Source organism: Homo sapiens, chromosome 2 (genome assembly GCF_000001405.40).
Source record: "Homo sapiens chromosome 2, GRCh38.p14 Primary Assembly".
NCBI lineage: Eukaryota > Metazoa > Chordata > Mammalia > Primates > Hominidae > Homo > Homo sapiens.
Genome location: NC_000002.12, coordinates 60,933,196 through 61,787,125, shown reverse-complemented (window position 1 = coordinate 61,787,125; position 853,930 = coordinate 60,933,196). Strand labels below are relative to the sequence as shown.

Here is an 853,930-nt window from a genome sequence, read left to right as displayed (position 1 = left end):
CTAGTCTCAGAAGTGGCACACTGTCACTTCTGCCTCATTCTATTTGCTAGTAGTGAGTTGCCACATTCAGCCCACATTCCAAGGAGCAGAATTCATCACTGCCTCTTAAAGACAGGAATTTAAAAAAAATTTGTGGACATATTTTTAAGCCACCATATGTCTCAAATAAACCATCTTTCAAGGCGGCTATTCCTTCAAGCTATTTCTCCATTCTCTTCCTCCTTTCAGGGCCACTCTTCTCAATGTACTGATCTATTTCCTTCCCTTACTTTTTCATCATTTAATATTCAACTTCTGACAGTCCAGATTATAATCCCCTAATAGAACAATACTGCTCTTGAGCATAGTGTCCAAATTAGCGTGGCATTCAAGGCCTAGCCACAGGCCTTGAATTTTCATCTTCTCTCCCACAGTGTCCTTTACACATCAGCCAGTTGGATTTCTCAGCATTCCGCAAATATGCCTTCGGTTTTCCCACCTCCATGCCTTTGCTCAGATGGTTTCCCTCACCAGGAAGCATCTTCTACTCAAGCTCTCTCTCTTTTTTTTTTTTTTTTTTGAGACAGAGTCTCACTCAGATGTCCAGGCTAGAGTGCAGTGGGGCGATCACGGTTCACTGTAGCTGCCACCTCCTGGGTTCAAGCAATTCTTGTACCTCAGCCTCCCAAGTGGCTGGGATTATAGGTGTGTGCCACTATGCCTGGCTAATTTTTGTATTTTTAAAAGAGATGAGGTTTCGCCATTTTGGCCAGGCTGGTCTTGAACTCCTGACCTCAAGTGATCCGCCTGCCTCAGCCTTCCAAAGTGCTAGGATTATAGGCGTGAGCCACCATGCCCAGCCTCACGTTCTCATTTTCAAGACCCAGTTCAAATGTCATGTCATGCAAGAAGACTTCCTTTATCTCCCACCCTCCTTCACACTCCCAGAGAACATTGATCATCAGCTTTACCATAGTCATCTCATTTTACACCATTATGGTATTGGTATATGGCTCTGTGTTCTTTTTAGTACCCAGAACAACACCTTGTTTAGACTAAGTTCTTAATCTTTTTTAGATGAAAAAATTTACCTAAATCATTAAGATTTAATTTTACTCTCACCAAAAGGCAAATTAAAGTCTCTATAATCTCCAATGCTATTAGATTAACATATGGGGCTAAGGGAAATTGCAGAAGGGTCTCTGCTGAAGAAAAATACAGTTTTATTTTCTATTGTTTGAACAGTTTCAATGGAGTGACTCAAAGTAAATCACAATTATTCTCTAAAAAGGTCTGCTTCTAAGATATGTTTGCATATAGTATTTTTACAATTCCTGGTCAACATGTAATTTCCATGGAAACAGATCACACACTGGAGAACAAAGGAATTGAATTGTGTTTGAGCTGGATTTTGTCATCTCCATGGAGCTATCTGTGCTAAGTATTTGAGTATTCAGGGAAACTATAATTTAAAATCACCAAAGGCATAATATTTGATGCTTTTACAAATTGCAATATCTGCTATTAATTTTAAAGATTTTTATTAATATGTAGAGATAGTATAAAGGGAAGTTTGAATATGTCTTGAATCATACTTCAACATCAACAAATAAAATAACTTTTTTGGCCAGGCACAGTGGCTCACGCCTGCAATCCCAGCACTTTGGGAGGCCGAGGCGGGCGGATCACAAGGTCAGGAGATCGAGACCATCCTGGCTAACATGGTGAAACCTCGTCTCTACTTAAAAAAAAAAAAAAAAAATTAGCGAGGCGTGGTGGCAGGCGTCTGTAGTCCCAGCTACTCGGGAGGCTGAGGCAGGAGAATGGCGTGAACCCGGGAGGTGGAGTTTGCAGTGACCCGAGATCGCGCCACTGCACTCCAGCCTGAGCGACAGAGCGAGACTCCGTCTCAAAAACAAGCAAACAAACAAAAAACAATCTTTTTTGCCTCTTTGCTAGTGCAGAAAAGGGAAAGAATTAAAAGCTCAGCCTGGGCCAGGCGCAGTGGCTCACGCCTGTAATCCCAGCTACTCGGGAGCCTGAGGCAGGAGAATCGCTTGAACCCGGGAGGCGGAGGATGCAGTGAGCCGAGATGGTGCCACTGCACTCCAGCCTGGGCGACAGAGCGAGACCCTGTCACAAACAAACAAACTCAGCCTGCTAAGAGTGGTGTTGCTGTTTTTGGTCTATAGATAAAATAATCTGCTCTGATGTCATTCAATTGTACAAAAAAGGTCTCCGGTCTACATTTGCTGTCTAGCAATGAGCTGTCTAAATTTTGATTCCAAATATGACTAATCAAATAAGGACAGTTTGTTTAAAACACATGCATAGAAGCAATAAGGTGAAGATGCTTTCACTTGCTTGCTAATGCTGTAAACCTTTATGACTCGTGTAATGTATTCTTTCCTCAAGCACTGTAAAAACTCACCCAGAAACTTCAAATCACTAGAAATACTGTATTTTGAAAATACAATATTTCTCTAATCTATTCTTGGAATAATAATCTAATCTATTTTTGGAATAATAATCTAACTTTGTAAATGGAAATTCAGACATCTATCCAAACATCTCGAAATGCTCAAGAGGCATCAGAAACACCACAAGATTTTCCTTTGATTCTCATGTATTGTACATCAGTTGCTGATTTTATTTTTACATTTCAATAAATATAATCAGAACAAATATAGAAAAAAGGAAAATAATTATAGAAGCCATACATACTTTTCATTTAAAATGTGCACATAGGCTATTATTATAAAGAAGTTACATCTCACTTCCACTGCATGTTCCACAATCATAACAACTGTTGTTGTTTTTTTTTTTTTTTGAGACGGAGTTTCCCTCTTGTCGCCCAGGCTGGAGTGCAGTGGTTCTATCTGGGATCACTGCAAGCTCTGCCTCCCAAGTTCAAGCGATTCTCCTGCCTCAGCCTCCTGAGTAGCTGGGATTACAGGCATGTGCCACCATGCCCGGCTAATTTTTTGTATGTTTAGTAGAGATGGGGTTTCTCTATGTTGGCCAGGCTGGTCTCGAGTACCCAGAGATTTGCTTGTTTCCCATTGTCTTTCAGCGTCTGGCTGCTCCCTGTGTCACCCAGATGGACGTCCTTGTCATTAGGTCTCTGACCTACTCCTAAACCTAAAAACTATCTGTCTCAAAGTCTCTTCTATTATATTACCTAGTCCCTCAGATTGGAATCATATTCACTGATTCTCCTGGAATGTTCTTTTTTTAAAATTTTTTTAATTTTTAATTTTTTGTAGAGACAGTCTTGCTGTGTTGCCCAGGCTGGTCTTGAACCCCTGGCCTCAAGCTCACGCCTGTAATACCGGCACTTTGGGAGGCCGAGGTGGTAGAAGCACATGAGACCAGGAGTTTGAAACAAGCCTGGGCAATATAGCCAGATCCTGCCTTTACAAAAAATAAAAAAATTATCCAGACATGGTGGTGGATGCCTGTAGTCCCAGCTCCTTGGGAGTCTGAGGTGGGAGGATCACTTGAGCTCAGGAGTTGGAGACTGCAGTGAGCTATAATTGCACCACTGCACTCCATCCTGGGCGACAGAGTGAGACCCTGGCTTTAGAAAATAACTAAACACTTAAACATTTTAAATTAAAAAAATTTAATAAAAAAATACAATTGATTTTTGTACGTTGAACTTGTATCCTGCAACCTTGCTAAACTCACTTATTTGTCCTAGATTTTTTTTGACAGATTATTTTGGATTTTCTTTGTAAACAACCATGTCATCTGCAAATAAAGAAAGGTTTTGTTGTTGTTGTTTTCCTTCTTTCTAATCTGTGTGCCTTTTCTTTCTTTATCTTGCTAACTGGCTAGGACTTCCATAACCATGTTGAGTAGGAGTGGTGAGAGTAGACAGCTGTGCCTTGTTCCTAATCTTAGGGGGAAAGCATTCAGCCTTTCATCACTAAGGATAATGTTAGCTGTAGGTTTTTTTTGAAGATACCCTCTATCATGTTGAGGGAAGTCCCTTCTATCCCTAGTCTGCTGAGTGGTTTTATTTTCTTTCAATCATAAATTGGCATTTACCTTTTTCTATTTTTCTCAATTGATACACAATTGGTAATTATGTATCAATTAACGATCATGTAGTTTTCCTTCCTTAGGCTGTTAAGAAGGTAGATGACATTGATTTTCTTTTCTCTCTCTCTCTTTTTTTTTTTTTGAGAGGGAGTTTTGCTCTTGTTTCCCAGGCTGGAGTGCAATGACAAGATCTCGGCTCACTGCAACCTCTTCCTCCCGGGTTCAAGCGATTCTCCTACCTCAGCCTCTTGAGTAGCTGGGATTACAGGTGCCCAACACCACGCCTGGCTAATGTTTGTATTTTTAGTAAAGACGGCGTTTCGCCATATTGGCCAGGCTGATCTCAAACTCCTGACCTCAGGTGATCCACCCACCTCAGCCTTCCAAAGTGCTGGGATTACAGGCGTGAGCCACTGCGCCCGGCCGACACAGATTTTCAAATATGGAACCAGCTTACATTCCCAAAATAATCCTTGCTTGGTCATGATGTGGTCAATTTTTTGTTACTGAATTAAATTTTATTGAAGATTTTTCTGTCATTAAGGTACATTAATGCGTAGCTTTCTTTTCTGTAATGTATTTGATTTTAATATCAGCCTAATGATGGCATCATAAAATGAGGTGGGGTTCGTTCCCTCTTCATCCCTTCCTATTTCATTTTGGGTGAATTTTAGTAGTTTGTGGTATTAAATCAAGTTTAGCCTAAAGCTGCCTCCTTGAATATTTAAGTTCGACCTAAAGGTTTTTCTATACATCGTGAAGTATAACAAGTGGAGGTATAAACTGACCATAGCCCGCACCTGTGCCAGTCACTGAGTTTTGGCCAATCAAATGTAGCCAACTGTTCAAACCGTGTTCCAATAAGGCAAATGCTGAACTGTAACCAATCCAGCTGTTTCTGTACCTCGCTTCCGTTTTCTGTACTTTCTTTCCTTTTTCTGTCCATAAATCTTCTTCCACTACATGGCTGCGCTGGAGTCTCTCTTAATCTGCTGTGATTTTGAGGGCTGCCCAATTCGCGAATCATTCTTTGCTCAATTAAACACCTTTAAATTTAATTTGGCTGAAGTTTTTCTTTTAACAGTGGTTGGTGAGGAATTGGTCCACTCCTTCTAAGTTGTTGAGTTTATGTGTATACGGTTTGTGTGTATAAAGTTGTTTATATTGTTCTCTTATTATCCTTTTAATGTCTGTAGAGTTTGTAGTGATATGGCCTCTTTCAGTCTGGGTATGGGTAATTTGTATTATCTCTTTGTCAGTCTTGCTAAAAGTTTGTCAATTTTATTGATCATTTCAAAAAACCAACTTTTGGATTTTTAATTTTTCTCTATTTTTCTGTTTCCAATTTAATTGATTTTTATGCTCTTAGTTTTATTATTTCCTTTCTTCAGCTTGCTTTGGGGTTATTTTGCTCTTCCTTTTCCTAGTTTTCATAAGATGAAAACTGAGGTAATTGACTTGAGAGCTTTCTTTTCTAATATAAGCATTTACTATTATTATTATTATTATTATTACTTTTGAGACAGAGTCTTGCTCTGTCCCCCAGGCTGGAGTGCAGTGGCACAATCTCAGCTCACTGCAACCTCTGCCTCCTGGGCTCAAGGCATCCTACCACCTCAGCTTCTTGAGTAGCTGGGACCACAGGCATGCACCACCACGCCTGGCTAATTTTTGTATTTCTTGTAGAGATGGGGTTTTGCCATGTTGCCCAGGCTGGTCTCAAACTCATGAGGTCAAGCGATCCGCTCATCTGGGCCTCCCCAAAGTGCTAGGATTATAGGCATGAGCCACCCTGCCTGGCCTAATTATAAGCATTTAATGCTATAAAATTTCCTCTAAACACTGCTTTAGCTGCATCTCATAGTTTTGATATGTTGTATTTTCTTTTTTAAAAAAACTTCAAAACATTTCCTAATTTTCTTTTAGACTTCCTCTTTGATCCATGGATTATTTAAAATTGCATTGTATAATATCCAACTGTTTGGAGATTTTCTTGTTATCTTGTTTGTTATTGATTTCTAATTTCATTATGGTTAGACAACAGTTTGTATTATTTTCTGTTCTTTTTAATTGGTTATTGTTTGTTTTATGATCCAGTACATCGTCTATCGTTTTTAATCCTCCTTGTGCCCTTAAAATAATATGTATTCTGCTGTTGTTGGGTGAAGTGTTATATTGTATTAGACCTTGAAGTTTAATTCTTCCATATATATTTCTTCTACGTTTTTGTTGATTTTCTGTCTGTTTTATCTATTTGCAAGACTGGAGTGTGGAATTCTCCAACAATAATTGTGGATTTGTCTATTCTTTTACTTCTTACAGGCTTTGCTTAATGTATTTTGAAGCTCTATTGTTAGGTGCATAAACAATTGGAATTCTTATGTCCTCTTAATGAACGGACTCCTTTATTGCTATGAAATGACTTTCTTTATCCCTGGTCACTTTTTTGCTCTGAAGTTTATCTTGTCCTATATCCATATAGCCATCCAAGTTTCCTTTTGATTAGTTTGCATGTTATATCTTTTTCCATTCCTTTACATTTAATCTCTATATCATATGTGACATAAGTTTCTTTTAACAGTGCATATTGTGTCATGGGTTTTTTGAGGTTCATTTAGACAATCTCTGTTTTTAGTTGGTGCACTGAGGTAATTTACATTTAATATAACTACTGATATATGGGTTTCAGTCAACCATTTTATTATTTGTTTTCTGTTTGGTTCCTCTGTTTTCCATTCCTTTGTTTCCCCTGTCCTGAATTCTTCTGTGTTTTATTTGAGCATTTTTTAGTATTCCTTTTTTTTGAGAAGGAGTTTTACTCTTTTTGCCCAGGCTGGAGTGCAATGGCGTGGTCTCAGTTCACTGCAACCTCTGCCTCCTGGGTTCAAGTGATTCTCCTGCCTCAGCCTCCAGAGTAGCTGGGATTACAAGTGTGTGTCACCACGCCCGGCTAATTTTGTATTTTTAATAGAGATGGAGTTTCACCATATTGGCCAGGCTGGTCTTGAACTCCTGACCTCAGGTGATCTGCCCACCTTGGCCTCTGAAAGTGCTGGAATTAAAGGCGTGAGCCACCGTGCCTGGCCTAGTATTCCATTTTAATCTGTGTATTGACATTTTTACTATATGTCTTTGTCCAATTTTTAAATGATTGCTCAAGGGATTGCAACATATATAACTTTTCAATATCTACTTAAAATTAATATATTACCACTATAAGTGAGATTTAAAAACATTACCACTGTATAGTTCCCCTCCATATTTTATTGCTGTCTTATGTATGACATCTGTAATCACTGAAAACCCTATCAGACATTGTTATAATTTTTGCTTTTAACCATCAAACATATTTTAAAGAACTACAAGCGTAGAAGAATAATTCATTATATTTACCTATATATTTACCATTTCTGCTGCTCTTCATTTTTTTTTTTTTTTTTGAGACAGGGTCTCACTCTGATGCCCCAGCTGAAGTGCAGTGGTGTGATCTTGGCTCACTGCAACCTTGGCCTCCTGGGTTCAAGTGATTCTCCCACGTCAGCCTCCGAGTAGCATGCACCACCATGCCCAGCTAATTTTTGTATTTTTAGTAAAGATGGGGTTTCACCATGTTGGACAAGCTGGTCTTGAACTGCTGATCTCAAGTGATCTGTCCGCCTAAGCTTCCCAAAGTGCTGGGATTATAGGTGTGGGCCACCGCGCCCAGCCTCTTTATTCCTAATGTTCTAAGTTCCCTTTTAGTATAATTTCCCTTTTGCCTGAAAACTTCCTTTAGCACTTATTTTTTTTAAGCATAGGTCTTCTTGCCACAAATCCTCTTAATTTTCTTTCATCTGAGATTGTTTTATTTCACCTCAATTCTGAAGGATTTTTGTTGGCTATAAAATTGAGGGGAATATTAAAATCTTTCAGCACTTTATAAATTCTCTGCCTCTCCTGGTCTTCATGATTTTTTATTAAAAAAATCCATCTTCATTTTTCCCCTATGTAATGCATTTTTTCCCCTCTAGATTCCTGGAAAAAATCTCCTTCAAGAGTTTTTTTGGCTGGGTGCAGTAGCTCACACCTGTAATTCCAGCACTTTAGGAGACTGAGGTGGGAGGATTACTTGAGGTCAGGAGTTGGAGACCAGCCTGTGCAGAATAGTGAGACCCTCCCTCTACAAAAAAAAAAAAAAAAAAAGTACAAAATCATGCAGGCATGATGGCATCCACCTGTAGTCCTAGCTGCTCAAGAGGCTTTGGCTGGAAGATCTCTTCAGACCAGGAGGTTGAGGCTATGAGCCTGGGCAACAGAGTGAGACCTTGTCTCTTAAAAAAAATTTTTTTTCATGTGTGTTTATTTATCCAGCAGTTTGATTATGACGTGTCTGAGGATGGATTTCTTTGGGTTTATCCTTTTGGGATTTGTTGGGATTCTTGAATCTGTATGTTTGTCTTTCAACAAATTTGAGAAGTTTTCAAGCATTATTTCTTCAAACGCCTTTTTCTTTTTTCTTTTTTTTTGAGACGGAGTCTCACTGTCGCCTAGGCTGGAGAGCAGTGGCATTGTAACCGATCTCAATCCGTGGTGGACTGAACAAAGGCAGGCGAACGTGGGAATAAAGACGAAGACAAAAGATTATATTTGGAAGAAGGGGTCAGAGGGCACCTTGCCTGTAGTGGACAAGGGTCCTGAACAGCCCTCCGTATTTATTTGGCAAAAGAGATAGAGACAAGTGGGGGTGTGGAAGAAGAGGTCAGCTGCTCGGTCTAGAGTAGGCTTGCAAGACCACATTCCTTGAACAGTAGGCTCTAGTTGTCCCAGTAGATAACTTCAAGGAGCCCGGTGCCAGGGAGTGATTGCCCTCAGCAAACCTCCTGGCAGCAGGCACAGTCGTGAGTTTGCTCACATCCTGCATTCATGATAAACAGTTTGCTGTTTGATCATATAGCCTCCAGTGGTCACGATCTCTTTGTCCTTTTCAGCTCCCAACAGGCATGATCGTGGCTCACTGTAAACTCTGCTTCCCAGGTTCAAGTGATTCTCCTGCCTCAGCCTCCCAAGTAGCTGGTATCACAGACACGTGTCATCACACCTAGCTAATTTTTGTGTTTTTAGTAGAGATGGGGTTTCACCATGTTGGCCAGGCTGGTCTCAAACTCCTGACCTCAGGTGATCCTTCCACCTCGGCCTCCCAAAGTGCTGGGATTACAGGCGTAAGCCACCGTGCCTGGCCAAAAACCTTTTTCTACATCACAGTCTTTCTCCTCTCTGGGACTCTAATAATTTACGTGAGGCATTTTAGTACTATCCTACAGATCCCCAAGGCTCTGTTCTTCCTATTTTTTAAGTAATTTTTTCTCTCAGTTGTTCAGATCAGTAATTCTATTATGTACCTTCTAGGTCACTGACTCTTTCCTCTGCCATCTCCATTCTGTTCTGAGCCCATCCAGTGGGTTTTAAATTTTGGCTATTGTATTTTTCAGTTCTCAAATGGAAAAACTGAATACAATAGAAATAGGAAATCATGGCCAGGTGTGGTGGCTCACGCCTGTAATCCCAGCACTTTGGGAGGCTGAAGTGGGCAGCCTCACCTGAGGTCTGGAGTTTGAGACTAACCTGACAAACATGGTGAAACCCCATCTCTACTAAAAATACAAAAATTAGCTGGGCTTGGTGGCAGGTGCCTGTAATCCCAACTACTTAGGAGGCTGAGGCAGGAGTATTGCTTGAATCCAGGAGGCGGAGGTTGCAGTGAGCTGAGACTGCCCCATTGCACTCCAGCCTGGGCAACAAGAGTAAAACTCTGTCCTAAAAAAAAAAAAAAAAAAAAAAAAAAAGGGAAATCTTTGCCAAGACTTTCTTTTTTTTATGTTTTCATTTATTTCAAGGATGTTTTGGAATATTTTTATAACACCTACTTTAATGTCTTTGTCAGATAATGCCAACATCTGTGTCATCTTAGTGTTAGTGTCTATCAATTATCTTTTCCCAGTTTAGATTTTTCTGGTTTCTCAAATGCTGAGTAATTTTAGATTGTATCCTGGATATTTTGAATATTATGCTACGAGACTAGAGGTTTTGTTTAAATCCTGGAGTGAATGTTGACATTTTTGTGTTAGCCATAATCAGTCAGGTTGGGATTAGACTGTAAACTCCAATTAGACTTCTCTAGGTTGTAATTTTAATATCAGTTCTGTTTTTAAAGGCTTTGCAGTGTTATTTGGATCAGTCCTGAATGTTCTTGACCCAGTGGTCAGTCAAGGTCTGAGGCAGGAACTGTGTAGTTCAGTTCTCACAGCCTGTGGTACAGTGTTGAGGATCAGATCCACACATGTACAGCTTGGGAGTTACCTCAGAAATCATAAACTTTTGCTCCTTCCTCTACTCAATTTCCTAGTTTTATCCCAATTCCTTGGGGCTCCCTTTTATAGTTCTCTGATCAGAAAACTTGGGTTTTGTTTTTCATTTTATTTTTGAGACAGAGTCTCTCTCTGTTGCCCAGGCTGAGGTGTGCAATCTCAGCTCACTGCAGCCTTGACCTCCGGGCTCCAGAGATCCTCTCACCTCAGCCTCCTGAGTAGCTGGGACTACAGGCACGCACCACCACACCCAACGGATTTTTGTATTTTTTGTAGAGACAGTGTCTCACTGTGTTGCCCAGGCTGGTCTCGAACTCATGGGCTCAAGTGATCCTCCCACCTCGGCCTCCCAAAGTGCTGGGATTATAGGAATGAGCTGCTGTGCCCAGCCAAGTACATACGCTACTTTTCTGTTCACTTTCCGTAACTACGCTTATGTCTGGAGCGAGGCAGTGGGAGGACAGAGATGAAAAAAGAAAGCAGTGGGGGTTTGCCATTTACCCTACTCTGATTTTTGGGAACACAGCACCTCTGATCAGAGAGGAAAGTTCTCTTTTCTCAAAGTTTTAGGCACCTGCCTGCTCCTCTTACCATTAATGTCATTTTCACTTCTGCTTTTATAGGATTACTTGAGGTTTGGGTGCTAGAGAATGGAGAAAAGAAAAACAAAACAAAACAAAAAACAAAGCACATGAGATTTCCCCCACTTTGTCTGTATATTAGGAAACTCTTTTTCCACCCCTCAAGCCAGATCTAGAAGCCTTCTCCTGGAGCTCTTTCTGTCCACACTGATTTGGACTTCAGGCTTTTGGGCTGCACAAGTCCAGACTAGGGATATCAGAGGGGAAAAAATGGTAAGCTCTCTGCATGTTCAGTGGTACTTCATATTCATGCCTTCTTCTCCAACCTTTCTGTTTCGATTTACTTTTCAGTCCTCAAGTTTGGGAGCCATGCATTCTTTCCAGGTTAATAGCTACATTCAGTAGGAGAGATAGGTTGGGATTTGCTCACTCCATCTTACTTGGAACTAGAAACTTCCTAAAGCAGTGATGTTACAAGAAGATAATTTGAATTACAGTTTTCTAGTTTTACAATATTTTAAAGCTGATTGAATATAAATAATTTAAAAATATATTTCCAGGCCCAAATATTAACATTATAATTTAAACTACTGGATCCATCATTGACCCTTTTAATAATTGGAAGGTTTAAGACTCCCACACTCAATATATTAGAAAAATAATACATTCATGTTCATTCTCCCATTTTTTGTGTTTCTCTTTCAATATAGCACATTTACTACTAATGCTCATTTATCCCATCAAAAATGTCACATAAAAACTGGAATAATTCAGAAATTTGGAGTGGGATTCATTTACGATTTATAAGTTACCTGGTAGAGTTTGACTTATAAGAAAGCACATTGTGAGGGCCGGGTGTGGTGGCTCACGCCTGTAATCCCAGCAATTTGGGAGGCCAAGGCGGGCGGATCACCTGAGGTTGGGAGTTCGAGACCAGCCTGACCAACATGGAGAAACCCTGTCTCTACTAAAAATACAAAATTAGCCGGGCATGGTGGCACACGCCTGTAATTCCAACTACCCGGGAGGCTGAGGCTGGAGAATTGCTTGAACTTGGGAGGCAGAGGTTGCAGTGAGCCAAGATCACACCATTGCACTCCAGCCTGGGTGATAAGAGTGAAACTCTGTCTCAAACAACAACAACAACAGCAAACAGTACATGGTGAGGCTAGGTGCAGTAGCTCATGTCTGTAATCCTATCCCTTTGGGAGGCTGAGGCAGGCAGATTGCTTGAGCTCGGGAGTTCGAGACCAGCTGGATAACATGGTGAAACCCTGTCTCTACAAAAAAAAAAGAAAATTAACTGGGCATGGTGGTGTGCACTTGTAGTCCCAGCTACTTAGGAGACTGAGGCAGGAGGATCACTTGAGCCTGGGAGGTCGAGGCTGCAGTGAGCCATGATGGTGCCACTGCACTCCAGCCAGGGTGACAGACTGAAACCCTGTCTAAAAAAAATTTTTTTAAATAAAGTACATAATGAAACATATATAAGGTTTAGTGTTAGCTAGGATTTGGCTCAGCTTTGAATGATGAAAAAAGAAAAACCCAGAATAACTGTAGCTTACATCATATATGTCTATTTTTCTCTTACATAAAGTAGGAAGTAAGTGCCCCAAGTTGGATATGGTGCTTCATTGTGTCAGAAACCCAGGTTCCTTCTTTCTGATGTTCTGCCATGAGTGACCTTGATTTCTTCCTATTTCTCTCATGATCTAAAATGGTTGTAACATAGCTCCAGCCATCTCAGGAAGAAGGAAGGGTAAAGGAGAAAGCACACAGTTCTTCTGTGTGCTTTTAAGGACACGTCCTGAAAGCTGTACATAATATTTCTGCTTATATCTTTTTGGCCAGAACATACTCACAAGGCTACACCTTGCCACAAGAAAGACTTGGAGATGTATTTATATTCTGGGCAGTTATATCCACTTAAAAGTTGAGGATGCTGTTACCATTGAAAGAGGAAGAATGATTTTGAGGGTCAACTAGTAATTTCTGCCACAAGACTGTGTCCCTAAGAAATCCTTATGTTGTAAATAGCGGAAACTAAATTCAAATTAGCATAAACAAAAAAGAAGATATATATATGCTTATTTAACTGAAAAGACAGAGGTAAAGGAAGCTTTAGAGCTAATTTGATTCAGGGGAATTTTTTCTTTTTTGAGACGGAGTCTTGCTCTGTTGCCCAGGCTGGAGTGCAATGGCTCGATCTCGGCTCACTGCAAGCTCCGCCTCCCAGGTTCAGGCGATTCTCCTGCCTCAGCCTCCCGAGTAGCTGGGATTACAGATGCCCGCCACCATGCCCGGCTAATTTTTGTATTTTTAGTAGAGACAAGGTTTCACCGTGTTAGCCAGGATGGTCTCGATCTCCTGACCTCAGATGATCGCCTGCCTCAGCCTCCCAAAGTGCTGGGATTACAGGCGTGAGCCACCGCACCCGGCCTGATTCAGGGCATTTTTAAGATCTTAATGTACCTGATATAGTTTGGGTATTTGTCCCCGTGCAAATCTCATGTTGAGAAGTAACCCACATGTTGGAGATGGGGCCTGGTGGGAGGGGAGGTGTTTGGTCATGGAAGTGGATTCCTCATGGCTTGGTGCTATCTTTGCAATAGTGAGTGAGAACTCACAAGATCTGGTTGTTTGAGTGTGTAGAACTCCCCACCCTGCCACTCCCTCTTGTTCCTGCTTTTGACGTGTGACATGCTTGCTCCCTCTTTGCTTTTCACCATGGGTAAAAGCTCCCTGAGGCCTCCCCAGAAGCTGAGCAGATACTGGCACCATGCATCCTGTGAAACCTGCAGAACCGTGAGCCAATTAAACTTCTTTTCTTCATAAATTACCCAGTCTCAAGTATTTCTTTATAGCAACACAAGAATGGCCTAATACTGTACCCAATTTCATTTTTCTAGTAGCTTACTGCTCTGTGAACTTCATTATAAGGCTAGCTTCCTTCTTTATGGCAAAATGTCCTCAGAAGTCACAAGCTTCACATCTGCACATAACAGTGCCCAGAAGGAAAGAAAGCGTTCAGTTCCGGTAGCTATTGTGACAAATTATCACAGTATGCCCAGACTGTCCTGGATTTTGCACTGAAATTTCTATGTTCAGGGAAATGTTGCAGTCCCAGGCAAACCACGATGGGTGGTTATCTACCTGGTAGTTCTCTCACAAGGATTCAGGACCTTCTTTTTCAGAGTCCCCCAGGTAACCTCTCATATCTCACTGGCTCAATTTGGGCATATTCCCCTTTAGCCCGGGGAATAGTAGGCACCGATTTGCTTAGACCTGGCAATTATTGTGAAAAGAGCCATAGAACTGCCTGATTAAATAAGCAAATCAGAGGTAATCTCTGAAAATAAGAACTCAATCATCCCCTACCCTATAATCACATGGCTGCAACACAAGTTGGGAGACACAGCTACAATGTCCATAAGACTGAACTAACATCATACTAGAAATGTTTAGCATTTATAAAGCAGAAGCCCCACATGACACCACATGACTTCCTATCTGAAAAGTCAATGAAATTCTATCAAGGGGAAATTGTTCTAGCTGTAGAAAAATGTGTTCATAGAGATTTTTGCTCATTTGTCTAAGCAAATCAGTGCCTAATATTCCCCTCAGTAAAGGGAACACGCTTCAAGTTGAGCCAATGAGATAAGAGAGAATATCTCGAGGACAGGTTGGCACAAAACTACGCTCATATTCATACAACAGTGGCCGCAGTAGCACTTGATATTATTTCACTTTCTTATGTCCTATGCTGAAGCTGGGGACAGCAAATAATTTGGTCAAAGTAGTCATGCTGAAATAAGGTTAAATGTAATTTTAAATAATCCCATATAAGACTGTGGTCTTTATGAGGTATTCTGTCTACTACTGACTCATATTTGGTACCCTTTATGTGGTGCTTCTCCTAAACGGGGATTATATATCCCCTTCCTGAGGAAATCAGTCATGTAATTTGCTTTGACCAGTAAAATGTGAGTGAACAGGACGTGTGTGAACTCCCTGGCAGGAGTTTGGAGAGCCAGTGGTTCGCTATGTTCTGCTTTCTCTCTGCCATGATGACCAAGTGTCCCAGTGTAGCATAAGTGGAAAAGAAATCTCTGTTCTAAGTCCTTGAGAATTGGAGGGCATTTCTTACTACAGAATCATTAGCCTACCCTGCACATGGTTTGCTTCCTTCAACATTCCTTTCTAGCCTCTTCTCTCTCCTGCTTTTGCTTTTTGTGTGTTTAGTTTCTCCCTTTGTATTTTACCACAGTCTTGCTCTTAGAATTTGAGTCAATGCAAAGCAGAGAAACAGTTAACTAGCCTGGAGCCTTGAAAGATTGTCTTGTTGTCCTACACTGGCCAGATACTTTCAAAAAGAATCTTGGGCATATTACCTCCTAGACAGAAAACTAGAAACCGAAGCATTAAACAAATGCTTACATTTAACTAGCTTTTAATTATTGACTTCACAGTAAACTCTTCAAATAAATTTATAAATGTAATTTTTTTAAAAAAACTATACATTTATAAATTTAAAACAATTTAAATTTATATTAGTCCAGCAACTTTTTTTTCTGTTCTCTATAACAATAATACTAACATAAAATAGGAAATGAAGGCTTTTAAAAATATTTAACACTCTGGTCCCTTGAAGAGAGAATATCAACAAGGCCGGGCACGGTGGCTCAGGCCTGTAACCCCAGCACTTTGGGAGGCTGAGGCGGGTGGACTGCCTGAGGTCAGGATTTCAAGACCAGCCTGGCCAACATGGCAAAACCCTGTCTCTAAAAAAAAAAAAAAAATTGGTTTGGTGTGGTGGCACATGCCTGTAGTCCCAGCTACTCAGGAGGCTTAGGCAAGAGAATTGCTTGAACCAGGGAGGCGGAGGTTGCAGTAAGCCGAGATAGTGCTACTGGACTCCAGCCTGGATGACAGAGCAAGACACTGTCTCAAAAATAAAAATAAAAAAAGAAAGAGAATGTCAACAACAACAAAAACCCTTCAATTATCTTCCAAGCTCACATGGAAAATGATTCTATCACTTCATGATTTTAAAGATTCCTAGATACCTGCCCTAGATATTCTGATTCAGTAGGTATTTTGGAAATTACTGTGTTCAATAACTAAATCACTAGCATCACTGGCACAAAGATGATTAGCCCTCAACCCTCAGGTTGTATCTTTCTCTTTCAAGTATTAGTCAGGAAACATTGGAATGCCTGCCACACCCTCAAATCTATGAGAAACTGCCCTGGCCACACTTCCAGCCAAGCAGAGTGACTGGGCTATTTCTTGAGTATGGAAGTTTTATTCCATATTACCTTGTATTCCTCTTCTGCTTTGCAGTGGACCAAAGGCAGCTAAGCTGCCCAAGCAGGAGGTGACAAATGATGACAAAGAAATAGGATTCTTTCTGAGTTTGGCCATCAGAACTGGGAAATGTGAAGAAAATTTAGTTGGCAATGACAGAAGTAGGGGAAAATGCCCCCAAGGGAAGTAGAGATCAAGAGAATAGCCGAATCATGTTAAGGGTGGAATACCACTCTTAAAGAGTCTCCAAACTGCAACTGAGGGATTACCAAAATAATCTGGTTTTAGAGATGGATCCTGTGATTTCTGTCTGCATGGGACTTGTCTGTGCTTTGATTACTGCTCTAGGATTTCTGTGGGATTCTTCTGTCTCTTATTGACTCACACAGCCTTGTAATAAATCTCCATTACTTGAGACAGCCTGAATAAGTCATTATTGCTAACATACTCATATTGTCATTCATTAGGACCTCCAATTTCTGTGGAACCTTACATTACTCTAAATCTGCAGTATTTCTCAAAGTGTTGTGTGAATTCCCTACCTCATACAATAATTTAGAGTTCCAGTCATCTCTGAATTATTGAATCCAGGGGTGGAGCACAAGAATACACATACTTTTAAATCAATAAACTTTATTTTTTTAATTTTAAATTAATTTTTTTTTAAGAGACAGGTTTTCACTATGTTGCCCAGGCTGGCCTCAAACTCTTGGGCTCAAGAGATCCTCCCACCTCAGCCTCCCAAGTAGCTGGGATGATAGGTGGGCACCACTATGCCTGGCTAGTAAATGTTATTATTTATTATTATTTTTTGAGATGGAGTCTCACTCTGTCACCTAGGCTGTAATGGAGTGGTGCGATCTCACCTCACTACAACCTCCACCTCCTGAATTCAAGCGATCCTCCTGCCTTAGCCTTCTGAGTAGCTGGGATTAAAGGTGCCTGCCCCCTCGCCCCACTAATTTTTGTATTTTTAGTAGGTACAGGGTTTCACCATGTTGGCCAGGCTGGTCTCAAATTCCTGACCTTAGGTGATCTGCCCAACTTGGCCTCCCAAAGTCCTGGGATTACAGGTGTGAGCTACCGTACCCAGCCAAACTTTATTTTTTAGAACAATTTTAGAATTATAGAAAAATTGAGCAGAGAGTATAGTTCCCAAATCCTTCCCTACCCACTACAGTTTCCCTTACTATTAACATCTTACATTCATGGAACATTCATTACAATTAATGCACCAATATTGATAAATTATTATTAACTAAAGTTCATAGTTTATTCAGATTGCCTTTTTACCTAGTCTCCTTTTTATGTTCCAGGATCCTGTCCAGGGTACCATGTTTACATTTAGGTGGCATGTTGTCTTAGGCTCCTTTGGATGATGTCATTATCTCAAACCTTCCTTGTTTTTGATGATATTGACAGTTTTGAGAAGCCCTGGTCAGGTAGGATTCTCCTTTATTGGAATTTGTCTTTTTCTTGTGATTAGATATGGGTTTTAGGGAGGAGGTTCACAGAAGTAAAGTGGGAATAAGTATTTTTACAGGCACCCAGGTGACTCATACGTATACACTGTAGTTGGTGGCCCTGTTGTTAACATGTCCATATGTAGTCATTGTGTCTTTGAGCAGCTTTGAGAATTATACTGCTATAGTGAAATTTTTCAAGAGCAGGAACCATGTGTTACTCATCTTTGAATCCTGAGGGTTTAGAACAGGGCTCATCATTTAGTACATATTTCATAATGTTTAATCAAATGAAAGAAAGGTACAAAGCTAGAAGTTTATCCTATGAATTTACTCCTATATCCAAGTACACATATATCTATGAGAGTTTGTACCCTGGGAGTTTGGAAAAATAGTGGAGCAATAGAAGCTCACTTTAGAGGCCACTTATCTAACCCTGGATTAATCAATCTTGCTCATTCCCTCTGTAAAGCAAATTCACATAGAACGTGCAGCACATTGCAGGCTATAGGAAATTTGTAGGCTACTTCTTAATAGGCCCATGCACTTCTCCTCTCACCAGTTGAGTTTTTTGCTTACCAGGAAAGTTTGTGTTTCTTCCTAAATCTGTGTATGTCACTCTTACTCTTATTACAAATATGCAATTTTATTCATATCAGAAAATTTAGCTAAGTATAAGTGAAAAAGAATTGTTTCTCTAAAAATGAAAATGGTAGCTCACCAAAAATAACTGCTGTGGATTGAATGTCTGTGCCCCCACCCCCCAATTCACCTGCTGAATCCCAATATAGTTTGGATATTTCTCCTCACCAAATCTGATGTTGAAACTTGATTCCCAACACTGGAGGTGAGGCCTAGTGGGAGGTATTTGAGTAATGGGGGCAGATCTCTCGTGAATGGCTTGGTGCTACCCTTGCAGTAGTGAGTTCTCACTCTTAATCTCTGTGAGAACTGATTGTTAAAAAGAGCCTGGCACCTCCTTTCCTCTTGTTCCCCCTCTTGCCATGTGACACACTGGCTTCCCTTCACCTTCTACCAAGAGTGGAAGCTTCCTGAGGTTCTCACCAGAAGCAGATGCCAGTGCTGCTGATGAATATACAGCCTGCAGGCCAGGCATGGTGGCTTGGTGGCTCATGCCTGTAACCCCAGCACTTTGGGAGGCCGAGGCGGGTGGATCACTTGTGGTCAAGAGTTCAAGACAGCCTGGTCAACATGATGGAGCCCTGTCTCTACTAAAAATACAAAAACATTTCGCTAGGCTTGGTGGCAGGTGCTAGTGATCCTAGCTACTCGGGAGGCTGAGGCAGGACAATCACTTGAATCCAGGAGGTGGAGGTTGCAGTGAGCCGACATAGCGCCATTGCACTCCAGCCTGGGCAACAAGAGCTAAACTCCGTCTCAAAAAAAAAAAATGCCGGGTGCGGTGGCTCACGCCTGTAATCCCAGCACTCTGGGAGTCCGAGGTGGGTGGATCACAAGATCAGGAGATCGAGACCATCCTAGCTGACATGGTGAAACCCCGTCTCTACTGAAAATACAAAAAAATTAGCTGGGTGTGGTGGCAGGCGCCTGTAGTTCCAGCTACTCGGGAGGCTGAGGCAGGAGAATGGTGCGAACCCGGGAGGTGGAGCTTGCAGTGAGCCGAAATCGCGCCACTGCACTCCAGCCTGGGCAACAGAGCAACACTCCATCTCAAAAAAAAAATAAATAAATAAAAATAAAAAAATAAATAAAAATAATAAATAAATTTAAAAATTACAAGAAAAGAATACACAGTCTGCAGAAACATGAGCTAAATAAAATCTAAGACAACACCCAGCCCCCAATGTGACTGTATTTGGAAATAGGGTCTTTGTAGTAGGTTAAATGAAGTCATAAGGTTGGGGCCTTGATCCAATAGAATTAGCATCTTTCTTTTTTTTTTTTTTTTTTTTTTTTAAGATGGAGTCTCACTCTGTCGCCCAGGCTAGAGTGCAGTGGCATGATTTCAGCTCACTGCAAGCTCTGCCTCCCGGGTTCACGCCATTCTCCTGCCTCAGCCTCCTGAGCAGCTGGGACTACAGGCCCACCAAGCCTGGTTAATTTTTTGTATTTTTAGTAGAGATGGTGTTTCATCGTGTTAGCCAGGATGGTCTCGATCTCCTGACCTTGTGATCCTCCTGCCTCGGCCTCCAAAAGTGCTGGGATTACAGGCGTGACCCACTGCGCCCAGCCAGGATTAGTATCTTTATAAAAAGGGACACCAGAGAGCTCACTCTGTCTCCACCAAGTGAAGACACAGTGAGAAGGTGGATGTCTGCAAGGCAGGAAAACAGCCTTCACCAGAAACCATCCATGCTGGCACTCTGATTCAGATTTATAGCCTACAGAACTGTGAAAAAATACAATATATATATATATATATTTGAGACAGAGTCTCACTCTGTCATCCAGGCTGGAGTACAATGGTGCAATTTTGGCTCACCACAACCTCCACCTCCCGAGTTCAGGCGATTTTCATGCCTCAGCCTCCTGAGCAGCTGGGACTACAGGAGCACGCCACCAAACCCGGCTATTTATATTTTTAGTAGAGACAGGGTTTCACCATGTTGGTCAGGCTGGTATTGAACTCCTGACCTCAGGTGATCCACCCGCCTCAGCCTCCCAAGTGCTGGGATTACAAGCGTGAGCCATCGCGACCAGCCAGATTTTCAATCAACCCCCTGATCCTCCCTTACACACCCTCCCACTGATATGGTACCTCTGTGAGCCTTTTTGGAGTTCTGAAATATAAATTGCTTTACTTTTTTTTTTTTTTTTTTTTTGAGGTGGGGTCTCGCTTTGTCACCCAGGCTGGAGTGCAGCGTCACAATCTCAGCTCACTGCAACCTCCACCTCCCAGCTCAAGCGATCCTCCCACCTCAGCCTCCCGGAGCAACTGGGACTATAGGCACACACCACCATGCCCAGCTAATTTTTTTGTATTTTTGGTAGAGACAGGGTTTCGCCATGTTGCCCAGGCTGGTCTCAAACTCCTGAGCTCAAGCAATCCGCCTGCCTCGGGCTCCCAAAATGCTGGGATTATAGGTGTGATCCACTGCACCCAGCCATAAATTGCTTTACTTCTAATTGACATTCCCCTCTGCAGTCAGCCTTCTTGGATTCCCTTTCCTTCCTCCGCTAAGTAGATGCCAATTTTTCCCATCCACTATTGTCTCTTTCTCATTCTCTTAGTCCTTGCTGGTGTTTACATTTTCTTATTTCAATGGGGTTTCATAGAGAACCAAGATAAGCACATATATAAAATCTCATGTTAAATCAAAAGCTACTTTGTAGAATATTAGTTTTCAAAGTCATGAATTCTTTTAAAATCAATGATGCAGTTATAAAATACTCAGTGATACGAAAAAAATGTTCATAATGTGCTCCTTTGTATCTTTTCAATATCTTTAGATTTTCGGCTGGGCGCGGTGGCTCACGCCTATAATCCCAGCACTTTGGGAGGCTGAGGCAGGCGGATCACGAGGTCAGGACTTTGAGACCAACATGGCCAACATGGTGAATCCCCGTTTCTACTAGAGATACAAAAAATTAGCTGGACGTGGTGGCGCACACCTGTAATCCCAGCTACTTAGGAGGCTGGGGCAGGAGAATCGCTTGAACCCAGGAGGCAGGGGTTGCAGTGACCTGAGATCCTGCCATTGCACTCCAGCCTGGGCGACAGGGTGAGACTCCGTCTCAAAACAAAAACAAAAACACTTTAGATTTTCTGGTTAGAAAAGGAATGCATGTACATTTTATAATACTCCAAATGATACAGAAATATCTAACAAAGTGAAAGTCTCCCATAGTCCTACTCCACAGATAAAGCCACAGGGTGGTTTATGTTCGTCTAACAAATGCATTGTTTAGTGATTCAGTATTTGTAAGATAGGAAAAAACAACAGAAGGAAAACACTAAAATGTTAACAGCAGTTAACTTTGACCAGTGGTTTAGTGCTGAGTTTTTGCTCCTTTTTATGTTTTCTAATGTGCCTGCCTAAACATTTATTTTAAATATTTAGAAAAAAGTGTACATTTTCAATTTCTCTTCCGTAAAATATAGTCTGTAATTATATTCAAACTTTCCTTTTTACAATTTTGCCTCTCATCTAAAAATTCCCTCTAAGAATAAAATAAGACTCTAGTATTTACGATTAAGAGGCTTTAAAAACTATAATAATAGTGGCCAGAGGGGGGCCGGGCGCGGTGGCTCACGCCTGTAATCCCAGCACTTTGGGAGGCCGAGGTGGGCGGATCACCTGAGGTCAGGAGTTCCAGAACAGCCTGGCCAACACGGTGAAACCCCGTCTCTGCTAAAAATACAAAAATCAACCGGGCGTGGTGGCGTGCGCCTGTAGTCCCAGCTACTCGGGAGGCTGAGGCAGGAGAATCGCTTGAACCCGGGAGGCGGAGGTTGTTGTAAGCCGAGATCCTGCCACTACACTGCAGCCTGGGAGACAGCGAGACTCCATCTCAAAAAAAAAAAAAAAAAGAAGAAAATCTTGCATCAACACTCCTACGCAAATGTCTCTGCGATTCATTCAATAACTGGTCATCAACCTCCACCCCCAAACACAACTGTCAGGTCTATGTCGTTCCCAAGTAGGCAGGTCGGTGACCCTCACGAGGAAAGGGAGTGTGTGGGCCTGTCTGTCTCCAAGGCCTCGCCACACAACAGTCCCTCAGCGGTTTCGCTGTTATGCGAGGTCTTTACCCCGGGATGTTCCGGGGAGTCAATCCCTCCCCGCCCTAGGCTACGCCGGGAACGGCCGGCAGCTGATCCGAACTTTCTGCCGGGCCTCCTTTCTCATTCCTCGGGTTCGGCAGTACCACACCCGCCACGCGATTGGTATCGTAGGAGGGCCTTGTTTGACCACGGCGACTCGTTACTTATGGGTGAGGATTTACGCGCGTCCTTCCGGAGGCCACACATCACTTCCCTTGCTCCGCCCAGTTTAGAGACCTGCGCACCCGCCAGGGCGTGAGAGAGACTACCCGGCGCGCGGTGACGCCCCAGCTCGCCCACACTTCTGCCCCGTCCCGCCCATCGTTGCGCGGCCGCGGGCCAATCAGATCGTGCCTTTACTCTACGCCCCCGGCTCCCCCGAACTTCTGTCCTCATTTCAGGGCGACTTTGGGAACACAATAGTCGACTCGCCGACGTTCCCTTAGACGCGTTGCCATACGTCGTCACCCATAGAAACGGCTTTCCGCGGGGCAGACTCCAAGTCTCGCCTGTGTGAGCGGGCAGGGGTAGCAGGAAAGGCTGTTTTTCATTTCCAAGAGAAAACCGTCACCCCGCCCACCTCGAACCTCCTCCCAACATCTCAGGATAGAAACGCCGCGCTCAGGTGAATGAGAAATGTTCTGATACAGGAAAGAGGAGTTCGTGTTTCTTTCAGAAGGTGACCGTTTTCCTCCTTCTGAGGTCACGAGCTGTCCGTCCGATGCCCAGAATTCCGAGGCCTGATGTGGCGTGTTTCCGGTAGCTGGGCTCCTCGGAGAGCTGTGGGAAGAGGCGCGGGCGACCGGGGGCGTCAGCGAGCCCTGTCTTCGCCTGCCTTCGCCGGCGTGGACTCTTCCCAGTGCCCGTCTTCCCCCGCGAAGTAATAGTGTCCTGTATTTCCTGACTGTAAGAAGAATAGTGCTTTTAAAAAATGCCTGCTCCCTGTAATAGCAGCAGTAGTTCGAGAGTACATACATGTTTATAAAAGAAACTTAAACTCTCATTCTTGCCACAGTGGATAATACTATTAACATATTGCTACATAAATTTAGAATTTTCATACATACACGTAAAGGTGTTTGGTTTTTTAAAACAGAAAAACGTAAGCGCGTTATCTCCCAGTAATGTCTTTGCAGGTAAATTAAAATAATTACATATATATTTATATTTATATATATATATTTTTTCTAAGAGATGGGGTTGTTGCCCAGGCTGGTCTTGACCTCCCGGGCTCAAGTGATACTCCCACCTCAGGCTCCCAAAGTGCTGGGACTGTGGGCATGAACCACCGGGTCCAGCCTACAGAATCATTTTTAATGGCTGTATGGATATCATAATTTGTTCAACCAGTCCCTAAGTTGTTGGACTTTTCAGGTATTGACAGCTTTTCAGGTCTACAATCCTAGATGAATATTCTTATATGTAAATCTGTACATGTCCCTGATTATTTTTTTACAATAAAGTCATAGAAATAAAATTACTGGATCAAGGAAAATGCACGTTTGTAAGACTCTAAATGATATTACCAGACCCTCCCCTAGAAACCTATTTACTACTTTTCCATTAACAGTATGAGAAGGAATATGCTCTCTGCATCTCCTTGCTAATCTTAGATATTGTCAGTCTTCGTGATCTTTATCATCTCTTTAAAAAAGACTCGTTTTAATTTGCATTTTGTTGCCTAAGTGTAAAACTGAACATCTTTCATATAATTATTGGCTCTATTTTTGTGAATTACTAGTTCATGACTTCTGCCTATTTTTAAAATGAAATATTCACATTTTAGAAATTACAAGTGCTTTTTGTATGTTAGAAATATTTTTAAAATGAAATATTCACATTTTAGAAATTACAAGTGCTTTTTGTATATTAGAAATATTAACCTATGATTGAGATATTTACAGATATTTTTCCTGTTTTTCAAATTCATCTTTTAATATCACCTATGGTTTTTCGTTTTTTTTTTTTACTGAAGGAAGTTTTTAATTTTTATGTAGATATGTCTAATGAGTCATTTCCTTTGTTTCTAGCTTTGATGTCATGGTTACCTGTATTTTCTTCTAGCATTTTTAGAGTTTTAAAAAAATAATTTGTCGGGTGCAGTGGCTCACGCCTGTAATCCCAGCACAAATGCTATGCATTTACATTGCATTAGGTATTATAAGTAATCTAGAGTGATTTAAAGTATACAGGAGGACGGATGTGGGTAGGTTATATGCAAATACTACATTTTATGTAATGGACTTGTTATCCGCGGGGGTTCCTGGAAACAGTCGCACACAGATATCACGGGATGACTGTACTAAATGTCCGTATGTACTTTTTCTGCCTCATTGATTTATCTGTTGCTGGGCAGTAATACTGTTTTAACATACCTTTAGATGATTTAAAAATTTCTGATGGGATAAATCTCTGCTTACTAGTCTTTAAGAATTGTCCTTAAAAATATATTTAATACACATAAAATAGAATTTTGTAATATATGTAAGTTTAAAAGCGTAATAATATGAAGCCAACCTCAACCTAACCTAGAACATTACCAATAGTGTATAAATCTGTGCTCTTCCCAGGATGGCAGAGGCTATCCCTGCCATCCTCTCCAGAGATATATTATTTCTTCCATGGTAACTTTAAACTTTGTCAAATTAAAAAACAATTGTGGCCGGGTGTGGTGGCTCATGCCTGTAATCCCAGCACTTTGGGAGGCTGAGGCGGGCGGATTACCTGAGGTCGGGAGTTCGAGACCAGCCTGACCAGCATGGAGAAACGCCCCCCCATCTCTACTAAAAATACAAAATTAGTCTGCTGTGGTGGCGCATGCCCGTAATCCCAACTACTCGGGAGGCTGAGGCAAGAGAATCACTTGAACCCGGGAGATGGAGGTTGCGGTGAGCCGAGATCACACCATTGCACTCCAGCCTGGGCAACAAGAGCGAAACTCTGTCTTAAAAAAAAAAAAAAATTGTAATTTTGATTGCGATTGCAGTACTTTTATTGACTAATTTAGGGGAAACAGACATCTTTATAAAAGTAATACATACTTATGTAGTTTCTACAAAGTGTTATTTGTGTTATTTAATCCACACAACTATTATCACCCTCATGTTACAGATGGGGTAACCGAGGCATAAAGAAATTGAATAATTTGGCCAGGCGCGGTGGCTCACGCCTGTAATCCCAGCACTTTGGGAGGCTGAGGCGGGCAGATCACGAGGTCAGGAGATCAAAACCTCCTGGCTAACACGGTGCAACCCCATCTCTACTAAAAATACAAAATATTAGCCGGGCATGGTGGCACGGACCTGTAGTCCCAGCTACTCGGGAGGCTGAGGCAGGAGAATTGCTTGAACCTGGGAGGTGGAGGTTGCAGTGAGCCGAGATCACGCCACTGCACTCCCACCTGGGTGACAGAGCGAGACTCCATCTCAAAAAAGAAAAAGAAATTGAATAATTTGTCCAAAGTGAAGCTGCTAATAAGTGGCAAGGTCAAAAGTCAAAGCCAGGCAATTTGACCCCAGAGCCTGTCCTCTTGTCCTGTTGCCTTTCCACAATATGGACGTGCTCATCTATTTATAATGCACATGCCAGGCAGTTTGCTCCAGCACTTCCCCACATCCCAGTTGGCATCCTTATCCTTTATTAACCCGCTTCTCCCTTGCCATAGCTGATTGGAATAGAGGCGGGTAGAAAACTGATTCAAGCTGGTCCAATCAGATTCTCTTTCCTGGAAATGTGCAGTTACATGGTTTTAACTTGTCTCTTGACCTAGAAAGTAAGGGAAAAGGAGGGAGAGATGTTTGATCTACATGTATGCAGTACAGAGAAAGCAAGGCTGCAGAAAGAAGCAGATTCACAGAGAAGCAGTTATGAAGTCCTGTGGCCCCAGAGGGGTATGATGGATTACCTGCCCATGGTTCTGGGGCTTTCCAGGTCCTAGCTTGCCACTACTAAGGCTCTACTGCCCTGTCCACTCTTAGGGATCTCCACAAGGTACCCCCTCTCCTCCTTCAAATAGACCCCTTTTTGGCCAGACGTGGTGGTTCATGCCTATAATCCCAGCACTTCGAGAGGCAGAGGCAGGGGGATCACCTCAGGTCAGGAGTTCGAGACCAGCCTGACCAACATGGCGAAACCCTGTCTCTACTAAAAATACAAAAATTAGCCGGGCATGGTGGCACGCGCCTGTAATCCCAGCTACTCGAGAGGCTGAGGCGGAAGAGTCGCTTGAACCTGGGAGGCGGAGGTTGCAGTCAGCCGAGATCGCACCACTGTACTCCTGCCTGGGTGACAGAGCACGACTCCATCTCAAAAAATAAATAAAATAAAATAAAATAAAATAAAATAAAATAAAATAAAATAAAATAAAATAAAATAAACCCCTTTCAATTTAAGCTCACCTGACTGACTTTTCTTTGTTTTGAAACTAAATATGCCACCTGAAAACATGTGGTCCTCCATTTACCCAAGTTTTCTTTTAAAGTTTCCCAGTAGCATTTTCTTCACATAGATCCATACATTTCTTGTTCAGTTCATTCCTAAATATATTTTAGGTGGATTTTTTTTTTTTGCTCTTTGCAATAATTTCAGTTTGTCATTCCCCCTTCACATCTTAATCTGCAAAAATTTGGCTTTCATCTGTTGAGACTACCAAATGTCAATGGCTTTTAAATGTGACATTAATCTTCCAAATGCATTCCAAAATAATGTTATCCACTAGATATATTTTATAGTTCTATGCTTTGAAATTGTTCTGGCGATGATTCATATGAGGATGACGATGATTCATCTGATGTAAGTGAGCCACAAGGATCCCAAAGAAGTATAGAATTTCCTATAACCTGATTTAAAAAGAAAGTCTAACATATGAATAGGAACATTGAATTTCCAACACATTCAACTGATATTAAAATAGATAAAATGAAGAAAACTACTTTCAAGACTGATTTTCACATACAAAACAATAAGATAACAGAGGGTATAATTTGGATAAATATTTAGAGTAGACTAGATAACAGAGATTAAGAGAAATTCATATCTCATTCTTAGCATAGGGACATAATCCTGTATCCAAATTCTTTCTTGCCAGATGTGTTTCAGAACTGAGAGTTATCAGGATTTTAGACAGGAATATAATGCATATCCCATATATTCTGTAACAGCCCAGCAGGATCTGGAGCAGAATCTTGTAATCAAACCAAAATATGCATGCAAAAAATGCATTAGTATTAACCATAAGTAGGATAAACAAAGGCTAGAAACAGATACACATCTGTTCAGGTCAGATTTTGCTGCTAAATGAGTTTGCCACGAACTTATGAAAAACTTCAGGTTTCTACAGTTTTTTTCTTTGTTTTGAAATTTTAGACTATGATTTGTAGACCTCTACAAGCAAATATGTTCAGATTTCAACATCTGGCCAGATGTGAGTCAAAGAGTTGTTTTCAAGGCTTGGCTGTGTTAGATAGTCTTGTGGTTTGGGGTGTTTAGTCTGAAGGCAAAGAGTGCCCTTTTTTTTTTTGATACAGAATATTGCTCCATTGCACAGGCTGGAGTGCAATGGTGCAATCTCAGCTCACTGCAACCTCTGCCTCCCTAGTTTAAGTGATTCGCCTGCCTCAGCCTCCCAAGTAGCTGGGATTACAAGCGCCCGCCACCACGCCTGACAAATTTTTGTATTTTTAGTAGAGATGGGGATTCACAAAGTTGGCCAGGCTGGTCTCGAACTCCTGACCTCAGGTGATCCACCTGCCTTGGCCTTCCAAAGTGCTGGGATTACAGGTGTGAGCCATCACGCCCAGCAAGAGTGCACTTTTAGAAGAACAAAATACAGACTTTGAAGCAATTATTAAAAAAAAAAAAGGTCAAGTTTTCTGTTTGTTTGTTTGTTTGTTTGTTTTTAATCAACTTGAATTCTTGACCTTTGTTGTCCATCATTATTTCAGTGTGGTGTTTTGGTTGAAATGAACTGCAATAAACACAAAAACTTCCGAGTAAATCTTAACTAAAAAAACCTTAATGTATTTTTCCTTAAACCTATCAATCAAGAGATCCTTGCCTTGATGTTTTCATTTCTTATTTCTAGTACATAGGAGCATTTCCTTCTAAATATCCTATGGCTGTACAGATATTGCTTCAGTTGAATCTATTAAAGTGTCAAAATTAAGGAATTTATTCAGTCATCATATAAATTGAGTGCCTATTCTGTGCCAGACTCTGTGCTAGGTGTTGAGGATACAGTCTGGTGAGCAAGAAACATTTAAATAAGATTTTACAGTAGAGTATGATAGGTGATGAGGTAAGTACAGTGTGTCATGGAACACCATGTATTGAGATGAGGGAAGGACTAAAGGTTAAGTAATAAATCAGGCAGGTGAAGATGAGGAGGGAAATTTTAAAATGTTCTAAGACAGTTATTTTCAAAGTGTGGTCCATGAATCAGCAGCATCAGCATCATCAGGGAACTAGTCAGAAATTCAGATTCTTGACCCATACCCCAGACCTACTGAATCAATAACTCTGGAGATGGACCCCAGGAATCTGTGTTGTTGTGGTTTTGTTTTTTGTTTTTTGTTTTGTTTTTTGTTTTTTTGAGACGGATCTCCCTCTGTTGCCCAGGCAGGAGTGCAGCAGTGTGATCTCTGCTCACTGCAACCTCTGCCTCCTGGGTTCGGGAGATTCTCCTGCCTCAACCTCTCGAGTAGCTGGGATTACAGGCACGTGCCACCATGCCCTGCTAAGTTTTGTATTTTTAGTAGAGATGGGGTTTCACCATGTTGGCCAGGCTGGTCTTGAATTCCTGACCTCAAGTGATCCGTCCACCTCCGCCTCCCAAAGTGCTGGGATTACAAAAGTGAGCCACTGTGCCTGTGCTATATAACATTCTTGAAGTAACAAAACGATAGAAATAGAGAACGGATTAGTGGTTGTCAGGGGTTAAGGAGGGGGTGGGGGTTGAAGGGAAGTGGGTGTGGCTATAAAAGGGCAGCATGAAGGATTCTGGGGTAGTGGAACTGTGGAAATACTCTGTATCTTGACTGTAGCAATGTCAATTTCTTTTTTTTTTTTTTTTTTTTTTTTTTTTGAGACGGAGTCTCGCTCTGTCGCCCAAGGCTGGAGTGCAGTGGCGCGATCTTGGTTCACTGCAAGCCCCGCCTCCCGGGTTCACGCCATTCTGCCTCAGCCTCCCGAGTAGCTGAGACTACAGGCGCACGCCACCACGCCCAGCTAATTTCTTTTTGTATTTTTAGTAGAGACTGGGTTTCACCGTGTTAGCCAGCATGGTCTCGATCTCCTGACCTCGTGATCTGCCCGCCTCGGCCTCCCAAAGTGCTGGGATTACAGGTGTGAGCAACCGCGCCCGGCCAGCAATGTCAATTTCTTAGTCGTGATAGTTTACTACAGTTTTGTAAAATGTGACCATTGTGGGAAACTGAGTAAAGGGCACACAGAATCTTTGTATAATTTCTTACAACTACGTATGACTCTATAATTATTTAAAAATGAAATATTATAAAATAATGCTATGAAGAATAATAAATCAAGGTATTCGAAGATGTCCTGAGGCAGCTAATTAAAAAAAAAATCAGGGTAAGGGGACAGAGAGAGATGAGAAAATTTATTTTATACGGGGGTAGTTAGGAAAGGCCTAGCTATTAAGGAAGTTAGGGTATTACCTATGAATGTCTGGAGAATATTAGAAGTACAAAGATTCTGAGACGGGGTGTGCTTGGCATAACTGAGGAATGGCAAGGATACCATTGTGGACAGACTAGGGTGAACAATGGAAAGCTATAGGAAATGAGATAAGAGTGGGTGGAGATCGTGGTGGTATAGACACATCGTAGAAGAGCTTATTTCATCCTGAGTAGAATGGGAAACCACAGGAGAGTTTTAAACAGAAAACGAACATGATCTAACTTGAATATTAAAAGTATCACTTCACTGGGTAAAAAATCGAGTGAGGGGGCCATGGATAGAAGTGGAGCATCAATTGTGAGGCTATCGCAATGATTCAGGCAAGCAATGATGGTGATTTGGACTAAACTGGCAGAGCAGGAGGTAGTGAGAAGCAGTCCGACTATGAATAGGTTTTGCAGGAATGGAACACTGGGTGTTCTAATGGAGTGCATGTGGGACGTGAGAGGAGGAGTAAGAGTCAAGAATGATTCCCAGATTTGGGCCTGAGCAAGTGGAAGAATGGAGTTACTATTATGAAATGGTGAGCTGAATGAAGAGCAATATGAAGCTCTTCAGATCAGTTTTGTTTTTGGCTTGTTTAGATGCCTGTAGACATCCAAATGGGGATGTCACATAGCCTGCTGGATAAATGCATATTTCTAGAATTTGGGTAAGAAGTTGGGCTAGTGCTATTGTTTGAATGTGTGTGTCCCTCCAAAATTCATATGTGTGGAACTTAAACCCCAAGGAGATGGCATTAAGAGGTGGGGTCTTTGGGAGGTGATTAGGCCATGAGGGCCCTGACCTCCTGAATGGGATTAATGCCCTTGTAAAAGCTGCCTGGCCCTTTCATTTCTTCTGCCATGTAAGGACACAGCATTTGTCTCTTGTAAAGGACGCAGCAACAAGACAGCATCTTGGGAGCAGAGATAGAGCCCTTTATCATACACTGAATCTTTCAGCACCTTGATCTTGGACTTCCCAGCTCCCAAAATTGTGAGAAATAAATTTCTATTATTTATAAATTACCCAGTCAGTGATATTTTGTTATAGCAGCAAAAACAGACTAAGACAACTAGATAATATGAATTTGGGAGGCAATAACATATAAATGGTATTTAAAGTCATGGACTGGTTGAGAACAGCGAGGAGTGAGGATATGTAGATAGAGAAGAGAAAAGGTCTATGCAATGTGACCCAGGTACACCAGTTTTTAAAGCTTAGGAAAATAAAGGAGGCCTCAACAAAGAATGCAGAGAACGAATGCAATTGAGCTATGAGGAGAACCATGGAGGGTGGTGTCTTGGAGACAAGGTGAAGAAAGGGTCTCAGGCTGGACACGGTGGCTCACACCTGTAATCCCAGCACTTTGGGAAGCCGAGGCGGGCAGGTCACCTGAGGTCAGGAGACTGAGATCATCCTGACTAACACGGTGAAACCTCATCTCTACTAAAAATACAAAAAAACCAAAAATACAAAAAAACCCACAAAAATTAGCCCGGCGTGGTGGCGGGTGCCTGTAGTCTCAGCTACTTGAGAGGCTGAGGCAGGAGAATGGCATGAAACTGGGAGGTGGAGCTTGCAGTGAGTCGAGATCATGCCACTGCACTCCAGCCTGGACGAGAGAGTGAGACTCTGTCTCATAAAAGAAAAAGAGACCAACCAATAAGACAAATGCTACTGATAGGCAGAACAAGACAAGAATTGAGATTTGTCCTTTAGATTTGACCGCATGGAGGTCATTGGTCATTTTCATAAGTGCAGTTTCAGTGAAACAGTGGAAGGAAGTCTTGATTAGAGTGGGTTCGAGAGAGGAGAGAAAATAGAAATTAAGTATAGACAAGGCTGGGTGCAGTGGTCACGCCTATAGTTCCAGCACCTTGGGAGGCTGAGGCGGGCAGATCACTTAAGGCTAGGAGTTCAAGACCAGCCTGGCCAACATGGTGAAACCCTGTCTCTACTGAAAATAAAAAATTAGCTGGGCCTGGTGGCAGGCACCTGTAATCCCAGCTACTTGGGAGGCTGAGGCAAGAGAATCACTTGAACCCAGGAGGCGGAGGTTGCAGTGAGCCAAGATGGTGCCACTGTACTCCAGCCTGGGCAACAGAGCAAGACTCTGTCTCAAAAAAAAAAAAATCTGAATATTAAAACAAAAGATTCTCCTAGTGTCCCTATTGACAAGGGTTTTAAGAACTCTGTCAGGATCCAGGGGTAGAGACCAATATACATATTTCGTGTTATTTCATAGTTATTTATACCTTGATAAAGCTGTTTAGAATGTTTATGGAGTGACATAACTCTATATGGGCTCTCAGCACTGGGCTAGGCATCTGGGTCACAAATAGGACATAGGCAGGACCAGCCCTCAAAGAGCTTCTAGCCCAGTGTGGGGCCCTGACGTAGACACACGCAACTCACAGCACAACAGAGATTCCTCAACATAGAGATGAGAGCTGTGAGAATCCAACTTGGCCTTACCCTGGGGCAGTGACTGCCTCTCTCAGCACCTCAATTTCCTATTCTATAACATCCACCTGCCTACCTCAGAGGATGTGTTAAAGATCCAATGAAAACACTTTGTGACAAATGCTATACAAACGTAATAGGATGGTTTTCAAAACAAGATGGTTGCTGTTAAGCATCTGATTTAGAGCCCTTGATGAGCTGTCTAATTTCAGATAAAGGTGATGTAAAATAATTATTGAGGGTGTTATGTCTATTTATAAAATGATGAAAAATTGTCAGCTTGGGTTTGAATCTGACTTTGCCATTATTATTATAACGGTATCATTTGTGTGACTTTGGGTAAATAACCTCTCTAAGACTCCTTTACAAAATGGAAATATTAAAACTGACCTCAAGGGTTGCTGTGAGGATAACATGATATAATGTATTTTAAGTGTTTGTTACAGAGTAATACCAGAAGGTGCAATTGATTTGAATTTTTTAAAAGCAAAAACTATTAATTCCTTTTGAATGAACTAGTTCGCATCTGGTATTTCCTCTTATCCCTTGTGCTGTGGTTTGAATAGGTCCCCCAAAGTTCATGTGCTGGAAACTTAATTGCCATTATGATATTATTAAATAAGAGGTGGGGCCTTTAAGAGGTGATTAAAGAGCCCTCATGAATGGATTAGTGCCATTATTGTAAGAGTAGGTTCATTGTTGTGGGAGTGGGCTCCTGCTAAAAGGATAAGTTTGGCCCCCATCTTGTCTCTCTGTCTAATGTGCTTGCTTCCACCTTCCACTCTTCTCCATGGGATGACCCTTGTCAGATGCTTGTGCTATGCTCTTGGACTTCCCAGTCTCTAGAACCATGAGTCAAATAAATTTCTTTTCTTTATAAATTGCCCAGTCTATGGTATTCTGTTATAGAAACCGAAAATGAACTAAGACATCCTGTTTAAGCTATTTTTACACATAGGAAGTTTTCAATTAAAATGTTAATCTCTATAACAATTGTCACAGTAATTCCAAATGGTGTTCCTATTTTATTGCAGTTATATGTTTAGATTTTTATGATCTGGAGGATGGAAAAAGATGAAGGGTCAGATCAGATTGGTTGTCACCTTCCAGTCAGAGTAATTCAACCTGCTTTTATGGTCCCAAATCATTCTGGGCTAACAGTCTTACCTATCATAGAAGGGCTTTATTTATTCCCTTTGTTTGTTGCCTTTGATAGTGGAAGAAATACAGATAGGGTCAATAGAGGTGAAGGAAAAAATGTATATTCAACCTATTCCAGTTTGTTCTTTTTCCTGTTTCAGTTTATATGTCCATAAACTGAGGTAGGGAATGCAATTTGGGGATATTTATGGGTTATCTAAGTAGGTGGCTCTATGAAGTGCCCCTAAAGACAATTAAAGAGAGAGTACTATTATTATTATTTTTGAGACGGAGTCTCACTTTGTCACCAGGCTGAGTGCAGTGGCGCGATATTGGCTCACTGCAACCTCCACCTCCCGGGTTGAAGCGATTCTTCTGCCTGAGCCTCCCGAGTAGCTGGGACTACAGGCATATGCCACCACACCCAGCTAATTTTTGTATTTTTAGTAGAGATAGGGTTTCATCATGTTGGCCAGGATGGTCTTGATCTCTTCACCTTGTGATCTGCTCACCTTGGCCTCCCAAAGTACTGGGATTACAGACATAAACCACCGCATCTAGCCTAGTTTTTTTTTTTTTTTTTTTCCTCAGACAGAGTCTCTCGCTCTGTTGCCTAGGCTGGAGTTCAGTGGTGTGATCTCGGCTCACTGCAACCTCTGCCTCCCGGGTTCCAGTGATTCTCCTGCCTCAGCCTCCTGAGTAGCTGGAATTACAGGCACTCACCACCATGCCAGGCTGATTTTTGTATTTTTAGTAGAGACGGGGTTTCACCCTGTTGGTCAGGCTGGTCTTGAACTCCTGACCTCCTGATCCACCTGCCTTGGCCTCCCAAAGTGCTGGGATTACAGGCATGAGCCACCGTACCTGCCCAAGAGAGAGTATTATTAATACTTTATTTCCACAACCCAAATCCTAAGGATCTTATCATACCTCCTTTTTGAATTGGATTAAAAGTTGTTTAAATCTATGCAGATATTGTGTACTTTTCTAGTGCTGATGTGAATTTAACAAAGAGGCTTGAAGAAATTCTCAGAATAAAGCCTTGAGTTTTATTTCCATTTTAAGACCTACTAAGAACTATGCTAACATGCCTGGAATTCCATCAAGTACATCTTCATGATCCTTCTCTTGTCAACTTCAGTCACAAGTCATAGAAATATACAGACAGTCCTCAACTTATAATGGTTCAACTTACCATTTTTTGACTTTCCAATGGTGCAAAAGCAATATGCATGCAGTTGAAACCATACTTCAAGTGCCAATACAGCCATTCTGTTTTTCACTTTCAGTGCATTATTCAGTAAGTTATATGAGATATCCAACACTTTATTATAAAATAGGCTTTGTGTTAGATGATTTTACCCAGCTAATGTAACGTTGGACTAATGTAAGTGTTCTGAGCATGTTTAAGGTAGGCTAAGCTAAGCTATGATGTTTGGTAGGTTAAGTGTATTAAATGCATTTTTGACTTACAATATTTCCAAATTAAGATGGTTTTTTTTTTTTTGTTTTTTTTTTTTTGTTTTTTTTTTTGAGATGGAGTTTCACTCTGTCGCCCAGGCTGGAGTGCAGTGGCACGATCTCAGCTCACTGCAAGCTCTGCCTCCCGGGTTCATGCCGTTCTCCTTCCTCAGCCTCCCGAGTAGCTGGGACTACAGGTGCCTGCCACCATGCCCGGCTAATTTTTTTTTTTTTTTGTAGTTTTAGTAGAGATGGGGTTTCACTGTATTAGCCAGGATGGTCTCGATTTCCTGACCTCGTGATCTGCCCACCTTGGCCTCCCAAAGTGCTGGGATTACAGGCATGAGCCACCGCGCCTGGCCCCAAATTAAGATGGTTTTATTGGGACTTACGTCCATTCTAAATCAAGGAGCACCTGTATGAGAACACATGGACACATAGAGGGGAACAACACACACTGGGGCCTATCAGAGGGTGGAGGGTGGGAGGAGGAAGAGGATCAGGAAAAATAACTAATGGGTACTAGGGTTAATACCTGGGTGATGAAATAACCTGTACAACAAACCCCCATGACACAAGCTTACCTATGTAACAAACCTGCACATGTACCCCTGAACTTAAAATAAAACTTAAAAAAAAGAAATGCCAAACCTGAGCCAGAAGTGAAAGACAAAGATTTTTATTTATTTTGCCCTGTCTTCAAATAAAGAGGTTGATTAACTTGAAAAAAAAAAATAAAAGCATCCGTAGTGTCTGGGTTAGTGAATATATTTCCCTTTAGTTATACCCATGTTACTAGAATTATTCTGTTTATTTTTTAAAAAATTATATAAACTACAAACTCCTTACCATTGCTTCTGAGGCCCGGCATAATCTGGCTGGTCCTTGTCAGTTTTTCCAACCTCATCTTTTCCTACTCTTGTCCCTCCTTGATCACTTTGCTCCAGCCACACTGATCTCTTTCAAGTCCTCAAACATTCCAAGTTCTCCACTTCAGAGATTTTGTACGTGCTGTTTTCTCTGGCTGGAATGCTCTTCTCCTTGAATGGTTGCCAATCTTGGGTTTCAGCTTATGTGTTATCTCCTTACTCATTTATTGAGTGCCTAGTGTTCCAGGCATGTTCTACGTGCCCCTCATAGCAGTGAACCAGGATCATCCCTGCCCTTGAGACCTTCCCTAAGCACCCTGATGGAATATTCCTTGCTCCCTCCCCTGCTATTGTACATCTTTCTTCCTTTTTTGTGTCCCTTCTTGTACTCATGGCAGTTTGTAATTATTTTACTTCTTTTCCTTCCCTTCCCTCAGTGGAAATGTAAGCTCCATGGTGGCTGGGGCCTTATCTGTCTGTTTGCTATTATGTCCCCGGCATCTAGCAGAGTGACTGGGATAGAACAGATCTCAATGTATATTGAATGAATGAATGAGTAATCAGCATCTGAAGAAATTTGAACATGTCATCTGTTAAGAACTAAAGCTAAAGAAGATGCAAATTATGTTCATTGCAGATTCAACATAGAAAATGCGTAGTTAATCTCTAGCAAAGTGCCTAGCTCATAATAGATGCTCATCAAAATAGATTTTGAATGTATAAAGAAGTGAATATATTTGAATTTATTTTCCTATGCCCTGTAAGGAAGATTTTTAATAACTAGTATACCAACCAGTATCTCAGCTGATTCTATCTCATTTAAAGTTAAAAGTCCTGGCCAAGGATTCAGAAAGTGAAATCATTTCCCTAAAAAGTCATACATTTATGTTTTATGTATTTTCTTTTTGAGATGGAGTCTCGCTCTGTCGCCCAGGCTGGAGTGCAGTGGTGTGACCTTGGCTCACGGCAACCTCCGCCTCCTGGGTTCAAGTGATTCTCCTGCCTCAGCTTACCGAGTAGCTGAGACTACAGGCATGCACCACCACACCTGGCTAATTTTTTGTATTTTTAGTAGAGACGGGGTTTCACAATGTTGGTCAGGCTGGTCTTGAACTCCTGGCCTCAGGTGATCCGCCTGCCTCGGCTTCCTAAAGTGCTGGGATTATAGGCATGAGCCACCACGCCCAGCCTTTTATGTATTTTCTTAAAGCATTATTGTCATGATGCTAACAGCTGACCTTATAAGCGCAGCAAAGGTATTTTGTCATAGAATGCTTAAATGAATATATGCTCCTTTATTTGAATAATATGAAAAATATTTATATAACTATAAACTTTAACATTGGAAGGAAACCCATACTGATTGAACATGTACTACATCCCAGATACTTCCCTAAATTATTATCTTCTTTCATCCTCACAATAATTGAGAGAGGTATTCTTATTCTCATTTTACTGCTGCTGCAGGAAATGAGGGTCAGGGAGGTTAACCAAATTGTTCTAGGAAAAACACTGGGCGGTATAGTGAAGATTCAACCCCTATCTTTGGATTTCACGAACAGGGTACTTTCTGTCTCTTTGGGCCTATCAAGTCCCAGGCATTAGAAACATAAAGATGAGTATGGCACCTTCCTGTCCTCTAGAAGTTTAGAATTCAGCCCATCACTTAGAAATGTAAGCCAATAATTGAAAGAGGTTCTAAACTTCTTCGTGTATTAGAGAGGCAGTCATTCAGTCTCCCTGGAGTGGATACCACATTCCAGGTCTCTTCCTCACCTTAGTATATTTATTTTATTTTTTCAAGTACTTATACAGTATTTACTATGTTTTAATTCCTTCATAGGTATTAATGCATATAATTCTCATTTAACAACCCTATGAGGTAGTTACTATTATAGTCCCATTTTATCAATGAGAAAATGAGGAACAGATAGGTTAAAAAACTCAACCCAAGTTACACAGCTAGTAGCAGAGCTGTGAGTCAACTCCAGGCAGTCTGGTGCTAGAATCTATATTTTAACCACTAGATTATGTTGGTTTGAGGCCTTTCTAGGTTCAGAAAATTCAATATTAGCATTCACCAAAGTGATCTGATTTTAGAGCATTGACAACTTATTGCTTAAAAATGAACGAAACAAGTATTGAGTATACTGGATATTCTTGTTGATTGCTTACTGTCTTTCTAGGCAATTCTACCTGGGTAGGCAATTTATAATCAGAGGCTTCTTGGTGCCCTGGGAATTAGATCAAGGGAAATTAGCTGGCTGATCTTAAAGACTTAGTGATTCCATTTCCACTACAGGATTATGTCTGTGACAGCCATTCTCCTGGACAATACTGAAGGTATACTGCTTTTCAGAGCTGTGAGATTACAGTGCTTACCAATCCTCCTCAAAGTTGAAATAGTCTTTCTTTAGACATTGTATTAGTCAGGACTCTTCTAGTTGTACGTTAGAGAGTCCCAGCTCAAATAAGCTTAAACACAAAAGGCAATTGTTTGACCTATGTCCCTGGAAAGTTAAAAGGTGAACTTGGCTGCCATATCTAGTGGCTCAAATGCAATTGCCCTCCAGGTTTCTCTTTGTCTATCTACATCCCTCATCCTCCACAACTCTGGCTCAGCCTATCTGTGTGTTGACTTCATTCACTCTCCTACAGAAGGAGACTTATTGGACCATGTCGGGTTACCTATTCTGTTTTGTATTGGTAAATATGGCCATGAAAATAAGATATTCCCATTTGGTTAGGATTGGGTCACCGGTGCATACATGTGGTCTCGGGGCCTGGGTTTATTTGATAACCCCACCAGAAGCACATGTTGGGGGAAAGGAGGATACATTCTTCAAAAGACATAGGAATGGGCTAGGTACAGTAGCTCATGCCTGTAATCCCAGCACTTTGAGAGGCCAAGGTGGGTGGATTGCTTGAGCCCAGGAGTTCAGGACCAGCCTGGGTAGCACAGTGAGACTTTGTCTCTACAAATAATTAAAAAACCAGCTGGGCATAGTGGCATGCACCTGTGGTCCCAGCTACTCTGGATGCTGAGGCAGGAGGATCGCCTGAGCCCAGGAGGTAGAGGCTACAGTGAGCCATGATCACGTCACTGTGTTCCACCCTGGGTAAAAGAGTGAGACCTTGTCTCAAATAAATAAATAAATAAATAAATAAATAAGAAGAAGAAGTATAAATAGGAATGATGTACAGACAAGAAGAACAACAGAAAAAACACACATAACACGTATACTCATTCATTCTTTTTTTTTCTTTTACCATTTATTTATTTTTAACTTGTAAGTTCAGGGTTACATGTGCAGGTTTGTTACGTAGATAAACTTGTGTCATGAGTTGTGTGTGTGTGTGTGTGTGTGTGTGTGTTTTGAGACGGTTTTACTCTGTCACCCAGGCTGGAGTGCAGTGGCGCCATCTCGGCTCACTGTAAACTCTGCCTCCTGGATTCAAGCAATTCTTGTGCCTCAGCCTCCCTAGCACCTGGCACTACAAGGGTGCGCCAACATGCTCAGCTAATTTTTTGTATTTTTAGTAGAGAGGGGTTTTGCTGTGTTGGCCAGGCTGGTCTTGAACTCCTGGCCCCAAGTGATCCTCCCACCTCGGTCTCCCAAAGTGCTGGGATTACCCCACTCCTGCCCCCATGGAGATTTGTTGTGTGGATTATTTCATCAGTCAGGTATTAAGCCTATTTATTACCCATTAGTTACTTTTCCTGATCTTCTTCCTCTTCCCACCTCCACCCTTGGATAAGCCCCAGTGTGTGATGTTACCCTCTATGTGTCCATGTATTCTCATCATTTAGCTCCCACTTATAAGTGAGAACATGCAGTATTTGGTTTTCTGTTCCTGCATTAGTTTGGTAAGGATAATAGCTTCCAGCTCCATCTATGTTCCTGCAAAGTACATAATCTCATTCTTTGTTATGGCTGCATAGTATTGCAGGGTGTATATGTGCCACATTTTCTTTATCCAGTCTACCACTGATGGGCATTTAGGTTGATTCCGTGTCTTTGCTATTGTGAATATTGCTGCAATGAACATATGCGTGCATGTGTCTTTATAATAGAACAATTTATGTTCCTTTGGGTATATACTCAGTAATGGGATTGCTGGGTTGAATGGTATTTCTGTTTTTACATCTTTGAGGAATTACCACACTGTCTTCCACAATGGTTGAACTAATTTACACTCCTACCAACAGTGTATAAGTGTTCCTTTTTCTTTTTAATCTCACCAGCATCAGTTATTTTTAACTTTTTTTCGTGACAGATTCTTGCTCTGTCGCCCAGGCTGGAGTGCAATGGCACGATCTCAGCTCACTGCAACACTGTCTTCCACAATGGTTGAACTAATTTACACTCCCACCAACAGTGTATAAGTGTCCCTTTTTCTTTTTAATCTCACCAGCATCAGTTATTTTTAACTTTTTTTTTTTGACAGATTCTTGCTCTGTCACCCAGGCTGGAGTGCAATGGCACGATCTCAGCTCACTGCAACCTCCACCTCCCCGGTTCAAGCAGTTCTCCTGCCTCAGCCTCCCAAATAGCTGAGATTACAGGGGCCTGCCACCACACCCAGCTAATTTTTCTATTTTTAGTAGAGAGGGGGTTTCACCATGTTGGCCAGGCTGGTCTCGAACTCCTGACCTCAGGTGATCCACCCGCCTTGGCCTCCCAAAGTGCTGGGATTAGAGGCATGAACCACTGCACCTGGCCCGTTTTTTGACTTTTTGGTAATAGCCATTCTGACTGGGGAGAGATGGTATCTCATTATGGTTTTGATTTGCATTTCTCTAATGATCAGTGACGTTGAGCTTTTTTTGTGTGATTGTTTAATTGTTGGCTGTCTGTATGTCTTCTTTTGAAAAGTGTTCATGTCCTTTGCCCACTTTTTAATGTTTTTTTCTTGTAAATTTCTTTATAAGTTCCTTATAGATACCTTTTTTCCCTTCATTCCTTTCTTCTTCTCCTTCTTCTTCTTCCTCTTCTTCTTCTTCTTCATCTTCAACATCTCCTTTTTTTTTTTTTTAATAAAATAAAGGTGGGGAAGTCTCACTATGTTGCCTAGGCTGGTCTCAAACTCCTGGGCTTGAGTGATCCTCCTGCTTCAGCCTCCCAAAGTGCTGAGATTATAGGTGTGAGCCACTGTGTCCAGCCCATACATTCATTTTTTATGAATTCAAAATATACAGTACTTATTAAATACCTACTATATTTCCCAGGACTGTTGATATTTCTACATGCTACACACACACACACACACACACACACACACACACACACACACACACACAGATCCCAATTTATAACAGCTTAAAAAGCAAGAAAGGGCTTTACCAGAAATGTTGCAACGTGCCTGAGAGATAGATATCTAACAGGATCAGATATATAGGAACAGTACTGAAAGAAACCACAGTCCAAAACACTTGCAGAAGACAGCAATCCAGATAGGAGCTCAGTGTCATCCCAACTCTAGAATCAACTGGTAAGAAAAGTGAGCGGGACGAACCCTGGACATTCCTCATAGAGATTCACTGAGGGGTTAGATAAGTAAAAATGGGCCGGGCTCAATGGCTCATGCCTATAATCCCAGCACTTTGGGAGGCTGAGGAGGGAGGATCACTTGAGGTCAGGAGTTTGAGGCCTGCCTGGCCAACATGGTGAAAGCCCGTCTCTACAAAGATACAAAAATTAGCCAGGCATGGTGGCACATGCCTGTAATCCCAGCTACTTGGGAGGCTGAGGCACAAGAATTGCTTGAACCTGGGAGGCGGAGTTTGCAGTGAGCCGAGTTTGCGCCACTGGGCTCCAGCCTGAGCGACAGAGCGAGACTCTGTCTCAAAAAACAAAAAAAGAAAGAAAGGAGAGAATGTAGAGGAGAAATCATTAAAGCAATATTTCTCCAAATTTCAGAAAGATACAAGTCTTCTCATTGGAAATGTTAACCAAGATGAATGAAATGGAAACCAACACCTGGACATGTCATGGTGAAATGTTAGAACACTGGGCACGAAGGTAAAATCCTAAAAGCTTCCAAAGAGATAAACAGGTTAAGCTCAAAGGAATGGGAATCAGTGTGGCATCAGGTTTCTCATTGGCATCATTGCTGGAAGACAACAATCTGAGGAAAAATCAGACTGAGAAAAACTATCTTTCAAGTGAGAGTGCAAAATATGGTTATTTTTGTATATCCAAAGATTCTGAAATTGTACCATCCACAGATCTTTACTGAAATAATCATGTGGGGTTGAACTCTAGCAATGTGAACAATGAATCCAAGAAAAAAGGAGACATGGGATTCAGGAACTAATGTGAGGGGCACATGAGGTAGGCTTGAGGCCCTGTATTCTGTGTGACTTCTAATTACCCGGTATCCAGGAGATCTGAGGCTGTATCCCACCAGGACCCATTCCAATCCCAGATGGTACTTAGGAGTTTCATCAACAACAAGCTTCTCTTCAATAAAGATTATCAGAAGTTTTGTTGGCTACAAAGGACTCATCCAACTTAGAACTAAACTCTGGAATATGGCTTTATTCTATTGTTTCTCTCTTTTTTATTTTTTAGTTTATTATTTTTTTTGAAACAGGGTCCCACTCCTGTCATCCAGGCTGGAGTGCAGTGGCGCCATCATGGCTCACTGCAGGCTGGAATTCCCAGGCTCAGGTGATCCTCCCACCTCAGCCTCCCAAGTAGCTGTGACTACAGGCCTGTGCCACCACGCCCAGCTAATTTTTTTGTGTTTGTTGTGGAGACATAGAGATGGCGTTTTGCCATGTTGCCCAGGCTGGTCTCAAACTCCTAGACTCAGGTGAAGTGTGAGCCGCCTCTCCTGGCCTATTCTTTTGTCTCTTAAAGGATTAAAATTAAGGAGGTCACATTTGCCATGAAAAGTTCATGATATTTTGTTCATCACTGCATTTTGCCTTTGAATGAAAAAGTTTGTTCTTTCTCAGAGAGGCACATAAAGATCGGAACTGGTATAGCAAAGCAGCCTGTGAAGTCAAACTAGTGTGGGTTTGAATTATGACTCTGTGATTTCCTCTTGAGTAAAATATTTAACCTCCCTGAGCCTCAGTTTATTCATATACTTGAATACGGATAAGAGGACCTATTTTCCAGGTTTGTGTAAGGCGTTAAGAAGCTAACATGTAAAGTAGCATTGTGCGCTGAGAGTTTCAACTCCGGTTGCACGTTAGAATCATCTGGGGGCTCTTAAAAACTACAGATACTGAAGCCCCACCCCTAGAGATTTGGCTTTAATTGGTCTTAGGTTGGTGTATTTTTTAAAGCTTTCCATGTGTTTCTAATGTTGAGAAAAACTAACATGCATATATGTGGCTGGCACAAAGCAGGACCCAATAAATAGTAATTTCAAAAAATGTAAAAAAATTATAATAGAAGGCTTCCAGACAGAGGCAGATATGACTTGAAGCAAACAAGGCATAAGTTTCAGGGCCCTCACTTGCATACGCTCCTTCGAAGGCTCAGTGAGTTCTCCTCCAGCCTGAGCAGAGGGCACCAGTGGCCACTCCACCTGGGGTCCCCTGCCCGTGCTATCTAATCCTCTTTCACTTCACTATTTCTCCAGCTGCAAAAGGAACTTTAGATAATGGAAGAGATCAGCCAAATTTCAGAACAAGGATTCAAATTATTTCCATGGAAAATAATTACCCACAAATAGGTAATTCTTGTGATTCTCATTTTACTAGTGTTGAAACCAACACCTAGAGATTATATGATCTGCCTCAAGTCACAAATCAGCAAATAGTAGCCACAGCAGCACAGTAATAGAATCTGTGCGTCTTGTCTTACCCTCCTTGCCTGAGCACATGAGCCCATCTCCTGAGCGACGGGGCAGGTCTGTGTTGGTGATCATGCATAAACTGCAGAGGATGGTGCCACTGACCTTTCAAAACTTGCCGCATTCCTTGTGTAATGGATACATCCTAGGGCCTCACTAGCTTGTGACCTCAGAACAAGGCCATGCAGCTTAATGTCCAAACTACAGCTCTGAGCCTATGGAGCTGAGAAGTCCATTCCACTGCGGGGTCTATATCCTCGTTCTTCCCTCCTCCAAACCCAGGGAGTGCTTAGGAGGTCATCTGCATTGGTCTCGCACTCACATAGGCCTCCTCCAAGACCCTGGAAAAAGCCCTTGCCATGTATCCAAATGAGCGTATGTTTTTGTAAAATTTGTAAATATTTTCTCTTTTTATCTTTCTTTCTCAGTTTAGAGACTGGGTCTTGCTCTGTCATCCAGGCTGGAGTGCAGTGGTATAATCAAAGCTCACAGAAGCCTGGAACTCTTGGGCTCAAGTGATCCTCCTGCCTCAACCTCCCAAGCAGCTGAGACTACAGGCGCATCTGCACCTGCACTCGATTAATTTTGTTAAATTATTTTTTATAAAGATAGAGCCTCTTTGTGTTGCCCAGGCTGGCCTCGAACTCCTGGGCTAAGGGATCCTCTGGACTTGGCTTCCCCCCCAAATTTTAATACTTAAAGAGCAATCAGTTAAGACTTTTGCTACTTCTACTTCTTTCTACTCTCCCTGTCTGTGAAGGCACTGGAGTGGCTGTGGGCCTTTTATAGGATCTGGTTAAGAGGAAACCGAATACTATATATGTTAGACCTAAAAAAACAAAAAAAGAAAACCTTAAAAAATTAAAAATATATATATTTTGTAGAGACAAGGTTTTATTATGTTGTCCAGTCTAGTCTCAAACTCCTGGCCCTAACTGATCCTCCTGCCTCAGCCTCCTAAAGTGCTGGGATTACAGGAATGAGCCACCATGCCAGGCCAAAAAAAATTTTTTTAAGAGAAAGTAAAGTTGCAAAATTCTACATAGTTTTGTTTTGTTTTTTTGTTTTGTTTTTTTTGTTTTGTTTTGTTTTGTTTTTTTTGAGATGGAGTCTCGCTCTGTCACCAAGGCTGGAGTACAGTGGTGCGATCTCAGCTCACTGCAACCTCGACCTCCCAGGTTCAAGCGATTCTCCTGCCTCAGCCTGCCGAGTAGCTGGGATTACAGGCACCTGCCATGACGCCCGGCTAATTTTCCTATTTTTTGTAGAGACGGGGTTTTGCCTTGTTGGTCAGGCTGATCATGAACTCCTGACCTCAGGTGATCCACCTGCCTCGACCTCCTAAAGGGAAATATGCTATTTTTAACAGCTTTACTCGGATATTCTTTTTTTATTTTATTTATTTATTTATGAGTCCCCAGGTCTTTTCTGTCCAAACCCTGCTGAAGTAAGAGACAGATCTGTAGGACCACTGAAACGCTGTCTACTCAGGTATTATTGATATATAATAAACAGCACTTTTTTTTTTTTGAAACAGGCTCTTGCTCTGTCACCCAGGCAGGAGTGCAGTGGCATGAACATGGCTCACTGCAGGCACCACCTCCGGGGCTCAAGTGATCCTCCTCCCTCAGTCTCTCGTGTAGCTGGGACCATAGGTATGCAGCAGGGTGACTGGCTAATTGTTTGATGTTTTTGTAGAGACAGAGTCTCATTTTGTTGCCTAGGCTGGTCTTCAACTCCTGGGCCCAAGCAATTCTCCTACCTCAGCCTCCCAAAGTGCTAGGATTAGAGGTGTGAGCCAGCCAGGCGCGGTGGCTCACGCCTGTAATCCCAGCACTTTGGGAGGCCGAGGCGGGCGGATCACGATGTCAGGAGATCAAGACCATCCTGGCTAACACGGTGAAACCTCGTCTCTACTAAAAATACAAAAAATTAGTCGGACGTGGTTGTGGGTGCCTGTAGTCCCAGCTACTCAGGAGGCTGAGGCAGGAGAATGGCATGAACCCGGGAGGCGGAGCTTGCAGTGAGCCCAGATCGTGCCACTGCACTCCAGCCTGGGCGACAGAGCGAGACTCAGTCTCAAAAAAAAAAAAAAAAAAGTTTTTTGAAATCTTTTGCCCATTTTTAAAAAAAATTTGGGTTGCTTGTCTTCTTCTTATTGGGTTTTGAGAGTTCTTTATGTATTCAGGATACTCTCAAACACAGTCTGGCTCCATATGGCCAAGATAATATTTCCAAAGCCAATTGTTCAGTCTCAAATAATACCACGTGTGGGATGCCGCACTCTCACCCCACGCTGCAATATATTCCATACAGTACCTGACCAAACCAGTCTAAGTCTTCTTGGCTAGCATAGGAGGAAGGAGCTTTTCTCTTAGCGCAGGAGGAAGACTAGTTCAGACCTACACATAATCCTGCCTATGGTCTAGTCTTACAATCTCCCATGAGCAAATGCTTTAACAAAAATACACCTACATCTTCCAAGAACCGTCACTTTCAGAGACACTCCAGCCTACACTGGCAATTAGAAAAGCGAAAAAAACTTGTTAAAGTCTCTCACTCTAAAAGCGCATAGTCCTGCTAATGATACTTCTAACTTACATCCCTGAATGGAAGGCTGAACATTTTAAACCTTCAGATACTTTACAACTGCCTGCAGTTGTCTTCACAGTTGTCTCCAAGAACAATTGATGGATTCCTGTGTGTCATTTGCATTTTGTGGGTTTTGTTTTGGCAACTTTTCTCCAAAGCAAAGATTTTCATCTGTGCTTCTAGAAACAGAACATTAATAGTAAATGTCACTTCTTCAGCTTCTCAAAACAGTAAATTTATTTATCTGCTGGACACTGAAATATATATACCACATATATAATAATTTGTAGTCTATAAATAAAATTTTTATAATATAATATTATATATTTATAATAAATTATATATATATATCAATAAGGAACATCTACAACTCTCCTTTCTAAAAAACTTTTTGGGACAGTGCTCGAAGTATCTGGACCAATGAGCAGGCAATCGGGGGCTGCTAGCATTCCAAGATGCCTAAGTGTAGCATCTGGCCACTTCCAAACACGAGCAAAACTCTGATAGGGAAGTGAGGAAGCCACTCTACACAGAGCCAAGAAGTGGTGGTAGAATGTTTCTCCCATCCTAAGCTTTTCCTGCTACCATACCTTTTGGTGATGCAAAACAAAGGAAGGTTTTACAAAGGGACATAGAATAGGAAAATTCATGGAAATTAGAGCTAACATTGTGCAAAGGACTCCAGTTAATACAAGATGGATAGGAGGCCACAGAGCAGAGAGCAAGCTAAGGGAAATCACAGCCATTGGAATTAATTGACAATAGCATGAAACTTACAGTTGGCTCTTGAACAGCACAGGTTGGACCTGTGCTGGTCTACTTAGATGCCTATTTGTTTCAATCAATATATTGGAAAATTTTTTAAAGATTTGCAACAATTTGAAAAAACTCACAAAATTGCCACCCCGAGACAGCAAGACCAACTCCTCCTCTTCCTCCTCCTCTCAGCCCACTCAACGTGAAAATGACAAGGACGAAGACCTTTGTGAAGATCCTCTTCCACTTAATGAATAGTAAACTTTCTCTTCCTTGTGGTTTTTTCTTTTCTTTTTTTTTTTTTTTTTTTTTGAGACAGACTCTCACTCTGTTGCCCAGGCTGGAGTGCAGTGGCAAGATCTCAGCTCAGTGCAACCTCCGCCTGCCGGGTTCAAGTGATTCTCATGCCTCAGCCACCCAAGTAGCTGGGATTACAGGTGTGCACCACCATGCCCAGCTAATTTTTGTATTTTTAGTAGAGACGGGGTTTCACCACGTTGACCAGACTGGTCTCGAACACCTGCTCTCAAGTGATCCACCCACTTCGGCCTACAGGCGTGAGCCACTGCGCCCAGCCACCTTATGATTTTCTTAGTAACATTTTCTTTTCACTAGCTTACTTTATTGTAAGAAGACAGTATATAATGCATATAACATACAAAATTTGTGTTAATCAACTATGTTATAGATAAGGCTTCTGGTTAACAGTTGTCTATTATTAATAGTTAAATTTTGGGAGAGTCAAAAGTTATACACAGATTATCAGCCGTGCTGGGGGTTGGTGTCTGAAGTCTCTCATTGCTCAAGGGTCAACTGTATAGTTGTATCACTGGATCCTGGGAATATGAAAATATTTTCTTAAGTTTTGCCATTTTTTTCTGCCTTGACTACTTGTTTGTTTGTGGTACTTCTCTGCTCAAAATAGAATATTTTTTTAATGGGGGGGATGGGCAGGGCAGGCAGGGTCTCGCTCTGTTGCCCAGGCTGGAGTGTAGTGGTGTGATCGTGGCTCCCTGCAGCCTCAGCTTCCTGGGCTGAGGTGATTCTCTCACCTCAGCCTCCAGAATAGCTGGGACTATAGGTGCATACCACCATACCTGGCTTTTTTTTTTTTTTAATTTTTAATAGGGACAAGGTCTTGCTATGTTGCCCAAGGCTGTTCTCAAACTCCTGGCCTCAAATGATCCTCCTGCCTTGGCCTCCCAAAGTGCTGGGACTACAGATGTGAGCCACTGTACCCAGCCTAGAAACTTCTTTAAGTCATTTTTCTGCCAGATTTTATTGCAGAATCTTGAAAATTTTGGAAACAAAAACCAAGTCAAAGGAACTCAAAAGTCACAGTTGTTTGAGAATATTTATTATAGCATCAAAAACTATTCAACCCCTCAACAGCCCTTGAGAATTTATCATATTTGATACAGCATAGTCATCATCATCATCTCCACATAAGTATTGCTCTTATTTTTAACACACTTTATATATTACATCTTTTAATAATTCAGAACAGCCCTATGTGATAAATATTATTATCCCCTTTTCACAGATTGAAAACTGAGGCACAGAGAAAATAATTTGCTAACAGCTAGTAAATGGTGGAATTAAAAATAAAAACACAGACTCATTTAGCTCTGGAGCCATGCTCATGATTGCCTCACCATACTCACTCCTTCATTCCATAAATGATATGTGTAGGAGCAGATTTACCATGAAGCTAGTAAAGCAAGGGCCCCTTGACTTGTCCAAGCTCCTTCCAAAGCTTGAGAGTGGGGCTCCCTCATGATGTGTTCATGCAGCCGTGTGTCTCTGTAAAACTGGCAATCAGTTAAGACTGTGGTCTCATCACCCTGGCTCCTCCTCCATCACACATACCCTCTTATCAAGTGGCACTGGAGTGGCTGTGGACATTTTTGCGATAATGCTGAATTGGGGATTGGGGGCTACATCTGATTTGGGTTTTGTGTGATAGTTTACGTAGTTCACAATCTTTCTTGTGTAAAGTTAAATCATCACTGCCTGTGTTGCTGTAGGAATGGCTTTTAGTAATATTCTTACCATTTACTGCGAGAACTCATCTGGTGGTGTTACAGTTCAACCAAAGGAGTTAACAAATGGTGGAGAAGAAAAGAAAATATTTGGGAGGCTGAGGCGAGTGAATCACCTGAGGTCAGGAGTTTGAGACCAGCCTGGCCAATATGGCAAATCCCTGTCTCTACTAAAAACACAAGAATTAGCTGGGCGAGGTGGTACATGCCCATAATCCCAGCTACTCAGGAGGCTGAAGCATGAGAATTGCTTGAACCCAGGAGGCAGAGGTTGCAGTGAGCCAAGATCACACCACTGCACTCCAGCCTGGGCGACAGAGCAAGACTCTGTCCGTCCCCCACCCCGCCCCCACCACGCAAAAAAGTAGAACAATTAGAGCAAAAATTACATTTTGGACATTTAAAATTAAACTTCCATAAGAATTCATAAAATTTAAATAAAAGTAGGCTCCCGTTAGAATTAATTAAACCATTAATGAAATTAGATACAATATAGTATTTAAACATCTTAGAGAGATTTTTATTAAATGGTTTATATAAATGAACATAATTTTTCTGGGTAATGCACTTATAGGAAGCAGCTTATTCCCCTGTGGTGAATGATGAATCATGAATTTGATGAAGAACCTGGGCATATGATGACATACAATGGGTGATAAATTTGGGGCTCTCTCAGCTTGAATTGTCAGATGAGCCGTGACGGCCAGGTCTCTACCTTCCTGGTACGTAGTTACTGAAGCATTTGTCAAATGAATGATCAAATCAATGAGTGAATGAATCATCATCAGATTTATATACAATCCTCTAGATCGAGACTCCTTGGTTCAGAGAGGCTGGGTGATTTATCTCCCATTGATGAGTGGCAGGATGAGACAAGGACCTGGGTTGCCTCACTTTCAATCCTGCGTTCTTTAATAAGATTTCAAATTGCGAATATTTTCTAGAAGGCTTTAAATAAGTCTCCACCATTTCCAACAACAATAGTACTGAAAGTATATCTTTTACACCCTGGGGACTGTTGTCCTATAGTTAAGGATGCCTCCTTAGAAAATCCAGGAAACAAGGCAGTGATTGCTTTAGATATGCTTTCATATATCTGACCTGGTTCTGATCAACAATATACCAACAAAGTGTTGGGGGGAGGGAGGAGTCTCTCTAGATCAAGTGTTTTTAAACTGAGGGTCTGGACCCCTTAGTGGTTAATGAAATCAATTTAGTAGCTGACTTTTAAAAATAGAATAAAAAAGAAAATAATCAGATTGCATTGCCACATGGTAAGGGATTAAGTATTATTTAGGGAAAACTTTATACCTTGTCACAATGTAAAAAATATATATATTTTTTTAACCGTGGATCATAGTCAAAACTTTAAAAAAAAAAAAAAAACTAGAGTTGGTGGGGCCGGGCGTGGTGGCTCACGCCTGTAATCCCAGCGCTTTGGGAGGCTGAGGGGGGCGGATCACGAGGTCAGGAGATCGAGACCATCCTGGCTAACACAGTGAAACCCTGTCTCTACTAAAAATACAAAGAATTAGCTGGGCATGGTGGCAGGCGCCTGTAGTCCCAGCTACTCGGGAGGCTCAGCCAGGAGAATGGCGTGAAACTGGGAGGCGGAGCTTGTAGTGAGCCGAGACTGCGCCACTGCACTCCAGCCTGGGCGACAGTGTGAGACTCCGTCTCAAAAAAAAAAAAAAAAACACCAACTACAGTTGGTGATTGAGTGCTTACCACAGAATAAGAGGGTAACATTCAGCATAATATGTATTTAGGAAAAGTAAGCCTGGGTATACATGTAATTGGAGTTGAGGGGGAAAGGAGGAAGAACCACCACAGTTGGGTGGGCTCTTAAATCATGCACAGAGGAGAAAAAGCTCAGAGCCCAGGTGCTGAGGCCAGAGTTCAGGGTTGGAGGTCTCAACAGACTGTTGAGATCCAGGATCCTGAGAAGCCTCTCACTAGATGGAGATTCAGCCTGAGTTCAGGTCTGTGATGGAATCCACCTGGAGTTCATGTGGGTAGGCTTGCGAGGGGCCAAGGCCAAGCTGAGGTATCACTGGGCATGGGCGAAGATTAAGGTATTGACTTTAAGGTGCGTTGAGCCCAAGTTGCAGGTGTAGTTGGTTTTATTCAGTGCTGGATTTTGAAGGAAAGACTTGAAGAATGGACTCTGGATGTGTCCAGCGTCTATTGGAAGTGTATGTAAAAGTACTGGGGAAACTGGAAGTGAGAGCCTATTGAATTGTGCAGGATGCAATAGCCAATGGGGTAGGAATAAGGCAAGGGTCATAGAGTGGGCTTAGAAAATCCTCTCTATTACCTGTTTTTTTTTTCTCGGATTACTTAGTCCATAAAACAGCTATCTATGGGTGATACTGTAATGCTGCTATATTGAATATTATCCAAATAGACTAATAAGTATAAAAGTGCTATATCTGCCTTTTCGTTAGTATTTTCCTACTGAATCTTTTTCCATCCCTTTATTTTTAACTTTTTCCTTGATTTTTTTTTCTTTTTTTTGAAACCGACTCTCGCTTTGTCACCCAGGCTACAGTGCAATGGCACGATCGGCTCACTGCAACCTCCGCCTCCCGGGTTCAAGTGATTCTTCTGCCTCAGCCTCCCGAGTAGCTGGGATTTGGGGTGCCCGCTACCACGCCCGGCTAATTTTTTGTTTGTTTGTTTGTTTGTTTTGTTTTGTTTTGTTTTTGAGACAGAGTCTTGGTCTGTCACTCCGGCTGGAGTGCAATTGCACTATCTCAGCCCACTGCAACCTCTGCTTCCAGAGTTCAAGCAATTCTCCTGCCTCAGCCCCCTGAGTAGCTGGGATTTTGGGCGCCCACCACCACGCCTGGCTAATTTTTGTTTTTTCTTGTTGTTTTTTTTTGTTTTGTTTTTGAGACAGAGTCTCGGTCTGTCACCCACGCTGGAGTGCAATGGCGCTATCTCAGCCCACTGCAACCTCCGCTTCCAGAGTTCAAGCAATTCTCCTGCCTCAGCCTGTCAAGTAGCTGGGATTATAGGCATGTGCCACCACGCCGGGCTAAAATTTTTGTATTTTTAGTAGAGACAGGGTTTCACCACGTTATCCAGGCTGGTCTCAAACTCCTGACCTCAAGTGATCCGCCCGGCTTGGCCTCCCAAAATGCTGGGATTACAGGCGTGAGCCACCGCCCCCAGCCGACATTTTGTTTTATTTGTGTCTCTTATAAATAGGATATAGGTATTTTTAATTAAAATATATCAAAATGTGAAACAGTTTTTTGCTAGGAAGGTGAATAACTGTCAAGATCCAAAAAGTTTGAAGTAGCAATTACAAAAAAAAAAAATACTTTAAAATGCGAATTATCTAACTAGATGAATTAAAACGAATAATTTGCCAGCTGGCTCAAAATACAACTCAGTAAATCTTAATCTGTGAAATTATCCTACTTTAGAGTAAGTGACCACAAAAAAAGTATTGTGGGGAGCAAATAGTGCAATCAGATCATATTAAATCAATTCCAGAGTACTGGTGACTTGACATCCACCAACTATAACCAGGAGGAAAAAATGATAAAAACATATATTTTATTTTATTTTATTTTATTTTATTTTATTTTATTTTATTTTATTTTATTTATTTTTCAAGACAGAGTCTTGTTCTGTTGCCCAGGCCAGAGTGCACTTGCAACCTCTATCTCCGGGGCTCAAGCGATTCTCCTGCCTCAGCCTCCCGAGTAGCTGGGATCACATGTGCCCACTACCACGCCTGGTTAATTTTTATATTTTTAGTAGAGATGGGGTTTCATCATGTTGGCCAGGCTGGTCTTGAACTCCTGACCTCAGGTGATCCACGCACCTCAGTCTCCCGAAGTGCTGGGATTACAGGCATGAGCCACCATACCTGGCCAAAACATACATTTTAAAATCCTATCTACTTTTAAAATCCTTTGAGACTTTAGAAAAGGGTCAGAATTTAACTTGAAATGTTTTATTTATTTTTTGAAGGAGTGTATAGACTGTAATTGATGGATAGACTGTGGAATTAAACTGGGTACAGCCTCAAACCCCATTTTGACCTGGTGCGGTGACTCATGCCTGTAATCTCAGTACTTTGGGAGGCTGAGGTGGGCGGATTGTCTGAGCCAGGAATTTGAGAACAGCCAGGGCAAAATAGTGAGACTCCTGTCTCTACAAAAAGTAAAAAAAGAAGAAGTAAAGAAGCAATTTGGGTTTTTCCACTCTTTTAACTTTAAATTTTATTTCTTTATTTTTTCCACAAAACTGGTTCAGAAGGAATTTTTATTATATATATTACATATAGCATATAATAAAATATATAATATATAAAATATGTATTTTGTATATGTATCATTATATATATGATTGTATCATACATATATATTTGAGACAGGGTCTTCCTCTGTCTCCCAGGCTGGAATGTAGTGATGCAATCACGGTTCACTGAAGTTTTGACCTCCCCAGCTCAAACAATCCTCCCACCTCAACCTCCCAAATAGGTGGGACTACAGGCACACACCACCATACCCAGCTAATTTTTTTTTTTTTTTTTTTTTTAGAGATGGGGGACTCAGTATGTTGCCTGGGCTGGTTTCAAATTTCTGGACTCAAGCAATCCTCCTGCCTTGGCCTCCCAAAATGTGGGGATTACAGGCATAAGCCACTACACCCAGCCACTCTTTTACTTCTCTAGAAGAAAAATTATGTTTTTAAAAGACAGGTTATAGAAGAAGTGACTGATACTACCACAAATTAGGTTCATATTTTTGTATCAATTTTTGTGTATACATGTGTGGGCTACAATGTTTATGATATACAATGACAGGTGACTGCAGTCATTGAAGCTGATAGAGGGCAGCATGGTCTTGTCATTCTAGCAACAGATTCTGAGAAATGGGCTGCAATCCCAGTTTTGCTAACTAAAAGCAGCAGACCAGCTCAGCCATTATTTAAGTGACAGTCATTAAGAGTTCAACACCTTACTGGAACAATGTGACATAATGGCAGGAATCCTGACTTTGTTATTTATCAACTATGTGACTTTGGGCAAATATTACTGAGCCAGGCTCAGTTTCCTCTTCTGTAAATGCAAAGAAGAATACCTAGTTGAAAGAGCTGTTGTAAGGATAAAATAAGATATAGTTCGTTAAGTATCTAGGATGAAATACATTTCATTAAGTATCTAGAACAGGCCGGGCGCGGTGGCTCACGCCTGTAATCGCAGCACTTTGGGAGGCCGAGGCGGGCGGATCACGGTCAGGAGACTGACACCATCCTGCCTAACATGGTGAAACCCCGCCTCTACTAAAAATACAAAAAATTAGCCGGGCATGGTGGCGGGCGCCTATAGTTCCAGCTACTCGGGAGGCTGAGGCAGGAGAATGGCGTGAACCCGGGAGGCGGGGCTTGCAGTGAGCCAAGATTGTGCCACTGCACTCCAGCCTGGGTGACAGAGCAAGACTCCATCTCAAAAAAAAAAAAAAAAAGTATCTGGAACAATATGTGGCATGTGGTATGGTGCAATAAATGGTAGTGTTATTATTACTGCCTGCCCCAGTAAGCATAATAATACTGTCTCCAAAGTGGTAAGTAGACAATAGAAATATTCATAGCAATAAGTAGAACATAGAAATATTCACGGTGGTAAGTAAAATATAGAAATTGAATTTTTATCTTGCACTAGGCATCCCAAGCTAGACATAAGCAAGATAACCTAACTCTTGACATGGGCAGCATTATCCAGACACAGTTTCCTTGGGCAGCATGTCAGGGTCCTTGACTTTTGAAGATCTAACATCTAAGATTCCCTTTGCCTCCGGGAGCTGGCATTTTGAGGACTTGACCCAGTAGGAAGCTGGCCTGCCGAAGCTTGTGCTGTCCTCTCACCTGGCATCTCCACTGCTGGACTCCTCTTCCAGGTGCCCTTACTTCCAATTTGTCAGACTCCAGGGAGACCCCTGTTACCATGACAATTGCCCAGAGTTCCCAAAGTCAGATGCTACCACCCGCATCCTTTGTGTGCCATTGCCTGTGTGGAGTTTGGCCACTCTCCCTAGGACTGGGTGTGAAGACTTCTAGTCTTTCCAGCTAAGAGAGAGTCCGCCTTTTCCAATGATGGCTCTCCCACTGCAGCCTTCTCCCAGGCTCTATGTCCTACCCATCCCCAACCTATCCTAGCATGCTGCATGACAAGTGTAAGTATCTAGCATATAGAGGATATTCTGTACATTTTGTTCAATAAATGATATTTATGTTCATGATGATGAGGGTGGGAGGATATTCAGTTGGAAGGAACATGGCTGTGGGTATGGAAACCAACTAGTCAGAATGGACACCAGCCACAGGGCTGGAGAAAGGTCCTGAATGCCCCCCTACAGTACTACGTATTAATGTTTTAATGTGTGGGTTTCTTGAGGATCTCTAGAGAAGGGCTGGGCAGTAGCAGGGCCCTTAGGGGATCAGGTTAGAGGCCATTTCCCAACCAGTATGAGAGATGGTATTTCAAGACAACGATCTAGGTGCTAGGGATGCTTATTGCTTCTAGGGCGATCAATGCTTTTAGGCCTTTTCAGTACACAGGCCTTGGAAATGTATATCTAGTTTTTAAAGATAAAGCATCTCAAAAATTCGTGCAGACACACACTTCCAATTCAAATTCAGGACTCAGCATTTTTACTTACCCTCTTCTATATTACATTTGTATCTTCTTTCTTTTACACCAAGAATCCTGATTCTCAAGAACACAAGGAATGATAGAATAACTCATAGTTTCAATGCTGTTAGCAACACTAACAGTACCATCACTGATGTGTTTCCTGAAAAAAGCTACATCTTTTTGCCTATGCTATCTCCATTTCCCCCACTTAAAATCATCTGTTCTTTAACTTCACTAAACAGAGCATGTAGCCATTACACGCTATACTCTCTCTTTCCATGCTCATTTGTCTTAGTTCTATAAGTAATTGTATATTTAATGTTCACCCCCACCCCCCAGTCGTTATGTTGATGTCTTTCTAGTCATTTTGATGGCCTGAAACCCATTCTTTAATATATTCCTGAGGAAAGGCACAGGACAACATATTTCCTGATAGCAGTTTGTCTGTGTCCTTTATATTTGAGTCCATTTTGCTAGATATAAAATCCTTGGCTTCACTCTCAAGCAGGTTTTCTATAGGTAGAGGCAAGATGTCTACCAGTGGCCCCAGAATTATACCTTTCTAGCTTAATAACCCGAGAAGACAGAGAGTTTTGCTTTTTAAATAATTCCAGCAAGTCTCGGGATGAGTTCTGATTGGACTCTCTTGAGTCATGTTCTCATCTTGAAGCCAATCACTATTGCCAAGTGGATGAAATGCAAAGATGAGCCAGGCATGAATTGCACGCTCATTCTGGATCTAAGGAGTGGGATAGCCCCACCCAAGCCAAATGGACCAAGAGTGGGAAGGGATGGATTCCTAAAGGACTATCAGTGCGCTGTCAGTGGAAGAGGCAGGAATCAAGGTTAGACAGGCAAAAGCAATAGGTTGATGCCCACTATAGTTTCACATGTATGGATTGATTTTCCTCAAATTATTTGCCAGTTGTTTCAGGGATTTATCTTTCATCTGTCCAACTAGGAATGGAACTTCCATAAAGGCCTACTTTTGTGATTGTAACAACACCTAACAAGAGGCTAGATATTTACTTAGTTGGGCAAAGCTACCCCAACACCCCAATACTTAGACGAATCTGGTCTAACATTGTAGTAGTATGAATCCTGTGGCCAGATGTATTGTCATGATCAGTTATTAGGATAAATACTTAACTGAAAAGACATTCAGACATATCAGTTGACAACAAATATGTGAAAAAAAAGAGACCAGCAAACAGAAAAACACATTAAGAGAAGGCTCTGACCTTTTGAAATATAATCAGAAATAGAATTTGCTTTTAATGCTGCAAATGGAAACTTCTAATGACAGAATTGGTTAAAATTACAAATTAAATCTAGATAAAATTCCATTTCTAATAGCAGAAGAAGAGAATGTTATGTGTCACTATCAAATGCAACTAATTAATTTGGCAAAAGAATTTTTTGAAGTCGGGGGCTTGAAAAAGTCCAGTTTCATGGACTGGGTTCCAATTGGGTATCAATATTTTAGATGAAAGAAATGAAGTAGAAATTACTCCATTAGACAGGGAGGGTGTAGGTCTTTTGTAGATAAAGCATTTTAAATAGCACAATACAAAGTCATTTTAAAAAATTCTAGTGTTTGTCACACCCATTTTCCCTTCTGATTTTCCATGTTGCTTGGACTTGAGCTATGGAATGATTGAACCCTGCCTTTTTCCAGTGATTTCTTACTGCATCTGCCTTAGCAGCAATGGGGAGCAGTTACATTAAAATTTAAACATTCTTTTAAAAAAATCTCCCAAATACAGTTTAACTATATTGGTATCTCCTTTCATAACTGCTTTGGCTATAAGATGTGTACTTATAAAATAATTAATGTAGCACAAGAAAAAGTGACCTAAGATTACTTCTGAAAAAATAATTAAATGAAACAAGTTCATTATTGATAATGGTTTGGATTTATATACCCGCCCAAATCTCAGGTCAAATTGTAATCCCCAGTGTTGAAGGAGGGGGCTCCTGGGAGGTGATCGGATCATGGGGGCAGATTTCCTCCTTGCTGTTCTCATGATAGTGAGTGAGTTCTTATGAGATCTGGTTGTTCTTCATTTTTTTTTTTTAATAGAGATGGGTTTTGCCATCTTGCCTAGGATGGTCTTGAATTCCTGGCCTCAAGCAATCCACCTGCCTGGGCCTCCCAAAGTGCTGGGATTACAGGCATGAGCCACCACGCCTGAGATCTGGTTGTTTATAAGTGTGTAGTACCTCCCTCTGCTCTCTCTCCTGCTCCAGCCATGTAAGATGTGCCTGCTTCCCCTTCGCCTTCTACCATGATTGTAAGTTTCCTGAAGCCTCCCCAGCCATGCTTCCTGTACAGCCTGAAGAACTGTGAGCCAAGTAAACCTCTTTTCTTTATAAATTACCCAGTCTCAGGTAGTTCTTTATGCAATGCGAGAACAAACTAATGCAATCATCTTTTATATTGTCAGTAAAAGCTAAATATTGATTCTGTTTTTCTCTTTATCCCTTTTTAATCTTCAATACACTCATTTAAAAACAATCAGATAATTGGATTTCTCAATTTAAGAAACACGGTAGATTTTGTCAAGGGGACATAACTCCCCACAAACTCAGATAATGTATCTCCTCAAGACACAGTTGAATATGCCTAGAGCTTTAATTATAAGGTACTTTCAGACTTCTCATCTCAAGTTCAGGTTGAATTGGAATTTGTTAGGATGTAAGAAGATGCAGTAATTTATATACACACACACCAATTTAGACATTCCAGATCCATTCCTGATGGACTAAAAAAGTACTGAAAGATAATTTTGGCTTTACAAAAGTATTCCAGAATATATGATTATTATAATTTTGCTCTATTCCAACTTGTCCTTACGTTTGTGCCCTTCACACACAAATACACACTTCTTCAATTTTTTCCCCGTTTCTCAAAAATCCAAAGATTCTGTACATGTGGTACAGCTTGTTCCTGGATTTTCTGACTTTTCATTTTTGCATAATACTTTAGTCTCCATGAATACATTTCTCTAGCAGTTAAAGATTACTAAACTGTTCTTCCCTGAGCAGTATAGAGAAAAAACTCTTTTGTTCAACAGGAACATGGACAATTAGGCTTTTATTAGGTAGAACATGGAAAATTCATTATGTTCAGTAAGTGTTTGATTCCATCAATTAGGTACTTTTAAAGACCTTTCATGACAGTCACTGGTCCACTAGGGAAATATGACAGTTCATATCATTATCATCATAGAAATGTCTGCTGCTAAATGTCTCAGTTCAAATGACTCATCACTCTCCACGCCAGTGATTTCCAACTTTAACTTCTCAAATCTCTGACCACCCCCTCTTACCCTCTCACTGGCAAGAGCTAACCTCACCTCCTACATTGTAGAGGAAATAGAAGCCCATCTTCTCAATATAAAACATATAAGCCTACCTTTCCTCCTTCCTGTTGTTACAATAGAGAATTTATACTGATTGCTCTTTAATGTTAATCCTTTCTTCCTGATTTAGAGTCCATTCCCTCCCTGCTTCTAAGGAGCACTACTTTATCAGTTATCCTTTTCTGCTCTTTTACTTTCAATCTCTCTCCACCCACCTTGATTAGATCCTCCTAATTGAGCTCTAAATACATTTAAGTCATTCCCATTTTTATTTATTTATTTATTTAATTTTTTTTGAGACAGAGTTTTGCTCTTGTCGCCCAGGCTGGAGTGCAATGGCACAATCTCGGCTCACTGCAACCTCCATCTCCTGGGTTCAAGTGATTCTCCTACCTCAGCCTCCTGAGTAGCTGGGATTACAGGTGCCACCACCATGCCAGCTAATTTTGGATTTATAGTAGAGATGGGGTTTCACCATGTTGGCCAGGCTGGTCTGAAACTCCTGACCTCAGGTGATCTGCCCACCTCAGCCTCCCAAAGTGCTGGGATTACAGGCATGAGGCACCACGCCGGCCTCATTCCCATTTTTAAAGAAGTCATTCAGTCCCACATCCCCTTCCAACTATCATCTCATCTCTCTCCTTCCCTTTATGGACACACTTTTTGAATGTGTGATTTGTACTTGCTGTTTAGCTGCTGTATTTACTTTCCCCAAATCCACTTCCCCTTCTTTCTAACAAAAACTGATTTGTGGGAGGGGAGCAGCAATGGGTCCAGCTAAAGAACTACATTTCCTGGCCTCCCTTGCAGCTAGGAGTGGCCATGTGACACAGTTCTGGCCAATGATGTGTGAGCTGAAGTCAGCTGGGAATTTATAGCAAATGTTTGCTTTCCTGATATAGCACCAGACCTTTCCCCCTTGATGTTTCTTCCTTCTTCCTATCTGAAACACTGATTTGAGAATTAGCAGCCTTCTTGCTTTCACAATGGAAAAAAAAAAAAGCCACATACTGAGGATGACAGTGCAGAAAGACAGAAGGATTCTAGAACAGTGATGACATTGTGGAGTCACTGCACCAGCCTGAACTGTCAACCTCTGTCATTCTTGTTATGTGAGAGAAATAACCCAATATAGTAAGGCTATCATCAGCAGATTCCATTACATGTGGCCAAGTGCAATTCCTAATCAATGCTCTTGATCTCTACATTTCCTCATCTTCCACTCACTCTCAAGCCATGTCATTCTGGCTTCTGGCCTGTCATTCCACTGAGCTCACTGATGATCTACATGTTGTGAAATCCAGGAGACATTTTTAGGTTCTCGTATTAACCTCTCAGCAGCATTTGCCTCTGCTGTCCATGACCTCCTTTTTGAAACCATCTCCTCCCATGGCCTCCATGTCCAGTCCTCTCTGGGTTTGCTTGTTCACCTCCGGCTGCTCCCTCTCTGTCTCCTCCATGGGTTCATCTTCCTCTTGCAGCCACACTAACCATCTTGCAGCCTCTAGGACATACCATGGCCTTTGCCACATGCTGTTCCCTCTGTTTAGAATGGTCTCTTCTCCCTCCCTTTGCCTAGCTAACTCTTCCTCATCCTTCAGTTCTCCATTGATTCTCAATGTCTTCAGGGAAGCCTCCCTTGACCTCCTTGTGAGATCGCATTTCCTTGTTATATACTCCTTCATAGCTCTTAGCCTAGGTGCAACTTCACCTTCTCTAGTGTGGCTCCTTGAGTAAGGCATCTCTTCCCTCAGACAGTAAACACTATGAAGAGAGGGGCCAGTGTATTTTTGCTCTTTATTGTATTCCAAAACGCACATAATAAGTGCTCAATAATTATTTCGTGAATGAGTAAATGGATCAATGTGTAATTATACAGTGATCTACTTGCTTACTTTTTTATTATCTGTCATTCTCCATGACAGCAGGAAACAAAACGGTTTAGTACATACAGTTCCTAACACATCGCACATGGCACACAGCAGGAAACATTTTAATTTTTTGAATATATGAATAAGGAGGATTCCAAAGGAGACATTCTAGTAGTTCTACTCATAGTATGTCAGTGTTTTGAGGTTTTTATTTTTACTTTTTTACTGTCTTTTGATATAGTTTCTGGTTACAGTAGAGCATCAAATACCTTTATTGCCTGTAGAGAAGAGTTATTTGGAAAATGTTACCAAATAGCTTGTTCTCACAATATGTTATGTATAAAATAGACTGTCTATGAAGATCTTGAATCTATACACTTCTCCCTCTCTTCATTGCCACCACCTTACTTGAAATTACGATCATATTTCCCCTGGACTACATTGAACCACACACCTTTCCTTAAGTATGATTTATTAAACTATATATAAACTTGGATGGCTGAGTTTTTACTGATCTTAAAGCCAAGAATCATATCTAATTATATTATCCCCAAAGAAAACTAGGCACATATAGGTGCATAAATAGTTTTTTATTTTGTTGTGGCAGATTATTTCCATTCTGCACTTGACAAAGTATTTAGTTCAGTTAAAGAAAATAAGTATTTTTAAACTAGCAACAAATTTTTATTTTCAAATGACCAAACTGAAAATATTCAGTTAAGGTAAAACATCAGTCGCCAGGTGTGGTGGCTAATGCCTATAATCCCAGCACTTTGGGAGGGTGAGTGGGAGGATCGTTTGAGACCAGGAGTTCAAGACCAGCCTGGGCAATATAGTGAGACCCTGTCTCTACAAAAAAAAAAAAAATTTTTAAATTGCCATTGTGGTGGCCCATGTTTGCAGTCCTAGCTACTCAGGAGACTGATACGAGAGAATTGCTTGAACCCAGGAAGTTGAGGCTGCAGTGAGCCATGATCACACCACTGCACTCCAGCCTGGGTGACCGAGTGAGATGGTATCTCAAAAAAATAATAATAAGCCAGGCAGAGTGGCTCACACCTGTAATCCCAGCAATTTGGGAGGCCAAGGCGGACGGATCACTTGAGGTCAGGAGTTTGAGACCAGCCTGGCCAACATGGTAAACCCAGTCTCTACTAAAAAACACAAAAAATTAGCAGGGCTTGGTGACATGTGCCTGTAATCCCAGCTATTTGGGAGGCTGAGGCATGAGAATCACTTGAACCTGGGAGGCAGAGGTTGCGGTGAGCTGAGATCGCACCACTGCACTCCAGGCTGAGCAAAAGAGCGAGACTCCATCTCAAAATAAATAAATTAATTAAAGAAGACTTTCTATGACAGCCCTGAGCATGCCCTCTGCCTGTGGTCAGCTCATCTGGCTCCTGCTTCTCCTCTAAGGCCAAGCTCCTGTCTGTCTCCTTGACAGGACTTCCTTGACTCCTCGTCCTCTCACACATGTGCCACATCACTTATTATATATGTTTACATAAACATACGTGTGGATATATCCTTTCTCCCCAGCCAGCCAGGGAAGAGTGAAACAAGTATTTTATACGTTGTTTTAGCCACCAGGCCTACTTCAGAAAATGTTCCACTGCTGCCAATGCTTGTTTTCTTTTTAGCTAATAAGATTTAACAATCATTTACTATCTGCTGGGCACTGTTACACTCAATAGGTGCTGCTGTTGTTCCCTTCCCACAGATGAGAGTCTAACCAACTTGCCCAAGTCTCACAGTTAGTGAGTAGTGTGCCCCAGACCCAAAACCCACCTCACCAGATTCCAGAGCTAAGGCTCTAACCATCAGACTACCCTGCCCCTCATCGATATTCCAAGATGCCAAACTCCAACCAGGCTGCACTTGCCCTTGACTAACTTTGAAGGCATCAGGTGACCAGCTTTGCTCACAACTAGTCAGAGGCATTTCACATTGTTCTCAAATGAAATCCTAAGTCTGCAAACTAAGAAAGAAACCATTTTGGAAACAGCAGGAAGGGGTGATCTATAGAAACCCACTTTGACGTTGGGATATTCATTTAGACACACAGCTCAGGGCTATAAAAAGCCACTACACTAAGATTGCAAAAGCATTAAAAATCAAATTCCCTTATAATTTTTTAGAGAGCTGTAAATGGCACCCTATCATCTCTGGGGAAATCTTTCCCTAAAGCTCCAATCCTCTTGGTCACTCGGATGAATAAATTGGCCTCCTTCCTTTTCATTTCTCCATTATCTGCCCTATCAGGTCAAAAGGAAACCATCTCAGTTTAAGACTTAAGCTTTGTTGAAGTTTCTAGCTAGTTAAGCTGAAAGCAAGAAAAGTCACTTCGACCAGGTGCAGTGGCTTCTGCCTGCAATCCCAGCACTTTGGGAGGCCGAGGTGGGCGGACCATCTGCGGTCGGGAGTTCGAGACCAGCTTGACTAACGTGGAGAAGCCCTGTCTCTACTAAAAATACAAAATTAGCTGGACGTGGTGGTGCATGCCTGTAATCCCAGCTACTCAAGAGGCTGAGGCAGGAGAATCGCTTGAACCCGGGAGGCGGAGGTTGTGGTGAACCAAGATCACGCCATTGCACTCCAGCCTGGGCAACAAGAGCGAAACTCCGTCTCAAACCAAAAAAAAAAAAAAAGAAAAAGAAAAGTCATTTCATGTTGGCATGATAGTAGAAAGCATTTGGCCACATTTTAGTTTAATAATGGAAGATTATTAAGATTTAGCCTCCCCATTTAATTAATAAGGTCGATTAATACCGTTCCTGTTAAGAAGAAGAAAAAAAAGCTTTGCAATGTCTTGATTATAGATGTTTTAACCAGCTTACCCTTTTGTATTTTGAGTGTAAGGCACTATATCATGAACCACTGAGTTCCTCGAAAGCTCAAGAGACTTAAACAGTTGGAGAAAAGTCCAGGGGTAAGATAAGTCAGAAACGTAAACCTGCAGCAAAACGAAATTTCTTCAAATTAGGCTTCAGGAGAAGCAACAGATAAAAGCAACTGGCAACTGGAGATATCGTTTTTATTCTCTGGGCTAGAAGCATGCTGGCAGAGGCTTTAACTAACTAAATTTACTTGCAAGTTCTCCGAAGGGAGCGATCATATTGCACCAGGGTAACTTTTCAGAACACTTTACTTTGCAAACAAGTTCCCAGGGCCTTGTAAAATACTGAATTCCGAACCTCAATGTAAGTATAAAAATGCCAGCATGTGTATTGCATATCCCAACTACAAAAAATAGAGTTTAACTATTCGCTGAAAATGGAAACTTCAATAATATTTATGATTTACTAGAGCATGCAATCTTCATTTTGAAAGACTTAAAGCATCAAGGAGGTATTTATCCAAAATTAGCATCCAGTAATAGCACCTTGGGATATCCCTGTTTTGGCAGCATCTGTACCCAGATCTGGTTACAGCTCAATCCAATGCTGGAGCCACTGACCTCAGGAAGACAGGTGTCCTCTCCAATAGCAGGTCCACATTCTGGGCAATGAGAAATGTACTTGATCTAATTGCCTGGAGGCCTGGCCTGTTTGCTCAGGTATCTGACCAGCACAGTGACCCCTTCACAAAGAATGAAGTTTTCATCTCTTCCTCAAATTAATTGCTCTGCAATTAATTTAGCATTACATCCCCCCGCCCCACAAAAAAAAGGTTTGCTTGGCTGAATACAATACAATACAATACAATACAATACAATACAATACAATACAATACAATACAATACTATTTGCTGACTTATTTACTAATGAATCCAAAGTTTATTGAATGCCCACTATGTACCAAGCACTTGGCAGCCCATGGAGATAAAAATATTAAATGACAAGGAATCGCTTTCATTAATAAATTCAACATAGTAGCTCAATAATTGTTCAAAGGACCCAGAATAGATTTTCTATCTATATTTTATCCTTCCAGCTCAATCTCTTTTTTTTTTTTTGAGATGGAGTCTCGCTCTGTCACTCAGGCTGGAGTGCAATGGCGCCATCTCGGCTCACTGCAACCTCTGCCCCCCGGGTTCAAACAGTTCTCCTGCCTCAGCCTCCTGAGTAGCTGGGATTATAGGTGCGCACCATCACACCTGGCTAATTTTTGTATTTTAGTAGAGACGGAGTTTCACCATGGTTTCACCATTTTGGTCGCACCATCAAGTTTGCTGTTTAAAATATTTGCCTGAAACTCATGAAAGAGGTAAGGATTCATGGATCATCACCTTGTAAATGGCAGCTGAAACATGATTGCAAATGACGTTGCCAATTCTGTAGCCAGCCCATACTACTCCCTGGTTCCAAATACCTTGTACTCATCCCCACTGTGTAACAGGAGCCCTGCCTCCACCTGCTGATCAGGGACAATGACCTCTGCCAAGATGGTGACTCCTCTGTTTGTCTCCTGGCTCCTGGACACAAGGACTCCAAAGTATCCATAGGACACTCCAAGGACTCCAAAGGTGACAGCCATATTTGTAGTTCACTGTGTCCCCTGGCAAGAGTGCACTCCCTTACCAGGCCCTTCAGCTGTGCGGAGCCCAGAGTTGCAAGGGTGGAAAGAAAATCCTTCAGTGGGGTTTTCAGAGTGATGATAAGTCGAGGAAAAAAAATATTTTACAAAGTCTTGACTATTGATATTTTAACCAGCTTACCCTTTGGATTTTAAGTGAAAGGCACTATATTACTTAAATACAAAAGGGTAAGCTGGTTAAAATATCAATAGTCATATCAATGACTCACCTAGCATTCATTTTTTCATTCATTTATTATTCATGAATTAATTCCTTTTTGGCCAACTAATACAAATGGAACTTCTATCTCATATCCTAGGTAATGTGAAAGACAATGGGTGGACATGGATGAGTAAGCTTTAATTCCCTACCCTAAAATATCGCATAACCTGGTTTATAATGTTTAGGAGGTTAGGTGTCTTTTTTTTCTTTTCTTTTCTTTTTTTTGAGACAGAGTTTCACTCTGTCGCCCAGTCTGGAGTACAGTGGCCTGATCTCAACTCACTGCAACCTCCACCTCCCGTGTTCAAGTGATTCTCATGCCTCAGCCTCCCAAGTAGTTGGGACTACAGGCGCCCACCACCACACCTGGCTAATTTCTGTACTTTTAATAGTACAGAATAGAGACAGGGTTTCACTATGTTGGCCAGGCTGCTCCCAAACTCCTGACCTCATGATCCACCTCCCTCGGCCTCCCCAAGTGCTGGGATTACAGGTGTCACCCACTGCGCCCAGCCTAGGTTAGGTGTCTTAACTGCATTTTTGACTTATTTTCAACATATGATGGGTTCATCAGGATATGACCCCATCATAAGTCAGGGAGCAACTGAATTAAATTTTCATCATAAAAAACAGAAACATTAAACATTAAAAGGATACAGAAAATAATAATCATTTTTAAGATACTGTCCAAAGATAAGCACTATTCATGTTTTATGTAGAATACTCAGTCTTTCTTCTAACTATAAAAACATGCTTTTGAAACATTTTTAGTAAAATGGATCATATTAAGCATATATTTGTGCTTTCTTTTCATTTATTCATGTTATATCATGAACATACTCCCATGCCATGAAATATAGATTCTCATCATTATTTTCAACTGTTTCATGGTATCCCACTGTATTGCATCCCATGATTTATTCAGTAGTTTCTGTACTGATGGAAACTTATGATATTTCCAAGTGTTCACGACTATAAGCAATGTAATAATGAACATCTTTGTACTTAAGACGTTATACATTGTGTGGTTTATTCCAGATAATAAATTCACAGAAATTGGCTTATATATTTCTAAGATCCTTTGGGTATATCACCAGTTTGTTTTGTTGTTGTTGTTTTGAGACGGAGTCTTGTTGTGTCGCCCAGGCTGGAGTGCAGTGGTGTGATCTTGGCTCACTGCAACCTCCACCTCCTGGGTTCAACCGATTCTCCTGCCTCAGCCTCTCCAGTAGCTGGGAATACAGGCATATGCCACCATGGCCAGCTAATTTTTGTATTTTTAGTAGAAACAGGGTTTCACCATGTTGGCCAGGTGGGTCTTGAACTCCTGACCTCAGGTGATCCACCCTCCTCAGCCTCCCAGAGTGCTGGGATTACAGGAGTGAGCCACCACGCCTGGCCACAAATTTGTTTTTTCAGTATGAGACTATCCCCACCTAGGGTTTGGGTTTCAAAATCCTAATTAAGTTTCTTTATTAAGGCTATTTGGAAGCCAAAGGCAGAGACTCATGACTTTTAGAAAATTGAAATATAGCATATGTAAAGTTCACATGTCAAAAATGAGCTTGATAAAAATTTATAAAATGAACACACACATAAAACCCAGATTAAGAAACAGATCATTACCAAAACCATCTCCTGCCTCCTTCTAGTCCCTACACACCACATCCATTTTCTTCCCAGAAAGCTCCCAGCCAGTGTCTGAGCACAGCCCAGCATGGCACTCCTCTAGGATTTTCTCAGAGCTACACCTCGACCTGAGGCTCTTCCTGCTCAACCCTCCTTCCTTTCTCCTCTGCGTTTACAGGTGTCAGACCTGCACCATGGCCTAGAGACTTTCTCCGACTACTCCCACTCCTTTTCCCTCGTCCTTTACCAGATACTACCCACAACGAATCTCTTGCCCTTCTAACTTTGCCTTGATGTCTGCCTCCCTAAGAACCCATCAGCACAGTTGGTCCTGAAGGCAGTCAGAAACAACAAGCTCTGTTTGGGGACTGGACCGCGTGCTCCCAGCTGGCAAGGAGAACCGCATCCCAAGTGGTATGTGGGCAGGGATAGTCCCAGTCACAAGGGCTATCCCAGTTGCTAAAAATACTATCAGTAGTGACTTGAGAGTGACATCCCAGTGGAGAATACACTGGCTAGTGATAGGATTCAAGCCCTGGAAAGCATGGGGGCCTGGGGGAGGGGAGGCACCTCACACAGGAAAGATGGAGTGAGCTGATTGCTCAAAAGCTGCATTGACATCCTACAGAACAGCAGTCCCCCACCTTTTTGGCACCAGTGACCAGTTTTGTGAAAGACCGTTTCTCCACAGACTGGGGTGGGGTAGGGGAAGGTTTCAGGATGATTCAAGTGCATTACATTTATTGGGCACTTGATTTCTATTATTATTACATTGTAATATATAATGAAATAATTATACAACTCTCCATAATGTAGAATCAGTGGGAGCCCTGAGCTTGTTTTCCTACAACTAGCTGTCCCATCTGGGGTGATGGGAGACAGTGACAGATCATCAGGAGTTAGATTCTCATAAGGACTGTGCAACCTAGATCCCTCACATGCACGGTTCACAATAGGGTTTGCACTACTATGAGTATCTAATGCCGCTGACCTGACAGGAGGCAGAGCTGGCGGTAATAACTCGCCTGCCTTCACCTCCTTCTGTGCAGCCCACGGGTCCGTGGCCCGGGAGTTGGGGATCCCTGCTACAGAGGAAGCATTGCAAACAGAGGGCAGTCAACAAACAGTTATGGCTAAGTGTGAGAAACAGACGGTCTCTTCAGCAGTTTACAGGGTGAAAGAGCTAGCACAACTAAGGAACAAACTCAGGATCTGAGAGTCAGGGTCAAAGTTCCCCAAAATGGCTGAATGTCTTTCTGAGCATTCAGGTCTGTTGTGCCCCGGATGGGAACATCTGGGGCCCTGAAACATAGGATGGGAAAATCTGGGTGGATGCCCTGAAAGATGGTGTATCTGCAGACTCCCCAGTACCCCCAGAATCTGCATAGGTGGCCCACCCCTCCCTGTGCAAAAATACACTGCAGAGGCCTCTTCCCTCCAGGCAACTGGTGTCCCTCTGAGAAGCTGTGCCCACTTTCTCTCCTGGCTGCCAGCTCGATAATTCGGGGTAATCCCAGCATAACTTTACTGGGGACATTTGGGCCTGATAAGGGCACTAGTGTCCCTACCTCAGCTCACACCCGTGGCCCTGGGGAACATCATGACCAACTGACGGAGGAAGAAACTCCTATGCTTCGTGTACTGGTGGGTCAGCTCAATGTACAAATACAAGCTTTGTCATTGGAATGGGGACAATGGGCAGGTGAAGGGGGTGGCCGCAGTGGCAGAGACAGAGGCTACGTGTGGACCCAAAAGCATGGACTTCACTGACCAAATCTGACCTTGCCATTGCTGCCTTTGAATATCCAACCTCGCAGCAACAGAGAGCAACGTTCAGCCCTGACGCAGCTCCATTCCTGGAGGAGACTCACTAGCAATACGTTGACTAATTGGGCCCCTTCTGTCCTGGAGAGGCAGAGTGTCATTCTCAGATAAACAGACACTGATTCGAGTATGGATTTGCTGTCTCTGTCCTCAGAGCTGCAGCCATTACCACTATCCAGGGGTTTATAGAGTGCTTGATCCACAGGCATGGAATCTCATACAATATAGCATCTGACCAGGGGATCCAGGTGCTATAGGCTGAATGTTTGTGTTCTCCTAAATTCCTATGTTGAAACCCCAACCCCCAGGGTGATGGTGTTAGGGGGTATGGTCTTTGGGAGGTGGTTAGATCATGAAGGCAGAGCTCTCATGAATGGGCACAAGGGGTGGCTCATGGCAACCACAGATAGGTGCACTGTTTGCATTTCCCTTCAAGAAAGAACTGAATGATCAGCTGCAAGGAGAGTGGTCAGCTGACAGCCTCCAGTTGCAGCACCTTTGGGACCCGCTGCAGTATTTGAGCTGAGGCCATGCTTTTCCCCACTCCTGCAGTCCCAGCCAATGACTGAGTACGGCAAGCGGCCACTCAGCACCCTCCCTTATGTTTGGGAACTTGTTACCCAAATCCCCAACCGCAACCACGGGATTCCAACAGGAGCAATCATGCTCTTATATGTCCTGATTCCCATGGTCAAAGTTGAACTTGTATAAGGATGAATGCCCAGGCTGGGCCACTCATAGTCCTTCCCCTGGCTGTTGTTGTTGTTGTTGTTGTTGTTGTTGTTTAAACTATAGTCGAGAAGAACATCTCTCTAGTGCAGGAAGTTGCAAGAGATAGCCTTGGTAGTTGTTGGTTTCTGGCCATATGAGGACTCCCATCTGCAGTGAATGAGAAAGAAACCAACACACACAGATGCACAGAGAGGAGACAGAAAGTGCCTGTAGTGGCTGGGCATGGTGGTTCACGCCTGTAATCCCAGTATTTTGGGAGGCCAAGGCAGGCGGATCACCTAAGGTTGGGAGTTCGAGACCAGCCTGACCAACATGGAGAAACCCTGTCTCTACTAAAAATACAAAATTAGCTGGGCATGGTGGCGGGCGCCTGTAATCTCAGCTACTTGGGAGGCTGAGGCAGGAGAATCACTTGAACCTGAGGGGTGGAGGTTGCGATAAGCCCAGGTGGCACCATTGCACTCCAGCCTGGGCAACAAGAGCAAAACTCTGTCTCAAAAAAAAAAAGTGCCTGCAGTATCAGAGCTCTAAGGTCCAGCTGTACCCAGCTCTCCTGGGTTTGATTTTTCTAATCTTTTCTAATATTGGGTAAGAAGTCCGGTATGTTTCCAATAAACATTTTAATTGGAATCAGCTGTCTATCACGTGTGACCAAATAAGTTCTGACACACATTTAGAAGTATCCTACACCTATTTTATATTGATAGTTAATATAGAGTGAGTTGATGGTTTATTATGTTCTAAATAATGGGCTAAGCACTTTACATATATGAATTCATTTAGTCCTCCAAGCAACAATATGAGTCTCTTCTCTCTCTGTTATTTCTCCCAATTTACATATAAAGAGACTGAGGCTAATTTGCTCTAGAATCAAGGCTACTACATAAGGTATTTTAGCACATGACCTTATAATGTGGGCTTCAGAAAGCAGAAACTTTGGAAAGTGCCATCTTCAGTGTTTTAGTTTCTCACCCGGTGATGACATCTCTGTTTTGCAGCATGAGCAAGACAGGTTTGCAGCTGCAGGCATCCTGCAACCTCTGCTGAGGGTTGAAGGACCATTTTCAGGAATAAGGAGAGCAGCATAATACAGAAGCAGAACTGATCATTCCCTACATATGCGCATTTTGGAAGCTTAAAATGGGATTCAAGATTGGACAAGCATGAGTACTTACATGGTCAGAACATATACATTGGGACAATCCTAGATATCTAAGAAGTAAGGGTATCAGGGGTACCTACCAATAGATAGCTCTCAATACAGATTCCTGGAAGGCCAAATCCTTCCCTCCCAGAGGCCTGGAATCCAATGTCAGTGAGTCACTCCTTTATGTGAAGCATCCACATGACCTCTGCTCTCTTTTAAAATTAATCTCTGAGGCCAGTCAGGGTGGCTTATACCTGTAATCCCAGCATTTTGGGAGGCCAAGGTGGGAGGATCACTTGAGGCCAGGAGTTCGAGGCCAGGAGTTCAAGACCCGCCTGAGAAACATGGTGAAACTCCATCTCTACAAAAACTACAAAAATTGGCCAGGCATGGTGGGTCACGCCTGTGGTCCCAGTTACTGGGGAGGCTGAGGTGAGAGGACTGCTAGAGCCCCAGAGGTGGAGGTTGCAGTGAGCCAAGATTACACCACTTTACTCTAGCCTGGGTGACAGAAGTGGAGTAAAAAACAGACAATGTCTCAAAAAAAAAAAAAAAAAAAAAAGGAGTAGTAAAAGGTGGGGAAAGGCCTCTCCAACCCCACCACTAAGTGGAACTTCTGTTAATACCAGAACTCGGCCTTCAGATCAAGACCATCCAAAAGAATATAATGTGAGCCACGTATTTCATTAAATTGTTTCTGATAGCCATATTTGAACATTTTTTTCTAAAAACAAGGGAAACTAATTTTAATAATATGTTTACTTAATGCAGTATATCAAAAATATTATTTCAACAGGTGGTCAATTAAAAATTATTAGTGAGCTATTTGATGTTTTTTTTTCATCTAAGTCTTTGAACACTAGTTATTTTACACTTATGGCAAATCTCAATTCAGATGCTAAATTCTCATCAGAAATACTTGATCTGGCTGGGTGCAGTGGCTCACGCCCGTAATCTCAGCACTTTGGAAGGCTGAGGCGGGCGGATCACTTGAGGTCAGGAGTTCAAGACCAGCCTGGCCAACAGGGTGAAACCCCATCTCTACTAAAAATACAAAAATTAGCCAGGTGAGGTGGCGGGCCTATAATCCCAGCTACTTGAGAGGCTGAGGCAGGAGAATCACTTGAACCTGGGAGGCAGAGTTTGCAGTGAGCCAAGATCATGCTACTGCACTCCAGCCTGGGTGACATGGTGAGACTGTCTCAAAAAAAAAGAAAAGAAATACTTTATCTGTATTTAGACTTCATAAAATTGAAAATTGAAAAATTAGTTTTATACAGCAAGTTGTTCAAAATATACTTAAAATTTTCCAATAACTGAATCCAGTATCAGTTTTCAAATTTAAATTTAAACTAATTATAATGCACACAATTAAAAATTCCATTCCTTGGTCACAGCAGACACATTTCAAGTTCTCAGTGGCCCCAGTAGCTAGTGGCACCACGTCAGACAGCACAGAGAACATTCCATCGGCACAAAAAGTGCTCTGGGACTGTGCCACACTAGATGGTTCCAGCCTTGGCCCTGCAAGGTCGGAAGTGAGTTACGTAAACAAATAGGTTCCTCAACTTCCCAGAGGCCTTCCCATGCCTCTGCCTGGACTCCCAGACTAAGGCTTCTGAACCCCTTCTTCCACCCACTCCCCAACGACCTCCCCAGCAAAGTAGTTAAGAGCAGGGCTCTGAAGTCACAGAGATCCCAGGTTCATCTCAGCTCATCATGTACCAGTTATTTGACTTCCAACAGGCTAATTAACTTTTCTGAGACTTGGGTTTCTCATTAGTAAACAGAAGACAGTATTTTAAAGGAATGTTGTGAGGAGTGCATGAGGTAATGAGTACAAGGCATTAGCACAATGCCTCACACAGAAAATAATGAAAGGTAGTTATTATCAGACAAAAACCCCAAACTCTTTTGTATATGTTTTGTAGATCCCTCCCCAGCATCCTCCTGCCACCCAGGCCAGGTTATTCCTTGGTATCCTTTGGAGGGATCGGGAGTCAGTGGGGATGGGGAGGGACAGGGGAGGGCCTGGTGTGTGGGTGCCGGGGTGCCCCTGTGAGCCGTGTGGTTGTTAATTTACAGGGCATTTGTGCTGCTGCTCTCTTCAGCTCTTCCTTCCCTGCTTATCAGTTCAGGTGGCTTTTGCTCTGGAACTCTCAGTCCCACACGGTCCCCCTCTTTTTTTTGTGACCTAGAACAAATGATTAAGCATACAAAACTATCAGCAACACCCTCTTTCTAAGGACATCAATGACCTCATTCACTCCAAACCCACGGGTACTTTCTGCTCCACCTCTTGGCAGTGTGTGAGCTGTTATTTCTTCCCCTCCTCATCCTGGCTGCCTCTGCCACCCTACAGACCCTTCCTCCTCCTGCCTTTTCGAAGGCCGATCTTTTTACTGCTCCCTAGGCCTGAGCCTTCCCCAAGCCACAGTCTCACTTGGGCAATCTCATTTACTCCAAGGCCTCAGCTCAGAGCCCCTAAACTGTTAGCTTACAAACCTGCACCTCCAGCTCCCACATCAGGTTCAATTCACAGCTCCCAACTGGTCTCACCGCCTGCATGACCCACCTCTGAATTCATCCTTATTCCCTTCAAACCATTCAGGTTCTCACTTGCTGTGAGTTGGGGAAGAGAATACACAAGTAGCTACAAGCGCCCATGTGCCCTTCCTGTGCCAAGAACTTCATTTAACCTTCACAATGACTCTGAGGGGAAGGAATAACAGTCTCCAGTTTATACCTGGAAAAGACAAGGCTCAGAAGAGGAAGAAACCCAAATCCAGGGCCAAGGGTAGTGGCTCACAGCTGTAATCCCAGCACTTTGGGAGGCCAAGGTGGGTGGATCACTTGAGGTCAGGAGTTCGAGACCAGCCTGGCGAACATGGTGAAACCCCATCTCTACTAAAAATAAAATAAATTAGCTGGGCATGGTGGTGCAGGCCTGTAATCCCAGCTACTCAGGAGGCTGAGGCCGGAGAATCACTTGAACCCAGGAGGCGGAGGTTGCAGTGAGCCAAGATCATGCCACTGCACTCCAGCCTGGGCAACAGAGTGAGACTCCATCTCAAAAAATAAATACATAAATAAAAAAGAAACCCAAATCCAGGTCTATCTGAATTCAGACTCCGTGCTCTTCCCAATCCACATGTCTGCCTCCCATGATTCATTCAACAGATTGAAGCTCTCTGCCAGGATGGATTACATACTGTCTGTCTTTGAAAGGTTCGCAGTTCAGTGACAGACAGAGAAGATATGGATAAATACAGTAGTGTGGAAGTGCTGGGATAGGGTCTTGGGTCAGGAAAAACTCCTCCAGAGAAGTGACATCTATACTGAATCAAGAAGGACCAGTAGGAATTATACAGGAAGATACAGGGTAGGAGGAAGTGGTGAGCAGTGAGTGTAAATGCCTGAAAGCTGGGGAGAGAGAGTTGGGACGCTGCAAGTGGTTTCAGCATGGCAGGAGCCAGTGCCGAAGGAGCCTGAGAAAGAGGTAAGCAGAGGCCAGCTAGAATCTAGGTTGAAGGTGCAAGAAACCATTCAATGCTCTTAAGCAGAGGAGGGGCAGGTGCAGATTTGCATATGAGAAATAATCACTCTGGCTGCAGTGTGGAGAACAGACTGGAGGGGCTCCTTGGCGTTGGGGAGACACTGAACAAGTCACTGGCTTAGTTCAGAGGAGAGAGGATGATGATGGTGCAAAAGAAGGGAGAGGCCCCCTCAATGAAGAGGACTAGAGAGTTATGCGGGTTGGTGATGGCACAGGACTTGTTGGTTGACTAGATATGCAGGGCAGCTAAGCACTTGCAGGCTGGACAATTGTGTGGATGGTAGTGGAGTCACTGAGAAAGGGACACAGGAGAAAGGGCAGGTGTCAGGGGATGAGGATGCATTTCACTGGGGACCTGTTGAGTTGAGGCACCAGTGGGACACCCAGATCAGGATGTCAGGTGGACAGTGGTATGTGGGTTCGCAGTCAGGAGAAAACTGTTTGGGATAGACACAGAGGTCTGAGTGTCATCCGTGATAACTTGAGCAAGGGGAATATATAAATGATCCTAAGAGACATAAAATGAGAGGAAATGCAGGCTAGAGCAGGAAATCTGAGGAACACCAACATTTAGGAGGTGGGCAGCAGAAGAAAGACCTTAGAGGAGAACTGTGAAGAAGCCAGGAGGTAGATTTAAAAAAACAAACAAACAAACAAACAAAAAAAACGCAAGTGTAACCAAAGCCATGGCAAGTGTAACCAGTTTCAACAATAGGGAGGTCATTGGTGCCCTTGTTGGGAGAGTCTAAGTGGAGTTTAGATGGCAAAAGCCAGTTTGTGGTGGGTTGAGAAGAGATTGGATGGTGAGCAAATGAGGACAGTAAGAATAGACAATTCATTAAAGATGTCTAGTTGCAATAAGCTCACTTCAAAGATTAAATAAGATGATGAATGAATGTTATGTGCCAATGCCTGGCATATAACAATACCTCAGTCAGTGTTAGCTACTACTATTATTATTATATTAAAGAATATATTTATCCTGGCTAACACGGTGAAACCCTGTCTCTACTAAAAATACAAAAAATTAGCGGGGTGTGGTGGCGGGCGCCTGTAGTCCCAGCTATTTGGAAGGCTGAGGCAGGAGAATGGTGTGAACCCGGGAGGCGGAGTTTGCAGCAAGCCAAGATCGAGCCACTGCAATCCAGCCTGGGCAACAGAACAAGACTCCATCTCAAAAACAAACAAACAAACAAACAAACAACAACAAAAAAGAATATATTTCAAGGAAGAAGAGAAAAAAATGGTAGCCATAAGGAGATGTGAATTTAGGGAGGCTTTTTAAAGGCTTCTCTCCCCATTATACCAAAAAAAGAAAGAACTTCCTTCTTGCCAAACGCTGCCGACATGATGTTCAAGCACTTCCTGGAGGTTTGCCAGGTGGCCTATGTCTCCTTTGGACCTTATGCTGGAAAGCTGGTCGCAGTTGTAGATGTTACTGATGAAAACAGGGCTCTGGCTGATGGACTTTGCACTCAGGTAATGGGACAGGCCGTGTCTTTCAAATGCATGCAGCTCACTGACTTCATCCTCAAGTTCCCACATAGCACCCACCAAAGGTATGTCCAACAAGCCTGGCAGCAGGTAGACCTCAATGCAAAATGGGCAGCCACACTAAGCCAAGAAGATTGAAGCCAAAGAGAGGAAAGCCAAGATGACAGATTTTGATTGTTTTAAAGCCATGAAGGCAAAGAAAATGAGGAAAAGAATAATTAAGAATGAAGTTAGAGGCTCACGCCTGTAATCCCAGCACTTTGGGAGTCCAAGGCAGGCAGATCACCTGAGGTCAGGAGTTTGAGACCAACCTGGCCAACATGGTGAAACCCTGTCTCTACTAAAAATACAAAAATTTGCTGGGCGTGGTGGCGCGTGCCTGTAATCCCAGCTACTTGGGAGACTGAGGCAGGAGAATCACTTGAACCCAGGAGGCAGAGGTTGCAGTGAGCCGAGATTGTGCCATTGCACTTCAGCCTGGGCGACAAGAGCGAGACTCTGTCTCAAAAAACAAACAAACAAAAAATGAGTTTAGGAAGCTTCGAAAGGCAGCTCTCCTGAAAGCTTCTACCAGAAAAGCACCTGCTGCTAAAGTCCCAGCAAAAAAGATGATCACTGCGGGCAAGAAGGCTCCAGCCCGGAAGATTCCTGCCCAGAAAGCCACAGGCCAGAAGGCAGCACTTCTTCAGAAAGCTCAGAAGGGTCAAAAAGTGTTGGCCCAGGGAGCACCTTCTCCAAAAGTGTCTGGCAAGGAAGCATAAGAGGCTACTACTAAAGTAATAAAGGCTCTTTTTGACATGTTAAAAAACAGGGAAAAAACGCTTTAAAAATTTCATCAAAGAAATACACGCAAATGGTTCAAAAAAGCAACAGTCCCGAGCCACCCTGAAGAGGCAAGCACTTTGAACTGCTTCTGTGTTGTAGTAACCTCCAGATCACTAATTCACCTCCTGGCCTAACTATTTCTTGATTTATCCGCCTTAGACATTCTCTATTAACTTCCTGATATGCTGGATGAGAATTTAGTTCACTTACACTCCTCTCGTTCCCCTCTCCTCCAAAGTGGTTGCATCACCATTCTCAATCTCTCCACTGGCCCTCTTTGCAACCTACTTAAGCTCCCTTCTTCGTTCTATTAATCATGGATAGTGTCTCTTGACTCCCTACTTCTACGATAAGGACATTAGTAGTCTATTCTTCCTCTCAAGAGGGAAGGTTTGTTTTGGTATGGTTTGGTTTGGTTTATTTTGTTCTAAAATGTGGAGATTCTTAAATAGGCCTCATGGGAAGGAATCAATGGCAGTAAATAATTGAAGATAGATGACAAAACAGTTGTTGGCATGAGATCCCCGAAGAGGCATAAGAGGACGAGGTAGAGCCCAGTGTGTGACATCTCCACAGCAGCACTACAATTTCCAGCACACATCTAGGAGTCTTCTGGGACCTACGGAACTCCTTTGTATCCTGGATCCAATCAGCTGTACAATTTCATAGATTTGCTTCTTCAATTTATCTCTTTCTATTCCCTTCTCTCCTGCTCGTGGCTTTAGCTCAGGCTTTCATTGTTTCTGACTTGGACAACAGGCTTCTTTTTTTTTTTTTTTTAAGTGAAGGCAAGTTTATTAGGAAAGTAAAGGAATAAAAGAATGGCTACTCCATAGGCAGAGCAGCTGACAAAAGACTTCTTTTTTTTTTTTTTTTTTTTTTTTTGAGACGGAGTCTTCCTCCAGCCCAGGCTGGAATGCAATGGCATGATCTTGGCTCACTGCAACCTTTGCCTTCTGGGTTCAAGTGATTCTCCTGCCTCAGCCTCCCAAGTAGCTGGGATTACAGACGCCCGCCACCTCAACCACAGACGCCTGCCACCTCACCCCGCTAATTTTTGTATTTTTAGTAGAGACGGGGTTCCACCATGTTGGCCAGGATGGTCTTGAACTCCTGACCTCAGGTGATCCGCCCGCCTTGGCCTCCCAAAGTGCTGGGATTACAGGTGTGAGCCATCATGCCCAGCCAATAAAAGACTTCTAACTGATCTCTTTCTCTACCCATTCTTCCCTCTCAAGTCTCTTACACTGATGCTGGGTTAATCTCTTACAGCAGAACTCTCATCATCCTACTCCCTTGTTCAACCTCCGCAGGCTGGCTTTCGAGGCCTTCCATAATGAGGTCCCAGCCCAGCATGGGATAATAAAGGTTCAATCTGGGAAGAGTGAGGCAGACGTCAGGGGCAAATGGAGAGTGTTCTTCACGCATAAACGCAGTTCCTCAGGCGCACCTGTTTTAACAAGAGCTTCGGGGCCAAAGGAGGTAGTGAAAAGGCATCCAAATGTGTCTACTGCAAAGTCAAATAGCCATAGCATGGGCTCTGGTTCAGAAATTCTCCTAATATTTCCTTTGGAAACTTACAAAGAAGAAATACAAAAAGCCAATAAACATATTTAAAAGTTCAACATCACTGATCTAGAAAGGCAGCCATGAGTGTGTCCCATTTTGTAAAGGGCTTCCTCTGCATCTGCTCTTAAATCAGTCACTAGACATCTTAGCTGGCAGCTGCCTTCCCCTCCTTCTCTGATCTGAGTCATTTGGGAACTAGATATGCCTGGCTTAGCGCACTAACTGTGGAGAGCATGTGAGGTATGTACCTCTGTGTCACAGAAACTCTAACACCGAGCAAGATTATTTTTAGAGGTGACCTTCTAGGTTCCACGGAAAAGTAAACAGACAGATGCACATGATTTCCTCTGAGAGACTCACAGTAAACAAACCAGCACACATGCACTCGCTATTATCCTGCGTCAGGTGAAAAGCTTTATTGAAAGCTGGAAATCAACCAGGATGAAGAGGGGGTAACTGAGTGAAAGATCACAGCATCCAGCTACTCAATCAGAAAGCTGCAGGTGGAACAACTTTTCCATTCTAAATTCTTGGAAAACATGTTGTTTTCAATAAATTTTCAATAGTTCCCCATGAAAATATTTGTAAAATGTATTACTTAATTTCTTGCCTTTCATTTTGTATTATTCTTTTTGTTGTTACGTTTGTTATTTTTCTTGTGTAATGTGTTTATTACTTTTAAATGAACATTTAACAAAACAGAAAAGTCTCCATAATCCTGCCCCTTGTTAATAGTTTGTTGGCCACCGGGGTGGCTCACACCTGTCATCCCAGTACTTTGAGAGGCTGAGGCAGAGGGATTGTTTGAGTCCAGGGGTTCGAGACCAGCCTGGGCAACATGGTAAAACCCCATCTCTACTAAAAATGCAAAAATTAGCCAGGCATGATAGCATTCACCTGTAATCCCAGCTACTCAGGAGACTCAGATGGGAGGATTGCTTGAGCCCAGGAGGTAAGAGGTTGCAGTGAGCTAAGATCGTACCACTGCACTCCAGCCTGGGCAACAAAGCCAGACCCTTTCTCAAAAAAAAAAAAGAAAAAGAAAAAGAAAAAAAATTATTGTATATGTCTCCAGATATTGTATACAAATACTCATATCTATATATCAACAAAATAAAAGATACAGTCTTACAACTTTCTTTTGTCATGTAGCAGTATATGTTGGGCAGCTTTTCATATTGGTATATATAGGTCTCACTCTATGTTGGATGTTTAGGTCATTTCCAGTGTTTCACTCTTACAAATAACGCAGAAGTAAGCATCTTTGAAAGATATCTTTGGGCACTTGCAATTGTCCAGCAAAAACTTGGACAACTTCTGGGAGTAAGAATTCTGGATCAAAATATTTACATATTTTAAAAGTTTTAATGTAGTTACTGCCAAATTGCTTTCCACCTGTCTCCCGAGACATATAAGAATAAATTTATTTCCCATGAAGACTTAGCACCTGACACAGTGCCTGGCACACAAGAGCTGTTTATTAATTGCTGTTTAGGTTAAATCATCATAAATATTCGTTATTGTTCTGGTTATGAAAACGATGCCTCTGACATGATTGAAATGCTTACCCTGTCTGCCTCACTCCTAATTGTCCCAGACATTGGAGGTATTTAAGTGCTGGTAAAGCACTGGAGTAGTAGTCATGGTAGTAGCAAATATAATTTTTAAGAAATAGGACAAAGGCCAGACTCAGTGGCTCAGGCCTATAATCCCAACATTGTGAGAGAACCAGGCGGGAGGATCACTTGAGCCCAGGAGTTCGAGACTAGCCTGGGCAACATGGCAAGATCCTGTCTCTACAAAAAATTTTAAAAATTAGCCAGGCATTTTAAAAATGGGACCTGCAGTCCCATCTACCCAGGATGCTGAGGTGGGAGGATCGTCACCTGAGCCCAGGAGGTTGAGGCTGCAGTGAGCCATGATCGCACCGCTGCACTCCATCCTGGGCAGCAGAATGAGACCCTGTCTCAAAAAAAACAAAAAGTACATATCACAATACTCCTGATTGACTCCTTGCTGGCAAGCTATTTGTTGTCACCTAAAATCATAGAATTCTACAGTAAACAGGAGCCTAGACATTAAATTATTTAAATGTTTCTTTTTTTATATGAATAAGTAAAAGCCCAGAGAGGTAGTGGTTGGTCAAAGGTTTGAGAATTTTACTTAAAGCACCTCTTCTTTCCCACCTTCCTTTTTTTGACTTAAATGCACAGGTTTAGTATATGTTTATTGCACTTGACTATATCATATAAATGAGGCACATTATTAACTAGAATATGTTTCCTCAAGTCTTTTTAGGTCTGTCAGTTTATCTGCCTAGAGCTTCCCTTCTTGGCTTCCTAATTTTCTACTGCAAGTCAGCCAAGGATTGAAAATCAGATTACCAAGCTTATTAGAACTATAAGTCAAGCATGAAACTATTAGAACTACATGTGAAGAGGTGGAATCACTGTGTGGTCTAAGGTTTTCCTACGTGTGAAACACAGGATCTCAATACCTTTCTGTCAGCTGTTTTGGCTACTCAGGACAGCTCATGTGTGTGTGTGCAGGCACAGCCAAGGCTTTAGCAGTGTTGCCATGTTCTGGATTGTAGGGTGGATGCACCTGACAGCAATAATTTAACTTAAGCATACCCTGAATGGCAGATGCACCTGGCAGCAGCAATAACTTAAGAAATGAGTGTTGCCGGCTGGGTGCAATGGCTCACGCCTGTAATCCTGGCACTTTGGGAGGCCGAGGTGGGTGGATCACTTGAGGTCAAAAGTTCAAGACCAGCCTAACCAATATGGTGAAACCGCAGCTCTACTAAAAGTACAAAAATTAGCCGGGTGTGGTGGCAGGTGCCTGTAATCCCAGCTACTTGGGAGGCTAAGGCAGGAGAATCGCTTGAACCCAGGAAGCAGAGGTTGTAGTGAGCTGAGATCATGACACTGCACGCCGGCCTAGGCAACAGAGCGAGACTCCATCTCCAAAAAAAAAAAGGAAAGAAAGAAATGAGGTTTGCCATGTGAGGTTTGCCGGGGGGGATCCTGCTGAGTGAGGGTGCTACATACACTGCATGCCTTTTGCAAGTGGTTGCAGTTCTTCTGTCCAGCCGGCCACCACTGGACTGTCCCTGTATGTAAGTTCCCCCAAACAAAACCCTATGTCTTGTTTGCTGGCTCTGGGTCTCTTCTTCAGCCCCTTGAACCTGGTGTGATCCTGGTTAAAGTTAATAGGGATCTAGCATAGCATAGATAGATATTATGTATTATATAGAGTGAAATCTTAGAAGGTATTCAAAACCCTTTAGATTTCAAAACTTCCCAAATTCTAAGAAAACAAGTAGCTAAAGAGTTTGTCTTCAAATGCTGTTAGCTTTTGGCCAAGGTCTAAAGTACGGTGAAATAAGAATGCTTTCTCCATCCCTTTGCAGAGATATAATGCCAACTTTGGTTTCATTATTAGAAATTTCAGAAATAGGGTCCACAACAGACAGAATAATGACTGTTTGAAGATGTTCATGTTCTAATTCCTGAAATCTGTGAATATGTTACCTTACATGGCAAAAGGGAGTTTGCAGATGGGAAAGTTAAAGATCTTGAGATGGGGAAATGACCCTGGATCTTCCAGGTGGGACCAATGTAATAACAAGCGTTCTTATAAGAGAAAGAGGGAGGCAGGAGAGTCAGAGTCTGGGGAGATGTGACAACAAAAGCAGGGGTCAGGGTGGAGAAGAATGCCAGAGGAAGAGACCCTGAGCCAAGGAATGCAGGCAGCCTCTGGAACCTGGGAAATGCAAGGAAATGGATTCACCCCCAGAGCCTCTTGAAAGGCATGCAGCCCTCTACTGACAACCTGATCTTAGCTTAGCAAGACAGCTTTGGGTTTCTGACTCCAGAACGGTAAGATGATATGTCTGTGTTGTGTTTAAGTCACTAAGTTTCTGGTAATTTGTTCTAGCAGCGACAGGAAACTAACACAGTGTTTTACCATAAAGCAGTTCAAATCTGCATTTTGACTGAAGGACAACTGTTCTTTTGCATATTAATCAGGGCAAATATCTCTTAAATGTAAGTGGCAATTTAGGCCAACATATTTAAACAGTATCCAGTGAGAATTTACTAGAATCCCCTGGTTTTATTTTTTTTTTCCAAAGAATTGCTGCTTACATATCTGGTAAGTGTAAATTACCTGTAGAAATACAAAGCAGTGCTTTTTTTTTTTTTTTAGCGACAGGGTTTCACTATGTTGCCTAGGCTGCTCTTGAACTCCTGGCCTCAAGCAATCCTCCTCCCTAAGCCTCCCAAGTAGCTGGGATGACAGGCATGACACCATACCCAGCAGTGCTTATTATTTTGAAGAACATGATCATGATTATTAATATCTGCACCCCAAAAGTAATAATAAATAAAATTGGCTGTGCGCAGTGGCTCACGCCTGTAATCCCAGCACTTTGGGAGACCGAGGCAGGTGGATCACCTGAGGTCAGGAGTTCAAGACCAGCCTGACCAACATGGTGAAACCCTGTCTCTACTAAAAATACAAAAATTGGCATGGTGGTGGGCACCTGTAGTCCCAACTACTCAAGAGGGTGAGACAGGAGAATTGCTTGAACCCAGGAGGCGGAGGTTGCAGTGAGCCAAGATCATGCCACTGTACTCCAGCCTGGGTGACACAGCGAGACTCCCTCTTAAAAAAAACAAATGAAATAAAATGTATATAACTTATTTTTATCATGTTTCACATTTTAATATACATTATGCCAAAAAACTATTAAATATGATTTTTATCATTTCAATTATGATGAGCTTTATGACAAACTATCTCCATTTATTTATTTATAGCCTGTCACCCAGGCTGGAGTGCCATGGTGCAATCATAGCTCACAGCTTCCAACTCCTTGGCTTAAGCAATCCTCTGGCATCAGCCTACCAAGTAGCTAAAACTACAGGTGTGCACCACCACACCCAGCTAATTTTTTGTAGAGATGGCATCTCACTTTGTGCTCCAGGCTTGTCTTGAGACAAACCATCTCAGGAGAGCAGAAAAATATTAAGCAACTAGCAAATTCACATAATTCTGTGCCTTAGTTGAAGCTGGAAATGCTTTGATAAACTATTTTTTTTCAGGATGCTCCACCTAACTGAACATAGCAGAAGCCTCATAACTTGCATGGACTTGGGTGTAAAGCATTCTGGGGCCTCAGGCAGGAACAGGACTAGAGTGAGGTGAGAAAAGCACAAAATTTAAGGTGACACCCAAAATTTTAGTAATCAAGATAAATGTTTCTTTTTTTTTTTTTTTTTTTTTGGAGACAGAGTCATGTTCTGTCACCTAGGGTGGGGTGCAGTGGCACAATCTCAGCTCACTGCAGCCTCCGCCTCCTGGGCTCAGGCAATCCTCCCACCTCAGCCTCCTGAGTAGCTGGTCTACAGGCTCACACCACCACACCCAGCTAATTTTTGTATTTTTTGTACAGATGTGGTCTTGCCATGTTGTCCAGGCTGGTCTTGAACCAAGTGATCCTCCCATCTTAGCCTCCTAAAGTGCTGAGCTTACAGGCGTGAGCCACTGATCCCGGCCAAGATCAATGGTATGTTAATGTAATATTTTGAAAAATCAAATCAACAAACTATGGCCTATGGGCCAGCTGCCTGATTTTATTGTAAATAAAGTTTTATCAGCAATTCTAAGTGGGACAGGAGAGGAGAAATAGGGGCTAAGAAAACTGAAGTTAGCTACAGTATCACCTAAAAGACAACAAAGAAAACAAATGCACATGCTGAAAAATGCATAGTAATAGGCCAGAAAGCAGCAGGAAAAGAGAACAATGACCAAAACAACCTAGGAAAACATATCTGTCACAAATATGTCAAAAGGGTAATATTCTTAATGTGTACATAGTTAACAGTCAATAAGAAAAATAGTATTACACAACTATAAAACAGAGCTAAGAACAAATAGATAAAACGAAAAACAAATTGGCAATAAAGGCACCAAAAATGTCCAACCTCATTAGTAAATAATACTTGTAAATAAAATAGAGGTGACTTTCAACTATCAAATTAATTTGCTTTTAAAAGATAGTGCAGGCAGACAAATCTCAAGGAAAGTATAAACGGTATAACTTTTTGGAGGGAAATTTGGCAATCTGTATTAAGAGCCCAAAATGTTTTGTACTTTTAGACACACTAATATCATCTCTGGGAATCCATTCTGAGAAAATATTGCACAATGTTGTGAAGGAGTTCCATACAAAGTTGTTCCCCAAAGCATTAAACCTTCATTTATTAATTAAATATTTATTGATTTCTTATTTACTAGAAAAAAACCTATTTACTTTGGAGACCGAAATGAACTCAGTTATGAAAACATCTGTCTCTGACAAGCTGCAAGTCAAGACATTAATTTTCCCTATGGTTCTGTTATGCAGTTTCCTTTTAACATTCATAATGATTGGTTTTGAATGTTTGATCAAAGGATAGTAAATAGATTAGACTCATTTGCTGAAAGTCCTACCATTCCTTGAAAGAAATGGAATTTGACATATGTTTCCAATTGAGTTTAACTTAATTACAAACTCACAGGGGAAATATGTATTCATACACTCTAGGCAGAAATGTACAATGGTAAAACTGTATTAGAAGGCTTTTTAGTATCTATTAAATTTAAAAATATTCCTTCCCTTTGACCTACTAATTCTACTTCTAGGAATACATTCTATGAGAACACTCACATAAGTATAAAAAAATACATGCACAAAGATGTTCATTGAAGTACCGTTTGTAATTTTAGGCCAGCTGCGGTGGCTCAAGCCTGTAATCCCAGCACTTTGAGGCGGGCGTATCACTGGAGGTCAGGAGTTTGAGAACAGCCTGGCAAACGTGGTGAAACCCTGTCCTACTAAAAATAAAAAAAATTAGCTAGGTGTGGTGGCACATGCCTGTAATCCCAGCTACTTGAGAGGCTGAGGCAGGAGAATCTCTTGAACCCAGGAGATGGAAGTTGCAGTGAGCTGAGATTGTGCCACTACACTCCAGCCTAGGCAATAGAATGAGACTGTTTCAAAAAAAAGATACTATTTATAATTTAAAAAAATTAGAGACAATTCAATTTTCCAATATAGGGGCTGGATAAATAAATTATGGTACTTCTATTCAACAGAATAGTATTAATATTAACAATTAGCCAGCTGGGCATGGTGGCTCACACCTGTAATTCCTGCACTTTGGGAGGCCAAGGCGGGTGGATCACTGAGGTCAGGAGTTCAAGACCAGCCTGGCCAACATGATGAAACCACGTGTCTACCAAAAATACAAAAAATTAGCCAGGCGTGGTGGCGGGCGCCTGTAAACCCAGCTACTCAGAGACTCACTGAAGCCCGGGAGGCGGAGGTTGCAGTGAGCTGAGATCATGCCACTGCCCTCCATCCTGGGTGACAAGAGCGAAACTCCGTCTCAAAATAAATAAATAATAATAATTAGCCACTGTGAGTGCTGGTAAGTTGTCCAAAAACAAAACTTTGATTTGTAGTGTTTGACAATTTTCAGGGTACATGTTCTCTCACCACAGCCCTATTTATTTACTTAAGAGACCATGTCTCACTATGCCCAGGTTGTTTCAAGTGATCCTCCCACTTCAGCCTCCCAAAGTGTTGAGATTACAGGCATGAGCCATCATGCCTGGTGCCATGGTCCATTTTGAGCTACCAAGGTAAGATGATGTTACTTAACTTGAAGTTGTAAAGAGATGTGCGTATTTGGCGCTCTCAAGCCTGTACAAGAAGGTCCCGGCATACCGCTGACTCAGCAGAAAGATAGTAGGGAGGAAGGAAGGAGAAAAAAAATGAGACAGTTCTAATTATACTGACATAAAAAGATGTCCAAGATGTATGTTTAATTGAAAAAAAAAAGTTACAAAGTATTAGCATATGGTTTTATAAATATTTTTATTTTTCTTAATTTATATATTTTTTGAGACAGTGTCTTACTCTGCCACCTGGGCTACAGTGCAGTGGGACAATCACAGCTTACTGTAGCCTCGACCTACCAGGCTCAAGCAATCCTCCCACCTCAGCCTCCCAAGTGTCTAGGACTACAGGCTCACACCGCCATGCCCAGCTATTTTTTTTTGCAGAAACTGGAATCTCGCTATATGTCACAGGCTGTTCTCAAACTCCTAGGCTCAAGCGATCCTCCTGCCTTGGCTTCCCAAAGTGCTAGGATTACAGGTGTGAGCCACCATGCCTAGCCATATATTTGTTAATATTTGAATTTGTATAATCCATGTGTTATTACTGTAATCAGAAAAATAAATACAGTATTTAAAAATAAAATCTACAGCCAAAGGCCTTAAACTGTGAACAAGAGGACCATTTTTAAAAAGCACAAATAGTGCTTTCTTACACTCTGTTGCTGGCAGTATAAATTGGAGCAATCTGGCCAGGCGCGCAGTGGCTCACACCTGTAATCCCAGCACTTTGGGACACTGAGGCAGGCGGATCACCTGAGGTCAGGAGTTCAAGACCAGCCTGCCCAACATGGTGAAACCCTGTCTCTACTAAAAATACAAAAAGTAGCCAGGCATGGTGGCAGGTGCCTGTAATCCCAGCTACTAGGGAGGCTGAGACAGGAGAATTGCTTGAACCCGGGAGGCGAAGGTTGCAGTGAGCCAGAATCATTCCATTTCACTCCAGCCTGAGCAACAAAAGTGAAACTCCATCTCAAAAAAAAGAAAAGAAAAAAAGTGGAGCAATCTTTCTGGAGAGTAATTTGTAGTATGAACCTAAGCTCTAAAAATGTATTTATCTGTTGACCCAGTGATTCCACTTCTGGGGATTTATCCTGGAAAAATGATTAAGGATGCAAGCAAAAATTCAGCTACAGGAATATTCTTTGTGTTTTCTGTCAAATAATCTAAATGTTCAATAATAAGGAACATTATTAAATGTTCCTTTTAAAAAAGGAAAAAATTGTTGTAGATTCATATAAAGTATTCTGCAGCTATTAACAATATAGAAGTCTACTCATGTAAAAAGTGCTTACTTGTTTTAAAATGTATAAAAATAAAAACAGATTACAGGTCAGGCATGGTGGCTCACCCCTGTAATCCTAACATTTCAGGAGGCCTAGGTGGGCAGATCACTTGAGGTCAGGATTTCGAGACCAGCCTGGCCAACATGTTGAAACCCATCTCTACCAAAAATACATAAAATTAGCCGGGCGTGGTGGCACACGCCTATAGTCCCAGCTACTAGGGAGGCTAAGGCAGGAGAATTGTTTTAACCCAGGAGGCGGAGGTTGCAGTGATCTGAGATTATGCCACTGCACTCCAGCCTGAGTGACAGAGCAAGACCCTGTCTCAAAAAACAAATAATAAAAGCAGATCACAAAACCATACATACGGTATATTCTCCACTTTTATAAATCTAAAGCTACAGATCTTATGACTTCACTAAGTCCCTGGCTCACATTCAGTTACATGATTTGAGAGGGGAATGAGGCTAGATGTAAACTGTGACTTTTCCCAAACAATTTAGTAACTTGGGTTGTATGATATTCACTGCCTGGAATGCCCTTCTCTGCCCTGTATGAGGAATTCTATTCAGGCTCTTCATCACCTCTTTATTTATTATTTATTATGCTCCTAACCAATGCCCTTTCAGTGCTCAGGAGGACTCCTACAGGAATATTCAGTCTATAAGTGCTCAGGACGGGGCTGAGAATGGGTCAAGGTGATTTACAGAGTACAGTATCAGTTTGCCTTGGTGGGGGAATGAAGCACCTGGGACCATCAGTTACAGCAATGTGTGGATTTGGCATCTTTAAGGGAATTTAATAAATGAAGTTTATAAACAGTGTTTAAATATGTAAGAGAATTTGATTTGTTAAATCTGTATGCTTTTATAAATTTACAATGCTTAAGAAAATTCTATTACCTTTATAAATAGTGTTTAAATGGGAAATTTAATATGTCAAATTAATAAGCTCACTGAACATTAATCAAAGTACAAGTGAAAGTGTTCTATTTTAAAATAAATTGATAGGCCGGGCGCCCTGGCTCATGCCTGTAATCCTAGTACTTTGGGAGCCAAGGCGGGTGGATCACCTGAAGCCAGGAGTTCGAGACCAGCCTGGCCAACATGGTGAAACCCCGCCTCTAAAATTAGCCAGGCATGGTGGTCGGCACCTGCAATCCCAGCTACTCAAGAGGCTGAGGCAGGAGAATCGCTTGAACCCTGGGGGCAGAGGTTGCGACGAACTAAGATCACGCCACTTCACTCCAGCCTGGACAAAAGAGCAAAACTCCATCTCAAAAAAATAAATAAACAAATAAATTGATAGATTTATACATAAATTTGAGAAATGTGGTTAAATGCTTAATAACAACTAGGCTTAAAATTTACTGCCATAATAAATTAAATATCAACAGAGATGCAAGCAGCTTTATGAGTTCCTTCCCATGTACAAAAATTACTCTTGGCCATTTAAAATCTCAATTGACAATTGGTACAGATATGGTGCCATTTTGCAGAGGGGAAACTGAGGTGAAGATAACCTCCCAAGGTGATGGAACTAGGAAGAGGTGGACCCTGCATTCCAGCTCAGGTGACACCAGATTGCTAGAGTCAGAACACTCCACCACTTTCCTCTACTACCTCCAGCATATGAGAGAGATTCCATTTCTATAGAAAACAATGTTAGTTATGAATACATAACCTGGAAGAATATATGCCAATATGACAACATTGGTCTTTCCTGGAGTGGGAATTATAAAGGACCGGGTTTTTTTTATTTCTGTAATGTTTATGATTTGAGTAAAAGGAATTCTCTACCCCTTCACCCCATCTTTCAACTAATCTCTTTGCTGCCAATTTAAAATTAAGGGAATGGCCAGGCACAGCAGCTCATGCCTGTAATCCCAGCACTTTGGGAAGCAGGAGGACCGCTTGAGCCCAGAAGTTGCAGACTAGCTTGGGTAACATATCCAGACCCCTCTCTAGAAATTTTTTTTTTTTCAGAGGGAGTCTTGCTCTGTCTCCCAGGCTGAAGTGCAGTGGCGCAATCTCGGCTCACCGCAACCTCTACCTCCCGGGTTCAAGCGATTATCTTGCCTCAGCCTCCCCAGTAGCTGGGATTACAGGCGCGTGCCACCATGCCCAGCTGATTTTTTGTATTTTTAGTAGAGACGGGGTTTCACCGTGTTAGCCAGGATGGTCATGATCTCCTGACCTTGTGATCCGCCCGCCTCAGCCTCCCAAAGTGCTAGGATTACAGGCGTGAGCCATCGCGCCCGGCCTCATTTTTATTTTTGTTTTGTTTTGTTTTGAGACGGAGTCTGGCTCTGTCACCCAGGCTGGAGTGCAATGGCACGATCTGGGCTCACTACAAGTTCCGCCTCCTGGGTTCATCCATTCTCCTGCCTCAGCCTCCGGAGTAGCTGGGACTACAGGCGCCCGCCACCACGCCAGGCTAATTTTTTGTATTTTTAGTAGAGATGGCGTTTCACCGTGTTAGCGAGGATGATCTCGATCTCCTGACCTCGTGATCCACCCGCCTCGGCCTCCCAAAGTGCTGGGATTACAGGCATGAGCCACTGTGCCCGCCCAGAAAAAATTTTTTAAATTAGCCAGATGTGGTGCCGCACGCCTGTACACGCAGCTCCTTGGAAGGCTGAGGCGGGAAGATTGCTTGAGCCCTGGAGTTTGAGGCAGCAGGGAACTAAATGATACGGCCACTACTCTCCAGCCTGGGTGATACTACAAGACCTGTGGAAAGAGAAAGAAAGGGAGAAAAAGAAGAAAGATGAGAGAAAAAGAAACACAGAGAAAGAAAGAAAAAGGGAATTCTGTACCTCCTCGTTTCTTTTCTGTGTTGTCAATCAGCATTCTGTAGTCACTTAGTATCTACTTCATGGGCTGTCTTTTCTTTTCTTTTCTTTTCTTTTTTTTTTTGAGATGGAGTCTCGCTCTGTCACCCAGGCTGGAGTGCAGTGAAGCGATCTCGGCTCACTGCAAGCTCCGCCTCCCGGGTTCACGCCATTCTCCTGCCTCAGCCTCCCGAGTAGCTGGGACTACAGGCATGCGCCACCATGCCAAGCTAATTTTTGTATTTTTAGTAGAGACGGGGTTTCACCGTATTGGCCAGGATGGTCTCAATCTCCTGACCTCGCGATCCACCTGCTTCTGCCTCCCAAAGTACTGTGATTACAGACGTGAGCCACCGCGCCCGGCCAAGGGCTTTCTTTTCTTACACTCCTGTTGATGCTTCAAATGCCCCCTCAGATGGGCCTCACTCCGGGTTGAAACTGTTTGTTTGCTTGCTTGTATTTTTGTTTGTTTGAGACAGTCTCGCTTTTTTGCCCAGGCTGGAGTGCAATGGCTCGATCTTGGCTCACTGCAACCTCCGCCTCCTGGGTTCAAGCAATTCTCCCGCCTCAGCCTCCCCAGTAGCTGGGACTACAGGCACGCGCCACCACGCTCGGCTAATTTTTGTATTTTTAGTAGAGACGAGGTTTCACCATGTTGGCCAGCCTGGTCTTGAACTTCTGACCTCAAGTGATCTGCCCGCCTCGGCCTCCCGAAGTGCTGGGATTACAGACGCGAGCCACCGCGCCCGGCCAAAACTTTTTCTTAGGCTCCCATTCCCCATATCTCATGAAATTAGTCACCCCCTCACCTATTCTACCTTTGTGTCTACCATATGTTTTTGTTATTAAATGTATAATGCTGGAGTATAGTTACTTTTCTGTGTCATATATGTCTTTGTTTTCCCACCGTGTAGCACAGAAGTTGGCTGGTTAAACCGAATACATAAAAAGCAATTATATAGTTTTCTTTCTTTCCTCGAAAGGCTTACTCTCTTTAGTCCTTTAGACTAGCATTGGGGTAGGTGACACAATCAAGACTTAAGCTAAAGTGAAGGAATTCAGTGAAGAGGGTGTCACAAAACTAGAGAAATGGAATAGCCTCTCTGAAAAAAGAATCCTGTGCAGGGAGCCGCTGAGAGAGGACCCATGTCACATATGAGCAATTGGGAGGGAGGGAGAACCTTGTCTTCGCTTCCCAGGGTGTGCCATGTCCTGCTGCTCACAGGTTAGCCTGGCCGTACGTATTTCTCAGGGTCCAGTTTTCTACTTAAAGGAAAAAACAAAATACAAAAAAAAAAAAAAAAAAGGCAACTAACCCGTTAAGCTGGAAGAATATTTTTAGATAGCTGGGGCCTGGGAATACTTCTGTTACTTAACATGACCCCAGCCAGTGTGCATTTCATCCTGGATTGCCTCAGGGGTGGGAATCTTGGCTTAGGGTGGCACTGCGGAGGGGCAGCCCTGAAGACCCCCTACCCACACAGCGCAGACCCCCTGACTGCGCCCCCGCGTGGCAGCCAGCCTGAGGGCGGGGGGGCGAAACCAGGGTTTGCCCCGCCCCTTTCTCCCCTCCAAGTCGGCAGCGGCACTGGAAAGTGAAAATGAGAGTAGAAACCACCTGAGCACCCTCGCTCAGGCTGGCGACCCACACTGGTCATGTAGGCTGTGGGAGAGGAAGGGGAGCGCAGGTGGCTTGCAGGCAGGTGACCCTGTCAAGGGAAACCGGGAGGGGCTTCCTCTGGCCGCGGCCCCGCCCCACCCCGCCTCCCTTGGGCCCCGCCCCCACGAGTCTCCTCCCCCCACGAGGCCCCTCCCGGTTCCTACACCTCGGCCCCGCCCTGCGCTTTCGCCTCCGAGGCCACGCCCCCTAGGACCTGGCCAAGCCCCGCACTGAGGCTCCACAAGGCTTCGGCCTGTACGGCCACTTCCTCTTCCTCCTGCCTCTCCTCCTTTTTGGGGGACAGGGCCGCGCCGTGCCGCTGGCCCACAGACCTCGTGGATGCCGCATAGAATGGCCTGAAGCAAACACGGGGTTTTTCCCATAAGGGCCCCATCCAGGTCCGGGGGTTGGGTCACCTCTCCTGTACGTCTCTGCTGTGAGACCTTTTGCGGGGCGCGGACCCTGAAGATCCCTTTGGGTTTCTTCCTCCTTGCTCACCGGCCGGACCCAAGTGATGAGAAGGGGAGTAGGGAGATAAATTGTGGAAAGAAAAGAATGCTGCTGAATTACGGAGTGCCTAACTGAAGAAAAATCAGGGAGCAAGGACATGAGGGGGCAGTAAAATTTTTGAGGAAGATTCGTTGTCAGAAAATAGAAATGGCTAGAATCACCATCAAAGTGTCAGTCATTTCAAACTGCCTTTTAATTACAGTCCCCAGGATGCCTGGTAATTACAGTAGACATCTGACCTAATACTCGCAGACAAAGTTCAGATGGAAATATTTAGAGAAATGCAGGCACAAAGCAGGAAATTGGGGTATTGGTGTTTTCAGAGTTCTCTTTGGGTATCTCTTTGGGTATTGGGGGGGAAAAGCTCCAATGAAATATATCAGACATGATTTAAAAAATGACATGAAGCCACTGTCTGGTTTTCCTCAGGCCCGACATTGGGCAGCATTCACAGCAAGTATTCATTGGCTGGTGGAAGCCCTTGTGATCAAAATGAAGTCAGATGATTTAGCACATACAGTTGTTTGCCTGTGTTCTCCAAAACTGAAGAGCATTGCATTCACATTTCTTGTAGGGAGTGTAAAGGAAACAAACCACTCACCTGCTGCAAGTGCTTAGCATTGTGCTAGAATAATTACAGAAGCTATCTCAGGCTGGGCATGGTGGTGCACGCCTGTAATCCCAGCTACTTGGGAGGCTGAGACGGGAGGATCGCTTGAGCCCAGGAGAGATCACAACACTGCACTCCAGCCTGGGTGACAGGGTGAGACTGTCCAAAAAAAGGAAAAGAATAATTCAGCAGTAGTTGGTTACAGAGTGAAAAGTACTCCCACTTGATTTTTATTTTATTATCCTGGACTCGATTTTATTATCAAGTGGGATTTTTACCAGGGCTTTCAGAAGTTAAGGTAATTTGCCCAAGGTCACATGATTAGTAAATTATCAGTTTAGGATTGAACTCAGGTCACCTGTCTCCCCCAAATCATACAGAATGCAGGTGTGTACATTTATCTAAGTGTATCAAACTGTACAGGTAAATGGGTACATTTAATGTAAATCATAACCCAGTAAAGCTGATTTTTTAAAATCATGCAGAATGAGTGATGTTATAAAACTCGTCAAAGAAACCACATTATGATTTCATACATGAAAGTTTATATATAAAGGCTGGGCGTGGTGGCTCATGCCCGTAATCCCAGCACTTTGGGAAGTCAAGGCAGGTGGATCACCTGAGTTCAGGAGTTCGAGACCAGCCTGGCCAACATGGTGAAACCCCATCTCTACAAAAAATACAAAAATTAGCTGGGCGTGGTGGCACATGCCTGTAGTTCTACTTACTTGGGAGGCTGAGGCATAAGAATCGCTTGAACCCGGGTGGTAGAGTTTGCAGTGAGCTGAGATCGTACCACTGCACTCTACCTTGGCAATAGAGCAAGACTCTGCCTCAAAAAGTTTATGTATAAAGATATGCCTTTATTTATAATTAACATACATATTGAAAGGTTGGTGACACCACTGTCAAGCATTGTTCATTCAAGTGACCTTTCCAAACTTCAGTACAGATGTATATAAATATCAAGCAGGAAGCTACCATGGGTTAGGGTCATGAAAGTCTGTCTTGGAACAAGCATACACAGAATTGGAAACAACATTGGAAGTATGTGATACCACACCTATCTAACAAAAATATCTTCAAAGTGCAGGGCACTGAACGGATCAGACACTTTTGCTATTGGGTATGCACAAAAGTCACCTTTGTATGTATAATATACTATGTGTGGTACTAAGGATTGTATAATATACTATGTGTGGTACTAAGGATAGTGATTACCAGCTGCGCAGCAGAACTTACAAGTTTTTATTTTCAATTATACCAAGGCTGTGTTTGACTGTTTAAAGACAGTATACTGACAACTGTTTCATTTTATAATGTTCCATTTTGAAGTTTTACCAGTTTCAGAAACATCTTGAATTTAAGGCTTTAATGAAATTTTGTGAATCAAAAATTCATAAAATTGGTATTCTGAACAATCATGATTGTCCATACATATGTAGAAACAGGATACAGCATAACTCAGTTTTTCTCACAAGTGGCAAACTGGCTTTCATAGAATGGTTAAACTGATGATAGTTGCCACCCTGGCCCGATACACATATGTTTCTGTCGGTCAATTTAACAGCCCCCCTTATAACGATAAACTCCACAAGGCCTCAAAATAGGATGTTACTAATTGAATTTCACTGTTAGGAATTCTGCACAACCTTATGTTTTCCTAAAAAATATTTTCTTGGCCAGGCACAGTGGTTCATGCCTGTAATCATTCTCTACGATTAGCCTCCCAGCACTTTGGGAGGCTAAGGCAGGAGGATGACTTGAGCCCAGGAGTTTGAGATCAGCCTGGGCAACATGGCAAAACCCTGTCTCTACCAAAAACACAAAAAATTGGCCAGATTTGGTAGCATGTGCCTATGGTCCAAGCTACTCGGGAGGTTGAGGTGGGAGGATCGCTTGAACCTGGGAAGCAGAGGTTGCAGTGAGTGGAGATCGCACCACCGCACTCCAGCCTGGGCAACAGAGAGACCTCATCTGAAAAATAAAAAAAAATTTAAAATTTAAAAAGTTTAACCAAGGCCAGGTGTGGTGTCTCACGCCTGTAATCCCAGCATTTTGGGAGGCCAAGGCAGGAAAATCACTTGAGGTCATGAGTTTGAGACCAGCCTGGCCAGCATGGCGAAACCCCCTCTCCACTAAAAATACAAAAATTAGCTGGGTGTGGTGGCAGGCACCTGTATTCTCAGCTACTTGGGAGACTGAGAAAGGAGAAACACTTGAACCCGGGAGGTGGAGGGTGCAGTGAGCCGAGATCACGCCACTGCACTCCAGCCTGGGCAATAGAGTCTGGGCAAGAGACTCAGTCTCAAAAAAAAAAAAAAAAAAAATTCAACCTTATGTATATATAAAAGATATTCACTGCAGTGGCATATATAATGACAAAATTGGAAAACCTAATATAAATCAACAACAGTAACATATATAGCATAGATAAGAGACTATAAACAACTACATCAAAATGTTAATTGTGGTTATTGCTGAATAGTAGGATTATGGGCCACTTAAATTTTCTTTATACTTCAACATTTTTTCACATTGTCTATGATTAGCATTTTTTAATAATCAGGTAAATAAATACTAATTTTTAAAAAAGAAAATCCTTGGAGGGCTTAAGAAACACTTAACTTCTTGATCATAGCTAATGGAATAAAATATTAGTGCTTATACATGGTAAATAGCCAAGAAATAATCCTAAGCAATGACTACTTTAGAAATCAGTCTCACTCTGCCACCTCCTTTCATTCGTATCCTCAACTAGTTGTCAGAACTGTTTCCTGTGGTTGAAAGCCTATTTCTCCCAAAGTACAATAGTACAAAATGAATATAGTCTAAAAGCTTACACCTACATAGATCTAAAATGTTAACATTATTAAAAAACAATTAATAACACAAACTCAGAAAGTAATCTCATGTTTAATAATGCTTCCTTCTTCCCAAAAAGCCTAAGAGCCCCAGATCCTGTGCTAAATACTGTTAAAGTGCACAAAGTGAGGGTCTTTTCAACTAAAACACTCATCTACATACATAATATGATTCATATGTCCTAGAAAAAGGTCTGGAAAACTGTACATCAAGTTATTAAGTCTCCAATGGTGAAATTATAAATGTTTTCAGAACATTTTTGCTTGTCAGTATTTTCAGATTGTTGTATAATGTGTGACTATGGTCTTTTGTCAAAAGAAAAAGGTGTTTTAATGTCATTTTGACAAAAATAAATGCTACCTAGAGCTGTTAGAATTTGTGCCTTTTAAAAGACCTTTTTAACTTGCAAGTAGGAAAACAAGTTAGTAATTACAGCATGGAGTTTTGACACACTAAGCAATATAGCTTTATATTTGGTATCTGCCTAATACTTGAGAAGAAAAAAAATAAGTCCTTTGAACATGTTTATGAAGCAATTTAGGAAATCCTCTCAGACAACTCAGTTGTGTTCCAACTATTTAAATAAGTTAAATGAACACCTTCCATTGGCAGTTGTATCAGTGGAGTCATACATCAATGAAGGATTTAAAACAAGGCAAATACTCTAGTAGAAAATTGAAGAAACAAAACACCATGTAGAAACAGACAAGTTTCCCAATAGAACAGCATCAAGTTAATAATTAGTCTTTAAATAAAAACAACTGGGACATTTTTGCCTGTCACAGATTTCTAAGATGGAACATTACCTGTGGGTTGGTAACATGGTCCATTTTACAAAGTATACTGGCCCTTTGTTTTACATAAAGTAGATGTTCAATACCTTTTTATTTAAAAATTTTTTGATTCAAACTTATGCAATTGAAAAATGATTCTTAAGTTTAATTTACAAATGAAGATTAATTGCTCACTGGACAAAATTTAATACTAATTTTTTTCTTAAATTTGAGCATCTGGAGGAAAGTCTCAATTAATTTGAGTTCACATCTAATAAAATGAAACAAAACCATCTGATTGAGGCAACATGATGTACTGAAAAGAGCTTTGAACACTGGAATCTCCCAATATTGCAACTATTTTGTAACTTTGGTTTCATTTTCTCCCACTCTAAAAGGAAATGATTAAGCCCATCATCTCCAAGATCTTTTTACGTTTTAAGAGTCTGTGACTTGGGCTGAGAGCCGTGGTTCATGACTGTAATCCCAGCCCTTTGGGAAGCCGAGGCGGAGAAGATAACTTGAGCCCAGGAGTTTGAGACCAGCCTGGACAATATCGTGAGACTCTCTCAATTTTTAAATAAATATAAATAAAAAAGAGTCTACGACTTGAAAACAAACATGAAGATTCTAAAAGGTGGAGAGAAGGCAGACTGGCTAGGAAACTCAGGGCCCAAGGAACAGCGATGCATCTTCTAGATTGTCTTTCTATCTCATCTATACTGCACTTGGAGCTGAAGAAGCTGGCGGCTCCAACAGAAGCCTGCTCTCCTTAGCCAAAGGACCTGAAAAAGAGAAGCCTAGTAAGACAGAAAACCTTTAGACAGTAACTTCTACACTCGAGCCAAACATGGCAGAAAAAAACTGTGGCCGCAACCCATCCCCCTGAGTGGAAGCCAAGTAGGAAACTTAGATTTCCACCTTTGCCAGACTATAACGAGGTGCCCCAGTGCCACCCACCACCACCCTGCCACCACCAGTGTGGTGCCAGAGGAAGCCTAGTGGAGACGCAGGACTTTCACAACCACTCAGAAAGTCATGAGGTGGAGGCGACACACCCTAACCCTGTGATGTCAGAGGGGTCCCCCTCAGGAGCAGAGTGAGGCCCTCCCTGTCAGGGAGACATCAGTGGAGGCTTAGTGAAGACCTGGAATGCCCATCTCCACCCAGAAGTAATGAAGAGCACCTCCAACAGAGGCCAAGTAGGCCCGAAGAGTACAGCACCCAACTGGACTTCTACCCCCAGCCAGCAGTAACGTGCTGTCCAGCCCCATGCCCCCACCCTCCTCCTGGAGCATTATCAAAGAAACCAGCTGAAAAAGAATGTTTCAATAAGATCCACGTGCTGCCCTTTAAAGCACAAAAGTTTTTTTATTTTGGCCAGGTGTGGTGGCTCATGCCTGTAGTCCCAGCACTTTGAGAGGCCAGGGTGGGAGGATTGCTTAAGCCCAGGAGTTTGAGACCAGCCTAGGCAACACGGTGAAAACCTATCTCTACAAAAAAAATAGAAAAATTACCTGGGTGCAGTGGTGCGGGCCTGTAGTCCCAGCTACTCGGGAGGCTGAGGCGGAGCATCACTTGAGCCCTGGAGGCGGAGGCTGTGGTGAACCGAGATTGCGCCACTCTACTCTAGCCTGGGCAAGAGAGTGAGACCCGGTCTGAAAAGAAAAAAAAAAAGTTTTTTATTTTGAAGTCCAATTTGTCCATTTTTTCTTTTGTTGTTCATATTTTTGTTCTCATATCTAAGAACTCTGCCAAATCCAAGATCATGAAGATCCCTGTTTCCTTGTTTTCTTCGAAGAATTTTATAATTTTAGCTCTTACATTTAGGTTTTTCATCCTTTTTGAGTTAATTTTTGTATATGGTATGAAATAAGGGTTCAACTTTATTGTTTTGCCTGTAGCTATCCAGTCATCCCAGCACTATTTGTTGAAAAGAATATTCCTTCCCACTGAATGGTCTTGGTATCCTGTCAAAATCAATTGAATATCGGCCAGGCACTGTGTCTCACGCCTGTAACCCCAGCACTTTGGGAGGCTGAGGAGAGCAGATCACCTGAGGTCAGGAGTTCGAGACCAGCCTAGCCAACATGACAAAACCCGTCTCTACTAAAAATACAAAAATTAGCAGGGCATAGTGGTGGGCACCTGTAATCCCAGCTACCTGGGAGGCTGAGGCAGGAGAAAGCATGAACCCGGGAGGCAGAGGTTGCAGTGAGCAGAGATTGAGCCACTACACCCTAGCCTGGGCGACAGAGTTGACTATAGATGTAAGGGTTTATTTCTGGACAGTTAATTCCATTCCCATCCATCTATATGTCTGTCCTTGTGCCAGTACCACACTGTTTTGATAACTACTGATTTGTAGTAAATTTGAGATCAAGAATTGTGAGTTTCAAACTTTATTCTCCTTTTTCAGGATTGATTCGAATATTCTGGGTCCCTTGCAATCCATATGAATTTTAGAATAAACTTGTCAATTTCTAGGAAGAAGTCAGTGGGGATTCTGATAGGAATTGCATTAAATCTTTAGATCAGTTTCAAGAGCGTTGCCTTCTTAACAATGTTAAATCTTGTAATCCAAGAACATGGAATTTTTTTTCATTTCTGTAGATCTCCTTTAATTCTGTTCAACAATGTTTTGTAGTTTTCAGAGCATAAGTTTTGTACTTCTATTTTTTTTTAAATTTCAACCTTTATTTTAGGTTCAGGATGTACCTGTGCAGGTTTGTTACATGGGTATATTACATGATGTTGAGGTTTGGGGTACAACTGATCCCATCACCCAGATAGTGAGCATAGTACCCAGTGGGTAGTTTTTCAACCCTTGCCCCCTCTCTTCTTCCCCTTTCTAGTCATCCCCAGTGCTTACTATTCCTATCTTTGTGTCGATGGGTACCCATGCTATGGGTGATTATTGATGAGAACAATAAGCACCAGGAACTACTAGGGGAGAGGAGGGTGAGTGCAAGGGATGAAAAAATGGGAGCTAAACTATTTTTTTTTTTTTTTGAGATGGAGTCTCACTCTTGTCGCCCAGGCTGGAATGCAATGGTGCGATCTTGGCTCACCGCAACCTCCACCTCCCGGGTTCAAGTGATTCTCCTGCCTCAGCCTCCCAAGTAGCTGGGATTACAGGCACCCACCACCACACCGGCTAACTTTTATATTTTTAGTAGAGATTTTGGGCAGGCTGGTCTTGAACTCCTGACCTCAAGGGATCTGCCCGCCTCAGCCTCCCAAAGTGCTGGGATGACAGGCCTGAGCTACTGTGCCCACCTGGGAGCCAGAGTCTTAAAAGCGAGAACATATGGTATTTGGTTTTCGGTTTCTGTGTTAATTCACTTAGCATAATGGCCTCCAGCTGCCTCTATGTTGCTGCAAAGGACACGATTTCATTCTTTTTATGGCTGCATAGTATTCCATTGTGTATATGTACCGCATTTTCTTTCTTCGATCCACCATTGATGGGCACCTAGGTTGATTCCATGTCTTTGCTATTGTGAATAGTGCTGTGATTAACATGAGTTGCACTTCTTTTGTTAAATTTATCCCTAAGTATTTTATTCTTTTTAATGCTATTGTGAATGAAATTGTCTTCTTGATTTCATTTTTGGATTTTTCATTGCAAAACTGCAAATGATTTTTGTATATCAATTACATATTCTGCAACCTCACTGAAATGGTTTTCTATTTCTAGTAGACTTTTAGTGTATTCCTTAGGATTTTCTATATATAGGATCGTGTCATCTGTGAATAGAGATAGTTTCATTTCTTCCTTTACAATGTGGATGCGTTTTATTTTTCTTTACTAATTGCCTTAGCCAGAATCTCTAGTACAAAACTGAATAGAATATTCAAGTGGGGCTTATTCCAGGGATGCAAGGCTGGTTTAATATTCAAAAATCAATCAACATAATCCACCATATAAACAGCCCAAAGAATAAAAATTACATGATCATATCAATTAATGTAGAAAGTGCATTAGAAAAAATTCAACATCCATTTATGATAAGAACTGTCAGAAAACTACAAATAAAGGGGAACTTCCTCAACTTGAAAAAAAAATCACAAAAACCCCACCAGTAACATTATACTTCATAGTGAAAAACAATGTTTCTCCCCTAATATCATGAGCAAGGCAAGGTTGTTCGGTCTCATCACTGTCATTCAACATAGTGCTGGAAGTCCTAGCCAATGCAATAAGCAAGGAAAGGAAAGAAAGCATACAGATTGGAATGGAAGAAATAAAACTGTTCCTATTTGCAGATGACATGACTGTCTACATAGAAAATCCTAAGGACTCTACAGAAAAAAAACAAAAACCCTCCTAGAAGTAATAAGTATGTTCAGCAAGATTATAGAATATAAGATAAACACAAAAATCAATTGCATTTCTATATGCTGGCAATAAACGTGTGAACACCAAAATTAAAAATGATTTATGGCCTAGCGCAGTGGCTCAAATCTGTAATCCTAACACTTTGGGAGGCCAAGGTGGGCAGATCACCTGAGGTCAGAAGTTTGAGACCAGCCTGGCCAACATGGTGAAACCCAATCTGTACTAAAAATACAAAAATTAGCCAGGCATGGTGGTGCGCGCCTGTAAGCCCAGCTACTCAGGAGGCTGAGGCAGGAGAATTGCTTGAACCCAGGAGGCAGAAGTTGCAGTGAGCTGAGATCATGCCACTGCACTCCAGCCTGGGCAAGAAGAGTGAAACTCTGTCTGAAAAAAAAAAAATTATGATTATCCTCCACAAAAATGAAATACTTAGGTGTAAGTCTACAAAACGTATAGGAGACTTGTATGATGAAGACTTCAAAATGCTGATGAAAGAAATCAAGAAGATCAAAATCAATGGAGAAATGTACTGTGTTTCTAGGTTGGAAGACTCAGCTTAGTAAAGATGTCAATTCTCACCCAAATTGATATACAAGTTTAATGCAAATCCTATCAAAATTCTAGTAAGATTTCCTGTAGATAGACAAGATTGTTTTAAAATTTAGATGGAAATGCAAAGGACCTAGAATAGCTAAAACAATTTTGTAAAAGAAAAATAAAGTGGGAAGAATCAGTCTACCCAATTTCAAGATTTAATTATATAGCTACAGCAATCAATACCATGTGGCACTGGCAGAGGGATAGAGATACAGACGAATAGAATAGAATAGAATAGAATAGAATAGAATAGAATAAAATAGAATAGAATAGAATAGAATAGAATAGAATAGAAAGAATAGAATAGAATAGAATAGAATAGAATAGAATAGAATAGAATAGAATAGAATAGGAGGGAACCCAGAAATAGGCACACACAATATACCCATCTGAATTTTGACAAATATGCAAAAGCAATTCAATGGAGAAAAGACAGCATTTTCAACCAATGGTCCTGGAGTAAATTGGACATTCAAAGACAAAATAATGAACCTGAGTCTCACACCTTATACAATATACAAAAATTAAAATGGACCATGGACTTAAATGTAAGGCATAAAACAGTAAAACTTTTTAGGAAAAATAATTAGGAGAAAATCTGCAAGATCTAAGGTGAGGGCCGGGCACAGTGGCTCATGCATGTCATGTCAGCACTTTGGGAGGCCAGAGGGTAGATGACATGGGCCCAGGAGTTCAAGACCAGCCTGGGCAACATGGTGAAACCCAGTCTTTATTAAAAATACAAAAATTAGCCAGGCATGGTGTCATGTGCCTGTAGTCCCAGCTACTGGGGAGGCTGAAGTGGGAGGATTGCCTGAGCCCAGGAGGTCAAGGCTGCAGTGAGCCAAGATTGTGTCACTGCACTCCAACCTGGGCAACAGAGGAGACTCTGTCTCAAAAATAAATAAATAAAAATTAAAAAATTGAAAGTGAGGTAAAGATTCTTTTGTTTTTTGTTTTTTTCTTTGTAAGATAGGGTCTTTCTCCGTTGCCCAGGCTGGAGTGCCTTGACCTCCTGAAGTGCTGGGATTACAGGCATGAGCCACTGTGCCCAGCCTAGCTTTCTAAAGCCAATCTATAAAATGAAAAATTGGTAAATTGGACTTTATTAAAATTTAAAACTTTTGCTCTGCAAAAAAACTTCGTAAAGAAGATGGAAAGACAAGTTACAGACTGGGAGAAAATATTTGCAAACTACATATTCAACAAAGTACTAGTATCTCGACTATATAAAGAACTCTCACATCACTGTACTCCAGCCTAGGTGACAGAGCAAAACTCTGTCTCTTAAAGAATAAAGAAAAAAAAACTACAAAGAGATATCACTACACACACATAATAGAATGGCTAAAATTTAAAAAATAGTGACAAGACAATACCAATGCTGACAAGGATGTAGAGAAAATATATCACTCATACATGCTGCCACAAATGTAAAATGGTACAGCCACTTTGGAAAAACAGTTTAGCAGTTTCTTAAAAAACTGAACATGCAACTACCATAGGACACAGCAATAGCACTCCTAAGCATTCATGTCAGAGAAATGAAAACGGAATGTCCACCCTAAACCCTGTACACAAACGTTTATAGCAGCTTTATGCATTGTCTTAGTCATTTGGGTTGCTATAACAAAATACCTTAGACTGGGTAATTTATAAACAACAAATATTCATTGTCCACCGTTCTGGAGGCTGGGAAGTCCAAAATCAAGGCACCAGCAGATTAGGTATCTGGTGAGGGCTCATTTTTCATTAATGGTGCCTTTGTGTGTCCTCACATAGTGGCAGGGGAGAGGGGCTAGCAAGCTCCCTAATACCCCTCCTTTTTTTTCTTTTTTTTCTCTTTTTGAGACAGTTCTTGCTCTGTCACCCAGGCTGGAGTGCAGCAGTGTGATCTCGGCTCACTGCAACCTCTTCCTCCCGGGCTCAAGCCTACTAAAGTGGGCGTGGCTATAAAAGGGCAACGTGAGGGATCCTTGTGGTGATGGAAATATTCTGTATCAATGTCAGTATCCTGGTTGTGATACTATAGTTTAACTTTGCAAGATGTTAACACTTGGGGAAACTGGGTAAAATGTACATAGGATTTATCTGAATTATTTTTTACAACATATGAATCTACAATGATCTCAAAATTAAAAGTTTATTTATTTATTTATTTTTTTAAAACAAGGTCTTGGCCGGGCGCAGTGGCTTACACCTGTAATCCCAACACTCTGGGAGGCCAAGGCAGGCAGATCATTTGAGGTAAGGAGTTCAAAACCAGCCTGGTCAACATGGTGAAACCCTGTCTCTACTAAAAATACAAAAATTAGCCAGGAGGCATGGTAGCATGCGCCTGTAATCCCAGCTACTTGGGAGGCTGAGGCAGGAGAATCGCTTGAACCCAGGAGATGGAGGTTGCAGTGAGCACAGATCGTGCCATTGCACTCTAGCCTGCGTGACAGAGCAAGACTCTGTGTCAAAAAACAAAACAAAACAAAACCAACCAACCAAAACAAAAACAAAAAAACAAAAAAAAACAGCCGGGCGCAGTGGCTCATGCCTGTAATCCAAGCACTTTGAGAGGCTGAGTCGGGTAGATCACCTGAGGTCAGGAGTTTGAGACCAGCCTGGCCAACCTGGTGAAACCCTGTCTCTACTAAAAATACAAAAATTAGCTGGGTGTGAGGGCGTCGCCTGTAATCCCAGCTACTCTGGAGGCCAAGGCTGGAAAATCACTTGAATCCAGGAGGTGGAGGTTGCAGTGAGCTGAGATCACACCATTGCACTCCAGCCTGGGCAACAAGAGTGAAACTCTGTCTCAAAAAAAAAAAAGAAAAGAAAAAAAAGGAAACAAAGTCTCACTATGTTGCCCAGTCTGGAACTCCTGGGCTCTAGTGGTGTTCCTGCCTCAGCCTCCCAAGCAGCTGAGACTACAGGTGTGCACCACCAAGCCCAGCAAAAGTTTAATTTTTTTAAAGAATCTAAAATTTGCTATCTAGATAAGTGAGAGAAGCTGACAATATGATATCACTATTGTTAAAAAAAAAATAGTAACTGCAACTGTCTGGCCCTCAAAGGTCTCATTTCCTAATACCAGCACCTTAGGGGTTAGGATTCAACATATGAATTTGGGGGGTTGGAGACACAAATATTCAGATGATAGCACCCACCTTTCCTCCAACCTTATCTCCTACTAGGCACCCCTGGTATATTGAGCTGCATTCTGGCTTCCTTTTTTTTTTCATACCTGAAGCACATTCACATCTCAGAGTCTTTGTACCTGTGGTTCCCTCTGTCCAGAACAACCCTCCCCTACATATCTGTGAAGTTTCCTCTTGCTTTCAGGTTTTTAATAAAATGTGATGGCTTCTGAGAAACCTGGTTGCCTAGCCACCCTATCTAAAGTAGCAGCGCTACCACTCTCTAGCCCTTGACTCTTTTTCTACAAAGCATCTACCACCGCTATTACATATCTATTTGCTCATTATCTGTCTCCTTCTCTAGAACATAGGTTCCATGAGGGCAGGACTTTGTTTACTGCTCAATCCCCAGAGCCTAGGTCAGCATTTGGAGCATAGAAAATGATCAATAGCCCAGGCATGGTGGCTCATGCCTGCAATCTCAGCACTTTGGGAGGCCGCAGGCAGATTACCTGAGGTCAGGAGTTTGAGACCAGCCTGCCCAACATGGTGGAACCCCGTCTCTACTAAAAGTACAAAAAAATTAGCTAGGCATGGTGGTGTGTGCCTGTAATCCCAACTCCTCAGGAGGCTGGGGCAGGAGAATTGCTTGAACCCAGGAGACGGAGATTGCAGTGAGCCAAGATCACGCCACTGCTCTCTAGCCTGGGTGACAGAGCAGGACTCCATCTCAAAAAAAAAAAAAAGAAAGAAAGAAAAGAAAAAAAGAAAATGATCAATAAACATTTGGCAAATGAATGAATTCAGATAGTAAGGGAAATGAAACATTATATTTGCCACAGAGATTGCCAAACAGAAAGATAGTAGTGAGAAGAACATGAAAGAAAAGTCATACTGATATTCATTGAATGCCTCAAAGTAAGCCGGCTCAGTATCAGAGGTCACATTCCTGTTTTACTGAAGATCAGGAATTAACATACAAACAGTGATAATATATTGAATAGAAGTCAGACAATGTGCAGAAGATATTTTGTGAGACAAAGTATCTGTGTTCATATTTAATCAATATTCCTATAGTATTAAAAATGGAGGCTGGGCACGGTGGCTCATGCCTGTAATCCCAGCACTTTGGGAGGCTGAGGCAGATGGATCACGAGGTCAAGAGTTCGAGACCAGTCTGGGAAACATAGTGAAACCCCGTATTGACTAACAATACAAAAAATTAGCTGTGTGTGGTGGTATGCACCTGTAGTCCCAGCTACTCGGGAGGCTGAGGCAGGAGAATCACGTGAACCCAGGAGGCAGAGGTTGCAGTGAGCCGAGATGACGCCGCTGCACCTTCAGCCTGGGCAACCGAAGTGAAACTGTCTCAAAAAACAAGCAAACAAACAAACAAACAAACAAAAAAGGAGAGGTATAGGGAGAAAGCTCATTTGGGAATTTTGTAATATTTAAGACAATTTTGGGTGATGTTTATGGCTATAGTTTGAGATGAGCTTTGGTCACATTTTTCTGAGAAGCTTTGATTCCTTAGTAAAAATTATGAAAGCAAGCCTGTCCTGATTTAGCCAAAGTAACATCAGTTTCCTGAAGCAACAGGTAGCTGCCCACTTCATACCAGCATAACCTACTTTCAGACTAATTTCTAGACCAGTGGGTGGTATTAAGGCCCTGTTGCTGGCGATTTGGGGATTTAGGATATTTATGACTATTTCTGATACCACATTCCTGCTCAGAACGATGAGACTACCTCACAGCCTTGAATTTCATGTCTGATCAAACAGTGCATGTCACAGAACCTGTGTCCAGTACATCCAGAACCAATCTGGCCCAGCCCAGTTTAGGAGTGTCGATGATCCAGGCAGGTCAGCAGCATCTCTGTTTGGAAAGAGGAATTTGGCCTGCCCTGACTGTGTCATTCTCCTCTTCTAACCTTTAGCAGTCCATTACTGATGGGTAAAGTTCCCATTCGTCCATCCACAGGCTTGATGGTACCTACTGTACCTTTATTTGTTATAATTCAGTGGTGAAGCCATCTGGGCCCAGGATTTTCTTGGTGATTGGCTTTTTTTATTATTAATTAAATGTATTTACTTGTTATGACCTATTCAAATTGTTTATTTCTTCTTGAGTTAATTTTTGTTAGCTTGTATCTTTCTATGAATAAATTATCTAATTTGTTGGTACATAATTGTTTATAGGATTTCTCCTCATCATTTATTGCCCCACTAAATCAAGTGTTCCTAAATATGACCCCTGCTTTCCTGCCCTTTCACTTTTGTACCTGGAATCCCTTCAACTTAGTCTGTACTTATTGAAGTGTATTGAATACCTACTAGAACCAAAATATTCTTTGGAGTTCTCTAGGGAATATATGAACAAATAGATATAGTAAGGTCTTGGCTCTCAAAGAGCTTATTGTCTAGCATAGTGTCTTCTGAAGTGTGTTCTTCAGAAGTCCTGCAAAATACAACTCAAAAATAAGGTTCTATGATCAAAGACATGAGGGAACATGGTACCATATATCATTTCTTCTGTAGGTGGTTCATAATTCTCACGAGCATGTTTATTACTCTAAGAAGTTCTGCCATAGAGAAGCTCAGAGTTTCCCAAAAGAATGTGATCACCAAACCCGTTTGTTATATAGCATCTATTAACAATCTAAAGAACTTCTGTTCAATGGAAAATACTTCAGGAAACCATGGACTAGATAAAACACACAACCGAGTAGCTACAGTGCAAGTCAAATGTCCTGAGAGCTAGTCCTGTAGCCCTAATAGGTCCATTGCTCAATGTGCACCGAAAGTCAACACACCGAGACACAGTGTTGCAGCAGAGACAGGTGTTTACTTGTAGCGCTGTCTAACAAGGAAACAGGACAAAACCTCAAATCTATCTTCCTGAGGAGTCTGAGGCTAGGAATTTTAAGGGCTTTTGAGTGGGCTGAAGTGTGGAGATTGTTGATTGGCTGACAAGTGCAGGGAAAGTCATGGGAGAGAAAGATGAGGAAATGATATTCTAATGCCGATTTGTTTTTTCTGTGGGGGGGTCTTTAAACTGATTGGCATCAGCTGGTCTACTGGAATTCAGGATTCACTTACGCAATTCTTAAATAAAATCTTACGATTCTAACATCAGAGATCTTATCTAACTTCAGAAATCCTGTCTATAGGAACAGTGGGAATGCAAACAGTATCTAGTGTCATCCGTGTCTAGAGACTCACTTACAAGGAAGTCAGTCAAAGTGCAGGCTGATTAGTGCTTAATAATAACTATATTTCTGTCCAGAATTCTTGTTAACCCTGTGAGCATGGCTTCGGTCCTTGAAACATGAGTAGGAAGATGGGGGAAACAAATGAAGGAAAGGCAGAGAAGGAAACATAAATAAAGCATCCAGGGAATAGAAAGAAGAGCAGAAGAGGTGGAGACAAGAGTTAAAGAAGCTAAAGGAAAAGAGAGTGGGTCAACACAAAGAGACCAAGAAATGACTCTTGGATTTAATGATCTTGAAGTCAGCATCAACCTTCAGAATAAAAATTCCAGGAAAATGGTGGAAGTACATAAAAGGAAATAAGGAGTAAGTAGAACAGTATGTGAATTCCAAGAAAGCAGAGATTGTTGCCTCTTTTATTTGCTGGTGCTCCCCAAACCCTAGAACCATAACTAGTGTTAAAAGAAAAACCTTCAACACTTAAATTTAACAGAATTTAATTGAGCAAAGAACAATTCATGAATTGGGAAGCCCCCAAACCAGAACAGGTTCAGAGAGGGTTTGGTGCTACTGCTTGGACAAAGAAGTTTTATGGACAGAAAAAGAAAGGTCAGGTACAGATGAGGTGCAAAAACAGATTGGTTACAGCTTGGCATTTGCCCTATTTGAACCCAGTTTGAACAGCTGGCCACCTTTGATTAGCCAACACTTGGTGATTGGCACCAGAGTAGGTTATGTAATCACTTGATGGATTCTCCCTGCCCATCACACAGGCAAAACCAGTTCACTGAGGCCATGTATTGCAGTAGAGAAAGAGTTTAATTAATGCCAGGCCAGCCACATGGCAGATAGAGTTACTACTCAAATCAGTCTCCACAAAGGCTTGGAGATTAGGGTTTTTCAAGGATAGGTTGGTGGGCAAAGGACTAGGGAATGGGTGCTGCTGACTGGTTAGGAATGCAATCACAGGGTTGTGGAAAAGAGTCCTTGTGTGCCGAGTCCACCTCAGGGTAGGGGGCCACAGGACCAGCTGGGTCAACAGTCACAAGTCTGGGTGGGGTCAGTCAGTTGCCATAATGCAAAAGTCTGAAATACATCTCAAAAGACCAATCTTAGGTTCACAATAGTGATGTTATCTCTAGAAGCAACTGGGGAAGTCACACTCCAGCCTAAGCAACAGAGTAAGACCCTATCTCAAACATAAATAAGTAAATAAATATACTAAATTATTCCCATGGTTAGCTTGCCGTATGTCCAGGAATGAGCAGACATAGCCAGCCTGAGGATAGAAGCAAGATCAAGTCAGCCATGTCAGATTTCTCTGTCATAATCTTTGCAAAGACAGTTTCAGTTATGGTCTGTTTACACATCCAGTTAGATTACAGTTCACTATGTACAGAGAAACCTTTAATGTATGTAAATATGGCTGAGTGTGCCAGCTCATGCCTATAATCCCAGCATTTTGGGAGGCTGAGGTGGGTGGATCCCTTGAGCCCAGGAATGTGAGACCAGCCTGGGCAACATGGCAAAACCCCATCTCTACAAAAAATTAGCCAGGTGCAGTGGCATGCACCTGTGGTCCTAGCTACCTGGGAGGCCGAGGTGGGAGGATTACCTGAGCCTGGGAGGTCAAAACTGCAGTAAGCCATGTTGCCGCTACTGTACTCCAGCCTGGGTGACAGAGTGAGACCCTGTTTCAAAAAATAAATAAAATAAAATATGTAAAGAGACAGCTTTAGGCTAAACTTAATTTAACACTAGCACATCGAAAGCTCTCCATAAATATTCATAAATAAGTGGATGAATTAATGTATGATGAGTGGTGGTTTAAAAAAAGTGAGGTAGGGGCCAGGCACAGTGGCTCACGCCTGTAATCCCAGCATTTTGGGAGGCAGAGGCAGGCAGATCACGAGGTCAGCAGATCCAGACCATCCTGGCTAACACAGTGAAACACCATCTCTACTAAAAATACAAAAAATTAGCCAGGCATGGTGGCGGGCGCCTGTAGTCCCAGCTACTTGGGAGGCTGAGGCAGGAGAATGGCGTGAACCCAGGATGCGGAGCTTGCAGTGAGCCAAGATTGTGCCACTGCACTCCAGCCTGGGCCACAGAGCGAGACTCCATCTCAAAAAAAAAAAAAAAAAGTGAGGCAATGGAGGTAATAAAGAAAAGACTACAATAATAGTGTAGTTGAGGAAAGGGGCAACTTGAACACACTTCCAGGCAGAGGACTCCGGTGGAAAAGTATACATCAGAGATGCAAAATAAGGAAACTGATGGGACACTATCATAATTAAAGCAAGAGGAAATGAGAACAACATCACAAGCAGTAGGATAGGAGAAGGTAGGTCTCATTATGGGTTCCATATTTCCATTAACTATATCAAAATTCACTCAACTGGCCAGGTGCAGTGGCTCACGCCTGTAATCCCAACACTTTGGGAGGCCGAGGCAGGCGGATCACGAGGTCAGGAGATCAAGACCATCCTGGCTAACACGGTGAAACCTCATCTCTACTAAAAATACAAAAAATTAGCCAGGCATGGTGGCAGGCACCTGAGGTTCCAGCTACTCGGGAGGCTGAGGCAGGAGAATGGCTGAACCTGGGAGGTGGAGCTTGCAGTGAGCCAAGATCGTGCCACTGCACTCCAGCCTGGGTGACAGAGCAAGACTCCATCTCAAAAAAAAAAAAAAAAAAAAAACACTCAACCACCCAAGCTAGTAGAAATAAAAATTATTGGAAGCCATTGTTTTGGACTAAGCTCCTGTACTAGGCCCCAACAGACAAGGCTAAAAAAAATGGAGTCACCCATGCTAAAGTTCTAAGTCATCAAACCCACACTAAGTTTTTATCTCACCTTCCTAGAAGGCAGGAGAAAGAGATAACAGCCAATTTCCTCGAACAGGCCAGTTTCAATCTTCAATCCACATGATAATGAAGTTCCCTCTGCTTTAATCCTTATACAAAAGAAATAGCCTGATGTAATCTGACATTAATAAGCTGTTTTTCTGTTGTTTTAGCCTCCTGTTCCCACCTTATAAGAAGAGTTGCTTTGAAATAACTAATATTCTGTGTTCTTTGCTTCTGCTCTCTTCCGCTTTCTTCAGCCTTTCTCTGTCTATAAAGCCAATCTCTTCTGCTCAGCTTATCATGCATGCTACTAAAACGCCAAGGGTTTGGTCTAGGTGCTGCTGCTTGGTGCACAGACAGCCAATCATTGAGGCATTGAGTATTGCCAGGGAAGAAGGCTTTGAATCAAGTCCTGCATCTGAGGAGATGGGAGATCAGTCTTCAATCCATCTCCCTGACCAACTAAAATCAGAGGTTTCTGTAGCAGGGAAGAAATGTAACTATATGCAAAACACAGGAATTAGGCAGAGGTAAGGAAAATAAGTTGGTCAACAGGAAGCAGGTTGTCATTTAGGCAATCATGATGGGTAAAAAGTCTTGAGTCTCTTTGTCCAGATGCAATGATCTGGTAACTTTCAGCTCCTTGGTACTATATGGGAGGCCTGATGGTTGGTTTCCTGAGAAAGGAACTCAGATAAGACAAATGTAACTTTCTCAAGTTTTAAGACTGTGAGTGTCAGTTTCTATGTTTATTCAAAAGAAATCATAAACATCAGTTTTATGGGACAATTAGGCCAGTTTCAATCCAAACACCTACTATATTTTATGGAATAAAATATTGCCTGATTCTAGAATCTCAAACAAAGCCAACTGAGATCTTTAAATTTGTAATTTTGTTCCTTGATGCTAGAAACCCCAGTCTTCTTTAACACATCTTTGACTTTCATCCTCTTGCCTGCTTAAATGGGCACCAAGCTTTCTCAATTCCACACCTCTCATGCTCCATAGCCATTCCCATTTTTTATCCCCATGGCACTACCCTAAGTAAGGCACTTGCCATTTCTTTCCTGAAAAAATTTAATGATTTTCTGACTATGGTATGATAGATTAAATTTAACTAAAGCTTCTTAAGTATTTTAAGTTTGGCCAAAAGCTTACACCATACAGTGAACTTAAACCTAACTAGATGTGTAAATAGACTGTAAACTACACTTGTAACAAAGAGCTGAGTCTCAACCAATCACAGAACCATACTTCAGCCAATCACAGGTGGCCAGCTGTTCAAACAGCGCTCAAGTAAGACAACCATCAGGGCTATAACCAATCCAGCTGTTTCTGTACCTCACTTCCATTTTCTGTGTCACATTCCTCTTTCTGTCCATAAATCCCGTCAGAACACGTGGCACCCCAGAAGTCTCTCTAAACCTATCATAGTTGGGGGTGGGATGTGCTGCCCAATTTGTGAATCATTTTTTGCTCAATTATACTCTATTAAATTGACTTTGCCTAAAGTTTTTCTTTCAACATTAAACCATGAATTCAATGGTTTTCTGTTCTCAGCCCTTTCTCTATACTGTCATCAGCACAGTGGTCTAAAACACAGACGTGATCATGCCATTTTTTTCTTCAAAAGCGCAGCAATAGATCATTCCTTGATTTATTGAGAGCTTCCTATGTGCTAGCTGCTGGGGATGCACTGGTGAGTTATGATAAAGGGAACATTTCAAACTAGGGGCAAAGAAATCAAATGGTCATCACAAAATGAAAAGATGCTCAATGTTATTTTTCTCCCATGAGATTGGCAAAGATTTTTCTTTTTTGAGACAGCCTTGCTCTGTCGCCCAGACTGGAGTGCAATGATGTGATCTCAGCTCATTGCAACCTCCATCTCCCAGATTCAAGCGATTCTCCTGCCTTAGCCTCCTGAGTAGTTGGGACTATGGGCGTGAGCCACCATGCCCAGCTAATTTTTGTATTTTTAGTATAGATGGGGTTTCACTATGTTGGTCAGGCTGGTCTTGAACACCTGACCTCAGGTGATCCACCCGCCTCGGCCTCCCAAAGTGCTGGGAGTACAGGCATGAGCCACTGCACCTGGCCAGCAAAGATTTAAAAGAATGAAAATATCCAATGTTGGCAAATATGTGGGAAAACAAGCAACCTCATCCACTATTGGTGAGGGTATTAATAGATACAAACTTTTTAGAGGGAAATGTAGCAATAATTATTAAAATTCCAAGGCCAGGCACAGTGGCTCACGCCTGTAATCCCAGCACTTTGGGAGGCTGAGGCAGGCAGATCACTTGAAGCCAGGAGTTAGAGACCAGCCTGGCCAACATGGCAAAACCCCATCTCTACAAAAAATACAAAAATTAGCTGGGTGTGGTGGTATGTGCCTGTAGGCCCAGCTACTTGGGAGGATGAGATGGGAGAATGGCTTGAGCCCAGGAGGTAGAGGTTGCAGTGAGCCAATATAGGGGCACTGCACTCCAGCCTCAATGACAGAACCAGGCTTTGACTCAAAAAATAAAATAAAATAAAATAAATTTTAGTAATACTCATTTGCCCTAACAATGGTTATCTCTGGAATTGTGGAATTCATTATATATATATATATATATATATACACACACACACGTGTATATATATATATATATATGTGTACACGTATATATATATATACATGTATATACATATATATTTATATATATATATATAATGTGTGTATATATATATATATATATATACACATTTTTTTTTGAGACAGTCTCACTCTGTCATCCAGGCAGGGGTGCAGTGGCGCAATCTCAGCTCACTGTAACCCCCGCCTCCCAGGCTCAAGCAATTCTTGTGCCTCAGCCTCCCAAGTAGCTGGGATTATAGGTGTGTGCCACCATGCCCGGCTAATTTTTGTATTTTTTGTAAGTTCAAGCAATTCTCCTGCCTCAGCCTCCCGAGTAGCTGGGTTTACAGGCGCCTGCCACCATGCCTGGCTAATTTTTGTATTTTTAGTAGAGACAGAGTTTCCCCATGTTGGCCAGGCTGGTCTTGAACTCCTGACCTCAGCCTCCCAAAGTGCTAGGATTACAGGCATGAGCCACTGCGCCGGGCCTGGAATTATTATATAAAAAACTTTTTTATATTCCTAGAAATCTGTAAGGCAAAAATAAAAAATAAAGACAGAAAAAGAAAAAAAAACTAACTTTTTACTTCTCCGAGTATTTTTCACTACTTTTCATAGTATTTAAATGTTTATGTTTATGATTATTCTTATCATCATTATTATTATTATTATTTTGAGACGGAGTCTCACTCTGTCGCCCATTCTGGAGTGCAGTGGCAAGATCTCGTCTCACTGCAACCTCTGCCTCCCAGGCTCAAGTTAGTCTCCTGCCTCAGCCTCCCGAGTAGCTGGGATTACAGGTGTGTGCCACCATGTCTGGCTAATTTTTTTGCATTTTTGGTAGAGATGGGGTTTCGCTATGTTGCCCAGGCTGGTCTTGAACTCCTGGCCTCAAATGATCTGCCCGCCTCGGCCTCCCAAAGTGCTGGGATTGCAGGCATGAGCCACTGCACCCAGCCTTATTTATTTTTCAATTTAAAAAATGATACAAAAATGTCATCAAGAAAATTTTTTTTCTTTAATGGATTCATGCTTTTTAGGACAACATTCAAGGCTCTTCAAAATGAGCCCCTAGCCCCACAATTTCACCTCTACCATTCCCATCCACCCTTCCCTCACCCAGAATTATCCTAGGTGATGCTTTTCGTTCTATTTCACTCCCTCCACCATTCCTCTCACTGGAATGTCTTCCCTCCTCCTGTATTAATCAAAATAATACTCATCTTCCCGGGAAGCCCAGGCATGACTTCCCTTTCTCTGGGATGCTTGTGCTCCCATCTGAATTAAATTGTCCCTCCTTGGTGCTGAGGCGGTAGTTTGTTTACACCTCTAGCAGAGCACAGTTTGGCTTGCACTATTGTCACTTGTGTCTAGTGTCTCCCTTGCCAGCATTTATTCTCCACTTTCCTTGCCTCTTCTGTGAAATAAATGTTCATTTCAAAATATTTATTCAGAGCATTGCATGTTCCATACATAAATCCACGCTTAAATTATTCAGCTCCTGGAGATACACAGCTCAGCCATGTGGGCAATTACTTCAAGTCACAAAATGCTATTTTGTATTAATTTGTATTTGAAGAGAGTGCAGGAATGCATTAAACATGTCTATAGCTGTCTGGTGTTTATTCACTGACAATGAGCCGGAATTATTACTTCACTTTAAGCCTTTCTCTGGTGATTTGTTTACAGAGAGTTGTGCTAAATAGCTGAATTGTTGTCATGACCCTTTGCCTAGATCTTTTCAAAACAGTCATTAGATTTGTGTTTTACATAACACATACACACACAAAATCTCATAACCAGGAGGAAAACTGAAAACAATTTAGAATTTTAAACTTCAGCATGAGTTAAGATTAGGTTTACGGTAATGGGGATAGCCCATGATTTTGTAACTCAACAATAATATAATTTTTGCCACTTGAAAGTACTAAGTTTCTGTGGTTGCCAAAAGTAAACTGTGACAGTGTGTAGAATGAACTAATAACTGTAAATGAACTTGATCAGTAGGGCTCCTCCCGGTAAATCAAATAATTAGTCAATTTTTGCTGTGTTGGAGACTACAGTTTCAGGTCCCCAAGTGGGAGTAGCTCTTAAAGCAAAAGTGGCAGCGCATTATCATTTGTAAATTTCCACTAACAAGCAAGCCTGACTGTGTCTTTTGGCAGCCAGGGCTGTGACCTTTCTAACAGCCCAGTGTTTGTCATTGTTTTGTTTATGAGCATCTATATATGCCAGGGAAGATCTGGGGAGAGAGATTCAGAAAAAGAAAACTGAAACTAAGAAGGAAATCAAAAGCAAAAAGCCAGAAACTACTTCTTTAGCCTTTTCTTTATGATCTTAGGACTTCAGGGACCTTGAAAGATTGATTTCCTTTCACTCAAGTTTCTCATAAAATTAGCTTTGGCTCATACATCTGTTACACAGTAGTTAATTTTACAAGATAAGCAGTACAGGGGAAATGTATCTGAGGGAAAAATCGAGTGCTGGAAGCTCAAGAGACACTTATAAGGTCACAGAACAAAGCTAGTAAGTAAAATGGTCCTACTATAGACCTGCAAATAGCAAAGGGTCTGCCTTGGGTTAATTTCAGTATATCTTTCATGACATTTCACTTTTCTTCTCCAGCAGCATTAAATATAAGTGGGCTTTACTGAACCTGTTCTGAGAGAGCCTTTTGAATTGCTCAGCCAAAGAGCAATCATGATTCAAGTTCATGAAATGTGAACTTTGTATTTTAGCATCCACTTCCCTGTAATGATCTCAAGACTGTACTAGCCACAGCAATGAATGTATTAACCAGTTCTTCATGTTCACAGCTACTTATGCCATTCTTAGATACTAAATGTGCTTTCACAAAAGCACCACTGGCTATCCCACTAGTAGCAATTATTAGTAGTCTTTTAAATTCAATCTTCTCGCCCAATATAAGGAGTCCCAGAGGTTGGCTGGGCGTGGTGGCTCACACCTGTAATCCCAATAGTTTGAGAGGCCGAGGCAGGTGGATCACCTGAGGTCAGGAGTTCGAGACAAGCCTGGCCAACATGGTGAAACCCTGTCTCTACTAAAAATACAAAAAAATTATCCAGGCATGGTGGTGAGAGCCTGTAATCACAGCTACTCAGGAGGCTGAGGCAGGAGAATCACTTGAACCTGGTAGTTGGAGGTTGCAGTGAGCCAAGATGGCGCCACTGCACTCCAGCCTGGGCGACAAAAGCAAAACTCCATCTCAAAAAAAAAAAAGAAGTCCCAGAGGCTCAGAAAGGCTCCTAACGATCTAGCAGGTTGTTTGAGAGCAGCGCTGGAATAAGAACTAGGTATCTCAGCTAATCTAGACTCCTAATCTAGAGCTCTTTCTAATCTGGCTGACTAAACGCCAGAATAATTTCTCACTTACACAGTCAGAAAAAGTCTCTGTGAATTAATCTTTTTATTTGGATATGTTAGTCTTTTATTATAAAATATGCAAAAGGCTGATTTAACATCAATATATATCAGCATTGGGGAAATGCTCACAAATAAACTTCCTTAAGAATTTTAAGGCCGGGCGTGGTGGCTCACACCTGTAATCCCAGCACTTTGAGAGGCTGAGGTGGGCAGATCGCTTGAACTCAGGAGTTTGAGACCAACCTGGGCAACATGGTAAAACCCCATCTCTACTAAAAATACAAAAACTAGCCAGGCATGGTGGTGTGTGCCTGTGGTCCCAGCTACTAATAGTTAATCTCATTCCTTTTATTATGTTAATTCACTTATTTCTTCATTCCAACAAATATTTGTTCAGTGCCTACTATGTATCGAGCCCTTTTTAGGTACTTTGGATGCAGGGGTGAACAAAAAGGACACGAATCCCTGCTCTCAGGGAGCTTACAGACAATATAATGTGGATAGCTTTTGCCTTCTGCTGAAGTAATCCTTAAATTAACACCCTCTTAAGAATTCATTATTGGCCGGGCGCGGTGGCTCATGCCTGTAATCCCAGCACTTTGGGAGGCCGAGGCGGGTGGATCACGAGGTCAGGAGATTGGGACCATTATGACTAACACGATGAAACTCAGTCTGTACTAAAAATACCAAAAAAAAATTAGCTGGGCACGGTGGCGGACGCCTGTAGTCCCAGCTACTTGGGAGGCTGAGGCAGGAGAATGGCATGAACCGGGGAGGCAGAGCTTACAGTGAGCCAAGATCGTGCCACTGCACTCCAGCCTGGGTGACAGAGCGAGACTCCGTCTCAAAAAAAAAAAAAATAAAAAAATAATTTGCAATAATAAGTGCTATGAAGGAAAAATCCAAGGTGTGATGGGAAGCTATAATAAGAGTTATTAGAGACTTGTTACCACAATCCCTTGTGGAGGGGTTACTCACCTTCATGAGATTCTGAGTCTGGCTGTGGATAGGGAGAACTTGGTATTTTGAAACCCCCTTCTGGTGCATCTGGCCCCTCCCTACCTCCCTTTCCTTTGTGAAAGCCCGACACCAAACTCTGGATCTCCACTCCTGAGCAAAGCAAAAATTCAGTACAGCAGTTACCATGGCCCTCAGATGCTTCTTCTCACCTGGATGCATGTTCTGGATGAGCAACAGCAGCAATTACTCCAGGGCTGAAAGCAGGGCAGGAGGGCATGACCCAAGGCTCTCAACTTTAAACGCAGAGTTCTGGCCAGGCACGATGGCTCATGCCTATAATCCCAGCACTTTGGGAGGCTAAGGTGGGAGGATTCCTTAAGACCAAGAGTTCAAGGCCAACCTGGCCAACATAGCAAGACTCTGTCTTACAAATAATTTAAAACAAAAACAAAAACAAAAACAAGCCTGGTGTGATGGCACGCATCTGTTGTCCCAGCTACTTGGGAGGCTGCACCAGGAGGATCCCCTGAGCCCAGCAGTTCAAGACTGCAGCAAGCTATCATCACATCACTGCACTCCAGCCTAGGTGACAGAGCAAGACCTGTTAAAACAAACAAACAAACACTGAGAGTTTCTCTACACTTGACATCTAAACAAACTTTTTCCAAATGTTCAAATGTAAAAATTATTCACTTTTCTGTCAAAAACCATGAAAGTGTTTATACGCTTGAACTCAGCAATCCTACTCTTGGATATTTAAGAATTAATTCAACAGAAGAATGAAACTATGTACACCGATTTGGTCATTGTAGTGTTAAGTATAATAAGGATAAAAAGCAAAAAGCCTAAATATTCCATAGTTGGGAGGCAGTTAAGTAGATTGTGGTATATTAACTTGTCAGGATTACTAATTTATGGCCATCGTGTCATCTGTGGGAAAATATGAATGAAGTAAATGCACATGAAAAAGCAGAATACAAAATTCTATGTTAATGAATGCAAGCTATATAAAAAGGAGTATGCAGAACACAGATGACAAGGCAAAAAGGAAAATTGGGATCAATTTGCTAAGGTGGTAGGACAACAGGACAGAAATCCAGATTGAAAGATTGAACTGGCTTAAGCAAAAAGGAGAAAATTCATTTGCTCAGATAATTAAGTTCTTAGGTAGGGTGAGAGAGGCACTGGCCTTAGGGATGTCTGAAAGAGGGACACATTGCTATCAGGACTTCCCATCCCTCTCTCTCTTCACTTCCCTCTCCAGGGAAGTCTCTTTCAACCCAACTTATTCCCAAGGTGACAATTTATCCACTAACCTCACATTCTCCTATCTTCCCACCAGGATGACAGTGCCTACTTAAGTTTTGGCTGTAGTTTAAGAATAACTCTGGGAAAGGTACTGATTGACCTGGTTTGGGTCATGTGCCCATCTCTGGACCATCAATGGTCAGGTTACTAGGATTGGCACCCACCTCGCAACCAACCCTTGTGGTCAATGGATCTGGGCTATTTAAGAAGAAAGTTGGCTGGCTGCAGAGGCTCACGTCTGTAATCCCACTTTGAGAGGCTGAGGCGGGCAGATCTCTTGAGCTCACAAGTTCAAGACCAGCCTGGGCAACATGGCAAAACCCTGTCTTGGCTAATTTACAAAAATTAGCCAAGCATAGTTGTGCGTGCCTGTAGTCTCAGCTACTCAGGAGGCTGAAGTGGGAGGATCTTCCAGAGCTTAGGAGAATGTGGCTGCAGTGAGCTGTGATCGTGCCACTGCACTCCAGCCTGAGTAGCAGAGACCCTATTAAAAAAAAAAAAAGGTATTTAGATTTTTTTTATTTTAAAAATATAAGAAAAGAGAAACTTCCCTGAGGATCCTGTGTTTAGAGGAGGAGGGAAGCATTTCCCTAAAAGGAGAGAAAGAGAGAAGTGCTGCTCCCAGTGGAGTCAATTTGTCTATTGCCCAACTTAACATTTTAGAAAGATATCTTATTCCCTTAATACAGGTTCCAAGGGCAGATTGAGATTTCCTGGTGCAATGTGCTTTATTAATAAGGCCACATGGTACAGTAGGAAGAGCGCTACACCGAATGCCAGGAAAATGGATTCTGGTCCTGACTGCCATGAATAAGCGGCCTGACATTGGGCTAGTCCTTAAACTTCTCTGGATTTCAATTTCTGCACCCCTGCCAGAACAGTATAATTTCCTTGAGGGTTGGAATCAGGTCTGTCTGTAATGGAGATGTGGATTTGGGAATAACTCTAGGGGCTTGGATGGGCAAAGGGACAAGTTGAAAATATAGTTGCAACAAAGGCCTCGGCCATCCCATGGGGAGCTCTGGGCCTGGAATGGCCTATCAGGGTTGTCACAAATTTCAGCAAGTGGGTCTGGCTTTTATATCCCTGCTATGGTTTGGATGTTTGTCCCCTTCAAACCTCATGTTGAGATATGATCCCCATAGTTGGAGGTGTTAGGATCAATACACCCAGCTGCGGGGAGAATGAGTGCCTTCCTCCTGATGGAGGATATCTGGGCAGCGTACTACAGCATCCATTACAGTCAATAGACACAGTGGCTGGGAGTGTAGCTTCTCATTAAATATTTGTTACATTAATATGTTATGTAAGATGGAAAGTGTGGATTAGACCCTTTCAGGAGTTGCTCAGAACCTCTCCTCATTCTGGGGGCTGCCAGATTTGCAGATTGTTAAATAGATAAATAGTCCTTTTCAGCACTATTGCATACACCTATTTGTCTCCTGGAGGATTTATGGAAAAGGGAAAACAAAAATCTTTAGTTTTTTTGTTTTTTGTTTTTGGGGGGTTGGGTGGTTTTTTAAATATAGGAGTTGGAATAGGAATAGGAGAAGAATGTCTACTAAAATTAATGTTGACTGACCTGTTCAGCTAACAGGAATAAGGCATTCTTTGTGGTGGAGTTAACAACAGAAAGTATTAAGGAAGCAATTACTATATATATTACATACAGTCAAACTGTGCTCTCCAGTACCGTAGCCACTAGCCACAGGAGACTTTGACTTAAAATAGTTAAAATTAAATAAAATTTAAAATTCAGTTTCTTAATCACACTAGTCATATTTTAAGTCCTCAGTAGCCATATGTGGCTACCATATTACAGTGCAGATAAAACTTTTCCATCATCATTGAAAGTTCTACTGGAGAGCTCTGGTCTACATTGAATAGTTGTGTTCTTTACTTTCATTCAATAAAAATCCAGTTTACTCTCATGAATTGTGCTGCTCATTATTGTGAGAGCGCTGGAACGAGAGCCAAAAATTAAAAAGGCTTGGGCAAAAAGGATTGCCCTGAATCCAAGTTTCTTCTTGGAAATCCAAGTACTACAGGACAATACTCAAATGGAATAAGTCTTTGTTGTCATTACTTCCTGTCCCTGCTGTCTGGATCGTCTGGATGCAACCAGGACAAAACGCCCTGAGCTTCTAAAGTCAGCTCTGCCTGTGGCTCCCCACCGTCCATGAGGAACAACTGCTCCTTCAAGCCTCAAACTGTCAAGATGTAGACATTCAACACCAGATTTGTGTTGCTTTTAAAAATGCTTCTTGGAATTTTGGCATTAGCTCTGAGTCTGATATATTGAAGGCCAGGAGCAATGCTGTCTTTCTCTTTTCTATTAATTTTGTCAGCAGGTGAGTTGTTACACAGTCCTTAGTGGATTCTGATGTCCGTGGCCACCGTCCTGCTTCTATTAATTTTTTAAATTTTGACTTGTTGTACTTATGTAAAAGAAGCAGATTGATAGGGTCAATCTCCAAGAACTCATCAAGCAGCCTTAACAATTTTCAATTCATAGGCTATCTTGGTGTCTTTGTCTCCCCTACCCACATTCTCCACCCAGGATTAACTAGACTCAAATTCCAGATATCACATAATTTCATTTGTAAATATTTCCCTATGTATCTCTAAAAGATAGGGATGCTCTTTTAAAATAATGTTAAGCATAATACCATAATAACAAATTAAAAATCCAATAACTCCTTAGTGTCTTCAAAAATCCAGGCATCCAAATAAGGTCCATACATGCTGGGCACAGTGGCTTGCACATGTAATCCCAGATGCTGGGGAGGCTGAGGCAAAAGGATCACTGGAGCCCAGGAGTTCAAGACCACACTGGGGAATGTAGTGAAATCTCGTCTCAAAAAAAAAAAAAAAATTAGCAGGGAATGGTGGCCCGGATGTGTAGTCCCAGCTAGTTGGGAGGATCACTTGAGCCCTGGAGTTTGAGGCTAGCTACATTGATCTATGATAGTGCCTCTGTACTCCAGCCTGGGTGACAGTGAGAGAGACCCCCCATCCCTAAGAAATACAAATTTTTGAAATGTATAAATTAAAAAACTAGGTCCATACAACACACATGGTTGATACATCTTTTTAAGTCTTTAAATCTTTACATCCTCTTCTATATCTCCTTTTACTCCTCACAGCTTTTTGTAGAAGAAACCAAGTCTTCTGTCTTGTAATTTCTCAGAGTCTAGACTTTGCTCATTGCATCCCTGTGGTATAAAACAACATGTTCCTCTGTCTCCTTTATTTTCTGTAAATGGGAGTTAGACCTAGAGTCTTGATCAGATTCAGGTTTCACTTTTTCTTTTCTTACAAGACATTTTATACATTGTATCGTATACTTCTATTCAGTTAAAGTACCAGATAATGATGTCATCAGTTATTGATAATCATTGGCTAGATCTGTTAATGCAATCTAGGTTGCAAAACTGTGCTGATTTAATTCTATCATTTTTCTTCATTTATTACCTGGAATGCATCCTTTAAAAAGTCAATTTCCCTCATTAACTATTCAGTTACATGGAGGTAAAGTTAATGTAGGAAAGGCAAAATAAATGCTTGATTTTTTCTCTTTTTTGCCAGTTTTCAAAAGAATAAGCTAGTTCCCCACCATCCTCCAGAAGGTTAACTCTGAGTTTGAATTTGCTTGATATCATTGTAAGATAAACATACTTGATATGTCTCTATCTATTGCACTTATTATACAGCTTGTTCCATCTTTGGCCAATGGGAGCATCTTCAGGTTAGCTCTGGAGTCCTTTTGACATGACCTCAGTAGATAATGTCAAATACTTTATTATCTGATGTAATAATATGTGCCCATTTTCTAATCTGTTTGCTTTGGTATCATTTCATATTTCCCCTGCAAAGACACCACTCACTCATGATTGTGCAGTCACAGAACTTGAGATTTTTTATATAAAAACTCAAGAATGTGGCTGGGTGCAGTGGCTCATGCCTGTAATCCCAGCACTTTGGGAGGCCAAGGTAGGTGGATCACTTAAGGTAAGGAGTTCAAGACCAGCCTGGCCAACATGGAGAAACCCCATCTCTAATAAAAATTCAAAAATTAGCCGGGCATGGTGGCACGTGCCCGTAATCCCAGCTACTCAGGAGGCTGAAGCAAGAGAATCGCTTGAACCCAGAAGGCGGAGCTTGCAGTAAGCCAAGCTCACGCCACTGCACTCCAGCCTGGGCCACAGAGCAAGACTCCTTTTAAAAAAAATAAATAAATAAAACAAACAAAAAACACCCCAGGAATGCAGTTCTTCTGTCCTCAATATATTATAATACTTTATATTAATGTATTTAATGAATAGTTCTTGAGAATTGACTATGTACCAGGTACTAGACCAATTCACAATCCAGCAGGACAGGCAATTTTAAAAAATGGTATAAATGGTTATATTTAAGCATGCCGTGGTGAAAAGGACTATAAAAGAAAAGAAGAAGGTGCAATGAGAATATATAACACCTTGTCTGAGGTGTTAGGGAAGGTCTTCCTGAGGAAGTGAGTAAGAAGCTGAAATGCAAAGGTTAAGTAGGATGAGGTTAGCTAAGCAGAGAGATAGAGAAAGAACTTTTGCGCGTGCCAAGTCTGGAGGTGGGAGAAACTTATCACGCTCAAGGAACTGAAAGGCCTTTGTGAGCTGGACTGTGGGAAGTGAGCAAGAGAGGGTACACAATGAAGCTGGAAATGCACGTGGAGGTCAAATCATGCAGGGCCTGTGGATCGCATTAAGGATTTTAGACTTTCTCCGACAAGAAATGAGAAGCCACTGGAAAGTTGTAAGAGAGAAACAACATGATCACATTTTCATTTTTATGAAAACTCCAGCTGTTATGTGGAGAATAAACTGGAAAGAACAAGAATGAAAATGAGGCCAGGCACAGTGGCAAACGCCTGTAATCCCAGATGTTTGGGAGGCCAAGGTGGGCGGATCATGAAGTCAAGAGATCGAGCCCATCCTGGCCAACATGGTGAAACCCCATCTCTACTAAAACTACAAAAATTAGCTGGGTGTGGTGGCACTTGCCTGTAATCCCAGCCACTCGGGAGGCTGAAGCAGGAGAACTGCTTGAACCCGGGAGGCGGAGGTTGCAGTGAGCTGAGATCACACCACTGCCCTGCAGCCTGGGCAACAGAGCGAGACTCCGTCTCAAAAAAAAAAAAAAAGAAAAGAAAAGAAAAGAAAATGAAAACTAGGGAGCTATTACAGTAGTCCAGGTGAAAGATCATGGTGTCTTGAACTAAGATGACAGCAGTGAAGATAGATATGGACAGACTCAACATATTAATGCACAACCAAAAACTCAGCTTTATGCCTAAGGGGGAAGCAAGGGAAGCATTCTCACTAAACTTAGGAACAAGACAGGATGCCCACTATCACCATGTTATTTAACATCTTTCTAGATGTGTTAGTCAATGCAGTTAGACAAGAGAAGAGAACTCATGGTATCAAAACTGGAAAAAAGTTATAAAGTATCGCTATTTACATAGATTCTATTATTATATATCTAGAAAACCCAACAGAATCAAATATAAAATCCACTATAAACAAAACAAATATTCTATTAATGTCTATAAACCAATTATCTTTTATGTATGCAAATAGCAATCAATTAGATATAGTGGGGGAAAGACACTATTTTTAATAGCAACAAAAAACGTAAATTCCCAGACCAGGCATGGTGGCTCATGACTATAATCCCAGCATTTTGTAAGGTTGAGGTGGGCAGATCACTTGAGCCCAGAGTTCAAGACCAGCCTGGGCAACATAGTGAAACCCCGTCTCTACAAAAAAAAATACAAAAATTAGCGGGTCGTGGTGGTGCATCCCTATAGTCCCAGCTACTCAGGAGGCTGAGGTGGGAGGATCGCTTGAGTCCAGGAGGTTGAGGCTGCAGTGAGCCATGATCATGCCACTGCTCCAGCTTGGGCAACACAGTGAGACCCTGTCTCAAAAATAAAAATTTAAAAATTCCTAGGAATAGACTTGCCAAGAATTGTACAAGGTCTATATGATGAAAACTTTAAAATTTTCCTCAGGAACACAGCAAAAACTTGGAACAAATGGGAAGGTCTCCCATGCTCTTGGATAGGATAACATTCACAAAACATCAGTTCTCCCTACACGCATCCACACATTTAGAAACAGATACACCTTTGATTCATTGGCAAATGCAGTTTGGGTTGCTTAACAGGTGAAAACAGAAGCCACAAGGTGGTAGAACAATGTTAATTGAGGAGAAGTGCCTTTTTATGGAGGTAGAGGCAGAACAGTGTGTGCAAAAACACGGGAAATATTTATTCCATCCAAAGTGTGCAAAGACCTGGGGTGGGAAGTACTTACCCCATCCAACGAACTCAAAAGTGGATTGCAGTAAGTGAGGAAGAGAGAGTATGCATTGAATTTGGAAAGGTAGTGAGTTTAGAAGAAGTGAACAGAAAGTGAAGCAGTGGAGACTGGAGGCTGCAGGCCATAATCCCAGCAAGACTGGCTGCTCTGGAGGCAGGGATAGGATGCTGACTGATAGCTCCTTAGCAAGGGAAGTATTCAGCCCCACCCCTCCCTCTAAGAGGGCAGGGATTCTTCATTGCTATGTTTAGAGTAGTACTGCATATGAACTGGACCTTCATGGATGTCTCCCAAAGTCCCTGAGCTCAGTGACCTTGGTTCTTCCTAGGTCCCATGGCTCTCACTGGAAATTGGTTCTCAACAGTCCATTTTCAGCCCTTCACAGGAGACATATGGTTCTTTTCACAAGACATCCACTCTTGACTTAATACCAGCAGGGCATGATGAACTTGGCATTGTTTATCCAGAAGCAGGGAAGGATGAGTGAGGGAAGCTCCACTCGCCCCAGGGCCACCCTGCTGCAGTGATCTGTGGCACAAAGGCCAGAGAACCGGCTCCTTACAGAGGTGCAGTTGTGGTTAGGAATGGAGGAGAGCTAACAGAACTATGACCTCTTACCCAGAGTTAACCAAAGATATGGCGGTGTAGACTTAGGAAGCCCCAACTTTATGTACCTAATCAATGCCTGATTTCCTGTCCCAAAGAAGCTTGGGCCCTGGGAAGGTGACTTGAAGTCCATTTCCTGGAACAAAGGCACACAGCAGTCCTGCTTCATGAGCTGCCAAGTAAAACTGTCAGAATCTATTTAAGAAAACCAGGCCAGTCTGGCCGTCTGGCTGCATTTACTGAGAATGGCCACTGAGACAAAGAGGGAAAGAGTGTTCATTCAATTCATTCACTGATATTTACTGAGGGCCTACCACATGCCAAGTCTCTTCTAGGTGGTAGGGATACAGAAATGAGCCAAATAGACACAACCCCTGTCCTCACAAGGCTTACTTTCTGGTGGAGGGAGATAGACCAATAAAGATGTAGACAAAATAGTATTAGTTAGAAGGGGTTAAGTGCTTCAGTTTCAGTTAGCATAGAAAAATGTCAATAGGACATTTTTAGGATACAACAAGGTATTGGCAGAGCATATAGATTAGGTGCAGGACCCTGTATTAATGTGGTAGAGCAGTCGATGAGGGGCTTTCTAAAAAGGTGACATTTAAGCTGAATCCTGAAAGATAAAGAGCCAGGCATGTGAAGAGTAAAGGAGAAGGAGAAATATTACAAAGGCCTGAGTTAGGCAAGAACTTGGAATGTTCAAAAAACAGAAAGAACATCAATTTCTGCAGTGCACAGAGTTGGGAAAGATCCTGAAGGTGAGGCTGGGGAGGCCAACATGTCTTGAGAATGTGGGTCTTTCCTAACATGTTGTGCCCGTTACAGCACGATTATCGATTCGAACATAACACTGCCCACTCACAGCTCACTGCCTAACTCAGCTACCTGGCCTCAGCTCAGAGACAGGCCATCTTAAGAAAGTCCCAAGAATGGCCAAAGCAGAAGTCAAGTTTATGCTCCAAAGCTCATATACAACACTCATCGGGGAGCTTCTGGGATTTTCATTCAGATAATTTTCTTTCATCTTAAATACTCTTTTAATAAATTTCCTTATTGGGTTTCCAAGCCAACAGCAAATTACAAGCAACAGATTAGAAGGGGAGGGAAGGGCAGGCACTCTGTTCAAATGACATTTTAATTCAGTGACTCATTTTGCTTGGACACCACACTCCTCTGATACTGGCTTCATGTGACTGCAAGGACTCCCAGGATCACTCGAGCACCAGTCTGACATTTATGTTTACTGTACCATGGTACAGTGAGGACACTGATACACATTAGCAGTCCAAGATACAAGTCCTGATTGCCCCATTCATAGTTTTGTGTCCCCATTAGATTGTGAATGACATAAGGACATGTGTCTTAGTCATCTTTCAGTTCACCCATAACCCATGCCCCTTCTTCAAGCCTAGAATAATGCCAGTCATGTAATAGTGCCTGATAAATGGATCTGGAATAAATAAATGGAAATATGATCTTGGATAAATTACTCTCTGTGTTCCTCAAATGCCTCATCTATAACAGGAAAGAGCATGTGCATCTTAAGGGCTTGCTTGGAATATTAGATAACACAATATATATAGAAAGAGTAATGTTAAGTAAACGTACAATATAAATATGAGATATTTTGCTCCTTGTGGCTGAATCACACAGAGGTGTCCTTCAAAGGGTCAAGGGACCATTTAGGTCTTTATGCCTATGTCTTGAGTAGTTGCCACTAGATGGCAATATTTTCTTAAGGCATGGTTAGCCATTTTTGAGTCTACCCCAGTGGTCTTCAAACTGGGGATTCCCATGCTGTTGGGAGTACAAAATGCTTTCCAAGAGGTGCTCAATTATAGATAGCTTTGTGGAAATCTGATCCTCAACTTCAATGTATTCTCTTTCCTAAAATCAGCCTGCTTGGGAAAGCACCCATGTTCACAATAGCTCTTCTCCAACTTTTCAAAAACGAAAGCATACCCGTTCTTCACCTGAAATCTTATTTTATGGCACCATCAGATAAATACCCACCAAGACATCAGACGAAGGTGAAATCTTCAACAATCAAAAAGGAACCAGTCTTTTTCTATCTTTCACATACTTCTGTTAAGAGTGAAGGCCGGGCGCGGTGGCTCACGCCTCTAATCCCAGCACTGTGGGAGGCCGAGGTGGGCGGATCACGAGGTCAGGAGATCGAGACCATCCTGGCTAACACGGTGAAACCCCGTCTCTACTAAAAATATAAAAAATTAGCCGGGCGTGGTGGCGGGCGCCTGTAGTCCCAGCTACTCGGGAGGCTGAGGCAGGAGAATGGCGTGAACCCGGGAGGCGGAGCTTGCAGTGAGCTGAGATAGCGCCACTGCACTCCAGCCTGGGCTACACAACGAGACTCCATCTAAAAAAAAAAAAAAAAAAAAAAAAAGAGTGAAACTTGGCTTTAGGAATGGGGTATTTTGGCTCTTGTTGTTATGGTCTTCATGAATAAAATATATGGTAAGTGGGGTGGTGGGAGTAAGACCTTTTCCATCCTCTAAGAATTATTGGCAAATGCCTTGATCTTAAGAAAGCAAAGCAAAGAGAGCATCTGTTTAAAAAATGCTAAAAAATAGCTCTTTTACATATATAAATATAGTAAATTTTCAGCCAGGTGCAGTGGCTCACACCTGTAATCCCAGCATTTTGGGAGAGCAAGGCAGGCAGATCATGACGTCAAGAGATTGAGACCATCCTGGCCAACATAGTGAAACCCTGCCTCTACTAAAAATACAAAAATTAGCTGGGCGTGGTGGCGGGCACTTGTAATCCCAGCTACTCGGGAGGCTGAGGCAGGAGAATCGCTTGAATCCGGGAGGCGGAGGTTGCAGTGAGCTGAGATTGTGCCACTGCACTCCAGCCTGGCAACAGAGCAAGACTCTGTTTCAAAAAAAAAAAAAAAACACAAAAACACTGTATATACATAGTAATTTTCAGCTATTCTCAATACTCATCTCAAACTCACATCATTAGCAGGAATGAAATATGTTGGAATGGCCAAAGCAGTTAATTATTTTAATTTATTTATTTACTTTTATTTATTTATTTTTAAAGATGAGGTTTCACCATGTTGGCCAGGCTGGTCTGGAACTCCTGGCCTCAGGTGATCTACACACCTTGGCCTCCCAAAGTGCCGGGATTACTGGTGTGAGCCACCACACCTGGCCTACTTACTTATTTTTGAAACAGGATCTCACTGTGACCCAGGCTGGAGTGGAGTGGCATGATCAAAGCTCACTGCAGCATTGACCTCCCAGCTCAAGCAATTCTCCCACTTCAGCCTCCCTAGTTGGTGAGACTACAGGCACGCCCCACCATGCCAGGCTAATTTTTCTATTTTTTGTAGAGATGAGGTTTCACCAGTTGTCCAAGCTGATCTCGAACTTCTGGGGTCAAGCCATCCTCCCACCTTGGTCTCCCAAAGTGCTGTGATTACAGGCGTGAGCCACCACAACCAGCTGATTATCTTAAATGTAACTAAAATATGTTTTTAGGATCACCAAACTTTTCATGACACACTAGCTAAAAGAAACCAATAAAACTTTTACATGATTTCTTTCAAATGTGGTGTGTGTTTTTCAACAAGGTAGTTATAAAATATTTGTATCAAATCATATGATAAACTATTCATACTCCATTTGCAGAACAAAATAAAATTTTAAAACATTCCAATATTTGTCAATTCTTATCTTTATTATCTCATTTTATTTAATATTGTCTATTTCCCACTAACGAAAACACAATTCTATGTTACTTGCCAGATCAATTCATTTTTGCAGCTTATTTATATGTTTTCATTAAATCCGTAAGAAAAGTTTTCTCATGATATCTAATGAAACTGGCTGGGCGAGGTGGCTCATGCCTATAATCCTACCACTTTGGGGAGACAAGGCAGGAGGATTGTTTGAGCTGAGGACAACATAGTGATATCATGCATGTCTCTACAAAAAACATTTAGAAATTAGTTGAGCATGGTGGCACTCACCTGTAGACCCAGCTACTTGGGAAGCTGAGGCAGGAGGATCACTGGAGGCCAGGAAATTGAGGCTGCAGTGAGCTATGATCACACCACTGCACTCCAACCTGGGTGACAGAGCAAGGTCTTATCTCAAGATAAAATTAAATTAAATTAAAGTAATGGTTCTATGTCTGATTTCCTCAGAGTTTGATACTTGCATATAGATACATTTTACCAAAGGAATGTCATTATTTGTACTATATTCCTTGCTCTATAAATAGTTTATAATTTGGCTACTCATGACATTGCATTACTGTAAATTAGATAATAAAGAACAGTATATTGATTTGTTAACTTGTTTTTATAACTTTAAAAACTAATAAATGGAAAAAATACATAACTGAATTATACTAAATCTACCTCAACTTAATCTTTCCCACTTTTAATCCTTACAACAACCCTTAATATAGGTACTATTATTTCCCACACAGAGTTAGGTAATTTATCCATAGTTACAAAAGAAAAAAAAAGCCCTTTGCACAGGCCAATAATAGATGTCACAAGAACCACGACATATATAAAGTGTATAAGCAAGTCTTAAGTTACACTTTATATATTCCAACTGAAGTGGTTAAAATACGCTATTCAGTGCGGTGCTGCACGCTAGTAATCCCAGCACTTTGGGAGGCCGAGGTGGGTGGATCACTTGAGGTCAGGAGTTCGAGACCAGACTGACCAACATGGTGAAACCTTGTCTCTACTAAACACAAAAAATTAGCCAGGTGTGGTGGTGCATGCCTGTAATCTCAGCTACTTGGGAGGCTGAGGCAGGAGAATTGCTTGAACCTGGGAGGCAGAGGTTGCAGTGAGCCGAGACTGCACCATTGCACTCCAGCCTGGGCAACAAGAGCAAAACTCCATCTCAAAAAAAAAGAAAACAAAAAAAAACCACGCTATTCTAGGCCTGGCACAATGGCTCAGGCCTGTAATTCCAGCACTTTGGGAGGCTAAGGCAGGTGAATCACTTGAGGTCAGGAGTTTGAGGCCAGCCTGGCCAACATGGTGAAACCCCATCTCTACTAAAAATACAAAAATTAGCCAGGCGTGGTGGCGGGCGCCCATAATCCCAGCTACTCAGGAGGCTGAGGCAGGAGAATCTCTTGAACCCAGGAGGTAGAAGTTGCAGTGAGCCAAGATTGCACCACTGCACTCCAGCCTGGGTGACAGAGCGAGACTCCATCTCAAAACAAACAAACAAAAACCACGCTATTCTGGCATATTGATTATATAAGTTAAAGACACTTAAAAAACAACAGGTGTAAGAAGGTCATCTTGACCTTTGTGATCTTAAAAGCAGAAAATGAAATTCCGTGTGGAAGACATCCTCTCTATTCTAGAAAGATACAACAGCCTCATCATCAATGACAACAAAGTTGAGGCTGAAGGAATTCCACACAAACAAAACTTGTTAAGCTAACTCTTAACTTCCTAACTCCTTCTCTACCCAATTAACTACCCTAGCTGAAACCCCTGTGTCTTATGACATTTTCACAGTTTATTACTCTTTGTTGAATTCAGTATGTAAGTAACTGGCTGTTTCTTTTTCTTTTTTATTATTTATTTTTGTGACAGGCTCTCACTCTGTCACCCAGGCTGGAGTGCAGTGGCACAAATACAGCTCACTGCAGCCTTGACCTCCTGGGCACAAGCAATCCTTCCACCTCAGCCTCTCTAGTAGCTGGGACTACAGGCATGCACCACCACACCTGGCTAATTTTTGCTTTTTTTTTTTTTTTTTTTTTTGTAGAGACGGGGGTTTCAGCATGTTGCCCAGGATGGTCTCAAACTCCTGGGCTCAAGTGATCCACCTGACTTGGCCTCCCAAAGTGCTGGGATTACAGGTGTGAGCCACCACGCCTGGCCTGTAACTGACTGTTTCTTTAGGTCTTTATTTCTTTATGAGGGCTCCCATGCCATGTAAGAGTACAATATTATGTTTTTCTTCTGTTAATCTATGTTACGTCAATTTAATTCTTGGACCCAGCTGGAACCCTAAGAAGATGGAGGTGGAATTTTTCCACTCCTATACTTTCAGGCAATGAGGATGTAATCCTCAAATGTTGGGGGCCACCCTACTCACTCTGGAGCCTGCAGATGAGATCCCAAGACACCTGACAAAAGCTGAAAGAGGTAGGAATTCTTATCAAAGTCAGCTCTCCTGGATCTCTGTAGTGCGCAGTTGAGAGAGAAAGGTAAAAGTTTTCCTTGTCCCTTCTTTTCTAAATCTGGATTGGCAGGAGAAAACCGTTTGTAAGAATTGGCTCTTTGAAGTGTGACTCTTGTGAATTTAGTTCTGGCTACCCATTGGTTATTGATCCACAGCCTCCCTGGAATAGTCCTTGTTTTCCTTGTCTGTATCTTTTGTGTGTTTCTTTTGAATTGTTTTATGCCTTGAGAGCTTGGCTTTGTGACCAGTGAGGATATTCTCTCTAATCTCTGCCAGCCAGGAGACACAAATTGTTAGGCTTGCACCTGGCGGCTAGCAAGCTGGCCAGGAGCACGTAACACGAAGTGTCTCTTTGTCCCATCATGCGGTCTCTCAGGGAAGTTTGTATTAATTGTCTCAACTTTCATCACCTTGTTAACAGCGAGGGTCTGGCCAGTCACAGTGGCTCATGTCTGTAATTCCAGCACTTTGGGAGGCCAGGGCAGGAGAATCCCTAGAGGTCAGGAGTTTGAGATCAGCCTGGGCCACATAGCAAGACCCAATCTCCATAAAAAAATTTAAAAATTAGCCAGGGTGATGGTGCACACCTGTGATCCCAGCTAATCAGGAGGCTGAAGTGGGAGGATCACTTGAGCCCAGGAGATTGAGGCTGTAGTGAGCTGTACTTGTACTGCTGCACTCCAGCCTGGGTGACAGAATGAGACTGTCTCAAAAGAAAAAATTATAAAGAAAATAAACAATGAAGGTCTTTGCTTTCTTTGGGAGGCTGAGGCAAGTGGATCACCTGAGGTCAGGAGTTCAAGACCAGCCTGGCCAACATGGTGAAACCCTATCTCTACTGAAAATACAAAAATTAGCAGGGCATTATGGCAGCCTCCTGTAATCCCAGCTAGTCAGGAGGCCGAGGCAGGAGAATCACTTGAACCCAGGAGGCGGAAGTTGCAGTGAGCTGAGATCATGCCACTGCACTCCAGCCCGGATGACAAGAGCAAGACTCTGTCTCAAAATAAAATAAGTGTTCCAAGCCAGGCACGGTGGCTCACACCTGTAATCTCAGCACTTTGGGAGGCTGAGGCGGGTGGATCACCTGAGGTCAGGAGTTCAAGACCAGCCTGGCCAACATAGAGAAACCCTGTCTCTACTAAAAATACAAAAATTAGCTGGGCCTGGTGACACGTTCCTGTAGTCCCAGCTACTCAGGAGACTGAGGCAGGAGAATTGCTTGAATCCGGGAGGTGGAGGTTGCAGTGAGCCGAGATCACGCCACTGCACTGCAGCTTGGGGGACAGAGCAAGATTCCATCTCGAAAACAAATAAATAAATAAATAAATTGTTCCAGAAGTTGTATGAAATTCCTAAAAAGTGATATGTCCTAATATAACACTATCAGTCATAATTCTAGTTATAATCTTAAAATGTTGTATGACACAGAATATAGGCAAATTTCCCTGCAAGTTGAATTATTATTATAGAAAACTCTCATCAGATATTTAACTATGGCTACTTTAAGTCTTTCGTCATTTGCAGATGGCAATTGTTTACTTTGATTCTTCCTGAAAGCACTTACAATCAATAGTCCAAAATTATTTATCTTCATTTTTTTCTTGTCTTTTTTTTTTTTTAGTTGTAAAGACAGGGTCTCATCATGTTGTCTAGGCCATTCTCAAACTCCTGGCTTCAAGCAATTCTCCCATCTTGACCTCCCAAAATGCTGGGATTACAGGCACAAGTCATCGTGCCCAGCCTAAAATTGTTTATCTCCAAAAATATTTATGGAAAAGACTCAGACAAGTCCACTGGAATATAGGTTTGTGATAACTTTAAGATCATACCATTGGACTGGATAAGAACTTTCAGAATTCTAATGGAAAAACTGGATTCATAAAACTTCTCATTCAAGATCAAGCAAAACAAGAATTAATTACATGGGATTGAATGAATTGATTTAAAAAATTATGATTTTTTTAAAGAAAATTACTTATCTGAAACATTGCTGATTCCTTTAACATTTTGTTTTCCAGATTTAAGAAATCTTTTTTCATTTCTCTTAAACTATATATAGCTTGCAGCAATTTGCCAAAATACACCATTGTAAGCAGAATTGAAACATGTATTTTTTTCTCCCTGCTTGATATCTCCAGAATTTAGAAACTATCAGTGAGTATTCTTACTTTCATGGCAAAATGGTTATTTGCATAAGTTCAACAAGAATCTATTTTCTTTATAAAAGGACATGATTTAAAACATTAGTTATATTACCAAAGCTTTGACTGGAATGTCACTTTTTTTTTTTTTTTTTTTTTTTTGAGACAGGGCCTTGCTCTGTCACCTAGGCTGGAGTACAGTGGTGGCATCACAGCTTACTGCAGACTTGAGTTCCCCAGCTTAAGTGATTCTCCCACCTCAGCCTCCCAAGTAGCTGGGGCCACAGGACCACTTCTAGGGAAGTTCCAAATTGGGGAACTGAGGGGATTGAGATATGCTATCTAGGAATATTGATTATGTAAGTTAAAGGCTCTTGAAAAACAACAGGTGACTCTCACTCCTGCTTCCCCATCTGATGACACTGCTCCCCCTTGGCCTTCCATCATGACTATAAGCTGCCTGAGGCTTCCCCAGAAGCTGAGCAGATGTCAGCACCATGCTTCCTGTAAAACCTGCAGAACTGTGAGCCAAGAACTGTTTTCCTTATTGAAAACAAAAAAAGAAAAACAACAGGTGTAAGAAGATAACCTTGACCTTTGTGCTCTTTCTTAAAAGCAGAAGATAAAATTCCCATGGGAAAGACACCCTCCCTGTACTAGAAAGATGCAACAGCTTTATCATCAGGGATAAGAAAGTTGAGTCTGAAGGAATTCCATACAAACAAGACTTGTTAAACTAACCCTTATCTTCCTGGCTACTTCTCTACCCAATTAACTACCCTAGCCCAAGCTCCTTTGCCTTATCACATTTTCATAGTTCACTACACTTTGTCCAACTCATCATGTAAGTAACTGACTTGTTTCTTTGGGTCTTTATTTCTTTTTTCTTTTCTTTTTTTTTTTTGAGACGGAGTCTCGCTCTGTCGCCCAGGCTGGAGTGCAGTGGCGCAATCTCGGCTCACTGCAAGCTCCGCCTCCCGGGTTCACACCATTCTCCTGCCTCAGCCTGAGCAGCTGGGACTACAGGCGCCCGCCACCACACTCAGCTAATTTTTTGTATTTTTAGTAGAGACGGGGTTTCACTGTGTTAGCCAGGATGGTCTTGATCTCCTGGCCTCATGATCCACCCTCCTCGGCCTCCCAAAGCGCTGGGATTACAGGTGTGAGCCACTGCGCCTGGCCAGGTCTTTATTTCTTTATGAGGGCCCCTATGCCATGTAAAACTTATACAGTGTTATGCTTTTCTCCTGTTCATCTATGTTAGATCAGTTTAATTCTTGGGCCCAGGCCAGGCATGGTGGCTCACACCTGGAATCCCAGCACTTTGGGAGGGCAAGGCAGGAGGATCACTTGCGCTCAGGAGTTCAAGACCAGCCTGGGCAACAAAACAAGACATTGTCTCTACAAAAAAATTAAAAAATTATCTAGGTGTGGTGGTATATGCCTGTGGTCCCAGCTACTCTAGAGGCTGAGGTGAGAAGATCTCTTCAGCCCAGGAGGTTGAGATTGCGGTGAGCTGTGATCGCACCACTACACTCCAGCCTGAGTGACAGAGCAAGAACCTGTCTCAAAAATAAAATAAACACAAAAATATTTATTGGGCCCAGCTGGGACCCAGAGGATGGAGGTGGAATTTTTCCACCTCTACACAATTTTAAACAATAAAATAATGTTGATCATCTGGTTTCCATGTTCATAGCAGAATAGAAGGAGAAAACAACATGGGAAGGAGGATACTTCCACCATGGACAAACACACTGATGCTACTAATAATTAATAACCAACAACCTAATAGAAATGAAGAACCACAAATCTACATAAAGCAGTCCTAAAGATAAAAAATGGAACTGTTTTAGGCAAAGTGCTAAAATCTCTGCCCTATATTACTGTTTTTAATTAAATTAATATTTAATGCCTACTTTGTGGGGGGACAAGATTATCCTCTGTCACCCAGACTGGAGTATACTGGTGTGATCCCAGTTCACTGCAGCCTCAACCTCCAGGCTCAAGTGATTCCCCCATTTCAGCCTCCCAAGCAGCTGGGACCACAGACATGCTACCATGCCTGGCTATTTTTTTTGCTATTTTGCCCAGGTTGGTCTCAAACTCCTGGGCTCCAGCGATCCTTGCACCTCACCTCGGCCTCCCAAAATGTTGGGAGGTATGAGCCACCACACTTGGCCTTTTTTTGTTTTGTTTTGTTTTGTTTTGTTTTGTTTTGTTTTTGAGACAGGGTCTCACTCTGTCACCCAGGCTGGAGTGCAATGGCTTGATCATGACTCACTACAGCCTCAACCTCCTAGGCTCAAGCAATACTCCCATCTCAGCTTCCTGAGTAGCTGGGACCACAGGCATGCATCACCATGCCTGGCTAATTTTTGTATTTTTTGTAGAGACAGGGTCCCACTGTGTTGCCCAGGCTGATGTCGAACTCCTGACCTCAAGGGATTCTCCTGCCTCAGCCTCCCAGAGTGCTGGGATCAAGGCCTAAGCCACCATGCCCAGCCAAAAGTTTTTAGTGTTTGATGAAGTCTGTGTAGTGATTTGAATAGTGTCCCCACGAGGTTCATGTCCATCCTGAACCTCAGAAAGTGACCTTATTTGGAAATAGGGCATTTGCAGGTGTAATTAAGGTAAGGATTGAAATGAGATCATTGGTCTGGGCACAGTGGCTCATGCCTGTAATCCCAGTACTTTAGGAGGCCAGGGCAGGAGGATTGCTTAAAACCAAGAGTTCAAGACCAGCCTGAGCAACACAGCTAGACTCTGTCTCTACAAAAAAATTTAAATAAAAAGAGAGGGGCTGCTCTGTCCATAGAGTAGCCATTCTTTTATTCCTTTACTTTCTTAATAAATTTGCTTTCACTTTAAAAGAGAGAGAGAGACAGACACGGGGTCTCCTCAGGAAACCGACCCTCAGGCAAGGGACTGAAACCCACCAGATCACCACATCCAGACTGTGAGACACCAGACCCCTCATTCATCATGATTGCTTCCTTACCTACCCCCAGCAACAATTCCTTTCCACAATTAGCTACATCCCCACCCTTCTTTGAAAACCTCCCAATTTTAGTCAGTTGGGAGATGAAGTTGAGACTGATCCCCTATTCTCAGCTGTAGCACCCAATTAAAGCCTTCTTCCCTGGCAATAACCCATCTCAGTGATGGGCTGTCTGTGCTTTAAGCAATGAGACATAGACCAAACCCGTGACATTTCAGTAACACTTATAAGAGTCAGAAAAGGACACACAGAAACACAGGGCAAAGGATCATGTGAATGTTGCCAGAAAGGGGTCCTGATCCAGACCCCAAGAGAGGGTTCTTGGATCTCACCCAAGAAAGAATTCAGGGCAAGTCCACAGAGTCAAGTGAAAGCAAGTTTATTGCAGAAGTAAAGGAACAAAAGAATGCCTACGCCATAGGCAGAACAGCAGGATGGTCTGCTTGATTGAGTATACTTACAGTTATTTCTTGACTATGTGCTAAACAAGGGGTGGATTATTCATGCGTTTTTTGGGAAAGGGGTGGGGAGTTTCCAAGACTGAGAGTTTCTCCCTTTTTTTAGACCATATAGGGTAACTTCCCAAAGTTGCCATGGCATTTGTAAACCGTTATGGTGCTGGTGGGATTGTCTTTTAGCATGTTAATGTATTATAATTAGCATATAATGAGCAGTGAAAATGACCAGAGATCACTATCATGGCCATCTTGGTTTTGGTGGGTTTGAGTGGCTTCTTTACTGCATTTCATTTAATCAGTGAGGTCTTTGTGTCCTGTACCTTGCAAAACCAATCCTGACGATTCCTGGCTCACCTATTCAAGATGGAGTCACTCTGGTTCTAATGCCTGTAACATGAAGACAGTCAGAGATTGCAATTGTGCTGTCACAAGCCAAGGAAAACCAGGAGCCAACAGAAGTTGGAAGAAGCAAGGAAGGATTCTCTCGTAGAGCCTTCAAAGGGGATGTGGCCTTGCCCACACCTTGATTTTGGACTTCTGGCCTCTGTAACTCTGAGAGAGCACATATCTGTTGCTTTAAGGCACCCTATGTTTTAGAATAATTTGTTGCAGTAGCCCTAGGAAACTAATAAAGTTCAATTAATCTTTTTTCTTTTATAATTCTTGCTTTTTGCATTTTATTTAAGAAACTTTTGCCTTATACAAAGTCACTAGGGATTTCTTTTCTCTTGAAGTTTTGCAGATTTTGCTTTTTTTTTTTTTTTTTTTTCCTTTTTCTTTTGGGATACTGTCTTTCTCTGTTGCCCAGGCTGGAGTGCAGTGGCACAATCATGGCTCATGGCAGCCTCAAACTCCTGGGCTCAAGCAATCCTCCTGCCTCAGCCTCCAAAGTAGCTGGGACTACAGGCACATGCCACCACTCATGGTTAATTTTTGTATTTTTTGTAGAGACAGGGTTTCACCATGTTGACCAGGCTAGTCTTGAACTCGTGAACTCAAGAGATCAACCTGCCTTAGCCTCCCAAAGTGCTGGGATTACAGGTGTGCACCACCAGCCCAGCCTAAACCAGTAGTTTTTAACTAAGCATAATGTTATGCCTAAGAAGATATTAGGCAATATATGGAGAAATTTTTAGTTTTCACAACCAGGGGTTGCTACTGGCATCCAGTGGGTAGAGGCCACAGATGCTGCCCAACATCCTACAATGCACAGGATAGCCTTTCACAACAAAGAAGAGAACCATCCATCCCAAAATGTCACTTGTGCTGCTGCTGAGAAATCTTACATTGAATATACAGATCATTTTGAGGAGAAATGATGTCTTAAATATGTGAAGCCTTTTGATACATATGTATGGTGTAACTCTCTGTTAAGTTCTTTAATTTCTCTCAGCAGTATTTTATAGGTTTCAGTATATAAGCCTTGCACATTTTATGTTAAGTATATCCCTATCAACCATGGTCACTATCTAGTCCCAGAACATTTTTTTTTCATTTTTAATTTGTATTTATTTATTTGTTTTTGCTGTACTTCATGCCAAACAGAACATTTTCATTATCCCCAAAGCTGCTGGATGTTGGGAGCCAAAAGCCTGAGGGTCGTGACCAACTCAGCATTCCACTGGAGGCTATATGATCAAAGAGCAAACTGTTTATCATGAATACAGGATGTGAGCAAACTCACATCTGCGCTTGCTGCCAGAAGGTATGCTGAGGGCAATCACTCCCTGGCGCTGAGCTCCTTGAGAGTATCTAATGGAACATCTGGAGCCTACTGTTCTAAGAAAGCAGTCATGCGGGCCTGCACTAAATCAAGCAGCTGACCTACAACCACCCCCTCCTCCCAGTTTCTTTTACTCAATAAATACGAAGGGCTATAGAAGCTCAAGGTCCTTGTTCACAAGAAGCAAGGAGCCCCCTCACCCCTTCTTTTAAAATAGATCTTTTTGTCTTTGTCTTTATTCCTGCATTCATCCTCCTTTGTTTAGTCCACCAGGGTCTGTGGCAAAGTGGTGCCTGAACAGGGATATGAACCCTGGACCCTCAGATTGAAAGCCTGAGGGTCGTGACCAGCTGCTGTCCAAAGTCATTCCTCATACCCATTCCCTCCTCCTTCTGGCAACCAATAATCTGCTTTCTGTTGTTATAGATTTGCCTATTCTGGGTATTTTTATTATTTATTTATTTATTTATTTATTGAGACAGAGTCTCACTCTGTCACCCAGGCTGGACTACAGTGGTGCAATCATGGCTCACTGCAGCCTCGACTTCCTGGGCTCCGGTGATTCTCCCACCTCAGCCTCCCAAGAAGCTGGGACTACAGGTACATGCTACCATAGCTAATGTTTTCTATTTTTTTGTAGAGACAGGGGTTTGCCATGTTGCCCAGGCTGGTCTTGAACTCCTAGGCTCAAGTGATCCTCCTGCCTTGGCCTCCCAGATTGCTGGGATTACAGGCATGAGTCACCACACACAATTTGGGTATTTTATATAAGTGGAATCATATAATATGTGGCCTTTTGTGTCTGGTCGCTTTCACTTAGCATAATGTTTTCAAGGTTTATCCATGTTGTAGTATGCATTAGTACTTCATTCCTTTTATGGCAGAATAACATCCCATTATGTGTGTGTGTGTGTGTGTGTGTGTATGTGTGTCACACACCACATTTTATTTACCCGTTCATTAGATACTTTACATTTGGGTTGTTTCCACCTTTTGGCTATTGTGGATGGTGCTGCTATAAATATTCATCTGTAAGTTTTTGCTTGGACAGCTGTTTTCAATACTTTGGGGTGTATACCAGGAGTGGAACTGCTGGGTCATATGGTAATTCTATTTTTAACTTTTTGAGGAACTGGCTGTGCCATTTTATATTTCTTGTACTTTTGTACAAGCAATGTACAAAAGTTCCATCTTTTCCACATCCTCACCAACATTTGTAAATTTTCATTTCATTTTGCTTTGTTTTAAATTATAGTCATCCTATTGGTATGAAGTGGTACCTCGTCATTGTGGTTTTGGTTTGCACTTGCCTAGTGACTAATAATGTTGAACATCTTTTCAAGTGCTTTTTGGCCATTTGTATACTTTTTCTGGAAAAATATCTATTCAAATCCTTTGCCCATTTTTTTCACCCACAAAAGATATAAAATAACTTTGCCCATTTTTATTTATTTTATTTTATTTTATTTATTTTGAGACAAGGTCTCACTGTGGTGCTCAGGCTGGAGTGCAATGGTGTGATCTCAGCTCACTGCAACCTCTGCCTCCTGGGTTCAAGCAGTTCTCATGCCTCAACCTCCCAAGTAGTTGGGATTACAGGCGTGCGCCACCACACACAGCTAATTTTTGTATTTTTTGTAGAGACAGGGTTTCACCATGTTGGCCAGGCTGGTCTCGAACTCCTGGCCTCAAGTGATCCACCTGCCTCAGCCTCCCAAAGTGCTGGGACTACAGAAGTGAGCCACCATGCCCAGCCCCATTTTAAAATTGAGCTGTTTTATCAGCCGCGGTGGCTCACGCCTGTAATCCCAGCACTTTGGGAGGCTGAGGCGGGCAGATCATGAGGTCAAGAAATCGAGACCATCCTGGCCAACATGGTGAAACCCCATCTCTACTAAAAATATAAAAATTAGCTGGGCTTGGTGGTGCGCACCTGTAGTCCTAGCTACTCGGGAGTTGGTTCTTTGGACTCCCTTGCAATTCCATGATATGATTTTTAGAATTAGCTTTCTATTTTTTAAAAAAGGCCATTGGGATTTAATAGAGATTACATAGATTCTGTAGATTTCTTTGGGTAGTATTGCCATCTTAATATTAAGTCTTCCAATACAAGATGTCTTTCTATTTCTTTGTGTCTACTTTACTTTCTCTAAGCAATGTATTGTAGTTTTCAATGTACAAGTCTTGAACATACATTAAATTTATAACTAAATAGTTCATGTTTTTATGCTATTGTATATATTTTTTCAATTTTAATTTCTTACTGTTTATTGTTAGTATGTAGAAATACAATAGCTTATTGGATTAGCCGGGTGTGGTGGCACACGCCTGTAATCCCAGCTACCTGGGAGGCTGAGGCAAGAGAATTGCTTGAACCCGGGAGGTGGAGGTTGCAGTGAGCCAAGATTGCACCACTACACTCAAGCTGGGTGACAGAGTGAGACTTCGTCTCAAAAAAAAAAAAAGCTTACTGGCCTTATAACCTGTGAACTTACTTACTAAACCCATTTATTCTAGTATTCAACTACTTCTGGGCTCAAGGAATCCTCCCAACTCAGCCTCCCAAAGTGCTGAGATTACAGACATGAGCCACAGTGCCTGGCTTGTTTCTCTTTAATTTTTAATTTTTTGCCTTACTAGACTATGTAGGACCTCTAGTGCAATATTCAGTAGAAGTGGTTAGAGTGGGCATTCTTGCCTTGTTCTTCAACTTAGGGGAAAAGCATTCAATCTTACACCATTAAGTATGATGTTAGCTGTAGGTTTATCATCTATGATAAACCTTTATCAGGTTGAGAAGGCTCTCTCCTATTTTTAGCTTAAGTTGATTGGCAAAAATTTGTTATAATACTACCTTATGATCATTTTAATGTCTACAGGATGTGTGATGATGTCTTCTCTACTTCCTGATATGTTTTCTCTCCATCTCCCTCCCTGTCTCTCCCCTGATGAATTTGGCTAGAGGTTTATCAATTTTATTGATCCCCTCAAAGAACCAACTTTTTATTTTATTTTACTTTTTTAATTAATTAATTTATTTATTTATTTTGAGACAGAGTCACCCTCTGTCACCCAGGCTGGAGTGCAGTGGCATGATCTCTGCTTACTACAACCTTGGCCTTCTGGGTTCAAGCAATTCTCCTGCCTCAGTCTCCCAAGTAGCTGGGATTACAGGCACACACCACCACGCCTGACTAATTTTTGTATTTTTAGTGGAGACAGGGTTTCACCATGTTGACCAGGCTGATCTTGAACTCCTGACCTCAAGTGATCCACCCAAAGTGCTGGGATTATAGGCATGAGCCACCGCGCCAGCCAGAACCAACTTTTTAAATTGAAACAGGGTTTTTTCTGTGTTGTCCAGGTTGGTCTCAAATTGCTCACCTCAAGTGATGCTTCCACCTCAGCCAAAAAGTGCTGGGATTTGAGGTGTGAGCCACTGCACTAGCCCAGAAAACACTTTGTATGACTTTCTTACTTTTAAATTTATGACGACTTAGGCCAGGCACGGTGGCTCATGCCTATAATCCCAGCACTTTGGAAGGCCGAGGAGGGTGGATCATGTGAGGTCAGGAGTTCGAGACCAGCCTGGCCAACATGGTGAAACCCCGTCTCCTCTAAAAATACAAAAATTAGCGTGGTGGCGCATGCCTGTAGTTCTAGCTACTCAGGAGGTTGAGGCAGGAGAATCGCTTGAGCCCGGGAAGCTGAGGTTACAGTAAGCTGAGATCACACCACTGCACTTCAGCCTGGGCGACAGAGTGAAACACTGTCTCTAAATAAATAAATAAATAAATTCATGTGGACTTGTGTTATGGCCCAGAAGATGGCTAGAAATATAATTCACCGGCCAGGTGTGGTGACTCACGCCTGTAATCCCAGCACTTTGGGAGGTCAAGGTCAGCGGATCACTTGAGGTCAGGAGTTCAAGATCAGCCTTGCCAATATGGTGAAACCCTGTCTCCACTAAAAATACAAAAATTAGCCAGGCGTGGTCCCACATGCCTGTACTCCCAGCTACTGGGGAAGCTGAGGCAGGAGAATCACTTGAACCTGGGAGGCGGAGGTTGCAGTGAGCTGAGATTGTGCCATTGCACTCCAGCCTGGGTGAAAAAGTGGCACTCTATCTCAAAAAAATAAAATAAAATAAAAAATAAAAAAATATATATATATAATTCATCTACTGAGAGAAAATGCAGTCATCATTATGCTAATACATGGACTCAGGTCTGAGCAACAATACATTTCTCACCATAGATCCGTATATTGGAGTTTGGATTTTATACACCAGTCTGATGAGCTGAGTGAATGTGAGTTCCCTCCTGAGAGAACAAGCTGTCTCTTTTATTTTTTTTGAAACGGAGTCTCGATCTGTCACCCAGGCTGGAGTGCAGTGGCACAATCTCGGCTCACTGCAACCTCCGCCTCCCGGGTTCAAGCGATTCTCCTGCCTCAGCCTACTGAGTAGCTGGGATTACAGGCGCCCGCCACCATGCCTGACTAATTTTTGTATTTTTAGTAGAGACGTAGAGACAGGGTTTCACCACGTTGGCCAGGCTTGTCTTGAACTTCTGACGTCGTGATCCACCCGCCTCAGCCTTCCAAAGTGCTGCAATTATAGACATGAACCACCGCGCCTGGCCACAAGCTGTCTCTTCATGTTCTCTACATACAATGGCAAAGATCTTAATTGGAAATCGAACCTTCTAATCTTCCAGGTATTTTCAAATATCCATATGTTTGTATTCATATATTTGTTTTAGCTTTAGAACATGAATGAAGATCCTAGGTCTCTGAATAAATTGTCCTTTCTTGGGTTAGTTTCCCATCTGAAAATTAAAAATTAACTCAAGGAAATGTAACTTACTATATTTATACAAGAATGTATTTTGAGGGGAAATATGGTCCATATTGCTCAATATCGCGGAATTTAACAGTTTCAATGACTGCTTAATGTGTAGAATTTGAGCCTTATTTGAATCAGCCCCAAAGTGTTATTTATGAAGAAACTGAAATTAAAGGTGAGGCACAGTAGCTCATGCCTGTAATCCCAGCCACTTTGGAAGGCTGAAGCGGGTGGATCACCTGAGGTCAAAAGTTCAAGACCAGCCTGGCCAACATGGTGAAACCCCTTCTCTACTAAAAATACAAAAATTAGCCAGGTGTGGTGGCACATTCCTGTAATCCCAGCTACTCGGGAAGCTGAGGCACAAGAATTGCTTAAACCTGGGAGGCAGAGGTTGCCGTGAGCCAAGATCATGCCACTGCCCTCCAGCCTGGGTGGTAGAGGGAGACTCTGTCTCAAAAAAAAAAAAAAAAAAAAAAAAGAACAGGGCCGGGCACAGTGGCTCACGCCTATAAATCCCAGCACTTTGGGAGGCCGAGGCAGGCGGATCACGAGGTCAGGAGATCGAGACCATCCTGGCTAACACGGTGAAACCCCGTCTCTACTAAAAATACAAAAAACTAGCTGGGCGTAGTGGCAGGCGCCTGTAGTCCCAGCTACTTGGGAGGCCGAGGAAGGAGAATGGCGTGAACCCGGGAGGTACAGCTTGCAGTGAGCCCAGATAGCGCCACTGCACTCCAGCCTGGGCGACAGAGCAAGGCTCCGTCTCAAAAAAAAAAAAAAGATGAAAGAAAGAAATTTAATAGTTTTAGGACCGTTAGATGGTGCACAAATATATTGTTGATCCAGAATATATATACATATACATATGTGTGTGTGTGTATGTGTGTGTGTGTATATATATATGCATGTATATATATATACACATGCATATATATATATATATATATATATATATATATATATATATATATGTATTTTTTTAGACAGGGTCTTATTCTGTTACCCAGTCTGGAGTGCAGTGGCATGATCACAGCTCACTACCGCCTCAACCTCCCCAGCTCAAGTGATCCTCCTACCTCAGCCTCCAAGAATACCTGGGATTACAGGAGCACGTCACCACACCTGGTGTTTTTTTATTTTTTGTAGAAACAGGGTCTCACTATGTTGCCTAGCCTGGTCTCAAACTCCTGGGCTCAAGCAATCCTCCCTGGTTGGCTTCCCAAAGTGCTGGGATTACAAGCATGAGCCCGGCCCAGAATAATTTTTAGTATGCTACTAGGGAGCGTAACTGCAATATTGTTACCAGAAAGGGGTCCCAGTCTAGACCCCAAGAGAGGGTTCTTGGATCTCACACAAGAAAGAATTCGGGGCAAGTCCATAGAGTAAAGTGAAAGCAAGTTTATTAGAGTAGTAAAGAAACAGAAGAATGCTACTCCATAGGCAGAGCAGTGGCATGGGCTGCTTGCCTGAGTATACTTATGGTTATTTCTTGATTATATGCTAAAGAAAGAGTGAATTATTCATGAGTTTTCTGGGATAGGAGTGCGGAGTGCCTAGAACTGAGAGTTTCTCCCCCTTTTTAGGCCGTTTAGGGTAACATCCTGATGTTGCCATGGCAGTTGTAAACTGTCATGGCGCTGGTGGGAGTGTCTTCTAGCATGCTAATGCATTATAATTGGCATATAAGCAGCAGTGAGGACAACCAAAGGTCACTTTTGTCGCCATCTTGGATTTGGTGGGTTTTGGCCAGCTTCTTTACTGCATCCTGTTTAGCTGGTAGGGTCCTTATGACCTGTATCTTGATACCAGCTCTGCTGACCTCCTGTGTCATCCTGTGACTAGGAATGCCTAACATCCTGGGAATGCAGCCCAGCAGGCCTCAGCCTTATTTTACCCAGCCCCTATTCAAAATGGAGTTTCTCTGGTTTGAATGCCTCAGATAGTATCTGAATAAAAATTATTGGCCTATTAAAGTAAGTTGTTGCCAGAGTCAAAAAGCAAAACAAAACAAATGAAAAAGTGACCCTGTGCCTCCCCACAAAGCATAGGGGAGTAGCTGGAGGAAGAAAAGCCTTATACTTCCTGTGTTCTCTCCCCAGTCAGTATTTAGTGTCTTTATGGTGCCCAACACCTTCTGTTTTTACACAACTCTTAAGTGTGTGTAAGTGTGACACTAACTCTTAAGTGAGGTAAGATGGGTACAATGACAATAGTGAAGCAGTTGCATTGTCTGGGGTATATACCCTGGGGTTTTTCACTGCACACCAGGAAAATTTAGAACACAAACACACAGGAGTAGTTTAGGAGCAGAGGTTTAATAGGCAGAAGGGAAGAGAAAGGGAAACAGCTCTCTATAGAAAAAGGGGTCTCCGAGCAGAAAAGACCAGCCCGTGCCCGATGCCCCGGACTTTATAGTCAGATTGAGAAGGCAGTGTCTGATTTACACAGGGCTCACAGATTGGCAGGTATGACGTTTACATAGCACCTGGGGAAGGCTGGTCACGCCACCCTAATCTTATTATGCAAATGAACTTTTCTTGGCCAACGCCATCTTTTCTGCTCTTTATTGTACACGTGGCTGGCAGAGAAGGGAAGATGGAGCCCGCCATCTTGAACATGTCTAGTCCCTGGTTACTGCAGGTATTCACCCATGCAAGCTCCCAGCTTGCTTGTCTATGTCTACAGCTGGACTTTACAGGCTGCTCTGTTAAGAAAATGACTTGGGGCTGCTTTTCATTAAAAAGAAAAGCCTAACCGAGGACTGCCATACCCTTACTATCTGCCTAAGTAGTTTCTTCTTGACTCCTGTATCAATAGGATCTGTTTAAGTCATTAGGCCCTTGGGAAAACTGTTTTTTTCCCACAAGGATATCTGGGAATTTCAAGCCCTAATTTTCAATATTGTCTTAATGTGTGTCTGTAGGGCCCACATGCCCTAACCTAGGCAGGGGGTCTCTCAATCACAAATTCTAAAGCTATATCTAAAACTGGGTGTTAACAGTACCAGATCTCGGAAACCAATCCCACTACCAATCACCAATTTTTTTTTTCCAGGAAATTTTATTCTAAAATAACCACGAATCTGGAGGCACGAGACTAAATTAACTGTTGCAATTTATAACATTTCAATGATAGTTCAACCCTTCTTATCTTGTGTTTTTCAACTAAACATTCTTGGCATACCATGATAAGTTTTATTTAAAAAAGAGAAAAAGAAGCATTACTAAGTTCGGCCTTATATTTAAAGCAGGGAAATGAAAGAAACATCCCTTGTTTCTCTTATAAGTCTATGACAAGGTAGGCAGCCAGTCTGCTCAAAAGAAAATTTTTTTGTGGAATTACTCAAAAGCTTTAAAAATAAAATCTATACACTTGTTAGTAACTCCCTTCATATTCACTGATGTCACCTTGTGGACATTATTCAAAGCGAAAAGAAAAACTAACATAATAATAAATATAATTTAAGAATTTTTTGGTGAGAGTTAATGAAGTTAGGAAGCAAACTCCCACAAACAGAATACTTCAGAGTTTTTCTAATTTAACTTTTCCTCGCTCCGAGGGAAATAAGAAAGAGATCACCTACACAATATGTAAGAGAGAAACAGAGTTAAGAATATTGGATGAAGGGTCAGAAAACATGAATGTTAGTCTGGGCTTTGTTACTGACTTACTGGGTGACTTGGAATTAAGCCCCTTAGCCTTTCTGCTCTGGAATTCCTCATCTTTAAAGTTAGGAGATTTAGCTAGGCACGGTGGCTCACTCCTGTAATCCCAGCACCTTGGGAGGCTGAGGTGGGCAGATCACTTGAGATCAGGAGTTGGAGACCAGCCTGGGCAACATGGTGAAACCCCGTTTCTACTAAAAATACAAAAATTAGCTGGGTGTGGTGGAGCACGCCTGTAGTCCCAGCTACTCAGGAGGCTGAGGCATGAGAATCACTTGAACCTGGGAGGCAGAGGTTGCAGTGAGTCGAGATTTGCGCCACTGCACTCCAGCCTGGGCAACAAAGTGAGACTCTCTTAATAAAAAATAAAAATAAAATAAAGCTAGGAGACTGGATTAAGAAACTCCAAGCTTCCTGTGGACTTCTCCCATCAGCTTCCTTGTGTCCCAAGGCTGTCTGCTCACTTTGTTCTCTCTCTGGCATCTCTTTTTCTGGCAATTCTTCTTCCTATTGTGATGTACATGCAGGAGTTTCTCCAGTGAACTGTCTTTGATCCCTTTTCTCACTAATCCTTTATTGAATTTTACTTATAATCTCTGAGGTGGACATTGGAGCATCACCCAGGCCCCTGCTTCAGCACTGAGGCTTTCCTCACCTCAGCTGCTGAGAAGGTTGGAGGATGACATCTCTAAGCTGAGTTCTTTCAGGAAATTGCCCCCTGCAAATACAGCCACCTCAGCCAAGGTCAGTCACAGCCCCTCCTGGGGACAGCCCACATCCAGCCATCCTTCAGTGTAGGATGACAGGGGTCAGCTCCCTTGCCTCAGGGTGGTATAGGGGCAAAGGGAATTTATCCCTCCGGCTCTGAAGGTTTGAGTCTTTTTAAACTTATTGTTATTATTTTTAAAAATCTTTTGTAGCCACGGGTTCTCCGTATGTTGCCAAGGCTGGTCTCAAACTCCTGGGCTCAAATGATCCTCCTGCCTCGGCCTCTCAAAGTGCTGGGATTATAAGCATGAGCCACCACACCCAGACTTTTATCTATTTATTTATGTATTTTAATTAATTAATTTATTTTTTTGAGACAAGGTCTCACTCTGTCACCCAGGCTGGACTCAGCTCACTGCAGCCTCTGCCTCCTGGCTCAAGTGATCTTCCCACCTCAACCCACCAAGCATCTGGTACTCCAGGCATGTGCCACCACACCCAGCTAAGTTTTATATTTTTGGTAAAGAGGGGATTTCACCATGTTGGCCAGGCTGGTCTCGAACTCCTGAGCTCAAGTGATCCACTTGCCTCAACCAAAGTGCTGGGATTACAGGTGTGAGCCACCATGCCTGGCAATTTTTTAAATTTTTTAGTTCGAGTCTTAAAATCTACTGAAATAAACTGGCAACAGGCAGATTAACAGGAGAAAAGACATACAAATGTATCATATGCATAGGAGCCACACAAAATGTGAAACTAAAAGAAGGACCAAATGACTGATGTTTTTATACTACACAGAAAGGAAGAGAGGCTTGGAGCTCCTGGTGGGAGGTGGCAACAGGTTTACTGGGGGAGAAAAGGAGGAAACTCATGGGTGAGCAAAGGCTGTCTTATTAAATGGATGAATTCTCTCGAGTAGCAGCCCTCAGAGAGAATAGATGGACCTGTGGTAAAGTTTTGCTGTCAGACCTTTAAAAACGCCAGAGATTTAGTCTCCTTTTCCTGTGAGTTAATCTTTCCTAGATCCTGATAAGGGCACCTCAGAGAGAGCCTTTGTTTGCATCTCTTGCTAATAATGATTTCCTCCAGAGGTGCAAATCTCTCCCCCAAAAAGACAGCTTTACAGAGCTATTCCTGTGTCTGCAGCCCCTCTGAAGAGCCACCTTCAAATATGCCAAAGAAAGATATTTGGGGATGGCATACTTTGATTTCCCACAGTGGGATAACACTGAAGGGTCACAGCTGCTCCAGAATGACTCTGGTGTTTGCTGTGACTGCATTGCCTCCTTCTGCCCAGTTCTACAGGTAGCTGTTTGTTTGTTTGTTTGTTTGTTTTTGAGATGGAGTCGCACTCTTATCGCCCCGGCTGGAGTGCAGTGATGCAATCTCGGCTCACTGCAACTTCTGCCTCCTGGGTTCAAGCTATTCTCCTGCCTCAGCCTCTTGAGTAACTGGGACTACAGGTGTGCGCCACCATGCCCAGCTAATTTTTGTATTTTTAGTAGAGATGGGGTTTCACCATGTTGGCCAGGCTGGTCTCGAACTCCTGACCTCGGGTGATCTGCCTGCCTCGATCTCCCAAAGTGAGGTGTTGACTCTAAGAACATTCCTCAATAAACCACCTGCACAAAAACCTTCATCTCAGAGTCTGTTTCCTGGAGAACCCAACCTAAGCCAGGGCCGGGAGTGGTTTGTGGAAACAGACTCTACAGTGATTACCCATCTGCCAGTTGGCAATGAAGACCCCATTGCTGATGGTAGGAGTCGCACTGCCAGCTCCTGGCATGCAGTGCAGTTGTTAAACTTTCACTAGTGGTGATCTTGGATGGAATACTCCTGGAAGAGAATGTACCAGCCACTGCAATATCTAAGGTTTTGAGAGATTGGAAAAAGTACTAACCACGAAGGACAATGAACCACATGGCTCTTTCTGAGGATCCTTGATGCATTTTTAAAAGACATCAAAAGAGGGAAGGTGATGAATCACCAACTGAAGGCCCAGTGTGAAAACAAAGAGGGATTCCTTGGCAGCTTATCCAGGGACTCTCATCTCCCACAGCCAGAGGGCAGAAAAAGCTTGAGATGGGGCCCTGCATTTACTTCTAAGGGTGGCAGAACTCCAGAGAAATTTGAGTTCTTAGTCTTAGCAAGTCTGCTACATCAAGGTGAAGGTCTTGACTAGGAAGAAGTGAAATCCTGAGACTTGGGACAGGGGTATTTGGATTGATGCACTTAAAAACCTTGAGACTATAGATCCCTCTAAACCATATGGGCCTGCAGAAATGGCCCACTGCTCCTGTTAAGGGTGAGTGTTCCCTACTTGCTTAAAATAATGCAGAGGCCTCTCGGTCTAGACAAGAAATCAAAGAAGGATGATCAAGAGCAGCCCTGCTTCTTGGGTAACATGAACCAGCAAACAGTATGGTATTAAAAATATCAGTGCTAGCCGGGCATGGCGGTGGCTCACACCTATAATCCCAGCATTTTGAGAGGCCGAGGCGGGTGGATCACTTGCGGTCAGGAGTTTGAGACCAGCCTGGCCAACATGGTGAAACCCCATCTCTACTAAAAATACAAAAATTAGCCCGGGTGGCGCATGCCTGTAATCCCAGCTACTCAGAAAGCTGAGGCAGAATCGCTTGAACCCCAGGAGGCAGAAGTTGCAGGGAGCCGAGATCGTGCCACTACACTCTGGCCTCCAGTGTGGGTGACAGAGTGAGACTCTGTCTCAAAAAAAGAAAAAAAAAAAACTTGAGAAGGACACTCAAAGATTAATGAATTGCTGCCCCAGATAGGACACCTAGGGGACAAGGTGGCAGAGAAACTAACTTCCTGCTGTTTACCTGTTTGAATCTTTGATTTGTGTACTATCTGCAAAGGGCTGCCACTGTGTAATCCAAAGTGGGCTCTTCATATTCTTATCTGCAAATGGCACCCCTGGAGTTGTGCTGTATGTGTCAGGTGCAGCTGTATATTTCAATCCTGGTATGTGTGTTTTACATACTCAAAAATGTTTAGGAAATTATATATACTCTTTGCTCTTTGGTTTGGACAGAATAGCTATTCTCTGAAACCATCTCAGTTAAAATATCCTAGGATTTCAACAAACCTCTGTCTGAATTGTTATTTACATCTCTTGTTACCAGCCATCGATTTTACATAAGCTTTTTTAATTATTATTATTTTAAAAGATTCCCCACTTTTTTCAGGAAATTCCTTTAGTGCTGAAATTACTCGCAGCTTTTTCCCCTAAGAACTCCACAGGGAGATTGGAGTAGGGGCAACACTAAAACCAGCCCAAGGGCTTAACCCCCGCAGCTGACCTTCTCCTGGGCGTAGTTATTAGTTGTTTGACTGGGAGAGGTGGCTCATGCCTGTAATCCCAGCACTTTGGGATACCAAGGCGGGAGGATCACTGAAGCCAAGAGTTCCAGATCCAAGAGTTTGAGATCATCCTGGCAACATAGTGAGACCCTGTCTCTATTTTATTTATTTAAAATTGTTAAAAAGAAAAAAAAAAAGGCCTGTGCAGTGGCTCACGCCTGTAATCCCAGCACTTTGGGAGGCTGAGGTGGGTGGATCACCTGAGGTCAGGAGTTCGAGACCAGCCTGGCCAACATGGTGAAACCCTGTCTCTTACTAAAAATACAAAAATTAGCCAGGCATGGTGGCAGGCGCCTGTAATCCCAGCTACTCGGGAGGCTGAGGCACGAGAATCGCTTAAATCTGGGAGACGGAGGTTGCAGTGAGCCGAGATCACAACATTGCACTCCAGCCTGGGTGACAGAATGAGACTCTGTCTCAAAAAAATAAATAAATAAAAATAAATAAAATAAAATGTTAATACTGCCTATGTAGAGCTTGCTATGGATTATTTTTATTTTTCTTCGTACTTGCCTGCATTTTCCAAAATTACTACAATTAACATGTTTTCTTTTATAATTAAAAAAAAAATGTTACCCTCACGCAAAATTCAATTTGGAGAGTTCTAGCAGCACATCGATTTGCTCCTCATTAGTCTCCTATAGTACTCTGAGGCATATATATGAATTAATCGGGAAACATCAATCATGGGTTACCTAAAACATTCTTCCAACCTGACTATGTACTAGAAGGAGGCAGGTAGGAATAGAGGGATGGCAGATGGCAAAGGGGACACAAAACAGTTGCAATGACTTTGTTACCTTTGTTAGTTTTTTCTTGGAGGAAGAGTCATTTAATGAATTTCTAGCTAAATGAGCTATTTTACATTTGTAGAGATGACAAACTTCACTATTCAGCAGGATCATGTACCTTCTTTGATATTCATAAAGGCTTTGAAGTCCAAAATACACACTGTTTAGCAATCTTAGTCTATACTACAGAATAATTGCTCTCCCCTAAATAATATATAAATATCTTTTTAAATTAGTCTTGGACGGGGAAATTTTAAAAATAGATGGTATGGGTCAGAATCAAGTTCTGTAACTCAGTACCTTCCTTATAAAACATTTATGGGTTTGATTGAAGGATTATTCTAGACACATTTGTGTATAGCATAAATACAAGTTAAATGTAAAAAAAATTAATAATGAAAAAGTGAGACCTAAGAAGACCAGCAGATGGCATAAATAATTTATTTAATCAAAACTGCCAATATGTATATTGTAAAAGATACTTTCCCTGAAGTTTCTCCGATGAAATCTTTTGAATATTTAGGCCAAAATTCCCAATTAAAGCATCATTAAAGAAGACTTAGTTATAAGCACAAAAATTAAAATTGCAGGAGATTGATCTCATGGATGACAACCCAAGGCTAGATTGTAAACTATATGCCTAGAAACCCAAAAGACAAGGTGTAATGAGAGACAGCTAATCTAGACGCTCCACCCAGCACACTTCCACGAGCATCTCTGACATGGGAGATGTGCATGATATCAGAGATTTAGGAACAATGTCCTCAAAACTATGTGGGTGTGTACCTGCTCCAGTAATTTCCTCCTAAGAGCAACATGAAACCGCCTCTCTCTTCAAATATAACTGGAATGTTCATCTCAACATTTAATCTTTCCTGGACTAAGGCTCCAAGATGCTAAGTCAGCAGTCCCCAACCTTTTTGGCACCAGGGACAGATTTCGTGGAAGACAATTTTTCCTGGATGGGGTGGGAAGTGGTTTCGGTATGAAACTATTCTCACGCATTAAATTCTTAAAAGGAATGCACAGAGATCCCTCGCATGCACAGTTCACAATAGGGTTAGCGGTCCTATGAGAATCGAATGCCATGCTGACCTGACAGGAAGAGGAGCTCAGGCGGTAATGCTTACTTGCCCAGCACTTGCCCACCTCTCACCTCCTGCTGTGCAGCCGGTTCCTAACAGGCTACTCACGGGTACCGGTCTGCAGTGGTGGTTGGGGACCCCTGAAGTAAGTGATCAAATACCTGTTGGCTGCCCTGGATCTGAAACAGGATATTTTCCCCATTCTCCACCATCTGATTAAAGGGACAGCAGGAAACATTTGTCCTCCCTTGCTTTTGTACGGCCTCTTACGAAGACGGCTCCCATCAGGAAGAGGCGTGGTGCCAAAGTCTGTTGTGGCATGGCCTTGAATTCCACTGCAAGAGACTTTTCTCAAGGGTAGTCATGCAGATTCTTTTGCTGTTGTTTTTCTTTTGAGACAGGGTCTCGCTCTGTTGCCCAGGCTGGAATACAGTGGTGTGATTAGAGCTCACTGCAGCCTCAAACTCCTGAGCTCAAGCAACCCTTCCACCTTAGCCTTCCAAGTAGCTAGGACTACAAGCACATTTCACCATGTGAATTATTAAAAAATTAGTGGGGCGAATTTTTTGTAGAGACAGAGTCTCACTATCTTGCCCAGGCTGGTCTCCAACTCCTGGACTCAAGCCATCCTCCTACCTCGGCCTCCCAAAGTGCTGGGATTACAGACATGAGCCACTGCACCTGGCCTCATGGAGGTTCTTGACTATCAGTGACATGTAGTGCAGAGGCAGAAGTCTGTGAAGCCAAACATTTCATCTAACACCTCTAGAGCAGTGGTTCCTATCTTAGGACCCTCAGAAGGAGGGTCAGGGCCACAGACTTATCATCCTGAATTAGAATCCAGACATGTGCAAGGTCTAGAACAAACTTCACCAGACTATTAATAATGCTTTTTCCAGAAGGTGAGCTTATAGGAGATTATCTATTTTATGCTCACTATTACATCTCTAGGGCTTAGTCCAGGGTCTTATAGGTAGTAGGTGCTAAATAAATAGTTACTGAATGAATGAATACTTTTCTATAATGTTTAAATTTTTTTAATGAACATTATTACTTTTGAAATCATAAAGATCTGGAATTCTCATACTCAAAAAGGTAAAGAATCACTCTTGTATAGAGTTTTTTCCCACTGGATGAAAACCTAATTATTTTTTCTTCCATGGTCTTTATTTGAATGAATTTAATTTTGAGTGCAAGTATTACTCAATATATGTAAGTCTGACAAAACCTACCTAACTTAAAGAGTGTGTAAAGCAGATAACTGATTCAATGTTATGAATCACCAATGCCTGGACTGGACATGATGGCTCACACCTGTAATCCCAGCACTTTTTGAGGCCCAGGTGGGAGAATCTCTTGAGCCCAAGTGTTCAAGACCAGCCTGAGCAACATGGAGAAAACCCTGTCTCTACAAAAAAACAGAAGAGTTAGCCAGGCGTGGTGGTGCACGCCTGTAGTCACAGCTATTCCCGAGACTGAAGCAGGAGGATCACTTGAGCCTGGGAGGTGGAGGATGCAGTGAATGAGCCGTGATCCTGCCACTGCACTCCAGCCTAGGCAACAGAGCAAGACCTTGTCTCAAAAAATATATATCAAAGAAATAAAATATAAATTACCAATGACTCATTTCAGAGACTTTCCAGGTGTCTCTGCCACCTGTTTCAGTAAACATACTCCACTAGTACTGCACTGTTTACTTTCCTGTGGATGCCTTACATACAGCTGCATTTTAAAACATCACCTCTCACGTTCTTGGTCCCTTCCCCGACTTTGTTCAGGAAGCAATAATGAAAGTCAGCAGCTTTTTCTCAAGTGAGATACACACTGTGCTACCTGCGTTCCCCGCAAGCAATCTTTAGCTTGCATACCAGCTAGGCCAAATATTAATTGGAAGACAATTTGGGCAGAGAGATGTAAAACAAATTTTTCTGTAAAATCATGGTTATAGGCCAGGCACGGTGGCTCACGCCTGTAATCCCAGCACTTTGGGAGGCTGAGGTGGGTGGATCACGAGGTCAGGAGATTGAGACCATCCTGGCCAACATGGTGAAACCCTGTCTCTACTAAAAATACAAAGATTAGTTGGGTATGGTTGTGCACGCCTGTAATCCCAGCTACTTGGGAGGCTAAGGCAGGAGAACCGCTTAACCCCAGGAGGCAGAGGTTGCAGTGAGCGGAGATCGCGCCACTGCATTCCAGCCTGGAGACAGAGGGAGACTCTGTCTCAAAAAAAAAAAATTTTTTTATAAATAATGATTGGAGGCTATAGCCACCCCCACAAATTTGGACTCACACATATAGTTGAAACTACTCTAATTTTGGTATATAGATATAGTAGGCATTCAATAGGTATTTGTTAGATGAATGGATATTGACAGTGCTTTTTTTGTTTGCCTGTAGCTTTTGGTGGTGTTCATACCTTCAAGTGGGGCAGTTCTCAGAGAAGGAAGTTGCGGGCTGGAAACATAAAATGTGTCCATTATATTTGGTGTTTTAGAACTTATAGACCATTTTACTCTAGACTCTTTTGGTTGTAAGGAATTGAGGTTCACTGCAGTTAGCTAACATAAAGAAGTTTTATTGTAAGGCATAATAAAGAGGCTCTCAAATTAATCCAAGAGGAGCTGTCCCTGAGCTTCCTATGGCTGGAGTAGGGGGTGGTGTTGGGCTCAAAGCTGCTGAGGGGCTTTCAACTGCAGGGCTCTGTGGGCTTTCCTCCTGATGCTCTTCCATTAATATGCCATGAATACACATCTGCATCATTCTCCCCTACTCCTCACCCCGCCTCCACTTCAAACTGGCAGAAGCTATTGCACCAGGCACAGGGCAAAGGTCATTGGTTAGCCTAAAGATTGACAACATGCCCTGGTGAGTCAGCTGTGACTTAAAAGGACAGGGAGCTCACCAGGAACAGATCATTACTGTCTAGCAAAAAGTACCATGAGAGACTGGGCGCGGTGGCTCACGCCTGTAATCCCAGAACTTTGGGCGGCCAAGGCGGGCGGATCACTTGAGGTCAGGAGTTCAAGACCAGCCTGACCAACATGGTGAAACCCATCTCTACTAAAAATACAAAAATTAGCCATCGAGGTGGCACGCACTTGTAATCCTAGCTACTCAGGAGGCTGAGGCACTAGAATTTCTTGAACCCAGGAGGCGGAGGTTGCAGTGAGCCAAGATGGAGCCACTGCACTCCAGCCTGGGCAACAAAGCAAGACTCCGTCTCAAAAAAAAAAAAAAAAGTACTGTGGGAGACCATTAAATATGTTTAGTATATTTTGACATCTCTTTTAAAAGCTGGGTTCAGGCTGGGTGTGGTGGCACATGCCTATAATCCCAGATACTCATGAAGCTGGGGTGGGAGGATAGCTTGAGCCCAGGACGTCCAGGCTGTAGTGAACTGTGATAGTGTCACTCTTCTCCAACCTGGGTGACAGAGCAAGACCCTGTCGAAAAAAAAAGAAAAAGTGGGGGAAAGAGAGCAAGAAAGAAAAAGAAAAGGAAGGAGGGAAAGAAGGATGGAAGAAAAGAAAGAAGGAGCGAAGAAAGGAAGCTGGGTGCTATTGCAGGCTACTATGGTTGGCCTGAATAAATAACAAGTTTGGGCACAGGAAGGGAGGCAGGGGGTGGAGAGAAAGTGAGGAGGGGCCTCATATCAGATCATCAACAACTCCCGACCAGAAGGCTGGCTTCTTTGCCCTCTTCATTCAACTAGCTTTGCCACTGGGCACGGTGGCTCACGCCTGTAATCCCAACACATTGAAAGGCCAAAGCAAGAAGATTGCTTGTGGCCGGGCGCGGTGGCTCACGCCTGTAATCCCAGCACACTGGGAGGTCGAGGCGGGTGGGTCACCTGAGGTTGGGAGTTCGCGACCAGCCTGACCAATACAGAGAAACCCCATCTCTATTAAAAATACAAAATTAGTCGGGCGTGGTGGCACATGTCTGTAATCCCAGCTACTTGGGAGGCTGAGGCAGGAGAATTGCTCGAACCCAGGAGGCGGAGTCTGTGGTGAGCTGAGTCCACGCCATTGTACTCCAGCCTGGGCAACAAGAGCGAAATTCCATCTAAAAAAAAAAAAAGATTGCTTGAGCCCAGGTGTTGGAGACCAGCCTGGGAAACATGGTGAGATCTCATCTCTACAAAAAAAAAAGAAAAAAGAAAAATTAACTGAGTGTGGTGGCATGCACCTGCAGTCCCAGCTACTCAGGAGGCTGAGATGGGAGGATTGCTTGAGCCCAGGAGATCAAGGCTGCAGTGAGCCATGATTGCACCACTACACTTCAGACTGGGCAAGAGTCTCACAAAACAAAAACAAAACTAGCCTTCCCTTTTCTGTGAGTCTTTATTTTTAATTTTTTTTTTTTGAGATGAAGTCTTGCTCTGTCTCCCAGGCTGGAGTGGAGTGGCGCAATGTCGACTGACTGCAACCTCCACCTCCCTGGTTCAAGTGATTCTGCTGCCTCAGCCTCCCGAGTAGTGGGGATTACAGGTGTGCGCCACCACACCTGGCTACTTTTTGTATTTTAGTAGAGACAGGATTTCACCACGTTGGCCAGGCAGGTCTCAAACTCCTGACCTCAGGTGATCCGCCCACCTCAGCTTCCCAAAGTGCTGGGATTAAAGGTGTGAGGCACCGCGCCCAGTGAATCTTTATTATTATTAACATTAAAAAGCCTTATGTTCATTCAATGGACACACCTTAACCTACTGTGAGTGTTATCAGCAATATTAAAATTCATAATTCAAAAAAAAAGAAAAGAAGCCAAGCAACAACAACAAACTCATAATTCAGCTTTTTCCTGTGATTTTTACAGGGAGTTGCTGCATTCCGAAGTAGGACTGAAGGCGCTTGCCCTGGTCCCAGCTGTTTTCATGGAGTTCCAAATATGTGCTGAACTTCCTGCCAGTGGAGGGGTAGGAGGTCAGAAGAGGAAGGGCCAACCACATCCCATGTCCAACACAAGCTTTAAAAGTCACACTGGGCCGGGCATGGTGGCTCATGCCTGTAATCCTAGCACTTTGGGAAGCTGAGGCAGGCGGATCAGGCAGACAAGTTCGGACAAGGCGGGCAGACAAGGTCAGGAGATCGAGACCATCCTGGCTAACACAGTGAAACCCCGTCTCTACTAAAAGTACAAAAAATTAGCCGGGAGTGGTGGTGGGCGCCTGTAATCCCAGCTACTCGGGAGGCTGAGGCAGGAGAATGGTGTGAACCCGGGAGGCGGAGCTTGCAGTGAGCTGAGATCGCACCACTGCACTCCAGCCTGGGGGAGAGAGCGAGACTCTGTCTCAAAAAAAAAAAAAAGTCATACTGGCCAGGTGCATGGTGGCTTACACCTGTAATCCCAGCAGTTTGGGAGGCCGAGGCAGGCAGATCACCTGAGGTCAGGAGTTCGAGACCAGCCTGGCCAACATAGGAAACCCTATCTCTACTAAAAATAGAAAAATTAGCCTGGCGTGGTGGTGTGCACCTGTAATCCCAGCTACTTGGGAAGCTGAGGCAGGAGAATTGCTTGAATCCAGGAAGCAGAGGTTGCAGTGAGCTGAAATTTTGCCACTGCACTCCAGCCTGGGCAAGAGAGCAAGACTCGGTCTCAGAAAAAAAAAAAAAAAAAAGAAAGAAAGAAAAAGAAAAAAAAAGAAAAGAAAGAAAATAAAAGAAAGAAAAGTCATATTGCACTTCTATTTATTCAGCAAAAGTCCTGGAATGCTTGCTACTGCCATGAACCATGCCAGGTGCTGGGGATACTGCAATGAGTCAATTAAACAGGGTTCCTGCCCCCAGGGAGCCTGCAGTCTGGTAGGGAGATAGACATCAAGCAATCACATGAAAAGTTACTTCATACAAATTGTGCAGAGAGTTATGGAGAATAAATATGTGCTGTGGTGGGCAAGAATAACAGAAAAATCAAATTCAGATGGGTAGTGAGTGGGACACTGGTCAGGAAGAGCTCTGAGGAAGCAACTCCTCAGCCAAAACTGAAGGCTACGCTGGAGTTCGCTGGGGGAGAATAAAAGGGGAGAACATTCTGGGTGTGGGGGACAGCAGGTGCCCATGCCCTGGGGCAGCAAAGAGCTGGACACAGTTAAGGAACTGAAAGAAGACCCTGTGTGGTGTAGTGAGCAAGAGCAAAGGTGGTTCAGGATGAGAGAGTGACTCGATCCTTGTCTTTTATCTGAAAGTTTATCATAAGGGATCTATTCTGTTGGTTTCCAAGGGAAACCAAGGGGAGGGGTATTAAATGGCTCTAAAGCTACTCTGTCTAATATAGGTGGCTACGTGCCACATGTGGCTGTTAAGCACTTGAAATGTGGCTGGTCCAAGCTGAGATGAACTGCAAGTATAAAATACACACTGGATTTCAAAAAGTTCGTGTTAATAACTTTTTACTTTTTTGTTTTTAATTTTTTCTTAGAGATGGAGTCTTGCTCTATGGCCCAGGCTGGGATGCAGTGATACAATCACAGCTTACTGTAGCCTCGACCTCCTCAACTCAAGTAATCCTCCCACCTTAGTCCCTGGAGTAGCTGGGGCCACAGAGGTGCACCACCACACCTGGCTAATTTATTTTTTAGTTTTGCAGAGATGGGGTCTTGCTGTTTCGCCAGACTGATCTTGAACTCCTGGCTTCAAGCGATCCTCCCTGCTCAGACTCCCAAAGTGCTGGGATTACGGTGAGCTGCCGCACCCATCCTACTTTTTTTTTTTTTTTTTTTTTTTTTTTTGAGGCAGAGTCTGGCTCTGTCGCCCAGGCTGGAGTGCAGTGGCACAATCTCGGCTCACTGCAAGCTCTGCCTCCCGGGTACATGCCATTCTCCTGCCTCAGCCTCCGAGTAGCTGGGACTATAGGCGCCTGCCACCACGCCCAGCTAATTTTTTGTGTTTTTAGTAGAGACAGGGTTTCACTGTGTTAGCCAGGATGGTCTCGATCTCCTGACCTCGTGATCCGCCCATCTCGGCCTCCCAAAGTGCTAGGATTACAAGCGTGAGCCACTGTGCCCGGCCCAGCCTGCTTTTTATATTGATTACTTGTTGACACAATAAAATTTGGGGCATATTGGGTTAAATAAAATATATCGTTAAAATTAATTTCACTAATTTCCTTTCTACTTTTTAAATATGGCTACTGGAAAATCTGGAATTCCCTATGTGGCCTGGATCCTATTTCTATTGAACAGCACTGCTCTAAAGTGTTTGCTTTGATATGAAGAAAAGCTACTTGACTGTGAGGGAGACCTTGTAACTTAGGACAGGGGATTTCAAGATTTCAAGATTTCAGTCTCTGGAGATCTTTTAAAACAGAACAACTAGCTAGTCACCGATTTTTTTTTTTTTTTTTTTTTGAGACAGAGTCTCACTCTTTCACCCAGGCTGGACTGCAGTGACGTGATCTCAGCTCACTGCAACCTCCACCTCACAGGTTCAAGAAATTCTAGTGCCTCTGCCTCCCAAGTAGCTGGGATTACAGGTATGCGCCACCACGCCTGACTAATTTTTGTATTTTCAGTAGAGACGGGGTTTCACCATGTTGGCCAGGCTGGTCTCGAACTCCTGACCTCAAGTGATCCACCCACCTTGACCACCCAAAGTGCTGGGATTATAGGCGTGAGCCACCATGCTTGGCCCAGTCACCGATCTTGAATGACAAGAATTTCATTTCGTTGGAGTTCGGGAAGAGAACAAACCACAGAGGCTCTTAAAGTCTCTTCCAAGGACAATAAAATGCACTTATGATCAGATATTAGCAGGTGTACAAAATTAACATTTGATGAGCTGGAGAAGCAGGTTTGAGGTGGAGCTTCTAGGAACAATCATCAACCCCAGAATCCTACAGCTTCTTCTGTGGGTGAACATCATAGCTGCCCCACAGGAAGTTGCTGACCAGGAGCACATTGCCTCCTCTTCTACAATTCATGCCGATGATGCAGATGACTCCTCTACCCAATTTTACTCAATTGTGAATTCAAATCTCAAATGGGAGCATCTGCTTGGCAGAACTTATGTTCTATTTTTCATCTAGCTGAAAGGAGCTCTGGGAAATGTCTGGTTAGTGTTCCAGTTTTGGCCATAGCGCAGGACATACTAGAAGAAGGTTGCAATGAATATTGGCTGAGCCAATCAACAGTGCCTGTGGGGAGAACATTTCCAAAGATGCTGATGTGAGAAAAAGAGCATGGCTGCTTCAGTAAGGCTGGAGCATAATAACTTGATGAGAGAAATGGAGGTATCTAGACTCAACATGGATGAACCTTGAAAACCTGATGCTAAGTGAAGCCATCACAAAGGACTACATAGTGTGTGATTCCCTTCATATGAAATGTTCAGAATAGGCAAATCTATAGCGACAGAAAGTAGATTAATGGTTGCCTAGGGCTGAGGGAATGATCAGTAGATTGGTGGATAGTGGATAAGGGTTTCTCTTTGGGATAATAAAATGTTATAAAATTGATGGTGGCAATGGGTGCATAACTCTGCAAATATTCTAAAAGCTATTGAATTGTGTGCTTTATTTTTTATTCCATTTATTTATTTATTTATTTAGGACAGGGTCCTGCTCTGTCATCCAGGCTGGAGAGCAGTGGTGCAATCTAAGCTCACTTCAGCCTCAATCTCCCAGGCTCAAGGGATCTTCCCACTTCAGCTTCCTGAGTGGCTGGGACTACAGGCACATGCCACCATGTCTGGCTAATTTTTTTTATTTTTAATAGAGACAAAGTTTCACCATCTCGCCCAAGCTGGTCTCAAACTCCTGGGCTGTCAAAGTGCTAGAATTACAGGAATGAGCCACTGCACCCAGCCAAATTGCATACTTTATTATCTTATTTTATTTTATTTTATTTTATTTTATTTTATTTTATTTTATTTTATTTTATTTTATTTTATTACTTTTTGAGACAGCGTCTTGCTCTGTCACCCAGGCCAGAATGCAGTGGTAAGATCTTGCAACCTCCACCTCCCGGCTTCAAGGTATTCTCCTGCCTCAGCCTCCCGAGTAACTGGGATTATAGGTGCATACCACCACGCCCAGCTAATTTTTTTTTTTTTTAGATGGAGTTTTACCCTTGTCGCCCAGGCTGGAGTGCAATGGCATGATCTCGGCTCACTGAAACCTCTACCTTCAGGGTTCAAGTGATTCTCCTGCCTCAGCCTCCCAAGTAGCTGGGATTACAGGTGCCTGCTGCCACCACGCCCAGCTAATTTTTGTATTTTTAGTAGAGACGGGGTCTTACCATGTTGGCCAGGCTGGTCTCAAACTCCTGACCTCAAGTGACCCACCTGCCTAGGCCTCCCAAAGTGCTGGGATTACAGGCATGAGCCACCGTGCCCCGCCAAATTGCGTACTTTAAATGGGTGAACTGTATGGTATGTTAATTTATTTTGGGAGGTTTTATTTATTTATTTATTTTGTGTTTTTTTGTTTTTTTTTTTTTGGTGTGTGTGTGTGTGTGTGTGAGAGAGAGAGAGAGAGATGGAGTCTCACTCTGTCGCACAGGCTGGTGTGCTATGGCACCATCTCGGCTCACTGCAACCTCTGCCTCCCAGGTTCGAGCAATTCTCCCACCTCAGCCTCCGGAGTAGCTGGGATTATAGGCACGCACCACCACACTCAGCCAATTTTTATATTTTTTAGTAGAGAGGGGGTTTCACCATGTTGGCCAGACTGGTCTTGAATTCCTGACCTCAAGTGATCCGCCCACCTTGGCCTCCCAAATGCTGATATTACAGGCGTAAGCCACTGTGCCTGGCGTATATTTTGTTTTTGTTTTTGTTTCGAACCAAGGTCTCATTCTGTTGCCCAGGTTGGAGTGTAGTGGCATGATCACAGCTCGCTGTAGCCTCGACCTCCTGGACTCAATCAGTCCTCATCCTTCTAAGTAGCTAGGACTACAGACACATGCCACTACACCTGGCTAATTTTTGTAATTTTTTTTTTTGTAAAGATCAATTTTCACCATATTGCCCAGGCTGGTCTTCAGCTCCTGAGCTCAAGCAATCCTCCTGCCTGGGCTGCCCAAAATGTTGGTCACCATGCCGGGCCTGAATTATACTTCAAAAAGCTGTTTTTTTTAAAAAAAAAAAAAAAGACTCTGCTGCCTGAGCAACATAATGAGACCTCATCTCTAAAAAAATAAGCAAAATTATCTGGGCATGGTGGCACATACCTGTAGTCCCAGCTACTTGGGAAAGTGAAATGGAAGGATCGCTTCGGCCCAGGAGATCAAGGCTGCAGTGAGCTATAATCACACCACTGCACTCCAGCCTGGGCAACAGAGTGAGACCCCTGTCTCAAAAAAAACAAAAACAAAAACAAAACAAAACAAAAAACGGACTCCGATGTTCCTGAAGCGAACAACCAAGTGATTGAAGGTACAATTTATTGAGATAAGGACTTCTATTTCCAGTAATACAGCAAGCTACACTGACCCTCTTGTTGAAAACAACAACTAATTACTGTTTTAAATATCAAAAGCATCTTTTTTAAAAAGCAGTTTGCAATATAGTAAGGAAAGCATCATGCTAAAATCTAAGAGAAGGCATGAACCCTAAGTGGAGTATTGAAGCTACTTTCCAAACTTGGCAAACTTGAACTTCAGTTTTCATGGAAGACAAAGTTCAGGACCCATCCAATATGGGAGACTAATAGGAGATGCTGCCCTCATAAAGACTGGACCATGGCCGGGAGCGGCAGCTCACACCTGTAATCCCAGCACTTTGGGAAGCTGAGGCGGGTGGAGCACCTGAGGTGAGGAGTTCAAGACCATCCTGGCATGCCTGGCCAACATGGTGAAATCCCCATCTCTACTAAAAATACAAAAATTAGCTGGGCATGGTGGCAGGCACCTGTAATCCCAGCTACTTGGGAGACTGAGGCAGGAGAATCACTTGAACCCAGGAGATGGAGGTTGCAGCAACCCAAGATCACACCATTGCATTCCGTCTCCAGCCTGGGTAACAAGAGTGAGACTCCAACTCAAAGAAAACAAAAAAAAAGACTGGACCCAAAGTAAACCCATCCCCACCCCTGCCCACCGTGGACAGTAAGGAAAGTTGCTGAGCTGAGCAGTAGGGGGAACTGTCCCAAAAGTTGTAACTGCAAAGCATTCCTAGTGTAGATTTGCATACCAAATTTATATTAGTTGGGTAATTCTACAGCCCTCAGGATATGGATTAAGTTTAAAGCAGAAAGTGGTGAATGATGCTGCGTGCCTTTGTGTGTGTGTGTTTTTGTGTGTGTGAGATGAAATCTTGCTCTGTAGCCCAGGCTGGAGTGCAGTGACGAGATCTCAGCTCACTGCAACCTCCACCCCCAGAGTTCAAGCAATTCTCCTGCTTCAGCCTCCCAAATAGCCAGAACTACAGGTGTGCACCACCACACCTGGCTAATTTTTGTATTGTATTTTTAGTAGAGACAGGGTTTCACCGTGTTGGCCAGGCTGGTCTCGAACTCCTGACCTCAGGTGATCCACCTGCCTCGGCCTCCCAAAGTGCTGGGATTACAGATGTGAGCCACTGCGCCCAGCCAGATGCTGCATGACTTCTGGCAATAGGTCAGAAAAGGCCAGGAAGCTTCTAGCTCGTTCTATTGGAAAGCTTGCTCTCAAGAGGCTCCATCTCAGACCAGCAGCCTTTCTGTGAGAAGCCCAAACCACATGTGGGTGCTCCAATTACAGACCAAGCTGAGCCTATTGTCTGAGACATTCTGGTCCAGGCACTGGATACATAATGGAGAAGCCTCCAGATGACTTCATCCCCCAGCCAAATGACTCATTCTTTGTGTTCGAGTCTTCTCCTCTGAGGACTCAAACACTGTGGAGCAGTGACAAACCCTCCCTGTTGCACTCTATTCATATAAGTTAAATAGAATGGGTATTGCTTTATACTACTAACTTTGAGGTGGTTTGTGATGCACCAATCATAATGTTACTACCTGGAAATGGGACGTTGCTGTAAGAAAAGCCTAAAACATGTGGCATTAGCTTTGGGACTAGGTGGCAGGTGGAAGCTGGAAGAACCATGTTGTAAAGAAGCCCTCAGGCCACATGGAGAAGCTGTAAGTAGGTGCTCTGGTAACAGTTCCAGCTGAGGTCAGCCTGTGTGCAGATGAGTCATGAAACTTTCAGACTATCACAACTCCCAGCCAGTCAAGTCACCTCCAGCGTTTGAGTCTTTCCAGCTGAGGCCCCAGACACGACACCATGGAGCGGAGGCAAGATATCTCCTCTGTGCCCTGCGCAAATTCCTAACCCACATGGTTTGAGTATAAAAAGAGAGTTATTTTTTTACACCACTAAATTTGAAGTCATTTCATATACAGCAATAGAAACCAGAATAGGAATCATGACACATTGAAATAACCAAAAAAAGGTGATATGGCAGATAAAAGTATGCTACTACTGTATACTTGAGGTAACAACCATCTCTGTGGTATTCTACCATCAAATCAAATTTAAGATAAAGAAGGAAAAAAACAAGATCATCTGAGACAGGTGGGGTTGGGAAAATTATGAAGATATGGCTTACACCTCTGTATAATCCCTAAACCAAGCAGAGTACATAACTGGCTTTCTGTCTTTTGTATGCACTGTAGAGGTCAATACAGAGGTCTCTGGTCCTTCCCAGGTTTGCTTTATGTCAGGCTTCCTTACACAGCACACCCAATCAGGACAACTCTCGCTTCACCTTGAATAACAATCCAGGAGACATTGAGACTGGCCCTCCACATATCCTGTTATGCTTCATTTTATTTTATTTTATTTTATCTATTTATTTTTTGAGACAAGGTCTTGCTCTGTCGCCCAAGCTGGAGTGAAGTGGTGCAATCTAGGCTCACTGCAACCCCCACCTCCCAGGTTCAAGCAATTCTCATGCTTCAGCCCCCAAAGTAACTGGGATTACAGGCACACAGCACCACGCCTGGCTAATTTTTGTATTTTTATAGAGATGGGGTTTCACCATGTTGCCCAGGCTGCTCTTGAACGCCTGGACTCAACTGATCTGCCTGTCTTGGGCTCCCAAAGCACTGGGATTACAGGCGCAAACCACAGCACCTGCCCCGTTATGCTTCTTGTCAAAGCCAGGCAACTGTTGCAAACCCTGGGACCTGCTGTTTCATCCCACCTACAGCAAAACCATCTGTCTTCTAGTGGCCCGAATGGTTTGATCATTGGAAATGAAGAAGTAGGAAATTTTATATAGTTTTCTTTTGGCCAAAATGTGATTCCCCTATCTCCTGAGCCTTCTCTCACATGGGCATCAATTTCAAGGACACACTGCCATGGCCCCCTCTACCCTATGTTATTGCATAACTATTAATTTGAAATCAGGAGGCATTAGATCTTTAGGTCATTTGCACATGGTTCTCACTTTGGAATGCACTCCGGGTGCAGGGCAAATGCCTGCTGACCCTGTGTTTATTTTTTCAGCTGGTGATTGAAGTTCTGGTCCAGTTATAATAGATGGGAATGCCAATGTCTTGTCCATTTTCAGCTTTAGGGAAAATCTTGCATTGCACAGGGGTCATATTTCTACTCTCAGCATGTACAATAAAAGTAATTTTCATGTCTGTGTTTCCAAAGTAAATATCATTGTGTTTACCGCCCCCCCACCTCCACCCCATAGAACTATTTAAAAATGAAAAGACATGAATATGGAAAAATAATAGTCCAAGCTTTTTGGGGAATGTTATTTATATAACAGCCATTTTGTAATTGTAAAGTCTTTTTAAAAAATGTTCTATTTTATAATCTGTCACCACTGTTCTGCCTGTAGTATCTAACACTTCCCTTACTGTACTTTTTCTATGTATTTTTTCAATCATTTAATAAATATTGAGTGCCTATTGTCAGCCAAATACTGGGGATACAAGAGTGATTGAGATATGCTTGAGCCTGTGAGGTCGAGGCTGCAGTGTGTCATAATCACGCCACTGTACTCCAGCCTGGGCAACAAAGCAAGACCCTCTCTCAAATTAAAAAAAAAAAAATAGTGATCAAGATAGATAAAAGGAGGTTCTTGCTTTCCTGTCACCTATATTAAATTTTAGGGACACAGATAATAAACAAGTAAATAAATAGATACGGAAATGTCACACTGAGAGACATGCTTTGAGAAAAATAAGCAGAAGTAATGAGCAACTAAGTGATGTCACGGTAGGCTGGGTGTTTGATTTGTGCCTAGACCTGAATTAATTTTTAGAGACAGGGTCTCAGTATGTTGTCCAGGCTAGAGTGCAGTCACTATTCACAGGAGCAATCATAGCACACTACAGCCTTGAACTCCTGGGCTCATGCAATCCTCTTGCCTCAACCTCCCAAGTAGCTGGGATTACAAGATGCATGCCACCATGCCCGACCCAGATCTTTATTTAGTGTGTGTGTGTGTGTGTGTGTGTGTGTGTGTGTGTGCGCGTGTGTGTGTATGGGGTCTTGCTGTGTTGCCCAGGCTGGTCTTGAATTCAGGCATCAAGTGATCCTCCCTTCAGCTTCCCAAAGTGCTGAGACTACAAGTGTGAGGCACTGCACTTGGCCCTCATGTCTTAATTTATAAAGGTGACTGGTGACAACATGGGGGACAGGCTAATGCCACTGAAAGAAGAATTTATTACTAACAGTTCCTGAGAGAAGGGGACATGCCACCATGCAGAGCCACATGGGGAAGCACTAGGTTTTGTCGGGAGAGAGAAACAGAAAGGAGGGGAGAGACTTTATCATGTTTTCCAAGGCAAGGCAAGGCAGGGAAGACTAAACAGCTTAGCATTGTTTAGTTTGAATAATGTCAATGAGCTCTGAGCTACAGGGGTGGTCTCTAGTTGTCTAGAACCTGGCCCTGGGCTGGTTTAGGGAGTGGAAAATATTTGCCTGGTGTCCGAGAGTTAGAGAAAGAAGGTGGTTGGGGATTTGGATTGGTTGAAGTGTTTGTTTGTTTGTTAGAGAGAGGGTCTTGCTGTGTTGTCCAGGCTGGTCTTGAACCCTTGGTTTTAAATGATCTCAAGTTAATCCTCCTGCCTCAGCCTCCCAAAGTGTTAGTATCACAGGTGTGAGCCCCCACACCTGGCCTGGGTGGAGGGTTTGTTATGTAATTTGTGTGTGTGTGTGTCTGTGTGTGTCTGTGAAAGCGGATTACAGAGAAGATGTAAACCACTTTGTTTGGCCCTGTGATTAATGGATGCCAAATAGATAAAAACACAATCTAAGAAAACACAGAACAGTATTATGGGAAGGCCTTTCTGAGGAGCAACATTTAAGCAGAGACCTAGAAGCTATAAAGGAGCCAGCCATGCAAATAGCCTGGAGTAGGAGATACAAGTAGAGGGAACAGCAATTGCAGAAGCCCTAGGACAGAATGGAGCTGGAGAGGTGGCAAAGGACAGATCACACAGGCCTTATGGGCTTCCCAGCTATGAAGATTTTTGCCAAGGGAGTGATATAATCAGGTTTGTATTTTTCTTCTTCTTCCTTTTTTTTTTTTTTTTGAGACAGGGTCTTTCTTTGTCACCCAGGTTGGAGTGCACAGCCCAATCTTGGCTCACTGCAACCTCCGCCTCCTAGGCTCAGGTGATCCTCCCACCTCAGCCTCCCAAGTAGCTGGGACTACAGCTGTGAGCCACAACACCTGGCTAATTTTTGTATTTTTTGTAGAGACAAGGTTTCACTATATTGCCCAGGCTGGTCTCAAACTGCTGAACTCAAGCAGCCCACCCGCTTCGGCCCCCCAAAATGCTGCGATTACAGGCATGAGCCACTATGCCTAGCCCAGATTTATATTTTTATTTATTTCTCTTTTTTACCTGAGACTTAATCAGGTTTATATTTTTAAAGTATCATAGCTTACTTTGGCCAAGAGAGTAGATGGATGTAGGGTTGGAGGATAAGACTGGAAGCTGGAGAGCAGTTAGAAGACTGTGACAGTTCATGAAAAGTAGTTGCTTCTCTTGTGCCATCAGCAAGATGTAGGTTTTGAGTGTTTTTTTTTTTTTCAGGCAATGGTCACAGACTTGCATTAATTCCCATCCATTGTAACATAGTTGTCTAAAAGGTACTGAACAGTTTTTTTTTTTGAACAAATGTTATATCCTTCCGTTGACATCTTTGATTCTGTGTTACACCAGCTGAATGAATCACTGCCTTCAAACTTTGAAAATGCAATAAATGCATCAATTCAATGCAATAAATATTTTTGAGCACCTGACATGTGTAAGGCCCTGTGTTAAGTTTTGGATATTCGGGCCGGGCACGGTGGCTCACGCCTGTAATCCCAGCACTTTGGGAGGCCAAGCGGGTGGCTCACCTGAGGTCAGGAGCTCGAGACCAGCCTGGTCAACATGGCGAAACCTTGTCTCTACTAAAAATACAAAAATTAGCTGGGCATGGTGGCGTATGCCTGTAGTCCCAGCTACTCAGGAGGCTGAGGCGGAATTGCCTGAACACGGGAAACAGAGGTTGCAGTGAGCAGAGATTGCACCACTGCCTTCCAGCCTGGGCAACAGAGTGAGACTCCATCTCAAAAAAAAAAAAAAAAAAGATTTGGATATTCAAAAATAAGTCATACTTGGTTCCAGCTATCTAGGAAATCACAGTCTGAGTAACAAGCAAGCAGCCTGCCAGGGGTGAGATCAGTTCCAAGATGGTCCTTTGCTTTCCTTGTGGAAGTGGAATAACCCTGCAGAGCCCTGGAAGTAGAATGGTTCCATAGACCCTATATGGGTTGCAGAGAGAAGAAAAATCAGAAAGATTCAATGTCAGACATGAAAAGAGAATTTTTATCTTCAGCTTCATTTAAGCCATGCAGCCCTGCCCCAGGAGTTAGGGCCCTGGTAACTGATTTGCTAGTGGGATGTTGTTTTTACTTCCTGATAGCTGGAATGGGAGAAGCCAGTTAAAAAAAAGAAAAGAAAAGAAAAGAAAAGAAAAGAAAGAGGTCCTCTAGCTTCGAGGAGGGTTTAGAGTCAGCTCATTCATTAAAAACTGGTTTCTGGGGCTGGGCGCCGTGGCTCACGCCTGTGATCCCAACACTTTGGGAGGCCGACGCGGGCAGATCACGAGGTCAGGAGATCGAAACCATCCTGGCTAACACGGTGAAACCCCGCCTCTACTAAAAATACAAAAAATTAGCCGGGCGAGGTGGCGGGCGCCTGTAGTCCCGGCTACTCGGGAGGCTGAGGCAGGAGAATGGCGGGAACCCGGGAGGCGGAGCTTGCAGTGAGCCGAGATCGCGCCACTGCACTCCAGCTTGGGCGACAGAGCGAGACTCCGTATCCGAAAAAAAAAAAAATTGGCTTCTATACCAGATGCAGTGGTTCACACCTGTAATCCCAGCACTTTGGGAGGCCAAGCTGAAAGAATTGCTTGAGGCCAGGAGATAGAGACCAGCCTAGGCAACAGAGCGGGACCCGATCCCTACCAAAAAACAAAATATTTCCCACAATGGAATACCACTACCCTTCCCTTGTCAAATAAAAACAACTTCCACAAATCATGACATTTAAAATTACTTTAAATGGCTGGGCACAATGGCTTATGCCTGTAATCCCAGCACTTTGGGAGGTTGAAGTGGGAGGATCACTTGAGCCCAGGAGTTCAAGACCAGCCTGGGCAACATAATGGGGCCCTCTCTGCAAAAAATATGAAAATTAGCCAAGTGTGGTGGCATGCACCTGTAGTCTTAGCTACTCGGGAGACTAAGGTGGGAGGATTGCTTGAGCCCAGGAGTTCCAGGCTAGGATGGTGCCAGGCAGTAGGCTAGGATGGTGCCACTGCACTCCAACCTGGGTGACAGAGCCAGACCCTGTTTAAAAAAAAAAAAGATGCTGTTTAATTGCTCTGAGGTATGTCCTGGGCACTGGTATTTTTTTTAAAGCTGTTTTCCAGATGATTCTAATGCACAGTCAAGATTGGAAACTACTGGTCTTGCTAGCCCCTTAAAGAGCTGCACTTGGAGCCATGGAGTAAACCATAGGGTCAAAATATAGCAACTTGTTTCCACAGATTAGATCTGGTTTCCTAACCATGCACTCCCATAGTTGCCTTTACTTTTCCTTCATAGAATTTAAAGAGTTTGGCCTGGCACGGTGGCTCATGCCTGTAATCCCAACACTTTGGAAGGCTGAGGTGAGCGGATCACTTGAGGTCAGGAGTTCGAGGCCAGCCTGGTCAACATGTTGGAACCTCGTCTCTACTAAAAATATAAAAATTAGCTGGGTGTGGTGGCGCGTGCCTGTAGTCCCAACTACTTGGGAGACTGAGACAGGAGAATCGCTTGAACCCAGGAGGTGAAGGGTGCAGTGAGCCAAGATCATGCCACTGCACTCCAGCCTGAGCAAGAGAACAAGGCTTCGTCTCAATAAAAAATAAAAATAAAAAGAGTTTGTGGCAGGGCATGGTGTATCACGCCTGTAATCCCAGCACTTTAGGAGGCCAAGGCAGGAGGATCGCTTGAACCCAGGAGTTTGAGACCAATCTGGGCAACGTAGTGAGACTCCATCTCTAAAAAAAAAAGTTTGTAATTTGTATGTTTGTGTGTGTGTGTGTGTGTGTGTGTGTGTGTAAGGTTGCTTACTAATGTAATTCTCCCCACTGGAGTAGAAGCTTCACAACTGCCAGGCATCTGAGTACCAGTGCATAGCACTGTGGTTAAAAACACAACTTCTAGGGTCAGTCTGCATTTGGAATCTCAATTTCATCACTTGCTAGCTATGAGATATTGGATAAATTTTGTAACCATTATAGGGAGGGGAACATCACACACCAGGGCCTGTCGGGGGGATGTGGGGAAAGGGGAGGGAGAGCATTAGGACACATACCTAATGCATGCAGGGTTTAAAACCTAGATGACAGGTTGATAGATGCAGCAAACCAGCATGGCACATGTATACCTATGTAACAAGCCTGCATGTTCTGCACATGTATCCCGGAACTTAAAATAAAAAATAAAAGGTCATAAAAAAATTTGTAACCATCTGTTTCTCCGTTTCCTCAACTGCAAAATGGGGATTGTTGCAAAATTAGGGTGGTTGTAAGAATTATATGAGATGTGATGATTCTAAAATATGTCTGCAAATTCTTCAGTGCTTTTCCCCCCAAAATATGGACCTGAATTTGTGGACTTAGTGACTAATAAATAGAATATTACAGAAGTGATAATGTCTTTGAGATTAGGATAGAAAAGTCACTGTGGCTTTGGAATACTTGCTGTGGGGAAGTCAGCTGCCTTTCTGTGAAGACAGTCAATCAGCCTATGGAGAGGCCCATGTGGTGAGGAGCTGAGGCCTCCTGCCAATAGCCCTTTGAGGGGGTCCCTCTTAGAAGTGGACCTTCCAGGCTGGGTGCAGTGGCTCACACCTGTAATCCCAGCCGTTTGGGAGGCCAAGGCACGCAGATCATCTGAGGTCGGGAGTTCCAGACCTGACCAACATGAAGAAACCCCGTCTCTACTAAAAATGCAAAATTAGCCAGGCCTGGTGGCGCATACCTGTAATCCCAGCTACTCAGGAGGCTGAGGCAGGAGAACCGCTTGAACCCGGGAGGCAGAGGTTTCGGTGAGCCAAGATCACCCCATTGCACTCCAGCCTGGGCAACAAGAGCAAAATTCCATCTCAAAAAAAAAAAGGTCGGCGGGGACCCTCCAGTCCCAGCCAGGCATTCAGATGCCAGCAATCCCTGCCGACATCCTGACGGCAACCTCCTGAGAGACCCTGAACCAGAACCAACCTGCTAAAGCACTCCAGAATTCCTTACACATAGAAGCTGAGGTAATAAATGCTTGTCATTAAACCATTACATTTTAGGGTAATTTGTTACTCGGAAATCGATAACTAATACAAGATGATAACGTAAAAGTACTTAAAACATAAACAGTAAGCACTCAGTAAATGTTGATCACTGTTGTTACTGCAATGTTCCGCTTTGTATCCTTAGCACCTAACACTTGCTACCTGGTAGGAGCCCAATATACAGCATGCAAGAAAGAATAAATGAATGTACACACAAAGTAAAAGTGAAGGATTGAGGCAATTGTCCATGGTAGTTGTTTCTGAAGTTATCTGAGCAAGGACATTTTCTTTCTTTTTTTTTTTTTTTTGAGACGGAATCTCCCTCTGTCGCCCAGGCTGGAGTGCAGCGGCATAATCTCGGCTCACTGCAACCTCTACCTCCTGGGTTCAAGTGATTCTTCTGCCTCAGCCTCCCGAGTAGCTGGGACTACAGGCGCATGCCACCATGCCCAGCTAACTTTTGATTCTTTAGTAGAGACGGGATTTCACCATATTGGCCAGGCTGGTCTCAAACTCCTGACCTCGTGATCCGCCCGCCTCAGCCTCCCAAAGTGCTGGGATTACAGGCATGAGCCACTGTGCCCAGCCGAGCAAGAACATTTTCAAAGAAAATCTAACCTCTATTTTTGGCCAGAGTTGACTCAAGAAAACAAAAACCTGGCATTTCAAATGGATGGAATTTAATACTGGGAATTGGTTACATAGACAATGGAAGTCCTGGGAAGCCAAATAGAGAAGGATGAGGAAATCCAGAGATTAGGGCCAGGCACAGTGGCTCATGGCTGTAATCCCAACACTTTGGGAGGCCGGCGTGGGAAAATTGCCTGAGCCCAGGATCTTGAAACCAGCCTGGGCAACACAGTGAGACCCCATCTGTGTATAAAAAGAAATTTTTTTGGCCAGGTGTGGTGGCTCATGCCAGTAATCCAGAACTTTTTGGAAGGCCAAGGAGGGTACACAACTTGAGGTCAGGAGTTTAAGACCAGCCTGGTCAACATGGCAAAACCCCATCTCTACTAAAAATACAAAAATTAGCTGGGAGTGGTGGCACACACCTGTAGTCCCAGCTACTCGGGAGGCTGAGGCATGAGAATCACTTGAACCCAGGAGGCAGAGGTTGCAGTACACAGAGATTGCACCACTGCACTCTAGCCTGGGCAACACAGACAGATTCTGTCTCAAAAAATAGAAAAAGAAAAAAAGGAAAAGAAAATTAATTTAAAAAAAAAAAGGAGGGCCAGGAGCAGTGGGCTCACGCCTGTAATCCCAGCACTTTGGGAGGCCAAGGCAAGCAGATCACCTGAGGTCAGGAGTTCGAGACCAGCCTGACCAACATGGAGAAACCCCATCTTTACTAAAAATACAAAATTAGTCTGCTGTGGTGGCACGTGCCCGTAATCCCAGCTACTCAGGAGGCTGAGGCAGGAGAATTGCTTGAATCCGGGAGGCGGAGGTTGCAGTGAGCCGAGACTGCGCCTCTGCACACCAGCCTGGGCAACAAGAGTGAAACTCCATCTCAAAAAAAAAAAAAAAAAAAAAAGAAAAAAAAGGAAATCTAGAGATTAGCTATAGCAAGATGCTGAATTATTCCTAGAGCTGGAGGAGCAATGAGAAGAGATTGAACTACCAGGGTTCAGAAGCTGGCCATGCCTACCAGAAGACGGTTGTTGGGCCAGAGCCATGAAAGAGAAGCCATCTGAGGCAGAGATAGAAACATCTTGCCTTCTTCCTTTCTCTTACCCTTTCTCTTCCACCAGTGCATCCCATTGGGCAAATCTCCCTAGAAGCCAGCTAGCAAGGGAGCCTGGGAAATGAGTGAAACACGTGAAATATGAAATAGAGAACAGGAGAAGGGTGAGGAATGGGTCTGAGTGGAAAATATATGTACATAATTAATATATGTAATTAGATACATATGTCCATGTATATGCATATATGGATATAGAAATATACATAGAAAATGATAAAAGCAGATATGGAAAATGAACAGCACACACCAATAACAAAAACAGATAAAAGCATTATTTATTTTATAAGTTTCAATGGAAAGCATTTATACTTGTGGTACATATGACAAGTGCACAAGTCAATATGTTAGTAGTCTCCAGTATGAATTTAATATGTTGCATATTTGAATGTGTATATTGTTTTTATTTTGTTTTGTTTTGTTTGTTTGTTTTTGAAGCAGAGGCTCGCTCTGAGACCCAGGCTGGAGTGCAGTAGCGTGATCTTGGCTCACTGCTAGCTTCACCTCCCAGGCCCAAGCAATTCTCGAGCATCAGCCTCCCAAGTAGCTGGGTTTACAGGTGTGCACCACCACATCCAGCTAATTTTTGTATTTTTTAGTAAAGATGGGGTTTCACCACGTTGGCCAGGCCGGTCTCAAACTCCTGACGTCTAGTGATTTGCCCACTTCAGCCTTTGTTTTTATTTTTAATTTGTAAATAAAATCTTTCCTTTGGGTAACTGTAAATCTATGTGATCAAACAAAACATCTTATTTTATTTTATTTCTTTTTTAAGGCTAGTTAAGTGAAGCAGTGAGGATAAACACTTTTACTCCCAAAAGATGTTTTGTGGTTTTTTTAAGTATTTTTTTTTTTTGAGACAAGAGTCTCATTCTGTCACCCAGGCTGGAGTGCAGTGGTGCTCTCTCAGGTCACTGCAACCTCCTCTTCCTGGGCTCAAGTGATCCTCCCACGTCAGCCTCCCAAGTAGCTGAGAATACAAGTGTGTGCCGCCACACTCAGCTGATTTTTGTTTTTTTTGTAGAGACGGGGATCTCGCCATATTGGCCAGACTGGTCTTCAACTCTTTGACTCCAGCCATCTGCCCGCCTAGGCCTCCCAAAGTCCTGGGATTATAGGTGTGAGCCACTGTATCCAACCCAAAAATGTTATTTTTCTTTGGCCATAAATGACTATATTAAGATCCTTGGCTGGGCCTGGTGGCTCACACCTGTAATCCCAGCACTTTGGGAGGCCAAGGTGGGCAGATCTCCTGAGGTCAGGAGTTCGAGACCAGCCTGCCCAAAGTGGTGAAACCCCATCTCTACTGAAAATACAAAAATAATCCAGGCATGGTGGTGGGTGCCTGTAGTCTCAGCTACGTGGGAGGTTGAGACAGGAGAATCGCTTGAACCTGGGAGGTGGAGGTTGCAGTGAGCTGAGACCACTCCATTACACTCCAGCATGGGAAACAAGAACAAAACTCTGTCTCAAAAAAAAAAAAAAAAAAAAAGTCCTTGATGAAATTTTAAGAAAATAATATTATTGTATAAAAGTTAAATTTCGTTTTTTAAAATACTACTGTGATTGTGTAAGAGAACAACCTTGCTTTTTAGGCACTACATACTGAAGTGGTTAGGGGTAAAGGGACATCATTTATTATACGTGTCAAATTGTTCAAAAAAGAATTATATATACATATATGAAGAGAGAAAAAACAATACAGCAAATATGGTAAATATTAACTTTTGGAGAATCTGGGTGAAGAGAATTTTTTTTCTTTTTCTGAGACAGGGTCTCACTCTGTCACCCAGACTGGAGCACAGTGGCACAATCACGGCTCATTGCAGGCTCAACCTCCCAGGCTCAAGTTACCCTCCCACCTTAGCCTCTCAGGTAGCTGGGACCACAGGTCCACGCCACCATGCTCAGCAAACTTTTTATATTTTATAGAGATAAGGACTCCCTATGTTGTCCAGGCTGGTCTCAAACTCCTGGGTTCAAGCGATCCTCCCACCTCAACCTCCCAAAGTTCTGGGGTTACAGGTGTGAGCCACCACACCTGGCTGGGAATTCTTTATACTATTCTTGCAACATTGATCTAAGTCTGAAATTCTTTCAAAATTGAGAGGCCAGGCTTGGTGGCTTATCCTTTAATCCCAGCACTTTGGAAGGCCAAAGCAGGCGTATCACTTGAGGTCAGGAGTTCAAGACCAGCCTGGACAACATGGCGAAACCCTATCTCTATTAAAAATGCAAAAATTAGCTGGGCATGGTGGCATGCCCCTGTGATCCCAGCTACTTGGGAGGCTGAGGTGGGAGAATTGCTTGAGGCTACAGTGAAACTACATCTCAAAAAAAAAAAAAAAAGACGATGAGGTTTCGCCCTGTTGGCAAGGCTGTTCTCGAATTCCTGGTCTCAAGTGATCTGCCCACCTCGGCCTCCCAAAGTGCTAGGATTACAGGTGTGAGCTACCATGCCTGGCCAAATCTAAATTTCTTTCTTTCTTTTTTTTTTTTTTTTTTTTAGACGGAGTCTTGCTCTGTCACCCAGGCTGGAGTGCAGTGGCGTGATCTCGGCTCACTGCAACCTCCGCCTCCCAGGTTCATTATTTTTAGAATAAACTAAAAAGTTATCTCTCATCCATGTCTTCAATCACCAATAACTCATCACCAATAACTAGTCTTTATTACTTATTCTTATGTAACTTTCCAGAGTTTCTTTATGCCTGTGCTTATCAGCAAATACATATTTTTTTATTTTTTATTTTATGTTTGTTTAGAGATAGGGTCTTGCTCTGTCATCCAGGCTGAAGTGCAATGGGGCAATCATAGCTCATTGAAACCTTGAACTTCTGGGCTCAAGCAATCCTGCCTTAGCCTAGGAGTACAGGCACGCACCACCACGCCTGGCTAATTTTTTTTTTGTTTGTTTCTTTGTTTAGAGATGGAGATCTCCCTATGTTAGGCTGAATTTTATTTTTTTTAAATCCCCACATAAGGACACGTTTAGGATCTGCCTTTTTTTTTTTTTTTTTTTTTGAGACGGAATCTGGCTCTGTCACCCAGGTTAGAGCGCAGTGGTGCAATCTCAGCTCACTGCAACTTCTGCCTCCCTGGTTCAAGCGATTCTCCTGCCTCAGCCTCCCAAGTAGCTGGAGTTACAGGTGTGCACCACCAGGCCTGGCTAATTTTTGTATTTTTAGTAGAGACAGGGGTTTCACCATGTTGGCCAGGCTGGTCTCAAACTCCTGACCTCAAGTAATCCGCCTGCCTCAGCCTCCCAAAGTGCTAGGATTACAGGCATGAACCACCGCGCCCAGCCTAATTTTCTTTTTTTCAATAGAGACAGCATCTCATCATGTGGGCCAGGTTGGTCTTGAACTCTTGCCTCAAGCATTCCTCCCATCTCTGCCCCACAAAGTGCTAGGATTACAGGTATGAGCCATCTCGCCCAGGCTGCTTCTATTTTTTCAGGCTAAATAACATTCCATTGCATGTATATACCACATTTTGTTTATCCATTCATCCACAGATGGACATTTTGGTTTGCTTCCATTTCTTTCTTGACTATTGTGAATAGTCAAGAACTTGACAACTCTATGAGGTTAGGTAAAAACTAAACCTGAGAGAATTAAAGTAATACCCAAGAGTACACACAGCTGGTCATCATCAGATCTAGGATTAGATTCCAGAAGCTGTGTCTCTTCTTCTCTGCTATATCACCTCCTAGTTATCACAGGTGCTCTACTTTTCAATACTATCTACATGAGGGGCCGTCTCTCATATGATGTTAGTAAACAGATAAATAGGTACAGTCACCATGGAGGGCAATTTGGCATTGTTTGTCAAAATGATATATGTACATTTGCAATAATAGTGCACTTAATACTAACTGTACGTGTAAAAAAAGTTAAGATAGTAAATTTTATGATATGTGTTTTTTTACCACAATGTAAAACAAATCATTTTTTAAATGACATATAGACATACCCTTTGACTCAACATTGTAACTAGATATTTATCCTATTCATATATACATATGTGGAAAATTATGTGTCTTCAAGAATATTAATAGCAATCTTTTTTGTATTAACAAAAGGTTAGACTCACATGTCCATCAGAAGGAGGCCCGTGAAATAAATTATGCTCCACTGTACAATGGAATACTAGTCAGTCCTTTAAAAGGAAGATATTTATACTGACAGGGAAAATTGCCATGATACATTGGAAAGTGTAAAAGGCAAGCAACTGTGTAAAAAACAGGTGGGAGGTAGGGGGTAAGAGGAGAGGGAAAGAAAAAAATATATATTTGCTTGTATATTGATAGGCTATCTCTGAAAAGAAACCCAAGAAATTCATAACATTAGGCTGGGCTCAGTGGCTCACACCTTTAATCCCAGCAAAAACTTTGGAAGGCTAAGGCAGAAGGATTGCTTGGGCCCAGGAATTTGGGGCTATGCTCTATGACCATGCCTGTGAATAGCCACTGCATTCCAGCCTGGGCAACACAGTGAAACCCTGTCTCTAAAAAACAAACAAAAAGCGGTTAGGGGCCTTATTTTAACCTTCCAAATGCTTGAAGTCATTTGTGACCACCACCCGCTCCCCCGCCACCCCCCCGGCTCCCAGCCTTCCCTTTTACCAGTGGAATAACCCCAACCTTTAACCTTCTCTCATATACCAATATAGCACCTGTTCAATCATTCTGGCTTCTCTGAGCTCTCCAAATCTTTCTTAAAATGTAGATTTACAATTGGTTCATGATATTTTAGTAAGGATTAGACATATCAAATATTGTGGAAGGATTATTGATTGACTATGTTTACACATGTCCTCCCATTAACACTTTCTCATGTTAGCTTTTCCAAGACTTCTTTTTTTTTTTTTTTTCTGAGACAAGGTCTCACTCTGTCACCCAGGCTGGAGTGCAGTGGCATGATCTCAGCTCACTGCAACCTCCGCCTCCTCAAGATCAAGTGATCCTCCCACTTCAGCTTCCCAAGTATTTGGGAATACAGGCACACACCACTACACCCGGCTAATTTTTTGTATTTTTATTAGAGACGGGGTTTTGCCATGTTGCCCGGCTGTTCTTGAACTCCTGGGCTCAAGTCATCTACCTGCCTTGGCCCCACAAAGTGATAGGATTACAGGCATATGCCACCATGCCTGGCCAATATCTCTGTTCTGAACCATCTTTCTGGGAACAAAATCATGTGGCTGATGTCAATTAAGGTGTGGCCCACATCCCAGAGTTAATATGGTTTGTTTGTTTTAATTTTTTTTTTTTTTAGATGGAGTCTCCTTCTGTTGCCCAGGCTGGAGTGCAGTGGTGTGATCCTCCTGCTTCAGCCTCCCAAGTAGCTGGGATTACAGGCACCCACCACCACGACTGGCTAATTTTTTTTTTTTTTTTTTGTATTTTTAGTAAAGATGGGGTTTCACCATGTTGGCCAGGCTAGTCTTGAACTCCTGGCCTCAAGTGATCTGCCCATCTTGGCCTTCAAAAGTGTTAGGATTATAGGCATGAGCCACCGCGCCCAGCCGGTTGTTTTTAATTGGAAAAATATGGAATGCTTCATGAATTTGCATGTCATCCTTGTGCAGGGGCCATGCTAATCTTCTTTGTATCGTTCCAATTTTAGTATATGTGCTGCCAAAGCAAGCACCAGAGCTGATGTTTTTTACGTCAAAAAGAGATCCATGGATTGCAAACCCACCCATCTGTGGCATGGGGAATGATGCCAGAATACCCTCCTTTAACAGAACCCAAAGGCAAAGAGGTGAGAGAGGAACGGTGGCCCCACGTCACTGGGGAATGACACAGACCAATTTAGTCAATTCAGCAGAATATTCAGTCAATCCATATATCTGATACACTAATTATCTGCAATGCATACTAAACACCATATCTAAGACCAGAGTTTTCACACTACAGTACTTCTTAACTAAAAAGGGGTTTTCTCTGCCAGTCTATTAATTTACTGAGAGTTCAAGACTTTAGTTAAAGATAAGGGATGGAGGCAACCCAATCCATCAGCAGCCAATCAAGAGACATTTTTCTGAGAACAAAGGTGAAAGAAGGTCAATGGAGGAGCTGGTACCCAATTCCAGATTCTAGAGGTCACAACCACTTTCAATCGTTTCCTCCCAGAAGTCTTTGCTTTCTAACCCCTGGATGGCCTTGTTGTTTTACCAACAGATAGAAACCTAGGTGGATTGAATTAATTTTGCTAGCATCAATCCATCAATCACAGGCTTGTTAAATATTAATGCATCAGGCCAAAATGACCTCAGGTTCTCCAAGAGGTATCCAGGTAACATAATTCAACTGCATTAGCAACTAGAGCTAACCTAAATACACACACACACACACACACACACACACACACACACACACAGAGAGAGAGAGAGAGAGAGAGAGAGAGAGAGAGAGCTACATTGCCAGAGAATTGTGTTAGGGCAATAAGATTATTTTATCCTATTTTTCAAAATACTGCTTTTGAAATTTTTTAAATGGGATTTTAGTAAATATAGATCACCTCTAAGTATTGTGTGATTAATTTGTATCTTAAAACTCCACGAAGAAGAAACAACTATTCTATAAGGGAGATTTTTTTTATTTCAGTGCATCAATGTAACATGTAGCCATTAAGATATGAGTAGACTGGTGAGTAACCCAGAAAATATTCAGGATATATTGTAAAATGAAAAAACAATGGGTACCATACAATGCCATTAAATACATAATATTTTCTTCTTTTTTTTTTCCAAGATGAAATTTCGCTCCTGTCACCCAGGCTGGAGTGCAATGGCTCAATCTCAGCTCACTGCTACCTCCACCTCCCAGGTTCAAGTGATTCTCCTGCCTCAGCCTCCCCAGTAGCTGTGGTTACAGGCGCTTGCCACCATGCCCAGCTAATTTTTGTATGTTTAGTAGAGACAGAGTTTCACTATGTTGGCCAGGCTGGTCTCAAACTCCTTTCCTCAGGTGATTTACCCACCTTAGCCTCCCAAAGTTGCTGGGATTACAGGCATGAGCCACTGCACCCAGCCTAAGAAAAAATTTGTTGTTTACCTAGAATTAAAATATAACCAAGTGTCTTGTATTTTAGGCAACCCTATATGTGCAGATTCTCAGCTGTCTTTCATTCTAAGAAAATACCAAAATCCACCTTCATTCCCACCTCCATCTATTCATCACTCAGATACCCAGAAGGTATCTATCATGCCTGCCATACCATATCTCCTGTTGCCCTTGACAGCCCTGTTTGGGCCTGGCATGATCTGGCCTCCTTTTCTCCCCACCACCTTCACAGCTGACTGGAGGCTGGCCTAGGGGATTACTAGAACCTCCATCTCAGAACTCAGCGCCTATTCACTAGTCAGCCAAATTCCGGCTGAAACTGAGTTGCAGCAGTGTCAGTGCAATAGGAGACCCCTGGTCGTAGGAGATTTGGCACCCATCACCCTTGGTTACCCTCCAGAAGTGTCAAATGCAGCCTCTGCCTAACAGTGCCAGTGCTCCTCCCCATAGCCTTGATGCTCACAGCCCCCTGGGAAAGGAACCTAGTCCCGGGCTCACTGCCATTGTCAGTGAGGTGGGGAATGTGTAATCTCTCAGGAAGAACTGGAGCATGGTAGATATTCCTGGAACACTGAGGTTCATCTTGATTATATATAACTGTACTATACTTGTTTTCCACATCTGTCTCTCCTAGACTATATATTCCTTGACAGCAAGAGCTATAACTTATGTCCACATGCTGAGAATGAGCACAAAGCCTGGGTAGTTTTACCACTAATGAATGAATGAACCAACAAACAAAATGGCCTACAATAAGGGATAACTAAGCAAACTGTGGTGCCTCAGATCTGTGGGACAGTACATATCTATTTTTTTTAAGTACATGTATTATCTTAATACATAGAAATTTTGGTCGGGCACGGTGGCTTATGCCTGTAATCCCAACACTTTGGGAGGCAGAGGTGGTGGATCACCTGAGGTCAGGAGTTCGAGACCAGCCTGGCCAACATGGTGAAATCCTGTCTCTACTAATAATACAAAAATTAGCTGACCGGGTGCGGTGGCTCACGCCTGTAATCCCAGCACTTTGGGAGGCCGAGGCAGATCAGGAGGTCAAGAGATCGAGACCATCCTGCCCAAAACCCCGTCTCTACTAAAAATACAAAAATTAGCTGGGTGTGGTGGTGTGCCCTGTAGTCCCAGATACTCGGGAGGCTGAGGCAGGAGAATCACTTGAACCCGGGAGGCAGAGGTTGCAGTAAGCCAAGATCGTGCCACTGCACTCCAGCCTGGTTAAAGAGTGAGACTCTGTCTCAAAAAAAAAAAAAAAAAAATTGGCCAGATGCGGTGGCTCACGCCTGTAATCCCAGCACTTTGAGAGGCTGAGGCAGGCAAATCACGAGGTCAGGAGATCGAGACCATCCTGGCTAACACGATGAAACCCCGTCTCTACTAAAAATACAAAAAAAAATTAGCTGGGCATGGTGGCGGGTGCCTGTAGTCCCAGCTACTTGGGAGGCTAAGGCAGGAGAATGGCGTGAACCCGGGAGAAGGAGCTTGCAGTGAGCTGAGATCATGCCACAGCACTCCAGCCTGGGTGACAGAGCGAGACTCTGTCTCAAAAAAAAAAAAAAAAAAAAAAAAAATTAGCTAGGTGTGGTGGCACATGCCTATAATCCCAGCTACTCGGGAGGCTGAGGCAGGAGAATCACTTAAACCTGGGAGGTAGAGGTTGCAGTGAGCCGAGATTGCACCATTGCACTCCAACCTGGGCAACAAGAGCGAAACTCTGTCTCCAAAAAATAAATAAATAAATAACGAGTAAATAAAATAAAATCTATGGTCAGACCACAGTCAAGACTGGCAGAAAATTTGGAGTCATAAATAATTTAGAGACTAGTACTCGGCACAAGATTTTTCTACAAATTTGCTCAATTTCAAAATAAATATTTGTATGCAGCTAAGAATCCAGAGGGACTTTAGCCTCTGAAGCACTGGAATAAGTAAACCTGCAGGCCTCAGAATTTGAGCTCCTTTTAAAATTGGCTCAGCACAGGTCATCAGGACCTCCTGAGACTATGTCACGGTGCATCCTTAACCTTTAAATTAAAAAAAAAATTCTGGGTGTGGTGGCTCACATCTGTAATCCCAGCATTTTGGGAGGCCGAGGTGGGTGGATCACCTGAGGTCAGGAGTTCGAGACCAGCCTGGCCAACATGGCAAAATCCTGTCTCTACTAAAAATACGAAAATTAGCCAGACATGGTAGTGCACTTCAGTAGTCCCAGCTACTCGGGAGGCTGAGGCAGGGGAATGGCTTGAACCTGGGAGGCAGCGGTTGTAGTGAGCTGAGATCATGCCATCGCACTCCAGCCTGGGTGGCAAAGTGAGACTCTGTCTCAAAAAATAAATAAATAATAAAAATAAATTTGCTCAAGCTAAAAGATTTTCCTTTTCAGAGGGCACTGTTTACTCTCATGCTCTTCATACTCTAATGTGACAGAAATCCTATCTATTCAACACAAATTGAGAGGAACATCTAGCCATGACATGGTTTGAGCAATAAAGACCAAAAGCATGTCCTTCATTCTCCCAGATAATCCCTGTTGTCTTTTTGCATTTCATGTTTGAATTCAGACTGTATTTAAGTGCTAGCCTAGTTCACAGAACCCACAGATCTAGGTGAATATCTCCCCAAACTTTTCATCGTGATCCTTCCCTAAAACCTTTGTTAGCTCCTGGTTGCCCAATCCAAATTCCTCAACCATCACATTCCCACAGAAGATAATTTCAATCTGCCCTTTCAATCTTTTATTAATCTCTTCTGCCTTAACTGCATTTGCCTCTGGTGTTTTACTCGTATAAATGCCTAATTTAAGTCCTCCTTCCCTTGCAATCTTCTCAGGTCCTCCCTATCAGAAGACTTTGAGAGCTCTCCTTCAAATTTTTCTGAATAGCTTTTACTCTGCACTTTTTTTGGCCCTTATTATTTTTCTGGCTTGTATTGTTAACATCCTTTACATGTGTTCATCTGGCATTTGGTATTTGCAAGTAGAAAATGTCATCGCTGAAGGTGGAACGAACCAGCTAGCTGATCTTCACAAGATGGGTCAATGTACCACCAGGTAGGGTCAGAAATTCAATTTGGTACATTCCCATTACCTGAGTGGCATCTTAAAATTTCCAGAAATGACACCATGCTCAGACTTAAGGGACTGAATCATGTTAACCAAAACCTCCCAAGGATGATTTACAAACCAGAATGTGTTCTTATTTTGCAGTGGGAGTGGCCATTTATATACGCTACTATCCTTCTAATGAAAACCAAATTACGGATAAAGACATTTCTAGTGAGCAGAGACAAGAAGATAGAAAGGAATTGGCTCCATAACCATGTGCTCATGATCTATTGCTGCTGTAACAAATTACTATAACCTTAGTGGCTAACAACGAACAAATTTACTTTTTTTTCTTCTTGTTTTCCTCAGACCTCGCAAGCCTGGGTAAATTTACTCTTTTACAGCCATGTAGGTTAGAAGTCTGATTTTATTCTCACTGGACTAAAATCAAGATGTTGGTAGGGTTGTGTTCCTTTCTGGAGGCTCTCAGCTTCTTTCATTTCCCAGCTTCTCAGGCCCTCACACTCCCTAGCTCATGGCCTCTTCCCCTATCTTCAAAGCCAGCCTTGAGTCCTTCTTATTATATATCACATCTGTCCGATCTCCACTTTTCCTTAATTCATCTGCTTTTAAAAACCCTTGTTATGGCCAGGTGCGGTGGCTCACACCTGCAATCCCAGCATTTTGGGAGGCCGAGGCGGGTGGATTACTTGAGTTCAGGAGTTCAAGACCATCCTGGCCAACATGGTGAAACCACGTCTCTACTAAAAATACAAAAATTAGCTGGGTGTGGTGGCACACGCCTGTAGTCCCAGCTACTTGGGAGGCTGAGGTAGGAGAATTGCTTGAACCCGGGAGGCAGAGGTTTCAGTGAGCCAAGATCATGCCACTGAACTCCAGCCTGGGCGACAGAACAAGACCCTGTCTTAAAACAAACAGACAAACAAAACCCTTGTTATTAAATTATTCTTATTGGAATGATATAGGATAACCCCCTACCCATCTTGAATTCATATATATATGTGTGTGTGTATATATATATAGATAGATAGATAGATAGATAGATATACATATATATGAATCCACACATATATGAATCATATATATATGAATACACACACACACACTTGCCTTTATTTATTAATTTTAATTTTTTTTTTTTTAGAGACAGTCTCATTACGTTGCCCAGGCCAGTCTCAAACTCCTGGCCTCAAGGGATCCTTCTGCTTCAACCTCCCAAGTAGCTGGAACTACAGGCTTAAGCCACTGCTCTTACTTATTATTTTGCTTTGTTTTTGTTTCTTGAGACGGAGTCTCACTTTGTTACCCAGACTGGCATGCAATGGCACGATCTCAGCCCACTGCAACCTCCACCTCCTGGGTTCAAGCAATTCTCATGCCTCAGCCTCCCGAGTAGGTGGGATTACAGGTGCGCATCACTGCACCCAGCTAACTTTTTTGTATTTTTAGTAGAGTCGGGGTTTCACCATGTTGGCCAGGCTGGTCTTGAACTCCTGACGTCAGATGATCCACTCACCTCTGCCTCCCAAAGCGCTGGGATTATGGGCATAAGCTACCGTACCTAGCCTGTTTTTGTTTGTATATACATTTTGCAGGGGAGGGGGAGGGGGCGGAAAGGCAGAGTCTGGCTCTGTTGTCTAGGCTGGAGTGTAATGGCATCATCATAGTTCACTGCAACCTCGATTTCCTGGGCTCTCAAGCATTCCTTCCTCCTCAACCTTCAGAATAGCTGGGACTACAGGCACACATCAACACACTCAGCTAATTTTAAAAATGTTTAGTAGAGACAAGATTTCACTATGTTGCCCAGACTGGTCTTGAACTTCCTGAGCTCAAGTGATCCTGCCCACTCAGCCTCCCAAAGTGCTGGGATGAGCCACCACACCCGGCCGTTAATATTTATTTTTGTTGTATGTATTTATGATGTACAACATGATGTTTCAATATACATATACATAATAAAGTGATAACAATAGTCAAGCTGATGAACATATTCGTCATCTCACATACTTACCTTTTTTTTTGTGGTAAGGTCACCTAAAATCTATTGCTTACCAGCCTTCCAGTATACAATATTATTTATTACAGTCTTCATGCTGTATATTAGATCTCTAGATTTATCATCCCACATAACTGTAGCTTTGTACCCTTTGAACTATATCTCCCCATTAAGACCATGAAGGTTCTTAATGCCATCTGTAAAGTCTCTTTACCATTGTTAGATATGAGTTCTAAATTTCTCTTCAAAGAATTAATATGTCAGTATGTTCAATTCTTTGCCTTCTACTTTTAAACTTAACTTCCTTGTGAAGCAACCTTTTTCGATTACCTGCTCCACCCTGACTCTTCTGATTACCTGCTCCGCCCTGACTCATTCTCCACCCTGACTCATTCTCCACCCTGACTCATTCCAATTTCCTGCTCTGCCATAACAATTTTTCCCACCAAACCACTCAACCTGTCACTCTCTTTAAATTAGCCAATCGGAATTAGTTTAGCCTGTGCAGTCTAACCCTGGCGAATAGGGGAATGACGCAGCAGCAGGGGCCACATGCGTCAGGGATAAGAACCCCTTCCCCTCCCTTGTCCAAGTGTGCACTCACCATTGCTCCATCTGTAAGGGCGCACCCTTCTATAGAAGTACATTGCCTTGCTAAGAATTAAAAATAAAATTTTATATTCGAGTGCTATTTCTTTTGTGGCACCGAAACTTTATTTATAACACCATGTAAAGCAGCATATCTACAGATTCTAGGAACATCTTTGGGAGGCCATTATTCTGCCTACTACAATCAAATTTCCAAAAAGATATTCATAGGAAGCTAATATATTGAGTATGAATATTAGCACATATGTAAAATAAGAAAATATTACTTTTATTCCCAAATTTGGGCTTCCATTCAACTAAAGTGATAGGAATGTAATAATCAATCACTGTTGAGGGCAGCCTATGTGGTACCTGGGATACCAGAAGAGCTCACATTTCTAGCCTGTAATGCCCAAAAATCCCGGCCTTAGGCCATGTGGTCCCCTACCATGCAATAGTACTCTATTCCATGGGGTGTGGGCATTTTTGCCCAAGCAGAACACCTTGAGGTCCTAAACACCAGCATCCACTCTAAAGTCTTTACCCCTCCCTGGGTCCCCAAAATAGTAATAAAGTTCATGAGACTCCAGGACCCTTCCTTGTCTTCCCCACTCCCACTTCATTCCTCTCCCAGGCAGATAGCTCTCTCTTTCTTCCCTCCCTTTCTCCACTGGTTTTAACACTTTTACAAAAGACCGGAAGAGCGTTTGGCTTTAAGCGGCTATTGGCTTTCCCTCTTGCAAAATTCCTAGGAAGGGAATTACAAAAGACCTAGACACAAAGGACCTGTGTAGAGTGGGGCGAGCGGGGTTGTGTGGGGGCTGAGAAATACTGTAGTGAGCAAAACACACTGCTACAATTAATAAATTAACATCACAAAAAACTGTCCTGTCACATAAATATAGCCTACTATTTTATCTTTTTCTACCAGGATCTATTTTTGTTTTTTTAATTTTTAGTAGAGACAAGATTTCGCCATGTTGGCCAACATGGTCTCAAACTCCTGGCCTCAAGTCATCCACCTGCCTTAGCCTCCCAAAGTACTGAGATTACAGGTGTGAGCTACCAGACCCAGCCATGATCTATTTCCATTTCGATGACTTCTTTCCTCTTCTGTACAAATAGAACTGGTAAATTCTGACTCTTTCGTAGTCTTTTCTTTTTTTTAAGGTTCTTTATAAACCTTGAAACTTCTGTTTGCATTTGTCATATACCTGTGGATTTTTTTTTTTTTTCCTTTTGTGGGGGTTGGGGAGTGGCGGATAAAGCAGGCTCTCCATTTATTGCCCAGGCTAGAGTGCAGTGGCTCACTGCAGCCTCAGACCTCCTGGGCTTAAGCCATTTGCTTGCCTCAGCCTCCCAAAGTGCTGGGATTATAGGTGTCAGCCACCATGCCCAGCCCTTGTGAATGTTTCTAATACTAAGTTTTATCTATACTAGCTAATTTAACCTGTCTGCTCGCTTAAGAGATTTGTGGACACACCTTAATCTATTAGTGAGATATTTACAAAATAATAGATTAGGCTAGGATGGATTCTTTCTGTCTGAAGATAACAAATCTATATTTGTGTATGTGTATGTATGTTTGGTGCTCTTATTTTTATTATTATTTTTTATCGTTTTTTGAGGCAGCGTGTCCCTCTGTCGCCCAAGCTGGAGTCAATGGCGTGATCTCTGCTCGCTGCAACCTCTGCCTCCCAAGCTCAAGTGATTCTCATGCCTCAGCCTCCCACGTAGCTGGGATCACAAGCATGCACCACCAGGCCTGGCTAATTTTTTGTATTTTTAGCAGAGACAGTGTTTCACCATGTTGGCCAGCCTGGTATTGAGCTCCTGGCCTCAGGTGATCTGCCTGCCTTGGCCTCTAAAAGTGCTGGAATTACAGGTATGAACCACCGTTCCCGGCCCTTTGTGCACTTATTTTTAGTTATTATTTTTATTATTATTATTGTGGCAAAATGTACATAAAATACAGATTACCATTTTAAAGTGTACAGCTCAGTGGCTTTAAATACAATGTTGTCCAACCATCACTATCTAGTTCCAGAAATTTTTTTATCACCCCAACTGGAATCCTGGTACTCATTTTTTTTGTTGCTTATTTTTATTTATTTATTTATTTATTTTATTTTATTTTTTTTTTTTTTGAGACGGAGTCTCGCTCGCTCTGTCACCCAGGCTGGAGTGCAGTGGCATGATCTAGGCTCACTGCAAGATCTGCCTCCCGGGTTCATGACATTTTCCTCCCTCAGCCTCCAGAATAGCTGGGACTACAGGTGCCCGCCACCAAGCCTGGCTAATTTTTTGTATTTTTAGTAGAGATGGGGTTTTACCATGTTAGCAGGATGGTCTCGATCTCCTGACCTCGTGATCTGCCCGCCTCGGCCTCCCAGAGTGCTGGGATTACAGGCGTGAGCCACCGCGCCTGGCCTATTTTTTTTTTTTTTTTTTTAAGAAATGAGGTCCCGCTCTGTCAACCAGGCTGGAGTGCAGAGGCACTATCATAGCTCACTGCAGCGTCAAACTCATTGGCTCAAGCGATCCTCCTGCCTCAGCCTCCCAAGTAGCTGGAATTACAGGTGTGTACCACGATGCTCAGCTATTTTTTAAGCAGTCATTCCTTGATGTCCCCCTCAATCTTGTATTTGTAGAGTTTCTCTAGTAATTTTTTTCATCCAGTATAATACATTCACAATCTAAAATACATAAGGCCAGGCATGGTGGCTCATGCCTGTAATCCCAGCACTGTGGCAGGCCGAGGAGGGTGGATCACTTGAGGTCAGGAGTTCGAGACCAGCCTGGCCAACATGGTAAAACCCCGTCTCTACTAAAAATACAAAAATTAGCTGGGTGTGGTGGCGCATGCCTGTAATCCTAGCTACTGGGGAGGCTGAGACCCAAGAATTGCTTGAACCTGGGAGGCGGAGGTTGCAGTGAGCCGAGATCATGCCACTGCACTCCAGCCTGGGCAACAGAGCAAGACTCCATCTTAAAAAGTAAAAATAGAATACATAAATTTCCAGCCAGGCCTATAATCCCAGCACTTTGGGAGGCCAAGATGTTCAGATCGCTTGAGCTCAGGAGTTTGAGACCAGCCCGGCCAACATGGTGAGACCCTGTGTCTACTAAAATACAAAAAATTAGCCCGGCATGGTGGCAGGCACCTGTAGTCCCAGCTACTCAGGAGGCTGAGGCAGGAGAATCACTTGAACCCCGGAAGAAGACGTTGCAGTGAGCCAAGATCGTGCCACTGCACTCCTGCCTGGGTGACAGAGGGTGACTCTGTCTCAAAAAAGAAAAAAAAAAACAACATAAGATTTCCCACTATTTCGCACTCTACCTTGTTTCTCTGGAGTGTGCTTCCGCAGTTCCTTATGCAGATGTAAGCAAAATTCTCCTCATTTTTACACAGAACGTACCATCTTAAAAAGTTTTGAACTTTGCATCTTTTTTCACTTAAAAATACATCCTTGGCCAGGTACAGTGGCTCAAGCTTGTAATCCCAGTACTTTGGGAAGCTGAGGCAGGGGGATTGCTTAAGCCTGGGAGTTAGAGATCAGCCCACACAACATGGCAAGACCCTGTCTCTACAAAAGCAAGAAAAATTATCCAGGCGTAGTGGTGCACACCTGTAGTCCCATTTACTCAGGAGACTCAGGTGGGGGGATCACTTGAGCCCAAGAGGTGGAGGTTGCAGTAAGCTCTGATTGTGCCACTGCACTCCAGTCTGGGTGACAGAACAAGTCCCTATCTCTAAAAAGAAAAAAAAAATGGCATTTTACATATAAGGTAACCGTAAGTCCTGTTTTGTTTGGGAAAGACCCTGTTATGTGTTATGCCTGCTTTTTAAATGTTTGAGAAATTATATGATCACTCTTTTTTTTCTTTATTTTACTCTTAGTTCTGGGATACAAGTGCAGAATGTACAGGTTTGTTACATAAGTATACATGTGCCATCGTGGTTTGCCGCACCTATCAAGCCATCCTCTAGGTGTTAAGCCCCGCATGCATTAGGTATTTGTCTTAATGCTCTCCCTCCCCTTGCCCCCTACCCCCGACCTATGTGTGATGTTCCCCTTCCTGTGACCACGTGTTCTCATTGTTCAACTCCCACTTATGAGTGAGAACATGCGGTGTTTGGTTTTCTGTTCCTGTATTTGCTGAGAATGATGGTTTCCAGTTTCATCCATGTCCCTGCAACGGACATGAGCTCATTGTTTTTTATGGCTGTATAATATTCTATGGTGTACATGTGCCACATTATCTTTATCCAGCCTATCATTGATGGGCATTTGAGTTGGTTCCAAGTCTTTGCTATTGTAAATAGTGCTGCAATAAACATATGTGTGCATGCGTCTTTATAGTAGAACGATTCATAATCCTTTGGGTATATACCCAGTAATAGGGCTGCTGGGTCAAATGGTATTTCTGGTTCTAGATCCTTGAGGAATCGCCACATTGTCTCCCACAATGGTTGAACTAATTTACACTCCCATCAACAGTGTAAAAGCTTTCCTATTTCTCCACAGCCTTGCCAGCATCTGTTGTTTCCTGACTTTTTAATAATCACCATTCTAACTGGCATGAGATGGTATCTCATTGTGGTTTTGATTTGCATTTATCTAATGACCAGTGATGATGAGCTTTTTTTCACGTTTGTTGGCTGCATAAATGTCTTCTGTTGAGAAGTGTCTGTTCATATCCTTCGCCCACTTTTTGATAAGGTTGTTTGTTTTTTTCCTTGTAAATTTGTTAAAGTTCCTTGTAGAGTCTGGATATTGGACTTTTGTCAGATAGGTAGATTGCAAAACTTTTCTTCCATTCTTAGGTTGCCTGTTCACTCTGATGATAGTTTCTTCGTTGTGCAGAAGCTCTTTAGTTTAATTAGATCCCCTTTGTCAATTTTGGCTTTTCTTGCAATTGCTTTTGATGTTTTAGTCATGAAGCCTTTGCCCATGCCTATGTCCTGAATGGGATTGCCTAGGTTTTCTTCTAGGGTTTTTATGGTTTTGGGTTTTACATTTAAGTCTTTAATCCATCTTGAGTTAATTTTTGTATAAGGTGTAAGGAAGAGGTCCAGTTTCTGTTTTCTGCAAGTGGCTAGCCAGTTTTCCCAGCATCATTTCTTAAATACGGACTCCTTTCCCCCATTGCTTATTTTTGTTAGGTTTGCCAAAGATCAGATGGTTGCAGATGTGTGGTGTTATTTCTGAGGTCTCTGTTTTGCTCCATTGTTCTATATATCTGTTTTGGTATCAGTACCATTCTGTTTTGGTTACTGTAGCCTTGTAGTATAGTTTGAAGTCAGATACGTGATGCCTCCAGCTTTGTGCTTTTTGCTTAGAATTGTCTTGGCTATACAGGTTCTTTTTTGGTCCCATATGAAATTTAAAGTAGTTTTTTCTAACTCTACAAAGAAAGTCAAAGGTAGCTTGATGGGAATAGCATTGAATCTTTAAATTACTTTGGGCAGTATAGCCATTTTTTTGTATCTTTAGTAGAGAAGGGGTTTCACCATCTTGGCCAGGCTGGTCTCAAACTCATGACCTCATAATCCACCCGCCTCGACCTCCCAAAGTGCTGGGATTACAGACATGAGCCACCACGCCCAGCCTGAAAATTCTTTTCTTTAAGAATGTTGAATATTGGCCCCCACTCTCTTCTGGCGTGTAGGGTTTCTGCAGACAGATCTGCTGTTAGTCTGATGGGCTTCCCTTTGTAGGTAACCTGACCTTCCTCTCTGGCTGCCCTTAACATTTTTTCCTTCATTTCAACCTTGGAGAATCTGACTATTATGTGTCTTGGGGTTGCTCTTCTTCAGGAGTATCTTAGTGGTGTTTCTGTATTTCCTGAATTCGAATGTTGGCCTGTCTTGTTAGGTTGGGGAAGTTCTCCTGGATAATATCCTGAAGTGTGTTTTTCAGCTTGGCTCCATTCTCCCCGTCAGTTTCAGGTACCCTAGTCAATCGTAGGTTTGGTTTTTTCACATAGTCCCATATTGCTTGGAGGCTTTGTTCGTTCTTTTTCATTCTTTTTTCTCTAATCTTGTCTTCACACCTTATTTCAGTGAGGTGATCTTCAATCTCTGATATCCTTTCTTCCGCTTGATCGATTTGGCTATTGATATTTGTGTATGCTTTATGAAGTTCTCATGCTGTGTTTTTCAGCTCCATCAGGTCATTTATGTTCTTCTCTAAACTGGTTATTCTAGTTAGCAGTTCCTATAACCTTTCATCAAGGTTCTTAGCTTCCTTGCATTGGGTTAGAACATGCTCCTTTAGCTCAGAGGAGTTTGTTATTACCCACCTTCTGAAGCCTACTTCTGTCAATTTGTCAATCTCATTCTCGGTCCAGTTTTGTGCCCTTGCTAGAGAGGAAAGGAGTTGCAATCATTTGGAGAAGAGGCATTCTGGTTTTTGGAATTTTCAGTGTTTTGGGGCTGGTTTTTCCTCATCTTCGTGGATTTATCTACCTTTGATTTTTGAGGCTGATGACCTTTGGATGGGGATTTTTTGTGAGGGTCTTTTTTGTTGATGTTGGTGTTGTGCTTTCTGTCTGTTAGTTTTTCTTCTAATAGTCAGGCCCCTGTTCTGCAGGTCTGCTACAGTTTGCTGGAGGTCTATTCCAGACCCTATTCACGTGGGTATCACCAGTGGAGGCTGCAGAACAGCAAAGATTGCTGACTGCTCCTTCCTCTGGAAGTAGTTTCTTCCTAGAGGGGCACTGGCCTGAGGCCAGACGGAGCTCTTCTTTATGAAATGTCTGTCGACCCCTGTTGGGAGGTGTCTCCCAGTCAGGAGGCACCAGGGCCAGGGACCCACTTGAGGAAGCAGTCTGTCCCTTAGCAGAGCTGGAGCACTGTCCTTTTCTTTTTGTTTTTTTTTTTTGTGACACAGTCTGACTCTGTCACCCAGGCTAGAGTGCAGTAGAACAATCTTGGCTCACTGCAACCTCTGCCTCCTGGGTTCAAGCAATTCTCCTACCTCAGCCTCCTGAGTAGCTGGGATTACAGGCATGTGCCACCATACCTGGCTAATTTTTGTATTTTTAGTAGAGATGGGTTTTTGCCATGTTGGCTAGGCTGGTCTCAAACTCCTGACTGCAGGTGATCCACCTGCCTCAGCCTCCCAAAGTGCTGGGATTACAGGTGTGCACCACTGCACCCAGCCAATTATATGATCACTCTACATGGGGTTTGCAGCCCACTTTTTTTTTTTTTCACACACGGTTACACTCTGTTTCCTGGGCTGGCGTGCAATGGTGTGATATCTGTTGCCCCCCTTCCTTTTTTTTTTTTTTTTTTTTGAGATGGAGTCTCGCTGTGTCGCCCAGGCTGGAGTGCAGTCGTGCGATCTCCGCTCACTGCAAGCTCCGCCTCCCAGGTTCACGCCATTCTCCTGCCTCCTGAGTAGCTGGGACTACAGGCGCCTGCCACCACACCCAGCTAATTTTTTGTATTTTTAGTAGAGACGGGGTTTCACCATGTTAGCCAGTATGGTCTCGATCTCCTGACCTCGTGATCTGCCCACCTCAGCCTCCCAAAGTGCTGGGATTACATGCGTGAGCCACCGCGCCCAGCACACTTTTTATTGAATACAAATTATAGGAAGTTTTAGAAGCTGTGTCCATAGTTGACTAGTTAATAAATATTTCTTGATTGAGCCACTATGGGTCTCAGGTTATAGTGAAATATATAATAATGTACAAGTGATCTCTAGCCTATTGTTAATCTTGAAAATTAACTGGAATGTGTTATTTATCCACCTCACAGAAGTGCTCAGAAATAAATAATAAATTATCAATTATATTTGAAGGTGCTACTTTGTTTTGGAAAACAAGTTGGCTACAACAATTTATTTTTTGTTTTTTTAGAGACAAGGTCTCACATTCACAGGCTGGTGTGTGGGGCATGTGGAATGAGTATAACTCACTACAGTCTGGAACTCCTGAGCTCAAACCATTCTCCTGCCTCAGCCTCTGGAGTAGCTGGTACTAGAGCATACATCATCATGCTCAGCTAATTTTTCTTCTTCCTCTTCTTCCTCTTCTTCTTCTTCCTTCTTCTTCCTTCTTCTTTCCTCTTTCTCTTCCTTTTCTTCTTCCTCTTTTATTATCCCCATTGTTAAGCACACTCAGCTAATTTAAAATATTTTTTTGTAAAGAGAGGGTCTGGCTACTATGCTCAGACTACTCTTGAATTCCTGGCCTCAAGCAACCCTCCTGCCTTTGACTCCCAAGGTGCTGGAATTACAGGCGTGAGCCACTTCACGGGGCCAAGAAATTTATTTCACACACATATGTACACAGATATTCAAATGTGATTACTAGAAACTATCCATTGTAACATTTAATAGCAAAAACTGGAAAAAAACAACATAAATGTTCATTAAGAGGGGACTAGTTAAATAAGGCACCCAATGAAATGCTATGCACCCATTAAAAAGATGGGGCATCAAGAGAACAAGAAGATGAGCCGGGCGGAGTGGCTCACGCCTGTAATCCCAACACTTTGGGAGGCCGAGGCAGGCAGATCACGAGGTCAGGAGATCGAGACCACAGTGAAACCCCGTCTCTACTAAAAATACAAAAAATTAGCCGGGCGCGGTGGCGGGCCGCCTGCAGTCCCAGCTACTGCGGAGGCTGAGGCAGGAGAATGGCGTGAACCCGGGAGGCGGAGCTTGCAGTCAGCCGAGATCGTGCCACTGCACTCCAGCCTGGGCGACAGAGCGAGACTCCGTCTCAGAAAAAAAAAAAAAAAAAAAGAAAAAAAAATGGAGAGAACAAGATAAGCCACAGACTGGGAGAGAATATTTGCAAAAGACATGTTTCATGGCTTTCCTTTTACGTCGTTGCATTCCTGAGAGCAAGATGGGTCACCCGCAGCTGTACTGGAGCCACCTGCAAAAATTCGGCCAGGGTTCTCGCTCTCATGGCATCTGCTCAGACCTGCACAGTCTGATCCAGAAATATGGCCACAATATGTGCCTCCAGTGTTTCCATCGGTATGCGAAGGATATAGGTTTCATTAAGTTGGACTAAGTGATCTTCCTTGAATGGATTATCCAAGGCATCCACCCAATAAAAAACCATGATTGCTCTTTGTACATAAAATAAACATTTAAAAACTACAACTACAAAACAAAACAAAACAAAAAAACGCGTTTCATAAAGGACCGTTATCCAAGCTATACAAAGAACCCTGAAAACTCAACAATGAGAAAATGAACAACTGGATTTTAAAAGCGGGCAAAAAAACCTGAACAAACGTCTCACCTAGGAAGAAATACGATGACAAGTAAGCATATTAAAAGATGTCCAGGCCAGGTGTGGTGGCTCACGCCTGTAATCCCAGCACTCTGGGAGGCGGGCGGATCACGAGGTCAGAAGTTCGTGACCAGCCTGACCAACATGGTGAAACCCAGTCTCTACTAAAAACACAAAAATTAGCTGGGTGTGGTGGCAGGCGCCTGTAATCCCAGCTACTCAGGAGGCTGAGGCAGAAGTTGCAGTTAGCAGAGATCACGCCACTGCCCTCCAGCCTGGGTGACAGAGTGAGACTCCGTCTCAAAAAAATAAAATAAAATAAAATAAAATAAAATAAATTAAAGATGTCCAACATCCTAAGTCATTAGGGTATTGCAAATGAAAACAAGATACCTCCACACACCTATTAGCAGGGCCAAAATCCAGAACACCGACAGCACCAAATGCTAGCAGGGAAGTGAAACAATAAGAGCTCTCATTCACTGCTGGTGGGATGCAAAATGGCACAGCCTCTTCGGAAGACAGTTGGCAGTTTCTCACAAAATGAGCATACTCTGTCCTGAGTTCCCAGGAGTAAAAATGAAAAAATAAATAAATAAATAACTCTAACCATATGATCCACCAATCACACTCCTTTATATTTACCCAAATTAATTGAGAACTTATGTCTATATGAAAACTTGTTTATATTTATAGCAGCTCTATTCATAATTGCCAAAACTCGGAAGTAATCAAGATGCCCTGAAGTAGATGAATGGATAAACTGTGGTACATCAGACAATGTAATATTATTCAGCACTGAAAGGAAATGAGCTATTGAGCCATGAAAAGCCAGGGAGGACCTTTAAACACAGACTACCAAGTGAAAGAAGCCAACGTGAAAAGTCTACATACTGTATAATTCCAGCTATATGACATTCTACAGAATGCGAAACTATGGAGACAGTGAAAAGATTAGTGGTTGCCAAGGGCTAAGCGGAAGTAGGGTTGAATAGGCAGAGCACAGGGGATCATTAGGGCAGTCAACTACTCTGAATGATACTACAATGATGGACAAATGTGGGTTTTTTGTTTTTGGCTTTGGTTTTTTTTGAGACAGAGTCTCGCTCTGTTGCCCAGGCTGGAGGACAGTGGTGCAATCTCAGCTCACTGCAACCTCAAGCTTCCAGGTTCAAGCAATTCTCCTGTCTCAGCCTCCCAAGTAGCTGGGACTTAGAGGCGCACATCACCACACCCAGCTAATTTTTGTATTTTTAGTAGAGATGAGGTTTCACCATATTGGTCAGACTAGTCTCGAACTCCTGACCTCAGGTGATCCACCCACCTTGACTTCCCAGAGTCCTGGGATTACAGGCGTGAGCCACTGCACCCGGCCAAATGTGTTTATTATACGTATAGAAGGCACAACACCAAGAGTGAACCCTAATGTAAAGTACAGACTTTGGATGACAATGATGTGTCAATGTAGGTTCATCAATTGTAACAAATATACCACTATGCTGGGGGATATTAATACTGGAGAAGGTTGTGCATGTTTGGGGATAGAGGTTATAATATTAATAGGAACTCTGTACTTTTTGCTGTGAACCTAAAATTGCTCTAAAAAATAAAAGTTTATGGCCAGGTGTGGTGGCTCGCGCCTGTAATCCCAACACTTTGGGAGGCTGAGGAGGGTGGATCCCTTGATGACAGGAGTTTGAGACGAGCCTGGCCAACATGGCAAAACCCTTTCTCTACTAAAAACACAAAAATTAGCCAGGCATGGTGGCACATTCCTGCAACCCCAGTTACTTGGGAGGCTGAGGCAGGAGAATCACTTGAACCCGGGAGACGAAGTTTGCAGTGATCCGAGATCGTGCCATTGCACTCCAGCCTGGGCAATAGCGACTCTGTCTCAAAAAAAAAAAAAAAAAAAGAAGGCCAGCCTGGCCAACATGGTGAAACTCCATCTCCACTAAAAAATACAAAAATTAGCTGGGCGTGGTGGCACATCCCTGTAATCCCAGCTACTCAGGAAGCTGAGGCAGGAGAATCGCTTGAATCCAGGAGGTGGAGGTTGCAGTGAACCAAGATTGTGCCACTGCACTCCAGCCTGGGCAACAGAGCAAGACTCCGTATCAAAAATAAATAAATAAATAAATAAATAAATAAATAAATAAAAGTGTATTCTATTATTATTTTTTGAGACAGGGTCTTGCTCTGTCACCCAAGCTGGAGTGCAGTGGCACAATCAGGGCTCACTGCAGCCTCGACCCCCTGGGTTCAAGTGATCCTCCTGCCTCAGCCTTCCAAGTAGCTGGGACTACAGGTGTGCCACCATGCCCGGTTAGTTTTTAATTTTTTTTTTGTAGAAACGGGGTCTTCTATGTTAACCAGCCTGGAAAATTAGAATTAAAATTAAAGTCAAAAATTTTATTTTTAAAAAGAGAGCACATTGCTAAGAGCCATCCCACCCAAGACATAGTAAATGTTGGGTAGATAAAGGAAACTCAAAACCATGCTTTGTGATTCTACTTTATAGAAAGAGAGAGAGAGAAAAAGAATTGGGTATGTGTAAATATGCTTAGAACATTAATGGAAGGGCATAAAAACACCTCCCAACAGAGGCTTCTTCTGGAGAGTGGCTTAGAGAATGAGGAGTGGGCAACTTTTACTTCCTTTGCTGTATAGATTAAAACTTTAATATGAGCATGTAGTTCTTCCATTTTTTTCATGATTCCTTGCTTTAATTAAGTAATACATTGATATATTTTCTTTTTTTTATTGTTGTTTTTTTGTTTTTTTGTTTTTTTGAGACGGAGTCTCCCTCTGTCGCCCAGGCTGGAGTGCAGTGGCGCCATCTCGGCTGACTGCAAGCTCCGCCTCCCGGGTTCACGCCATTCTCCTGCCTCAGCCTCTCGAGTAGCTGGGACTACAGGCGCCCGCCATTGCGCCCGGCTTATTTGTTTGTATTTTTAGTACAGACGGGGTTTCACCGTGTTAGCCAGGATGCTCTCGATTTCTTGACCTCGTGATCCCCCCGCCTTGGCCTCCCAAAGTGCTGGGATTACAGGCGTGAGCCACCGCGCTCGGCCCATTGATATATTTTATTTGCTAAATATTCTTTTTTCCTTTTTTTGAGACAAGAGTCTCGCTCTGTTGCCCAGGCTGGAGTGCAGTGGCGCGATCACAGCTCACTGCAGACTTGATCTCCTGGGATCAGGAGGTCCTCATGCCTCAGCCTCCCAAGTAGCTTGGACCACTGCAGGTCTGTGCCACCATGCCTGGCTAAATTTGTAGGTTTGTTTGTTGTACAGATGAGGTCTCGCCATGTTGCCCAAGGCAACTCCTGGGCTCAAGCGACCCTCCTGCCGCCGCCTCCCAAAGTGCTGGGATTACAGGCGTGAGCCACCATGCCTGCCTCTGCAAAACATTCTAACAATTCAGATAAGATTAAATTGCCCTTGACCTCCCTCCACCCCGTCCCACTCCCCTCCCAGGAGATGACCACTTCTGGCCGTTTATTTGTATCTTTCTTTCATCATTGTTAAAAAGTGTATGTGAATCCCTTTGAGCTTCTTGAATCTGCGTTTATTATTAGTTGTAAAAGTCCCCAGTGACCACAGAAATGCTTCTTATGGGGAAAGGGAAGTTTTAAAATAGGGGAGCAACAATATTTGTCATAAACTTGCCCAGTGGCAGGGAAAACCCCAGGTCTTTTTTAGATCTCAAAGAGCAGGAGAAGGATAGCTTAATGTGACTGTTCAGAGGCTGGGAGTGGACAAAGAAAGGAAGCCCAGAACAATAGGGTCCTTCCATGACTGCCCTTCTGGAGGTGGGGCTGCGGCAGTAAGTGTGGAATTAGTTTAAGTCAGTATAATTTAGGGATTAGGAAGTCACCAGGGTTAAACTTTTAAATCTTTACTTTGAACTCTTTTATTTTATTTTTACTTTTTTTTTTTTTGAGATGGGGTCTCGTTCTGTCACCCAGGCTGGAGTGCACTGGTGAGATCACAGCTCACTGCAGCCTTGACTTCTTGGGCTCAGGCAGTCCTCCTGCCTCAGCCTCCCAAGTAGCTACAGAGGTGTGCCACCATGCCCTGTTGCACAAGACTGGTCTCCAGCTCCTGGGCTCAAGGGATCCTTCCGCCTTGGCCTCCCAAAGTGCTAAGATTACAGGCATGAGCCACCACGCCCAGCATTTTACTCCTCTTACTACCATCCCCAATTTTTTGTATTATGTATTTATTTATTGTTTTTACTGTTTTTTTGTTTTTTTTTTTTTTTTGAGATGGAGTTTCACTCTTGTTGCCCAGGCTGGAGTGCAATGGTGCGATCTCGGCTCACTGCAATCCTGCCTCCTGGGTTCAAGAAATTCTCCTGCCTCAGCCTCCCAAGTAGCTGGAATTACAGGCATGCGCCACCATGCCCAGCTAATTTGTTGTATGTATATATATATATATATATATATTTTTTTTTTTTTTTTTTTTTTTAGTAGAGACGGGGTTTCATCTTATTGGTCAGGCTGGTCTCGAACTCCTGACCTCAGGTAATCCACCCACTTCGGCCACCTAAAGTGCTGGGATTACAGGTGTGAGCCACCGTGCCCGGCCTATTTTTACTTTTAATTATAGGATAGGATACGGTAAGAAGAGCAGAGAAGTCTGAGTGTCAGATGCTTCTTTATTTTATTTTATTTTATTTTATTTTATTTTATTTTATTTTATTTTATTTTATTTTATTTTATTTTTAGACAGAGTCTCACTGTGTCACCAGGCTGGAGTGCAGTGGCACAATCTTGGCTCACTACAACCTCTGCCTTCCGGGTTCGAGCGATTCTCCTGCCTCAGCTTCCTGAGTAGCTGGGACTACAGGCCCACGCCACCATGCCCAGCTAATTTTTTGTATTTTCAGTGAAGACGTGGTTTCACCATGTTGGCCAGAATGGCCTTGATATCTTGACCTCATGATAAGCCCGCCTCAGCCTCCCAAAGTGCTGGGATTACAGGCATGAGCCCCTGCATCTGGCCTATTTATTTATTTATTGAGATAGAGTCTTACTCTGTCACCCAGGCTGGAGTGGAATGGCGTGATCTTGGCTCACTGCAGCCTCCTCCTCCCAGGTTCAAGCAATTCTCCTGCCTCAGCCTCCCAAGTAGCTGGAACTACAGGCATGCACCACCATCTCCGGCTAATTTTTTTTTTTTAATTTTGCATTTTTAGTAGAGACAGGATTTCGCCATGTTGGCCAGGCTGGTCTTGAACTCCTGGCCTCAAGTGATCCAGCCCCTACTCTTGGCCTCCCAACGTGCTGGGCTTACTGGCATGAGCTACCACGCCTGGCCTATGAGATGCTGCTTTTTTTTTTTTTTTTTTTTGAGACTGAGTCTTGCTCTGTCGCGCAGGCTGGAGTGCAATGGCAAGATCTCGGCTCACTGCAACCTCTGCCTCCTGGGTTCAAGCAATTCTCCTGCCTCAGCCTCCTGAGTACCTGGAATTACAGGTGCGTGCCACCACGCCCAGCTAATTTTTGTATTTTTAGTAGAAACGGGGTTTTACCATGTTGGTCAGGCTGGTCTTGAACTCCTGACCTCGTGATCCGCCCCCTTCGGCCTCCCAAAGTGCTGGGAATACAGGCGTGAGCCACCGTGCCCGGCCTCAGATGTTTCTTTAGATCCAAACTTTCTAACTGCACTGGAGCTAGAAAGGAGCCCTGAAGATGGTGGCATTTAAGTTATTTTGCTACTTAACAATTGCTATTGGGTGAATGTTATAGAATCTTTTTTTGTCTGTTCGTTTGTAGAGACAGGGTCTCACTATGTTCTGGATACTCCAGCCTGGATACTCCAGGCTGATCTGGAACTCCTGGCCTCAAGCTATCCTCCCACTTCGGGCTCCTCAAGTCCTGGGATTACGGGTGTAAACCACCACACCTGGCCTGTTATAGAATATTTTCACTAAGAAAGTTGCTTTATGCCAGGCACAGTGGCCCATGCCTGTAATCCCAGCACCTTGGGAGGCCAAGGTGGGCAGATTACTCAAGCCCAGGAGTTCAAGACCAGCCGGACAACATAGCAAAACCCTGCCTTTACAAAAAAATACAAAAATTAGCTGGGTGTGGTGTTGCACACCTGTAGTCCAAGCTACTGGGAAGGCTGAAGTGGGAGGATGGCTTGAGCTGAGGAGGTTGAGGCTGCAGCGGATTGTGATAGTGCCACTGCATTCCAGCCTGGGTGACAGCAAGACCCTGTCTCAAAAAAAAAAAAAAAAGTTGCTTTTTATGTCGTTTTTACATTACCAGGCTATTTTCACAAGATATTAATTCATTCCTTTAATTATATAAAAAAAAATACTGAGTTTACCCACCTCGGGCCAGATGTATCTAGAGAATTGGGAAATTCCTAATCTGGGCCTCTGATTAAATGGCAAAAGCCCAAGACTGGGACTGTCATCCTGCCACTGAATGCTGTGTGATCTCTCCCTTAATTGCATGATGCTTCATTTGCCTCATCTGTAAAATGGAAGTGTTGGTACAAACGATTTCTAAGGTTCTGAGGTTCAAAAATCTATTAGTCAAACCCATCTAGTTAATGTAAGACTGTCAGACTGAATCATACACTCAAAATGAAGTGAAGAGTTGGATCAATTGTATAGATCATTCTAGAAAAAAAATAAAAAATTAGTTAGACCTCAATTAGATATATTTCAGGCCACATTGTTTAGTCTATTTTATTTTTCTGGGGCTGTAAGACCAGAAACTACCTGACAGATCCAAGTAACTTGCGTGTTCTCAGCTCCATTTCACCTAGATGGGCCCCCCAGAGATTCAAGCACTTACACCTAACAATGTCAGGCTCCAAATACACTGAAAAAACAAAGACATTCCTTCAGCCCCAGTCCCAACCAGATCCTACATGTAGTGTCTACCACCGTTTAGCTAACCAGCCCTTTTCAAATTGAAAAGTACCAGTGAGTCACCTGGAGACCTTTTTAAAATGTACATTCTGATTCAGTAGATCTAGGGTGAGGCTCAAGATTCTACATTTCTAACAAGTTCCGGGTGGATGGTGATGCTGCTGGTCTCTGTTTCACACTTAAAGTGGCAAGGGGGCTAAACTACTAGCAGCTCACTGTCTTCTTTTTCAAATGCACGCTATTTTTGATTTAAAAAAACTCTTTAACTGATAAAGCTAATGCTGCTTTCAAATAACATTTGTGAAATAGAGTCAGAATTAAGGTCTTTCCTAAAATAAATGTGTTGAGTGTGGAGGCATTACACTTTGCTAAAGGTTAGGAAACTTAGAAGTGTTTCTTTTTCTTTAAATCTGTAGACAGATACCTTATACAGTAGCAAAGACTCATTAACATGTATAAATATCTTGCTCTAAAAAAGGACTCAAGGCAGTAGATTGTAAGGATTCATAACATAACCTATGCAAAACCCTTTAGCCCCCATGCCTAGCAGTTACGAAAGGCTTAAACAAGAGATTTATAACCAAGTAAGGCAAAAGATATAAAGAGGCATTTCATAGAAGGGACTTGAATGGTCAATAAACATATGAAAAAATGCACACAACTTTATTAGTAATCAGAGAACTGAAAATTTAAACCAAAAGGAAACACCACTTTATAACCTTCAGATAGTCAAAAAGGAAAAAAAATCATATAACAACACATGCTGGTAAGGATATGTTATACACTGCTGGTGGGATTTAAGTTGGTGCAATTTATTTATATTTTATTTTAAGTTTTTTTTTTTTTTTTTTTTGAGACGGAGTCTCGCTCTGTCACCCAGGCTGGAGTGCAGTGGCGCGATCTTGGCTCACTGCAAGCTCCACCCCCCGGGTTCACGCCATTCTCCTGCCTCAGCCTCCCGAGTAGCTGAGACTACAGGCACCTGCCACCTCGCCCGGCTAATTTTTTGTATTTTTAGTAGAGACGGGGTTTCACCGTGTTAGCCAGGATGATCTCGATCCCCTGACCTCATGATCCGCCCGCCTCGGCCTCCCAAAGTGCTGGGATTACAGGTGTGAGCCACCGTGCCCGGCTATTTATTTATTTATTTATTTATTATTTTTTCTTTGAGACAGGGCCTCACTTTGTCATCCAGGCTAAAGTGCAGTGGTGCAATCACAGCTCGCTGCAACCTCTACCTCTAGGGCTCAATTGATCCTCCCACCTCAACTTCCTGAGTAGCTGAGACTACAGGCGCATGCCACAATGCCTGGCTAATTTTTTTTTTTTTTTTTTTTTTGAGATGGAGTTTTGCTCCTGTTGCCCAGGCTGGAGTGCAATGACACAATCTCACCTCACTACAACCCCTGCCTCCCGGGTTCAAGCGATGCTCCTGCCTCAGCCTCCTGAGTAGCTGGGATTATAGGCATATGCCACCACACCAGGCTAATTTTGTATTTTTAGTGGCGGGGGGGGGGCGGTGGGCGGGGTTTCTCCATGTTGGTCAGGCTGGTATCGAACTCCCGACCTCAGGTGATCCACCTGCCTCGGCCTCCCAAAGTGCTGGGATTACAGGCATGAGCCGCCACGCCCAGCTGCCTGGCTAATTTTGTATCTTTTTGTAGAGATGGGGTTTTGCTATGTTGCCCAGGCTGGTCTCGAATTTCTGGCCTCAAGTGATCCACCCTCCTTGGCCTCCCAGATTTAGCCAAGGGCTGGGATTTGCAAAGAGCTGGGATTACGGGCATGAGCCACTGCACCTAGCCCATAACTATATTTTGATAGTTACATAATAATCTATTATATCAAGCAGATAATTTACTTAGCTGTATTCATATTATTGACAATTAGATTGTTTCCTTTTTTATTATTCTGCTTTTCCAGTTTTCCTTCTCTTTTGGGTCATTTCCATATGAAAAACTTCTAACAGAATAATTATAAGGTCAAAGGGTTGGAACATGTATACAAGTCTTCAGACATGTACATAAAATAATTTCTGCAGCCAAAAATATATCTCCATTCAGATGTATTTCCATCACTTCAAATTCTGACTTCCTAAAATAGAAGTAGGCGCTGCACTCCAGCCTAGGCAACAGAGTGAGACCCTGTCTCAAAAATAGAATAAAATAGAACAGCTCCCTATTATCACCCTTTCTAAACTGTTTTCCTTCTCCCCTTAACTCTATTACAGGCGATAGAAATATCTGGAACCCAGGTTGGCCAAATTCCTGCTCCTAATTCCTAGAAATACCCTCCTAGAAGAAAGACTGTCCTAGAGGAGACAGGTCTCCCTCAAGGGCCTAAATGTTCTGTGAAGTGCTTTTGGAAACTCTACTAATATATTTAAGGATTTGTTCATCTGTGATGACTGTGCTAAAAACCATGTTAGCCAGGATGGTCTTGATCTCCTGACCTCGTGATCCATCCACCTCGGCCTCCCAAAGTGCTGGGATTACAGGCGTGAACCACCGCGCCTGGCCTCAAGATGCTTTTTATTTATTAACTTGTCCTCCCAACAACCCTATAAAGTGGCATTATTATCATTATGTGCTTGGCCCATAGTAGATGCTCAATGAATACTATTAAATGAGAGCATTCCTCTTTTAGAGTTGGGAAATGTGGCTTAGGACATTAAGTTACCCAGTGTTTCATAGCTAGTAAATGGTAAAGAAGTTACACAGAACAGTCTGTCTCCAGGGCCTACAAGCATTTTCCATGAAACCTCAAGGCTCTTTAAGATCATATCATACCCTAACCTACTTTTCTTTTATTTTTTCTTTTTTTCTGAGACAGGATCTCACTCTGTCACCCAGGCTGGAGTGCAGTGGTGCCATCATGGCTCACTGCAACCTTGACCTTGAACTCCTGGTCTCAAGCTATCCTCCTGCCTCAGCCTCCCAAGCAGCTGGGACTACAGGCGCACACCACCCCTCCTGGCTAATTTTTTTTTTTCTTTTTTTTTGAGATGGAGTCTTACTCTGTCACCCAGGCTGGAGTGCAGTGGTGTGATCTCGACTCACTGCAACCTCCACCTCCCAGGTTTGAGTGATTCTCCTGCCTCAGCCTCCCGAGTAGCTGGGATTACAGGCATGTGCCACCACACCCAGCTAATTTTTGTATTTTTGTAGAGACGGGGTTTCACCATGTTGTCCAGGGTAGTCTTGAACTCTTGACCTCAGATGATCCGCCCACCTTAGCTTCCCAAAGTACTGGGATTACAGGCGTGAGCCACCTTACCTGGCCCTAACCTACTTCTCTGGCCTCATGTCTGGATACTTTTGTCCATTTTCTATCCTAGTGACTGTTCTCTGAATTTACCAATCTAGTTCATACTTGTTCATCTTTATTCTGGCTCTCAGGCCTGGAATGCCTTTCTCTCCTTCCCTCTTGGTTAGGTAACTTCTTCTCAATCTTCAGTATCCAGGCTGGAGTGCAGTGGCTTGATCTCGGCTCACTACAGCCTCTGCCTCCCGGGTTCAAGCAACTCTTCTGCCTCAGCCTCCCGAGTAGCTAGAACTACAGGCGCATGCCAACACACCCAGCTAATTTTTGTATTTTTGTAGAGACGGGGTTTCGCTATTTGGTCAGGCTGGTCTCGAGTTCCTGACCACAAGTGATCCGCCCCCACCTCGGCCTCCCAAAGTGCTGGGATTACAGACGCTAGCCACCACTCCTGGCCTGTTTTTTATTTTTATTTTTATTATTTTTTTAAGAAGGAGTCTCGCTCTGTCGCCCAGGCTGGAGCGCAGTGGTGCAATCTTGGCTCACTGCAACCTCTGCCTCCCGGGTTCAAGTGATTATCTTGCCTCAGTCTCCTGAGTAGCTGAGATTACAGGTGTGTGCCACCATGCCCGACTAATTTTTGTATTTTTAGTAGAGATGAGGTTTCACCATATTGGCCAGGCTGGTCTTGAACTCCTGACCTCAGGTGATCCCCTGACATGGGCTTCCCAAAGTGCTGGGATTACAGGCATGAGCTATGGTGCCCGGCCTGTTTTGATTATTATTATTATTATTATTACTATTTTTGAAACCCACTTTCGCTCTTGTTGCCCAGGCTGAAGTGCAATGGTGCAATCTTGGCTCACTGCAACATCCACATCCCAGGTTCAAGTGATTCTCTTGCCTCAGCCTCCTGAGTAGCTGGGATTACAGGTGTGCACCACCACACCTGGCTAATTTTTGTATTTTTAGTGGAGACAGGGTTACACCATATTGGCCAGGCTGGTCTTGAACGCCTGACCTCAAGTGATCCACCTGCCTCGGCCTCCCATAGTGCTGGGATTACAGGCGTGAGCCACCAGGCCCGGCCATCAACCTTTTTATGAGGCCTATGAGAAGCGTCCTCTACCCTGAGGCGGAACTACTCATTCTCTCTTCTTTGCTCCCATAGCACTTTATTTATGCGTCTAATTATAGACATTCTAACACTATATCATGATTTATTTAGGTGTCTGCTTCTCACTAGGTTGTGTTCTCCTTTGGGGCAAGAGCTAAGTTTCATTCATGTTTGTATCCCCAGCCTGGCATGTAATCAGGATTCAATAAGTATTTGTTAAGTGAATGAATAAATGGATGTCTTTGATTTGACTTTGCAAAAGATAGAGGAAACAGGGCCGGGGGCGGTGGCTCACGCCTATAATCCCAGCACTTTGGGAGGCCGAGGCGGATGATCACCAGGTCAGGAGATCGAGACCATCCTGGCTAACATGGTGAAACCCTGTCTCTACTAAAAATAAAAAATAAAAAAAATTAGCCGGGCGTGGTGGCGGGCGCCTGTAGTCCCAGCTACTCGGGAGGCTGAGGCAGGAGAAAGTGAGCTGAGATCGCGCCACTGCAGTCCAGCCTGGGCGACAGAGCGAGACTCCGTCTCAAAAAAAAAAAAAAAAAAAGAGGAAACATTTATTTCAAAGACCTTTTTTTTTTTGAGACGGAGTTTTGCTCTTGTTGCCCAGGCTGGAGTGCAATGGCGAGATCTTGGCTCACTGCAACCTCCACCTCCAGGGTTCAAGTGATTCTCCTGCCTCAGCCCCCTAGTCGCTGGGATTACCGGTGCCTGCCATCACACCCAGCTAATTTTTGTTACTTTTAGTAGAGACTTTTAGTAGAGACGGGGTTTTGCCATGTTGGCCGGGCTGGTCTTGAACTCCTGACCTCAGGTGATCCACCACCTCCCAAAGTGCTGGTGAGCCTCCCAAAGGCATGAGCCATGGGGCCTGGCTGAAAGGACATGTTTTATAATCACCTTTGTATGGAAGCTAAGGGCATAAGATTAAATCTTAACTTAGCAAAGGCCTTTGGCAGGAGACTAGTTCAATATCAACAAGGTATCTTGCTTTCCAACATTTCTTATTACAAGGGTGTCAAGGAATAGTTACAAAGACAAATCTTAAGTGCACTTAAATGGAGGAAACAGCAAGTGAATATGAATGGTTTGCTAATATGAGCAATCTAGGGAATGAAACCTAGGGAACTTAAAGGCCAGAAAGGCCTTAAATATTTTCATTCATCGGCCGGGCACAGTGGCTTACGCCTGTAATCCCAGCACTTTGGAAGGCCAAGGCAGGTGGATCACCTGAGGCAGAATTCAAGACCAGCCCGGCCAACATAGTGAAACCCTGTCTCTACTAAAAATACAAAAATTAGCCGGACATGGTGGCATGCGCCTGTAGTCCCAGCTACTCAGGAGGCCGAGGCAGGAGAATCACTTGAACTTCGGAGGCAGAGATTGCGATGAGCTGCAATCACGCCACTGCACTCCAGCCTGGGCAACAGAGCGAGACTCTGTCTCAAAAAAAAAAAAATCATGTATCTTTTAAATTTTGGACAAAGGAGTTGAGAATAGAGGGAAAAAATTACCAGGCACCCGTGCTAAGTCGATTTTTATGGATTCTAGTTTGAATGCCGTCTCAAAAAGATTAAGGACATCAAGGTCCTCATTGTAGATGATGTATCATCTCTTCTTTGTCTATAAGATGTCGATGACTGCACGTTCAGTTTCTGAGCCCTGTCATTTGGTAGGTTCTTTGGATCCTTGGGTCTCTGGAAATTGTTCATTCTTGCCGACTAGTCTTAATAATTACAAGCTTCGAGAGATGCATCTGACTCATCAACAAATCCAGAAAGTGAAGCCATCCTCTCCATTGTCGTCCTGGTATAATACTTGATAATGATTCCAATATTATTTTCAGTGACTTGATTAAGTCTTTCTACCTTTTCCTTCCACGCCTTTCTCTGTGTAACCAAAAACATCAGTTGAAAAATTCTCAAAACATCAGTTGAAAAATTCTCAAAACATCAGTTGAAAAATTCTCAAGAATCTTTTCTTACTTCCATTCCACAAATATGGCCCAAAGCATCAACTCCATGGTGATTAAAAAAAAAAAAAAAGCTTGCAAAGAACTATATGCCTAGAAACTTCTTCTAGCTTTTTATCACTGCTTATTCAGTAAACTTAATCTTCTTGCCAAAGAGGAGCCAGGATGACAAGAAAAACAGCTGGGTCATGAGTACAGGAGCATCACAGAAGTGCTTGGGTATAGACAGATAGGAGCCTTTGTGCAGACCCGATCGAACTGCTGAGTTATAAACTGACTATTTAAAGACTAGTGAGCCAGAGAGGTTCAAGATTCTGAGAGACAGAATGATTAATTGCACAGAGCCCAAGAGGACGGGGGTGGAGAGAGTGTGATCCACAGCATAGGTAGAAAAAATAGCCTTAATAGGTGAAAGGAAGGGTGTTATTTTGGAGGCAGGAAGTTGGGGGAGTTCCTTTCAAAGACTTCTGTTTTCTCTAAAGTTGGAGGTGAGGTCATTCTTGGAGGGAGGGGTGGGTGGGTCAGAGGTTTGTGGAGATTTGAAATGGCTGTGGTGGATAATGGGAAGCACTGGCTTAGCCTGGGCCTCTTTACAGGTGAAAAGGCAAAGGAATGAGCAAGGTGATGGGCCAAGAGGTATAGGATGAAGAAGGAAGAGATGAAGGCAGAAGGGACTCCAAAGGGAGAAAGGAGAAGGGCCCAAATACCCGAGTACAAAGAGCAATTGAGGAAAGGGCAGAGTGGGAGAAAGTTTGGGCAAAGGGTGGGGTGTCCAAATTCTGCTTGTCATTTTAAGTTCAACAAACAGTATCACCTTAAAACAAAATTAAATATAATGCAATTTTTTTTGAGACAGGGTCTCTCATTGTTGGCCAGGCTGGAGTACAGTGACATAATCACTGCTCACTGCAGCTTTGACCTCCCCAGGCTCAAGTGATCCTCCCACCTCAGCCTCCTAAGTAGCCGGGAATGCAGGCCTACCTATGCCACCATGCTCGGCTAATTTTTGTATTTTTCGTTTTCTGTGGGGTTGTTGTTGTTGTTGTTGTTTTTCTGAGATAGGGTCTTACTCTGTCACCCAGGCTAGAGTGCAGTGGCACAATCTCGGCTCACCGCAACCTCTGCCTCCCATGTTCAAGCGATTCTCCTGCCTCAGCCTTCTGAGTAGCTAGGACTACAGGCGTGTGCCACCATGCCCAGCTAATTTTTGTATTTTTAATAGAGACGGGGCTTCGCCATGTTGGCCAGGCTGGTCTCGAACTCCTGACCTCAAGTGATCTGCCTGCCTCAGCCTCCCAAAATGTTGGGATTACAGATGTGAGCCACCATGCCTGACCCAATTTTTGTATTTTTTTGTAGAGACAGGGTCTTACTACGTTGCCCAAGGCTGGTCTCAAACTCCTGGGCTCAAGTGATCCTCCTGCCTCAGCCTCCCAAAGTGTTGGGATCACAGGTGTGAACCACCATGCCCAGCCATAGTTTTGTTTGTCTTTAATTTTTCTTTCTTTTTTTTGAGATGGAGTCTCGTTTTGTCGCCCAGGCTGGAGTGCAGTGGCACAATTGGCTCACTGCAACCTCTGCCTCCCTGGTTCAAGGGATTCTTATGCCTCAGCCACCCTAGTAACTGGGATTACAGGCATGCGCCACCACACCCAGCTAATTTTTTGTATTTTTAGTAGATATGGGGTTTTGCCATGTTGGCCAGGCTGGTCTCGAACTCCTGGCCTCAAGAGATCCACCTGCTTCAGCCTCCCAAAGTGCTGGGATTACAGGCGTGAGCCACCGCACCTGGCCCCAGCTGCAGTTTTGTAATCTTGCATTTAAACATTGGTTTTATTTACAGATTGTAGTTTCAAGCCTTTTTATTTTTAATTTATATATATATATATACACACACACATACATATATATACACATACATACGTGTGTGTATATATATACATATATATATTATATATATATTTGTTGTTGTTGTTAAAAAGAAGCATGATAGTCAGCAGTGGCTCACACCTGTAATCCCAGCACTTTGGGAGGCCAAGGCGGGATTGCTTGAGCCCAGGAGTTTGAGACCAGCCTGGGAAAGATAGCAAGACCCCCATCTCTACAAAACATAAAGAAAATTAGGCCAAGCACGGCGGCTCATGCCTGTAATCCCAGCTACTCAGGAGACTGAAGCAGAGGATCACTTGAGCCTAAAACTTCCAGGTTGCAGTGAGCCGTGACTGTGCCACTGCACTCCAGTCTGGGTGTCAGAACAAGATGCTGTCTCAAAAAAAAAAAAAAAAAAAGAAGAAGAAGAAAGAAAGAAATGGGGTCTCAGTCTGTTGCCCAGGCTGGGCTTGAACTCTTAGCCTGAAGCAATCCTCACCCCTCACCCTCACAAAGTGCTAGGGTTACAGGCAAAAAATTTTTATATCAATTTATGGTTAGAGAAACCTAAGCAGCTGCCCAACTCAGAAGTCCAAGAAGAAAAAGAATGCTGGGTGTGGTGGTATACAGTCCCAGAACTAAAGTAAGTTTTCTGTCTTCTCTCTTTATATTATATTAAGAGTACAATACTACAATAGTTGGTGTCCCACCTACTTGGGAGTCTGAGGCAGGAAGACTGCTTTAGGCCAGGAGTTGGAGGGCAATGTAACAAGACTCCATCTCTTAAAAAAATTTTTTTTAAGATTTAATTGGGATGGGCGCTGTGGCTCACGTCTGTAATCCCTGCACTTTGGGAGGCCGAGATGGGCGGATCACTTGAGGTCAGGAGTTCGAGACCAGCCTTCAACATGGTGAAACCCCATCTCTACTAAAATACAAAAATTAGCTGGGCATGGTGGCGTGGTGGCGGGCACCTATAATCCCAGCTATTTGGGAGGCTGAGGGAAGAGAATTGAACCCGGGAGGCAGAGGTTGCAGTGAGCCAAGATTGCACCATTGCACTCCAGCTTGGGCTACAAGAGCGAAACTTCGTCTTAAAAAAAAAAAGAAAAGAAAAGAAAAAGATTTATTGGCAGGGCATGGTGGCTCACGCCTGTAATGCCAGCATTCTGGGAGGCCAAGACGGGTGGATCACAAGGTCAGGAGATTGAGACCATCCTGGCCAACATGATGAAATCCCATCTCTACTAAAAATACAAAAGTTAGCTGTGCATGGTGGCACGTGCCTATAATCCCAGCTAGTTAGGAGTCTGAGACAGGAGAATCACTTAAACCTGGGAGGCAGAGGTTGCAGTGAGGCGAGATCAAGCCACTGCACTCCAGCCTGGCGACAGAGCGAGACTCTGCCTCAAAAAAAAAAAAAAAAAAAAAAGACAAGTAAAGCAAGAGAAGGAGGCAAAGAATATGAACAGAAGAGGAAACATACCCACAAAAGAGGAAATCCAAGTGATCAGCAAATATATGAAAATAGTAGTCAGGAAAATAAAAATAAAAATAACAACCCATGCTGGAGGGAGAATTGTGGAAATGGTCATTCTAAATTTTTTTTTCGGAGTTTCGCTCTTGTCGCCCAGGCTGGAGTGCAGTGGCGCGATCTCAGCTCACTGCAACCTCCACCTCCTGGGTTCAAGTGATTCTCCTGCCTCAGCCTCCCAAGTAGCTGGAATTACAGGTGCTCACCACCACACCCAGCTATTTTTTGTATTTTTTAGTAGAGATGGGGTTTCACCACGTTGGCTAGGCTGGTCTTGAACTCCTGACCTCAGGTAATTTACCTGCCTTGGCCTACCAATGTGCTGGGATTACAGGTGTGAGCCACCTTGACCAGCCCGGGCACTGTAAAATTTATTGTGTGTGTGTGTGTGTGTGTGTGTGTGTATGCGTCTATGTGTGTATTACTAGAGCCTTCTAAAAATAATGTAACAATATCTATAAAATAGAAAAGTTAGTAAGATTAAAATAAAAATACACATATGCTTTGTCTTTTTTTTTTTCTGAGACGGAGTCTCGCTCTGTCACCCAGGCTGGAGTGCAGTGGTGCAATCTCGGCTCACTGCAAGCTCCGCCTCCCGGGTTCACGCCATTCTCCTGCTTCAGCCTCCCCGGTAGCTACAGGCGCCCGCCACCACGCCCAGCTAATTTTTTGTATTTTTAGTAGAGACAAAATGTTAGCCAGGATGGTCTCGATCTCCTGACCTCGTGATCCGCCCGCCTCGGCCTCCCAAAGTGCTGGGATTACAGGCGTGAGCCACCGCGCCCGGCCTGCTTTGTCTTTTGAAGTTGTTTTGAGACAGGGACTCCTTTGTTGCCCAGGCTGGAGTGCAGTGGTGAGATTATAGTTGACTGTAGCCTGGAACTGTTGGGCTCAGGCAATCTTCCTGCCTCACATTCCCAGGTAGTTAGCATTACAAATTAGCCACACCTGGCTAATTTTTAAATTTTTTTTTTTTTTGTACAGATGGAGTCTCACTAGTTTGCCCAGGCTAGTCGAAAACTCCTGGCCTCAAGTGATCCTCACACCTGCCCCTCCCAAAGCCACCATGCTGGGCATATCTTTTATTTATTTATTTATTTATTTATTTTTGAGACAGAGTCGCACTCTGTCGCCCAGGCTGGAGTGCAGTGGCGTGATCTCAGCTCACTGCAACCTCCGCCTCCCGGTTTCAAGCGATTCTCCTTCCTCAGCCTTCCGAGTAGCTGGGATTACAGGCACCCGCCACCATGCCTGGCTAATTTTTGTATTTTTAGTAGAGGTGGGGTTTTACCATCTTGGCCAGGCTTGTCGTGAACTCCAGACCTAGTGATCCGGCCTCCCAAAGTGCTGGGATTACAGGTGTGAGCCACCACGCCCGGCATATCTTTTAACTTTAAAAAATTTTCACCAGGTACGGTGGCTCACGCCTGTAATCCCAGCACTTTGGGAGGCCAAGGTGGGCGGATCACCCGAGGTCGGGAGTTCGAGACCAGCCTGACCAAAATGGCGAAACCCCCTCTCTACTAAAAATACAAAAAAATTAGCCGGGCATGGTGGCACATGCCTGTAATCCCAGCTACTCTGAAGGCTGAGGCAGGAGAATTGCTTGAACCCAGGAGGCAGAGGTTGCAGTGAGCCGAGACTGTGCCACACTCCAGCCTGGGCAAGAAGAGTGAAACTGTCTCAAAAAAAAAAAAAAAAAAGTTCAAATCTATAGAAAAGTTGCAAGAATAATACAATGAATAATCATATACCTTTCACAGATAGTCACCAGTCACTGATAGGCTACGGTGTGCTATGATCTTGCTGCTGTACTCCTGCCGAGACCAGCTCGGTGGGGTAGACCCTAACCCAGTGGCGCTGGAGGAATTGAAGACACACACACAGAAATATAGAGGTGTGAAGTGGGAAACCAGGGGTCTCACAGCCTTCAGAGCTGAGAGCCCCGAACAGAGATTTACCCACGTATTTATTAACAGCAAGCCAGTCATTAGCATTGTTGCTATAGATATTCGATTAACTAAAAGTATCCCTTATGGGAAACGAAGGGATGGGCTGAATTAAAGCAATAGGTTGGGTTAGTTAACTGCTGGAGGAGCATGTCCTTAAGGCGCAGATCTCTCATGCTATTGTTTGTGGCTTAAGAATGCCTTTAGGCCTGGGCACGGTGGCTCATGCCTGTAATCCCAGCACTTTGGGAGGCTGAGGTGGGCGGATCACAAGGTCAAGAGATAGAGACCATCCTGGCCAACATGGTGAAACCCCATCTCTATTAAAAGTATAAAAATTAGCTGGGCGTGGTGGTGGGCGCCCGTAGTCCCAGCTACTCAGGAGGCTGAGGCAGGAGAATCGCTTGAACCCGGGAGGTGGAGGTTGCAGTGAGCCGAGATCACGCCATTGCACTCCAGCCTGGGCGACAGAGTGAGATGCCATCTCAAGAAAATAAATAAATAAATAAATAAAAATAAAATAAAGAATGCCTTTAAGCGGTTTTCTGCCCTGCGCGGGCCAGGTGTTCCTTGCCCTCATTCCAGTAAACCCACAACCTTCCAGCGTGGGTGTTATGGCCATCATGAACATGTCACAGTGCTGCAGAGATTTTGTTTATGGCCAGTTTTGGGGCCAGTTTATGGCCAGATTTTGGGGGGCTTGTTCCCAACATACTCCAGCTGGGGTGACCAAGCCGATCTTGTCTCTAAACATTAAAAAAGAAAAAATTGGGGCTGGGCATGGTGGCTCATGCCAGTAATCCCAGCACTTTGGGAGGCTGAGGCAGGCAGATTACAAGGTCAGGAGTTTGAGACCAGCCTGGCCAACACGGCAAAACCCCATCTCTACTAAAAATACAAAAATTAGCCAGGCATGGTGCCACGCACCTATAATCCCAGCTACTCGAGAGGCTGAGGCAGGAGAATCGCTTGAACCCAGGAGGCAGAGGTTGCAGTGAGCTGAGTTAGTGCCATTGCACTCCAGCCTGGGCAACAAGAGCAAGACTCCATCTCAAAAAAAAAAAAGAGAGAGAAGAAAAGAAAAAATTGGCCAGGTGTGGTGGCTCATGCCTGTAATCCCAGCACTTTGGGAGACCAAGTCAGGTGGGTCACTCGAGCCCAGGAGTTTGAGACCAGCCTGACCAAAATGGCGAAACCTCCTCTCTACTAAAAATACAAAAAAATTAGCCGGGCATGGTGGCATATGCCTGTAATCCCAGCTACTCGGGAGACTGAGACAGGAGAATCGCTTGAACCCGGGAGGCGGAAGTTGCAGTGAGCTGAGATTGCACCACTGCACTCCAGCCTGGGAGACAGAGTGAGACTCCATTTCAAAAAAAACAATTAGCCAGGCGTGGTGGTGTGCACCTGTAGTCCCAGCTACTCAGGAGGCTGAGGCAGGAGAATCGCTTGAGCCCAGCAGGTGGAGGTCACAGTGAGCCAAGATTATGCCGCTGCACTCCAGCCTGGGTGACAGAGTGAGACTCTCTCAAAAAACAAAAAAAAAGGAAAAATTAAAACAAAAAATAATTTAAGAGACATTTCTATCCCACAACCGAACATGTAATGTATGGGGTATCGTTTTCATTTCAGATTTTAATTTTAACTATAACTACTGTACTGTCCAGACCCATGCCGGAGGTTTTTTGTTTTTGTTTTTGTTTCTTTATTTTGAGACAGGATCTGACTCTGTGTCCCAGGCTGGAGTGCACTGGCACGATCTCAGCTCACTGCAACCTCTGCCTACTGCGCTCAAGCTGTCCTCCTACCTCAGCCTTCAGAGTAGCTGGGATTACAGACCTACGCCACCATGCCCAGATAATTTTTGTATTTATTTTATTTATTTATTCATTTATTTATTTATTTTTGTAGAGACAGGGAAGTAACAGAGTAGGACTTAAAATAAACCACTGGGTCTGTAGTCTTAACGATTTGTAATTAGAACAACTAGTTACTAATTTGTAGAAAGGAAAAAAATATGAATATAGGAAAAAAATACTATAATGATGCATATTTGTTTTTTGTTTTTTCCAGACAGTGTCTTGCTCTGTCACCCAGGCTGGAGTGCAGTGGCATGATCTCAGCTCACTGCAGCCTCCACCTCCCAGGTTCGAGCGATTCTCCCTGCCTCAGCCTCCCGAGTAGCTGGGGTTACAGGCATGCACCACTACACCCGGCTAATTTTGTATTTTTTGTAGAGACAGGGTTTTGCCACGTTGGCCGGGCTGATCTCAAATTCCTAACCTCAACTGATGCACCTGCCTCGGCCTCCCAAAGTGCTGGGATTACAGTTGTGAGCCACCACGCCTCCCCATTTTTCATCATATGTTCTAATTGCTAATATCAAATTGGTCTTAAAGAGTGTATTATCTTGCATCTTCTTATTGGACTCAGCAGTATCTTTCATTTGTCTGGAGGCATTCAATTAATTCTATTAATTTGAATCAATTTTAAAGTAATTAGCTATATAATCAGGTTCGAATAATGATATTATGGCCTTCTCCTTTTTACTTTAATTTTTTAAATTAAATTAAATTTTTTTCTTTTAAAAAAAAATAGAGACAGGGTTTCACCATGTTGCCCAGGCTGGCCTCTAACTCCTGAGCTCAAGCGATCTCACCTCAGCCTCCCAAAGTGTTAGGATGACAGGTGTGAGCCACAGCACCCAGCCTGGGTTGGTTTTGTTTTGTTTTGTTCTGTTTTTTGAGATAGAGTCTCACTCTGTCGCCCAGGCTGGAGTGCATTGGCGCGATCTGGGCTCACTGCAAGCTGCGCCTCCCGGATTCATGCCACTATCCTGCCTCCCGAGTAGCTGGGACTACAGGGGCCCACCACCAAGCCCGGCTAATTTTTTTGTGTTTTTAGTAGAGACAGGGTTTCACTGTATTAGCCAGGATGGTCTCGATCTCCTGACCTCGTGATCTGCCCGCCTCGGCCTCAAAGTGCTGGGATTACAGGCGTGAGCCACCGCGCCCAGGCTGTTTTGTTTTGTTTTTTGCCTTTCACCCTGTTGACCAGGAACTTTCTCCATTTGTGTATTTTTCATCATATTTAATACATGTTTTGTTGTGTTGATCAGCATTTCTAAAACAGTATTATAGGAAAGTAGCTGCTGCTTACTTTACAAGCAAAAGCTAATCTTCCTGATATAGAAAAAGCTTCTACCAAACCCAGGGAAAAAGACCAACAAGAGAAAAATGAACAAAGGATATGAATAGACAGTTCAGACAGAAGAAAATATAAACTCTTAAACATGAAAAAAAGTGTTCAACCTGACTAATAATGTAAAAATGCTGTGGTGCCATTTTTCACTCATCAGATTGGCAAATAACTAGATGTTTGTTAACCCTGTGTTGAGAGGCTGTGGAAAAACAGATGCTGTCATCCACTGCTGGTAGGAATGTACATTGAGTTAATCCCTAGGGAGAACAATTTGGCACTGTCTGTCAAAATTACAAATGTGGCAGGATGTGGTGGTTCACACCTGTAATCTCAGCACTTTGGGAGGCCAAGGTGGGTGGATCACCTGAGGTCAAGAGTTCGAGACCAGCCTGGCCAACATGGTAAAACCCCCATCTCTACTAAACACACAAAAATTAGCTGGGCGTGGTGGCACCTGCTTGTAATCCCAGCTACTCAGGAGGCTGAAGCAGGAGAATCACTTGAACCTGGGAGGTGGAGGTTGCAATGAGCCAAGACTGCGCCACTGCACTCCAGCCTGGGGGACAGAGCAAGACTTCATCTCAAAAAAAAAAAAAAATTACAAATGCATATACCCCTTGACCCAGCACTACCACTCCTAGAAATGTATCCCATGGATTTATTGCACACGTGTTAATTGACCTACGTACGAGACTATTCATTGCAGCATTGTTTGTAATAGCAAAAAATTGGAAACAACCCAAACATTCCTCAATAGGGAACTGGTTAAATAAACTGTAGTATATCCATCAAATGAAATACTGTGCCACCAAAAAGAATGATGTGGTCCGGGCACAGTGGCTCACCCCTGTAATCCAGCACTTTGGGAGGCCAAGGTGGGCGGATCACCTGAAGTCCGGAGTTCAAGACCAGTCTGGCCAACATGGTGAAAACCAGTCTCTACTAAAAATATAAAAATTGGCCGGGCGTGGTGGCTCACGCCTGTAATCTCTGCACTTTGGGAGGCTGAGGTGGGTGGATCACGAGGTCAGGAGATCAAGACCATCCTGGCTAACACGGTGACCGACTCTACTAAAAATACAAAAAAATTAGCCGGGCGTGGTGGCGGGCGCCTGTAGTCCCAGCTACTAGGGAGGCTGAGGCAGGAGAATGGCATGAACCCAGGAGACGGAGCTTGCAGTGAGCTGAGATCTCGCCACTGCACTGCAGCCTGGGAAACAGAGCGAGACTCAATCCGAAACAAACAAACAAAAAATATATATATATATAAAAATTAGGCTGGGCACGGTGGCTCATGCCACCACGGATCACGAGGTCAGGAGGTCATGACCATACTGGCTAACACAGTGAAACCTCATCTCTACTAAAAATACAAAAAGTTAGCCGGGCGTGGTGGCACATGCCTGTAATCTCAGCTACTGGGAGGCTGAGGGAAGATAATCACTTGAACCTGGGAGGCAGAGGTTGCGGTGAGCCGAGATCGCGCCACTGCACTCCAGCCTGGGCGATAGAGCAAGACTCTGTCTCAAAAAGAAATAAATAATATAATATAATATAATATAAAAATTAGTCAGATGCTGTCTGGGCATGGTGGCTCACGCCTGTAATCCCAGCACTTTGGTAGACCGAGGTGGGCAAATCACCTGAGGTCGGGAGTTCGAGACCAGCCTGGCCAACACGGAGAAACCCCATCTCTACTAAAAATAAAAAATTAGCCGGGTATGGTGGCGCGCGTCTGTAATCCCAGCTACTTGGGAGGCTGAGGCAGGAGAATAGCTTGAACCCGGGAGGCAGAGGTTGCAGTGAGCCAAGATGGCCCCATTGCACTCCAGCCTGGGCAACAAGAGCAAAACTCCATCTCAAAAAAAAAAAAAAAAAAAAAATTAGCTGGGCGTAATGGCGGGCGCCTGTAATCCCAGCTGCTCGGGAGGCTGAGGCAGGGAGAAATTCTTGAACCTGGGAGGCAGAGGTTGCAGTCTGAAACAAAAAAAAATGATGTGCTGATAAACAAAGATCTTCAAGATGTATCACTAACTGGAAAAAACAAGATGCAGAACATTGTGTATGGTATGCTAACTTTTGTGTGAAAAAAATGAGGCAAAATAAGAATATAGAGTGATAGATAGACAGATTTTGTTTGTATGTTAGTTTCTAAAATTGAGACAGGGTCTCACTCTGTCACCCAGGCACTTTGGGAGGTGGAGGTGGGAGGATTGCTTGAGCCCAGGACTTTGAGATCAGCCTAGGTAACAGTGAGACTCTGTCTCTACAAAGACATTTTTAAAAACTTAGCTGGACATGGTGATGCACACCTGTTGTCCCAGCTCCTGGGGCAGGGGGCCAGGTAGGATGGTGAGGTAGGAGGATCACTTGAGCTGGAGAAATTGAGGCTGCAGTGAGCTGAAATTGTGCCACTGCACTCCAGCCTGGGTGAGAGTGAGACCCTGTCTCAAAAAAAAAAAAAAACCCGGCAGAAATAAAGTCCTTAAAATGACCTATTAAAAAAAGAACTTGGGGCTGCGCTCGGTGGTTCAAGCCTGTAATCCCAGCACTTTGGGAGGCCAAGGCAGGCAGATCATGAGGTCAAGAGTTCGAGACCAGCCTGGCCAACATGGTGAAACCCCATCTCTACTAAAAATACAAAAGTTAGCTGGGCATGCTGGCACCCACCTGTAATCCTAGCTGCTCAGGAGGCTGAGGCAGGAGAATTGCTTGAACCGGGGAGGCAGAGGTTGCAGTGAGCTGAGATCAAACCACTGCACTCCAGCCTGGGGGACAGAGTGAAACTCCGTCTCAGAAAAAAAAGTTAAAAAAAGAAGTGGGAAAAACATTTTTTGGCCATTTTGGTCTCCCCTGAAATTGTTAACAGAGCATGACAAAGTGTGTGTCTGCTTTCTGCTTTGGAGCTTGAAGACCTGGATAAAATGGATTCAGATACTGCCTGTGGCCTTGGGCAAGTTCCTTTACCATCCCTAAAAGAATACCAACCACTAGAGATGGTCAGGAGGATGGAATAAGGAAGATAATGTTAGACAGGTTGTGTTTCAGAGACTGATACATGGTAAGTGGAAATGCTTGTTTTTGTGTTTTCTGAGACTTGGCACTTTGCTCCTACCTCTTCCCGAGGCACCTCGTGACCACTTCCCTTCTTTTGTTTTCTTTTTTGGTTGTTTTTTCGTTTTGTTTTGTTTTGGAGACAGAGTCTCACTCTGTCGTCCAGGCTGGAGTGCAGTGGTGTGATTTCGGCTCACTGCAAGCTCCACCTCCCGGGTTCACGCCATTGTCCTGCCTCAGCCTCCCGAGTAGCTGGGACTGCAGGCACCCGCCACCACGCCCGGCTAATTTTTTGTATTTTCGGTAGAGATGGGGTTTCACCATGTTAGCCAGGATGGTCGTGATCTCCTGACCTCATGATCTGCCCGCCTTGGCCTCCCAAAGTGCTGGGATTACAGGCATGAGCCACCACGCCCGGCCTATGCCCACTTCCCTTCTAAGCCCTTCTGCTCGTGGTAGTAGCATGCAAGTCTGATCCTTGCGAAGGCAAACACTCTGTCTGGCTCCTCTCCGTCCCCTGCCCATGATGCCCAGCACAGATGCCTTGGCATGTAGCAGGCTGCAGTGGATGCGTAATAAATGTGTTCATTCATTCCACAAAAGATTCACTGAGCACCTACTATTTGGCCAGGTACTCTGCTTGGGGTTGCACATTGAATAGACACATGGCCGTTGTTAACGGTCTAGGAGAAGAGACAGACATTGACCCGATACTTGACTGCAGTGGGATGAGTGAAGAAATAGTAAAGTATAAGACTCTGCAGAGGTGCTAATCTGGGAAAATCTCCCTTAGGAAGTGGCTTTTAAAGTGAGAATTGGGCCAGGCACGGTGGCTCACCCCTGTTATCCCAGCACTTTGGGAGACCGAGGTGGGCAGATCACCTGAGGTCAGGAGTTCAAGACCAGCCTGGCCAACATGGTGAAACCCCGTCTCTACTGAAAATACAAAAATTAGCTGGGTGTGGTGGCAGGCACCTGTAATCCCAGCTACGCGGGAGGCTGAGGCAAGAGAATCGCTTGAACCCAGGAGGTAGGGTTTGCTGTGAGCTGAGATCGCACCATTGCACTCCAGCCTGGGGGACAAGAGCGACACTTCATCTCAAAAGAAATAAAATAAAATAAATAAAGTGAGAATTGAAGGTAAACAAAATGACTGTAGCCAAGATTATGAAGAAAGTGTTGCAGGCAGAGGCAACTGCCTACCCAAACAACAGGCTTCATACCTTTGGGGAGCCACAAGGCTCACATGGCTGACCGCTAGGAATGAGGGGACAAATGTCTGCAGTTTGAAGGCTGACCGGACAAAACTTGTTAACATGGGTGGGCTGATAAGAACAACGGATTTCCACTAAAGGGTTTTAGGTAGGAGAAATTATTGACTAGATTTGGATTTCTTAAAATCTTTCTGAGTCTGGCGTGTTGGCTCATGCCTGTAATCCCAGCACTTTGGGAGGCTAAGGAGAGAGGATCCCTTCATTTCAAGAGTTTGAGACCATCCTGGGCAATATAGTGAGATCCCATCTCTACCAACAAAAAAAAAAAGTTAGCCAGGTGTGGTGGCATGTGCCTTGTAGTCCTAGATACTTAGGAGGCTGAGGTGGGAGAACCTGGGAGGTTGAGGCTGCAGTTGAGCCGTGATGGTGCCATTGCACTCCAGCCTGGGCAATAGAGCAAGACCCTATCTCAAAAAGAAGAGAAGAGAAAAGAAAAGAGGCTTTCTAGTTGCTCTAGAAAGGTTAGGAGACTTTTGCAATAGTTTCAGATAATGATGGTGAATAGATAAACCCCAAATAATTCATCACCAATTGTCTTCAAGTAGTCTATAATACTTACTTATTTACTTAGTTGGCACATTCCTTTATATTTCCCTGAGACTATATCCTCTTTACTTTAGATCTAGGAATTTTTGCTTTAGATCTAGGAATTCACAGCTCTCTTCAGCTACAGATTATTAACTATTTTTAGGATGATTACATCCAATTACCTGTAGATATCATTATGCTGTAGAAGATAATCAGATCTTGAAGCTCTGGAGAGACTTCTCCATCATACACATGCAGGTAGACCACACAGTCTTCATTCCACCCTACCCCAAGTGCCACAACATGGCTCACTGCTCAAACATCACATAATTACTCTACTTAGGAGAAGCATCGAAGAACTTTACCAAAAATTATGCAACTGTGTGATTCTGGCAGGGGAGCAAAAGCAAATATGGAAACTGGGGAATACCAGAATAAAGCTAGTTTTTATCTTTGTTTTTATTTATTTATTTTTTTATTCCTGGGATGAAGACTGACAGAGTTTTTTGTTGTTTGTTTGTTTTTTTCTTGAGACAGAGTCTCACTCTGTCGCCCAGTTGTAGTGCAGTGGCGTGATTTCGGCTCACTGCAACCTCTGCCTCCCAGGTTCAAGCAATTCTCCTGCCTCAGCCTCCCGAGTAGCTGGGATTACAGGCACCTGCCACCACGCCCAGCTAATTTTTTGTATTTTTAGTAGAGACGGGGTTTCACCATGTTGGTCAGGCTGGTCTTGAACTCCTGACCTCAAGTGATCTGCCCACCTTGACCTCCCAAAGTGCTGGGATTATAGGCGTGAGCCACCACACCTGGCCAAGACTGACATAGTTTTTATCTTAATTAGTATGATTACAACAGTAACTCCTTGCCTGCTTTAAGCCTCTAGAAATCAATTTGAGTAACAGTTCAGAAAGTGGTACTCTTGGAATTATCATATCATTAGGGAGTTTCTAGTCCATCAACAGCTATCTAATATTGTTGGCCAAAGTTAAGAGAATTAAAATGATAGGGCAGGCTTGATGGCTCACACAGGTAATCCCAACGCTTTCGGAGATCGAGGAGGGAGGATTGCTTGAGGCCAGGAGTTTGAGACTAGCCTGGGCAACATAGGGAGACCTCATCTCTACAAAAATAAATAAATAAATGAAATGATATAGCAACAGATTTTATTGTCTTACCAAAATAAAAATAGCAATACAAATACACAACTTAAAACTCTGGAATTACTTTTAGTCTGTTCTTCATCTTGTAAAGAATTTAACATTATTGCTGATACAGGTGCTGAGTAATAAAGTTCTGAATCTCTGAATAGAAGGTTATGACTTTACAGGAAAAATACTTTTTTCTTCCTGTGACATTCTAAAAAAAGGAAAGAAGCCATTGTTTAATAATATAATTAGTGCTGTAGATATCAAATGTGGTGCTTCAAGCTGTGTAAATCTGAATCAATAAAAATTCTAAAGACAATGATCAAGATTTTAAATGTCTTCTTAAAACACATTTCCTCACCAGAGGGAGAGACTGTAAACACCATCTGAAAATGAATCTCAAATACTAGGATCTCCTTTCAGAGTGACTTGATGAGAGTGAAAAGCACTCCCAATGACAAAATTATTCTTTGACCTTGAGGGGTAATTATTTGGTAATCTTTTTTGAAAAAAAATTTTTTTTTTTGAGACAGAGTCTCACTATCATTGAGGTGGGAATGCAGTGGCACAATCATGGTTCACCGCAGCCTCAACCTCCTGGACTCAGGAGATAATCCTCCCACCTCAGCCTCCTGAATAGCTAGGACTACAGGCACCCACCACCATGGGTGTATTTTTGTAGAGACAAGGTTTTGCCATGTTGCCCAGGCTGGTCTTGAACTTCTGGGCTCAAGCAATGCACCTGCCTCAGCCTCCCAAAGTGCTGAGATTACAGGCGTGAGCCACGGTGCCCCACCTATTTGGTAATCATGTAGAACTTCATTTTCTTGTTTTGTTTGTTTGTTTTTTTGTTTTGCTACCTTATTTTCACAGGTTTTTAGATTTTTTTGTTGTTGTTTTTAAACCAAGGAAAACACTGTGCATATTGGTCAAGTGACAAATATAATATCTTGTTAATATCTGAATAGTGTATGTCATGGTTATTATTTATCAGTCAAATAAAAGCCGAATCATGAAAGCAGCGTATCTTCAGAATGCCTGAGAGTGCCTGGCACTATGGACATAGACATAGACAACCAAAAAACACTTAGTGACTGATAGTGTTAATAACAATGCTTAATATTGGGTGCTTACCAAGTAGTAGGCAGTTTCATATAAGCAATACCAGTATTACGTGTATTAACTAACAATCCTCACAACAATACTATGAAATAGGTCATGTTGTTATCCTCATTTTACAGATGGGGAGGCTGGGCCACAGAGAGGGTGGATAATTTGCACAAGGTCATAGAGGAAGGAATAGGGGAGGTGGGACTCAAAATCACACACTGACCTCCAGAGGTTGTTTTTTTTTTTTTTTTTTTTTAAGACAGAGTCTTGCTCTGTCGCCCAGGCTGGAGTGCAGTGGCACGATCTTGGCTCACTGCAAGCTGCACCTCCCAGGTTCACGCCATCGTCCTGCCTCAGCCTCCCAAGTAACTGGGACAACAGGCACATGCCCACCATGCCCGGCTAATTTTTTGTAGTTTTAGTAGAGATGGGGTTTCACCGTGTTAGCCAGGATGGTCTTGATCTCCTGACCTTGTGATCTGCCCACCTGGGCCTCCCAAAGTGCTGGGATTACAGGTGTGAGCCACCACGCTCAGCCTGTTTGTTTGTTTTTTTGAGAGGGAGTCTTGCTCTGTCGCCCAGGCTGGAGTACAGTGGCACAATCTCAGCTCACTGCAACCTCCACCTCCCGGGTTCAAGCGATTCTCCTGCCTCAGCCTCCCGAGTAGCTGGGATTACAGGCACCCGCCATCACACCCGGATAATTTTTTGTATTTTTAGTACAGACAGGATTTCACCATGTTAGCCAGGATGGTCTGGACTCCTGACTTCATGATCTGCCCACCTCGGCTTCCCAAAGTGCTGGGATTACAGGTGTGAGCCATCGTGCCCGGCCCGATCTCCAGAGTTTTAAATCACGATGCTGCTGCTGCTGCTGCTTGAAATGTTATCTTGCCCAACCTGGGTGACATAGGGAGATCCTGTCTCTACAAAAAATAAAAAATAAATTAGCCAGGTGTGGCGGTACATGCCTGTGGTCCCAGCTTCTTAGGAGGCTGAGGTGGGAGGATAGCTGGAGCCCAGGAGATCAAGGCTGCAGTGAGCTCTGATCGAGCCACTATACTCCAGACTGGGCAATAGAGCACTACCCTGTCTCAAAAAAATAAAAAAATGTTATCTCACTATGTTGCTCATATTCCTGGGCTGTTCTCAAATTCCTGGGCTAAAGTGATCCTCCCACCTTAGCCTCCCAAGTACTTGGGAGGATTTTGAATGTTCTCACCACAAAGAAACAATAAATGTTTGAGGTGAGAGATATGCTAATTACCCTGATTTGATCATCATACAATGATATATGTATTAAAACATCACATTGTTCTCCATAAATATGTATAATTATGCGTCAATTAAAAATCAAATAAAATTGGCCGGTCATGGTGGCTCACACCTGTAATCCCAGCACTTTGGGAGGCTGAGGCTGGTGGATCACCTGAGGTCAGGAGTTCAAGACCAGCCTGGCCAACACGGTGAAACCCCGTCTCTACTAAAAATACAAAAATTAGCCAGGTGTGGTGGCACACGCCTGTAATCCCAGCTACTCAGAAGACTGAGGCAGGAGAATTGCTTGAACCCAGGAGGCAGAGGTTGCAGTGAGCCGAGATTGCCCCATTGCACTCCAGCCTGGGCAACAGAGTGAGACTCTGTCTCAGAAAAAAAAATAAATAAAATTTAAGTTTCATAGTTTAAAATTGTTTCCATCTTTGGTTCTTCTTGTGCCTTTCAATATTTTCAAGAAAGCACAAGCCAAGAGCAGTGGCTCACACCTGCAATTAAGCTCCGTGAGAGGCTGAGGTGGGAGGACCAAGACCGGGAGACTGAGACCAGCCTGGGATACAAAGTGAGACCCCATGTCTACAAAAATTAAAAATTAGCTAGGCGTGGTGGCTTGTATCTGTGGTCCTAGCTACACGGGAGGCTGAGGCAGGAGGATCCCTTGACCCCAGAAGGTCAAGGCTGCAGTGAGCCGCCATGTTTGTGCCACTGCACTCCAACCAGGGCAACAGAGCAAGACCCTGTCTCAAAAAAAAAAATAATAATGGCCAGACATGGTGGTGCATGCATGTAGTTCCAGCTACTTGAGAGGCTGAGGTGGGAGAATCGCTTGCTCCCAGGAGTTCAAGGTTACAGTGAATTGTGATTGAGCCACTGCACTCCAGCTCAAGACCCTGTCTCCAAACAACAACAAAAATAATAATAATCATAATGATACTCATTTTCCAGTTTACTACCAAGAGTTCTGCAAATGGAAGATGAATTAGTCTTCATGATTTTGTTTCTTTTTTGTGTATATGATTAATCATGACCTTGTTTGAAGATGTTTTGACAGGATATTGAAATTCAAAATTTAAAATTTTGCCATCACTTCTTTGATTGTGGAAATAATTAAGTAAAAGTTGAAGAATGAATCAAAGCATTCATTATGTAGGCTAACTGTGTTTATTAGGTTAACTGTTAAGATTATTGCTGATTTCCACTAATGGGTTATTGATTAACTATAATGACCTCCTCCACCATACCTGGCACATCTTTTTGTGGGTTGGTTTGCCCTATAACTTCAGGAATCACAGTTCAATATTTTATGAGTTACAATATTTGCAGAGGGAATCTGAAAAACATACAGAATTTTTCTGTACAGAAAGCACAGAACACTGCTTCTGACATTTCTGACATATCTAAGTGACAAGATTTCTCAAAACATATGTACCATATAATATACTTTTATATTGCAGGCCAGGCATGGTGACTCACGCCTGTAACCCCAGCACTTTGGGAAGCCCCGGGTGGGTGGATCACTTGAGGCCAGGAGATTGAGACCAGCCTGGCCAACATAGTGAAACACAGTCTCTACTAAAAATAGAAAAAATTTGCCAGGCGTGGCGGTACATGCCTGTAATCCCAGCTACTTGGGAAGCTGAGGCATGAGCATGGCTTGAACCCGGGAGACGGGGGTTGCAGTGAGCCAAGATCATGCCACTGAACTCCAGCCAGGGTGACAGAGTGAGACTCTGTCTCCAAATATATATTATATGTATGTATTTTAATATATATACTTGTAAATACATATACTTTTCTATATTTATAATATATAATATATTTTAAAACATATTTTTAAAATATATATACTTTTATATTGAATTGGACAAGGGATCTCTACATAACATAATTCTAAGTGGCTGGTTGTACAGACTTTTCTCTTTGTACAAACTGAGTGAAATAGGATCCGTTTAAGCATTTACTTTATAATAAAAGTCTCCTTTCCTCCAAAGATGGAGCCTTGCTCTGTTCCCCAGGCTGGAGTGCAGTGGCACAATCTCGGCTCACTGTAACCTTCTCCTCCCGGGTTCAAGTGATTCTCCTGACTCAGCCTCATGAGTAGATGGGACTACAGGCACGTGCCACCATGCCCAGCTAATTTTTGTATTTTTAGCAGAGACAGGGTTTCACCATGTTGGCCAGGCTAGTCTCGAACTCCTGACCTCAAGTGATCTGCCTGCCTCGGCCTCCCAAAGTGCTAGGATTACAGGCATGAGCCACCCTGCCTAACCTGGAAAAAAAAGTTTTTTAAGTTGCTTTTCTTTTAGAGACAGGGTCTTGCTCTGTTGTCCAGGCTGGAGTGCAATGACATGATTATAGCTCATTGTAACCTCACATTCCTAGGCTCAAAGGATCCTCCTGCCTCAGCCTCCCAAGTAGCCAGGAATACAGGTGCACACCACCATGGATGGCTAATTTTTTTTATGTTTTGGTAGAGATGGGGGTCTCACTATGTTGCCAGGCTGGTCTTGAACTCCTAGGTTCAAGTGATCCTCCTTCCTTGGCCTCCGAAAGTGCTGGGATTACAGGCATGAACCACTGCATCTGGTTTTATTTATTTATTTATTTATTTATTTATTTATTTATTTTGGAGACAGTCTTGCTCTGTTGCCCAGGCTGGAGTGCAGATTTCTGCTCACGCAACCTCTGCTTCCCGGGTTCAAGTGATTCTCCTGCCTCAGCCTCCCAAGTAGCTAGGACTACAGGCATGCACCACCATGCCCGGCTAATTTTTGTATTTTTAGCAGAGACAGGGTTTCACCATGTTGGCCAGGCTGGTCTTGAACCCCTGGCCTCAAGTGATCCACCCGCCTTGGCCTCCCAAAGTGCTTGGATTACAGGCATGAGCCACTGTGCCCGGCCAGTTTTATTTTTAAGAGTAAGAATTTATCAGGTGTCTTGCATGCAGCCATAAAGTTTCATTCATTCAGTAATTCAACAAATATTTATTGAATACCTCATCTATAGGTAGGCACTATAGGTAACTCAATAGGATACAAAGACATAAACTGCAGAATTTCTGCTCTTCAGAAGTTTATCACTCAACTGGGGAGGGAAGGGCTGGGCGTGGTGGCTCATGCCTGTAATCCTAGCACTTTGGGAGGCCGAGGCGGGTGGATCACAAGGTCAGGAGATCGAGACCATCCTGGCTAACACGGTGAAACCCCATCTCTACTAAAAATACAAAAAATTAGCCGGGCATGGTGGCGGGCACCTGTAGTCCCTGCTACTTGTGGGGCTGAGGCAGGAGAATCGTTTGAAGCCGGCAGGCAGAGGTTGCAGTGAGCCGAGATCGTGCCACTGCACTCCAGCCTGGGAGACAGAGCGAGACTCAATCTAAAAAAAAAAAAAAAACTGGGAGGGAAGATGCACAGCAAATGAACCACCAAGTTCTGACAATTCTGATCCCTTAACATTTCTTGAATCTTTCCACTTCCTGCCATCCTCAAGGCTGCTCCATTACTTCAAGGCAGCCCCAGCTCTCCCTTGGTTTTCTGTAATAGTTGCTATAACATATCTCCTTGTCCTCAGTCTTATTTTCTTCAAATCTATTCTTCAGAATGTTTTTTCCCCCCTAACACGAGACAGGGTCTTGCTCTGTCACCCAGGCTGGAGTGCAGTGGTATGGTCACATCTCACTGCACCCTTGACCTCCCAGACTCAAGCAATCCTCCCACCTCAGCCTGCCGATTAGCAGGGACTACAGCTGCACACCACCACACCTGGCCCAGAATGTTTTTTCTAAAATGCTAATCTAATTTCTCGCTTTTTTAAAGCCCTTTAATAAATCACCATTGAACTCAGGATGAAGTCTAAGTTGTCTAACTGGCTGAAAGTATCCTTGCTTCTCCTTTTTGTCGCATCTCTGAATGTTCCCAGCCATTCTGAAATCCTTTTAGAGTCCCCAGTTCGCCTTGCTTGCCTTCCCTCATGCTGTTCACCCTGCTTGGAGTGTTATCTGAAGAAATATATTCATTACTTCATTTATTTCCTCAAAATATCTTTTATTAAAGACATCTTCATGTTAGGGCCTATGCACCACCCTGTAGTCAGGGGATGGATGCTTAAGTGGGCCATTGCACTGCAGCAGGCAAGTCCCAGGATGGATGTAGGCACAATAACGGTGGGGGTCATGGATGGATGAATCAAGTCCAGGGAATCAGCAAAGACACTGGAGGGATGGGGTGAAGAACATCCTGGATTGAGGGAGCAGAATGCTTAAAGGCCCAGAGCTGGAGAGCATGTTACTCTGGGAAACAGCAATCAGTGTGGCCTAAGTGGACAGCATGAGCAGGACTGAGGGAACCAGTGCCCAGTCACCAAGCACCTTGTCTGATTTGTTAGGGAGTTGGGGTTTCTTTTCTTTTAAGGTAATGAGTAGCCACTGAAGGATTTTTTTTTGTTTTTGTTTTTGTTTTTGTTTTTTTGAGACAGTTTCATTCTGTCTCCAGGCTGGAGTGCAGTCTTGTGATCTCAGCTCACTGCAACCTCCGCCTCCTGGTTCAAGCGATTCTCCTGACTCAGCCTCCGGAATAGCTGGGACTACAGGCACGCGCCGCCAAACCCAGCTAATTTTTTGTATTTTTAGTAGAGGTGGTGTTTCACCACGTTGGCCAGAATGGTCTCAATCTCTTGACCTCATGATCCGCCTGCCTCGGCCTCCCAAAGTGCTGGGATTACAGGTGTGAGCCACCATGCCTGGCTGGGATTATTTTTTAAGATGGGGTCTCACTCTGTTGCCCAGGCTGGAGTGCAGTGGCAAAATCATAGCTCACTGCTGCCTCCTGGGATTCCAGGGCTCAAGTGATCCTCCTGCCTCAGCCTCTCCAGTAGCTGGCTACAGGCACACCATTACACCCAGCTAATTTTTGTATTTTTTGTAGAAATGGGAGTCTTGCTATGCTGCCCAGGCTGGTCTTGAACTCTTGGCCTCAAGTAATCCATTCACCTCAGCCTCCAAAAGTGACAGGATTACAGGCATGAGCCACCATGCCTGGAAGAAGGATTTTTTTTTTTTTTGGCAGGGCAGGGGTTAGTGGGAGGGAGGGATGAATTGCTGGGGAAGGGAAGAGAAAATGGCATGGTCACATTGATTTTCTTAAAATGAACACTCTAACAGCAGTGCTAGAAAAAGTGGCGATTTGTCACAAATTGTTTAAATAAAAAAACAGTCTTAAATTATTTTTAAAAATCACTTTTAAAATTTCAGGCCCTTCTAATGAAGCTTGGGCAATTGACTAGCATGCTACAGAATTTTAATTGCATAAATGCATATTAGTTTAAAATTATAATTTTTTTTTTTTTTTTTTTTTTTGAGACAGAGTCTCGCTCTGTCGCCCAGGCTGGAGTACAGTGGCGCAATCTCGGCTTACTGCAAGCTCCGCCTCCCGGGTTCGTGCCATTCTCCTGCCTTAGCCTACCCAGCAGGTGGGACTACTGGCGCCCACCACCACACCTGGCTAATTTTTTGTATTTTTAGTAGAGATGGGGTTTCACTGTGTTAGCCAGGATGGTCTCAATCTCCTGACCTTGTGATCCTCCCGCCTCAGCCTCCCAAAGTGCTGGGATTACAGGCGTGAGCCACCACACCCGGCCTTAAAATTATCTTTTTTTTTTTTTTTTTTTTTTTTTGAGACAGAGTTTCCCTCTTATTGCCCAGGCTGGAGTGCAATGGCACGATCTCAGCTCACCACAACCTCCACCTCCCAGGTTCAAGCAATGCTCCCTCCTCAGCCTCCCAAGTAGCTGAGATTACAGGTGCACACCACCACGCCTGGCTAATTTTTGTATTTTTAGTAGAGACGGGGTTTCACCATGTTGGTTAGGCTGGTCTCAAACTCCTGACCTCGTGATCTGCCGGCCTCAGCCTCCCAAAGTGCTGGGATTATAGGCATGAGCCACCATGCCCCGCCAAAATTATCATATTTTAATGGACCCAAAAGTATGAGTTCTTGGAGGGCAGGGGCTCTGCCTGACTTATTTCCTACCCTATCCTCACCACCTACAACAGAGCATGGCACGGAGTGGATTATCAATACATATTTTTAACCAAGTGATTCTGAACTCTCTTCGAAGACTTCTTTCAAGATTATTCAATGAAAAAACTCCCTGGTGGCTAGGCATGGTGGCTCATGCCTGCAATCCCAGCACTTTGGGAGGTCAAGGTGGAAAGATCCTTTAAGCTCAGAAGTTCAAGACCAACCTGGGTAATGCGATGAGACCTCATCTCTACACATAATTTTTTAAATTAGCCAGGCGTGGTGGTGCATGTTTGTGATCCTAGCTACTTGGGAGGCTGAGGCTGGAAGATGGCTTGAGCCCAGATGGTCAAGGCTGCAGTGTGTCATGATCATACCACTGCACTCCAGCCTGGGAGACCAAGCAAGACCTTGTCCCCCTACTCACCACCCAAAAAAAAAAAAAAAACAAAAAAAACAAAACAGGCCAGGTGTGGTGGCTCATGCCTGTAATCCCAGCACTTTGGGAGGCCAAGGTGGGTGGATCAATTGAGGTCAAGAGTTTGAGACCAGCCTTGCCAAGGCCGATGGATCACTTGAGGTAAGGAGTTCGAGACCAACCTGGCCAACATGGTGAGACCCTGTCTCTACTAAAAATTAAAACATTTGGCTGGGTGTGGTGGCACAAACCTGTAATCCCAGCACTTTGGGAGGCCGAGGCAAGTGGATCACCTGAGGTCAGGTGTTCGAGACCAGCCTGTCCAACATGGCAAAACCTCATTTCTAAATTACATACAAAAATTAGCCGGGTGTGGTGGCATGTGCCTGTAATCCCAGCTACTCAGGAGGCTGAGGCAGGAGAATCACTGGAACCCTGAGGGCAGAGGCTGCAGTGAGCCAAGATGGCACCACTGCACTCCAGCCTGGGAGACAGAGCAAGACTCCATCTCAAAAAAAAAAAAAAAAAATTAGCCAGGTGTGGTGGTGCACACCTGCAATCCCAGCTACTTGGGAAGCTGAGGTATGAGAATCCCTTGGACCCAGGAGGCAGAGAATGCGGTGAGCCAAGATCATGCTACTGCACTCCAGCTGGGAGACAGAGTAAGACCCTGTCTCAAAGAATAAATCAATCAATAAATACATAAATAACAACTCCCAGGTATTTAACAACAAAAAATCCAACAATACAAGTAAATGAACCCCCCAGTTGTTAAGGATAAAACTTTAAAATTTAAAGAATTAAATTTTAACAAATCTAAACATTAAATTTATGAAACGATGTGTGATTACTTTATTATAGATCCAAGTATTGAAAAAACATTGTTATTGTTTGGTCCTTTTCTGCCTATGGAAATAATCATTGTCTTCCCAGCCCCAGCACAGCACATAAAACATCGTGGGACTCAAAAAAATATTATTTAAGTGAATAATTGACTGAATTAGTATGGAGAATGCTTCCTTAAACTTCCTTAAGCTTCACATTCACAAAATTCCTAGTGAAAAAAATATGTCTGCACTTCTCTGTATACGCTTTCATCTTCAAGAAGAAAAGAATACACAGAAGTACTATCATTGAGCCAGAAAAGATCTTAGGAACCTTCTAGTAGTTTGATCATAATGGCAAAGAGCTCTAATAAGGGCAGAACTGGGAGGAGAATCCACATCTTCTGATTCCAAACATTTTTCTCTGTCCCATTTTACTACTCCAATTTTTTAAAAATGTGGCAGCATTTATACAAATATTGTTTGGTCCTGTGAAATTCACTTTTTTTGGTACAGCTCAAACCTGTCTCTCCACATGTGGAGTTATTGCAGAGTCATATGTCCCCTGTAGGAGCAGAATTTGAAATATAGATGTGGAATTCATAAATAAAGGTGTTCTTGTCCCCTGAGTAAATCTTGTGTGTTTTTCTGTATGCCAGTTATTTCCACAGTATAAGTTGTTTGCTTGAGCCTTCAACAACCAATGAAGTTACGTTATGCATAAGACCTTGGGGGTTTCATGTTTGCTGGGGCCAATAAAAGCAAATTCTCTCATGCTCTCCTACCGAGAACCTCATTATGACGTCCGGCTGGTTGCCTTTTTAGATCTGCATGTGATTCTACTTCTTTCTCTAGATTCCAGGACAGGCAGAGTTTGTCCTGGAAGCTCCATTTACTCTGTCTTCCTTACTGGCTCTCTTTTTGACCCTTTAGGGTCCTTTAGTGGTCCTCTTTTCCTCCCTTAGCTACCCTTCCCCCTAACCCCCACCCTCACCTGGCAATGTATCTTTCACTTGCAAATCTTTCAGTCCCACTAAAGCTTAAATGCCTGAAAGCACTCTTCTTACCCACACCATTCATCTATTAGAAAAACTATAAGGGAGAAAAAACACTGGCTTCATCCTCAGTTTTGCTTCCCTAAAGGAAGAGACCAGAAGATAATTCTTCTAGGAGTTGCCCCTGATGGCCTTAGGGCTGCCTACAGTCCTCTGGGTCCTCTCTGGAGAGAACTGCTTTGGAGTGTGAAAAGACCATGGCAGAAAGGAAAGGGAAGGCTTGTTCTTCCCTTCTTGGTTCCAGTTCATGGAAGGGCACTCACATCTCTCATGACGAGGATTCAGCCAGAGCATCCAGATAGCTGTGCTGAGCTCTGTAACAGGATAATAGGAAGCTGGAAGCCCCAACAGGCCACATTCTACATTTTCAATGGGGTATTAGGAACAAGTAAACTCTTTTGATGGAAAGGTGATGAAGAGCTGTTTAAACGTTCAACGACCCCTTGCTGGTCTTTCCCAGGCTTACTTATTTCAAGGACTACCTTTTGTCTCTTTGTATCTTTCTCTAGCATCAGAGCTGACCCTACTAGAAAAGACTGTACATGACTGGGTGAAGAACTCCATTGACTTGCCTCCAGTCTTTTCTAGCCATGGAGCGGAAGCATGAACTTAGAAGACAGGCCATTGTGGACCATCCTGGATTTTGAAAATGCTAGAAAGAGTCAGTGGATGGGAGCTCTCTAAACCTTTGGACTCATCTGTGTATAGCATGGGTTTCTTGGCCTCCTGGCCCACTCTATTTTCAATTGGAAATCTGAAAAGTTTGCATGTGATAGGGAGGTTTGTATCCCGGTAAGGGAGGAAGAGGCTGAAACTGTTTATACTGGTGTCATTCATAAAATCTTCTTAGTTCTTCTCCATAGCTTCCTTGAGTTGAGCCTACTGGTCTATCACAACAATGATGCTTCTGCCTGGAGGAATGCAAATACCACCTGGGTAATTAAGTCTGTGATCTTAATTGTCTCCCACTTAATTGCCTCTGAAGGCCAACCCTGCAGTGTTTTCTATTTCCTCAGCCTGGCATGTCTGCTTGTTTTGACTCAGCCTTCTGGATAGCATATGGCTTCCACTAAGCCTGAGCCACCCAGCCTGCAACTACACAGCCCCTCCAGCCGCAGAGGTGGCCCAGTTGTTTCAGTGCTGCCATTCTGCCTCAGCCTCAGCTTCATGCGCCCTTACCCATCTTATGTGCTCATTTTGTGCTCTCCTTTTCCCAAATTCACTGTCAAACTCTTTTTTTTTTTTTTTTTTTTTGAGACGGATTATCTGTCACCCAGGCTGGAGTACGGTGGCGCGATCTCGGTTCACTACAACCTCCACCTCCCGGGTTCAAGCGATTCTCCTGCCTTAGCCTCCCGAGTAGCTGGGACTACAGGCGCCCGCCAACACGCCTGGCCAATTTTTTTTTAGCAGAGGCGGGGTTTGGGGTTTCACCATGTTAGCCAGGATGGTCTCGATCTCCACACCTCGTGATCCGCCTGCCTCGGCCTCCCAAAGTGCTGGGATTACAGGCGTGAGCCACCGAGCCCGGCCCACTGTCAAACTCTTGTTGGGGAATTCTACTGTTACCTTGTAAAGAGAAAGAAGCGCTGCTTGTCATGGTGTAAACACAATCTGGAAAGAAAAGACTGTGCAGTGCATTAGCAATTATATTTAGGTTCTACGGAAAACTTATAGTTAAATTATTAGGCAAATTACTTTCAATGTGTTCTTTGGTATAATTTGGTATATGCAGGAAAGACTTATGAAATATTTTCAAATACTTCAGCCTTCATCAATCTCAGAGTAGGTTTAAAAATAATTAAAATATATTAAAATACTTTTTTTAAGGGTCCAATGAACTGGATCTTGGTAGGCAAAGAAAAGTGTCATGAGCCCGGGGATGGTGGCTCTTACCTGTAATCCCACCACTTTGGGAGGCTGAGGCGGACAGATTGGTTGAGCTCAGGAGTTCTAGACCAGTCTGGACAACACGGTTTCTAACAAGAAGAAGTTTGAGACTAGCCTGGGCAATATAGTGAAACCCCATCTCTACAAGAAATACAAAAATTAGCCAGGCATGGTGATGCATACCTGCAGTCCCAGCTACTTGGGAGACTGAGGTGGGAGGATTACCTGAGCCCAGAGAGGTTGAGGCTGCAGTGAGCCATGTTCGCACCACTGCACTCCAGCCTGAGCGACAATGCAAGACACTGTCTCAAAACAAACAAACAAACAAAAACAAAAAACAAAAAGGCCGGGCGCCAGTGGCTCATGCCTGTAATCCCAGCACTTTGGGAGGCCAAGGCAGGTGGACCACCTGAGGTCAGGAGTTCAAGACCAGCCTGGCCAACATGGTGAAACCCTGTCTCCACTAAAAATACAAAAACTAGCCGGGCGTGGCCGGGCGCGGTGGCTCACGCCTGTAATCCCAACACTTTGGGAGGCTGAGGCAGGCAGATCACGAGGTCAGGAGATCGAGACCATCCTAGCTAACACAGTGAAACCCTGTCTCTACTAAAAATACTAAAAAACTAGCCGGGAGTGGTGGCGGGCACCTGTAGTCCCAGCTACTCGGGAGGCTGAGGCAGGAAAATGGCCTGAACCCGGGAGGTGGAGCTTGCAGTGAGCCGATGTCACACCACTGCACTCCAGCCTGGGCAACAGAGCGAGACGCCATCTCAAAAACAAATAAATAAATAATAAAAACTAGCCAGGCGTGGTGGCGCACACCTGTAATCTCAGCTACCTGGGAGGCTAAGGGCAGAAGAATGGCTTGAACCTGGGAGGCAGAGGTCGCAGTGAGTCGAGACCGCGCCATTATACTCCAGCCTGGGCAACAGAGTGAGTCTCTGCCTCAAAAAAAAAAAAAAAAAAAAAAAAGTGTCATGAAATACTTATCTGGATAAATCAGGAAAATATTTTAGTTTAAATTTATAAAATCATACATTCTCTGGATTCATGGTGTTATGGCATAAGCAAGATTTCACTGTACACAAGACTTTTTTGTTGTTGTTGTTGTTTTTTGAGACGGAGTCTCACTCAGTCACCCAGGCTGGAGTGCAGTGGCGCGATCTCGGCTCACTGCAAGCTTCGCTTCCCGGGTTCACACCATTCTCCTGCCTCAGCCTCCCGAGTAGCTGGGATTACAGGCGCCTGCCACCACGCCCGGCTAATTTTTTGTACTTTTAGTAGAGACGGGGTTTCACCGTGTTAGCCAGGATGGTCTCGATCTCCTGACCTCGTGATCCACCTGCCTTGGCCTCCCAAAGTGCTGGGATTACAGGTGTGAGCCACTGTGCCTGGCTGTACACAAGATTTTTTAAATCTCACTTTTAATTTTATTAGACATTCAAACATTTAGAAATTTAAAATGACTTTGGCCCTATTTCTTAGTTATTTATGACTCTCTCTCTCTCTCTCTCTTTATATATATATAGCATCTGGAAAGTAGTAGATACTGATAAATGGTAAATTCAGTTGTTTTCTTATAAGCAACAACAACTACTACTTGATATCCAGCAGATTATTGTATCCATCTAGAAAAGAGTAAGTATCCAAGATTCAGAGCCTAGTTTTAAAAAAGCCCCTTTGACAACCTTCACAATGTTTTTTGGGGGAAAGTGTTGAGTGAGAAGAGAATTTTCCTTGATTTCTTCAATTCCAAGAGCCCTCCTTTTTTCTTTTTAATATTCCCAAAGTCAAAAGAAAAAGTGAAGCTGGGCATGGTGGCTTACACCTGTAATTCCAGCACTTCGGGAAGCTGAGATGAGTGGATCACTTGAGGCCAGGAGTTCAAGACCAGCCTGGGTAACATGGCGAAACCCCATCTCTACCAAAAACACAAAAATTAGCCAGGTGTGGTGGTGGGCACTTGTAATCCCAGTTACTCAGGAGGCTAAGGCACGAGAATCAGGACCTTGAACCCAGGAGGCAGAGGTTGTAGTGAGCCAAGATCATACCACTGCACTCCAGCCTGGGTGACAGAATAAGACTCTGTATTAAAAAAAAAAATTAAAAAGAAAAAAAAAAAAGAAAAAGAAAAAGGGAGAAGAGGAATGAATGTATGTATAAACAAAAAATGTTTTACATACCCATGGAATTGAATAATTATTATAAAAAGAGCTGGTAAAGAAGGATATTATGATCTTATACAGATGCTCCTGGACTTAAACAATGGATTACATCCCAATAAACCCATTTCAACTTAGGAGCTGAAAATTTTATTTTTTTTTTGAGATGGAGTTTCACTCTGTCACCCAGGCTGGAGTGTAGTGGCGCATTCTCGGCTCACTGCAACCTCCGCCTCCGTGCTTCAAGCGATTCTCCTGCCTCAGCTTCCTGAGTAGCTGGGATTACAGGCATGCACCACCAAGCCTGGCTAATTTTTGTATTTTCAGTACAGACAGGGTTTTACCATGTTGGCCAGGCTGGTCTCGAACTCCTGACCTTGTGATCCGCCCACATCAGCCTCCCAAAATGCAGGAATTACAGGCGTGAGCCACCGCGCCCAACCAAGTAAGTCGAAAATGTATTTAACACACATAACCAGGCTGGGCGCGGTGGCTCACATCTATAATCCCAGCACTTTGGAAGGCTGAGGCGGGCAGATCACCTGAGGTCAGGAGTTCGAGACCAGCCGCCCAAAGTGGCGAAAACCTGTCTCTACTAAAAATACAAAAAATTAGCCGGGCATGGTGGCAGGTGCCTGTAATCCCAGCTACTTGGGAGGCTGAGGCAGGAGAATTTCTCGAACCCAGGGGGCGGAGGTTGCAGTGGGCCAAGACCCCACCACTGCACTCCAGCTTGGACTACAAGAGCAAAACTCCATCTCAAAAAACAAACAAACAAACAAAAAACACATAACCTACCGAACATCATAGCTTAGGCCAGCCTATAGTAAAGGCACTCAGAACACTTACAATAGCCTATAGTTGGGCAAGATCAAGATCATCTAACACAAAGCCTATCTTATAATAAAGTGTTGAATATATCGGCCAGCTGTGGTGGCTAACGCCTGTAATCCCAGCACGTTGGGAGGCCAAGGCAGGTGGATCACGAGGTCAGGAGTTCAAGACCAGCATGACCAATATGGTGAAACCCCGTCTCTACTAAAAATACAAAAATTAGCCAGGCAGTAGTGGCGCTTGCCTGTAATTCCAGCTACTCGGGAGGCTGAGGCAGGAGAGTCACTTGAACCCGGGAGGTGGAGGTTTCAGTGAGCCAAGATCGTGCCACTGCACTCCAGCCTGGGCGACAGAGGGAGACTCCGTCTGAAAAAAATAAAAATAAAAAACTGTTGAATATGTCATGTAATTTATTGAATACTGTATGGGGACTCAAAGTACAGTTTCTACTGAATGGAAATTACTTCTATACCCCATCATAGAGGTGAAAAATTGTGTCACACCTTCCAAAGTTAGGGTCAGGGATCCTTTGTACGTATATATAATTTCACATTTTTTTAGCTAAATGACATGCACTTTCATCTACAGGGATTAGAACTGCTGAAATTATGACTGTAATGGCTCATATATTTATGTAATATTTTTCACTTCACTTTTCATATTAAAAGTGTTTTAAATATTATTCACTTGAAAATCTTCAGATTCTGGTTACATCATGAAAAAAGAGTTGTACTGCCAAATCATGCTAGACCACTCTTAAGAAAATATTTCACGAGCTGTGGCAATTTTCAGTGCCTGGGCAAATGTTATACCGGTTATTGAAATAAATGTTTTACTTTTACATTTCTCTAGGTAAAGATAATAGGATTGAGCACAATGACTCATGCCTGTAATCCCAGCACTTTGGGAGGCCCAAGTGGGGGGACTCCTTGAGCCCAGGAGTTTGAGACCAGTCTGGGCAACATGGCAAAACCCTATCTGTACAAAAAATACAAAAATTAACTGAGTGTGATGGCATGCACCTGTAGTCCCAGCTACTTGGGAGGCTGAGGTGGGAGGATTGCTTGAGCCTGGGAGTTGAGGCTGCAGTGAGCTGCGGTTGTGTCACAGCATTCCCAGCCTGGTCGACAGAGTGAGACCCCCATCTCAAAAAAAAAAAAAAAAGAAAGAAAATAGAATGGTTAAATATTAAATAAATAAGTAGTAGGGGATAGTCTTTCTTTCTTTTACTCAATATTCTGGAATTTATATTCGAATAAAAAGGAAGGGAAAGAAATAAAAACTAAAAGAGTTTATTCCTTCTAGGAAACTTCTTCACATTTCATTCATTCAATTAAGTTATTAATTATTTTTTGGGATATCCTTGAATTCTTTTCATTTTATTTTCAAATACCTTAACTTTCTGTATTTATTTCCCCATCTTAAAATGGCAATAATAATGACCACCTCATTGGACTGTTGTGAAAATTAAATGACTAGATATCATAACATGTTTAGAAAAGTTCCCGGCACAGGCTGGGCACAGTGGCTCACGCCTCTAATCCCAGCATTTTGGGAGGCTGAGGTGGGTGGATCACGAGGTCAGGAGATCAAGACCATCCTGGCTAACGCAGTGAAACCCTGTCTCTACTAAAAAATACAAAAAATTAGCTAGGCGTGGTGGCGGGTGCCTGTAGTCCCAGCTACTCAGGAGGCTGAGGCAGGAGAATGGTGTGAACCCAGGAAGCGGAACTTGCAGTGAGCTGAGATTGCGCCACTGCACTCCAGCCTGGGCGACATGGCAAGACCCCAACTCAAAAAAAAAAAAAAAAAGAAAACTTCCTGGCACATAATAAGTGCTCAGTAAATGTTAGCTATTATAATTACCTTCACCTCTTCTGTCTGGGCTTATGGTTTATCTGCTGTTTGTTCTGACATTCTCAATAAGCATGCAGAAACCAGCTTGAAATGGTTTAAACATGATACCACCTGAAAGCAGGGGAAGTACTGAGAATTTGCTATTAATGCACTTAAGATGATAATTTGATCTCTTCAGAGAGGAATTTCTTCTGCTCTAAAAATACATTTTAAAACATCTCCCAGGGCTGGGCACTGGGGCTTGTGCCTATAATCCCAGCACTTTGGGAGGCCAAGGCTGGAGGACTGCTTGAACTCAAGAGTTTGAGACCAGCCTCAGCAACATGGTGAGACCCTGTTGCTACAGAAAATAAAACAAAGTAGCTGGGTGCAGTGACGCACACCTGTAGTCTCAGCTACTCAGGAGGCTGAAGCAGTAGGACCACTTGGAGCCAGGGAGGTTGAGGCTTCAGCGAATTGTGATTGTGCCACTGTACTCCAGCCTGGGTGACAGAACGAGCCCCTGTCTCAAAAATAAATATATAAAAATAAAAATAAAAGAAGCACTGACCTTGTTGAGGTACAGTATACTTGCTCATGTACTCGTTTTCTCTCGCTCTCTCTTCTCCCCTTTATTGGGCTAGGATAATTTAAAATATTTATAAGTAGATCAGGGTTTCTCAATCTCTGTATATTGACATTGTGGGCTTCTCATTCTTTGATATAGGGGGCTATCCTGTGCATTGCAAGATGTTTCATGGCACTCCTGGCCTCTGCCACTAGATGTCTATGGCACCCCCTCCCCAACCAGTTGCAACAACCAAAAGTGTTTCCATTATCATACTTCTGATATACTTCACCTTCTGATTTACCTGTAATGTGCTCTGATTCTGACATTAGCTGACAGTGTTGTTTTGATAGCCAACACTTAATTGCTAAATGTCTTGTTGGGGAAGTGCCCTCAGTTTGAGAACTACTGAAATAGATTCACTGACTTTGCTAGGTTCTTCATTTTTTTCTAGTCAGAGCACCTGATAAAATAGGTTTTTTGGTTTTTTTTCTGATTTTTCTTTTTTTTTAAATTTTCGTTTATTTTTCACATTTTTCCATGACTCCATATATAATTTTTCTTTTTTTTAAAGACAGTCTTGCTCTGCTGCCCAGGCTGGAGTGCAGTGGCTTGATCACAGCTCATTGTAGCCTGAATCCTGGGCTCACGGGATCCTCCTGCCTAAGCCTCTTGAGTAGCTAAGACACAGATATGTGTCATCATGCCTGGGTTAATTTTTTTAGTTTTGTAGAGCCAAACTCTCATTTATGTTGCCCAGGCTGGTCTTGAACTCCTGGCCTCAAGTGATTCTCCCACAGTAGTCTCCCAAAGCACTGGTATTCCAGGCGTGCACTACCACGTCTGGCTAATTTTTTGTATTTTTGTAGAGATGGGATTTCGCCATGTTGGCCAGGCTGGTCTCAAACTCCTGACCTCAAGTAATCTGCCCGCCTCAGCCTCCCAAAGTGCTAGGATTACAGGCATGAGCCACCTCGCCCAGCTCATTTTATTTTTATTTATTTATTTATTTTGAGATGGAGTCTCACTCTGTCACCAGGCTGGAGTGCAGTGGCATGATCTCGGCTCACTGCATCCTCTGACTCCCTGGTTCAAGCGATTCTCCTGCCTCAGCGTCCCGAGTAGCTGGGATTACAGGCATGTACCATCACGCCCAGCTAATTTTTGTATTTTTAGTAGAGATGGGGTTTCACCATGTTGGCCCAGATGGTCTCGATCTCCTGACCTTGTGATCCACCTGCTTTGACCTCCCAAAGGCTGGGATTACAGGCATCAGCCACCACCATGCCTGGCCCATAATGAGATGTTTTTGTGCAAGAAAGAAATGGCATATCTTTTCAATCCACAGATACCAACTTTAGTTTCCCTACTCTATTTTGCTTCTTATATATTGCAACGGACAGAATATTTGTGTCCCCTGAAAATCAGTATGTTGAAATCCTAAACCCTAATGTGATGGTATGAGGAGATAAGGCCTTTGGGAGTCAGTAGATAACGAGGGTAGGGTCCTCATGAATGAAATTAGCGTTCTTATAAAAGACACCCCAGAAAGCTCTCTAGCCTTTTTTCCCCCTTCACAAGAGAGTACAGGAAGAAGTCACCGGTCTGCAACCCGAAGAGGGCCTTTGCCAGAACCTAAACCATGCTGACGCCCTGGCCTCAGACTTCCAGCCTCCAGTACTGTGAGAAATAAATGTTGTTTAAGCCACCCAGACTATGGTACTTTGTTACAGCAGCCTAAACTGACTGTTACAGCAGACCTATAACCCTATCTCATTATTTTTATTTTTGGCCTAGAAGTACTTCAACCAAAACAGCTATAGCTTCCTCTGTCCTGTCTGAGAATGGTCCAAGTTAAGTGATACACTTCTCTCATTTCTCCATGAGTAAGAGATTCTTGGGACCCATTGTTCAATGTCACCTCATAGAAGAACTGTACAGATTTCTCAGACTATCAAACTGTAACTCCTAGATTTAGCAGCCTTGTCACCTACTTTTTCACTATGTTCTCAAAAGGTAGCAACTCACCTGCAGGCAACTGCTGATTCTGCTCCTGATTGATTTGAGGCTTCACAGACTCTACGTAGATTATTCACTGGGGTCTTAACATCACAGACAGAATACTCATAATTTTCCATAAATATTCTCCACACTAAATTGAGCTTGATGGAAATAGGGGTGCAACCCATACTTTATCTTCCCAGGTCAATTTTTTCTTGAAATGAGTATCCTGACTGGGCAAGGTGGCTCAGGCCTATAATCCCAGCACTTTGGGAGGCTGAGGCAGGAGGATCACTCGCCTACAGGAGTTTGAGATCAGCCTGGGTAACATGGCAAAACCCCTTTCTACAAAAAAAAAAAAAAAATATATATATATATATATATATATACACACACACATATATTTACATTTATATGTATATATTTACATATATATGTATTACATATATGTATATATTTATAATGTATAATATATATTATATATATATATATTTATTTACAAAAAACTAGCTAGGCATGGTGGCATGCATCTACAGTTCCAGCTGCTCAGATGGCTGAGTCAGGGAGGATCCTTTCAGCCTGGGAGAGACACAGTGAGATACTTTTTCCAAAAAAAAAAAAAAAAAAAGATCCTTTCTCTCTCACCCTGTTTTAGCATCATACACAATCACACTTTTGTCAGAGTTAGATTGGTAATTTTTTTTGAGACAGTGTCTCACTCTGTCACCCAGGCTGGAGTGTACAGTCTGCATGATGGCATCATCACAGCTCATGCAGCCTCAACCTCTCAGGCTCAAGTGATCCTTTCACCTCAGCCTCCCGAGTAGTTGGGACTACAGGCGCATGCCACCATGCCCAGCTAATTATTGTATTTTTGGTAGAGACCAGGTTTTGCCATGTTGCCCAGGCTGGTCTTGAACTTCTGGGCTCAAGTGATCCTCCCACCTTTGCCTCCCAAAATGCTGGGATTACAGGCCTATGGTAAAATTGATTTTGTTATATGTCCTTGTAGGTTTTTTTTATTGTTGTTTGTTTGTTTTGAGAACGAGTCCCGTTCTGTTGCCCAGGCTGGACTGCAGTAGCGTGATCTCCGCTCACTGCAGCCTCTGCCTCCCGGGTTCCAGCCATTCTCCCCGCTTAGCCTCCCGAGTAGCTGGGATTACAAGTGCCCACCACCACGCCAGGTTAATTTTTGTATCTTCAGTAGAGAGGGGTTTCACCATGTGGCCAGGCTGGTCTCGAACTCCTGACCTCAAGTGATCTGCCTGCCTCGGCCTCCCAAAGTGCTGGGATTAAAGGCATGAACCACCATGCCTGGCCTATCCTTGTGTTTAAAGTCGCAGTTTCCAAGATCCTCTCCATGACCATGTTAAGTGAGGATTTACTGTATTTGCATATACTGTATTTGTAAACTTCCCGTTACTTTCATCTCTAGATTGCTTATAATACCTTATACGATGTAAACTTTAAATCATCTCTACATTGCTTATAATGCCTTATACAATGTAAATGCTATGTAAATATACTGCATTGCGTTTTATTTTGTATTATTTTTATTGTTGTTGTTGTTTTTTAATGTTTTCCACCCAGGGCTGGTTGAAACTGAGGATGGGGAACCCAGGATACAGAGGGCCCACTGCACATCATATATCATACATAGTACATTATATATGTATTATATATGTATATAAAATGGCTTGATATTATTCATTTATGTAATGAATAAAAACTTAGGTCTGAAAATCATCCAAAATAATTCTGGTACATCTAAACATTGAGTTGTTGCGTTTTTCTTTATTGGAGGGGGAGTTAGAATAAGTGGTGCTTTGAGGTTAGCCATAGTCCATCGTGGATGAACATTTGCTAAAGAAAATTGTTATTAATTCAATAAATCATTTATCTACCTCTTGGTGGCACAAAGGGCCTAGTAAATTTTGGTGGGCTATTTGCTCTTAAGCAAAGAACAATCTGTAAAGCTGATTTGGAGGACGCTTGGGAACAAACGAGAGGCAACCACGTGAAAGGCAACGTGCATGTGACTTTCACAGAAAATACTATTTGATGATGATTTAGTACGTGAAGTGCAGCTAGGGTAAAAGGAAAATCTGAGTGTTGCAGATCAAGGGCACCAGGTGGGACGCAGTTGGCATGCAAGCTCAGCCAGCCAAAACATGCGCTGTCAAACCAATCACTTGGGATTACAATGTTTTGGTTTTCAGGAAAGGTTGCTTGTTGAAGCAGCCAAATTCCAGCCTGGAGAGACAGAGTTGAAATTTTAAGGAGACTTTCCCAAGAAGTATTTCGATATCTTTTCCGACACCCTGAGAAGATCACGAGGCGCCAAGAATGCACGCCCTGCGCCTCACCCCAACCCCTCTCTCAGCTACCTGGCCCCAAAACCAGGCCTCTAAAATGGATTAGAGAGGTCTGGGGCCTAAAATTGGCCTCGGAAGCGTTCTTTTTCCCTCTTTTCTCCACCCCTTCCAGAGTTCAAAACTGGGTGTGCCCTCCCTTTTCCGAACGCAGCCCCCATCCGAAGGGCGGATCCTGATTCCCGCGGGCTCAGGCCCCCGCAGGTTGGCGGGAGCCGGTGGGGGCGGGCCGGCCGAGTCCGGGGGAAGCAAAGAGAACGCTGCCGCGCGCCCCGATCAAACTCGCGCCGCCACCAGCTCACGAGCTGCGCCCCACCCTCTCCGTCACCGAAGAGGCCCAGCCAATGAGCGGGCGAGAAAGGCCGGGCCTGCGAACTAGGCACCGGGAGGGAGAGGGCCGCAGGGGGAAGGGAAGTCGAGAGCTCGAGGGCGGGCTGCTCTTGATTGACAGCTCGTTCGAACGAATCCTCCACGCGGCTTTCCTTCGCTCTCTTTTCTACTCATCCCTGCTCTTCGTCCCACCTCCTCCTCCTCCACCCCTCTCCTCTTGCCTTTCGACCCTCCCCACTTCCCCTCCCCCACTCTGCGGGCAAATCGCTGCTGAAAAGAGGTAGGGGCCGAAGCGGCGGGCTCGTGTGGAGCCGTGAGGCGGGATTGACTGGCGCTCGGGCCAATGAGAGATAGGCTCATGGCGCGGCTGTAGCTGGAACTGACCAATAGGAGGGCGGGCTGGGGGCGGAGGCCCAGGTTCCAAACGCTCCGCGGCGCCATGGGCTGAAAACTCAACCGAGATGGAATCTCCCAGTCTGAACCGGTTTCAACCGGTTCCGAGTTTGAGGCACTAGGAGGAGGGGGAGAAGCGGCTGCAGCGGCCGCGGCAGGAGCAGCGGGAGCTACAGCATCAGCAAGAGCAACAGTAGCTACAGCCCCGGCGGCGGTGCCTGTTCCAGTCTTTGCTGCTGCAGTCCGTGCAACCACCCAGAGGGGGAGGGGGGAACCACCAGTCGCTGAGGAACAAGAGAAGGGGGGAAAGTTTAGGCGAGCCTTGGGGGGGGGGGGGCCAGCGCCGGAGCCGCGTGAGAGAGGGAGCCGTGTTTTGGTAGGGGGGAGTCGGACTGCAACTGGCAGCAGAGCGTCTCCCCGGCCGTGTGGACTCTACACCCCCTACTCCTGCCGCTTCTGCTGCTGCCTGTGGCTGGAGGGTCCCCCTGGGGCTGAATCTTTGGGACTTGACCCCGTTCCCTCCCCCTTCCCTCACTCCCCAGCCGGGCGGGAGCATTTATTCCCCAGATTAATTCCCCTTTTGGGGGGGGGCGGGTGTGTGTGTGTGTGTGTGTGTGTGTGTGTGTTGGGGGAAGCGTCCCTGAAATAGTAAATATTATTGAGCTCTTTTTGCCCTTTTCCTGTCCGTTTTTTTAATTTCCTTTTTTGAGGTGGGAAAACTGAAACCCACCTTGATTCGTCCCCTCTCCCCCCTCCCCACCTTCCCTCGCCCTAATCCCCCAACGAGGAAGGAAGGAGCAGTTGGTTCAATCTCTGGGTAAGTCGACTGTGTCTTCGGGGCCGAGGGTCGGGCGGCGGCGCGGCCGGGCGGGCGGGAGGAGGCCGGCGTGGGGCGCGGCGGCGGCGGCCGCGGGAAGCGAGCCCGGGAGGCGGCGGGCGGGCCGGGGGCGCGGCGGGCCCACAGCGGAGCCTGCGATTGAATGGAGCCGCTTTTGCCGCTGGGGGATGGAGGCGGGGAGGCGGCCTCGGGAGGGGAGCGCTTGCTGGGTCATTCGCGTGTGCGGGTGGCGGTGGAGGAAGGCGAGGAGTGTGATAGTGAAGCGGGGCCCCGCGCGGGGTGGGAGGGGTTCCCCAGCCCCTGGGGCTGGGGAGAAGTTGGGGTGATTTCAGGAACATCTCTGTAAATTATTAGGAGTGGAAGTTTCCAGAAATATTTAGTGCAGCAGCATTGAAACGTCCGCCTGCATCACGTGGCCCCCTCGGTGGAGAGCTTGGGATGGGGGAGGGAGGGGCTGCCGACTCCCTGTTCCTCCAGCAAGGAAACTCGAAAGCTCTCCGGTTTTGCAGAGTGGCATGTGAAGTAGGAAAGATCAGTTTTTCAGGGGCCTGCACATGGGATTCCGTCTTGTAGTTCCTTTTCAGGGGTTTGAATGTGATAAGTTGGTTAAACCATTTACTGTTGGCCTTGTACAGTGGAGGATGCCCTGATTCTCCTTCATTCCGATGTCTGTGAGTTTGGGTTGGGTGGGAGGAAGTGGTGTAGTAGAGGAAGCATTCAGTACTGGCTCAGCCCGGACCTCCTCTGATCACGCCGAGGCCATGCTGCATAGAGAAAGGGGCGGTGAACTTAAGGCGCCTGGTCTAAATGCCTCCTCCGAGTAAGGGCGGGGTGAGTGCGTGCTCCTGTGTGCTATAGTTAGAAGGGCTGCAAATCGGTTCGGGTGGGAAGCGAGGGGAGGGCGGGCCCTAATGAGGTGTGTTTTTCCTGAATGAAGCGGGCGATTGCCCACACAACCTAAGGAGCAGTCTTTCGCCTTGTAGCGACTTGTTTTTCACCTAGTGTGAAGTTATTAAGCAACGGTTATGATTTTCTGGGTTTTGTTTAGGAATTGGCATTGGGTGTCACTTGTAGAGTCACATTATCCATTAAGCTGGATAATCCCTAGTGTATGTTATCCAGTGAGTGGATTTTAGGATTGAAGAGCCCAATGGGAATGAGCGTTCGTGGTTACACCTCTCGCACTATGGCTTGTTTGCTGTCTGATTGTATATCTTAAGTGTGGGACACTGCTGTTAGTGGAAAGAATGTTTTGGAAGCGGTTTGATTTGGGGGACTAAATGTGCTTGGCATTGACCACAAAGCCGCCATTTCTGTACTATGTACAGTTCAGGAATAGGTAGGTGATTTCGAAGATAGCCGCTAGTTCTAAGGATGGCAAACTACTGTATTTAAATCCTTCTATTCTAAATCTCGTTTTTCACATCAGTCTAGTTCGGAGAATTTTATAAGAACAGTGTATTTGAAAATGAAACTTGTAAGAGTCATTTTCTTAATCCTTTTTTGTTTTAGCATTCAACTATGGTAGTAAATAGGTGAAAAGTTTGTTCAATATTTAACCGAAATATTTGAAAACTTTTGATACATGGATCTTGGTGCTTTGTGGACATTGCTTTTAAGCCTCAAATAATTAAGATTGTTCTGATCTTTTAAATTTTATGGTACTTGAAGGTGGAGGAGAGTTTACACATTCATTTGTGGAATATATATTTCCTCTCAGTATTTAGATCTTAAGGTTTTTTTGTGGTGTGTAACAAGTATTCTGCTGTTTAAAAACGTTTGTTTAATGCCTACTACGAAACGTTTTGAAGTCTCATCAGTTTTGTCAATAATGGACCAATTCTTGAACTCCTAATTTCTTGAGTTTTACATTATTTTTACATCATATCAATCATAGGTGACTCATCTTTTGGAGTTCTAATCTGTTGTAACAGACGTTATATTTAAATAAGACAATTGCATTAAAATAGAATTTGCTGCCATTATTGTTATGGACATTTTTAAGCTGTTATAAAATAGCCAGGAATTAATGACTTTTTTTCCGCCCTGCCAAGCTAGTTTGTCTAAATATAATGTAAAGAAATTAGCTACTCATTTTCTGGTCCACGAAAGTTCCTAAAATGGGAAGAAGTGGAGATCTGACCTTGTTAGTTCTAAATACACTAAACTGGGAGTGCCATGGATGGCTTTCAGGATGTCCTGAATCCTCTATAATTGTATACAAAATCGTGAGTTTTTAAAAACTGGGTTAGAGCTATTGGTTCCTCAGAGTCTCAGGCATCTTAGACCCCCAAAAAGGTTAAGGACTACTGACTTAACCAATTAGGTTTGAGTGGCATTGGCTTTGAAGAAAAGCAGAGGAAAGATATATTTTATAATTCTGGGCAACAAAAAAGTGGATGTGTGCCAGCATCTTAGAGTAGAATCCTCTTAAAAGGATAGCACTGCATATGAACTAGTAGGTTTTAACCAGTGCATATTTAGGCGAAGTAGCTCATTTTTCTGTTAGAATTCTTTTTTATTTGGGAATGGGCAAGCTTTTACAGCTTTTACCTTGCCAATGAATACCTGGAATTTAAAAAATCTTGTTAGGCATATTGCCCATAAAGTTTTTTTTCCTAGATCATATATTCAGTAAATATGTTTGTAGCTTTATTTCAATCCCCCAATTCATTGAGGGTTGAAACAATTTGAATGGTTTGAGTGTAGAAGCTAAGTTATTTCTGTAGAGGCTAAGGGCATTTATACCAAGATATGTTAGACTTGTGGTTCCTGCTAACCATTGCTGTAGACAATAGGAATTACTGTATATCCACATTTTAATTTTTAACATCATTCTGTCTTTGTTTGTTTGTTTTTGAGATGGAGTCTCATTCTCTTGCCCAGGCTAGAGTGTGGTGGTGCATCTCGGCTTACTGCAAACTCCGTCTCCTGGGTTCAAGCAGTTCTCCTGCCTCAGCTTCCCAAGTAGCTGGGATTACAGGTGCCCGCCTCCATGCCTGGCTGATTTTTGTATTTTTAGTAGAGACGGGGTTTTGCCATGTTGGCCAGGCTGGTCTGGAACTCCTGACCTCAAGTGATTCGCCCACCTCGGCCTCCCAAAGTGCTGGGATTACAGGTGTGAGCCACCACGCTCGGCCCATTCTGTCTTTATAGCATTATTTTTATAAAGTTAAGATAATGTGAAGTGAGCTTTTACTGAGTTATTCAGAAGACCCTACTTGGGAAGAAAAGAAAATCACATTCACTTGAACTTAATCCTACTTGCTTAAAAAGTTTTGACATCAAGATACTGAACTGTATCACGTTTTAGGACCATAAAATCCTAATAGTGGATGCGTTTAAATAATAGGTTAGCATACTTTATAAATGTTAGTAGAATAGGAAAGTCTTCCTGGTGTATAAACTAAACACTAGAAAAGTTGAATGGACCATAATAATTTATGTAATTATCAAATAGCTAAGTAATTTCAGCTTTTGTTACTTGCTTTTACTATCTCAGTTTTCTGTAATTAAAGTCTCTAAAGTATTCATTAAAATATTTGTAATAACATGGTTGAAGTAAAATAACTTGTAGGAAGTTTTTGATAATACCAAAACTTGATAGGCAGCTTCAATTTTTTTTCTTTATTTTCAGTAATCTATGCCAGCAATTATGACAATGTTAGCAGACCATGCAGCTCGTCAGCTGCTTGATTTCAGCCAAAAACTGGATATCAACTTATTAGATAATGTGGTGAATTGCTTATACCATGGAGAAGGAGCCCAGGTAAAGTAGCCAACCAAAACTTTATAACATTATGACAGTGTAACAGAGTTGTTGGGTTTAGAATAAAATTTTAAATTATCACCTTTAAAAAAGATATTCCATAGTTTGCATTAATTTGGAATTCTGTATTAACCATAATGAAAATTGGTTTGGAGAAAGAAATTGCATGTTTGACATGGTTAGAGTGGGTTGTTTTGGAATATTATACTTGTTTTGTCCTTAAGAGCCAAATGTTATTAAATACTTTGTAGGTATTAAAGGTTCTCTGTACTTTTATATATACTTAATATGTTTGGCACTAATACGATTCTTCTACTTTTAAAACATTTACAGAAGTACTTCACAGATATGTTTGTTTAAATAAAAACAGGAATACCAAGTATTTTTATGTTAGTTGAATTTTGTGCACTTTTCAAAGTGGTACTGTTAATGTAGGGAATTATCTTAAACATAAACCAAATTTTGATCAGTTTAAGATTTTTGGTTTTTTTGAACCCAACTAAAAGGTGAAACAGAAATGTGTGTACAATTTTAAATTGTATATGTCACAAGAAAAAAAACTTGATTTTTTACCTGTGGGGCCAAACTTTTTTTTGAGACAGTCTCGCTCTGTGGTCCAGGCAGGAGTGCAGTGGCGCTATCTCAGCTCACTGCAACCCCTGCCTCCTGGGTTCAAGCGATTGTCTTGCCTCAGCCTCCCTGGTAGCTGGGATTACAGGCACACGCCACCATGCCTGGCTAATTTTTGTATTTTTAGTAGAGATGGGGTTTCACCGTGTTGGCCAGGCTGGTCTTGGAACTCCTGACCTCAGGTGATCCACCTGACTCGGCCTCCCAAAGTGCTGGGATTACAGGCATGAGCCACCGCGTGCTGGCCCAAACATGTTTTTGAATGAGTAAAAAGTTTTGCAGTTGGGTCAGAAATCTTTTTTTTTTTTCAGATGGAGTCTTGCTCTGTCACCAGGCCTGAGTGCAGTGGCACAGTCTCGGCTCACTGCAACCTCTGCCTCCCAGGTTTTCAAGCAATTCACCTGCCTTAGCCTCCCGAGTAGCTGGGACTACAGACGCGCCACCATGCCCAGCTAATTTTTTGTATTTTAGTAGAGATGGGTTTCATCATATTGGCCAGGATGGTCTCCATCTCCTGACCTCGTGATCCGCCTGCCTTGGCCTCCCAAAGTGTGGAGATGACAGGCATGAGCCACCGCGCCTGGCCAGAAATCTTTTATGGTAGTTTTGTTGCCAGAACAGTAGATTTCTGGTTAGATAAATGTTCAGCTAGTAGATGGGAGGTTACTTATATTGTCAAGATATTTATATTTGCATAATTAAGAAACTGAGTGCCGGCCGGGCGCGGTGGCTCACGCCTGTAATCCCAGCACTTTGAGAGGCCGACGCCGGCGGATGACGAGGTCAGGAGATCGAGACCATCCTGGCTAACACGGTGAAACCCCGTCTCTACTAAAAACACAAAAAATTAGCCAGGCGTGGTGGCGGGCGCCTGTAGTCCCAGCTACTCGGGAGGCTGAGGCAGGAGAATGGCGTGAACCCGGGAGGCGGAGCTTGCAGTGAGCCGAGGTTGCGCCACTGCACTCCAGCCTGGGCAACGGCATGAGACTTCGTCTCAAAAATAAAAATAAATAAATAAAATAAAATAAAAAAACCTAAACCTGAGTGCCATTACACTTTCTGAAAATATATAAGGTGGATACAGTACTATCTTTTATAGTAGTCCAAAAAGCATCATGTATAAATGTTTCCATTCCCTTATGAAATGCAACAGTACTGCTTTTACTATAGTAGAAACTTGAAAAAGGTCCATGGAAACGCTAAAAGTAGAAAAAATTACTCTTGCAGTGATTCTGTAAGCTTGTTAGCCCAGGTTTATACTTTTAGGGCGTTTTGATCAGTATATTATCTCCTAAAGCATTCTTGAAAAAATTAACCATCCGTATTTATTATCCCTGTCATTTAGTTGTTACTCATGCTATACATTCAACATGAAGCTTTAAGCTTCATTTCTTCTAGCATGGATGCATAGAAAGCAGCTGCTTTTGGAGGAAGCTATGAAAGTAAGGTTGGGTTCAACTCTGAATGTAATATTGGAAGCACAGGTCTGTAGCCATTGGGAAAAAGGGCATTTAATTTTTTCCGCATAGATTCAGCTACTAATACTGTTTAATCTTCACACTAAACTAGTTCACTACATCTAAAGGTATGATAAATAAACCAACATAGAGCAGTGTTCTTCATGGCTTGTAACAGAATTAGTGGCAATTTTTGTAATTGAGAATATATTACAGCAATACTGCTTTTAATAATGTTTCATAGTATTAAGAAATTTAATGGTTTGTTTTAAAATTGACTTGTTAATAAAAAGTAGATTAAGAAAAGTGTTTCTAAATTTTTTTGTTTGTAAGGACAATAGGTTAACTTTCCCAAAGTAAAAGGATTTTGTCTGCAGTAGTTAATAGATCATGTGACAAAATCAGTTGCGTAGAAATAACTAGCAAACTTATTTTGTATTATAAATGAAGAAACAAGATTTAGAGCTTAAAGCTGGTTAAGGAGTCCTTTTGGTCTCTAAAAGTCCTATGTCGTTAGTTCAGTCTACTTTTCGTTTACCACCTCCTTGGGGGTCTTATTTCAAAGGAAAAGGAGTAGTAGTAGCAGCGAGCTGCTATAGTGGAAAACATGATTTTTAGTGTTAGACGTCTTAATTTGATTCTTGGAAGCTCTCTCTAGTCATTGCTTAAGTCCCATGTACAAATATGACCTGTCCTACAAGAGATTGGAGGGTTAGTTATGAGGTTTAAAAGCACCTATTACAGTGCTTGATAGGTAGAAGGCACTCAGCTTAAAGGGTACATTTAGCAGTATAATGAAAATGATTTAGCATATGTGATACTCATTGCTTAAAATTAAAAAAATTTTTTTTTTGCTACTCATAAAATATGCACTAATGACAAGAAAAATTTATTATGCTAATTAAGCTTTTAAAGTCAACTGGGAAAAAAAGCTGTAGGTAGGTTTTTTTTTTTTTAAAGGAATGTGTAACTTGGGGGAGGGGAAGAAATTATTTACAAGGGTGACTTTTAATCTGTAGACAGAACTTCTGCATACATGGTTAGTATAGTAGGATATTTAGCAGTGTAACATTAGGACTACCCTCTACCCTCTGTTATCAGCATTTTTCTATTTTTAGCCAAGTAGACAGCTAGAAAAAAGATGCGGGAAGAGTTGGATGTTTTCTCCAATATTGTGTTCTGTTAAAGATCTTGAACTCTATTGCTTAGCAACTAAAATGCTTTCACCATTCAGTTAGTAGTACAAGGGAGATGCTAGGTTTTCTCTCTTTAGTTTGCTTTTGTGTCTTTTTTTTTTAAACCCCTGCTGGGGTTTTAAGTTTATAAAGAACATTATGTAAGAATGGTGGGATTAGAATAAATCAGAATGCAAATACTAGAAGTAGCATCAGAGAGTAAAATTACAACTAACAGGAAAGAATATTATTTATGTAGCGATTGATGTGAGTGGTGATAGTGTGGGAAGTATTTGATTCTGTGTAGAATGCTTATCACTTCAAAGCATCTGACAAAATGGTAACTTGACCAAGTAACTTTTACTGTGTGAGGATCTTTGATACAACTTTTCCTCTAGTTAGATAAGGTTATCTAGCTAGATATTCTCAGGGAGAAGACCAAAACACTGCTAAAATGTGCTTTGGCCCTAGATAAGCCACATCATTATTCTTTCGGCCTTCTGTCATTTCTCATATGACACATTATGCCCATCAGTCCTTTAATGAAATCAAATAGAAATGTGTATGATTGTATTTTAAAGTATACACATTAACTCTTGTAACCACAGACTCACAATGGAAGCAGGCGTCTGATCTTTTCAGGCAACCACAGTGGTTCTGGTGGGTTTCTGGGTAGAGAACAACCATATAAGTTATTGAGTGTGTAGCAGTGTGTTTTCCTGATTGATGTATGGGATAGTCATGAATGTGGTATTGTATTTCCTACCTGAGGAAAAGGTCATGATTAAAATAAAGCATCAAAGCCAGGATAAGCATATAATTTCTTTCTTTTTTTTTTTTTTTGTAATGAGACAGAGTCTCACTCTGTAGCCCAGGCTGGAGTGCAGTGGTGTGATCTCAAATCACTGCAACCTCCGCCTTCCGGGTCCTGGTTCAAGCAATTCTCCTGCCTCAGCCTCCTGAGTAACTGGGATTACAAGTACGCCCCACCATGCCCAGCTAATTTTTGAATTTTTAGTAGAGACGGGGTTTCACCATGTTGGCCAGGCTGGTCTTGAACTTCTGACCTCGTGATCCACCCACCTTGGCCACCCAAAGTGTTGGGATTACAGGCGTGAGCCACGGTGCCCACCCGAGCATACGATTGTTTTAAAAAAGACTAGAATAAAAGCCAAGCTAAAGATTATAAGGTATCTTTGTCAGAAATGGTTGTGAGAGTGCTTCCTACCCTGTTTTTGATGCTTTATTGTTTATAACCATAGAATTAAACCCATGATAAAGTAAAGTATAAGAGAAAGATAACTGACAGATTTTAAAGTCATCAAACTTTTTTCTTGCTCTGTCACACAGGCTGGAGCACAATGGCTTGATCACAGCTCACTGCAGCCTTGACTTCCCAGGCTCAATCTTCCCACCTCAGCCTCCTGAGTAGCTGGGACCATAAGTGCGTGTCCCACCACACCTGGCTCATTATTAATTTTTCTTTGTTGCCCAGGCTGGTCTTGAACTCCTGGGATTACAGACATGAGCCACCACACCTGGTCCAAACTTTTTGCTTACAACTTTTAATAGAAATAGGTAAAAGAAATAGGAAGGATCTAATTGAGTTATAAAACAACCTTTAAAGATACAAAAGTGAAAAAGATTAAGCCATTGCTTTTTGTCAATAGAATTAAAAGCTGTTGGTAAAAATATTAATGTATGAAAAACTTATTGAAATGAAAAAACTATATATATATATATATATATATATATATATATATATATATATATATAAATAAAATGTCGACATGGCTGGATCTTAAAAACTGTCAAATGAAAAAAACTAATTGCAGGAAAGATTTTTTTTTTTTTTTTGAGAGGGAGTCTCACGCAGTCAACCCAGGTTGGAGTGCACTGGGGCAATCTTCCTGATTCTTGGGGAATCTTGGCTCACTGCAACCTCCGCTCCTGGATTCAAGCGATTCTCCTGCCTCAGCCTCCCGAGTAGCTGGGACTATAGGCGCACGCCACCATTCCCGGCTAGTTTTTGTATTTTTAGTAGAGATGGGGTTTCGCCATATTGGTCAGGATGGTCTTGAACTCCTGACCTTGTGATCTGCTCACCTCGGCCTCCCATAGTGCCAGGATTACAGGCGTAAGCCACCGTGCCCAGCCTAAAAGATTTTTAAGTATACTATTAACATAAAATTTGGTAGCCGTACAACCCTATTCATGAAATTTACACACATGCCGTGAAAATGTGGACAGGAAAAGACACACTAAGTTCATGATGAAAGCCATTACTTTTTAAAGAAGGAACAAAGGTGTAATCCCAGCACTTTGGGGAGGCTGAGGCAGGCGGGTCACGAGGTCAGGAGTTCAAGACCAGCCTGGCCAATACAGTGAAACCCTGTCTCTACTGAAAATACAAAAATTAGCCAGGCGTGGTGGCAGGTGCCTGTAGTCCCAGCTACTTGGGAGGCTGAGGCAGGAGAATTGCTTGAACCCGGGAGGTGAAGGTTGCAGTGAGTCGAGATCCTGCCATTGCACTCCAGCCTGGGTGACAGAGCAAGACTCCAACTTTAAAAAAAAAAAAGAGAGAAAAAAGGAATAAAGGAAGGAAATGGCACTAGGGAAAGGCACAAAGATGACTTCCATAAACTTTAGTTATTTTATGCTAAAAGAAAATCTGATACAAGCACAAGATGATGACTACGTAGATTAGTATTTCTGGGTTGCATGTTAAAAATATGAAAATAAAAACGGAAATAGTTTCCAAAACAAAGATTTTATATATGAAATTAGTGAAATTTCAGAATGGAGAAAGGATGGTTACAATAAATGTTAGGAGCCCTCTTTAAAGAGCTCAAATGGTATGTAAGTATTTGGGATTTGTGGTTTAATTAGACCTAGTTTTCAGCAGTCTTTCCATGAAATGTATTTTTGTATTTAGAGAGATCTTGGTAACTCTTGTAAAGCAGAGTGTCCTGCTACATTACATAACTTACCTAAGTAGGTGTGCTTTTTTTTGTTTTTCTAGAGACAGGGTCTCTGCTCTTTCACCCAGGCTGAAGTGTAGTGGCACCATCATAGCTCGGTGCAACCTTGATTTCCAGGGCTCAAGTGATCCTCCCATCTCGGTCTCCTGAGTAGTTAGGACTATAGGTGCAAGCCACCATGTGCAGCTTTCTTTTTTTTTTTTTTTTGGAGAGTCATGGCCTCGTTACATTGCCTGTCACCTAGACTGGCCAGCTGGTCTTGAACCCCTGGCCTCAAGTGGTCCTCCTGCCTCAGTCTCCCAAAGTATTGGGATTACAGGCATGAAACACTGCTACTGGCCTAGATAAGAATTTTTATATTGTTTTTGGTTGATTTAAGTGCTGAGAACTTATTTGCTTCAGAATAGATCTTTGGTTGAAATGCAGTTCAGTTTTGAGACTAAAAAATAAACCAGATTTACTCCCAAAAATGTTACTGTTTCAAATAAGTAAAATATTTGCACCTTTAAAGATTAGGAGTTGGCTGGGCATGGTGGCTCACTCCTATAATCTCAGCACTTTGGGAGGCCAAGGCAGGCAGATCACCTGAGGTCAGGAGTTCAAGACCAGCCTGGCCAACATGGTGAAACCCCATCTCTACTAAAAATACAAAAATTAGCTGGCTGTGGTGGCACCTGCCTATAATCCCAGCTACTCAGGAGGCTGAGGCGGGAGAATCGCTTGAACCCAGGAGGCAGAGGTTGCAGGGTGCTGAGATCGCACCACTGCAGTCCAGCCTGGGTGATAGAGCCAAGACTCTGTCTCAAAAAAAAAAAAAAAAAATTGGGAGTCATATTTATATAATTTTATTTCTATTTCTGTAAGGTCTAATTTTTGAGTATTTCTGAACATCAATAATAGAATCTCTGTCCAATTAGAATTTGTGCCTTGCTCAGTAGTTTTCATTTTAATGAATGATTCAAAAGAATACATTAGCTTAAGTTTTGTTTTTTTTAATAATATTTTAGCAAAGAATGGCTCAAGAAGTACTGACACATTTAAAGGAGCATCCTGATGCTTGGACAAGAGTCGACACAATTTTGGAATTTTCTCAGAATATGAATACGAAAGTAAGCAAGTGGTGGTTTTAAAATCTGTTATTTCTTTTCTTCCAGTCATAAACTTTGAGGAAGGTATCTCATTTTTAGTATTAGCATTTGTTATCTCAAATTATTTTATATTGTTAATTTGTTTCAAAATTTAGTCTTAAGCATATAATTAATTCTTGCAAATAGTCCTAAGAATTATGAATGAAGTTTTGTAATGGGACTAGTATGCAAGGTGGCTTTTTTGGTTGTCTGATTTTGTTTTTTTCTTTTTAGTATATGTATACAGGTCTAAGTAGCATAAATTCTGAATGTTATTCAGAGATTAAACATAACATTAAGGAATTATTTTGGGCAAGTAATCAATATAATACAGGCCAGGCACCTCTGACACCAAGTTGTGTGGACAGCTTAAAACCCTACTCCATGGCATTGGGCTTCTAATGGGACAGCACTCAGTTTTTATTTACAATGGAAAATGTTATAATTCTGGTCCTTTTTTAAGTTTGAACAGAAGGGTTGATCAAAATGTGTTTTGTCTGTTTTAGGCTTGATGATTCACGCTTCTCTTTAAACTGCCTTAAAGTAATAAATACTATGGCATTCTGTTTAATACACGAAAGGTTTCCACTTGATATACATTGTGTTAAAACAGAAGATAGCCATATTCACATCTGTTTCTGAAACCAGACTTTGTTAATTAACAGTTTTAAAATATTAATTAGTTTTGACATCTTGTAAATTTTAGGTCAAAAATACAGTCCAGAACTTCCTCAAAGTGCTAACCTTAAGTAACATAACAGTGTTTGCCTGTTTGCTTGCCTGGTAAATTTTGCTTTTTATACTGACAGACATTACTAATGTTTAAGTTGATTTATCAACAGTATTTTTAAAAACTCAAATTTGTCTTGTGAAAAATGAGATGATTAGAGGAACAGAAAGAAAGCAACAGGTAAAGAATTCTTCAATTTACATAAATTACAAATGATTTGGTGCTAAATTTATGCACTATGACATTTGGCTTTTATGCAATCATTTTTTTTTCTTTAAAGATGTTAACACTACCTGATATTAATCATAATGTTCCATTATGTTGATTGCTTGTAATAGGAAGAAAAGGGGTGTCTTCCTGTGCAACTGACACAGCTAGGCTTTGACGGCAGGCCTCCACAAGGTCTACCCTTTTGATTCCCTTTAACTGAATTCTGTTCATCAATTGTTTTTGTTTCATGGGCGGTGGGAGGGGAAAGGGGAATTCAATGCATAAAATAAGTATTTCTAAGGGCTCAGTAGAAATTTCTACCATAGGGATCATTTCATGCATTTATTTTTTCATTTAGTCTTTGCTGTTATCTGTCCCTCATCTTCATAACTCAGCAGTGGATTTCTCAAGTTTGGAGATGTAAGGCAAAAGTATAATTCTTCAGAATGTTTGGATTGTAGTGATTTATCATTGGCTTTCAGATTTGACTGTCACTTCAGATTTTTGAGCAAAAATACTAAAAAAAAAAAGAAAAAAAATTCTTTGAAGAGACAGGACCTCTGTTGCCCAGGCTGGAGTGCAGTGGTGTGATTATAGCTCACTGTAACCTCAAACTCCTGGGCTTAAGTGACATTTCTGCCTCAACTTTCTGAGTAGCTAGGGCTACAGGTGCGTGTCACCATGCCTCGCTAACTTACCAATTTTTTTATAGAAGTGGGGTCTCCCTGTGTTGCTCAGGCTGATCTTGAACTCCTGGCCCTCCCGCCTTGGCCTCCCCAAAATGTTGGGATTACAGGCGAGGGCCACTTTGCCTGGCCCCAAATAACATTTTTTCAAAGGAATGTAAATTTTTTTTGTTTTAGTTTCATAGGCAAAGTCTTTATGTCTGGGAGAGATTGGATTTTAGGATATTATAGTAACAGATGTATTCCTTTGACCTAACCTGGGCAAAGCATTTATTGGGCTCCCTGCTTCAACCCCCTTGGCAGAAAGATGAAATATGAATTGTATCTTCATCAAGCTTATGCTACCTTTATACAGTTGTAGAAAATACAGGTTAGTAAATAGTAATTTTAGGTAACAGTATCAAATAGGAAGAAGTAAATAAAAAAGAAAGGACAGTGTCTTTCCATTAAAAATGTAAAAAAGTTTGGTTAAATAAGATGAAGTTATCTTTAAGATTTTTATTTGTAACTATATTTATGGTGGGTTTTGTTTCTTAGTGTTTTAAAGGCTTTTTAATTGATTTTTGGCAAGAGGATATATTGTAAGCAGTGCATTGCTTTGACTTACTGAGTCTTGACAATCTGATTTTGTGCCTATAAAATTAAAGAAAATGCTTAGGGTAGTATGTTTTTAAAAGCTAATTAAGAACTTCAGGCATTTGGACAACTCTCTTTTTTTTACATATTTCTCAGACCTAGACATAATAAATAGATATGTTTTTAAAAGTGAACAGGTTAGAAAGCATCACTATTTACTGCTGATTATGAAACATTTTAATAGCATCAAATTTGTAATTTTAGAATTTTGCTTTGGCCTTGTTTTTATTTTGAAAGTTTTTAAGGAATGTTCTGCAAATGTAGTACTTTAGTTGAAATGGCAAAATTTTCTTGAAGAGTGTGAAATGTTAAAATGAAAGAAAACAGCAAAAACATTCACTGTTTGAGCACAATGTAGTTTGGGACAGTCTATATTGTGCTTTGGATAAAATGAGCATTCACATGATCCCTTTGGTTGAAATACTAATGCTCCTATTTTATTGTGTAATGACTAACCATTTTAAAGATGAACTCTTATTCTCAGCCAAAACTTGCAATCTGAGGTTATATGTCTATATATGAATGAGCTTACCTTTCAGATATTATAGCTGATTCTTCCCTAATTCTCTCAGTTGAAATGTACCACAACGGTTTTGTCCCTTTTCTTCCTCCTGCCTATCCACACTAATTGGTCATAGTAATTCAGGTAGTAACTCCTGGGGCTTTATAAATTATTATAAATATTGTTGACTATTTAGAGTGAGTAATCAGCAGGAGGGACAAAATGGCTTGAAAGTGGTATCTCTGTTTTTTAATTTTTTATACTTTTAGTTATAACTTTCAGTATTTAGGAAGAAATACCTGAAAGGTAGATACAGATTGCAACATGCGTTTGTGATTATTTTGACTGTGCACAAAAGTTTATCTTTAAATTAGTAGAAATAGCAACTATAAGGGTGGGGTTAAAATATAAAATAAACCCATGGGTTGTCTTGCTGCTCCTTAAGTAACACACCAGTGATGCTTGTAAACACTTTCTATAGAAAGTATCTGTGACAATACTTTAATATTTGGCCAAAAGCTTATAACTCCTAGAGGATGGTAGGAAGCTTGATAGCATCCAAGCTGCTAAATTCTTAGGAGCCTGTTCGTGTTAAAGTACGTGAGCCTATGAGCAGTCATTTATGCTGTGAATTCATATCTGGCTGCTACTTTTCCTTCGACAGATAAGCCTATTTGGCTGCTAAAGGGCTTTTTATTTGGTTCTTCCTCCTGGTGTGAGCATGTATAAACAGCAGGACGTTATATAGAGTAGCAAACAATAAAATGAGGAAAATGCATGAAAACTCAGTATATGGGTGAATAGATACTTGTTTAATATGTGTAATTAAACTTGGTAGCATAATGTTTTTGAAACTTTAGATGTAAATGTGTGAATGTCTGTCCATTTGTGAATCCTGAGAGTTGCCAGTCCTATAAGCAATATATTCACATGCTTCTATTCTCCAATTTTCAGTACTATGGACTACAAATTTTGGAAAATGTGATAAAAACAAGGTGGAAGATTCTTCCAAGGAACCAGTGCGAAGGTAGGAAAATAAAGAATTATAAATTCAGAGTTTTGTTTTTCCTGGCATTTTTATTGTAGTTGACTGTTTGAGGGGGCATGTAATGAATCTTTAGTATATTTTGCTCTAATGGAGCTTATTGCTTTTATCATGAAGCAAACAGGTCTGTTTGTATTGGTGGGTACAGGAAGGCCACTTACAGGTTATCTTTTGGGAGAAAGAGGAGACTGGACTGTTGAAAACTCTGACAATAAATATTCTAGTTAAAAATATGGGCTATGGCACAGTGGCCCACGCCTGTAATCCTAACACTTCAGGAGGCCGAGGCAAGTAGATCGCTTGAGTCTGGGAGTTCTATACCAGCCTAGGCAGTATAGCAAGACCTCATCTGGACAAAAATTTAAAAAATTAGCTGGGTATGGTGGTTCATGTCTGTGGTCCCAGCTATGTGGGAGCATTGCTTGAGCTCAAAAGGTCGAGACTGCAGTGAGCCATGATCCTGCCACTGCACTTCAGCCTGGGTGACAAGAGTGAGACCCCATCTCCAAAAAAACATATATATAAATAAAATATGGGCCGGGCACAGTGGCTCAAGCCTGTAATCCCAGGACTTCGTGAGGCTGAAGTGGGAGGGTCATTTAAGGCCAGAAGTTTGAGACCATCCTGGGTAACATAGCGAGACCCTGTGTTTACAAAAAATTTAAAAATTAGCCAGGTATTTTGGTGCAGGTGGCGGCGGGGACAGGGGTATCAGTGGGGTGAGGTAGGAGGATCCCTTGAGCCAAGAGGTTGAGACTGCAGTGAGCCATCATTGTGCCACTGTACTCTAGCCTGGGCAACGAGCGAAACTCCGTCTCAAAAAACAAGAACAACAACAACAAAAAAAACCATATGTAAGGTTAACTCGGGAATGGAAAAGCCAAGTACTAAAGATCACAAAGCTGTTTTGCCTTTTGTGGTTCTGGGAATGCCTTGGAAGAGGTTGGCTTCTGAAATGAAGAAAGATCAGAAAATGAAGGTGTAGTGATACCTGTTAATGAGTAATTTAACTTTTCTGTCTGTGCTACCTTGAGGAATGTAGTCATATTTTGAGAAACCTGAGGCAACATTAGTTTCTTGGGATTCTTTGATTTAGCTAATTTCAGTTATGATACACTGCCTTTTTACCTACTATATTTCATTTATCTCTGAAAAATAGAAATTTTTTTCTTGACTTTATTATGGGGCACATGATACTTCTAGTAGTATTTTCATTTAAAATATGTCTAATTTCTTTGATTATTTGTCTTTTAAGTATTGTCCTTCACCTGCATTCTCTTATCATCATTATGGTAGAATAGTGACATGGATTTACTTAGCTAATCTGACTTAAACCTTGACAAAGTTTGAGCACATTTAGAGTTGAATGTGATGAGATTTTAATGCCAGTGTCTTTTTTTAAGAATATTAAGTATATTCAGTGGCAATATCTTTAATACATCATAAATCATAGATTAAGAGTGATAGTGCAGGAGCAAATAATGTGCCCTAAAAGAGGTTCTCATTTCTTTAAATGTTTTATTATGGTTTGAAACTATTTTAGATCACGTTCTGTGATGGACTGAGAAATTAATAAGCACAATTTGACTATGTGGTCCAAGTAGGTCCTTCATACTTTATTCTTCAGGGATCTTTAGTGTAGTCATTCCTTGTTTCTTTACTACTATTGTTTTACTCATGTGTTATGAGCCCCAGATTTAATTTTGGCCATGGTCTGCCGTACCAAGAAAAGGTGATTTACTTCTGTCCCATTTTACTGTTGTATAATTTTAAATCCTCCTTTTGTTCTTAAATCTGCATCTCTGTTTTTTATCACATTTGATGGTTCTGGAAGATGTTTTCCAGGTTGAAAATAGATATGATTATACTAGTTTATCAACACTGTAGTTACATTTGTTACAGACAAAATTAATTTAAAAAATTTTTGTTTCTTTCTTTCTTCTTTGTTGAGACAGATTCTCACTCTGTTCCTCAGGCTGGAGTGCATTGGCACCATCACTGCAGCTTCAAATAGCTGCGGTCAAGCAATCCTCCCACCTCAGCCTCCCGAGTAGCTGGGAACATAGGCATGCCCCACCATGCCCTACTAAATTTTTTTTTTTTTTAATGTTTTGTAGGGATGGTGTCTCGCTGTGTTGCCCATGCTGCTGGCTGCTGGGCTTGAGCAATCCTCCCACCTTGGCCTGCCAGAGTGCTGGGATTGTAAGCATGAGCCACCATACTTAGTCAACATGATTACCTTTTTAATTTTAACTGGGAGGCTTCTCTAACCTAAAGATTTATTTCACAAAATACACTAGAACTTCTGAACATTAATTTTCCTTCATCTTTAAGTAACTTTGGTATTGGAAATTACATAAATTAATTTAAAACATTTTATTTCCTTTTTCTGTAAGTGTCCTGTCTTTTAAAGGTATTCGCTTTGCTTTTTGCTGTAGCTATACCCTTTGTCCAACTACCATAGCATATATATTTGTTCACCTGGGGTGCATATTGTGCGTTTCCTTTGTACCGATTACTACTAAATATTAAGGTTATAAAAATATACATGTACATCAAAGTGCTGTATGTCACAGTGTTATAGTTGGGAAGACAAAACACATGTAAAAGAGGAATCATAAATCAGCAAATTAGGTGTATATAATGAGTGCTTCACAAGCTAAAAGAACAGAATGATGTCTAAGTCCGGCCCTTTAGCTAAGTTTCATTCACATAATTGGAAAGAAATGCCTGGTATATTTTAAAGGAAGGAAAGGTTTCACTGCATAAGAGTATGCCAAAATTAGATTCCTGCATTTTTTTTCTGATGTAGAATTTGTTTTATCTGCTTTTAGGTTCTTGTCCACAGCATGTTAATTTTTACGTGGTGTTTTTTTTTTTTTTTTTTTTTTTTTGAGACGGAGTCTTGCTCTGTTGCCCAGGCTGGAGTGCAGTGGCGCAGTCTTGGCTCACTGCAAGCTCCACCTCCTGGGTTCATGCCATTCTCCTGTCTCAGCCTCCTGAGTAGCTGGGACTACAGGCACCCGCCACCACACCCAGCTAATTTTTTTTTTTTTTTTTTAGTAGAGATGGTTTCACTATGTTAGCCAGGAAGGTCTCGATTTCCTGACCTTTTGGTCCTCCCGCCTCGGCCTCCATGCCTGTTGAGATTACAGGCATGAGCCACTGCCTGGCTAACATGTTCTTTTAAATTAATGACATTTTCAATTTAGGCCTCTTGTATAAATACTGTCAGGAAAATCTCATGATTCTTGAGTGGGTTAGATGTCTCTTGCTGTGTTATACGTTACTGTATCCTGTACCAGTGGGTCACAGGAGAATAAAATTTTAAAGAGCAAAAGATAGGCTCAGCACGGTGGCTCACGCCTGTAATCCCAGCACTTTGGGAGGCCAAGGCAGGCAGATAACGAGGTCAGGAGTTTGAGACCAGTCTTACCAACATGGAGAAACCCTATCTCTACTAAAAATACAAAAATTAGCCGGGCGTGGTGGCACATGCCTGTAATCCCAGCTACTCAGGAGGCTGAGGCAAGAGAATTGCTTGAACCCGGGAGGCGGAGGTTGCAGTGAGCTGAGATCACGCCATTGCACTCCAACAGAGCGAGACTTCATCTCAAAAAAAAAGAGCAAAAGATAGACATAATTAGAAAGTAAGGATGTTTAAAAGAACATTTAATTTTCCAAAAGATATTTTTATAGCAAGAGAAATGGCGAGATAATAAAACATTTAAATAAGTTGAGATTTGTTATATAAAATTTATTACATTTCTCTGGATTTTCATTTAGCTTTAGGCCGTAAGTGTGTGTCTATTTGTTTGTGTTTTATGTGTTTTGTCCCTCACACCCCACATTACACTTGGCTGTTTTAGTCACTTTATTCCCCATCCTTCAAACTATAAGCTCCTTGATATTGGGGCTCAGAGTGTCTTTTTTTCTTTGGTTTTTTTTTGGTCTGTTTTTGTGTTTGTTTTTGTTTAAGACAGAGTCTCGCTCTGTTGCCCAGGCTGGAGTGCAGTGGCGTGATCTCGGCTCAGTGCAAGCTCTGCCTCCCGGTTTCACACCATTCTCCTGCCTCAGCCTCCTGAGTATCTGGGACTGCAGGCGCCTGCCACCACGCCCGGCTAACTTTGTGTGTGTGTGTGTGTGTGTGTGTGTGTGTGTGTGTGTGTGTGTGTTTTGTTTTTTGTTTTTTGTTTTTTTTTTTAGTAGAGACGGGGTTTCACCGTGTTAGCCAGGATGGTCTCGATCTCCTGACCTCGTCATCCGCCTGCCTCGGCCTCCCAAAGTGCTGGGATTACAGGTGCGAACCACCGCGCCTGGCTTTTTCTTTGTTTTTTAAAGATGTAGGGTTTCACTCTGTTGCTCAGGCTGGAGTACAGTGGTGCAATCATGGTTCACTGCAGCCTGGAACTCCTGGGCTCCAGTGATCCTCTTGCCTCAGGCTTTTTTTCTTTTTTTTTTGTGAGACAGAGTCCCTCTCTGTCACCCAGGCTGGAGTGCAGTGGCGCAGTCTTGGCTCACTGCACCCTCTGCCTCCTGGGCTCAAGTGATTCTCATGTGTCAGTCTCCCAAGTAGCTGGGATTACAGATGCACACCACCATGCCTGGCTAATTTTTGTATTTGTTTTAGTAAGGACAGGGTTTCGCCATGTTGACCAGGCTGGTCTCGAACTCCTGACTTCAGGTGATCCTCACCCTCCCAGAGTGCTGGGATTATAGGCGTGAGCCATTGCATCCTGCCCTCTTGCCTCAGCCTTGAGAGTAGCTAGCACTGTAGGTCCGCACCACCATGCCCAGCTAATTAAAAAAAATTTTTTTTTTTAGAGATAGAGTCTCACTGTGAAGCCCAGGCTGGTTTTAAACTCCTGGGTTTAAAGCAGTCTTCCTACTTTGCCGTCCCAAATTGCTACCAAGCCTGGCTGGGAAATTTTAATATGTCAAATGGAAGAATTCCCTAATAAAGAGTGGTTGCTATTCATGGTAGTCTTTTATTTATTCATTTGTTTTGAGACAAGATCTCACTGTATCACCCATGCTGGAGTACAGTGGCACAATCATAGCACACTGCAGCCTTAAACTCCTGAGCTCAGGCAGTTACCACGCCTTAGCCTGCCAAAATAGCTAGGACTACAGGCATGTGCCACCACACCCAGCTAAGTTTTTCTAATTTTGATAGAGACACAGTTTGCCTATGTTGTCCAGGCTTGTCTTGAACTCCTGGCCTCAAGTGATGCTCCAACCTCAGCATCCCAAAGTGCTGGGGTTACAGGTATATCACCACTCCTAGCCATCACTGAAGTCTTAAAGGTCCTCTAGGACTGCCAGTGGTGTTGATTCTTTATCAGAGTCATGATTCAGATAATTCCCCATCCCTTTTTAAAAATGGCATTTAGGCTGGGTGTGGTGGCTTACACCTGTAATCCCAGCACTTTGGGAGGCTGAGGTGGGCAGATCACCTGAGGTCAGTTCGAGACTAGCCTGGCCAGTGTGGTGAAACCCGGTCTCTACTAAAAATACCAAAATTAGCTGAGTGTGGTGGCAGATGCCTTTAATCCCAGCTAATTGAGAGGCTGAGGCAAGAGAATCGGTTGAACCTGGGAGGTGGAGCTTACAGTGAGCCAAGACAGCACGACTGCACTCCAGCCTGGGCAACAAGAGTGAAACTCTGAAATTAAAAAATAATTAATTAATTAATTAAAAATGGCATTTAGATAATTCAAATAAAAAAAAAGAGGAAGCCTCCTTTGTTCCTGTTGGGGGGAAAGATGATGCTATATAAAGGTATTTCTGTACTTTTTATTTAAACCAAGGGATTGTTTTAATCAGTTAATGTGTATGGCTTATAGATCATTTCATTGATTGATAAAAACTTACTCACAGGCGGGGCATGGTGGCTCATGCCTGTAATCCCAGCACTTTGGGAGGCTGAGGCGGGCAGATCACCTGAGGTCCGGAGTTCGAGACCAGCCTGACCAACATGGAGAAACCCCATCTCTACTACAAATACAAAATTAGCCAGGCGTGGTGGCGCATGCCTGTAATCCCAGCTATTGGGGAGGCTGAGGCAGGAGAATCGCTTGAACCCGGGAGGCAGAGGTCGCGGTGAGCTGAGATCGCGCCATTGCACTACGGCCTGGGCACCAAGAGCGAAACTCAGTCTCAAAAAAAAACCCACACTTGGCTCACATTGAATAGAGAAGAAGCGAATTTATGAAAAAAGTAATCCAAAGTGGAAAGATCGTAATTACAAGGTTTGATTTTTTTTTTTTGTTTGGTTTGGTTTTTTCGAGGCGGAGTTTCGCTGTTGTTGCCCAGGCTGGAGTGCAGTGGCTCAATCTCCACTCACTGCAGCCTCCGCCTCCTGGGTTCAAGCTATTCTCCTGCCTCAGCCTCCCGAGTAGCTGGGATTACAGGCATGTGCCACCATGCAAGGTTGGTTTTGTTTTGTTTTGTTTTTTTTTAATTTTGCGACGGAGTTTCGCTCTGTCGCCCAGGCTGGAGTGTAGTGGCGAGATCTTGGGTCACTGGATGCTCAGCCTCCTGGGTTCACACCATTCTTCTGCCTCAGCCTCCTGAGTAGCTGGGACTACAGGTGCCTGCTACCACGTCTGGCTAATTTTGTGTGTGTGTGTGTGTGTGTGTGTGTGTGTGTGTGGTTTTTTTTTTTTTTTTTAGTAGAGATGGGGTTTCACCGTGTTAGCCAGGATGGTCTCGATCTCCTGACCTCGTGATCCACCCTCCTCGGCCTCCCAAAGTGCTGGGATTACAGGCGTGAGCCACCGTGCCCGGCCAGGTTGGATTTTATAAGTAGTTGGGCCACTAAAATTTCTGAGTTGTACAGTTTCATGTCTTTAGTTGGCAGACCAAAGCTGATCCACTCATAAAATTTTATTTAGTGCTCTCCTTTGACGTGAGACACGTGGTATATTTATTGGCACCGTAATACTGGCTACATTATTTGACCTCATATTTCAGTTTGTGTTGCAAGGTTTTGGGCATTAGAGCTAATGTATAGGAAGCCCTGTGCTTACATATGCTGAGTATGAGTAAGTAGTGGGTTACCAACTGTTTTTGATGAAATATCTGCATTTCACCAAATTGCCATATACCAGTCTCAAAATATCCTGAACCTTCTGAAATACCTTCCTAAGTGAGCTCACTAACACCTACTTTTCTGTGTCCTTTACAATTTTTTCACCACAAAGTCTCAAAGTTTCAGAAACGGAACTAATAGGGTCACTTCTGCTGAAGATCTCCTGTAGTATTGAAGATATTTAACATGTTTCCTTTAATTGATATTGGCCTTTGAGAATTTTTGTATTTGCCTTATTTATTAGGTTTAAAGTGTACAGTTGGATAAGTTTTATCTTGTGCATGCTCCTGTGAAACTACCTCTGTATAATCAAGATCTGCCTCTATCCGATTACTTTCACCTTCACTGCCCCTCTTCACATGTGCTTGTTGTCACTTGCTTGGTAAGAGTGGAATGGCTGGATTGTGTGGATTTTTTTTTTTTTTTTTTTAAGACAGTCACACTACTCTGTCGCCCAGGCTGGAGTGCAGTGTCATGATCTTGGCTCATTGCAACCTCTGGCTCTCGGGTTCAAGCGATTCTTGTGCCTCAGCCTCCCAAGTAGGTGGGATTACAAGCATGCACCACCACACCAGCATAATTTTTGTTTTTGTAATAGAGTTTCGCCATATTGGCCTGGCTGGTCTCAAACTCCCGACCTCAGGTGATCTGTCCACTTCGGCCTCTCACAGTGCTGAGATTATACTCATAAGCCACTGCGCCCAGCCCATATGGATGTTTTGGTGTATGTTTAAGCATCCAACTGTATTCCAAAGTGGTCATGTCAGTCTCACCAGCAGTGTATAAGTATGTTTCACATCTCGGCTGACATTTGGTATAGACAATGTTTTTAGTTTGGCTATTGTAGTGCATATACAATAGCATCTCATGGTGGTTTTAATTTCTTTCTTTTTTTTTTTTTTTTTTAAAGACAGAGTCTTGCTCTGTCGCCCAGGCTGGAGTGCAGTGGCCTGATCTCGGCTGACTGCAACCTCTGTTTCCCGGGTTCAAGCGATTCTCCTGCCTCAGCCTCCTGAGTAGCTGAGACTACAGGCATGTGCCACCACACCCAGCTAATTATTTTGTATTTTTAGTAGAGACGAGCTTTCACCATGTTGGCCAGGATGGTCTCGAACTCCTGACCTGGTAATCAGCCCACCTCAGCCTCCCAAAGTGCTGGGATTACAGGCATGAGCCACCACGCCCAGCCTTAATTTCCATGTGGAGTAGTGTTGTTCTGTGTTCCATCACATATCCTTACATGTTCTTTGCCATGCCAGTATGTTTTTGGTGAAATGTCTGTTCAAAAATTTTGCTCAGTTTTTTTTTTTTTTGAGACGGAGCCTGGCTCTATTGCCCCAGCTGGAGTGTGGTGGCACAATCTCAGCTCACTGCAACCTCTGCCTCCTGGGTTCAAGCGATTCTCCTGTCTCAGTCTCCTGAGTAGCTGGGATTACAGGTATGCACCACCACGCCCTGCTACTTTTTCGTATTTTTAGTAGTAGAGATGGGGTTTCACCATGTTAGCCACGCTGGTCTCTATCTCCTGACCTCGTGATCCACCTGCCTCAGCCTCCCAAAGCGCTAGGATTACAGGCGTGTAAGCCCACCATGCCCCGCCAATTTTGCCCAGTTTTTATTGGGCTATTCCCTTATTGAGATCTAAGGGCTCTTTGTATTCTAGTCAGGAGTATTTTGTTAACTGTATATTTTGCAAGTGTTTTGTCTGTGGCTTCCTGTTTAATTTTTGTAATGGTGTCTTTTGCAGAGCAAAAATTTCAGATTTTGATTAAAATCAGTGTTGATTTTTTTTTCTTTATATAGTTGATGTTTTTTGTGTTGTATTCAAGAAATCTTTGTCATGCAAAGGTCACTTAAGATTTTCTGTAAGTTTTTGGCTGGGCACAGTGGCTCACGCCTGTAATTCCAGCAATTTGGGAGGCCGAGGCAGGCAGATCTCTTGAGGTCAGCAGTTCGAGACGAGCCTGGTCAACAGGGTGAAACCGCATGTCTACTAAAGATACAAAAATTAGCTGGGTGTGTTGGTGAATTGCTTGAACTGGGGAGGCAGAGACTGCAGTAAGCCTAGATCACACCACTGCCCTCCAGCCTGGGTGACAGAGCAAGACTCTCTCTCAAAAAAAAAAAAAAAAAAAAGATATTCTGTACGTTTTCTTATAGAACCTTTATAGTTTTAGCTTTTGCATTAAGATCTGTGATTTGGCTGGGCACAGTAGCTCACAATTGTAATCCCAGCACTGGGAGGCCAAGGCAGGCGGAAACAATACAAACAAATTAGCCAGGCGTGGTGGCATGCACCTGTAATCCCGACTGCCAGGAAGCTGAGGTGGGAGGAATGCTTGAGTTGAGTTCGGGAGGTGGAGGTTGCAGTGAGCCGAGATCATGCCACTGCACTCCAGCCTGGGCGACAAAGACCCTGTCTGAAAAAAGCATCATGTGATTCATTTTACTCAATTTTTGTATATGAGGTGAGGTAAGGGTCAAGGTTTATATATTTATTTGAGACAGAGTCATGCTCTGTCTCCTGGCCAGAGTACAGTGGCGCGATCTTGGCTCACTGCAAACTCCACCTGCCAGATTACAGGTGCACACCACCACACCCGGCTAATTTTTGTATTTTTAGTAGAGATGGGGTTGCCCCATGTTGGCCAGGCTGGTCTGGAACTCCAGACCTCAAGTGATCCGCCAGTCTCAGCCTCCCAAAGTGCTGGGATTATGTGTGAGCTACCGCACCCAGCTCCCCAACTTTGTTTCTAAAAGGTTTGGCTATTGTTGGTTTTTTGCTGTTCCATAAAAATTTTAGAGTGAAATCTGGCAAATTTCAACAAAAGCTGTCCTGAAATTTTTATTGAGATTGCCTTGGATCTGTGGATGCATTTGGAGAGAATGAACATCTTTAATGTCAATTCCTGATTATTTCTTGCTAATATAGAGAATTGCCATTGTTCACTTATCTCTTGAACGTGTAGTTTAATCCAGCTAGTCAAAGCCCAGTTCAAACTCACTTTCCCTTCCTGTTGTGAGAAAACACCTCAATTTTGCAAAAGCTCTTGGAATTTAACATTTCTGCTGCTTTTCCCTGTATGTGTGGTGTTTAGTCTTTTCATAGTTCGTTGACTATGGAATTCAGAGCAGAAACCCTATTTCCTAATTTCCTTGGGAAGTTTTCAGAACTAGATGATAATGTAAGTTTCTAATAAGTTGATAGTGTTACTCAGAGGTGATTGTTTCATTTATGATTTTGAAAAGAAAATGTAAATATTAGACTTAAGTCCTTGCATCTAAAACAAATTCATGAGAAATCCCACAGAATACAATGTTAGAGATGGGAGCAAAAATTATCAGTCTAATCTCAGAGAGTTGACAGGCATTCCAAATCGTTTTTTGTCAGTATTTAAACCATGGTAGGATAATGTAAGAAATATACTTAATGCCTGGTGCGATGTCTCACGCCTGTAATCCCAGCACTTTGGGAGGCCTAGGCAGGCAATTGTCTGAGGTCAGGAGTTCGAGACCAGTCTGGCCAACATGGTGAAACCCCGTCTCTACTAAAAATACAAAAAAAATTAGCCGGGCATGGTGGCGTGTGCCTGTAATCCCAGAATCCCAGCTACTCGGTAGGTTGCAGCAGGGGAGTTGCTTGGACCAGGGAGGTGGAGGCTGCAGTGAGCTGTGATCATGCCACTGCATTCCAGCCTGGGCGACAGAGCAAGGCTCCGTCTCAAAAAGAAAAAAAAGAAAAGAAAAAGAAATATCTGTAAGCTATAAATTATGTTTTTCATTTCTAAAAAAAACAAGGCAGGCCAGGCACAGTGATTGAGGCCTGCAATCCCAGCAGTTTGGGAGGCTCTCTTGAGCCCAGAAATTTGAGATCAGCCAGGACAAGATAGTTAGACTTCTCTCTACTAAAAATACAGAAAACTAGCAGTGTATGGTCGAGTGCCCCTGTAGTTTCAGCCACTCAGGAGGCTGAGGCGGGAGAATCATTTGAGTCCAGGCAGGAGGTCGAGCCCTGATTGATTGCACCACTGCACTCCAGCCTGGGCAACAGAGTGATAATATCTGAAAAGATAGGCTGGGCACAGTGGCTCTTGCCTGTAATCCCAGGACTTTGGGAGGCTGAGGCAGGCAGATCACCTGAGGTTGGGAGTTCGAGATCAGCCTGACCAACATGGTGAAACCCCATCTCTACTAAAAATAACAAAAAAATTAGCTGGGCGTGGTGGCGCATTCCTGTAATCCCTGCTACTCTGAAGGCTGAGGCCGGAGAATTGCTTAAACCTGGGAGGTGGAGGTTGCAGTGAGCCGAGATTGCGCCATTGCATTCCAGCCTGGGCAACAAGAACGAAACTCTGTCTAAAAAATAAAGAAAAGAAAGCAGTATTTTCAGGCACATTGTATATGATTGATAGGAATAGTATTTCCATTTCTGGTTAATGTAACAATTTGCCCCATTCCAAGTATTTTGATTACAGGCCTCCATGAAAGGCCTATACTTGATACCTAACAGTGTTTGATCCCTAGCTTACATCCATGTAACTTTTTTTTTTTTTTTTTTTTTTGAGATAAGGTCTCACGCTGTCGCCCAAGCTGGAGTGCAGTGGCGGGATCATGGCTTAACTCTAGCCTCAACTTCCGGGGCTCTAGCAATCCTCCTGCGTCAGTCTCCTGCATAACTGGGACTACGTGCGCATGAATCATACCTGGCTCACTGTTTCTATTTTTTGTAGAGATGGGGTCTCGCTATGTTGCCTAGGCTGGTCCTGAACTCCTGGGCTCAAGCGATCCTCTGCCTCAGCCTCCCAAAGTGTTTAGATTACAGTCAAGAGCTACTGTGCTCGACCTGCTTTCACCTTTTGGCTATCATGAGTGATGCTCCTGTCAATTTTAATAAAATTTTAATCTTTTAGATTTTTTGTCCAGTGTGTTTGAGGCCATAAACATCCATTTAAGAATGGCGGATGTGCATATAGATCCATTTCTCTTAACATTATCAAAGCAGGTTAAATTATAGATTATCTGTGGGAACCCTAACTTAACTCCTGCTTTAGAATTATTGTTAGCTGTTTGTCTTCCATGTGGCATTGTTCTTATTAATATTTCATTGAGAGAACAGTAGTAACAATATCCTGTATACCCTTGTGTAAGTAAAGAGAGCAGATCACTATTTTATTGACCATCTTTCAAAAGATCGATTTTGTGTGTTTTTTTGTTTTGTTTTGAGATAGTCTCACATTGTCGCCCAGGCTGCTTGGATTGCAGTAGTACAATCTTGGCTCACTGCAACCTCTGCCTTCCGGGTTGAAGCGATTCTTGTGCCTCAGCCTCCAGAGTAGCTGGTACTACAGGTGTGCACCACCATGCCTGGCTATTTTTTTGTATTTTAATAGACAGGTTTCACCATGTTGGCCTGGCTGGTCTCAAACTCCTGGCCTCAAGTGATCCACCCACCTCGGCCTCCCACAGCGCTAGGATTACAGGCTTGAGCCACCACATCCAGCCAATTTTGATGTTTTCATGGACTGATACTTGTAATAAACATTTCAATTATATATAGCATTGATGTAGAAATGTACCAAATTTACATTTTTTTAGCTTATGGAATAAATAAATGTTTAAACTGAAATTGATTCGAAACTAGATTGAACTTGCCTTTTTCCTATTTGTAATTTACATTTTTAATAGTGTATCAAAAGCCTTAAACCATTTTCTGTGGTGCAGGTTGACTGCCTCTTGCTGGAAATGCTTGGGATGAGAAGTGTTCCAGACTTTGGGCTTTTTCAGATTTTGGAATATTTGCATTATGCTCACGAGTTAAGCATTCCAAAACTGAAATAGCCCAATGAGCATTTCCTTTTTTTTTCCTTTTTTTTGAGACAGAGTTTCGCTCTTGTTGCCCAGGCTGGAGTGCGACGGCATGATCTCGACTCACTGCAACCTCTGCCTCCTGGGTTGAAGTGATTCTCCTGCCTCATCCTCCTGTGTAGTTGGGATTACAGTCATGCGGCACCATGCCTGGCTAATTTTGTAGTTTTAGTAGAGACAGGGTTTCTTCATGTTGGTCAGGCTGGTCTCAAACTCCAAACCTCAGGTGAGCCGCCCGCCTTGTGTTGGGATTACAGGCGTGAGCTATCTCACCCAACCTGAGCATTTCCTTTTAGTGCCATGTTGGTGCTTTAAAACTTGCAGATTTGGGGTTGGGCGTGGTGGCTCATGCCTGTAATCCCAGCACTTTGGGAGGCTGAGGCAGGTGGGTTGCCTGAGGTCAGGAGTTGGAGAACAGCCTGGCCAACATAGTGAAACCTTGTCTTTACCTAAAAAAAAAAAAAAATCAGCTGGGCGTGGTGACGGGCACCTGTAATCCCAGCTACTCTGGGAGGCTGAGGCAGGAGAATCGCTTGAACTCGGGAGGTGGAGGTTGCAGTGAGCGGAGATAGCACCATTGCACTCCAGCCTGGGCCACAAGAATGAAACTCCATCTCAATCAGTCAGTCAATCTTGCAGATATTGGAGTGTTTCAGATTTCAGATTTGGGGTACTTAAACTGTACGTGAAAATTAGCTGCTGGGGAGGAGAGGAATTGGAATATGTAACATGGACTCCCACATTTTAAGGATTTTTCTAGGACTGCATCTTTCTCTTAATAAGTCAGATCCTTATTTGGTTGAAAATGTTTACTGCATGACTATCACTGACTATGTAAGATGCTGATGTACAACTCTATGACTTGAAGATTGAGTTGCTTCTATGGGAATATGACACCATTTGAATTAATTTGTTCTCAATATTTTAAAGAGTTTTAGTGAATTCTGTTCATATAAAAATCAGGTTCAATAATGCGTGCTTTTTACGCTATCATTGAGTATCCAGTGTTTACAAGGTGTTTCTGAGGGATAAGATTATTATTGCTGTGTAAAGAATTTGGCAGATGGTGTGTACCTTCTAAGTTAGCTTGAGGTTTATTTAAATCTCATCTTTTTAGCTTGCTGAAGTTGATACTATGCAGTTGCAAGTTTATATTGACTATTTGATATTGCTGTGTTTTTATTTGAAATGGGACTGTTAGACACATTTTTCTTTATATTGAGCAATAGAGCTGGAATATTAAAGATGTATGCATTAACCCTTGCATTTGGAACATTTACATGTCATAAGCTGCCTTTCAGTAAGTGGTTAGGCATTTCTACGGGTGTGTATTATATTTTGAATAAATTTTATATGGCTTTCCAAGAAACAATTAGAGCATTTGACCCACCGACTTTGTTGTTTATTTTTATTTTTTTGAGATGGAGCCTCCCGCAGTAGAGATAGAGTTTCACTATGTTGGCCAGGCTGGTCTTGAATTCCGCCTCAGGTGATCCACGTGCCTTGGCCTCCCAAAGTGCTGGGATTACAGGTGTGAGCCACCATGCCCAACCTGACCTACCAACTTTGGATGTGAATTTTTTTCATTTATATTGAGAAGAATAGGGTCTTGGGCCACTAGATTGTACCAGTGCTAAGTCAGTATCTGAATCCATTGAAGATCCTGTTGGCAACGTCAGGACTTATCAAAGACACACAACTTCAATGAGAACCTTTCTTTGGAATTAATTAATTAATGATATGGAGCCTTGATCTGTCACTCAGGCTGGAGTGCAGTGGCACTATTTCAGCTCACTAGGAATGCATCTTTCTCTTCTCTTTCTCCACCTCCCAGGTTTAAGCACTTCTCCTGCCTCAGCCTCCCGAGTAGCTGGGACTGCAGGCACAAGCCACCATGCTGAGCTAATTTTTGTATTTTTAGCAGAGACAAGGTTTTGCCATGTTGGCCAGGCTGGTCTCGAACTCCTGGCCTCACGTGATCTGCCCACCTCAGCCTCCCAAAGTACTGGGATTACAGGCTTGAGCCACTGTGCCCGGCTGCCTTGTTTGATTTTTTTTTTTAAAGAGACAGAGATCCCCTCTGTTGCCCAGGCTGAAGTGCAGTGACACAATCATAGCTCGTTGTAACTTCAGTCTCCTGGGTGATGGGTAGAATTCTGCCACAGCCCAAGTAGCTAGGAGTATAGGCACGAACGACTGTGCCTAGCTAATTTTTTTATTTTTTGTGGAAATGGGGCCTTGCTGTGTTGCCCAAGCTGGTCTCAAGCTCGTTTCCTCAAACCCTCCTCCCATGTCAGCCTTCCAAAGCTCCAGGATTACAGGTGTGAGCCATCGTGCGTGACTTGTTTTTGATTTTTGTATCGTTTTCTTCACTCTTTTTTTTTTTTTTTTGAGATGGAGTCTCCCGCTGTCACCCAAGCTGGAGTGCAGTGGCACAATCTTGGCTCACTGCAACTGCATCTTGGGTTCAAGTGATTCTCCTGCCTCAGTCTCCCCAAGTAGCTGGGACTACAGGCGCATGCCACCACGCCCAGCTAAATTTTTTTGTTTTTATTTTTTGCATTTTTAGTAGAGACGAGGTTTCACCACGTTGGCCAGGCTGGTCTTGAACTCTTGACCTCAGATGATCTGCCCGTCTCGGCCTCCCAAAGTGCTGGGATTACAGGTGTGAGCCACCGCGCCCGGCCTTCTTCACCTTTTGTATCAAGCTTTTTAAGGAAGAGCTTAGAAAGCCAGTTTAAAGGAATTGAAATGTGTTATGTAAATGTCTGTTTTGCAACTGAGACCCACTAATTTATTTAGAACAAAAAGTCAGAGACCAGTAATGGGTCCTTTTCTGTCAAATTTCAAGCTGAGCTGTTTCTGCTACTTAGAAACATTTCGATTTTCTACCTAGATATGTATTATATCATTGCTAATTATTTATTTATTTATTTATTTATTTATTTGAGGTGGAGTCTCACTCTGTCGCCCAGGCTTGAGTGTACTAATTTATTTTTAAGTGCAGTTTAACATTGGATTTTTTTTTTTTTTTTTGAGACGGAATCTTGCTCTGTCGCCCAGACTGGAGTGCAGTGGCACGATCTTGGCTCAGAGCAACCTCTGGCTCCTGGGTTCAAGCGTTTCTCCTGCCTCAGCTTCCCAGGTAGCTGGGATTACAGGCATGAGCCACTGCTCCTGGCCTACAGTTGGAATTTTTTGTTGTTGTTTTTGAGACGGAGTCTTGCTCTGTCACCCAGGCTTGAGTGCAGTGGCGCGATCTCAGCTCACTGCATTGTCCATTTCCTGGGTTCAAATGATTCTCATGCCTCAGCCTCCTGAGTAGCTGGGATTATAGGCGCGTGCCACCATGCCTGGCTAATTTTGTTGTATTTTTATTAGAGACAGGGTTTCACCATGTTGGCCAGGCTGGTCTGGAACTCCTGACCTCAAGTGATCTGCCTGCCTCGGCCTTCCAGAGTGTTGGGATTACAGGCGTGAGCCATCCGTCCGGCTGGAATGCTATTCTTAATTGACCTGCATTTATTTATTTATTTATTTATTTGGCAAGCCTTGAGGAAGGGATTTGGGGAATGAACAATGGTACTTGATCAAATAATCCTTGTACTAGGCAATCACAGTTTCTAGGGCCACTGTACCTGGCCATGGGGGTTTTATTGATAATAATCTGTAAGGAACAAAAGGGTTAGTACTATCGGAATTTTTGATTAGATGTAGTGAGCATTAAGGACATATGGAAAGTAGTTTGAAGTAAAATATATACAGTATAAGAGTCAGAATCAGCCAGGCGCGGTGGCTCATGTAATCCCAGCACTTCGGGAGGCCGAGGTGGGCGGATCACCTGAAGTCAGGAGTTCGAGATGGCCTGGCCAAAATGGTGAAACCCCATCTCTAGTGAAAATACAAAAAAAAGCCAGGTGCGGTGGCTCACGTCTGTAATCTCAGCACTTTGGGATGCTGAGGCAGGATAATCGCTTAAACCTGGAAGGCAGAGGTTGCAGTGAGCTGAGATCACGCCACTGCACACCAATCTGGGGTACAGTGAGGCTCTGTCTCAAAAAAAAAATACAAAAAAAGTAGCCAGACATAGTGGCATCTACTTGTAGTCCAGGGTACTCAGGAGGCTGAGGCAGGAGAATCACTTGAACCCAGGAGGCGGCCGTGTCAGTGAGCCTAGATCACACCACTGCACTCCAGCCTGGAAGACAGAGGAAGACTCCATCTCAAAAAAAAAAAAAAAAAGTGAGAATGTTGCATAGATTACCCAAGTTAATTCTTATAATTTAGTGTTCATTTAAAAGGAAAATTGATTTCCTACTTTTTGTTTTTAAAAATAGTATTAGGCTGGGTATGGTGGGTCAGGCCTGTAATCCCAACATAAAATGTGGCCAAGGCAGGAGGATTGCTTGAGGTTTGGAGTTCAAGGCCAGCCCCAGCAACAATGAGACCAGGAAAAATCAGCCAGGCACGGTGCTAAGCACCTGTGGTCCCAGCTAGTCAGCTAGCTGAGGCAGGAGGATCGCTTGAGTCCAGAAGTTCAAGGCTGCAGTGAGCTGTGATGGCACCACTGCATTCTAGTGTGGGCAACAGACCAAGACCCTGCCTCTAAAACAAAATGTAAAAAATATATTTTCCATTTCCCTATTCATTTTATGTATTTGTAGCATAAATGTTACTATGCATATTGACACTTAACACCATTAGATTTCTCTTACATGTATTACGTTGCTTTACTGCATTAGTAATATTTTTTTCGTAATTAGGAAAGTCCATAATTACTGTTACAGAAATTTTTTATTTGGGATATTGTGGGAAATGGCTAGTGTTGTCATAGTTAATAAAAATTATATAATTAAGTGCCATTGAAGAACCATAGTTTGAAAGTGAATTTAATACATTAGCTCATAGTTATACAATCTCACAAGCATTTTGCTGCCTTCAGGTTGTCAGTTTCCTGCTAATGCTAATGACTAAATTTTTTATTTTTCTTTTCAACGAAAATTTCACTCAGTTCTATATATGCCAGATGAGGCTTGGAACATACAGCTCTACAACCTTTAACTGCTTTTCCAAAAATCTGAACGCTATGAAAATGAAAAATCTTCATAATTTAACTGATTTGGTGACAAAGCGTAAAGTGAACAGATGTGAGAGTATTTGTAATTGTTAATTTTACGTAGTAGGAAATAGTAATTTGTTCAATTAGGGTTGCTACTTCATATCCTTTTAGTGTTTCAATATAGGTGTACCACACTACTTTTCCTTTAAAAATGTTCTCAGAATTTAACATTCTGCAACACTCTTGAACCCTGTGATTTTGGAGAATGGAACCTATAGTAGATGCTCAGCAAATTCTACATGATGCAAATTAAAATCAAGGATATGAGTATCATGTCTTAACTGTTTAAAGAGTAGGTTTTACTATGAAGAGATCCATAAGTAAAGAGCATTTGAAATGAAAACTTTTTCCTAAACTTCCCTCTTTTTTTTAACATTGTGTGTGTGAAGTTAATGTTGTATTTCTAATATGAGCTTAATGTTGCAATTAATGTATAGTGGAAAATAATAACACGTATATTAATTCATTTTTGAGACAAGAGTTCGCTCTGTTGCCCAGGCTGGAGTGCAGTGGCATGATCTCCGTTCACTGCAGCCTCCGCCTCTAGGCCTCAAGCGATCCACCGGCTTCATCCTTCCAAAGTGCTGGGATTACAGGAGTAAGCCACTGTGCCCAAGCCATCAATAAATTTTTATGGGTTAGAAGTTTGGGCCAGGCCTGGTGGCTCATGCCTATAATCCCAGCAGTCTGGGAGGCCAAGGCAGGTGGATTACTTGAGGTCAGGAGTTTCAGACCAGCCTAGCCAACATGGTGAAAACATGTCTCTATAAAAATACAAAAAGTAGCTGGGTGTGCTGGGCGCAGTGGCTCACGCCTGTAATCCCAGCACTTTGGGAGGCCGAGGCAGGCAGATCACGAGGTCAGGAGATCGAGACCATCCTGGCTAACACGGTGAAACCCCATCTCTACTAAAAATACAAAAAAATAGCCGAGCATGGTGGCGGGCGCCTGTAGTCCCAGCTACTTGGGAGGCTGAGGCATGAGAATGGCGTGAACCCAGGAGGTGGAGCTTGCAGTGAGGCGAGATCGCGCCACTGCACTCCAGCCTGGGCGACAGAGCGAGATTCTGTCTCAAAAAAAAAAAAATAGTAGCTGGATGTGGTGGTGCGTGCCTGTAATCCCAGCTGCTCAGGATGCTGAGGCAGGACAATTGCTTGAACCCAGGAGGTGGAGGCGGAGGTTGCAGTGAACCAAGATTGCACCTCTGCACTCCAGCCTGGGCAACAGAGCAAGACTGTCTCCAAAAAAAAGAAAGAAAAGGCCGGGTGCAGTAGCTCACACCTATAATCCCAGCACTTTGGGAGGCCGAGGAGGGCGGATCACTTGAGGTCAGGAGTTCAAGATCAGCCTGGCCAACATGGTGAAACCTTGTCTCTTATTGAAAATACAAAAATTAGCCAGGCATGGTGGTTGATGCCTGTACTCGGGAGCCTGAGGCAGGAGAATCACTTGAACCTGGGAGGCAGAGGTTGCAGGGAGCCAAGATTGTGCCACTGCACTCCAGTGTGTGTGACATAACAGGACTCCGTCTCAAAAAAAAAAAAAAAAAAGAAAAGAAACACATGGAACCAAATCAGGATGAAAGAAACTGGAATAGCAGTTTGTTATAGGCTGGGCTTGTTGGCTTGTTCCTGTAATTCCAGCACTTTGGGAGGCCCAGGCAGGAGGATCACTTGAGTCTATGAGTTTAAGACCAACCTGGGCAACAATGCCAGATCCCATCTTTAAAAATATGAATAGCACATTAAATTCATTGATTTTTTTTTTTTAAGTCTTGCTCTGTTGCCCAGGCTGGAGTGCAATGACGTGATGTCTGCTCACTGCAACCTCCACCTCCCGGATTCAAGTGATTCCCCTGCCTCAGCCTCCCGAGTAGCTGGGATTACAGGCACCCGCCACCACGCCCAGTTAATTTTTGTATTTTTAGTAGAGACAGGGTTTCACCATGTTGGTCATGCTGGTCTCGAATTCCTGGCCTCAGGTGATCCACCCACCTCAGCCTCCCAAAGAATTGCTGGGATTACAAGCGTGAGCCACCGCACCGGGCCGGAATTTTTTTAAAATGCCAATACTGGTGACAGGATTAGAGTATATTAACTGATTTTACTTAGTCTTTCCATTCCCACATTAATTAGTTCTCAAAATTTATTTGCATGCTACAAAAGAGCTCAACAATTTTTTTATTACGTGCAATTTTTTTAATAGGAATAAAAAAATACGTTGTTGGCCTCATTATCAAGACGTCATCTGACCCAACTTGTGTAGAGGTAAGAGTTTATTTTGGAGCTTATTGGGAGAGCATAAAATCATTTAGATATTGAGTCTGACTACAACCTAATTCTGTCAAGACACATAGTCACACATATGCACAGTCAGTCATTTACAGTAGAGCTGTAATCATTTGTTAGGATTGTCTGGTTATATTCTTATTTATACTTACCTCAGGCTCTCATTTAATCTTTTACTTTTCCTTAGAAAGAAAAGGTGTATATCGGAAAATTAAATATGATCCTTGTTCAGGTAAGCTTTAACTTAACTGTTTTCCTTAGAAGAATTATGCTTATTATTTGAACAAAATGTTCGACCTACTTAGGAAATAAAGTATACTAATATTTTGCAGAAGTAGTGATAGTATTCTTATAATAATAGGTAACCTACTGTCTAGTACTTGAATGTTAATTTGCTGTGGCAGTAATCATCAAATAACGTTAAAGCCATCATTTATGTGGCTGCAGTGTGGACTGGACTCTGTTGGATTCTTATTTATCTTTTCTTTTCTTTTTTTTTTTTTTTTGGAGACAGTCTCCCTCTGTTGCCCAGGCTGGAGTGCAGTGGCATGATCTCGGCTCACTGCAGCCTCTGCTACCCGGGTTCAAGCGATTGTTCTGCCTCAGCCTCCTGAGTGGCTGGAATTACGGGTGCTTACCACCACGTTTGGCTAATTTTTTGTATTTTTAGTAGAGACAGGGTTTCACCATGTTGGCCAGGCTGGTCTCAAACTCTTGACCTCAGGTGATCCACCCACCTCGACCTCCCAAAGTGCTGGGATTATAGGTGTGAGCCGCTGCACCTGGCCGGATTGTTTTTTAATTTTCTGATATGCCTGTGCATATTTCCTTTGCATGTATGTCTCTGAGTCCTTTGATTTCCTCGTCCTTCTAATTGATTTCCATGCTTAGTCCTTAAACTGTCTATGTAGACTAAATTTATAATTTTTATGTTTATCTGTTTTCTATAGTAATATCATAAAATTTTTTCCAGAGAACCCTGGTATGTGTGGGGGAAAAAACAGTAATTTCTATTTAAATAAGACTTAGAAACATCCAAGCTTCCAAAAATTTTAGTGTATTCAGTAATTAACTCCAGCTTTTATTATACTTTAGAGCTTTCTGTTAGCCCTTCTCTGAGTGGTGAGAGAGAGGAGAGAATATAAAGAAGGTTAACATGTATTTTTATAATCTGAAAAATCCCTTGTGTGTGCCATAAATAGTCCAGACTTGCATACAAATATAATGCAGTTCATGAGGCTTTTGGTTAAAAGTTTATTCAGGCCCCGATTGCAGTGCGTCCTCTCTTTTAAATTCATATATCCAAACCCTACTACATTTCAAGGCTCAAATTGCATCCAATAATAAGCTGTCTTAACCGGTCACTTTTTATCACCAATGGTTAATTAAATCCTTGAGTCTCCTAGGATAATTTCTTCTTTTCTTGTTTGAAATGGAGTGTCGCTCTGTCGCCCATGCTGGAGTGCAGTGGCACCGTCTTAGTTCACTGAAACCTCCACCTCCCAGGTTCAAGCAATTCTCCTGCCTTGGCCTCCCCAGTAGCTGAGACTACTGGCCCGCGCCACCACCCCTGGCTAATTTTTGTATTTTTAGTAGAGACGGGGTTTCACCATGTTGGCCAGGCTGCTCTTTTTTTTTTTTTTTTTTTTGAGATGGAGTCTCATCCTGTTGCCCAGCCTTGAGTGCAGTGGCCTGGTCTCGGCTCACTGCAACCTCTGCCTCCCAGGTTCAAGAGATTCTCCTGCCTCAGCCTCCCGAGCAGCTGGGATCACAGGCACACGTCACCATGCCTCGCTAATTTTTGTATTTTTAGTAGAGACAGGGTTTCACCATGTTGGCCAGGCTGGTCTTGAACTCCTGACCTCGTGATCCTCCTACCTCGGCCTCCCAAAGTGCTGGGATTACAGGCACGAGCTACCACGCCCAGCCTGGCCAGGCTGTTCTCAGACTCCTGGCCTCAAGTGATCTGCCCACCCTGGCTCCCCACAAAGTGCTGGGATTACAGGCATGAGCAACCGCGCAAGGCCTCCTAGAATAATTTCTACATATCTATCAGGCAGATACTAATACACAGACAGACCCATTAGACGGATTGGACCTTTCATTAGGATAATTGAAAAGGGTCCTGCGGTGATTAAGATAAAAGACTTTGTGTTTTGTTTTCTACCCAGTAGGGTGAAGAGGGTGGCACATTTCTTCCTTTAATAAAGGAGGAGAAAATGAAAAGTGATTTATCCTTACTCCTGCCTTTATCCATTACATAATTTCTTTGAAGTTTGTTTTATTTGCCTTTGAGAAATGAAGTGCGATTAACATTTCATGTCTTGTTTTAGATACTGAAACAAGAATGGCCCAAACATTGGCCAACTTTTATCAGTGATATTGTTGGAGCAAGTAGGACCAGCGAAAGTCTCTGTCAAAATAATATGGTGATTCTTAAACTCTTGAGTGAAGAAGTATTTGATTTCTCTAGTGGACAGATAACCCAAGTCAAATCTAAGCATTTAAAAGACAGGCAAGTAATAATTATGTTTTAGAATTTTAAAGTGATTTCTCAAACAATTTCAAGCAGTTTGGATGTAAATTGTAGATATTTTAAGGAACTATGATCAGTAATATGTTAAATTGCTTGTAGTGGTTTTCAACTGCAGATTAAGAAATAGTCCTAGACGGGGCCTAATAATTTACCTCTGAAGGTTGAAAAATGAATTGTTCAAGACACACTTCAGGAATTGTTTTGTATGGTAACTAGTTTAATAGGTTCTAAGCAAATGATTTGTGTCCAAACATACGTATTAGTTATTTTATTTTATTTTGAGACAAGTCTTGCTCTATTGCCTGGGGTGGAGTGCAGCAGCGCAATCTTGGCTCACCACAACCCCCACCTCCTGGATTGAGGTGATTTTCTTGCCTCAGTTTCCCAAATAGCTGTGACTGCAGGTGCATGCCACAGAGCCTGGCCTCAAATCAGTTATTGTCTCTGCTTCTTTTCAGTTCCCCAATTGTTAACAATAGTGTTCTTTTTAAAACAAAACAGAAAACTAGATTTGCCTCTAATAGTAAGCAACTGGTATAAACTATAGTTATACTTCCATTAAGTTTTAAACATTTGTTGTAGTCATTAGGAAATCTTTTTCCCCTTGGGTTGCCCAGGCTGGTCTCAAACAATCCTTCTGCCATGGCCTCCCAAAGTTCTGCGATTACAGGCATGAGCCACTGTACTGGGCTTTAATCATTTTTATTAGTATTATAGATAACTGATACTTATTTCTGTGTCTTCTAAATCTGATATTTTTGTGTGTTTTTTTTTTTAGCATGTGCAATGAATTCTCACAGATATTTCAACTGTGTCAGTTTGTAATGGTAAGTGTTTTTAATTTCATTTTTAAAAACAATAATAGGAAAGCAATTATTTACAAGTGTGTTTTGTTATAGGAAAATTCTCAAAATGCTCCACTTGTACATGCAACCTTGGAAACATTGCTCAGATTTCTGAACTGGATTCCCCTGGGATATATTTTTGAGACCAAATTAATCAGCACATTGATTTATAAGGTACAGTGAATACATTTCAGTTATTTGTCACCGGATAGCCACATATATTCTTTTCACATGTAAAGCTCTCATCTCTGCATTCTAAACCTTATTCAACCTTGTTTCTAACACGAGGACGCTGCTCAGGAGAAATTTCCCATATTCACACCTAGTAAATTATTTAAAGTGAGTTTCAAATCTGATTCTGCCACTTAGACCATGTAATTTTATGAATTCATTTTGAACAATGGATTTGATTATATTGCTTTTAGTTTGAGTAAGTTACAGTGAGGTAAGTCAAGTGCTATTTCTGAAAAATGAAAAGTTCATCTTTTAACTGATAATTTAAAATTGATACCATGTTATGGCTTAAGTTCTATAATGGTTTAGCCTGGGCAAGTTGGTGAAACCGGTCTCTACTAAAAATACAAAACAGCCAGGCGTGGTGGTGTATGCCTGTAGTCCCAGCTACTCGGGAGGCTGTGGCAGGAGAATCTCAAACTCAGGAGGCAGAAGGTGCAGTGAGCCAAGATCGTGCCACTGCACTCCAGCCTGGGCAACAGAGCGAGACCCTGTCTCAAAATAAGTAAAGTTCTACAGTGGTTTATCCAGAGATAATCACTGTTACCAGTTGGTTGTATTATATTTTCAGATGTTTTCTTGACTGATATAATGAATAAATTAAGTATCTAATTGGAACATTATAACTTGACCTCTTCAACTTCGTAGTTTAGTTTGGTAAGATAATATGGATTTATAGTATTTGAATGATCAGTTTATTGCTTAATTATGTAAAAACCTTTCTATTGTCAACAGTCCTACAGAGAACATTCTCAGACATAAGATATTATGCAATTGTCCAAACATTAATTTATTTAAATATTTTAATGTTTAATCACCAGATTATTAGGTATGTTTAATTTTAAGGTTTTAATGCCCCCTGATTTCCAACCCCAGACGATAACTGTTTATCTTCTCAACAATAGAATATATAAGCCAATTTTCCCATATTCTTATTACTCTTAGATACATTGACCATTTCCCAAAATTCTAAGCAATCACAAGTTTTAGGTCCTGTGTAATTACACAGAAAGTATAACATTCCTAAAAGTCATATCACAGATTCTAGGAAAGTTGTTAAGGAGCCTTGTTATTTTAGGACACATCAAAAGAAAGCAGTTTAGGCCGGGCGCTGTGGCTCACGCCTGTAATCCCAGCACTTTGGGAGGTCGAGGTGAGCGGATCACGAGGTCAGGAGATCGAGACCAGCCTGGCCCAACGTGGCAAAACCCTGTCTCTACTAAAAATACAAAAATTAGCCGGGCGTGGTGGCATGCATGTGTAGTCCCAGCTATTTGAGAGGCTGAGGCAGGAGAATCGCTTGAATCCAAGAGGTGAGGTTGCAGTGAGCCGAGATCAAGCCCCTGCATTTCAGCCTGGGCGAGCGAGACTCTGTCTCAAAAAAACAAAAAAAGTTTGCTCCTAAAGCATTTACTGTATACTAGGTAGGCAATAAAATTCCCTCTCAGTATATCTGCATGATAAAATATGTTCATTCACTTGGCCTGTTTTTGACATCTACCCCTATATTTAATTGTTAAAGCCTTTTTCCTTTTAATTGTGAATTTTAAGTAAAGTGTGTATCAGGCCAATTAATTTTATGGTTCCCTCCCCCCTTTTAAATAGTTCCTGAATGTTCCAATGTTTCGAAATGTCTCTCTGAAGTGCCTCACTGAGATTGCTGGTGTGAGTGTAAGCCAATATGAAGAACAATTTGTAACACTATTTACTCTGACAATGATGCAACTAAAGCAGGTAATATAATACTATCTTGAAAATTGGCTGAATAATTTTAGTGCCTTAGAAAATACCAAATTCCAAATGAGTTATTTTAGAACGACGTATCAAAGATAAGCCATAATCTTTTGTTTATTACATAAAATTTGTAGTAAGCTACAAATTTTTATGATGTTTCCAAAAATTTCTTAAAATTCAGGTTTGGGGTGTGTTGTGGTAATTTATTTCTGCACACTTTAGGAGCTTGGTCTTTTGGGAGATACCTGACCAGACAGTGGGAAACCTGGGACTTGTTCCTAACATTGTGTCTGAAGGAATTCTTTTCAGCCCTAGTTTGATTGGTTATCTATTAAATGATCTAGAAGGTTATTCATAATACTGTGTTCATGGCCAGGCATGGTGGTTAATACTGTAATCCCAGAACTTTGGGAGGCCAGAATGGGAGGACCAGTTGATGCCAGGAGTTCGAGACCAGCCAGGACAACATAACCAGACCATACCTACGAAAGATTTAAAAAATAGCTAGCTGTGGTGTTGCACACCTGTAGTTCCAGCTACTCTGGAGGCTGAGGCAATAGGATCGCTTGAGCCTATTAATACAAAGTTAAAATGAGCTATGGTCACACTATTGCACTCCAGCCTGGATGACAGGGTAAATCCCTGTCTCTTTTAAAAAACAAGGAAAGATAGATTACTATGTATGTTTGTGATCTGAATGAATGAATTGATTATTTTTACATTTTTCAATGTCAGTGAGAAATACTAGAAAAATTTAAAGGCTGTGATAGCGGCCTTTAATTTATTTGAGAAGAGTCAAAATCTAAGTCCTAGAGATATAAGAATAGGTATACTGGACCTAGGAGTTCTGTATGTGGTTTAATATTAGCAAAAGGGTGTTGGGATATTAGGGCTTAAAAATAATAGTGTTGGCTGAGTGCAATAGCTCAGACCTTTAATCCCAGCACTTTGGGAGGCTAAGGTGGGAGGATTGCTTGAGCCAGGAGTTTGAGACCAGCCTGGACAACATAACAAGATACCGTCTCTACAAAAATGTTAAAAATAAGCTTAGTGCGATGGCACATACCTGTGGTTCCAGCTACTCGGGAGGGGCTGAGGAGGACTGATTGGGCCTAGGAGGTGGAGGCTGCAGTGAGCTTTGGTCATACCACTGCACTCCAGCCTGGACAGAGTGATACCTTGTCTCAAAAAAATAATAATAAAATATTAAGTGTCTTTAGTTGTTTTATAAAATGCGAACTGATCGTCCCTTTTAAAATTTGCAGATGCTTCCTTTAAATACCAATATTCGACTTGCGTACTCAAATGGAAAAGATGATGAACAGAACTTCATTCAAAATCTCAGTTTGTTTCTCTGCACCTTTCTTAAGGAACATGATCAACTTATAGAAAAAAGATTAAATCTCAGGGAAACTCTTATGGAGGTAAGATATGTGGAGCTTTTGCTCCTAAAATTCTGCTCTGCCTACTAATAACTCTTAAAAGTGCCTTTTTCTAAAATGTATGTACCTTTTGAGATTTCTTATTACTTAATATTTGATCAGTACATTATATATATTCTCAATTCTGAATTACAGTTATAAGCCCAGTTTTCTGATTTTATGTTCTCCATAAAGCTAGGACTAAAAATTTATAATCAAAATTAAATTACTAATTATTATATCATTTCTAAGGTTAAAATTTCAAAGACCTTATTTTAAAATTTCAGTTTTAATTCAAATAACATGCATTTGTTCATTTAAAGATATACAATTCATCGTGTAATCCCAGCACTTTGGGAGGCGGAGGTGGGTGGATCACTTGAGGCAGGAGTTCGAGACCAGCCTGGCCTACATCGTGAATCTCTGTCTCTATTAAAAATACAAAAAAATTAGCTGTGCGTGGTGTCACATGACTGTAATCCCAGCTCCTCAGGAGGCTGAAGCACAGGAATTGCTTTAGCCCAGTAGGCTGAGGTTGCAGTGAGCCAAGATCACAGTACTGCACTCCAGCCTGAGTGACAGAGCAAGACTCTGTCTGAAGGAAGAAAATGTCTCTCTCTCTCTCTTTATATATATATATAAACTTAAGTATATATATATATAAACATAAGTATATATATATATACACACACACACACAATTCAGTGGCATATTAGTATATATACAATGTTATACAACCATTAATACCTAGATCCAAAACATTTTCATCACCCGAAGGTGACCCTTTACCCCTAAAACAGTCACTTTCTCCTTTGTTCTCTCCCCAACTTCTGGCAACCATTATTTTGGTTTCTGTCTCTGTAGATATATCTATTCTGATTATACCATATAAAGGGAATCATGCATGTGACCTTTTGTGTCTGGTTTCTTTTATTTGGTGTTGTGTTTTCAATGTTCTTCCATGTTGTAACCTGTATCAATACCTCACTTTTTATCATGTCTGAAGAATATTCTCATTGTATGAATATTCAGTATTTTGTTTGTTCTCTCCTCTGTGATGGTACATTTGGGTTGTGATACCACTTATTGGCACCCAAGGCCTTTTAAATAAATGTCGTTCCATTAGGAGACATGATAAAAATACATATTGATCAACTACTATGTGAGAGATTTTTGAAGTGCTTTAGGGCATGTCAGAAGAAGCAGAGTTACTCCAGAGTTTGCTGTCTATTTGATAAGTATTGAAATCTGAGTTGTGATGAATAAAACATGAATTTTTATTTTCCCTTAAGGTGTAACAAGTGAAAAGCAATTTGAAGTTGGTAATGTTTAAGAATTATTTTAACAGTTTTGGTCTTCTGTGTAGGCCCTTCATTATATGTTGTTGGTATCTGAAGTAGAAGAAACTGAAATCTTTAAAATTTGTCTTGAATACTGGAATCATTTGGCTGCTGAACTCTATAGAGAGAGTCCATTCTCTACATCTGCCTCTCCGTTGCTTTCTGGAAGTCAACATTTTGATGTTCCTCCCAGGAGACAGCTATATTTGCCCATGTTATTCAAGGTAACAGAGCGGTTGGTTGAGTGTTCTTCCTGTTGCATACTGTGGTTTTGAGGTCTGAATCCAAATACTTCTAATCTGTGTAAATAAATTAGCTATAAAAAGAGAACCCAACAACTTCTCCATGAGTGTGGAAAACTAGAACATGAAAGGAGTTGAGTCTAGAACCTTGATTCTCAAGAGTGTGGTCCTTCTCTCAGTATCAACATTGGTTGTGATTTCGTTAGGCAAATTCATTGGCCACCTGCCAATCTACTAAACCAGAGTCTAGGAATGAGACACAGGAAACTCCTGTAACAGAAGTTGGTTAAAAAAATCACATTAAAACACACTTAAATAATTATAAAGCCATTTTTGTAGAATTACAGTGAAAAAAAATTTTTTCTTTTGGAGACAGGGTCTTGCTCTGTGGCTCAGGTTGGAGTGCAGTGGCGTGGTCATAGCTCACTACAATCTTGAACTCCTAGACTAAAGCAATTCTCTTGTGTCAGCCTCCCAAGTAATTGGTTGCAGGCACACACCACCATGCCTAGCAAATTTTAAATTTTTTAGTTTTACTTCATTTATATTTACATAGTTTTTTCTGTTGTGCTTTAAGCCCCAGTATTTTTATTGTTTTAGAGATTGGGTGTCATTTTGTGTTGCTCAAGCTGCTCTCAAATTCCTGGCCACAACAGTTCTTTTTGCCTCGGCCCTCCGGAATAGTTGGAATTATAGGCATGAATCCCTACACATGGCTGGCTTGTGGTTTTTTTGGTTTTGTTTGTTTTTAACTAAGCTTCTACACTAATGATTTCAGTGATCTAACGATTTTTTTCTTGATTGATATATTGTTGAGTATAGGTCCGTTTATTAATGGTTAGTCGAATGGCTAAACCAGAGGAAGTATTGGTTGTAGAGAATGATCAAGGAGAAGTTGTGAGAGAATTCATGAAGGATACAGATTCCATAAATTTGTATAAGAATATGAGGGAAACATTGGGTAAGTTAATAAATACTGTTAATCTTTACCTTTATAAATCTATTCTGGGGTGGAAATACATTTTAGGAAATGTACTTGTAGTTTCTAAATATTTTCTAAATGTATTGTTACTCATCAATAAAATTCTGCTCATTATTTGCATTTGAAACCATGTTTTTCTTTGTAGTTTATCTTACTCATCTGGATTATGTAGATACAGAAAGAATAATGACAGAGAAGCTTCACAATCAAGTGAATGGTACAGAGTGGTCATGGAAAAATTTGAATACATTGTGTTGGGCAATAGGCTCCATTAGTGGAGCAATGCATGAAGAGGACGAAAAACGATTTCTTGTTACTGTTATAAAGGTATGCAAGGGATAGGTATGAATTAGAATTGCTAAATAAGTATTATGTTGTTACAATAAATAATACAAATTTGTCTTATTTACAGGATCTATTAGGATTATGTGAACAGAAAAGAGGCAAAGATAATAAAGCTATTATTGCATCAAATATCATGTACATAGTAGGTCAATACCCACGTTTTTTGAGAGCTCACTGGAAATTTCTGAAGACTGTAGTTAACAAGCTGTTCGAATTCATGCATGGTAAATCTCTTTCTTTACTATATTTTGCTTTTATTTTTATTGAAGAAAATAAATGAATGTTTTTGTCTTGTTAGAGACCCATGATGGAGTCCAGGACAAAATAAATGAATATTTTTGTCTTGTTAGAGACCCATGATGGAGTCCAGGATATGGCTTGTGATACTTTCATTAAAATAGCCCAAAAATGCCGCAGGCATTTCGTTCAGGTTCAGGTTGGAGAAGTGATGCCATTTATTGATGAAATTTTGAACAACATTAACACTATTATTTGTGATCTTCAGCCTCAACAGGTATGTTAAGCACTGAGCATATGTTATTTTTAGAAAGTAACACTTGTATCAATCTGTATGTATCAATGGAAATAGGAGGGCAACTATTGGATCCAATAGAAGTGTTTCTGATTAAATTTTCTTTCTTTTTTCCTTGAGACAGGGTCTTACTCTGTTGCCCAGGCTTGAGTGCAGTGGCACAATTACGGCTCACTGCAGCCTTGAACTCCCAGGCTCAGGTGATCCTCCCACCTTGGCCTCGTGGGTAGCTGGGACTACAGGCATGCACTGCCATCACACTCAGCTAACCTTTTTCCCCCCCTTGGTAGAGATGGGGTTTTGCCAAGTGGCCCAGGCTGGTCTTGAACTCCTAGCTTCAAGCGATACGCTTGCCTCAGCCTCCCAAAATGATTTTATATGTGTGAGCCACCACGCCCAGCCTGGTTAAATTTTCATAGTGAGACAGATTCTTGACCAGAAGATTGTTAGGCTGTTGTCCTATGTAAAATTATTCCGAACAAACAAAATCAGGTGTTTTTTGTTTTGTTTTGTTTTGGGGTGTGTGTGTGTGTGTGTGTGTGTGTGTGTGTGTGTGTTTGTTTTTTGAGATGGAGTTTCACTCTGTCGTCCATGCTGGAGTGCAGTGGCGCAATCTCGGCTCACTGCAGCCTTGCCTCCTGGGGTCAAACGATTCTCTTCCTCAGTGGCTATGATTAACAGGTGCTTGCCACCACGCCCAGCTAATTTTTTTATTTTTAGTAGAGACGGGGTTTCTCCATGTTGGTCAGGCTCATCTCCAACTCCTGACCTCATGATCCGCCCGCCTCGGCCTCCCAAAGTGCTGGGATTACAGGCGTGAGCCACCACCATGCCTGGCCAGTTTGGGTTGTTTGTTTGTTTGTTTTTTGAGGTGGAGTCTTCCTCTGTCACCCAGGCTCGAGTGCAGTATTGCAATCTCGGCTCACTGCAACCTCTGCCTCCCAGGTTCAAGCAATTCAAACCTCCCAAGTAACTGGAATTATAGGCACCTGCCACCACGCTTGGCTAATTTCTTTGTATTTGTAGAAGAGATGGGGTTTCACCACGTTGGTCAGGCTGGTCTGCAACTCCTGACCACAAGTGATTGGCCTGCCTTGGCTTCTCAAAGTATTGGGATTACAGGAGTGATCCACTGCACCTGGGCCAAAATCAGTTTCAAGACGTTTGTGAATTGCTTGTGTGTGGTTTTCCTTATTAGGGTGTATAACATAAACGTTAAAATGTCTGCTTTTTAAAATAGGTTCATACGTTTTATGAAGCTGTGGGGTACATGATTGGTGCACAAACAGATCAAACAGTACAAGAACACTTGATAGAAAAGTACATGTTACTCCCTAATCAAGTGTGGGATAGTATAATCCAGCAGGCAACCAAAGTAAGTATTTCTACCTTTTCTTAAAAGTTTTCATGGGATTTAACAAGACGTGTTCTTTACAAATGTATTGAATTCAAGCCTTTTAACATGTATGTGTGATCCATAAGTGCTTTTATGTGTGTCTTTCTATAATTTATTATCTGGGCGAGGTGTGGTGGCTCACGCCTGTAATCCTGGCACATTGGAAGGCCGAGGCGGGCGGATCACCTGAGGCCAGAAGTTCGAGATCAGCCTGGCCAACATGGCAAAACCCCGTCTCTACTAAAAATACAAAAATTAGCTGGGCGTGGTTGCACATGCCTGTAATCCCAGCTACTGAGGAGGCTTAGGCAGGAGAATCACTTGAACCCAAGAGGCAGAGGTTGCAGTGAGCCGAGATTGAGCTACTGTTCTCTAGCCGAGACGACAGAGCAAGACTCTGTCTCAAAAAAAAAAAAATAAATGAAAAATCTGGGCCGGGCTCGGTGGCTCACGCCTGTAATCCCAGCACTTTGGGAGACCGAGACGGGTGGATCACTAGGTCAGGAGATTGAGACCATCCTGGCCAACGTGGTGAAACCCCGTCTCTACTAAAAATACAAAAATTAGCCAGGCATGGTGGTGGGCGCCTGTAATCCCAGCTACTCGGGAGGCTGAGCCAGGAGAATGGCTTGAACCCAGGAGGCGGAGCTTGCAGTGAGTCAAGAGCATGCCACTGCACTCCAGCCTGGTGACAGAGGAAGACTCTGTCTCAAAAAAAAAAAAAAATACTGTAATTTCCATTCTCATTTGATATTAAAATAGGAATAGGCTGGGTGTGGTGGCTCATGCCTGTAATCCCAGCACTTTGGGAGGCCGAGGCAGGCGGATCACCAGGTCAGGGGATCGAGACCATCATGGCTAACGCAGTGAAACCCTGTCTCTACTAAAAATACAAAAATTAGCTGAGTGTGGCGGCGGGCGCCTGTAAGTCCCAGCTACTCAGGAGGCTGAGGCAGGAGAATGGCGTGAACCTGGGAGGCAGAGCTTGCAGTGAGCCGAGATCACGCCGCTGCACTCTAGCCTGGGCAACAGAACGAGACTCCGTCCCAAAAAAAAAAAAATAGAACTATATTACTTCATTCTTAAGTAGATGTAGACAAAAAGGCGTTTGTGTTCGTTTTTACCATTTGGGATTATAAATATGGTTTAGGGTAAGGGAAGCGTAATGGCTTTTGCTTTGGTAATTATGTGGATTTTTTTTTTTTTTGAGATGGAGTTTCACTCTTGGTGCCCGGGCTGGAGTGCAATGGCGTGATCTCGGCTCACTGCAACCTCTGCCTCCCGAGCTCAAGCAGTTCTCCTGCCTCAGCCTCCCAAGTGGCTGGGATTACAAGCAAGCACCATTGTGCCTGGCTAATTTTGTATTTTTAGTAGAGACAGGGTTTCTCCATGTTGGTCAGGCTGGTCTTGAACTCCCGACCTCAGGTGATGCACCCGACTCAGCCTCCCAAAGTGCTGGGATTATAGGTGTGAGCCACCTCGCCTGGCCATTATGATGGATAATTCTTTTTTTTTTTTTGAGACGGAGTCTTGCTCTTTCGCCCAGGCTGGAGTGCAGTGGTGCGATCTCGGCTCACTGCAAACTCCATCTCTAGCGTTCACGCCGTTCTCCTGCCTCAACCTCCCGAGTAGGTGGGACTACAGGCGGCTGCCACCACGCCTGGCTATTTTTTTTGTATTTTTAGTAGAGACGGGGTTTCACCGTGTTATCCAGGATGGTCCCGATCTCCTGAACTCATCATCCGCCCGCCTCGGCCTCTCAGAGTGCTGGGATTACAGGCGTGAGCCACTGTTCCCAGCCGTGGATAATTCTTATATGATAAATGGAATTTGCTTTTTTTCCTCCAAGAATGTGGATATACTGAAAGATCCTGAAACAGTCAAGCAGCTTGGTAGCATTTTGAAAACAAATGTGAGAGCCTGCAAAGCTGTTGGACACCCCTTTGTAATTCAGCTTGGAAGAATTTATTTAGATATGCTTAATGTATACAAGTGCCTCAGTGAAAATATTTCTGCAGCTATCCAAGCTAATGGTAGGTGATTCTGATTTCTTACACAATGCAGTATAAACAAACCACTTCTCTTCTACTGCCTTAAGTCAAACATTTGATGTTTTTTACAGATTTAAATCAGACCTCCCATTTCCCAAATGACCCTAGACATATTTAAAACAGTTAAGTGTACCTTTCCCTTTTAAAATTAGTCTTAAAGCTTATTTTCCCAATAAATTTTGTGAACTTTTGGCTTTAAACTTTTTAATGGTAAAATGGAATTGCATCTAATGTACACCTGAGTACCACTGTATAAGTTTAGTGGTAAAATTAGATTCCATTTGATTCTGTTTTGTAGGTGAAATGGTTACAAAGCAACCATTGATTAGAAGTATGCGAACTGTAAAAAGGGAAACTTTAAAGTTAATATCTGGTTGGGTGAGCCGATCCAATGATCCACAGATGGTAAGTGAGAGATGCTTTGCTTTTGATTTCTAGTGTTGATGCTGTGTTTTATGGAATATGCTATACTCTATTATGTGCATTTTGCTAATTTAAAGCATATCAACTTTGTGGTTATTTTATGGCATTTTATTTATTGTAGTCCTTACGTTAATATACTAATAGCTGTATTCCATCTTCAAAAGAAACTGCTGTTAATCAGTAGCGAAGGGTGGTGATATGTAACAAGATAGCTAAGAAAATTGGGTCATTTTATGTTTCCATAGATAGGTTAGGAGGATTTAATTAATGGAGTACCGGTGCAGTTTTTGCATTCCTCTTGATTTTTAGAACAATTGCTAGAGCTACAAAGTTGTCATTACTTTACCTCTTTAGCAAAGTGATTGCTTCCCAGATTAAAGGCCTGAAAGTCTTTTTTACACCCTTTTTCCTAAATGATTTGCAGAAAAGGAAATCATTTTCAGTAATAAAAACCAGCTGCGTATGCCTCAACTTGTAAAATTGTGAATTAGTTTTAGGTTTTAACTGTATCGTTTCATTCTTGTTATTCAATTGAGCCTTGGGAGAGTCCAAAAAATTCTAATACTACTATTACTTGGAATAGTGTTGGTTTTTTGTTTTTTGGTTTTTTTTTTTACAAGTGTGCTAGTTATTTTCATAGTTTTGAAATTTCAGTATTGTTTCTTGTTAAGGAAATACTTTTCAGTAAACTTGTTCTGAATATAATTCTTGTGGAATACTTAAGTTGGCTAACCTAAATATCGAAAGGTTCTGAACATGCGTATTATGTGAACAGAACTGTATTTAAAATTTGAAAGCAGAAAGTAAGATGTATTGAAGGAATTGTGATGTTTGTAATTTACAAGAAGCTTGAGCACGTGTCGGGAGCACAGTGGGAATAATACAAAGGGTATCATCTTTTGTAACATTAATGTTAAAGTTTGGGATATTTGTTCACATGAAACATTGTGTTTATTTTCCTTGTCTTGGCTTTTCACGGTGGCTCATGCCTGTAATCCCAGCACTTTGGGAGGCCGAGGCGGGTGGATCACTTGAAGTCAGGAGGCTGAGGCAGGAGAATCACTTGAACCCCAGAGGTGGAGGTGACAGTGAGCCAAGATTGCGCCATTGCACCCCAGTCTGGGCCACAAGTGGGAAACTTCGTCTCAAAAAAAAAAAAAGAACAAGAAGTTACTCTTTAAGTATAACTCAGTTTACTTAGAATCATGAAAATCTTACTGGGCATTGTAGCATGCACCTGTAATCCCAACCACCAGGGAGGGTAAGGCAGGCGAATCACCCCAGCTCAAGTCCAGTTTAGGCAACATGGCAAGATTCAGTTTCAAAAAAATAATAGAAATCCATAGTCTTTCTTATTTTCTGAGAGTAATTGATTGATGTTATTTCTGCTTGTGAAAATACTCACCAGTTAGCATTCATTAGATTAAAACATTAGTCTGAGTTGGGTGGATCACGAGGTCAGGAAATCAAGACCATCCTGGCTAACACGGTGAAACACCCCGTCTCTACTAAAAATATAAAAAATTAGCTGGGCGTGGTGGCAGGTGCCTGTACTCCCAGCTACTCGATAGGCTGAGGCAGGAGAATGGCGTGAACCTGGAGGCGGAGCTTGCAGTGAGCCAAGATGGCACCACTGCACTCCAGCCTGGGCGACAGAGCAAGACTCCGTCTCAAAAATAAAAAGACAGTATTGAGGGCTCGCTTGCTGCCATCTTACATATACAGTATACGTAGAATCCTGATTCTGCCACCTAAGTTGGAGACACCCACTGAATTTTGAGCCTCACTTTTCTTATTGTGAGAGTTTTGTAGCTGGGCATGGTGCTATACCTATAGTCCCAGCTACTCAGGAGACTGAGGCACAAGAATTGCTTGAACCTGGGAGGTGGAGGTTGCAGTGAGCAGAGATTTGCCACTGCACTCTGGTCTGAGTGACAGTGAGACTGTCTCAAAAAAAAAAAGTCTTGAATGACAGTGTGTCCATGAGACTTCCCAACCCATTGTGATTTCCTGCTTTCTTTTGCTAAAAACTGTTTTGACGTAGGAAACCCTAATACAAACACAAGATTTTCCTGTTTTCAGTAGATGATCATGCTACATCTCATAGACAGGAATAACCTTGTTGTTTAAAATAGTCACCATGTACCTAAATTAAAACATAACTTTTTTTTCCCTCCCCAACAGGTCGCTGAAAATTTTGTTCCCCCTCTGTTGGATGCAGTTCTCATTGATTATCAGAGAAATGTCCCAGCTGCTAGAGAACCAGAAGTGCTTAGTACTATGGCCATAATTGTCAACAAGTTAGGGGGACATATAACAGCTGAAATACCTCAAATATTTGATGCTGTTTTTGAATGCACATTGAATATGATAAATAAGGTGTGTAATATTTCAGTTATGTAAGGGGGAAATTCTGCAGGATAGCCTTAATTCTTGAAAGCTAAAGTATGTCTGTGGATATAACATAATTTTAATGCCATGGAGTTTAAATATTTAAACTTGTATATTAGGGAAATACTTTCTTGGTTTTCAAGAACTTACTTCCCAGGAGTTTGAAACCAACCTGGGCAATATAGTGAGACTTCATCTCTACAAAAAGTTCAAAAAGTAACCAGTCATGGTGGCATGTGCCGGTAGTCCCAACTACTCGAAAGGCTGAAGTGGGGGGGGGGGTCACTTGAGCCTGGGAGTTCAAGATGGCAGTGAGCTGAGATTGCGCCACTGCACTCCAAGAAGAAGAATTTACTACACAGAATCTTGATTGGTAAAAAGTAAATATGGAAAACAGATTTTAGCATTCACATGGTATGTAGCATTTATTGAAACCTCATAGGTCGGGGCATCCTTTTATGAACGTAGTTGTATTAATTGGTTTGAATAAATGAGAAAGTAAGTCTGCATGTTTCAATTATAAAAGTGTAGTATATGCTTATAAGAAACTGAAAAATGTGTTAACAAGAGAAAATAGGCTGGCCATGGTGGCTTACACCTGTAATCCCAGCACTTCAGAAGGCCAAGGCGGGCGGATGACCTGAGGTCGGGAGTTCAAGACCAGCCTGCCTAACGTGGCAAAACCCCATCTCTATTAAAAATACAAAAATGGCCAGGCGTGGTGGCTCAACACCTGTAATCCCAACACTTTGAGAGGCCGAGGCCGGTGGATCACCTGAGGTCAGGATTTCAAGACCAGCCTGACCAACATGGTGAAACCCCATCTCTACTCAAAGATTAGGCTGGGTGCCGTGGCTCACGCTTGTAATCCCAGCACTTTGGGAGGCCGAGGTGGGCAGATCACGAGGTCAGGAGATGGAGACCATGGTGAAACCCTGTCTCTACTAAAAATACAAAAAATTATCCGGGTGTGGTGGTGGGCGCCTGTAGTCCCAGCTACTCGGAGAGGCTGAGGCAGGAGAATGGCATGAACCCGGGAGGCGGAGCTTGCAGTGAGCCAAGATCGCGCCACGCACTCCAGCCTGGGTGACAGAGCAAGACTCTGTCTAAAGAAAAAAAATTAGCTGGGCATGGTGCCGCATGCCTGTAGTCCCAGCTACTCGGGAGGCTGAGGCAGGAGAATCTCTTGAACCCAGGAGGCGGAGGTTGCAGTCAGCTGAGATTGCGCCACTGCACTACAGCCTGGGTGACAGAGTGAGACTGTTTAAAAAGAAAAAAGAGATAAAAGATACGTTAAGTGGACACATTTACACGGTAACTTAAATTTTTTTGTAATCTGTAGTGGTGATTTCAAATTAAAAACAAAAGTGATAGTAGTAGTCTTATGGTAATAATGGTTTAGATGAGTTCTCTATTAAAAAGGTTGTCTTTCTCCTTCAATTTGATAACTCATGTGCGTAACGGGACAGTTTCATTTTCCGTGAGAGGTGGATTGTATTTTACTTGGGTTTACCTTTCAGGAGGCATTCTATCTTCTGTGGTTTATTGAAAACTCCAAATATTTATACTGGATTAAGCCTTGCTTTTCCCCTCCTGTCTAGCACAACAAAGACACTGAAACATTATTTTGTTTCCACCACTTATTTTTAGGACTTTGAAGAATATCCTGAACATAGAACGAACTTTTTCTTACTACTTCAGGCTGTCAATTCTCATTGTTTCCCAGCATTCCTTGCTATTCCACCTACACAGTTTAAACTTGTTTTGGATTCCATCATTTGGGCTTTCAAACATACTATGAGGAATGTCGCAGATACGGGTAAATAAAAGATGTTCTTTTATTCATTTGCCTGCCAATCCAAAAATACAAATATAGTTAATTGTACATAGGAAGGTATTACTTGTTCAGAGTTTTGAGTGTGTGAATTACATATATGAACATCTGAGAAAATCCTATAAGCAGTTTAATCAACTGTTCCACTCCACTCCAAGTGAGTCCATAGGCAGAATTGAGTTATGGGGAGAGCGGCCTAGTAATAATTGGTTTGCGTAATACAAAGTTCTACTGGGTAGTGATGTTGTAGAAGTTCATATAGAATCAGCTGAGCTTTCAGAAATGGTGAAAGGGTGGTAATAGTCATAACTTAGATTGTAATTTTTTTCCCATAGGCTTTTAAAAAATATTCATGAGGTTCTTTTTTTATTTCAATAGTTTTTGGGGAACAGGTGGTTTTTGGTTACATGAATAAGTTCTTCAGTGGTGATTTCTGAGATTTTGGTGCACCTGTCATGTGAGCAGTATGAACTCTACTTTATGTGTAGTCTTATCCCTCATGTGTATGAACTCCACCTTATGTGTAGTCTTATCCCTCACCCACTCCTGCCCTTCCCCACAAGTCCCCAAAGTCCATTATATGATCTTTATGCCTTTACATCTTCACAGTTTAGCTCTCACACAACTTATTATAATTTATAAGTAAGCCAGCATTGGATATAGTTGTATTCCATTATTAATTTAAGAAACCTTATGCAAGTAATTATTAGTCATCATCCCAAAAAAAAGGGAGAACAGGGTTAGATTCAGAATACTTTGATAAGAGCTAAATACTATCATGAGTGCTGTCAGTCTGTAGTAACTTTCCATTGGTATTCTATGTCTTTTAGGCTTACAGATACTTTTTACACTCTTACAAAATGTTGCACAAGAAGAAGCTGCAGCTCAGAGTTTTTATCAAACTTATTTTTGTGATATTCTCCAGCATATCTTTTCTGTTGTGACAGACACTTCACATACTGCTGGTAAGAATTTAATACGATTTAAATGTTAAGTGCCAGCTGGGCACAGGGCCTCACGCCTATAATCCCAGCACTTTGGGAGGTCGAGGCGGGGAGATTATGAGGTCAGGAGTTCGAGAACAGCCTGGCCACCATGGTGAAACTGTCTGTACTAAAAATACCATAAAAAAATAAAAGATACAATAAAAATACTGGGCATGGTGGCATGTGATTGCAATCCCACCTATTCGGGAGGCTGAGGCAGGAGAATGGCTTGGACCGAGGAGGCAGAGGTTGCAGTGAACTAAGATTGCGCCACGGCATTCCAGCTTGGGTGACAGAGCGAGACTCCGTCTAAAAAAAAAAAACAAAACAAAAAAAAACGCTAAGATCTATAGTTATATTACATTTTGGAGTTAATAATTTTCTTCTTATCAACAGGTTTAACAATGCATGCATCAATTCTTGCATATATGTTTAATTTGGTTGAAGAAGGAAAAATAAGTACATCATTAAATCCTGGAAATCCAGTTAACAACCAAATCTTTCTTCAGGAATATGTGGCTAATCTCCTTAAGTCGGCCTTCCCTCACCTACAAGAGTAAATATACCTTTTAATAAACGTAGAATGTTCCTGGTCGGGCACAGTGGCTCACACCTGTAATCCCAGCACTTTGGGAAGCCTAAGGTGGGAGGATTGCTTGGGCCCAAAAGTTGGAGACCAACCTAGACAACAAAACAAGATCCCGTCTCTACAAAAAAAAAAGTAGTCAGAAGTGGTATGCATCTGTAGGACCAGCTGTTGGAGAGGCTGAGGCGAGAGGGTTGTTTGCATCCTGGAGTTTAAGACTGCAGTGAGCTATGATCGCACCACTGTACACCAGCCTGGGTGATAGAGTGAGACCCTGCCTCTTTAAAAAAGCAAAAAAAAAAAAAAAAAAAAAAAGGCCACGCACGGTGGCTCATGACTGTAATCCCAACACTTTGGGAGGCTGAGGTGGGTGAATCACAAGGTCAGGAGTTCAAGACCAGCCTGGCCAAGATGGTGAAACCCCGTTTCTACTAAAAATACAAAAAATTAGTTGGGCATGGTGGTGGGTGCCTGAAATCCCAGCTACTTGGGAGGCTGAGGGGGAGAACTGCTTGAACCCAGGAGGCAGAGGTTGCAGTGAGCCGAGATTGTGCCACTGCACTCCAGTGTGGGTGACAGAGCAAGACTGTCTCAAAAAATAAAAAGGCTGGGCACGGTGGCAAACGCCTGTAATCCAAGCACTTTGGGAGGCCTAGGCGGGCAGATTACCTGAGGTCAGGAGTTTGAGATTTGCCTGACCAACATGGAGAAACCCTGTCTCTACTAAAAATACAAATTAGCCGGGCATGGTGGTGCATGCCTGTAATCCCAGCTACTTGGGAGGCTGAGGCAGGAGAATAGCTTCAGAGGTTGCGGTGAGCCGCGATTGTGCGATTGTACTCCAACCTGGTAAACGAGCAAAACTTTGTCTCAAAAATTAAAAAAAAATTCTTGATTAAAAAAAAAAAACATTATTGGGACGCTGAGGCAGGAGAATGTCTTGAACCCGGGAGGCAGAGATTACAGTGAGCAGAGATCATGCCACTGTACTCCAGCCTGGTGACAGAGCAATACTCTGTCTCGGGGGAAAAATAAATCATTATTTAATCATTGTGTTTTGATTTGCAGTGCTCAAGTAAAGCTCTTTGTGACAGGGCTTTTCAGCTTAAATCAAGATATTCCTGCTTTCAAGGAACATTTAAGAGATTTCCTAGTTCAAATAAAGGTATGTATTTATTTGCTCTTGCAGAAATATTAGGGGTAGATGTGACCACTTTTATGTTACATTGTAGAATTTTTATCACTTGATTTGTCATGCCAAATAAATGGGGTTTCAAGATAATACGTTTACACAATCTCTGTAATCAAAAAACCTGAGACTGGTAATACAGTGAAAAACTAAAGTCCAATAAGGATAGATATGTTTGAGATGTTATTCGGATAAACTTATTACTAATGTAATTCATTTTAGGTAGTCTTAAATGTATAATGGAATATTGGGTAAGAAAAACGTTGGTAGTTCTTTTTATAATTTTATACCAATTTTGTTAGTTGAGGGAACTTGTGAAAGTTACTAGATAGAATGTCTTTCTTCTGCTGTTATACAGTGCTTTATTCATACTTTTGGGAAGGGTTTTTCTTTGAACATCTTGCTTTAAAGAAATTTGGAAGTACTGTGAAACCCTAAGTAGTTGATGAATAGTTTATCCATGATTGTTGAATAAGAATTAGTCTCTTAGCTCTTAAATATTTTCTCCAAAATACAAAGGTTTTTTTTTTTTACTGTAAAAATATTAGCCAATTTTTAAAAAACTAATGAAAGTTACCTAGGCTGGGCGCAGTTGCTCATGCCTGTAATCCCAGCACTTTGGGAGGCCAAGGTGGGTGGGTCACCTGATGTCGGGAGTTTGAGACTAGCACGGCCAACATGGTGAAACCCCCGTCTCTACTAATAATACAAAAATTAGCCAGGCGTGGTGGCGCACAGCTGTATTCGCAGCTACTTGAGAGGCTGAGGCAAGAGAATTGCTTGAACCCACGAGGCAAAGGTTGCGGTGAGCCGAGATCACGTCATTGCACTCCAACCTGGGTGACAAGAGTGAAACTTCATCTCAAAAAAAAAAAAAAAAAGTTAACTGATAGCTACGAAGTCAATGATAATATAACTAAACTTAATTTAATGACAGTTATTAATTAGCCTTAGGAGAAACATCTTTCTTGGTATCTTGGCATATGAAGAATTTTTAGCTGGGCACAGTGGCTCACACCTGTAATCCCAGCACTTTGGGAGGCCGAGGCAGACAGATCAGTTGAGGTCAGGAGTTCAGGATCAGCCCGGCCAACATGGTGAAACCTCATCTCTACTAAAAATACAAAAATTAGCCAGGTCTGGTGGCAGGTGCCTGTAGTCCCAGCTACTCGGGAGGCAGAGGCAGGAGAATCACTTGAACCCAGGAGGCAGAGGTTTCAGTGAGCTGAGATCATAACACTGCACGCCAGCCTGGGCGACAGAGCAAGACTGCCTCTCAAAAGAAAAGAGAAAAAAGTGTCTGGGTGCAGTGGCTCATGCCTGTAATCCTAGCACTTTGGGAGGCCGAGACAGGTGGATTGTCTGAGCTTGGGAGTTTGAGATCAGCCTGGGCAACATGGTGAAACTACGTCTCTAGTAAAAATACAAAAAATGAGCCAGATGTGGTGGTGCCTGTAATCCCAGCTGCTGGGGAGGCTGAGGCAGGAGAATTGCTTGCATCTTGGAGGAAGAGGTTGAGATAATGTGCTGGGGCTACAGAACAAGACTCTATCACAAAGAGAACAAAATTTGTGTGAATACATAGTAGGTGTATATACTTAGGGGATGGGATGCATGAGATACTTCGGTAGAAGCATACAATGCATAATAATCACATTGAAGACTATTTACTGTAAGGTATCACACCATTTTTTTTGTTTTTTTTGGGGGGGCACAGTCTCGCTTTTATCACCCAGGCTGGAGAGCAGTGGCGTGATCTTGGCTCACTGCAACCTCCGCCATGCAGGTTCAAGTGATTCTCCTGCCTCAGCCTCCCAAGTAGCTGGGATTACAGGCGCCTGTGCCACCATGCATGGCTAATTTTAGTAATGACAGGGTTTCACCATGTTGGCCAGGGTGGTCTCCTGACATCAAGTATTCTTCCCGTCTCTGCCTCCCAAAGTTGGGATTACAGGCGTGAGCCACCATGCCGGGGCCCATGATTCTTTTGTAATCTTCCCCCCCACCAGTTAACAGGTTTGCAGTTCATTCAGCTATGTAGTATACTGTGTCACTATCCTATAATTTAAAACCCAGCCACTTTATGGATAATTTATATTCCTTCCTTCTCTAAAAAGGAAATTGCTCATCTATGATTTCTTTCTTTGCAAGTTGAAGTTTATTGCGTTGACATTTCAACTATCTGTTTTCACAGGAATTTGCAGGTGAAGACACTTCTGATTTGTTTTTGGAAGAGAGAGAAATAGCCCTACGGCAGGCTGATGAAGAGAAACATAAACGTCAAATGTCTGTCCCTGGCATCTTTAATCCACATGAGATTCCAGAAGAAATGTGTGATTAAAATCCAAATTCATGCTGTTTTTTTTCTCTGCAACTCGTTAGCAGAGGAAAACAGCATGTGGGTATTTGTCGACCAAAATGATGCCAATTTGTAAATTAAAATGTCACCTAGTGGCCCTTTTTCTTATGTGTTTTTTTGTATAAGAAATTTTCTGTGAAATATCCTTCCATTGTTTAAGCTTTTGTTTTGGTCATCTTTATTTAGTTTGCATGAAGTTGAAAATTAAGGCATTTTTAAAAATTTTACTTCATGCCCATTTTTGTGGCTGGGCTGGGGGGAGGAGGCAAATTCGATTTGAACATATACTTGTAATTCTAATGCAAAATTATACAATTTTTCCTGTAAACAATACCAATTTTTAATTAGGGAGCATTTTCCTTCTAGTCTATTTCAGCCTAGAAGAAAAGATAATGAGTAAAACAAATTGCGTTGTTTAAAGGATTATAGTGCTGCATTGTCTGAAGTTAGCACCTCTTGGACTGAATCGTTTGTCTAGACTACATGTATTACAAAGTCTCTTTGGCAAGATTGCAGCAAGATCATGTGCATATCATCCCATTGTAAAGCGACTTCAAAAATATGGGAACACAGTTAGTTATTTTTACACAGTTCTTTTTGTTTTTGTGTGTGTGTGCTGTCGCTTGTCGACAACAGCTTTTTGTTTTCCTCAATGAGGAGTGTTGCTCATTTGTGAGCCTTCATTAACTCGAAGTGAAATGGTTAAAAATATTTATCCTGTTAGAATAGGCTGCATCTTTTTAACAACTCATTAAAAAACAAAACAACTCTGGCTTTTGAGATGACTTATACTAATTTACATTGTTTACCAAGCTGTAGTGCTTTAAGAACACTACTTAAAAAGCAAAATAAACTTGGTTTACATTTATTTTTCCTTTATTGACTCATTTATTCCTATATTAATGATAGTGGGTATTTGTGTTTAAGCATCAAGTAACATTTTAAATGAAGTTGGACCCCTTGATTTACAAACAAGATTTCTAAGGTTATTGTTCCTAGTAAATGCAGCAGTTGTGTAAAATGAACATGTTCCTAAGATACCTTTTGTTCTCAAGAAACAAATTCCTCCTGTGGCATTTTGACTCATTTTACCTTTATTTGGGATTAGAGGGCACTTCTTGTCTAACTCTACTTAGCATCTAAATGTAACAAAGAATAAACATTAGCCTTGGAATGAGAACACAGATGTAACCTGGTACAAATACTAATTGTATTCTTAAAAAATGTAAGTAAACTAAGTAGCCATGAGCCTTCTCAAAAGGGTGAGTGGAGCCAGGCTTGGTAGCTCACACCTGTAATCCCTGCCCTTTGGGAGGCCAAGGTGGGCGGATCACTTGAGGCCAAGAGTCCCAGACCTGCCTGGCCAACACAGTGAAACCCTGTCTCTACAAAAAAATACAAAAATTAGCCAAGTGTGGTGGCACGTGCCTGTAGTTCCAGCTGCTTGGGAGGCTGAGCCAGGAGAATCTCTTGAATTTGGGAAGGAGAGGTTGCTGTGAGCTGAGATTGTGCCACTGCACTCCAGCCAGAGTGAGACACTCTCTCTCAGATATAGATTGATTTTTTTTTTTGCGGGGTGGGGGGTGGGGGTGATAGAATCTTGCTCTGTTGCTCAGGCTGGAGTGCAGTGGCGTGATCTCGGCTCACTACTACCTCCGCCTCCCGGATTCAAGCGATTCTCCAGCCTCAGCCTCCAGAGAAGCTGGGGCTGCAGGCACGCATCAACGCAACCAGCTGTTTGTGCTTTTACTAAAGATGGGGTTTTGCCATGTTTAGACAGGCTGGTCTCAAACTCCTGACCTCAGGTGATCCACCCACCTCAGCCTCCCAAAGTGCTGGGATTATAGGCGTGAGCCACCGTGCCTGGCCTTCCCTATACATTTTATATAATGGGTGTGTAAATGGACAACTAAGGATTATCAGACATCTAAGGGCAGTCTCAATATGAATTTTAAAATGGAAACGGGCAAGTTGAAAACAGACTGCACAGGCAAAAGTAAACAAAAATATCAATCACCAGTACCCTTAGAAAAGTTGAGAGCTTTCTGCAACCAAGAAAAACAATACCACAGTAAAGGTATATCAAGAGAACAGAATTTTGGAAATTAGAGAATAGCAGAAATAAAAAATGAGTTGCAGAGGCAGGTGCGGTGGCTCACGTGTGTAATCCCAGCGCTTTGGGAGGCCAAGGCGGGCGGATCACGAGGTCAGGAGATGGAGACCATCCTGGCTAACACTGTGAAACCCTGTCTCTACTAAAAATACAAAGAAATTAGCCGGGCATGGTGGTGGGCACCTGTAGTCCCAGCTACTTGGGAGGCTGACGCAGGAGAATGGCGTGAACCCGGGAGGCGGAGCTTGCAGTGAGCTGAGACGGCGCCACTGCACTCCAGCCTGGGCGACAGCGAGACTCCTCAAAAAGAAAAAAAAAGAAATTTAAATCTCCCAAAAATAGAGGGAAAAGAGAAAAAGATGCAAAATATAAACTTTTAAAAATTTGAGGACCACTCCATAAGTAAACATGAGTTCCAAACAGAAGAAAATGGAGTGTATGGAAAAAAGGATTCAAGAGAATCTCCACAAACAGAAGGGTATCAATTTGCTCATAACAAATCACCAAATATCCATCCCATAAGATACAAATACACCCCCAGTTGTCCAGGTGTGGTGACACACACTTGTCCTCCCAGCTACCCAGGAGGCTGAGGCAGGAGGATTCCTTGAGCCAGGAAAGTGGTGGAATATGCCTGTAGTCCCAGCTACTTGGGAGGCTGAGGCAGGAGGATCACCTCAAAGCATGCCGTTCAAAGCATGCTGGGCCTATGAATTGTCACTGCACTGCAGCCTGGGCAACACAGTGAGATCTCTGTGGGGTGCAGTGGCTCAACTGTAATCCTAGCACTTTGGCAGGTGGGAGGATTGCTGGAGCTCAGGAGTTCGAGACCAGTCTGGGCAACATAGGAATACCCTTTTTTTTAAATTTAGGCCAGGGCTGGTGGCTCATACCTGTAATCCCATCACTTTGGGAGGCTGAGGTGGGTGGATCACTTGAGACCGAGTTCAAGAACAGCCTGGGCAACATAGTAAGATCCCTGTCTCTACTAAAAATATAAATATTAGCCCAATGTGATGGCACACATCTGTAATCCCAGCTATTTAGGAGGCTGAGGCAGGTGAATCGCTTGAACCCAGGAGGCAGAGCTTGCAGTGAGCCGAGATTGCGCCACTGCACTCCACCCTGGGCAGCAGAGCAAGACTCCATCTCAAAAAAAAATTAAAATAAAATAAAAAGATGAAAGGCATAGGAATGGAGAGATGGAAGGAGACAGAATAGGTTGACTGTACAGTACATTCCAGGGTGAATGTTAGTTTGTGATAAAGTGCTCTGCTGTTCATTTGAGTTGTGGCAAATAATTTAACTGTCATAACTGGTCTTCAAAATGTTGATCAACAGTTATACACACTTGGCCGGGCGCGGTGGCTCACGCCTGTAATCACAGCACTTTAGGAGGCCGAGGCGGGCGGATCACCTGAGGGTGGGAGTTCGAGACCAGCCTGACCAACATGGAGAAACCCCATCTCTACTAAAAATACAAAAAAGTAGACAGGTGTGGTGGTGGCACCTGTAGTCCCAGCTACTCAGGAGGCTGAGGCAGGAGAATGGCCTGAACCCGGGAGGCGGAGCTGGCAGTGAGCGGAGATCACTCCACTGCACTCCAGCCTGGGCAAAAAAAGCGAGACTCAAAAAAAAAAAAAAAAAAAAAAAAGAGTATCTGTAATCAGTAGTTAGAAATGTGTTTGGTTACAAGTAACGAAAATCTGAAGAATGGCTTAAAGAAAAAGAACTTTTTTGAGGAGTCTTGCTCTGTCATCCAGGCTGGAGTGCAGTGGCAACTGCAGCTCACTGCAACCTCTGCCTCCCGGGTTCAAGGGATTCTCCTGCCTCAGCCTTCTGAGTGGCTGGGATTACAGGTGCCCTCCACCACAACCGGCTTTTTTTTTTTTTTGAGACGGAGTCTTGCTCTGTCGCCGAGGCTGGAGTGCACTGGTGCGATCTTGGCTCACTGCAACTTCTGCCTCCTGGGTTCAAGCAATTCTCTTGCCTCAGCCTCCCAAGTAGTTGGGACTATAGGCATGCGCCATCAAACCCGGCTAATTTTTGTATTTTTAGTAGAGACGAGGCTTCACTACGTTGGCCAGGCTGGTCTTGAACTCCTGACCTTGTGTTCTGCCCACCTCCCCCTCCCAAAGTGCTGGGAGTACAGGCGTGAGCCATTGCGCCCAGCCTAATTTTTGTATTTTTAGTAGAGATGGGTTTCATTACGTTGGCCAGGCCGGTCTCTAACTCCTGTCCTCAAGTGATCTGCCCTCCTTAGCCTCTCAAAGTTCTGGGAATACAGGTGTAGGCCACCATGCCCAGCCAAGAAAAATACATTTTATTTTTCTCACATAAGCAGTCTGAGCATAGACTGTTGTTCAAAGATGCATCAGGGATCCACACTTTATGATTCTGTTTTATCATTTTTTTTCGAGATGGAATTTTTTTTGCTCTTGTTGCCCAGGCTGGAGTGCAATGGCAGAATCTCGGCTCACTGCAACCTCCACCCCCGGGTTCAAGCAATTCTCCAGCCTCAGCCTCCCGAGTAGCTGGGATTACAAAGTGCCCGCCACCACACCCGGCTCATTTTTTATATTTTTAGAAGAGATGGGGTTTCAGCATGTAGGTAAGGCTGGTCTTGAACTCTGACCTCAGGTGATCCACCTGCCTCAGCCTCCCAAAGTGTTGGGATTACAGGCGTGAGCCACTGTGCCCGGCCTGTTTAATCAAATTTTTTAAACAATGAAATCGCAAATGGGGTAAAAGTTTTCATTGTTAAAAAAATTACAAGATGGGTATTACTTTGTGCATCAAGACCATGTTTCAGGCAGAAAGGGTTAAATGGTATGTTAGCTGAATTTGTCCCTCATCGTATTAGGAATTCTTTTGGGAATTCTTCCCAAAGAACCCATCCTGCAGATTTCTGCTTACATTTCTTTTTTTTTCCAGAGAGGGTCTCACTCTGTCACCCAGGCTAGACTGCAGTGGTATGACCACAGCTCACTGCAGTCTCAATCTCCTGGGCTCTAGTGATCCTCCCACCTCAGCCTCCCCAGTAGCTGGGATTACAGGTGTGCACCACCACATTCCACTAATTTTCTTATGTACTGGAGATGGACTTTTGCCATGTTGCCCAGGTTGATGTAGAACTCCCAGGCTCAAGCAATCCATCTGCCTTGGACTCTCAAAGTACTATGATTATAGTCGTGAGCCACCACGACCAGGTAATTTTTTTTTTTTTTTTTTGAGACGGAGTCTTGCTGTGTCGCCCAGGCTGGAGTGCAGTGGCGCGATCTCAGCTCACTGCAAGCTTTGCTCCCTGGGTTCATGCCATTCTCCTGCCTCAGCCTCCCAAGTAGCTGGGACTACAGGCGCCCACCACCATGCCTGGCTAATTTTTTGTATTTTTAGTAGAGACGGGGTTTCACCGTGTTAGCCAGGATGGTCTCAATCTCCTGATTTAGTGATCTTCTCGCCTCGGCCTCCCAAAGCGCTGGGATTACAGGCATGAACCACCATGCCTGGCCTTTTTTTTTTTTTTTTTTTATGAGACGGAGTTTCACTCTTATCCCAGGCTGGAGTGCAATGGCGCGATCTCGGCTCACCGCAACCCCTGCCTCCCGGGTTCAAGCGATTCTCCTGCCTCAGCCTCCTGAGTAGCTGGGATTACAGGCATGCACCACCATGCCTAATTTTGTATTTTTAGCAGAGATGAGCTTTGTCCATGTTGGTCAGGCCGGTCTAGAGCTCCCGACCTCAGGTGATTTGCTCACCTCAGCCTCCCTAAGTGCGGGATTTCAGGAGTGAGCCAACGCGCCCAGCCACCTTTTAAATTTTTGTAGACACAGGGCTCCCACTATGTTTCTCAGGATTGTTGCTTACCTTTTATCAGGAGGAACTCAATTATGTATGGCCAGCCCTAGAAAAGCCAGATCACCATGATGGTTGGTTTCAACTGCTACCTGAAAAAACGTGAGACCAGCACGTTGGCTCATACCTGTAATCCTAACATTTTGGGCCGGAGGATCAGTTGAGGCCAGGAGTTTGAGACCAGCCTGGGTAACATAGCAAGACCCTGTCCCTACTAAAAATAAAAAACAATTAGTTACGTGTGGTGGAGAGCGCCTGTAGCCCCAGCTACTAGGGAAGTGGGAGGATCCCTTGAGCCCATAAAGTGGAGGCTGTAGTGAACTGTGATCGCACCACTGCACTCTAACCTTGGCGACAGAGTGAGACTTTGTCTCAAAAAAAAAAAATTCAAATAAAAATAATTGGGGTTGTGTTGGCAGGGAAAAAAGGGATACGTGGGAATGTATGTTGAGTGGACAACGAATGTCTGCCTCAGGATCCAAAGTAAGTCTGCAAAAACCCAATTCTGTGAGAAAGACAAGGAAGAAGGGAAGATGATGGTAGAATAGAACTACAATCCTAAGGATCACCTGCTAGTGGGAAACAAAACGGGTTGGGCAGACTGTTTATAGTATCAACTTCAAGCAGCAGAAAGGCAAAGCATTTGGAACCAGGTGGTTCTGGCATGGAGAGATGGGCGTGCCATAACCTCCACAAAAGCTATCGAGAGAATGACTACAGAGCCTTGACAGACACTCTGGTTACCGTTCAGAGATTCTGTACACGATCTTTCGGACTTTGCAGTCACATGTCTATGTAAACACGTTGAACACAAAAATTAGCAAGCAAGGGGTAAGTGCCGGCGTGAGGAAAATTCCCTTACAAGCTTCAGCTGACTGCCCCCTTCACCTGTTCTTTATCTTAATATCCTTGTTATTCGCTCTCTGCTGAAGAAGATTTCTTGCTATTTCAGGTGGGGCTGATGGGCACATCGTGAGGGGCCCTCTTCCGTAAAAACGAGACGATGTCAGGCAAACACTCCTTACCCTGCCATTTCTAGTTACGTCAAGGATCTTACTGCTCCAGGACGGAGGACCTTCAAGGAACTGCAGGGTAGCGATAATCACCGATGCAGTTAAGCCGGGCCCTGGGCTGATTCACTCTCAGACCCCGGGGGGAGTGGCCCTTGCGCCCGAAAGAGGGCTACGGCGTAGACCCGGCCCGGCACCCAAGTTGACTCCTTGCTTCCCGTACCCCAAAAGCCTAAGCGCGGAAGAGGCCGGGGACACCAAAGAAACCCGCACCAACTCCCCGACCCAGGCCCTGGGGAAAAATGGCGAAGCCCAGGGGCGGGGGACAGGACGGAGCGAGTGACCTGGCGCTCCCCGGGCCTCAGAGCCCGTGGAGTGGGTCGTGGTGGGCGACGCCACGCAACCGCGACCCGTCCGTTGCCTCCGCCATCTTCTCCTACTCACCCGGACTCCCCCCGCGGCCGCGCTGGCTTCGCGTTTCCCTTCCGGCCGCTGACAGAGATCCGGGCTGGGCGGGGTGGGCGAGCGCGCGGAGGGGGTGGACCGAGGGCGGGGAGGCCGGACGGAAGAGGAAAGGGAGGGCGGCGAGCCGGCCACGGCGGGGTGTGGAGCGTGCGGCGTGTGTGCGGAGGGAGAGGTGGGGGGCGGAGGAGAGGCGAGAAAGGGAGGGAGGCGGAGGAATGAGAGCGCGAGGCGCCTCTCGTCCGCTCCTAAGCCCGGGCGGAAAGAGCCGAGCGCAGCCCGAGCGCTCTGTTAAAATGGCGGCGGCGTCGGCGGTGGCCGCGGCGTCTGGTCGGTGAAGTGACTCTGCTGCTTCTCTCCCCACCCGCCCCCTCCCCCCCTCTCCCCTCCCCCCGTCCTTCCCCCCCTTCCCCGCCGCCGGCGCCTCGGCGCCCCTCCGGCCTGCGCACCTCCCCTCGCTCCCCTCCTCTCCCCCTCCCGCTGCGGGGACCGCCGGCCCCCTCCCCCATTCTCTTGCTCCCCGCCCCGTCCCCGCCGCCGCCCGCCCTAGTCGCCTCCCCGCCCCGCCGGCCGGCCGGCCCCCTCCTCCGCCTCTCTCCCCTCCCCCCCGCCGGTCGGGATCAGTCAGTGTGATCCGAAGCGGGGGAGGGGGGGGGCGGCGGCCGAACGATGTGCGAGAACTGCGCAGACCTGGTGGAGGTGTTAAATGAAAGTAAGTAGCCGCGGTAGCGGCCTGTCGGGGTGCACGGTTTGGGGTCCTCGCGCAGCTCTCTGGCCTCCCCGGGCTGCCGCGGCCTGCGGGAGGCGACGGCCGGGCCGGGCGGCGTGCGGGCCTAGCGCCCCGGGAAGGTGCGCGGTGGCGCGGCCGCCGCGGCGCCTCGGGCCCAGCCCGGCCGGGTTACCTGGGCGCCCGAGAGGCGGCCGCCGCGGAGCTCCGGCTCGGCCTGGCCCGGGCGCTCTGGGCTCTCGGAAAGTTTCCTCATTACAGGTGTCAATTAATGAAGGCAGTAATGAACCCCTCGCCGCCTTCGCCTCCTTCGCCCTGCCGGGAAGGTGCGGGGAGGTGGGGTCGGAGGACGAGGCTTTCCTCCGCAGTCCAAATCCTCCGGCCGCCCTCTTTGATTTCCAGCGTGCTGCCGAGGCCTCTCTTACCTGCTAATTTTCATTAAACTCCCGGGAGCAGGGTGGTGGTTTTTCCCTCCCTTGCGGGTTTGTGGGTGTCTTAAACACTTCAGCCAGACCTTAAATAGCTGAAAACGAACTGTGATAGTGATGATTGGAACCTTCATACCTATTTTTAAAATAAATTTGTTAATGATGTTTCTTAGTGTAGCATTCACCGCTTTAATGGTACATTCTGTTAAGCAGAGCACTGTACTACACATACCATCCCGGGATAGTTATGGCCTATCTCTCTTGGAAGGAAAGGCCTTTTACCTGGTACTTTACTTTTTATTATTAAAAAGGGTACGTTGATCTTTTCTGGCCTTTTTATTTTATTCTCGACCCTTGCAAGATGGTATTTCAGCTTATAGAAGATATATTGCAAATCAACTACTTCTGGGCGTAAAGGCCTAGTTGGCAGAGGTGAATTAGATGAAGGGATCAATTTACAAAAAGTTGATTGTTGAAAAAATGCTCACTTATGAACAGTTTATGTGGGTTTTGGATTTGTATTCTGTTTGTGATATTTCCACAGACTTTCAGACTATCTAATTTTGTAATACAATTCGCTAAAACAGTTGATTTATAAAATGTACCATGGTATTTGTGTTTGACTGTCACTTTAATGACCAAAGACAATAATAAAAGTGGAAGGGTTCTAACTTAATTTCAACTCCGTATTTACTTCCTGATAGGTGGAATAGGCTTTTGCACATATTCCAACTAGAGGTTCCAGTATTTGTGTCACCCTAAATTATCCTAGAATTTTAAGATTATTTGTGTGTATTTTGAGATACTTTTATTTCTGGCGCAGGCGGTTTACGATATGATAAACTTAAATCCTCAATACTTACTGTGTTTTATATCTCACATACAAGTCGTGTGATTATGATTGTTACGCTCAACTTGGAAAGTTAATCGTTTTGCAATGTAATATGAGGAACAAGTACTTAATTTTGTTGGTGATTTTAAATATCTTTTTTTTTTCTTGAGACAGAGTTTTGCTCTTGTTGCCCAAGCTGGAGGGCAATGGCATGATCTCGGCTCACTGCAAACTCTGCCTCCCAGGTTCAAGCGATTCTCCTGCCTCAGCCTCCCAAGTAGCTGGAAATGTAGGTTCCCCACACCATGCCCGGCTGATTTTTGTATTTTTGGTAGAGACGGGGTTTCACCATGTTGGTCAGGCTGGTCTTGAGCTCCTGACCTTGTGATCCGCCTGCCTCGGCCTCCCAAAGTGCTGGGATTACAGGCGTGAGCCACTGCGCCTGGCTGATTTTAAAATATCTTAAACTTGGAAAATTTTAAACAAAACATCTAAAGAAAGTAAAGTTGGTTTATCTTTTGAAAAGAGGTGGCATCTTGATCATAATGAAAGGTCTTATTTAAGATTATCTGGGAAACCCCTAGAACTTTGGTTAGAAGCACTGAAAAATGCAGTGCATTTATGGAGTGTTAGAAATGTGGAGAATTGAAATAGAATTTAGCTTTTATTACCTTTAAGCAAATACAGTTAGTTCAACCAGCTTCTCAAAATCTGGTCATGTGCACCCTCTAAGAAACCTGTTCTAATGAACAAGTAAGGATTTTCTATTTGTGTGTAAGCCAGTGGACTCTAAAAATACTTAGTTTCTTAATATTGCCTTTGAGGCTCAATTTAAAAGTTTAACTCTTAAACAATAATCTCACAGTGATGCTTCCTTTTTAAAAAAATTTACGGCCAGGCGCAGTGGCTCACGCCTGTAATCCCAACACTTTGCGAGGCCAAGGTTGGCGGATCACCTGAGGTTGGGAGTTCAAGACCAGCCTGACTAACATGGAGAAACCCCGTCTCTACTCAAAATACAAAATTAGCTGAGCGTGGTGGCACATGCTTGTAATCCCAGCTACTGGGGAGGCTGACCAGGAGAATTGCTTGAACCCGGAGGCGGAGGTTGCAGTGAGCCGAGATTGTGCCATTGCACTCCAGCCTGGGCAACAAGAGCGAAACTTTGTCTCAAAAAACATTTTTTTTACTTCAACAATTACATGTGTAGTTTATACCACACTATTAAAAGTTGTTTTTTTTTCTGTAGTTCTTTGCTTATCCGTGGCTATGATGGAGCATGATAATGAACATGAGTGGTTGGAGCTTGATAAAACTTGTTGAAGTAGATTATATGTGTTTCTTGTGATCTCATTTGCAGTAATTACCTATAAAGTCTGCCCTTTTCCCGCCTGTACCTTGTACAAAGATGAGCATCAGTTCAACGTTGATTTAGAAATTCAGAGTTGGCCGGGCAACTCTGAATACAGCTCACGCCTGTATTCCCAACACTTTGGGAGGCCGAGGTGGGCGGATCACAAGGTCAGGAGCTCGAGACCAGCCTGGCCAATATGGTGAAACCCCATCTCTACTAAAAATTCACCAATTAGCCGGGTGTGGTGGTGTAGGCATCTGTAGTCCCAGCTACTTGGGAGGCTGAGGCAGGAGAATTGCTTGAACCCTGGTAGGCGGAGGTTGCAGTGAGCCGAGATCATGCCACTGCACTCCAGCCTCGGCCACAGAACAAGACTCCATCTCAAAAAAAAAAAAAAAAAAAACAAAGTTACAGTCCTCCCAAAATGTGCTCAGAATTCATCTTTAAATACGACACCCTGTAACAGTTTAGCCAGCTGAGAGAAGCAATAAAATTGTGCATATTTTTGGGTGGTGTGTTTCCAGGTCATGCTGAAAAATACGTAATTAGTATTAAAGCAACCTCACAAAACAGTCAGACGTGGTGGTGCGCCCCTGTAATCCCGCCTCGGCAGGAGGCTGAGGCAGGAGGATTGTTTGAGGCCAGGAGTTCGAGACCAGCGTGGGCAACATAGTAAGACTGCTTTTTTTATTATTATTATTTTTTTATTTTTTATTTGGAGACAGAATCTCGCTGTGTCACCCAGGCTGGAGTGCAGTGGCACGGTTTCGGCTCACTACAACCTCTGCCTCCCTGGGTTCAGCAATTCTCCTGCCTCAGCCTCCCAAGTGGCTGGGATTACAGGCACACGTCACCATGCCCAGCTAATTTTTGTATTTTTAGTAGAAACGGGGTTTCACCATATTGGCCAGGCTGGTCTGAACTCCTTACCGTGTGATCTACCCGCTTCCGTCTCCCAAAATGCTAGGATTACAGGCGTGAGCCACCGCGCCTGGCCAAGACTGCTGTCTTGAAAAAACAAACCAAAAACACTGTTTCTTGTGAAATTAACAAACAGTGATCACACTTAGAGAAGGCTACCTGGGCAAACGAGTGTAATAAATTTTTTTTTTTTTTTTTGACACGGAGTCTAACTCTCACCCAGGCTGGAATGCAGTGTCGGCTAGCTGCAACCTCCACCTCCCGGATTCAAGTGATTCTTCTGCCTCAGCCTCCTGAGTAACTGAGACTACAGGCACCCGCCTCCTTGCCTGGCTAATTTTTGTATTTTTAGTAGAGGTGGGATTTTGCCATGTTGGCCAGGCTTGTCTCAAACTCCTGACCTCAGGGGATCTGCCTGCCTGTACCTCCCAAAGTGCTGCAATTACAGGAGTGAGCCAGCATGCCTGGCCTAAAAATTTTGTTTAAAAAATTTTTAGTTGATAAATAATAATTTTACATATTCATGGTGTACATAGTGATGTTTCAATACATAAAACGTATAGTGATCAGTTGAAGTTAATTAGTATATCCATCTCAAACATTTAGCATTTGCTTTGGGAACATTCAGTATCCTCCTAGCTATTTGAAACTGTATCATATATTATTGTTTTTTTGAGATAGGGTTTCTTTCCCATTGCCCAGGCTGGAGTGCAGTGGTATGCTCTTGGGTCACTACAGCCTCCGCTTCCTGGGCTTAAGCAATCCTCCTGCCACATCCTCCCAAGTAGCTGGGACTACAGGCATGTGCCACCAAGCCCGGCTAATTTTTGTATTTTTAGTAGAGATGGGGTTTCACCACGTTGGCCAGGCTGGTCTTGAACTCTTGAACTCAAGTGATCTGCCCGCCTTGGCCTCCCAAAGTGCTGGGATTATAGGCATGAGCCACCATGCCCGGCTTGTATCATATATTATTGTTAACCGTAGTCATTCTGTAGTAGTACTTATTCCTTCTATCTCACTGTAATTTTATATTCTTTAACAAATCTCTCCCTATCCCTCCCCTCCCTCTACCATTCCCAGCAAATTTTGTTGTGTTTTTGTTTATTTTATTTTATTTTTTTTTGAGACAGAGTCTTGTTCTGTCACCCAGGCTGGAGTGCAGTGGCGCCATCTCTGCTCACTGCAAGCTCCGCCTCCCGGGTTCACGCCATTCTCCTGACTCAGCTTCCCGAGGAGCTGGAACTACAGGCGCCCGCTACCACGCCCGGCTAATTTTTTGTATATTTAGTAGAGATGGGGTTTCACCATGTTGGCCAGGATGGTCTCGATCTCTTGACCTCGTGATCCACCTGCCTCGGCCTCCCAAAGTGCTGGCATTACAGGCGTGAGCCACCGTGCCTAGCCGTGTTTTTGTTTATTAATAGAGACAGGGCCTTGCATTGTTGCCCAGGCTGGTCTCAAACTCCTGGTCTGAAGCCATTCTCCTGCCTCAGCCTCCCCAAGTACTGGAATTACAGGCATGAGCTACCATGCCTGGCCAGTTAATTGTGTTTTAAATGAAAGGGTAGACACAAGTGTGGGTAGTATAGCTTTGTATTAGATATGCACAGACTTTTTGATAAGAGTAAGGACTTAATGTGGAATGTTTAAAGTTTGGCAGAATGCAGTATCGTTAAAAGTAACAGATTATGAACAGTTCGTTTTGTCATCAGTTTTTGGTGAGAGTATTAATATTATTAGTTATACCTCTAGTCCTGAGAATCTGAAGCTGTAAACTTTCACTGTGGAAACATGCAGAGGCATACAGACACAGAATTGTGCTTACAGGTTGAGGACCCGTTGAAGTTTGTTCCTGGAACCAGACTAAGGATCCTATCATAAGTACCCTTGCCCCACCACACCCACCCTTTTTAAATATAATCTTGACACATATCATAAAAGTTGAAACTACATTTCAAAATCATATTTGGCTTTAGTGTTAGAATAACCAATCCCAACAATACTAAAATACTGGACTTGCCATTTTCTTTTCATGCTTCATTTTAAAAACATTTAAAAAGCTTGGATGTATTGAGTAAATTTTGCTGTTATCATTTTGTGGGATTACATTCTGTTTAGGATAAATTTTAAATTTCTGTTCCTCTGCTTGTTCTGTTGAGTTTGTCTGATAACTGCTTTTGTAGTTACTTTTGTGAACCAGTTTACAAAGGCCAAAGCATTTCTAGATCTTGGTGAGGAGTTGGAGGCTTAAAATTACATGCTTTAGGCCATCACCATAGCAAACTCACTAGTAAACTGAGGTTATTTACCTCGTAAGGTAAATTTCTCTGAAAGCAGAGTGAAAATTACATAGTACCTCTTTTTTTTTTTTTTTTTTTTTTTGAGACGGAGTCTCGCTCTTTCGCCCAGGCTGGAGTGCAGTGGTGCGATCTTGGGCTCACTGCAACCTCCGCCTCCTGGGACTACAGGCGTGAGCCACCACGCCTGGTGTACGTCATTGTTTTAAACCACTTATGTGTTGTAGATTTTACTCTGTGTATTCGTTTGGTGGGTTATAGTTTACCAAGTTGTCCAAAATGGATAATTCATGTGAGATAGGCAAGAGCAAGTGTTGTATCCCAATACCATTTGGTGAAAAAGTTGAACTTCAGAAAGGATAAGTAGTTTGCCAAGATCACCTGTCAACCTGCATAGTCAAATTTGAGATGGAACTCAGCTACTCCAATATCTGTATTTGCAGAATAATTCTGTTGTGTTTATTTTGTTGGTGGTGGTGTTTTTGAGACGGAGTCTCACTCTGTTGCCCAGGCTGCAGTGCAATGGCACGATCTCAGCTCACTGCAACTTCCACCTCCTTGCTTCAAGTGATTCTCCTGCCTCATCCTCCTGAGTAGCTGGAATTAGAGGCGCCTGCCACCACGCCCAGCTAATGTTTGTATTTTTAGTCGAGACTAATTTTCACCAGTTTGGCCACACTGGTCTTGAACTAATGATGTCAGGTGATCCACCTGCCTCGGCCTTTCAGTGTGTTTTATTTTTAAAGCAGATTACTTTATTGAATAGTTTGTGTTGGGTACTTAAGTACTTTACATGCTTTGCATGCTGCTGATTTAATCAGTTCTTTGAGGGAGGTACTCTGTCATCCTTTTCAGATGAGGGAACTAAGGTTTAGAGAATTTATGTGACTTGCTTAGGGTCACATGTGACTGTTTGGTGGAACCACAGGACTTAATCCCAGATTAGGCTAAGAGTTTTTTTTTTTTTTGAAAAGGAATTTTGTTCCTGTTGCCCAGGCTGGTGTGCAATGGCATGATCTCGGCTCATTGCAACCTCCGCCTCCTGGGTTCAAGCGATTCTCCTGCCTCAGCCTCCTGAGTAGCTGGGATTACAGGCATGCACCACCATGCCTGGCTAATTTTTGTAATTTTAGTCGATGTGGGGTTTCACCATGTTGGCCAGGATGGTCTTGAATTCCTGACCCCAGGTAATCCGCCTCCCTTGGCCTCCCAAAGTGTTGGGTTTAGGGGTGTGAGCCATCCTGCCTGGCCTAAAAGTTCTTACTAGTTAACATTGTATAAATTTTATGATGATCTATCTGAATCACCACTGTTCAGTTGGCAAAGTGAAAATTACTGACCGTGTTTTATGTATCTTCAAAAATTCAGACAAATTTCTGTGATAATTGTAGTAGGAATTCAAAAGTGGTAATAAGTATAGCTGAATAAGAATCTTTTTCATTGAATAAAATTTCAAATTTTTTGATTTTTGATTATTTTTTAAGAGACAGTGTATCACCCATGCTGGGGTGCAGTGGCCCAATTATAGCTCACTGCAGCCTCAAGCTCCTGGGCTCAAGTGATGCTCCTGCCTCAGCCTCCCAAAGTGTTGGGGTATGCTGTACCCGGCTGAGAATCTTTCTTAATACTGTTATTCTGCAGTGAACCGTTTAATAAAACTACATGTTTCCAGAGCTTTTTAGATACTATGAGTATATAGGTACGAAATCAATTAGTAACATAACTTTTTCAGTAGACATTTAATCTAAAGTTGGAATTTTTTTCCCCCCTTTGGAGATGGAGTCTTATTCTGTCATCCAGGCTGGAGTGCAATGAAGTGATTATTGCTTACTATAACTTGACCTCCTGGGCTCAAGTGATTTTCCTGTCTCACCCTCCTGAGTAGCAGGGACTATAGGTGTGTATACCAGCACACCTGGCTGCCTTTTTTTTTTTTTTTTTGGGAAACAGTTTCCCTCTGTCTCCCAGGCTGGAGTGCATTGGTACAGTCTCGGCTCACTGCACCCTCTGCCTTGGGGGGCTCAAGCAGTTCTTGTGCCTCACCCTCCCAAGTAGCTGGGATTATAGGCATGTGCCATCATGCCGGGCTAATTTTTGTATATTTAGTAGAGATGGGGTTTCGCCATGTTGGTCAGGCTGGTCTCAAACTCCTGGCCTCAAGTGATCCGCTTGCCTCAGCCTCCCAGAGTGCTGGGATTACAGGGTGTGAGCTACTTTGTCCGGTTCTCCTGAATTGATTTTTTTTTTTTTTTTGGAGACGGAGTCTTACTCTGTGGCCCAGGCTGGAGTGCAGTGGCATGATCTTGGCTCACTTCAACCTCCTCTTCCTGGGTTCAAGCAATTCTCCTGCCTCAGCTTCCCAAGTAGCTGGGATTACAGGTGCGTACCACCATGCCCAGCTAATATTTGTGTTTTTTGTAGGAATGGGGCTTCACTGTTTTGCCCAGGCTGTTCTCAAACTCCTAGCCTCAAGTGATTCACCCACCTCGGCCTCCCAAACTGCTGGGATTACAGGCATGAGCCACCACGCCTGGCTGATTTTCTTTTTTTTTTTTTTCCCCCTGAGATGGAGTCTTGTTCTGTTGCCCCAGGCTGGAGTGCGATGGCCTGATCTTGGCTCACTGCAACCTCCGCCTCCCGGGTTCAAGCGATTTTCCTGCCTCAACCTCCTGGGTAGCTGTGATTACAGGCAACTGCCACCATGCCTGACTAATTTTTGTTACGTTTAGTAGAGATGAGGTTTCACCATGTTGGCCAGGCTGGTCTTGAACTCCTGACCTCATGATCTGCCCACCTCGGCCCCCTAAAATGCTGTGACTACAGGTGTGAGCCACCGCGTCTGGCTGAAAACATGTTTTTGTATAAGATTTCATTTTATATAAAATTTAATATATCTGTTTCCAGTTCTCCCATATTATGAATAATGCCGCAAATGTACATCTTTCTACTTAAATCTTTTATCTACATCCCTGGTTCTTTTAGATTTCTAGACGTGAGTTTACTGTGTCAAAAAATATAAACATTTTTCATTATTTTCATACTGTTTGCTTGCCAGAAAGGATATATTGATCTTTTAGTCGTAGTCGTGCCTGTGTAAGGGCACTTTCACCTGTCTTGAATATTATCCTTTAGAAAGTGTTATTTTAGCAGGGCATGGTGATGTGTGCCTGTAGTATTCCCAGCTACTCAGGAGGCTGAGGTGGGAGGATCACTTGAGCCCTGGAATTCAAGGCTAGCCTGGGCAACATAGCAAGACTTCATCTCTTAAAATAAAAGTTATTTTGGTAGAGAATGTATTAAGCAATTACTAGTAAATTTAACCATTCATATTTTTGTTATTTAATGAATTGTATGTTTTTTTTTCTGTATTTCAGATTTCAGTGTTTTGGGTTTTTTTTTTTATTTTTTTGAGGCGGAATTTCGCTCTTGTTCACTAGGGTGGAGTGCAATGGTGCCATCTCGGCTCACTGCAACCTCTGCCTCCCAGGTTCAAGTGATTCTCCTGCCTCAGACTCCCGAGTAGCTGGGATTACAGGGGCCTGCCACCATGCCTGGCTAATTCTTTTGCATTTTTAGTAGAGACAGGGTTTCATCCTGTTGGCCAGGCTGGTCTTGAACTCCTGAGCTCAAGTCATCCACCTGCCTCAGCCTCCCAAAATGCTGAGATTACAGTTGTGAGCCACCCTGCCCGGCCCCTCTTACCTTCTTTCAAAATTCAAAGCTCGCTTTTTTTCTAACTTGTAAGTTTTATTAATAAGAATGAAATAACAACAACAACAAAAAGCTCACCTTTACCTGTTTTTTTTTTCTTTTTTTTTTTTTGAGATGGAGTCTCGCCCTGTTGCCAGGGTGGAGTGCAGTGGCGCGATCTTGGCTTCCTGGACCTCCACCTCCCAGGTTCAAGTGATTGTCCTGCCTCAGCCTCTCGAGTACCTGGGACTACAGGCGTGCGTCACTATGCCCAGCTAATTTTTATGTTTTTAGTAGAGACAGAGTTTCTCCATGTTGGCCAGGATGGTCTCGATCTCCTGAACTCGTGATCCACTTGCCTCGGCCTCCCAAAGTACTGGGATTACAGGCATGAGCTGCCACACCCGGCCTTCTACCTGTTTTATGAATCGAAATTCTATGTAAGATTTCTTTTGAGGAGAAAAAGGGTATACAGTATTCCCCCCTTATCCAAGTGGAATGTGTTCTGAGACTTCCAGTGGATACCTCAAACCACAGATAGTGCTGTACCCTATATACTGTTTTTTTTCTCATTATTTTAAGAACTTTCACCTTTTCACTTCAAATAAGCTTTTCTTTGGCATATCTGAATTACTAGTATCGCTGCTCTTGCACTTTGGGGCCATTATTGGGTAAAGTAAGGGTTACTTGAATACAAGCATTGTGTAGTGCCACAGTGGATCTGATAACCAGGACAGCTACTTAGTGACTTAATGGGTAGGTTGCATGTGCAGCCTGGATATGCTGGACAAAAGGATGATTCACATCCTAGACGGGACGGCACAAGATTTCATCATGCCACTCGGAATGGCAATTTAAAACTTATGAATTGTTTATTTCTGGAATTTTCCATTTAATATTTTTGGACCATAGTGACTGTGGTTAACTATGGAAAGCAAAACCAAAGATAATAAGGGAGACTATTGTAATTTCTTAATAAGCTTGGAAACTAAGTAATATGTGGGTGCTCAAAAAAAGCCAACATAAAACTGTTTTCAAGTATCTTTTTTCTGAGATGGAGTCTTGCTCTGTCGCTCAGGCTGGAGTGCAGTGGTGCGATCTCGGCTCACTGCAAGTTCTGCTTCCTGGGTTGACGCCATTCTCCTCCCTCAGCCACCCGAGTGGCTGGGACTACAGGCGTCCGCCACCATGTCCAGCTAATTTTTTTGTATTTTTAGTAGAGATGGGGTTTTACCGTGTTAATCAGGATGGTCTTGATCTCCTGACCTCAGGTGATCTGCCCACCTTGGCCTCCCAAAGTGCTACGATTACAGGTGTGAGTCACTGTGCCTGGCCTTTTTTTTTTTTTGGCTCTGTAGCCCAGGCTGGAGTGCAGTGGCTTAATATCAGCTCACTGCAGCCTTCGCCTCCCGGGTTCAAGCGATTCTCCTGCCTCAGCCTCCTGAGTAGCTGGGATTACAGGTGCCTGCCACCACGCTCGGCTAATTCTTTTGTATTTTTAGTAGAGACGGGGTTTCACCGTGTTGGCCAGGCTGGTTTCGAACTCTTGACCTGAAGTGATCCGCCCGTCTTGGCCTCCCAAACTGCTAGGATTATGGGTGTGAGCCACCGTGCCTGGCCTGTTTTCAAGTATCTTAATTGTGCCCAAATTTTAGGAGGTGGTGTCATGCTTATGAAGTTGGAATACTATGATGAATTATATTTAACACAGTGATGATAATACACTTCTGTAGCTATTTGAACACTGAAATTTCTTATACAGTGTTTTCCTTGAAGGTACTTCCTTTGTAAGAGTCATGAGAAATAGAAAGATTTGTCTAAGGTCACACAGCAAAGAAGTAGCAGGGGTAGGACTAGAATTTAGTTGTGCTTATTTCTTCTCTGTACTTTTCACTAACCAAGCTATCTTTTTTTATTTTTATTTTTTAATTTTTAAGAGGACCCTGACTGTGGAAGTTGGGAAACTCATAAGAAACCATTAAAGGAACTGTGGAGAGATTTATTTGGGCTAAAGTGGATTAGGCAAGATTTGTTTTTATTTTTTCCCGAGATGGAGTCTTGATTTGTCACCCAGGTTGGATTGCAGTGGCGCAGTCTCGGCTCACTGCAACTTCCACCTCCCGGGTTCAAGCAATTCTCCTGCCTCAGCCTCCCAAGTAGCTGGGATTGTAGGCGCCCACCACTGTGCCCGGCTCATTTTTGTAAATTTAGTAGGAATGGGGTTTCACCATGTTGACCAGGCTGGTCTTGAACTCCTGACCTCACCATCCACCTGCCTTGGCCTCCCAAAGTGCTGGGATTACAGGCGTGAGCCACTGTGCCCCGCCAAGATTTTAAGGAAGATGGAAGATTCAAGTGGGCCCTGTTTGAAATAGTTGCTGGGAATGAGAGGAGTGAAATATGGCCTACCTTGACTTGTGAAGGCTCTGCATGACTTAGCCTCTGCTAGCTTCATTCCCTTGTTCTCTTTGCCTTTTTTTTTTTTTTTTTCCTTTTTGCCTTCTTTCATTGATGACACTGAGCCTTTATACATACCTTTTTTTTTTTTTTTCTGAGACAGTTTCACTCTTGTTGCCCAGGCTGGAGTGCAATGGTGTGATCTTGGCTCACTGCAACCTCTGCTTCCTGGGTTCAAATGATTCTCCTGCCTCAGCCTCCCGAGTAGCTGGGATTACAGGCACCCGCCACCACGCCCGGCTAATTTTTGTATTTTTAGTAGAGACAGGGTTTCACCATGTTGGCCAGGCTTCTCTTGAACTCCTGACCTCAGGTGATTTGCCTGCCTCTGCCTCCCAAAGTGCTGGGATTACAGGTGTGAACCCCCGTGCCTGGCCTGTATATACCTTCTTATGCTTTTAAGTTTTGACTGAAATGATTTTTTTCGAGAAGTCTTTCCTGAACTCCAAGTCTGAAGTAGCTCTGGTTCTTTTTATTCATAGCATTTACCACAATTTAGAATTATGTATTTCTATGTTTACAACTGTAATTTTTTTATTCTATGAGACTATCAGTTCTATGATTGCAACTGTTACTACTGTTTTACAGTGCCTGCATGTGGTAGGATCAGTGTTTATTTAAAATATCTGAAAAATCGTAAGATCACTGTGGGTTGATAATAGAAGGGAAAACAAGGGTAGGCTAGATGTGGTGTTTCCTGTTTTCTCGGATATATCAAGTACTGTCAGTCCTTGCTTTTGTGATGTCTTGCTTGCCACCCTCTTCATAAAATGGTACTTTTTGTTGTTGCTGCTGCTGTTTGTTTTTGGAGACAGGGTCTCACTCTGTCACTCAGGCTGGAGTACAGTGATATGATCCTAGCTCACTGCAGCCTTGACCTCCTGGGCTCAAAAGAGCCTCCCAAGTAGCTGGGACTACAGGTGCTCATGATGACACCCAACTTGCTTGCTTATTTATTTGGGAATGGGTTTCACTATATTTCCCAAGCTGCTCTTGAACTTCTGGCCTCAAGTGATTCTCCCGCCTCAGCCTCCCAAAGTGCTGGGATTACAGGCGTGAGGCACCACACACAACACTTTACTAGTTCGTGATATTAGTACCTGTGGGTTAAATTTAAGGTTGAGAATTATTATTCTTTTTAAACTAGGTAGGATTCTGTCTCAAGGACCAGAAAAAACCGTTTCTTTGGCAGAAACAGAGTTTTTCTTTAAAAGCTATAAGTAGGCCGTCTAGGTGTATATTCAGGTGTGCTTTACTTTTAATCATTGGGTTTATAACATAATCAGGACTTTATTTCTCTGTGGCTTGCTGGGCTTCCTTGGTTTTGACCTCAGTTTGGCCCTTCCTATGGTAACAGAAATGGCTACTGCACCTTATTTATTTGACAGGTCTTGCTCTGTCGCCCAGTCTAGAGTGCAGTGGCACGATCACGGCTCACTGTAGTCTTGACCTCCCAGGCTCAAGAGATCCTCCCACCTCAGCCACCTGAGTAGCTGGGACTATAAGCCTGTGCCATCACACCTGGCTAATTTTTGTAATTTTTGTAGAGGCAGGGTTTCACCATGTTACCCAGGCTGGTCTTGAACTCCTGGGCTCAAACCATCCTTCTGTTCCAGCCTCTTAAAGTGCTGGGGTTACAGGTGTGAGCAGTCACCACTGGTCTGTTTAGTTTTTTCAGACAGAGTCTTGCTCTGTTGCCCAGGCTGGAGTACAGTGGCTCAGTCATGGCTAACTGCAGCCTCAACGTCCCAGGTGGGCCAAGCTATCCTCCTGCCTCAGCTTCCATAGTAGCTGGGACTACATGCCTGTGCCACCACACCCAGCTAATTTTCGTTTTGGTGTTTTTTATTTTTACTCTGTTAGTAAATTGAGATGGGGTCCCACTGTGTTGCCCAGGCTGGTCGTGAACTCCTGGGCTCAAACTATCCTCCTGCCTCAGCCTCCCAAAATGTTGGGATTATAGGCGTGAACCACCATGCCTGGCCATTTTTTTTTATTTTTAGTAGAGATGGGGTTTCACCATGTTTCCCAGGCTGGTCTCCAACTCCTGGGCTCAAGTGATCTCCCTACTTTGGCTTCCTAAAGTGCTGGGATTGCAAGTGTGAGCCACTGTGCCCAGCACTACTGCACCATTTTTATACCACATCTTCATACCACAGTGTTTGGACATCACGTACTTAAACTATGCGGAGAAAAAGAGTGAATCTTTTCTGGAACTTACTGTACAAGAACAAGAAGGCTGCTTTTTCCAAAACCTTCCTGACAAATGTCATTTCATATATTATTGACTCTGTTCCTGAAATAGAGTTCAAAGAGGATGGACTTTGATTGGTTTAAACTAATCAGGACCTATTCTTGAAGCTGATCTCACCCAAATCTCATAACTAAGAGTGTGCTTCTGGAAAAGAAATCTGGCACGTTGTTACCATGAAAGAGGTGAAATTGCTTCTGGGCAGTAAGCCCACGGATATCTAATACACTGAAAACCATTTCTTAATATTGTATTTACTGAGTTGTGTTTCACCTTAACTCTGTTTAAATATTTGTTTTTTTAAAAACATAAACACTTGTGTAAAGCATTCTCCTGTATGCTGGTAGGTATAGAAATACATTTAGCTGTGTATTTTCTCTTAAGGAAGGTTCCAGAGTACAGATGAGGCAGTAGGATGATACTTGAGTGAGTGATCTTTGGAACCTGGTAGACCTGAGTTCAAATCTTGCTCCTGTCATTTATTAAGTCTCTGACTTTGGCTAAGTTCCCTTACCTCTTAATGCCTTGTTTCTTATTTGGAGATGAGGATATTCTTAATACATGTCTCATAGGGATTTTGTGAGGAGTGAATAAGATAATGCATATCAACATTTAACGCAGTGCTAGCATAAGAAATATGCAAAACAACAGCATGAAAAATAAAAATGGTAAATTTTGTGAAATAGTTTTAGTTGAAGTGCAGTGGGAGGAGTTTAGTTTTGGGATGATGGGAGAAAACTTTGTGGACTTGATATAATTTAAGTTGGTCTACGTGGTATATATGCATATAAGTTTTTGAGATGGGGGTCTTGGTATGCTGCCTGGGCTGGTCTTGAACTTCCAGGCTCAAATGATCCTCCTGACTCAGATTCATGTTACCTGGGATTACAGGCACACACCACTGCACCTGGCTATCTTTGAGTGATTGAAAAACAAAAACAAAAAAACCCTGTAATCCTAGCACTTTGGGAGGCCAAGGCTGGTGGATTGCCTGAGCTCAGGAGTTCGAGACCAGCCTGGGCAACATGGTGAAATTCTGTCTCTATTATAATACAAAAACTAGTTGGGCATGGTGGCACACATCTATAATCCTAGCTACCCAGGAGGCTGAGGCATGAGAATTGCTTGAACCCGGGAGGCGGAGGTTGCAGTGAGCTGAGATCGTACCACTGCACTCCAGGTTGGGTGACAGACGGAGACTCTGTCTCAAAAACAAACAAAAGGCTGGGGTGTGGCGGCCCACACCTGTAATCCCAGCATTTTGGGAGGCCAAGGTAGGCATATCACCACAGGTCAGGAGTTCAATACCAGACTGGCCAACATGGTGAAACCCTGTCCCTACTAAAAATACAAAAATTAGCTTAGCATTGTGGCGTGTGCCTGTAATCCCAGCTGCTTGCCAGGCTGAGGCGGGAGAATCGCTTCAACTTGGGAGGTGGAGGTTGCAGTGAGCCAAGATGGCACCACTGCACTCCATCCAGTCTGGGCGACTAGTGAGACTCATCTCAAATAAACAACCAAAAAAAAAAAAAAAGAAAAAAAAAACCCCACTATATTTGCTGGGTGTGGCGGCTATGCCTATAATCCCAGCACTTTGGGAGGCCTAGGCGGGCGGATCACGTGAGGTCAGGAGTTCGAGACCAGCCTGGTCAACATGGTGAAACCCATGTCTACTAAAAATAAAAAAATAAGCTGGGTGTGGTGGTGGGCCCCTGTAATCTTGGCTACTCGGGAGGCTGAGGCAGGAGAATCACTTGAACTTGGGAGGCGGAGGTTGAAGTGAGTAGAGGTTGTGTCACTTCACTGTAGTCTGGGCGACAGAGGGAGACTCCATCTCAAAACAAGAACACTATATTGACACAGTCACCAGGGACCTGTTGTTTATGAAAGTACACAGAGAAGTTTTCTCTATAACTCCATGGATCCAGTGCTTTCCCTTTGGGAAAAACAAAAACAAAAACAAAACAACAAACAAAAAACTGGCTGGGCGCAGTGGCTCATGCCTGTAATCCCAGCACTTTGGGAGGCCAAGGCAGGTGGATCACTTGAGGTCAGGAGTTCAATACCAGCCTGGCCAACATGGTAAAACCCTATCTCTACTAAAAACAAAACCTAGCTGAGCATGATGGCACACGCCTGTAATCCCCAGCTACTTGGGAGGCAGAGGCAGGAGAATCACTTGAACCTGGGAGGTGGAGGTTGCAGGTAGCTGAGATCACACCCCTGGGTGACAGAGGGAGACTCCTTCTCGAAAAACCCCAAACCCTCTCTTTTCCTGCCTATAATTTAATCACTGTAGAAATCTGTAGAAAATACTGAAGAAATACAAACCTTGTGATTGTTAAAATTTTGGTTTATATAAATCTAGCTGTCTTCTGTGAATATGTATAAACTGAGTTTATACTTACCTACTGTTTTTTATGAGCATTTTCTTATAAAATGCTCATAAAAAACATGAGCGAACATGATGAAACCCTGTTTCTACCCAAAATACAAGTATCTGAGAACAGAATTTAATGGCAGCCTACTTTTAGTCTTTTGAATGTGACACATATTTAACTAATGTTTTCCTGTTTAAAAAAATATGAAAATATTTTTAAGCATAGAAATCTGGGTCATGTCCCAGGTCAAGATGTAAATTTGGTGTTTTTTGGTTTTTTTCTTCTTCCTTTTTTTTTTTTTTTTTTTTTGAGATGGAATGTCACTCTGTTGCTTGGGCTGGAGTGCAGTGGTGTGGTGGAATCTTGGCTCAGTGCAACCTGCGCCTCCTTGGTTCAAGTGATTCTCCTGCCTCAGCCTCCTGAGTAGCTGGGATTACAGGCACGCACCACCATGCCTGGCTAATTTTTGTATTTTTAGTAGAGATGGGGTTTCACCATATTGGCGAGGCTGGTCTTGAACTCCTGACCTCAAGTGATTCACCCTCCTGGGCCTCCCAAAGTGCTGGGATTACAGGCACAAGCCACTGCACCTGGCTTGTTTTCTTTTTTTGAGACAGGGTCTTACTCTGTCGTCTATGCTGGAGTACAGTGGCGTGACCATGGCTCACTGCAAACGCTACTTTCCAGGCTTAAGCAGTCCTCCCATCTTAGCCTCCTGAGTAGCTGGGATTATAGGCGCAGGCCACCACACTTGGCTAATGTTTTTGGTATTTTTAGTACAGATGGGGTTTCACCATGTTGCCCAGGCTGGTCTCGAACTCATGGGCTCTAGCAATCCACCCGCTTCGGCCTCCCTAAGTGCTGGGATTATAGGCATGAGCCACAGTGCCCAGCCTAGATGTAATTATTTAAGGGTTCTGATTTTCAGTTACCTTCTAGAAAGGTTGTATTAATTTATTGCCTAAAAGCTTTATATGAGAGTGCCTTTTTTTTTAAAAATATTAGATATTCTATTTTTAAGAATCTGTATGATAGGGTGTCCTAACATGATAGGATGTCTTAAACTACTATATTTGTTCCTGCAAAGTTGTGGGTGTTTTTTTTTTTTTTTTTTTTTTGGTTGTGGGGTGGGTCATCATAGTGTCTTGGTCTGTCTCTAAGGGCTGGAGTGTAGTGAGTGGCGTGATCAAGACTGACTGCAGCCTTGACCTCTGAGGCTCAAGCGATCCTCTTATGTCAGCCTCCTGACTGCAGGTGTGTGCTGGCAAGCCCAGCTAATTCTTAACTTTTGTTTTTTTTTTTGGTGGAGACAGGGCCTCTTTGTGTTTCCCAGGTGGGTCTCGAACTCCTGGTTTCAAGTAACCCTCCTGTCTTGGCCTTCCAAAGTGCTGGGGATTACAGGCCAGCACGGTGGCTGACGCCTGTAATGCCAGCACTTTGGCGGGAGGCTGAGGCGGGTGGATCACCACCTGAGGTCAGGAGACCAGCCTGACCAACATGGTGAAACCCTGTCTCTACCCAAAATACAAAAATTAGTAGGGTGTGGTGATGCATGCCTATAATCCCAGCCACTTGGGAGGCTGAGGCACGAGAATCTCTTGAACCCCGGAGGTCGAGGTTGCAATGAGCTGAGATCGCGCCACTACACTCTAGCCTGGGTGACAGAGTGAGACTCTGTCTCAAAAAAAAAAAAAAAAAAAAAAAAGTGCCGGGAATTATAGGCACGAGCCACTTCACTTGGCATGGTTCTTGAGTTTTAATGGCAAGTAGTCTTTTGTTATTTAGAAAGGTCATTCCCACTCAAGATTAGATACTCAATTAAGTCTTTTTCTTTCTTTTTTTTTTTTTTTGAGACGGAGTCTCGCTCTGTCGCCCAGGCTGGAGTGCAGTGGCATGATCTCGGCTCACTGCAAGCTCCGCCTCCTGGGTTCACACCATTCTCCTGCCTCAGCCTCCCGAGTAGCTGGGACTACAGGCGCCCGCCACCACGCCCGGCTAATTTTTTGTATTTTTAGTAGAGACGGGTTTCACCGTGTTAGCCAGGATGGTCTCGATCTCCTGACCTCGTGATCCGCCCGCCTCAGCCTCCCAAAGTGCTGGGATTCCAGGCGTGAGCCACTGCGCCCGGCTTTCAATTAAGTCTTTTTCTAGCTTTTATGGATTTGTTAAATTTAATTTTTTATTCATCTGGAATTTATTTTGGTATCAAGTATGAAGTAGGATCTAACATTAATTTTTCTGAACAATGACTTAGTGATTTTAGCAAATTTGAATTTCTCTCTTTTCCATTGATTTGAAATGCCAGGTCTGTCTGGTTTTTTGTTTTTTTGTTTTTTTTTTTGAGGCGGGGTTTCGCTCTTGTTGCCCAGGTTGGAGTGCAATGGCATGATCTTGGCTCACCACAACCTCCGTCTCCCAGGTTGAAACGATTCTCCTGCCTCAACCTTCCGAGTAGCTGGGATTGCAGGCATGTGCCACCATGCCCGGTTAAGTTTGCATTTTTAGTAGAGACGGGGTTTCTCTCTTGGTCAGGCTGGTCGTGAGCTGCCAACCTCAGATGATCCGCCCACCTTGGCCTCCCGAAGTGCTGGGATTACAGGCGTGAGCCACCGCACCCAGCACCATGTCTGTCTTGTACAGAATTTATGAGTATATTCTTGGAGGCCTATTTTTAAGCTGTTTATTATTTCATCATCTAGTTTTAATTTAGTCACTTTATAATTTATCTTTGTGCCTGGTGCCGTTAAACCAAATAGGTTGTGAAAAGTTATTCATTTCTTTTTTTTTTTTTTTTTTTTTTTTTGAGATGAAGCCTCACACTGTCACCTGGGCTGGAGTGCAGTGGCATGATCTCGGCTCACTGCAACTTCCACCTCTCGGGTTCAAGTGATTCTCCTGTCTCAGCGTCCCGAGTAGCTGGAATTATAGGCGCCTACCACCATGCCCAGCCAATTTTTTTTACATTTTTAGTAGAGATGGGGTTTCACCATGTTGACCAGGCTGGTCTTGAACTCTTGACCTCGTGATCCGCCTGCCTTGGCCTCCCAAAGTGCTGGGATTACAGGTGTGAGCCACCGTGCCTGGCCAAGTTACTCATTTGTTAAGATGAAACTTTAGAATCCTTTTTTTTTTTTTTTGCATCTCCTCCGTTTCTATTGGAATTTTTATTGAAATTGGATTATGTTTATAAGTGGGGTAAGAGTTGACATCTTACGGTGTCTTTCCCGAAAGGAAATAATGTATCTTCCCATTTTTACATAATTTTTGTTTCTTTTTGACGTTTTATATTTTTCCCCTTTATGTAGGTTCTGCGTATTTCTTTTTACATGTACTCCTGGATATTTTTGTTTGTTGTTCCCAATTAAAATGGTATATTTGCACATCTTTATCATTTATTTTACTTTATTATTTATTTGGTATTTTTAGTAGAGACAGGATTTCACCATGTTGGCCGGGCTGGTCTCAAACTCCTGCCCTCAAGTGATCTCCCTACCTCAGCCTCCCATACTTTATAATTTTTTTAACAGCTATAGTGAACTATTGGGTTGGTGCGAAAATAATTGGGGTTTTGCCACTTGTAAACCACAATTACTTTTGTACCAATCTAATAAATTCACATACCTTACTGGCACCCGACTGATTCAGAGTTGTGCAACCATCACCACAAACAAGTCTAGAACACTTTATCACCTCAATAGGATTCCCCTACCTTTTAGCAATCAGTCACCCTAAGCTACTTCCCATTTCAGTAGCACGAAGCAACAACCAATATGCATTCTTAATATATTTGCCTATTCTGAACCTTTCGTGTATATGGAATACTAATATTTGTTTTTTTTGTGACTGCCTACTTTCACTTAGCATAATGCTTTCCAGTTTTGTCCATGTTGTAGCATATGCCAGTACTTCAGTCCTTTTTTTTTGTTTAAGACTTTTTGTATTTTTATTTTTATTTTTTGAGACAGAGTCTTGGTTTGTTGCCCAGGCTGGAGTGCAGTGGCATGAACTTTGTTCACTGCAGGCTCTGCCTCCTGGGTTCAAGTGATTCTCCAGCCTCAGCCTCCCGAGTAGCTGGGACTACAGGCGTGCGCCACCATGCCCAGCTTATTTTTGTATTTTTAGTAGAGACGGGGTTTCACCATATTGGCCAGGCTGGTCTCGCACTCCTGACTTCGTGATCCACCCACCTCAGCCTCCCAAAGTGCTGGGATTACAGGCGTGAGCCACCGCGCCGGCTGATACAACTTCATTCTTTTGCATGAGGCTGTTCAGTTGTCCAAGCTTCATTTTTAGAAAAATCTATTCTTTCTGTTGCATGGTCTTGGCATCCTTGTTTGAAAGTCATTTGCCTGTACATATATAGGGTTTTTTTCTGTACTCTGTATTCTGTTTCATTGATCTGTATGTCTATCCTTACGCCAGTACTACACTGTCTTGATTGCTGTGGCTTTGTAATAAGATTGGAAGTCAGAAAGTGTAAATCTTTGTTTTTTTTTTGTTTTTGTTTTTTTTTTCAAAATTATGTTGGCTCTTCAGGGTCCCTTGAGTTTCCTTCTGAGTTTTAGGATCAACTTGAAAACTTCTACAAAGATGCCAGCTGGAATTCTGGTAGAGATTGTAGTGAATCTGTGTATCAAGTTGAGGATTATTACTATCTTAACAATATTAAGTCTCCTGATCCATGAACATGGGATATCTTTCTATTTATTTAGGTTGTCTATAATGCTTTAAACAATATTTTGTAGTTTCCTACTTTTTTTTTTTTTTTTAAGAGGGAGTCTCACTGTCATCCAGGCTGCAGTACAGTGGCATGACTTCTGCCTTCCAGGTTCGAGCGCTCCTCTTGTCCCTCCTGTCCCTCCCGTCCCTCCATTCCCTCCTTCCTGTTGCCCAGGCTGGAGTGCAGTGGCACGATCTTGGCTCACCGCAACATCCACCTCCCAGGTTCAAGCAGTTCTCCTGCCTCAGCCTCCAGAGTAGCTGGGATGATTACAGGCATGCGCCACCACACCTTGCTAATTTTTATATTTTTAGTAGAGACAGGTTTTTCCATGTTGGCCAGGCTGGTCTCGAACTCCCAACCTCAGGTGATCCACCTGCCTTGGCCTCCCAGAGTGCTGAGATTACAGGCATGAGCCACTGTATCCGGCCTCTGGCCTGCACTTTTTGTTATTCAATACATTTTGGGCAAAGAATAAGAATCTTATTCTTTCTGATGCTATTGTAAAATTGTTTTTCTAGATTTTACATCTGAATTGTTCATTGCTAATATATAGAAATATGGTTGATTTGGTACCTTGATCTTGTATCCTGCAACCTTGAACTCATTTGTAAATTGTTTAGTGGATCCCTTAGGACTTTTTTATGTATGTCATCTATGGATGGAAACAGTTTCTTTATTCTTTCCATTTGGGATGACTTTTACTTCATATACTCATTATTAAAAATATATCTTCATTTGGCTTGATCAGTGGTTATCAAAGTATGATCTGTCAACCATGGAGGTCCCAGAGAGCCTGTCAAAGAGTTGTCAAGATAAGATATTCTTTGCATTTTTTTTCCCCGTCCTTGAGACAGGGCCTCACTCACTCTGTTTCCTGGGCCAGAGTGTGGTGCTATTATCAGCTTACTACAGACTTGAACCCCTCAGCTAAGGTGATCCTCCTGGGACTGCAGGCATGTGCCACCACACCAGGCTAAATTTTTTTATTTTTGTAGAGACAGATCTCACTGTGTTGCCCAGTCTGGTCTTGAACTCCTGGCCTGAAGCAGTCCTCCTGCCTTGGCCGCCCAAAGTACTGGGATTATAGACATGGGCATTCATGCCTGGCCAGTTTGTGTTTTTCATTGTGTTGACATTTTCATTGATAGTGCAAAAGTGTCATGGATAAAACTACTGGCCACTTTGTATGAAGAAAGACAGTGGCATTAAGTAGATGTTGTATTCCTTACTCCCAAACATTTGTTATTTAAAATAAATTTTGACTTGATGTTCAATTTTATTAAATTTCACAGATCCTTGGCTCTTGCCTGTAATCCCAGTATTTTGGGAGGCCAAGGCAGGTGGATCACCTGAGGTCAGGAGTTCAAGAACAGCCTGGCCAACATGGTGAAACCTTGTCTCTACTAAAAATACAAAAATTAGTTTGGTGTGGTGGCGCGCACCTGCAATCCCAACTACTTGGGAGGCTGAGGCAGGAGAATGGCTTGATCCCAGTAGGCGGAGGTTGCAGCAAGCCGAGATTGCACCACTGCACTCCAGCCTAGGCGACAGAGTGAGACTGTCTCAAATAAATAAATAAATAAAAGAAAAAACCCAAAACTAAAAAAACCAATTTCACAGATCTTGTATTCATGTCTTTTTATATTCTGTGATGAAATGAGTTCATATAAAGCATTTCTTCTCTCCTTAGTGCAGTAAGATGGTTAATTTGAGAAAATGGACAAGTGGTTTGAGTTGTGAGCTGAGCTAGCTGCTTTTTTCATAAAACATCTGTTTGAAAGTGTGATGGACTCATGCAAAGTTATCCAGATTTTTTATATTTAACAAGCATTTTCTTGAAAAACCAAGCATGTCACTTCAAGGAAGACTGATAATGTTAATTGCCAGTGATAAAATTTGAGCTTTGATAGAAAAATTAAAATTTTAGAAAACTTGAACCTGACACCATGAACTTGAAAGGTGCCCAATACTTAACAGATTTTTCTGATGAGATCAGTGGAATTATATATGTTTTCTGGTTTTTTTTTTTTTTTTTTTTTTTTTTTTGGAAGACAGTTTCACTCTGTTGCCCAGGCTGGAGTGCAGTGGTGCGTTCTCTGCTCACTGCAACCTCTGCCTTCTGGGTTCAAATGATTCGGGTGCCTCAGCCTCCCGAGTAGCTGAGACTGCAGGTGCATGCCACGATGCCAGGCTAATTTTTTTATTTTTAGTAGAGACAGTGTTTCACCATGTTAGCTACGCTGGTCTTGAACTCCTGACCTCAGGTGATCTGCTTGCCTTGGCCTCCCAAAATGCTGGGATTACAGGCATGAGCCACCACGCCCGGCCTAATGTTATTTTCTGATGCTGTGTAATGAAATGTGTCAACATTGGAAAGATGATGTACATAACTTAGTGGACCAATATTTTCCAGATCACCAGTATATTATGTTATAAAATTATGCATGGGCAAAGTATCTACTCAGAGGGTAAAGTAGATCAGTGGAATTTTTTTTTTTTTTTTTTGATGTGGAGTCTTGCTCTGTTGCCCAGGCTGCAGTGTAGTGGCACGATCTCGGCTCATTGCAACCTCTGCCTCTCAGGTTCTAGGGATTCTCTCACCTCAGCCTCCTGAGTAGCTGAGATTACAGGCACATACCACTACACCTGGCTAATTTTTGTATTTTTAGTAGAGATGGGGCTTCACCATGTTGGCCAGGCTGGTCTCGAGCTCCTGACTTTAAGTGATCTGCCCGCCTTGGCTTCTCAAAGGGCTAGAATTACAGGCGTGAGCTACCACGCCCAGCCTACATCACTGGATTTTAATGTAACAGACAGTACTTACATGATTTCAGTTTTCATATTACAACTCATTTTAAGAAATTACCATTGAGTTTTGGTGTAATATTGAAGAAGAAAATATTTAAGACAAAGCTGTTAAAATATTCCTACTTTCAACTTTAGATCATTTCAGGATGGATCTTCATATACTTCAATCAGGACAGTATATGATGGAGTACAGAAGCACTTAGAAGGATACAGCCATCTTCTATTAAGCTAGACCCTAGATTTTCAAAAATATATAACAGTTCCACTTGTCTCACTGGTGTTTTTTGGTGGAAAATATGGAATGAAGTATTTATAAATGAATGAATAAATATGTAGACATTTCTAAGTTTTAGTTTAGTTTTTTTTTTTTTTTTTTTTTGAGACAGAGTCTGACTCTGTCACCCAGACTGGAGTGCAGTGGTGCAATCCTGGCTCACTGTAATCTCTGCCTTCCTGGGTTCAGGTGATTCTCCTGCCTCAGCCTCCTGAGTGGCTGGGATTACAGGTGCCCACCAAGTTACAGACTAATTACTTTTTTTTTTTTTGAAACAGAGTCTCACTGTGTTGCCCAGGCTGGAGTGCAGTGGCACGATCGCAGCTCACTGCAACCTCTGCCTTTCAGGTTCAAGCGATACTTCTGCCTCAGGCTCCCGAGTAGCTGGTATTACACGTGCATAGCACCACGCCTGGCAAATTTTTTGTATTTTTAAAAATAGAGACTGGGTGTCAGGCTGGTCTTGAACTCCTGACCTCGTGATCCGCTTGCCTTGGCCTCCCAAAGTGCTGGGATTACAGGCAGAGCCACTGTGCCTGGCCTGTAAGACATTATTATTATTTTATACAGTTTATGTTAATTTAGATTTACCCACATTTACTCTTTCTGTTGCTCTTCTTTTTTGTGTCTCTTGGCTTTCATCCGGGATCATTTTTCTCTTAGCAATTTTTTTTTTTTTTTTTTGAGACGGAGTCTCGATCTGTTGCCCAGGCTGGAGTGCAGTGGCGCAATCTCGGCTCACTGCAAACTCTGCCTCCCGGGTTCATGCCATTCTCCTGCCTCAGCCTCCTGAGTAGCTGGGACTACAGGTGCTTGCCACCACGCCCCGCTAACTTTTTGTATTTTTCGTAGAGATGGGGTTTCACTGTGTTAGCCAGGATGGTCTTGATCTCCTGACCTTGTGATCCGCCCGCCTCGGCCTCCCAAAGTGCTGGGATTACAGGTGTGAGCCACCGGGCCCGGCCAGCATTTTTTTTTTTTTTTTTTTTTTTTTTTAGTGTGGTTCTGCTGTTGACAGTTTTTTCTCTTAGCATTTTTTTGTGTGTGTGTGTTTAGTGTGGTTCTGCTGTTGACAAATTTTTTTTTCAGTGTTTGCTTGTTTTCTAAAGTTCATTTTTAGGCTAACACTGAAGTAGGATAATGAATTACAAGTTGGCAGTTACTATTGCTTCTTCAAACCAATCATTCCATTGTCCCCTGGCTTCCATTGTTTATACAGAGAAATCACCTATCGGTTTTACTGTTACTTCTTTGAAGATAAGTTTTTTCCTCACTTGCTCAGTTTTTTTTTTTTTTTGGTGTTAAGGAACAGAGTTTAATAGGCAAGAAAGAAACGATAAGGCAGAAGGAAGAGGCTCCCCTGTACAGAGACGGAGGGGGTGCTCCAAAGCCAAAAAAGGAGGTCTCCACGTGCGGTGGACACCTGCCAGGTATATATGCAGAGGCTGGAGGAGGCAATGTCTGATTTGCATAGGGCTCAGGGGATTTGTTTGACTAGGCATGTCATTCAGGTAGCCCGTGAAAAAGCTGGCCCTCCCACCCTAGCCCTTTAATGTGCATCATTTGCTCAGTTTTAAGATTTTCTTTGTTTTTGTCTTCAGTAGTTAACTATGACAAGTCCGCATCTGATTTTGTATTTATTGGGATTCATAGTGCTTCTTGAATGTGAGTTTTTTAAAAATTTATTTTAGAAGTACTTAGCCATTATTTTTTCAAATGTAGTCACTGCCTCAGTCTGTCTTTCATCACCTTTTGATCTTCCTTCTCTCTTTTGCTTTCTTCTATATTTTTATCCTTTTGGCTTTTGTGTCTTCATACTGCAGTCTGGATATTTTCTTTGACCCATCTTCCTTTTTCGATTTCTCAGTCTTGTTTAATCTGTATTAAAGCCATCTATCAATTTTAATTTCTGTTATTGTATATTTTAATTCTTAGGCTTTTGAGTTTTTTCTTTTTAATAGATTTTATTTTTGGGACAGGGTTTTGCTCTGTCACCCAGGCTGGAGTGCAGTGGCAGAATCTTGTCACCTTGACCTTCTGGGCCCAAGTGATCCTCCCACCTCAGCCTCCTGAGTAGCTGGGACTACAGGCATGCATGCCCCACCATACCTACAATTTTATTTATTTATATTTTTAGCAATGAAGTCTCCGTATGTTGCCCATGCTGAAGCAGTCCTGCTTTCGCCTCCCAGAGTGCTAGGGTTACAGGCATGAGCCACCTTGCCTGGTCAGCATTATTTTTTTACAGCAGTTTTTAGTTCACACCAAAATTGAGCATAAGGTGCAGATATTTCCGGTATGCCACCTGACTCCCCACACACGAAGCCTCCTCCATTATCAACATCTGACACCAGAGTGAGTGGTACATTTGTTACACTTGGTGAATCTACGTTAACATATCATTATGACTCAAAGTCCATAGTCCACATTAGGGTTCACTGTTGGGGTTTGACAAATGTGTAATAACATATCCACCAGTACAGTGTCGTACAAAGTAGTTTCACTACCCTAAAATCCTGTGTGCCCTACCCATTCATTCCTTCCTCCCCACTAATCACTGGCAACTGCTGATCTTTTTACTGTCTCCATAGTTCTGCCTTTCCTACTACATCACATAGTTGAAATCATACAGTATGTTGCCAGTTAAGATTGGTTTCTTTCATTTAGTAATAGGAATTTAAATGTTCTTTATGTATTTTCATGTCTTGATAGTTTTTTTTTTTTTAACACATCTGCTGGCAGGAAGATAGCTTTTTAAAAAATTTATTTTAATTGACGTAATAATTGTACGTGTTTATGGGATATGTAGTGATTTTTTTATGCAAAATTTCATCATATAGTGATGTGTTGATACATATATAGTGATCAGATCAGGGTAATTAGTGTATTCATCTCAAACATTTATCCCTTTTTTGCATTGGGAACCTTCTGTGGCCTCTTTGTAGCTATTTGAATCTATATAATGTATTATTGTTAACTGTAGTCATTTCACAGTTATGTAGAACACTGGAACTTATTCCTCCTATCTAGCTGTAATTTTTATCCTTTCACAAATCTCTCCCTATTCTTCCCTTTCCCCTGTCCTTTCCACCTTCTTGTATCCTCTGTTCTACTTTTTACTTACATGAGATGAACCTTTTTTTAGCTTCCACATGAGTAAGAACTTATGGTGTTTAACTTTCTGCTCCTGGCTTATTTCACATAAGATAATGTCCTCCAGTTCCATGTATGTTGCTGCAAATGACAGGATTTCATTATTTTTAATGGATGTATAATATTCCTCTGTGTGTGTGTGTGTGTGTGTGTGTGTGTGTGTGTGTACACACATCACATTTTGTTTATCCATTCATCTATCGTTGAACACGTAGGTTGATTTTGTATCTTGGCTACTGTGAATAGTGCTGTAATCGTGGGAATGCAGACGTCTCTGATACAGTGTTTTCCTTTCCTTTGGATAAATGCCTAGCAGTGGGATTGCTGGATTATATGGTAGTCGTGTTTGTAGTTTTTTGAGGAGCTTTGATACTGTTCTCTATAGTGGCTGTGCTAGTTTACGTTCCCACTAACACTGTATAAGAGTTCCCTTTTCTGTGCATCCTTGCCAGCATTTGTTATTTTTTGTGTTTTTGATAATAGCTATCCTAACTGGGGTAAGATACTTCATTGTGGTTTTGATTTGCATTTTCCTGATGGTTAGTGATGTTGAACATTTTTTTCACATATTTGTTGGCCATTTGTATATAATCTTTGAGAAATGTCTATTCACATTGTGTGTGCATTTTTAATTGGATTTTTTCTTTTTTTTTTTTTTTGCTGTTAAGATGTTTGAGTTCCTTGTAAATTCTTGATGTTAATCCCCTCAGATGAGTAATTTGCGTATAGTTTGTCTCATTCTGTAGGTTGTCTTTTTTTACTCTGTTGATTTTTGCCTTTGCTATACAGAAGTTTTGTAGTTTGACATAATTCCATTTGTTGTTTGTTGCCTGTGCTTTTGAAGTCTTTATTCATAAAATCTTTTCCCAGACCGATGTCCTGAAGCATTTCCCCTGTTTTGTTCTAGTAGTCTTATAGTTTTGTTAGTTCTTTGAGCCATTTTGAGTTGATTGTTTATGTAGAGGAGTGAGGGTATAGTTTCATTGTTGTGCCTATGGATGTCCAGTTTTCCTAGCACCATTCATTGGAGAGACTGTCCTTTCCCCAGTGAACATTCTTGGCACCTTTGTCAAAAATCAGTTGACTGTAGATACGTGTATTAACTTCTGGGCACTCTGTTCTGTTCCGTTGGTTTATGTATCTGTTCTTATGTCAGTACCATGCTGTTTTGGTTACTACAGCTTTCAATATATATTTTTAGGTCTTTTCTTTTTTCTTCCTTTTTTTTTTTTCTTTTCTTTTCTTTTTTCTTTTTTTTTTTTTGTAATGCAGTCTCTCTCTCTGTTGCCCAGGCTGTAGTTCAGTGGTACCATCACAGCTCACTGCAGCCTTGACCTGAGCACAGTTGATTCTCCCACCTCACCCTCTCAAGTATCTGGGACTACAGGCATGCATCAAGATGCCTGGTTAATTTTTTTTTTTGGCACTTACGCATTTCTGTGCCTGTTGAGTGGTGGCAGGAGCAGCCCTAGGCTGGGCAGCCGAGTGGCCGAGCAGAAGTTACAGGGACACAGGGGCACCTCTAGCCCCAGAGAGGGAGACTGGGGCTTTGGGAGCTGTGTGGCCCTGGGCTCCAGAGGAGGCCTCCTGACATCTCTTCCCCCAACCAGCTCTAGTCTCTCTGCAGCCACCTTTTCAGGAAGGGCAGGGACTCCATAAAGCTCCAAAATTTACTGCCTTTCTCATTACAGGGGCTGGGAGGTGGGGCGCAGAAAGTATAAGAGGTTTAACCTGCCTGGGTGACTTTAATTCCAAAGGGCAGAGCCTGGGTGTGGTGGGACCCATGTGTGGTCCCAGTGCTTTGGGAGGCCGAGGCAGGAGGATCACTTGAGCCTAGGAGTTTGAGGCTACAGTGAGCTATGATCGCAAGTACACTCTAGCCTGGGCCACAGAGCAAGACTCTGAGTCCAAAAAAAAAAAAAAATTTTTTTTTTTTTTTGAGGCGGCTCTCACTCAGTTGTCCAGGCTGGAGTGCAGTGGCGCGATCTCAGCTCACTGCAAGCTCCGCCTCCCAGTTTCATGCCATTCTCCTGCCTCAGCCTCCCGAGTAGCTGGGACTACAGGCACCTGCCATCACGCCCAGCTAATTTTTTTGTATTTTTAGTAGAGACGGGGTTTCACCGTGTTAGCCAGGATGGTCTCGATCTCCTGACCTCATGATCCACCCGTCTCGGCCTCCCATAGTGCTGAGATTACAGGCGTGAGCCACTGCACCCGAAATTTTTTTTTTTTTTAAATTAAAAAAGTAGGCCGGGTGTGGTGCCTTACGCCTGTAATCCCAGCACTTTGGGAGGCCAAGGCAGGCGGATTGCCTGAGGTCAGGAGTTTGAGACCAGCCTGGCCAACATGGCGAAACCCCATCTCTACTAAAAATACAAAAAGTAGCCGGGTATGGTGGTGGGCGCCTTTAATCCCAGCTACTTGGTAGGCTGAGGCAGGAGAATGGCTTGAACCCAGGAGGAGGAGGTTGCAGTGAGCGGAGATTGTGCCACTGCATTCCAGCCTGGACGAGAAGAGCAAAACTCCATCTCAAAAAAAAAAAAAAAATTTAAAAAGGGCAACTTTTTCAAGAAGAATGGAGGGGAAAAGGCATGAAGAGAAATTCCCTCTGCAGCAGAGCAAGTTCCTTCCATGGAGGAACAGGAAGCCGCAATCACTGTTTGCAGCTGGGCACAGCTGCCATGACATTTCATACAGCAGCCATTGACCTGCTTCCTCCTGATGTCCTGTCTGGGCACATCCTCCAGCAGGACCACCAGGGAGGCAGGGATGGCAGCCCTTGCAACTTCCCTTTGACCTCAGGGAATTTGAGAAATTGAGGTGTGGGATGGCAGAGTGGTGGTGTTTGGAGGCCAGGAGGAAGAGGCTGATGTCCGCAACCCCACAGGACTCAAGCAGCCCACCCTGATGCCCTAGATGAGTGCTCGGGAGGGACGGCCATGCTGCTGGCTTTCTGTGTAGCACTCAGGCAGGTGCCTCAGTGAGCCCTCAGAACCGGGGAGGAGAAGGTTGCAAAGCAACAGCCTGATGCCCAGGGCCTTGCAGCTTGTCTTGGGGAGCTCACACTGCCCCTCCTGTGGTCCCTGCACTAGGCTAGGATGCCCCTGTCCTCCCACATCCTCCGCTCCCTGTACCCTGTTGGCCCAGCAGCAGTCCCTGTCCTAATGGCACAGTGCAGCCATCCACAGAATCCACACCCAGACACCTCTCTGGGCCACACATCATGAGGTCTCCACCCAGCTGTGTGTGACCCACATAGTGACAGGGTATGGCTGAGCAGGTCTCCAGGCCCACCCTTTGCCCACAGCCTCCTGCCTCCCTGCGGTGAGACACAGGCAAGGGTCACAGGTCAGCAAGTCTGTTCTCTTAGAAACATGCCAAGGTCAGGTGTGGGCCACTTGTGCTCCACGGGGGCTGCCATGCTGCCTTCTTGGAGCACACAGGAGTCCCCGTCAGATATCCTAACCTGAGTACCCACAGCTGCTTGTGGTGAGGGCTGACTGTGGGTGCTCACTGACTGCCTGCTCAGCACACAGCTGGATGGTGCTGGGCACTGGGCCTTCCAAGAAATGGAAACGGCCCCTTCCCTCCCAGTGCTCACATACAGCAGGGGAGACAGGATGGCCGGACAGAATGGTGCCAAGTGTGAGTGCTGCAAGCAGATCCTCGTGGAGGGAGCCAGGGCCAGGCTGGAGGGGTGACATCAGAGCTGTGCACATACCTGAGTGTTCTTGCCAGCACAGGGCATGAGGGTCAAGTGGCTCTACACAGCTGAGGCACAGCAGGAGGAGGGGGCACATAACCTGGCTAATTTTTTGTAGAGACACGGTTTTGCCCTGTTACCCAGGCTGGTTTCGAACTGCTGAGCTCAAGTAATCGTCCCAACTCAGCCTCCCAAAGTGTTGGGATTACAGGCGTGAGCCACCATGCCCAGCTGTTTTTAGGTCTTTCACTTCCTTTGTTAAATTTATTCCTGTTAGACTTTTTTCCTAGCTATTGTAAATGAAATTGCCTTCTTGATTTCTTTTCAGGTAGTGTATTGTTTGTATATGGAAACATCACTGATTTTTTTTAAATAGTGATTTTGTATCCTGCAACTTTACTGAATTTTTTAGCTCTGAGGTGTGTGTTTTTAGTGGAGCATAGGTTTTACTATATATAAGGTCATGTCATCTGCAGCTGCAAACACAGGGACAGTTTGACTTCTTCATTTCCAATTTGGATGCCCAGAACTACTTTGTCTTGTTCTGGCTAGGACTTGCAGTAGTATGTTGGGTAAGAGCAGTGAGAGTGAGATCCTTGTCCAGGTACAGTTACTGGAGGAAAAGCTTTTATCTTTCTCTTGTTGAGTAAGATGATAGCTGTGGGTTTGTCATATATGGCCTTTATTATGTTGGTGTACTTTCCTTTTATACCTAATTTATTGAGAGTGTTTTTTTTTTGTTTTTGTTTTTGTTTTGTTTTTGAGATGGAGTCTCACTCTTGTCGCCCAGGCTGGAGTGCAGTGGCGTGATCTTGGTTCACTGCAACCTCTGCCTCCCAGGTTCAAGCAGTTCTCCTGCCTCAGCCTCCCGAGTAGCTAGGATTACAGCTTGTGGCTAATTTTTGTAGTTTTGGTAGAAACGGGGTTTCACCATGTTGGCCAGGCTGGTCTCGAACTCCTGACCTCAAGTGATCCGCCTGCCTTGGCCTCCCAAAGTGCTGGGATTACAGGCGTTGAGCCACCACGCCTGGCCTAGAGTTTTTTTTTTAATCACGAATGGATGTTGAATTTTATCAAATGCTTTTTCCGATTCTATTGAGATGATCCTATGGTTTTTGTCCTTCATTCTATTGCTAAGATGTATGACATCCATTGATTTGCGTATGTTAAATTATCCTTGTATTCCTGGGTTGAATCCCAGTTCATCATGGTTATTACATTTTGATGTGTTGTTGGATTTGGTTTGCCAGAATTCTGTTCAGAATTTTTGTGTCTATGTTTATCAAGGACACTGGCATGTAGTTTTCTTTTTTGTTTGTTTTTCCTTTTCTGGTTTTGGTATCAGGGTTATACTGGCCTTGTAGAGTGAGTTCAGAAGAATTAACTTTGCTTCAATTTTTTGGAATACCTTGAGAAGAATTGGTATTCATTCTTCTGTAAATATTTGGTAGATTTCAGCAGTGAACCCATCAGTCCTGCACTTTCCTTGGGAGACTTTTTGTTACTGATTCAATCTCATTACTTGTTTTTGGTCTGTTCAGGTTTTTTATTTATTTATTTATTTATTTATTTATTTATTTATTTATTTTTGAGACGGAGTCTCGCTCTGTTGCCCAGGCTGGAGTGCAGTGGTACAATCTGGGCTCACTGCAAGCTCCGCCTCCCGTGTTCAAGCCATTCTCCTGCCTCAGCCTCCCGACTAGCTGGGACTGCAGGTGCCTGCCACCATGCCTGGCTAATTTTTTGTATTTTTATTAGAGACGGGGTTTCACCATATTGGCCAGGCTGGTCTTGAACTCCTGACCTCGTGATCTGCCTACCTCAGCCTGCCAAAGTGCTGGGATTACAGGCATGAGCCACCGTGCCTGGCAGGTTTTTTATTTCTTATTGGTTCAATCTTAGTAGATTGTATGTGTTCAGGAATTTGTTCATTTCCTCTAGGTTTTTAAATTTATTGCTGCGTAGTTGGTCAGCAGTCTCTAATGATCCTTTGTACTTCTGTGGTATCCGTTATGATGTCTCCTTTTTTGTTTCTGATTTCTTTTATTTGGGTCTTGTCTCTTTTTTCCTTAGTCTAGCTAAAGGTTTGTTGATTTTGTTTATCTTTTCAAATGACCAGCTTTTTTCTGATCTTTGATCTCCTGTAATTTGTTTTAGTCTCAATTTTGTTTATTTCAGCTCTGATCTTTATTGATCTTCGTTGTCTAATTTTGGTTTTGTTCTTTTTGGTTCCTTGAGATGCATCATTGGTTGTTTGAAATCTTTCCAGTTTCTTGGCATAGGCATTTATTACTATAAACTTCCCTCTTAGCAGTGCACCGCTTTTGCTGTATCCCACAGGCTTTGACGTGTTGTATTTGCATTTTCATTTGTTTCAAGACATTATTTTATTTCCATCTTAATACCTTCATTGACCCAGTGGTCATTCAGGAGCATGTTGTTTAATTTCCATGTATTGGTATAGTTTCCAGCATTTCTCTTGTATTGATTTCTATTTTTATTCCATTGTGGTCTGAGAAGATAGCTGACATGATTTTTTCAGTTATTTTAAAATTTGGTTGAGACTTGTTTTATGTCCTAAAATATGGTCAATTCTGGAGAATGTTTCATGTGCTGCTATAAAAATGTGTATTCTGCTGCTATTAGGTGAAATGTTCTGTAAATAGCTGTTGGTTTTATTTGGTCTATGATGCAGTTGAAAACTATGTTTCTTTGTTATATTCTGTCTAGATGATCTGTCCAGTGCTGTTGAAGTCCCCAACTATTATTATGTTGAGGTCTGTCTCTCCCGTTAGATCTAATTATGTTGTATATCTGGGTCCTCTGGTGTTGGTTGCGTGTGTATTTACAATTCTTATATCCCCTTACTGAATTGATGCCTTTATTATATAGTGTCCTTCTTTGTCTCCTTTTACAACTTTTGGCTTGAAGTCTGTTTTGTCTGATATATGTAAAGCTACCCCAGCTCACTTTTGGTTTCTGTTTACATGGAATGTCTTTTCCCGTCCTTTCACTTTTAGTCTATGTGTGTCTTTATTTTGTTGGGACAGAGTTGTGCTCTGTTGCACAGGCTGGCACAATCTTGACTCACTGCAACCTCTTCCTCCCAGGTTCAAGCGATTCTTTTGCCTCAAATTCCCAAGTAGCTGAGATTACAGCATGAGCCACTGTGCCCAGCCAATTTTTTTGTATTTTTAGTACAGACATGGTTTTGTCATGTTGGCCAGGCTCTGTGGGTGACTTTAAAGATGAAGTTAGTATCTTGTTGACAGCATATTGTTGAATTTTTTTGTTGTTGTTCAGTCTATAACTTCTATTTTTTATATATATTTTTTGAGATGGTGTCTCACTTTGTCACCCAAGCTGGAGTGCAATGGGGTGATCTTGGTTTACTGCAGCCTCCGCCTCCCAGGTTCAAGCGATTCTCCTGCCTAAGCCTCCTGAGTAGCTGGGATTACAGGCGCACTCCACCATGCCCGGCTCATTTTTGTATTTTAGTAGAGATGAGGTTTTACTATATTGGCCAGGCTGGTCTCGAACTCCTGACCTCAAGTGATCTGCCCGTCGTGGCCTCCCAAAGTGCTGGGATTACAGGCATGAGCCACTGCGCATGGCCAGTGTATAACTTTTAAATGGGGGAATTTAAATCATTTGTGCTCAAGGTATTATTGATAGGTGAGGACTTACTCCTGCCATTTTATTGATTGTTTTTTAGTTACTACATTATATATCCTTTGTTCCTTGCTTGCTCTTCCATATATGAAATTCTTGAGCATTTCTTATAAGGCAATCTACTGATGAGTATTTCCTCAGTTTTTCTTTGTTTGTGAAGGTTTATTTCTCCTGCGTTTCTGCAGGACAGCTTTGCTGGGTATAATCTTGATAAGCTGTTTTTTTGTTTTTTTTTTAGTACTTTAACTCTGTTAATCCCATTCACTCCTTGCCTGTAAGGATTCTGCTGAGAAATCTGTTAGTCTGGTGGAGATACTTTTATTTGTGACTTGATGCTTTTCTTTTGCTGCTTTTAGAGTTCTTTTTTTTTTTTTTTTTTTTTTGAAACAAGGTCTCACTCTGTTGCCCAGGCTAGATAGAATACAGTGGCGCAATTAAAGCTTATTGCAGCCTTGACTTCCTGGACTCAGGTGATTCTCCCACCTCAGCCTCTGAGTAGCTGGGACTATAAGCATTCACCACCATGTCCAGCTAATTTTTATATTTTTTTGTAGAGATGGGGTCTCACCACGTTGCCCAGGCTGGTTTTGAATTCCTGGCCTTAAGCAATCCACCTGCCTTGGCCTCCCAAAGTGCTGAGATTATAGGTGTGAGGTGCTGTGCTTGGCCTCTTTGTTGAATTTCTCATTAAAATCATGAATTATTTTCCTTATTTCATTAAAGTTCTTACCTGTATTCCCTTGTACCTCCTGAGTTTCCTTAAGATCGTTATTTTGAGTTCTTTTTCTGGCATTTTATATATTTCTTTATGATTGGGGTCTATTACAGGAGAATTATACTGTTTGCCTTTGAAGATGTCATGTTTCTTTTTTCTCTGTTGATTTCTCTACATTGTTTCTACACATTGTTGGAACCCCCCCCCTTTCAATTTTATGGAGTAAATTTTATAGGGAAAGACTTAATTTATATAAGTGGATCTTAGATCAGTGGAGTGTGTTGGCCTTGGTTCTGTGTGGACACAGTAATGTAGTTTCTTCATCTGTAATCTGTACTAGTGACATTTGAGAGTTTCTCAGCAGCCTAGGATGAGGAAGTGTGTGGTGCAGCTTTGCCAGGGGGGTTGGCTCATTGGGCTGTTTCTCAAGTCAGGGACACATGTATGCATATGGTGAGTTGGCCAACTTGGGGTCTGGCTTGCTGGGGTTGAAGCCACAGGACTGTTACTCTGGCCAGGAGCACAGGCATGTGGTTGCTCAATTGGCTTGGTGTTGTGCCTGGCAGGAGTGGCCCATGGTTTCTCAGGTCTAGGACACAGGTGCACAACTGCTCAGCCAGCCTAGATGTGTCTGTCAGGTGTTGCCCATTGGGCTGTTTCTTAGGACTGGGATGTGGGCTCTTGGCTGCCTGGCTGGCCTGGGGGGATGCCCATCAGGGACGACCTGTGGTAATGTTTCTGAGGCCCTTATTGGGGGCGCAGGGCTGTTCGGGAGGCCAGAAGCATGTCTACATGGGGCAGAGGTGCTAGGAGCCTTTTTCTTAGGCACTGAGTAAGGGTGCATGGCTGCTTCACTAACCTTGGGGTGTATCACATGCTCTTTGGCTTGCGGGCCTCCACTACTTTGGAGAGAGCTTATAGTGGCTTGGTTGGCTTATGGGCAGGTTTGTCCTGGATGGGACTGTCAGACTGTTCCTTTGGCTTGAAGTGTGGTCTGGTTGTGGGAGTTGGTTTTCCCTGCTGTGCGGGACCAAAGTTGCAGCTATAGTTGTGGCATTCATTCACCTGTGTGGCCTTGGTGTAATGAAGATGGAGCTGAAGTGCTGCAGAGGTGCAGTGGCTACTGGCCCCCAGAGGGTGCACTCCAGAGGTGGCTCTGGTTTCAAGATGGTGTTGCACTGCCACAGCTTGTTTCACTGGGGGTAGGTGGGGGTTGGGGAGCACATTCCTTGTGCTCCTAATTTGGGCAGTGCAGCTGTATGGATTTCCAGCAGTTGTCTAAATTGGGCTCAGGGCTTGCAAGGACTGTGGGATTCTCCTTTTTATTTTATTTATAGTTTTTGAGATGGAGTCTTACTCTGTTGCCCAGGCTGGAGTGCAGTGGCACGATCTTGGTTCACTGCAACCTCTGCCTCCTGGGTTCAAGTGATTCTCCTGCCTCAGCCTCCTCAGTAGTTGGGATTACAGGCACCCACCACCACGCCCGGCTAATTTTTATATTTTTAGTAGAGATGGGGTTTCACCTTCTTGGCCAGGGTGGTCTTGAACTCATGACCTCAAGTGATCCGCCTGCCTCAGCTCCTCAAAGTGCTGGGATTACAGGCATGAGCCACCGCACCTGGCCGATTCGCCACTTGTAAGGAGTGTAGGTGTTTGTGGTGGTAATGGGAGTGCTGGTGAGGGATCTTCTGCTTACTTTTTCCCTGCATCAGGAAGTCCCTGCTGACTGCAGGCAAATCCCATCTGGGTGAGGGGAGATGGGGCTGCAGAGGCTGGATGCTTCCATACTGCCTTCCTGGACTTTGTCACCAACAGGTGTGTCTCCATTCCCCAACTGCACTCAGATGGTCTCTCTGACACACCTGTCAGATCTTAGCTGTTTATTTGTTAACCTTTGTCCTTTCTTGTGTGTAGGATGAATGCTAGGTGTCTTTAGTCAGTCTCCCTGATTCTTTTTTTAATATTCTTCATAACTTTGCTGGAATTCTTCAGCTTATCTAATATCTTGAATGTATTACCTATTGTAACTAATATCTTAATCTTCTGTTTTATTGTTCTCTTATTTTCACCCTTGTTTCTGGCTATGTGGTATGTGGTCTTGGTTTTTGGTTCTCTGGTCATTGTAGAAAGTTTTAGATATCTAGAGTCATGTGCAGAAATGGGAAAGTTTATGGGCAGTGAACACTTATGTACCCATCACCCAGTCAACATTTACCAACTCATGGGTAGTTTTTTTTTTCACCTTACCTTATCCATTGTCTCTCTCCCACCCACTGGATTAGCTTGAAGTAAATCCAGGTGTTATATATTATCTGTATATATTTAAATATATTAAAATAACCATTTAGCATTTAAAAATTTTAAAGATGGGGTCTTGCTGTGTTGCCCAGGCTGGCCTAGAACTCTTGAGCTCAAACAGTCCTCTCACCTCAGCCTCCTGAATAGTTGGAACTAGAGACACACACCACTGTGTCCAGCTTTGTTTGTTTACGTATTTATGAGACAGGGTCTCACTCTGTCACCCAGGCTGGAGTGCAGTGGCATGCTCCTGGTTCACTGCAGCCTTGACCTCCTGGGGCTCAAGCTGTCTGCCCACCTCAGCTTCCTGAGTAGCTAAGACTGTAGGTACGGGATATTATGCCCAGCTAATTTTTGTCTTTTTTTTGTAGAGATGGGGTTTTGCCATGTTATCCAGGCTGGTCTTGAACGCCTGAATTCAAGCCATCTGCCCACCTTGGCCACTCAAAGTGCTAGGATTACAGGAAAATGTCACTACATTCCATTTTTTTTTTTTAATTGAAAAACGGTGGGTTCTGTCTAAGTTGCCCAGGCTGGTCTCAAACACCTGGGCCCAAGCAAATCTTGCCTTGGCCTCCCAAAGTGCTGTGATTACAGGCGTGAGCTGCTACCCCTGGCCATGGTCTGTTTTTTGTTATTTTAAATTCATACGTAATTCTTATACATATTTATAGGGTACAGCATGCTATTTCAATACCTTTATATGATGTGTAATGATCAAATTGGGGTAATTATTGTTATCTCAAGCATTTATCATTCTTTGTGTTGGGAACATTCAAAATCCTCTCTGCTATTTATTTATCTTTTATTTATTTATTTTTTTGAGATGGAGTCTTGCTCTTGTTGCCCAGGCTGGAATGCAGTGGTGCGATTTCAGCTCACTGCAACCTCCGCCTCCCGGGTTCAAGTGATTCTCCTGCCGCGGGTCTCAAGTAGCTGGGATTACAGGCGCCTAACACCATGCCCGGCTAAGTTTTTGAATTTTAGTAGAGATGGGGTTTCACCAGATTGGCCAGGCTGGTCTCGAACTCCTAACCTCAGGTATTCCACCCACTTGGCCTCCCAGAGTGCTGGGATTACAGGTGTGAGCCACCACGCCCGGCCAGCCTCTGCTAGCTAAAATGTCAGATTATTAACTATAGTAATCCTAAAGCCAGGATCAGTGACTCATGTCTGTAATCCCAGTGCTTTGGGTGGCTGAGGCAGAAGGATCACTTGAGGCCAGGAGTTAGTGACCAGTGTGGGCAACACAGCAAGACTCCATCTCTACAAAAAGTTTAATTAATAATTAGTTGAGTGTGGTGAAATGCACCTGTAGTCTCAGCTACTTGGGAGGCTGAGGCAAGTGGATTGTTTGAGCCCAGGAGGTCCAGGCTGCAGTAAGCTGTGATTGTGCCACTGCATTCCAGCCTGAGTGACAGAGCTAAATCTCTTCTCTAAACAAACAAAAACCTGATAAAGCTCCAAAGAACAACAAAAACAAAAAAATAGTCATCCTGCAGTACTATAAAACACTAGAATGTATTCCTCCTGGCTAGGTATAATTCTCTGTTCATTAACCAATCTCTCCCTACATTCCTCTTCTCTAACCTTTCCAGTGTCTAGTTGTGTAAATTTCTTTAGTTTTCGTTTCATTTCATTTCGTTTCATTTCTTTTCTATTTTTCTTTTTTTAAAGAATAGGGGTCTTGTTGCCCAGGCTTCAGTGCAGGGGCGCACGATCATAGCTCACTATGAGCCTCAAACTCCCAGGCTCAAGTGATCCTCTCTTCTCAGCCTCCCAAGTAGCTGAGATTACAGGCTTGCACTACCATGCCCAGTTAATTATTTTATTTTTTGTAGCGAAGGGGTTGCCCAGGGTGGTCTTGAACTCCTGGCCTCAAGGGATCTCTTGCCTCGGTCTCCCAAGAGTAATTTCTTAATACGAAATAGCATTCAATTTCCCTTATATTCTCAGTTTTAAAAAATTCTACCTTTTCCTTCACAATTTGAATCAAGATTCACATGAGACCTATTAGAATTGCTGATTTTAAAAATTAACTAAATTGTTATATAATTTACATACAATAAGGTTAGTCTATTGTAAGGGTATGTGTTTATTCATTTTGACAAATGTATACACTCATATAAGAACCACAATTGAACATTTCCATCACCCAGTTATTCCTCATTCCTGTTTGTAATCAGCCCCACCACCAACTCTGCATTGTCGTAACTGCTGATGTGCTTTGTCACCTAAGCTTTATTTTTAAATGTATTTTATTATTATTATTTTTTGAGACAGTCTTGCTCTGCCACCCAGGCCGGAGTGCAATGGCACGATCCTGGCTCATTGCAACCTCTGCCTCCTGGGTTCAAGTGATTCTCCTGCCTCAGCCTACTGAGTAGCTGGGATTATGGGCATGTGCCAGCACGCCTGGCTAATTTTTGTATTTTTTTTTTCTTTTCTTTTTTTTTTTTTTTTGTGACGAAGACTCGCTCTGTCGCCCAGGCGGGAGTGCAGTGGCACGATCTTGGCTCACTGAAAGTTCCGCCTCTCGGGTCCACGCCATTCTCCTGCCTCAGCCTCTCGAGTAGCTGGGACTACAGGTGCCCACCACCACGCGCGGCTAATTTTTTGTATTTTTAGTAGAGACGGGGGGTTTCACCGTGTTAGCCAGGATGGTCTCGATCTCCTGACCTCGTGATCCACCCGCCTCGGCCTCCCAAAGTGCTGGGATTACAGGCGTGAGCCACCGCGCCCAGCCTAATTTTTGTACTTTTACAAATACAAAATTTTAGTGGAGACAGGGTGTCACCATGTTGGCCAGACTGGTCTCGAACTCCTGACCTCAGGTGATCTGCCCGCCTCGGCCTCCCAAAGTGCTGGGATTATAGGCAGGAGCCACTGTGTCCAGCTAGAAATAAACTTTATGTACTACTTACATCTGGTTGGTATTCTTTTTACTTAGCATACGGTTAGAAGTCATCCATGTTGCTTGTTGGTGCATCAGTAGTCGGTTTCTTTTTATTGCTGAATAGAATTCCGTATGTTGGCATATATATGATAACTTTTTTTTTTTGAGGTAGTCTTGCCCTGTTACCTGTCATGTGGTGCCATTATAGCTCACTGCAACCTCGACTGCCTGTGCTTAAGCAACTCATTCACCTCAGCCTCCTGGGTAGCTAGGACTACAGGTGCATGCTACCACACCCAGCTAATTTTATTTTATTTTATCTTATTTTATTTTTTGAGACGGAGTCTCGCTCTGTTGCCCAGGCTGGAGTGCAGTGGTGCAATCTTGGCTCACTGCAAGGTCTGCCTCCTGGGTTCATGCCATTCTCCTGCCTCAGCCTCCCAAGTAGCTGGGACTACAGGTGCCCACCACCATGCCTGGCTTAATTTTTGTATTTTTAGTAGAGACGGGGTTTCACCTTGTTAGCCAGGATGGTCTCGATCTCCTGACCTCGTGATCCGCCTGCCTCGGCCTCCCAAAGTGCTGGGATTACAGGCGTGAGCCACTGTGCCTGGCCAAACCTAGCTAATTTTAAAATTTGTTTAGTAGAGATAGTGTCTTGTACTGTTGCCCAGGCTGGTCTAGAACTCCTAGCCTTAAGCAATCCTCCCTCCTTTTCTTCCCAAAGCGCATCCTTTTTATTTATTTTATTTTTTTTATTTTTAAACTCAATCCACTCTAATGGAAATTTGGTTTGTTTCTAGTGTGAGTAAAGTTATTATTTTGTTTTGCTCTTTGTGTTTTGTTTGTTGGCTACCTGTGTGGACTAATTCTGTGAATTCTGGCTGCCCTGTAGTTTGTAGCCATTGATATCTCTGTTGGTTATTGTTACTGTTTCAATACATAATTCTTTTCTCTCTTTATTTTCAAACCTCACTTCCTAGGAGTTACCTCTGAATCGGCATAGCTAATTTTTTTCCTAAGTCTGTTGTAATTTCTAGGTTCCCCTCTTTCTTTTTATTTGTTGCAGAAACTGCTCGTTCCGTGGCTTGCTTAGTGCATACGATTTCCCATCTGGATTTTGCAGATTTTATCCTTGTGTAATTATTATGCTTTGTCTTTTGTATTTCCATACTTTTATTGCTAGATCTAGAGGCTTGATCAGATTCAGGTTAAATTTCTTGGCAAGACTGTTTTATAGGTTGTGTTGTGTTCTTCCATGGGGTTGGTTGGAGTGCCACTTAATGTCATAGTTAGCAAGCAGCCATTGCCTAAGGCTTTTATTACATTAACAGCTACAAAACTAATCCTGTCACTTTTTTCTTTGATTAGGTGGACTATCTGTATCAGGAGAAACTTGCTTTTATTACCTGTTTCATTACTTTTATTTGCTATTTCTACGTGAAAGTCAGGATGAATGGCTGATTTCTCCCTTTGTTAACCAGTTTTCAATGACTGATTTAACATTTGCAAAGGTGATCACTTTTTTTTTTTTTTTTTGAGAATCATTAGAAACTCATACTCAGAAATAACATTTTTGCCTTTGTTTAAGATTTGGAAGTTTTTTTTTTTTTTTTGTGACGGAGTTTTGCTCTTGTTGCTCAGGCTGGAGGGCAGTGGCGCAATCTTGGTTCACTGCAACCCCTGCCTCCCGGGTTCAAGCGATTCTTCTGCCTCAGCCTCCCAAGTAGCTGGGACTACAGGCACACGCCACCATGCCCGGCTAGTTTTTTTGTGTTTTTAGTAGAGACGGGGTTTCACCATGTTGGCCAGGCTGGTCTCAAACTCCTGACTTCAGGTGATCTGCCTCCCTCAGCCATCCAAAGTGCTGGGATTACAGGTGTGAGCCACTGTGCCTGGCCACCAAAAACTCTTTAGATTTGCCCTTTTGAGGCTATTTTCTAGATCCCGTAGGCATGCTTCATTTTTAGAAATTCCGTTTTCTTTTTTCTCCTGACTTGGGTGTTTTCAAATAGTCTGTGTTTGAACTCACTAATTCTTACTTCTCTGCCATCAATTCTGCTGCAAAAGACTAATACATTCTTTAGTATGCCAATTGCGTTTTTCAGCTCCAGAATTTCTGCTGGAGTCTTCTTACATGTTTTAATCTTTGTTAAAGTTATCTGATAGAATTCTGTATTCCTTCTGTGTTATCTTGAATTTCTTTGAGTTTCCTCAACACGGCTATTTTGAATTCCTTATCTGAAAGGTCACATATCTCTGTTTCTCCAGGATTGGTCCCTGATGCCTTATTTAGTTCATTTGGTGAGGTCATGTTTTCCTGGATGGCGTTGATGCTAGTAGATGTTCTTGAGTGGCATTGAAGAGTTAGGTATTTATTGTAGTCTTCACTGTCTGGCCTTATTTGAAGCTGTCCTTCTTGGGAAGGCTTTCTAGATATTTGAAAGAACTTGGGGCCGGGCACGGTGGCTCATGCCTGTAATCCCAGCACTTTGGGAGGCCAAGGCGGGTGGATCACGAGGTCAGGAGATCGAGACTATCCTGGCTAACATGGTGAAACCCTGTCTCTACTAAAAATACAAAAAAATTAGCCGGGCGTGGTGGCGGGCACCTGTAGTCCCAGCTACTCGGGAGGCTGAGGCAGGAGAATGGTGTGAACCTGGGAGGCAGAGCTTGCAGTAAGCCGAGATCGTGCCACTGCACTCCAGCCTGGGCAACTCCATGTCAAAAAGAAAAAAACTTGGGTATTGTGATCTAAGCTGTATCTGCTTTAGGGGTACCCCAAGCCCAGTAATTCTGTGGTTCTTGCAGACTCATACAGGTACCACCTTGATGGATTTGGACAAGATCTGGATAATTTGTGGATTACCAGGTGGAGACTCTTGTTCTCTTTCCTTACTTTCTCCCAAACACACGGTCTCGCTGTCCTGAGCCACCTAAAGCTGGGGTTGGAGTGAGTGACACAAGCACCCCTGTGGCCACCATGACTGTGCTGGGTCAGTCTTGAAATTAGGACTATGCTGGGTCTCACCCAAGGCCTGCTGTAACTGCACTCTGGCTACCTCCCATGTTTGCTGAAGGCCCTGGTGCTGTGCAATCAGCAGTTGGCAAAGCCAGCCAGACCTGCATCCTTCCTTCAGGGCAGCAAGATCTCTAGACCCCAGGTGGGTCCAGAAGTGTTGTCTGGGAGTTAAGATACTAGAGCAATACTTTTTGTATTGTGGCTGAGCTGGCATTCAAACCACAGGACTGGTACTTCTCACTCTTTTTCCCATTTCCACCTCACCTCGTAGCCACCGCCACCCCCAGGCCACAAGGGGTACTGCCAGACTCACCGATGTTTCTCTAAGGCCCAGTGTCTCTGAAGTCAGCTTGTCATGAACGCTCTGTTACCTGGGACTCACCCTTCAGGGCAGTGGGCTCCCCTGTGGCCCAGGGCAGGTCCAGAAATGCCATTTAAGAGTCAGGTCTTAGAATTAGGGACACCCAAGAATCAACTGGTGCTCTACCCTGCTGTGTTTGTGCTGGTACCTAAGCTGTAAGACAAAGTTCTCTTTACTCTTTCCCTCAGCTTTTCTCAAGTAGGAGTTTTGCCCCATAGCCACCACAGCTGGTAATGTGCTGAATCTCACTGAAGCCAGCAAGTCTCAGAGGCTCAACTGAGGCCCTCAATGTAGTACTTGGATATCGCTACTGGTTATTCAGGGCCCAAGGGCTCCTCAGTTAGGTGATGAATGCTGTCAGCTCCTGTCTTCTGGCCCAGGGTGTGTGTAGAAATGTCTGGGAGTTAGGGCCCTGAACAGGGGACCTCATGACTCTGAGCGGTGCCCTGTCTTGCTGTGGCTGAGCTGGTATCCAAGATGCAAGAGAGTCCCCCCCACTCTTCCTTCTCTCCTCAAACAGAAGGAAGGCATCTTTCTTGGAGCCCTGAGCTGTGCAGCCTGTCGAGGGGAAGGGGTGATGCCAGCACTCCATTGGCTGCCCCGCCTGGTGTCTCAGTATGTCTCATTCCCTGCTTCCTGTCCCCCTTCCCACCACCTCTACTGTCTTGGTGCCCAGTTCATTCATTACTAAGAATCGGTTAAGAGTTGTAGTCCTTACGGCTCAGACTGCCAAAAAGTTTACTTGGAAACATGGAGTGCTGTAGCCCTCCATGGTGAGGCTGGTGGGAACTCAAGTTGGGACTCCTGGGATCGGCAGTTGCCCTCCGCTTTAGGGCTGGTTTAAATGCTCCCTCCCTGGGTGGGAGTCACCTGGGTTTGATCTGGTTTTCTTTTCTGCTCTCACAGGACAGCACTGAGTTCAGTGGCTTGCAGTTGCTGTGTTGTCCCTCCCTCAGCACCGAGAGGCTCTAGGCACCAGGCCTTTTGCTGCTGGCTGGGGGAACAGGAAGTGTGCGTAGTTGCTAATTGAGGACTGTTGTTTCTCCCTTCAGTGATACGCAGTTAAAACCAGGTACTATGAGTACTCACCTGATTTTTGTTTTTTATGAAGGTGTTTCAGTTAAAACCAGGTACTATGAGTACTCACCTGATTTTTGTTTTTTATGAAGGTGTTTTTTCTATGTAGATCTTAATTTGGTATCCTTGTTGGCGGGGGCATGGGCATGATCAGTGGAGCCTTCTATGCTTGCTCTGCCTCCCACCTGTTTTCAGTCTAAAAAATCAGTGGCAGCTGGGCGCAGTGGGCCACACCTGTAATCCCAGGAGGCCAAGGCAGGTGGATCATGAGGTCAGGAGTTTGAGACCAGCCTGGCCAACGTGGTGAAACCCTGTCTCTACTAAAAATACAAAAATTAGCCGGGCGTGGTGGTACATGCCTGTAATTCCAGCTACTCAGCAGGAGAATCACTTGAACCTGGGAGGCGGAGGTTGCAGTGAGCCGATATTGCACCATTGCACTCTACCCTGGCGGACAGAGTGAGACTCCCTCTCAAAAAAAATTCAGTGGCTTCCATTAAACTACAGTTTGGATTTCCTGAACTCCTTTAAAAAATAATTGCAAAAATTTTTAATTGTGGTAAAAAAAAATATAGAACATAAAATTTACTGTTGGTCTTTTTTTCTTAAATAGAGAGGGGGTCTCGCCATGTTGCCTGGGCTGGTGTTGAACTCTTGGGCTCAAGTGATCCTCTTGCCTTGGCCTCGCAAAGTGTTGGGATTACAGACATGAGCGAAACATTTCTTTTCTTGATCATTTTTTATGTATATAGTTGAGTAGTGTTAGAAATGTTAACATTCTCGTGCAACAAATCTCTACAACTTTTTCATGTGACAAAACTGAAACGCATTTCTGGGCAACCACCCTTCTCCTTTGTTTCTGTGAATTTGGCTACTTTAAATACCTCATACCAGTTGAATTGTACAAGTACAGTCATGCACCGAGTAACGATGTTTTGGTCAATGATGGACCTAGTGTAGGACAGTGGTCGTAAGGTTATAATTTTTACTGTACCTTTTCTATACTTAAATATGTTTAGATATGCAAATACTTACATTGTATTATGGTTGCCTAGAGTATTCAGTACAGTTACATGCCATACAGGTTTGTAGCCTAGGAGCAATGGGATATTTATACACCGTATAGTAGAGGTCCAAGAGAGCAAAGATCTCTTGGAGATGGTGCTTTCAATTCATTTCAGTATATATGCTCACGAGTGGGATTGCTGGATCATATGGTAATTGTGTTTCTGATTTTTCAAGGAACTGTCATACTGTTTTCCACAGCAGCTGTAACATTTTATATTCCCAGCAAGAGTACACAATGGTTCCAGTTCCACATAACTTGTGAACATTTATTTTATTTATTTTGTTGTTTGTTTTTTAAGAGACAGGATCTTGCCCTGTTACTCATGCTGGAGTCAGTGGCATGATCATATCTCACTATAGCGTTGAACTTCTGGACTCAAGCCATTCTCCCACGTTATCCTTAGTGTCCTGAGTAGCTAGAACTATAGGCATGTGCCACCGTGCCTGGCTAATTTTTAAAAATATACATATTTTTAGAGATGGTACCTTGCTGTGTTGCCCAGGCTGGTCTTGAATTCCTGGCCTCAAGCAGTCTTCCTGCCTCAACCTACCAAAGCACTAGGATCGGAGGTGTGAGCTGTTGGGCCTCACTGGGGATTTTGATAGTGATTGCTTTTAATTCATAAATCAATTTGGGTGGTGTCGATATTTAACAATATAATGTCTTCCAACCAGTGAATGTGGGATTTCTTCCCATTTATTTACATCTTCTTTAATTCCTTTTAGCAACATTTTGTAGTTTTCATTGTTAACAAGTCTTTTCCTCCTTGTTTCATTTTTCTTTTTGATGCTGATGCAAATGGATTTTTTTTAATATTTCCTTTTTAAATTGTTCATTGTTAGTGTATTAGAAATGCATCTGACCTGTAATCCCAGCACTTTGGGAGGCTGAGGCGGGCATATCACTTATGATCAGGAGTTCGAGAGCAGCCTGGCCATCATGGTGAAACTCCCTCTCTACAAAATACAAAAACTAGCCAGGCGTGATGGTGGGCACCTGTAATCCCAGCTACTCAGGAGGCTGAGGCAGGAGAATCGCTTGAACCTGGGAGGCAGAGGTTGCAGTGAGCCAAGATTGTGCCACTGCACTCCAGCCTGGGCAAAAGAGTGAGACTGTCTCAAAAAACCAAAAATTTAAAAAGACAAAAGTATATCTGATTTTTGTGTTTTGAATTTGTATCCTGTAACTTTGTTGAATTCACTTATTTTTTGTTTGTTTGTTTTTGAGAGGGGGTCTCACTCTGTTACCCAGGTTGGAATGCTGAAATGCAAACTGCAGTTTAATGGAAGCCACTGATTTTTTTCGGCTCACTTCAGCCTTAACCTTCCAGGTTCGAGTGATCCTTCCACCTCAGCCTCCTCAGTAGCTGGGACCAGAGGTGTGCACCACCATGCCTGGCTAATTGTTTATATTTTTCGTAGAGATGGGGTTTCACTATGCTGCTCAGGCTGGTCTTGACCTCCTAAGCTCAAGTGATCTGCCCGCCTTGGCCTTCCAAAGTGCTGGGATTACCGGCTGTTAGTTCTAACAGTTCTTCTTGTGTAATCCTTAGGGTTTTCTGTTGGTTCATGTTATCTGTGGACAGAAGTGACTTGATTTCTTTCCATTTTCTTCCTCATTGAATTGCTCTGACTAGAATTTCTAATACTGTGTTGAATAGAAATTGTGAAAGTGACCACCTTATCTTGGTCCTAATCTTAGAGGAAAAGCTTTTGGGCTTTCACCTTTGAGTATGATGATAGCTGTGTGTTTGGAGAACTCTACTCTGATGAAATGTCCTTCACTTGCCTTTCTGGTTCTGGGTTGGATGGAATGAGTTGGAAAGTTTTTGTTGGTTAGCAGCTAGGCTGTCAGGCGGGCCTCTGGTGAGGATGGTTTTCTGGCCACACAAACTTTTTTTCAGAATGTGTGCCGTGTGTGTTTTTTGTTAGAGTAGGATATGATGGTTGTAGCCACTCTTCCCTCTGTTTTTAGGCACTGTTATGGCTGGGGAAGGAAAACTGGCATGGCGTACTGTGATCCCTTCTTCACCTTGTTGAAATCATACAATGCAAGAGGTTGTTTTTAGTGGTTGCTTCATCTTAGGCCCCAACTATATCTTATTCTGTCCTAGTTGCTAAGCTTTGTTGCCCAGGTCTTCTCCCTGATGGTCAGTAGTGTCTTCGGCTTCCAGGGCCTCAGATGTGATCTAGGTCCCAAAAGCCTGGTCTTGGGTGTAGGTGTTACTACCTTGTGACTGTTTTACATGTATTTTGGCCTTACGCCGTTTCCTTTTCTCCTTGACCAAGGTAATTTTTTTTTAAACCCCTTTTTGGTTAATCAGTATTACCAGAGAGGAATCTTCCAACCTCCTAGTTCAGCTTACCAGCATTTCTGGAGCTGAGTTGAGGAAGTGTGCTGTAAGTCTCAACATTGTGTATGTAGTCTGATTAAGTAGAAGGTGCGCGCGCGCGCGTGTGTGTGTGTGTGTGTGTGTGTTTTAAATGTAAACTAACCTCATATATATTTGGTACAGGAAACTTACTGGTATAGTAGGACATATTACTGCTTCATAGGGGATTTCCCCTCCTCACGTTAATGTGATACAGTGATCCAGGCAAGATTTCTTGGGATTAAAGAGAAGACACTAGCAATATATAAAGAAACAGTAAGAAAGCTGATAAGCCTCAAAAATGCTTTCTTGTACATACATAATAATTGGTTTAGTGGCTTCAAAGACCCTTATGTTTTCTACTTTGTAAAGCTGTGTGGACCAGCCAAAGAAGGTAAAAGCCATTAAAATGATGGAATTATAAGAATGGTTATGTTCAATTTTTATTATTTTGGGAAATGGTCTTTTAATGAGAACTGAATGTTCTCAAGCTTCCTCATATCAAAAGAGGAACGCCGTGTGAAGGAAGCTGTGACTTCAAGGAAGGTATGCTCTGTGGCTACTGCTGATACCTCTGAGAGGAGTACCATGAGACTGGTTCTTGGAATACTAAGCTGGAGGCTGGAATCAGTGCTGCTGCTTTCAGATATAGCAAGCTGACAAGTCTTTGGTCTCTCCTCCTGCCTTCTTCTTCTAGTACCCTATAGGCACTGGAGAACAAGATCTTAACAGGAAGACAGCTGGAAATGAAAAATGTAGATTGCATGGTCCCAGCCTCAGCATCACAACGGAAGGCTGGTTTTGGAGATGAGAGATAATCCCAGAATAAGTGGCAAAGTCTCACTGCCCCCCCCACCCCTTACATCTGTCAAAAATCTGTTCTTAAGTCCATATGAGTTATTAATTAAAAGTAGACTTATTTTCTTTGGAAGCAAAAGAATGATTATCTGAAATGTTTGCATTTGTAGCTCTTGGCTTTATTTTGAACTGTTGGCTTTAATACTGGTTTAGCATTATTCATAATTTTAAAATTTCTTTTTTATTTCAGTATCAGATGTAGAAGGTGGTGATGGACTGCAGCTCAGAAAGGAACATACTCTCAAAATATTTACTTATATCAATTCCTGGACACAGAGGTATGCATCTTTAGGTATTTCGAAGACTAATTTTTGTGAGTTGTGTTATAAGTTGCGATTTTTATTGTCACATTTTCTTTTTAGGGTGTTGGGTTAGATACCATTAGTTACTAAATGACAGTTTGTCAATATTTATTAAATCTTTACTCATGAGGTCGATCATGATTCTGTTTTTAAAACATGGGCATAAATATCAGTTTCTTTCTTTGACCCCTGCTTATTTAGGGATATGAGAGTCACAGAAATTCTGAAAAGTAACTATTTTGAGAGATTAAATAATTTTTATGGTATAGCTAAAGGCTTGTAACAATCTTAATCCTTAAAAAAGAAAAGTCATTGTGGTAGGGGATACTTTTAAGCCACTTAATATCTGTTCCGTTTCTATAATTATGTGTATTAGACCAATTTCTAAATAATACATATATTGAGACTATAGGAAATAAAATTTTAGGAAAACATGTTAATATAATCAAAGTTTATAAAAAGGATTCCTGTTCCTCAATGTGATTTTAACTAGTCTTTGCTAATAATTTTTTTCCCTTGAATAAACCAATGAAAATAAAAATTACTTTAACTTAAACTTAGTCCTTCTAAAAAATTTTATGGGTAAGAATGTTTGAAGCATTGTGTGCAGTAGCCAATGAACATGTTAAATGCAGTGATACATAAATGAATGTTCTGAGGTATACAGTCTAGCTGAACATAGAGTTTAGCTGAGTAGTTTAACTTCAAATAACATTTGCTCTATGGTAATATCCTTTTTTCCTCTCTCAGTAGAGTTGGCAGATATACTTGTTGCAAAAGACTTTGTAGATTTTATTTATGTAAACATTCTGTACCATCATTATTGACATTTCTTTTCTGAGTCTCACTGAATTTCAGTAAGTTTAGGAGTGGTTGCTGTTGCATTAGGGATGGACTAGATGAATATTGCATAATACTAATATGTTTATGATTGAAGATGAACTTTAATAGTCCACAATGATTTGCTGAGAAATGTTGTGTCTGAGTCATAATCTTGAGTTTTAATTATTGTAACTACAGCTAGGTGGCAACATGTTATACTAGGAAAAAAATCTACACTTCTGATTTCAGGATCTATAAGTTTGCCACTGAATAAAATGAAATCCAGAGAAACAAAATCATTCTCCTAAAATCTCATCACTAGTTATTGGTAGAGATGGGGTGGGAGTTATATGTTCCCATTCCTAATACACTTGTATTCTAGCTTATTTTTAATCCCTGTATTAAGAATTTTTAACCAAGAGTCTGTGGATGGGAATGAAATTATAAAGGAGATTTTCATATGTGCAGTTTTAGGCAGTAATTCTTAGGTCTCATCAGAATATCAAAGTGTTTGCCTCCAAACCACCGAGAGCCTGTGGTTTATCTCATGTTGCCCTAGAATGTAGTGGTTAAGAAGAGTGTGGCCTGGCCGGGTGTGGTGGCTCATGCCTCTCACTTTTGAGAGGCTGAGGTGGAGGATCACTTGAGCCTAGGAGTTCGAGACCAGCCTGGGCTACAGGGCGAGACCCCATCTCTATTTAAAAAAAAAAAGTGGCCTTGGATCTAGATAGACATGGATTCTAGTCCTGCTTCATCACCTGTGAACGAGTGATGATGACAAATGAGTTAAGTTCTGTAAACTCTCATTTCCTCATTGGTGGAAATAGAATAATAATAAAGCTACTACTGTCTTAATGAGATTGTAAGAAAACAAAGTGCTTAGCACTGTATTTGCTAAAAGGACTTAATAAACACATATTTTAATTAAAATTGTTAAAATTTGTTTTGGAAAATGAAATATAAATTAAAAGATGTAAGCTAAAGTATGAAAGCTAAGCTGGAGAACATTGAATAATTTGTAATTTTGTTCACCTGTCAGTAAGTATGAACAGTTGTTAGCTCGTAGTAATAAAAGTGGAATGTTATACTCTTAATTGTGCATACTCTTAATTGTGCTGATAGAAGGGAGAACAGGTAAAAATAGTTAGATCACAGTGCCTTGTAGTGAAAATTTGTCTATTTCCATCTTCCTCTCTTCCTCCCCTAAATTATTTTCTTGAGCTTCAGAAAATATTGTGGCCTAGATTAAGATTGTCGTTCTAATTAGCGGATAAACAGGTACTAATAAAGCATGGATAATCTGCAAAATGCATTCTTAACTTGGGGCCCGTGGACCAAGTGAGTCCATAAGTGAACCTTAGCGTGGAGATAAACTCATGATATTTCATACAACATGTTATTTATAAGTTTCCTAGAGGGAAAAAGCTTTCGTAAGATTATTAGTGGTCATAAATTGTTTTTGTAGTGTATTATCTACAGTATAGGTAATGGAGAATGTTTACTTCAAAAATAGTATGGTAGGCCAAGCGTGGTTGCTCATGCATGTAATCCCAGCACTTTGAGAGGCCAACGTGGGTGGATCACCTGAGGTCAGGAGTTCGAGACCAGCCTGACCAACATGGTGAAACCCCATCTCTACTAAAAATACAAAAATTAGCCAGGCGTGGTGGTGTGTACCAGTAATCCCAGCTACTCGGGAGGCTGAGGCATCAGAATTGTTTGAACCTGGGAGGCGGAGGTTGCAGTGAGCTGAGATTTGTGCCACTGCATTCCAGCCTGGAATAGAGTGAGACTCCATCTTAAAAAAAAAAAAGTATGTTAACAAGAATTTAATATTTATAAGCATTATAAAGATTTTAGGCCCAGGGTAATGGCTCATGCCTGTAATCCCAGCACTTTGGGAGGCCCAGGGAGGTGGATCACTTGAGTTCAGGAGTTTGAGACCAGCCTGGTCAACACGGTGAAACCCTGTCTCTACTAAAAATACAAAAATTAGCCAGGCGTGGGGTGCTCATGTGTAACCCCAGCTACTCGGGAGCCTGAGGAAGGAGAATCATTTGAACCCGGGAGGCAGAGGTTGCAGTGAGCTGAGATCACGCCACTGTACTCCAGCCTGGGGATAGAGCAAGACTTTGTCTAAAAAAAAAAAAAAAAAGAAAAGAAAAAAAGAAAAAAAAAAAGATTTTAGTATTTTATATATATATTTTTTCTTATTTAAATGATACAGTCATTGTAGGGAAAAAAAAACAACTTTGAGAAACTACAGAGAATTGAAGTTAAAAACAAAAACATGCCACCATTCAGAGCGACAGCTTACAACTTCTTTTGTATATCCATGGTGTGAGACTGAGAACAGTACAGTTTTAAATTTTACAAAAATTATACTTCATGGTCTGATTTCTCAGGTACAGTTAACTATGGTCAGTCTCTGTGTGATCAAGTATTATCTGTGTCATCATTTTTAAGTGCTGTTTAACAGTCATATAGCTGTCACAACTTTGGCTGTAAGATTACGGAGGTCCTGCAGCCAATTAAGCTGACTGAATTCCTTTCCTTATGGGGGTCCAGTGTGCAATGGCTGTAAACAGCAGCTTCCTTGGTAGTGTATGCGGCCTGTTTGTTGTATAGGTTGCTCTAAGGGACCTTGGAGACAGGCCTTTCAGATGTATGTTCGTGTTTCTGACCTTGCACTACCCCAGTGTAGGGTCCAAACAGGCATGTGAGGTGCCTTTGGAAAGCCCCAGGGCACTGTGGCCAGGGTTCACATTGGCCAAGTTATGTCCATCCATACCAAGCTGCAGAACAAGGCGCATGTGATTGAGGTCCTGCTCAGGGCCAAGTTCAAGTTCCCCGGCTGCCAGAAGATCCACATCTGGAAGAAGTGGGGCTTCACCAAGTTCAATGCCGATGAATTTGAAGATATGGTGGCTGAGAAGCGGCTCATCCCAGATGGCTGTGGGGTCAAGTATGTCGCCATTCATGGCCCTCTGGACAAGTGGCTGGCCCTGCACTCATGAGGGCTTCCACTGTGCTGCCCCCTCTTAATACCAATACATTCTACTTCCTGTCCCCCCCCCCAAAAAAAAAAAGATTAGGGAGGTTAATAACACATGTTTGTTTACCAGATTATCATCATTTTATTAATTTAATGATTGGGAATAGAATAGGAGGAAAACTAACTCAGAAAATGGGAAGAGAAAGGAATAGGAGAATAAATTCAAGACTAAATTAGGGAAAGGGAATATACGGATCTGCAAAGGAATATCATGTATGACAAGCACCGATACCACAGAGCATAATTCTTCATGTTGTTAAGTGTTGATTTTTTTTCTTTTTCTTTGCTTGTTTTAAGCTTATTACAAAACTGAGTTAGGTTTATATCTTGGAAATTCCACGTTCCTTAACAGGTATTTAAAGCTCTTTGCTGTCTCCTACCTATCAACTTTTTAACTTTATTTCAGGAATTTCTTCTATATAAGAACTCTGGACGCCAGCCAGGGTGAGGTTCTCTGTCAGGTTTCCAGGCTAAAAGTAGTATCTTTTATATTTGTCATTTGTGCTTAATGTTTGAAGCTTTTACTTTTATTTTTTCATTGTTTTAATAAATTTTGTTTTTTAGAATAGTTTTAGAAGCCGTTGCTTTTAAATAGGTTAAATGTATGTGGTTCACTCTTTAAGGCTCTGCCTTTTATTTTGGCATCAAGAAATTTGTTGGACCAATGGACTGTTGATATTGACCAGTGTTTAAAGTAGTTCTTTTCATAAATTAGCTCATACATAAAACAATTTTTGGTGAGGTTGAATACTGTGGAGTAATAGTCCTTTCATTCTTTCAGCAGAATTGGGCTAGGGAAATGATATTGGACCCACTGGAATATTTGTTGCTAGATGGAATTCTAAAACCTAACCTGGAAAGAATTTTATTTTGACATGTAGATTCCTCATGAATGTTTACTTAGTATTACTTTTAAAATTAAAGCTACATACTTTATATGAGGCATTTAGAAATTTTTATCATTGCATTTTAAAAACATAAGTGCATTTTATTTAGGTGGGCAGCATATAATTCTACTTAGATAATTTTGTCAGGCTGGAAATAACGGTAAAACTGAGAAGAAAATAAGAGAAGCTCAGATGGTGGGAGGATATGTATGATATTGGTGTACCAACATAAGTAATACAGAGTTTAAAAAAATTAATTGGCAGGGAAATGCCTATAATAAAGTCCCTGTGTCCCCTGTCTCCTCACCCTCCTTTCTGTTGTCAGCTTTTTGAGATGTTGGTTTTGATATTAACCTCTATACAGTATTCTGAAACACTCTTCTTATATTGCTGTTGCTTCATCTATCAATTTTAGGTGTAACCTATGAACTTCCAGTTATGATATATAAGGATTTCATTCTTTTACCCTCCCCAGTTCTCTCAGTATAGTTACATCAATTCTTAGGGTAGTTCTAAAAATAAAAATGTTGCTCAGCAATGAGCCAAAAAAGTTCTCTAGTTCATTTTATATCTTGCATGTTCTCTCTTTCTTGGTGTACTGTCTTTTCATTCAGTTAATTTTCTATGTGTGGATCACTTAATTCTCTCAAACGCTCATAAACTATGCATCATTAGGTGATCTTTTATCCCCCCACCCCTGGTCATAACCCTAGAGTATTGATTACTTTCTAGAGTTACTACCTTCTCTTCAGATCTCATCCTTATAATTCATTTTGCTTGTCTCTGAGGCAGGAGAACCTTAGGGTCTGGAGGCAGGGAACCTAAGGCCAATTCACGCTGACTTCCTAGAATTAAAAGGAAAACCCTAAGATTCCACGCCCTGAGTAACAAAAGGACCGGAGGCTACCCCGCTTTGCAACCTCCCCACACATTTTTGTGTGGCAGGTGAAAAATTGAAATTACCTCTAATTGGTCCCCTCCTGCAACTAATCATGCCGGTGGCAGTCCAAGTCTTCATCTGCATAGGAGTATAACTTTGTAACTTCAGCCTCTGACTGGTCCCACTTTCCATAACCAATCAGATGTTTGCATAGGGTGTAACTTTGTAACTTCAGACTGATCATGGGCCACTACTTCATTTAGGTAGGGTGTATACCAAGTAACCAATAGGAAACCTCTAGAGGGTATTTAAACCCCAGAAAATTCTGTAACTGGGTCCTTGACTCCCTTGCTCTGACTGTTCCCACCCTGTGGAATATACTTTCATTTTCAGTAAATCTCTGCTTTTGTTGTTTTATTCTTTCCTCGCTTTGTTTGTGCTTTTGTCCTATTCTTTGTTCAAAGCGCCAAGAACCTGGGCGCCTCCACTGGTAACATCTCCTATCTTGGATCTCCAAGTTTCCTGGATTCCATTTTGTCATCTTTTTAGCTCACTTCCTTGTTGTAGAGGACATCTTTTCTGAGAGAGGATACAAGGGGAGATAAATGTGTATTAGACCTTCCAGGCCTGAAATGTCTATCCTACCCTTATACTTATTGATAGATCTTATTGGATACAGAATTGGAAAATTGCTTGCAGAATTTCAGAAGTATTGATCAGTTGTATTCTAGGTTCCAGTATTGCTTTGGAGAAGCAGTAGCCCTTGTTATTTTTGTGCTTTTCCTTCATACTCTTTTTTTTTTTAAAGTTATTTATTTATTTATTTTATAGAGATGGAGTCTCCCTCTGTAGCCCAGGCTGGAGTGCAGTGGCATGATCTCGGCATCCTCTGCCTCCTGGGTCCAAGCAGTTCTCCTGCCTCAGCCTCCCGAGTAGCTGGGACTACAGGTGCACGCTGCCCGGCTAATTTCTTTTGTATTTTAGTAGAGACAGGGTTTCCCCATGTTGCCCAGGCTGGTCTCGAGCTCCTGAGCTCAGGCAGTCCACCCGCCTTGGCCTCCCAAAGTGCTAGGATTACAGGTGTGAGCCACTCACTCGGCCTCTTTTGTTTTTTTATTTTTAATTTTTTTAATTTTTTTAATTTTTTTGAGACTGAGTCTCACTGTATCGCCAGGATGGAGTGCAATGGCGCGATCTTGGCTCACTGCAGCCTCCGCCTTCCAGGTTCAGGCAATTCTCCTGCCTCAGCCTCCTGAGTATCTAGTAGAGACGGGGTTTCCCCATGTTGCCCAGGCTGGGCTCGAGCTCCTGAGCTCAGGCAATCCACCCGCCTTGGCCTCCCAAAGTGCTAGGATTACAGGCGTGAGCCACTCACTCGGCCTCTTTTGTTTTTTTATTTTTTATTTTTTTAATTTTTTTGAGACTGAGTCTCACTGTATTGCCAGGATGGAGTGCAATGGCGTGATCGTGGCTCACTGCAGCCTCTGCCTTCCAGGTTCAGGCAATTCTCCTGCCTCAGCCTCCTGAGTATCTAGTAGAGACGGGGTTTCCCCATGTTGCCCAGGCTGGTCTCGAGCTCCTGAGCTCAGGCAGTCCACCCGCCTTGGCCTCCCAAAGTGCTAGGATTACAGGCGTGAGCCACTCACTCGGCCTCTTTTGTTTTTTTATTTTTTTATTTTAATTTTTTTGAGACTGAGTCTCACTGTATTGCCAGGATGGAGTGCAATGGCGCGATCTTGGCTCACTGCAGCCTCCGCCTTCCAGGTTCAGGCAATTCTGCCTCAGCCTCCTGAGTATCTGGAGCTACAGGCACATGCCACCACACCCAGCTAATTTTTGTATTTTTAGTAGAGTCAGGGTTTCACCGTGTTGGCCAGGATGGTCTCAATCTCCTGACCTCCTGATCTGCCCGCCTCAGCCTTCCAAAGTGCTGGGATTACAGGCATGAGCCACCGCGCCCGGCCTCCTTGATACTCTTAATTACTCTCCCTGAAAGCTTTTAGAATCTTTATCCCTCCTCAGCTTCAGAAATTTTGTCTGTTTTGGTGGGCCTTTTGGTTGTGAAAATTTTATTTCATAATTTCCTTACCTCCATATTTATTGCTCTCACTTCTTGGAACTATGTTAGTCAGATATTGTACCCTTCTTGATTACTTCCTTTTCATATTCTCTCTTTTTTTTTTTTTTTTTTGAGATGGGATTGCTGTGTTGCTAAGGTTGGAGTGCAGTGGCGTTATGATGGCTCACTGCGGCCTCGACTTCCTGGGCTCAAGTGATTCTCCCACCTCTGCCTCCCAAGTAGCTGGGACCACAGGCATGTGCCACTATGCTCAGCTAATATATTTTTTTATTGTAGAAAGGAGGTCTCGCGATGTTGCCCAGGTTGGTCTTGAACTCCTGGGTTCAAGCAGTCATCCCACCTTAGCCTACTAAAGTGCTGGGATTACAGGTGTGAGCCACTGCACCAGGCCTTTTCTCTCCATTATTAATATTTTTTTCTATTTTGTGGGAGATTTCATTTTTCCCTTTTGTGGACCTTTTGTTGAATTTTACAAATTGCTATAATTTTAATTGGTTTTTAAACTGTAAATGATATATATACAAAAGGTATATGATATGTATTTGCATACATTACAGTGCTCTGAATTTTGTTATTGTTATTTTGGCTCCCTGGCCAAAAAATGCCCTGTTGTGTAATCTGAATTTATATTTTCATAACATTTCATTCTTATTTCAGTAACGTAATATTTTATATCTCTCAGGATATAAATTACAGCTAAAATCTTTTTTTCCTTTTTGTATTTTGTCTGTTTCCTCTAAATTTCTTTTTTCTTTTCTTTTCTTTCTGTTTCTTTCTTTTCTTCCTTTTCTTTTTTTTTTTTTTTTTTGAGATGGAGTTTCGCTCTTGTTGCCCAGGCTGGAGTGCAGTGGCATGATCTCGGCTCACTGCAGCCTCTGCCTCCTGGGTTCAAGTGGTTCTCCTGCCTCAGCCTCCCAAGTATCTGGGATTATAGGCATGTGCCACCAGGCCCAACTGATTTTGTATTTTTAGTGGAGACGGGGTTTCTCCATGTTGGTCAGGCTGATCTCAAACTTCTGACCTCAGGTGATCCACCCGCCTCAGCCTCCCAAAGTGCTGGGATTTACAGGCATGAGCCACCACGCCCGCCCTTACTGTTTGTTTTTATCTGCCTTCAATGATCCAAAGGCAGATAAAATTTTTCTCGCATATCTTATTATTGTTATCCTTTCATGGTAATAAGAGGGGTACTAAAAAGTGAATTTGAAGGCCTCTGTGGTCAGGGCATCTCAGATGTTGGCCACTACTGTATGATGGTTAAATGGTGAGTAGGCTTTCTTGTTGGGGCTAAACGGGCTTTTTCTATTCCAAACCCCACCACAAATACACTAAACTAAGAACACTCTAGAAGGACAGAAATCATGGGACAAAAGATGACAGCTATCAGCATAGTTTGGATGACAGAAAAGGGACAAATAGTAACTCGGAGTGAAAGAAATAAACTTGGTAAGAGCTATAAAAAGACATTTAAAAGAAGTATATTTCAATCTTTCGCTTTGAGATATGTTAGTCTGGTGGTTGGGTTACCAGATAGGAAGGGTACTTGAGGAGGTTTACCATTTAAGTCATATATTTCACTTATCTTGCTTTCAGTTTTTTTTTCTTTTTTTTTTTTTTGAGACAGGATCTTGATCTGTCACCTGGGCTGGAGTACAGTGGCATAGTCTAGCTCACTGCAACCTTGACCTCCTAGAGTCAAGCAATCCTCTTATCTTTGCCTCCTGTGTAGCTGGGATTACGGGCGTATGGCACCTTGCCTGCCTAACTTTGTTTTTTTTTGAGACGAGGTCTCACTATGTTGCCTAGACCAGTCTTGAATTCCTGGGCTTAAGCGATCCTCCTGCCTCTGCCCCCCAAAGTGCTGGGATTACAGGCATGAGTTGCTTTCATTTTCTTGATCACACTTGCCTTCTTTGGTATCTGGTGTTCCTGAGTTTATCTTGTTCATTATGTATAGAAAAAACTTGTTTTCATGGGTGATACAGGAATAATATTTTGTTTTTTTTAGGATGGGAACCTGCAGGTTTTAATTGTACCTTTCATTAGTCGTCTTATTTTCTGCCTCAGGCTTCATCCCTGCCTTTAGAGATATCTTATGTTCTTAAGTCCTGAGCCTTTCCAGTGTTCTGTGGGGTTGATTTTTCTTTTTCTTTGTAAATCCATTTCATAGCTAGTTGGAAGTTTATTTCCTTCACTCTGAATTACTTACTATTTTTCCCTTTTCTGTCACTCAAAATATGTTGATAGCTGTCATCTTCTGTTTCATTATTTCTGTTTTTCTAGAGTGTTCTTTAGTATATTTGTAGTAGGATTTCGAATAGAGAACAAGTAAAGTTTATGTGTAAAATCAAGCTGGTTTTGGTGAAGCTTGTAGCTAAAAAAAATTCAAGCTGGTTTTGACTGAAAGTGATATTTTTATTTAAAACACCTTTTCCGCCTTGCATTATGGATGCAATGTACAGCAAGGGTCCCCAGCCCCTGGGCCACAGACTGGTACCCAATTAGGAACCAGGCCACACAGCAGGAGCTGAAGGGCAGATGAGTGAGTGAAGTTTCATCTGTATTTACAGCCATTCCCCATTGCTCACATTACCACCTGAACTCCACCTCCTGTCAGATCAGTGGCAGCATCAGATTCTCACAGGAGCATGAATCATGTTGTGAACTGTGCATGTGAGGGATCTAGGTTGCACACTTTTCATGAGAATATAATGCTTGATGATCTATCGCTGTCTCCTATCACCCCCAGATGGTACCGTCTAGTTGTAGGAAAACAAGCTCAGGGCTCCCACTAATTCTACATTATGGTGAGTTGTAGAATTATTTCATTATATATTACAGTGTGATACTATAACGTGCACAATAGATGTAATGTGTTTGAATCATCCCAAAGTCCTCTGGGTCCTTGGAGAAATTGTCTTCCACAAAACAGGTCCCTGTTGCCAAAAAGGTTGGGAACCATTGATACACAGAGGGAAACGCCGTATTGAGAATTCATATACCTAGACTTCTCAGAATTGAATGTAATAGAATAAAAAGTATTATTTATGTAATATACAATTATTTAAAAAATACATATATTTGTGTACGTGTGTGTTCCCCTGTTAGACTCACAGCCCTTTTTGAACTTGTGTATTTTGGATCTGGAAGGACCCAGACCCAGTTTCTTCTGTTACTTTGTTCACATAATTTTTGTCTTTGAAGATCATCAGTTTCTTAGGTCCATTATCAAGCAGTTTAATGCTCATTTTCTAACACTTATTTTATTTATTTATTTACTTTTTGAGATGGAGTCTTGATCTGTCGCCCAGGCTGGAGTGCAGTGGCGCAGTCTTGGCTCACTGCAACCTCTGCTTCCTGGGTTCAAACAATTCTCCTGTCTCTGCCTCCTGAGTAGCTGGAATTACAGGCACCCGCCACCATGGCTGGCTAATTTTTGTATTTTTAGTAGAGATGGGGTTTCACGATGTTGGCCAGGCTGGTCTCGAACTCCTGACCTCAAGTGATCCACCTGCCTTGGCCTCCCAAAGTGCTGGGGTTACAGACATGAGCCACCGTGTCCGGCCCTAACACTTATTTTAAAAGTAAGTTTGGCTGAATCTTTGGCTTTCTTCATCCAAATCTGACTTCAAGTTCGTTTTCTGGGTTTTCAGATTCCATTTTTAGTAAATGATCTGCCTGCCTCAGCCTCCCAAAGTGCTGGGATTACAGGCGTGAGCCACCACACCCGGCCTGACCTCTTACTTTGAACCTGATTTTTCTAAGTTTTTTATGTTTTTTGAGACAGTCTCCCTCTATCACCGAGGCTAGAGTGCAGTGGTGCAATCTTGGCTGACTGCACCTTCCACCTCCCGAGTTCAAGCAATTCTTGTGCCTCAGCCTCCTGAGTAGGTGGGATTACAGGTGTGTGCCACCATGCCCAGCTAATTTTTGTATTTTTAATAGAGACGAGGTTTTGCTGTATTGGTCAGGCTGGTCTTGAACTCCTGGCCTCTAGTCATCTGCCCACTTTGGCCTCCCAAAGTGGTGGGATTACAGGCTGAGACAGCGCACCCCCCGACACTCAAGTTTATGACCTCACTTTGTTTTTGTTTGTTTTTTTGAGAGGGAGTGTCTCACTCTGTCTCCCAGGCTGGAGTGCAGGGGGCGTGATCTCGGCTCACTGCAACCTCCGCCTCCCAAGTTCAAGTGACTCTCCTGCCTCAGCCTCCTCAGTATCTGGGATTACAGGTAGACCACCAAGCCCGTCTAATTTTTTATTTTTAGTAGAGAAGAGGTTTCACCATGTTGGCCAGGCTGGTGTCAAACCCCTGACCTTAAGTGATCTGCTTGCCTCAGCCTCCCAAAGTGCTGTGATGACAGGTGTGAGCCACCACACCCAGCCTGACCTCTTACTTTAAACCTGATTTTTCCTAAACATCAAAGGAAAAAGCTGTTAATCAGAAGAATTGTAGGAGAAATGTGTTTATTTTTCTTCTTGTGGGAGTTGTGATACTATAGAATTGTAAAGCTGGAGGAGGCCTTGGAGGTAAAAATTAAAACCCTTTCATTTTGCCACAGATAAAAAAGATGTGATGCATTATTTATATATATTTATAATTATATATTTCTGTGTGACAAAAATACTCCAAAAGTAGTACTATATCTTAAAACAGCAGTAAACATTTATTATCCTCAAAGTTTCAATGGGACAGGAATTTGGGAGTCCTTTAGCTGTTTGGTTCTGGGTCGGGTTTCCTATAATGTTTTAGTCAAGGTGTTGGCCAGGTCATAGTCATGTAAAAAGCTCATGTGGGGCTGGAGGATATACTTCCAAGTTGGCTTGCTTTAGATAGTGACCAAGTTAGTGCTGGTTGTTTATTTTATTTATTTTTTATTTTTTTGTGACAGAATCTTGCTTTGTCACCCAGGCTGCAGTGCAGTGGCATGATCTCGGCTCACTGCAATCTTTGTTTCCCCGGTTCAAGTGATTCTCCTGCCTTAGCATCCCAAGTAGCTGGGATTACAGGTGCCCACCACCACGCCTGGCTAATTTTTGTATTTTTAGTAGAGATGGGGTTTCACCATGTTGACCAGGCTGATCTCGAAATCCTGAATTCAGGTGATCCATGCACCTCGGCCTCCCAAAGTGCTGGGATTACAGGCATGAGCCACCACACCCAGCCTCAGTGCTGGTTGTTAATGAGAGGTCTTGGTACTTTCTCATGTGGTCTCCTCTTTAGGCTGCTTGAGTGTTTTTCAGTGATAGGTGGCTTCCTCTAGAGTAAGTGATCCAAAAAAGAGCAAGGCAGAAGTGACAATGTCTTTTATGACCTAGTCTCAGATGTCACACATTGTCACTTCCACCACTTTCTATTCACTAGAAGTGAGTTCCGTCTACACAGAAGAATATCAAGTAATTTGTGGCTGTACTTCAAATTCACACTTGGAGAAATAAGATTATTTCCACATGATCATACAGGGCATTGGTGATCTATTTGGACTACAATATAGTTGTTTTGATCTGATGCTATTACTGGGTGCAGATTATAAATTATAGTTGCTTAGCTGTCATCTGGTACAAGTATTATTAGAACCAGGTACTTGCGTATGTATTAATTGCCTATTGATTCACCAGACCGTTCCCTGCCTTTTTTTGAGACATGGTTTTGCTCTGTCACTCAGGCATGATCAGGGTTCACTGCTGTCTCAGCCTCCTGGGCTCAAGCCTCTCGAATAGCTGGGACTACAGGCACAAGCCACGATGCCTAGCTGATTCTTTAATTTTTATGTTTTTGTAGAGATGGGCCTCATTATGTTGCCCTGGGTTGTCTTGAGCTCCTGGACTTAAGCGATCCTCCCACCTTGGTCTCCCAAAGTGTTGGGATTACAGGTGTGAACCACTGCACCTGGCTGAGATCCTTTTAATTATCTACATATGCCAGGCATTGTGCTACTAACTGAACATGTCTAAGGAGAACTGGATTTGTTTGTAATACTTTTTTTTTGAGACTGCGTTTTGGTCTTGTTGCCCAGGCTGGAGTGCAGTGGTGTAATCTTGGCTCACTACAGCCTCCGCCTCCCGGGTTCAAGTGATTCTCCTACCTCAGCCTCCCAAGTAGCTGGGATTACAGGTGCCCACCACCATACCCAGCTATTTTTTTTTTTGCATTTTTAGTAGAGACAGGGTTTCACCATGTTGGTCAGGCTGGTTTCGAACTCCTGACCTCAAATGATCCACCTGCCTCAGCCTCCCAACGTGCTGGGATTACAGGCGTGAGCCACTGCGCCTGGCCAATATTTTTTTTTTTTTTTTAAATACACATATATTTTTTTTTACAGGAGCTTGGGGGGGAGAGAGAGAGAGAAAGAGAGAGTGTGTGTGTGTTGTTCCTAAACACTTTTGATTTGCCAGATAGCGTCAGAGCACCCCTCCCAAGTAGCCTTCAAGGACATTAATCTAAAAATGTGGCTGTTTTATTAGTTGACAACAAAATTCCTTATATTAAATAACCAGCTGGCTTTACTAATAAGATATTTTGTTATAAGTTTCCTAATAACTTGCTAAACATATATTGAGTACTTGACACTGGAGAAACAAAATGTCACAATTCTTGTTTTTAAATAGTTCCATGTGTAGAAGGACAGACAAATCCATACGTAAAACTGAAGATAATAGCTGTAAACCTAACATGATGACTTTACACTAACTAAAATATCAGTTGTTGTTGCGATGCTATCTTTATGTTATTAAGGTGTACCCCAGCAGGAAGGAAAAAATAAAAACAAGTCTAGAAATAACTTAGTATTTGCTTACTTGTTTTTTTATATTATTAAAAAATACAGCTGCTGCTTTATTACTAATTTATTCAATTTTTTTTCTCTTATAGGCAATGTCTATGCTGCTTCAAGGAATATAAGCATTTGGAGATTTTTAATCAAGTAGTGTGTGCACTTATTAACTTAGTGATTGCCCAAGTTCAAGTGCTCCGGGACCAGCTTTGTAAACATTGTACTACCATTAACATAGATTCCACGTGGCAAGATGAGAGTAATCAAGCAGAAGAACCACTGAATATAGATAGAGAGTGTAATGAAGGAAGTACAGAAAGACAAAAATCAATAGAAAAAAAATCAAACTCTACAAGAATTTGTAATCTGACTGAGGAGGAATCTTCAAAGAGTTCTGATCCTTTTAGTTTATGGAGTACAGATGAGAAGGAAAAACTCTTACTATGTGTGGCAAAAATTTTTCAAATTCAGTTTCCCTTATATACTGCTTACAAGCATAATACTCACCCTACTATTGAGGTATGTAAAATAGGTGGTGTGAATTTTAAGTAATACCAAGTCTTAACTTCGCAGTCTGTTTCTTACTGATAAATATGAAGACAGTTTTCTGCTGGCGGAAAATCATTATTGTCACCAGAATTATTTAATGTTTCTCCAGAGCATTTCTTCAGCAGTTTGTGCTGAAAATTTGCTCGGCATAGTTCATCCTATCAAGGAAAGATCTATACATTGAACTCAGAAATTAATCTGGTAGTGATCTAAACATTTTACTGCTATAGATCTATGCTTATTTTATGACTCTTAATAAATAATAGTTGAGGGAAAAGAAACACATGGAATTTTAAATTTCATTCTTAGAAACAGTCTACAGATCAGAATTTGCTTTTATCAAGAAAAAAAAGCTTAGCAAATTATCTGTGATTAGTAGTTTCAAATAATAGTATTTCCTTTTCTTTCTTTCTTTCTTTCTTTTTTTTTTTTTTTTTTTTTTTTTGAGATGGAGTCTCTCTCTGTTGCCCAGGCTGGAATGCAGTGGTGTGATCTCGGTTCACTGCAAGCTCCGCCTCCTGGGTTCATGCCATTCTCTTGCCTCAGCCTCCCAAGTAGTTGGGATTACAGGTGCCTGCCACCACACCTGGCTAAGTTTAAAAAGAATTTTCTTTAGTAGAGACGGGGTTTCACCGTGTTAGCCAGGATGGTCTCGATCTCCTGACCTCATGATCTGCCCACCTCGGCCTCCCAAAGTGCTGGGATTACAGACGTGAGCCACCACCCCTGGCTAAGTAATAGTATTTTCTTTTGTAAGTTAAGATGCTTGACTCTATTAGTGATGTTTTTGCAAGCATTTCTAAGTATGTAGTAACCTATCTTAGACTTAACTCAGATAATATGATTGATTTCTAGGCATAGTGGGAATTGAGACAATTATGTGGTAATATATTAATGACTTAACAGTGGTTTATTATTCCTCATGATTCTCACAGGCAGTTCCTTAGCTAGTTTTGTGTAGGCTGAGTTATGCAGGTGAATTTACTTTGAGAACTGGATGGGTAAGGTCTGGGTCGCACTTGTGTGTGTGGCAGTTGGTAGTGGCTGTTATCTGGGGCTCCTTGTATTTTCTCCACATGGCTTATTTTCCACTAGGGTAGATTGGCTTCCTTAAATAGTAGTCTTAGCAGTGCTCCAGGAAGGCAAAAGTAGGAGCTGTAAGACTTCTTATGATACAGCCTTTGAAATGTCACAGTATAATTCTGCCATATTCTATTGTGCTGCTTTCTGTTACTTGAAGCGGTTCACAAGGGCAGCCCAGATTCAAAGGGGTAGTGAAGTAGACTCCATTGCTGGGGGGAGGAGAGGTAAAATTTCATTTTATATCTTATACATTGTTTCCTGTGCATCCTGGAATATGAAGAATTATGGCCATTAGAGAATCTATGACATTTTTTTTGTTTGTTTTTTATCTGTCTCTTTTCTCTAGCTTATTTGTTCTGTAACCTTTATACCTCTCTTTCTTCATCTGGGAAATAATAGTCCTTTACTGGGATATTTTCATGTCGAATGGAGACTTATTTGAAAACATAGCTTGAGGGCAGATATTTTCCCTGTTAGAATTCTTCGTAAGAATATTTTAAATCAGGCACACAAGTCACCTACTTGGCCCTCTTCCAAGTTGTACTTTCTGTCCTTCTTTCCTTACTGTTCTAAAGCTTTTTTTTTTTTTTTTTTTTTTTTTTGAGATAGAGTCTTGATCTGTCGCCCAGGCTGGAGTGCAGTGGTGTGATCTCGGCTCACTGCAAGCTCCGCCTCCCGGGTTCACGTCATTCTCCTGCCTCAGCCTCCTGAGTAGCTGGGAGTACAGGTGCCCGCCACCATGCCCGGCTAATTTTTTTCTTTGTATTTTTTAGTAGAGATGGGGCTTCACCCTGTTAGCCAGGATGGTCTCGATCTCCTGGCCTTGTGATCCGCCCGCTTCTGCCTCCCAAAGTGCTGGGATTACAGGCGTGAGCCGCTGCGCCCAGCCTCTAAAGCTTTTTGATAAACTTTCACTCACTCCTGCTCTGGGTGGGGGAGAAAGAGTGTTTAAAAGCAGATTGTGCTCTGTTTTCTAAAAATCTTAGCCTGTGATCTTCCAGTATAGAAACTTAAATAATCTCTTACATGATATAAAATATATTAAATATTCTGAAAAAGTAATCTTTTTTCAACAAAAGAAAGTCCCATCAGGCAAACTTGAAATATTTAATCTACATAAACACCATCTACATAGTGCTTTAATATCTTAACTTGGTAACTGAAAGATGCTGAAAATAGTTTCGTTAGGGACTTAGATATGTGAAATTCACAGAAATTTTTTCCAATTAAAAATTTCTTAATGATATAGAACTATATAAGTAATACTGAGTCTGCTGCTTCTAAAATAAACTTGCTCATCAGTGTTTTTTCTTTCCTGTTTTCAAAAATGGTAATCTCTAAATGTAGGCATAGTTACACTCCTGTACTTTGTTTTAAAGTACTTTGTTATTATTATTCGTGAGTATTTTATGTTACTACTTGGTTGAAAGCAGTGGTTTTTTGAGGTCTTCGAGGAAAATTCTGACAAAAAATACCCATAGAGATAATAAAGGAGTTACCTCCTTATACCAAATTCTATTAATATATTAGATATGTGCCTCTTTAATTTTCTTTTCGTAATAGTTGTTTCCGAGGTTTCTATTATCTTAATAATGATCTGTTACAAGTGCTCTAAAATTTCTAGTTTCTATCCCAGTGGCCATTTAATTAAATGCGGTAAGGGTCAACTGTTTCAAATGGTCTTAGATCAAAGACTTGGTAGCATACATGTTATAAAATTATATATATGTATAAATTTTGTATGTATATACACACAATTATTTTAAAGCAAACAAATTATTATGAAATGTAATACAGCTTACTAGAGATTTTTATCCCACTTTTCTTTGAGGAAATTGTCCATCTAGTCTTTTCTTTGTGCTGCTGTGCTATCCTTTCTTAAGCCTTTGATTTTGATTTTTCGTTAATATTTTTTAAAGAGGCACAACTTAGCCAAAATTCTTAGGAGGACAAGATTCAAAACTCATGTGTTAGTATTTTGATAGCTGTGTCTTTAGAAACCTACTCAACACTTTTATTTTATAGAAGAAGCAACTGGCCTACAGAGGTTAAAAGATTTGATTGGGCATATTGCTGAGAAGAGTCCTAGAATCCGGGTCTTACTCTACTGCACTACTTCTAAATCATTTTGAACTAATTACTGTATTCTAAATAATATGGGAACTTGGAGCCACTCCTTCTGTCTCCCTTCCTTCTTCTCTTTCCTATTGTCCCCATCAAAGCTGATATTTTAAAAGGTTCGGTAATTGGACATAAGTAGTACTAATTCAGGATCAAAAGGGGGAATGGCCTAGTTTTAATTTTTTTCCCCTTAAGAGACAGGGTCTTGCTCTGTCTCCCAGGCTGGAGTGCGGTGGTGTGATCATTGGTCACCATAACCTTGAATTCCTGGGCTCAAACGATCCACCCACCTCAGCCTCCTGAGTAGCTTGGACACTAGGCATTCACTACAGTGCCTGGCTAAGTTTATTTTTATTTTATTATTACTTTTTTAAGAGATGGGGTTTATCTGTGTTTATGGGGTTTATCGAGACCAGCCTGGTCTCGAACTCATGGCCTCAGGTGATCCTCCTGCCTTGACCTCCAAAGTGCTGGGATTACAGGCATGAGCCATAGTGCCTTGCCATGCTAGTTGCATTTTTTATCCTGAATAATTATGTGTAATTCTGTGAAATCAGATAATTGCTCTAGTGTTGTAAGTTTTTTTCTAAGTATAGGGAAAAAGATTATAAAAATGGGCCGGGCGCGGTGGCTCATGCCTGTAATCCCAGCACTTTTGGAGGCTGAGGCAGGTGGATCACAAGGTCAGGATATCGAGACCATCCTGGCTAACACGGTAAAACGCTGTCTCTACTAAAAATACAAAAAAAAAAAAAAAATTAGCAGGGCGTGGTAGCGGGTGCCTGTAGTCCCAGCTACTCTGGAGGCTGAGGAAGGAGAATGGCATGAACCCAGGAGGCGGAGCTTGCAGTGAGCTGAGATCGTGCCACTGCACTCCACCCTAGGTGACAGAGTGAGACTCTGTCTCAAAAAAAAAAAAAAAAAAAAAAAAAATAGGGCCAGGTACAGTGGCTCACACCTGTAATCCCAGCATTTTTGGAAGCCAAGACAAGAGGACCACTTGAGGCCAGGAGTTTAAGTCTAGGCTGGGCAACATAGCAAGAGCTCATCTTTACAAAAGAAAAAAAAATTAACTGGGCGTAGTGGTGCACGCCTGTAGTCCCAGCTACTTGGGAGGCTGAGGCAGAAGGATCACTTGAGCCAGGAGGTCAAAGCTGCAGTGAGTTATGATCATGCCTCTGCATGACAGAGTGGGACCCTATCTTTAAAAAAGTAGAAAGGAGAGAAACCACTGCATTTATGTTAAATATACGTATGGTATAATCAGACAGATGAAATATATACATGAAGGTTTTATTTTTTAATTTTTTTTTTTTTTTTTTTTGAGACAGAGTCTTGCTTGGTCACCAGGCTAGAGTGCAATGGCGCGATCTCGGCTCACTGCAACCTCTGCCTCCTGGGTTCAGGCGATTCTCCTGCCTTAGCCTCCCAAGTAGCTGGGACTACAGGCGCGCACCCAAAATGCCCAGCTAATTTTTGTATTTTTAGTAGAGACAGGGTTTCACCATGTTGGCCAGGATGGTCTCAATCACTTGATCTTGTGACCTGCCTGTCTCGGCCTCCCAAAATGCTGGGATTACAGGCGTAAGCTACCGCACCTGGACTTATTTTTTAATTTTTGAATCAGGGTCTTCCTCTGTCACTCAGGCTGGAGTAGTACACTGGCACAATTATGATTCATTGTAGCCTTGAACTCCTGGACTCAAGTAACCCTTCACCTTCAGTGTCCTAAGTAGCTGGGAGTACAGGTGCATGCCACCATGCCTAGCTAGTTTTTCAATTTTTTTGAGGAGGCAGGGTCTTGCTCTGTTTCCTGGGCTGGCTTTGAGCTCCTGGCTTTGGGCAATCTTCCTGCCTCAGCCTCCCAAAGTACTGGGATTATAAGATGAGCTGCCACGCCCAGTCAATTTAGTATTTTTTAGAATAATACCAACGTTGTACAATTATCACTACTAATTCCAACATCACTGAGTTACTTTTAAGCAAAAATTTTGAGACATTGAGTTCTTCATGGTTTGATCATGGAGCAGCATTTTCTTAATTTACATAGAATTGCCTTTCCTCTGGCCGGGCGCGGTGGCTCACACCTGTAATCCCAGCACTTTGGGAGGCCGAGGCGGGTGGATCACAAGGTCAGGAGATCAAGACCATCTTGGCTAACACAGTGAAACCCTGTCTCTACTAAAAATAGAAAAAATTAGCCAAGCGTGGTGGCGGGTGCCTGTAGTCCCAGCTACTGGGGAGGCTGAGGCGGGAGAATGGCGTGAACCCGGGAGGCGGAGCTTGTAATGAGCCGGGATGGTGCCGCTGCACTCCAGCCTGGGCAACAGAATGCGACTCCATCTCCAAAAAAAAAAAAAAAATTGCCTTTCCTGTATAGTTACTCATTTATTTCTCTCTGTTTTCTCTTTTAAAATAACCAAATTTCTCTGCTATAAATAGGATGGGATCAACTCATGTAGTAAATGGGAGGTTTTTGAGGAAAAAAAATGCAAGACTTTAAAAATCATTGATAAGTTTATTAAAGCCTTTCTCAGCGATTACCTAAAATAAGAACTTTTGAAAAATACTGTTAATACAGCTTTTTTTTTTTTTTTTTGGGAGACAGTGTCTCGCACTGTTGCCGAGGCTGGAGTGCAGTGGTGTTATCTCGGCTCACTGCAACCTCTGCCTCTCAGGTTCAAGCGATTCACCGGCCTCAGCGTCCCGAGTAGTTGGGATTACAGGCGCCCGCCACCACGCCTGGCTAATTTTTTTGTGTTTTTAGTAGAGACGAGGTTTCACTGTGTTGGACAGGGTGATCTCCAACTCTTGGCCTCGTGATCCGTCTGCCTCAGCCTCCCAAAGTGCTGGGAATTACAGGCATGAGCCACCGCGCCCGGGACCGTTAATTCGTCTTTTAATGAGACTTCCTAGTGTTGTTCTTAGTGTTTTTTTTAACCTATAGATGTGTGTTAATTTTTTATATACTACTTAAAAAATGAGATTATAACATTTTAGGATGCTAGCTTTATGTATTCATATTGGAAATAGAGTGGCAAAACAGTTCCCCTGAATCACCAAAATAGATGTAATCAAATCTGAGTAACACTGCATACCAGGATAGAACTCAATTTTTTTTTTTTTTTTTGAGACGGAGTTTTGATCCTGTTGCCCAGGCTGGAGTGCGGTGGCATGATAACAGCTCACTGCAACCTTCGCCTTCCGGGATTCAAGCAATTCTCAGGAGGCTGAAACCTCCTGAGTAGCTGGGATTACAGGCATGCGTCACGACACCCAGCTAATTTTTGTAGTTTTAGTAGAGACCATGTTAGGCTGGTCTTGAACTCCTGACCTCGTGATCCACCTACCTAGGCCTCTCAAAGTGTTGGGATTACAGGCATGAGCCACTGCACCGGCCGTTAGGAGATTTTTTAGCTGTGCCCATGTTAGGCACTAGAAATCGTGGCTCTAAGATTCTAGCATGGTTCACCTGGTCCATGATTCTGTATTTAACAATACCACAGGAGGTCTTAAATTCTGGACTTTTTGAAGACCATGAAAAAGTTCGTTGAGATTAACATAAAGCTTCACCTCTGGCCCCGGTTGTCATAGCCAGGAGTGGATTTAGGAGGTTTAACACTTACTTTGAGACTTCATTTCTCTAAGGACATTTTTTGTTTATTTTGAAATGTTCTGAGTTCTGTATGATTGCTTTCAATCCATGATTTTCAGACTTTATTTCAGCAGTGTAACTTAAATATCTAAAATAGGTGATGGCAATGATGAATGGGTTTCTTTGGTAGCTTTTTTCAGATGAAAGTTTCTAGCTAGCTTTCTGATCATAAAAGCAGTTATTTTCTCTCTCCTCCCTCTTTCTCCTTCCCTTTTCTCCCTCCCCTTTCTCCCTCCCCCGACTTTCCCCTCTTCCCGCTTCCGCCTCCTTCCCCCGCTTCCGCCTCCTTCCCCGCTTCCGCCTCCTTCCCCTGCTTCCGCCTCCTTCCCCCGCTTCCGCCTCCTTCCCCCGCTTCTCCGTCCTTCCCCCACTTTCCCCTCCTCCTCCCTTACCCTTTCACCCCCCTTCTCTCCCTCTCTTTCTGTCCTCCCCCATCTCTCTCCTCCTTCTCTTTCACCAGGTCTCACTCTGTCACTCATGATCGAGTGCAGTGGCATGAACATGGCTCATTGCAGCCTAGACCTCCCAAGTTCATGCAATCCTCCCGCCTCAGCCTCCTGAGTATCTGGGACAACAGACACGCACCACCATGCCTGGCTAATTTTTAAAAATTTTTAATAGAGATTGGGTCTCGCCCGTGAGTACGAGGCTAGTCTTGAACTCCTGGGTTCAAGCAGTCAGCCTCCCACAGTGCTGGGATTATAGGTGTGAGCCACTGCACTCAACCTAAAAGCAATCTTTTTTTTTGGAGGCGGAGTCTCGCTCTGTTGCCCAAGCTAGAGTGCATTGGTACAATCTTGACTCACTGCAACCCCCCTCCCCCAAGCGGGTTCAAGTGATTCTTGTGCCTTAGTCTGCTGAGCAGCTGGGATTACAGGCGTGTGCCATCACCCCTGGTTAATTTCTTTTTTTTTTTCTTTGAGATGAAGTCTTGCTTTGTCACCCAGACTGGAGTTCAGTGGCACGATCTCAGCTCACTGCAGCCTCCGTCTCCTGGGTTCAGGCAGTTCTACTGCCTCAGCCTCCCGAGGAGCTGGGACTACAGGTGTGTGCCACCACGCCCAGCTAATTTGTGTATTTTTAATAGAGATGGGGTTTCACCATGTTGTCCAGGATGGTCTTGATCTCCTGACATCATGATCCGCCCACCTCGGCCTCTGAAAGTGCTGGGATTACAGGCGTGAGCCATTGCACACAGCCAGTTTTTGTATTTTTAGTAGAGACGCGGTTTCACCATGTTGGCCAGGCTGGTTTTGAACTCCTGACCTCAAGTGATTCGCCGGCCTTGGCCTCCCAAAGTGCTGGGATTCTAAGTGTGAGCCACCGGGCCTGGCCAAAAGCAGTCTTTTCAGCGTGAATTTTTTTTTTTTTTTTTTTAGATGGAGCCTCATTTTGTCTCCCAGGCTGGAGTGCAGTGGTGCAATCGTGACTCACTGCGACCTCCACCTCCTGGGTTCAAGCAGTTCTCCTGCATCAGCCTCCCAAGTAGCTGGGATTACAGGTGCCTACCATCACACCTGGCTAATTTTTGTATTTTTAGTAGAGACAGGGTTTCAGTATGTTGGCCAGACTGGTCTAGAACTCTTGACCTCAAATGATCTGCCCACCTTGGCCTCCCAAAGTGCTGGGATTACATATGTGAGCCACCATGCCCGGCCTCAGTGTGAAAAATTAAATACAGAATATACAAAATACAGACTTTGAAAGGCCTTTGAACTTCTCTTTTTTCTTCATTCTCTTCTCAAAAAAAGTTGAGATATTTCCAAACGTAAAAATTATGAACATCAGATCATGATCATAAATTTTCTTTCAGAAATGTAACAGGTGTTTTGTCTGTATGTAAGATTCTACCTTATTTTCAGACAGCATTTTAAAGATGTAACCTTAAAAATCACTTGATTAAAGTATACAGTTTATTTTCAGTAGATTTACAGAGTTGTGCAGCCATCATCACTTTCTAATTTTAGAGTATTTCCATCATCCCCCAAAGATCCCTCATGCCTTTTTCACCTTATTATTTTTAAGAGTTAGGACTGGGCGAGGTGGCTCATGCCTGTAATCCCAGCACTTTGGGAGGCCGAGGCGGGTGGATCATGAGGTCAGGAGATCGAGACCATCCTGGCTAACACGGTGAAACCCTGTCTCTACTAAAAATACAAAAAATTAGCCGGGCATGGTGGTGGGCGCCTGTAATCCCGGCTACTCTGGAGGCTGAGGCAGGAGAATGGCGTGAACCCAGGAGGCAGAGCTTGCAGTGATCCGAGATCATGCTCCTGCACTCCAGCCTGAGCGACAGTGCGAGACTCCGTCTAAAAAAAAAAAAAAAATTAGCTGGAATGGTTATGCCATTCATTTAGCCATCAAATTGATGGATGTCAGTTGTTTCTAATTGTGGGTTAATGAGCATCGTTATGCGTATATTTTCCAGTACTAGTATGATTAGTTCCTTAGAACAAAAAGCTAGAATTGCTGGGTCAAAGGCAATGTGTATTTTAAATATTGAAGGATATTGCCAAATAGCCTTCCAAAAAGTTCATACGAACTTATACTCACCAACAATGGATAACTGTGCTTTTAGGCAGTTGAAATCTTATGCAATGGAAGCACGTGTAACTCTTCAGTATACCTCTAGGGAATTCCAAAGCAGTTTCAAAAATCATGAAAAAGTTTGTTGAGAAACTTTTCAAAACAAAAACCACTTAACTATCATGTATTTTTATCAGAATTACCTTGAGTTTTATTTTAAACCTTTTTTTTTTTTTTTGAGACAGTTTTGCTCTGTCACCCAGGATGGAGTGTAATGGCGTGATTTCAGCTCACTGCAACCTCTGCCTCCCAGGTTCAAGCCATTCTCATGCCTCAGCCTCCTGAGTATTACAAGTGCCCACCACCACACTGACAATTTTTTTATTTTTCGTAGAGACAAGGTTTTACCATGTTGGTCAGGCTGATCTTGATCTCCTGACCTCAGGTGATCCACCCGCCTCGGCCTCCCAAAGTGCTGGGATTTTTTTTTTTTTTTTTTTTTTTTTTGAGACGGAGTCTCGTTCTGTCGCCCAGGCGGGAGTGCTGTGGCGCGATCTCCGCTCACTGCAAGCTCCGCCTTCCGGGTTCACGCCATTCTCCTGCCTCAGCCTCCCGAGTAGCTGGGACTACAGGCGCCCGCCACTGCGCCCGGCTAATTTTTTGTATTTTTAGTAGAGACGGGGTTTCACCGTGGTCTCGATCTCCTGACCTCGTGATCCGCCCGCCTCGGCCTCCCAAAGTGCTGGGATTACAGGCGTGAGCCACCGCGTCCGGCCGGGATTTTAAACATTGATTTTTTTAAGGCAAGATTACTTAATGTTTAATAAGGCAAAATAGTGTGTAGTATGTACTGTGGAATGGCTTCTACTTAAAGGAGGACTAAAATACACCTTAGAGCTGAATCCTATTAGCTTCAGTTAGGAGTATCACTGCTTATCAGGAGTAATTGCAAAATAATCTGTTTATTCGGTTTTTATAAAATCAGTCTTTTATAGAATTGTATTTTTTAAAGGTTAGTAGTTGTAACCTAATTTTACTTGCTTTTTTTTTTTTAATTAGGATATATCAACTCAAGAAAGTAACATATTAGGGGCATTCTGTGATATGAATGTAAGTGTTTACCTTTTTTATTCTTTTATGGAAAATTTTATTTTTTTAACAAAGCCTCATCCATATGTTTTATTATTTATATATGTCTTTTGAGTTTCTCATCAGTATCTTTCCAGTATTGCTAAGATAAAAATTATTTGTACGTTTTCAAATAATGACATGTTTTCTTTATTTTCCCAGGATGTAGAAGTACCATTGCATTTGCTTCGTTATGTATGTTTGTTTTGTGGGAAAAATGGCCTTTCTCTCATGAAGGATTGCTTTGAATATGGAACTCCTGAAACTTTGCCATTTCTTATAGCACATGCGTTTATTACAGTTGTGTCTAATGTAAGTATTGTTTTGAATTGATCTTAATTTTGGGAGCAATGTCTAGCATATCAGTAACATGAATTTTATGCTCTGAAAAGGAAGGTTTTGAATGATTTGCATGTGTAATTTTTTTTTATTTTGACAAAATGAGTACAGAAACGTTTTAACGATCTTTATTATTAAGATTAGAATTTGAATAAAATTAAGTTACCTGTTTTAAAGCTAAAAGGGGTCATGACTATCTATAATTATCTATTTTATCTAAGATAGGTGACTGCATAAAACTTTTGCTAATTTTCATTTTTTAACTTATTTTTTTTTTTTTTTTTTTTTTTTTGAGAGAGAGGGTCTCACTCCGTTGTTTAGGCTGTAGCTTCTACCTCCTGGGCTCAGGTGATCCTCCCACCTCACCCTCCTGAGTAGCTGGGACTAGAGGTGTGCACCACTGTGCCTGGCTGAATTTTTGTACTTTTTTTAGAGACAGAGTTTTACCATGTTGCCCAGGCCATTTTAAACTTGATCTTCCTGGGATTCTGTCCTGGGAAATTTTTGACTTTTTAGGTTATTGGTTACTTTAAATGATGCTTGCCTAGGTTACTATTATAGTATGCCTGAATTCTCTTACACATGAAGATTGTAACATTTCTTCTTGCCTTTGAAAATAAGGTAATTCTTCTGTATCCTGTGAGTATCAGTTTCACTGTGAAGCACAGTGGATATGGAAAGAAAGATACTTTTATTTATTTTTTTGACACGGAGTCTCACTTTGTTCCCCAGGCTGGAGTGCAGTGGTGCAGTCTCAGCTCACTGCACCCTCCGCCTCCTGGGTTCAAGCGATTCTTCTGCCTCAGCCTCCCAAGTAGCTGGGACTACAGGCACGAACCACCATGCCCGGCTAATTTCTGTATTTTGAGTACATGTTGGCCAGGCTGGTCTCAAACTCCTGACCTCATGATCCACCCACCTTGGCCTCCCAAAGTGCTGAGATTACAGGCGTGAGCGACTGTGCCCGGCCCGGAAAGAAAGATACTTTTAAATACCTGTATATTAAAATTCATTCTTTAATAACCTATTCTGGTCATAATTTAAAAAATTGGTAAAGCAAAAGTTCAGTGTACCTTTACCAAACACTGAAATCTTGTGTAATGGAATTACCTTAATTAATAGCTAATATCAGATATTTAAATTATCTATAAAATAAAAATATTGGGTGAAAAGTGACTCAACCAAATATTTTGTTGCATTGTTTCCAATGCTGTGTGCTTTGCAGTGATGCGGTACATTGGAAACAGCACTGACATTACTAAAATTGGTAATAAATGATTACTATCAAGGTCATTTTTAGTTAAAAAATTCCACCCATTCTGATAGGTTGAAATTATTACATATAGTAGTAGTGTAGCATGTAGGTTAATAATGTTGCCTTTTTTTTTTTTTTTTTAGACGGAGTCTGGCTCTGTTGCCCAGGCTGGAGTGCAGTGGCATGATCTTGGCTCACTGCAACCTCCGTCTCCCAGATTTAAGTGATTCTCCTGCCTCAGCCTCCCGAGTAGTTGGGACTACAGGCGTATGCCACCATGCCTGGTTAATTTTTGTATTTTTAATAGAGATTGGGTTTCACCATGTTGGCTAGGCTGGTCTCAAACTCCTAACCTCAGGTGATCCTCCTGCCTCAGCCTCCTAAAGTGCTGGGATTACAGGCGTGAGCCACTTTGCGTGATCTGAGCCTTAATTTTTTTAATTTGCAAAATGGGAATGATGATGATATCCATCTACTTTAGAGGATTGTTTTGAGGTTTAAAATGAGAAAGATTTTAAACTCATAATGTAACACTTGACATATAAAGTGTGTAGTAACTGGTGGCTTTTACTAACTTCGGTTGTTACTAAATACCTAAGTGATCCTGTTATTCTGATTGAACTTATTTGTTTGATAGAAAGTTTTATGTACTTTGGCATTCTCTGAGAGAAAGTATCTCAATTTAGTTAACTGGAATGCTGGGATAACATTTTTATTTCACACTGTGGTAATTTTGGAGAGGGCATATAATTTTGAAACACCAAATTATCAAAGGGTTTACTTAATCAGGAATATTACATAAACCTGGATTAAACTGTTTCTTGAATTTATTTGTACTAATTCTTGTTTAACAGTCTAGTATGGAAAGCTTGTTAAAGACTTTATTACTATATCTTTAAAAGTTATCGTTTACAGGGTTTTTTCTTCCTTACTTTATCCGTTTTTTTGAGACAGAGTCTCACTCCGTCACCCAGGCTAGAGTGCAGTGGCACCATCTTGGCTCACTGCAGCATCCACCTCCTGGGTTCAAGCAGTTGTCCTGCCTCAGCCTCCCTAGTAGCTGGGATAACTAGTGCACGCTACCACACCCAGCTAATTTTTGTATTTTTAGTAGACCCGGGGTTTCGCCATGTTGTCCAGGCTGGTCTCGAACTCCTGACCTCCTGTGATCCGCCCACCTCGGCCTCCCAAAGTGCTGGGATTACAGGCTTGCAGGCTTGAGCCACCGCACCCGGCCTTTGTTTTGTTTTTGTTTTTGAGAGAGAGTTCTGCTGTGCGGTAGTAGCAGCTGACTGCAGCCTTGATCTCCCAGGCTCAAGCAAACCTCCCTCCCATGTCAGCCTCCCAAGTACCTGGGACTAAAGGTGCATGTCACCACGCCTGGCTAAATTAAAAATTGTTTTTGTAGAGATGGGGTTACGCTGTTGCCCAACCTGTGAAGTTATCCTTTACTAAATACAAAGGTTTAGGCTTAGATTCTGTTTTATCTTTCTCTTCAGCCCTTTTATGACTGCTAATTGGTGGGCTGTTGTCAATCTGCATAGTTTTCTTTATCTTGCAACTCAACTGAGGCCGTTAAAGCAAAATTATACTATTTAAATTAATATATTTTTTGAACACCGTAATACTATAATACTATATAATCTGTTTGTTAATTTTCTGAGAATAATAACTCAATGGAGTAACTCTTTAATAGGCATCTTTTCCTTATAAAAAATATTGTAGATTGGCTCTCTGCAAGCTAATTTCTTTTATATGGTTAATATTTTAGTGTACATTAAGAGCTTAGAGTTCTTTTTGTAATCAAGCTTGCTACAGAAGCTGTGCTTTATTTATTTCATAGTAATTTCCTCTAGTGGGTCATTGTATAAACCCTGATCATTTTTGTATGTCTATTCCTTTTCTTGCGAAGTGGGCAGCTTGTTTAGCCATGGTGTTTTGGCTTCAATAGGGTGAGGTCTCTATTTGGGAATCTCTGAATTTCACAGGAATGAGTAGAACTATATTTAACAATGAAAAAAATAGTATTAGATTTTAGGGCAGCCGTTTGTAAAGAAAAGAAAATAACTCATAAATCACTTTTGTGGCAGGAAAGATACGGACTAACGTTACTGAATACTTCTTTTTCTCTATTATACTAAATCACACATTCAGAAGAGAACATGTTTATAGCATTTCCTGGGACTCAGGAAATGATCCCATTCTGTTTATTTTCTAGTATGATTTCCTCCTCACTTAAAGAAAAAGCTATATATTTATTTTGAGACTGGCTAATTTTTGTGTTTCTGGTAGAGGTAGTGTTTCACCATGTTCCCCAGGCTGGTCTTGAACTCCTGGGCTCAAATGATCCGCCCGCCTTGGCCTCCTAAAGTGCTGGGATTACAGGTGTGTGCCATTGCACCTGGCTGATTTCCTCACTCTTACTGAGGCAAGGTAACTTTGTCAGATGGTGAGTGTTATTTTTTCGTTTTTTTTTTGAGCTGGAGTCTCGCTCTGTCACCAGGCTGGAGTGCAGTGGTATGATCCCTGCTCACCTCAGCCTCCGCCTCCCAGATTCAAGCGATTCTCCTGCCTTAGCTTCCCGAGTAGCTGGGACTACAGGCACGCACCACCATGCCCAGCTAATTTTTGTATTTTTAGTAGAGATGGGGTTTCACCATGTTGGCCAGGATGGTCTCAATCTCTTGACCTTGCGATGCCCCCACCTCAGCCTCCCAGAGTGCTGGGATTACAGGTGTGAGCCACTGCGCCTGGCTGGTGAGTTTTTTTTTTCAGAACCTGAATCTAGAATCCTGAAATTTCATCTCAGGAAAACTCACTCTTCTCTGGATTTGAATTATCAACAAAGAAAGGAAATTCTTACCTTATCAGATTAAGGTTCAAATCTGATAATAACGTCAAGCCCATACATTTGTTTCAATCTCAAAAACTTTAGCAGATTCTTAACTAGAACTTCAGCAGTTCTTAACTAGCTCTGAGTTTTAGGAGATTTCTCAGTTTGCACAAATATTATTCCACCTATTATATGGATCCGTTCTTTAATAACAGCTGCACCCACAAGAAAACAACAAAGATCTTTATGTAGTTTTCTTACTTTGCAAATGCAGCTTTTTATGTAGTTTTCTTACTTTGCGAATGCAGCTTACTAACATTTAACACAGCTTAGAGAAATAGAACATGGAGGCATACAAGTTTCTCCACTGAGACCCAAATGGAAGTTAATCTCACTTTTGTTGAGTTACACTTGGTTTTAGCTTACAGTATCCTTCCTCAGCCCTCAGCTCTTTGCCAGAGTTTGTCATTTCATACATAACACCTTTTATTAATTTATAAAGAATCCAATAGAGACAAGGGGTTTATTTTATTATGGAGTAGAAAGAAGTGCAAATGAGGATTAATAAAAAGAACTTCACACAAAATATGCTTTAGTCAAAGGTATAAGCTTGTAGGGCTTAAGTAACGTATAGGGGAACACAATAGCAATTTCTGAATGTTCAGTGTCCTAAGACTGCTTTTTACAAATATACTAGCAAAGACTGTTTAATATCAGAAACTAGGGTAGGATTACATATTTTTTGATATCTCTTTACTAGATAGGAGAATAGGAAATTAAGTTTTCATGATGCCACTTTGCACTTTGTCAGAACTAGGTTTGATGCAGAACGCTGTTTTTCTGCAGTTACAGGGAGCAAGGAACTTTTTTTTTCTTTTTTTCCCTATTTCTGAGAGTTTTAACCTAGGTTAAAAGGTTAGGAGGGCTGCTAGAATTCCATTAGCACTAAGCAGGGGGTGGGGAGAAGGAAACCTGAAAAGCTCAAAACTTAAAAAAAAATGATAAAGGACACACTGTAGGATTAATAGCATATGCAATTTGGTTTTTATGATGTTGGGATCTATAGTAGTGTTAAAGAATGCTGATTTTTATAATGATATAATCCTAGGTTTGAATTGTACCTCTGTTGCATAGTATGTAATTTTGTTTTCATTACTTTTATAAGCATTACTTTTCTCATTTATCACAATGGGAATATTAAGGACTTAGTAAATGGTAGATCTTCCTTGTATTAAAATTTTTTCTTGTATTGACATTTTTCTTCATTTGCTGTTTTTTAATTGAAATTTTTAATCACTTGTGTCTGTGTATTCTAAAATAAAAGATATAACTATGCCCTCTGATGTATCTTGTATAAAATAGGATTTTTAACCTTCTGTTAAAATTTGAAAAATAACATTCATAAAGAAACGTACACAAAGTGATAACATGTGGCTCAGTGATTTATCAAAGCAAATATTCGTTTAACCATCACTCAAACCAAGAAACAGAACATTGTCAACTCCCCAGAAGCCTACCTTATGAGTCCTCAGGCCACTAACTATTCCATCTCTTCTCCTTTAAAAATAAACACAATTCATCCTTTAATGCTGATCATTCTCCTGCTTTTTTTAAACAAAGTTTTATCACCTAATCTTATATCCCTAAACACTACAATTTGGTTTTGTCTGTTTTCACCATGCAGATGGAATCACATACTATGCATTCTTTCATGCCTGGTTGTTTTTTTTAAATGCCGAAATTTATATTGCATGTATGTTCATTTTTATTGTTGAATTATCTTTTAAAATATACCAATTTATTTTACTGGTGATGGACATTTAGGTTATTACAGTTCATATGGGTGTCAGCATTCTTCTATGTGTGTTTTGGTGAACATGTGTGTGCATTTAATTTGGATGTATATCTAGAAGTAAATGTCTTATCAGGGTGTTTGTGTGTGTGTGTGTGTACATATATATATATATATATATTCTTTTTCTGAGATGGAGTCTTGCTCTGTCGCCCAGGCTGGAGTGCAGTGGCGTGATCTCAGCTCACTGCAAGCTCTGCCTCGCGGGTTCACACCATTCTCTTGCATCAGCCTCCTGAGTAGCTGGGGCTACAGGCGCCCACCACCATGCCTGGCTAATTTTTTGTATTTTTAGTAGAGGCAGGGTTTCACCGTGTTAGCTAGGATGGTCTCGATCTCCTGACCTCATGATCCGCCTGCATCGGCCTCCCAAAGTGCTGAAATTACAGGTGTGAGCCACCATGCCCAATCTTTTTTTTTTTTTTTTTTAAACTCCCCTGTACCCCCACATCCCCTCGAGTATGCATATTTTCAAACTTGGGTGTTAAACCTATGGTTTCCTTAGGTGGTTGTATTAATTTATACTTCTGTCAGGTCTGTGAGAGTTCCCCTAGTTGCATATCCTTGCCAAGTGTTGACTTGGTTTTTTATAGATTTCTAATGGATTTATAGTAGTAGCTCATTGTGATTTTATTATTTTTTGAGACAGTGTCTTACTCTTGTCACCCAGGCCAGAGCGCATTGGGGTGATCTCAATTCGTTGCAACCTCCACTTCCTGGGCTCAGGCGATCTTCCCACCTCAGCCTCTTGCATAGCTGGTGTGTGCCACCATGCCCCGCTAAGCAGATGTGGGGTTTTGCCATATTGTCCTGGCTGATCTCAAACTCCTGAGCTCAAGCATCCTCCATCCTTGGCCTTCCAAAGTCCTGGGATTACAGGCATGAGCCACTCCACCTGGCCTTTTTTTTATATTTATATATATATATGTGTGTGTGTGTGTGTGTGTGTGTGTGTGTATAAATATATTTTTACATATGCTTATATATAAAAATATATTTTTACATATGCGTATACGTAAAAATATATATTTTTACATGTGTGTATACGTAAAAATATATTTTTACATGTGTGTATACGTAAAATATATTTTTACATGTGTGTATACGTAAAAATATATTTTACATGTGTGTATACGTAAAAATATATTTTTACATGTGTGTATACGTAAAAATATATTTTTACATGTGTGTATATGTAAAAATATATTTTTACATGTGTGCATATGTAAAATATATATTTTTATATATGTGTGTATATGTAAAAATATATATTTTATATATGTGTGTATATATAAATATATATATTTTATATATGTGTGTATATATAAATATATATATTTTATATATGTGTGTATATATAAATATATATACATACATACATATATATACACTCACACACACACTTTTGTTGTTGTTTTTTTGAGATAGAGTCTTGCTCTGTTGCCCAGGATGTAGTGCAGTGGTGCGATCTTGGCTCACTGCAGTCTCCACCTCCTGGGTTCAAGCGATTCTCCTGCCTCAGCTTTCCAAGTAGCTGGGATTGCAGGAACCTACTACCAAGCCTGGCTAAATTTTTTGTACTTTTAGTAGAGATGGGATTTCACTATGTTTGGCCAGCTTGGTCTCGAACTCCTGACCTCAAAGTGATCTGACTGCCTCAGCCTCCCAAAGTGCTTTGATTACAGGGGTGAGCCACTGCACCTGGCCTGTTATATATTTCTAACGACTAATGAGAATCAGCACCTTTTCATAGGCATATTACTTATTTGGATTTTTTTTGCGAAGTACCTGTTTAAATCTCTCGCCCATTTGCAAAATTGGATTGTCTTTTTCTTGCTGATGTTTAGAATTTCCTTGTGTGTTTTAGATAGACGTCTTTTTAGGTAGAAGTGTTTTGTTTGATATATGTATTGCCAATATCTTCCACTCTCGTGTTGCTTTTCACTGTTGTGTTGAAGAAATATTATTCATCAAGCTTCATGTTGTACAGTTTGTCATTTTTCTTTATGGTTAAGGTTTTCATTTTTGGTTGAAAAAGTCATTTTTAACTCTAAGGCCATGAAGATACTTACAAAGTTTTTTTTGTTTGTTTCTTTTTAGATGGAGTCTCGCTCTGTTGCCAGGCTGGAGTGCAGTGGCTTGATCTCAGCTCACTGCAACATCCACCTCCTGGGTTCAAGCGATTCTCCTGCCTCAGTCTCCTAAGTAGCCGAGACTGCAGGCACTTGCCACCACGCCCAGCTAATTTTTTGTATTTTTAGTATAGATGGGGTTTCACCATGTTGGCCAGGATGGTCTCGATCTCCTGAGCTTGTGATCCATCTGCCTCGGCTCCCCAAAGTGCTGGGATTACAGGTGTGAGCCACCGTGCCCGGCCAAAGTTGTTGTTTTTTTTGAAAAATTTTTTCTTGCTTACCTTGATCAGGAAACAAGTATTATTGCTTTACCTTTCATATTTTGATCTATTCAACTGCAATACATTTTTATTTATAGTTTCAGGAGGGATTAAGATTCATTTTCTTTTTCATACAGATATCCAGTGTTCCTAACACTGTCACAAAGACAGTCATTTCTTCTTTGTTCTGTAGTTCTACTTTTGTTGCACAGGTTAGTGTTGAACTCCTGGCCTGAAGTGGCCTGAAGTGATCCTTCCATCTTGGCCTCCAAAAGTATTGGTTACAGGTGACTCATGCCTCATCACTACAATGAGCCAAATCGGATGTTTTTATGTGCATGGGTTTGGGCTCTTTGGCATAGTATACCATTCTATTTGCCTAATTTTGTGCTGTTTTGCCTACTGACTTAATTACTGAAGCTTTACAAGAAGTCTTGCTCTCTGGGAAAGCAAGTACTACCTCCCTGTCATATTTCTTTTTTTTTTTTTTTTTGGAGACAGAGTCTCACTTTGTCACCTAGGCTGGAGTGCAGTGGGACGATCTCAGCTTACTGCAACCTCCACCTCCTGGGGTTCAAGTGATTCTCCTGTCTCAGCATCCCAAGTAGCTGGGATTACAGGTGCGCGTCACCACACCTGGCTCATTTGTTTTTGTGTTTTCAGTAGAAACAGTTTCACCATGTTGGCCAAGCTGGTCTTGAACTCCTGACCTCAGGTGATCTGCCCACCTCGGCCTCCTGAAGTGCTAGGATTACAGGCCTGAGTCACTGCACCCAGCTTCTCCTTGTCGTATTTCTTTTTTTTTTTTTTTTTTTTTTTGAGACAGAGTCTTGCTTTGTTGCCCAGGCTGGAGTGCAGTGGCATGATCTTGGCTCACTGCAAGCTCCGCCTCCCAGGTTCACGCCATTCTCCTGCCTCAGCCTCCCAAGTAGCTGGGACTACAGGCGCCCGCCACCACGTCCGGCTAAGTTTTTTGTATTTTTAGTAGAGATGGGGTTTCACCATGTTAGCCAGGATGGTCTCGATCTCCTGACCTCGTGATCCGCCCGCCTCGGCCTCCCAAAGTGAGATGTGAGCCACCGCGCCTGGCCTCCTTGTCGTATTTCTTAGAGAGTTTTAGCTATTCTTGGACCTTTGTGCTTTGAATGAGTTTCATAAGTTCTGCATGTAAACCTTTTTGGATTGTACTGAATCTATAGATGAATTTCGGGAGAACTATTATCTTCACAATAAATATGGCAAATGTCTCCTTATTTACATGTTGTTTAATTGATTATTTTCCAACTTTTTATGTAGAGGTGTGTATCTTGTTAGATTACTCCTAGACACATGATATTTTTGATACTGTTCTTAAGGGAATCGTTTTGAAAACTGTATTATTTGTTCTCAGGAACAAATAATAAGAAAAGAACATATATAGGGTGTTGTGTGTATGTATAGATAGGTGTGTGCATATTTGTTTATATTAACCTAGCAGCAGTTTTGCTAAACTCTTTAGTTTCAGTGTTTATCTGATAATTATTTTGGGTTTCCTAATTATATAATTATATTATCTCAGAGTATTATTTTAAATTCTTCTTTCTAGTCCTTTGCCTTTTATTTAGTTTCTTAACTTATATTGTCTAGGTCCTTCAGTTCAAGTGGAATTGAGGCTTCCTTGTCTTGTTCCTAGTCTCAGGAGGCAAAGTTTTTAACATTTCATCATTAACGTAGTATTTACTACAGGGTTTTTATAGACGTCTTTTATTTGATTATAGTGAATCCCTACATTCTGAATTCCCAAATTCATGTATTTTATTTTTTAATTTTTTTTGTTTTGAGACATGGTCTTGCTGTGTTGTCCAGGGTGGAGTACAGTGACGCGATCCTGGCTCACTGAGACTTCCACCTCCTGGGTTCAAGCGAATCTCCCACCTCAACCTCCCAGAGTGCTGGGACTGCAGACATGTGACACCATGCCTGGCTTATTTTTGTATTTTTTTGGTAGAGATGGGGTTTCAGCCATGTTGCCCAGGCTGGTCTTGAACTCCTGACCTCAAGTGATCCACCTGCCACGATCTCCCAGAGTGCTGGGATTATAGGCATGAGCCACCGCGCCTGTCCAGATTTTTTAATTTGTATCTCCTGCCTGTGTCAAGACTCAGTATCAGAGTTTTTTGTTTGATTGGTTGGGTTAGGATTTTTATTCTTACTATTTTTGAAAATAAAACTGTTATATAATGTATTCACATTTGATTTATAAATGTTAAAATATTGTGTAGAAAAAATGAGGAAATATATTTATTGTAACTTTTATTATAACTCAGTCGAGCTGTAAGTTACTTATAGTAAACTTAGTAAGTACTTGTTGATATTGTAATCAGTGTGTGACTGTAAAATATATTTGCTTCAGATACTGAAATGACTAGAAATTATGGGTAATTTGAAATATTTTAGGAAGGAATGATGAGATGATTAGTTAAAAACTAATACGGTTTATTAAAAAACTAATACAGTGCCTTGTATTGGGGATGCTACCGTACAAAGAGGTATAGAGAATTATTTGGTAAGGAAATATTACTTTGAGAGATGGTTTTGTCTTTTCAGCAAGAAGCTAAGATTAATTTTTCAGACAGACTTCATGTAAAATAAGATATATAATATATAGGTTAAATTTCCTGATACATGTGTAATTCTGTTTTGTACTATACTCTTTTCATAATTGATAATATATGTAATTATAGAGGCAGCAGAATACTAAATGATCCTCGTTTTTGTTTTGTTTTTTATTTGAGACGGAGTCTCGCTCCGTTGCCCAGGCTGGAGTGCAGTGGCACAATCTCGGCTCACCACATCCTCTTCCCCCCGCCCCCCCCGGGGGTGGGGGTTCAAGCGATTCTCCTGCCTCAGCCTCTCAAGTAGCTGGGACTACAGGTGCGCGCCACCATGCCCGGCTAATTTTTGTGTTTTTAGTAGATACGGGGTTTTACTGTGTTGGCCAGGCTGATCTCAAACTCCTGACCTTCGGATCTGCCCACCTCAGCCTCCCAAAGTGCTGGGATTACAGGCGTGAGCGACCGTGCCTGGCCAATGCTCTTGTTTTTCATTAGTTTAGTGAAAGATATATGTATTTCACATATTAGGCATTAATGTTGTTTTTATGTTTCTTATATAGATTAGAATATGGCTACATATTCCCGCTGTCATGCAGCACATTATACCTTTTAGGACCTATGTTATTAGGTAAGTTTATAAAATTTCTTTACCCCCGATTATCAGTGTAATATATTTAAACAATTTATAATATAGAATTATATTGTTTGAAAGTCCCCTATAGTCATATCCTCTAGAGAAAATTTCAAGTAACAGTTTGGTATATAGTGTTTTTTATGCACATATATGGATTTATATTTAATGGTTACTTTTTAGTAAATTATGTTGGACTTTTTTTTACATGAGTATGTAAAGAATTAAAGAGATTAATAATGGTTATTCCACTGTATTTAGTCAGCAAATACACAGTAAGTGTCTGTTACGTTCTAGGCACTGAGGATATAGCAGAGAAGAAAACAAATTGCAAAAATCTCTGCTCTTGTGCAGTCTGTTTACAAAAGAAGTAAATGATAATACTACATCAGAAAGTGATAAGTATTATAGGATAAATAGCAGCAAAGGTGGCTTGAGAGTTCTAGGGGGTGGGTTACAGTTTATGGGGACAGGAAAGGTCTCATTGAACGAGAGGTGACATTTGAATTTTATAAGTCTCAACTTAAAAAGGAAGCCTAAGAAGATGGAGAAAGGGTTGTACTGATTAGAATTAAAGTATGAACTGTCAGGATTCTGCATATTTTATTTCTTGATAACATTTATGACAGTATTGTACTTTTTTTCTCATTTGCAAAGGTTTGAGTGTTCCCTTTTTCACAGCACTACTCAACTTTTGGGAGACAGTATCAGGCAAAGAATCAGATAGTGATGAATGCTATGCAAGTAAGTTAGTGTGATACAGAGGGAGTATGGGGCCTTTCTGAAGGGTGATATCTGATGGACGTGAGTCAGCTATTCAAATGATTATTAGAAAGACGTATTGTAGAAGGAACATGTCAGTATAGGCTTTGAAGTTGGCATATGACACAAACTAGAAGCAGATTGGTGTGGAGAATAATGTGTAAGGGGATATAGTTTTGAAGGTGGAGAGATAAGCAGGGGCAGATTATTCAGGACCTTGTAGGCCACTGTAAGGAGTATGGATTTAATTTTTTCAATGGGAGTCTATTGAAGGGTTTTTAGCAGATGTTTCATGATTTTTTAAAAGTTTTATTTGGCTTTTAAATAGATCATAAATATAGGGTGACTGGAATAGAAGCTAGGAGGAGACCAATTGAAAGGTTTATATATTAGTCCTGGAAGGAAAGTGATGATTACTTACAGTAGGATTGTTAATGATGATTTTGAAAATTGGATGAATGTAAGTGAAAATAAAATCAATAATACTGGTCATTATAGGGTATAAAGAAAAGGGTAGCATTGTGGATGTGGATGACATTCAGCACCCCCCCTCCTCAATTTTTTTTATTTGTACTGTGGATATCATTACTGAGATGTGAAAATCTGGGAGAACTTAAAGACAAGACTTTGAGAGGCCTGTGGGACTTAAATGGCACTGGCAAATTGGGAGTATGAACTTGTAGTTCAGAACAGTTTTCATTAATGTAAGAGTTGTGAGTGTAAAGATGGTATTTAAAAACCATAGGAGTCACCTGAGGAGAGCATACAGGAAAAGAGTAGAGGTGAGTCTAAGATAGAGCTCTGTATGGGTTGGTTTTGCTGTGTAAGAAAACATCCCTCAAAACTTAGTGGCTTACAACAATAGCCAGCCAGGCATGGTGGCTCATGCCTGTAATCCCAGCACTTTTGGGAGGCCGAGGCGGGAGGATCACCTGAGCCCAGGAGTTCAAGACCAGTCTGGGCAACATAGCGAGACTCCATCTCTGTGCAGAAGAAAATTAGGTGGTCGTGGTGGCATGCTTCTATAGTCCCAGCTACCAGGGAAGCTGAGGTGGAAGGATCACTTGAGCCCAGGAGGTCGAGGCTGCAGTGAGCTCTGATTGAGCAATTGCACTCCAGCGTGAGTGACAAAGCAAGACTTTGTTTTATAAAAAAAGAAAAAATGAAACAACAGCCATTTATCATTTCTCACAGTTCTCTGGTTAGCTAGGTAGTTTTGTGTGTGTGTGTGTGTGTGTTTTATTTTTTTTTAGTTTTACATTTTTTGTTTATTTTTTATTTATTTATTTTTTTTTTTTTTATTGATCATTCTTGGGTGTTTCTTGCAGAGGGGGATTTGGCAGGGTCATAGGACAATAGTGGAGGGAAGGTCAGCAGATAAACAAGTGAACAAAGGTCTCTGGTTTTCCTAGGCAGAGGATCCTGCAGCCTTCCGCAGTGTTTGTGTCCCTGGGTACTTGAGATTAGGGAGTGGTGATGACTCTTAACGAGCATGCTAGCTAGGTAGTTTTGTTGATCTGTATTGACTTGGCTGAAACTGGATGGTCTAGGTTAGCCTTGTTCCCACATTCTGTGATTGCCATGCCGATTGGTCTTGTGGGGTGAGCGGGAATCTCATATATGTCTTGTAGTTGGCTTCATGTCAGTTGGAGCATCAGGCACTTCTCTTTCATCCAGCAGGCTAACCTTGGTTCCTTGTTTTGTTGGTGATTAGAGTTCCCAGCAAGAGAAGGCAAGCTCAAAGGCTTTTCTAGCTTCCACTTATGTCATGTCTATTAATATCTCATTGGCCAAAGCAAGTTACATGGCAAGGCCCAGATTTAAGGTGTAGAAATAGATTACACCTTTTGATGAGAGGAATAGCAAAGTCACATTGCAAATTCTTGTACATATAATGATGGGAGGAATTTGTGGCCATTTTGTAATCCATTACAGGCCTTGAGGAAGACTAATGTTGAAAGGTTGGACAGCAGAGAAGGAATCTGCCAAAGAGATTAGGCAGGGCCTGAGAGGAAAACCAGAGGTTTGTGGGTTTTGGACACAAAAAATGTTAATGCTTACAATGTACATTTTAAGTTACTGAGTGGTCTTTAAAAATGCTTTATGAATTTTTGTGTATTTTCTATTTCTGAATCATTTCAGGTATTTATGCAAGCTCTCGGATCAGGAGTTACGACAGAGTGCAGCTCGTAACATGGCTGACTTAATGTGGAGCACAGTCAAAGAACCATTGGATACAACATTATGCTTTGATAAAGAAAGCCTAGATCTTGCATTTAAGTACTTTATGTCACCTACTTTGACTATGAGGTTGGCTGGATTGAGTCAGATAACAGTAAGCTGTATTTGTTTTATTTTTGGTCATCGTTTATTTGTTTTCTGGTCTATCATAATACTACCCACTATTTATGGAGCACTTCATACTAGGCATTGTGCTAAGTATTTTATGTGGATTACTTTATATGGTCTTCACAAATAATTTCTGTGTTTCTCTTATTTTAAATAAGTCTGAAGCTTAGATTTATATGGATTTATACTGTGGGTCCATTTGATTTCCGGGTCCAACTCTTTCATCATTTTGTTTCTGTCTTTTTAAACTATTTAGGTTTTTATGTTTATAGATGTTTTGAGAAAGAGGAATAATTGGAGGGCTTTATAAGCAGTTAATTAATTTTCCAGGCAGAAACCATAGATTATTGGGCCGTAGGCCAAATTTTACTAAATGTTTGTTTTGAATAGTCTTAAATACTGTTTTTAAATAGGACAAAGTAACATGAAAATCTGTATTCTTGGCTTCTCTTGGTGAGGGGGTTGGAAGAAGGCCTGGTATTCTTGGGTCTGTATTCTTGCATAACAACAGTCTGTTAGAACTAAGTAATTAACTTTATCCCTCAGAATGAATATGCTTTCTCCGGTTTGTTGCAGTCCCCATTTGCTTTACTCCTTTACATTTCTGGGTTTTTGTTTTGTTTTGTTTTGTTTTTTGGTTTTTCTTGGAGATGGAGTCCCATTCTGTTGTGCAATGGCATGATCTCGGCTTACTGCAACCTCCACCTCCTGGGTTCAAGCGATGCTCTTGCCTCAGCCTCCTGAGTAGCAGGGACTACAGGTGTGCGCCACAACACCCAGCTAATTTTTTGCATTTTTAGTAGAGATGGGTTTTTACCGTGTTGGCCAGGCTGGTCTGGAATTCCTGACCTCAGGTGATCCACCCGCCTCATCCTCCCAAAGTGTTGGGATTACAGGCGTGAGCCACCCCACCTGGCCACATTACTGTTTTTGTTTTGTTTTGTTTTGGTAGTGTAGTCACACTGAAAATGTGAAATAGGTGGAGTTTACTTGTGTACCGGGTTTCATAAATATAAAAGATACTTGTTGATATTGTCCCAGATAAATTAAATCTTGAGTGGATTTATCTGGGGAGTCTTTCCTGAAACTTTGTCTATAATGACATATTACTTGCTCTCTTGCGTTAAATTGTTGTGTTTTTTTACTTACTCAGCTTTATTTTCTCCAGTGCACTTAGTGTAATAAAGAATACTATTTGTGGAATGAATTTAGTGTTGTTTTTTTTTTTTTTTTTTTTTTTTCGTTTTTTTGAGATGGACTCTCACTCTGTCGCCCAGGCTGGAGTGCAGTGGCGCGATCTTGGCTCACTGCAACCTCTGCCTCCTGGGTTCAAGTGATTTTCGTGCCTCAGCCTCTGAGTAGCTCGCGTTTTAGGCGCATGCCACCATACCCAGCTAATTTTGTATTTTTAATAGAGATGGAGATTTACTGTGTTGGTAAGGCTGGTCTCAGAGCTCCTGACCTCAGGTGATCCACCTGCCTTGGCCTCCTAAAGTGCTGGGATTACAGGTGTGAGCCGCTGCGCCTGGCCATTATTTAGTATTTTAATATAACAGAAATAGTTTTAGTAATTGGGAAGCGTGTGTCTCTGATTATGTCTTAGATTTTATAATATTAATCTAGTTATTGTGATCTACATATGTCAATCAGTTTACCATGTTAGTATTTGCTGACAAATGCAAGAATAATTTTGGAAATAAAAACCCTTAATTTCTTGTCTTTAATCATAGAATCAACTCCATACCTTCAATGATGTGTGCAATAATGAATCATTAGTATCGGACACAGAAACGTAAGTAGGAGCATTAATTTATATATAAGTATACCATTTTAATGTACAGTTGTTTATATGGTAAATTCTAATTTTTAGATTTAAAATTTTTACTAGAAATTCTTTGCCCTTTGACATTGTGTACAGTTCTTCATGAAGCTTTCAGAACATTATGCTGTCTGTAACATAACTCACTCTCCCTCTTTTTTTTGAGACAGGGTCTTGCTCTGTTGCCCAGGGTGGAGTACAGTGGTGGGACCATGGCTCACTACAGCCTCAAGTTCCCAGGGTCAGGTGATCCTCCCACCTCAGCCTCCCGGATAGCTGGGACCATAGGCGCATGCCAGCATGCCTGGCTAATTTTTGTGATATTTGCAGAGGCAGAGTTTTGCCATGTTGCTCAGTCTAGTCTTGTAGACTCAAGCCATCCACTTGCCTCAGTCTCCCAAAGTGTTGGGATTACAGGCGTGAGCCACTGTGTCTGGCCACATTTCTCTCTTTTAAAAGCGTATGCGAACATATAGTACTATTTGTCACAGTATGAAAGCATACTGTTTATACTGGAGAATTTAGTCTTGAAAAATATGGTACTGATAGTTTTCAGAAAGTACACTGTCTTAGTCCAGGCTGCTGTAACAAAGTACTGTAGATTGGATGACTTATAAACAACAGAAATTTATTTCCCATAGTTCTGGAGGCTGGAAGTCCGAGATCAGGTTGTTGGCAGCATCGTCAAGTTCTGGTGGGGTCCTTCTTCTGGACTGTAGATGGCCATTTTCTTTTATTTTCGCATGGTGGAAAGAGGTAGAGAGGTCTCTGGGGTCCCTTTTATTAGGCCACTAATCCCATTCATGAAGGCTCCACCTTCATGACCTAATTATCTCCCAAAGGCCCCATTTCCAATAACATCACATTGGGAGTTAAAAAAGTAGTTTTTATAGCTTAAACTTCTTTGGTTCTGAGAAATATATGTATTCCATTTAATTGTTCATCTAGTATAGAAATCAGTTTTAAAAATCTCAAACAGTAGGATAGAATATTTTCTGGAACAGAGTTGGATTGGTTTGTTAGAAAATTCTTGATTATACATGTGAGTCATACTTTAGTGTAACTTGATGTTACTACTGCTCTAAGGCGCTAATCCCAGTTGAACCTAGGTCTTCATGAATTTGGAAACCAGAGACTGTCTCTTGACTCTTTTTTCCCTTCAGGCTAAAGAGTTCTTATTCTCCCAGTTGTTCTTTATGTGGTATGGTTTTTGGATTTATCACTATATGAGTTATTCATCTCTGGCAATATTCTTTGTCAGTGATCCCCTTAAAGTGTGTTGCCTAGAATTTTTCATTGCTTTATAAATTCTGGATTATATTAGAAGTGTTGTTTCACACTGTCAAGACATTATGTAGACGATATCCAGTGTATTTATAAAGCTACAGCTCTGTGCCAGGCACAGTGGCTCACGCCTGTATCCCAGCACTTTGGGAGGCTGAGGCGGGCAGATCACTTGAGGCCAGGAGTTCAAGGCCAGCCTGGCCAACATGGTGAAATTCCATCTCTACTGTAAATACAAAAATTAGGTGTGGTGGCGCATGCCTGTGATTCCAGCTATTTGGGTAGCTGAGGCACGAGAATCACTTAAACCCGGAGACAGAGATTGCAGTGACCCGAGATGGTGCCATTTTCACTCCAACCTGGGCGACAGAGCAAGAGTATGTCTCAGAAAAAAACCAAAACAAACAAAATAAACCTACAGCTCTGGATTTTCATTTTCATCCTGTGTCCCCTCACCCCTCCACCTCCGCGAGACCGCTTAAAGAGAACCTTATGTAATTGCTAATGTGATATTCATACTCCTCTCATCCCCTGTGAAAAGGACAAAAATTGGGAATGTTCACTGCAGTAATAACACATTCAGGCTAGGTGTTGTGTGAAAACAGTGAATGGGGGAATAAGAAGGAATTCCAATAACAAATGCAAGGAATATACATCCCAAAGACATGTTTAAGAGAATAGGGAGGAGAACAAAAGTATTGAGGACTGGTGGTAAAGAGTTCAAGATGGCAAGGGAGAGTATGTGTACAGTGTGAGAAAATTGGAGTAAACAGAAAAAGCATGTGATAAATATTGTTGGCGGCTGTGAATTGGGTATTTTTAAGCAGTTTTATTAACATATAAATACATATAAAATTCACTTTTTAAAATATACAAGTCAATGAATTTTATAATAGTAAATTCTTAGAGTTGTGCAGCTGTCACCACAGTCCAATTCTAGAACATTTCCATCACTTAAAAAAGATGTCTTTTGCCCATTTGTAGCCAGTACCTATTATTTCCAGCCTCACTAATCTACTTTCTGTCTCTGTAGATTTACCCATTTTGAGATATTTCATTTAAAAGGAATCAAATGATAGTAGTCATTTTCTTCTGGCTTCTTTTCATTTAGTATACTCTTGTTCGTTTGTTTGAGGTTCATTGAGATTGTAGTTTGTCTCTGTACTTTATTCCTTTTTATTGCTTAATAGTATCACATTGTATAGATATACCACACTTGATCAAGTACCAGTTGATGGATATTTGGATTGTTTCTACTTTTTTTTTTTTTTTTTTTTTTTTTTGAGACAGAGTCTTGGTCTGTCACCCAGGCTGGAGTGCAGTGGCGCGATCTTGGCTCACTGCAAGCTCCGCCTCCCAGATTCACGCCATTCTCCTGCTTCAGCCTCCCGAGTAGCTGGGACTACAGGCACCCGCCACCACTTCCGGCTAATTTTTTGTATTTTTAGTAGAGACGGGGTTTCACTGTGTTAGCCAGGATGGACTCGATCTCCTGACCTCGTGATCCGCCTGCCTTGGCCTCCCAAAGTGCTGGGATTACAGGCGTGAGCCACCGCGCCCCGCCTGTTTCTACTTTTTGATTAATATAAATAATGCCATTATAAACATTTATGTAAAGTCCTTTTGTGATCATATGTTTTCATTTTTCATGGTAGATACTTAGGATTAGAATTGTTGCTTATATGATTAGTTTACCTTTAACTTTCATTGGAGCTGTCAAACTGTTTTCCAGTATACCTGCATTATTTTACATCCCCACTAGCATTGTAGGAGGTTTCCAGTTTCTCCCTATTCTTGCCAGCAGTTGTTATTATCTAGATTTATTATTGCCATTTAGGGGGTGTAAAGTAGCATTTCATCATGGTTTTAATTTGCATTTCCCTAATTATTAATGATGTAGAGCAGCTTTTTATGTGGTTATTTGCCATAATGTTTCTTCATTCACAATATTGTCCAGTTTTTAATTGGATTCTTGGTTGTGTTTTATGGCTTAATGTGGTCTGTACTACAGACTGTTCTGTGTGTGCCTAAGAAGACTGTACATTCTGCTGTTGTCGTATGGGGTATTCTGTGGGGTGTTCTATAGATGTCTATTAGGTCAAATTGGTTTGTAGTGTTGTTGTCTGTTTCCTATATTCTTGTTGCATTTTCTGCCTAGTTCTTCTCTATTATTGAAAGTAGGAGACTGAGTGCAGTGGCTCATGCCTGTAATCCCAGCACTTTGGGAGGCCGAAGCTGGTGGATCACCTGAGGTCAGGAGTTCAAGACTAGCCTGGGCAACATGGCGAAACCCCGTCTCTACTAAAAATACAAAAATTAGCTGGGCCTGGTGGTGAATCACTTGAACCTGAGAGGTGGAGTTTGCAGTGAGCCGAAGTTGCGCCACTGCACTTCGGCCTGGGCAACAGAGCAAGTAGTCTCTCAAAAAAAAAAAAGTATTGAAGTCTCCAGATACATTTGATCCTGAGTGTGTGCAGATTTGGTCATCTCTGTATGAGCTCTGAAGCAAGATGAGAGTGCCACCTTGTTTGACTTTAGGTGGGAATGTGCATATTGGAAAATTCTAATCTTTCACTGCTATGTGCATGTCTGTGAGTGCCTATGAAAATGCCACAAGTACTGATTTTGGAGTTACAAATAAAATGCAGCAAATGGATGAGTTAACAAATATAGAAACCATGGAAGAGAAGAAAAAATATTTTTCTTCACAAATATGGAATATGGAGATGGAGGTGCTGAGGGGCAGTGTGGTGGAGTGTAAGAAGTCCTGGCGCCACTTGGATGCGGTTTGAATCCCAACCCTAACACTTGTTTAGGCATAAGGGTTGGCCTCAGGCAAGGCATCTAAACACTTCTGAACCTCATTTTCTCTGTTTTTTTTTTTTTTTTTTTCCCTGAGATGGAGTCTCGCTCTATTGCCCAGGCTGAAGTGCAATGGCACGATCTCGGCTCACTGCAACCTCTGTCTCCTGGCTTCAAGCGATTGTGCTGCCTCAGCCTCCTGAGTAACTGGGATTATAGGCACCTGCCACCACGCCTGGCTAATTTTTGTATTTTTCATTAGAGACAGGGTTTCACCATGTTGGTCGGGCTGGTCTTAAGCTCCTGACCTCAAGCAGTCCACCCGTCTTGGCCTCCCAAAGTGCTGGGATTACAGGTGTGAGCCACCGTACTTGGCCACGCCATTTTCTCTTTTGTAAAATAGAGAAAATAGAGTCAACCAGTATGAGAGGTTTTTCAGATTCAAGATCTGTGTATGATATCTATATTATGTACATATTTCCTGTAGGGCCAAGGGTTCAGTATTAGCTAATTCAGTGTTTGCAGTGACTCTGTAGAATATAACTAATGCGAGTAACAAGAATCAGCTGTATTGTTGAATTGTGTGTTTCTCCTTTTAATTCTGTCATCAGTTTTTGCTTCATGTATTTCAGGAATTCTTTTGTTAGGTCCATATGTATTCCTGGTAACTTGATCCTTTTTTTCGTTTTAAATGTCCTTTGTCTCTTTCAGACATTTTTTGGCTTAGTCTATTTTATTTGTTATTGGTATAACCACTGAACCTTTCTTAAGCTTATTGTTGGCATGGCTTATCTTTTTCCATTCTTTTATTTTCAGTCTGCTTGTTTTGAAGCTAAAGTATGTCTTGGGGGTAGCATATAGTTGGATCTTTAAAAAAAAAAACTAGTCATATAATCTCTGCCTTGATTAGAGTTCTTAATTCACTAATAATTTTATATAGCTTGTTTTACATCTCATTTTGCTGTTGGTTTTCTGTGTATCTCATATCTTGTTTCTCTATTTCTCCTTTACTATCTATTTTTATAGTATATATATATAGATTCTAGTGTGACATTTTAATTGCATTGATTTAAAAAATATCTTAATTTTCTTAGCGATTTTATGGGTTAAATATGCATTCAACTTCTTGACATTCATACTGATTTAACTCTAATAAAATAAGATAAAAAACATGGCTCCTACGTAGCTCCATTACTGTTTGGGATAAGAAGTTAGCTATTAATCTTATTCTGGTTCCCTTGTGTATGCTTAGTTGTTTTTCTCTTACTCCTTTAAATCATTTGACTACAATATGTGTAGATGTGGATTTCTTTGTGTTTATCCTGGAGTTTGTTCTACTTCTTGGTTGTGTAGATGAATGTGTTTCATCAACTTTGGGAAGTTTGGGGTATTGAAATATTTTTTCTGGCACCTCTTCCCACTTTGACCCCCATTGCATGTATGTTTTCAGACCTCCGAATAGTGGTTATTAATGGTACTGTCCAATTTTATAGTTGCATCATTATTACGAAAGTCCCTGGGTCTCCCCTTTAAATTTTTGAGACAGTGTCTTGCTCTGTTGCCCAAGCTGGAGTGCAGCAACAGCACGATTATGCCTTACTACAGCTCTGACCTGGACTCAAATGATCCTCCCACCTCAACCTCCTTAGTAAGTGAGACCACAGGCATGAGCCACCATGCCTGGCGGAAACAGGCTTTCATTACGTTGCCCAGCCTGGCCTGGAACTCCTAGGCTCAAGCAGTCCCCTCGACCTCAGTCTCCCAAAGTGCTAGGATTACAGGTGTGAACCACAGCACCAGCCTGGGTCTTCTATTAATGTCCTTTAATAGACTTAAATAATAGTGGAATTTTTTTTAGAAATGAATTTTGTTTCTTGAACTATTATGTAAATCAGAGGGTTGAATTTTATGTATCGTAACTTCAGTAGGGCTACTCAGAAATAGGTAAAATATACCTAGTTTTATTTTTAATGTTTTACCCTTTGAGGTCCATATGTGTAAGTCCTAGTGGTTTTTTTTTAATAAATAAAAATTGTTAGCATAAAATTCTATTATAGAATGTAAATTCTTCATTGGATATGCAATAAGAAAGTAAATTACTTAATCTTTCCAGTTTATCTGTATATAATATAGTTGAAAAAATTGGGGACCTTTTATTATACAATTTATTTTGAAACTTATTTTCTTCCACCCATTTTATAATATAGTCATATGGTACTTAATGACAGGGATACATTCTGAGAAATGCATCATGAGGTGACTTCATTGTACAAAGTTACACAAACCTAGGTGGTATAACCTGTTGCTGCTTGACTCCAAGCCTGTACAGCATCTTACTGTACTTAATTCTGTGGGCATTTGTAACACTTTGTAAATATTTGTGTATCTAAACATATCTAACTGTAGAAAAAATAATGTAAAAAACCTGCAAAAAAGATAAAATAGGGTATTGCCTGTATAGGACGCTTACCAAGAATGGAGCTTGCAGGACTGGAAGTTGCTCTGGGTGAGTTGGTGAGTGATCGCTGAGAAGATGTGAAGGCCTAGGATGTGACTCTACACTACTGTAGACTTTGTAAGCACTGTACACTTAGGCTATACAAATTATTTAAAAATTTTTTTCTTCACTATTAAATTAACCTTAGCTTACTCTAACTTTTTATTTACTTTTATAAACTTAAAATTTTTTAACGTTTTGACTCTTATAATAACATTTAAAACACAAACACGTTGTATGGCTGTACAAAAGTATTTTTTCTTTATATTCTTATTCTGTGAGCTGTTTTCTTTCCTTTTTTTTTTTTTAACTTTTTAATAATACACATGGAGCTGTCATCTCCCATGCTGACTGTGCCTTTTTTTAAAAAAACTAGAAAGAGTATCCTTTAAAGATGAAAAGTATAATAAATACATAAACCAGCAACAGTCATTTATTAAGTATTATATACTGTATGTACATGCTATACTTTTATATGACTGGCAGTGCAGTAGATTTGTTTACATCAGCATCACCACAAACCTGTGAGTAATGCATTGCTCTATGACATGGTGGCCACAGTGACATTAGGTGATAGGAATTGTTCAAGTCACTTTTAATCTTATGGGACCACTGTTGTATATTTGGTCCATCCTTTGGTCTGCCATTGACCAAATCATTATTATGCAGTACATGACTGTCTGTTACTTCACTTTTCATCTATTGAATCTTCAATAGTATCAGCCAGGAGACTTACAGTTTGGCTTGGGGATAATTCTTTTGTTGTTCATCCTTTTGACAACCTATTTTCCTGATATTATCTCATTATAAAGGGCATACTGGGAAACCTTTCCTGAGTGCTTCAATACATACTGTGGAAATTAAAAAGTGGGAAGGCAAAGACCTCGAGTAGGATAATACATCACTAAATCAGTGTTACACTTGTGTACTTGGTGTTAATCGTTACCTTTTCAGTTATTCGTTGCTTGTTTATAAACTCAGGGAATTTGAATTTATAAATTCAGCATCATATTTCATTCTAGTTATGCTTTGTAGTATTCTATAAAACTGATTGTATCTAATTCTTTATAATTCCTATAGGAACAAATTTAGGTTTTCAATTGACTCTACCTTTTAGACATGAGAAAAGATGACAATTTTTTTTAATGTACTATTTTCATTGCTTGACTTTAGGTCCATTGCAAAAGAACTTGCAGACTGGCTTATTAGCAACAATGTGGTGGAGCATATATTTGGACCAAATTTACATATTGAGGTTTGTGGATGATTACATAACTTCTCTGTTCTATTGATAGAGAAGAATATTTTTAAAAATTGATATTAAGTTTTTCTTTTCCAGATTATCAAACAGTGCCAAGTGATTTTGAATTTTTTGGCAGCAGAAGGGCGACTGAGTACTCAACATATTGACTGTATTTGGGCTGCAGCACAGGTAATATTAACAGCTCACATTTATTGAGTGCTTTGCTTATCATATGTTCTAAGTGCTTCTCTGTGAGGTAAATTCTATTATCCTGTTTTATAGCTAAGGAGACCAAGACATGGACAAGCTGGGACTGAAATCTGGCTTCCGAGTCCATGTCTTACTATGTTACTGGTAGAATGGAAGGAAATCAGAGTCAGTCAGTTGGAGCTTCTTCATGAAACCATCCTGGTTTAATAAAGAGACATTTTCCTGTTATTCTCATTTATACAGTCTACCCTTCTATCCTGAATTATTGTATTGGTATGTTTCTTGTCTGATGTACTGTTTTTTTTTTTTTTTTTTTAAATAGGCATATATCCACATGATTCAAAATTCCAAAAGTAAATATAAAAAATATATTACATGTTTTTCCTTTCTGCCCCATCTCTCAAGCATGCAGTTATTATCTTCTCAGGTATATCAGATTTTTTTGTATAAATAGCGAACTGTATACATTTTTCTTCCTCTTTCTTTTTCACAAATGTAGCATACCAACCAGATGTGGCTTTGACTTTTTTTTTTTTCTTTCTTAATTTATTCTGGAGATTTCTCATCAATATATGAAGTGCTTTTTATCTTCTTGTAAAACTGTATAGTGTTTAATTATTTTTTCCCTCAGTCTTTTTTTTTTTTTTTTTTTTTTTTGAGACGGAATCTTGCTTTGTAGCCCAGGCTGGAATGCCATGGCGCAGTCTTGGCTTACTGCAACCTCCGCCTCCCCGGTTCAAGTGATTCTCCTGCCTCACGCTCCTGAATAGCTAGGACTATAGGTATGCACCGCCACGCCCAGCTAATTTTTGTATTTTTAGTAGAGATAAGGTTTCGCTATGTTGGTCAGGCTGGTCTCGAACTCCTGACCTCATGATCCGCCCACCTCGGCCTCCCAGTGTGCTGGGATTACAGGCATGAGCCACCACTCCTGGCCCCCCGAGTCTTTTCTGTTACAAACAATGCTGTAATAAGTAACTTCTAACACATTCATTTCATCCTTGTGTGAAACTTTTGTGTAGCTATGATAAATTCTTACTTACAAGTAGAATTAGAATTACTAGGTTAAAGAATATGTGTGGTTTACTTGTGGTAGATACTGGTACGGCAGTTTCACTTTCCCCTTAATTTTGTCAGCACATTAAATTACATGATCTTTGCCAACCTGATGGGTGAAAAGTGATATCATTGGTATTTTAAATTTGCGTTTCTTTTATCATGAGTGAGTTTGCAAATCTTGTGTTTAAGAGCCATTTTGTTGCTTTTTCTGGAATTGTTCATATTTTTTGCTATTTATCAATTGTTTTTCTTATTTTTTTTATTTGTAGGAGTTCTTTATGTGTCACTGAAGTTGATCTTTTGTTTGTGATTACAACTTATTACTGTATCCTGGTTTGATGCCTTTTTGCTTTGCTTAAGGTGGTTTTTACTGTTCAGTTTCATATTTGTGGTTGTAGTTTTTATGGTCTGTAGATTTTGTATCTTGGTTTGAAATGCCTTCTCCATTCACAACATTATAAGAGAATTCTCCTTTAGTTTCTCCCTATACATTTTCTATTGCAATTATATATCTTAATCTTTGATCCAGCTGGGATTTATGTTGGTTTAAAGTGTTATGTATGTGTCCAACTTTCCTCCCTTTTTTGTTGTGCAATTTTTCCAATTCCATTTGTTTACTAACTCTTCTTTCTGACTTGATATACCAATTTTTTCTTGACTGGGTAATTTTTTGAACTTTCTAGACTGACCTATTTGTGTGTATAATTATGATCTATACCAGGGATTGGTAAACTTATAGTCTGTGGGCCAGCTATCTGTTTTTGGAAATTCTTGCTACACAGACATGCCCATTCTTCTTTTTTTTTTTTGAGATGGAGTCTTGCTCTGTCACCCAGGCTGGAGTGCAGTGGCGTGATCTTGGCTCACAGCAACCTCTGCCTCCCGGGTTCAAAGGATTCTCCTGCCTCAGCCTCCTCACTAGCTGGGATTACAGGCACGCGCCACCACGCCCAGCTAATTTTTGTGTTTTTAGTAGAGACCGGGTTTCACCATGTTGGCCAAGATGGTCTCAATCTCTTAACCTCATAATCCTTCCGCCTTGGCCTCACAAAGTGCTGGTATTACAGGCGTGAGCCAATGGGCCCGGCCTGACGTGCCCATTCTTTTACATATTGTCCATGGTGGCTTCCACAGCACAACAGCAGAGTTCAGTAATCATAACAGAGACCCTGTCACCCATAATCCTAAAATATTTACTTTCCGGTTGTTTAAGGACATGTTCATCGAGTTTATACTAATTTTTTTCTTTATTTTTACTTGCCTCTTTGTAATATTTTTAAATGCCTGAGACGACTAGTCCTTCCTCATTATTGTTATAACTTTTCTGTCTTATTTATTTCTTCATACGAATTTTAGCATTGGGGTAAAATATTTTCATTGTGTTAATGATGATTAATTTGAGAACTGAAGTTCTGTCTTCCTGTCCAAAGTATGATACTCTTTTTCTTTTTTCTTTTGCATTATTCACAGTCTCAAAGTTATTTGTATATAGATTTTTATTTCGTGCTATGCTTAATCTAAGGAATTTGTTTTTTATTGCTATTATAAATTGTGATTTCTTCAATTATATTTCTTCCATTATGTTGCTATTTCTTTTACTATATTTAGTGATGGAGATATAGAGATATATATAAAATTAAAATATTTTTCATTACTAATGATTGTGTGCCTTGAGCCTTCACTGAATTCTTAGGTTGGTTGTGGTAGATTTTCAATGTATTTTCTTTGACTTCCCATGTCTAACATTGTGTGCTTGTTTGTTTGAGATGGAGTCTCCAGCCCTCACCTAGGCTGGAGCGCAGTGGTGTAATTAGCTCATTGCAGCCTTGAACTTCTGGGCTCAAGTGAGCCTTTCAAGTAGCTGAAACTACAGACACGAGCCACCACCTGGCAAATTGCATTTGTGTGTGTGCGCGCGCGTGTGTGTGTGCGCGCGCACTCGTGCTTCTAAACATATTTAAATTATTGCCTTATAAGACAGTGTCGCATACTGCTAGCATGTGAAGTCATAACTGTACTTGAGTTACAGTCTGGCCACTGCAATAGCCCTTTCTATGTTACGTTTCATAATTTGAATCTTAGTCCTTCTCGCCCTTTCAGGAACTGTTACTAGGAGGGATTATTTCTTCCTCTGTTACATATTCATATCTCTTGTCTGTACTGGATTTTTTATGTTGTGGGTCTCTTCATATGCCTTTGCTGTTTGTTCTGTTGCCAAGGCTAGAGTACGGTGGTGGAGTCTTGACTTGCTGCAGCTTCTGCCTCCTGGGCTCAAGTTATTGTCCCACCTCAGCCTCCTAAGTAGCTGGGACTACAGATGCACACCACCATGCTTGGCTAATTTTTGTGTTTTTTTGCAGAGACGAGGCTTTGCCTTGTTGCCCAGACTGGTCTCGAACTCCTGAGCTCAAGCGATCCTCCTGCGTTGCACTCCCAAAGTGCAGGGGTTATAGCTGTGAGCCACCACACCCGGCCACATTCATATTTCTAAGAGACAACTACATAAATGTTGTATATACTTTGGAATTTCACATATTTTTCTATTAGTGCTGTCTCTCAAATGGAACTCTTGTCTGGCAACTTCTCGGGGAATAGTATTGGAGGCATAACTACTCGTACTTTTCTCATTTGTCTCATCAAGCTTTCATTTCAGGTTGTAGGACTCTAAATGAGAGAATGTACAGTGGTACCAGTATCTGTATTTACATGCAATTACTTTATGTAGTTTTCTCCCCCAGGGAAGATCTCTGGTGGATGGGTTACCTATATGTTGGCTGCTCGTGTTTTTCTGACTGACGGGTGGCTGACAGAAAGAATCATACTTTATAGAAAACTTCATTTAAGTCCCGTCTCCATCTCCATGTCTTCCTTCTGTCCATCAAATCTCTTATTCTGAGCCCAGAATCTTTCTCAGTTATGTTGGGAAGATCATCTCACCTACCTCCTCTATAGCTTTCTTACAACTTACTCTGAGCTACAACTTTCTTTACCTATTACATTTTAAAAAGGTATTCACTGTCTGGGCGTGGTGGCTCACGCCTACAATCCCAGCACTTTGGGAGGCCAACGTGGGCGGATCACAAAGTCAGCGGTTCAAGACCAGCCTGACCAACATGATGAAACCCTGTCTCTACTAAAAGTACAAAAATTAGCCAGGCATGGCGGCGCATGCCTGTAATCCCAGCTACTCAGGAGGCTGAGGCAGAGGTTGTAGTAAGCTGAGATCACGCCATTGTACCCCAGCCTGGGCAGCAGAGTGAGACTGTGTCTCAAATAAATAAATAAATAAATAAATAGGTGTTCCCAGTCATTTTAGTCTTTCAGAAATGTGTAAGTTTTGTGTCTGATGGGAACTTTAATTTTCTTTGTGGATTTGTTCTTTTTATTATAAAGTACAGTAATGATTTTCTTCTCTAGAGGATGATGAAATTCAACAATTTTCTCCTTTCTCATTTTCCACCTCCCAGTTTTTATTGTTACTTGTATTTTATCAAATATTATAACATTTAGATTATATACTATAACCGTAATTCCCACAGTTGTTTAGTATTATGCTATATTTAGGTATGTGACTCTGACAAATCCTTTTTCCTCAACTCCTGTTTTTGTCATTCCTTTCTTCCTTACTCCAGAATTAATTGTATTTATTCTTATGGATTTCACAGAGTAGGTTTTTTTTCCTGAAGAGAAATTTGTGGATGTTATATTCTGGAGTTGTACACACTTGAAATGTCTCTTTTGTTTATTCTTAAAGAAGAGTTTGAGTGAATGTTCTCCTCATTTCCTGCTGGCAAGGTTTTTCTCTCATGTGGTTTGTCTTTTTTTAAAGTGTTCATTGATCCCATGAGGGTTTTTGTGTTCTGTTTTGTTCTGAGTTTTTGAAGGCATACATACATACATACATACATATATACACACACACACACACACATTTATAAATAAACACACGTGTGTGTGTGTGTGTGTGTGTGTGTGTGTGTGTGTATTTTGAAATGGAGTCTTGCTCTGTTGCCCAGGCTGGAGTGCAATGGGGCAATCTCAGCTTACTGCAACCTCTCCCTCCCTGGTTCAAGCAGTTCTCCTGCCTCAGCCTCCTGAGTAGCTGGGATTATAGGCGCGCACCTCCATGCCTGGCTAATTTTTGTAGTTTTAGTAGAGACGGGATTTCACCATGTTGGTCAGGCTGGTCTCAAACTCCTAACCTTGTGATCTGCCTGCCTTGATCTCCCAAATTGCTGGGATTATAGGCATGAGCCACCACACCCAGCCTATTTATTTATTTATTTATTTATATTTTTAAATTATTTTTTTGAGACAGAGTCTTGCTCTGTTGCCCAGGCTGGAGTACAGTGGTACGATCTTGGCTCACTGTAACCTCCGTCTCCGGAGCTCAAGCAATACTTCTACCTTAGCCTCCCGAGTAGCTGGGATTACAGACGTGCGCACCACCACATTGTCTAATTTTTGTATTTTTAATAGTGACGAGGTTTCATCATGTCAGCTAGGCTGGTCTCAAACTCCTGACCTGAAGTGATCTGCCTGTCTCGACCTCCCAAAGTGCTGGGATAATAGACATGAGCCACTGCTCCTGGCCTTGGTTGAAGGCTTTTAATATATATGTACTTTTTCTTGTATTTTCCTTTTATTTTATAGTGTCGTAAAATATGTATAACATAAAATTTACCATTTTCACCATTTATATGTGTACAAGTTAATGGGATATAAGATATTCATAATGTTGTGTAACTATCACCACTATCTGTATGCAAAACATTTTCATCATTACCAGTAACAACTTTGTACCTATAAAATAATAACTCTTAATTTCCTTCGTCCTTTCAGCCCCTGGTTTCTTCTGTTTTACATTCCTTTTTTGGAGACAGCGTCTTGCTGTATCACTTGGGCTGGATGCAGCAGCACAATTACAGCTCACTGCTGCAGCCTCAAAACTCCTGGGCTCAAGTGACCCTCTGGCCTCAGACTCCTGAGTAGCTGGGACTAAAGCATGCCTACCTAATTTTTGTATTTTTTGTAGAGATGGTGTCTTGTATTGCTCAGGCTGGTCTCCAATGTTTGGGCTCAAGCCATTCACCTGCCTTGGTCTCCCAAAGTGCGGGGATTTTAGGTGTGAGCCACCATGCTCAGCTGTTTTACATTCTGTCATCTTCTGTCTCCATGAGTTTGCCTATTCTAGGTACCTTCTATAAGTGGAATCATAATATTTGTCCTTCTCTGTGTGGCTTACTTTACTAACATAATGTTTCCAAAGTTGTTATTTTATAGGTACAAAGTTGTTATTGGTGATGATGAAAATGTTTTGCGTACAGATAGTGGTGATAATCTATGTCATAGCAAACATTAAAATTTCATTCCTTTTATGACTAATACTCTACTGTATGTATATACTGCATTTTATTCATCCATCAGTGGACATTTGGGTTGTTTCCACCTTTTGGATATTATGAGTAATGCTGCTGTGAACATGGGTTTACAAATATCTGTTCCATTTCCTGCTTTCAGTTATTTTGTATATACAGTCATGTGTTGTATAACCATGTTTCAGTCAACAACACACCACATACATATACAACAGTGTTCCCGTAAGATTATAATGGAGCTTATTATAATTTGTATCACCTCATGACATTGTGATAACTGTCCTAGTATAGTGCAACAAATTACTTTTTCTGTGTTATTTACCGTTGAGTTACAGTTGCCTACAGTATTCAGTACAGTAACATGCTATACAGGAGCAGTAAACTATAGCATATAGCCTAGGTGTGTAGTAGACTCTACCATCTTTTGTATAAGTATGCTCTGATGTTCACAAGAGGGCATTTCTCAGAACGTATCCCTATCCTGAAGCCACACAAGATCGTGTACCTAGGAGTAGGATGTCTGGATCACATGGTAATTCTGTGTTAAACTTTTTGAGAAGGCACCAAATTGTTTTGCACAAAAGCTGCACCATTTTACATTCTCACCAGTGATACCAGAGGGTTCTGGTTTCTCCACATCCTTGCCTATACTTGTTACTTCCATTTTGAAAAAAAATTCAGCTATCCTAGTAGGTGTGAATTTGTATCTCATTGTGGTTTTTATTTGCATTTTCCTGGTGATTAATTATATTGAACATGCTTTCCTGTGCTCATTGGCTATTTGCATATTTGCTTCGGAGAAATGTCTGTTCATGTCTTTTGCCCATTTTTGATTGGGTTTTGTTTGGTTTTCTTTTGAGTTTTACAAAAAATATTCTGGATGTTAATTTTTAAAATCAGGTATATAATTTGCATATAATTTCTCTAAGTCTGTTTTTCTTTTTAAATTGAGATATAATAGGCAAATACTGAGAAATACTATACAAATATAAAAATTATGTATTTAAGGTGTACAACTTGATGTTTTAATGTGCATAGTGTGAAATAATCACTACAGTCAAGCTAATTCACATATCTATTACCTCACATGGTTACCATTTTCTTTCAAGTATGTAATACAGTATTGTTAACTGTAGTCACATTGCTGTACATGAGATCTCCAGAATTTACTCATTTTGGAGAACTTAAACTTTATACTCTTTTACTGATGTCAACTTATTTCTCTCTCCTCCTGTACTCTCCGCTTCTTTGACTACTTTAAATTCATCATGTAAGTGAGACTATGCAGCATTTATCTCTCTTTGTCTGGTTTATTTCACCTAGCATAATCTTTACTAGGGTCAGTCATGTTGTCAAAAATGGAAGGATTTCCTCCTTTTTAAAAGCTGAATAATATCCCTATGTGTGTATGTATATGTACACCACATTTTGTCTATTCATCTGTGGAAAGATGTTTAGTTTTTTTTCCATATCTTGGCTCTTGGGAATAATACTGCAGTGAATGTGAGAGTGAAGATATCTCTGAGATAGTGATTTCATTTCCTTTGGATATGTATCCAAAGTGGGATTGTGGATCATAACATAAGATAGTTCTGTTTAATTTTTTGAGGAACGTCCATGTTGCTTTCAAAAATGACTGTACCAGTTTTCATTCCCACCAACAGTGTATAAGGATTCCCATTTCTCCACATTTCTTGCTAACATTTATCTTTTGTCTTTTTGATAATAGTTGTTACAACGTAGGTGTGAGATATGCTTTTGATTTGCGTTTCTCTGATGATTAGTGATATTGAGCAGCTTTTATACCTATTGGCTATTTGTTTGTCTTTTTTTGAGAAATGTCTATTTTCTTTGCCCTACATAGGGTTATTTATTTATTTATTTATTTATTATTTTTTTGCTATTGAGTTGTATGAGTTTCTTAAATATTCTGGATATTAACCCCTAATCAATACATGGTTTGTAAATATTTTATTCCATTTTGTAGGTTGCTTTTTCACTCTGTTGTTTCCTTTGCTGTGCAGAAGCTTGTTGGTTTGATGAAATCTCAATTGTATATTTTGGCTTATGTTGCCTATGCTAATAGTTCCTGTCAAAAAAATTATTTCCTAGACCATTGTCAAGAAGCTTTTTAACCTGTGTCACCTTCTAGTAGTTTTACAATTTCAGGTCTTAAATGTACTTTGAAGTTTTTAATCCATTTTGAGTTGATTTTTGTGTGTGGTATAAGATAAGGATCCAGTTTCATTCTGTATGTGGATATCAGGTTTTCCCATCACCTTTTGTTGAAGAGACTGTCCTTTCCCTATCATATGTTCTTGGCATCCTTCTGGAAGATCAGTTGATTGTAGATGCATGGATTTGTTTCTGGGGTTTTTATTTGTTCTATGGGTCCATATGTCTGTTTTTATGCCAGTGCCATATATAATATGTATTTTTAATGGACAGGGTCTTGCTCTGTTGTCCAGGTTGGAGTGCAGTGGTTCAGTCACAGCTCATTGCAGCCTCGACTTCCTGCACTGAGGTGATCTTCCTGCCTCAGCCTTTCAAAATAGCTAGGACTACAAGAGCATGCCACCATGCCCAGCTAACTTTTAATTTTTTTAAATTGTTTTGTAGAGACTGGGTCTTGCTGTATTGCCCAGGCAGATCTCAAACTCCTGGCCTCAAGCAGTCCTCCTTCCTCAGCCTCCCAGATTGTTGAGATTACATGTGTGAGCCACTGCACCTGGCTCATATTGTTTTGATTACTGTAGTCATGTAATGTATTTTGGAATTAAAAAGTGTGATACTTCCAACTCTATTCTTACTCAAGATTGTTTTTTGCTATTTGGGGCCTTTTGTGGTTCTGTATGAATTTTAGGGCTGTTTTTTCTATTTTTGTAAGGAATGCCATTGAGGCTGGGTGTGGTGGCACACGCCTATTAATCCCAGCACTTTGGGGAGGCCAAGGAGCTAACTTCTGATAGCTTGAGCTCAGAAGTTCGAGACTAGCCTGAGCAACATGCTGAAACCCTGTCTGTACCAAAAATACAAAAAACTAGTTGGATGTGGTGGTACGTCCCTGTAGTCCCAGCTACTTGGGAGGCTGAGGTGGAGGATTGCTTGAGCCCAGGACGTCGAGGCTGCAATGAGCCAAGATGGTGCCACTGTACTCCAGCTTGGCTGACAAAATGAGACCCTGTCTCAAAACAAAAGACTGCCATTGAGATTTTGATAGGGATTGCGTTGACTCTGTAGATTTTGGGTGGTATGGACTTTTAATGATATTTTTCCTTCAGTGCATGAATATGGAATGTCTTTTTATTTATGTGTTTCTTCTTTAATTTCCTTCAGTGTTTTATAATTTTCAGTGTACAAGTCTTTTACTTCTTTGGCTAAGTTTATTTCTACATATTGTAAAATACTTTTGTTGCTGTGGTAAACGGGACTGTTTTCTTAATTGCGTTTTCAGATAGCCTGCTTGTACTTAGAAATGCTGCTGATTTTTTTATATTAACTTGGATCCAGCAGCTTTACTGTATTCATTTATTAGTTCTAACAGTTTTCTGTTGTTGTGGAGTTGTAAGGTTTTTCTACATATATATGATCATTTGTAAAAAGATAATTTTTCTTTCCTGTTTTCTATTTGGAGTCCTTTTATTCCTTAAGTCTTCTCTCTTGGAATTTCAGTATTAAATTGAATAGGAGTGGTAATACTGGGGCATCCTTGCCTTTCCTGGATCTTAGAGGAAAAGCTTTCAGTTTTTCCTTACTGATTTATGCTATTATTTGTGTGCTTTATATATGAAAAAAAGCTGGCCAGGCATCCCAGCATTTTGGGAAGCTGAGGCGGGTGGATCGTGAGGTCAGGAGTTCAAGACCAGCCTGGCCAACATAGTGAAACCTCGTTTCTACTAAAAATAGAAAAATTAGCCTGGTGTGGTGGTGGGCGCCTGTAGTCCCAGCTACTTGGCAGGCTGAGACAGGAGAATTGCTTGAACCTGGGAGGCAGAGGTTGCAGTGAGCCGAGATCACCCAGCCGAGCACTTTAGGCTGGGTGACAGAGTGAGACTGTCTCAAAAAAAAAAAAAAAAAAAAAAACAACTGTGGGCTTTTCATATATGGCCTCTTATGCTGAGGTAAGTTCCTTCTATGCCTGTTCTTTTGAGCGTTTTTATCATGAATGGATGTTGAATTTTGTCAGATGCTTTATTTTTTGCTGTGTGATCTATGGTTTATTTTCATTCTTCTAGTGTCCTTTGATGCACAAAAGTTTTTAATTTTGATGAAGTCTAACATATCTTTGTTGTTGTTGACTATTTTTGGCGTCATACCCAAGAAATAATTTTCAAATCCAATGTCATGAAGATTACAATCCTTATCTTTTCCTTCTAAGGGTTTTTAAAAAAAGATTTTTCTTTTAAGTATTTGATGTGTTTTGATTTGTTACATGTGGTGTAAGGTAAAGATTAAACTTTATTCTTTTTACATGTAAATATTCAGTTTTCCTAACACCATTTGTTGAAAAAACTGTCCTTCCCCCATTAAATGGCCTTGGCAACCTTGGTTGAAAGTCAGTTGACCTTTTTCATATGAAGGTTTATTTTTGGGATCTGCATTCTTCTCCACTGGCCTACATGTGTGTCCTTATGTCAGTACCATACTATTTAATTACTACTGTTGCTTTTTGTTTTTTCTTTTTTTTCTTTTTGCAAGTTTCAAAGTCATCTTTTTCAGACTGTTCTGGCTATTTACAGTCCCTTGCAATTCTGTATGAATTTGAAGATCAGCTTTTCCAGTTTTGTAAAAAAGAATAGATATTGCATTGACTCTGTGGATCACTTTGGAGGCAGTATTAATATCTTAACAAAATAAGTCTTCCTATCCGTTAACATGAATGTCTTTGTCTTTATTTAGGTTTTTAATTTATTTTAGCAATGTTTTGTAGTTTTCAGAATACAAAACTTTACCCTCTTTGGTTAGATTTGTTCCTGAGTATTCTTTTACATGCTTTTGAAAATTGTGTTACTTTCTTAATTTTCTTTTCGGATTGTTCATTTCTAGTGTATAGAAATATAGCTGATTTTTGCATTTTGATCTTGTTCCTTGCAACTTGGTGAATTTGCTTCTCAGCTTAGTAGTTCTCCTGTGGATTCTTTAGGATTTTCTATATGTATATGATTATGTCATTTGCAATTAGAGATAGTTTTACATCTTCCTTTCTCATTTGGATGCCTTTCATATTTTTGTCTAGTAGCTCTGGCTAGTAGTTCATTACAGTGTTGAGTAGCAGTGGTAAATATGGGCATCCTTGTCTTGTTCTGATCTTAGGGGGAAATATGTTATTCATCATTGAGTATGATATTGCCTGTGGGTTTTTGATAAGTACCCTTTATCATGTTGATTTTTTTTCTCTTTTAGTTTTCTGAGAATTTTTATCATGAAAGGAATCTTCCAGGTTGTCCAATTTTCTCGTGTACAATTATAATATCTCATAATTTTTTTAGAACTATAAGTTTAGTATGAATGCCCTCATTTTCATTGCAGCTTTGAGTTCTTTGTCTTTTTTTTCCCCATAGTCTAGCTAAAGGGTTGTCATTTATAAAATTCTTTAACAAACCGTCCTTTGGTTTTGTTAGTTTTCTCTATTAACATTCTTATTTATTTATTTATTTATTTATTTATTTTAGATGGAATCTCGCTCTGTCTTGCCCAGGCTGGAGTGCCGTGGTGCAATCTTGGTTCACTGCAGCCTCCGCCTCCCAGGTTCAAGTGATTCTCCTGTCTCAGCCTCCTGAGTAGCTGGGACTACAGGCATGTGCCACCACACCCAGCAAATTTTTTGTATTTTTAGTAGAGATGGGATTTCGCCATGTCGGCCAGGCTGATCTCAAACTTATGACCTCATGTGATCCACCTGCCTTGGCCTCCCAAAGTGCTGGGATTACAGACGTGAGCCACCACGCCCGGCCCATTCTTACTGTTTTGTAAAGAGAGAATTTCTTGCTCTGTTGCCCAAGCTGGAGTATGCAGTGTTGTAATCTTAACCTTCTGGGCTCAGGCAGTCCTTCTGCCTTAGCCTCTCAAGTAGCTAGGACTACAGGCTTGTGCCACCACTCCTGGCTAATTTTTAAATATTTTTTGTAGAGAAAGGATTTCACCGTGTTGCTCAGGTTGGTATTGAACTTCTGATGTAAAGCAGTCTTTCCCCCTTGGCCTCTCAAAGTGAGAGTATTACAACAGGCATGAACTGCATCTGACCAGCTTTCTGTACTATTTTCATATTCTTTATTTTATTTATCTCTAATCATTTTCTTCCTTCTACTAGCTTTAGGTTTGTTTCTCTTGTAGTTCCTTCCCTAAGTTGTAAAGTTTAGTTGTTGAATTGAGATTTTTTTTTTAAATTCACATTTACATTTGTAAACATAAGTTTTCATGCATAAATAAAATTTTCCTCTGAACATTGTTCTTTCTGCATTCTATTTTTTGTTGTATTTTATCTGTAAATATTTTCTAATTTCCCTTGTGATTTCATTTTTGATCCTTTGACTGTTTGAATGTGTTAATTTCTACATATTTGTGCGTTGTCCAGTTTTCCTTCTGGTACTGATTTTCAGCTTCTTCCTGCTGTGGGTAGAGAAACATTTTAGTATGATTATCTGTATTTTAATATCTGTTGAGACTTGTGGTCTAGCATCCAGTCTATCTTGGAACATGTCCCACATGTACTTGAGAAAAATGTGTTTTCTGCTGCTGTTGGAGTGTTCTGTGTATGCCTGCTAGGTCTATTTGGCTTATTGTGTTGTTCAGATTCTCTATTTCCTTGTTTATGATTATTCTCTTTATTGAAAATTGGATATTGAAGTCTCCAACTATTATTGTGGAACTTTTTATTTCTCTATTTCTTCCATTCTTTCATAATGTTTATGGTCATATCTTCTTGGTATTTTGAATCTTGTATTACTAAAGTTTATCTTTAGTAAACTTATGAAAACACTTTAAATTGTGGTTTGAAAAAATGCAGTTGATCCCCTTTAATCATTTTTAAGTGTGTAGTTCACTAATGTTAAGTCTATTTGCATTGTGCAATAGATCTCTAGAACTTATTTATATTGCAAAACTGAAACTCTGTACCCATTGAACAACAACTCTCCTCATTTTCCCCTCTCATCAACTTTGGGTTGTAACCTCTATTCTACTTTCTGTTTCCGTGATTTTGAGTAGTCTAGGTTTCTGATATAAGTGGAATCATTAAATATTTGTCCTTTTGTGACTGGCTTATTTCACTTAGCCTAATCTCTTCAACATTCATCTGTGTTGTGGCATGTGTCAGCATTTTCTTCGTTTTTAAGGATGAATAGTATTGCAGTGTGTGTGTGTATGTGTGTGTGTGTGTGTGTGTGTGCGCTTTCACCCAGGCTGGAGTGCTGTGGCACAATTATGGCTCACTGCAACCTTGACCTTCCAGGATTAAGCCATCCTCCCACTTCAGCCTCTGAAGTAGCTGGGACTATGGGCACATGCCCACCGTGCCTGACTAAGTTTTGTATTTTTTAGTAGAGACAGGGTTTTGCCATGTTGACCTGGCTAGTCTTGATTTCCTGGGCTCAAGTGATCCACCCGCCTTGGCCTCCCAAAGTGCTGGGATTACAGGCATGAGCCACTGTGCCTGGCCTGTAGCACTTTTTTTTTTTTTTTTTTAAATTCATTCATCTGTTGATGGACATTTGGGCTGCTTTTACATCCTGGCTGTTAGGAATAACGCTGTAGTGATCATGGGAGTACAGATACCTCTTTGAGATCTTGCTTTGAATTCTTTTAGACATATACCTAGGAGTCAGATTGCTGGATTAAATGGTAATTCCATTTGTTTTTTTCTGGTAACCTTTTTAAAATTTAAATTGTATCTTATTTGATGTTAGTATAGCCAACCCAGCTAGCTTTTGCTTGCTATTTGCGTGGAATATCTTTTTCTGTCCTTTCACATTAAACCTTTTTGTGTCTTTGGATATAAAGCAAACCTCTTATAGACAATTGGATCAAGTTTTAAAAAAATACCAATTCTGTCTTTTTCTTTTGATTGGAGAGTTAAACCATTTACATTTAAAATAATTACTCATAAAGAGGGACAAACTTGTGTTATTTTGCCTTTTCTTTTCTCTATGTCTTGTAGTGTTTTTCTGCCTCATTTCTTCCATTACTGCCTTTTTTGTATGTTTAGTTGTTTTGGTGGTTTGTGTTTGTTTGTTGTTGTTGTTGTTGTTGTTGTTTTTGTAGTGAAACAGTTCGATTTCCTTTTAATTTTCTTCTGTATTTAACATGGAGATTACATTTAACTTCCTAAAGGTATAACAATCTAATTTCAATTTATACCAGCTTAACTTCAATGCCATGTAAAAACTCTGCTCCTAATGACTCCATCTCTCCATTTTTATTACTACTGTCACAAATTGCAACTTGGTATGTTGTGTGCCTAGTAAGGCAGGTTAATAATTATTCTTTGTTTTTTAAATCATGTGGAAAATAAAAAGTGGAGTTACAAACTGAAATTTCAGTATTATCTGTAATAATTGCCTGTGTATTTATCAGAGATCTTTCTTATTTCATTTCAACTGGAAGGACTCTTTAGCATTTGTCTCATTTTTTTTCTCTTTGCAAGACAATTTATATTTATTCATCTTGTACCCTACTCAAAGACCAAATTAAATCATTCCATTATTCCCCAGAACTTTTGAAGACATGAAAAGGGTTCATTCCAACAATTACTAATGCATATTCGTGCTGGGTTTCATGCTGGTCACTGAGAACACAGGGATAATTCATTGCTGCTGTCCCTTTCCTCGGGGAGTGCCTGTCTTGCAGGATAGAGACAAGTGCCTCATGGGGGATACAGCAACAACAGAGGGATGTGGGGCTCTGAGATTGGGCTGGTCCCAGCAAGCTTGTATAGCATGGGGTCTGGTACAGTGCACCACAAGAGCACCAAGTACTCAATCAGGAGTTGGAGGTGAGCATTGAAGCATTCTGGCAACTACCTGATCACCCAAGGGTCTGCCTCAGTGTGAGCACCTCTGAGCCCCAGCCTCACATTTCCTCAATTCCTGGGCCCAGGCTCCAGGCTTTCAGTTCCTCCACATGTTGCCCAACCCAACATAGTGAACACTTTTTCCTCAAACATTCTAGGTTTTCTGAGTCATTTGGCTGGCTGTGAAAAAAAGCTACTCTTTTCGGCTCAGGCTAGCTGAGGCCAGGTCATTTCAGCCCTGGCTGCCCCAGTGCTAACCAGGTCATTGAGCAGCGGGAGGCTGGAACTAGAGTTTGTGGTTGCTACCATCTTGTGTCCCCTTCTCCCATTTAGTGGCTAGAAGCACACTGGGAAACTGTCTTTTAGCAATTTTTATGGGGCAGGTGTAAGTGTCACAAACTCCTTCAGCTTTTTTCTGCGAATGTCTTAATTTCAACCCTAATTTTTGAAGGACAGTTTTGCTGAATTTAGAATTCTTATTGCAAGATTTTTCTTTTAGCCCCTTGAATATATCAGCTCATTGCCTTCTGGCCTCTAACGTTTTGGATGAGAAATTCGCTGATAATCTTATCGAGGATCTCTTATATGTGACAAGTTACTTGTGGTTTTTGAGATTTTCGTCTTTGGCTTCCTACATTCTGATTGCATTGTGTATCGATAGGGGTCTTTTTGAGTGTATCTTCCTTGGAGTTTGTTGAACATCTTGGATTTGTAGATTCATGTCTTTCATGAAATTGGTTATTTATTTAGTTAGTTATTTAAGTATTCTGTCTTTCCATTTTTCTTTGCATTCTGGGATTTCCAAAATGAATGTGTTGCTCTGCTTCATGGTATCCCACAGGTCCCTTAGGCTATTCATTTTTCTTCTTTTCCTCAGACTTGATAATTTCAGTTGTCCTACTTACGGGTATGCTGATTCTTTTTTCCGCTTGCTCAGAGCTGCCTTTGAATCCTTGTGTAGTGTATTGTTCATTTCAGTTGTTGTACCTTTCATTTCCATAATTTCTTTTTGGTTCCTTTTTATAATTTCTGTCCCTTTGCTGATATTCTCATTTTGTTCATGCATTGTTTTCCTGTCTTTACTCTTACTATCTTTGAGATAAAGTTTTTTAAAATCTTTGTCTAGTGGCTGAGTGGTGAGTCACACCTGTAATCCTAGCACTTTGGGAGGCCGAGGCAGGTGGATCACTTGAGGTCAGAAGTTTAAGACCAGCCTGGCCAACATGGCGAAACCCTGTCTTCACTAAAAATACAAAAAAAACCCAACTAAACAAAAAAAACAAAAACAAAAACAAAACTAGCTGGGTGTGGTGGCACACACCTGTGGTCCCAGCTACTTGGGAGGCTGAGGCATGAGAATCACTTGAACCTGGGAGGCACACGTGGCAGTGAGCTGAGATCGCACCACTGCACTCCAGCCTGGGTGACAGAGCAAGACTGTCTCAAAAAAAAAAAAAAAAACATTCGTCTAGGAAGTGCAACAGGTGGACTTCAGGTATATTTTCTGTGGACTTTTTGTTCTTTCCTTTTTTGTTTTGTTCCGCAAAAAAAAAGTACAACTCTAAGACCTCTAGTAATCATTTCAGATGGTTTGTGTTGAAACAATGGCAGCCAGCCTCTGTGCCTGTACCTCACCAGTCAGAATTAGCAATCAGCTAGCTGTCGGAACAGAGAATCTTGATGTTCAGGGACGTGGTCCTTACTGCCCACCTGTCTCCAGAAGCTGTACCAGAAACCTGTATTGTTGTCTCCGTAGCTGCCTGTCATTGCATGGGCAGGTTGGGAGTGTGCGTGTCAGAAATGGGTAGCAGTAGCAGCTATGGCATTGGAGGCTGAAATTGTTAAGTGTAGAAGTTCAGATTGACTCTAGAGTTTCAGGATACTTACATCTGATTCGGCTAGTACATTTTTTGTCTTGGTATAGTAATGGATTCCTGGCGTTTTCTGTTCTCCCATCTTCCCTGATATCCTTTTCTTTTTCGTCTTCATCGTCTTTGTTTTCATCGTCTTTGTCCTCTTCGTCATCTTTGTTTCTTCATCCTCCTTGTCCTCCTCCTCTTTGTCCTCTTCCTCCTCCTCTGCTGCTGCCACCACCACGCATTCTTAATAATATTTTTTGTGTACTGTGGAATTAAATAATGTACACATTTGAAAGAGTGGGTTTTTTTTTTTTTTAATCTCAGTTACAGGATTTTATGATTTTTTTTCTCAAGGGTCTTGTTACTTAAAAATAAGCTCAGTGGCTCATTCCTGTAATTTCAGCACTTTGCGAGGCTGAGGCAAGAGGATCACTTGAGCTTAGGCGTTTTAAAATTAGACTGGGCAATATCATGAGACTTCATCTGTATAAAACAAAACAAAAATAACCAAGTGGCAGATTAATACCCTAGAAACCCCAACAAGGTTTCAATAATATACTTAATTATCAAAATTAAGTATATTATGGAAATTTCATTATATTAATGGTTAAATTGGCAGAAAATTGGAAGTTTATTATGTATTACATATAGTGTATAGTTTAGTATATACATATACTATATATATAAACATGTATATATGTGTTTTTATCATATTTTAAGTAGAAAAACCATGTAAGAGTTACTTGTTGGCAAAAAGTAGAGAAAACTGTTAGTACAAATTGAGAATTCCTAATCCAAAACTCTAAAATTTGAACTGCTACAAAGTTTGAGATCTGAGTGCCAACATGGTGCTCAAAGAAGTACTCATTGGAACATTTAAGATTTTGGATTATTGAATTAGAGATCTTCAACTGGTAAGTATATAATGCAGATACTCCAAAGTGTGGAAAAATCCAAAACCTGAAACACTTCTGCTTCCAAGCATTTCAGATAGGGGATACTTAACTTGCATATTTTAATCTGTAATGTTATTTAATACTATATTTAAATTAACATTCTTAGTCAAGACCTGTAAAAGTGGTAAACTTACTGAGTATTCACTTGTCCTTAAAATCAAATACTGTTTGTAGTATTGAAGTACTGCCATTGTTTTTTAAATGGATACTTAGTGGTGTTAAAGTAAATAGCAGTAGAAGCAGATAGTGTAATTTATAAGAAGCCTCACCAAGATAGAAGAATTCCTGCAGTATTATGTTTTCTTACATGTATTTCACCTTATATTTCAGTATTAGGTTGTGCATATTTACCCTGAAAGAGAAGCAGCAGAAGAGAATTCATATGTGTATGCCTACAAAATATAAAAATCAGTATTTTTGAGTAAAATCTATATTTTAATAGATTTTTTTATGTATTAAAAGTAGGAAACTTTGCATTTGACAGCCCTCAAATTGGGAATTACTTGTCTAATCTTCTGTTTATTACCCTATCTTGATTTAGTAGTTAGCAGCTTCATGGCTGTAAAATACTTTTATTTTACATGACATAATATTTAGTGTTTATATCTTCATAAATATTGTCCCTCATGAATTTACATGTTTGTGTTTATTATAACAAAGAAGTCTTTGTATCTCATGGTTTATTATTTTATAGATCTTTATAAGGGTTTCTGTTGTGTACTCCAGTAAAATAAAAGCATTATATAAATACTTTATAAAGATTTAATAACAAATCTGGCACACCTGTGATAATTTACTTTTTTCTCCTAAGCGTAATTTATTGTCTTATTTGTATTTTAATTTACTATTTAACTTATTTTTGTATTATGACATGTAAATTAATTCCATTGGAATCAAGAGATCTTCCCACCATAGCCGCCTATGTAGCTGGGACCACAGGTGTGCACCTCAGCACCCACCTAATTTTAAAATGTATTTTTTACAGAGATGAGGTCTCACTATGTTGCCCAGACTGATCTGAAACTCCTGGGCTCAAGCTGTGCTGCCAACTCAGCCTCTCAAAGTATTGGAATTACAGGCATCAGCCACCACGCCCAGCCTTCCCTCTTATAATTAGGAAATTCAGCTTGTCATTTGTTTGGTTAAGTTTCATTTCTGTTTAGGTGAATTTGTTTTTACTGTTTTATGCACTGCCATTCATCATCTTAGATAATTAGCATTTTACCGTCATATTAAAAAATATTAGTGTACTGGCCAACTTTTTGACTTTCAAACTGTTTTTATATCAGGTAATCTACATGTATTGGGCAATTATTTTTGACCATTCTCTCTAACTTGATTTTCTAGTTGAAACATTGTAGTCGGTATATACATGACTTATTTCCTTCACTCATCAAGAATTTGGATCCCGTACCACTTAGACATCTACTTAATCTGGTCTCAGCTCTTGAGCCAAGTGTTCATACTGAACAGGTAATACATTCAAAACATGATAGTTTTTTTTTTTTCCCGTGAAGTGAAAATTTCCTTGTGATTCAGATAATTTAACTTTCATTTTATTGTCTTGGCATTTCAGTTTGACAAAAAGGATATTAAATTTGTTAGTGTTGCCTGGAATTCTCAAACTGAAATCTCTCCCTCTTTTTTTTAGACACTGTACTTGGCATCCATGTTAATTAAAGCACTGTGGAATAACGCACTAGCAGCTAAGGCTCAGTTATCTAAACAGAGTTCTTTTGCATCTTTATTAAATACTAATATTCCCATTGGAAATAAGAAAGGTTAGTAATGTCATGTATTTTGAAGTAAATTGTTGAGAGCTTCTCACTCAGATTTGAAATATTTTCTGCTAATACATTCAGTTCAATCTTTATTTTAAAATAAGTGTGGGATGGGTAGAAGAGTGCATATAAAAGGATTAATACTGTGATTAGTTCGTGTTTTGGTTTACCTTTTAAGTGAAGGATAGTGATGAAGTCTTTGTAGTTACTGGATTTTCTCAGCTTTGGTTATCTTTTTTTTTTAAACAAAAGCTTTGGAGATTTCATTTTGTAAACAAACAAGTTTTGTTTCAGAAATAATTTTAAGAGTAGAACATAATGATTCAGTTATCTTGTTGTGTTTTCTGCTTCAAAGTTTTCTGCCATGTCAGGTGCTTTGTGGGGTTTTTTTGTTGTTGTTGTTGTTGTTGTTGTTTTTTGAGACGGAGCCTCGGTCTGTCACCCAAGCTGGAGTGCAGTGGTGCTATCTTGGCTCAATGCAAGCTGCGTCTCCCGGGTTCACGTCATTCTCCTGCCTCAGCCTCCCGAGTAGCTGGGACTACAGGTGCCCGCCACCACGCCCAGCTAATTTTTTTGTATTTTTAGTAGAGACGGGGTTTCACCGTGTTAGCCAGGATGGTCTCGATCTCCTGATCTTGTCATCCATCCGCCTTGGCCTCCTAAAATGCTGGGGTTACAGGCGTGACCCACTGCATCTGGCCAGTGGGTATTTTTTTTAACATACATAGCTTTCAAGGGCTTTCTGAAACATTAGTTGAACTCAGTTTTTGTCTCCTGACAACATATACTACCCCTCTCTTAGGCTTTTCTGTGCAGGCACCCCCAACAACTACTGTAGGTGGTGGGGACTTAACCTTATTGCAGGTTTCTCCACTTACATCTTGTTGATTATGTAATATGAACAACTGATACGCTGTCTCAAAGAAGCTGAGTCACTTAGAATGTTTTTCTCCTGTTTTTTCCTTTTCCTTCAGAGGAAGAAGAGCTTAGAAGAACAGCTCCATCACCTTGTAAGTTGAGCCTTAGAAATTCATGGCAACATGACTTAGTTTTTTATAGTGGTTTTCTAGAGTTCATTGATTTTACATAATAATATATTTGTATCAGTCATAAAGTTCATTTTGAGGAGATGTAAACCTTTAACATATTCGTGTTACCCATTTTTCTTAAAATCTTAAACATCTTGACTTTTAATTGAATCTTACATCTTCTTTAGAAATCATGAGCAAATGTTAACATATTTAGAGATTTTATTTTTGGCTACTTAGCATAAAGCTTTGGTAACTAGGTCAAGGAATCAAATGATAATGTCATTCTGTTAAGTCAATGTTAATATAAATTAGAAGTAAAAACAAAAAATGTATTTTATATAGGGTCACCTGCAGCTAGTCCTCAAAGCAGTGATAATAGCGATACACATCAAAGTGGAGGTAGTGACATTGAAATGGATGAGCAACTTATTAATAGAACCAAACATGTGCAACAACGACTTTCAGACACAGAGGTATGAAAATAGGTTTTTCTTCTTTTATAGGCATTTTTGGCTTTCTGGCGTGTTTATCATTTGAATTGGGTATATATACATAATTCATGTTTGGGCTTGTCCTCTCCTTTACGTAATATTTTTGACATCCTTTGAGTTTTTAATTCCATTTTGTATTGTTCAAAGGAGTATAACAAGACTGGCAGCCTTTTTAAAAAGTACAGTTTATTAATGTTGGTTACCTTTTTTCTTACTGGTTTAAATATTTATTTAAATCTATTTGTTTCAAAATACAGGAATCCATGCAGGGAAGTTCTGACGAAACTGCCAACAGTGGTGAAGATGGAAGCAGTGGTCCTGGTAGCAGTAGTGGGCATAGTGATGGATCTAGCAATGAGGTTAATTCTAGCCACGCAAGCCAGTCAGCTGGGAGCCCTGGCAGTGAGGTACAGTCAGAAGACATTGCAGATATTGAAGCCCTCAAAGAGGAAGATGAAGACGATGATCATGGTCATAATCCTCCCAAAAGCAGTTGTGGTACAGATCTTCGGAATAGAAAGTTAGAGAGTCAAGCAGGCATTTGCCTGGGGGACTCCCAAGGCATGTCAGAAAGAAATGGGACAAGCAGCGGAACAGGAAAGGACCTGGTTTTTAACACTGAATCATTGCCATCAGTAGATAATCGAATGCGAATGCTGGATGCTTGTTCACACTCTGAAGACCCAGAACATGATATTTCAGGGGAAATGAATGCTACTCATATAGCACAAGGGTCTCAGGAGTCTTGTATCACACGAACTGGGGACTTCCTTGGGGAGACTATTGGGAATGAATTATTTAATTGTCGACAATTTATTGGTCCACAGCATCACCACCACCACCACCACCATCACCACCACCACGATGGGTAAGCCTACTTCAAAATAAATATTCAGTTCATATTTCCTTTAGGGAAGTATTATATCCTATATTCAATTTGCAATTTATTCTGTATTAGTGCTATTCATTAGTAGTATAGTGCAAACTATAAATGTAAGCTACAAATAGATAATTTCAAGTTTTCTATTGGGCACATTTAAAAACACAAAATGAAGCAGGTTGTTGGCCATGCACAGTGGCTCACACCTATAATCCCAGCACTTTGGGAGGCCGAGGCAGGTGGATCACTTGAGGTCAGGAGTTTGAGACCAGCCTGAACAACATGGTGAAACCCCATCTCTACTAAAAATAGAAAAATTAGCCGGGCATGGTGGTGCACGCCTGTAATCCCAGCTACTTGGGAGGCTGAGGCAGGAGAATCACTTGAACCTGGGAGGTGGAGGTTGCAGTGAGCTGAGATCACACCACTGCACTCCATCCTGGGCAACAGAGTGAGACTCAAAAGCAAAACGTTGAACAACAACAATAAAAAACCAGGTTGTTAATTTTAATCATGTTAAACCAATAATATCCACAATGCCATTTACACATGTAATAAGTATAAAAATTACTAAGGTATTTCCTTCCTTTTTTTCTTACCAAGTCTTCAATATTTAGTGCATATTTTATACTTATAGCACTTTTCAATTTAGACCAGCCACCCTTTAATTCTTTAAAATATTTATTGATTTATTTGTTTTCTTCTTCTTTTTTTCTTTGAGACAGGGTCTCGCTCTGTTGCCCAGGCCGGAGTGCAGTGGCACGATCTAGGCTCACTGCAACCTCCACTTCCCAGGCTCAAACAATTCTTGTGCCTCAGCCTCCTGAGTAGCTGGAATTACAAGCACCCACCACCATGCCTGGCTACTTTTTTAGTATTTTTAGTAGAGATGGGGTTTCACCGTGTTGACCAGGCTGATCTTGAACTCCTGACCTCAGATGATCTGCCCGCCTCGGCCTCCCAAAGTGCTGGGATCACAGGTGTGAGCCACCAGGCCCGGCCTTTTTTTTTTTTTTTTTTTTTTTTGAGTTGGAATCTCACTCTGTCACCCAGGCTGGAGTGCAGTGGCACAATCTTGGCTCACTGCAACCTCCGTCTCCCAGGTTCAAGCGATTCTTCTGCTTCAGCCTACTGAGCAGCTGGGACTACAGGTGCCCCCCACCCCCCACCCATGCCTGGCTAATTTTTGTATTTTTAGTAGGATGGGGTTTCACCATATTGGCCAGGCTGGTCTTGAACTCCTGACCTTATGATTCGGCCTGCCAAAGTGCTAGGATTGCAGGCGTGAGCCACTGCACCTGGCCTTTTTTTTTTTTTTTTTTTTTTTTTTAAGAGATAGGGTCTCACTTTGTCACCTAGGCTGTAGTGCAGTGATGTGATCATAGCTCACCGTAGTCTCAAACTCTTGGGCTCAAGCAATCCTCCTGCCTCAGCTTTCTGAGCACTTGAGACTTAAGGTGTGTGTTGCCACTCCTAGCTAATTCTTAATTTTTTTTTTTTTTTTTTATAGAGACAGAGTATTGCTATGTTGCCCAGGCTGGTCTTGAACCCCAGACCTCAGTGCTTTTGCCGCAGCCTCCCAAAGCTCTGGGATTACAGGCGTAAGCTACTTATACCCAGCCTAGACCTACCATGTTTTATGTGTGTAATGGTCACATATGGCTAGTTGGTATTATATTGGATAACACAGGATTAGATTTTCAACATCTTGTAATAAATGCCTAAAAAAGATATGAGTGCTTATGGAAACTTTCCTAAATTGTGATTAAGAAAGGGAAATTTTACACATCTAATTTTAGGGTATTTAAAAGGGTAAGCTCCAGCATAAAACTTTTTGGTTATCTGTGAAATATACCAAATAATGTGATTCTGTCACTTAGTGGTGGTATTATGATGGGCAAAATAATTAATTTTTCTTCATTTTTTCAATCTATAAAATGGGAACAATAATCCTAGTGCTTTGGAGGCTAAGGCAGGAGGATCGTTTGAGGCCAGGAGCTTGAGATCAGCCTGAGCAACTTAGTGGGGCCCTGTCTCTACAAAAATATTAAAAACACTAGCCAGGCATGGTATCACACACCTGTAGTTCTAGATAATTGGGAGGCTGAGGTGGAAGGATCGCTTGAGTCCAGGAGATCAAGACTGCAGTGAGTGGTGATTGCACCACTACACTTCAGCCTGGGCAATAGAATGAGACTCTGTCTCTAAAAATAAAATGGGCACAATAGTATCTATCTCATGGTTTTATTGTGAGGATTTCCTGGGCTAACTAATGTGATTGGTGCACAATAAGTGCTCGATAAGTGTTAGCTGTATATTTATCATTGTCGTTACGAGTGATACTATGTGAGTTTATGGTGAATCATGGGTATGCCCTTTATCAGATTGAGTTTTGCTATACTCGACAATTTGCCAGATCTTCCAGAATGCAATTAAGTTGTTAGGGTGAACTCTACATATCTATACATATTACTTCTTTATTTCCTTTGCTTTTTAATTCTTAGCACTGATGCATCTGAGATTAAGGAAGTGTTTTTCAAGATTGGCATTTTGGGCCAGATAATTACAATTTTTTTTTTTTTTTTAAACACAGTCACACTCTGTTGTTCAGGCTGGAGTGCAGTGGCACGATCCTGGCTCACTGCAGCCTCCACCTTTTGGGTTCAAGTGGTTCTCCTGCCTCAGCCTCCCGAGTAGCTGTGATTATGGGTATGCACCACCATGCCCCAGCTAATTTTTGTATTTTTAGTAGAGACGGGGTTTCACCATGTTGGCCAGGCTGGTCTTGAGCTGCTGACCTCAAATGATCCGCCTGCCTCGGCCTCCCAAAGTGCTGGGATTACAGGTGTGAGCCACCATGCCCAGCCTTGGGCCAGAACATTTTTTTTTTATTTGAATGTATAGCAATGCTAATGTTGCCCTGTGCATTGCAGAATGTTTGCCACTATACTGAGCCTTATCTCTAGATTCCACTAGCATCTCCTCAGTTTTGACAACCAAAAATATCTCTAGATATTTCCAGATTTCCCCCAGGGGCCTAAATTCACCCCTGATTGGGAACCACTGGCTCACTATCTTGCATTATAGATACAAACATTCACAGTTGTCCCCAGCACAGCTCATGATGAAGACAAAGCAGTTAAAAAACTGAGGTGCAATATATTCAGTTTGGTACACTGCAAATCTTAGTTTTGACACCTATACCCATTCCATACCTCACAAGACCTAATGATTTAATTTTTCATTTTAGCTCTTTTCATATTCTGTGTATTAATGGTACTACTTGTGAGTCTCTAAATCAACCCTGAACTTCATGTTATTTTTCGATTTTTTAAATCATTTTGTCTTTATGTCCGGTAACAATGTGTTTTAGAAATGAATACTTAATTTGGGTTTGTTTGGTTAGAAGTTCCCCAGTTAATATTAAGTCCATCAAGACTGCAGCCTTAAATTGAAATGTTTTTTTGGTTTGATTCTACAGTTGTAAAAAACCACACTTTTTATGGTTTCACATTTTATAGACTTTGAGTATAAAATAATATGTAAACAGTGAGTATTAGTGATCTTGCCTAAAATTGTTCTTTGAATTTGTTTTAATGAGGTGTCTTAATAGGCCTGGTAATATGACTGTATATTGTAAAATTATTTAATAATTCTGACAGTGTGAAGTTTTCAGTTTCGTAAAGCTCTCAACATTCCATATTGTTAATAAGCAGATGTCGGTTTGTTTCTAAGTGTATTTGTAAGTTTAAGAGAGGTATTTTTTGTGGTTCACAAATTAGATTCACATTCGTAATTACTAACTTTGTGCTTTTCTCTGTTTTGTAGGCATATGGTTGATGATATGCTAAGTGCAGATGATGTCAGTTGTAGTAGCTCCCAGGTTAGTGCAAAATCAGAAAAAAATATGGCTGATTTTGATGGTGAAGAATCTGGATGTGAAGAGGAGCTAGTTCAGATTAATTCACATGCGGAACTGACATCTCACCTCCAACAACATCTTCCCAATTTAGCTTCCATTTACCATGAACATCTTAGTCAAGGTAAGACTCTACAGTAAGTAAAATATATTACCTTCTTCACAACAGGAATAATTTATCTTACTTTGTTGAAAGGACTCAATAGTTAAGGTTATGGTACTTAAATGTTTTTGTCAAAATAACTTACATATGGTAGTTTTTTTTTTTCCCCCAAGGGAATTAAATTATTATAAATAGTCCATCATGAATATAAATAAGTCCTGCAGTTCTATTGAGATATTCAGCGGGGAAAGAAAATATATAGCAATAATATGTAATAATTAAAGCTCTATATTTTAGAAAATATATGGTTGTATTAGAATTTATACTCAGAAATCCTAGGACCTAAAAGTATAGGAAATCACAAAAGATAAAATTGTATGATTCCATTTATATGATATGTCTAGAATAGGCAAATCTGCAGGCAGAAGGTTAGTGGTTGCTTGGGGTTAGGGAAGGGTAGGAGGGAATAAGGAGGGGCGAGTGTGAGAAATGATTGTTCAAGTCTAAATCACTCTTAAAGTAATAGGACATGACCAGACTTGAAAGAATGGAGGATGGAGGAAGGTAAAGAGTAGTAGGGAATTAATGAGTAAAGCAAGAAAAAATAAGAAAGTGAAAAACAGTTTTAGAATTGGCAGTTTAAAGGCCTTAAACCTCTTGTTTGGTTGGTATCATCAACATATGCTGGCCTAGTAAATGGGTTTTGGATAGCCAGTACATTATAAGTAAACCGGATGGATTACGTTTATGCAAAGAGGCCATAAACACACTTAGAAACACAACTTGTGGACCTTGGCAACAATTTACTGATTTGTATGTGTTTTTTGTACATGATCTGTCTAGGTTAAGTTACTTTGACTTATTTTATTGTTGTGCTGTTGTGGTTGTTGAGAAAGGAATAGGTTAGATTGAGGTCATCTGACTGAATGTGATGCCATATTTGTAAATTGTTACCATTCTTTTCTCAAATTTTCCTTTAATCAATATTTTACCTATTTTTTACTGCGTGGAGTTAGAAATTGAACAAAATGGTTTTCTTTTCACAACCCATTGTAGACAGAATAAAATGATAGTATATGTTAATGCTTTCCAAATCTACCTTGTTTTACAATGTTTTTAGTACTAGAAGACCTCCTCCAACAGAGTAAGACAGTCAGTTTAAAAATGGGCAAAAGTGTTGATCAGATACTACATAAAAGATGATACATAGAAATGGTCAATAAGGGCTGGGCATGGTGGCTCACACCTATAATCCCAGCACTTTGGAAGGCTGAGGTGGGCAGATCACTTGAGGTCAGGAGTTCGAGACTAGTCTAGCCAACGTGGTGAAACCCCATCCCTACTAAAAATACAAAAAAAAAAAATAAATTAGCTGCGTATGGTGGTGCTCACCTGTAGTCCCAGCTACTTGGGAGGCTGAAGCAGGAGAATCGCTTGAACCCAGGCTGTGGAGGTTGCAGTGAGCCGAGATCACGCCACTGCACTCCAGCCTGGATGACAGAGTGAGACTCCGTCTTAAAAAAAAAAAAAAAAAAAAAAGGAAACGGCCAGTAAGTACACTCTCAGTGTCTCTTGTCATCTAGTAAATATAAGTTAAAACCACAGTGAGGCACTACTACATACCTATTGAAATGAGTAAAATTAAGGACTGATACTATCAAGGATTGACATTAGAATGTGGAGCTGGAACTGTCATAACTTGCTGTTGAACATAAAATATAATCACTTTGGAGAACTGTGTGTTAGTCCATTATTGTGTTGCTATAAAGAAATCGCCTGGTGCGGTGGCTCACATCTGTAATCCCAGAACTTTGGGAGGCCGAGACAGGTGGATCATCTGAGGTCAGCATCTCGAGGCCAGCCTGGCCAACATGGTGAAACCCCGTTGGTACTAAAAATACAAAAATCAGCTGGGTGTGATGGCGGGCACCTGTCGTCCCAGCTACTCGGGACGCTGAGGCAGGAGAATCACTTGAACCTGAGAGGCGGGGAGGTTGCAGTGAGCCAAGATCATACCACTCCACTCCAGCCTGGGCAACACAGCGAGACTGCATCTCAAAAAAAAAAAAAAAAAAAAAAAGAAAGACCTGAGTCTGGGTAGTTTATAAACAAAAGTGGTTTATTTTGGCTCACAGTTGTGCAGGTTGTGCAAGAAGCATAGTGCCAGCATCTGCTTCTGGTGAGGGCCACAGGAAGCTTACAATCATGGTAGAATGTGAAGGGGGAGCAGGGGTCTCATGGCAGAAGTGGAAACGGGGGGTTGGAGGGGTGTCACTCTCTTCTAAACAACCAGATCTTATCTGAACTCAATGTAAGAATTCACACTATGGTGAGGACAGCATGAAGACATTCATGAGGGATCTGCTCTCTTGACCCAAACGCCTTCTACTAGACTCACCTCCAACACTGGAGGTCACATTTCAACATGAGATTTGGAGGGGACAAAACATTCAAACTGTATCAAACTGCTTTATCACAAAGTTAAATATATACCTACCATATGACCCAGCAGTTTTTTTGCCTTAGGTTTTTACTCAAGAGAAGTGAAAACATGTCTGTGAAAAGATTTGTTCATGTGTGCTGCTTTATTCAGAAGGCCTTCCAACTGGAATTAACTGATAAATTCACATAGTGGAATTTTGCTCATCAGTAGAAAGGAAAGAACTACAGACACATCCAACATCATGGATGAATATTGAAAACATCATTCTGAGCAAAAGAAGCTAGAAATAGAAGAAAGTACATACTGTGTATTACTTATGTGCAGTTCTAGAACAGTCAAAAGTAATTTGTAAGGAAAGAAAGCTCCTCAATCATTGCCTAGGGCTTGAGGGTGGGGACTGATTGTAAAGGATCACAAGGGAACTTCCTAGGGTGATAGAAACGTTCTCCATCTTGATTATATATGTATTTCGATAAAATTATGAAAGCGAAATACCAAAACAGTCCCCCCACCCATCCAAAAAAAAAAAAAAAAGACAAGCCACAGACTAGAAGAAATATTTGAAAATTATATATCTATGAAATGGATTGTATTTGGAATATAAAATAATTTCATAACTCAATAGTAAGACAACCCAATTAAAAGAGTGGCAAATTACTTATTTCACCAAAGAGGTATACACATGGCTAATAAGCATACGAAAAGATTCTCATCATTAGTCATTAGGGAAATGGAAATTAAAAACCTCAATGAGATTCTACCACATACCTTAATAGGTATGTGAAATTAAAAATAGGTATGTGAAATTAAGAGTGACAGTACTACGGTGTTAGGGAGAATATGGAAGAAAGGGACTGATGCTCTCATACACTGCTGATGGGAATGTAAAAGGGCACAGCCTCTTTGGAAATCTTTTCAGCAGTTTTCTTTTAAACATACATAATACCTTATGACTCAGTGATGTCAATCCTAGTATTTACCCAAGAGAAAGGAAAGGAAATGATGCAAAACTTGTTACACAGATGTTTATGGTAGTTTTGTTAATAATAGCGTAAAACTAGAAACTATCCAAATGTCCTATAACTGGTGAGTGTCTAAACAAAATGTAGTATTTCTATAAAAGAGTCTTTTAATTTGAATGTTAAGGGTAAATTATCTCCAATAAAAATAGTGTTAAGTTTTTTTTTAAATATAGGGATTATAAAAGATTATATAGGTCATTTAGAGGTATGTCTGTTTAAATAATTATTTCAAATATGTTGTCTTATTCACACTTAGTTTCAAGTATTTATGTACAGTTCTCTTGATGTGAAAATATTAATCACTATAGATAGCAAAGAGACTGTAGAAAGGAAACGATTTCACTTTAGCCTTATCAAATCTAAATGGCACTATTCTTCTCTCCTCATAAGTATTGTGCCATGCTGGGTGCAGTGGCTTACACTTGTAATCCCAACACTTAGGGAGGCTGAGGAAGGAGATTACTGGAGGCCACAAGTTCAAGACCAGCCTGGCCAACATAGCGAGACTCAGTCTCTATTTAAAAAAAAAACAAAAACAAAACAAAACAAAATATTGTGCTAATGTGTTTTTATTTTATGATCTGAGAAAAATATCGTGTACTTTTCTTTGGATTTGCTAACCATATGAATGCTATAATCAGTCAGCTGCATTTCTCTATAGTGTGTCTTTTTTTTTTTTTTCTCTTCAGGACCTGTAGTTCATAAACATCAATTCAACAGTAATGCTGTTACAGACATTAATTTGGATAATGTTTGCAAGAAAGGAAATACTTTGTTGTGGGATATAGTCCAAGATGAAGATGCAGTAAGTTATTTAATAGAACCAGAAGAGTAAGAAATTTCAGCAAGATGCAATTAGGATAAATAGTAATTTTATATACATTTTTTATAGGTTAATCTTTCTGAAGGATTAATAAATGAAGCAGAGAAACTTCTTTGTTCGTTAGTATGTTGGTTTACAGATAGACAAATTCGAATGAGATTCATTGAAGGTTGCCTTGAAAACTTGGGAAACAACAGGTAAAGAGGAATTTAAAAATTTTTAATGCAGTAGTCAAAGTATTTGGGTGTGGGGGGACATTCTTGTTGACTAGGTGTGATGTTTTTATACTGTTTCATATACCTGTATTAATCTGTTTTTTAGTAATTATAGTTTTCATATGAAATTTAGAGGTTTCTTCTTAACATGGTTCATATTTTAGCACTCAGTGTTGCTCTTTTCAGCACCTTTCACCATTCTTTGTTAGATCCACCCAACAGAAACAAAAAAATAACAATACTATCTTTTTGATTCTGGGGACACCTTGGTGATTACTCTGTTTTCAAATTGCAGTTAAATGTTCTTGAACTGTCTCATAAAGGATGCTAAATAAGTTAAGTGAAATTTTACTTAAGCTACAACATAAACACTTTGATATTAGTATTGTTCTTCCATTTAGATGTATCTTTTAATGTCTCAGCATTTGTAGTGCATAAAAGACTAGGTTAGTAACTCATCAAGTTGTATATATTAGATATGTACAGTTCTTTTGTCATACCTCAAAAGTCTTTTTTTGTTTTTTGGTTTTTGTTTTTAAACAGATTAGTGTTTTTTTCTCTTGTTTGAATTCTGCCTCATATTTATGTACTTCTCATTGGGACTCAGTTGATGACACATTTCTTGGTTTTCAGTGTTCTTCCATGGATACAGTTTCATGTTTCCCTTGACCTATACTGCTTTGATAGTGTTCCATTCTCTAATGTAGTGAAAACACAATTCTGGTGTGTATGTTGACAGTTCAGTTATTAATATATTGTTTTCTGCTCACATCTGTGTAGGCCTGCTATGATTGTCTAATTTTACCAAATAAGTGCTTGAAAATATTTTTTTCCCCTATTGAATTTTAAAAGTACATGCTATATTTTATTTTCTTTTTTTGGTTCTTTAAAGGGCAATACGTTGAGCAGTTACAGTAGAAAAATTCATTGTTCATGCACATATAAGAAACCACTAGTAGAACTTTGTAAATGAATCAGTTGCCTCCTTTGGTATTCATTCTTTGTTTTTTTGGACATGGAGTCTTGCTCCATCGCCCAGGCTGGAGTCCAGTCGTGTGATCTTGGCTTACTGCAACCTCTGCCTCCCGCATTCAAGCGATTCTCCCACCTCAGCCTCCTGAGTAGCTGGGATTACAGGCACCTGCCATCATGGCTGGCTAATTTTTGTACTTTCATAGAGATGGAGTTTCACCATGTTGGCCAGGCTGGTCTTCAACTCCTCACCTCAGGTGATCCTCCTGCCTTGGCTTCTCAAAGTGCTGGGATTACAGGCGTGAGTCACTGTGCCTGGCCGGTATATATTCTTTGAAAATAATTCTTTTAATGGCTGGATGATATGTCATCATTTACATAGGTTTTATAACAGTTAATTGTAAAATGTTAATTTTCTTTTAAAAGTCTTTGTGAAAACACAAATTTTAATAAGTGGTTCAATAATTTGTACTCTCCATATGTGCATCTGCATACCCTCTGACCCAGTAATTCCTCTTCTAAGTATATGCCTAACAAAATATACCCTGGTGATCACCCAAAGGCAGAGTCAAGAATGCTAACAGCAGCCCTATTGAAAATAACTAGGCCGGGCGCAGTAGCTAATGGCTGTAATCCCAGCACTTTGGGAGGCCAAGGTAGGTGGATTGCATGAGTCCAGGACTGAGACCAGCATGGGCAATGTGGTAAAACCTCGCCTCTACAAAAAATACAAATAAAAGTATCCAGATGTGGTGGTGTGTGCCTGTAGTCCCAGCTACTTGGGAGGCTGAGGTAGGAGGATTGCTTGTGCCTGGGGAGGTTCAGGCTGCAGTGAGTCGTGATCACGTCACTGCACTCCAGCCCTGAGCAACAGAGTGAGACCTTGTCTCTAAATAAATAAATAAATAACATAACATAACTACGTATTCTTTGCATAGCTATTCAAATGCAAAAAAAAAAAGTAGAAAGGATAATTGTGGACTATTCATTGAAATACTATATAGCAGTAACATTGAATGAACAGTGAACAACTACATGGAACAACTTGGTTGAATTTCACAAACACAATGTTGCAAGAAAGAAGCCAGACACAAAAACATTATGTATCTCTATTATTTTATTTATATCATGTAAAAACAGGTGAGTTCTTGTATTTAGTAGACTGGGTAATAGCTACCCTGAGTGGTTGGAATGGGACACAGTAGAGGCTCCTGGAATGCTGATACTGATTCGTTTCTTGATTTGGTTGCTGGTTACATAGATGTGTTTACCTCAGTATTTTGAGCTGTGCGCTTAGATCTGTGCCCTCTTTTGTATGTATGTTTATTATACTTCAATAGAAAGAGAAAACTGTATGAAAGATTAAATATCATGCAGCCATTAAGGGTCCTATTTTCAAAGATTATATAATGATTTAGGCAAATAATTGCAGGCCTAACCGTTAAAAAGAAAAGATTGTAAGAAATAAGTCAGAGTGTAATCTCTACAATGCAGTTATTTTTGGGAGGATTGAGGTTTTTTGTTTTGCTTTTTTTTTTTTTTTTTTTTTTTGAGATGGAGTCTCAGTCAGTTTCTCAGGCTGGAGTGCAGTGACATGATCTTGGCTGACGACAGCCTCTGCCTCCCGGGTTCAAGTGATTCTCCTGCCTCAACCTCCCAAGTAGCTGGGAATGTAGGTGTGCACCACCACGCCCAGCTAACTTTTGTATTTTTAGGTGAGATGGGGTTTTGCCACGTTGGCCAGGCTGGTCTCGAACTCCCGACCTCAAGTGATCTGCTTGCCCTGACCTCTCAAAGTGCTGGGATTATAGGCGTGAGCCACTGCACCCAGCTTGAGGTTTTTTTTTTTTCTCTTTGTGCCTATTTGTTACTCAGTTTTCCTAAAATGAGTACATACTTCTTTTATAGGTAGGAAAATTAAAAAGATCCAAAAGGGACCAGGTACAGTGTCTCACGCGTGTAAGTCCAACACTTTGAGAGGGTGAGATGGGGCATCTATTGAGCCCAGTAGTTTGAGACCAGCCTTGGAAACATAGGAAGACCCCATCTCTACAGAAAAACTTTAAAATTAGCTGGGCATGGTGGCCCGTACCTGTAGTTACAGCTACTTGGGAGGCTGAGGTGGGAAGTCAAGGCTGCAGTGAGCCAAGATCGCACCACTGCACTCCAGCCTGAGCAACACAGTGAGACTTTGTCTCAAAAAAAAAAAAAAAATTGTGCGGACACACACACACACACACAATTTGTTTTGCTTCCCTAGAGACTATATTATATATGGCATTTCACGTTAACTTTTGATATACGCTGTAATTTTAAATGACTATTTTGTAGAATATACTTCTTTAAAATATGGAGTCCTAGATTAGGCAAAATCATCCATATGTAACTTCAGCTGTGAAGACCAACAGTGAATGTCTCTGTTCTAAGATAACAAAAAGCTGCCTTAGTAATTCTTACAGGACTACCACACTGTTGCATAGTCATAAGCTTTTGGTTACAACACAAACTCTTGGAATAAATCAAACAACTAGTGCAATTCAGTATAATAGGATTATTCTTGAGTCTAAAATTAGTGTATTATTACTCTGGATCATTGAACCTTTATCTTCTCTTTGAGACAGTCTCACTGTGTCACCCAGGCCCAAGTGCAGTGGTGCAATCTCAGCTCACTGTAACCTCCGCCTCCCAGGCTCAAGCGAGTCTCCCACCTCAGCCTGCTGAGGAGGTGGGACTACAGGCATGTGCCATCATGGGTGGCTAATTTTTTGTATTTTTTTGTGGAGACCGGGTCTCACTGTGTTTCCCTGGCTGGTCTCAAACTCCTGGGCTCAGTCTGCTCACCTTGACTTCCCAAAGTGTTGGGATTACAGGCATGAACCATTATGCGTTGGCCATTGAGCCTTTGTGGTTGCCCATTGAATCTTTTTATCTTAACCACATTGTTGCCTAGGATTATGTGTTTTGGTATTTGAAATTTTCAGTCTTGAAAGAATTTGTGAAATGTAAGTTTGACTATAACACTTCCCTTTTATGCTTTTGTTAGTTTTGTAAGCATATCAGTAGTCAGAACTACTTGGGCAAAAAAGTTGATAAGTCATTATAACATCTCATAGTCATTATAGGAGAAATTCTACAATTTAATCTTTATTGGAACGAGTTTTATATTTGATTTTGTAAAGTTTCCTTTTTCATTGAAACATAAATTATTATCACCAGGCCAAAATTATCTTTCCCATTCTGTGTTTTATTAATTTATAGTCTAAAAGCAGTACTTTCTGTCATTTAAAAACAAATTTTATCAGTTTTAATAAAATGTTTTAGTGCTTTGGGATGACTTTGACTCTGTCTGGTCATTATAGCACTTAAAATGTGTGTCTTTGTTCTTTGGAATTTGATTCTTTTAAATGGGAGAAAAGTTGGAAGTTTTTAGATAATCTTAGGAAAAACTCTTAAAAATCTTTAGCCATGTATAATGTAATTATTCCTCAATAATTCAGCACTTATAAATTCTGGAGAAAAGCATTCCTTTAGGGTAGGAGTAGAAGGAAGATGAGTCTTATTTCTACATTCCTACTTTTGGTTTGTGTCTTTCATGAACCACACCATTATTCACTGAACTCAGTCAATAACCACTTAATGCCTGGCGTCTTATTTCTCTAACGTCAAACATATACTTGCTTCCACATTGCATTTTATAAATGAAAACATGTTTATTGAAGAAAATTCAGGAAGTGAATAAAATTTACTTCCTAAATTTGTGAAAAATTTTTTCATGAAGCAGTATTGGCTTCTAAGATTAAAATAAGTTTAGTTCTTCATTAGAATTTGTTTTGCCTCTTTTAAGGCTCATGCAGCCAACCTCCTTTCCTACTTCCAGGATTTCTATGTCAGTATCTGTCCTGTACCTGTTCCTTTCAGAGGATAGGCAGACTCAGATCTACTTGAAGTTTTAAAGTAATTTCCTTTCCCCTTTCTGCTCCTTATACTTTTGAGGTATGTGGTGTGCTTCCATTAGTGACGTGGTTCATAAGGTCATGATTCTCAATTTGAATGCAAATCATATTGAGAATTTAGGAGAAAATGGTAATGACTTATGAAGAAATAGTTTCATTTAAGAAACATCTTTAAATGCTCTTCACTTGCTTTTTTACCCAGATATTTATAGTGTGTTTTACCTTAAAGATCTTGGATTGGAATTTTTTAAACTTGCAGTTCTTGCCCTAATATGTAAAATGAATTTATACTTCTGAGAAAAAAAGTTTAATGTTTGTGTAATAATATGTCTCTATGCAAGATTCATTAAATCTTTTAGCATTTAAAATTTTAAATGGCTGAATTTCTATAAAAAGAATTACTAAAATTATTTTGTGAATGTTTCTGCTGTTTCAGATCAGTAGTAATTTCACTTCGTCTTCTTCCAAAACTATTTGGTACTTTTCAGCAGTTTGGGAGCAGTTACGATACACACTGGATAACAATGTAAGTAAATAAAAGAAAAAAGTATTTATTTTAAAGATTTTTTTCTAATTATAGTTATCTAAAGGTTTTGACTAACCTACAAGCTTTTACTCTGTACCAGGAAAATTTGAGTTTCATGTGGTTTGTTTTCTTAGATTTTTCTGCCACTTACCCCTGTAGAGATTATATCCTGATCAGTAGGAAAATCTGTGTTTTGTTTTCTTTGGAGTTTGAGAACAGTACTTTAGCAATTAATACTCTAATTTTAGGGAGATTTTTAGCGTATGCAGCTACAGCAGAGTACTTTTGAAGAAGAGCCACACTAAAGTAAACTCTGGCATGCCTTTAATTTTTCCCATTTCTAGGAATTGGCTGTAGACCTAATGTCATGTTTGGGGTAATCTTGACACTACCTTATTACAGGTTGAGTATGCCTAATCTGAAAAATCTAAAATCTGAAATGCTCCATAATCCAACATTTTTGGAGCATCAGTAGGACACTCAAAGGAAATATTCATTGGAGCATTTTGGAATTTGGATTTTTGGATTAGTTATGTTCAACTGCTATGCATTCTGCGAATATTACGGAATCTGAAAAAATTTGAAACACTTCTGGTCTCCAGCATTTTGGATAAGGGATATTCAACTAGTTACTCCATTTATGGAGAACTTATGATTAATGAATGTTACAATAATTCTTCCAGAGGTAGAACTTTTATGTGAAATCGACCCCATGTTTTGGTAATAAGTCTAGAGAAAGTTGTCTACCACAAACAATACATTAAGAAGATGTGTTGTATGCTTTATTCTAAATAAGCTTTTGGAGAGATTTCGGAGACATTTGAATTTTAGGGAAAATTCGACTTGTTGAAGGATTCATTTGTGAGATCAAGTTCTCAATTCTAAGCTTAGGTGGTAAGAACACTTGCTTGCTTTCACAGTGGAGTATCACTTTTATAGTTCTTGGAAGTCTGCACTATAATTCCAGATTAGATGAAGTTAATTCTTCTGAGTCATATACCTTGCTTCTAATTGTTCTTTTAAAGGGAATATGTTTAATCTGGACCTTTATTATTATTTAGAAGTATCTTAGTCTCTTTCTTTGGTTAATACTACAGTAAGAATCCAGTGAAGGTTCTGTTTTTGCAAGGAAGGTCCTTCAGCTTCCAAAAGGAGGGGTAAGGGAAAGCATTTAACATCACTGAAGAACAAGAATAGTGTGAGCCATTTTTCATTGCCTCTTTCTATAATTTTTAAGTGGCTGAATTTCAAAATTCTAATGCAGTAAAGGCAGTCATTTGGTGCTAACACGGGCGAGCAGGTGTCATTATAGTCAGTGGAGGTGGTTCATATTAAGGAGTAACTTTCTTGTATAGAAGGGGCAGTCTCTGAATATTCAGTTACTTAATCAAGTACCCGAACCTAAATATATTGAGTTGAAACTCTTTTAGCTTGTTCCTTAAATTAAATGTAAATAAGCTTAATTAAGGAAAATTCACAGGGTTTCCATTACCACAAGAGATTGGTATCCTAAATCTCATAAACTACATCACTTAAAAGAACTCCTGTGGTTATTTGACATCAGTAACAACAAAAGCTGTCATTTATTGTGAGTCTAGTATGTATAGCAGCACTTAATATTTAGTACATATTATCTCTTAAACTCGTTCTAATGGCCCATAGTTTAAAATTGGAAACTTACCCTTGATTCTTCTAATAAACCTTCAAGCAAACAGACTTCCACAAGACAGCTTACTTGCCTGAAGCTGTGTTGTAGCAAGTGTATTGGAGCTGCCTTCAAACCCAAAGTCTTTTTCTTTCTACCACTTGACCTTTATTTAGTGAATAGCAAGGTGAAAGTAACTTCTGTTTAAAATATGGCTATAACAGAAACACGATGTAAATTACATGGAACTTAGAGAATTTTAATACTTCTACATCTGTACATTTTAGCAGATAAATTGCTAATAGGTGTTATATGAAATACATTATGTTAATTATGGAAGTTATGGACCCTGGGATCTCTGAATGTATATGCCACTATTTGTGTTTTCATTGTAGTATTTCTACATTATTTTGGAACTCAGTGCTGGGTATTTCTTTGATTTTTTTAAAAAAAATTTTGTTCAAAAATATAAGCAAATTAATGACAAAAGATATATGCAGTAAGTTTATTGTATGCCTTCTGTATGCCAGATATTGTGCTAAGTAATGACCAAAGCACATAGTATATTCTTATATGAAAGGGTATCATATTACTTTTAATATTAACTCAAATTAGTCATTGATAATAGTACTTTCACAGGCATTTTGAGATTAAAAACTTACAAAGGTACTTTAAATTCATAAAAATGAAGGAACATTGCTTTATATCTTTTCACCATTCAAATATAAATAAAACGTGTATATTTTTCGTAACTAAAATTTTACATTTGAAGATTTTTTTTAGATTTGCATATTTACTGTCATAGCATAGATTTATTCTCTTACCCTGCCCACTTTAAAATTATTTTTTCTTTTATTTGGGCCAGGTGGGCAGAAAAAGAACTGAACATGATGAAGCTTTTCTTTGATAATTTGGTATACTACATTCAAACTGTGAGAGAAGGAAGACAAAAACATGCACTGTAAGTACCTCTCAACTGGGTTAAATACATTTGTGTCGATGTCTTTCCTTTGAAAGATGATTTTCCAGTGTTTTAACTTTTTTTCATATAATAAGTAATTGTAACAGAAAACTTTATTTGTATAAAATTATGAAAAGGCTGCTAGAACTTTTTAAGCTGAAAGATTCTTAGGAGGTTACTCTTAAATTCTTAGGTAAATGTAGCTGGCTCACTTTTGGGGGTTGGTTAACCTTCACTATTGAGATTTGTTCAAAGATAACTGTTTTTAAGGAATCAAAAGTAAATACATTTTTTCAGAAACCATAGATATGCTTGTTTTAACAGTTTAGAGCATTGATTCTAAAATTTGTAAATATTTACTTCAAAAATAATTAACAGTTAATTTAAAACATTTTATTATAATTGCATACTAGTATTAGAAAGTTTAGGACGTGTGGAAGGTTTTAAAACTGGTGGTATATCATTAATATTTTCTCATTACATCAAAATATTCTCTGGATATATTCAAGTGATTTGGGACAAGAATTGGTAGAAATGGATTGGTGGTGGTATAGCTGTATTTGAAGCTTCTTTAAGGAGATGCATAGGAGATTCAGAAGATTTCTGCTGGTGAGCTGATTGTTATGGACCGATGTCCATGTTGAGGAAACCAGTTCAATGCCACTACTGGCATATTAATGAAGAAGAGGAGGAGTCACACTGTGATTGAAAAAATCACATAGAAAACTTCCACAAAGGTGGAAACTAAGCAGACTGTAGAAGTGTTCGGAAAAGTCATAGACCTTTAAGGCATGCATACTTCTAAAAATAAATTTACTTATTTCCCTGCACAAATCAGTTACTTCTCTAGATTTTATTTTTACTGTGTCCTTTAGGGTGCAGCTATCCTCCCACTTGCCTAAAACTTGAGACTTGAGGCATTTTTGTACTCTTATTTCCAAACATGAATAATGATGACGATGAGAAAAAAGCCAGTGTTAGTTGATATTTACCATTGTGTCAGATATCAACTATTTTAAGATATACAACAACCCATTTGAGACCGTTTTACTTTAGAAATGAGTATACTGAAGCTATATGATATGACAACTTGTCCAACGTCACACACAAAGAATAGAGCGAGCTTCTGTACCGACAGTCTGTTTCTGTTATAGAATTTGTATTTGTAAATGCTACATTATACTGCCATTAATCTCTACCTTTTTGTTAAAATATACCCCATGTCTTTTCACAAGTTGACATTTCCGCAAACACTACTTTTGTCCTTATAACCACCTCTAGTTTAGTCTCCTTGCCTCAGTCTTCCCATATGCTGGTTCATTCTTTCTATCTGTCAAATTAGGAAGGCAGTATGGTACTGTTGGGAAGCCCATGGGCTTGAGAATCATGCAGACCTAGCTCTAGGTTATTAATCTATTATTTTAACCTTATTTCAATTATTTACCCTTCTAATTCCAATTATTTACCTTATAAGTGTTTATAAGAATTTAATGAAATGATACAATGAATTGTACCTGGCACATAGGTTATCTACAAATTGTAGTTACCTGGTTAAAACAAATAATATAGCATATGAAATATACAAGAATTCTGTCTCTTAACCACATCCAGAGATTCTTCATGGCATAAAAAATAAAATACCAATCTCTTCAGCTTAGTATTCTGGACTGTCTATGAACTCAACTCAACCTTTCCAGTTTTATAATTTTTTTTGACAGTTTATTCTACAAGCTTATCAAATTATTTCTGGGGTATTTCTATTTACTGTATTCCATAGCTTTGCTTACAAAGTTCCCTCTATACAGGATGTATTATTTTAAAATTATATTAAAATTCTAACTGTTATTCCAAGTCAGTATCCTTCTTTTTTCCTATTGAAGCAGAGTTTGACGATAATGGTGGCCTCTTGAATCCAAACATTACATTTATGCTCTATAAAAATCATAGGATCACCAGGCATGGTGGCTCATGGCTGTAATCCCAACACTTTGGGAGGCTGAGGCAGGCAGATCACCTGAGGTTGGGAGTTCCGGACCAGCCTGACCAACATGGAGAAACGTCGTCTTTACTAAAAATACAAAAAAAAAAAAGGCAGGCGTGGTGGCGCATGCCTGTAATCTCAGCTACTCAGGCGGCTGAGGCAGGAGAACCACTTGAACCCAGGAGGTGGAGGTTGCAGTGAGCCGAGCTCGCACCACTGCACTTCAGCCTGGGCAACAAGAGTGAAACTCCGTCTCAAAAACAAAACAAACAAAAATCATAGGATCAACAAAGAGCAGAAATAAAACCACACATGGCCCACATTTTTATTAGGAGATGGGGAGTTAATTACTTGTCAGCAAAGAAATAAACACTAGGTTATAAAAGAGCTCCCACCACAGCTGTAAGCCTGTGGACTTGAAGAGCAGGACTTGAGAGGCATAGTGAAAGGGAAATGGAAGTCATAAAGTGAATCATCCTCGTAAAGAGAAAGTCCAACGTTAAGTATCAAAAAGGAACATAGGTCTGAGACTTAGTTGTTCACTGCATTGACAACAGTGAAGTTACTCACTTTGTTAGTGGAATCAGAGGTGAGCAAAGCATTGCTTCTGTGGTGAAAAAGGAGTAGGGCTCCTTGGAGATGTGTTTTTAGGGTATACTAGAATAATCTTTCCAACCTTTCAATCTGCCTTGTTGGCTGCCATCCTAGGAGAATAAAACTCTTAGAACAGAGAGATGTTGTCTGGACTATTTTGATACAATTTCCCTATTCCTTCAGGCTGTAAAACAAGTGTACATTTGCTACTCTTTGTTCATGCATACTTATTTCAGTATTTTTTTTCCAGTGGAGATTAAAATAGGAAAGTTCTGAAATTTTTCACCGAGGGGGGAAAAAGATTCTTGTAGCATGAAAGATGATATTTTTATTTTTTCATTTTGTAATTTTTGTTTTTTGATTTTATATTATTTTTTTTTCACTTTATTTTTTTTTTTTTGACGGAGTTTTTGCTCTTTTGCCCAGGCTGGAGTGCAATGTCGTGATCTCAGCTCACTGTAACCTCCACCTCCTGGGTTTAAGTGATTCTCGTGCCTCAGCCTCCCGAGTAGCTGGGAATCCAGGTGCCTGCCACTGCACCCGGCTCGTTTTCGCTTTTTAGTAGAGACAAGGTTTCGCCATGTTGGCCAGGCTGGTCTCGAACTCTTGACCTCAGGCGATCCACCCGCCTCCGCCTCCGCCTCCCAAAGTGCTAGGATTACAGGCATGAGCCACTGCACCTGTAGTATGTTCTTAAAAGGACATATTACGTGTTTCCTGAATCCAGTGCCCTCTAGAGAATATCTTGTCTGTGGAGGCTACAAAGAGATTTTCTTTTAAGGCAGTAATCTGTTACTAAAGTTTCATATCTTTGGGGAGACTGTTTTTGTCCTGTATTTCCTGTGATGTCAGAAGCCATGGACAAGCCCATGAGAATTTGTCAATATTGATACCATCTTTGTCTGACATCCCAAGGAATTTTTCTCACTGGTGGTTTCAGCAGCCCATAGGACCCTGATGGAGCCCACAGAGATCTTTGAAGTGCAGCATCGGGGCTATACTGTGGGAGTACAAAGGGACTAGACCCATGCCTTCAGGGTTATTAGTCCCTTATTCCGAGATGCAAGTATAGGGGAAGAATTATTTCAGATGTAAAGGCACTTAGTAAAGGGCAAGACTTTATTCTCCTTTTATGTTTGATTGATGTCCCATAGACAAGGCAAGAGGATACAGTAACGTAAAACCGCAGAACTGATGGGTCATACAACTCATTTTTGAATTTGTACTCAAGGCCTCTGCTACAAAATCCCTTGTTGTTTAACTTAAAAAGCCTAGAAGCCCTTAAGAGCTAGCTGTTCTTGAATTTTATCTGGGTTGCCTTATAGTCTGAGAGTTGCTTATCAGATTTCCTCTCCCCTACATCTCGTCATATGTATTTTCACTTTCACAAAGGTGAGTGCAGCATTAATGAGGCAAAAGTTAATCTTTTCTTTGCCAGCATTAATAAGAGACCCTAAAGAGCAGCAAAGGCATGTCCAGTGAACTCAGTCTTCAGAAAACTTAAGCTTTAAAACTTCAGTAATGAATTTAGTGCGATTTTGGGAAGCTAATTTTGGGATGCTGTTAAAATTTTGCTCTTACTTGTGGATTACAGGACATTGAATTAAGATGCCCAGGCTGTGCACAGTGGCTCATGCCTGAAATCCCAGCACTTTGGGAGGCCAAGGTGGGTGGGTCACCTGAGGTCAGGAGTTAGAGACCAGCTGGCTAATGTGGTGACACCATATTTCTACTAAAAATAAAAAAAAAATCAGCTGGGTGTGGAGGCATGCACCTGTAATCCCAGCTCCTCGGGAGGCTGAGGCAGGAGAATCGCTTGAACCCAGGAGGCGGAGGTTGCAGTGAGCTGAGATCACGCTACTGCACTCCAACCTGGGCGAGTGTGAAACTCCGTTTCGGCAAAAAAAAAAAAAAAAAAAAAAATGCCCATTGACCTTCTGCATGCTAGGTTATAGATCAGAGCATAGACCAGCCACTGTTTTATGTTGGCAAAGCAGTTTGGGCAGTTGATCCACAGTCTGCCTTTTGATCTGTAAAACAGCAATAATAGCTTATTATTGACTTAGTTTCATTGAGTGCTCAAGTACTTGAACTAGAATGTGATATTATAGACACAGTTAAATATGCAGTTCACTGGGGTTGCCAAAGGAAAGGAATCCTTTTAAAATGCAAACCTGGGCCGGTCATGCTGACACCTGTAATCCCAGCACTTTGCTAGGCCAAGGCAGGCAGATCACTTGAGGTCAGGAGTTTGAGACAGCCTGGCCAACATGGTGAAACCCCGTCTCTACTATAATAAAAATAACAAAAATTAGCCGGGTGTGGTGGCGCACGCCTAGCTGGGATTAGCTTGTAATCCCAGCTACTCCGGAGGCTAAGGCACGAGAATCACTTGAACCTGGAAGGCAGAGGTTGCAGTGAGCGGTGATTCTGTCACTGCACTCCAGCCTAGACAACAGAGTGAGACTCTGCCCCCCTTCCAGCCCCAAATACACAAATTTTTAAAAAAGCAAACCTGATGATTACCTCCACCCCAAACATGGTCCCCTCACCCCCACTCACCAGCACTCTTCCCTGACTTCCTTTTCTATCTCTTCTTTCTGACTTTGGGGCCGACCACAGTCTGTCTCTTGTTGATCTATTCAGACTCATCTCCTACCCTACCTCACTAAAAGTTGCTTCTTTAAAAGTTTCAAAAGCAACTTTTTTATTAAGCATCAAATTTTATGCATGTGAATTATAATTATTTAGATTGGAAATAACATTCAAAAATACAAATTTTGTATCAGCTCTACTTTTCATGAACTAGATTTATGGAAATATTATTTTATTAGTGTTTCTTGGGTACAGAATATATTATCACTAAAGGGACTATGATATGAAGTATGTACTTTTTAGATAGAGATGGTGTTTTTTACTTGTTGCCTATTCTAACTTATGTGTGTGTTACATACTTTTAAAATGACATACTTCCTCTGCTTCACTGTTGAATTTTTGTGTGCTTTCTTATGTAATTTGAAAGTAAACTTTGTTGTAGTTTTGAGATTTGTGTAATTTATTAAATAGTATAAATTTTTTTGTTTTGCCTTTATGAACTTCTTTCGTGTAACCAAAGATACTTAGTTAAAATAATTATGAATTATTAAAACAATTTTTGGTATAAGTTATGCATAGGACCACTAAATTTTTAAAAGTAATTAAGAAATAGGATATTTAATTATTTTAATGACTTTTAAATTATAGGTACAGCCATAGTGCTGAAGTTCAAGTTCGTCTTCAATTCTTGACTTGTGTATTTTCAACTCTGGGATCACCTGATCATTTCAGTAAGTTTTTTAATCAGTACTTTTTAAAAATCTGTTTTGACTATTGGAAGAACTAAATTTACTTTTGCTTCTGATTTCTGCAGTTTTTTTTTTTTTTTAGTTTAATTTAATTTTAGAGTCAGTGGGCACATGTATGTTTGTTACAGGGTATTGTAACAAATCCCTACCAGTATTGCGTACTGGTAGGGATTGGGCTTCTTGTGTACCCATTACTCAAATAGTGAACATTGTACCCGATAGTTTATTTTTCATCCCTTATCCTGTTCCTGCCATATCCCCTTTTGGAGACTCCAGTGTCTGTTAGTTTCATCTGTATGTCCATGTGTACCCATTGTTTAGCTCCTGCTTACAAGCAAGAATGTACGGTATTTGGTTTTCTGTTTCTGAGTTAGTTCACTTAGAATAATGGCCTTCAGTTCCATTTATGTTGCTGCAAAGGACATGATTTCATTCTTTTTTCATGGCTGCTGCAGTGATTATTCTTAATACATTTATAAATTATACCAACATTTAGATAATTTATTAAAGTAATTGAGATTGTTTGCACTTTAAATAAATTAAAAATTTTTTTTTAGTTCTATAAGACCTTTTCTCTTTCTTTTTTGAGACATGGTCTCACACTGTCTCCCAGGCTGGAGTTCAGTGATGCGATCACAGCTCATTGCAGCTGTTGACCTCCCCGGCTCAAGCAGTCATCCCACCTTAGCCTCCTCAGTAACGTGGGACTATGCACCACCATAGCCAGCTAATTTTTTTAAAATTTTCATAGAGATAGGGTTTCACTGTGTTGCCCAGGCTGGTCTCAAACTCATGGGCCCAAACAGTCTTCCTGCCTTGGCCTCCCAAAGTGCTAGGATTACCAGTGTGTCACTGCACCTGGCTGACTGCATCTTTTATTATTTTTGCTTGTAGAATCTTGCTGTCCCTTTGGTTGGAGATAGGTATTATTTATGTATTATTATCAGGGCTAATCTTTTGAAAATCACTTGGCTTTATGGGTGATGGAGACATTTAGAGGCCCCAGTTTTATTTAGTTTGACTTTAAACTCAGTTTCGTTAACAGTTAATTTTTTAAAAGTAGAGCTTGGTCTGTTATATTCAGGTTGTGTACCATATCCAAATCCATGTGGTTATAGATGGTCTCACAAGAGAGGAACGAGCTTGATTTCTGTTAGCCAAAGCTCCTTTTTCCTTCATATACTGACTGTCATCCTTTACTCTCTACATTCTTCTTTTTCTGTGTGTCAATGTCAAACCTTATTTTTTAGAAGGACATTGTCTCTTTAACTGTGGTTAATATATTGTCAGCCTGATGGCTGTCTTGCTAGGAGTCGTCATGACTCTTTTCAAGTCCATACCTATGCTTGAGATATACTGTGTTTATCTTGTTATTTAAAGTCTGTTTCTTTTTTCTTTTCAAACTATTTGTAACAAATGCCAGCAACACTGGGATAACAGATTTCAAAAATAAGCGACCTGATTTTGGTAGGAAATTTCTCTTTCGTGTTATTACGTCATTTATTGACCCATTATGACTGATAACATTCAAGAAATAAGTAAAATACAGCAAAACCAATCTATAGGGAGAAGTCAAACTAAAACACATATAGTCAACATAGATACCATGAACATTTAAGTTTCATATTTATTATACACAGTATAGATTCTCTGAGAATTTACAATAGACAATAGCTACTGTCCAGATAGTATCAAATCTAAAACTTCACTTCTCCCACATCATGGCTGTTCTCCCCACCACTTCACCTGCCCTCCAAGTGATCCTCCCACCTCAGTCTCCAGAGTAGCTGGGACCATAGGTGCACATCACCATACCTGGCTATTTTTTTTTTTTTTTTTTTTGAGGCGGAGTCTTGCTCTGTTGCCCAGGCTGGAGTGCAGTGGCACAATCTCGGCTCCCTGCAAGCTCTGCCTCCCAGGTTCACGCCATTCTCTTGCCTCAGCCTCCCAAGTAAGCTGGGACTATAGGCGCCCACCACCACACCCAGCTAACTTTTTTTTGTATTTTTAGTAGAGACGGGGTTTCACCGTGTTAGCCAGGATGGTCTCGATCTCCTGACCTCGTGATCCGCCCGCCTCGGCCTCCCAAAGTGGTGGGATTACAGGCGTGAGCCGCTGCGCCCAGCCTAATTTTTAAATTATTTGTACAGAGTCTCATTATGTTGCCCAGCCTGGTCTGAAACTCATGGACTCAAGCGATCCTCCTGCCTTACCTTCCCAAAGTGCTAGGATTACAGGCCTCAGACTACTGTGCATGGCTGGTTGTACTTCTCTTATTGGCACAGTTCCTGTTACCCATAACGAAGTTACTTCAAAGTTATATGTAATTACATCCAATATTTTAATACTGATTTTCAATATGACAATAACTATAGTCTTTTAAAAAATAACAAAAGTGTTTAAGTTGCTCATTGAATGTGGATTGGTGATTCAGCCAATTATGGATATACTTCTGTTTTTTTATTTAGTTGACTATAATTAACCTGGATACTCTTTATCTTGTTCTCCTTAATTAATGTGTTTAAGTTCTGATATATACTAAAATTGTTTTGGGTTTATTTATATTTGCTTCTATGGGCACAAGTTCTCAGAACAAATAATCTACACATTAACTGTTTCAGTGAGAAACTGATAGGATAACTTTTTTCTGATAAAACTCTTTAGACTGATACTGCTACTAGGGTGAATATTTCTGAGGAATTTTTCTGTATTTTGTCATTTCATCTACTTTTCCCAATAAAAGAAATTTCTTTTGATGGTACCATACCATCATGCCCCTTCTGGTTCTAGGGCACCACCCCAGGGTTTGGAACCTCTTAAAATGTACTTCAGAAATCCCTGGGATGTTTTGTTCTAACCTTTTGGACTGTCTAATTTTTTTCATACTCGTACTTGTGATTGCCTATAATGCCTTCCCTTTTGTTCTGAATAGTTCGTCTGTCTTCTGCCACACTGGGGCATCCTTTAATAATAATTGGGTACAGTACAGATTTTCTCTCATTAGCCTGACTCCCTAGCTGATTATGTCCTCTGATATGTTGCTGTTGTCTGTTTTAGGCAGTTTCCTTTTGCTTTCTTCATCATAAGGGTCCTTTTTTCTTTTTTTCTTTGTCTTTGTTTTGTTTTGAGACAGAGTCTTGCTCTTGTCACACAGGCTGGAGTACATTGGCGTGATCTTGGCTCACCGCAACCTCCACCTCCCTGGTTCAAGCGATTCTCCTGCCTCAGCCTCCCGAGTAGCTGGTATTATAGGCATGCGCCACCACGCCTAGCTAATTTTTTGTATTTTTAGTAGAGATGGGGTTTCTTCATGTTGGTCAGGCTGGTCTCGAACTCCCGACCTCAGGTGATCCACCCACCTCGGCCTCCCAAAGTGATGGGATTACAGGTGTGAGCCACCGTGCCCGGCCTCCTTTTTTCATATTTTACAAAAATAATGCTTACTTATTTATCTCCTATATACAGAGAATGACCTTTGAACATGGTATACACTCTATTTATAATACTCAAACCTTAACCACTGATTCCTCAATTTTTAGGATTACCTCCCCCAATCATTTTTACTATTATACGGATGTGCTCCTATTTTAGGGAGAAGAATTTTCTTCCTAAATGGGTTCTTTGAGAATACTTCGTAAGTTGTGTATTTTTAGGTGATTTACATATGGGTTATCTTAAACTACATTTTAAAAACATAAATTATGTGAAAATTCGTATTAAATACTTGTAAAAGGCTGTAAGATATCTCCTTTGTGTTTCTGGCTATATTGGTGTTTCTGGTACATTCATTTAGGGCCAAAATGTTGTATGAATGTGATTTTAAATTTTACAAATAGGATGACATAAGAAATACTTATTGAGATAGTTTTGTTTTGTTTTTTGTTTTGAGACGGAGTCTTACTCTGTCACCAGGCTGGAGAGCAGTGGCGCAAATCTTGGCTCACTGCAACCTCCACCTCCCAGGTTCAAGCAATTCTCTTGCCTCAGCCTCCCGAGCAGCTGGGACTACAGGCATGTGCCACCACACCCAGCTAATTTTTGTATTTTTAGTAGAGACAGGGTTTCACCATGTTGGCCAGGATGGTCTTGATCTCCTGACCTCATGATCTGCCTGCCTCAGCCTCCCAAAGTGCTGGGATTACAGGCATGAGCCACTGCGCCTGGCCATTTTTTTGTTTTTTTTTTTAAAGAGACAGTCTCGCTCTGTCATCCAGGCTGAAGTGCATGATCATAGTTCAGGGCAGCCTTGAACTCCTGGGCTCGAAGAGCCTTCCCACCTCAGCCTCCCAAGTAGCTAGGACTAAAGGTGCGTGCCACCCTGCCCAGCTACTTTTTTGTTTGTTTTTGACACGGAGTCTTGCTCTTGTCGCACAGGATGGAGTGCAGTGGTGAGGCCTCAGCTCACTGCAACCTCCACCTCCCGGGTTCCAGCGATTCTCGTGCCTTATCCTCCCGAGTAGCTGGGATTACAGGCACCCACCACCACGCCTGGCTAATTTTTGTATTTTTAGTAGAGACGGGGTTTCACCATGTTGACTAGGCTGGTTCTGAACTCCTGACCTTTGGTGATCCACCCACCTCGTCCTCCCGAAGGGCTGGGATTACAGGCGTGAGCCACCACGCCCAGCCTACAAATTTTTGTTTTTTAATTTTTTGTAAAGACAATGTCTTCCTATATTGCCCAGACCGGTCTCAAACTCATGGCCACAAGTGATTCTCCCACCTCAGCCTCCCAAAGTGCTGGATTACATGTGTAAGCCACTGCGCCTGGATGAGATAGTAAATATTTTATACACTTTTATATAAATAAACTACAGTAGGTCATCAAATAATGTTTTAACATTAATGAGGAAAAAAACTGATTCCTGGCCCGGGCCACTGCCTGTGCAGAATTTACACATTCTCCCCATGTCTGCATGGGTTTTCTCTGGGTACCCTGGTTTCCTCCCACATCCCAAAGACATGCACTGTGGATTCATTGGCATGTCTAAATGATCCCAATCTGAATGAGTATGGGTGTGTGTATGAGGGCAATCTGCAATGGAATGGCTTCCTGGTCAAGGTTAGTTACTGCCCTGTCCTTAAGATACTAGTCCCTGAGATGCTGGGATACGATTTGGCCACCCACAACCCTGAACTGGAATAAGCGAGTTGGAAAATGAGCAAATGAATGAATACAAATTGTAACATAGAAATTTGTAAGCTCTATCATATTCGTAGAAATGCATAGCCATAAATGATGTGGTACAAAAGCGAGCCCACTGAATTTGTTATTGTTTGTGTTTAAACTGTCTGGTGGTAGGAAGTGCTCCTTAGTGTGTTTAATTTGTAACCATTTAGTCCTTGATTTCATCTACCACCACCGATTCGCCAAAAACTGGATAAATAACTATCTTAGTGGTTTGTATTAATCTTTCTTAAATGTATATATAGCTCACATTTATTCCAGTGTTTAATATTCAAAGTGTTAACTTCTAAATAAGAAAGTTTAGTGAATTTTTTTTGGTTTTTTTGAGATGGAATCTCGCGCTGTTGCCCTGGCTGGAGTGCAGTGGCCGATCTTGTATCACTGCAACCTTCACCTCCCAGGTTCAAGCAATTCTCCTGTCTCAGCCTCCTGAGTAACTGAGATTACAGGCACACGCCACCATGCCCAGCTAATTTTTTGTATTTTAATAGAGGCAGCGTTTCACCATGTTGGCCAGGCTGGTCTGGATCTCCCAAGCTCAGGCAGTCCACCCACCTCGGCCTCCCAAAGTGCTAGGATTACAGATGGGAGCCACTTCACCTGGCTGCTGTGATTCTTTTTTTTTTTTTTAATCATAAATATGCTGTAGGAACATAACTCTTATTTATATCAATTAACATATGGTAAAGTTAGTTTCATTATGCATCATTTCAATTAAAATTGCAATTTCCAAGAACCTATCTGTGTTAAGTGAGGACTTACTGTACATACACATGCCTAAGAGAAGTTTAATTTTTTTGTATGTAGTTAATAAAGTATAAAATTTATAATTTTTATCTAGGGTTAAGTTTAGAGCAAGTTGACATCTTATGGCATTGTTTAGTAGAAGATTCTGAATGTTATGATGATGCACTCCATTGGTTTTTAAATCAAGTTCGAAGTAAAGATCAACATGCTATGGGTATGGAAACCTACAAACATCTTTTCCTGGAGAAGGTAATTACATTTCTCTCAGTTTGTTATTATTTTTCCATGTTCCCTTTTTCATCTCTTGAAATACGAATTCTGTAATGCCTTTTTTTTTTTGACAGTTTTTTTAAGTAGCCAAATGTAATGAATTTTAGCAGTCCTAATATAATTTTTGGTCAGATTGTGCTCTAATTTTGTTGTTTACACTGTTTACCTCTAAATTAATAGTTTATATTTATAAAAATGTTCTATTAGCTACAATAATTCAACAATTACAATAACTTTTGAAGGCAGCACTAATTTTCTTAGTGTTTGTTTTTTTGAAATAATCAGTAATATTGTAGTCCAATTTTCAGGGGTGGTGCCCACACCCACAAGTGTGAGAGCTGTTTTCTGTGACTCTTCATGATTTAAATAACTGTCATTGCAGTCAGTCTTTTGGGCAAAGATAAGCCATTCTCCAGATGTGTAGATTGTGGGAAGGCATATTAAGAAGTGTTGTCATTATCGTAAAGATGTTCCAATTTTTCTTCTTCTTTACCACATGCCACAGTTCAGGTGACATTTTTCTGAATGAACTATTCCCAATTGAATTTTGAAACTCAGTGAAAATAATGCAGTAAGACTTTTTTATGCTTATTTTTGAGATTATGAAGTCTCTCTGCAAAGTGTGACGTTATCTCCATGTTGGAACTGAGTATATATATGAATGAGTTTTAGTGTGTATAAACTAAATCACTTAACAGACCCAAGACAGAGCTACAAATATAACTTTTGCCATCTTAAATTTCGACCTCTGACTTTAACAAAAACTGTACTTGTAGCTATACCTCTCATAAGTTTGTTTAGTATAGGTATACAATGCATGATAGTTGTCTTTATTTATGTCCTCTGATTTGGGTCTATGTACATCTTCAAAATTGAAGCCTGTATCAGACACATTTCAGTTATTACCTGAATAAAATGTTCATTAAATCACATATATATTTTCATTTTTTTTTTTTTTTTTGAGATGGGCTTGCTCTGTCTCCAAGGCTGGAGTGCAGTAGTGTGATCACGTCTCACTGTAGCCTTGACCTCCCAGGCTCAAGCAATTCTCCCACTACAGCCTCCCGAGTAGTTGGGACTACAGCCACACACCACCATGCCCGGCTGATTTTTGTAGTTTTCATAGAGATGAGATTTCGCCATGTTGCCCAGGCTGGTCTCAAAACTCCTGAGCTCAAGCGATCTGCCTGCCTTGGCTTTCCAAAGTACTGAGCCACCGTGCCCAGCAAAATTATTATATATTTTTATTTTTTAAAATTATCACTAAAAATTCAAACTGATCTGTTTCCTTCTACAGTGTTTTCAGTAAAGTTTATTTAAATTTAATAAAATCTGTGAATTACCACACTAAATTAGCTTTGTGTTTCCCCCTACCCTTCCAAAGATGCCCCAGCTAAAACCTGAAACAATTAGCATGACTGGCTTAAACCTGTTTCAGCATCTCTGTAACTTGGCTCGATTGGCTACCAGTGCCTATGATGGTTGTTCAAATTCTGAGGTATGGATTTAGACTTACTTTATTAGGCAACTTTATTCCTCAAATTAGATTATCAAATTCGGTTTCCAAATTATTTTTCTACAAAGTATAGAATTTACTACCTGTGCAGTGCAGTTGGGTTTGTTTTGAGATGGAGTCTATCTCTGTTGCTCAGGCTGTAGTGCAGTGGTGTGATCTCAGCTCACTGCAACCTCCACCTCCCAGATTCAAGAGATTCTCTAGCCTCAGCCCCCGAAGTAGCTGGGATTACAGACATTTGCCACCATGCCTGGCTAATTTTTGTATTTTTGGTAGAGACAGGGTTTTACCATGTTACTCAGGCTGGTCTTGCACTCCTGACCTTAAGTGATCTGCCTGCCTTGGCCTCCCAAAGTGCTGGGATTACAGGCATGAGCCAACGTGCTCAGCCCAATTCTGTTCTCTGGTTTCAAAAGTTTTATGAAGCAAATTTATTTTTCAGTATGAAAGATAACATTGGGTGTGCTTAATGAAAATCTATTACATGTTTCTTGATTTATAAAGAAGTGGCCATGTCAGTGTTCTTTGAGTCTCCTAGACATTCCTAGATAATACAGCCAAATATTTTACTTCAAATAAAAGATTGATTTGTCTCAGATATGATTTTTATGCCATTTGGTTCAGCCTGGGCAACAAAGCAAGACTCCATCTGAAGAAAAAAGAATACTTGTATCTCTTAGCAAGTTTGGGGAAATTTTTTTAAAAAGGAAAAAGAATTATTTTTAAAAATTTTTATTATTATTATTTTTTGAGATGGAGTCTGGCTCTGTCACCCAGGCCAGAGTGCAGTGGTGTGATCTCAGCTCACTGCAACCGCCACCTCCCGGGTTCTAGCAATTCTCATGCCTCAGCTTCCCGAAGTATCTGGGATTACAGGGGTGCACCACCATGCCTGACTAATTTTTGTATTTTTAGTATAGGTGGGGTTTCACCATGTTGGCGGGGCTGGTCTCGAGCTCCTGACGTCAGGTGATCCACCCGCCTTGGCCTCCCGAACTGCTGGGATTACAGGCATGAGCCACTGCACCAGGCCATTATGATTATTTTTTTTGAGATGGTGTCTGGCTCTGTCGCCCAGGCTGGAGTGCAGTGGCACAGTCTCAGCTCACTGCAACCTCCACCTCCTGGGTTCAAGCGATTCTCATGCCTCAGCCTCTTGAGTAGCTGGGACAACAGGCATGCACCACCACGCCCAGCTAATTTTTGTATTTTTAGTAGAGTTGGGTTTTCACCACGTTGACCAGACTAGTCTCGAACTCCTGACCTCAAGTTTTCCACCCGCCTTGGCCTCCCAAAGTGCTGGGATTATAGGTACGAGCCACCACGGCTGGCCAGAATAATTTTAATTGTATCTAAAATGCTTTTATTTTATTTTCCTACTGCCTTCTTTTCTTGTCTGAATAGGTTTTTTCAGTTTTTTTAGTCCTAACCCTTGCTTCAGTATCACTCTGATAACTGCTGGAGTGCAGTGGCACAATCTTGGCTCACTGCAACCTCCGCCTCCCAGGTTCAACCAATTCTCTTGCTTCAACCTCCCGAGTAGCTGGGATTATAGGCGCATGCCTGCCTGGCTAATTTTTTTTTTTTTTTTTTTTTAAAGTAGAGACAGGGTTTCACCGTGTTGGCCAGGCTGGTCTCGAACTCCTGAGCTCAGGCAGTCTGCCTGCCTCAGCCTCCCAAAGTGCTGCAATTAGAGGCGTGAGCCACTCCACACGGCCCACTATGATAATTTTCAATTTGGTAATTTCAGACAACTGAAGTAGTCGTGCTCTGTTATGAAATAAGTTTACCTTTTTAAAGTAGGTGACATTAACACTAAAGTTGTTTAGCTGCCAATTTAGAAGGAAATCTTTCTTTACTCTGCCCAACTTTTGGAAGCTTCCACTCGCCACTTTTTCTGTAGTTTTTAGTGAAAACATTTTTTGTTGTCATCTCATGGTTGACATCATAAATTTGAATGAGGCTGGACGCAGTGGCTCACACCTGTAATTCCACCTCTTTGAGAGGCTGAGGCGGGTGGATCAGCTGAGGTTGGGAGTTCGAGACCAGCCTGGCCAACATGGTGAAACCCTGTCTCTACTAAAATACAAAAAAATTAGCCAGATGTTGTGGCGCATGCCTGTAATCCCAGCTACTTAGGAGGCTAAGGCATGAGAATCCTTGGAAACCTGGGAGGCAGAGGTTGCAGTGAGCCAAGATTGCGCCACTGCACTCCAGCCTGGGCAAGTGAGTGAGACTCTGTTCTCAAAAAAAAAAAAAAATTGGGTGAGAACTTGAGTTAGCATATGTTGTTAATTTTCTGTGAATACAAGAAAGCAGTGGTTTTCTCAGTTTAGGTTGGATGGATTCATTGAAGCATTGTGCTCGTTATTGTGTTGGTTTTATTCCTTTATAGTATGTTTTTCAGGACTAGAATTTTCGTACTATGTAGTCACAACTTGTGAGTTAAACATGTATATATTGTTATCTGCTGTATAAATATTTTTTAGAACTAGTACAGGTGTATTTCATCAATTGAGGAAATTTTTAAATCATTTATTTTTATTATTTAATAGCTGAATAATAGGAGTTGCCTATGATTTTTACTTTTGATACTTCAGTCTTAATGAGTTACATAGTTTGACAAACAAAATTTAGAGATACCATATTTTTCTTTCTTAGCTGTGTGGTATGGACCAATTTTGGGGCATTGCTTTAAGAGCACAATCTGGTGATGTCAGTCGAGCAGCTATCCAGTATATTAACTCCTATTATATTAATGGTAAGTGATTTGAAACATTGTCTGATAGGTAATTTCTATGTGAGGGTGTTTTGTGAAACTAAAATTTTTCTTTGATATAGCTAAACAAGAATATAAGGCTAATATATGTGTCTAAACATTTGGCTTTCAGGTAAAACAGGTTTGGAGAAGGAGCAAGAATTTATTAGTAAGTGCATGGAGAGTCTTATGATAGCTTCTAGCAGTCTTGAACAGGAATCACACTCAAGTCTCATGGTTATAGAAAGAGGACTCCTTATGCTGAAGACACATCTGGAAGCGTTTAGGAGAAGGTAATTTTTAAAATATCACACTGTTAGAATGAATTTCATTTTTATTCCTGACATATCCAGAAATATTCTTAAAGTGAATCTAAAGTTTTTGTTGGGGTCAAGTAGAAAGCATAATTTACCAAAGTGAAGGATCAGTAACATAAGTAATTTTTATTAAGAATATATACCATTTTGCCTTGGAATAGGCAATACGGGTTCCTGATAAATATTGCACACCTTTAATAATAGAGTTTGAGCAGATATGCATGAATAAGAATTGTTAGACAGAATTCCATCTCTAAGATAAAGTATTGACTTTGATTAAAAAGGCAGAACACCACTACTAAAAAAAGTTTCTCTAAAACTCTTACCAAGAACATCAAATAATCTCATAGTTGAATCAAGTTGAGTCATATGTTTCATTTGCTGTTTTTTTTTTCTTCCTGGACTAGGAGACAGTATTTTAATTTTGAATTTCCATTTACCATGGAAACATGACCAAAAAATTCTGTTAATGAATATCTGTATAATTAATTTAGACATAACCTGTGTAATACAGAAATAAAGCAAATTAATATTTATGAATATATCGACTGAAATGAAAGGTGAGTAGATAGTTTTAAGAAATTCTATTTGTTAAAAATTATGAGCAAATGTAAAAGTACTAAGAACTGTGTTGAAAAAAATTGTTAAAGTTAGTAACTTTTTTCAACTTCAGATCTTAGTTTGATATTGAAGTGATACAAGTGATATTTATTGACATTTTTAAAATATCAAGAAAGATTGCATAGTAAAGATATTTTATACATTCCTTATAAATAACATGCTTCCATGATTTGAAACATTTGGACATTACAGAATTCTTTAAGATTGCAATTCATGGAAATTCTGCTTAAAGAATTCCTTGTGTTTTTAATGAATGTGGAAAGGAACTCATTTTTTTACACAGAAACTTCTTACTGCCTTATAACTTTAACCACTTAAAAAAATAAAATTTTAAAAAGAGCAAATGTGGTGTAACTTATTCAAATTAATTAATACGTATTATAAAATTCAGATATTACACTGTGATGTAGAAAATGAAAGTCTGCTATAATTTCTGTCTTCCTCGTGGAGATACTGTTAATGATACCCATACTTCTAAAATTTTTTCTATGCTGTGGGATCTTCAACAAACCAACAAGGTCCTGTTGATTCACACCCTTAGTCCTTGCACAGCATTACCAATGTCTAAAATAAGTGCTTATTTTAAGTCTTTAAAAATGTATTTGTTTTTTGAGCATTCAGTGGTGGTTTTATAAATTTAATGAATTTAAGTCCAAAAATTCCTTCTCAGATGTACAAATTTTTTTCTGTTGTGAAAAAAAAAATTGTTATGTCCTTGATATCTTTTTATTTGTTCATGTTTTATGCTAAAAGTTAATGTTGATGTTAAATAGTTTATATAAAAATTTTTTGTTACTAGTACAATAACTAGGATATGGATAAAATTGAAGAGTCACAAAACTAAGCAGTAGTTTAAAAAAAATTTACTTAGGTATTTTTCATGCAAAATTTTGTTCTTGATGTGCTTAGTGCTATTATTAATTGAAAATTGCCTAACATCTGTAGATTGAAAATATAATTGTTCTTTGTGTTCTGTGTATTAAGGGAATAAACAATAATGTCTTAATTTGTTTACTTTTTAAAAAGAGATAAAGTTATAATCTTAAACAGTGGTTCTCAGCCAGAAGTGTTTTTGTTTCCCAAGACATAGTACGTAATCCCTGGAGACACTTCTGATAATCACAGCAAGAGAGCATGTTATTGGTATCTGGTGAGATGCTGCTGAACATCAGAGCATGAGATACAGCCTCCTTCACCCCTATTCTTCTGCCTTCTGATAACAACAAATTATTAATTGGGCTTAAAATGTCAGTAGTGCCACTGTGGAGAAACTCTGGTCTTGAATATGTAACAGGAAACATTGTTTTAAGGTTACTCTTTTGCTCATACATTGGATCATGTGGAAATTAGACAAGTTCATTCATTCCCTCACTTTTTATCCTTCTATTCCAAATTTGCTGATTAGTTTTAGACTTTTTTTTTTTTTTTTAAACTCAGGTACCTTGGATCCTGTCTTCCACATCTGAAAATTAGAAAATTGACACGTGTTTAGTGATTATCATGCTAGGTGCCTGTTTCCTTTGAAATACAAGTCTTTGTAATTCACTTTATAATTTTAACAGCCATGAATTGACTCTCAAATTCTATTAGGCTCGTTAGTATATATTTACCAGAATGTTTCTGTCCCTGAAAATTTTTTCTTAATATCTTTTTTCCTTCTGAATGCAGGAATCACAGCTTGCTATTTCATTTGCTGGATTAGTTTTTTTTTTTTAATTCCTCCTATCTCTCCTATTAATATTTCTACTCTCTTTATTAAAAAAATAATAAACTGGCCTTAAGGAGATTTTTTTTTTCCTCAGTAATTTCTCGTGGTGACTATTTTGTTAGGAGCTCTTAGCTGTTATTATGCAGTTACGTTTGATTCAGTATGATGAATCTGAACTTAAATTTGTTGCTGTAGAATACATTGGAATGAACTTAGAACTTCTTTTGGACTTTTCCAGTCTGTAAGATGATAAAAATTTGCGTAACATTAAAATGGTTTAAAATGGTATCCTTTCTATGTGTTGTTTGTGTCATGTTTTAGGTTTGCATATCATCTGAGACAGTGGCAAATTGAAGGCACTGGTATTAGTAGTCATTTGAAAGCACTGAGTGACAAACAGTCTCTGCCGCTAAGGGTTGTATGCCAGCCAGCTGGACTTCCTGACAAGGTACTTACATAGTTTTAATTTCGAAGTTGATAACATTTCCCAGGTCAAATATCTGTTCTTTTTGTATTTTTAAATTGGTTGCATCTCATATTTCAGATGACTATTGAAATGTATCCTAGTGACCAGGTAGCAGATCTTAGGGCTGAAGTAACTCATTGGTATGAAAATTTACAGAAAGAACAAATAAATCAACAAGCTCAGCTTCAGGAGTTTGGTCAAAGCAACCGAAAAGGAGAGTTTCCTGGTAAGCCTTTCAATTCAAATTTTCTCTTTCTCTTTCTCTCTTTCTTTCTTTTTCTCTTTCTCTTTCTCTTTTCTCCTTTCCTTTTCTTTTATTCTCCTTTTCTTTTCTTTCTTGGTTATATCATATAGCAACTGTCTTGGTTTGTCTTGTGTTGCTGTAACAATACTACAGACTAGGTAAAGAACAGAATTTGGGAAGTCCAAGATCAGGGTACCAGCATCTGGTGAGGGCTCCTCTCTGCTTTCAAAGTGGCACCTTGAATGCTGCCTCCTCACAGGCAGAGGGTGGAAGGGTAAAAAATGAACAGACTCCCTCCATCAGACCCTTTTATAATGGCATTAATTCATTCATGGCCTCTCCAAAGACCCCACATCTAAAACCTGTTGCATTGGAGATTAATGTTCAACATGAATTTTCAGAGAGAACAAAAAAATTCAAACCATAGCAGCAACTTTGAACCTTTACTTTGAAGGTCCACCATCCATGTTCATGGCTCCCTTCACCCTCCCCTCCCTTTAGTACCATTGATTCTTAGGTAAGAAGATGCTGAGAGTTGCTTCAGATGCTATTTGCAAAAAATTCTTCATTTGTTTCTCAAAAAATTCTATTTTAGACTTTTGATGTGACCATAAAAAACTTCTTGAAATTTATTTCATAAGCAATTTGGGAATTTTTGATAACTTTAAATTTCCATATACTACTCATCCACTTTAACCCAATAGTTTTTTTCATGTATTACATTTCCATTTTTTCTGAGAATATAAAAATAACACACCTTCGTGTCTCACCTGTGCATCTCTCCTTGCCTACCAAAAGTATCTTAAGAAATTTTTCATGTAGGCCTAATATATATATATGTATATGTATATGTGTATATATATATTTCTGATATCTTTTATAGGTATATATCTGATATTTAATATATATGTTTCTTATCTCTTTCCAGAGATACCAAGATATAATGTAAGAATATATATACATATATATGTGCTATATAGATGTATATGTATATATATATTTAAAGCACAAATGGTAGAATTCTATTTTTACTGTTCTGTTTGCTTGTAGGGCATATCATTATCTTAGAAAACATTTCATGTTAGTTCATGTAGAAAGTTACCTCATTCTTTTTGAGATCTGCATAGTTCACTATATAGTAATAACTTGATTCATTTTTCTTGTTCTCTATTAATGGACATTTAGATTGTTTTCATTATTTTGCTATTACAAACAATGTGACAGAGAATATCTTTGTCTCTACATTATTTCATGTATGTTGGATAAATACCTCATTATGGAATTTCTGGATCCAAATGTATCTGCTTTGGTTAGGTTGAAATATATTGTGCGTAGAGTGTATGAAAATAATAAAGTGAAAATCCACGTACCTACCATCCAGATTAAGAACTAGAACACTAGTAGAAGCTAGTATTGTGTCCTACCCAATAACATCATTTCCACTTCTCCTTAACACTGTCTTGATTTTTGAATTTGTTTTTTTAGTGTTCTTTATAGTCTTACCTCCATGTATGTTTTTATTTAGTTTTGTGAAACAGTTTGGCAACCACAAACCTAGTGGATAAAGAAAAAGGGACATGTAGCTACTATTAGATAAAGGATTGCAGAAGATGACAAGTTATAAACCTTCCCTACAGATGTATACAGCCTAATTTGGGGATATCAGTGGGAAGGTTCTCAAGTGTATGTATCAGCGCAGTTAAGACACATCCTATTGCTAAAATGTTGATAAAAATACTGGAATATCCAACAGTAGTATCTTCATAGAATTTGTATTTTCTTTTTCTAAGCTCTTCATGATCTACCATAACTCTCAGGAGTAGATCAAAGCAGAATTTCTTCTTTAGGATGAAATGGATGTCCTCTACTGATTCAAGCAGTAGGACATGGAGGTGAGAGCAGGAATCTCACTAGCACTTGGTAAAGACAATCCAAGTACAAATAAGAATCTGGGCCAGATTCGTCGTCCATTCTTTTGTAACATAGAGAAGATAGTACAGTGGCAGCAGGGGTCTTGGTCATGATAACCCTCAATGCATTTTTCCAAAGTCACACTGATCTTACTAATTGTCCTCAAATTTGGTGCACAGCAGTGATTGTGTGATATCTTTTATCATCCTTCTGGTAATTCTCTTCTCTCCTGTGTTGGATATTCTGTTTCCATGATCCATACCTTTCTCGTTATTGGTTGTCTTTGTGTGTGTGTTTCTGGAGTACAGGGAGTGTTCTATTCAGTGGTTTCTTGTGAGAAAACTGACAGAGGAATGTTTTTTATTCCTTGCATCATTAAACATGTATCTCATGTTTTCATACCCAAATGATAAATTAGCTGGGTAAAGAATTCTAAGTTGGAAATAATTTTGTTGCACAATTTTAGAGGTACTTCTCCATTGTTTCTTGCTTTCATCATTGCTGTTGAATTCTGAATTCCGATACTTTTTACATGCAGTGTATCTTTTGTTGTTGTTGTTGTTGTTGTTGTTGTTTTTGAGATAGTCTCCCTCTGTCACCCAGGCTGGAGTGCAGTGGCAGGATCTTGGCTTACTGCAACGTCCATGTTCAAGTGATTCTCCCACCTCAGCCTCCTGAGTAGCTGGGGCTACAGGTGGGTGCCACCATCCCTGGGTAATTTTTTGTATTTTTAGTAGAGACAGGGTTTCACCATGTTGCCTAGGCTCATCTCAAACTCTTGAGCTCAAGCTTTCTGCCCACTTAGGCCTCCCAAAGTGCTGGTATTACAGACATGAGCCACCATGCCCAGCCAACATGTAGTATTTTTTCTTACAGACATTAATCAGTCTTCACTTTTTTCTTAGTGTTCTGGGCCTGAGTATAGGTCTTTTATCAATGATTGTGATGGGTGCTTCAGTATTTACATGTTTAGGTATTTAGCACTGGACCCTTTCAGTTTGGCACATTATATTTTTCAGTCTGGAGAAATTTTCTTGAAATGGTTCATAGATTTCTTGTATTGTATTTTATCATTTTCTCTCCTTATGGAACATATCCATTATCTAGATGTTTTGCCTGTAAGACTCTTCCTAATTTATCTTTTCTATGTTTCTTTTTTCTTTTTAAGTTTTAACTCAAGTTCCTGAGAGATGTTCTCAACATTATTTTGCAGTCTTTCTACTGAGTTTTTCATTTCTACTGTCATGCTTTTAATATCTAAGAGCTCTTTTTTCTCTGAAAAAATATGCCTATTTTTAAAGTTGAAATCTTTTTGAGATTAACATTTTTCTTAATTGTTGAATTTTGCTTTTTTTGTTCATTCTGTTGGTGTCTACATTTTAGTGTTTAGATTATTTGCATTCAATGTAAATATTTTCTGTTTGTCCCATCTCTTCATTTTCTCTTTTAGCACATATTTAGCACTTCTGACACTTTTCATTCCTGTGCACAGATCTGAGTTTCTATTTTGTTTCTTTTCCCCCTTTCTTTCTGTTACTTTGTTTTTATTTATTTATTTTTTTGAGACAGGGTCTCACTCTGTCACCCAGGCTAGAGTGAAGTGGCATAATCACAGTTCACCACAGCCTTAACCTCCCGTTCTCAGGTGATCCTGCCACCTGAGTCTCCGGAGTAGCTGGGACTACAGGTGCCGGCCATCATGCCCAGCTGATTTTTGTATTTTTTGTAGAGACAGGGTTTTGCCATGTTGCCCAGGCTGGTTATTTAACTCCTGGTCTCAAGCTATCCTCCCCCCTTGGCCGTCCAAAGTCCTTGGATTACAGGGGTGACCCACTGCGCCCGGCCTTTTCAGACCCTTCTTTCTAATAAACTTCCTTTAAAGCTTTGTACTCTCGGTCTTCTGGTGACAAATTTTCTCAAGCTTTTTTTGTCTAGAAAAAAGTTTCTCTAAAAATGTTTATTTTGCCTTCATTGTTGATGGATATTTTCACTGGACATCAAATTCTAGGTCATGAGGTTTTTTATCCTCTTTCAGAACTTTATTTTTTTTTTTAATTAACATCCAAGTCTTATAAACTCTTATTTATTAAAAAGGAAATCATGAGATTGAGTCCTTATTAACATCCAAGTCTCATAAACTCTTTTTTTTTAAATTAAAGTTCTAGGGTACATGTGCACAACGCGCAGGTTTGTTACAAATGTATACACGTACCACGTTGGTGTCCTGCACCCATTAACTTGTCATTTACATTAGGTATATCTCCTAATGCTATCCCTCCCCCCTCCCCCCACCCCATGACAGGCCCCGGTGTGTGATGTTCCCCTTCTTGTGTCCAAGTGTTCTCATTGTTCAATTCCCACCTATGAGTGAGAACATGCGGTGTTTGGATTTTTGTCCTTGTGATAGTTTGCTGAGAATGATGGTTTCCAGCTTCATCCATGTCCCTACAAAGGACATGGACTCATCCTTTTTTATGGCTGCATAGTATTCCATGGTGTATATGTGCCACATTTTCTTAATCCAGTCTATCATTGATGGACATTTGGGTTGGTTCCAAGTCTTTGCTCTTGTGAATAGTGCCACAATAAACATATGTGTGCATGTGTCTTTATAGCAGCATGATTTATAATCCTTTGGGTATATACCTAGTAATGGGATGGCTGGGTCAAATGGTATTTCTAGTTCTAGATCCCTGAGGAATCGCCACACTGTCTTCCACAATGGTTGAACTAGTTTACAGTCCCACCAACTGGGTAATAGTGTTCCTATTTCTCCACATCCTCTCCAGCAGCTGTTGTTTCCTGACTTTTTAATGATCGCCATTCTAACTGGTGTGAGATGGTATCTCATTGTGGTTTTGATTTGCATTTCTCTGATGGCCAGTGATGATGAGCATTTTTTCATGTGTCTTTTGGCTGCATAAATGTCTTCTTTTGAGAAGTGTCTGGCCATACTGACCAAGGTAATTTATAGATGCAGTGCCATCCCCTCAAGCTACCAATGACTTTCTTCACAGAATTGGACTACTTTAAAGTTCATATGAAACCAAAAAAGGGCCCGCATTGCCAAGACAATCCTAAGCCAAAAGAACAAAGCTGGAGGCATCATGCTACCTGACTTCAAACTATACTACAAGGCTATAGTAACCAAAACAGCATGGTACTGGTACCAAAACAGAGATATAGACCAGTGGAACAGAACAGAACCCTCAGAAATAATACCACACATCTACAACCATCTGTTCTTTGACAAACCTGACAAAAATAAGCAATGGGGAAAGGATTCCCTATTTAATAAATGATGCTGGGAAAACTGGCTAGCCATATGTAGGAAGCTGAAACTGGATCCCTTCCTTACACCTTATACAAAAAATAATTCAAGATGGATTAAAGACTTAAGACCTAAAACCATAAAAACCCTAGAAGAAAACCTAGGCAATACCATTCAGGACATAGGCATGGGCAAGGACTTCATGTCCAAAACACCAAAAGCAATGGCAACAAAGCCAAAATAGACAAATGGGATCTATTTAAAGAGCTTCTGCACAGCAAAAGAAACTACCATCAGAGTGAACAGGCAACCTACAGAATGGGAGGAAATTTTTGCAATCTGCTCATCTGACAAAGGGCTAATATCCAGAATCTACAAAGAACTCAAATTTACAAGAAAAAAACAACCCCATCAAAAAGTGGGCAAAGGATATGAACAGACACTTCTGTTTTAGAACTTTAAAATTGTTGTTCTGTTATTATTTGGCTTGCAAAGTTTGTGACCTGAATTGGTGGTTTTCCTTATCTTTTGTCCTTTACAGCCAACGACGGGGAAAAAAAAAAGGATATAAAGATTTTTCTTTAACAGTGATTTTCAGCATTTTGATTATGAGTCTGCCTTTCTTTCTGTTTGAGATCTGGGTTTAGTTTACCTTCTTAGATCTGTGAGATTATAACTTTTATCAAACTTAGAAAAGGTTAGCAATTATATAGTGCTTCATTTTTTTCTCTTTTTCTTCTCTCCTTAACCTTTTAATTTCTGAGCCTATAATGTTTCTATGCTATTGGTTAAGGTGTTGCTGATTTCTAAGGCACTGTTCCTTTTCTTTCTTCCTTTTGTTTTTTTGTGTGTGAGTGTTAGATGTTGATCTTACTCTTATGCTAAATCATTTTGGGATTTATCTTTTTTCGGGGCTTGCTGTTCATCACAAGTTTATTTTGTGGTCATCTTGCATACTTTGTTGGTATGATCTCTTCTTTTTTTCTCCTTGTCAGTTTATGTCTGTAAATTTTTTTTTTTCTTGAGTCTCGCACTGTTGCCCAGGCTGGAGTGCAGTGGCGTAATCTCGGCTCAGTGCAACCTCCGCCTTTGGGGTCAAGCAATTTTTCTGCCTCAGCCTCCCAAGTAGCTGCGACTACAGGCGCACTCCACCACGCCTGGCTAATTGTTGTATTTTTAGTAGAAACAGGGTTTCATCATATTGGCCAGGCTGGTCTCGAGCTCCTGACCTCATGATCGGCCCACCTCGGCCTCCCAAAGTGCTGGGATTACAGGCGTGAGCCACCACACCCGTCCTACGTCTGTAAAATTTTTAAAATTTATTTTATTGGAGTTGTAAAGGGGAAAAATGACGTGTGTTTTCAGTATTCAATTATAAATCAAGAGTTTTTTGAGATTTCATTTTGTCTTGAAATGCTATTTTTTTTAAAAGGTAGAAATTCTATTTAGAACTGATAAAGAATAAGCAGTTATTATGTTAAAAAGATCTTCTCAAAAGTAGTAAAAGATAGAAAGCAGCTCAATGTATTATAAAATCCAGTTCAGCCATAATAGTCAACATTAATGTGTTGTCATTGTCCATCCAGCGTGCTATATAAAACTACCATAAATGGGGTAGCTTATAAACAAAAGAAATTTATTTCTCATGGTCTGGAACCTGGGAATTCCAAGATCAAGGTGCCAGCAGATTCAGTGTCAAGTGACAGCTTTCTCATAGATAGTGCTTTATTGCTGTGTCTTCATTTGGTAGAAGGCTCAAGCAAGCTCCTTTGAGCCTCTTTTGTAGAGACACCACTCCCATTGATGGAGGACTCTGCCTGATATCTAATAACCTCCAAAAGGTCCCACCTCCAAATATCATCACCTTGGTAATTAGGATTCGACATACAGATTTGGGGAACACTTATATTCAAACCATAACACTTGTCATTAACACATAGAATATTGGCCTATCTCATATCAAATACAGGCCAGTATGCTAAATAAATTGCTAGTCATTGCAGTTCTCTTTTGGAACAAAGTTATGCATGCTTTATTAGAGTAGCAATTAATCATGACTGAGAGTGTTTTAATATTGCAAATATCAATCATTACATTTAATTGTCTCATCAAGTTAGACATTTAATAAAAATCTACCAAAATATTGCCAGGCGTGGTAGCTCATGCCTGTAATCCCAAGGCTTTGAGGCCAAGGCAGGCGGATCATTTGCGGTCAGGAGGTCGAGACCAGCCTGGCCAACATGACGAAACCCTGTCTCTACTAAAAATACAAAAATTAGCTGGGCCTGGTGGTGTGCACCCGTAATCCCAGCTACTTGGAAGGCTGAGGCATGAGAATCGCTTAAGCCCAGGAGGTGGAGGTGTTAGTGAGCCGAGATCATGCCATTGCACTCCAGCCTGGGCGACAGAGCGAGACTCCTCAAAACAAAACAAAACAAAAAAACTACCAAAGTATTAATGGCTCACACTGTAATCCCAGCACTTTGGGAGGCCGAGGCGGGCAGATCACGAGGTCAGGAGATAACACCATCCTGGCTAACATGGTGAAACCCCATCTCTACTAAAAATACAAAAAATGAGCCAGGCGTGGTGGCAGGCGCCTGTAGTCCCAGCTACTTGGGAGGCTGAGGCAGGAGAATGGCGTGAACCCAGGAGGCGGAGCTTGCAGTGAGCTGAGATTGTGCCACTGCACTCCAGCGTGGGCGACAGAGCGAGACTCTGTCTCAAAAAAAAAAAAAGTTTAATACAGAATTTCTGTCCATCCAGTAGCCAAAGCTTTTCCTAATGAATACGCTGCTTCATAAGCATTTACTTTTCTTCTGGTTTTGTATAATACAAAATGATTTGAATAAAGTAAAATACACTATAAAATGGTATCGCTATTAGATTATTCAGTTATAATTTGTGAGCAACATGATGAATAGGACACTAAATCAAGTATATAATAGCAATTTTAAGATGTTACGATATTCTGGCTGGGCCGTGGTGGCTCATGGCTGTAATCCCAGCACTTTGGGGGGCCGAGGCAGGCGGATCACCGGAGGTCAAGAGTTCAAGACCAGCCTGGCCAACATGGAGAAACCCGTCTCTACTAAAAATACAAAAATTAGTTAAGTGTGATGGTGCACGCCTGTAGTCCCAGCTATTCAGGAGGCCGAGACTGGAGAATTGCTTGAACCCAGGAGGCGGAGGTTGCAGTGAGCTGAGATTGAGCCACTGCACTCCAGCCTGGGTGACAGAGTGACACTCCGTCTCAAAAAAAAAAACTTACAATAATATGAGGTCTTTGTAAAATGTGAGAATAAAACTTTTGGAGATAAGCGAACATCTGAGTAAATTGAAATAGCATGTCTCTGTACAGAATATTGTAAAGATGTTAGGTAAATTTATTTTTTAAAATGTTCTATCAGTAATTCCAATGTAATTTTTGTTTAAAATTTGATGAAATTACTGTGAAGTTATCTGTATGAATAAACTAAGCAATATTATAAGTTCTGGGAGGTCAGTAAATTGGCACTTTATGAAAAAAGAAAAAACAAAAAAGTCCTGGGAGAAAAATTCAAAAGGATAATAGAAAGTTGAACTTCCGTACTAGCTGTATAAACATTAAACCATAATTTGATTTTGGTATGGGAATTGTTAGTTAAATGATATAGAATGGATACTGAAAATTAGTCATATATGACTTGTTCAGTTTGGGGAAAGAAAAACCCCTTTTTCTAATATTTAGGATATGTTTAAAATGTTGTATCTGTGTTAACAATGGTAGGAAAATTTAGAAGAAAATAGGATTGAACGTTTGTCAAACCATTTTGAGGGCCAAGATTGAGGGCTAGAAATAATGAGAAAGGGAAAGAATCATAGATTTAGCTACACAATGATTAGCAATTTACTTATAAAAAAATTGTGCTTAAGGCAAATTGCCAATATGACTCGTCTTGGAAGAAAAACATATTCCTTCTGTGTTTGAAATATTTTTCCACAAACCTTTTTTATTATGTGAAGGGAAAGGTAATTTTAAAATGTTATGTGTCATTATGAAAAGCGATAGCCTTACCCCACTCATTTTTCTTGAAAGTAATTGTTTAGTGTCTGTTCAGTGGAGTTTTTCTATATTGAATGAAGTTTAGCAATATTTTTAAAGTTTAAATTATTCATCAGACATTTAATTTTGCTTAATTTTCCTGCTCTAATCATTTTTTTTCCCGAAAAAGTTGTACATTATACAATACTTAATTTGAATGTCTTCTCCATTTTAGTGCCTGGCATGCATGTGTGAATAAAACACCTCTGCCCTTGTGGAACTGGGAATTTGTCAGTCTTCCTTTCCTTTTCCCTTTCCTTTTTTTCTTTCTTTCTTTCTTTCCTTTTTCCTTTCCTTCCCTCTCTTTTTTCTCCTCACCCTCCCATCCCTTCCCAGATAACAAATATGAGGTGTTAACAAGTGCTTTAAAGAAAGATAAAGGAGAGTAAAGGGTTAATGGTGAAGTGAAGCTTTTAGATTGGGCGGTAAGGAAAAAGCTCCCATTGGATGAGAGACTTGAAAGAGGTGAGAAAATAAGTATCTTGAATTCCTGGAGAGAAATCTTAGTCCTTGAGTTGGTAATATACTTGTTATTTTCAAGAAAGGGCAAGGAGGCCAGTTGGCTGAACATAGTGTGAGATAGGGAAGATGGTGGGAAATGAAGTTGAAGGTGTAGGCAGCTAAAAGGACTTAATGCATTCTAGAAATAACTATCCTCAATCTACTGAGTTTTCTGTCTTTACCTTAGATTACATTTAAACTTAACATACAGTGTGTTTAATTGCTACAACTACATATTCTTATCAGCAAGTAAGTTAATTCTTAAAAACAAATTCATTTCCATGTTTTGCTGTTTTTAAGGAGGCCTCATGGGACCTGTCAGGATGATTTCATCTGGACACGAGTTAACAACAGATTATGATGAAAAAGCACTTCATGAGCTTGGTTTTAAGGATATGCAGGTACATATATAAAACGTGGTTTGAGTTTTAATGATCTGTTTATAATCATCAGTTGAATAGTCGCAGATGTAGTTTAAAAACAGCTCTTATTGCTTTGTTATATTAAAATTTTAAGTGATTCTATACTTCAGATTTACCGTTTTATTAAACTAAAAGCTTGATATGCATAAATTTTTTTTCCTGTTTTTTATAGATGGTATTTGTATCTTTGGGTGCACCAAGGAGAGAGCGGAAAGGGGAAGGTGTTCAGCTGCCAGCATCTTGCCTCCCACCCCCTCAGAAGGACAACATTCCAATGCTTTTGCTTTTACAAGAGCCTCATTTAACTACTCTTTTTGATTTATTAGAGATGCTTGCATCATTTAAACCACCCTCAGGAAAAGTGGCAGTGGATGATAGTGAGGTGACTATGTTTCATTTTCACAAATCTTGTTTTGTGTCTCTGTTGAGAGGATATAGTAACTTTAATAAAAGTATAGTTTATAAAACGTTATAAAGTATATAATAATTTTCTCTCCTTTTTTTTTTTTGTTCATTTTTTTTTTGTTTTCTTTTTTTGAGACGGCATCTCACTCTGTTGACCAGGCTGGAGTGCAGTGGTGCAATCTCATCTCACTGCAAGCTCCACCTCCCGGGTTCATGCCATTCTCCTGCCTCAGCCTCCCAAGTAGCTGGGATTACCGGCGTGTGCAACCACACCTGGCTAATTTTTGCATTTCTAGTAGAGATGGGGTTTCACTGTGTTGGTCAGGCTGGTCTTGAACTCCTGACCTCATGATCCACCCATGTCAGCCTCCCAAAGTGCTGGGATTACAGGCATGAGCCACCGTGCCTGGCCCTCAGTAATCTTTTAAGAGTAGTAAAATTGGGCCGGGGCGGTGGCTCACGCCTGTGATCCCAGCACTTTGGGAGGCTGAGATGGGCAGATCACGAGGTCAGGAGTTCAAGAGCAGCCTGACCAACATGGTGAAACCCCGTCTCTACTAAAAATACAAAAATTAGCTGGGCATGGTGCCGTGTGCTAGCTAGAAAGGAGAATGGGGAAGAGGATGGGAGAGTAGAATGGGAGGAATGAAATTGGAAAGGTAGGCAGAGCGAAATAATGTAAACCTTTTGCGTCATCGTGAGTCATTTCCATTTTACTCAAAGTGGACAACATTAAAAGATTTTAAACAGAGGATAAACACATGTTCTGATTTTTGTTTTATACCTAATAAGTTTCTTTGGAGAAAGTAACAAAGTCAGTAAAGCATTTGATATACGAGTCCAGGAACAAGTTGCCCTGAAATAGGATGGCAGCAGTGGAAATAAATCGACAACAGGTCAAAACAACATCACTTGGTGGTGGTTTGGGTTTTAGGAGTAGGGAATGAAGAGGAGAAGGAAGACAGAAATGGCACTGGGTTTCTGGCCTGTGCAACTGGGTGGATTCCATTTGAGCTGAAGGATAGATAGATGCCTGAGGAACATCAAATAGAGATGTCAGGTAATCACTTGGATATATAAGTATGGAGCTCAGAGGAAAAGGTATAGTCTAGAAAAATGGTTTGTGGGTTATCACTATAAAGATGCCATTTATTTTATTATTATTTTTATTTTTGTGAGACATGGTCTCAGTGTGTCACCCAGGCTGCAGTGCAGTGGTATGATCGTAGCTCAGTTGTAGCCTTGATCTCTCAGGTTCAAGTGATCCTGCTGCCTCAGCGTCCTGAATAGGTGGAACTCCAGGTGCATGCCAATGTGCCTGGCTAATTTTTTAATATTTTGTAGACATGGTCTCTCTATGTTGCCCAGGTTGGTTTCAAACTCCTGGCTTCAAGCGATCCTCCCACCTCAGCCTCCTAAAGTGCTGGGATCGTAGGCATAAGCTGCTGTGCCCAGCCTGAAGATGGCATTCAGAGGCAAGAGTATGTGTGATATCACCTAAAGGAGCCATATTCAATCCACTAACTTTTAAAACAATGCCTTTAAATGGGCTTATTCTAAGACCTTTTCATGTATTCATGTAGCTTATGCAGTGAATCACAATTTTGAGATTGAGAGGCAGGTAAAATGGTGGTATTTTGATAGTTTTCCCTGTGTTAGGCTAGTATGCTTTTCTTTCTTCCCCAAGATTGTTAAGTGACTTCTTCCCGTTTCCATGATGTGTTTGATAATGGATGCAGTGGGCTGCCATTGAGCCTTCTGTTTCTTATACCTCAGTTTCTCACGTGATGGTACATTCTTAAATTCCCAAGAAATACCCATTGTTTTTTCAAGCAGAATAATCATTAATAGGTGCCCATGAAACCTCTGTTTTCTCACCTAGTGCTGGTGTTCTGTTCCATGTATTAGGGGAATAATGTGAGGAGGGGGACAAAAATTTGCAGAAGGTTTTTTCAAAAGAGGAGTTGTTCAAATTGGGTCCAGCTACTGTTAAGAGTGAAGAGAAAAGCATTACAGATTTTCCTCAATAAGAAAGCAAATGCCATGTTTGAGGACCTGGGAATACTAGCATAGTGTAATTTAAATACTAGGACAGAAAGGTAGACTGTAACTTGTATCGCAAAAGGACCTAAATGATTTTTTTTTTTTAATCCATCATTATGGCTGGTTTTAAGCAGCAAAATGAGCTCTTTTCTGGGCTTTTAGAAACAAAATTTAGATGTTTGTGTGGAGGATGTAGTAGAGAAAACCAGGACCAGTGATAAGAGATCCTGGGCTGTTATGTTAATAGGCTGTTACGTTAGTCTGAGTAGTGAGACTTAAACCAAAGGGAAAGCATTTCATTGTTTCAGCAGATTTTTTTTTTTTTTTTTTTTTTTTTTTTTTTTTTTGAGACAGAGTCTCACTCTGTCCTCCAGGCTGGAGTGCAGTGACAAGTTATCGGCTCACTGCAACCTCCGCCTCCCAGGTTCAAGTCATTCTCCTGCCTCAGCCTCCTGAGTAGCTGGGACTACAGGCGCACGCCACCACGCCCAGCTAGTTTTTTTTTTTTTTTTTTTTTTTTGTATTTTTGTAGAGACAGGGTTTCACTCTGTTAGCCAGCATGGTCTTGATCTCCTGACCTTGTGATCCGCCCACCTCTGCCTCCCAAAGTGCTAGGATTACAGGTGGGAGCCACTGCACCCAGCTGCAGATATTTTATTGAATCTTATTTTTGGCAGGTTGATAACAGGGATTTTTTGCTGAATAAGATAGGTTTGGCCCTGATGAGAGTTACACAAAAAAGTAAAAATAAAGTATCTTTACTGTGTATGTCTCATGAGACTTTCAGTCATTGCAGAACATACTTATGCACACTTTGAAGATATTTTTCCTTCTAATCCTTTTTTGCATAGAATTCAATATTTCTCTTTTTAATGGTTATTTACAACGGAATGATGAGTTGTTTTATTGAAGAACTGAGTGCCATTTCCTCAAGTATAGCGCAAGTGTTACTCGAGGGTTGCTTCTCTTTGTTCATCAAGCTTGTGAAAGACCAAATTTACCTTGAAACTTTCTAAGATTTCCTTGACATTGGAGAATTGCTTGAACCCGGGAGGCGGAGGTTGCAGTGAGCTGAGATCGTGCCATTGCACTCCAGCCTGGGCTACAAGAGCGAAACTCCATCTCAAAAAAAAAATAAAGATTTTCTTGCCACCAAAGTGCACCATGTTTCTGCCATTATACCAAAAGAACTAAGTTTCTTTTTATAGGCTTATAGAATATCCCTAGACCATGTTATACCAAAGAATCACTGTGATAGTAGCAGTAGTAATAAATTTATACTCCGTGGAAAATACCAAAACTGTCAATTTTAGTTTTTACTCTTTTTACCTCTCAGGGTGGTACTTTAAATTTTTGTTTAATTGCCTATTTCCTAAGTGGTTTTTGAAACGTTGTTTAGCTTACTCTTGCCTTAGCAAGTTTTGGAACTTAGCAAGATTTAACAAATGATAATGGAAAAAAATAGGTCTCTAAAATTGTTTGCTTTCTTCTTAACGTCTGTTCATCTGAGACTGGAAAATGAGGTTTAGATTAGCAACATAAGAGAAACAGGCTCTTTTCCTAAATGGAAGTTCAAGGATTTAATTCACCCAGTCTTTATTGTGCTTAGAATAGTGACCTGCAAAATGGAAATAGATGATTGTCATATTGAAATTTGTTAGAATTTTCTGGCCTTTAAACAGATGTTTTCACTTTTATTTGAAAAGTTTCATGAGGAACATGATCAGTCTTAGAGGAAAGCTTTTCTAGAAAAATGTTCAGTAAGAAGTTGAAAAAACACTGCTTGGCTATTAATTTTCTCAAATATGTATCATATAACAAATGTTTCATTTCTCACTTTTCAAAAAGTGAGGCTAAAAACTATTAGCAAATTTGATCATTACTTTATGCAAAAATTTGAACTTAAAACTTTTTCTTTTCTGATCTGTTTTGATAAAGTAGTTGTTCTTATTTGTGTAGAGCTTACGATGTGAAGAACTTCATCTTCATGCAGAAAATCTGTCTAGGCGGGTCTGGGAGCTACTGATGCTTCTTCCTACATGTCCTAATATGTTGATGGCATTCCAGAATATCTCAGATGAGCAGGTGAGCCCACAAAATCTCTTTACTCTCCTAGAGGCTGTTACCAGTTTACATTCCTATTGACAGTGTAGAAGATTGCCTGTTGATGTACCCTCAGTAAATCTGAATATAGTTTTTACCCATATAGTAGGTAAAAAGTGCCACTGCATTTTAATGTTCATTTGTTTATTTAGTGAGGGTGAATAATGGGTGAATAATGTATCAGAGGCTAAATGTAAGATGAAGATGTTTTCTAAAATTATTGACATTTTATATTAGTGTTTTTTCATATTACAGTATGCTTTTAATATTGTTTTTTGTTCTTAGTAACAAAAAGTAATGTTTAGAGAAAATACACAGAGGTGAAATGATGTGCATCAGTGTTTGTTTTGTGTGCTTATACAAATTAACTGACCAAATTGGAGAAAATGAGGCAAATAAATTTAATATCTGTGTGATAATTTTTTTTCCATATGGACACCACCTCACATGTGTGTTGGGTATCTTTGTAAAGTCTTTAACATTAAAGACTGTTTTAATTTATTTATTTATTTATTTATTTTTGAGATAAGGTATAACTCTGTTACCCAGGCTGGAGTACAGTGGTGTGGTCTCAGCTCACTGCAACCACAACCACGAGGGCTCAAGTGATCCTTCCTCCCCCAACCTTCCCCAGTAGCTGAGACCATAGGCGTGTGCACCATGCCTGGCTCATTTTTGTATTTTTAGTAGAGACAGGGTTTCACCGTTTTGGCCAAGTTGATCTATAACTCCTGACTTCAAATGATCTGCCCATCTCAGCCTCCCAAAATGCTGGGATTATAGGCATGAGCCACTGCTCCTGGCTTAAAGATTGTTTTTAAAATTTGTATAATAAGTAGTTTATTTGAGGACATCTCCGAAAGAACTCTACAGGATGAATGAAAAAATAAATGTCCTAATGTTATACTAATTCTAGGATTTGGAACATTATCATGTGATTTTGGGAGAGCCAATATCTCACAAGACTTGGAAGTGAAGAAGATGGGCTCTTCAAAATGCCAAATGATGACTTACAGTAGCACTAGTAATAGCATTTCAAAGATGCACATTAAGTGTGAATTACATTATTTCATGAATTGACAGTAGAAAACAGCAGTGTTCCTGAGTTCATATATTTGTATGACTTTTAAATATATAGTTGTAACTATTAAGTACAGACATTTAATTCATCACCATCTTTAGAAGTTTACCCACTCAACTAGATCACAATGTTGTTTCTTCTTTTAATTGGGAAGATTAACAGTTAATTATTTTCCCATGCTGCTGTTTGTATATGAATTTTATTGGGTTTATTTTCAGAAAATTTAATGCATAATTGATGTTTTAAGCATACCATTTGTGCCAGTTATATACCTAGTCTTCATATGTTTTAATATGTTTCAAAGTATATATAATATTTTGAGTTTTTATGTAGTGTCAGTTTGTTTAAAGTTTTTCTTTTTTGTGTTCCCTGAGTAAGTTGGCTTGAGAAACATGTTTTTCTAATTTAAGAGTAATGATGGATTTAATTGGAAAGAACTTCTCAAAATTAAGAGCGCCCACAAGCTATTGTATGCTCTGGAAATTATTGAAGCACTGGGAAAACCTAATAGAAGAATAAGGAGGGAGTCTACGGTAATTGCATTTCCATTATTATCATTAAATGTTTGTATTCTCTCTGGAGCAAAATTCTATAATGTATTGTCTTTTCCATTCTATAATAATTCTTTCTTCCGCCATTCTGCCTTACTTTTTTTGCCTTTCTCATAGGGAAGTTACAGTGATCTTTATCCAGATTCAGATGATTCAAGTGAAGATCAAGTGGAAAATAGTAAAAATTCCTGGAGTTGCAAGGTTTGATCATATGTGTTTTTCAATGTATTGATAAAAATAATTTATCTTCAGTTTTTCAAAAGTGGGTACCATAATTCTTCATTGATTTTAAACTAATATACTATTAAAATAAAGCATAGTTTAAAAATCATGTATTACTTTAAGTTGCAATAACGTAAACTGAGATTATTTAATGCCTTGGTGCTCCTGCTTTTAGCTCTGATTTTCCCTCTATTGAAATACTGTGAGAGTCCTGGCATGGTGGCTCACGCCTGTGATCCAGCCCTTTGGGAGGCTGAGACGGATGGATCACTTGAGGTCAGGAGTTTGAGATCAGCCTGGCCAACATGGTAAAACCCGTGTCTCTACTAAAAATGCAAAAATGAGCTGGGTGTGGTAGCATGCTGCCCATAATCCCAGCTACCCAGGTGGCTGAGGCAGGAGAATCACTTGAACCCAGGAGGTGGAGGTTGCAGTGAGCTGAGATCGCACCACAGCACTCCAGCCTGGGCAGCAAAAAAAAGATACTGTGAGGACATCCCAGTGTCTAGGACTAAATGGCTAATGGAATAGAAAGATGTTTATAGGCTTTTTCGTGTGTGTGTGTATAAATTTTTTTTTTTTGAAATGGAGTCTCGCTCTGTCACCCAGGCTGGATTGCAGCAGCGCGATCTCTGCTTGCTGCAAGCTCCGCCTCCCAGGTTCACGCGATTCTCCTGCCTCAGCCTCTGGAGTAGCTGGTACTACAGGCGCCCGCCACCACACCCGGCTAATTTTTTTGTATTTTTAATAGAGACGGGGTTTCACCATGTTAGCCAGGATGGTCTTGATCTGCTGACCTCGTGATCCACCCGCCTCGGCCTCCCAAAGTGCTGGGATTACAGGCGTGAGCCACCGCGCCTGGCCTCAAGTGTATATTTTTTTAAATTCTTGTTTGTTTTATTTTGTTTTGTTTAGGACAGGGTCTCACCTTGTCACCCAGGCTGGATTGCAGTGGCATGATCATGGCTGACTGCAGCCTTGACCTCCTGGGTTCGAGTGATCCTCCTGCCTCAGCCTCCCTAGTAGCTGAAACTATAGGCACCAGCCACCATACCCGGCCAATTTTTTTATTTTTTGTAGAGATGAGGTCTTCCTATGTTGTCTAGGCTGGTCTCAAAGTCCTAACCTCAAGCCATCGTCTGGCTTTGGCCTCCCAAAGTTCTAGGATTACAGGCATGAACCATTGCACCCACCCTTAAATTCTTGAAAGTAGCCTTTATCTTATTATTTTGTCTAGAAATTATTTTGGTAATTTAAATGAATAGTAGTGTAAATAAAAGATACGTAATATTTTACATATCCAGTTACTGAATCAACAAGCATTATTGCATTATATATCTGCTTTTCTCTTACTATTACTTTCACAATTGCCTACAGTTTGTTGCTGCTGGAGGGCTTCAACAGTTATTAGAAATTTTTAATTCTGGAATTCTAGAGCCTAAAGAGCAGGAATCATGGACTGTGGTAAGTGCATATTTATGGTTTCAACTAGTTACAGTAGTTATCCCATTTGAAATACTTCCATTTCATCAGCAAGTATAGCTTTTGCCATATAGTTCCTTATAATAAAGTATGGAATATAGCAGAAATGAATTTAAAAATACAGTTTGATAAACTAATTAGGAATAAGTGTTTTTCATGTTATCAGTATTAAAAAATTCTTCTGATAAAATTAATTACTCTAAACTCTGGCCAGTTCATAAACATGTTTCCTTTAGGTTGATAAATTATATATTAATATTTATATAAAGTTTGGTTGCTTTTTAAAAATTTGGTTTACATCTTAGTTTTTTCAAAAAACTTTTTTTGTTTTATTTTGTTGTGATCATTTCTTCCTTTATAGTAGTAATAATTAAAAACGTGTTTCCAGACCATGTTGACTGGCTTACATTGAGATGGATATAGAAATTGAGAGTAAGCCTCTAGAAATTTTTATAGCAATTAGACATTGTTGCTGTATTTTATAATACTTTACAAAAGTATTGGTCCTCAACAAAATGGAATTTTTTTTTCTGTGAACTTGCATAAAAAAATGGAAATTTTAAAAAATGTTAACTTTACCACCGTGATTTGAAGAAGTACTATATGAAAATAAAATTGCTTATAGAATATTTAAATCTTAATAATGATATACAAAACTGCCCAGGCCAGTTTCAAGCTCATTGTAAAGGACATTCCATTTTCTTCCATCAAAGCAGTTTAGCATTATCAAACATTGAATTCAAGTATTTTCTTAGTTCCTGTGGTTTTTTGTTTTGTTTTGTTTTGCTTTTTTTGAATTGCCTTTGAACCTAGGAGTCAGGTATAATGATTTGACATCAAGTAATCTTATGTCTAAATTTGTTAGCTCATCAGCTATCGTCAGTGTTAGTGTATTTTACATGTGGGCCAAGACAGTTGTTCTTCCAGTGTGGCCAGGGAAGCCAAAAGATTGGACACCCCCGTACTAAAGGTTTTCTCTGTTTGTTTTTCTTGAAATTATGAATACTTTCCTGAAGTATTACTAGTAACATTTTATTGCCAATATGTGGCTTATTGTAGCTTTATAATGCCCAAGATGCAAAGCATGTCTAAGATAGAAATTGCTTTCAGGTCAACTGGTATTTCCTGTTTATAGTGCATCTCTCTTAATATTATGAAATACTTCTAAGTTCAGGATTGTTCTTGTTTCTTATTTTTTTTTTCCTTTTCAAATGAGTTTAGTTGAAGTATACCTTTAAAACTTTTTTTGAAATATAGTTAACATGCAATCAATGTACTCCTCCAAAATGTACTGTTTTTACTATATTCACAAAGTTGTGGGACTATGACCAGCATCTAATTCCAGAACAGTTGTATCCCTTCAAAAGAAACCTCCCCCTAAACGCTTTAGCCCTAGGCAACCATCATTATAGTCTCCTTTCTGTTTCTGTGGATTTGCCCATTCTGGACATTTCCTATAAATGGAACCATACAATATATGGTCCATCGTGACTGGTTTCTTTCACTTAGCCTATTTTCGAGATTCATCCTTGGAAGTAGCAAGTATCAATAATTCATTTTTTTATAATTATATTACATGTTTATCCATTCACCAATTGAGAAGCATTTGGGTTATTTCTACACTGTGACTGTTGTGAGCATTTGTTTATGAGTTTATGCATAGATAATACATTTTCACTTCTTTTTGGCATATGCTTAGGAGTGGTATACCTTGCCAATACTTAAGTGGTATTTTATTGTGATTTCTAGCATTTACATTTTCCCAATGCTAAGAATCTTGAGCAGCTTTTCATGTGTCTGTTGACCATTCATAAGCATGTATGCATGTATGTGTGTGTGTACACATATATATGCACACACAAACACATTCATTCATAAATCTTTGGTGAAATGTTTGTTCAGTCACAGCTGAATCCAGGGAGTGGAAGATTGATCAGTCGGTGAACATCTGCATCGTTTCCAGTTTGGGGCTATTATCAATAATGTTGTTATAAACAGTTGTGCCTTGGGTATAGAGTGCAGTTTCTGGGTCCTGTGGTAACTTCTAACTTTTTGAGGAATTTCCAAACAGTTTACCAAAGCTGCAACATTTTACATTTCTACCAGCAATGTGTGAGGGTTCCAGTTTCTCCACATCCTTTCCAAGACTTGTTAGTGTCTCTTTTATTTTAGCTATCCTAGTGTGTAAAGTGGTACCTAGTTGTGGTTTTGATTTGCATTTCCTTGGTGACTAATGAGGTTGAACATCTTTCCATGTGCTTATTGGCCACTTGTTTATCTTTGGAGTAATGTCAATTCACATCCATTGCCCACTTTTAATTGGGTTGTCTTTTTGTTGATTTGTTAGAATTCCTTATGTATTTCAGATACTGATTCCTTACAGTGCATGTGATTTACAAATATTTTCTCCCGTTCTATGGGTTGCCTTTTTCCCTTTCTTGAGAGCACCCTGTGATTTACAAAAATTTGTAATTTTGATGAAGTCTAGTGTCTCTGTTTTCCTTTGTGCTTGTCCTTTTGATGTTGTATCTACAAAACCGTTACCTAATCCCCTTACACAGAGATTGATGACTATGTTTTCTGTTAAGAGGTTTCTGGTTTTAGCTCTCACTTTTTTAGGTCTTTGGTCCATTTTAAGTTAATTTTTGCATATGATGTGAGGTTGCAGTATACTTTTCATGTAATAAATAATGCACTCATTTTAAAGAGTGAGTTTTGAAAAATGTTTATGTAACGCTCTAACATCCAAACAAAGAATATTTCCATTACTTAAGAAGTTCCGTCCTGCAGTTTTGCTATTAATTTTTCTTCCTCCACTTTGTGTTACAATAGATGAGATTTTCATTTTATAAAATTTCATGTAATTGGATCAGTGCAATATGTACCATTTTGTATCTGGCTTCTTTTATTCAGAATGCTTTTTGAGGTTGTTAAATGTTTTTCATCGCTGAGTAATATATTCGTTGTATAGGTATACCACGGTTCATTTATCTGCTCACCTATTGACATTTGAGTGGCTTACAGTTTTGGGTTGTTAAAATAAAGTTTCTGTAAACATTCACATACAGGTCATTTGGTATATGTATGTTTTTATCTCTTGGATTAATACCAAGTGATGAAATTGCTAAATAATATGGTAAGTGTAAGATTAACCTTATAAGAAGATGCCAAACTGTTTTTCAGAACAGTTATACTATGCAACATACGAGAATTTCATTTACTCCACATCCTTGCCAGAAGTTGATATGAACAGGGTTTTAAAATTTGAGCTATTCTAATGGGTATAGTAGTGTTAGCTCACGGTGGCTTCACTTGTCCTTCCTTCATTGCTAATGATGTTTAGCATTATGTTGTGTGTTTGTTGATTGTGTGTTTATCTTCTTTTGTGAAATGTCTTAGTATATAGTTGTGAGATGGTCTTTTCCCTTAAATATTATGGAGAAGTCTTTCTCTGATGTGTGTATGGGGACAAGCCCCCCACACATGCTGTGGCTTACTTTTTCATTATACTGACAGCATCTTTTAGGGGAGAGGTTTTAATTTTAATGAAATTTGTATCCAGTCTACAAATATTTGTACCAAGGTCACAAAGACTTTTCTCCTCTGCTTTCTGTAAGTTTTATAGTCTTTTCTTTTACGTTTAGATCTGTAACAATACATTTTGAGTTTTGTGTATGCAATATTGAATTTTTTTCCTTCTTCATACGGCTATTTGGTTTTTATAGCACCAATTTGTTGAAAAGACTTTTTTTCTCTCTGAATTATCTTGCTGTCTTTCTTTCGGTTCAGTAATATAGTATAGGTATTATTGCAGGAAGAAAGTACCATTTCTTTCTGGTATGTTTGTGTAGGAATATATTTGGCAGTGGAATCAGGAGAGCAGGAGGTTAAGAACTTTTGAAGAAAAAGCTGTGAAACTCTCATCTTGTACATAAGTGATATTCTAATTAAAGAAAGTGAACTGTTATTAAAATTGAGCTTCCAGTCAGCTGTAAATTTTATTTTTTATACATACTAAACAATATTTAAAACAACTTTTTAAATAAAATAAATTTATTTTTAATGTGGTTATGGAAAGTGCAAGAGTTTCAGTTGAATTATTTTCTAGAATTACTAGCAATTGCTTTGGTCCGTAAGTATTAAGAGTTTGTGCCACTCGTTGGGAGACACAGCATATAATACTTTGTTTCTCAGTTAATTTTATTGATAAGTAATATCCTTGTCATCTTAATTTTTTAAAAAATTATAAATTATGAGCAGTATGTTTTTTCAAAAATCTCATAGCTATTACATATATTTTTATATTGCCTTCATTAAAGAAATGAAAGTGTCATTTCCATTTCATTAAATACATCTTGTATACCCTCTTTATTTCTAGATACTTTTTCTTCATTTTTATAAGATTGAATTGGTACTGACCATAATATTTGAGCAGCAGAATTTTTATAGTACATGATTAAGTACTAGCTATAATTATTTTTATTTTCTGGTCTTTTAATTTCAAAATTGTATTGTGGCCATTCTAAATTAATGAAAATAGGGAATTGACTATTTCTTCTCATTTACAGTGGCAGCTAGACTGTCTTGCTTGCTTGCTGAAGTTAATATGCCAGTTTGCAGTAGATCCATCCGATTTGGATTTAGCTTATCATGATGTCTTTGCCTGGTCTGGTATAGCGGAAAGCCATAGGAAAAGAACCTGGCCTGGCAAATCAAGGAAGGCTGCTGGTGATCATGCTAAGGGTCTTCATATACCACGATTAACAGAGGTAAAGTGCAGAAATTAATGTTTAATGATGAATTCCATTTATTTTTATAAACTGAAGAAATATGCTAATGCTTAAGAAATGTATTCTAGATTACTGTGACTTAACCTGACAGCTGAACTGACGGCATTGTTTTAAAGCAGTAGTGATTATGAAGCAGTATTGCTTTTCATTTCATCATCCAGAATGCAGAAATGAGTCGTGCCATTTTAATATCTGTGAGACTGAATTTATTATTTGAACTCAGTAATTTATATACTTTGGGGATGCATTTATGAAAACAGAAGCCATAGTTGGTATTTCAACATAGGAAATTTAAAATAGAGAATCAGTTTTACACGTATGTGTTACAAGGCTTTAAAAACAAAAGGGAGTGGTGAGGTAAGCCAGATAAGGAGCCATTTATCACCCCTAGATCTTGTGGAACATTAGGGAAGTGGTTGGGTTATCAGGAACTTAGAAGCTTGCAGGAGGGATCCTGTTAAACCGGGGTTTAGGCCTCTGAGAAAGCAGTTACGCTCTTATGCTCATCTGCTATAAGATTATCAGAGGGGACCTGATAAAGCTGGTGCTAGGAGTGCCTAAAAAAGCTGAAGGCTGAAACAAACTCTGTCTTCTAGGTAAATACTTTTAGATAAATGCTGACAGAAGAAAGAAAGGAGGAGTCTCTCAAGTATCCTAGACTGGCAGAACCTAATAGGAAGCCACCTGGCAAAGGAGGAATTTGGTTTTTGATATATTTGCCCTAGCATAATAGAACAAGTGTATAAAAGGGTGGATTTGGAGATGAAAGAAAATATGGTTGGCCCTTGAAAAATAGAGGAGTTAAGGATGCTGACCCTCCATACAGTCAAAAATCTGTATATAACTTTTGACTCCCCTAGAACTTAACTACTGATAGCCTGCTATTAACCAGAAGCCTTACCAATAACAAACAGTTGGTGAATGCATATTTTGTATGTTAATACTATTATATACTGTATTCTTAAAGTAAGCTAGAGAAAAGAAAGTGTTAAGAAAATCATAAGAGAAAATATATTTACTGTTCTTCAAGTGGAAATGGGTCATCATAAAGGTCTTCATCCTCATGGTCTTCACATTGATCAGGAAGTAGAAGAGGAGGAGGAAGGTGAGGGGTTGGCCTTGCTGCCTTAGGAGTGCCAGAGTTGGGAGAAAACCCAGATACAAGTGGATCTGTGCAGTTCAGACCTGTGTTGTTCAAGGGTCAACTGTATTAACCAGGACATCGAGCAATAAAAATAGAATCTTTTTGATTGTGGATTCTGTAATCAAATATTTGCCTTTCCAACATCTCCGTCAGTGAGTCGGGAGGTAGGGAGTGATCAAGGTGAGATTTTAGGGAGATCTCATTTTGTAACCTTTTGAGAACCTCACCTCGTGTCTACCCAAGAAACATCAAAGTAATGAATTGTTACTGATAGATTGTGACGGACATAAGGTTAGAAAGTACTGGTATAAATGGAAACCTGAAGCAGATTTCCTTTTTGGAATTTTGGGGGTTAAATGGGAAAAATGATCTCTGTCAGTATTCCAAATCATTTACATCTAATAAAACGAAATATATGCAGAGTACAATATAATCTGAATGTATTCTGCAATGTACTGTGTTGTGAACTACCACTTTAGTAACCTTACATTACTATAATGTTTTGGTCATGTTTTTTTCAGAATAAACTTTCCAGGTTATAATAATGCTCTAATTGTGATCCTTTCCATCACTCACTAAATAATTCCAATGTTTATTGACCTTTATTGGCAATTTCCTTTTGAGATTTTAATAATATAAATATACATAAGTGTATGTGTAAAATACGCACGTTTATGGAGGTTTATAGGTTATTGGTTTGTGTTTAAAAATAATATGCAACTACAAGCTTATTGAAAATTCATAATACACAAGCGAACTTTTTCCCTAGTCATAGGTGACTACTCTTAATATCTTTTCGTGTTATCTTTTCAGAGATTTTTTTCTATGCACATGCCAGTGGTTTGGGGTTTTTTTTTGAGACGGAGCCTAGCTCTGTTGCCCAAGCTGAAGTGCACTGGCGCCATCTCGGCTCACTGCAACCTCTGCCTCCCGTGTTCAAGCGGTTTTACTACCTCAGCCTCCAGGTAGCTGGGATTACAGGCACACGCCACCATGCGTGGCTAATTTTTGTATTTTTCATAGAGACGGGGTTTTGCCATCTTGGACAGGCTGATCTCAAACTCCTGACCTCAAGTGATCCTCCTGCCTCGGCCTCCCAAAGTGCTGGGATTATAGGTGTGAGCCACCGCTCTGGGCCAATGTTATTTTTTTTTAATTTTAGAAAAGGTGTATATTATATAGTTTTTGCATGAGTTTATTTCCCAAAATAATTCCAGCTTAGTATGTATATCTCAGATCTATGGAAATAAAAATTTCTGTTGCGTTAATACTGAAGACAGAGTCATCTAATGTTGATATACTGTAGGTAGTAAGGAAGAACACTAACTTATTTAAGAGTTTACCATCATTTTTCCGTGTGATCTTTTTAATAGCATTTTAAAAAGTTACTTGCAAAATTTAGCCTAAACATCAATTTTTCTGGAAGTTTTCTCACTTCTGCCAGGGACAGGTTTAGTTCCTGCTCCCTTCTTTTGCTTATTTGCACATTGTATATACTTGTGTTAACCATGTTTTCTGTGGCTGCCTGCCCCAGTGCAGAAACAGTGCCTTAGGAAGTATGTGCACAGAATGCCTTCCAACCTGCAGAATAAATTTAATAATTCATTGTTAGTGAATTATTTTCTCCCCTTATATGAGGAAGAACTAGAACTGAGGAATTCCAAATATATTAGGATCATGTAGCCTGAAGCTGAATGTTGAACCTCAGGATTTTGAATCTAGAATCCATGCTCTCTACCCGTGGTATATTATATTGCTTTTTAATTCTTATTTCAGGATGGTTGAGGAATCTATTACTACTTGATGTTTTTTTAAATATATTTTCTTCAAAAGTAAAAACATGTTTAATTATTCACCAACCCCTTCCCAAGAAACCACTGACATGTATATATTTCTTTCCCCCAGTTCAGTGGTATGCAGAGAATCTATGAATCGAATGTAAAGACTATTTTTGCCCCTATTTCTAAATTCTTAGTAATTTCTTTTCTTTTTCTTTTCTTTTCTTACTTTTTTTTTTTTTTTTTTGAGACAGATTCTCATTTTGTTGTTCAGGCTGGAGTGCAGTGGCACAATCTCAGCTCACTGCAGCCACTGCCTCCCAGACTCAGGTGTTCCTCCCTTCTCAGCCTCCAAAGTAGATGGGACTGTAGACATGCACCACACACCCAGCTAATTTTTGTATTTTTAGTGGAAACAGAGTTTTACCACATTGGCCAGCTAGTGTCGGATTTCTGGGCTCAAGCAATCCACCCACCTGAGCCTCCCTAATTGCTGGGATTACAGCAATTACAGTGAGCCACCATACCCAGCCTACAGTTGCTGCTCTTAAGTGTGATTATAAAATTCTGGTTTTCCGATTCTTGGCATTTTTACAGTATTTTCAAAGAATTCTTACGACATTCTTTATTGTGTTATAGATAAATATCAAAATAATTTGGAATTTTGGGTTAAAATTTTGTAATACACATCTCTTTAGTAACTAAATCTTGAGTGCTTTTTGAGGGTTTTCCTTTTGCTGTATTTAAATATCTTTTAAAATGTTTTTGTTTTAAAGGTATTTCTTGTTCTTGTCCAAGGAACCAGTTTGATTCAGCGACTTATGTCTGTTGCTTATACGTATGATAATCTGGCTCCTAGGTATGCATTTTAAGATATATTTTATGTGTGTATGTATAGCAGGAATATAATGTTTTAAAACTTTATTTTGAAAAATTCTAAACTTAATAGAAAAATTTGGGGGATATTATGATGAAATCTCTCATACCTTCCATCCAAATTTACGTATTATTAACCTGTTGCTAAAATGTGTCTTGTATTTATGAGTCACGTATTTTCTGTGTGTTTACATGTTTTCCTGAATCTTCTGAGACTGAATTGCAGATATCATGACTGTTCACCAGTACTTTGTTGTGTATCTCCTAAGACCAAGGAGATTTTCTTAATAGCTAGAGTAAAATTTTTAAATTTATAGAATTTAACATTGATATGTTATCTAACATATAGTTCATATTAAAATAATCCTATTGGTATTCTTTATAGCAGTATTTTTCTTGCTTCAGGATCAACTAAATGTATTGCATTTAGTTGTCAGTTCTTCTGTTTCTTTTCATCAGAGATAACTTTCTCAGCCTTTCTCTCATGATACATTTTCAAGTAATGCAGGCCAGTTATTTTATAGAGTACTTTTCAGTTTGAGTTTTCATGATTAGCCTTCATGATTAGATTCAGATTATGTATTTTTTAAAGGAGTCTTAAAGTTTAGACTCTAAATCATTATAACCTATGTGTTTGTCACACACATCTCTTTAGTAACTAAATCATGAGCACTTCTTGAGGGTTTACTTATTTCAGTCAATGTTTTATTCATTCAAATTTTGTTTATTAAATCTGAAGTCATTTCGTATTTGCTGTAATAAGATTTTACCAGTGATTCTTTTATTTGGTTTGTTTTTTATTTTGAAACATACAATATATTTTTATTGACTAGACACCCTGCTGTGTAATAGATTTCAAAACTTCCTGCTCTATCTGGAACTTCATACCCTTTGACTTATACCCTCTGCCCCACCCCACCCTACCCTACCCCACCCTCCAGCCTCTGGTAACCATTATTCTACTCTCTTCTTCAATGAGTTTGACTCTTCTTCAGTGAGTCTTTAAATAAATGATAAAGAATATAAAACAAATAAATAATGGAGCTCTCTTAAAATATAGTCTCTTTTGCAAAAATTAGCTGAGTGTGGTGGCACATGCTTGTAGTCCCAGCTATTGGGAGGCTGAGGTGGGAGGGTTGCTTGAGCCTGGAAGGTCAAGGCTGCAGTGAGCCATGATCATGCCACTGCACTCCAGCCTGGGCAACAGAGTGAGACCCTGTCTCCTGTCTTTTAAAACACACACACACTCACACTCTCTCTCACTCTCACTCTCACTCTCACTCACACACCCACTGCTTTCCTTTTTTGGGGGGGAAGTGATAACCTTAAAGGATATATGTTAATAAATTGAATTATTTTTAATTCATTGCTGAATTTAATTGGTGGTGGTGGTGTTTTTACTTTACAGAGTTTTAAAAGCTCAGTCTGATCACAGGTCTAGACATGAAGGTAAGGGTTCCACAAAGTTAACTTTTAATAAATAAAAACTTGAATAATATATTGATATATTTTACCTTTAATATTGAACATTGTGTTTTCATTTTAGCACAAACCTTTTATAGTGAACTGTTTTCTAATTTTTCTTTAGTTTCACATTATTCAATGTGGCTCTTGGTGAGTTGGGCTCATTGCTGTTCTTTAGTGAAATCTAGCCTTGCTGATAGCGATCATTTACAAGATTGGCTAAAGAAATTGACTCTCCTTATTCCTGAGGTAAGATAAAGATTGAAGGTTAGTACTGTTATTTTTTGTATGTTTTCATGTTATTAGCATTGATAATAAAAGAGCTAATGGAAACAAATATGCGTGAGTCCATAAATATATCACATTATCTGCTTAATCCTTTAAGGTCTAGAGTGTTTTGAACTATGTACAATGTTTAAGAACTTCTGACTATTATATATTATGTAGCATTTATATTTTTCTGAAATGTTTATAGAATGATTATTTTGCTTTGGATTAATAAAAAAAAGTTTTTCCAGGTAGTAGGAAGGGCTTGAGAATTTATTTTGGTAATTTATGTTTTAGAAAAGTTCTGTGGCCTTTTTTTTTTCTTTCTTTGAGACAGAATCTCCCTGTTCCCTGTATCACCCAGGCTAGAGTGTAGTGGTGCAATCAAGGCTCCCTGCAGCCTCAACCTCCTGGGAACAAGCGATCCTCTGGCTTCAGCCTCCCAAGTAGCTGGGACCATAGGTGCACATCACCATGCCCAGCTAGTTTTTTAACTTTTTTGTAGAGACGGGGTCTCGCTGTGTTGTCCAGGTTGGTCTTGAACTCCTGGTGTCATGTAATGCTCCTGCCTCGGCCTCCCAAACTGCTTGGGATTATAGGCATGAGCCGCTGCACCCAGCCTGTGTTTTCTATTTAAGTAGAAATAGAGGCTAGAGAGACTACAAATAAATAAAAGAAATATATTTTGCTTCCCATGTTGACACTGAGGCCAATATAATTTTTATTAGCTGTATCTTGGCATTACTCACCTCATATTCCTATGTGAAATAATAGAAACACACAGTAATATATTTAGCTCCAAAGTCACTTATTTTTTAAACCTGCGTTGTCTAATAATATTAGCTCTGGCTGGGCACTGTGGCTCACGCCTGTAATCACAGGCCGAGGTGGGTGGATCACATGAGGTCAGGAATGCAAGACCAGCCTGGCCAACATGGTGAAACCCTATCCCTACTAAAAATACAAAAAATTAGCTGGGTATGGTGGCAGGCACCTGTAATCTCAGTTACTCGGGAGGCTGAGGCAGGAGAATCGCTTGAACCCAGGAGGCAGAGGTTGCAGTGAGCCAAGATCGCACCACTGCACTCCAGCCTGGAAGACAGAGCAAGACTCTGTCTTAAAAACAAAACAAAACAAAACAAAATTAGTTCTGGATATAATGTCATTTGTGTTCTAGTCCTGTCTCAGGTAACCATTTTGACATTTGGACAGTTTGCTTACAATCTATAGAATATTCCGATTGAAGTTGCTTCTGTGTTGCTTCTAGTTCTGAAAATATTTTATCCTCTTACTGACTTGTAAATAACTTAAATGATTCTAAATGTCCTTACTCAATTATTCTTTGTATTTACCTGTTGTCATTATTTTGTTTTGTTTCTGTTTTTATGGCCATGCTTTAGGATTTCTAAAACACTGTATTTATATATTATGGTATACCTTGAGATACTTTATTTGATCATGTGTAATTTACATATATATATGTATGGGATTAGAACATTATATTTATTAATTATTTTTATGAGGCATAATCTTGTTCTGCCACCCAGTCTGGAGAGCAGTGGCATATCAGCTCACTGCAGACTCTGCCTCCCTGGTTCAAGCAATTCTTGTGCCTGTCTCCAGAGTAGCTGGGACTACAGGCGCAAGTCACCACACCCGGTTAATTTTTGTATTTTTTGTGGTGACAGGGTTTTGCCATGTTGGCCAGGCTGGTCTCAGATACCTGGCCACAGGTTATCCTCCTGCCTGGGCCTCCAAAAGTGCTGGGATTACAGGCTTGCCCGGCAGAACATTGTATTTAAAATCACCTAAAATTATTTCTGCTAACATATTAACTTTGTAATACTAACTCTCACTGTTTGTGGAACTTTCTTTTTCATCTAGACTGCAGTTCGTCATGAATCATGCAGTGGTCTCTATAAGTTATCCCTGTCAGGGCTGGATGGAGGAGACTCAATCAATCGTTCTTTTCTGCTATTGGCTGCCTCAACATTATTGAAATTTCTTCCTGATGCTCAAGCACTCAAACCTATTAGGGTAAGATTTTACTGTGTTTAGAAGCAGTTTCTATTTTTGAAATTTCCTTTGCCTCAGTTTACCGTTGTAATATATCCTTAAAATTTTGATCATTTGACTACTGTATGTGATTTTTTACCAAGAGGATAGTAGTTATATACTACTTAAGGTGACAGCATTGTGACACATTGTGTCCATGTTACTACTAGGAAGAGACTGATTTCAGCTCTGTGGTCTCTCATGGATACTCTATTTTAGAAATAGCATTTATTCTCACTCGGTTCTGGGCCTTGTGTTAATAAGTTGACTAATAAAAAATCATAAATGGAGCTCTCTTCTCTAGTAAGTCACAGTTTTCTTTTTATCTTTATGATATTCAGAATTTTAAATTTTATTTCCTACCCTAGTTCATATACTAGTCTTTAAAAGGCTTCTAATACATAATAAATTTAGAGCCCACTTTTTACTAACCCCAGAAATTCAGTGTGTTGTTGGATTTACATTATTTTCCTCCCTGTTCATATCTTTTTTAATGTCAGTAATTTGAGACTAATATTTTCCTAAAAGTTCTTACGTTTGTCATTTTTTTGCCTGGTTATTCTGATTTTACAGAAACTAAGCGTGTACTCCATTTTTAAAAAGATTTTGAATACTGTTTAGTGGATATAGGAATTTATTTCATAAAGCCTCTAGTTTCTTAAATGTATTATAATTTTATTTATTTTTAAAATGTTTTCACAAAGTATAAAATTTTTTTAATAGATAGATGATTATGAGGAAGAACCAATATTAAAACCAGGATGTAAAGAGTATTTTTGGTTGTTATGCAAATTAGTTGACAACATACATATAAAGGACGCTAGTCAGGTATGTTCAGAAAATTATATACTATTCTATGTATTCTCTTCTTGTTAATATGAATTATGACATATGTTCATGACTTTATTGGTTATTAAGTGTACTTCATTAATCTATAACTTGGTGGTGGTGTCCTATTTCTACTATATTTGTGCTTTTCCACCTTCTTCTAATTCCTTTCGTGTTTTTACTCAGACCTTAGTTGAAACGTCTTCATCTGGTATCTATCCATAATTTCCTGTCTCTTCTCAGTAAGATACGTGGATGTAACATCTTATTTGGAAAGGGAAATGTAGATTTTAAATTTAAAAATACAGCTTTCTATAATAGCATGTAGTTTGGAGTCCCAAATACGTAAAATAAAATTGCAGTTCAGATAGAAGTTACTTTAAAGAAACACTGTCAGTTTTTGCATATCTAATTTTCTTATACTGGACTAAAATGACATTTCCATTCAAACAAAGTAATGTTTAAAACAAGTAAATTTCAGGCCAGGTGCAGTGGCTCACGCCTGTAATCCCAGCACTTTGGGAGGCCGAGGCGGGCGGATCACAAGGTCAAAAGATGGAGACCATCTTGGCCAACATGGTGAAACCCCATCTCTACTAAAAATGCAAAAATTAGCTGGGCATAGTCACAGGTGCCTGTAGTCCTAGCTACTCAGGAGGGCTGAGGCAGAATCGCTTGAACCCGGGAGGCAGAGGTTGCAGTCAGTGAGCTGAGATCACGCCCCTGCACTCTAGCCTGGCGACAGAGTGAAACTCCGTCTCAAAAAAAAAGTAAATTTCAAAGCAAATCTTGCCACTTAAAGACTTGCGTTTTTTCCAGTGTACATAAATTTAGTCGACTAAAATGTGTCTAAGTTGTCAATTCAGAAGAAAATGAGAAACACATAAAGAAGATCCTTTGAAATATTTAGGACACGTTTTTCTTAAACTTTTAAATGTATTTAAATCAAAGTTCAATATGTTCACTTTACATTTAAAAGTTCTGTGGTGTTTATACTTTTTGCTTTTTAGTTAACATCTGAATTCTTAAAATCTACTTTTCATTTGAGAAATAATTACAAAAATTAGTATTGAGCAAGTTTTAATATACTTATTGTTAATTAAAATATTGATGCCAAATAAACATTGTACTTTAAAAAAAAAAAACAACCTGGGCTTGCCCATTTGAGCTAAAATAGGAATCTGATCTTGCTTGCTTGTAAAGTAATTTTCCTTTTTAGAGATTTGGGTTTCTTTGAGGGGACTCAAGTTAGATTTTGTGAAGTCTGTTTTAATGTTGTTGTTTAGTTATAACGAGAAGTAAAGTTTTTTTGGAATGAACTGTAGAATTTAGTTTATTGTTAAAAGTCTAATTTAAAGGTATTATTTAAAACAAACGGTGAATTGTGTGTGAATTACATCTCAATAAAGTCATTAAAAAAAACTTCAGTGTCTTAATAGATTACTATGACTTTTTTTTTTATTATACTTTAAGTTTTAGGGTACATGTGCACAACGTGAAGGTTTGTTACATATGTATACATGTGCCATGTTGGTGTGCTGTACCCATTAAATCGTCATTGACTTATTTTATTATCAACATTCCATTGATTGTTTTTTTGTAGAATGATCAGTGATGTTTAAGACTCATTTGGTTAATTGACATAATGTATAAGTAAAGAGTAGGTGTATTACGTTTATAACTTATTGAATTTGGGAGAACTAAATTATTGTTACCTATAAGGAAATGATTTTAATAATTTTATGTTTGGTAAAACATAAAAAATTTATATTTGAATTTTTATTTTCTTTTTGTATTAAGACAACGCTCCTCGACTTAGATGCCTTGGCAAGACATTTGGCTGACTGTATTCGAAGGTAAAATTTGATGTGAAATTGACATTTATATTGTCGAGGAAAGATAAAAGACATAATTATGTGAACTATCTTGCTTGTGTGTATTTTTTTTCTTTTTTGTAGTAGGGAGATCCTTGATCATCAGGATGGTAATGTAGAAGATGATGGGCTTACAGGACTCCTAAGGCTTGCAACAAGTGTTGTTAAACACAAACCACCCTTTAAATTTTCAAGGGAAGGACAGGTAAGTGTTAAGATAATCAAATGTTTCTATGAAATGTGATTGAAATTTTTTGTTGTTACATTGTGTATTAGTCCGTTTTTACACTGCTCATAAAGGCATACCCGAGACTGGGCAGTTTACAAAAGAAAAGGGTTTAATTCGACTCAGAGTTCCATGTGGCTGGGGAGGCCTCACAATCGTGCCGGAAGGCAAGTCCGGGCAAGTCCGAGCAAGTCGCATCTTATGTGGATGGCGGCAGGCAAAAAAAGAATGAGAACCAAGCGAAAGCGGTTTCTCCTTATAAAACCATCAGATCTCAAGAGACTTATTCACTTATCACAAGAACAGTATGGGGGAAACCGCCGCCATGATTCAGTCATCTCCCACCAGGTCCCTCCCACAACAATGGGAATTATAGGCAATATAATTCAAGATGAGATTTGGGTGGAGACACGGCCAAACTGTATCACATTGTATGTGGATATGTTAATTTTTTTAAACATACAGACATAAAAATTGCTAGAAATTACCGACAAGAAAAGCAAATTTTGAATAAATTGAATTCTGGAAATATAAAACGGGCTTGTTTTTAGAATACAAAATCAGATGTTAATTCCTGTGACTGACTGAATATAGAAAGGTAACCTAAGGCTGGGCACGGTGGCTCGTGCCTATAGTCCTAGCACTTTGAGTGGCTGAGGTAGGTGGATTGCTTGAAACCAGGAGTTCGAGACCAGCCAAGGCAACATGGTGAAACCTCATCCCTACAGAAAATACAAAAATTTGCTGGGTGTGGTGGCACACACCTGTAGTCTCAGCTACTCAGGAGGCTGAGGTGGGAGGATTGCTTGAGCTCAGGAGGTCGAGGCTTCAGTGAGCCATGATCACACCACTGCACTGTAGCCTAGGTGACAGAAGGAGAACGTGTCTCAAAAAAAAAAAAAAAAAGGTAACCTATATTTTATCAGTGTGCTTTCTATAGAATTGTATATTTTGAATTACTGTCCTAAACTGTGAATCATATCCTAATACAGTGGAATTAGTAAGTAGTCATTATTGGGTACTCGTTTCATATTTTAAAGACCTGTGTGACATGAAATCTATCTCTGAATATTGGAAACACTTCGTGACTCTGAACCAACAAATGTCTCATTTTGATTGTCTCTTGATTAAATAGTTCATCTTACCTTAACATTGGTGCATTTGTCCTGGTCATTGTAGGAATTTGTTATGGTCTGGAGAGCTGTTACCTTAAAGTTACTGAATGTGTTAGGAAATAGCAACCAAAAGGATAGAAGATTGTCCTCATAGGCATAGACTAAAGGATTCTTGAGATCAACTTAAGATTACAGTCTTATCTGTTTGAAATCTTTGCTACTTCCCCTAATGCACAAAACTCCTTCTTGTGCTATTTCTTTCAGGTTTTTTGCCTTTTCCATTAGACTCACTGGAAATGATTTGATAGATTTACAGCCTTGTTGATTGAAGTCTTCTCTTATATATAAACTAGTATATAACTTTTATCCCCAAATATAAATATATTAATTGGTTTTTCTGATAACGTTGTAAAGCAAAAGTCATTGTTAAGAAAAAATAATTTTAGATAGTACAAAAAAAGAATATTCCCATTTGGTTTGATTTCCTCTCATGCTATGGTGATGGCCTTCCAGGACTTTTCATGGATACAGTAAATACGCATGTATAAAATTCATATTTATAGAAATTTTACAGTTTATAAATAGTATTCTGTGATCGATTTTCACTAAAAAATGAGTACATTAAAAAAGAAAATGTATTTTTAAAAATTGACTAAGAGGCAATAATTTAAATCTTTGACATTTATGAAGTTATAGAAAAAACTGTAAAGGCAGCATCTTTGCATACTTGTCCCATTATTTACTCAAGAACTCTTAAAAGTAAAATAGGTTGATTTTAATCCGTAGTTTATGTTAGTATACAAAAGGATACATCATTTTACACTTGTAGCCACACTGTATGAGAATGCCTTTTTCAAGCATCTGCAGATTCTTATGTCACTGAGATATTTGCCAATTTTGATGTTGATTTAGTTTTATTTCTTTGTTAATTGGTGAATGGGTTTCTTTCCATTTACTTATTGTTTGTATTTGATATTTATTTGTTCAGTCAGTATATGGTTTCCCATTCATTTGTAAAAGTTATTTATTTTGAATATGTCAGCTCTTTATATCATATTTGCTGCATGTATTTTTTCCAAAGTCTTATTTCTCTTTATTATTACTATTTTTTTACTTCTCTTCTGTTTATTGATTTATACAAGTTGTCATCCTAGGACAAATTTTTGAGGCTTTAAAAGGTGGATATTATTAGACCCAATTTTGACAGATGATGAAACTGAGGCATAGACAGGTTAAACGAGTTGTGCATGACTGAGTCACTTACTCTTCACTTGGCCAAGCTTTTAACCATTATACAATACTGTCTACACATGATAACACATTAAACACAGTGTTCTATACTTTGCTTTTTTTCACCTATCTTAGATATTTTCAAATTCAGTATATAAACAGTTCATTTAAAAAAAAAAAAGGGACAGGGTCTCCTTATTCAAGCTGCAGTGCAGGGGCACAATCATAGCTCATTGCAGCCTTGAACTACTAGATCAAGTGATTCACCTGCCCCAACCTCCCAGGTGTCTAGGATTATAGGCATACGCCATCACACCCAGCTAATTTATTTATTTATTTATTTTTGTAGAGATGGGGTTTTGCTGTGTTGCCCAGGCTGTTCTTAAACTCCTGCCCTTAAGTGATCCTCCCGTCTTGGCCTCCCAAACTGTTGGGATTACCGATGTGAGCCAACGCACACCGCCATGCTTGGCTATTCATTTTGTAAAAGTAACTTCAAAATATTATTGTTATTATCTTTGAGACGGGGTCTGGCTCTGTCACCCAGGCTGGACTTCAGTGGCATGATCTCAGCTCACTGCAACCTCCACCTCCCAGGCTCAAGCAGTCCTCCCACCTCAGCCTCCCAAGCAGCTGGGACTACAGGCAGGCATCACCATACCCGGCTAATTTTTAAAAATCTTTTGTAGAGACGGGATTTCGCCATGTTGCCCTGGATGGTCTCAAACTCCTGGGCTCAAGCAGTCCTTCTGCCTTGGCCTCCTAATGTGCCAGGATTACAGGCATGAGCCACCATGCCTGGCCCAGAATATTATTTTATCTGCATATATGTAATATATTTAGCTTCATAATGATCAACATTGTCTTAAACTATTTCTAGTGATATTACAGAGATCTTTATACATTTAACACATAGATTTAGGAAATGTAGGAAGACATTCTAAAAGTTAGAACTGCTAGTTCATGGAGTATACGTTTATAGTTTTGGTTATGTTAAAAACGAAAACCAAGTTAACTGTCTGTGGAAGCTGAGCCAATTTATGGCTGTACCTACAACCTGAGATTAATTTCCAATTTTCCAGCATTTCTACCAACATACTATACGTTTAGATAATTTCTACCAGTCTGATAGGTGCAAAGAGATTCTCTTGGTTTTATTTTGTATTATTTTTATTAGTAAGGCTGAACTTCCCTTCAAGTGTTTGAAAGCCATTTGTGTTATCTTTTCTCTGACTGCTCAGATCCTTTTCCTTTATCCCTGTTATGTATGTTATAGTCCTTAACTAATTTGTAGAATATTTTATATTAAGGAAACTATCTCACTGTAATATGAATTGCAAGTTTTTTTTTTTTTTCTGTCTTGACTTCATGTTTTTTGTTATGCTTGTTTCTTATTTATTTATTTATTTGAGACAGAGTCTTGCTCTGTTGCCTAGGCTGGAATGCAGTGGCATGATCTCAGCTTACCTCAACCTCCACCTCCCAGGTTCAAGCAATTCTCCTGCCTCAGCCTCCCTACTAGCTGGGATTACAGGCATGCACCACCATGCCTGGCTAAATTTTGTATTTTTAGTGGAGACCGGATTTCGCCATTTTGGCCAGGCTGGTTTTGAACTCCTGACCTCAGGTGACCAGCCCACCTTGACCTCCCAAAGTGCTGGCATTACAGGCGTGAACCACCTCACCTGGCCTGCTTATTTTCGAAGCCAGAATTTTTTTTTCATGTAGTCAGGTGTATTGATCTTTTACAGCTACTAGATACTGTGTTATACTTTTAAAAACTCCCTGTTTTTTCATGCTTTCATAACTTAATATTTTACATTTAAGTTTTTCTATCAGGAAATTGTTTAGGTGAAAGGAATGAAATGGATAACTTTTTTTCAGATATGTACCCAGTTATCCTAATAATTAACTAATTTATTTTTTTTCTACTGATTACAAATGCTTCCTTTTTCAAATAAACTACCATATGTATTTCTGGACTTTCTGTTTCATCTTATTGATTTGTTTGTTCATTCACCAATATCATATCTTAATTATGTAGATTTAATATCCTGTAGAGATAGTCCCTTTGTTTGTTTTTTGAGACAGTGTCTCACTCTGTCACCCAGGCTGGAGTGCAGTGGTGCAGTGGCTCACTGTAACCTCTGCCCTCCAGGTTCAAGCGATTCTCCTGCCTCAGCCTCCTGAGTAGCTGAGACTACAGGCACCTGGCACCACACCCAGCTAATTTTAGTATCTTTGATAGAGAAGGGTTTCACCATGTTGGTCAGGCTGGTCTCAAACTCCTGACATCAGGTGATTCGCCTGCCTCGGCCTCCCAAAGTGCTGGGATTACAAGCATGAGCCACCACGCCTGACCAAGGTAGTCCATTTTCATTATTATTTCTTTTCAGTATTTTCCTGGCTGTTTATTTTTCCACATAAACTTTAGAATCAGTTCATCTAGTTCTTTAAAAAAATAAAATTGTGTTACTTTTTTGGTTGAGATTGTATTATATTTCCAGATTGATGCAGAATTAACTTTATGATACTCAATTTGCCTGTGGAAGAGTATGATTTGTTGTATTTATGCAAAGCCAATCGTTTTATGTTTTTTATTTAGAAGATTCTTTTTCCTACAAAATTTAGGTTTTAAGTATTTCTTAGTAAGTTTATTCTTAGGAGTTTTGTCCTTTTTGTTGGTATGTTGATATGGAATCATTGCTTATGTTTTTTAACTTGTCATTTATGTGTAGTAAGAATTTGTGTATACAGTTGTTGCAGGCCATCTGAAATTGACTTATTGTTGGTAGACTGTTTTCAGTTATCTTTAGCTGTTAGTGTTCTTTGGTTCTTCATTTGTTTTTGGTTTATTATCTGCAAGTAATTCTTGTTTTTCTTTTATTTTCCCCAAGCAGACTCATGTCACAATCATCTGCAAGTAATTCTATTACTTCCTGTTTTACAAGTTTAACTCTTTCCATTTCTTCACCAAATTTTTTCTGAAACATTCAGAATAATGTTAAGTTAGTTGTTCTTAGCATTCTTTATTGAAAAGGTCTTCATGTTCATGTCAAATTATAATTTCCCCTTCGTTTCAGTGTTAAGGGAAAACTTTAGAAGCTTTCATACAGGAGAGATGTGATCTGAATTAACATTTCAGAGGGTTTACTCGTATGCTAGTTGGAAAATTAGTCTGTGGGCAAACTCAAAGGGCAAATGTATGAGTCAAGGGATCCAGTTAGGAAGTTTTTCGATGGTTCCAGAGAGGGACAATGGTGAAAAGTGCTTTGACGTGGAATATTTATTGAAGGTAGAGCTCACAGGTCTCAGATTTGGATATATATGTTGGATTTGAGAGAGGTTAATAAAGAATGACTCCTAATTTTTTTTTTTTTTTTTTTTTGAGATGGGGTCTCCCTCTGTCACCCAGGCTGGAGTGCAGTGGCATGATCTTGGCTCACTGCAAGCTCTGCCTCCCAGGTTCACACCATTCTCCCGCTGCAGCCTCCCAAGTAGCTGGGACTACAGGTGCCCGCCACCACACCCAGCTAATTTTTTGTATTTTTAGTAGAGACAGGGTTTCACCATGTTAGCCAGGATGGTCTCGATATCCTGACCTCACGATCTGCCCGCCTCTGCCTCCCAAAGTGCTGGGATTACAGGCGTGAGCCGCCGTGCCCGGCCAAGAATGACTCCTGAATTTTAAGCCTGAGAAGCTGAGGGAATGGTAATGCCAATTATTAAGAAAAGAAAAACTCAGAAATGTCAGAGGGTAATAGGCGGTAAAACCAAGAGTTCTGTTTTGGAAATGTTAAATTTGAAATGTCAATTAGATATCCAAGTAGAGGTATTAAAGGCAGTTGGTTTTCTTGTAATATTAAGGAAAATATGCCTTAACTCCAAGATATTTAAAATCTCTTCCACTCTAATGATTTTTACTTTTTTCCTTAAGTATTTTTAAAAAATAGTTCTAGAACTGAATTTCATGCAGAATTTGGTAAATTTTTTCTATAAAGAAACATGATAAATATTTTACACTTTGCAGCTGCATAATAATCTGTCATCAGCAACACTACCACTATCACTACTACTGCTTCCTCCTCCTTCCCCCTTCTTCCCCTCCTTTCTCCTCTTTCTTCTTTCTTTTACCTTTCCAGTAGTGCTAATCTTCATTCTTCCTTTCTTTCTCCTCCTCCCTTCCTTTTTCTTCCTTTTTTCCTCCTTTTGCATTCCTCCTTTCTTCTCCTTTTAAAGTATGAGTATCATTCCTATCTCTATTGCCTTGCATAGTGTCTAAAAACTATGTTGAGCAAATGGATGATTGCAACTCAGACCTGATTCTTAGAACTGACAGTCAAACAGTACATTTGTCTTATGCAAAATTTGCGTGTACCCTTAAAATTATGGCTGCTCATGATATTTATACTTCATGGAAATAAATAATAGTTATTAAAAAGAGATATCATCAGAGATTTAGAAGATCAGATTGCATTGACATGATTAGGAAAGGCTTTGAAGAAGATAAAGCTTCACCCAGGTTGGAGTGCAGTGGTGCGATCTCGGTCCACTGCAACCTCTGCCTTCCAGGTTCCAGCGATTCCCCTGCCTCAGCCTCCCAAAGAGTAGCTGGGATTACAGGCGTGTGTCACCACACCCAGCTAAATTTTTGTTGTTGTTGTTTTGTTTTGTTTTTGTAGAGGCGGGTTTTCACCATGTTGGCCATGCTGGTCTCGAATTCCTGACCTCAGATGATCCGCCCACCTTAGCCTCCCAGTGTGCTGGGATTACAGGCATGAGCCACCGCGCCTGGCCAGATACAGCTTTTTTAATGGATATCTTTTGTAGAAAAGTAAGGGAAACATTTAACTCATAGGAAAGAATATGAGTAAAAATTAAGTCATAGGAAAGCAATGGTTTCATGCAGAAAATTGGTTGGTTCAGTTTAGCCTATGTTTTAGGAAGTATAGGAGAAACTTGGTGGCCATCTATTGTGGGCACAGGAAATTATTTTTATATATAAAATGAAAGCATTATTGTCTTAGTCTGTTCAGGCTGCTGTAATAAAATATTGTAAACTGGGCCAGGCGCAGTGGCTCATGTCTGTAATCCCAGCACATTGGGAGGCCAAGGCAGCTGGATTGCTTGAGCTCAGGAGTTTGAGACCAGCCTGGCCAATGTGGTGAAACCCAGTCTCTACTAAAAATACAAAAATTAGCCAGGCATGGCGGTGCATACCCGTAATCACAGCTACTCGGGAGGCTGAGGCACGAGAATCCCTTGAACCAGGGAGGTGGAGGCTGCAGTGAGCCGAGATCGTGCCACTACACTCCAGCCTGGCAACAAAGCAAGACACTCTCAAAAATAAATAAAATAAAATATTGTATACTGGGTAGCTTATAACAACAGAAATTTACTTTTCACAATTCTGGAGGCTGGGAGTAGTACAAGATCAAAACTCTGGCAGATTCACAGTGTCTTGTGAAGGCCTACTTTTTGATTCACGGAGTCTTGTGAAGGCCTACTTTTTGATTCACGGATGGCACCTTCTCATGAAGCCCTTAGATGATGGGAGGGGTAGGAGGTCTCTCTACTGCTTCGTTGATAAGGGCAGAGTCCTCATGACTTAATAACCTTCCAAAGGTCCCACCTTCTAATACCATCACATTGGTGGTTAGGTTTCAACATACAAATTTCAGAGTGACGAAAACATTTAGGCCATGGCAATTACTTTTGTAATTTTAGGCTGGGAAGGGATGGGATGAAGAGAGATTGGCTAATGAATACAAAAATACACTTGGAGTAATAAATTCTAGTGCTCAGTAGCATAGTAGGATGACTATTGTTAAAAAATTTTTTTTGTGTATTTCAAAATAGCTAAAAGGGAGGATTTGAAATATTCCCAATAAAAGAAATGATAAATGCTTGAAATCACAGGTATTCCAAATACCCTGATTTCATCATTACACATTGTATTTATGTGTCAAAATATAATATATTCCATTAATATATATAATTATTATGTATCAGTAGATAATTGTAAAAACAGGAGCCTTTTAAGGTTTTGATCAAATAATGTCAAGGATGTACATTAACAAAATAAATCTGGTAATGGATTGCAAGCCAGCAGAGTGCACTGGTCTTTAAACTTTTATTGTTGACATATTTCTTAATCTTGAAAAACCTAGGTGTCTCCTCAAAGATTTTTTAAATTTGTAAATTTGTGAATTTTAAGTCTTTGTAGACAATATACATTCAGGAAATTATTGAATTATTGTTTTCAAAGACAAAATTATGGTCCTCTTTTAGATTAATGAAATGTAAATGCTGTAGCAACTTTTATTCATCTCTCTTAAAATGTATAAACTCTCAACTGTAATCCCAGCACTTTGTAAGGTCGAGGCAAAAGGATTGCTTGAGCCCAGGAGTTGGAGACCAGCCTGGGTAACCTGGTGAAACCCTGTCTCTATTAAAAAAAAAAAAAAAAAAAAAATTAGCCAAGGTGGTGAGCATCTATAGTCCAAGCTACGCAGGAGGCTGAGCTGGGAGGATTGACTGAGCCTGGGAGATTGAGGCTGCAGTGAGCCATGATCCCACCACTGTCGCTAGCCTGGGTGATAGAGTGAGATCGTCTCCAAACTCTCCTTTCTGAAATTTTACTTAGCTAAATTTTTTCCTAATTCCTCCTCAGTATTTCCACTTGATTCCCCCACAGAATGTAATTGTAATGTATTTATTAGTATCTTTGAACATCTTTTATTATTTGCCTATCATACTTCTCTACAACAAAATATATGTAAGTTAATAAAATATTTCCTGTGTACATGATATTGTCTTAAATTTCTTCTATATTTAGTTATTACATTACATTTATTATTAGGACATGGCAATTGAAGGAGCATAAATATACTTTGTTTTGCCAAACTAGTATGAAACATTTAAAAATGAAATTTTACTGAATATATGCATTAGTGAGAAGGATGGTCCTTATTAATATAGTTGTAGGTGAATATTAAGCTAGAATGGTAGTGTTCATTAATTCTCTCTTCCTATTTTCTATTTTTATATATGTGAATTCTAAAAAACCTTATTTACATAATGTTTTTAGTGCACATGGAAGTTTTTGATAACTTTTTAAATTGAATTTCTTCTGAATTATAAGTCAAAAATTACCCTATTATCTATTGCTGTATTAGTTCATTTTGCGGTGTTATAAGGGAATACCTGATGCTGGGTATAAAAAAAGAGGTTTATTTGTTGAGGACTCAGGAGCCTTTTACTCATGGCAGAAGGCCATGAGAGAACAGCTGTGTCACATGGCGAGAAAGGGAGGTGGGAGGTGCAACACTTTTTTTTTTTTTTTTTTTTTTTTTTTTTTAACAACAGCTCTTGCATGAACTCAAAGAGTGAGAACTCACTCATTCCTGTGTGGTAGGTACCAGGCTCTTCAGGGATACACCCTGATGACTCGAACACCTCTCACTAGACCTCACCTCCAACATTGGGGAGCACATTTCACCATTAGATGTGGTGAAATGGGATTACAGATGTGAGCCATTGTACCCGGCCCAGTTTACAATATTTTATTACAGCAGCCTAAACAGACTAAGACAACAGTTCTTTTATTGGACAAATACCCAAACCATATCAGTCACCAAAAACTATTTTTAATATTCTCTGAGGTCATAGTCTGTGTAGGTTCTTCTTTCTGTGAAGTATATGAGTAGGTTCTTTCTGTGAAAGGCTTATAAAAATAAGCCCTTTGCCAGGTGCAGTGGCTCACATCTGTAATCCCAGCACTTTGGGAGGCTGAGGCTGGCGAATCACAAGGTCAGGAGGCCGAGACCAGCCTGGCCAACATCGTGAAACCCCATCTCTACTAAAAATACAAAAAATTAACTGGGTGCGGTGGCTCACGCCTGTAATCCCAGCACTTTGGGAGGCCGAGGCTGGCAGATGGATCACGAAGTCGGGAGATCGAGACCATCCTGGCTAACACAGTGAAACCCCGTCTCTACTAAAAAATACAAAAAATTAAGACCGGGTGTTGTGGTGGGCGCCTGTAGTCCCAACTAATTGGGAGTCTGAGGCAGGAGAATGGCATGAACCCGGGAGGTGGAGCTTGGGGTGAGCCGAGATGGCGCCACTGCACTCCAGCCTGGGCGACAGAGCAAGACTCTGTCTCAAACAAACAAAACCACAAAAAATTAGCTGGGTGTAGTGGCAGGTGCCTGTAATCCCAGCTACTTGGGAGGCTGAGGCAGGAGAATCGCTCGAACCTGGGCAGCGGTGGTTGCAGTGAGCCGAGATTGTGCCACTGCATTCCATCCCAGGTGACAGAGTGAGATTCTGTCTCCAAAAAAAAAAAAAAAATCTCCTAACCACTTTCCATATTTCCTAGCTAAACTTAACGTTTCTTTGCTAAGAACTATGAATTACACATTCTTTAACAATAGATGAAAGAGGTGAGGTCATTATGGAAAAACATTTCAAAAATTTCTGTTTTTGGTACGTCTTTCAAGAGTTTCCCTGACCACCCCCAGGTTTGTTGATTCACTAACTCACAGGACTCAGCATATAGTTATACTCATGGCTAAGATTTATTACAGCAAAATGATACAAAGCAAAATCATGAAAAGAAAAAGGTGTCAAGGCGAAGTCTGGAGGAAGCCAGTTGCAACTTAACCAAGGGTTGTCTTCCATTGGAGTTCCACAAGATGTGTTCAGTGAGCATGACAACGCATGTGATGTATTGTATACCAAGAACGTTCTCTTGAGCCTAGGAGTCCTTGGTTTTATCACAGGGTGGCTCATGTGGGCACATAGTGACTGGATAACTCACCATAGTTGCCCCAACTCCAGACTCCTGAAAGGAAAACAGGTCTTTAGCATAAACCCGTTAGGCACAGTGAGCCACTGTTTTCACTTAGAGAGTTTTGTATCAATGTAGGGAGCTGTTTACTTACCAGTGACGTTTGCAGACTGTAGGCAAAGGTCAGCCTTTCTGTGGGTATCAAGAGTCTCAGTCTTACTGTGCTATCTCTTTTCTGCACAGTACTCCAGGAGGTTTTATACTGCAGACCAATGTACCATAGTACTATTTGGGATGTGTGAGGGTGATAACTTGGTAAAATAGCAAAGGACCAATTAGAAAAGAATAAGTGGAAAAGATAACCCAGCACCCACTTTCTCAGACAGACTTAATTTTGGAAAAAGTACAACAGTACTACCTTTCAACAGTATAAGTAAACTGTTGATTTTGCCACTGTTATTGTTGCTATTATTTATTAGTAGAGTGAAGTAAGGGGAAAGTTAATGCAGAAGCGCCAGTCAGACTTGTCAAGGGAATAATGAGGCCTTAACAAAAACTTTACATCACTTAATGGAATAGAAAATAACAACATTGTACGTGAAGAGTCTAAGAATGAGCTTATTAGGTATCAAAAAGGAGAGAAGAGTAAAAGTTGATCGCCGCCTTCGTTTTCTCTTAAGAGAAATGAACACGGAGGACTTTCAGATGATGGTATATCATGCTGCTATACGTTTTTGAGTAGCTTAATTGTAGCCTGTCATCCTGTGTATATGTTAACTATATTTGGAATGTAATTAATATCTCAGTTTAGATAACATGTTTCCTTTTACTCCCCAGGAATTTTTGAGAGATATCTTCAATCTCCTGTTTTTGTTGCCAAGTCTAAAGGACCGACAACAGCCAAAGTGCAAATCACATTCTTCAAGAGCTGCCGCTTACGATTTGTTAGTAGAGATGGTAAAGGGGTCTGTTGAGAACTACAGGCTAATACACAACTGGGTTATGGCACAACACATGCAGTGTAAGCATTCTTCTTTTCCTTTAATCTTTATAGATTTTGAATTCAGAAATAAGATTTTGAGGGCACTGTTTAACAAAAGAATCTGCTCTTCACACACTTTAACATTATAAATGATTATTGGTAGGGTGTTATTAAAGTTAAAAAGTAAACATTGATGTGAAGGACCTTTTTATATGCATTTTAAATACTTCGGCTTTTTCTGTAAAAGTAATTTGGGGCCAAGTAAAATCAAGTTTTAAAAGTCTTGAATTTTTAGAGAATAAATTAGTTTTCATCTGTATTTTTTTTTATTTAAAAAATTCTATATAATGTTCTATATATATTAATGAGGTAACTAATGGAGGTAGAGGCTGTTAATGTAAGCAAAATACATTGTGTTTCATAGTTTGTTTGGGGGGGATCTTTTCCTCCCTCTTTCTTCAGCAGCCCATGCACCTTATAAATGGGATTACTGGCCTCATGAAGATGTCCGTGCTGAATGTAGATTTGTTGGCCTTACTAACCTTGGAGCTACTTGTTACTTAGCTTCTACTATTCAGCAACTTTATATGATACCTGAGGCAAGACAGGCTGTCTTCACTGCCAAGGTAGAATTTTCCTCACTTTAAAAATCAAAATTATAAACCAGATTTTAATATTTTGTTGATAAATTTTTATTTCAATGTAGTAAATGTTTGAAAAAATAATTTGTGAATAAAAGTAAATTTGATTACAGTAACTAGCTAATGTGTATTTTACATAGTTATACATTTTAGTAGATTACTCATAATGCTGTAGTACAGTTTAGTTCTCAAAGGAAAACACAGCTATGGAATATGCATGCTCAGTGTATACAATGAATATCATGTTGTCAGTAAAAACGCATTCACTGGGAGAACATATGAGAATAAAAAACAAAAATAAATAAATACATATTTTTATTACAGAGAAAATAAGGAAACCCTGAATCCAAGTAGAGAAGTATTACCAGAATCACTTAGCTTGTTTCTTTTATATTTATCCCAAAGTGAATCAAATTGTGGACCTAATTTGTTTGTGTAAGCTCTGCTTCATGTTATTTTTATTCACTTTCTAGTTTTCATTCTTTTTTACCGTGGGCTATTTTTGTTTTTTAAAATAATAAATAGAGATGAGGTCTCTCTGTGTTGACCAGGCTGGTCTCCAACTCCTGGCCTCAAGCAATCCTCCCATTTCAGCTTCCCAAAGTCCTGGGATTACAGGTGTGAGCCACCATGCCCGGCCAACTATGGGCTATTTTTTAGTTTGCCTTTTGTACTGCTTTTAGAGTTTTTTGATGAATTTCCTTTATACTTGCTCTTGGATTTTTTATTTTTATTTTTTTGAGGCAGGACTCAGTGTCTGTCACCCTGACTGGAGTGCAGTGGTGTGAGCACAGCTCACTGCAGTGTTGACCTCCTGGGCTCAAGTGATCCTCCCACCTCAGCCTCCTGAGTAACTGGGACTGCAGGCATATGCCACCATGCCTGGCGGAGTTTTTTACTTTTACTTTTTGTAGAGACAGGGTCTCACTGTGTTGCCCAGGCTGGTCTCAAATCCTGGGCTTACAAGATGCTTCTACCTTGGCCTTCCAAAGTACTGGGATTATTGGTATAAAGCTACCAAGCCTGGCCTCATCATGTTATCTTTTGTCTTGATTTCTTTTTCCCTGTTAAGTATTGCAGTGCTTTATATACTTTCACTGAATTATTTATTATGTTTAAGTTACTCTTTAAAGTCTCCAGTTCATAGTTTACCCAAGTGGTTCTGGGTTTTTTGGCTTTAGTTATTGATACTTTAAAATTTATCTCTGTACATTATGACTAAAAGTAGTTGAATGATTAGTTCATTTAGCTTATGGAAATATTTCTGAATAAATTTGGTATACCCATCTGCGTAGTCTTATAAAAGCAGTTATCAAAGAAGCATGTTTTCAGTGGTTTTCTTTTTAGCTGGCAACTTGGTCATGCTTCTTGGTTTTACTTCTTCATATTGATAACCACCTTTAAAGCTATTAACACTTCTAGGAATTAGTAGAAACAGAAGGAACACTCAGATGTGCTGATTATGAGTAGATCTCATAAACGGTATTTTTAGTTAAAAACTAAATTTACAAGCAGAAACAACCCCATTAGAAAGTGGACAAAGCAGCTTGGCCAGTATGGTGAAACCCTATCTCTACCAGATATACAAAAATTAGCTGCGTGTGGGGTGTGGTGGCTCACGCCTGTAATCCCAGCACTTTGGGAGGCAGAGGTCGGTGGATCACGAGGTTAGGAGATCAAGACCATGCTGGCCAACATGGTGAAACCCCATCTCTACTAAAAATACAAAAAAAATAGCTGGGTATGGTGGTGGGTACCTCTAATCCCAGCTATTTGGGAGGCTGAGGCAGGAGAATCCCTTGAACCCAGGAGGCGGAGGTTGCAGTGAGCCAAGATGGCGCCAATGCACTGCAGCCTAGGCGACAGAGCGAGACTTTGTCTCAAAAAAAAAAAAAGCCTTTGGCCAGGCGCAGTAGCTCACGCCTGTAATCCCAGCACTTTGGAAGGCCGAGGCGGGCGGATCACCTGAGGTCAGGAGTCTGAGACCAGCCTGGCCAACATAGTGAAGCCATGTCTCCTCTAAAAAATATGAAAATTAGCCAGGCATGATGGCAGGTGACTTAATCCCAGCTACTTGGGAGTCAGAGGCAGGAGAATTGTTTGAACCCGGGAGGCAGAGGTTGCAGTGAGCTGAGATCGAGCCATTACACTCAAACTTTGGGGACAAGAGCGAGACTTCTCTCAAAAAAAAAAAAAAAAAAAAAAAAATTCCATGTGTGGTGGTGCGTGCCTGTAGTCCCAGCTACTCGGGACGCTGGGCCAGGAGAATCGCTTGAACCTGGGAGGCGGAGGTTGCAGTGAGCCGAGTTTGTGCCACTGCATTCCAGTCTGGGTGACAGAGCAAGACTCTATCTTAAAAAAAAAAGTGGACAAAGGACATGAACAGACACTTTTCAAAAGGAGACATACATGCGGCCAATAAGCATATGAAAAAATGCTCAGTATTACTCATCATTAGAGAAATACAAAACTAAACCACAGTGAGATAACATCTCAAACCAGTCAGAATAGCTGTTAATAAAAAGTCAAAAAATAACTGATGCTGGCGATGTTGTAAAGAAAAGGGAATGCATATACACTGCTGATGGAAATGTAAATTAGTTCAGCCATTGTGAGAAGCAGCTTGGCAATTTCTGAAAGAACTTTAAACAGAATTACTATTCGGCTCAGCTATTCCATTGGGTATATACCCAAAGGAATATAAATCATCCTACCATGAAGACACATCCACAAGCATGTTTACCACAGCAGTGTTCACACTAGCAAAAACATGGAATCAACCTACATGCCCATCAACAGTGGACTAGATAAAGAAAATGTGGTACATATACAGCATAGAACACTATGCAGCCATAAAAAAAGAACAAGACCATGTCTTTTGCAAAAACATGTATGGAACTGGAGGCCATTATCCTAAGTGAACTAACATAGCAACAGGGAACCAAATACCATATGTTCTCACTTATAAGTGGGAGCTAAATATTGAGTACATATGGACACACAGGAACAATGGACGTTGTGTCCTACCTGAGGGTGGAGTGTGGGAAGAGGAACAGGATTGAAAAACTACCTATTGGTACTATTATTACCTGGGTGATAGAACAATCTATATACCAAACTTACGTGACACACGGTTTACCTATATAACCTGCATATGTACCCCTGAACCTAAAATAAGAGTAAACAGTAAAAAAAAAAAGGAGACCTGTGTACATATATTTCTATATCTATCTATCTATCTATCTATCTATATATATATATATATTTTTTTTTTTTTTTTTTTTTTTTTTTTTGACGAAGTCTTGCTTTGTTACCCAAGCTAGAGTGCAGTGGCGCGATCTTGGCTCACTGCAACCTCTGCCTCCTGGGTTCCGGCAGTTCTCCTGCCTCAGCCTCCCGAATAGCTGGGATTACAGGCACCTGGCTAATTTTTGTATTTTTAGCAGAGACAGGGTTTAACCATCTTGGCCAGGCTGGTCTCAAACTCCTGACCTCGTGATCCCCCCGCCTCGGCCTCCCAAAGTGCTGGGATTACAGATGTAAGCCACCGCGCCCAGCCAAAAATTCTTAACAGAATTTGATATGATTCTGGCAAGTACTCTAGTCAAGTGGGCACTTTATTCTTAAGATGAACACTTCAGTTAATTATATTATTCCCTTTTCTGATGCTCACATGAAGTTTAAAGAAAGCTACATATATTCTAATTGTGGTAAAATATATGCAACATTAAATTCATCATTTTAACCATTTATACATATATACAGTTGATGGGATTAAATACATTCACATTATTTTGCAGCCATCACCACCATTCCATCTTGAACTTTTTCACCTTCCCAACAGAAACTTGTTAAACACTTAACTCTCCATTCTCCCTCCCAACCCCCCTTGCAACCACTATTCTACTTTCCATCTCTATGCATTCAACTGTTTCAGGTACCTCATATAAGTGGAGTCAGATTTGTCTTTTTGTGACTGGCTGTGAGTGGCTTATTTCACTTAGGATATCTTCAAGGGTTATCCATGCTGTTGTATGTGTCAGAAGTTCTTTCCTTTTTAAGGCTGAATTATAATTTATTGTATTTACCACATTTTATTTATTCTTTCACTTATCAGTGGATACTTGGGTTGCTTTCACCTTTTGGCTGTTGTGAATAATGCTGTTACGGACATGGGTGTACAAACATGTTTGAGTTCCTGCTTTTACTACTTTTGGGTGTATACCCAGAAGTGGAATTGTTGGATCATATGGGAATTGTGTGTTTAGTTTTTTGAGGAATAGCCTTACCTTTTCCATAGGGCTTACACCGTTTTGCATGCATAAGGGTTTAATTTCTCGACGTCCTTGCTAACACTTGACATTTTCTGTTTGTTTTAATAATAGCCATCCTAATGGATGTGAACACAATTTTTTAAGTAGTAAATACATATAGATGCAGGCTATGTATTTATTTAAAAATTGCGCATTAAGTAAAATTCCCTTGTTGTTGCTTGACTTTAATAAATTTAGGCAGCTCTTTAGCCAACTCATACTTCATTCTCTAATAATAAAAATATAAATCCAGGTCTTTATTCCTGAACTTTTTTGTATCCTGAATCAATACTTTGATACGTTGGAAAATTTCATTTTGTGTGACTTTTTTCGTAATATGGAATATTAAGCCTCTCATATAACAGGAGTACACTGGAATTATTTTGCCAATTTTGTTGATTCCCTTTGTTCAATTCCTGTTGAGTTTAATATATAATTTTATAGTAATTATATGCTGAACAGATCTCTGTTTTAGTCCATATCTTGACTTCAATTTGATTATAAGCTGCTAAACAGCAGAGCCATATTACTTGCAGTCTTCCATAAAGCTGGCAAAAATAACTAATGTATACTCTTAGCTTGTGGACGCCTATTATTCCACAAGACTTTCAAAGTTATGAGAGGTAATAATTTGTAATAAGAATAATACCTACTTTATAGATTCATTTTAATACTTGAGTGAGGTGGAATATGTGTAATAAGTACCTTGCATGAATATGGATCTTTCCTATAAGGCTTGGTGTTCAATACTAAATCTCTAATGTGTGAGTCTAGCCAGATTCCTGAATTTGACTTATTGATAGTTGAATATTTAGACAGTTTTCAAAGATCCTGGCTGGTATTCCTCTTCAGTGTGAAGAATATACTGTTCCAGAAAGAGTAAAGATATGAATAAATGATGATGAGATGTCATTGGTTAATATTTCAAATGTATTTTTTTAATGTGTAGGTTTACTTGTGGAAGACAACTTTGATTGCACCTGAAGTGTTTTTCATTCTTGCATTCTTGGAAATCATCAGCATTGTACCAAATAAGTGTTAACCTAGAAAGTGATTTTTAAAATTCTCTCTTCGGTTTCCTTATAAGATAGTAATAGCTGTATTTATGTAACAAAGCATTACAATTTTTAATGCTATAATTACTAAAGAATTGAATGTGTTGGTGTTTTTCTTTTATATAGCCAAAAGAATGAAAACAGATACAGTGTACATTGCAAGACTTTCTTTGCTAGAATGCCTAATTTACTACCATCATGTCTGTGTTTTTAATGGTGTTTTCTCTTGATTTTCAGTATTCAGAGGATATGAAGCACAAGACCACTCTTCTGGAGCTTCAGAAAATGTTTACATATTTAATGGTATGTTTAAGAATCATGGAGGCTAGGCCAGGCACTGTGGCTCATGCCTGTAATTATAGCATTTTGGGAGGCCAAGGTGGGTGGATGGCTTGAGTTCAAGAGCTTGAGACCAGCCTGGGCAACATGGTGAAACCCCATCTCTACTAAAAAAAAAAATAAGCCAGGCATGGTGGTGCGTGCCTGTAGTCCCGGCTGCTTAGGAGACTGAAAAGGGAGGCTCGCTTGAGCCCAGGAGGCAGAGGTTGCAGCAAGCTGAGATCTCACTACTGCACTCGAGTCTAGGTGACAGAGTGAGACTCTGTCTCAAAAAAAAAAGAAACATGGAGGGAAACAAATTAGGTGTACCCTGTGACAAAACCTAAAAAAGTTAAATGGAGCTCGTTTGAACTGGCTTTGTCATAACTATGTACCTTTCTTTTTCTTACTTTTTTATTTATTTATTTATTTATTTTGAGACAGAGTCTTGCTCTGTTACTCAGGCTGGAGTGCAGTGGTGTGATCTCAATTCACTGCAACCTCCACCTCCCAGGTTCAAGTGATTCTCCTCCCTCAACCTTCCAAGTAGCTGGGACTACAGGCGCACACCACCACGCCTGGCTAAATTTTGTATTTTTAGTAGAGACAGCTTTCACCATGTTGGCCAGGCTGGTCTCGAACTCCTGATCTCAAGTGATCTGCCTGCCTCAGCCTCCCAAAGTGTTGGGATTACAGGTGTGAGCCACCGTGCCCGGAGCTGTCTGTCAGTTATCTCTGTTATTTGTCATAATAACTTCTAAAAGTTATCTCAGTTGTCTACATTCTGTTAATTTGTCCTTTGAAGAATCTGTTGTGTCTCATCCTTCTTCTGTCACAAGGTCCTCCCCTTTTATGCTTGCAGCTTTCTAGCTGATTTATCTTAGTATCCCTTAATTACAATGCCTAAAACTATAAAAGTGATCAATCTTTTAAAAAGATAGTAAATCTTACAATATTATTCCCCTGCTTAAAACTCTTGAGTGCTTCTTCATTACGAACAGAATGGTATTCGAGCTCATCACCATGGCACACACCCTCTGGGTTTTTTCCCCCTACCCTTCAACCTCCTATCTTATCCCTCTCCATTTGGAGCCCATCACCCTGCTGCTTCATTGCTTGTGGGTTTATTTATGCCATTGTTTCCTACCTGTGTCACTCTTCTCCATTTTCTTCTGATGTTCATTTTTCAAGAGTCAGCTTGGTTTCAAACTCTAAGAGACCATCTATTCCACAGATTAACCGGAGTATTCCAAGTCACCATGCCTCTTTGTTGTTTCTGCCTTGTATATATGTTACTTTTCTCACCTGTTAAATCTTGAGGACAGGGATTGTGTCATACTTCTTTGTGTATTTTTGACTATTTTTATTTTTTGAGGCAGGGTCTCACTCTGTCACCCAGGCTAGAGTTCAGTGGCACCATCTCGTCTCATGGCAACCTCGACACTGCTCCACTGCCTGGGACCACAGGCTTGTACCACCATGCCTGGCTATCTTCTTTATTTTTTGTAGAGACAGAGTCTCACTATGTTCCCCAAGCTGGTGCTGAACTCCTGGGCTCAAGCAATCAACTCGCCGTACCCTCCCAAAGTGCTGGGATCACAGGCATGAGCTATCATACCTGGCCTTTAATCTCCTTTTAACAGAGCTGCAAGTGCCATTTGAATTGACAAATAGAAAATTGCTGGTTTAAATGACTATTTTAAAAGCTATTAAAACAAAGTTCAATCTCTGGGAAAGTTTATTCGGCCTGTAAAGGTTGTATATTTTATGCTTTGCAATATAGATGTGAGTGTTTTTTTTGTTTGTTTTGTTTTGATTTTTTTGGAGATGGAGTCTTGCTGTTGCCAGGCTGGAGTGCAGTGGCACGATCTCGGCTCACTGCAACCTCTGCCTCCTGAGTAGCTGGGACTACAGGCATGCGCAACCGCACCCAGCTAGTTTTTGTATTTTTAGCAGAGATGGGGTTTTACCATGTTGGTAAAGGATGGCCAGGATGGTCTCAATCTCTTGACCTCATAATCCGCCTGCTTCGGCCTCCCAAAGTGCTGGGGTTACAGGCTTGAGCCACTGTGCCCGGCTGTGAGTCATTTGAGTCTCAGATTTCTTCCTAGAAATTCCTTGACTTGAAAATACAAATATCCTAGGTAATTTAAGAATCTTCTAGCACCAAGACCATTAAATTAAAAATACTATGAAAACTAAACAGAAAGAAATAGAAGCAACCATTTAAAACTAACTTAGTAGATTTACTACCTGTTCTTTTGTTTTTGTTATATGTTCATTGAAGAACCTATAATTTTCTTATTTTTATCTGACACTTAGAATGTTCCCCTTTTTATTTGCAGGAGAGTGAATGCAAAGCATATAATCCTAGACCTTTCTGTAAAACATACACCATGGATAAGCAGCCTCTGAATACTGGGGAACAGAAAGATATGACAGAGTTTTTTACTGATCTAATTACCAAAATCGAAGAAATGTCTCCCGAACTGGTTAGTATCAGAATACTGAAAAGTTTCTTTGAAATTTGAACAAATTTGCCTGCGTTTTAACTAGTTTCTTATTTTTTGTTTGTTTTATATTAAAGAAAAATACCGTCAAAAGTTTATTTGGAGGTGTAATTACAAACAATGTTGTATCCTTGGTAAGTATTATACCTGGTTTTTACTTTTTGGAGATCTTAATATATTTTCATTTATATTATAATTTACTAGTTTTTATTAATTTTTTATGTGTATTGATTAGGATTGTGAACATGTTAGTCAAACTGCTGAAGAGTTTTATACTGTGAGGTGCCAAGTGGCTGATATGAAGAACATTTATGTGAGTAATAATGCACATAATTTTTTTACTTTATGCTTTTACCTATTTGTGTATAGCGGGTTTGTGTTGGTCATCTTGATATTTTTAAACTTTTTTCATGTTTTTATGTATTTTCTTCTTACTGTACTATTCAAATAAGAGTTAAACATCAACCATAAAGCTTTTTCTTGCCCAATCAAAATTTAAATTTTTAATTAACCCTTCAAAAAAGTTACTAAGATTCATAGAATATCTTAATATGAGGAAAAACAGTTTTTTACTAAAATTTAAGAATTCACTTTTAAAAAAAAAATTTTTTTGCTGAGCATTCTGTCAAAATTGTAATTGCCACCTTTTGTATATTTGCATGCTATAAACAATAATATGAAACTTTTAAATGTGGTTTTATACACAGGAATCTCTTGATGAAGTTACTATAAAAGACACTTTGGAAGGTGATAACATGTATACTTGTTCTCATTGTGGGAAGAAAGTACGAGCTGAAAAAAGGTATGCTTTTTCAAATGTGATTTTTATTATGTTCACCGTAGAAGTGAAAGACAAACTAAGGGTAAACTAAGATTAAACTTTGGTGGAAATTATATGATGAAGGTAAAATCAGCTGCATGGAGCTCAGTCTCATGGAGCAACTTTTCATCTAGTTGTTCAGTGAATTACCATTTATTTTGACATATACTGAGCTGTATGAAAGTGGTAATCACTCAACTTGAAACAGTATAGATTTTGGGGAGCAGATACATGGACGATAAGTACATTGATCATTTTCATCATTATCTGTATCGAGTCTCAGATGTCTAGCTTTTGTGACATTTTCTTAAGTAATACAGTGGAACCCCTTATCCTCGGGAAATGTTGCAAGACCCCACAATAGATGTCTGAAACCTCAGATTGTACTGAACCCTATATATACTGCTTTTTGCTGTGCATAACATACCTATGATAAAGTTTAAATTACAAATGAAGCTCAGTATTCTTGCCCTTTGGGGCCATTATTAAGTCAAATAAGGGTTACTTGAACAGAAGCATTGCAATACTATGACAGCCCATGTAATAAGAGAGCTACTAAGTGACCAATAAGTGGGTAGTGTCTGCAACACAGATAAGCTGGACAAAGGGATGATTCATATCCTAAGCAGGATGGTACAAGATTTTATCATGATACTCAGAACACCACACCACTTATGAATTGTTTATTTTTGGAATTTTCTGTAGTAGCTAACTAGGGACTTTTTGTACTAGCTAGCCTTTCCAAAGTATTTTTTATTTAGCAAGCACTGTTGTGAGAACTTTAATCCAGTTAATCCTCACAGCATTTCTTTGCAATAGATGCTGTTATTATCCCCATTTTACATGTGAAGACATGGAGTCACAGAATAAAGAAACTTTCCCAATGCTGATTCCTAAGATACAAATAAGCAAATTTCAGGGAGATAATCAAGTTGAATTTGAGTTCTCATTGGGGCATCCAGCTAGAAAGGTCCTGCAGGCAGTTGGCTGTTACAGTTAGAGCTTGGTGAGAGGTCTAGAATAGAGGTAGATTTGGGAGTTAGTAACTGTTGAGTTAGAGTGTTAAATAAGTGTTTATACTATAATACATTCAAGCTGGTTCCCTTCCAGTGTATTGTTGTTATCTTTGGATGTGTATATTTTGGTACATTGATCAAAAATATTCTTCCTCAGCTTTCATTTTCAGTAGAATTTCTTGGAAAATAATAATTTAGTGGTCTTCAAATAAAAATTGCCTTACACATACAGTGGGTCCCATCTGTAATCCCAGCACTTTGGGAGTTCAAGGATGTGCACTTGAGCCCAGGAGTTTGAGGGCAACATAGGGAAACACTGTTGCTAAAAAAGTTTTAGAAATTAGCCAGACGTGGCATGCACTTACAGTCTCAGCTGTTCGGGAGGCTGAATCGGGAGGATCACTTGAGGCTGGGAGGTAGCTTACAGTGAGCCATGATTGTGCCATTGCACTCCAGCCTCGGCAAAAAATTGAGAACCTATCTCAAAAAAGAAAAAAAAATGCTATACTTGTTCTACTAATGCGTGCCAAACATTATACAATTTTTTCCCTTTATTATTATTCTTTGATGATTCACATGTTCCCCAGGTTGGTCTTGAACTCTTGGGCTCAAACAATCCGCCCACCTCAGCCTCCAAAAATGCTGATATTACAGGCATGAAGCCACTGCACCTGGCCAAAAGGCTCTTAAGAGCCATAAAATGGCAAGTTTAGGACAGAGTAGTTGAGTAAACATTTTAATTTTATATTGAAAGACAAATAGAAATCGGATTGAAAAGAGCATCTTATGCAGTTAGTTACTAAGAACGAATGCAGAGAAATAGAAATGTCCTTGAATGTGCAAAAAATCTAGGATTAGGCCAGCCTGCATTTTTAAGTAGTGTATTCACATGGAACAGTAGTGGAAAACAAGATTGGTAACACGATGGCATCAGATTATTGCCATCCAAGTTTTAGGTTTATCTGTGTGATTGAATCTATCAGAATATCTGCCTGAGAAATAATGTAATTGTTGGAAAAGACTTAAGAGCTAAGCCAACCTAAAAGTACAGAGGACAAAGTGACAGAAGAGAGACAAGGAAAGAAAGAAAATTAGGATAAAATGGTAACCCCCAAACTGGGAGGAGAATCTCAAGAAGAAAATAATCAATTAATATAATTCACAGAGATGAAAGACAATGACAGCTGAATAAAAGCATTGGGTTTTTCCAGAAGGTAGTTTAGTGATGTGTTTTGTCAGGTTATAGGAATAGAAGCAACATTGTCGGGACACATGGAATCAAGCATAAATCATTGATTTTTAAAGTTTGGCAACAGGCCAGGCACGGTGGCACATGCCTGTAATCCCAGTACTTTGGGAGGCCAAGGCAGGTGGATTGCCTGAGGTCAGGAGTTTGAGACCAGCCTGGCCAACATGGTGAAACCCTGTCTCTACTAAAAATACAAAAATTAGCCGGTTGTGGTGGCTCACGCCTGTAGTCCCAGCTACTTGGGAGGGTGGGGCAGGAGAATCACCTGAACCTGGGAGGCAGAGGTTGCAGTGAGCCAAGACCATGCCCCTGCACTCCAGCCTGGGTGACAGAGCAAGACTATGTCTCAAAAAAAAAAAAAAGCAATAAAAACAGCAAGGAAAATAGTAGCCAGAAAGAGTCTTGGGGCTCAAACAAAGGATTTTTCTAGATGAAAGATATCTGAGCATGTTTGAAGGCAGAGAATAAAAAGTCATTATACAATAAGATACTAAAATTGCTTAAGAGGAGGTTTTCCAGGTCAGTATTTATTTGAAAGGGATGGTATTCATTTTTCCAATTTCAAGAAGGGTAGTTGGGCAAGTTGTTAGGTGGACATAGTCAAATGAAAGCGTAGCTATGTAGGCAATTACACGAAGAAGACAAACTCATCTGATGAGAGTTGGGTTAGGATAAGAGTTAGGGACGTATATAAAATGGAGTCAGTCAAAAGTTAACTGCTGTAGAGGAATATAATAAATGAGTCACCAAAAGATCATCAAGGGTCTGAGTCAAGTTCTTTGGAGAATCTCTAATTGGAATAAATGTATTGAATAAATCTGTCGTTCTTGATAACTCCCTTCTTTTGACTGATAAGATTCTGCTGTTTTTCTGAAATACCTGTCACATCTCTCCCAGGTAGTCAGTCATTTTTGTTCTTACTATACTTTTATATCTCTGTACTAACATAATAATCAACAGAAATGGGCCAATTGAGGAAGTGAACAAAGTGCTTATTATCCTCAATAGGATCATATACTGTTCTATTTTCAGACCTCTGGTTTTCTCAATCTATTCATTTTACCTCAGTAACTTATCAATCACCATAATACCAATTTTTTACTAATATGCTACTGACAAAGCATTCTAAACTAAGAAAATGACAGCTGAATAAAAGCATTGGGTTTTTCCAGAAGGTAGTTTAGTGATGTGTTTTGTTTTGTTTTGTCATCTTAGTTTAGAATGCTTTGCTGTGCTCTGTCACCTGTTCTCCAATCTTTCTGGATCTGCTCATCTCTCTTACTTATTGACACAATGCATGGTTTCACCCCATGCCACAAGCTCATTAGTTATTCTTCAGAATTGTTAGGATGAAGTTCACACTCTATCATTACATACATTTGACTCTGTTATACTTCATTTGTCAGTCTCCCAAATAATCTAAAATAGTGAATTTTTGAACTTTTTATTCCCTCTGCCTGTAACATCTTTCATTCCTTGTTTCCCTAAATTCATACTTTTTGTATTTTTGACTGTGTTCTTGGTTTAAATAAATTCTCGTTTGATATTTATGTGCAGTGGAAAATTATTCCCTAAAATTCATTTTTTTGTAAATCAGAGTTTGTATATTTTTGTCTGTTTAAATTGAACTTGAACTAGCAATATGTTATGGTATAGGATTTAGGTGACCAGTTGATTTTCTGCTGTTGCTGCTGCTGCTGCTGCTGCTGCTATTGTTACTGTAGTAGCAGCAATTGACACTTAACTGAATGCTGTTTGCCAGGCAGTGTTTCAAAGATAGTATCGGGTAGGTAATCTCCATTTTACAACCCAGCAATTGAGCTCAGAGAGGTTAAGTAACTTATATAGGGTCATTCATCTAATAAGGGATTACAGCCAGACTTTGCAATTCTGGTTCACAAAAATAAGTACTTTGATTCCTTTTATTTAGGGAAGAAAGGAAAACTCTGAACCAAAGACCTCCTTGGCCCTGGAGAATGATGGAACTCCTTTTCATGCTTCCATAGCACCCTTTTGTATCTTTATCATGGTGTTTACCGTAGTCTACCATAACATTTTATTTTTCTTATCTCGACATAGGAAAATCTTTTCAGAATGGAAAAAGTTGTGGGTGTGTTTGCTGTTTTTTTTTTTTAAACAAATTAAAATGTTTATTTAACAACCGAATTGAGTACGGAAAGATGAAACAAATGCACAGTCACGTATATACAGTATATCAAGGGGGCGGCCTTTCTAACAAGGATGCTGTAGAAAGAAAAAAATGTCCAAATGGGGAACAGTCCTGGTTTCATCAAGAAGCTTTTATGGCATTTGATGTTAAACCTTATGTAAATACAGTAATCTGATGGATTTGGCAAAGATTTTTTTCATTTCCAGTCTTTTAAAGTAGACACAAATTTGCTTAGAATAAAGCTGATTTTTAAGAGCACACAAAAGTTGAGGACAAAGGATAGGAATAAATTAACAAATGCAGAGTGATGAAGAGTAAAAAGATACTGAGCAGCTGACTCATCATCCAAGGTGGTTACCTAATAATCAGAGGATGAAGACCTTATACTGCAAAAGCAACAATAGTTTCGTATATAAACGATACAGCTGAGTTTGTAGTTATATCTTGGCTTCTATTTATTAAGAAAAATTAGCATAGTTATGTGTAATCTTTAGTAGACAACCTGCATTCATTTAAATTAAACAATATTTTCTACAATAGTGTAATATAAGGCCACAATATTTATTTTGAACAAACTCTTTAAAGTAGTGATTTTAATATCAGTGTTATTCATTCTTTTGAAATATAGTTTTTTAGCTGAATTAAGTTATAGATAATTTTTACAGTACTACATCAAGACTAGTAAAATTGTTTGTATTCAGATATTTATGTCTAATATCCAGTGAAAATTTACTACCAAGTTTTTACAGTAGATTCGTTTATTTATTTACTTATTTATTTATTTATTTTTTTTGAGATGGAGTCTCGCTTGATCACCCAGGCTAGAGTGCAGTGGCACAATCTTGGCTCACTGCCAGCTCCGCCTCCCGGGTCCACGCCATTCTCCTGCCTCAGCCTCCTGAGTAGCTGGGACTACAGGCGCCCGCCACCACGCCCGGCTAATTTTTTGTATTTTTAGTAGACACGGGGTTTCACTGTGTTAGCCAGGATGGTCTCGATCTCCTGACCTCATGATCCGCCTGCTCCAGCCTCCCAAAGTGCTGGGATTACAGGCGTGAGCCACCGCACCCAGCCTACAGTAGATATTAATCATTCTGACTTGCCTATTGATCCCTTAAGTATAATTGTAGATCGGCCTGATTTTAGTGTCTATTCTTTGATTTTACTAAATTAGGAATGCAGGAGTTACAGAACAAGTACACACAAGTGATGCAGCCATACAAGGATCATAACAGCTCTTCAATTAACTATGTGCAAGCTCAAATACAATCCCACTAATGAACAGCCAGGTTCCAATTCTTCATGAAAAGGTGCTGGTGGAGGTTGTCAGCCACCTTTTAATAGACATTCCCAATCCAGTGGCCAGTAAATGAGAGAACAGCAGAGATGGAAGAAAAACCTTCAGAAATTTTGCAGAGAATATGCCCTCTTTCTTCATGATGTTTGTGTTTCTCATGCTGAGAGTGGCCATGCATGTGGGGTGTTTAATCTATAAACAGGAGAGACTAACAGTACCTTCCTTATAGGATTGTTGTAAAAAGTATATGCGTTAATGTACAGCAAGCCCTTATGAGAGGAACTCCTTGGGGGGAATATTTTCTGGTTAACTCAACCAATCCCATGTCCAATCTGAGGTTTTTCTTTCAAAATGCTTTCAACTTCTTTCCTTCTCTCAATATAACCTTCCTCAGACTGAGAGCTGTTTTTCTTTTCTTTTTTGAGTCTCGCTCTGTTGTCCAGGCTGGAGTGCAGTGGTGTGATCTTGGCTCCCTCCAACCTCAGCCTCCCGAGTAGTTGGGATTACAGGCTTGTGCACTACCGCACCCAGCTAATTTTTATATTTTTAGTGGAGACATGGTTTTGCCATGTTGGCCAGAATGGTCTCGAACTCCTGGCCTCAAGCAGTCTGCCCACTTTAGCCCTCCAAAGTGCTGGTATTACAGGCGTGAGCCACCGCGCCTAGCCTGAGAGCTGTTTTTCTCTCCAATGCTATGGCTGGCTGTTTCAGCAGCTCTGTTAGTATCTTCTGATGTCTGAGAGCGAGGTATCCTGTCACAGTGAGAACTCTTGGAGATATTCTGTCCAGACTCATGCTGGGCATCTAGTAGTACTTTTTCCATGTCACTGGTAGAAACAGAAACAGGCTGGAACACTGCCCCCATTCCTATTATTGCTAAAGTGTAATTCTGCCAGGAGCCCTGCAGACTCTTCTTCTGCATCGTGGGGACTCTGCTCTGTGACATGGTGCTAGAGGGTGGCTGCCAGGCATCGGGCTGCCCTTCAGTGGTGGGCCGTTGGAAAAGGGCGAGCAGGAGTGCTGCTGCCTAGTGCTCAGGGACTGACTGTATAGTTTTAATAAGAATGTGATTTAGAATACTTCTATAGTCTCCCTTCTCTGTGGTTTTTCTTTCTGCAGTTTGTTACCTGCAGACAGGCAAGGTCTGAAAATATTACATAGAAAATTTCAAAAATAATTCTTAAGTTTTAAATTGCCCACTGGACTGAGTAGCATGATAAAATCTGGCACAGTCCCCACCTGGGATGTAAACCATCCCTTTGTCCAGCATGTCCATGGTGTATACACTACTTGTTCATTAGTCACTTAGTGGCCCTTTTGGTTACCTTCGCAGTATTGTACTGTTTGTATTCAAGGAACCTTTATTTTACTTAATGGCACCAAAGTGCAAGAGTAGTGTTCATTAACAGTTGGGCTTTGCCAAAGAGAAGCTGTAAAATGCCTTAAAGTTCTCAATATGAAAAGAAAAAAATCATACGATGAGGTTGCTAAAATCTGTAAAATTGTGAACAGTGTATTGTTAGAATTGTTCTATTTTATTAATACTTGTTAATCTCTTGCTGTGCCTAATTTATAAATTAAACTTTATCTGGAATAGGGAAAGAAAACATACGATGAGGTTGCTAAAATCTGTGAAATTGTGAACAGTATATTGTTATAATTGTTGTATTTTATTAATACTTGTTAATCTCTTGCTGTGCCTAATTTCTAAATTCGCTTTGTCATAGGTATGTTGGTTTAGGAGAAACCGTAGTGTATATAGAGTTTGATACTGTCCTCAGTTTCAGGCAGACACGGGGTGTTCTCAGAAGGTATCCCCTGTGGATAAGGGGAACTACTATACTTCTTAACTCTGAGTTGAAAATTGAAATGGATATAGCATAACAGAAATCAAACCAACTGAAGTATTTGTAAAAAATAATCTTTATTAATTTTTTTCTTGTCTCTCAGGGCATGTTTTAAGAAATTGCCTCGCATTTTGAGTTTCAATACTATGAGATACACATTTAATATGGTCACGATGATGAAAGAGAAAGTGAATACACACTTTTCCTTCCCATTACGTTTGGACATGACGCCCTATACAGAAGATTTTCTTATGGGAAAGAGTGAGAGGAAAGAAGGTGATTTTTTCATTTCTTTCTCTTGTCTGTGATTATTGTCAATCTCCATAACAAGGTAGGCATAATTATAAAGTTGTCATCAACTACACAGTTAACAAAAATTGAATCTTAGAAGGGAGAAGGTTAAGACAATGTCATGCATTCAGTCAGTTAACCAGTAAATATTTAGTATCTACTAGGACTATGTTCCTAGGCACTCTTCTGTATACTGGAGACACAGTGGTGAACAGGATAAGCACGGTTGTTGCTCTTGTGGAGCTTAAATCTCGTGGGGTAAGTCTTTTTATGTTGTTTTTTGTGGGGGTTTTTTTTTTTTTTTTTTTTTGGTCTTCTGAGACAGTCTTATTTTGTCTCCTAGGCTGGAATGCAGTGGCATGATCTTGGCTCACTCCACCTCCCAGGTTCAAGTAGTTCTTGTGCCTCAGCCTCCCAAGAAGCTGGGACCATAGGCACGCACCACCAGGCCCAGCTAATTTTTGTATTTTTAGTAGAGACAAGGTTTCGCCGTGTTGGCTAGGTTGGTCTCGAACTCCTGACCTCAGGCAATCCACCTGCATTGGCCTCCTCAAGTGCTTGGATTACAGGTGTGAGCCACTGTGCCCGGCCTCTTGCTCGTTTATCCTTCTTTAGGAAGGGTGCAGTGAGTTGAGATTGCACTACTGCACTCCAGTGTGGGCGACAGAGCGAGACTCTGTCTCAAAAAAATAAAAATAAGTTGTAGGACATGGACCAGTAGAGATGACAGGTGAAGTTAAGAAGTGGGCATTGTATGTATACATTCTACTTTTTAGACCTATTATTAAACCATTTGAAAAATTAGACAGGTGCAGTGACACATGCCTATGGTCACAGCTATTAGGAGGCTGAGATGGGAGGATCACTTGAGCCCAGGAGTCCAGGGCTGCAGTAAGCTATGATTATGCCACTGCATTCCAGCCTGGATAGTAGAGCAAGACTCCATCTATTTGAAAAAAAATTTTTTTCTGGAAGAGTAGAGCAGAACCTCCTCACAGCTGTGCTTCATTATATTTCTTGTGATGTTTCCACTTGTGGAGAGAGCAGAATTTATGCCAGGATAAAGGAATTTGTTAGGCCACAAGTGATGCAGTCAGATCCTGGCACTGCCTCCATAAGCATATCTACACTCCTCAGCCACTGTCTTGACACCTTGAGTCATACCCTTCTCTTACTGACCTAATTATCTCTTCATGTTCCAGTTCAGACTGTACCCTCAAGTCAGCCAGATCTCATCATTTCCTTATTCTGTATTCTACTTTTCCCTTTCTGTGTGGTAGTGGGAATACAGATCATAAATCATACATCATCTTCAAACTTATTAGACCACTCTACATTTTTTTTCCTCAGTATCTTTTATTACCTTTATATTTTAAATCTTTGGGGATAGGAAGTGTACCTTTTTCTTTATTTTGTTTCTGTCTACACAAATCTCTTAATACGTAGTGTTTTTTATTAACTGATATATATTTGGAAGCTGCCAGTACATTGGTTCGTTTTCCTTTTTTTTAAAAGGAAACCATGTTTAAACCACTTTTCTTAACATGAGAATAAAAGAAGTATGCTAATTCCTTTTTAGGTCTTAGGTTTGTCTGCTCCTAGTAAAGATTAAATAGAATGGAGCATTTTATATTACCTATTTCAAAAGATTAGTCAGATTAAAGAAATATTTTATATTTATACTTTATATTGAAGTTGTCCATAATTATGTATTAACACATGGTTGTTTTTCTAGTGGTTTGTTTAATATGTCCTTTATGGTAGTAGGCTAAGGATGGTGAATGACTAGCAGATAGTTGTTTTGTACCTATTTAACATATAAACTATTTGTGCCTATTTCTGTAAATAAAGTTTATTATAAAAGTGATTCTAAGTAACTCGTCACATTGGGAAAATTATTTTTATTTTATTAAAATGACTTAAAATATTGTAATTGATAAAGTTTATTTTAAAAAGTGTTTCTAAGTAACTGTTGTGAAGTTTGGAAAATTATTTCCATTCTGTGTAAATCATTTCAGGTTTTAAAGAAGTCAGTGATCATTCAAAAGACTCAGAGAGCTATGAATATGACTTGATAGGAGTGACTGTTCACACAGGAACGGCAGATGGTGGACACTATTATAGCTTTATCAGAGATATAGTAAATCCCCATGCTTATAAAAACAATAAATGGTGAGTTTTAAATATTTCAAAACTTCTTTAACAATTTATGGTAGTTTTCTGATATGTTTTCAGTGTTTAGTTTTCTAAAAACTTGCCACAAAAGTTGGAAATGAGGCAGACAAAATTTTTAAATGAAGATAACTTTCAACAGACAGTGTAAATCAGTTCTTAAACATACGGATCTTTTAACTCTTGAGAATTTGAATCCTTTCCTTGGAGAAATGAACACAGTTTTGCAGACAACTTTAGGAGATTTATAGACAACATTTCAACTCTTATCTTCTCTATTCATTCAAGAGCTGTTCATTGAATATCTTCTACAGTGTAGCCTTATATGTGCCATTAGAAGTTACCTGCATGCTCTGCTTGTTTCACCTCCTATTGGGAGGACCACACACACTTCTTTTTATCCTTTTATCAAGTTAATGGTTGGAAGTCATTAAACCAGTCCCCAGTACCTGTTTTTTGGTCTTCAGATATTGTTAGGTAGGGTCTGGCCTATAGGTACTATATGTGTGCTAGGCACTGTTCTAAGTGCTGGGGATATTGATTTGAAGAAAATGTACAATTGTTAATTGATTTTCAGTTAGCAGAATAATTTCATTGAGTTATTTTTCACTCCTTCACCCATCAGGTCCATGGTGCCTTTTCCTTTTTTTATCCATTTGAATGTTTCCATAAGTATATTTTGAATCTTTTTTTGATCATAAATTTTGAAATGGTACCTTTGAAAGTTCTCCCAATCTCTTAATTTTTCCTAATAGCGTTACATGTTATATTAAAGCAAACTTTTTTATTTCTTTTATGAATTCTTTTGTTAATCCTAGGTCATAAATGGATCTATCTGATTATAAGGTGCTTAAGAATATGTTATAAAATTATATTTCCAATTTCTAGTAGATTAGAATTGTAAAAATAAGAACTTAGAATTTACCTCATGAAATAATTTGACACTTGTAACATTGGTTATTCAAAAAATAGTAGACATAATATGAAGATACTCATTATATGCATACTAGATTAATACTATATGCTCTATTTTAGGTATCTTTTTAATGATGCTGAGGTAAAACCTTTTGATTCTGCTCAACTTGCATCTGAATGTTTTGGTGGAGAGATGACGGTAAGTTTTATTCAGAAATTATAAATGGTTTGTGTCCTTCCAAGTGCTTTGTCATATCATAAAATCCAATAGCAGAGTCGCTTAACTTTCTTTTAATTGCTATGATTAAATCAAAAATTTATTCAGTTTATATTTATTGGAAGTTTAGTATGTTCTCAGAAATATTTTTAAAGTGCTATTTCTGCTTTCCACAACAGCCCGATTAAGAAGGTAAGAGAAATAAAAAGCTTAGTAGTATGGGAGTTGAATTACAGTGCCATGAGAATAAGATTGAGTAAATTGTTTACTCAGTGAATTCTGTGGGATCAGAGCAAAGAGAAATTACTGTTTACTGACTTAATCTGAAAAATCTTTGACAAGGGAGTCTCTCTTAGCTTACTGTGGCTCAAGAGGCTACCTGATTCACAATAAGAAAAAAAGAAATTAAAAAAATGTTTGGCAAGGAAGTTGGCTTGAGCTAAGTTTTAAAGGATTGTTCTTTCAGTGCTTTTTATAACACCAGCAGCAACCTGGATAACACTAGATACTGGATAGAAAAAGGACATCTTCTATGTGACATAATTGAGAAAAGACTTTTTTTTTTTTTTTTTGCCCCCAAGTCGGATTCTTGCTGTGTCGCCCAGACTGGAGTCAGTGGCGCGATCTCGGCTCACTGCAACCTCCACCTCCTGGGTTCCAGCTATTCTCGAGTCTCAGCCTCGGGAGTAGCTGGGATTACAGGTACCTGCCACCATCCCCAGCCAATTTTTGTATTTTTAGTAGAGGTGGAGTTTCACCATGTTGGCCAGGCTGGTCTCAAACCCCTGAACCCAAGTAATCCACCTACTGCAGCCTCCGAAGTGCTGGGATCACAGACGTGAGCCATGGCACCTAGCCAACAATAGATATTGAAAAGACATTTGGGTTGGAGTATTGTAATAATTTCACTTCTCTATAGGCAGTTTATCCTAGTATCAATTTTCTGAGAACTGTTTTAAAATATTCTCTTGATTCTCACAAGACAAATATTAGTCATTTCCGTTTCATAGATTAGCCCAAATAAAGTTGTTTTTTTGACTTAACCATATTTGTTATGAATTAACCATTTACAGTCTGGATTTTATAGTTGATCTTAGCCGAAAGTTGAGAAATGATACACATTCCAGATTTTAATGAAGGGCTTCCTTATTGCTTCTCGGTGTTCTTGTCTACTCTGCTGAATGGAAAAAGAAAAGCAGTCCACTTGCTAACAATTTAGAAATGGGTAGAATAGGGAAGTAAATATTGAGTTACTGCTAAAGCCACCACTAAACCAATTGCATCTGTAGATGTTATGCCTAGAATGTCTCCTTTTTTTTTTTTTTGAGACAGTCTCACTCTGTCACCAAGCTGGGGTACAGTGGCGTGATCTTGGCTCACTGCAGCCTCCAACTTCTGGTTCAAGTGATTCTCCTGCCTCGGCCTCCCGAATAGCTGGGATTACAGGCACGCGCCACCATGCCCAGCTAATTTTTGTGTTTTAAGTGGAGACGGGGTTTCACCATGTTGGCTAGGATGGTCTTGATCTCCTGACCTTGTGATCGCCCACCTTGGGCTCCCAAAGTGCTGGGATTATAGGCATGAGCCACCGTACTCAGCCGAATGTTTCCTTTTAAAAAAAAAAAAAAAAAAATGAAGGAAGAAGAGGAAGGCTCTTCTCTTAAAAAGTAGTTTTTCAAATTGCAGGTCCACTTTTTTTTTCTTTTACATATTTTATGGTAAAGTATCTTTAAAAAATGTTTTGAGGCCGGGCATGGTGGCTCACGCCTGTAATCCCAGCACGTTGGGAGGCCGAAGCAGGTGGATCACCTGAGGTCAGGAGTTCAACACCAGCATGGCCAATGTGGGGAAACCCCACCTCCACTAAAAATGTAAAAATTAGCCGGGCGTGGTGGCGGGTGCCTGTAGTCCCAGCTACTCAGGAGGCTGAGACAGGAGAATCGCTTGAACCCGGGAGGTGGAGGTTGCAGTGAGCCGACATCGCGCCATTGCACTCCAGCCTGGGTAACAAGAGCAAAACTCCGTCTCAAAAAAATATAAAATGTACGCTGGGCATGGTGGCTCAGGCCTGTAATCTCAGCACTTTGGGAGGCTGAGGCGGGCGGATTGCTTGAGGTCAGGAGTTCGAGACCATCCTGGCCAACATGGTGAAACCCCATGTCTACTAAAAACACGCAAAAAATTAGCCAGGTTTGATAGCGGGCACCTGTAATCCCAGCTATTCAGGAGGCTGAGACAGGAGAACCCCTTGAACCAGGCGGAGATTGCAGTGAGCTGAGATCAAGCCATTTCACTCCAGCCTGGGAGATGAGCAAAACTCCGTCTCAAAGAAAAAAAAATGTTTTGAATCTTTGTGTTTTAAAATGTCTGCCTCTGTCCCTTCTGATTTCATTGCCCATAATGCTGCTTGTCTGCTTCCCTTGGCTTTTTAAATTTTTTCTGTCACAGCACACCTGAAGTTCTCCAGCATTACCAGTAGAATCCTCGTCTCCTTACTCATTAAGAAACAGTCTTTAAGTTCTCAGAAGCCCCACCACTAAATTCTCGTAATATGCCATATGTTCACTTACCTCTCTGGGATCCTTTGTTCAGCCTCCTTTTGTCCTATGACCTTTCTTTCTTATTCAAATTCTAGATCTTTACTGATTGCTTCTTATTGCTTCATGGTCCCTTTTCTTTCCTTTGCATCGTGTGTGTGTGTGTGTGTGTGTGTGTGTGTGTGTGTGTGTGTGTATGTATTATCTTTGGTTGACTCTTACCTTTTTCTGACTCTTACCTTTTTCTGATGCTTCTTTTGCTGTCTCCCATCAGTTGGATTGCTTAAAGTGTGTACTGACAAAACCATTTCATCTGCATAAAGTTACTTACAACTTTGAGGTTCAAAATTATGTTTGTGAAGGATTGGTGGAGGTAGATGTTTTGACATGTCAGAATAAATTACAGCTTCGTGCCAATGAGATATTTTAATAATATGCTTTCCTCATTTATAATGTTGCTGAGAAAGAACTATTTAAATTCAGTTTTTATTTCCACTTATTTATTGCATTTACCAAAATTAGGACAAGGCCAACTACTTTCTTGCCTCACTGTCATCATTTGTTTTCTTTTGTTATAGTAAAATTTTCTCAGTCTCAACTTTATAGTGTTCTCTATCTAAAAATAATAAAAATAATAAAAACTAAAAAAAAGATATTAGGATATATTGGCCAAATTGTGAAGTACGTAGAATTTTTATGAAGGCGGCGGTGTTTGAAAACTACTTACAAAGTTACTATTAAGTATAAAATAGCTGTTTATGAAATAATTTATATATAAATATAGCTGAGTATACCCATTTTTTCAAAGAAGTAAAACTTTTGTATTTTTAAACAGACCAAGACCTATGATTCTGTTACAGATAAATTTATGGACTTCTCTTTTGAAAAGGTAACCATTTTTTTCATGTATAATTTTATATTGTTTTTTCTTCTGCATTGTCTACTTTTAGAGTAATACTTTGTCAAAATGAAAATAAATTTTTTTCTTGCCTCTTAAAGACACACAGTGCATATATGCTGTTTTACAAACGCATGGAACCAGAGGAAGAAAATGGCAGAGAATACAAATTTGATGTTTCGTCAGAGTTACTAGAGGTATAAGTTAATTTCATTTGAGCAACATTTTAAAAATATGTTAAGTGTTTATGCAAGGAATACTGTAGTGTAAGAACAGGTTCTACAGGTTGATATCTGCAATTCTGAGTAGATCTTAAGAGTATTTACAAATAGTCTTGGTAATACTGATATAAGACCCGTAAATGAAAATGAATGAGATTAAATGGAGTAGAAAATATCACTAAAAGAGAGTAGGCGACTGGGTGTGGTGATTCATGCCTGTAATCTCAGCACTTTGGGAGGCCGAGGTGGGTAGATCACGAGGTCAGGGGTTCAAGACCAGCATGGCCAAATGGTGAAACTCTGTTTCTCCTAAAAAATACAAAAAGTAGCCGAGCGTGGTGGTGGGCGCCTGTAATCCCAGCTGCTTGGGAGGCTGAGGCAGAGAATTGCTTGAACCTGGGAGGCGGAGGTTGCAGTGAATGGAGATCACACCACTGCACTCCAGCCTGGGTGACAGAGCAAGACTCCATCTCAAAAAAATTTAAAAAGGTGGCAGAAAGGTTGAGGGAATCAGAGTGACTTAACAATTTGTGAGGTTAGTAATGTTTTGCTTCTTAGATTGGATGATGGGTTTGTAAGTGTTCCTTCTGTTGTGTCTCATGATACAGACCCATGCCCTCAAGCATGCATTGTAATTGAAATGCCATTAAAATGTATTTTACACCCAGGCGCAGTGGCTCATGCCTATAATCCCAGCACTTTGGGAAGCTCAGACAGGTGGATCACGTGAGGCCAGGAGTTTGAGACCAACCTGGCCAACATGGCAAAACTGCAGCTGTACTAAAAATACAAAGATTAGCTGGGTGTATTGGTGGGCACCTGTAATCCCAGCTACTCAGGAGGCCTAGGCGAGAGAAGCCCTTGAACCTGAGAGGCGGAGGTTATAGTGAACCGAGATCACACCACTGTATTTCAGCCTGGGCAACAGAGCAAAACTCTGTCTCAAAAAAAAAAAATGGGCTGGGCGCGGTGGCTCATGCCTGTAATCCCAGCACTTTGGGAGGCCGAGGCGGGCGGATCACGAGGTCCGGAGATTGAGACCATCCTGCCTAACATGGTAAAACCCCATCTCTACTAAAAATACAAAGAATTAGCTGGGCATGTTGGCGGGCGCCTGTAGTCCCAGCTACTCGGGAGGCTGAGGCAGGAGAATGGCGTGAACCTGGGAGGCGGAGCCGAGATCGCACCACTGCACTCCATCCTGGGCAACAGAGTGAGATACTGTCTCAAAAAAAAATGTATTTTACATATTAAGGAATACAAATGTGTTCATTTGTAGTTATGAGGCTTCATTTCAGAATGTTGTAAGTAGTAATAGTACATTATTGAGTACATAACTGAATGTGTTTTGGTTTGGTGTTAGGAATTCAGTCAGCCAAAAACACAAAAAAGCAAATCTTCTCCAGAAATGCACACCTGATTAAATTGTATGCATTTGTCTAGGCAATTCAGCTTTTACTATCTGGATAAAAAAAAAATTTTTTTTTTGTAATATTGGGATCAAGTCTTTTTTTTTTTTTTTTTTGAGAAGGAGTCTCGCTCTGTCGCCCAGGCTGGAGTGCAGTGACGGGATCTCAGCTCACTGCAAGCTCCACCTTCTGGGTTCATGCCATTCTCCTGCCTCAGCCTCCCTAGTAGCTGGGACTACAGGCACCCGCCACCACACCCAGCTAATGTCTTTTTTGTATTTTTAGTAGAGAGGGGTTTCACTGTGTTAGCCAGGATGGTCTCAATCTCTTGACCTCCTGATCCGCCCATCTCGGCCTCCCAAAGTGCTGGGATTACAGGATTGTTCTCAAATGCTTTTAACTAGTATCTTGCCTGCACATGTGTTAATGGTAAAAAGCCAGGAATGTTGTCTTTTTTCAATTCCATGAATTGGATTTAGCAGCTGAATTAGATGGTATTCATTATAAATGGCTTCATTAGATTTGAAGCTACTAAACTTACCTATTTGTATAAAAATTTATCTCAATCATCATCATAACCACAATTAATTTGAATCATTTTTGTGCACAGCCTTTTGCCCTAAAGATATTAGACAAATCTAGACCTTGCTTTATATAAGTACCCAACAGTGTTTAATGACAATTAGCCCACTTGTGAAGTAAAATGAAATTTTAAATAAAACCTTTACAATGATGATGTATTTTGTTTATTTACATCAGTGGTTCTCAAACTTCTGTGTGTGTGTGTGTGTGTGTGTGTGTGTGTGTGTGTGTGTGTGTGTGTGTGACAGGGCCCTCATTTAAAGTGAGGAAGCTTAATCATTTCTAGCTTTTGATTTAAGGTGAAAGATGTGTGACTCCTCCTTTTACTGGATACAGAGAGGCCATTGTAGGGTTGTTAATTGGCCTAATTCCAGTATTGTCTCAGAGAATATGGAGGCCTGAGGAGAGGGAGAAAGTGAACAGCTACTCGGTGCAGTCAGAACACACACAACATGTATTAAGTTTGCCGTCTTATATGGGTGTAGTTCGTGGTACCCTGAAACAATCACAACAGTAACATCAAAAATCATACTGGTTATAGATCACCATAATAATATAATATATAATAATATATAATAATGATGAAAATGTTTGAAATATTTCAGGAATTACCACAGTGTGACAGAGACAGAAAGTGAGCACATGCTATTAGAAAAATGGTGCCAATAGACTTGCTTGATTGCAGGGCTGCCACAGCCCTTCAATTTGTTTAAAAATACAGCATCTGCAAAGTGCAGTAAAGTGAAGCACAATAAAATGAGATATGCCTGTACATTAGAAAATTCCTCATTGCAGACCTAAGCCAACAATTTTTTCTATAATTGTTCCAGCTTACTATTTTTAAATGGGTGTGCCTACATGTTTTCTTAAAATTAAATTTAAAATGTAAAATACTGTGTACATGAATATTAATATGGTTTTAGATATAAACCAGAATGTGGTTTTTTAGATTTGTACATTTAAAGCATAGTTATTAATCCCAAAGGATAACATAAAACATTTTAGAAGCATAAAAGAGATTAAGCAAACTAATTATAAATTGTAATGATTCTTACAGATAATAGAAGGTAACAGTTCTCAGAAAGTGTAGTTGATAGTGATTGCTAGAAAAGGGTCAGGAAATGCTTCAGGAAGTTAACCTTAAACTGAAACTTGAGAGTTAGAGAAGAGGTAATCATGTGAAGAATGCTTCGGGCCAGGCAAAACATTATGTACAAATTGCCTAGGAAGGACAGAGCTTATTGGCATGTTTTGGAAGCCAAAAAGTGACCTGTATGGCTGTGATGGAAGTTCAAGGAAAAGTGGCCCAAGATGAGGATGGACAGTTAGGTAGAAAATAGCTAGGGTAAGGCTGGGCACGTTGCCTCACACCTGTAATCCCAGCACTTTGGGAGGCTGAGGCAGGTGGATCACTTGAGGTCAGCAGTTCGAGACCAGCCTGGCCAACATGATGAAACCCCCTCTCTACTAAAAATACAAAAATTAACTGGGTATGGTGGCGGGCACCTGTAATCCCAGCTACTTGGGAGGCTGAGGCAAGAGAATCGCTTGAACCTGGAGGTGGAGATTGCCGTGAGCCGAGATCGCGCCATTGCACTCCAGCCTGGGCAACAAGAACGAAACTTGTCTCAAAAAAAAGAAAAGAAAAAAGAAAATAGCTAGGGTGGCTGGGCAGGGTGGGCAGGATGAGATTACACCTGTAATCTAAGCACTTTGGGAAGTAGGTGGATTGCTTGACCCCAGGAGTTCAAGACCAGCCTGGGCAACAGGGCAAAACCCCATCTCTACAAAAAAAAAAATACAAAAATAATAGCTGGGCATGGTGGCACGCACCTGTGGTCCCAGCTGCTCAGGAGGTTGAGGTGGGAGGATCACCTGAGACCAGGGAGGTCAAGGCTGCAGTGAGCTGTGATCATGCTGCTGCACTCCAGCCCAGGTAACAGAGTGAGACCCTGTCTTTAAAAAAAAAAAAAAAAAAAAAAAAAAAAAATCCACAGAAAATAGCTATACACATACATAGATACAGTATAAAAAGGACTATCAAACAGACAAGTGTTTGTAAAACAAAAACAGAGCAAAACCAAAAGCACTTATATGATAGAAACCACAGTATTACCAGCCTTTAGGTCCAGGAGATCATGTTGACCAGTAGTTAGGCCATTATGGGGTTGAAGGGACAAAAATTGTGACACAGAATCTACAACTGAGCCCATGGCTGGAATCCAGAGTTTAGAATGGGGCTCCCTTATTATTTATAAACAGTACTGAATGAGATGGGCAGAATGCTATCAGACTCTGCCTGATACAGAGTCTGATACAGGGGCTACAGCTTAATAGAAAGTTTTTGTGCCTGGAAATGCCCAAGAACTCTGAAGCCGGCTATTCACTGATTAGACTGTGATTTCTGGAATATCACTGTAGAGCAGGAACCCTATTAAGTTCTAAATTAGTGTAGTGGGCTGGAGAGGCAAAGAGGGATAGTTGAAAATCTTCAGTGGAAGATTAAAGATAAAGTTGGGACTTTAATCAGCTCAAAATGAACCGACCAACCAAAATTCCAAAATAAAATCAGAAGTATAACTCTACAAAAAACAGCTAGTAATATCAATAGTCAGAACATCTAGGTAAAAATAGTTTTATAGAACTGACAAAAATGTAAGTCATATTTAAGGTATTCAGACAGATGAAGACAAAAACAGCATTGATCCTGCAGTCCTAATGTCAGAAATAATTTTTCATGATTTTTATAAACAAATCACGTCTGATTTAGGTCTGCTAACCAGAGTTAAGTATTGTGCCAACTTTTAAATGTAAACCTCTCTTTTGTAACCTTATCAGAATGTAACATGACTTATATTTCATTCAATTATATACTTGCTCTTCAAATAGGATTTCAGAATTCTTGCAGCATTTTTATAAATACAATAAAAACCTCACAATTGCTTGAGGTAGCCAGATAAGTATTAATAATTACAAAATATTAGTAGCAACCATTTATATGAATATACTTGGGAAAAAATCAAAATGAACTTAAAGTGCATGGATTTTATTTTATTTTGTGGTTTTTTAGAAGAGACTTTTTGTCTAATAAAAATATTGGTAAAATGTAATGAAGTAAACTGCTTTATCACTAATGTTAACATTTTTATTTTCAGTGGATTTGGCATGATAACATGCAGTTTCTTCAAGACAAAAACATTTTTGAACATACATATTTTGGGTAAGTTTGGTAAATTTCATAGTAGATATTTTACACATTTTAAAAAAATCTTACGTGTGAATTTTAAATGATTATTTTTAAATTCTAGATTTATGTGGCAATTGTGTAGTTGTATTCCCAGTACATTACCAGATCCTAAAGCTGTGTCCTTAATGACAGCAAAGGTAATAAATATATGAACTTTAAATAATTCTGTCAAAATTTACTACTTTAAAATGATTGAAGCTTTTTTGCTTTATCTTTTCTTACAGTTAAGCACTTCCTTTGTCCTAGAGACATTTATTCATTCTAAAGAAAAGGTATGTGTTTTCTACTATGGATTTTTTTGTCATTTATGTTTTTATCAGATATCTTTTGGTTTTTGTTATTGTTGGCTCAGAAGTTCATATGCTTTGACTGACTTTTCTTTTCTAGCCCACGATGCTTCAGTGGATTGAACTGTTGACGAAACAGTTTAATAATAGTCAGGCAGCTTGTGAGGTAAGGTGATAATTCAACAACTAATGCATAGTTTAAGATTCTTTTTTTTTTCCCCCCCTCTGATCTAAGATGCTACAGCAGAGTTGTTTTATCTGTCACAGGGAGCCAAATGGAAGTCATTCTTAAAATCATTTGGTAGCTGAGAAAGTTATAATTTATATATCACATCCATTACACTGATTAAATAATTGATTATTAAGTCACTTAAAAATTCATGTTTTGGCCAGGTGTGGTGGCTCACGCCTGTAACCCCAGCACCTTAGGAAGCTAAGGTGGGTGGATTACGAGATCAAGAGGTCGAGCCCATCCTGGCCAACGTGGTGAAACACTGTCTCTACTAAAAATACAAAAATTAGCTGGGTGTGGTGGCACATGCCTGTAGTCCCAGCACCTCGGGAGGCGGAGGCAGGAGAATCGCTTGAACCTGGGAGGCAGAGGTTGTAGTGAGCTGAGATTGTGCCACTGCACTCCAGCCTGACGACACAGTGAGACTCCATCTCAAAAAAAAAAAAAAAAGAAAAAAAAATTTTTTCCCCCCTTCATCTACCAGAAGGAAAACTATGTATAGAAAATTCAAGAGTCTTCCAAATATTTCTTAACCAGCTTTATTAAGGTATAAATGACAAAAATTTTATATATTCAAGGTATACAAAATGATTTGATGTATGTATACATTTTGAAATGATTACCCCACATTCAAATTAATTAACACATCTATCACCATGTAGTTATGTGTATGTGCGAGTTGTGAGGACACAAGATCTCCTCCCTTAGCAAATCTCAAGTAAACTGTGCAAAATTTTTTAGTCTTTTTTTAAATCAGTTTTGTCTCAAAACAATACAATATTATAACTAGTGTCATGATGCTGTACATAAGATCCCCAGAATTTATTTAAAACAGAAACTTGGGACTGTGCATGGTGGCTCACGCCTGTAATCCCAGCACTTTGGGAGGCTGAGGCGGGCGGATCACTTGCGGTCAGGAGTTCAAGACCAGCCCGGCCCACATGCAAAACTACATCTCTACTAAAAATAAAATTAACTGGTCATGGTGGTGTGCACTTGTAATCCCAACTACTGGGGAGGCTGAGGCAGGAGAATCACTTGAACCCTTGAGGCAGAGAAGCAGTGAGCTGAGATCACACCACTGCACTCCAGCCTGGGCGACAGAGTGAGACTCTGTCTCAATTTAACAAAATAAAAATAAAAAATAAACCTGAAACTTTGTACTCTTTGGCCAACATCATCTTCCTATTTCTTCCATCCCTCTCTTAACTACTTTTGTATGTTGTTAGAAAATGCTTAACATCATCTGTCACTTCCTCTTTCCCCACTCTCCCCGCCAAAAAAAAATTCACCTATCCACCTGTCTCAGTAGATCAGTTTATGCCTGGTTTTCTCTCTCCATCCCCTATTTTAAGAGGTGCATCCCTAAGGATAACCCACTCAAAGGTAATGACAGCTTAATCATATTGCCATCTTAACTTCTAGGTTAGCAACCAAAGAGTTGTAAATCTCCATAGGAAGGCAAGTCTTACGAATTAACAGAAGTGGGGAATAGCAGTCTGGTATATAATAGATGAATTATAGTTAAAGGTTTTTTGCATATTTAGAAGTTCATCTGATTATACCTTATAGAAATAGAGTAAGGGAATCTATTCCTCAGAAATTTCAAACACTAAAGTGTAACTTTTTGAAATTTTGTAATGAGAATTTGGAAACATGGACAAAAGTAGAAAGGGATAATAAGCTGTCACATACCTGTTCCTCAACTTCAATAAATAATAATAATCTTTCTTTCTTGTTTCATCTATCCCCTATTCCTTTTTTTTCCATAATGGAAGAATTTTAAAGGAAACCTAAATAGATCATGCATCCATAAACACCCAGTATATATTTCTAACATAAGAAAACTTCAAAAACATATGCAACCACAATTTCATTCACTCCCAGTAATATTAGAAGTGACTTCTCATCTTTATAACTTTTTTTTTTTTTTTTACCCCCAGAGTGGGTGTCACTCTGTCATCCAGGCTGTTGAATGCAGTGGTGCACAGTCATAGCTCACTGCAACCTCAAAATCCTGGGCTTGAGCAATCCTGCCTCAGCCTCCTCCCTCAGCCTCCCGAGTAGCTGGGACCACAGGCACATACCAACACACTCAGCTAATTTTTTTTCTTTTTTTATAGAGACAGAGTCTCTTTGTTGCCCAGCTGGTCTCAAACTCCAGGCTTCAAGCTATCCTCCTGCCTCTGCCTCCCAGAGTGCTGAGATTACAGGCATGAGCCATTACACCTGGCCAGAAGTGATTTATTCTTGTCATCTAATACCCATCCTATGTTCAGTTTTCTCCATCTCAAAAAAAAATTTTCAGTTGATTGGTTTAAATGAGTGGTTCAAACAAGTTCCACATTTTGCATTCATCTGTTTGTTAAGTCTTCCTTAATCTATAAAAGTTACTTTTTTTTTCTCCATGCCATTTTTTGTCATTTGTGCTGTAGGATTTCCCACATGCTTTCTTTGACTAATTGCATTTTCCTGGTGGTGTTTAACATGTTCCTCTGTTTCCTTCTCTTCTCATGGCTGTTCGATAGATCCAGAGTTTCTCAAGTGCTAATTAGATCATAATTTGTTTTTAAACAGAAAGAAAATTAATCATGCTCATATCACATATTATTAATAGGTGGCCGGGTGACATGGCTCACGCCTATAATACCAGCACTTTAGGAGGCTGAGGCGGCCAGATCACCTGAGGTCAGGAGTTCAAGACCAGCCTGGCCAACATAGTGAAACCCCATTTCTACTAAAAATACAAAAATCAGCCAGGGATTGTGGTGCGTGCCTGTAATCCCAGCTACTCGGGAGGAGAATCACTTGAACCTGGGAGGCAGAGGTTTCAGTGAGCCGAGATCGTGCCACTGCACTCCAGCCTGGGCAACGGAGCAAGATCTGTCTCAAAAAAAAAAAAAAAAAAGGGGGGGGGGAATATATATATATATATAATTAATAAGAACTAAAGATTCTATGTCACATTTATGAGGGCTAAGAGAATGATATTTTATTATGATAAAGGACCACAGATTGTCATGCACATTGTGTACTATAATGTAAATGGCATTCCATGGAGTTGTGTAATGAGGTAACCCTTATTATGATTTTAGAGTTTGACTTTTATGACAATTAGAGAAACTTTTCTGGTAAGAACTTAAAAGAATTAAAACATTGACTAGAAATAAAATTCTTATGTGACTGTTATCCCATGTAACAAATATTTGTTGAATGTTAAAGTCATGCTGTATTTTTTTTTAACAGTGGTTTTTAGATCGTATGGCTGATGACGACTGGTGGCCAATGCAGATACTAATTAAGTGCCCTAATCAAATTGTGAGACAGGTAAGGAAAAATATGTTTGAAAAAAATTATTTGGAAAAGAAGTTACTTTCAATTTAATTATTCTCAATTTGCTTATAAGTGTGTCTTAACCTAATATTGATAATAGTTTGAAAAGATCTGCCTCCTATCATAAAAGTCATTTTGTTGTTGGTTTCACCAGGTTCTTTTAACATCAGCTCTCACTCTAATAAGGTGATTAAAATTATGCACATTTCCTGGATATAGGAAGATTGACTGTAATTTCCTGTTCTTTTATTATTAGATCCTGCTCTTTATTATTAGATGCTTTATGAGTTATACTGATTCTTTTAAAATCCTTACACATTCTAACCATGGTAGGGTACTATAGTGACCTCAAAAGCTAATGAAAAGGCTGTAACTTATTTCTGTGATTGGGTCTGAACTGTCAAACGAAACAGTTTGTTTTCTTTAAATTGTTGGGTAAAATAGACAATGAAATTTAAATATTACTTTATAGTCACTTTTCACAAAATCAAAAACTTAGTTGACGTATGCCACTTTCCAGTTACTATTGAGATATATATGCGTGTGTGTATATATTACATATATATGTTATATATCATATTTATATATTTATAAATTTATATAGAACATACATATATATGTATATATATTTTTTTAGAGGGTTTTGCTCTGTCACAAGCAGTCCTCTTGCCTCAGCAGGTAGGACTACACGCACACACCACCACACCTGGTAATTTTGTTTTGTTTTGTTTTTAGACAGAGTCTTGTTCTGTCACCCTGGCTGTAGTGCGGTGGTACTTCATGGCTCACTGCAGCTTCCACCTCCTGGGCTCAAGCAATTCTCCCACCTCAGCCTCCTGAGTAGCTGGAACTACAAGCACACACCACCACACCTGGCTAATTTTTGTATTTTTTTGTAGAGAGAGTGTCTCTCCCCTGTTGCCTAGGCTGGTCTCAAATTCCTGGGATCAGGCAGTCCTCCCAACTTAGCCTCCCAGAGTTCTGGGATTATAGTTGTGAGCCACTGAGCCTGGCCTAAGTTACAATTCTTATACCATAAAATTTACCCAGACCTTTCAAAATGTAAAATTTAGTGGTTTTTAGTATAGTCACAAAGTTGTGCAGCCATCACTACTACCTAATTTTGGAACATTTGCCACCCCCACCCCCCACCAAAAAAAAACCCTATACCCATTAGCAATCAGTTCCTATTTCATCCTGTCCTCTCTCCTCAATACCTGACAACTACTAGTCTACTTTCTATCTTTATAGATTTGCCTATTTTGACCATTTCATATAAATGGACTCATACACTATTAGTCTTTTGTGACTTACTGCTTCGATTTAACAATCTTTTCAGGATTTATTCATGTCACAGCATGTATCCATATTACATTTTCTTTTTTTGCCAAATAGTTTGTCAAATGTATATAGTCCACATTTTGTGTTACCTGTTCATCAGCTGAATATTTGAGATGTTTCTACTTTTTGGCTGTTTTTAGTAATGCTGTTAGGAACTTTTAGTACAAGTTTTTGTTTGGATATACTTTGTCACTTCTTTGTGTATGTTTTTAGAACTGGTAAACTGTTTTTTGTTTTTGTGTTTTGTTTTTTTTTTTTTTGAGACGGAGTTTCGCTCTTGTGGCCCAGGCTAGAGTGCAGTGCCGTGGTCTTGGCTCACTGCAACTTCCGCCTCCAGGGTTCAAGTGATTCTCCTGCCTCAGCTTTCCAAGTAGCTGGGATTACAGGCGCGCACCACCGTGCCCAGCTAATTTTTTGTATTTTTAGTAGAGACGGGATTTCACCATTTTGGCCAGGCTGGTCTCAAACTCCTCACCTCAGGTGATTTGCCCGCCTTGGCCTCCCAGTGTGCTGTTACTACAGCCACTGCACCAGCGGTAAACTGGTGTTTTTTGTTTGGTTGGTTGGTTGGTGTTGTTTTTGAGTTGGAGTCTCACTCTGTCAACCAGGCTGGAGTGCAATGGCGTGATCACGTCTCACTGCAACCGCCACCTCCCGGCTTCACACAGTTCTCCCTGCCTCAGCTTCCTTAGCTGAGATTACAGGTGCCCACCACCACGCCCGGCTAATTTTTGTATTTTTAGTAGAAGTGGGGTTTTGCCATGTTGGCTAGGCTGGTCTCGAACTCCTGACCTCAGGTGATCCACCACAGCCTCCCAAAGTGCTGGGATTATAGGCTTGAGCCACTGCACCCAGCTGGTAAACTGTTTTTTTATAGTGACTGCAGTGTTTGACATTCTTGCCAGTGATATATAAGTGTTCTAATTTCACCATAATCTTCAGCAGCTGATACTGTCTTTTATTTTAGCCATCCTAGAAGGTATGAAGTGGTATCTTATTGTGGTTTTGGTATGCATTTTTCTCAAAATGGTTACACATTTTTTTCATGTGATTGTGGGTCACTTGTGTATCTTTAAAGAATCCTCACATTTCCTTCTCCTAGCTGCTGACCCCATGATGAGCAGCGGCCCTTCCCCATTCCACTCTTCTTAAGGAATTGGATACTAGATTTTCTTTTCTCTGTATCTCCACTAGCTAAAAGGATTTTTTGAAGCTTTGTTTTTGATCATCTGTATTACTGAAATGTACAGTTTGTTGAGTTTTTTCTCTTTATCATAAAACTGAATTTTTTTAATGCTACCTTTGCCTCATTTCCTTAGTCCATTGTTGAGACTCCAGAAGAGCTCCAGAATACCAAGATAATCTTGTGCAAACTATAAATGGGTGGCAGAGAATTTTGAATCATGTTAATTTTTCAAATCTTTGTTACCTGATGAGTTGGCTCTTGTTTGATCTTTTTCTTTCTTCACAGATGTTTCAGCGTTTGTGTATCCATGTGATTCAGAGGCTGAGACCTGTGCATGCTCATCTCTATTTGCAGCCAGGAATGGAAGATGGGTAAGAAGTACTTTTTGAATAAGTTTGTGTGTCTGTGTTGTGTGTGTGTGGTGTTTTTGTTTTTTTTTTTTGTTTTTTTTTTTTTTTTTTAAGAGATAGGGTTTCTTCATGTTGCCCAGGCTGGTCTCAAACTCGTAAGTTCAAATGATCCGCCCGCCTCGGCCTCCCAAATTGCTAGGATTACAGGCATGAACCACCATGCTTAGCCCTAATTTTTAAGTTTCTTAACAACCTGCCTACAAAATATTTTTTAAAATCCACACTGAAATATTTGTTCTGTTTAAAAAATAATCTGTAATAATACATTCAAGAAGGTAAAACTGTTTTTGTTTTATTTAAATTTTGCATCTGCAAAATCCTCTACAAATTACTTTATGGCTTAGTCTTTTTGTTTGCATTGATTTAGCCAGTCACAATAACTACTTAAGTTATTGCGGTTCATATTCATTATCTCAAAGATAAAAGAAATTCAGAGTTTAAAAAGTACTTTTTCTCTCGAACAGTATTTCCAGACCTCATACATTCTCTAAGATCTATTTAATTGTCTCTTAGGTCAGATGATATGGATACCTCAGTAGAAGATATTGGTGGTCGTTCATGTGTCACTCGCTTTGTGAGAACCCTGTTATTAATTATGGAACATGGTGTAAAACCTCACAGTAAACATCTTACAGAGTATTTTGCCTTCCTTTACGAATTTGCAAAAATGGGTGAAGAAGAGGTGAGGCTATATCTTGTCTATTTTTTTGATTATCTACCTTTTTTCAGTATTTGCAACTTAATTGCTTTTATTTTATATTTTTAAATTTTGTTTGTTTGTTTGTTTAGAGCCAATTTTTGCTTTCATTGCAAGCTATATCTACAATGGTACATTTTTACATGGGAACAAAAGGACCTGAAAATGTAAGTACAGTTCTATCGTACATTAGGTATTAGAGGCTCTGGTTTTCATAGTTTGCATCGTGCGAAGTCCTGAGATGTTAGAACCCTTTAAAGTCCCTTCTGGAACCTGGTGTTAGATAATATGAAGGGTCTAAGATTGGTTGATGTTTTTAATGTAATTTTAATGGATATAGCAAGAAAGAAACAACTAGGTAATGAAGTTCATTCATTGGTAAGGTCTGGAACAAAGCAAATAAACTTAGGCAAAGTGGTCACCTACTTTAGGGTCTTATCAATAGTGAATTGTTTTTGTGAACATTTTGCTGGTCACATTTTTAAGTTCTTTGCTATTAAGTTTATGAGAGTCTTTCCAAAATTTAAGTAGGTGGTCTATGAATAATATTAAAGTATTACATCAGTTTTGTGTTGTTCATAACAAATGCATTAGGTTGTATGATCTACTTGCACTCTTTTTCAGTCCTTTTCTTAACCATAAGAGATAAGTACCCTTTATATCTCCATTTAACAGATGAGACAATTGAAACTTAGAGAAGTTAATTTGTTTTAGATCACAGTGACTTGTTGTGCTTTGATCCTCGGTCAGACTACTGAGCTAAAACTCTTAAACACTGTTTTGTAATGCTTCACAGAATATACACTAGTAGATCATAAAATCTTTTGAGTCTGCATTTAGAAGCCCAAGTGAATATCTCTTTGAAATACCCACTATTTGGATTATCAGGGAACTATAAATAAGAATTTCTTATTTTGTATAACTGGCATTTTTATTAAATAGGAAATACTATTTTATCATACTTGCAATTTTTATCGTGACTTGTCTTCCAATGAGCTTGCTTATAAGAAAAAAGTTATTCAAGGGTTTATAGGTAAGGTAAGTAGTCAGTGTTGAGGTTTTTTGTTTTTTTTTTGTTTGTTTGTTTGTTTGTTTGTTTTTGAGACAGAGTCTCACTCTGTCTCCCAGGCTGGAGTGCAGTGGTGCTATCTCAGCTCACTGTAACCCCCACCTCCCAGGTTCAGGCGATTTTCCTGCCTCAGCCTCCCGAGTAGCAGGGATTACAAGCGCGTGCCACCACGCCTGGCTAATTTTTGTATTTTTAGTAGAAACGGAGTTTCACCATGTCGGCCAGGCTGTTCTCGAACTCCTGACCTCAAATGATCCACCCGCCTCAGCCTTCCAAAATGCTGGGATTACGTGAGCCACCATGCCCGGCAGAGAATTGTTATTCTTTACAGTTCTGGCAGTTTAATCTAAGATTGTCCTGAATGTGGTTTAGAGTGTTTTACATTAGGTTTAGGTCTTTGTGCAGTTGTTTTTCATGTTACAAGCTCCTGCCACCATCTACACTGTTACATAAAACAAGTCATTTGTTCTCAAAATGATATTAAAACTACTACCGTATTAAAATTGAATTTTATTCCAACTTAGCCTCAAGTTGAAGTGTTATCAGAGGAAGAAGGGGAAGAAGAAGAGGAGGAAGAAGATATCCTCTCTCTGGCAGAAGAAAAATACAGGCCAGCTGCCCTTGAAAAGATGATAGCTTTAGTTGCTCTTTTGGTTGAACAGTCTCGATCAGAAAGGTGAAATGTTTCGAATTTAAAATGTTTAAAGCATGTTTGGTTTTATTATTTTTACATAATTGTTTACCACTAGTTTTTCCACTAGCTTTTTATTATATATGTTTAATTATGTAATTGTTATTCACTAGCTTTTATTATATAAATCCTTTTAAATAATACTACTATTCATCAACTCTTGTGGCATAAGAATTTCAGTTTTTTCTACCAAACTTTTACTTCATCTATGAGTCGTGTTAGAAATAGTCATTGAAAAAATATACAGTAAAATATCTAGCAAAATAGAGCGTGCATTCGTTCTTTAACCTAGCAACTTCATTTCTAGGAATCTGTGTCCAAAATACAGAAAGATGTATATGCAAATCTGTTTATTGAAACCATGCTTCTGATAGCAAAAGACTAGAATCAGCTGAATGTCCATCAAAAGGGAACTAGTTGAAAAAACAGCATCCATTCAAAAGAATATAGCTGAAAAAGGAAGTATGGAATTTATCTGTACTACCACAGAGAAATCTTTAGGATCTATTACTAAGTAAAAAAAGGTGGGAAAAAGTGTATATGATATCCTACTTTTTAAGGGAATGCTATGATGACAGAGAGAGAGAGTGTGTATGTGTGTGTGTGTATGTGTATGTACAACCAAACCTCATTATTTGTGGATTTCCTATTTGCAAATTCACCCATTTGCTAAAATGCATTTGTAATGCCAAAAGTGGCACTCGGGGAGCTTTTGCAGTCATTCACAGACGTGTGCATATGCAGAGTGGCAAAAAACTTGAGTTGCCTGACATGCCTTTCCAGGTAAGGTCAAACAAGGCAACAATTTGCCTTTTTGTTTCAGTTTCCATATTGTAAACAAATGTACTTTTCACGGTGTATGCTGTGAAAATTTTTTGTATATTTATATGTTTTGTTCGTGATTTTGCTGTTTAAAATGGCCCTCAGCCAGGTGTGGTGGCACACGCCTGTAGTCCCAACTACTTGGGAGGATGAGGTGGATGGCTTGAGGCCAGGAGTTTGAGTCTGCAGTATGCTACTTTGGCACCTGTGAATAGCCATTACAGTCCAGTTTGGGCAATATAGCAAGATCCATCTGTAAAAATAAGTAAATAAAATGGCCCTCAAGTGTAGTGCTGAAGTGCTCTCTAGTGTTCTTAAGCTCAAGAAGGCCATGATATGACTTATAGGGAAAATACGTGTTAGACACATTTCATTCATATGAGTTTTAATACTATTGGCAGTGAGTTAAACGTTAATGAATCAACAATATATACTAAATAAGGTATCTTTAACAGAAACACTCATAAAACAAAGTAAATGTATCGATTGGTTGACAAAAATATTACCAGAGGCTCACAGAAACTTAATCGTGTATTTGCCCTAGTAGTAATAATTTGGTATTTGCTAATTCAGTATTTGCCACACTTTATAGAACACAACTACCTCAAATACAAGAATTGACTATAAATCAAAAACTTTTTTTTTTAATGGTTTCCAGTGGATAGAGGAATAAAAACAGGGTGGAGGGGACAGGAATGGATTTTTGACAAATTTAACTTTGGTATCATATAAATGTATAATTATAAATAAATGAATAAGAAGTAATCTCTAAAAATCAAAAGCACAGTGAAGTAAATGAACCTAACTATATATTAAATAGGTAAATTTCTAGTGGGATGTATATGAAGGACAAAAAGAATTGTAAAATTTTCCTAAACTGTAATAGTAATTATATTATTTGTAATAAAAGTATTATTCTGAAAGTATTAATGTATATTACAGGATGAAACAAATAAGTAACTGTTAATGTCATTGGAAACCAAGATTTTCAGCAAAAGAAAGATAAAAATATTAAATTGTAGGGTTTTGCATAACTTATTTAAAACTAAATTTGAATTGGAAATATCTGTAGCAGTTTATGGTATATTTGCAAACAGAAAATCTGTTACAGAAAATCTGTTACAGAAAATGTTTTACCTACCACTGTTTTCTGAAAAGACCTGGAAACCCTGTACAACCCAGAATCAATGAGTACCCTTGGCATCTAGGGTATAGTCTCTAGGTTTCATTTCCCACTGAAAGAATTGGGGTTCCTTGGAAAAACGACTAGTTACAGTTCTTGGGAAAGAAATGAATGAGAAGTTTGGAATGTCTTGTCATTTTGGAAAGCAAGGAGGCAGTCTAAGACTACTGAGGTCATGGTAAAGAAACTCAAGAGCCAACTTACGGAGGTTTCTACTGGTCATAGATTGAACAGCTTTGAGCATCGGTAATAACTGCAGTGGACTGTGAATCACATCAAAGATGTTTAAATCCATGAGTTCATAATACCTAAAAAGAAATTTTTTTTTAGTTTACTTGCAACTTTTGGAGTATATTAGGAAATCAAATCATTATTTTTGAAACTGATAAATAATGGAAAACAGTATCAAGCATTTATTCTACTTGCAAGTATACTTCGTGGCAACCAAATGGTGATTGAGGGGAAGTTTGTGTTCTTATATGTATTCAAGCTAATTAATGAGCAAGGACAATTGGAATTAGAATATCACTGTTTTGGAATCCCAGATGAAATGATGGATCTAGGCAGTTGTCACCACTGACAGAAAACCTTACAAAAAGACTAACCCTTCATTGTGTGCCTTCTACAAGATACTGTTAATTAAAAAGTCAAACCTAGATCTCATCAAGTCTGGATCTGACTACCAGTTTATAGAAAATGCAGGGACAGAGAAACATGTTAAGACAGCACCATAAGGATACAATCAGCAAAGTGTAAATGTGAGAGAAACTACAGGACAAATGACCTTCAACAGATAAATTGCAAACACAAAGCTGGTGGGGAAACCAATAGATTAAAATATTTAAGAGACTTTTCAACTAATTATGGCAAAAGGCTTTATTTGAATCCTGATTCAAACAAGTTAATTTTAAAAATCTTTTTAGAAACTTCAGGAAATGTGTACGCTGGATATTGTATGACAGTGCGGAATTATTCATTTAGGCATGAATAATGGTACCGTGGTTGTTTTTGAAACCTATCTGTTAAAGATACTATGATTTATGGATTAAATGATAAAATGCCTGGAATTTGCTTCAGAATAATTCATATTGAGTGGATGGGGGTTCAAATGAAACAAGACTGGCTCTGATTTTGGTAAATTTGAAGCTGACTGATGGAATACTTGTACTATTCTGTTTTTTAATATAGCTGAAATTTTTATAAGTTATAAAAGAAATATGCAATCTAGGTGTAGTGGCTTGTGCCTGAATCCTGGTTACATAGAAGGATCCCCTGAGCCTAGTAATTCAAGGCTGCAGTGAGCTGCGATCACATCACTGCATTCCCGCCTGGGCAACAGAAGTAGACTCCATCTCTAAAAAGAAGGAAAGAAAAAAAGGAAGAAATATACAGTAATTTTAAACTGGGAGATGAAATGCTAATTTCTAGAAGTCCATTTGGTTTTGAAGGGTCTCATGTCAAAAAAAAAAAAAAGTAAGTAAAATAAGACCCATCCTACTGTTTTATATACTAAAATAGTAAGTTAATTAAATGAAAATGAAGTACATTTGGGCTTTCATTTACCAATCCTGGAATGTTGAAAAGTTGCCCAAAAGACATTTAGCAAGCAAATGTAGCTAGCAAAAAATCATTTTATGATGGCAGGTTAATACAATTATAATTGAATCAACAATTTTTGATACATGTTGTAAATCGCTGTAAAGTAATACAGAAGGAAGAAAAACTTATTTCCACTAATATTTTCTTTCAGGCATTTGACATTATCACAGACTGACATGGCAGCATTAACAGGAGGAAAGGTAGTACATTCTCTAATATTAGACAATTTGATCATCACAAAAATAATAACGGTTCTTAAATGAACAACTTTTGCTTTTGACAGGGATTTCCCTTCTTGTTTCAACATATTCGTGATGGCATCAATATAAGACAAACTTGTAATCTGATTTTCAGCCTGTGTCGATACAATAATCGACTTGCAGAACATGTAAGTGCTAAGGAACAGTCTTAAAGATTTTTGGAAATTTTAAAAAAGAATACCCTGAAATCTGGCCGAGTGCGGTGGCTCATGCCTGTAATCCCAGCACTTTGGGAGGCCAAGGCGGGAGGATCGCTTGAGCCTAGGAGTTTGAGACCAGCCTAGGCAACATAGTGAGAACCCGTCTCTACACAAAATAGAAAAATCTAGCCGGGTGTAGTGGCACATGCCTGTAGTCCCAGCCACTCGGAGGCTGAGGCAGGAGGATCGCTTGAGCCTGAGAAGTGGAGGCTGCAGTGAGCTGTGATCTCGCCACTGCATCCCAGCCTGGGTGACATAGCGAAACCCTGTCTCAAAAACAAAACAAAACAAGAATATCCTGAAATCCTCCTCTTTCTGTTTTAGATTGTATCTATGCTTTTCACATCAATAGCAAAGTTGACTCCTGAGGTATGTAAACATTTGTTAATTTATGTTTTTAAAACAATTTTCAGCACTGCTAATGCTTTCAAATGAGCCTAATTGTTCTCGAGAACAAATTTATCAGGGTTTCTCCCATAACATAATAACCTATTTTTAAGTGTATAATGTGAATAAAATGAACTACTAATCATGTCTTATTACGAATATAATTTTCCCAACTAAATGTAAATATGTGTATAGACTCATTGTATCAGAGTGCCACCTGGATGCCAGGCTTTAAAGTTGTTTGATTGGGAACATATATCCTAATTGTGCCCAAAGAAAAAGTAGAGCAACCAGGACTCAGCATGTGTGTAAAAGTATATAGAAAATAGAATGCAGTGTTATATAAAAGTATTTTTGTAAAATGGAAATGCTATAGCTATTTTAACAATCGATGTCAAACATTACTATAAATTACCCCTCAGGTTGCTATAGGAAGCTTTTAATCTAAATTTTTCAATAGAACACAGTTGTCTCATTAACAATTTATTTTTGGGGTTGGGGACATGTTGCTTAAAGGATACAAATCTTCATGAATAAGTTCCAGAGATCTGTTGTGCAATGTAGCGACTACAGTTAATTATACTTGAAAATCATTGAGTAGATTTTAAGTGTTCTGACAAAAAATAAGTGTGTGAGGTAATGCATATGTGATTAGCTTGATTTCGCCATTCTACAATGTATACATATTTCAAAACGTTGTACATCGTAAGTATTTACAGTGTTTGTCAATTTAGAGAATATTTTTATAATTATCTTTTCCAAAATACTCTTGACATCCAGAAAAATCTATCATACGTGGTTCCCGGTTGACTTTGTACCCCTCGCTGATCCTGCTGCTTTATGGTAGTTCAGGTTCACATGCAGAAGTACTGGCTGAGCTCTCCTTCCCTAACACAGATTTAAATATAGTGTGTAGTAGAATATATGTTTCTTCTCTGCTGAAGGAGATGGGTTCAGATTGATCTAAATACACAGTCATGTATGTGTTTTACAGGCAGCCAATCCTTTCTTTAAGTTGTTGACTATGCTAATGGAGTTTGCTGGTGGACCTCCAGGAATGCCTCCCTTTGCATCTTATATTCTGCAGAGGATATGGGAGGTAAGTCTTGCAGCAGGTGTTTTCAATGTTTATTTTCCTGAGGATTTTATTTTTATAATATAGTCACTACCATTTTAAGTACCAGTTTCTTATTACCCCAAGATGGTTTTAGTAAGTCACAGGTTTGGGGAGGAAAAGAGTTCCTAGCTAGTCTCCTAGTTGTATTAAAGACATTCTTGTAGCATCATAAACAGCTTTAGCCAATTTGAAGTTTTCATTCCCCTACCCTCCAAAGTTCCATAAAGCAACTAGAAGTCCTAGAAATACAAACCAAGTGTTTTCAAGAATTGACAGAAATGGTAGAGGAAGCACCAGCCACCTTTTTGCTTCCAGAGTTACTGCTGAGGTCACAAAATTTCTCCTTGTTTGAGTATTGGAAAAGCTCAAGACCAGGGGACAGCAAATCTTCTCCCAAAAGGGTCAGAGAGCAAATATTTTAGACTTTGTGTGGCATACAGTGTCTGTTGAAACTACTCAACTTTGCTGTGGTAGCATATGAGCAATCATGGACAAGAAATGAGTGGGTTATGGGTGTGTTTCAATAAAACAACAAAAACGGGCAGCCACAGAATTTGACCTGCTGGCCATAGTTTGCCAACCCCCACTCTAGATTCCTAGGATTCCCCTTTCTCATGAAGAAACTCTCCACAGCAGTACAGCGAGCTTCTTGTATTCTCACTTAGTACCAGGTTGGGCATGTAATCAGAAAAGTAAAGATGAGAAACCTTAGAGAAATAAAAATACTTTTAAATAAATTTCCAAATTTAGCAAGACCTAGAAGTTATGGAGTTCTCATATTTGTCTTATGGTACTTGGTTATTTTAAATTCATTTTGTAAACCAGTGACATATTTTTCTGAACACTTCCTGTTGATAAAAGTAAAAGTAGCTTTAAAAATGGGAAAAAAATAGGGTGAAACCTTTTTAATCTCTAATTGTCAAAAAAGTACTTTAGCTTTGTGTCTAATAGCATATACAAAAAGTAAGTAAAAGTAATTGCTCATTCAGTTGGCCTTATATTCTGTTCTTGTCATGTTATTTGTAGGTGATTGAATACAATCCTTCTCAGTGTCTAGATTGGTTGGCAGTGCAGACACCCCGAAATAAACTGGCACACAGCTGGGTCTTACAGAATATGGAAAACTGGGTCGAGCGGTTTCTTTTGGCTCACAATTATCCTAGAGTGAGGACTTGTAAGTCAAATATTTAGAATTTCATAAACCATTTATTTATTGTTCAAAGTTATGTTTCATTTTGTTTTTAGGCAACTACGACATGCCCATTGTTGTATACTACGAAATTCTTGGAGATGTTATTTCCTTTTTTTTTTTTTTTTTTTTTTTTTTTTTTTAGGATAGGAAACCATGTTATTTCTTGGGTAACATCATCACTACTATCATTTTTGTTTCCTTGCTTGATAAGAGTGATAAGGCATGATCAGCAGTAATGAAGGGAATAAAAAGGTTTGAAAATCCTGTCTTAAAAGTAACTTTTGAGAAGGTTAAGGATAAAATGGTAATAAAGACATAAGCTGAGAGAAAATATTGGCTGAAATTATGAGTTATATAAACACTTTAAGTTGTACACAAGCCAGTAAAAAAGATCTTAGACAGGTAGACACATATCAAAAATATTTCACAAAATAGAAAGTTGCTTGGAAATAAACATAGAAAATGTTATTTTGATAGTTCAAAAAAATGAAAATTTAATTTTTAAATTTCTTATTATAAACATTTTCTATCTATTTGCTGAGAAGGCCCTACAGTCATTGATACTTAAGTAGCAATAAACATGTCTGGTATCCAGATGTTGAATTTTTTTTTTTTTTTTTTGAGACAGAGTCTCACTCTGTTGCTCAGGCTGGAGTGCAGTGGTGCAGTCTCAGCACACTGCAACCTCTGCCTGTTGAATTCAACTGATTCTTTCACCTCAGCCTCCTGAGTAGCTCAGATAACAGGTGCACGCCACCACACTCAGCTAATTTTTGTATTTTTAGTAGAGACAGGGTTTTACCGTGTTGACCAGGCTGGTCTTGATCTCCTGACCTCAAGTGATCCGCCCACCTCTGCCTCCCAAAGTGTTGGGATTACAGGTGTGAGCCACCGCACCTGGCCCAGATGTTGGATTCAGAACACCATTCTCCAGTAAAAGAATTCATGGCTCCTAGGAGAAATCACTGATTTTAGGGCTGGGACAGGGAATATACAAGATGTGTGTGGAATATCCTATAGTGTCAGAAAGTGAAAGTACTCAAAAATCAAAATGGTGGGTGTATGTCAGAGAAACACAGAGCTAACCTGAAAGAACTCCCAATGGCCAAAGCCAGAACAGTTTGAGTAACAAAATAACATAGCACTGGATTATAACCCCAAGGATAAAATAAATATTCATGAGTCCATACTTAGTAGAAATAAATGATTGAATAAATAAATGGAGAGTAAACAAATCTCCCATACAAAAGAATTCCATATAATATATGTACACATCTCCCCAGGAGGTGGAGCTTAATTCCTCACTCATTGAGTATGAGCTTAGTGACTTTCTTCCAAGGAATGGGGTGTGGAGGAAGTAACTTTACAGTGAAGAAACTTTACAGTACAACTCAGCCGGGTGATAAAGGTTAATTAACATCATTGGTAATCAATGAGGTTGATAGTGTGTACCCTTGATATGGCGTGATGGCAAAGGGCACTTCATCTCTTGTGGTCTTCCTTCCAAAAACCTATAACCTGAATCTAACCATGACACACATCAGACAAACTCAGATTGAGGGACATTCTATGAAATACCCGACCAGTATTCCTTGAAACTGTAAAGGTCATTAGAAACAAGGAAAATCTAAGAAACTGTCACAGCCAAGAGGAAGTTAAGAAGACATAATGACTAGCTGTAATGTATACTAGATGGGATCCTGGAAGGAAAAAAAAGGACATTAGGGCAAAACAAGTGAAATCTAAAGTGGAGAGTTTGGTTAGTAGTAATGTACCTGTGTTGCTTCCTTAGTCACAACAAATGTACCATCATAATAGTGTTAACTGTGGGGGAAACTAGGTGAGGGAGGTGTATTGAAATTGTTCTGCTTATTCTAAAATAAAAGGTTTATTTGTGAGAAGCACCTTTCAGTGGCGTGAACACATGGATTGGCATGGGCACTCTGCCCATGGGCCTTTTTTTTTTTTTTTTTTTCCTGGAAGTTTAGTTAACCCCACCATAATAGGATCTTTGTAAGAGCACACAGCCAAGAGCTATGTGAGAGCTGTGCGCTCTTAACAAAGAGATGTGTGCCAGTTGGCATTCATGTCTTGACCCCTGACCGTAAAACCAACAAAAAAAAAAAACTATGCTGAACCCCCAAAAAGGTTTTTCAGCCAGCTATTATGCCTAATACTGATGACAGTGCTGAGGAAATGGCATTCTTGTACATTGCAGTGGCATTGTTTAATATTATTCTTATGAAAGGCAGTTTAACAGATCTTTACCAAGATTCTTAAAAATTATATATCCTTTTATTTATTTATTTTTATTTTCTTATTTATTTATTTTCTTTCGAGATGGAGTCTTGCTCTGTGGCCCAGGCTGGAGTGTAGTGGCGTGATCTCGGCTCACTGCAACCTCCGCCTCCCGGGTTCAAGCAGTTCTCCTGTCTCAGCCTCCTGAGTAGCTGGGATTACAGGCACCCACCACCATGCCTGGCTAATTTTTTTGTATTTTTAGTAGAGACGGGGTTTCACCGTATTGGTCAGGCTGGTCTCAAACTCCTGACCTCGTGATCCACCCACCTCGGCCTCCCAAAGTGCTGGATTATAGGCGTGAGCCACTGTGCCCTGCTGGTTTGCCCTTTTAATGTCAGTAATACTGTTTTAGCGATTCTAGTGTAAGTATATGGATGCCCAACAGCATGATTTTTAGTAGTGAAAAATTTTAAACTCTTCAGTTGGGAAACATTGTTATAATGCATCATGTTAAAATTACAGTAGTGAAGACTATGTAGTAATATGAAAAAGTGCTTTTGCTGTAACTTGATAAGAGTCCAAATATTTGAATAGAATTAGTATAACTTAGAATAAGAATTAAAATAACATGTATAAAAGAAAAGCTTCATAGGAATACTCCTAAATACAACAAAATAAATGAGAACTTTTAATATAGAGAAAAGAAAAATTGAGACATTAGTGTCTTAGAGTTGCCATATAGACATGGAAGTAGACTTAATGTTTTTTGTAGCATACAACTAGATCCAGGACTCTTAAGTTATAGGAAGGCAGTTAACCAAATGGCAAGATGGCCTGTTCTTCCAAATTAACCTTCCTGTCTGTTCTTAAAGAAAAACATAATTTAAAAGTCGTGTTTTTTTCTGAAGCAGAACTTCCTTTTTATTTAAAAGCAAGTAGCTTTTATAGGAAAAGAAGAGGTGGTTAGGTATGTGATAAAGCAAAGTGAAATGTTAATTGTAGAATCTCGGTGGTAGGTCTGTGGTCTTAGTAGAGCTTTTCCAACCTTATGTGTCCAAAAAAATAACTCAAAGAAATGTTGAGGTGAAAGTATATAACTCACACCAAATGACTTTTTTTTTTTTTTTCTTTTTGAGATGGAGTCTTGCCCCATCGCCCAGGCTGGGATGTAGTGCTGCAATCTCAGCTCACTGCAGCCTCCACCTCCAGAGTTAAAGTGATTCTTGTGCCTCAGCCTCCTGAGTAGCTGGGATTACAGGCACCCGCCACCACACCCAGCTAATTTTTGTATTCTTAGTAGAGATGGGTTTCACCATGTTGGCCAGGCTGGTCTTGAACTCCTGACCTCAGATGATCTGCCCGCCTTGGCCTCTCAAAGTGCTGGGATTACAGGCATGAGTCACCGTACCCAGCCAAATGGTTTTTTTGTTTTTTGTTTTTTGTTGTTTTTTGAGATGGAGTCTCACTCAGTCACCCAGGCTGGAGTGCAGTGGCGCAATCTCGGCTTACTGCAAGCTCTGCCTCCCGGGTTCACACCATTCTCCTGCCTCAGCCTCCCGAGTAGCTGGGACTACAGGCGCTCACCACCACGCCTGGCTAATTTTTTGTATTTTTAGTAGAGATGGGGTTTCACCATATTAGCCAGGATGATCTCGAGCTCCTGACCTCGTGATCCGCCCGCCTTGGCCTCCCAAAATGCTGGGATTACAGGCATGAGCCACCGCACCCAGCCGCCAAATGGCTTTTTTAAATCGTAAATTACTTTTCTTGATTGAAGTTTTATGCAAAAATTGATCAGGATGATACCTACATGCCAGGTTTTTATATTTGAAACACATAACAAACTGAGCCTTAAAAATTCTGACTAAGCAGACTAGTATATAGGTAAAGAAATATCTAGAAAATGGAGTATTGTGCACAAAGTTTAATTTGGAAATAAATTTGTAAAATAAACTAAAATTAATTTTAGAAACCCTAACTTTGTTTGCTTTGACAATACAATGGAAATTATCAAGTTATAGTTAGAATAGGGGGAGACAAATAATGGTTGTCCTGAAAAGAACCCAAACTCAGACATTAGAGAGTCTTGAGGAGGTTCCATAGTGAATGTTAGGAGCATTATTAGCCTGTGAATCTGATTGGCTGGATTTGAATCCCAGCTCTGGCCACTAGCTGTGTAAGCTGAGATAGTCCCATTGTTGTAAGCCTGAGTGAAAGTGGGGATAATAAATGCAATGCCTGCCACATAAAGTTATGACGTCAAATAGTATACATTTGGTAAAGGCTCACAATTCTTATTATAGTTATTACTATTATTGTTTTACCATTATCATTATCATCATCATTGTTTCTCAAGGCAAAATCTAGCCTCCACCTCTTTATCTGTGTGACCTTGGTCTTTGCTTCTCCAAGATTCAGATTTTCCAGAGCACTGTTACCTCCATCCAGGGTCATTGTGAGGATTAAATGAGAAGTTTATACAGCACCTAGGTCAATGCTTTGTTGATAGTAACTGCTTTTACAGGTTAGCGCAACTAATAAGTCACTAACTCCTCAGCATTATAACATAGGCTTAATAAGTTTAACACCAAGTTCTTTCCTTGGGTGTAAGTTTAGCCTTAAAAGACTTCTAAAGATTTTCCAAAGTTAATGTTCTGTAATTAGCATATATGTAATCAAATAGGACTTTTATGTATATCTCATTCTTTCTTTATAACTTAAATATATATTATCTGGTTACAATTTAACACCCAGTTCTTTCCTTTGGTGTAAGGTTAGCCTTAGAAGACTTTTAAAGATTTTCCAAAGTTAATGTTCTATAATTAGCATATATGTAATCTTATATATTGAACTTTTATGTATATCTATTTCTTTCTTTATAACAAGTATATTTTACCATATCTGTATGTTATTACAAAGTAAATTATCATTATTTTTCAATTAAGAAGAAAACTAAGACTGTAGAACATTGAATGATTTGACCTCCTCAGGTACCTTTTGGTAGGTCTTCTGACTGCAAATGCTGGGTTCCCTCTGTTAAATCATACTACTTCCTGAGAAGAAATAAAAGATAAAGTGGGAAAATTCTGCATCTTAGGCAAGCTAAAGAAAAGTGGTTTAAAAATTATTGCCACTTCAAAAATAACAATGGCAGAATAGAAGGTATCTATTTTTATCACCTCTTGGGATCTTTTTGTGGGGCCAAGGGGAAAGCAGAAAGATACTAAAAGAGATGTTCATGTCCCTTTTTATTCATTTTAATTATTAAAGGGAACAGTGGCTTTGTGATTAATGACTGCTGTTCAGTCTATTTTATATCTTACAAGGATCTGACAGTTTTGTTTTACATTTTATAGCTGCAGCTTATCTTCTGGTGTCCCTTATACCAAGCAATTCATTCCGTCAGATGTTCCGGTCAACAAGGTCTTTGCACATCCCAACCCGTGACCTTCCACTCAGTCCAGACACAACAGTAGTCCTACATCAGGTCTACAACGTGCTCCTTGGTTTGCTCTCAAGAGCCAAACTTTATGTTGATGCTGCTGTTCATGGCACTACAAAGCTAGTGCCCTATTTTAGCTTTATGACTTACTGTTTAATTTCCAAAACTGAGAAGCTGATGTTTTCCACATATTTCATGGATTTGTGGAACCTTTTCCAGCCTAAACTTTCTGAGCCAGCAATAGCTACAAATCACAATAAACAGGCTTTGCTTTCATTTTGGTACAATGTCTGTGCTGACTGTCCAGAGAATATCCGCCTTATTGTTCAGAACCCAGTGGTAACCAAGAACATTGCCTTCAATTACATCCTTGCTGACCATGATGATCAGGATGTGGTGCTTTTTAACCGTGGGATGCTGCCAGCGTACTATGGCATTCTGAGGCTCTGCTGTGAGCAGTCTCCTGCATTCACACGACAACTGGCTTCTCACCAGAACATCCAGTGGGCCTTTAAGAATCTTACACCACATGCCAGCCAATACCCTGGAGTGAGTAAAATTGATACTCTTTTATCTGTATCCTCAAATAGATTGGAAATACCTGTTTTTCCCCTGGTGGGAAGTGGTGGCAGAATATAGAATAGTCTCACCATTCTTTCTTAAGAACTTAATGTGTATTTGTTTTCTTAAATACATATATAAAATGCTGTGTTGTTATAAAATTGATAACTGTGTAGATAACTTTTCTTAGGGTGAAGTTAAAGTTGCATATCCAGTAAAACTTACCTGTTTTTTAATTTGTGGTTTTGTAAATGTATTCTTCATGTGTGCCTAATGAAAAAAGCCAGCTTCATGGTACAGTTTTAAGGAATTGAGTACTTTGCTATTTAAAAATCAGATACTTAGCAAAATCTACATGCTGTGGTAAACTGTGAGCTAGACAATTTTATATCTAAAACTAGTAGTATTCCGCAGTATTTTTTCTCAAGCTGCATCCAAACAAATGAAATGCTTAAGAGATCAATCGAGATACATATATATGCAGTCTAAATTGGGTCCCTTTTACTCTGCACACTTACTTGTAGGTTTTATATTAAGTTTCCTCCCCTCGATGTAAAGCTGTCAAACCTGGTTAATAACTTTTCACTGTTGCCTCTTATTCTCTGTTGTAAACTGTACTTTAAAGACAGACCGTCCTTTATAGACGGTCTTTTTTTTTCTAGATGGTGTAATGAGTTGTATAGAATCTCACACCTGGGAAGAATAACCTAATTTCTAGTCAGAGAAAATTAGAATCCCAGGCCGGCATAGTGGCTCACACCTGTAATTTCAGCACTTTGGAGGCAGAGGCGGATCACTCGAGCCCAGCAGTTCAAGACCAGCCTGGGCAACATGGCAAAACTCCATCTCTACAAAAAATACAAAATTAGCTGGGAGTAGTGGTGTGCACCTATAGTCGCAGCTGCTTGGGAGGCTGAGGTGGGAGGATCGCTTGAGCCCAGGAGGTTGAGGCTGCATTGAGACATTGTACTGCACCCTGGGCAACAAAGCAAGACTCTGTCTCAAAAGAAAAAATCAGAATCCCTACAATGCAGGAAAGAGAGTGAGTGTACAAGTACCAAGAAATTGAAAACCAATGCCATAAGAATACAAAATATCAATCTTTCTGACTTCAAAGGGGTCGGGATAGGATTTATTAAGTTTCAGTAAATTTGTCTCTATCATATTCACATAAATAATATTTGATCTAGTTACTAGATGTGATGTCCAGAATTAAATATACTTTGACAAGTACTAGATGAGTTAGAATTTATCCCTCCATGTTATTTATTGCCCTTGACATCAGTGAAATGTAATGTCTTTTATTGTAGAATGTCCTTATCTATTAGAAATTTTCATGAAAATGGTACTTAAGTCAGTTTTTTGCTTTGAAAAATAAGAAGCTGGGGGTTTCAGTTCATTGACAAGTATGTGTTAGAAGAGCAGTCCTCTCCTGACATGTGCATATGAGTCTATAAAATCACAGCTAGTGATTTTACTAAAATATTTGTTTTTACTTTTTATTCATCAGGAAATTGAACTGAGCATCATTCTAGAAAAGCATTTTAAATGTTGGAACAAAGGTTTACCTCATATACACTATTAATTTAAGGGTTATTTAGGCATTTAAAATCTTTGTGACAAAGTAATGATTTCTCATTAATTAAAGAAAAAGTGGATAGGAGATGGTGTGGCATGCCTCTGGGTTTACATTTGAAGTTACAAAAGTAGTGCTTTAAGCAGTAATAAGACTAAAAATGAATTGTATTCACTTACAGTTTTTACTCTTTCTAAACTTGTATTTTAAGATTTGTTGAGTTCTTTTAGTGTTTATTATTATTGTTATTATTTGTATTTTAGTAGAGACAGAGTTTCATCATGTTGCCCTGGCTGGTCTCGAACTCCTGAGTTCAGGCAATCTGCCCGCCTCTGCCTCCCAAAGTGCTAGGCATCAGCCACTGCGCCCAGCCAAAATTTTTTAAATAGAATTTGTTACTGATTTTATAACTTTCTGAATGGAAGTATAATCTAGCTTATTTGTATAATTTTAAGAGTTGATTAATGAACGTAGAAATGAGAAACTGACCTTCTAAAATGCTATAGGGTTAAAAGATCATATGGCTTATTTGGCTTTTTTAGGCAGTAGAAGAACTGTTTAACCTGATGCAGCTGTTTATAGCTCAGAGGCCAGATATGAGAGAAGAAGAATTAGAAGATATTAAACAGTTCAAGAAAACAACCATAAGTTGTTACTTACGTTGCTTAGATGGCCGCTCCTGCTGGACTACTTTAATAAGGTAAAAAGATGTTTTTAGTTTTGTCTTGTTTATTTCCAGTGAGATGAGGACCATCCTTTTGATGTTTAAAGATAAATCATTTACATTGGGGAAGCATTTGTGCATGTAGCCACTTTGGAACATTTTGAAGGTTCATGAACTACTTTTAAACAGTTTTTGGTCTGGCTTTGGTTTGTATTTGTGTATGTTTTATCATTTTAGGGTTGAAGGGAACCTTTATGTATAGCCTTCTACCCAAAGCTTGAATAGTCTTGTTTATGGCAATTTATCCTAACTCAGGCTTGATAGTTCAGTTCTAGAGGCCTCCAGGAAGTTTTCTGCACCTTTGGATGAGTCTGTTAATATTTTGCATTCTGTTTAGCCCAAATATATCTATCTGGCTTTCTGATCTATATGACTTGGCCAAAATTATAAAACATAGTCTTTATAATTAATTTTCAGAGCTACAGAAGTTATTGAATGGTTACAGGAACTACTACAAATTACCCTTAATTCCCCTTAACCTAGAGAAATAAAGTTCAGGCTAATTTCTTAAATTCTTCTATGTATTACATCTAAGACTTGGAAGTGTTGTTTTTTATTAGGCACATTTTTTTTAATGGTACTTTACTGAAGACTTCACTGTAATATCTTAAGCTACTCAATCTAAGATGAGGTTATTTCAGATTGTCTTCTTTGGAAAGCTTTCAAATGTGAGTCTTCATTAGTAAACAGGGAAATTAACTACGCCTTTGCCGGATTTCTTAAAGGGATTGTTTTTAAATTTTGGATTAATTTTGAATACAATTGTTTTCCCAAAGTTTACTACTTAAAGCTTTATTTCAAAAAAGATTTAGAGCAGCCTGGGCAACATAGTAAAACCCCATCTCTATATAAATAAATAAGTTAGCAAATAAATTAGGGTGTGACGGCATGCACCTGTAGTCCCAGCTCCTCGGGGGGCTGAGGTGGGAAGATCCTTGAGCCCAAAAGGTGGAAGCTGCAGTGAGCCATGATTGTGCCATTGTACTCCAGCCTGGGTGACAGAGCGAGTCTCAAAAAAAGAAAAAAAAGATTTGGAGCTTTCTTAACTCTTCTTGAAAAAGGAAAGGAATAAAGTAGAAGGATTTCCAGTTGTAGTCTATAACAACATTTTTCTGGTATCTAATGAAAGAAGACCTGTTAACAGTAATATAGCTGTGTGAGTAATTATAGTCATGTGTTGCATAACAACAGGGTTACATTCTGAGAAATAAATTTTTAGCCTATTTCATCATTGTGCAAACATCAGAGTGACTACTCACACACAACTAGATAGTAGCGCCTGCTACACCCCTAGGATATATGGTATAGCCAACTGTTCCTAGGCTCTAAATCTGTATAGCATGTTACTACACTGAATACTGTAGGCAATTATAACAGAAAGGTAAGTATTTGTGTATCTAAACGTATTTAAACATAGAAAAGGTACAGTAAAAATATGGAATAAAAGACAGAAAATGGTACACTTGTGTAGGGCACTTACCATGAATGGTGCTTGCAAGACTGGAAATTGCCCTAGGTAAGCCAGTGAATGAGTGGTGAGGGAATGTGAAGGCCTGGGACATTATTGTACCCTACTATAGACTTTATAAACACTGTACACTTAAGCTACACTAAATTTATTTTAAAATACTTTTTCTTCATTATTAATGTACTGAACTTTTTTTACTTTATAAGTTTTTTTAACTTCTTGATTCTTCTATCGTAGCACTTAAAACACACTATCATAACACTTAAAACACACATTTTATAGCTGAACAAAAGTATTTATATCTTTATAAGCTTTTCATATTTAAATTTTTTTTCTTTTTAAATGTTTTCGTTAAAAACTAAGACATAAACACACACAATTAGGCTAGGCCTAGCAGGGTTGGGATCATCAGTATCTCTGTCTCCCACCTCCACATCTTGTCCCACTTGGGAGGTCTTCAGAGGCAGTAACTAGCTTAGAGCTGTCATCTCCTCTGACAATGATGCCTTCTTCTGGAATCCCTCCTGTAGGGCCTGTCTAAGGCTGTTTTACATTTAACTTTTTTTGAAATAAGTAGTAAAATAATGATAATATAGTAAATACATAAACCAGTAACATAGTCATTTATTAACATTATCAAGTATTAGGTACTGTACATAATTGTGGTATACTTACAAGACTGGCAGTACAACAAGTTTGTTTATACCAGCGTCATCAGAGACATGTGGGTAATGCATTGTGAATGTTACCATGGCTATGAAGTCACTAGGCTAATAGGAATTTATCAGCTCCATTATAATCTTATGGGACCACCATTGTGTTTGTGATCCATCATTTACCACAATTTCATTTTGTGGCACATGACTGTATTTTATAAACTATTTTCAAGGCTGACACGTTTTTAGTATTTTTTTCCTTCATGTTACTCTTTTTTAATTACCAGCTGATGAGTGTTTAGATAATATGGTGAATTTTATGATTATCCAGAATTTAACAATCAGAAGATGAGCCTATTATAAAAATCAACATTGTTTATGTGGAAACTTTAAAAATATTCCCATATCTTCTGCCATTGTAGATAATTAGCAGTTGATTAGATATTAATAGACTTTTTTTTAGTTAGAGTTTATTTAATATTATTTCCTTATGCTGCATTTCCAGGAAACAGATGAAGCAGTCTCTTTTCTGTAGGTAGGAAAGCAGAGAGCTTAAATGATGATTTTATTTCTTTTTATTTTTTCATCACCTAAGTGTTGTGTTCTTATTCAGACTTCTCAAACTGAACTTTATGTTTTCTTCTAGTGCCTTCAGAATACTATTAGAATCTGATGAAGACAGACTTCTTGTTGTATTTAATCGAGGATTGATTCTAATGACAGAGGTAAATATTCTATTGCATTTTACTGTGGATATTATCTCATTTTAATGTTCTCACCAAGACTTACTTTATAGACATTTAGAGTTTATGGTAAACTGTTTTACAGGTGGCAAGGTTTTAATTATATAGATCAGTAAACCTGAATTTATATCCCAAGAATAATTAGGTCATAATTTTTAGGGTGCTGTTCCTTTTTCCATAGTAATTCCATACTTTTCCCATTATTTTGTATTTAGAACAGCCATTTGAAATAGACTAGTTTTATTCATTTGTAGGGACAAAAATGAAATACATGTGATTTCATTAAGGGCACACATAATTTCCCAAAAGCCTACTTATTTGACAGTATAGAAACTGAGGTTACCATTGTGAACCCGGAAAATCTGAGACAGGTCTCAGTTAATTTAGAAAGTTTATTTTGCCAAGGTTGAGGACGCGCCCGTGACACAGCCTCAGGAAGTCCTGATGGCACGTGCCCAAGGTGGTTGGGACACAGCTTGATTTTATACATTTTAGGGAGACATGAGACATCAATCTGTATGTAGGAAGTACATTAGCTCTGTCCAGAAAGGCAGAGACAACCCAAAGCAAGGCCTCTCCTTCCTCTGGGGCCTTCCTGGTCACAGGTATGTGAGAGACAGATGGTTGCGTTCTTTTGAGTTTCTGATAAGTCTTTCCAAAGGAGGCAATCAGAATATGCATCTATCTGGGTGAGCAGAGGGATGACTTTGAATAGTATGAGAGGCCGATTTGCCCTGAGCGGTTCCCAGCTTGAAGGGGCCCAAGATATTTTCCTTTCACACCATCCTCAGAGGAAACCAGAAGGACTATTACAGGGTTAAAATCAGCTGTTTATGCTTCCTATAATTCTTGAACATCCACAAGTATGAGATGGCTGCAGAGTCACCAGAGGTACGTGAGCCCTTTAGTCTGATAAACATGCCAAGAGTACCATAAGAATTCACAGGTAGGATGTTTTTTCAGTTAATGATAATAAAAAATAAGAGAACAGGTTTGCACTTTGAAGAATGTGGATTTGCAAAGGTAAGGGGGAAAACATTTAGATAAATGACAATAAGCACTGAGGCAAAGAAATATTGGTTATGTTTGAGGAAGGCTAAGTATTAAAAAAAAGGTAGGTGAAGAGGAGTAGTAAGAATTTCATTCTTTAAAATGCAACAGATGTTTATGCTGCTTTGGTTGTATTTTTAGAAAAAAAAAATTTTTTTTTAATGCAACAGATGTTTAAATGTCTACCTCTGTGCCAAGCACTGTGGTAGGTACTAGGGACACAGCAGTGAACAAGACATACTGGTTTCTGTCCCCACAGCTTACAAGTTACATACTGTACAAGTACATTGTTCATATTAGGTACTGCTGCAGGTTCTGGGCTAAGAATTTTAACATTTGAACTGTGGGTATTACAGTGTGTAAGCTGTAGTGAACTGGTGGAAGAGGATTCAAAGAAGGGTGCTGTATAGTAAAATAGGAAAAAAACTAAGGGCTTAATTAAGCTAATACAGTTAAAGGAATTAAAAGATTTAACAAGCCAATATAAAGGAAATGAATTCCTACCTTTTGCAGCTCTTTTTACCTCTTTCAGGCCTACTCTTTTGAGTATGGCTGACAGTCACTTTACCATTGTCTTTGGACAGAGACCCTGGAAAGTTGGTTAAAGCAGTTGCCTATTCTCCCTAATCTTTTGTGACCTACTGCTTTGTAATTTTGAAGACTTAACAATCTTAGAGCAAGTACTTTTTTAAAAAAATGTGATTAAACTATTTCTTCAGACTAGAATATACACACAAAATAGCAGAGCTCTGAAGGTGAGGAATGTTTAAAAGAGCTTAATGAGAGTTTAACTTCAGGATAGAAAGCAAATACGTTTGCTTTGCACACATGTGCACACACAGTCTGAGTCTGAAAACATCTATCGTAGAGGACGAGTACTACCATTTTGTGGCTCAGTAAGCAAAAATGAAATTAAGTTTTCAATTTTTTCAAATCATTTGTAGTCTTTCAACACTTTGCACATGATGTATCACGAAGCTACAGCTTGCCATGTGACTGGAGATTTAGTAGAACTTCTGTCAATATTTCTTTCGGTTTTGAAGTCTACACGCCCTTATCTTCAGAGAAAAGGTTTGCTCATTCCTACTTCTTATGTTTTGTTCGTGCTACTAGTAAAGAGAGAGAAGGTTTTAAAATCATGTGCCCCAGAGAAATTGTTTTTATCCTAGTTTATGCACAGAAGATGAGGCTGAAGCTAGCTAACCATCAGGAAATGTTTGTCATGAACTCCTGATGTAAAGCTGGAAGGCTCTTTTATGTTTTTGTACCTGCCTGAAAAATACGCAAGCAGGTATCAAGATTTCAGAGATTGGAAAACATTTCCAAACACAGTAACAAGCTGGGCACTTTGTAAAGATTCTCCAGCTGGAAACTTCTTTGGCTTAGATTAGATCATTTGCAGTTTCATGCGAGATGACTATAAAACCTACCTGTCTTATGTCCCTATAAGATACTGTGAACTCTGAACTTCTTCATATACATTCCTAGAAAGTGGGACATATTATCAATGAAATATGTTCTTTAAGAAATCTAGCAGGTTTAACATTAGTAGTAATCATCTCATGAAAATGACTTAGCTTTCACTGAAGATGTTTTTGTAATTAACCTGAATTTCTAGCATTAGCATTCTGTAGTTTACAGTAGAAAACATTTGTGAGGAAGTTTGATCTCAGATGGCATATTTATATGTGCTTTTATATTTGCAGATGTGAAACAAGCATTAATCCAGTGGCAGGAGCGAATTGAATTTGCCCATAAACTGTTAACTCTTCTTAATTCCTATAGTCCTCCAGAACTTAGAAATGCCTGTATAGGTAAGTTACTTGAAAAATTCACCCGTGTAAAAACCTAGTGGAAGAACATTGTTGTGAGTTTTTCCGTGATGTTAAGCCTGTAGTGTTTGAAAGATACTTGTGCTTTTTATGTGTAACTCACACTAGCTAGCAGGTCCTAAGAAAATAAAGAAAATTTCTTAACTGGCTCATAATTACATTACCCACATGATAATGGGCAGATTACTTAATATATACAGTCTCCCCGACCTTAGTTCATCTCTAGCTTCCTCCAGCTCTAAAATCTTGTTATCCTATGTAAGCAAGGTTGAACCATATAAATGTTTACAAGGTAGAACTGACATTCTAAAGGATAAGAGTACTTATTTCACTGTGAGTTCTTTTGCCTAAAGATACTTCTCAGTAGCTGTCCTTAGGCTCTGAGTATTGCATCTTTTTATTGATTGCATATTTATAATAAAATGCTAATTTGTGGCTTTTAAAAGACACCCATTATAAATTTATAGTGATTTTTTTTTCACTACATTAGAAACTTCTCGAGAGACCGTAACTATTTTACACTTTCTCAAAATAGCATGGATAACTAACTGGCTGTCATATATAAGCAGTCCGTCTTGACGTTCTGTGCAATTACTTCTCTAGCAAGAGGGGAAGGGCACACAAGCAGTAACCTATGATCACCAGAAACTGCCTATAGCCTGTCATCGTGAGATTTATTCCTTCCTGTGTGATTGGAGATTGAGAATCAGTCCAGCCAGCATCGTAAAACATTAAAAGTAGATTAAGGATTATCCCTCAAAGCAAAGGAACTTTGAACCTTAGTTTTCTTTCTAAGCTGTTTTGGTTGATTTTATGAGACACATAATCAACGTACATTAAATAATCTGGGCTGGCTCATGCCTGTAATCCATGCAGTTCGGGAGGTCTAGGCAGGAGGGGATTGCTCGAGACCAGGAATTCAAAAGCAGCCTGGGCAACATAGCAAGACCTCATCTCTACAAAAACAAACAAAAAAAATAGCTGGGTGTGGTGGTGCATGCCGGTAGTTTCAGCTACTTGGGAGCCTGAGGCAGGAGGATCACTTGCACCCAGGAGCTCAAGGCTGTAGTGAGCTGATTGCACCACTGCACTCCAGCCTGGGAGACCAAAAAAAAATCCCTCACTGTATGTTGCCAGAAAATATCTCATACTTAAAACAAAATACCAATAAATAGTGTTTTAATCTTTTGTTTCCAAATGATGCCCTATTGTCGTTAATAACTCTGTTGATCTAAACTTGATTGAGCATAAGACAGAATTTCTACTCGTGTCAGGAGCTTAGTTTTAGACTCATTAAACTGGTTGTAGTGAGGCAATCATAGGATTTGTAAGATGGAAAGTAGTAGGCAGATATAACTCTTAATTTTTTGCTACCCAAACTTTGTTTTTATTTTCAGATGTCCTCAAGGAACTTGTACTTTTGAGTCCCCATGATTTTCTTCATACTCTGGTTCCCTTTCTACAACACAACCATTGTACTTACCATCACAGTAATATACCAAGTACGTATTTATCTAGCACAGTACTTCAATATGGTTCGCATTTAATCGTTCTGCACACTGAAGCATGGAGATTTATTTTTTCCATTTATTCTTACTGTACACTTTTAATATCTTAGTGTCTCTTGGACCTTATTTCCCTTGTCGAGAAAATATCAAGCTAATAGGAGGGAAAAGCAATATTCGGCCTCCGCGCCCTGAACTCAATATGTGCCTCTTGCCCACAATGGTGGAAACCAGTAAGGTATGTTGGGATGCCAGGAAAATCCATGTTGCTATAGTACAAAGTAATTTGAAATTTTTCCCCTGGCAGTTATGAATAGGTTAGACTTAAGTGACCAATTTTGTGGATCCTAAGAAGATTAGATTCATTTGGACTTTTTCCTTTTAGTGCTCTGAAATGTTGGTTGAACATTTGCAAAAATCAACAATAAGCACAAGTAGTAAGTTTTTTTTCCCCCTCAAAAATTACCTTAATAGTAAGTCTTAATATTTGTCACTAGGCTAAATTATAACTGGGTCATATATCTAAATTTGAAAAGTCATTAGGTACTGTTTTTTTTTTTTTAATTTGGCCATATAATCAATGACTTCTTCTACTTCCCTTAAATTATATTCCTTTGACCTAAGCATAATATTGATTGATAGATTTGTCATCATTTTTAGTCTGGTTCCTTTCTTCTAACTCATATTCTAAAATAATGCCAATTCTAAATTATAGAGACAAGGTACATTGATACAGGATAATTTATCTTAGTTTCAACTTTTTTAAAAACAATTTTTCCCTTTATCTTTCTTTACCCACACTTCATTCACACTCTCCCTTGCTTGCCATCTTCGGATTTTCAGTATACTTGAGAAGTTCTTATAAGATAAAATATTTAAAATAATTAACATTACAGGAATAACTTGGAATCTATTTCAAAAGTCAAACTTAATTCATTTTTCTTGATATGTCTGTAGAGCTAAAGTGTCACATTTTAAAATCCTACAGTAATTTTACTTTATTAAAGTATATAGAAATAATGGGTAATTTTAATTCATAGCATTTGCACACTGAAAATAAACTTACGACAATTAAGATCATAACATTACTAGAAATTTGGATTTTAAAACTAGGTTCTTATAGAATATAAATATTGAATCAGCTTTTTAGTTAAACTTATTACATTTGCACAAAATATGCTCTTTATTATACAATTTAAGTGCAACCATTTTATCATCTTTAACCTTCAGGGCAAAGATGACGTTTATGATCGTATGCTGCTAGACTACTTCTTTTCTTATCATCAGTTCATCCATCTATTATGCCGAGTTGCAATCAACTGTGAAAAATTTACTGAAACATTAGTTAAGCTGAGTAAGTATAAAAGATGAGCAGTAAATTCCACTGAATTATTTTAAGCCCCTAGTCATTCAGGAAGGGGAGAAAAATTATGAGACAATCCTTTTTTTCTTTTTTTAAAGTGAATGCTTAAAAATATTAATATTCTTGGGAACATTTTAATTTTCATTAAGAAAACACCAACTTACTGGTTTCCATTGAATAGTTCTGCCCAGAGTTTCAGCTGGCCTATAAAGGAGTGTGGAGTAGGGCTGATCACTTCTGTACATAGAAGCCCACATCCTCCACCATCTGCCCAGCAGATTCTGAAAACAAAAAACAAAACTGCTCTGCTTAGGGAGGCAGGCGTAGAGGTGGACTCCCCAGCCCTGCTCTTGAGGGTGCGATGAGATCTATAGTGCCAGCTGTGCTTTGGAGCTGGCAATGGCAAGAGCAGTGGGCTTGCCAGTGTGAAGCAGAGGTGCATATATGAGTAATTAGGAGGTAAGTCTCATAAAATAGGTGAGTGAGAAGAAGAGAAACTTGAAAACGGAGATGATGAGAAACAGAAAACAAAACCATCAGTGAATTATGTGGCGGGGGGTCTCGAATATCTTTAGTAATATTGTCTCTGCAGTAATGTGCCTAAGAGCTGTTAGAGAACTGCTCCCTTTGGGTAACATTCCTATAGCTGATAAGTTTTTCAGAGACATGCAGCTCTCCTCCAGAGGTCCTCTATCTCAGGACTTCCAGAGTTCTAGGCGTCTGTGTCCTCCCTCTTGACTTCATTAGGGATGGGCCAGGATCCTCTCCAATGTTCTATAGTTTTCAGAGTGGGACGTGAAATACTTGCGGAACTACTACCCAGATCAAGAAATAAAATATTGCCATACCCTGCAAGTCCTTCTTTGTGCCCCTCATCAGTCGTAGCCCTCTCCTTCCTATGGAAAAGGTTTTGATACATTCCAGGTAGGGCAGAAGATGTGACCCTACCTTAGAATTCATTATCCAAGAAGAAGAAAGTGGTAACAGCTGTCAGGGATAATTCCACTTCAGCAAAACCATCTTATTGGCAAGTGATTAGAGCATTTTTAGATTTGAAAGCTGGTTCCTGGTAACCTGGTATTATTAGCTGGTTTTATATATGGATGGCTGGAATGCCAAGATGTAGGGGGATGAGAATATATTCAGATTGGCCGTTTCAGGATTATGCACCTGGGTCATGGTACTTGGTAAAAGGCCAAAACCCATCATTGGCAGTAATCAGGTGTAAGAAAATATCCAGGAGTTCTAGTAGTACAGCCTTGCTCCCATATAAAGAAGGGTAATTATAAAAACACTTTTTAAAAAATTTTTGGTAATTGTGTTCATATAATTTATACTAAAAGTTACGTGAGGAACTATTCTAGCTACTCGGACAGCTTTAACCAAATATTGAATGTTCTACCCTGTTTTGGGTTGTCTTGTCAACCCAAGTGCACACTTTCAGGGGAATTAAACATGGTGGAGAAATGGAAGAAAGGAAAGAATACTTGCCGTCACATCAGCTGAATCAGCTTTTGTGATTCAGTCTTATCACTTTTGTAACCATGAAGCACTATCAATGTTGCCTCATAGGGTTTAGTTCTCTATATTAGCACTATTTTATAGAACTTTCTATAAGGGCCGGACGTGGTGGCTCACGCTTGTAATCCCAGCACTTTGGGAGGCCAAGGCGGGCGGATCACGAGGTCAAGAGATCGAGACCATCCTGGCCAACATGGTGAAATGTCTCTACTAAAAATAAAAAAATTAGCTAGGCATGGTGGTACGTGCCTGTAGTTGCAGCTACTTGGGAGACTGAGAGGCCAGAGAATTGCTTGAACCTGGGAGGCGGAGGTTGCCGTGAGCCGAGATCAAGCCACTGCACTCCAGCCTGGTGACTAAGCGAGACCCAGTCTCAAAAAAAAAAAAAAAAAAAAAAACTTTCTATGAGGATGGAAATATTCTTTGACTGTACCACCATGCATAGTAGTCAGTAGCCCATCATTTGTGAGTGTTGAGAACTTGAAATGTGACTAAGGAACTGAATTTTTACTTTAATTTTAACCAAAATAAATTTAAATAGCCAAATGTGACTGGTGGCACAGCATTAAATATAAATCAAAACCTCCACAAATTGAGCAAGAAAAAAATTTTTCTTGGTTAATACAGAAAATTGGACATTGTCTTAGATACAAAGTTCTTAGGTCTTAGACAAAGACCTAAGAACTTTCCTATTGTTTCCTAAAAACAATCCTATCATTAATGCCTCCTATAAATGGAAAGAGTTGTGTCCCACAGTTTGAGCTGACCGAATGACTGTTTCCAAGGAGAGGCCCAGGAAAGGGCTTGAGAAAAGAAAGTCCACATTAATGACCACACAGAGTTGGTAGAGAATTTTAATTTGTATAATTTCTTCAAGAAATTATATTTGGCAACAAGAAATGAAAAGGGTAAGTTTAAATTGGTTATATCTTTAATCATTTGAACGTTGAGGTTACATGTCCAAGGGCCACAATATTAAAATATTGTGACCATTGGTGAGAACATCTCAAGACCTATAATGGATTGCAAGTCATTTCCAGTTATGAGGAAAAGTCTTTGTGGTAATTTTTATATGGGCAACTGAGCAGATCTTAAGATTGGTTAGAGGATAAAGAGAAATATATAATAATTACAGATTTGAATTGCAGAGAACAGTAGAGTTGCAGATACTAAATAATAAGCGAGAGGGTTGGAGTGTTTTTGAAGTGAGGATGGTGAGGGGATGGGGTTGGAGGAAACGGAAAGAAAGGGAAAGAGAATTCAGGAAGGGTGAACAAAGCTGCCAACTGCCATCTGAAAAAAACTGTGTCGGCAAGTATTTTGATACTTAAAAACAGCAGAAGCCTGGGCAACATGGGGAGACCCCTTCTCTACAAAAACATTTTTTTTAATTAGCCACATGTGGTGTCACACACCTATGGTCCCAGCTACTCAGGAGGCTGAGGTGGAAGGATCACTTTAGCCCAGGAAGTCAAAGCTGCAGTGAGCTGTGATCACACCACTATACTCCAGCCAGGGCAACAGAGAGAGACCCTGTCTCTCTGCATGCGCACACACACAGGTTTAGCCTAAAAAAGCTCTCGAAAAAGAGCAATGGTAAGAGGGACTGGCACTGCTGATGTGTAAAATACTTAGTAAAGTTATGGTAGTTTTTATTTTATTTTTTAGAATTTAATAGATACTTCACAGTTCAAAATATCAGAAAGATAAATATCAAGATATCACAGACCTTTTCTCACCATTTTTATTTTTTATTTGTCCTTTTTTCAAATGTAGATGTTTTTCTCCCTTATTTCACAACAGTAAACTATAATGATTAAAACCATGTAGTATAGGTTCAGAAATACATAGGCAAAGCAGTGGGTAAATAGCCTCAACAAACATAAAGATACATGAGGACTTGGTAGATGATAAAGATGACATCCCAAATTGGTGGGAAATTGGTGGGAAATAGGTGGTAGTGACATAACTGGTTAGCTGTCTATGGGGCAAATCTTTAATATGTCACTCTTTAGACCAAAATTAATACCAGGAGGATTAAAGACTTCATTGGGGGCAGGGCACAGTGGCTTGCGCCTATAATCCCAGCACTTTGGGAGGCCGAGGTGGGTGGATCACCTGAGGTTAGGAGTTCGAGACCAGCCTAGCCTACATGGCAAAACCCTGTCTCTACTGAAAATACAAAAATTAGCTGGGCGTGGTGGCGGGCACTTGAAATCCCAGCTACTCGGGTGGCTGAGGCAGGAGAATCGCTTGAGCCTGGGAGGCGGAGGTTGCAGTGAGCCGAGATGGCGCCATTGCACTCCAGTCTGGGTGACAAGAGTGAAACTCCGTCTCAAAAAAAAAAGGACTTAATTGTGAAAAAAATCATTGAAATATTAAAGGAAAACATAACATCACATGAATACCACCATGAGATTTGAAAGACCATGCTACCTAGGACACAAAACCCAGAAACAATAAGAAGTTGAAAGTTTTGACTACATAAAAATTGAAAATACTACATGGTGAAAATGCCATAAACTGAATTAAAACACAAACAGCTAATTGGGAAAATGTTTGCATACTTAACAGATAAACAGCCAACACTGCCAATATATACCAAATTTTTAGGATTTGGTAAGATGATGAAGAACGTTAAGTAAAATCAGCAAAGGACATGAATAGGCAGTTTAGACACAAAAAAGTGTTTGGTAACCACATGAGAAGTTGCCCAGACTTACTAATAAAGCAAACAATTTGAGACAGAGTGTCACCCTGTCGCCCAGGCTGGAGTGCAGTGGTGTGACCTTGGCTCACTGCATCCTCCACCTCCCGGGTTCAAGCAATTCTCCTGTCTCAGCCTCCCAAGTAGCTGGGACTACAGGTGCCCACCACCACACCCGGCTAATTTTTGTATTTTTATTAGAGATGAGGTTTCACCATATTAGGCAGGCTGGTCTCGAACTCCTGACCTCGTGATCCGTGTGCCTCTGCCTCCCAAAGTGCTGGGATTACAGGCATGAACCACTGCACCCAGCCTATTTCTCTCTCTTAAAAAAAAAAAAAAAAAGTCTATCAGATAGGGTGAAGCTCAGATGATACCCATATGGTTTGGGGAAAGAAGAGATCTTATAATGGAGTACTAGTCAAGAGTCCATTTGGGAGGCAATTTGGCCTCCCAATATACAGAGGATATTTATTTTCACTTTGGTTGTAATGGGTAAAAACTGGAAACAACCCAAATGTCTATCAGTAGGAGCTTGGTTAAGTAAACCATAGTTCACCTATATTGAGACATGAAAACAAATAAGACAGGCATGTTCATTGAATTACATAAAAATGTAAAAATAATATGCAGAATATAAACATTCTTATAAACAAGGGGAAAATCGCTCTTAGTACATGTACAGAAAAAAGTAGAGGAATTTTACTCTATAAGGATGAAATTATAGAATGCTTTCATTTTCTAGGTTAAATATATCTGTAAGGTTTAAATTAATTGTAATGATTATGCATTGGTTTTGTAATTTTAATAAGTTATTTTAATATTATGGAAAACTGGTACTGCCGGCCCGGCACAGTGGCTCATACCTGTAATCCCAGCACTTTGGGAGGCTGAGGCAGGCAGATCACCAGGTCAAGAGATCGAGACCATCCTGGCCAACATGGTGAAACTTTGTCTCTATTAAAAATACAAAAATCTAGCTGGGCGTGGTGGCGCACGCCTGTAGTCCCAGCTGCTTGGGAGGCTGAGGCAGGAGAACCGTTTGAACCTGGGAGGTGGAGGTTGCAGTGAGCTGAGATGGAGCCACTGCACTCCAGCCTGAGCAACAGAGTGAGACTCTGTTCCCCCCACCAAAATAGAAGGCGGGCTTGGTGACATGCACATGTAGTCCCAGCTACTCAGGAGGCTGAGGCAGGAGGATCACTTGAGCCCAGGAGTTCAAGGTTACAATGAGCTGTGATTGGGCCACTGCACTACAGTCTGGGCAACAGAGCAAAATCCTGTCTCAAAAGAGAGAAAGTAAGTATTAAGTAAACAATAGTACAGGTGATGGCAGATGTGAAGAAAATCATGAAAATGCTAACAAATGGACTGAAGTTGCGGAAAACATTGAAAAGCTTATGGGCTTTGGAATCAGATAAATCTGGGGTAGACTACAGTCTTAACTATATCAATACTGACTTTGGAATGAATTTGAGAGGATTATATAATCTCTGTGAGCCTAATTTCCTCATCCAAAAGAAGCGCAAAATTAGGATAAAACGATGGCTCTCAAAATTGATGAGAAAATTTAATATAATGATCTGACATACCTAGAAAATGTTCATTTCCTTCTTTAATTGTTGTTGTTTTGAGACAAAGTCTCACTCTGTCCCCCAGGCTGGAGTACAGTGGCACAGTTTCGGCTCACTGCAACCTCTGCCTCCAGGGTTCAAGTGATTTCTCCTGCCTCAGCCTCCTGAGTAGCTGGGATTACATGCCCAACTAATTCTTGTATTTTATTTTTTTTAAATAGAGTGGGGGTTTCACTATGTTGGCCAGGCTGGTCTTGAACTCCTAACTTCAAGTGATCCACCAACCTTGGCCTCCCGAAGTCCTGGGATTATAGGCGTGAGCCACCACGCCTGGCCTATTTCCATCTTTACTTGTAAAATAGAGATACTTATAACAGAATACCACTTCAAAGTGATTAGAGATCATAAAAGGCCTCTATGGTATTTTTTTGTTTGTCGTGGTAGTGCTGGCTTCTTGGTAGTTGTGGAAAATAGATATAGAGATTGCTTTATATTTAGCTGGATGTGATGACTCACACCTGTAATCCCAGCACTCCGTAAAACCGAGGCAGCTGGATCACTTGAGCCCAGGAGCTCAAGACCAGACTGGGCAACACGGCAGAACCCTGTCTCTACAAAAAATAGAAAAATCAGCTGGGCATTGGAAGCACACACCAGTAGTCCCAGCTACTCGAGAGGCTGAGGTGGGAGAATCATCTGAGCCTGGGAAAGTCGAGGCTGCAGTGAGCCAAGACGATGCCACTGCAACATGCTTTGGGCAACAGAGTGAGACTGTCTAGAAAGGAAAAAAAAAAAATTGTTTAGGGCTGGGTGCCATGGCTCATGCCCATAATCCTAGCACTTTGGGAGGCCAAGGCAGGCGGATCACTTGAGCTCACGAATGGGAGATCAGCTTGGGCAACTTGGTGAAATCTCGTCTCTACAAAAAATACAGAAATTGGCCGGGCGCGGTGGCTCACGCCTGTAATCCCAGCACTTTGGGAGGTCAAGGTGGGTGGATCACGAGGTCAGGAGATCGAGACTATCCTGGCTAACACAGTGAAACCCCGTCTCTACTAAAAATACAAAAAAAAAAAAAAAATTAGCCAGGCATGGTGGCGGGCACCTGTAGTCCCAGCTACTTGGGATGCTGGGGCAGGAGAATGGCATGAACCCGGGAGGTGGAGGCTGCAGTGAGCCGAGATCGCGCCACTGCACTCCAGCCTGTGCGACAAAGCGAGACTCCGTCTCAAAAAAAAAAAAAAAAAAAAAAAAAAAAATCGTGCATGGTGGTGCATACCTGTAGTCCCAGCTACTCAGGAGACTGAGCTGGGAGAACGGCTTGAGCCCAGGAGGCGGAGGTTGCAGTGAGCTGAGATCGTGCCACTGTCCTCCAGCGTGGGTGATAAGAGCCAGACCTTGTCTCAAAAAAAGAAAAAAAAATTGAAGATTATTTTACTTTGGGGGGATAGTAGGGGAGAAATGACTAGAGAAATTGTAGTATACAGTCTGCTTGCCCATAAGAGGGTTAATGTCAGAGCAGCCTCTAGTTCAGAGGTTAGTGGGTTAGCAGACTCTTTTTGCAAAGAGGGGACACTATATATTTTAGACTCCACAGGCCACAAGGTCTCTGTAACATACTGTTTTTTGTTTGGCTAATGGTTTTTTTGTTTTGTTTGAGACAGAGTCTGGCTCTGTCACCCAGGCTGGAGTGCAGTGGCACAATCTCGTCTCATTGCAACTTCTGCCTCCTGGGTTCAAGTGATTCTCCTGCCTCAGCCTCCTGAGTAGCTGGGATTACAGGTGCGTGCCACCACGCCTGGCTAATTTTTGTATTTTTAGTAGAAACGGGGTTTCACCATGTTGGTCAGGCTGGTCTCGAACTCCTGACCTCATGATCTGCCTGCCTTGGCCTCCCAAAGTGCTGGGGTTACAGGCATGAGCCACTATGCCCAGCCTGGCTGATTTTTTTTTTTTTTTTTTAACCTTTAAAAATGTAAAAGCCAGCCGGATATGATGGCTCATGCCTGTACTCCCAGCACTTTCAAAGGCCAATGCAAGAGGATGAATTATGCCAGGAGTTTGAGACCAGCCTGGGCAACATGGCAAGACCCCATTTCTACAAAACTTTTTGAGAGAGTTTGCTCTGTCACCCAGACTGGAGTGCAGTTGCATAATCTTGGCTTACTGCAACCTCTGCCTTACGGGTTCAAGCAGTTCTCCTGCCTCAGCCTCCTGAATAGCTGGGATTACAGGTGTGTGCCACCACACCCAGCCAATTTTTGTATTTTTAGTAGAGACGGGGTTTCATTATTCTCCTGCCTCGGCCTCCCAAAGTGCCGGGATTACCAGCGTGAGTCACCATACCTGGCCCAAAACTTTTTTTTTTTTTTTTTTTGACAGAGTTTCACTCTTGTTGTCCAGGCTGGAGTGCAATGGCACGATCTCGGCTCACCGCAACCTCCGCCTGCCGCGTTCAAGCAATTCTCCTGCGTCAGCCTCCCAAGTAGCTGGGATTACAGGGATGTGCCACCACGCCCTGCTAGTTTTGTATTTTTACTAGAGACGGTTTCTCCATGTTGGTCAGGCTGGTTGCGAATTCCTGACCTCAGGTGATCCGCCCACCTTGGCCTCCCAAAGTGTTGGGATTACAGGCATGAGCCACTGCGCCTGGCCCCAAAATATTTTTTTAAGAAAATTGTCCCAGCCTGCAGTCTTAGCTACTACGGAGGCTAAGGTGTAAGGATCACTTGAGCACAGCGGTTCAAGGCTGCCCCTGATCTGTGATCACGCCACTGCACTCCAACCTGGGCAACAGAGTGAAGACACTGTCTGTCTCAAAGAAAAAGCCATTCTTAGCTCACAAGTCCATATAAAAACAGGCCATGGGTCAGATTTGGCCTGAGGGCCATAGTTTGCTAACCCTTCCTCTACTTTGATGAGTAATTAGGATACAGGAACATGGGAACGTAGGAACTCTCTTCCCTATAGCCACAGATGTGATGACATGTCCTTGTTTACCTATGTGTGTGGTGATACCGTGGTGGGTATATGCTGCCAAACACCAACCAGATTAGGTTAGGATAAAGGGGAAGTAGCATTTCCTTGCCTCTTGTGTCTAAAGGGACTCATCTTGACAGGAAAATAAATTGGCTTACCTGTGGAAGGGATCCTAGGCATCCTTGGTAAGTTCTGAGTGAGTGACCTGACTTGCCTGTGTAGGATGTTCTCAAGTCCTTGGTCTAACCCACGGTTTGGCAAATTACAACCCACATGCTGCCTGTTTTTGTATAACCATGGCTACCTGCTAGCTAAGAATAGTTTTCATATTTTTAAATTTTTTTTTAATATAGAATATTTTCTGACATGAAAATTATGAGATTCCCATTTCAGTGTTTGTAAAGTTTTACTGAAAGACAGCCACACCCATTTCCTTACTCTTGTCTAAGGCTGCCTTCACACTGCCTCAGCAGGGTTGAGCTGTGTTAACAGAGCATGGCCACAAAGCCTCAAACACTATTTGGCCCTTCCCAGAACAAGTTTGCTGACTCCTTGTCTAACTCAGTCTTTTCTTAACTGGAAGAGGATGGTCTGTGTTATATTTCTTCTTCTCCATGATTATACTTGCCCTGGGGACCCTAGGGGATGTGGAAGATGGGAAATTCATTTAGGACTGTGGTAATGAAGCTTCTGTACTTTCAGAGATAGGATGACAGAGGATAGGGGCACACATCTTAGTGACATATTTTACATCTGGAATAGTCAAGAAGTGGAGAAGTAAATTCATAGAGGTTCCAAATAGCACTCTCTGACATAGTGCCAGATGCGGTCCACTCAGAAGATCCTGGGAACAAGCCAAGAAACTGGTGTTAAGGGCCGCATTTACTTAAATGTACCACAAAGGTCATTCTATCTTTGAAGAAAGAAGGTAAAAGAGGAAAGATATGTTTAATTCTCCACTTTTTTTTTTTTTTTTTTTTTTTTACCTTTCCCCTCCTCCCTCCTGCAGTCTAGCCACCCTATGAAAATTATCTAATAGGCAGAGTGGTACCTTAATCCAAGAAAGATTTGGAGCCACTTGCAGTAACTTTTTCTTTTCCCAGATAAAGTTCTAATACTCAAAAAAGAAGAGTTGATTTAAGTCCCATATCCTTCAGGAATGAGGTATAGGATATAAATAAATTCAAAGTACCACATTCTAAGATATTTCACTAAACATTGGAATGAATTTTTCCCCTTTATGTACTTTAAAATATAGAAAATATGCAGTTATGACTAGAAATAGCTGTAATATTGTACCTGCAGAGTTGAGTATCTCACTAGTATAATTTATAATTATAACCTATTCTGATTTCTTTTCAAATATTAGGTGTCCTAGTTGCCTATGAAGGTTTGCCACTTCATCTTGCACTGTTCCCCAAACTTTGGACTGAGCTATGCCAGACTCAGGTAAAGAAAATGAGTTTTAGATGATTGGTCTTTAATCTTATCTGACCAAGTGGTCAATAATTTTAGGAACAGTGGGTTGAAGACTTGCTGAAAAGTGGGGACATTTTAGAATCTTGATAGGTAACATATGAATGAATGAAAATACTAGCTATTACATATTAGGCATCTAGTTTCCCTTTGATTTTTTTAACTTAAGTAGATTTCTATCATAGAGGATATTTTAAATAAGCTGGTTATAATTGAATTTCTCATTTATAGATGTATATCAACAGTTGTGGGGAAAATCCAAAACAGGGAGATAGTGGGGGAAAAGGCACTTGCCACTTCTTCCTCTCCTTCACCTCCCTGTCTCTACCTCTTTTCCACCATTCCAAAACCTCTAGCAGAAACCCTGTCAGCAGTCTGTCCTTTAGCTTTTCATAATCTGTAGTTTTTCAGGGGTCTGATGCACTTGTTTTCTTACAGCGATCTCCTTGAAAACAGGAAAGATTACTGTTCCTACCTTAAGTGTCTAAGAGCCAACTCCTTAAAATTAAGTGGCTGCATAAATAATGCTTGTTAAGTTACAAAGGCAGAATTGGGAAGAGGAGGAGGTACTAATGTTTGGCTCATTCCTTGGATCAGGCATAAAGGATCCCCACTACCTTTCAGTCCCTGAAAAAACTGTTGATTGTACTGCCTGGTTGCATCTGCTCTACCCCATTGGAAGAGATGAATTTATTCACCTTCCTTAGGTGCAACCCTTGACCCACATCATGCTTTCCTGAAGTATTTTGAGTCTGGTTCAGCCTCCTACCAGGCTGTAGTGTGCTCTGGATTCTCCTAGATGTTTGCCATCCTGTACTCTACTGGTGGTTTCTCTACTTTTCCAAAACAGAACTCAAGTGTAGAGACCTTATCAGAGTCATCTCCATCCCCTGAAGAAATGCCACGTTGTTCTCTACAGTAGAAATCTTTCAGAGGCTAGTATACACTGATCTTAGCTCACTTGACTTAGCATACAGTAGGCATTCAGAAAATGACTTTTATCAGTTGATTTTTGAGCTGAGTGTTCTGTTCAGTCAATTGGAGATCTCGTTTTCCCTCTCCACTGCTACTGCTGTTCTTTTTCATTCTTCCTGATTTGGGTAGTTTCTTGGTTTCTGTACTCTCCCACTACCTATTGCTCCCTATTGCTTTCTCTACTTCTGCATCGCAGGACTCCCTTCGCTTGACTTCTTTCACAGACAGAACTCACTGTGCCCCCAAATTTCCCTTAAAACAAAGCCTAACCATATAAGGCCTCCAAAGCTTCCAGTGCTATAGAAGCAGCCATCCTGAGCAAGAAACAGAGGCAGAGGCACAGGCTGTGACTGGTAGACCAAGGCAGGTTTTTCCTAGTGTTAAGGATCTCAAGACCTGGGTCTTGGTCCTACTTGAATCCTAATTTCTTGACTGACCTTGAGTAATTTACTTATGACAGCTGCATACTTTAATAAGATATACACATATGCATATATATATATATATAATCTAAATTTTGTCCTATTTAAAAAATATATTGCTTTTTTCCATATAAATTATTAAAATGCACATTTAAATCTATGGAGTGTATCTGCTTAAAGACATACTACTTGTGTTTAAGAGCCATGACTATTTGAAAACAGGAAAACCAAATTTTAGTAAAATTTCCATATATTGAGACCACTGATTCTGTGTGAGATAATTAGGAAAGAAGATTTATTGTTTACCCTTGCAGTGTTTATGGGGGGAAAAGGTATTTACAGAATTACTGTTGCTAGCGAGAATATACAGTAAAGTTTAAAACATTTTGGAGAATTGATTTTGATTCTTAAAATGTGTCTTTTTGCAACATATGCTCTGGTTACCTATAAATACATTAATTTGGCCCTTGAAAACATTCACATCCTATTCTTTGTTAGCCTTATTTTTCCAGTCCTTGTTAACTCTCTCAGTGCTGGATAATAAACCTGCATTTCTTTTAAAACATTTGTTCAGTTTCGGCATCAGTGTCTTCCCCCAGCACTCCCTTAATCTAAATTAGTAACATTTTACTGTATGAAAAATAGTTGCTGTTAACTAAAAATTCAATAGGTGAGTTAGACATGGCTTTTCAAGTAGGATTTTCAGTGGCTTCAGATTCCATCATACACAAGTGTATGTTTTTTCTGTGTAAGTTTTTTCCGTGTAAGTTTTTTCCGTGCTCAACCGTAAGTGCTCAACCATCTTCTCCCCACTTTAGTCTGCTATGTCAAAAAACTGCATCAAGCTTTTGTGTGAAGATCCTGTTTTCGCAGAATATATTAAATGTATCCTAATGGATGAAAGAACTTTTTTAAACAACAACATTGTCTACACGTTCATGACACATTTCCTTCTAAAGGTACGTAGTACTTTGGAAACTCAGTGTGTCATTTCTAATTAGTTAATGCTTGTGGTTTCATTATGCTGGTCTTTTGGAGATTTTTTTAAATCTTCTTTTTCAGGTTCAAAGTCAAGTGTTTTCTGAAGCAAACTGTGCCAATTTGATCAGCACTCTTATTACAAACTTGATAAGCCAGTATCAGAACCTACAGTCTGATTTCTCCAACCGAGTTGAAATTTCCAAAGCAAGTGCTTCTTTAAATGGGGTAAGAACTATGCAGAGGCGGCGGCACACACTTTTAAACTGTCCTTCAGTTAACTGTGTGGCCTTCATATGATTTTACTCTCGTAACTTTAACTTACTGATTCAAACTCTTAAGCCATGTGCGACAAAAAAACAAGTTTTAAATACACGTTTACTATGCCTTGTATGTACACAGCACACTCTATCACCTTGGAAGCTACAAGCTGGTATCATTAAATGCTGAAAGGTAATAAAGGGAACATCTTAGTGGTCTTATCTCTAGTTGGGTATATTTTTGGAAACAATACTTGTGATGTTTCTATTACTGCCTATGGCTCCTATGTAACTGAAACAATTAATGATCTACTGATTTAAAAAAGGCAGTTAAATCTAGAGCATTAGTTGCCTTGTGCAGACTCCCATGACAGCCATGTCCTAGAATAATGGAACACTCTGGAAATGGGCTAGAATGTTGAGCAGCAGCCTCCCAAATCACAGTATGCATAAAAGCCAAAACAGATGACAGAGCTCAGTAAGGAAGACCTTACTATTTGTGACATCCATCAGAATTTTAACTTGAGAAACTGATTTCAAGGTTTGTTTTTAAAATTCTTATATTTCCTTTTCCATTTTTCAGAAAACACTATTTCAGGCTTTGGTCTGACTTACTGGTTCGTGGGCATAAAATAATGCTATTAGTGACTTTAAGAACTAATGAGGCTGGGCACGGTGGCTCATGCCTGCAATCCAAGCATTTTGGGAGGTCGAGGCCGGTGGATAACGAGGTCAGGAGATTGAGACCATCTCAATGGCCAACATGGTGAAACCCTGTCTCTACTAAAATAGAAAAAATTAAGCCAGGCGTGGTGGCGGGCGCCTGTAGTCCCAGCTACTTGGGAGGCTGAGGGAGGGGAATCGCTTGAACCCGGGTGGTGGAGGTTGCAGCGAGCCGAGATTACACCACTGCACTCCAGCCTTGCCAAAGAACAAGACTCCATCTCAAAAAAAACAAAAACAAAACAAAAAAAAAAAACAACTAATGAAATGCTGTAGTATCTTAACACTGGCTTTCTGGTTTTATCATTCTAAGAATCCCAGAGAAACCAGGGTATTCTTAGGAAAGAATGGATTCCTGGGAAAATAAACATCTGCAATTAACTGTAAACAACTGCATCAAAGTGTTGGCTTTAGAATTTGAAATGTTCCTATCTGGGTTTTTGTAGGACCTGAGGGCACTCGCTTTGCTCCTGTCAGTACACACTCCCAAACAGTTAAACCCAGCTCTAATTCCAACTCTGCAAGAGCTTTTAAGCAAATGCAGGACTTGTCTGCAACAGAGAAACTCACTCCAAGAGCAAGAAGCCAAAGAAAGAAAAACTAAAGGTTAGCTTTATGGACTACTATCATTACCTTTAGGGTGGGAGGAGGGAGTAATACACTTGGTGTAACTGGTTTAAGAGTTGTGTGTTCAGCTGAACCTCCTAAATATAAATGCTAGAAACAAAATTAACTTCCCACATCCCCCCCTAACGTGATCTTAATGACTTTCAGAGAAGTTTCCCTTTTGGCATGTGTTTTCACAGATGATGAAGGAGCAACTCCCATTAAAAGGCGGCGTGTTAGCAGTGATGAGGAGCACACTGTAGACAGCTGCATCAGTGACATGAAAACAGAAACCAGGGAGGTCCTGACCCCAACGAGCACTTCTGACAATGAGACCAGAGACTCCTCAATTATTGATCCAGGAACTGAGCAAGATCTTCCTTCCCCTGAAAATAGTTCTGTTAAAGAATACCGAATGGAAGTTCCATCTTCGTTTTCAGAAGACATGTCAAATATCAGGTCACAGCATGCAGAAGAACAGTCCAACAATGGTAGATATGACGATTGTAAAGAATTTAAAGACCTCCACTGTTCCAAGGATTCTACCCTAGCTGAGGAAGAATCTGAGTTCCCTTCTACTTCTATCTCTGCAGTTCTGTCTGACTTAGCTGACTTGAGAAGCTGTGATGGCCAAGCTTTGCCCTCCCAGGACCCTGAGGTTGCTTTATCTCTCAGTTGTGGCCATTCCAGAGGACTCTTTAGTCATATGCAGCAACATGACATTTTAGATACCCTGTGTAGGACCATTGAATCTACAATCCATGTCGTCACAAGGATATCTGGCAAAGGAAACCAAGCTGCTTCTTGACATTAGGTGTAGCATGTCTACTTTTAAGTCCCTCACCCCCAACCCCCATGCTGTTTGTATAAGTTTTGCTTATTTGTTTTTGTGCTTCAGTTTGTCCAGTGCTCTCTGCTTGAATGGCAAGATAGATTTATAGGCTTAATTCTTGGTCAGGCAGAACTCCAGATGAAAAAAACTTGCATCTTCAGTATACTTCCTAAAGGGCAATCAGATAATGGATATGTTTTATGTAATTAAGAGTTCACTTTAGTGGCTTTCATTTAATATGGCTGTCTGGGAAGAACAGGGTTGCCTAGCCCTGTACAATGTAATTTAAACTTACAGCATTTTTACTGTGTATGATATGGTGTCCTCTGTGCCAGTTTTGTACCTTATAGAGGCAGATTGCCTCCGATCGCTGTGGTTCTTATTATCAAAATTAAGTTTACTTGTATACGGAACAACCACAAGAAATTTGATTCTGTAAAGAATCCTCTTTAGCTGTGGCCTGGCAGTATATAAATGGTGCTTTATTTAACAGAATACCTGTGGAGGAAATAAAGCACACTTGATGTAAAAATAATTGTTTTATTTTTATTGACATGACTGATTGATTGATTGCTATTCTGTGCACTTAATTAAACTGATTGTGATGACTTTTCATTTGTTTACATACGTTGCTTCAGTCTTCTCAGGTGAAAGTAGTGAGAAAACCGTGAAAGAGGGGGGAAACATTTATCCATTATATGCTGTTTCACTGGAAGTGTTACCAGCAGTCCACAGAACTAATGTGTCCCCACAGACTTCTCAATCCTCTCCACACCGAAGTGCAAAACCACAGCAGGGAGATGTGCAGGGAGATGTGGAGCAAAACACAGCCAATTTGCCCTCACCTCAACATGCTTTTGAATGCAATATACCACTGTTTTACGACCTAAGATCTACACACCTTAAAAACCCTAAAGTAAAATAAAGGAATAGTGTCAACATGCCATTTATTTTTTGTCATCTTGAACTAAAAGTACAGCTGCAAGCAAGCTTGCTATAGGACAAGCTTCAGCTTGGGAAACATCAACTATCTGCACTCAGGACTTACCTATTTCCAGAGGAATATCGATGGAAGGTCAGGTTAATACTTAATTTCAGGTTGTTTGCTACTTTTAAATCAATGCAGTGTCTAGTTATAATAAAGAGTCAAACAATGCTTTACATTGTATATATGTTCATAGATTTCATCCAATATAAAATAAAGACAGTCCTTTTAAACAAAAGATAGGGAAGAGGTAAATGTGACACTTTTTCCGCTTACAAAAAGTAATGCCTTATAATAAATTTTAATTCAACCATTTAGGGGGGTCAGCTGCAGTGAACCTTTTATTTCTTCAAAATGCTGCTTCTGCCAACAGAATTTCATGTTCTCTTCTTTACAGATAGATAGGAACTCCTTCAATTGTAATTCTGTTTGCCCTAGAGTAGGCACAAAATTCAGTGCAACCATGGCATAGTGTTCTAAGAAAAAAAATAGGAACCTTATTACTGCATTATGAAAAGGAAAATTTATCCATACGAAAAACCTAGCCTTAGTGTTTTGGGACCTTTAATATGAAGGGCAGTAATTAGTAACATACCTTCTGGCCAGTTCCCACATCTCCATTTCATGATGATCTTCTTATTTGTTAACTGAAAAGAGAGGGGAAATTCCACTGAAAATCTTTTAAGACTTCCCACAATACAACACAGAAAAATCCTTTCATTGAAACTCCTAGAAGAATCAATGAACAACATACGGTCCTTCTTCCAGTTTATACATCAGCACCACTGATAATTGTCTTTATTGCCAAAATGTCTCAGAACAGCAGTAACATCAAGGACAGCAGGAATATATAATAATGTTTTAAGTACAGTAATAGTAACCAGAACAGAGGGCTGCTGTTAAGGTTGAGGCAACACAGACCCTCGTGATTTCGGTGCTAAAAACAGCATATACAAAAAGTAATATTAAGAGTTAATCCCACCTTACTTCTTCAACCTTGAGTCTACTTACCAATCCTAGATATTCACCAGTGATGTTCCCATCAAACATCTGGAATTTCCCTCCCTTTTCAGTTTCTAATACAGCAGTAGATTTAGAAAACTTTTGCACCAACTAACCAAATAAAACATGTTATTCCAGTACACACTAACACATAATATAATTATGAAATACAAAATATAACAATTAATATGGTTTAAAAATCCTAAACATGTAGCTTTTACTTACAGAAAATAAAACACAAACTCTCTCTTCCTAGAGGGAGAAAACTCAATGTAATGCGGACATAGTCCCAAAGAATGCCCATCTCCCCTCCAATTATTCAGAAACTATGCTCAGACTTCTGTCACCACCATCCCACATCCCTTCAATCAAAAACACAGCCACAAGGAAAACCAAAAACCAGCTCCTGTTCTTTGTAATGTATTTTCTCCCAATGTCAGCACTTAACATGCTAGCTTAGGGAGTTACTTACCTCCTTTACAGTGAAGATGCTATACAGCTGCTCTACAGTTGTGTCAAACAGTTCCATCATGTGAAGAGCCACAGTGGGAATCCTTACACCCAGTGCCACTGGAGATGAGGCCTGAACCTGGAGAAGGGAAGAGGTTCCAGGGAATGATTAGCATAACAAGAGAGAAAGCTGCTTGGATTACAATAGTCTTCTCAGTAAAACATCAAATGTCCCAAATTCCATACTGCCTATTCCAGACACACATACAAACAGCATGAAAAGCCTTTTTAGCACCACCAGTCTTGGTCTTTACTTTGGAACCAGAGCTCACTGTTCCTACAGCTCTTCAGCTCTGTTCCCAGGTCATATATGACTGAATACCCCTCATCCTAGCTGGACTTCCAGATACAGCCGTGAGCAGGTGAAAGACAACTGCAGCTAAAGCTAAAGGGTGTCCATTACACACAGAACACCCATTCCAAGAACAGATCTAAACTCCCAGTCCAAAAGTGAGCAAAGAAGTTTCTTTTATTATGCTATGTGGATCTTGAAAGTCATCTGGTTCTGTGGCCTACCAAAGAACACTGCCCTTAGGACACTCTTGAGTCAGGTATTTATCCCAAAGAAAGGCGTGTCTGTAACAATCCCTTCCATCAAGAATCAAAGTCTCATTTTATCATTTGCACAACAAAATGGGAGATCTTAGAGGACTCACGGGAGACTCAAAGGCGGAAGAAGGCCCTCGCTGTCCTCAGTTCTCCATCAACACGGCCATTCGGAGCCCTGACTCAAACACTTCCTTTACCCCTTCCCTACATTTTGGCCAACAGAGCTCATACCTGCAGGGTATTCCCACTCAGTTTTCTTTTGACAGTCAATTCCTGGGTTGCCATAGCTTTCGTTGGTAAAATCATTCCCGTTGTAAATTCTATAAAGAAACAAGGGAAGTGGTTTTAGTAAGGACCTTTCTCCTTTTAAGCACAAAGAGTAAGGTAGAAAACCCAAAACAGCATGTAAGAAAATAAAACATTTATAAAAATAATTCCTATAACATTTTGAGAATTTCAAGACCATTCCAAGTTTTTACATATAAAACTACTGATGATTAACAATGTGAGTTCCACAGCAACAAATGCCTTTTTTTCAAATGCCTCACTTTTATCAAGTTTTTGCTAAAGCAGCAAAATTTTCCAAAGTTCTTTTCCAAACAGCTAAGTTTTATATGATTAACTACTAATAGCTTTGTGGCTCTAACCTACTGTCAAAACAGACAATTTCTCACGTGAGGGTGACCACTGCCTCACAAAGCTTGTCTTCACAGTATTCAAAAGCCTGTGAGCCAGCTATATGTGCGCTCTCACGGGAAAAGTGACAACCCCAAACCCATCTATGCCAACACCTAGATACTCAGGTGGTAGGGTCCAAGAACGAGGTACAGAGATAAGGCACTGCTGGCCATCTTGCCTGCCTCACTTCTCTAATTTAGGGAAGACAACAATAACCTCACTTCCATGCAATGCGGATATTATCTAGGTATTTCTCAATTACACCTGTAATACCTGCAGTCACTTTCATCCATTCATTCATTCATCCAACAAAGATTTATTAAGCACCTACTATGTGCCAGGCATTGTGCTAGATGCTGGAGATACAGCAGTGAACAAGACAGACACCTTCCATGCCCTCATGGAGCTTATAGTCTAGCAAGGAAGTCAGACATTAAACAAGTAATTACACGAACAACTGATTTTCATTCCAGAAAACTACAATTAACAGTTCTGTAGGCAAAATGGTTCATGCTGTGTACAATACTAATTATCACTAATTATGGTCTTAACGATGACTAGCTCTCAACTTCCAGACTACAATTTATTCTGAAGTATAAACTTGCTTCTGGAGCCTCTGACCACAGTGTAGAGTATAACTTGGGTAAATAGAAAAGGGACCCCTCTGATTCACAAGGGATGCCTTCTTTACCCGTCTTAAGTGCCTTCAGGTAATCTCCAAGGGCCTCCCTGACCTTGGCAGTGCCTGCAGTTTTCATAAGATCCTTCAGTATAACCCCATCTCCTTTCTTTTTACTCAACGTTGACCTACAAATCAGAAAAATAGAAACCAAAGAAAGATCTGGTTTGATGTATTCTTACAACATTGGGCTGTATGGATGAGAGAACTATGGCAGTGGAGGAAGGAAAGAAGTAGATGTAAGAGATGTGATAGGGCAGGATTTTAAGGGTTTTTAATCCAGGGTCCATGACAGGGTTGGGGGCCAAATCTTGCATGGACTTCATAGAATGTAAACCCTTTAATTTGCATACAAAGTTGTGCATGTGTATGTATATAAATCCTATTGCTGATGTGGTCCATGGCTTTCATGGGGTCTAGAAATGCACTGTCCAGTATGGTAGCCACTAGTCACATGTGGCTACTGAGAACCTGAAATATGGCTGGCCTGAATCAAGATGTGCTGTGTGAAATAATACGTGCCAGACTCCAAAGACTTACTACCAAAAATGAATGTAAAATACCTCATAATTTTTATATTAATTACATGCTAAAATCTTTTTTATATATACTGGGTTAAATAAAATATATTATTAAAATTAATTTCACCTGTTTATCTTTTTTTTTTTTTTTTTTTAAGAGCTTGCATCTCGTTATGTTGCGGAGGCTAGACCCAAACTCCTGGGCTCAAACAATCCTTCCCCTCAACCTCCCAAGCAGCTGGGATTATAGGCATATGCCACTACACCTGGCTTTAATTTTTTTTTAAGGGTCTCCCTGTTGCCTAGACTGGAGTTCAGTAGCATGACCATGGCTCACTGCAGCCTCGAACTCCTGGGCTCAAGTGAGCCTCGTACCTTGGCCTCCCAAAGTGCTGGAATCACAAGTGTGAGCCACCATGCCCAGCCACAGCTTTAACTTTTTAAGTACGGCTACTAGTAAAACTTACACTGCACATGTGGCTTGCATTATATTTACATGGAACAGTGCTGGTATAGAACCCAAAAGCCACCGTAATTAGGGAAATCAAGTTCCCATACAACCCAGCCTTGGATTATATACTTTTTTGGCAGAGAGGAAAATTGGGAAAGGGAGAAGAGTAGAAGACAGGCAGAGGGAAGGAAGAAGAGAGGGAAGAAGGGGGAGGCCAAGGGAGAAGGAAGCAACAGAGGGCTGTGGGGATGTCTCTAGTATTCCCAGAAGAAAAAGGGGTCGATTTGAAAAAATTTAGTGTCCCGATGCTTCAGTTGAGGGGGGCCTGATCTCGGGCCCCAGTTTGAATCTAAAGAGTTTGTTCCGTAATGCTACTGAGAGATTAAATCTTAAAAACCAGTTAAACATTCTGTTGAAAAATTTCTCAGCTGATGGATCTGAATATAACAAAGTGGAATCTCAGGCCCTGAGCAGAGGAACCACATAACTGAAGACAGAGGTCTGGGACAGCCCCCGGCCTGTGGCACTGCATAACCTTCGTGCCATAAGACATACTGCTGGGCAGGAGTCAGCCTATCTTGAAAAGCCTTCATGTTAAATACGTTCACAAATCAAAAAAAATCCTTTGTCAGACTATCCTCGTTTGAAAAATATAGCGGCTGTACAAATGGTCTCACCCCCAAAACCCAGCTTTCAGCCAAAAGAGGGCACTAACTTGAAGCCAAGCATGGGAGTTACACAAGGCTCTGTCTCCCAAGAGAACCAAGAGAGCCACAAAAGCAACACGTACTAACTGGGTAGTTTACAAAAAACCGTGAGGCATAACCAAGGGAGAGATAGCAGCTAAAGGCTGAGACTTTTCACCATTAAAGGGAAACGGCAAAGGTGCAGGAGAAGAGGGAGAGTCACATTCATCAAGCCATGCAAGCTGCCTGAGCAGTTTACAGTGCACACACTGTCACATCTAACGTGACAACACCCCTGGAAGAGAAATTAACCCCTTTTCACAGATGAGGAGGCTAAGGAGGGTGCAGCCAGCTGCCCAGGCCCCTTGCCTGGTCCTCGGGGGAGCTCAGGGCTTCCTGGGGCTTACTCTCTTTCCTGTACCACTCCAGCTCCACACAACACGCTGCCCCCACAGTACGGCAATCCTTCTCGGCAAACAGGCCCTCCACAAGGCACCCGAACTACCACACAGGAACCACACAGTCTGATCAACACTATTTGAAATGCCCAATGTCTGTAGCAGAAGCTTGACTGAAAAAAGAACAAAAGAAATAGAAACTTGATCACATACCTCAGTGTCATCTACTTCATTTTCCTCAGAAAGATTGGGTATTTCAATCAATCCCTTGTGCTTCACTCCAGATTCTTTAACGATGCCTAAAATGAGCAAAATGGGTTCTTCAATTATAATACAAAGTAACAACTGGGCCAGGCACTGTGGCACATGCCTATAATCTCAGCACTTTGAAAGGCTGTGGTGAGGATGGATTGAGCCCAGGAGTTTAAAGACCATCCTGGGCAACAGGGAGACACTGTCTCTACAAAATAAAATTATCTGGGCATGGTGGCGCACACCTGTGGTCCCAGTTACTTGGAAGGCTGAGGTGGGAGGATTGCTGGGAGGTCAAGGCTGCAGTGAGCCTTGTCTCAAAAAAGAAAAAAAAATTGATTTTATGAAAAACTGCCCTACCTCACTGAATAGCTCAGCTGCCCTCACAGGGTTCCACCACTCCAGGGCCCCCTGAGCAGCCACGGAAGAAAGGTCAGGCAGGCCATGGCCAAGGAGAGGGCATGAGGAGTCAGCAGTCCGCCGTCCTGAGAGGAGTGTGGGGCAAGTGCACCCATATTCCTCTTCTTGTCCCAGGGTACTCTTTGCCTGGGCAAAGCAGGACAAAGGAGTACCCTGAAGGGGAGAAGCAGTCACAAAAGCGATGGAAGGACAGAAAGGGACAGTACGTTCTGACCACGGAGGGGAGGGAGGCTCTGGCTTGAGGGCATTGTGTGGGGGATACCAGGCAGGTAGACTTCTCTCAGGACTAGAGTGTTGCCTCCTCCCCAGTGGGTCCCAGTTGCCACCCTAGAGACTCGCTGCTGGAGGAGAGCAGCTGGGAGGTGTTAGGACAAGCCCTAACAACCCGTCCTCTGGCTGCTGCCTGGCAGTGGCTGGGTCTTATCCTTGCAAAGGAGCCAAGAGAGATGGAAAAGACACAAGGCCCACAAGGTTCCTCAGGCCTTAGGGCTCGGTGCTGGGGTAGTGGGCAGGGAGCCAGACTGCTATGATCCAGACAGCAGCAGACACAGGGGGCTGCAAGAGAGGCAAACTCCCAGCCAGAGGAGTTCTGAGCCTGTTCTGAGGCGAAGGGGGAAGGGCTGAACACCCTCGTCTGTGAGAAAGGCAGCCAGCAGGGCAGAGGCTCGAGGCCAACTCACTGGACTGCTCTGGGGCACACACTCCAGATAGGAGCTGACTCCTGGGCTGAGGCTCAAACCCTAGCTCCTCCTCTTCCCTTCCCTGCATCTCCACAGACTTGGCTCCCTCAACAAGGACTGAGTGCGCACACGCTGTCTGCTCAGCCAGGATCGAGGCACCATTGGAGAACTGAACCCACAGACCCCAAAAGTGGACACACCCAAAATGCCCGGCAACTGATAAATGGAGAAACAGAATGCAGTATATGCACCCGTGGAATATTCATCAGCTATAAAAAAGAATAAAGTGCTGCTACCTGACACAACACAGATGACCGTTGAACACATTATGAAGTAAAAGAAGGCAGACACCAAAAAACACATCCTACATGATTCATCTATGTGAAATGTTCAGAGGCCAATCCAGAGAAAACGGGTGAGCAGACACCAGGGACTGGGGAAGAGGAGGGCAACAAGAGTGACTGCTCATGGGTCCAGGGTTTTGTTTTGGGGTGGTGAAATGTTCCTAAATTGATTGTAGTGATGGCTGCACAACTCTGTGACTATACCGAAAACCAATAAATTATACACACTAAATGAGTGAATTATGTCTCAAAAAAGCCGTTTTTAAAAGAAATCCCTACCCTACTGAATGACAGAAAGAGGGAGCAGGACAGTAAGCAAAATAGTTTTGTAAAGCAAGTTTCAGTGCCTTGGGGAAAAATAAAGTAGGGAAGAAAGATGGCACAAGGCAGGAGTCTCCAAGGATGCACAGAGATGGCTTTACTCAGGACAAAGACCTGAAGGAGGCAGGCAGCTACCTGGGGGAAGAGTGCTCCAGGCAGCAATGCCGGGAGACTCCTGTTCACAAGGGCCTGGTAGAAGAGGGCCCAGCTGACAGCAATGAGCTCTAAGCAGCTGCGAGTGCTGCGAGAAGGGAAATCCCCATCCTTCTTGGCCCATGGAACTCAAGTGTGGCCAGAGTGTCAGGATCTACCAACGCTGATTCAGGAGCCAGTCAGTGTGCCAGGCCCATAGCAGGGGCTGTAAAAACATTCGCTGAATGATGAACGCACTTTGTCCCCAGCCCCACTAGTACCCTGAGGCCCCTGTTACCTTTCCAGCCCAGTTTGATGTTCCACTCATAGAAGAAAATCAGCTTTCCTTTGCGGCTGCTGCACGAAGCCTCCCCTTCCACCTGCTTCAACTCGTTGATCTCGCCGCGGCCAGCGTCATTCTCCACAACGATGCCCACCAGGAGCTCCTGGAACTTCCCTTTGGACAAGCTGGTGGCATCCCGCTCTGTCCTGCCAGGGACCAGAAAGTCGTGAATGGAAGCCCCAGCTGGGATCCACCTGCCTGGGTGCCAGGGTCACGTCCAAGCCCAGCCCAGATCGGCCCAAGTCCTCTCAAGCAGCCTCGAAACCTGCCAACCTCCAATGTGCTCCTCAAACCTGCTTTCTATCAAATTCTTTTCATCCTGCTCAGTTCTTTAAGATATTATTGTCCACTATGCAAGTAGTATTCTGTCTTAAAAACACTGGCTTATTTAAGGGAGGAGGATCTAGCTAGCTCGCCCACTGGAAATAGGCAAAGCCTAGGCCACAGGGAAAGTAGCAGTAGTGAACTAATCAGAATCATGACAATACCAGCTATCAAGTGTCTTCGCATATACATCGTCTAATGTAATCTTCCCAGGCAATATTCTCACTTTAGGGGACAGAAACGAGCTGAGAGAAATGACATGTCCATCGGGCCAAGGCTAGGACACTAGAAAGTCAGATCTAGCTCACGCCTGTAATCCCAGCACTTTAGTAGGCCCAGGCGGGCGGATCACGAGATCTGGAGTTCGAGAGCAGCCTGACCAACATGGTGAAACCCTGTCTCTACTAAAAATACAAACATCAGACGGACGTAGTGGCACGCATCTGTAGTCCCAGCTACTCATGAGGCTGAAGCAGGAGACTCGCTTGAACTCTGGAAGCTGAGGTTGCAGCGAGCCAAGATTGCCCATGCCCTCAGAGCTCCTCCGGACCAGCCAAGTCATGCTCCTCTGGGGACCGGCCTCAGCATCCCCTCGACGGCCTGGAGGGACCACAGCCCCGGCCAGAGGCGCAGGGCAGAGGACATCCCTTCCGGAGGTTCTGCGGCGGAGGGCTGCCGACCTCTCCCCACGCGCCAGGTGAGGCGCGTAAAGGAAGGGGAGCTTGTCTCACTCACAGAGGGCCCGGCTCGCGGGAGGCGCCTGCGGGGTGGGCGCGAACTGAGATCCAAATTTCTGCCCTTTCCACTACGTTCCATACCCCCGCCCCTAACACAGTCTCTCAATCCAGCTCCCTTCTAACTCCCCGAAACATCCAGAGGGGTGGGCGGGAGGAGAAGGGAAGGCCCTCAGGCCACAGACGGTGGGAGTGGAAAGGTCTGTCGGAAGTCACTCTTGGGGCCCAACCCAACTTTCAAAAAGAGGCAGCTGCAACCCTCCTAGCCGGTCTCCGTACTCAAGGACTCTCCCGAGCCGAGAGGCGAAGGCCGAGCCCTGCGTCCAGCAGCTGAGGGGGGGCGGCCCCCTGACCCCCTGGCCCCGCGGCCCCGCACAGACCCCAGGGCAGCCCCGGCTCCCGCGGCCCGGCCCTCCCCAGATCCCGGAAGGAGGCCGCCGCCAGCCGCGCCAGCGCCAGTTGTTCACGTTGGTCCCGTCCTCCCGCTCCTCCACGATCCAGTGGGGGTTCCCCTGGCCCCACTTGGCCATGGCGGCGTGGACTGGGCGGAAAACAAGGAAAGGCCGCGGCGCCTAAGGCTCCGAAGCCAGCGTTTCCGGCCGCCGAGCCCCGGGGCGGCGCGTTCGCAGCTCCCAGAAACTGCCAGAAGGCCCCGCCCCCGGCCCCGCCCCGCCCTGCCGCGGCGCGCCCGGGAGCCCCAGCCGGGATCTGGGAGGCGGGTCGCGCGGGGACGCGGGGACGCGGGGACGCGCGGGCGGGGAGGGGCTGGGGCCGCCGGGGTTCCGCTGCGCGTCTCCTAACGCTAGGGCGGGACGGGGCTGTCTGGGCCGCCTGCGAAGGGCGGAGGGCGCTGCAAGTCCCGCGGTGCTGGCGGGCTCGTGATTCCCGGCGCCGGGAAGCAGGGCGCTGAGTAGCGGGTGCCTGAGAGTCCAACCGGCAGTGTAGACGCGACACCGCCGTCAGGTGGCCTCGGCAGGCTCCCTATAGCTCTCGAGGACACGACCTCGAACGCCCAGGTCGCTGTAAGACCGGCCTTTGGGGCCACAGCGCGCACACGTCACACCGTTTGCGGATTTCGCCTAAGAGCGAGTCCGCGCCCAGTTGCCGCGCTGCGGTTTTTTCCGCGACGCAGTCTCTCGCCCTCCCCCCTTCCCGGCACCTTTCCAACTAGTCCCATGTTACTGCGGGAGTATTTCCATTTTATTCACGTAATAATCCTTTAGAGAGAACGAAAGAATGTGATTGCAAACGCATGTTACTGCAAACTGATGCACTTTATCATGGAGTATTAATGATTCCTTTCACGAATTTTCGGCTTCTAGCTAAAACTTTGCACGAACTATTTGGACAATGTTACTGGGGTGTTCTCTGCTAACTACATGGGTAGTTAGCACAGAAATGGGTAGAACAGTGAAAAGGTGGAAGCATCTGACTGTTCTCTTCCCCTGTGCCGACCTGTCCTTTGCCTGCGGTCATCCACGAAATACACTCACGAGTGGAGACATTTTCTCCATTTGCCTACCGGAGCTACCACCTTCCAACATTATCTTCCAGAAAGCTACAACAGTCATGTAAACACACTGCTTAAAGGCGTTTTGACCTCAAAACAAAAAGACGTTTTGATTTCACCTTTCACACTTCACTAAAGCAGCTATAACAGAGTCACATGAAGGAGCAGCGTGGTGGGGTTGCCTGATCTTAAGAAGCCTCATTTCCGCTGCTAAGGAGCTTGCACTTGGCCATACAGGCAATGGGCAACCACTGAGGCAACCTAAATGGAGAAATGACACGATCAGATGTGTTCTAGAACAATCAGTCTTGGCCGGGCGCGGTGGCTCACGCCTGTAATCCCAACACTTTGGGAGGCCGAGGCGGGCGCATCACGAGGTCAGGAGATCGAGACTATCATGGCTAACACGGTGAAACCCCGTCTCTACTAAAAATACAAAAAAAAAAACTAGCTGGGCGTGGTGGCGGGCGCTTGTAGTCCCAGCTACTCGGGAGGCTGAGGCAGGAGAATGGCGTGAACCCGGGAGGCGGAGCTTCCATTGAGCCGAGATCACGCCACTGCGCTCCAGCCTGGGCCACAGAGGGAGACTCCGTCTCAAAAAAAAAAAAAAAAAATCATTCTTACGGACTTTTGGACAATGGACCAGGGTAAGATGGAAACTGGAAGGAGGGGGACTTCTCAGGGTGGAGAAGGGGTGACAAATATTCAGGGATGAGAGGTGTTCAGAAGTGGAATGTAAATGCGTCAGACACTGGGGTGCAGCAGAGAAATACGTTTTGTTCAGCAACTGGGACTTGCAGGTTGGTTAGTAGCCGCACCCTCAGAGGCTAGAATGGAAAGAGGCTGGAATGAGGCTTGGGCTATAACTCTGGGAAAAATCAGCAGGTAAGAGGTAGGCAGGGAAGAGGGGGCCTGCAAAGAGCGACTAAGGAGGAGGAAGGCAACCACAAAGGCATTTAATCAGGGAGCCAGGGTGCACGGTAGAAGCAGTGGCCGTCATCAAGTGTGGAAAAGTATGAGTCGGATGATAAAGGTATATAAAGATATGTATTGGGTGTAACAACACAGAAGGTACTTGAGCCTTTTGCAGAGAGCAGTTTCAGTGAACGATGGGGCAGAAGCTGGGTCACGGGTAACGGGTGAATGGGAGGTGAGAGGGTGGAGACTGTGCTTTCAGAATGTTGGGCAAGGACAGGTAAGACAATTGGACAGTAATGAGATAGGTACATGGATGAAGGGAGTTTTTGCCTTTTCCCTTTAAATGCTTATGTCTGCTGGTGGGGATCAGCTGGCGACAAGAGGGACAAGTGGTTCAGCCAAGTCCCAGAAGCCATGGGAGGAGATGAGTCCAAAGGGTCAGCCTGCAATAGGAAGACGCAAAATAATGTTGGAACGTGGTAGCTCCGGTAGGCAAATGGAGAAAATACCTCCACTCGTGAGCGTATTTTGTGGATGACTGCAGGCAAAGGACAGGTTGGCACAGGGGAAGAGAACAGCCAGCTGCTTCCACCCTTTCACTGTCCTACCCATTTCTCTACTAAGATGAGAAAGATCAGAATGGATGTTTCTCTACCTGTCTTGGTTTTGACTGGTTTGATGTGGGAGAGGATGCAAGGGAGGTGGCAAGTTGGACAACTTCAGGTGGCAGCTTACCTGCAGCAAAGTGAGGGTGACAACACTGACAGGCTTTGGGGGAAGAAATGCAAAATCCTCTCAAGTATGTCCTTTCTCCCATAACCAACCTGTGCTGGGGTAGATCCAGATTATTTTCACCTTTTCTAAACAACTCCACCACACTTTCTCTGTCTCGAGAGAAAGGGGTTGAAAAATGTACATATCCAGGATTGCCATTTTTTTGTTTTTTTTGTGACAGAGTCTCACTCTGTTGCCCAGGCTGGAGTGCAGTGGCATGATCTCAGCTCACTGCAACCTCCGCCTCCCAGGTTCAAGCAATTCCCCTTCCTCAGCTTCCCAAGTAGCTGGAATTACAGGCGTGTGCCACCACACCTAATTTTTGTATTTTTAGTAGAGACAGGGTTTCACCATATCGGCCAGGCTGGTCTTGAATTCCTGAACTCAGATGATCCACCCGCCTTGGCCTCCCAAAGTGCTGGGATTATAGGCGTGAGCCACCGCACCCAGCCCAGGATTGACTCTTATTAGCAATGCACTAGAGAATCAGGAGTTGGATGCCAGTTTCACATCACAGTAGACCCATGAGCTGCTAAGGGTCTGCTTTTGAGGAAGTCACTATTCCATTTTCTTTTTATAATTTTGGTGCCTATCCCTTAGTTTGATTTAATTCCTTTAATATTTGTTGAGCTACCAGCATGCAAATGTCCCAAGCACACTGCCACCATAGCACATAGCACTGTGTGTAGCCTTTGCTCTCAAGCTTTGTTATCTTCACTGGCCTGCTCAACTTGAGGGCAAACACGCTTCCTCCTCTTTATCCCGATGCCAGAGCTGTGCCCAGCACATAGTGGGCACCAAGGAAATATTTGTTTAGATGACTGGGTGAATGATGGAATGAATATTTCTCAAACTTGTGTGTTCCAGCTTATTAATAGGCTCTTAATGGGCTATAAAATTAATTTTAGCAGAGGTAAAATTTTACAGGAGGTACCAACCATCATTTTTATCTGAATGAAATAGAATAGAATTGAGTTTAAATGATCAGAGTGGTTACATATAGTAAAGGTAAATATTGTTTCTTAAATCATTGGGGGCTGTGTGTGTGTGTGGTGATGTATTATGCTTAGACTATGTTTGTTTGTTTTTTAAGTTTGAAAGCCACTGCTGTAGCAGATCCAAAGATAAGTACAATAGCTTACAACTAACAGTTCTTCTGTTTTGCACGTTGTAGAATCTCTCGTGCCCAGCACATAGCAGATCTCAATAAATATTTGTGAAATACGTTAGTTCATAAGACTGGATGAAGTCATTTGTTGGTGGAATATGAAAGAAGAACTGGGCCTTGATGGATGAATGGAATTTCAACAGGTAGAGAGATGGGAGAGTTCCTTCCAGACCAAAGAAGAATCACATCAGCAAAGATGTGCAAGTTAGGAATGAGTGGAAAGTAGGATGGGCACAAAGCAGAATGGGTGAGAAGACAAAAGTGAGGACATTTTGAGGGGCGAGTGAAAGCCACCATGAAGTCTTTTTATACCATCAGTGAAGAAATGTGTGCTGAGTTGTGTGTCCTCTAGCAGCAGTGGCCCACACCGGCCGCCCACACTGGCAGGCTCTGAAGCCCTGTGCTTCGATCCAAGTCTTGGCTCTGCTACTTACCAGATGAGTGACCTTAGGCAAGTTCCTTAATCTCTGTGTACTTCATTGTTTCTAAAACTGAAATAGTGTTACCATCTATCTGCATTAGGATTAGATTCCACTGCTAGTAACTGTGGGAGACCAAAATTTGAAGGATTGTTGAGCTGAAGACAGTTAAGAAGCCAGCCGGGCACGGATGGATCTTTGCATGGATCTTTGCAAGGTCTTCCTAATGGCCTCTCTGTCCCTGCTAGTCTCTTTCTCCTCTAGTCCAGCCTCCATTACCTCCATGCAAGCACTCTGATATAACTGCTTGCTCTGCTTAACATTCATCAGTGGCTCCCCACACCCACCCCCTTAGCAAGGCTGCACACTGAAGGTCTGGTCCAGCCTGCCTTTCCAGCCCATCTTGCATTGCACCATTGCTTGCACTCTGCACAGCAGTCTACCTGGGCTCTCCAGTACACCCGTGCATTTACACTTTCAGGATGCTTTGCCTGGTGGGCCCTTTCCACCCAAGCCTCCAGTACCAAGTCTTTTAGTTTCTTCCTCTGCAAAACTTCCTTGTTGTCTCCTTCACCACTCAGAGAGTCCCCTCTGTCAGTAAATTATATCATAGACTTTTTAAAGAGTCAGGATCTCACTCTGTCACCCAGGTTGGAGTGCAGTGGTGTGATCACAGCTCACTTCAGCCTCTTACTCCTGGGCTCAAGTGATCCTCCTGCCCCAGCCTCCTGAGTCACTGGGATTTTAGGTGTGAGCCACTGCACAAGGCACAGACATTTTAATAGCTCTGAAACCAGGGGGCACCTTCACTTGGCAGTTTCTTAAAACTGCTCTTCACCTCTGCTGAAGTCAAGTACTGCGCAAGAGGACTGATGTTTGCTTTCCCCATCACCTGGGGCAGTACCAAACTGAGTCTCTGTGGCAGGCAGCCTCTAAGATGACCCTCACCTATCCCTCCCTCTTGGTATTTGTGCCCTTCTGTAATCCCCTCCCCTTGAGTGTAGGCTGGACCTGGTGACTTGTTTCCGATGCACAGAATACAGCAAAAGTGATGAGATGTTCCTTACAGGATTAGGTTACCAAAAGACTGTGTTGTGTTTTTTTTTTGTTTTTTTTTGAGACGGAGTCCCGCTCTGTCACCAGGCTGGAGTGCAGTGGCACGATTTCAGCTCACTGCAACCTCCACCTCCCAGGTTCAAGCGATTCTCCTGCCTCAGCCTCCCGAGTAGCTGGGATTACAGGCACACGCCACTATGCCCGGCTAATTTTTGTATTTTTAGTAGAGATGAGGTTTCACCATGTTGGCCAGGACGGTCTCGATCTCCTGACCTTGTGATCTGCCCACCTCAGCCTCCCAAAGTGCTGGAATTACAAGCATGAGCCATCGTGCCCGGCCTTTTTTTTTTTTTTTTTAATTGAGACGGAGTCTTGCTCTGTCAACCAGGCTGGGGTGCAGTGGCACGATCTCGGCTCACTGCAACCTCCGCCTCCTGGGTTCAAGTGATTCTCCTGCCTCAGCCTCCCGAGTAGCTGGGATTACAGGTGCCTGCCACCACGCCAAGCTGATTTTTATATTTTTAGTAGAGATGGGGTTTCACCGTGTTGGCCAGGCTGGTCTCAAATTCCTGACCTCAGGTGATCCGCCCACCTCAGCATCACAAAGTGCTGGGATTACAGTCGTGAGCAACCGCGCCCGGCCAAAACTCCCCATCTTCTTGCTGGTGGGTTGCCTACCTCTCTCTCTCCCTCTTTCCCTCTTCCTCTTTCTCTTTTCCTGAGCCTCACTTGGAGGAAACAAGCAAGTTTACGCATGAGTTAAGTTTTGCAAGTTTATCACAGGGTACATTCTAGCCAGTGGCATGCAGAATGGAAAGGTGCATATACTTTCAATTTTGACAGAAACTGCCCAGTTATCCTCCAGAAAGATTTACCAATTGACACAGTTGACCCCTATACAACATGGGAGGTTTAGGGGCACTGACTCCCCTACATGGTCAGAAATTTGTGTATAACTTTTGGCTTCCCCAAAACTTAACTATTACTAGCCTACTGTTGGCTGGAAGCCTTATCTAGAAGAGTTGATTAACATATATTTTGTATATTATGTATATTAAATTTACCATATTCTTTTTTTTTTTTTGAGACAGATCTCACTCTGTCGCCCAGGCTGGAGTGCAGTGGCACAATCTCGGCTCATTGCAAGCTCCGCCACCTGGGTTCACGCCATTCTCCTGCCTCAGCCTCCCGAGTAGCTGGGACTACAGGCGCCTGCCACCATGCCCGGCTAATTTTTTGTATTTTTTAGTAGAGACGGGGTTTCACTATGTTAGCCAGGATGGTCTCGATCTCCTGACCTCGTGATCCGCCCGCCTCGGCCTCCCAAAGTGCTGGGATTACAGATGTGAGCCACCGTGCCCGGCCTTAAATTTACCATATTCTTGCAATAAAGTAAGCTAGAGAAAAGAAAGTATTATTAAGAAAATCATAACGAAGGCTGGGCATGGTGGCTCACATCTGTAATCCCAGCACGTTGGGAGACCAAGGCAGGCGGATCACCTGAGGTCAGGAGTTCAAGACCACCCTGGCCAACATGATGAAACCCCACTTCTACAAAAATACAAAAATTAGCCGGGCATTATAGCAGGTACCTGTAATCCCAGCTACTTGGGAGGCTGAAGCAAGACAATCGCTTTAACCCGGGAGGCAGAGGTTGCAGTGAGTTGAGATCATGCCACTGCACTCCAGCCTGGGCGACAGAGTGAGACTCTGTCTCAAAAAAAAGAAAAAAATATTATAAGGAAGAGATAATATATTTACTGTTCATTAAGGGGAAGTGGATCACCATAAAGTTCTTCATTCTGATAGTCATCATGCTGAGTAGGCTAAGGAGGAGGAAGAGGAGGGCTTGGTCTTACTGTCTCAGGGGTGGCAGAGGCGGAAGAGGTGGAGGAGGTAGAAGGGGAGGCAGGAGAGGCAGGCGCACACTCAGTAACTTTTACTGAAAAAAATCTGCATATAAGTGGGCCCATGTTGTTCAAGGGTCAGTTACTTTTGTCTAATGAGAATTCTTTTCCTCCTCCTCTTTAACCCTTCACCAGTATCAGCCACCTTTCTAACATTTGACAGTCTGATAGATTAAAAAAATCAATATAATTTTTTTATAAATAAGATACTTATTGTTTTACTTTAGATTATTTTTATGAAGTCAGGTGAGCATCTAAAATTTTTTTGGCCATTTATTTTTCTGCCTATACATATTATCTCTGCCAATTTAAAACTAGGTGATTCATATTTTCTTATTCCTATGGATGAAATAATTTCTTATGTATCTGAATGTTCTTAATCATTTCTTTATAACGAAATCAACCTTTGGTCATAAATTAAAAAAAAAAAAACGTTTCCCAGCATAACAATCACCAAAGTCAATAATGCTGGAGCCTGTGTTTGGTGGAATCATGATAAATAGGGGATTGAGCAGTAAGTAAGTTGAGCATAATGGAAGCCAGATTTCTCATTATTAGACAAGGGGGTTACAAATATGGAGTGAGTAAAGCTAGAATAGGACCTACTGGATTGGAATTGGAGGTGCTGGTATGAGCTCATTGTCATGTATAAGGATAGATAGCTACAGAAATGGATACTGTGGTCTACAACTTTTTTGAAACTTTCCCCTTCAAAAGGTATAATCTCTTTGCCCTTGAACATAGGCTGGACTTAGTGACTTGCTTCTCACCAACCAGAACACGATGGAAGGGATGCATCTATATACATGTTCTTCTATACATACATATTTAATATATATATTAAATTGGGACACTGGTAAATTTTGAATGGGGACTGTAGATTAGATAGTGGTAATAGTGAATCGATCTTAAATGATGGTTGACCTGCAGTTATCTGGGAGAATGTTGCAGAATTTCAGAAATATGTGTTGAGGCAAATGATACATAATGTTTGCATCTCACTCTTAAATGCTTTAAAATGTGAATATGTATATATCGAGAGAGAAAATGGTAAGACCATTGTGGTAAACTGTTAACTGAGGAATCTGAGTGAAGTTCTTTGTACTACTCTTGCAGCCCTTCTATAAATCTGAAATTATTTCAATGTAAAAGTTGTTTTAGGCCGGGCACGGTGGCTCACGCCTGTAATCCCAGCACTTTGGGAGGCTGAGGCGGGCAGATCATGAGGTCAGGAGATCAAGACCATCCTGGCTAACAGGGTGAAACCCCATCTCTACTAAAAATGCAAAAATTAGCCGGGCTTGGTGGCAGGCGCCTGTAGTCCCAGCTACTCAGGAGGCTGAGGCAGGAGAATGGCGTGAACCTGGGAGGTGAAGCTTGCAGTGAGCTGAGATCGTGCCACTGCACTCCAGCCTGGGTGACAGAGTGAGACTCCTCAAAAAAAAGTTGTTTTAAAAATAGGCCTTCCGGCTGGGCGCGGTGGCTCACGCCTGTAATCCCAGCACTTTGGGAGGTCGAGGCGGGCGGATCACGAGGTCAGGAGATCGAGACCATCCTGGCTAACACGGTGAAACCCCGTCTCTACTAAAAATACAAAAAAAATTAGCCGGGCGTGGTAGCGGGTGCCTGTAGTCCCAGCTACTCGGGAGGCTGAGGCAGGACAATGGCATGAACCCGGGAGGCGGAGCTTGCAGTGAGCCAAGATAGCGCCACTGCAGTCCAGCCTGGGCGAAAGAGCGACACTCCGTCTCAAAAAAAAAAATAAATAAATAAATAAATAAATAAATAGGCCTTCCTAGTTTACTGTTGGGGTTTGGACTGTGTGTGTGTGTGTGTGTGTGTGTGTGTGTGTGTGTGTGTTTTTTTTTTTTTTTCTTAACAACAAAAAAGAATTTTTAAGTAGTCCAAGCTTTATCAAGCTTTTCCCTTTTGGCTTTTGGGTGATGTGTCCTGTTTGAGGTAGTCATTTGAAGAAAGTCCCTGGACCAACAGCTAATTAAAGAGGTAAAGTGGCAAGTTTGATCCCACCTTTGCAAGTGAAACACCAACAGGCATTGAGAAAAAACTGCTCAACTTTTTCTCTGGAGCCATAGCTTAGGAGATAGACACATGGAGCCCTACAGCTTCACTGTCCGTGGAGCATCTTCAGTTGAATCTGTAGTCAGTACTTCAAATTTAACAGAGCTAAAAGTTGCCTAATCTTTTTTTTTTTTTTTTTTTTGGAGACAGAGTCTCGCCCTGTCACCCAGGCTGGAGTGCAATGGCACGATCTCAGCTCACTGCAACCTCCACCTCCCAGGTTCAAGTGATTCTCCTGCCTCAGCCTCCCGAGTAGCTGGGATTACAGGCACATGCCACCACGCCTGGCTAAATTTTTTTGTATCTTTAGTTGAGACGGGGTTTCAACATGTTGGCCAGGCTGGTCTCAAACTCCTGACCTCGTGATCCGCCCACCTCGGCCTCCCAAAGTGTTAGGATTACAGGCGTGAGTCACCGCGCCCGGCCAACCTGCCTAATCTTTTTGCCCTAACTAGTTACTTCCCTGGACTCTCCTATTCCTGACTGTCTGGCAGGTATCCAAACTCAGGAGCCATCTTTGCACCCTCCTCTCGCTCCTCCCACATCTAACCAGGAAGTGATGTGCCTTAATCTTTCTTCATCTTCTCATTACATTCTGCCACCTTCTATTCCAGGTCCACATCCTTCAAATCTGAATCATCACTGGAGCCATCTCCATTTACCACCTCCTAGTTGCTAATCCTCAATAACTTACTCCTGGAGGAAAGCTCTCATGGACTTCTTCCATTATTGCCTAAGATTATGTATATTATAGTGTCACTTAAAAACATGTAGAAACGCAAAGACGGATATCAACTCCCTAACCTAAAAGCTTTCATCTAACTTTAAAACTAAAAGAAATTTACAGGCCAGGTGCGGTGGCTCACGCCTGTAATCCCAGCACTTTGGGAGGCCAAGGCTGGCAGATCACGAGGTCAGGAGATCGAGACCATCCTGGCTAACACAGTGAAACCCCATCGCTACTAAAAATACAAAAAATTAGCTGGTCATGGTGGCGGGCGCCTGTAGTCCCAGCTACTCGGGAGGCTTAGGCAGGAGAATGGTGTGAACCCGGCAGGCGGAGCTTGCAGTGTGCTGAGATCGCGCCACTGCACTCCAGCCTGGGTGACAGCGAGACTCCGTCTCAAAATAAAAAAAAAAAAAGAAAGAAAAGAAATTTACAAATCAAATACAAAAAAGCACAGAACCAATAAAAGTCAAATGGACGTTTAGTGCCAGAAGCTCTTTGTTGACTGTGCTGCTGTTCACGTTACAGTCGTGATCCGGATGGCTTTCTGGAATTCCATGTGCCTATATGGTTATAGGTATTGATGGCCAATTTTCCCATCATTTTCCTGTATTGGAACTTCTACAAAACTGTGGTGACAATTGTACTGCAATGTGAATGTACTTAAAACACTATTGAACTGTACACTTAAAAATGGCTAAGATGAAGCCTGGCATGGTGGCTCACACCTGTAATCCCAGCACTTTGGGAGGCCACGGTGGGTGGATTTCTTGAGCTCAGGAGTTCGAGACCAGCCTGGGCAACATGGTGAAATCCCGTCTCAACAAAAAATACGAAAGTTAGCTGGGCATGGTGGCATGTGCCTGTAGTCCTAGTTCCTCTGGTGACTGAGGTGGGAGGATTGCTTAAGCCCCGGAGGTCAAGGCTGCAATGAGCCCTGATCGCACCACTGCACTCCAGCCTAGGCAACAGAGTGAGACCCTGTCTCAAAAAATAAAATAAAATAAATGGTTAAGGTGGCAAGTTTTATGTCATATATCTTTTACCAAAATGAAAATTTTTTAAAATTTAGTATTATCATCAGGTGAACGATAAAAAATTTAAAGAGACTCTGAATATATCCGCAGGCACCTTCCCCCAACAGTCCACATAGCTTGGATCCATTTCCCACTTTATACCCTTAGCCTGGGATCCTAAGTGAACCTCACTTTGACTTCTCACCACACTTCACTGTTGCCTCTCAACTCTCCTCTACACCCACATTCAGCGACAGCCAACTGGTGTGAACCAAACCCAATACACATCCTCACCTCTTTGCCTTGACTCATGTTCTTCCCCAGCTGCTTGTCTTATCTATCTAATCCTTCCATTTGTCTAAGTTCCTTTTCCTCCTCTCAGTGGGATGGTCCCAGCCCACAGCGACATGCCTCCCAGCAGAGGGTGTCAGTACACCCCATTTGGCAATAGTTCTACATTCTAAAATATTTTATCACTTATACTCCCAATCATTCCACAGACATTTATGGAACATCCACATGACAATGGGCGAGGCCTCTGAATCAAATGAATCTGCTTTTTCTCTCAGAGCCCCTTAGACATGTCACAAATGTATACTGCAGCTGTGTGGATGATGTCGTAGCAGTCTGTACTGTCATATTCCACACATGGACAGCAAGTTTTAAACCACTGAAATCAAGAATAGTATAATCTCAGAACTTGCATAAAGTAATAGGATGTTTTGTTGTTGGTAGTAGTTTGTGTTTTTGTTTTTTTTGAGATGGAGTCTCCCTCTGTCACCCAGGCTGGAGTGCAGTAGTGCAATCTCAGCTCATTGCAACCTCTGCCTCCCAGGTTCAAGCAATTCCCCTGCCTCAGCCTCCTGAGTAGCTAGGATTACAGGAGTGCGACACCACACCCCACTAATTTTTTTGTATTTTTAGTAGAGATGGGGTTTCACCATTTTGGCCAGGCTGGGTCTCGAACTCCTGGCCTCAGGTGATCTGCCCGCCTCAGCCACCCAAAGTGCTGGGATTACAGGTGTGAGCCACCACGTTGGGCCTGTTTTTCCCTAGTAGCTGGGACTAAAGGCATGCACCACCATGTCAGGCTTATTTTATTTTTATTTTTTGTGGAGACAGAGTTCCCTATATTGCCCAGGCTGTTGTAGTTTGTTTTTTGTACCAATTTTTTTTTTGAGATGGGGTCTTGCTCTGTTGCCCAGGCTGGGGTGCAGTGGCACAATCTCAGCTTACTGCAGCCTCTGCCTCCCTGGTTCAAGCAATTCTCCCACCTCAGCCTCCCGAGTAGCTGGGATTACAGAGGCACGCCACCACGCCGGACTAATTTTTGTATTTTCAGTAGAGACAGGGTTTCACCACGTTGACCAGGCTGGTCTCGAACTCCTGACCTCAGGTGATCCACCCACCTCAGCCTCCCAAAGTGCTGGGATTACAGGCATGAGCCACCGTGCCCAGCCTGTACCAATTTTTAAGAAGCAGTGGTCAGTACAAGAAAGGTTTCAGGACTGAGTTCAATGGGGATTATGTAGTAGAAGACGACAGTTATGGAAGCTTCCGTGATGACAGCTGTAGTGTTATTTGGTCATGAATGCCTATGATCAGAGCATGCAGAACATGTATTATTTCAAAAAATCCCCCTTGAATATGATGTACCTAATAGGTATTTGTACAAACAAAAATCACTTTATTCACATGCCAGAACAGTGTTTGAGTAGATAGTTTTAAGGGCAATACAATCAATTTCTTGAACTCAGATTTGAATTTTTAAAAAATTATATTCAAGCTCTAAGTATTTTACTTACAGAATTTTGCACATGGCTCACTCCTTTCTGCACAAAGGTAAAATAATATCTTTATTTGCTTAATTCCCCATTGTTTTGTTGTTTCAACATGATTTTGTACCCTCAGTCTTTCAACGTTAGTCAAACGTTACATTTTCTTTCACTCTTACCCTTTTTTGAGCTTCATTTCCTCTCTTTATGTTCTCGAGTATAGCTTCGAGGTGTAGGGTATTCATTCCCAAGATCCACAACAATTACCTCCCTAGAAAATGTCACTCCTTTTAAAGGTCTTTTTTGGCTTTCAACAACTGAAGGAGTTCTAGTGACAGATGTGTGTATTTTCTGCAAACCATCATCCTGCAAGAGAATGGGACAAACAATATAAACAAATAATCAATTTATGACAAGCCCTGCTTTTAAAATTACAGGTTATATGTACACTTAACGAGAAACAGAAAAAGCATTTCTAAATGATATAGGAAAGTAGCAATAATCCATCATGATCACATTTTCACATTTTTATGGTTATAAAAGCACACACTGACATATTCAAATAACATTTGGTGACATGTAATTCTCTCCATGAAGTGGTCAAACCCAAGAGCCACCAGGACCATCATTCTGTCGTCAACCGGGCATGGCCATGGGGTGGGAGGGTATGTGAGTTGTTCGTGTCAGGGAATCGCAGACACAGAGCTCAAGAAGGACCCAGCTGTGTTGTGTGCTGTTGTAGGACCCTGGAGCTAGCACAGGGGGCTGCGGTCTGGGCCTGAGCTTGGCCACAGTGGAGAGGTAAACAATTCATCTCGTTTTCTCATTGGAAACAGGAGAGGGCTGGATCCCTAGATAGTCTCTTAACAGCTCTAAGATTCTAGGATTTTGAGAAAAACAAACTGAAGGGGAATTATTAAGAAAAACATAAATGTAAGAATGAAGACTAAGCAAGTTTCTAGACTTGGCATATGTAATGGTTTAGTAACACGAACTGATAAGCAACCAGAATGGCTTAAATGACTGTGGGCATTGGACTCATTCTACTTACAAACCTAAGTTATATGCAACTCCATCTCCTATTATTATTATTATTTATTATTATTATTATTTTTTTTTGAGATGGAGTCTCCCTCTGTCACCAGGCTGGAGTGCAGTGGCGATCTTGGCTCACTGCAACCTCTGACTCCCGGGTTCAAGCGATTCTCCTGCCTCAGCCTCCCAAGTAGCTGGGATTACAGGCGGGTGCCACCACGCCCAGCTAATTTTTGTATTTTTAGTAGAGACGGGGTTTCACCATGTTGGCCAGGCTGGTCTCGATGTGCCCTCGTGATCCGCCCTCCTTGGCCTCCCAAAATGCTGGGATTACAGGCGTGAGCCACCCGCCCGGTCCTCCATCTCCTATTATTATACCTAGCTGAGGAATGTACCTTATTTTCAATCAAACAAATTCTAAACTGCTCTTTGAGAGTAGAAAAACACATCACCTCTTCTTGACCAGTTTCTCCAGCATTCTCAGGCTCTTGCTTCTCATTTATTTGGTTCTCCTCTTCTGCCTCCATGTCCCTTCTGTTTTCTAAGGGTGTGGCCAACACTTCCTTACTCTGTCTCTGGACAAGAATGCCAGGCCTCATCGGCACATTCAAGTTCATGACTTGCATTAAGATCCTAGAAAATTAATCGGTAGAGTTTTAAACATTCATGCATCCTCATCCCCACTATCAAACACAAAATGGCCTCTGCCACATCCTGCACCACACTCGCCTTTCATGGTCCTCTGGATTGCTTGTCACCACTTTGGCAGCTGCACAGTCTACACCTCCGTTTGCATCTGTACAAGGCACTTTCTTTGTCTCTTTACCTTTCCTGCCTTGGAAACTGAAAACAAACAAGCCACAAATTCAGAAAAGGAAGAATGGCCCTGATTTTAAGGTGTGGTATAGAAACTTCACGTTTAAACAGGATATCAGCATTTCTAAAATGCTGAAATGGAAAAGTAGATAATTATGGTATCATTACTTGTTCTGTTTTAAATTGTTTTACATTATTTCTATACACATTTGCTAATGTGACTTGAAATCTGATCCCAATTATCAGCATGGATTTATACCATTTATATAAAAAAACCACCAATAAGAGGAGGATGCAAATGAGGCAAATTAGAAGGATGATGAAGAAAGTGATTGCTGTGGTTTCAAAGCTCATAGGTTTAGCTAGAAGACTCATCCACTCTCACAATCACAGACTGTCCAAATATTCTTTTCCAGCTCAATTTGAATGCAGTTCTCTTGTTCTTTAAGTTTTCTAGAAACAGAGGAATAAAAAGCTGTTTTCTTTGTTGTTCTTTTGGTCAGTTCAGCTTCATGAAAGATGCTCTGCTTGTTGCAGAGTTGACTCACACTGGCTAATTTCTCTCCATAACTGTGGTGGGGGCTGAGGTGGCCAGAGGGGAGACTGAGCTGGGACATGTGTGATCACGCAGCTCACCTCCCTCACCCCAAAAACTATCAGGACCCAGAGGAGAGAGGAATCGGAACAGCTGGAGCTGAGCCCAGCTCCCCATTCTTCTCTCGTCAGTGACATCATAGAATCATGGAGCCCTTGAGTTAGAGAGACCAGAGAGCCAGTCCAACCCAGTCCATCACCTGGAGGCTGGAGAACCACGAGGCTGTTGCCTGTTCGTCCCCCTCTTCTGAGAGGTCCAGGTTAGAGGCCATTTGAAACTGTCTTGACCATTCTTTGAGCAAGGATTTTCTCCCTACTCTCCAAACATCACCTTTCCTTTCCTAATCTGAGCCTGTTTCTTTTATTGCTTCTTTCACAGACCATGAACAATTGGTATACTTCCTTCTTATGAAATCCCTCTCTATAGCCCTGAGCTCAAGGCTTCACTGTGGAATTCTACCAAACATTTAACAAAGAACTAACACCAATCTTTCTCAAACCTTTCAAAAATTGAAGAGGGAACACTTACTAGTCATTCTATGGAGCTGGCATTACCCTGATACCAAAGCCACTACAAAAAAAGAAAGCTATAGACCAATATCCTTTATGAATATTGATGCACAAGTCTTCAACAAAGTACTAGGATACCAAATTCAGCAACATATTAAAAGGATTACACACCATGACCAAGTGGGACTTATTCCTGGAATGCAAAGATAGTTTAGTACACAAAAACCAACCAACGTAAAACATCACATTAACAGAATGAAGGTTAAAAATAAACATATTATCATCTCTACTGATGCAGAAAAAGCACTTGACAAAATTTAACACACTTTCATGCTAAAACCACTCAACAAATGAGAAATAGAAGTAAACTACCTCAACATAATAAAAGCCATATGTGAGAATCCTACAACTATCATCATATTCAATGGTGAGAAAATATTTGTAAATCACATAATCTGTTAATGGACTGATATCCAGAATATATGAAGAACTCCTACAACTCAACAACAACAAACCCAATTTTGAAACAGGCAAAGGATTTCAAGACATTTCTCCAAAGAAGATATACAAATGATCAATAAGCACATGAAAAAAATGTTCAACAACACTAATCATTAGGGAAGTGCAAATCAAAACCACAGTGTGTTACCACCTCATACCCAATAGGGGGGTTATTATTTTAGAAAGAAAAAAAAGTATTGGTGAGGATATGGAGAAATTGGAACCTTGTGCACTGTTGGTGGGAATGTAAAATGGTACAGTCACTGTAGAAAACAGTATAGCAGTTCCTCAGAAAATTAAGTAAAGAATTACTATATGATGCAGTAATTCCATTTCTGGGTGTATACACAAAGAATTGCAAGCAGGGATTCAAACAGATATTTGTACACCCTTGCTCATGGCAGAATTACTCAAAATACCAAAAGGTAGAAAAACCCAAAATGTCCATCGAAGGATGGATAGATAAAATGTGGTGGCTGGGCATGGTGGCTCACGCCTGTAATGCCAGCACTTTGGGAGGCTGAGGCGGGTGGATCACCTGAGGTCAGGAGTTCAAGACCAGCCTGGTCTCTACTAAAAATACAAAAACTAGCTGGGCGTGGTGGCGGACACCTGTAATCCTAGCTACTTGGGAGGCTGAGGCAGGAAAATCGCTTGAACCTGGGAGGCAGAGGTTACAGTGAGCCAAGATCGTGCCATTGCACTCCAGCCTGGGTGACAGAGTAGGACTCCATCTGAAAAAAAAAAAAAGTGGTATATACACTCAGTGGAATACTATTCAGCTTTAAAAGGAATGAAATTCCGGGCTGGGCGCAGTGGCTCATGCCTATTTAATCCCAGCACTTTGGGAGGCTGAGGCGGGTGGATCACCTGAGGGGAGTTCTAGACCAGCCTGGCCAACATGGTGAAACCCCATCTCTACTAAAAATACAAAAATTAGCCAGGCGTGGGGGCAGGTGCCCGTAATCCCAGCTACTTGGGGGGCCAAGGCAGGAGAATTGCTTGAACCCAGGAGGCGGAGGTCGCAGTCAGCCAAAATTGCACCATAGCACTCTCCAGCCTGGAGAACAAGAGCAGGACTTCATCTCAAAAAAAAAAAAGGAATGACATTCTGATACATGTTACAACTTGGAAGAATTTTGAAGGCATTATGCTAAGTAAAGTAAGCCAGACACAATAGGTCACATGTTGTATGATTCCACTTATATGAGGTACCTGAAATAGTCAAATTCATAGACACAGAAAGCAGAATCATGGTTAGCAGGTACTGCAGGGAGGAAGAAATGGGAAATCAGTGTTTAATGGCTGTAGAGTTTCAATTTAGAATTATGAAAAAGTTCTGGAGGCAGACAGTGGTGATGGTAGCACAATAATGTGAACATACTTAATACCACTGAACTGCACACTTAAAAATGGTTAAAATGGTAAATTTTATGTTATGTATATTTTATCACAGTTTTAAAAATTATTTATGGAACAAAGAAAAGGGAATTTGTCTGTAAAGTGGCCAGGTATACAGCAGGCATTGCAAAACCAAAACCACCAGCACATACAGATTTTATTTCAATCTCCACCCTTTGTTCAATTTGTTTCCCCACTGTGAATGTTCTACCCCTACCTCAGCCCTTTACCTGTCCCACCTCTCAATCCTTTTAAGACTTAGTTCTTGGCCTGGTGTGGCGGCTCATGCCTGTAATCCCAGCACTTTGGGAGGCCAAGGTGGGCGCATCATTTGAGGTCAGGAGTTTGAGACCAGCCTGGCCATCATGGCGAAACCCCGTCTCAACTAAAAATACAAAAATTAGCCAGCGTGGTGGTGCATACCTGTAATCCCAGCTACCTGGGAGGCTGAGGCAGGAGAATTGCTTGAACTGGGAAGGCAGAGGTTGCAGTGAGCTGAGATCGTGCCACTGCACTCCAGCCTAGGCAACAGAGCGAGACTCCATCTTGAAAAAAGAAAAAAAAAAAGGCTGGGTGTGGTGGCTCACGCCTGTAATCTCAGCACTTTGGGAGGCCAAGGCAGGAGGATCACAAGGTCAGGAGATTGAGGCCATCCTGGCTAACATGGTGAAACCCCATCTCTACTAAAAATACAAAAAATTAGCCGGGTGTGGTGGCACGCATCTGTAGTCCCAGCTACTTGGGAGGCTGAGGCAGGAGAACTGCTTGAACCCAGGAGGTGGAGGTTGCAGTGAGCTGAGATTGCACCACTGCACTCCAGCCTGGCGACAGAGTGAGACCCCGTCTCAAAACAAACAAACAAACAAACAAACAAACAAACAACAAAAAAAAACTTGGTTCTTGGATTCTCTTCCATTATGCAATCACCATCCATTGGGCTTCCTTTTGAAATCAGCCCAATTGTCCCATAAAACTAATATGTATAGTTTGCTGAATAAACACAGAAATGGACTCTCCCCTGGTCTTAAAACTTGAAACTATCTCATCAGAGTTTCTTCCTCAGGAAACTGACCTTCAGGCAAGGAACTGAAACCCATCAGATCACTACCTCCAGACAATGAGACACCAGACTCCCCATCCTGACTGCTTCCTTACCCCTCCCTACTTCCTGATTTTCCGCCTTCCCCACTATGTAAATCCCTCAATCTTAATCAACTGGGGAGACAGATTTGAGCCTTCATCTCCTGTTCACCTCAGCTGCACCACCAGATTAAAGCCTAAGCCTTCTTCCCTGGCAATACTCGTTGTCTCAGTGATTGGCTTTCTGAGCAGCCAGCAGCAAGACCTAGACAGAACCCCTGGTGTTTCAGTGACACTTCCAATCGTGCTTTTTCTGAGTTCTCACTTGATATAGAAAACACCTTGTCACTTATGTATATCCCAACCCCTTGCCCTATCCAGCTCCAGTCCCAGGCATGCTGGGAAGTGACAGGGTCTTTCATAGTCTTTGTAATTTCTCACCTCCTACCCCCAAGGTCTTTCATAGTCTTTGTAATTTTTCACCTCCTACACTACACTGATTTTTATTCCCTCTTGTTAACAAAACCTGTTTTCTAACTCTTCACAACAAGAATGCCTGATAGTAACTCTCATGGGTATCTGGACCTTAATGTGGGCCTAAGGTTAAAGTAAGACAGTCTGGGTAGAATTTCAGGCACTATCCAGAAGATGGGGGAGCAGGGGTTCTCTTTGGAGCAAGGGGGGCTTTTCTTGTGCTCCTGGCATCTGCCATGTTGGGGTCAGATATTGCCTCTTCCATACAGAATAAGCAGTCCTGCCCTACTGCCTACCTCCTGCCTGCAGACTTCTTTGCTATGGTGGCCAGAGGGTGTCCACTCGTGGTGACAGGATCTGCAGCAACTTGGGCTCCAGATGGTCCAGGGCATACGTGAATCCCCAACCACCTCCCTAAGGCCTTGATCCATGTGATCTGTTGAAATCCTGTGACAAAAACATGATCCAGGAATTACAGGATGAGTGAGCACGCTCAAAGGACTCCGTCACAGCTGCCTGAATTTGGAAACTAGGGGCAGTGGACACAGGACTCAGGCCTGGCTGATCAGGATAGTCCACAGTTCAAGGGTCAACATGTGATCTAAATCAGCTTAATTAACCTCAGTGTTAAGATATTTGCAGGAACTTCCAGCATGGAAGAAAGCAGGGCTGAGAGTATGGAGAAAGACAGATTAAAAAGGGCTCTGCTTGATCTAGCTATGCCTGAAGGCTTGACTTACAGTGTGGACAGGAAGCTGGACTTTCAGCTGTGTGAGTCCATGCCTTTCCTTTTTGGCTTAAGCTGGTTTAATTGGGGTTCATGGATGTTGCACCCCAAGATTCCTGACCAACACAGCACTGCAACGAGCATCACACTGCCTCCTCTTCTGAGCCTTGATACAAGAGGCATAGCACCCATCTGCCATTTCCTGATCTGACTTCTTGAGCATTAAATATGTTCCCTCCAGGCCAGGCACAGTGGCTCACACCTGTTAATCCCAGCACTTTGGGAGGCTGAGGCAGGTGGATCACTTGAGTCCAGGAGTTCGAGACCAGCCTGGCCAACATGGTAAAACCCCGTCTCTACTAAAAATACAAAAATTAGCCAGGCGTGGTGGCGTGGGCCTGTAAACCTAGCTACTCGGGAGGCTGAGGCAGGAGACTCGCTTGAACCCAGGAGGCGGAGGGGAGGTTGCAGTGAGCCGAGATCGCGCCACTGCACTCCAGCCTGGGCGACAGAGTGAGACTTCATCTCAAATCAATCGATCAGTCAATCAATCAATCAAATATTTGAGGGATCTGGTCAACTGGTGCTACTCTAAGTGTTATCTATAGACTGGTGTGGTCCCTAAATTGTCATTGGTCTGCAACAAAACAGAGAAATGGAGACTAAATACCTAGAATCTTTTTTGTTGTTGTGGTTGTTTTTGAGACAGGGTCTCACTTTGTCACCCAGGTTGTAGTGGCATGATCTTGGTTCACTGCAGCCTCCACCTCCTGGGCTCAAGCAATCCTCCTGCCTTAGCTCCCCAAGTAGTTAGAATTACAGGTGCACGCCACCATGCCCACTAACTTTTTGTATTTTTTTGCAGAGACGAGGTCTCACCATGTTGCCCATGCTGGTCTCAAACCCCTGAGCTCAAGCGATCTGCCCGCCTTGGCCTCTGAAAGTGCTAGGATTACAGGCATGAGCCACCACGCCCGGCCAATTATTTTCTTATTGTTGGACAACGTACTGCTTTTATTAATAGCATTGATGGACATATTTGTACATATACATGTGACTACAACTCTGATATTAAAATATTAATGTTTTATTTTCAAAGTTTATTGGCCTCTAGCTCTTTATCTTTTATTCTAAATCTCATCCATTTTGTTTCATTGTTTTTTTTGGCTCCAAATAGCTTATGTTTTGATTTTTGTTTTCTTTTTTAAAAGAGACAGAGTTTTGCCATGTTGCCCAGGGTGGTCTTGAACTCCTGGGCTCAAGTGATCCGCCTGCCTCACCCTCCCAAAGTGCCAGGATTATAGGCATGAGCCACAGAACCCAGCTGATTATTTTAACTTCTATTCATTCCCTTTTCTTCAATATGTTTTTACTTAATTTCTTGACACTGGGTCTTGCTCTGTTGCCTGGACTAGAGTGCAGTAGTGCAATCATAGCTCACTGCAGCCTTAACCTTCCAGGGTCAAGTGATCCTCCCACCTCGGCCTCCTGAGTAGCTGGAACTACAGGCACATGCCACCATGCCTGGCTAATTTTTTAATTTTTTTGTAGAGACACGGTCTGGTTATGTTGCCCTGGCTGGTCTCAAACTCCTGGGCTCAAGCAGTCCTTCCACTTGGCCTCCTAAAGTGCTGGGATTACAGGCATGAACCACCACGCCCAGCCTTATTTCTAATTCTTGAGATTCTGTCTCCTCTTAACCTTTAAGAAAAAAGCAATGTTCTGCTTTAAAACTGTTTAAAAAAAACACCTTGATTTCTGGGGCCGGGCACGGTGGCTCACGCCTGTAATCCCAGCATTTTGGGAGGCCAAGCCGGGTGGATAACGTGGTTAGGAGATTGAGACCATCCTGGCTAACACGGTGAAACCCCATCTCTACTAAAAATACAAAAAATCAGCCGGGCATGGTGGCGGGTGCCTATAGTCCCAGCTACTCGGGAGGCTGAGTCAGGAGAATAGAGTGAACGCAGGAGGTGGAGCTTGCAGTGAGCCGAGATCGCGCCACTGCACTCCAGCCTGGGGGACAGAGCCAGACTCCGTCTCAAAAACAAACAAACAAACAAACAAACAAACAAAAAGCCTTGATTTCTTTATAATCCATCTCATTAGCTTGCAAAAGGGAGATAATATAATGAATTGCATTCATTTGAAGACCCCAACAACTATTCTGGCTTTTTGGGGGGATGTGGAGGTGAGGATTAAAAAAATCAAAAGAGAAATAAAAATTCATTGGTGATGAGACAGAAATTGTTAAAATAGTAGAAACATTTCATGAACAATTAATGGGAAATAAAGCATATTTTCTGACTCAAAGCAATTTTCTCAAGCCTAGAAATTAGTTTCTCTTGTGGATGTCAAAGTCTTTCTTAATCACAGGAGGCTTTATTTCTCTTTGTTGAATTAAAAGAAACCCCTGAATCACAAATTTGTCATTTGAGCAACTTATTTTTATTGGGAACTTGCTTAAATATGATTAGTCAAACACTTTAAACTTTTCTGTTTCTTTTTTCTTTTTTTGAGACAGAGTCTCAATGTGTTGCCCAGGCTGGAGTGCAGTGGTGTGATCTCAGCTCACTGCAACCTCTGCCTCCCAGGTTCAAGCAATTCTCCTGCCTCAGCCTCCCAAGTAGCTGGGATTACAGGCGTGCACCACCACACCCAGCTAATTTTTGTATTTTTTTTTTTTTTAAGTAGAGATGGGGTTTCACCATGTTGGTCAGACTGGTCTCGAACTCCTGACCTCAAGCGATCCGCCTACCTTGGCCTCCCAAAGTACTGGGATCATAGGCATGAGCCACCTAGCCCAGCCTTTTCTGTTTCTTTTTAAGCACACAGTAAAAATGTTCATGGCCCATGATTGGTAACCTAGTGCTCAAGGAGATGTTTTCCTCTCTGTAAAGATTTTGGTAACTGTTGGGCAAAAGCAGACTTAAAACAATTTTTTAGGATGTTTTTGGATTTACAGGAAAGCTGAGAAGACAGTACAGAGGGTTCTCATATACCTCACACCCAGTTTCCCCTATTATTAATATCTTAAATCAGTGTGATCTATTTGTTATGATTTATGAACCAATACTGATAAATTATTATTAACTAAAGCCCATGGTTGATTCAGATTCTCTTAGTTTTTACCTAATGTCTTTTTTGGGTCCAGGACCCCATTCAGGACACTATATTACAATTAAATCATGTCTCCTTAGGCTCCTCTTGGCTGTGACAATTTCTCAAACTTTCCCTGTTTTTGATGACCTTGACAGCTTTGTAAAGCACTGATCAAGTATACTGTAGGATGATCCACTATTGGAATTTGAACTTTTGAATTCTAAATTTTTTTTTTTTTTTTTTTTGAGACAGAATTTCGCTCTTATTGCCCAGGCTGAAGTGCAATGGCATGATGTTGGCTCAATGCAACCTCCACCTCCCAGGTTCAAGCGATTCTCCTGCCTCAGCCTCCCGACTGGATTACAGGCATCCGCCACCACGCCCAGCTAATTTTTGTATTATTAGTAGAGACGGGATTTCACCATGTTAGCCAGGATGGTCTTGAACTCCTGACCTCAAGTGATCCACCCACCTCAGCCTCTTAAAGTGCTGGGATTACAGGCGTGAGCCATCGCGCCTAGCCAAATACTAAATTTTATCTGAAGTAAAGGAAGACATATTTTCTTTTTTTCTTTCTTTTTCTTTTTTTTTGAGACGGAGTGTTGCTCTGTCACCCAGGCTGGAATGTAGTGGCACGATCTCAGCTCACTGCAACCTCTGCCTCCCAGGTTCAAGAGATTCTCCTGCCTCAGCCTCCTGAGTAGCTGGGATTACAGGTGTGCACCACCATGCCCAGCTAATTTTTATATTTTTAGTGGAGACGGGGTTTCACCATGTTGGCCTGGCTGGTCTTGAACTCCTGACCTCAGGTGATCTGCCCACCTCGGCCTCCCAAAGTGCTGGGATTACAGGCGTGAGCCACCGCGCCCAGTTTATACATTTTAAATTTCACACCTTTGGCCAGGCGCGGTGGCTCACACCTGTAATCCCAGCACTTTGGGAGGCCAAGGCGGGTGAATCACGAGGTCAGGAGATTGAGACCACCCTGGCTAACATGGTGAAACCCAGTCTCTACTAAAAATACAAAAAAAATTAGCTAGGCGTAGTGGTGGGCGCCTGTAGTCCCAGCTACTCAGGAGGCTGAGGCAGGAGAATGGCATGAACCCAGGAGGAGGAGCTTGCAGTGAGCTGAGATCGCGCCACTGCACTCCAGACTGGGTGACTGAGCGAGACTCCGTCTCAAAAAATAAATAAATAAATTTCACATCTTTATCCTTCTACTATTGATTTACTGAAACATTTTAAATTGTCTTCCTCCTCTCTGTCCTCACTTCTATTTTCCCTTCATTTATAATGATGCTTGGTAATGTTGTTTTTTTTTTTTTTTTTTGGAGACGGAGTTTTGCTCTTGTTGCCCAGGAGTGCAATGGCACCATCTCGGCTCACCCCAACCTCTGCCTCCCAGGTTCAAGCAATTCTCCTGCCTCAGCCTCCCGAGTAGCTGGGATTACAGGCATGCACTACAACGCCCGGCTAATTTTGTATTTTTAGTAGAGACGGGGTTTCTCCATGTTGAGGCTGGTCTCAAACTCCTGACCTCAGGTGATCCGCCCACCTTGGCCTCCCAAAGTACTGGGATTACAGGCGCGAGCCACCGCGCGCGCCTGGCTTTTTTTTTTTTTTTTTTTGGTGAGATGGAGATTTACTCTTGTTGCCCAGGCTGGAGTGCAATGGCGCAATCTTGGCTCACCGCATCCTCCTCCTCCCAGGTTCAAGCGATTCTCCTGCCTCAGCCTACCGAGTAGCTGGGATTACAGGCATGTGTCACCACGCCCAGCTAATTTTGTATTTTTAGTAGAGATGGGGTTTCACCATGTTGCCCAGGCTGATCTCGAACTCCTGACCTCAGGTAATCTGCCCGCCTCAGCCTCCCAAAGTGCTGGGATTACAGGCGTGAGCCACTGCGCCCGGCCCCAGCTTTTTTTTTTAATTTTTTTTTGAGATGGAGTCTCACTCTGTTGCCCAGGCTGGAGTGCAATGGCATGATCTCGGCTCACTGCAAGCTCCGCCTCCCGGGTTCACGCCATTCTCCTGCCTCAGCCTCCTGAGTAGCTGGGACTACAGGTGCCCACCACCACGCCTGGCTAATTTTTTGTATTTTTAGTAGAAATGGGGCTTCACCATATTAGCCAGGATGGTCTCGATCTCCTGACCTCGTGATCTGCCCGCCTCGGCCTCCCAAAGTGCTGGGATTACAGGCATGAACCACCGCGCCCGACATGCTTGGTAATGTTTAGTAAACAGCACAGTCAGGTTACCAGGTAGCTTTAAGGAGAGAGTCCACTCCAAAAACCGGTGTTGGCAGGATCCCCGTCCTGCATTTCCTAAACCACTCGTTGTTCTACCCCCAGCCTTTAAAGTATGGCCTTCTGAAAACCTGACCCTGGGAGACCTGGGAGCCTCAACTTTGTGCAGACTCCAAATGAGACTCACCATGATGCGCCAGAAATCTCACACCTCTAATCCACAAAAGGGAGAAGCTTCATGGTTTAAATGCCATTGTCTCTAAGAGACTGAAATCACTGGATCTGTGGCAAACCAGGGCAGGGTGGCCTTTGCCACAATGTACCTGGACTGAATTTGTGGAGATCAATTTGGTGTTGGACTTTGTGATGGTTTTAATATTCCTCCCTTCCCTTGAGTGTGGACTGGATTTATAGTAGTAAATCTCTTCTAATGACTAAAATGAAGCAAAAGTGAGGGTCTGTGAGTTCCGAGAGTGGGTCATAAAACAAATGTGGCTTCCTCCTTGCCTTTTCTCTCAGGTCACCTGCTCTGGGAGAAGCCAGTTGCCATGTTGTAAGGACACTCAAGCAGCCCATGGAATGACTCACATGCTGAAGAACTGAGCCCTCCCTCCTTCCAACAGCCAGGGAGGAACTAGGGCTTCTTGCCAATAACCATGTGAAGAAGCTTGGAAATGGATTCTCCCCCAAATGAGTCTTCAGATTACTTTAGACTAACATCTTGACTGCAACCTCTAGAAAGACCCTGAGCCAGGATCACCAAGCTCACAGAAGCTAAGAGTTAATAAATGTTTGAATTAAGCTGCTAAGTTTTGGAGTCACTTGTTATGCAGCAATAGGTATCTAGTATAGCCTGTATTTATATATTTTGATTTTCTGTATATTATAATGTTTTGACATCTTTTTTTTTTTTTTTTTGAGACGGAGTCTTGCTCTGTCACCCAGGCTAGAGTGCAGTGGTGCAATCTCAGCTCACTGCAACCTCCATCTCCCGGGTTCAAGCGATTCTCCTGCCTCAGCCTCCCAAGTAGCTGGGATTACAGGCACCTGCCATCACACCTGGCTAATGATTGTATTTTTAGTAGAGACGGGGTTTCACCATCTTGGCCAGGCTGGTCTTGAACTCCTGACCTTGTGATCCTCCCGCCTCGGCCTCCCAAAGTGCTGGGATTACAGGCGTGAGCCACTGCACCCAGTCTGTTTTGACATCTTAAAAACCTTTCTAGCTGAGGCTGCCCCTCCTGGGACCAGCCAATTCTTAGTGAAAGCAAAGGGTGCAGCCTGTGGCATCCCTTTGATATGAAACTAACCAATCCAGAGCCAAGTCTACTCCATCTGGCCAGCACACCTCAGGAGACAACATTCCTCTGCCTCCAGCATCCCTAGGCCAAGTAGAGCCCTGAAACTATTCAAAGTAGCCAATCTTGAGATGTTTAGCTTGCCCTCCCTTGCCTTTTCCTCATAAACTCCAACAAAAGTGATGAGCTATTCTCTCCTGTAGTTCTTGCCCCCTCTACCTCCTGCTCCATGCTGTGGGGCTTTCCTACTGGCCCTATGTGGTGTGCAGCGCCTCCTGTTTCTAGGGCCTGTGAGGACAGTCAGCTTTGTTTTCCTGAGCCTCTCATGTCTCCTCTTGTAGCTGCATCTGACTGACTATATGTGGGCATAAAGGAACATGTGGAGGGGGACCGATGTGGATCTTACAGCAGGCCCCAAGGTGTCTCAGTGTTTCTGTCCAGGAGGCCCATTTTCCCTCTCAACATCGCAGGATGATCCTGTTAGTGCAGGACTCACTGTGGCTCTCACTCCTCTTTTATAGAGATCAAGAAGTACCTTCAAGAGCTAGGCTTCCCATGAAGGGGAGTTTATACAGTAATGCCAGCTATACTCTTGCTGGAGGTGCTCTTAGTGTTAGGAGCAATCCTGGATAGCCAAGACCTCACTAGAATCTAAAAGAAAACTTAAGGCCAGGTGCACCTCCATCCCAGGAGTCCTAGATCCCTGGGGCACAGAACTTGGATCAGAGGAATGTGGCTGAGTTTTAGTTTACTGACTCTTGGCCTAAGGGAGAACTGAGATCTAACCCCAAAGGACAACTTCACCAACCCTCAGCACCTGGCCCTACAGAGAATATCCATGACTTGCTATAGTATTCTTCCATCAACCATTCGGCGATCTTTGCAGACCCAGTATTATGCAACATGACCATAACACCTACCTAGTCCCGGGAAAGGCCATCTCCAAACAGGGACAAGAAGTAGACTAAGCCACTTCCTCTGTTTACTCAAATCTGCCTTCATGAAAATTACCTTTGAGATGCCTCTTTTGGGCTCCCCCATCAAGAAACCCGGTATCATCTACGTGCGGTGGCTCATGCTTGTAATCCCAGCACTTTGGGAGGCCAAGGCAGGCGGATCGCCTGAGGTCAGGAGTTCGAGACCAGCCTGACCAACATGGAGGACCCCATCTTTACTAAAAAAATACAAAATTAGTCAGGCGTGGTGGTGCATGCCTGTAATCCCAGCTACTTGTGAGGCTGAGGCAGGAGAATTGCTTGAACCTGGGAGGCGTAAGTTGCAGTGAGCCAAGATTGTGCCACTGCATTCCAGCCTGGGCAACAGAGCGAAACTGTCTCAAAAAAAAAAAAAAAAAAAAAAAAGAAAGGCGCCCAACATCTAGACGGGGAACTTGGCCCAGAAAGTCCACAGCGTCCCTATTTTCAGTTGCACACTCTCTACCTTGGACCAGGACAGCCTTGCAAGTGCTGAGATACAGAGAAGGGCCAAAAGTTTTTCTGACTTTAGCTCTGGAATAAACCTTGAAGTTGCACTTTTATAAACACCCCGGGCAGCTGTGGAATAGAACGAAGGTCTGCAGGAGGCCTTATTACAGCATCCAGGACTACAAAGTTATAGCAGGACACATCTATGGCCCTGAAACACCCTTCCTCCTACATACTGGTTAACTCCCACTCTGGAGAAAACCACACTCACTCTCCCGACTCTAATCCCCCACAAAAACGTTATTCTTGTTGAATACAGATACACAAGCCATGCTTGAAGTCAGAGGGGAGATATTTTTTGGTCTCCGTAGTTAGGCTTCATATCTGAAGCAATGTTTGTGAATTTCACCTTGCCCTTGAAGCTCATCTGCGCTCATGTTTGTACCAGGAGGTTAGACAGATTGTGGAGGACTTCTTGTTTGTTTTGAAAACCTTATTTCTCTAGAGTAGTTTTAGGTTCGGAGCAAAATATAGCAGAAGATACAGAGTTTTCCCATAGACCTCCTGCCCCGACACAGGCATAGCCTCCCTATTATCAACATCCCCGTCTCTACTGAAAATACAAAACTTAGCGGGGTGTGGTGTTGTGCACCTGTAATCCCAGATACTCAGGAGGCTGAGGCAGGAGAATCGCTTAAACCTGGAAGACGGAGGTTGCAGTGAGCCGAGATTGTGCCATTGCACTCCAGCCTGGGTGACAAGGCGAGGATCCATCTCAAAAAAACAAAAGACAAGCTAAACACTATTCATATACAAAGGACATGTACTCAGAATATATAAAGAACTCTTGTAAATCAATAAGACAATAGAAAATGGGCAAAAGTCTTGAACAGGCATTTCACGCAAGAGGATATCCAAATGAGTAATAAACATTAGTGTCAGATTTTAAAATTAGTTAAAAAACTATCCTCTATTTCCAAAACAAGTAAAACAATAAAAATAATTTTATTAAAATATTCCTTTCCAGGCCAGGTGCATGGCTGATGCCTGTTATCCCAGCATTTTGGGAGGCTGAGGCAGGTAGATCACCTGAGGTCAGGATTTCGAGACCAGCCTGGCCAACATGGTGAAACCCCATCTCTACCAAAAATATAAAAATTTGCTGGACGTGGTGGCAGGCACCTGTAATCCCAGCTACTCAGGAGGCTGAGGCAGGAGAATTGCTTGAAGCCAGGGGGCGGAGGTTGCAGTAAGCCGAGATGGCACCATTGCACTCCAGCTTGGGCAACAAGAGCGAAACTCCATCTAAAAAATATATACATATATATTTTTATATATTATATATATAATACATATACATTTTTATATATTATATATAATACATATATTTAAATATATATATTCCATATATATTCCTTTCCAAAGTTAAAAACAAAACAGAAATTATGTTAAAAGGCAACCCACACTGTAATCCCAGCACTTTGTGAAGCCAAGGCAGGAGCATCAGCTGAGGTCAGGAGTTTGAGACCAGCCTGGGCAACATGGCAAAACCCCATCTCTACTAAAAATACAAAAAATTAGCCAGGCGTGGTGGCATGTGCCTGTAGTCCCAGCTACTCGGGAGGATGAGGCAGGAGAATTGCTCCAACCCAGGAGGCGGAGGTTGCAGTGAGCCAAGATCACACCACTGCACTCCAGCCTGGGCGACAGAGCAAGATTCAGTCTCAAAACAAACAAAAAACAAACAAAAAGGCAACCCACAGACTGGTAGAAAATATTTGCCACACAAATAATCTTTAAAGGATCAACGTATAGAATATTTTTAAAACGCCTATAAAAAAGGGAAAGGCAAAATAGAAAAAAGGTACTTCTCAAAGGACAAAGGACGAATGGGCAATAAATATAAGAGGCTCACCTCGCTAATTATCACAGAAATGCAAAGTGAAAACAAAATCAGGTAATATTTTATACCACAGGATTGACAAAAAAAAGTAGTCTGTCAATTCTAAGAACTGGTGAGGACATGCAGCAAGAGGAAGGTTTTCGATACTGCAGATGGAAATGGAAATTGGTAAAACACTTTGGATGAACTCTTGTTATTCCAAGAAAACTCTTTTGTGTGTAAAAACATGTAAAATAATATTATTGTCTGGGAAAAGTGGCTCACCCCTGTAATCCCAACACTTTGGGAAGCCGAGGCCCGCAGATCGCTTGAGCCTGGGCAGTGAGTTGTGATGGCGCCATTGTGCAGTCTCGGCAACAGAGAAAACCTTGTCAAAAAAAAAAAAGGAAAGGAAAGGAAAAATCTCCCATAATTTCACCTTTTTTTCTTTCTTTCTCTTTTTTTGAGAGTCTTCCTCTGTTGCCTAGGCTGGAGTGCAGTGGCAGGATCTCAGCTCACTGTAACCTCTGTCTCCTGGGCTCAACCGATCCCCCCACCTCAGCCTCCCGGGTAGTTGGGCCTACAGGCGCCCACCACCACTCCCATCTAATTTGGAGGTTTTTTGTTGTTGATGTTCTTTTTGTAGATGTGGGTTTTCACCATGCTGCCCAGGTTGGTCTCAAAACTCCTGTGCTCAAGCAATCCTCCTGTCTCAGTCTTCCAAAGTGGTGGGATTAGAGGTGTGAGCCACACACCCAGCCTCCAGTTTTTTTGTTTTTTGTTTTTTTTTTTGAGACGAAGTCTTGCTCTGTCGCCAGGCTGGAGTGCAGTGGCGCCATCTCGGCTCACTGCAACCTCCGACTCCCTGGTTCAAGCGATTCAATTCTCCTGCCTCAGCCTCCTGAGTAGCTGGGACCACAGGCATGCGCCACCACGCCAGTCTAATTTTTGTATTTTTAGTAGAGACGGGGTTTCACCACATTGGCCACGACGGTCTCCATCTCCTGACCTCGTGATCTGCCCGTCTCGGCCTCCCAAAATGCTGGGATTACAAGCATGAGCCACCGCACCTGGCCCCTTTTTTAATATTATATGTTTCTAGCTTTTTTAAAAAAAGTTATTGTAGTGTTATTTTTGTTTTTAATGAACAGCATTCAGATAATTCAATATATTATAATGAGGAATACATTGAGAAGTCTCTCACCCTATCTCAGTCCTACCCTCCATCTCATAAGAAACCATGACTATTAGTTTCTTGAGTATATTGCCAGAATTTATGTGGAAATAAGGATCATATGACTCTCATTTATCCTTTTCTACACAAAAAGCATAATTTATACACTGTTTGGCACCTGGGCTTTTTTCGCTTAGTAAGATATGCTAGAGATGGTTCCACATTAGTATGTTGGGAACTGATTCCTCACTCTTTTTCATAGCTGCATAATGTTCCATTGTGTGTATGTACTGTAGTTTATAATATCAGTCTTCTGATGGATACTCACGTAGTTTACAACCTTTTGCTATTACAATCAATAATCTCATACACATATTACTTTACATGTATGCAAGTGTATTTGGAGGCAAAATTCCCCAAAGTGGGATTGTTGGATCAAAATGCAAATATTATTCAGTGTGGTTTTGATAACCACTAAGGATTGCTGCATTCTGCTCCTACTAGCACTGTAACACTGCACCTGTTTTCCTGACACCCTCCTATATTGAGTATATTACCAAACGTTTCAATGTTCACCAATCATGATGATTTGCATTTTTATTAAAACTGAAGCTGGCCTGTAATCCTAGCACTTGGTGAAACTGAGGTGGGAGGATTGCTTGGGCTTGGGAAGTGGAGGCTGTAGTGAGCTGTGATCGTGCCACCTGTCTCAGAAAAAATAAAATACAAAACAGGCCGGGCGCGGTGGCTCACGCCTGTAATCCCAGCACTTTGGGAGTCTGAGGCAGGCCGATAACCTGAGGTCAGGAGTTCGAGACCAGCCTGGCCAACATGGTGAACCCCATCTCTACTAAAAATATAAAAATTAGCCTGGCGTGGTGGCACCTGCCTGTAATTCCAGCTACTCGGGAGGCTGAGGTGGGAGAATCACTTGAACCCGGGCAGCGGAGGGTGCAGTGAGCCGAGATTGCATTACTGCACTCCAGCTTGGGCAACACAGGACTCCATCTCAAAAAAATAAATAAATAAATAAAAAACACAAAAACATGCAGCTAAGCATCTTTTCATATATTTAAAGTCTATTTTTAACTACTATTTTTCTGTGAACTTGGTACCCCAGTACTTCGCCCATTTGTCTAATGCACTGCTGCCTGTTAATTCTTAGATATTTTAAATGAATATTTAATATATTTATATTTGGAAAAACTTATCCAAGGACAAAAGATGACGCTAAAACTCCTGTTATAAAACGAACATACCAGCCTTTCCCCCACGAGTCTGGAATCCGGCCAGAGCAGGATTTTAAGACTCTCGGACGACGTCAACATGTCCTCGGATCTGACTGCGCAGGCTCCAAATAGCTCGCCCGAACCCTAACATCTGTGTGCGCATGCTCGCTTGATTCCTAGCGGAAAGTTTGTGTGCGCATGCTCCAAGGAGCCGCGCCCCATCGGCTTCCCTAACGGAAAATCCGCTGCGCATGCTCATAAACCTGCTCTCCTAGGAGACCTGAAGGCTGCTTCCGCTAACCCGGGCTGGCGCTGCTAACCTCACCCAACGATCCCTGCTGTCGGAAAATGTCCAGAGGCACCATCCCTGCTATGAAGAGGGAATGCCAGTACAACAGCCACAAGGGGTCTTCCTGTGGCCCTCAAACAAAAAATCACTGCATTACATCAGCAGGTATTCAGCACCTGGCCCCCTCCAAACGGTGTCTAAAGCGAGTTTTAAAAATTAATGCTAGGGGCGGGACGGCGGGGGCGGAAAAAAATAAAAAATTAAATTACTTAAATTTTTTTCTCTTTTTTTAAAGAGTCGGATTCTCGCCCTGTTCCCCAGGCTGCAGTGCAGTGGCGCGATCTCGGCTCACTGCACCTCCGCCTCCCGGACTCCAGCAATTCTCCTGCCTCAGCCTCCTGAGTAGCTGGGATTACAGGCGCGCGCCACCACACCCGGCTAATTTTTTGTATTTTAGTAGAAACGGAGTTTCACCGTGTTGCCCAGGCTGGTCTCAAACTCCTGAGCTCAGGCAGTCCACCCGCCTCGGCCTCCCAAAGTGCTAGAATTACAGGCGTGAGCCACCTCACCCGGCCAAATTACATTAATATTTTATATTGAGGAGGAAGTTGGTTACAAAGGACTTTCAAAAGTGTCGGGGTTAATAATCTGCATATTTTAAAATATTCCAGGCCGGACGCGGTGGTTCATGCCTGTAATCCCAGCACTGTGGGAGGCCGAGACGGGCGGATCACGAGGTCAGCAGATCGAGACCATCCTGGCTAACACGGTGAAACCCCATCTCTCCTAAAAATACAAAAAAATTAGCTGGGCGTGGTGGCGGGCGCCTGTAGTCTCAGCTACTCGAGAGGCTGAGGCAGGAGAACGGCGTGAACCCGGGAGGCGGAGCTTGCAGTGAGCCAAGATCGCGCTACTGCACTTCAGCCTGGGCGACAGAGCGAGACTCCGTCTCTCTCTCTCTCACGCTCTCTCTCTATATATATATTCCATAGACTGCATTGGAGAGAAAGGCGCCGGGACAGAAAAGCCTGAGATAAACCACCTGTCATTCTTGGAGAAAAGGATGCTGCGGCTTTCCCGATTTGGTTGATGAGATGGAAAATCAACCCTTACAGGAAGGACATCACCAATTCCGGAAAGGATGCTGCGCCAGTCATGTTTCCGCACTCTGTGAGACGTTGAAATCTCCAGAAGTTGCCCAAGGTTTTCAAGCTGAACACAGGAGAAATGACTCTGGATCTCTGAGGACTGTTTTCCTCAATAAGGAGCTGCAATCTTGGCTCCACCACCCTCCCTCCAAAACATCTCGTGTGTCTGGTATCTGGTTATATTGTGGCCTGACAGAGAAGTTTCTTTCGGGGCCAGTGAATTAAAAAAAAAAAAAAAAAGAAAAGCGGGTCCTACCAACTCATTAATACTTTAATACTTTAAATTTCCCTCTTTATAGTAGGTTGAAATGTCAGTATCTCTTAAGAACAATGGCTGAACCAAATGTTTCCTCAAAACTCACATTTTTTCCCACCATTTCAGAAGCTGCCTCAGGACTAAGCTTTGATTTTTTTTTTTTTTTTTAATCTGGCCCAAATTCCTATCTAAGGGGCCTGGGGAGTCATGCCCAACAAACCATAAATTCTCATCAGATGAGTTTTATTTAACCCTATATATGGTGACTTGCTTTCCAGTCTGACTCTGGCATGACATGTGACAAAGAAGAAAGTCAAAATATTTTACCCCAAAACATGTTTCTTTGCCATATTTTGAAATGGTCCTGCAAAGCTGTGCTTTGTGGGGGAAAATATGCATCTGTAAAGAATCTCTATTAACACAGCTAGATCTTTTTCTTCCAGGCCCTCCCAATCCTGAAGAGACTGAGAGTCTAGCATTGTTTTAAAGGTCTGAATAGGAAACATTTGTCATCTATCATCTCTAAGGGTAGCCATTATAAGACTTCAAAAGAACCTTTTGAAGTATTATAATCTTTTATCTTAACCTGAACATGTGCTTCCTATTGATCCCAGGTCTTCAGACAATTGTGAACTCAACCATTTGTCAATTAGAAAATGTTTAAATTGGCTGGGCACAGTGTCTCATGCCTCTAATCCCAGCACTTTGGAAGACCAAGGCGGGCAGATTGCCTGACCTCAGGAGTTCGAGACCAGCCTGGGCAACATGGTGAAACCCCGTCTCTACTAAAATACAAAAATTTAGCCGGGCGTAGTGGCATGCACCTGTAGTCCCAGCTACTTGGGAAGCTGAGGAAGGAGAATTGCTTGAACCCGGCGGGCAGAGGTTGCAGTAAGCAGAGATCGTGCCACTGCACTCCAGCTTGGGCAACAAAGTGAGACTCCATCACAGAAAAAAAAAAGAAAATGTTTACCTTTACCTATAGCCTGGAAATCCCTGCTTTGAGTTGCTCCATCTTTCTGAACCAAACCAATGTTATTTCTTAAACGTATTTCATTGATGTCTCATGCCTCCCTAAAATGTATAAAACCAAGCTGTGCCCCGAACACCTTGGGCACATGTTCTCAGGACCTCCTGAGGGCCGTGTCACGGGTCATAATCACTCATATTTGGCTCAGAATAAATCTCTTCAAACATTTTACAGAGTTGACTCTTAGTCAACATGTCCATACCTGATGAGATGCTTCATCAAAATTCTAGTGGACTGGCTAGTTCAGAAAATGGACCAGCCAGGTTTGCTTAAATGCACCCCTGCACAACTATCTCACTCCTGCTTGGAGCCGGCTAGATCAGGAGACCTGTCCCTAAACTAATGTACTCCATGTCTTAAGTCTTTTTGTTTTGTTTTGTTTTTGTTTTTGACAGAGTCTCAGTCTGTCACCCAGGCTGGAGTGCAGTGGCGTGATCTTGGCTCGCTGCAACCTCCGCCTCCCAGGTTCAAGAGATTCTCCTGTCTCAGCCTCCCAAGTAGCTGGGACAACAGGTGTGCACCACCATGCCCTGCTAATTTTTGTGTTTTAAGTAGAGATGGGGTCTCACCCTGTTGGCCAGGCTGGTCTCAAATTCCTGACCTCAGGTGATCCACCCACCTCGGCCTCCCAAAGTGCTGTAATTACAGGCATGAGCCACCGCACCCAGCCCATGTGTCTTGGTCTTTTTTACTAATATTGATTATAAAATGGATGAAACTTTGGATAAAATTTCTGCGTTAGAATTTCTTTTTATATCTGTCCTAAAGCTTGTAACTACTTGCTCATGATTTTTTGTGTATGTTTAGCAATGTGCATGTCATTGATGGCCTTTGTAAAGTATGTTCAATTGAGTTGTGGAGACAGAGGTGCAATTGGAGTAGGTTGTAAGAATAAAAAGGAGTAGGCAAAAAGGCACGGGTATACCAGTGGACTTCAAAGGGTACTCAGACTTTGTTCTTAAGGGATCAATTCCCAGATCTTCAGTTTCATATAAACTCTTTCCTAAAATTGACTTGCCTAAAAGCATGTTAGTGTTGTGGGCACAGCTTCTCTTTTCTTATTTCTGCTTTTACAGTCATCCTTTTTCCAAAAGGAAGGTATACATATCCTCCTTGTCTAACAATGGCACATTGCCCCAGGGTGTAAAAGAGGCCAGGGGTGACAAGCAGAGACACAATTCAAAGCATTTGTATTAAGAGAGCAGTAACTCCAATGCATTATTTTGCAAGTCACATTTTTTTGTTTTTGTTTGTTTTGAGACAGGATCTCACTCTGTTGCCCAGCCTGGAGTGCAGTGGTACGATCTCTGCTCATTGCAGCCTTGACCTCCCTGTTTCAAGGGATCCTTCTGCCTCAGCCCCCTAAGTAGCTGAAACTACAGGCATACAACACCACGCCTGGCTAATTTTTGTATTTTTTGTAGAGATGGGATTTTGCCATGTTGCCTAGGCTGGTCTTGAACTCCTGAGTTAAGCTATCTGCCCACCTCGGCCTCCCAAGGTGCTGGGATTACAGGCATGAGCCACCACACCTGGTTTTAATCTATAATTTCAAAGTTAAAATTTTTTTAAGTCAAAACTATGTAAAAAGTTATGCTTAGAAAAGTCTAGCTTCCTCAGCTCTATCCCTTCCACCTATTCCTTCCTCTGTCCCCCAGAGATAACCTAGTTCATTATTTTTGGTACATCTCTGTTTCTTTTTCTTTTTTTTTTTTTTAGATGCAGTCTCACTCTGTCGCCTGGGCTGGAGTGCAGTGGAGCAATCTCAGCTTACTGCAACCTCCGCCTCCCAGGTTCAAGCAATTCTCCTGCCTCAACTTCCTGAGTAGCTGGGATTACAGTCACCCACCACTATGCCCAGCTAATTTTTTGTATTGTTAGTAGAGACGGGGTTTCACCATGTTGGCCAGGCTGGTCTCGAACTCCTGACCTCGTGATTCGTCCACCTCGGCCTCCCAAAATGCTGGGATTACAGGCGTGAGCCATCATGCCCAGCTACATCTCTGTTTCTTTTTGCAAAAATAAATACATATATTTGTTTTTGGACTAATGTAAACATACTGTTAACTGAAATAGTAAATGGACTGTACTGTTAAAGAGAATCTATTAGAGTCTTGTTTGTATTTCTTGAACAAAATTATCTTGCTCTATATAGTTCTTTCTTTCCATATCAATTCACAGAAATCATCATTGTCCTTGCTCTGTTTTTTTTTTTTTTTTTTTGAGGGTCTTGTTCTGTCACCCAGGTTGAGTGGCATGATCTCACCTCACTACAGCCTCAACCTCCTGGGCTCAAGCAGTCCTCCCACCTCAGCCTCCTAAGTAGCTGGGACCACAGGATGTGCCACCATACCCAGGTAATTTTATTTTTTGTAGAGATGACATCTCACTATGTTGCCCAGGCTGGTCTTGAACTCCTGGGCTCAAGCTTTCCTCCCACCTCAGCCTCCCAAAGTGCTGGCATGACAGGAGTGAGCCACTGTGCAAAGCCTGTCCTTGTTTTTTTAATAGCTGTGCAATACTCCAGAGTGCTGATGTCCTATTATTCAACCCAGTCTCTTGCTGATGGACATTTGAGTTGTTTCCACATTATTGCTATTGTGTATAAATAACTCTACAATGAGTAGTCTTATGCTTGTATTGTTTTATATTTGTCAAGTTGTATCTTCATAGTAAATTCCTAGAAGTTGCATTACTGGGCCAAAAGATAAATAATATATGAGCATTAGGCTGGGCGCGGTGGCTCACGCCTGTAATCCCAGCACTTTGGGAGGTCGAGGCGGGTGGATCACGAGGTCAGGAGATCGAGACCATCCTGGCTAACACGGTGAAACCCCGTCTCTACTAAAAATACAAAATATTAGCTGGGCGTGGTGGCGGGTGCCTGTAGTCCCAGCTACTCAGGAGGCTGAGGCAGGAGAATGGCGTGAACCCAGGAGGCGGAGCTTGCGGTGATCCAAGATCGCACCACTGCACTCCAGCCTGGGTGACAGAGCGAGACTCCATCTCAAAAAAAAAAAGGGCAAAAGGGCTAGCTGTGGTGGCTCACACCTGTAATCCCAATACTTTTGAGTGGCTGAGGTGAGCTGATCACTTGAGCCCAGGAGTTTGAGACCAGCCTGGACAACATTGCAAAACCTTGTCTCTACAAAAAAATAAAAAATAAAAAATAGAAAAAAATAATCAGCTGAATGTGGTGGTGTGCACCTGTAGTCCCAACTATTTGGGAGGCTGAGGTGGGAGGATCACCTGAGCCAGATAAGATCAAGGCTGCAGTAAGCCATGATCACATCACTGCACTCCAGCCTGGGCGACAGAGTACGACTCTGTCAAAAACGAAAGAAAAGGAAAGGGAAAAGGAAAGGAAGGGAAAGGAAAGGGAAAGAAAGAGAGGAAAGAAGAAAAGAAAGAAAAAGAGAGAAAGAAAAAAGAGAAGGAAGGGAGGGAGGAGGGAGGGAAGGAGGAAGGAAGGAACGAAGGAAGGAAGGAAGGAGAGAAGGAAGGAAGGAGGGAGAGAAAGAGAAAGAAAAAGGAAGGAAGGAAAGAAGGAAAGAAGGAAAAGGGCTCCATGCAGCATTTACCTAGCTTGCCTTTCCATCTTTTGCCCTGTGAGGACACAGCAGGAAGGCCCTCACCAGACCAAATGCCAGTTACTTGAGCTTAGACTTCCCAGCCTCCAGAGCTGTGAGAAATACATTTCTGTTCTTTATAAGTTACCCACTCTGGGGTATTCTGTTATAGCAGCATAAATGGACTAAGACAATGGGCAAAGGATATAAGCAGGTAATTTTCAAAAAAGAAAACATAAGTGACCAACAAACTTAATGAATGTATGTTCAACCTCATAAATAATCAGGACATATAAATAAAAATAAAGAGACTATTTCATACTCACTGCACTAGAAAAAGTATTGTTTATCAGTACCTGCAGTCATCATTCACAGACATTCAGATCCTAAAGGTAGGAGTGGGAACTCTTTGAAGTTAGATGTGGTCACAAGACTTGTTAAAACAAGTGTGAGCCAACTAATTGTGAGCAGAATTGATATCGTCACTTGTGTGCAGAAATTGGGAAGAGCCAAATTTGAGCCCTTTAGTCAGTTTTTTCCCCTACTTCATTGAAGCAGGTGTCAGGATGGAAGCTCCATCAGCCCTGGTCCCTGAGTGACTATGATAACAAAACTTCATGAAGAAGAAATAGACCGTTGAATTAAGACACTGAGATTTTTGTGATTGTGTTACTGTAGCATAATTTAGTTATTCTGACTGATATAACCCCGATTTTTGGTGAGGAAACAGAACAACTGGGACTTTCATATGCTGCTTGTGAGCCTAAGCTGGTACAACGCCGGAGAAAACTTTTTGCAAATGTTTAGTCAAGTTCACAATGTGTATACCCATGTAGGCACAAGAAAAATGAGTGAAAGTTTTTGCTACAACATTAAAGAAAAAACTGAAAATAACCTCAATGTCCATAGACAAGAAATATATATTAGTAGATTAATAGAATACATTACTACTGAGTAGCTAAAATAAACTTAAGCTACCTGAATCAAAATATATAATTCTCAAACAGAGTCTAAAAAATTGCATGAGGATATGTATAGTATGAGGTCACTATATAAAGTAAACATAGCATATTATGCTGTAGCTACATAAAATATGTAGTAAAAGTATAACAACATGCATGGGCATAATAAGCATCAAATTCAGAGAAATGTTCACTTCTGGGAAAAGAAGAGGATGCAGGATCCTCGGTGATAGGGTATTTGGAATGTTTTATGTCTTATTTCAAAACATCAAATGCTACTATGTAAAAATGCTGGGTGGTGGGTACCTGGATATTTGTTGTATTATCCTCTGTACTTTTCTGTCTACTTGAAATACTGAATAATAATTAAAAAGAAAATACAAGCAAGCAAAAAGAAAAAAAAATATCTATAAGGCTTCCTCTCCTGCTCCAACTCTGAAATCACCTTAATTAATATATCGATGTAAATCTGTCCAATGTTCTTCCATATCTTTGTGTCTCTGCCTCACCTGGATAGGAAGAAAAAGGGTGGTAGTTCTTCAGATAACTACAGTAAAGACAGTGTGCAGAGTTTAGCAGGCTATGTACTCTATACCTTAATTTACATATTTAGGAGATGTCGTTTTGCCAACTTAAAAATATTTACTAAAAGGAGAAACATTTCATTATTATTATTATTATTATTATTTAGACAGGGTCTCGTTCTGTTGCCCAGACTGGAGACTGGAATACAGTGGCATGATTATCACTCACTACAGCCTTGACCTCTTGGGCTTAAGTGAGCCTCCCACCTCAGCCTCCTGAGTAGCTGGGACTACAGGCATACACCACCATGCCCCGCTAATTTTTTTTTTGTAGAAATGGAGTCTCACTATGTTTTCCTAGGCTTGTCTCACATTCTCAAGCGATCTTCCTACCTTGGTCTCCCAAAGTGTTGGGATTACAGGTGTGAGCCTCATTATTATTATTATTATTATTATCGTTGTTGTTGTTGTTGTTGTTTTGGAGACAGTCTCATTCTGTCGCACAGGCTGGAGTGCAGTGGCGTGATCTCGGCTCACTGCAACCTTCGCCTCCCAAGTTCAAGCAATTCTCTGCCTCAGCCTCCCAAGTAGCTGGGATTACAGGCACCTGCCATCACGCCTGGCTAATTTTTTTTATTTTTAGTAGGTGCAGGGTTTCACCATCTTGGCCAGGCTGGTCTTGAACTCCTGACCTCGTGATCCACCCACCTCGGCCTCCCAAAGTGCTGGGATTACAGGCATGAGCCCCCACGCCCAGCCTAGCCTCAGTATTCTTTAAGAGTTTGCATCAGTTTGCTTGCCATCATCTTTTTTTTTTTTTGAGACATAGTCTCGCTCTGTCGCCCAGGCTGGAGTGCAGTGGCACCATCTCGGCTCACTGCAACCTCTGCCTCCCGGGTTCAAGTGATTCTCCTGCCTCAGACTCCTGAGTAGCTGGGATTACAGGCGCATGCCACCATGCCCAGCTAATTTTTGTATTTTTAGTAGAGACAGGGTTTCACCATGTTAGGCTGGTCTTGAACTCCTGACCTCGTGGTCCACCCACCTCGGCCTCCCAAACTGCTAGGATTACAGGCGTGAGCCACTGCGCTTGGCTGCCATCACTTATATTGATTTGTTTAGATTCTTTTTTCTTTTTTTTTTTTTCAGACGAGTCTCGCTCTGTTGCCCAGGCTGGAGTACAGTGGTGCGATCTTGGCTCACTGCAACCTCCACCTTCCAGGTTCAAGTGATTCTCCTGCCATAGTCTCCCGAGTAGCTGGGACTACAGGCATGTGCCACCATGCCCAGCTAATTTTTGTAGTTTTGGTAGAGACAGGTTTCACCATGTTGGCCAGGCTGGTCTCGAACTCCTGACCTCAGGTGATCCGCCCGCCTCGGCCTCCCAGAGTGCTGGGATTACAGGCCTGAGGCAATGCGCCCAACCTTGATTTTTTTAGACTCTTTAAACTTTTTTCCTTTCTCAATTTTCAGAACTATAAGAGACTTCTAAATGCTTAGAGAACCTGTGTTATTAATATACAAAAGCATGACTCTGAAAACAGGCAATTCTGGCACTGAAGAGCATCAGATTTAAACTCCATCTTGTAAGTGGTTTTCTTTGTTCTTTTTCTGCTTTCTTTCCCTTTTCATATTTGCTTTCTATAATTCCCTACGTATTTTAGCTATAATTTCTCTTATCAGCTATTTCCCAGTATTCTGTTTCCTTCTACAAATGATATACACGTGGGCTGAGGCAGGCCAAACTTAGAGCTTAATGTGGTTTTCCTGCACTTTTAGCACCACCTAATGATAGTGCTCTGGTATAAAGAATCTATGCTTTCCTGATTTTTTTATGCTCCTGAACACATTTCTAGCTGTGGCTTACAGTGTTGGTCTTTTAACGATTATCATGTCACATAACAGTATAGTTTTCAACCTGTCTGCACAACAGAGTCACCTGGTTACCTCTAAAAAATGCTGTCATTAGGCCCAAATCCAGAGCCACTGTCAGAGAGGCATTAACTCTTATTCATTGGACAAAACTAGATGTCATTTAAAAGTACTCAGTTCCATCACTTACTGGGAAGAGTCAGCTTTCTTCCCTTGGTATATAACTACATATACTTATGGTATTATATGACTAATCATGGCTAAAAATGAATACACTTGAGAGATCCCTTCAAGTACTTGTTCGTGATATATACTAATTCTGACAGTTGCCTACATTTCTTTCTCTTAATTTTTTTAAATTTGGGCAAATATATTAGACACATAAAAGTGCCATGATTAAAACAACCAACAGTTATATCTGCCATTCAAAAATGAACTAAAGTCTGCAACCTCCGCCTTCCCGAGTTCAGGAGATTTTCGTGCTTCAGCTTCCTGAGTAGCTGGGATTACAGGCGCGTGCCACCACACCTAGCTAATTTTTGTATTTTTAGTAGAGACGGAGTTTCACCATGTTGGCCAGGCTGGTCTCGAACTCCTGACCTCAGGTGATCTGCCCACCTTCTCGGCCTCCCAAAGTGCTGGGATTACAGGTGTGAGCCACCACTCCCAGCCAAAAAAATATTTATTTTTGAGTCTCGCTCTGTTGCAAGGCTGGAGTGCAGTGGCGCGATCTCAGCTCACTGCAACCTCCACCTCCCAGGTTCAAGCAATTCTCCTGCCTCAGCCTCCCAAGTAGCTGGGACTACAGGCATGTGCCACCACACCACCAGCTAATTTTTGTATTTTTAGTAGAGACGGGGGTTTCACCATGTTGGCCAGGATGGTCTCAATCCTGACGTTGTGATCCGCCCACCTTGGCCTCCCAAAATGCTGGGACTACAGGCGTGAGCCACCGTGCCTGGCCAACAATATATTTCTAATATTTCTAATAGAGCAGAAGAGCTGGTCACAGAAACAAGACCAATAACAACAAAACAATGAGAACATGAGACTGCTAAAGTGTGCCAATGTTGTGAGCACAATACCACACAGAAAGAAGAGGTCAGCAGCTTCATGAAAGAGGAGATTTGAGCAGGGCCTTGAACAAGGGAACAATTTCAATAGGCAGCAAACAAAAGGCAACCATCTAGGTGGGGGAATAACGTGAGCCAAGCCAAAAATGGGAATAAGCACAATACAGTTATTTCTAAAAGTCTTTCATGTGGTCTACTAATAATAGCTAACATTTTTGAGCACTTACGATATGTCAAGCAGTATTCCAAGTCCTTTCATGTATTAATTCGTTTAACACAGCAACACTGTCATCAAGAGCACACTGCTCAAACCACTTTTTCTGTTGCTCTTAGACACAGTGCCGTCTCTGGGTCTCAGTTTGTCTGTCTGTAAAAAAGCAGATAATAACACTACCCTATGCATGATGGATATACACACCCAGGCAAACACAAGAAGAGATTAAACAAAATGATGTAGCTGTTAGGATAAATTGGTGAGATTGTGGGTTATATTTCTATTACCCAAATGCAATTTGATGCAATACTGGCCTTTTTGAAACAGTTTTCTTGCAATATAATCCACATATCATACAATTCGCCCATTTAAATGGTACAATCCAGTGGTTTTAAGTATACTCTCAGACTTATGCAACCATTACCACAATCAGTTTTGAACATTTTCATCACCTCAAAGAGAAACTCTGTAACCTTTAGCTATCATCCCAGGTGCCCATATCATTCTTCTCTCTCCTTCCCTAAGCAACCACTAATCTTGTCTGTCTCTATATATTTGACCATTCTGGACATTTTATAAAAATGGAATCATATGTGACTTTTTGTGATTGTCTTCTTTCACATAGCATGTTTTCAAGGTTTATCCGTGTTGTAGCACATATCTACTTCATTCCTTTTTAAAATTTTTATTAATTTTTTTTGTAGAGATAGGGTCTCGGTATGTTGCCCAGGCCGGTCTTGAACTCCTGGGCTCAAGCAATCCTCCTTCCTTGGCCTCCCAAAGTGCTGGGATTACAGGCATGAGCCACCATGACCAGCCTTCATTTTTTATTGAAAGTGAAATTCACATAAGAAAATTAACAAAAGTGTACAATTTAATGACATTTAGTGCATTCACAATGTTGTGCAACCATCACCTTCATCAAGCTCCAAAACATTTTCATTACCCCAAACAAAAACCACACATCCATTATGCACACATCCATTATGCAGTCACATTTTCTTCTCTCCAGTCCTGAAGAATTTTTTTTTTTGAGACAGAGTCTTGCTCTGTTGCCCAGGCTGGAGTGCAGTGCAGTAACGTGTTCTCAGCTCACTGCAACCTCCACCTCCTAGGTTCAAGCGATTCTTGTGCCTCAGCCTCCCAAGTAGCTGGGATTACAGGAATGCACCACCATGCCCGGCTAATTTTTGTACTTTTAGTAGAGACTGGTTTTCATCATGTTGACCAGGCTGGTCTTGACCTCCCGACCTCAAGTGATCCACCCGCCTTGGCCTCCCAAAGTGCTGGGATTACAGGCATGAGCCACTGCACCTGGCCAGTCCCTAACAATTTATAATTTGCTTTCTGTTGCTATGGATTTACCCATTCTGGATATTTTATATAAATAGAGTCATGCAGCGTGTGATCTTTTGTGTCTGGCTTCTTTCACTTAGCAAAATATTTACAAGGTTCATCCTTTTTGTGACTGATTAATATTCCACGGTATAGACATACGACATTTTCTTTCTCCATTTATCAGTCAATAGACATTTGGGTTGTTTCCACATTTTGGCTATTGTGAATAGTGTTGCTATGAACATTTGTGTACAAGTATTGGTTTGAGTACCTGTTTTCAATTCTTTTGCGTATATATCTGGGTCATATGGTAACTCTATATGTTTAACTTTTTGAAGAGCTGACAGGTGGCTTTTCAAAGTGGCTGCATTATTTTACATTCCCATCAGCAGTGTAGAGGGTTCCAATTTCTCCACATCCTTGGCAACATTTGTTGTTATGTAGCTTTTTGCTTATAGCCATTCTACTGAGCGTTAAAGTGATATCTCACTGTGGTTTTGATTTGCATTTCCCTGATGGCCAATGATGTTGAGCAACTTTTCATGCGCTTACTGACCATTTGTATATCTTCTTTGGAAAAATGTCTATTCAAGTCTTTCACCATTTTAAAAATTGGGTTATTTTTCTTTTAAATGTTGAGTTGTAGGCATTCTTTATACATTCTGGATACACGTTTCCTTATCAGATACATACTTTGTAAACATTTTCTCACATTCTGTAAGCTATCTTTTCACTTTCTTGATGTTCTTTGAAGCATAAAAGTTTTTAATTTTGGTGTCCAATTTATTTATTTGTTTGCTTGTTGCTTGTGCTTTTATTGTCTTATCTAAGAATCCTTGCCAAATCCAAGGTCACGAAGATTTACCCCTATGCTTTCTTGTAAGAGTTTTACAGTTTTGACTCTTACATTTAGGTCTTTGATCCATTTTGCATCAATTTTTACATATGGTGTGATGTAAGGATCCAACTTGATTATTTTGCATTAGCCTGTCTAGCTATCCTAGTGCCATTTGTAGAAAAGACTATTCTTTTTCACCCTTGATGAAAATCAGTTGACCATAGAAATGTGGGTTTATTTCTGGACTCCCAATCCTGTTCCATTGATCTGTATGTCTATCCTTATACCAGTACTGCACTGTCTTGACTATTGTAGCTTTGTAGTAAGATTGGAAATGGGAAAGTGTAAATCTTCTAACTTTGTTGTCTTCCAAAATTGTTTTGGCTATTCTGAATCCCTTGAGTTTTCACATAAATTTTAGAATCAGCTTGTTAATTTCTACAAGGAAGAGAGTCTCTCACAAGTCTCTCTGCTAGAGACTGTGGTGAATCTGTAGATTAAGTTGAGGAATACTCCCATCTTAATAACATTAAGTCTTATGATCCATGAACATAGAATGTCTTTCCATTTATTTAGATGTTAATTTCTTTCAACAATATTTTATTTGAATGTTTTCAGAATGTTTTCTGTTTCTTTTGTTAAATTTATCATTAGGCCTTTAATTTTTTGATGTTAAAAGTTGTTTTCTTAATTTCAATTTTAGATTTTTCATTGCTACTATATAGAAATAAGTTGATTTCTTCATATTGATCCTATATCCTGAAGTATTGCTGAACTCAATTATCTGTCCTAATTTTTTTTAGTGATTTCATAGAATTTCCTGCATACAGGATCAGGTCATCTCTAAATAGATACAGTTTTACTTCTTTTCCAATTTAGATGCATTTTATGTCATTTTTTGGGCCCAACTGCTCTGGCTAGATCCTCCAGTACAATGTTGAATAGAAATGTTGAGAATGGGCTTGTCTTGTTCCTGATCTTAGTGGGAAAGTATCCAGTTCTTCACCATTAAGTGTAATGTTAGCTGTGGGGTTTTTGTAGATGTCCTTTATCAAGTTGAGGAAGTTCCCTTCTATGTTGTTAATGTTTTTTACCATGAAAGAATATTGGGCTTGTCGATTGCTTTTTATGCATCTATTGAGATGATTGTGAGACTTTTTTTTTTTTTTTTTTTTTTTTTTTTTGAGACAGAGTCTCGCTCTGTCACCCAGACTGGAGTGCAATGGTGTGATCTCGGCTCACTGCAACCTCCACTTCCCAAGTTCAGGCAATTCTCCTGAGTAGCTGGGATTACAAGCATATGCCACCACTCCTAATTTTTGTATTTTTAGTAGAGACAGGGTTTCACCATGTTGTCCAGGCTGGTGTCGAACTCCTGACCTCATGATCTGCCCGCCTCGGCCTCCCAAAGTGCTGGGATTACAGGCGTGAGCCACCACGCCCAGCTGATTGTGAAACTTAAAAAAAAAAACTATATTGATACAGTGTATTACATTAATTTTCAGATATTAAGTCAACTTTCCATTCCTGGAATAAATCTCCCTTGGTCATAGAGTATAATTATTTTTGTATGTTGCTGGATTGTGCTAGCGTATGTTGAGGATTTTTGCATCTATATTCATAAGAGATACTGGTCTGTAGTTTTCTTTTTCTTGTGATACCTTTGTCTAGTGATGTCTGGGCTTTTCTTTGTAGGTAGTGTTGGACAGTTAGTTAAATGTCTTTAGTTGTTATAGAACTATTCATATTTTCTCTTTCTGAGTCAGTTTCAGTAGTTTGTGTCCTTCTAATAATTTGCTCATTTAATCTAAGTTATCCAATTTATTGGCACACAATTGTTCACAGTACACCTTTATAAACTGTAATCCCAGTTGTTGCCTGGAGCAACAACTGAGGAAATAATTTAAAAATATATAGTAAAAAATCATTTAAAAATTAATGTTACATCAGAAAATATTTACTTAATGCAAAAGAAAGTAAAAGAGGAATAAAGAAACAGAAAAGATAGGAAGCATGGAGAAAGCAAAAATTATATATATTACCATACATACATCTTAACATCAGAGTCTGCTTCACATTTATAATAAATTCCAAAGAGATATAGAAATATTATTCCTATATAGCTCCATTCCCTGTTTCCTCTTGTGGTATTGTTATACATACATATGTTACAAACCCAGTAACACATTGTTATAATTTTACTTTTATACTTTTTTAAAAAGCTGAGGGAAGAAAATGGAGAAAAAATATATTTATAGCTTTTATTGCATTAGCCTATATATATTTATAGCTTTTATTGCATTAGCCTATAAATATATATTTATAGCTTTTATTGCATTAGCCTATAAATACATATTTATAGCTTTTATTGCATCAAATTTATTTCTCATTTCTGGTTCTCTTCATTTGTTCCTGTATTACCACTGGGAGTCATTTCCTTAGTCCAATATAGCTTTGCTCCCATCCACCTCCTTTGTTCTGTTATTGGCAAATATATTACATTTCTTTGGTATAGTCCCAACAATAAAATTATATACATATTCAATTGCTTTTTAAAATTAGTTAAGAAAAGAAATATGCATGTCGTCTTTACTAATGCTTTGTGTGTGTATTACTGTCTAGAGTCATTTGTTTCAGCCTCAATAACTTTTTTTCTTGTTTTTTTTTTTGAGATGGAGTTTCGCTGTTGTTGCTCACGTTGGAGTGCAGTGTCATGATCTCGGCTCACGGCAACCTCTGCCTTCCAGGTTCAAGTGATTCTCTTGCCTCAACCTCCCGAGTAGCTGGGATTACAGGTGCCTGCCACCACACCTGGATAATTTTTGTATTTTTAGTAGAGATGGGGTTTCACCACGTTGGCCAGGCTGGTCTCAAACTCCTGACCTCAGGTGACCCACCTGCCTTGGCTTCCCAAAGTGCTGGGATTACAGGTGTGAGCCACCGTGCCCGGATGCCTCAATAACTTTCTTTTAGTATTTTTTGTAAGGTGGGTCTGCTAGCAATGAATTATCTCAATTTTTGTTTATCTGGGAATCTCTTCATTTTGCCTTCATATTTGAAAGACAATTTTTGCTGAATGTAGGATTCTTGGTTGACAGATTTTTCTTTGAGCACTTTGAATGTTATCCCACTGCCTTCTCCTCCTTCGTTTTGGAACAGGATCTCCCTCTGTCTCCCACACTGGAGTGCAGTGGTGTGATTATAACTCACTGCAGCCTCCAACTCCTGGGCTCAAGTGATCCTCCCACCTAAGCCTCCCAAGTAGCTGGAATTACAGGTGTGTGCCACTATGTCTGGCTATTTAAAAAATTTATTTGTAAGGCCAGGCACGGTGGCTCACGCTAGTAATCTCAGCACTCTGGGGGGCCGAGGCAGACGGATCACCTGAGGTCAGGAGTTTGAGATGAGCCTGACCAACATGGCGAAACCCCGTCTCTACTAAAAATACAAAAAATTAGCTGGGCATAGTGGCAGGTGCCTGTAATCCCAGCTACTTGGGAGGCTGAGGCAGGAGAATCACTTGAACCTGGGAGGTGGAGGTTGCAGTGAGCTGAGATCGCACCACTGCACTCCAGCCTGGGCAAGAAGAGCAAAACTCCATCTCCAAAAAAAAAAATTATTTGTAGAGATGAGGTCTCCCTATGTTGGCCAGGCTGGTCTTGAACTCTTAGCCTCAAGCAATCCTCCCTCCCTGGCCTCGCAAAGTGCCTGGATTATAGGCATGAGCCACTGTGCCTGGGCTGTTATCCACTGCCTTCTGTTCTCCACTGCGTCTGATGAGAAGTCAGCTGTTGATCTTACTGGGGTTCTCTTGTAAGTAAGGATTCTTTTTTTTTTTTTTTGAGACAGAGTCTCGCTGTGTCACCCAGGCTGGGGTGCAGTGGTGTGATCTCAGCTCACTGCAACCTCCACCTCCCGGGTTCAAGCGATTCTCCTGCCTCAACCTCCCAAGTAGCTGGGACTACAGGTGCATGCCACCATGCCCGGCTAATTTTTTGTATTTTTAGTAGAGACAGGGTTTCACCGTGTTAGCCAGGATGGTCTCAATCTCCTGACCTCATGATCCGCCCACCTCAGCCTCCCAAAGTGCTGGGATTACAGGCGTGAGCCACTGTGCTGGGCCATAAGTAAGGATTTTTCTCTTGCTTCTTCAAGCTTTTCTCCTTGTCCTTGCACATTTTTTACTATAATGTGTGTTTGTGGATTTCTTTGCATTTAACCTCTTAGAGTTTGTTGAGCTTCTTGGATGTATAAAGTTTTTCATCAGATTTGGAAAGTCTTCAGCCCCTATTTCTTTAAACATTTTTTTATCTTCCTTTCTCTCTCTCCTCTCCTTTTGGAACTTCCATTAGATGTATGTTAGCGAGCTTAATGATGTCTCATATTTTTCTGAGGCTCTGTTCATTTTTCTTCATTCTTTTTTTCTGTTTATAATGTTATTTTTAGACAAAGAAAAAAGTGGGGAAAAGGTGGGAAAAATATAAGGATGGAAAACAGTTACCTAATCACTTTGGTGAGCTTATGAGATGCTCATAATTCCATAGCATCTTCCCCATAAAACGCTGCAGTGGTTACTTATCCAAGTGTTCATGTTTAATATACTGTTGAGATAAAAGGGTGGCCATCAGGTCAGCTTATTTAACTTTCTAGTCTGCTCAGAACTTGAAGCTACCCAGATTTCAGCAGAATTCACCTGGACTCATGCCTACATCAAACTAATCTAGTGTATCTTTCCATAGGGTGACAGACAAACTGATCTTGAGAACCCATGACAAGGTATTTGTGACAAGGCCTCTATCTGCTGAAACTCCAACAGGTGCAGATTAAAATGATGCCGGGCTGGGGACAGTCCAGATATTGGAGATACCACCCAAAAATATGAACTCCAGAGGAAAGGTTTTTAGTGTCAGCTGCTCCAGTCACTGTTCTAGGCACTGGGGACACAGCAGTAGTCAAGAAGACCAGGTCTCTGCTCTGGCGTTCACATTTTATCACGGGATACAGATTGCAAACCAACAAATAAAGGAAGGAAAGTATCAGAGTAATAATGTCAGTTATGCACAGAAATAAACTATGAGGATGTGATGAGAGTGACTTGGATGAATATTTTATACTAAGCACACAGGAAATACCTCCTGTGAGGAAGTAAGATCTAAATTAAAACCTGAATTATAACAGCCTTCTAGACAGCGGGAATGGCTAATGTCAAGGAACAGAAAAGTGGGAATGACTTACTATATTCCAGCGTAGTAAATAAGATGGAAAATGAAGTCTGAGAGGCAGCCAGGGGGTAGGCCATGTAGGACTAGTGTAGGTTGGAATTTTTTTTTTTTTTTTTTTTTTTGAGACAGTGGCACGATCTTAGGTCACAGCAACCTCCACCTTCCGGGTTCAAGTGATTCTCCTGCTGCAGCCTCCCAAGTAGCTGGGATTGCAAGCACCCGCCACCACGTCCAGCTAATTTTTCTATTTTTTAACAGAGATGGGGTTTTGCCATGTTGGTCAGGCTGGTCTCAAACTCCTGACCTCGTGATCTGGCCACCTTGGCCTCCCAAAGTGCTGGGATTACAGGCGTGAGCCACCGCGTCCGGCCTGAAGGTTGGATTTTATTCTAGGTTTGATGGGATGCTATTAGTGTTAAGCAGGGGAGTGATGTGATCTGAGCCACATCGAAAAATCACGAACGTCGCTTTGAGCACAAGTTATACAGAAGTTGAAATGGAAGCTGGGGAATTACTTATGAGGCATTTGTAGTACTTCATGAAAAAGATGTTAATAACTGGGGGTGGTGATAGTGGAGATAGAAGCAAATGGATGTGGAGTACGTATGGGACTTGCTGATAAATTGAATGTCAGATGTGAAGAAAAGAGAAGAATAAGGAATACTTTCTAGATATTTGCCTTGTGCACTTCGGTAGGCAATAATGCCATTTACTGAATTGGAAAAGAATGGGTTTGAATAAGCAGGGAGTTTGGGGGCAGGAATGGGAAGAGATATCACAAGTTCTGTTTTGATTATGTTAATTAAGTTGGAGATACCTACTGGTACTCCAAGTACAAATGTTAAGCAGTTGAGTAAACAAGCCTGAAACTACCGAAAGTGCACTCGAGTTGCCTGCTTTCAGTCTGAAGAAGCTGCCAGTGAGGCAGGAGGCCTCTAAGAGAAAATTTTCAGGCAACCCAAGGGAAAACTATTTCAAGAAGGTGTTGGAATGTATTGATAGACCCAGATTCCAACCCCAGTATGTAGTTTACTATGCCTCACTGAATGTTCTCTTCCACCTGTAAAATGAGGATAATGCCCAATTTGGTGGCGGGGGCGGGCGTTGTGAGGCTAAAGGAGATAAGGAATGTATCAGGAGCATGATCTTTAGCATAACCAAAGCATTCAACAAATAGCAACTACTAGGACCATCACCTTCAGTTTGGTAAGAATTGGCTGTGTTCATGAACAAATAGTAAGAAGCAAACTGGCTATATTTTCTCAAGGAAAGATACATCTTAGAAAGAGAGCTGCTGTTAGACTTTGCTATGGCCTTCACTTACTGTCCTTCAGTTGAAGCCTCTTTGAAAACAGCATAGCTCCCTACCACATAGTTCCCTACCACGTATCAGGAAACAGTATTCTTTACCTAGCTCTTTCTACAAATGCCACTTACTTTGCCTAAATAAGACATTTGATATGATTTGCTTGTAAGTTTCAAATGATGCCATAGAAACCACGAAAAGTATTAGGTGCCTCCTTTCTTGCACTAAATACATATACGCACACACATACACAGTCTTAACTCAAGTTACAGGAAAAGGGATATGAAACTCTCAAAGAATTTAGGCTACCTTCCACATGTTAACATAACAATGCAACAATAATAGCAAACATTTATGGAGGGCTTACTATAGGCCAGAAAGTACTGTGCTAGTTGTTTTAGATCTATTAACTTATTTAATTGCCCCAAAATCTTATAAGGGTGGAATAATATTATTCTTGTACCATCTTCCCCAATAGATCAGCTTTAAATAGGAGAAAGAGAGTTAGCCTATTAGAATTAAACTGGCTAGCTATCCCAGTCCTGAGAAGTGTGACACAGTTGCTCAGTGAATAGCTGAAGGTTGGCTGCAGAATTAATTCCAGGAATTAAACACAAAATACATTTTTTTTGGTTTCTTTTTATATTATAACGTGCCTTTAGTAGACAAGCTTGACAGAGCTTCAGCCTCAGCTTCCAAAGCAATAAGCACATCTCACAGTACCTGGCTGAGTATTGTGAAGAAGGAAAGTAACAAATAAATGCAATTGTGTACAATCAGCATTGTTATCAGATCATCTTTTCTGAAATATTTTAACCCTTAAATGTTTAATAAATCTTTACCAGCATAACCTCATTTAAAATAATCTTTTTTTTTTTTTTTGATAGGGTCTTGTTCTGCTGCACAGGCTGGAGTGCAGTGGCACAATCATGGCTCACTGAAGCCTTGCACTCTCAGGCTCAAGCAATTCTTCCACCTCAGCCTCCCTAATAGCTGGGACCACAGGTGTGTGCCACCATGCCAGGTTAATTTTTTTAATTTTTATTTTTGTAGAGACGAGGTCTCACTATGTTGCCCAGGCTGATCTTGAACTCCTGGGCTCAAGCAATCCTCCTGCCTTGGCCTCCAAAAGTGCTGGGATTGCAGACGTAAGCCACTGTGCCTGGCCTAAAATAATCTTAAAACTCAAAAATTTCACCTTGTAGCAGAGATAATTTTCCATGAAAACCTGTGGAATCTAGAGCTACTCCAGACTTTTTTTCTGAGAAGATGGAATAATTCAGATAAAGAGACTTTCCAAACAACTTTTGTCATTAACATTTATTTCAATTAAAGAAATGTGAATCCAGGATTAATGTAAGGTGAAATATTAAAGTATCTGGCGAAAGAAATGCTATTAAGAGTTTAAGTAAAATGTTTGCGGTACCAGTGCTATGTATAACAGACAAACATTAACAAAATTAAAAACACATTCTTTTTTTGTTTTAAATTGAGATGGAGTCTTGCTCTGTCACCCAGGCTAGGAGCGCAGAAACATGATCTCAGCTCACTGCAACCTCTGCCACCCGGGTTCAAACAATTCTTGTGCCTCAGCCTCCCGAGTAGCTGGGACTACAGGTGTATGCCACCATGCCTGGCTAATCTTTTTGTATTTTTAGTAGAGATAGGGTTTCACCACGTTGGCCAGGCTGGTCTCAAACTCCTGACCTCAGGTGATCTGCCCGCCTCGGCCTCCCAAAGTGCTGGGATTACTGGCGTGAGCCACTACACCTGGCCAAAAGCATTCTGAAGAGAATCAAATTCTGATAAACTCTGGTTTGTAAAAATTAATTCAGTGGTATAGGCCTCCCAGGGGAGAAGCAGTTTGCCTTTTTACCATCAGTTAAAAATCAAAAGAGCATATATATTTTTTCCTTATCTAGTCGTGACCATTACAGCACTGTTTACATGTACAAATCCAAATCCTTTAATCAGAAAACACAGTAAACTACAAAAAAAACTCTGGTATTTAACAGAGTACTTACATATAATATGTACTACAAGACATTTTCTTTCGAAAATAAAAGTCTATTTCCACAGTATCAAACAATTGAAACAAATATAAATGGGAACAAAATTTCTAAACAGCAGTTCAAAAACCTTGGCAAAGCCAGTTATCAAATAACATCTAGCTTCATTTATCAACTAAAAGACTCACTAAAAAGAATGATTTCTGTACGTGTAAACTGAGTGTAACACTTCAATATTTCAATGGAAATTGCTCTTTTGTCACACATTATTAAAGTCTGTTCTCTGAATAATTTGAAGAAATGTCAGTTATAAGGCAAATTAAGACTTAAAAAAATAGAAACAGTGCATCTTAAAGTTTTTCAGAGACCTACATATAATTTACAAACACATAATTTATTATATGGTTATAGTTTGGAACAAATTTTCCCTGAGCACTCTTTCTGCCTGGCTAGAAAAATTTAAACATGATTTATAAAATAGAATTTTATTTTGATTTTTCTTGAATATATGCAAATTTTCACCTATCTAATGTATTTGGAAAATTTTAGACCGAACTAGCAAGTATAACTGTTTTAAGGAGTTATTTGAATGGTTACAGAAATATGGTTGGGTTTTAGAGCCCTGAGAACTGTACAGTGGGTGTCTCATATAACAGAAATGATTTACTATCCTAAAACTATCAATGGTTATTTTACCAAATTCAGAATGCCACTAGTTTCACAGAGGACAGAGTAATAATCAGTAATTCCAGCTCAGATGATCAATAGATAAGCATTAAAAACTGAAAGAAAAAAAAGTTGGATTAACATTGTACTTTCCACGATATAATGCTGAAAAAAATTAACCCTTCTGCCCAACACAGTACTGAAATACCTTACCCTGAAACTTCATTTAATGCAGTCTTGAGACCTGTCACTCCTTAATATTCATGCAGACTTAAAATTAGCATCATTGGGAATTTCGTCACACAACCTGCAGTTCTCAATGCTATCTCAAGATTTACAGCTCCAAAGACATACTACAATCAGTGCCATGCATGGTAACACTACCAGTTGTGTTCCCCTAACTTTTAAGGTCTTAAAAAAACTTGGCTACCTGACAGTTTAGGCCTTTCTTTTTCAAATAAATAAAGGAAAACACTGGGAGTCTCAACTATGCAAATTTGTAAATAATTGCTTTCTACATAGCCTAGAATGATATTAGAAGAAAATCAGATTTAAAAAGTTTCATATTTACAATTAGATTTTCATAAAACCTAACTATGCATTTCTTTTAGAATTATGATTTATGTGGATTAAAATAATAATAACATAAAACAGTTGGAAGTCATTGTTCTGAAGATCTTCAAGAAGTGAGCAATTTCAGATGTCCAGAAGAGTGCCTTCTCTCTTTTTACTTATATTTTAAGGTACTTTATGCAGGACGCCCTTGACCAAAACGACTTTTAGACCTAGATTTTTTAAACAGAAAAGGAGGTCAGAATTGCTTCTAAAACAATAGGAAGTTGGTGCTCCTTTAGATTATGTTGGCTTGGCAACATCAAGGTTTAATAAATCTTCTTGCAGCTCCGTAATCCATTTTCTAAAACTCTTAACAGGAGATGTATTTTTGGAATTGAGATTTGTTACTTCTCAGAGATAATACGTTATGTACATTGTATATAATGGATCTGGAGCAGTGCCCCATAATCAAATATAAGTGGGATGAATAAAAAATATAAATGGTATCACAGCAGCTCAGTGCAAGTTTGAATTGCTACAAATGTATGAAAACACTTTCAGCTTTTTGAACTTTCTGGATTTCAGAATCATAAATAAGGAATTAGAATCTGTAATATTAATGTTCAAATCTCAGTAACTGTTAATCTCTAACAGAAAATTTGTGATGTAAAATGACATAAGACCCATCAGTTAGATTTTATTAAGAGAAATAAAATATAAAGCAAGGAGTGGTAAAGATTACAGTGATTTATATAAAGTATTAATATGTGATCTACAAACAGTACAAAAATTCTGCTACTTCCAGTAGCACTATAGCTTACATTTTTATCAGGAGTTGGCTCAGAATGAAGCTAGTCCAACAAGCAGAAAACTTTAAAAAATCCACAAAGCTATATTTTCATTAGATTTTATCTTTTAAGTTAAAATCTGTTTCTAATTAGTGCCTTGATAATATAATCATTGAAACAAAACATAAAACCAAACTCAAATGATATGTTTCTAGTGTTCATATGATTTATCTTAAAAAAAAAATTCACTTCAAAGCCACTGACACTCTGGTTTAGTTTATGCTGATTTACCTTGTGTTTTTCTCTGAGCTGCTTTGGCGTGCACTAACTGGCACTGAGGCCTTGATTTGTGCTTCCAGCCTGGAATAAATACCTCCTGCAAACTGCAGAATAAAGAAGCAATACTGTTATCTTCACAGAATCAATAGAAGCTCTGCTTTATTAAAATGGGATTACTTTTTAATTTAGAAGTAATTTTATTTTGATTTTTTAAATCCAGTCTTTTTGAGGTTTAATTTACATAAAGAAAAATGTACCATTTTAGTGTACAGGTGTGGGTTTTGACAAATGCATACAGTTTTATAACTACTGTCACAATGAAGACACAGAAAATAGTCCTATCACCCCCAAGAAAATTCCCTTGTTCCCCTGTCAAGTCGATCTACCTACCACTACCAATTTCTGGCAACTATTTGTCTGTTTTCTATCCCCATAGTTTTGCATTTTCCAGAACATTATATAAGTAGAATCATATAACATGTAGCCACTTGAATCTAGCTTCTTTCACATATAGGAGATTCATCCATATTGATGCATACATCAGAAGTTTGTTCCTTTTTTTTGGAGACAGCATCTCACTCTGTCAGCCAGGCTGGAGTGCAGTGGTGCGATCAAGGCTTACTGCAGCCCTGACCTCCTGGGTGATCCTCCTACCTCAGCCTCCAGAGGAGCTGAGACCTCACAGGTGTGCACCACCATGCCCAATTAATTTCTTATTTTTTGTAGAAACAGAATCTCCCTATGTTGCCCAGGCTGGTCTTGAATTCCTGGGCTCAATGTTCTTTTTGAGATGGAGTATCGCTCTGTGTTGCCCAGGCTAGAGTGCAGTGGCACGATCTTGGCTCACTGCAACCTCAACCTTCCGGGTTCAAGTGATTCTCCTGCCTCAGCCTCCTGAGTAGATGGGATTACAGGCCTGCACCACCACGCCCAGCTAATTTTTGTATTTTTAGTGGAGACGGGGTTTCACCATGTTGGCCAGATGGTCTTGATCTCTTGACTTTGTGATCCGCCCGCCTTGGCCTCCCAAAGTGCTGGGATTACAGGTGTGAGCCACTGCACCCGGTCCAATGTTCTTTTTATATGCAGTTTGTTTTCCCATTTACCAGGTAAAGGACATCATTTATAGTATTTCTAGTTTTTAGCAATTATGAATAAAGCTATTATAAAAATGTGTGAATTGATCTGTATGGTGAGGGAATGTCTATAAGAAATTGCCAAACTATTTTCCAAAGTGACCATTCCTTTTTGCATTTCTACTAGCTATATATGAGAGTTCCAGTTGCTCCACATCCTCATCAGCACTTGGTATGGGTTTTTCCCTTTGGAGACAGGGTCTCGTTCTGTTGCCCAGGCAGGAGTGTAGTGGCGTGCTCTTGGCTCATTGCAACTTCTGCCTCCCAGGCTCAAGCGATCCTCCTACTTCAGTCTCGCTAGTAGCTGGGACTACAGGCATCCACCACCATACCTGGCTAATTTTTGTTACTTTTTTTTGTAGAGATAGGGTTTCATCATGTCGCCCAGGCTGGTCTCAAACTCGTGGGTTCAAGTGATCCTTCCACCTTGGCCTCCCAAAGTGCTGGGATTACAGGTGTGAGCCACTGTATCCGGCCTCATTTAGGTTTTAATTTACATTTCCCTAAGGACTAATGATGTTGTATCTTAGCACATCTAATGATATATGCTTATCTGGCATGGAAATCCTTTTTTTCATGGTGTCTGTTTACTCTTTTGCCCATTTATTTTTATTAGGTTTTTAAATTTTATTATTGAGTTTTGAGAGTTCTTTATAGATTCTGGATACACATTCCTTATCAGGTGTTTTACACATATTTTCTCATAGTTTATGGCTTGTCTTTTCATTGTCTAAATAGTGTCTTTTGAAAAGTAGAAATTTTAAATGCTGATGAAGTCCAATTTTTCATTTATGGATCATGCTTTTGGTGTTGTAGGCTAAGAAATATTTTCCTAAGGTCACAAATATTTTCTCCTATGTTTCCTTTTAGAAGTTTTATAGGGAAGTAAATTTTTAAATAAAAGAATTAGGGCAAGAGTATGGTACTTACATAATACCAATACTAATGATAATACATAATGTCATGACTAAAATGTAATTCTAGCAAGAATATAGGTGTTTCTTGTCACCATTTTCAGCAAGATGACATCTTATTTTAGAGATGACATCTAAGCACTACATGCAGAGTTGATGAAAATTGGTACTTTCAGACAGTCGCCTGCTGGATAGTTAGCATTTGGTCAACAACGCACAGTTAACCTACTCTTGGTGTGATGACACATTTTCAGCAATGATGTACTTTATTATATGTGTTATAGATGACCTATGGACCATGGATAATAAGACATGGTGGAAAACTTTTACGTGAATAAACAGGCTAACTGATACAGAATATAAAAAAATACATAAATGTGGCCAGGCATTGTGGCTCACGCCTATAATCCCAGTACTTTAGGAGGCTGAGGCGGGCAGATCACGAGGTCAAAAGCTCAAGACCAGCCTGGCCAACATGGTGAAACCCCGTCTCTACTAAAAATGAAAAAATTAGCCGGGCATGGTGGTGCATGCCTGTAGTCCCAGCTACTTGGGAGGCTGAGGCAGGAGAATCACTTGAACCTGGGAGGTGGAGGTTGCAGTGAGCCGAGATGGCACCACTGCAAGTCTCAGTGAGTGAGACTCCATCTCAAAAAAAAAAAAAAAAAAAAACCAACAAAAAACCCCCACATATATTTGGCCAGGTGTGGTGGCTCACGCCTGTAATCCCAGCACTTTGGGAGGCCAAAGTGGGTGGATCACCTGAGGTCAGGAGTTCGAGACCAGCCTGACCAACATGGTGAAACCCCATCTCTACTAAATACAAAAAAATCAGCTGCGCATGGTGGTGCATGCCTGTAACCCAGCTATTTGGGAGGCTGAGGGAGGAGAATTGCTTGAACCCATGAGGCGAAGGTTGCAGTGAGCCGAGATTGCACCACTGCATTCCAGCCTGGGCAACAAGAGCAAAACTCCATCTCAAAGAAAAAAACAAACAAACAAACAAACACATAAATTACTCTTTTAAAATTCTGCCTAAGACATCTTTATAATCCTAAGCTGAAAATAAAAGTAGGAAGGCATATTTTACACAAGTACAATACACTAGTACACAATTCTTACTTCTTTTGCTTCCTTTGACTTGACTCGGTCCAGATCCCCCAATCTCATTTTTATTAGGTGCCCTGTAATTTCAGTCATTCGCCGTTGATCTGAAGGGAAAAAAACAGTAAACTTTACTTTTCATAAGGATGATATATAACTTTTTATTTCTCAAAAAGACTGTAATCACCTAGGGTTTATGAAAATATCCTTTGATACTATTTTACAGACACATACATCTATATATCTGTGAAGAATTTAAGTTAGCAAGTGGCAGATGACTCATCTGTGGATAATTGTGCTGCTTTTTAGATTACCATAAAACAGCCTAAAACATATTCAGTCATCTTTATGGTGAAAATAATGGGCAAAGGTCAATGTGAATGATCTCAAAACCACAGATGCATAAAATAATACATTATTCAGTGGGGTTGTCTAGTAATGAAACTCTGGTTGTTGCCTAAGGGAATATGCAAATTTGGGGCCTTACTTTAGCTAGAAACTCTAGAGCTATTCAGCATACTGTATAAAATGAAACACACACCAATCATTGCTATTTACATCCAATTTGTACATTACCCAAATAATAAAATTTACCGTCTTCTCTTTGTGCATCCTGGTTGAATCTCAAGGATCTTGTGGCATCCCACTTATTCTTCTGCATACTCATACTATTGAAAAAATTGAACAAAAATCAGCATTGATGCTTCTTTAAGAGTGGATATCCGATTGGATTAAGGAGCAATACTCACACGAAAGGAGACACATCTCTAGAAGCTGACTAAAAAAAAGTAGACAACATTAAGGCCCAATTAGAACATGTTTACTGATTAGTGCTATAGTTAGTAATAAAAAGAGTTCACTCTTACTGAGTGTGAAGACACTGTACCAAGAGCATTACAAGTGCTATTTCATTTAAACCTTGCACCAACCAAATGAGACAGGCACTATTAATATCTTCATAATAAAACAGGTTCAGAGAAGTTAAGAAACTTCTCCAAAGAGATACAGACCTAGAATTTGAATCCAGCTTCATTTGTTAACCTTGGAATCCCAGCTTATGCAATTTTTTTTTTTTTTGAAGACAGGGTCTCACTCTGTTGCCCAGGCTGGAGTGCAGTGGCATGATTATAGCTCACTGCAGCCTCGACTTCCTGGTCTCAAGTGATCCTCGCACCTCAGCCTCCTGAGTAGCTGGGACTACAGGTGTGTGCCACCATACCTGGCTAATTTTTGTATTTTTTTTTAGTAGAAATGGGGTTTTGCCATGTTGCCCAGGCTGGTCTCAAACTCTTGGGCTCAAGCAATCCACCCACTTTGACCTCCCAAAGTGCTAGGATTACAGGCATGAGTGATCATGCCCAGCCAGCTGATACAATTTTTTTTTAGAATTAACCCACTTATATGCCTGTGCTACTTAACACAAAGATGAATGTACAATGTGTCCAATGTAATTCTGTGGATCTTAACCCAGACTCAACCTATCACACATTTTTGAAATTCACAGTTTTTCTTTTAGCCAATGGTGGTTATTACTATTCTCTTATTCCTACCTGGCTTTTTTACCCCTTCCTTCAAAGGCATGGAGAAATAAGAATTATTTTTAAATATCATAAAATATGATTTATTTTTAATTTAAAAGACTATTTTTAATTTTTTGAATAAATAATATTGGTTTAAAATTCAAAAGGTATAATGGCACATATAATGAAAAGACTCTCACTTCTGTCCCTTACACGTTCAGTTCCCTTCCTGAGAGGCAACCAATTTTATCGAGTTCTTATGTAGCCTTCCAGAAACATTTTATGCATATACAAGGAAGTTATTTATATATTTCCCCCATCTACTTTACACAAATGGTAGCATACTATACCACTATACGTTTCTGCACCTTCCTTTTCTCATTTGTCAATATATCTTAGAGATCTTTAATCTCAGTCTATAAAAAACTTCATTTTTACATTGCTAGCATTCCATGTGTCTTCATTACTCTTTTTATTTTTTTCTGGCTATACTCACATGCTTATTTTTCCATATGAACTTTAACAACAGATAATTCAGAGTTACCTTCTCCAATGCCTTTTCTTTCCTCTGGGCACAGGGTGAAGATACCTGCTTTTTTGGTTGTCTAGTGAACTTCTTTGGCTTCTCCTTTTTCCCTGATAATGAGAAGACAATGTTATAAACTTAGGCCCCATATACTTTTCCAGTCCACTTGTTACTTCTAAACAATAAGACCATTAAGAAAAACATTGTTTTAAGAAAACTAACAAATTAACCTCTGGATAGAAAGCAAATATACCATGAAGCAAAGCTGAAATTGCTTTACAGGGGTTCATAAGCTGAAATTGCTTTACAGGGGTTCATTTTCTTTTTCTTTTTTTTTGAGACAGAGTCTTGTTCTGTCACCCATGCTGGAGTGCAGTGGCATGATCTCGGCTCACTGCAATCTCTGCTTCAACGGTTTAAGCGATTCTCGTGCCTCGGCCTCCCAAGTAGCTGTAAGAAAGAAGTATTGAAATCTCTAGCTATAAGTGGTAATCTGTGTATTTTTCCTTACAGATTTGTCTGTTTTTGCTTTGTATATTTTAGGGCTTTATAATTAGGCACATTTACATTTATACTAAAAGTACAAAAATTAGCCAAGTATGGTGGTGCATGCCTGTAATCCCAGCTATTCGGGAGACTGAGGCACAAGAATCACTTGAACCCAGGAGGTAGAGGTTGCAGTGAGCCGAGATTGTGCCATTTCAGCCTGGTGATAGAGCGAGACTCTGTCTCAAAAAAAAAATATATATATATATATACGATGAGTGACTTTATGCCAATAAATCTGACAAACTGGATAAAATTCCTTGAAAGACAGAAATTATCAAAACAAATTGAAGAGGCAATAGAAAACTTGAATAGCATCTATTAACTAATGAAAGTGAATTCATAATTTAAAGCCTTCCTATAACAAAAGCTCCAGGCCCATATGGCTTCACTGAATTTTATTATTCTTTTAAGGGAGAAACAATACAAATCCTACACAAACTCTTTCAGAAAAGGGGGTGATGTCACTCATTTTCTAATGTCATCATGACTCTGATATCAAAACCTGAAAAATACATAAGAAGAAAACTACAAATATCTCTCATGAACAGAAACAAAAAATCCTTAACAAAATATTAGCAAGTAAGCCCAGGCATGGTGGCTCACACCTGTAATCCTACCACTTTGGGAGGCCGAGGTAGGAGGATTGCTTGTGGCTAGGAGTTCAAGAACATCCTGGGCAATATAAGGAGACCTTGTCTCTACAAAAAATCTTAAAGATTAGCTGGGCATGGTGGTGCACACCTGTGGTCCCAGCTACTCAGGAGGCTTGGGTGGGAGAACTGCTTGAGCCTTGGGAGGTCGAGGCTGCAGTGAGCTGTGATCACGACACGGCATTGAAGCCTGGGCAACAGAGAGCCCCTGTCTCAAAAATATATGTATGTGTATATACACATGCATGTATATATACATAGATACACACATATATATATGCAAGTCCAATGCAGTGAGATGTAGGAGTTCAGTCAGGATGGTGGGAAAAACTGTAAAATAAACTTTCTTAGAAGGCCAGAAGGTTTTTGCAGAAGCCTCAGGATAGAGTTATGGCTGAAGGCAGCCTAATCCTCTTTGAGCTATAGCAAGGGTAATTAACATAGGAATGTAGAGCAGTCTATCTAAATAGCTTGTTTACTCATGTGGTTCTAAGACTAACCGTTGACAATCTGTGGGTGCATGATTGCTCTCTACTAAGTGGGTTGGCAACGGTAATTACATTCTAGTGGCATTTACTTGAGACTTTTGTCGTTTAATGTGTGCTGAATAAATGCTGGGAAGGCCAGCAAGTCTGGGTCGCGGCTGCAACTCTTTACAGCACTCTCCTGGGAGTCTGTAAGCGGCCCAGACTCTCAGCCAGACAGACAAGCATAATATCTGTGTCAGTGTAAGTTATTCATCTGTCGTTGGGTCAGGATCTGTGGATCAGACTCCTGCAGTGATATATAAAAAGAGTAACAAATGACCAAGTGGAGTTTACACCAGAATACTGGTATAACGTGAAAAATCAATCAATGTACCTAATTGATACAATAAAGGAGAACATCTATATGATCTTCTCAATAGATGGAGAAAAAGCATGTGATAAAATGCAACACCTATTCGCTATAAAAACTCAGCAAAATAGAAACAGAAAGGAACTTTCTCAACTGAGAAAGGACATTTATGGGAAGCTGACAACTGACATTACATACTTAACGATTAAAGACTGGATGTTTTCCCCATCAGACAAGGTAAGGATGTCTGTCTGTTTTCACCACTTCTATTCAATATCAGGTCCTAACCAGCACAAAAGGCAAGACATATAAATAAAAGGTATACAGATTGGAATGAAATCTAATAAATGAAGAGCAAATAACTGAATTTAGCAAGGTCACAGGACACAAAGTCAATATACAAACATCAATTGTATTTTGACCATCATTAGTATTACCATCAATGAGCAACCGGAAAAACAACTCCATTTATAATAGCATAAAAACACGGAGGAATAAATTTAACAAAAGATGTTCAACACCTGTACACTGAAACTACAAAACATTGTTGAGAGACATTAAAGAAGTCCTATATAAATGGAGAGATATTCCATGTTCATGGATGGGAAGAACTGCCATTGGAAAAAAAAGGAATTCACCCCAAATTGGTATATGGGTTCAACACAATCCCAACAAAAATCCCAAAAAGATATTTGTAGAAATATCCACACAGACTCTAAAATTTGTAGAAAATGCAACGTACCTTGAAAGGCCAAAATAATTTAAAATTAAAGAATAATTTTGGAGGACTCACACCACCAGGTTTCAAGACTCACTAAAATCTACAAAAATTAACAGTGTGGTATTGATATGCTGATGTAAAGAAAGACATAAGAATCAATGGAAGAAAACACAGTTTGGAAATGGGGCCACATGTAAATGGTCAACCGATTTTTAACATGCCAAGGTAATCCAATATGTTAGAACAGAATAGTCTTTTCAATAAACGGTGCTGGAACAACCGGCTATGCCTATGGAAAAAAAGGAAGCTTGACCCTTAACTCATACAAAAAAATTAACCTGAATGGGATCATAATCTTAAATAAAAAGCTAAAATCATACAACTTCTAGAAGAAAACACAGCAGAAAATCTTTGTGACTTTGAGGTAGGCAAATACTTCTTAGCTATTAAATAATGGAACATAAAAAGGAAAAACTAAAAAATTAGAATTCACAAAATTTAAAACTTTAGCTCTTCAAAATACATCATTAAGAAAATTAGGCCTGGTGAGGTGGCTCATGCCTGTAATCCCAGCAGTTGGGAGGCCGAGGCAGGCGGATCACCTGAGGTCAGGAGTTCGAGACCAGCTCCGCCAACATGGCAAAACCCCATCTCTACTAAAAATACAAAAAGTAGCCCAGTGTGGTGGTGCACACCTGTAATCCCAGCTACTCGGGAGGCTGAGGCAGAAGAATCGCTGGAACCCAGGAGGCAGAGGTTGCAGTGAGAGATCGCACCTCTACACTCCAGCCTGGATGACAGAACAAGACTCTATCTCAAAAAAAAAGAAAAAAAAAAGAAAATTAAAAGGCAAGGCATAGACTAGGGGAAATATTGAGAAACATATGGCTGACAAAAAAGACTTAGATCTAAAGTATATACAAAGAAATCTTACAATTCAATAATAAGGCAAATGATCCAATAAAAATGGGCCAAAGATTTAAACAAACACTTCATAAAAAAGATATATAAATGGTCAGTAAAAACATGAAAAGTTGCTTAACACTATCTACCCACTAGAATGGCTAAAATTAAAAAGACCAATAATACCAAGTATTGATGTGAATGTGCAGCAACTGGAACTCTCATACACTACTGGTGGGAATGCACAGTGGTGGGACTGCTCCACTGCTTGTAGAGATGCAAAACGGCCACTTTGCAAAACAATTTGGCAGTTTCTTATAAAGTGAAACATACACTTACCATATGATCTAGTAATTTCACTCCTAAGTATCTACTCAAGAAAAATGAAAACACATGTCCACACAGACTTGTATGCAAATGTTCACAGCAGCATTATTCACAACAGCCAACAAGAGGAAAGCACCCATATGCCCATGAAATTGGGAATGGATAAACAAAGTATGGTATAGCCATACAATGGAATACTACTCTGCAATAAAAAGGAATAAACTACTGACACATGCAATAATATGGATGAATCTCAAAAACCTCATACTAAGTGAAAGAAGCCAGGAACAAAAAACTACTCATGATTCCATTCATATGAAACCCTAAGAAAGGTAAATTGTTTTGACAAAACAGATTCATGGTTGCCTGAGAGCAGAACTGGAGAAAGGGAACTGAGTACAAAGGGGGACGAAGGAACTTTTTGAAATGATGTTCTAGATTTTTATTTTGGTGGTGGTTACACATCTGTGTGCCAAAACTCATCTACATGTACACTTAAAATGGGTGAATTTTGTAACATATAACTTATACCTCAATCAAACTGTTGAAAAGAAACATTGTAGAATTTTCTCCTTTACTAATTAAAATGGACACAAAATTGCTAAAGAACCAGCTTTTTCATTGGAGGATTCGAGATGTTAAGAAAAATTACGTAAAACTTGGAGAGAAGATAAAGGGAAGGCAGCATGTTTTTTCTTTTCTTTTTTTTGAGACGGAGTCTCGCTCTGTCGCACAGGCTGGAGTGCAGTGGCACAATCTCGGCTCACTGCAAGCTCCGCCTCCCAGGTTCACACCATTTTCCTGCCTCAGCCTCCCGAGTAGCTGGGACTACAGGTGCCCGCCACCACGCCTGGCTAATTTTTTGTATTTTTAATAGAGAAGGGGTTTCACTGTGTTAGCCAGGATGGTCTCGATCTTCTGAGCTCGTGATCCGCCCGCCTCGGCCTCCCAAAGTGCTGGGATTACAGGTGTGAGCCACTGCGCCTGGCTGCAGCATGTTTTTTCAATGTCATTGGAGGGTTGTTTAACATGCCTACTCAAGAATCATTCAATTCTCTAAGAGAATGTCCCATGTCTGACTACCATCTACTGATGGCATCTGAAAGTTACATGTTAACTTTCAGGTTTTTGTGTCTAATAAAAATGCAAATTATTTCTAAAAAGATAACCTAAGAGTTACGGGTTCACTAAGTTGTATGACACTGATCAATTTTGTATCTAACTTACAATCTTCTTTTAACTTTTTTTTTTTTTAGATGGAGTTTCACTCTGATTGCCCAGGCTGGAGTGCAATGGGATGGTCTCGGCTCACTGCAACCTCCCCTTCCTGGGTTCAAGTGATTCTCCTGCCTCAGCCTCCTGAGTAGCTGTGATTACACGCACCTGCCACCATGCCCAGCTAAGTTTTGTATTTTTTTTTTTTGAGACAGAGTCTCGCTGTGTCGCCCAGGCTGGAGTGCAATGGCACAATCTTGGCTCACTGCAACCTCCGCCTTGCGGGTTCAAGCAGTTCTCCCACCTCAGCCTCCCAAATAGCTGGGATTACAGGAACCCGTCATTATGCCCGGCTAATTTTTGTATTTTTGTAGAGACCGGGTTTCACCACGTTGGCCAGGCTGCTCTTGAACTCCTGACCTCAGGTGATCCGCCTGCCTCGGCCTCCTAAAGTGCTGAGATTACAGGCATGAGCCATCGTGCCCGGCCTAATTTTTGTATTTTTAGAAGCAACAGGGTTTCACCATGTTGGCCAGGCTGCTCTCGAACTCCTGACCTCAGGTGATCTGCCTGCCTCGGCTTCCCAAAGTGCTGGGATTACAGGGATGAGCCACTGCGCACAGACCAACATTCTTTTTTCAAAAGTAGTATAATGGAATACCACTCTGCAATAAAAAGGAATAAACAATATGAATGAATCTCAAAAACCTTATACTAAGAGAAAGAAGCCAGAGACAAAAGATTACTCATGATTCTATTCATATGAAATCCTAAAAGAGGTAAATTATTGTGACAAAACAGATTCATAATTGCCTATAAATACTTGAGTCTTCAAAGTCTCTTTGAACCAATTTTCCTTGCTGTTTCTCGGAACTAATGAGTTCAGAAATTTTGACACAAGTTAATTTTATAGTTGTACAATAGCCATGCTCTCGGCCGAGCACAGTGGCTCACGCCTGTAATCCCAGCACTTTGGGAGGCCGAGGCAGGTGGATCATCTGAGGTCAGGAGTTCAAGACCAGCCTGATCAACATTGTGAAACCCCGTCTCTATTAAAAATACAGAAAAATTAGCTGAGTAGTCCGAGCTACTCAGGAGACTGAGGCAGGAGAATTGCTTGAACCCAGGAAGTAGAGGTTGCAGTGAGCCAAGATTGCGCCACTGTGACAGAGTGAGACTCTGCCTCAAAAAAAAAAAAAAAAAAACAAACACAAAAAAAACATGCTTTCCACTAAAAAAAAAAATCATACATTGATGAATGTTATTTAATGGTTCATTTGAGTATCACTCCAAATCATCTCAGCTACACGTCTCAGATCACATTTCATCTGAAATGAGTCACACATTTAGTTGCACCTGAAGTGAAAACCTGGAGAGTTCTTTCTCAGTGTACTGCCCTTTCTTTACAGCTTTGAGTATTTTGTGTTCATGCCCGGGTTAGGAAATCTTGATGGTGTCTCCTTTCAATTTTTTTTCTATGTTGCAACCTACTCTCTATATAAAACCAATTCCCCATCCCTTGCATTAAAGGCTTCAGAATGTAACCCCTTCATAAACAGGGAGATTTGATTTTAACTTATAAACCAATACTTTGTTTCTTGGATACTTCTTCTTCATCTCCAACTTCATCTTCAGTGACCTCAGATCCAGTGGTATATTCTTCTTCTTCTGAAAACAGTGACTGTTGTTTCTAAGTTAAAAAAAAATCTATTATAAATGTAATATTATGATTTTTTATTGAATTCTTTCAAACATATTTACCTAAATTTCTTTTGAATGAATCAGTCAATCAAGAGCTGATAAAATAACCTCTGGCTAGCACAATATCCAGGAAATAGACATAAGAATTTTTATATTTGGAGCAGGCTTACATTACTTCATATATTTTTTAATTCCTTCACAGAACCTAGAACAGTAGTAGGCACATAAGTACTCAGTATTTGTTGAATTGTACCTCTATCACTCAAGTAAATGTATATTCCTTGATATTAAGATTAAATTACAATATAGTAACCACCAATATTAAAGTAGTCTTATAAACAAGCACATATGCACATTCTCTGGGTGAATGTGGTCCTGGATTATTTAACCATATCTGCATTACTTTCCTGCATCTCTGTGCCCTACTGTCTGTTATCACTAATCCAAATTCCTGTTCCATTCTTGTGAATATTGATGGCAGACAGCATAGTACTGGCAAACAGGTAAAAAAAAAAAAGCCAACCCTTCACTCAAACAATCAAATAACTGGAACTTAACAAGTTTGTTGCTTTGTTCAATGTCCTAAATATGACATAAGAGTGACTTTAAAAAATCGTTTAACTAGATCTATGGATTATGCAGCCAGACATGGAATATGAGTCTGTCTTAAATAATTTAATGGCATTTTTACTTAAGTGCAAAATAGGAGAATCTGAAAAGGAAGATGTACATTTAACTAAAATTTGTAAAATAAGATACTGATAAGATTCTATTAAACTAAACTTTAATTTAGGAAGAAAGAGATCCATGAATGCTAACTGTAATTGCTCACTTACCAGTTGTAGAGTCCAGTTTTTCAATGACAAGAACTACAAGACAGGAATAAGAGATTAATAAATCTGCATTTACCTAGATTGCAGCTCCTTATTTTGATATAGATACTGTAGAAGAGTTGAAAAAAGTTACAAATATAGTTCCCTTCCAGGCTGAAACATAATTTAAAACTCAGGCTGAAAGTGATATGTTACAGTCTTTAATATCCTCTGCTAGAGGAGGATGTGGATGTTTTCTAAAAGAAAGACACTTTCCCAGTATTATTTCCAAAGGACAAGTAAATCACGTACAAGAAAATTACTAAAATAATTTTAGTTATTTTTAGAACTATTTCAATCACTTTTTAATGTTTATATTTTAATATAAATTAAGGAAGCAGACTACATATGGACATTCAATAAATCTAGTTTGTTGTTTGACATATAATTAATAAATAAATGTTAATGTGTGAATTTTTTTTTTTTTTGAGACAGAGTCTCACTCTGTCACCCAGGCTGGAGTGCAGTGACACGATCTCCACTCACTGCAACCTCCGCCTTCTGGGTTTAAGCGATTCTCCTGCTTTAGCCTCCCGAGTAGCTGGGATTACAGGCACATGCCACTGCGCCCAGCTAAATTTTGTATTTTTAGTAAAGACAGGGTTTCGCCATCTTGACCAGACTGGTCTTGGACTCCTGATCTCAGCCTCCCAAAGTGCAGGGATTACAAGCATGAACCACCATGCCCGGCATGACTGAATATTTGTATAGCTGTCTGAAGTTTATAAAGCACTTCACAGGGAATATTTCACTTTCTCAAGTAAAAGCTATCTTAACCAACACAAAGACAGAACATTCATAGGCAAATATATTCCCTGGTCCTTAGTAACAAAGGCAAAGGAATAAAAAGGAGTCAAAGGAATCAAGTTTTCTGGTCACTTTAAAAATATTTCAGTTTTGAAACTTTTGTGTGTTTGTTTTTTGAGACAGGGTCTCACTCTGTCACCCAGACTCCAGGCTGGAACTTTTGAAGAATTTAAATATATTCCTAATTACAATAAAAGGATAATTTTATGCCAAAAAAAGTTTACAGAAGCAGAAGGAAACAAAATATCCATTCATGCTATCTTCATTCCTCAAATCATTTGTCCATAATAAAAACCTTAAAGACCATGTTATGTTTTGGGTTTTTCTTTTTTTTTTTTTGAGACAGAGTCTCCCTCTGTCACCCAGGGTGGAGTGCAGTAGTGTGATCTCGGCTCACTGCAACCTCTGCCTCCTGGGCTTAAGCAATCTTCCCACCTCAGCCTCCCAGCAAAACTTGGACTACAGGCACAAGGCACCACACTTGGCTAAGTTTTAAACCTTTTTTGTAGAGATGAGGTCTCACTATATTGCCCAGGCTGGTCTCAAACTCCTGGGCTCAAGCCATCTTCCTGCCTCAACCTCCCAAAGTGCTGGGATTACAGGTCTGAGTCACCGTGGCTGGCCCCATGTTGTTTTTTTCCCTAAATTTAAATGTATTCATTATTAATTCTTTGAGGGCAAGAAATGTGTCCTATTGCCCTTAGAGTCCTATTACTAGGCATAATACCTTCTTATGATTAGGTAGTCAGTTCAATTTCAACTTAAACTGATCAGGTTCCTGTCAAAGATTAAATGTCATTAATTATTTATGTAAATAAAGAATAAGTGAAAAAAAACTACTCACAGCATTGAGCTCCCCAGTTTTGGGACCCCATGGTGTATTTGGCTCCAGTAAAACATCACATTCTATACCCTTTTCATCACAGAGGCCAACCCCAACATCACTTGAAAGAAAAAGACATTTTTACGGAGAAGAGTTTACTTTCTTAAAAATTTAAATGTGAATATCTTTTTATTACAAATGTTTCAAAAATCGCTTTTTAGAAATACAGTTCCTGAGTATAAGGATATCACGTCAACAATGACATTTCCTTTTTTTTTTTTTTTTTTTTTTTTGAGATGGAGTCTCGCTCTGTCACCCAGGCTGGAGGGCAATGGCATGATCTTGGCTCACTGCAACCTCTGCCTCCTGGGTACAAGCGATTCTCCTGCCTCAGCCTCCCGAGTAGCTGGGATTACAGGCACCCACCATCATGCCTGGCTAATTTTTGTATTTTTGTAGAAACGGGGTTTCACCATGTTGGCCAGGCTGGTCCTGAACTCTTGACATCAGGTGATCCACCCGCCTTGGCTCCCAAAATGCTGGGATTACAGGTGTGAGCCACCGCGCCCAGCCAACGATGACATTTCTTAATTCGTCCAGTGATTCCTCTAGCAAAAGACACCCCATTCAGCAAGCACCATTGTACTTGACGCATCATACCTATGAGGTGGTGGAATGGGCTGCTATAATTGGTACTGCTTTAAGAACAGCCTTGGCTGGGCACAGTGGGTCACGCCTCTAATCCCAGCACTTTGCGAGGCCGAGGCGGGCGGATCACGAGGTCAGGAGATTGAGACCATATTGGCCAACATGGCGAAACCCTGTCTCTACTAAAATACAAAAAATTAGCCAGGCATGGTGGCACATGCCTGTAATCCTAGCTACTTGAAAGGCTGAGGCAGGGCAATTGCTTGAACCCGGGAGGCGGAGGTTGCAGTGAGCTGAGATCGCACCACTGCACTCCAGCCTGGTGACAGAGCGAGACTCCATCTCAAAAAAAAAGAAAGGAGGGGGGTGCGGCCAGGCGCAGTGGCTCACGCCTGTAATCCCAGCACTTCAGGAGGCAGAGGCGGGTGGTTCACGAGGTCACGAGTTCGAGACCAACCTAGTCAACATGGTGAAACCCTGTCTCTACTAAAAATACAAAAATTAGCTGGGTGTGGTGGCGGGTGGCTGTTAATTCCAGCTACTTGGGAGGCTGAGGCAGGAGAATGGCGTGAACCCGGGAGGCAGAGGTTGCAGTGAGCCAAGATTGTGCCACCGCACTCCAGCCTGGGCAACAAGAGCGAAACTCCAACTGAAATGCTTTTTTTTTTTTGAGACGGAGTCTCCCTCTGTCACCCAGGCTGGAATGCAGTGGCACAATCTCAGCTCACTGTAGCCTATGCCTCCCAGGTTCAAGCACTTCTCCTGCCTCAGCCTCTCAAATAGCTAGGATTACAGGCACCTGCCACCATGCCTGGTTAGTACAGACGGGGTTTCACCATGTTGGCCAGGCTGGTCTCAAACTCCTGACCTCAAGTGATCGGCCTGCCTCGGCCTCTCAAAGTGCTGGGATTAAAGGTGTGAGCCACCACGCCTGGCTAAGAACAGCCTCTTTTAAAGTGTCCTCCAGCCTCTAACCTTACAACCTGCTGCCACTGCAAAATGATGAAAGTGACTTCAGAAATTACCGAATTCGAGGAGTTCAAACTCATGGAGAGATGAACTCAACCATCAACATTTTTTTTCTAGTTGGATCAATCATGCATTGATTGATACAATCAATTGGTTGATCAATGATCATGGGGTTTCACCATGTTGGCCAGACTGGTCTCAAACTCCTGACCTCAAGTGATCCGCCTGCCTCGGCCTCCCAAAGTGCTGGGATTAAAGGCATGAGGCACTGTGCCTGGCTAAGAACAGCCTCTTTTAAAGAGTCCTCCAGCCTCTAACCTTACAACCTGCTGCCATTGCAAAATGATGAACGCGACTTCAGAAATTACTGAATTTGAGAAGTTCATACTCATGGAGAGATGAACTCAGCCATCAATATTTTTTTCTAGTTGTATCAATCATGCATTGATTGATACAATCAACTGGTTGATCAATTGGTTGAGAGGGCCTCAAGCAACTTGGGAACCCTCATTCATCACCACCACACATTGGATTTAAGGTCTTAACCTTTTTAATCACCAAGGGCTCTTTTCTTTTTTTTTTTTGCTCTTTTTTTTTTGCTCTGTCACCCAGGCTGGAGTGCAGTGGCACGATCTTGGCTCACTGCCAGCTCCACCTCCCGGGTTCACGCCATTCTCCTGCCTCAGCCTCCCAAGTAGCTGGGACTACAGGTGCCCACCACCACGCCCGGCTAATTTTTTGTAGTTTTAGTAGAGATGGGGTTTCACTGTGTTAGCCAGGATGCTCTCGATCTCCTGACCTCGTGATCCGCCCGCCTTGGCCTCCGAAAGTGCTGGGATTACAGGTGTGAGCCACCGCGCCCAGCCACCTCCAGTATTTTTAAGTGTGCTGCCTATCATATAAATATCTGTCTGCTCTTACTGTAAGCTAACATATAATTTCAGTTAAGTTTTCTGAAATAATGAAAACTACTTGAGGACTGACGTTGCTGATTTGGGGATAAGGGATTCTGAAATGGGAACTGCTGAATAAAGCTATAATACAGTGTTGGGTTTTTCCACCCCTCACCTAACTGTATCTTTTGAAAAAGGCACAACAATGACATCTCTGTACTTGTGCAAATCGTCCAACATTCTAGCAGTGGGACAGGACGGCAAATCTCCGCCTTCACCTTGATCACGAAGTGTAACCATGTGGTCCCTCACTTTACAGCCCTGTCACATAAGAGACAATAAATTAGAGGTTAGTTTGTTATAGAACACTCCTTTAAAGATCACTGTTTTTCTTTTCTTTGCCAAGTCATATTGTCATATACATATTTTATAACTTTTTCTCAAGAAAAACATTCCTCATACAGAAAAGAGATTCAATCATAACTGTATGGCTTAACAAATACCCAAGAATACCCATATAATCACAATCCACATTAAGAATTAGAACATTACGAGCACTCCAGGAGTGCCCACAGGCCCAATTCTGATCATAACGGTTTCCCTCCTCCCAACAGGTAACCTCTACCCTGGCTTGTGGTAATTACTTCCTTGCTTTTCTTTATCCCTCTGCCACTTAAGGATGCATTCCTAAACACTATAGTTTAGTCTCACTTGTTTTGTTTGACATTATGTTTCTACTGGGTGAGGTGGCTCAAGCCTATAATCCCAGCACTTTGGGAGGCCAAGGTGTGTGGATTGCTTGAGCCCAGGAGTTTGAGATCAGCCTGGACAACATGGCAAAACCCTGTCTCTAAAAAGGAAGAAAAAAATTAGCTGGGTGTGGTGGTGCATGCCTCCAGTCCCAGCTACCTCAGGAAGCTGAGGTGGGAGGATCACTTCAGCTCAGGGAGGTCGAGATTGCCTTTAGCCATGATCAGGCCACTGCACTCCAGCTTGGGCGATAGAGTGAAACCCTGTCTCAAAAAAAAAAAAAAAAGAAAGAAAAATTATGTTTTTATGATTCAATGATGTTATTTCATGTAATAATAATATTTGCTTTAATGTATAGTGTTTCACTGCATGAATATACACCATTTATTTACTCTTCTACCACTGATGGCTTGTTTCTAGTTTGGGGCTACTAAAAATAATATTACTATGAACATTCTTTTATCTGTTTCTCAGTACACAAGTGCTCATGTGTACCAAATTATATTACCATCAGCAGTATATGAGGATTCCTGTTACTCCAAATGCTTGCTAACACTTGGTCAGACATTTAAATTTTAGTCATTCTGGCTCGGCGTGGTGGCTCATGCCTGTAATCACAGCACTCTGGGAGGCTGAGGCAAGCAGATCACTTGAGGCTAAGAGTTCGAGACCAGCCTGGCCAACATGGTGAAACCCTGTCTCCGATAAAAATACAAAAATTTAGCCAGGCATGGTGGCACGCACCTGTAATCCAGCTACTCAGGAGGCTGAGGCATGAGAATTGCTTAAGCCCAGGAGGCGGAGGTTGCAGTGAGCCAACATGGTGCCACTACACTCCAGTCTGGGCAACAGAGCAAGAGCAAGACTCCACCTCAAAAAAAAAAAAAATTTAGTCATTGTGGTAAATATGTATTGGCATTCATTCTGGCTTTAATTTGTGCTGGGATTTCTCCAGTTACAAATGAGGCTGTCCTTTTCATGTTTACAGGACAACTGTTTTTTTGTCTGAAGTGCCGGTTGTCTTTCTCCAATTTTTTTTTTTTTTTTTTTTTTTTTTTGAGACACAGTCTTGCTCTGTTGCTAGGCCAGAGTGCAGTGGTACGATCGCGGGTCTCCGCCTCCCAGGTTCAAGCAATTCTCCTGCCTCAGCCTCCCAAGTAGCTGGGACTACAGGCGCACACCACCACGCCCAGCTAATTTTTGTATTCTTAGTAGAGCTGGGGTTTCACCATGTTGGTCAGTCAGGGTGGTCTCGATCTCTTGACCTCATGATCTGACCGCCTCGGCCTCCCAAAGTGCTGGGATTACAGGTGTGAGCCACCATGCCCAGTCGGGATATGAGCAACATATATATCGACAAAAGATTCATTATATATCTATTTTGGTTTTTTTGAGATGGAGTCTTGCTCTGTCACCCAGGCTGGAGTGCAATGGTCCAATCCTGGCTCACTGCAACCTCCGCCTCCTGGATTCAAGCGATTCTCCTGCCTCCCGAGTAGCTGGGATTACAGGCGCCCACCACCATGCCCAGCTAACTTTTGTATTTTTAGTAGAGACAGTGTTTTCGCCATGTTGGCCAGGCTGGTCTTGAACTCCTGACCTCAGGTGGTCCGCCCATCTCAGTCTCCCAAAGTGCTGGGATTACAGGCTTGAGCCACTGTGCCTGGCCTATTAATATATACAATTTTTTTTTTTTCAGACGGAGTCTCGCTCTGTTGCCCAGGCTGCCGTGCAGTGATCTCAGCTCACTGTAAGCTCCACCTCCCAGGTTCACACCATTCTCCTGCCTCAGCCTCCCGAGTAGCTGGAACTATAGGCGCCCGCCACCAAGCCCGGCTAATTTTTTGTATTTTTAGTAGAGAAGGCGTTTCAGCGTGTTAGCCAGGATGGTCTTGATCTCCTGACCTCGTGATCCGCCCGCCTCAGCCTCCCAAAGTGCTGGGATTACAGGCGTGAGCCACAGCGCCCAGCCAATATATTCTTTTAAAGATGCCTACAAAGAAATATATTTTGCTCGAAACAATGTAGAAATATGATAGCTAAAATGGAAACAAACTAACCACAAATGTAAATTTGTGGTTACAAATTAATGTAGAAATTAATGTGGTTAGAAATTAATGTGGTTAGAAAGAACTGTAAAGACTAAAAAATCATGTTACTGAAACAAACATAATAGCAATGATGAATTAACGAAATATCTTGGGTCTAGCAAAGCTAATCTAATTTTGCTTAACGTCTCATGCCCAATTTAAGTATCTTTGTATGTAAAATATATAACTAAAACTTTAAGTATGAATGTTATGTAAGTAATCCATTACCTCACCAATAAAACTTCTAAGTAATCAAAGTTGGTGACCGATTGCAAATATAAGAAAACTAATGCAGTTAAAATTCCATGACCCATCATTCAGTAACATTCACGCCAATATCCCAAATTCCTTGCCCCTAAATTTCATCATCCCCATCTGGCAAAATCCTAACTCTAGATAAACTCAACTACCCATCTTCTCCCTGCCTGTACTCACGCAGACAAGGGTTACTGGAGAGAGTGATATAAACAGGCATGTTGAATTATATTGTGAATTTATGACTGCCAATCTCCAGTGAGCTCTCAAACTTCCCAGGAGTATACATTTTCTCTGGAAAATTCACTCTCCTGTTTTTCAAAATACTATTTCAAACCTTCCATACTCCCCTCAAACCCTGGAACCTTCTGTCTTCCCCCTTATTCTTAGTGGCTGGCTTAATCTACTTTTTAGAGAACAGAAAAAGCATTGGATTGGAATTAAGTTATCATCTAAATGACAAAAACAGAATTTTACTAATATCTACAACCATTCTACTCTTCTCTCCTGTTATAATAGAGGAGCTGTCCTCCCTCTTGTCGAAATTAATACCACTAAATGTGCTTAAGATCCCACCCTACCGTGCCTTCTCACCTTATACCATCAACCTCTCCTTCTCAACTGGATCCTTCCCACTGACTTTTAAAACGTTCTCTGGTATCAAAACAGAAGCAAGGCCAGGCACGGTGGCTCACACCTGTATTCCAGCACTTTGGGAGGCCCAGATGGGCAGGTCATTTGAGGTCAGGAGTTCGAGACCAGCCTGGCCAATATGGTGAGACTCCATCTCTACTAAGAATACAAAAATTAGCCAGGCATGGTGGCACATGCCTGTAATCCCAGCTACTTGGGAGGCTGACGCAGGAGAATCGCTTGAGCCCGGGAGGCAGAGGTTGCAGTGAGCTGAGATCGTGCCATTGCATTCCAGCCGGGGCAACAGCGAGACTCCTTCTCAAACAAACAAACGAAAAACCCCCAAAACACTAAACAAATATTCATAACCTAAATTACTAATCTATCTCCTCCCTTTCTCAAATTTCCCAAAAGAAATGTCATTTATACTGTTCCCATTTGTTTATCTCTCACTCACTTCTCAACCCATAAAAACCTGGCTTCTGGATCTAGCACTCCACCAAAATAGCTCTTCACACCTATGAATTCCCTGTCACTAAGGCCAAAGGACACAGTTCTTTCATTATTTTATTTGACCTCTTAGCAGTATTAGGCACCACAGTCCACTCTTTCTTTAATATTACTCCCTCAACTTTCATGGCAACATTCTCAATTTTCCTCCCATTATTCTGGCTGCCCCTGACCATTCTCCTTTGCAGGCTCATGCTGCTTCACCCAGCCATAGCTGTAGTTTCCCTCTGCTCTTCATACACTCACCTATACCTGCTGGCTTTAACTATCATCTATTGCAAGAAAACTTATGAGTTATTATCTCCAGCCTAGCCACTTCTCTGAGCTCCCAAACTCATATATCTAACGGCCTCTGCCTGGTTATCTCAGAAAGCATCTCAAACTCAAAATGTCCAAAACAGAACTCACGAGTCTCCCTCGAAACCTGATTTCCGTCTGCTGCTTCCTCTTCAGTGAATGGCACCACCAGCTATCCAGTAGCACCAACTAGAAACTGAGTCATCCTTCCCCCTCTCCCTCTGTAATACAATCTGTCAGGTAATTTCAGTTTTATCTCTTAAATATTAAATTCATCCACTTCTCTTCATCTTCACTGCTCTGGTCCAAGCTAACATCAGCTCTCTCTATGATAACTTCCTTTTGTACGTGATTCCACTGACTACCCCTCAAGTGTGCATTTTCCACACTGCAAATGATATTTTCCAAATGGAGATAAAAGAAAAACTTGAACATGGCTTATGAGGTCCTGCTCCTGCATGGACTGACACCTACCTACCTCTCCAGCCTTGTCTTGAACTATGCATGTTTTCTACAACAGCCTCAGGCTCTTTCAGTCTCTTTTACTCACTATGTTCCTTCTGACCTTGCTGTTCTGACTAGAATGCTCTTTCCTTTCCTCTTCACCTCACGTACTCCTACGAATCCTTCAGATCTCAACCTAATGCCAGCTCCTTTGAGGATTTCCTTGACATCTATGGCTGAATCATACCAGCCTATTACAGACATTTATGGCCCTGTATATGTCTTCAAACATTTCTTTGGGTGCTTTTTTCCCTTTTGTTATTACTGCCTCAGCTGTAAGTTCCATAAAGGCATAAATGATCCAAGTTTACAGGCTATCCTCTGCCTTGCACAGTGTATAGCACATCTTTGGTGCTTTATAAATATTTTTTGTATGGATGATGATAAAGAGCTTTAGGTTCCTTTCATTCACACGTGACATTTAATTACATAACATTTTCAAAAGTGTTTGTGATCAGAGAATCTAACCTACAGCAATACTCACACATTGCACCAATATATATGTGCAAGGATATTCACTGCAACACAGTAATACCATCAGTCTAGAAACCACCTACATGTTCATTAATAGGAGAATGGTTAAATTGTGATATATACATAGCTTGGAATATTATACAGCAGTTAAATAAAATGGCACAGAAAGATACCCTAGTTATGTTGTTGAGTAAAAAAGGCAAATTACAGAATATTATTAGTATGATCTTGTTTCCAATATAAAAAGCCATATATAAGGCTGGGTGTGGTGGCTCACACCTGTAATCCCGGCACTCTGGGAGGCCAAAGCAGGCAGATCGCTTCAGCTCATGAGTTCGAGACCAGCCTGGGCAACATGGCGAAACCCTGTCTCTAACAAAAATACAAAAAATTACCGGGTGTGATGGCGTGTGCCTGTAGTCCCAGCTACTCAGAAGGCTGAGGTGGGAGGATTGTTTGAGCCTGGGAGGCAGAGGCTGGAGTGAGCCGAGATGGCACCACTGCACTCCACCCTGGGCAACAGAGCGAGACCCCATCTCAAAAAAAAAAAACAAAAAAACAAAAAACAAAAACCTCCAAAAAATATATATATATATATATATAATTTGTGCCTGAAAGGTACAAAAGAAGGTCTAAAAGGAAACCATTAACAGTGATTATCTCTAAGAAGAGATGGAAAATGGGGGAGTGTTATAAAGAGGAACGGCTTCTTACTATATTTATGTATTGTTTGAAGTCTTTTATACATTAATGTATTACTGTTATACTTTAAAAACTGTAGCTACTAAGGGCAATATTCAAAATTCACCTTTGTAAGCTGAGTAGGATCAAACCGAAGAACCTTTTGGTTACAGCAGGGATAAATTCCAGTGCCAACAGTATTCAATGAACTTGCTGCAGTAGGATAAACCACTGTTTCTGAGTGGTATTGACAATGTGAAAATTCAATACAGAGAAAGGCCTGATAAAGACATAGATAAAATCAACTACTATTTCCACAACAAAATTATATGTTTCAAAAATACTTAAGACCAAATATTATATGTTCCATTTTTATATGAAATATGCAGAAAAAGCCAATCTATACAGACACAAAGTAGATTAGTGGTTGCCAGGGGTGGAAGGTTATAATGTGGAATAGCAGCAAATGGGCATGAGGGATCTTTTTGAGGTGATGGAAATGTGCTAAAATTGGATGATGGTGATGACTGTACAACTCTAAATTTACCAAAAAAAAAGTGAATTGCAGACTTAAAAAGAGTAAATCCTGAACACAACCTAACTTAATAAAAATAAAAAAATAAAATGAGTAAATTTTATGGCGTGTAATTCTACTTGAATAAAGCTATTAGACAGCAAAAAATGAAATCACCTTAAGCAAAATTCAGATGAATTAAACTGATCTTGATATACACTCAATTTTACAACTGGCCAATCACCTCAAATGTTTTCCAAAGAAAAATAAAATTTTGCTTCATTTGGTTATTCCTTGATGCTTTCTTTTTTGGAGATGGAATCTCGCTCTGTTGCCCAGGCTGGAGTGAAGTGGTGCCATCTAGCCTCACTGCTACCTCCGCCTCCCAGATTCAAGCAATTCTCCTGCCTCAGCCTCCTGAGTAGCTGGGATTACAGGCGCGCACAACCACACCTGGCTAGTTTTTCTATTTTTAGTAGAGACAGGGTTTTGCCATGTTGGTCAGGCTGGTCTTGAACTTCTGACCTCAGGTGATCCGCCTGCTTCAGCCTCCCAAAGTGCTGGGATTACAGGCGTGAGCCACCATGCCTGGCCCCTTGATGCATTTTTAAGGTAAATATTTAGCATCAGTATTAATAAAAATTATGACATAACTTTGAATCACTGGCTTTGAAAACTTTGATAAAAGCTTATCAAGGTTTAATTGTCAAATTAAACATCAGGTTTCAATTGTTTATAAGTTAGTAAAATAGGACCAGGTACGATGGTACACACCTGTCACTCCAGCTACTAGGGAGGCTGAGGCAGAAGGACTGCTTAAACCTAGGAATTCGAGGCCAGCCTGGGCAATGTAGCAAGATCCCATCTCAGGAAAAAAGAAAAAGAAAAAAAGAACATGGTGCAAGCACTGTCTAAGGAGTTTCAGTGGACACAGGTGCTGCTTGCGATGGGGAAGACCACTGGACTAGGCAGCTGGGGGCTGGTGGGTAGACAGAGGTTGTGCCACCAGTTCTGAGAAAAGGTTGGTTAGGATGGACCCTGAGTCCCAGGAGTTGGTTTGGAGAAGGGAAACTGAGGCTCTGAGTGGTAAAATTATTGGATTCAGAGATACTATGGGGCTCTGAAGGTTGGATTCTGTTAGCCTTGTGGGCTAGGGAGAGCATCCTTGAGTAGGTGATATCTTACTCAGATCTAGAGGGGACAAGACTTTTGGGCCTGTGCAGGGGGCACCATTGGTGGGTGATGATAATGTTGGGCTTTGAAGGCAGGAGATCTTGAGAAGGTAAAACCATTTTATCTAGAAAGGAAGGAAGTGGGTGTTGGGTTTTTGTGTCATGGTTGCGGGAGCCATTGGGAGGGCAATTCCATTAGCCAGTGGGAGGTAGAAAGTTTGTAAGAAATACCATGCCAGGGGACTGGAGAAAGACCCCAGATGTCATTGTTTCTGGGTGGAGATCCTGTGTGAGCGGTGGTGGTATATCCTAAGAGGGGGCAGTACCACTGGATGATTAAGGGTGGTCCCACAAGGCCTGGGGTGAAGAAAGACCTGAATGGATAATACCATTAATAGCTGTTGGGGAAAGGACCAGAAAAGGTGAAAAAGTGAAACCTTGGACTGGATGGAGGGGACATCGCTGGGCTTTTAGGAGGTACCCTGACTGGTACTCTGATCACTTGTTTCTTTTTGCGGGGGACTCTGAGGTGGGATGAAAAGCTATAGTACTGCACCAGGAGTGGGCCCTTGTTGAGAGAGTTCCTCACTGGGGGAGACTTTAAGAAGGGGAAACCTGAATAGGGTCCTGTCGGGGAGGAGAGGGACTCTGAGCGAGAACAGGTTAAAAACAAAAACAAGTTAGTAAAATAATTCAAATAAAAACAAAACATTAACAATCTAAGCACTGATCTTTTTTTTCTATTTATATTATGATGTACTGAAGTTGCTATTTGATAAGCAATGATCTTTAACATAAATGCATTAAAGAATAGTTTATAATTCAGAATTTTCAGCTGCCTATAATTCAGAATTTTTGGTTGTTAGTTTCAATTGTGATGTTCACATAATGGTTTTTAATTTTAAAAATTTGAGAACCTATAAAAACTATAAGGTGCACGTTCTCTTATATACAATATTCTGCATACAAACCATTTTATGAGTTTATGAGCTCTATAATAAATAGTCAATATCATCAATCAATATTCAATTTGCTGTAAAGGAGAGGAAAATAATCTCTCAAAGTTTCTGCATTCTGACATGTTAAGCAAGTCAGATTTTAGAAGCTTGATATCCTTGATTATGTCACACTCCGATTGTGAGGAGGACCTTTACACACCTATTAGATTAACAAAAAACCCAAACCTGACTATATCAATTGCTACTGAGATGGGGGGCAACTAGAACTCTCATATGTAGCTGGTAGAAATGCAAAATGGTTCCGGGACTTTGGAAAACTATTAGGCATGGCAAGTGTTAAACTACCACACAAACCAGCAATCCTACTCCTAGGTAATAAGAAAGAAGAGAGGCCGGGCGCAGTGGCTCAGGCCTATAATCCCAGCACTTTGGGAGGCCAAGGCAGGCGGATCACCTGAGGTCAGGAGTTTGAGACCAGCCTGGCTAACCTGGTGAAACCCCATTTCTACTAAAAATACAAAAAATTAGGCGGGTGATGTGGCGCATGCCAGTAATCCCAGCTACTCAGGAGGCTGAGACAGGAGAATCGCTTGAACCTGGGAGGTGGAGGTTGCAGTGAGCCAAGATGGCGCCAGCGCACTCCAGGTTGGGCAACAAGAGTGAAACTCCATCTCAAAAAAAAAAAAAAAAAAAAAAGAAGAGAAATAAATACATCCAAGAGAAATAAAAACCTATGTTCACAGGAAAACCTGTATTGTTTATAGCAGCTTTCTTCATAATGGCTCCACACTAGACCACAAACATCCTCCAACTGGTGAATGTCTGAACATACTGTGATATAGTCATACAACAGACTACTACTTAGCCATAAAAAAGAACAAACTAATTTATGAAACAACATGGATAGATTTTACATCCATTATTCGAAGTGAAGGAAGCTAGATTCAAAAAGCTAAATGCTATATGATCCTATTTATATGACGTTCTGGAAAAGGCAAAACTATATATAGAGAAAACAGACCAGTGGTTACCAGAGGCTAGGGTGGGGGAATTAATTGACTAAAGAGCGGCACAAAGAAATTTCTTTTAGGGTGATGGAAGTGTTACATGCTTTGATTGCGGAGGTAGTTATACAATTGTAAGCACTGTCGAAACTCACAAAAAGGATGCATTTTACTGTATATAATACTTCAACAAACCTTTTTAAAATTGTGGGAACACAGAACCCATTGAGTGGGAACTTAAACAGTTTAAAATCCCAATCTGAAGATTTTGACAAGCTGTTCTTCCTTCCCTCTATTGAAAATCATTACGCAAGTGACAGAGGAAAATTACTGGGGAGAGGAAAACTTTAGGGATTCAAAAGAAATTATTTGTCGAAAACTCTGCATTTATACATAAGATTAATTAGGAATGACTGTGACTTAGAAAAACCTATTTATTCCACAAAAGGGTTTATTATAGGTTCCTACAAGTAGCAAGTTTTCTTATGCTTTTATTATAAACATTAATTAAAAAACAAAAACTTTTTGGGAACAAAATTGTTGTAACAACAAAGGCACATATCAATAGCATCCTATCTGCAAAGGTGCTTCTGAATTTCTATAGAAGTGTATAGAACAACAGAGAAAATAGTTTGGCTGGAAACAAGTGAAGGCAATAAGGATTTTTTAATAATTGTTTTCACTGAAAAACTGGATTTGATCACTTAAAACAAGTGACTTTTTTTTTTTTCTCTTTTGAGACAGAGTTTCCCTCCTTTCCCAGACTGGAGTGCAATGGCGCAATCTCAGCTCACCGCAACCTCTGCCTCCCGGGTTCAAGTGATTCTCCCACTTCAGCCCACTGAGTAGCTGGGATTACAGGCATGCGCCACCACGCCTGGCTAATTTTGCGTTTTTAGTAGAGATGAGGTTTCTCCATGTTGGTCAGGCTGGTCTGGAATTCCTGACCTCAGGTGATCCACCTGCCTCAACCTCCCAAAGTGCTGGGATTACAGGCGTGAGCCACCGTGCCTGGCCAAAACCTGTTGCTTTTCTAAAAATTCAACAAGTCTTTGATTGTTTCAGGAATGGAAATAAAAAAAGAGAAAGAAGAAACAATGTCAAGAGAAATGAAACCAGATGCAAAAAATGTTTAACAGCACCATTGCTTTTGCCACTAGTTTTATTTTATTTTTATATTTTATTTTATTTTATTTTTGAGATGGAGTCTTGCTCTGTCACCCAGGCTGGAGTGCAGTGGCACGATCTCAGCTCTCTGCAATCTCTGCCTCCCGGGTTCAAGTGATTCTCCTGCCTCAGCCTCCCGAATAGCTGGGATTACAGGCATGTGCCACCACAACCGGGTAATTTTTCGTATTTTTACTAGAGATGGGGTTTCACCATGTTAGATAGGATGGTCTTGATTTCCTGACCTCGTGATCCGCCCACCTCGGCCTCCCAAAGTGCTGGAATTAGAGGCATGAGCCACCATACCGGGCCTAGTTTCATTTTTTTAAGAGATGGAGTCTCACTATGTCACCCAGGCTGGTATTGAACTCCTGGGCTAAAACGATCCACCTGCCTTGGTCTCTAAATGTGCTGGGATTACAGGCACGAGCCACCATGCCCAGCTGCCACTAGTTTCTTTAAAAAGATGTTGGATATTGTCAAAACACATTTAAACATATCAATTAAACAGCAGATATCAAAATAATCTTGCTCTCAATATTTGCAGAGCAGGATATTTAAAAAAAAAAATCTTACCTGATAACATCTTGAACAAGTCAGCCAATTGATTGTTCCCCACAATCGCCAGTATACATCTCTCCAAGATTTTAATTCTTCGAAAAGACTATTCAAATACTCATGAACATCCCATGTCTTATCTCTGGAGAAAGAGCCTCAATTTTACAAGCAAGTGATATAAACAATTTGTTTTATTTATTTATTTAATTATTATCTTCTTTGAGATGGAGTTTCACTCTTGTTGCCCAGGCTGGAGTGCAATGGCATGATCTTGGCTCACTGTAACCACCACCTCCAGGATGCAAGCAATTCTCTTGCCTTGGCTTCCCAAGTAGCTGGGATTATAGGCGTGTGCCACCACACCCAGCTAATTTTGTATTTTTAGTAGAGGCAGGGTTTGTATATTTGGTGGACAACAGGAAAAGGTATGAATGATTTGAATACCAAATAATTTTGCTAAGCTAGATAAAGGATTACAAATTAAATATAGTTTGAACAGGCCAAGAGTTGGGAATTAGGCAAATGTTAAATGGAAGCTTTATTCTAATTGCATATGTTATATGACAAGTTGTTATTAGTTACTGGTGATTCTAAACATTAGAATCATTCATGTATTAGTACTTTATATCACTAATAACATTTCATTAATGTATTAGTATTTTACACTATTTTCAAGTATCTTTTAGTAATTGAGTGATACAGAATATACAATCAGGTCTTGGTAATATAGATTTTTAGATTAAATAATATAAAGTTAAAAAATAGCAAAGCCTCAAAACCATATTTGCTATGGTCATATGCAACTCAAGTTTGTTTTTTGTTTTTGTTTTTGTTTCGTTTTTGAGACAGGGTCATACTCTGTTACCCAGCCTGGAGTGCAGTGGTGCAATCATCATAGCTTATTGCAACTTCAAACTCCTTGGTTCAAGTAATCCTCTCGCCTCAGCCTCCTGAGTACCTGGGATTACAGGTTATGTGTCATCACACCTGGCTAATTTTTTTTTTTTTTTTTGGACGGAGTTTCACTCTTTCGCCCAGGCTGGAGTGAAGTGGCGCGATCCTGGCTCACTGCAACCTCTGCCCTGCTGGGTTCAAGCGATTCTCCTGCCTCAGCCTCCCGAGGAGCTGGAATTACAGGTGCATGCCACCATGCCTGGCTAATTTTTGTATTTTTTTAGTAGAGACGGGGTTTTACCACATTGGCCAGGCTTTTCCCGAACTCTTGACCTCAGGTGATCCACCCGCCTCAGTCTCCCAAAGTGCTAGGATTACAAGCATGAGCCACCATGCCAAACCTACACCTGGCTAATATAAAACAATTTTTGTAGAGAAGGGGGCCTCACTATGTTGCCCAGGCTGGTCTTAAACTCCTGCCCTTAAGCAATCCTCCTGACTCAGCCTCCCAAACTGCTGGGATTATAGGCCTGATTCTTTTAAGTCTTTATTTCAATCTTTTCTAATTTTGCTGGTTTTGTGCTTAGCTCAAAAATAAAATGTCATGATGTTATTACAAATTACACAGGCACATTTGTCTTAAAAGTAATTTTAGGCCAGAGAGGCTTACTCGGGAGGCTGAGTCTGAGGCAGAAGAACTGCTTGAACCTGGGAGGTGGAGGCTGCAGTGATCCAAGATTGTGCCATTGCACTCCAGCCTGGGTGACAGAGTGAGACTCCAACTCAAAAAAAAAAAAAAAAAGGAATTTTAAAACAATTTTTTAAATGTATACATCTGCCAGGAATGGCGGCTCACACCTGTAATCCTAGCGCTTTGAGAGGCTGAAGTGGGAAGATCGCTTGAGGCCTGAGGCCAGGAGTTGAAGACCAGCCTTGGCAACACAGTGAAACCCTGTGCCTACACACACACACACACACACACACACACACACAAACCCTGTGCCCACACACACATACACAATTGCCAGGTTGCCAGGCATGGTGATGCACACCCATGGTCCTAGCTCAGGAGGCTGATGTGGGAGGACTGCTTGAAAGTCCAGGAGTTCAAGGCTGCAGTGAGCTATGATCGCACCACTGCATTCCGCCACTGCATTCCAGCCTCAGCAACAGAGAGAGACTGTGAGCTATGATTGCACCACTGCATTCCAGCCTGAGCAACAAAGACTGTCTCTAAAATAAAAAAAAAAAGGTATACATCAACTGCTGACATGTAGGAAAATACTTTGAATAAAACAACAAAAATGGATGTTGAAGTTAGTATCAATTACTTTTTTCACATACTACTAATAGGTGTATATATATATATGAAATTTAACATTCATAGGGTTTCTTTCATAACAGTGTGTGCTATAAATTTGTAATATAGAAAAAAGAACAACAAAAAGAAAATTAAAATCATCTGTAATACTATCACTGAAAGGTAACACCACAATTAATGTTTTAGTGAACATCCTATTTTTTTAACCACTAACAACTTTTATGTATCTATGTACTTTTTCATAACTTTGTTTTGCTCTGTTGTCCAGACTGCAGTTCAGTGGCATGCTCCTAGCTCACTGCAACCTCAAACTCCTGGGATCAAATGATCCTCCTGCCTCAGACTCCTAGCTAGGATTGCCATGCTCAGCTAATTTTTAATTTTTTTGTAGAGATGGGGTCTGGCTATGTTGCCCAGGCTGGTCTCAAACTCCTGGTCTCAAGTAATCCTCTCACCTCAGCCTCCCAAAATGCTGAGAATACAGGCAAGAAGATCTCTTGAGCCCAGGAGTTCAAGGCTGCAGTGAGCTATGATTGCACCACTGCATTTCAGCCTGAATGATACTGGATGAAGGATGTCAAAGAATACACATTTTGAGGTTTCTGCCTCCTGAGACATTATACCAAGTTACAACACCCACCCTCAACTCAGAATGAGAACTTGTTTTGAACATAAAGAGAAATATGTATTATGTATTTATTTATTTTATTTATTTGAGATGGAGTTTCACTCTTGTTGTCTAGGCTGGAGTGCAATGGTGTGCTCTCGGCTCACTGCAACCTCCACCTCCCGGGTTCAAGTGATTCTCCTGCCTTGGCCTCCCAAGTAGCTGGGTTACAGGTGTGCACCACCATTCCCAGCTAATTTTTATTTTATTTATTTTTTTCAGATGGAGTCTTGCTCTGTCACCAGGCTGGAGTGCAGTGGCACTATCTCGGTTCACTGCAACCTCTGCCTCCTGGGTTCAAGTGAGTCCCCTGCTTTAGCCTCCCAAGTAGCTGAGACTACAGGCACCCACCACCATGCTCAACTAGTTTTTTGTAGTAGAGACGGGGTCTCACCATGTTGGTCAGGCTGGTCTCAAACTCCTCACCTCAGGTGATCCACCTGACTTGGCCTCCCAAAGTGCTGGGATTATAGGTGTGAGCCACCGTGCCCGGCCTACATATTAATGAAATACTGACAAAGTATGAAGAACAAATAGATGACAGAAAATCCAATGCTAAAGACAATTTTCCTCACCAAAATTTACCTGAAAGTAAATTTGGTTCTCTTGTAAAATTCAATATAACATTTGTACAGATAACTAAAATCTGTTAGTGAAAAGAGAGCATTTTAAAGGCACTAACCAGAATACCTTTCAAGATTAATATACAATAATTTTTATCATTTTAATGTGTAAAACATTATGACACTTACCCAGTAAATAAAATGTACTAACAACTACCTTGTTTAGAAAGTATTTTTCTAAATGAAAGTTGGATAACATGCAGAAAAGATGTTATCCCATTCCTTATAAAAGTAGTTATATTTTTATAAATATGCTAGAAATTCACATTTAAAAAAAATCTGGGCTGGGAGCGGTGGCTCACACCTATAATCCCAGTACTTTGGGAGGCCAAGGCGGGCAAATCATGAGGTCAGGAGTTCGAGACCAGCCTGGCCAACACAGTGAAACTCCATCTCTACTAAAAATACAAAAACTAGCTGGGTGTGGTGGCACACGCCTGTAGTCCCAGCTTCTCAGGAAGCTGAGGCAGGAGAATCGCTTGAACCTGGGAGGCGGAAGGTTGCAGTCAGCCAAGACCACACCACTGCACGCCAGCCTGGGTGACAGAGTAAGACTCCGTCTCCAAAACAACAACAACAACTATATATATATATATACAAAAATACATGTATGTATTTTATCTTCACGACACCTTATGTGAATATAGACAATATTTCCACGTCGATCCACATTGATTTTTCCAGGAATGCAAGGAATTCTTCTTTCTGTTTCTTTTGTTAAAAGTTTCTTACACAAACAGCATCTATAAACAAAGAAGATACAAAAAACATCCAGGAAGAAGAATGTAAATGTAGTAAATTAAAGAATATAGCTGCATTATAAAGTACACCAAAGAAAAAAACATGTTAGCATACCTATACAATGTTGCTGCATTACTCCGAGAATCTGGATTCAAGTACTCAGGATCAAACAGTCTTTCAATCTTCTTACAAAAAAGTTTGCTATTAACAACAAATGACCAAAATATTAATTTTCTACACTACTTTATAGTGATGAAAATAAACAAACCAATCTGTGCATTTGTAAAATAAGATTAATAAATCCTTAGTGGCTCTCTTGGGAGTTTATAATACATTTTTAGTGTTCTAAGTAAATAAAATTAACAGTTTATTATTAAGTAAATAAAATAAAGCAGTTCTGATGAGAACTGCTTGATCAATCATCTATTTTCCCATAAAAAATAAGATTGATAAATAGCTATCTTTCAGTCATTTTTAAATTTTATTTTTTATTTTTACTTTTTTTTTTTGAGACAGAGTCTCACTCTGTCGCCCAGGCTGGAGTTCAACAGCACGATCTCTGCTCACTGCAACCTCTGCCTTCCGGGTTCAAGCGATTATCCTGCCTGAGCATCCCGAGTAGCTGGGACTACAGGTGTGCATGACCATGCCCAGCAAATTTTTTGTATTTTTAGTAGAGATTGGGTTTCACCATATTGGCCAGGATGGTCTCGATCTCTTGACCTCATGATCCGCCCACCTCAGCCTCCCAAAGTACTGGGATTACAGGCGTGAGCCACTGCACCCGGCCTTATTTTATTTTTTTAGAGACAGGGTCTTGCTCCATCACCCACGCTGGAGTGCAGTGGCACCTCAGACTCCTGGGCCTCAAACTCCTGGGATCAGGTGATCTCCCACATCAGCCTCCCAAGTAGCTAGGACTACTGTGTGCCACCACATTCAGTTAATTAAAAAAAAAAAAAATCTGTAGAGATTGGGGCTGGCTATGTTGCCCAGGCTGGCCTCAGACTCCTGGCCTTCAAGTAATCCTCCTGCTTTGGCCTCCCGAAGTGCTGAGATTACAGGCTTGAGCCACCTTGCCTGGCCTCTTTTAGTCCTTTGTTACTGGAATATGCAACATTAAAGATTTTGAGAATTTAACAACCGAGGCCTACCAATAACTAGGTATATGATCTTTAGCCACTTACTTAACCTCTTTGAACCTTGTTTTCTCAAGTATAAAGTGTGGTTAGTATGTCCAATCTCATAAAGTTTTATGAGGGTTAAGTGATGTTTTTAAAGAGTACTAGATATAACGTTAAGCATTCAATAAACGTTAATTATTATGCATAATATAACTGAACTTGAGTCTTCTAAGTATGTCTTTAATTCTAAATGTATATCCTACCTGTCTCCATCTTTCCTTGTGTAATGTCTTCTGCTATTAAAAGCCAAATCTGGATTTAGAATTCCATTTCTGTTTTCAATTATTTAGCTCTTGGATAATTCCTCTCTGTGTTGTTCCCCTTAAGGATTAAATTCTTGAATAATCCCCTGCATTATTAATTTATTCCTAATGGATCATTCTGATCAGCATATAAACATAATCTAGTATCTCCCTTCCTAAAAAAACAAAAAATCCTCTCTTGAGCCTACCTATCCCTAATAGCTACTGCTAATTTTTTCAGCAGTCATGCAAAGTAAAACATCCGGAAAAAAGTTTTCTAAATCCACTTGGTCACATTTCTGTCCCCATCTTACTCTATGTGATGGCAGCATTCCACACATTTGGTCACTTAAGCATTATCTTTCTTTGGAAACCTTTTTTCCTTCTGCCTTTCTTTCTACTTCACTGGCTCCTCCTTCTCAGGTTCTTAACTGGCTACTTCTCCTCTGCTGCATCTCTAAATATTGGGTAGCCTTTATCAATACTATTTTGCTAACAATTAAAAAATGAAATACAGTAGCATTTACAATAGCACCAACAATTTAATTTATTAAATAAATTTATTTATTTAATTTATTTTAGGAATAAATTTAATTTAAAAAAGAGGTTGGGTATGGTGGCTCACACTTGTTAATTCCAAAACTTTGGGAGATCAAGGTGGGAGGATGCTTGAGCCCAGGAGTTTGAGGCCGCAGTAAGCCATGGCTGTACCACTACCCTCCAGCTTGGGTGACTGAGCAAGAAGACCCTGTCTCAAAAAATAAAATAAAATAAATAAAAAGGAAAAATATCTCTACATTGAAAACTACAAGACATTGGTGAAATAAATTAAGGAGGATTCAAATTAATGGAAGGTTATACCATATTCATGGATTGAAAGACACACTATTATTAAAAGGTTAAATCTTCCTAAATTGATCTACAGATTACATGAATCCCAAATTCTAGCAGGTTTATGTGATTGTGAGAAAGAGAAAATGGGTAAGCTGATTATCAAATTTATATAGAAATGCCAAGAACTTAATAGACAACACTACAATCTTGAAGATAGGCAAAACTTGAGAATTTAAATTACCAGATACCAAAAATGATTATAAAGCTATCAAAATTAAGACAGTGTGTTGGCTGGGTGTGGTGGCTCACGTCTGTAATCTCAGCACGTTGGGAGGCCGAGGCGGGCGGATCACCTGAGGTCAGGAGTTCAAGACCAGCCTGGCCAGCATGGTGAAACCCCGTCTCTACTAAAAATATAAAAATTGGCTGGGTGTGGTGGTGGGTGCCTATAATCCCAGCTACTTGGGAGGCTGAGGCAGGAGAATTGCTTGAACCTGGGAGGCGGCGGTTGCAGAGAGTCGAGATCTCATGATTGCACTCCAGCCTGGGTGACAAGAGTGAAATTCTGTCTCAAAAAAAAAAAGACAGTGTAACAGTGTGCTACTGATACAAGGATAGACAAAGAAATCAACAGAACACAAAGGACAATTCGGAAACAGACTTCACATATAGTAAACGTACTAGTGCAATTCAGTGGGGGAAAGGATGGTCTTTTCAACATATGGTATTGTGTCAACTAGATATCTATTTGGGGAAAAAAAAATGAACCTTGACCCCTACCTCATACCACAAAAAAAAATTAATTCAAGATGAATAACAGAAAAACATAGGACAATGTCTTCACCACTTTTAGGGAGGCAAAGATTTATTGAACAGGACATACAAAAAAAGTATGGTCTCATCCAGTTCCATGGTTTCAAATCTCATCTACTCTTAAATTTCTATTTTAAGTCCTGACCTTTGACCTAAACTCCAGATTAATATATCCAGGTATCTACTTGCCATCCCACTTGAATGTCCAAGAAGCATGTTAAATAATCTCAAAAAGAACTAAAGCTATCTCTTGATTTCCCTTACCCTATTCCTTCCTCTCCCAATCTTTCCTTTCTCCATTAATAGCACTACCATCCACTTAGTTACTCAAACTGAAAACCTAATAATTATCCTGGAATCCTCTCTCTCTCCCCACATCATTACATTCATAAATCTGTCAAATCTAACAACTGAGTCCATCTACTTCTTTCCAGCTCTACCGTTTCTACCCTAGTGCAAACCCTTTCACTTCTCAACAGACTACTGCACCAGCCTCTTAACAGGTCTCCTTGCTTCTTAAATCCCTAATGTCTATTCTCCACATAGCAACCAAAAATGGCCTCTTAACAACAAATCAGATCACGTCACTCCCCTGCTTGCATTCACACCTAAAGTATATCCTCCTTGCTATGACCTAAACAACCCTTAAATGATATAACCACTGCTGACCTCGTTTCATACCACTTTTCCCTTTATCTAAGGTCTGTTTTAATAATTTTTATTTGTTTAGAAATGGGTCTCACTATGTTGCCCAGGCTGGAGTGCAGTGGCTTTTCAGAGGGATAATAGTAGTGCCCTACAGCTTTCAACACCTGGCCTCAAGCAATCATCCCACCTCAGCCTCTTGAGTAATATCTTCATAATTTTTAACATAATTCACTATCACGATATGTTCATATGGCCATTATACAAAGTAACTAATTACTAATTTTTATCTTGAGCCATTGGCTCTGGATAAATTTTACTTCACTTTACTTACTTCATTTAAAAATAGAAATATATTTCTAAATATATTCTAAAAATAGAGTATTTTGGCCAGGCATGGTGGCTCACACCTGTAATCCCAGCACTTTGGGAGGCCAAGGCGGGTGGATTGCTTGAGCCCAGGAGTTCAAGACCAGGCTGGGCAACGCAGCAAACCCCCATCTCTACAAAAAATACAAAAATCAGCTGCGCATGGTGGCGTGCGCCTGTGGTTCCAGCTACTTGGAAGGCTGAGGTGGAAGGATCGCTTGAGCCTGAAGGTACAGGTTGTGGCTGGTATCTTGCTACTGCACTCCAGCCTGGGCGACAGAGAGAGACCGTCTCAAAATAATAATAATAAGCTAACTATAAATGAAAAGAGAGAGTAAAAATTAATTTCAAAAACTGGGCAACAAAGTGAGACCCTGTCTCTACAAAAAGTTTTTTTTTTTTTTGAGACGGAGTCTCGCTCTGTCACCCAGGCTGGAGTGCAGTGGCGTGATCTCGGCTCACTGCAAGCTCCGCCTCCCAGGTTCATGCCATTCTCCTGCCTCAGCCACCCAAGCAGCTGGGACTACAGGCGCCTGCCACCACACCTGGCTAATTTTTTGTATTTTTAGTAGAGACGGGGTTTCACCATGTTAGCCAGGATGGCCTTGATCTCTTGACCTCGTGATCTGCCCGCCTCGGCCTCCCAAAGTGCTGGGATTACAAGCGTGAGCCACTGTGCCTGGTCAAAATTTTTTTTTTTTTTTTTAATTTAGCTGGGCATGGTGGTGCATTCCTGTAGTCCCAGCTACTTGGGAGGCTGAGGTGGGAGGATCACCAGAGCTCAGGAGGTTGAGGCTGCAGTGAGCCAAGATTGCACCACTGCACTCCAGCCTGAACAACAGAGTGAGAACCTTTCTCAAAGAAAAAAGAAAAAAGAAAGAATATTTCACTCACATGAAATAGAAATATATTTCTTTTAACAGGAGTATTAGGTTTAAAATTAAACTTTTGAAATTACCTTTTAAATTTATCTTTTTTGTCCTTTAAATCATCAACTTCATTGTGTGAGAACAGATCAGCTATACGTGTGAGAAGATTTGCATTAATACAGTTCATGTTGCATGGGGTAGCTACTATGGCATTCATATTTTTGTGGCAATACTGAATACACTGTTCAACCTAAAAAATCATAGAAAATAAATGTCGAAAATAGTAGCATGAAGGACAATGTCATAGCAATACCTTTCAAAGATAAAATTCATTAAAAGTCTAATCCATATATTGCTAGGCACTAACTGGGTTTTGCCACCCAGTTTTTGACTTAATCTGTACTGTTCCAAAGGCAATCTAGCAGGTCAAATTTGTAACAACATATATACATACCTAAAAAATTATTTTCAACCTTCTTTAGAATATTTCAAATAATAATAATGCATCTTTTAAAATTGTGGCAGGTATAAATCTTAGTCTATAAACTCAAGTATACAGAACATGTAAACTTCTTTTTTTTTTCTGAGATGGAGTCTTGCTCTGTCATCCAGGCTGGAGTGCTGTGGCACGATCTCAGCTCACTGCAACCTCTGCCTCCTGGGTTCAAGCGATTCTCCTGCCTCAGCATCCCTAGTAGCTGGGCCTACAGGTGCCCGCCACCACGCCTGGCTAATTTTTGTATTTTTAGTAGATACAGCGTTTCACCATGTTGGCTAGGCTGGTCTTGAACTCCTGACCTCGTGATCCGCCTGCCTTGGCCTCCCAAGTGCTAGGATTACAGGCGTGAGCCACCGCGCCTGGTCTGTAACTTCTTATAATTAAACTTAGTTAGAACTTTAAGCCTCCTTTTCCCTGGGTGGCAGAAAATTTCAGTCAATTCCGAATTTTCTCAGTTGTGCTGGGTTTGCTCTCTTCCTTCCATCCTCTACAACATACCTCTACAACCTGAGGTATGTTTATTTACTTTAAAAGTAAAGAGAGGATAATCATGTATTCTTCCAAATATTTATGCTTATGGCATAAAAATTATCCTTTAGGGCTTAGATTTCAAAATTCAAAGGTTTCAAAAATTTCAAAACTCAAAAACTCATTTAGTCTCTGCTTTTTTTCTGTAACCCTTCCCTGATACCAGCTGGGCTAAATGGGGAAGAGCTAAGGAGTAGAAAGAATACAGGAATATAGGTGGCTCACACCTATAATCCCAGCACTTTGGGTGGCCGAGGCAGGAGGATCACTTGAGCCCAGGAGTTTGAGACCAGCCTGGGTAACATAGCAAGACCACCCCACCCCATCTCCATTTAATTTTAAAAATAAAAGAATACAGGGGACTAGTACAAACCCCAAAGAGTCAAATAAACAACTTCACATTTGCTAACATAGAAAAGGAGTATTCTGGCTGGGTGCGGTGGCTCACACTTGTAATTCCAGCACTTTGGGAGGCCAAGGCAGGTGGATTGCTTGAGATTAGGAGTTCGAGACCAGCCTAGGCAACAAAGCAAAACCCCGTCTCTACAAAAAATAGAAAAATTAGCTGGGCGTAGTGGCATGCGCCTGTAGTCCCAGCTACTCGGGAGGCTGAGGTGGGAGGATCACTTGAGCTGGGGAAGCAGAGGTTGCAGTGAGCTGAGATCATGCCACTGCACTCCAGCCTGGGTGACAGAGCGAGACTCTGTCTCAAGAAAAAGAAATTATATTCCTGAATTAACAATTTTTTAAATTGTTTTTTCAATTAACAATAATTTTAATAAAGTCTCAGAATTTTCTAGATACTTGAAGGAAAAGAAAGCATAAGTGAACAGAAGCACTTTGATTTTTTTTAAGTCAATACTTACTAGTGAATCCATTTTTAAAAACTCCGAAGAAATAAGAATTGAAATGACATTTCCTGGCTCTAAAAAAAAAAAAAAATTAGATTACCCTTTTGATGGGTACCCCAATCTCCTCTGAACAGGCTCCTTCTTACCTTAAAAGAGGACATTACTGGAATAAGAATAATTTAATACAATCTTATTATAGCTTATGGGTTAGATACATAAAATAAAGAAAATTCAATGTTAAAACTTAGGGTATGGAGAAAATGTACAATAAATTTACCCTGGCGTTAGATTCATATAAAGTAAAAAGACTCCAGCTAAAGATATCACATATGTAATCTTCTCCTTGACTAAATCAGGGAAAAAGATAATTGAGACTATAATTCATTGCATATACAAGTAATAGAAAACTTTTTAAATGATTAATGAGAGCATTTGTTATTAGAAAAGCTAATTTAAAGAGTTCAATGCTTGTTATGAACAAATATTTAATTTTAAAAGATTCTGAAAGATAAAAAATTTATTACTGCAGAGTCCTAAACTTACTTCCTAAAGGCATAATGAGTGAGCTTTCAGACATACAGAAAAAGAAAGGGGGATGCCGCCTGATGCTGTAGTTTAGCAAACCTGTCATCTCCCACGAGGTATGTTTAAGGAAAGAAAACTCTGTTTTGCATCATTACAGTACTAACACAATTCTAAATAAACGACTAAGCAGACAATGGTTAAAATAAGTAATCCCAATCTGTCTCTAAATAACAACTCTAGATTCAAGGTTTTTTGTTTTTTTTTGTTGTTGTTTTTTTTTTGAGATGGAGTCTCACTCTGTTGCCAGGCTGGAGTGCAGTGGCGCAATCTCTGCTTACTGCAACCTCCGCCTCCCGGGTTAATGACAGTCTCCTGCATTAGCCTCCTGAGTAGCTGGGACTACAGGCGTTCACCACCACACGCAGCTAATTTTTGTATTTTTAGTAGAGACAGGGTTTCACCATGTTGGCCAGGATGGTCTCCATCTCTTCACCTCGTGATCCGCCCGCCTTGGCCTCCCAAAGTGCTGGGATTACAGGCGTGAGCCACCACGCCCGGTGAAGGCTCTTAAACACAAATGGTGAAGGGAGGAAAAAGCTGGTGAAAAAGCACCTCAGGAAATGGTAATGTACCCCATTCCAGTTAGGAACCAGTGGCAGGTTATTAGAAATTTAATTAAGCATTTTGGTAGTTTTCCTGGTTAGAATAAAGACTTTTTTTGGTAAATGTTTACATTTATAAACACTGATTTAAGGTCAAAGATAACAGAATGACTAGCTTTGCTGCTTTTTTTTTTTTTTTTTTGAGACAAAGTTTCACTCCTTCGCCCAGACTGGAGTGCAGTGGCATGATCTTGGCTCACTGCAACCTCCGCCTTCCGGTTTCAAGCGATTCTCCTGCCTCAGCCTCCCGAGTAGCTGGGACTACAGGCACCTGCCACCACGCCTGGCTTATTTTTGTACTTTTAGTAGAGACGGGGTTTCAACATGTTGGCCAGGCTAGTCTTGCCTCCTGACCTCAGGTGATCCGTCCGCCTCGGCCTCCCAGTGTGCTAGGATTACAGGCGTGAGCCAGAGTGCCGGGCTTTTTTTTTTTTTAAATTGAGACGGAGTCTCGCTCTGTTGCCAGGCTGGAGTGCAGTGGCGCAATCTCTGCTCACTGCAACCTCTGCCTCCCGGGTTCAAGAGATTCTCCTCCTCAGCCTCCTGAGTAGCTGGGACTACAGGCACACGCCACCAGGCTAATTTTTTTTGAATTTTTAATAGTGACAGGGTTTCACCATGTTGGCCAGGCTTGCTGCATTTCTTTTACCTTTACTACACACATAAATATGATGAATCGAATAATTTTTTTTCTCTCTCTACATGTTTTGATTTTTATTGCACACATACATATTATAGCTGGTTAGTCTGGAATCTCTGGATTCTGGCTGAAATTTTTGATTTAGCAATCTTGTAATTTTTATTTAAGGACCACTAGAAACCTCTCCTATTAATTTGATCACTAAAGAATACAATAAATTATTAAGTTTTTTAAAAAACTTTTACACTGTCAGCATAGATTTATTTTCCATAAGAGTTCTATTTTAATACTACTGTAAATAGCAATTCTAGTGCATAGAAAGACTATTAAACCACAAGTGTGATCATACAAGTATATGCCCATTGAAATATTACTCAGTAATTATTCTTATTACAGTAATTCTACTAGTAATACTAGTAGTATGCTACCATTTAGAACACTGGCTCTTGAACTTTTGATCTCAGGACCCCTTTACAATCTTAAAAACTGAGAATCCTAAAGGGTTTTTCTTTATGTGGGTTGTATCTGCCAGTATTTATCACATTAGAAATTAAAATAGAGGAAATCAAAAAATATGAATTCATTTACAAAGAACAAAAAACCTATTTACATGTTAACATATTTTTATTAAAATAACTATGTTTTCTTTTCTTTTTTTTTTAGAAAGGGTCTCACTCTGTCACCCAGGCTGGAATGCGGTGGTGCAATTTTGGCTCACTGCAGCCTCTGCCTCATGGGCTCGTGCAATTCTCATGCCTCACCCTCCCAAGTAGCTGGGATTACAGGTGGGTGCCACCACGCCCAGCTAATTTTTGTATTTTCAGTAGAGACGGGGTTTTGCCATGTTGGCCAGGCTGGTCTCCAACTCCTGGCCTCAAGTGATCCACCCACCTCAGCCTGTCAAAGTGCTGGGACTACCAGTGTGAGCCACCATGCCCTGCCTAAAATAACCACCTTTTCTAAAATGAAAAATATTAGGTCGGGCGCCGTGGCTCATGCCTGTTATCTCAGCACTTCAGGAGGCTGAGGCGGGCAGATCACCTGAGGTCAGGAGTTCGAGACCAGCCTGACAAACAAGGCAAAACCCTGTCTCTACTAAAAATACAAAAATTAGCAGGGCGTGGTGACATGCACCTGTAATCCCAGCTACTCGGGAGGCTGAGGCAGGAGAACCGCTTGAACCCGGGAGGCAGAGGTTGCAGTGAGCTGAGATTGCACCGTTGCACTCCAGCCTGGGTGACAAGAGAGGACTCTGTCTCAAAAAAAAAAGAGTAAAGAGTAGCACTGTTTGATATTTTTTGCAAATCTCTTCAATGTCTGACTTAACAGAAGACAACTGGATTCCCATATCTGTTTCTGCATTCAATTTGTGGGTAGCCTACACCAAACTTGACAAATGGTAGTTTCTTAAAGGTTAATTGCAATGTATCTGAACTGTATCAGTGAACTTTTCTGACTCCGTTAATAACAAAATTCTCTAATTTATCTTTCACTTTGCATGAATCTTTCACTCACGCATGACTTTTTGAAAATAAAATGTATTGGTCATTTGGAAAATGTTGGCTCAATGAGTTATACAGATATTCCAAATGTTGAAATACTTCATTGTACAATATATTTAAAAATCACATTCATTAATATGACCACCAATCTCATCAGAAAAGTCAGGTATTGAGAAGCCTTCTGTCAAGCACATGGAAGCAAGTTAAGTTTTCCAAAACTGTAATTCTCACTGGAAACCTTGAATTTTGTCACTGACAGCAGGTGACAAATGCTTTCAGCTTTAACTGAGCAGCTCATTTTCAAGAAAATGTCTGCCAAACACCTAAGTCTGAATTACCATTATTTCTCTGTCAGTTGTTCTCTCAAGTAAAAATGGTCTTCAATTTTTAAAAGAGCAGCTAATTTACCTCAGGACTGAAAATAATCGCACAAGTGCTTTTCCTCAAGAGAATCATGTGTTGCTGTGCAGTAGGAGTGGACTTTCCATTTCATCACAGTAAAGATATGTATATTCAATGGTCAAGATTTAATAAAATTAGTAATTTTTACTGCTTTACCAAGGACATTCTTAAGTGAAACTAGATTTTTTTCTTTTCTTTTTTTTTTTCTTATTAACTATGTAACTATGTACTGCTAGTACAGTTTGGTGCCCCTGCCTTGATCTTGTCTAAAGCTTCAACAGTTTTACCCACTATTGCTTTTGTACCATCTGAGCAACACAGTGAGAAAGTCAAGTGACATCTTGGTATTATTAGGCAAACTGTTTTGACCTTGTAGACCCTCTAAAAGGGTCCCTAGTATCCCACTGGTCCATACACCATACATTGGGAACTGCTGATCTAGAGATCTGTTCATTTGCCATAAATTTACTATAATTTACTAAAAAAGATGAGGTTATCAGTTTCCTAAAAGGCTGTTACTAATATGAGCATAAACACCGGTGTCCAAACAATTTTCCACATTTCACTTTTGGCCTGAAGAAACTACCAGGTGACACACAAATTTCACTACAAATTAAGCAACAGATTGTTTTTTACCTAAAGTGGGCATCTCACAATCTTTATTCTCCTTAGTGTTCCTTTTAATGTATTTTATCAACCAGTTGAAAATGTGAACGTCGCAATGAACTGAAATGTCCACCTCTTCCCAGCGCTGGGCATCCATAGATAAATATTCAGCAAAGTACTTCATTTCTGATATCAAAAGATCTCGCGGGCAAGTAAAATCTTCTTTCAAGTTTTTTGCTTCATCACACACATGGATCACCATGTTTGGCCTTCATAAAAATGTTACACAAAAATGAAATTATTAGAGTTTTAGAAAAGGAGTCAAGAATACTGACATTTAGTGAAGGGAAGAGAACAAGATGTTTTTGAAAATTCTGAACACAAATCAGTTTTATAGGGTCTTGACATTTTTCAAGTGTCTTGCTAGCCTGATCATATCTTAGATTATGACTAATTTTAGCAAATTACTGACGTAATAAAACAAAATATGGTTACTACAGGACAAATAATTTACACAGTTTGAAATTTCTAATTTCTTTTTCTTTCTTTTTTTTTTTTTTTTAGACGGAGTCTCTCTCTGTCACCCAGGCTGGACTGCAGTGACGTGATCTCGGCTCACTGTAAGCTCCGCCTCCCGGGTTCATGCCATTCTCCTGCCTCAGCCTCCTGAGTAGCTGGGACTACAGGCGCCCACCATGGCGCCCAGCTAATTTTTTTTTTTTTTTTTGTATTTTTAGTAGAGAGGGGGTTTCACCGTGTTAGCCAGGATGGTCTCAATCTTCTGACCTCGTGATCCGCCTGCCTTGGCCTCCCAAAGTGCTGGGATTACAGGCGTGAGCCACCGCGCCCAGCCTTGAAATTTATTTTTCAAGTTATACATTAAAAATAAAGTTTATGGCCGCACACGGTGGCTCACACCTGTAATCCCAGCACTTTGGGAGGCTGAGGCGGGTGGATCACGAGGTCAGGAGATTGAGACCATCTTGGCTAACATGGTGAAACCCCGTCTCTACTGAAAATACAAAAAATTAGCTGGCCATGGTGGCATGCACCTGCAGTCCCAGCTACCTAGGAGGCTGAGGCAGGAGAATGGTGTGAACTCGGGAGGCGGAGGTTGCAGTGAGCCCAGATGGCTCCACTGCACTCCAGACTGGGCGACAGAGCAAGACTCCGTCTCTAAATAAATAAATAAATAAATAAATAAAGTTTATAAAAATAATACCATTTCACAAAGAAAAATTAAGCAACACACTCTAATTCCTGTGGGGAACATAAAACAGCACTTTTACACAGTTATGGGTGTGGGAGAGAGATTATCATTAAATACTAAAATTTTCAGATTTTTTTAAAAAGGAAAAATAGCTATAATTCTTCACTAAAGAATCAAATGAATAACTAGCATGGCTTTGTTACTTTTAACAGCAAAACAGTTTGCTTCTAGGCATTCACATACATAAAATATAAATATATTAAATATAAATTAATAAATGTAGTTAAAAGCATTCCTAAGACTACAATGTACTTATTTCCATATTTAAACATAATTTAAGCACAAGTTTAAATGACACATCAGAGAGTCTGCTTCAAAAATTATAATCTCCTTGAATTTACTTTCTTTGAAAATTACGTCGGCTGGGCAAGGTGGCTGACGCCTGCAATCCCAGCACTTTGGGAGGCCAAGGCAGGAGGATTGCTTGAGCCCAGGAGTTTCAGACCAGCCTGGGTAACCCGGTGAAACCCTATCTCTACAGAAAAATTTTAAAAATTAGCCGGCATGGTGGTGCATGCCCGTGGTCCCAGCTACTCAGGAGGCTCAAGTGGGAGGATCACCTGAACCCAGGGAGGTCAAGCTCCAGTGAGTCGTGATAACATCACTGCACACCATCCTGGGCAACAGAGTGAGACTCCGTCTCAAAAACAACAAAAAATTGTATCACCTCAAAAAGAAACATCAGTGTGATCTACATCTGTCTTCATGTCATTACAAAAGGAAGAGAACAGAGAGAGACACACTGTCCTACAACATGAATTTAATTGAATTGTGTGTTTAATTCACACATTCCTGATACAAAAAAAAGTACATTATTGGAGGTCCAGGCACGGTGGCTCACAACTGTAATCCCAGCACCTTGGGAGTCTGAAGTGGGAGGACTGCTTGAGCCCAGGAGTTCAGGACCAGACTGGGCAACACAGTGAGACCACGTCTCTAAAAAAAAAAAAAGAATTAAATAAAATTGGGCTACCAGAAAAAGGATTATAATCAATGCTCTATCAAAGTCAAAAGAATTTAAACAAATTTTCACAAAATTGCTCTTCCAAAGAAATTATGGTCAAAATATAAACAGGTAATAATTGAACTAACGAAACAGAGTTTCCATAGTTTTTTAGACTAGAGTATAAAATATTAGATTATTTCAGTAAAAAATTTTTGGCAAATTTTTGTGTCACACAAACCAACCAATCAGTTAAAAACCTGTGTGAATATGGCCAGATGCGGTGGATCACACCTGTAATCCCAGCACTTTGGGAGGCCAAGGCAGGAGGATCACTTGAGGCCAGGAGTTCAAGACCAGGCCGGCCACCATGGCGAAAGTCCATCTCTACTAAAAATACAAAAATGGGCACGGTGGCACACACCTGTAGTCCCAGTTAATCAGGTGGCTGAGGCATGAGAATTGCCTGAGCCTAGGAGGCAGAAGTTGCAGAGAGCTGAGATGGAGCCACTGCCCTCCAGCTTGGGTGACAGCGTGAGACTTTGTCTCAAAAGAAAACCTCCAAGACTGTGTCAATAAACTAAAAATAACTGAACTACACACTTTAAAAGGGTGAATTTTTAAAACTGTGGTTAAATATACAAAAAGTAAAATTTACCACTTTAACCACTTTTAAGTTCAGTGGCATTAAGTATATTCACACTGTTGTGCAATCAGCACAATCATCAACCTCCAGAGCTTTTTCAAAGGGTTCATTTTATGACATATGAATTATATATAAAGCAAGCTGTTCTTGAAAATCTATAAAAAGTAAGATTTTCATAAAAATCCATGAAAAGTAAGTATACAAAGGAACTTTCAGAAATAATAAAAATATTCTGTGTCTTGATTTGGGTGATGGTTATATGGTACATCCATTTTTCAAAACTCATCAAAGTGAACACTTAACAATATTCAGTTTATTGTAAAAATAGGCAAAACAATACAAAACTATACAAAACTATCAAAACTTGCAATACACTGAAAGACATTTTAATTCTAAAATTTTCTATAATGAGTTATTATGTTCAAATAGTCCTAAAATACACATCCAATTTCTTTAGTAAAGTCGGAGAATTAATGGCATACAGTTTTTTTCCTTGGGTATTAAAATTCACTTTTTAAAGTTTTGTGTTAAGAGATATTACTTCTAATATTTATAAATATAAAAATAAAAATCTTTAAATAGAAAACTGTAATCCAATTTATAAATAATAACATGAATAAGTCATGTTTCGGTCAGTTCAACACATGAACTAAGCTGATTCCAGTAGTTTCAGCAATTATGCAATATGAAATTCCTACCTTATGGTAACCACCAATCATATATTTTATGAAGTTGATATTAATATTTAATCTTATCTAGCAAACAACCAGCCGCCTACCCTTCAGATTCTTCAGTCATTTCTCCACCATTATGAGTAGTACAATTTTCACTTTCTGAAGAACAATTCCTTGTGGAAGCTATACTATGTCTTCCTTAAATACAGAAACAAACACATACAAAAAAAAAAAGGTGGGGGTTAGTGTTTCTAGCTGAGAATGGGTTTTTATTTATTGAATGGTAATACTGTAAATGCATGGTTTCCAAGGCTAAAGATGGTACTTATCAGGGTGGCATTTTCCTTTAGTATTTCTAAAGATATATGGAAGAAACAGTACAAAAATGAATCATAAATTGCTAATGTTAGAATAAGGATTTCAAAAAATACTAATGTGGTGTGTACAAACAGGGATCAAATGTTCAAATGCCAACAGCATAGTTTTCTCTTTCTGAAGCAAATTTTTACATCAATACTCTGCCGCTGCTGAGATTAAAATAACTCGCTACACTCAGAGGATTTCTAAAACCAGTTATTATTTCCAATGTAATTGCAGAAAACATCTTTTACCCCACTACTGTGTCAGTTGAAGCTCTTGTTGACTATAATAAAGAGTGGCTGTAGGCTCAGCACAGTAGCATGTACGTGTAGTTCCAGCTGCTCAGGAGGCTGCGGCAGGAGGATTGCTTGAGCTCAGGAGTTCAAGACCAGCCTGAGCAACACAGCGCAACCACCATCTCCAAAAACAAAAAGAGTACCTGTATAAAAAAAAAAAAAAAAAAAAAAAAAAAAAGTAACATGAGAGACAAGCAAGAGTCTCTCAGGAAAAAGGAATATTAAGTAAAGGGCACAGGGCAAACCCCTCTAAAATAAAGTAAAAGAATATTCGTAGTTAAAAAAAAAAATACATGAAATTAACTAGGCCAGTAGATTAGAGTAGAACATTTTGATACAGTAAAGTGGGTTTTTTTGGTGATTGTATTTGACCTATATTTTAGCATTTAAAAATTTATTTTTAAAAATGTTTAAATTTTTTTACAGACAGTGTCTTGCTCAGACACCTAGGCTGAAGAGCAGTGGCTTGATCAAAGCTGACTGTAACCTTCACCTCCTGGGCTTAAGCAAGCCTCTTACCTCAGCCTTCCAAGTAGCTAGGATCACAGGTGTGCACCATCCACCAAGCTAATTTTTATTTTTTATTTTTTTGTAGAGACAGGGTCTTGCTATGTTGCCCAGGTTGGTCTTGAACTCCTGGCCTCAAGTGATCCTTCCACCTTGACCTCCTAAAGTACTGGGATTACTGATGTGAGCCACTGCATCTGGCCCTAAAACTTTTTTTAAAAAATAGCAAAGATAAACATGATTTTAAAAATTCAGGCCAGGTGCAGTAGCTCACGTCTGTAATCCCAACACTTTGGGAAGCTGAGGCGGACGGATGGCCTGAGCTCAGGAGTTCCAGACCAGCCTGGGCAACACAGCAAAACCTGGTCTCTACAAAAAAATACAAAAATTAGCCAAGCACGGTGGTGCACGTCTCTAGTCCCAGCTACTCGGGAGGCTGAGGCAGGAGGATCTCTTGAGCCTGGGAGATGGAGGTTGCAGTGAGCTGAGATGGTGCCACTGTACTCCAGCCTGGGCAACAGAACAAGACCTTGTCTCAAAAAGAAAAAACAACAAAATTCAGGAAGATACAAATATGAATACATTTCTCTATTAATGTTTATATTAGCCTTTAAACAAAGAAAGAAAAGTTGATTGGAATATATAATATTCTGCAGAATTTTCATAAGGGCAAGTACTACATTTTAGTTTAAAACCTTACCAGTTTTGGAAACTGCATCATGTCCAACTGGAGTCTCCTGAAATTCTCCATGTATGTCAAGAAGTGAGGATTTGATATATGTGGCTAAAGTTTCAACAGGACTCTCTCCAGCAGCCATTAGGGAATTATACTGGTTGTCAACAGGCGAGCTTCCACTGCTCTTTAATTCATCAAACCTTTTTGCACACTGTCATAATATAAAATGAAAGAAACAGAGGTTTGGGAATTTTTTTTTTTTTTTTTGAGACGGAGTCTCACATTGTCGCCCAGGCTGGAGTGCAGTGGTGTGATCTTGGCTCACTGCAACCTCCGCCTCCCGGGTTCAAGCAATTCTCCTGCCTCAGCCTCCTGAGTAGCTGGGATTACAGGTGCCTGCCACCATGCCCAGCAAATTTTTTGGATTTTTACTAGAGACGGGGTTTCACTATATTGGTCAGGCTGGTCTTGAACTCCTGACCTCGTGATCTGCCTGCCTCGGCTTCCCAAAGTGCTGGGATTACAGGCGTGAGCCACCATGCCCAGCGGTTTGGGAATTTTTTAAATAAAAAATTGAGAAGGTATTTTCTTGCCTTCTATTTGAAGATATTTTTCAACAATTACTTTTTGTAAGCAAATATTAACCTGCAGAGTAACATCTAGAATATTTGTATACATTTCACTATGCAAAAGCCTCTAACTTCTATTTTTATATTTTAAAATTCAGGGTAGAGTTTTAATGTGCTTTAACTCAAAGGCATATATATTTATGCTCTTGTAAAACAAGGAAGACCAGGCTGGGTATGGTGGATCATGCCTGTAATCTCAGCACTTTGGGAGGAAGTGGCAGAAAGATCGCTTGAGGTCAGGAGTTCAAGACCAGCCTGGGCAACGTAGTGAGACTCTGAGAGAGACTGTGAGATGCTGAGGTGGGAAGATCACTTAAGCTTCAAAGGTCGAGGCTGCAGTGAGCCATGATGGCACCACTGCACTCCAGCCTGGGATGATAGAGAGATCCTGCCTCAAAAAAACAAAAACAACAACAAATATATATATAATATAAAATATATATTTATATATAAAATATTATATATAAATATATATACTATATATAATATATAAAATTTATATACTATATATAATATATAAAATTTATGTAATTTGCATCTAGTCAAATTATATAGATGTCTATTCAGTGTTAATACATGCATTTGAATATGTAAAACTCAAATATTTTTCTCTCTCTTGGTGTTTCTTTAAATTGATGACCTTTTCTGAACATTTTCAGGAGATATTCTGGGGGGACTGTTATTTACCTCTTTTGGTGTTAATCCAGGCACGAGCCTTGCTATAGTTTCCCAGTTGATAGTCTGAGGGATTCCAATTAATGGATAAAGGATCATGTCCAATACCATTTGGTTATTATTGTTCAGGAAATTGTTGTTTTCTGAATATCCACGACTCATCTTTTGGAACTAGGGATAGGGAAGACAAAAAGCTTTATTTAAACCCGAAATCCAAATGTTTTCAGAACATTACAGATCAGTTATAATTCATTCCTAATAATTATCTGCTACCATGTAAAGGAAAAGTAAAACTGACCTAAAATAAACATAGTATAGCCTAAATCTCTTCACAAAAAAGGATTTGAATATTATGCATTGATAAATGGATGTATAAAAAGATGAAGAGATGAATAAATATACGATAAAAAGCCTAAAATATTTTTTATCTTTTTTTCTTTAGAGACAGAGTCCCCAATTTTACAAGATGAGGTTCAGAGTTGTTAAGTAATTTTTACAAGATCACAGCGCTAAGAAGAGGCAGAGCAAGGATTCAAACCAAGTAAAAATGATTCTCAAATCCATGCTCTTTCCATTCCACACAAGACGTATACTATGGGCTAAGACAGCAGATTGAAAATAATGGTTTAGGGTCAGTAGGGACAGAGTCTAATATATTTTGAAGTTAGTTATGATTCAATTAAGTAATTTTGAAAGCTTCTGTTTGTGAGGTGTGGGGAGAGGGTTATGATATCAAATAGAAAAGAAACTATGCATTCAAACATAAAACATTTGAGGAACTTTTTTATATCAATGTGTACGAGATACTTCTTACTTTATTCAAACATTTACTGAGCCATCACTGTGTGCCAGGCACTGCATCTAAAGTGGGAACATTAATTTACAGATGAAAATAATGACAAAAGTTTTGACTAGTTATATCTATGATTCAGCTGACACTTGATTCTGGGTTGGGAATACAATCTCCAAACATAAACTGCTCCTATGGACAAAAATGATCTATTTTAGGACGAGAGTACAAAGCAGAGATTCGCTGACAGACCAGTACAATGGAAAAGGCAGCGTACACAGGAGTCTGAATCTCTGATTTGAGTTTTGGCTCTACTACCTGCTAGCCAAGGCAAGTCATCGAACCTTGCTGAAATGCAGCAACACAAGTAGGTGATGGTCATACCTCTGACTGACAGCGTGGAAAGAAATAAAGGGATTATTTTGTGAAAGCACTTTGAAGATGATATAAGTATCTCACAAATGAGATGCTGCATAAATAATAGTATTTAGATTGTGCTGAGGGTTATGTGGAATATTTAAAACACAGCACAGGGGTCGTGAATGTGGTACGCTCTCAATAAATGTTAATTATAATTAGTACTATGTCATTGTTTACATAAGACACTGGTAGAGGACATCAGCTGGTAGACAACATAAAGTTATCCTACATGTATTTGAATGAACATTAAAAGGAAACAAAAACAGAAAAACATTTAGCACACTAAAATCACAGCTTCCTACCAACCAAAGATGTACCTTGTAGAAGGCCAGAATAGTGGAGTGGTTAAGTGTGCAGACTCTGGAGTCAGACTGTCCAAGTTTGCATCGCAGTTCTACTACTTATGGCATTATCTGGTTCAGATTAGTTAATCTCTGTGCCTCAATTTCCTCATCTGTAAAACAAAGATAATAATAGTAGCTAGCTTACATACTTCTGAGGATATATGGAAAGTGCTACCTGGCAAAGAGTGAGGACTACATAATGTGTGTAGCAGCACTACCACTCCAGAGATCCTCAGATTAAACAGATTCAAAAAGATTAATGTGACAGATAAAAGGAGAGACAGTAACATTCCAATGAAGTATGCCACCAACAAAATGACTAGAAAGAGTCAGCTACAGATTCTTACCCAGCTTTACCACTTCTAGCAGTGTGCAACCTATGGCTCCAATGGTCTCAGCTATACTGTAAGGAAAACAATACCTAACCTTTGGAGTTACGGTGAGGATTAAATAATACTATGTATAAAGCACCCGCACACTGTCTGGCATACAAAAGGTGCTCATAAAATAAATAAATTATTACTATTATTTTTCTCCTCTCCACTTTGGCCATTATTGGCACAAAAATTTCCAAGAATTAGTTTAATAACTGTAAAGCACTGCCTTGTGCCCAGTTGGAAACATATTTTACAGAACTTCATTGTTTTTTAAAGAGTTGGTCATCTCAAAGTAAGATGAAAAAAGTGAGTGAATCTGAAAAGTAATGCCCTTTTGCATGTCCCAGGCTGAGTTTGATGAAAACATGGGGAAAGAAGACTTGAAAAAAGTCTTGGAAGAACCTTGGAAGGGCCCTGAGAAATTTCTGTTTATTTCTCTCTTTAACTCGCTGGATTATGATTTCTTTGATGGGCTGGGCCTTCTATCTTTGATTCCCCAAAAGTGTGACCAGCAAGGCAGATACTGCCAAAATGTTTACTGAATTAACGAGAAGGTCACAAAACCTTAAGAGACATTTAATGTATCCTTTGGAATTCACTCCAAACTGCAGGTCCACAACTCATTTAAACATTTAAGTATAGATGGGGATGTGCAAAGATGGATGGGGATCATGTCCTGCTGGATTAATCAATTTAGTTTTGAATCCTTGAAAGACTTGCTTTCTCTCTAGAGAACAAAGCACTGATCTCTACTTGTTTGCCTAGTACTTGCATCACTTTTCATACCACACAATTTGGGAAGCATGTTAGAGCACATAGTGCGTTGTTGTTGTTGTTGTTGTTAAGACGGAGTGGCGCTCCCTCTCTCATCAGGCCAGAGTGCAGTGGCGCGATCTCGGCTCACTGCAACCTCCGCCTCCCGGGTTCAAGCGATTCTCCTGCCTCAGCCTCCCGAGTAGCTGGGACTACAGGCACGCACCACCACGCCCAGCTAATTTTTGTATTTTTAGTAGAGACAGGGTTTCACCATGTTGGCCAGGATAGTCTCGATCTCCTGACCTCGTGATCCGCCCGTCTCGGCCTCCCAAAGTGCTGGGATTACAGGCGTGAGCCACTGCACCCGGCCAGGGCGTTTTATTATAATTTGTTTGGGCCTTGGTAGAAAGCAATCTAAAATGGAATTCAGGGCAAGGATCTTCCCTGAGAGCTCATTTCTCTTCACTTCCAAAAAGATTCATTTAAAAGTTCAAAAATATTACCCACGTCAAACACTTAAAAGCTTACATTTCAAATGTGATACTAATTTATGCTATACATGTTTAAGAGTACTTTAAATCATCCAAATGAGAAAAAAGTTTTTCTGTTGACTTTCTCTTTATACAACTGTACTAGGCAAGGGAAGACCCCCCAGCATTAATTCTAGTTAAATGAATGTCCAAGAAATCAGAGTCTGAATTTAAGTATAAAAGGCATAGCATTGATGGATAATCCTTAATAAAACATAAATTATCTCGAAATAGCTGTTATAGTGCACCTCATTCAGGAAAGTATAAATTTATCAAAAACGGTGACAAGAAAAAGCTCAAAGTTCAAATTACTATGAAATCCACTCCCATTCATAAAATATCAAAATCTTGACAATATTTAAGGTAAAATACGTTATTTACCAAAAATAAAAATCCAATATGTTTAACAGACTTCATTTTTTAAGAACATACTTCCCCTCCCCTCCCCGACCCCCTTCTCTTGGTTTATGTATTTAATATACATGTATTAATTAAGAAGACTAGTCTAAGTCACTTCCACACCAGATAGAGGTCTACAACAGGAATCTGATATATTTTTTTCTTATTTCAAATAGAAAAAAAAGCTCTTGGAGACAGAGACGTTTTCCCTTAGCCAGTGGAAAGATGGGAAGAGAGGGGGCCCCGTGGGGCAGGCAGGCAGGCAGGTCAAAGGCCTCTGGCCTAACAGAGGGCGGCGGTAACACCGAGTCATCCCGGACCGGGAAGAAGCCTTGTACCCAGGCTTCCTGACTTCTGCACACACAGGAGATCGGAGTCAGCTGGAGGAGAAAGTAAAATCACATCCCAGAACCGGCATGAGGTCAAAGCCAGTCAAACCTTGGGCCCGGAGGCTCACTACGCGGCGCGTCCTCGGGGCACCCCCAGACCTTCGCGCCCCGCTCCCGCCCGTGGAGGCACAGAAACTCCAGGGGCGCAGAGCGGACAAAGGCGCCGGGCAGCGGGAGCGAGGCGGGGCAGAGGCCCGGGGCGCGGCCGGGCGCGCAGAAGCTGGGGTTCCCGCCGCTGTGCGCGGGCGGGACGGTCTGCAGGGACATGGACCGGGCGGGTGACGGGACGCGGGCCAGCTGGCTGCTCGAGGCGCGGCCGGCTGAGGCTGTGCACGGGGGCGTTCGGGGGCGTTTGGGCAAGTGGGACCCCGCCCGGGGTGGGAAGCCGCGGCGGGAGCCGGCTGGCTGTGAGCGGTACCGCCCCATGCCGCACTTCCCGCCCCGCGGTGGGCACCCGAGCCCCCTCGGCGTCTCGCTCACCTCCACAGGGCCGCGGCTGCCCTCGCAGCGCCTCTGTTACCTGCAGTGGTCGGCACCGCCCGCGCTCGCGCCCTGAAGCTGCCGCTACCGAGCCCGCAACCCCGTCCGCAGCGCCTCACACCCCGCCCCCGCCCGCTTGCAGGCGGCTGCGGAGACTAGCGCCGAGGGGTGGGGGAGCCGCCGAGCCGACGCCGCCCGGCCAATCGCGGGCCAGCGCCGCAGCGGCGGAGCCAATGAGCGCCGAGCCCCTGCCGGGCGGGAGGGCACCGGAGGGGCGGCGGCGGCTGACTGTCGCCTTGCCTTGCCTGCTGCTTCTCCTTCCTCCTCTGGCATACACTCCCAGGCTTGTCGCAGTGCAGCGTCCCCACCCTCCCAGCGTCTTGTCTCTTAGCAACCAGATCCTAGGAGCCTGATCTTAGGTGACCAACCCTGAGTCCAGAAGAAAGGGGGATATACAGGAGATAAAAGATTAAAGAATGGATGAAATTGTTCTTGGTGCAGATCATTTGGTACACCGCTTAGGTAGAGCGGAAAGATCGCATGATGAGGGACACCGAAAGTATCTTTTAGACCAAGGTCTTTGGGTAAGGACCTGAAGTGTCTTTACCAGGAGGTAGCTCTTTAAAAATGTAAATAGCTCTGGATTACAAATTCGGTTTTCATACATTAATAGGGTGTGTGTGTGTGTGTGTGTGTGTGTGTGTGTGTGTTATTGTGAGGAACACTACTATTGGGCATCTAGTAAAATGCAAACGGCTCAATATTGTAGGGTAACTGCTACATGTCAACATTTCTATCTAATTTCCACTTGGTCTATTCTGAGAACCAAAATTAAATGTTAGGATTAGAAAGAACAGAAAAAGTAAAGCCTTAACCAAATGAATAATTACTACGAGATCTGATGATTAAGTAGAGATTAAGTGGTTCACTGTACAGAATGTCAGGAGTTTTTACCAATTGTATCATCCTGTGACTTTCTGCAGATCTTTTACGATTTTTGTTCCACAAAGACATTAAAGTGGCTGGGTGCGGTGGCTCACACCTGTAATCCCATAATCCCAGCATTTAGGGAGACCAAGACGAGAGGATTGCTTGAGCACAGCCTGAACAACAAAGTGAAACCCTGTCTCTACCAAAAAAAAAAAAAAGTTGTTTTTTTTTTAAGTTAGCTGGGCGTGGTGGCCCCAATGAGCTATGTTTGCACCACTGCACTCCAAGCTGGGCAACAGAGTGAGACCCTGTCAAAAATAAAAATAAAAATAAAGTTAGGCAAGTGTCGTATCATAAGATGTTAGGTTAAGTCAGGTAAATTCTTTTTTTATTTTTTTGAGATGGAGTCTTGCTCTGTTGCCCAGGCTGGAGTGCAGTGGCACCGTCTGGGCTCACTGCAACCTCCACCTCCCTTCAAGCGATTCTCCTACCACAGCCTCCTGAGTAACTGGGATTTACAGGCGCATGCCACCATGTCCAGCTAATTTTTTGTATTTTTAGTAGAGATGGGGTTTCACCATGTTGGTCTTGAACTCCTGACCTCAGGTGATCTGCCCGCCTCGGCCTCCCAAAGTGCTGGGATTACAGGCGTGAGCCACCATGCCCAGCCAGGTAAATTATTATTATTTTTTTTTTGGAGACAGAGTTTCGGTCTTGTCACCCAGGCTGGAGTGCAATGGCGCGATCTTGGCTCACTGCAACCTCCGCCTCCCTGGTTCAAGTGATTCTCCTGCCTCAGCCTCCCGAGTAGCTGGGATTACAGGCGTGTGCCACCACACCCGGCTAATTTTTGTGTTTTTAGTAGAAATGGGGTTTCACCATGTTAGCCAGGCTGGTCTTGAACTCCTGACCTCAGGTGATCTGCCCACCTCAGCCTCCCAAAGTGCTGGGATTACAGGTGTGAGCCACCACACCCAGCCCCAGCCAGGTAAATTCTTAAACAGAAACTGCTTGCCCTCTACTTCCCCTCTTTCTTCTTTCATATAGGCTGGTACTTAGTTGTGATGGTGGTACTTTACAACCATGAAAACAAGAATAATGCATAAGGGGCTGGGCATAGTTAGCTCACGCTGTAATCCCAGAACTTTGGGAGGCTGAGGCAGGAGGATCACTTGAGGTTAGGAGTTCGAGACCAGACTGGTGAAACCTCATGTCTACTAAAAATACAAATATTAGTCAGGCGTGGTGGCGGGTGCCTGTAATACCAGCTACTCCAAGGCTGATGGGGGAAAATCACTTGAACCTGAGAGGCAGAGGTTGCAGTGAGCCGAGATGGTGCCACTGCACTCCAGCCTGGGCTACAGAGCGAGATTCCATCTCAAAAACGACAAACAAAGAATAACACATAAGGGACTGTAGAACACAATATAGCAGGAACCTGGGCCCTGAATTACCTTCTGAAGCAGAGTACCTCTGGTCTGTTCCATGAGAGAAAAATGTTTATCTTAACTACTGTATTTTTTAGTCTCTTTGTTACAGTGGCTTAGTGTATTCCCTAGAAGAGAAAGTTGGTTCCTGAAAGTGGTGTGCCACCTACCATAACAAAGATCTAAGATATATATGGCATTGGTTAGCAGGTGGAAACATATTGCAGGCCAGAAGGCTAGTGACTGTTCCCAAATGTATTGGGGAAAAATGTCACCCATATTAACTTGGAAGGCAGATCATCAAGCCCATATATAGCTCTGAGGAAAGCATCTAGAAAAGGCCAGAATGTGAGTTTGTGTTGGCTACCATTCCTTGCTTTTAGCAAGGTTCAACAAAAAGACACTAAGTCAGTTAACCAGTTTGCTAGCCTGGACAACGTGGTGAAACCCTGTTGCTACAGAAAATACAAAAATTAACCAGGTGTGGTGGCGTGTGCCTGTAGTCCAGTTACTCGGGAGGCTGAAGCAGGAGAATCATTTGAGCCTGGGAGGCTGGGGCTGCAGTGAGCTGCAATGAGCTGCAATTATGCCACTGCAATCTAGCCTGAGTGACAGAGCAAGACCCTGTTTCAACAAACAAACACTAGTTTGTAAACAGAGACTGAAGATAATAAAACTGTACTGGACCCACTCCATAACATCTGCTCTACTCCTGTTGTTGACCTATTTACTAGTAAGCATCTCAGGATCAATTTGGATACTTACTGTCTCAAGCTTTCTCATTCCCTTTTCTAGAACAACATACATTTATGAAATGATAGCTAGAAAGGATCCTTGAGAGGCCAACTTCTTCAATTTTTTCCAATTTAAGTCTCAAATACAGAGAAAGTTTAAGTGACTTGTCCAAGGCCAAATGGCCAACTCATTAGGTTCAGTGACTTTTGGCCAAGGAAAAAATCTTTCTTCCCCATTGTACAGATGTTCCTCCTTGAGGCCCTTTATGCAGAATGGGCAATTTCACCTAAGGCTTTCATCCAATTCCCCCTTTTCACCAAGTCTAACCATTTTGTGTTCAGAAGCTCATCTATTCCTCTATTAGTTTCAGTACAGTCTAAGTTGTTTTAATAAAAAGACCCAAAACACAGTGGCTTAAACACAATAAAAGTTTATTTCTCAAATTACAGAGGTGAGTGGTCCACAGCCGATACAGCTGCTTTGTCAAACTTGACAGACAACTTGTCTCTCAGTGTCTGAAATGGCTGCAGAATTCTCACTCCTACCTCAACAGAAGGAGAGGCAGGGCAAGGGAAATGCATGCTCCAGTAGTTTTTAAAAATCTATTTTTAAAATTGACAAAAATTGTATATATTTATGGCGTACAACATACTGTTCAAAATATGTATAGTGAAATGGCTAAATCAAGTTGATTAACATATGCATGACCTCACATACTTGTGAAAACACTTAAAATCTCTCTTCGCAATTTTCAAGTACACATTGTTGTTTGTTTTTGGAGTCAGGGTCTCACTCTGTAGCCAGGCTGGAGTGCAGTGGTGTGACCAGGGGTCACTGCAGCCTGGAACTCCTGGGCTCAAGTGATCCTCCTGCCTCAGCCTTCCTAATAGCTGGGACTACAGGCACTGCATTGTTATTAACTATAGTCTCCATGTTCTACAATAGATGTGTTGAACTTTATTCCTAAAATTTTGTATGCCGTGACCAATAACTCCCAATTCCCCCCACCCCCCATCTCCTGGTAGCTGCCATTCTACTCTCTGACTTTAACTTTTTAGATTCCACTTATGAGATCATGTGGTATTTGTCTTTCTGTGCCTGGCTTATTTCACTTAACATAATATCCTCCAGGTTCATTCACGTAGCCAAAAATGACAAGATTTCCTTCTTTTTTGAAGGCTGAATAGTATTCCCTTATGTATATATATCACATTTTCTTAATCCATTCACCAATTGATGGACACTTAGATTGATTCCTTATCTTGGCTATTGTGAATAATCCTGCAATGAACACAAGAATGTAGCTATCTCTTTGATTACTGATTTCATTTCCCTTGTATTTATACCCAGTAATGGGACTGCTGGATGATATGGTTGTTCTATTTTTTATTTTCTTTAGGAATCTCCATAACTGTTTTCCATGATGGCTGAACTGATTTACATTCCCACCAACAATGTGCAAGACTTCCCTTTTCTCCATACCCTCGCCAACTCTTATCTTTTGTCTTTATTATGGCCACTTTAACAGGTATGAGATGATGTCTCGTTGTGGCTTTAATTTGCATTCCCCTGATGATTAGTGATGTTGAGCATTTTTTCATATACCTGTTGCAAGCCCCAGTACTTTTAAGGACATGATCTCAAAGTCACATGCATCACTTTCACTTACATCCCATTGGCTAGAACTTAACTACAAATGAGGTGGCTAGAAAATGCAGACTCTGGCTGGGCGTGGTCGTTCATGCCTGTAATCCTAGCACTTTGGGAGGCCGAGGCGGGCAGATCACCTGAGGTCAGGAGTTCGACACCAGCCTGACCAACATGGAGAAACCCCGTCTCTACTAAAAATACAAAATTAGCTGGGCGTGGTGGTGCATGCCTGTAATCCCAGCTACTTGGGAAGCTGAGGCGGGGGAATCGCTTGAACCCGGTAGGCGGAGGTTGCAGTGAGCCGAGATCGCGCCATTGAGCTCCAGCCTGGGCAACAAGAGTGAAACTCCATCTCAAAAAAAAAAAAGAAAAAGAAGATGTAGACTCTGAGCAGCTGTGTAGCCAAACAAAATGTGCGAGAGTTTCACTTTTAAATTATGGGAGTGAATACTGGTGGTCAATTAGCAGTCTCTACACAACAGCTTAATTTCAAGGATTATATGCTACCCAGATTTCTATTATTTACTTCATTAGAATACATTTTTGAAACATTTTAAATTACAGTGAAATGTGAAACTAAAAAGGAACCCCATTCATACTAAAAAAATACGGTTAAATGTTTATGAATAAAAGGCAATAAAAAGAAATTTAAATGCCTTTGAGACTCCAGCTACTACCAAATATTACCTGAGAACGAGATTTAAAATTAAACATCTCTTTCTCCATGACAAGGCATAGGGTTGTACAAAACAACAAAATGTGGAAAAGTAAGAGGTATCAATAAACATTTTTTTGTCTATTTCAAGGTCTGTAAGAAATTAAAAGGGTATGTGTTAGAGGCCATGTTCATGTTCCAAGTGTCTCCGATAGTTATGTTCCAGCACGGAGCTTTTTACTACCAAAAGTAGAGGCCCCTGTTTATAATATTCTCCTAAATTGAGATGCCAAGTGTTGAGACTACAAGTCCTACATGGTGTCACCCCTTATGTGAATATGTGTGTGGCAGTTCCATACCTAACACCGCAATATCTTGACTGTTGAATTTTTTCCCCAAGCCTATCAAGCTTCTACTGACTGCTTAATGTTGAACAATATTTTTCCCCTTTGTCTCTCAGCACCTGTGCTAGAAACAGAAACTTTCTTATTTTATTTATTTACTTATTTTTGAGATGGAGTCTCGCTCTCTTGCCCAGACTGGAGTGCAGTGACGCAATCTCGGCTCACTGCAAGCTCCACCTCCCGGGTTCACGCCATTCTCCTGCCTCAGCCTCCTGAGTAGCTGAGACTACAGGCGCGTGCCACCATGCCTGGCTAATTTTTTGTATTTTTAGTAGAGACGGGGTTTCACTGTGTTAGCCAGGATGGTCTCGATCTCCTGACCTTGTGATCCACCTGCCTCGGCCTCCCAAAGAGACTTTCCTATTCTTCTAACAGGCTGCTATTCAAGAATATCCCTATTCCTAGACACTGTTCCACCTGATCCCCTTAGCAGGGCTTTAGTCTTTAAAGATAGCTCCTGATTGAAAACTGCATCTTGTTAATATGGTTATTAAAAAGTGCTTATCACTTTTAACAAGAGTTTATATTGAGTCCTTACTATATGCCAAGTGCTCTAAATGCACAATACACAGCATTGCTTACTCCTCTCAACAACTTAATCAAGTAGGTATGATTATTATCCCCATTTTGCAGATGAAGAAACTGAGATACACAGGTTAAATTCTCTAAGGAAACTACAGGCTGGGCAGGGTGGCTCAAACCTGTAATCCCAGCACTTCAGGAGGCTGAGGTGGGTGGACTGCTTGAGCTCAGGAGTTTGAGACCAGCTTGGCAACATGGCAAAACCATATCTCTACAAAAAATACACACACACACACACAAAAATTAGCCAGATGTGGTGGTGTGTGTCTGTAGTCCCAGCTACTTCAGAGGCTGAGGTGGGAGGATGGCTTGAGCTCAGGAGGCAGAGGTTGCAGTGAACCACTGCAGTCCAGCCTAGACGACACAGTCAGACCCCGTCTCAATTTAAAAAAACAAAAAAAAACTGGAAAGTGACAGAACTGGAATTCAAACAGGGGTCTCACTCCACATTTAACAATGTTGTAAGAAGTGAAATGTTCTGCCCTGGAAAATACCGTTAGAAAAGGGAAAATACAGAGATTCCTTAATCTGGTGTTCACAATAACCTTTATTAGTTTACCAGTCATTCTTAATCTTTTCATTTTCAAGTCTCAGAAATATATGAAAAATTTTGATCCATTTTGAACTTAATGAATATTAACAAGTTTTAATGTTTACCATTCATATTAAGAAACTCATTTTCATTGTTTTAAAAGTTTGTATATTTTCACATACAAATGGAAAAACACATTTAATCATTAAGACAATGGTTAAAGAGTGGGCTTTTCCAATTAATGAGTTTAGTTGTCATGTATATCATACATGAATGACCAATTTTCAAAGAATTTCAAATAAAAGTACCATAGACTACAAAAAATACATAAAACTACACTATTATAAATCTATCAGCTTTTGTCAGAAGACACTTAGGAATCTTCCTAAGTTTTAAAGCAGAAGTTTCCAAATGCCCATCTCAATTTAAGGCCCTATGAGGATCTGTGGCAAAATGAGAAAAATAAGATGAAATACACAGACTTGTTGAAATATACATGCTTGTTATTAAGTTTGCTAACATTTTTCTTCCTGAAATTATGGCTCTTCTATTTTGTAATATCCTCCATTCCTTGCTCATATCCCATTAAGACATATTTCCCAGTTAATTTCAAACTACCGATTAATTTGTATAAAGTAAATATTCTTTTTTTTTTTGAGACGGAGTCTCGCTCTGTCACCCAGGCTGGAGTGCAGTGGCGCGATCTCAGCTCACTGCCAGCTCCGCCTCCCGGGTTCACGCCATTCTCCTGCCTCAGCCTCCCGAGTAGGTGGGACTACAGGTGCCCACCACCACGCCCGGCTAATTTTTGTGTGTGTGTGTGTTTTTAGTAGAGACTGGGTTTCACCGTGTTAGCCAGGATGGTCTCAATTTCCTGACCTCGCGATCCGCCCACCTCGGCCTCCCAAAGTGCTGGGATTACAGGCGTGAGCCACCGTGCCCAGCCTAAAGTAAATATTCTTAATAGTTAAAAAACCAAACATCCCAAAGAAACAAAGCCACTAGGTATTATTGATTTCCTTTGTAATAACTGGCTATTAGAGTCTGGAATCTGGAGGAACTTCTACTTCTGGTGTGGTGGGCTACATGGGAAACTTTCTTGGTGAACAAGGAAGATCCTGGCTGGGACACATTAAAGCACTGCTGGTCTCATAGAAGTGGAGAGAGGGGACCCCAAATCAATCAAAACCAGTGATCTGGGAAAGTGCAGGGAGAAGAGAGGGGGTTTGGGTGCCCTGAGGGTGGATGCCCATAATGGCCTAGCTGTCAGGACATTGAGCACTGGGCCACTAAGTAGAGTGGGCAAAAGCTGTTCATGATTTCCCATCCTTACACACAACCTTCAAGGGAGGACTGAAGTGATTCCAGAATGGTGGTACTCCCACACTGCCAGCAGAGGCAGAAGCAAGTCCTCTGTGGAGTTAATCCTAGACAGGTGTGCTCCAGTAGCCAGTACACCTTTCAAAATACACTAATTATGGATAACCCAATGTTTCTCAGAATTTGCTCAGGGTCTTGCCCAGTGATCTCCCCAGAAAAGGCTCTTGTAAATTCTCAGAGGAACTGAAGCCAGTCTTATGACCTAGTGCTTCTTTTCAGGTTATCGTCACGCAGCACACCTCACCAAATAGTGGTAATATTGCCTTTTCTGTATACAGCTAGGTTTCTGCATGTTACCCTTTTAATTTTAATATTTGATAAAATAATTTCCTTAAAAATTATATCAAGTAAGAATACAAAGGTTTAATATCAGAAAAATCAATGTCATCTACCATATTACTAAAGGTGAGAAACTAAAAACCATCTAGACAAATGAATATTTCTTTTATTTTATTTTTTTGAGACAGGGTCTTGTTCTGTCATCCAGGCTGAAGTGCAGTGGCGTGATCATGGTTCACTGCATCCTCAACTTCCTGGGCTCAAGTAAACCTCTCCTCAGCCTCCCAAGTAGTTGGGACTACAGGCACGTGCCACACAGGTACGTGCCACCATGTCTGGTTAATTTTATTTTTTTGTAGAGATGGGGTTTCATCACATTGCCCAGGCGGGTCTAGAACTCCTGAGCTGAAATTATCTGCCTGTCTTAGCCTCCCAAAGTTCTGGGATTACATGTGTGAGCCATTGCACCTGGCCCCGCTAATGCAGATTTAAATTAGCTATAAAAGAGAAAAGCTTTCGGCCGGGCACGGTGGTTCATGGCTGTAATCCCAGCACTTTGAGAGGCCGAGGTGGGTGGATCACAAGGTCAGGAGATTGAGACCATCCTGGCTAACACCGTGAAACTCTGTCTCTACTAAAAAATACAAAAAATTAGCCAGATGTGGTGGCGGGCGCCTGTAGTTCCAGCTACTCGGGAGGCTGAGGCAGGAGAATGGCGTGAACCTGGGAGGCGGAGTTTGTGGTGAGCCAAGATTGTGCCACTACACTCCAGCCTGGGCGACAGTGCGAGACTCGTCTCAAAAAAAAAAGAGAGAGAGAGAAAAAAAGAGAAAAGCTTTCGATAAAGACTAGCATAAAACTCACAGCAAATATCACGAGTTAATAGAGCAACTTTAGAATCTAAAGCAGAAATAAGATAAAAAAAAAACCTGCTACCACAGTTAGTGCTAAATATAGACTGACAACTTGGCCAAATCAACAAAAGAGAAGTATAAGCACTTTGGGAAGCTGAGGTGGGAAGATCATTTGAGGTCAGGAGTTCGAGACCAGCCTGGCCAACATGGTGAAACCCCATCTCTACTAAAAAAATACAAAACTTAGCCAGACATGGTGGCGCTCGCCTGTAGTCCCAGCTACTTGGGAGGCTGAAGCAGGAGAATCGCTTGAACCTGTGAGGCAGAGGTTGCAGTAAGCCAAGATCACACCACTGCACCCCAGCCTGGGAGACAGAGCGAGATTCTGTCTCAAAAAAAAGACAATGTTGTACTGGGAAAGAAACTGACACATACCAACAAAACAGAGAGCCCCCAGTTTCATGCTTATAGAACTTGGAATGTAATGAAATGAGATGATACGGATTATGTAGTAGATGGTGTTAGAAAAACTGACTGCAATCCTACTTGGCATGTTCTGCAGACATTCACTCGGAAAACCCAGAAGAATATAACTTGGCACCAAGGTCACTTAGGTTGGCAGAAAGATATAGCACAGTAAACAACTGGCATGTAGAGGAGGCATCCTCTTTAGGTAAGCCTCATGTGTGATAGGGAGCGCTATCTTGTAAAAAACCCTCAAGGCAGGTTCCAGGTCCCTACAACTAGGAACAAGCTTGGTTACCGGTTTCATATCTTACTCAGATAAATCAACATCTGTGTTTTGTCTTTTTACAGTTAAAACAAACAACAAAGGCTGCCTGGTAAAGAGTTGACTTTCCATATTTATCTTAACTTTGTAGGTTACCAAGGAAACAGTGCTAAAAAGAAAGTAAACCCAAGATCATTTTTCCCCAGAGCAAGAGAAGGGGTTTTGTTAACTCTTTCCTTTTAATGACTAGATGGAGAAAAAGTTGAATTCATACCTCATACTATATCCAAAAATTAATTCCAATTAAATTTAAGACCTAAATGTAAATGGTAAAACTATAAAACTGATAGAAGAACAAGACCTATGGCTGGGCGTGGTGGCTCACACCTGTAATCCCAGCACTTTGGGAGGCCGAGGTGGGCAGATCACCTGAGGTCAGGAGTTCGAGACCAGCCTGGCCAACATGGCGAAATCCTGTCTCTACTAAAAATACAAAAAAAATTAGCTAGGTGTGGTGGCATATGCCTGTAGTTCCAGGTACTCAGGAGGCTGAGGCAGGAGAATCGCTTGAACCCGGGAGGCGGAGGTTACAGTGAGCCAAGACTGTGCCACTGCACTCCAGCCTGGGCAACAAGAGGGAAACTCCATCTCAAAAACAAAACAAAACAAAATAAAGACATAAAAGATATAAAACATTGGGGGGATTTCTATTATATGAAAAACAACAAAGACAAGAATGAACAAATGGCAAGTTATTTCCAACATCTGAACTTGACAAGAAAATAGTATCTACATATAAAGAATTTCTTGGCTGGGAGCAGTGGCTCACACCTGTAATCCCACCACTTTGGGGGCAGAGAGGCAGGCAGATCTCCTGAGCTCACGAGTTCGAGACCAGCTTAGGCAACATGGAGAAACCCCATCTCTACAAAAAAACACAAAAATTAGCCAAGCGTGGTGGTACGCGCCTTTAGTCCCAGCAACTTGGGAGGCTGAGGTGGGAGGATGGTTTGAGCTCAGGAGGTAGAGGTTGCAGTGAGGTGAGATCACACCACTGCACTCCAGTCTGGGCGACAGAGCCAGACCTTGTGTCAAAAAAAAAAAAAAAAAAATATATATATATATATACACACACACACACACATATATACACATATATATACACACACACATATATATACACATATATATACACACACATATATATACACACACATGCACACACTGTATATACTATACTGTAATCAGCAAGAAAGAAAAACTTAATAGAAAAGAGACAAATTATAAGTACAGACCATCCACAGAATGGAAAATCGGAATGACTAAAAAGCAAATACTCACCTTCATCAGTAATCAGATAATGCAGATTAAGAAAAAATACAATTTTATACACATCAGATTAGCAAAAATCAGAAAATATCAAGTGCTACTGAAAATGAAGAGAAAATGAAACCCTCAGGTCTTGCTTGTGGAAAGGAAAACTGTGACAACCATTCCTGAGAACGATCCAGCATGACTTAAATTAAATATGCATATACCTCAAACTCCAGCCTTTCTACTCTAGGACATATATAGCAAAGAAATGAAAGGGCAGGTTTCCTGAAAGGGCATTCTTCCTTCATAGGAAGACATGTATAAGCTTGCAGAAGTGGAAATAGCTAGGAAAAATATAAGTATTTGTGACTAGAGGAAAAGATAAGCTTTGGCATATGAATACAATAGAATAATATGCACCGGTCAAAAGCACATTATAGGCCAGGCGTGGTGGCTCACGCTTGTAATTGCAGCACTTTGGGAGGCCGAGGCAGGTGGATCACGAGGTCAGGAGATTGAGGCCATCCTGGCTAAGACGGTGAAACCCCATCTCTACTAAAAATACAAAAAATTAGCCGGGCGTGGTGGTGGGCGCCTGTAGTCCCAGCTACTCGGGAGGCTGAGGCAGGAGAATGGTGTGAACCCGGGAGGCGGAGCTTGCAATGAGCTGAAATTGCATCACTGCACTCCAGCCTGGGTGACAGAGCGAGACGCTGTCTCAAAAAAAAAAAAAAAAAAGCACATTATATAAGTAACGTGGGTAGGTCTTAAAAACCTAATACTTCATGAAAGTTAGGAGAATAAAATTTATGCCACAATATCATTTATGTAAAAAATTTAAACATATAAATATTATATGGTTTTCAAGAAACTATATCCAAAACATGAGAGATGGCTTGGAAGGACAAATATTAAATAGGGAGCGTAGAGTATGAAATTGCAGGAGGGAGATGAATAAAAACTCTTAAGGTAAAACAGAACACAAGTATAATTCTATTTTTTGAGATGGAGTTTCACTCATCACCCAGGCTGGAGTGCAATGGCATGATCTTGGCTCACTGCAACCTCTGCCTCCCAGGTTTAAGTGATCCTCCTGCCTCAGCCTCCAGAGTAGCTGGGATTACAGGTGCTCGCCACTATGCCCGGCTAATTTTTGTATTTTTAGGAGAGATGGGGTTTCACCATGTTGGTCAGGCTGGTCTTGAACTTCTGACCTCAGGTGATCCACCCACCTCAGCCTCCCAAAGTGCTGGGGTTACAGGGTGAGCCACCACACCCACCTCTCTCTCTCTATATATATATACATATATATAAATTTTTTTTTTTTTGGAGATAGAGTCTCGCTGTGTTGCCCACACTGGAGTGCAGTGGTGCAATCTCGGCTCCCGGGTTCAAGCAATTCTCCTGCCTCAGCCTCCCGAGTAGCTGGGACTAGAGGTGTGTGCCACCATGCCTTGCTAATTTTTTGTATTTTTAGTAGAGACGGGATCACACCGTGTTGCCCAGGCTGGTCTTGAACTCCTGATCTCAGGTGATCCGCCTGCCTCGGCCTCCCAAAGTGCTAGGATTACAGGCGTGAGCCATCGCACCCGGCCCCTGTATTTTTTAAAAAGCATTTTCAGGCCTGGCGTGGTGGTTCATGACGGTAATCCCAGCACTTGGGGAGGCTGAGGCGGGTGGATCACCTGAGGTCAGAAGTTCAAGACCAGCCTGGCCAATGTGGTGAAACCCCGACTCTACTAAAAATACAAAAATTAGCTGGGCATGGTAGCGGGTGTCTGTAATCCCAGCTACTAGGTAAGCTGAAGCAGGAGAATCGCTTGAAACCAGGAGTTGGGGGTTGCAGTGAGCCAAGATCTCGCCATTGCACTCCAGCCTGGGTGACAAGAGCAAAACCCTGTCTCAAAAATAAAATTAAAATTAACATTAAAAAAAAGCACTTTCATGTGAGGCAGGTGTAGCAGCTATGCCTATTGTTATAATTTAGGAAACTGAAAAATAAATAATGGGACTTAAATCTTACAGTAAGCAGTGATGTCTAAACTAGAATCTAGATCCCCCAAAATCTAGGTATGAAGTGTTTTTATTTAACACACCTGTAGGTAATTCTATATAAATGTATTATTTTTCTTTTTTTTTTGTTTTTTTCTTTTTAGATGGAGTCTCGCTCTGTCGCACAGACTGGAGTGCAGTGGCGCGATCTCGGCTCACTGCAATCTCTGCCTCCCAGGTTCAAGCAATTCTCCTGCCTCAGCCTCCCAAGTAGCTGGGACTACAGGCACCCACCGCCACACCTGGCTAATTTTTGTATTTTTAGTAGAGACGGGGTTTCATCATATTGGTCAGGCTGGTCTCGAACTCCTGACCTTGTGATCCGCCCGCCTTGGCCTCCCAAAGTGCTGGGATTATAGGTGTGAGCCACAATGCCTGGCCTATTTTTCTTTAAATCACAAAGAAACAGAACAGATAGGTTTGCAGTAGGTAATATATACAATAATGTTAAAGAGATACTTCATATTAATTCTAATCCTGCAAAAGTGTTAACAATTTATCTTAAAAAGTCAATCAAGTTTAACATATTTTTATTTCTCCAGTAAAAGTAACTTCACAACCTACTAAAAATAAAAATTTAACTGCATTCAGTTTCTGTTCATTTTTCTATTAAAGAAAGCACAAGATAAAGGATAGCTGTGTTCAAGTAAATGTGTAATTATGACACAGACAGAATCAAGTACGTACATAAAATGTTAAAACATGAAAATGTATAGTTCTTTTACCATTTCCTTTCTGAACTCATAAAATATAATCAGAAAAATTAAAAGAAACATGTTTTATTATTGTAAACTTATATTTTATTTAATTAATAATGTTTTGGTGTGTTAGTAATTTCTGTAAAGTAGCACTCCTTAAATAAGTTCCTAAAAATAATATTGGAGCCTTGAACATTTAATCTCAGCTAAAAAAATTATTCTAAAACTGTCATGATAAAAAAGGTTACAAAATTTCTCTTTATTCTAGTCCTGAATTCCTTCTCCAGAATTTTAATACAAAACGAATTTTCAGGCACAAATAGTCACCAGATAATGCATACCGTAATTTAGCAGACTTAACCAAACAATAAACACCCCTACAAAAGTGTCACTATTTTATCACTTTGTGCTGTACTCTTCTCCCTATACATCTTTAATAGTGGTCACTTCTACTTTACTTCTAGCATTCAATTTAGACATCTCAACCCCAAATTTAATAATCTGTTTTATCAAACATTTGTTTTGAGAACAAAATTTCTATAAATTATCTGACAAATCAAAGCAGAACCTTTAATTGTAGAACACAAATGAAAAATAATATACAAGAAACCTTATCTCTTCAACTTCAAGGCTAATACCTGGGTGTTGGAAAACTGGCCAAAGATAAATAAATTTTACTATATTTATTTTTCTGCACTGGGTCAAGATTTCTATTATAAATGATATGTTACTTACGATACTGTCGTTTCAAAAAAGGGCTTTCCAAGAAGCCTTTAGTAAAGTTCTTCTATGCTGGGTATGTACTTGGTTCCTGTATGTTTTAATCTGAACTATTCGAGAATTACTTATTTGTTGAACATAGTCTATTAGAAAAAAATACTAAATCGCTGGGTGCGGTGGCTCACGCCTGTAATCCCAACACTTTGGGAGACCGAAGCGGGCTCATCACGAGGTCAGGAGATGGAGACCATCCTGGGTAACACGGTGAAACCCCGTCTCTACTAAAAATACAAAAAAAATTAGCCGGGCCTGGTGGCAGGCGCCTGTAGTCCCAGCTACTCGGGAGGCTGAGGCAGGAGAATGGCGTGAACCCGGGAGGCGGAGCTTGCAGTGAGCCGAGATCGCGCCACTGGACTCCAGCCTGGGCGACAGAGTGAGACTCCGTTTCAAAAAAAGACAAAAGAAAAAATACTAAATCACAATTTTTATCAAACAGTTCAAAGTTTTCAACAATATCTATAAATGTATTCTTATACACCTGTATTCCTGATAGTATTACTCTGTAGTATGTTCGTAGCCAAGTATATGAAGTTTCCAATTTTCTGGGGAAATATTCAGTGTACTGAAAGTTAACTGCATTTAAAATCATTATAAACCAAAAAACACGTCAAATAGCATTATCGTATTATTATTTTTTGTTTGTTTGTTTTGAGACAGAGTCTTGCTCTGTCCCCTAGGCTGGAGTGCAGTGGCATGATCTCAGCTCCCTGCAACCTCTGCCTCCCGGGTTCAAGTGATTCTCCTGCCTCAGCCTCCTGAGTAGCTGGGACTACAGGTGCACGCCACTGCACCCAGCTAATTTTCGTATTTTTAGTAGAGACAGGGTTTCACCGTGTTGGCCAGGCTGGTCTCAAACTCCTGACCGCAGGTGATCCGCCCGCCTTGGCCTCCCAAAGTGCTGAGATTAAAGGCATGAGGATTATCATATTCTAAATGGCAATAGAGCACTAAGACTATAAATAAGTCTCAGTAGTAAAAACTAAACCTAAAAGAAAAATGTATCCAATGTGACACATTTTCAATATTTACAGAGCATCCTAAATATGGAATTTAAAAAATTACACAAGGTAGAAGCAAACAATCTATGAAAATATTAAAAATTACTATTATAACTGATTATATCATTAAGTGCAAACTCAAAAGAACTCAAGTATTTGTTGTAGGAAAAGAAAGTATACCTTTCATATACTTCTGATTCACCCAGTATGAAAACTAGTCATATTTTAAAGAAATAAATAATTTTATTTTTTGAGATGGAGTTTCGCTTTTGTTGCCCAGGCTGAAGTGCAATGGCGAGATCTCCGGCTCAGCGTAACCTCCGCCTCCTGGGGTTCAAGCAATTCTCCTGCCTCAGCCTCCCGAGTAGCTGGGATTACAGGCATGTGCCACCACACCTAGCTAATTTTGTATTTTTCGTAAAGATGGGGTTTCTCCATGTTGGTCAGGGTGGTCTTGAACTCCCAACCTCAGGTGATCTGCCCGCCTCAGCCTCCCAAAGTGCTGGGATTACAGGCGTGAGCCACCATGCCTGGCTTAAAGAGATAAATAATTAAGGGATCCTTAGAAGAAATGGAACAGTTTGTAAGAAAGATAAATTTCAGACTTTTTGCTAGGAGGGAAAACTATTAGGGCTACATACTCTATAATTCTAGAACCATTTCCTTCAGAATGCTTCTGGGTGACCTTTTCAAATTAAATTTTTAAAAATACAGTAAAAGATAGCAGTGTCAGTTGTTTGTGGGTGAAAATATAAACCCAACACTGGATATAATACAGATCAGAAAATTTTATTATTGAGATTACTTAAGGTTGTAAAAAAAAAAAAAAATTTACCTTTTGCCTGTTCTCATACTGACATGTCACCACTCCATTTCTAAGGATTCCAAGTCAATTAATGCAGAACTTTTAAAAGTATTAATGATCTCTACTGTACCAAACTGTGCATGCTATAGTTCATCAATCTTACTCTTCCAATAAACCTAGAGATTTAAATAAGATAAAAATGACAGCAGTCTCCATAATCTTAAAATCTAGGTGAAACAAATGTCCTTATGGTCCAATAATGTGTATAATAAAATGTAACCAGGTCACCAGACCAACATACTAGTGTGTAACTTTAATAATTTCTAGCAGCAAAACACCTGAAATAGCCAATAACAAATGTTTTCATTGGATTGTACATTCATTTCTTTGTGAGAAATAATTTTAAAAAGTACTCTAAAGTATTGTTCAACTGCAGGCAAACATGAAAGATATCAAAGATCTTGCTTTTCTCCATCTTTCCCAATGGAATCAGGTGCAACTGGAACCTTATTAGTTTCAACAAAAACAGATTCAAAGGCAGCTTCCTGTTCATCCAAAGAATCAGCAACCGTGGCTCCTTTAGTTAGTGTTGGGTTGGTAAAAGATTGTTGCTGCTTGGAAACTTTACTTGATTCCACCGTTTTCCTACCTTTTCTTTTGCCAAGAATTTTGACATAATTCGCAGGTATAAGTCCTGTTGTTTGGCCATCAAGGCTAGCCAGAAGCCAACCACGCACTTTGGGTTGTTGTTCTGATGGAAAAAAAAGACAGTCTTGTAATTACAATATACTTTGGAGGTCCAACAGAATAGTAATGGTAAAATATCACATTCAGGAAAATCTGTTATGCTTACATAGTAGATAACAAATAGTACATGCATATATATTCAAAATCAAATGCTGAGTAGGCTTAACAGTTCTAGGGTCCATTCTTCTATTTTTATTTTATACTTACTAAATATTTCCTTCCACCTTGAAGAACATAAAGTTTATTATCAGTTGGTCCATTCATAGAGTAGGGAGATTTAGTTCTCTCAAAACTGAAAACTAACATCAATGTCTTTCATATTTTAAACTGGAGTCTAAAAAATGAATATCTTATTCCTTCTCAACTGGGTAAGTTAGGAATAAGTATAGAAAAGATATACCTTTAATGCACTCAGCTTTCTTAGCCTACTTTTGGCAAAAATATAAAATTCGTTTCATGTGATTGTAATAAACAATCCTGAAGACAGTAAATATTAATTTCAATCCAAGATGGGCAAAAAATTGAAGACCTTTGTTATTTCTAGCCATATGATAAATAAAGGCAATACTCTAAGCTTAAAGAAAGATTATTTAATGTACTCAATTTTCTATTGTATTTTCCTATTTTATCTATATCTTTAAAAAGCTGCTTAACTGTTACAATTTTAGTTCAACATTATAATTTAGGCACAATATAAGACTTTTTAATGTTTAATGCTCTATAATAACAGGAAAAAACAAATTTACCATGTCTACGACCGATTTTGTTCCAAAGGCCCAAACATACTTTTCTTGAGCAATGGAGGAAAGCCAAGAAGCAAGCTAGTGTTAAGAGGCACTATTCATTGAAGAATAATGAAATATAAAATTTTTCTGAAGTGTTATGTAACTGAAAGAAACCACATGACCTCTAATTAAAATTATCTGTGTTGTTCCTGTCTCTAACAACAAATCTTTAAAAAATCATTCGTTTGAAATCCAAAATAGTAAATTGCTATTTTCCCTATAAGAAAAATATGAATAGGCCCAGCGTGGTGGTACACATCTGTAATTCCAGCACCTTGGGAGGCCAAGTCGGGCGGATCACAAGGTCAGGAGTTCGAGACCAGCCTGACCAACATGGTGAACGCCTGTCTCTACTAAAAATACAAAAACTAGCTGGTCGTGGTGGCATGTGCCTGTAGTCCCAGCAACTCAGGAGGCTGAGGCAGGAGAATCACTTGAACCCGGGAGGCGGAGGTTGCAGTGAGCCAAGATCGTGCCACTGCACTCGAGCCTGAGCAACAGAGCTAGACTCTGTCTCAAAACAAAAAAAAAAGAAAGAAAAATACAAATAGAATACCTAAAAGTCTAGAGGTTTGTTTTTTTTTTCTTGAGACAAGGTTACACTACGTTGCCCAGGCTGGAGTGCAGTGGTGCTGTTCCACAGGTGTGATTACAATGTACTACAGCCTCAAACTCCTGGCCTCAAGTGATCCTTCTGCCTCAGCCCCTTGAGTAGGTGGGACTATAGGTGCACACACTGCACCTCGCTTAAGTCTAGGTTTTTTGTAAAAGGGATGAGGCAAAGATTTAGTAATCTCATCCAAAATTTTCAATTATTTACATAGTAATGATTTGAACATTGAAAGTATTTCTTCCCTGCAAAAAATGACTAAAACCAAAAAAAGGGTGAAGTTTCCATAAATAGATCCTTCCATGAAAAAACAGCCAGAGTTGTTAAAAGCACAAGGTCTCAAGTTAGACAAACCTAGATTCATAGTCCAGTTCTATTGCACCTTTGCTTTGTGATACTGGACAATTTACTTATTCTGAGTCTCAGTTTCTTCAAGGGTAAAACAATGACAGGATAATAATAGTACCACTTCACCGTATTATTGTAAGGCTTAAATGAAATATGTAAAATACAGTACCTTGTACATAGTAAGTACTCAATAAATAACATGTTATTGTTATTAGTACCTTTATCAACAAAACATCACTTTTTGCAATAAACTTGAATCCCCATAAATACACATATTTAAAAAAATCCATAAAAATCCTGATAATCATTACTCAGGAAGGGTGAAGGAAAAGGTCATTTTGCCTAGAGTCATTAAAAAGTATCAGTGACTTGGTCCAAAAATAAACCCGAGATGCGTATAAATCTCTTGCTGGGGTTCTATAATACTTCATGACACTATTTCCTAAAATACTTATGATGAAATTTCTGAGGTAAACACTGCTGAAGTAATAAAGAAGCAACACCAGTCCACAAGGACTAACAGCAATGCTTAGATGATGTTACATAATTCCTTTGCTTTATTAGATTTGTTATGTTTAGTTACTGACATCACGTTTTTGTGTGGGGATTAACAGTTTGAAATTCAAGTATTTTGAGTTTAGAAAAGCCTATATAAACAAAGCCTTTCCTTATCTCAGTGAAATAGTATTCGAATAACTCTGCTGGGGCATTTCTTCCTGACTCCTCCAGATTTGGAAGCTCTAAATTGACATGAAAAAGAAGTTCTAGTAACTATCTCTAAGTTAACTAACAATGAACAAGATCCTTTGTTGTAGTTTTTAATACTGCATTTATGAATATCAAAATTTACAGATAATTCCAACTTATTCATAATTTATTACCTTTGAGAGCTAAGTTCAGCATATCACCAGCCCGGAAAGAAATTTCTTCTTCAGATACGGCAGCAAAATCATATTCTGCTCTGGCAACTACATGGTCATCCTCACCACTTGCCCAGTTGATGCTGTCTATAAGCCAAATTAAAATTAGGTTAATAAAATTTACAAAAGAAAAATGCAGATATTTCACTGGCTATGGCTTGCAAACTGCATAAATTTGCCAAGAGAAAAGTCCTCCCCTCCCAAGTAAAAACTATAATGAATACTATGTTAAATCAACAATAGATCCACTAAAGATACCTATTATGAACTTTTTCCTTTCTTTAAGCTCCAACTTCCCGCTCTCTTACCGTGAGCCAGGGGTTGGCAAATTTTTTCTGAAAAGGGTCAGATAGTTAATATTTTAGACTTTGAAAGCCAAGAGGCAAAACAGGATATTGGGCAATTACTTTTATAAAAAGAGGAAACAAAATTTCCATAAATTTATTGACAAGATTAAAAATATAATAACCATGTTTCTTTTTGGTAATACAGGTCTATTTGGAAGTTACTTAGAAGAATGAAATATTTTGGGGGAAGGATATTTCACTTAATTGGAAATCAATTATAAATATTCACTTGCTAATTCTAATTTGTAATAAAATTTGAGGTACTGCATTTTTGAAAATGCCTTTTCACACAGATAGGTAATGTCAAATCCTAATATGAGTCTATGAGTATGTGGTTTTAATTGAGCATATTTATTAGTTGGGAGAGTAATAGGCCAGAATATAATTCTGTTAAATTCTTCTCTTGATATTTGCCTTTTACCATGTTATTACATTGCAGATTAATCACTTCCAAATGAAGATTAAGTGGAAGTTCCTCAATTGCATAGTTAAATGGATTTTGAAATATGGAAATTTCCTTTGTGCTTGCATGGAGGTCCAAAAAATGCTCTGGCATTGTATTAATAGCTTAAGCTTGGAAAATGTATCTGCTGCCAACTTGCGTGGGAATGGAGATACTGCTTGTGTTAACTTCTGACAGTCTGAGAGGTCTATAAAGCAGTGTGACATTACTTGTGAGTCAAACTGTATTAGGTGTTGTCAAAACTTTACTCCAGCATAAGTTTTGCATATAAGCACTGTTCTGCTTTGTGGTTTCCGTTTGAATTACTTAAGAATATAGGTCAGGCGTGGTGGTTCACACCTGTAATCTCAGCACTTTGGGAGGCCGAGGCGGGTGGATCTCCTGAGGTCGGGAGTTTGAGACCAGCCTGACCAACATGGAGAAACTCCATTACTACTAAAAATACAAAATTAGCCGGGCATGGTGGCGCATGCCTATAATCCCAGTACTTTGAGAGGCTGAGACAGGGGAAATTGCATGAGTCCAGCAGTTCAAGACCAACCTGGGCAACATAGGGAAACCTTGTTTCTACAAAAAAATAAACAAAATTAGGCAGATGTGGTGGCACGCGCCTATAGTCTCAGCTTGAATCGCTTGAACCTGGGAGGCAGAGGTTGCAGTGAGCCGAGACTGCACTACGCACTCCAGCCTGGGCAACTGAGTGAGGCCCTGTCTCAAAAAGAAAACAACAACAAAGAATATAACTAAGTCTGGGCTGGACATGGTGGTTCATGCCTGTAATCTCACTCAGCACTTTGGGACGCTAAGGCAGGATTGCTTGAGGCCAGGAGTTCAAGACCAGCCTGAGCAACACAGTGGAATCTCGTCTCCACAATAAATAAATAAATTGGCCAGGTGTGGTGGTGTGTACTTCTAGTACTAGCTACTTGGGAAGCTGAGGTGGGAGAATCATGTGAGCCCAAGAGTGTGAGGTTGCAGTGAGCTATGATCACGCTACTGCACTCCAGCCTGGCTGACAAAGCAAGACCCTGTCTCCAAAAAGAACTCAGAATTTAACTAAGTCTGCAGTAAAAGGTGATTTCCAAAGCTGAATGGGTTTAATAACAATAGCTGAAAAGGAGTTCTGTTCAGAAAAATTTCATTCTTGGCCTCAATCTCAAAAAAAATAAAATAAAACTTAAACCTTGTTCTGCCATTGAATTGCCATGCGGTAGGGCAAGTCGGGATCTTCAGCTTCTGTATCTGACAAAAATTCACAAAACTGACAATGATTATGTCACAAGAGTGAATAAACTTTACCTTGACACTACTAGTTCAATAACACATGATAAATTCAAATATTTTCTGCAATGTGGCTGCTGATAATACAATGAATAACCATAAACAAAAAAACTGTATTTTCAAAACCTTTGTAACTTTTGTCCAACTAGGCCTTTTCCTGCTCCACCTAGAATTTTCACCATTATCAGGTGCAACACATCTTAGCAGATTCAGGTTGTACGGAATCAGTGTTTTCACCTTCTTTGAAAATGTTCTTGTCTGTAGTTGAACCATGACTATTCATAGAGGCTAATTCTTCAGTCATTTCCAATTCACCATTGATTTCTCAAATAAACAACTAAGCAGTACTGTCTTTTTTTTGAAAATTTGTTTTTTTTTTTTTTTTTTTTAGTAGAGACAGGGTTTCACCACGTTAGCCAGGATGGTCTCCATCTCCTGACCTCATGATCCGCCCGCCTCGGCCTACCAAAGTGCCAGGATTACAGGCATGAGCCACCGAACCCAGCCTGTCTTTGTTTTATGCTACTTTAACAGAATACTACAGACTGGGTAATTTGTAAACAATGGAAGTTTATTTGCTCACAGTTCTGGGGGCTAGGAAATCCGAGATCAAGGGGCATTTAGTAAGGGCCTTCTTGTTGTGTCATAACATGGCAGGAGGCATCACATGGCAAAAGAGTGCATGCGAGAGAGTAAGAGGGCCAAACTAGCTTGTATAACAAACTCACTCTCGAGATAATGAACTCACTCCCATGATGACAACATTTAGCCAACAGATTTAGCAAGTATTAATATCCATTGGGTCATGATGAGCCAAGGAAAAACATTCAAATCATTTGTCTTATTTTAAGTTGGCCATGTTGTTCAAAATGCCATCAACTCTTCAAGGAACTGTTCTCACTGAGAAGCTAATAATCTTAAACAAGTTTACTTTCTCTGGACATATTTTTTTTGGCTGTTGCAATGACCATGAGTAAACAGGTTTCCTTGCTTGGGTAACATATGAACCTCTCAGGAACTTATTTTGGTTGCAGCCTCATTTTATTTTATTTTTATTTTGATGCGGAAATTCTGCTGTGATGAGAATTCCATTTTAAATTTTCTAATTTTTTTGACTGTTGATTTTCTGTGATGAGTGCTCAATCTGGTAATGCTGATATGTAGTATAGCCATTTAACATAGCTATAGTGTCATTGTATAATAAATACAGTTTTTTTTACTATCTAATTCAATAACGAAATAATTCATACTATACTGTGCCTTGAAAATATGACACTCAAAGTACACTTTTTTCTTGTGTGTCATATATGAATTCATAATTTCAAAAAAAACCCACTGTAGTATAACAATGTATATATTACTCATCATGCTATCAAGTTATAACTAAGTTACTGAAATTTGTAGTGGGCAGAGCAAAAGTGAAGCCATCGGAATTTCACATATAGTCTCTGTGCAAACTATTCAATTCCACTGTTACAGTGGAAAAGCAGCCATAACAATATGTATGGAAATAAGTGTGGCTGTGCTCCAATACAACTTTATTAATGAAATTTGAATTCTATATAATTTTCACATCACAGATTATTTCAATTTTTAAAACATTCTTTTAATTTCCCAGCAACTGAAAAGTATAAAAACCATTTTTAGCTTGTGAGCTGTACAAAAATAGGAGCAGGCCAGATTTGGCCCACAAGCCACGGTTTGCCAACCCCTGCTCTAAGAGCTAAAGTAATAGGACCTCAATTTTGCTTCTCCTCAAAAATCTCTTTGTATCATTACCGATTTCCTCTCCTTTTGACTCAGATAAAAAACCGTCCTTCCTTTTTACCTGCCAGGTTCCGTAAGATCACACCCTCTCTTACTTCCTATAGTAGCTTCTTCATCATTTAACTCCTATCTTTCCCTTATTTATAACTGCTCCTTCTCTACTGACTCCTTTCTTTTAGCCTAAAAACATTCTCAGATCTCCTCACTTCTGAAAAGACAAAGCAAAACAAAAAACTGACAATCTCCCACAACAACTTGATCACTCAATTTGGCCATTCTTTTCCTCCCTCCTTCCATTCACTGCTAATCTTTTCTTTTTCCACATCTTCTGACTTTATTTACCCTTTATCCTCTGCTACAGTTTCTGTCTTCTCCACTTTACCAAAACTACTTGCTGGAGCTTGATGACTTCCAGTTGCCAGATCTAATAATCTTTTCTCAGTTCTTGATCTTATTGTAGAACCTTACATCATTCATCATCCTTCCACTCTTCCTCCATAATGTAGCAATAATATGGTTCTACTTCTGTTCTTCCTGATTTCCATCTTAGTCTGTCTTCTTTTCTATCTTTCTATGTATGATAGTAGTATCATTCACTTATATTAGTTCTTCCATTTATTTATTTTGAGACGGGGTCTTGCTGTGTCACCCAAACTGGAGTACAGTGGTACAATCTCAGCTCACTTCAGGCTCAACCTCCAAGGCTCAAACCACCCTCCCATCTCAGCCTCCCAAGTAACTGGGACTATAGGCATGCACCACCACACCCGGATACTTTTTGTAACTGTTGTAGAGACAGGTTTTCCCTATGCCGCACAGGCTGGCCTTAAACTTCTGGGCTCAAGCGATTTGCCAGGCTTAAGCGATCTGCAGGCCTCATCCTCCCAGTGTTGGGATTACAGGGGTGAGTAATCCCAATCTGACTCTATCTTAGGACCCATGTCACTGCCATGCTGAGCCAAGCCACCATCACTTCTCACTTGAATTAAGGTAATGGCTGCTTGACTCTCCTGATTGGTCTCTTCTGCCCTAGCTCTACCTAAAAACCATTCTTAGTAAAAAGGTGTATATATATATACCTTTTTTATATATATACACATATATATACTTTTTTATATATATACACATATATTATATATATACATATATACTTATATATACTATACTTTAATATATAGGTATATATATATATGTATATACCTATATATATATTTACATTTAATACTTTAAGTTCTAGGGTACGTGTGCACAGTGTGCCGGTTTGTTACAGAGGTATATATGTGTCATGTTGGTTTGCTGCACCCATCAACTCGTCGTTTACATTAGGTATTTCTCCTAATGCTACCCATCTCCAAGCCCCTCCACCCCCTGACAGGCCCCAGTGTGTGATGCTCCCTGCCCTGTATCCATGTGTTCTCATTGTTCAACTCCCACCTATGAGTGAGAACATGCGGTGTTTGGTTTTCTGTCCTTATGATAGTTTGCTGGGAATGATGGTTTCCAGCTTCATCCACGTCCCTGCAAAGGACATGAACTCATCTTTTTTTATGGCTGCATAGTATTTCATGGTGTATATGTGCCACATTTTCTTAATCCAGTCTATCATTGATGGACATGTGGGTTGGTTCCAAGTCTTTGCTATTGTGAACAGTGCCACAATAAACATACGTGTGCATGTGTCTTTATAGTAGCACGATTTATAATCCTTTGGATATATACCCAGTAAGGGATCACTGGGTCAAACGGTATTTCTAGTTCTAGATCCTTGAGGAATCGCCACACTGTCTTCCACAATGGTTGAACTAATTTACACTCCCACCAACAGTGTAAAAGCATTCCTATTTCTCCACATCCTCTCCAGCATCTGTTGTTTCCTGACTTTTTAATGATCATTCTAACTGGCATGAGATGGTATCTCATTGTGGTTTTGATTTGCATTTCTCTGATGACCAGTGATGATGAGCATTTTTTCATATGTTTGTTGGCTGCATAAATGTCTTCTTTTGAGAAGTATCTGTTCATATCTTTTGCCTACTTTTTGATGGGGTTGTTTTTTTTCTTGTAAATTTGTTTAAGTTCTTTGTAGATTCTAGACATTAGCCCTTTGTCAGATGGGTAGATTGCAAACATTTTCTCCCATTCTGTAGGTTGCCTGTTCACTCTGATGATAGGTTCTTTTGCTGTGCAGAAGCTCTTTAGTTTAATTAGATCCCATCTGTCTATTCCGGCTTTTGTTGTCATTGTTTTTGGTGTTTTAGTCATGAAGTCTTTGCCCATGCCTATGTCCTGAAGGTGTTGCTTAGGCTTTCTTCTTGGGTTTTTATGGTGTTAAGTCTTACATTTAAGTTTTTAATCCATCTTGAGTTAATTTTTGTATACGGTGTAAGGAAGGAATCCAGTTTCAGCTTTCTACATATGGCTAGCCAGTTTTTCCAGCACCATTTATTAAATAGGGAATCCTTTCCCTATTTCTTGTTTTTGTCAGGTTTGTCAAAGATCAGATGGTTGTAGATGTGGTATTATTTCTGAGGCCTCTGTTCTGTTCCATTGGTCTATATATTTGTGTTGGTACAAGCACCATGCTGTTTTGGTTACTGTAGCCTTGTAGTATAGTTTGAAGTCAGGTAGTGTGATGCCTCCAGCTTTGTTCTTTTTGCTTAGGATTGTCTTGGTTATGTTGGCTCTTTTTTGGTTCCATATGAACTTTAAAGTAGTTTTTTCCAATTCTGTGAAGAAAGTCAGTGGTAGCTTGATGGGGATAGCATTGCATCTATAAATTACCTTGGGCAGTACTGCCATTTTCATGATATTGATTCTTCCTATCCATGGGCATGGAATGTTCTTCCATTTGTTTGTGTCATTTTTTATTTCATTGAGCAGTGGTTTGTAGTTCTCCTTGAAGAGGTCCTTCACATCCCTTGTAAGTTGGATTCCTAGGTATTTTATTCTCTTTGTAGTAATTGTGAATGGGAGTTCACTCATGATTTGGCTATTACTGGTGTATAGGAATGCTTGTGATTTTTGCACACTGATTTTGTATCCTGATACTTTGCTGAGGTTGCTTATCAGCTTAAGGAGATTTTGGGCTGACACAATGGGGTTTTCTAAATATACAACCATGTCATCTGCAAACGGAGACAATTTGAGTTCCTCTTTTCCTAATTGAATACCCTTTATTTCTTTCTCTTGCCTGACTGCCCTAGCCAGAACTTCTAACACCATGTTGAATAGGAGTGGTGACAGAGGGCATCCTTGTCTTGTGCTGGTTTTCAAAGGGAATGCTTCCAGTTTTTGCCCATTCAGTATGATATTAGGTGTGGATTTGTCATAAATACCTTTTATTATTTTGAGATACATTCCATCAATACCTAGTTTATTGAGAGCTTTTAGCATGAAGGACTGATGAATTTTGTTGAAGGCCTTTTCTACATCTATTGAGATAATCATTTGGTTTTTGTCTTTGGTTCTGTTTATGTGATGGATTACATTTATTGATTTGCGAATGTTGAACCAGCCTTGCATCTCAAGGATGAAGCCAACTTGATCATGGTGGATAAGCTTTTTGATGTGTTGCTGGATTCGGTTGGCCAATATTTTATTGAGGATTTTTACATTGATGTTCATCAGGGATACTGGCCTACAATTCTTTTGTGTGTGTGTTTCTCTGCCAGGCTCTGGTATCAGGATGATGCTGGCCTCATAAAATGAGTTAGGGAGGATTCCCTCTTTTTCTATTAATTGGAATAGTTTCAGAAGGAATGATACCAGCTCCTCTTTCTACCTCTGGCAGAATTTGGCTGTGAATCTGTCTGGTCCTGGACTTTTTTTGGTTGGTAGGTTATTAATTACTGCTTCAATTTCAGAACCTGTTATTGGTCTATTCAGAGATTCAACTTCTTCTTGGTTTAGTCTTGGGAGGGTGTATGTGTCCAGGAATTTACCCATTTCTTCTAGATTTTCTAGTTTACTTATGTAGAGGTGTTTATAGTATTCTCTGATGGTAGTTTGTATTTCTGTGGGATGGGTGGTGATACCCCTTTTATCATTTTTTATTACATCTATTTGATTCTTCTCTCTTTTCTTTATTAGTCTTGCTAGCAGTCTATTTTGTTGATCTTTTCAAAAAACCAGCTCCTGGATTCACTGATTTTTTGAAGGGTTTTTTATGTCTCTATCTCCTTCAGTTTTGCTCTGATCTTAGTTATGTCTTGCCTTCTGCTAGCTTTTGAATTTGTTTGCTCTTGCTTCTCTAGTTCTTTTAATTGTGATGTTAGGGTGTTGATTTTAGATCTTTCCTGCTTCTTGTGGGCATTTAGTGCTATAAATTTTCCTTTACACACTGCTTTAAATGTGTCCCAGAGATTCTGGTATGTTCTGTCTTTGTTTTCCTTGGTTTGAAAGAACATATTTCTGCCTTCATTTCGTTATTTACCCAGTAGTCATTCAGTAACAGGTTGTTCAGTCTCTATGTAGTTGTGTGGTTTTGAGTGTTTATTAATCCTGAGTTCTAGTTTGATTGCACTGTGGTCTGAGAGACAGTTTGTTGTGATTTCTGTTCTTTTACATTTGCTGAGGAGTGTTTTACTTCCAATTGTGTGGTCAATTTTAGAATATGTGTGATGTGGTGCTGAGAAGAATGTATACTCTGTTGATTTGGGGTGTAGAGTTCTGTAGACGTCTATTAGGTCCGCTGGGTCCAGAGGTGAGTTCAAGTCCTGGATATCCTTGTTAACCTTTTGTCTCATTGATCTAATATTGACAGTGGGCTGTTAAAGTCTCCCATTATGATTGTGTGCGAGTCTAAGTCTCTTTGTAAGTCTCTAAGGTCTTACTTTATGAATCTGGGTGCTCCTGTATTGGATGCATATATATTTAGGATAGTTAGCTCTTCTTGTTGAATTGATCCCTTTACCATTATGTAATGGCCTTGTCTCTTTTGATCTTTGTTTAAAGTCTGTTTTATCAGAGACTAGGATTGCAACTCCTGCTTTTTTTTTTGCTTTCCATTTGCTTGGTAGATCTTCCTCCATCCCTTTATTTTGAGCCTATGTGTGTCTTTGAACAAGAGATGGGTCTCCTGAATACAGCACACCCATGGGTCTTGACTCTTTATCCAATTTGCCAGTCTGTGTCTTTTAATTGGGGCATTTAGCCCATTTACATTTAAGGTTAACATTGTTATGTGTGAATCTGATCCTGTCATTCATTATGATGTTAACTGGTTATTTTGCCCGTTAATTGATGCAGTTTCTTCATAGCGTTGATGGTCTTTACAATTTGGCATGTTTTTGCAGTGGCTGGTACCAGTTGTTCCTTTCCATGTTTAGTGCTTCCTTCAGAAGCTTTTGTAAGGCAGGCCTGGTGGTGAAAAAATCTCTCAGCATTTGCTTGTCTGTAAAGGAATTTATTTCTCCTTCGCTTATGAAGCTTAGTTTGGCTGGATATGAGATTCTGGGTTGAAAATTCTTTTAAGAATGTTGAATATTGGCTCCCACTGTCTTCTGGCTTGTAGGGTTTCTGCTGAGAGCTGCTGTTAGTCTGATGGGCTTCCCTTTGTGGGTAATCCGGCCTTTCTCTCTGGCTGCTCTTAACATTTTTTCCTTCATTTCAACCTTGGTGAATCTGACAATTATGTGTCTTAGGGTTGCTCTTCTCGAGGAGTATCTTCCTGGTGTTCTCTGTATTTCCTGAATTTGAATGTTGGCCTGCCTTGCTAGTTAGGGAAGTTCTCCTGGATAATATCCTGAGGAGTGTTTTCTAACTTGGTTTCATTCTCCCTATCACTTTCCGGTACATCAATCAAACGTAGATTTGGTCTTTTCACATAGTCCCGTATTTCTTGGAGGCTTTGTTCATTTCTTTTCACTCTTTTTTCTCTAATCTTGTATTCTTGTTTTATTTCATTAATTTGATCTTCAATCACTGATATCCTTTCTTCCACTTGATTGAATCGGCTTTTTTTTTTTTTTTTAAGATGGAGTTTCGCTCTTGTTGCCCAGGCTGGAGTGCAATGGTGTGATCTTGGCTCCCTGCAACCTCCGCCTCCTGGGTTCAAGCAATTCTCCTGCCTCAGCCTCCCTAGTAGCTGGGATTACAGGCATGTGCCAACACGCCCGGCTAATTTTGTATTTTTAGTAGAGATGGGGTTTCTCCATGTTGGTCAGGCTGGTCTCGAACTCTCGACCTCAGGTGATCCGCCCGCCTTGGCCTCACAAAGTGCTGGGATTACAGGCGTGTGCCACCATGCCTGGCCATTGAATCAGCTATTGAAGCTTGTGTGTGCATCATGAAGTTCTTGTGCTGTGGCTTTTAGCTCCATCAGGTCATTTAAGGTCTTCTGTACACTCTTTATTCTAGTTAGCCATTCATCTAACCTTTTTTCAAGGTTTTTAGCTTCCTTGCGATGGGTTAGAACATGCTCCTTTAGTTCCGAGACGTTTGTTATTACCAACCTTTGGAAGCCTACTTCTGTCAACTTGTCAAACTCATTCTCCATCCAGCTTTGTCCCCTTGCTGGCGAGCAGCTGCGATCCTTTGGAGAAGAGGCGCTCTGGTTTTTGGAATTTTCAGGTTTTCTGCTCTGGTTTCTCCCCATCTTTGTAGTTTTATCTACCTTTGGTCTTTGATGTTGGCAACCTACAAATGGGGTTTTGGTGTGGATGTCCTTTTTGTTGATGTTGATGCTATTCCTTTCTGTTGTTAGTTTTCCTTCTAACAGTCAGGCCCCTCAGCTGCAGGTCTGTTGGAGTTTGCTGGAGGTCCACTCCAGACCCTGTTTGCCTGGGTATCACCAGCAGAGGCTGTAGAACAGCAAATATTGCTGCCTGATCCTTCCTCTGCAAGCTTTGTCCCAGAAGGGCACCCGCCTGTTGAAGGTGTCTGTTGACCCCTACTGTGAGGTGTCTCCCAGTCAGGCTACACAGGGGTCAGGGACCTGCTTGAGGAAGCAGTCTGCATTCTTGGAGCTCGCACACTGTGCTCAGAGAACCACTGCTCTCTTCAGAGCTGTCAGACAGGGACGTTTAAGTTTGCAGAAGCTGTCTGCTGCCTTTTGTTCAGCTATGCCCTGCCCACAGAGGTGGAATCTAGAGAGGCAATAGTCCTTGCTGAGCTGTGGTGGGCTCCGCCCAGTTCGAGCTTCTGGGCTACTTTGTTTACACTGTGAGCTACTCAAGCCTCAGCAATGGCAGATGCTGGCCCTGCCCCATCAAGCTGCAGCGTTGCTGGTTGATCTCAGACTGCTGCACTAGTAGTGAGCAAGGCTCCGTGGGCATGGGACCTGCCGAGCCAGGCACAGGAGGGAATCTCCTGGTCTGCCAGTTGCGAGGACCATAGGAAAAGCGCTGTATTTGGGCAGGAGTGTACCATTCCTCCAGGTACAGTCACTCATGGCTTCCCTTGGCTAGGAAAGGGAAATCCCCTGACCCCTTGTGCTTCCTGGGTGAAGCGATGCCCTGCCCTGCTTCAGCTCGCCCTCTGTGGGCTGTACCCACTGTCCAACCAGTCCCAGTGAGATGAACTAGGTACCTCAGTTGGAGATGCAGATATCACCCGCCTTCTGCGTCGATCTTGCTGGGAGCTGCAGACCGGAGCTGTTCCTATTTGGCTATCTTGGAAGCGACTGCCCGCAAAAAGGTATTCTTTTTAAAACCTAAGTCGGCTGGGTGTGGTGGCTCATGCCTGTAATCCTAGCACTTTGGGAGGCTGAGGTGGGCAGACTGCCTGAGCTCAGGAGTTTGAGACCAGTCTGGGCAACACGGTGAAACCCCGTCTCTACTAAAATACAAAAAATTAACCGGGTGTGGTGGCCTACACCTGTAGTCCCAGCTACTCAGAAAGCTGAGGCAGGAGAATTGCTTTAACCCAGGAGGTGGAGGTTGCAGTAAGCTGAGATCGCGCCACTGCACTCCAGCCTGGGTGACAGAGCAAGACTCTGTCTCCCGAAGAAAAAAAACAAAACAAAAAACAAAACAAAAAAAAACACCTAAGTCAGGTCATATTACTCCTTTGCTCACAAATCTCCAGTGGCTTCCCATTTTGGAATAAAGGCCAATGTTCTTACACATGTCTACAACTTATACCATCTACTCCCTTCATCTCCTGCCACTAACACTTTGCTCCAATCACACTGGCCTCCTTCCCGTTCCCATGATATGCCACTTACATACCTCTACATTTTTGCTGTTCCCTATGACTGAAAACACTCTTCCTTCAAAGAGCTGTAGGACTTACTCCCTTAACTCCTTCAGGGAGGCGTTCCCTGACTATATGTAGCACTGCAACCCCTGTTCCTCCTCCTGACACTCCCAAAATTCTTCCCAGTTTTGTTTTTTCCCCTATAGCACTTACCAGTACCTTCTGGCTTACTATATATTTTACTTATTTATTTACTGTTTCTCCCTATTAGACTGCCACAAAGGCAGAGATTTTTAGAATATATTTTATTCATTGCTATATCCCTAGCTCTGAGAATTCTTTGGTATGTAGTTGGCACCCAACAAATATTTATTGAGTTAATAAAACATTATCCTTCTAATAACCCAAATTTAAAGGTCTAGGGCATTTTGATTTCTACTTTGCCTTTATATACCTCATTTAGTCAGTAACTACATCCTCTGAATCTATTATATGAATCCTGCTTCTCACACACTCTATTTTGGGTCTTCATTATCTCTCAAACAGTCTAATGCAAAAGTATCATTACTGATGCCCCCAAATTAATAAATATCTATTAAGTACCTTCTATGTGTCAAGCAGGTTAGACAGTAGGAATACAAAGGTGAATACAACCCAAATCCTTTATGAACTTTACCACCTAATTACAACGTGCTGACTTCTACTGATTTATCTTAAACCCTTCAGACTGACTTTTTCGTTTACATGTATGTCACAGTCTGCTTAAAAACAAAAACAAACATAAACTACCAAAAAACCATCCATTCCTTATGTAAAGATTAAGTCTCATAATGCCAATTAAGAGCTTCTACTATTAGCTTTCAACCTAATTTCTCAGCATTATTTCTTACGATCCAATGCAATACTATAGGACAACTACCAAATAAATCTCATATTTTCTGCCTATATACTTTTGTTCAAGCTGGTCTATCAGCTTGATAGTTTTTGTTTCTTTATCTAACTTTTGAAAGGTTGCCTAGCTTTCAAAAATCTAACTTAGATGCCATTTCTTCCTGGATACCACAGTAAAAAATGTTAGCTTCTCTTTTCTAAAGTGAGCTAATACTCTCTACTAGTTGAGAGAATACAGCTTAACATTCAACCAGTCCTGGTTTTGTTTATAGTTCTGCCTTATTAAAGATGTGACCCTAGGTAAGTGAGTTCTCTGGATCTCAGTTTTATCACTTGCAAAATGAGGATAATTCCTATCTCTTTGGATTGTTGAAATAATTAAATGAGATAAAACACACAAAATACCTAGCACAGTGTCTTGCATATTAAAAAAGGTTCAAGAAACCTTATGTCTCTCCCCAATTGTTATATTTCTTATCACACTTTCTGCCTCATTACCTGTATATGTGTCTTAAACCACCTCCCTTCCAATAAATTTTAGAAAGATAGGAATTATGCCCTATGTATCTTTGTATCCTCCACAGCACCAATTTCAGTACCTTGTAAACAGGTAATGTGCACTATTAAACTGAACAATAAACTAATCAGCAAGCCTATTTTTGCTATATATTCCTCTGCCAGTTTTGAAGCTCTTAACTGAAAATATAACTGGAAACAGTAAATACAAATCAATATAAAGAAAACTAACAAATCTATTCTTGAAATTTGAGATTGTTATATGGTATCTGAACCTGTTCCCTTACAGTTCTCTTACCTGTTACTTCATCACTGTGAGTAGACAATAGTTTCCAAATGAGGTAAGGACCACCAAGGATAACAGCAAAGAACAAGAATATTGGCCAAGATTTTGCTGAGGTAGCTGCTCGGTCCTCAGCACCAAGGCATGCCACAGTTCCTTCACTCTCTGCCCAGAGGTCTTCATTCTCAGAGCCTCTTCTTAAACCTAACATCCGCTGTAGCCGTCTGTAAAGATACCGTATAGTCCTAACCAATGCAAAAGCTGAAAACACTTTTGTAAAGTGTATTTTCAATCGGGAAAAGTGATTTGCTACATCCAATACAGCCCTGAAACTGTTATAGACAGCTGAAAAGGTAGCATCCATCATCATACTGACAGAGGCAAATGCATGCACAATACTTTCAATGGACTGAAATGCACCCCTGCTGCTTTCTTCAGCTTGCTGAACAAATCTACTGGGTGGAAGATCATCTACACGGAGGCGGTTGTAGCCCAGCCCATTATATCCATAACTATAAGGACTATAGCCTCCATAAAATGAATTTCCATAGGCACCATATCCAGAAGAAAATGAACTGTAAGCAGGTCTAAAAGTGTTCACACTGCTACTTCCTGTCTGCTGTGATGGCCTTGGAAGAATAGGTGGGGGCACTCTGGTAAGTGCTGGTTGTCCAGGTCTTGTCATTAAAGTAGGACCCAAATCAGCAGATCTAAAACCAAAAAAGATTCAAAACAGTTATTTAAGCATACAATAAATTCAATTCAAAGTAAGTATTAAACATCTCCTATATACCTGGTGCTATGACAAATTCTACTGAAGACTGATTAATTGATTTAGAGACAGGGTCTCACTCTGTTGCCCAAGCTGGAGTGTAGTAGCACAATCAAAAGCTCACTGTAGCCTCAACCTCCCAGGCTCAAGTGATCCTCCCACCTCAGCCTCCTGAGCAGTTGGGACTACAGGTGCATGCCACCACACCTGGCTAATTTTTTATATTTTTTGTAGAGATGGGGTTTCACCATGTTTCCCAGGCTGGTCTCAAACTCCTGGGCTCAAACGATCCATCTGCCTTGGTTTCCTAAAGTGCTGGGATTACAGGTGTGAGCCACTGTGCCCAGGCATCACTTTAAAGTTTAAAATTTAATAGGTTTTAGTACACTCACAGAGGTGTGTAACTATCACCATGTCTAATTCAGAAGATTTTCATCACCTCAAAAAAGAAACCCCATATTCATTAGCAGCTATTCCCCATTTCCTGCCCACCCCTCCACCCATCTTTGGCAACCATGAATCTACCTTCTGTCCCTCGGTTTGTCTATTCTGGACATTTCATATATAGTTAATTCTTGTTATTTAAGATAGTTATATCCTGTAAAGTTGCTGTGAACTCTGAACCAGCAGATACCAAATCACTGCTTCTTTCATCAACCAATCAATACATATACTTATTTTATATGTTTCTGTTTAAAGTCACTTTATTCCAGGTATATTGTTAACTCATTAACAACTCATGGCCAACAGCACAATAGCCCATGCCTGAATGAAGCTTATCTAACACCTGTATTTTCTCTGTAAGGCACACTACAGCATTCCTGTGCTTAGGAACACTAGAGATCACTTCAGCACTATGCTTGGGGGCCATTTTAGACAGCAAAATCACCATAAAAAAATGTGAAAAAACCTGGCACTAAACAGACTTTGATAAAGACAACTGTTTACAGCATGAGAGCTGAAATAAGAAACCAGAGTGTTGCTTTTTTGTCTCTCAGTTGTCCCTCAGTTGTCAGCTGAGGGACAACTCAGATTTTTACCTGATGTACGTTTGTCCTCAAATGACTGTGATAGTGCCAGGAATATTGATTTTCAGATTACAAATAAATTTTAGTGAGCAGACCAATTTGAAAATACAGAATCCACAAATAATGAGGATCTATGGTAAATGGACTCATACAATACGTAGTATTTTGTGACTGGCTTCTTTCACTTAGCATAATGTTTCCAGGGTTTATCCATTTTATAGCATGTATCAGCACAGGCAGCCCTTGGTATCTGTGGGGGAGTGGTTTCAAAATCTCCTTCAGATACCAAAATCCATGAATGCTCAAGTCCTTAATATAAAATAGTATAGCATTTGCATATAACCTATGCACATCCTCCTGTATACTTAAAATCATCTCTAGCTTATAGTATCTAATACACTGTAAATGTATGTAATTACTTATACTGTAGTGTTTAGGAAATAATGACAAGGAATAAAGTCTGTACATGTTCAGTACAGATGCAGTTTTTTTTTTTCTGAATACTTTTTTTTTTTAAGAGACAGGGTCTCACTCTATTGTCCAGGCTAGAGTGTTGTGGCATGATCATAGCTCACCGCAGCCTCCAACTCCTGGCCTCAAGTGATCCTCCCACCTCAGCCTCCCAAAATGTCAGGATAACAGGTGTTAGCCAACACGTCTGGCCTATTTTCCGAATATTTTTGATCCACAGTTGGTTGATCAGATGTGGAAGGCCAACTGTATTTCATTAATTTTTATTGCCAAATTATATTTATTCACACATCAGCTTATGTATATTGGGGCTGTTTTTACTTCTTGGCTATTACAAATAATGCTGCAATGACCATTTATGTACAAGTTTTTGTACGGACATGTTTGCTGGGTTATATGGAAACTCTATATTTAGCCTTTTGAGGAACTGCCAGATTGTGTTCCAAAGCAACTGTACCATTTTACATTCTCGCCAATGTATGAGGATTTCCAATTTCTCCACATCCTTGGCCACATCTGCTCTTATATTTTTCATTATAGCTATCCTAGTGGGCGTGAGGTGGTATTTCACTGTGGTTTTAATTTGCATTTTCTTGACGGCTAATGATGTTGAGCATATTTTCATGTGCTTATTGGTCGTTTTACAATCTTATTTGGAAAAATATGTATTCAGATACTTTGCCCACTTTTAAGTTCGCCCTCTTTTTTTTTTTTTTTTGGAGACAGGGTCTCCCTCTGTCATTGAGGTTGGAGTGCAGAAGCGCAAACACAGCTCAAGTAATCCTTCTGCCTCAGCTTCCTATGTAGGTGAGACCACCACTCCCGGCTAACTTTTTGGTAGAGATGAGGGTCCCACTTTGTTGCCCAGGCTGGTCTCAAATACCTGGGTTCAAGCAATCCTTCCACTTCTACCTCTCAAAGTGCTGGGATTACAGGCATGAGCCATTGTACTTGGCTTAGCCTTTTTATCACTGCTTTTTAAATTATTGTGCTACATGAGTCAAAAATATCTTTAAAAATTTTTTTGAACAAAAATTCAATTAAGGCTCACACACTGCATTTGGTTGGTTTGTTTCCTTTCTTTTCTAAATGAGAACAATCCCATTTTTTCAAATATCCCTGACCTTCTAAAGAGTCAACCCAGTTTTTTTCTAGAAATGTCCTACCCCCAGCCCAGGCATGGTGGCTCATGCCTGTAATCCCAGCACTTTGGGAGGCTGAGGCAGGCGGGTCCCCTCAGGTTAGGAGTTCGAGACCAGCCTGGCCAACATGGTGAAACCCCGTCTCTACTAAAAATACAAAAATTAGCCGGACGTGGTGGTGGGTGCCTGTAGTCCCAGCTACTCGGGAGGCTGAGGGAGAATCGCTTGAACCCCAGAGGCGGCTGTTGCAGTGAGCTGAGATCATGCCACTGCCCTCCAGTCTGGGTGACACAGTGAGACTCTGTTTCAAAAAAAAAAAAAAAGAAAAGAAAGAAATGTCCTACCCCCAGATTTGTGTTTCCCCCAAGTGTTGTTTAACTTGTACTCTTATTTCGCCTCCTATTAAATTAAGATTGCATTTAACGGTTTGATTGCAATCAGGTTCAATATTTTTTGGCAAGAATAATTCATAAGTGATGTTGTTTACTTCACACAGTATTACTTTAGGAGGCGCATTTGTGAAGCTAAATTTGATTAGTTGGTTAAGGAGGTGACTATTAGATCTTTCCATTAAAATGTATCTTTCCCTTTGTAATTAGTATATAATCTATGGGATGACAGTTTTGTACCACAAATATTCTATTCCTCAGCAACTGTTCATTTGATAGTTTAGCATCGATTCATCATCCTTGCCTGAAACAAATATTAGATGTGGAACTGCAAAATGGTAATTTTCTAATCCAGGCTAAAGTTTTAATTTAGACTTGTATCGTAATATTATAAACAAGCTACTAGAACTCTATTTTTTTTTCTTTTATTGGATCTGATATTTAAAAATGGAACAAAACTTAAAAGGAGCCAGTGAACGGCCAGATAGTGCAGTGCATTCAGGCTTTAATGAAACAGTTCTGCTCCCAAGTATAAGCAATAATAGAGAAAACAGAGAGACAAACAAACAGACATTATCTAGATTTAACACAAGACAGACTTATGGAAGAGAAACTAAACAGAAATGTAAAATGGTAAGGAGGGCTGAAGCTACGGGCCTACTCAATTCTGGTTCTGTAATCAGGCAGTGACAGCCAAGATGCAGGCTTCAATGAAGTAACAAAAACGAAAAGTGCTCCATTAAAATGGAACCAGTTCAATGCTTGAGGCTGGGAATGAGGATGTGCCACCTTGACTCCTACAAAGAGATTATAAAATTTGCTGATGACAGTTTAATATTTTGAGAAAGTTACAGAACTAAGAGAGGGAGAGGACTGTGATAAGGCCTCCAGCCCAGGAAATGAAACAACTGACCGACTTGATGTGTGATATCCTTAATCTAACTCGCTGTTTTTGTGTGTGTGTGTGTGTTTTGTTTTTTTTTTTTTTGAGACAGAGTCTCACTCTGTCACCCAAGCTGGAGTTCAGTGGTGCAATCACGGCTCACTGCAACCTCAAACTCCTAGGCTCAAGCGATCCCTCCCACCTCAGCTTCCCAAGTAGCTGGGACTACAGGCGTGCACCACCATGCCTGCCTTTTTTTTTTTTTTTCTTTTTGATATTTTTTGTAGAAATGGGTTCTCGCTACATCTTGAGAGGCTGGTTTCCAACTCCTGGGCTCAAGCAATCCTCCTGCCTTGGCCTCCCAAAGAGCTAAGATTACAGGTGTGAGCCACCATGCCCAGTCTGACCCACTGTTTTTACACCTGATTCTTACCTAAGTGGTAGGTAGAGGGAACAGGGAGAGGCAACAGGACACCTATTAGATAGAGAGAGGGGAACATGGAAGAGGGAAAGGAGAGAAAACAGAACTCCAAAATTACTACTCAAAATGACCATCTCAAAAATGCCACACACATGAAGAAATAAAAACACTAAGAAACAAAGCCAACAAAAATCAGCAAGTATAAAACCCAATTTAAAAAAACTAATTTTATATAACAGCTCAGGAATGATTTTAGATATGTTAAAAATTATCAGAGAGAGAAATGAAATAATATCTGTGAAATAAAAATTGAAATTAAATAAAAACATTTAAATATTTTAAAAATTCCATTAGAAATCTTAGAAAAGGTGGCCACAGGCCAGGCGTGGTGGCTCATGTCTGCAATCCCAGCACTTTGGGAGGCTGAGGTGGGTGGATCACAATGTCAGGAGTTCAAGACCAGCCTGGCCAAGATGGTGAAATACTGTCTCTACTAAAAATACAAAAATTAGCCACGCGTGGTGGTGGGCGCCTGTAATCTCAGCTCCTCGGGTGGCTGAGGCAGAGAATTGCTTGAACCTGGGAAGCGGACAGAGGTTGAGGTGAGCCGAGATAGCACCACTGCACTCCGGCCTGGGCGACAGAGTGAGACTCCGTCTCAAAAAAAAAAAAAAAAAAGAAAAAAGAAAAGGTGGCCACAGCCACTGGAACCGTTTTTCAACTACCGGTCAAGAAGAAAATTAGCTGCTGTACACTAAGGAGCAGAATGGAAATACAGAACTTGGGAATTCTATTTTAAGTAATGGTTGTCGAGGTAATTAGATTAACCCTCCCAATGAACTAGAAGGGAAGGAAATAGGAAGGAATTCTGTTTAAAGCATTAGAGAACGAGGCACCGAAGAATTCTGGAGACAAAATCAAGGAGGAAAAAAAAAACCCAGAGAGCCAGATCTTTTCAGGCGTTTCTCTAGAAACCAGGGCCAATTCCAGAAGAGATGGTTGACAGGATGAGAAGCTGGGCAGAGATTTTAAGACTCCCTGGGCTAAGGAGCCATAAACTGGAGTTCAGAACCCTAAAGAGGAAAGCCATAGGGAACCCTCACACTTCAGATTGGGACCTTAAAAAGGGAAATATGCTAGTAGAAAGGGTGAAAAGGTTAACAGGAAATGGACTACCTGGCAGGAATGAAAACCAAGTTTTAAATCAGCTCAATCCTTTATTGGATTAAAGTGATTCTAGATTGTTAGTGGCCTAACATTCTGGTCAAAAGGAAAAGTCTTTAGAGAAAGATATCCTTAGGCCTCAAATCACATTAAACTGTCTATATACAATGTGCAGCTCTCATTAAAAAATAAACGGGCTTGGCTGGGCATGGTGGCTCACTCCTATAATCCCAGCACTTTGGGAGGCTGAGGCAGGTGGGTCACTTGAATCCAAGAGTTTGAGACCAGCCTGTCCAGCATGGCGAAACCCTGTCTCTACTAAAAATACAAAAATTAGCCAGGTGTGGTGGCGAATGCCTGTAATCCCAGCTACTCAGGTGGCTGAAGCACAAGAATCACTCGAACCTGGGTGACAGGGGTTGTAGTGAGCCGAGATTGTACCACTGCACTCCAGCCTGGGCAACAGAGCAAGACTCTGTCTTAATAATAATAATAATAATGATAATAATAATAATAATGATAGGGCTTACATAACAAAATTATGGGTGGATCATGAGGTCAGGAGTTCAAGACCAGCCTGGCCAAGATGGTGAAACCCCGTCTCTATTAAAAACTATAAAAAATTAGCTGGGTGCAGTGGCAGGTGCCTGTAATCCCAGCTACGGGGGAGGCTCAGGCAGGAGAATTGCTTGAACCTGGGTGGCAGAGGTTGCAATGAGCCGAGATCACGCCACTGCACTCCAGCCTGGGCAACAGAGTGAGACTGTCTCAAAAACAAAACAAACAAACAAAAAAAGAAACTTCAGATAATACAAAGAGCTCCAAAGGGGATCTAGATAATAGAGTTATTATAGACTTATTAGGCAGAAACTTTAAACAACTGTGTTGAATATATTCAAATAAAAAAGGCAAGATTGGGATTTTCCAAAAGAAAATAGGAACTATAATATAAAGCAGGACCAAATGAAGATTCTACAACTAAAAACAACACCAAACCAAACCTGAAATTATGAACTCAATGACTGTTTTTTTTGTTTTTGTTTTTGTTCTTAGATGGAGTCTCACTCTGTTGCCCAGGCTGGACTGCAGTGGCGTGATCTCGGCTCACTGCAAGCTCAGCCTCCTGGGTTCATACCATTCTCCGGCCTCAGCCTCCTGAGTAGCTGGGACTACAGGCGCCCACCACCACGCCCAGCTAATTTTTTGTATTTTCAGTAGAGACGGGGCTTCACCATGTTAGCCAGGATGGTCTCGATCTCCTGACCTCGTGATCCACGCGCCTCGGCCTCCCAAAGTGCTGGGATTACAGGCATGAGCCACTGCACCCGGCCTCAATGACTGGTTTAATACCAGATTAGACACAGTGAAAGAAAAATATCAGTGAACTAGGAAAGAGATGGGAAGAAAATACCCAGAATGAAGCATAAGAAACAGAAGGATAAATACAGAAAAGAGAGTAAGATACAGGGAGTATAGTGACATATGGGGTATATATGCAAGTTGAGTTAAAGGAGTAAAGTGACAATAGATAGAAACCATATTTAAAGAAATAATGGCTTAAAGTTTTCTGGAATTAATAAGAGGCATCAAAGTCAGATTCAAGTATCCCTGTGAATTCCACCCAGGATAATACAAAGAAGACCACACTGAGGCCTAACAAAGCAAACTGCTGAAAACTAAAACAGAGAAAAAATATTGAAAGCAACCAGATCAGGGGTGGGGTAAGATTCTTTTTAAAGGAGCAAAGAATAAGACAGAGATGGTGAGGGAGTGGTGGCTCATGCCTGTAATCCCAGCACTTTGGGAGACCTAGGTGGGAAGATCACTTGAGCCCAGGAATTTAAGATCGGCCTTGGCAACATGGTAAAAACCCATCTCTACAAAAAATACAAAAATTAGCTGGGCGTTGTGGCACTTACCTGTGGTCCCAGCCACTCGGGAGGCTGAGGTGGGAGGACTGCTTGAGCCCTGGGAGATGGAAGCTGCAGTGAGGTGTGATTGCGTCACCACACTCCAGCCTGGTGACAGAGTGAAACTTATTTCAAAACAAACAAACAAACAAACAAACAAAACAAAAGACAGAGATGGCCAAAAAGTCAAGAGAGCTGACAAAAAAAAAAAAAAAAGAAGTCAGGAAAAACTTAGGTCCCTTGATGACAATGTTGAGAAGGCAGATCTCTAGACTTCTTGCTAACTAAACAATAAATGTCTTAATAGTCCAAATCACAGTGAGTCAGATAATGTTACTTATAGCAGACACTAGTCCCGATATAATGCTTGACAGAAGAAGAGACAGTAAAGACTAGTGTTCAAACAAAACTTAAAATAATATTTAAAGGTATAATTGATGAGCATTTTCCTGAATTAAAAAAAGAAATGAATCCTCAGACTGAATACTGTGGATACTAAGCAGGAAGAAAAAAAAAATATGTGTGTGTGTGTGTGTGTGTGTGTGTCTGTATATTCCTACCTGGTTACAATATAATAAAGCTAGAGGACCAAACGTATCAAGGCTACTAAGGAGAAGGCAGTCTGCCTATAAAGAAATGAATTAGGCCAGGTGAGATGGCTCATGCCTGTAATCCCAGCATTTTGGGAGGCTGAGGTGAGAGGATTGCTTGAGCCCAGGAGTTCGAGACCAGCCTGGGAAACAAGGCAAAACTCCATCTCTACTAAAAATATAAAAATTAGTTGGGCATGGTGGCATGCACCTGTAGTCCCAGCTACTCAGGAGGCTGAGGCAGGAGGACCACTTAATCCCAGGATGTAGAAGCTGCAGTGAGCCATGACTGCACCACTGCACTCCAGCCCGGGTGGCAGAGTGAGACACTGTCTGAAAAAAAAAAGGAAATTAGACTCAACAGAAAAACCTATCTAGCTATAAAACTTTGATACAAAACCAGAATAGTACAAAGAAAAAAAATTCAATTTCACCTAGGAACATGTATGCAACAGTCTCACAATATTAGAATAGAGTTCTTTTTCTTTTTGGAGACAGGGTCTTGCTATGTCACCCAGGCTGGAGTGCAGTGGTATGATGACAGCTCACTGCAGCCTTGAACTCCTGGACTCAAAGGGATCCTCCCACCTCAGCCTCCCTAGTGGCTAGGACTACAGGCACACACCACTACACCTGGCCAATTTTAAAATTTTTTATAGACAGAGTCTTGTTATGTTGCTCAGACTAGTCTTGAACTTCTGGCCTCAAGCAATCCTCCTGCCCTGGCCTTCCAAAATGCTAGGATTACAAATGTGAACCACTCCAACTGGTTTAGAATAGAATTTGGAATTGCATATCAGAAAAAAATCAAGACTAATCAAAGTTCATTGAGAAATGCAAGGATGGTTCAACAATAGAAGGTTGATACAATAAACATTTTCTCTAATCTTGTCTTCTCACTTTATTTCATCAATTTGATCTTCAATTACTGATATCCTTTTTTCCACTTGATTGAATCAGCTATTGAAGCTTGTGCGTGCATCACGAAGTTCTTGTGCCATGGTTTTCAGCTCCATCAGGTCATTTAAGGTCTTCTCTACACTGTTTATTCTAGTAAGCCATTCATCTAACCTTTTTTCAAGGTTTTTAGCTTCTTTGCGACGGGTTAGAACATGCTCCTTTAGCTCGGAGAAGTTTGTTATTGCCGACCTTCTGAAGCCTACTTCTGTCAACTCGTCAAAGTCATTCTCTGTCCAGCTTTGTTCCGTTGCTGGCAAGGAGCTGCGATCCTTTGGAGGAGATGAGGTGCTCTGATTTTTAGAATTTTCAGCTTTTCTGCTCTGGTTTCTCCCCATCTTTGTGGTTTTATCTACCTTTGGTCTTTGATGTTGGTAACCTACAAATGGGGTTTTGGTGTGGATGTCCTTTTTGTTGATGTTGAAGCTATTCCTTTCTGTCTACTAGTTTTCCTTCTAATGGTCACGTCCCTCAGCTGCAGGTCTGTTGGAGTTTGCTGGAGGTCCACTGCAGACCCTGTTTGCCTGGGTATCACCAGCAGAGGCTACAGAACAGCAAATATTGCTGCCTGATCCTTCCTCTGGAAGCTTTGTCCCAGAGGGACACCTGCCTGTTTGAGGTGTCTGTCAGCCCCTACTGGGAGGTGTTTCCCAGTCAGGCTACACGGGGGTCAGGGACCCACTTGAGGAGGCCGTCTGTCCGTTCTCAGAGCTCAAACACCATGCTGGGAGAACCACTGCTCTCTTCAGAGCTATCAGACAGGGACGTTTAAGTCCACAGAAGTTTCTGCTGCCTTTTGCTCAGCTATGCCCTGCCCACAGAGCTGAAGTCTATGGAGGCAGTAGGCCTTGCTGAGCTGCAGTGGGCTCCTCCCAGTTCAAGCTTCCTGGGCGCTCTGTTTACCTACTCAAGCCTCAGCAATGGTGGATTCCCCTCCCCCTGCCAGGCTGCTGCCTCGCAGATTGATCTCAGACTGCTGTGCTAGCACTGAGCAAGGCTCCATGGGTATAGGATCCGTCAAGCCAGGCATGGGAGAGAATCTCCTGGTCTGCTTGTTGCTAAGACTGTGGAAAAAGCCCACTATTTGGGCAGAAGTGTCCCATTTTTCCAGGTATAGTCTGTCACGGCATCCCTTGGTTAGGAAAGGGAAATCCCCCAATCCCTTGCGCTTCCTGGGTGAGGTGATGCCCCGCCTCGATTTGGCTCACCCTCCATGGGGTGCGACCAGTGTTCAACCAGTCCCAGTGAGATGAACCAGGTACCTCAGTTGGAAACACAGAAATCACCCGTCCTGTGCGTCAATCACGCTGGGAGCTGCAGACCAGAGCTGTTCCTATTCCCACATTTTCATACTAAAGCGAAAATACATACAATGGTCTCAACAGATGCAGAAAAGCCATTCATAAAATTTAATATTTCTTCACAATAAAAATCTGAGCAAGGTAAGGGCTGGGCATAGTGACTCACACCTGTAATCTCAGCACTTTGGGAGGCCTAGGTGGGCAGATCACCTGAGGTCAGGAGTTCAAGACCAGCCTGGCCAACATAGTGAAACCCCATCTCTATTAAAAATACAAAAATTAGCTGGGCGGAGTGGCACGCGCCTGTAGTCTCAACTGTCCGGGAGACTGAGGCAGGAGAATCACTTGAACCCAGGAGGTAGAGGTTGCCATGAGCCAAGATTGCGTCTCTGCACTCCAGCCTGGGAGACACAGTGAGACTCCATCTCAAACAAAAATAAAAATGAAATAAAAATAAAATAAAATAAATCTGAGCAAGGTAGAGAGAGAGAATTTTGACAAGATATCTATCAAAAACAAAAAGCAAACTTCACATTTAACAGTAAAACTTCAGAAGCACTCCAGTGGAAGTCAGGACCAATACAAGGATGCTAGCTTATCTGTAAATGACAGAACTGGCTACACAAAACTAAAGAGAATTTCAACCAAACCATCAGAACTAATTAAGAGTTTGAGATTATGCTGTACATAATATTTACATTAAAAAAAATCAATAGCATTCTGCCATACCAGTTAATAACCAACTGGAAAATGTAAAAGGAAAAAAGAAAGCCCATTTGCAACTACTACAGCAAAAATAATCTAGGAATAAAAAATAAAATATGGAAAAAAATTTCATGGAGGTAATTATAAGTTTTTTGTTGTTGTTGTTGTTTGAGATGGAGTCTCCCTCTGTTGCCCAGGCTGCAGTGCAGTGGCGTGATCTTGGCTCACTGCAAGCTCCGCCTCGTGGGTTCACGCCATTCTCCTGCCTCAGCCTCCTGATTAGCTGGGACTACAGGTGCCCGCCACCGCACCCAGCTAATGTTTTTTTGTATTTTTAGTAGAGACGGGGTTTCTCCGAGTTAGCCAGGATGGTCTCGATCTCCTGACCTCGTGATCTGCCCGCCCAGTCTCCCAAAGTGGATAATTATAAGATATTTAAGGCAAAAAGATAAATTCCCACCAATTGTAGCTTATACAATATTCATGGAATAAAAACTTACTTGATCCATAAATTCAGCTCAGTTCCAATAAAAATCCCAGTAAGTCTTTTTATAAAGGACTAAGTGTAAAGAGCGCAATTACAAAGAACAGCAATGTGTGGAAACTCTTGACATACTACATATCAAGACTTATAAAATTCTGTAATTAAGATAGTGTGGTGCTAGTAGAAAGTCAGAAAATGCCCAAAACAGAACTACATATTTAGGAAACCTTGATATGACATAGATGGCATTAAAAACTAAGAATAGACTACTCAATAAATGGTGCTGCGACAATTAGTTACCTATATGGAAAAAAAAATTAGATTTTTATACAAAGTCAGTTCCATGTGGATTAAATGCAAATGAAAAAACCGGAAGATTTAAAAGAAAACATACAGAAAAACTGTCCTGATCTAGGTAGACAGGATTTCTTAACCAAGACAAAAAGCATAAACAATAAAATATGACAATTTTGGCTGTATTAAAATCAAAAACATCTGTACAAAAAATTGAACATAAATATAAAGAGGAGAAGCCACACAGTGAAAAATATTAGCAAAATGTAGTAACAAAAAAGGATTAGTTTAACAATACTCTTACAAATTGGTAAGCAAAGATAAAGCCAATAGAAAATTGGGCAACAGAAAAAACAAAAACAGATACAAAAAATAATATATAAATAGTAACATGTAATTAGATATAAAATATATATTATTGTTACATTGTTAAGTTTTAGATATAAAATGCATATAAATAGCACAAACCTAAGTACTAAAATATAAAAACATTACTGGGTATGCGAAACACCAAATAAGGACAATAGTCACCACTATAAAGAAGAATGGGAGAGTTTAGCCGTCTTTTATTTTGAAAAATTCGACATAAGTCTGGCAAATGTTAACACTGTTTAAAGTTGAGTAGTGAATATATAGGTATTATCTTACTCTCTACTGGTCTCTGTGTTTAAAATATTTCACGATAAAGTGGGAAAATGGTTAATTTTACATAAAAAGAACTTTAACAGATGCAAAAAATAAAACCTCTCTCATTCGACAAGCAGCCTAAATGGGGAAAAAAGAACCCACTCAAAAAAAAGGTAGCAGATAATGTCACCGTGGCTTACCAGCCTAATCAAACTTATTACTTGTTATGTATATATCCTTATTAAACTAAGTCGTTACTGTGTTAAAGCATTTTAGTGTTTAAATAAAAGATTTCAGAATACAGCAGAAATACATTCCAATATGTTGGGGTTTTTACGCTTAGGAAAACCTACAATAGTAGGTGATTTGACATTTGAATCACACCTATCTGAATTAAGATGTCCAGCACTACCAAACAAAAGCCACACGAGGCCACGAAACACTCCCAACTCTGCATGTTTTAGCCTTTTTAAAGTCCTAGAAACCAACTGATACTGATTAAAAACCAAACAAAAAAAAAATACAGGCCTCAGAAAAATACACTATTTTGCACACAAAGTCCATCCATAGGCCTCAGATCTAGAACTCCTGCTTTAAAGTTGCTTCTCCAATCTCGATCCGAAACACTGGCTGAGTTATGCTGGAAAAGAATGCAAAGTGTACGGGGCTTGAGTTCCTGTTGCGTAAAACCTTTCCGGCTTTCAGCAACTTCTCGAGAGGTTAACACCTTTAAGGAGAGACTTTGCTCCCTGTCGATGCCGTGGCTGGACAAATGCCGCTCTCAACTGCTACAGACCAAAGTCTACGCTTTAAAGATAGAGAAGCCATTCTGTCAAAGTGAAAACAGAAGCGGTAGGTAGGAAGCCGCCCCCCTTTCTTTCAAGCACAGAGACCCAGAGAGACGCCCAGGAGCTCCCGAAAAAAACGTTGCTGATTAGAGCTGCCGGGTCAGAAACAGCTGTGAGACACTAAAGTCCCCACTGGTAAGCGCCCCAGCTCCACCTCGGCCCCTATCCCCAAGGTTGGGTATTGGTTAAAGGGGGGAAGGGAATACCTCCACTAACAACCGCTACAACCGCCTCCTGCCAAGTCCCCGCTCGGGCCCACTAAACTCACAGCCTGAAGAATCCCACACTCACTGGAAAGTGGGGCCCGGTCCTGGTCCCGGTCCGGCTCCCGGAATTCGGCGGGTCTCCCAGGGTTTGGGGGGAGGTGGCGGCTGGGACGCCATCTCCTCCGCCTCCTCTCGGCTCCCGCTCCTACCCCTGACTGTCCAGGCCCGCGTAGACCAGCACCTGGAGCGTAAGACACAACGGGCAGAACACCGAGCCGTCCACCCCGCCCACCCTTGCAGTCAGGACAAGGCTTGAGTTACTTTGCCAGCTGAATCCATACAGCGGGAGGATGCCACTAATTTGTAGGAAGAAACACGCTCTTTGTATTTGCCCCAGAAAGAGCTGCCTTTCTAAACCTCAGGGTAAAGGCTCATCGATATTTCTGGTAGCGGCTACAACTCCCTAGACGTCGGAGTCCCACCGAGGCTTTTCTGGGAGTGGACCAGTCGGGCTGGGAGTAAAGCCGCACGCACTCCTTCGCTCGTGGGGGAGGTAGGGTGAGGTGGCAAACCAGGCAGTTTTTCGGATTTCCTCTACAAACAAGAAGGGAGAAGCTCACTTAGTCCTAGCGAGAGCGGGCTGGTACTTTTGTTCTAAAACGCACGTTTCCTCGGGGAACAGAATTGCTAGACGCAATAGGTGCGTTGTCTTTAGTCTTCCCTCTTCCCTTCGAGGGCCGGAAGGGGTTAAATCTCAGGCTCCGGCGTCTGGGGAGAAGGTGAGGCGGGTAGGTAAGAGGTGAAGGAGTGCAGACTGGGTGCAAAAGAGGTGTGGCGGGAGAGAGTTCGTTTCTCTCCTGCTGGAGCGGCTTTGTTAGCAAAGGAGGGGTGAGTGGGAAGTTTGTTGCACCTGACCGAAGGGGGAAGGGCTTGCTTGGCGAAAACTGAGGCTTGAGGTTAGATCTCGGGATGAACTTTTCAAGAGTCCACAGTAGATTCCAGAGCTGAATGTTTCAGAAGCCCAGTGAAGTGTGATCACCTCTTTCTCCGTAAATCCACACCCCCAGCCCCACGCCGCGTTACGAATGACACCCTTCGGTAGGGAAATGAGTTTTAAAAGATCTTAGGATATGAGACTCAGTCTGGTCATTTCGCTAGTTTTTCTTATACCCTGCCCCTTTTCTCGTTTTCGATGACTGGTTTTTGTAATCGTCCAAGAGGTGAAAATAAAGTCCTTCCTCTCCTCCAGTAAGCCAGAGACTGGGCTAGTTATCCTTGATTTGGGGAGGAGGGATTCAGTCCTCCTAGGGAGCCTGACACATGAAAGGCGGCTTTGTAGCAACTTGTTACAGAGTTATTTCTATAAAACAAACACATAAACGAAAAGCAAACATCTTGAGGGTAACCAACACTGGAAAACTTACATTGTGGAATGCCTTTCTCAGGGCTTGCTTTCAAACATAATAAATCTAATATGGACAACCGATTTCTAATATCTTATGAAATCCTGGCATTTAATTATCTCACGATGAAAAAACCAAATTTAAGACGTAACGTATTTTCTCCTTTTAATGTTAACATTCTTGAGAAGTTGATAAATTGTTGGTAGGTGAAAATGATGTTGAGAGGTTTGTAAATTCATAGCTCGTTTATTAACACACATTCAAAAGAGGTCTTTTTTGGGGTCTATTTTTAGACCTCTTCAAATTACTCAGGACTGGAAGTTTTGTAATTCTCATCAATCAGGTTTGGGAACTTCTCAGAGCCAGGAGATTGTAATGTGTCATTTATTTACTTTGCATGATACCTTTGTTCTTGTGAACTTACTGGAAAAATAAACATTGTCTTCTAGCCATGGAAAATAAAATAAATTTTAATATAGCTATTTAAGTATCGAGGGAAATCTTCATTAAGTGTCCTTTTAAAGTGCTTATTGATTTATTGGAAGAGGGTGTATTTCTTCTGTCTCTTTTTGAGTTAAATGTTACTTCTGAATTAAGTAAAATTCTTGACCTTAACTAATGGAGAAAAAATAACTTAGAGTAACAGGTGAAACAGAAACAGTTTCTCTGTGTATGTAGTCAGAGATGCACTGTAAATGCTTATATTCGCCCCTCACAGCATCCGATCTCTTCTCTGCATCAAAGTAGATTAAATGGGCTGGGAAAAGGGATCCAGATCACTAGTAAATAGTAATGACTTGACCTTGACCACACAGATCTTATTTATTTATTTATTGAGATGGAGTCTCGCTCTGTTGCCCAGACTGGAGTACAGTGGCACGATTTTGGCTCTCTGCAACCTCTGCCTCCTGGGTTCGGGCGATTCTCCTGCCTCAGCCTCCTGAGTAGCTGGGACTACAGGTGCGTGCCACCACGCATGGCTAATTTTTTGTATTTTTAGTAGAGATGGGATTTCATCGTGTTAGCCAGGATGGTCTCGATCTCCTGACCTCATGATCCTCCTGCCTCAGCCTCCCAAAGTCCTGGGCTTACTGCAACCTCCACCTACTGGGTTCAAGTGATTCTCCTGCCTCAACCTCCCGAGTAGCAGGGATTACAGGTGCACACCTCCACACGTGGCTAATTTTTGTATTTTAGTAGAGATGGAGTTTTACCATGTTGGCCAGGCTGGTCTTGAACTCCAGACCTCAAGTGATAATGCCTGCCTCGGCCTCCCAAAGTGCTGGGATTACAGGCGTGAGCCACTGGGCCTGGCCAGATCTTCATTATTTAGAGGCTGTTTTCCACATATTCTGTTTTCTTTCTTGAAAATACCCTGGAGCCCAAATTTACTTAGGCAACCCTAACTATGCGTTTCTCAATTCTGGTGTTTCAAAGTTGTCACCTTGTCAGCTTGTATGGTGTGTCCATACAAGCCTGATTTTCTTCCCTCTGCTGACTCACATATTCCCCTGAATTAGAATTCAGCCAGAGGCAATCTGTTTTTAGTAGTCCTGGCTGCTGAACTGATTTTTATGGTGAAGAGTTCTATGTAACTATATGCCTGTCTTCCTCATTATTTTGTGCAAGAATCTTGGTAAGTGGCCCCAAACATTTAGCAACTTGCAAGTAAGTAGGAAGTTTTAGAGGTTTGGAAAACGCAGACTAGAAGAATCACGTCTTTATACTAAGCTGTTGGGAGGAGCTTCACCCTTCCACAAATTTTAAGCAAGTTCATTTGAATTATGAAACTGCACAAATTAAAAGATGCCACTGTCGTTCATCTTTATGACCACAGTTACAGCATGCCATAAGATTGCCATGCAATGATTATTTTCTAAAATATGGGCAGTTGATCATTTTAAGGTAATATGAACTGTTTCACTAATTAGAAGATCTTGTTTTGCTGAACAAATTAGGTTGTTTGAATTTTTAGTACCCCCTCCTTCCCGGTAACAGGAGACAGATTTGCCTTCATTCTCTATATAGTATTTTTTTGTGAGTTTATTTAAATTGCAAAAATTGGCAATTTAAGCAAACAGTTGCTCTCAAATATTTTGTACTTAATTTGTTTTTGTTGAAGGTTTTTTTGTTTGTTTGTTTGCTTGTTTGTTTGAGATGGAATTTCGCTCTTATTGCCCAGGCTGGAGTGAAGTGGCATGATCTCGGCTCACTGCACCCTCCGCCTCCTGGGGTTCAAGTGATTCTCTTGTCTCAGCCTCCTGAGTGGCTGGGATTATAGGCACACGCCAACACACCTGGCTAATAGTTTTTTGTATTTTTAGTAGAGATAGGGTTTTACCGTGTTGGCCAGGCTGGTCTCAAACTCCTGTTGTCAGGTGATCCGCCCGCCTCGGCTTCCCAAAGTGCTGGGATTACAGGTGTGAGCCACTGCGCCTGACCTTTTGTTGGAGGTTTTACTCATGAAAGGGGCAGATTTTTATTTTGTTAACAGGTGGTTGCCATTTAGTCATATAATCAAAGTAAAGTTGATGTCTTTAGACCTGCTGATCAACTTTGTTGTTGTTGTTGTTGTTGTTGTTTGTTTGTATTTTTGAGACAGCATCTCACTCTGTTGCCCAGGCTGGAGTGCAGGCGCCAGCCACCACACCCAACTAATTTTTGTATTTTTAGTAGAGACAAGGTTTCACCATGTTGGTCAGGCTGGTCTTGAACTCCTGACCTCAAGTGATCTGCCCACCTCAGCCTCCCAAAGTGCTGGGATTACAGATGTGAGCCACTGCACCCGGCCTCAATTTGTTTTAAATAGTTGGCCGCTAAGCTATCATTAAGGGTAGTCCAGTATTATATAAGGTAGACTGATCAGATTTTTTTGTCTAGTCTGAATGCCAAGGCCCTTAGCCACCTAGAGGTTCTCTGAAAATCACTGACATGAGGCAAATTGATTAATGGGAGAAAAGGCATACACGTTTATGTAATGTGTATACACAGGAGCCTTCAGAATGAAGACATAATGATAACAGGGGAAATTGTCCATTTTTATGCTTAGGTTCATCAAAGTATGGATGGCACATAGAAATATGATTGAACAAAAAGGTAATCAACTCAGTGGGGAAACCCAGCAAGCCTGTCTAGGTTCTTGGCCTCTCAGAGCATGCATTCCTTCCTTCTGGGTGTGGGGCAGGACCTGCCATGGAATGGGGAGTCTTATGACCTACAGTCAGACAAGAGAGGTTAGATCATTTCTTCATCTTTTTTTTTTTTTTTTCTGTTTCTTTTTAGAGACAAGGTCTTGCTCTGTCACCCAGGTTGGAGTACAGTGGCATGATCTTGATTCACTACAACCTCTACCTCTTGGGTTCAAGCGATCCTCCCACCTCGGTCTTCTGAGTAGCTGGGAATACAGGTGTGTACCACCATGCCCAGCTAATTTTTCAATTTTTTTGTAGAGACAGGGTCTTGTGGGTTGTTGCCCAGGCTGATCTCAAACTCCTGGCCTCAAGTGAACCTCCTACTTCGGCCCCACAACCACAAAGTGGTGAGACTATAGATGTGAGCCACTGCACCTTGCCTAGTTTTTCATGGTCAGTTTTTACTCAGAAAGGTGGAGGGAAAATTTGAGTAATAGGCATATGTGTGTGTGTGTATATATATATATATATATATTTTTTTTTTTTTTTTTTTTTTTTTTTTTTTTTTGAGACGGAGTTTCTCCCTTGTTGCCCAGGCTGGAGTGCAATGGCGCAATCTCGGCTCACTGCAACCTCCACCTCCCAGGTTCAAGTGATTCTCCTGCCTCAGCCTCCCAAGTAGCCGGGATTACAGTTGCTTGCCACCATGCCCGGCAAATTTTTTTTTTTTTTTGTATTTTTAGTAGAGACAAGGTTTCACCATGTTAGCTAGGCTGGTCTCAAACTCCTGACCCCAGGTGATCCACCCTCGGCCTCCCAAAATGCTGGGATTACAGGCATGAGTCACTGTGCCTGACCAAATTTGAGTAATATTTTTAGATTTTATGGCTGGCTTTGGGGAAAGGGGGTTCTGGTTTCTATGACTCACTTTGAGGAAGAGAGACTGTAGTTTTTCTATGGCTAGTCTGGGGAAGAATGAGACAGACAGGAGGGCAGAAGGTCAGAGAAAAACTTTTGCTTCTGAGGCTGCTGCTGAGGCCTTCATTTTGGGGTATGGCTTTCTGAGCCCCACTACCAGCAAACTCATTTTTAATTTCTTACAGGAAAAGTTTAATGAATTAACTTTGTACAATACTGAATGGTACAAAACAAAAAGCAAAATTTCACCCTGTACCTCTGTTTTCATTACCCTCCTCAGAAGCAACCATTCTTGATTATTTTTATTTCTTTTGATCAACTTAGTTATATTGATGTATTTTATCATAATCCAAAATGCTACACTAAATTCCTTAGCAATTAGAAACCTTTACCGGATCCATCTTATGAACTTCCTTAAAATTTGTATTTTATAATATGTGTGTAATGAAAGGGGCTTGGTTAGAGAGTACACAATAGTGTTTTTCAAATGAAAGCTAGTTTTTATCCCTAAACATGATGACTTGTCTGTGACAGTAAAACGCAGAAGCTGCTCATTAGTTTTACTTCTTTTCTTTCTAGTTATAATTATTCAATATGTTCCCACTGACTGAGGAAAACAAGCATGTGGCCCAGTTGTTGCTCAATACTGGTACTTGTCCAAGATGTATCTTCAGATTCTGTGGTGTGGATTTTCATGCACCTTACAAACTTCCATACAAGGTATTTTCTTTTCTTTTTTTTTTTTTTTCAAATTAAGAGAAGGTTCTCTGTATTTTACAATGAATGCTTGTACTTTTGAGGGCAGGTATCTATTCATAACTCTTTTTTAAATTAAAAAACTATAATAAAATGAGTGATATTCATAATTTTGGAATAGTCTCAGAAATGTAAGTTCCTTCTTAAGTGATTATATCTAGCTTTCTAACATTTAGTGTAATGGGATCTTTGTGGAGGAACTCCCTGGTGCATTTGAACACTTGTATAGATGTTTCCTAAAGGATATCTAAACAGAATATCACAAAATATTGCTTCCTCCCAGGAGGGGCTAATATTCCTTACATGTCCTACTATGTGGAAGCATTGTGGGTATGGTTGCCTTTTTCTGTTTTTCCCATTTTCTGTATTACCAGTTGTGTTTATAAATAGGTATTTGGAATCCTCTAGAAATAAATGCTTATCATCATTATTACTGTTATTAATGACAAAAGTAATATACAGAGATCTTTGACATTTATGGTAATATACAGAGAGCTTTGAGGTTTAATATAACACTTTTTTGCATAAGATATGTAACATCTTTATGAAATGTTTGATTCTAAAAGTGATATTCTTTTTAGAAGCAGATAGTAATACATATGTAAATATATACATTATAAACAGTATGTATACAACATATACACACACAGTTTCTTATAATTTAAAAAATTGTCCAGGAGTTAGTAGTATCAGTTATTTTTAAAATGTTATTAGTTGTTTCTATTATTTTGGCAATAATAATACACAATATTCAATTATCATTACTATATGTCAAGGTCTTATATAATTCTCATAATAACTGATTAGGTAAGTACATACTATGATTGTCTCTATTTTCAGATGAAGAAACTGAGATACAGAGAGGTTAAGCAACCTGCCCAAAGTTACACAGCTATTAAGTGAGCAAGCTAGGATTTGAACAGTCTGACTGAATTCAAAACCTAGGATTTGGAACTAGAAGACATGGATTTGAATCCCAGTTCCACCACTTTCCAGCTTCAGTTTACTCCTCTGTAAATGGGAATGATGATAATACCCACCTCACAGGACTTTAAGGGACAATACCTAATAAAGTACGTGGAAACACTTTGAAAACCAGAAATTGGCTGGGTGCGGTGGCTCACGCCTGTAATCCTAGCACTTTGGGAGGCCGAGGCGGGTGGATCACGAGGTCAGGGGTTCAAGACCAGCCTGGCCAAGATGATGAAACCCTGTCTCTACTAAAAATACAAATATTAGCTGGGCGCCATGGCAGGTGCCTGTGATCCCAGCTACTTGGGAGGCTGAGGCAGGAGAATTGCTTGAACCCAGGGGTGGGGGGTGCGGAGGTTGCAGTGAGCCGAGATCATGCCACTGCACTCTAGCCTGGGCAACAGTGTGAGACTCCGTCTGAAAATTAAAAAAACAAAAACAAAAAACCAGAAATGGTACTTGTGCTATGATGATTTAAATATGTGTATATTCATTTATACACAATATGACTGTAAAGTAATAAGACTGGTTTTGTGTAACCCTGCTTACACATTTTTTTCAGACACACTGTAACCTATTATCTATTATATGTTATTAGGTTTTAAATTTATATTATATTAAGAGACTGAGTGTTATCAACTTTCGTTTGTTTCATTTTATGTAAGGCAATATACAAGAATATTTGGACAGCTTTTTGGAAATGTTCATAAATTTTGATCTGTTCTATTCATGTAACTATGTATGTACATGCACATCTGTATATGCACTATGTTATATCTATATTATAGATCTTAGGTAACAACAAACATATTTGTGTGAGTCAAAATGTACCTGTATATGTATGTATGTATGTATATTTCTCTGTTAAAGCAGGAGAGCTAATTTCTCAATAAAATGGATTTAAATTTGTTTGAGTGAAAGATTTTTTCCCTTTACAGTCAGTAAATTGTCATCTGAATGAATTTGAAAAATATACTTTTTCAACAATGGCATAATAAAACATGTCTAAACAAAACAGAGGAAAATCCTCTGAGTATTTTGATGAGAGGAATATCTGAATGAGAGAAATATGAGAATGGTTTCAAAGAAATGCAGGTTTTTAAATTCTAATACAAGACAAATTAGGCAAACTGGAATATAGTAGAGCATGGCTTTCAATTAATATATGGAAATGGTTTGTAATCATATGCTAACTTTCAGCATTGTCAGCATTTGTGTACCTTTCTTAGTAAATTTTCTCCAAATTATTTTTACTTATTAGACTACCCTAATGATCAGATTTCATATTAAATAAATATTGTACTTGTGAGCTTTCAGTGATTGTGAGGTTATTAAATAACCTAGCAAGGATGGAAATTCAGTTTGTACTTTTTATATGTTAATCATTAGAACTAAAGTTTGTTTTTACTGAAATTAGCAATGAATGACTCTCACAACAGAACTACAAATTAATAAATTTGTATTGGAGCCTTTCTCCTCAGATTTATGACTTTTGCTTCACTGATATATGGAACTCTTTTGAAAAAGTATTCACATATATAATAGAGATAGGTAATTCTCTTTTAAATTCCATAAAAGCCAATGCTGGCTAATAACTGGATTGCTTCAGAATTGATATGTCAACATTGTAAAATTTGTGATATGTCCTAATTTTCACTCATGTTTTCTTGTTTCATCTTACCTAGAAAGCCTTAAGGACATTGTCAGTGGGTCATTACTTTTTCTTTCATTAACTTTCCAGGAGTTGCTCAATGAACTACAGAAATTTCTGGAAACTGAAAAAGATGAATTAATTTTGGAAGTTATGAACCCACCTCCCAAGAAAATTCGACTGCAAGAACTGGAAGATAGTATTGATAATCTAAGTCAAAATGGAGAGGGAAGGATCTCTGTTAGTCATGTTGGAAGCACTGCTTCCAAGAACTCAAATTTAAATGTATGTAATGTATGCCTAGGAATTCTTCAAGAATTCTGTGAGAAAGATTTCATTAAAAAGGTAAATAACCTGTTTTTCATTATAGGTGCAATTATGTAGAGATTTTCAGTCTTAAAACCAAGAATTCTTTTTTCTTTCCTTTTTTCAAGACAAGACAATTCTTTTTTGGGTCTCATTCTGTTGCCTAGGCTGAAGTGCAGTGGTACAATCACAGCTGACTGCAGCCTCCAACTCCTGGGGCTCAAGCAATCCTCCTACATCAGCCTTCTGAGTAGCTAGGACTACAGGCATGCACCACCATGCCCACCTAATTTTTTTTCTTTTTTTTTGAGATGGAGTTTTGCTCTTGTTGTCCAGGCTGTAGTGCAATGGTGTGATCTTGGCTCATCGCAGCCTCCGCCTCCCAGGTTCAAGCAATTGTCCTGCCTCAGCCTCATGCCTGGCTAATTTTGTATTTTTAGTAGAGACAGGGTTTCTCCATGTTGGTCAGGTTGGTCTCGAACTCCCGATCTCAGATGATTCGCCTGCCTTGGCCTCCCAAAGTGCTGGGATTACAGACATGAGCCACTGTGCCCAGCCCTAATTTTTTAATCTTTTTGTAGAGGCAGGATCTCCCTATGTTACTGTGCTGGTCTTGAACTCCTGGCCTCAAGTCATCCTCCTGCCTTGGCCTCCAAAGTACTGGGATTAGAGGTGTGAGTCACTGTACCCGGCCAAGGCCAAGAATTCTTTTTTTTTTTTTTGGAGACAGAGTCTCGCTCTGTTGCCCAGGCCGGAGCACAGTGGCGCAATCTCTGCTCACTGTAAGCTCCGCCTCCCAGGTTCATGCCATTCTCCTACCTCAGCCTCCCGAGTAGCTGGGACTACAGGCACCCGCCACCCAGCTAATTTTCTGTATTTTCAGTAGAGACGGGGTTTCACCGTGTTAGCCAGGATGGTCTTAATCTCTTGACCTCGTGATCCGCCCGCCTTGGCCCAAAGTGCTGGGATTACAGGCGTGAGCCACCGTGCCCGGCCAAATTCTTTTTTTTTTCTGTTTTTTTTTTTTTTTGAGACAGAGTTTGGCTCTTGTCACCCAGGCTGGAGTGCAGTGGTGAGATCTCAGCTCACTACAACCTCCGCCTCCCAGGTTCAAATGATTCTCTTGCCTCAGCCTCCTGAATAGCTGGGATTACAGGCACGTGCCACCACGCCCAGCTGATTTTTGTATTTTTAGTAGAGACGGGGTTTCACCATGTTGGCCAGTCTGGTCTCGAACTCCTGACCTCAGGTGATCCGCCTGACTTGGCCTCCCAAAGTGTTGGGATTATAGGCGTGAGCCACCACGCCCGACCTTCTGGTTTCTGTTTTTGTCTTTTTTGAGACAGGGTCCCACTCTGTCACCCAGGCTGGAGTGCAGTGGCATGATATTGGCTCATTGCAACCTCCACCTCTGGGCTCAAGTGATCCTCACGCCTTAGCCTCCCAAGTAGCTGGGACTACAGGTGCACGCCACCATGCCCAGGTCCAAGAATTTTTATATTGAAAGGAACACTGCCGTTCATTTCAACTTGTTTCACACAATTGGATCATTAAAATATTTTCTTTTTTTTAAAAAAAAAAAAACAAAAGCCTACTCTTCTCAAATTACTTTTTAATTGACATATCTGAAAATTAATAAAATGTGTATTCATGTATTTCAGTCATAAGTGCTATTTAATTGAAGAAAAATATAGCAGTTTGTTTTCATTTTGCTGTTTAACATAGCTAAGTTACAGAAAAGTTCATTTCTAGTTGTCCTTATTATTGTCCTGAAAAGACTAGTGGTACAGCCTTGTAGAAGGTAAATGATTGAATGTGGGATTGCCTTTTGTTTGTTTTTTCTGTCAAGAGTGCTATATTTGGGTTTATTTTGTTTGAAAGTTAGGGGTGACCTAATAGAAAGCTATTTTGACACTTAACAGTTTATTCTGAAGCTGTTACTCCTGGCTGTTTTGGTTCCTTGTGGTATTAGTCTTCAGGGTCATAGTTAGGCAATATTTAATCTCAAGATATTTGTGAGTGTTCCACTGTCAAATGTGAAAGTTTGGAAGTTTTGCCATGTCATCTCCTGGACCAGAAATTCATGTTATTAAGATTAGGGTAAGTAATATTTTCAGCAATTCCTGGGAATTTACATAATTGTAATGCTTTTTCAGGTGTGCCAAAAGGTTGAGGCCTCTGGGTTTGAATTCACCAGCTTGGTATTTTCAGTCTCCTTCCCACCACAACTATCTGTAAGAGAGGTAAGGTCATTTGCATGCATAAAACTGTATGTGAAGTGCATGCTAGGAATTTCTCAAAAAATGGGAATGTAGAAATATTCCTTACTCTATTATATTTTTTACATTTTGTCTACTTATTGAATGATTGAAGCAATTTATAGCTGCTTAATAAATACTTGTTGAGTGAGTGAATGACAAAAGGAATTAGTTGTGTCCTAACAAAGCAAGTTAGTTTGTCCTAGGACTGCCATCTTTTTTAAAGTCCCTCAATCAGTTGCAGACATTCATTATTAGCTCCATGTGAGGCATGATGGTCAGAGAAAGAGATTTGACTAGGTTTCCAGAGATCTTTTGAGGTGGATATGTGCATTTTAGAATAGTCCTAGAATAGGGTCATTTCAATTATGATGAGCCTTCTTCCCTTTGGAGTAAAATATAAAAAGATGGCGTATCTTCCAGTCAATGATAAAAGGGAGAGAAATGGCCTCATTTTTTTTAAACTGTTTTCTTTGTTAAGTGAAAAAAAAAGTCACTGCTGTAATATTCTTATGTGTCAAAACTGACATGAAAACATAAAGCTTTGCTAATACTGTTAAATGAAGCATAGTGAGAAACTTCTGTAATCTCAAATTACAACCATGGGTTCTAAGCATATTCGTTTATATTTATGAGATGTCTTTCCCCTAAGAAACCTACAGTATCACCAGAACATTACATCATAAACCCTCACTTTCTTTGGGTGAGCATGTTTATTAGCTCCAAATAAGCTGAAGATTGTTGAAGCTGGATAGAATGATACAGAAGAGCCAGGAAACGAAAAAGGGTAGAATGATTTTATATAGTATCTGTGTTGCTGACAAGATAACTGAGCAAATGGAAAAATAAAGGGGATGATGATGATGATATAACTGGGCTTATAAACACTTAGAGTCATTTTCTAGTCAATCATCAAAGCATTTCTCACTGATGTGCCATCTTCTGGTCCAATTTTGGTAGAGAGAAACAGACTTCCGAAAGCTGAGTGACTGTCACTTTAGTGAAAGTTTTGAGAAACAAATAGGAATAAGAAGTATATTTTCTGAATGTGGTTATATATCTTAAAACCAAACCCTTCCTCTCAAAGCTTATGTTTATATATTTCCCTAACCCTCAGAGCCTGTGAATCAAAGTTTATATTTTTACATTAAGATTCATATTATCCATTTTATCACTTATTTGATGATTTTAACAATATTAGCTTAATGTTACTATTTATAAGGTATTTATATTCCGTATTAGAAACAGAAGATTTGTTTGTTTGTTTGTTTGTTTGTTTTGAGACGGAGTTTCGTTCTTGTTGCCCAGGCTGGAGTACAATGGCGCCATCTCGGCTCACTGCAACCTCTGCCTCCCGGGTTCAAGCGATTCTCCTGCCTCAGTCTCCCAAGTAGCTGGGCTTACAGGCATGCGTCACCACGCCTGGCTAATTTTTATTTTTGTATTTTTAGTAGAGACGGGGTTTCTCCACGTTGGTCAGGCTGGTCTCCGACACCCGACCTCAGGTGATCCGCCCACCTCGGCCTCCCAGAGTGCTGGGATTACAGGCATGAGTCACTGTGCCCGGCCAGAAGATACTGTTTTTAAAAATAGAATTATTCTGCTTAAACTCTACTTTTTATAACTAATTTTAGCCAGAAAACTATTTAGCAGAAATATGTGACTGTTCTGATTATTGAAGAATTAATATGTTTCCATAGTTTAGTGTGCTATGTTTTATTGTTTTATTTGTAGTAATGACTAATATATTTTAACCTATTCATTTCCTAAGAATAAAAATTCAAGAAAGTACAGTTTTATATGCAGTATACTCTTTTCACATCCCAGGTTTCTTCAGAAAATTATGTTTATGGTTCACTTCGTGATTTGCTGTTTTTATGTTACTTTCTCTTTTTTTTTTTTTTTTTTTTTTTGAGACGGAGTCTGTCTCTGTCACGCAGGCTGGAGTGCAGTGGCACGATCTCAGCTCACTGCAAGCTCCGCCTCCCAGGTTCATGCCGTTCTCCTGCCTCAGCATTTCAAGTAGCAGGGACTACAGGTGCCCGCCACCATGCCCGGCTAATTTTTTGTAGTTTTTAGTAGAGATGGGGTTTCACCGTGTTAGCCAGGATGGTCTTGATCTGTCTTCTGACCTCATGATCTGCCCGCCTTGGCCTCCCAAAGTGCTGGAATTACAGGCGTGAGCCACCATGCTTGGCCACATGTTACTTTATTTTATTGCCGTCTTTTATTATTTCTTTGGAGTTGAGATATGCTGTGCAAGCCAGGTTGGATAGAAATTGCTTTTTAAACCACTTATTTGTTACACATCTCAGTTTAAGCTAGTTACGTATATCTTCAGAATATTCTGCATTTTGAATATAAATTAAATTCTGTGATTTCTCTAGTGCCATGTTCTACATTGTGGCTTTCAACTTAGACCTTGTAAATATCTCTACCTTAGAACTTCTTTGTCTGTTTGTAGAACGAACGTCAATATACTATCCATAAAATTGATTGATGTCAATTATCTCATAATTCACACCAGAATATATAATTGAGTCCATTTGAATGATTTGATTTTTTCCACTTCTAAGAAGTAGATTATCACAGATCTATTTAAAGCAAACAACACTTTATCAATATGGTAGTATTTATTATATTCCTGCTTACAAAAGAAACAGAGGGTGGCCTCAAGTAAAGTTTTTTAAAAAATTAAATGGCTAGTCACAGTAGCTCATGCCTGTAATCCCAGCACTTTGGGAGGCTGAGGTGGGAGGATCTCTTGAGTCAGTTCAAGACCAGCCTGGGCAACACAGTGAGACTCTGTCTCTACAAAAAAATTTAAAAATTAGCTGGGTGTGGTGATGCGTATCTGTAGTCCCAGCTACCCTGGAGACCAAGGTGGGGGGATTGCTTGGACCTGGGGGGTTGAAGCTGCAGTGAGCCATGATCACACCACTGTACTCTAGCCTGGGTGACAGGGCAAGACCCTGTCTCAAAAAAAAAAAAAATTAAGCAATAAAATTTGCATTAACGCATCTATATTATTGGTTCTACGAATCCCTTTCTGATGACAGCAATTTTTTTTTTTTTTTTTTGAGACAGGGTCTTGTTCTGTCAGCCAGGCTGGAGTGCAGTGGCGCAGTCTCTGCTCACTGCAGCCTCCGCCTCCTGAGTTCAAGCAATTTTCCTGCCTCAGCCTCACGAGTAGCTGGGATTACAGGCATATGCCACCACACCCAGCTAATTTTTGTATTTTTAGTAGAGACGCGGTTTCACCATGTTGGTCAGGCTGGTCTCAAACTCCTGATCGCAAGTGATCTGCCCGCCTCGGCCTCCCAAACTTCTGGGATTACAGGTGTGAGCCACCGCTCCCGGCCCCAATAGTTTTTATTTATCATCATTATAAAAGCATTAATTTAAAAGCTTAGAAAGAAAAGTCTATATTTTTGTTCACAGTTAGTATAATAATCATTTTCCACTGAGTTCAGGAGAATATGGAAGCAGGATGGAGTATATCTCCTAAATGTGTTTTCTTAGAAGGAACTAGCTAATCAATCAGAACAGCTTTAAACTTAATACTGCTAAAGAAGAGAAGCATAAGCAGATTAACTGGTGAAACAGTGTTACAGTAAGACGTAGTAAGTAGAATAAATAAAGGCGGTATTCAGGGTTTCACAAGAGAACAATATGGAAAGTTGTGGGACATAATGCTTAGAGTCTCCAAAGTCTATAATGGCATAAACATTTTAATAATAAATTTGAGATTATAAGAGAGTAATAAATACCTTACGACTGTCATGGTGAGTTTCTGGGTTTGGTCTTATCATTTGAATGTAATAATGGAAGGATAATTCCTTCTTATAAGGCTCGGATTTGTTAAGAGGAAAGATGTAGTAGTGTGATATGGCAAGAAATTATGTACCTGCACTGAGATTTGAGATCCTGAGAGTGATCTCATGGTGGTACCTGTGGTCCCAGCTCCTTGGGAGACTGAGGTGGGAGGATCACTGTAGCCCAGGAGGCGGAGGTTGCGGTGAGCTGAGATTGCACCACTGTGCTCCCACTCCAGCCTGGAACAAAGTAAGATCCTGTCTCAAAAAACAAAACAAAACAGGATAGATAGAGTAGTAGAAGTATACTGTATAATATCTGGCCAAGGGAAGGGTTGTTTATTTACAGATACAAAATAATCACAAAGGCTAATGAATACAGTAGTGTGAGGGACTCCCAGTGTTTCGGCACATGATGGAAATCATGTTTAACTAAAAGTGTGTTATCTGACAACTTTTAGATTGGAACTGTTTCTTTTCCTAAAGTAGTGGTTCTCTAACATGCATGAGACTCACTTGGAGAGTTTCCCAGGTCCCATTCCCAGAGATGCTAATACAGTAGGTCAGGTGAGACTCATGAATTTGCATTTCTAACAAGCTCATAGGTAATGCTTGTGCTGTTACAATGACAAAACTTTGAGAACCATTTTCCTAAAGGATGGTGGGGGAACTAATCTAGTCCTAAATGAAAAACTGATAGCCTTTTAAATGTGTATTCCTGAAGGATGGGAGGAAGAGGCATAAGTAGAATATATCCTAAACTTTTGATAAGTGGATTTCAAACACTACAAAGAAAAGGCAAAGAAAAATGGCATAGGATTCTGTGCTGGAAGATAAATTAAAAGGATTGAGAGCATCAGAGAAAGTGCAATTCACATTTTAATTCAAACCAAACTATCTCAATGAATAAAAAAAAGGGTGGGGGAAAATACATCTGAATGAAGAAGTAGGGATCTCTTTCTATCTCTGCCTCTGTTTTTACACAAAGGCTTGTATTTAGATATATTTATTTGACTTTTTAGTTTGGCCTATGAACTCCTGTGTACCTGTCATCCGACTTCAGCAGTTAAATTTTTTGCCAACCTGGGATCAGTTTCAGAAGAAATACAGGAAAGGTGAAGTCAAATTAATGCAAATGAAAGAGGATGGCTTGGCTGGGTGTTGGCTCATGCCTATAATCCCAGCACTTTGTGGGGCTGAGGTGGGTGGATCATCTGAGGTCAGGAGTTCGAGACCAGCCTAGCCAACATAGTAAAATCCCGTCTCTACTAAAAATACAAAAATTAGACGGGTGTGGTGGTGTGCACCTGTAGTCCCAGCTATTTGGGAGGCTGAGGCAGGAGAATCATTTGAACCCGGGAGGGGGAGGCTGCAGTGAGCCAAGATTGTGCCACTGCACTCCAGCCTGGGGAGACTACATCTAAAAAAAAAAAAGAAGAGGTGGCTTATGGCTTATGTCTATAAGAACAGCAACCAGAAAACTAAAGCTACTAATGAATAGAAGCTTTCAAGAATTGCTAAGGAAGATTTGTGTACTTAAAGTTATGTTTAGAGCAAGAAATAGATGAAAAGCATGGATAGATCTGCTATTTGGAACTGATAGTATACTGCTGATGCATGATATAGAGAAAGCAGGGCTCTGAAAAATCCTGTTTTGCTTCTGTCCTTTATGTCGAGGAAAATGATCTTCCTGCCGAAAAGAGGTAGACTGGTCATTGGTAAGGGAGAACGAATGCTCCACATGGTGAAGCTTTTCAAGATGGGTTCAGGTGTTTAGACCTGGGTGCATTACATTTCAGTATAGCTTCAGAAAGAACTTGCAGCTATTCTTGATTTTTGAGGGCTTTTAACCCATTTATGCTGGAGATTGCAAATTTTTTTGGTGAAAAATCAGACCTTGGCGATGACCTAGAGCAGTAGGATATAAATATCTCCCACAAGCTTAGCGTTCTAATAATGGAACACTAGGAAAATGGGTTAAAAATAGCAGATTTTACAAATGACTGGAGACAGATAAAGGCAGTTGCAATTTTCCAAAGGGGAAGAAAGTTGGCCACAAAGGTCAGGGTAAGAGGGAGATGTGATTATAACATAATGGTAAGAGAGATGTAATGTTTATTCTGAAGATGGAGGAAGGGAGCCATGAGCCAAGGAATGCAGATGTTCTTCTGAAGCTAGAAAAGGCAAGGAAACAGATTTACTACTTACAGCCTCCAGAAGGGAACACAGCCCTGCTGGCACCTTGATTTTAAGCCAGTGAGACCTGTGTCAGACCTGGGACCTAAAGATAATAAATTGGTGTTGTTTTAAACCACTAAATTTGTGATAATTTGTTATAGAAGCAATAGAAAATGAATACACATTTAGAGGATTAAGTGCATTCAGAATGGTGGAGCCATCTGAAACCTGGTCACAGGAGCCACTGCTGAAGGAGCTTGGGTTATTTAATTTTGAGAATAGATGATTCAGTGGGATGAGTTTGCTTTCCTTAAATATTTGAGGGGCTTCCTTATAAAAGAGGAATTAGATTGCTGCAAGGATAGAATCAAGAGCTATTAAGAATTTAGAATTATCCAGAACAGGATAGATTGTTTCCAGAGATTTCACGTCATTAGGGTGTTTAAGCCAAGGCTGGAAAATACAGTTGTCCCTTGATATCTGTGGGGGGTTGGTTCTAGGACCCCCGAGCCCCTCACAGATACCAAAATCCACAGATGCTTAAGTTTCTCATATAAAATGGTATACTATTTGCATATAACTTACACACATCCTCTTGTATACTTTAAATCATCTCAAGATTACTTATATACTACAATGTGGGTGCTATGTAAATAGTTGTTATGCTACATTATTTGGGGAATAATCACAGGAAAAAGCCTGTACCTGCTCAGTACAGATCCTTTTTCCCCCCTAAATGTTTTCTATCCAGGGTTGATTGAATCCATAGATGCAAGATCCACAGATACAGAGTGCCAATGTACTTGGCCAAGATACATAGAAAGAAAGTGTGCACTATATAGTTGGTTAGACTAGAGATCTTAAGCCTTTTCAACTCTAAGATTCTATATAATTTTAAGAAAAATACTTATTATAGTGTTTATTTATTTGAGATGGGGTCTCTCTCTGTCACCCAGGCCAGAGTGCAGTGATGTGATCACAGCTCACTGCAGCACTTGACCTCTTAGGCTCAAGTAATCCTCCCGCCTCACCTTCCTGAGTAACTGGGACCACAGGTGCATGCCACTATGCCCAGATAACTTATTTTTTATTTTTTTGTAGCAATGAGGTTTCCCTATGTTGCCAAGGCTGGTCTCGAACTCCTGGGTTCAAGTGATCCTCCTGGTGTGGCCTCCCAAAGTGCTAGTATTACAGGCTACTGCACCCGGCCCTATAGTGGTTATTTTATATTCATGATTGATTCCTCTAAACTTCTACATCATAATGCCACACAAAAACTATAGAATGAATGTCCCAGACATATGCTAATATTAGGCTAAATTTGTATTTATGGGAAAAGAGTATTCCATTAAGTCCTTTTAAAAGCTAAATGCTTTTCAGTTTTAGTTTTTAGGTTCATCTTTACTAGTTGAGTCCAGTAGAGGGCAATATTGTACTATCAGTTTGGCTTATTGGTCTCTTTTCATGGGTAGTGTATGGGAAACAGTTTGCTTAGTCCATTGACTTTAAATGTATATATTGTCTTTTAAGTGTTACTTTGGATGAAACACCTGCTTATCAATTTGCAACTTGATATGGTTGGAGTTTTGTCAAATCAAAACTTTTTTCCTATCATTTATTATACTTTATATCTGCATACTTTGCAGTAAGTACTACAAATTATACATGACCCTAGAAAATTAGCTAAGAATAAAAGCACTACCATTTCTACCCATCCAAGTGCTAACCAGGCCTGACCCTGCTTAGCTTTTGAGATCATGTGAGATCAGGCACATTCAGGGTGGTGTGGCCACAGACAGCAGTACAATTTCTGTAGCAGCATTTTTTTATTTAAGAAATTGTCTTCTTTTTTTTTTTTTAAGATGAAGTCTCACTCTGTCACCCAGATTGGAGTGCAGTGGCGTGATCTGGGCTCACTGCAACCTCTGCCTCCCAGGTTCAAGCGATTCTCCCGCTTCAGCCTCCCTGAGTAGCTGGGACTACAGGTGCATGCCACCACATCCGGCTAATTTTTGTATTTTTAGTAGAGACGGGGTTTCGCCATGTTGGCCAGGCTGGTCTTGAACTCCTGACAGGTGATGCGTCCGCCTCGGCCTCCCAAAGTGCTAGGATTACAGGCATGAACCACTGCACCCAACCTGAAATTGTCTTTTTAAATTCTGGAAAATGGATATTCAAATGGCTTTGGATTTTTACTTAAATCTGTGGATTCATAACTAATTTAGGATTATTGATCTCATTCAGAATCTGAAGAAAGCAGTGAATTCCTTTGTCCTAAAAATGCACATACTAAAAATTTTGTATGTGTTTACAGAGGCCTCTTAAACTCTCAGGCCATTAGTCCTAGAATCTTTTTTAATTGGTAATTTCCCTTCTGTTATTGATTGATGTTCTTTTTCTAAAGGACTATATTTTTTCTAATTATGTTTAGCTCATAAATAGAATGTGTCAAAATTCTCAACTTTAAGTATAGGAGCTATATATATATTGTGTGTGCAGGCATGAGCTGTCATCTTTGTTCATTAACTCCGCTTTCTGATTTAGCATGTGTATTTTCTGCTTTTTGTCCATTTGTGCATGGCTTCTCGATTTTTATTTTGTATGACAGGCACTCTTCCTAAATCTGTGTGTGTTCTCTCTCACCCACCATGTAAGACCAACCCAAGGTCCACTTCATTCAATAAGCCTTTTCTGAGCTTACTAAGGAGTTTTCAGAATTTATAGCCCTATTTTTGGTTAGATTAGTTTAGAACTCCCTTCAGTTCCTATATGGTCCACTTATCCATGCAAAGCAAGTTTGATTCCTTTAAACTTCTACAGCATAATGCCACACAAAACTATTATACAATGAATGTCCCAGACATATGCTAATATTAGGCTAAACTTCCATTTATGGGAAAAGAGCATTCCACTAAGTCCTTTTTTTTTTTTTTTTTTTTGAGATGGAGTCTTGCTCTGTCACCCAGGCTGGAGTGCAGTGATGCGATCTCAGCTCACTGCAAACCCCGCCTCCCGGGTTCACGCCATTCTCCTGCCTCAGCCTCCCGAGTAGCTGGGACTACAGGTGCCTGCCACCCGGCCTGGCTAATTTTTTGTATTTTTAGTACAGACGAGGTTTCACTGTGTTAGCCAGGATGGTCTCGATCTCCTGACCTCGTGATCCACCCACCTCGGCCTCTCAAAGTGCTGGGAGTACAGGCGTGAGCCACCGCGCCTGGCCCCACTAAGTCCTTTTAAAAGTTAAATGCTTTTGAGTCTTAGTTCTTTTAGGGACTACCCCTTAAGCATCTTTCAATAGACTTTTTATGAGTGGGTTGGCGAGTGTATAGTAACCTTGCTAGTTTTAGGCACACAGGCTGCCATTTTTATAACCATTCACAGGAAATGAGTGTGTTCATGCAGCAATCCACTCTATCTTATCAAAGGTAACTCCAAGAACTTGCTTCTGTGAATGTAACATTGGTGTATGAAATTCTGTGTTGTTAGAATCATGGAATCATATATCTATATGAGACCTTGGTGATCAGCTAGAACAGGACTCCCCAGCTTTTTATGGCACTTATTGAAAAACATCAATGTGTATATGGTTGTGATTTGTCAGAGTCTTATCCAGGCCACCACCCAAGTGTAAACCCATTGATACCTATTGGGAATGTCTGATTGACAGTCCAGGAGTTTCCAACCTTTGTGTATAAGGCATCCCCTTTTAATCTCTGACAGTTAATGGGTAGTATCTGTAGATTGGAAAGAAGATATGCTATGGGCAATTTTTTTCAGCTTCACAGATTGAGACCACTTCAGTAGTCATCACACTTATGCTCACTTAAAGAGGAGAAAACCAAGGCTCCAAGTCTCGTAGGGGTATGTGATTTGCCCATGCGTCCCGTTTATTGGAATCTGGATATGCCTCCCTGCTTCATGCTGCTGTTGCTTTTTAAGTTTTTTTTTTTTTAAACCATACCATCTCTACATCTTGTGTATTTTCATATGTTTTATTTACCTGACTACCTTGGCTCCGTGGATATTACCTTTTCTTAACTACTCCCCTTATTAAGCCATACACTCATGAACATCACTAAAGGTCAGAAGATCACCAGAGTGATGAATCCAGGCAGAGCTGCTGTGTTAAGGAGAACATAAGACTAGACATGGGTGCAGGTTTAGGACTCTGTTACGTGATACACTACTAGGATGTGTTGCAAGGGAGAAAGAGTGAGTGACATGTGATTAGTCAAGGTCTATATAGAACCCAAGCCCTGGTTGGCATGTACAATCAGAAGTCCAACTATCAAAGAGTCAAAGCAGATATTGAAGAGATCTAATAACTCGTTATTGGGGTGCTGGCACAAGAAGCCCAACAGATAAAGCACCCAGTCCCCGAGGTCACTGTGGCATGCAGCAAGGAGGAACAAATCACATTCCTGTGAGGAGGAAGCCACAGTCAAGCAGGACTAGAAGCAAGCCTAATTCTAAAGACCACCACAATACTATAATGTATATTGGATTCAGGATTGCAGTTGGCAGGTTATTCAGACACATATTTAAATGCTTAAAGATGCATCTCTTTATGGCATTGCCTTTTCCTTGGCCTGAACCCAGCTAAGTATAATGGAGGAGGAAGCAAGGAAGAAAAGAAGTTGCTGTGGCTCATCTAGCAGTGTAGGTAATTGAGGGAGATCAGGTGCATTCAGAACATGAGGTAGCCTCAAAGATTTGAAGTTTCTTTTAAAAATGTGTATGGTCTTATTCTTGTGAATTGTCACATTTGGCCTCTTTAAAATTTACAATAAGAAATGGTAATGTAACAGAATAAAAAAAAATACAAGATGAAACACATCCTTTTTCTTTAAAATGATTTCCCTGTGAAATTGAACGTATTAGCACATTGCTACCTTCTAACTGTAGAGATCTTTATTAAACTATTTTTCCTCCATTAATTTTTAGGACCGTGTGGCGTAGTTAAGTTGCTGAAAAGGGGAACTTCTAATTCAGACTCTTGCCTATTTCAGGTCTAGGTTTTTCTTGTTGCGTAGAACTGTCCTTTTTTCTGATACCACCACTGTGTTTTAGACCTAATAATTCTAGCTTACTAAGATATGATTGTTTTTGAAAAATTATTCATAATAATAACAAATATATATGTATGTATGCATATGTATAAAGCAATCATTTATATGTAAAACAGCCACACCACCATAATGTGTAGTTATTTTTTAGGAGGAGCAAGATAAAACCCCTTTCTTAGGAAAACAAGCCACCAACAGTTATTGAATATCTTCATGGCAGAGTGTGTTGCATGTGCTCTTTCATTTAATAATCACAACCCCTTAAAGTAGGTGGTGTTATCATCTCCATTTTACAGATGATGAAATTGAAGCTGAAGGTCACATTGCTGATAAATAGCAGAGCTAGGATTTGAACTCTGATCTATTAAACTCCAAAGTTTACGCTTTTTTTTTGAGACAGAGTTTCACTCTGTCACCCAGGCTGGAGTGCAGTGGTGTGATCTTGGCTTACTGCAATTTCCACCTCCCGGGTTCTAGCGATTCTCCTGCCTCAGGCTCCCAGGTAGCTGGGACTACAGACGCTCGTCACCTTGCCCGGCTGATTTTTTGTATTTTTAGTAGAGACAGGGTTTTGCCTTGTTGGCCAGGCTGGTCTCAAACTCCTGACCTCAGGTGATCCGCCTGCTTCAGCCTCCCAAAATGCTGGGATTATAGGCGTGAGCCACTGCACCCGGCCTTGGTCAGATTTCAAAAGGGTTATTGTCTTTCTGTGTTATAAGTGGGACTTAGCCTAGGTTTTGACTTTAGTATTTTCTTTCTCCAAATGGTCCAGTATCTTCAAGGTTAGGGAAAGGATTCTTGGTAAAAATATGAAACCAGAACTCTCATAATTATTTAACAAGTGTGATCATTTAAAAAGAGTAATGGTAAACCACCAGTTTATTTTGTGATTCTCTAAAATGATAACTCTGGAAATAAAATTTAAATTACAATTTTAGCACTTTCCCATCACATTTATGTTCAGGTTTTGTTATCAGATGACTGGAATAGGTGCAAAGATGTTTTGAGTCAAATATTTTATTACAGCACCTATCTTAAAATTCAGGAATTTCAAGTCATTTTTGTGAGGAGCTATTTTTGACTTCCTTTTTTTTTTTTGCTCTGAGGAAGATTGATGCATGTATGTGTGATGATGAATTATGATGGTGAAGTCCCTTAATTGGAGGTGGAAGTCCCAATGAAGTTTTTAGCCACATCCTTTGTCATGGATATGTCCAAATGTCCAAGAAGAGGGGGCTAGGTGGCAAGTGCTACCTTGAAGTCAGACACATCCAAACTCATTGTCAGAAACCTCTTTCTTAAGGAATAGTACTACTACTTTCTTCCCTCCAAGCAGAAGGAAGGACCAGCAAAATAGTCTTTGGCCAGGTTTGTCAGTTACGAAGTGTCGATCTGGCCGGGCGCGGTGGCTCACGCCTGTAATCCCAGCACTGTGGGAGGCCGAGGCAGGCAGATCACGAGGTCAGGAGATCGAGACCATCCTGGCTAACAGGGTGAAACCCCATCTCTACTAAAAATACAAAAAATTTGCCAGGCTTGGTGGCAGGCGCCTGTAGTCCCAGCTACTCGGGAGGCTGAGAAAGGAGAATGGCGTGAACATGGGAGGCGGAACTTGCAGTGAGCCGAGATCGCGCCACTGCACTCCAGACTGGGCAACAGAGCAAGACTCCATCTCAAAAAAAAAAGTGTCAATCAATTGCAGTGCTACAGCTGCTCCTCCTTTTTAAAATTAGGTTTTACTGCTCCAAATATTGAAAGTTATTTTTACAAATCTTCCCTTTTAAATAAAACTGAATATATTTTTCCTCACTGATATTAATACAGGATCAATACTAGTGGAATCTGTTTTCTAGACTAGATACCATTCAAGGCCCCAGGTGGAAATGTTTAGCTGGGAATTTTGTCTTAAAAAACTGAGTATCTTTCTCCTTGCCATTATGTTTATTATGCAAAGTTATCCAGTTTTTCTTAATGTAATACATATTTTCCAGTCAATTTGGACCTTTCTTTTTTTCTTTTTTTTTTTGAGACAGAGTCTCACCCTGTCTCCCAGGCTGGAGTGCAGTGGCATGATCTCAGCTCACTGCAACGTCCACCTCACGGGTTCAAGTGATTCTTCTGCCTCAGCCTGTCAAGTAGCGGGGACTGCAGCCATGTGCCGCCACACCTGGCTAATTTTTTTGTATTCTTAGTAGAGATGGGGTTTCACCATGTTGGCCAGGATGGTGTCAATCTCCTGACCTTGTGGTCTGCCTGCCTCAGCCTTCCAAAGTCCTCGGATTACAGGTGTGAGCCACTGCGCCTGGCCTGGACACTTTCATAATTTATAAAACTCTGATGTAAAAAACCCTAGTTGAGCACTGGATTGACATTTCACAGGGCTACTTCCTTTTTATTGTGTGTAGCTTTTGGTTTCACAATTAGTGCGTCAGAGATCAGCTGGATATATGGCAGTCTCCAGAGCCAGGGCAAGAGTGCTCAGCACGTACTTGCAGAGGGCTAGTTTTTTATCTTTAAAAATTAAATCCATGGCAAATTAAAGAGCCATATATCGTATTCATTAAATTATAATTTGAAAGCTACTTGTGTAAGTAAATGTTGCGGTATCGAGTATGATCAAAACCTTTGATTCTTTTTTCTGGTGGAATCTAAGTTTCTCTCTAAACTGGTTGTTAAAATGTTATTGCCAGTAGCTGAGTAAAGATAATGTGAGGGGAACTAACTTGTGTGGGGAAAAAATAAAATGGATTTTATTTAAATGTGGTCATGAGCCATATAAAAGGAAATGAAATAATAAAATAGATGCAAAGGTATTAACATAAATAGCCCTTTTAGTCTTATATTAAGAAGCATAATATGAAGTGATTTCTATTTAGAATTTAGTTCACATCCAGGATTTAAATTTTCTGTGAGGCTGGGGTGTTATGATGTGTATTGATTATCTGATATTCCTTTAGTATTATCACTAGAAATTCATATTAGAAATCGTGAGTTGGTGATTTTAGTGAGACTTTCATATTCTGAAAGCATCACAGAAATTCATGACCTGTTGTGGAGTGGGCATGTGCACTCATGCCCTATTGAGTAAATCAGTAGCTAGTCATGAATGCTAAATTTGTATTCCAAAACATTTTTTTTTAAATGTAGACATGTATTAAGGTACTTCTGGCTGCGTATAGTGGCTTATGCCTATAATCCCAGCACTTTGGGAGGCTAAGACAGGGGAATCACTTGAGGCTAGAAGTTCACGACCAGCTTGGTCAACATGGCGAAAACCCGTCTCTACTAAAAATGTAATGTAAAAATTAGCTGGGTGTGGTGGCAGGCACCTGTAGTCCCAGCTACTTGGAAGCTGAGGCAGGAGAATCGCTTGAACCCAGGAAGTGGAGGTTGCAGTTAGCTGAGATCGCACCACTATACTCCAGCCTGGGTGACAGAGCGAAACCCTGTCTCAAAAAAAAAAAAAAAAAGTGCTTCTGTTGAGTAACATTCAATCTGCAACTTGTTTCTTAGGTGGCATGCAGCAACTGATATTTCAGTTACTGCTTTATTGGTCTGGCCCCAGGGAGGTGTCCCCTACCACGTTAAATTGGAGGTCATATGGTCTGTGCACAATGACTTTTCCCCTCCAATTTTCGTAATATTTATTTCTTTTTCTTGCTTTGTTGCATTGGCTAAGATCGCTAGTACATTGTTAAACAGAATTAGGGATAATGAGAATTCTTTTGGATTATTTTTCTGTTTGAATTCTACCCCCTCACACATATCATTATCTTAGAAGTTATGCATTTACAGTTTTTCCTTTACTCTTAAAAGTACTAATTAAATTGGTACTCCCATTTCTACAAAAAATAAAAAATTAGCTGGACATGGTGGTGCATGCCTGTAGTCCCAGCTATTCAAGAGGCTGAGATAGGAGGATTGTTTGAGCCCAGGAAGTTGAGGCTGCAGTGAGCCAAGATTGAGCCATTGCACTCCATCCTGGATGACAGAGTGAGACTCTCTCTCTCAAATAAAAATAAATACTTTTATCTTTCCCAGAGAATGCAAAGACCTTGGAATACTTGGATTCCTTGTATCTCTTAATTTACATTTCATTGTGTGTGTTTTAATTTGACACATGTTTAAATCTCATGTGACATTATTTTATACAAGTAATATTCTATACAATCAGTCAATATTCACAGATTTACCTACATATTCATCTTGTGTATTACCCTTTATTTCAGCTGTCATCTGGGATTATATTCTTCTGCATGAAGAATATCCTTTAGTTTAGTTTTTGTTTTTTAAAGTATAGGTCAGGCCAGGTGCAGGGACTCATGCCTGTAATCCCAGCATTTTAGGAGACTGAGGCAGGAGGATTGCCTGAGCCCAGGAGTTTGAGACCAGCCTGGGCAACATAGAGAGACTCCGTCTCTACAAAAAAATAAAATGTTAGGCCAGGCATGGTTGTTCACACCTGTAATTTCAGCACTTTAGGGGGCCAACTCAGGATCATTTGAGCCCAGGAGTTCAAGACCAGCCTGGGCAGCATAACAAGACCTCATGTCAACAAAAAATGAAGAAAGTTATCTGGGCTTGGTGGTGTGCACCTGTAGTCCCAGCTACTCAGGAGGCTGAGGTGGGAGGATTGCTTGAACCCAGACGTGGAGGCTGCAGTGAGCTGAGATTATGCCACTGCACTCCAGCCTGGACAACAGAGTGAGACCCTGTCTCAAAAGAAAAGAAAAGAAAAGAAAATTTGGACATTGATTATGAAAAATATAATTTGAAACTAAAATAATGTTCTCCTCCAGAGAGGATTTTTGTTTTCTTCTGAGTTCTAGCTAGGGGCATTAGCAATTCTGAATTACCTTAATCCAGCCACAGGGATTGCAATTACCTTAATCCAGCTACAGGGATTGCAGTGATTTGAAGTTGATCTTTAACACCTTTAAGGACTGTTCTCGTCCCCATTTACCCCTGCTTCTAGGGTGTCATGCTTCATGGTTTCAGCCAAAACATAGGGCTTATCAGGATTCCCTCTCTCTCTTCTGACAACAGATGCCCCTTAGGGAAAAGCTGCTCAAAACACCTGGCTCATCTTTGGTTCCCTTCTTCTGAATTTTGGCCCTGTAACTCTTCACTACCTTGTTAACTTTCTGATGTCTTCATGCAATTTTTTTTTAGTTGTCCAGCTTTTCTAGTTGTCCTCAGGAGGGTTGATCCACTATTAACAAATTTTCTCAACTTTGTTTTCCAATCTTGTTTAGCTTTTCATAAATAGTAATACTATGTTTTTAATTCCAAGACCTTTTCTGTTTTCTAGGTTTTTTTTCCCGTGCGTGCGTGTGAGTATGTGTATGGGTGTTTTAGAAAAATAGGATCCTATTCTTGTTAAACACAATATTTTATCTTTCTGAGAATATCAATATGTGTTGCTATTGTGTAATTTTTTTGTCTCTAGTTTCTTAAAGTTACTTTTTTCAGTTTATTTTGGTACCTTCTATGTCAAGTTGCCTGCTTATTGTTGGTGAGTTGGTCATATTGAAGAGTACAGAATAAGAAGCAGTTGAGCCTGGGCGTGGTGGCTCATGCCTGTAATCTTAGCACTTTGGGAGGCCGAGGCGGATGGATCACTTTAAGTCAGGAGTTCGAGACCAGCCTGGCCAACATGGTGAAAGCCCATCTCTACTAAAAATATATTTTTAAAAATTAGCCGGGCATGGTGGTGGGTGCCTGTAGTCCCAGCTACTTGGGAGGCTGAGGCAGGAGAATAGCTTGAGCTCAGGAGGAGGAGGTTGCAGTGAGCTGAGATTGCACTTGGGCAACAAGAGTGAAACTCTGTCTCAGAAAAAAAAAAAGAATAAGCAGTTGGAAGCTAGATATGTGAATAAAGAGGGAAGATTCACTGTGAGCTTTACCGAATACTGAGCTATCTGTCTTCATTTAGGTCTTGGGCAGGTGACATTTCTTTATAGAGATGCAGTCTCCTATCTAGCAATCTGCCAAGGTCCAAAAACGGGTGGGGCCTGGGGTTATGTGTGTATGTCATCATCTTTCTGCCTATGTTTACTCAGTGAAGTATTAATGCCCTTAAATGTGACTCAAAAGACTCAATCAAAAGACCTTCATTTTACCATCTCCAGGAAATAAAACTCTGTTCTTTTACTAGGGTTAGAGAGGGACATTCACCTGGCTGCATGGAGTGGGGTAGGGGATCTGAGAATCTGCCTCTTTTGCAAACAGTCAATTTTCTTTATTCCTACCCTTTACCTTCCACCACCACTTCCAGAATTCCTTGGTGCTGCTTATTTCCAGAATTCCTTGGTGCTGCTTAACTCCTGTTTTTATTGTGGAGTATTCATTTCTTCTGCTGCCAATTTAGGATTCAACTTTTGGGATGTCTGCTAAGTCCTTTACCACTGTTCAATCTGCTTTCTAGCTTTCAAATTGTTGCTATTCCCTGCACTCCTACTGTCCCCATCCTAGTGGATTTTATGCAGTTTTAACAAACCTCTGTACTGCTGTTTTAGGGGCTTAACAAAAGCGCATGCCTGGCCAGGTGGTGGGGCTCATGCCTGTAATCCCAGCACTTTGAGAAGCCAAGGCAGGTGGATCACCTGAGGTCAGGAGTTTGAGACCAGCCTGGCCAACCTGGCAAAACCCCGTCTCTACTAAAAAAAAAAAAAAAAAAATTAACCCGGTATGGTGGCGCGCACTTGTAATCCCAGCTATTCGGGAGGCTGAGGCAGGAGAATCACCTGAACCCAGGAGGCAGAGGTTGCAGTGAGCCGAGATTGCACCGTTGCACTCCAGCCTGGGCTACAGAGCAAGACTCCATCTCAAAAAACAAACAAACAAAAACCGCATCCTCAAATTTGATCTTCCCTTTTTACCAAGAAGGCCAGTTATATTTGTTTACTTTTAAGATAAAATTTTTGCATTTGTCTAATTTTAATTTGTATTATAGTTACATTATTTGTATTTACTGCATTAAGCAAATTACTAAGACCAAAGTGTACTATATTGTTTTTTTTTCATCTGTAAGATCAGAAATACTTTCTTACACTAAAGCAACCCTAATGGAAATCTACCAATCTAGTTTTTATTTTACAAACTAATTACAGGGAGGACTATGAGGAGAAAACATGTCAAAATTTTATTTATAGTAGTTTATATTCTTTTTGGCAATTAATATTAGAATTTACACCTAACAGTGACCCTTAGAATGTTTGCAGATTTTAAGGTTATGTAATGGAGGAGTAGTTGGCTAAAGAGAAATGTAGAAAAAATTCATTACTGGTTATTCTCATAATGTATTTAATAATCATTTTTGACATCTCGTGAGCCTAGGCCTTTTAAAGTTTGTTTAGTTATTTAATTAAATTTATTTATTTATTTATTTATTTTAGACGGAGTCTTGCTCTCTCACCCAGGCTGGAGTGCAGTGGTACGATCTCAGCTCACTGCACCCTCCTCCTCCCAGGTTCAAGAGATTCTCCTGCCTCAGCCTCCCAAATAGCTGGGACTACAGGCGTGTGCCACCATGCCTGGCTAATTTTTTTTTTTTTTCTTGAGACAGAGGCTCTCTGTGTCCCCCAGGCTGGAGTGCAGTCGCATGATCTAGGCTCACTGCCAGTTTAGTATGCCTCCACCTCCTGGGCTCAAGCTTTTCTCCTACCTCAGCCTTATGAGCAGCAGAGATTACAGGCAGGCCCAGCTAATTTTTGTGTTTTTAGTAGAGATGGGGTTTCGTGATGTTGGCCAAGCTTGTCTCGAACTCCTGACCTCAAGTGATCTGCCCGCTTCAGCATCCCAAAGTGCGGCACGAGCCACTGCACTGACCTGTTTAGCTATTTTAGCTTCTATTTTTATATCATACTGTACACAATTAGTGGTGATATATGAATAGCTCATCACATTGCCATTCTCCAAAAATTTGCTTGAAATTTCCCACACACCAAAGCTTTGTCATTAGACCTTGCCTTTAGACAGGTTGTCACCAAATTATTTTCAGGAATCTGTGGTTCCTTTTTTCTTCTTCCTTTTTTTTCTCTCTCTCTCACTTTCTATATTTTTCTCCTTCTCTTTCTTCCTCCCTCCCTTCCTCTCTTCCTTGCAAATATTACATCAAGGTGTCCTAATAAAGATAGTGGCAGGATTTAAATTGGACAGGAATTAAGGTCCAGGGACCCCTGCCTTTCTCCTTTCCCGTGTCTTATTGCATTTTGTCACTGGGTGTGTGGTTAAATCTGCCTTGGTCATTCATTACGTCTTGCACACCTGTTAACAAGCATTCATAGCTAGAAACTAACCCACTGCAGATACTGTTCCATTCTCAGATTCATGGCAAATTTTGATAAATATCATATCATCTACTTTAAACTTTTAGACTAAAACTAGAAAATTTGGAAAGATCAAAGCTTGAGGAGATCCTTTTTAATTTAATGGATTTTAAGAAGCAACTTAATTTATTTTTCGAATTACTGAACAGAGAGTCAGAAGACCTGTATTATAAAAACAACAATTAACATTCTCATAAACTATCTCATTTAAACTTCCAATTTTACAAGAAACCTCTTTTTTCCTGTCTTCTAGATGGGGAAAGAAACACCCAAAGGGCACAGAACTTGCTCTAAATCACTTGCTGGCTAAGTAGGAGAGAGAGCTTGAACCCAGTTCTTTCTGTCTCCGAATCCCTTGCTTTGTTTGGGATTCTTTATGACCTCCTTCCTATGCTGTTCTGATACTACTTAGGCAAGTCCCTGGAAAGAAAAGGAGATGGCAGGCACACTAAACTAGCAGATTGAAGAGTTAACTGTTTATATTGGAAAGATTTTGTTTGAAGTTTTTGGTGTATTGCTTTAATAAATTTAGAAAGACTTAAATATCAACAGCTTGACATATAACCAAACCTATTTTTCACAAAATTCATATAATTTTAAGAAAAGTGCAAAATTCACTAAGTTTAGGAAGATGTTTCTTTAAAAATAAAATTATGATATATGGGGCTTGTGTGCATTTCACAGTTTACAAAGCATTCATTCTATATCATAATACCTCTAAAATTTAGCTGTTGCATTTATGGGGAATGAGGTTTACCTTCAAATAAATGGGTAACTCTTCTCTTTGAAATGAAAATAAAATATAGAAAATTTTAAAACAGGTAGTTTTATTACATTCAAATGCATGTGGTAACTTAAACTAGGTCAACATAGTCCATTCATTAAATTTCAGCTTGAAAGAATCCTTGGAGTTATCTTTTAATGAATAGATAAAACCAAATTTGTAATTAGCATGTTAATTATATGGTCTTTAAAAATGTATGGGAGAGCACTTTAAAACTGTTTTTTTAAAACATTTAAAGCATTGTCCCTGAAAATCTGGTTTGTGTTATTGATCTATCAATGAAGGAAGTACTTGCTAAAGAAAGGTAAATCCTCCCCAACCCATTCAAAAACATCACACATTCTGAATTAGTAGGTACTTTTAATGCATTTTCCTTTGATTTCCCTGATGCAAAAGTAGAAGTAACTTTTTTTTTTTTTTTTTTTTTTTTGGTGAAGTCTGGTTTCTCCTATAACAAGTGTTCTAATCTTACGAGCATATTTCTGAAGGATTGCAGACCCAACCTAGAGTAAACCCATTAGATACGGCCCCATCCAAATAAGACACTGAGGAATAAAAAAGAGAAAAGGCCGGGTGCAGTGGCTAACACCTCTGTAGTCCCAGAACTTTAGGAAGCTAGATGGGTGGATTGCTTGAGGCCAGGAGTTCAAGACTAACCTGGCCAACATGGCGAAACCCCATCTCTACTAAAAATACAAAAATTAGCTGGCTGTGGTGGCACATGCCTGTAATTCCCGCTACTCGGGAGGCTGAGGTGTTAGAATCGCTTGAACCCAGGAATCAGAGGTTGTAGTGAGCTGAGATCATGCCACTGCACTCCAGCTTGAGCAACACAGTGAGATCCTGTTTCAAAAAAAAAGAGAGAAAAAAATATTTCATCTTTAGCACAAAGTCCTCATAGAAATAATAAATTTCAAAAAACCTATAAATTTTTCAAAAGTAAAAATTTATTCTCATCCCAAAAATAGAAACTGTTTTGTACTGTTCCTCTGTTTTTCATTGCTGAGAGGTGATAGTGAAGCAGCAAGGATCCTATAAATATAGTACATTTTAAAATAAAATAGACCTCAACCTATTAGATAATATTTAAATGAGGATTCCTCAAACTAATAGTACCCAAGCAAATATACTATGTAACACTTTAAAATTTTGTGATCTAATATTCCTTTTAATTTCTTTTTAGTAAATTGATTTGATAATAAATTGAGATATAATTCATTTTAGCAAACTTACTGTTATACAAAAGATAACTTAGATAATTGGTTGTGAGTTTTTAAAATAACCTTTAAATTTCTGAAAAGGATTCACAAGTATTACATTTAATTTTTTTCTTTTTTAAATTATAAAAACAGCACATGCTTACTGAAAGTGCCAAACAACTCAGAAGTATGTAAAGTTAACATTAGTCTCTCTCTTTCTCTTCCTCTTTTCTACTTCCCATTTTCTGGAGTAACATTTTGGTAATCTCTTTCTGAGACCTTTTGCTATATACATATTAACGTATACCTGCATGTACTGCACATAGTTTGGGTTTGTTTGCTTTAGTGAAACATACATGTCCTGCAAACTTTTTACCTTGCAACAACCATTGACAACCTTCAACTGTGTTAGAACTTACAGAGCTCACATATGCATATATGAGCTTTCCCGTACAGATGGTTAAATCAGAATTTCTTAAATTAATTCATTTATCCAGTTGAAGAATATTCAGATCACCTTCAGTTTTCAGTTTTTATTATTATAAATGGAATTTGCAATGAACATACTTGTATATGGAGTCTAGTATTTCTATATTTTGGTCTGATAAATTCTTAGAATTGGAACTGCTGAATTGATGGGAATACAGATTTAGAATTGTGATAGGTATTTCCAAATTGCCCTCCTAAAAGGTGGTACCAGTTTACAGCAGTGTATTACAACCCCATGTCTTTTTCAAACCTGAAGTTACACTCTTCGGTATTTTCTAACCTATATGCAAAAGTTTTCTTGTTTTAGTTCACACTTGTACTATTTGATTTTCAGGTGAACTTTTACATCTTTTTATATGTTTACTAGCCATCTGGGTTTCTATTTTCTGGTTATTTGGCTTTTTAAAATTGATTAGTAAGTGCTCTTTGGACATAGTGACTATTAATCTTTCATCAATTCTGTTTCTCCCACCCAGCCTGACATTTGCCATTTACCTTTGTTTGTGGTCATTTAACAAACATAAATTTCTAATTTTATGGAACTTTTCATCTAGGAACAAATTTATCTGTACTTTTTCAATATTTGTTTTGATCTTTCAATTATATTATAGTTTTTCCTCACACATTTATTTATTCCTATGTGTTTTTAAATGTTTTTTATTTTTGATTTTAGTTGAAATTTGAGTGGAATCTCTTTTTCCCATAATTTTTTTTCTTTGGCTATTAGGAAAGTAATATATGCATGTTTGTAGGTGTGTGTGTTTAATGTTTGTCTTGGAACTGACTAACTTGCAGGTCTCTATTATTAATCCTAGTGGTTTTTCAGTTATTATCTAGGTATGCAGTTACCTTATTTGCAAATAATGATAGTTTTGTCATTTCTTTTTTACTATTTTAAAAATATATACAGTATATTTAGGTGTATCATATGTGTATATTTTAATACTAAGTATATTGTTAGCTCTATTCTGATAGGTACACTTTATCTAATTTTTTTTTTTTTGAGATGCAATTTTGCTCTTGTTGCCAAGGCTGAAGTGCAATGATGCGATCTCGGCTCACTGCAACCTCCGCCTCCCTGGTTCAAGCGATTCTCCTGCCTCAGCTTTCTGAGTAGCTGGGATTACATGCGCTACCATGCTCAGCTAATTTTTTTGTATTTTTTAGTAGAGAGGGGTTTCACCATGTTGGTCAGGCTGGTCTCAAACTCCTGACCTCAGGTGATCCACCTGCCTCAGCCTCGCAAAGTGCTGGGATTACAGGCGTGAGCCACCGCGCCCAGCCTATCCTTTATTTAATGAAATTTGCTTCTATTCCAAGTATAGTATGTTGTGTTAAAAATAATAAATAGATATTTGTAATAATTATATTTTTCTCCTTTTATCTATTTTGTAGTCAAGTAAACTAATAATTTCCTTGTGTTGAATTTGTGTTGTTTTCTTGAAATAAGCATTTTTCATTCTGATTATAGTAACAATTAGACTTAAGGGCTGGGTGTGGTGGCTTATGCCTGTAATCCCAGCACTTTGGGAGACCAAGGCAGGAGGATTGCTTAAGGCCAGGATTTTGAAACCAGCATGGTCAACGTAGTGAGACCCCCATCTCTACCAAGACAAAAAATTAGCTAGGTATGGTGGTGCATGCCTGTAGTCCCAGCTACTCAAGACTATATTTTTGTCTGATAAATTCTTAGAATTGGAAATGCTGAATTGAAGGGAATACAATTCAGCTGGCTGAGGTGGAGGATCACTTGAGCCTGGGAGTTAGAGGCTGCAGTGAGTCATGATCGCGCCACTGAGCTCCAGCCTGGGTGTCAGAAAGAGACCCTGTCTCAAAAAAAAAAAAATTCGACTTAATATTTTATTTAGGATATTTACATACATAGATATTTGGTTTAGGTATTAAATCATGCAATTAGATTTTATATTAGATTATGTAAAACTTTTGGAAAGAACTGTGAGGTTTTCTTACGCTTTGAAAATTTTAACAACAAAGAAATTATCTGTTTTTGTTTCTTGAAATGTTGTTAAATTCACTTATAAAATGATATTAGATGGTTATAAAGGTAGGTCTTTATTACTTTTTCAATTTCTTCTATTAAAAGTTATTGTTCTATCTGGCCAGGCATGGTGGCTCACGCCTGTAATCCCAGCACTTTGGGAGGCTGAGGCAGATGGATCATTTGAGGTCAGGAGTTTGAGACCAGCCTGGCCAACATTGCAAAACCCTGCCTCTACTAAAAATACAAAAATTAGCTGGGTGTGGTGGTGCACACCTGTAATCCCAGCTACTCGGGAGGCTGAGACACAAGCATTGCATGAACCCAGGAGGTGGAAGTTTCAGTAAGCCAAGATCGTGCCACTGCACTGCAGCCTGGGTGACAGAGCAAGACTCTGTCTCCAAAAAATAAATAAATAAATAAATAAAATAAATAAATAAATCCAGGGATCAAGATAAAGACAGATTTTCTGGAGAGAGGAGAGAAGTAAGTATACGGAGTTCCTGCTGGAGTCAGGCAGTCCTGTAGTCCTGGGACCAAATACCTGCATTGTGACTAGGAGGAAGTTAGAGGCCTCTTTATTTTTTTATTATTTTTATTTTTTTAATGGAGATGGAAAAAGAAAAGTTATTGGTCAATCTGTTTTTTCCCTCTTCTTGAGTCAAATTTTGATTAATTAAATATTAGCTATTTAATTACCAAATAATTAATTTGTTACTTTACTTTCCTTCAAAATTGTTTGTTTCAAAGTGTGGTCTAGCAACCCCTAGAAGTCCTTGCAAGGGGTTCACGAGGTCAAAAGTATTTTTATAGTTTATAATAATTTGCTTTTTTCACTCTCATTCTTTTAAGAGTATACAGTGGAGTTTTCCAGAGGCTATGTGATTACAGCAAATTGAATGTAGAGGCAGAATGAAAATCCAGGTATCTCCTATTAAGATGTATATTAAAGAGATTTGCAAAAATGTACCACAGCATCAGTTTTCTCACTAAATTATTTTGTTTGAAAAATATATTTTTCAAGAAAAGTTATTTATGTTAACACATAATGGATTTATTACTTTGTCATTAATTTTTAATGAATTAATAAATATTTTTTAGGCCAGGCACGGTGGCTCACGCCAATAATCCCAGCACTTTGGGAGGCCAAGGCAGGCAGATCACCTGAGGTCAGGAGTTCAAGACTAGCCTGGCCAACATGGTGAAACCCCATCTCCACTAAAATACAAAAATTAGCTAGATGTGGTGGCGGGCACCTGTAATCCCAGCTACTTGGGAGGCTGAGGCAGGAGAATCGCTTGAACCTGGGAGGCAAAAGTTGCAGTGAGCCGAAATCTTGCTGTTGCACTCCAGCCTGGGTGACAGAGCGAGACTCAGTCTCAAAAAAAATAATTTAATTTATGGTTTTAATTGCTAATATGGTAAATATTGATAGCTATAACCAACATAAACAAAAGCTACTTGAGGTTCTTAAAAACTTAAGAATGTAGGCTTGGCGTGGTGGCTCACACCTGTAATCCCAGCACTTTGCGAGGCCAAGGCAGGTGGATCACCTGAGGTCAGGAGTTTGAGACAAGCCTGGCCAACATGGCGAAACCCCATCTCTACTAAAAAAATACAAAAATTAGCCAGGCATGGTGGCGCGTGCCTGTAGTCCCAGCTACTCAGGAGGCTGAGGCAGGAGAATCGCTTGAGCCCAGGAGGAGAGGTTGCAGTGAGACGAGATTGTGTCATTGCACTCCAGCCTGGGCAACAGAGTGAGTCTCTGTCTCATAAAAAAAAGAATGTAATGGGTCCTTAACCAAACTGTTAGAGAACCACTGATCTACATATAACAATTTAATTTTTTTGAAGGTGCCTGTACTCATCTTCTATAATTCTTTAAATCTTCTTTGAATAGAATAGTCTACTGTACGTGTGTATATATCTTCATCTATATATATAATTACATTTTACATGCATTTTTGTTTTTACACATTTATTGTGTGTTCATGTGTGTTTGTCAGCAGAACTGCAACTTAAATGGAAGCACTGACCTACTTGGTGTTTTGGTTCTTTCTTGTGGCTGATTTTGTCCACAGGCCAAGTTTCTATAAGTGATTTAGTTATGTGAGCTAGTGGATTTCTGATGATAGTGTTGGATGAAAGGCACAGAGTTCCGTAGCCACAGGCAGGAACAGTTGGTGGGAGATGGGTGGTCCTCCAGGGAAGCTGCCATCACAGGTCAGCCTTATCCTCTGATGGTTGTGCTGGATTTCTTGCAACTTGTATTGTGCTCAAGGCAGGAACTCAGAGGTATCCTTAGAATGGGGCTTCACTGTACAAAGTCCTGGCCACTATAAATGTTTCAGAGAAGATGCTGGCTCTCTAAAACCAAATTCAAAGAGGGAGTACATTTGCACTTCTCAGCCACACCCGGCTGCCAACAGATGTTTGAGATCCTTGTTTCACTGAGGTTATTAACTCTAGAGTTACCTGAAATTCAGTTGCTATGTGTGTTCTCTCTCATTTTCATATGACACTAAAGAACAGTACTGAGCCATATCTGTCTTCATTTATCTATCCCAGAGCCTTTTCTTTATTGTAACTGTTGTGTCTTTTCTGATCCCCCTCCCTGCTTCTACTCCTACCCCACCCCACTTGCAGAATTTCCTCTTGTTATTTCCAATCAAATCCTTCATTTCTAAACAAACATCAGCACCTACAGTGTTGGAAGATGCAATACAATTTCCTTAAAACTCACAACATAAAAATAGCAATTCCAGGAACTGGAGTAATAGAGCTGTAAAACCTAATTTGGCCCCACAGATTCATTCTATGCTGATCTGTCCTTGCTTTTCCCCTCTTGACTTGTCCAAAAAGAAGATCTTCAACCTTTTCAATGCTATCTAAAAGTTCTTATTGCCAAAGTAGAGAGAAAACCTAGAGTTAAATGATCTCTTCTTATGTCTCACTTCATTTTCTTTTTTCTCAACCATGTAGGGAAAGAAAAGAGGATTTTGATGGGTTTTTAAACATGGCCAACATAGGTTTTATTTATCAGAGGAGACACCTAGATTCAGTCTGTTACATTCATTTAATCACACGTCTGACATCCAAGCCTTTGGGGAAAAGAAGAAAGTTTTGAGATGGGGAGGTGGCGGGGGTGAGGAGATGGTGGTGGTGCAAGAGTCAACTAAGTGGTAGATCAAACAGTGGTTATAGGAAAATATTCCCCCTTCCTCTCTTACCTTCCTCTTTTTTGCCACCACGCCTGAGACACAAGGAGAGGCAGATGTTCAAGGTTATAGCATGCTGCCACAACCCTGACACACGGTGAGGCACAGGCCCTGATGGAGCAGAAGCTTAAGGCACTAGCATGCTGGGGATGGGGAGGAGGAGAAGGAGGAAATCTTAGGCAGTGGTCTGGATAGAGAGAAGGAAGAAGAATTTCTCTTGTCACTAACCTCCTTATTGAGCCCAGTTTCCAAATGGCTATTACAGTGCAAGAAAAAATTACATAAATGTTTGTATGTATGTATGCATATGTGTATGTGTATGTGTATGTGTATGTGTATGTGTATGTGTATGTGTATGTGTTGGGAGAAGAGTTTGGAGCAGGGGGTACTGCTAAATGCCTCCAGCTGCCCACACAACTATTGTCATTTTTCTATTGTCATTATTCTCAGTCTATATTTATTTTATCTTTGTTATTATAAATGAGTCCAAGAGATGTGTAAGATTCAAAAGAATATAGTTTGAAGGGCATTGGTGGTGATTTAGAAACCTCAACATCACTGCCAATCAGCAAGTCCTGCCAATCTGTGTTCTCAATAGTTCTTAAAGTTGCCTACACTTTATCATCACTAGCATTGCTGTAATATATTTTTTCTTGCTTGAATTACTGCTTTAGTTTACGACAAATCTTCCTTTTCTTTAATTCCCATCTTTTTCTTCTAATTCACAATGCAACCAGAGTGGGCATTCCTGAAGACAAATATGATCATGCTACTTCATTCCTTAAAATCCTTCTGTGGGACCATATTGCCTTAAGGGGAATATCTAAACCCCTTAGTATGGGTCCAGTAGTTCTGTGATCTAAGTCCTGCTTCCTCCTTTGCATTTCCCAGCCACACATCCTCAGTTCTTTAGGGACCACTGACATAGTCCCCAGAACCTTCCCAGTGCTCTCTGGCATTTGCACCTTTGGGTTTCCTCTGTTTGGAACATACTTTCCACGTTTTTCACCCTGTGAATTCTTTTTTTTTTTTTTTTTTTTTTAAGATGGAGTCTCACTCTGTTGCCCAGGCTGGAGTACAGTGGTGCAATCTCAGCTCACTGCAACTTCCGCCTCCCAGGTTCAAGCGATTCTCCTGCCTCAGTCTCCCTAGTAGCTGGGATTACAGGTGCGCACCACCACACCCGGCTAATTTTTGTATTTTTAGTAGAGATGGGGTTTCACCATGTTGGCCAGGGTGGTCTTGAACTCCTGGCCTCAGGTGATCCACCCTCCTCAGCCTCCCAAAGTGCTGGGATTATAGGCGGGAGCCCCAAGCCGGCCTGCCCTGTGAATTGTAAGTAGCTGATCCTTCGAAGCTCAGATTAGGTGTCACTTCTCCTGCAAGACTGAGCCGAGGATCCTTTACATGCCCCTCCTAAGTGTGTCTCTGTCTCAGCCCCCACCACTCTGTATTTTAATTATTTTCATTACTGTTACTATTAATAGCTTAATGTTTATTATCGTTTTGTCTTAGTTCATGGGTTTGCTCATGGGCAGAGACTGTTTTTTTATCTCTGCATTCTCAATTGCAATCTCACCACATAGGCAGTACCCCCTAAATAAATTGAATACCTTCCTCTTACGGTTTGAGAAACCCAGAGAGAGAAGCCACCTTGCTAGTGATCACATAAGAGAAGCAGAGCCTGCCTTTTGATCTAGTGTTTGTTTCCCTCCATCAGGAATTACAGACTCAGATGTCTATAAGAGCCAGATAGACAACAAAAATGAGAAAAGTGGGCTGGACACATTCTCTCATTTTTCTGGAAAATATGACTTTCTCACAGTATACTTTCCCATGTATGATAAAGAAATATTTTAGCACAAGACATATTTTCCTCTTAAACTACCACACAAGAAAAACAATAGTACAAAAATGATGGTTATATTGCAACTTGATGAATTATAGAAGATTCAAATATCAAATGTTTCTTTGTGCTGCCGCGAGTCTTGGCCTATACGTAAATGAATCACATCTCATGTTATGGTTTCAGTCTTTGGGTTCATGACCTAGCTTGGCAATCAAAACCTTCTGAACTTTCCAGTTTCATCTTTAATCGCTGAACCCCTAACCTCACTTATGAACACACATAACATACCCCAAAGTGTCCAACTTTACTGAATTGTAGTTTTGCAACACACCATTTTTAACACCTCTCTCTGTCTCTATCCTTTCTCCATCACCTCTGCTTGAATCAACTTCAATCCCTGTTCCTACTGTCACCCACTCTCATTATTTGGTACTAGATGAACCTCTAACTCAGAAAGCTCAAACACCATTCCCGGGCATAGACCTTCTGGTCTATGGTGTGTGTGTTAGTGTTAGCAGAGTACACAAGCACTTTAGCAAGCACTTATTCAACTGCCCCATTTAGGACTTGCCTAACATTCTCCAATAAAGTTAAACATAGTCCAGGATTAAATTGTGTTTTCTTAATTTTCCAGAGGTGACATACTGCCTCTGGTATCAAATTTGATTAAACCTGATAACTTTAATGCCATTTGCTTCTGTTGGGGAGGAAAAATTTTTTTGTTTACTCTAGAGAATAGATTTTTTTCTATTCACTAAGGGACAGAACATTTATCAAAATTATCTTGGTGATTTGAAAGGGAGAAATATACTTCTTTTTCCTTGCCAGAAGCAGGTCCAGGGCATTATTAGCTTGTGGTAACAATTGAATAATCCAGCAATGCTGACTTATTTGAGATTCAGCCTTTAAGCCCCTGCTGTGTGGTTAGTTCTGTCCAATCTGCTGGCATGCTGGAGCAGGGAGCCTGCAGAGGCTTTGGAAGGAAAAACCATTTAACAAGTCTCAGATACTAAAGACATTTGATTTAATTTCATGTGTTACACATGGTTACCTGGTTTCCCTTGGCAACCTCCAGTTCCGCCCTACTTTATAATTAGAGGATGGTGGGATACATTGCAGACTTGATGACATCACCTGGAAGTGACTTGTAGAGAACAGAGTTTGCTTCAAAAGAAGAGACACAAAGGTCACTAAGAAAAGACGGAAGAGTCTGAGGTTCCTTAAAGAAGAGACAGATAGCTCTCTATAGCTCAGATTTCATTGAAGAGGGAGGTTTCAGAACTAGCTATAGCAAAGCAGTTTGGAAATATGACGGAATGAGATCAAGTCCTGTAAATCTTTTAAGGTATAAATCTGAATTTTATTATTTGTAAAGTACAGATAAGGTTTCAGTTCAACAACAGTATTAATTACCATTTATTCAGTATTTGCCAGGAATATGACTTGGGTCTTTACAAACACATTAAATCATCACAATAGTCCTGCAAGGGAAGTATTAATATTTTTGTATATATAAGGACATGTGTTTATTGATCTCTTAAAGAAGGAGGCTGGGCCAGGAGAGGTGGCTCATGCCTGTAATCCCAGCACTTTGAGAGGCCGAGGTAGGCAGATCACTTAAGGTCAGGAGTTTCAGACCAGCCTGGCCAACATGATGAAACCCGGTCTCTACTAAAAATATAAAAATTAGCTGGATGTGGTGGCGGGTGCCTGTACTCCCAGGTACTTAGGAGGCTGAGGCAGGAGAATCGTTTGAAACGGGGAGGAGGAGGGTGCAGTGAGCCGAGATCGTGCTACAGCACTCCAGCCTGGGTGACAGAGTGAGACTCTGTCTCAAAATAAAAGAAAAAAAACAAAGAAAAAGAATGAGGCTGAAGGAAGGGCGGGACAAAATTAACTACAAGGTTTCAGTTTTAGGAGACCATTATTCTTTTTTTTTTTTTTTTTTGAATGCTCCCTAAGTCCCATAGGTCTCAGTCGTCTATTATAAAACAGTTTAATAACAGTGCCTATAAATGATTTCTTTAGGCATCCAGAAAAGTTTAAATTACAATCATCTTAGTAATTCTCTCATTTTACACATTAGAAAGTTGAGTCCCAGAAATTAAGTAAAACCTAAAGTTAGGTTTTCTGACTCATAGTAATTTGTGTGTTATAATACTATGATACTGTCTGGGTGCAGTGGCTCATGTCTATAATCGTAGCACTTTGGGAGGCCAAGGCGGGCGGATCACGAGGTCAAGATACTGAGACCATCCTGGCCAACAAGGTGAAACCCTGTCTCTACTAAAAATACAAAAATTAGCTGGGTGTGGTGGCGTGCACCTGTAGTCCCAGCTACTCGGGAGGCAGAGGCAGGAGGATTGCTTGAACCCAGGAGGTGGAGGTTGCAGTGACCCGAGATCACGCCATAGCACTCCAGCCTGGGCGACAGAGTGAGGCTCCGTCTCAAACAAACAAACAAACAGAACCATGATACTATGCCCATGCATTTTGAAATAAGGCTCTAATAAATGAAAGGAAAAAAGGAAGGGGTCTTGTAATACTACTACTATAAATGTATTAGGTTGAGCTAGCAGAGTAAACTAACACATCAGAAGGTACTGGTGAGACATTCAGGCACTGGTGTTACGGGATCCTTGGGGTGTTGCTTCGCCAGCTGGAAACCTCTGTGGACAGTGGCGTCTTTGCCCGAGTTTTTCTCTAGCCCGCTAGGCTCGTTCTGTCCACTCGGCCTGGCACGCTACGCCTGGGTCTGATGCCTGCCAAGGGCAAGCCAGGCGTGGAGCAGCGAGAGGTGTGTGAGTGAGCATGGGGTCCAGCCATCGCACACAGCAGGCACGCTGGCTGCAGTGGGGCAGGCAGCTCCACGCGCAGTCATGGCTCCCTGTGAAGCTGAGGCTGGACCAGAAATACCATAAACAGCTTCCACAGCTGACCCCGGGGAATATGGTGGCACCTGGAAATTTGGAGACGCTAGAAACCGCAGAGCCCTAAAGAGGGTGTCACGCCCTGGCTCAGGGAGCTCCTAGGTCTGGGTTCCCGGCCACAGCTCTTCTCTTCCTCTCTCTTCTCTCCTTCTCGTCCCCCGTGGTGAGCAAGGGGCGTGTTTCAGCCCTGTTTGTTTTACAGCTCTTTTAGCCCCACCATTTGTCAGGTCCTGAGTTCTTGTCTTGCGTCCAGGAAGAATGAGGTATGCAAACAAGTGGAGGATGAGCAAGATGAAAAGGAGCTTTATGGGCGTGGTGGCACGCGCCTGTAGTCCCAGCTACTTGAGAGGCTGAGGCAGGAGAAACACTTGAACTCGGGAGGCGGAGGTTGCAGTGAGCTGGTATCGCACCACTGCACTCCAGCCTGGTGACAGAGCAAGACTCCATCTCCAAAAAAAAAAAAAAAAAAAAAAGGAGCTTTATCAAGTGGTAGAACAGTTCAGAGAAGACCCACAGTGGGTAGGGTAGCTCCTCTGCATAGCCAGGGTGTCCCGATAAGTGTTCAGCTCTCAGCAGAGAGAGTAGCTCCTCTGTGCAGGCAGGTCGTCCTGTCATTCTTCAGCTCTCAGCAGAGAGGGTAGCTCTTCTCTGCAGGCAGGTCGTCTGTCATTTCTTCAGCTCTGAGCAGAGAGGAAAGCTCCTCTCTGCAGGCAGGTCGTCCTATCGTTTCTTCAGCTCTCAGCAGAGAGACTCTGGGGTGGATAGCTCCTCTCTGCTGTTGGTTGTCCCCTCATCTCTTTGGGTCTGGCTGAGTCCAGGGCTTTATATGGGCCTCAGAGGGGAGGAAGTGTGTGCCAATTGGTCCATGGGCAGCCATGGGTGGGCCTGGAAAAAGGACCACAAGTTCCTACTCCTGTCCCGGGGACTGGCAGCCCAGCCCCCAGGCTTCAGGCCCTCCCTGGCTTGAAGGTGGGGCTTCACTGTGGACCTGCCGCTTTCTGCCCAGGAACCTCTCTGCCTCCTGCTGCTGTTCATGGCGCCCTGGCTGTTCTTGCCAAGGGGCGCCTGCAGGCCAGCACCAAACTGCCCTCAGCCCCTCCTTGGCCTCCCTCCCGTACTTGTTGGTGCCCAAAGTCTACAGGGGGCTGAGGCAGCATGGGGCTGGCGTGTCAGCACTGCCATGAGTGTGCACACACCTGGCTGGGCTGCGACAGTGCCCAGGCTCGGCTCCAACCCTTCTCCGAGATTGGTGCAGGCACTGGGAGCAGGGAGAGGTCAGGGAGCGGGAGCAGACCCCTCCAGGCCTGTGGGGACAACGGGGGGGCCTTCCCGGGTCCCTGAAAGTGCAGAGATGCTTAGGTCCACAGCCGCAAGTTGGGTGAGACTCCAGGGACTGCCTGCCTCTTTGCGTTTTCCCCACAGCAGAGGCCGCCCCAGCCAACCCCGTGCAAATTAACCCGACACTTTCAGGGCTGGCCCCACGAGTCCCGGCTGTGCCTTTGGCCGGGTGCTTGTGGACCCCTGAGATGGTGATGGGGAGCGAGGTTGAGGCCGGGACGGAGGCTTTGGGCCTGAGAACAGGTCCTGGCCGGCCATGCGAGAGCAGAGGTGGCACAGTTGGCTGCCTCGGGGATGTGGAGCACAGGGGTCCCACCGCCGCCACTGCTGCTCCCACAACCCCTCCTGCCGCCACCGCCCACACCTCCCGGCTGCAGCAGGCTTGATGGCAGCAGCTACTCCGGACGGTCCACACTGCCATCACTGGAAACAGGTTGTGCCCAGTTAGCGGTTAATTTATTCTACTTGGCTGACGTCTGAAAGAATTAATGCAGCTAATCTTTCCAAGTGATCATCAGTCTTTAGGAGTCCATAGAGTACCCTACTGGTCATCCGAAGGAAGTCCTGTTAGTTTAGAAGGACAGGTCTACATACGAACCACAGCATATCCATAAATTAAGCCGTGTCTTGAAGTGGATGTGAATGATAATCGTTGGCCTTTTTTTGTGACACGTAGAAGCAGACTACATGTGGTATTTATTGACTTATACAATGTTTCCGTCATGTTTACAAAATGCTGTGTGCTGTGGGGGACATATCGTTACCTTTCTTTAAGGTGAAAGCTGTGGGAGTCTAACAGGAAACAGAAATCTCAGTGTCAGTCACTTACTATGCAAAGCATTTGGCATACATTTCTTTTTTTTCTTTTTTTTTTCTTGAAACGGTGTCTCGCTCTGTCGCCCAGGCTGGAGGGCAGTGGCGCGATCTCGGCTCACTGCAAGCTCCGCCTCCCGGGTTCACGCCATTATCCTGCCTCAGCCTCTCAAGTAGCTGGGACTACGGGCGCCCGCCTCCACGCCCGGCTAATTTTTTTGTACTTTTTTTTTCAGTAGAGACGGGGTTTCACCGTGTTAGCCAGGATGGTCTCGATCTCCTGACGTCGTGATCCGCCCACCTCGGCCTCCCAAAGTGCTGGGATTACAGGCGTGAGCCAGCGCGCCTGGCCCAGATTAAATGCGGGCTGGGCGCGGTGGCTCACGCCTGTAATCCCAGCACTTTGGGAGGCCGAGGTGGGCGGATCACTTGATGTCAGGAGTTCGAGACCAGCCTGGCCAACATGGTGAAAACCCGTCTCTACTAAAAACACAAGTTAGCCGAGTGTGGTGGCAGGCATTTGTAATACCAGCTACTCAGAAGACTGAGGCAGAAGAATATCTTGAACCTAGGAAGCAGAGGTTGCAGTGAGCTGAGATCCTGCCAGTACACTCCAGCTTGGGTGACAGAGCGAGACTCCGTCTCAAAAAAAAAAAAAAAAAAAAAAAGAGAAGAAAGAAAGAAAAAGAAACACTCATACCTCATTAATGAGAAATAGAAATCTGTAAGGAGGAGGGGGATACCCCGGCTGAATTCCTAGGCCACAGTAAACCACCATTGCAAAATAAAATCTTACCTCATTTTTGATTTTAAATGAGACTGAGGTCACTGGTAAATTTTTGAATACTAACTCGTCACCTAAAAAGGGGAGTTTGATTAGCAAATAGTTAAGCACTTCAGTAATGATATTGAGACTTAATTTCACTGAACATGTTTCCCCCTTTTCTCTTTCTGGGTGTGACTAAATTGCCTACAGCATGCTGCATGGTTGCTGGTAAAACAGGAAATGGGGTAAGTAATTTAGGTAGGGAATTTTTACTACCATTCAAATACAAGCTACCTGGTTCTTAAAGCACTTTTACTACTACAATCTCTATTTTTATAGTGCATTCACTAGCTACTAGAGAAATTAGCACAAAGAACCAATTTTTATTCTATACATTTAGGGTATCAATCTTGTTTCATTAGTTTATTTGCATAGCATATTAGTAGTTTATTAAAGCAGGTTCATTTTTTGTGTGTTTTAATATGAATGTAAATACATGTTTTATATGCATTAGGCACTTATGTAATGTAGTTTGGGCAGTTATTTTTTAAAAATAAATTTTATTTATTATTATTATTTTTTTTTTTTGAGGTGGAGTCTTGTTCTGTCACCCAGGCTGGAGTGCAGTGGTGTGATCTCAGCTCACTGCAACCTCCACCTCGCTGGTTCAAGCGATTCTCCTGCCTCAGCCTCCCAAGTAACTGGGATTACAGGAGCCTGCCACCATGCCTGGCTAATTTTTGTATTTTTAGTAGAGATGGGGTTTCACCATGTTGTCCAGGCTGGTCTTGAACTCCTGATCTCAGGTGATTCACCCGCCTCGGCCTCCCAAAGTGGTGGGATTACAGGCACGAGCCACAGCATGCAGCCTAAAAATAAATTTTATATTGGTCTTAGAAACTAAACTATAAAACTATGTCATAAAAGATAAAAAGTAAATAACTGGTGGAACAACAGTGAGTTTACACATAGGTAAGACATAGAAAACATAGATTCACAATCCTTTATCTGAAACACTTGGAGGCCAAAAGTGTTTTGAAATATAAAATTTTTGGATTTTTAAAATGTGATATGATGTTAGAGATCATGTATATCATTTCCGTCCCCTCCCCCGCCCAGGCTCTGGGGTGGTACTACATAATCAAACATATTAATATTTCTGCAACAAAACATATGAATATTCATAGTAAGTTTGATAAAGTCTCTAAATCGCCTCCTTCAAATCAGGATTTGATTCCCAACTGAATTTAAAAATTTTTTTTAATTCTCCAGAATATTTTGGCATTTGAAACTAAAACATACCAGTAAAAAAAAGGGCCATATGACTGTTGGCAGTACCTATGTACTCTGGAGAGAAAAATCCAGGAAGAAGCATAAATTTCTGTTTTAGAATCTCATACTTGGTTAAGTGACTTATAGAAAAATAATTAATTTGGCTTTTTTGTTTGTTTTGTGTTATATATCTGCATTTTCAAAAGGGTAATAACTACATAAGGTTTGGGGGTTTCGTTAGATCTTATTAAATTAGTCTCAAATGGTTTAGATTCTGGTGTAATAAAACTTGATCCTATGTTTTTAGAAATTTGCTAGCATAGTCAGAGCATGCTTTTTTCTAAATGTTTTCAATTTATATCTATGTTGCTAATGAGTTACTGTTTTTATTTCGGGTTTTGTTTTTTTTTTTAAACGTAGTTTCACCCCTGTTGCCCAGGCAGTGGTGCAATCTCGGCTAATTGCAACCTCTGCCTCCCAGGTTCAAGTGATTCTCCTGCCTCAGCCTCCCAACTAGCTTGGGATTACAGGCATGCACCACCATGCCTGGTTAATTTTTTTTGTATTTTTAGTAGACACAGGGTTTCACCATGTTGGCCACGCTGGTCTCTTAACTCCTGACCTCAGGTGATCCACATGCCTCGGCCTCCCAAAGTGCTGGGATTACAGGCATGAGCCACTGCTCCCGGCTTTTTATTTCTTATCAAAGGATTTTAAACTAAGTTTAGTTCTTCCAAAAGATTCTGACTGATATAGGGATAATGGAACAGAAAAAAACACAGGTCATTGTTCTTTTCCCTCAGTGTCCCTAGTTCATTCTGGGTTGAAAAGATTGTGGAGGAATTGCTGTTAAAGAATTGATTTAGGGAACTTACAAAAAAAATTAATTGCCTTGCATACTCTGGTTCATCTTTTCTTTAGAATGGTTGTTGTGTTGTATCTACAGCAAAAGTGATTGCAACTGACACCCTCATAAGCACTTATCTGACAGAGAAGAGAAAGAGAAGTGTAGTTACTAAGTATGAAATGGGGACTGAATTTACTTTAATGAGTACTAGTCCCTCTAAAGGACAATCAGGTATATGCTAGGGACCTCTGTGAAGATATTTAGCCCAAATTGTATTAGGAAACTTATTAGCTGCATTTAACTTTCAGGATTGGAAATCTGGCATTTTAAGTAGTATATTTGCTTTATATATAAGGATGAGGTTTCCAAGCTGTCTGTTAACCTTTTCCTCTGGCTCTATAATCTGGAGGGAAAAAATACCTATGGTTGAAGTTTTTAAACTGGACTCAAATGCACTAAATATATTTCAAAGACTGTGAAGGATTTAAAACACTGGTTTTCTTAAATAATGTTTTAACTCATTTTTGGGATTCGCTTTTGTAACAACCCTTTGGACTTTCCAGAATGTAAACAGTTTTAAAAATTGTTTCCATTCTTGTGTTTTCTGTTTCAACGTTTATTCTTTAAAATGTATTTTCATATATTATTTACTTTCAACTGTGATGCTATTTTGTGCAAATATTAAATAGTTGAACTGTTGACACAGTATCAGGATAGTCTTTTAAAATACCTAAAATCTTTCTAATATTCAGAGAATTAGGAACAGTTTATGAAGCTCACACAGTATTTGAATAAGTTCTTGGATGTAGAGAAATAATTTGATTATTTGTCAGATGTAGAGTTTATCTGGGTATTTCAATGTTAAATCACAATCCCAAACCATATGAAAGCTCTCTCTGTAACAAGTTATATTCTCAGCTGGATACAGAATGGGTAGATCAACTACTTCTTTCTTTTTTTTATTTTTTTTTGGATCAACTATTTCTTATTTTGCATTTTTAGAGGAATAGTGATCTGCATATTCTTTTTTTTTTCTGATCAACTAAATTCAGCCATTAGCTTAATTACTTTTTGTTTTTAACCTGTGGTTAGTAGTGTCTTTTGGTCTTAAATTACAATGGATGTTGCCTATAAGGAGTAATTTCTATCAGTGAAAATTGGGCATTAAAAGGGATGATGCATAAGTTGGCCCTTACATCTCTTTCATTAAAAGCAGCCCTATAAATCGCCATAAGGCTGGTTTGAAGTTTTAATTATTTGAATGACGTGGGCTTGTTAGTTTGTTAGTAATATCCCAGTGTTCTCAGCAGAGTAGAGGAGTTTTAATAATACCACACCATGTTTTTCATCCCTTTTATCTCAAGTTCCTTTCTATCACAATTTTAGGTTACAAACTAAAGCTATAATTTATAAAAGGGACTTCCCAAAACCTATTTATTGTCTCATGAGTATATTTTGGGGGAATGTCAAATTTTTATTCAGCTATTTATCTGATAATACATTGATGAGCATTTCAGAACATTGATACTTTAGGATTTAATATTTCTTCTTCAGCAGTAAAGTTTTTTAAAAAGTACAGCTTCTTTGTTGATTTCCCAAAAGTAAGCCCCATTTTCAACAAGAGGGGAAAAGCAAGCATTAAAATGTGGATGTGATTATTGTAATACACAGTTTTATAGTTTGTGAGCAGTAAACCAATCATCTCTATCCCATCTTTCTGTCTTCTGATGTATAAATCCTGGAATCTGGCAATTCTAGCTTAGAAAAACCCATAGTGTGCTTTTGACTTTGAAGCTTTAAAAATTGTGTTATATGCCATTAAAAAAAGTAATTCCATGATTCCACTAGAGTATAAGGTCCATGAGGTGAGGAATTTTTGTCTGCTTTGTTCTCTGCTTTCTATTTAATGTGTAGAATAGTGCCTGGTACATACTAGGCACTCAATCAATATTTTAAAAATAATTGCATAAATTCTTGCCTTTAATAGAAAAAGTAAAGTTTTTCATGTCAGTGAATTAATTTTTATGTTATTCAGAAAGCAGAGTCTGTCGCTGGGAAGAGATGATATAGTTCAGCTAAAAGAAGCCTACAAATGGATAACTCACCCCCTGTTTTCAGAGGAACTGGGTGTTCCCATTGATGGAAAGGTATTGGGTCAACAGCATTGTTAATTTTATTCTCTGATTTTACTAGTTTTACTTAATTATATGGCAGGGTTTTGGTTAGCCAAAAAAACTTCTTTTTAAATAATCCAGTGAAGGATTTTTTAAGCTTTTAAAATGTTAAATTCTGATAGTCTTAAATTGAAGTCAAAGCATTTCTTTTTTTCTTTTTCCCTTAGACTTCTTTATGATCTAAGACACTTATGAAGGTACCAGGTGCCCTAATTGACCTTAAAAGGTTAGAAATGAATCTTTGCCTTGATGCAAAGCATCAGACTTGATGCAAAGCAACATATAAATAACTGCAAGCAAATATAGAGTCAACTCTGGACTATTTAATTTTGGTTTATCTGTGGCTAATCTTGTTTTCAAATGCATGGACAGAACCTATTCAACTACAATGAGTATGGGCTCAATCCTACCTTGTTGGTATCTCAAATCCCCCTGTTTACTTTTAGGCAGTAACTGCCTTTGAAAACAGAACATTTCCCTTTTCCAGAGCAGACCTTACCTCAGTCTCTGAAATGGGTTGACTTTCAGGGAAGACTCAACAGGCTTCCAGGTGTGAAAACAGGAAGGTCATCTTAAATTAGATTTTAATATTATGGCCTCATTGCTTCATCATTTTGCTAGAAGGAAATTCCCTGAATATCAGATACACCCCTATTCAAATAAAATCACAAAACCATCTACTAAAGCTAAACAGTTTTTCAAAACCATTCTGAATTATGCAGTAATATTTCCTTCTGTAAGAATATGCTCTGTTCTGTAAACCGAGTATTGAGAGAATAGAGAATAAAACCACTTCACAGATAGCATGAAGAGGAAATGAGGTAATGAAAGTATTTTGGAAGTTAGAGAAGTCATTAATGCAAAATATTTTTACCTCAAATTTCAGTTTTGAAGCACAAATAATTTTACATGTTGTATCAGTGAGAACAGAAAATAGAAAACAAAAGATGTGGGTTGAGTGAAGTTTCCCTGAATAAAAGGAATGCGTTGTTCATTTTAATTATTGTATAGATTAGAATAAGGAGCGAGAAAAAAAAAGCTATTCATTATTGTGATTCTAGAGTAGCTAATAGGTCTACTAACTATCCAATGAACTCAGTAAATATAAAGACAAAATTGCAACATAGTATGGCATTTTTAGCTATTCCTGCCCCTGACCCCTCCCCGATATGGAATTTTGTATATTCTCCATGGAGGTAAAAGTATAAAATCATGCTTTTTTTGGTGTACAAGGATGTTCATTATAGCATTTTTTTTTTGTTACAGAAAAATTTTCTACAGCTTAAATGTCTGACAGTCCCTAGAGTTGAAAAGATTTCCATGATATAATATTAAAGCAATTTTCCAAAAGCATGTCTTAAAAAATAATACATATACATTTATATTCACAAAAATGCCTAGAAAGAAACATCAAATTGTTAATGGTTCTGCTTCAGTGGCGTGGGATTGAAAAACTGTCTTGTATTTGATCATTTTATAATTTATGTGTATAATTTTTGTAATAAAACAAAAAAAATTAAGATCTGGTTTTAAAACTCAAATCCATTAAGACGTTTGAGCACTTTAAAAAGAAGCTTCATATGGTTTTTAGGGATCTGAATAGTATGTTTTTTGCCTTGCTAATAATTCAAATCATAGTATTGGCAGAATAATTCTTCATTTCTCTCTGTTATTATTTATTTTCAATTCTGTAAATTCTCATTCATCTTTATACCTAATTTACACATTTGTCCAAAAAGTATACACATTTATTTTAAAACTTTTTTGGTAGGATCACTAATGACTGAGTTTTAGAAGTTAAAAAAAAAAACAAAACTATTTCCTTTACAGCTGCCCTGATAACAAGTTGATTTGAGAGCAGTAGTATTTCCAGTTTTTCTGGTCATTCTTTTCTGAGCCAATCTTTGAGAATTAATTTCTATTTCCATTAATAAGTTGTTAGATGTTAGTTTCCTTTTGCTCATTTTTAAACTGTCTTTATAATTTTTAGAGCTTGTTTGAAGTGAGTGTGGTCTTTGCTCACCCAGAAACAGTTGAGGATTGCCACTTCCTGTAAGTTGCCATGTAAACAACGTCAATGGTGTAAAATTGTTAATGCTGTTTGGTTTTCATGAAAATAGTATTGCTTCTCTTCCTAATAAGAAAGAGAAGAACTTGTTATGTCTTAGTAGGTTTAAAATGTGCCCTCAAAAAAATAAAATGTGTCCTTGAACATAGTTCCTGGGCAAACCGATATAGCTCATACAGGGACTCATTTTGTCTGCTCCTGATGTCCTGAGTTTAGCAGCCATTTTGTATGAAATATATTTGAATTATATCTACCCCAAAATAAACTCATTAACCTTTTATATTAACTTGAATTTTATTTTAGAGCTGCGATATGCCCAGATTGTTTTAAGCCAGCCAAAAACAAACAGGTAAGGAAAGGTTCCCGCTTCTTAGTCTTGAGTGAGTTTTGTCTGAGCTGAATATTCAAATTTCCAACAAAAAGGATATGCATCAGAAACATGGCAACTCTATTATACTAAGAATCAGCTTTTAAATATTTCCATTTGCTACATTAATTTTTGTTTTTCAACTTTTTCAACCTTCACCTCTGGCTAGGAAGTTGTAGCACACAAACATCCTCATGTTTGTGTAGTGTCTAGATTGTTCCCCTGACGATGTTAAATTTAGAATCAGTGTTTCAGTGATGTTACTATTACTCATTAAATTCGACGTTTAGATTTTAATCCCTCAAATTACATCATCTGAGAAAATCAATGGTAAGTATCAGTAGCATTCCAAACTTTCAGCTAATATCCATTTTCCAGAAATCAATGTTTAGAATATATAATTCAAAGTAAGTTGTTTTATTTAGGACAGTCCTGAATTAACATGTCCTCTTTCTGGCTACATTTGCAAAAAGGGCATTTTTATTCAAACTCTTCTTTATCATCTTAATGTTAGCTAATCTTCATGTTAACGGACAAGTTAGTTAACATACACTCTTAGCTCGTATCATGTCAGGATAGAATGATGTGGTGCGATATTGGTCATCTTTCATGCATCAGTTTCGTAGGTGGTTTGGTACGTAGACTTAGGCATTCCTACAGTTTTACTGACATTCATTTTGTTGTTGTGATTGTTAAAAAGAACATAAGCTCATTGTCAAATGTACATCTGTTGGTTTTGCCTCTTGCTTTGACTAATTGCTGGGCCTTTTAGAACTGGGGGAAAGAAGTTTGTAACATTTGCCTAATGCCCTGTGCAGAAATAATTAGAAATGCAGACCAAGCCGAAAGCAGCACCTCCCTACTTTTCTTATATCATGGCACATCTAAAACATTCCATGTTTGTTCAGCACCCTGAGCTTAACAGGATGGAGTTGCTTCAGATTGGTAGCAACAGGCCTGGGGTTTCCACTGTCTGAGGCCCTGCCCAGCAACCCTTCTGAACTAAAGAGATCAACATCTTGGCACAACCATAGTCCACTGCTTTGCTATGCCAGTTGGGAAGCTCTGCCCAAATAACCTGTAAGATGTATCTACATTGAAGACCTAGTTTTATTTTATTTACCCTTAAGGAAATATAATAATAGGCATCAAGTAATAGGATAAGGAGATTTTTGTTAAAGCATCATAGACACCACACCATTGGCCAGTGGGAGTTGTAGAGTCTGAAGTATAGTTTTCTTGCCTCATGGCTGGGAGCAAATTGAATGACTTTTTGAGATTTTTTTCAAGCCTAAGATTTCATATCTTATCAAACAGGCACTTAATTTTCAGTTGTAACCCTATGGTATCTTATAGAATGCCATAGTGTTCCCTAGAATATGGTTTTGAAAAAATTATTCCTTTGGTGATATACTGTTGAGCTGCCTACACTGTAATCCTTTTCAGTCAAATGTGATTTCTCCTAACAGAAGAACTAATTGTGATTTATCATGGTAAGCCATGTATATATGCACTAATTAGTTCTAGTGTGTCTACTGTGCAGTTTGGCTTTTCTTATCTTAAAAAATCCAAGTGGAACATTTGTTGTAGATGCCCTTCTGTTCAGTACAGTGGATTTGCTTACTCTGTGGCTGGTGAGTGAGACTGAGTTGCTAGATGCCAGGGCTGGCAGGTTGGCTCTGCTTTATCCCTTACCCTGGCAGCCAACTCCTAAATTACATACTGTGGCCTCTGAAGGGATGTAGGAAAGAAAAGGTAGCTGAATCAATCTAAATTCCTGTTGAAGTCAAGGGAAAAAAAATTAAATCACACTTCCTACAGTGTCATCATGTTTTGTATTTGAATTATACCATAATTTGAGAGAAGTGGGACAGTGTGGTGAAGAAGACCTGTTCTGCTAGATCTGCCTGTTATTATAGACAAAGACCAGATTGAAGAGAAGGGTTACAGAGGTATGCCAGTTGCAGAACTGACATGAATGCTTAAGTTTTATTTATTTTCTTGAAATGCTTAAGTATTTCTCCATGTTAAGTATATGAAATGATATAATGAAATGATACAATTTCTCCAGCCATGTTCTGTGTTTCACGTCTGATGTTTTCTTGTCTGGATAATAAAATGTCTTTTCTTCTCATTTTACCCTATATAGTCTGTATTCACTAGAATGGCAGTTATGAAAGCCTTGAATAAGATAAAGGAAGAGGATTTCCTTAAGTAAGTAGAAGTTTAGAAACAAAGAAGCATCGTGAAATTTTAGAATAAAGGGAATGTTAGAGATAAGCTGGATTATCTCTGAAACAAGATGATGTATTTCAGGGGCCAGGATTGTGTCTTAGTCATTGTTATCTCTCCAACCCATGGTGCAGTACCTGGCATATGTGGTGTTCAGTAAATGTTTGTCAAATTAATATCAAGTCTAACGTCTTTTTTTTTTAAAAAATACTTATTTATTTATTTATTTTTTTGAGACAGAGTTTCACTTTTGTTGCCCAGGCTGGAGTGCAGTGGAGCAGTCTCGGCTCACTGCAACCTCTGCCTCTCGGGTTCTAGTGATTCTCCTGCCTCAGCCTCCCAAGTAGCTGGGATTATAGGCATGCACCACCACTGCCCGGCTAATTTTTTGTATTTTTAGTAGAGACAGGGTTTCGCCACGTTGGCCAGGCTGGTCTTGAACTCCTGACCTCAGGTGATCCACCCGCCTCGGCCTCCCAAAGTGCTGGGATTACAGGCGTGAGCCACCGTGCCCGGCCGAATCAAGTTTAACTTCTTGATCTTTTAGAAGAGGGTAGTGTGTCCAAAGAAGGAGTTGACTTGCCTAAGCTAGTAATAGAGTAGACCTGGAGCCAGATGTCCTGAAATTCTAGCCCAGTGCTATGCCTATTACATCCTTAGTCCTGTATTTCCTAGTATCGTTCATCTCCAGAAAAGGGAGAGGAAGGCTCATGAGTTTCCTCACTTGTTAAAATATGCTAAAATAAAATAAATGCAATAAACCTTACATTTTAATTCTTGGTACATTCATTTTATTAAATAAAATATTACTGTAAGTTTTCTTTCCAGAAGATCCTTCAATACATTTCAAACGATGATGTGATAAGGGGGGTAGAGTCAGCAGTAAACTGCACATGACCATGGACAGCAAAATGGTTAAAGAGCCTGAAGGGGCTTCCACTTCCTATGTATGGATTTTTCCCTCAAATCTTGAGGCTATTGGAAAGTATTAGGTTGGTGCAAAAGTAATTGCAGTTTTTGCCTCGGAAGATAAGTCCTCCCGAAGGTGAAAGGTAGCAGCAGAGCCCTTATTTACTTAGTGCCACTCTCATATGTTAAAATTGTTACTCCACAGGCCTGCAAGACCTGTATTGTTGCGAAACTAAAAGTTAGAGAGAGACTTGGGCTCTGTGTATGTCTCAGACAATGCTGATTCATCTAAGTTTTGTGATTCAATATTATGTCTGGAAAATAGCTATAAAATTTATTTTGTTTTGCAGGCAGTTTCCTTGTCCTCCAAACTCACCAAAGGCTGTATGCGCTGTTCTTGAAATTGAATGTGCTCATGGTGCTGTTTTTGTGGCTGGTAAAATATTTAGTCTAGAATATACATACACTGTGAACGTACTCTCCTTTCTAAAAACTCAGCTGACTCCTGTTCTATTTTATTCTTATTGTTGTTATTAGATTCTAATAAGTTTACTCTCTTGAGAAGTAGAATCAATAGCCAAACTTATTTTAGGTTTTGTGGGCATTCTAAAGGATCACTTAGGAGATCAGTTATTTTAAATGCCATGCCAAAGGGAAATGACACTTCCTAGGTTTTAATAGTTCTCATCAGAGATGGCCAAGTAGAAATATGGGTAGATGCAGAGACCCAAAACTGGTTTGGAGAAAAACAGCAGGACAGAGGCTATTTTATAACATAAAAGCAAACTTGAAAAAATAACTTATTATCTCCAAAATGACTAAACACTTGGCTTCCACTGGAAAGAAATTGTTCATTGACTTTCCTAAAAGGTAATCTGGCAGACAAATTTTTGTTTGAAAGTTACAACTGTTTTATAGTAATAGCTGAAGTGAAATTGCTCTTCAGCCTTGACTATAATATCCTATCCTAGGGCAATGAAAGCTACCTGCCTTACTGTAGCTTTACTCATCAGGTGTAAAAGCAAGTTTGGTTGCGTTTTTTTTTTTTTTTTTTTATCCTTGGTATATTCATAATATTATATAACTTGTTTAGTCAGCCAATCAAATTAAATATATTGAGCATTCCTTTCAAACTCATTTGATGTACCATTCATATCATATATTTACCCATCTATTTTATTGTTACTTTAAACCTTTTTATTTAATTATCTACATGTATATGTCCCAGGTCTCCAAATTGGATTGTTAGTTAGGTAAAGGATAGGCCTTGTTTTATATCGTAGCACTTAGGATATTGGCCCTTATAGTTGTTGCTTCTCTTTTTATCCTACCATGTTAATTACTCCATTCCATCCAGGCTATCTGATTATTTCTTTCTCAGGGAGATATAATAAATACTCCAGGAATCTACCACAAACTCCTTGGATAATTGATGGAGAAAGGAAGCTGGAATCTTCAGTGGAAGAATTAATTTCAGATCATCTGTTGGCAGTATTTAAAGCAGAGAGTAAGTGTTACGATCTTCATACTTTTCTTTCTTTTTTTTTTTTTTTTTGAGATAGGGGCTTGCTTTGTCAACTAGGCTAGATTGCAGTAGCACGATCACAGCTTATGGCAGCCTTGACTTCCTGGGCTCAAACGATCTGCCCACCTTGGCCTCCTAAAGTCCTGGGATTATAGGCATGAGCCACCCCACCTGACCTAATCTTCATATTTTATTCTCTCTCTCTTTTTTTTTTTTTTTTTTTTGAGAGAGCCTGTCACCCAGGCTGGAGTGCAGCCTCAATCTCCCAGGCTCAAGCAACCCTCCCATTTCAGTCTCCTGAGTAGCTGGGACCACAGGTATGCACCACCATGCTCGGTTATTTTTTAACATATTTTTAGAGATTGGGGGGTCTCACTATGTTGCCCAGGCTGGTCTCGAACTCCTGGGCTCAAGTGATCCTCCTGCCTGGGCTTCCCAAAGTGCTGGGATTATAGGCATGAGCCACTGCACTTGGCCATATATTTAATACACTGACATTCATGAATAGATTTCTTGGGGGTGGCAGGAAAGATTTCTATATTTTGTTAATCACTACCAAGTCTGGGCCTCTTGGCCATAGGCTTCCTGTGCCTATGGCATCATGTTCTGGGTGCCGCTGGCCTGGGCTGGATTTCAGCCAAGGCACTCGAGAATATCTGCCTGTCCTCTCTCAAGATGATTGCTCTGCCGAGTGCAGTGGTGCGCACCTGCAATCCCAGCACTCTGGGTGGCTGAGGCGGGCGAATCACTTGCAGCCAGGAATTCAAGACCAGCCTGGGCAACATGGTGAGACCCTGTGTCTACTAAAAATACAAAAATCAGCTGGGCATGGTGGTGCGCACCAATAGTCCCAGCTACTTGGAAGGCTGAGGCACGAATCGCTTGAACCCAGGAGGCAGAGGTTGCAGTGTGCTGAGCTCGCACTACTGCACTCCAGCCTGGACGAAAGAGTGAGACTCTGCCTAAAAAAATAAAAAATAAATTTGAAAAATGACTGTTCTCTCCTGGGGAAATTCAAAACAACTGAAACTACTTTAAATGAATGCACCTAAGCCCTGACCTTGGTACACCTCAGCCTTGGCCTCTTTGGGGGAATATGAGGAAATTAAAACACATCTTCCACATCCAGTGCTTCTTCAAGAGTAATCACTGGCAAGTGTTTGGCTTCTCTCTTAACCTGTAAAGTGTCCTGGAATAAAGTTCAGGCCTAGAGAAAGTAAATCAACAGCAGCCATTTTACAAAGACTGAATGGCAGCTGTAATGTTTTTGAATTTAGGTATTAACGAGCCCAGGTTCATGGGATGAGTCAGGTTCCATCAGGTTTATGTTTTCCTTGTCTCAACAGGCCTGTCAGGTCAAAGGCAGCATAATGTCTTGTGATTTCAATTGCAGGAAATGGTGTTACACGTCAGGAAAAACTGCAGGGCATGGATGATATTACTCTTTGGAATGAGGCTCCTAGTATAATTAGAAAACCTTTTTTTTTTGAGACAGAGTCTTACTTTGTTGCCCAGGCTCTAGTGTAGTAGTGTGATCACGGCTCACTGCAGCCTTTAGCTCCTGGGCTTAAGCAATCCTCCTGCCTCAGCCTCCCAAGTAGCTGGGACTACAGGCATGTGCCACCATGCCTGGCTAATTTTTTTGTATTTTTTGTGGAGATGGAGTTTTGCCATGTTGCCAAGGCTAGTCTCAAACTCCCGAGCTCAAGCAATCCATCTGCCTTGGCCTCTCAAAGCGCTGAGATTACAGGCGTGAACCACCACACTCAGCCAGAAAACCTTTTTGTGACAGACCAGCTAGAAATCCATCCTTCTCTCTGAAAGACCTTAAGATAAGCATGCTTTGATAATGACAAACACATGGTCTAGATGAGACATGGCTGACCCTTCCAGCTCCCTGACTTGCAAGGAGGAAAGAGAAACACTTCAAACCACATCCCTCTTATAATTTGTTGCCTATCACAGAGGTGGCCCTTCTTTAAGGGTCTTTAAGAATTGTTTACTGAATGGAAAAAAGAGTATACCAGCACCCTAATATTTTCCAAAATCTTAGCAGTAAAGACCCTGGGCTTTGCCATGAGCTTTTACCCGCTTAATTTGGTATTTACAAATGGATTATCACATAAGACTTATGCAGGTTATGAAGGGATGAAAATAAAGCGTTAGCACAAAAAGTTTCATTTGGATTCTTTTTGGGGCCACCTGTCACGCCAAGTGTCAGGTTCCAGCCCAAGCTGAAGACCGAGAGGAGTGGGCGGATGAGTGGTGGGCAGCTGAAAGAACACTTAAGGAATCTTAGGGAGTTTTGGACATGGCTTTATTCTCTCTCTCTGGGCAAAAGCCCAGGCACGAGACATATGTACAGCATCAGCAGGGTAGTTATACCTTTTACAGACAATAGTGGCTCCGAGCCAAGCAAAAGTTCATGTGAGTGATCACCTAATGTGCCTCACGTGGCATGGTTACATAATGTGTGGGGTTGTGCACCTGTGCACCAAACCTACTGAGTCATGCTGTGCTGGAAGCCTGCCTCAGTCTACTCCTGACTAAAACACAGCCATTTCCCTTATACTCCACCCCCTGGGCTGAGGGTGTCCTCTGGGCAGGGACACACGGCCATAGGGCAGAGCCCTGAGTCCATAACTCACAACAACAATACAGAGAGCAACAGATCACCACTAGGATCCCAGCTATGCTACTTATGTCTACCAGGGCACAGCGTAGGCTAGAGCCTAGGGATGCCCGCCATCTCTGCAGGGGGTCATCAGTAAAACCCTTGACTGTCTTAATCTCCCGTGAGACCCATTGCAGGGCTGCTTTTACGTTCTGCCGATTATCTGGGATAAAGGTACAGCACCGTGTTATGTTTACACAGGCCGTGACAGGTAGCCATCCCAGTGGTGTTAACCCAGTGTTGCTCTGGGCACCACAGTGCCTGGGCTGGGGGTACTACATGTTCCCCCACTAGCCAGCTCCACCCATCATAAATGCTATGAGCCAGCCAGGGGGCAGGTGTGTCATGGGTCTTGCAGCATCCTTTGTCCAAGGCTTGTGCATCGCGTTCCAGGCATCAGCACACGAGGACCACTGCAGATTAGCTGAACCACTTATAGTTCCTGATCATTCTTGCCCTTGATACTGTTTCTTAGGGGGATGAGACAAGGCATAATGGGAGTTGAAAAAACTCAACCAAGTTTTAAGCATGTATTTTCTAATACTTAAGGGAGTGGCTTCTTTTCCTTTTTTGTCAGCTGCTATTTATAATTGCACACTAATAAGTTTTCAGGTTTACCTCCCAGGTTTCTCTCACTCTGGAGTCCAAGGATGTTTCCTTAATTTTCAGGTTTGAAACATTTTTCTTTTTTTTTCTTTCTTTTTTTTTTTTTTTTTTTTTTTTTTGAGATGGAGTCTCGCTCTGTCACCCGGGCTGGAGTGCAGTGGTGTGATCTCGGCTCACTGCAAGCTCAGCCTCCCAGGTTCACGCCATTCTCCTACCTCAGCCTCCCAAGTAGCTGGGACTACAGGCACACGCCACCACACCCAGCTAATTTTTTTGTATTTTTAGTAGAGACAGGTTTCACCAAGTTAGCCAGGATGGTCTCGATCTTCTGACTTCGTGATCCACCTGCCTTAGCCTCCCAAAGTGCTGGGATTACAGGCGTGAGCCACCGCACCCAGCCTGGTTTGAAACATTTTTCTAAAAGATCAGTAAATATGGCTTCTCCTTTAGTCTGAATCAAATGCTTTTGTGGCCTTCTCAAGGGCCTAGCTTTCTACACCTCTTTCTTACTGATGGGCTGGAATTTGTGGGAAGTTTTATGGCTGACTTATGAATTTAAGATTTCTGCTCCTTCAGTAACTAGTAGACTTATTTCTTTGAGGCCTGTTCATTCCCTTCACCCCTGCCAGTCACAGGTTCTTGTTCAGTCACTGTGGACACCCTGTTTTCCTGACGGGGCTGACCGGGAGACAGGGGTGGGCAGCTGTAAGACAAATCCTAGCCCCAAGGAGTCTGCATCTTCAGCTTCCCAGATGCCCTTTTTGAATTCACCATTGAACTATGGCCATCCATCTGTTGTTAGCACTACAGGTTGAGTCTGTTGACTCTGATTAGAAGATACCGATATTGCTATGGATTTATTAGTAACTTCACACTGGAGTGTAAACACAGAAGGGAGAGTTTTTTGGGACTTAGTGGTTCACAGACTCCTACATCCTGCCTGGCCTAGTTCTATATCTAAAAAAGTTGTTGTGTAAGCCCCTTACATTTTTTTTTTTTTTAATTTTCTCCTTCCAATATTTGCAGCTTTTAGTCCGTGACGATCAACTTATCGCAGAGCATACGCTGGTTCTGTCATGGTCCCAGCTTTGGTTTCATGACATGTATAATCATATATAATGAATTTGCTTCTTAGAGTCAAACCTTTTTTTCCCTCCTTTTCCTTTCATGGTGTTTAATTCTTAAATAATGACTGTTTTTGCTTTGTTCTAAGGAAAGAAAGAAAGATTATAGAGTTTTCACCATACGCTTATGGCCAGAGGGGTGGTGGGCTCTTCTTCCAAACAGGACTCTGCCTTGGCGTTCCCATGGGATGGTAGTTAAGGTTGGATTTTAACGTCAGAAACACCTAGCTCTGCCATTTACTTGTGTGACCTTGGGAACATTACCTAACTTTTCTGAAGCTTGGTGTTCTTTTATTTTATACCTACTTTATAAGGTTATAATAAGGATTAAATAGTACATGGTCCAGGTGCAGTGGCTCACACCTATAATCCCGGTGCTTTGGTAGGCCAAAGCAGGAGAATAGCTTGAATTCAGGAGTTAAAGACCAGTCTGGGCAACAAAGCAAGACCTCATCTCTACAAAAATTTAAAAATTAGCCAGGTGTGCTGGTGTGCACTTGTGATCCCAGCTACTTGGGAGGCTGAGACAAGAGGATTGATTGGGCCCAGGAGTTTGAGGCTGCAGTGGGCCATGATCACGCTGCTGCACTCCAGCCTGGGTGACAGAGTAAGATCTCATTTCTAAAAATAAATAAATAAATAAATAAAATTTAAATTATATATATAACATTTTTAGTCCAATGCCTGGCATATAATAAGTTCTCAATAAATGGTGTTTACTATTAGCATTACTATTTTTAGTAGAGATTGACATTAGAGGTGGGATGATGACTCTCCCTGGGGATTCTCCTATAGATTGTTCAAGACCTTCAGTTGGGTTTCTAGCAAAGGTTGGGAATGAATATCTTAGAGCTATGATGTCTCTAATTTTTTTTTCTTTATCTGCTTTTCAAAGGTTTTAATTTTTCATCCTCTGGAAGAGAAGATGTAGATGTGAGAACATTAGGAAATGGTAAGACTGCAACAGCATCACCTGATTAGAACTAACTTTCTGATTATCATCCTTTCTAGACAGCAGGCTTAGCATAGTCACTCAGTGAAAAACAAAGTGAGCAAGGCCCAGAGCTTCTCCAAGGGAGGAAGCTTTGTGGATTATGGAGGCCCCTTTATGAATTATATGAAATACACCTTAACAGGAATCATTTCTTCAGAGGCCATCCTGATTGCATACCTATAGGTTATAAGGGACTTGCATGTGCATTAACAAAGAGGTGCTTGATTTTTTTTCCAAAAGTTTGATTATTAATTTTTTCATTTAATAACATTTCAGAAGGACCAGTACAGTTTTCAGAATGTACATCTTCATTTAAAAAGTGATTCTGCTGTCTTAACCTTCATGTCTCTCATTTTACCCTATTGCATTACCAGAAAGATGATGACATTTAATCCTGAACTGTTTGAGGCTTATAGTTCCTTCCTCTCATGGAACCAAAGCTTTTCCATTTCACTAGTGGATCAGGCTAGAAGGATGGATTTCAACAGGGCATTGCTGCATGTGACAACTTTACATTAGTGTAACTAAGTTAATTAGTGGTTATTTAAACTGTGTTTTGTAATTAACACAGGCTTGTTCATGGGCCTTTGGGGAAGCAGTCATTTTCACATATTGCCTGTGCTGGGGTTTAGCAGCCCTGCAAAAAGCCCCTTGATTCTTCTCACACATTCTTCCCTCCCTCAGATGTAGTCATGTCACTAAACTTTCAGTCCTCTAGAGCTCAACCCACTTTTCACACCTCCTAACCCTCTTGCATTAGCCCAAATGTTAACTCCATCAACACGTTTCTGTTTCATGACGGGGTGTGTGCTGCCAGGAAGGCCCTTTGCAATTGAGCTGGTGAATCCTCATAGAGTACATTTCACTTCACAAGAAATTAAGGAACTTCAGCAGGTAAACCACTTCATGCCATGGAAATCGTCATGTTTCTGCAATTCTGTAACTGAGCTAGACTTGCTAATTGTTTTTCTTTTTCTGCTACTACAGAAAATTAATAACTCATCTAACAAAATCCAAGTACGTGACTTGCAGCTTGTCACAAGGTAAGAGTAGGCTCATTGGAGATGATTTCAAAAGGGACGTTTTAGTTGCAGGTCACATATCTTGATAAGGGAATTGCATCCAGAATATATAAAGAACTCTTAACAACACAACTACAAATGGGGAAATGATTAAGTAGACATTTCTCCAAGGAGGATATAGGAATAGCCAATTAACATATGAAAAAATGCTCAACATAATTAGTCATTGGGGAAATGCAAATCTTAACCACTTCTAGATATTATATATACAAGAGAAATGAAAACAAACATCCACACAAAGACTTGTACATGAATATTTATAATAGCATTATTCACAATAGCAAAGAAGTGGAAAACTACCCAAGTGTCTATGAATAAACAAAATGTGATATATCCATACAATGGAATATTATTTGGTAATGAAAAGGAATGAAGTCCTGACACATGCTGCAAGCTGGGTGAGCCTTGAAAACATTATGAAATGAAAGGAGCCAGTCACCAAGCACCACGTACTGTATGATTTCATTATGTGAAATGTTCAGAATAGGTAAATCTATAGAGATACAAAGTCAGTTAATGGTTGTCTAGGGCTGGGGGAGAATAATAATGAGAAGTGACACTAATGGGTACAAAGTTTCTTTTTCAGGGTGATGAAAGTATTCTAAAACTAGATTGTGGTAATAGCTGCACAACTCTGAAAACATACTAAAAATCATTGAATTGTACAGTTAAAACTGGGAAATTATATGTAAACTGTTTTTAAAGAAAGGCTAATTCAGGGCAAGGTTTTTTTGTATTTTGTTTATTTGGACAAACTTCTAAAAATTGTTTTTGTTTAGAGAGGCAATAGGACATATGAAAGAAGGTGAAGAAGAAAAGACAAAGACCTACAGTGCCTTAATTTGGACAAATAAAGCGATACAGAAGAAAGACATTGAATTCCTAAATGACATAAAGGTAGTTTAAGTGTGCTTATTCTTTTTATTTCATTTTTCTGTTGCCTATCAAAGATCCCATTGTCTTCTAATTTATTACTAGCAAGTCACAGGGCATGGGCTTTGGGGTCAGCAAGACCTGGGTTCCAAGCCTGGTTCTGCCACTGACTAGCTGAAGGACTGGGCAGTTCATCTAACCCCCTGGAGCGGCAGCGTGGCCAGTGGGGAAGACCCCCACTCTGAAGACAGTTTGCCTGGGTGCAAATGCTGGATCTGCATTTCTGAGCTGTGTGACTTTGGACAAGTTACTTAACCTCTTTCTGCTTCAATTTCTTCATCTATAAAATTAGTTAAAATAATTAAATGAGTTTAATTAGATAAAGCACTTAGAACAGTACCTGGCACATAGGAAACACTTGGCAATGCTATTATTATCTTTGGTCATTTGTCAAAAATAAATATAAAATAGCACTTATCTAATAGAACTGATGCTGAGATTAAATACATGAATAAAACACATGACAATATATGTAAAGCACATGCATTTTGCCACATGTGACATTTTCCTATACCTGAGCATGTCATGGTAGAGTGCCTGTTCATGTGCATACTTCTTGCCATCTGCCCCCACCTCTTCTTATAAAAATAGTTTACTTTCTTTTTTTCTTTTTTTTTTTTTTTTTTGAGACAGAGTCTTGCTCTTGTCGCCCAGGCTGGAGTGCAATGGCACAATCTCAGCTCACTGCAACCTCCGCCTCCTGGGTTCAAGCGATTCTCCTGCCTCAGCCTCCTGGGTAGCGGAGATTATAGGCGCCCACCACCACACCTGGTTAATTTTTGTATTTTTAGTAGAGATGGGGTTTTGCCATGTTGGCCTGGCTGGTCTCAAACTCCTGACCTTGTCATCCGCCTGCCCCAGCCTCCCAAAGTGCTGGGACTACAGGCATGAGGCACCGTGCCCGGCCAAAAATAGTTTACTTTCAAATGCAAGGAATGAGCATACATGGGCACAGAGATGCATATAGTTACCACATTGTTTAAATAGGCAATATTTTGCAACAACCTAGATGACCTACTAGAAGGAACTGGTTTAATATTAATGGCTTATCTGTATAATGGACCACTACTATTCAGCCATTGAAAATTATGTGGTAGATAAATATTTATTGACACAGGAAAAGGTTTCTGGTAAGTGCTAAGGAAAAAAATAAAAGTATAGACTCTATAGAGGATGATATGTTTTAATTTAAGCCAGTGGTTCCCAACCCCCTGGTGGTACCAGCTGGTGACCTGTTAGGAATCTAGCCACATAGCAGAAAATGAGCAGCAGATGAGACAGCAAAGCTTCATCTATATTTACAGCTGCTCCCTATCACTCACATTACCACCTGAGCTCTGTCTTCTGTTCCCTCAGTGGTGGCATTAGATTCTTATAAAAGCACGAACCCTCGTGGAAATGACACGTGCGAGGGATCTAGGTTGCATGCTCCTTATGAAAATCTAATGCCTGATGATCCGTCACTGGGTCCCTCATCATCCCCAGATTGGACCCTCTAGTTGCAGGAAAACAAGCTCAGGGCTCCCACTGAATCTACATTATGGTGAGCTGTAAAATTATTTCATTATATATTACAGTGTAATAATGATAGAAATAAAGTGCACAATAAATGTAATGAGCTTGAATCATCCCAAAACCATCCCCTCCTTCCTCAGTTCATGGAAAAATTGTCTTCCCAGAAACTGGTCCCTGGTGCCAAAAAGGTTGGGGACTGCTGATTTAAGCACACACAAACGCATATATATGTATATGTATACACATATAGAGGATTGTGTAGAAAACAAATTGTATGGCAAAAGATACGATAAATAGGATTTATACTTATCATGAAAAATATGAACACAGAACAAATAAAAATAGACAAAGGATATGAACCAGTTAGCTGCAAAAAGAACAGTGGCCAAGAATCATTTGAAAAGGTTGACGTAACACTAAGACATCACTTTATTCCCCTTAGACTAATAATACCTATCAGTGGGTTGGAGTGGAGGAGAGTTCTCAGTAGAAATGTAGTATTTCAGCCTTTTTCAAAAACAACATGGTAATGACTGCAAAAATTTAAAATATACTGAACTGTCCTGTAGAAATAAAACTCCAGTGCATAAGAATATGTACATGGTGTTTAAGGGCTTTAAGTGGCAAAATCAACAACAAAAAGACTGGGAACAAAATCAGCGTCCCTCAATAAGGAAATGGTAGAGTAAACTGGGATATTATACAGCTATTAAAAAAAACAAAATCAGGCCGGGCATGGTGGCTTACACCTGTAATCCCAGCACTTCAGGAGGCTGAGGTGGTTGGATCACTTGAGGCCAGGAGTTTGAGACCAGCCTGGCCTACATGGTGAAACCCCGTATCTACTGAAAATACAAAAAATTAGCCAGGTGTGGTGGCGCATGCCTGTAGTCCCAGCTACTTGGGAAGATGAGGCATGAGAATAGCTTGAACCCAGAGGTCAGAGGTTGCAGTGAGCTGAGATCGCGCCACAGCACTCCAGCCTGGGGGACAGAGTGAGACTCTGTCTCAAAACAAAAGCAAAAACAAAACCCAGCATATGACCCTATTTAATTTACATGTTAGTATGTACATATGTGCCTAAAAATGCTGGGAAAAAAGATAGACGTATGTCTATATCTATGACTCATAGGAGCACTTATGACATGAGAAAAAAAGCAAAGTGCAGAATAATGTTTATAGTGTGAATATTTTGGTAAAAACACACAAATCATTCACCTGCTTAAAGAAAGTCATTTATAAAATGAGGAGATGGACTAGATCATCTCCAATGGCCTCTCCAGTTCTTAGATCTGTGATTCTATAGCTAAGACCCTTTGGCTTTTGGCCATACTATGTAAGGTTCTTTGGATGGTAGTTATAATATAGACAGATATCTTTAAGATTGCAAAATGAATTTTTAAATTTCTTTATGCCTTTCACATGGGTCGTACAAGTCATTGAGAATGCCATGGGAAAAATAAACTCATTAAAAAAATAGGTTCATAGTTTGAGGGTAGCCATAGAGATAATTCAGAAACAATGCTGAGGCCAGGGGCAGTGGCTCACGTCTGTAATCCCAACACTTTGGGAAGCCAAGGCAGGAGGATTGCTTGAGCCCAGGAGGTCGAGGCCACAGTGAGCCATCATGGCGCCATTGCACTCCAGCCTGGGCTGAAAGATGATTTTCATAGGTACAGACTAAGTGGTGAAAGGGTCTTTTTTAATGGTCCATAGCCTAAGTAGACTGATGCAACTAGTTGATTTCAAATAATGTTTTTAGTTTTCCAGTTGGCATAAAAATTATAAAAACTGACTAAATTCCCCATTCTGAGAAAAAGTCATTTCAAATTTACTACTTATCCCCTCTTCAGGAGCATCTTATTTCTAAAAAAAAAAACAAAAACAAGCGTATGTGTGTGTTTGTGTGCTTCTGAAAGCTCAGCAGTATGGGAGCAGCGGAGTGCAATGTTAGAATAAATGAAGTGGTTTCCTTTTGTCAACTAAAAACAAACAAACCAAAAAAGACATGTGGCTCGTGGTATTTCCATTGACCAACTGTCTCATGGTCAAAGTACTGGGAATAACTCTAAAGGTAAAGGAAGCAGGGGAGAGGACTCCATAGATAGTTGTTAATTTAAAGGCCTGCTGTTTCTCTAAAGTGGAAGCCATGTCTTTATAGATTTCTTCACAGTTCAGCCTTATCCTTTATTTATGTATTTTTTTTTTGTCTCTTTGACCAGAGAAAAATCAGATCTTATGGAGACAGCTTATCTCATCAGGACAAAGTGTTTCTATAATAAAATCAAAGAATCATAAAAACCACAGAGTTAGGAGGAGCCATTGACTCACCACTTTGGTAAAAGCAGTCACACCCTTTCAAATGCGGTCTTTGTCAGAACTTGCTCTTTTCTTCTTGGTGGAGAACTTGATAGAGGAGAGACCAGACAGAAACCTTTCTTTCTTAGCAGGCCTTCCGGCACTCAAGAACCATGGAAATTAGGAAGAGTTGTTCCGACAAGAAAATGAAGAGGATTCAGTTCTTATGAATCTGAATTTCTGATTACGCCCAATTTTTAAAACTTGGAATTAGTTGACCTTTTACAGCGTTAACCTCTATTTCTTAATTTTTATCTTGTGACATAAAAGAAAATCTCTAACGAATTGTGAGAAAAACAAGCCTGTGTCCCTAAAAAATCTGAAATGTAAAAAGACATGCGGTATTATTAGTTGCAAGCTGGGCTAACAAACATTGAAAGGTCCCGGTTTATTATGCACATCGATTTGTAATTATTATATTGAAATGTCACCCTAAACAAGATGTATTCATAACTTTTCCAGACATATCCTTTTGTATAACCCTTTTCCTTCACCAAAAAAAAACCAAAACAACCCACCCCTGACAGTAGGTATGTGGTTCTCCCTAAAACACGCAAACTCGACGGGGCGCAGTGGAGCACACCTGTAATCCCAGCACTTTGGAGGCTGAGGAGGGCAGATCACCTGAGGTCAGGAGTTGGAGATTAGCCTGGCAGATATGGTGAAACCGCATCTCTATCAAAAAAATACAAAAATCAGCCGGGCATGGCGGTGTGAAATGAGTAATGATAGACTGGGTTATGAGAAGTCCCACAGAGTTTGAACCTAAGGGGACACAATTCATTTTAGTTCTCTCAAGGAAGCATCTGTGGTGAGCTATGGATGGTGAGGGAAGGGCTAAGACAGGATTCACTGGGTGGCAAAGCTCTGACTCTGGGACTGTGTGTCATATTCTCCCCTAGGACTTAAAAATCGACCAGAAAACACCTTTGCGCGTCCTTCACCGAAGGCCCCTGGCTGTGCGAGCTCGCGTCATTCACTTCATGGAGACACAGTACGTGGATGAGCACCACTTCCGCCTCCACTTGAAAACTCAGGCTGGCACGTATCCTTCCACCTGCTGCACTGCCGCCATCGAACCAGAACTCTATTGGAAAAGTTCATGGTCCCCTAGAAAACAGGGTCAGCTTGGTCTGGGAGGGATTCGGGAAAGGATTATACTGAAGAAGAATATTTTTGTTTGTTTCTTTGTTGGATGTGGTTTTTTCCCACTTAATTTTCTTTTTCTTTTCTTTTCTTTTTTTTTTTTTTTTTTTTTTGAGGCAGAGTCTCGCTCTGTCGCCCAGGCTGGAGTGCGGTGGCGCCATCTCGGCTTACTGCAAGCTCCGCCTCCTGGGTTCATGCCATTCTCCTGCCTCAGCCTCCCGAGTAGCTGGGACTACAGGCGCCTGCCACCACGCCTGACTAATTTTTTGTATTTTTAGTAAAGACGGGGTTTCACCGTGTTAGCCAGGATGGTCTCTATCTCCTGACCTCGTGATCCGCCCACCTCGGCCTTCCGAAGTGCTGTGATTACAGGCGTGAGCCACCGCGCCTGGCCTAAATTTGTTTTTCAAAATGATTCTAAACCCTGAGGTAGCAGTCAGTTCAATGTCAGCTTTAAAGTTATGTTTCCTATAATTGTAGTGTCTTACACAATGCTGAGCACATAGTACTCAGAAAGATGGATTCATTTGCTGTCTTGACATTTTTTGCAAGTCACGTATTTATGACCATATTTGGGTCTTTTCAACATTTCAAGTATTTGCCTCAGATGATTAAACACAGGTAGTAGATGGGAATAGCACTACTTTACATCAGGATCTTTACTTGGCCACTGGCCTAGTACAACAGAGAATATCTTTGTCTACGTGCCTTGTGAAAAAAAAACAAAAACAAAACGATTCAGATGACATATCATTAGTTAGTTAGCACCATTTTCAGACTGCAAAGAGCTTTGACTGTGTTACAGAAAGGTTGAGATTCAGAGTTAAAATATCTATAGTCCAAGGCTGATAATTTGTTCGTAATCTAACCTGACTTGTATGATTTTTGTATCAGAACTGAGTCGCTGATTAAAATATATCAGGGAGCTCCAATAGGCTTAGCTTTAGTTTACTTTTTGAAGGTCTTCCTAGTTTTTGTTTGTTTCTTGGTTTTATATTATTCTGTGATCCAATAGCATGAAGTGACAAAATACCTTCTAACTGGTATAGAACTAATGTACTATTGTATGTGTGTGTGTGTGTGTCTATATATATATATTACACACACACACTAGATATATATATATGGGAAAAAAGCAAGTTTTAATCACCAAATACCATTCTTACTATATTGCTGTAACTAGTCTGCCTGTCCTTCCCCACCAGCCTGCATTCACTTCTTCCCCTGCCCCACCCCAGGACCTGGATTTACTCAGCTAAGCCAAGTATAGGTTATCTACTCTTAAAATCTTCTAAATTTTGTAATTTGGATCAAAGGATGATCAATTTAGACTCCAGTGGACAGATCTTTGTATCTTTGTTGTTTGGAGCATATTTGCCTATCATGGATGGAATTTCAAATCATGTATATATTTTTAAAAGTCTTCTTACCTAATCCTGGCCTTTAGTTCTGGTGGGCCAAGGAGAAATGTCTTTTGTAGAATTTGATGTCTTTTCAATCCTATTAAAACATTTTTAGGACAAGCCATGTACATGTACTTAAGGTATTAGCCAAGAAAGACTATGTGTTAAAGCTTTAGATGCCACATGGTTATACACAGAAGTATATTAATTTTTCACTTACTAAATTTACTTTATATATACCTTATATATTTACATTGATCACTGCACTGAGCTAGCTCATTTGACTTAAACCTTGTCCCTCTGGTTAGGAATAAGAACCTCTCTGGACATTTTAACTGGTTATTCTGGGGCTATTTGGTTTTCTCTCCTCATCATTGCTACGCAGAAGGGGATTCTTTAAAGAAAATGAGAGAAAATGGATAATAATTGTTGGGTAGTTGTGAGTTTACCAAAAAACACAGTTACTAGATAATTATATGTCTTATGCTTTAGTCAAAACATTTGGCAAAGGTAGAGTGAGTAAAACGTTCAGAAAGTGAGGACATAATATCAGCATATTATAATATAGATTTTTCATCATCTGGAAACAAATTTATTTCTCTATTCAAGTTCCATTAATTATTTTCTACTAAATGCTGGTTTGTAGAACAAAACATAATGCTGCATTTTTACCAAATTCTGGCAAAAACAAATCTTTTAGATAAATATTGTCAAAGCTGCAGTACAGTCCTATGTAAGGAATGTTAATCTTAAAAACAAATTCTAGAATTAGTTATTGATTTCAAAATTTGAAATACAATTTTGAGAGAAATACAAAGTTGCCCCTTTAAGAAAGAGAGAGAGAATTAACTTAGTTCTTTTGCTAACCATGTTAGCAAACTAGACGGTAGGTCTTTGGTAATCCTTCCGAAGAGCCATCATTAAGACTAAACTAATAGTCTCATTATTCCTTCCACCCTATTGCCTCTGGGTCATGTTACAAGGAATGCCATCATTGAGATCACTCTCTGTGTGGCTCTGTGGAAACCTACCATCTGGCAGGTGACAGTTGCCATTATTAAAAAAATGGGACTAACAAGATAATAACATAGAAATTGTGGCAAAGTTGTTTTTTAATAAAAGCATTGAGCTATGGTTAATTTTTAAAATCCACATCCAAACCTTGGCACTTGGAGATGAGCTATAAAGAAAAAAGAAAGTAATGATTTTTGGTAAGTTTGATGTAAACACATTTCCCAGGCTCTGATGTTGGCTGCCAGGCTACTAGGGACCACATTGCCAAAGCTTATTTTTTAAGACACACAAGTCAGAGCTCAGAAGTAACCTTTCTTTTGTAACATTTCTGCTCTTATTATTATTTTTGCCTGTCAAATCTTACCAAATAGTTGGTACAGCATGCTGTCTTCATTTTTTCCTTAAACAAACCCCAGCTACATTAAAGAGTTTGTACATGGAGACTTCGGGAGAACCAAGCCAAACATTGGGTCCCTGATGAATGTGACTGCAGACATTCTGGAGCTGGATGTTGAGGTAAACCATTTTGTTGTGGAATGCACATTGGCAAATTGAATTCAACCAAAGTTATGCTCTTTGGCATTAAGCCATTTTAGTATCACCCACCTCCATAGGTATTTGAGAATGGTGAAAATCTCACAGTAACATTGTATTGAAGGGAGGGACTGTCTTCGGATTTTTTTTTTTAATATGAGGTCTCATTTATGTTCCTTGAAAATATATAGCTAATTTATTAACTGTGCTTTACATGTAGTATCAAATCTAAACCCTTAAACCAAGCACGGAAATAGTCATTTCCATACCTGTTGCGTTTTATAAAGACTTTAAAGCAGCATATTCAGAAACATGGATTCACAAGGGTAGAAAGTGAGGTGAGCCAATGGTTCTTCATAAAAGCAGTTCTATAAGGACCCCTGTGATGTGGTCCAAGTTCTCTGCTCTTACAGTCTGAATTGAAACAAGGTTAAATTCTAAAGTAATTGTAAGAATGGTTCTGTCGGGCAAGTCTCCATAAATATTTCATTTGAGTATCAATAGGTGTTGAGTCACGAGTGGTGTTTCTTCATGAAAATCTGACTAGGAATAGAGTACCTCCCCCGCTCCTCTCCCCAGAATCTTAGGACTTGGGGATTTGTACTTGGGAATAATATCAAAGTTATAGAAAGAAGTGGGCATAGTTGCCCAATGTGAAAACATCTATGGTAATCAAATGATCACTGGAGTATTACTTCCTTACCAGCAATTCTCTCAAGTGCTCTGGGATTAGATTAGCTCCTGCAGTACAGCCAGTGATCGTGCCCTCAAGGTTGCAGGGAGCCTCTTCAGTGAAACTATCATTTGGAGGAAGAAAACCTTCTGTTAAAGAAAATCTCTACTCATCATCTTTTTTTTTTTTTGAGACAGGGTCTTGCACTGTCACCCAGGCTGGAGTGCAGTGGTGCGATCACGGGTCACTGCAACCCTGACCTCTCGGGCTCAAGCGATCCCCTGCCTCAGTCTCCCGAGTAGCTGGGACCACAGGCATGAGCCACTATGCCTGGCGTTTTTTTGTTGTTGTTGTTGTTGAGATGGGGTCTCACCGTGTTGCCCAGGCTTGCATTAATCTTTTTTTACTTTAATTCTCAGAACAGTTAGGAGTGTCAAAGACTCACAGGCCAGTGTTTCTCAACACTGACTGCCCACTGGAATCACTTGTGGAGCTTTTTAAGCACTACAACTTGCCTCCCCTCCACACACACACACACACACACACACACACACAAGATTGTGATCAGTCATGTTTTATTTTCAGCTTGAGAAAACACTCATTAATTTACATTTGGGTGTTTGGTATATGGCTATATTCTGAAACAGAACAAAAATATCTTCTTGAGATTTGTAAAAGACACACACACACATAGCTATTTAGGCTTTTCTAATAAATTTTTTTTGAAGCCAGTACGTGAAGTGACTCATGGATTAATGAAAAAATTTTCAGTAAATAATTTTATGTTTTAAACTTTAAATGTCAATAAAAGCCACAGATAGATACGGTGGGTTTTTTTTTTTTTTTAACTTTCTCTTAAAGTAGATCCCCTAGCCTTTGATAGACCTGGTATGTGTTTATGTGGAGACAAATAGTCTGTTTACTGTAATTTCATTCTGACTCAAAGATCAAGGTTTTGTCCTAGAAGAACAAAATAAAGGTAAGTAGAGATAGATGAACTGGATTTTAAAGAAACAGAAATTCTACAGAACTGAAGCACAAAGATCCTTAATCCTTTTCTGGTTCCAGGTCATCTTTCATAATCATTTATTTCACATTTTGTTGCTGTGTTACAACAAGACTATAGGCTTATAGACTACTTGAATATTTGTTAAATGCAAGATGAGAGAATAAAAATGATCAGAAGAATAAAAGTTTCTGAGACTTCTGAGGGAAAATTGGTGGTCACTTGAATTTGTTTGCTACTTTTACCCATAAATACTTTTTTTTTTTTTTTTTTTTCTGAGATAGATAGGGTCTCATTCTGTCACCCAGGCTGGAGTGCTGTGGCGTGATTTCGGCTCACTGCAACCTCTGCCTCCTGGGCTCAAGCTGTTCTCCTGCCTCAGCTTCCTGAGTAGCTAGGACTACAGGCGTGTGCCACCATGCTTGGCTAAATTTTGCATTTTTAGTGGAGACGGGGTTTTGCCATGTTGGCCAGGCTGGTCTTGAACTCTTGACTTTGAGTGGTCTGCCCACCTTGATCATGTTGATCTATATAATTGATCGGCCTCCCAAAGTGCTGGGATTAAAGGTGTGAGCCACCACACCTGGCCCCATAAATACCATTTAAAAAATTTAAATGTATTCTCTTATCAGTCAAAAAGCACAGTTAATAACCAACTGAGTAGCCAAATACTGCTACTCAATTAATTCAGAAGACCTCAGGCCCAAGAATACCTAGAACAGACTTGAGGGTTAATTTATGGTATTCAATAGCTCTTTTCTTCAAATGCAGTTTCTTCTGTTGCACTATATTAAAACTATTAAATTTATACAGCATTACCAGCAAATGCTTACCACAACAGTAATATCTGTTTTAATGACTTCTTTTCTCCCTTCTAGTCTGTAGATGTTGACTGGCCACCTGCTCTGGATGACTAGCTTTCAAATTTGGAGACAAAGAGTATGGTTTTCCTGGCATGATGTGGACATCCATGGAGCACATGCCGTAAAATGGCTGTTTACCCACCATAACGGTGTCTTGAAAACTATTTGGATCATGTTGATCTATATAATTGTTAATTTGTTGTAACATCTCAGGATCTATATATGTGTATATTTTGTGTTAAATTGTTCCAAGGATGTCTTAGGATTTTTCTCATTCCCTCTTTCACCCCCACAAACCAAACTATGAATAATGAAATAATTCTCCTTAATTCTTTCATTTAGAGAGGTGCACAAACAGGACACATTCTCTGTTAACCTAAGAAGCTGTAATTTCAGCAAGATTTCCCTCCACAAGAGATATACCACCTTTAAAATCATGTTCTAATTTTTGTAAATTATCTGAATAAAAGTTATATCTAGATTTATGCAGCATAATATCCTATAATAGTCTAAGATTGCAAATGCAAATCTGACATCATTATTTTCCCCAGGAAGCCTCAAACAAGCTATTACCAATGAAGTTCTTTTGGCTGTGATTTGTCATAAATCTTAACCAAACTATGAATAATGAAATAATTCTCATTAATACTTTCATTAAGAAAGAATTTTGACAATCTAAAATTGTCAATATAGGTTTCCTGTGGAGGGAAAGTAAAACCGTAGGAGCCAAGGCATGCCATGGTAGGAGCCTTTCATAAATCTTTTAAATAAGGAGAAACAAGTGCCTTTAATAACTTCAATCCCAGGGTTAAGAATTTGAAAAATTGAGATTGCTAAACAAAGACGAACTGGTATTATTTCAGAATGCTTCAATATATTATCCAATTATAAACATTTTAATAATACCTTATTAAAGTAGATAGGATATTGTCTCCATTTTATAAATATGGAAACCAAAGACTAGAAGTTAAATGACTTATCCAAAATTGTTAGCTACTTCTATATTGAGGACTAGAACTGAAGTTTCTTGGTTTCTAGGGTCTTTCTAATAAGCCCTATTACTGAGCACCTGTTTGTGTGAAGGGGCAGCTATGGATGCCATTTAAACTCATGTAACTGATAATTAACTTTTGGAATGTAGTTACCAAATCAAAGAGCTTACCAAAAAATAGCCCAAGACTATTTAATACAATCTTATATAGTTACCATTTGTTATTAAGTTAAACCTCAGTTGGTATTATGAAGAGGAAAAACATTAAGCTAAACCTAAAAAAAATGAATGGGTCATTTAAGTTTCAGAAAGGAGCCTCATTACAATTTCAGATTTGAGTATAATTTCCATCACCCTAATTCAACTATTTGAGCTTTTTTTAAGAATACATGTGACTTGACTAGTATTAGATTACTAACCATTTCCCATCTCTATATTAAACATAAATCACAGATACCAAGATTCACTTTAGATATGAGGAAAATGGTTTTAATGGACACAAAGGAGTCAGCCACGTTGGAACCAACATAGTTTCATACCACGTTGAAACCATGTGTTTGATATGCAAATAACAGCAAATAATTTTTTCACTCTTGTCAATGCCAATGCATTGAAAGGCCCAGAAAATGAGAAAAGGATAACAAACTTTTGATAAAAAGGTAAGAATTTCTGTGTGGATGTTCCTCAGTTTCTGGGAAAATTTTGCTACAAAAGAGATTTAAATAATTTAGGAGGCAGTCTTTTGCATGGTATTTTTGGCTTACCTTTGAATCTAGTGGACCTGTAATATGTAAGAATGAAGAATGTGCTTAGCAAACTGAAATGAGAAGATTTCTATTTCTTAAATTTCTATTCCTGAGATTATATAAAATTTCACGCAAAGAGTAAGCATTAGCTTTAAATACTTCTTCCAAATGTTCCTAGAATTTTGAGACAAAGATTGTTAAAAATTAATGTATGTCTTTGTTTTAGGCAGAACTGGAAATATTAAGTAGTGAGAGTACTATAGTTTCCCTTTTGCCTACATAAAAGCATTTTAAAATTAGTTTTATGATTTCTTTGTAAGCTTTATTTAAATTCAAAGTCTTTTTCATAACACTTAAGAGAAAGAGCCCTTTGTACTTCTTAGTATCTCTTATATAGTCCCAAATATAGTCTGTGGTTTATTTTAGGAAAAACATCAACTCTGAATACCTGGAAAAGTCAAAAGAAAATAAAGTTGGTAAAATGAAAAATGTCCAAGTAAGAAAACCGGTTACATTTGCAAGTTATGTGAAGTAAATTTAGAAGTTAAATTTCCATTTTGTAAGAGAAAAACATCTTACTTGGCAAATCTTTTCTTTTGGAGCTAATTATTCTTTGATTTTTAAGTCCACATAAGAGAATGAACTTTGATATCAGCTTTTCTGATTTTTTAACAAAGGCTACCCTTGTTTATTATGAAAAATATTACTTTTATGATTCTATTTTGAATTTTTAAATTTTGAAATAATTCCAAACTTACAGGAAAAGTTAAAGTACAAAGAACCTTTTTCCCTGAACCATGGAGCCAGTGCTGTCTCATGATCTTAAAGGCTTCAGTGTGTAATTTCTACAAACAAGGACATTCTTTTACTTAACCACAACACAGTGATCAAAACCAGGAAATTAACACTGGTATATTACCATCTAACCCACAGACCCCGTTCAAGTTGCCAGTTGTCCCATCAGTGTCCTTCATAGTCAAGTGCTCACATTGCATTTTGTTACGTCTCTTTAGTCTCCACCACTCTTAAAAGAAGTTTGTCTTTCTTGACTTTAATTACTTTAACATTTTTGAACACTTCAGGTCAGTTATTTTGTAGACTGTTCCTCAATTTGGGTTTGCCTGATGTTTCCTTTTTATTAGATTCAGATTGTACCTTTTTGGCAAGAACACCACAAAAGAGAGATTGTCTTCTTGCATCTTATCAGGTGTCACACAGTTTTGATTTGTCCAGTTGCTGGCTGGGGCTTTGGTCAATTGATTAGGTATTATCACGAGGCTTCTCCACTTTTATGGTTATTCTTTTTGCCCCTTGTAGTTAATAAGTATCTTGTAGAGAGATCATCCAACTTTCACTCACTAGTTTTAGCATCCATTGAAGATGTTCACCTGAATCAATCAGTACCACAATGATTGCCAAATACAGATTTTCTAATTCCATCATTCCTTTTACATTTGTTGGTTGGCATTACCCTAAAAGGTAGAGCTTTCCCTTCTCTCCAATTTATTCATTGATTTATATCATGTGGACTTGTGGCTTATTTTATTTGAGAAGTTGTAATTTGTTCGTTTGGCCAGTGGCGACCCCTTCAAGCTGGCTTCTGTGTCCTTTGGTATGTCCCCATCATTCTTGGAGCATGTTCTTACTTTCTAATACAAAAAGACATTCCATGCTCATCTTTGTATTTCCTCTGCACTAACTCTGCAAGGTGCTTTTTCTCTAAGATCTGGTCTCTTTTAGCAGAAAATGGTATTTAGAAACCAAGATCTGGGCAGTAGGTATGCTCATTGTTTGGTGCCATTGCTGTTCCCAAGCCCTCTCATGGAACAGAGCTAGGGAACAAACATGAATGCATGTGCATGCACACACACACACACCCCACTCATACACACACACCTATACATCTCTGTATCTACACATACCGAAAGCTGTAGGAGTTTATACCAGTACTTCCAATTCCAACCTTATTCTAGTTTTCACCCTTTCCAAATTTGTAATTCTCTGACTATAAGAAATCTGGCTCCTGCTCTTTCCCTGCTGCCACTGAATTGTATAGAGGCGGAGTCTCGGGTGCATTCAAGATCCGGCTTCACTCGTAACCCACTGCCATGGCCGAGGAAGGCAGTGCTGCTGGAGGTGTAATGGACATTAATACTGTTTTACAGGAGGTGCTGAAGACCGCCCTCATCCATGATGGCCTAGCATATGAAATTTGCAAAGCTGCCAAAGCCTCAGACAAGTGCCAAGCCCATCTTTGTGTGCTGTGTGTGCTTGCATCCAACTGTGATGAGCCTATGTATGTCAAGTTGGTGGAGGCCCTTTGTGCTGAACACCAAATCAACCTAATTAAGGTTGATGACCAGAAACTAGGGGAATCGGTAGGCCTCTGTAAAACTGACAGAGAGGGGAAACCGTGTAAAGTGGTTGGTTGAAGTTGTATAGTAGTTACGAACTATGGCAAGGAGTCTCAGGCCAAGGATGTCATTGAAGAGTACTTCAAATGCAAGAAATGAACAAGTAAATCTTTGGCACACACACACACACACACACACACACAAAAGAAAGAAAAAATAACCTCAAAAATAACCAATCTATTGCTGCCTCAATTCACAGTCCCCTCCCTGCTGCCCTCAGACATTCTCCTCAGGCTCCACACTGCAGCCCAGGAAAGAAGCCCTTCACCAAACGAGGCCAAATATTTCTTTGTGGGCAGTGTTCCTTCTGACATCACTGAGGAGGAAATGAGGAAACTGTGAGAAATATGGGAAGGCAATTTCACAGAAAGAGAGTTTAAATAAATTAACAAAAAGGAAAAATGAAAAAATTAAAAACGACAACAAAAAAGAAATATGGGAAGGCAGGTGAGGTCTTCATAAGGATGAAGGCTTTGGCTTTATGCACTTGGAAGCACGAACCCTAGTGGAGATTGCCAAAGTGGGTCTGGACAGTATGCAGCTGTGCGCACCCTGCCTGCCATAGTGCATCCCTTACAGTCTGAAACCTTCTAACAAACTTTTGGAAGAAGACTTTTCTTTGGCCAGGTGGAGAGGGCTGTAGTCATTGTGGATGATCAAGGAAGGCCCTTAGGGAAAGGCATTGTTGAGTTCTCAGGACAGCAAGTTGCTCAGAAAGCTCAGGACAGATGCAGTGAGGGCTTCTTCCTGTTAACCACGTTTCCTCATCCTGTTACTGTGTAGCCCATAGGCTAATTAGGTGACAAAGAAGGACTTCCAGAGAAGCTGGTTGTAAAGAACCAGCAATTTCACAAGGAGTGAGAACAGCCACCCCAGTGTGCACAGCATGGCTTTTGAATATAAGTATGCCATGCACTAGAGGGTACTCATTGAGATGGAGAAGCAGCAGCAGGACGAAGTGGACTGCAATATCAAGGAGGCTCATGAGAAGCTGGAGATGGAGATGGAGGTTGCTCGCCTTCATCAATGCCAGGTCATGCTAATGAGGCAGGATTTGATGAGGTGTCAAGAAGAGCTGTGGAGGATGGAAAAGCTGAACAACCAAGAGATGCAAAAACGACGGCAACTGGAGCCCATGCGAGAGGAGTGCAGGCACTAGGAGGAAGCAATGCACTGGTAATGGCAGGAAAGATTCACTGGAACCTTCTCTGATATGAGACAGCAGGAGATACAGATGGGCCAGATGGCTGTGGGAGGTGCTATAGGCATAACGGAGGCACCATGCCCCCTGCTTCTGTGCCAGCTGGCAGCCCAGCTCCTCCAGAACCTGAACCTATGATGCTAGATTGACCCCACCAACAACGGAATGCTTTGGCCAAGCTGCTGCAACGGAAGGAATTGGGGCAATTGGCGGAACTCCTCCTGCATTGAATTGTGCAACTCCTGGAGCTGAATTTACTCCAAACACACGTTGCTGATACTAATAAAGCTGCAGTGTCTAGTTTCTCAAAACCTTTAAAAGGGCCCTTTTTGGACTAGCCAGAATTCTACCCTAGAAAAATGTTAAGAGATTCCTCCCAATAGTTAGGTCTACCCTACCTATACTACTGTAGGGAGTATTTTGGAGGAAGAGGGCAAGGGAGGAGTGGTATTTAACAAACCAGTTCTGTGTGGTATATTGTTTAACTGATGAGTTCTCTGTGGTGCATTACTGAGGTCTCAAATGTGACTGTTGAAGACCTGGGGGAACTACAGTGAAATGAATCCAGTTAGAGACCCATTAATCTTGATCGTTCTTTTTTTCTCCATCCTGTTTCATTTGCTTTCTTATCCATACACTCCCCAACCCCAGAGACACTGCCACATACACCACAAAACACAACCTCCTCCAATGACCTTCGCCCCACTGCTCCATTCACTCCCAGGTGAGAATTCAGGCAAATGTCCACAGAGGTCACAAACAATGTACGTATAGTTCTTTTATATCCGATATATTATCCCTTCTTGTCCTAAGGAAGACATTTTCTCTTAGAGACTTTCATTTCAGTGTATCTTTTTTAAAAATCTTGTGTTAACTTGCCTCAATCTTTTTCTTGGATAAGGACAACCAGGAATGGCCGTTTTGTGTCTATGATGTTGCTGTTCACAACTTTTCTTGATAGGCCTAGTACAATCTTGGAAACAGAGTTGCTGTATGCTGAAGGTCTGAGAGTAGCTCTTAGCCTTGCCTATCTTAGATAGTAGTTATGCTGTGCATATTTAATTGATGTACTATGTTTGATTTGTTGCTGATACTTTAAATTTGAAGTTTTTCTGAGAAATGGAGCAGCAATGCAGCATCAACTTGTTAAATTACATGTTAAGCCTTGAAAAAAAAAGGAGATCACATCAGTAATCCCAGCACATTGGGAGGCCGAGGCAGGCAGATCACGAGGTCAAGAGATCAAAACCATCCTGTCCAACATGTTGAAACCCCGTCTCTACTAAAAATACAAAAATTAGCTGGGCATTGTGGCACGTGCCTGTAGTCCCAGCTACTTGGGAGGCTGAGGCAAGAGAATCACTTGAACCCAGAAGACAGAGGTTGCAGTGAGCAGAGATCGCGCCACTGCACTCCAGCCTGGTGAGAGAGCGAGACTCAGTCTCAAAAAAAAAAAAAAAAAAAAATTCCCTCATCAAAGAAAAGACCAGAACCAGACGGCTTCACTGCTGAATGCTATCGAACATTTAAAGAACTACGGCCAGACACGGTGGCTCACATCTGTAATCCCAGCACTTTGGGAGGTTTAGGTGGGAGGATTGCTTAAGTGCAGGAGTTCGAGACCAGCCTGGGCAACATAGGGATAACCTGTCTCTACAAAAAATAAAAAATTAGCTGGGTGTGGTGATGCATGTCGGCAGTCCAAACTACTCGGGAGGCTAAGGTGGCAGAATTAATTCAGCCCAGGCGGTGAAGGCTGCAGTGAGCCGTGATAGTGCCACTGCACTCCAGCCTGGGCAACAGGGCAAGACCCCCATCTCAAAAAAAGAAGAAAAACTAGTACCAGCCCTTCTCAAACACTTCCAAAAAATTGAAGAGGAAGGAATGCTTCCAAACTCATTTTACAAGGCCAGCATTACCCTGACACCAAAGCCAGACAAAGACACTATTAAAGAAGAAAACTTGTCAATTAGACTGTGGCAGATATGGAAAAAAAAAAAAAAGAAAGAAAAGAAAAAGCAAAAAGAAAGCTACAGGCCAATATTTCTGATGACCATAGATGCAAAAATTCTTTTTTCTTTTTTTTTTTTTGAGACAGGGTCTCCCTCTGTTACCCAGGATGGAGTGCAGTGGTACAATCATGGCTCACTGCACCTTGACCTTTCAGACTCAGGTGATCCTTCCACCCCTGGGACTTCAGGTGCACACCATCATGCCCAGCTAATTAAAAAAATATACATATTTATATAGGCAGGGTCCCATTATGTTGCCCAGGCTGGTCTCGAACTCCTGGGTCAAACCATCCTCAGGCCTTGACCTCCTGAAGTGCTGGGATTACAAGCGTGAGCCACGGTGCCTGGTCAAGATGCAAAAATTTTCAACAAAATACTAATAAACAAATTCAACAGCACTCTGAAAAGATTAATCACCATGACCAAGTGAGATTTATGTCAGGGATTCACAGATGGTTCAACATATGCCAATCTATAAATATAATACACCACATTAACAGAATGAAGGACAAAAACCACACGATCAAGTATTTGACAAAATTTAACATCCTTTCATGATAAAAGCTCTCAATGAATTAGGAGTAGAAGGAGTGTACTTCAAAAGTAAAGGCCATATGTGACAAACCCACAGCTAACACCATACTCAACAGTGAAAAACTGAAAGCTTTTCCTCTAAGATCAGGAATAATCCAAGGACTTCCACTTTCATTTCTGTTTAACATAGTACTGGAACTGGAAGTCCTAGCCAGAGCGATTAGGCAAGAGAAAGAAGTAAAAGGCATCCAAATTGGAAAGGAAGGAGACTGTCCCTGTTTGCAAGTGATGATTTTATATATAGAAAAGCTGAAAGAATCCACCAAAAAGACTGTTAGAACTAATAAACAAATTCAGTAAAGTTGCAGGCATATCAATATACAACAAGCAGTAGTGTCACAAAATATAAAATACTTAGGAATAAATTTAACCAAGAAGGTAAAATATCTCTACACTGAAAACTGTAAAACATTGACATAAGAAATTAAAGTCACAAATAAATGCAAAAATATCCCACATTCATAGATTGGAAGACTTAATATTGCTAAAATGTCCATACTAACCAAAGTGATCTAAAGATTCAGTGCAATCCCTGTCAAAATTCCAATGATATTTTCCACAGAAATCGAAAAAACAATCCTAAAATTCATATGGAACCACTAAAGACCCTGAATAGCCAAAGCAATCTTGAGCAAAAAGAACAAAGCTAGAGATATCACAATACCTGATTTCAAAATTACTACAAAGCCATAGTAATCAAAACATTTTTGTACTGGCATAAAAACAGACACTTAAACCAAAAGAATAGGAAAGAGAGCCCAGGAATAAATCCATATATTTACAGCCAGCTGATTTTTTACAAACGTGTGAAGAAACTTAATGGGAAAAGACAGTCCCTTTAATAAATTGTGCTGGGACAACTGGATATCCACATACAGAATAATGAAGTTAGACCCTTATCTCACACCATATTAAAAACTCAACTGACAGTGACCTAAATCTAAGACCCAAAACTGTAAACTATTAGAAGAAAACGTAGAGAAAAAGCTCCATGACACTGGTCTGGGCAATTATTTGAATATGACCCTAAAAGCACAGGTAACAACAACAAAAAAAAGACAAATCAAATGGGACTATATCAAACAAAAGCTTCTGCACTGCAAAGGAAACTATCAACAGAGTGAAGAGACAACTTATGGAATGGAATAAAATATTTATAAGCCATACATCTAATGAGGGGTTAATATCCAAAATATACAACGAACTCCAACAACTCAATACCAAGAAAACAGCCTGATTAAAAGATGGGGAAAGGACCTGAGTAGACATTTCTCAAAAGAAGACATACAAATGGC

At 40.9% G+C, this 853,930-nt stretch overlaps 6 protein-coding genes, 5 long non-coding RNA genes, 1 other non-coding gene and 9 pseudogenes across 78 annotated transcripts, besides 54 other annotated features; 12 read left to right on the top strand and 9 right to left on the bottom strand.

Moving 5' to 3' along the window:
- Positions 3,786–3,986: a silencer, noted in NCBI's record as "peak3722 fragment used in MPRA reporter construct". NCBI's record gives its function as "represses an SCP1 promoter by STARR-seq MPRAs in K562 erythroleukemia cells {active_cell/tissue: K562}" and the evidence as "EXISTENCE:reporter gene assay evidence [ECO:0000049][PMID:32103011]".
- On the top strand, positions 22,863–43,160 carry LOC107985767 (uncharacterized). 2 transcript variants are annotated; one of them, XR_007086333.1, is made up of 3 exons: positions 22,863–23,093; positions 42,003–42,104; positions 42,468–42,570. It is a non-coding gene; the product is annotated as an uncharacterized LOC107985767 (long non-coding RNA). The 2 variants fall into 2 exon arrangements; XR_001739092.2 differs by having other exon boundaries at positions 42,003–43,160.
- Positions 23,074–23,273: an enhancer, noted in NCBI's record as "active region_15836". NCBI's record gives its function as "activates an Ori minimal core promoter by ATAC-STARR-seq in GM12878 lymphoblastoid cells {active_cell/tissue: GM12878}" and the evidence as "EXISTENCE:reporter gene assay evidence [ECO:0000049][PMID:35858748]".
- Positions 76,148–76,529, top strand: LOC647077 (ribosomal protein L14 pseudogene; annotated as a pseudogene).
- Positions 90,647–91,262: an enhancer, noted in NCBI's record as "H3K4me1 hESC enhancer chr2:61922999-61923614 (GRCh37/hg19 assembly coordinates)". NCBI's record gives its function as "activates a minimal SCP1, AML or CMV promoter by ChIP-STARR-seq in primed H9 embryonic stem cells {active_cell/tissue: H9 hESC(primed)}" and the evidence as "EXISTENCE:reporter gene assay evidence [ECO:0000049][PMID:30033119]".
- Positions 92,235–92,394: a silencer, noted in NCBI's record as "silent region_11531". NCBI's record gives its function as "represses an Ori minimal core promoter by ATAC-STARR-seq in GM12878 lymphoblastoid cells {active_cell/tissue: GM12878}" and the evidence as "EXISTENCE:reporter gene assay evidence [ECO:0000049][PMID:35858748]".
- Positions 92,535–92,664: an enhancer, noted in NCBI's record as "active region_15835". NCBI's record gives its function as "activates an Ori minimal core promoter by ATAC-STARR-seq in GM12878 lymphoblastoid cells {active_cell/tissue: GM12878}" and the evidence as "EXISTENCE:reporter gene assay evidence [ECO:0000049][PMID:35858748]".
- Positions 96,646–96,846: a silencer, noted in NCBI's record as "peak3721 fragment used in MPRA reporter construct". NCBI's record gives its function as "represses an SCP1 promoter by STARR-seq MPRAs in K562 erythroleukemia cells {active_cell/tissue: K562}" and the evidence as "EXISTENCE:reporter gene assay evidence [ECO:0000049][PMID:32103011]".
- Positions 115,893–116,132: an enhancer, noted in NCBI's record as "active region_15834". NCBI's record gives its function as "activates an Ori minimal core promoter by ATAC-STARR-seq in GM12878 lymphoblastoid cells {active_cell/tissue: GM12878}" and the evidence as "EXISTENCE:reporter gene assay evidence [ECO:0000049][PMID:35858748]".
- RNU6-1145P (RNA, U6 small nuclear 1145, pseudogene) lies at positions 181,405–181,510 on the bottom strand (annotated as a pseudogene).
- Positions 188,733–189,298: an enhancer, noted in NCBI's record as "NANOG-H3K27ac hESC enhancer chr2:61824963-61825528 (GRCh37/hg19 assembly coordinates)". NCBI's record gives its function as "activates a minimal SCP1, AML or CMV promoter by ChIP-STARR-seq in naive H9 embryonic stem cells {active_cell/tissue: H9 hESC(naive)}" and the evidence as "EXISTENCE:reporter gene assay evidence [ECO:0000049][PMID:30033119]".
- Positions 189,863–190,427: an enhancer, noted in NCBI's record as "H3K27ac hESC enhancer chr2:61823834-61824398 (GRCh37/hg19 assembly coordinates)". NCBI's record gives its function as "activates a minimal SCP1, AML or CMV promoter by ChIP-STARR-seq in naive H9 embryonic stem cells {active_cell/tissue: H9 hESC(naive)}" and the evidence as "EXISTENCE:reporter gene assay evidence [ECO:0000049][PMID:30033119]".
- On the top strand, positions 197,463–197,633 carry RPS29P10 (ribosomal protein S29 pseudogene 10; annotated as a pseudogene).
- Positions 204,417–205,008: an enhancer, noted in NCBI's record as "OCT4-NANOG-H3K27ac hESC enhancer chr2:61809253-61809844 (GRCh37/hg19 assembly coordinates)". NCBI's record gives its function as "activates a minimal SCP1, AML or CMV promoter by ChIP-STARR-seq in naive H9 embryonic stem cells {active_cell/tissue: H9 hESC(naive)}" and the evidence as "EXISTENCE:reporter gene assay evidence [ECO:0000049][PMID:30033119]".
- LOC100422418 (proteasome 26S subunit, non-ATPase 12 pseudogene) lies at positions 210,731–211,358 on the bottom strand (annotated as a pseudogene).
- Positions 247,428–248,217: an enhancer, noted in NCBI's record as "H3K27ac hESC enhancer chr2:61766044-61766833 (GRCh37/hg19 assembly coordinates)". NCBI's record gives its function as "activates a minimal SCP1, AML or CMV promoter by ChIP-STARR-seq in primed H9 embryonic stem cells {active_cell/tissue: H9 hESC(primed)}" and the evidence as "EXISTENCE:reporter gene assay evidence [ECO:0000049][PMID:30033119]".
- Positions 247,428–248,295: a biological region, named in NCBI's record as "H3K27ac hESC enhancer GRCh37_chr2:61766044-61766833".
- Positions 248,156–248,295: a silencer, noted in NCBI's record as "silent region_11530". NCBI's record gives its function as "represses an Ori minimal core promoter by ATAC-STARR-seq in GM12878 lymphoblastoid cells {active_cell/tissue: GM12878}" and the evidence as "EXISTENCE:reporter gene assay evidence [ECO:0000049][PMID:35858748]".
- XPO1 (exportin 1) lies at positions 248,514–309,277 on the top strand. 24 transcript variants are annotated; one of them, XM_047445760.1, is made up of 26 exons: positions 248,770–249,564; positions 252,472–252,568; positions 253,223–253,354; positions 260,605–260,706; positions 264,443–264,515; positions 284,816–284,877; positions 285,086–285,130; positions 287,232–287,413; positions 288,213–288,261; positions 288,334–288,453; positions 290,119–290,247; positions 291,513–291,671; positions 293,035–293,232; positions 294,073–294,211; positions 294,378–294,559; positions 294,645–294,801; positions 294,928–295,091; positions 296,350–296,484; positions 298,355–298,538; positions 298,855–298,961; positions 301,164–301,358; positions 303,021–303,189; positions 304,035–304,169; positions 304,587–304,746; positions 305,845–305,941; positions 308,160–309,277. In XM_047445760.1, the coding sequence occupies exons 3-26, from the start codon at positions 253,229–253,231 to the stop codon at positions 308,304–308,306; spliced, it is 3,216 nt and encodes a 1,071-aa protein (XP_047301716.1). In that variant the 5' UTR covers positions 248,770–249,564; positions 252,472–252,568; positions 253,223–253,228; the 3' UTR covers positions 308,307–309,277. The 24 variants fall into 24 exon arrangements, with proteins under 24 accessions (XP_011531399.1, XP_047301720.1, XP_047301716.1 ...); XM_047445759.1 differs by having other exon boundaries at positions 252,472–252,703; XM_006712094.4 differs by having other exon boundaries at positions 252,448–252,568.
- Positions 248,786–249,045: an enhancer, noted in NCBI's record as "active region_15833". NCBI's record gives its function as "activates an Ori minimal core promoter by ATAC-STARR-seq in GM12878 lymphoblastoid cells {active_cell/tissue: GM12878}" and the evidence as "EXISTENCE:reporter gene assay evidence [ECO:0000049][PMID:35858748]".
- Positions 250,140–250,199: an enhancer, noted in NCBI's record as "active region_15832". NCBI's record gives its function as "activates an Ori minimal core promoter by ATAC-STARR-seq in GM12878 lymphoblastoid cells {active_cell/tissue: GM12878}" and the evidence as "EXISTENCE:reporter gene assay evidence [ECO:0000049][PMID:35858748]".
- Positions 250,920–250,979: an enhancer, noted in NCBI's record as "active region_15831". NCBI's record gives its function as "activates an Ori minimal core promoter by ATAC-STARR-seq in GM12878 lymphoblastoid cells {active_cell/tissue: GM12878}" and the evidence as "EXISTENCE:reporter gene assay evidence [ECO:0000049][PMID:35858748]".
- Positions 270,162–270,662: an enhancer, noted in NCBI's record as "H3K4me1 hESC enhancer chr2:61743599-61744099 (GRCh37/hg19 assembly coordinates)". NCBI's record gives its function as "activates a minimal SCP1, AML or CMV promoter by ChIP-STARR-seq in primed H9 embryonic stem cells {active_cell/tissue: H9 hESC(primed)}" and the evidence as "EXISTENCE:reporter gene assay evidence [ECO:0000049][PMID:30033119]".
- Positions 278,286–278,486: a silencer, noted in NCBI's record as "peak3717 fragment used in MPRA reporter construct". NCBI's record gives its function as "represses an SCP1 promoter by STARR-seq MPRAs in K562 erythroleukemia cells {active_cell/tissue: K562}" and the evidence as "EXISTENCE:reporter gene assay evidence [ECO:0000049][PMID:32103011]".
- USP34-DT (USP34 divergent transcript) lies at positions 303,185–316,030 on the bottom strand. Its single transcript, NR_185882.1, has 3 exons — positions 315,747–316,030; positions 306,543–306,801; positions 303,185–304,499 (listed from the first exon to the last, which is right to left on the bottom strand). It is a non-coding gene; the product is annotated as a USP34 divergent transcript (long non-coding RNA).
- Positions 308,746–308,946: a silencer, noted in NCBI's record as "peak3716 fragment used in MPRA reporter construct". NCBI's record gives its function as "represses an SCP1 promoter by STARR-seq MPRAs in K562 erythroleukemia cells {active_cell/tissue: K562}" and the evidence as "EXISTENCE:reporter gene assay evidence [ECO:0000049][PMID:32103011]".
- Positions 315,788–316,097: a silencer, noted in NCBI's record as "silent region_11529". NCBI's record gives its function as "represses an Ori minimal core promoter by ATAC-STARR-seq in GM12878 lymphoblastoid cells {active_cell/tissue: GM12878}" and the evidence as "EXISTENCE:reporter gene assay evidence [ECO:0000049][PMID:35858748]".
- USP34 (ubiquitin specific peptidase 34) lies at positions 316,039–599,663 on the top strand. Its single transcript, NM_014709.4, has 80 exons — positions 316,039–316,476; positions 366,293–366,380; positions 380,998–381,418; positions 391,893–391,943; positions 392,124–392,273; positions 403,790–403,857; positions 406,765–406,957; positions 408,702–408,763; positions 416,547–416,628; positions 416,713–416,805; positions 436,433–436,558; positions 436,737–436,866; positions 437,841–437,876; positions 438,240–438,370; positions 438,646–439,256; positions 443,097–443,311; positions 447,445–447,560; positions 447,648–447,775; positions 453,155–453,244; positions 455,755–455,850; positions 461,669–461,751; positions 467,799–467,953; positions 469,359–469,472; positions 472,152–472,251; positions 472,382–472,541; positions 475,216–475,342; positions 475,439–475,586; positions 485,672–485,772; positions 485,966–486,175; positions 490,201–490,326; positions 491,836–491,958; positions 492,094–492,177; positions 493,576–493,662; positions 498,249–498,449; positions 502,169–502,251; positions 503,677–503,717; positions 503,857–503,981; positions 505,884–506,036; positions 506,778–506,882; positions 508,683–508,738; positions 508,841–508,961; positions 520,959–521,142; positions 521,569–521,729; positions 527,350–527,415; positions 529,776–529,922; positions 530,018–530,074; positions 530,176–530,253; positions 530,648–530,742; positions 538,443–538,615; positions 540,649–540,802; positions 541,838–541,916; positions 545,307–545,360; positions 545,471–545,566; positions 550,737–550,801; positions 550,890–550,965; positions 551,053–551,100; positions 551,216–551,281; positions 554,594–554,674; positions 557,493–557,578; positions 558,131–558,299; positions 558,407–558,481; positions 559,908–560,059; positions 563,830–563,878; positions 563,962–564,066; positions 564,463–564,507; positions 565,520–565,624; positions 566,669–566,816; positions 572,432–573,066; positions 575,197–575,354; positions 578,149–578,227; positions 580,240–580,366; positions 581,002–581,109; positions 582,525–582,629; positions 582,746–582,870; positions 583,863–583,986; positions 594,146–594,225; positions 596,468–596,608; positions 596,712–596,855; positions 598,057–598,216; positions 598,417–599,663. The coding sequence occupies exons 1-80, from the start codon at positions 316,434–316,436 to the stop codon at positions 599,022–599,024; spliced, it is 10,641 nt and encodes a 3,546-aa protein (NP_055524.3). The 5' UTR covers positions 316,039–316,433; the 3' UTR covers positions 599,025–599,663.
- Positions 316,128–316,207: a silencer, noted in NCBI's record as "silent region_11528". NCBI's record gives its function as "represses an Ori minimal core promoter by ATAC-STARR-seq in GM12878 lymphoblastoid cells {active_cell/tissue: GM12878}" and the evidence as "EXISTENCE:reporter gene assay evidence [ECO:0000049][PMID:35858748]".
- Positions 316,298–316,717: a silencer, noted in NCBI's record as "silent region_11527". NCBI's record gives its function as "represses an Ori minimal core promoter by ATAC-STARR-seq in GM12878 lymphoblastoid cells {active_cell/tissue: GM12878}" and the evidence as "EXISTENCE:reporter gene assay evidence [ECO:0000049][PMID:35858748]".
- Positions 319,761–320,260: an enhancer, noted in NCBI's record as "H3K27ac hESC enhancer chr2:61694001-61694500 (GRCh37/hg19 assembly coordinates)". NCBI's record gives its function as "activates a minimal SCP1, AML or CMV promoter by ChIP-STARR-seq in primed H9 embryonic stem cells {active_cell/tissue: H9 hESC(primed)}" and the evidence as "EXISTENCE:reporter gene assay evidence [ECO:0000049][PMID:30033119]".
- Positions 320,789–321,308: an enhancer, noted in NCBI's record as "H3K4me1 hESC enhancer chr2:61692953-61693472 (GRCh37/hg19 assembly coordinates)". NCBI's record gives its function as "activates a minimal SCP1, AML or CMV promoter by ChIP-STARR-seq in naive H9 embryonic stem cells {active_cell/tissue: H9 hESC(naive)}" and the evidence as "EXISTENCE:reporter gene assay evidence [ECO:0000049][PMID:30033119]".
- Positions 321,309–321,829: an enhancer, noted in NCBI's record as "H3K4me1 hESC enhancer chr2:61692432-61692952 (GRCh37/hg19 assembly coordinates)". NCBI's record gives its function as "activates a minimal SCP1, AML or CMV promoter by ChIP-STARR-seq in naive H9 embryonic stem cells {active_cell/tissue: H9 hESC(naive)}" and the evidence as "EXISTENCE:reporter gene assay evidence [ECO:0000049][PMID:30033119]".
- Positions 322,714–322,933: an enhancer, noted in NCBI's record as "active region_15830". NCBI's record gives its function as "activates an Ori minimal core promoter by ATAC-STARR-seq in GM12878 lymphoblastoid cells {active_cell/tissue: GM12878}" and the evidence as "EXISTENCE:reporter gene assay evidence [ECO:0000049][PMID:35858748]".
- Positions 326,638–326,932: a silencer, noted in NCBI's record as "tiled region #6736; HepG2 Repressive DNase unmatched - State 5:Enh". NCBI's record gives its function as "represses a minimal TATA promoter and a strong SV40 promoter by Sharpr-MPRA in HepG2 cells {active_cell/tissue: HepG2}" and the evidence as "EXISTENCE:reporter gene assay evidence [ECO:0000049][PMID:27701403]".
- Positions 327,746–327,946: a silencer, noted in NCBI's record as "peak3715 fragment used in MPRA reporter construct". NCBI's record gives its function as "represses an SCP1 promoter by STARR-seq MPRAs in K562 erythroleukemia cells {active_cell/tissue: K562}" and the evidence as "EXISTENCE:reporter gene assay evidence [ECO:0000049][PMID:32103011]".
- Positions 336,750–336,849: a silencer, noted in NCBI's record as "silent region_11526". NCBI's record gives its function as "represses an Ori minimal core promoter by ATAC-STARR-seq in GM12878 lymphoblastoid cells {active_cell/tissue: GM12878}" and the evidence as "EXISTENCE:reporter gene assay evidence [ECO:0000049][PMID:35858748]".
- Positions 356,892–357,086: a silencer, noted in NCBI's record as "fragment chr2:61657175-61657369 (GRCh37/hg19 assembly coordinates)". NCBI's record gives its function as "represses an EF-1alpha promoter that drives an FKBP-Casp9 reporter gene in an ReSE screen in K562 erythroleukemia cells {active_cell/tissue: K562}" and the evidence as "EXISTENCE:reporter gene assay evidence [ECO:0000049][PMID:32094911]".
- Positions 359,921–360,598: an enhancer, noted in NCBI's record as "H3K4me1 hESC enhancer chr2:61653663-61654340 (GRCh37/hg19 assembly coordinates)". NCBI's record gives its function as "activates a minimal SCP1, AML or CMV promoter by ChIP-STARR-seq in primed H9 embryonic stem cells {active_cell/tissue: H9 hESC(primed)}" and the evidence as "EXISTENCE:reporter gene assay evidence [ECO:0000049][PMID:30033119]".
- Positions 360,599–361,276: an enhancer, noted in NCBI's record as "H3K27ac-H3K4me1 hESC enhancer chr2:61652985-61653662 (GRCh37/hg19 assembly coordinates)". NCBI's record gives its function as "activates a minimal SCP1, AML or CMV promoter by ChIP-STARR-seq in naive H9 embryonic stem cells {active_cell/tissue: H9 hESC(naive)}" and the evidence as "EXISTENCE:reporter gene assay evidence [ECO:0000049][PMID:30033119]".
- Positions 361,277–361,954: an enhancer, noted in NCBI's record as "H3K27ac-H3K4me1 hESC enhancer chr2:61652307-61652984 (GRCh37/hg19 assembly coordinates)". NCBI's record gives its function as "activates a minimal SCP1, AML or CMV promoter by ChIP-STARR-seq in naive H9 embryonic stem cells {active_cell/tissue: H9 hESC(naive)}" and the evidence as "EXISTENCE:reporter gene assay evidence [ECO:0000049][PMID:30033119]".
- Positions 369,749–369,882, top strand: SNORA70B (small nucleolar RNA, H/ACA box 70B). Its single transcript, NR_003707.2, has one exon. It is a non-coding gene; the product is annotated as a small nucleolar RNA, H/ACA box 70B (small nucleolar RNA).
- Positions 370,064–370,256: a silencer, noted in NCBI's record as "fragment chr2:61644005-61644197 (GRCh37/hg19 assembly coordinates)". NCBI's record gives its function as "represses an EF-1alpha promoter that drives an FKBP-Casp9 reporter gene in an ReSE screen in HepG2 liver carcinoma cells {active_cell/tissue: HepG2}" and the evidence as "EXISTENCE:reporter gene assay evidence [ECO:0000049][PMID:32094911]".
- Positions 405,878–406,379: an enhancer, noted in NCBI's record as "NANOG hESC enhancer chr2:61607882-61608383 (GRCh37/hg19 assembly coordinates)". NCBI's record gives its function as "activates a minimal SCP1, AML or CMV promoter by ChIP-STARR-seq in naive H9 embryonic stem cells {active_cell/tissue: H9 hESC(naive)}" and the evidence as "EXISTENCE:reporter gene assay evidence [ECO:0000049][PMID:30033119]".
- Positions 406,086–406,286: a silencer, noted in NCBI's record as "peak3714 fragment used in MPRA reporter construct". NCBI's record gives its function as "represses an SCP1 promoter by STARR-seq MPRAs in K562 erythroleukemia cells {active_cell/tissue: K562}" and the evidence as "EXISTENCE:reporter gene assay evidence [ECO:0000049][PMID:32103011]".
- Positions 508,443–509,642: an enhancer, noted in NCBI's record as "MED14-independent group 3 enhancer chr2:61504619-61505818 (GRCh37/hg19 assembly coordinates)". NCBI's record gives its function as "activates an origin of replication core promoter dependent on BRD2, BRD4, P300/CBP and CDK7 cofactors, and independent of MED14, by STARR-seq in HCT116 cells {active_cell/tissue: HCT116}" and the evidence as "EXISTENCE:reporter gene assay evidence [ECO:0000049][PMID:35650434]".
- Positions 508,655–509,404: an enhancer, noted in NCBI's record as "H3K27ac hESC enhancer chr2:61504857-61505606 (GRCh37/hg19 assembly coordinates)". NCBI's record gives its function as "activates a minimal SCP1, AML or CMV promoter by ChIP-STARR-seq in primed H9 embryonic stem cells {active_cell/tissue: H9 hESC(primed)}" and the evidence as "EXISTENCE:reporter gene assay evidence [ECO:0000049][PMID:30033119]".
- Positions 536,505–537,346, bottom strand: BNIP3P45 (BNIP3 pseudogene 45; annotated as a pseudogene).
- Positions 539,638–539,932: a silencer, noted in NCBI's record as "tiled region #13579; HepG2 Repressive non-DNase unmatched - State 15:Elon, and K562 Repressive DNase matched - State 15:Elon". NCBI's record gives its function as "represses a minimal TATA promoter and a strong SV40 promoter by Sharpr-MPRA in HepG2 and K562 cells {active_cell/tissue: HepG2 | K562}" and the evidence as "EXISTENCE:reporter gene assay evidence [ECO:0000049][PMID:27701403]".
- Positions 598,201–609,708, bottom strand: AHSA2P (activator of HSP90 ATPase homolog 2, pseudogene; annotated as a pseudogene). 6 transcript variants are annotated; one of them, NR_152213.1, is made up of 7 exons: positions 607,955–609,708; positions 605,721–605,806; positions 603,464–603,579; positions 602,326–602,414; positions 601,508–601,624; positions 600,629–600,680; positions 599,575–600,509 (listed from the first exon to the last, which is right to left on the bottom strand). The product of NR_152213.1 is annotated as an activator of HSP90 ATPase homolog 2, pseudogene, transcript variant 3 (transcript). The 6 variants fall into 6 exon arrangements; NR_152212.1 differs by lacking the exon at positions 603,464–603,579 and adding an exon at positions 601,045–601,146; NR_152211.1 differs by lacking the exon at positions 603,464–603,579 and having other exon boundaries at positions 607,955–608,145; positions 608,742–609,708.
- Positions 606,056–606,634: an enhancer, noted in NCBI's record as "H3K27ac-H3K4me1 hESC enhancer chr2:61407627-61408205 (GRCh37/hg19 assembly coordinates)". NCBI's record gives its function as "activates a minimal SCP1, AML or CMV promoter by ChIP-STARR-seq in primed H9 embryonic stem cells {active_cell/tissue: H9 hESC(primed)}" and the evidence as "EXISTENCE:reporter gene assay evidence [ECO:0000049][PMID:30033119]".
- C2orf74-AS1 (C2orf74 antisense RNA 1) lies at positions 608,841–635,693 on the top strand. Of its 5 annotated transcripts, NR_183877.1 has the most exons (3): positions 625,015–625,111; positions 625,231–625,788; positions 635,412–635,693. It is a non-coding gene; the product is annotated as a C2orf74 antisense RNA 1 (long non-coding RNA). The 5 variants fall into 5 exon arrangements; NR_183879.1 differs by lacking the exons at positions 625,015–625,111; positions 625,231–625,788 and adding an exon at positions 608,841–609,020; NR_183874.1 differs by lacking the exon at positions 625,231–625,788.
- Positions 609,386–609,935: a silencer, noted in NCBI's record as "silent region_11525". NCBI's record gives its function as "represses an Ori minimal core promoter by ATAC-STARR-seq in GM12878 lymphoblastoid cells {active_cell/tissue: GM12878}" and the evidence as "EXISTENCE:reporter gene assay evidence [ECO:0000049][PMID:35858748]".
- Positions 618,319–618,820: an enhancer, noted in NCBI's record as "H3K4me1 hESC enhancer chr2:61395441-61395942 (GRCh37/hg19 assembly coordinates)". NCBI's record gives its function as "activates a minimal SCP1, AML or CMV promoter by ChIP-STARR-seq in primed H9 embryonic stem cells {active_cell/tissue: H9 hESC(primed)}" and the evidence as "EXISTENCE:reporter gene assay evidence [ECO:0000049][PMID:30033119]".
- C2orf74 (chromosome 2 open reading frame 74) lies at positions 622,298–642,010 on the bottom strand. 6 transcript variants are annotated; one of them, NM_001367070.1, is made up of 6 exons: positions 641,930–642,010; positions 629,114–629,264; positions 627,687–627,808; positions 624,171–624,284; positions 623,894–624,074; positions 622,298–622,772 (listed from the first exon to the last, which is right to left on the bottom strand). In NM_001367070.1, the coding sequence occupies exons 5-6, from the start codon at positions 624,065–624,067 to the stop codon at positions 622,599–622,601; spliced, it is 348 nt and encodes a 115-aa protein (NP_001353999.1). In that variant the 5' UTR covers positions 624,068–624,074; positions 624,171–624,284; positions 627,687–627,808; positions 629,114–629,264; positions 641,930–642,010; the 3' UTR covers positions 622,298–622,598. The 6 variants fall into 6 exon arrangements, with proteins under 6 accessions (NP_001353999.1, NP_001353998.1, NP_001354000.1 ...); NM_001367069.1 differs by lacking the exon at positions 627,687–627,808; NM_001367071.1 differs by lacking the exon at positions 629,114–629,264.
- Positions 641,973–642,322: an enhancer, noted in NCBI's record as "active region_15829". NCBI's record gives its function as "activates an Ori minimal core promoter by ATAC-STARR-seq in GM12878 lymphoblastoid cells {active_cell/tissue: GM12878}" and the evidence as "EXISTENCE:reporter gene assay evidence [ECO:0000049][PMID:35858748]".
- Positions 641,973–642,938: a biological region, named in NCBI's record as "H3K27ac hESC enhancer GRCh37_chr2:61371323-61372244".
- Positions 642,017–642,938: an enhancer, noted in NCBI's record as "H3K27ac hESC enhancer chr2:61371323-61372244 (GRCh37/hg19 assembly coordinates)". NCBI's record gives its function as "activates a minimal SCP1, AML or CMV promoter by ChIP-STARR-seq in primed H9 embryonic stem cells {active_cell/tissue: H9 hESC(primed)}" and the evidence as "EXISTENCE:reporter gene assay evidence [ECO:0000049][PMID:30033119]".
- On the top strand, positions 642,151–645,534 carry C2orf74-DT (C2orf74 divergent transcript). Its single transcript, NR_036496.1, has 2 exons — positions 642,151–642,353; positions 643,181–645,534. It is a non-coding gene; the product is annotated as a C2orf74 divergent transcript (long non-coding RNA).
- A 1,407-nt stretch (positions 645,535–646,941) lies between these two features.
- LOC105374759 (uncharacterized) lies at positions 646,942–657,721 on the top strand. The gene is made up of 3 exons (XR_940137.1): positions 646,942–646,979; positions 651,151–651,263; positions 657,685–657,721. It is a non-coding gene; the product is annotated as an uncharacterized LOC105374759 (long non-coding RNA).
- On the bottom strand, positions 649,094–721,255 carry SANBR (SANT and BTB domain regulator of CSR). Of its 7 annotated transcripts, none has more exons than NM_001330433.2 (22): positions 721,099–721,255; positions 718,141–718,277; positions 716,626–716,784; positions 715,334–715,520; positions 713,575–713,668; positions 709,968–710,206; positions 705,616–705,674; positions 703,812–703,972; positions 698,881–698,967; positions 698,658–698,768; positions 694,539–694,662; positions 689,274–689,426; positions 683,128–683,273; positions 680,464–680,563; positions 678,777–678,809; positions 677,830–677,929; positions 671,056–671,147; positions 669,741–669,769; positions 669,586–669,659; positions 669,010–669,098; positions 652,850–652,989; positions 649,094–649,662 (listed from the first exon to the last, which is right to left on the bottom strand). In NM_001330433.2, the coding sequence occupies exons 3-21, from the start codon at positions 716,773–716,775 to the stop codon at positions 652,894–652,896; spliced, it is 2,124 nt and encodes a 707-aa protein (NP_001317362.1). In that variant the 5' UTR covers positions 716,776–716,784; positions 718,141–718,277; positions 721,099–721,255; the 3' UTR covers positions 649,094–649,662; positions 652,850–652,893. The 7 variants fall into 7 exon arrangements, with proteins under 7 accessions (NP_001317362.1, NP_001317364.1, NP_115895.2 ...); NM_001330435.2 differs by having other exon boundaries at positions 721,139–721,255; NM_032506.4 differs by lacking the exon at positions 721,099–721,255 and adding an exon at positions 720,668–720,917.
- Positions 720,365–720,864: an enhancer, noted in NCBI's record as "H3K27ac hESC enhancer chr2:61293397-61293896 (GRCh37/hg19 assembly coordinates)". NCBI's record gives its function as "activates a minimal SCP1, AML or CMV promoter by ChIP-STARR-seq in primed H9 embryonic stem cells {active_cell/tissue: H9 hESC(primed)}" and the evidence as "EXISTENCE:reporter gene assay evidence [ECO:0000049][PMID:30033119]".
- Positions 720,365–721,475: a biological region, named in NCBI's record as "H3K27ac hESC enhancers GRCh37_chr2:61292895-61293396 and GRCh37_chr2:61293397-61293896".
- Positions 720,656–720,715: a silencer, noted in NCBI's record as "silent region_11524". NCBI's record gives its function as "represses an Ori minimal core promoter by ATAC-STARR-seq in GM12878 lymphoblastoid cells {active_cell/tissue: GM12878}" and the evidence as "EXISTENCE:reporter gene assay evidence [ECO:0000049][PMID:35858748]".
- Positions 720,726–721,075: a silencer, noted in NCBI's record as "silent region_11523". NCBI's record gives its function as "represses an Ori minimal core promoter by ATAC-STARR-seq in GM12878 lymphoblastoid cells {active_cell/tissue: GM12878}" and the evidence as "EXISTENCE:reporter gene assay evidence [ECO:0000049][PMID:35858748]".
- Positions 720,865–721,366: an enhancer, noted in NCBI's record as "H3K27ac hESC enhancer chr2:61292895-61293396 (GRCh37/hg19 assembly coordinates)". NCBI's record gives its function as "activates a minimal SCP1, AML or CMV promoter by ChIP-STARR-seq in primed H9 embryonic stem cells {active_cell/tissue: H9 hESC(primed)}" and the evidence as "EXISTENCE:reporter gene assay evidence [ECO:0000049][PMID:30033119]".
- Positions 721,106–721,475: a silencer, noted in NCBI's record as "silent region_11522". NCBI's record gives its function as "represses an Ori minimal core promoter by ATAC-STARR-seq in GM12878 lymphoblastoid cells {active_cell/tissue: GM12878}" and the evidence as "EXISTENCE:reporter gene assay evidence [ECO:0000049][PMID:35858748]".
- PEX13 (peroxisomal biogenesis factor 13) lies at positions 735,136–769,406 on the bottom strand. The gene is made up of 4 exons (NM_002618.4): positions 769,275–769,406; positions 755,013–755,707; positions 741,275–741,400; positions 735,136–738,654 (listed from the first exon to the last, which is right to left on the bottom strand). The coding sequence occupies exons 1-4, from the start codon at positions 769,364–769,366 to the stop codon at positions 738,356–738,358; spliced, it is 1,212 nt and encodes a 403-aa protein (NP_002609.1). The 5' UTR covers positions 769,367–769,406; the 3' UTR covers positions 735,136–738,355.
- Positions 768,867–846,903, top strand: PUS10 (pseudouridine synthase 10). Of its 22 annotated transcripts, none has more exons than XM_024452720.2 (19): positions 768,871–769,118; positions 773,875–773,998; positions 775,221–775,361; positions 778,111–778,365; positions 780,483–780,569; positions 815,569–815,603; positions 819,513–819,624; positions 821,642–821,703; positions 822,023–822,068; positions 824,236–824,300; positions 825,578–825,663; positions 826,609–826,734; positions 832,052–832,108; positions 832,968–833,044; positions 833,138–833,193; positions 834,012–834,129; positions 838,941–839,083; positions 842,018–842,117; positions 844,693–846,903. In XM_024452720.2, the coding sequence occupies exons 3-19, from the start codon at positions 775,236–775,238 to the stop codon at positions 844,729–844,731; spliced, it is 1,590 nt and encodes a 529-aa protein (XP_024308488.1). In that variant the 5' UTR covers positions 768,871–769,118; positions 773,875–773,998; positions 775,221–775,235; the 3' UTR covers positions 844,732–846,903. The 22 variants fall into 22 exon arrangements, with proteins under 22 accessions (NP_001309056.1, XP_024308488.1, XP_011530870.1 ...); XM_011532568.4 differs by lacking the exon at positions 773,875–773,998 and adding an exon at positions 773,642–773,688; XM_047443476.1 differs by lacking the exons at positions 768,871–769,118; positions 773,875–773,998 and adding exons at positions 769,695–769,889; positions 773,642–773,688.
- Positions 768,950–768,999: an enhancer, noted in NCBI's record as "active region_15828". NCBI's record gives its function as "activates an Ori minimal core promoter by ATAC-STARR-seq in GM12878 lymphoblastoid cells {active_cell/tissue: GM12878}" and the evidence as "EXISTENCE:reporter gene assay evidence [ECO:0000049][PMID:35858748]".
- Positions 774,526–774,695: an enhancer, noted in NCBI's record as "active region_15827". NCBI's record gives its function as "activates an Ori minimal core promoter by ATAC-STARR-seq in GM12878 lymphoblastoid cells {active_cell/tissue: GM12878}" and the evidence as "EXISTENCE:reporter gene assay evidence [ECO:0000049][PMID:35858748]".
- Positions 788,238–788,374, bottom strand: RNA5SP95 (RNA, 5S ribosomal pseudogene 95; annotated as a pseudogene).
- Positions 793,831–794,180: an enhancer, noted in NCBI's record as "active region_15826". NCBI's record gives its function as "activates an Ori minimal core promoter by ATAC-STARR-seq in GM12878 lymphoblastoid cells {active_cell/tissue: GM12878}" and the evidence as "EXISTENCE:reporter gene assay evidence [ECO:0000049][PMID:35858748]".
- Positions 848,441–848,949, top strand: RPS12P3 (ribosomal protein S12 pseudogene 3; annotated as a pseudogene).
- NONOP2 (non-POU domain containing, octamer-binding pseudogene 2) lies at positions 849,077–851,196 on the top strand (annotated as a pseudogene).

Bases quoted from the DNA above. Each gene is read 5' to 3' on its own strand.
- XPO1 (XM_011533097.2), top strand. From the start codon at position 253,229: ATGCCAGCAATTATGACAATGTTAGCAGACCATGCAGCTCGTCAGCTG. The intron at 296,485-298,354 runs GTAAGTATTTCT...TTTTCCTCCAAG, and splicing joins TAATCCAGCAGGCAACCAAA to AATGTGGATATACTGAAAGA. The intron at 303,190-304,034 runs GTAAATAAAAGA...TATGTCTTTTAG, and splicing joins GAGGAATGTCGCAGATACGG to GCTTACAGATACTTTTTACA.
- USP34 (NM_014709.4), top strand. From the start codon at position 316,434: ATGTGCGAGAACTGCGCAGACCTGGTGGAGGTGTTAAATGAAA. The intron at 527,416-529,775 runs GTATGTTTAAGA...TTTTATTTGCAG, and splicing joins AAATGTTTACATATTTAATG to GAGAGTGAATGCAAAGCATA. The intron at 596,609-596,711 runs GTACGTAGTACT...CTTCTTTTTCAG, and splicing joins TGACACATTTCCTTCTAAAG to GTTCAAAGTCAAGTGTTTTC.
- C2orf74 (NM_001143959.4), bottom strand. From the start codon at position 624,611: ATGAGCTTTGAAACCACAGCAATCACTTTCTTCATCATCCTTCTAATT. The intron at 624,285-624,516 runs GTATAAATCCAT...GTTTGTTTTCAG, and splicing joins GTGGTTTTTTTATATAAATG to TTTCCAAGGCAGGAAAGGTA. The intron at 624,075-624,170 runs GCGAGTGTGGTG...TTAATTTTCTAG, and splicing joins AATCCAGAGGACCATGAAAG to GATCTTAATGCAAGTCATGA.
- SANBR (NM_001129993.3), bottom strand. From the start codon at position 716,775: ATGAGTCGTGGATATTCAGAAAACAACAATTTCCTGAACAATAATAAC. The intron at 715,521-716,625 runs GTAAATAACAGT...ATATTATGACAG, and splicing joins CTGGATTAACACCAAAAGAG to TGTGCAAAAAGGTTTGATGA. The intron at 689,427-694,538 runs GTAAGATTTTTT...TGTCTTTATCAG, and splicing joins CTTGTTCAAGATGTTATCAG to GCCTTTCTCTGTATTGAATT.
- PEX13 (NM_002618.4), bottom strand. From the start codon at position 769,366: ATGGCGTCCCAGCCGCCACCTCCCCCCAAACCCTGGGAGACCCGCCGA. The intron at 741,401-755,012 runs GTAAGAGAACTG...TTTGGCTTATAG, and splicing joins TCACAGTGATGAAGTAACAG to ACAGCATCAACTGGGCAAGT. The intron at 738,655-741,274 runs GTAATAAATTAT...TTTTTCCATCAG, and splicing joins GCTGAACTTAGCTCTCAAAG to AACAACAACCCAAAGTGCGT.
- PUS10 (XM_011532574.4), top strand. From the start codon at position 775,236: ATGTTCCCACTGACTGAGGAAAACAAGCATGTGGCCCAGTTGTTGCTC. The intron at 839,084-842,017 runs GTATCCTTCCAC...AACAAACCCCAG, and splicing joins TTGAAAACTCAGGCTGGCAC to CTACATTAAAGAGTTTGTAC. The intron at 842,118-844,692 runs GTAAACCATTTT...TCTCCCTTCTAG, and splicing joins TTCTGGAGCTGGATGTTGAG to TCTGTAGATGTTGACTGGCC.